Here is a 1,143,301-nt window from a genome sequence, read left to right on the forward strand (position 1 = left end):
TTTGTTCTAAAGCGGATTCCTATTATAACGGCGGTTTTGCCAGGCGCGCGCCAGGAGCGATTCACAGCCAAGGAGAGCAACGCTCTCGTCAGGGACGTTGGGGATGGAGAAACCCACCCAAATTAACTTCGGTTTAAAAAGGCGTATGATAATTTGGGTAAATGTGTAAGCTAGATGTATGCTTTTATAATAAATTGTCTTTTATAAAAAATCTATCTATCTATCTATCTATCTATCTATCTATCTATCGTAATAATGTATGATTTGCAAAAATGAAAACTGCTGCTTCCGTGTAGATGAGAGAGTCAAAGTGTATGCGCGTTGTGCACACGCTACATTGATTATGGCCAAGCATGCGCCCTTAAAATAGCATATGAATAACATGCGCAACGCGCCACTGACTTTAAACTATTTTTTCCTGGTTAGTGGCGCAATTGTTTTCTAAACCTGCAAAATAGCATGAAGGAACTTTTGCGCCGTAACACGTCTCCTTTTTTGCGCTGAACCGCCCCCAGGAGCGCAAGTTCATTCCCTAGTTTAGCGACGTGCTTCTGTGGAGGGAAAAGCGCACTTTGCGCGGGTGCAAAATAGGAATGATACATGCGTCGGTGTACAAAGTCAATTGCGCTGGGTGCAAGATAGGGCCCTATGTGTTGTCATGCCACACTTAATGGACCACCAGTGGACCAACTAGAGTTATGGAAGAACATGTCATTAAAATATTGAAAGAATGTTTCCTAAAAGAAAGACAGAGAGATTGTAGACACCTTGAACTTGCACAATAATCATAATTCTTGAAATTAATTCAGTTGTGGAAAGGTTCAACAATTTGTAAACGTTAAATTAAACTATGAAAACGCAATACAATTACACATATTATTGAAGTAGCCCAACTAAATCTGTATCAAGCATTAGCACATATTAGCATACTCAACTTATTGTTTACCTTATGTAATGGTGTTGGCAAGCACAAGGAAGAGAAATCTGACTTCTCCAATAGCATTTGCATATTAATTGCTTCTTAGTAAAACAACATAATGAATCTGTCCTTAACCAGAGCACAAGCTCCATTCTTTACCACACCGGAAATCCCCAAACCACCAACATAACAAAATTAGTCTAAATCTCAACAAAACAGAACATTAAACACTAACAAGTCTCCTCCATTTCTCATATTGCTCAAAAACACATCAAATATTACTTAATTCCATCATTTACTTGCCATGCAAAGCATGCTCGGAACTAAATATCCCTTGCCAGTTGCAGGTAACAAAAGTAATCATGTTGTCCCAACAAAAGGCAACAAAAAAAGAATGTAGTCCCAAACAAAAACACTTGGGACTACATTCAACTTATAAAAACAAGCCAAAAGCCAAGGCAACGGCAAGGAACCAAAACTCCATCAATGACAGAATGGAGAAAAAAACCTTGGGAGAACCCAGTCTCAGTCGCTCAGTTCTCCTCTGGCCAACGAGCGAACAGTGTATGATTATGATCCAGGCAGCATTACAGGTCAGAAGTCAGATTGAATAAGAACATTCAGAATATTTATCCAGTTCCATCTGGTTGGAAGTCGGAGTCATCACACCGGTATCGAGACGAGTTTGTTGAGGATCAGTTGTGTCGATGAGGCCTTCACAGGGCTGATGAGGCTGGCCCTTCAGGGATGCGTCATGGATGGGTCCAGGCGCAGGTCCACCTTCTGATCTGGATACGGCCCGGATCCGGCTAACATCAGTAAACTTTAGAATGAACAGAAAGACAAACATTAGCATACATGCCATTCTTCTTATTAAATAATGAGTACATCAGGTGTTGTAGGAAAGTGTCCCTGGTTCCGGCTGACCTATGCAGCCTAATAATCATTTAACTGATTTGAATAATAGAAATGTATAATGTTCTATATGAATGCCAGGTAAAAGAGATGCGTTTTAGTCTAGATTTAAACTGACAGAGTGTGTCAGCTTCCCGGACAATCACTTAAGAGTGTTGAAATAAAACTGACATGCAAGTTAAGCTTTTTTTGTGGAAGTATCAATTTATTATTGAATATGCAATTAAAATTATTGCAAACATTACCAAATGACCAAATGTGAAAAACAAACAAAATGTGTATTCAGTATTTGCAAACTGAATTATAGTAATAGTAATAAAAGAGTAATTTGGACAAATATTATCAACATTAAGGCATTAAAATAAAACATTATTTTATTAAAAGTAAAATATTACTGTAATGTTGATAGTGTCTTTAACATTAAAACTCACAAACCCACAAAGCTGCTCGTTAATCTCCTGACTGGCAGCGCTGATGATCGCCTCGTTTAGATGTTAACTTGCACACAATAAAATGAAAGATGACATGCATGGTGGTAGGGTAGGCTATCATGTAAGTTTACATTTTTTAAGTTTTAAATATTGACGATCATTCGTTCAACTAAACGGGTATACCTTTCTTCTCAAAACTGGCGCCTGTCCATTTATTTCTCCTGTCCTCAGTCGCTGTTTATAAAGATTGCAAGTCATACATTCAGGCAAGAACCTAGGCATACAGACGCTTCAACAAACACTCTCAGGAACTCAGTGAATTCAAGCGCGGTGATTGGTTGCCACCTGTGCAATAAGTCCATTCGTGACATTTCCTCACTACAAAATATTCCACGGTCAACTGTTACTGGTATTATAACAAAGTGGAAGCAATTGGGAACAACAGCAACTAGGCCACAGAGTAGGGTCAGTACATGCTGAGGTGCACAGAGTCGCCAACTTTCTGCAAAGTCAATAGCTACAGACCTCCAAACTTTGTAGAAAGCTTCATGGAATGGGTTTCTATGGCTAAGCAGCTGCTTCCAAGCCTTACATTACCAAGTGCAATGCAAAGCGTGGGATGCAGTGGTGTAAAGCACGCCGCCACTGGACTCTGGAGTGACCAATCACGCTTCTCTGACTGGCAATCCAATGGACGAGTCTGGGTTTGGCGGTTGCCGGGAAAACGGTACTTGCCTGACTGCATTGTGCCAAGTGTAAAGTTTTGTAGAGGGGGGATTATGGTGTGGGGTTGTTTGGTGGAGGGGGGATTATGGTGTGGGGTTGTTTTTCAGGGGTTGGGCTTTGCCCCTTAGGTCCAGTGAAAGGAACTCCTAATGCTTTAGCATACCAAGACAATTTGGACAATTTCACAGTTTGTAGATGGCCCCTTTCTGTTCTAACATGACTGTGCACCAGTCCTGACCTCAATCTGATAGAACACCTTTGGGATGAATTAGAGCAGAGACTGCGAGCCATCTATCACTCTTGTCTCCTCTCCACCAATAAGCTGGTGTGTGGTGGGCGTTCTGGTGCAATATGGCTGCCTTCACATCATCCAGGTGGATGCTGCACATTGGGGTCACTTTGGTGACTTTGGGTGTTCCTGTGCACCCAGGAACCCTACATCTTCCCTACTTGTAACACATTATTTACCATTGTGAGGTATTGTCCAAGACATCCTTGAAAAACCCCTTATCGCACAACGTTGCCCTGAGGCAACAAAAAGAAAAACTGAATTTGTGAACATGCAAAATAAAAAAAAACTTCACAAAACCTGCCAAAAGGCTTCTCTACACCTTCATACACACACACATATTTTTTCTGTACAGTTCATGTCATTTTAAATAAGTTTACTAAAGCAAATAATCTTGCTTTCATCTCACACCATGTGCCCCTGTGACCATGTGTCAGAAAAGGACGTCCCGCCTTCAAATGGTCCTTGATAGTGACTCCCAAACCTTATTGGACTGTTCTTTGATACTTTTTAAAACATTCTAATTGGTTGCCATCATTTAAATAAAAATGTACTGAACATAGGGCTTAAGAAAACATTCCGTTGCAGTAGAGGGATATATATATATATATATATATATATATATATATATATATATATATATATATATATATCCCTCTACTGCATAGCGTTGCCCCCAGGAAACGGAATGTTTTCTTAAGCCCTATGTTCAGTATTTATTATATATATATATGCAAGCGTGTCCTGTTTCATCCTGAAATTAAGGAGAGGTTGAATTGGGGTTAATATTTCGATATGAGAAGTTCTAATGCACATCGAAAAAAATGAAACACGGTTTCCCTCAGAAGGTATTACAGTCAGAAGCAATATCATCTCTTTAAAAAAATCACCAAACAGAGAGATATAAGATATGATGACAGAGAGAAGGAGGGAGAGACAGTGAATAAATGGAGAAATGCGTTAGAAATGACCCGAGGCGGCCGATACAGCTTTGGCTCTGACCATCTGCCAAGGTCACTCACAGCAACCCCTTTGGTTGGATCTAAGCTGCCAAGTCGCACTGGCCAATCACCTGTGGACATCTGGGTGGAATGCGCTGGCTAAGTGCCCAACCTGGTTAACATCAATAACAGATCCTCTTCACACATCACCACACCTCTCTGAAAAGCGAATGAGCGGAGTGCGGAATGAGTGCTTGTGTTCCTATTGAAAAAAAAGGATCAAAACGCATGGATGAATGTATTAGTACATCACAGAAACATTCAGCGATTTGTCAGTCTCACTCAGGTCAGTGGAAACTGATAAAAGAACTTTCTGGAAATATGACAGATATGAGAAGTCTCTCACTATGCAATAGCATGACAACCAAAATTTCAGTTTAGATAAAAGAAGTGTATAAAAATGAAAAAGAATCCAGCTACTTTTTTATTAGTTCAAATCAATTAAGGTGATCAATGATCAAGTCCTTTAACCTAATGTGTTCGTTTTTAAGCACCCATATGACAAGATTAGAGGTCGCTTGTGCTTATGTATCATGTCTGATTTACCATTTTTCCTCAGTTTTCTCCTCTCTCCATTTTATTTGTTATATTTATTAGTCATATATTCTCTTTTTTATATACATCTAATTATCTTTTGCCACCTTTTCTGACTGGCCTATGAGTTGATTGTACCGCAGTGAATTGAGACATCGTCCTGAGGTGAGTTGGACAGGACTGCCCTAATTTACACCCTCAGGCTGATGTACCGGATACAGAAAACTCTTACATGACTTTTTGTTAAACCAACTGAGACATTTCATTTGTGGCTTGGTTTTTATGTCACATTGCACTGTAGCCCCACCCAGAGTGAAATATATTTTGTCTAAAACCATCAATCTGTATATTCTCATTGCTCCAGCACTATAAAATCAAATAATTCTTCAATGTGGACATATAAATTAATAGTATTGTGCTAAAAAAATCAGATTCTGCAGCTCTAGGCCATTTACAATTTCCATTGAACCAGAAAAAAAATCACCTTAAAATAGCCTTACTCACATTTAGTTTTAATTTGCAATAACTCTTCCCATAGCTTTTAAGTCTTTCAACTCATTTCTGACATTCTAATGTACTTCTTCCATAGTTTTTAACCTAAAATAATATCTAGCTCAGCAGTAGTTACAAATCAGCTATAACAGTGACCTTTAATAAAACCACAAATCATCAGATTGGATTTGACATTTTATGTTCTGTCTCTCTTAAATAGCTGGTAATTTTGTGTGACATATTTAATGTTTGACCATGGCCTAAGCCGGGAAAACTCAACATTAAGAGTTTCCCAACAAGAACAAAATGCTTTTACAAAATTTCACAATGCTGCATTTGGGTTTTAGTTAGGTTATTTTATAATACATTCTAAAAACCGTCTAAATTTCTTAAAAAAAAAAAAAAAAAAACATTTTGGAAACGTTGTGAAAATATCTACCTTGTATTCTTTAAATATACTCAAAATGTCAATAAAGCTAACCTGCTATGTTAGTTATAAACTTAAATCTGGATAAGACATTGTGAAAATACTAAAATACAAGCAGGTCACATTAAAACATTCATGGTACATTATTTGTCTACGTTATAGAGTGGAATGAGTTGTCGGAAGCTTACTGATGGTGGCATTGAGATCATGTGACTGTGCTGTAGTTCGTTTATAGCCAGTTTAGCTTTTGATTTCTGCCGATTGTATCTTCAAAATTCATAAAAGTTATATTTGTGCAAATTATCACAATGAACAAAATGTGTAAGAATCATAAGCTTTCGTTATTAACAGACCTTATTTTCTGCAATAACTCAAAAGCCAATATAGAAAAAAGTAGAGCATTGACGCTTGCAACGCCAAGGTCATGGGTTCGATTCCCAGGGAAAGCAAGAACTGATAAAAATGTAAATATGTACCTTGAAATGCAGTGTAAGTTGCTTTGGATAAAAGCGTCTGCCAAATGCATAAATGTAAAATGTAAATGTAAATATGTCATCCCTTCAGCAGTCTATTATCAAACTTATTTGTCAAACATTTCAAGCAAATTTAGATTATTCATATTATTTCAAATTTGTGAATGGAAGACACTTTTGAATGGTCCCAACAGACATGATAATAATTATTATTAAGAAATATAAAAATACCATTTTATGTTATTGGTTAGCACTTTGTAGTAAAAACATTTTGATGTTTGGACGTGGAAATAACAAGGCTAAAATGCTACAAAGGGGTGTGCAAAAACATCATAAGGTCTGCAGTGCTGTGAAAATACATATTTAAAACAATATCACTTCAATATCCCCCCTAACACATTTCACTTTCATTAGAGTCTATTAGACAATTTTTTATGATTTTAATGTTGGGTTTTTGGATTCTGAAAGCTGGATATATAGGTCAATTTGAAGCAAAAAGCATGAAACCTGTATATATGTATATGTGCATGCATGAATCACTACTTGCCAACTCTCATTTGGTCAAGCATTGCTTTATAGAAACACATACATAACAAAAGCCGTCACATGTCTTTATAGTCAGATCTGAGGGATCCAAGCCAAGAGGCAAAAGACGCTCATAAGCAAAGGAAGAACTTCTGTATATCTGCATCAATTTTACGTCAGTTAGTTTATAGTCCTCAAATAAAGAATATAATAAATTGCATTGTTATAGTGACAGCTGGCAGGGTTATTCTTTCTCTACATGTTCTCTGAAGCAATATTTTCATATGTGCAATCTTGCTGCACTGGCCCTGCCAGCGAGTTCTGATATACTTTAATTAAGGCCTGGTCTGTAGTTACTGAACAGACTTGAACCTCTGGGAAAGACAAACTGTTAAAGCTGCAGGGGAGAAGTGGATGAAAAGAGAAAGACCGATCAGTGAACTACTTTGAAATACATCTAATTGAATGTGCCAGTTCGAGAGTGTGTGTGCAGGATCAGCCGGAGGGATCACCATTTGTCCTTACTGTCATTGAAGCCTCAGTTGTCAGCAGCTGCTTAACAACAGCACTCCCGAGTGCTCAAAAAAGGACCAGTCCAGATGAGACGATAACAGATAGACAGTGTGATGGACGAATCCTGACAAGAAACAGGGATGACAAGAATTCAATGAGCATTATCTGCGACCCCCTGATAGCATTGTTTATTTGCACACTCTTTTATGCAATTATGCAAATCAATGGCACAAATATGCCAACAAAACTGGAAACGCTTGTGCGATTTTGGTCAATTTGCAACAAGTTTAATCAAATGGTTGCAAGACAACATGAATGGGCAAACATATGGATAAATTAAGGAAAAAAATCAATATGGTTCTTATGAGTCAGAGATTCATCCTAAGTGGGAAGTCACATGAAAAGTGCTTTAATAATATAAATACTTTGGAAGTACAAATACTTTAGCCTGGTTGCCAGCCGAACTTAGAATACTTAGGAGTACAGGCTAGAATGGACAAAGTAATAAATAACTATTGCAATAGAAAATTACTTTTATATATATTCTGCATTGGGTGCAAGCTGACATTATCTAATAAATCACTCAGACAATATATTAATCAATGATTTTGGATATATAAAGTATATATATATATATATATATATATATATATATATATATATATATACACACTACCACTCAAACCTTCTCTCTTACTTTGCTTTTTGTAAGCAATACACCAGCAGACCAGATATACATTTATGTATTTGATGTTTTTATTAAAAGGGGTTGAAAATTTTATTGAGGGGTTTTATGCTGCTCTTAATCTGAGGTTATGTTCTAAATTTCAGGCTAAGGAAAAGCAATGCTTCAGTCTTGCAGTGTGGAAAGAAAATTAACTGCTTTTATGAAACTCTGATCCAGAACAGGGTTAAAACGATTGCTGCACTTTGTACACAGTCACCTAGCAACAAACAAAAAACTAAAACAAAAAAAAACTCCCATATCCCAACTTATCAGAACATTAATTGTTAACAAGTATTCCTCTTTTCTCCTCTTGCTAAAAACCAGATAAAATGACACCTTATTAATATTGTCTACTCTATTCAGTCCCTGGCATGCATGCTGAACTAGAAACCCACTGTCCAATTTGAATTAATCACAACAAAAAATATATTAATGTAGTTTCAAAACAAAAGCATTAAGTAAACTTTCTTGTATTCTAAAATCTATTTTTCTATTTTATTTTATTCTCTCTTTTTTTACAGATTGAACACATACTGAAAATGATTTGTGACAAAACATTCAAGGATGGTTTTGTATTAGCTTATTCAAAATGCTTTTTTTTTTTTGTATTGCATGTGCTTACACAATCACATCTTATATCAAAATAAAGACCTTTTGTTTTGTTATTCATCTAGAATGTCTGAGTACACATTGCAGCTGATTAAACTGGATTATGGATGGTATGAAGGATTTTACGCTGAAGTGGCGCAGCAGTGAATCTACCACTGACTTGACATTGACAACTGAACGTGTACCACAGGCCACTGCTCCTCCTAACCATCATCCCCTCATGTCCACCCCTGTGTCAAGACATGTCTCTGCGATGCCGGGTTGCTCCAAACTTCCTATAAATTATGTGTTCACTAATTAGTCAGTGTTCTTTAGCAGAGCTGTCACGTTGAGAAATCAATTAAAGAGGGTATGAACAATACACACACATTTACGTTTTCATGCTGAAGGTCGGTAAAGAGTCATGAGATGAATAAAACACACACAGAGACAGCACCACAGACAAAGAATGCTAATAAAACACTTGGGACCAAAATTTCACTAACGAACACGACACATGTTGCACAAAGGAGACTTTTATGGAAATTGAGCTGAAAACTTTCCTTCTAAATGACTAAATTGCAACACATGGCATTTTCTGGCAAGTCCTGTCTTTGTCACCAGCTGACTGAGAAATTAAACTTCCTGCAGAACAGGGGTCTGAATATAGAAACCACAAATGACACAGTCATCATTAAAAAAAATACTATTTGTGGGGAACATGAGACAGAAAAGCTGCCAAAGAAAATCCTCGCACATTGGCTAAACTTTTCCAATCCATCAGGGATGAAATAAGTAGGTTAGGTGTTCTAACAAGACTTTGTTTAAATCCACATCCGCCACTTAATAGTGTGCTTAATTACCAGCCTTTGTTGGAGCGCGTGCATCTACTCATCTGGCTGTTATTGAAATGAAATCTCATTAAGATGCCATTTAGGGATTCATGGGCCGGCCGGAGCTATACGTGCTTTGATTTTGATAACCCACCCATATTGTGGAAAAAAATATGCGATACAGTCGATCTGCGCAAATCAACATGCTCTGCACCTGTCATATTTTATCACACATCTTATTTTGAAAGCTGGAGGGAGGAGCAGAAACAAATTGCCATTCAAAGCAGCTTCACTGCATCACCATTAGAGATGCTTTAGCCATGACATAGCTTGAGACGGTAGTTCATGTACTGTTGGGGGGAAAAAAATCCATCATTTGTTACTAGGGAGAAGAAAATGGCAAGAAAAAAAAATGTGTATATATATATATATATATATATATATATATATATATATATATATATATATATATATATATATATATATATATATATATATATATATATATATATATATATTTAGGGATGAAATAGTTTTTGTGGGCATGAGAAACCAAACCCCAAAAAGTGAAGATGTCACGAAAGGTAACATTAATGCATTATTCATCAGAACTTCCAAAGTGCAAACTCAGAAGAGTAAGAAGGGAGATGATACTTCACAACAGTGGTGGCTTTCACCTCAATCAGAGTGGCAGAAGAAGCCCTCAGAGACAATCAAATGCAATCAAGTCAGTGGTGGTGAGAAACCACTGGGAATCTATGACTCAAATTCCTCCTCAACCCCAACCTAGGCGAAATTTATGACTGATATTTCTCACAAGAGAGTCCCAGGATTTCGCCCTGTTCTTTCAGGTAAACTAAGTGAGTCACAAAAGAGATACCCACAAAAGAGATAGTTAGGGACATGAGGAACATTAGCACTGCAGAACGGCCTCAGCTGATAAGCAGATGACGAGAATGGAAATCTCATTTTCCATGTTAGGGCTATCAAATTCAGTGAGTGGCACGCGGAGGCAGAGGTCCGATTGAACATCATCACCTATAAAAACAAACCCAACGTTTTTGGATTGCCTCCAAATTGAGCACAGATAGGCGGGAGCAGAATCCATCACGGTACTCACTGGACAATCTGCTCTGAAATACCATTAGAGGGGCTTAACACGCTCTGCCAGTCATCTGATATCAAACAGGGGAATGGAAGGGGGCATCAGATGTGGAATGCATAGTGCAACAAAACCTCTCTGACATCTCTTGGGAATATAAAGAATAACTGAGCCATGGCACTAATGCTAATGTTTATACTCAGGACTGCAGGACCTGCTACACATGTTGGACAGATAGGCAGCCCAACAGGATGTGAGTGGGCACTTAAGAGCTGAGCATGCATTTGTATTTGCAATACTGGGGTGCGTTTCCCGAACAACGACAAAACTCGCTGCTTAACTACCATAGCATGATGCATTGTTGAAGAAATCAACTAGCTAGGCATGACTGTTTCCCAAAACCATATTGTCGCAAAGTGGTCGTTCAACCACTTTGGTTTATGACGTCACGCACGTGGTGGAGTAATAACTTCTTTTAATGAATCTGTTTGAGATCGAATTAACGCTAGATGTTTTGCTATAAATTGTGGACATGGCATCTGAGGACTATTTCTCATTTTTCTTAGTTATTTTGCTTTATTTCCAGATTCAATCATAGGCTCGTTCTTACATAGTAGAGCACGTTCGCACATGTGCACTCTTCAAAAACGGTGCTTTAAATCTCTTGAAAACTAAAAGACGTAAATGACATTTGTATTCTAATTAAAAGACACAGGTTGTACTGAATGTCAGCTTGCTTATTTTGCTCAAGATAAGGATTTATTAAGTCCATGTCAGGCAAACTAGAAACTGCTTCTAACCACAGGTTGAGAGCTGTCGTTCCAACTACACAACTTTGCGATGCTGTTTGCGAATGTTCGTTAGAACGATGGTTTCGGGAAACACTGACTCGTTGAACTATGCTGATAACGACAGAACTTGCGAACAAAGTTGGCTAACGATGCTTTTGGGAAACGCACCCCTGGATAGCTGCAAAGTTGGCTTGGCATGGATTGCTATAGGACCAACATTCAAATTAAAGAAGATCTGCAGAGCTCGGTTTCTAATTCTAATCAAACACAGTTAAACCAGCAAATCAATACTTTTGAGTTCACCTATAATACTTGGAGAGAGACAATCCTTAGAATTCCTTTCCATCTCAATTGTAGTTGCTTTGACACAAATTTATAAATTTTTCTGAGACAGTCACCTGAGCTGTAAATGTGTAGGAACAGTAGGAACATTACGCCAACTCTGTTTGGCTGATGGGACCACAAGAACGCACAAAGCTGAAAGCCTTTCAACAGTGACAATCCTAAACTGTAAAAGAGAGCAGGCAGAAGAAAATATCTGCATAAGTGCATTTCATGCTTTTTAAAAATTGGTCATTGGTAAAAAAAATCTCCAATAATATGATCAAAGGTTTGCAGTAAGATGTTTTTGAAAGAAGTCTCTTATTCTCACCAAGGCTGCATTTATTTGGTCAAAAATACAGTAAAACAGTACTAAAATTTAAGTTCATATGATGGCATAGCTGAGTTTTCAGCATCATTACTAGAATTCAGTGTCACATGATCCTTCAGAAATCATGCTGCTCAAGAAACATTACTTATTAGTATTACTATCGAGGTTGAAAACAGTTGCTTAATATTTTTATATATTTTTAAAATTATATACACATTATATAAGTGACTTTACTATAGTATATCATGACTGATCCATTTACAGGGGACCAATTATACCCCTTTTTACAAGATGTAGCCTAATATATGTCTCAGGTGTCCACAGAATGTGTCTGTGAAGTTTCAGCTCAAAATACCCCACAGATCATTTATTATACCATGTTGTAAATGCCCATTTTTGAGTGAAAGGAAAAACATGCTGTTTTCGTGCATGTATCTTTAAATGCAAATGAGCTGCTGCTGCCCACCCCTCTTTCCAGAAGAGGGCGGAGCCTGTACAGCTTGAGCCTAGGATACTCTGCCAAAAACTAACAAAACATCTGTTTGGTTTTGATTATCTTCTCTATCGCTGTCACGCACAGGCGACCTTGCACTGGTTATGATTTATGGGGATTAAAAAAAGTGGGTGGATTTTTACCACTGTAGGGTAGTTGTGTACACACTGCTGACACACATTGTAAACACTGAGTAAAAGTGAATTTTGCGAAGTAGGTCCTTTTTAATGAATCCTTGCTGAAATGTCTTTAAAAAAAATCTTACTCACCCCAAACTTTTGAACAGTGGTGTGTTACAATACCTACCAGCAGGTGCTAACCAACCAAACGTTGGCCCCTTGGGTTCACCTGACTTGCATAGATTTTAAAGGAGCACTCAGTAATATTTTCTATATGTTGCACTAATATAGCATCACAAAGAATTTCAGTAACCATCACTGTCAAAATGCACTATTCACAGTCAGTCATGATACATTTATTCCATGAGTTAAAGTGTGCAATAACAGAATAAAATGTGTAGTATCTCCAAGTAAACTCTTTGTAAAATGAAACAGCTTTTATTAGGAAATGATATGACTGAAGTCTTCATCTCCTGTGGGTGTACACGATTGTAAGTATTATTCATTTTGTTATGTGTAAAACCTTTTAGTGAAAGAAAAATGACTGAGTGGAGTTCTGAGGGCAGACTCTCTCTCCCATTGCTGTCTTTCCATCACGGAGTACGATCACATCAACAAATCAGTCTGTTTAATGATGCACACGAGTGGGCAGACCGTTACGCCCACCCATTCATCTCAGCCATCATATTCACCTCAAGGTGATATCATACCATCATCCTCTCATTTTTTTCTATCATCATGATTTAGCCAAGAAAGACGTGTTCCTGAAACACATTACTGTCAAATAAACAGTTAAGTAAGTAACCCAGTCCCTAACCATCAACTATAGCTGTCAAATAAGAGATGATATGTATGTAAACTATATTATATTGAAATACTGATAAGAAACTCCAAACCCAGACCTAACCCTTAAATACAGTTTAAATGGTGCAAACATTTACTTTTACTATAGTTTCAGTATAGTTTGCATTTTCATCCCTTACAATGTACTGCAGCAAAACAACTCAATCAATCTGCCTGACACACTAAACTTTATCAGAAACTGCAGAATACTCTAAAATAATACCATCAAAGTTTAAGTTCAACGTTTTCTTTATCAAATTCTCAACAACACAGCATACTGCAATACTTGCTGACAATAAAATGTGCCGTTGCTTGCTATACCATCACTGCCAGATTGCCCACACAGGAAAAGAACCAGTCACTCCACTTGTCAAAGTTTCCATGTACATTGAATCTTTAAAATAAATGTAGAAGTTTTGTGAGAGGGCGTTTGTATCAACTAAACGAGAAACATGAAACAATTTCTTCATTATGTCTTTGTAAAATTTCACATCCAACCGTTCATGTACTAAAGGTGTGGCTGACTGATTTCTTTTGACAGAATAGAACTGTTCAGTCATGTCATCAATTTGCAGGCCAGTCCAGAAAGCTAATTCACCATGCATTCCCTCTGGAATTTCTAATAGGTTTTTACTTGCTTTACATTATGTGCAGAGCATCCTTGTGTGGTAGTTACCACACATAAACATAGTCCTTAAACGTTTTTAAAGTACACAGAAGTAAAATGTCACATTATGGCATGAATCTGTTATTTATGTTGTACAAGAAAATGTTAAAGTCTCTTCCATTAACCTTAACCACAGACCAAAATTTACTCATAAATGGGAAACCATTATTCTAAAACACCATTTGAATTTCCTGAGGAAACCCATAGGAAAAGTGCTAATTCTCTCCTGGGTTTTAGGAGGACTACATACTGAACTGCTTAAGTCAAAAGTCAGACTTGGGAAATTGATAAACCAGTCCATTTAGCATTGATTGAAAATATGAAAACGGAAGTAATTTTATCCATAATTCTATCTAGCTGTCTTTCAAACTGCAGTGCACATTTGTCCTTCACATGTGAAACTTTAAGTTCATACCAAAGTCATGATGTATCCATCATTTACTTTACAAAAACAGACTACTGAGATCAGCGACATGGCGTGGAGAACATTTTATCAAACCTTATAGCTTAGCTGTTAATGTGACATACTTTTGCATTATGATTTTTGTACTTCATCAGTTCGACAACACGTGGTGCAAATACTCACAGCGCAACCACATACAGAAACGTGTTGCAAATAGCACAGACTGTTTGTGTTTATTTTATTTTTATTTTAACGATCGTATGTGCGTTGTGAGCATTTGCAGCACATGTGTTCTGTTGAAGATGTTTTCTTAATTTGCTAGTGTTTTTTCTATTTGCATGTGTTTTCTTCAGTTGAGCGTTGAGCTCTCTCGGCCACTGTAGGTTTTTACCTCTATAGACATCTGGCCAGCTGGGATGAACATCTGCAGTCTCTCTCTGCTGATTTGATAATCTCTCCTGAAAAGAGAACAAATCCCCTTATCGTGCAGGTTATTATTTCACAAGAGGACAAAATAGTTTTCGTGGTTACATGAAGAACAATTGACTATCGAACAGTCTAAGACTTGAAAACACTGCTAGGGCTTAACTGGTTAAAAGAACATACTCTTACTGATTATAAATATCAATGCTTAATTGGTTTTGTTTACCACAGCTTTTACCCCCCCCCCCCCCCCACAACCTCCCCTCCCCTATAATGGGATGCATTTAGTATTTGACTTTGAAGTATTGAACCAGATTGCACCGGGCTCCTCAATAATTAATTTCTGTGCTGCATCAATAAGCATTTCACTGTAAACGTATTTATTGCTGTTACATCAAAATGCTATTTTCCCTGTATTTATATAGTTTCATGCACTTGACAAACCAACTTATTTTAAACAGCTTTGAGCAAAAATGATCAGGAAATAAGTGATGGTAAACAATAGTAAATATATAAATGTAAAAGGTCATTTAGAAGGTCACTCGAATGGTAAACTGCTATCTTTTCCCCTGAGTACTAGAAGGACAAAACAGATGTTATACACGTTGTTGTTGTTTTTTGTGAAAGAAATTAATACAAAGTTCTGTAATGAAATTCTAGATGGGATAGGACAGGATTATGTGACACTGGTGACCGAAGTAATGGCTGCTGAAAATTCAGATTTACCATCACGGGAATAAATTATATTTTAAATAAATTTATTCTAAATTGTAATATCTGAAATATTTTTACTCTATTTTAAACATTTTAAAAAATATTACTGACTCCAAATATTTGAACAGTAATTTATGTATATGTAAACATATGTAAACATACTGTAGGCTATGTAAACGTATTTAATTTAAAACATTTTAAGACATGTATACAACTGTATCAATGAGTTGAATTTTCATTTCCTTTCATCCAAAATCTGCTCTCAAAAGAAGCTTTGAGGGAGGGTATGCATGCCAATGGAACAGCTGGTATTGCTTATAACCATCTACTTTGCTCTCATACTAATTTGTAAGAGTAATGCAATGCCACATATTTTTCAGAAAAATGGCAGCGTACAACTCTGAATAGGCAGATGTGTCTTAGCAAAATCAGTACATTCCCTTATCACAAGTCAGTGCTGCAACACACAAGTCAGCTTGCTGCAAGGTAAAATGGTTAAATAAAAATAATTCTGCGTTGTTTGGAACAAATGTTTTTGCTTTTTTTAATCTGACTGCAATGAGACATAAATTCCATCTTAGTAACCAAGGAAGCCCATCTCAAAAGTACTGATTTTTAATTTCATATCAGTTCTGTTTTGTTAAATTGTTGTGAGCACTGTTTTTGTCAACCTGCAGGGGCCAAACAATTTTCTGACCTCACTGTAATGAGCCTCCAAATTCAGTGCAGCCTTGGTGCGCGCACACACACACACACACAAACTGAATAATACATGGACAGAGATGAGGAGAGTCTAACACACACTGACACCCTGTCTCAGATGCAACATTCTTCCATGTTGAACAAAAGCAGCCATTACGCTCAAATGAACTTTTAGTCAAATGCACCCTGGTGTCTCAATTCCCAGTTTTCCTTAAAAATAATAAAACAAACACACACAAACTTTTCAGTGTTATTAATCATTGAGTCATACCGCAGTTGGATCGATTTTCTTGTTCAACAGGGAGGATGTTTGCTGTGGTTTTCATCAGTATGGAGATGCGAGATGTTGATGGAGTGAACAGATGGAGGGATGGTGAACGGAGAATCGCAGGATGCCGGACAGCCTGAAGTGTGGGAGGTTACTGGAAGGAAGAAAAGGGGGAGGAAGAGCAAGACATGAAGTGAAATCTCAGCCCCAAGAACTGTCAGAACGCTGCAGAATTCAGAGCCGAATCACTGAAGAGAAAAGGAAAAGGAACAGGACGCGTCTCAAAATACTGAGCGTAAAAAAAAATCTGACGAATACCGTTACCCAAAGTCACTTTTTAGAAAAACTGTTTCAAGGTTCAGCGGTTTGCACTTGCAAAAGTATTTTGGAAAGCTAGCAAGGTCAGCTATAACATTACATTTCCACATGACATTTACTCATCTAACCAGTAAAGTAAATAAAGAAATACAGTTGTTTTCCCCCTCTCGTCCTGTGAAAGTGGTCTGGCTGACTGGTTGGTCCATCTGTCCCTGCCTGTGGCAAGACCTCAAGGCAAATGCTCATACTACATCACACCACCTGGAGGCAAGCAGTTATTTTTTCAATACACAATCATTTTGAAGTCTGTGCACATTTAAGTGTACCACGTCTAAAGACGACTCAAAAACCTGAAGCTGTTATCATTGGTTTGTGAACTATCTTCTGATGAGAGCTGGGAAATGTCAAGCAAATCATGTGGGCATTCAAAGATGCAGTCACACATTCTGTCCTTCACCTTATTCGTCCTCAAGTTCTGCACAGAAATAAAACAAAATATCTAGTTGGCTTTTTCTCTTCTCACTCTTTGCCTCCACAGGCCATCAAAAATGGACAGGATGCTAATAGCAGCTCATGGTTGAGAGCAATTATCATCATAGATTTGACAGCTTACTATTGTTTTCTGTGTAGCCTACATGATATGAAATCATTTATATCGGTGGTAAAAGCTGCAACATTAAAGGCTGAATTCAATAAACTGACGCGTTTAACTTTTGCGCATGGTAGGCTATTATGCGCTAAAAAAGATCACCTCCAATCAATTGTCGAAATCACTGCCATCAACATGTCATTCAATAGCTATCTCACAACCAATACGTACGTATTTTACGAGGTGGCTAAAGGCTAATTCGTACGAATTCTTACGAGTGTCTAAACCCCAGTGACCAGTAGGTTTATGGGCGGGGTCAGGTAGCCTATAGGTCGTTCGTTCGTATTAATGAATTGGGAAACTCGTAAAATAGGTACGAATTGCGTGAGATCGGGTTGGTCATTCCAGTGTTGTTATTGGTGACTAAAACTACAGTTTCATTATTTGAAATAAAATAAAATATGATGAAAAACTTAAAAATAAAAAAAAAAACTTAAAAAAAAAAAACGAAAATGAGATAATTTGTGTTTAAAACTGAAATAAAATAATTTTAAATACTAAAATGACTAAAACTGAATAAAAAATAGAGCTAAACATAAATATCCTATTTTTTATGAAACTAATAAATATGACAAAAGCACAAATACTAAAATGTAAAATAAAATGAAAATGAATACCGAAAATATTGAAATAAATTAAAGAATATAGGCCTATATAAAAATATAAAAAAAAAAATTTTTCTGTTTTTCAACAAAAGATGAAGCACAGCATTACATTCAAGCATATATCCAAAAGTACAATGAAAAAGAGAAAATTCACCTGGGTTACAGCGGAGAAGCAATATGGCCCTATACTATATGGCAGATCACAGTAGTCTGCTGCAATCTTTACAAGATAGGAAACTGCACAGATTGCACAGGATTCAGCACAGATTTTGTGGTCACATGCACCATTTCCTGATTTGCATAATTACTTTAGTGAATCAGGCATTAAAACAAAGTGACAGCATATGCAAATAAGCAGTGCTAGTGAGTAGGCCTACAGTTCATTATATATAAAAGTGTTCTTTTCTTTTAAAGTTGCAAAACTAGAAACCACCACGAATGTCTCAGTAAGAGACACATATACAGAACACAGTAAGATCATCATAAATCATTGTGTCGGAGCTATGAAAGATAATAAAGTGTCTTAAAGGAAAAGTTCACCATAAAATAAAAATTCTGTCCTTATTTACTCACCCTCATTCCAAAATATATGCTGTTATTTTTTTCCGTGGAACACAAAAGGAGATTTTCATAAGAAATTGCAGCGAAAATACACTCACCTAAAGGATTATTAGGAACACCATACTAATACTGTGTTTGACCCCCTTTCGCCTTCAGAACTGCCTTAATTCTACGTGGCATTGATTCAACAAGGTGCTGAAAGCATTCTTTAGAAATGTTGGCCCATATTGATAGGATAGCATCTTGCAGTTGATGGAGATTTGTGGGATGCACATCCAGGGCACGAAGCTCCCGTTCCACCACATCCCAAAGATGCTCTATTGGGTTGAGATCTGGTGACTGTGGGGGCCATTTTAGTACAGTGAACTCATTGTCATTGTTAAGAAACCAATTTGAAATGATTCGAGCTTTGTGACATGGTGCATTATCCTGCTGGAAGTAGCCATCAGAGGATGGGTACATGGTGGTCATAAAGGGATGGACATGGTCAGAAACAATGCTCAGGTAGGCAGTGGCATTTAAACGATGCCCAATTGGCACTAAGGGGTCTAAAGTTTGCCAAGCAGTGCCGGCCCGTGGGGTTGTGGGGCCCTAGGCAAGATCATGAAAATTGGCCCCACTGGAGTAAAAAACTCTCATAACAATTTTATGAAGGAAGAGAAAGCACATGATATGACAATTTCAATATTTAAGTTTGTAAATGTGTATTAAGTGTAGCATTCAAAAATGAAAAAAATATTTACATGAAACTCAAATAAATGAAGTAAAATGTGTGAATTGTACATAAATTTTAATATATATATATATATATATATATATATATATATATATATATATATATATATAAAATTAGGCTATAGATTGCTCAATATATAAGTTTATAAAAGTGTAACATTCAACGTACATATGAAAAAACACTAAGAAACTAAGAGATTTTTAGCATAGCCCTAGCCTAGTACATAAAAGACAGAAAGCACACATAAAAAAATAAAGCATATAAAATAAAGCATAAATTAAAGGTATTTTTGTAAATGCAGTAGTAATTATGCATAATGACTAGAAATGCAGTAGGCTACTACATTTTAACTTTTTACTGATGATCACAATAATAAAAATGTTTTGTATTATTTAGAAATGTTTAAATATTAATTTGGAAAGAGTGAGAAACCTGTTTTTAGCGGTAAGGGAGAATGGATGGGGTGGGTTAGGACTGCATGATAATAATGGAACTGATAATCACAATTATTTTGCTCAAAATTATAATAGTGATTATTAATGACCATTATTCTCAGTTGAGAAATTGCAGAAAAAGAGACAGTTAATATAAATTAATTGCATAAATAGCCTATCAAAAGGGGTAAAACGGCCATTTTGAGGTCTGAGATGGTCCACCTTAATTTAAAAAAACTACGATAACTTCATCAGAGGATTAAAATCTATACAAAATGCATGGGTAGATAATTCTTAACACGCTGAATGTGGCCCAATTTTTCCATGTCTGTCTGTCTGTCTGTCTGCGATCATGGGCATTGTTACATTTATTAGTAAAACTAATAATACAGCAATAAATAACGCACTATTTATAGAAGTCAGAAGAACACACCTTTACTTTGAGCTTGTCTTTATTCCTCAACCATTCTCCTCTTCCTTTTTTCAGCTCCAGAAAGATGGCGTTTGGATGCCATTTCTACCACAGTTTAACATATTATTATTTCAATTAACTAAAAATAGCATTGCTGTATGACTACGACTCTGACGAGACTTCGTGACGTTATTACCATAGAGATTATAATATTTGGTATTTTATTTTTGACAGCACATTTTCTGTCATGCAAAATGCCTCATATAGGCCTAAGAAATTAAGCATTACTAAAGGGTAAGAGCACCACAAAAAAAAAAAAGTCTCTTGTTTCTAAAACGTGAGCATTTTGGAGAGAAGTGTGGTGGAATCCGTGTGTGTGGATACTGTGATAATTACGGTACTCGAGGTCTCCCACTATATCTCGGGCGGTATTGTGCAAATTAGCATGTGACGAGCTACTGTGTATATTTCTTATGTTTTCGTATTTTATTCGTTCTATTGTTATGTATTTATTATCTTTTTCGGAAATTTGTCATGTCTGAACTATACAGAGCTATCCTTTTTATGTATGTTGTAGGTCTGGGTAATTTATTAGATACTCACCGTCTCTGTGAACTGTATCATGATTAGTCAGGTCCATGCAATGCGTCGGGCTTCTTTGACTGCGGAAGTCGAGATGCACGCACCTAAGTGAATTTAAATATTATGCTTAATTAACGATTTATGAAGTATAGTTATTGTTAGATACAGGGGCCCCCTCTGGCAAGGCGGGGCCCTAGGCGACCGCCTATGTCGCCTAATGGACGGGCCGGCTCTGGTGCCAAGAAAACATCCCCCACACCATTACACCACCACCACCACCAGCCTGCACAGTGGTAACAGGGCATGATGGATCCATGTTCTCATTCTGTTTACGCCAAATTCTGACTCTGCCATCTGAATGTCTCAACAGAAATCGAGACTCATCAGACCAGGCAACATTTTTCCAGTCTTCAACTGTCCAATTTTGGTGAGCTTGTGCAAATTGTAGCCTATTTTTCCTATTTGTAGTGGAGATGAGTGGTACCCGGTGGGGTCTTCTGCTGTTGTAGCCCATCCGCCTCAAGGTTGTGCGTGTTGTGGCTTCACAAATGCTTTGCTGCATACCTCGGTTGTAACGAGTGGTTATTTCAGTCAAAGTTGCTCTTCTATCAGCTTGAATCAGTCGGCCCATTCTCCTCTGACCTCTAGCATCAACCAGGCATTTTCGCCCACAGGACTGCCGCATACTGGATGTTTTTCCCTTTTCACACCATTCTTTGTAAACCCTAGAAATGGTTGTGCGTGAAAATCCCAGTAACTGAGCAGATTGAGAAATACTCAGACCGGCACCAACAACCATGCTACGCTCAAAATTGCTTAAATCACCTTTCTTTCCCATTCTGACATTCAGTTTGGAGTTCAGGAGATTGTCTTGACCAGGACCACACCCCTAAATGCATTGAAGCAACTGCTATGTGATTGGTTGATTAGATAATTGCATTAATGATAAATTTAACAGGTGTTCCTAATAATCCTTTAGGGTGGGTCATTTTTATTTTGGCGCAAAATAATTGTCACATTTAGCTGTTTTTTTTATTTGTATATTATCTCTAAACCGGCTTTTAGAAATGATTATAAGCTTCAGTTTAACACATCGGCTTTGGCCCATGAGGATCTATTGATTGTTGCTGTTGAAATGGCAGGGAGTTCAAACATTCTCAAAGCCTATTAGAGAGATACAATTTATACAGGAGAGCTGATGCGCATCCTTTGGTGTCCCAAAAGTAAAGCCTTGAATGTGATGTGTGTGTGTGTGTGTGTGTGTGTGTGTGTGTGTGTGTGTGTGTGTGTGTGTGTGTGTGTGTGTGTGTGTGTGTGTGTGTGTGTGTGAGTGTGTCTGTTTGAGATGAACAGTGAGAATGTCTTAATCTCTTAAAGGCCTCTGTTTATCTCAGGTCTTTTTAAGTTTATCATAAGTTCATCTCGGTTTTAAAGTGCAATCCATAACTATATGACTTGGAAGTCACTGAAGTAATAGTTTATTTTCTCAAAATTAAAAAATAAACTAAAATTAATCAGTCTAAAAATGCTAAATTATTTCAGACCCAGCAATGAATATGGACAACAGGACATGATGTCATGCTCTAGAGCTTAAATAATACTGAATATAAAAGCAGTGTATTTCTTATTTCTTTTTCTTTCTTTGGCATGCTCAATTCTTATTTTTATCAATTTTAGTCATCAGTTTCTTTTTGCATTCATAGTTCATTTTTTTCGCACTGCAAATCTACTCTGCTTTCATCCTCTTCCCTTATCACTTACTCTTGCTTACATTTCATTTTACCACAGTAATCCTCCATTCGCTCCTTCCTTTTGTAAATGTGAGGGAGGTAACTCGCTCTAAGTGACAAATCCCTCCCTTTCTGAGTGAACGTGATTTCACCAAGTGCAACATGTTACATTCCAATTAACCAATCAGATTTAAGAGATTTAGGTTTATAGTTTATGTCAAGTTTAAGCTTACAACCAGGGTTAGGTGCTTCTACATCAGTGTTATTCATCTATAATTTCCCTCTGATTTTTGGGATACGTTATGGGTAGGGTTAGGTTTAAATGTTCGGACAGGAATGTTGTTCCAGGATCAACAAAATATGTTGACCCAGGAACATGTCTTACTTGGCAAAATCATATGGTGACCCTGTTTCTGTCCTCCTCAGATGCAGTTGGACTGATGAGGAGTAAATGTCTGTAATAAAAAGAGACACTTCATGATCACACAGCAGAAATGAACTAACCACCACGAGAAGAGCGAAAATGAATAAAATTTGAATTATAGTAATTTAGACGTACGTAGATAGATAGATAGATAGATAGATAGATAGATAGATAGATAGATAGATAGATAGATAGATAGATAGATAGATAGACAGACAGACAGACAGACAGACAGACAGACAGACAGACAGACAGACAGACAGACAGACAGACAGACAGACAGACAGACAGACAGACAGACAGACAGATAGATAGTGTACATGTGCAAGAATAGTTGGGGATTTTTGGGATTCAGTGAAAGAAAATCTCCCAGAAAAGTTGCTTTAAGGCAACATCAAAACCAGAGATTTCATCACCATGAGTGACAGCATGCTAAAACAGACCACGACAGTGTCAGTAGAAGTAATCCTTTTACACAGATCTAAGATGTATCATCGCTTACACTATCCACAGAGAAATCTTATAATGGACAGCCCATCCCAAATGAGTTCAAACAGGAGTCAGTCAGTCTGAGTGGTATAAAGTTGCAAAGTTCTTTTGATGCCATCAGGTAAAACTGATTCTGCTTCCAGCACTAAGTGCATCAAAAATTTTACTCACCCTCTGACTTTTTTTCTTCTGGAGAACACAGGAGTTCAAGCACTGTATACAATGAAAGTGAAAAGTGACCGGCGTCTATCAATCAACATTTTCAAAGGCCAATAACTTTTTGGTCTGTTCCTCTCACAGATCTCTCATATGGCTTCAAAAGATTTGGACTACTTTTATGGTATTGTTTTACTTGACATGCCCAGTCCCTGTTTTGTGTTCCACACTAGTTTCGAACAACATGAATGGGAGTAAATGTTCAAAATGCCATGTCAAAATGTTAATTTTTGGATGGACTAATATCCTCAGCCGGTGGTTTGGCGGCAAAGACGGTCACGCTATTAGCTCGGCAGCTTCCCCGGCAGTCATGATAACAGATTGCATCCGTACGTAGATGACAAGCTCAAAGGAGCTCTGAGCCTTTACGGTTAGGGGAAGCAAATGAGCAGTGATGCAATCATGAGACAAGCCCACTGTGTGTAAGGAGAGAGGGATATAGAGGAGGAAATGGAAGGATTGGGGGGAAAAAAGAGGAAAATTGCTTCTTTGTCAGAAAGACATAGAGGCGGGTCAGAATGTTAAGTCTGTCATGAAATCAGCAAGAAGAGACTGTAAGAATCATGTGTACTACTGACTTGTTTGTGTGCGAGTCTGCCTTATTAGTTGCATCGAACTCCATGCACCACCACAGTAATTACAACTTTGTTTATTTGTCATTTTGTCCTCCCATTCCCAAGAGAGGGGGTGGGAGAAAGACAGAACAAAAGTGATGAAACAGCGATGACAGTACAGAAAATAATTATCCCTTATCTCCGAGGGACGGAGTCTCAGAAGGTTACATGGTGTTTTAGGAAAATAAATAGCATCCCGAAATTATGCACAGAATTTGTCTAGTGAAATAAGTATGTGTTTAAATAACAATATATTATGCACTTCAATTGGTGCCGCCAATTTTCATCAAAACAAACTCAAGTATACTCATCTAAAAGACAATTGCCCTTCATCTCCGCATGCAGAGCAGCAAGAAGTGATTGTGAAACTGAAACTCTAATAGTCGTACGTTCCAGCACAACACTTTTTCAAAAAATATTGTGGTTGTTTTGTTTATTTTTCAGCTTGCTACCCATCTCCCGAAAGACAGTGAGCAAGAGTGTGTACTGATTAACAGTCAGCCTGAATGCACCACTCAGAGTATGCCAAGTAATCAGTTTCATACGAATGCCAGCATGACACCTGCAGCAAGCAAACATCACCCTGAGATTAGACCCAACTCAGCCGTTATGAAGCTTCTGAATGCGTAACGAACGTGATGTGTTTTGCTTCTGAAAGTCTATTCGTCCAATTTAATGCAAAGAAATAGATATAATCTATAAAAAAAAGATAGAGGAGCTTTCTAAATGACCTTTGTTTTGTTTCAGATGAACTGTGTATGTCCTGTATTCATTGAGCTAAAGCTGTCACAAATGAATGAAGAGGTTAATCTCAGCTCTCATCTCAACCCTAATCTCCAAAGCCTGGAGCAGAGCAAAAATACTCAACTGTTCCACTCAATCTCTCCTTAATCATCAAGGTCAGCGTTCTTGACAAACCCCTTCTCAAAAGGAAACTCAGAAAATCAGAGAGCCAGCGAGACTGGGGGAGGATCTGACAGTTATGCATGTTACAACAAAATTCATCTCTGAATTCCACATCCTCAGCACATCCCCACTGATCACCATATTCAGCAGGTGGATGTGTATGACTGATTGTACAATACATTTCTGCTGAGAAAGAAAGAAAGAAAGAAAGAAAGAAAGAAAGAAAGAAAGAAAGAAAGAAAGAAAGAAAGAAAGAAAGAAAGAAAGAAAGAAAGAAAGAAAGAAAGAAAGAAAGAAAGAAAGAAAGAAAGAAAGAAAGAAAGAAAGAAAGAAAGAAAGAAAGAAAGAAAAGGGGTTTTACATTAGCCGTTCTAGAACTTCCACCAGATTTAAAGGGATACTCCACCCTGATGTCTTCTGAAGCGAAATGTGTGTAAAAAAAAATATATAAACCAACGCTTCTGTCCAACTGTCATTATTATTATTTTTCTCACTCCAGAAGACATTGATTCTTTCACTGGGGTCATATGCGTTTAGCGTCGTGATTGTTTTGTGTGGTTTTTGAAGCGTCAACTTTTGAGTTACTATCTATGGTTACTATCCATTATATAGACCAGTGGTTCTCAACTCCAGTCCTCGGGACCCGCTGCTCTGCACATTTTGTATGCTCTCTCTTATCTGACACACTCAAATCAGTTCACTGAGTCTCTCCTAACGAGCTGATGATCTGGTTCAGGTGTGTTAAATAAGGGAGACATACAAAATGTGCAGAGCAGCGAGTCCTGAGGACTGGAGTTGAGAACCACTGATATAGACTCATTATAAAATCTTTATTAAAGTTAATCTGAAAAATAAGAAGACATCTGGGGCAGCATGAGGGTGAGTAAGAGAATTTTAATGTGAGAGAATTTTCATTTTTTGGTGGATCCCTTTTGGGACCATTCACACCAAGGACAGGCCTAACTATAATAATAAAGTTTTAATTAATTGGAATGTCTACTTACAAACTAAGTGCAATTGGGCCTTTCTTTTCCTTTGTCTTCTTTTTACTTTTAGAACTTTTTGATACCTCAACCTCGATAAAACCACTGCATCACAATTCTCGGGACTCTTTAGGTTTATAATTAGCAAAAAGAAATTGAACTTTGGCCTTTGGATAGCTATAGCTGGGTCATTTAGAAAATAGGTGTGTAAAATCCACCCAAAAGCCTATTATTGCTAAACAAAAAATAGAAACTTCACGAAAATAGGTGAGAACATGCGACGTGGTTCTAAACTAGCATGCAATCTTTTATGGAGATCGGACAATAGGTGGCGCTATAACTGTTAAAAAGGTGTAAAATGCTGCATTTCTATGCTAATCACATGAAATGGCTGAAAATGGCCCTCTTCCTGCCTAATTTGCAAAGAACTGCAAGAAATTGTCTGTGCACATGCATCACATGATTCTAAAGAAGCATGGAAACTTTAATGGACATCGGGCCATAGGGGCCACTTTAAGGTCATGACAGAAATTAACAGTGACAATATAAAAAAATAACAATACTGCAGAAATGACAGTCACAATCCAACATCTAACGTTAGAAATGACTAATATTATCAGATAGCTAAAAACGTGATAGCTTGCGATGTGCTTGATCATTATACAATCTGATCGCTATAGGTACAAATGATTTATTGCCAAACACACAGATAAGGCCAAAGGACAGAACACAGAACACAAAACATTACAAGAATGTGTCTGTCTGATCTAAAATTATATAGTTTCCAACATCTGTTGGTGTATTTTCTTAGTTTTGTTCAGTGCACATTCATTAAAAGTTAGTTTAGAATCAATTTCAACTCCCAAGGATTTATAAGTTGAGACCCTCTCTACTAATTCACCATTGATCTTAGAGGGGGGAACTATTATTCTGTTTGTGCTCAAATCTATGATCATCTTCTTTGTTTTCTTCACATTGATTTCAAGAAAATGATCAGAACACCACTCAGAAAAACCCTGTAATTCCCTCTGAAATCCACTCACAGAAGAAATGTCAGACTTTAAAAAACCGACCAGTCCTGTGTCGTCAGCATATTTAAAATAAGTGTGGGCTGAAGAGGAAGCTTGACAGTTATTGATGCATAATGTGTATAGGATGTGGTGCCCTTGTATTTATCATTTTTGAGGATGATATACATGAGTTAAATCTGACTTGCTGACTACGGTCCGTCAAGAAATCATAGATCCATAAAATCAATTGGGAATTTACTCCCAAATGCACCAATTTTCTCACCAGCAGGTGGGGTTTGTATTGAAAGCGCTGCTGAAGTCATTAAACACAATCTTGACCAGGCTCTCAGCATGCACAAGGTGCTCATGAGTGCTGTTAATCAAGGATAGAAGCGCATCCTCAACAGCTCTCTCTGCACGATAGGCAAATTGATTCGGGTCTAAAAGAGGTGAAACCTCAAGGAAAAGTTGTTATAAAATGATTTTTTCGAAACATTTCATAACTGCCGAGGTAAGGGCAACAGGGCGCAGATTACTGAGTTCCTTAGGCCTATTGTTTTTAGGCACAGGCACTATTAGGGATTGTTTCCAAAGACTGGGAACGATACCTGTATCTAGTGACAGCTGGAACAAACTATGGAAGGGCTGTGCCAACTGATCAGCACACACCTTTAGTGTCCTGCAGCTGATACCATCAGGTCCACAAGCTTTACGGGGATTTACACGTCTAAAATAAGATTTGACCTCCTTCAGAGAGATGCCAATATCCATACCCTTCATGTTTCTTACTGCTATGGCCTCATTCTGTTCTACTTTAAAATCATATGTATCAAATGTACAATAAAAATTATTTTATTGATTTGCCATATTAAGATCGCTCTCTGCTACCATAGGGTGCTTCTTGAGCTTGTATCCTGTGATAGACTCCCTGCCAAGCTCTCCTAACATCATTTTTGAAAAAGTTTTCTAACTTATGTTTGTATGCTGCTTTACAGTCATTGATCTTGCTTTTAATCTTTTTCTGCACTGTCTTTTTCTCTTCTCTACTTCGTCCTGATTTAAACAGACGCTTTTTTCTCATTAAGGAGTTGCATTAACTCTGGAGTGACCCAGGGCTTGTTATTAGGGAACATCTTAATGGTCTTTTGGGGGATGATTATGTCCTCACAGAATTGTACGTACCCCGAGATAGCGAACGCTGCGTCATTGACGTTGTCAGTCCCGTCGGTCACTACATTCCAGTCTGTGCACTCCAGGCAAGTGCCTCAGTCGCAGCAGCAGTCCAGCATTTAATCTCCACCTTTTTTGCTTTCTCACGCCATAGTCGGGACACATAGGTAGGCATCAGTTTAATGGTCCAAGTTCCCTAGACCGGGCAGGGCCTTAGAATAAAAGTCATCCTGGATGTTTCCATATGGTCGAGGCAAGCTTTATTGCGTGTAGAACAGGTGATATATTGTTGGTACGTAGGTAAATAACGTAGGCTTTAACTGTTGTGAAGGTGAAAAAAGCTTTTAAAACCATATATTTCCTTGGTAAACACCCTGTATTGGCTATAAATGGTATTTTCCATTTATGAACTGAGTGATTACATGCTTGCTAAATAAAACATAATACCTTTTTAAAGCATTGACTTAAAGGCCTTAAAGCGCTTCAACCCCGATAATTGCTGCTCGCAGCTTTATTTTATATAGTTGCTGTTATTTTGTAACTCTTTTTGAATTTACTACTAATTTAATTCACTACTCAATTTACTTCCCTAATTGATTTACCTAGTTTATTTCAGATAATATTATCTGTTTAACAATCTTATTATGCCTATATTCCATGTGCTTTATATTTTGCACATTTGTTCAGTAGGCATATAAGAATATGAAGCAGGTTTGGGTTATTTAGAAGGAACTAATCACCATGATGGCTGCAAATAAAACACCATATTTAATTCAAAACAGCACTATACAGTTCTGTAAACACATACATTACCAACAACATTTAACTGTCATTATAAAAGCATTCTTTTTACAATTTATTCGGAGATGCACAGAGGGCCTCAGCTGAAACGATTGTTTTTGAGTTTAGTTTGTTCTCAACTAGATAATAGGCCTAGGCTATTAAAACCACATAATTATAATTTAATAAAGATCAAAAATATAAAAAAGGGGCAACATTTTGATAACCTAAAATTTTCTAGGACCAAATTAAATTTTCTCTCAGTGATGAAAGAAAAGGAGTTGAGACGAGGCATTGGCGAAACTAAGTCCTGGCTGGGACAGATGTATATTGTAGCATCTTCTACAGTCTGAGCACTCAGCGCTAACTCTGGAAATTATTGTCATGGAGACAGATGTGCAGAGCAGATGATGTTAGGGTAGGCTACACATTGTTGACCTTTTCCACGTATTGTACATGTCCATTAGACAGATTTATGCATGTATAATACAGCCATTAGTAAGCAGGACAGCAAGTCAGTGTCATCATGCTCCTAGTTTGATCTTTTCACCTCTAAGTAACACAGCTGTTTCCTGCTATTATGTAACTGCCATGTTTATGTGTCCCATCAGAGCTGCAGTTCGCAGCCGAGCGTAGCCTTTCATAACTTGATCGTAATGAATTTTCAATTGTAGTTAGCTGGCTGAGGCAATTTGCTCCATGAAGTGTTTGCGACTCAAATAGCATATCTGGCTCCACACTCATGGATTTATTTTGGGCGGGAATGATCATGGATACAACCCAACTGCCTCGGTCGGGAGTCCCAGAGAAAATGACAGGAAAATTGTTCGAAAATTATATTCAAACATCGCAACTCTTGTTTTAGCACAGATAAACAGGATGTCGCATGCAAAAGGAATATGAGGTGAAAAGTAATGTGCCAAACAAGACTAATTGTTTAAAACGAGCTAAAAAGCGGGAGATTATGTATAATTTGACGCTACCAAAATACAATTATTTGATATTGCACTGTTTTAACAAGCAGCCTCTTGCTCTTTTACTCTCACGAAACACATTAAGAAGATATCAGAGAAATGTCTGCAATTAACTGCAGTTATTTGTTTTCTGCTTTCAATTCTCCTAAAGGAGAATACAGATTTGATCTTTGTTGCTTAATCCAACTAAAATGGGTTTTAGGACATTTAGAAACTGGCATTCACCCACAGAATATCGCATGAAGATGATGTATTATTCAACAGATGTCTCCACCATTTTACTCCACCAGATATTGATGTGTTGGCCCTCCATATCCCAATTAATGGAGTCACCACAGACATTTATCCATAAATGTTTAGCATGCTGTTTATAAATGGCATCCTTTAGCAGTAAACAAATTCAGTGCCCCTACTAATGAGAAATCAAGATTTGCATGTCAATTCTGCAGTCCGACTTACGGATTCACAGCATAGGCCTACGTGTGAAGGACTCAGAAGACAACACAAAGCCCAGGATCTAGTCGGTCAGTGATCAAAGGGTGCTGCCCACCGACAGCAACGTGCATGTGCCGTCTGGGACGATACGTGCAAACATCAATGTGAGAAATGTAATAACAAGGATTAGAAATATCGGCCTTTAAAGCCCAGAGGACAAGCAATCAGTATTCTGCCATCCCAATGAGCAGGTCGAGGAGCCTATGCTAATCAAAGGCTGTCTTTTCCCCTTTCAATCCACATCTAAACTACACAAGAGAATCGCCGCAAAAACAGCAAACACCAGAAACAGCTCTGTGAGGTTTGTTGTTCGCTGTTGGCCGTGATGGATTGGACCGGCTCACAGCTGTGACTCAAGCTGCATCCAAAAACAACCAATAGACGTCAGAGACTGTTTGGACATCCGGACCGCCAGACAATCTCTTTAGATAAACAGGAGTGGTTTCCTACATTCAATAATCAGTGGGGCTGAAGTGTGATGGAGGTCATTTATTTACTTTATAGGTGCAATGATTGACTGTGGTTGAAAAGATGCAGACATGTTATCGATGTGATAAAGGATCTGGAAGCACGCTGCCTCCTACTGGTAAAACTACGGCGCAGCATTGTATGTTAGATGCATTTTAAAAAGGCATTAAATGTGAACTAAGTAAATGCAAGAATCAGGCAAATAAGTAAAAGTACTTTTTTAATCATCCATAGTGTTTAATAAAACACTGTCATTAAAGTGATCAAGAAAATATACACACGGCAAACTATACAACAGTACAGAAAAGACAAAAACATATCTATGTACAAGGCATTAAAATGCTATTTTAGTAACATTCAATAACAAAAACCGAATGACCTAATATATTGAACTGATAGGATGGTTTATACTTTGTCAGCTTTTGAAACATTGATGGGGGTCACTGGTTTGTATTTTGGTTAACTGATTTTTACATTTACAAAAAGAATAACATGGTTTGTAAAAAAGAACAGCTGAACATACAATGGAAAACATGTATATACGTGTAAATTTACACACAAAGACTTTATTTCAAAAGATTAAAATATAACATTAAATATAATTATTTACAACGTTTAAAACATTACATAAATTCCCCTTCAGCTTACTTCAAAAACCCCTCCAACTTCTCCAGACTCGCTGTGGGGATCAACGCAACTTCAAAGAAAACCCTGTAATGAAAAATAAATAAATCAAGACATAATCAAATGCCACAATCTGGAGTATTTTAATATAAACAAACTGCTTCATTAGTCAAATGCTTTCAAGAAATCAACATCTGCTCTAGGCAGGAGTAACATTCAAAAAAAAATACGTCAAAATGCCAATCAGGTTTGGCAAGAGCATCAAAACAACACAGTCATGCTCAGACTCCGATAAGAAGATTTTCTAAACATGAATTTTGACTAAACTTCTCAACTATAGTTTTTTTGCGAGGCCGACCAACTTTAAAAGCACATGATTTATATTAGGGGTGCAACGGTACAGATAGCCCACGGTACGGTCCGTACCTCAGTTTTTGGGCCACGGTCTCGGTTCGGTACATGTTTTGTGCAGAAAGATACTGCTATTTCATCCCAAAAATATGTTTTATTTTTCTTATGAGCATAAACAGAATGTCACAGTAGGAAGAACATCAATGTATGGAATAAATTAACACTCTAGTCTGTACTGAACAACACTAAGTAATACAACCTCTTCAACTATCACTTATAGACCCCTTCAATGTTTGTAAACATCGAACGCCTAGGTTGGGTGCGCGCGCAGCATGGGGTCAGAAAAATGGTGCGGCTAATACACCGGCATATATATGCACTGTATTTGCCATCACAGGAACGGGAACAGAACCATAATAAACTTGTTTTAGCTAATGGCGATTGTCTGCCTGATTAGAGTCCTGCACGGGTTCGGACGAGTGACCCGCAAATTTTGCTCAAACGGGTGAAAAATATCCAAAGTGTGTCGGGTCGGACACGGGGGAAACACGGGTCTAAACACGGGTTTAAAACAATCACATGCAAACGTAAAAATATATTCAGATTTTTAGGAACACGTCTACACAAATATGCCTGATTGCCTGTATTTCAAGTTGATAAAATAATTTAAAATCCACATCAGTTTATTTGCCCACGCGCCACGCCCTCCCAGGATCTTTCACTTTTAAAAATGCATCATAACCGCGTGCGCGCGACCTGCCTGCAGTCGTCGAGATGGATGCTGAGGAGTTGAAGAAAGAATAGCTAGTGGAGATTGTAAAGTTGTCGACAGTCATCAAAAATCAAGTCCAGTGTGTGGGAGAAATTTGGAGTTATCTGAAGAAAATATTGTGAACGGCTTATTTGCTGCATGCATTTTCGTGTTGGATAGCCGCAAATGTGGAACTTCATCGCCGAGGAAGCACGCAGATAACTGTGGTAACAAAACCAAGCAGTTCTGTCGAACAGTGTTTTTTTTTTTAATTTAACACTGTTAAGTATGTGTATTTTTTATATAATAAACGAGCAGACTGGGACAATGCTATGATCAAAGATGCTCGTGTTTATTGTGTTATTGACAGTTATTGTGACAACAACGGTATAGTTAAGCCCTGGTAAGTAAACAAATGTTTTCTGTAAACTGTAGACTGGTTTAATAGTTAGGTGAAGTTCGATATCTGGCATTAATTTGACCTGTGTCATGCTACTTAGCAGATAGCTGCAGTATCTGAACCATAGACTGTAAAAAAAATAGATCTGAACAGATGTCGTCTATTTTTTTTTTTTTTTTTAACTGATGAGATCCTGCAGGAATCCTGAAAAACTTGACTCCACAACTGGTGTGATTTTCACAGTCCACGACGCAACAATAAGGCATTTTTTCTTGACGAGAAATTCTCTGGTTAACACACAATTCAATGGGATGGAATGAACTTTCTGACCCCGACATGCGCACTGCGAACTTAGAATTTTCCTGTGACGTCGACCGCGAAGGGGTCTGAAATACAAAATGTAAACAAACACACTTCAAAATATTCAAGTGGATCCCAATTCCAAACCTTGATAACTGGTATATGAAGTGATCAATGTGAAAGAAAAAGTGCACTTTTACCTTTAACAAACATAAATTAGCTTGTGCTTTGAATAAAAAAAAGCAGAGCAAAATAATCTAATAAAAAAATACTACATTCAGGATACAAAGTGCAATGTTATTTACTCATCCACTATTGAGCGATTCTTGTGCAAAAAGATGAGTCTATCAACACTGTCTGGTGCAAGGCGAGACCGGTTGGCACTAACGATGTCCCCAGCAGTGGAGAAAATTCTCAACTTTTCAGAATCCCGCAAGCGCACCGTAGGTCACGTGACAAGAACCAACCAGAGCGCAGCTGATGGTTGCTTTAGCAACGACAGACGCCTCCGGAGCGCAACCGCCCTAGCGCTTTGGAAAAAGGAGAACGCGGTGCGCCTAGCGTTTCCTACGCGTTTTTAGGCGCGATATGTGAACGGCGCCTAAAGCAAAAACTAAAAGGATCAGCGCGAACTCAATGGCAAAACCGAAGTACCGCGGGACACGAGGGGCTGACCGAACGGTCCGGGATTTTACCGTGTACCGTTGCATCCCTAATTTATATTAGAAAAACAGTGAAATGTGCTGTAGGCTAAAACTTTAGAAACAAACCAGAAATGTTTAGACCATAAACCCACACAGCAAGAATCATACAGTTCAAAGTTTATTTGGACTGCTGAGATAAGCAATTTCTCTGAATATTGCTGTAAAAGCACAAAAAAAAAAAAATGCATAACAATTTGATGTAATTCCAAACATTAATTTTGCCATTAATTGTAATAATTTTTGTATACACAAAGAGTCTGACAACAGCCGGTATGACCTGATCTCACCATCATTAAAGGTGGTATCAGTGATTTCAGGCCCAAAAATAAATTATCACATTCATCTAATCTTTCCTAACGATCCGCTAGCTGCCCGCCCCATAAGCATGCCGTCAAAAAAACGCGTCTCTGTAGGCAGCCTAGGCTCTGAGATCTGCACACAAAAACAAATGGTTTAGCCAAACAATCAAAACCAAAACAAATAGTGTTCCAACCAATCACCGACAGGGGGAGGGTGTTGTGAGCCAGCTTCTTCTTCAGCTCTGACTTCGCGTGCAGCCGTGCACGAGCACAAAACCTCACAACACCCTCCCCCTGTCGGTGATTGGTTGGAACACTATTTGTTTTGGTTTTGAGTGTTTGGCTAAACCAATTGTTTTTGTGTGCAGATCTCAGAGCCAAGGCTGCCTACAGAGACGCGTTTTTTTGACGGCATGCTTATGGGGCGGGCAGCTAGCGGATCGTTAGGAAAGATTAGATGAATGTGATAAAATATTTTTGGGCCTGAAATCACTGATACCACCTTTAAGTCCATCTGGGATTACATGAAGAAACAGAAAAAACCGAGGCAGACTAAATACAGAGGAACTGCACAAACTTGAACTGAAACTGAACTATTTCAATGGCTGAGATAAACAATGTTATTAGTGTTGTGGTAAATAAATCAAATAAATATTTAAAAAACTACGCATGTACAAAAAGTAGACACAAAGAACATGCTCTTCTGATTAAAAATACACAATTTACTTGCTGACTTACTTGTGCGCATACTTGCTCCTGACAACGGCGAGTTTGCTGTCCGGTGGGCTGCTGAGCATGTGGTGGAGTTTTCTGACCACGGGTGCCAGATCCTCCACACTGTATCCAGAGTGGAACTGCAAACACTGTGTCTGGAAACAGAAGTGGAGCATCAGTCAAAATCTGTGGAAGTGTTATTGTGAAGTATAGCCAGATATCTGTGAATCTCAGAGGTGTCTAATGAGCGTTACATAAGGGATGTGTGACTAAGACGCTTGCCAAATATTTCATGATGTGAGAAATAAATGCCCTTAAGCTGTCAATAATTTGAAGATAAGATGGAAACGACATCCGGTGAGAATGTAAATTAATGTATGAACGTTTGTGTGTGGTTGTTCCAAGGTAATTAAACAACTTCATCTATGACTTCTCTGTAGAGCCACTCAGGACATAAAGCAATTAGTCAAATGTTGGTAAACACAGTCTAGCTTAACTCTCATTAACCAAACTACCTGTATCATCAACCAAGGACTTAGTTTGAGTGTGAATGTGTGTGTGAGAGAACAGAAATTAGCATCCATAATGAGCAGTCACTAGCATATCACAGAGCTGTCTCAGCTTAAGCTCATTTAGTGCTATCAGAAGAGCACAGAATTTCCAAATCAGAGCACACAAGGACACTGAACTCACTGTGAAAGTGCATGTATGTGTGTATCACCAAGGAACGGTGGCATTTTGTGAAAATAAATGGTATAATTAATGAGCTCTGTGCTTGCGCAAATGTGCATACATTATAAAAGCATAAAGGTAAACACGTACCCATCCTCCCAGATCCTTAGTAACAAGAGCGATGAGCAGACAGGCAGAGGCGAGCAAAGACGCTCTTACTGGCACAAACTCCATCTCCAACAAACTCAGCTCACAAATAAAGCGTGCCAGAGTCAATGTGTCCATGCCTGCATTCACACACTGCCGGGAGACGAGAGACGGTAAATCATCACACACAAGCCAGAATAAGTATCCATACAATGGCAAACTGCAGAGAGAAGTAAAGTTTTTATCCGCTTACAAAACACGCGCGCACACACACACACACACACACACACACACACGCACACACACACACGCTGAATCCGTAGCACTGCCAGTACCTGCGGGCCCTGCAGAAAGATTACACACAGCTCATCCGACAAAGATTCTGAAGGTTACATTCTTGGTGAATTCAGCAATCAATTACAAAAGGACGTGCCCTGGTGAGCCATAAAAGAAAAGTATTTGAATGTAAACATTTATTTCCTTGATTCTTGAATGCTCTATTCTTTAAAGGAACAGTTCATCGAAACTTTTTGTTATTATTTCCTTATCCTCATGTTTCTCTAAACCTGTGTGCGTTTATTTTTTTCTGTGGTGCACAGAAAATTTTTTGAAGAATCTTCACATGGCTCTAATCCCTAAAGCAGCTCATAGAGACTATTGCCGTAAAGCTTAATAAATGGGTGAAAAAAAGAATAATTAATTAATTAATTAACAGAAAAAGAACTAAATGTTGTCATATGGTAACAGTCATTGATTCTTCAAAGAATCTTACATTACGGTAAGATTTTTCGAAACTCTCTTATGTTTACCAAGGCTGCATTCATTTGATGAAAAATACCGGAAACCATTAATATTGTGAAATTTTAGAATTTAAAATAACTGTTTTCTAATGCATTTCTGAATATATAATTCAATGTATGTGATGCACAGTTGAATTTTCAGTATCATTACTTCAGTGTCACATGATCATTCAGAAATCATTAAAGGAGAACTCCGGTCAATTTTAACATTGAGCTCATTTTTTTGTAAATTTGGAGTGCTGTCAATACAGAGAACTATGACAAAAATCGGTGTTGCCTGTCGAGTTCACCCGCATAGGTTTAGTTACCTATGATCACGCGCGTGAACTCGACAATCGATTACTATGGACTTTGACCGAAAACAGGATGTAAATACAGGTATGAGCGCTGGCTGAAATAACATCATTTTTATTAATGTCTTTCACATCTACTGCAGTCAGATTCACTCGTGTTCACTCTGAAGGAATCACTCACATTGGCTGTGCACTTGTAATGACACATCAAGGATGTTAAGAGGTTAAAAGCAGGTTTAAAACTTGCCCCATTGAAGTCAACAGGGTGCAAATTTTAAAAAGAGGATAACACGGTGTAGGCAACACCGATTTTTGTCATAGTTCTCTGTATTGACAGCACTCCAAATTTACCAAAAAAATGAGCTCAATGTTAAAATTGACCGGAGTTCTCCTTTAAGAAATGTTTTTTTGAGCACCAAATCAGCATATTAGAATATGCTGATTTGGTGCTGAAGAAACATTTCTTATTATTATCTATATTTCCGACCCCAAAGTTTCAGTTTGGGGAACAACATGAGGGTGAGAAAATAAACCATCCCTATTTTTGAAAGCATTTTACTAATGTATCAGAAACCACATTCAAGCAAAGGGGTAGTTTGTCTAGCAAGTCTACTGGCATACTATAAGTGATCTGTTGTGTGCATGCATGCTTTTCTTCAGAAAACAAATTTAATATAATGGCATTATTTGTTAATGCGCCGTAAATAAGCTTATTACTTTGTAAAAAGAGCAATTAGTAAAACCAGCCATTCTGCTGACAAATAAAAACAAATAAAGACATTATTAAATCATGGAGCTTTGACTAAAGCTCAATTAATGCAGCTGTTGAAAATGGGAATGGATCTGCACAACCAGTAACACAACCAGTGACCGCCGGTCACACACACACAAATTCTTCCGAGAATACAGGGGGGAAAAAAACAGGCCACACCTGACAGACACAAAAAACATCCAATGAATGCTTCCCAGCATGATCTGTCTCTCTGACTTTGACAAACACACACACTTGATGTTAATCCTAGTGTGTGTCAGGTGACTCCAAAGGAGTTCCACTTGTCTTTTCACAGAGGAAATATGTATGTGTTGTCTCTCACCTTGGCATAACGACGGAGGAAGCGGTATGGAACCGGAATATTGATGTCAAAGTTGAGCGCCTGCAGGATGCTGATCTCCATGGTGATGAGCTGGGAGCGCTTGTAAGCATCGTCACAAATATATAGGAAATCATCCACGCAAGGTGGAGCCCGCTCCTGTAAGGACACACCATAGACATGATGGGTACCAACTGACAAATCACAATTTTTTGCAGCATGCAGTATGAATATAGTGCACAGTATGCAAAAATACAGCACACGGTGCAAGTACTGCAACACACTCATCTTGACTTTCATTGTTCAGTGAGACAAAGGAAATAGAGAAAAATATCTATCATGATTTTAAATATCGCTTTATTATTATTATTATTCAGTCAAACTGGTAAAAGGCATATTACACAAAATTTTATAAAAAAAAAATAAGTAATTAAAATTATTTCTAAAACTGTATCTGGACAGTTCAACGTATTAAGGTGATGAACCACGGGGCAACTTTTTGAGCAATGTTGCCGTCAATGGCCAACCAGGTGTGAGAGACAGGGCCCACGACCAATCTGAAGAATCCAGATAGAAATTTGTTGCCCATTCTCGATGGTAAAGTGCCCAAGCAACATCGCTCGGCAACATTTCGACACAGTTAAGCAACATCACACAACCAAGAGTGCTATTTTCCTGAATATCATCACGATTGAAAATGTGCCACTGATTTCATACAACAGTTCAATAACAAGTAGTTCATATTAATGTTGGACGCAACACTCGTTAGACGTCACGTTTCATTACTGAATGATTCAGCGTTTTGAACAAATCGGTTGACTCAAAGATTCAATGTCCCATTCATAAACTACTACTCCCTGATTTTTGAATGAATAATTTTAATGAATGACTCAATGAATCACTCATTAAGACCTAATATTAACACCACAAAATTTTTATTTTTTCTCAAACAAGTGAATAACCAATCTACTTGTCCAAAGGACATATCATTTATATTTTTTATGTTCTTTATGAACATGTTCTAAGTTCTCTTGCTCTATGAAAAGTTCTTTATGAACTTTTTGGAGCGTCAAAGTGGTAACTACGTAGAGTAGACTGTCAAAAAGATGAACGAAAGTCTTACGAGTTTGGAACGACATGAGGGTGGAGTAATGACAGAATTTTCATTTTTGTCTGAACTATTCCTTTAATTATTATAAGATCAGATTGAATCATTGACCTTTCTAATGATATACCGTACCAGTCAAAAGTTTGGAAACATTACTATTTTTAATGTTTTTGAAAGAAGTCTCTTATGCTCATCAAGCCCTCAGTTTAAAAAAAAAAAAAAAAAAAAAAAAAAAAAAAAAAAAAACAACAGTAATATTATGAAATATTATTACAATTTAAAATAATGGTTCTCTTTTTAATATATTTTAAAATGTAATTTATTTTTGTGATGCAAAGCTGAATTTTCATCAGCAAGTACTCCAGTCTTTGGTGTCTTATGATCCTTCAGATATCATTCTAATATGATAATTTGATACTCAGTTATTATCAATGATGGAAACAGTTGTGCTGTTAATATATTTTTTTGGAATATTTTTTTCAGGATTCATTGAGGAGTAAAACGTTAACAGCATTTATTCATAAAAACAGCATTTATTCAAAATAAAAACATTTCTAACAATATAAATCGTTACCATCACCTTTTATCAATTTAACGCATCCTTGTTGAATTAAAGTACTAATTTCTTTAAAAAAAAAAGTTATTGTTCCCAAACTTTTGAACGGTAGTGTATATTGTTACAAAAGATTTCTATTCTAAATAAATACAGTTCTTTTTAACTTTTTATTCATCAAATAATCCTGAAAAAAGTATCTCAGGTTATAAAAAAAATATTAAGCAGCACAACTGTTTCCAACATTGATCATAAATCAGCATATTAGAATGATTTCTGAAGGATCATAAGACACCAAAGACTGGAGTACTTGCTGATGAAAATTCAGCTTTGCATCACAAAAATAAATTACATTTTAAAGTATATTAAAAAAGAGAACCATTATTTTAAATTGTAATAATATTTCATAATTTTTTTTTTTTGTTTTTTGTTTTTTTAACTGCAGGCTTGATGAGCATAAGAGACTTCTTCCAAAAACATTAAAAATAGTAACGTTTCCAAACTTTTGACTGGTACTGTATATATACCCTGTAAGTACATTTCTGAGGTCGTTTAAGCGTGTGTGAGATAATGGGAGAATGACAAAGTCCTTGAGCAATTACGACTAAGCCCAGAAAAGTGAGTCTAAAGGAATGACTTTCAGCTATCATGAGAGAGAGCATATGTCTTACCTCAAATTTAGAAGCAATGAGCATGGCAGTGGAACCAATGAGCTGTAAAGACTCCCGTTTGACCGGGCTCACGGCCAGATAATGATCCGTCACTTTCACAGCCAGGTACAGAGTCTCATGATTCAGCTCAAAATTCTCCTACAGAATAAAGAGCAAGAATAAAGTAACATCAGTGCTTAAACCACCAAAAGCCAACAACATTCTACCAGACTAATCACATTTGAAACGATGCCCGGGAAGCCAATAAACATCAACACTAACCTGGACCTCAACCAGCCAGTCCACCAGAATTGCTCTCATATTGGTGTTCAGAGTTGGTTGATCAGCCATGTAGTCATGCAAGACAAACATTTCCTGCAAATAAAAGAAATAAAACATTTTAGCTTGCCATTTTCTGTTCCTCTACTTGCAAGATCATTAATAAACACTACTAAACCAACCTCTCTGCTCTTAAGGTAGTCAAAAATATCTTTGGCATACTCCGCTGTATGCGTGCAGTCACCGAGTTGCTCGGAATCAATGTCAAACTCTGGAGGAATCTGAAAGACAACAGATACAAAGAGTGTTTTTAAATCTGTAAACAAGGAAAAAAACTGACAAATGTTTGTTAACCCCTAAAATCAGGGTTTCTGCTGGGTTTGGTCAGTCAAATTTAAGACTTTTTAAGACCTTTTTATGACCATTATGATTATGAAATTTATGACCTACACGAATTACGAAAAATTCATTAAAATTCCTTTCAAAAGTTTTTTTTTTTATTGACTTTCATTGAAAGTAACAAGATGTATTATTTAAATGCCTAAAGACAGCTCCAACGCCTTCTTACCCAGTGTGCAATATGCTTGATACTGATTATTTGCAACGGGCTTGAGCCAACTACTAAACACACCATCTTTGAGCCATGGCTCGTTAAAGGAGAACTCCAGTCAATTTTAACATTGAGCTAATTTTTCTGTACATTTGGAGTGCTGTCAATACAGAGAACAACGACAAAAATCGGTGTTGCCTACACCGAGTTATTCTATTTTTTAAATTTGCACCCTGTTGACTTCAATGGGGCAAGTACTAAACCTGCTTTTAGCCTCTTGACATCCTTGATGTGTCATTACAAGTGCACAGAAAATGTGAGTGATTCCTTCTGAGTGAACACTTGCCTTCTGACTGTATCGTTGCGCAGTGTTTCTCCTGTTTGTCAGCGCTGCTTCATCTGTCATTAAACTGGTTTAAATCACTGAGACAGTGTGTTCTTCGCTGAATTCAGGCACTTCTCACTGGATCTCGTGACCGAGACCGATGGGAGTAAACGCGTCAGTTCTACCAGAGCCCGTCTACGGAGAGCCTTGGCACTTCCTATTAGCCCCATTGTATCGATCTTGGTTGCAGTTCCATTAGAATTCCACTGGAGGTGATCGCGGGCGAGTGCAGACTGAATGGGAGTCTATGGGGCTAGACGGCTAAATGTGTCTCTTTCACCCGATTCCCGTTGAGAAATCTCAGATTTTATTGTAAGTTTTGCAAGTTCAACATGGGTTATAGGTCGAAAGTTGAATGAACGAGTACTTATTTCTTTTCGATTTCTTACAGGTTGAGTTGTTGTTGCCCATAACACGCTAGCATTCTGCTAATGACGTCAGCATTCTGACGTCATTGACATTTTAAAAGACTTTTTAAACCAAATAAGTGACTCTAAAAAACACCCAGCAATGTGTAATTTCTTTGCATCTCCTTTCGAATACAAAATTCAAATTACTAGACAAAAAATTATATCCTGAGAAAAGTGGATTTTGAGGGTTTTTCGCCATAGACCTCCATTCATTCTGCACTCGCCTGCGAGCGCCCCCGCATGGACAGAGACGTGTTACTGCAGCCAGTCCAGAAACCGGAAGTAAGCAGAGAGTGCCAACTCTCTTCCTATTAGACATTCTCTGGTTCTACTGAGCTCGCGCTGCGCTGCCGTTTGGACTTGGAGCCGAGCGGGTAAATGGTCCGTGTGGCGCGCGTTTCAAATGAGCGTTCCGCTTTTGGCGCATTTAACATTATGCCGCCAGCGCATTTTCAGGGGGAAAAGGCAATGGTAGAACCAACGAATGAACGAGCATATCAATTTAAGACGTGGCTAAATGAAATTTATGACCTTGTATGGAAAATCCTTACGTTTTTATGACTTTTTATGGCCTAAAATTCTTATTATTAAATTGAAGACGTTTTATGACTTTTTATGACTCCGCGGAAACCCTGCCTAAAATATTAAGGAATGTAATAATATGTCCCAGCAGGAAGGACTTAAAGTGTGATCCTTAATTAGATTAGAATTCAAATGTTTCTTCTGCATCCATATTTTATGCAGGAGTGTCTTTTTGGCAGTTAACAGCTCTCTTATGTAAAACCCTCCCAAACACTTTGGAACAACTGGATATTTACATTCATGCTAATTCTGTCATTGCACCAATGCACCAAACCAGGGTAGGGTTGCACTAGCCGTTCATAAGTTCTTTCTTAAAATGGAACGTAAAGCCCACACTAGAGTCTTAGTAACTACTGGCTAGTTTGTAACTGTACTCTATTCTGTTGCACCATTTGTTCTTAAGGCAGAACACAGCTAGTAGGTTGTAAGCTCTATGTAAAGTAATGCGTAGTTGCATAATATGATGTTTACTCTCAATGATCCAATAGTTTTATGAAAAAAGGTTGAACAAATTGCAACAGAAGCAAACTCAACTGATTTTGTATCCTCAATATGTCCTGAGTAAGGAAAAAAAAAGCCCAGAAGAATCCCATTAGGGGAAAGTTTCGAAAAAGACCCAAATATAGCCTATTCATACGCCTATTCATTCTTTTTCTCACGTGAATAGGGTAAAAATTTTAACCTTTAGATATCACCATGAAAATTACTGAGTTGACAGAGTTGATAGTTACATAGAGGCAGGAAGAAGTACTTTAGAAACCAGCCTTTATTAATTATTATTGGAGAGATGGGGTTTGGGGCTGGGTCCGTGGGACTGTTTCTGGGGATTCACTTTTTATTTTGCCTACCTTAGTTTTGTCTTCTGCATTCTCCTTACCATTGTCTCCTGTTCTTCCCTCAGACTCGTCCCCCAGAAAGAAACAGTCCCACGGACCCAGCCCCAAACCCAATCTCTTAAAAATTAATAAAGGCTGGTTTCTAAAGTACTTCTTCCTGCCTCTATGTATTAATGCTCATGGGTAGCCTAAATGGGTTCCATTCAGACCTTAACATTAAGTATTTTACTGTTATTTGTCAACAAGATTCAACAAGACATTTTCACCTGGCTATACCCAATGTTTAGACCTGTTGTGGTATTTATGCAAATTAGCACATACATAATTAGATTATGCACCGTTTGTCCATGTTAAAAAACAATTTCAAAAAACTTGTAATACATTTTATGTTTGTATTGATGCAAGTAATCAACTCAGTAATTTTCATGGTGATATCTAAAGGTTAAATTGTATACCCTATTCGTGTAAGAAAAAGAATGAATAGGCGTATGGATAGGCTATATTTGGGTCTTTTTGAAACTTTCCCCTGATGGGATTCTTCTGGGCTTTTTTTTTCCTTACTCAGGACATATTGAGGATACAAAATCAGTTGAGTTTGCTTCTGTTGCAATTTGTTCAAGGTTGACCCCCATTTTGGCTTAAAATGACTGGACTACAATAGCAGCCTTCAAGTACGTGAGCAGAAGCTGTTAAATTTCAGTTTATCCTTCATTCAAACTTCTTTTGCCTCACGCGACTAAAGGTAAAAATAAGTTTCCATTGAATACGATACTACTTGATCATGAATAACATAATATGTATTTTATATAAATAACATCCAGAAACTGTATTTGAAACTAAATTAATATTCATCAATAAATAAATACTGATACAAAAAAAATAATAGATTACATTTATTGATTATGATTTTATTTGACATGCAAAACACAGAGCGATGGGTCAGATGCTCTCAGCAGGGCGCTCTAGGACGAGTTTGTGTTGATGAGCCGCTAACAAAGTAATTTACTCACATATTCTCTCTTTTAAAATGTAAGTGAGTGTAAATGTCAGTATTATCATACATGTCAAAAAAATTAAAGTCTGTCAGGTAGAGCTTATTGATGCAGTGCAGTCAGTCTGATATTTTATTCTTACCGTTACTCCTGATCTGAGGCTTACGTAAATATTTAGTTTATACGTAGAGTTATGCTTCAACTAATTTTAATGGTGCAACGCAAAAATATTTAGTAGTGCATCGAAGTTGTAACTTAGTGCCCCAGGACTTACCTCTGGAGGCAGGAGGTGTGGAGGAATTGATGGTTTAGAAGAGGGCTCTTCCAGTTTCTCAAATGACTCCACATTCTTCAGTTCCTCCAACTTTTCCTCTGAACTAACCACAGATCTGACAGAAGGAAAGATAAGAAATCTGCAAATTCTGGGACAATCATCTCAAAGTACTCTCAAAACATCTCAATGTTTCAAAAAGACAAAGAGGTAGTAAAATATGACTTACTTTAAATTGACATCATTCTTAGAAAGTACTGAGATCTTCTTCTGCAGCTTCTTAGCGGGATCTTTCTTTTTGATGGGATTGCTTAGCTCAATCTTGTGTGCCTTTAATAAAAGTGCATTTTAAGAGTTAGCACATTTCTCAACACGAGTCAAAATTCAGCCTAAATATCAGCCAAAAACTGTATTTAGGGTTTAATTTGTTAAAATAAGCATGAGTCACCAAATCAATCAACTTGGTTGGATCTGAGACACAGAGAGAATGAATACAAGGTGTTAGACAATAGTGAATAGAGCCATCATTACAATTTGCATACGAGAGCACCTCACATGGAAACCCAGACCCACCAAAGGAGTGCCCATCTGAGCTATTAAAAGTTGAGATCTCCTGCTTTTGTGTGCACTGTAACTTACTGCTCGGGCATGAATGAGATTTCAATGAGGTTATGACTATCAGGCATGCTGATTTGCATCATTCATTTAAACTGCTGGTGTTAGTGGGGTTACAAGCCAGATGCTCGACACTTACTGGTTTGACATCATCAGAATCAAACCGAGGGGCCAAAAAACACTGAGAGACAGCCTAGTCAGGTAACATATGAAAGCAATAAAGCTGTGGTGCATGTATACAAAAATATATATGAACGCAAATTTGATTTGGCACCCTTACATTGGTAATGTCCACAAAAGCAGTTCTTTTCTTAGGGGCCCCTTGGGGAGAAGAAGATGAGCGCTTGGTCTGGGGGCCATCCTGCTTAAAAACATCAACACAAGATGGATCAGATCAACAACAATCAAACCAGCAAAGATCTAACGTTAATTCAGTTTCAGTTCTGATCTCACTGTATACCTGGTTCTCCGGTCCTTTGGGGTGAAGTTTGGGGATTTTACTGGTGGTGGGCTTCTTTCCTCTAGAAAACGGCATCTTACTTCAGTTGTTCTGATCCTTCAGTTATATCCTGTTTCAAACGTGAGGTAAACAAAGAATGTATGAACAACTTAAGGTCACTATGAACGTGCATAGTGCACACTTTCATCAGACACACACACACACACACACACACACACACACACACACACACACACACACACACACACACACTCTCTTCTCGTTGTACTCCACACGGTTACTAGACATTCAAACAAAGATCCGTAAAGAAATTGTTTTGATCGCAGGAAGCATCAAGTCGGTCGTTAAAGAACAACAACATGCGGGCGAATGTTTCGTATAGTTTTGCGAGAAATTGTAAATCTTACCTTTTCACGATACGCTCAACAACCTCAATTAAAGCAGAGAAATATTTTGAAAGAGAATATGTGCAAACATTCACGAAAAGTACAATGGGAAACTATCCAGGCTGAAACAGACGCACACCGGACTGCTGTATGCATGCGTCCAAAACTGCACGCAGTGATGCGATTGGCCGAATGCACTTCGCTCTAGGCCAATGAGCGTCGAGCTAGGATGCCGTTGTTAAGGGGCTGGACGATAGAATTTTCAAAAACACCTTAGCAACCAATAGGAAGCGAGCTCGCGTTCTAAGACTTGTTTTGAGTAAATGGACGTAGGAGAATGTGCTTGGGAATGATACCAACAGAGGTTCTATTTATTATATAAAATATTTCAACAATGTTAAGTAATTAGCTTCGCTTATTTTGAATGTTACTGATATTATTGACTTTACACTGAAGCCACACCCAGCCACCCACCCACACAGACACAATAAATGTCTTTCACACAGGAAATCAGCAAAGTGCAAACTGCCTGTGGCCCCATCACATTCTCAAGTCTATCAAGCCGAACTTGTTTGACTGATTTCCTTCAACAAGGTAAAGAAACATATATTTTCCCCAGAGTTTGAAGAGGTGATTTGATGTATTTAGTTAATTATAATCACTTATATTATTATTAAGGTATTTTTTGCAAAACTAATTTTCCCCATTTGTTTTGGCTGAAATTATATTTCCTTTTTTGTTTTACTACTTTACTTTAAAAGTTGGTCCTCCTGCTGTGCTCTCAGCAACATAAAATTATAACATGCAAGACGAATTCAGTTGTATCTTAGAAGTATAAAGCTTGGGGAGGAAAATCCCAATATAACCAATATAAATTTTAAAGCCATGTTACGTGACATTTGACCTTATGTAGGTTACGTCTGATTGCTTGTAATATGTCTTTCATTATATGTATAAGCAGCCATTTCTGTATCTAAAGTGCAGTCTCTCTCCAGCTTTTTTCTACAACCAAGTGTTTTTACATGTGCATTTACTTCTCAATATCTTTTTAGCAATACCATGATGAAATTAAATTTAACTGTGCATCCCACCCTCTAAAACTTTCACTTGTTTAATGGGGCTTCTGATGTCAAATAGCATTGCATTTCCTTAGGCCAGTACAATTACATACATATTTTATTACTCCTTAGAAAATCTCCATCATCTGTGGTATATCAGATAATCTCCTTTGAGTATTTCACATCTCCATTAAAAACACCAAAGCATGACGTTACATAAAGTAGATTGGAAAACCAAAGACTTTTCAAGGTTACGTCCTCCACGGCACTGCCCAGGAGACCTTTTATTTCCAATTCAATTTAAATGTACTCATAATCTAACTTGAACTGACTGCAGCTAACAGGTTAAGAGTGTGTTGTAGCATTTATTGCCAAATTAAATAAATATGTGGGCGCTGACACAAAGTGTTGGGCTGAGCTGATGTTTATCAAAGCTTTAAACAACGTTCCTCACAAGCTTCTTCTTCATTTCTCTTAATACATTGCGTTGGGCAAAGGTTGCCCCATGATCTAGAATCATGTCTTGCCCAGTATCACTGTCTTAATTATTAAATCAAAGTCTGCAGGAAAATGTAAATGGAAACTTCAGCACCTATCAACACGCATCATCTTTTCCTGTCAGCCACGTGACTTAGTTCCTGTAACAGCAACCCATCTGGTGATCACTTGTGGTTTTCTTTTTCTGCTCATTTGAGACCTGTTTTTCTTTAGTTGTTCTTGGATTAATTTAGTTGGTCATGTCTCTTTGTTTTGATTTTAAATGTATTTTCCTTTGCTTGTTTTCATTCCTGACTTCACCATTATCAAATTTTCAGCACTTGGGATGTAGGCAAACACTTTACAAGCTAAAACATGAACTGATAGCCAGAATCAGTGGATAAAATAAGGTGTTTATGGGGTGAGGCGGATGCCAGTCAAACCACCACACATTGCATTTCATGGCTTTTGTCCTCAGCAGTAACTGAAGAATATTATGTACCCCACGATGATTGCTTAAAGGAACACTCCACCGTTTTTTGAAATAGGGCTTATTCACCTTCTTTCCTACATTTAGATAGGTGGGCAAATGCATTTTTTTCTCAGTGCATGAATTGTTTTAGTTTGACAGGGTTGGCGCTAGCTTAGCTTAGCACAATGAATGGAATCCTTTGTTGCCAGCTAGCATGTCCTGAGTAAAAGTGATATAAAAAAAAAAAATAAAAAAAACTAATTACTTCTTGTGGCCTGCGTATTCACAACAAGTACAAATAGCGATGCAGATTAACACTAGGTGATTTCCTATGCAGATATTGACTTGGGACTATATTAGGGGGAAGCACAGGCGAAGCACTGCTACTTGGGTGCAGAGATATCACGCCCAAGTAGCAGTGCTTCGCCTGTGCTTCCCCCTAATATAGTCCTTAATATATAAGTCAATATCTGCCTAGGAAATCGCCTAGTGTTAATCTGCATCGCTATTTATACTTGTTGTGAATATGCAGGCCACAAGAAGTAATTAGGTGTTTTTTTTTATTGTTTATATCACTTTTACTCAGGACATGCTAGCTGGCAACAAAGGATTCCATTCATTATGCTAAGCTAAGCTAGCGCCGACCCTGTCAAACTAAAACAATGCATGCACTGAGACAAAAATGCATTTACCCACCTATCTAAATGTAGGAAAGAAGGTGAATAAGCCCTATTTCAAAAAATTGGTGGAGTGTTCCTTTAATTATGCTCTCGGAGATCTACCTCTAAAGAATCACGGCCTTCAAGTTTACTTGAAAATCATTTGCAGGTGTGATAGAAAAGAGTTGGAACAAAATTATTCATGTTGTTATATGCATTATTAGGCATCCCTGCACTAGAATATCAATGTACTTCTATCAGCCTGTTGTGCTGAGGTACAAAGTAAACTTTATCATACCTCAGAAATTATATTTTAAGGATGCAATTATATAAAAATTCTGGCTAATAGTGATAAGGCAATAATTGTTATGGCCGATAAGAGATAAATACAATTATATTATATTTTGTCTAGATACATTAAAAATAAATCATTTAGTGATTTAAATATTTTAATCTAAAAGTAGGCATCACAAAATTCTAACTAATGTACAGTATGAAAATTTGATATTCATTATGATGAGATCATTTTCTAAAGATTACATTTAACAGTGTTATTAAATTAACTTTAAGTGAGCATTAGTGCTAAAATAGGTATGTATTATAATTATAAGCAAACGTGATTGATATCAACCATACAGATCAATTAAAAAATTCTGATAACATTGTATCTTGTTCCATCTTTTTTTCAGATGATTAACGAAGAGTGGCTTTGCAGCTCATTTAAGCTGTGTGATCTAGCCACCGCCTCAGAATCTGGTCACTCTGATGTAAGTACAGAAATTTTAGTATCCTATTCAGTATAATATAAGTATATTAAAAGTCTGTAAATAAATAAGACTTTTCATTCTCTTATAAATTTGGTTTGCAAATTTTTACCAATCATCATACAGAAAAAGTAGCTGTTAAAAAGTATGTTCACTGTATAAAGTGCAATATTATCCGAAGAAAGTCAAGTCTTCATTTTTCTGTTATGACCTTTTTCAGGACTCTATGCAGATAGTAATCAATGGTGATTCATACCCACAACCTGCATACAACGCGTCATCAGTCCAACACACGATGGAAACATACAGCCGTTTACTGGATGGAACATTAGAACAGAAAATAGAGCCCATTCAAATCTTTGCGCATATGACAGCCAAAGCTATTATAGATTCATCTGTGAGGATCAGAGGCCCAAGTGAATCTGTCAAGGTGAGACAGGATGAAGTTGAGATGCTAGCTGAAGAGTTAACTTTAAAAGTCTGTTGCAAAGCATTAGATGAGATGGAGAGGCAACATCACTCTGATTCATCCAAAAATGTAAATGATAAAGGGGTTATGGAGGGGATTAATGAAAATGCATCGGTCCTGTGCTCCTCAGGCTACAACTGTGATAAAAACGCATTTGAAATAGAAACAGACAAGATGGAGGAATATGACACACTGACCACAGTATATGCCAATTCCTTCAAGAGCATGGGCAGTCTGGGGTCTCTCGACTACCCTGATGCTCCACCAAGCACCCCTTTACTTCCAGAGATGATGAGGAGTCGAGCCAGTTTCACAAGGAAGCTAAAGGGAGGACTTGCTAAAGAGTTTCTTCCTTCACCCCCTCCTCCGACCCCCAAAGACCACATGCAACCCTTATTAGAGAACCAAATGACTGACACGTCCGCTGACTTCATGGTGAGGCTGATGCGCTCGCTTTCCCTGGAGTGCTGTCGAAACGGAGGTCTAGAAGAAGTCAAAGACAGAGAAGCTGATTATGGCGGACTTCAAAATGACATTCCCAGGCTGACTGACTATGCAGCTCAAATATCTGCAGATATCCTTCATTCTCTCACCACAAACGAGATCAAAGTAAAGGATGAGGGTTGTGTGAAGCGCATGTTGGCTATTTCTGATCGACTTGCGAGTGAAATTGTCACAACGTCTCTAGCAGAGGTGATGGCGAGAGGGGAAAAGAAGGTTTTGAAGGTAGAAACAACATCATACTCAATGGCTCCAGACAAAAGATCTAGCATGGCGTTCTCTGCAACTGACGAGGTGAAAATTTTAGCTAATGAGCTAATCATTGACGCTTTGGTTCATGCTTTTGCTAAGCTAAGACAGGGCGTGTTTGAACATGGAACCCAGCCACATCTTTCGGGTCAAGCAGCAGAACCACAGCCATGGGAAGAAGAAAGATATTCAAACACACTGCGTAAAGACTCAATCAACTCCCTCAAAATCAAAATATGCTGTAACGATAAATCAGAACTGAACCCCATTACAGTTGACGCCAATGTGACATCATCGCTACACACATTTTCCAACGACTTTGCAGAAGACGTGCTTCAACATTCTGTATGTGATGCTTCCAGATTCCTGTTTAACTGTAAGCAATTTGAGGGAGCAGAATTTGGCTCACAGAAAGACAATAAACCATGTGTGATTAAGATACATGCTGAAGAAAGTCGTCATGTCCAAGAACTGCAATGTGCTCTACTCTGGGCTGCGGCCTCTCAGAACGGGACTTCAGCACTTCAGTTTGAGCTACCAGACACAAGCCTTCAGCAACAGGTACAGAATATTACAGTTTTCACAGGCTGAATTTGCCTATTGGATGGTTGTGATACGTTTTGCTTTAATGTCTAAAGGCCCCGTTCACACCAAGGACAATAATTATAAAGTTCTGTTACAATTCCATGAGAATAGGGAAGTCTACACCACAACTATAACAGACGTCCCTATTCTCATGCAATTAGAACCATTAGTTAAACTTTAAAGCAATCATTATTGTTATCATATTTGATGTGAGCGGGCTTTAACTCAGTATTTTTGATGTAAGGCGGGGAAGGTTGCCTAAGACATGGACATCAGCTTCAATTTTGCACATGCATTTATACTGGAATCAAACTTTTAGGCTACTTGCAACTTCCAATCAATTTTAATTTTAATTAAAAAAGTTAAAAAGGTAATATTTTATCCTTAAACAAATTTTCGAATAAATACATGAAACATGGGTTAGCAATTAAAAATGGTTTGGATTGTCGTGTCAGTAGAAGTAAATGGGGAAACCCTAACCGCAAATTGAATTTAAACCCAAAATTGATTTTTGGTTTTGTCTTATAAATCCTTTTTTTATTATTATTATTATTTATACGTGGTTAAACTGACAGTTTTACTACTCACACCATTTTACAACAATCCCAGTCTAGTAACTTTGAATTTATGGACATTTTTAGTTTTAGTTACTAAAACACAGTTTTAGTTTTGCACATGCATTTATAATTAGTCTGGAAATATTATTTTATACCAACCCCTAATCAATCATTTTAATTCAAAAAGTTAATAAAAAAGAGACATTTTAACCTATAATAAAATGACTGAATAAATGTAATAAAGCATTGCATTGTGGTTCCAGAAGTAAATGGGGAATGTTATCACAATTCAACCTGAATTGAATAGATTTTTCTATGCTCACACTAAAGTCTATCATTTTCATTCTAAAATAATTGCATTGCTTTTTATTTGACTAACATGTTCCCTTAGCTTTGCAGACTCTCTCAGAGCGCCCGTCTGAATGGCTGGACAGTGGGCGCTTTAATGGCTTCTCTCGAAGAGTTTTGTGACATGCAGCGAGCGACCAGCAGAGGACGCTATAAGAGCTCCGATTCTCTCCTGGAGTATCTGCAACTCCTGATCGACAATACAGATTTAAACTGATCTTGGACCAGCTTCGACCCTTGCAGAACAGGCCATTGATCCGTCCAACACCCCCTGATATGAAGACAGAAAACAGCAGACATTAATCTTCATCCACACAATCTTTCACACCCCAAACGTGAATACAAGAAGACAGAGCCATAAAGTATATGCAGTTATGATCAATTTCATTCTCACCCATTGAAAATGAGCCCTTAAAGACAAAACAGCTGTATGCACGCTGTCTGTTTAAACCGATATGAGATCTGCTCTCCCAATCCAAGCCATTATTAGGTAAGCGGAAATCTGTCTGCAAATCAGTTTTAGAAGTTACCACCATCCAAAACACACTGACACATTCTTGACCAAAGATTCTGTATATTATTTTTCAACAATATGTCAGTACCAATAATAAAGCGTGTCTGAATAATGATAAACAGTGAATGCTGTAGTGTTGGAGCTGTTTTATGATGGAGCTGATTGCTGTAAAGGGGTGCGCAGGGCTTTGCGGGGTGTGTAAAAAGCAGGACTATTTTACTGCATCCCATTAATACTCCCAAAGCAGTGATACCAGACATGGCAGGAATGCGCTTTAGCGAACAAACCTGCATCCCACTCACTCCCACTCTTGGCGACCACAGCTTGAAAAATCAGGGACACACTCAAACTCACACACACACTCATTCTTTGACCCTATGTCTCGCTCAATCAGTCTCCCCTCCCAGACACGCTCTTTCTTTCACTTTCTCTCTCCCGCACACACACACACACACACATACATATTCTCATACACAAGGGGGGCTGACTTCACAGCTGCAGTGTCAGTGAAGACACAATGGCTTCCAGTCCAGCCCCGTTAGACGCATCTGGAGAAGCGTTTGTTCCAATGTCTGAACCATCGCTGCCAAAAATGAGAGACGGCAAAAAAACGTGCATGAGGAAAAAAGATAGCAGGAAAGGGGAGTGGGGAAGAGAGAGAAGGGAAGAAGTGATTGCAACAGAGTTGACACATATAGTCAAATGTATCATGGGGGCTCTGGAAAATCTCCCAACATCCCCCACCCACCCTTCTCCCCAAGCTATGACGCATCGATTTATTCTCTACAATAAGAGCCAGACGCATGTGAAGGAATTCCTTACATTAAACAGGCCTCATAGACTTAATGTACTCATATATTTTCTATTCGTATCACTCAAGCTTAGCGAAGCACTGAAGCGCCACGACTTAAACAGGGATGGCCAGCAATCCTGTGTATTCATGTGATCAAACGAGCCATAAAGTAGCCAGCGGAGAAAGGAAACTGTATAAAAGATGAAATAAATTAAATTAAAATGAGTACAATACGTTCAACATGTTTGCTCTGGAGAATTGGGATGTGTGTTTAAGGTTATGGAGTTTTCAGGTTCGGCTCTTTGTAGCCCCTATCTATCTTGAAGATAAGGTCAATGTGTGTAAAACACGACATTTTCTCTGTGATCTGAGGTCTGTAATGTGATCCAATGTGTGTCACACAAAGGGAAAGTTCACTCAAAAACATCATTTACTCACCCTCATGTTGTTTCAAACCTTTCATTCTTTAAAAAAAACACAAACACACACAAAAAAAAGATCTTTTGAAAATTGTCTCAAAAGTGTCCATACAATGAAAGTTAAGGGGGTCGAAAACAACACTAGACCACAATGACTTTCACTGCATGGGCAAAAAAAAAACACTTTTGCGACAGTTTTAAAAGTATCATCTTTTGTGTTCCACTGAAGAAATAAGGTACAGGCTTGGAAAAACATGTAAATGATTTTGTGTGTGTGTGTGTGTGTGTGTGTGTGTGTGTGTGTGTGTGTGTGTGTGTGTGTGTGTGTGTGTGTGTGTGTGTGTGTGTGTGTGTGTGTGTGTGTGTGTGTGTGTGTGTGTGTGTGTGTGTGTGTGTGTGTGTGTGTGTGTGTGTGTGTGTGTGTGTGTGTGTGTGTGTGTGTGTGTGTGTGTGTGTGTGTGTGTGTGTGTGTGTGTGTGTGTGTGTGTGTGTGTGTGTGTGTGTGTGTGTGTGTGTGTGTGTGTGTGTGTGTGTGTGTGTGTGTGTGTGTGTGTGTGTGTGTGTGTGTGTGTGTGTGTGTGTGTGTGTGTGTGTGTGTGTGTGTGTGTGTGTGTGTGTGTGTGTGTGTGTGTGTGTGTGTGTGTGTGTGTGTGTGTGTGTGTGTGTGTGTGTGTGTGTGTGTGTGTGTGTGTGTGTGTGTGTGTGTGTGTGTGTGTGTGTGCTATCCCTTTAAAGGCAAAACGTTTTTTTCATTTGATGGTCAATTTTGAAATTTTGGGGTATATTGCTTCCATAACATGTCTTCTTTCTCACTAGTGGAAAGAAAACATCCAAAACACACATTTAAGTGTTTTATTTTATTACACTTTATCTATTTGCCAATGTAGATTTCAATGAATATATCTTTAAAGGCTGTTTTCTTAAAATTAGTATTTTATTAAAATCTCCAGTTCAGTAGCACTTATACACCAAACTTTACAGTCTATATTCTGAAGATTTTAAACATGGGAAACATGTTCATATATCCATTCCCTAATTTATGTAACATTTTATTCTTAAAAATATGGCAAACATGTATTTTTCTGAATTTATTTTCTAAATGTTAAAAAATAATTTCTGACTTTAATATTTCAACAACATTATATACAAATTCTGAAACTGTCTTATCCAATGTTGAGATTTCTGTTCTGGGAAGGTATGCAAATTAGTACATAATTAATTAGATACATCCACATTTGCATACTTATAACATTTCAGAAAACTTTAATACAAAACATTGTCTTACAGTAGTGTGATTTCATATAGCTTGTCTCCCTGTTGACAGCACTAATTACCAATACTAGAAATGATTTGATTGACAATCAGTTAGGAGAACATGAGTTGGTGTCTCATATGTTCACCCGTTTTAGTGCACTTCCATCGTAGAGACCAGCGAGGATCCGTGGTCGAGGTTTGAGCATTGGTCTGGCCGGTTTCTCCAGCTAATTTGAGAAACCGGTTGGCCGAGACATCTGTCTTCCATCTCCACTAGAACCCTAGTATAGACAAACATATGCAACGGCTCACACACGATGCTCGTCTCCTGCTGTTTATGGCTGAAACAGACAGAAAGACTGCAGATATATTTACAGTGTGTGGAGAGGAATGAAGTTTCGTGTCCCTTCAGTTTTACTGTGGACCATTTATCTCAAGACGACTGGACTTTTCAAGACAGCTGAAGAGTACAAGTGATAAACGTAATTTATTAGACGTACTCAAAGTCTTTCATCTTCAGTTGTTTTAGTCAGATGTACACAGATAATTTTAGGTCATCTTTCTGCCTTAATATATATTATACCTTTACACAAATAAGGCTCTGTGAAGTAAGTAAGGGCCATCAAACCAGATCCACTGCATTTGGTATCTTGTCCTTCTCAGTCATACAAATAGCTGCCCAAAAACCCTCCAGCAATTCAATTTGTAGTGTTTTCGTTCTATATTATCCAGTAACCTACATGGCTGTATGTTTTAAGCGAGTCTTTGCAAGAACCATCATACAACACCAAAGATCTTAAGAAAATAAATATGTTTTTAAGAACATATCTAAAAACTTCTTAAGAATTTTCAAAGAATTGCACTTAGTCAAGTCTAAGACTTAAGTAAGTAACATTCTTACAAATTCATAAGAAATTTTGTAACATTAAACCAGTGGTTCTTAACCAGGGGCCCGGGGTCCACTAGGGGGCCCCAGCAAACTTCCAAAGGGGCCAAAGATTATTTACAATTATTTAAAGACAAAACAAGCATAAATATCCTAAAACAACTATACAACAAGATATTTCTATTATTCACTCCCTCAGCAACTGTTTTATTTTTTCTTTGAAGGACCTGGGTTCCCATGGTCTTGAACTTGGCCACATTTTGTATGATTTATAGTCCAGGAAATGTCATGTAAATACACTCTTATAACTCCATGGGCATGTTTATAACGAATATGCATTTCATTATGCAACACTCGTAAATATTTTATCGGGATAAAACCTTTATTTATTTATTTTATTGGTTTTAAAAAAAAGTCTATTTTTTTATCCTTATCCAGTAAATCATAAACAACTGGAAAAGTCACGAAGGCTTCAAATATTGTAGGCCTAGTGGATAGGCTAATATGGAGCCTTATTTGGAGTCAGAAAGACTCCAACCACCGGTTAAAATGGGATTTAACCCTTGCTGGTTCTCCGGCATGAAAGAGACCATCCTGGGCTTTTCAGTAATATCAAAAGTTGGGAGAGTGAGACCAATGTAATTTATGATGTCACAATAACAATTTGAAGTAATATACAAAATAAAATATTTATTTATTAACGATATTTTCCGAATATGTATTTAGTAGGATACCTTGTATGAGGAAAAGGGTTAAGGAAATCATGAGGAGTTGCGGTAATGTAGCCTACCTCGAGAAACTCTTCTTGAGGCTCAACCCCTCAGCGTCTCTCTCACACACACACAAACACTAGTCCTGCAACATTAGTGAGTGACTGACTTCATGCGAGTGTGTGGGACAGACTCTATACCCTCCCACGGCCACTCTGCGCCAACAAGAAGGAGTTTATTCAACGTCCCGCTGCTGATTTAAATTTGTTTGTCAGTAATTTCGTATCTACTCACGTCTTAGGAATGCCATGGCTACTCAGAATAACCAGGATTACTTCAGGTCGGTCAGCAGCGAGTCCACTACATACATGATGGTTCCGGCGAACAGCCGTGGTCGAGACTCGCCGTCAAAGTTATGGATCGCAATGGTCGTGATCGTGGTGGTCGTGCTGCAAATAGCCTCGACCACCGGACTCTTTGTCTACTTAAACATGTCTTTATCGCAGGTAAGCGTTTTTTTAAGAGGTACTGATTATTTTCTTGTCGATATCAGACGAACAGGCCGTGTCTTAAAACTTTGTGGGGGGGTTTTGGGCATCACAGGCGCGTTAGGGGCGAAACATAGTGCACTGACTAGACAGCACGTCTACTCGTGTTACTGTGCCCATGACTCCCCAAAATGCTGTCAAGGTAGGCAGTTCACTAAGTTTTGAGACCCGGTCAGACCAAATCTGCAACAGAGGAGACCTTTTACTAAGTTGCAGATCGGTGATGTATCAGTTTATATTACAAGATACAAAGATCATGCTACTATGATAAAAGATATTAACATAGTCAAAGAAGCAAAGCACTGAATTGTAATGGGGAAATGGTTAATTTCTTGTAGCCTAATTTAATTTAATATTTTTTTGGTTTTGTGAGGACGTTAAAGGCTTTGAATTCACAACTAATCAACACAATGATTCAGATCATCAAACTGATTTCACACGAATCAAATCACGTTTAATGTGTGCTCTTGGGTAATCAAAAAAAAAACAACATACAAATAAAAACAATTATTATTAAGCACTGTCATCATAAAAAATACAAATATCTTTAAAAAAAATCTAAAATAAAAATGACATGAATGAATGTCAGATTATTAAGTGTTAAAAATGCAAAACTGCACATAAACAACAAAAACATGATTACCTAATCAAAATACTGAGACAAGGAAGTTCTGTAGCCTACTTGTTTTGCAACATTGTACTGTGTTGGACACACTTCAAAAGTTGCATGCTTTACTGCCTAGATGTCAGCATAATAAATAGACGTAGTGTTAATAAAATACACACAACAGCATAGAATACAACTTCAACATTCTATGGGTTGCACTTTATTTTACCATCCTGTTTCTTATGTACATACTGTGTACTTATTGAACTGACACTAACTGGGTAATAACTAGGTACTAACCCTGAACCTTAACTTTAACCCATGTTGTTACCTTACATTACCCAGTATTTTCGTGGGTAAGTACACTGTTAATACACTGAAAGTGCACATACTGTAAAATAAAGTCCAACCATTCTATGAATCAGAATCACATTGTTGAGATTATTGGATAAGTGTCATTTTGACAAGTATACTCAACAATATGTAATGCATATCTCTCATGCTCTGCCTTTTGTGATGCGTTTAGTCATACTCTGACCCAAAAAACCCAGGTTGAGGTAGAATTCTGTATATTATGTAATATTAATAAACTCTGAACCCATAATAGGGTTATTTCAAAGTCAAATATGACAAAACATTTCTGAAGTTACCCTAGGCTGTAATACTCTCAATATAAAACTGCACTTCGATCAGCAAAACCGGTAAAATGATAGCGCTCGGTGAGATAAGACTGATTGTTTCAAATAAACACTCTACCTCTGCGGGGAAAAAGAAAGTGAGGTTAATTCACGGTCACACTGCGAGACGGTAAACACAACAGAGAGGATAGAGGCAGAAGCTCCCACGCAAGTCATCACCGTTGAAATTACACAGAGTTCCGGGTGACCTATTTATAAGTAACCACGATTGACAAAATCAGCTTAGATTAGGTGTGGGACTGAGCCGGAAGGTAATGCCGTGGCATGGTACTGTCTGGTGCCTGCAGTTCATACCAGCCTCAATCTCCTTCTCCCTCAACCGACACGACACATGTAGTTCTAGACTGGCCCCTCAGCAACATTAACAGAAATTCATTGTAAAGCAATACCCTGCAAGCAAATGTTTGTCTCCTCTCAGGCTCCCCATGGTAAATCTCCTGTGACATTTTCCATTGCCAAGATCCACAACGTTTCACTCTCTCACCCTCTTGTTTTCCCCTCTCCTTCACATTTAGTCTTTATTGTGATTCAGTTTTCCTCTGTCTTTCCCTCTTATTCTCACTGTAATATCATGCTTTTTATGTAGAACATATAATTACATCTAATTGTGGCTGCTTTTCTCTGATAATTCTTTGTGGATTCAAGTTACGTTATGTTTGCCAGGCCCAAAGAAGGCATGGATAGTTTCCAGCGTTACACACTCTAGTTCAGCCTTAAATACAAAACTGACACAAGGACAAAGCTCTTTATAAATTTTACCGATATAAAGAAACTTTGAGTTATAAATTTGATAAATGTATAAATTTCGTCCTGCATCTAAATCCATTAGGTAGCACAGAATAGCTTTTTATTTTTCATCGTTGCTAAGTAAATTAAACTAGGCCAAGCAATGATTCACTTCTCGGTATAAATCTTGCGTAACGCACAAGTCGCGGGCTATTCTAATAAATCTGAGAAGGGTTTGAAATATCTCCCGGTCTATTTCAAGGGCCCCGAGTTATGATGAAGTTTCAGTCGTACATGAACAAAAAGCCTTAGGAAAATATTTTCAAGGATTAAACATAAACGTGGTGTTAGTGAAGGATTAAAGATTTTTTTCCCCCCCAGATTGACGGTCATCAATTCAACACAATGGCTAGCTGAAAAGGAAAGAAAAAATAATTGAGCTATTGAGTGAGAATGTGCTGAAAATAAAGACACAACTGATTTCTCTCTCTCTGTCACACACACACACACACACACACACACACACACACACACACACACACACACACACACACACACACAGCTGTTGCCTAATGAACATTCTTTAGCACTAACATAAATATCCTGTGCTCATCTTGGTGCACTGGCCAGATGGGATGCTCACAGTGTTGTCTTAAAAGACGAGTAAACACCCCCATTTTACCCCATTATCAGAGCCTGCAAGGACAAACAAAGCCCCGGTTTACACCAACAGGACGGCTAATAAACAATGCTACTCCCTCATTTAGCGCCATTAGCGCAGTAATGAAAACTTTGCGAACTGAATGTTCCAAAGATATTTAGGGGCATTTTATCTGTCTTTATTTGACAATAATCAAATTTAACAGTCTTTTCTGGTGTGATTAGCCCCAAAAGGAAGCTAAAATATATTCAGTCAAGTAACTTGAGTTAAACTAAGTTCATAATTACTCCAATCTGTTCCTTTCATGTTTAATTTCTGTATTAATTATATGCAGCGAAAAAAAAAAAATCCTGCTTCCCAGAAGTGCTCAGATATTCTAGCAGGACTAAACGACTGCTAGGGCCCCATTTGGTTCGGGAAAAGAAACCGGGGTCCACTGACAGGCACGTAGTTAGTATTCTAGAAGTGTAACATTCAGTCAGACAGAGCAGAACGGGACGGCGATGGCCCGAGATTTCATAGAACACCCAGAGGGCTTTAAAAACGCATCACAATGGACTCTTAATAAGGCCTGTCTTCATTGGCCATTTGCCAAAGATTTATGAGCCAATGAGAGGAGCCAAGACAAAGGTGATTATGAGAAAAAAGGATAGTTGCCCTTGGCAACTGGGGCTTTTGCCACACACAATGGCACGGGTCATTGTAAAGTTGAATGTTTGTATGTACAGGTGTGTACTAAAGGGCCAATGGCATGCTGAGAATGCCCTCTATCACTAACCTTAACTCGTTGTTTGTGTCACCTGCGCTAATTTTAGAGAAACTCGTCATTGAGTGGAAAGCACCTACTGAACTTGTTTGCATACTTTTCATTGTTTAAGTCTAAATAAAACTCAAACTTTGCTCAAAATGGGGGTTCCCTTCTTACCGTGACATGATTTGTTGCTTTTAGAGACTAGTCGACCCAAGGCCACAGCATTGCTTTCTATTGCCTAGACAGGTTTTGACTTCTGTGTGGTCTTCTAGAGAAAGAGAACAATCTCCTCGGGAGTTCGTTTTTGCCAAATGCACAAATTGAATATTTGGCTGAAGTTTCCTTTGAAGACCTGCTTAGACAAACCTGTTGTCCTCTGGGAATTCATCCAAAGTTGCAGAGCTTCAGCCCTCGCAGATCATTTAGATCACTACCAACTTTCTGGCTGCTTTCCTTTCTTTGAGACCGCAGGGGGGAACTAGAAAAAACATACAAATGGATCAGGGATAGACGAAAAAGCGAGAAACGAGAGGAAGGGTTAGACGTTATAGTGAGATGCAGAGACAGAGAGCCCCTGGCATGGATTTAAGTTACACGCCTGGTTTCTTTATTTAATCCTTTCCCAAAAAAGCAATGGATGTGGAGTGAAGCAGAAAGTTCAGTGGTGGCTTCTTTTCCCCAGCTACAGAAACCAGGGCTAACACTGAAGCATTGTTCCCCACTTCCTGCTGCCCTCACTGGTATCAGAAACCCTCACTACCAATGACTCAATACCAACTTCTAGGTTGATTTTACCGCGTATTGAGCTACATGGTTTTTGTGAGTCGGCTCATATGTGAACGATTACGTATAGCAATACTGTTGGAATTTACATGTATCAGGGTGTAGCAGCATTGACCCAGAGTTGTTTAATCTATTTGGTGTAACTCACAATGACAAATGATAAATCGCTGGCTCACTCTTATTCACACCCTGGACAGTAATTCAGATTCCAGGTCATGTGTGACTGACCCATTTCTATGAGAGAAATAGCAGGAAGAAGAATGCACTTACAAGACGAGAAGTTGTTTACGGTTATGAAGGTTTTGAACATGTACACGCAAGTACATGTTATGACACATCAGATAAACTGGGTTTCGTGATAAAACCGTGACCTGGCTGTTAGAGGGTGTTTCTGTTTTCCAGGTATCAGATGGCAACAGCTCAAGTGGTAAATATAGCTTATTGGATTAAAAAGCAACCCCTTATTAGAACACTTTTACAGTAAGGCCCAATATTTGTTAATGTACTGTGTATCATGAACTACAGTTGAACAGTACTTTTACAGTATTTATACATTTTAATATATATTCAGGGCTCACTGATTAAATTTTTTTCTGCTGGTCTCACCACAAACGAATGATCCACTTTAATTTTTTGCAATACTTGTTTGAACTACCATTCAAAAGTTTGAGGTTAGAGAGATGTTTAAGAAAGAAAGAAAAGAAATGGATGATTTTATTTAGCAAGACTGATGTATTAAATAGATTTATTTATTTTTAACCACAGTAAAGACTTTTTAGAATGTTTAAAAAAAATCTTTTTCAAATGAATGCTGTTCTTTTGGACTTTCTATTCATCAAAGGATCCTAAAAAAAATTGGTCTGGTTCTAGTAGACCAATCACAGCGCTTGCGGTCCGTGTAGAATTTCTGCATTGTTACATTTTTGGAGAGGTGCATGTCCGTGTACGCCTAGACGCATGAGTTCGACACAGAAATATATTTTGGGTTTAAGCAAAGCCTGAGCATCAAATCAGCAAATGATTTCTGAAGGATCATGAAGACTGGAGTAATAGCTGCTCAAAAGGAGTAAATAACATTTTAAAGTATTAAAATATTAATACATTTTTGATTGAATAAATGCTGCCTTGGTAAGACTTTTTTCAAAAATATTTAAAGATCTTACCGACCCCAAATTTTTTAGTTAAGTGGTTTAGTAACATTTGGCTCACTAAACTTTTGTTTTCTGTACAAAAACAGAACATGAATCCAACACAATGCAAAACAATACTGATTATTTTGTAGTTTTTAACTGATTCTTTCAAAACTACTCGACAAAACCTCATCTACTGTATGTTAGCCAGTTATCTTGGTCACAAATCAGAAGAATTATTGAAAGCCATGCTGAATACATAACAGAAAACCAAATGTTTAAGTTCGCAAAAACAGATGCACAAAATAAACAAAAGTAAAACTCAGTTGCACCGCATCACTGGCCCAAATCTGTTCCCCTTTCATCTTTATTGTTGACCCCTGATATATAGTCAGTAATGTTTACAAATTGAACCGTATAGTAAAGTGCAAGTGCAACCAAACTAGACTTTTTTCTTACGCTGAAGTCATTTTAATGTGCTGATCCAGAACCAGCCCAAGCTTACCCATGAGACAAAACCGCAAACGGTTTGTCGATCAACACATATGTACAAGTCTGGCCTCAGTCCTGTAAGTGCTTCCAGGACTAGCCTTGTTTGTGCAGTTACACAAGAAATAGCAAAGCTGATCTCAGATCAGTCTTGAGCTCTTCCTGTGAGCACAGCCCTGCTCAACATGGGGGACCATCATTACCTGCTTGACTCCCTTTGAAAAGCGTAAAGCGGCGAGAGTTAACGAAACACACCTTCTGCTGCCACGCTCCGCCGGCGACTGGAGAGTCATTAGGAGCTTTGGCGGACCGTGACTCAAGGCTTCGAAATTGCACACAGAGATCCTTAACTGGCAACATATATTTCTTGGAGCGGCTCCGAGTTTCTGAACAGGGACAGAAAGAGAGAGAAAGAGACTGAAAATAAGAGCAAGGGTTTCAGTGCAAGGTCATTTAAAGTACCTCATTATGTAGGACATACCCCTCCAGCTGGCTCAAGGTCTTTGAGCTGAACTTGTTGCCCATTGGCTTTCCATAGCAAGCCCCATTGTCCTCATCTACTTTCCAGGAAAGGGTCAAGAGGGATACTTGCCCTTGTTTTGATCTTCAGCCTACGCTTCAGCCTTGAGCAGATTGTTTCCTCATTGAGCATGCCTTCAGCCCCCTGTTTCCCAATTTGCTTCCTAAACCAAAGTGCTGTTCTCATCATTTCTTGGGATGACGTGGCATTCAAACCACATTTTATTTTACAGATTAAGGGGTTGTGATTTCAACTTGTGTTCTAATTTTCATATTTTTGGCAGGTTAAGAGTCAGGGGGTTACAGAAGAGCTGCGGTGCCTTGGCTTGCTTAACGCCCTGGATAAAGACCGGGACATTCCCGAAGACCTGGCCCAACTGTTTGGAGAACCTTGCATCAAATTAGCTGAGGGTATCAAGGCCTATATTTCCAAGGTGAGTTCAAGTCTCTTGTTTGATTATACTTGTTGCACAACATTCTGCATTCATTTGTCAGGATATCTGTCAAGGCAAGTCACGTCTTAATAACAGCTATTAAAAACATCATCTGCCTTTTCAATGCATGGGCACAATTGTAGACAGCAGTTGCAAGTGAAGTTCCTCACAGCGTGAAGCAACTTGCCACTACCATAAATGTGTCCTGGCAAGTGATTATAGTCTCCTAAGGGAAGAAAAGTGGATGGTTGAGTCATGGGAGAGTTTTTCAGGCATTTATGCTTGTATATGCAGCATTGTAGAGGGTGACTCACCCCCTTGTCCTGATCATGAACCAGTCTAGCAGTCAGAGCTGAGATTTGTAGGAAATGTCTTGGTTTTCCCCTGGCGTGGCTGGTTATCCCTTTAGCGTCCAGCTTTTTCCCCTCACAGCCTTCCAGTGGTTTTTACATTAATAAAACTGACATGTTTGATAGCCTAGGGCAGGGAACGGCAACTGGCGGCCCGCGGGCCAAAACTGGCCCGTCAGCAATATTTTCTGGCCCGCCGGATTATTTTGGCAGTCCTAAATGCTGTACAAAACTCTTCCACTACTTGAGAAAAGCCGTAGTCGCGCGGCGATTTCACCACCGCATACTGTGTGAAACGCCCATAGGGAATAATGCGGCGCGGGATTACGTTTTAAAGTATAACTGTGCGTTCACAACGGACGTGAATAGCGCGTCAAATTCGCGCCTGCCGCGTCTAGTTATACGCTTGACCACTTTGTGTCCATTCGCGCGTCAAAAGACGGTAGCGGTCAGAACTCTGGTGTACTTTGGACGGAGCGTGCGGTCTGACTGACAATAGCCAACTCCCGACATCTTTTGACAGCGTATCCGCACTTAATTCTGACCGCCTGTACACCTAGCTCTGAGGAGCTGTTTGGTACTGAAACCATTGTCAGTCAACAACATTCTTTTTTTGCAAGGATGTTTGAAATAGTTCGACAGAAAATAGCCTACTTCATTTCGTCAGTAGGGCAATATGATTTTCGTTTATGTTGCTTAGAAACTTGAGTGATAGGCTTTGTCCTATTTAATTCATGTTATTTATATTTCATATTTTTTTTCTGTGACATTTTTTTTCTCTGCTGACAGTACAATGTTAAAATAGCCTAATATTTATACTGACACGAACACAATTTTTGTATAGCATTTATAATTATTATAGGCTACTCCAATCTCCTTCTTTCCATTAGAGACATTTGAATGTGAGATTATGGAAACGAGATCTAAATTTTGTGGACCCGTCAGGTCGGGAAATAAAGCGGGTGAACACCGAGTGTATTTTAAGCGGTTGCTGAATAGAACCTTGTGGGAGCGGGACGAAAAAAAAACAGTCCCACGCAGACCTCCTTAAACCTTAGGTGTGTATGTGTGTGTCCCCGAATAAATAATAATAATAAAAAAGGAATAAAGTTCAAAAGTCGGACTGTACGGAATGAGGCATGATTGCTATTCACACCTTTATTAAAATGGCTGTAATATGTTACCACAATAGTAGCCTACTTGATCTGTTTAAAATGGTTTCCTTGATATATGCATAAGGTGTTAAATTAAAACTTAAAAATCAAAATTTAAATTTGTCTAATCCAGTAATTCATTTTTTCTATTTTTGATCTGAGCACAATCAGAAAATCAGAAAACCCGTCCTTATTTTTTTTTTTTTTCATTTCAGTTTAGGAAATAAATAACGGAAAAACAAGTCGTTTTTCATCTTTTTATTTTTGGTTTTAATTTGAAAAAAAAAAAAACCGATTGAATGAATGATCCACGGACGGTGACGGACCCATCATATTCCGCAATTATAGGCCTATATAAGAGTATTTAATTTGTATCCATAGGCCTACTCTGTGTAGCTGGCCCGCCATCTACTGGCTAAAAAAAATATTGGCCCGCGGCCAAAGTTACTTGCCGACCCCTGGCCTAGGGCTTGATTTTAGAAAACGTCTCGCTCTAAAGGTGTGATTGAAATTGCAAAGCATCAAGTAAAGTAAAACACTTATTCAAATTCGTTCACTCATTCAAAAGTTTGAGGTCTGTAAGGTTTTTGAAAAAAAGTATTTATGCTCACCAAGGCTGCATTTATTTGATCAGAACTACAGTAAAAAGTATGACAATTTAAGGCAAAAATCTTATTGACCCTAAACCGTTGAATGCTAGTATTATATGTTAAGGTAGCAATATTAAAATGTCATACTATTTTGTCAAAATAAATTAAAATTTAAACATGCACAATTATATATTCATTATCCACCATTTAAAACTTTTATTTTAAATAAATTGTGCATCCCTACTTGATTTTATCCATCAGAGACTATTTGGTTATTTGGCTATTGGTGAACATTATTTAATAGCCCACATAGAATAAGTGAGATCAGCAGAAAAGTAAAAGTTGTTGCAGAAGAGAAAGAAATTCTTTCTCTGGAACAACCCACACCAATGAGTCATTAACAATTAAACCAGGAAACGTTCGTTTAGAAAGAAAATAGGGTTCATTTTCACTTCACTTTAGGCATTTGCATTATGGTGTCGGAACTTCTAAATGCCATGTTTTTTATATATATTAATTTTCCGTGCCACCCATTTGTTTACCCAAGTCTCTCAGCTCCGGGAATATGTTATCAGATTTTATGGTGCATGTCTACCCTGTCCTACCCCTGCCGCTATGCGCAACAGCCCGTGCATACCGTCAAATCTTTCACTACTAATTGAGTGAGGCTGCAAACAATTTATTGGCACTCAGAGACAGAGGCATTTGCCTCTTAATTAAAAACACATGCGCCACTTCTGAGAGACGCAATTATGGTGCGCTAAAGAATTCCCTGATCATGCTAAGGGATCGGTCAGTGGAAAAAGTAAACAAATAATGTCGAGTTTTGCCAGAGCATATGGGGTAGATTGTATGCGAGTCCCACAATACATAAAGAGAGAAAAAATAAAGTCTATGTGCATGTGTCTGCATGCGTGTTCACGCGTCAATATGAATAAGAGAGTGAGATTCAGATTTAGATGAAGAAAGAAGAAATTTACACACAGACAAAGAAACAGGCCGAACAAGCACACTCTGAGGCTTCGGGCTCTTTTCCAGCTTCATGTCAGCACAGAGGTAAAGCACACAGAAAAAGAATGAGAGGATAAGGAGGATCGAGAGAGTGTTCGCAGCGAAGGCAGGGAATGAGTGAGCGAGGAGAGATGAAGGAAATGCATGTTTCTGAAGCGAAGACCTTCAGAATCCAGAGAATGCCAGAACACCTGGTAGTTATTATGGAGGACTCAAAAAAAAAGCAAATAGAAAAGTCGTACATCCTCCAGATTCTCGACTTTAGCCGGGTTCAGCACACAAGCGGCGTACAGACGTGAAGGACGCAAACCACTGACCATTGTTGCTCCTTGATTTTCCATGGCCCTTGTTGGGCTTTGATGTTATCAATAATACAGAAAAACTTCACTGCTAACAAGAGTGGAACCCTGCAAGAGTTCAGTTCATTCACTAAACAGATGGCTGCGTCCGCAGAGAATCACGCAAGCTCACATGCAGAAAGCCTAATGTGAGTCAACAAATCAAAAGACACTACAACATCTCGGCCAGAATGGATACGATCCAGCCCAGAAATGATATCAGCATTCCAAGGAATATTATATCCTCAAACTACACCTGAACAGGAACCCCGCAGCAGCCACTTGAGTCCACTCAATATCCCTAAATCCCTCCTCAGTTTCCCGCAAAGCTAAATGGGACGTTTTGTCCCCGTTCCCCGCTTGTCTCAGATTCTTCTAATGACTCATTAGATGAGGAAGCATCTCGTCTTCGGGGCTGAGGCAGCGCTGCATCACCACCGGCGTCTCAAACAGATTTACGATGAAAGCAGTGATCATACTCGGGGCATTCCGCCAGCCGCAAAGTTTTCCGCCAGCCTCAGAACAAACACAAAGGCCATCTCTGTCTGCCCTCTAACTTTTATCTTCTGCATGATCATAGCTCAAGGACTGTTTTCGATGATGTGGTCGGTTTTACTACATGCGTTTTTTTCTGGAAGAATGTATTGTTTGTTTCGTAAAACTACGGGAAACTACTAGCTTGTGGACACGGAGTGGGTTTGGTAACAAGTGAACACGAGATTTGCTAGGGTGGAAAGAAAGGAAAAGAGAAAGAAGTTAATAAAGTACTAAAGGCCGGTCCAGTTGGTGTTCTCATGTTGCTCTGCATGGAGTGCACGATGGCTCGCCTCCTGCCAAATATGTGCTGAGCTCTCAAAGCTGGTATTACTTAGAGTCGAATTTCAACGAGTGCTGCACAGCGACCTTCCATCTAAAAGAGAGAGAGAGAAAAAGAAAGCGAGATTAAGTTGGGTTTAAAGCCTCGGAAGTCTTCAAGCCCATTCTCCACACCAAAAGAGTAAGACAGCTGAACTGAACTGAAGACAGCCTGTCACATCTTTAACACCTCATTAAGTGTCACTGTGGCAGAGATCCCTGACGAGAGAAAGAGAGAGAGAGAGAGAGAGAGCCAGGAAGACACAGGCACAAACAGGACCAACCCCGACTTTTAAAGTTTTTAAAGCGCATGGTAGGGTTGCACCAGCTATTGTAAGACTTAAGACCTAAATGCAGACATAAAGTTCACACAAATCAAGCTCTCACTGATGTAATCCAGTCTGTCATATTGCTGGCAGACCAATCGCATTACATACTCCCGGTCGGAAGATTTCATAAATATTTAGTTTAAACAAAGGGTTGCATTTGATTTAAGTGCAATAGTCCAATGATCACATTTTGAGTGGTTGTAACATAGTTCTCATTTATGCTAAGCTGTACCTTACACACAGCTGGAGCAAACCGGCCCCAGGTGAATAGGTACAGACTTCTACAGAGGGGGAGGGAAAAAGAAAAAGAGAGAGATTAATTCTCACAGGGCTTAAGGTCAGATCCAGGAGACTGTTGTGCTCTAGTGGAGTGGTAGGTCTCTGGTGAAGGGGGCCGGGGGACAGAGGAATGGGGCCGACCTCAGACGGCAGCCAAGAATGGCAGGAAACAACTTGTAAGCATATACACACACCCCTTTCATTCAAAGGCCCATAACAGGCGTGCACTGATTTTATCCAGCAGAGAGTGTGTACAGTATGTGTTTGTGTTCAGTACTGTCGGTTATTAGCCTTTTACCTGAGTCACGCTCTGGGATTTATTGTTTGCCGTGCTTTACGCCTCAAGGGAAGCAACAGTTATTTATTATTAATCCTCCTGGAGGAAGGGAATGCGCTGTGCTTCAGTATCTCAACGGCAGAGCAATCTCTGGCACTGGCGACCACATAAAAGTATTGGATTGCCGTCTCCACTAAACTCAGCTTGAGAGAACGCTAATGGCTTTCTTCGCATGCTGTGTGCATGCACTCGCTTCCTGCTCTATGAATGGAGGAAAAATCTTCCTCGGCTGCACGCCTTTTCTGGCACACGGGTTTAGGGGCCAAAGGTCTAATGCTGGGTGTGTTTATTGTTATTGTTGAAGGCTTTGTATGGGTCTCCACCTTCTGAACTCTGTTGTGTTTTCCAGAAAACACACTTTAACTAGGCCTCACTGATAAATGCTTGTGTGAAGGATTCTTACTGGAATATCTGTCATAAATGAGAACCATTCCAAAAGGAACAAAATGGGATCAACTAACAATTCCATAAGATCTTCCTGGATAAACCAGGAGTTTTCAATTCTTAATTGATTCTTACAGTCTTATATTATATTGTGTAGAACCTGACTTGACAGCTAAAGGAAATTGCGCTTGGAGGAAAAGGAGTTTTAAAATCCTGAAAGATTTAGAAAATATATATTTTTGGTGTCACATGTTTGTTTTGTCTTTCCTAAATTCTCTGTAGGATCTTTTTGCATTGTCCTTGCAACAGTAACAAACAATAACATATGCCTAGTATCCACCCAGAACAACCTAGCAACTGCATCGCAACACCTTAGCAACCACCCAGAATACCCTAGTAACCATCTTGCAGCATCCTATCTATCTATCTATCTATCTATCTATCTATCTATCTATCTATCTATCTATCTATCTATCTATCTATCTATCTATCTATCTCTATCTATCCATCTATCCATCTATCTAATATTTATTATCTATCCATCTATATATCCTTCCATCTATCTATCCATCTACAGTATATATCCTTCTATCCATCTATATCCATCTATCCATCCATCTAGTTATCATGTCCTAGCAACCACCCAGAACACCCCAGCAAATGCATAGCAACCACTCAGATCACCCTAGCAACTGCATCGCAACACCTTAGCAACCACCCAGAATACCCTAGTATCCATCTTGCAGCATCCTATCTATCTATCTATCTATCTATCTATCTATCTATCTATCTATCTATCTATCTATCTATCTATCTATCTATCTATCTATCTATCTATCTATCTAATATTTATTATCTATCCATATATATATCCTTCCATCTATCTATCCATCTATATATCCTTCCATCCATCTATAACCATCTATCCATCCATCCATCCATCCATCCATCCATCCATCCATCCATCCATCCATCTAGCTATCAGGTCCTAGCAACCACCCAGAACACCCTAGCAAATGCATAGCAACCACCCAGATCACCCTAGCAACTGCATAGCAACACCTAGTAACCACCCAGAAAATTCTAGCATCCATCCATCTTTCTTCAGTATCCCACCATCCACCCCAAACACCATAGAAACTATCTTGCAGTATCCTAGCAACAGTCCAGAACAACATCATAGCAACCCTCTAGCAACCACCTTACCAATTGCATAGCCTATCCATTTATCTATCCATCTATCTATCTAAAAATAAATTTAATTAAAAGCAGGAAAGAGGATAATAATTATGAAGACAATTGGAATGATTTCTATGAATCCATCTTGTTCTCTTTTTCCTTCTCTCTTTCTCTGATATGCAGCATGTACACAAACATGCTAAAACAGCCTTTACCTGCCGTGAGACGTGGAATTGATTTCAGGACCATTTACTGCACCAGAAATTAAAGTGAAAAAGGGAAAGCTTTGGTCAGAAATCCATCTCTGCTGTGGTCTGGGGAGATTATGTCACGTTATAAAGCCTGCAGGCGCTCGGCTGTCTGATGAATGGAGAGGAGAAAAGAGAGAGAGAGAGAGTGCGCCAAGAACAACAGAGACTCCATCACACACTCACGCTTGAGTTGATGATGCCAGACAGAGAGGGACTGGGGAGGAGAGAGAGAAAGAGAAGGGAGGAGAGGGAATAAATTATTATTCCTTAAGAAAGTGTGTTCCTTTATCAAACAAAGTCATGTCAAAAAGCTTAAATTAAAGTGTTTGTTTAAAGAGCCATTCATATTTTAGCATAGACAGTAATACACAACAACCGAACACAACACAACGTACTGCGAAACATGGAAAGGCAAAACACTAAATTTTATTGACTAAAATAGTTTGTAAAACTTACATGCCAAACTTTATATTTATCTTAACTCTGGCATTTAACCTTTATCCAAGAAGGATTCAAGAAAGTGGAAAGAAAATGTTGAGTTGGGTTAAAGTTTTGCTTGTTACTTAGTAACTTTTTTAATATCTGAAAAGCTTTATGGATAATATTCACTACTTCCTTGATGACATTTTCTGTTTGTTTTAGTTTTGTTTTGTTTTTTCTTTGCGGAATGGTATTAATACAGTGTTTCAAACACTGACTACATTTTTAACAAATCATCAAGAGTTTTCAATTTGTTTAATTTAGTTCAGTTAGATGATGTTTGGAACATGTTACCCCTGAGCTGAGGCTGGCCCGAGGCAGTGGAAATGAGCCAGTAATCAGAGTGTTTTCAGTTCAAGACCTAGTCGGTGGAGCTAATGATCTGGATACTGGGGTTTGACTGGTTGAAATATGGCCGTCACAGACTACTGAAAAACTGCCCTTTAAAACGGTGACCTTAAAAACTATTCTTAGTCGTCTCATACACCGGCTGACTCTCCAGCTCAACACAAAGTGAACATTTCTGTCCTTAGAAACTGCCGTCTTCAAAGGCTGAAAGATAAATAGGAAATTTTACAGCAGAAATGTTCCTGTTTTGTAACTTGAGGTAAACTTTATCCGCCTGTGAGACAAAAAACAAAAAGGAGGAAAGACACGATTATAAAACTGAATCATCCAGTTTCACATTCCTGTTGGCTATCTAGAATTTGAGAAGTCATCATATGTCGCCATCATATGTCATCATATGTTGTTTGTTTCTGTCACAGGTTACAGACAGTATAATCTCCAAACAGGCTTTACATGGTGAGTATATGATCAGTCATCGTTTCTTAAAAATTGCCATTAATCACAATGACAGCGCAATGCACAGTGCTAAAGGCACCAGGAATAATGACACAAAATAACAAAACGCAATGCAGTTCAAAGAACAGGTTAAAGTCTCTTGCACAACACCAATTCAGATTTTATGATGTATTTCAATGTGCCGACTGTCTACTGTCTGTCTCTTTCTCAGAAGCAAGAGCCATGCCCCATTCATATAATACATCAGGGTCAAAGTTCATGACCACAGTGACACAGAGACCATCAGCCCACCTGACCCTTAGCAGCCTACCAGGTGAGTTTATATCTAAACTAAATAATACATTTAAATATAACATTTAGTCTATAAAACTAATTTAATTGAACTTTTAACCATAAAGCTTTAGGTCAAAAAGTCTATAAGCTCATGGTATCACATTTTATGTTTGTTGTGTTCAGAACAGCTTGAAAGTCTGTTAGTGTGTGTGTGTGTGATCCTCAGTCGTTTAGTGCATGATTGCAAAGTTGAAAATGTATTTAAAAAAAGATCTGTTCAGATGTTAAAAGTCATGTAGTATATTCCAGTCAGTTCTATACATGCTTTAAATGTGCCCTTCATGTACATGACCCATCCATCCGTCCTGCTAGGCAGTGGCAGAGCGTCCCTATGTCATATAAAAGCCTGGCAAACAGCTGCAAAGAAGAAACTGATTCCAAAACAGCCTCAGATTGTTTAGTTATTTATAAAAATATCCCTAAATTTCCAAAAATCATGTCTGTTACTTTGCAGTTCTGCTACTCGGATCAAAGTCCTATTTACTGCATGCGTGGCAGGAAAAAAAAAGAGATTTATTCAGTCACGCATCTCAGAAGGAAATGAAACCAAGTCAAACCAGCTTTGTTTTTGGAGCACGAGTCATGAGTCGGATCATTATTTTTTACACGTGCAGGCATCATTCAAAAACCTGTCTGCAAAGTGGTTGATGATGGATCACGTACACGCACTACGAAAATTGCACATGCTGTTATCTTCAAAAAGCCGAAATTGTTAAATCCTTGAGAACATCTGTATTAACCGTCCGCCGTAGTGGGCTTTCCTACACATCTGTACTTCCTATGTGTTTTTCTTTATCACTTTTGTCAGAAGAACGGCCCTTTAAAAATTTTCCCGAAACAGTAAATCAAAGAGCAGGTCTAGCGCGTTATTGATCTTCTTTGAGGAATGTGGCTCATTGTGTTTGAGGAACACGCCGCCTGCTCCTCCATGTCCTCTACACCTCCCTTCCTCCCCAGCCTCTTTCTCTCCGTTCTTCGATTTTTCACTCTGTCCGTGACTTCCTCTCCTGTGCAGCCATACCTTCCTGTTCTGATCTCTCCTGTACTCTTAAGACAATCCACCAATCTTTCATTCCTCCCTTTTACCTTCTGAATTATATGCCTTGCCTTAATCAGCACCTGCTCCTTGTTTTGGAACATTTATTTTTATTTTTACTACAGAATTTTTATGGGGGTGTGTTTTTTTTTAATTATTTGCTTTTCCACATGATTTATAGTCTATTTAATTGTGCATGCTTATTTCCCCTATTTTGACATTGAGATTAACTTTATGTGAGTTTTAAGTGACGCCAAACGTAATCTTTATAAAAAATAATATTTCCTCCGAATAATATTACCGAATTTTCTGTAATTTATGAGACAATGCTTCCTCGCAAATTGACAGAATTTGCCGTAGTTTGTAAGAAAAGCGATAAAAGCATTGCTTTTGCACATTGCAGTCTTTGTCAAAAACATGATTTTCTTAGCTTTTTGTTCAAAATGTTGCTTTTTTATCAAATTTATTAAACTTACTTAAAAAAGAAAGCATAAAGCTAGAATAAAATGTTTTCGTTTTGTTTTTTTAAAGCAGAGGCTCTGTTCTTTTTTATATATTGCATTTTCAGATATTCTGGGGGCCACGAAAATTGTTGTGAAAATTATCCAAAATTTTTTTTTTTTTTTTTTAAAGGAAAGAGTTAAATGTAATCTTTAGTGAATCTCATAGCGAATATTAAATTTTCATACTGTACATTTATAATGTAATGCCGGAAACAATTGATTTGAGTTTTTTTGGTGATTTGTTTTTAATTTCTTTAACCAAAACTAAATTAATTAAGTCAACTAAACTTAATTTCTTAATTTCAACTTAATTTCACAATACATATAATTTCAAAGCAGCTTTACAGAAAATGCGTCTACATTACAATTTAGAGTGATCTGCTATCAGAGGAGACTATGTCCAAGTTATGGATTTCAGAAATGCACATATACAAATCACACAGTTAGCTAACAATGTATTAATTAAAACAATGTATTCATTTAAGGAGCAGAAGTAATGAGCTCATTGAAGTAATGAATACATTTTCATTTCAATACATTTCATTTTGCACGATTCATCAGTACGTTATTCCAGTTGGCTAACTATTAAAGTAATAAAGGTTATGTCAATAGTAGCAAGCAAGTAATGTCATTTTAGTTTGTAATGCTCACTTTTCACAATCCAATCACTTCCCGACGGATGAAAGATCTGCCAAACATTTTTGTTTCGTTCAGTGTTATTTTAGTATTATCTCTATACTATTATAGTATTTACATTTTGAATTAGCTTTAAGTTTTCATTTAAATTTTAGTTCAAGTTTTAGTAATTGTGTTATGTGCCCTGTATGTGCTTGTTATGTAATGAACATCAAAAAGTTTCACACAAAAATACATCACTTATAGAAACAAAACAGTTTGCGAATGCCGTTTCATGCTAACCAACATGAGTCAAACTCCTGCCGAGTGTAGCTCCAACCAGCTCCAAAAGTTGGTTTCTAGTGATCCTGAAGACCTTGATTTGCTAGTTCTTGCATGTTTAATTATGGCTGGAGCTAAAGTTCGTCAGTTTGACTCCCCTGCGCTAACCGAAAGTCCGTCTCCTGCCTTTTCCTTCAGGTGGCGCTCAGTACTCCACCCCTCAAGCAGACCTGCACCAGTCCTGCCGCCATCCTGTACGTTCCTGGGCCAACCAGAGCTTCGGCGCTCATCTACACAACATGTCACTGGCCAACGGGCGCCTTCGCGTACCTCAGGACGGCCGCTACTACCTGTACTCCCAGGTGTACTTCCGCTACCCCTCTCCCAGCGAGGGGGATCAAAACAGCGTGAGCCACCAGCTGGTCCAGTGCATCTATAAGAAAACCTCCTACCTGAGGCCGATTCAGCTTCTGAAGGGGGTGGGGACCAAATGTTGGGCTCCAGACGCCGAATACGCCCTTCACTCGGTGTACCAGGGCGGCCTGTTTGAGCTGCGAGCGGGCGACGAGGTCTTCGTGTCCGTCTCGTCTCCTACGATGGTGTACGGCGAGGACTCTTCTAGCTATTTCGGGGCTTTCCGTCTGGATCTGTAAGAGCACGTCGGAGGAACTGGATCGGGACTACATTACCCACTGGGTGGAGCGTTTTGGAGCTGCGACCCAAAGAGAAAAGACTCATTTTAATCGTTCAAATTTCCTTTCTTTAAGACTTTGAATATGTGAAGGATGCATGAATGAGAGACATTTCGGACAAGGTTATTTCTTTTATAGACAGAGGAATGTATGTATATTTCTACAAATCACATCAAAGATGTGAGTCTTTGAAACGGTAGCAAAACAATGAACAGGAGAGACAAAAGCTCACACAAAGTGAATCTGTGCCAATGGTGTGTATAGGGTTTGACGTGTGAACTCCACTCGCTCTCTTCCGCTGGAGGGGAATATTTTCGTGTACAGCGGATCTAAAACATTTTTAAAAACAGAGATATGAGAGGAGAATGATGACAGCGGGAATGTGGAGGAAAGAAAGTTGAGAAGGGGAAGTATGTAGCTCTACCAGCCTCAAAGGAGCATCCTGGCAGGTTGCAGTAGTTCGGAATTCTCCCCGTCCTGTCGGACCAGCGGAGCAGCATGCCCGGACAAAAAAAGGACCTAAAAAAGTTCACACGCACACATAAACACAGAGGAATTCAGCTTGTTGTAAAGACTGCATTTGAAAACACTCATACTCCTCTGAGTATTTATGGCTTCCAAACATGCAAAACACAGCGATAAGACGAAAACACATTGGTTCAGTCTCAGACACAAATCACTTTTACAAGTCTCCCTCTGCTGTCTGGTCCGGGGTGCAGGAGGAAGTACTGTCAGGGAGAGACACGTGCTCCCCAGCTCACGTGGTCCCGGCCACACGAAAGGTTAAATAAACACTACGATACACGGTTTGTTGAAATGTCGCTCCCATATAATGTTTTGTTTTTTTCTAGTGCTGCACACTTTTCTGATAAGTGGCGCTTCATACTTGTACATCCATCTCTTTCTTTGTGTGGTTGGTTGGTTCAACCTGTGTATATAATGTATTTAATTCAGAATCATGAGGTTTGGAATTGAATGTATGAGCGCTGTGATGTCGCATGAAAATCCCACAAAATGAGCCTCCCGCGGAAAACGGAAAAGCCGCGGCGCTCTCAAAATGAAACGGCGCTGTGAATCTTGATACGAGCCTGTTTTTTCGAAGGAGGAGTGGGTGGGGGTGATTACTTTCCACTGTAAATGATCAAGTGCTGTCACAATGGTGTTTCTGAGAGCAAGCACAAACACTCGCTTGGGTTTCATTGTAAACCACAAATGTGTTTTCTTCTCTCTGGACTCTGCCCCAGTTTTTACTGATAAAGTGAGTGAGGAAAAGGGCCCCTGCCAAGACAGTGCCTTAAATCACATCATACAGCGAGAGCGATCGAGGCAAGACTCTTTGTGGCATTTAGCCACGGACATAATACTAGTTATACTACACATTACAAAACTTTACTGACTCTTATCAGCAATTTGTCTGGATTAAGAAACTCGGACGTTGATTTAATCCAGAGGTGGAGAACAAGTTATTCTTCGGCAGGTTAATGCTTTTGGCCCAAGTGCATTTCTATTGACTGGTATAATGTGCCGCATTGCCAAAATGTCCCCATACAGGGTGCCTTTTTAGGTCTAGCGAATGTGACGTCAGATACCACTAGGTTTTGTATGTGTAAAAGTGCCTTTAGGTTGTCGTTATGCACTGATCTGAGAACACTTTCAATTTAAACACTAATTTCTATCATGTGAAGGGAGGTTCAAAGCGTTTTAGATCAGTGTTGAAGTCATACATGACCTCATCAATGCTTAGAACCCATCATTAACCACATCATTTCGCAGCACAGTGAGACCTAATGAAAAACTGTCATCATTTACTCTCATGTCCTTCCAAACCAGTATGACGAAGATGATCTGTTTTTTTTGTTTTTTTTTTTATGCGTCTGTTTGTTTTTTGTACAATGAAAGTTAGTAGGATAACGAACTGACTGCCTTGACTTTCATTGTTTAGAAAAAAGCATTCTTTAAAATGTCTTTTGTGTTCTGCAGAAGAAAGAAAGTCATACAGGTTTGGAACAAATTGAAGGGAGAGTAAATGAAATAATTTTCATTTTTGGGTGAACTTTCCCCAGTGGAGTTTGGATAATCCCACTAATTCGCACTAACTGAGCTTATTATCCCAGTCAATCTGCTCCGGCCCGTCCAGGGTCTTGTGTGAGTGTGCGCATGTGTAAACAAGTTGAAATATGTACCTATCTGTACAACATGGAGGTCGTAGTGGGGTGAGGGGCGGACAGGAAAAAGAAATATGGCTGAATTCCATCGGATCTAGACGGATTACTGCAGGACTTGCCCTCTGAACCACGAAGAACCACAATGTGAACACAGAAGACAAATACATGTTAGGTGCGTATATACGTGAGTGTGTTTTTTAATGAATTGCTTGACTGGTCTCTAAAACAGTGGATATGATGGTTTGCATACTATAAATCTCACGGAGTTCTGCGGAGACTTTATGGGACTGCTGTGAAAAACTTAAGCGGGGCAGAACACCGTGAAATCCAGTGAGCAACATGAACTGTCAATTAAAAACAAAAAGACTATTGTGTTTCCTTTTCCAGCGAGTGTTTTTTTTTCTTTTCTTTTTTTTTTCTTGGGATTGTTAAATTCTCTGATCGCCGATCTGTGGGACTGTTTTCGATTGAAAGAAAGACGTTATGCACTGTTTACCAATGTTGCGTCTCCATCTTGGTAGGAATGTACTGATATCTCTCACGCTCTCCATCTTTATTGTATAATTTTACAATGTCTGATCTGTGTCGTAAAAAGTTCAAGGTGTCATTTTCAACAATTAAAGTGCCTTTTTGAATCATGAGTCACCGTTTGATAATTCTACACCATTTGTTTTCTTTTTCTTTTTTTTTTGCCAAACTTGCATACAATACCACAACCTACCCACCCACACACCCAGGACACACATGGTTCTCTTACACAAAAGATGATTTCACACACACACAAATGTTTGTTTTTCTATCATGCTGGGGACTTCCCAATGATTCCTATTGTTTTATACTCTTTTAATCTTTTTTTATTTCTTTATACTCTTTTTTTATTATTATTAAAATCTGGGAAGATTTTAATCAGATTTAGATTAAAATCTTCAAAGCAGCACTGTTTTCAACATCGATGATAATAAGAAATGTTTCTTGAGAAACATTTGCTTTAATATGCTTTACATTTTAATGCCTCATAAAAAAATGATTAAAAATGTTTTTTTATTTATTTTACTTATGAACAGGGCATAGGAAAGATCTGAAAAGTTGTTGGGCACATTACAAACCTTACCAGAACAAGAATATCTCAAGAATAAGTGGGTGCTAACTATATTAGGATCTCCACTAAATAATTAATTGATTGACCATTGCAATTGGCAGAGGTTTCTGTCATTTTACATGACCAGGTTTTCTCATTCTGACTTTTTTTTTCTCCCTCTCTCTCCTTTTTTTTTTTTTTTGAAGCTCTTAAAATATAATGCCAGATCTATACAATGGCCGCTGTTCCTCTGCTTATGAAGCATTTTTACCTTTGATGACATTCCTAAAGTAGTTTTGTAAAAAAAAACACGTAAGCGTATAGTCTACACTTAAAGCCAAGTTTAAGATCACTCCCCAGCTCTCTGTTCTCGTAAGTCTTCAAGACAACCAGCTATGAGTCACCGTCATTCTCACTTCTGCTTGGGATCCCAATGTCACACAATCTCAAAAACAAAACACACTCAGAGGCCACACACACTTACACCATTTGACTAACGCAGCGTTGACCACACACCAGTCTATTCAGTTTTAGATGTGGCCACACACACACTGTCAGAAACACACACACTTAAGACAACCCGCCCTGAACACCCAGACTGCCCTTGTTTCTGCCTGCACAAATATACCCTCACTTCATCACACATTCCCCTTGCCAGCGCTCCCTAGCAATCCGTCACTCATATGTGTCATCGTTAAAGCTTTTCTGACATTCATTAAGACCACCAGGCATTCCTATTCACAAACCTAAGTTTGTCCTCCCCAATTCCTAGAATCCTCCAGAACACTCTGGAATGTCACAGAAATCGCATCCAGGCACTGTCCGAATCATTCAACATCTCAGCACACACACACAGGCCTCAATTGTCTCATTCATTTGTGCAGGGCCTGGAAGAGTAAACACAAATAAACAAATGGGACAGTTGGCACGAAGGGAGCAGCGGCGGAGCTGGAGATCAGCTGGATCATCTCTCTCCTGTGAGACCAAGAAGCTCCGCAATCATCCCTCAGGTCGATATTAGTATCCTCTCCTGTCTGAGGCAGAGAAAGTAGGCCAGTTTGTGATCACTTAGACATTAACAAGCTAGATCTCTAGACATGAGAATGAACCTCATTGGCTTTCTGAAGCTCAAACGTGCTGCGTAACACAAGAATGAACCTCATTGGTTCTAGCTGAAGCTCAAACGTGCTGTGTAACACGAGAATGAACCTCATTGGTTCTTGCTGAAGCTCAAATGTGCTGCGTAACACGAGAATGAACCTCATTGGTTCTTGCTGAAGCTCAAACGTGCTGTGTAACACGAGAATGAACCTCATTGGTTCTTGCTGAAGCTCAAATGTGCTGCGTAACACGAGAATGAACCTCATTGGTTCTTGCTGAAGCTCAAACGTGCTGTGTAACACGAGAATGAACCTCATTGGTTCTTGCTGAAGCTCAAACGTGCTGTGTAACACGAGAATGAACCTCATTGGTTCTTGCTGAAGCTCAAACGTGCTGCGTAACACGAGAATGAACCTCATTGGTTCTTGCTGAAGCTCAAACGTGCTGCGTAACACGAGAATGAACCTCATTGGTTCTTGCTGAAGCTCAAACGTGCTGCGTAACACGAGAATGAACCTCATTGGTTCTAGCTGAAGCTCAAACGTGCTGCGTAACACGAGAATGAACCTCATTAGTTCTTGCTGAAGCTCAAACGTGCTGTGTAACACGAGAATGAACCTCACTGGTTCTTACTGAAGCTCAAACGAGCTGCGTAACACGAGAATGAACCTCATTGGTTCTAGCTGAAGCTCAAACGTGCTGCGTAACACGAGAATGAACCTCATTGGTTCTTGCTGAAGCTCAAACGTGCTGTGTAACACGAGAATGAACCTCATTGGTTCTAGCTGAAGCTCAAACGTGCTGTGTAACACGAGAATGAACCTCATTGGTTCTTGCTGAAGCTCAAACGTGCTGTGTAACACGAGAATGAACCTCATTGGTTCTAGCTGAAGCTCAAACGTGCTGCGTAACACGAGAATGAACCTCATTGGTTCTTGCTGAAGCTCAAACGTGCTGTGTAACACGAGAATGAACCTCATTGGTTCTAGCTGAAGCTCAAACGTGCTGCGTAACACGAGAATGAACCTCATTGGTTCTTGCTGAAGCTCAAACGTGCTGCGTAACACGAGAATGAACCTCATTGGTTCTAGCTGAAGCTCAAACGTGCTGCGTAACACGAGAATGAACCTCATTGGTTCTAGCTGAAGCTCAAACGTGCTGCGTAACACGAGAATGAACCTCATTGGTTCTTGCTGAAGCTCAAACGTGCTGCGTAACACGAGAATGAACCTCATTGGTTCTTGCTGAAGCTCAAACGTGCTGCGTAACACGAGAATGAACCTCATTGGTTCTTGCTGAAGCTCAAACGTGCTGCGTAACACGAGAATGAACCTCATTGGTTCTTGCTGAAGCTCAAACGTGCTGCGTAACACGAGAATGAACCTCATTGGTTCTTGCTGAAGCTCAAACGTGCTGAGTAACACGAGAATGAACCTCATTGGTTCTTGCTGAAGCTCAAACGTGCTGCGTAACACGAGAATGAACCTCATTGGTTCTTGCTGAAGCTCAAACGTGCTGTGTAACACGAGAATGAACCTCATTGGTTCTTGCTGAAGCTCAAACGTGCTGTGTAACACGAGAATGAACCTCATTGGTTCTAGCTGAAGCTCAAACGTGCTGCGTAACACGAGAATGAACCTCATTGAATAGAATAGAATAGAATGAGGCATTTATATAGCGCTTTCATATGTACTACTGTACACCCAAAGCGCTTTACAATCATATCAGGGGTCTCTCCTCAACCACTACCAGTGTGCAGCATCCACTTGGATGATGCGACGGCAGCCACAGAACAACGGCGCGAGTGCGCTCACCACACACGAGCTATAGGTGGAGAGAGGAGAGAGAGTGATAGAGCCAATTCAATGTAAGGGGATTATTAGGAGGCCATGATTGGTAAGGGTCATTGTGTGGAATGTGGCCAGGACACCGGGGTTACACCCCTACTCTTTACGAGAAATGCCATGGGATTTTTAATGACCACAGAGAGTCAGGACCTCGGTTTTACATCTCATCCGAAGGACGGTTCTTGCTGAAGCTCAAACGTGCTGTGTAACAAGAATGAACCTCATTGGTTCTTGCTGAAGCTCAAATGTGCTGCGTAACACGAGAATGAACCTCATTGGTTCTCGCACATCAAGTGAACATGTTTGAGATTCTGTTTACCACAACTGATGTTTGAGTTGATTCATTCATCATTCATTCATTATATGTGAATAAAATGCCTAAACGCCTACATTTTTAAAACACTTTAAATCATTTAAAGTGTTTGGGCACATAAAGCATATAAAGTCTCTTCAGAAAATTTTGGACTAAACCGTTCAATTCATATTGGATTAGTTTTACAATCTCTTTATGAACGTTTTGAAGTGTCAAAGTGTCAGTTGCGTAACTGTCAATGGAGGGACAGAAAGCTCTCAGATTTCATCAAAAAGATCTTCATTTGTGTTCGAAGATGAACGGAGGTCTTACGGGTTTGGAACGACATGTGGGTGAGTAATGAATGACAGAATTTTTGGGTGAACTATCCCTTTAACAATTTAAAGCACAAATTCCACCAATTTGCCCTTGCCAATCATGGCCTCCTAATAATCCCCATCCACTGAATTGGCTCTATCACTCTCTCTCCTCTCTCCTCCTATAGCTGGTGTGTGGTGAGCGCACTGGCGCCGTTGTTCTGTGGCTGCCGTCGCATCATCCAAGTGGCAACACTGGTAGTGGTTGAGGAGAGATGCCCTGATATGATTGTAAAGGGCTTTGGGTGTACCGTAGTACATATGAAAGCACTATATAAATGCCTCATTCATTCAAATCACTGGTCAGGAAATAAGCAAAAATTGCACAAATACTGTAGATACAGTAACATACCTTTCCCAACTTGCAGACCGCTTTTTACAGGAGGAAGAGTCAGTGTTGTTCCTCGGTCCTCACAATGTTGATGGCTTCAAACAGTTCATGAATAGTTGAAAAATGTCTCCCAGTCAGTTTAAGTTTAAAGTGAGACCCAATATTCACTAGGGTTCAAATCTGGACTCCGACCAGGCCAAAACATGAGCCTGATGGACTTGTTCTTAAGGCACTTCTTTGTTGTCTTTGCAATTTGGGCAGGAAAATAACATTTGATCATTCCCCTTTAGATAACAACTTTTTATAGGAAGCAAGCCATTCTACTATATTCTCCTGTACTCCAAAGCATTAAATGGCTTTTCACAGTGAAGTAGCTCACCAATACCAGCAGCAAAAACACTCCCCACTCATGATAGCTCTTCCTTCATGCTTCACTGTAGTAGAGATGCATTTATTGTTATATTTCTCAGCAGATTTTCGAAGAAACCGCTCTGGAGCATCACCAAGCAACTAGTGTTTCATTGTGATTCATCACTCCACACACAGCTTCCCATTTTCAGCCAAAAACTTCCTTCTGTCTTTGAGGTTTTTCTGAGACAGCAATGGCTTTTTAAGTAGGGCATTTCCTTAAATTTCCTGACCAATAATTTGTGGTTAAGACAATTAAAAGCTTAATGTTTGTGCCATTTTGGACTCTCCCCTTTTTCTTTCTTTCTTTTCTTTTTTTTGCCCTGGAGTGTAATCAGTGTATTAGCGTAGACTTTTGGTCTTACATTATGAGATATAAAGCTGTAATTGTGTGATATAAAGTCACAGTTACCTTTTTATTTCTTTTATTCAGATGTGGAAACATGCTTCCATACATTACTCGTCTCAAAGCATGGCATAAGTAATGTTCTTCTAACGTTCTTCTAACGTCAAGTCCGTAAGTGATATTCGTCTCAGCAAACACTATCAATAAAGGAAAATGAACCTAAAAATGAAGATTTATAAGGGGGTGTTTCATTCAAAGATCCATGTAAAATTATCCTCTAAACTTAAAGTTGCCCTAGACGGATCATTTCACATTGTTGCTACTTCAAGAAGCATTTGTGCTTTTTCAAACGAAAAGACTCCTTGTAATAAAGCTACAAAATAATAGTTATTAAAATGTTGGCCTTCAAAAGATGTGAGAAGTGGAATCAAATAAGACTCGCCCCAAAATCCTGTGGTGTTTTAAGAGACCCTCAGCAATTTCCTTGAAATACCACATGAACCAGCGTGGGTCTGTTTCTACAGCCACCAGAGAAATTTGGGATTTTAGGTAATAAAAATGCTCATATTTCTGGAATTTTAATTACAGAAGTCTTTATGGAAGATAAACCAAAAATAAATAAATAATAATAATAATTGAGGCCACAAGCGATTCTTTACATAGCTGAAGTATAAACACATGCTCTTTGAGCTCCAGAATGAATGCAGTCTGCATGGAATGCATCATTCAGATTTATTCAACTGGACAAAAGTTCATTTAACAATATGATAGTTAAATCACAGTCACATACAAATACTGCAATAGAATTTTTGTTGTGCAAAATAAATACATATTAAAGTTAACATATCATCAATAAAAAGACAAATACATCATCTCGGAGGAGTGCTTTGGAATAAATCATGCATAATTATTTTCCTTCCAAACAATTTGGTAATAACCGTATTGCCTTTTTGGCGCGAAAAATCACAGGTTTCTTCGGATCTACATCGTAAACATGCTCACTGACGCCTGTAAAAGCAGTTTACTCAGGTTTAGCATTTGTCCTCTATTTGCGTAGAAAAAGGCAGACGCATTCTCAAGGAGACGCAAGCTAAACAGCTGTTTACTTGCTGCTTGTTTGCCTTCCTGACTTAGTTAAAGCCCACGTTCTGTAGATAAGAACATAGGAGGTTCTGTTTTACATTAGAACATTTCATTTGGTCCCGGTTTTGGCCCGGCTCCATTTGCACCAATCGAGTGTTGGGTTACAGCGCAAAGAGGCTAAGCACCCACCCGGATTGCAGGAATGAGTGGAAGTCCTTCGTGCCAAGTCTCTCCAATAACCCTTCGTGTGACACAGAGGGGACCTTTGTGAAACGATCCTTGCACTGACCAGTGAACACTGTTTAATTAACCTTTTCTCCTCTCCCTCCTCCCATATTCCCATGTTTTCCTAGGGAGGCAAAAAAGAAAGGCATAATCTCTCCTTCCAACACCCCTACAGTCCCCCACACAAACACACACACACACACACACACACACACACACACACCTTTTCTTTCACTAAGCAGAGCACAAGAATTTCTTTTTCCCTCCCGCTCTATTATAACATTGCAGAATCGCCCGTTGTTTAAAGACTGGACCGGAAATTGTCTTTCTAAGAGTGGAAGGCGGTCGGGGCTGCGTGACGGTGCTTGAGGGAAGCGGTCGGGGGACATCCTGGCGACCGGGAGCCCAGACGAGCAGGAGCGAATGGGAACAATAGCCCTCCACGACCTCCACGCCTCGAATCAAACTCCCGGGAATTACGGCTTGCAGGGAAAGAGAGCGTTTAGAACAGGCATGAAAAGAGTTGAATACCTTTAATAGGCCATAAAAATCTCAAATGCCAATGCAGGGGGGGGGGGGGGGAACATGTATTGAACTGGAGGGTGGAGTTTTTCAAATGCACCGAGACGAAAGTCGAGCGAGTATGCCAAGGAAGAGGACTATAGTATGAGTTTAGCCCTTTCGTGACAGGGAGGATCTCGTTATGTCATGATCAGATCCTCACAGCCAAACAAGGGAGGTGCCGAGAGATGCTTTGCTGAGGACGACAGCGTGGTTACATGGGAAAGAAAGTGAGGATGATGGACGGAGGAGTGGATTCACATCTCCAAAGACTGTATGTGAGGGTCCAGGTGCTCAATATGAGCATAAAGATGTTGGGGGAATGTAGAGTCCCGAAGGTAATGACATGAGAGAATGCCGCAACACACCCAGTGAGCAAACCGGGCCAACGGTCAATCAGATGGTGCACAATATCCAGAAGGTACAATCTATGAGATTGTGAGTGCCTCCTGGTGGTGCAGAGTGGGAATTGCAGCTTGGTTCATTTGGAGAGCTGAGTGGAAATTGGTTGTTTGGCAGCCACTACAAACATTTTGGAAAACTTAAGCCAATGGTAAGACTGAATAGCTTGTTGGGAGTAAGATAGAGGGCAAGAGAGACTGAAACAGAAAGACAGAGGAAGAATCAGGGCACTTCAACCCAATGTGAAGTATTGAAAGCATAGTTGAATTCTCATCATTTACTCACCCTTGTGTTGTTCCAAATCTGTACCACTTACTCTCTTCTGTGGGTCACAAAAGATGATAATTTGAAGAATGTTTGTGAAATTGAAGAGTTTTTATTGCCATTGTCTCATTGTATGGACAAAAAAAATCTCAAAATGTCATATGTTCCAGAAGAGAGTCATACAGGTATAGAATGTCACAAGGTTGAGTAAATGATGACAGAATTTGACATTTTTTGGGTAAACCATCCCTTTAGACAGGTTCTGTCATAAAATCAACATCTGCTTCTCTCCAGTTGAAGTCGAACGTACATTTAAACTTTAAAAGAGTGGCACATGATCTTCAAACCCTGTCGCAAAGTCTTCAGAGTAACTAATGGAGGAACAGCACTACTTTGGCCATTTTGTTAGTGTGTATAAGTGAGAGAGAATAAGGGTACCTTTTCAACATGATACACCAAATTTCACTGAATTTCTACAAAAGACAGCACATCTTCCCACAGGGATCATTCGACGCACGCAGGTTCAGACAAGACAAGCTCAACGCACGTTTCCCAGATCATTTCAGGAATGTTCTCACCCTTCTGAAGTTCCTTTCGAGGTCAGACGTCACTCCAGGGAATGAAAACCCTAATAAAAAATAGCTTAAACTACTGGTCTTGGCTGGTTAAGGTCTCAACTATTGGTCCGGTAAATGTCAAAACCAGCAACTCAGACCAGCCTAAAACTAACAACCATCTTAAGCTAGTTTAAGCTGCTTTTTTAGTAGAGTAAAGCACCATAAATTAATTAAAAGCTCGAAAAGGAGTCGCCCCAAATTTGAAAAGACATGTTGGCAGGAAAAGCATTTGGTCCACATACATTAAGTCCTAATGGCAACCATTCAGATCAGGACTGAAATGAGGTTCACAGGTGTGAGAACAGCATTTGTCAAATTAATGTCTCTGTAGCCTCCGGACAGGCTAAATGACAGCTCCTGCCTGAACAGGTCCAGTTCTGGAGCAGCAAAAAGCTGCCTTAGGCCAATCTCACACCACTCTACAATAGCAGTACCTCAGTGTCACACACAGTCCAACCACCACCATTATCAACAAACATCATCACCATCCTCACAGGATGATTCAGTGTGCGTGTGGGAGTGTGCAGGAGTGTGTCCTGAGAGTCTTCAGTTGAAGAGGATAGAATCCGGGTCTCTGTTGGCCATCTGCGCCATGTGTTTAAGAACATCTTTTTTAGTGATGATTCCCAGCATACGCCTAAAAGGGCGACAGAAAAGAGAGTCAGAAAAAAGGATTCTTGTTTTTAATTAACACAAATCACTGATCTGTCAAGTCAGAAAATTATTGAACAGATGGTCCTAGTTAGCATATGCATGAGAGAGACTGTTTGCATAAAATTTCAAGGCCATGTGTACTAGTGTGTGCATGTGTTTCAAGTCTACTCTCTTTTTATATGATGTAATTTCCTTTTATTGTTCTAGATAGACTTAGAGGGTGGATCATAGCGACTGAGAAAGACCAACAGCCACGTTGATCTACTCAACATCGGGAGCTGATTAACATACGCACACTTTAAAAGGCAAAACAACTGCAACTAGAATCAGCTTCAGCTGTTTTGAACAAACATGGCTCTTATAAGAAAGGACCTTTGTGGAAACAAAAGAACAGACACTCAATATGGCCTTTTATAAGACAAAAACATACGGATGAAAATGTCCCATCTCAGAGGTGCTGAGATCATTTTATTCAATCAGTGCTAAACTGGATATTTACAGTGTATTTCTTGGTTCAATTTAATTGCATAGCGCTATTCACAATGCATATTGTTTCAAAGCAGTTAGTGAGCGAAAGTGGTGAGGAAAAACTCCCCAAGATGTTTATGTAGTAGTGAACGCAAAAGAAATCTTGGGAGGAACAAAGACTCAGCAGGGGAAGCCCTCTTGCTTGGGTTGGCGTATATTTAAACAAAGTATATTTTAATAAACAGTCTAAACTGCAACGTGGAGACAACAGATCTGTTCCCAAACCTAGTGAGCTAACTTTTGACACTGCAAAACACAGCAAGGCAGCATTCAAACTGAGGCAGAACCTAATAAATGACTGATGTGAAATGCTCAACACCTCAGTGAGTCAACTCTCCCTTATTTGTATGATATTAGCATGTTGCTAAGATTACCTGTTTAAGCTAATCTAACCTATTTCCTATTATGACAAAGCTGCTCAAAAACGTATTTACAGAAACCAGGAGTGGTAGTATATTAAAATAATAACAATAGAAGTAATAAAAATAATAGGCTAATAATTCCATAATACCAGATGTTTCAATAACAATGTTTACAGAGTTTCCATTTTTTATTACCACTTAATTCAAATGACTTTTCTAGTCATTTGTGATAGTTTTTTTACTTGCAGCAATTTCTCAGAAATTTCGACCCAAACGCTTGATATAACTATAAAAATGTATTCATTCATTATACAAATTTCCATGATTATAAGATTTAAAAAATGTACATGACTTTTCCAGGTCTATAAATCACAATTCTTTCATATATCCAGGTTTTCCAAAACCATGGGGGCCCTCTTAAATAAAAATGAGTTGTTGAGAGAACAAATTAAAAAAGCTTATTAAAGCTTGCTTTGTCTTATTTCAAATAATTTGAACTAATCTTGAGGGCCCCTGGAAATGTGCTGAGGCCCTCTAGTGGGACACGGCCCCCTGGTTGAGAACCACTGACCTATATACTTTTCAGGATGTAATACAATTTAAGTATTAACATTATCAACATTTCTCTCAACTCTTGTCCAGCATTTTGAAAGGATTTTACAGCTTACCTCTTAAGGCATTCTAGGGTTGCCTTATCTGACTGTGATGCTCAGCGTTTGGCCAAATGTTAAATGTATCTTAGAATGTTGCATAGAGTTGCTGCCACAGATGTTGCCTTTAAATGTTAGGTAGCTCAAGCTCACTAGATTTTGGAACAGAGCTAATGTGCGACTTTAGGGTGAGATTAACATATTTCAATGTGACTTGCATTTATATAGTTGTAAATGAGTAGCCTGACTACGTCAGACTTCTTACTTCCGCTCAATTTCATTTCGCTTCTGTACTCAGTCTGAGACAGCGTAATAGCTTTCCGTTTTCCTCCGGCCTGAAAACAGCCGGGCCAATCAACGAACAGAGGGCGGGCTGAGAGCCGTGACGTAGACACTGATTGTACCGTGGATGCGTAGATTTTTACTTCACATAATCTGCAAAAGTCGCGCACAGCCATGTTCACTCCGGTATTTCGCTCGATGGTTTTGTTTTCGCATCATACATGTGTTTACAGTGGAAGTTAGATGCGGCTGAGCATGCGCATAACACACGCCATAACCAAACGTTATGTGATTGGCTTACGGGTAACCAATGATTTTAAACTTCAGACAAGCGCCCCCCGCGAGAAAGAAAACACTTCTCTATTATGCCATTCCAGACTCTGTCTACGAAGCAAAGCGAAGTAGCAGAGTTTGGTATTACCAGGCTAGTAAATGAGACATTAAAGGGTTAGTCCACCCAAAAATGAAAATTCTGTCAGTAATTACTCACCCTCATGTTGTTCCAACCGCGTAAGACCTTCGTTCATCTTCGGAACATAAATTAAGATATTTTTGATTAAATCTGAGAGTTGTCTCACTCCTCCATAGGCTGCTAGGTGACCGAAACTTGCTGGCCCAGAAAAGTTATTAAAGAGATCGTTAATATAGTCCAAGTGACTTCAGTGGCTCAATCTTAAGTTTATAAAGCGACGAGAATACTTTTTGTGCGCAAAAACAAACAAAAATAACGACTTTATTCCACTATTCATTTCCTTCTCTCTGGGCCTCTAGTTGGTTCACGTAGTGTTTTTGCGTAGCGCGTCTGTGTTACACGTCACCACGTAGGCTCACTATTGGCCGACGCCGGTCATGTGTGTGATGCGTGATGACGTGCAACACAGACGCGCAGCGCAAAAACACTACAAGGCCCAGAGAGAAGGAAATGAATAGTGGAATAAAGTCGTTATTTTTGTTTGTTTTTGCGCACAAAAAGTATTCTCGTCGCTTGATATACTTAAGATTGAGCCACTGGAGTCACTTGGACTATATTAACGATCACTTTAATAACTTTTCTGGGCCAGCAAGTTTCGGTCCCTCTGAAAGCCTATGGAGGAGTGAGACAACTCTCAGATTTAATCAAAAATATCTTAATTTGTGTTCCGAAGATGAACGAAGGTCTTACGCGGTTGGAACAACATGAGGGTGAGTAATTACTGACAGAATTTTCATTTTTGGGTGAACTAACCCTTTAACACTAAAATGCTGTTCATTTCAATTTGGTTCAGTTGAATCTAACTTGAGATGCCACAAAAAAAATGTATAGCCTCATTCTCCTTCTCATGGGAGAAAACAATTATCTGCTACACGCATATCTCATCGACTTCTTTTAACGGATCACACAGCTGTACACGTCACCCATTCCCACAGACTCACCCGTTCTGAGTGACGAGGCACTGCCGCAGGCCAAGTTTGCGGAAGATGTCCACCACGATTTCCATGGGTGTGTGCACAGTGACCGTGAAGGGGCTAAGATCCAAGATGCTGTGCAGTTTGACAGCAGGAGGAGTGTTGGGTGACACGGGCAGATCACATTCACTAAACAGGACGGCAGACACGCTGACCACACCTTCCTGATACCGACGTGCATTTTCTGAGATGATGGAGTGAAAGTTATGCAGGAAAAAGACAATAAACAAGAAAATTAGCTATAAACGCAACACTAATCTATCAGTTACAACAACTGCAAATTAGCAAAATGTCTGTTGCAGCCCACGGACCATCATACCGCACACAAGAACTGGCTGAAATCACTGCTTCCAATCTAATTGGCTGGCTGCTCTAAAATGTCTTGGAATAAGGGTACAAAGGTTTTTAATCAGTCAGACAAGAAACAAAGTTGCGCTTACAAGGCGCCAGGCTGACAAAATCTTTGTGCTATTAACTCTTTGACAGAGATTCAAGAGTTTGGTTTGGGACACTTAGTAGCAAGAAAATGAGATATCCTCAGGCACAACTTGATCTCCCAAAATTTCTGAAAAATATACAAAAACTGCTTTCAGACCGTGGTTGGTTGCGTCAGTCGGCTGGTTTTTCAAGACTCCTACAGTCATATATTTGTTTAATCTACCGTTCAAATGTTTGGGGTCGATTTTGTTAGATTTTTGAAAAGAAGTTTCTCTTTATGCTCAGCAAGGCTGCATTTATTTGATTAAAAGGTACAGTAAAAACAGCAATACTGTTAAATATCATTACAATTTAAAATGACTGTTTTCAATTTAAATTTATTTAAAAGGGATAGTTCACCCAAAAATCTAAATTCTGTAATTAATTACTCACCCTCATGTTGTTCCAAACCCGTAAGTCTTTTGTTCATCTTCAGAAAATAAATGAAGATCTTTTTGATGAAATCTGAGAGCTTTCTGTCCCTCTATTGACAGTTACGCAACTACCACTTTGACGCTTTAAAAAGAGATTATAAAATTAATCCATGTAAATTGAGCGGTTTAGTCCACATTTTCTGAAGAGACACGATCACTTTATATGATGAACAGATTAAATGTAGGCTTTTATTCACATTTGAACATTGATAAGTGAACATAAACAGAAGCCTAACCTTGATATGCGAGAACAAACCTCAATGGTTCTTGCTGAAGCTCAAACGTGCTAAGAATGATCCTCACTGGCACGTTTGTGCTGTGTAACAAGAATGAACCTCATTGGTTATTGCAGAAGCTCAAACGTGCTGCGTAACACGAGAATGAACCTCATTGGTTCTCGAACGTCAAGCGAACTTGTTTGAGCTTCCGTTGGTTTACCACAACTGATATGAGAGTAGATGAATTTTTATATGTGAATAAAAGCTTCAATTCAATCTGTTCATCACATAAAGCGATCGTGTCTATTCAGAAAATGTGGACTAAACCACTCAATTCACATGGATTAGTTTTACGATCTCTTTATGAACTGTTTGAAGCGTGGTAGTTGTCTAGCAGTCAATGGAGGGACAGAAAGATCTCAAATTTCATCAAAAAAGATCTTCATTTGTGTTACGAAGATGAACGAAAGTCTTACGGGTTTGGAACGACATGAGGGTGAGTAATTAATGACAGAATTTTAATTTTTGGGTGATCTATCCCTTTAAAACAATTTGTTCCTGTGATGTCAAAGCTGCATTTTCAGCATCATTCCTCCAGTCTTCAGTGTCACATGATCCTTCAGAAATCATTCTAATATGCTGATTTGGTGCTCAAGAAAATTTCTTATAATGATCAATGATGAAAACAGTTTTTGTAACAATGTAAAAAATCTTTACTGTCACTTTTGAACAATTTCATGCATCCTTGAGAATAAAAATATTACTGATCGCAAACTTTTGAACGGGACTATGTACAGTATATACATGTATATACAAATAAATAGTGTAAATATGTGGAGCACCGATAAAAACAAATACTCACCTAAAGATATGACCAGATCCCTCCTCAACACAAAGCCCACCAATCTCTGAGACTGACGTGAGATCACCACAGGAAAGCCACTGTAGGTGGTGTCTACGATGAGTCTCTCCACCTCCTCTACAGTCATTCCGCTCTGCGTCAGCACAGACAGCGGTGGGCCGCTCCGCCGTGGTCGCATCACATCCGTGGCAAGAGTCTTGTGGCGGAATTCCTCTTTGGCTTCCAGGAAGGGGTAACCGTTGAGACGGATGTGGGCCTCGTAGATGCCCTCACGACCCAGAGCGTCTGCGACCCATTTGCTGGTCATGGCAGCAGCCATGAGAGGCACAATGTACTCTAAACCTCCAGTCAACTCAAACATAATGACCACCAGAGAGACTGTCATACGGGTCACACCACCTAGAGTGGGAAATGAGAAGGGGAAAAAAATCCTTTTTAATACAGATATAAACCACTAACCACAAATATGAACAACAGTAATATTGAAGATTGCCTTGGCAAGCACCAATAATTAGGGTGTATAAAGGAAATAGTTCATTAAAAGTCAATGACTAAGCAAGGTCAAGCCATGCTCCTGAAAGCCAACATGAAATGCTTCTGTATGGAAGACTGCACAAGGCAATTAGGTTGTTACTGCAAAGTGAAAAATAAATCATCTGGAAAATGAATCTTAAGTAAATTTTTCACAGAGATGGAGCTAAATCACCCCTCACCCAGACAGGCTGCTGCGCCCACCATGGCGTACAGGCCTGGCGTGATGCAGTCCGCCCCAGGAGAGCACCAGCCTCTGAAAACATTCCAGTCATGGTGGTAGATGGCCAGCTGCTCCATGCCCACACCAAGAAGCCTGCCTGCTATAGCCCCCACCGCCATACTGGGGATGAACAGACCGGATGGCACCTAGAGAGGAACAAAGAGCAAGACAAAAGAAATGGATAAAGATGGCAGAACTTACATGTTATGCAAGCAGTGATCTGACAACTTCTTAAGAAGGTTTGAAGGTTTTATTGTGACTAGGGTTGAATCAATACCACATTTTTGGCTTTGTTATGACACCAGTACTTCGGAATCAATACCCTAGGTAACAAATCGCCTCAGGTGATTAATTTATATAGGCAATGTAACCAAGGAAAACTAAATAATGTGTAATTGTTGAGTCCAAATTTATTTAAAATCTTTATAAAAATCTCATTAAAATGTTGACATTTCTGACATAATAATTACTATTATTCATTAAATATTATTCATCTTGTAGTCATGTGACAAGAAAAACTTAAATTGTATGTAAATTTCTGATTTGAAGTGTGATTCTGAAGTGTTTGGCTATTATTATATTGTATAGATAATTTGGCCCTTTTTGGCCCGATTTTGCGGTTGAGGAATAAAACTGCAATTAACTCATGGAGGACATTTTTGTCTTTTTCAGGGTTTTTTTATTATTACTTTTATATATATATATATAAATTTTGCCTGTGTTAATGCCAACTGCATACATTTTGGCACAAGTGTGCATTTATATTGGAATTTTACTATTTCTCATTTACTTTAATAAATCTATTTTACACTAGGTATGTACACAAAATAGTTAGACTTAGGACCTTAAGGACAAAAATGTCCTGATTGAAACTGCAATTTTTTAATCCCAGGAACATTTAACTAAAATTATACAGTCTTTGTCTGTATTCCTGTTATCTGCTTCGGCATATTTTAGAGCCAATTGGATAAATTATGCAGCTATAATTGTGTGGGTGTGATTGTCAGAGTGTGCAATGGATGTACTAAAAAAATGTGTGTGTGCATTTGGGATCTAATGGAAAAAGTGTTGTACTGCACCCAAACAACATCTTAATGAAAGTTCTATTTTTTTTCTTTCTTTTTTTTAGATATCAACCTAAAAAATATCTATAGATGTATACACACACACACACACACAAAAAAAAAACATCCATGTACTCGTTAAGCAGTTTACTCTCAGAACTGAACTGAGACTAGAGTTTGTTTAGCAGTCAAAACACATCTAAGTCTGTTACCTTCATGCCAAATGTAGCCACAGTGATGAACATCTTAAAGACCAGTGCAAGAACAAGCAGCAACATGGCCGTATAGAGCTTTGGCCCCGCCGGGCGATTCGCCAGACCGTTAGTGACAGTAACATTAGCACTTCCTGTTCTGCTTCCACTGTAGTCGCAGATTCTCGACGAGTCCAGCAGACTACAGTCGTTGAACAGCTCGGAGATCAGTTGGCTGCCACTCATCCGACTGTACTCATTCGGGAACGCTAGCAAAGCTGTGATCAGGGTGACCAACAGAACCTCGAGGACAGGGTAGTGCCCAAGGCAGGTGTTCTTTCGGAGACGGCACCAGGCGATGTTAGCACGAATGAAGAAAGCCCCCCAAAGGCCACCAAAGATGCCCAGAAATATGAAAGGTATGAGTTCTAGAAAATGCCAGGGAGTGTGGAACTCCACATAGAAAAGGACCAGACGGCTGTTGCCGAAGGGGTTAATTGACCGAAGTGTGAACGCAGCAACCAGAGCAGCGAAGAACGAACGCCACAGAGTCTTCAGAGGGAAGTAGTAGCTGACCTGAAAAAGACAATGAGAGACATTTGTCACTGTCAGGTGTTAGAACAACATTCAGCAGATGTTTTCAACATACATAATAATACATTCTATGTTTGTATTTTATTTTCTTGAAGTCTACCAGGGGTGGGTTCTAGATTTGAATAGTTGCTTTTTGATTTGTATTTTTGTGTTTCTTGACTTTAAAAAAGAAAACTCAATAAACAGTTGTTAACAAAAAAACCATAGATAATAATAGACTTTTGGGGAGACAGTTGGGAGCAGACACCACAGTTATGGCATATATAGCTGCGCGCACATTGTGGTGGCAGAAAACAGTGGTAACAAGTGGAGGATAACGTGCAAAATCCAAGGAATAAGAGAAAAACGTTGTCTTGTGCCTCTGGATGTCAGAATCGGAATGCAAGTAAAGATAGTTTTCTTTTCTTTTTTATACTGTCGTCGAAGACGCCCTTTGAAGCCGGACGAGGACATTTATGGTTGCAAGCCATTAAAGGGTTACTTCAGGATTTAGCATTAAGCTTTGTATTAGTAGAAAACCTGTAGTATTTTCGAATTACCATGCTTTCCCCCCTCATATCCCCCTGAGAGGAGAGATTTATGTATTTTTTGTCTGGAAAAAATCCTCCGATGACGCAAAAATCGTCATTTTGCGTCATCGGAGGATTTTCTGTCCAGAGGCTAAAGACTACAGCCAGTAGATGGCGTTGTTCCGCATGTTTTCAGCCCGCCCATAGAGGGTGGGATCTCACTCACAGAATGTACACAGTATCAGCCGTCTTTCTTTGGAAGCTAAGCTAGCATGCTCTTGTTCTGTGGAGAAAGCTGAATAATAGGAGAAAGCTGAGTAAGTAGGGGTTACCATCTTCCTTTTCCCGGACTTGTCCGGCGGGCGAGACTGTTAAAAATGTCCGGGATTCGGCTTTTGCGTTCTGCGGTCGCCATTCATTGTTTACATGCACACCTCTCGTTTCAATCTAACTGAATTAATTCCGATCGGTGAATCTGACTGTAGTGTTTACATGAACGCTAAACAAGTGATTGGTTGGTTGATGTGCGTTTTAACATTGCTAAGAAAATTCCCGCTCCTCCGTGAGATATGCGAGACCCGGCGCGTCTCAGTAATGAAGCCACCGGCCTCGCGCCGTTCTCCCGCGGCCGTCAGCCTCGTCCTGCTCGCCACAGTAAACATGATGAATGGCGACTGTAGAACGCAAAAGCCGAATCCCGGACATTTTGGGTCTCTAAATCCCTGGCAAACTCATCACTTACTTAGGCTAGCCTTGTTGTTTTCAACTGTGCTCTCTAACCGGTAGGCGTGGCCTCCTAAGGCAGCGAAGCAAGTGCATTCTGGGAGTTGTTGTCTTTCATCCACATAAGCCAAAAATACATTTTCTGGCTTTTCTCAGTCTAGAAAGCTCCAAATTCAAAAATTTCTCCACATTTCTTCTACTTAAATGACCTATTTTAAATACACATTCATCTTCCCAGAGGTGAAGTATCCCTTTAAACGGACAGACTCGACTGATGAAACCTGCGATGATCAATCTACTATTAAAGCATTCATTTGATGTAAATAATAGGTCTACATAATACTCACATATGCAGTTCATTGGGGACATTAGCCGTACAGTTACAGCATAAAATAATATTCAAACCAATAACATTTAAACCTATAACATTTTTATCTCACAATTCTGACTTTTTTCTTGCAAGTTTAAATCCCAATTCGGAGGGGGAAAAAGATTTTTCTTCTCAGAACTGAGATATAAACATGGATTTGTGACAAAAAAAATATCTCAGAATTTTGATATAAACTCGAAATTACCCCTTTTTTAACCTATTATTATTTTATATAAACCTGTGGGCTCCACCCACAAAACACATCATTGCTGTTTTTAAACACCCAAATGGTCTATAAAAATGTTTCTTGAGCGTCAAATCATCATATTAGAATCATTTCTGAAAGATCATGTGATGCTGAAGACAATGGCTGCCAAAAATTCAGCTCTGCAATTTGAGGAATTATATATTTCAAAATGTACTGACAGAAAACATTTATTTTAAATTGTAATAATATTTCACAACATTACTGTTTTTGCTGCATTTTGAACAAATAAATGCAGCCTTGGTGAACATAAGAGACTTCTTACAAAAACATTTAAAAATCTTGTGTACATGTGAATCTGCTCTTTTTAGGATGTTTATCAGATATTTGTGTCAATAGCGTGACTTTGTTTTTTTCTCTCTTTCAAGAATGCATTAAAAATGTAATACATCCGGAGAGTCAAATGACAGGAATACATTTAAGATATGTCTATGTTTTAAATTACCTGAAATTTAAACTTTTTCTTCTCACAAAAATTGATTTTAACCATATAAATAACAGTGAAACAGTTTTATTTTATAGTATTATTAATTTCTGAAAATGTTTTGTTGACTAAATAAAATGATACCGCAATGATATATACGGAAACTGAATCACAGAGAAATCCCCTTTGAACACTCATTTTCATTTTCATAAAATGACCCCCTCAAAATAATCGCTGATCAGCCTGTCTGGGTTTATTTTGAGTTTATTTGGCTGACTATGTAATAACCCTTCCAAAAGGGAAAAAACGCATCAGAAACAGTACTATAAAAATAAACAAATCTCTTTGTTTATAGCAGGACTGCAGAAATATAAAGTGCTCACCTCCTCAAGACTGAAAAGCACCCCTCCAATAGGAGCACCGAACGCTACGGACACTCCCACTGCAGATGCTGCAGACAACACCTGATACACACACACACACACACACACACACACACACACACACACACACACACACACACACACATAATGAATATTTACTTCATTTACAATCCATTCCATTTCTATTCCCTAACTAAAATGCACGATAAAGAGCATATTCAACCTCCTAAATATATGAACAATGAATTATACAATTCAATTATATAATCCTGATCACATGATTCAGGAGGACAGCCTAGAAAAAGCCTCGTCTGTTCACGATTTCTATTACCTATTTGGCACTGGCAACTTCCAGCACATCAGTTAAAAGAGACCAAGCCAAGAGGTTTATATCAATGTATTACATTACAAGTTTTGGTCCAAGACACAAAATACTTTTCTGTCAGTCTATCCCACACTCCCCTCTCCTTTATCACTTCATCACTCCATTCCTCCTCTCCTCATCTCCCTCCCCAGTTCCTCTCACCTCTCGCCTCTTGGCCTCATTTCGACGGTATTTGGTGAAGAAATGGCATAGGATGTTTGCGCAGCAGCAGGCTACGTGAACCAGCGGACCCTCCTTCCCCAGACTGAGGCCGGAAGAGACGGCCAGCACCAGCGTGATGGTCTTTATGATCAAAGTCCACTTTCCCAGGTACCCACGGATTATGAAGCCACTCAGGATGGTTTTAATCTGCAAGAATTAGGGATGGGTTATCAAGGATACAAAATTATTCCCAAAAACTGGCCATTTTCCAGACCAAGAGTTGAGGAGCAAGTATAATTCACTTAAGCAGTTTTTCTTGGCATATGAACATGTCTTAATGGGTCTTTTAAAAACAGCCAATAAAACGGTCCTTAAATCTCCTCTGACAACTCCTCCACATGAATTTAAATCAGTATTACAACTGCAATCATCTAACATGGGGTTTTGTCAGACAGACAGTGTGACTTATGTCAGAAAGCCCTGCATTGTTCTCTCTGCCAAGGTTAGAGTGCAGAAGCAATTGTGGTTGAACATCTGAAAACATTTTGAACATCTGAAAACAGTGCAGTAACTGTAGAAAAATAGTTTGTCTCTGTTCTCAGACAGTTTGAAATCTAAAACTGACAAAAGGAGGTGTTTTTTTTTGTCTAATTTAAGGTAAAGCTGAAGTGTGTAATTTCTGCACCACTAGAATTACAAAAGTAACAAAATCTTTAAGAAATTATGATTGTACGGCTGAAGGAAAATTGTACTATAGGTGGAAAGAGCTTGAATTTGTGAAAAGATACATGGCTCATCATATGTGAGCATCTGAGGAGCTTCTCACCTCTGGTATTCCTGAACCGCAAGCGTAAGGGGCGAAGGCTCTCACCAGTGTCACTGCCAGGAAGGCGAAGAGAAGAGCCCAGCACACATACATGAAATAACTCACCACATACGCACTGGCCCCCTGCAGGACACACACAGGACACAGCTGTAATCAAGGGGACTTATACACTGTCACCCCCTACAGGACAGTAAGAGGCCACACTTATTCTTACATGCTATTTACTCACATCCTGAAGTTGATAATCATCAAATGAGGCATTTAGGAGAATATGACCTCCTAATTGAGGCTTGAAACTCCCTCCCTAATAATATGTATATCTCAAATCTAGATTTACATGAAATATTGGTTTAAAGGTCTTTAAAAGAATTCCTCCAATTCTCAATAGACTGGATACTGAAAAATTGGAAATTCCTTAAAAAAAAAAAACCTACTGCCATTCAGCATTTGTGAATAAAAAAAATATGCATCCGAGATGAAAATGCTTTACTGTAATTTATTCAACTTTCTACATTGTTGCTTTGTCTTCATACCACAAGGGGGTGATATACATTATCGTTTAGAAATCTGGGGTTAATAAGATTTTTTTTTTTAAGATACTAATGCTTTTATTCAGCAAGGATGCAATTAAAATCCATAAAAATCCATTTCAAATAAATGCTGCTCATTTGAATTTTTGATTCAAAAAAAAAAACAAAAAACTTAAAAATGATTAAGCAGCACAACTGTTTTCACCGTTGTTGATAAGAAAAAAAAAGGAATCTGCCTAGGAAATCGCCTAGTGTTAATCTGCATCGCTATTTGTACCTTGAATAGTGTTTTGAATACGCAGGCCACAAGAAGTAATTAGGTGTTGTTGTTTTTTTATATATATATATATATATATATATATATATATATATATATATATATATATATATATATATTACTTTTACTCAGGACATGCTAGCTGGCAACAAAGGATTCCATTCATTATGCTAAGCTAAGCTAGCGCCGACCCTGTCAAACTAAAACAATGCATGCACTGAGACAAAAAATGCATTTGCCCACCTATCTAAATGTAGGAAAGAAGGTGAATAAGCCCTATTTCAAAAAACGGTGGAGTGTTCCTTTAAAGGCGCAGTGCTTTCTGCAATTGGGTCAGTTCATGTTCACACCGTAAACGAACCGTACCAGAGTTTGTTTGGAACCGTACCAAGACCACCTCTTCAGCTGGGTCTCGGTTCGGTTGTTTGGTCCGCATCCGAGTGCAATTGCTGTATTCACACCTGCCCAAAGGATCCACACCAAGGGGGGAAACGAACTTGAGTTCGATTCAATTGAACCAAACAAGGCAGGTGTGAATACACCCTAAAAGTATTAAAACTCTCACCAACCCCAACCCCATAGACGAATAGTTAAGCAAGAGAAGGCCTCTAATCCACTGAAGTGCGGCACCAGGAACTCATTTCATTTAGGCTTTGTAGAACACTGTCATACATTTGGAAATCTTTGAGCTAAACAGGCCTGTGAAGCTTGGATTCTGCTAAACCGAGAAGACTTATTATAATCAGACAAAATCTCACATCTGTTTTTCTTCTGTCAACTAGATGTAAACAACAATGTGATATTCTACTAAAACAAGAACATTTGTGATTTTTCGTGTCAGTGAAAACAGGAATGATACATTTGATTTAAAGCAGTAAACCACAACATGATGATGAAATGATTACCAGGGCTTGAAATTAACTTTTTTACTTGTCAGCACGGGTTCTTCCAAATTCAAAAAGTTCGGAGCACCAGCAAAAATAGATATTTGTATTTGAAAAACAGGTCAAAAATACTAAGGAAAATATTCATTTTTCACAAGGTATGCAACATTTAATACAGTGCCTATGAATTTAAAACTTTCTGCTCTGATTTAAGACCTTGTAAAGCCTCATTTTGTGTAAGGGCGAATTTAGACTTTTTAAGACCTGCAGAAGATTTCTTTTATTTAAAAGCAGCACCATGAGCTGCAACATGGGTGTAAATTTAGTGAAGGTGAGCTCTTCTTTAGCGATGGTGTAGACAGTGTTAAATTTCCCGTTCAGCTCTGCCAACTGAGTGGAACGGCCGGCAGTATCCTGCCGATTAAAAGCTTCAACAATTGAACCCGATCTGGAATTCTTAGCCACACACTTGTCCCGGCATTTCTTGTGCTTGGCACTCTCCTGGTGTTTAATCAAGCTCTCACACTTATCTTTAACTTTATGTGGCTTGCAAAAGAAAGCTCTGTGTTCTTTTCATCTTCTCTCTTCCCCTCTTTACATTTTGTGCACTAGTTAGCTACCTGTCACGTGACAACAGAGCGCAGTGAAAGGGGTGATTGATGGCTAATATTAATCAATCTAAAATCTGCATTTAAGTTAAGAATGTAAAAAGGAAGTTTAATAGGTTGTGTAACGTTGGATAGAACGGTGGACCGGTCACTCTATCAGCTCACAGCAGGCACATACTCTGTGCAGTAATTAGTGAACGTTTTGTAGAGAAATGAAAACAGGTCGCACCACAACAGTTATTTGCACTCGCACAAATGCTCCCAAATATATTCTGAGGTTAAATTTCGTGAGCATATGCAACCAAAATGGATTACATATGCAGTATGGTGCACTGATAACATGGATCTCAGTCATGCAACGCTTCCGTGCGGGTTGAATATGGAACCCACCTCATTGACTCCAACCATGAGCTCTGCCCAGCTTTTCCACTGAGGACACCTGTCTCTTTCCTTGAAAGTGGTTTCATTGGATGTCCAGCAACAGTCCTCATGATTAAACCAGAACCCGTTTAGGCACACACCCTCTTTAAGGTCTGTCATCCAATGGGCGGCAATGTCTATACCTCCAGCCAAGGCCCCTGGTGAGGGAAGAGATGGGACACAAAAGACATTCAAGTCACACATCATACAAATGCATTTTCACACAATAAAGAATTATCGCTACTTTTTACATTTTCTAAAGAGAATACGAGTGGTTTTTGCCCAAGAAAACTAGCTATCATGATGCTAGGGTATTGTGGGAGGTTGCCAAAGTATTGCTTTAGGGTTGCAAAGGGTGTTTTAAGCATTTTTAGCTAGGTGTTTGCTTACAGGCCAAAGGCAAACAACCCCATCCCCAAGTCCCTATGACATTCTGGTCCTTAGATAGGACTCTGGTCCTTTCTTCAATGCAATTTTATGGGATATGTCAATTGATTTGTTGCCTTTTTGTTAATAAAATCATAGGTATGAAAGCGAAACAAAAAGTAATAGCACACCTCTTATCAACTTTTGATAAGTATAATCCTTAGGGCTATGGAATTTTAAAATCAAGCTTTGGTAAACAATAATTATAATTGTGACATACCAGTCATAAAATAGAAATGTGTCATAATTTTTATTTTATCTCATAATTTTACTTTTTTGTTATAGTTATGATTTTCGACAAAAGTTAGTTTTCTTATGATGGTGAAATGGGTTTCTATAAATACTATAAAAGTCCACTACCGACACATAAGAGAAAAAAATTATAATTATGAAAGTCATAAAATGTCAAAATTATGAGATACCAAGTCAACAAAATTGTGTCATAATGATGACTTTATCTTATTATTTTGACTTATCTCATAATGTCACATTTTTATTATATATTTTTATGATGTATATTTTCTAATATGCCAGAAATGGGCTTTATAATTCACAGTATATCACAGTACTGAAAGTATGCAGGTACAAATCTTCATTGTACTTTGTGCATTCAAGCTCACGAAACAAACAGAAAGATATTAAACAATCAAGACACCAACAAAGGCCAAAAAATACATTATCAGTAGCGGCTCCTGACCGTAAATTTAGGTAGGAGCGATTCTGGGTCTTAGTGCTAGTTTATGATAAACAATTGTAAGCTTTATATTGTAATTGCTGAACACAGGTAGAACACTTTTGGCAGTGGTTGCGTTATTCAGCCTGAGGGTGGCGCTCTAATGTTGATTGACAGACTTTAAATACACCCAACATATAGAATGCTATATAAGAATTGCCTTAAAGGAATAGTTCACCCAAAAATGAAAATTAGTCCATGATTTACTCACCCTCAAGTCATCCTAGGTGTATATGAGTCTTCTTACAGACAAATACAATCAGAGTTTTATTAAAAAATGTCCTGGCTCTTCCAAGCTTTAAATCATAGGCTAATTTTCATTTTTGGGTGAACTATCCCTTTAATGTAGTTTAATGTAGTTTATTAATATTGTTTTCAAATATTACAAGTTGTGGATAAATTCCAGTGAAGAAAAGAAAGTCATGTCTATTCTCAAACATGAAACAAACAACAGAACTATAAAAAGGCTATTCACATGAACATGTTTTATTCTTTTATCAATTTGATACACTACTCCATTTAAATATAGGGTGACCAGATATTTCATGATATTAGAAATTTTATTTCATGATAGAATGCAGAGCAGTGATTGGAGTAAACGAGTTTCTTCTTGTTAATAATGCGCAGATAAACACGTGTGCGCTTCATGAAACACAATTCTGACATATTTATCTAATTAAAATCGCACTAAGCAATATAGCGATTTCTATTTAACATTGGTACATCGTGCAACCTGTTTTTTTATGTGTGTGTCAATCATGAAACGTAAATTTTGCTGCAGCCAATAGTGACTGCGCGACCCACCTCTTCCCAATCTGCGACCCACAAATGGGTCGTGACCCACAAATGACCCACAGTTTGAAAACCCCTGAATTAGAACGTGGAAATAAACAGGAAGTGGGCAAGACGTGGGCTGACCTGACATGAGTCCAATGAGGAGCATTAGAAGCCAGCCAGAAAAGGCATCACTGATGCTGACGAGCAAGGCTAGTGTAGACTGCTTACTCTTATTGGTGATCTGAAAGAAACACAAGGTGTTAGAGCAGGAACTGTAGGTGGAGTTTCAAAAGCAGTTGGAAACCCAGCTCACCTCTCTATGCCGATCTCTGTCTTTAGACTTCTCCCTAACCCAGTCGATGGTGTTGAAGTCCTCATAGGTGCCAATGCCAGGAATGGTGTCATCCAGTATATCCAACAGCTTAGGACTGTTGTTTAGTCTCCAATCTGCTTTACAGTGGCCTACGGGAACAAAACACAACAAAAATACTCGTGGGAAACCAGCAGGCACTCTGTATTTTGCATGCAGGATTGCACGCATATGCTGTTTTCTATTGTGAAAGCAGAATGCAAATAAAATGCCAATTAATGATGGACAATTCCCATTGTGGCCTGAGAGGAATTACAGATAACCAGTTCACCATTACATTGTCAATCAGAGCTGTTAGCGTGTGTGATATCGCTGGCAGGCCAAAGCCTAACACACTTTGAATGACCCAGACAGACTTAACAAAAAGAAAAGGGCTGATGTTGACCTCAAATGCTGACCACAAAATAACAGTGGATGAAGTCAAGTCAAAATACAAGCCAGTTAGGACAGGATACAAATCACTGCTACATATGTTTACACAGTACATAAAGCACTTTTATTTTACTTTTAGCGTGTTTACTTAGAAACAATGACTAACCTCCAGAGCACAAAATTCTTTCATGCTTCTTTAGTAAATTATCTTATTCCAAGAACTAGGAGACATGTAATGGAACGCTACATTTAGAGTCAATATTGTGAAATCACTTTTGTACAGATTAGACAGGAGATATACAGCAGATAATTGGACAAGGCCGCGTTTCTTAAAACCAGATTGTAGAATCATTAGCACCAATGGTCTCTATGATCAACTCAGCGCACTATGCTTTTGAGAAACAGAGCCCAGGTCCCAGGTATGCAAATAAGTCAAATGACAATGAACTAAACAAATGTTTCAGATCAAACTAGTTAAGCTGGTTTAACAGATGTATAGCGAGAGACACCAGGCCTTCAGACTGGTTTTAAACCAATGTGTGATACAAATTTAAAGATTCAGGTCCAACTTGAAACAAGGCCTCTGACAGGACAAGAGCATTTTTCATATTTTCAACATCTGACACATAGGACAGTAATGCTGCTGGCTATAAGGTCGCATTTCATGCTTAATAATAGGACCGGTTTGTACAGTCAGAATCTTTTTCTGAGCAAAATAAAAAATAAATAAAAGGAATAGCTCATTGCAATAGGTCATTGCAAACCTGTATGATGTGTTGCTCCAGAGAAACACCAGTGAAAATATTTCAAAGAATGTCTATGCTGCTCTTTTCCATTCAATGCAAGGGTATGGAGACTTTGGCTCCAAAAAATACAAAGCTATAATTTTTTGTCATATATTTTTGTTTTGCAAGAGGAACAGACCAAAAATTAAGTAATTACTTTGATGATTTTTATATTGTTACAAAAAATATATATATTTCAAACCTTTCTTTTCAATCAAAGAATATAGCCTATCTGTTAACACAAAAATATTAGGCTAAGCAGAGTTTTTAAAATTGATAATAATAAGAAATGTTTCTTGAGCATCAAATCAGCATATTATAATGATTTCTAAAGGATCATGTGGCACTGAAGACTAATGATGCTGAAAATTCAGCTTTGCCTTTAAAAGAATAAATTACATTTTAAATTATATTGAAATAGACAGGGTTTTTTTTCCAATCTTAGCAACCCCAAACTTTTGAACGATTGCAGACTAAGCTCTTATTAAATGACTACTGACTACAGATGTTTTTGTTTCTCCTCAAAAAGAAGAAAAAAGAAAAAGATCAACAGTGGAACTTGGTGTGAACAAAAGTTTGAATGCGATTTTTCTCAATTAAACAGGAAGTTTTAGCACTCAAAATACGTTTTTTTAATCTAATCTAACCAAAGCACTACAGAAAAAAATAAAGTTAAAGGAGAAGTGTTGACTCTTTGTGTTGAGTCTTGGTGGAAAAGAGGTGGGGGTTTAAGAGGAACCAGCAGCTCTGTAAAATGAATCGGTGTGTTTTCTCATTTAACTGTGATCTCACATGCTGTCATTTACTGATGATCCAAAAGAACAAAACAAAAATGTATAGAAAGAGTAAAGACTGAAAGAACAAAAATAAAGAGAATACCATGAACCCTTTCCCATGAACAACAGCAGCTCAAACTAAACTAAACTCTCAATCTACTTCCTTTTAGTTTAGTCTTTCGCTTAATTCTCTGTTGACTCCCTCGATCCAAATTGTTCAAGCAATGAAATAATGCGAATGGTGCTGTTGTCTTTAACAATCCCACTGAATATGAATATGACAGCATCAGTCTTCAACGGGTGGTAAAATGCATACGGTGGCAGTAACTACATTTCCTTCCTGTCACAGTGAGTCATGACTGCCAAATAATACAAGCAGTAAACCTCAGACAGAATTGAGCTGACCTGGTTTGATTCCGTGTCCATGAGCTAAACTCTCTAAAATACTTTTATCTTCAATATCATTGATCTCTGCAATTCTCCTTCATTTTATCTTCTCTTTATCTCCCAGTGCACAACTGAAAACTAAGCTGAAACACACAGTGCATAATGTTGGCTTAGGCTCACACAAGTCTCCTTCATAAGTGTTTTGCCATTGTTTTCTTATTGATTAAAAAATCATAGAAGCCTTCATGCCAAACTTAAATTAGTCTGAACAACCACACAAAACATTTATACCAAAGAAAATTACACTAATATTTACACTAACAAACGTACATTACATTACATACGGATTACTTTACGTACCACAAACAAATGGGGGAAAAAATCGAATTGTAATTTGATAATTGTAATGTAATTGTAACTGTAATGATAAAAGTTGTGATTATGATTTAAAATACGACTTATTTTTCAGCAAAAGTTTCAGCAAAAAAAAAAAAAAACAGGTTTGCTGCACTTGCTTGTTGTTCTGCCAAAACTATAATTTTATGTCTATTAAATAATATTATTACTACTACTAACTAATATAATTAAAATGACTAAATAAAAACAAAATAAGAAATCTGATTACTGTAATATTTCACTGTAAAATAAAAATAAAAAATATATACAGTATATATTATTTTTATAATTTGATTTTACATTACAGCTGTAAAATTAGAATCCTAATATTTATGGCTGTTTTAATTTCTTCATTTTCAAATTAAAAAATTAAAAAATTAAAAAACAATAATTTTATTTTACATTACAGCTGTAAGATTAGAATACTAATAATATTTATGGCTATTTTAATTTCTTAATTTTCAAATTTTAAGAACATCAACTTAACATCAACATAAACTTTAAACAAAATAATTCAATTTAATAATATAAATAAATTAAAAAATTTGATTAAAATTAAATAAAACATTTAACAGTTCATACCTATAGTAAAAAAATACAATAATGTGACTAAATAGAAACTAATTTACAATATACATTTTTCAGTGTTTCAATTGGGTGTTTATAAAAGGTATATCCCTTTTAAATTTTAGGATGGGGGTCACACACAAAAAGATGATCATATTTGGGGTCGGTGGCATTTATAAGATCGAAAACCCCTGCTTTCGACCCAGGAGCCGTTTGCACCAGCTGTGTGTAAGTTGCAACTTAGCCTAGTTTTGACGTAAATGGGCACCAAGATACAACTTACGCACTACTAAATATTTTTGCGTTGCACCATTAAAATTAACCCATCCTACAGTGCACCGCTGTGTGCATCTGTCCCAACGCTCTGTGTTGTGCATGTCAAATAAAATCAGTCATGTTAGTTTGTATCATCACTTGTTTATCCTTATTAATTTTTTTTTCAAATACAGTTTCTGAATGTTATTTACATATAAAAACACTTATGTTATTCATGATTAAGTGCCTTATTTAATGGAAACGTATTTTTACTGTTATTTAAGTGAGGCAAAAGAAGTTAGAATGAAGGATAAACTGAAATTCGCAGCATTTAAACAGCTTCTGCTCACGTATTTGAAGGCTGCTATTGGATCATCAAGGGTAAACATCATATTATACGACTACGTGTTACTTTACGTAGAGTTTACGACCTACTAGCTACGTTCTGCCTTATGAGCAAATGGTGCAATGTAATAAAGTACAGAGTTAGTTACAAAACTAACTAGTAGTTACTTGAGGACTTTACGTTCCAATTTAAGGAAGAACTTACGAACAGCTGGTGCAACCCTACCCTGAAGTTTAGTCTTTGTATCAAAAACAAAATAATATTGAATTAAATTGTTTTCTAGCAAACCATATAAAACAGTTAAATATACCAGTAAGAGTATAAGACAGGAAGTTACAGTGAAATGGGGAAGAGAGAATAGATTGTGAAATGCACACACATTAAAAGAGGAAGTTCCTGGTCTGTAAAAGAGTCTGTTTGTGACATCACGCACAGCATCATCTGTATCTGTGCAGACAGAGAACAGAGTGATCTGGTCACACCACAATGACGTGACTAAAAGATTAAACCTACATGTTTTACAAAACAAGTACATGATCATGACCATACTGGCCTTTGAGGTATTTATATTAGCCTACCATTACGATTTACAGAGGCTGAGTCTCAATTCTAGCACAACACTTCAGTTTTTAACAGTCAAAAAGTGAGATGTAGGATTCAAGTAGCAAATGTAATATAACTATGTTATGATAGAAATGTTAATATCCAATGATGCATTTTCAGTAGATTATAATTATAAGATTAACATTGAATATGTACAAATTGTGAATCAATTTAATCAACTTGGTTACACTTTACTGATAGCCTTTCGGTACATTCACTTTTCACCCTCAGACCTAAACTACAATATGGTAAAACGTGTGGCTTTGACAAGTGGATGTGGTCAGGACAGATATTTAGCCAGTATATGTTTAATACAAATAGATCAAATGCATCACTTCACAATAAATTCTAGTTCTTTAAAGGTGCTCTAAGCGATGTTGGGTGACTTCTTGTTGATGTTCAAAGTATTGTCAAACAAAACAGAGGCTAGCTCGACCCTCCCTCCTCCTCATCCCATCCCCCTCCCCCTCCCCCTCCCTTCCATGCTTCCTGAAACAGAAACGGAAACTTTTCCAATGTAAATTCGGGACTTCGCACGGTCCTTCTCCTTTTTCCCCTCTTCTTTGCTATTTGTTCAGCAGAACGCCATCTCTTTGGTCGTGGGTCGGCCATATCAAAATTCAAGAGAATATAATTCTAACGTTAGTCTTTGTCGTTGTCTAGGACATCTCTCCTCTAGCTAACTTCCCTCTTTATGCCTCTCTCTCCTCCAATCCTCACACCGCCCTTCATGTGCATGCGCACTAACCCCCCAACCGCCAGCCCAAAATCATTCTTGTCGGTTATTGGCTGGAACACTGTTTGTTATGTTTCGTGGTGCAGGTTGGGCCTGTTTGTTTTTCTTGCCATTTTCTGGGCTGTCTACAGAGACCGTGTTTTTTTACAGTGTTATCAGGGGACAGGCAGCTAGCGGATAGTGAGGAGATGTTTGCTGTATGTGACAAAAAATGTTTCAGCCTAAAACATGCGTGACATCGTTTAGAGCACCTTTACATTTTTTTCTTTATTCCTTTAATTTTTTTGCAAGACCGCCTTAAATGTCTGCATCCTTAGTATACTGATATGTCCACTGCTGGTCAGTCCTCAAACTTTAAAAGGATACTTCAGCTAATAATTAAAATTATATTATCATCCTGTTATTATTTATCAATGAAAAGTGCTATTAGAACAGAAAAAATATATTCATTAAAATATTCATGACGATTTGTTTACTTTTTTTTATTAACGAAAATGAAAAAGGCGGACGTGGTTTTTAAGCTAATGTTATCCAATCTTCGCCCTCAAGATTGCTTAAAATGCACATATGTAAACCAAGGGAATCGATTCCCAACCCCTATGCATATGCCCACAACATATGTCGTGCTCGAGTACGCGACCCTACCTGTGCTGTAATCTCGGTCCAGAGGCGGGACATCCTCATTGAAGTCCATTGTAACATCTGAAATGTCCACCAGCTCATCATCACTGCTTAAATTGTGATAATCATCATTGCAAAACCCTTCGTTGTCCATCTTCCCCCTGTCAGAGCAGAGAGAACATAAGGTCATAGAAGAGTGAGTGCACAAAAAAAGTCATTCTTATTGAATTTATCATTCCTCAGAAGCCTGTTGTGAAATTATGTCTGCAGAGCAGATAGGACAAATCAGGAATAAACCAGAAACAGTTCAACCGCTGAATGTCATTGATAATGTTGTTAATGAATGCTTAACGTTGATATACTAAAAGGTATTGACTAATACAAGGTGTTCAGAAATCGATTAGCTGGACGCACTGCACTAAAAAGCATTAAAAAGAACCTGATTATACGAGTTATTTGTTCAGGAAACGGCGGGTTACACTGGTCGCACTGTACAGCCATGGCCAAAAGATTTGGCTGTGAGAAAAATATTGTGTTTTGAAAGGTTTGCAGCTTCAGTATTTGTAGATTTCACTTTTCTATGGTATACTGTAAAACAATGATAGGTTTAGAGTCTTTTAACGGTAATATATGTATATTTATATATATATATATATATATATATACACACACACACACAAACACACACACACACACACACACACACACACACACACACACGGAAGGTCGGTCTCGGGACCTTTTCTTCTCCGGGCAATCGAATTTCCAGATATTCTAACCAATCTGAAGAGGGCTTTATCAAGGAAAATAACTTTGCACCTGTCTTCTGCTACCCAATCCTTGTACTTGCTGCAGAATTACATTTATGTTTATCTTGTATAGAAGTGGCTTCTTTGCTGCCCTTCTTGACACACCAGGCCGTTGTCCAAAAGTCCTGGCCTCGCTGTGCATGCAGATTCACTCACACCCGCCATCTGCCAATATTGAGTGAGCTCTGCAATGGTGGTGACACGATTTCATCGCCAACTCCTCAAGAGGAGATGGTCCTGCCGCACACTGGACACTCTAAAACGTCCTGAAGCATTCTTCAGTGCAGTTGAACCTCTCTCCCAGAAGATTTGATGCTCAGGTAAATTGTACTTTGAGATGCATGTGAGGCTATTTTGATGCAACTCGATGATGGCTGCACATCTTTGGAGGTAATCGCTGCTAACACTAGAACACAAGGATTGGAAGCACTTCTTCCCTCCTTTTATAACAATCTGTCTGCTCTTATAATTCAGTTCAGAATGATAGTGTGATTTTACCTGACTTGTACGTTTTCACACTTTCTCATATGCTGACAAAAAACAGTGAATTTTTTATTTATTTATTTTTTGGCAATCATTTAAAATGCACCTGATCACTCTGCACAATAATCTAGAAACAATGTGAATCAACACCACAACTGAAGCAGCAAACTTTGCAAAACAACAAATGTATGTCGCTGCCAAAACTTTTGGCCAAGGCGGCATGTTTCTGATTCTCTTAAAGGGATGGTTCACCCAAAAATGAAAATTGTGTCATGATTTACTCACCCTCAAGTTGTTCCAAGTGTGATGAGCACAAAAGAAGATATTTTGAAGAATGTCGGGAACTAGATGGTGGGCCTCATTGACTTCAACAGAAGAAAGAAATTCATACAGGTTTAGAACAACTTGAGGGTGTGTAAGTATAACCGAATTTTCATTTTTGAGTGAACTAAAACTTTCAAAAGAACCGGCTGATGACAGTCATTCATTAGTGAATCGCTCTGTAAATTACTGTAGTAGAGCCAATAACGGCGTTAGTATAAAATAAGTAGTGCAGAAAACTCTGTCAGGCAATTAAAAAAAATAAAGAACTGATTAAATAACTGTGCAAGGAACAGAAAAGAAAAACATGCGGCTCTAACGTTAGTATTTTTAAAGGAATCGGTTCGGAATAAGAACCGGTTCTCCGGTTCTAATCCTACCGCAATGTGATGCATCGGTCTGCCACCTTTCACTGACGGGACACCTCTGAAATATGATGATAGTGAAACTCAGTCAGGGTTCAAAGTTCTCTACCACTTCCTTTCTCTTTCCCAGCAAACGCTTTAAAAACCAACTGATACAAACGTAACGTTACACAATTCCCCCAAAATACAGCATCACACCGACCGTCTGAAGGCTTTTGAGTTGTCCGTTCCTTTTAAACTCAAGCAAAACAACGCTGATTTATTGACCGTGTTGTAAAGTCATCAGATAATTTGTCAATTATTGTAGAGCTAGAGCAATAAAGTGATCCAGTTAGTGAAGTCCTCAGTTCAAGTGGCTGATAAGAGTTTTGCCTCCGAAGTTTTAACTTACCTCATCTAAACACAGCTGTCAATTGTCTTCGTTATCTGTCACTTGACTTTTAAATCGACGCTAATTTGTTCTTTTGAATGATTCAATCAGTCTAAATGATTCAGTTGGCTGGATCCGAACAAAAGGATTTCTGATACATACCTCTTGGATTCTTAGCGTAGTACTTTAAGGCGCCAAGTCTTGTGATCTGGATTGTAAAGTGCCTCGGTTAAGCAATGCCGACGTAATGTTTCCCAGCTGTCTGCCAGTGCCGTCAACTGGTGCGTCACACTTTGCCCGGCAAAAGCATAACGTTATCTCACAGCTTCCTCACTCTTCTTCAGTCCAGTCACACAGACCTTTCGCGTGGGATAAAGTTTGAAGGGAAAGGGGGTCTGTCCTTGTGCTGATACATCGCTGAGGGGTTTTAGTTCAAGAACTGTCTCCTTCCTCAAAAAAAGTGAACTGTTTAGGGGTCAATAGCGCCACCCAACGTCTTGGTTCATTTTGTTTTTATTGTATCATTGTATTGTATATTGTATTGTATAATTAATAATACATTAATTTAATAGAAACAAATTCTTTTATTCAGCAAGGATGCATTAAATTGATCAAAAGTGACAGTTAAGACTTTTACATTCTGGAGAAAAAAAATCAAATAAATGCTGTTCTTTTGATCTCTATCCATCTAATAATTCTGTATTCTTTGATATTAATAGGAAATGTTTCTTGAGCAGCGAATCAGCATATTAGAATGATTTCTGAAGGATCATGTGACTGAAATGTTAAGATATATTAATGTAGAAATCAGTTATTTAAATAGTAATACATTTACAACATTATAGTTTATAAATCTATATCTTTAACAATCTTTGAAACCAACTCTTTAACAATAGTGTGTAAGGATAGTTCACCTGTTGTCATCATTTACTCACCCTCAAGTTGTTCCAAACCTGTATGTGTTTGTTTCTTCTGTTGAACACAAAAGAAGATATTTTGAAGAATGTTGGTGATCAAACCTTTTAACAGTTGAATCAACAGAAGAAATAATCTCATACAGGTTTGGAATAACATGAGGGTGAGTAAATTATGACAACATTTTCATTTTTGGGTGAACTATCCCTTTAAACATTCTGTATTGTCACATGTAAGACCAACATAAGAATACTTGCAAAAAGCAGAAACAGCAAATCATTTCTTCATCTTTTATTTCTCATTTTGTCTCTCTTCAAGGGTATCAGCAGGACTGTTTGGTGTGTGTTGTCACCCACAATAGGGGCAAACATTCAGAGAGAACATTATCAGATTGTTAAAGCTGTTAACAAAAGTAGCAGGTTAGGTTGTCAAGTCTATGAAGGGGTGACCAGGAACTAGAGATAAAATCCTACTCCTTTATCACTAAACCAGCAATTCATGTCCAGTTTAATTATCGATTTGAAGTATTGTCTGCTCACTTCCAGCAAATCCAAAAGCAATGCTCAGTACATCCTTGTTACATCTTTGTTTCATATTCTAAGAATACAAGTCTATAATAATATATCTGAGTAAATACATTTCAGGCTCTTGAACGCAGCCTGGCAAGTATGGAGAATCACACTTTAGTGCTATATTAGTTTCACTGGACTCAAAGCAAAGTTTCATACAGGGCCCCATCTTATTTTGTGTGGTGTGAAGAACAGAGTTACAGCAGTATATGTGGAAAAAGCTACAGTACAATGCTTCTCGAGGACAAAATTGACAGATCATGACTAAAGTGCTAAAGTGAGGAGCTCTGCGGGTGGAAGAACACATGAGCACCAACAGGCCAATGAGAGACAGGCAGAGATTTACACCTAAACATACACAAACAACACTCATATTATGGTTAAGGCAGGTAGTTTCAAGCAGTCAGAGTTCGTGACGGACATGTCCAGCGGGAATTTTACATTGAATATGGTTCAATTACAGTCATAACCTAAGTCAACCTAAGCCCAAAGTGCTCATGTAATAACTGCCTGTCGGAAACTAAAACAGCCAAAAAGTGTTTTAAATAATCAGTCTAAAATTCTCAATTCAAACATTTTGCCACAAAACACAAAAAAGACCACATTAAGGTGGTTTCTCAAAATGTTTCCATAACAGTCACCATCATGCTGTGAAATGTGGCAAAATACAGAAAGGTTTTTGCTATGCTTTGACCTCACAGTGTATGTTTGGTTGTGCTATTCTGCTGACGTGGATAAACAAATACATCACACCTTTTCATAATACTTCACTGGGAACATTCTTACACCAACATATGCTGTATTTAAACATGCCACAAAACTAGATGCGCTGACAGCTCGTTGCGGGAGCAGGGATGCAGAGAAATTGTGTGAGGCTGTCTGACGAGAAGATGGATTAACATCTCCTATGACATGTCGACGGTAAAATCACCTTTATACATCTTCACAATGTTAAATAAATTCAATGTGAGAACAGCTACAACATTGGAAGATTTTGATCTTGTGGTAGGACTTAGCGGGGGTCATCTGGGGCTGCGATCTTCTCCAGACTAGGCTCCATGCCCCAGATCTCACGGGCGTACTGGCCGATGGTGCGGTCACTGGAGAACTTGCCACAACCAGCAATGTTGTGGATGACCATCTTGGTCCATTCCTTAGTATTCTGTTTGAGAATCAGGAAGAGAAACAAGCTTCGAGTCAGTTCCAGCATTGTTGTGTTTCTGTTGTGTAAAGCCCTTTCAGAACAATAAACGTTAAGTACTATTTCCATCTATACATTTCGAGTGAATCTATCTATCTATCTATCTATCTATAACCCTAACTATAAAAATACACTGAAAACAGCAATATTGTAAAATATTATTACAATTTAAAATAGCAGTTTTTGCATGTGATTAAACAGTAAATGTAAATTATTCCTGTGATCAAAGCTGAATTTTCAGCATCACTGCTCTAATTGATACAAGCATGATACATGTTTTTCAGGATTTTTTTGATGAATAGAAAGTTTAAAAGAACAGCATTTGAAATAGACATTTTGTGAATTTTGTATATATGTTTACTGTCACTCTTAATCAATTTAATGCATTCTTACTGAATAAAAGTCAAATATTACTCAACTTCCTGAAAAACACTGAAACATTACTGGAGTCATACAATATCATATCGTTTTAATACAAACCTTATACAAGGCGCTGACTTTCTCTTGACTTTTAATGTAGTCTTCATAGTCAGCAAACACCTTGAACCTGCAATCACAACCAAAATGTAATTTAAATGATCAGTATTAAACAGTGACTGTGTGCGAAAGAGAGAGTAAAATTATTATGATTATTATTAAATCACAACTATGAGTTTTGTTTTTTCTTACCGGTCATGGTGCATCAGCATCTTGACAATGTCTTGAAACTGGTCAGGCTCTGCAGGGCTGAAGAATCCTTTAGAAATCTGATCCATAGCTTGTTTCAGTTCTGGAATGCGGTTATAATACTCCATGGCATCGTATCTGGAAATAAACAAACTTCAGTTAAGTTAAACAAGACTGTATCTAATACCCTCATTTGTAGCCTTTCCTTTAGTTCAAAAAATGAACAACACTTTATCATTTTAATTTCTTCCTTATTTTGCTAATGACTACATCTATGACGTTTTAATAAAATCAATTTTAATGGATAAACGTTAATAAATGAATGCTCTAAAAAAACTAGACTACTGCTATTCAGAAAAATTGTTCATTGAAGCTTATGTCGTCACCCTTTCTGATCCAAAGCTTCCACATCCTTCACTCTCATGCCGAAGATGAAGAGGTTCTCCTCTCCCGCCTCTTCAGCCATCTCCACGTTAGCCCCATCCATGGTGCCGATGGTCAGAGCTCCATTCAGCATGAACTTCATGTTGCCTGTTCCAGAAGCTTCTGTTCCTGCTGTGGAGATCTGCTCGGACAGGTCAGCCGCGGGGATGACTGTAAAACGACAGAAAGAAGTAAGCAAGGCGAGAAGTGTGAGTAAATAAGACAAGAAGCTGATCCAACATTAAAATCTGTTAGTAAGTTTGCATGCTACCTTTCTCAGCCAGGGTAACCTTGTAGTTCTCAAGGAAGATGACTTTCAGACGATCTCCCACCACACTATCATTATTTACCACTTCTCCAATTGCCGTGATCAGTTTGATGATCATCTTAGCTGTGTGATACCCGGGGGCGGCCTTGAAGATGCATGAGTTAACCAATTAGCATTCAGATTTCAGTAGAACAGATCAGACTGGTAAGTGAAGTGATCATTCTCACCTTTCCTCCAATCATAATTGTCCTTGGAGTCCAGGCCTTGTTAGGCTCTTTCTTGATGCCTGATCAGACAAAATAGTCAAGTTAAGTACACTGTAAAGAAAAGTTGTAAATAAAGTAAAGATTATTGGAGTATTTGAGTTACTTGCCAATTCTTAGTAATTATTTGTGAAATTTATAAGCAATTTCTGAGTGAAAATTCTTTTAAAAAATCCACAGGCAGGGCTTAGATTAAGGCAAGATTATGCCTTTGTTCAATTAGTACATCTAAATAGCTTTAAAGGGATAGTTCACTGAAATTACATTTTGGTATGTTTTAGCTTACCTCAAGGGCATCCAAGATGTAGGTGTCTTTTTTTCCGCAGTAGTTTCAATTTTTATATTTTTAGGTCAAACCGTTCTTGTCTGTCAGTCATATAATGCAGGTCTATGGTTACTGTCTCAAAGAGCATGCACAGAGTCCAAATTAAAACAATTCCCCGTCGTAAGTACACATTGATGGCATAAGACACGAAACGAGCGGTTTGTGTGAGAAAACGAACAGTGTTTATATCGTTGTTACCTTGGAACGAAACCGTAGCCAAGGCGACATCTAGTGTATATATCTATACCCGCCCGCGCCCTCAGATCACTTGGACGTGGTTGTGTTCAAGAGGTAACAACGATATAAATACTGTTCGTTTTCTCACACAAACCGCACGTTTCGTGTCTTATGCCATCAATGTGTACTTACGATGGGGAATTGTTTTAATTTGGACTCTGTGCATGCTCTTTGAGACAGTGACCATAGATCTGCATTAAATGACTGTCAGACAAGAACGGTTTGACCTAAAAATATCAAAATTGAAACTACTGCGGAAAAAAAGACACCTACATCTTGGATGCCCTTGAGGTAAGCTAAAACATACCAAAATTTAATTTCAAAGTGAACTATCCCTTTAATAAACATGTCTTAGAAAAAACATTACTGGTGTGCATCTTGAGACAACAATGGCACTGACATATTTTGAGAGATGTCAGAGTAAGTTGCTTTCAGTTAAAACAGCTCAAACATGCATTTTAGTCTAGGACTAGGCTTCAGCCTAGTGTTTTTCAGTGTAGGAATACTAGCTTTCTGCTTAGTGTATACGGCACAGTACACACTGCATACTGCCTACTAAATAAAAAACAATATGTAAAAAGTTATGCAATTAATGTTCCAAACGTTCCAGTAACATGCTAGAGATATGCATTAGTTTGTTTCGAAACTTGTAAAAAGAGAAATATTTCACTGTTTCAAGAGAAACTTACGGTTGTAGAGGGTGATGATGTGCAGACAGTTCAACAGCTGCCTTTTGTATTCATGGATCCTCTTCACGTGGACATCAAACATGGAGTTTGGGTTAATCTTCACCTTGTATTGTTCCTCTAGAAGCGCTGCAAATTTCATTTTATTCTCCTAAAAAAAAAAAAAGCAACAGATATGCCATGTAATGTTCATCATTGCCATATAAATTATGATTATTGCACTAAAGTTCACTTTGAAAGTGGATTCTGTCTCACCTGTTTGACTTTAGCAATGTCTCGAATTAAAGCATCATCATCCACAAACTTCAAGAGTTTCTTCAGCTGGCACAGGTCGCGAATGTAGTCCTCTCCAATTCTCTAGCGATTAACATAAGACAGGGATTTACGGTCAATAATGACTCTTGAATGGCTTTCCTGAAGCTTCCAAAATGTATTTCCGAAGGTTATGGTACTTTTTGTATGTTCCTCAGTAGTGTTTTCACATGTAATGATAACTTTTTTTTTTTCTTATCAGCAATGTTCCTCACCTCAGCGATAACCTCAGCCAGTCCAGGGTTACACATGACAAGCCAGCGACGAGGTGTGATACCATTGGTCTTGTTCTGAAACTTCTCTGGGTCCACTTCATAGAAGTCCTTAAAACTGTAAACAGAATCAACCCCACCAAATTAGATACAACTGTTTTTTAGCCGTAAACATCTGTTCTGTTCTGTTCACCAGGGCTAATTCTGAGGCAATGTGATTAAGTCATAAAGAGGGACAAAAAATTGTGAAAAACTATTTGGAATTACATATTGTTGATATAAATTTGGACATTTAATTTGCAAATGTATGAATGTCATTGCACTGGACAACAATGCTTGTGCTATCTTTCTTTAAAATAAATGCTACTTGGTTTATACACTACCGTTCAAAGTTTCGGCTTTATTTGAAAGAAATTGCATTAAATTGATCAAAAGTGACAGTAAAGGCATTTTAAACTTTAAATTACTATTTACTATTTAATGCTGAAAATTCAGCTTTGCCATCACAATAATAAATTACAATAAAATATATTAAATAGAAAACAGTTGATTTGGATTGTAATAATATTTCCCAATAATATTACTGTTTCTACTGTATTTTTTATGTTAAAACATTAAAAATCTCATTGTTAAAAAATGAAAAACGTCTCAGGTTACGACTGTAACCTATGTTCCCTGAGAACAGGGAACGAGACACTACGTCAGAATGACGCTATGGGGAACGCCTCAGGCGTGACAGGTGTCTGAAATCAAATATCATCTCACAGCAATCATGCTGACCGGCGACAGCCCGTGAATCATTAGCGTGAATGATTAACGTGCAACCTGCAAGTATAAAAGGGGCGCTTTGCAAACATGACAACATCCTATCGTCTGAAGGGACTGTTGCAGGCAGGCCCCGAGGCATGGCAGGAAGACGTAGTGTCTCGTTCCCTGTTCTCAGGGAACATAGGTTACAGTCGTAACCTGAGACGTTCCCTTTCGAAAGGGAACTCTACACTACGTCAGAATGACGCTATGGGGAACGATATACCAACGCCACCATGCTAAGGGGAGTGCATGCCAAAAGGCAGTGACAACTGTCAGAACCGGCAATTCAAATGAACGCTAGTACCACTCACCCCCAGGTCACACTGAGCTGTCAGTGACAGCACTCCCTACGGTCATAGCCCAAGCTAAATGACACCACAGAAAACCTCCATAAACATAGTTTAGTGAAAGGTCTACCTGGGCCTGCTCAAGGGCCAAGGACCACAACTTCAACTTCTTAGAAGGGGTCCCTTCTAGGGAATGTGGCTAGGGAACCTGAGGGAACCCCAGCCAGTCACTATTCAGGGGAACGTGCCACCTGAAATGCCACCAGGCAGGCCTGACCTGGTGTCACCATATAAGACACTACAGTCTGGCCACTTCCTGTCTGTCCGAAGACAGAGCCTCTGGACACTTGCCTTTAGGAAGGCATCCAACCCGAGGGACTGCGAAGCAGGCAGTAAACCACTCGGACCGGATCTCAGAGACGGGATATCCTGGAGAGTATGACTCAGCATAGTGCTTTACAACCCTTGCCAGCGAGGGGAGTTTCTCTACTCGATCCACGGATCAACCCAGTGTTTGTGTTTCAAAACACTAAGGAGGCCTGTGAGGGCCTAAGGACTGATCTAACTGGGAGGCCTCATGAGAGGCCTACGACCGACTGACCAGACTCAGGAGACCATATACTCATACTGACCCTCAGTGAGGGGAGCATAGATCTACCTGGTAGGCAACCAGGCTGTAGCAGGATAAAGAGGTTCCAGAAGGGAACCCGTAGCAGAGAATAAAAACTTGAGTTGAGCCAGGGCGCAAGCTCACCTTCGGTAGCTGCCTGATAAGGTCTGCTAAACTGAAAGTAAGCGGCCACTAGCTTACAAAACCCAGCACCACTGTGAAACTACTCTCAGGGAGACCTGGAGAGGCCTTACTACCTGACCACCACAGTATGTGGGAGCTCACTTTCAGAGAGGCCTGGGGAGGCCTACTACCTGACAACCACAGTACGTGGGAGCTCACTTTCAGAGAGGCCTGGTGAAGCCTACTATCTGATAACCACAAAACGTGAGAGCTCACTTTCAGGGAGGCCTGAAGAGGCCTACTACCTTAAAGACCATGCTAAGTGGAAACGCACAGTAAGTGGGAGCTAACCCTCCAGGGAGGCCTGGTAAGGCCTACTACATGACAACCACAGTATGTGGGAGCTCGACTTCAGGGAGGCCTAGTGAGGCCTACTACCTGATAACCACAGTGCATGGGAGTTCACTTACAAAGAGGCCTAGAGAGGCCTGCTACATGACAACCACAAAACGTGGGAGCTCAATTTAAGGGAGGCCTAGTGAGGCCTACTACCTAATAACCACAGTGCATGGGAGTTCACTTACAGAGAGGCCTGGAGAGGCCTACTACCTGACAACCACAGTATGTGGGAGCTCTCCTTCAGAGAGGCCTGGTGAAGCCTACTATCTGATAACCACAGAACGTGGAAGCTCACTTTCAGAGAGGCCTGGAGAGGCCTACTACCTGACAACCACAGTATGTGGGAGCTCACCTTCAGAGAGGCCTGATGGAGCCTACTATCTGATAACCACAGAACGTGGAAGCTCACTTTCAGAGAGGCCTGGAGAGGCCTACTACCTGACAACCACAGTATGTGGGAGCTCTCCTTCAGAGAGGCCTGGTGAAGCCTACTATCTGATAACCACAGAATGTGGGAGCTCAAGAAAAACCACATTAAGTGGAAACTCAAAGTATGATGGAACTCAACTCCAGGGAAGCCTGGTGAGGCCTACTACCAGAGAACCATGACATGAAGGAGCTTACTTTCAGGGAGGCCTGGAGAGGCCTACTACCTGAAAACCACAGCTGACAGTGGGCCAGACTGGCAGTCCAATTGACTGTCTATGGGGCTTTGCCTTCAGGGAGGCCTTATGAGGCCTACTACCTGATAGTTCAACCTCAGGGCCATTCTTAGTACCACAGTATGAGGGATTCAGCCCTCAGGGAGGCCTAGTGAAGCCTACTACCTGATCCCCACAAAAAAATGTGGGGGCCCATCTTCAGGGAGGCCTGAAGAGGCCTACTTCCTGAAACAGTCTAATCAGCTGGATGTGTACTGCTGCTGGGGACTCGCCTAACAGGGAGGCCCGGTCGAGCCTACTAGCTGATAGCGAGTCTTTCTGCTACTTTAATGAACACTGCTGGAACCATACTAATAAAAAACTTTCCTAAAGTTTTGACCTAGTGTATGCTCCACAATGTTGTGACCCACCTCCGAGGAGGCCTGTTAAGACCTACTACTCGGTAGTGAGTCTTCTGCCCGAACTACCAGGGCCAACCAATGAAGGTGAGCTGGCCTAGGAGCCCTATCTTAGGGGCTACCCGGTCAAGGAGGCCTGCTGGGGCCTACTACCTAACTGTGCAGCCTTCAAGGCAGAAAAACTGTTACTACAGCGCTTACAGCATCCTGGTACCTAATCACATTGCCAAAGGCAGTGTACTCAGCGAAAAGCAATACCCTCATAGCAGGGGAGTACAACATACGCCACTCTGCCTAGTGGAGACCCCATTTCAAGGGCCTACCTACTAAATGCATGGGCGTCAGCTCATGGCAATGCCCTGGCTTCAAGGGTGCGGAGTTCAAATACCGGAATGAAATGTAGTTAGAACTCCCTGCTCAACCGGAGCCATCGTGGTGTGAGGTAGATAATACAGAGCTGAGAATGGATTACTCAAAACTACCCCGCTTTTAGTGGGGGAGAAACACCATATGCCCCTGAAATGTTAGACAGGGAGCGGGCCTGCAAGTGGCTCCAAAGGGAAACAGGGATTTGTCCTGTGCCCAGCCTGGGGAAGCGGGGCTTGCTTGCAAGCCAACCAACCTTCACCCCTCGTTCGAGTGGTTCAGCTCAACGGGCTGAGTGGAGCCAGCTCTAGAGGCCTAATCCAAGTAGCTCTGTTCGGCAGGGTCTAGCAAACTATCACATCGCAGAGCGAAGGACAGCCTAACCCTGCCTGAAGGATCATACCTCAACTACCACCCTGCATTACTCTATCACCCCTGAATGCAGTGAAAGGGGCGGGCCTTGGCCAACAACTCCCATTTAAGGGAGGAGGCTGAAATCTAGGGGAGGAAGCCTAACACATAATGAATGTGGCAGCTATACTTAGCAGAACGCCTCGAACATCCCAAACATAGCCTAGGCCAGCTACAGAGGCGGCCCGGGTTAGGGCCGACCTACAAGCATAGATCTACCTGAGAGCTCGGAGGAGCCACAGCCTACTTGATTGAGAGGCTGTAAACACTCACCTACTGACACCTTACAGAGCTCAGGGGAGCGAAGTACTCAGGATACCAATGTCACAAACCAATAGGTAAGACATAAGATCTATCTGAAGCGCCAGCGTCAGTCTAAACCTAAAGCAAAAGAGTTCCTTTTTTTTTTTTTTTTTTAGGAAGACCAACTACTCTACCCCAGGGTGGCTAACAGCCCTGTGGCCAAAAGAAATGAGCGGTGGCCCACCACGCATAAAAAATGTTATGACAGGAAGGCCATCACATACTCAAAACGGAAGCCAATTTTCCTTGAGCTTCTCGTTCGATCGTTCCAGCCACCGACTGGGGAGGCTTCAGGGCCCTGAAGTCTCCATACTTTACCTTTTTACTCTAAGAATGACCCCTAGGTCTATACAGGGAACAAGGCTTCTGTAGAGAGATACAAATAAGTGTTAGTTATACACACAGATTCTCCAAAAACCAAAAAAGTTCACCTGTGGCGTGCGGAGTGAAGACTTCACCAGAAAGGTCTCAACGAACCTGGGGTCCACCACTTTTACATGCCTAAAAGAGGCACTCACATCAACCAGTTGCTACGGCGGGCCATCAGAACATAGTTCTCATCATAGGCCCAACCCCAGGACTGGTGTAACGCAAACGCCTGGGGAGTAAAGAAGAGGGAGAGGGCCGGTAGAAAACGCCCTCCAGGGAGGTCATACCCTTACTTCCGCTGAGCGCTGCTCCGCTTGCGCTGAATGACCTCCCTTAAGTCCCTCTTCTTGCGGGAGGCTCGCCTTCTCTGCGTCCTACTCCTCCCTGGAGGGGGCGCACGAGAGGCAACACTAGACCTCTGGCCCTGTCTATGGTCCTCGGACCAAGACGGACCAGGTCCTCCCGCCTGCCTGGGCCGGGGCCCGGATCTCAGCGGTATACAAGTTTTAAATGCGGCTGAGCGCGCCTTCGCCTCCCTAAACTTTCCAACCACCGCCTCAACGGAGGTGCCGAAAAGTTTAGTGGGCGAAACTGGTGAATCAAGGAGAAGAGCCTTTTCCTTCTCCCCGATATCAGCCAAGTTGAGCCACAGATGCCTCTCCGTGGCCACCATCGCCGCCATCGACCGGCCGATCGCGGCAGCAGTCTGTTTAGTGGCCCGGAGAGACAAATCTGTGGTCCGGCGCAACTCAGCGACCGCCTCAGGGGACAGCGTCCCCTGGTCGAGATCCCGCAGCAGATCAGCTTGGTAGGCTTGGAGCACTGCCATGGTGTGAAGGGCAGCACCAGCCTGACCTGCTGCCATGTACGCTCTACCATTCAAGCGAGCCGTGACTTTAAGAGGCTTGGATGGCAGAGTCGGAGCTTTTAGTGTCGACGCCCGCCCAGATACGAGATAGTTCGCAAACGTCTCGTCAATGGGCGGCATCGACACATAACCATACTCCCCGATCCCCTCAACATCAGCGAAATTACCCCGCTGATGTCGATGAATACGGGCCGAGTATGGTTTCTCCCATGCCCTCTCGATCTCATAATGAAGATCCGGAAGGAATGGGAGGCTCCGTTGAGCTGGTGGTCTATGTTCAGGGAGAAATCGATCGTCTAACCGGCCGCGAGCGATCTCTCCCTGAGCGCGCCGCCATGGCAACTGAAGCTTGTCAGTGGCGCGCTCCATAACTTCCACCAACTCAGCGTACATGGGGCAGGATGGCTGACGAGGTTGAGGATCTGATTCATCCTCCTCAGCCATCTCTTGCCCAGCCTGAAGAGCACTCGCTGCAGTATCAGTAGGAGAATCTTCTCCGTCATCCACCTGCAGCTCACTCTCGTCAGCCGATGACTCGTCGGAGAGGTGAACAACCCTCTCGAGACTGTCAGCGAGCTCCATCTGGGAGCCCCATGAAGCGCGTCGCCGCTCTGCCTCGGCACGAGCGGGACCCGATCCGCGAGGACCAGATGCTGAACTCTCTCCCCTCGAGAAGAGAGCCAGACGAGAGCGGAGCGTTCTCATAGGAAAACACTCACAGTTTGCACAGGATGCTCCCTCGAGAGCATCCCGTGCGTGCTCTTCACCCAGACAGTACACGCACATCTCGTGAGTGTCACCCGGCGACAAATATCTTGGGCACGGGTCAACACATTTGACAAATTTCTTAGGACTTGCCTTGGACGTGCGTTTCATTTCCTTGCTGGAGTAGACGTTTTTAATTACAGACAAAAACAGTCCCTGAAGACGAAAAAGATGTTGTCATGTTTGCAAAGCGCCCCTTTTATACTTGCAGGTTGCACGTTAATCATTCACGCTAATGATTCACGGGCTGTCGCCGGTCAGCATGATTGCTGTGAGATGATATTTGATTTCAGACACCTGTCACGCCTGAGGCGTTCCCCATAGCGTCATTCTGACGTAGTGTAGAGTTCCCTTTCGAAAGGGAACCCAAATTTTGAACAGTATTATATATTTTTAAATGTGGCTTAAGTGTCCAGATACTTTTTGAGGCTACTGTGTATTTTAATCTTTAAAAAAAGTTAGGAGACATACACAGTGTCTTTAATAATGTCGGAGTGGATTTGTGCCACGCCATTGACTGCATGAGAGCCAACGATGCAGAGATGAGCCATGTTGATCTTCTTCTGACCTCCCTCCTCAATGAGAGACATGCGTCTCAAACGGTCAAAATCACCAGGGTAGAGCGCAGAGATCCGCTAAGAAACAGGAAATAAAATGTAAGGTCAAAACAGAGTGAAATGTACATGGGAAGTTACTTTTCTTCATCTGAGATTTACTGGAAGCTGAGTCATGCAGAGCAGAGGAGGTTGTTTAAATAACCTCACACAGCACAATTTACTCCTTATTTGGAGTCAACACAGTCCTACATTCCCAATGCAGTGAGTAACAGATCTCCCAACCCCTTCAAATTTTTTTTTTTTTTTTATCTACAATAAATTTCAAATGCAATGTTCCATGAAGATAATGTCTGTTCCCAGACCTCCATGTGACGTCGGTTAATCTCGTAGATAATCTCTAGGTGACGGGGGAGAAGGTTTTGGAACAGGTCAACGGGCCAGCGTTCCAGAGCTTCAGGTAAAACAGTGTGGTTAGTATATGCACAAGTACGCACAGTGATGTCCCACGCCTGAAAAGAAAAAGAGAATGACAGAAAGTCACAGGAGAGTGAGAGAGAAAGAAGAATTTTCATTCTAGAAATTTAAACTTTATGTATGGTAACACTTCACAATAAGGGTTCATTTGTTAAAGGGATAGTTTGGCCAAAAATGATATTAAACCCATGATTTACTCACCCTCAAGCCGTTTGAGATGCATGTGTCAATCATTTTTCAGACAAACACATTTTCAGTTATTTTAGAAAATGTCTTAGATCTTTCAGTGGTTATAATGTTAAGTTATGGGGTCCACTCCTTTAAGTCCCAAAATCTGCATGCATCCTTCACAAAAGTAATCCATCCGGCTCCAGGGGGTAAACGAAGGCCTTCTGAGGGTAATCCGTGCGGTTTTGTCGTTAAAATATACATATTTAAAACTTTATAAATGAAAATAACTGGCTTCCGGAAACGGTCGACGCGCGTTCACGGAGATGGATGCCGGCGTATGACGTAGGATGTAGCGTTCTACGTCACAACGCTTCCTAAGCTACGTCCTACGTCATACGCCGGCATCCATCTCCGACCCCATAACTTCACATTATAACCACTGAAAGATCGAAGACATTTTCTAAAATAACTGAAAATGTGTTCGTCTGAAAAATGATTGACATATGGATCTCGAACGGCTTGAGGGTGAGTAAATCATGGGTTTAATATCATTTTTGGCCGAACTATCCCTTTAACATTAGTTAACTACATTTGTTAACATGAACTAATAATGAAATACTTCAACACTCTTTAAAATCAAGGTTCCAAAAGAGGGTTTTCACAGCAATACCATAGAAGAACAATTTTTGTTTCCTCAAAAAAACGTTCAGTGAGCAGAAAGAACCATTTTTTCTTCTAAAGAACCTTTTTCAATGATGAAAAAATCATTTTTTGCAATGAAATGGTTACATGGATGTAAGAGGTTCTTAATGGAACCATAAATGGCAATAAAGAACCTTTATTTCTAAGAGTGTACAACATTTATTAATGTTAGTCGATGTAATTTCAACATTTGCTAATACATTTTTAATCAAAAGTTGTATTTGTTACCATAATGCACTGTGAACTATTTTTACTATCTACCATTTTGTAAGATTAATAAATGCTTTAAAATATATATATTGCTCAACGTTCGTTCATGATAGCTAATGCATTTACTAATGTTAACAAAAAAAAAACTTATTGCAAAGTGTTACTTTATGTCCCTGTATTACCCTTTTATCAATCAACTGAATAGTCCTACAGTTTGACTGCAAATCCTTTTTTAAGCATGTTAAAGGAGAAGACGTGAATTTCCCACTCACCGTGTCCCAGTTCAGCTTCTCGTCATCCATCAGTATTCTCATCAGTTCAGGGATGGCCATTGCAGGATGAGTGTCATTCAGCTGTATAGCAACCTGAACGACACAGAAAGAGCAAAGAATCTCTGTAGTAGTTTTTAAATGTGAAACCAATTTTGTTTATCCCAATGCATTAAGTTTTATTGCTCAGTCTCATTAATATGAATAAACGACACCAGATACAATGTGAATTGTGTTGAATGTTCTCTACACCCCAGCATCTTAACATAAAACAAAGTGTTCCAGGAATGTCCTACCTTATCTGGCAGTGTGGTCAGATCCATGCGCACTTCCTCAATTGAGCCGAACTTGGAAGCTTTGAACCTGCGGATGATGTCTTGTAGAGTTGCAGCCACCACAAAATACTCCTGCTTCAGACGCAACTCTTTCCCCTCAAAGAACTGAAATACACAAACAGGAGTATTCGTTTACATTTAGGCTCCAAGAGTCATGCGATTTGTTTCTTAATATGAACCGCTTGAGTTGCACTCACGTTGTCGTTAGGGTAAAGCACACGAGAGATGTTCTCAGCTAGATTCTTATCCAGAACGGCCTGGATGTAACCACCAACATTAACTGTTCAGGAAGACAGAAAGTCAGTCATAAGATATAAGGCTCAAAGATACAGTATACCCATTCAACAGTTTGGGGTCAGTACAGTTTCGTTGAAATAAATTCATACTTTCATTCATTGCTGTGTTTTTAGACTTACTACATCAAAGAATCCTGAAAAAAAAATGAATCACAGTTTCCATTAAAATATTAAGCAACACAACTGTGTATATTAAAATAAAGTGATTATTTTTATATTATATTTATATTTTATAGTAATATTACTGTTTTTGTTGTATTTTATAAGTTGACCTTTTTTTCAAAAACATGAAAAAATCTTACTGACCACAAACCTTTGAACAGTTGTGTATATGGACACAAATGGAATAGATCAGAGTTGATTTTATGAATAATATTACAAGTTATTTTCATAATAATAAATGAACGATAAAGCTTATGCTTGGTTAAAATGTCTGATGATCATTGACTGATTGATTGAAGAGAACTCACAGTCTTTGAGATGGAATTCACATGGAGCTTTGGCAGACCAGAGCCTCATTGTGTTAACAATGTTGTTTCTGTATCCCGGGACAGGTGTGTCATAAGGGAGAGCAAGGATCACCTGGTGAGCCAAACAGGAACAGATTTAATAGGAAAACATAGAGATACATCTGTAAAAATGACACAATTCTACAGCATGTAGCATCTGAGTCTTGCGTTCTGCCGTTCTGGCCGTTCTGCTTTAGCTCTACTGAAATTCCTGATGTACACTCAGTTCAAACGTTTGGGGTCTGTAAGATTTTAGAGATGGTCCTCACTGCAGAACACGAAATCCAGGGGGAGGAGTTGGATCCAGATCCAACTCCTCCCAGCTTACATATACCTAAACCTACCCATCTCCACCCCCTGATCCCTAAACCCACCCCTAAACCTACCAATCTCCACCCCTTAAATCTGGATCCAACTCCGCCCCTGGATCTCGTGCACTGCAGTGAGGTGCTACTGGGATTTTATGCTCACCAAGGCTGCATTTATTTGATAAAAAATACATTAATATTATTACAATTTAAAATAACATTATTATTTTTAGATATATAATTTATTCCTGATGCAAAGCTGAATTTTCAGCATCATTACTCCAGTCTTCAGTGTCACATGATCCTTCAGATGTCATTCTAATATGCTGATTTGCTGCTCAAGAAACATTTCTTATCATCATCAGTGTTGAAAACAGCTGTGCATCTTAATAGTTTATTGGAAAGCATGATACATATTTTCAGGATTCTTGGACAAATAGAAAGTCCAAAAAACAGCATTTAACATTATGCTTTATATTTTGTAACATTATGTCCATACTGTCACTTTTAAACCATCTTTCCTTGCTTAATGAAAGACTCCAAACTTTTGAATAGTAATGTACAAGAAAAAAAATATTTTACAATATGAAAAATGGCATTTCCATACCAATTAAATGTAGATACATGTTTTTTATGCTCTCACCTGTGTGTCCACCCATTTCACTCCATCAGGGTGGTGCTCCACCCGACCATAGAAATGCACAGGACGCATGTACTCAGGCCGGGCTTTTTCCCAAGGGTTTCCATAGCGCAGCCAATCATCCGCCTCCTCCACCTGTCACATGATGTCAGTTGTTTACTAAGATCCAAATGCATCAAAGGAAGAGAAATACATTTCACTGAGATATTGTTGCAAGTTTGTTTTACCTGCCAGCCCTTCACGATTTTCTGATTAAAGATTCCAAACTCATAACGGATTCCATATCCATACGCTGCCAGGCCCAAGGTTGCCATGGAGTCCAGGAAGCAAGCTGAAGAGGAAGAGAAATTAAAGTGAATCAAAGCACCAACTCGACAGCGCAAGCCTCCATTAATCTTGTGATCAGCACGTTTAAAGAGACTGAGTTCACCTGCCAGTCGACCAAGGCCTCCGTTGCCCAGGCCAGCATCCTCCTCCATGTCCTGCAACTCCTCCATATCCAGACCCAACTGAGAAGAACCAGAATATGAGAGCCAGGCACGACCAAATCCGGTGAATAACTTCTCAGAGTACAAAACATGCCCTGTTCTTTCATCTTTCATCAACATATCTTTATAGTCATTCTCAGCATAGCAGTGCTGATCTAGAATAATTTGCATTTCATATTCTAATGAATAGGATTAAAGGACCAGGGGCAGCTAATCCAAGATGATCAGTATTACAGTACCTATAGCACCAGATCTCCTCCATATGCTCTTTCTCTATTTATGATTATGCTATCACTGATGATAATTACTGATAATGGCCTCTTTTCTTTATACAAAATGATTTTTTAAAGGTTGAGTTTTGAGGTTAGTGGAATAATAACAGATAATGTTCCCCGGGTATTATAGATCTCCTCTATTTGGACAAATGAATAAAGTCCCACCCCATACACACCACTGGTTGAGCCAATGTTGTTATGTAGAGTGGCCACTCACACAGATTGCAGTTCCCACTGGGGGCGCTTAAATGACACAATTATTTACTACCATAGAGTGCTGCAGGGATGGCATATTTTTGTAGGTCAAAACTCTAAAACAAGTTAGCATTTTACCATTTCCGTTTTTTTTTGTTTTTTTTTTGGGTTAAATGCCTGAAATAATGTCTGTGGTTAGCATATAACATAACATAAAATATATATTAATAGCCCATTGTGATTTTTTAAAGCTTTCACTTGTCTTTAAAGGTTACATATTATGCCCCTTTTCACAAGATGTAATATAAATCTATGGTGTCCCCAGAATGTGTCTGTGAAATTACAGCTCAAAACACCTCCCAGATAACTTATTTTAGCTTGTCAAATTTGCCCCTTTTTGGGTGTGAGCAGAAATGTTTGGGTGTGGACGTTTCTGAATGGTTAGTGGATACATTTATGTAGTTGTTGTGGAATTACATTAATTCATCGACTTGCATGTGACGTCAAGTTTAACTTTTACACAAGTTGACAGTTCCCTGAGCTCTTTATAAGACAGCTGTGACATTTTTTGGTCAAATAGTCTTCAGTGCTCGTCTGTGCAGCCAACGACAGAACAGTTTGCATGCTTTGCTGGAACTTTTGCCATTGTGTTAGAACTGCAAAAAAAAAAAAAAAAATTACACTGTTGTCACTTATGAAAACCACCGGCGCCGCGGGTGGAGACGTGCAGATTAAGGGGTGGTAAAATTATAATAAGATCCCCTTCCTTCGTCAGAAAGGGAGCGAAATCTCCCTGCGAAAATCGGCTTATTTTTTGACATGCTTGCAGAGAAAGGCTTACCAAAGATAATGGGTTGGTAGATGCACCGGGGACCCGATTATAGCACTTAAACACGGAAAAAGTCAGATTTTCATGATATGTCCCTTTTAAAAAGACAGTTGCTAAGTGGCTAAATGGAATCCCAAAGGGGGTCAGCCCTATGTTCCAACAGCCCTATGTTCAAACGGACCTATGTTCCCACATTTCTAAGAATTTTTTTTTTTTTACGATTTGTCTTAACTCCAGTTTTAGGGGTGGGGTCAGGGGTAGGCCATTTGTGGGAACATTGTGTAAACCCCAGTTACTGGTAGGTTTAGGGGTGGGGTCAGGGGTAGGCCATTTGTGGGAACATAGGGCTGTGGGAACACAGACATGCTCCCTACAAAGGTTAAATGTCATCGTGTCAAACAGGTAAACTCATCTACACACTAGTCCGTTTCACAGCCTCTTGTGTTTATAATTGTGCTCTTTCTAACTCAATCTATCAGTGAAAATGTTTAGCTTAGAGATGGTGACGTTGAAGTCATGCGACTGTGGTGTAATTCGTTTATAGCCTACGTTTAGATTTTTACTTGTATTTAGGCTTCAGAATTCATAAAAGTTCAGAATGTTTTTAAAATAGACTGTGGTTTTTGACAAAGGAAGTTGCAGGGTGATGCTAACTTCAGGGTTGGCCTACAAAAATATGACATCCCAGCAGAACTATTTGCTTTTTGCAGTGTTCAGTTGTACATATCTCCTCCCACCTGATAGATGGCCTCGTCACAAGCATTCTCCAAAGCTAAGTTTACCATGGTGTTTTGAAGGGTCCGACCCATGTAGAATTCCAGAGAAAGATAGTACACACGCTACAAGTGGAGACAAAGAAGAAGAAAGGGGGAAAAAAAGGTAAAGACAAGATAATTAAAAGTGAAAAAGAAGAGCATTTTTTTTAATAAAAGTGTTTTTTAATACTTAACACCAACAGCTGAGAGCCATTTTGAGCAACAGTGAAGTAGGAGCCATAAAAGCCCCTGCTGAGCAGACAAATAATAGTGACAAATAATATTGTGACAGGTGCGCAACACAAGCCTAATCTGTATTCCATGTCTTGAGATCTCATTGACCGCCAGCACAAAACATTCAATCGTTGAAGGTTGCCCAATGACACAACCAGCATGGAGGATTTGCTAGTAAACAAAAGCTAGCTTGTGATATTTCAGTCTCTTGTCTATAAATGATAATAAAGGTTAGGAAAGAATGATGTTTGTGTGCTGTGTCTCTGGCACATGTAAAAATAGCAGCATTAGCTGTCAGCGTTTAAGGTTAAATACTCTGTCAGGATGCCAGCCACCCAGATAAAGATGACACAAATTCCAAATACAACCGTGTCCTACCCTTCATTCATTTTTTTTTTTTACTTGAAGTATTTTTATTATTATTTTAGAACACAAAAAAATTGAAAATATAATTTTAAATTTCCAGTAGGAATTAGGTAAGCTTCGGTTTTGTGATTACTTATGCGTTCCTTTCCCAAAGCAAAATTACAGATTTGGACTTGTGAGTAAAATAATGTCTGTGGTAGACATTACTAAGTTGCTAATGAGGGCTAAAATGATTGACTAGCCTCCTTGTGACAACCAGCCTTCCTATTTCAGGTTTTAGGACTGGACGACGTACTGAACGTTGTAAGATGGAAAGGACCAATCACAATTATGTATGCAAATGAGCACAAGAAAGAAAAAAATCACAATGAGGTACGCATCAATTATAATGACATTGTGATGACATTATGATGACAACAACATCGTATGACGATGGGAGATTTTAAAATTGTAATTTAAACGAGTAACGTCTAAAATTATGTAAAATAGAGTTAAATAAATAAGGTTTTCTTATTTATTGTTTCGAATAATAGCCTACGCATTACAGAAATTGGGTTTTTAGATTGTTGCTATTGTTTAAATACATACAAGAATGTGCACATATTGAAATAACTCGCACTCAACGATTCAAAAATAATTAGACCTGTTGATACTTGTCAAGGGCACATAGAAAAGCTCTTCATACATTCTGCGGGACATTGAATGAAGGCGCTCCTGACATCAGTCATGGAGAGATTATGTAATTATTGAAAAAAAGCCCTACCATCTGCTGAAACATTAGCATTAAGCGTCATTTCCTGGTGCAATACAAATACCTCAATATTAAACTTTCAACAAGGATGTAGATGTTTCTTTTTACATTTTGCGATGTTGCTACTCTACTGCGCAACATAATGTCCCCTAAGCGTGATCCGACCCCTCCTCCCTCCTGTCAGTGGTGTACGTGCGGCCCCGATCTGTAGGATGAAACTGCGGCATTCGAGTCTCTTACTTTCGGGTCTTTCTCGTAGTAATGCTGCTGAGTCCGGATCCATCTTCCCACCAAATGGTCGCGCACGGTGTGCGCCAGGGCGAAGTAGTAGTCGCGCTTCGTTGCAACATTACGGTCCTTAACCAAAGTAAAGTGCAGATGGCGATTAAAATTGGTCTTGAGGTCTGAGACGTTTTCAACCCCGGCGAGACCTCGCACGGAAATTTGCTTCCTCTTCTCTTGGTCCGTCAGTGGCTTGGACATCTTGCAGACTGTTATATAATTGTGGGTTTCGTGCACCAGGAATATTAGTCTACGAGACTACGTGATGCCTGCTGCGTGTGTTGCGACTGTTTTTTTTTTTACAGTCTATGGTTGCGACGCGCGTCACCGTGATCTCCAAGCTGATGCTTCAGGGTCAAGCGCGCTCATTGGCGGCGCGCACCCCCTCTCTCTCTCTATAGGCAATATACACGACTACTACTATATATATTTACAGGCTGGGCGGGCAATACATTTAGGCAAGGCACGTTTATTTATGGAGCACGTACACAATGGTAATTTAAAGTACTTTAAATAAAAAATATTTCTTTAAAGCATAAAATAATCATAACAGGTTAAGAAAACAAAAGGAGAAAATAGAATAATAGTTCCCAGAAGACAATTGTGAAATACTAATTACAAAATACTGGTAAAAACTAGTTGACCACCCTGAAAGTCACTGAATAATTGCCACACTAACCGAGGTGACAGGAGGACATGAGAAAAAATAAAGTTTGATACTGCAGCAGTCTCACGTCACTCAAAGTGCTAAAAACCTTAACAAAATTGACATCAGTGTCCACCAAATTATTAGCCAACAATGTCCCCAGGAAAACCTTCTATGAGCCACTGTATGGATCCTGTTACCGTTTCAGCAATAATCCACATTTTCTGACTGCACTTTTATCTCCTTACACCCTGTGCACAGAAAGCGTGCCAATTTAAAAGTAAATTGAAGCCAAAACTATTTAAAAGTTGAAGACAAATGACTTGTTTTGCAGTGAGATTACACACTAACAATAGAACTAATGAAACAGAAATAGACCTTAAACCCACAACTTTATATTTCAAATGCTTAAGAGTATCTTTTGGGAGAAGAGAAATTCAACCACTAAATTCAAGATGATGTGAAAGATTGACACCAACAATTCGACACCATGCCAACTTTTATTTAGTTGAATGCTTCATTACAAAAATATTGAAATACATTTGGTGGAAGGCATTAATGAAAAGTTTTTAAATAAAAATTTTGGGAGGGGTGGGGTACAAGGTGAGCACAAAAATTAGGCTATACTGACCACCTAATAGAGTAAGCCAATCATCTACAACATCTTGAAGACATAAATGTCTTTTTATACTATGCAGCAACAAATGCACAGTTGGTTAAGAGTGTAAATGGTTGTTTATACACCTGTTGGAATGTTGCTAACTGAATCGCAAGCAGATGTCATTTTTACTTGGAGACGGTTTGAAATAAAACATGAAATAGCAGGCTGGCAGAAACAAAAACCAAAACACACATTCCCTGCACAACATCATTTTGAACAAATATTATCCTAACAGTTCAAATACTATAGTTAAAAATCATTAACAATTGAAGCAAATTTACAAATAAATCACACCGTCTCTCTCACACTCTCTCTAGCTCGATTTTGAAGTTTGAACCGAGACCAATCAATAGAAAAAAAAAAAAAAAAAACCTTTAGCAACTAAATCACATCAAGCTGTTAAATGAACAGAACAAGGTATAGTCCTGTGATGTATCTTTGTATATATTTTAGGCATCACTGCATGGTCACAGGGTCACAGAGACTAAATCGAGCCTTTAACTCTGGGGCGGAGGGGGTGGAGGTGCAGGAGGCATCCCGTACGGTGGCATACCGGGAATCCCCATCATGGTCACAAAGTTAGGGTCCATGGGTGGGGGTGGGGGAGGGGGTGCATACATCATGCCTGCTGAGCCAGGTGGAGGGGGTGGAGGCGGCGGGGGGGCACCAGGAGGAAGTGGGGGTTGGACCCCAGGTGGAGGCGGCACCATAGAAGGGGTACCCATGGGTGGAGGGGGCTGAGCGGCTGAGGTGGCAGTCTGCTGAGGCTGTTGCCAGGGTGGCAGGTTTCCAGTGGCAGGAGTGGATGTGGTGGTTGTATCTGGGAAAGCAAAAAAAGTCAATCAGTGACTAAAGGAAAACCTTTAATGGTATCAAATGTGTACTATTTTAATACACTTACTCTGTTGCCATGGCAGTGGAGCACTGGTTGCCATGCTGCTGGTGGGTGGTGGGGGAGGGGCCTGCTGTTGCCATGGTGGCAGAGGTCCTGAGGGTGGAGGTGGTGGTTGGTTGTTGGGGGGAGGTGGAGGTGGGGGCATCATACCCATGGGTGGCGGCAATAAACCTGATCATCAGGCAAGGGAGGGAATCAATGAGCATTCTGAAACACTAAGTATCCAAGTATGAAAGCAAGCATACTTCAATATCACCAAACACAGATGTCAGTTGGGAGTTTTGTGGTAAAATAAGCTTAGATATAAACAGAAGCATTTGTCCTCTGATAAAGATAGTTATTTACTTCCATCTTTCCAGGGAAATGTTTTAATACACTTCATTAAGCAGGAATTGCATGACTGAAAGTCTAAACATCACGGGCTATACTCACTCATGTGGTGTCCGGGTGGTGCTGGGCCTTGGCCCATCGGGGGAGGGGGCGGCTGCATCCAGGGTGGTGGCATTCCATTGGGGTTTGGTGGCATAGGAGGGACACCCATGTTTGGCATTGGTGGAGGGAAGTTATGAGGGCCACCAGGACCCTGGTGCATGCTGTGGAAATTCCTGTTATCAGCAGGGCCTGAATTCATCCAAGGAGGACGATTCTGAGAGAGAGAGAGAGAGAGAGAGAGAGAGAGAGATTATGAAACAAAGTACTTTAACAAAGTAATAGTTGTATCCAGCAAGGATGCGTTAAATTGATCAAAAGAAACAGAAGAGACAAAAAACTATTTCAAACAAATGCTGTTCTCTTGAATTTAAATTCAAAGAACCCTGAAAAAAAAAAAAAATGTATCACTGCTTTCAACAACTGATTGTTGAGCATTGATATGAAATGTCTCTTGAGCATCAAATCAAGCATATTAGAATGACTTCTGAAGGATCATGCGACAATGAAGACTGGAGTAATGTTGCTGAAAATTCAGCTTTGCCATCACAGGAATAAATTACCTTTTAAAATATATCGAGTAATATTGGATTTTTTCATTTTTTTTTACTGTATTTTTGATCAAATCAATGCAGCCTTGGTGACAATACAAAAAAAAACATTAGAACAGTAATGTATATGTAATGCATATCATGAAGAATTGTGGATGTCTTTGGTCTTACTGGTGGTTGTTGGTTGTTGTTGGGTCCTGATGAACGAGGTCCACTAGAGGGAGGATTGTGGCCCCCACCGGAGGAAGGGACTGGAGCCTCTCCTAATTCTGCCATGAGAGACAAGTACTCTTTATCCATACGGGCCTTATCCTGAGCAGACTGGGGTGGTTCGCCTGGCCGGGGAGCAAAGGAACTGCGGGGAGGAGAAATAAAGTTAACCCTAAAGTCTGAACTTTACTTAACCAGAAGGTGCTAAACTTCTTGGAGGGGAATTTTTAAAAATATAATAAATAATTGCTGATCACTGGTGGATGGGCTTACCTGGTAAACTTGCAGTCTGATGAGATGTGACCTGCTCCTCCACACTTTGTACAGACAGTTGTGTTTGTGATGCTGCGAGGCTCTGTGCTCTGCCATGGGCGCAAAATCCTGAAAGAAAAGAAGTACACATTGATGAGTATCAAATGCATCTACAACATTTACTCGCCTGTTGCTCTGAGAAAAGGGTCAATAAATCTGTGAGCAGACCCCCACCTGTTATCATCCTCTCTCAGAGTGCCATTGAGTCGTGCCAGCTCCCTCAGTTGCATCTTTCTTAAATCATTCTGGTCCTCAGGGGTCTCAATGCCCTGCTTGAGGATATTACGGATCTGTAGACAAAAATAAATCACTTAGAAACATGCAATAGAATGATTGTTGAAGCTGATAGCTATGCATTTTCATTAAACTGATTTCTATTGCGTTTTAGAATTCAGGGTGCAAGAACGTCTGAAGAAGACTCACCTGCTCTACAGCTTTCTTTACATTCTCCATGGTGTTAGCAGTGACCAGTGCATGAAGAGGTTCATCTTCTCCTGGAAGCATCTGTCCATCCTTACGACCCACCTTCCCTTCCTTCACTGAACCTTTCCCACGAATCATGATTTTAGCACAGCACTCCTTCTCAATGTTCTTCAGAGTGTTTCCACTGGAAAAACAAGCAATAGACCCAGTTAGTTTATGTAGTGACTAAGGATTCAGCAAACATTGAGTTTAAAAGTCATCCAACTTACCGTGGCCCAATCAAAAGCCCAACAAAGTTGATCTCTGGATATTCATCCTGAGGAATCATAACCTTATCACTAACCCGAGTAGCTGGTGGTCTGAGTAAGAAGAAAAACAAGTAAATATCAGACACCGTAGAACCAGAGAGAAAAGAAAATAATTGGTATAAGCCATACTTGTAGTCAGCAGGGGGTTTGAATTCAGGGTTCAGCCCCACCATCTCTGTGATGAGAGAATGTCTCTCTTCCTCCAGTTTCTTGCGTGTACGATATTCACGCGTGTTAAGCCTCTTGCCCTCACTGTTGTAGATGGGCTCAGGAGATGGAGACCTGTGAAAAGGAAAGAACAACAGAAAGATGCAGCACAGTCAAAACCATAACACAGTACTTACACCCTCAACAGTTAAACATTCAATGGCTTGCCTACTCTTAACTGACATTGGTTTGACTTGTTCTGTGGTCATTTAAAAAAAAAAAAAAAAAGTGCATGGGATGCCCCGGAGTGCTCATATTCTAATGAGACGAGAGCAAAAAAAAAAATGGCCACTAGAAAACTTATTGAACCATTTAGAAAAGGGAAAAAACTTCAGATTAAAGAGCTTGAAGCTCAGAAGTAAAACTTATTTTTTTTGAAAGGGCGACAAGACTTGGCATCAAGGAGCCCACTACATTTTTGAACATTAATAAAACGTGTCTGTCTCAATATTATTTGGGGGATGAAAAATAGGACAAATATCTGAGACAAATGGGGCAACCAACACACTTGAAGAGCTTCTGTTCTTGAACGCTGATCTAAACCTTCACACGCCCTCAGAGAGCATTCAAACGGTTACCTTCCCCTTGGACGGTGCTGAAAACCTGTTAACCTGCACAATGAGGCTCTGTGCTTGAAAAAAGTTACGAGAGGGGGAATTTGGGTTAGAGAAATAAATTTGGATTAAATATTAACCTTCAACAGCCCTCAAACAAAACAGCCACACAAACGTGACAGGTTCATGATAGGCAACCCGAAGAGGAGAAAAGTGGGGGGAAAAAAGAGGGAAGAATTTTCTGCTGGTTTTCTTTGGGAATGATATCTCCAGCGCTGACAACCTGAAGCACCACCCAGCTTTGTTTTGCGAGCTGGAAGTTGATGAGCGATCGATCCTAAATCCTGGAGTGGATAGACCTTTAAGAAGAACCTTTTTAGAGTTGGCGGTGTAAAAACGTCGGATTAAGATTCTGCCGGAGAACCTAAGGCTGTTCAGAGAGCAAGGGGTGTGGCTACTAAAAAGACACTCTCACGTCAGAAACATGACATTTCCTGCTATGTTGGATGCTTATGAATTCTATGAGTGGCCAAAGTGATCAAAGTGTTAAGGTTATGGTTATTCCAGAAAGAAAAGGTCAGAGGAGTCTCCTCCGAGCGGTCTTCCAGTGCGGAAATCTGGAATACTGTGGAAGTTCCTGGACAAAATGGTGCTAGCCCCATTATGGAAAACCATTATTGACCATCCAATTAATCAACCATTCAGATTTTTAGATTTAAGGACACGGTTGTGTTCATAACTGCATTTCGGAGGTGAGAAAGATGGGGCATTTAAAATGCAATATAATCGAATGAAAATCAAAATTCCTTTAAATGGCTTAAATAGTGGATTAAACAAACCTACTATCTTAGACTACAGGAACTAGGGCTACACTGGGATAATAAATTCTACACAAGCCTTTAAAATACATACGTTTCACAGAAAATAAACATGCATGCAATAAAAACGAATACTTACAAAAAACAGTTCAGAATAAAATAAGATTTACTTAAGACGATCAAGATTAGCATTGTTTATATGAATGCACATTATGTTTTGGTAAAGTTGGGTGCTATGTATTATCAACAGTTAGTCCTCACGTCATAAGATACAAAGTAACTTCAAATTTCAGAGTATAACACTGGCTAGTTACCTGGGAACACTAACTGAATGAAAAAGTCTGATTTTTCTTATGACAATATCCTAACATAATAGCCTTCAGACATTTCTTTGCCTCTGTGTACAGAACAGATCCAAACATTTCTCTAACATTCAACTAAGCATTTCAAACACTAGAATGTTTAGGCATGTAACAAAACCAATTTCATTACAATCAAAACATTTTCTAAACTCTATTACTAGAAGGCAAAGATGTGAGGTCATTTTAGACAAAGGCATTTAGACTTATTTCTTACCCTTACATACACATTAGTACACTTACGATCTGGCCTCACAATAAAATGGCGCATTAAAAAGGTAAAGAAAATGTTACTGTTGTTGGGTTTAAATCGTTATTCCGACCTGTCCTCAGGGTTAACAGGGATTCCCAGGTCTCCTGTACGCAGTTTACGTGTCAGGTCTTCAATCTGCAGTTGGACTGGAAGAAATCAGGTTAGGAAAGAAAAAAACAAGGATGGAGAGAAATGTGGTTAACAACAAAAAAACCCCACAAAAGCAGAAACAGTACACTGTAAAACTCAATGTGACTACGGTTAAACAAGAAAAAAAAGAAAAGAAAAAAAAATTACCATGGTAATTGTCAGTTCACTAAGAATCAAGGTCAACTGAAGACTTTTGATTCTACGCAACACATTTTCTGAAATACTGCAACCCCAACAGGAATTTTAGAAAACAACCTTGTTTAAGCTTGAAAGTATTTCTTATGAGCCCATACAGATTTCCCCAAACATTTAGAAAATCAAATATCAAGGTTTGGCTAAATTAAGATTCAGAAACCTGGGGAGGGGGTTTCAGTAAATAACCATTTCAGAAAAAGGTTAATTGCAACAGGCTTTCGATTTCATGCCACCAACTTTGAGAAGTGAAACTACTAAAATTCACATTTCAACCATACACTTAAAATATTATTTCACATACTCTATTTTCATATCAAGTGAGCTAAAAAGGTGGCAAAAACATGAAGGCCTGTCAGGGGGGGAGGGGGAGTTGGGTTTGAAGAAATCAAAAAAAAAAATCATATTGGCTAAGTGGCTTGAGCAACTGCATTCTCAAAAAGGATTGAAAAGAAGTTTAGAAAATAACACCAGTGTAACTTAAAATAAACATTACTCTATAAAAAATAAAAATAAAATAACATACTGGGTGTTAGTGACCCTTAACCAACTTCAATAACATTCAACACTCAGGTTTTTGAGAGGTCATGACAACCACTTACCAACAGTTTCCAACACTAATTAGTTAGGACAATTGAGATTTAATATTTAGAAATGATCAGCCAACCAGATCAGCCTTTAGTTTATGTTTTTTTTGTTTTTCATGCAAAAGACTAGATTTAACTAGGCTTCAAGCCACGGCAACCAAATCAGCCTGTACAAACCCAAAAACTGACCTGTATAACTCATGGAAGCATTTAATGGGTTTTCACATGCATTTCTCCATGACATGCTAAAGAGAATCAGACCCCACAGGTCACACGTTGAATGGTGCAGGTTGATGGTAGGTAAAGGACATGAGGTGTCAGTTATCAATAGAGGACTAGTTAAGGAGATGTAGGTCACATTATCATTGAAACCACCACTACATCACATGCCATTGCAAAACAAGTGCCTGACAGCAATGAGAAAGCAATTTACTACACACTGCTTTCAGACACAGGGTATGGAGATGACTTTCGCAATTCAGTGTTGGACCTGCATTGCTTTGCAGTCAAATTGGACTTTAAGACATTTTGCATAGTAAACATGAGCAGTGATGGAGTCCTGCAGCTGGAGACAGTTCACAGCAAGCAGCCACATCAGAAAAACACTGTGGGTTCTTGCTAATGGACATCAGATGGTAAGCAAACATTGACAGTGCTACAAATACCTCAGTGCTTCCTAGACAAATAAAACGTCCTCACATTGCACATCGATGGAGTTAGTACATTCTAGTGAACATGGGCAAAGTGCTGAATTTCGATGGATCGACTTCTTTGAGAAGACCAACTCCAATACATATGATATGTATAGAGATGGCCATTTTGCACTGCGACTTTCAGATCGAGGGTTAGCAAAAAACCCAAATGGCTATCCCATTAATAGACATCAATTATGTCAACAAAGAAGTCAGACTAATGAAATTCAGCAATTACGTCCTTCATGTGATGTGCAAATTGTGAGGAAATAATAAAACAATTTTTGGGACAAAAAAAGTGAGTTGTCTAGGTGTAGACAGAATTCCCACCCCAATTCACAAACACAATGTTCTGCAACTTAAACTATTTGACTCAAGACACACATTATAATAACAGTAAATTTAGATGCTCACCTATATAAGCTCGTTCCTGGTCCCGAGTCAGCCCGGGAGGGATCACGGTGGGCATGCCCGGGATGACGGTCTTCTGATCCGGCGTCTCGCTGCTCCAACGACTCCTTTTCCTCTGCTTCTTCTGGCAAAAATCTAACAGAGAATGTTACATGGTGTCATTGCAGTCCATATAAAGCTTACAGTATCATATTTGAGTAGAACATTTCTTAGGCCTCTAAATGATCAGATCAAACCATTTCTGCAAAAAACTATTGTACACAATCTACTGTATGCCTTCTCCCCTTTGGTTGATCATTCATACTTAGCAAGTAAAAGGCCTCAGTAATTCTAAAATGTCAACCATGTGTCTATTTGCTGTGAAATCATGAAAGTTAAGTACAAAATGTAATTGTCAGGTTTACATATTATCTTAAGACGTTTTTGAGAGATACATAGTGATAAGAACCGCTATAAAGCCAAAACAATCTCTGTTACCATAAATTATACGTTTATCTCTGTAAAGCTGCTTTGAAACAATCTACATTGTTAAAAGTGCTATATAAATGAAGATGACTTGACTTGACAAGTATTTTATGAAGTCTGCAATATTGTTATAAAGATCTCACTGACTTACATTAAAGAATTAGAATTTCATCATTCTTTTTGGCCATATAAATAATCCATCAATGATCCAAAATGCATATTTTGCTCAGATTGGGCCTCTGAATAAAAGTCTGGTGTATCAAATATAATACAAAACAAGACACGCATGCAAACTTATTTTTGTCATTTGTCTATAGGTTTAATAAACTTATTAATCTGTTAGGCTTTACAGAGTTAAACAACAGTATGAAGATGAACAAAGTCTATTATATGAACTACACTACAGGTTCATGCACTGCAGTCTAAAGCTTTTTATTAGACAATTCCATTGACAAAACGAGAAATCAAAGACTAAAGAGCGCAATTAATAAAACCACAACTATGGAAAAGGCCGTTGGTCCTGAAAGTGTCTCTCAGGCCTGTCCATGCTGTTTACCTGCACTCCCCGCCTGAGCTGGCATTACTACTCCGACTGGGTTTGAGAGCGCAGAACTCACAGCTCCGGGGAACTGGGGAAAACCTGGGGCTGTTAATTGCGGTTGTTGGAAGTTCTGCAGCGGGAAAGAAACCGCAGGCACGGGCGGTGGCATTAACCCCGCGCCGGGGCCGGACTCAAAGCCTCGCTTAGCGCCGATACTCGGGTGCAGCTTCCCCAGCGGGGTTGCGTTGGCTCCCGTTGCCATTTCTGGGCGTCAGGGGCTTCTCCGTTGTTTAATATCTGCACTCACAAAAAAAAAATCTATTTCCTTTCTGGAAAATGTATTTAATACGAGCGTATGCCTCCCTAACCTGCAACCACCTTCTGTTACCCGCTGGCTAAGATGGCGTCTGCTGAGAACGACAAAGGAGATTTGACGTCAATTTAGAGCTATCCGATTGGTCAATGATAATGTCAATCTATTTGTCGTTTACAGTCATTGGTTCATTCAGGGTCTGTCGTATTTCCGACAATACATTTTATTGGCCTCTCATTGGTCGATGTGGTGCTCACTCCGCAAGCAGGCCAAACCTCTAGCAAGGTAGGTTGGCTTCAGGACTGGTTATCTTTTTATTTTTATCGTCTATGCTGGTTTTTCCTAAGACACATCGTTTGGTCTAGTGCTAAAATACTTTCTATAAGCAGTTTAAATAAATGTAATAAATTGTAATCATTTCCCATTACTTTTTTCTCTATCTCTCCCTTTCTATTTATACATTTATATTTCAGGGCTCCCTTGTAAAAGAGATTTGAATATCTCAATGGGAAAAATAAAGGGTAAATAAAAAATAAAAAAAATATTACAATATGGAGAAGAATAAGAAATCTTTAGACATTTTTATGCATTTGCACTCATAGAACAACATTTCATAATTTAATTTCCAAGCTAAACAACTGTTTTTATTGTATCATAGCTGGTTGAATAAAACCATATTGAATGTATCATGATTTGAAATCATATTTTAATGGATTCAACAGCTGGGATTTTATTTGAATGGCACACATCAGCACCTACATTGTAGCCTGCGCATCATAATTGGATTTTCTTGGTGCATTTTACCTTTCTCTTTGTGGTAGCAGCAGATTGTTTAAATAAAAAAAAAGAATAATGAATGGAGAAATTTAAAAGTAGTTGAGTTGGTACCTGTCTCCTCAGAAGTCAAAAATGATCTGTAATAGTGTGTGTGGAAAATGTTTCATTATCACAATTATATATATTTTTTAAGATTTAACTTTATAATAAGTTATCTTTAATAAGAAGAAATGAGGGTATGTTTATGCAGCATGAGGTCATGGGTGCTGATGGTGTTGGATCACAGAAAAGGGTAAACAGAAAAGTTAAAAACAAGAACTGTTAAGAAATAAAGGAAAAATAACAAGTGAACCAATGAGAAATAACCTCTTTGTGTCTTGTTTAAATGCAAGTAAGAATATAAATATTGTGCATGAGCTGATAGATTCTCTACTAAGAGCTATCCTGGCCATAGAGAATAAACTAAGAGAAACTTAATTATGCAAGACTCTTCATTGAGGAAAAAAATTATATTCCGTTTTCCACCACATGTGTCAGCAGAGTTGGGGATAACGTATTACTCGTAACCTGAGTTAACTAATCAGATTACCTTTTTTTTTAGCAACTAGTAAAGTAACACATTACTTTTAAATTTACAACAAAATTTCTGAGTTACTTTTTCAAATAAGGAATGCAAGTTCCAACCACTCCTGTCCCCATGTTAAGAGAAATCTTGAGTAAGTTGCAGAGGTGTTGTCTGAAATGAATAAAAACATTGAAATGCAAATTCAGATTATTACCCAAACTCGCAATAATTAAATGTTAACACAAATATACTTTATTTAAACTCACTATTAACCAATGTATTTGCTGCTGACCTTCTATGACTTTAGATAACCATCAAATTTGTGTGTTTTTTTTTTTTTTTTGTGTTAGGTGAAAAAACTTTTAGGTAACACAAAGGTAACGTAACACATTACTTTCCATAAAATGTAACTAGAAAGACAATATATATATTTTTAGAGAGTAACGCGTTACATTTAAAAGTAACTTTCCCCAACATTGTGTGTCAGTGACGACATTTTGTGTCCGGAGCAAAGACAACGGCAATGATCTAAACAGAAAAGATAAAAAGATGAAAAAGATTTCTTTTTAACTTTTATTAACGAGGAAAAAAATATTTACAGGTATTTGTACTGAGAATCAAATCAAATAAAAACACAGGGCTACATCAAGTTTGTTAAGACAACAAAAGTAGTTTAGTGCCATGAAGTGGGCCATCTGTACTGTCCTTGGATGCATCACAACTTCTAAAATGATCCATGAGCAACCAAGATACACCTGCAAAGATAAGAGATTGTCATAAAACTGTCAATCATTCAGTTATCAATTCTGCTGACTTCCATGTGCCCATACTGCCAAACCACCAACTTGAATTGTTAAGACACTTTATAGGTAACATAAAGTAATTAAGTGCTTTAATTTGACAAATCTGCCTTAAAATAACAATGCCAATCTTTTGCCTCTTGGTGTTTGTAAACATAATTGACCTGTAACCTAAATATCCATGAGGTCATAATGAGGCTATGTTAAGCAGGACCTTACCAAATTTGAAGATGTCAAAAACTGCCACATGAAAGGCATTGAAGTGTCACACATTTTAAGGGCTAGTTCACCCAAAAATTAAAATTCTGTCATCATTTAGTCAACTTCATGTCATTCCAAATCAGCACAACTTTTTTCCGTGGATCACAAAAGAAGTTGAGGTAAATTATGACAGAATTTTAAAAAATCTGAGGGGGGAGGGGGAGGTAATTCCCTTTAACAGTAAGTCTCTAAGTTTCAGTTTGACCAAAATTTGCTCCAACCATTTATAATCCTAAAAAGGTCTCACCTGAGTGCGCACAGCACAGGTATTAGGCTAGTAAGCATAGCGCGCCCGTTCGGCATATGGATCCCGCGGTATGTCGTACGCAGAACTCCTGGGAATCGAAGAGACAGGAGAGAGGCGCGACCGTTCATACGCATACCCCTCTGCCTCAAGGGGAGCTCGCCGGATTGGACTCCGTTCGCGGACATAATATGAAGAGGTGGGCGCCGGAGGAGGGGGAAGGGGATGGCGCTCATATGGGTCAAGTTTAGAGGAGGACAGGTGCTCTCTCACGATCGCTGAGGAGGACGGGGGAGGAGGGACAGGAGGTGGAACCGCGCGTCTATCTTCAAAATAACTGGCTCCGTACGGACGTGCCCGATACTTCTCGTAGAAGTCCACCACCCCGTACGGATCTCTTTCCTCATAGGGTGCTCGGCGTATCGGGTACGCAGGCAACGCACTGCCATAGGCCACGCCACTGCTCCCATACGCAGCCTCACTGCCGTACGCCGGGGCCATGCTATTATCCGCGCCAATGCCGTAGCCCGCTGGCATACCGTAACTCATTGCACTCTCAAAACCCGCACCCCTTCCATACCCAGGGACGCCATACCCTGCTCCCCTGGTGAAGCCATGTGAGGGTGCAAAGCTGCCACCGTAGGCTGGCTCGCCACTGAAGCCACGATGAAACCCCCGGCCACCACGATCGCCACCCGCACTGAACCTGAGGGGCCCATATCCTTCCGAGCCCGGGCCCTCTCTGTAGGAGCCGTTCTGGTCCATTGGGCATTCTTTGGACCAGTGGCCTTCCTGCCCGCACCGATAACAACCCGTTCTCTCTCCCATTCCCGGCGCGGTACGCAGACGGCTAGTCGAAAGCTTCACGCTCATCAGTTTGCCTTAAGGAAAAGAAAGAATTTGCCATGATATTTCTATTTTTTAGCATGCACACGGAGAGACAAACGTTCATAAGGTCAAAGAAGCAATAAATTAAAATTTCACGCTGTTTCAACACTGTTGTCGACAAAAAGACGGCCAGAATTTTTCAACTGATAATCGCAACCGTTAGAATTGAATTGTAATTTTAACATTTCAGAGCGAAGCGCGATAAAAAAAAAAAAAGGTTTTAGGGCCGATAAACAAATGGCAGACTTTTCTTTTTTATTTATTCTTTATATAGCCAGGAAAGTCCCATTGAGATGATAAAATCTCTTGTTCCAGAGAGTCCTGGTCTCTGGAAGAAGATTTAGGCCTAATTATAAACTAGGCCTACTTAAAAAAATGACTAAAACACTATCAAAACACTACAAATTATTTTTGTTTTGTATTATTTTTGTAATGCATGGGTGCATTTAGAGAACATACCATTATAATGTAAAGTTGCAAAGATGGATAAACAGTTTGAATTAGAAAAATTAAGTCCTCATAATAATGGAGTTCAAAGAGTTATCAATGAAGAAACCAATAGACTTGAATTATTAATTTGGTATTATAAAATAGTGTTTGTGTGTGTGGTCTTAAAAGGAGTTTACGGCATATTTCCAAGTTTCAAATATAGGGTTGTTGTATCTTATTCTTATCATTTTCTGCATTTAACTTAAAATCTTTGCACAAACACACACAGCTCTGCTATAGTTACATGTGCACAGCCAATCACTCTTAAAGGGAAAGCTCTTTTCAAGAGAAAGTGCTCTCTAAAAAAACAATAACTAATATGGTGCTAATATTGTGTGCATGTCTAATTAAAACAAGCAAATAGCGTCAACGTTAAGTGTGTCTGCTCGGTTTTCGATTACTCGTGAAATGTCTCAATAATGCTCACTTTGAGGAAACACAATTTACCTTGGTTAAAATAATTTCTATGAGGAATTGATCAACTCAGTGGAAATATTTGGCTGTTGAGACAAAACTTCTTATATTTTAAACTGAATGGACATCCTCAAGTGACTTCCAAATAGTAAATTCCAACTAAACAATTCTCCTCCTCTCATCACTTACCAATTTTTCTACTTACCAACCTGTAATGAGGCTCACTTTTGGTACAAACGTGACAAAAAATGACTTTTTTGAGCTAAACTGGGCATAAGACCATACTGGTTCACCTTGAAAGGCTGTGTTGTCCAAGCCACTGATGGCCTCCATTGCGTCTTCCACTCTCTCCATATGAACAAACGCATAGTCCTTCACTATATCACACTCAACCACAGGTCCATATTCCTCAAACTTGGCCCTGAGTTCTTGGTTGGTGCAGCTACTGCTAATGTTGCCGACATGAAGTTTTGTAGAGGTCTTGGGCTTCCCTTTGCTCATCTCTACGTTCATGGCCAAACCGTTCAGCATGTAATGGTGAAGATTTCGAATGGCTTCATCTGCCTCTGTTTTGTCATCCATGTGCACAAAACCGAAGTTTTTGACAATGTCACACTCCGAGATCTTGCCATACTGAGAGAAGAGGGAGCGGATCTCCTCAGCAGTAGTATTCGGCGAAAGGTTCCCGACGAAGATTTTTACCATTTTAGTAATGTTATGCCAACTCTCAGGCCCTGATGGGAGAAAAAGAAAATATAAAGTTCAGGTACATGTACTGCATGTCTAAAAAGGCAGGTAAGCTACATATAATTATGATACCAGAACAAAGGCACTCTTAAATAATAAAATATACCTATCAATTCCCCCCCTGCTTATATTAAACTATAAATCTCATAAATTATGAAAATTTCTATAATAGTGTAAATAACATCAATACATCCTTCTTTTGATAAGAAGCTTTTCAATAAACGGCTGAATCTGAATAACTAAATCAAGTCTGAGTCAACAGTTCTCAGGTCAACAATTTAAAAGTTTAATTGAATCGATTACCGTCTCTTTCGTACATGTCCGATTTGTATTCAAAATAACTGATGAGTGATCATTTGAAGTGTACAGAGAATTTGAATTATGGAACAAAAAGTAAGACGTTAGTTAAAATCGGCATGAAACAGATGTTGCGATTCTCAAACATTCTTAATAACTTTATGAGCTGAATCATGGCAATAACACATTAGGTTACAAAAATAATGAATGAAACAAAAATACAAAAAGAAATGTACACTACAAATTGCTTTATTTGATCGTTTTAGATCATGTATTATGCCACCGGAATGTCAGCGACGAACTGCTCGAAAGAATCGACTCGAGGAAGCGAGGCGGGCTTCCCATCACTAGCAGAGGACAATGGGGAAAAAAGCTACACACGATGTGCACTGATTAACGAGTCGCGCGACTACAAACCCTCTACATCTAAAATATGAATACATTGAAACCAGCTTTGTATCAATAACTAAAGAATCCAAAGCATCCATACTGCATATAGTATATTAATCAAGTTTACAGTCGATCTAGCCCTGCAACAACTAACGTTAGCTAACCAGCAATACAGGCAAAAACAGTGTAGTGAACGAATGAAACATCACGAAACATACGAAATGCAAGCTAAGAGATTAGCCGTTCAGTCAAGAGAACGAGAGATTTTTGATAAAGCATAATGGATGTTATTCATACCTTTTCACTATTCTTGCAGGAGCCGGTGCGAGATGAAATGGCGTCACTCTTGCGTCGCATAAAGCGAGGCTAGCTGGAGAACAGAATTGCATGGTGGTATACACGCTGCCCATCCCCTTTCATTCCTTCATACTAGTGAAAGCCTGCTGTAATAGCTTGCAACTAGAGCTTTCAATCATTTTAAAGCAGCATGTGGCCACATAGGTGGGGTAATGTGTTACATAATAAAGCACCCAAGTACCAATAACGACACGTCAATTTTAGTCATATGTTAAATATATTTTAGTATGAAAGACAGACAGTTATTTTGTCACCAAAATATTGGTTTATTACAAAAGATAATTCATAAAACACACTCCTTACTTCTGTAGGAAATATACAAACTACAGAAAATTAAATTTATAAACATCTTCACAGAGCTTCCCAAGGCACCCATAAAGAAGAAACGCCAGTAAACGCCAGCAGTCTCAAAAGGTGAATAAAGCCCTGAGTGAGAGTTGGTAAGCACATCTAATGCAAATTTCCAATTCACTCTCATGTAGAGTCCACCTTTCCATCTAGGTGCATCTTCTTACAATCTAAAGATCTCCTCTCATAAACAGTCATTTGTGTGTCCAGAACAGAACACGGTTTGCATCCCTCTGCAAGCTGCCCAACTACTTGGGTTGTATATTAAATCAGATCTTCTTTTTTTTTTTTTTTTTAAAGACTAACACGTCAAACAGGGGAGTATACAATCAAAACAAGTTCAGTAAAATCATTTCTCCAAGATCACAAAAACTCAACAGACATTGGCAGGAGTAACAAGTTGTCTGTTCTGTTGAACATAGGCCTACCCATTTGATACAACACAATTCAACAAGCAAGATGTAAAACTCAACTCTGAACAATCACCTGAAGCAAATAAGAATAAAAAGAAAAGTGGAATGTTGAATTTTAGAGTTTATTTTCCCATAAAGCTTTTTGCAGCTGCAGGATTAATTACAAATTGCCACTCCCCCCCAAAAAAACACAATGATGGGATTATCGCCAAGAATAAACATAACCAGATTGTCCTCACAAAACTTAAATCAAAGAGATTTAGTGGCAAGCCAACCCTACAGCTGAAGACAAGTCTTGGAGCAAAAAAAAAAGTTAAATAATAGTGGATCACAACTTGACTTGGTGGAAAAAAAAAGTAAAATTCTTCAAAATCTCACAAAGTGTGTTTAATTGCAATTAATAGCAGAGTTAAAAAAAATATACTGACATGAAACCGCCCACTTTACCTCTGGATACAAGTGAAAAGCAAAGCAAAAACCCCAAAAATCACAACTACTAATTTTTGCAATCATACACCAAAGTCTCCATTAGAAAGGGGAAATTAAACAGCAGTTTACATATTATGGGTAAAACATTGTGCAGAGCTAATTAGCATTGTAATCAATGTGTCTATCCAATCCTGCATGTTTGAAATCCGACGGAGCGTCTGATCGAGGCAAAGTCATAATGGTGGAGGGGAACTCTCGTCACTTGACAAAACCTAAAAAACAGGAACAAATGTTCTGTGAGATGAAACATTTGACAGGCATTATTTTCTGACTGTACTTTTTAACCCGAGTAAAGCGGCTTCGCTTACTACTGTACTCGAAACGGCTTACGCTTAGAACAGATCACGCTGACATCTCATCTGAGTCAAGGTTAACGACCGCATTCGCTCACCTTAGCATGTGTGTGGCTTAGTATGCGTATCGAACCCGCTCGGTGTAGTTCTCCCTGGCCCGCGGCACGGCGTAAGTCGATGAGCTCCTTGAGACCGGGGAAAGTCGCGAGCGCTCGTACGAGTAGCCTTCCGAACCGGCGCCCACACGTCTGATTGGGCTCCGGTCCCGCGAGAAGTACGCTGATGCTGTGGGAGGCGGAGGCGCCAGAGGGCGCCTCTCATAGGGATCGAGGCTGGGAGGAGCCAACCGCATCCTTGAGAGAGAGGAAGAAGAGGGAGGGGGAGGAGGAGGGGGAATAGAGAGAGGCCTATCCTCGAAGAAGCTAGAGCCAGCCGGACGAGCCCGATACTTCTCGTAATAGTCAATGCTTCCGTAGCGTTCTCGCTCATATGTGGACGACCTCTCCGGATAGGCGCTCGGTGGCCTGCTGGGGTACCGCTCTCGAGCATCCGCGCCGTACTCGCCGTAGCTGGGACGCCGGCTCATGGGTGGGGGAGGGGGAAGTGGCCCTGCCGGGTAACCTCTACTAGGAAGACCACCAGGGCCACCCATGCCGTAACTCGGGCCGCCCCTCGGGGGGCCTCTACCGCCGGGGAATCCCCCCATGCTTCCGCCATAGCTACCGTTCTGGCCACGTCTGCAATCTTTGGACCAGTGGCCCTGTTCTCCGCAGACGTAACAGCCAGTTTGGTCTCCCATGCCGGGCGCTGTACGGAGACGACTCGTGGACAGTTGTACTTTGATCAGCTTGCCTTGTGGAAGGAAGAGAACACACGCAAGACAATGTGAAACTTTCTTCCGCTCACGTAAACCGTCATTTTAAAAGAGAATTAATGCATCACGACAGCCAGAGCACTTACATCACTTAAAGGGTTAGTTCACCCAAAAATGAAAATTGTCATCGTTTATGTCATTTCGTATGTCATTTCAAAACCCAAGATATGTTTAAAACCTAAGAGATTTCTGTTCTTCAACTGAAAGTCCATTTACTATATTTGATGTGCTCTATGTATGTGTGTTTATCGTTGTTTATGTGAATAAAAGCTAAATTAAATCTATTTGTATTTCTAAACACACTGGTTTGTAGTGCAACCTATTACTGCACTTTGTTATTCTAGTTATTTACATATATAGCAGCAAATTAATCTTAAGTCTCACACATTCCCAGAAAATGGTTTACTTCAGTGTTGCAAAATAAGGTAGACAATTCTTCAGGACAGTTTTGGCTACATGGACTTTAAATTGAGATAGAAATCTCTCAGGTTTTATTAAGAATATTTTCATTTGTGTTTCAAAAGTGAACAAATGTATTATGGGTTTGGAACGACAAATGGGCAATTTTCATTTTTGAGGGAATTATCCCTTTAATATTAGTCTATTGTCAACTTCCAATTGTCTAGAAATTGCTTCAGTTTAGCAATTACAAATAACTTAAAAAGGAGTAGTACATTCCTCCATGCTAAAAAAAAAAAAAGTAAAATGCAACCCTGGATAATCATGGATTTCGTTGTTTCAAGGTTAATGTTCACCTTGGAAGCTTGTGTTTTCCAGCCCACTGATGGCCTCCATGGCATCCTCCATCCGCTCCATGTGAACAAAGGCATAGTCCTTCACTATGTCACACTCAACCACAGGGCCATACTCTTCAAACTTGGCCCGGAGCTCCTGATTGGTGCAACCACTGCAGATGTTGCTCACATGCAGCTTGGTGGAGCCCCTGGGTTTCCCTTTGCTCATTTCCACATTTATGGCTTGACCTTTCAGCTCGTGATGGTGGAGTTTGCGGATAGCCTCTTCAGCCTCTTGTTTACCTTCCATGTGCACAAAGCCATAATTTTTCAGGACGTCACATTCTTTTACTTTGCCATACTCGGAAAAAAGAGAACGCAGATCTTCCGCGGTCGTGCTTGAGGATAGGTTGCCAACAAAGATCTTAACCATCTTTATTGTCGTTTTTTCCTGGACAGAGGGAGCATAGTTTCGAAATGCACGTTATATCAACAGATGTCTCCCTACATTACTGCTGCGTTGGCCTACAAAACCATAGACAGCCAAATCCCATCCGAGTTTTAAGATCGATTGTGTGGCTGCATGCCAGAATTATTTAGGTACAACTCAGCATTAAAATGCTGTGTGTGATACTCACTGACCTGATAAATGTATATAAAGTTGGAGACCAGGTTCAGTTGATGGACTTTATGGCGCAGTTGAATTAGCTAACGTTAACTCGCGTTGCTAGGCCACGTATCCGCGTGACCATCACACCCAACGAATTAAACCCCTTAGGTTTTGTTCTCATCATTAAAGCAAGTTTAATGACCGATACACGATTACGTAAGCCCGACGAGCGTTTTTTTTTTTTTTTTGTAGGCCAATTGTGTAAAACTAAGCTAAGTTAGCACGACTAACTTACATAAAGTTACCCGCAAGAAGACGTCGCCGTATTATGAAATATAGTACTATAAAAAGAAATGATAGTACTCCGTCACACTGCATTACCTTTATGTAAAATCTAAACACTAGCACTCATTTAATATATGGTTGATTGTGTAGGAATATCATTGCCTTACCGTAGCGAGCACGTACTCTCACTGCCTGCAGATGAATGAAGCCTAAAATGGAGTCGCCCGCCGTCATTGACAGCACTTCCGGTCCACGAGCTCAAAAAAACAACAACCCCGTATTCAGAGCAGTTCGTGTCTGAATATACATTTCACCGATTGTTAAGACAAGATATTTCAAATATGATCAAATAAAAGCCAAGTAATACAGCAATGAATTATATACACAACCTAGGCCTATGCTACCATTAAAACGTAGATAGCGAAATGTGTTCGCTGTAATCTTTTTGCTTTTCAGATTTTTATTTAAAAATAAAGTCTATATTTTCTAATCTAAACTATTGATACAACTATGATATTTTATGTATTGTCACCAATTACTGATTCAGTCGTGTACTGACGAAAAATAGCCTGGTAGCTTTAAATGAAACGTAGTCACTATTTCTAACACTCAAACTACAAATAAAAACATATGCACTCATGTGTATACAGACACATTAATACACCCTAACACGACTGCCATATTCCTCAATTTGAAATAAAAACCAGGACATAGTTTAAGCAGAAAAAGGCAGCTTTATTGAAAGTGCATTAATTTATTTCATTACGTGTCTGCAAAGTGAAAAAAAAATGCTTTGTGCTGAGAACATTACTGGAAGAGGTGCATGCATTTTTGTAACCCACATGAAAATGAACGACAGCCATAATTACACATACAGTAGATTTTATTGTAAAATGTGTACAAGACAAATATACGAGACAGGGAAAATTGCATGAGTTAACCTTCAATATAAAACTTACCCTTAATCATGAAGTCATCCTTAAGCATGTCATATTTGCATAAGTAATCAAAACATTGATTTAAAAGCATGTCATTGTAATACAAATTCACGCTGTACCATCACTGCAGTCTACGTAGTAAATGTACACCTTAAAAATCATGTAGATATAAAGGCAAGCATGCTGCATGGTAAAGAAACTAAATGCATCAAGTGACTTACCTGGTATACTCAAACATTTTCAAATTTAAAAAGGGACCATATATTGTTTAAGGAAAATATTGCAAAGTCTACCTACTTAATGAACCAAAATAGGATCTGGACAAACTAGGAATGGTTTAAGGCAAAACAAGACGAAGTGATGGCAATCGCTTGCATTTCGCCGCAGCAGCTGCATTCTCCGTAATACTAAACTAGGGAGCCAGATGATGTGGCCATTAATGCGAAATTGGTCAACCTCTAAGCTACATGGTTACTTTTGGGCAAGTTAGGTTAAAAGATTGGCAAGAAAAATCAAAACGACGAACCAGGTTCCAGTATTTTTATTAAAACTTTCAAATGTTTCTATGAAAGAAAATGATACAAAGTCCTTGAACTGCGATTCTCTGCAATTAAAATGCACACTACAGAACAATTTCAATAAAGGCAGTAGACGGAAAGGTTTTTATTGCTGCGGAGATTGTATTCTTACTTGCATGCCGCACTTTAAACAAAAGGCTTAGAGAAGAGAGGAAAAAATAAAAATAAAAACCTTTACACAAATGTATTTTTGGTTCTAAATCAAAGTTGTCATAGCGCTTGTTACAGTAGTTTAATAACAAACGATAAAGATCATTTCAAATTTTAAAGATAAAAAAAGTACAGTGATACATTGAAGTTCTTTGAAAATATTTTTTATATGCGTTCCTTTAAGTCTTAACCAAACCACCAAGTTAACCTAATTTATGTAATCTGACTCAGTGCTTTACTCACCTATCAAATGCTAAACAATAAAAACAAGGAAAAAAAATAAAGCAGAGTTGACAATTTAGCATGAGGACGATTTTAAGCGTGTAAAAGCGGTTGTTTTATAGAATGTGCAGTCCGCAACAGAACTCTTCCACTATGGTGCGCAGGCGAACGAAACGCGCTCTGGCAGACAAAGACGTATCGCGGCACGTGCACCTGGAGACAACGACGACGACGATCTTGTTGAATAATTTACACCTGGAAAGAAAGCAAACCACATGAGTCAAACGGCTGTAGTGCCATCTGGCATTACTGAATCGACAAGCCAAGTTAAACTAAAAAGATTTATTATGCAGTCTATTTGAATTATGCGAAGTGAGATCTTAATATAGCATACGGTCAAACTAAACACTTCGATACGAAGTTCAGTGTTGCTCAAGCAGTACTTTAAAAAGACAGTAATGCCATTAAAAACTTACGATCCAGGCACTTTGATACAAAGTTTACGGCACTGCTACTTGCGCATCAATTACACCACACGCACAACAGGCCAAGTACGTCAATTCTGGGTTCTACATTAAGAGGGCATTTTAGAGCTCATTTTTGGGTTGCGGGACCTATTCTCACCTTGGGTTACGAAAGCGCAGGGGTGCACTTTAATACGAGTAGCGCGCAGGAGGTGGAGGTGGCGCCGCCCTGTCAGCATAGGGGTCTCTGGGCCGAGGCATGCTGTACATCGGGGTCCGAGACATGGAGAGAGGGGACAGACGAGATCGCTCGTACGAGTAACCATTCCCGGCGGGTGCCGGTGGGGCAGGAGGAGCACGTCTGATGGGACTGCGGTCTCGTGCATAGAACGAGGATGGCGGGGGTGGGAGGGGACGTCGCTCATAGGGGTCGAGGCCATTGCCAGCCAGTCGCTCTCTCATAATGGCAGATGATGGGGGCGGAGGGGGAGGGGGGATGGCACCCGCACGACGGTCCTCGTACGAGGAGACGCCGTAAGGGCGAGCGCGGTACTTCTCGTAATAGTCGACCACACCACGTTCGCGCTCGTATGCTGGTGCTGGACGCTCTGCATATGGGGGGCGTCTGGGGGGAGGGGGTGGTGGAGGAGGGGGTCCAGGGGGGTACCCAAAGCGTCCCCTAGGATAACCAGGGGGCTCGTGCCGTTCAGGGAAACGGGGTGGCCAATAACCACCATCCGGGGGGCCATAGCCTTCCTCCTCCTCGCCTCTTGGTCGACTCTTTGAAATCTGCACATGAATTCGTTTTCCTGCAAGTGCAAAAACATTTGATGTATTAGAATTAAACAACGCCATAAATGTGCAAAAAGATATACAAGGAAGTGATAAAACTATGGCTTTATACCTTGGAATTCAGAGTTGTCCAACCCCTTGATTGCATCCATGGCCTCGTCAGAGTTGCTCATGTGTACAAAGGCAAAGTTCTTGATGATGGCGCATTCGGAAACTGAGCCGTACTCTTCGAACAGCGCACGGAGCTCTTCATCGGTTCCTTTCTCCACATTGGCAACGTGAAGCTTCACCGGGCCTTGGTTCTTGCCTCGACTCGCTTCAACGTTGATGGGTGTTCCATGCAGCTTGTACAAATGAAGGTTTCGGATGGCCTTTGTTGCACTTTTGCGATCGTCCATATGGACAAAGGCAAAGTTTTTGATAATGGCACACTCAGTGACCGTTCCATATTGAGTAAACAGAGCCTTAATTTCTTCTGCTTCTGCCTGTTGAGGCAGGTTTCCAATGAAGATCTTCACCATCTTAGCTGATGTGGTACGCAGAGCCTGAAACGCACTGTGACAAGATACATTGCAATGACTTACCAAAAACGCAAATTAAATTTCAAATTATTATAGTTATGTACTGGCTTTGGTTTGTTAAGACAACAATTACGCATGAGAATGATAACACGAAACCACGCCTGGAGCTGAAGTGAAATCGAAACCGTTGGACTTCCTGAGAAGCCAATCAACCAGTTAAACCAGTTTATGCAAACACTTTAAATGTATTTCCCCCTATATATATGCAAATACCGATTGATAAATAAAAATTGTTACATAAAGTAAAATGTAAAAAAAAAAAAATAAATCGAAACAAGACAATAATTCTCCTCACATTATTTAGGCCACGGCCTCGTGTGATAACTTAATGCTAGCTGACTAGCGAGCCTCGATAAACATTTAGTTAATTCACGGCATATTCTTTTGTGTAACGTTATTAATGTTAGTAAGAACACTTATCGTCATGAGAATGTGAATATAGCAAGTAATCGTCGTCTCAAGTGCTCGGCGACCTGAGAGAAAACCATATTTCCGTTGCTACGTTTGAATAAGCTAACAACCTTAGCTTAGTAGCCGAGCAGTCGTTACGCGTCGTCGAGATAAGTACGATATATGCGACTTCTACATGTAACCAATTAACAGAGTTTCTACACACCATAAAAACGCTGCTTACATCTAAAGGGTTTTAATACCGCGTGCTGAATTTAAAATCTAAAACTGACCTTTTAAAGGTCAAAATATAACGAGCAACAATACTCACCGCCTGTTTCTCACCACAATGAGGAAAAGGGTGGGCCATTCAAAAATATACTTCCTTAGTCCCGCCCACATTGCAGAATAAACCAATAAAATATAAGAACGTGGGTCACGCGGAACGAAACGAGCTAGAATTTCTAGCTAAACTGTTCTGAATGGATGAAATTACTCCGCTTTGGTGTATATTTATTTACAGACATTTACAGAAAATTAATTTAACAGAAATATGTGAGAAAATCAAAAGACAGAATAATATATAAATATACATATTATATTTTAAGAAGAAAAGATCGTGTCTCTTGGTAAAACGCTTGTTTAAATCGCGAATATCCGCCCCTAAGCAACAAAAATAAAGAGGGCGTTTACCTATCCGGTTTGCCTAAACTCAGACTTATAATAATGTATCATTACAATAGTTTCAATATCTTAGAGATAAAGCAAGCGGCTCCACACGACATGAATCGTAAAATATATTGTGTAGGCTATGTGAAATGTAGCATTCACGTCGCGCAGTTATCATAAAGTGTCTTTGGTGCTGCTCCAAAGAGTATAGAAGCCCAAGAGGCGAAACTCAATAGAACGTTACCCATAACACAACAGAGTTTCGCCTCTTGGGCTTCTATACTCTTTGGCTGCTCCCCTAAACGTTATATTACTTACAAAGGTTTTTATTTTGTTGTGATGACGAAACTATGCGACACACTCTTCCTGGAAACGCGGTCAACATGTCTCATCTGATCAGCTTACCCTTCGCTGTGATTTTACAGATTTGTCAGAAAGTTTACATCATAAACTTACGTGTTCTTAGTAATGTTTAAACACCTAGGCTGAATTTTCTGGTTATTAAAAGCATGTCACAATACAAAAACTGGCGAGTGCTTTAGCTTAAAAAAGCACAAAAGTTGTTTTCATCGAAGCGATAATAACGCTTGTCTGGCCAGGGGAAATCATTGGGAAAATATTCTTTTTGAAATAGCCTAAAATTAGATAGCGAAAGCATATAAATCAGTTGGGCAACTCTGGGGTTTTTGAGAGTCACGTGTGCCATGTTGGAAGGGGTGTTGGATTTCAGTGCTTCTGATGCAATTCGCTCTTTGTTTGTTGAGCTCACTCTCACACAGTCTAGCGTTCTCCGCTTCAGAACAGCACAACAGTCCGTTAGTTGATGATCGTTGCATCAGCTTCTGAAGGTGAGCTTTAAAACTTCATTATTTAAAACACAAATTCACAATATACTTTTAGAGTAAAATGTTACGCTAGATCTGTGTTATGAATCAGTTTTATACTCCCTTCGGTTGAGAATATTCCGCTGTGTTACAAAATATAACTGTTCAGTGAACTAATCCATGAGTTGTTGTTGTTTTTTTCTTAGGTCTAACTATCAGCAGGGGAATTTAACCCCTTTGTCTCCATTTGTCACCCACAATGAATCTCAATAGCAAACTCGAAACTGAAGAACTGCTCACTTGTCTTCATATACATATCTACCACCCTAATCAAGCCAGTCACCCGCTCTTCCAAAACTTGCCCCTAAATCAACCATACCATATGGACGCTGAAGATCCACTTCGGCTTGGCCGTGATGGACAAACCTGCATCTTTGTCCTAAACGACACCTCTGTCTCCAGAAAACAGCTCTCCATACAGGCGTACAGGAAACCCGGCAGCCATTTACTGAGCTTCATGATCCAGAACATGAGCCAGAAGGTCAAACTCATGGTTGGTGGGTCCGAACTGAGATACCTCGAAAGAGCTGAGCTTGATGACAAGGTGCTCCTCCGCTTCGGAAGATATGAACTGCTGATTTGGCAAGAGCAAGGAGATTCAGAGCATAAATATGAAGTCCTGTTTGAAACATGCAATACACCCCCTTCACAAGAATTGGGCATAAATGTGCCATGCAACCAACCTGTTATGGATACTGGTTTGCCATTGAGAAGCTTTGAGAATGGAGGACCTGCAAGCCAAGAGCCACTGGAGTCAGATGAGACAGTTATTTTAGTATAGATATTTTCCAGACCTTGCTCTGCACATTATTATTTTTTATCATCATTGATATACTGTGTTATTAAAACGCATCTCATATGTTACAGACAGATCTGCAACTGCAGACTTACGACGTGACGTATTACAAACATTGTTATTATGATTTCTTCTGGAATGCCTCTGAACCAGTTTTGTTGCCTGATTACTTACCTCTGTACATATATATTTTGTTTTTTACTGAATAGTTTTGGATATTTGTCACTTACATGTTTGCTCATAAGGCACTTTGTGTTTTCTCTCCATTATTGTGGTGTTCATTGCATCAGTGTGTTTAGCTAGCATTTTTATATTACATAATATTTATTTTATATTGTATTGACTGTTATTTGATCAAATGTGAATCACAAACTTTAAAAAAAATGTGAAATTACAATGATTGAAGAGTTATTCATAAACTACTTACAACATATATAAAGGAATAAACTTCTTTAACATTGCTTTTGTTCAGATTGCCTTTTTTAAATAGCTATTTAATTGAAAATGTTTGTTTTCAGGTTCATAATGTACATCTAGCATTACTTAAAAACAAGATACGAGGTCAACCTAATGCAAAGTAAATATTTTCCAGATATTTTAATCAGTTGCTTCAGTATAATGACTATAAAAAAGCTTATTTTATAATAATAAGCTATTCTTAATTCATTTAAGAAACATGACGTTGTCTTTCTGTGATGGACTGGCATCTGTCCAGGGTGTTTCCCCCGTCTGTCTTCTGAGACGATGGATTTGGCTGGATGGATGCGTCATCTTTATAATATCACACTTAATGTTTTTCTCTCATGGTAAATCGAGATTTTATCTATGAAAATATATAGCTGCTACAAACTTGAGGGTTCTTGGCATCAAAAGTCCACTCGTTTAACCTTTTACGTTTGAGAAATAACAGAGTTGCTTTTACTGTAAACAAAACTATTTAAAGCCAAGAATTACTGTATATTCCTTTTGTGTCATTCAAAAAACACAGTATAGGTCTGAAAAGCAGAATCCTTCATAATTTCACCCGTTTCAAACATTGGATTATGCTGGAAAACATGGTTAGTTACTGATCTCCGATAGCAGTTGTAAATGTTTCATTTGGCAGAGAATTATACATCCAAAGCAGGACTGTCAAAACCATGGATTTATTTTTATTTCTTTGGTAAGGGTTATGGATCTTAGAAAGGTTAATCTCAGGTGATCCAGGAACTGAAACTCACCTGAGATCACCATCTTGTTCCATAACTCGTTTGCACTAAAACTATAAACACACCTCCAGTCCTTGTACTTACTAAGGCACTGATAAGCATCAGCTATGGCAGATAACAGATGATTTACAGTAAACCATGTCAGTGGTGAACAGACAAGATCGAAACTCTCAACTGTCTTCGGTGGTGTTACTGATCTTTGTGAAATATACATATAAAAGCACTGCAGTATCCCCGGTTTCACAGACAAGGCTTAAACTGTCCCAGATTAAAATGCATGTTTGAGCTATTTTAACTGACAGCAACTTGCAATGACATCTCTTAAAATATGTCAGTGCCAATGTTTTATCTCAAGCTGCACAACATTAATGTTTTTCATTTTATTTTTATGGCAAATTTATAAAAGCTACTTAAATGTCCTAATTTAACTAAGGCCTAATCCTGGCTTAATCTAAGCCATGTCTGCAAAAACGAGCCAATATATCTTCATGTGAAAATTATTATATTATTTATATTAACTTCAAAGCTAGTTAAGTTAAAGTCCCTCCCACATGTATATGATTTTATAACAAAGTAAACATCATTCAGTATGTGAATTTGTACTGTACACATGTAATTATAATTTAGGTTGAAAATATATAGCACTTCATTCTATCCAATATTGAACTAAACACTGAGACTGACTGATTTCTCAGAACAGCATTGATTGACATGTCTCAGCATCATCACACTCCCCTGTTATCATGTGGGTCTCTAAGCTTTGGTCAGTGTGCAGACGGTTGTCTGCATGCTTGTATAGTTGCATGCACTGACTGGTTATTTGCTGACTTGAGTGCAGTTGATGGGGTTTGGTGAGCACTTGTGGAGAGTTCAGGGGTCTCACTTATAAAACTGTGCGTAGGATCCTTACTAAAAGTGTACGTGCGCCCGAAAGCCAAAAATGGCGTATGGCAAGAAATATTCAGACTTATAAATATATACGAATAAACGTGTATATGCCAGAACCTGTGCAAAATTCCCTTTATAAATCCCAGTCAGCGGAAGATTGTGCGCACATGCGCCTCCACCCCATCTCCTCCCCGAAATAACCATATATGGAGCTTACAACGCCTAGCTTTACTATGCATATCATCATCTGCATATCATTTGAAAATATGATATACGGATGTGCCGTCACATTACATAGTTAAAAATCATTTAGCCTATCCTTGCCTTGTTTTTGAATAAATAAGTCAAACAGTATAAAAAACATTTCAGAAAAAGCGTTTCTCAATCGTTTCCACTGGCCAAATAGTATTTTTAATTGCTTTATATTTTTAATGGAAACATATTGGCCTTATTGTGCATTATTGAACATTATTTGTGTGAAAATATTTTCTCAGACCATGAGTTTTGCTATTATCATGCGCTAAGCAATCCTCGCTGTAGTTAAAACATTAAGACACAGCATGCCACAGGAAAAGTGTTCAAAAGCATCGCATCCACTACAAATATTTCTATTTATTAGAATACATTTTTTTTTATTTCATCGGTAATGATTTCATGTAATTTAGGTGCCATTAATGAGAATGGCATTATTTAATCTAAATGTGTATATCAGATGTAAAACATAGTTTAAGTCATTCTTTTATTTATTTAAATTGTTATTTTGAACATTTACATTTAGTCATTTAGCAGACGCTTTTGTCCAAAGCGACTTACAAATTAGGACTAAATTAAGCGAGTCCTCGTGAAGAGGCAAAAAACAATGCAAGAAGTGCTCAAAATACGAAGTTCAGGCATTGTTCAGAGTAGTATAAGTATAAGTCTGATAAGCGAGGATTTAAAGGAAAAGGTTTTTTTTTTTTATGAGGTTAATAAAAGATATGGTGGAATCTGGCTTGTCCCGTAGATGGTCTGCTTCCCGAACATGTACTGTATTTATGATAATGACTCATAATGAAGATTATGGGGCCTATTTTAACAATCTAAGCACATGGTCTAAAGCACATGCTTCCGAATCCACTTTTGCTAGTTTAATGATGGGAAAAATGGTCGGCATGGTCTAAAAGGGTTTTCCCTATTTTCTTAATGAGTAATGGGTGTGTTTTGGGCGTAACGTGCAAAAAAACAATCAGAGTGTAATTTCCCATTCCCTTTAAAAGCCAGTTGTGCTCGTGCCATGGCGGATTGCTATTTAAATGGTGGAATTTGCAGAACACCTCGTTTTCAGACCAGCACGCCAATGGGTGAAAATGCATATGCTATTTAAACAAGGTGGCGCAGGACGTGAAAATGATAACTGCGTCGGGCTGAAACTAGCAAATAAACACGCCTGGCGCTGCATTGCACCGAGTGTATGATGTATGATAGGGCCCTTAAAGGAATAGTTCACTTTAAAATGAAAATTCTATCATATAATCACCCTCATGTTGTTTCAAACCTGTATGAATTTCTTTCTTCTGCTGAACAGAAAGGAAGATATTTAGAAGAATGTCAGTAACCAGGCAGTGACCCAGTGACTTCCATAGTAGGAAAAATATATACTATGGAAGTCAATGGGACCCAGAAACTGTCTGGTTACTGACATTCTTCTAAATATTTTCCTTTGTGTTCAGAAGAAGAAAGAAATTCATACAGGTTTGAAACAACATGAGGGTGAGTATATGATGACAGAATTTTCATTTTAAAGTGAACTATTCCTTTAAAGTGGTTTCCTTCATCTGCCCTCAGCTCCCTCAGCTCACCATCGGTGTCGCCAAACTGCTCCGTCTCCAAAATGTTTGTACGCATGGGTCAGAATTTGCATGCAGATGCGCAAATTTTCCCATCAAGTTTGTTTTTATAAAACGTATGCATCGGAAGTGGCGTACACCTCTTTCAGGGCCTGTTTTGTGCGTACGCAACGGTTATAAACGAGGCCCCAGGTCTCTTGCATCTTTTCAGTACAACAGGTCACCATGTGTCATTGTGCTTTAAACCTTTCAAGGAACAAAATCATGGCAAGGCAGGAAATGTGATGCGATGTGTAATTAGGTCAACATATTGCACAAATGTGGAAATGACAGGAAGTGAGAGAAAGAACACACAATTCCAAGTCATGAGTAAACGGTGACTTTATTAGACATCTACAGTTTTAAACCTTTGAGAAAAGTTTAAGAATTAAAAGACCAAAGAACTCCCTTTTTATATAAGGGACACCTATTGTTAAAATGTTCAATCAGTTGAAATCAGTTTAGGCAACAAAAGCTTGAGAAAACTATTTTGCCATTTTAACCATTACAGAACATAAAAAAAACAAACAAACAGGGATCTGTTTCTAGACCTGCTTTTACGAAAATAAAACGCTTATTTCAAATGTGAAGTTTCACCACTTTTTATATTCACAACTTACAATGACTGACTGTATTTTAAGAACCAAAAGTAAGCCAACTGAACCAGGGTTATAGTGTCATTGAGATACTATCAAAGTTTTTATTATCTATCACATCAAGCAATAAAGATAAAGCTGATTGCATGAAAGTCCAATCGAATATACCAAACCAAAGAAAAACAAAAGATGTATGAACAAGTGCCTGACTTGTGAATATCATCTTGTCATTTGATATCAGACACACACTGTAAACAATTTCTAACCCTCCCAAATCAAAAATTTCAAGTGACCGATAACATCTAAATTTTTCAATTGGCCCAAGTGAAAATCTGTCAATTTAATTTTATAATTTACAGAATTTCACTTGGGCCAATTGAAAAATTTAGATGTTATCGGTCACTTGAATTTTTTGATTTGGGAGGGTTAGAAATTTTTTACAGTGCACATAGTACAGCAAGTCACCAAACAGCAGTTTTAAATGTCATGTGTATTGCTCAAGGTCCGAGGCTCATGTCCATTTCCACTAAAGTCCTTCTAGAGCCTCTTTTCAAATAAAAGCTACTTTACAATGTTTGTCAGTTAGGGGTTAACAGCAGCCTCCACTCAGTCAGCAAGGATACAATGACACGTCTTTATGGTTACGAGCTGAAAACTATCAAGTTTGCATGCGTAAGACTGAAAGGAGGGAAACTGGACATTGACGAGATTACAAAATTACCATAACATTACCACAACTACATTTTTACAATATCATTAGCATAACATCAGCATCACAAATACTGTGGGTGTGCAAACTAAATTGCTCTCCTTTTTTGATTTGTTTCTTCATCATCATGTTTATTCTATTTAGACACACCCTCTGCAGCGAGTACATAACAAATCTATAAACACAAATAGACCTTATTCAGAGCAGCGCCATGACAGGTGTGAAAGTGAGGCTGTGAGGGACAGACTTACCGTGTTTTCAATGGCATCCACTGTAAAAAAGCTGTATAAAGTTCCTGGATCACATATAATTTTCCACAGCTCATATTGTCTGGAGTTTTTGGTCTACTGCAATTTCTTGTAAAGACATTTTGCAGTGTTTTGTCAGCAGAACATTTCAAAAACACATAAAATAACAGTATAACCTGTACTCAAGAAATTTATGTTTATCCCCCACAGCTTCGCTTTCATTCCCGTTAAAAATCAAAGATGGCACTGCTGTGAATAAGGTCTATAGCTTAAATAACTTATTCTTCCCATTTCATTTTCTCCCTCTTTCTTTTCTCTACTTTTCCACAGTCACATTTCTGCACTAGCTTTTGTACAACGCTGTTTTACAATGCTGAAAATTCTAGCATTGGCATCTTTGATACATGACGAATTAATTGAATAAATTCCACAAGCAACATATACTGTAAATTGTAATATTTTAATTAAAATACATGATTTTGTAAGGCTCTTAAAACATGAATCTAAAAAACATGATTTTATTTAACACCACAACTTATTCCTGGTTTCAAACTAAATGTTCTGCCAGAGGCTGTTAAGGAATAGTGACCAAAAATGAATTAAGTGGCTCCAAACCTGTATGAATTTCTATCTTTTGTTGAACACAAAAATTTTTTTTGAAGAATGTCAGTATGTCATGAATTTACTTCTTCTAATGAACGCAAAATATTATATTTTGAAGAATATGGGTAACTAAATAGTATAGGCCCCATTGACTTCCATATGACTATGGAAGTCAATGGGGCCTATTAACTATTTGGTTACCCATATTCTTCAAAATATCATATTTTGCGTTCATTAGAAGAAATTAATTCATACAGGTTTAGAACAACTTAGAAGTAAGTAAATGATGACATTCATTGTTGGGTGAACGTAGTCCCAAATATATATTGCTTACTAGTATTCATTCACTCATTCAAGTGAACAGTATTAGTGGACAAATTTAGGGAATGGTGATTCGGGGTTTAAGGGGCGATTTCGGATTTCACCCGCTCTTTTTTTGTTGTTATGAGAGATAACCATATTCATCCACAGTCACGCGGAGCCGAAGCACAACCAAAACAATGTTCTTCCGCAAAATGTAGTTTTGTTTTTAAAGGTTACATAGATATTGTACATTTTAATTTACAATAAGTATTTAATCAGCATATGAAAACGTTTCGCCCAACGTGGGGCTCGAACCCACGACCCTGAGATTAAGAGTCTCATGCTCTACCGACTGAGCTAGCCGGGCTACATGCTAACAAACTTTTTGTCTACTCACAAAAAAGTTTTAACCCTAAATCTCAGTATAAAGTTTCTACAGATTAAAATGAGCAGCGCGTCAAAACAACGGAGGGTTGTTTATGGTAATAATCTTTCGTAGCTATATCTATAATATTTTTTACCTAGAGAGCCAAAAGTGCTGCATTCAAGGCAAGCCCTTTCTGCTCCGTGCGCGTTGCTTCTGTCTGTTCTGTTTTTAGTAGTTTATGCTTTGTGGTGTTGAAAAACGGTCCATCCTTTTCTGTACCCCCAGTATGTTCTTTGTAGTATAATTATGGGAATAAAATTAATCCGTAAAAAAAACTTGGCTACTACAATTGTATTATAGGAACTACTTTTTCGTAAAGGCCTACTACTACCATCTTCATAAAATCCTTGGGCGTCTGTCTCTGTGGCGCAATCGGTTAGCGCGTTCGGCTGTTAACCGAAAGGTTGGTGGTTCGAGCCCACCCAGGGACGCAAGCATCTTTTGAACTTTATAGTACCGCCATCTGGTGGTGTTGCACAAAACTACCATTCGCGTGGCTGTGTAACGACATCAAATCAGGATGAGCTACTCAATCTTTGCTGAGCGAATGGCATTCTCTGGCTTCATCTTTGACTGTACCATTTTGCTTTGACCCTATTAAACACAAATATCATAAACGCACTAACTTTATTTTTATTTTTATATTTTTATTTAAATATGAAAATAAAAAAGTTAATATAAAAATTAATAAGTACTAAATCAATTATTTGTTTTACAGCGAACTTACATATCAGTAACTTTATTATTTTAATTTTACTGGGATTTTTAAGTATTTTGAAATTATAAGATTAATAAATAACATAACGTGATTTATTTTATTTGTTGTTTGAAGCAGTGGTTTGTATTTGGATTTGATGAGTATCTGCAACTAGCAAACACTGCCTGATGCAGCAGAATAACAACAAAAAATAACCACATTAAATGGAAATATTAAAGAATCTTCTTGAGCCAATGTATATTGTATGCTCTGTAATCCTTATCCAGAAATATTACTTTTTTGTGAAATGGGCTTATTAGGCACGGTTCCGTTGACCCTTTTGTTCCTAATAAGCCCATTCCGCTAAGAGCTCATTTACATTTATTCATTTAGAAGGTGCTTTTATCCAAAGCAACTTACAAAAGAAGATTACAAATTAATTGAACTTCATATAAAATTGCATTTACTGCCATTATTGTACTCAGAACACATCCATTTAATTCATGAAATCCTCATTGAAACATGGCCACTCTGACAAATGTATTGTAAGGACTAGAATTGTAAAAACAAGAGAAGTCTCATAAGCTTGCAACATAGATATTAAAATATTACATATCATGTTTAATAAAGCTCTAATCCATATCTGTCAAGTTAACGGAAGTCCATTTTAATGAGAAAACACAGAAACGTACTACGTACATTTGGATGGGCTTGATAAGGTCACTTTCCCTTTACAGAAGGATATATGTCGTGAGTATAAACTGACTGAGCTAAGGGTCAAAACTGGTGTCTCAAAGAAAGAAAAGGAGGCATGTTTAATTACAACTATACTTGGTTAGGTTATGCTATTCAATTTCCAGCAGTCATTCTGAACTCAAAAGTTGCTTTCGTCCCTGGGTGGGCTCGAACCACCAACCTTTCGGTTAACAGCCGAACGCGCTAACCGATTGCGCCACAGAGACAAAGATGTCACAGCTCTCAGAACCAAAGCAGTTCATGACTTCATGTGCATGTAAGCATGAGAAACAATCAACAATAGAAAGTGTCATTACAACAGATGTGACCGTAGCCCTATTATACTATTATAATTTTTATTAAGAAACTGCTAGATTAAATTTGTCTTAAATTTATGTAGCATGTTGTCATGTTCTACCATTTATGATGGATTTGTATAATGACCACTAGATGGCAGTGCAGACTAATACATAGACAATGGAACAAATAATAGGCAAGTTCCTAGTTTGGGGTAACACACATTTTGGACATTTAGCAAGTTGTTCACAATGGGATCTGCTTACTTCAGCGGTGTCCAAACTCAGGCCTGAAGGGATACTGTCCTGCAGAGTTTAGCTCCAAATTGCCTCAACACACCTGCCTGGAAGTTTAGTATGCTTAGTAATACCTTGATTAGCTGGTTCAGGTGTGTTTCATTGGGGTTGGAGCTGAAATCTGTAGGCCCTCCAGCAGCAGGATTGGACACCTGACAGCTGCTACACATACCTACTGAAAGAGGTCATACCATTTCTTCCTTCCGTTGCCAGCATCCGAAGGTCAATTCTCTGTAGATGCAAACCATTGCAGTTATATGCACAACAAGACATTTGTTGTAATTCATGTGTATTTGATTTAAAACCCAACGACATGAGATTGTGGTGTCTTGGAATCCAGTTAAAATACACTAGGCTTAAAACACACACACACTTCAAAACATTTGTTGCTTCTAATTTTGGATCTCACATTTTTTTTACTTCAAGGCAATATTTGTTGTGGACAGTTTCTCCCCAATACAATATTTTAGAGCTTGGCATAACTAGATGGATCTGTATATTTGTTATAAAAAAGGGTCAAAAACGAATCTGTTAGTTAACCTGTTAAGTTAGTTTTTCATTCCATTGATCCATGGCTACTTCTTCAGCCATATAGTATATACTCAGAGCTGTAGCACTGAACTAGAAGCTTGCCTCAAACACTGAATAAAAAATAAAAAAGGTAATTGCTACTTTTTATCTCGCAATTCTGAACTTTTCTCCTCTGAATTGTGAGATATAAACTCGCAATTCTGAGAGGAAAAGGTTAGTCGTTTTTTCTAAGAACGGGACTTGATATCACACAATTCTGACAAAAGAAGTCACAATTGCGAGACGCAAACTCTTACATACTGAACAGTGTAATCTAACATGAATACAAAGAAAATTAGTAAATGCGTTGCTGTCAACTTTAATAAAAGTTACCTGTGTTCTGTGGAAATTCGGCTGCCTCGTAAATGGCCTTACATGAACTGCAGCAACAAACAACTCGTGATTCAAAGATGACAAGTAATTAGACGAATCCAGATTATGATGCTTTGCCGAGAAAGCAGACGTCTATAGATTTGCAAATGTAAATGTCTCTCTCAGTGACTGGGCAGAGAGCGAAGCTATATCTCACATTCGCACTGGATCTACTTTTTCTGAAGCAAATAGTGAAAACAGCTCTGTTCGCCCAATGTTTTAGCAGCCCGGCTAGCTCAGTCGGTAGAGCATGAGACTCTTAATCTCAGGGTCGTGGGTTCGAGCCCCACGTTGGGCGAAACATTTTCATAAGATTAAACACTTATTGTAAATTAAAAGGTACAATATCTATGTAACCTTTAAAAACAAAACTACGGAAGAACATTGTTTTGGTTGTGCTTCGGCTCCGCGTGACTGTGGACGAATATGGTTATCTCTCATAGCAACCAAAAAAAAGAGCGGCTGAAATCCGAAATCACCCCTTATTCACCATTCCCTAAATTTGTCCACTAATACTGTTCACTTGAATGAGTGAATGAAAACTAGTAAGCGAATTCGGACAGCCGTGCAGCGTGCATCGGTTGTACACATAGACAGTATAAGAAGGGTTGTACACTCGATATTGCGGTGCAACGTGGGATTGAATGAGTGCACTGCACTCAATAACATCCACTATTGTCGACTCGGACACCACCACAAATGGATGTCCCTTCAAATAGCGCACTATTTGAGGGTATATGGGGCGATTTCGGATTCAGCATGCGAGATTATAGAGCTCATAAAAATGATGTAACTTAGGCCTAACTTCCTCGAAAATAAATTCCCGCTCAGCTCCACAACAATACACTAAAATGACCATTCACAACAGATCATGATTCATTAGTTAATTCATAATTTAGGCTACTTAATTCCTTAAGGAGCTCTCTTAGAGAGCTAAATGGCAGTTTATCTGTTTAATAAAATACCGACTCACCTGTTGAGTAGCCTAGCAAAAAACGCCATCTCTGCGTCGCATTTAAAATTCAAATCTCAGTTCTTGCCATCTTCGAAAAGCCAAGCCAATGTTGATTCTGGTTTTATTACGAACAGTAGGCTATGGCGTTCTCATTTGACCAGCTGTGATTCATCGAAGGTTCGAGATTTCTTGATTTCCATGCTCCACGTCAACTTTTCTCCCTCGCATGACAACTAACCTAATCCCACACCATACAGGAATCATCAAAGTGTATTAACGCCACCAACTGGGCTGTAGTGTGGAGCAAATGGGAAGGAAAACAAAACTTTATAATAAAAATAAAATTACTTATGCAATATGTGATTTTTAAATTCTACTTTTCAATCCTGTTATATATGGCTATATATAGTAGATGGCCATATATCACTTATTTTGTAGCAGCAATAAACTGCTGCAGAAAAAGTTAGGTGCCATGCAAAAATGTAACAAGTAATTGCATGTCTCATCGTATTGGAGTAAAGAGTAAATATACTTATTTAAAAATGAATTCAAGAAGAAAGTAAAAGTTGGTAATGTTTTTGATACTTCAGTAAAACTACAAAGTGGCCGAAAAGATTACAGATTACATATACTAATTACATTTAGCTACTTAAATACTTTACATCGCTGGAATCTGACCGTATAGTTTCACTTTTATTTCAGGGATATGATTTCTCTTCACAAAACAGAGTTGAGTTTTAGTCACTGATAGTCAGAAACTCCATCTGTTGGCCCATATTTTAATCGCTGTTTCTATGAATCACGTCAAATACGATACATTACGACACCTCCTCCATATCGCTCCATCGTCAGCACAGAGAGATCTTCCTATATCTATTTTGACATTTAGGCAAACAATATTGGACTACACACACTTCCTACCATTATCTATTTTATATATCTTGGAATATGATGATCCAACCCTTACCTGAACAGTTATATCAATCAAAAAATCTCCAGTTCAATATTCTGCCTTCAATCCCTAATTGTTCCAACTTTATTAACAGCCCCTCCTTCCAAAGCATGGCATATGCTTTTTCAATAATATCATAAAATATGCCTACAACCATCTCTTTATTATCTTGAGCCTTTCTTATGGGAGCATATAATGTACAGGTCTTTACAGAAGCCACTCTTGCAAAATAATCCCTTTCCTTTCTAACATGTATCAATACACAATCTTACGTATACCATTAACTTAAATTTGATGTTAATGCGATAGGTCTATTATTTGCATGCATTATGCTTGTTATTGGCTGGCTAGAAGACAGGGATAATGTATTTCCACAAAAAAGGAAGTTTTGCTGTGCCCCATATTAAAAAGACATAATCAGATAAATTTTGAATCATCATCTCATCCTTTCCTGGAGATGTTTGCTTAACTCCTCCAGCAATTGCCTTTAATTCACGTAATGAAAATTCAACATCAAGATTGTCACAAGGCCTTTTCTCCATCATAATATTTGGACGTACCTTTCTACTTTGTTCTCCATTTATTTTCATTTCTTCTGATATTTTATTGTTACATTCTTTCCACATTACTCAGACCAAAGTTTCTTTTAAAACCACCCATTTTTCTGATCATACCCCATACTTCACTGACATCTACTTCCATAATTACACTAACATCCATACCAATTTTACAACAAATGACATAGTGATCACTTCCTATTGTAGAGTCCTCGCAGACATCCCATATATATGTAAATATGCAATGACAAGACAAGGCAATCTGTTGTGGAAAAAACTAACAAAGCATAGGCCTGCCTATCACAATCGTTCTCCCCTCCACCATCTCGCCCATCTCGGGAATTCGGGTATCAAAATTATCTCCGATCTTCCCAGTGGTAAATACATCAGAGGGCATTCATGTGCAATTTTACCTAGGAAACAATAATTCCGATAGCATAAGAAGACAGCATTAAAGGTAGTGCAGGCTTTTACAACAAAGTAGGCTAAGCTAAGTAAGCTTTTGTGTAGTTATGAGGATAGATTATGGACTTTCAAGGGAAAAAAACAAGTGCAAACACAAATATTGATCCTTATAAGTTTTATACAAACAATCCTGGGCAAAAATTAAGTAGGCTATAGAGTGGTGGATAGTGGAAAACGTGGAAACGAGTTAGCATTTTAGCACTTCCGGTTCCATCGTCCCGAAGTCAGTGGGTTTTTTGAATGGGATTTTGGTTAAAAGGCTGAAATAAGGTCTGTGGTGAATACTCTCTCAAGGCACTTTCACGTTTTATTCTACTGCAAAATACATCCGATTTTTTTAAGCTGTTACGTGTCTTTAATAAAAGTCGGCTGCTAACAAGTAGCTAAATGGGACTACAGAAGCTGTCAGGGACATTAAACGTCATCACGCCGAACAACTCGGTCCGCTTTGACAACCTTGTTATGCTTATAATTGTGCTCTTATAAACTATTCTAACTCAAACTTTCAGGGAAAATGTTTTTTGTTTTTGTAAAAACTTAAAGTCCCCGTGAACCGGAAGTTGCAAACGACTTTTCTCCAGTGTTGTGACGCATTTCCAAGTGAAACGGAATATTGAACAGAGGGCAGGGTTTGACTCTAGCGCTCCTCTTCTCCATCTCTCGCTCACGGTTTGAGGGGAATGGTTAAGCGTTTTCAACCCAAGCCGTCAAACTGACTGGAAGTAACTTTTCAGATTTTGATTAAAGATTACCACAGCAAACTATTTTTTTCTGTGTATTAACTTGCACGGATTAATTGTTCACCGCAAGACTAGTAATATTCGCTAACAAAGTAAAAAGGGTCAATTTTGATTTCATGTCGACTTTAAAGAGTTGTCAGAAGCTTAGTGATGGTGACGTTGAAGTCGTGCGACCGTGGTGTAGTTTGTTTATACCTTTAGCTTTTTACTTCTGGCGACTGCATTTAGGCTTTCAAAATTAATAAAAGTTGTGTTCATCAGTGAAAATTGTATTGATGGACAAAACGTGTAAGCATCATAAAACTACTATTGATCACAGAGCTTTTTTTTTTTTTTTTTTTTGCGATAATCCAAAAGCCTATGGAAAAATCCTACTGGGTTTTTGTTGAAGGAACCAGTGTGATCCTAACTGCCGATTGGCCTACAAAGTGACGTCATACACTGAAAAAAATTATTCATTGAATTTAATAAAATAAATTATGGTAAGTGGTTGTACACAATTGATTTTAGCTACATTTAAACAAATGCATTAAGTTGAACTAAAATTAATTAAGTTCAACTTAATACATTTGTTTAAATGTAGCTAAAATCAATTGTGTACAACCATTTACCATAAAAAAAATTATTAAATTCAACGAATATTTTTTTTTCAGTGTACCTGCACCACTCTAAAGGACGTATACGTGTGTATGACCCCGACACTTTTGACTCCCAGAGAAATGGGACTACATGAAGTGATAAAATGCACCTTGAAATACCACAAGTCACGCGTATTTGCGGTGTTCACCAAGAGAAAGCAGCTTGAGATTGAAAGTGACTTCTGTGTGAGCTGTGCTTCATACAACATCTTTACACTGTTGACAATGGACTTTTTTGCCGTAAAACTTTGCTGACCTTAAAGTTTTTTTTTAAATTGCTTTATTATCAACAAATAGCATGTACAAGAGTAACTTCCATATTACAACAGAAGTACCTGTTACATGCTTCACACAATAATGGAAATTATAAAAAGTAAATGGGAAAAAAAGAAGAAAAAAGGCTGACCTTATAGGGTAGGCTACTAAGGTTACTGTTAGGCAATTTCGGACAGGCTAGCAATAGCAATCTAGCTTTGAAAGCAAGATCCCACCTTCCCTTCAGAGCGTCTCCAAATTTTCCTGAAACATTTTAATATGAAAATGATATCAGGTCTTCAGATCAGTGACCTTCAAATATTCATTAACACATCAGTCAATTTGCATGTGAAAATGCAGAAATATTTGGCATGTGTCCAGAGCTCTGGAGCGGTGTGAACAAAAATATCAAGGGTTTGATTCTTTGGCCAGTTTGGCCGTGTTGAAACTGTTGAAAACATAAGTGGTTTGAATCCCAAATCATGATGGTAAGAATCAGATAGATCGCTTGAACCCATTAGTATATGTGTCTTGATTTATTCTGGCCTCAGGCCCAAACACAAGGGCCAACAGATTTCACTTAGGTGCACTGCTCAAAAGACTCTCTGTTACCGAAGACTTGTTTGTACCGCTGCCCAGACAAACTACAAATAAGTTTAAAGAGGGTCCAAGGCTTCCAGAAAAAAAAACCTCCTGCTGCGGCGGGGTCTTGTTTCACATCACGTTAGATTGCTCTGAGGACCAAACACTTGTCATAAGCACTTGGATCTTACAAATTTGGAGACTTTTATTCCCAATCTCATGTCCATTATAATCGCTGATTGACCTTGCATGACATTTCCTATGGATTTTCCCCTCGTTTGCAGAAGTTAATTAACTTGTGGAAAGCCCTCTGGCGGCATGGCCAACTCGCTGCAACTTCATTTAGGACCAATCTATATGAAATGGGAGGTTTGTGCCAAGAAAGGCTCAAGGTTGTGCTGGGATTTCACAAAATTGATGACAGTGCTCTGCAGTGCATTGCAAATGATTCCAATCAAAGAAAGCTGGGTTGATTTTTAGCAAGACAAAATATGTCTCAGATTCAGGAAAAGAGCAATGTACATACCACTAATAATTAGGAAAAATGTAATCATGCTTATCTAAGTCTAAAGGGACATCTGTGGATTTAAACTGAGATTGCATGACTAAATTTAAATTATGACATTGAGTCATTGGGATATTTGCCAAAAATGCTATTATAATAAAGTACGTGACAGACACATGATACACACTGCGTTGGAAGCATAATAATGTATATGACATTAATCATATAAAGTGGTTTTCATTAAGAAGTTCAAACAGTAGGTGGCATTATTCTCACATAGTCACAATTTGATTATTGCAATGAATAAAAAGACAAATGTGTAATCAGTCTTATTCCAATCATTTTCACAATAAATCAATAATCAACTAATTTGACTTATTAATATGATTATATTAATATATATATTAATGTATTATATTTTAGATACATAATATATATTACAGTATATACTGTTTACAGTTTTTCCATTATATGTTTTAATAATTTTATATATATTTCTTTCACTCCCCTGAAAGTGAATTCATATTTTTCTTTTAATAGCACCATTTACATTTATTCATTTAGCAGATGCTTTAAAGGACTTACAAACGAGGAATACAACAAGCGATTCATCTTAAAGAGGCAATAAACAAGTGTTAGTAATATAAGTTTCAAACATTGTTTACATATACTAACCTAAGAGAATCACTAGTTGTGAGCTGAGTGGATCTTTTCAATGACCTTCTGAAAGTATACTTTGGTGTCAAGTGATTACATTTTCTGCCTTATTTTCCATCAAGATACTCAACAGATGTGAGATGTTGTAAGATATGACATAACAGATGTCTTCATGTAGTCAAACCACAGAGAAATCCAGCTTACTTAAATTGGATCTAGTTTTTAATCTTAGAATGCCAAAATAAAAAGTAGCCATGCAAAGCTGTGATGGCCACATACAGAAGAAGCTTTATGCAGAAAAATGTCCAACTGTGCAAAGAGCAATATGATATACATGTTAGTGACAGATTGACATATCCACCTGTTAACCTCTAACACTAACATACCTGCCAGCACTGAAGGAATCATGAGAAATTCAGCTGGCCGAGCTCTCCGGAGCGACGCTAGAGCCAACTCTACCTGCCAAAATCTGCTCTGTGGGCAGCAAAAAAACATTATGCAACCACCCCATTTGGATTTTAAACCGATTTGGAAATGATACAGGATTAAGATGTGCTTGCATTTAAGTTGCACCATACAATATGGACCAGAAGCACAAAGTCAGAAAAATGGAGAATCCCAAAATCGCTGTCTCTTTCCACATAACATATGGTGACTATAGAAGTTATTCTGGTAATATTTTATAAATAAATGCCTTTAGCTTAGAAAATGAGCCACCCTGTTTCAAAACCTAGTAATCATATTAGCATTTTAAGGTAGCCTATCTGATCCAGATGCAAAGGCTTTTCCAAAAGGTAGACAATATGCTGCCAAATAAACTCAGCAACAACAACAACAAATCCCTTTTTCAGGATATTAAAGATATTTTTTTTTACAGATCTTTATTCGGAAGTGTTTAAACAATATTTTTCATGTTTGTTCAGTGAAACATGAACAATATTTGCACATACACCTGTGGAACAGTCCTTACGACACTAACAGTTTACAGACAGTAGACAATTAGGTCACCGCTACAATATCTTAGGACACTAAAGAGATCTTCCTACTGCTGAAAAACACCAGAAGAAAGATGCCCAGGGTCCCTGATCGCCTGTTTGAACATGCCATAGTCCTGCTGCAGAGAGGAATGAGGACTGCAGATGTGGCCGGAGCAATAAAATGCAATGTCTGTATTGTAGGATGCTTAAGACGGTTGGAAAACAGATAGGAAAGCTAATCGTCTTTGCATTGCCAAACCACGTGTAACCATGTCCCCCCAGACATGTTTGAGAACTTGCAAGTGCCTTGGTGGAAGAGTGGAGTAACATCTCACAGCAAGAACTGGTAAATCAGGTGCAGTCAATGAGGATGCAATGCTCTGTATAGTATCAACGGGTATATGTAGGCTACACACCAAATGCTGACTGCTACTTTTGACAATGACCCACTTTATTCACTGACTCATTATTCCATTTCTGTTCATCAAATGTCTGTGAAATTTGTTCAGTTTATTTCTCAGTCTTTTTATGTTCATACAAATGTTTAAACATAATAAGAAATTCGCTGGAAAAAAAGGAAGTTAAAAGTGGGAGAGCGTTTCTTTTTTTTTTTGTATATGACACCTCATTTGGCCAAATTCAAATGCAGCATCTTATGTATTCTTTGCCAAGAATAATGCATAATTATAATGCATAATCCCAAAATGCATTGTAACATGCTCAGTAAACAACTTTTCAAGATGGTAGAGTAAGTGAGAAAATTATAATCAGTCTATAAACATGATCGTTTTAATGTTGTTTCACGGTTTCTCACTCCTCGCAGTTTTGTAACTTTGTATTGCAGCATTTCTCGTATAGCCTAGCTATACAGCTACCTTAGGATGAATCACTTATGTTTTCCTCATTTTTAAGGATAAAAGTGTCTGCTGAATGAATAACTGTAAATGAAATATCATATCAGTCCTATTTCAGATCACAAGGACATCTGGGTAAAGGTGACAGCACAGTGCTTTCCTTTTGAGATAAAGTTTGACTTTAAGAATGAACACGACAGTAGGCCTACGCTTCTAATGACACAATGCTCAATTATTCCCCTTCATTGCTCAGGATGATCAAGTAATAACATGCTCAGTGCCACCGCTAAAAGCCTTGGCGATTTTTCACTCTCTGCCAAATGATCGGCTTGAAAAATAAAATGAGCTTGACTCTGTCAGGGCCACACTCTTAAAAATAAAGGTTAAAACCTTTAAGTGAAAATTTCTTAAAATACCCTTTTTTTCGTAATGTAGGCCTACATAACTTTTAATAATCTAAGATAGGGGTGGGTCGTGGGTGATATGAGCAAAATCTTAGTAATCAAGAGTAATTTTATTTCACAATAACAGTATATAACACAAACACAATAGTTATTTTTGCTTTACCCTACCGGTGTATTTCCCACCCCTAATCAGGGTAGCCTACGTTCATATGACAACGATGTAGGCCTACCCTTGTGTGTTTCGTGTAGACGACAACATTGTCAAAACGATCCCCATTCACACGGATTACGGATACTATTATGCATGCCAGGCTAGTAGTTGGAGATGTCACTTTGTAAAGAAAGACTAAACACGTAACGGTGTAACCGGTGGTACTTGACCAGCTCTTAGCGGGATTCGAAATGGGGTCTCTGGCGTGAGAGGCGGGCGCTCAAAAGCTAAAAGCCGCAACCGAAAAGTGCAATGAAAAGGTTCCATTGCAGTGCCTGAACGCACACTACGCAATTTGCGTATAGGGCCCCGCAAATTCCTCAAGGCCCCACCTCCCCCTCGTGTCAAAGCACGTCAATCAATTAAGCGGAACTTATGAAGATAATAAGATGCCATAAAGAATCTTATGCGCAGGGTAAGATTTGTGTAAGTGTTATTTACAGTAAGTGTTAACATAAGATTGCAAGCGTAGCCTAAATAAAATTTGCATGTGCAAGAGAAGATTTGTAAAGGTGTATATCGCCTTTCAAGTGTAAGAAAAAAATATTTGGAGCATTTTACTGCTATTCATAAGTGTAGCCTACATGTATTGTGAAACTGTAGCTTCAAATTTACTGAAAAAAAAAAGATTTATTGAATTTAATCAAATTTTTTTATGGTAAGTGGTTGCACACAATTTTAGCTACATTTAAACAAATGTATTAAGTTGAACTTATTCAAATTTAGTTCAACTTAATGCATTTGTTTAAATGTAGCTACTTTTAATGCACACATGTTAAATAAATAAATCATGATTGCTTAATAAGCTGTGCACCATTAGGCTAACTATATGAGTTAATACTGAATTTTGAGCTGGTGTTAACGTTTGAAATTTCATGTATTATAACTGTTACACCACTGAGCTGATGTTAAACTTTACAATCAAAATACCCATTCTTTAATACCTATATACCATTCTGATGCAGTGTTTTTCACATCATGTCTCTGTTCATGGTATTTAGCACTCAATTATAAATTTTGAAATATTGTCTTAGTTGCACTGTTAATATTGATTCTGATTACTTTCCTGTGACTGATCAAGCTATTATTTGTAGCTAGTATGAATAACAAAATGCTTTCTCTTTGTCCAGATTTGACTGTAGCTAATGAAAAACTGATTCTTCAAATCAACATAAACTCATCTTCAACAAAAAGTAGTCTTAATTAATGCCTGAATAAATATACATATCCAAATGCAAAGTAACTAATTATGTCTGAATAAAAACAAAGCAACCAGGGAATACACAGCATAGATATGTTTATATATAGGGCTATACAGCCATCTAGTGGTTACTTGATGGAATTGCAGGTGATACATGGTGCATAATTTAGAGATGCCCTTAAAATACATGTTAAAGGGAAAATATATTATTATAACTAATTTTAGTCAAATAATAATAACAATAATAATTCTGGAATCGTGTTAAATCTGGATAATAGGCCTACATTCAGCAGCATCAAGATTACAAACTAATATGGCCTGCTGAGGAGGAGGATGATAAGCAGGATACATGAACTGATACAGAAATGTTCTTAACTTAGGCTCACTATTGGCCGACGCTGGTCATGTGTGTGATATGTGTGATGCTGGCCAATAGTGAGCCTACGTTCTGACGTACAACCTAGAAGCGCTGCGCTGTTACACTACGTGAACTCACTCAGAGGCCCACACAGAAGAAAATTAATAGTTGAATAAAGTCGTTTTTTTTTTCTTTTTTTTGCGCACAAAAAAGTTCTTTTTTTTTTCTTTTTTTTGCGCACAAAAAATATTCTTTAACAATGTCTTTACTAATTTTTCTGGGCTGGCAGATATCAATCACCATGCAGCCTATGAAGAAGTGAGCCAGCTCTCGGATTGAATAAAAAATATTTTAATATGTGTTCCGAAGATGAACGAAAGTCTTAGGTCTACCGAAGGTCTTACGGGGTTGGAACAACATGAGGGTGAGTAATTACTGACATAATTTTCATCTTTGGATGAACTAACCCTTTAAGTTTATGTGCATCTCTCTCTAGTATGTCTGTCTAACCCAGCTGGGCAGTGCATCGTTTGTTCTTTCTGTGTCTTGCTTGCTAATACCGGCCACTTCCAGGGCTGTGTTCTGTGACTTTGTGCCTGACAAATACGGAAAGGATAACCGCGTCGCGCGTTAACATGTGTTCATGCGCGTGCACGAAATGAAACGCGCACTTTCCAGCAGAAACATCTGTGGGGACCAGTACAAACAATACGGGCGTGATGGCACTCCTCATAGGCGCACATACATTTAAAACAAGACAATGATTATCTAGTCTCCAAGTCAGTTTAGTAACTCTGCAATAAAGCAAGATGGAAAGCAATCTATTGACATTGTCTATTGATTTATAGGCTGTATTGCATTTAAAATATTGATTGACTGGACATACTGGTCAATAAATAATTGTATTTATTTATTGTAAATAATAACCTCAGAAAATAATAACCATCAAGTATCAAGTATTGCTTCTATCATTTAAAACACAGTGACTGTGTTGAGCTTTTATTCATTCACAGGATGCATTTTTGATATCAATAATTAAATTTGTACTATTTAAAATGTGAATTCTTGATATTAAGAATGTACTTTTTCTAGTGTTTTTCTGTTTCTAGTAACAATGTCTATTTCTGATATCAGGAATTACATTTTCATTAGTACTATTTAAAGGAGGGAGGATTGTAGTGGGAGCACTGGGGTGTCAGGTGTGACTGTGTGGCAATGGCAAACGGTTTACATGGCTCATGGGTCAAGTAGGAGGGCCCCTCAACAGAATTTTGCTTAGGGCCCCAGGGAGGTCAGGATCGGCTCTGGTTCCATGGATGTTAAAGGTTCATGGAATATAGATGACAATAAAGAAACTTTATTTTTACTCACGCCTGACTGCCTCACACTGTGAACCGCTCGCGACACAATGCCATTTTTCAAGAAAAATTTGCACTTCTATTTTCAGGGAGGCCAAATGAAGAAAGAAGCTGATCAGGCATGCATAATACTCATGAAATAAATCCAGACTGTGAAATGTTTTCCTTTAAAGTACAGCTTTCAGTGCAGATAATGCTCAATAATATTTCAATGAGGATTGCACGCTGCTGTTATCCTATAAACGTCTTCTGAGGTTATGAGGTTTAAAGACAGCTAAGAATATATATATAGAGCCGAGCACTATAAAAGCTTATATTCCTTTAAAATGCTCTCCAGCTACTTATCAGAATATCATTTCAGGTCTTCTGTTGTTTTATTAGTGAGGTTTGCTGAGGTGAGCATCTCTATAAGAGAGTGGTCTAACTCATCCTGCATAGTTTGTGTCACTTCAAATCTTGCAGCTTGTTAAGGAGAAGTGTGCTATTACTTTTCTAAGCAATCAGACCCATCGGAGAATGTTGCCTGGTGAATGATAAAATGGGCAAAAAAAATCCCTTAGACTTAAAGTCATACAGACCAGAAGACCCAATGGTTGGCTTATTTGGCTATCATTATGGTTGCACGTCTCCAGTAGCGTTATTAACATTAAGTGGCATGGCATCTTCTCACAGAAGCCATTGGCACATGCCACTATGCTTAGTGGCACATAATATTTTTCAAACATGTATATTTTGTGACACGTATTTGAGTGGCATGTGCCACTGAACACATGTCAAGCACACTTCTGAATAGTTAGTGCCAGTTTTCATAATTCATTTCAGAATGGCAGGTGTAACTTATGATTTATGGCATTTGTGAAATTTTCTCTCGTGCTAGTTTACAATTATATGAATTACCCGATTAGTCACTGTCCAATTGTAGTGGTACACCCTCCTGGTTGGTACCACTTTAATTAGAGTGTTTCACTTTTTAGTGGTCATCAATCTAAATATATTTTATAATTCCAAATGACACAATTGTCAATCCATATGCAAAAAAAAAAAACAAAAAAACATGTTGAGTTATCAAAACAGTGTATTTTCAATATGCATTTAAATACATTGTAATAAAATGATTTTTAAAAAAAACTTGTAATAAGAAATATAAATATATACAACGGGCCACAAGACACATATTTAACAAATGGACCATCTACATAAAGCTCCGGCAGACATCGGCATGTGTCACCAAGTTAGTGCAACAACATATGGTGATATACGGTTGTCCCACTATATGTGGCAATGGCTTCTGGACGTAAGATACCATGCAATTGAATGTTAATACCGCCTCTCCATGCTTAGTAAAATGTAAAAAAACAAATCAGGATCTGGGGAATGGTGTCTAAATTTAGACTAGATGGTTTTGCTTTTCATAAACAGAGATATTCTGATCATTTACAAGTGGGAAACGGAGAGCGTCTGGACTTTTTTTCTATCTCAGCAGGGAAGGCACAGATGGTAGAGATAGGAGTAGAAAAAGAGAATTATATCACCGTTTTTGAAACAATTTAGCTGTGAATTCACTTTTCTATCAGTGCTGTTGTGCAGCTTGAGTTAATAAACCAAAGAAAACAAAGAAGGATGTAACAGACAAACCTTTTGCATGGACATTAAAACTGCAGCCATCATTCAAATTATTTACAGTGGGACCAAAAAGACTGAGAACACCAATGAAAATGCTTCTGTTGTTTTTGAAGTTTAGTTAGTGTTTGGTTAATCTTCTTTTGCTTTAACTACTCACGTGATCTTGTCAAGCTGACAGCTAACAAACAGAATTTTTATTCTCAGCAGTTTGCTCCATTTAGATTAGTTCCACATATTGACAACAGAAAAGTGATGATTGAGCTCTTCAAACACCTCTAGATTCAAAGCATTCCTCCTGTCTTTCCAAACACCCTCAGTGTGATTGCAGTGGCTAAATGCATTTATCATTTCCTTTCCTTGCGCGCGCGCACACACACACTCTTATATTGGGCTGAAATATAAGATGGACACGGTCTTGACAGGTGTCATGAGCTGAGATTCCCCCCTAAACAGTTAGAAATACTTGTACTTCTGGTCAGTCATCATTAGGGATCATCACCACACTGCAAGACTCGTTCAAAAGTGAATTACCTGTGAACTATGAATCTGCATATCTCAGTTACTTGCACGCCACTTGTCTGGATAAAAACGCCTTTTATTGGCGTATATATGACACATGCTTGCGCATGCAAGCTCTAGCCATAAGCTCGTGCTGCTAACCTCAATAATAGCGCGCGCACTCATTCTGCCATAGGCTTGTATGTATGACAAGACTTATATTGGCTGGCTTGCCATCTGTCGTGAAACAGGACCAAACATTTCAGGTCTATTGAACTCGAGCTCCCAAAATGAAGCGATAGGAAGGGATGCAGTGTTTTGAATTGGGGGAAATAATGCAGGAGTAACTCAAGGATGTTTTGGATGTATCGCGTGCCAGGACTAAATAATCATTTACCGCAAAGTTACCAGACTGGACTATCGACGACGAGCAATATGCGTTTGTTGCTTGGTTTTGTTTTGTCAACTTTTTGGCTTCGTGAAGCGGCGCTTTCTCGCGTTTACACCAATCACTGGGCTGTTCGGATCCCCGGAGGACCAGTAGACGCTGATGAACTCGCCTCAAAATATGGCTTTACTAACTTGGGTCAGGTAAGGATATTTTTGTATTTGTTTTGTGCATATATGATGGGAAGTCCATGAGAATACAGTATCATTGGTATGCGAGCATTATCAAAAACTAACAAGTTAGGTCATGCGTAAATTACGCAAACAATTACGAACTGAAACACAAATTGCTCAGGGCTGTCCCTCTACTTTTAGGTATTTTTAACCTGCACGGATCGATTCGCAGTTGTTATTCTAAAACTGGTAGGCATCGAAAAATGGTAGTGCCTAAATGTAAACAACGCAGTGCTAGAATTTCTTTGACACTTAAATTAAATATTATTATGTACAGTAGCAGAAACTTTAACGCGATTGTTTGGTTCCAGCGAGTAAAAGAACGCATGTAAAAATGTTGAACAGTTCGCTTAAACAGCGGCGTTAATTCGAGTGATAAGTCAATATAGGTGTTTTTCAAGACTACCTGAGCGGGCTGCTGTTGCCCAAACAACCTCGATAACGTTTTCCAAGAAATCTCGAAACCTTAATATGCAGGAATGATTAACTCAGTGTGGACAGTAAGAAGCATGGAGCAAGATATCTCAGGATTAACATGTGGTTTAAAATGTCTCGGGGTTAATGTGCAAGCAGCTGGATTAGCCTACTTCATGACCATGGTTTTAATAAAATATCAAGAGTGGACCCAAAACAACTATTATAATAGTTTATAGTACAAAAGCTAAACTTAAGTAAACATTGAAATGTATTAATATTACCATAAATTGCATAATATGTAAATTAAATTGACATTGGCAGAATAGGAAAATTAAAATGTACTTTTGTATTATGATGATTTTTGATTGGTGTGGCAATAAATTACCACACATATCAAACATTGATTGGCCCAAATTATGCACATGTTCCTGTATTTAATATAACTAGATAGTTTTGCATAGTTTTAGTCATGTGTTGTAAAGCACAAGAAGAACAAGCAAACTGTCCATGTGTCACTTGGTAGAAATTAGGCAGGTGCAACATGAATTTGCACCGTAATAGTGTAGAGTTTGACAGAACGCAGTCTTTGGCTTCAGTTCATTGTTCATGTTGCTATCTTGCGCAATTATAGCCTTTATTTGCATTCTATTGTTTGCATAGCTTTTTTTCACCACTGCGAAACCTATCTTTGATCAAGTCTTTCAGCCATTTTGCTAACGTGTGTGAAAAGTTCCCTACTTGAATTATTTTTACATAGTGGTGGGAGCAGATTGATCAGCCAATCAATGAGAAGCAGAATTTGATCTAATTTTTAATGGTTGGTATAATGCCTCTTTTTACAAGATGTAAAATAAGTATCTATTTGAAGTTTTAGTTCAAAAATACCCCACAGATAATTTTTATAGCATGTTAAATTTGTCCCTTTTTGAGGGTGAGCAAAAACGCTGTTTTGTGTGTGTGTCCCTTTAAATGCAAATGAGCTGCTGCTCCTGGCATAGAGGGCGGGGCTTCAAAAGCTTGTGTGTTAGCAGCTTGCAGACACGCACTAAAATGTCAGAAACTGTTCTGCCTTTTATGTTCAAACCGAAGTCAGACATTGATGGAGAGACTCAAGAAGAAGTGACAACATGTCCTCTTCTCAACACTGCCTCACCCCCTTGGCGTGTTCCGGGGGCAGGCCGTTTGTTAGTCCTTAAAAAGTGATTTCTGTAAAATAAAATATCTCCCTTTGCTTTGAACTTTGAGCGTCGCAACTTTGCAGATGTTTATGCTCAAACAGCAACATTACACACTAACTAAAGTTAGAAAAGTGAAATCATAATCAAGTTCCATTGGTTATTTTCAAGAGGAGGTGGGAGAATTCGGAGTGAGGTTGGAAGTGGAAAATTTCAACTTGAGTACTCCCACTTCTTATTCGTCTGGATCACATCATCATTAGCCACTGAATTAGACCACCCACTCTTCCTTTCTATAAACTTCAACCTTTTTGTTGTTGTTGTGGTTTAATAGTCTAGACTTGTCACATGTGTAATACCTCAAAGCATAAATTGCAGTGATATGCTTCAGGTTGTGAAATCATTTTATATGTGGTATTACACCTTTGAAAATTTAAAGTATCAAAAAGTCTCTAGAATTTCTAAATGCTGCAAGAGTCTTAGGGTTTTACTTGCTCAATGTGCATTCTTGCATTTTTATGTAAAGAATTACCCCTACCCCTAATAAATTCTTATTAAACATGTTTACATTGTAAGAACTTGAAAAATCATACTTGAGAAATCATTGTTTGAACACGTTATTCAGTCGACCGCACTGTGTGAAATGCACATCTCTCTTGCACTCAAGGGCCTTAGGACATCTGGAGGTGGTGTCTGTTCAAATTAACACTGTCTACTACGCTACTAGTATGCCTTGAATTTGGTCTCTGTGAGGTTGCTTCAGTGAAGATGTTCTTCTCTGAGGTCTGTGAAGCTTTGAATTGATAGGATTGGTTGCTCATTGCCTCATCACAGTGGCAGATCTCTTTTATTTCTTTGTTGAAAGCACAGACAAAGTTGTCTTTCAAGGTTATTTTAAGTCCTCTTTGTCACCTAGGCCTAATGCTTTTACATACATCTCAATTCTGCTCATTGTGTACTGACAGCAAGGAGAATCAATATGAGTGAACAAAGAACATGGAGTTTATTTACAGACAGATGTGTGCATGGATTCTTCCCCACATTTTTGGCAAAGGCATATTTAATATTACACCATCTCAGTTGTTACAAAAGAAAACATTTATTTACAATAATAACATTTGCATTGCAGAAAAATCATGTAAAGTATTTTAAAAAAATGTATCTGCAAAAGAAAATTATTTCATTATTTTACACAGCCTTATGTCTCTATCAAAACTGTATGACTTTTTTTCATGATGATTTTTTAAAAATAATCTTCATCCATCTATGTTTTCCTTACAATCAGCTATATGGAGAATGCACAAAAACACCATAAAGCAGTACATACAGGTTATACAACTTATTATCTCTTTATCCACTGAAATGTTCCACCAGAGTTCTAAACTTCAAATTCAAAAAGGACACTTTGGTGCATCATTCCAAGTATGTCATCATGTACTCTAAAATGCCATTTGGTACTTGTGTATATTGTAGGCAATGATGTTGGATGGAGAATTATATATTTAAGTAAGACATTTAAATGATTACATTTTGTCTGTTCCCTGTTCAAAGCTATCGAATTATGGAAAATTACTCTTATTGACAAAAACAACAGCAGTGCATACAGGTTTAGAACAACATCGAGAGTGAGCAAATACTGAACTATTCCTTTATTATTTGACTCAGAAGTGCCAGTGTGTGATAGATGTGCTAAGGGCAGAAGGCATGTGCCAACTAGATTTCGCCTTCTGCAACACCAACTGTGTGCCATATGTCCATTTTACTGAGATTCTCTTTGGCTTTTTGTGAGGCTGGAATAGCAATCTATGTGCAAGAACTTTTTTATAGTGAAAAGAGTCTGTGCTGTATGTGCTAATATTGATCTCTCTCTCTTTTTTTTTTTTGCTAGCCCCTGCCAAGATGCAATTTCTGTCCACCAAAGCTGTCTCTGATAAAAGTTCATTTCATGCCTTTCTCAAATGTGTGACTGTTCTGTTCACTCAATTCTCTTGCTGGTTTTCATGGTTGTTTGTTCTGTAGATCGGAGGACTGGAGCACCATTACCATTTCCATCACAGCAGGGTGGTACGCAGATCCACCTTTGCCACGAGGGGCTCTCACAGCTTCATTCACATGGACCCAGAGGTAAGCCTTCCCACATGTGGCCACCATCACCAAACACTCCACTGATGACAAGAACGGCACTTCAAATGCTTGAAAGTTTATAAAAGAGACCTTTGTAGCCACGCCCCTTTTTTATAGCCCCTTCCTGTTTTTCCACAGCGATCTTGCGTATTTATGAATTAACTGCTCGTTTTAAAATCTTCCCGGTCTGCTGACATTTGTTAAGACATCTGCTTTAAACAGTACAATGTTAATGATAACTTTCATTAACTCTAAATAAGTAAATCCACTTCACCAGCTAATTATTCTTCGACAGCGATGCCATAGAAATATACAAAGCTACTGCAAAAAAGGAAGTTCAAAGGGAAAATTCTAAAGATGGCTGCGCGCATGTTTCTCCTGCACACAAGGTCTAATGCAAAGTAAAAAATATGTTCTATTGATGCTACTGTTCAAAATTGTGGGGTCAGTATAATAAAAAAAAAGTATACATTTACTCAGCACGGAAGCATTAAATTGATCAATCACGGTTTTCACGGGTCCTTAAAGGGGGGGTGAAATGCTCATTTTCACTCAATCTCCTGTTAATCTTGAGTACCTATAGAGTAATATTGCATCCTTCATATCTCCAAAAAGTCTTTTGTTTTATTATATTTTTAATTGAAAGATTGGCTGTACCGAGTCTTTCCGGAAAAAAACGAGCGGCTGGGGGCGGGCCGTGTGGGCGAAGCTAAAGCTGTGCTAACGCGCCGAGCTAACAAAACACAGAGACATTTGTTCAACAGTTTTACTCACCGTTCCAACGCACGACCGCGAACCTTTATCATTGTGACTGCTCGATCCTTAAGCATTAGACGATCTGGGCTTTGTTTATAAAACAATCATCGTCGAAATGCAGGGAACAACAGTCTTACACAACTCCGTTTATGCTCAGGAAAACAAACTCCATCCACGGGTGCCTTAACGCCGGGTTCTTTGGGAATCTGTGCAGGGTTGTCTTGCCCTGGCAACCAAAAACACACTTCTTTGGTGACATTGACTTCCCAAAAGCCGGGCAGGGCGCTTTGATGGCGAACTGCTTTCACTCTCTTGCTCTGTTTTACGAGTGCGCGCGCGCCCGCGATCTTACCGGAGAAGTGCCCTTAGGACCCATATAAGGAAATTCCGCCCTCTCTTACGTCAGACAGAGCCATACTCGAAAAAAACTTTCCGAAACTTGTGACAAACCGGAAGGACAATTTTTGGAACAAAAATACTCCTTCAAACGTACAACTTAACTTTTGAAACTTTGACCATGTTTAGCATGGGAATCCAACTCTTTAACAGTGTAAAAAACTCAGTATGCATGAAACAGTAATTCACCCCCCCTTTAAAGGTGCAGTATGTTATTTCTCAAAGTCCTTGCTGAATATTGTTGATATTTCAGGGTTTCCGCGGAGTCATAAAAAGTCATAAAACGTCTTAAATTTAATAATAAGAATTTTAGGCCATAAAAAGTCATAAAAACGTCCGGATTTTCCATACAAGGTCATAAATTTAATTTAGCCACGTCATAAATTGATATGCTCATTCATTCGTTGGTTCTACCATTGCCTTTTCCTCTTGAAAATGCGCTGGCGGCATAATGTTAAATGCACAGGTTAAATGCGCCAAAAGCGGAACGCTCATTTGAAACGCGCGCCACACGGACCATTTACCCGCTCGGCTCCAAGTCCAAACGGCAGCGCAGCGCGAGCTCAATAGAGCAGACGCGTTTACTCTGATCGGTCTCGGTCACAAGATCCAGTGAGAAGTGCTTGAATTCAGCGAGGAACACAAGTGTCTCAGTGATTTAAACCAGTTTAAAGGCAGATGAAACCGCGCTGACCAACAGGAGAAACTCTGCAGAACGATACAGTCAGAAGGCTTTTCCGTCTACAATCTCCAATCATTTATCATGGATATACTGTAACGTTAGCCTAGTAAAATTAACTGCACCATGTGGGATATACATATTGAATTTTATTATATTATTAGTGCTGATAATGTATTAAAGGACTAATGGAATATTTACAGTATTTAATAATGTATTTAGGCTACTGTTTTTCATACATTTCCTGAAGATACGTGCCATCAAAGTTAGGCAACACAAACCTGTTTCAAGACTTGACCCCTATAGCACATGCAGAAACTAAGTAATTATTTTCCCAATAAAGATATTTATTTTGTTAAGGACAAATGTTTGAATGTCCTACCTCAGATTTGTGAAATGTTCACCTGTTTTAGCAAGTGTTTGTCATTATATTTTCTGACAGTAAAGAGTAAAGTTAGTTTAAAACCACAATTAATGCTCTGGTTTCTACAACTTTCACTTAGAAGCAACAGTCTGCCTTTAAACTTGAAAGAAATAAAGATTTGACATTTATCGTGATAATTATCGCTATTGACTAATATAAAACAATTATCGTGATAATTGTTTTTGGCCATATTGCCCAGCCCTAACTGAAATCTCCTGGTCTATCAAAATGGGAAAGTGTACATTTAACGAGCCATGGCTCAAAGATGGTGTGTTTAGTTGGCTGAAGCCCGTTGCAAATAATCAGTATCAAGCATATTGCACACTGCAAGAAGGCGTTGGAGCTGTCTTTAGGCATTTAAATAATACATCTTGTTACTTTCAATGAAAGTCAATTAAAAAAAATGTTGAAAGGAATTTTAATGAATTTTTCGTAATTCGTGTAGGTCATAAATTTCAATCATAATGGTCATAAAAAGGTCTTAAAAAGTCTTAAATTTGACTGACCAAACCCTGCAGAAACCCTGTATTTAAAATCAACCCAAACAAACATACCCCTCTCTTTGTTGCTTTTAAAGTTCTATTTATGTATCTTTGAAATTATAATTTAGTCCCGTGATGTCAAAGATGAATTTTCAGCATCATTACTCCAGTCTTTAGTGTCACATGATCATTCTGAAATCATTCTAATATGCTGATTTGGTGCTCAAGAAACACTCCTTCTTATTACCAAACTTTTAAAGCAGCACTATGCAGCTTTGCCGATTTCTTCGCTGTTTTCTCGCTTTTTGCTCGCGGGTTTATCTATAGAGCTCCCCCTACAGCTTCGGAATAAATAGTTGACAACACCGTCGTCAAAACTCGTTGGCAACTCTCCCCCCTCCCATCTTCTCCCGCTGGTCATGTGCATTTGTTTTCAAAGAACCCGGCGAATGCACTGAGCCATGTCCACTGAGGTATGTATGATAAACAGAAGGCTAGCAAATAAATGTTTAGATAGTGTATGTGTGCAGTGCCGTAAAGCAATTCGTTACATCACGAGGCCTGATATCACGCGATACTTCCTGACGCTGAGGCCGGCGAAAGTTGCAAGGGTGGTTTTTCCGCTCACATGCGCTCGGGGGTGCGAGACGACCACCATTCAACCCGAAAAATGTCATATAACCATTCCAATGACTCCGAAGCTGTTCGGCTAAGGTAAAAAAGTTACTTAGTTCACCTTTAAACGGTTATCTAAAATAAAGCTTCAAATGAGAGTCTGCAGCTGCTGTCTTCATGAAAAGTCTCATTTAGTTGATCTAAATGGGCTCAAACAAAGCTATTGAATATATTTTAAAGAAATGTATGCCATAAACATCTCAAAATTGGCCCTGTGCAGGCCGTCTGACACAAGAGCTGATGGAGTCTGTGCTTCTGAATCATAAACACCCCGGTGATGCCGGTGGGATGGTAGTTAAAATTTACAGCTAAAAATGGCAGCAGTTCTGTATTCATAGCGCATTTCATTTTGCGCATGTCCTGCAGTATGATGTGGTGTTGTGCATTTGAAACAAATTGTAACCTCATCTTTGATGTTATTATTTTCAGTTTCTGATATGTCGTATGGGTCATAAGGAATAAAACACAGACTAAAACTAAAGATGTTTAAATTACTACTTGAATACGCATCAACATTTTAACATTGGTCAAAATTCAGTTCATCTATTCTCTATTAATATTCTATATTAATTTGGGGGTTGGTTCTGTTTCAACACTGAACAGGGTGACTTTCAGCCTGGGGTTGCAAAAGCACTCAATGCTCAATATTGCATAATTAAACAATAGCACAGATGGACCCTCCTCCCTCCACTGTGTACAATGACCGTAAAACTATAACTGAAACTTTATGGAAAAAAAAATAAAAAATTGAAGAAAATGTTTTTTTTTTTTTTTTTTTTTACTTACTTCCCAAAAGTGTAGAGAACTTTTATTAATTTTGTCAATTCAAATACATTGGACAAATCAATTGGAAAAACACAGTAAATTAAGTTTAGTTTTTTTTTTATCACTAATTTTTACAGCCCAAAATGACTCAATTTGCTGTGACTTTAAAAAAAAATTGAGGTGATATTTGCTGGATTTTGTGTGAGTGTGTGTGTGTGTGTGTGTGTGTGTGTGTGTGTGTGTGTTAATTTGCACAAGGCATTGGTCTCACCAGTATAGATCTATTCATAATTCTGCTTAGCTGGAAATGCAGAATTGTGTTAGACACAGATGCCTACATACTACTGTCACTGATTACATACTGTATTTTTTAAACGTTTTAAATAGTTATTTAATGTTTTGACATTTTACCAGTTATATTATTCTCTATTGTTGTATAATTGTTTTAGCATTTTTTACAGCTTAAAGGAGAACTCGGCAACTCTAGCGAACTCTAGTCACTTCTTCGCTGATTTTCCCTTTTGTTGTCGCATGTTTTCCCCACGAGCTCCCCCTACAGCTGTGGGGGGGCGTATATGTCACAACACGGTCGTAAAAAACTCACTTGCGGCGGCCTCCTCCCCCTCTCTACCGCTGCTCATATGTGTTTGTTTTGATCGGAGCAAGCCAACTGAATTGTGCGGAGCTTTGTCTACCGAGGTGGGTAATCTGGTAATACATCATACATGTGTGTGTGTTTATGTTGAATTGCCGTAAAGCGATTCGTGTTTCGCGCTCGTTCTCGTTCTCGCTTCTCACGAGACTTCCAATTTCTATTTTGCCGGGACGGTAGTCCCCAAGTTGCAAGGTTGGTTTTCCGCCTGGGAACGCTGGGGGGAGCAGGGAAAGTCACCAATATCACCAGAACAGGTAGTTTAACCATCCAAATGATTTCTAGACAGTTTTATTAAGTTAAAAAAGTTACCAAGTTCTCCTTTAAATTACTATTGTCTTAAATTGCAAATAATGCATCAGTTGGTGGAATTCACTTTGTTCTTGCAGTCGCAAAATCTTGGAGGGACTTTTTGTCAAAATTAACAAAACTAAACTGAAATTTACTCCATTTTGCATTATGGGTTTCACACTAGTAAAACTTTTAAAACAATAATAACCTTTATTAGGAGGTGTAGCAACCATTATATGGGAGGAGGACGCTTTTAATTATGACACTTTTATTAGGAAATCATTATGTTTTAAGACTTTTGTTTTGCTTGGCGACAGTACAAATGAAAAAATTGTAGTTGGACACGTATACAAAACAATTTTAAGATCAAGCAAACGCTGGGTAAAACCAGTACTGGGACTACTGTTGAATATTCATTATATGACTAAATAATGAATATTCATAGGCCAAGCTGTTAAGTTCTGTTACAATTGTGTCCCTCCTACTTTCAGATGGTTCCTATGCTCTGACTTTCAATCCTCCGACTTACACATTAAATCACTCCGGTCCCGGACGCATTAATATGACGAGCAGCCGTGTTTGTCCAAGACTTCATTTGACAGAGCAGCCAGGCATTCAAAGTCAAGCTGTTTCCAGGATTTGGAAGCCAGCCCTCCCCTGCTAAGATTATCTCCTCCCGACAGCCGGCATCTCGGGAGTAATAAAACAGTCCAGGTCTATTGGAGGGCATCTGACGGAGGCCCTCTGATCATATCCTGCCCCGGGCTATGTGTACAAATGGTGTGGCGTGGCAAATGCCCAATAACCCATTTCATCAGTGTCAGGCCACAGGCAGAGGCCGTGCGAGGTGGCGCGAAATGTTTTGTTACCACAAGCAAAGAGCTGTCAAGCTGAAAAGAACGGGGCAAGTAACATCTCCTCCAATAGATGTGTTGTAGTCTATATAAAAGGACACTGAAAATGTAATCTTTCAGATCTGCAGTGTTCAATCTGCTGTTGTTGCATTGTGATAAAAGACACCACTGTTCAATAATGAATTACACTACCTTTTTTTAAGAAATTAATAATTTAATTCAGCAAGGATACATTAAATTGATCAAAAGTGATCATAAAGACATTTATAATATTACAAAAGATTACGGTTTTAAATAAAGGCTGTTATTTTGAACTTTACATTCATCAAAGAATCCTGAGAAAAATGTATCACGTTTCCACAAAAATATTAAGTTGCACAACTGTGTTTTCAACATTAAAAAGAAAATAAGAAATGTTTCTTGAACAGCAAATCAGCATATAGAATGATCTCTAAAGGATCATGTGACAAGACCAGAGTAATGATGCTGAAAATCAGTTTTGCCATCACAGGAATAAATTACATTTTAAAATATATTCAAATAGAAAACATTCATTTTAAATTATAATAATATTTTACAATATTACTGTTTTTACTATGAGACTTCTTTCAAAAACATTAAAAAAAGTACCAACTTTTTTAGTCAAGTAATATAGTTCATCAGCCAAAATATCATATTATACACAGTGCGACTTGGTGTATTAATGTAGAATGTGCATTCACAGGTGTATTTTATTGGTTTCAAATCATCCAATTGAACTATCCATAGTATATGCTACAGTACATACCTTACTTAGTACGTGAGCTGCTGATTCACTGCCACAGGAGTGTGACATGCTGTACTTCATCTAAACCATTCTAAGCTCTAATACATGGTTTTCATGACCTCATAATTATTGAGAGAGCACTTATTTTTTTAATTTGTTCAATAGCTCTTGATACTATATTATCCTAACTATATCTGAACAAGTTTTTAACTGATTTAACTGAATCATTGAGTGATATTTATTATCACTGTGCATTTTTGCTGCACTCAGCCTTTCTCTCTCTTGACATTCGATTCAGCCTCCAAACAACTTGCTAGAGATTCATTAGTGGATCAGTATGATCCAAACATCCAAGAATTATTAATGGAACCAAATGTCATAAATCACTTGGTTCTTTTTATTTATTTATTTATTTATTATTTAATAGAGCCACTTTTTTAATAAGAACTGGTTCTTGATTCCCAACCCAACCCATTCATTTATAGCACTGGGACTGTAACAGAGAGAAAGACATAATTATTGCAATATGTGATTTTCATTACATTTCCCTCTGGACCTCTTTAATGAAAGCAAGAAAGCGTAGTGCACAAGTGATTCTGAAGTTAAGCTCTTTTTAGGGAACCACAAATTTGGGCATTGCTGCAAGACAAATACATCTGCGGGCATGGCTGGATGACTTTTCAAATTAGAAGTCCGCATCCCTTTATTTACAACAGATGATAGGTTTAACTGGAAGGATACAGAGATCAAGATAGATACGGATGTGGTTGGTGCTGCTCTAATCGATATAGAAAGCACAAGAGCACTTTCTTCCTTGCTTTTAGTCATTTTTAGACTAGCACACACTCTAATTCATTGTTGATTTTTACATTTAGAATTCAAGGTAAAACATGATTGCACTAACCAAATATTATAAGTGAATTCTAAAATCGGCAGCATTTCTGTTGCTATTACATATTTAGGGACAGTAATGTGTGTAAAAAACAGATGAAAAAAATCTCTTAGACTTATATTGATATGCATATATTTTGGATGGTGTGACTGTATTTCTTCTTCAGGCTGGATTTAGGAAAGCATGTTTCAGAGTACTACATTCCCATTTGTTCCTCCTTAAAATTCAATGACTACATAAGCCTCCCGTAATGGAAAAGCCAGAGCGTGACTAAATACAGAACGTGCATTTCCCAGACATGTTTATGTGCATGAAGGTGAGCATAAACTGTTTAGTCTTTGATGTGAGTCGATGTAACCTGTGCTTTTTCTGCAGGTTGAATGGGCGCAGCAGCAGGTGGTGAAGTCAAGAGTGAAACGTCAAGCCAGGAGTGACCCGAGCTACATCCACTTCAACGATCCCAAATGGTCCAACATGTGGTACATTGTTAGTAGATATTTCACACATTCAGTCCTGTATTTCATAAGCTATCTTTACCTTTTGACCTTTTTTTTCCTAATTAAGTGATTTAGCAACTGAATCGCTGCCTCATTTCCAGTGACTCCTAGAGAGAAAAGGGCCACTGATTTGTGCTTCATTAAATGGGCTCGTTTGTGAAGCTCCTGTTGTTTTATTTGTTTTATAGCAGGACTGTTTCCGCTGCCCTTGCCTCATAAAAACCGAACTGTGTGAAAGTAGTGTATGTGCGCTAGTTTGTTTCTCTTACTAGCTTGATGCTATGAATTACAAATTAGTTCATATTGAGGAAATGAACACAATCACACTAACACTGGCATTAGTCAGGGCAAATTTCAGTCATAAGCATCATTTTACATAGTCGTTCAAGAACCCCTGGTTCCCTTGACAAAAAGCTGATAGGATTTTTCCATTGGCTTTTGGATTATTGCATAAATAAGCTCCGTGACCGAAAGAAGTTAATGATTCTTTAATTAGTTCATCATGATAATCTTCACAAATGAATGCAACATTTATGAATTTTGATGTATAAATACAATTGGTAGAAGTAAAAAGCTAAAGTTAAGCTATAAATGTACTACACCATAGTCACATGACTTCAATGTCATCACCATTAAGTCTTTCTTTAAACATGTTCCCTGATAAGGATCCTCTGTGCTCTCACTGTTATTGTTGTTGTTGATGAATCTGATTGCATTATTATGTTGCATTATTTAGGAGAAAATTCTGTTTGTTTGTTTATACATGCATCTCTTTTGGTTTTCTTTGTTTTATAAATATATTTTATTTGGCTTTTGATAAAAAAGGGTAAAGTTACTCCATAATTGTTATTCTACTTAACTCTTTAATGATTGACTTTGTTTGCATTGTACTCCTGCTCTTATTTCAACAAGATTTTCATTGATTACTGATTGAAGAGTGGCCTTGAACCTTGAGAAATGTGTTAATCTTTATTCGTTGGCATCTAATTTCTTTTCCTTCCGAAAAGTGTCTTCGAAGGACTTCAGACCTTGTTAGTTTTACTGAAGTGTCCTTCAAAATCATTTTGTTCTTCGTATATCAGTTTCAAACTCTACAAGATTAATAGTTAATCCAGTAGAGCTGATGTTTTCAAGCATTATTAAAGCATATTCGGTGTTTGTTTGCATTCACATAATTAATACTGCAGCACAAAGGTATCTGAGACTGTTTTCAATCCGTCCTCTGATGTTGACTCTACACTGGGACGTCTTTGTTGATTGTGTCCTCAAAGACTGTGTTGAAAAGAATCATAAATGAGACCTTGAAGGACACGAAAACCTCTGCCGCTGAATAAACATGAATCGCCCCGTTTAATTTATAGCTTTATATTACCACTTGCTGTGACATATTTCCTCACAGACGGATTGAGTCATAAGGTTACTGAAGTAATAAAGTCTTGTGTTTCTGGAGAGCAGAGAATGTTGCTAATGTTCCAATGTTTCCTATTTTCAAAGTCAAATGCATGTTCCAGAAACTGATTGCAAGTGAAGGTATATTGATGTTGATGACTTCTTATTGTCTTCCAGCACTGTAGTGATAAAAACAGCCGCTGTCGTTCAGAAATGAATATCCTTGCGGCCTGGCAGAGAGGCTACACAGGTCGAAATGTGGTCGTCACCATCTTGGATGACGGTATTGAGAGGAACCATCCGGATCTGGCTCAGAATTATGTGAGATTATCTTGAAACTTTCTCTAATCTCTGTAAATACATTCTTAAGTGTTATTTTAGTAACATTAATGTTGTAAATGCATTCTATTAAGTGTTATTTTATAAATATGTAAAGGCTTTTATGAAGCAAAAAATAAAACAAACAAAAAATACCCCGAGGGGGAAGACTCGACCTCGACCTCGACCTCGACCTCGACCTCGACCTCGACCTCGACCTCGACCTCGACGGAAGAACACACAAGGGTAAACATACGACGTACATATGACAACAAACCAGCACAGGACTGCAAACACAAGGAGAATAAATAGGGAGCAAACAGGGCAGGTAACGAGGGAGGACAGGTGGGGCAAATGAACCAATAATCTGGTAACAAGGTGGGCGGGGTTAAACAATCGACATGAGAGCACATGGCACAAGGAAATAAGGAAACATACATGACAAGCCATGTGTTCACACTAAACATGACAAAAAACACAAGTACATGGCCAGTAAAACAAATCACAAGCCATGTGCTCACACAAAGACATGAACATGCAGCCAATGAGAACACTCATAAGCCATGAATTCACACAAAACGTGACAACAAGAAAGCACACAGCTAGTGAAAAACACAAGCTGCGTGCTACACGGTACAAGACAAAACATGACATGGAAGCACGCGGCCGATGAAAACACAAACCACGTGCTACATGTATCAAGGTGTACAGACAAGAGAACGCACGGCTCGAGGACGCTCGAAGCCGCGTGCCCACACAAAGACATGACAAAACAAGAGTGTCAGAGCTCTGTCACAGAACCAAAAAATACACTAGACAGAAGTGACAGAATCCTGACACAGATGGTTTATTTAATGTGCTTTGTCCGTCATTTAGGATCAGCTTGCTAGCTACGATGTGAATGGCAATGACTATGACCCGACCCCACGATACGACTCCAGCAACGAGAACAAGTGAGTCCTGATGTCTTTAAAAGTACTCTTCACCACACGACTTGTCTTAAAGGGTTTGAGCTTCAGCAAGAACCAATGAGGTTCATTCTCATGTGTTACGCAGCACGTTTGAGCTTCCACAAGAGGTCAAGCAGGTTCGGTTGAGCTTCTGTTTATGTCCGCTAATCAATGTTTATGGGCCCTTAATGAGTAATGGGTGTGTTTTGGACTTTACGTGCTATTGATACTTTGCAATCATGTAATAACTGGCGGGCAACAAACGCGGTTAGTGCATCCAATCGCACAACAACTATCTGGCATGTCGTGTACACCTCAAAACACCAACTTTTGTATATTAAACTGGCAACGTCCTGGCAAGATCCTTGATTAGTTTACTGGTTTTCGTTGCTAGAGAATGACGTTCTTGCCCAGCCAGCTGACGTCATGTGCAAAGTATCAATAAACCAATCAGAGTCTCATCTCCCATTCCCTTTAAATGCCAGTTGCGCTCGCACCATGATGGATTCTCTATTTACATGGAGGAATTTGCAAGCGGAAAAACTGAACATGTCTCCAGAGCGCAAACGGATCTGCAGAGGTTAAAGCATGCAAGCAGACCATCTACGGGACAAGCCAGATTCCACCATATCTTTATGTACACAATAATAATCTTTTACATTGTAATCCTTTTATTTTTAATATTTGGCATGTTTGTGTGCTGCTGCGCGTTCCTGTGTGTGTAATAAGCAGAGTGTAAGCGCGTTTTGGACCCGCCTATAGGCGCACATTACTAACGCGCTCTTTAAATAACAAAAAAAATATTGTGCCATTGACTTTAGACCAGGTTTCAGTTGAACAATGGCAGTCTTTTTCAGTTGCCTCAAAATAGCAACGTGCCAACAATGCGCCTGAACACACCTCGTTTTCAGACCAGCACGCCCATGGGTGCATGCAATTGCTATTTAAACGACATGGCGCAGGACGTGGAAATGATAACTGCGTCGGACTGAAACTAGCAAAAAACACTTTGCTCTTGGCGCTGCATTGCGCCGGATGTAAGATAGGGCCCTTAATGTGAATAAAAGCCTAAATTCAATCTGTTCATCAAATAAAGTGAACCGCTCAGTTCATATGTATTGGTTTTACAATCTCTTTATGAACTTTTTGATGCGTCAAAGGGTCAGTTGAGTAGCCATCAAAAAGATATTTGTTTGTGTTCCGAAGAGGGACGAAAGTATTATGGGCTTGGAACGACATGAGGCTGAGTAAATGATTAGAGAATTTTCATTTTTGGGTGAACTATCCCTTAAACACATCACATTTGCTGCTAACACTTGCGTAACTTGCTTTGAGTGATCAGGGGGTGGATAAAATGTTAGCTTGAAAAAGTTTTTCAAGATTGTTTTGAAGTTCAAAGGTCATTGAAGCCTTTTTGCAGTTTGAGTAATTGGTTTGTTTGAAGAGAGATTTGAAGCTTTAATGGTATTTTGACCTTGCTAGGAGGTTGCTAATATGTTGTGAATAGTTGCTAGTGTTAACTGGGTGATTGCTAGGATGTTTTTTTTGTTGTTTTTTTGGGTTGAAATTTTTTGGTTGCTAGATTCTAGGTGGTGGCTAAACAGTTGTTAGAGTGTTATGGGTGGTTGCTAGGCAGTTTCCATGGCAGCGGTTGGCAACCTCATGGCACACGATGGGATAATCACAAAAGTGCGCACCTCTGGTCTCTCCTATGGATTGTTGGATATTTGCACTGGCACAGGTTAAAATCTCACACTCATAGGATTTATAGCACCTAACTTAATAAAACAGAATGTGTGACTATGAGGAATGATCACCCCAAATGGTTGCTGGGGTGTTTTGGGTACATCTGGCTAGATTTTGGACCAGATCTAATACAGCAGTATTTTTAAATATCTTGCCTCCTCAAAAGCTGTGATATTTGGAGCAATGCAAATAAAGCTGTAATGCTGGACTTGTGTGATTTTTGCGTGTCAACACAATAAAGAGGCTTTTTTTGTGGGGAAGCACTGAAACCAATCCAATCCTGTGGGATTGAGTGTGGTGTGGATTTAATTGAAAACGTCTCAGTCTTTGATAAGCACCTGATTTAATGCTTGTTCTCTGCTTATGCCACATGTTTACGAATGAACTGCCAAGAGCTCAAGCAAAACTTCAAAGACCTGTTTTGTTAATACTCATCAGGATATTTGAAATGGAAAACAATACAACGTTCAATTCATTTTTGAAGTGTGGAACGTGCCTCCCGGAGCAGAAACTTAATTGAGTGAGGACAAAGAATAAAATTATTAAAAGAGACTTTGGTAAGGAGGTGCACTGAGAGAACGTCAGCGAGTGAACAGTGCACAAGATAAAAATGCAATTAATGCATTGCTAATGCAGCCTGTTGCGATGCGCTGTGACAGTGGTGGAAAGAGGATTGTATAAATGCATATGTATTTATACAGTACAATTATTTTTGTAGAAATGTGTTATATGTAAACTAAAAATTCACAGTTGGAAGAGCAATAGGTTATGTAAGTTATGTAAACGTCTGGTGTTGGTGGTGTTAGGAGGAAGACATTTCTACAAAATAAATGTACTATTTGAATAAAAATATTAAATTTATTTTTATACAGTATTGACTTTTCCCAGTAAATTTTACCTAATAAAAAGCTCAGGATGATGCACAAGAGCATTCATCTAGACAAAACTGACATTCTCGTGTAGTATAGAAAGCAGTCAGTGTCAACAAAAAAGTTTGTATATAACAAATATTTCCATATTGAAAAAACATTTGACCAGTGTGGCTCACGTGATGACATTTTTTTTTTTTGGTTTACATTTAATGACACAATAACTAGGTTTTGAAGCATGAATTAAATGTTTTGGGTGAGTTACTACATTTTGCAGACATGCAATAGAGTTTAAAGTTCCAGCAAACAGTTTAGAGAATGTTAAGACTGTTTCGAAAAATGTGCCAAAGTGATTAAGAAAAACTATAAAATTCTTACCGACCCCAAACATTTAAATGATACAATGTAAAAAAAAACCCATCATTTTACAGAATAAAACTGGCAGCTGAAATTATAAAATGTAAGGTTAAATGTATTACAGTTTTTAACAGGTTTTTACCGTTGCATTTTTACAGTTTTGTTACAGTTAAAATTACAATTACAGTGTAGCTTAGGCTGTAGACAATGAGGCAAATCACTAGGGCTTAAATCAGAGCCAGTGTTTTAGTGTGTAATTCTCAATCCAGCTTTTTTATACAAAATGGTTTCCCTCTTTACAGTTTTAATTAGCAGTGTGGAGAGGACAGAATACATTGAGGAGATAATGGGGAAGCAAGACTGACATCGTTACAGTTCTGATCAAACTCACAATAACATATTTCAATTTTTTTAATTGATTTTTGATTGCATTTCTTTTTCTTTCCAGGCATGGGACGCGATGTGCAGGTGAAGTTGCTGCTGTAGCCAACAACTCGCATTGCATTGTAGGCATAGCCTACAACGCCCGCATAGGAGGTATGCATCTCTCGAAAAACTGTCTGTTTACTTCCCTGCTCTCCTTATTTTCTAATAAATGCCAGATGCTATTTTAGTTACAGACCCGCCGCAGCCGACACTCAACACACACATGGATTGATTGGCAAAACTGACCAGTTGCCGCAAGTGGCTAAACCCTGATCAAGCAACAGGTTTTAGACGCAGTCAGAGCAGATAAGACAGGATTATTCTGCATGTGTGCACAGGATTAAATCGGCAAGACGCCCATGCTCCTGTTCGCCTCTGTTCAGAGAGTTCATTAATTTAGTGGACGGCAAACCGCTCGACATTCATGCGCTCGTAAGCAATTAATCCTATGAAAAGGGCGATCAGTTTTAATCAAAAAGTGGATTTCATGATATGCCATCAGCCATCTGGGGCAGTTTTGTTTTGGGCTGCAGCTGCGCTGAAAGACGCAAATATTTCATTATTGTACTCGCAGGTGGCAATGCCTACAAACGCATCCTTTGCTCGGACTTGGCGGGGTTCGGGCCTGTGTTGTTCCAGTTGCGCTCTGTGCCAAATGCATAAAGTTTAGCGATGCAACTGTGAGTACAGGATAGGGCTGCATATACAATCTCTTTAGGAGCCAAGCGAGCGTGTGAAGCTCCTATTGTATTCATTCATTTTCATTAGTTTTACTCGTTGGCATTGGAGTCTATGACAGCAATTCGAAAGAAAATTGTGAATTTTGACTTTTACGCCAGGGTTTCTGAAACTCTGTAAAACCAAAGATCCATGTCATAATCCACACTGTTTGTGGACCCACTTCAGTAATATTTAAAGTCCCCCTATTATGCGTTTTCAGATATTACCTTTCATGTAGTGTGTAATATAGCTGTTTGTGAATGTAAGAGATCTGCAAAGTTTCACAGTTCAAAGTGCACAATATATGGAGTTTTTAAACTGATTCTTAACTGCCTTAAACGAATCATCAGTAATTCCAGTCTTACTTAATCTAGGTTTGTAACACATTTGCATAATGCCAGGCTGTGACCTTCATTGGCTGCCCGCAAACAACGTCTACTTTAACCCACCCTCAGACATTGTAGTTGAAGCTGAGACCTGGAAGAGTTTGGTTTGTGTTGTCAAACGTTGAGAAGAAGCTGTTTACTGCGCTGTGAAAGCAAATCTACAATGCATGCACTTCCAAAGGAAGAGAATTCTGGCTCGAATAGATACGGTAAAAAATGGCATTTTGTTTCCGAGACATGCTGTAAGCGGTAGACCAATCACATCAGACTGGGCCATCTGACCAATCAGAGTAGAGTAGGCTCTCGGAAAGAAGGGTTTTTGAGAGAACGAATCCTTTATCAAACCGTTTCAGACACTATGAGAAAAGAGCTAATGCTTCAATGTTTATTTTGAGAAATTTGTTTTTGTTGTGTTTTTTTACCTTGGATGCATGGAAACCTATTTTAGGGGACCTCCAAAACAAAATGAGGATCCTTTAAATGGGGCTCTTTAAATAGGGGCTCTTTAGTTCTACAACAGATAAGATATTCTGGGTGTTTGTTTAGCTGGTGATAAAATCCTATTCATAACTAATTTTAGATCTGTATTGTTGTTCTCTAAGCATTAGAGCATTGGACTGTTGAAGGACGATTTGTCCTCAATTCATTAGATGCCAGTTAAAGTCAATAATTCAGCAGTCAATACTTCTTCTCTCTTAATTTACTGTCTTTCAACAATTTTATGTTTCGCTGAAATGCAGAATTTTTTTTTTATCCAATTAATTGAAAAAATAATCAATTGCCAGAATATTAAATGATTACCAAAATAACAGTAAGCTGCAAGCCTAGTGTATATTTTGTACTTGAATGGAATAGTGTTTGGTGACTGGAATGCCAATTTTGCCTAATTTGTCCTCTGCCATGTAAAAATGTTGAAGACCCATGTCCTCAATAAACGACATGATTTGACGAATTGTTCTTGTTTGTAGCACAGACCTTGCAGGACAGGTTATGCATGATAATACACCACTAATAACCACAAAGTGGACAGATGATTGACTTGTTTGGAACAAGTCAATCATCTGTCCAGTTTGTGGTTATTAGTGGTGTATTAATTGTTCCTCATCCAAATGTTGGCTGCGCATATTGTAAAATATCTCAATTGTTAAGTCCTGTGCGCAAAATATTCCTCTTAACAATAGTGAAGTGATGTTTGAAAAGAGTTGGCCATTTTTCCAAGCCAGATAAAGACAGATTAGCGCAATGAAAGATGTGCTTTAGGTCTTTTGGCTCAGCAGTTGACTTTTTTTCCTTGCTTAATCACTGAAACGCTGCCAAAGCTAATACGTGTCAGATTCAAGCCAATGACTTCATCGCCTTCTAATGACATTTCTAATCTATTCGGCCTCGCCTTGGCTGCTATGTACAACTTCATGTCCTTTAACCATAATTAGAAATGTAGAAATGATTCGTTTTTCTGCTCTGCGGTTCTGAAAAGTGTTTTTCTCTGTGCTGTTTTGGAAGTGGAGGAGTCAATTTGAGGTGTAATGCAGCTTGTCAGAAGTGAGAGGAATGATACAGAAGTGTTGAACCCCATGTTTTTCCCTGTAGAGGTGTTTCAAGGAAGGAACAGCATATTGCGCATATGGTGTTAGAAATAATAACGCTCATGCACACACATTCTCACACTATACAGTCAGGCTCTTTTCTAGTCTCTCTAGTCACACACACGTATTTTTTTAATATATTATGGAAGGAACCTTGCTTATTGACTTCTTGAATTAAGCTAATTAAGCTGATTAATTCTGCCTCTGCCTCCTCATTTCAGTTGTCCATCAAATATCTTGGCTGGTTGCTGAAAGGTTGAAGTTGTGAACCCCAACTTTTACCATTGTGCACTTGATCAAAGCACTGCTAAATTACTTGCTTAGATAATATAATTTTTGTAAAGTTATGCAAAAATACCAAGGATTTCTTTCAAAATAAAGAGCAAGAAAAGGAATTTAAGCTGTAGTTCAGTATCAGAATGAGGAGAAAGACTGCAGATTATCGAGGCGTTTGGGAACATCTCATTGCAGCTGCGTACAATAGATTTTAATTGCAATTTTTGCACATTTGTGTGCATCATTGACCATATGGCATATGATAATGTGCCTCTGTGAGTTTGTGTGTGAGTTTTCCATTTGCACGTTCGTCATGTTGTTATTTTTGTCGGAAATTCAACAGCAGAGTTTTAAACACATTGTATTTATGTATTTTTTTCCAAAATCTAGTGGCTTAAATACATTAAGTAAATGTTTTTAGTATCTTGCCTTAATTGTTACTGAAATTTTTTTTGTGTGTAATTTTTTTTTTTTTAAATTCATCTTCTACACTCACCTAAAGTATTATTAGGAACACCTGTTAAATTTCTCATTAATGATTATCTAAACAACCAATCACATGGCAGTTGCTTCAATGCATTTAGGGGTGTGGTCCTGGTCAAGACAATCTCCTGAACTCCAAACTGAATGTCAGAATGGGAAAGAAAGGTGATTTAAGCAATTTTGAGCGTGGCATGGTTGTTGGTGCCAGACGGGCCGGTCTGAGTATTTCACAATCTGCTCAGTTACTGGGATTTTCACGCACAACCATTTCTAGGGTTTACAAAGAATGGTGTGAAAAGGGAAAAACATCCAGTATGCGGCAGTCCTGTGGGCGAAAATGCCTTGTTGATGCTAGAGGTCAGAGGAGAATGGGCCAACTGATTCAAGCTGATAGAAGAGCAACTTTGACTGAAATAACCACTCATTACAACCGTACAACCGTAAGTATGCAGCAAAGCATTTGTGAAGCCACAACACGCACAACCTTGAGGCGGATGGGCTACAACAGCAGAAGACCCCACCGGGTACCACTCATCTCCACTACAAATAGGAAAAAGAGGCTACAATTTGCACGAGCTCACCAAAATTGGACAGTTGAAGACTGGAAAAATGTTGCCTGGTCTGATGAGTCTCGATTTCTGTTGAGACATTCAGATGGTAGAGTCAGAATTTGGCGTAAACAGAATGAGAACATGGATCCATCATGCCTTGTTACCACTGTGCAGGCTGGTGGTGGTGGTGTAATGGTGTGGGGGATGTTTTCTTGGCACATTTTAGGCCCCTTAGTGCCAGTTGGGCATCGTTTAAATGCCACGGCCTACCTGAGCATTGTTTCTGACCATGTCCATCCCTTTATGACCACCATGTACCCATCCTCTGATGGCTACTTCCAGCAGGATAATGCACCATGTCACAAAGCTCGAATCATTTCAAATTGGTTTCTTGAACATGACAATGAGTTCACTGTACTTAAATGGCCCCCACAGTCACCAGATCTCAACCCAATAGAGCATCTTTGGGATGTGGTGGAACGGGAGCTTCGTGCCCTGGATGTGCATCCCACAAATCTCCATCAACTGCAAGATGCTATCCTATCAATATGGGCCAACATTTCTAAAGAATGCTTTCAGCACCTTGTTGAATCAATGCCACGTACAATTAAGGCAGTTCTGAAGGCGAAAGGGGGTCAAACACAGTATTAGTATGGTGTTCCTAATAATCCTTTAGGTGAGTGTAGATGCAGAGTTGTTAACTAAAACTATTAAACATGGTTTTCAGTCATTAAGATAAAGCTGAAATAAAATAAAATATAAATATTAGATGAAAAATTTAAGCTTAAAAACGTGTATATACTTCAGTTAGTTGCCAAGGCAACTTTTCTGATTTTCATTTAAGTTGCAGTACTAAGTTCTCTTTATTTTATCATACAGACTGTTCTCTTTCATTACTCTGTTAGGTCACTCTTTTTGGTTTGATTTAGTTTTTTGTTTCCAGTTGATTTTGTCTTTTGTTCTGCTTTGCTTTTCCTCTTTGTATAATATTGTTATGAAATTCATAGGTAAAGTAGAAAATAAAAAAAGCGTTGCACTATGTTTGAAGTCATTGATGCCAAACACAATTGGGTCTCGCATTTAGACCACAAAATGGCATGGTTTACAGTGCACAAATCAACTGGGCTAGTTGTAGGACTCTTTCATTATGCATTTCAGAGCTTGGTAGGATAAGTCAACATCCATTTTTGTTGCATCTAAAGTTTCACAGAGAAAAGAAAATAATGCAGGTTTGGAACGACATTGAGGTGATTATACAATGACTGAATTTGTAGGTTTTTGGACAAACTTTTTCTCTAAGGTGTTCGAATGCTTGATGGAGACGTGACTGATGTGGTGGAGGCCAAGTCTCTGGGAATAAGGCCAGACTACATCGACATTTACAGTGCCAGCTGGGGCCCCGACGATGACGGGAAGACCGTGGATGGACCAGGGCCTCTGGCCAAACAAGCCTTTGAACTGGGAATTAAAAAGGTTGTTGTCCCATTCTCACACACACAAACAAGAGGGATTTCTCAATGAGTAACTGTCATTGTCAGGGTTGTTAAATGAAGACTAAATCAAAACCACAACATTTAGATTGAATTAATATTTGTAAAGTTTGTAGAAATAAATAGTTGTTAATCTTGTCAAGTTGTTCACAACTTGGCAGTGTAGTTTTTGAAAAAGAATAAATAAATAAAAAGTCTATTGTATGTCCTTATTCATATGTTTTCATGTCTCTGCAGGGCCGTAAGGGTCTCGGCTCCATCTTTGTTTGGGCGTCTGGTAACGGAGGCCGGCAGGGCGATCACTGCTCTTGCGACGGCTACACCAACAGCATCTACACCATCTCCGTCAGCAGCAGTACGGAAAACGGCAACAAGCCCTGGTATCTGGAGGTCTGCTCCTCCACCCTCGCCACCACATACAGCAGCGGAGAGTTCTACGACCGCAAAATAGTTAAGTAACTCGTCCATGTTTCCACGAATGTGAGTGTCACTCACACAGACATCTGTTAGACCACAGAAAGTTCATTCCTGAAGTCCACTAAAAATGTCAATCAATATGTTATCCATTGATTAAAAACATCTTAATTTTTTTTAAAACATTTAGTATTTTAGTTCTTCAATAAGGTTGACCTTTCTCTGACGCTTGTACAGTTTAAAAGTTTTGGGGTTGGTAAGATTTTTCAGTGTTTTTATGCTAATCAAGGCTGCATTTATTTAATCGAAAATACAGTAAAAACACTGATACTGTTAAATATTATGACAATTTAAAAGAACTGTTTTCTATGTTTAATAGATTTTCAAATGAATTTTTATTCCTGTGATGCATAGCTGAATTTTCAGCATTATTACTCTTCAGTGCCACATGATCCTTCAGAAATCATTCTGATATGCTGATTTGCTGCTCAAGAAACATTTCTTATTATTATCAATGTTGAAAACAGTTTTTTTGTAGGGACCATGATAAATTTTTTTCAGGATTCTTTGACAAATATAAAGTTCAGATGAACAGCATTTATTTGCAATAGAATTTTTTAGTAACAGTGCAAAAGTCTTGATTGTCATTTTTAATGCATCCTTGCTGAATAAAAGTATTACATTTATTGACTTAACTAGTCTTAATTATTGACTTACCCATCAAAATTAAAGAGACGTTTAAAAATCTAAAATGTTACTATTTTGCAAATTGTTGAATGCATCTCATGGTAATTAATGAAACAAAACATTCCAACTCCTAATTTAGGACCTTTGTTTACTTTTGTACAATAATCACTTTTGGTTCTCTTTTGTGATCCTTGTTTCCTGAAGCAAAACCGGTTGCGATGCACTACAGAGTAGATGAAGTTGTTCTGTTTCAAAAGAGCAAAGGAAATCTTGTGTTCCATTATATGACCCCTTTAAGCATGTATCTTGTAGCGTGTACTCCATTTGTCTTCTCCATCTGTCATCTACTCAACCTTTTGTCCTCGTCTTACTTTCGGCCTCGTATGTTCTCGGTTTTATTAGGTCATTTGCTCTCTTGATGCCACATATTATGTCCTACAATTCATCTCAATTATTTCTGCGACACATTCTCCTTTCATTCCTCCTCATCACCTTCTAACCCTAAGTATTAAACATCTGACCAGTTATGCAATGAACATTAATAAAATGGACGTGCTGTTCCATTTCTATGAAATCAGGTGTTTTTTTTGTCTTGTGGATGATAAAATGGGTGAGAAATCCCAACATTGAAGGACAGATCTATCATCTTTTGACTGGACCAGTATAGGAATGCAGGTTTATATGGTGTTTAATGGTGATCTGCCAAAACTCAGACATCTTCTATAGATCAGCTGTCCTAGATTCTGTTGCTTATTCTGCTAATACAGCTGAGCTCTTGTTGTTTGGCTCTTTCCACAAATATCTATTGATTAAATGAGACGCTTGGAAAAAAGACTGGGGCTATATGTTTGGTCTGGCTCCCATCCGCATGGAAAACCGCAGGGAGATATCAAGAGGATGAAGAAAACTAGCGTTTTTTTTCCCCTCTATTTATCTTTCTCTTCCAGCAGTGCAGATTATAACATTATCCTTAAGAATGACTACTATGGGTTTTGCTTTTCTTTTGGTATTTGGTTAGTAGTTGTGGGCTTAAGAGCTCATTTACACATGCATACACATTTTTTATCTTTCCTCGCATACTAATTTTGTTTACACCGCGTCTACACCGGAAAATACTCTTATTGTTTTTTAGTGGTGTTGATAAAGCAAGCATCACTATTATTATTACTCCTACGTGTAGTTTTCTTAAGTAAACCTTTAGTGCAGAATTCACAATCCGGTTCACAATCCCATAGCTCAGGGGACTATACATCCACGGCCATAGTGGCCGAGCCAAGCTCCCGGGTCAAGGCCACGGAAGCCAATCCTGCCTTGCTCCCTGAACTGCCAGCGCCTCCCTGGCCTCTTGTACTACCAGTACCGTCCTGGAGACTACCTAGCCTGCCCTTTTTTTTAACGCGAGATTGCGCCTTCCGGGAGGGGGGGTTATGTTCTAATCTATTTGGTCTCTGTTTTCACTGAATTCAGTTTCTGTTTGCCTGTTTTCCTTTGACCCAGTTTTCTCATGTGTTTCATTGGTTTATCTAGTTCACCGGTCTCTCGTTAATGAACTCATCAGCTCCTTTATTTGCCCTCTGTATTTAAGCCCTCAGTTTGAGTTTGTTCCTTGTCTTGTATTGTTTGTTGTGAGTGTCTGACGTCTATGTTGAAGTTGTTTTGCTATTCAGTTTCTCTCTGCTTGTTTAAATCTACAATAAAGACTATTTTAAGTATATCCATTGTCGTAAGCTTGTTACATCCACCCAATCGAGACAACAATGAGGAGGACTTTTTAAGCTATGAAACTTGCAGGATGTTTTAAAGGGACAAAGACCGCTTATGTCAAAAGATCAAGGCAAATTTGATTTCTCTTGTCATGACCACTTTAAATTCACTTTTCAAAATTTAAAGACACAGTCTTGCCTTGATTTTTTACTTTGCATCAAAAATCTTTTTTATTTCTGTCATTAAATGTTTTTAACCTGCTATGCAACTTAGTCTTATTCTTATGATTGTGAACTAAACTTTTTTTTACAATTTTTATCAAATTGTCTTATGTACTGTAATAAAGCCAAATGCATTCACTTGCAAATGCATTCACTTAAAAACATCTTCAGAAAAATGTAAAAGTCTATTACTGGCATGTTTGTTTCCTGACTGCTGTTTTTTAACATGAACATATGCCACTCAAGTGACTCAACACATGCACACATATTGGACGAGAGTATTTGTCTTCTATCTCGGCATCTTCCTCGGCACAATGTCAGTGGCACTGACCCCATGTTCGTTCTTTTGAGAAACGCCAGTGTAATCAAGCTTATGTTTGATTGAAGACACATTCGAGCGCTCGCTCACTCTGCCTGTGGGCTACTAGAGCAGCTACTAGAGCTGACCCGCTGATTCCCAGAAAACCACAGCGACGGAATATTTACAGAGCACTTTGCAGAAAACCACTTGTCCCATCACTGTCATGAAAGAGCATTCTTTCAGACAATGTTTCATCTGAATGTAGGACCTGACGCCTGCATCATTTCCCTCTAGTCAAGTAAAGTCATCCTTTTTTCTATAGCACTTAATACAATACAGATTTTTTCAAAGCAGCCTTACATTAATAAACAGGGAAATAACAGAATCAATGATGCAAACTTCATCAAATATGAGACTAATTGAAATTCTGCTATAAAGCAGCTCTAAAAATACAATTAAGTGTCTTTTAACGAAAGAAGTGGCTGCACACAAATCTAGAAGACCTGCCATACATGTTTGAAAAAATGTTCTCTGTTTTCGTTTTCAGACTCGTGTACGTCCACTAAACTGAAGTTGTTAACTCTCTGTATTCATGTGTTTCTGGTACCAGGTGACCACAGACCTGCGGCAGAGGTGTACCGATGGCCACACAGGCACCTCAGTGTCTGCACCGATGGTGGCAGGTGTCGTCGCTCTCACTCTGGAGGCAAAGTGAGGTTTCCATACAGTTGTAGAAAGCTGCACTGCTTCTTTAAATTTCAATGTTTTAACTAACTTTCAGTTATTGGTTTAAAGGGATGGTTCACCCAAAAATGACAATTCTGTCATCACTTATTGCATTTTCACTGCTGGCTCGTTTGGAGCATTTGTTTCAGAACCTGGAACAGTTTTCCTCTTAGTTTGGTTAGTTTAGGCATATATGAACATTGCAATTGCACTCGGAACCGCACCAAAACAATCAGTCTGAATAAAATAAGAACTCTGGAGCAGTTCGGTTGAGGCGAGAAAGCAGTCTGAACCAAAGAACCATGCAGTATCATAATTCATAATGCTTTACATAAAGTTAGTAGTATTAGTTATTGCAGTTAAAAACTAAAGAGTAATTTATATATATATAAGTCTGGTTTTATTTCAGTTAGCCTAATAGCTGGTTTGATTTGCATTGAGAGATGATCTTATGGAAAGTACTCCATGCCAATCTCTAGGTATGGTGAAGGCTATATGATGATGTGGGGCTATTTTAATTCCAAAGGCCAAGGGAACTTTATCAGGATGCATAGTATCCTGGATCCATGAAGTAACTGGCCTTTAAAAATAAAAATCTGCCTACCTCTATGGGAATTTAACATAGGGGTGTCCAGACTTATGCACCCTGTATTTCAAGGAAGAGCATTTATTTATTTACGATACATTATTCATTCACAAAGAAAATTGGTGTCCTTAAAGGTTGGATTTTTCCAAATTTTTTAAATGAAGGCATTAAGTTCAATTTCCAAAAGAGGATTTTTTATTCCTCTTTTTAGTCAACTTTAGCATGGGTGTCTAAACGTATGCATAGCACTGTATATGTATATATATATATATATATATATATATATATATATCAGTGGCGGCTGCTGGGCTTTCAAAGAGGGGAAGCTCATTTTCGGCCTACATCATAAAAATGATTCATTTATTTATGTAAATTCTACGTTCCTTTTCAAGAAAATGCTCTGTGAAAAATGAATATAATAATATAATAAAGGTATAAATAATAATATAATAAAGTATAATAATAATGCTACTAATAATAAGATATTTTTAAAATTATTTTAATAATTATTTTTGAATTATTACTAATAATAATAATATAAAAATATAATAAGTAATAATATAATAAAGGTATAAATGTATAATTGTGTGAAATGTATTATAAAAATTGGCTAGCAATTTCGACAAGCAAATACCAAGAAATAGGTTGCAGCAGTTTGTCTTTGAAAAATCCGCGATGGGACTGAGCTCGAACAGCTTCAACATCAGCGACTTTTTATTGTATGAAATCACTGTCAATCAAAAGGAGACGCAGCCTTTCGTCAGACCCTCCAATCATCACGCGGAAGCCCGGAGTCCAGGCCAGCCCACTCCCCGTTCACCCCCAGAGAAGCTGAGCTTCCATGGGCGGGACATAATCGCAGCATTTATCCAATGACCGTCTAGTTTTGAAGCGCTGAAAAAAAACTGTTTGAAGCAGCCCCATTGAAGTCAATGGAAGCTGGGCTTCAACAGGGAAATGCACTGTCTGTGTCGCTACGGGAATGTATGAGAAGGAAATCGAGTCAGCCGACCTGCTGTATGTAGCGGATTCTGAACGAACTCGTCTTTGAGACGAACGTTTTCTGACGCATTTTAGTCAATAAAATGTTAATACAATAGTAAATATTTGACCATTCATTTTTTGACATTATAAGGGAAGCCGAGCTTCCCTTGCAGTCTTAAAGAAATCGCCACTGATATATATATATTTTGTAATATATTTTGACATTTCAATTAAATATATTTTCAATTTTAACAATGTATTTCATTAAGTCATGCTGAATGCTGTTATTGTTACCTAAAACTATAAAAAAATTATTTGAAATAAAGCTAGAATAAAATTAAGTAAAACTTGTAGATAAAAACTTAAACACAAATGAAAATTAGAAATGTTGCATTAGCAACTAACTGAAATAAAATAAATGTGTGTTGAAATATTAAAATTACCAAAATTGAAGTAAATGTAAAGTAAAGCTACATTAAATGGAAATAAAGGCAAAAGCACATAAAATTTGGGGAAATTTGAATAATTGCATTGCAAGGTGATTTAAGGTGTGCCCCTAAATTTTCTGATTGCGCTCCTAAGAATTTCAGTCAGGGGTTACAGCGCTCCTAGTAAAATAAGTTAGTGTGGAGCCCTGCTAAAGGGTTCTTCTTACATGCCTCAAATTAAATTTGTAGACAAATATATTACTATTAATATTATTACGTCCTAGCAACTGCCTAACAACAGCCTAGAAACCACCCAGAAACCCCTGTCAACTACCTAGCAACCATGCAGTGGTTTTATTAAAATAAAGAAATTTGAAGGTTTATTGCTCTTTTGAAATTCACTCTTATTCACGCACTCTTTTTTTTATCTGTTAGAGTGAAGTAAAACAAAACGTTCGGAATATTTTGTGATCTTACTGTCTTGAACTTACCAGGGCCGTCTGCATGTTGAGAAGTTTTATGAAGTCCAGAAGTCTGTCCCAACCAATCAAAAAAGTTACACCCAAAAAAATTGCAGTATTTTTCTTTTATTATCTGAATGTGATGGTATGTTATACATTCACAAGGCGGATTTAGTCTGGTGCAGAAAACAATAGGTTACTGTCGTAACGCCGATTTTCTGAAACATCGAGTGGAGAGATCCACTTATGGGAAGGGCATCCGTACCTGCGGGCATAAGAAGCCTACATGCGCTGCTGTTCTCCAGTAAGTATATTCGCTTCTCATGCGGTAAGCGGGGCAAAGCTGGTGGGTCTCTCCACTCGATGTTTCAGAGAACTCGCCATTCTGACGCACACACATAACTGTTATGTACAGGCAGGACATGAAACGTGTGTGGCACACACAAGAGAAGGAAGGGTTAAGACAACTCCCATCCCTAAAACCGAATGTGCTACCGAGGTTCTGGTGACATCCAGCCGGTAGTAATGCACAAACGTATGGGGAGAAGCCCAGCTGGAGGCAGAGCAAATGTCCTGCAGCGATACTCCCCTGAACAGAGCCCACGAGGCGGCTAAGGCCCTAGTGGAATGAGCTCTGATGTCCCCTGGGGGCTGCACTCCCTTCGATTCTTACGCCAAAATTAAAGCGTCCACAAGCCAATGTGAGAGGCGTTGCTTAGATATGGGATTCCCCTTGCGAGGGGGTGCCCATGAAATAAAGAGCTGGTCACTCTTCCGGAAAGCACTGGTCCCAGCCAAATATGTCTGTAAGGCACGGACAGGACACAGGGCATTCAGCCTTTGATCCTCCGCAGAGGAAAAAGGAGGAGGGTGAAAAGTGGACAGCTCCAACACCTCCGATGTGAACGCAGGGAAGCATTTTGGCATGAAAGGCCGGATTAGGCTTAAGGAAAACCTTATCTCCACCAAGAGAGAATTTAGTGCACGGGGAATGGGCCGAGAGTGCATGTAGCTCACTTACACGTTTAGCTGATGCCAAGGCCAAGAGCAAAGCTGTCTTGAAAGACAGCAGCTTTAGGGAAATATTTCCCAGGGGCTCAAAAGGAAATTGAGACAGAGCCTCCAGCACCATGGATAGGTCCCATTCATGGACCGTTCTTCTGATGACTGACAAAGAGCGATGGGCACCCTTCATAAATCTGTGGATTAGAGGATGCTGCCCAACCGTTGAGCCCTCAAAACCCACATGACAAGAAGAAATCACTGCCAGGTAGACCTTAATCGTGGAAAAGACCTGCCCTTATCCATAAGGTCTTGAATAAAACACAAAATATCAGGAACTGCGCACTGATATGATGTGAGTCCACACCCATCACACCACCCTTCGAACATTTGCCACTTACAGCCATATAAGGACCGCGTAGAAACGGCCCTGGCATTCTGTATAGTAGCAACCACACGCAGGGGAAGCCCTAGTGCGCTTAAGTTCGTCCTCTCATGGGCCAGGCCCAGAGACCCACCCTGTCCGGATGTGGGTGATAAATCTCCCCGTTCGCTTGAGACAACAGGTCTGTGTGGGGGGCACACAGACATTATCTTCACCAGCCACGGTGCTTTGGGCCACCTGGGTGCTATCAGAATTATTAGACAGGCACCTCTCTCACCCTGGCCAGTGTGGGAATTATCAGGCACAGGGGAGGAAAAGCATATAGCAGCACTCTGGGCCATGGGTGGGCCAGTGCGTCCACCCCGAGGGGTGCGTTCACGTCCTTTAGCGAGAAGAATATAGAACAATGGGTGTTTTCGCACGAGGCGACTACATCTACGGTTGCCTGTCTGAATCTCATCCATATCATACCCACTATCAGAGGGTGGAGGCGCCAATCTCCATAGAGTGGGTTCCCCCTTGATAGAAGGTCCACACCTCTGTTCAGAAAGTCACGTGTAACAACAGGAAAAATCGCCTGTTCCACACCAAAAGGTTGTAAGCTAGAGCGTGAAGTTTCGACGAGCGCACGCTGCCTTGGCGGTTGATATATGCCACAGCTGTGGCATTGTCGCAGCGTACGAGCACATGATGTCCCTGCAGGCGAGGCAGAAAATAATTCAGAGCTTTCCAAATGGTCAGAAGCTCTAAATAATTTATGTGCGCTGAACGTAGTTTGCTCAGCCACAAACCGTTCACCGTTCTGCCCTCCTGGGTGGCCTGTTAAGGACACATCTGTCGTCACAACTTTCCGCAACATAATCGTCCCCAGAGGGGTTCCCTGTGCGTAAAAGTCCGCGCTCTTCCAGTGGCGCAGAGCTGCCGTGCAGATGCGCGTCACTGTTACAGAGCGGCAAAGATTGCATAACGGGCTGAAATGTAATGACAAAACCCATTTCATGAACGCTCTCTGCAGCCTGAGGCAAGTTCAAAATTGCACTTTCGCCCCCTCTCTGAACTGCAACAGGCGAACGCGAACGAGAGAACGCGCTCTTGAGAGAGACGCGCTCGCATGGAGACTGAGTTCAGCTCCAAGCCCAGGAAGATCACACTCTGGCTGTGTGTAAAATTGCTTTTGTTCACATTCACCCTGAACCCGAGAGATGTGATGTGCGCAAGCACACAGCAGGTGTCCTGCAACACTTTCTCCTTCGATTCGGCTATTATAAGCCAATCGTCTATGTATGTTAAAATGCATTAAGTTAAGCCTGCTTCCGCACATAGACAGAGAGTCCTTGGGCTTAATAAGAGGACCGCGAATTCGTAACATATGCCTTGATGGGCGAAACGAAGAAACTTCCTGTGTGGCGGATAAATGCTTATGTGGAAAAAAGCATCCTTCAGATCGACCGATTTGAATCAGTCAGTTTTATGGCACGGGCGAGCGAGCCATGAGTTAACATTCTGAAATTGTATTTCCTCAAATGTTTGTTCAACACTCCAAAATGTTCAGGTCCAAAATGGGGCGGAGAGAACCGAGAACAGAAGGGAGGAGATTTCTTCTTTCAGAACGTGAGCGGCGCTCTCCTCCGTGTGTGAAGAGAGAATGCAGTCGAAATGCAGGGGTTTAATTACAAACTGCAGCCTATAGCCCTGCATTATCAGGGTAACTATAATTCGGTTTCCCAAAGGGCTTAGCAGAGGGTGGGTTGCTCTGTCGTGGCGGGGGTTTGTTGCGGGGCCTTTCCTTGCCCTGATGGAAGTTACGTCCCGAGACAGGGGGGTTAGGCAAACGTGCAGGGGGCATCTGGCGTGGGGCCACCTTCCTGGGAAGGCATAACTTGAATGCCTTGTCTTTTTCTTGTCGTCACATCGTTGCTGCATCAATGTGACGGCGGGGCCCCCGGTGCGCCTCTTCTCACTGTCAGTGAGGCCCGACAGGTTCAGCCAGAGCGCGCGCTCTCCCACCACAGAAAGCGGCATGGAGCGCCCGCAGGTTTGGACGGCCTGAAAAAGCATTATGGAGGACGAGGTCATTAATAGTAATGATCTCCTTCCACAGTGCGGGTGAGGGGGATCCCTTGTCCAGCTGATGGCCTAAGTCATCCAAAATCTCTGCCTGGTAAGCGGAGAGGAGGGAGGAGACATTCATAGTCCTGACAGCCAAGGCCGAGGATCTATAAGCAGCCTGGTGCACAGAGGCAGAAAAACGGTCCATCTTGTTAGGCAAGACCGGCTTCGGGGGAGCGAGCAGCCGGCCCTGGACTGGGTTGAGGTGCCTGGCGATCGATGGCTCGATAGTGGGGGATCACCCATGCTGAGAGCCGCAAGACCGTGTTTGAAATTGAGCGGGCCGCTCCAGTTGTGCCTCATGTGCTTCGCGCATGCTGGGAGGACAGGGAAGAGTTGTTTCCTCGGACCGGGAGGGGGTCCCAGCACTTTCCCGTCAATGAGTCTCTTTGAGTCCCTAAATGTCCCTTTCCGATGGCGCTCTGTGGAGCCGGCTACTCAATGTTGAGGCGATCTGGCGATTTTTCCTCCTGCAGACACGTAAGGTGAGTAGCGTAAATCCAACCAAACTGTAAACTGGAGAACAGCAGCGCATGCAGGCTTCTCATGCCCGCAGGTAAGGGGTGGGGCCTTACCGGGCATTGGCTGCGCGCTGCTGTCTGTCTTGCCAGACTTGGTGCAATTGGATGCTTCTGCAGAGGTCAGGTATGGATGCCCTTCCCATAGGTGGATCTCGAACATGAGATGATGAAAGAGAACCAGATACTGACAATCAAAAGGCGATAATCAAAGGCCTGGATCTTGCCAACATTTTCGTCTTCTAGCAGGAGCAGAGACTCATATAAAGACTCATGTATTGATCATTTTCCAGTGTCTGTCTAAATAGGTTAAAAGTTTGGATGTCATATTTGACTACTTTGAGTGACACTGTTTATATGAGCTTCAAATAACAATCTGCATATTTTCACATACATAATATTAATCGACTTCATCCTGCTCTTTCAGTGATGAGTATTCATGGAACTTGCATCCTCAGGATGTGAGAAATAGTGAAAGTCTTCTCGTTTTTAAGTCTTGTCTTGAATGCATTTGTTACCTTCTGCATGGATGCATAGATTCCCCCCCTTCTATGTAAAGTGCTTTGAGTACCCAGAAAAGAGCTATATAAATGTAACAAATTAATTATTATTATTAATAAACTGAAAGAGTGTCCCAAAAGCCCCTACAAACAGAGCCTCACAGATGGAAAGCAAAACTAAATTTTCAAATAAAATGAAATAGCTGTATTTCTACAGAGGACATTTTCAATAAAGAAATAAAACTCAAAAGTCTTAAAAAGTTCTCTCTTTTCTTTAACAATTTATTTTTCAGTCCTCTGATAACATGGAGAGATGTCCAGCATCTCCTTGTAAAGACGTCGAGACAGGCTCACCTTAAAGCTAGTGACTGGAAAACCAATGCTGCCGGACATAAAGGTAAAAGCCTCAGAAATTTATATTCTGTATTTTTACTATTTCAAATGTGAATGTGTGGTGTGTAGTATCATTTATTTTATTAGCCACAATCGAGTAATAAAGTGGACTCATGATCAGTTTGATTTTAGATGGTTTTGACACAAGCATAAGACATGCTGTACTGTATGTCCCAATGCATAGTCATTTAATGGAATTCTTAGTACTTCATTATTTTTGTGGAATAGAACATCAAACCATGTGTTTGAATGCATGAGAGGGATTTGCACAGCAAAAAAAAACATTTTTTCAATCATTTTCTTTCTATATATATTGTGTATGTTTACTGTGTATGTATGTGTGTGTGTATATTATTGTGTAAGCAGAAATCACACAAAATTTTGTTAAATTTGATTAAATCAAGAAAAATCTGTGTGCTAGTAGTAAGAAAATTAAACTTAATTCAAGATATATTCCCTAGTATTACCTGGTTAATAATGTGTATGTGTGTTGTTGTATTTGTGTGTTTGGCTACTAGTCAGTCATCTGTATGGCTTTGGTTTGGTGGATGCTGAGGCCATGGTGGTGGAAGCCAAGAAGTGGAGAAATGTTCCTCCTCAGCACACCTGCACCAAGACCTCAGACCGCAGAACCCGGTGAGGAGAGATTCACTTTTTCTTTCACACTGGCAAATAGAACTCACTTCTGCACAATAATGTATCTCTGTAGAGGTGGTACTGGCATAACTAAAATCTTCATTTACAGTATGAGCAATTTTATGTCATACTAACGATATGGCAGTATGTACTGTTTTTACATATATTTTTTTTATAAATTACTTTAAAGACAATAAATGCTGCTCTTTTGAACTCTCTTTTCATCAAAAATACTGAAAAACATGTTTCACCATTTCCACAAAAAAATTAAGTATCACAACATTGATACTAAGTAATATTTCTTGAGCAGCAAATCAGCATATTAGTATGATTTCTGAAGGATCATGTGACACTGAAGACTGGAGCAATGATGCTGAAAATTCAGCTTTGCATCACAGCAATAAATTACATTTTAAAATGTATTAAATACTTCTTTTAATTTGTAATAATATTTTGTAATATTACTGTTTTTACTGTATTTCTGATCAAATAAGTACAGCCTTTGTTGAGCATAAGAGACTTCCTGACCCCAGACTAAATGCTCATTCTGGTAATGCCTAATTGTTGGTAATTCAATTTAATTAAATACAAATGAAAGGTGCTTCATCTCATTTGATTGTTTTCTCTTTCAGTTAAAAATTTAATGGCCACAAATCCAAAGACGATTATTCATAACAAATGAACAAGTCTCAGATTCTTTAATAAAAGACTCAACATTATGAAAGTGATATACCCATTCCAGCTACTCTCATATCATTCATTGAAAAAAAACCCCAACAGTCTACTGATCCTTTTCCAGACACCCTATTCTCAAACTTGACCCATCTCTGCAACAGATCCTGCTTTTTCATTTATAAGCAATATCTGATTCTAATGGGAATAATTAGAGGCATTTATTATGATCAGGAGGTCAGTGGTGGTAACTGGAGCATGTCTAAGCTTTATTAGCTCATAACATGAATCACTGCTCCGTTTTGACCTCGGAGAGGAACGACGTCTCACGCTGGTTTCATGAGCAGTGTACAATCAGCAGACATGTTGAGATAGTCCACTTGAGCGCCATGAATCACTTACACATTCAGTACAACACTTCAAATCTGCGATATAACCTGTAAGAGGTCTGAATTACTGAGATATTTTGGCAAACCTCAAGGCTTTATAACAAAGTGACCGCATTTCCAGGAATATCAAAATTTTTCAGCGCCACTGTGCTGTTGGATATTAAGCAGATGCTCCCTGCATACAAAGGAAGTAGAAGTTTTCTGCAGAACTTTACCTTTTCGAACGGTCAAACTTGATCCAATGCTATTTCTATGTCTGTTTAGGGGAGGAGCTAACAGTAAGTGGTGACTCTACGAAGCCCCTTAAGATGGGAGGAAAATTATATTTCAATGCTTTTGCATTCACTTGCAAAAGTTTTGCGTTCCCCCAAGAAACTTTACTTTAGCTTTCAAAACTTGTTCTTAGCGAGAGAACGCAAAGTTCATGTACCAATGTAAGAATTTCCTCTCTGTGACATCCCTACACAACTTCAGTGTGGCTAGCAATTATTTGTTTACATGATTTACGTGACCACTGTTTACTTTAAATTGTGTGTAGCTTGTTGTACCGTGGCAAAGTACAGTTTTAAAGAAGCATCTACATAGTGCACTTTGTACATTATTGAGCTTGAGCATAGTTATTTTATTTGCATGAACCGTTTTCTGCTGTCTTGGATCGTTGTATTCTTTCAAGCAAACACAACAGTGTCACATTGACACAACAGCATCAACACAAAAACAGCTTACATTCCAGCCGAGCGGGAATGCGTCGGTTCAAGTGTCCTATAGCATTTGAATTTGAATACTTGTTGTATTTTTTTTGTATTGAGTTTGAATGTGGCCTAATTTGAACTGTGATATCTCTTATGGGCACGTCCAACTACTGATTTATATTGAAAGGGATTTTCTATTCTTTCATATCTGGCCTCAGAGGATGTGCTGTCACTGCATTGAAAGGCAGATTATTATGGTGATCTGTTGAAGGGCATGATGAAACATTGTGACCTTAAAGCTTTATACTGTTTTGTTTTAGTGGTGATAATATAAGGCCTGCATTTTCTCCTGTCTTACTGCATTGCATATTTTCTTTAAAGGTCCCATATTGTCAAAACTGAAATTTCCTGGCTTTTTTCATGATAACAGAGGTCTAGGGGCTATGAAACTACCATATAGGGAGGCCTGGCCGTGCAACACTCAACAGGCCAATCAGAAGAGAGGCTCATGAATATTAATTAGACAGGCTAAAATCGACCTGTTCTTAGCAGAGCTCCTGAGAAAGGAGCTTTAAAAATATATTGGGATGGTTTTTGGTACTTATACCGCAAATATATATATTCTTAAGGACATCACAACCTAAAATAAAACTTCAGAAAGGTGTACAAGGAACCGTACTTTAATAACAGTAGTAAATTTTATAATGGTTACCAGGAGTAGGCCATCTCTATCACCAGCTTGTACAAACCTGATTATTCGTGAAATCTAATTTAAATAAGATGGGGGTGGATCACATTTACAATCCAAATGGTAATTAATTTGCACGCAGTTTGACCCCAAAGTGCCGCCATAAACTGCTTAATCAGCTGATTTAATGTTTGTGGAAGTGTTGAGAGTCTGTCTGTATCTGCATGTCGTTGGTAAGATGTTTTTTAATGAATTTTATGCTATTTTTAAAGAATGCTCACCAAGGCAGCATTTATTTGATCAGATATACAGTAACAACCATAATATTGTTAAATATTACAGTTGAAATGAACGGTTTTCTATTTTAATGGGGGGTTTTCTTTCGATATGTTATTTATTCCTGTGATGCAAAGCTGAATTTTCAGCATCATTACTCCAGTCTTCAGTGTCACATGATCCTTAGAAAACATTCTAATATGCTGATTTGCTGCTCAGTAAACATTTCTTATTATTATCAATGTTGAAAACTAAACTAAACTTTTGCAGTGGTTAATCAGTGCGTTAATCTTGTCTTCTGTCAGCTGTGCACTAGAATCAACACATTTAAAATTGCATTCAAACTAGGACAGTCATTGACGCATTTATGCTCATTCTGATGCACATCTTTAATCCATTGTGTCAATAACATCATCTGTCCTCTGTCAAGGACGTCACATGGCTTGATTACTCTTCCTCTGTGTCCGGGTCCACGTAATTTGTGATGTGTGTTGAAAGAAATCGATCGTCAAAATGAAGCAGCGGCTATTGATCGTCTCTTGGCCTCGTGTCTGAGCCAACTGATTGAATTAAAGAACTGTCAGCACATCTCTCAATAAACTCTTTAGACATGTCAAGAATGTAGACATTTGTCAAGAATCACCCAGGTTGGACAGGTAGTTGTTTTTAACTGCTGGTTTGGTTGATAACAGAAAGGATTTAATCTTGAGTTGATGATTCCCATCCTCCGGTGTGTATAAATGCATTGCTATATTACTATCATATTTATAATGCCTAAAGACGTTATGAACGACATGAATTTTAAGTTTATCTGAGTTCCACTAAACTGAACATTATTTAGGGTTAAACATTGGTGCTTTGACATCATAGGCTACTGCTTTGAAACAACATCAGTGTGAGTAAATAATGGCAATTTTAACTTCAGAGCTACAATAACTGTTACTTTTATTATTTTAAGATTGATTTAAAGTTGTCATGAAACAGAAGTTGCGACAGTCTTCCCTGTTTGACACATATCAGAGAGAAATGGCAAAGAAAAAAGTGCAATAATTCTGATAAATTATATGTCATTTTACATGACAATGGTGTTTGGGGGCCTCAAAATGCACAATTTTGAAAACAGGTTTCAAAGTGTGATATCGTCTCTGTGTAAACTACAAAAACGTGAATTTGTGAAAACAGTGATCTCATGTGCATGCGTATTATGTGTTCAGTCTATAGGCGCATAGTTTTTCTTTACAAAAGTGACATCGCCAACTACTGGTCTGTCAGCATAATACAGCGTTTTTAGTCATTTTCAGATCCGTGTGAACAGGAATCATTTTGACAATGTTGTTGCAAAGGAAAGGAAAATAGTTTCAGTTTTTAGTACATTGTTGTCATAAACATAAACTAAGGCTAAATAAAAAAATGCTGACAAAATGAACAGTTGTGACAGGTCGTCCTCCAAGAGGGAGGGGAAGTTATTTTGATTAAAGGGGTGGTATAATGCCCTTTTCACTAGATGTAAGATAAGTCTTTGATGTCCTCAGAGTGTGTATATTAAGTTTTAGCTCAAAATACCCCACAGATATTTTTATATAGCATGTTAAAGTTGTCACTTTTTGAGGGTGAGCAAAAACGCACCATTTTGTGTCTGTTCCTTTAAATGCAAATGAGCTGCTGCTCCCGGCACAGTGGGTGGAGCTTCAAGAGCTTGTGTTCTTTTACCTCACACAGACATGCACTGAAAATTTCAAAAACATTTAGCCTTTTATGTTCAAACAAAGTCAGAAAGATGGAGAGACTCAAGAAGAAGTGACAACATGTAGACATTTCTGAATGGTTAGTTAGTGAATTTATGTAGCTTATGTTTAGTTATCTTCTAGTCATTGATTAGCATATTCTGTCTTGATAATCTATAAATTGCGTTCCCAGGGGCGGGTTTATGTAAATTTTAGGGTTAGTGATGTCACTAACCCGGGAGGAATGTCGTGTAGTCATTACCAGCCGTTTGTTGTAGTCCTTAAAAAGCAATTTCTTTAAAATAAAAGATCTCCCTTTGCTTTAAACTTTGAGCGTCGTAACTTTGCAGGTGTTGTTAATGCTCAAACAGTAACATTACACACTAACTAAAGTTAGAAAAGTGAAATCATATTCAACCACCCCTTTAAAGATAACCAAGAACATGATTTTCTTTTTAAAAAGTGCACTGCTAAATCATTTATAATAAAAACTGCAATATTATAAAAAAAAAAGAATTTTCAATTTTGATGTCATGGCGACTTTAAAAAAGCTGTTCATTCACCTCGTCACACATCTGTCTTTTTCTATTTACCAGAATGCATTTGTGCTGAATACAGTTGAACAGAGTAAACCTGTAAAAACAGGCTGGATGACTTTATAACTATAAATAGTCTCTGTTTTAAAGGTAGGCAGAAGTGTGGTAGGTTCAAATATTTGGGTTAGACTAGGAGTGTCCAGATGACCATGATAAAAATCCAGGACAGGTCAGAATTGAGAAGTGCACATTCAAATTCAAATCATGTGAACTAACGCTACTTTTTAGTGCAAAACAATTAGACAATTGAAATACAACACAGATTTCTAAAAGTCAGCATGCTGTTAGAAAGTTTATGGTTAGTTGAAATTAATCTGCCAGATGGCAGCATTTAAAATATAAGCATGTGTTATACTGTATCAGGAAAATGAGCCAATGTTGGACTGAATTTTGAATGTACAGAAGCAACATAAATGTGCTTGCAAAGACTGTGTAAAAGCAATAATCTAGTGTTTTAGGATAGTAATCTGGTATTAGTTTTCTTGTGACTATGCCATAGACTGATTAATAATTTTCTAAAAATCATGCATTTTATTTGTTTTAGATTAAAACTGTGATTCTGATTCCATTGAACTAAAAATGGAAAACATTATATGCGTTTTAGACGTTCATTTACACGACAACAGTGTTTTTGGGGCCTGAAAACTACTGCCAACTACTGGCCTAGCATGCATAATAAAGCTTTTTAGTCGTTTCCACGAATCAGTGTGATCAGGGATAGTCTGGTTGTCGTCTGTATGGAAAAACGCAAAGGAAGAACTTTACTATTTTTAGTACATTGTTGTTGTGTAAACATACCCTGAAAAAGAGTTCACACTGAAAGTGAAAATGCAAAACAACACAATTAGAAAACAGCTAATAATAATTGTGTAGATCAGCATTTCGGTGCTTAATTAGTGCCTTAATCTTGTCATCTGTCAGCTGCTTGTACATTAGAATCAACAGACAGATTTCTAAAAGTGAGCATAGAGTTAGAAGGTTTAAGATGGTTGAAATTAATCTGTCAAATGGCAGCCAATAAAAGTTGTGCATATATTTCTTCAAACTAAAATGTTGTTGTGCATAACATGCACGGCAGATGTTTTTTTACCTCTTCAGATTCAGAGGAGGAAACAGCAGATGTAGTACGTACTGTTCTGTTAACAGGTCAAAGAACTAGTCCACCCACTCTTATTAACTTGAAAGGAATAGTTCACCCTAAAATTGAAACTGCAATCATATACTCTCCCTTATGTCTTTTCAAACCTGAATGGCTTTTTTTCTTCTTCTGTGGAACACCAGAGGAGAAGTTTAGCAGCGTCTCCATTAAATCTCCATTAAAGATTTGCATACAACAAATTGCACTACATTCTGAGCCTTCATATGAGAATTTTTGTGAGCAATCAAACTAAAACTAAGGATAATAATGACGTTATGTAACTTTACCAGGATGAGATGTGGCTTGTAAATTCAGGACATCTGGTCACCGTAGTGTAAACACAATAAAAGAACATTGTTGTTTTAGCCAGTACATTTCTCATGTCAGCTAAATAGGATTTCCAACAGTACTGTAGTTGTTTTTTCTGTTCACTCTTTCTTTTGGGGTTTGATCAATGAGCGCGATAAAGCAATAAAGAATAAATGAAAAGTCCACCCTCATTAAATTGTGTTTGTGTTGTGAAGATGTCATGCTTTTTGTTTGCGGCTGTTTCTCAGAGAGCGTTGCCCCTATGGCAGCAGTTGTGATGTAAAAGGACACGCAAGGTGTAGAGTAAAACATTGTCCTGTCTAACACATTTTTAGCTTCCCCACATCTATTCCCTGAAATCCTGTTATTAAATTAATCAAATGCAAAATATCCATTGTTTTATTGCGGTTAGCACTCTTATGTGTGACTTGCTGCAATTTTTAAAAATAAAAATGTTATGGATTTTTTGTTATTTTTTTTATTATTTGATTTAGCTTTATTATTTAATTTAATTTTTAGTAATATTAATACTTCAACTATATTTATATTTAATATATTTAATATTTAATTTCAGTGTGTTCCCAAGGCTAACGTTTAAATTTTCAATTAAGCTTTTAAGTTTAAATATTTTATTTTAAGATTAAATATTTTTTATTTCATTTTATTCCAGCTTTATTTCAATTAACGAAAACTATTATTAATAGTTTTAGTTTTAGTTAACAATTACAACACTGTACATACAGCGTGACTTCGCGAAATATATTTTTAAAATACAAAATGTACATTTCTAATGTTAAAATACATTTTGGCAAAAGGTAAAAATATAAAAATCATTTTATATTTTATATTTTTAATTATCTAAGATTATATGTTAACAGCTGACACACATTTTTAGCTCCACCACATCTATCCCCTAAAATATGTTATTGATTTTGTGCCTCATAGCATTGAATAGCAAATTTCATTGAAGGGAATCATGAGATTGATTTTTGCATTCAAATTGATTTGCTAATGAAGGATGCAGAGCGAAAATCCAGGATCACGATGTCCACCCCAGTCCCCTGTTGACCCGGCTCTCTTTTTAAACCATCAAATCTTTAATTCGTCTACTGCTTCAAAACACAGCGAGTCTGTGTGCAGTGTTGTGTGTGTGCATGACGGCTGCAGTCATCGAAATTGATCATAGATTGGGATTTATATATAGCATCTCACGCTCGGATGGCTATCGAGAGGGAATTAGCTGGTGCTTTGGCCATGCTTAGAATTTCGTTTGATGGGGATGTCATCTACCGATTTACAGTCTCATTCCTTTGGATCTATGAAGTGAAAAATGTAATGGCTGTATGCCATAAACGATCAGAGTTGGGAGGGTTACGTTACAATTACAAATGACTTAAAAAGTACCACAATATTGTAATGTAATCTGATTACATTTGGATTCCTCCAAGTGACGTGACGTCCCATACTCGGAATTTGTGTTCTGCATTTCTCTCATCCAAGTGCACACCCACACACAGCAGTGAGTAGTGAACACACACAGAAAAGAGTCTCCGACGCTGTTCACGTGAGCACCACTACGCATGCTTCACATTACAATTATTCTCAGTGTTAATCATGATACTATGGTAACATATTACACTGAAGTAGGTTGCTTTTAAATTAATATTTAGCTTATGAGTTTATTGTCATATATGCAGCGTTGCTTCACATATTTCACAGCCGTTACGCATCACACACCTATCATTTGATTCGTCCTGGTTAACAATTTGAGTAAAATGCTCCTACACTGTACTTTTCTTTCCTTTCTTTTTTGTTTTTAATTCTCCTCTTTGAAATTTCTCTCGGATCAGTTTTGCCTACATTGCTGCTTAAACAAGTGGATCCTGCAACTGCATAGCTTAATGAAAGTCTGCAAATTATAAAACTAGGAGGTGCTCTAGCATATGTTTTTCTTTATTGTTTTTCCCTGAATATATATGTTGTTGTTGAAAACGAAAGTAAAAGAGTGAAGGACGTTTGTTGCGTTTTACCGTGAAATGAGAGTTCCGTGTCTTTATTAAAATCAGCACAATAATGATTTATCTCTCGTCGACCTGTGACCCACTCGCTATTAATTGAAATGTTATTTTTCTATTACTTGGCCCCCCGACCCACGGATTATCCGCAGAATCCAAGGATATAACTGCGATCTGTGCTTCACTACTGACAATATAGCGTTATTATGTCAAAATACAAATTTATTTAGTTTTAAGTGAAACTATTGTAATAGTTTTTTACTATTAAAAAAAATACAAAAAAATTAGATTTTTGCATCCTGATTACGTAACGCCGTTACATGTATTCTGTTACTCCTCAACCCTGTAAACAGTGGTGCTGTGCTTGATGATTAGATGGTTTGCTTACACTTTTCTCTCGGATGAGTTGTCCGGTCGAACCAATTATTGCTTTATATGCAGGAATCTTGGTGTCCATTTTTTTTCATTTATAATAAATGCTGTAAACAGCCAGTGTTATTTCAGTATTATTAACATATTTATTTTTAATTGGCTTTTATTTTTATATTTCCATTTTACGTTTTAATTTTAAGTGCCTAAATAGTAATTTAGTTCTTTTGTTTCTATTTAGCCATAATTTGTTATTTTTTTACTTTGAGCTATTTTAATACTTCCACTTAAATTTATTGTTTCAGTTAGTTGCCATGGCAACATTTCATTTTTTTAAATTTTACGTTTTTTTTCTATTATGATTTTATAAATAGCTGTTTAATTTATATATAGTTTGTTAATACTGAACAGAACTGTACAGCATGACTTAATTAAATATATTTTGAAAATTTTTTAATAAATTGTTTAAGCTGTATATTACAAAATGTATTTCTAAGGTTAAAATAAATTTAGGGTAAATTCAAAAAATAATTGTACACGCACACACACACACACACACACGCACGCACACACACATATGTGTATTTAAAGATTTATCTGAACCCAGGGAAATGCCTGGTCTCCACATGGATGCTGTTTCCCCCCAGGTTTCAGCTCAGGGGCAGGGAGCTTGAAGTTCCCCTCAAATTTCACCACAAGCCGTCATGTTACAGTAAATTGAAGGGACACAGCCTTCCATTTTAGGCACATTTTCCTTTGAATGTCATTCACAAGATTGAAACGAGGCTATAGCGCAATCTCCACCTAGAGTATTACTGGGGTGATACTGCTACTGAACCTGTGCTAAATAATGGCTCAGACCTCAAGTGACTAATTTTGTTGCCATCTGTGCGGTGTTGTTTATCAGCAGAACCATAAAACGGCACAGTTGCTATAATAAAACCGTTGAAACGGTGTTGCTCGCAAGAAAAAAAAAGGCTTTAATAAACAAAATGAGCTTCTGGACTGACCGAAAAGATGATCCTGTAGCTTAATGAGCCACGAAACGGAATTGTGAATGTCAATTTGTGTTGTTTTTTATTCTTCTTTTTTTCACATTATTAAGGGGAAGGATATGTGTAATACAGATACTCTGATGCTTACTATGTGATTTAAATGATTTAGGTTGAAATAAACTGATCAGGTCAGGCCATTTAAAATTTCTCTATTGCTTTTTTCAGCTTAACGATCCACATTAGGTGTGTGATGCTCTAGGTGCACAAAGGATTATGAAACATGTAGTTTAGTCATACAAACCTGTCACTTCTTAAACCAGTAGTCACAAAATGCACAAAAAAACAAATTAGTACAGTGCCGTCAGAAGCGCCACGAAACTTGCAAATTCAGTCTTAACTGAGATTAAAATTGATAATTAGGATATTGTGGTAGTGTTTATGACCTGACATGACTTTATTATAGCAGTGACACTTTGTTCACTGAAAGAGTGTAAATCCTACAGCAAAAGATGTAAATAAAGTCATGTGGTTTTTGACAATGACTCAAAGGAGGCAGGACTTTCCCAGAAGGCCAGTTGTCCTCAGAACACACTGCTCGGTCTTAAGTTCAGCCATTAATCATGTTAAGAGGCATTTTGTCTCTGTCGTTGCATAATGTGAGTGTCTTTACCCCTGTAATACTTAAGGACAGCTGGGAAAACTGGGAGTTTTTACCTTTTAAGCAAGTGGTTACACAAAGCAGCCGTCATTTACGTCACAAAGAAATACACTAAAATGCATTTTCTACATTGAAAGTGGATGTTTATTGCCAAACTGTATAAATGAACAAAAATGCACCATAAAAGTATCATCAAGTGGCTACAATAGAGCTCATATGGTGCAAAAGTTGTAAGGACTATGTTTATGGTACGTTTATGGTATTATTTGACCTTTTCGACAGAATAAATTACCATTTACTTTATATTTTACGCTCTCCTTTTAAAAAATATTAGCGTCTGCCCTTCACATATGATATCAGGTTTCTAAAAAACAAATAAATTATCCAGTTTATTGTTTATCATTTAACCTGTCAGTTAACTAAATATATATTTTAACTAAATATATATGCACGTTCATGCGCCTTTTCGGATTTCTTCTATCCACTTTTAGTTGATGTCAGGTTTCTAAAAGCTTTGTAGAATCTTTTAAAAATCAGTAACCATTTATACTATATTGTCAAATATAACCTGACAGTTTTTTAAACTTCATTTCGTATTTTCTCTCATGATGAATTCAGATCTGTGTTTTAGATTCTGACCTGTTCTCCACTGACTCCCTTGGGTCCTCTTGCAGGTACATTCGAGCAGATCAGAAACTGAACGCCAGCATGTCGACCACAGGTTGCAGCGAACAGGCCGATCAGCATGTGGTGTTCTTGGAGCATGTGGTGGTGCGAGTCCTCATCGTCCACCCTCGCAGAGGAGACCTGGAGATCAACCTCATATCACCCTCAGGGACGCGATCACAACTACTGGGTCAGAGGTGATGCTCACTTACGACGAAACACTCTAAAACATGTATATACAGCTGAATTTATAATTTTAGTGCAAGTTATGCATCACTATTTTGTCCTTTTTGCCACTTTTTATTGACTGGATTGTGGAGAGGACAGGAAATGATGGAAGATTTTGATATCTTACATAATCCACCAACCACCAGGGCGTTGCAGTACCAAGTAGATTGCTTACAAATTGTAGTCGTTTACTGATTCCAAATTACATGACAAAAATAGTAGTTAGTAACGTAATACATTACATTTACACATTTAGCACTACATATATATTTATAATCTGACTACTTTTTGATTATATTTAACCTAAAGGCCTGTTCACACCGGGACGAATTTCCCGCGCGATATTCGCCGACGTTTAACGCCTCGTGACTAAACAAAGGGCGCCAATGTGAGTGTGCACACCGACGCGAAAAACGGCACGCGTAAAAGCGTCATTTTTTAAAAAACGCCTCGGGTTCGTTTTTTTGGTTTGACGCGCCACGTCAAAAACTATCCGACCAATGAGATTGGTGCTTTTGCTCACGTGCCTGGAGCTTCTGAAGTTACAGTAAAACACAACTTGGGGGCGCTCAAACACAAAACGGTCTTGCCGAGCACAATACGTAATGGCGAAGAAGATATATACGCAGAGTAGCGTCTAAACACTGCCGGGAAGAAATAAGACGAGGAAGATGCAATGCAAGATGAATGTAGAGCTGCTGGTCTCGTTGGTGTCGGAACATAAATAACTATATGACAAACGCGACAGCGACTACTAAAATCTTGATAAAAGAGAACTGTTATGGAGTGGTATTAAGCGCCATCTAATGTCAGGGAATGAATTTGCATGTTCACTCGGCTCATCGTCAGCGAAAATCGCTTGGGTGTGAACACAAAAAACGCATTGAAAAACACTGGCGAATAACGCGTGCCGATATTCGTCCCTGTGTGTACGGCCCTTAACTCGTTTCACATGATTTCACAGGATAATCTTGTACCATATTGATATAAAAATACAAAGAGAAACAAAATATGTTCCATTCTTTGTTATCAACTACATGAAGTACATTAATACATTACGTCAGGGTTTCCCCAGACTGGGGTTCATGATGGAACTGCAGGGGGTTTGTGAGTTTAATGAAAAGCTATTAAGTAATTAAATGATAAAAATGTAAAATGAAAAAATTTCCCTTCATGTCATGTGACAATTAACTACTTCTAGTTTCCTGGAACTTGAGTGTCCCTCATACAAACACATGCACACTAACATGTTAATATCTTACTTTTAGCATAGTGTATTCTAAAGGGGTCCACATGGGCTGACGGGCTTTGATCTGGCTGCTCTGGTTTCTGTCACACAGGAAGCTTCATCCTGTCGATCACACAGCAGTTTGATATCCTCTCTGTTGGCCTTGACGCTCTGTGCTCTCCAAATCTCTCTGCTCTCTGCTTCAGTATTCTCTTAGCAGTTTTCACCGCATGGTTATGATCCTGAGACTCATTCTCATAGCCCTCACGAATAAAGCTCTCACACAATCCAAATCGCTCGTTCTCAGCTGCTTTTGCTTCAGGATGCAGATTTTTACAGTGGCATCACAACACACGACCAGAACATTTAACAAAAATGTCAATAAAATCAAATATTCTGCGATTACTATTTTTATTATTTTAAATCTTACATTGTTTTTTTTTCTTGTTTTTGGAGGGTATTACACAACGTTTATTATGGAAAATGTGGGTCTTCAGACATTAAATGCAAAAAATGTTACTACAATCAAATCTATATAAAATAATTTGAAGCATTTCACCAAGGCTGCAACAAAACAAAATGTGAAAAAAATTAAGAGGTCTAACTACTTGTGTGCTAAATACTCTGAATGCACTCTATTTATTTATTACTATTATTATTATTATTTTAAATCTTGCATAGTTTTTTTTTCTTGGTTTTGGAGAAAATTACACAACTTTTATTGGGGGAAATGTGGCTAATCAGACATTGCCAAGAATGTGACTAAAATCAAATACATAAAATAAAGCATTTCAGCATAAGCCGGAAACAAAACAAAATTGTTATTATGGGAAACGTGGCTCTTCAGACATGAAATGCCAAAAATGTTTGGACAAATAAAATGCCACTGTCCGTAACAATGTCTGTCACTCTAGTTTGTCTATGTGAAAGTCCCTCAGTTCTCAATTGTTCTCAGAAAGCTTATTGTTTTGACGCCCCACATCTTATTTACCGCATGGAGACTGAAGACCTGTCAGAATCCTCCCCTGCACAAACATCTCCCGCAGAGCATCTGCTTTTGTGATAACAGACATGACAGCCTAATGGGGCTTCCCGCGTTTGGAGAGTATTTATTAATGGCCAGGAGTCGATCCGCTCTCCTGCTCTCTCACCCTGGGCTTTCAGTGCTAAGAGTCGAATTGTAGAGTTGATGGAGTGTCGTCCAAATGACGCCTGCGAATTGCCAGGAAAGACATTTGCCTTGAATTATCGCTCCGGTTAGAGAGGGATGCTGTGGTCGGGACCTCCCTTCATCTCGTTTATTCAACATGCACGCTGCCAGAGCCAAATGCAGTTCAGATTTACCATCTCCTTAAAGCGCACACCGCCTCGACTTGGTGGTGGGAGAAGAAAGACGCAGATGTAATAAGCGAAATACTGTCCAAGTCTGTTAACAAGGGCCTTGAAAGGGCCAAGCTCAGAAATGGCTGTTTTGCAAAGCTCTCATTAGTAGTGTGATTGTGCTTGTGGACAGCTCAAGGGGAAGAAGTGTTCCCTTTCAGTCGCTCACGTTCGACGTAACGTCGACGTGACGACGTAATTGGGATCACTTCAGGGAGCCCTATCAACTTCGAGTGTCTACAGAACGAGCCAATGAACGTTGGCGTGCGTGAATCGCGTCACGCGCCCCGCCCCGCCGCACGGGTATAAACAGGAAGCGGGCGCACGCACACATTGTCTTTCACTTCGGAGCCGAGCTTTCGTGAGACTTCTGTCTACAAAGAGATTCAGCCCTTGAAGACTTCAAAGAGATCTACTCTCTGCCTACAGTGTTGGTGTGACGGCGCGATCAGCGGTGGCCGCGAGCATTGCAGCTCACAAACTGCTGTTTTCACAGCACTATTGTTCTGTGTTTGTGTGTGTGTGTGTCGGTTCGGTGGGCGTTTCCTTGTGTGTTTATTCACACCGCGGCTACCCCTGGGTGCCTCAGCACTGAGAGAGTATTTTTTCAACCTTTTTTATTTTTACTAAAAGAGCAACACAAGCGTGACCCTGCGTCTTTTTCAAGATGTCATTCCGCTTGTGCGTTTCTGGATGCCGTCGTTCCCTGGCGCCAGCAGATGGCCACAGCAGTTGCCTCTCGTGTTTGGGCATTCAACACGCTGAGGCAGCTTTTGTGGATAGTTCATGTTCCCATTGCGGGAATATGACTATCGCAGCGCTTAGATCGAGACTCGCTTACCTCAAGGGAGGTGCAGTCCCCTCGCCTATGCCCCGATCTAGTGTCTATTCTGCCCCGCAGAGTAGACCTACTTCGGTGCATGACCAGGGTGATCTGAGGATTACCGTGAGGGCTTCCCCGTCGAGTCATCCTCCGCGGGCCCCTCACGCCTCACAAGCGCTGTCGCCATTGGGGCTCCTTAGTGAACGTCTTGGTCCTTCTCCGGAACGGCCAACCGTTTCCTTTGGGGCTCCGGCTGATGACCAGATGTCGATCGCAGCATCGGAGGGGGAGCTGTCCTCTGGAAATGACGACTCGGCTGCGTTGCCCCCCTCGGGGTGTGTAGCGTTGTCCGAGCCGGATCCAGAATGGACTGCTATGCTTTCCCGGGCCGCCGAGAAGGTCGGGCTTGCGTGGAATCCTCCACCACGTCCCGAACCTTCTCGGTTGGACGATTCGTTTCTCGGGGCGGGCCGTGCTGGTTCTCAGTGCGCCGCCCCGGTACCTTTCTTTCCGGAAGTGCATGAGGAGCTTTCTATGACGTGGAAGGCACCGTATAGTGCCCGAAGCCGTTCTAGTGGCTCCTCACCCCTCGCCACCCTCGACGGCGGGGCAGCTAAGGGGTATGTGGATATCCCCCCGGTGGAGCGGGCCGTCGCGATGCAGCTGTGTCCGGCGTCCGCTTCCTCTTGGCGGGGTAATCCACGCCTCCCGTCCAAGGCCTGTAAGTTTTCGTCCGGTCTAACGGCGAAGGCTTACAAGGCCTGTGGACAGGCTGCTTCCGCCCTCCATGCCATGGCGCTCTTGCAGGTCCACCAGGCCCAGGCGCTCATGGACATGAACGAGGGTGGTTCTGACCCAGAGCTCCTCCGGGAGCTCCGTGTGGCAACCGACCTCGCCCTCCGGGCGACGAAGGAAACCGCACGTTCTGTCGGTCAGGCGATGTCCACCTTGGTGGTCCAGGAGCGCCACCTTTGGCTCAACCTGGCGGATATGAGGGACACCGATAAATATCGGTTCCTGGATGCCCCTCTTTCCCAGGTTGGGTTGTTCGGCGACGCGGTCGAGAGCTTTGCCCAACAGTTCTCGGCCGCACAGAAGCAGACGGAGGCCATCCGGCACATCCTGCCCCGGCGGACCGCTGCTGCTCCCACCCGTCCGTCGGCCGCAGACCCTCCGTCTACTCGTCGCCGAGGTCGGCCTTCTGCGGCGTCCTCCGCTCCCGCTAAGCCCCAGCAGCAGCAGCAACCATCCAGGCCTCAGCGCGGAGCAAGCCGTAGGAAGCCGACCCCGCCCGTCCAGGCCGCTGCCAAACCAGGAGGCAAGCGACGGTGCAAACGACCCTGAGACGGGCGGCCCGGAGGTGGATCAAGTTGCTCTTCAGGAGATGGCGAAGGCGCCACTCCTTCCCCCGGTGGAGGGCCGGGCGGAGAATCTTTTGTTTCCTTTTCTTTTTGTTCCGCCACTGACCCACGGGTCAGTGGTACCCACATTTTCAAAAAAAGAGCAATTTCTGAAACCTCTGGGCCCCAAGAGGGCGCGCTTGGCAGTCGACGACGCCGCCATGCCTTGTCACTCCCGAGCCCCTCTTTCATCGCCAGTGAGCAGCAGTGGCTGTGTTCCGGACGTGCTCTCGCCTCCTCACACTCACTCTGCCCTTCGACGGAAGCAGGTATGTGCTGCACCACACACTCAGACCCCACTTCGGGCCGCTGTGCCGTCCGAGTCGGGTCCCTGCATTCCGCCGCGCTGCCCCACCCCGGGTACGTCTGTGGTGCCGTTAGTCCCGCTTGCTCGGTCTCTGGGAGCCTGGTTAACGCTTCCCAGCCTGTCTCGCTGGCTCATCCGTACCATCAGACTCGGCTATGCGATTCAGTTCGCCCGGCGCCCCCCTGCTTTCAAGGGCATCCTGTTCACCCGTGTTCTGGCGGACAATGCCCCTGTGCTCAGGGCAGAGATCGCAGTCCTACTGGCGAAGGACGCGATCGAGCCGGTCCCTCCAGCCGATATGAAGACCGGCTTCTACAGCCCGTACTTCATTGTACCCAAGAAAGGTGGTGGGTTACGACCAATCTTGGACCTGCGCGTCCTGAACCGGTCCCTTCACAGGCTACCGTTCAAGATGCTTACGCAGAAACGCATTTTCAAATGCATCCGTCCCCAAGATTGGTTTGCAGCGATCGACCTGAAGGACGCGTACTTTCATGTCTCGATTCTCCCTCGACACAGACCGTTTCTCCGCTTTGCGTTCGAGGGACGGGCATATCAGTACAAGGTCTTACCCTTCGGGCTGGCCCTGTCGCCCCGCGTCTTCACGAAAGTCGCGGAGGCGGCCATTGCTCCCATGTGCGAGCGTGGTGTTCGCATCCTCAACTACCTCGACGACTGGCTTATTCTGGCCCAGTCGAGAGAGCAGTTGTGCGAACACAGGGACATGGTGCTCAGTCACCTCAGCCACCTAGGGCTTCGGGTCAACTGGGAAAAGAGCAAACTCACCCCCGGGCAGAGGATCTCTTTTCTTGGTATGGAGTTGGACTCGATCAACATGACAGCGCGCCTCACCAAGGCCCGTGTCCAGTCAGTGTTGAACTGCGTGAGCACGCTCAGACGCAGAACAGCGGCACCACTGAAACTGTTTCAGAGGCTCCTGGGGCATATGGCATCTGCAGCCGCGGTTACGCCGCTCGGATTGCTTCATATGAGGCCGCTCCAACACTGGCTCCACGATCGAGTCCCGAGATGGGCGTGGCAGAGCGGCTCGTGCCGGGTCCAAGTGACTCCGCACTGTCGCCAAACTCTCAGCTTGTGGTCGGACCCTTCCTTCCTGCGGGCAGATGTTCCCCTGGAACAAGTGTCCAGGCACTCTGTGGTCTCCACGGATGCCTCTACCACCGGCTGGGGGGCCACGTACAACGGGCATGCAGCTTCAGGTCTGTGGACGGGGCCTCAACTGCATTGGCACATCAACTGCCTCGAGTTGTTAGCAGTACGTCTTGCACTGAGCCGTTTCAAAACGCTGCTACTAGGCAAGCACGTACTGGTCCGTACGGACAGCACTGCGACCGTTGCGTACATCAACCGCCAAGGTGGTCTACGTTCCCGCCGCATGTCACAACTCGCCCGCCATCTCCTCCTCTGGAGTCAGAAGCATCTGAGGTCGCTTCGTGCCATTTACATTCCAGGCCTGCTCAACCGTGCAGCCGACGAGCTCTCACGGCAGCAGGTGCTACCGGAAGAATGGCGACTCCATCCCCAGGTGGTCCAGCTGATTTTCAGGCGCTTCGGGACCGCTCAGGTAGATCTGTTTGCCGCCCCGGACACGTCTCATTGCCAGTTGTTCTATTCTCTGACCGAGGGGACCCTCGGCACGGATGCTCTGGCACACAGCTGGCCCCGGGGCCTTCGCAAGTATGCGTTTCCCCCAGTGAGCCTTCTTGCACAGACCTTGTGCAAAGTCAGGGAGGACGAGGAGCAGGTCTTGTTAGTTGCGCCGTATTGGCCCAACCGGACCTGGTTCCCGGAACTAGTGCTCCTCGCGACAGCCCCTCCCTGGCCCATTCCTCTGAGAGAAGACCTGCTCTCTCAGAGACGGGGCACCTTATGGCACCCGCGTCCAGACCTCTGGAAACTCCATGTCTGGTCCCTGGACGGGACGCGGAGGTTCTAGGTGACCTACCCCCTGCGGTAGTTGACACCATCACTTCCGCTAGAGCCCCCTCTACGAGGCGCCTCTATGCGTTGAAGTGGAACCTGTTCGTTGACTGGTGCTCCTCTCACGAGGAGAACCCCCGATCTTGCTCGATCAGAGCCGTGCTTTCCTTCCTGCAAGAAGGGCTGGAGCGAAGGCTGTCTCCCTCCACCCTTAAAGTGTATGTTGCCGCTATTGCCGCACATCACGATGCTGTTGATGGTAAGTCTTTGGGGAAGCATGACCTGATCGTCAGGTTCCTGAGGGGAGCGAGGAGACTGAATCCTCCTCGCCCACTCTCTATACCCTCTTGGGACTTGTCTCTGGTCCTTTCGGCACTTCAGAGACCACCCTTTGAGCCTCTGCAATCAGCTGAGTTAAAAATTCTGTCCTGTAAGACTGTACTCCTGGTTGCATTGGCCTCTATCAAGAGGGTAGGGGACCTGCATGCATTTTCGGTCGACGAATCGTGCCTAGAATTCGGCCCGGATAACTCTCACGTCATCCTGAGACCCCGGCCCGGATACGTGCCCAAGGTTCCTACCACTCCCTTCCGGGACCAGGTAGTGAACCTGCAAGCGCTGCCTTCGGAGGAGGCAGACCCAGCCCTGGCTTTTCTCTGTCCCGTTTGCGCTCTGCGTCTGTACGTGGACAGAACGCAAAGCCTCAGGACCTCAGATCAGCTCTTCGTCTGTTACGGAGGCCAGCAGAAAGGGAAGGCTGTCTCCAAGCAGAGGATGGCCCACTGGATAGTGGATGCCATCGCCTTGGCTTACGAAGCCCAAGGCGTGCCCTGCCCGCCTGGGTTGAAAGCCCACTCCACTAGGAGTGTCGCTTCTTCCTGGGCGCTGGCTCACGGCGCCTCGCTGACAGACATCTGTAGAGCTGCGGGCTGGCCGACACCTAACACGTTCGCTAGGTTTTATAGCTTACGTGTTGAGCCGGTTTCTTCCTGTGTGCTCGCTTCTACTAGCCGGTAACACCGAAGTTCCCGCTCTAGTGTCGGCTTGCTGCGCCACTCCCTTCCTAGGAACGGATACGTGCGCTTTTTACTCCAGTCGAGTTCCCCATTGGCGAACCCTGTGAGTTCCTCCGCACCCCTTCGGCAGTCGGACGTTGCGGAGCGTCCGACGCCAGGCCTAGTGCTCGTATGCTTGTGTAACTTGTGCTAGGCTGGGTTCCATATGTGGTGATCCCTGCGGCGATCCCATATGTGTATTCTTCCACGACCAGTTCCCTGCGGTGAGCCCGTGTCTTCCCTTGGCAGAGTCTGCTCTGCCGTCACTGTCCGGTGTGTCTCCCCCTTCGGGTGGAGCCACCCCAGTGACATTCCATATGTCGCACTGCCCCTTCGGCCAGTCCATATGTGTATTCTCCACATGTTACCTCCCTTCGGGCAGGATGTGGCTCTGCAGCGTTCTTTCCCCTGGAGAGGTACGCTTTCCCAGTGTTATCCAAGAGTTCCGCTGTGTGGGGTATAATGGAACAGCAGTTGAACTCCCTCTACGCAGATCTTCCGCCCCAGCTGTTGGGCAAGCCGACACTAGAGCGGGAACTTCGGTGTTACCGGCTAGTAGAAGCGAGCACACAGGAAGAAACCGGCTCAACACGTAAGCTATAAAACCTAGCGAACGTGTTAGGTGTCGGCCAGCCCGCAGCTCTACAGATGTCTGTCAGCGAGGCGCCGTGAGCCAGCGCCCAGGAAGAAGCGACACTCCTAGTGGAGTGGGGGTCTGAGAGTCTTGCGTTGGGCGCTGGATGTGGCAGCAACCGTGGCGTTTTCCATGGGATCCCAATTACGTCGTCACGTCGACGTTACGTCGAACGTGAGCGACTGAAAGGGAACGTCTTGGTTACTGATGTAACCCTCGTTCCCTGAAGGAGGGAACGGGAGACGTAACGTCCCGTCGCCACCGTTGCTGATCATCGCTGCATGGCCGTCACAAATCTCGGCTCCTCAGCGAAAAACAATGTGTGCGTGCGCCCGCTTCCTGTTTATACCCGCGCGGCGGGGCGGGGCGCGTGACGCGATTCACGCACGCCAACGTTCATTGGCTCGTTCTGTAGACACTCGAAGTTGATAGGGCTTGTATTCATAGTTTGTATTCATGCTACTGTATGACTTACCTTTTCTGCTGACATCACCCAGGCCCCATAGGATATTAGCTATGCCTATGAACCTATTACCCTGTGAACCTAATAGCTTTTAGTCATTGTTTTTGGTTACTGTTAAAGGTAATGCATTTTTTCCAAAAACCATACCAATAGTTAAATAATTGAATGCCGGTTAATTGAATGAATAATTGCGGTTCCTCCTGTAGGTTTTGTTTATTTTTCAGTTTTTCACAGGTGTTTTGCCCATATATTGAATTACACATCACATTGTGTTTGGTTTTAGGGTTAAATTAAATGTCCATTAATTTAATGGATAATGTCCTGGCAAACCATTTTTTCTGATTCTTTTCTTACAGTGTGTATGTATGTGCAGTATATATACGTACATAAAAAGGAATTTGTGCATATTGTGGAATGGATGTAATTATTATGTTTTACACTTAAGGCTGAAAAGTAGGTTTGGATTTTATTTATTTATTTAAGGGTGTACGACCAACTATCGGTCCAAATTGACGGTCTCCAAATATACGGGTGAAGGTTTTTGCGCGTGGCAAAGTAGTTTGATTAAATGAAATATATTTTTTCATATGTATTACCTCGTTATTTCATCTGACTCCATAAATGAAAAGGGTTTAATGATATCTGTGCATCATCAAATGTGAGCGAATGTTTGACCATTCCTTTTAACTCTTTACTGAAAATAATGTCAGTTAGAATAAAATCTAATTTTTACAATTTATCATGTTAGGTAAATGTATCATGCCAATTTCATAATCAGTTCAAAGATAATAGATACAAAACATCAAATGCTCTGGAATAAAGAGAGAAGATGCAAACTTTGACATTAAAAATACATGATGCAACGTGTTTTGCATACACTTCACATCACGGGCTGGTCTGGGTTACAGAATCGCCCTGAGCCTCTTGTTGTATTTCATTATATAGACAGAAACATTTGTTAACAATGGGAATTTGCATTCAGAGTTTACACCTTTTGAGAGGCCATTTGCCTGGAAGACCCATCCTCCTTTGTGTGCAATTTATTTCTAAACTCTAACTTTATTACCTTTTGTTTTACTTCTTTGGGAATGAGACCTTTGTACCTTTTACAAAGACATTTAGTAAGGTAGACATTTCAAATGATACCAAACATGTGTAATACTGTATGATAATTATTCACATTAAACTATATTGATTCTTGGGTGAATTTTGGTGATCTCAGCATGAGAGAGAAGGAATGGGGGAAGAGGGAAAGAAATGTAGAATAGGATGATTCTGAGGTGAGACTTGCGTCTCGAATGGTGCACGAGTGAGTTCAAATGTTAATTTCCTTTGAGAGTTGCCCTCTCTTCCAGTTCTTCCAGTTTCTACAGTCTTACAAGGGAAATAGTTAATGGTCTATGAATCATACATTTTCATGCATGGGAAAAGGGAAATGCATATAAAAATATATATAAATTCTGTCATCATTTACCTTATGTTGTTCCAATTCTATATGATTTCTCTATATGAAATGTGACAAGATATTTTGAGATATTTCTGTTTTTTTCTCCATAAAAGTCAATGGGATCCAGTGTTGTTTGGTTCCAAACCAAACAACATTTCTTCAAAATATCTTCTGTGCTCCGCAGAAGAAAGTAAGTCATACAGGTTTGGAACAACATGAGGGTGAATAAATGATGACAGAATTTATATTTTTGGGTGGAGTATCCCTGTAATGTCAACCACAGACCACAGACTCTGACTTGTCCCTCAGTTGGTAAAGACAAACTGGAAAATGTATTTACAGTAATACACCTACGATGTAACATAATCTGTCTGACCTGAGCAAAGTTTATAGCACTACGTCGCACAAGCTACTCCGAGCTCACACAAACCGAGCCAAAGCATCCATCTGCTCAATCACCATGATGCAGTGATGTGACGTCGACTCATGCTTCACAGGTGCAAACACAAATCAGGCTCATGGACTCGTTCCCAGTCAGCCCTGCTGCACAGCGCCAGCATGTGATTGTGATTTTGTTTTAGATGACGAGGAGCACGTTTGTTTTTGATCTTTTTGCACACTAATTAATTGACTGAAGTAAAGGATATTTCTTCAGAGGCTGAGGTTTAAATTGATCAAACATGCTCAGTCTAACTGTTTTTTGTTTTCCTTTTTGTGTGTTTTTTTTTTTTTTTGCGTTAACCACAAACATTAATTTGATACTGAAAGCCAGTTAATTGGATTGGATACCTAAAAAAAAATAAAAACATGATGTTAGGCTAATTTGCATATCCATTCTGATAGGACAGTGTGCGCATCAGAAAACCATTCATAAAGCGGTTCTGCTTCTCAATTCTTGCCAAAACTACTGCAAAATGTTAAATTCATTCAAGTTTATTTAAAAACTACTAACACTTTACACTAAGGTTCCATTTTTTGTTAATTTAACTAACATGAACTAACAATGGAAAAATACTTCTAAAGCATTTATAAATTTGATCAATCTTATTAAATCTTGTTAATTTCAACATTTACCAACACTTAGCTAATATGCACAGTTGTATTTTTATATAGTATTGTAAAGTGTTACCAATAAATTTACATTTATTTTAATAAATTTAAACAATTAAAATGTATTACAATTGAATACATTTAAATTATACAATTAAAATTTGACGTATGCATCTGCATATTAGTAAGACATTTATTTAGTATATGTGGATGTTCAGACTTCCTCCTCTGAAGGATCAAAACTGGAAATGATGTGCAGTGATGCAGAAATGATAGATGACTTTCCTTATTTTCATTATCCTCTTTTGCTCTCCTCTTCTTTCTAAAACATTCACCACTCTGTTTCTTCTGCCTTCCAGATTGTTTGATAACTCCAACGAGGGCTTCAGGAACTGGGAGTTCATGACGGTGCATTGCTGGGGGGAAAGAGCGGAGGGCACGTGGACCCTGGAGATAACCGACTCGCCCTCTCAGCTGCGTAACCCGGAGGTGTTGGGTAAGGAATGAATGGAGGAATAAAGTTCAGACTGAATGTACTTCCAGTGCAGACAACCAGTGTGGTGCAATGCCAATCATATCTAGTCTAGACATAGTGTAATCCTAAAACATGTAATGTTGCCGTTTGAGCATACACAACATCTCCAAAGTTATGCAACGTTCAAAGTTCAAAGCAAAGGAAGATATTTGCTTTTAAAGAAATCGTTTTTTAAGGACTACAACAAACAGCTGGTAGGGACTACACAACATTCCTCCCGGGTTAGTGACATCACAAACCCTAAAATTTACATAAACCCCGCCCCCGTGAACATTCAGTCCATGTTGAGAAGAGGAAGAGTTGTTTAGCAGAGCGCATTTGTTAGTCTGCTCAAGCTGTCGCATCCGTCTTTTCACATGCAATACAGTACGTAACACAAATGCAATATTATGTCACTCAGTAGGCATCTTACAACAGTTTCCACACAAGCAACTTATAGATTATTATCATGACAGAATATGCTAATCAAAGACTTGAACATAGTTAACATCAGCTACATAAATTCATCAACTAACCATTCAGAAACGTCCTGTTGCATTCTACATGTCACTTCTTCTCGAGTCTCTCCATCAATGTCTGGCTCCAGTTTAAACATGGAACAGAACAGTTTCTGACATTTTAGTACTTGTCTGCGTGAGGTAATCGGAGCTGCTAACACACAAACAAGAGCTTTATAAGCTCCGCCCTCTGTGCCGGGAGCAGCAGCTCATTTGCATTTTAAAGGGTCACACACGAAACAACACGTTTTTACTGACCCTCAAAAAGGGACCATTTTAACATGCTGTAAAAAATTATCTGTGGGGTATTTTGAGCTAAAACTTCACATACACACCCTGGAGACAACAGAGACTTATTTTATATATTGTAAAAGGGGGCATTATACCACCCCTTTAAAACCATAGTAAACTACTTTGCTGTTTCAATGGGCAGCTGATTTCTTAAACAGCATCCTAATGAAATTGTAAACTCATAAGCCGTACCAGACTTTTGTCCATGATTTTTTGTGTGCGCTTATTTGGAATTGTTTGCATTCTTGTGCTTGCATCAAGTATGTTTCTGATTTAAATGAATGACATTTTTTACTTTCTTTGAGACCTGCTACAGATTAAAGTTGTTTTTTCCTCTGTTTCTCGTCAGGATTGATGTGATTCATTGTAATGCGTAACAGACTTCTATTTTTCGTTTCTTGCTCTTTCTTCTCTCTCAGGTAAGCTGAAAGAGTGGACACTAATCCTTCACGGCTCGTCTGAACACCCCTACCAAACCCAGGGTTCCCACCACTCTCGTTCCAGGATGCTGGAAATTCCTACAGCAGGCAAGGAGCTGAAACCCCCAGATTCTGTGCCAGGAGCTCCTGAGCATGAAGAGGAGGAAGAGGAGGAATATAATGGTACTCTCAGTAATACCTAGACAAGTTCAAAAGTTTGGGGTCGGTAAGATTTTTCTATTTGTAATCTTATGCTTGCCAAGGCTGCATTTATTTGATCAAAAATACAGTAAAAATGGTGAAATAACAAGCTGAATTTTTTTTTGCATTATTACTCCAGTCTTTAGTGTCACATAATCCTTCAGAAATCATTCTAATTATTGATGTCTGGTTTGTGAACGAATCGTTCACCAAACCAGTTCACCAAATCAGACAGAATCGTTCTAAACTGTTTGCATCTTGAGTCAGCGCTGATCCACAGTTACTAAAGTTTCTCACTTTCGGATGTGCCTGACAGTCACTCCGACTCAAAATAAATCAAGATCCCGGATTATTCGTTACTCCAGTTACTCGGACTAAGACATGGTGTGCTGGGAGAACTGATGAGCTCGAGCTGCTGATACTGAGCATGCATGTACAAACAAACAGTACACACACTGCTACAGCGCTTCTCGAGTCAAGAGGTGTGTCTGACTTGAAGCGGCCCTGCCCAGACCGATTGGTGTATGACATCAAAGTACCGCCGAGAGAGATTAGAGAGCAGACGGCTCTGTATGCTTTCGAATTGCTCTCATGTACTTTGATGTCATACACCAATCGGTCTGAGCAGGGCCTCTTCAAGTCGAACACACCTAAGAATAGGTTGCAACAGTTTTCGAATCACCAGAACACTGAACCGAGAACGGTTTCTTTCGGACACATCCGGCATACTGAGAACCGATGAGCTGGTGATACTGAGCATGTGTGACAGCACTGTCTGAACCAAACTGTTTCTTTCGGACAAATGATGCTGTGCTGATACTGTGACATAAATGAGGGGGCGAATTGGGGGAAATGTACGTTTATTTAATAACAAATATATGTACTGAAATATGCACAGTAACTTGCTATATTAAACAACATATTTATTAAAACATGCAACAACTGTTCAGTCAAAACATGTAAATGAATTTTACTATTGACTATTGTGTATGATGGTTATATATTAAGTTTTTATGAGCTGGATCATGGTTTCTGTAAAAAGCTGATGAAGACTAGTTTATTCACTTCATGGGCCCTATTTTAACGATCTGAAACGCAAGTGTCAAAGCGCAAGTAACTTTGTGGGCGGGTCTTGGTGCTGTTGCTATTTTCCCGGCGGGATAAATGACTCTTGTGCCAGGCGCAAATCTAAAAGGGGTTGGTCTGAAGTAGCTTCATTATTCATAGGTGTGGTTTGGGCGTAACGTGAAATAAACCAATCAGAGCGTCATCTCACATTCCCTTTAAGAGCAGGCGCGTTTGTTCTAAAGCGGATTCCTATTGTAACGGCGGATTTGCCAGGCGCGCGCCAGGAGCGGTTCACAGCCAAGGAGAGCAACGCTCTCGTCAGGGACGTTGGGGATGGAGAAACACACCCAAATTAACTTCGGTTAAAAAGGCGTATGATAATTTGGGTAAATGTGTAACCTAGATGTATGCTTTTATAATAAATTGTCTATCTATCTATCTATCTATCTATCTATCTATCTATCTATCTATCTATCTATCTATCTATCTATCTATCTATCTATCTATATATATACATCTAATAATGTATGATTTGCAAAAATTAAAACTGCTGCTTCTGTGTAGATGAGAGAATCAAAGTGTATGCGCGTTGTGCACACGCTACATTGATTATGGCCAAGCATGCGCCCTTAAAATAGCATATGAATAACATGCGCAACGCGCCACTGACTTTAAACTATTTTTTCCTGGTTAGTAGCGCAATTGTTTTCTAAACCTGCAAAATAGCATGAAGGAACGTTTGCGCCGGAACACGCCTCCTTTTTTGCGCTGAACTGCCCAGGGAGCGCAAGTTCATTCCCTAGTTTAGCGACGTGCTTCTGTGGAGGGAAAAGCGCGCTTTGCGCGGGTGCAAAATAGGAATGATACATTCGGTGTGCAAAGTCAATTGCGCTGGGTGCAAGATAGGGCCCCATATCTTTTAGATGTAAAACATCCACGTTTGCACATCAGTGCCTGTATTGGGTGCTTTAGTTGGAAAACTTAAATGAACTTGATGATGAGGATTATACAAATTATTTTATTTAAATGTTCTTGAGTGTATTTTTATCCATCGGTATGATAGAATTGACGTTATTACATAACTGTGTGATTAACGTCATTCCTGGGGATGTAAAATAACTGGTGAACCGGTTTATTTAAACAAACTGTCCGAAAGAACCAGTTCGGAAAAGAACCAGACTTCGCATCACTAATTCTAATATGCTGATTTGCTGCTCTGGAAACATTTCTTACTATTATCAATGTTGAAAGCAGTTGTGCTACATAATATGTCTGTGGAAACAGTGATACATTTTTTCAAGATGAAAAAAAGTTTTGCTGAATTTTGATGAATAGAAAGTTCAAAAGACCATAATTAATTTGAAATAGAAATCTGTTCTAACATTATAAATATATTTACTGTCACTTTTGATCAATTTAATGCATCCATGTTAAATTAAAGTATTAATTCATTCAAAAAACTTACTGATTACAAACTTAATGTATATATAATGGACTGAAAAGAAGTTGAATGTTAATAATAAAAACAAAAACTAGTAATAATAACAAATATAAGTTACATGAAATATATTTGTTTGTCATTAATTTCAGGTCCGTGTCATCATGAATGTGGAGATCAGGGCTGCGATGGGCCGGACGCTGATCATTGCCTCAACTGCATTCACTTCAGTCTGGGCAGCCTCAAAACTGGCAGGTAAAGCGGTCGTCTAGAATGAGGACAGTTATATTTAAACTGTTTCAGTTTAGTTTTATTGATAGTTGTGGGCAGAATGTCCAAATGAGTCCAAATGTCCAAAGTCATGGTATATGAGTATTTCAAAATACTAATTTTAAATACTCACAAGTGTTTCCCACTTAAAATATCATTGTTCTATAGCATAATAGTACTTTATAAATGTGCTCAAGCAAAATAGTCAACTATATATTGAGAATACTCAGTATATTAGTTTAGAATTTTATTTTTGCTTTCCCCATTTCCAAATAGATTTATTCTTCCCTCATTTTTCTTCATCTCTTGTCCTCCGCATAGGACATGTGTTAGTCACTGTCCACTGGGCTACTTTGAGGACGAAGAGGCCCGTAGATGTCGTCGCTGTAACAGAGGCTGTGAGAAATGTGTCGGTCGTGGACCGAATGAGTGCAGATCTTGCCGTAGAGGTCTTTATTTCTACTCAAAGGAGAACGCCTGTGTGGAAACCTGTCCCACTGGTTGTTTCAATGACGAGGGTGAGTACAACAAAGATGGGACTCTCCATAGTTGCATTGCATATATGTGTTTATTGAGCTGAACTTTCTGAATTACCATATGTGTCCAATAAATTAGGTGTAGGATTTACTTTGAAACCATTTTCATTTAGATTTTGCTAGTAAATTTCACAATGAATTACAAAGAAATGATAAAACATTGAATTAAATGTGAAATTAAGTAGAAAGACTGAAATCGACAGAAAGACTCCAGTAATCCTTACAGTGCACCAACAAGAATGTCAGTGGTCTGTCAAAATAAGAAAATGCCTGTAATGGTGTAGAAATAACTTTTTTTTAAATTTTACACATTTGCTGTTTAATTTTTTTACATTAAGGGTCATTTGAGGTCATGAGGTCATTTTCCATTTATTTCCATACATTGATTTAACAGGTGCTGTTAAACTAAAGCGACTTACAAATAAGAAACATCATAAGCGATTAATCATAGAAGAGCCAACAATACATACTAAAGGTTAGACTGAGACCTGGAGAGACCTATAACCCACGGTCTCTCTCACACACTTGGAGTCATTTGGTGGAGGATTGGTGATGATCTGGTGGTTCTTCAGTAAGGCTAGAATCGGGCAGATACATCTTTCAGAATGATGCATGACCCAAGCCAAGTTCAAGATTATTCTGAAGGTAAAGTTGTATATATAATATACCCTCACCAGCCACTTTATTAGGTACACTTTGCTAGTACTGGGTTGGACCCCCTTTTGCCTTCAGAACTTCCTGAATTCTTCATGGTATAAATTTAACAAGGTGCTGGTAACATATCACCCGCACCATTACACCACCACCTGCCTGAACCGTTGATACAAGGAAGGATGGATTCATGCTTTCATGTTGTTTACACCAAATTCTTACTCTACCATCTAAATGTCTCAGCAGAAATCAAGACTCATCAGACCAGGCAATGTTTTTCCAATCTTCTATTGTCCAATTTTGGTGAGCCTGTGTGAGTTGCCGCTTCAGTTCCCTGTTTAGCTGACAGGAGTGTTCCCCGGTATGATCTTCTGCTGCTGTTGTCCATCTGCTTCAAGGCTCAACGTGTTGTGCGTTCAGAGATGCTCTTCTGCAGATCTCAGTTGTAATGAGGGCTTTTTTAAGTTACTCTTGCCTTTCAGCTTGAGCCATTTAAAAAGAATCATTATATACAGTAAAGACTAAGCAGTGTTTTATTTTTACTTTTAATTTTCCAATTTCTGTTGTTAAATAAACCTTATGTAGGCCTACCTGAAACCCTAACCATCTGGTTTACACTGACGCTAAAATAACACTTACTTTTTATGGAGCTAATGCTACAGTAAAACACAGCTGTTCACTTTCAGAAGTTGTGGGTATGCTTTCATCTCACAAAAAGAATGTGAAACATGTATGTTGGTTATATCAGTTTCAGTTTTTAAACATAATTTTAATTTATTTTACACACTTAAAGCATTATCGTATCGAATATCTCATTATATAATGCGTTATCGCAATCGTATTTTTCTTCAATATTGTGCATCCCTTATATATATATATTTAGAGAACATCTGGAACATGCTAATGATGCCTTAAAGAAATAGTTCACCTAAACATAAAAATAATGATGTTAAAACTATGAGCAAATTTTACAGGTTTGGAATGACATGAGGGTGAATAAATAGTGTCAGAATTTTTATTTATTATCATCTTCCTTTAAAATACTGCCTATATAATCACAGAACTGAGCATGTTTGCATCAGTCAGCAGCACTGAAGCGTGGCGGCCCATGGGCACAGAGCAAAAGAATAGCGTCGTTTACGTCTTTCTGACTAATTTTGCATTTGCATGTGGGATGTTCTGGGTTTATTGTCCCTTGTTGTTTCCATCTTGTTGATAACAGATGCTGGGATGGAGATGTGCTCTAGTTATCTCCACAAATCAGCTTGTTGATTGAACGTCTTTCACAGTCCGCCTGTGATGTGTACGAGGATGATAAAAGCCAGCAAAGACTTGGTTTATCACTGTTTGTGCACGCCGTCCTCAGCTGTTGAACACATGCCGAGCCGTGCATGTGAAACAGATGTTGATGATGGGATATGTGTTTAGTGGCAACTTGAATGGATGAAATTTGCACATACCCAAGTATGAATTGCATCCAGATGCATCTAGATAATTCACTCACGGTAATCAGTGAAAATTAAAAGCAATATAAAAACTATGAAGTCGCCACTGTCTTTCAGACTACTTTGGGAATTGAATGCTAGTGCTCTAGCACTGGTGTACCTCAAAAATCATGGGGGTCCAGTGGTGATATCATGCTCAAGTATTTTGGATATTAAATTACATTTTTTATCTTAGATACTTTTCTCTTTTCCTTGTGCTAAACTATCTTCCGTTCACCATTCTAGATTTCTAGAATCCAAATTCTAAACCCTGTGGGCAAGATTTTTTAAATAAAAACTAATTCAACAATAAAAAATACAATGGTATATTAATGATACAAAAATAATGCTGATATGCAATTTGCAACAATAAGCATTTAAAAGTTATATATATATATTTAAAATTGTTGTCAAATTATTGTCAAATTTTGTGTAAAATCATCTTAACTCTGTCAGTCTAATCAATTGATGAATAAAGAAAGAGATGTTTCACAGATATTGCTTGTAATTCATGCATCACTATTGTAATGTGAGCTGAGAGCATTGCATTGTGGGAAAACCATACCCTGTGCAATCTGGTATGCTGCACATTTTAACACAAATATGGTAGGGTGACTCACAGATATAGGACACATATCAAATGAGAAATGTTATTGTGCACAGACAAAACATTTTCGTAAAGAATGAACCGTGAAGACTGCAGCAATATTGTGGGTATAAAGGGTATGCGTTGACGTCACTTTCTCGCAGGGACGCCCCCTCAGCAGGACTGAATGGCAAAACATCCTGCAGCATGACTGGATTTAATTGGGGAAACTGTGAAAACGGGAGTAAAACAAACAATTATCTGCTTAAATTAAAGGCAGTTGATCTCGACTGTTCCTTACAACTTAAAATAACCAGTTGTCTGTGGACATTGATGTGGCCAGGAATCAATTTCTTGACATTATATGCAACTGATTTTGAACTCAGGGAAATACATAAAGCAAAGCCTGGGAACACTTTACGCCAGAACACTATAAATACAATATAGGTCTAAATTCAGATGATAACTTATATCAATGGTATATCGGGACCCTAAAACGTATTAAAGCACGAGGCATTATATACATAACATTATGACTTTATGTAAATCTGTTTGTAAGTGCTGACTTGATGCTTGATCAAACTTCAAGATGGGATAAAAGTGACAAGGACTTCAATTGATTTTCTAGTTGTATTTATATACACTTTTAAAGTCATGTGGATAACTGTCAGCTGTTAGCGTCAAAAAGAAAATACTAGTAATAATAATAATAGTTCTGCGGTGTAAATTGAATCTATTTAAGAACTCCTTTGTGTGTATATATCTATTTATCTATCTAAATTTGCTTTGTAAGGAAAACTGGGTTTGACTAACATTATCCAGCAGAACCTGATTTCCCCAATTGCAGCATGTTCCTGGATCAACCCCTTTGTAGAACACAAGGCTCATCATAATGGATTTTATTTAATAAACACTGACAAAAACTTTACAGTTACGCTGAATATAAGATGGTGAATAATTAATTGACAAGTTTTCAATACAATATATAACCTAGGGTATAATTTTACCCCCAAATCCAACATATCTGACACAAAATAATAACAGCAAATCCACATTTCACTGCCTGGATTCCAGTTGTTTCTGCGAATTGCTGGAATCCACTTGTTTCTCTTTTCTATAGCTTTCTGTAGCCTTCTTATTTGTTGTTGTACAGTCTATTTGTACAGTCAATCTCAAAGCTCTATCCCATTTTAGATGTGTTTTTCGCAGCATTAAAGCTGAACATCAACACTGCCACTCAGTCTTTTTACCACTCAGTTGGTGCAACCACAGTGATTCTTTCTGCCTACTGTGACGTCATGCCTCTATAGTATGAGTGGTACGCTAGTATGTCTGTCTTTTATTGTCTATGTGATCTTCCTGTCACTTTTCCTTTCCAGGTCAGAGACGTTGCCTGAAGTGTCATGAGAACTGTTTGAAATGCTTGAGAGATGCAGACAGATGCACTTCCTGTAAGGATGGCTTCAGGTAATACAAATAAAAATCATGTTCACTGCAAAAAAATAATCATTATCTTAATTAACATTTGTACAAAACAACCTGATTAGAAAGAAATGCTTAACTTCATGTCCAGTGTTGAACTGCTGCTATCAGATTGTGGTCATTTAGAATGCGTCCAAAAAACATTATCGTTGTTGTAGTTGGTGCCGGATTGTTGCTTAAAGGAATAGTTCACTTAAATATGAAAATTGTTTCAAACCTGTATGAATTTCTCTCTTCTGCTGAACACAAAAGAAGTAATTTTGAAGAATGTCGGTAACCAAACAGTTGATGGACCCCATTGACTTCCATAGTATTTTCTTTTCCTACTATGGAAGTCAATGGGGTCCATCAACTGTCTGATTACCGACGTTCTTCAAAATATCTTCCTTTGTGTTCAGCAGAAGAAATAAATTCATACAGGTTTGAAACAACTTGAGGGTGAGTAAATGATGACAGAATTTTATTTTTTAAGTGACCTATTCCTTTAATTGCAGTCTAAATAAAAGCAAATGTTTGCAACTATTAAGGGTACACTGTGTAAATACCTTTGCCAATGATCTGACTTCTCCTTGTAAGCGAAGAATCTCTTATCTTTATTTACATTAGACAGGTAAGTCCAAGGAGGCTTCCATTTCTTTCCGCCATTTTGAAAAACTATAATAGCAGAGAGGGACAAAAAGCAATAGCCTAGCTCAATGCGTTTCCACAACACGTTTTCGTTCAGAGCCAGCATCACGTGACTGAAACCAGCTGAAACGGACAAGGAGATCAGTGAGAGGCGCCTGTCACTGTCCCGGCAAATTTGAAAGGCTGCACTGCACGGTACTTCATAATGCAGGATCATATTTATGCCGAGCCACAGGAGAAGGAATCCTCATCGCCAAAAAATCTACCTCTTCCTCTCCCTTCCTCTCCCTACCTCCTAATCACCTGATGATGATATCTAACAATGCACGTACATTGAAAAATAAACAAATAAAGAATGTATCACTACTAATTAGCATAGTTCATGCTTTTTACAGTCTGTGATTCATACTGTAACATTCGTTTGTTCGTTGTGTGTCAACTTGCAGTTTGTTTGAAATAACGAACCTCATCACCCAAAAGAAAACTCGATGAAGTGCTATTGGAAGACATGTTGTCATAGCTTCTTGGTTCATAATGTATTTGCAACACGCATTTGAAAAAGCGAGGCGCTCGAGAGCACTATTCGTTTGAATGCAAAATACAATTTCACCGTTAGATGGGAGAAATTCCTACAGTGTACCTTTTAAGCATTTAAAAGTCTCTTGTAACCTATAAACTTTCACTCGCAGAACTGTGACCCCTCTTTGCACTCTTTGCACAATATATATTGAGTTTTGAATTCTCATGACGTACTGGTGCAGATGAAATAGCGTAAGAAGTGAGGCTTTGGGGTTTTGTGTCGGTTTAGGACATCTAGAATGCATCTGGTCATCTTTATGTATGCTGTCTTTACTGTGGTTTAGTCGAGCCGTACTGAGACAGACCGGGCTTTAGTTCTTGAAAGGCAGTCTGGTCTTGTGAAGGGTAAAACGCTGCATGCTTTACGCCGTGACCTCTCTACAGCATTTAATCTGTCAGGGTTATACATCTTGATGTGCTGTGTTTTGAAGTGCGGATAGAGACCGAATGCCTGGAGTCTTTTAGATTCGCATTCTCTGCGTCATACTTGCTCGAATGATTATTGAAACGGTTCTCTTCCCCTGTCATTTTCAACCACTGACCCACAGTTCCCTAGCAAAACAGTTCTTTGAGCCAAGACTCAGCGTGAAGAAGGTTGTTGAGTTGTTTTCTCAGCCACACATCAAGCCTTGTCTTGGATTCAGATGAACTGGTATCTCTGATTTGTTTGAAAATATAATTTACTTTGACATCAGTTTTAGTCTGTGCAATATTTAGAGCACTAAAAGCTTAAAGGGGAGACCACATCTACACGTTTGGAGCTAGAGCTGTCACAATTATACATTTTATCTGGAGATTAATTAATTGTTAAAGCAATTAACAATTGAATTGACTATTTTTGTGCTTGCTGGATATAGTGTGAAATAATGTATTATTTTCTTTAAGGTTAGTAAAATAATACACGTTAAAGTGACAAATATACTATTTTTTTTTTATTAAAAAACGTTATTTATTTCTATAATATATCAATGTCATAATATAATCATAATAATTATGCTAAACAGTATTTTTGTGCATGTTGGCTACAGTGTCAACTTGGAAATAGTTCATTATATACACAAATATACTATTCTAAATATTAAAATACTTTATTATTTATTTCTATAATATAATGGATAGTCCACTGGTATAAAAAAATAATAATAATTAATTAATATTATTAGCTATACAATTTTACAAAATTACAATTATATATTTTGTTTTTCTCTTGGTGTGTAACTGTGTATAGTCTTAAATTGCGTAAACAAGTGTTGATATGTAAATGTGGCCATCACATGTTAATGTTCTGATATAACTGTTTTGCTTTCCATGATGTGACCACTTTAAAACTGTGAAAACATTGCAATGAATTGTGATATGAGTTTAACCTTTCTCTTCTTTTTTCCTGATTAAAGTCTGGCAGGAATGACCTGTGTTCCAGAGTGTGCCAATGGAACTTATTTTAACTTGGAGGAAATGAAGTGCAGCCCTTGCCACATCTCCTGCTCCACATGCACAGGTCATTTTTTATTCCATTCTATTCTATTCTATTCTATTCTATTCTATTCTATTCTATTCTATTCCAATTTGATGTACTTTCTGTAAATATCACAGCCACAAGTCATTTTTAATAAATTAATACAACAAACAATAAACAAACATTCCTAGTAGTATCCTAACGGTTAATACAGATTAATTGATAATGGCCCAATTTTCTGCTTTTTTCTTCTCTGGTCTTCAAGGTCCACCATCCTGAATAGTTAATCTCCAACCCTGAACAAAAACACACCAGAACAAACTAATTAAGATCTTCAGGATTATTTGAAAATTACAAACGGGCAAACTGCCACAGAGGGCCTTTAGGGCTAGCCTGGGAAAACCCAGACAAATTTAGATTTGCTCTACAAGTAGTCTGGCAAAGAGCTCATTCAAGCCCATTTCTAATCCGTCGAAATCGAGGCACCAATCAGAAACGTTGAGGCGGGCTTTACATGATGACGATCGCTCTGATTGGTTTTAGGTCTATCTAATTGCGCCCAGAGGCATTTGAGCGACGTCCGTTGGTGAAGCGCATCAACTTTTAAATGCATTATTATATTCAAATTGCAAACACATGAGGACAGTCTCCATGAAAGACCCACTGGCAGATGAACGTGCTACTACATTTCTCTCCGAAATGGTAGGAAATTAAATTAGATTTAATAGAGGATTTTAACTGTGACAAAATGATTGACAGGGCAGTTTACATGACAGGATGCACGCGACCGATAAATATGACAAAGTAGTATGTCCCAAAGCTTGCCTACTTTTTTGCTACACATTCAAAAGTAAATACCTTTTCTTCACAAAAAGAGTACATTCTTTTATGGCGTAGTGTAACTTAGGCGAATTGGGACGCAGCATATGGCTTTACACGATGACGATCGCTCTGATTGGTTTTAGGTCTATCCAGTTGCGCCCAGAGGCATTTGAGCAACGTCGGTTGGTGACGCCCCTTTGGAAATGAGTTATTAATGCAGCTTTGCCAGACCATAACTCAGTTACTACTGAGAATGGTCTGGTTTTAACCAGGCTACTTTAGGGCCAGAGTTTAGAAACCTTGATTTACATCAATATATGATTGTGAGTCTCATTCAGAATAATTGAGTTCACTCATAGGACTTTGCATATGCAGAGCCGACTAAAATATAATCAGGGTATCCGCGGCGCGGGGCATTAAAAGTCATTAAATGGATTTTTCAAAAAATTAAGGCCTTAAATAGCATTAAAAAGCATAACATTTTAATCCTACAGGCATTAAAATGTATAGATATAGTTTTAAAGAAAATTTTATATTATCAATTTATTTGAATATAGTCTTCATAATTAATCATTTTTATTTGCTGTCGTAAAATATGTACGTTAGTGTGATAAACACGTGGAACCAGTTTGGTAATTGCTTCCGGCCGGAGCAAAATTGCTGAGATGCGGAGGTAACGCAGGCATTTTGTACAGCAGGAATAACAGGAGTAAACCTAGACCAGGAAAATGGGAAAGCCAGCAGAAGTGGCTGGAAGACAGTTTAACGCATTAAAACATTTAACTTAATTAACACAGCATCCGTTATGCAAATGCTTTGAACCTGAACTTGGCTTGAATGAACAGTGACACACACAATTATGCCAAAATGTCTGTTTTTTCGAGTATCCTCATAACATAAGAACAGTCTTGAGTTAAATAAAGTCTTAAATGAACGTGAAGAGTTGTGAGAGAATGGAGGCGCGTGTGAGATTCGAGTCTGTCAGCAGCGGCAGATCTTAAAGGGACAGCAGCCAATAATTCTCTCTGTCATTAATGTTAATTAAAGAACCAAGGGAACAGAGAAAATTACTCACTGCTCCTGACTTAAGAACCTTTGTAGCTGTAATAAGGATTAGTCTATATTTAATCTATAATTTACGCCGTGCAGACTGTTTGATAACTTTATTCAATTAATTAATTTTTTATCCAGACATCAATAGCTGTATCAGTATCAGTGAGACTGTCCTTCATTCATAAAAAAGATGCCATTAAACAAGTATTTGAAATATACTGTCTTTATGTTGTTTCTACATTAATTTGGAGATTAACTGTGAAATTATTACATTATAAAATATATAAACTAGATATAAACCTACAAAAATGTTAGTGTTTTTAATTACAATTAATCACAGATTTTTTTATTTATTATTTGAGTTAAAAAAAATTTAATCGATTGACAGCACAAATATATATGTGTGTGTGTGTGGTTAGTCACGGATCATATATGGCAAAAAAAAAAATTGCCTTAAAAAGCATTAAATTGAATTTGAAGATACCTGCAGAAACCCTGATAACGCGAAGAATATGAAATGAACTGAATGCAGATGAGATCAGATGTCTTGCCTAACTTGCTTACCACAGGAGCAGAATCAATTCGCATTAAGAAACGCAAGAGTAAAGAGTTTGTCTTGTTTTCAGGGCAGCAGGAGTGAAAGAGCTCCTGCCAGTCCTGTATCACTATTGCTGCTCAGCCATAGAACTTAATTAACTTAGTTCATTATACCAACCCACCAGAGACGACTGATAAGCCGTGAGTTGTTTGCTTTCCAAGTTCGCTGAAATGTGGAGAGCTGATGTTGTAGACACAGCGTGGCGCAGGGAAGTAAATTGACAGATTAACCCGAATGTGTGTGTGTGTGTGTGTGTGTGTGTGTGTGTGTGTGTGTGTGTGTGTGTGTGTGTGTGTTCTACCTCATTTAACATAGTCATGGACTCTATTCCCAAACCCCATATTGAGCTGCCTATGTAGGCAGCATTTTAAGACATGAAGTAACATGACATGCATTTGTGGAGACGTCAATCCCTCAATGAACTGCAACATATTCCATCTAAATTGGTAGACTGAGCGGGAGACTTGTTTACTTCATTCAGTAGTTTTAATATTGAAATCAACTGTGTGCATGCAGTCGTGCTTCATGTGTAGGGCGTTCAGTAAGATTTTTTTATGGAAAGAAGTCTCTTATGCTGCATTTATTTGATCAAAATAAAAACAGTAATATTATGAAATAATCAATTATCATGAATTAATTATTGTTAAAAACAGTCGTGCTGCTTTCTTATTTTTTGATGAATAGAAAGTTTAAAAGAACAGCATTTATTTGAAATAGAAATCTTTTATAACTTTATAAATGCCTTTACTGTCATTAAACCTTTTTGATCAGTTTAATGCATCCTTGAAGAATTAATGTGTACATTTCTTTCAAATAAAATAAAATCTTACTGACCCCAAACTTTTATATGATAGCATACGTGCTTTTGATGATCATATGCAAGCATCTTTGAAAGAGATCACATGGTTGACCTACAGAAGAAAGTCTCTTGTAACCTTGCTTGATAACATTGTTAACATCAGCCTCTGTCACCAGCCCTCCCAAATACGCCTCAAGCAAAGACCCCAATGAAACACAAATATAAATAACGGAAAACCGATTCCAGACCACCAGCGTTGAGCTAATAGTGTGTTTGTGTTTGCAGGCCCGGGACTGGAGGAGTGCATTCAGTGTGCGCCTGACTTCTTACAACAGGAATGGCGGTGCGTTCGGACATGTGCTCCTGGATACTACAGGAGCGAGGCAGCGGGATTCTCACAGAGGATGTGCCGCAAGTGAGTCATGCACACGTCTCAAATGATGACTGTACTATTGAAAGTTGTGCATTCAGACCGAAACCAAAGCCGCCTTTCCACTGCACATGACATTCGGACACCACTGCCGGAATTCGCCCCTTAGTGGCAGGCGTAATGAACTTTCATTATGATCGTACGAGGCAACAAGTCTTGGCGTATCTAGCCTAGCATTTCCATGCAGTTGTATTATTCTGCATTTTACAGTAACATTAATATTTGTTAACACAGTGGTTGGAAAAACTTACAATGAAGTAAAGGAGTGTAACAGCAAGAGCCTTTATCCTCCAAACATTCACTGTGGTGGAATGAATAAATGAATGCAAACAATAAACATCTATGTATATAGGACAAATGAACGCCAATAATTTTATGGAGATTATTTCTGATAAAGTTTAACGAAGTATTAAAAGGGTCTCATTATGCTTTTTTTTACCACGAAAAAGGTCTGCCAAGTTACAAAGCAAAAATTCACTTGAATAGGAGTTATTCTCTATGTAAGCACTGTTTCTGAACGCCCTGAAATGCCCTTTTTCTTCCTGGAACGTACATGTCACAATATTCATCTTTTAATTCCTGCCTTAGGCATACGCAGAATAAAGGGGCGTGGCCTGGTTGAGTTGTTTTAATAGTGTGTTGAAACTCGCGGTTGTGGTAATTTCTTAAACATGCTTGAAGCAGTTGACTAATCACAACAGACTGGTCCAGCCGACCAATCAGAGCACACTGTGCTTTTCAGAAGGAGGGGCTTCATAGAGACCCGAGCGAAACAGAGCGTTACTGACAGACTGGGAAAAGAGGTGCTGCAACAATGTCAAATATGAGAAGCATTATGTGTTTTTTGAACATACAAGCACGAAAACCTATTCTAGTAGACCCAAAAAAGAAATCAAGCCTTTGAAAAAGGGCATAATATGCCCCTTTTAATAATTCTCACCTCGCACACACTGATTTAATTGGAAATACAGGTGCCATGACAACACCTTTATACCATATAGGTAGAGGAATTTGCCACAAAAAAAGGTTGTATGTGACCGACGGTTCAGAAAAGCTTAAGTGAAAGGCTACTTAGAATGTCACTCGCCATTTGGGTTCTTGGGTTATTATGAATATGCATTTTTATACATTTTTGTATAAGTGACAACTGGAGCACACCTTTATGATGCTTTAAAATGCAAAAGCATTTCATTAAGATATTTATGACTAAAGATGTTTAATATTTAAAGGTTACATTAAAGTTATTTTCCTCATGAAATGTAGAGTTTTTTTTTTTTTTTTTAGTTTATACCTGCTTTATTTTTTATCTCCATATCAGTGATCAATAAGCTATCTGTTTTGCAGATAAAATCAGAGAGGACCAGCACAGATCTTTCATGTATGGCTGAGATTTACAACTCCATCACGGCATTTTAGATTCCTGTAATGTGCAGCATAAGGGAGGCGGGAGAGGATAGCCGCCTCTGCACTGCACAATTTATAAATCAACAGTCTTTTGCTTTATGAACGCTGTCTAAAGCAAATAGAGGCTTTTATGAAGGTCATGGATGGTGATTGCAGTACTAGAGAAGGGTTCTTCTCTGAGTATGGTTGATGTTCACTGGAGGCAAATAGATCAGACAGCCGTAAAGCAGAGGTAAAGTACGGCCCTGAGGCAACCAATCTACAGTGAAAGACATCCTGTTTGAACTCATATACCAGCAAATGACAAAGTACATATAGTAAATACTGTTTAAGTGCCCAGAGGTCACATACGGAGTGCCAAGGACCTTTTTCCAGCTGTTCTTCAACACTTCAACTGTTATGAATGGCCTTGGAGCTGTTGTCATTTTTTACGCCAATCAGAGCTTGTATATTTTATAATGATAATTTATCCACCTTCAAATCACAATGGGCCTGGGTCTTATAAAAGGTGTTTATTGTGTTATAACTGGTTTTGAGAGTGGCACACATGCTTTACTTGAAGATTTGTCATTGGAAAGAGTGGAAGAACTTGTTTTGTATGTACACGCTCGTTATTCATTTTGTGTGAAAACTTTAGAATGATTTCTGAAGGATCATGTGACACTGAAGACTGGAGTAATGATGCTGAGAATTCAGATTTGCATCACAGGAATAGATAAAACAGCGTATTTCACAATAATACTGTTTTACTGTATCAAATAAATGCAGCCTTGGTAAGTATAAGAGACTTATTTAAAAAAAATAATAATAATTGATTAAGGGAACAGTTAACCCACAAATGAAAATGCAGTCATTTGTTCACTCATTTCGTTTCAAATGTTTAAGAAAGAAATTCAAATTCATTCATTTTTGGAATGACATGATGGTGAGTAGCTAAAATGCTGACAGAATTTTCATTTTTGGGTGAACTTAACTTTAATATGCATATAAACTTAAGTTAATAATGCCATGAAAACAGATGTTTGTCAGATATCTAGCAGCAGCAGCATCAGTCTGACTCTCAGTTGCAGTTGCCTGGTGTGAATGAGGTGTCCACTTAATGAGCATTAATTCTCATTCACAGTGAACGCTCTGAGCTGTCAGAAGCACATCAGAGTACGAGTACGTGACCTCTTTCAATTTGGAAAGTAATGACCTGGACTAGTGGATGTAGAGCACGGAGGTGTTTATATGGGGCGGTTGAATGAACAAGATCTGAGCTCAAGTGTATGGGGCTGAACTTAGTTTAATGTTCCTCTTCCAAGATCCAATATCACAGTTTGACTCATATTAACTAAAGTAACTAATATTAAAAGATACTAAAACACCACTTTATGATTCAAGGCATTCGCTCTTTTTACGGCTGGCATTCTCTGGCATTGATGCATCAGACCTGGTCGGTCGCATACCTTCATACATATTCATGTGATGATGCTCCTGTTCTGGTTGTCTGGCTTCCCTCGTGTTTTCAGGAAATCTGTCATTTTCATTTATCGTTTTAGACATGAAAAGAGGAAACTCATGTGAAGTTTTTCTGTCCGTCTTCAGGTGCGAGGAGAACTGTTTGAGTTGTCAGGGTCCTGGAACGAGCTGCACGCAATGCAAGGACGGATACAGCCTCATCAGTCGGATGTGCATCCTGAACGCCACCTGTAACAACGGTACGCTCCTTTGAACAGCCGTCGCTGTTAATGTGAAAGAGTGGAGTAAAATCTCACAGCAAGAACTGGTAAATCAGTTGCAGTCCATGAGAATGAGATGCACTTTGGTACTTAAAACAGCTGGTGACTATCCAATACTAACTGCTACTTTTGGTATTGGACCCCCATTCTTAAAATTCTTAAACATGATGGCTTGAGAATTAAAGGAGAACTCCGGTCAATTTTAACATTGAGCTCATTTTTTTGTAAATTTGGATTGCTGTCAATACAGAGAACAACGACAAAAATCGGTGTTGCCTACACCGTGTTATCCTCTTTTTAAAATTTGCACCCTGTTGACTTCAATGGGGCAAGTTTTAAACCAGCTTTTAGCCTCTTAACATCCTTGATGTGTCATTACAAGTGCATAGCCAATGTGAGTGATTCCTTCAGAGTGATCACGGGTGAATCTGACTGCAGTAGATGTGAAAGATATTAATAAAAATTATGTTATTTCAGCCAGCGCACATACCTGTATTTACATCCTGTTTTCGACAATCGATTACTATGGACTTCGACCAAAAACAGGATGTAAATACAGGTATGTGCGCTGGCTGAAATAACATCATTTTTATCCATATCTTTCACATCTACTGCAGTCAGATTCACCCGTATTCACTCTAAAGGAATCACTCACATGGCTGGGCACTTGTAATGACACATCAAGGATGTTAAGAGGCTAAAAGCAGGTTTAAACATTGCCCCATTGAAGTCAACAGGGTGCAAATTTTAAAAAGAGGATAACACGGTGTAGGCAACACCGATTTTTGTCGTTGTTCTCTGTATTGACAGCACTCCAAATTTACAAAAAAATGAGCTCAATGTTAAAATTGACCGGAGTTCTCCTTTAAAGAATTTATTCCAAAATCAGGGGTGGCTTTTAATGTTCTTTAAATGTAAAGACATTGAACAATAAAGTGTTCTCTAAAGGGGAGAAAAACATGTTTAAACATTATACATAATTATACTGTCTTCTCAAACACAGTTGTTGCACAACTATAAAAGCTGACAGTTAGAGAGCAAAGAAAAGAGGGACACAATCGGTAGAAAGATTTCAGAGGAGAGTGACGTACGGAGAAAAGATAAAAGGGAAGAGGGTCATGCGTAAATTGAAAGGCTGGATAAAACAGGGATTTGTTGTAAACGGCGGTTGTGTGAGTCGAGGCAGAGCTTTGGCAGGGCAGCAACAGTGCTTTCACCAGGAGCTGCCGCCTCTCATTCCTCTGGAACTTTCTTTCTGTCCAAACTTACATAACATGACCATCAGCTCACCCTGAGAGGAGAAAGAGGACAGCAGACGGTCCGCTGGTGTCAGCGGCATTGATTCTGACAATGGTGATACATTGCACAACATATGAGCTGCATCCTATTTGAGGAAAATAGAATACACTCTTCATTTCTTTATACCATAGTTGCCATTTGAGATTGAAGTTAGTGACACAAAATGACTATTAAATGCTGCTGTATTTTTGTTTTTTTTTTATATGCAGTGTGAGTGTACTCAAGTGTAGTCAAGATTATCTTATTGAAGCTGACTGTGGAGAAGAACTCAAACATGCAGATCATGCTGGGACATGCAAACTCTTATACAGACGCCAATGAGTAAAGTCTGAACTTTCTCTTTCTCTTTCCCAGCGGATGAAGTGTTCTGCGAGATGGTCAAGTCAAACCGATTATGTGAGAAGAAGCTCTTCCGTCAGTTCTGCTGCCGGACGTGTTTGATGACCGCTGGATGACAGCAAGAAAACCTCCTCTCTCTTTGGTTGTATTATCTAATGTACATTTTAACCTAGCTATACTGTGATTCTTAATGACAGAAGTAATACTCCTCATTTCAAGAAGCCCCGTTAGGGTGCTATTTGATTTAATCAAGATATATTTTTAAGATTGTCTGTTTTTTAAACATGCGGTACATGTATAAATTGCTTCTTTTTTATTCAAAGACATCGCTCTGAATTATGAAATAATTGTATATGGGCTCCACCCGGAGCCGCCGTTCTCATAACTGATCATGTGATTTCCAGGGAGAACGATTCCGTTGGTGTATGTCATAAAACATTTCGAGTGATATAGCAATGTTAAGAGAGATATTAAGCTTTCAAGGATCATCAAGCATTATGACACTGTACATTTTAAACTATGTATCTAATGATATTTGAAATATTTGAAGGTGGTATATGTCCATCAGTGCTCTGAAATATAAACCTTTCCTTGATGAAAATGTGTGGCCGAGTTTTTCTTTTCCCACAGTGAGGATGCATGTGCTGGTGGTCCGTGTTTAAACGCTAACGATCATTTGTTTGTTTAGGTTTTCCAGTGTCTCTCCATGTTCTGATATCAGACCTTGTAAATATTTAGATTGGACGCAACTGTTTGCAGTGCATCATGAACCCGCAGTGATGCTTTGACTCCAGCGTCCTGAAAGGCAATTGATGAACAACCACACACTGATCATTGAAATGAAGGTTTACAGCTGCTCTTAATAATGACAGCACACAGACAGTGACACATGTTCCTCGTGTTAGTGAACTCTTCAAGCTTCAGTGAATCTCTTGAATGATTCAGGAGTCACTTTGTGTGAAAACACCACACACAGGACTGATAACCAGTCACACAGTTAACTACGTGCTGCTTTATAAATGAACCCTGAACTATGGTGATCATTATTGTTCATCATTGCATTTCATTATTGCATAATTTAAAGATAAAATGTGTGCGTTCATTTGAATTTTGATAACTTTTTGGTGTTAAGTGCTAAATTAGTGCTCAAAACGTGCATTAGTTATGTTTCATGCATAATTATTAACTTTGTCTCAGATGTGTTTGCTAAAATTCCTCAGGAGAAATAAAAATGGACAGAAATTAATCAATTGTGTAGAGCTATAAAAAGGATTTGGTATCACTTTATTTCAATGGTCCACTTTAGACATTCTTTTGACTAAAAGTAACTTTGCAACTGTCAACTTATTCTATTAGTTGATATCTAGTTAACAAGTTACTTATAGTTAGTAGAATGTCTAAAGTGGACCATTGAAATAAAGTGTATTATTGCAAAACACTCAAATCACAGTTTAATGTGCAGGGAAAGTAATAGTAAAACATTTATAGGTTGATTTTGTGTCTGGCATCAAGATGGGTGACACTTATGCTAAGTCAGCCATCACTATTCTTATTGTTCATATTATAGTTAATATAGCATAGCTTTATAGTTATCATAGATTTAGAGTCATACCTGATTCTTTTTATTTTATTTAAATGTTGCATAGAGTCCTTTAGATTATCAGATTTTGGGAAATTTGATGTTATTCAGTGATAAATAGATTCATCAGAAATGTTTATAGCTCAGATGCCGTTTATGAATTCTTACTAATTTTACTTGCATAAGTGTCAACTTCATCTCAGTGGTTTCTTCTAAAATTCCTCAGGAAAAAGTCCATAATTTTCATAAAGTAAGACTATAGAGTTATAAAATAAATGTGTAGCTGCCCAGATAATTTATGGAAGAATTTGATGAGAAATTTTCTTACTGAGATTTCTTACTTTCTATGTTGGCAAATTTGTTTTACTAAACTGATGAGATGCAAATTTCATCATTTGCCCAATCTAATGTCACTCCAAACCTGTGAAACACAAAATAAGTTATTTTGAAGAATGTTTTTGTACATACAATGCAAGTCAAAGGGGTCAAATGTTGATCGCACACCAAAGTTCTTCGAAATATCTTCTTTTGTGTTCCACAGATTAGAAAGTTAGAAAGTTTGGAGCAACAGTAAATGATGGCAGGATTTTCATCTTTGCTTCAATCCCTTTAAATCAATTTAATCTCATGGCATTCTAGGAGACACAATTGAGATATTAAACTACTGTATCATGTTTGATGCACAAATTCCCTAGACCTTTAAATTATCAACATAATCAATACTTTGCAAAAGGAACAAAGTTTTGTACACAATCCACTTCATGCCTTCTGTTGTCTGATTGAAAGTTCATACTTTTTATAACAAGTAAAAGGCCTTTTAGTATAATCGTAAAAATGTCCACCTTCAGGTTGTGGTTCACGTACCTTTGCTGTGAAATATTTTTGGATTTTTATAAATTAAACATAAGAATAACTTAAATATTGTAAGTAATTACATCTTTTTAAATATTTTGACTAGACATTCTATATATTTTTTAATTGACTTATTTCATTTGTCAGGCTGTACAGGGTTACAGAGATCTTTGTGAGATTTGTGTACCATACAGTATGAAGGTCACATTAAAAATGCATTTATGATGACTTTTTGGTGTATATTTTATTGGTTTTCTCTCTTCTGAGACCCATACTTTCAGTTATAACTGTTTTAAACTTAAAATAAATAAATAATATTCAACCTAAATAATAACTAATCTACAGAGTGCAATACATTTAATTCATAGAGTACGTTAGCAAGGAGACAACAGTAATCAAAGAGCTTGGTATGAAATATGAAACATGATTGTGTGTGGAAAAACAACAACAAAGAGAAACACAAATAAATTTCACTTGTGATAAGAATTATTTTGTCTTTTCCAATCAAAGTGAATTTTGTCAAAAGTGAACATATTGTTTACTTGTATTTAACAAGCCAAAAGTGATGAGACAACAATAGAAGCCTATAAAAACCGTTATTTTGAACCTGAAATTAGAAACACACATCATTTGCCTTTATATTTATTCATTTAGCAGACGCTTATCTAATTTGTCATAAGAGCCAACATTATTTTTATGACACTGCCAAACCTAAGTAATGAAATACCTTGCAGTTATGGTTTACCCTGCTGTATTTATCTTAACTCTCACATTAAAAACATCTGCTGAACTTTATCAAACTGTCTTTTCTTAAAATAATGAGCAGCTACGAAAACAAAATGAACCTCCACATCTGGGCAGAATATCAGATGTAGTCTAACTCTGTAGATTATTTAGAAATGAAACTGTTTCAGCAGAGGAATTAACTTTTAAATGTTCATTACACCATCCGTGGTTTTCTTTTACTCCCTGACCGTTAACATGTTTCAGTGAGGAACAGAAGAAACTGATTTGGACTGACAGGACTGTGCTGCGCTCTGGTGGCCTCGTGAGGGATTGTGTGTTCATTTGTGTGACAGATGGGTTTTTTTATTTTTTACACTGAAGCATAAATTGAACATTTTAAAACAAAATAAACAATCAGCAGTTGTAATCTTGAGATCAATACATCTTAAATTAAAGGTACATTTTTGTGTCTGTAACCAGTGTGTGTAAGCTTGAAGACTGCTGAAATAAGCTGACTATAAAAAAAAAAAAGCTGAACATTACGTCACAAATAATAAATATTGTTTGTTGTTACTGGCATTTGGACAGCTGTGAGACAGGAACCTCAGGAACAGAGTGGCCATGATGGGAAAAACAAAAAGAGGCAACAAAAGAAGTAGGCCTATGTACATATCCCTCCAGAAGCAGTGCCGCCAGACGCAAATACACCAAGGTGCAAGACGTTACACAAGGCTTCCTCGCCCCGCAAACAGACGAGAGGAGGGATAGAAGCGTCGCCCATCGCAACCCACAAGACGCCAAGCTACGTGAGAGACGGGCCTTATGCAACGACCTGCACAAAATATTTTTTTTTGTTTTGTTTTTTTGTGACGATTTTAAGGGCGCTTTCACACTTGGTTCGATTGCCTGTTCCGAACCCGAGTTCGATTGAATTTTATTTTAACACTCCTTTCATAATATGTGGCTACAATAGAAAGGGGCTATTAAAGTTATTCATGTTTCTTTTTTTAAAGCTACAGTGTGAACTGTGAACCTCAATGTGTTCTGTATTTACATTTTTGTCTGTCAAAGACTTAACACAAAGTGTGCACACCCGACGGGCAAACAGCTCAATAAGGGTGCTCAGACAAAGTTGACATACCACAGCTCCAAAAAAACAAAAACAAATATTTATTTCATGTTCTCGCCACATGTGACGTTTCGAGATTAAAGGGATAGTTCACTTTGAAATTAATTTTTGATATGTTTTAGCTTACCTCAAGGGCATCCAAGATGTAGGTGTCTTTGTTTCCGCAGTAGTTTCAATTTTGATATTTAGATATATAGATATATACATAGATGTCGCCTTGGCTACAGTTTCGTTCCAATGAACTGCAGTAGCGAAGGCGACATCTAGTGTATAAACCTATACCCGCCCGCGGGTGGGTATAGATATATACACTAGATGTCGCTTGGCTACGGTTTCGTTCCAATGAACTGCAGTAGCCAAGGCGACATCTATGTATATATCTATACCCGCCCACGCCGTCAGATTATTTGGACGTGTGCTGTTTTCAAGAGATAACAAAGATATAAATACTGTTCGTTTTCTCACACAAACCGCTCGTTTCGTGTCTTAGGCCATCAATGTGTACTTATGATGGGGAATTGTTTCATTTGGACGATGGGGAATTGTTTTAATTTGGACTCTGTGCTTGTGTTTTGAGCCAGTGACCATCGACCTGCATTATATGACTGACAGACAAGAACGGTTTGACCTAAAAATATCAAAATTGAAACTACTGCGGAAACAAAGACACCTACATCTTGGATGCCCTTGAGGTAAGCTAAAACATATCAAAATTAATTTCAAAGTGAACTATCCCTTTAATGGCTCTTCATCAGAATCATCATCATTGTTGGCAGTGGCGCATCTCTCCTCCAGTCCGCCTGGTGGCGCTGTGGCTTCCTTCCCAACCCAGTGTTTGTTTCGAGAAGAACAAAACAGACGCTTCCGTTTGGCGGCAGCGTGTGTGAACGTAATACGTGCTAAATAAACTTTTGATCAAACACATCTCTTATTGATCAGACTCATTGTTCCTCTCAGCGGCTGACATGGTGAAGCTAACGGCAGAATTAATCGAGCAGGCGGCGCAGTACACGAACCCTGTGCGGGACAGAGAGCTCGACCTGCGCGGTGAGTGAAGCACCTTCATTAAAACCCGTTTAAGCGCATCATTCACATGTGAATCAACGATTTATGCGCGTTAATCTCAAATCAACGGCTCTTGTGTTTGTTATAAGGCTATAAGATCCCTGTGCTGGAGAATCTGGGCGCCACACTCGATCAGTTTGATACCGTTGATCTGTCCGATAACGAGATCAGAAAACTGGATGGGTTTCCACTGCTGAAGAGACTCAAAACACTCCTGATGAACAACAACAGGATCTGGTGAGAGAACCAGACGGATATTTATTATGAGACAATTATCTTCATCTGCCTAACGAGAGAAATAACATGATGCTCAGCACTGTTTTATGTGCAAACACATTAATGGTATTGTTATAATGTAAATATGTAATGCAAGAAAATACTATCTGACATTTCTGAGGGCAGTTCTCCAGAGCAATGATGCACGATGGTTTTAAAATGAACACCAAGACAGTCATTGCATTAGTTTAAAGTCGTACCTTCATTTCTTTGCATCATATCATGTGCTTGAGAAAAGTAGAGAAGCTTTTCGTTTGTTCCCCTACAATGTTTGGTGTTTCTGTGTCGCTTATTGCAGCCGTATTGGAGAGAACATGGAGCAGGCTTTACCAAACCTGAAGGAGCTCATTCTCACAAGCAACAACATTCAAGAGCTGGTGAGTTCAACTCTAGATATTTCTCATGTTTGAAGTTTTGTTTCATTGAATTTTGTACTAATGGTTGTTTCTGGTGCTCAACAGGGTGATTTGGATCCTCTTGCGACAGTGAAATCGTTGACCCTGCTCAGGTACCGGCTGAATACGCTTCTTTTCTATTACACCCAAATGTTTTAATGTTTTAACTTCAGATCATCATTTGAACTGTTTTTTTCTTCTGTAGTCTCCTCAGGAATCCAGTTACCAACAAGAAACATTATAGGTTATATGTCATCAATAAAATCCCACAGATCCGTGTTCTGGACTTCCAGAAGGTGAAACTGAAGGTATGATTAAACCATAATGCGTGGTCTTTTATTTTAACTACACTAACGTTCAAAAGAAGAAATATTTTTATTCAGCAAGGATGCATTAAATTGATCAAAAGTGATAGTAAGGACATTTATAATGTTACAAAAGATTTGTTTCAAATAAATACTGTTCTTTTGACCTTTCTATTCTTTAAAGAATCCTGAGAAACAATGTCACAGATTCCACAAAAATATATAAGAAATGTTCTTGAGCAGCAAATCAGCCTATTAGAATGATTTCTGAAGGATCGTGTGATTGAAAACGAGTAATGATGCTATATTAATGCAGATTTGCCATCACAGGAATAAATGACATTTTAAAATATATTCTAGTAAAAAAATTGTTCAATTGTATGAACAGAATTTTTGATCAAATAAATGCAGCCTTGGTTACCAGAAGAGATTTCTTTCAGAAACATTGAAAAATCTCTCCTAAACCTTTGAACTGTAGTGTACATTATGCTTGTCAGTGGACAATTTTGTCGTTGTGCAATTCATGTTTTTTAGTGCATTTTTGGCAATGTCATGTTTAGGACCATTATTTATTGATTTCTTTTCTACTATCAGGTCTCTAGAATAAATAATTATGGATCAGTATTAGTGAGAGATTAATGTTGTTAAATATCTGTGATGCAAATACACTTTTAGTTTTACTTTCTAAAAGTATTATAATTATTGTTTTGTGCACATTGTACAGTCTTTGTCATTGTTTTGATTTGTTGTGTTTTATGTTGTTTTCTTGAAATGAACCAATTGATAAAATGCATACTGCTTTCTTTTGTACAGATTATTTCAGGAAGATTTCACACACAAAATGTAGTTGTCTGTTTATTTATCAGTGTGGTAACACCCTGGGCCCTGTTCTTCATACATCGATTGGTACATCCGACATTACTTTTTATAATTCCTTCTGGCTAATTTGTTCCTTTAAACACACATGCAGATTGAATTGACTCGATTGAGTTGTCTGTGATAATTCTGCATTGCACGTCGTGTGAAGAACGGGGCTGTTGTCCATGTCATGGCCTGTTGTGAATGTTTGCTTGAACTCTCTGCTGTATCACCGTAGGAACGTCAGGAGGCTGAAAAAATGTTCAAAGGCAAACGAGGTGCTCAGCTTGCAAAGGATATTGCCAAGCGAACCAAAACGTAAGATGAAACTCCTTGATCAAGCTCAGCTCTCCCGAATTACTGGACTGTGGAAGTTATGAGTTGCTCGGCATCTCGGAGAATGAATATTGACCCTGAATTGGCTGTTTAAAGATACATTTCCATGTTAAACTTCAGCAGTGTTTCTCAGGGGAGCTGGCTCAAGGCTTTTCTGTCTTGTATCAGTTTATTCATATTGATAAGATACTGAAGATACTACACTCTTGATTGTGGGAACTGGTTGAAAGGCTGCAGAGGCAATCTTCTACATGTTCACTTTGTCTGAACCCCAAATTTACTCTTGTTCTCAGGTTTACTCCAGGAGCAGGACTTCAGACTGAGAAGAAAATGGGACCGTCTGCTGCAGATGTTGAAGCCATAAAGGTATGGAAGAACCGGATTAATGCACCCACATATGCACATACACACCAGAGGATGCATTTGAAATATGTGATGGACTGCGCTGTAACTTTTCTGTCATGGTAAATGTCAAAGTAAAGCCGAGAGTGCATCCATGTAATGTGCCAGCACAAATCTTCGATCGTGGGCGGATTTCACACTTGAACAAAACTGGATGTGCGCTCTCAAATACATCTATCTATATATCTAAATATATACATCTCAGAAATACAGTGGTCTCATGGCTCTGCTCTCGCTCAGATATTGCTTGTGCACAAACTTTGTCCCGTGCATTTGCGAATACTTGCTCTTTCTCTTTTCTTCTCTCTTGGATTTAATGTTGCCAGAAGCTTTCACCTATTAGATTTCCAAGACTGACCGATGAAATAACACAGTGTACTTTTAAACTGTAAAGAAATGAAGAGTCCGTCTTTGTATGTCGAATAATTCCACATGCAATACAAATTAAATGTGGTAGCATTTTCAAGCTGTTTTTAGTCGGCTCGTTCTCTATGTATTTTTTATCATTTAATTTGAGTTAAGTGCTTATTGTAAATGGGTATACATTAAGTTTATTTTATTTAGCACATTTTGGGTTGGGGTGGTGGAGCGGCGACTGCTACTGCACACACACACACACTATTTTATGATCAGTAAGACTTTGGTTTTGGAGTCTCTTATGCTCAACAAGGCTATATGTATTGGATCCGAAATATGTTCAAAAACAGTAATATTTAAAATTTAAATTTAAAATAACTTCTTCCTATTTGAATATATTTTAAAATGCATTTTATTCCTGTGATGCAAAGCTGAATTTTCAGCATCATTACTCCAGTGTCACATGATCCTTCAGAAATCATTCTATATGCTGATTTTTTATTTTTATTTTATGTGGAAAGTGTTATGCATTTTTTTTCCTGGGTGCGTAGAAAGTTCAAAAGAACAGCATTTATTTTAAATGAAACTCTTTTGTAACTTTAAAAATGTCTTTACTGCTTTTAATCAGTGTGATGTGTTTTTGCTGAATAAATACTACTCAAATGTATTATGTATTAATGTATTATTCATATAGGCTGATGTCCTGATATAATGCATCTTTGTAAATGTCGTTTGCATGTAGAATGCGATTGCGAATGCCACATCACTGGCTGAAGTTGAGCGGTTGAAGGGGCTTCTCCAGTCAGGACAGATCCCAGGACGAGAGCTGAGATCAGGTATTATTTTGTAATACACATTTATACATAAACATTATTCAGTAATTACAAATGAATGGGAAAACGCTTTGTCATTGGTGAATGAGTGGGAACCCTGAGAGTAGTCCATTTTAGCTTTGTAACCCTGATGCTTCTACAAATCCTTGAAGAAAGTGTATTGGTAGGCCTGTCACGATAGTCGATTAATCGCACGATAAAAAAAAATGAGCTCGATAATTTTTCCGGCCGCGATAATTCCATTTGCATGCTTGTTTGTTTTCCTCGTCTCTCTCTCTCTACCAAAGAGACTGGATGACCACTCTCGCTCGGTTCTTTAGCGTATAGGAGTGAACCCTCTTGTTGTCAGTTGCATGGTCTTTGTGTGGGAAGGCGGCGCCGCGGCGCTTGTGAGTCACATGGTCTTTGTATGGGAAAGCGCCGGCGGGACTGTTTGCGGCTACTGCCGGGAGTGAGAGAAAGACGCTAGTTGTGAGTTGCGACAGCGAGCCCGATCACATGAAAATGCATATCTATACCACGAACAGGGCCGGTTCTAGACATTTGGAGGCCCTAGGCAAAATTCATGTTGGAGGCCCCCCACCCCCAATAAAAAACACTTGAAACAAATATGATTCCTAACTTTTTTATTTATACAACATTTCATTTTAAATTTAGTATATTTTTACTTACACAGTACATAAGTTTGGACAAATTACTATTTTTAATGTTTTTGAAAGAAGTCTCTTATGCTCATCAAGCCTGGATTTTATTTGATCAAAAATACAGAAAAATAATATAGTGAAATATTATTACAATTTAAAATAATGGTTTTCTATTTTACTATACTTTAAAATATATTTCTGTGATGCAAAGCTGAATTTAGTGTCACGTGATCCTTCAGAAAACTTTATAATATTCTGATTTATTATCAAATGTTAGAAATGGTGCTTAATATTTATTTTATAACATGTGATACTTTTTTTCAGGATTTTTTGATTATTAAAAAGTTGTTTTAAAAAAGTCTTCACTATCACTTTTATATATTTAACACATCCTCGCTGAATATTCCTGTTTTTTTTTTCTGTATTTTTGATCAAATAAATGCAGGCTTGTAGAGCATAATAAGAAACTTTCAAAAACAATAAAAATAGTAATGGGTCCAGACTTTTTACTGGTAGCCTACTACATCAAACTTTATCTAAGGTAATCTCTTTTTTGTTTAATGAAGATGTTATTGTTCTTGTTGTTATTTTGCTGGTGTATTCAGTTTATTCACAGTTCCAGAATACCACTTCAGTAGATGAACATAAACGTGCTTTTATAATTGTTTTCATAGCTGCGTTATGGGCAGATATTGCATTGCTACCTTAAATATGCTATACACAAATCAAGTGGAAGAGAAAGATACGATCGCTACTGAGCAGGGAAAAAAATCTAAACTAATATTCGTATAGGCTATGATGTCAGGGTATTATCTAATCATCAGCAGAATATAGAAGATAGACACATAGATATGAGATCCTTTATTTGAAACATTTAAAAATGTTGCAGTGTGTTGGTTTTTTAACTTTGAATACAAACGTCTTATCTTTTACTTTTGTAGCTTTTTTACTAGTCAGCTCCCAACGCGATGTTATTCATTGTACGCGCAAATTAAAAGCGTCGCGTCTGGGCACGTTAATGACGCTCGCACTCTTTTAAACTCGTAGACTAACAAAGCGGTGAATGATTTTTCCAGAAATGACGCTGATCTACAGTAGCCCACACGTTTATATTTAAAATACATTGCAATCACTCCAAAATCGATGACCTGCATTACGAGCTGTGCTTCTTTGCGTGCCTATGTAGACTTTTGTACAGTCATGGGCTGGCGTTAATGTGACGTAATGTAACAGTCTATGGTTAAGATAAACATCGTCACTATTTTTAGTTAATTAATACATTTTGAAATAAATTGTAGATAGGACATTTGTACATTTATTTATTTATTTATTTATTTTTGTCCCTCTGTCTGGGCCCCATCCCGCCAATCGGGCCCTAGGCACGTGCCTAGTTTGCCTTTGCGTTAATCCGGCTCTGACCACGAATGTTATTTCTCGTGCCATTTATACGCCAAAAATAGTTTTTGCGTGCATATGATACACTCTTTATGGCGTGTAATACGCACGCACTCCTCACCCCTAATCCTAACCAAGTATTTTCAGTGCGTAGCATGCACGCAATAAAGTGCGTCTCTGTCTTCCCGACAGTACACAATCACTTGACAAAGTAACAGGAGTAACAGTGCAAAATTGTGCGATATGGCTTGTTGAGGCTTTTTTTATTTGTTTACAAAGGTCCTAACTGTCAGTTTTGCCTGTTATGGAATGTATCACCATTTAATAATGTCTAAAGCCTAATGTTTAATATTTTTTGAAGTGCAATTTTGTTTCATTTTATTTATTAACAGACATTTATTTTGTTAACAGACACTAAGAGTCCATTGCTTTCATTGTTTTTGGTTGTTTTGTTCATTTTTTTGGATATTTAAAATGTTTTCCGTTTTCAATGTTTAATATTCTTTAGAAATAAAAGTTTATAGATCGTTGAAAAGGTGTACCTGCATTATTATGCCATTATAATTATATTAAATGAAAATGGTCTCAGTACGACAATATTATCGTTTATCGCGATAATTTCTTGGACAATTTATCGTCCAGCAAAATTTGTTATCGTGACAGGCCTATGTATTGGTCACTGAGGCTGCATTTTGTACAATCAAACAACATTGAAAGAAATAATAGGACATGCTCTGCTTTTAATAACTAAAAATGATCAAGCTTCTTATGAGTCTTCTGTTTTCCCTTTTTCAGGAGCAACTAACATGGTAGAGGAGGAAGAGGAGGAGGAGGAGGAGATCCAGGAAGAGATGCAGGAATCAGTCCCCATGCATGAGAACATGCAGGACATTGGAGAAAACGGAGACGATGATGAAATGCAGGAAGATATGCATGTTAATGGATCATAGTTCTTTTCGTTCAGAATCATTAATGCTTTGTTTTGATGCTGTTTGACAGCACTTGTTTTGATAAGTGTTTTTTTTTTGTGTAAATTAAACTACATTAAACTTGTTTTTTAATGAACAGTGAGTTTTTCTTTGCGTATATCTGAACCTGGTCAAGAATTTCGTCTGTCTTTTTACTGTTCTAATATTTTGTGAATCATCCTCAAAGACTAAAAACTTGAAGTTTGTTCATAATGTTGAAAACTTTTCGAACTCAAGTTCTAAATGCACAGCACATTTCTTACCCAATTTTTGGCCACACATTTTCTAAACGCTTAGAGAAAGATCATCAATCTCATTTATAACGGTATATTGTAGATACCAAGTGTATAAAATATCACTTGGAAAATCTGTAGTTTCTGTTTAAGATACACTGTGTAATTTTTAAAGTTGATTCTCAGCAAAAAACACTTTGTTCTTTCAAAATGATATGTGCTCATTAATGTGTAATTACTTCTACCAACTAATCAAGTATTCTCGTAAGCGTAGAATCTGCCATTTAGAATACATGCATGCAAGCGAGTCGCTCGAATGGCGGCAGCCATGTTGCGCCTCCATCTTGAAAATACATTAGCCAAAGAGGGACACACCTGGAAATTCAAGCTTCGCCTTTCGCGTTTTTACACTCAGTGGCACTGTGACGAATGCGAGGGGGAGATTACTCGCGACTGCCGACAGATTTGAATTAATACGGCCACCGTAGGAGTTAAAACGCCCTCGGAATGGGAGGGACTAGAAAGTAATATTCAGTTGGTAGTCATAAACAATTTCACCGCTAGATGGGAGAAAATCCTACACAGTGTAGCTTTAATGCCGCGTTCCAGGCAACCTGTAACCCGTGTTTTTCCAACCTTATACCCGTGAAAGTGCACTGGAACGGCAGTCAAACCCGTGACTTCCCACCCGTGAACTCGTACTAGATCGATGTACTCCCAGTTACGAGTTGGAAAAACACGGGTTACAGGTTGCCTGGAACGCGGCATAAGTCACATTGTTTTTTTTTTATACTCCAAGTACTGTGCAGTTAAAATATTTATTTACTCATTTAACTCCTAGTACGGTGCAGTTAAAATATTTATTTACTTTAACTCCAATTTAAAGGTGGGTATTTCAATCTTTAGATTTCAAACAAGCAATGCTATAATCGAAAAGGAGTAGTATTTTTTTTTTTTTTTTTTTTTTTGCCTTGAATTTGTCTCAGTTGGGCCCCCGTAAAGGCCACGTCATCTTAAAGCTGATTGGCTGTCTTGTGGTTGCGGAAGTGAGTCGGTGTGTTGTAGCAGGGTAGCTTGAGTGGAATTGAACGGGATAAACATGAGATAATTATTATATATTCTCATACCAAAATCATAAAACATCTTTAAACCGTTTTAATATGGAGGCAGATGGTGATGCGCATGTCCAGAATGAAGAGGTTCCTCCAAACCAGGATCTGAGTTTTCTGCAGTCATCTGGTATGTAAACATGAGCCGGATCTTCAGTTCATTGGCGTTTACTGACCTTTCAACATTTATCATGAGTGTAATATTAGTATAATCCGTTTGACTGATATCTAATCCGTGACTATGGGTTATAAAAGGACTCTTAATGGAAACATCGATTTGACATTTTGGAGTGATGTGGATCTTATCAAGTAATGACTAGAACAGAATGATATTGGTATATTGATATGATATGATATTGTAGGCTAATTATTTAAGTAAGACTTTTGATATTTTATCAAATGCAATAGAAATTTAAATAAAGATGTGAAAATAAAGCACATTTTACACTTGTATACTTTATAATGTTTTTGTTTAAACATATACATTATATTTTGTAGTATTTATAGTAAAGTGCACAAATCATATAAGATAATTAAAGTTTCACCGATTTCAAATTGTCTGAATGTTTTTTTAATTCTTCTTAATGTTGTTACCTATACAATTAACAGAAATGAAAAATAATTAGCTGATGATGATTACTACTATCATTATTATTAATTTGTCTTTTAATATTTTCTTTAGTGCTGGGAAAAAATTAATCGCGATTAATCGCATCCAAAATAAAAGTTTGTGTTTGCATAATATATATGTGTGTACTGTGTATAATTATTTTGTATATATAAATACACACATATGCATGTATTTATTTAAGAAATATTTGCATGTATATACTGTATATACATTTATACATAATTTATATTATATATAAATATAAATAATTTATATATAAATAAATAAAAATCTTAAATATATACATGCATATGTGTGTATTTATATATACAAAATAATTATACACAGTACACACATATATATTATGCAAACACAAACTTTTATTTTGGATGCGATTAATCACGATTAATTTTTTCCCAGCAACAATTTTCTTTATTATATTTATTTAAAAACAGATGTCAGCTAATGGTTTTGAACATTTATAATTTTGCCATTCCTAAAAATAAGATATATATTATTCATATAATATTAAAGCTTCATGACATATGAGTATTTTGAATGTTTCAAAATGAAATAGAATGTTTATGCTATTAAAGTTGTATATAGATACTATTAACAATAATCAAATGGTCGATTATATTGCAGACTTTTTAACATACCTTTGGAAAGTGCTTATAGTCTTTGCAGTGTCTGGAATGTCATTGTCAACTTTATCTTTTTTCAACAGTTACTTCGATCCTGTCTGAATATGGCTGGTATCTGGTGTTCCTGTGTATGGGAGTCTTTCTGCTCATCCAGCATCTCCGCAAGAACAGACCCAGAGACAATCAGAGCTCGTCTGTCTCAGTCGTGAGCCAAGGTCAGAACCAACGCTGTCTGCTGTTTGGAAACTGAAATGCCTTGAAAGTATTTATTAAGAGGTGTGTGTGTGTGGCATTTGCAGACCCCAGATCTGTGGTGCAGCGTCAGGAGGCTCTGGAGGCGTCGCGCCGCAAAATGCAAGAAGAGCAGGATGCCAGAGCTGCAGAATTCAAAGAGAAGCAGCAGAGGGTGAGTCTCATGTGGTGACGTGATCAGACAGGACGGACATTCGGTTTGCAGTATTTGTATAGCGCTTTTCACAATACATATTGTTTCAAAGCAGTTTTACAGAAAATGCATGTCTACATTACAATTTCGAGTGATCGATTATCAGAGGTGACTGTGTCCAAGTTATGGATTTCAGAAATGTACATATACAAATCATCACACGATATTCATGCTGGTTCTTCTGTTCTCTTTAGCTTGAGGAGGAAAAGAGAAGACAGAAAATCGAGATGTGGGAAAGTATGAAAGAAGGAAAGAGTTATAAAGGAAATGCAAAAGTTGCACAGGTAAGACTTCTGGGACGAATCTCTCTAGGTCTCAGGTGTCAGGTGGTGCATTTACATATTATTTCTTCTTTCCAGCAGAACACTGAAGAAGCCCCTTCCTCCAGCTCACTAAGACCAAGGACAGACAAAAAGCCCCTTCGTCACAGTGGTATGCAGCATATTCATTATTTTACATTTTCTCTTATGATTCAAAGAATACTTTGCTCAATTTAAACATTTTTGGGTCTTTATTCGTTTATTTCCTTAAACATGGACTAATCAACAAATTTTTAACATTTGTAGTTTTAATCATGACTATTTGAATGTTTCATAGTGTAATATAATGTTATTAAGTTACTGATACTAACAACAATGTTCAATCAGATTATTTAACATACTTTCAGAAAGTGCATATAGAATGTTTTTTTTTTTTTTTTTGAGTGCACTAACCCAAAAAATTAACCCATTTTCAGAATAGACCAAGATTTCACAGGGGAAATTACCCAGGTAATCAATATTGCAATTATATTTAGCCTAGACATTAAGGGGATAGTTACTATTACCCTAAAATGAAAATTAAGTCATCATTTACTCACCCTGGTGACATTAGACATTATTAAATTGTTGTTTAAAAGTATTTTTGTGACTTTATTTTTACTGTATAGTTTTTTATTTTGCATTGTTATACAAATAAAGTTAAATTATGAAAAATAAAGCAATTTTATATATCTTTTCTATGTGCTTTGCTAAATATATAGCCGTTTTACTCATTATGCCTTCAAAGGAGCATTACCTTAAAAGTCCATATATATCGCTGTCATCAGTGTTGGGGAAAGTTACTTTTAAAAGTAATGTATTACAAATAACAAATAACAAATTAAGTTACTTAGTTGTTACATTACTTTTTTCATCTGGGCTTGCTTGCTTGTTTTGTAAAAAAAAAAAAAGAAAGTTCTATTTTTGGCAAATGGAAAGACCCTTTCACAGAAGTGAAATGAATAAGCCTCAGGCTGAAGGAAATGCAAATTCATACAGTAGAGGGCACAGCTCAAACTAACATTTCAGCTGTGCTGCCGTTCTAGATTGGAGAAGAATAGGATGGAGAAGAAAGATCAATTTAAAAGTAATGCATTACTCGTTACATGAAAAAAGTAATCTGATTACATGACTCCTGTTATTTGTAATGCGCTACCCCCAACACTGGCCGTCAGCTCATACTGTTGTTAACACTTTCTCTGACAAGCGGAAGCGATGCAACCTGTTTTTCTGTTTGTTCACGCAACGTTCATCATTAAGCCCATTATCCTGGTTGAGACTCGAGAACTGTCGCAGAGTCTTGTCATTCATGTTGTTGTTTATATGATTTGCTGTCTGTTTGTACTGTAGGGTACAGTCCTTTGTCTGGAGATGGAGGAGGAACGTGCGCCTGGAGACCCGGCAGGAGAGGACCGTCTGCTGGTGGATGAGGTTAAAGGTCGTCAGATTAACCTCTGACCCTTTGACAATCCCCCACAGGAACACATAAATATTAACTGGATAAGCCTGTCAGCACTCATCATAGGACAATAACAAAGATGGTTATTAAGGATCTTCATAAATCATAGATTCATAGATCTTAATTTTTTCTGGTTACAGGCTGCATTGTCTAACTTTTGTTCTCACCATCATATCTTTCCAATCAATCAGTTCTATCTTATGAAATCTAGTGGACTGGTTAAATGTAATTTTTTCTGTAGTTCCTTTTTAAGCTGCATGATGATTGTGCTTTTGTGTTTCACAATAACAGCATTTGCAGTTAGAATGACGTCAGGTTGAGTCGAAAAGGACAGATTTTTTATTTATTTTTTTGCATATTTTTTTTCTTGAATTGCACATTATGATTAAGAAACTATTGCCTATTTGTCTGATTGACAGCTTCTAATGACGCCTCCTCATCAAAGGTATTAATACTCCTGGGGCAGGCTGATGATTTTCAGTAATGAAATGTGTTCCTGTTTTTAGCTTTTGCACTTATGAAGGCTGTGCTAAATGAACACCTAGAGAGAGTTAATAAAAATGCAAAGTGCTACATTTATATCATTTGAAGTGGTTGTATTCTGTTATAAAAATTAAGAATTGCCTTTTTATGACAGATCCATCAATGCAGTTGTTAGTGATGTTAAATAGCAGCCTACGTGGTGTGGGGTCTTTGGTGTTTTCGAAAGCATTTGTTTAGGAATGACGTGTCAAAGTCATTGTGAGCTTTTCAGAATTAAAATGCATACTTACTCAACGTTTGTCTATGTCTTATTTATCAGAAAATGCCACGTTTTATCCTGTTTCAGGGCCATCAAAGTACAATTTACACTTTTTAACAGGATGAAAAGTTATTTTCAGGACAAAGGAAAGTTGAACACTAAGAGAAAATATATTTTGTGTTAAACATTGTTATTCGAGAAAGGGAAAACATTATATTCGTAATAAATAAACCTATTTTATAAACCTATTCATTTTTTAGTTTTTTTTCGAAAAAAAAATTCGAAACGAATTGCGTATTGCTAGTATTTACTGTTAGAAGTTAGTTCGTGGGACCTGGCAGAAAAACAACACACATTGTGGTGAGATTATTCAAATTCACCCCTTATGTCCAGTTAGTTATGATATTGAGATAAAAAAAAATGTTGAATTATATTGCCCATGTACGTTGAGACAGGAAAATACGCAGCAGAAAAGGAAGGACGCGACTGAATTGCAATTTGTAGTCTCGCGAGGTCACACTTTGTTCACTAGGTGGCGAGATTAGCACGTGGTTTGGTCAGTTATGGAAGGGAGGAATCTTGTTATAAAATTAGAGAATTAAGATTATATTACAGGAAATCATAATATGAAAATTGACTATTAAATAATAAATATAAATATATAACTAACACACTGAATTTAAAATAAACTTTACAAAATGTTTTTAAACTTATTTTATTGCAACATGCAGTATCCAAATAGTATTGTGGTGTGAAACATATTAATCCTCACAAATTCCTCATGAAGTGAATGCTAGATTTGTCATTATTTATAATAAATTTGTCACATTATTTATTTTGTTGGCTATAAGTGAAATATACATAAAATTGAAGAAGCAGGAGTTCGCATTTAAGACATCACATATGATGATGAACATCATTATCCAAAATAATAATAGCTTTTCTTTCATCCAGTTTTGTATGTAAAATTCATTATTTATTTTGTTATTCTGACTTAAATCTATTTTAAAGTACTTCTATAATTCTACAAGGAAAACAGCGAAAACTGGCTTCTGGTTAGAAAATTTGCATTCAATTAATGCATAATATGTCGGTACAAAATGAACGATTTATCAAATAAATCGATTGTAAAACGTGTGTCTCCTTTACAATACACACGGTTTAATGCTGAATCTTTCAAAAGAACAATTCACGAGAAAAAAGACGCAACGCTTTTCCCATGCATGAAACGTCATCAGATAACTGTTCTCAGCCAATCAGGAACGAGCTACGGCGCCTCCAGCGTGTCAAAAACCCTTGACGGTTAAGCCGCAGAGACGCGTTTCAGGCACTCGCTCACTCACAATGGCGAGATAGTCGCGAGAACGAGGATGCAGCCGCACTTTAGACAGCAGACCGTTCATTTCCCCTGACTTATCAACAATTCAAGCTCGAAACGACGGAAATACCTTCACGAATCCGATCATGGCTCGCATGGAGCGGATAGCTGGCGATTAGATGGCAGTGGCTGGTGATATATGCGGACTGGAGCGCTGCAACGTACACATAGGCAGTGAACGGTGATCAGCGGCGATCATGCTCGGACCCAAACCCAGTGTTCTGGACGGGACTGCAGCAGCGGCTGGCGTTTAAAATAAAACGAAGGCGAAACGAAATAAAAGCCCTGACTGATCCGGAGGTTTGAGTTGAAGCTGAAATGGCAGGCAGAAGTCGCAGATCGTGGTTCAGTGTGTTGCTGGGTCTGGTAGTTGGGTTCACACTGGCGTCCAGGCTCATCCTGCCCCGGGCCACTGAGCTGAAGAAAGCGGGTCACAAGCGGCGGGCGAGCGGTGGCACGGGCGGCTGCGGAGGTGGAGGAGGGATGATGATGATGATGAAGAAGGAGTATGGAGGGGTGCTGATGCCCAACACGGAGAAGCCCGCGGTGCCCCAGTCCAACAGCTTCCTGTTCGTGGGCGTCATGACCGCGCAGAAGTACCTGAACAACCGCGCCGTGGCAGCATATAGGTACGTTAATTCATCGCGTCCACTTACGAAGAATCACCATGGTAACCGTAGTTCCCGCCCAAATACAGCATAGTTACGAGAGTGCAGAAACCGTGCTTGTTACCACCACACATTTATTGTAGTAACGTTAGTAGTAGCGATAATTTTATGGTATTTTGACTGATTACCAGAGTAAATTATGGAAAGGATAGAGAGAGGTCAGGGTTATGCTGGAGCTATCTTATTTCAGCTATTAGTCATTGTTTTTTTGAGAGGCGGGTGGGGGTTATTGGTAATTCACGTCACGTACGATAAATCACAACGATAACCGTAGTAATACGGGATCTTCTTCAACAATATATTTATCTCATATTTTGCTATATATTTGGCAAATAACATTTTGGGGGGATGGAAGTTACAGGTAATACGTTCACTTATATGATAACCGTAGTTTCCGCGGAAGTGTCATAGTTAAATAGTAACAATAATTGGTGACACTTTATTTTACAGTGTCCTTTTTACACGATACATGTAGTTACTGTAGTATTAACTTTAAATTCTGCATAATTACATGCAACTAACTAACCCTAAACTAAATCCTAACCCTATAGTAAGTACATGTAGTTACTTATTTACTCAGTACTTTAAAGTATATTTACACCGTAACAGGGACATCTTAAAGTAAAGTGTAACCCAATAATTCTATGCTATTTTGGTCGAGACAGCAGTTACAATGATATGGATGGAGAGAGGCCAGGGTTATGCTTTATTTCAGTTGTCTATTCAACATTATATTAAAACGCTTTAATGTACAAATAATCTAATAATCATATAATAACTAATACGGGATCTTCTTCAAACAATGTGAAAGCCTTCAGACTCTTTCTCTTATATTTGATGACACTTATGCCAAATACCATTTTACCTCAGTTTTGCTGTAGCAAAAAAAAAAAAAAAACCCAATGGTATTTTGGTGGAGACTGTGATTACCATGGTAAATCACAGTAAGGATGAGGAGTGAGAGAACAGGGTTATGCTGAATCATGTTATTTCATCTGTTGTATTAGTTCCGCATGGGGGGTTTTATAGGTTATTAAACGCAGTCATTTATGAAGAATCACCATGGTCGGTATCTTCCTCTCATTTTTAAATGGCACTTTTGGCTAATACCACATTATTATTTTAGGAATAGTATTTGTATGGTACTTTGGTGGAGACTATGGTTACCATGGTAATTTGTGTAAGGATGGAGAGGACAGAGTTGTGCTGAAGCAAGCATTTATGTCATACGTTTAATCAGCAGTATTTCCTTGCCAGGTTTTTTGGGGTGAATTGCCTTGGTGGCAACGCCAGAGCATCACTGATGTCTTTACAATGGCTGATTCTCTTGTTGCTGTATTTCCTACAATTAATTCCTTATAGTTCTGCACAGGAGCAATTTGAAGATCCAAAGAATCTAGAGAATGTGTTCTCAAAGGATTGCTAAACTATTATTTCTCCTGGTTTGCAATCTCAGTTATTTAATTGCATTATTTGATTTGCATATGCAGGCAAGATTACTGAATGCTTATTTCGTGCTAGAAAATGAAAAAAGGTTGTCTATCAAAGCAAAGCTTGGCTGGCTCTTTCTCCTGCTTTCAGTGGTGATATCAGACTGACACCATGGCTGTGTCCGAAATCGCAAACTCTCTTGAGTAGGTACTTACTTTGAAAAAGTAATTACTTCACAACCGCTAAAAAAAGTATGTTCTGTGTAGTATGAATGTATTCTGGACCTTCGCCATATTGTCATTATTACGTGACCTACCAGTGTCAGTTGTGTCGTTTCACCTCCATTCACAAATCCTCTCCCGGGATAGGCCTCATGGGATAGTGAAGTGTCGATCATATGCACAGTTCAGAATCTCGCCGAAAGACGTAGGTCATCCAGGGATTTTTTGCCTACTTTTTTATGAATTCAGACATACTTCTTTTGTCACATGCATGCCACTATATAATAGGGAAGTATGCGATTTCGGATGCAACCCATGTCTTCTTCACTGCAGAAGTATGCAAAAGGTTAACACTGTATCTTTGGATTCCCCTTCTTTAGTTGCAGAGAACAGGAAGCAGGGTTTTGGTAAAATTAGATGTTGGCATGAAGAGGGGATATTATCTGAACAAAAACAGTGCAGCCTTTCCACGTGCTGACATGCGGGACACAAGTGTATTTTAGAGACTCGTGCTTGAGTGTCTGGACAGGAATGTTGCAATATTAAATTAAGTGCATCTCTGAAGCTCTGCTGAACTGATTTAGTTGCTGCAAGCGTCCTCCTACACTTCAGGGTCGTGGCACAATGAAGCTTTTGGCATTTTATGCTTGTGTTGAGTGCTGCATTTGGTTTATCTGTTTTCGTTTCACATGTTTATAGTTAATCAGCTTGGGACTTTTTGTTTTAAAACCATCTGAATCATCCTAAAGCAGTTCCTTGCTCAATCTTTTCGTCATTCTGATAATAACTCGAGGCATTGTTATTTACTCAAGTCTTCAGGTTCTCATGTCAATATATTCTGAATAGTGCTGCTTAACCAAGGTTGTTGTTGTTTTTTTTAATGATCAATGTATATATATATATATATATATATATATGAAGAGTTCAGATGCAAAAGCCTCTAAGTGCCATCTGAAATTTTCTTCTAGAATGATTGTTTTTATCAAGGGGCGTATATTTAAGTTCAGTAATTTCACTTAAATGGCAATGAAAATGACCTATTAGTTGTCATTTAAGTGAAATTACTGAACTTAAATATACAAGCTTGATAAAAATGATCATTCTAGAAGAAAATTTCAGATGGCACTTAGAGGCTTTTGCATCTGAACTCTTCATATATATATATATATATATATATATACAGTACATAATCAGGAATGTGATTACTATTTAGAAAAAATATATATATATATATTTTCCAACCTATGAAAAATAATAGGTATTTTTCAACCTAATATGACCCAAATATGAACCACTGTGTTCATTTACACACAAGCAGCTCATGATCCAGGGTTTTCAGTGTCCCGGAGCGTCTCGGTTCGGACTTCAGAAGTGCGTGCTGCTCTCTGCAAGCGCTGAGTTTGATAATGGCATTTTAAACCGCAACATGCACCAACAGTGTTCACAAAATTGCAATTAGAATTGTTTGTAATTGTAAATCTGTTGTCAACAAAGCTTTGAGGTTTCCTTATGGTTTTTTCCCAAAAATAAAAGCCCTAATTGAACGTTTTGACAGCAAAGAAATGAAGACAGCCATAAATATTACTATCGTAATTTAACATTATTATGATTAATAATAATACTAAACCCTTGTCTAATTGTATGGTACATAATATTATTGTTATATTATTATATTTATTATATCTTTTTATTATATCTATGTTTTATTTATTTTTAATAATAATTTTTTTAAATAATAATAATTACTGTTGTTGTTTAGCCATGTTAAATAGGGAAATTGTTGTAATTTTTTTGTTCTTGATCACATTCCTGATAATTTAATGATGATGTGAGAATTTGTTAACAAAATTGCTGAAATAAACAATATTTCCTCAAAATTCACTTAATAAAAAAACAAAATTTTGGTTTTGCTAGAGGGATAGGTTTTTATTGTTAACCTTTTTTTTTTTTTTTTTTTTAGTAATATAGAAAACTAGACAGTACAAAACAGTTATATGTAAAACATTTTGTGGCTCAGTTTGCAGCACAAATAACTATTATATTGTGATATAGCCTACTGTAAACATGTAAGGTTTTGGTCAAACCGCCCACCCCTAGGCCAATTTATTGATCGATCGATCGATCGATCACTAATTTTGAACATATTTCTCCTTTTTTTGTGTTATGTAGGACCTGGGCCAAGTCTGTTCCAGGCAAAGTGGAGTTTTTCTCCAGCGAGGGTTCTGACACGACGATCCCAATCCCCATTGTGGCTCTGCAGAACGTGGACGACTCGTACCCTCCTCAGAAGAAGTCCTTCATGATGCTCAAGTACATGCATGACCACTACCTGGACCAGTTCGAGTGGTTCATGCGAGCCGACGACGACGTCTACATCAAAAGCGAGAAGCTGGAGAGCTTTCTGAGGAGTCTGAACAGCAGCGAAGCCATCTTTCTTGGCCAGACGGGCATGGGCGCCCGCGACGAACTGGGCAAGCTGGCCTTGGAACCGGGGGAGAACTTCTGCATGGGCGGCCCTGGCGTCATCATGAGCCGTGAGGTGCTGCGCAGGATGGTGCCCCACATCCGCCAGTGCCTGCAGGAGATGTACACCACCCATGAGGACGTGGAGGTGGGCCGCTGCGTGCGCCGCTTCGCCGGGGTGCAGTGCGTCTGGTCCTATGAGGTAAGACGAGATGAAGTTTGTGGGGCGTAACGTACAATACACCTGGATATGTTTTTTTTTTGTGTGTGTGCATAATTACAGGGCCAAACCATTGTGATCACATGACCAAAGTAGAGCAGGGCACCCTTTGCATAATTATTAGTGTCCTATATTTCCTGCAGCTCAGGCTCGAGGTTTATAATGCATATTGTTCGAAAATCAGCCTCTTCATTGAACTCTCAGAGCTGCAATTTTCAGGTACTGAAAATTATAGGTTGGAGCGAAGCAGAAAAGGGCTGCGTTCTTCTTTTCACTATCAAAACTCCCAGGCAGGCTTTGATCCTTCAAAGGATTTTGGCGATACCTGGCCAGGTATTACAGTGAGAGCTGGAATAGTGGAATGTGTTCAAACGGGAACATAGCCTGTCTCTTGTCATTGTTCTAGATCAGCTGTTTTATCAAAGCCGTTATGGGGTGACTCAGAGGAAATGGAGCTTTGGAGTTTAGACACTGACTTTTTGAAAGGGTGACCTCTTGACCTTGGAGAGGTGAATCATCGTCTCTCCAGTGGATGAAGTTCATCATCATCATCATACTGTTATGGCCACATTCTCCCCGTTTCTTTTTGTGAGCAGACCGAGTAGCTGAGAGCTACTTTATAAAAAGACGGGCCATTTGCATCCAGGTGAATCTCATGCAACCTGTCAAGAGAACATGTCTGTCATATTTCACAAAAAACTACAAATTTTCTTTAATTGCATAAAGAAAATGAATCCTTTTTTAGGACCATTACGTTTTCATGACTTTTAAGCAGATTCTTCCATTTCTCATTACTAGAAATTTTATGGATGCTTTCCTTTTGAGTTTCTTTTGTAATTGCAATTATTCTTCATGATTTATTACTTTCCAGTTTTTTTTATTCCATGCCATTACAGGGTAACACTTTACAATAAGATCCCATAAGTTATTAACATTAGTTAGTGCATTTACTAACAATGAGCAATACATGTGTTACAGTATTTATTGATCTTTAACGTTAGTTAAAGTTAAAAATTAAGCTGTTCATCGTTACCTCAGGTCCATTAAAAAGTAATTTTTACAAATACAACCTTTAATTTAATGGTGTAATTGTAAATGTTGAAATTAACATGAACTAAGATTAATAAATGCTTTAGAAGTATATTTTAGTTTATTTTAACTAATTTAGCTAACAAATGGATCCTTATTGGAAAGTGTTACCCATTACTATAAAAATATCTCTTTTTTTTTCTTAAATTGACAAAATACAATTATTTTCATTAAAATTAAGAACCTTTTCCACTGCCAATTATCATCATCGTAATGTAAATACATCTCAAAGAGTACTAAAATAAAAAATACTGTAATGCGTTACAGTAATGAGGAAACTAATTTGAGGAGGAAAATGTGCTTAATTTTCATGAATAATTTTTACAATGCAAAACATTATGGTTATAAATAGTTTTTATCAGGCAAAAAATATTATTTGATTTTGGGGTGAAATGTGACCGAGGCATGACTTCAGGTGTTCGCTATGGGAAAGGAAACTATAGAAGAGTATTGATATTTTGTGTGGATCTTTCTGTTGTTAATCTGGATTTTTTTTTTAATAGATGTGGCGGCACTTTCCCTTTTTCTGCTAGTTTTGAGTAAAGCACTTAGCATTTTTCTCCAAATGAGTCTTTGCGTATCGTTTAGTCTACCAAGACCATCCGTCAAGGCAAGATTACCCTTTTTTCCATCTGCTCCAGATGAAGGAGCCACATGCGCAATTCTTCACTGTAAATGTGACATCGCTTTTCACAAATTTGCAAAATGGAAAAATTAAAGGGTTGGAAAGTTATCAGAGGTGCTCCATGAATCTTTTTCGGCTTGTGGAATGGGGCGGAATTGGAACCTCTGAGTCTTAACGAGTCCCCCCTGTGACTGGGGCCGCTGGGACTTTAATGCGCATTTGATGTGTGCTTTAATTACAGCCTTGCAGGATTAGTTAGAGACGGCACAGCTGGGCAACCTGCTATTAATGTTGGAGCATTCTGCCTCTGGTTCTTTATGGAATCGGCCAAGACCTACTGCGCTGCAAGTCTCGACGGGCCCTGCGAGAGCGTCAGCCTCGTAAAAGTGACCTCAAAGACCTCTCGGCTCAAAACGGCAGCCTGTTTCTCCCTTAAATACTGATATTAAGCGTCTTTGTCTGTTTGGAGCTCTTCAGATGTGTATCTGTCTGTGCTGCAGCTCAACTTCTGTTTGTTTATGGCCAGAGCGCAAACAGTCTCATCTGACCTCCGCTTTGGGCTCGCGGGTACTTGAGATGATTCCTGCGCTCAATTTAAGCGGGTGTAACAAAATGTCATGTTTTCTTCGGCTGTTTATCTCAAATAATTTGTCAAGCAACTAATTTGTTTGCATATTGTTCACACCAATAACTATGATTTTTCTAGCTGATTAACTAAATAAACATTAACAGCCAATCAGAATCCATTCTGCTTTAAAGAGCTTGAGCATTTAAAGGGACAGAAATGCAGTGCGTTTATAATAAACTGAGCGTTATCGTGCACTGCTGTAGAATCTAATATAGTTTTTATCGTTATAGTTAACGTTCTTGGTGTGAATGGGCCTTAGCTCACCCTGCACAGTTTTGCTATGGACACAAAATGATTCCTCGATTGAATGAGGGACGCAAGCCATATCTAGAGGTCAGATAGGCTGTATCATCTGGTATTAAGATGCGTTTTGGTCGATCGGATCACAAGTAGACGAGGGATTACACTTCTGTTGTGATTTCTTCGAGGGTCTATGGGTCTTTTTTTTTTTTATCTTTCAATATAATGGCAAAATAAGTTTGCGCAATTTACATATGAAAGTACCCAGAGACGATGGCAATACATACGGAGAGCAATCTGGTCAAATGTGTTTTCGACTACGTCATAGTGGACAAGCTTAAAAAGTTTTAGACCCCGTTTACACCTGTATTTAGCGTCGTTCGTTCACTTGTGATCAGATCGACTAAATGCATCTTACCAGGTGTAAACAGGGTCATAGAGACGTTTGGGTGGACTTTTCTGACTTAGTCCTGACTAAGCAACCACCCACCTTGTGGAGGCGAGTTTTGCACGGACAGACACTCTTTTATCTAATTCTTTTAACACCTAACCAGTGATATCAAACGTTAGCAGTGCTCAACCAGACTCTTGTCACCTGTGTTATATTAAACGTGCCGATCCGGGAACCTTCTCGCAGCTGCTCTCATATCTCTCGCTCGCTGACCTTGTCCTGTCCTGATTGCTGCCTTCCGCATATTAGTGTCTAAACATAACCGTTATGTGTCTGCCAGTCCTGCTGATGTGTCCGCTTCAAGGGTAAATATTTCCGACAGTCGAAATGTTTCAGCTGGAAGTGACGGATAAATAAAATTATGTGGTGATATACTACCCTTCAAAAGGTTGGGATCAGTAAGATTTTTAATGTTTTTGAACAAATATTATTACGCTGACCAAGTGAAAGGCATTTTAATATATATATATATATATGCTGAAAAGCTGAAAAGAATAATGTAGAGCTTCTATATAGGCTAATATTTTAAAATGCTGATTTGGCGCTCAAACATTTCTTATTTTCAATAATGGTGAAAACGGTTATGCTGCTTCATATTTTTCTGTAAAACCAAAACCATTTTTGTAAACTTTCTTTTTCAAGATTCTTTGATCAATAGAAATTTTTAAGAACAGAATTTATTTGAAATAGAAATCTTTCATAACATTATAAATGTCACTTTTTGTCAATTTAATGCATCCTTGCTGAATAAAAGTGTTATTTTCTTCATAATAGTAATCCCAAACATTTTCTGTTAGAACGGTTATTGATAGTTTCTGATAGAGTCCAAACTTAGCTTATGCTTTCATGATAAATATTGAAGTTTGCATTGTTTTGTTGTGCTTTTTAGTAAAACAGAGAGAGTTGTTGTGTAACATGCTCTCAGGAAAAGTCCTTAAAATCCCTTTTTTGAGTCTGTTATTGAAAGTAGACACTGAATGTGGAAGTTCAGCTAGAAAAAGGTAGTGAAGGGCTGTGCTTTATTCAGCAGCGCAGTTTGGCTAATCTTTACACCAATTATATTGTCACATATGTTCTCTCTGAATGATGTGTGAGACTTCTGCTCCCAAATTACAACTGAAAGAAGAACTGTCTCCGTTATTCCAACAAATGTGCCAATTAAGAGCGTTGTAAAGTGGTAGTTTGTTCCATTGAAAATAGAGAAAAGCCCTCAAGCAAGAACAATGCAAAATGCTCATCACATGTCGTTTTGTACGGCGTTTTGTCTCCTGTCATGTGACTGAGTGATCGTTCACATTCTGATTAATATTGACAAGCCATTCTTCAGCCATTATTTAGTTGTCAGCCCATCTGTTTGCTCAGAAAACAGCTGTAAACGACGACACAAACGGAAGCCGAAAGCCAATATTGGGTTCCACATTTTTCCCCATGTGTGCCTTGATTTATGACCCTTGTGTCACTAAACTGTCAGTGCATTTATTTATCTGTTCATTCACTGTCTTTGTAGACCTTCCCAACATGAAATGAAACAAGGAATGAATTTAGTAACGCATTTAATGCTATGTGCCTAACCTGTCAAAATGTGGTGAAGTGGTCTCTTCCATGAAATCTGAATTTTATCCAAGCCATTCAGCATTTTAGATTCACTACACTGAACAAAATTATAAACGCAACACTTTTGTTTTTGCCCCCATTTTTCATGAGCTGAACTCAAAGATCTAAGACTTTTTTTCTGTATACACAAAAGGCCTATTTCTCTCAAATGTGCAATAATCATGCTGTCTAATCAGCATCTTGATATGCCACACCTGTGAGGTGGATGGATTATCTCGGTAAAGGAGAAGTGCTCACTAACACCGATTTAGACAGATTTGTGAACAATATTAGAGAAATAGGCCTTTTGTGTACATAGAAAAAGTCTTAGATCTTTGAGTTCAGCTCATGAAAAATGGGGGCAAAAACAAAAGTGTTGTGTTTGTAATTTTGTTAAGTGTAGTTAGGACACAGTGTTACTAAAGTAAAAATGTTTTGAAAAAAAATTATTAATACTTTTTAACAAGGACGCATTAATCATATCAAAAGTGCAGTGATTGTAAGTTACAGTAGACATTTATAATGTAACAAAAGATTTCTATTTCAAATAAATGCTGTTCTTTTGAACTTTGTTAATCAAAGCATCCTGAAAGAAATGTATCAGTTTCCACAAAAATATGAACTGTTTTCAACAATGAAAATATTTCTTGAGCAGCAAATCATCATATTAGAATGATTTCTAAAGGATCATGTGACACTGAAGACAGGAATAAATTACATTTTAAAGTATATACAAATAGAAAACAGAGTCTGAAACTGATATGACTGTCTGGTCACCAACAATGGTCTCAAGTCATTTTGAGACCTATCCCCATGTTGGCGTTGTGTCATAACTTAACAGCTTCCGCTTCCAGTGTAATAATGATTGCGTCTGTCTGTGAGTTTTCAAACATGGACGCTCTTATGTATGATTCAGCCCCCATCTGCAAACTCAGCAGACCAGAAGTGAAACTTGTCGGTGTGACCACAGATCTGTGTCATAAAGGGTAGCCAGCCATGTAGTGTATGAACACTGGTAAATGTGATATTGATTACAATATAATTTTGATCATTGTTTTGTTGATATTATGAAAGGAAAACCTTTTTGATTTCATTTGTTCCAATGAATTGTTCCAGGAACATGTATATTGTAAGTAGGTTTGATTTCATGTTGACTTTTGTTTGAAATTATGGTACCTAATGTTTGAAAAAAAAAAAAAAAAAAAAAAAAAAAAAAAAAAAATATATATATATATATATATATATATATATATATATATATATATATATATATATATATATATATATATATATATATATATATATATATATATATATATATATATATATATATATATATATATATATATATATATATATATATTCACAGCAAAAACTCAATGTTTTTGTCTATTTTATACATGGCTAAAATTGAAATTGAGATTTTTGTTTTGTTTTTTGTTTTGTTTTCTCTGCCTCACAGCCACCTAAACAGCTTCATGATCCAGGGCCTCCATTCTCTCACCTTCTTCTATGTGTCACATAGTGTGTCACATAGTGTGTCAATAAAACTTTAGTTTCTTTTTCTGCTCAGACATTCACAGGAAGTCAGCCTCCCACACGCATATTCTGTTCTTCGAGTTCTAACAAACAAACGCCTGTAGTTGCGTCTATTTCTTGCCACTCGGCGAAGCCCGGAATTATACTGCCAGTCCAGTCCTGTATTTTGTGGCCATTTTCATTGAATCTTTTTCGGAGATCTATGCGAGATGGGTCATTATTGCACTGAGTTTTAGTATTTTGAGAATTGGAGGCAGTGCGCAGATATGTGAAGCTTTTCTTAAAAGCACAAATAGTTTGTGCCGGCTCAAAACTTCACCCGCAATGTTTGTCCACCATAATAATAAAACAATTCTTGGGTTCTTGTGAATTTTTATGCATCATTGTGGCATTATAACAATGGATGGAATTTTGTTTTTCAGTTGAATTTGCATTTATATTCTATCTGTTCCAAAATCTATCATAGCCTTCAATACATGTCAACATACTCCGTTCAATTCCAATCTAAGGCAGGTTTATATCTTTCATGGATAAGGCTAATAAAGAATTCGCTGTAAATACACTAAACAAATCTTACTGAAACCCAAAACTTTAAACCAATTAATACTTTTATTCAGCAAGCATGCATTTGAAAGTGACTCTAAAGACATTTATATTACAAAAGATTTCGGTTTCAAATAAATGCTATTATTTTGAGCTTTCTATTCATCAAAGAATCCTAAAAAATGAACAGTTTCTTGAAAAATATGAAGCAGCAGAACTGTTTTCAACATTGATAAATGTTCAAATCAGCATATTAGAATGATTTCTGAAGGATCATGTGACACTTAAGACTAGAGTAATAATGCTGGAATTCAGCTTTGCCTCAGGAATAAATCACATTTTTAAATCTATTCAAATAGAAAAGTTCTTTTAAATTATGAGTATTTTTGATCAAATAAATGCAGTAAGCATAAGAGACTTAAACACATTATAAATCTTGCTGACTTTTGAACTGTAGTGTATACTTGTCTTTTGTCCTAAGTATATAAATAAATAAATAAATAACTTCTGTCTAGATGGCAGTAGACTAGCTAGGCAGCTCACTAGAGTTTGAAACACTGTCATTTGTAAATGGTTGGGTTGAAGCCCAGTTGACCTTGATAGCACCCAGAATAAGTAGTCAATCATATTAAACATTCCCAATGATTTTATCCTGTGAGCTTAATTTCATTTGACCTCTTTAACTTGTTAAAGTTACAATATTAGCTTTTCATAGCTTTGCTCACCTACTTCCTCAGGGTTTATTAGATGATGGAGCCATAGTTCGTTCTTTGACTCTGTCGGAGCATTGAATGGGTTCGCCGATGGTCTTTTTTCCAAGTCATGACCTTTAATATTTACCCTTTAATTAGGTTTTACCAGTTCTGATGGTATTTTTCCCCAGACATTCCAGCACATTTTTAATTTGTCTGTCTAACAAGGAGCAACTAAATGTGACGTGTAGATCTTCACATTCAGAATGAAAAGGTTGAGGTGTCTCTGTCTCTTTGGTTCACAACTTATTTCAGTTCTCCGCGGCAGACTGCTGTGTATGTGGCAAACCTCATGTATTTTCAGACATCCTGTGGCCGCTGGACTCATGTATGTCTTATTCTGTTGCTCCTCTGCGCACACCCGAGCAGGATGCTAAAATTATTGCTGCAATGAGCAAATAAATGTTAACTAGCATCATTTAAAAATAAATACAAACAGTGGTTAAAGGGGTTTGCTTGAGCATGAAAGCCAGCAAGCTTGAAATGCTCCTTCTGTGGAGTAACAGCCATAAACATCTCTCCAGCTGTTTGGGTACTGATACGATTGCATTACTGATACGAAAAGTAATTGGCAATTGTGTAGTGTGCTTTATCAGTCAGATTGCTTACTGTTTCAATCGTATTCATAAACACAAATAGCTTCCATGTTTGTGTTGCCCTTTGAGTGGACAAACTCACATTGTATTATCATACTGGTCTGTTCCGCTCATGGTTAACTTATAATAGCTTTGAGAAATTCAGTAGTTAGATGATTAAACAATCTCAGCCTGTTTTAGCCCCCACTTGGTATATTTTCTTTCTGAATGCAAAGAATGAGATGTTTGTCTTAATAACCCTTTTTTTTTTACATAACTTGCTCCTGCTTCTGAAACTTATTGGCAACCGTAACGTCAACCTACGGGTAATGAGATATTATTACAGTTTACAAAATTTTCTAAAGTATAACTGTATTCCTGTTATGCAATGCTGAATTTCCAGCATCATTACTCCAGTCTTCATAAATGATCCTTCAGAAATCATTCTAATATGCTGATTTGTGATTTGCTGCTGATTTAAAACATTTCTCATCAGTGTTGAGAACGGTTGTGCTGCTGCTTAACATTTTTGTGAGAACAGTGATACATTTTTTTCAGGATTATTTAAAGAAAAGAAAAAAGAGCAGCGTCTAATCATTTGCTCAAATTAATACGTTTGAATTGTTTTCCCTTGACTTTTTAAGATGTTTACATTCATTATATGTCATAAACCTGTTTGTTGGAATGAAGGAGGATTTGTATGCAGCATTAAGCGTACGGACGCCCCTCTGTGTGGACTGAGTGGAGTTTTTGTGGTTTGGTGGTGTCGTTTCCATGCCAACAGCCAGTCATGCCAAAGTACAGCTAATGCAAATGCAAACCAACAGCATCGGTTTCTGTCAGGTCTGACACGGTGGCCCCTCCCACCGGGAGATGCTGTCACACCCACGCTATCTTTATAAGTCTGTCTCTGTGTCTCTTTTGCTCTTTTGCCCTGTTTTCATCAAGAAACCCTCGAACAAGAGCGTCTTTGTGGCACTGCTATTTTTTACCTCGCCTTGCTTCCAACTTCTGCTCTTATTCAATTAGTTAGGGTTTTGTAAATCTTTTTTTTTTTTTTTTTTTGTTCCTCAGTTGTTTTAAGTTAAAGGGTAAGATGAAGGAAATGCATATACACTCAGTCATCAAGTGATCCAGCAAATGACCTGATCTGCACAAAAAAGGCTTGTGTGCGAAGGGCCGTTTTTGCACGAGTCCGACACATTGGACTGAAGAGGAAGTATGATGTGACTCATACTTCGCTTTGATTGGATGCCTGGAGGATTGGCATCCGTACCTCATTTCTTTGCCACTGTTGTTGCATGCGTTTAGTATTTTAATGCATTATTATCCTATTATATTTCCAGTTTCTGTTTTACTTTTAATATTGAGTACTAGTGTTGACAATACCAGTTCTACCAGTAAAATTTAGTGTGATAGTTCACCCTAGTTCACCCTATTTACACACCCTCAGTTTGATCCAAATCTTTAAAACACAAATGAAGGCATTTAAAATTAAATCTGATTTCTGACCCTCTATTGACATCAACACAACTACCGCTTTGTCGCTTCAAAAAGTTAATAAAGAGATCTAAAGAGACTGAATCGCTTTTATATACTGTCTCTTCAGAAGACTGGATCCCTTTATTTCAGATTTAATTTTAGACTTTATTGAATTAAATAGCCTAAATTAAATATATTCATCATTTAAATCAATCGTGCCTCTTTAGAAAATTTGGACAAAACCGTTCAATTCAAGAACTTTTTGAAACGTCAAAGTGGTAGTTGCATGGACTGTCAGTGGAGGGACAGAAATGCCAGATTTCATTAAAATATCTTCATTTGTGTTGCGAAGATGAAGGAACCCTTAATACGAGTTTTGAGACCATGGTAGTATGGCAAACATGCCATTTAGGGCATTTACATGTTGGGTTATTATAAAATATGCAAAGATAGATGTCTTATACAGTAGCAAAAAGCTTAATTATAAGGATCGAAGTGGCTGAAAATGGTCATGATATACTAATTGTGGCCCCTTTTAAACACGCAAACTTCATGTCTCTTCTGCGTTTCTCTCCCACAGCGAGCTCAGTGTGTGCCACTTCAGGAATGCTGAGGGAATGACTGGCTCACTGCTAGCTGACGACTGATCGCCTCGTGCTTCAAAATCCCTAAACATTACACCCTCAGTTATACACTCAGATGTTTGTCGTTGAAGCTTGTCTACCTTGCAGGACACTGGCCTGTTATTGGCAACTTGCGCAGAGTACGGGTCCTCACACAGGTTCTCTGTAGATTTGGATATGGGTTGCATTAAACAGAAGCTGCATACTTTTTCCATTCTATAGTACATGATTATATAGTGATGGTTCATGTAGCTCCTGACATTTGGAAGTTATTTTGTAATACAGCCGTTTTGAGTTTGTAAGTGAATTGGGTAACATAGACTAAGTTGTGATGTAATATTGTACGTTTTAAGCTGTTAATAGTTGGCACATCCCTAAAGACCCTGTTTAAGAGGAAGTTGTTGTCTGACACTGCCGCAGTGAAGATCTTATTTAAACGCTGTAGTGTTTGCTGCTTTTGTCTTTTGTCTACAGATACAGGTGTTTTTATCTTGTACTGCAGGGATGTGGATAAACTACTTTAATATCTAATATATTTGCTTATTAAAAATATTTATTTAAAGGCACACTATGCAGTTTCCGTTTTTCTCAAACGGCGACCCCTAGAGTAGAGTACTTGTATTTAACGTTACTGTCGTAAATACCACTCACGCAGAGCCGTCTCTGCACTCTTCCGACCGCGCTTTCTTCGTCGACTCTGCCATGATTCACGTCTGAAATGCGTGCTAGTGTCTTCATAGAGGCTGCTTCATATGTTGTTGATGTATGTGACGTCGTGCCGTAAAGCAAGTCGTGATTCTCGCCAGATTTTTTGGGGCGCCACCTCTCAAACCTGCATTGCCCCCCCCCCCCGCTTTGCTATCGGGATGATTCGCCCTACTACGAGTTTGTTTACCATCGAAATGATTTCGAAGCTGTTATGTTAAGGTACAAATCTTGCATAGTGTGCCTTTTAAATGTATTTATTTAAAATATTTATATATTAAAAATATGTTGGCCTATATTTATTTACTAATTTTTTTGGTTTTAAATAATATTTATTTAATAAAGCTGTATTTATTTGTTAATTTTATTCTCATTTATTAAAATATTTGTTTATATATATAAAAAAAATGTATTTTTAAAGAAATTGTATTTTTAAGCTGATGTTTCAGTGCAGTAAGCCTCATATCTCATGCTTTAATTACTTGACTTACTAAGCTTTTAACTGGGGTCTTTAAATATCTACAAAGTTAATGTGTGTAAAATCCTCGTCTTGTTCTTAGTGAGAGGAATTACAGTGTCTTCAGATATCAATAGCAGGAGATAACGCTTCATTGGCAGTCTCTTTGTGTTCCCTGGCTTCAGTGGGTGGTTTGTTGGTCATGTTCACAGCCGTTTGTTGCCGTTTGACACTTTCTTTTAGAGGAAGTCCATTAGTGTGCCATTTGAACCCCTCATTTCCACCAGCAGGCTTATTAAGAGCTTTGCTGCTCTTTCCAAAGGCAATCCAGGAGCTACCTTTTCCTGTTTGGGCTGGTTTGTTCCCCTTTGGCACGATTGCTTTGTTTCTCTTTTTCTCTTTTTTTTTTTTTTGTCTTTCTTTTTCTCATCCAAGTTTGTCCAGTCAGAGACAGACTAAACTCTACCTTTAAATGCACAATCTGTGATGCAGATTTGCTGAGCCTTTATTTTATGCGTTTTTTGTTTTGTTCTCTCCCGCCTGAAGTGTGTTTGGCCAGCGACGTGCGTTACTACCAAAGCAATTAAATGAGACTCGGCATTCACTTGAAGACCACTTAAAACTCACAATAGAGATTCTGGAGGGTCTTTAATATTTGATTGCACTGAAAGCTGCTGTTTTTCTTTTCAAAACGGATCATTAAATGAGATAAAAGAGCAGCTGATCAATGTGTCGACAATATTTTTGTGAAAATACAAAGGATCCTGATTCTGTTTTTTGGGTCAAAATTACTATTCATCATGAAGCGGCAAGCACTAACACTTCTCTTCCACATTAGTCTGAGGACAAATCTTTGAGTTCCTTTAGGGTGTTGCACAACTACTTGTTTTTACTAGTCGACTAGTGTGAGGGTCGATGTTTACCTTATGTAAATGACTCACACTGTGCCTCATCAGCAGCTTTTGCAGTGTTTTGGCAGGTCGAATGCTGGGCTGAAGGAGATTGCGAGTGGAGAGAACGTCCTTGAAGCTGAGATGACGCTAGTGAGGAACGACAGATTCATGCTGCTTGCATTGTCCTAAATTGTGCAAGAAGATTCATGTCACACTCAGTTATGGTTTCTTTCAGTTTAGGGGTGACGTTTTGATTAGTTTCAGAGCAGTTTGCAAAATATTTGGCTTATGTGAACACTCTAAATGAACTCCGAACATCTTGCGTCCACAACCCCAGCGCATTTCACTTATAAATTGTGTAACATCAAATGTTTTTGGCCATTACAGCGACAAAGCTAATTTCATGCAGCTACACAGAATGGCTAATAATTGTTAGCAATTGAATGTTCTGGATATTACAGTCTATAGATTGGGGCTTATAACACAACTTCAAACTCGTTACATTCTTTGTAGCCTGTTTGTTCATATAGTGTCATTCATTTGTAATAAACCCTCATCGTATGTTTATATTTCAAACATTTCTGAGCTATAAGTGATATAAGTGAGGCTGTTTTATGGTGGTGGTTTTGTGAATGGGCTTCGTTGAGCAGTGAATTGTAAGTACCGGCAATGGGATATTTTCTTCACGTCTGATTCGTTGAGGACCAGACAGGATCTGTCATTCCTGTCAGACGGAGGAATGTGAATGAAATGAGGATAAGGAAGACAGAGGCAGTTTAGTGAAAATAAAGAGAAGCAAAAAAGTGATGGAAATCTTAGAAGAATTAGCAACAAAGAATAGAATCGAGGAGTTCAGAAACACAAAAAGCGAAAGAGCTTAGACCAAGAGAGGGGGAAAAAGAGCACAGCGAAGGAGATGCTGATGTCAGCATTTGTCTGTGCTCTTTCCGTGTTTGGTGAGACCAAACAGCCCGAGAGCAGTGTGCTCCCAGACACACCCTCCTCCTCTGAAGTCGTCTTTCTCCACCAGAATGCCAGCAGTTCTTTAATCTCGACTTTCTGCCCGTGGCGGTGCGAGCGAATTGGAATTGTTAGGATGCACCATTTGTTTCGGGTTCGTTGGACTCAGCTGGTGAAAGCGGAAACATTAAAGGAATATTTCACCCAGACATTAAATTATGTAATCATTTCCTCACACTGTCATTTCAGATCCATATGACTTCCTTCCATTAAACACATGGAGAATTTTTGGAGATGGTATTGTTAGTTGCTTTTTCTGTGCACTGAATAGGGATTAAAGCTTTCAAGCTTCACAAACCATGCAAAAGCATCATATGAATCGTCCATATGACTTGTACAGAATACACTCCATGTCTTCTGAAGTCATACAATAGCTTTGTGTGAGAAGTTACGCACACACAAACACATATTTACTTGTATTTAAAATAAATGTATTACATTTTTCTAGAATAGCAACTGAAGATTACACAGAATTAATCAAATTAACATTTATTGATCAATATAGATGATCTCAAAATGGCTTCATCAATATTATTTGGCCTGACACAAATGCCTATAACTATTAGCCTTTATGAATTTTTAAATTATGGTTTAAATAACACTCTAAATATGAAATGGAAATGTGTGCGTGCCATGTCTTGAGACAGTTGATCAGGATATTGCCATTTGTCCAGCTGTGAAGTAGGTCTTTGTATTGACTTTCACATCAGATCTTCTTGACTTCCAGTGTTGGTGGCTATCAAGTTTGCTGCGCTGGCTCTTGCAGCCCATGTGTGTTTAAAGGACGTACGGGTGTCATCTTGCCTGGAACTGTTTAAGGTGGAGAGGGGATTAGGGAAAGCTTGGATTAGTTGTAAAGGGCAGAAAGGAAGCTCACTGATGGTTTAGCTTCGTGCTGTATCTCCTCTGAACCTGATCTGTACAGTGGTTATTCTCTCACGGTTCCCTACGGTAGAAGATACTGGGCCCTATGAAATCCATTACATTTGTGTTGTCTGATTAAATTTTTCTGGATTTCATTTTAATAGTTAAATTAAATGTGCATAATCAAAATACAAGTCTAATCAATTGAATTCATAAAACTTTAACAATTTATTAATTTCGACAGTAATAGGGCGCAATGAAATGTGGGTTATCTTTTCAGAAATCTGTTTTCCCCCCTGTGGTTTATGATTGAATACAAATTTATTATCAAAATGGAATGCATAAAATTTAAACAATTTATTTAATCAAATGAAAAGGTAAGAATTTATTTTTATTCTTTGGCAAATAAAGTGCACTAAGGGATTACTACTACATTAAATTACTACGATAAACATTTTTGCAAAATTGTGTAATATTCCTTAAAATGTTTTAATAAATTATATTGTTGTTATTATCATCATCATCATCATTACTGCTACTTTCAGAAAGACATTCTATTGTACAGAAGTAATATTTCTATCATAAGTTCTGGTAAAACAAAACTTTTATTTTGGGGGTTGTAGTGAAGACCAGTTAAATGGTTATTTGACGATAGTTTTTATTAAATAAAATGGTGAAATGCAAGTGGAGTGACTCTCAGAGGAGCTCTGGAAATGTTCATGTGTTAATGTCCTCATATAGTGAGACTGCAGACGCAGAAAACACCATGAGCGTCATGTGTACTTGAGTATGTGTTGTAGACAAAACTCTGGTGCTCATTCACAGATGTGCAGAACATGAGAACATTTCATATTTAAACTGCAGTCTTTTTGCACTTTAATATTCAGACACTAGTCCATATTGCGATTTGATTTCTTCATCCAAAATTTGCCAAACTTCTGTGCTATTAAAATAAATTCCATTCTTATGATTAAATTCTGTCATTCCGTCCCCGTTTTCCACTGCCCTACAGATAGCCTAGATGTGCAAAGGAGCAAAGCCTCAGGAAAAACAGGAGCCCAACTCGGATTACCACTAAATCTAATGTGCCTCTTGGCTCGCAGCACCATTACAGAACTATACAGCTATACTAATCGCCCTCAGAGCCGCCCACTTTGCTGGTTCGCTCTCCCATCAAGGTCACTGCCATTCCAGGGTGAAAGCTGACTTTGTTTTTAAGTCTTTTTTTCCCCTAATGCACAACAAACAGTTGGAACAAAGAGGCCTGAGACAGTTTGACTGCCTGCTTCGTTCTCGCCGCAGCTGGAGGTGGCCTGCAAAAATCTGCACATTGCTGTTGAAATTAATTCAGACCAGGTGAAAACATCCATTTGTTAGGGATTAAAACTTCATGTGCCGTGGAGCCCGGTCTCTACCAGCGCTGGCTGGCTGACTGAGCAAACAGCTTAAAGTATTACTTGTATTTTTCTAGCATGGAGATAAATATGTTCAGCGTTTACTTTGGGTTCTCCGTTTAATTTTTCGCAAAACCGCACGTCTCAGATGTGCCGCATTGTCAGGCGGCCATGCATGATTTCAGAACCGTCTCATCGAGGACATACCGTCCCGTATCTCTGAAAGATTCACTGGCGAAGGCTCTGATTCTTCTTAAGTCCCCTGGTTTAACAGTGGAGCCAGGCATTGCCAAGTTACTTATCTCATTTTGGTTGTGTACTTTTATCAATAATGGTGTCTTTTCCTTGGTAAAAGTGTGTTTTGGAGATGCAAAAAATGGGACTGACAGACTGGTTGGCAAAGGCGGCGTGTCCTGGCACATCTGTGGGCATATTCCGAATCCTGACACATCCCAGCCATGGCCTCATTTCTCCTGTCCGCCATTGCGTACACCCTTTTTTCCGTGTCTAGCTGGCAATTTTTGGGTTTATTACACATTGGAAAGGGAAAGATGAGGAAGAAATGCCCTCCAGCCTTCAAGAAATGCCCTATTTACCTATATAACATTTTTATTTTTGCATGTTATTTCATTCGCTTTGTGCAATGCTGGAAAAATCTGTGAACTTTTTTTTTATATGCAATTGTGATTTCAGCATTAAGCCATGCTGAGGCCGGCGGCCGTGTTAAGAAGGGCCGTTTGATTTTTGGCCCAGTTCCCTTTTGTGCACCATCTGCTTGAGCATCTATAGTAGTGGCCTTGACTTACCCGCAACATGGTGCAAATACTACTGTGCTGATTCAATTACTGATGATTGGCGCTGCTGTGGTTTTGTTGTGATGGAATGCTTTTGAGCATGTTATTGATAACCTATCTATTTACTGAATAATGTATTGCTAGTTGGCAGATTCATCCAGAACTCCCACCACACACCAGCTTACTGGTGGAGAGGAGACAGGGGGATGAAGTCAATTAATATATATGGGGATGATTAGGAGGCCATGATGGACAGAGGCCACTGGGCAAATTTGGCCAGGATGCCGGGGTTAAACCCCTACTGCTTTCGAAAGACATCCGGGGATTTTTTTGTGACCACAGAGAGTCAGGACCTCGGTTTAACGTCTCATCCGAAGGACGGTGCTCTTTGACAATATAGTGTCCTCATCACTACACTGGGGCGTTAGTACCCACACAGACCACAGGGTGAGCGCCCCCTACTGGCCTCATTAACACCTCTTCCAACAGCAACCTGGTTTTCTCAAGAGGTCTCCCATCCAGGTACTGACCAGGCTCAACCCTGCTTAGCTTCAGTGGGCAACCAGTCTTGGGCTACAGCAGGGCTATTCAATTGGCGGCCCGCGGGCCACATGCGGCCCGCCAATCATCTCCATGCGGCCCGACGGCACCAACCTCCCTCCTCCTCTTTTCGCTCCGATTGACCTGAGAAACGTTTTACGTGTGAATATTTCAGCAGTTATTATATGTGTCCCGAATTTATGTCGACTGAACCAGCGATAGGCTACCAATCATTCGTGAATGAATCATTCTTTTGGTTCGATTCTTTCTAAACGCGCTTGCATAACGGTCTAAAACTATTCGGATTCATTCGGACCGCTCCGTCACTGAATCATCTGAAGCGGTTTCTCGTTCAGTACAGTTACAACAAATAGCGATGTTTTCAGTTGTTTCACTAGTTGTTTAAACACGGCCCAGCGCGGAGTTGCGTTTACTCCCGGTCCCGGACACACTAATATTAAACAGCGTTGCGACAACCAGTGGAAGCGTTTCAGTTCGACAGAAACATTTGTTACAAACCACAAATCACTCGATGATTTAATTAGAATTAAATCGGATGAAACAGCCTCAACATTCCCAACAAGACTGATGAGGAAAGCAGGAGAAACATTGTGGCATGAACGAAATTAGAAGACTTTAAATCCCCTAATCACCCTTACAAACATTTACCACATTTACTGTAGTAATTTACCATGGTTGGGCAGAAATGTGCAATATTTATATTGAATACTATGTAGTAACAAATAAATATAGTAAATATATACTATAATATTATATAGTATAATAGTAGTAAATATAGTGATTTATATTGCATTAGATTTATTAGGTGGGTAGAGGAATATATATTTAATGCTTGTTATGAAATTATGTCAGTTTCTTTGTAAAGGTGCGTATAGTTTTTAACTTGTGTTTAGGCATTTTTTATACAGTGGGAGCCTGTGGTTAACAAGTCTCACTGTCAGAATATTTTCATTTAAGCATAACAATTATAAATAAAATAATTATTATTTCTCACCAACAGCTATAAGTTTGTATAATTTATTTGTTCCAAGGAAAATAGTTGTACACAGCTGTAAATTATCAAGTTTTTATTTATTATGGTTTTATATATTTGCACACTGTTGGGTACCACATTTCCAAGTAAATACCACACTTCTTTAGGGTTACTTTAGCTTATTTATTGAAACTGTTATGTTTCAATAAATAAGATAAACCCCCAAACCAACCCACCGGCCCACCTCAACTTTTCGATTTGATAATGCGGCCCTCGAATGAAACTAATTGAATAGCCCTGGGCTACAGGGTGATATGTCTGCTGGCCATATCACATTAATATTAATATTTATCATATTAATGTTATGATAAATACATTCAATTGCAGCATTTAAGATTTTAGCAGTGCTTTATTTATTTAGATGAAACATGAGCAAATCTACTAATGTATTAATATTTTAATTAAAATAAAAAATTTATCTAATTTAACATGAAAATGTATTTATAAAAAAAAAAAATGTATTTACTGTAGAAAAAAAGTGCAGTTTTTTTATTTATTCAGGATCAAACCTACAACCTTTCAGTCACACGCCTGAATCTTTAACACCTAGGATACGTTATCATCACTTAAATTTCATGATTTTGTATAGTTTGCAGAATTCATGTGTGTGTATACACTTCTGTTTAGATAATTTATTGCCAAAAGCCAGCATTCATGCTGCCGCCTGCAATGGCGACTGACTGCCAATGACTCACTTACTGAGAACATCAATAGCGAGAGCTGTGAAATGCAAATGCGGTCCATTCTCCAGCGCTTCCCCGTGGGAGCATTACGCGGCTGCATCCACCTGTTTCGTGAGCTAATAATCCTAATATGCAGGGATGGTTCTGTTTAAATCAGTTGATGACGGCTCGAGTGTGATGGAAGGGTCTGTACATCTGTGGGACGATACTGAGGCAACATCTGGTGCCTGGTGGCGGCAGACGACCATGCTGATGAAGAGATGTGTCGTCAGTCATGGTGTGTGCGTGTGTGCCATCTGTGTTACACTTCATCTGTGGAACGACAGTCCTTGGACTCAAACTAACGCTCTGAGGGGATTGAATTAGAGAGTGGTCACGTCCTGTGTGGTTTCTTTCAGCCTCGAGGCTCTGTTTGTAGGTGTGAGACCCTGATGCTTCATCTCCGACTAGGCAGGGGGCCTGCGGAAAGTCGGGATGTTGGGGAAAGTGAGCTTGCGCTTCGCCAGCGCAGCCCTGCGAGCCCTTTGTTCTTCTAAATCTCATTTCTTTCTCTCTTCCCACCGCTCCATTTGTGTGTGTTACTGTTGGACAAACAAGAAAGAGATCGATTCTAGTGGAAAGAGACGCCGGATGCTCATTAGAATAAAGGAAGGAAGTTCTGTGTGCTGCCTGCTTTGATGTATTTTTATCTGTAATTTTTTTTTTCCCCAGTCATGTTATTCACATCAATTCAATTCATTTCAGAAAAAATATTTTTTTGTCATTTTGACAGATAAAAAACGATGTCTTGTCTATTGCTTTGTGCTCCTCCAGGAACATTCCCACAGTGTAGTATGCTAATATGATGCTAAGTGAAGTGAAACGGAAGGAAATATAGTTTTATAGACCAAGAGCAAGACCCAAGTGCGGATTTGAGCTGAGAAATGAGATTTTGAGTGTAGTCTGGTGGGATATTGTTCATTAAATCCACTGTCTTTTTCACATTGCTTGGGCAGAAAGCAAGAAAAGGACCAAGAACTCGCAACTTTTGTCTGACAGTTAAACATCTTAAGTCCAATCTTGAATGCCACGTTTTTGTGTTTTTCCACACCTGTGCTAAAGCTTTTGTTTTGTTTGCTTTTGTCAGTTCGTTATGGTGACCGGGAGGGGACATGTTCGGTTCACTTATTTTTGTCGTGGCCACAACATATAAACTCGTGGGAACGTGATATTAGTCGTGGGAACGTCATAATATCTCGTGGGAACGTCATATTAAGTCGTGGCCACGAGATCATTTTGTTGAGGTAACAACATCATTATGTCGTGGCCACGCAATGCAAAGTCGTGGCCTCGAGATCATATATTGAGGGAACGATATATTTTTCTCGTGGCCACGAGATTATTTTGTTGAGGTAACGACATCATTATGTCGTGGCCACGCGTTGAGGGAGCCACAGCGGCCAATACTGTAACCGTACCATAGACCTACAGCAGAGATGGAGATGACAGAAGAAATAACATTTTACTTTAAATTAGGAATGTCATATAAAGATATAGTGCGGTCTTTGGCATTAAGACATGGGTACGTTATAAAGATAAGCGCATTCTTAGACTTTTTTTGTCGCACGCATATTTAGGGGCCGTCTCAAAATTACATGCGACATTGGCATAAACATTTCTAACTTCAATAGCATTTGAAGACAATGACTTACAGTCATAAAACCAACTGTACACTGTTCACCCAGGTCTCATGTATGATGCACACCTTTTAGATTTTTTGATATTTATGACAATAAACTGCTAAATCATATGCAAATATTGTAGGCCTATTTCACTACTGCCACATACCTGACACCTAGATGAACAATGTACAGTTGGTTTTATGACTGTAAGTCATTGTCTTCAAATGCTATTGAGCTTTAAATGTGGTCATATTCTGTATATGATCCCACACAGTAGTGAAATACATAGCAATATTTGCATATGATTTAGCAGTTTACTGTCATACATATAAAAAATATTAAAGGTGTGCATCATACATGAGACCTATATGAACAATATACAGTTGGTTTTATGACTAAGTCATTGTCTTCAAATGATATTGAGCTTTAAATATTGTCATATTTTGTGTATGATCCCATACAGTATGTGAAATAGGCCTACAATATTTGTATATGATTTAGCAGTTTATTGTCATAAATATCAAAAATCTAAAAGGTGTGCATCATACATGAGACCTGGGTGAACAATGTACAATTGGTTTTATGACTGTAAGTCATTGTCAAATGCTATTGAAGTTAGAAATGTTTATGCCAATGTCGCATGCAATTTTGAGACGGCCCCTAAATATGCGTGCGACAAAAAAAGTCTAAGAATGCGCTTATCTTTATAACGTACCCATATCTTAATGCCAAAGACCGCACTATATCTTTAAATGACATTCCTAATTTAAAGTAAAATGTTATTTCTTCTGTCATCTCCATCTCTGCTGTAGGCCAGTCTATGGTACGGGTTACAGTATTGGCCGCTGTGGCTCCCTCAACGCGTGGCCACGACATAATGATGTCGTTACCTCAACAAAATAATCTCGTGGCCACGAGAAAAATATATCGTTCCCTCAATATATGATCTCGAGGCCACGACTTTGCATTGCGTGGCCACGACATAATGATGTTGTTACCTCAACAAAATGATCTCGTGGCCACGACTTAATATGACGTTCCCACGAGATATTATGACGTTCCCACGAGTTTATATGTTGTGGCCACGACAAAAATAAGTGGACCGAACATGTCCCCTCCCGGTCACCGTAGTTCGTAGCTGTCGAAATGGTTTGCTGAATGCACTGCTCAAAGTGAACAAGACGCAGACTCTCATACAGAAACACTTTGTGCATTAGGAGATTTAGTCAACCAACAGGAACGTTATTTTTTACATATAATCTCATTAGTATTAACATTAAGATTGAGTCTGGCTTTTTTTTTTCTCACTTTGCGGAACTGAATTGAGACTCCGGCATTTTCTTTTAATAATAAACAGTTTTAGCTTCCGCCGCCAGCCAGCATTTTTACCATCACTCACATCATCCCAAGAGGCTTTATAGCAACTATAAAGGCAGGCCTGTCTGCAACCTCGGTGGGAAAGCGTAATTCATTTATGTAAAGGAAGAACATGAAACACAGCGTTATTGTTGGTGAATACTTCTTCTTAGGCCTTTGTGTTCTTTGAAACGCTTTAATCTTTGGAATATCTTCCTTTCAGAAACATTTATTCAAGTTAGCAAAGGTAGGATCATGATGTCTGATGATAGTTTTGGGAAAATGTTTTTTTTTTTGTTGCATTTCTGCTCCACAGCAGCTTCTTTAGGAGTCCCATGAAGACGGTTTATGGAGTGCAGAGTGGATTCAGAGGAATGGACCAGTAAATAGATCCCTACAGAGTCGTCTGAAGATGCCAGTTTTCAAAGAGAAGTTGGGCAGATGGTACATGTAGATTATTCCAGTCCAGCCATAAAAAAGGATATGTGGCTTGGTTGTAGAGCGTCTGCTAGAGTTTTATCCGACATAGGGGGCTGTAATGTGGGAGATGGACTCAAGGTCAGAAATGAGGCTCGTCTTTTTGGTGTGGTGGTGGTTGAAGGACAGCCTGTGGGAATGATGTGGTGTCTCTGTGGCGATTGCAACGGGACTTCCTTGAGATACATACTCACTGGCATGTGAGAAATATTTGTGCCCCAAGGATGTGTTTCAGTGGAATCTTGATGAACGAGAAAAGGAGAAGTCAAATCATGTCTTGCATTCTTTATAAATTGAGATTTGTCTACTCACCCTCATGTCGTTCCGAATCCAAACCCATTTGCTGTTATTTGAAATGTGATCATTTTTAAGCCACTATTTTCCATACAGAAACAGTTCATAGTAACAGTCCCAAAAACTCCATAAAAATGGTCCATTTGAGTTGTGTGAAGTCATATGATAGTTCTGCATGAATAACAAAAACGTAAGAGTATTTCCCTTTTATATATAATTTGCGACATGTCGCAGAAGTTTGAATGGACTCTAGCAGAGTAAATGATTGTCCATGTATAATGACTTCCTTTAATTTTGTTCCTCACACAAATCTCTTATATTTCTTTATAATACATAACATATAGTGCAAAGGTCATATTAACTTTTTCTATGATGCTTTTATAGTCTTTTTTTGGTCATTGTAGAAGTGCTATTTTAGTATCATTGATATATTATAGTTTCTGTTATTTTGATTGTTTTCAATTTTAGTTAAAGTTTTATTATTTTTCATCATTTCTATTATTATTTTTTTCTTTTAAATGTCAAGTTTTTGTTTTAGTACTTTAACCAACTAAACGAAAATGAGAAATGTTGCTTTGGCAACTTTCTGAAATAAAGTAGCTTAAATGTTTTTTGTATTAGTTATCGGTAAATAACCCTGGCTTGTACTCACTGTGAACTGCTGATGTGTGGAAAAAAAGCTGTGTGCAAATTCTTCAAATATTCCACATTTAATATCCACAGAAGTAATAATAAATTCATACGAGTTTGGCATGCCGTGAGGGTGAGGGTGTAAATAATCACAGATATATCCTCTTAAGAATCACGTTCACAAAACGACAACTTTCTCTTTTCCACTCAAGAGCTGTAGGATATTTTTAGCATGTTGACCACTTCATAATCTTTGCATAGGGTTAAATTACGGTTAGTATGCAGTGCATTCTAATTACGCTAATGGAGAATTCCACGTAATTCCGTTTTGATGGATTTCTAGTCTGTAATGAGCCTCATGTGGATAAGGTTGCGTCCTTGTGTTTCTATCCCCATTAAACATCCTCCGGAAATTCCCCAGAATTTCACCCCCAGCGCTCGTCAGGTCATCATCCCCCCCCTCACGGCCGTCTGTTTACAGGTTTGGCGGGTTAGACCGCCTTCAGATGAAGCTCGTCTGCTGGGCTCTCCTTTGACGTCAAACAGGCCGCCTGCTTAATCGCACAGCCTCGCACAGATGAGCATGTCTGCCTGTATTTCACCTCCGCCTGTCACTGCCATGTGAATCTCTGCAGCGTAATTGCCCCTTCGGCAGGACAAACACAAGCCGGCGACGGCATTGTTCCACCTTTCTGCCGAATATCCCAAGTCCTGTGGCAGCGTTCATCTGGGGGAGGAAGAGTGACTGCTTCTCATTCCCTGTTTTGGCACTGGGACAGATGGGCACTCTGGTTTCTTACTGCAAAATATGCTTCACAATGCCAGTCTTTTGGTTGATGTGGAACAGAAACACTCAGGTGCCTTGAGGCCATTTTATTCCTGTTTTATTTTCCGTTGTAGATGAAACGGTAACTTCTACATGCACCAGGGTTGTGCATCAATTTGCACTGAATTTAAATTAACATTTTAAATTGAATTAATATTTAATGCAATTACATTCTAATGCAAATGTCTGCATTAGGCTTTCATTTGAATTGCAGGAGCAAACAAGATCCAACTTGAAAAAGGAAGTATAATGAATATTTTCTGAGATTCAAACAAGGCTTTGTCAAGTCAACATTTTGATTGTCTTGAAAAAGATCATTTTGAAAGCATAACAATACTTGGAAGATTTATAGAAATAGGATATAGAGATAGAATAAATATATATATATATATATATATATATATATATATATATATATATATATATATATATATATATATATATATATATATATATATATATATATATATATATATATATATATATATATATATATATATATATATAAAATCTTGGATATCTGATATACACAGAGGATGTAGGTAGATCTAGAATATAGGGTTGAAACAATACATCAGTGGATCGATACATTAATCAAATGACTAACCATGATGTATCGATGCAATGTGTAAAACATCTTCATTTTCCACATCTTCATTCTGATTCAGATTTTTTGCGCAGCCCTGACATGTACATACTACAGCTTAATTGCAGACATCGTAATCTTTTTAGGGTCAGAGCCAAAGAATGTCAGCTTGTCTGTTTGGAGAACGTCAACATGTCACCAGTGAATGATCTCTGTGATGGGTTAAAGTCGAATCCTTATGACACCAGTCATTTAAGCACATGGCCTCGTTCTTGTAGAAGGAACAACCCAGTGACCCCTAGGCCTAGACCACCATCAGTTGTCATTCGTACCCACCTTTCATGAGGTCATTTGCCACCATACAACCCATTGTTGGGACTATTAATTCAGTGAGACTAGTTTAGTTTAAATTTTGCTCTGCTGGGACATTCATCTGTGGCAATCACAGTCGAGTGGCTAAACCCTCTATCCTATTAAACTGGATTACGCTGTAAGAGTCTTACGGCATGAGGGCCTGTTGACCAGGTGTCTCTGCCATACAGATTGCCGAATCCACAATGCTGAACCAGCCTAAACAATCTCATTAGCCTCAGAGTGTTGCAGCGTACAGCTCTCCAAAGGTCTCTACGCTTTTATCGACGTGTGGGTTCAGCTGTCCATTGAACATCCGCGCAAGTGTGAACGATCGAGACTGTGTTTTCAAACATGCACTCAAGCGTGTAAAAGCAAACATGGCCTTGTCCGTTCTGTAGGATTCAAATCAATGGAGAGATTCCGGCTCAGATTTATCACACTCATTTACTATATATACTATATATATATATATATTAAAACATGCTTGTGAGAATATTTATAATATAAATATACCTTTATATAATATATTTTTTAATTAATCATTTAATGACAAAGTTAATTTGTTGCACCATGCAAGGCAGATCAGACGCCATCAATCCTTGAAAAGCCCACTCCTTTTAATATTGACCAAGAGCATTCTGAAGAAGTTTCTGTGTTAGGATGTGGTAGGTCTGCTGTCATTGTGGGTGGTTTCCTGGGACGGCTGAAATGAAAGGCCTTGCTGCTCTTTGTGTACCTTCCCAGGGTTCGCTTTGTTTTCTTAACTTTTGACCCCACAGTTCCATCTGTAACCTCACACTTCTGACTTGTAGAAGGACAATGCCCGCCTGAGTTTCCTCAATAGGTCTGCGCGCACAACTCAAACACAACAAGGCCTGATTGTAGTCGGCTTGTATCAAAAAGACAGATGAAGGAAAAGCTGCAGTCCTATGGAATACAGAATCGATCTAATCAATCATTGTCAATCTAACGGCCGGGTCCAAAAAGCAAACCTAAAGCCTGTAATTCCTTGTCGTCATTATTCAGCTCTGTTTGCATCGGCCTTCATTGTCTCCAGATATTTTGCATCAGTAAACTAAAGCTATGAGAACATTGAAGTTGTAGATGGAAATAAATGCTGAGAGGTAATTTAATTTTAGAAATGTATGGAACAATTGTCATCCTATAACTCACACTTAATTTAAACACCTTAAACAGAAATTGCCTTTCCTTCATTTTGTCCCAAAGAATAAAGAAGAACAGAATAATCACTTGCACAACTGTTTCATTATTTGTGGGTCATTTTATTGACTTTGCCTTCTAAATATTATGATTACGCTTCATCATGATGACTTGGATTGATTGCTTCCCGAGCTTAGGTACAGTGTTTTTGTTAGTTGCACAGACCATAGCCGTCCCTGCTGTGAAGCGGCTTCCCGGAGTCCCTGTTTATCCTTAAGTTCCTGTTTTAGATTAGCAGAGCTGACGCGGGATAACCTTGTCTGAGTAGAGAGAAGTGTGTGTGTGTGTGTGTGTGTGTGTGTGTGTGTTTGTTTGGCAGGGAGAGACTGACAGCATGATAGCACAGCACGGTGTCACTCTCTCTCACCACAGACCTTCGTAATTTCACTTTGGTGCTAATGGGTCTTATAATGGAGCGATCATATATCTGCATGAACCAACTGCACGCTTATGTTAATTATCGATCTAAAACGAATATTTTGGATATGAAATTGGAGAACATTTAATTTTTAAAACATATGCCATGCCAGCCATTTTAAAGAGCAGTGTTCAGCTTCAACATTTTTTTTGGTGTATTTATGTATTTATTTTTATTTATTTATTTAGAAGAATTTTAGGCTACATTTTAATAAAAGGAAGCAAGCATAGTGGCTTCCCCAGTGGCTGCAGTTTCTATTAAAATTGTTCTATTTTCTGCCAATATCCCTGGAAGAGATGATTTTGTTCTCTTGAACACATGGGATGGAAACATTAATTAATTAATTTCACCATATTTTGCAGTATTCATTGAAACATTGCAAACGAAAGTACGTTTAAATCACTGGGTCCCGAAACGCAGTGTCATTTTCATTCTGCGAGTAGAGGCAGACTTCAGCATCTGATGTTCAGAAGCCTGAGTGACTGACTGCTTTCGACTCTCGGCTGTGTGCTTTATTGCTATTGCTAACCAAACTGAAGGACACATGAAAGCCGGTGGTTCTGCTTGTGCCTGACCGCTGCTTGTTGATGGACTAGTGATGTTCATTATGTTGTCTGTCTCTCGTTCTCTTCAATGACACTGGGACGTTTCATCATACTTCCTCAATGCCACTCTTGACAAAAGACTCTTTGCTTTAGAACGTGGCACCAGACTGAAAAGCAGTCTTTGTCTGCCGAGCCTTTTCTAGCATGTCACATGCTGCTGGTTACTGCAAAAATCATCTTTGAATACAATAAAGGCAGCTATTATTCATCCAGACTGCAAAATGCTCACGCTCATAGTTCAGCGAGGTTAATGAATCTGTGTCTAGCCACTTCAGATGCACTGAAATATTAACATCATCAAAGTGGCTGTGTATTTAAATAATGAAAGGGTCTTGAGCTGGTGGAAGCGGTGTGTCATGATGTCTGGCCTGCCAGCATGGCACCTGTCGGACGCTGGATGTGCCTACAGGAAGAACTACGCAGCTCAAGGTCGTGGTGCTTTTCCAGTAGGGAAAGCCTCATTTGTCCTCACCAGTCCCTCTCTCACTTTTTCCAGCCTTTTCTCATCCAGCCCTCTGGAAAGTGCTGTCTCACCAAATCCCACTAGACGTAATGAAGCGGTGCTCGACACTTGAAACAGTCTAAGAATTAAGGACATCCCATAGGATAATTTCCCTACTATATTTGTGTGAGTCCTGACCTAGACTGGGAAGGAAGTTGTGCGGCTACTGAAGATGGAAAGTTTTCCTTAAAGTGATAGTTCCTACAAAAAAATGAAAATTCACTCACCCTCAAACCTTAAAGTTGTACCTCACTGACTTCCATTGCATGGAGAAAAGAAAGAAATTTCTTAGGATACCTTGTTGCGTTCCAACAATTTTAGTGTCCACACCAATGCACGATAACGCTCTGTTTATTGTAAGCATGCTACCATTTTGTCATCTGCCACTTTAAAAATGCTTGAGCTCTTTAAAGCAGGATGGATTCTGATTGGCTTGAAATGTTTTAATTGTTCATTAGTTGAAAAAAATTTGTTCTGAAAGTGATTCCAATGATATCATTATAGTTGTGTGGTGTGAACTTCCATATTCTTATAGAATTAGAACGATTATTAAAACTTTGTTATAGTTATCGTCCTTGGCCTTCAGACTAATGAACTCTATTAAGCAATGGAAGAATTGTTTATTATACTTATTAATTGTAAGAAATGTTACTGGTGGTGTCTTTTATCATATCGCTGTGGATGTTGATTTATAAAAGCTTTGATTTGATTTTTTACTCTGCTTCATATAAAGTTGTTCTAAAGGTTATTTGATTCTAATTTTGGGTGGTTTTGTTTTTTTAACTCTTATATTTAGGCAATTTTAAGATGTGACTCTCCGCGAAGCCTGTTTTTAAGTCTATATCACAGGCGTTCCTGATTGCATCCTTTCAGTTTCTCTGTATCCTACCAAAAAGCAATGACTCGTAACAGGCTAAAATCAGCCCTCTCCTATATGAGGGAAAGTTTCCTATGGGTTCTTTATCAAAGCATTTTGAATAAGAAGGGAAAAACATAAATACATCGTAATGCACATCTGCTTGTACATCAAAAGCAGCAACTTTTTTATGTTCCCTGTAATCTTGAAGTTCACCAACAGTGTTTACTGTGGTATTTTGATAGTCTAACATTTTGTGATTTTAGAAACTTTGTGATCTGTTCGTCTTTTACTGCTAGCTTTAAGTTGAACTGATAATGACTCAAATATTTATCTATTCAGGCTGCGCTGCTTTCTTTTTAGAAGTAGAAAAAAATGTTGTTGCCATGTCATTGCTGCTATTCAATTTTAATAAGAAACATTCCAAATACTTTTATTTTATTGCTTTTTTAAATCATTTTCTCTAATGGAAATGTTTTGAACAATCATGTTTTCTCTGGAATTTTGCCAAGTAAGAATTTGATAGAAATTACTATACAAGCATAATGAGTTTGTAAAAGTTACAGAGTTCAAAAGGTGCTGCAGAACAGGAAGGATCTTTCATCAATTCTGCTGTGGGTGTATGTTTTTTTCTCGAGTGTCCAGTCTGTGGTCGTTTTCTTATAGTGTCAGATGGCCAATGATATTTTCATCTCTTTTGGACCGTGGAGACTTTGGTTTCCTTGTTCTGTTTCTGATTCATTGTTGAAATTACTTGGCCAAAATGTAAAAGTTTTTTTTTTTTGTGAGGTTCAATCTAATATAGCTATGGAAATATCAAATAATGTTTTAGGACAGCTGTAACAACAACCATCATGGTTCCACATAAACAAAGTGTGTTCCTGGCTGTGTTCCATCTGCACTATATACATGTATATTGTGTACTATGTAAATAAATAAATAATATTTATAATTTATAATAATACTTATTTATAATTGTTGGTCTATTCACCCATTCCATAAGGCAAAATGGCACAAAAAGATCACCTAACTTTTTTTGTTTTGTATATTTTATTCTGCATAAATCCTGCTTTAGACTTCTAATATTTTATTGCTTCTAGTTAATGTTTTATTTTATGCATTTTTTCGCCTTTTTGATTTTTTTTCTTAATGACTTTGTCAGTGTAATTTCTTCTAATTATCTTTCAATCTTGTATTTGGTGGTTTGTGTAGCGTAGTGTAAGATATCAGTGTAAATGCCTTTATCTCTGATAGACGTGTACAGATTTGCATGGTTTTATCTCAGTCCTGGCATAGATCTGTGGTGGTGTGGAATGTTCTGGGCTCATCCTGCTGGGCTCCTGCAGAGCTAATTGAAGTAACGTGATGAGAGAGAACGGACTGGAAAGAGCCCAACAGAGGGAACGACCTCTGCAGATTCACTCTTAAAGCCGAAGAGTGTCATTTTGTATAATAATACAATACAATCGTGCAGCCACGGCTTTACATTAGCAATTTGTAGTGTGCTTGAATAATTGTAATACTGTTGTTCTGTTGTGGTGTCAGGGATCATCCAGGGATACTGTCTACAATTCCTCACACAATGAATGGAGAATGTTAAATGCCAGATTTTCTTTTTATTTTGTTCTCTTCCAAGCCAGTAAATTGCAGGGTGACATGAAACATGAACACATGTCATAGATTAATTGATCTCTTCATTGTGTGAGAATTTATTCACATGGATACAGCAAGTAACAGCATTTCCTCCAATACACACATATTAATAGCACAACACAACATATTAACATAATTTTAGCAATAATTATAGAAAGTCAAGAGCAATAACCTCACAAAAACTTGTTTCCTCCCCTTTCCCACCACACTTGGTATCTCCCACTCCCATTATGCAACACAGCAAAGGTATAAAACGTATGAAAAAAGTCCTTTCAGGTCTTTTAATCAGTTCAAGATGGCCGCCGTCATGTATGCCGATACAAGTGATAATCAACAGTTTATGAGCAATATAGCTTAAATGTTCACTGGTTTAGTGCTCAGGTGTCCAGTCTAAAACACAACAGTCTAGTTGTGGGTGTGTGTTTGTGGATGTGTATATTCCACCCCGCTGACACATCAAGGTAAATAAAGTGTTTTTTAAAACCCACATATGTGTTCATGTCTTTATAAAGGGGACTAAACAAGGGGAACACTGGGAATAGACGGCAGCTCTGTGACACTTTTTCTTCCATATCTGAAATCGGATATTCAATGAGAAACAAATGTAGGACAGGACTTGATTTATTAAATTAGGAATTAAGTGGGTTGTGAAAAGTTACATAAGAGTCAGATGGTTAAAAATGGAGTGATTCATGACATATTTAGTATGTAGGATGCACGATATTGGAAAATAAAAAGCAGTATGCGACAACTTGTTAAATAGTGCGATATTCGAATAATGCTTTAAGTGTGTAAAATAAATTTAACTCTAATGGAATACAATAATAAAATAAGGCATAATTTTGTGTGTGTTTGGCGTGAGTAGGCCGTACTTCACTTATTGCGCCTAATAACATTAAGCATGTCACACGTATGTGTTATTCTCAGCTGTCTGCGTTGACCTTAAACTTGGACTTTTCGTAATCTTTTGAAGTATTAAAATCATTGAGTTGTTATAAGCCATTGCAATATGCATATCGTGATATGTACATTTGCAAATATTTTAATAATTTCGATAAACGTTACAGCTTGAGTTGGTAAAGATAAGCACAGTATTCCGTTTTTCGATTCCTACATGCAGAGAGACTGCAGTGTCTGTGTCCTGACAGCAAGATGGATGTCTGATGCCAGTCCACCTCTCCTGGGCCGCATCCAAATGGGTTTCTGTGCTGTTCCAGAGCTCCAGCCCAGACAGATTGAAAGAGGCTTGACGTGTCCCTTGGCTAATTCATGGCACATGCAGAGAGAGGCAGCTCTGCTTTTTGGATCGTACTGGCTTATTGGCAAACTGTTTTACTAAAATAAGTGAGAGCCAAGCACATATCGCTACTCTATCTCTCTCTGGACACATGAGGGTGTTTGGGAGGTTTTGAAAAGCTAATAACCGCTCTGGTTCTGAGATGCTGTTCTTAGTCACCGAATCCAGTTAATTATCGGTCATCTAACCTCGTAATGTGTCCTATTTCTTAATCAACTGCCAGGCTGACATCTCTTCAAGGAAGACAAATGTCTTGCCGTTAATGTCAACTCTTCCATTCGGAATGGACTAGATGCCCAATAATAAAGTTGGTTAATATCTACAGTTTAGTGGTATTTCAACTCTCAGGGAGAGTCGGACATCCTTCTACAGTGTGCTAAAATCCTCTCTGAGAAGCTGCATCTTTTAATTCATTGTCTTTAAAGTATCGCCGCTGCGGCCATCAAAGCACCGCATGTGTAACGGATCCGCTGCCTTCAACAAGGCAATTACTGGTGGACTTCAAATCGCCTGCTGGGAGCAATTTTCACATTATTATACTTACTAGGTCTCTGGTGTTTGTGTGGACTATGATTGTTCAATCGAGAGTGAGCCAGTTTATCTGTTGAGTATTTGTCAGTGCAGTCTGCATTTTTTTATAGCAGTCTACATAGATGCGTCTTTGGCTGTTGTGAAGCATGAGAGTTGTGCTTTTTAAGACTGCATGTCAAGTTTAACATAGGACAGAGTATCACCAACTACCTCATGATATACATTACAGGTCAAAAGTTTAGGGTCAGTAAGGGTTTTTTTTTTTTTTTAAGAAATGAATACATTTATTGCATTCAATTTATCAACAGTGATGGTAAAGAAATGTATAATGTTACAAAATATTTCTATTTCAAATCAATGCTGTTCTTTTGAACTTTTTATTTATCAAATAATCCTGCATAAATAAAACTGTAATGTAATCGACTACTGCAGCAAGCCTAGTCTAACTCAGTAGAATGCATTACTCATTTTCTGTGCCCATCCATTTCAAATACAGGCTTCGGGCACATCCCTAGTGCATATGTCATGATTCGATATGTCACGACATGATGTGTCACAAAGTCCTTATTCTTGTCAAATGCTTAACAGAAATTGAGAACCTGCGTTTGTTAAGCCTCTGTCAAATATGAGCCCACATAGAAGCAGTTCTGATCACACAAGAAACACTGTGTTGAAGAGTTTCTGCTTGTTTAGACCTGCTTGATCAATGCAACATTTTAAGGGGGGAAAACTCTCTTGAGACCCTTCAGAGAGTTTTTTGCTCTCTAGCTGTTTTTGATCAAAAGAACGAATGGAATGTTGTTTTTCAAAACAAAATAAGTCGATATAAAATCAGTGTTGGGTAAGTTACTCTAAAAAAGTACATCTTCAACAGATTAGATTACTGTACTAATTACTCTCTTTCAAAAGTATTGCATTGTGATGTGATTCTGCTCTTTTATTTCTTTCAAATAAATAATATAAAATTGCATAAATTGTTCTTGAACTGGAACATACATTTGATCATTAGTCGTTACATTTTTATACTATTGTTTTATATAGAAATGTTCTGTAGTTTATACAGTATTTAATGCAGTCACATTACAAGTAACTAATTAAATTACAGAAAAATTAAGAGTAATCCCCAACTTGACTTTTTCAATGGAAATGTAATTAATTACTTGTTAATGAGTTACACCCAACACTGTATAGAACCGTGAAAACCGTGAACATGCAAATGTGTTATTAAAAAATTGAAATATAAATTAAAATCTCAGGAGGTACTTCAAGTAAAATTTAGGTCCAGGTGGCTTTGCTGAAAAAAAGTTGAGGAATTCCTGTACTAGTAAATTATGAAAATATGTAGTTTTGTACAACTCTACATGTTAAATCTGTCAAAATATCAGCACCTCATATTTCTCTGTAACAGTTAATGGTGATTTAGTGGCACGTCTATATTCCTTCCTCCTCCATAGGAAGCTGTGAGGTCATTCCAGCATGTTTCCATTGTTACAGTCGGTTACTTCAGCGTGACTGACTTCCCAGTCGTTAAAGACTACTTTCCTTTCTTGTGGTCTAGGACTCTGAGTTCACTCGTTGAAAATGGTTTGGAAACACTCAGCTGTCCCCAAAACTGGCCAACTATTTGCCTGCTGCTGCACTGAAATTTACTGGCTTCTGTTACAACGAATTAAATTTGCAATTAACCTTCCCGGGAGGTCAGAAGAAGGCACGAGGAGAGAAAAGAAGCTTATCTCACGTTGTGCCCAGGCCTTTGCAGTTCCTTCGTTAGGCACAGCGAGGGTCTCATTGTGCTGCGTAAGGCGGAGGCTCATATGAACGTCAATAATTAATTAGATTAATTAGGCTTTGCTTTTGAACCAGAAGGATCCAGCGGAAGGAAGTCAGTCGTTCATTAATTTCCCTTTTTATTTTCATGTTAAGTAAACTTGGTTTTGCTTGTGTTTTTTTAGAATGAAGCCCAGTGTGTAGTAAAACATTTTTATCTCTTTACTATTTACATAAAAGAACTGACTCATCAGGATGCAGACGGAGACTAAACTTTCCCTGCAGCAACGTCAGCGACACCTGCACATCTGTGGAGTTGCGCTGCAGTTGTTTTACTTGCCACTGGGATTATGGTGGGTTGTCATTAAGACGTTCCCGACCAAAACAGTCCTGTTTGAAAGCAAAACCTTTGAGGTCCCATCAGCCACCTGTCTGTCAGAACAGCGGCCTGTCTAGCTGCCCTCTTGCCTGTACAGTGTGTCAGTTACTGTTCAGCTGTACGACATAAAAATGGTTTTAAATGAAACTCTCTTTGTCTTAGAAGAAAAGAATGCAGGCCTGGATCATTCATCTTGCATCTGCAAGTATTGATTTTGCACTAATATAATATGTTGCACATTATTTCTGCTGAACTCGGCAAAAAATATGGTCAAAATGCACTGTAAATATATTTTTCAATGCAGTCTTTTGCCTTTTATTGATCAACATTGCTTGAAAAAAAAAGTATTTTGAGGTTTGGAACTTGTGTAGAATACTTATCATTTGGATGTAAATGTGATAGTCCATGATTTTAAAATGATAAAGTTTGTACTAGATCTCAATATCTTGTGTACAAAGACCATTGTATAATTTATGGCCGTTATTAATAAAAATACTCGTTATGATAGCCCAGAAAACGGTTTGTTTTCATTATGGAGCCTGTTATGAAGCAGAAATGCTGTCAACGTTACACACTACAGATGTAGAATGTGTTAAACAGGCCGCACTCTTCATCTCCTGACATGTGGGTTTGGAGAGAGGAATCACTTCAGCACATATCCATGGTTTCAATCAACCTTCTGTTCATTCTATTATACAACTAGCCAGTAAGTATGCAGTGGTTGTAACATGTAGCAGTAGCATAAATTATTCTTGTTACTTTAATTTAAATCTTACTTCAAATCTTCTCTGGATTAATTCTCTAATGATTTAAGAATTTAAATTAAAATACTTTTTTGTAGCATTTAAGCAACCCGACAAGTCCAACTCAGTAACTTTAATTCAACCAATGCTGTGAGTTTTGCCATTTGCTTGTTTAACCAATGGCAGATGGGGGAAGTGTTTGGGAAACCTGTTCAAAAAGAGCAGAGACAATTTATATAAGAGACATGCCACTTCCTCAATCTTCAATACAACTATATAAGGAAAATCCGTAACGGCAAACATGGCGGATGTATGCACATGTCCCGCCCCTCCCGCTGGAAAGCCAATCATCTGCTTTTAACAGTCAAGCCGGGAAACATTTAAGCCTATCGTCTGGTTCCACGGACGCATGCGCACAGTTGAGGTTTCGTGACAGCGGAGACAAACCCTTGCGCATGCGTAGTAAAAGTATAACCTGTGGGGAAAACGGCGTTTTAAACCTTATTTTGGGGCAAAGTCATCAAACTTTTTCAGCGATTTCTATCATATTTTACTGCTGTTTCTATACATGCAGTTTTTATGTCCCGATGACTAGTGAAAGTGCAGTTCTGACTCTCTGCCCATTCATTTAGATAGGAGCCTGGTCTTGTTAGTCCGAAATAGCTGCCCGGAGGCGTTGCCAAGATGGCGGCCGAGTGGCACGACTTGCCTAAAAGGACTTTGAAAAGAGTCATTATTTTACACATGAGTAACTGAGTATCTTTTCAGCGAGCCAACTCGCAAATGAACCTGAAAGTATGTCGCAGATGCTCAACACACAATCCTTTTCATGAAAAGTAGTGAGAATAATTATCTTACCAGTGCTGATGCCGCTCTCTCTCCTATTGCGGCGTTTGATCTTGAAATTAGCTGATGATAAATAAAATGCAGCTCATATCTGTTGCTTTCATTGGCGTGAACTCTGTTAAATTTGCACATAGCATAGAAATTGAAGATCCGTATTATATTCGCTTTGCGGAGGAGACATATTTATGTGGCCAAGTGTAAATCAAACTGTTTTAACAAATCAGATGAAGTGACCAGGTGTAAACATGCCCTTAGTCACTGATTATGTGTTTTGAGGTAAAAATGATGTAATTTTAGTTAGAATATCATTATGCATGACTGTAATAGCCATAATTTAGGCAACAATGGATAATTTACTCCAGATCATGAAAATACATTTGTTAGATACATCATACATCATATTTGTTAGTCTTTTCTATTTAGAAATTCTATTATTTTTAGTTCAATTTGTCATTTTTGTACTTCAACTTAACCGTATTTATTTCAGTTAGTTGCCAAGGCAGCATAACTGTTTGTTGTAGGGCACACATACAGAATCTGTAGCTAAAAGTGAGGCTGTGTTTGTGACATGATTTCACCACCCCTTCACACTTGAATATGTGTGTTGGTAAGTGACAGCTATAATCTCCCAGCTTTGTCCAGCTTACAGCTTTATATAAACACCACTTCCATTTGTGGTGGTCCTCCCATGGTTTACACTTCAATTCTATAAACTTAGCACTGTGCTTTCCAAAACAATGCTTTCTGATTGTGGGAATTTGGGAGTTGTTTAGGTCAGAGACGCACTTAAAGGGTTAGTTCACCCAAAAATGAAAATCCTGTCAGTAATTACTCACCCACATGTTGTTCCAACCCCGTAAGACTTTGGTTCATCTTCGGAACACAAGTTAAGATATTTCTGATGAAATCTGAGAGCTGGCTCACTCATTCATAGGCTGCTAGGTAATCGATATCTGCCATCCCAGGAAAGTTAGTAAAGATATTGTTTAAATAGTGACTACATAGAAAAGACTAACACGTATGACAAAGGGACAAAATGTATTTTCATGATCTGGAGTAAATTATCCATTGTTGCCTAAATTATGGCTATTATAGTCATGCATAATGATATTCTAACTAAAATTACACCATTTTAACCTCAAAACACATAATCAGTGACTAAGGGCTCAACCTTAAGTTTATCAAGCAACGAGAATACTAAATATGCGCAAAAAACAAACAAAAATAACAACTTTATTCAACCATCTCTTCTCTTTCATGTCATTCTCCTAAGCTGTTGACGTAGTGTAACAGCGCAGCGCTTCTGGGTTGTACGTCAGAACGTAGGCTCACTATTGGCCGACGCTGGTCATGTGTGTGATGCATGTGATGCTGGCCAATAGTGAGCCTACGTTCTGACGTACAACCCAGAAGCGTTGCGCTGTTACACTACGTGAACTCCCTCAGAGGCCCACACAGAAGAAAATGAATAGTTGAATATAGTCGTTATTTTTGTGTATTTTTGCGCACAAAAAGTATTCTCGTCGCTTGATCAACTTTTAAGCTTGAGCCACTGTAGTCATTTGGACTATTTTACCAATGTCTTTACTAACTTTTCTTGGCTGGCAGATATAAATTACCTAGCAGCCTATGAAGGAGTGAGCCAGCTCTCAGATTTCATCAAAATATCTTAATTTGTCTTCCGAAGATGAACCAAAGTCTTACGGGGTTGGAACAACATGAGGGTGAGTAATTACTGACAGAACTTTCATTTCTGGGTGAACTAACCCTTTAAACAGATTATATGTAATTGGGTATCTTTTTTAACTCCATTTCCCTCTTTGTTTCACTTTAATCATTTCAGTCCTCCCAGCAACTTCTGTCTAAACACCCACAATCCAGTTCCTGTCCTCACTTCTCCCTGCTTTCCATGGGCGGCACCTCTCGAGTGAGGCTAACAGAGCGCCAGTGTGCCACAGCCTTGCCACAACTTTCCCGGAGACTGTAATTACTACCCTCAATAAAAAAAGGACAGACAATATCAGCTAACTTGAATGCGTTGTTTAAGGGTGGCTTTTGAATCCTGGTCTTCGCTGGAAGGTTTGAATGAGGTTTTATATGTGTGTGCCGCCCAGCTATAAAAGGAGAAGCAATGCGAATTCACTTCTCAGCTGTCTCTGAATTATACAACAAAGGATAGTTCCTATTCTGGATCCTGATTGGTCTATATAGCTGTGAGAACAAAACACCTGTCATAACACCCATTGAGAGCAACTATTAACTTTAGTTAATACCTCATGGAGGTTTTGATTGGAAAATTGTGTCTGTGGTATTTGAAAGCAACAAGGCTCTTGAGGCTATGTTTTATGATTCACCCCGGCAAAACGAACCATATTTACCAGCATCTGAATTGGATGGGAAGAGATAAAAGACTTCATGTATACCACAAAATGCATCATTCTATTGAATTGATCCCATGAGCAGATGACTCTTATGAGCCGGTTATTTTGATTGAATCAGAACTAAACATTGTAACCAGTTAGGTCTGATACAAATGACTTTTGTGAGCTGGTTCTTTTCATTGAATCGGTTACTTTTAGTGATGTCAGTTTTGAAATTAATCATGTTTTGTGTACTTAAGGTTTGTGAAAATTAAATCACTATCATCATTACTGACGTTGTTCAAATGACAATGTGTTGTTAAAAATTCTCATTTGCAAAATTACATTTTTAATAAATTACATATTAATAAAGCAGTGTTTATACTAAACTGTGTTTACATTGTACTATATAGCACAGCCTCTTTACCTTGTAACTTAAAGTTAGAGTAATTTGCATTTTAAACGGTGAGAATTTATTTGATATTTTTGGTGAATTATTACTTAAGAGACAACCTGATATTTGTCCCTGTATCAAGTGTTCCTCACCCAACACTGTTCATTTGGTCACAGCAATTTGTGGCATAGCCTACTATGTATCCTGCGCAAACACTTCAGAGGTGCAACAACAAAAGGTTAATGCGTCATATATCGCACGCAGAGGTGTTCCCATGGGTTTATGGGTATATCTTCCCTCTCTCTGTTTGTCTAAAGCATTTCAGCTTCATAAAAACTGTGAGGAACAAAAGGGATTTTAGGTTATTGAATAGTGTGTTTTTGTGCAGTGGGCGTGTGGGTTTAAAGTTTTTGGACAAATATTTGTAAGCCTGCGGCCCTGCGCTCTATCGGCCCATTGGAGGCATCCGGTCAGCGGGGTAGGCCTCTGCGTGTCACTGTCTTTTCTCTCGGCAAAGTATTTTGATTAAATAAAATACATTTTCTCAAATGTTATTACCTCGTTATTTCATCTGACTCCATAAATGAAAAGGTTTTAATGATATCTGTGCATCATTAAATGTGAGCGAATGAGTCGATTAGAATAAAATCAAATGTTTACAATTTATCATGTCAGGTAAATCAGGTCAATTTCATAATCAGTTCAAAGATAACAAACATCAAATGCTCTGGAATAAAGAGAGAAGATGCAATACCTTGACATTATAAAATACATGATGCAAAGTGTTTTGCTTACACTTCGCATCACGGGCTGATCTGGGTTACAGAATCGCGCTGATCGTCTAGTTGCATTTCATTATATAGACAAACTTCTTTCACATGGAAACATCTGCTAACAATGGGAATTTACATTCAGAGTTGACACCTTTTGGGAGTTGGAGGCCATTTGTCTAGAGACCCACCCTCCTCTGTGTGCCAGTTATCTATAAACTCTTAAAAACCTTATTACCTTTTGTTTTACTTCTTTGGGAATGAGACCTTTGTACCAGTTGCACTGCGACATTTCAAACAATATTACCAAACGTGTAATACTGTATAATAATTATTCACCACATAGATTCTTGGGTGAATTTTGGTGATCTCAACATGAGGGATGGGGGAAGAAATGAAGATTAGGATTGCTTAGTTGAGACTTGCGTCTCGAATGATGGTGCTAGTTTCACAAGAGAGAGTTCAAATGTTAATTTCCAGAAAGGTCCTTTTGTTCTGTCAGGGAGATATCGTTCCTCAAGTAGACTGCCTGGCATTTTTCTAATTTCTCAAATCTTACATATTCATTGGACCATAATGCAACTTAGAGATGATGCCTCTTAAGACAGTAGTGTGGTTGGCTTTATTGCACAGTTCTCTCACTGTTATCCACAGTTCAGGGAGGAATAGTCCTGTCTGTATGTCAGCAACACTCTTCATAAGCCTGTTCACCCTGTCTACAAGATGTGGATAAATATGAGACATACCTCTTTCTCTACCAGGCTGATTTTTTTCTGCAGTCAGACATTATATTTTGTTGTTGTTGTTGTCTTGCACTTAGTTTTTTTGTTGATTTGTCACACTTTTTGACAGTCACACTGAACTGAAGTCATTCATTTTCAATGAGACTTGGCGATATGAGGCAACCTGAGCACCTGAAGCTGTAAGCGATACAATGAAGTTGGGCTTTATGCAAATAAACAATGTGAGCCTAATCAAAATTTAGATTTGGATAAATCAGTTTTACCTTTAATATTTATATTTTGGGACAGTGAAACTGAAACATTGGCTAATATAGTGTTGGAGGTATCATGCCTACATGTGCTCGACCTAGTGGCCAATCTTCAGTAGGACCTGAGTGTGAAGTTTGAATAAGCTGAGCAACAACACAGCAGTACATAAAATATTGCAATGGTTCAAAGAAGACAAATTGTTAGTGTGTGTCTCGCTGGCTCATCTGTGACCAGGACAGCAAGGCTTTGTGGTGTATTGAGAGCTATTGTATCCAGGTTAATTTGGGCATACCACCATGTATGACAAACCATATCCAACAGGAGTAACTGTCGATGAAAAAGGAATGTGTCTGAAAGGGATGTCCAGGCACTAACCCGGATTGTATCCAAAAAAAACACAAAACCACAGCTACCCAACTCAATGCAGAATTAAATGCCACCTTGACTCTCCTGTTTCCATCCAAACTGTTAGTTGAGAGCTACACAGTCAATATTCATGGTCGGGCTGCTATAGCCAAACCTTGGGTCACTCGTGCCAATGCCAAACGTCGGTTTTACTGGTGTCAACAGTGCAAATCTTGGGCTGTGGACAATGTGAAACATGTATTGTTCTCTGAGTCCACCTTCATTGTCTTTCCCACATCCGTGGGAGTTACGATGTGGAGAAGCCCCAAAGAGGCTTAACACCCAGACTGTGACATGCCCAGAGTGAAGCAAGGGGGTTGACCAGTGATGGTTTGGGCTGCAATATCATTCTCAACTGTGCTTGATGGGCACTTCACTGTCAAGGTCTACCGAACCATTCTGGAGGGTATGCCGTGTATATACAAATATATAAGAGAGGAAATATTAATTTACTTGTTTATTTATATATTTGAAGATAATAACAAGGTTTTAGGTTTTCCCCCTCTTCCTCATCTCACATGTTGAGTAATCTGGCCTATAAACCCCAGACCCCACCTAACCTGATTTCATTAATTCAGCTGCTCATCATGAAGAAGCCTCCATGACGAACAGGCCAGGAATGAAATGAAGGCTGTGGGACGCTCCAACTTGCGGTCAGTGAAGGAATTTCCTCTGCACTATCGTTCTCTCTGGAGTAGAGGTGTCAGACCGTGAGTTAACATACTGTAGGCTAAAAGAGAAACAGATACAGTTAAAGCAGGAAGTTCATCTGTACAGGGAAAAAAAGGAAAGGGAGTCGTTGCTGAATGGTCTCATAAATCTAGTTTGAACTGTTGAGTTTATTGCATAGTGCCTCAGCCCACCATGAAATGTAGATGTAATGCACCATTGTACTGTGTTATCTCATTTCCTGCATCACCTCACTGTGGTTTAATGTGTCTATATTGCACTGAATCATATAAATGATGGGCCATTTAAGTCTAAATAATTATTGCCAAGCTGACTGAACGTGATCTCCTCTGTTTGAATATATAATTTCTATACATCTCACCTTTAATTTGCTCTTTCACTCTTTTCACTTTCATCATGGCAAGATAATAGAAATGTTCATGAATATACATGTAATAAAAAATGTTTTGGGAAGCTCTTAAAAACATTTAAAAAAAATTCTACATTAATTTGCTATAAAGGACCATTAAACATTTTGGGGTTGAATATTCAGCAAAAAAGACTAAATTTAGCCTTTCTGTGAGAAGATTTTGGTCATAGCTCCCTTCCTTTGAAATTAAATCTCAGCATTTATTTGACATAGAAATCTTTTGTTACATTATAAATGTCTTTACTTTTGCTTTTTAGCAATTTAATGTGTCTTAGGTGAATAAAAGTATTCTTTTATTTTTTTTAAATTGTACTTATTACATTGCCAATAATTAGGCATGTGCCGGTATTCGGTAATGCGATAAATCGCGGTAATGAAAATGCACGATATTGTTATCGTGGGCACTTCAAAATACCGTGAAAAATAATAGATCAGAATTTATATTTATAGAACGCGTATTAGCTTATTTTCCATCAACCGCTTAAACAAACACTGCGTATGCTGCGCGAAACACGTGCGCGCTCTGATGTAAACAATCCCCACATGTATTAGCACTGTGTGCATGCGGCGCAGTGCGCACTCTAGTCTAATGTAAACAACCCTCACATGGAGAAGAAGCATGGCGGAAGGAGGCACGCTGCCGACGATTTATCCCCCTTCTAAAAGCAGAGCTGTCAATACGCATTCAGCGTGAGACTCACGCAATTTACACTTTTCAAACGCTCTCGCGCCACATGCAGTTTCTCACGCAGAGAAAAATCGCGGAGCAAAGAGGACACGGAGACCGACAGACTAGACAGAGCAGGTTATTATGGTATGAAAACAATTCTCAGCTCTCATGTTCTGTCCATTTTATTACGAAATTCATACAATAAATACTGTTTTGGTGCTTGTAAATGTGACTTGACAGATCACTGTAGCGCCTCAGTTCAACCGATCATCTGTTACTTTTTATTTAAAGTTACAGTAGGCTACAACTTACCGAAAGGTATGCCTCATACATAATATCGATCATTCAGTGTTTTTCAACCACGGAAAGAGGTTAATAAAACTGCAGGTGAACAATTATGTCACAGAACGTTACATTTACCTCAGGAAAGCCATTTAATGACCAACACGTTAGTTGACTAGACAAAAATAGCTATAGAGAGGAGTATTTTGCACAATATGTGCACTATATTACATTTGTATTATATTTTTACTTGTGTCATAATTGTTATTACAATGAAAACCAAATTATATTTAATTTAATTAGTTAATTTTTAACCTTTAATAATACCAGCTGACAGGGCTCTCTGTATGTTTAAAGCATTATGTGAGATATATTTTTTCTTGAGAAAAATTAACGTCTATCTACTGTAGCCTACCTAATATTTATCCAAAAAGTCAATACTGAATCAAGATTGAAATCAAATCCCAAGAATTGAAAGCGTGAAAATTGTGTAAAATTCTATTTAGTTACCAAATGTTTTGACAATCACTATTGTAATGTTTTTATTAAAAAACTATTAGTAGTTTTTTTTCTACATCCCCCCCACCAATCCATTCATTTCTCTTGAGCAATTAAAATATCGTGATAATACCGTATACCGTGGTAAAAACTCAATCAATTAATCGCAGCATGAAAAGTTGATACCGGCACATGCCTACCAATAATATGAATACATTTATTTCCTTAAGATTGACGCAAATCATTAAAGCATTTCCCCCAAATTTTAATGCTATATACATGCTTTTTTCCTACGTTGATTAATAGATACAATTATGAAATACAATTAGATGTTTTTGTTTTACCTTTATCTAATTTGTCCTTTACTAGAGGACAACTAAAGTAAAAAAGTGGTATAGTTTGCCCCGGTCTCCCCTGTGCTTGGCTACGGACATTGACTGTTCAGTGTTTTATGACTTATTATACAGCTCTTCTTGTTTGTAATTTTTCACACAGAGCTTGGCAGCTGGTTTATTGGCTTTGCTGTTCGGTGTGACCGTGCAGAACATAATGACTTCAGATAGTGTCTGATGAAAGCGTATACAGACCTGTGCTCAAGCTCTTATACATGAGACCATTATATTTATTAAACAATAAGCTGCAGGAGGTGAAGCGTTACAGCAGTTTTACCACGGCTGAGAGTCAGTTATGCAGTAAAACCGCTGTAACGCATCGCCTCCTGTGGCAGGCAGCAGCAGCAACAGCAATGGGAATTCATTAACCTAACCAGTGGATGATTCTCAGTATGACACGTATAAGCAAAGTCTTTTTCAAGGAAAGCCTTTTGGCTTTTTGCTCCAGGCAGCTATTTTGGGCATTCAAGACTGGTCTTATCTGCTTGAATGGGGAAACGCTGAAATCTCAAAAACTACTTGCTAATCTCACATTTAAATAACCTATTTAAAATCAGCTACAAAATCTGACATGAAATGTTCCATAAATTTTGTATCCTTAAATAGCAATAAAAAACCTTTTGTTTCATGTTTGTCCAGCCAATGCGCATGTGCAGTCCTAAGCATGAATCGCACTGACTTTTTCTATGGCTTCTGGAAACTTTTAATAGCAGCTGCAGTGTGTGCGATGACTTTACTAATTGACAATTGACTCTTTTATTTAGAAGGTGGGACAAATTCCGTCATATTGTGTGTGGCATATTCTCCCATTCATAAGTAATATGAGTGCTTTGTATATCTAAAGTCTTTGGTATAAGATGTCCGTTTGTGCAGGACAGGTGTGTGTATGTGGGCTTGTTTTAAGACTCATTTTAGAGCTGCAACAATTTGATTATGCATATTACATGGCTTTCTGAAATACTTGATTCTGATTGGACCACTTAACTGCATAATTGACCGTTGCCAATGTTTTAATTTCAACTCAAATCAATATTTCATGTCCATGCGTTTGTTTATTTATTAAGTTGCCATGTAATGCGCTTAAAAATGTACAATTCTCCGGTTGTTATTGCAAAATAAACCTCTTTAGGGTGATACAAGACACTTTTTCTTCACATCACGGTTTGTTTTGCTGGCTTACTGTACATTATCCCTGCATGTTTTGTTTATGGTTATCTTTATGCATATGTGCTCTTTGGTATCTCCTTGTGTTTTTGAGTCAGCGTAGCTGAGTGGCTCTGTGTTGTACAGTCGTCACTATCATGTGCTGCGCAACATCATCATTGTCTTTGGATGGAAGCCATTTCAAATAGAGATATCAAAGATGAGCCCTTCTGGTGTGTGTCCGCCATGCAGCAGCAGCACGTTTTTCTTGAGTCCTCTGGGGTTTCAGATGTGCTGAGATTCTGGAAGCATGAAGCAGCAGCTTTTCAGAATTGACAGGTTCATCCAAAGAGCACCTCGCTGAAGATTTGGGCTTTAGGGTTCCTCAGCACTTCACTTCACTATAAATATATAAATATATCTCCTTAATTGTTGAAAATGCAAAAGATTGTAATAGGTTACTAGGCTTCATTTTCTTAATGCAAAATATAACCGTATTTAACATTTTATATAATTGAAATGTTGTCCCCCTCCCCTTTAGATTTTACATTGAAGGCATTATAAACTATTTATTATGCTTTTCTTTGTTTTGGTCTGACTCTGGCCTGGTTTCTATGCTGCAATGCTGCTTTTAAATCCACACCAGGCACAAGTTTATTTTCTTTCTTCATTTTATAATTAGGCTACTGGACAATGTTGGCCGTCACAAAGCGGGTTGCTACTGTTCTCCCTCTACTTCCTGTCCTACTTTGAGGTTCAATCCTAGCCTTGTGTTGATATGGAATTTCCTCTATTCATAAGTCAGACTTTCCAAAGTTGTGCTTTTTTCTTTACTTTTTTTTAACGCCATCTCCCTTTACTCCCACAGTCTATTAGATTTAGTGTTCCCTCTGCAGCGGCTGCTACTGCCAGAGACGGGAATCTGACTTTATTGGGGTACGGCTTACTGCACCATCCCACCAAGGAACGGGGCTGGTTATTGCAAATTGAAGAGCTTTGTAACTCAATTATCCAAAGACAAAAGTGCCAGCCTCAGTATACATTCTGTCAGCGGACAGGCAGTTTTCTTTGTATTATGGTCATTTGGAAATGGATTGTAATAGTACATTTGCTGCAAACACAATTTCACTTGGTGCAGAATGAAAAGCTTTGTTAATAAAGTAATGCAAAGGAAAATCGAACAAAGAGGCGAACGAGTCTGCGACTGAATAGATGTGGTCTTGAGTTTAAGTGGCCAGATGCGACTAGACGTCAGGACAGCCCTTGCCAATAATGCTGGTTTAACTTCACCACTTTAACCCCCAGTTTCACAGATGAGGCGCAAGTCTAGTCCTAGATTAAAATTCATGTTGTCTTAACTGAAAGCAACTTGCAGTGAGATCTCTTAAAATATGTCAGTGGCAATGTTTTGACTCAAGATGCACACCACCAGTAATGTTTTTTTCTAAGGCATGTTTATAAAAGCTACTTAGATGTACTAATTGAACTAAGGCCTAATCTCAGGTCGAGTGGTCTGAATCGTCCCTGGCTGCACTTTGGCCAAGGGGTATAATAGTTTCAGTGTGTGTGTGTGTGTGTATGTGACTGTTATTGAGTAGCCGGTGTGCAGCGTGGCATCTGTTAGAGTCTCTTCAGGAGGCTCTTCTCAGTGCTGTCTTATCTCCACTGATAGCTTCCGTATTGTATTCACTGTATTCTCTTGATAAGCGCCATGGAACAAGATAAGGGCTTGATGGATTTGTTTTCCTATCCATCGAACACCAATCTGGCCCGTTTTAATGTCAGAACTGTTTCACAAAGGCATCTGCTTTATTTTGTCTGGTCTCTAGCATCTTCAGATCAAGATTTAAACATTAAAACCTTTTTAATTCCTGCAAACAATAAAACAGTTTTATAATAATTCTGACTTGTAATAATTCTGATTGGATGTGCCACATTCAAAGATTTTGTAAAATAGGCAATATAGAATAAAAACACAAAAAATAGCAATTATGTCTTGCTGATTTGTTGGTTTAAATGGAAATAAATTACTGTCCTTGAACTGCTTAGATCAACATACGACATTGTATGCCTTAAACTGCAACTGCAATCTTTTATTGATTCGTGTCTTGTACGTGCCTGTCATCCATATGCTGACCTCAAAGTCTGGTTCCTTATGATCATCGATAAGTCATGCATAGTTTCTGGGAAGAGAAAGGCCTTTTATTGTGACTTTTAAATAGAAATCAGAGGGGGGAAACACCCATCTTGGATTCCTGTCATCACAACACTTATGACGGAAACTGGAGCCCTTTTCATATGACTGGTGATGACTGACTCGATCTTTATCCGTTCTTCACATGCGCTCATGCATCTAGATGGTCTGTTTTGGCTACAGTTTTGGCTAAATCCGTGTTAAATAAATATGATTTTGATGAAAGACGTTTGGATGCGTGTACTTGCCCAATGCTGAGTCCTGACTTTCAACATCTTCCCCACTGAGTGTCAACCACACCATACAGTCTTACTAAAATATCTCTGAATAACGTCCCATGATGCTTTCCAGAGTTTAGCTCCAGCATCCGTGTTTGTCTTTAGCCTAAGTCAAGGCCGGTTTCCCCCGCTTAAACACAGCAGTCAAGGAAGGTCAAAGAGCACACCGGTACATCACTACACCACCTGACATCACTGGAGTCTCAGTGGTAGCCAGATTTGATTATTCTCCGAGTACCTCAGCAGATGTTAATGAGGAGACCTTGACAGGTTGCCTGCGCTCACAGAATCCATACCTATTAACGTCCCACTCCGCTGCTCTTTCTTCTCTGCGTGGAGCCGTTCAGCTGACAGGTGTTGGATGAGGCCAATTATCAGAGCTGAATATCTGTGTCAAGCTCCATGAATCGATCCAATAAAGGGGGCAATGACAGAAGCGTCCACCTCTGCTCACCCTTCATCATCTTCTGAGACCGTCCTTTGTGACAGACTCCCACGGCATGTCAATGGGGCCGATTCTTGGCCAGAGTCGTCCGATTCAAGGGCATTGATGGACAAATTGTTGGCTTTTTATTAAAACTGGTTACTTTTTGAGGTGAACGCATTTCGTATGGTTTCACCTGTTGTTCCATTGTGGCTGATGTTAAATTAAATGTAAAAGATGTTTTTAATAATATAAAATTTGTTTATTTCATAGGTACGATTACATTTTATTTGTCATTTTTTTATTATTATTGTTATTGTTTTAATAGAATTTTTGTATGTTACTTAGAAAAATAAATAAATTGTACCATAATTACTATGAAATACTATTTATTATATTTAAATAATAATAATTTAGTATGTTTAGTATTTCATAGGTATGATCTATTTTTATATATATTTATTTGTTATTATGTTAGTAGAAATGGATTGTTATTTCATAGAAACTATTACATTTCATTTATTTATTTAATTATTTATTGTTATTATTTTGATAATAGAAATATAGTACGATTATATTTATTTGTTTGTTTTACATGGTAAAAAAAAAATCATTTAGTCTAATATACTTTATATTATAATTTTAAGTACATTGAAAAGAATGGCAAGTTAAATCTAACAAATGACTGTGTAGACATTGGATAGATTGGGATTTATTTATGAAAGCCATCGCTATTTACTTGGTGAAATTAGTGTTTTCCTGCAGAAAGCTTTTGGTAAACAGAATTTTGTTTAAAAGGGATGTTTATATTAGTTTTCTATTAATCACGACTGCAGTAATTCAGTTATTCAATTTAAAAAGAAGTTTTTATACCGTCAACCAATTTGCATAATTCTTTTCTGTGACCACGTAACTTTCTGGCCAAATGAATGGCTTCTTCTTTGCTGATGAGACCCGATGACCTCCAAAACCAGACGGGCGATACTTTGGCATCTCCTCGCGGTTTCATTCCACAATCCCTCTCTCTTTCTGGTTCAAGGACATTTCTTGTTCTCAGTCAACAAACCTTTTTCACAGTGATGCAGAGGAAGCTGCTTCATTTGCGTCATTGTGTGTGTTGCATAATGATGATTTTGAATGTGGGGATTGATGACGTGTTTTTATTCAACGTTCCTAAACGCAAGATAAAGCGTGCCAGTTCAGGCCCAGACCAAAAGCATTGATCGTACAGAGACAGGAGTGGCGAAATCACCATTATTCACGTCCTCTCGCAAGCAGCCTGCAACAAGACTTGAAGAACTGAGATGAGAATGTCAAGAGAAAAGTGCTGGAAGTGGGAGTAAACACTACTCTTGAGACAATTTTATTATGTTAATATTGTTACATTCATTTTTAATTTGAGCGGTTTAACTTCAACATCTTCCCTTCACTTACATTTACATGATGGTTATGTATTTTGTATGCATGATTACATTTTGTTTTTGTTTTGTTAACTGAACTATATTTTAGAATGTTCCTGTGGAATATTTTTTGATGTACTTTTATTTATTTATTATTATTTATATATTTTATCAATAGGCATTTATTATGTCAGTTAGAATTTCATGATTACATATTTATTTTTTATTTGCATCGAAATGTATTATTTCATATGTACGATAACATTTTATTTGTTTATTTATTTTGCATAGTAAGATGTCTTTTGACTAACATTTATATAAAATTTTAACCTTTTTTTATTTTGTACTTTTCTGTAAATGGAGAATACACTAAGTTGCACGTAGCTGTTCGCCTCAGTTTCTTACGACATGCTTTTCGAAAATGGCATGGCTTTGGTCTTGATTACATTACTATTATTTTGTTTGTTTACATAAACAATGCACAAATATATTCTGTTCAAAGCTGATGAAAAAAGACATTTCATTATTGAGTAGTTACCTACATTTGTTAAGGTTTTTATAATAAGGTGGCATTGGAAAACCGTTCTACATGTAGTATTACCCTCCCATTAACAACCTTGCATTCATCCACAGTAATGTGATGTTCTTTGGTCTTGCTCATATCTGAACATTTATATAGATTTTATTCATTTTTTCAGTCCGGAAATACTTTGTATCTGCAGTATCTTCCCTGACATGTGCTGTTTTGTCCTTAATTGTTTCAGTGTAGTTTTTCACGTAATATATTTGTAAACGTATAGTTTTTCCATCCAGTGCTGCACCATCATGCATCAGATATTTCAGAGGAACAGTCCATCTGTTTTTGATGCTCACCAGCACTGTAAAGTGCTCAGCCATCAAATCAGTTTTGACACGTGTTTAACATCAGGAGTAATCGCTTCCCATTAAATAGTGGAAAGAATTACCATTGTTTTACTTCACAGTGCTCTGAGTTAACAACTCTGGCAAATGTTCCAGCTCAATTGGACGATTTTATTTTTTTTGCCTGGGATCGGTAAGGGACGAGCTCTTCGTTGTTGCGTCACACATATGACTTTGATTCTGCTTGTGTTTCAGGCTGGCTAAGCTGTGAAGTTGCTTATTCATCAGCAGATAAATCCTAGTGTAGTCCCACTGGCTCTGGCATGTTTAAGACCCTCTCCGGTCAGACGCACTCACAGGCTGATTAATTGCATCACAGGACCGACATTGCCACGCATCACTGCCTGGCCGTTCGCTCTACTTACAATATGAGACGGACTCTCTGGAAATTATATTAACATGCAAAAAAAAAAGAGAAATTTAGAGATTAAAAAAAGTAATGATTCCAGAGGGGCTGTTTGAAATCAAAATTTTACCTTGAAGAAAAATAAGACTTATTTCAGTTAACGTTTATTTTATTCAAGTAACAAAAATGTTTTTTATGGTTCTAGTTTAAGTTACCTATAATAACCCTATTACTGGTAAACAAGCCAAAAATACAGTGTTGTAATGCACTGTAATCTAACTGTAATACAGTGTGCATTCTTTAATGTCAAAATCACAAACGGTGATTGTGCAAATTTGATTTTAAATGATGAAGCTCCTAAAATGAAGTTAGCCTTTGCAAAAGAGGAGAAATAAGTCACATTATCTTACCAGCTGCAATTTAAAACCAGCAAGCATAACGTGTCGTATTCCTCTGTTATCAGAGCTGTTGTCAGTTCAGACAGATTGAATTTGAGCTGTAATCTTGCATCACATGCTCCAGTGGCAGGAAGTGCTTCTCCATGTCAGATTTCACTTGCCGTACATTCCCACACTAATTACCATTCCGGAACAAATCCTTGAGTCACCCAACACTCGGGAGCGGTGGTCTGTCATAACAGATCTGCCGTGGAGCCTGTGGAGAGTACAGGACCATGGGAATTAGCTGTATGTCAAAATCAATCAATGTTGTTAAAGAAATAAATGGAAAATGTTAAAGTCTGCATGAAAACCCTTTAACAACACTTTGTTTTACTTCCATAACCTGATGCATTTCAAACAATATAATCAACTAAATGATTTATTAAGAATGTAAATAGGGTCAATTTTGATTTCATGTTGACTTTAACATTGGCTCCTATGCCAAACAAAACTCCCTGTGTGTTTAAAGGGGAAACTGAGCGTACTGACCTTTTGCAGGATAAGTCCAACATTTGTCTGTGTTTAGATGTAGCATCTCTGAGCTGTTTTACACTGATCCTGAGTGTCAGATTAGGACACGCTCTGTTTTTGTGCACTACTAATTCTTTTTCCCGCTCTCTTGCTGTCTGTTAAATGTAAACAAAGACTTTAGATATATGGACGGCGCAATATTACTTATGAATGGGAGAAAGTAGAACGCACAATATGGCGGAATAAGCCCCGCCTTCTAAATAAAAGAGCCAATCGCTGATTGGTAAAGTCAGCTGCCGTTAAAAGCTCCGGTTGCTATTGAAACAAACAGTGTTCTGAGACGCGCACTTAATACTGCACATGCACATTGGATGAAAATGTCCCTAAAAAATTCTGATTTTTGCTATGTTTTGAGTGTTTAGAAACTTAATTCATTAGTGATTTCAAATATGAAATTTAATCGTAAGCTTGGTAAATGGCTGGGGAGAATTTAATGTCCCCCCATTCAAAGAGATAGGAGCTGTACTTGCATGTTTGATTATATATTCAATTCATTTATTTACAGTATTTATTTATTGGCTCTTTGTATAGCTCAAATGATTATTATTGTCCTCATGCAAAGCGTTTCCTTTGGTTTAAAGGAATAATTCACATGAGAGCGCGTAAATGATGTACATTTCAGTTGTTTGGATGAGCTGTTCCTTTTGTACGTTTTTTATTTATTTATTTTTATACAAACTCTCTCGCTTTAGCTGGCTGTTATAGGCAGTAATGGAAACCCATCGTGCCCTGACAAAAAACAGGCTGATGCTGTCATATGCCTGTGTGGATTTATCTGTGGGAATGAAGTGATTGTGTCTGATTGTAATGTATTTGTTTAGGCTCGAGGACGTCGTATGACAGTCCTATCACTGCAATGGCACATTTGCTCCATGGCATGCTGCGATTGCAGCTTGAGTTCATTTCTCTGGCATCCTCAATTGCAGGGACATGTCTGCTATCTGAATGTCAGCGTAGCCTAAATGTTTTCATTTCTGTCAACTGAAGTACATTGAGCTGCAGATGGGAAACACTTTCTAGAGTATTGTGAAAAAAAGTAAATCCATCCCATGACCTAATTAGGGCTGAAACGATTAGTCGACATTGTCGACAACGTCGACAATAAAAAATTGTCGACAAATATCTTTGTTGTCGAGTAGTCGTTTGATCCCACGTGACCTAATGTAACGGCCTGCAATATCGGGATTTGACCGCTACGGCGCTGTAGCGCTAGAGTGTAATGCAGCCGTTACAAATGCTATTGCGGTAGAAGAAAACACAGCGCGAATTATGACGGAGTGCAAACGAATCCGAACTAGCAAGGTGTGTAAAGTTTCACAAAACTATCGTATGCAATACATGCAAGGCGTAACTTGCTTTTCACGGGAGCACAACATGCATGTTAAAGCACTTAAAGAGGAAACACACCGGCACAAGACGAGCCAGTGAGAGGTGAATGTTCTCCAGCTGAAGCTAAATAACTAGCAGTAAATCTCTTTTTAGAGAATGCAATACTACTAATAGCAATAATATTAACAATAATAATATAATTACAGTAATGTGATGATTTATTTTTGCATAGAATAAAGCTTGATCGAGCTTAGGAGTCAGGGCTGTTTTTATTATTGTAGCTCTATTAGGTAACGTTATTACAGTATTATCCCTTGCCTGTATTTTGTTACATATTCATGAAGACTTACAAAAGGAGATGTTATGAAGAATATCATGTCAGTTATTTTTTTATACTGTAAATTAAAAGGTGAATGAGAATGTCTCTGTCAGCTCAGCTCAATTGTCATATCAATAAAAAAAAAAATTCTTATAATAATTGTTTGCAGTTTAAGTGTGTCTGTAATGCAGCTGATAATTTTTTTTGTTTATTTTTTTCTATTTAAAGTGAACAGAATATTTAACCAATGTTGCTTAGAGAGCATTTGTGTGTGATTTGAGTTGGACAGAAATCTGAAAACTTAAATAGAATGACCTGTTTAGTTGCTCAAAGTTCATTAAAACAACCATTTCAAAAGCTGAAGTGATTTATTTATATATATATATATTATAGTTAGAATATGTATAACTCAGTGTTTTAGCTAATTGAAAAGGCTGAATAATCGTTCCAAAAGTACTGATTAGCCGGCGAAATAATCGATGAATAGTCGATTAATCGTTCTAATAATCGTTAGATTAGTCGATTATCAAAATAATCGTTTGTTGCAGCCCTAGACCTAATTGGTGGTGTGTTTTTAGCAGTTATAAAGTATTGTACAACCTAGCAACCATTCAGAACACCCCAGCAACCACATGACAACATGAAAAAAACCCTCAGAACACTGTGGCATGGCAACCACTGACATTTTCTTTAGAAAATGTAGAAATATAGTACCTATCATACTCTTTTTATAGCCCACACTCATGAAAAACCTGGAAATTCAAAATTTGTGGTTTTTCTAGGCCTGGGAAAGTGATTTCCAAAAATGTCATTTCAAAAGTCATTGAAATTTCTGTTGTGAATATACATTCTTCTTGTATATAAATTGCTCTTTGTGAGTGCAATATTATCCAGTTTTCACTTTAATTTTCCAATAATCCACGTGGAAAGATTATGGAAATTCGTTGGTCAAAATGTTTGGGAACCTGCATCTATAATAAAGATGCACTGTGTGTGGTTTTGGGAGAGAGCATCTGCTAAAAGATTAAATGTAAGTGGTAAGTGGCTTATAATTTTGCTAACAACACTGATTTGCCTTGCCTTGGCATGCGAGGACCAATTTTGAGTTTAAACTGAACTTTAGTTCCTCTTCAAGTTGTACTTCTGTTTGACCGCACCTCGAATTCTGCTTCTATTTTAGACGCCACACAATGTTATTTTCTCCAAACATTACAAACATTAATGAATGGCTTCATCACATCAATAGCCGTCATGGAATTTTTATAATGAGTCATGAAGTGCCTTAAGAATAAATAAGTGACCCAAAGTTGGGATAATTACAGGGTGGCTAATAATGAAGTTTTCCAACAATCCCGGCTACTGCGGTGTAACTTTCTCAGGCTATTCGGATTTCTCAGGTCACTCTAACCTGCTTATTGGCACCATGTTCCTCTCACACCCTTATTACCCTTTCAACCAGAGCCAGCAGAGCAGGCGTTAGGAGTACCTGGTTTTGCCTTCAATGATTACAGGTTATTACTTGGTCCACAAATGATTAGACAGACTTGTAGGGTATTGTAGAGGAGAACGTAACTGGTTTTGAGTTGTTGTTGTTGTTGTCTTTGTGGTATGATTTTATACCAGCTTTATGACACAATTCACGCAATATAATGGCAGATATTGATGAAATGAAAGTAGCACTTACAAAATTGTTATTTATCTCAAAATGGACAATTATCAACTGCCCTATCATTACTAACAGTAGGGGTGGGCAATATGAGAAATTTTTTCACAATAACGATATATCACAATATAGTTATTATGCGTTATTTGATCTCATTTCTGTTATTAAGAATAATAAAAATGAAGCAGATTACAAACAATAGGACAAAAACAATATAACAACAAAAATATCATTTAAATTTAAGTTTTTCAGGTACAATAGGTTTATTTACCATGTAGTAAGAATTAGTACAGTTGTTAGTAAAATATTGCAGTCTTCACTGTATGAATAAAATATAAATGTATTCTTATTAAAGCTAAAAAAACAAAATTCGGGTAAGAGTTGTTGTTTTATTGTTTGATTCACATTAATGAAACAGAGTAACAGTGGCTGCTGTCACTTTAAGACCAAACGCACAGATCCATTATACTGATACACATCTGGTTTACACCCAACTGTTAACTTTTTGATTGCAACATTTTGACATAATTGTGTGTGTGTGTATTCGACCATTCAAGTGAAATAAGACATGAAAGAGAACTGAATTTGCGATTGAATGCTGAGACAGCATGAGAGTCTGAGTTCAGCCTGAGAGACTGCTTATTATGCTTAATAACACTTTTTAACATAGAGCACATCTCAAATTCATGATCGCCTTCTGACAGAGGCAGCTTACTTTGGCAGTGTGCCAGTCAAGGAGCACCGCACAGAGTTCCTTTTCGGGATATATTGTGCTTATAACTCTTTTTAATATCAAGCACCTCCCGCTCTTTATATTCTCATTTGTGCATTTAATCACTCAATATTGTGTCAATATTGCTATATATTTTTATATATGTGGTTAATTTTAATAAGAGTATAGTTGTAACTCTGTAAGACTAAATTACATTTTACCCTTTAAAAATGAGCTTGTTACATTTTTACGGATGTTACTGTTTGTGTGGTGCTACCAAATCAGGTGCTAGTATCATTGGTCTTAAATGTTAGTCTGGAACCCTAAATGAATAAGGTTTGTCCCCAGCTGTGTCTACAATATCAAATCTGGCCCCCTTTAAACCGTTTGGACACCCCTAATATTTTATACAGCAAATATTTTTTTTATATTATTTATTTATTTATTTATTGCCCTTGTTTATATAACCACTTTACAGGACTGGCATAGAAATGGGTCAGTCAGGTCTTGTGACTATGTGCTAGTGATAGTATCATCTTCCAAAATCCTCAGACAAGACTTGTTCTGTAATCTTATCCATGTCACGGTATTGCTTTTGATGTCATGATTGGTCTGGTGGCCATTTTCCTTCTCTGTGTCTGTCTCACTTTCCTTCTCCTGTGTCTTAAGGCAGACTTGCTTGTTTGCATTTCAGTTTGGCCCTTTAATTGGAAAATAAGGTACAAGAGGCCTTTCTAAAAACACATTATGCCCTTTCAAGTTTTTAATAATATATATTTTGCATCATTGCACAGTTGAGCTATTATGACATTGAGACATTTATATGTTAATACCCATGGGATTAATACCCATTTTCTCTTTTCCAGATGCAGCAGCTGTTTTATGAAAATTACGAGCCAAACAAGAAGGGCTACATCCGTGATCTCCACAACAGCAAGATCCACCGGGCCATAACCCTTCACCCCAACAAGAATCCTCCATACCAGTATCGCCTGCACAGCTACATATTGAGCCGAAAGATCGCTGAGCTGCGCCACCGCACCATCCAGCTTCACCGCGAGATTGTGCAGATGAGCCGCTACAGCAACACTGAGGTGCACAAGGAAGACCTCCAATTGGGCATTCCTCCTTCGTTCATGCGCTTTCATCCCCACCAACGTGAGGAGGTGCTAGAATGGGAGTTCCTCACGGGCAAGTACATTTTCTCGTCCTCGGACGGACAGCCTCCACGTCGAGGCATTGACTCCTCACAGAAGATGGCGCTTGACGACATCATCATGCAGGTAATGGAGATGATTAACGCCAATGCCAAGACGCGAGGTAGAGTCATCGACTTCAAAGAGATCCAGTATGGATACCGAAGGGTTAACCCCATGTACGGGGCAGAGTACGTACTGGATTTGCTGCTGCTGTACAAGAAGCACAAGGGGAAGACCATGACGGTGCCCGTGAGGAGGCACGCTTATCTTCAGCAGACCTTCAGCAAAATTCAGTTCCTGGAAGATGAGGAGATGGATGCCCGAGTGCTGGCTGCTAGGATCAACCAGGACTCAGACTCACTGTCCTTCTTGTCCAACTCTCTCAAGATGCTTGTCCCTTTCAAGCTGAGCGGCCCAGGCGTCGAACAGCACGAACCCAAAGAGAAGAAGATCAACATCCTTGTGCCGCTGGCGGGACGCTACGAAATCTTTGTGCGCTTCATGGCCAACTTTGAGAAGATCTGCCTTATTCCCAACCAGAACGTCAAGTTGCTGATTCTTCTTTTCAGCACGGACAACAACACGGAGCGCATTAAGCAGATCGAGCTCATGAGAGAGTATCACATGAAGTATCCAAAAGCCGATATGGAGATCAAGCCGGTTTCTGGCCCTTTCTCCCGTGCTCTGGCCCTGGAGGTCGGCTCGGCCCACTTTACCAATGATTCCTTACTCTTCTACTGTGACGTGGACTTACTGTTTACTCCCGACTTCTTGACCAGATGTCGTGGGAACACCATACTTGGGGAGCAGACGTACTTTCCCATCATCTTTAGCCAGTACGACCCAAAGGTTGTCTACGCGGGCAAGGTGCCCAGCGACAACCACTATGTGTTCACATCCAAAACGGGCTTGTGGAGACACTACGGTTTTGGGATCGTCTGTGTCTACAAAGGAGACCTGGTCAAAGCAGGTGGCTTTGACGTCTCAATCCAAGGTTGGGGACTGGAGGACGTGGACCTCTTTAACAAATTCGTCCAGTCCGGGATCAAGCTGTTCCGCAGCACGGACACTGGCATCGTGCACGTCCACCACCCCGTGGTTTGCGACCCCAACCTAGATCCCAAGCAGTACAAAATGTGCCTGGGCTCCAAAGCATCCTCGCACGGCTCCACGCAGCAACTTGCCGAGCTGTGGTTGGAGAAGAACAACCACGGCTTCCAAAAGATCTCAAACTCTAATAACGAATCAATGAGGACAGAATAGACCCTGCAAGCGCACACCCATCTGTCTTCCTCTTTATGGTGTTTTTTAACTACCTTATTTATTTTTTACAGAAAAGACTTCTGTGGATATATTTTGAAATAACTTGTTTTGTAAACTGTACAGGAGCAGGAAGACACCTTCAGACTCAATCTTTTTTTTTAGCAGCATTACCGATTGTTAAAATAAGGAACACTGACGTAAGAGGAGCAACAACGAGAGATCTATTTTACGAATTTAATACTGAGCATTATATTTATGGCACCTCACGGACAGACTGCTGTGTACCTCACCAGAAAATGTGTCGCTATGGAGTTGGAGGAGTTTGGTCATGAACATGTGGTGTCTTGCGAATGGTAAATGTTTATTTGTGAATGTTTACAGAGAGCTTTGAACAAGTGATTGATACTTGGGAAAGGTGATCTATAAAATAACAATCTTAATTGTGACAATTAAGGGCCATTGATCAAAAGTTTCATTTTTTTTTTTTTTTTTTAGTTTATTTGTCTGGGGGGGATCCATAATAACACTGTTTTGTTTCCATTGATTTTGATTTATTTTATTGACTTCTGTGAATGAAACTGCTGGATGTAGATCTTTCCAATTCATTCCCACTGTCTAATTTATTGAACGTTCAGTCTCGTAAGATATCGGACTGAGGTTGTGTACATTAGAGATTGTATAACCGTCTGTCATGGATAGTGTTTTCGTTCCTGTACGTTTTCCTCTCCCTATCTCGAATTACTTTGATTACCAAAGACTTTTTTTGCACATTTGCTGTAGATGATAATTGTTTCGAGCGTGCTTGTGTATGTGTGTTTGCGTGTATGTGTCTGTCCGAACACAAGGAGGTGGAGCAGGAAAAACACATGAATTGTACTATAGGATGCAGGTACCAATGACCAGATTTCTATTCTGCACAGCTCTATGAAAGTATGTCGACAACAAGCCACTTAACAAAAATGATGAAAACTATTTTCTCATTTAATTAGATCCGAGTTTGTTTGCTCCTGTTCGTTATTTAATTTTTTTTATACAGTTGCATACAGGCCATTCCCTTGTGATCGAGCCATGCACTCCACAGGGAAATCGGCCTAAACCGCCGCCTCGCCTTCTGATGTGAGGACCAATCTCCCACAGTAGTCGTTTCTATTTTTTTCTTCTTCTTTGGGGAGTTTTCATACTTCAGTTCTCTGTTAGCCCCCATACAACTGGGACAAATGTTTTATATTTAATAAAATGTTTATCAAAATTGTGTTGATTACGTTTTGATTTCTCAACCAAAATGAACCGTGCCTTCAGGTTTTAGCCCAATTTATTTGCCTTTTAAAGCTGTTTATTAGAGCTTCCGAATGCAGTGAAACAACTTTTAAAGGAATGTTGCAGATTCAAAACCAGTTGAGATCTACCAGCAGCATCTGTGGTGTGCTGTCGATAACCCCAAAACAAACAGATGCACAATGGATGTCTATGTGGCAAGAAAATCAGGAAGGTTTCAACGTGCTTGTATTTTTGAATTATATCTGAATCATCCTTTTTGCAGAGAAACGACTCTTCAAGGACTATGAACATTTAATGTATTTAGCAGATCCTTTTATCCAAAGCGACAAGGACAAAAATGTTGTATTTTGTATAAGTGTATTTTTCTCCATATAAACAGTCCCTTACTGATATCATTTCCAATATCTTTCAAAACATGTCAGGTTTACTGGCTTTATACAGGGTTTCCGCGGGGCATTAAAAAGCATTAAAAGTCATTAAATGGATTTTGCGATAATTAAGGCCTTAAATGGCATTAAAAAGCATTAAATTGTAATCCTACAGGCATTACATTTTTTTATGGTTTTGAAGAAAATGTTATATTATCAATTTATTTGAATAGTCTGCATGATTAATATTTTTTATTTGCTGTCGTCGCAAAATAGGTACGTTAGTGTGATTAAAAACACGCGGAAACAGTTTGGTGATTGCCTCCGGCCGGAGCAAAGTTGCGGAGGTGGCGCGAGTAATTTTGGACAGCAGGAACAACAGGAATAAAACTAGACCAGAAAACTGGGAAAGTGCATGGAAGCCAAACAATTTAGAACATGGTTGGTGGTCAAAATAAAGAAGGATTTTGCAGCGTTTGTAAAAAGGTATTTAAATCGGGTAGCTACAATGGGAATCAATGGCGTAAAATCTCATATGACAGCCACAGGTCGACGGTAAAAGGCAGACAGCAATTAACTATGTGTAGTAACGTTCCCTCATCAGCTCGACATCCGCTGTTGAAGCTCACTTTGCGTTTTTTTACGCGTTAACACATGATTATTTTTGTCCAGTTTAACGTGTTAAAATATTTAACGCAAACGCAGCATTCGTTAATTTTTGTCATCCCTTGGGTAGCGTTACATTATATGATCCCGCTCTTATTCATGTAAATGCTTTTAAACGCGCTGCCTGCGAATGTCCTGTCTATGTAACACACACACACACACACACACACACACACACAGAGAGAGCGAGAAAGACGCGCGCCAGATCGTGCGCACAGACTGCGCACCAGAAAACGGTCCTCTTTCGCAACACACAATTTTGCCATAATGTCTGTTTGGTGAGTATCCTCATAAAATAAGAGCAGTCTTAAATTAGTGAAATAAAGTCTTTAATGAACGCAAAGAGGCGCGTGTTAGATCCGTGTTTCTGTCAGCAGCTGCTCTTAAAGGGACAGCGGCCAATAAAGCTTTCTGTCAGTAAAGTTAATCACAGAACAAAGGCACCAGAGAAAATTACTCACTGGCACTGCTATTGACTAAAGAACTCTTGTAGCTTTAATAAGCATTAGTCTATATTTAATCTATAATTTATGCTGTGCAGACTGTTTGATAATGTATGTTAGACAGGAAGGCCAAAGGTAAATATGACATTTATTATAGTTTTATGTGAGGATTGTTTGTTAAGTTCACTTAAATTAAAAGTTGTCGTATTTTTTTTTAAGCCTAATGTGAAGCTTTTAATTACACTGTAATGTTGGATGGCTATAATTAATGTTTAAAATTAGGGGGGAGAAATCATTTTTATCCAGATATCAATAGCTGTATTAGTATCAGTGAAACTGGCCTTGTCTCTACATTCATTTGTAGATTAACTGTGAAATGATTACATTATAAAATATATAAACCTAAACAAATGTAAGTGTTTTAATTGCGTAAAGAATGTGTGATTAATCAAGTTAATATATATGGGTCATATATATATATATATATAAGTCATGGGTTGTGTATGGCATTAAAAATTAAAAAATGGCATTAAAAAGGCATTAAATTTAAATTGAAGATCCCTGCAGAAACCCTGTTATATCATCATGACAGGAAAGAACAATTGAATTTGTTGATAAAACAGTGTTTTCAATAGCTTAAAGTGGCCATATTATGCCCTTTTCAAACTCTTGATTTTGGTTTTGGGGTCTACTAGAATAGGTTTTCATGCTTGAATGTTTTACAATTTTACATTGTCCCATTCGGTCTGTAATGCTCGGTTTAGTTCCAATCTCTATGAAGCTCCTTCTTCTGAAAAGCGTTGGCTGACCCAGTTGTGATGTGATTGCTCAACCACTTTGATCATGTTTTAGAAATGTCAAGCCCCTTACCATACCACGAGATTCAGCACATGCCTTGGGTGGGAATTATTTAAATGAGGAATATTGTGACAAGTACGTTCCCAGAAGAAAACTCAAGACAACAATTGAGGCGTTTCAGGGAGTTCAGAAACAGTGCTTACTGATATAGAGAATAACTGCCTTTGGAATTACTTTGTGTTTTGGAACATTGCAGACATTTTCATGCTCAAACAGCAGCAACTATAAGAAAATGACTGAAGTAGGCTATTTAATAATTTACCAGAGTAAAATTACATGAATATATATATATATATATATATATATACACACATATATATTAGGGCTGCCAATCGATTAAAAAATTTTATCGCGAGTAATCGCATGATTTTCATGAGTTAACTCTCGATTAATTGAATTTTTTTTATTTGTTCTAAATGTACCTTAAATTAATACTTTTCAAGTTTGTAATACTCCAATCAACATGGGCATGGATAAATTCCGGTAGATTCTCAGAAACTAAATAAGGTTTGGGTGCTTTTTTGAAGGAAACAAATCGCTAAAGGGGTCTGCAATGTCACTAAGTTGGCAACACTGTGTATGTCCATTTCTCCAACTAGGGGTTGGGCCACGGGTCAAACAGAAAATAGACGCTGCGTTAATCGCGCGTTAAAAAAATTAGTGCCGTTAATATGATTTTGCGTTAACGCGTTATTAACGCGCTAACTTTGACAGCACTAATATATATATATTTAAAAGTAACTTGCCAAGTTGTGACCTGGTAGAGTTCAGAAAAGAGGAATGGATGGTGGCCGGCAAACATTCCAGGTAATTAAATAAGGCCCCAAAACTGCAGTGGGCAATTGCCTGAATTGATTTAAACGCCTGAATTGATTTACCTTTTCTGCTGTTGACCGTTACTCAATTTAAAACAAATAATATACCTTCTTTTTCTCCATGCCACAAAATCAATGCTTTCAAGTTCAAGTTCACTTTATTTATATAGCACATTTACAACAGCCACAAGGCTGACCAAAGTGCTTTACAGAACAACCAGATAAATAATAAGAAAATAATACCTGCATAACAACACATAAAACACAAATGAAAGCAGCAAAAGTAGCAAAACAGTATCAGACTCAAATATAAAATAGTCAAACAAGTGGCAAAGCAGTATCAGACTCAAATATAGAATGGAAAAACAGGAGTGGCAAAACATATCAGACTCAAATATAAAATAGTAAAACCAACCTAAGAATAGAGATCAGTATGCTAAAGAAAACAGGTAGGTTTTTAACAGAGACTTGACAGACAGGGTAAGGGCCGTTCTAATCTCTAGAGGCCGGGCGTTCCAGAGTCGTGGCCCTGCCACCGCAAATGCGCGATCCCCTCTACGACTGAGTCTAATGCGAGGGACTACCAGCAGAGCCTAGGCTTCAGGGCGGAGTGTAAGGATGGAAGTTCAGAGAGATAGGCAGGAGCTAAGTTATGTAGAGATTTAAAAGCAATGAGTAGAATTTTTAAATCTATTCTCTGTCGAACTGGCAGCCAGTGTAGAGATTTGAGAATCAGAGAGATGTGGTCATATTTGCGACACTTATGAATAAGTCTGGCCGCAGCATTTTGGACTAACTGCAGACGAGCAATTTGAGAACTTGAAATACCGCAATATAATGAATTGCAGAAATCTAGTCGAGACGTTATAAATACATGAACAGTCATTTCCAGAGTTTTCGGAGTGAGAAAGCCTTTGATTTGAGACAATAGACGAAGTTGGTAGAAACTGGAACTGATTACAGATGTACGTTAGTCAAATTTTAAAGGCTGGTCAACAAGAACACCTAAGTTCCGCACTCCTGGGGATCTAAAAGCCGATAGACTCTCATTCCACAAGCACACTACCGCTCACTGGAAATGTTCTCTTTTTCTGACCATTCTCTGTAAACCCTAGAGATGGTTGTGCATGAAAATCCCAGTCAATTAAATCACATTTCTTCTGCGTTTTGATCTTCAGTTTGAACGACAGCAGATCATCTTGACCATGTCTAAATACCTAAATGTACTGAGTTACTGCCATGTGATTGGCTGATTAGATATTTGCGTTAAAAAAATGTTTGCGTCATGCATCATGGTAAAATCAAGGGGTTTGTTTTAAAACCTTGTGAGCTCTCTATGTAGTCTGCATTTTAATGTATCGTGGTTGCTCATATACAAAAACCTTTTCCCATTGCAAAATGGTTAATGGAAAAAAAAAAATCAGTCCAAGATGGCAGATGAACCGAGAGGAATGTTGATTATAAATATGATAAATATTTTAATACTCACTTTAACTTATTTCATTGGTAAGTTAGTGACTTTGAACTCTGTAACTTGGAACTGTTTGGTCTTTATTTTGAGGACCAAAATGGTCTCTTACTGTATGTCGTTTTCAGTTCAGGTTTATGGAGAGCCTCAGTAGTTTAGCAAGAAGCTCACTAGGTTTTGGAACAGAGCCCATTCTCAGATGTTCCTATCTGAGAGTGGATTCTAATATAATTTGTGGTTTTCCTTCTTTTCTTTTTTTTTCTGATGAAGTTTGAGTCACAGCACTTTTTCAGTCCTGTGCGATTGTGCACCTTTTATGGCCGACTGTGATTCAGCAGATATTCCAGTGAGCTGCCTGTGTTTTGTTTGACCCACTGATCCTGATATTCCTCCTCCAGTTGCCCGTTTCACACATGAGGAATGTTATTTTAAAGGTGTGTGTTTGTGGAATGAGCAGGTTTAGTGGTTTTGCTTGAGAAACTGAGTGGAGTTCTTGTCTGCACTTGAATATCTGTGGGTTTTCAAACCAAGTAATCCATGCTCATTTAAATACATTTATTTTCTTTCTCAACATTTGGCTAAAACCAACACAGTAATACCATATTGAGGATAAAATGTCTTTTGTCATTTATAAGGTTAACAAAGTGCTGATTACTGATATTAAAAATCAGTGCTGTTATGACTTGTTTTAATAAAGAAATAAGCCCTCTGAGAAGCCATGCATTACAGTGATTTTATCATGATGCATGACGCAAAATTGTTACTTTTTTTTTTTACGCAAATATCTAATCAGCCAATCACATGGCAGCAACTCAATACATTTAGGCATTTAGACATGGTCAAGATGATCTGCTGTCGTTCAATCTGAACATCAAAACGAATAAATGTGATTTAAGTGACTTTGAAAGTGGCATGGTTGTCAGTGCCAGACAGGCTGGTCTACTGGGATTTTCATGCACAACCATCTCTAGGGTTTACAGAGAATGGTCAGAAAAAGAGAACATTTCCAGTGAGCGGTAGTTCTGTGGGTGAAAATGCGTTGCTGATGCCAGAGGTCAGAGGAGAATGCCAGACCGTTTCGAGCTGATAGAAAGGCAACAGTAACTCAAATAACCACTTTTTACAACCGAGGTCTGCAGAAGATCATCTCTGAAAGCACAACTCGTCAAACCTTGAAGCAGATGAACTACAGCAGCAGATCACCACACCTGATGCCACTCCTGTTAGATAAGAACAGGGAACTAAGGATACATATTTGCATGAGCTCACCAGAATTGGACAATAGAAGTTAATGAGACCTGCTGCGACATTCAGATGGTAAGGTCAGAATTTTCTGTGTGCGAGTGATGAGCCAATCAGAATCGAGTATTCAGACAGACCGTGGTATGCATGTATGTTATACACCCTTAATATGAAATGTTTGGTTACATTTTTTATAACAACCACAGTGGTTTTGTCTTATTAACAACCATTCATCTTCAATCACAGCCCATCAAACCTCCTGTAAAAGAGTCTCATGATAGTCTTTCTAGGCTGCTGTTTAAAGAGCTGATAAGCTTTAGATTTCATGGAACAAACTCCTGCTTTGTAAATAAGTTTGTGTTTTGCATAGTAGTCGATGCGTTTATTGATATGATGGAAACAAACATGCCAGGACTAAAACTGAATGCCTTCTTTGTTAGGATGCCATCTCCAACAGGCCTTTAATGAAGCATTTTCTTTGCATGAACATGAATTTGCAATATTATGCTGTTCATATTCTGGTCCTGAAGGGTAGATTTGCTTACCAGTGTGAAACGGGATGATCTGGTTTAATGTGCTTTAGATCTGATCTCACAAGCCAAAGGATCTGAAACCATATTAATAATCGTGGCTGAATCTTGTTAAGTCTCGGCTGAACAGCATGCAATTGGTTTTAATGTGAAACAGTGCTGTGTCATCACCTGGCTTTCAAAAAGACCAAATATTAACCAGCTATGATTTTTTCCTGGCATGTTGCTGCCAGTCTTTGGCAAGACTGTCTGGCTTGACTTACCGTACAGATTTCTGCTGTGAGGAGGATGTGTTTAGAAGAACAACTTAACGGCTAAATTACTAGTTTCTAAAGTCCTTTACTGACACAACTGGTTCTGATCTGTATCAAACAAAGACTTTTATTTCTTTGGTGCTTTTTGAAGATGATGTGGCCAAATAGTTAAACATCCTAGAAAGATTCAGTGAAAACTGACAAATGGTCCTCACACAAAACTATCATGTTTTCATGATCTTAAAAATAAAAGTTTTAAAATGTTTTTTGTTGCAGTTACAGAAGAACCATTTTTGGTTCCCCAAAGAACCTTTCATTTTTTTCTTACTGCGGAGAACATTTTGAGGATTAGAAAGATTCCGTGGATTTTAAAGGAACCATAAAGACGAGTGTTCATAAAATTTGAGAATCCTTAGATAGACTGTGTTATATGTTAAATTGAAAAACCTTTAGTTAGTAATAGTATTAGTAATAGTTGGTGCTCATTCACAGGCTTTCAGTTCAACATGACGATAAAATCTGCTCATTCACAGATCATCTTTCAAGTTCAAACATGACCTAAAGTAGCCTACTGATAACAGTACGCTGTTAACTCTGTAATTATTAGTTCATCTATTTCCACAACTTTCCCCCATTCAGTTTGGCTGTTTGCAAACATAAGACACTGGTTATTATCACATTGAGAGGATAATGATCCAGCACGAACGAGGCATTCACGTGACTCTTGCTTTCGACTCACGTTCCTCCCTCACATTTAAGTGTGGGTATCTGCAGGTTGGAGTAATTGGCGTGCTAAAAGGCAGTGGATATTCCGAAAGGTCTTTACAATTGGTCGTGAAAGCTGCCTGTTAGGATGTGGGGTAGTTTCTGTTGTGTACCCTTTGGCTCGCACCTACCTTTCAGAACACCCATTACTTTGACCTGCAGCTGTCCCTGTCTCCTGCATCTCTCTGATGTTTTCTATTGGCAACGTTTAGAAATATTTGGGGTTTTTTGGAATGGAATCCCATTTCCACCACATAAAAAAAAAAAAATACATGCTTTGTTTAATCTTAATTATGACATAAGTCAAAATTAGGTTTAGACCTATATCAATTAAATCATAATTTTGACAAAAAGTTTAGATTTTGGCATAAAAAGTCATAATTATGGCATAGATACATTTAGGCTATATAAAAGTCGCAATTATGACAACTATGAGAAAAGTAATAAAAAAAAAATCTAAATTCTGAAGTCATTATTATGACTTTCTATGCCACAATTATGACAGAAAGTCATAATTTCATACAGTAGGCTACTTATCAATTTCGACTTAGTATAATTGACTTTAATTCATAATTTCAAGTTCTCAAAATGTTGACTTTTTAATGTCATTGATTTTAAGTCATAATTTGGTTTTAGTATGCCATTATTTCTATTCATATCTTCGACTTTTCATATCATATTTGACAAGCCAAAATTTTGACTTTTCATCATTAAAAATCTATTTTTATAATCATTTTTATTTTATTTTTTCAATAGGAAGAGACTTGTTTAAGAGAAAACTCTCTCTCCTGTTTTCCGCGTCAGGCTGTTGTGTTGAAGTGCTGGTTCATGAAGCTCTGTCGTCAGGTCACTGCAGCGCTAGAAGCCCAAACATCTGTTGACTGCGGTGTTTCGTAACAGTGTTCCCGAGCGCTGCATATGTGGCCCAGCTGAAAGCGATATGCTGCAGCTCACACCAGAGCACAGCCGTCTCTTGTTCAGCAATGAATAAGTAATAAGAGCTGCTTCTCTGTGTTTGGCCCAAACCTCGGCTGTTTCCATTAACTCGGCCATTAAAGTTCCCGTCATGTATTTGTGTGACATCTGCAGGATTGTTCGATGGCAGAATGGATGGTTCCTTTCACGCACTGAAGCGGTGAACACGGGGGAATCTCTCCATCTCTCTTCCTCCTCGTCGAACTGGCTTTCATTAAGTGTTGTGCCGTTGTTCCACAGACCCGAGATAATATCAGTTTGGGCGACATGATGTCGGGATGTGGACAGATGCACAACTCTCACTGCCTAGACTAAAATCACCACGAAATCAATATTTAAATATTTTTTCCATCAGTTGGTTTGAGGTGTTTGTGCTGATACTGTGTTTGGTGTTCATCAAACGTGGCGCTGTGCATTTTGGCCAAACATCTCCACTTTGGTCTCGTCTGTCCAAAGGACATTGTTCCAGAAGTCTTGTGGTTTGTTCAGATGCAACTTTGCAAACCTAAGCCATTCTGCTGTGTTCTTTTTAGAGAGAAGAGGCTTTCAACCCTTCCAAACAAGCCATGCTTGTTCAGTTTTTTCTAATTGTACTGTCATGAACTTTAATATTGAACATGCTAACTGAGGCCTGTAGAGTCTGAGATGTAGCGCTTGGGTGTTTTGCAGTTTCTCTGAGCACTGCACAGTCTGACCTTGGGGTGAATTTGCTGGGACGTCCACTCCTGGGAAGATTGGCAACTGTCTCGAATGTTTTCCACTTGTGAATAATCTTCCTCACTGTAGAATGATAGACTTCTTCCTCACTGTAGAATGATAGACTTCAACTTGTTTGGAAATAACCTTGTAACCCTTCCTAGATTGACGGGCAGCAACAACTGCTTCTCTAAGATCACTGCTGATGTCTTTCCTCCTTGCCATTGTGCTAGCACACCCCTTAAGGCTCCAGACCAGCAAACTGCTTCTCGAAGCTTCTCGAAACACAAATCCATATCTTCTCACCCAATTCCCCAAACTTATTATTTTCAGGTCAAAATGAAGCTCTCCACTCAAAACCATTCAATCTAGCTGAAAAAACAGATTTTCCCCTTAGACTTGACACACAAGCCCTAAAAAACACTACAATAGTCTTACGCACTGATAAAATAAATAATAAGTTATTGGTGATAAGTGATAAGTTATTGCTTGTGGATTCATTTTGGCCAAGTTTTTGTTAAATAAACCATTACACTGTTTAATATGGCATGTGGTGTTGGTCATCTGAGGTTGTATTTACCTAACTTTTAAGACCAAGGACCAGATAAAACCATAGAATTCAAAAGGGTGTACTTTCTTTTTCACATGACTGTCCCGGTGGAGGGTGGGGCTGTATATCCTCCACAACTGACTGCAGGCATTCCAACGATCCAATCAAATCCTGAGGACTAAATCTAACCCCGCCCCAGGTGTTTTCTCCTTCCAGAAGTGGTTTAATCTGATATTTCTCGGAATAGAGCCTTTGAAGTTTGTGTCTACAAGAAAACTACAAGTTAAATAAAGTTTGTGTTGAGTTTGGTGCGACGTAGCTTGAAAGCCTGATGGGTTACTGTCATAAAGTCTATAACATATTCAACAGCTATAGGAAAAGTACATCTGATCAGCATAAATCTGAATACATTTACAGGTATGCACATTTGGCCCATTACCCATCAGCAGCATCTCACAATTTTGTCTTCATAAAATATGGGGGGAAGAAGTTACATTTCTAACTATATTCTAAACTGCATTCATAACTGCATGTTCATGATTTATAATGAGGCATTTACAAACTTTTTTTTTTTCAAAGCAGTGTTTTCTCTCATTTGGGTGTGCAGAAGGTTTGTTTTGTATTTCACAGTTTTTTTTTCTGATTAATGCTGCGAAAATTCCTTGTAATTGTTTTATGTTTTGTCAAAGTGAAGTTCTGGTGAAATCTGGTGTGTAATCTCACAGAACAGATAAGTCACGCCTCTTTTTCATGACCTGATCAGATGTTGAATTCAAAGTTTTTCAACTAAAATAACTAAAAAGCAAACTGAGTAAGAATGAGGTTATTCCAAACTACATGACCGTACTTATACATGCATACACCTCACTTTATCATGCTCTGCTTTCAAAGACAACATCTGAAAAGCAACACACTGACAAGACAAGCATGAACACATTCTGATGCCGGTTTTGGGGAGGGTGATTAGCATCCATGGGACAGCCTGCCCGCGTGCCAGCCAAACTTCCCCCACATTATACCAGTGAACAACACGGCCGTTGTTTCTGGCCAGGGAAATGCAAAGATGTTCTTTATTTTATGTGGCTTAAAGCTCCTGTGAATCAGCACTTTTGAGTCTCTCTGTGTGAAACAGTTCCTGTTCATTCTCAATGCAAATCCTTACGCCAAATTAAAGGGATAACTTCTCCCAGAATTAAAATCCTGTCATTTATACTTGCCCTCATTCTAAACCTTTATGATGTTTCGAGGCTTGACGTCTTACAGGTTTTTAACATTGTAAATAACGGGTAAACGGTTCCTTTAAAATTGGTAAATGTGCATACATTCAAAACAATCACCAAAAATGATATTATATACAAATGATTTAAAAATAAAATGTCCTCAGAGGAAATAGGATTTTTTTTAAATCAGTGTATTCAAGATAATGAGCAACCAGGTGAAAACACACTGAATACATATATTTTTTTATTTTGTTTATTCTATATACTATTTGTTTTACTTAATCATGACTTTATTATTATTATAATATAAAATATATAATTATTATATTTTATTATATTATTTTTATATAATTATTACATTATAATAAAATATATAATGATTATGTGAATATAAAATAAAAAATAATCACAAAGAAATAATGTTGTGGAAATATAGAACGTTTTATCACCATATTTGTGATGATGAACACTTTACAAAGAACATTATCCAGATGAAAAAGCACTGAGTACATATATTTTACATTATACTGTACATTATAAAGGCTAAATGCAAAATATATAAAAAAGAATGTTGTGTGTGTGTATATATGTATGTATATATATATATATATATATATATATATGTAAAGATTTCATCACTATTTATGATAATTAGCAAACACACAATATTATTAAGAATAAAACACTTTATATATGATTTACTTATACATTATATGTGATTACTTGTATATTTGAATATATAAATGAACAATATATATTTAAAAAATCTGAAGAAAATACTGTGGAATTCATCATGAGCAAACCCTCTACAAATAATATTATCCAGCTAAAAACATGTTAACACTAGTTATCTGCAGTCTTCATCTGTACAGAATGGTCCCGAAAACTGGTTTAAAAGCTTATCAGTCATGGTAATGTGAAACACACTGTTGTAATTCCTCAGATATCTGTGTTTAATGGATTCTTGGTAGGAGTCTGTCTGCGGGGGACATGCTGAGGAAACAGAGCAGATAAAGGCTTGATTGTTTGCGTGTGTGGTGGAAGCTCAAGCTGTGGTTTCTGAAGTTCCTCAGAGGACATGTGAGCTTGTGCAATGGTCTGCTTGTGTGTGTCATTGTTTGAGGTGGTGTGTGCCAATAAAACACCAGGGAAAACAGCTTTGCCATGTAACTGATTCAATTCAAATTCAGCAATTGAACTTGATTTTCCAAGTCGTTCTCAGTGAAATTCTGGTGCACAGTGAAGTCTGGCTCTCGTCTACACTCTTAGAAATAAAGGTTCCTTATTGGTTTCTATGGTTCCATGAATAACCTTTAAAGGGTTTGTTCACCCAAAAATTAGCCCATGATTTACTCACCCTCAAGCATCCTAGGTGTATATGACTTTCTTCTTTCAGCCAAACACAATCGGAGTTTTATAATGGGAGTGAATGGGAGCTTTATAATGGGAGTGAATAGAGTCTGAGTTTTTGAAGCTCAAAAGAAATATCCATATTTATTATAACTTAAAATAATGGCTTCTGTACGCAAGTCTAGTTCCGGCCGTAGAATGACCTCTGACACGACACGACATATTGACGAACGCGGAAGCGCAGAGGATAGAGGAAAACAAAACACCGGTCATGAATTAGAAGCATAAAAAAATGTTGGAAGAGCTCTATTTGTTTCAACCTTGAGAGGATTCACTCACACCAAAGCTTACGAAACTCCTACATCCTAAATCATACGTCGGGTGAGAGGTCACTCTTCCGCTGGAACTCGACTTACGGTCGTTACCGGAAGTCAGTGATTCTAGTTTATAAAGTTGTAAATATGGATATTTTTCAAACAAAAACGCACCGTTTCACTTCAAAAGGCCTGTATTAACCCCCGTATGGATTTTATGATGGATGGATGGATGCGCTTTTTGGAGCTTTAAAAACTCTATTCACTCCCATAAATAAAGCTGGGAGCCAGGATATTTTCTAATATAACTCTGTGTTTGGCTTACAGAAGAAAGTCATATACACCTAGGATGGCTTGAGGGTAAGTAAATTATGGGATCATTTTTGGGTGGACGAATCCTTTAACATCCATGGAACCTTTCCGTTATTTAGATTTGTATAGAGCTGGTAAGTCCCGCCCCTTCCGTAAAACCCCGCTGGACCTCAAAGTTGAAAAACCGTCAATGCAAGTGAATGGGAGAAAATAATTATTTTCTGGTCCCGTTTGAATTGTGCCATGAATTGAACATATGTTGTCTGTGAATTTTTTATATAACTTTTCATGTTACGAGTTTGACAGTATATGGTATGATTCTTCGGCTAGCAGTTGTGGAAAAGACATAACGAGAAAGACTACATGTCGCCTATGCAGGGGTGCCGCCAGAAATTCTAGGCCCTATGGAAACCAAAATTTCTGGGCCCCCTACATTTTTTACAGATACAATTTAACCCAATAAACATGCCCTGTATACTTTAAAAAAGATACTTAGCACATTGCGTAGTTAAAATGTCTAAAGATTAGTACAAAGCCTACAAAAACAAGAAAAAAAAATGTATTTATACAAATTTGACTTATAAGTCAAACACACACGTAAAAACCATACTATTTCTATTGGCCTACTTAGTTTTCATAATATAAAATATTAAAATATCTATTTTGTAAACTCCTTATAGCCAATGGTTACAACAGACACATGTTTTATTCGTTTTTTTATATAATTTTTTTCTGGGGCATTTTATTCATATTAAGAACGTCAAGTTTGACATAATCGATCGTAGCAGCAGCACTGTCACTTCACAGAACACACGACACACACGGCAAACTGATTTTGTGATTTTTGAAGCGTATAGATTACTTTTTGTTTTGTAAAGTTATCATCATGTGGCGAACACAGTAGATAAGACGTGTTGAGAGGCTTCAATCTTCGTGAAGTTTCGCGCTCAGGCTCACCTTGTTCGGCTGAAGGTCCTTGCACACTGAATCCGAAATTTTCGCATGCGTTTTTTCGTATCCGTCATTCTGTGGCTCTAAAATGTCAAAATACCATTCAAACCCTTGTTACGGATGCGAAAAACGCAGTTGTTTTTTTTGACGGACGAAAGTTTCGGAGGCAGTGTGCAAGTGTGATTGACCTAACGTGAGGTTGTATTTATTTTTTAACGTGCTAAAATATCGGACGCGAATTTCGCACGAGGGGAGAAGGAGGACGTGTGTGTGTGCAGCAGCCGCTGAATCTGTGTAGCTATTTTTTACAGTCTATGGTGTAGAGACATGATAACCCAGAGATGTTATTATTGTTGGATGTAAATCATAATTCAGTAATTATTTTACTAAGCTAGCTAGATAATAGCAGGTCATGTAGCAACAAAAATAAGTAACTCTGAAAGTTTTGGAATACAGGAATAGGGCAAGATACCTTTCTTTTTGAAAAACTGTGTGACATACTGTCGACTTCGGCGTTCTCTGTCTTCTCTTTCCTTTCCTTTTTTGATGCCCTAACTTTTGATGTGACATGCCTGCGTGTGTCAATGTCTGCGCTGCATCATAGCAAGTGCAAGAGACGTTACACTAGCGATCGTAGCTCGGACAGAGCAGGTGGAATGAACCATTGTAAGGGGGAGGGGTGTGACTGAAACAGTAAATACATTATTTGTTTTTTAAATATTAAATCTATGGTCAAAACGGACAAAATACACATTTAGTGCATGAGGGGCCCTAGCACATTTAATGTATGTATAAAAAAGAGAAAAGAAATAAGAAAAGAAAAAGGGGGTCTGCTCTTCTGGGCCCTAAATCAGCCTGGGCCCTTAGAATCGTCCTAACCTTCCACCCCTTTACGGCGCCCTTGCGCCTATGTGACGTCACCCCATAAAGTTGACTTACCCGTGGTTTTCGCCAACCTCAACGATTTTGTCCTCTCCCTGAAAGAAGGCGATGAAGTGCACCAAAGACACAGCCATGTTTAGCGGGATCCGTGAGCTAGTGTCCGTGTGCGAGTGGTGTTGACGTTTCAAACGCGTCTAAAGCAGCGAAGAGTTGTAGTCCACAAAGTGCTCTCACACAAAGTCTAACCGTATCAAATTTCTACCCGCTAAATTCTAGCATTCTTTACACGAAAAGTTATATAAAAAATTCACAGACAACATATGTTCACATTCATGGCAAAATTCAAACGGGACCAGAAAATAATTATTTTCTCCCATTCACTTGCATTGACGATTTTTCAACCTAGAGGTCCAGTGGGGTTTTACGGAAGGGGCGGGACTTACCAGCTCTATAATGTTTTTCACAATAAGATTCACTGAAAGTTCACAAAAAATGGTGGTTCTATAGCATCACTGGGAAAAAAACACTTTTGAAATCTTTATTTTTAAGAGTAATTAAATGTTTCTAGATGCACCAAAGCGGCTGAAACTTTTTTTCCCCTTCAGGACCGACTCCCACCTGGTCTCCATTACTGCCCTGTTCAGATCCTCCACCCCCTCTCCACACGTCCCGATCCCTGCAGGCCTCTGGTAATGCTCCACAGCGAGGAAAACCTCTGCGTTGCAATTATACGACAGAAAAGAGCAGTGGAAAACACGCTGAGTGAAGGGAATGGTAATGAGTTTTCCGGCAGGTCAGTGGGATAGAGGGACTCCAGCCGTCACAACCGGCTTTTGATGCTCATGGATCAGACGCTAGAATACTAAGAAATGTCGTTCAATATTAGTCACAAATGATGGGGATATTAGCTGTGGTAGCTGGAAGGTGATTTGAACAGGAATTATTCATAATTAGTTTTCAGTTTAAGTCTTGATACTTTAAAAGGCTTTTTGCAATTAAAGGCAAATGAACTCAAAATAAATACTTGAGCTGTGTCTATCAAAAATGAAATGGCTCATAAATGTAGCTCATTTTTAGAATTTTTGTTTGTTTGTTTAACTTATTCACTGATAATCATCCTCTCTACCATACAACTCTCAATTTTGGTAACACTTGACAATAAGGTTTCATTTGTTAACTTTAGCATTTATTAATCTCAACTACTGTTATTATATTATTACAATCAAAAATCTTATCTGTTGTCATAAGTTATAGACCTGAGCTAACATGAACCAATAAACATTGCATTTTTATTAACTAAAACAAAGATGAATTAATCTTGAATTAGCTTATTGTAAAGTTATCCTTTTTTTTTTGTTAATAGTCGCAGCCTAAAGTTATAACAGCTGACTGTGAGACCAGTGATGCCATCATTTGTCATGACCAACTGTGACACAAAGTTTCTTTGAACTTTCTATTCATCAAAGAATCCAAAACTGAGTCTTGATACTTTATAAGGCTTTTTGCACTCAAATGAACTCAACATGGACCCAGTTTACTCTCTAAACATTTGTTCCTGGTTGTACTGTGGACAAATAATCAATGCACATTCTTCCAAAGAAAAGAAAATGTCTTTGTAAACTCCATTCTGGTATATAACACCTACAAATCAAAGTCTAAAGTCCTGGCCACATTTGTCTTTCCTAATTGAATATATAATGTTTCAACTGGAAATGCGTCACATTACTAAAGTAAAATGTTTCACACTTTTGAAAGCAGGATAGATTTTTTTAACCATAAACTATAAGGCCCAGTTACAAAATTGATGTGCCAAACAATGTTACAACGTTAAAGCTCCAATATGTAACAAATTTGTAATAAAATTTCCAAAAATAACTTGCACAGTGTGATATATTTCCTCCAGTTGTGTACTTACAATATCTCAAAAGTCTCCAAAGATTTTTTATTTCAGAGAAATTCCGATTTTAAATAACTGTCCGTCCCGGAAAAGAAATGTCGCCTCTCAGTGACGCAATGTCCGCTCTATCCTTTTTTTCTAATATCACATGGTCAAATGTGGAAGTGGTGGTTATAGCGTTATAGGTATAGATAGACTGTATGGTTATAGCTGTTATGGATCACGATTACTCTTTGGCGAGTATTGAAGTGCCAACAAAACGAAAGCGTCCATATTCGGATACACGCAGACTGTGTGACAAACGGAGGAATAAAACCCGGATAAATATCGGCCAGGCGTTTTCGAGATGGAGAGAGCTGCGCGACAATCTTGGACTTGATAGAGACTCTGCTCTCGCGAGTGTACTGATAGACAGGTAAGCAAATCAATGTTTTTTTATTGTAAGTAACGTAATAGTTACAGTAAAGATGATTTTAATTGATATAAATTAATGACAAATAGCTGTAAGTTGTAACAGGATAATACAGCATAACATTTCACGTTCCTTGCAGTTCATTAATTATGATGACATAAAATAATACGATCAGACATACAGGTAATACAAAAACTAATAAATGACCTCATCCGTGATCATGATTCATTAATTCCATTTAGATACATCGCTAGATGGTGAAAACGCATTAAAAACGACATCTCCCATCGTCACCTCCGTCACTGCGCCCTCTTGTGGTAAAAAAATATTACATATTGGAGCTTTAATGTCTCATTAAATAATCATGAGCTTTTAACAATCACAGAAACTTACACTACCGCTCAAAAATAAGAAATTAATACTTATAAGGATGCATTAAACTGATCAAAAGTGATAGTAAAAGACATTTATAATGTTGCTAAATATTTTCAAATAAAAGCTGTTCTTTTACACTTCCTGTTCATCAAAGAATCCAGCAAAAATGTATCACAGTTTCCACAAAAATATTAAGCAGCACAATTGTTTTCAACATTGATAAGAAATATAAAGAATGACTTCAGAAGGATCACGTGACACTGAAGCCTGGAGTAATAATGCTGAAAAAACAGTTATTTTAAATGTAAATAATTATAGTTCATAATATTACTGTTTTTACTGTATTTTTGATCAAAGAAAATTTAAGACAAATTAACAAGATTTAAGACAACCAGTGTGGATTTGTGTGGGTAAATGGACACAGATGGGCTTGCTATTAACAAAGGTCACACGCTGCACTTGTCCAATCAATGTTATTATCAAATGATGCAAATAAGTGTTCCGACGGTAGAGCATTAATAGACCTCGTGCTAAATGTAGATAAAAAAATAAAAACGTCTTGTCACAAACCTGGTTTGAAAGGTCAGAGACTCTGAGTCATATACTGTGTGTAGCCCATGACATAAAAAAAAAGTTTTAGTGAAATTATAAATATTGTTTTAAAGTTTTTAAAATAACTGCGTTATCTGCAGCTTGTATATCTTTAGTGAGAAAGAACAACACGGACGAAGCGGAACGGGCTTAAATGAAGTGTTTGGGTCTAGATAAAAATATTCGAGGATGTAGCGTCAAATCATCATTACTGTAAATGACCCTTAGAGCTTATGCTCTGACACTCTGCTCACTTTAAAGTGTAGAAACGGTAAAACTGTGCTCCAGTTGTTATTTTGTCTCACGGTCCGGTTGTTACCAAGCCAGGGTCTGGAACTGTCATAGATCATACAAAACTAATTTCCATCATGCAAAAGGAAACAGCTGAGCCCGGCGCGCCAAAGAGGAACATTCATCCAGCTTGAAATTTCTAGGCCACCTTGTCCAGTGTTGAGTAAACCTCTGGCTCACGGCTTGTTTACAAAGAATCAGGCACCATATGCAGGGAATGTCGCTCTCGAATGGATATTGCTGTGCCCCAGTAAAATATTTATGTGTCAATTGGAGACTACTGTATACTGACCAGAGAATAATTTTCATGGATAATATTTAAGGCCCTGATATTCTTCAAGTGATATCGAAGAACAATGTGACGTCATTTCGAACAAAATCAGGCTTCATTGAAGTTTTGGGGAGATCGAAACAGCTTCCGGGAAAGTTCTGCTTTCCGGCTGGTAAACACCTTTGTATACCATTGGTCCGTGGCGATTCATCCAAGTCGTGTGTTTTCCATCAGCTGTTTAGCATCAGAACTAGCGGCGTCAGCTTTGTGAATTAATCACTTTTTGATCTAATTGGTCAAAGAGGTTTGCAAAAAGTTTTGAAATTGTTTAGAATTCAGCTTGATTCAATCGGACGACTCGCTCATGCACTGAATCCTTAGCAGCGGTTTTTCACACCGAAATACAGAGAAGCTGAATAGTAAAGGCCCACCATCCACACAATGACCTGTAATATTTGTTACTGACGTATATGGACATTCATTTGACACACTCATCTCTGACCGATAACAGAATACTTTCTGATTAGAACTTGAAATATGCATTTTATGTGAAGCTTTTTTTTTTTCTTTTTTTTTTTTTAAATCAAAGCTAAACTACGTTTGACTTTTCAACAAAAAATCTATTGACTCGAGACTTTTTTTTTTTTGTTCTTGAGCTTTAGCCATCAAAAATGAAATGCATCATAAAACTAGTCTACGGAGCCCCTCAAGGGACATGGCACATGGTGAAGGAAAAATTATGAGATGGGAGGATAACAATAAATGTTTCTTGAGCAGCAGATCAGCAAATTATAATGATTTCGGAAGGATCATGTGACACTGAAGACTGGAGTAATGATGATGAATTAGAAAACGGTTCATAAAATTTCACAATATAACTTAAATAATAAAGTAAAAAATGTAAATAATAAAATAATGTAACTATATTTGTAATGTAAACATAATAAAACAGCAGTTTTCATGCATCAGGCCTAATAACACCAGAAAGCTGCAGAGATTTGGTTGAACTCAAGTGAGAATATCACAAGAGCGATGTTAGGTGGACGCAGGATGAAACGCTCAGTTCTGTCAGTGTGCTGTAATTGCAGTAATTTCAGTTTCTGAAGTATCTCCAGGTGTGTGAGAGTCCTGTCTGTCATCATCATCATCATCATCATAGCAGCAGCAGCAGCAGGAACATAGTGAATGAATCTGAATCTAGGAGCTCTGTGTGGACTTGTTCTGCTGAACTTCTGTGGGGCAAATTTCTAAAAACGTCATAAAAAATAAACTGACGTCATCACCACGCATTGTGTCAGTGCGGTTACAATTATACAACCATTCCATAAATCCAACATGTTTGTATAAGTTTCCTTTACCACTGTAATCTCACATGAACAAACACATACTGCTAATAAAGTGTGTGAGAGTCAGATCTTGCCAATGTGAGGATGTGTCATAAACGTGTTGCTTGTAAAGACCTCAGAGCTGTTTTACTATGAGTCATTTCCAGTGAAGTTTATGTTGTAATGTAACGCCAGCAGGCAGAAGCAACTGTAACTTCACAATCTGAGGCAGCACTACAAGCTAGTGCACATTCAAACACCGTCTCATCTTTGTAAAGGCTTGAAAACATGTTTATCTACATCATTTTAAAGCTAATATCCTCTAAATGAAATGATTCTTAAAAATAAAGTTTTTTTTATTGGCATCAGTTGTTCGGTGAAGAACCTTCCCATTCTATAAAAGAGAGAAAAAAAGGTTATTTTAAGAAGTGTTCACTGAAAGGTTCCTTGGTTCTTCTACACTGTGAAACCCCCTTTTTGGAACCTTTACTTTTAAAGTGCCCCTATTACGCTTTTTCAAATATGACCATTAATGCAGTATGTAATATAGCTGTTTATGAATGTAAAAGGTCTTCTAGCCTATGGTCTTCATTGGCTGCCTGTGAACAACGTCTACTTTGACCCGCCCTCAAACACTGTAGTTGAAGCTGAGACCCGGAAGAGTTTGGTTTGTGTTGACGACATTTTCAGCGCTGAAAATCCACTCTGCATGCACTTTCAAAGGATGAGGACTCGCTGTAAAAACTGATACGAAAAAAAAAAAAACATTGTTACGGTTCATATCACTGTGTGTATACAAGCGCAGAGGAAGCCTCTGGAGCTGAAATTCAGATCTTCATTTCCCACCCACACTGTAGACCAATCACAACAGACTGGGCCATCTGACCAATCAGAGCAGAGTAGGCTCACGGAAAGGAGGGGTTTAGAGAGACTGAATCCACAAATTAACCGTTTTCAGAGTCTTTGAGAAATAAAGTTATGTGTAATGTATATTATGAGATTTTTTTTTTTTTTTTGATGAATATAAATATATTGTAGGAGACCTCAAAAACAATTAGGAACTTTTGAAAAACCATAATGGGTTTACACTTTAAGAGTGTAATGCAAAGTTGTTGCATTACAGTAATAGCAACACACACCTATGAACCTTTATATAAAACACAACTCATAATTTTAAATGCAAATGTTTGTAGAATCTCAAAGCAGCACTAATGCATCAGTCACACACAGTCTGTTTCATATAAAATGCAGTTGATTTATTTATTATGTTCTGGTCAGCATATTTACAGTTTAGTGACAACTTTTTACACATGCAGCATGGGATTTAAACATTCTGCAATAAATAACATTCATTCTATAGAGATGAAATACTCATATTATTTACAATAACAAAATTTCAACATGCTGGTGTTCTCAACAGATGAAACAGATCAAAACCTCACTGAGTTCCTCATAAATCCCAGATTGCCACCACTGGCTGTGTTCGGAAAAGCATTCTAGCATACTACTTCTGCAGTGTATATAGTATAGTATGTGTACAATACTGAGTGGAACACAATACAGTGTTCTACTTGAACTTCCATTTCCAGTGTGACGTTTTAACATCACCATGTCTCATTATTTGATTAGACTGATGTCACTCACTGAATTTAACATGCAAAGCGATGAGGTCATGTGACAAACGTCACATACTACTGCTCTAAGTACTCAGTATGCTAGTATTCCACTCCGCACATAACCGCTGAGATTCAGAGTAAACATATAAAGTGCAACAGGTGGGTTGCGGAAGTAAAAATCCCATTCCTTTTTCAACTAATTTTTAACGCCAACTTCGCTCACCTACTGTGAGTTACTAGACTACTTCACTTCCGAAACCAAGGTAGCCAAAAAAGTGGACGGGCACTGTTGCACTCTATTACGACCTCAGTGAGTGGGTGGGGTTTCAGAGGTCTGTCAGTTCATTGGATGTTATTGCGGGTCTCTTCTGAGACAGCATGTCCTTCATCCAAAGGCACATCTAGTTTGCTGGTTAACTTGAGAAAAAGTTGATCAAATTTGATAGCCAGCATCACTCGCTCACACGCACGCACGCACACCTCATGAATGCAAGAAGAACACCCTCGTTTAGTTTGGAACCCCTTAGTTTACCCTTATACTTTAATTCTGATGCATTCTGGGTACATTAATGTAAATGTACTTGTATATCAGTGTGCTTCCAAACGCTCAGGGCTGAATGTATATGTTGATGCATTTAGTGTGGCATTCAATCTGTTTGTCTTATATAATGTGTATGTGGCCGAGTCCTGCAGGAATACATTTCCTAAAGCAACAGTCCATGTGTGTGTATATCTGTGTGTATGTGAGTCCCGCACCCACGACACACCTGTATTGGGGTGTGTGTGCCGTTATTGGCCGCACACTATGTCGATTCTCCATCACACACGCCCGTGCACGTTTACACAGCTACCTCCTTTTCCTCAGACTGCTTTCCAAGCGCCCGAGCTCCTCGTATCCCTGGTAGAAGAGCTCCAGTTCGCGGCCTCCCCAGCTCCGCCAGACAGCCAGGCACCAGTCCATGTTTTCTTTACGGAAGCCGCACACAACGGTGTCCTTTGCGACGAGCGCCGCCTCCACGAGAGTCCTAAGAGACAGACAGACAGAGAGTGAGACCAGAGGCGAGCAAGCGCTTTCGTGCAAACGCTGAAAATAAACCAAGCATGGACTCTTCGCAGAAGTATCAGCGGGTCTGTTCTTGGAACGTCTCATAGAGGAGCAGTTACAGGCCCTGAAAGCGTCGCTTGTTTGATTAATGTGTGTTTACGCAGAGAGCTGACGGGAGTCAGACAGGGACAGAGACTAGTTTATGATAAACATTTCACAACAACGCTAACTTAAACTAAAGTTCTCCCTGAAGACCTACAGAACACACTAATAAATGATGGTTTAGCTGGGAGGATGATTCTTATTGTTGGATTTTATTTATTTATTTTATTTTAATTTTATTTATTTTATTTTATTTATTATTTTATTTTATTTATTTATTTATTTTTTACTTTTTTTTTTTTTTTTTTTTACTTTTACTAGTAGCCATTCACAGTTTCTTCAGAAAATGTAAAAATCTATGTGCGATTATTATGACTAATTGAATTATATATGCAACATCAATGTGTTTTATCATTCTGGCTGCTTTTCAATACTGTAATTGATGATTTCCTTGTCTTCTCATCCCTCCGTCCTTCAGCCTGTGACCTGGAAAACGATCAAACTCTGCCATGAAGGATGTATCAATTTTCTAATTGAGCCGGGAGGAACAAAGAGAAGGGAGGCTTCCAGAGGAGATACACAGGTGCATCCTATGCACAAATCTATATAGTCAAAAACACCTGACATAAGCATTCATGCTTATGCTTTACCTGTGCAATTGAAATAAACCATGTATTTAGAAATGAAAATAAACACAAAAAAGATCTGATGTGCTGCTAATCAATATTTGTATAACAATTTTTTTTTGTTTATAAATAAAATAAATTAAAAAGTTTATTAATTATATAATAAAATAAAATGAAAAATAAATAAATACAAAATACATCAATAAATAAGCTAGTTTAAAAGTAGTTAAATGAAATAAATAAATCTTATATCTATGATTATGTATAGCTAGTAAAATCAATTTGAAAATAATATTAAAATGAAAATAAATAAACCACATTTAAAAAAATAAAATAAATAAATCTATAGGTAGTGAAGTTAGTTTAACACAAAATAAAAAGTAATATTAAACAAAATAAAAAATCAATTAAAAATATATAAAAATAATTTGATATATATAAATATATATGGCTAGTTTAAAATTAATGATAAAATTTAAATAAACAAACACCTTATATGTATAAATAAATAAATAAGATTACACTAGTGACATGTTTGTTTGATACAATTTAAAAATAAACAAAATATTTTATAGTCAAATTTTTGTTCAACACAAAAATCCAACCACATGGTTCCTGAAGTTGCTTTGCAGTGACGCTTCAGAAATATTCCATTCAAAAAATGTATTTCTCTGCTTCTAATCCTTCATCCTTGCATCCTAAGATGGAGAAGCTATAGGATGCAAAATGAAACAGGGAAAAGAGGGTGCGCAGATAAGGAATGAAAAGCAGCCACAGCTTTCACTTCAGTCAAGTCAAGTCAAGTCAACTTTATTTATATAGCGCTTTTCACAATACAGATTGTATCAAAGCAGCTTCACAGTATTAAATAAAATAGTACATCAGTGTATGTTCTGGTGTAAAACATCCACGTTTGGTAATGCAGATCAATAGCACTGTTGAATCGATTAATCAAATTAAGTATCCCCAACTGAGCAAGCCAAAGGCAACAGTGGCAAGGAACCGAAAAACTCCATTAGGTGACCTAATGGAGAAAAAAAAACCTTGGGAGAACCCAGGCTCAGTCGGGGGCCAGTTCTCCTCTGGCGTTTATGAAGTAGAGACCGGATTTAACTGTAAGATTAAAATATTATATGAATGCCTGGCTGAAGAGATGCGTCTTTAATCTAGTTTTAAACTGGGAGAGCGAATCTGAGCAACGAACAGTATCAGGAAGGCTATTCCAGAGTTTTGGTGCTAAATGTGAAAATGCTCTCCCTCCTTTGGTGGATCTGGATATCCTAGGTATGACCAGAAGCCTCGAATTTAGTGATCTTAAAGAGCGCGATGGATTATAGGGCGATAGAAGATCCGTTAAATAAACTGGAGCTAAGCCGTTTAGGGCTTTATAAGTCAGTAGCAATACCTTGTAATTAATACGGAACTTTATAGGTAACCAATGTAGTGATGATAAAATTGGTGTTATATGGTCAAACTTTCTTGATCTAGTAAGAACTCTAGCGGCGGCATTTTGGACTAACTGTAGCTTGTTTATTGAGGATGCAGGACAACCAGCTAATAAAGCATTACAGTAATCTAGTCTCGAGGTCATGAATGCATGAACTAGCTTTTCTGCATCAGAAACAGATAGCATGTTACGTAATTTAGCAATATTTCTAAGGTGAAAAAAGGCTGTTTTTGTAACATATGAAATATGATTTTCAAAAGACAAGTTACAATCTAATATAACACCCAGGTCTTTTACTGTAGAGGATAAAGTAACAGGACACCCTACTATGTTAAAGTTGTATTGAAGGAGGTTTTGTGGGCGGTTTTTTGAACCGATAAGTATTACCTCTGTCTTATCTGGATTTAATAAAAGAAAATTGTGCGTCATCCAATCTTTTATATCTTTAACACACTCTGTCAATTTGGATAATTTAGCGTTTTCATCCGGCCGTGATGAAATATATAGTTGAGTGTCATCAGCATAACAATGGAAACTAATTCCATGTTTCCTTATAATATTTCCAAGTGGCAGCATATATATTGAGAATAATAGAGGGCCTAACACAGATCCTTGCGGCACTCCATAGTTTACTGGAGTTATGATCGATTTTTCTCCGTTTAAATAGACAAAATGGTAGCGGTCAGATAGGTATGATCTGAACCAGCTTAATGCTTGTCCTTGAACACCGGTATAGTTTTGTAGCCGATCTAAGAGTATTGTGTGATCTATAGTATCGAACGCAGCACTAAGATCAAGTAAAACTAGTATTGAGATACAGCCTTGGTCAGAAGCTAAGAGTAAATCATTTGTGATTTTAACGAGCGCAGTTTCAGTGCTATGATGCGGCCTGAACCCAGACTGAAACTTTTCATAGGTGTCATTTTCTTGCAAGAAAGAGCCCAGTTGGGCAGACACAACTTTTTCTAATATTTTGGACATAAAAGGAAGATTTGAAATGGGTCTATAATTTGCTAGGTTATTTGGGTCTAATTGTGGTTTCTTAATTAGTGGTTTTATAACTGCCAATTTAAATGTTCTTGGAACATGACCTAAAGATAAAGACGAGTTAATAATATTGAGGAGAGGCTCTTCCACTATAGGTAACACTTCTTTCAATAGTTTAGTTGGTATGGGATCTAATAAACATGTTGTTGTTTTAGAGGAAATGATAAATTTATTTAACTCTTTTTGTTCTATAGTTGTAAAGCACTGTAATTGTTCTTGCGGGGTGATAATCGAGGCTGAATTATAAGGCGCGATTGAAGATTGAACGTTTACAATTGTGGATCTGATGTTTTCTATTTTCTCAGTGAAAAAATTCATGAAATCATTACTACTAAACTGTAACGGAATATTTTGTTCAGGTGACGCTTGTTTATTTGTTAGTCTAGCCACGGTGTTAAATAAGAACCTAGGATTGTTTTGGTTATTTTCTATTAGTTTGCGGAGATGCTCAGCCCTGGCCGCTTTTAGGGCCTTTTTATAGCGTGACGTACTGTCTTTCCAAGCGATTCTAAAAACCTCTAAATTAGTTTGTTTCCATTTACGCTCTAAATTACGGGTTTCTCTCTTTAGAACACGAGTAGTATTGTTGTACCATGGTGCTTTAATTTTCTCTCTGACCTTTTTTAGTCTCATAGGTGCAACAATATCCCATTTTCCAGAGAGAACGGTGCTCATAGTGCTGGTTAGTTCGTCTAGTTCATCTGTTTGTTTAGGTTCAGGCAGCAGCTGAGACAGATCCGATAAGCAATTTGAAAAATTATCTATGGTGGATGGAAGGATTGTTCTGCCTAATCGATAACGCGGCGCAGCATGATATATTACCGGGGTACGTAATATGCAAGTTACCATGTAATGGTCAGTTACATCATCACTTTGCGGAATGATATCTATATCGGTTGGATCGGTTCCATGTGATATAATTAAATCGAGTGTATGATTAAAACGATGAGTCGGTCCGGTAACGTTTTGCTTAACCCCAAAGGAGTTTAATAAGTCTATAAACGCAGCCCCTAACGTATCATTTTGATTATCTACGTGTATGTTAAAATCTCCAACAATTAATATTTTATCGACATTGACCAATAGATCTGAGAGAAAATTTGCAAATTCTTTTAGGAAATCAGCGTAAGGCCCTGGTGGTCTATATACGGTAGCCAAGGCTAAAGATAATAGGGATGTTTTTCTATCATCTAAGAGCGTAAATTTAGTACAAGTACTTCAAATGAAATAAACTTATAACCCGTTTTCTGAGTAACATTGAGAATATCTCTATAGATAGTTGCAATACCGCCGCCACGACCAATCAGACGGGGCTCGTGCTTATAGGAGTATCCTGATGGAGTAGACTCATTTAGACCGAAATAATCATTTGGTTTAAGCCAGGTTTCAGTAAGGCAAAGTACATCTATGCTATTATCTGTGACTATTTCATTTACAATAACTGCCTTAGGTGTGAGTGATCTAATGTTTAAAAGACCTAGCTTTAGAAATTGTTTTTGTTTACTAATAGCAACATTTTCTGTTTTAATAACAATTAGATTTTTCCTAGATCCTGCAGTAGATTTATTATTTGATCGCACTAAACGAGGAATAGACACAGTTTCTATGCAATGTTCTACACTAGTATTTATATCAGTTAATTTGGTGCAGCAGAGACTATGATTTGGACTTTTGGTTACTAGTCAAAAGGTATTTAACGTTTTGGAGATGTTATCTGACAGAAGATCCGATCCGAATCTGTTTGGGTGTAAGCCATCAGCACGGTATAGCCTAGGACGCTCCCAAAACAGATTCCAATTATTTACAAAGAGCAGTTTCTGCTCATTGCACCATGACGTTAACCATTCATTTAGCGCGAATAATCTACTAAACTTGTCATGTCCTAGACGGTACGTGGGAAGCGGTCCTGACACAATGATCGTTATATCAGGCGATGTGCTGCGTACCGTATCGATCAGATACCTGAAGTCTTTCTTCAGAACTTCCGTCTGGCGCAGCCTGATGTCGTTCACTCCCGCGTGCAATACCAAAGTTCCGACGCGCTCGTTATCGTTCAGAATCTCGGGAACGCGAGCAGCGATTTCAGAAACACGAGCACCAGGAAAGCAGTGACTGTGCACCTTATTTTTACCTGATGTAGCATGGACGTGCCGAACAATGGAATCACCGATGATCACAGCATCGCGTTCTGTTTCGCGAAGAGCGGAGAAGCGGTTTTGTGTGGATAACTCGAAAACCGGGAGGGTCGGAGAGGGTCTTGGTCTAGACCTGACTCGCGTCTTCCGCTGCGGAAATATCCAGGCTTCATGGTGGCGTGTTGGAGCCGGAGTGAACGAGACCATGGCTGATCGCGACCTTGGCGCTCGGAACCGATGCCGAGTAACGCACGGAGTAGACGAGGTCGGAGTCAGCCGGTTAGTAACATTAATCTCTGATTTGTGAGCATCAGCGCGTGATGTTTCAAGAGCTAAACGCCGGTCTCTCAGCTCGGCCTGTCTCACTAAAAGGTCGTGGATCTGTTTCTCAACAGCTTCCAGCTCAGACTGTACCGCGTGCAGCTCAAATGTGTCCTCACCTGCACCAAAAGGTAGACTACTTGCATCTGATATATTCGCCATTTTAACAGATGGACAGTAAGTTAGCAACGACACTACCAGTGATGCTATCAATTAATACTAATTTCTGACAGGCGTCTTAGATATAATCCGTCTTTTAAGTGGTACCGGTGTAGAGTAGACGCACGATAGGTGAAAAATGTTTGTAAGTGAGTGTTGAGAAGACGCGTTCAGCCGTGATCCCCGGGAGTAACCTATAAGAGTATCCAGCGTAGAATCACTAACAGGCTTGAGACACGGCTGCTCAACAGTCCGCGTTGTAACTATGAGGTTTGAGCAGTAGTGCTTCTCAGTGAGGAAAAGTAGAAAATGTTTGTTGTAAGTAAGTTTAAAGAGTAAAATCAAGAATTATAAATCAAATCGATAGAGCTCCAAAGACAACAACGCGTTCAGACGCGACGCATGCGCATTCGACAACAGGAAGTATCAACTACTACCAATCACCAGTGATGGCAAAGGATATCCGCCATCTCACATTATTGCCAGTGTTAATTTGACACGTGCTGTTCAGTCAAACTGAAACTTCAGTGTGGTAAGATCACTGTAACACACAGCCTCTAGTGTTTTCTTCTTTCATCAGCATTATATCTGCCACAAGAACATCCAGGCAGACAAAATGCATAAAATAAATATGTGTTCTGAGGGATCAGCACAATTCATTAGTGCATGTGTGTGTTCGTAAAGGATTTTTATGAGGGTTTTGTCAGCAGTCTAAATGAGGTTGTGTGCACACACTTTAATGTTTGGTCACGAGCCGCTGGGCTCTTATGCTGGGCTCTAAATTTCATGCACACACACACACACACACACACACACACCGTGACGCAGGTGTGTGAGTGTGTGTGCATGAAATTTAACTGGTTTATGAAGAACTGAACTACAACGGCTAATTGTAGTCATCTCTCATTTCAAACACATTTCTTGTTTAATAAGTTATTCTACTGTATTTTCAGGCAAATTCTCGCAGCTTCAAATATTTGAAAAATTAGATTAAATTCGCTTTCATCTACCAGAAAGAGTGTTTTGAAAGTTTTCCCCTCAAAAATAAATGCAGAAAATGCAAAAGACATCTGGGCTTGTTTATGGGCAGTAGAGCGCTACATCCATCACCGATTTTCATTTGCTACAGGCAATCGGTGTCACGAACAGTGTGGAATTATATATGTGGACACTGTGTGATTATTTACGTGTGACTGGCCGTTGACACGTACCCATACTCTGGCACTCCAGGCGGCGTCAACACGGCTATCACACGACCCCTGAGTGACCCCGCCTGCTCTTGGACCTCGATAACCATGATGTCTCCTCCAAGCCTGAAACCACATAAAAACATGAGAAGTGAGCAGAGCGCTGACGCCACCGCTGTCATTTTACACTTCACAATCACACAGATAAACACAGGAGAGTTCAAATAAATAAATAAACCAGCCTGTGAATAATAAAGCATAGCTAGTTTAAAAGTAATGCAAAAAAATAAAATAATAATATACAACTTATATTTAAAAAAATATAAAGTTTCTACACTGCCCGCAGTGCCCGGCCAAAAAAAAAGAAAAAAAGTTGCAGTTTGGATTTAAATGCTTAAAAAGTCTATGATTGGATCATTATTGCAGTGCTAGAAACATATAACAGTTCTTCTAAACCTAATGGATGGAGTGTGTAGCTTTTCATTTCTTAAACAAACATCATGGCCCTATTCCAGGATGACAAAGCCAAGATTCAGATCGGACTCAAAACTGTGAAAGGATGGTTGGGCATTGAATGCATGAAGAATCAATTTCACACATGAATTGGCACCTCTATACCATAAATTCATTCATGTGCTGGAGTAGACTTTACAGAGTGCTCGACTTTCTCTCACCTCTTGATGGAAATAACATCATACATATTTTCCATCAAGAGGTGCATACATTTTTGGTCAAAATCTTGTATTGACAATGCAAGAGTCGAGCTCTCTGTAAAGTCTACTCCAGAACATCCCAAAGACTGAAATTCAAGGTCTGGACTCAGAAGTGCCAATTCATGTGTGAAAATGATTCTTCATACTCCTGTAACTGTCGTAGGCCAGTAGTCGCAGTGCATGTAAACCTCACTCCCCTGATCTCAAGAGGCGCTCTAGCCGCTGACACTAGAGTCTGCAGTCTTTAGCCTCCTTGTTAGAGCGCCCGCATCCCACGGTTTGAATCACACTCGGAGCAGCGGGTCAGTAGGAGCGGTTACACTCCCTCCCAACCATTCTTTCACAATCTGAGCCTGATGAATCTATTTGTCATCCTGGAATAAGGCCATGATGTGTCTTCCTACATTCTTGTTTAAAAAAATGAAAAGCTACACACTCCATCAATTAGGGTTAGAAGAACTGTTGCCAAACCAATAACATGCTAGAAAGACCCAAGCATAGACTCTTAAGCATTTGCCTATTTAACTCCCGCTATTGACGGAATTTTCCGGCTTTCAGTGTTTTTACTGTTTTACTGTTTCAGGTTTTTGCTTAAATTTTTTTATTTATTTTTTTGTTAATGAAACTTCAAGACTAAGTGTTGATAAAAAAAGATTTAGCTAGAATAAAACAGTTTTTTTTTGGTTTAAAAGTTGAGGATCTGTTACATATTGCATGTTCAGATATTCATATAACAAAATATTCTGGGGGCCATGACAATTTTGTGAAAATGATCAAAAATGCTGCCGGTGGCTGGCACCTTTAAAAACAAATGCTGGCAGGAAAAGAGTTAAATACAAACAGCGACTTTTTTTTGGCCGTGCAATGAATAAAACTAGTAAAATTTTTGTCAACAATATTACAATTTTTAATAAATTAACTATTTTAAAATAATCAAAAAAGTATACAAAGCTAGTTAAATTTTTTGGCGACAATAAAAAAATAAAATAAAAAAAGTGAAATGAAGGTAAGGAGGATGCACAAAAAAGGAAAAAAAAGAAGCTGCTGCCATTTTGTCCACTTCAGTGTGTCAGTGATCAGAGCGCTGATCTTACACTTCACAATCACACACATAAGCTTCTCTGTCTGTTGTTGAACAGTATCTCCCAAGCGACTAAACACATTTAAAGCCGCTAAAAGTTCATTTTTATAAACAAAATCTTCCAAGCAGCTTTTATCAAGGCTCTCAGGTGTCTTTGACCAATTGTTTTATTTTAAGACAACAAATTAATTTGTTTTAATTCTTGGAATGCACTTTTCCAGTCATTTTGTGATTCCTGGATAAAGATAGTTAACTTATAGAGCAAAAAAAGAAAAGAAAAGAAGTTATATACATATAGGCCTACACACACATAAATATATATAAATAAAAATAATAATAAAAAAAAAAAATATATATATATATATATGCCTTTTTTTTGCCTGGTTGTTCAATTTGCTTAATTAAAATGAGCTAATGCAACAGTTCACAGATCACTTGATTTTAATGCATTCAATCTGCTTACATTTGCAAAACAGACGTCTACTTAATCCATTTAAATAGGGACTGCATGAATCATTTTTGTTGGCATCAACCAACACCGTGAAAGATAATTTGTAGTTCCCTTTATAATAATGAACGTTAATTAATAATATCTGCCGATTTACTCTTTTATTGTTTTAATAAATTAACACATTGTACACTTATATTACATATTATATACATATTGTACTATAATACAATAGTGAACTAACCTAACCTAGTTTATAAGTTGCAGGAAGCTTCTTTTATAAATCAATGTCCTTATTGGGCACCTCGGTTTCCTTTGAGCACAATATGAGGCACCTGTGTGACCTGATTACACGGTGGTGTCTGGGTTAAAGAGAATAAAGTCCTGCTCAAATTATAAACCGCTGAAATTATAATGCATTGTATATTCATGAATAAAACAGAGACATTTTAATGTGCTCTTCTGAAATAACACTTCATTCTGCCCTTGATCTTGTGCTTAAGCTCTCTTTAACCAAATGTTTAATTGATGAATAACTCCAGCAGGACATGTTCTTTTATCGCTCCTGGAACAACATTTATCATAGTCTGAAACCAGAGGACAATGATCGCCCAATCACAGATCTAATTCTACACGTACGACTGCAATCATGTTGTTTTAGGCTCAAACTAAGCCCTAGGTTCAGGTGATTTGCTCAAAACAACCTGCCCCACCTAAGAAACAACGGGACTGCTAACGCTAACACAAACATTACCCCTAAAATCAGATGGCAGTGGCTGACTGAATGTTGATCCAAGAGCATGTTCAACCTCTGTAAATCAGGTTAGGCTTCAAGGATGTCTAAAATGCCTCTGTGTTTTAAAGTCAGCATGAAATACAAAATAGACGCGACCGATTTTACTACTGTACTGTAAAGTACTTCTAATTGAAACAGCTATCTGACAACAAAAGATTACGAGGTTAAAAGAATTTTATAAAAATATACATGGTCAGTTTTGAAATTCCAACTTTAACAGCAGAGATGCTGTGCTAAATGCTTGTATGTTTTGTATGTGCTCAAAGTTTGTTAGTTGTATTGTCTGATTGGGCTGCACAATTAATCAGAAAACAAAACAAGATTATGATTACATGATCAACTAGGCTAATCATGAAAAGTACTGAATAGAGCAGTATATCTACTCCAGTTGCATTTATATTTGCACCACTGTACAAAGATTTGGGGTCAGTCCAAAAAAATATGAAGCTGCACAACTGTTTTCAACATTGATAATAATAAGAAATGTCTTATTACACTGTACAATAAAGATTTATTTTTTACCATTGGTTAATGCATTAGTTATCGAGAACTAACAATGAACAATATATGTTTATTAATCTTGGTTAATTCTAGTTAATAGAAACAATTATTTATTGTTTGTTCACGTTAGTTCACAGTGCATTAACTAATATAAACACATACAACAATTGATTTTGAGAATGAATGAAAGTAATGTGAAACTGAAGTAAGAAGCTGAAAATTCTGCTTTGCATCACAGGAATAAATTACATTTGAAAATACAGTAAAATAGAAAACAGTAACATATTTCACAATTTTCTGCATTTTTTAATTAAATAAATGCAGCCTTGGTGAGCATATGAGACTTCTGACTTTTCAAAAACTCTTACTAACCCCAAACGCTTTTGATCAAATGAATGTATCCCTGGTGAATAAAACTATTAATTTATTTAATATTTGATTTTCAAAAGTCTGGCCTTGTGGCATGACAGCATCAAAATAACACACAAATAAAGTATTTTTAAATTCTATTAATCAACAATAATACCAAGGAAAATAATCTTTATTTATTTTTTGTCATAATTGTCATGATGAAGTGCTAGACGTACCTGGGAACCCAGATGGTGCTGTTGACAGGAATGATGTTTAAGGCCTTCATCTGCAGTGGTGTGTAGCTTGGATCCGCTAGTTCAGGATCTGTTGCGCTCCTGGATGGAACTGAATCCGGTGAAACTGCAACAGAAAAGGGCATACTGCTGGAGCTAGTCAAAGAGCTGAGGGGTCCCGAACTAGAGCGCTCGATGTGAGGAAGACCCGACGAGCCGCCCTGCTCCAAATCCCCGTTCTGATCCAGCTGTTCCGAGCTGAACCCGGAAGACGTCATGGAGCAGTAATCCAGCGAGTCCTGCTGGCACAAGATCTGTGTTCCTGCGTCCTCGCTGTGCGTAACCATTATCTGCACTAGTTCCAGGTTGAGCGGAAGAGACTCCTTGTCTACGTCAGGGCTCATGGGCGTCATGATGCCCGCCGGTCTCTCCACGGGGAAAACGTCACGCAGTGGATTGGTGTCGCTGCAGTTGTATGTGGCGCAGATCTGATAGCTTGCGGCGTGATACATCAGGAGTGTGTTGGTGTGATTGTCCAGACACCAGACGGCCTCTTCGCCCCAGCAGCTGGAGGACGATGCCATGGACACCACGCAGGATGGCGGAAGATACGGGTCGAGGCGGCGGATGGGTTGAAGCGTGAGACTGTCGATGACGAGCACACCAGGGCCGTTGGTGTACCACACCTCTGATCCGGTGCTCACGGGCACGATGCTTCGCACGGGGTACGGCCGCTGCCGAGGGTCCGAGTCGTCCATACTCAGAAGACGCTGGTTGATCGTGTGCGAGCAGATGTAGGTCTCTCCGTCCACTGGCATGTCATCTACCAGAGAATAAACCGCTATGAGACCATCAGACATGCCTGCAAACACCTGAGGGAGAGACTGAAAAAGAGACATAACGTAAATAAAACATTTGTAATGTAAATAACAGGTAAACATTTTCCAATATCTTTATTGCGAGTGGTTTTGTCTGATTGCACTGGCAGATTATTTCACTTATCACACGCGAAAATACTATTTGTATATATATATAATATAATATAATATAATATAATATAATATAATTGAACATAACATAATAGTAAAATTATGAAACATAAAACTTAAAAAGTTTGTAATATCTCCACCACTAACGACACCAGAACAGAAATGCAAAAATAAACACTATATTCAACTAGATTTCCAAAACACTTTGAACACTCAGTTCAAAAATCAATCAATTGTAGAGATTACTTTCCATCATTTCGAGATCACAAGTTGTCAAAAATAAAAATGCAGATGTGGAAATTCCTTTGATGCCCCACAAGCTTGAAATGCTGCATATTTCAAAACAAGATTTCTCAGCGCGTCTGTTCCATACTGATAACTAATGTACATATGGATGATCTCAACTCAATTGAAATGATCCTTTGAGTCTGATTCAAGTCATCTAGCTTTATTGTCACACACATTTTTCCTCTATACTGTAGCAACATCAGAAGTCTGCACCCACAAACATGTGCAGCTTATAGAGTAAGAAGTAAGTCATTCTGCAATTCCATTTGGTGTCACTATTTGTACAGAAATCACACTTTATCTGTAAGAATTAATTTGTTTAACATTTTAAATATACTGTGAGACATGTCAAAAACATGTCATGATGTCATACAAATATCACAAGCAACAAAAAACACGACTATCTGAACAGAATAAGAGGCCATACACACAACAAGTTTGTCTGTGCTATTTTTTAATAGCTGAGCTTTTTCTCAAGTACTTTTGTCTAATTTTCCACTTCAAATATCTAGAAGTCCCTGAAACAAGATCTACTTGGAAAGCAACAATGCATAAGATATTAGGATTTGCTTTCAGAGCTTTAATACAAGAGTTTGTTTTTTTTTGTCTTACTGCACTGGGAGATTTTCCTCTTGTACAAGTTTAAAAATAAGTAAAAATGACAGAATACACATTCAAGATTCAGTTTATGAAAACAAATCTTAAACATTTAAAACGTATATTTGAGAAGCAAAACTCTATACAATTTTTTTGCTGAAAAAAAAGTAAAAAATATTACAATACACTTTAAACATTTATACTTTTAAATATATTTAATATATTAACATAATACTTTTTGTTATAATCTAAATATAATTTAATATTATATATATATATATATATATATATATATATATTTTTTTTTTTTAGTTAATTAATTAAAGACTCATTAAGAAGTCATTTTTAGGGACAAGATTAGTAGATTGTGTATGAGAGTTAATGTGCCTATGAATGCATCATCCAATTCTGTTGTGATCTGTCAAGCTGCTTTTAACTTCTAAATGACCTAGATATCTGAGAATCTTCACAAACACACAGTCATACTAAAACCAAACAAAATCCTGTCTAACAATACAAAACATTTATTCTGTACACTCACCTAAAGGATTTTTAGGAACACCATACTAATACTGTGTTTGACCCCCTTTCGCCTTCAGAACTGCCTTAATTCTATGTGGCATTGATTCAACAAGGTGCTGAAAGCATTCTTTGGAAATGTTGGGCCATATTGATAGGATAGCATCTTGCAGTTGATGGAGATTTGTGGGATGCACATCCAGGGCACGAAGCTCCCGTTCCACCAGATCCCAAAGATGCTCTATTGGGTTGAGATCTGGTGACTGTGGGGGCCATTTTAGTACAGTGAACTCATTGTCATGTTCAAGAAACCAATTTGAGATGATTCGAGCTTTGTGACATGGTGCATTATCCTGCTGGAAGTAGCCATCAGAGGATGGGTACATGGTGGTCATAAAGGGATGGACATGGTCAGAAACAATGCTCAGGTAGGCCGTGGCATTTAAACGATGCCCAATTGGCATAAGGGGCCTAAAGTGTGCCAAGAAAACATCCCCCACACCATTACACCACCACCACCAGCCTGCACAGTGGTAACAAGGCATGATGGATCCATCAGGGTTCCCACACCTTGGTCAGCTTCAAATTCAAGGACCTTTCAAGGACTTTCCAGGTCCAATACCCTCAAATCCAAGGACTTAATGTGGGGACACATTTGTTGTTTCCAACAACAAACGTTGAGGTACCATGGTAGTTTCATGCGCGCGTGAACGTCATTGCAACGTACAACACAAAGTAGCCTACCTCATGCGGAAAAACTTAACGTATCCAGGGTTTTTCCTGGCTCAAAATGAGGCGGAGGTGGTAAAATCCTAATAAGGGGTCCATACTCTAGGGGGGTCCGGGGGCATGCCCCCCCGTAAGAAAATTTTGTACATTTTAAAGATAAATTCATTAATCTGGTGCACTTTGAGTCACCCGAATCCACTGTTAAAAATAAATAATCCACGCGCAAACCGCCGATATTCTTTGATTTAGATATCTGCATCTGATCATCACATTACAATTGTTCAAATTCTCAGTGTTAAGCATGATAATATGGTAACATCACACTGAAGTAAGCTGATTAAAAATGAACATTTATTTAAAATAAAAGTTTTTCTTTTGGTAAAATTACATTTCCTTAATAGCCTAAACAGATGCTTTACTCCCTTCAAACTTAAATTGTCAATGTTTCATTACATCACTGTTTGAAAACACTATTTTTTGTACCTTTTATAAAGGACATTTTCCCCCTAATTTTATTAAATGTATGCTCCATCTTTCATTTCAAATTCTTAAATTTGATCAATATATTAAATTAAAATAGTAAGACACTAGGCTGTTACCAATGAAATTTAATAATTGACATTGAAAAATTATAACTGTTTTAAATTAGATTATTTAAAATATTTTTGAATATACAAATAAGAAATGTTGAAAAGAATGATACTTTATGAAACTAAACTGCCAGTAGGAGGCGGCAGGCGACCGTCTTAATGAGCGAGTCATTGAGTCATTCAAACGATTCGTTCAAACGGCTGATTTATTCAGTAATGCAACAAGTGTTGCTGTGAGATGCGCGATGGTGCATGATCTTTGTTTGGAACTATTTTCGCTGCTGAAACAGAACAAAAACAGTCATTGCGTCTAAAATGTAAGTGACTTAATTTTAACTATTTGTTTATTGAACTGTTATGAAATCAGTCTCGGTTTCAATCTTGATGGCATTCAGGAAAACATCTCTCTGGTCGTGTGTAGCCTAGGCTAGCCTATATATTGTTTCTTAATAGTGTTATAAATAACTGTGCGAGCCTCAACAGCGCAACATTGTTACCGTCAGTAGGTTAGGTAGTAGGCCTATATTATTATCAACTATAGGCTATCAATCGCCACTTACATTAAATTAAATAAAACAGAATCATCCTCACGTTTTCGGTGATTCCCTAGTTATTTTGTATTTTTATACTAAAAATTGTTTTAATCAGGGCATTTGTCTGGTCGGGCAAATAGTAGGCCTACAATTCTCTCTCACTTTCCCTTTCAAAAAAAGAAAAAAAAAAATACACGTGTCCCGGACAAGCATTATTGTCGAGCCCTGATATGTTTTCCCTTAAGAGAATTACGTTGTTGAAAACGAAAGTAAAAGAGTCACGCACGTTCATTGCATTTTACCGTGATGAGAGTTCCGTGTTTTTATTAAACTCAACACATTAATGATTTATCTGTCATCCACCTTCGATTAAGTGGAATGGAATGTTTGTATTACTTGGCCCGCCCGACCCGCGGATTAGCCGCGATCCGCGCAGCACTATACGTTTTGAGAATGGACAAGTGGTAACAGCGACAGAACCATTACGGTGGAAAAAGTGTATCTGACCATGTATCTGACCATCGAAATAAATTCAAGCTCTTTCAAGGACCTGTCTCTCTGTATGTTTATTTTCAAAAACTTTCCAGGGCCTTGAAAACATTTTTTCAGATTCACAAACTTTCAAGGATTTCAAGGACCCGTGGGAAACCTGATCCATGTTCTCATTCTGTTTACGCCAAATTCTGACTCTACCATCTGAATGTCTCAACAGAAATCGAGACTCATCAGACCAGGCAACATTTTTCCAGTCTTCAACTGTCCAATTTTGGTGAGCTCGTGCAAATTGTAGCCTCTTTTTCCTATTTGTAGTGGAGATGAGTGGTACCCGGTGGGGTCTTCTGCTGTTGTAGCCCATCCGCCTCAAGGTTGTGCGTGTTGTGGCTTCACAAATGCTTTGCTGCATACCTCGGTTGTAACGAGTGGTTATTTCAGTCAAAGTTGCTCTTCTATCAGCTTGAATCAGTCGGCCCATTCTCCTCTGACCTCTAGCATCAACCAGGCATTTTCGCCCACAGGACTGCCGCATACTGGATGTTTTTCCCTTTTCACACCATTCTTTGTAAACCCTAGAAATGGTTGTGCATGAAAATCCCAGTAACTGAGCAGATTGTGAAATACTCAGACCGGCCCGTCTGGCACCAACAACCATGCCACGCTCAAAATTGCTTAAATCACCTTTCTTTCCCATTCTGACATTCAGTTTGGAGTTCAGGAGATTGTCTTGACCAGGACCACACCCCTAAATGCATTGAAGCAACTGCCATGTAATTGGTTGATTAGATAATTGCATTAATGAGAAATTGAACAGGTGTTCCTAATAATCCTTTAGGTGAGTGTATATTTTAGTTCACCTTCACATGCATTTTTTCGTCCAAGTCCCATATCAAAAAGTGTTTCCTCCCTAAAACCGCCCTGACAGCCCCAAACCAGCAGCAAATGAATGGCGGGAACCGAGGGCACTTCAAAAAGAGTGAGGCTCAAATAAAAATGTTTGGAGAAGCGACGAGGACTGAATATGTCATTAGGACGTCTGCTGAAGAGAGGGAGAGTGGGAACACCTGGACGCCAGCTACTTCAAAAGCGAGACGAATAACACACACACACACACACACACACACACACACACACACACACACACACACACACACACACACACACACACACACACATACACACACACACACACTTACAGAACACCTCCCTGCCAGCCAAAAATAGCAGATATTACTTTTCTGTCATGTTGAGATAAAAAATAATAACTGCATATATGTATACTGTATAATGTACGTAAACAGTTTTCCTTTTACTTTGGATGTCTAAACCAAGAAAACAAAACAAGCAAAAAACATGATAACAGAAGCGTAGTTTACATGACAATGACTGCAAGTCGGGGCACTGACCTCTTTCCTGGCGGGCAGTAAAAAGAGACAGGTTACCACAGCCGGACAGGAGAGCAGTTTCTGCGGGTGACTCAAGGGACACATCTCTTTCAGGCTGTAGATAAAGACTTCCTGTTCCTGAAGAAACATCAACAAGGTATCAAGATAACCATCTCCATTCATCTGCTGTGCTCACTTACAAATAGGGTTGGGAATCGAGAAATGCTTTTTTTTTCAACACAAAATACTGGGACCAAATGAAATTCATGATATTTGGGTTCACCGGTGGTTCTGGATCAACAGTCTTCCACCGAATAAAACCACAGATATCATCTGTACATGCTGCCATTGTGCTGCATTAAAATCTATGTGTCTTTTCTTGCTAAACTGTATGTGCTATTTCAAATGGTTTCTGAGTAAAGATGGTGGTTGCAGTATAAAGATGGCTTTAGAACTTTTCTGTTTTTCCCGTAATCCAATTACTGTACATTCTTTCTTCCTCAAAATTACTAAAATAATGGTTGAGGCACTACATTTTTTTAAAACTGAAATCAGAATAAGAACCAAAATTAACACCATAATTACAAAGTGCTTTCTGAAGATGTATTCTTACACTTCAATGCTTGAGAAAAACTAGTCAGTCAAACTTAAAACAGTAAAACAAAATGAACTAAATTAAAAGGACAATGTTTTTATGTTGAAATACTTAAACACTTATTTTGGGCTCTATCAGAAGTATCAAATACACTACAGTTCAAAAGTTTTTCAATGTTTTAGTTAATGTTTTGTTCTCTTGTGCTCACCAAGGCAGCTTTTGTTTGATTAAAGATACATTAAAAACAGTCATGTGAAATATTATTATAGTTTAAAATAGCTATCTTCTGTTTGAATGCATTTTAAAATGTGATTTATTCCTATGATGCAAAGCTGAATTTTCAGCATCATTACTCTAATCTTCAGTGTCACATGATCCTTCAGAAATATCGTGATTTGCTACAAGAAACATTTCTTCTTATACAAATTATTTTAATTTTTGAAAACAGCAGTAATGCTTAATATTTATGTAGAAACTGTGATACGTTTATTTCAGTGTTCTTTGATGAATAGAAAGTTCAAACAGCATTTATTTGAAATAGAAATCTTTTGTAACATAAATATTAATATTTAAAAATGAATATAATGCTTTCTGAGTAAAATCTTAGCCTACAGGCATTAAAAACAAGGCAGTGTCAACTAATAGTGTGAGTTTGAGGCAGAGGAATCTATTTAGGAAACCTGTTTGAAAACAGTCATTATGTTTGCTATCCTGCTAGTGGTGAAGAAATCACAAACCAAACTTGAGCAACAAACATTAATTACAACACATCTCCTTCACTGTGAGAGCCTGAGGACACTGTATATCCATTATTGCTGTTGCCTTGGTAACATTTCTGCACTGTTGAACAGAATGCAGCGACTGACAGCGAGCCGCGCCATGTTTCCCAGAGGCTCACCTCAGTGGCGGTCCACAGGGTGTTCTCCATCTTTATTTGGCAGCTCAGACGTGTTCCCGGGCATGACATCCGTTTTACCTCCACCTGCCCCTTGGCCAAGTTTACAACAGTGTAGTTCCTGTAAGACGCACACACACACACACACACACACACACACACACACACACACACACACACACACACACACACACACACACACACACACACACACACACACACACACACACACACACACACACACACACACACACACACACACACACACACACACACACACACCAGATATAAAATCCACATTAAGAAAATGCGAGTGGTGATTTTCTTGGATGGTTACTATGCAGTTTCTATATTTTGAATTAGATAGTTTTTTATATTTTCTGTTTTCACTTTCATTTTAGTTATAGTAATAGTTATTAGTAATAACTAGTAATTAGTAATAATTAGTAATTAGTAACAGTAATTAGTTATAGTAATTTGTTGTGTGTTTTAAATAGGTTTATAGTTTTTAATCATTTTTATTTATTAGTTTTACCTTGGTTCGGGGTGGTTGACAGGTGATTACTTACTCAATTCAGTTTGAGTATGCGCACAAGTCTCTGTGTTATTCCTTTATATTCACATTTCCATGACTGTTTGATGACTTAAATAATTTTCTTTAAGGTCTGGAAATATTAATTTTAAAACTTGATATTTTACACAGCAATAATGATGCTTGACGCCACTAATAAACATAACTCAAGTCCTGGCTGTTATGTTCCGAGTAGTTCTTTTTTACGGACATACATGTTACAAAGCCAAAATGAGTTTAATGCACGGTTTGATTTATGAGCACTCTTTAATCTAAACATTTATAATACATTATACTATTATGCGGGTGCAGAGCTCTCAGCAGCGTGGGGGCGTTGTGCAGTTTTAGATCAGTCAGTTGATTCATTACTTGATCAGCCGAGTCATTTATCTGACTGCGCACTGTGACAGGACCCAAATGATTAAATCTGTCAGAACACACTCCATAATTTAACAATGGACGCTTCTGATCCAAATACCCTAGCAAGTTGTTTATTTTTATTTTTCGCTTATGAAGCCGCAATAATCTAATTGGCAATGTCAAACTTGGACAAATAAAGGCTGCTGTGACAAAGTGAATAAGGCCAAGCTCAAGCTAATGTACTTAAAATATAATTTACAGAATATTGCTGGTATCCAGTGATCAAGGGGGGCATTAGATCTCATATCCCACATGGAGTTTTTACTGCCTGGTTTGTGCCAATTATTTGATGTCTTGTTGTCTTCCCTGCTGAAAAGAAAATACCTCCAACTGGTTTGCTGGTTTTAGCTGGTCTCCCAGCCTGGTCAGACTGGCCTGTTACCAGTTTTTAGAGGGCTTTTCTTCTAAACACCAGCTTGGCCAGGATGGACCAACTTAAAGTCCAGAAAAACTAATTAGGTGTCCCAGTCTGGTCTTTTGGCCTGTTTTAGGACAGTTTATTTGCACTTTTTAGTTGGTCAAACTGGGAGACCATGTGGCTGCCCAGCTTGGCCAAGATGAGAGACCAACTTAAACCAGTTGAGACCATCTAAACCAGCTCAGCAGGGTTTCCACTCTTTTTCTAAATGAATTTCCATGACTGTTACAGTTTTTGGTAGATTACAGGATTATTGCTATCTACACAAACAGCTAAAAAGATACATTTCTACCCAATGAAATATTACAGAGCAGAGCAAACTCGACATTCAAAAGTTTGGGGTTGTTTTTGAAAAAAATCTATTATACTCACCAAATCTGAATTTATTTGTTTTGTGGAAATCATGATACGTTTCATCAGGATTTTTCGAATACTGATAAATAGAAAGTCCAAAAGAACAATTTATTTCAAATATAAACTCTTTGTTACATTATCAATATTTTACTGTCACTTTGATTTATTTTTAATCAACTTTTGAAATTGATTGTATGTAATGAATAATACATTATGTAATTATATTTTACTATTTCCTTGAAAATTCACAATTTACTTGGTAAACAGAATTTTAAAATCTCCTGATATTGTTTCCAGCTGTTTTTTTAACCATCTCAAAGCATACTGTCTGTATTTGTAAGCACTCACGCCCATGTTTAGAGTAGGGCACTAGGTAGGTAGGAGTCACGGCCTAATATGACGATTAACGCAAGACAAAGCCTTCATTGTTCTGCCCGCAATGAGGTATTGAAGGAACCTCCAATGCGACTACAGCGGCTCCATTTGGCATGATGACGGGCACAGATGGTAATTGCAAACACCTGCGCTGCAAGATAAAAGTGAAGCCTTTCGTCTAAGTGTTTTGTAGAAAGATCCAATGCTCACAAACAAAGCAGCCAATGATCAGATGAGGCCAGCTGTAGATGGCAGGGCATTTATCAGCCTGTTAGGCCGTCATGCATAATAAGAAGTTCATATATATATATATATATATATATATATATATATATATATATATATATATATATATATATATATATATATATATATATATATATATACACACATGTTCATGAATATTAAAATGAGTCATTTTTTGAAAGGAGGCTTGAGAGCGTCAAGGGAAGCTGGAAAATGAGATTCCTGAATGATTTTAATGAGGGTGTTTATATGAGTGAGCAAGAGGTCTGAAGGAGAGCAATTGGCGGTAAATAGAATAACGGGTGAGCATTTAAATGAGGGAAATGGAGTGAAAGGGTTGATTATGGGCTGGTATGGGGGCTTGTAATATTCAAAAATATTACTGATCTGCCTGTACTGATGCTGTTGTATGAGAACTGAACTGAGCCGGAGCGATGATATAATATTTTTTGCAGAACTGCTTTACAGACGAAATGAACTAATTTAATAATTGATTTTTTTCAACTTTAACGAGGGCCATTTCTGTAAAGTGCAAACCTGTTCTTTGAGATTTCATTTTCTTTGGCCTTTCTGTCTCATTACTTAATACCTGCTCCAAAACCTAGTGAGCTGCATACATAGGCAGCATTTTAAAGCAGCACTCAGTAGCTTCGGGATTTCTTCGCTGTATTCTCGCTTTTTGCTCGCAGGTTTCTCTCTAGAGCTCCCCCCACAGCTTCGGAATAGATATTTGACAACACTGTTGTAAAAACTCGTTGGTGATTCTCAGACACCAGAGGCTAGTAGATCAACGACATCAAAGCAGATGGGACATTCTTTAAAACGTCTTCTTCATTCGGGTTCGGACAGCGTGAGGGAGCGCAATAATGACAGCATTTTAGCAGATTTCTTTTGGCCGTAAAGCAATTGTTTACATCGCGAGACCTGATATCATGCGAGACTTCCTGACGCGGCGGCCAGCGGCCCGCCGGCTCAAAGTTGCAAGTGCGTATTTTCCGCTCACGGGCACCAGGGGGGTGCGAAACGACCACCATTCAACCCGAAATAAGTAATATAACCATCCAATGACTCCGAAGCTGTTCAGTTAAGGTAAAAAAAGTTACTTAGTTCACCTTTAAGGCATCATAGGAGCACTAATGACACGAAAGCTGTTCCAAAACCCTCATGTTTTGGCTAAATTCCCAGGTGCATCCATAACGGAGAAGGTAATCCTATCATACAATGTGATGTATACAACAATCATTCAACTTTTACAAATATTTTCATTAATTGAAATAAAGCAGAAATAAAATAAACTTAAAAATAAAACAAACAAACAAACTTGTTGCCTTGGCAACTAACTGAATTAAAATAAGTTTAAGTACTGAAATTACTGAAAACTAAAATATAAATAACTGAATAAAGCTAAATAGAAATATAAAAAACACCACAATACATTAACTAAAGCTAAAATTGTAAATATAAAAATAAAAGCTAAATAAAAATATTAATAAATACTACAATATTACATAAATAATACTACACTGGGATGAAGTTAGAGAAATGTAAATTAACTATATTAAATATACTTAAGACTCATTCATTAACAACCTAGAATAGAATGTTCAATGTAATTAAAAATATATAAATAAATTCATACTCAGCAGCATAACTTTGTTTAAAAAGTGGGTGGGACAGGAGCGGGAGAAACAATAACATTACAATGTCCAGAAATCAATTTCAATAGTACATTGAGTTTAATTTAATCGACATAAAATTCATGTTTAACGTTATAGTTTCATCCTTACATCTACTATAATACAATATTGTTAGAGATTCTTCACATCAGTGAATAAATGCATTAATTTACATAGAACGCTCCTATACCATAATGGTCTGTAGAACTTTTGTAGAACTCCGTAGGTTCTAATCCACTCTTGTATAGTTTTTTTCCCCATTAAAAGCCAAAGAGGTTAATCAGTGATTGTATATCAAGAGGATGGACATGTTTGTGTGCATTTTGTTATTTCACCAGAACGAATAGTCTCCACAACGGCGTTGGGCGAAAGATTGAAGCGCACGTCTGTGTGAAGTGCACAAGCGCAAAGAGAGCACAGTTGTCTTCCGCCACTGATAACAGCGATAACGAACGCTCAGCATGATTAAAAAACAAACAAACAACACATTCCAGTGGCAGATCGCTTCTTTAACAAACTAAATGAATGCTGTTAGTCAACTGGAAATGTTTCAGTCATTGCCAGTAGTTTAACAGCATATTGACTCTGAACTCTTTTAAAATAAGCTGAAACTGCCTATTTAGAGCATGCCAAATCAGCAATCTAGGACCTTATATTTCATTTAGGATGCTGCCTTAGAAGACAGCTTTGTAGGCAGTAGACACAGGATGTCAGCTTATCAGGTTTTGGAACAGAGCCACAAAATCTAAAATTGCAAACACTTCACATATGCACAAACCTTAATGATACCAGCACAATCTGACAAGGAATGCCAAGTGAAAATGTAAGAAAGGCATGTTTTCATGCTTCTATTCCCAAGAACGCACCTGTCGTCTTTGTCTCCATCCCAGAATACGGCGTTGTGGCCCTGCAGCGGCGATAAGAAGAGCTGACTGTGTTCCTGGCAGGACAGCAGGTACCTGAGACAAGCAAAACTGGGATCCTGCATCTGTCTCATGAGAGGAGCGGCCAGGGGACGCTAAAGCCACAGGAGGACAGGACATTATTAGATATAGTACATGCCTTATTTCACAACATCTGCAGGTTAAAATGTGCCTACATGACTATTTTTGCCTCAGGTGTATGTGAAGAACTAAGACAATAACCATTATGACATACTGTATAATACCATTCAAAAGTTTGGGGTTGGTAAAATGTTTTAATGTTTTTGAAAAGTATTTTATACTTACCAAAGCTGCATTTATTTGATCAAAAATACAGTAAAACAGTTATATTGAGAAATATAATTACAAGTTAAAATAACTGTTTTCTATTTGAATATATTTGATAAGTAAATTCATTGCCATGTAAACCTGTGAATTTAATGAATCATTGCTAAATGAAAATATTATTTTAAATTAAATAAATTAAAATTCCATTTGAAAAATGTATCTTCAATAATATAACTTTTTTTCCCCCAAATAAAAATGCAATATTCAACTTTTTATTTATCTACATAAACAGATTTATTTATTTATCACAAGCTAACTAAATTAATTAATGACATTATCCCAAGCCAAAATTACTGGTTGGAAGTATTTTTCTCTATGCAATCAACTTAATATTATGAGGCATTCACACTGACAGCATCTTTAAAGAAGACCTATTATGCTTTTTTGGATAATACCTTACAAGTAGTGTGTATGTTTAAACTTAGTAGTTTATTATTTATTACCATTTATAAACGTAAAAGGTCAGTGCACGATAAATAAGAAATGACTTTCAAAAAGAAAAACGTTCCTGAACTCCCTGAAACTAGTCGTCAGTAACTTTAGTCTTTCTTCCATGCTAGCCTATGGTCTTATTTGGCTGCCCGCACACAACATCTACTTTGATACGCCCTTAAACACTACAGTAGCAGCTGAGACCTGGAAGAGTTTAGTTTGTGTTGTCAAAACGTTGAGAAGAAGATGTTATCTGCGCTGTGAAAGCAAATCTACTATGCATGCACTTCCAAAGGGTGAGGACTCTGGCTCAAATTCATACTGTAAAAAAACGACTATTTGTTTCCGCGTTATAAGCGGTAGACCAGTCACATCAGACTGGGCCATCTGACCAATCAGAGTAGAGTAGGCTCTTGGAAAGTAGGGGCTTAGAGAAACTGAATCCCTTATTGAACCATTTCAGACACTGTGAGAAAAGAGCTGATGCTGCAATATTTATTATGAGAAAATAAATTGTTTTTTGAACTTGAACGCAACTCGCAAGTAAACCTATTGTGCGAGACCTCCAAAACAAAATGAGTAACCTTTAAAATAGCATTATAGGGGCACTTTAAAGGGCACCTATTATGCAAAATTCACCTTTACATGGTGTAAAGGCAGTGTGTGTACACAACCACCCTGTAATAATAAAAATCAGCTCAGTGCTTTTTTTTTTTAAATTCCCATAAATAATAAGCAATGTCTCAGAACAAGCCGTTTTCAGATTCTGGGCAAAGTGACGTAGATTTGCACAAGCCCCTCCCACAACTGTTGACTGACACTACCGTATTAGCATAGACCTGCACTGAGTGAGCTAAACACAGTCCGCTATTGTTTCAATGATGCAGCAGCCTTAAACAATAATGTCTTCTAAGCGAATGAGATGTTTTGTTATAAGATGTAAGAATGAACATAGCAGTCGTCATTTCCTCTCGTTGTTACTCGAGGATGGATCTGTACCAACTGTTTGTGATTCAGCTTACAGTCTCCGGTGCAACAGGCCTAACGTTACTGGTCACGGCAGTAATGAAAGGGAAAGCGTGCACTTTATTACAGTTCATTGAGTTGTTTTGCGGATGTAAAGTTGACCAGTTTATTAAGCACCCCCTGAAAAGGTGTGTATATATTTGTTTACTGTTAATTGTAACAAGTGTTTTGTGTAATTTGCTGTGTGTGTTGATGATAATGAAAGGGAGAGAGAGAGTTTATGGATAAGACTTTAATGCGCACTTCTTATACTGTGTTTATTCAGCTTTTACTGTGATTTTCTGGAGTAAAACTGACGCTTCATCTTTTGTGTGATGAACAATAAACTTCAGAAAACTCATCAGTATATTATTGGCCATCATTCGGACGGGGTCCGCTACAGCAGGATTGTATTAATAGTGAATAAAAGCAGATGACAAGTTATAACCGTAATTAAACTAAACTATACCTGTTCTATCTCCATACAGCATATATTCTCTGGCTCTGTGGGCATTATTGTCCGACTCCAGGTCGAAATGAAGATCGCTACTGAGAGTTTCTGTTTTGATATTATCATTCTGTGAGATGAGATTGTCCTGACACTGAGTGTGAGCTCTTGAAGCTCCGCCCTCTGTGCCGGCAACAGCAGCTCATTTGCATTTAAAGGGATACACACTAAAACGGCGCATTTTTCTCAGCCCCAAAAAGTGACAATTTAAACATGCTGTAAAAAATTATATATTGGGTATTTTGAGCTAAAACTTCACATAAATACTCTGCGGACATCAGAGACTTATTTTACATCTTGTGAAAAGGGGCATAATAGGTGCCCTTTAAGAAAAGACAGAACTACGATGTACCTTCTCTGGTTTGGTGTCCCAGCACTCCTGCATCAACGCCTGCAGACAGTGAAACTGCACCTCCTCTGGGGTGCCCAGCGCTGGTCTGAGTCCTTTAGATAGTTTCTTAGCGATCTGGAGTTGATGTTGACCCATGCATGGTCTGCGGCCGGACAAGAGCTCATATAGAACCATGCCGTATGAGAACATATCCACCTGAATCACAGATGACAACAGTCATTTAAAAGCAATCCACAGTAATGTTGTTAAACAGTCTCAGGTGGCCCATGGTCCATTTACAGACAATTTGCTCCATGCAATTCCCATTTTGCAGGGAAGGTAACTACATCTCCACAAGCCGAACTGTATATTTCACTTTACTTTCTGGCTGTGAAATAATCTGATAAATGAAAACAATAATAAACATCTGGGCTCGCTCCTGTCCAGTACATTTTTTCAGTAAACAAGACTTAATACCCTAAGTTATTTTGTTTCTCAAGTAAATGTATCTTGGTTTCAGAACGTTTAGATATTTGTATTGGAAAATCATTTTTTGCAGTGTAAGTGTGAGTATTCCTGCCCAGAACAAATGCGGTGCCCAGTGGTAAAACGCGAGACTAGAAGGGAGGAGAGATGGAAAAGAAAAGGATGAGTTCACAAAAGGAAGAATGAAGTCATCATTACTGACACAGCAGCATGTACGTCATGCACTCCTGGGGTTGATTCGACAGATGCTCTGGAGACGGTGACATATTTTTATTAAACGTCTTTCTAAGTCAGTTCTATAAATGGACATGAGCTTTGATGAGAGCCGTGTCAATCCTGGACCTTATTTTTAGAGCGCTCTGGTTTGCCAACACAAAGGAAAAAGGCATGCTTCCACATTTCACTTCAGTTTCGGGAGCCTGAAATGACATCACAGAGCAGGCATGTGAAAGAGCAGGAAATAGTTTGTAGTTGACACACACACACATACACACAAACGGCGGATCTACAGAGACTATTTTCTCTCAATCTTGAGTGCAGATATCTCACGTTAAAAGGCTATTACGGTAATGATTTGATTAGCAATTACATTAATCATTGATCAATTAAAATGCCTCTTAGGAGACTTTAATCTAAAGATCAAGCTGTCAATCACAGAGTGAGACAGAAGAAACACCACTGAATGATTCCTGTTGGTTTATACTCAAGGGAACCTATGTGACCTTTCTTCCATGAAACACAATGGGGTCCAAAAGTCTGAGATCACAAAAAAGGCTTCTGATTAGCATTTCAATTTTGTCCTCTTTTCAAAGAGCATAAAAAACAAGAAACAGAACAAAATGTAAAAATGTAAAGGTCACCAAAATAAGGTCCTCAAAAATAAAATAAAAATTCCCAGTTCTTCATTATTATATAAGCTTAATTTCCTCCAGTATGATGAAATTTTATCAGTATAGTGATTTAATGAAAAGGTCATTGTTTCAGTTTTAGTGAAAATTGTCATTTGTGGGGGATTTTAATATTTATCTTGTGTGTCTTCCTTGAGCCATTTTCCTAGTTAGTGCTTTTCTATTGGCTGCAAGTAATTTATAAAAAATATCTATAAATCTGTCTTTCCTTGTTATTTTTGTAGAAGAAATGCCCAAATACATTTCTAATTATATATAAAAAAAAAAATTTCACATTAAAAAGGGCCAGATATACTAACAGCTTGCTATGGCACAAACCCTCTTTCGGCCTTAAAAATCTACTGTCAGGATTTGCTAAAGACACGCAGTGAAAAATTTGCACTGAAAAGGCGTGGGCACAGTTCTTTTTGCAGCTTGCATATGAATTTGTAGGAGTTTCCTTTTCCGTTTTCCATGCAAAATTTATGGTAGCATTTAAATTAATCACGCAAGGTGATTTACTAAGGTTTGCGCTTGTATATTTACTGGTGTTTGCGCCATTATTTATTTTTTAGATGCTAATTTGCACTGCTCTTGGTAGACTGCGTCTGTGTTCTTTTAATTTGCGGGTCGTCAGCAGATCACGCGCTGAACTCCCATCTGTGCTGTTTTGGAATTGCGCTCTCACGCTAATTTGCCCCGTTTAGTAAATCTGGCCCAAAATAATATTATCAGCATAATTTAAATGAAAATTAATGCAGATTTGATTTGTGAAATAGAAATATAAGCTTAAATATTTCCTCTTCATTGTATTTCAAATTTGTTTTAGATTTAAATTTTTTTCACCTTTCAAATAATACATGAAAATAAGATTTAATGCAGTCTCAGACTTTTGTGGTATGCGTAGGAGGTTGGATTTTCATCTTCAGACGGCACTACAGCTGCCCACAATCCACCTACTTACTATACATACTACACACAAAACTGGAAAGCACTTGTGAAAATTGCATGCTGTTTTGTTGTCAGACTGCAACACAACCTAAAGGACGCAGGATGCATGGGATGTGTTTTTAACAGTCTACTGGAAAAACAAAATCATGTTTCTGCAGATTCTGTAGATTTCCCTCCAAAAACTATATGTAGAAAAACATCTAGATTCCATCTGGACCTAAAAACCAGTGAAGAACAAAAAATCCAAAACAAATTTGACCAGTATGCAGGACACCACTGTGTTCCTATAACTAAAACATCTAGGAATACCTGTCATTCTCTAATGACGTTGCATGAAAGTTGAGGAAACACGGTCATACAAATTCCATTAGAAACATTGTAATAGATTTCATTCTGTTCTGTTGGACATGATCCATGCATACTCAGCAAACCAAACTGGAAAACAAATCAGCCACCGTGAATTGACCTAAAATACTCATTGGATCTCAAATCCGTCTTTGAAGGAAAATCCCTAGATGTCGACAGTCAGGGGAGGCATATGCAATCTCAAAGAAAACTTCTCTAAACAGCCTGAAGACAGAGCGCTCTCAGATTCACTACTGAATGTGGTTTCGTGAAGTAGACAAACAAATGAAAGGAATGTTCTTGGTTTAAAACAAGTTAAGCTCTACTGACAGATACTGTGGCGTGCTGTCGATTACCACTGAAGATCACTTCAACTTGTTCCTCAGTTTGTAAAAACATGGCAAAAATCATGATCATGATCAGCTGACACTAATGCACAATTATTTACACGAGTACAAAAACTTAAATGAAAAATAAAATAAAAAAATCGAGCTAAATATTTTAAAAAATATAAAAATGAAACAAAACAAAATATAAATCCTAATTCAAAATATTAAAATAATAATATTATAGTATATAAAAGTAAGACAGATACAGCATAACAATTTTTGAGAAAAGCCAGTTAAAAAGTATTCTGGGGCTCAATTATCAGATAACAGTCAGAGCGGGACTGTCAAATAGATAAATGTATATATAAAACACTTAAAAAAGTGCACTGAAGAGCTTAAAAAAAAAGAAAAAGTATGTGAAGCTTATTAAAAATTGTGATGAAGTTTCTCAAAGCACATGCAGTACTTTGCAAATACTCATATTAACATCCCTTTCTGGCATCGTTGCACACATTGTGTAAAAGCTAGTGGTTAACCAGCATTATATGGTCATGACAGCTGACTCATGGAGTTTAAAGACCAGATATTAAAGACTGGACCCTTGAAACTGAATTAAATTAGAATTCAGGCAGTAAACAGACTTTGAGCTTTACTGATACACTAAAAGCTAGTTTGGTGGCTGTTTGACAGCCAATCAACCTCATCAGATCAGTAAGAGCCCTTTGGTACCTTCTCATCATAGACGATGCCAGGCCGAATCTCTGGAGCCTGGTACCCGGGCGTGCCCTCGACCCCTAAAGCTCCCTCGTGAAAGGACTGCCGGGAGATGCCGTAGTCGGACAGCTTGATGTTTACAGAGTCCTCCGCGTCCAGAGACCACACCAGAATGTTGTCAGACTTGAGGTCACAGAAGATGATGTTCTTCTTGTGAAGATATGCCAGGCCTGTCACGATTTGATAGGCCACTTTGAAGGTGAGCATGTGGCCCAGCGGCATGTAGAGAGAACCTTAGGACAGTCAAGCAGAAAGGACAGATGTAAATTTCAGTTTGTTTCTCAGACGAACCCATGATATGACCTTGTATGGACTACTTTTATAATGCTTTTATGACATGAGGGTTAAGGTTGGATATTGAGAACCGATTCCATTTTAGAAACAGTGATTTGATAAGAAACACGCATTTCGATTCCGCTTATTGGTTCCTGTGTGCGCATTTTAATGTAATTTAAACCATTCAAGCACAAAATCATTATTGGAATAGTTAAAATTCAAACAATAACCAACACTAACATAAATGATGATACATTTTTTTGTTTATGTAACTTTTAGATAATTAAAATTTTATTGAACCACTTAATGTGGCACAGAGGATCGGAGCAGTTTTTTCTTTTAAGGTTTGCTCAAGTCTGACACCATTAAAAGACTGAAGCATAACATGTTAACAAACAATTGTCTCACAAAAATAGTCTGATGGTATATTTACTACATTGTCTGAAAAATGTTATGCAGATCTGAAAGAAACTGCTAAATTGATATAAATAAAAATAAAAATATATAGAACAATGGGTGTGTGTGTGTGTGTTTATATTTAAATATCAAAATTTATAACAAATGTATAATGAATTATAATATTGCCTGATCATTAAGGCTGATCTTTATACATTTAGTATAAATGTAAAAATACAGGCCAGTTTCTGTGCCAATGTGTCACCTTTCGCTTTCTCTTCCAGGATGGTGTTGAGGCTGCCCAGCGGCGCCAGCTGCAGGGCGAAGCATAGCGGGTGTATGCTGATGCCCACCAGAGCCACGATACACGGGTGCTGCAGAGAGTGGAGCATGCTGGCCTCCTGACGAAACTCTGAGAAGCTCCTGGCAGCGTCCATGGACTGCAGGTGCTTAACCATGGTGTCTGTGAAGAGATACATTCAAGATGGTATTATTAAGCTGCAGGCCTGAAGAGTTCAGCTCAGACTTTTACCTCAGGTTATGGAATAATTATCGATGATGAGTGAAAACACATAAGCATGTGAATCTGGAACTTTACAAAGATCTCTGTGTATATATATATATATATATATATATATATATATATATATATATATATATATATATATATATATATATATACGAATAAATGAAAAAATGAATACATCCAAATTTATTGTTGCCAAAAGTATTTCTAGAGTATTGAAAATTATGGCATGTCTTATTTTATTCTTTAATACTTGCTACTGTTCTGTATTATAATAAAATAATAAAAGAAATAGGCCAGATGTTTTTTCTTGTATATTGATTATTTGTCTTGGATGTGCTGGCAGCACATACTGTGAGGTTAAAAGAGCAGAGGTCAAGGATCAGGTTTTACATAACGCATACTGACCTTTCCCATTAAGCAGTACAGTAAAAAAAAAATCTAATCCAGTCTGAGACCTCAAAGAGGAAACCCTAAACTGTTCCCTGAGCTGAAACTAAAATGTTCTGATTTATAGCTGCAGGGTTTTTAATGGCTCTGGTTATTCACATGTACTTAATCTGAGCTGGTCTGGGGTCAGCGCCTGTCACTGTAAAGTCTTAATGAGCACCGCTGCAGTTTCTCTCCTGCTGTGTCACACATCACCGTAAAAAGTTTGTTTTATGCTGCAACGGTAGCTTGAAATAATACGCAGAAGTCTCAATGCTGCTGAAAGGAGTTTAACATGCTTTTGGTTAGTGACCGTGAGTTCCAGGGCGCAAAAAAAAGATAGTTTGCGCTGTACAGACATGATTTATGTTGGGTTGGCTGACGGATGACCGGGCTGCCGTGTGTCTTTGGTTATTTCCACTCAAATTTCACAACTGACTCATGGAGAACTGAAGTCTGCTACTTCAGGCCAGTTTTTACTGACAGCATTTCCTACTTGCATAAATCAAGATCTATACTAACATCAGTGTGTTTGGGTTATTTCACCATGTGTTTCTTTCAGAGTAGGCCACAGTGTTTTATGATGTTTCACTTTTTCGTCTTCTCCAAAACAATCAGGAGAAAAGTGAACTGAAATCAAATCTACAATGAAAACAGTGATGTGAGAGGACATGTGACTTCCTCTTACAGTACATGTAATGCTCCTTCCCAATATACTTTTTTGAGAAATGTAATGTTAAAATCTCTCATTATAAAGCAGATATCTCTGACTCCAAAATCTGTTTGGAAAAGCCACAAGGTGATTTATTTGTTTTTCCATCCTTCTATTGTCCAATTTTGGTGAGCCCATGCTAATTGTAGCTTCAGTTCCCTGTTCTTAGCTGAAAGGAGTGTTTCCCGGTGTGATCTTCTGCTGCTGTAGCCTATTTGCTTCAAGGCTCGACGTGTTGTGCGTTCAAAGATGATCTGCAGATCTCGGTTGTAACGAGTGCTTATTTGAGTGACTGTTGCCTTTCTATCAGCTCGAACCAGTCTGACCTTCAAAATTATTACATGTGTTTATGACAAAAGCACCTTTAACATGTTTAAATTATATTTGTTAATATTGTTATTGAGCTTTTCTTTGTAATATCTATTAATCAATCTATTTTGAAATATGATCATTCTCTGTCTGTATCTATATCTACACTAACACTTTAACACTATTCTATTGCCGGCTTGTATATTGATTATTTGTATTTGTTTGTTTTTTTGGCACAAAAACAGATGAGGATTCTGAAAGCTTCCTCAGAGGCCTCATCCAAAGGGCAGATGCCATCCGTTGTTGTCATTGGTTACCATAGGGCACTACTTTACAGACCATAAAACTTCAGTACATGAATGCACTTGACAAAAAGATGGGAAACTTTGAACAGGAAACGTCTGGAATTCATGAAGAAGATAAACTTTATGTCATAAAAGTAAATGTCTAGATTTATTAGGAGTCTTTATTGTAAAAAAAACTCTAGAATGAGTAGGAAGGAATAAATCAACAGAGATGTAAAACCGGGAACCGCTGAGAGACCAATTCAAACAGCAGTGAATGCTGACAAAGAAATAGTCCACATAAAACGGCTGCTGATGAAGAGAAACCTGCAAACTTAGTTTTTTTTCTTCAGTTTCCTGCAGGAGCTCTCTCTCGCTTGCAGTGTACGTTATGACAAACTACACATCATAAATAGTTCGGAAACATTTCACAGGATTAGAGGAAGCGGACGGAGGAGCAGAGAGAAAAGGCGAGAGGCCTTCAAGGTCAGAGAAACGCAGAAACTAGTGGAGCGTGACACAGCTCAGAGGAAAATCATTACATTGAGATGTGCTGTCAGCATTGAATCTTGCTGCTGTAAAACAACAGTTTATAAAGTTTGATAACTGTGTTAGATTTTTCCCTAAACCTAACTACGTACCTGGGTCTCCTCTACAATCGACGTCCCCGAACGTCAACAGTCGACGTTAGTTTCCTATTTCTAGCGCGTCTACGCGTCGACGTCGGCCGAGTCTAATCCTACAGTATACCCTAGCGCATCTACAGTCGAGGATCTCAGACTAATTTCAGAGAGAATCCCACCAGTAAACACGAATACAACAGGTTTTATAGAATAGGGGCATGGCGAAAATGACATGATACATTACATAATTCCCTACAATTTGATTTGTTCTTCATAGACAAACCCTTCTGTTACTAGGTAGCCTACTTCATAATCACAAGGTTTGAAAACTAGACATCTGTCTAGTTTCATTTCCCATATTTGTTATTTTTACATTCACACAACCAAAGTCACGAGTTTTCGCCAAAGGGGAAACATACATTTAAAATTCAAAAGCATATGAATGTTGTACCTGCAAGAAAAACAAATGTTAGTTATAATTAATTAAAAAGTCCATCACATAACTTATTACAGAACTCCAAACCTCCCCCAGTAGATCATTATGTTTTAAAGAGGTTTATTTTGCTTTGTTCAGGTATGCGATCCACTAACTTGTAAAAAAAAACAACAACAACAACAATAATAATTATCATCATCATCAAACTAATTTAAATTAATTATTTTAATCATAAAAAACTTCTTGGGTTACAGATGTAACCTAGGTTCCCTGAGAAGGAGAACGAGACACTACGTCTGAACAAGACGCTATGGGGAATGCCTCAGTGTGACCGGTGTCTGAAGCACATGTCTAAACACGACAATTGTATCAGCCAATGACGTCACTACCAGTGCAACCGCAAGTATAAAAGGGAACCTGAGCAACACGTCATCGCGTGTGTGGCAGGCATCCCAGAGGTATGGCAATGAGACGCAGTGTCTCGTTCCACTTCTCAGGAAACCTAGGTTAGATTTGTAACCCGAGACGCTTCCTTTCGAATGGGAACTCAGTGCATCTGAACAAGACGCTATGGGGAACAAATACCCACTCTGCCATGCTGAGGGGAATGCATGCCGTATCGGCTGTGACTATTCACTAAATAATCTGACTCTCCTTACCTTACCCTCGGAGTCAGGTTCCCCAAAGGCAGTCACCAGCTTGCTGTCAGTGACACTATTCCCTAGGGCCACAGCCCAAGCTACATACCCTAAAAGTCCTAGGAAAGTCCTTGCAGGGCCAAGTGACAGCGGTAGGCATAGCTCTAAGGTTTTGAATCATTTACCTACAGAAAGATTCCTTTGAGGAAATATGGCCAGGATCAGAAAAGAGACCCTGGCCTGTCACTTCAGGGGGACATAAAAGCGTCAACCCCTAGGATTGCCAGGGAGGCTGACTCCTGCTATCCTAGCAACCTACAAACTATCTGCCCAAAGCAGAATCTCTAGATATAGCACTCACACAGGCCTCCGAAGAGAAGGTATTGCAAACAGGCAATAATGACTTCACACTGGATTCCAGAAAATGAAGTCCTAGAAAGCAGACACTCAAGCATATCGACTCTCTAAGTGAGGACAGTAACTCAGTCCAAAAAAGGGGTTCTCCAGGACCTGCAGAGCATTGACGTAGCTCTGGGGGAGCGGAATACTCCACATAATGACCCTTATAAAGACCCTGGTCCAGGTCCCTCAGAGTCAGCAGATTGGCTTGGTATGCTTGCAGCCCCAGCCTGACCTGCTGCCATGTATGCCCTGCCATTTAAGCGAGATGTAACTCTAAAGGCTTAGATGGCAGGGTCGGAGCATTCAGTGTCAATGTTTCCCCCTCGTGGGCGTCTCTTCAATGGGAGGCATTGACACGTATCCGTGCTCACGCATGCCCTCGACATTATCATAATTAGCATACTGAAATAAATGAATGCAGGCTTAATACAGCTTCTTTCATGCTCTGCCAATCTTTGTATGGCGATCAGGAAGAAAGGGAAGGCTCACAGGACTCGGGAAGTTATGTCCAGATACAAATCGCTTGTCTAATCTGCAAAGAGCGACTCCCTCTTTCTCGAGTTCCATAACCTCCAAAAGCTCCTCATACACGGGGCAGGCAGGCTGAGATGGCTCATCCTGCAGTCGCTGAGGCGAGGTTGTCCCGGTTCCCTCGAGAAGAGGGACAAACGAGAGCGGAGCATTCATCTCGAAGCTTTTCATCTGAAAACGCGCACAATGCATGCATACAGCTTTCTGCAGCCTAAGTTTTTTTTCTACTTGCTCAGGTGAGCCAGTTCACATTTTTACCTGCCCAGCTAAAATGCACAAAAAAGTTATTGTTTTCATTGTTTTTGACCCATGTAACCTTGTAAACAGTGCTTTAAGATTTTCAGGTAGGTCTAATGGTTAAATATAAAAAAAACTGAGTAATTTCTTGAATAATTTCTGTATCTGTGCAGTTAAACACAGCAAAGTCTTCACTGCATAAATTATTAATTGAAGAATATAGATTAATCCTTATTAAAGCTCTGAAAGTTATTCAGTCAAGAGCAGTGACTGGTTCTCTGTCTTCTTGTTTGATTAACATTAATGAAACAGACAGCTACAGGTTTATTAGGCTGCTGTCACTTTAAGATCTGAAGCACATGAATAAGATCTGACACACATCCTATTTTCTCACAACTCTTTACGTTCATTTAACACTTTTTAACTCTTTTAAGACTGCTTAGGAGGATACCCTACAAATCGGGAATTTTGACAATTTTGTGTGTTTTGTGTTTGTGTGTCTGAAGCGGCAATCTGTGCTCGCGTTTATTACTGTTTTTACATTTTACTGTTTAATTACAGCCTTGGTGAGCATTTAGATGAAAAACTATTAACAAACAAAAATTGCTAGCGCCATGTCTATCGTTTGCTTTGGTAGTAGCTACAAAAATAATTGTATTAATTAGTATTTTTGTCTTTTTCAAACTATAATTTGCAGAAAAAAGCTTTTCCAAGATAATAACTTGTTTCAATCTCATTAAATTCTGCAGCTCACTAGGTTTTGGATTGGAGAAAGAAACACAACAGGAGGAATCCGGTGAAGATTAGCGTTTCTCTGTTAACAGGAAATTCCATCAGTTACAGATGCTGTGCGTCCCACTGCGAGCCTCGAGTAGAACGACAGCACTTTGACCTCTGACCTTACTTACGCCTGCTGGAACACATGGCTTACTTTCCCCAACTGATCACCTCTGACTTTAAAATCGTTCATCGAGCACATCGAATGCAAATCCAAACATTGCAGTGAGAGGAACTAACGGATCATATCCTAAAGATAATAATGGCTGCTTTCAGAGGAACTGCAGGGGTCAGTACAGGAGAGTAAAGTACCTGTGCTACTGTTGAGCGACTGCTGCCTGCATTTCTTGAAGTGGAAGCATTTAATAGCCACTGGATGGCCTCTGTATTTAGCTCTGTAGATGATGGTGCCGCTGCCACCCTGACCCAGGATCTCTGCTTTCTCTTCACTCCACAGCAGATCACTCTTCAACAAGAACAACCTGAAACAGACATATAGATGTTTGCACTATGTGTGTACACTACATTTGAGATTGATTCGATATTGAATAATTAAACTTTTTTTTTATTGAATTTAGCAAGATGACTAAATTGATTAAAAGTGACAGTAAAGACACACGTATAATGTTACAAAAGATTTCTATTTCAAATAAATGCTGTTTATTTGAACTTCATCGAAGAATAGTGAAAATTATTATTATTTTTTTTTTTAAATATTAAGTAGCTGTTTTCAACATTGATAATAATAAATGTTTAAAAGCAGCAGGTCAGCATATAAGAATGATTTCTGAAGGATCATATGACTGAAGACTGGAGTATGATGCTGAAAATTCAGCTTATACAACTGCAAATAAATGCAGTCTTGGTGAGAATAAGAGACTTTTAAAACATAAAAAAAAAACGGTACAGATCCCAAACCAAACATGTATTCCGACTTTTGATCTCTATCATTAACCATCAGATTTATTCTCTCTTTCCAGCTCCATTCTTGTGGCTGCTGTTGAATCAAACCCAATGTCTGTCAATTCAAAATGAGTCCATTTAGTCAGCTGTTATTTCCTAATCATTTCCATTAAAGCTCCACATGAGAACGTAATTTCATTTGACATGTGCTTTGAACTGCCCCGCTGACTGATGGTACGTACAGATGCTTTTAATGCTCTCCTTCCACAGAACTTCCTTTTTGGTGTGTGATACAAACTTGCGGCAAAGAATTAACAGGAAACACTCATTTATAAGACATCAAGCCAAGAGGATTATACTGTTGGCATAATTATATCAAATAACTGGTAAAATCATTCATCCCTTCTGTATAATTAAAGACGTCTCCAGGCCACACTGCTGTTGTAATGAAGTTCATGCAAATCTTTTGTTTTTGACTCAAGTGTTTCATAATGTGAAACTGTTTTTGTTCAGATGCCTGACAGTGTTGCTATTGTTAATGTTAACTAAAAGTAAAACTATAAAAAAATAACACTGATGCCAGACTTATCAGAAATTTGTTATGAATAATCTTATCCTGTGTCTTGCGTCCATCAAGTTCTCATTTATTTAGTATTTAATTTGCTCTATTATCCAAAAATAGACCTTCTTGCATGATTATTAAATCTCATGCTGAATTTCCAGGAAAAATAACTATATTCTGACATTCAGCATGACTGATAAGATTTGGTCACACGGCCCATGTATAAATGCACGTACACCACACTTACAGTTTAAATATAAGATGCAAACTTGCCGATGTAGTTGTTGGTCTGAATAAATAAGGTTTATCTGCAAGCAAAAAAAAAAAAATGCTGATCATGTCAAAACGAGTTAATGCTCATTAGGGCTGATATTCACAATAGGCTTGTTATAAAGTTTCTTCAAAGAGAAAGTTTAAAGGTCACCATTTGTGAGTAAAGCAATTTAACTCAAACTTAATTCCAAACTCTATTAAGAACATATTCCAGTACATCCGGTGTTACAGTGGCTCTGTTTCAAATGCTAGCGAGCTGCCTCAAAGTGTATTGCCTACATAGGCAGCATCATAACTAAAATGAAACCTCATAATTGACTGATGTAATACTCTAATGATAAATGCATAGCACATTTAATTATTGTTTAATTAGGTACTTTGAGTCATTTCAACTTTCTTTTGCGAAAAACAAAACTTATATTTCTGTGGACGCTGGCGATCATATTTTATGTGTTTTTCGCAATCGATTGCATGATTCACAAAGAATAAACAGGAAGTCACCTTGAATGTTGCCCAAAATTAGATTTCTAATAATTCAGCATAAATTCGCAGTCTAAAAATGCTGTCTACTTGACACAGCTCACTGGGGTTTAGAACAGAGCCAATGCGACAAAATATCACGACATATTTTTTGTTTTAATGATCCAAATCGACCCTTTCTTAATGCATCTTCCTAATTTTAATGTGAACAAACCATCAGTGTATGTTATTCCAAATGAATAAAAAATGGTTGTTTTGATAAATCACAATATAAAAACTTGCTCAGTCTGATCATGACATCACAAATTCAGCTTCCTTTTTATTTAAATCCTGATGGATAAAATTAGGTCTCACCCAACATTTCAACATTAGTTGTCAACAAAAATTTGAAAACATTTTAGAGTCTGGGTTGAACTAGTAGCTGGCAGTTCTATTTCCCAATGAACATGCAAAACTAAACCATGAATGCATTATAAGTCACTTTGGATGAAAGCTTCTGCCAAATGCACAATTGTAGTAACCTTGATTTATCAATTCATAATTATGTGATTTTCAAGTCCTAATATAAAGTATGACGTCCCACAGAGACTTATTCAGCCCTTTGCCGCATAGGGACCTCTTCAAAGAGATTTGTTTGACGTGGCTCAAAGACAAGAGCTGCAGTTCAAACCCTCAGATTCTTCTTCCATTTTAACTTCAGAATTAATAATCCAATTTATGTGATGTACCACAACCACACAGAGAACACACATCTCATGCCAAGACAAGAGCACGGCAGCCCACCGAAAGCCTTGTTTATATTTTTTACTTCAAATATTAGGCATAAAAAATATTGAGTTGTGTTGTACTGACTCTTGCATTTCCCACAATATATGTGGTCTTTTAGATTTTGTATTTGTAATTGGATTTATTCACCAATTTGTTGCATTCGTGCCTAAAATTGTCATATGGTGTGACATAAAAGTTATTCTATATAAAATGAAAATGGGATATACTCTCCCTAATTAACTAACTTCAACATAAATAGTTTTCATTACTATCTTAAGATTTAACATTTCTTTTGTGCAGATTCATTAGATTTTGTATTGTTTTTCTAAACCATCATGCAAAGTAAGTCATCTCTCCTCAGCCTTTCCAGATATTTCAGATTAATTATGTTAAACCCGGTTATAAATCTATGAAAATGCTTGTGACTCTTGCTGATACTATTTCTCTTGTGTTCCGTTGACTTTTTTATAATTTATAATTAAGAAAGTATACTGTTATATAAGTATAAGTTTACTGGCACAATTCTGAATGTCACACCAAATTATATAGTGTCACGCTATATGATGAACTGCACCACTCCACAATTTGTCAATGCAAAAAACTGTATTTTATTTGCATTCAACATTCAATTAATTCAATTCAGTTAACATTAATCAAAAAAACATACTAACATTGTTTTAAAACTTTTAAAATTATAAGAAACTCATAAATATGAGTAAATCAAACACCATCTCACTTCAAGAACATTAAATTAAGTATAAAATTGAAAAGAAATACATTTATTGTATAGGTAATTTAATGATCACTATTAAACATTCACTATTATCATTGAATATGTTTTGAATAGTTATTTATTTATCATTAAAAAAGGTGTATGTAATATTGTGTGACAAAAATATCATATGGTGTGACTTAGAAAAACAGTCAAACCATATGATACAGTGTCACACCATATGACGTTTTGCTCAGTTAAGCTAATCTCTTGGTTAACTAAAAACAACTAGCTTATACTTAGCATGTAAATTGCCACATGGCAGGAATGATTTTTAAGAATTAATAAGTAAAATTCGTATAAAAGTGTTTCATTTTTATGTAAATAATGTCACACCATAAGACACAAAACATTGACCACTAGTGAGCATGTCAGATACAGAGCTTTTTAATTAAAAATTAAAAAGCCAGAACTCAACTCTTGACCTTGCAAACCACTCCAGAGATGACACTGCAACTTCCTGGTTGAGTGTGGACCTCTTCATCATAATGATGTCCAAATTATTGCCCGTTAAAAATATAGATTGCAGTGTCTCACCACATGAAGCCCATTTTACGGACAAAATGTATTTGGCCAGAACTTGCTTTAAAATCATACACAGACATCAACACTTTCTGTGTCTGTTGAAATGGCCTAATTCTGTTACTTAAGCTGTAAATCTATCAATTATTTATACTTTGCTGATATATATTGTCATATTAGTAAGGTCACACATATCCCGGACAGTCACACCACATGACAATTTTGATGTTTAAATAAAAATTTGAAGTAGAGGTCTTTATACACCAACTACAGCTATGGTATGCTGTAATAATATCTTGTCTGAGGAACAACATGAAGATATATATTTTTAAAAAATACCCATTTTTATTAGGTTATGACATCATGGACGGGTAGAATTGCATGTCATGTCTCCCACCCATATATATATATATATATATATCGCTTATATATATACATATATATATATACCACTTTCGCTTTCAGAACTGCCTTAATTCTACGTGGCATTGATTCAACAAGGTGCTGAAAGCATTCTTTAGAAATGTTGGCCCATATTGATAGGATAGCATCTTGCAGTTGATGGAGATTTGTGGGATGCACATCCAGGGCACGAAGCTCCCGTTCCACCACATCCCAAAGATGCTCTATTGGGTTGAGATCTGGTGACTGTGGGTGCTATTTTAGTACAGTGAACTCATTGTCATGTTCAAGAAACCAATTTGAAATGATTCGAGCTTTGTGACATGGTGCATTATCCTGCTGAAAGTAGCCATCAGAGGATGGGTACAGGGTGGTCATAAAGGGATGGACATGGTCAGAAACAATGCTCAGGTAGGCCGTGGCATTTAAACGATGCCCAATTGGCACTAAGGGGCCTAAAGTGTGCCAAGAAAACATCCCCCACACCATTACACCACCACCACCAGCCTGCACAGTGGTAACAAGGCATGATGGATCCATGTTCTCATGCTGTTTACGCCAAATTCTGACTCTACCATCTTAATGTCTCAACAGAAATCGAGACTCATCAGACCAGGCAACATTTTTCCAGTCTTCAACTGTCCAATTTTGGTGAGCTCGTGCAAATTGTAGCCTCTTTTTCCTATTTGTAGTGGAGATGAGTGGTACCCGGTGGGGTCTTCTGCTGTTGTAGCCCATCCGCCTCAAGGTTGTGCGTGTTGTGGCTTCACAAATGCTTTGCTGCATACCTCGGTTGTAACGAGTGGTTATTTCAGTCAAAGTTGCTCTTCTATCAGCTTGAATCAGTCGGCCCATTCTCCTCTGACCTCTAGCATCAACAAGGCATTTTCGCCCACAGGACTGCCGCATACTGGATGTTTTTCCCTTTTCACACCATTCTTTGTAAACCCTAGAAATGGTTGTGCGTGAAAATCCCAGTAACTGAGTAGATTGTGAAATACTCAGACCAGCACCAACAACCATGCCACGCTCAAAATGGCTTAAATCACCTTTCTTTCCCATTCTGACATTCAGTTTGGAGTTCAGGAGATTGTCCTGACCAGGACCACACCCCAAATGCATTGAAGCAACTGCCATGTGATTGGTTGATTAGATAATTGCATTAATGAGAAATTGAACAGGTGTTCCTAATAATCCTTTAGGTGAGTGTATATAGAACGGCCCGGTCCTGCAGATTTGCCTTATACAACATCAGGAGGATCAGGATTCCTATTGGTGCAACTCCTTGTCCAAGCTCTTGTTCAATCCAGACTGGACTATTGTAATGCTCTCTTGGCAGGCCTTCCAGCATGTACTGTCAAACCTCTGCAACTGATCCAGAATGCTGCAGTGAGAGTGGTCTTTACCAAGCCGAAAAGAGCCCACGTCACAACTCTCTTCATCCATTTGAACTGGTTGCCAATAGCTGCTCGCATCAAATTCAAGCCATTGTGTTCGCCTACAGAACAACCATTGGCTCTGCACCCCTATTCCTAAACTCACTACTTCAGACCTATGTGCCCTCCAGAAGCTTGTATTCTGCAAGTGAACAGCACCTTGTGGTGCCATCCCAAAGAGGCACAAAATCCCTTTTACGGACCTTAAGCTGGACTGTTCCCTGTTGGTGGAATGACCTGCCTAACTCAACCCAAGCTGCTGAGTTATATATAATACTGTATATTTTCATGAAACAGCTGAAGTTGCATGTTACTTCATCAATACTTGACCCGTTTATATATATATAATGGGTAAAGTATATATATATATATATATAAAAACTTGCTAAGTGTACGGTGCTAGACTAACTGGGACTAGTCACAGCACTTGCATATTGTTGCCCTGTTGTTGATTTGATTGTTTCGATTGTTCTCATTTGTAAGTCACTTTGGATAAAAGTGTCTGCTAAATGATTAAATGTAAATGTAAAAAGATGGTTCAAAACTTCATGCTGAAATCTTACCGTGAAGGGAAGTCGGTCATGAAGAGCTCAGGCACCAGCTCCTGTAGCGGCACAGGCTGTTTGGGATGGTTGGGGCAGGTGATGTGCTCCTTCTCCACAGCTGCCAGGACACAGTCCTCCATGTTGAAGTAGTGGACAGTGCTGTGATTGGAGCCGGACAGAGGCAGGGGGTCGGACATTTTGGGTACAGAGCTGCAGTACGGACAGGGAGCGTACTGCTCGATGAGACGAGAGCCGTCACTTTCGCTGGCTGTCAATGCTGACCAGGCGAGAAGGGTAGAGATAATTATGAGCATGTAATGCTAAATGCAAGTATGTACTGTATATGGATGCTGATTTTTATATAAAAATAGACATAATCATGCTTAATTAAAATGGCTTATTATAACAGGATTTTTTTTCAGCCATTTGACAACTCTCAATATACATCTCAATATATTTTCAGCCATTTGACAACACTAAATATACATCTCAATATATATGTATTTTCTCAGAAATGGCTTAAAAGGGTGATTTGTTTATCAAGATTAAAAAACATTACATGCATCTGTTAATAATCTCTCACAGCAGTTACTGTAGTTTGTTTACACACAAACATTTGTGTAGAGTAGAAGTCCTGATGGGTAACTGGTGACTTGAGCAGGTGTGTGCTGATGCGTCAAGTATAATTAACAAGCTTTGTGTGGATTAATGAATCAATCACTGCTGCAGTATAAACTAAAGTATGACTCACCCCATCTATATGAGTTCAGTGTGTGTGTTTGTGCTGCACCTGTGTTACTGACTGACAGTGTGTTAATAGTGTGAAGCAGCTTAGCACACTGACACAGCAGACTTCCACACTGAATGTACTGCAACAAACAGCTGCACATCCGTATTAATACCCTTCGGTTATGGGTGTAGGATGTTTGTCAAGATATCATCACACTTGATACCCTAATTATGATGCTATTTTAGTCTTTTTGTTTTCGGTTGGGCTTCTGTCTTATGACTGCAAGTGATGTCGTCACTTTTGTTTTGCATGGAGACACTCATATTATATCATCTTAGACTAGTACTGTCACAATGTGCATCTCAAACCGCATTTCAGTACTGCTTCTAACTGGAATAATTACTACTGGTTCAGTCGTAGTCATTGATAAAAATGTATTACTTTCAACAAATATTTAAGACTCTAAATCCCACATTTGAAGTTCACATTTAAATGCTGAAAAAAAATATTATGAAGTCATATAACCAAGCCTAATAAATGTAAAAAAAAATTATAGTTTTTAATTACACTGTAATATTGAATGGCTATAATTAATGTTTATTTCATTGAGACATAGTGTAGCTGTATTAGTATCACTGATTCTGGCCTTCATTCATAAAAAGATGCCATTAAACAAGTATTTACAATATAGGCTATGGTCTTTATGCTTTTCTCTAAACTTTTCCACGGACCCCCTAGCACTCTCTATGGCCCCCTGGGGGTCTCCAGACCCCAGTGTGAAAAACCCCTGCACTGGAGGATGCATGTTATAATCTTATTACCAATACAGTTGCAATGATGAATATACTTTTCAAATGTATGGGCTAAAGTGGCGTTTTCAACCGCAATGCATTGTGTGGTTAAATTAACACATTCAGAATGAAGTACAAAGTCTGCAATCCACCCACAAAGGCCTGTGCATGAAATTAAATATCTAAGAGATCTATAGAGATCTCTGTGGACTGGGATCTGAGAAACTCAATCACAATTGGAGGAGTCCTCACCAGGAAACCACTGCTCTATGAGGGAGTTAACGTGATCGGTGATGAAAGCCATCGCAGAGAAGTCCCTCGTCTCCGACTGGCAGATAATCTTGATGCCTCCGCTTTTCTTTTTCTTCCAGTTTAGGTCAGATGACTCTACGCTGTGGGCGAGAAACAATGTGAGTCTTTTCTTATATGAATCTCTGCACACACTAGTGTTAGGATCTGAGTCAGATGTTCATCAGTGTTATTTTAGTATTATTTATATACTGTTATAGCTTTATCAATATTTTAAAGTTTTCATTGTAATTTTTGTTTAATTTTAAGTAATTTTGTTATGTACTTTATTCAAATTTTTTTTAAATAATACTGATTAGGTTGAATTTATTTTAATTTTAGTTTTAGTTTAGTTTTTATTTCCAGTAAGTAATGTTTAGTGCTTCAACTTATTTCATTCTGTTGCCAAGGAAACATTTCTCACTTTCATTTAAGTTTTCATCTAATATTTATTATTTATTTGATTTCAATTAACAAAATTGTTTTAATTTTACTTAACGAGAATTGTATTAAGTGTATGTAAAGCATAAGGTAACATTTTATGGACACATTTTTAAAACAACACCACATGTATCCCTTGCAGAGAAGGTAGTCCCATAATGCTTTACAGCAAACTCCGTAAAAGTATATCCACAATGACAGATACAGTATTACTTCAGTATTATTTATTATAGTATTTATTAAGTTTAAATTTTCATTTGAGTTTGTTTTAGTCTTTTTTTCTGTGCTTTTAACATAAAAAAAAAAAAAATTATATTTAGCTTTAATTTTTTTTTTGTACTTTATCTTAAAGGGGTGGTTGATTATGATTTCACTTTTCTAACTTTAGTTAGTGTGTAATGTTGCTGTTTGAGCATACAAAACATCTGCAAAGTTACAATGCTCAAAGTTCAAAGCAAAGGGAGATATTTGGCTGGTTGGGACTACATGACATTCCTCCAAGGTTAGTGACATCACCAACCCTAACATTTACATAAACCCCGCCCCCGGAATACGTTTTATAGATTATCAAGACAGAATAAGCTAATCAATGACTAGAAGATAACTACACATAAGCTAACATAAATTCACCAACTAACCATTCAGAAACGTCCTGTTGCATTCTACATGTTGTCACTTTCTTCTTGAGTATCTCCATCATTGTCTGACTCCGGTTTGAACATAAAAGGCTAAAAGTTTTAGAAATTTTCAGTGCATGTCTGTGTGAGTGCAAGCTGTTGTATCTCCGCCCTCTGTGCCGGGAGCAGCAGCTCGTTTGCATTTAAAGGAACAGACACAAAATGGTGCGTTTTTGCTCACCCTCAAAAATTAACAATTTTAACATGCTATATAAAGATATCTGTGGGAATTTATTTCAGTTTCAATTATTCTAATTTTCATTTAAGTACTTAAATGTTTACATTTAATATTTCTATTTTATTTTATTTTAGCTTTAAAGGGCACCTATTATGTAAAATTCACTTTTACATGGTGTTTGAATATAAATGTGTTTTGGCAGTGTGTACACAACCACCCTATAATGATAATGATTCACCTAGTGCTATTTTTTAAATCCTCATAAATCATAAAGCACTGTATCAGAACAAGCCGTTCTCAGATTCGGGGCAATGTGACATATGGTCACAGCACACAGAGGAACGTCTGCATCTGGCTGCATCTGGTGCCGTGTGCCAGACTGTCTTTTATACTCCAGTCCTGTTTTACACCATAGACCTGGTCTGTTTGTCCAGTGTTATGACTCTTAAGGATAATTTTACAATTTTTTGTAAAAAGTGCCCACTGGAATTTTAAAATAGTAGAGACAAATTCTAAATATTATAATATTAAATCAATTAAGCAGAGGTGCTTGATTGTTTTATTACTTTTGATAGTTCAGAAACACCTGCAGATTTTAAATCAAGGTGCAGACTTGGTTTAATTCATTTGAATGTTCGGAGTTTAATCTTTAAAATGGATATGGTTCGTACTTGGGCACAGTCAACTGATGCGGATGTGATTGTTCTAACTGAAACTTGGCTGAACAAATCGGTTTTAGACAAGGATATATGTTGTGGAAGAAATTTAATGTTCTATTATGTTTGCACTTAATTATATTCATAGAATCTTTGAAATATGATGGTAATTAGATTAATGTGGTGACCGGACAAAAGTTAATGTGACAATGTATGACCGAGACAGAGTCTCCACTAAAGGAGATGATAAACAATGTATTAGTTATGGCTGAGAGATATCTTCATGTAGCCTCAGGAAAACAACCTTGGGGGAGGAACAACTATAAAGAATGAAGAAAGCCCCCACTCGTTGTCACACTCTGCAGGCACTTTGTAATGACTGTATGACTGCTGACCTTTCCTTGCAAGGGAATAAATAATTGTTAAAGACAATTGATCCATGTTTGTCTCCTATTCAGTAAGTAGAAAATTGTTTGCCACTACAATGTATTAATGGTTAATGTATATAGGTCTGGCCGACCAAAAAGGGGTGGGGGCATAGCAATTTTTATATATATATAAAAAAAAAGGTTTCATGTTAAAGTATTGCTTTTTAAATCAGTGAGTAAACAATTAGAATTTTTAGCTCTCGATCTTGAGTTTTCTAAATCTGTCATCATAACAATCGTTGGTTGCTATAGGACACCATCTGCTGATAGTAGTGCTCTCCCTTCTTTATTCCAGCTCTTTTCAGCTCTTGATGCTAAAGAATTGGTAGTTCTTGGTGGATTTAAATTGGAATTGGTTGCATTCAGCAACTGATGAATTTAAAACCTATTGCGATGTATTGAATCTTATTCAGATTGTTGACAAGCCCACTAGACCGAACCTACAATGTCCAGAAAAATCATCACTGATAGATCTAATCTTAACAAACACTCCCCATAAGTATTCAACTGCATCTATGTTTGTGAAAGACATCAGTGACATCGCACTGTGTCATCGCAACAGTTAGAAACACAAAAATTCCTAAAACCACAAGGGTTCCTAGACGATTTTAATAATTTGGAGTGGAAACAAATTAATTTAATTCCTGACCTTGAAATAGCCTAGGAATTTTTTCTATGCAAATTTTTCTGCTTTAGCCAACAAACATGCTCCTCTCAAAAGGTACAGGGTGAAGGGTCGGACTAATGCATGGTTTTCTCATCTTTTATCAAATATGCTTCATGAGCACAACCTGGCATGGGCAAAAGCTAGGAAAACCGATTTAAATTCAGACTGGCTTGATTTCAGGCGATTGCGCAATGCATGCACGGTTGTAGTCAGAAAAGCTAAAGCTGAACATTTTCTTGCACACATCTCACAATCTAAACAATTCATCAACATTTTGGAAAAGTGTTAAACCATTAACTGAAAATAATATGTATTAATCAGGGCTCTCATTCAATCATTGATAAAGTAAAAATGATTAATTGTTTCAATGAACACATCATAGCTTCTGTTTTTTTGCTTGATTGAATTAATGGTGCTCATGTGAACCTTTCGATTGTTCAGTCAGAGAGCTTCGTGTCTAGTCAATCATTCAACTTTTCACCAATTGCAATCTTTGAGGTGTGCAAAGCCCTTAAACCTTTACATGTTTCAAAATAGGCAGGTCCTGATAAATTGGAACCTTACTTTTTAAAGCTAGCAGCTGATCTTATTGCCCCACCTCTGACGCATATCTTTAACCTTTCTCTTGTCTTAAATGAAATTCCACTTATGTGGAAATCAGCTTTTGTTCTTCCCCTGTTTAAAGGCGGAGATCCCACGCACCCAAATAATTACCGGCCCATTTCCAAGCTGTCAGTCTTGGCCAAAGTCTTCTAAACATTTGTCAACAATCAATTAAAGGACTTTCTGTCTGTTAATAATACCCTGTCTGATTTTCAATCTGGTTTTAGAAAATAACATAGCACAACTACGGCAGCCTTAAAAGTACTAAATTATTTTATTGAATCTGTTGATAAGAAACACTGTGCAGCCTTATTCATCGATCTATCAAAAGTATTTGATACTGTTGATCATACCTTACTGATATAACGACTTAACTAAACATACAATTGGTTGATTTTAATAACTATCTCTCAAACAGAACTAAATGTGTACAGGCAGAAGGTTTTATCTCAGATTCACTTAATGTAACTAAAGGTGTGCCACAGGGGTCGGTCCACTCCTATTTACCACTCCCATTTACTCTATATACAAATAATATTGATCAAAATGTTCAAAAAGTACATTTTCATTATTACGCTGATGATACAGTTATATATAGTTCAGCATCCACTCCCAATCTGGCTCCCTCTCAGTTACAGCTTGCATATAATATTGTTCAGCGTAACTTATTTGAATTAACTAGTTTTAAATGCTGATTAAACAAAATGGCTTTTTACTTTAGACTCAAATCCAGTCTTTCCTTTGAGGCAAAAAAAAAGCTTGTTGCAGCCACTTTTATGTCTGTTCTGGACTATGGTAAAGTTATATATATATATATACATGCATCTTCATAGTGTTTACATGCTTTAGACACTGTTTATCATGATGCACTGAGGTTCATAACAAACCTTAAAACCCTCACTCATCATTGTGTGTTGTATGCTCGGGTTGGATGGTCTGCTTTGTCCACCCGAAGACAAAAACACTGGCATGTTTTTATTTTTTAAATCTATCCTGGGTCTACTTCCTTTATATCTTTATGCCTACATCGGTAAAAAGCATGTTTGTAGGTCCCAGGAATTATTCTTACAGTCTGTTCCAGTGGTACGTACTGAATTGGGGAAAAAGGCCTTTAAATTTGCTGGTCCCTCTGCCTGGAATACTTTGCAAAGTACGTTGAAACTTAGGGAGCTGGTTTCATTGGACATTTTCAAAGTAGTTTTAAACGATTTGGAGAATGAAACATCGGGCTGTAGATGTTTTAACTAATTATGTATTGATATTGAAATTTGATTGGGTTTGCTTGTGTTGTGTATATGTGTATGTATTGATGGATGTTATCTGTTAAACTCAAACGAGCTGTGTCTGTCAGTCTTGGCCAGGATGCTCTTGTAAAAGAGATTCTTAATCTCAATGTGCTTCTTTTCCAGGTAAAATAAAGGTTATAATAAACTATACCTGCTCTATTTCCATACAGCATATATTATCTGACTCTGTGGGCATTATTGTCCGACTCTGCGTTGAAATGAACAACGTTACTGAGAGTTTCTGTTATGATATTATCATTCCGTGAGATTGTCCTGACACTGAGTACATTTGCATTTAAAGGGATACACACTAAAATTGCGTGTTTTTCTCAGCCCCATAAAGTGACAATTTAAACATGCTATAAAAAATTATCTGTTGGGTATTTTGAGCTCTGGGGACATCAGAGACTTATTTTACATCTTGCGAAAAGGGGCCCTTTAATTCAAAAATAAAAAAAATATATTTTAGTTAACAATAACAACAGTGAAGTGATGAAGTAAAAGAAATGTTAATAACAAAAATACTTTTATTCATTAGATGTAAAACAAATTAAATAAATAAATAATCCCTAAACATTTACTAACCTCAGATATCCACCATCAAAGGTGACTAACAGCCCTTCCTTCCAGTAGATGGTCTGGTTGCGACGGACACGGAACGTGCTGCAGCGATTGCGCTGCTGGTTCCCCGCAAAGCTGTAGATCACGGTACTGCGGCTCCTCTGGTTTTTCATATTCTTTTTGGTCTCGAATGCCTATTTTGAAAAATGAAAAAGTAGGAGACATACATCATAATCAGTACACTGAAACAATCGATCAGCTTCAACGACACTTTCACCTGAGAACTTGTCATATAAGGAAATACTTTAAAATACAGCTACAAGCAACGTCTACATGGCCAAGCCTTCATTTTGATACTGAATGATTGAACAGTTTTGTTTGGTTCAGAAAGTTTTACCAGTAGGTGGTGCTACAAATTTTAATGACATTCTCAGGGCAATGTGGCATTGATAGAAAGAAAAATTTTCAATATGCAAAAGCTTTGCCAGGACAATGACTCACTTCCTGTTTGGTGTCTTCGCCAGCAAAATTGTTAAGGCTTTTCTGGAGAATAAAATCCAGTAACTGAATTTGTGTGGTTTTGTCTTTGTCTGTGTCTGTGTCTGACCTGAACCAATTTTGCCGAAGATTCAACAAACACTGTAGGAGGAAAAGCAACAAAAAAACAAAAAAAAAAAACAAAAAAAAAAATGCAAAATTGGTCCAAAATAGCACAAAGTAGCACCCTAGAAATACATGAAGTGAAGAATCATGACGTTCATCATGACGAAATTATGATTTCTGGCTGGATTTCATGTGCCTAGGCCAATAGATGGTCTGGCAATGATGCATAGCAAGTTTGATGCCAACTAGACCAAGCGTTGCAAAGATACGTCTCATTTCCTGCATGGCATCCTCATTGTCAAATTCATTGATGCATTACTAATGCTGCACGATAAATTGCAGTATTACTTATTAAATCGCAAAGGCTTTGATTTAAGTAAATATATGTGCTGTGTGTTTCAGAGTGAAGTGCAGCACTGTGCTCTTTTACACGCAAGCAACTCAGCCTCATTGCGACTGATCGCAGTAAATGCTGTTCCACACATACTCATATGCTGTGAATTTGGGTCACTTATAATGTTCATTTAGGAACACAGAATGTGCAACAATATTCTCAAACTTGTAATAAGAAGTGCTTAAACATCGGCAGTTGTCAACAAAAGAGATTTAAAGTGATCTTAGATTTAAAGATTTAAAGATAAGATTTAAAATTTCACCATGAAATCTTTTTTTTTTTTTTATGGAATATTGTGGTATTTATAATAAATGATTTATCAGTGAACATCTTTTTTCTTTTTAAATCCATGTGCCCTTGTAATCTTTCATCAAAATAACTTTCTTGCAGCGACTTCTCTTCTCTGATGACGTGTTCACAGGCGCGATTGCGGGACAACCTGTAAATCACATAAGATTCACCAACAGCAAACCACAACAATCCAATCAATTCCCCACAGACAAAATCAAGTTACGCCCTACAATTTCATCTGGATATTCGTCAAAATAGGGAGGAAAAGACTATCGCAAGTTTCATGCCGACTTTGAGGGCTCTCTGCGGTTTTCTGTCAAAATAAATGTTTGATGGTTTAATGTTTGAAGATGAAATAATTAAGAAAATCAATAGTATTGTAATTGTACTGTTGTACTATGAAATAAATGTATTATTATATGATTCTTTTTCATAAAACACTAGATTTTTTATTTTAGAGTGAAATATAACAATAGTAAGATTTCTTATTTTGTTTAATAACTTATTAAACAACAACAATAATGTGCCATGCGTTTTCCAGCGTCTTACCATGCGTTTTCAGGGGCTGTTGTAAACTTCAATGTGGCCTCAATCATGTGGCCTCTAATTATGACTGCAATTATTAGACTTTTATTGGTCAGTTAAGCTGTCATCTCAGGGTATGCGTTTACCTGTATGTCCATCTGGTTTAAACTGATTAGCATTCTGGCTATAAAGCGCTCCCAAAATCCCGCAGGTACGAAGCTCATCTTAAAATGCCGCTGGATGTTGTTGTTGGTTTGGTGCCGAAAGCCGTGGATGTCCAGAGCAGGTTTGGGTGGCAAAAGGTGTGGTAGCAGATAACTATGAAGAGAAGACGACATTTCTGAGGCAAAATTAGGTTTGAAACAATGCTCACTTGAAATGCATAATATACAATAACTCGTAATGTGCTTCCTAGATGGATGGTTCCCATAGGGTGTAAAAAGTTCATGAATCACACAGAAATTACAGCCATTAAATAATTAAAAGATAAAGATATTTTTATTATTAAAATAAAATATAAAATATATAAAATATATTTATATAATTAAAAATAATAAAAAAATTAAATAAAATAAAAAATAGATTGAAGTTACAAAGAACAGAAAGCTATTGTTTTTAATCTATTAAATATTTCTATATATTAAAAACATGTTCTGCATTATTTTCACAATAGGTTTATGCTTTACCCATCTGCATATGAATGAATGAATGCTGAAGTTACGAAAAAAATCCATTGTTTTTACCTGTTGCTGGCCACTGGTAAAGCGATCTCAAACTTGGCCAGGAACTGGAAGTACTGTTCTTCTGTTTGTTGGGTGAATCCAGTTCCTACCAGCAGCATGCGGAGGTCCTCCGCCTTGATCACTCCATTGCAGGCCACGGAGCGCGAGCCCCTCAGGTTGATGATGCGTTCCAAACACTCGGACAGCCACACGGCATCCAGGAAGTACAGTTTACACAGGCCGTGACTCGTGTCAGAGAAATGCAGTATGGTGCCGGTCTCAATGAGGAAACTGATCGCTGTGTGATTCAGAAAAGATGTTATGGAGCCATATTCTTCTAATTGAACCCTGTTTCACTTGGAAATGCATTAGATTGCAGCGGTCAAATAGGTTGCAAGGAATTCACATCTATTTTAAACTTTAATGTGAGGAACTGTGAATGAAATAAAATTTTGTATTCCAGAATACAAAATTATCAATAATAACTTAACATGAGGGACGATTTTTTTAAACTGTATTTAAAGATCTAGAATTCCACATGCTTTGAAATTTACAAAAGAAATTAGGCATTAAAACAATGTGCGGTAAAAAAGGTGTGCTGATTAGTATATTTAAAAAAAATGGGGCAATTATTTAATTAATTTAATAAATAATCAAATTAACTAAATAAAAAAACTCAATTCATACGGATTAAAATATAGATCAAAGTTAAAAAACTGAAATATAAATATGTATCTCAAAAAAATTATATAAAAAAATATTATTAATATACATTAAAACAGTTATTATTTTTGTAACTTATGCACTACCTGTCTGTAGATAGATAGATAGATAGATAGATAGATAGATACAGAAATATAAATATGTATCTTAAAAAATAGAAAATATAGATTTTAAAATAAATCTATATTTAAAAACATTTTATACTTATTTTGTAATAAATGATGCATTACCTGTCTGCAGATCCTCATAGTCTTTGATGTCGCTAGCAGGACTCTGCTCAATGATATGCTCCAGTTCCGTGTCCGTCAGGTACTGAACCTCATCGGCTTCGTCTCTCCTCAGACATTCTGCCTTTATGGCCTCCTGCAAGGTTAGGTAACTTTTGGGGATCTGTATAACAACAAAAAGACACTGACTGAGATATTTCATCTTAAAGACATTAAAGTAATACAACTCCTTTTTGGGGATCTGTATAACAACAAAAAGACACTGACTGAGATATTTCATCTTAAAGACATTAAAGTAATACAACTCCTTTTTATGCATTACAGATGCAATGCAAAACTGCTGCACAGCAGCACACTTCTCACACTTATTTACTTGTTTTTCCTCAAAATATCCACTAAATGCATTTGAGGTGGAGCAACAGTATGTTTGACTTTAGTTTTCCATCTTACTGAATAGATGTCAGAGAGTACAGTGATTAACGCCATCCATAGTCTTAACTAACACTAACCAGTCTTCCCACCAGTTTGTGACAGCTAGCAGGGTTGCTGATGTCCCTCATAGAGCAAGCAACCTGAAACAACAGCCTCTTGAGTCCGTCCACGCCTTCTAGTGTCTTACACGACACCTCACTGTCAAACAACCACACATTTATTCACACAAAAATCAACACAACAATTCCATTAAGGAAGCTAAAGCATGTTATAATGATAATAAAACCAACTGTAAGTGTTTCCATGTAATGTCGGGGTAGCCACTAGCCCGTGCACCAGAAGGGGTTCTGCAAAGTGCCAGGATATACGCCCTCAGCGTAGCGACACGCTCGGTACGAAACTTAGTGTCTATGAGGTCCAAATGTGTGCCAATGACAATGACAGCAGAGTTAGGGGCGCGAGCCTGAGGGACACACACATGAACAGCAACACATTATAGACTAGTGTATATTTGTATATGTTAAACAGATATTTTTTCAAAACTCATCTACAGCATGCCAGTAAGTTTTATTTTTTCCCCTTGAGTCTTATCTATTTTTTAGCTTGTGCCCAGCATTTCTAACTTATCTTTGCTCTATTAGTAAATATGCACATTCTGAAAATATATAAATATAATTTTGTCTTTGTTCTTTATCTTTGTATAGGCCATAGAATTTAGTTGATATAAAGCATTAAATAAGCTTTAAGTTATGAATATGAACTATTCCATAAACGTAAAAAAATTAAGAACTTTATTAAATTAGTAAGCAATTTTTTATTAATTAAACTATTACCAAATAAATAAATAAATAAATAAATAAATAACTTAGTTTGCAATGGCAAAATTATTAACATTAAACTATTGCATACATAAAAAAACAACAACTTTATTTAGTTTGCAATGGCAAAATGCTGTTCATTATTATTCAAATACTCAATTAAGAATAATACTCAATTGATATATGCAAAATAAACACAAACTTTATTAATTTAGTTTGTAATGGCAACATGCTGTTCATTATTATTTAACCATGCCATAAATAACAAATAAATACTAAATTAATAAATACTAAATACCAAATTATTAAATTACTTATACATTTAGTTTGCTATGTTGTTCATTATTATTAAAATATAAAATAACTTCTAAATAAACACTAAATAAAAAAAAACATTTATCTACACCTCATCAAATAAAAATAAAAAATGCACCTGTTTCATAGAATGACTCAGTCCCTTTAAGTCAATTAAAATCAAAATTTATGGTATGGAGCTCAGTATGGAAGCCTCCTGACCAAAGTTAGTGCTTGAACGCTGCCATTTTTTCCAAGTGTTTTATATTCTTTGCTCACCTCAATGTTGAGCAGCCAGGACTGTAGGTTGGCCACGGCTTCCTCTCCCAAAGCCAGATTCCAGATCACCATATACAAAGCCTTATCTGTGAAGAAGCACTGGTTTACCGTCGACATGCTGGCCGGGCCACCAATGTCCCACAAATTGAATGACACCAAGTCAACCTGTATCCAGAGTAGAAACAAAGGCATTAAACAGCCTGACAACATCACTCAATACTCTTACTTTCATCAAGGCATTTTGGGACCAATTATAAAGTTTCTGAAGTGAAACAATGGTTATTTTGTCCCATTATGAAGCAACTTGGAGTCAATATGAAATAAAATTTACCCTATTACAGATTGCAAGTAGTTAAATGATACAGTACATTTTGAATACTTATTTTTGTCATTAAAACTTTCTTTGTCTGATAAGTGCATTAAAGTTGATGTATACAATTTGAAAAACTTTCTTTTTTTGTGGGAGAATGTTTCTTTTAAACAGCAAATCTCAAAAAACTCTTGCAGTGAGTCAGCGGTGGAGTAAGTGTTCGCAGCTGCTCGAGGTGGAGCGACATCTCTGGGGCTTTATAACATCAGTGTGCTTGTGTATATACGTTTGCTTCTGTCTATGACATACGTGTAAGAGGCCATTCTGTGTGTGTTTATAAGAACATGTCTATATGACATCAGTGTGTGCGAGACACTGTCTCAGGTTTTATACGTCTGGCTCTGACTCAGGGCGCCTGATGAGAATTGAAACACCGTTAACTCCTGCTAAGAAACCATGTAAGGCCACAAATAGGGGTCCAAGGTCCAGAGCTGCTACTCATTCATAAACCCTGATGTCAAAATGTTGGCATTTAAATGGCTTTGTGTGTTTTTTAGACTTGCTACAAAGGTTTTTTTTTCTGCCTTATTTTTGTCTTATCATGTTTACAGAGTTAAAGCAAACATAGCTGTTCATTTCCTCATAAGCAAGCATTGTGGGAAAAACACATCTGAAGGCACGCCCTGAAAAACAAATAAGATAGACTGGGAATTCAGTAAAAGCTCAAATGATGAAGTCACACATTGTTTTTAAATCAACATAAGAACACGTCCTTTGTCTACAGTGCGTTTCAGTTTCTTTCCTCACCAAATGTACTTATTTTTATGGCAGCAAATGTATGCATATATTAAGAAACACATGAACTTTAATAATGGATGGATGGATGGATGATATTTATATATTTGAATATCTGGTTTTATATTCAACATTTATATTATGCATTCTGCTAAATGTATTAAGCAATTATAATCACAGTAAAACAATACATACATACACATATACATACATACACATACATATATATACAGATGGTGGACAACCAGAATGCCTATTACCGCCGCGGAAATCACCGCGGCAAAAATAAACCAGCCGCATTTCAAAGTCGTTCCCGAAATGACCGCCAGGTGGCGCAAAGGGACATTGCGCAAAACAGCAGCAATTGCCGTATTTTAAAATGTAAGTGGGTTAAATATAAAACCCTAAGCCTAATAGGCATATTTTTCATATATATAAATAGGCCTATTAGGCTACAACAGAATAGAACCAAAGATAGAATCAATTTTAGAACTGAAAAAATAGAATCAAAAGTAAAAAATAGAGACGATATTAGGAGCAATGACGCTGAATATTTTTACTATTCTATTGAGGCATAGATAAATGAAGAGCTCTCGTGAGCGATACAATTGCATAGTAATTTATAGTGATTTCAAAAGCAGTCCTTAAAAAAAAACATGGAGTAGTGTGGCATAATTTTTGAGAGATTACGCGGAACGCGTTTTAGTTAAGATCCTGGTTTCAATGCCCTTAATGTATGTAGGCTAGGCTGCTTAAAAAAATGTCACAACGCGTTTTGAGATTGTTTTGAATTAAACATTGAAGTTTAAAATGTAGTGTTTTGGCACACCAGGCCGAGTGGCGTTACGCATTGTTCAAAAATCAGGTTTTATTCTGGCATGTTGAATTGGCGTTAGATTTTTTTTTTAGATTTAGATTTTAGATTTCCTTAGATTTATTTTTCTCATAACAGCTAAAATAACTTAATATATGCCTTGTCTTAATATGACCTACTTAATATAGGCAATAGGCATATAATAGCCTATATAATAAATTAGCAAAACTTGGCCACTAAATATTTAATTTTCAATTATTTTAATTATCACAATTAAAGTTTTAATTTAATTAAATTGAACAAGCGCAACAATCAGCATTTAATCAAATATTCTAAAAGATGTATTATTAATAATAATAATGTTATTTCAACATAATATTTCGTTTTTTCGACATAATATGTGTGCGTGCAAGCAACAAGCAAGATGTGTATTTATCCGGTGATGCGTGCATTGATTTTTATCAATAAACTAGTGTTTTCTGACAGTGTCGACTGCAAAGATGAAGTTGACGATCGCCATATTTGTAGTGAACCCACCTAGAGAGAAATGCACATAAAGACATAATCAGAGAGTAGCCTTTTTCTTTTCGTTTTGAATTATTTCGTTTGAAGACATTTCAAGCTTTGTGTATTTGATGTATTTATCATGTCTGTGTGAGGCATACGCTGAGTTTCGTTAAGTTAGGAGGATGAGATGCGCTCCAGCTGACGTGCAATGCAAGTGACCGCGCGGGCGCCTCCATGATTAGTGTCTGTTATATTTGCTTCTCTTACTTATTAAATCCAGGCAAGGGTTGATGAAAAATTTATTAAAATTAAGATACAATTTATAGAAAACGAAATTCACTTTAAAGAAAGGTTTTCTACTAAACAAAACTTAATGAAGTGGTCAAAATCATGTCTGACCCACTCCATATCCATCTCTCGATATAATGCATCCTATCTTACTCGTGCTGTTCACTTTTCATATTCAACATAGATGGAAAAAAATAACATTAGAATATTTTAACAAATATGATACTAAATGAGATTATTTAATGGCTACAACAGTATATGCCTATAGACTCTATTTGTACAAATTGCTGCACATTAATTTAATTAAATGAAACCTTGTAACGAATTCACACTGGTAAAGCATACTGAAATTACATCCCTACAAATTTATTAGGCCCTACTGAAAATAAATGTATCGAATTAAAGCAAAGTATAGCCTAAATGTTAAGACTGTAAGCCCTTTGCTTTTTAGTAGCCTATAAAGGACTCTTATAGCCGACTTTGTGTTACTTTAATTTGTAGAGGATTTTTTTAACTCAAACATTAACACTGAAATAAATTAAACTAAATGATTGTAAAATTTTTGGCACACCACGACGAGTGGCGCTATGCATTGTTCTAAAGCCAGGTTTTATTCTGGCATGTTGAATTAGTGTTCGACAAACGCGGCGGCGCGTTAATTTTTTGAATGAAGAGCGCTTCTCGCTCTGCGAGCGAACACATACTGGAACGTTAGGCCATGTCGCATCGAGTGAATCGTGGCCGAGTGGTTGAACTTACGTTACAATCATTTAGATGACACGGGTTCGAAATCCCGAACTTACTAGGACTACTGATTTTTTTATATTAGCCTATTAATGCATTTTATAGTCTATTGTTGACGCAGAGAGATTTGTCTAGTTCTAAAACATAGTTTTTTTTTTGCTTATAGTCTATTTACAAAATAAAATCACCATGCATTTCCATTTTACACTAAGGAGCAAATATTATACAATGACTTTACTTCTGTAGCCTATAATAATTCCAATGGTAATTTCAAAAGCAGTTCTGTTAAAATTTATATATATATATATATATATATATGACGTTTAAACGACAAACAATAAAATCAGAACCAGTATTCTGTTGCGTTCATAGTGGCAGTAATGCATCCACGGCTTTTCAAAATGTCACAAAGCGTCTAGAGATTGTTTTGAATGAAATATTGAAGTTTATAATTAAGTGTTTGGGCACACCACGACGAGTGGCAAACTCTTTGTTTTGTTTTGCAAACTCAGCTAGCCTGTGGGGGGTTTGGAGAAGGCAATAGTTGCTTTATCGTGGGGGTGCAGGACAGAGGTGTTAATGTTCCTTCTTTCATATGGAGAGTGTCGGAGCCAGCCTGTTGAGCAAGCAAAGGCAAAATTCTTTTAAGGATTAATCTCAAAATCTCCAAAAGTCCATAGCCTATGTGCAGTAGGCCCTATATCTTATTAAATTATATATTGTAGTTTTATTGATTGTATTTAAAGGTTTTCCACACACAAATTTCAATTTAGCAGATACAGAGCTCTTAAATTCGCGACCCACCTCGTTTTATTGTAAGGTGAATTCAGCAAGGCATGTTGTATCTTTGAAGGAACAAAAGCTATTTGTTACAGTTTTTTTCTTTCGTGATTTGTGTGGATGACACACAGCGACATATACAGTATTATCAGCTGTATGGTGTTTTTTTTTACGCTGAAATGCTTAATTTCGAGAAAGACCCGCCGCGCGCAGTGAGGGAGACCAAACTTCCTAAAAAAATACAGAGAGGCGAAGAAAAACGCCTGTTCTTAATTTATGTTGCTTTGAACTTTTTTCATTTTGTACCGTTTTAATTTTTTAATTTAGCTGCAATTTCTTTGACAATAGAAATTTAAAATGTTGCAAGAATAAGATTCTGTGTTTCTTATTTTGCATCACAAAGGGAATAAAATCGCATCGATGCAACCCTGTTTAAATAAATAAACTTTCCCGACACTTTTTTCATACCTTGAAATGTGCAATGGGTTTTCAAACTTAATTAATTTTCTTTTTCTTTTACATTTTCATTGTTTATTTTTTAATTGAAAGCAATACTGTACTGAAAGTATTTTTCTGATTTGTTCGATCTGTTTTGAAAAATGTCTTCCGTTGCTATGGCCGGGTATAACTGTCAGTCATCTCAATCTCGTGAATGATTCACACACACACAAAAATAATTTAGCAGATTAAAGACGAGCTTCATCATCTTCATTTTCTGGTGCAATCGGCTGACAGTCTTCCTTCATCTGATGTGTCGTCTTTGCAGCGGCTCAACTGGAATGTAGCAAATTGATGTTGTAATGTACAATTGATATAATTAAACAAGATGATTGACTTTAATAAACAGATGCATATTTAAGCATCAACGGAAAAAACATAAACACTGTCGGCTACACTGAGATTCGATCTCAGATCGTTTGAAGCTTCGAGAGGCTATTGTTATTGCATTGACCACAGAGCTATCGTCTGAATAGCCTAGGTAAACTATTTTCTCTGTTTTAAAAGTTTGTCATATTCTTTTTTATTTGTTTATTTTTTTTTAACATTGGCAATTTACTGTCTCGAAATTATGTGTCGAAAATTTTTTTAAAAAGTGTTTTTACAAGACATGTGCTGTTTGTTTGTTTATTTATTTATTTATTATTATTATTATGCAGATGTTAATTCAGCCATTCTGTTGGATAAAAATTGTCCCTAATGTAAAATGGAAATTAATGGTAATTTTATAAATATAAAATATTTAAAATAGGCTATGAGAAAAAAACAATAGGCTATGGTGTAGCAATATTTTAGAACTATCAAATCTTTCTGCATTAATAATAAAAAAGTAGCCCATGTTTGTTCGGGATTTGAACGTTATAGCCTACCACTCGGCCACGAATTTGTTTTGTTTTATATTGTTTGAAATGTATTTTTACATATTTTGCTTTCGTTAATGTTAACCAATTCTGTTGTAGCATAATAGGCCTATATTTTTTCCCTAAAAGTTTGTTTTATTCTCTGCTTCGTTTGTTTATATTTTTACATATTCAATCAGTCTCATTTTTGTTCAAATAATGAAAAAAGTTTTTTTTTTTTTTTTTTTTTTTTACAAGATCTTGCGCCATGTTTTTTTTTTTTTTTTTTTTTTTTTTAATAAACAGATAGGAAACTTACCTTTTAAAATGCCGCAGTTGCTGCTGTGCGCGAACGACTTTGAAATTCGACTGGTTTATTTTTGCTGCGGCAGTAGGCTAATAGGCATTGTGGTTGATTATTTATTAAAGAATTCAAATGATAATCATAACAACATGTAAGCCTATTTAATTCTGAATAACAAAGAATGCTTAAACTGACTAACATCGGGTAACTGCAAGTCCTGAAAATGTTTTAATTTTACGGTAAATTATTTTAATTTATTTCACTGTTATGTTTCAGTTAATAAATCTACAAACACATTAAAATAACACGAAGTAAGTAACCTATTGACATAGCCTTTCTAAATTATAGAAAAACTGGGCACACAATGTTAACGTGTGTCTACTTTGTTTAAATTTAATGAATTTGAATTCGTTTAACCACAATATTTATCTTGAATTTATCTGTGACCTCAGCTCAGATTACTGCCGCGGCAGATTACGTCATAAAGAGAATAAACTGACACTTTTGAAGTCTGTGATTACAGCGCCACTCAGCGGTAAAAGGCAGCAAATACACATCCCAATTTTGCCGCCGCGGGAACGGCGGCGGTAAAAGTCTCATTCTGGTTGGCCACCATCTGTACATATACATATATATACATAAACATATACATATATATTATATATATATATATATATATATATATATATATATATATATATATATATATATATATATATATATATATATATTAGTGTTGGGCGATATGCTCCATTTTCATTTTCAGTTAGCCTGTGAGATCGGCGATACACGATACTATCGTAAGGGGGCGGGGCTTATTTATTTGATCATTAACTTGCTTATTTACTCATTAATTTGCTTGTTTAATTACTTAGTTTTATAGCATGAGAATATTTTTCTATTTTCCTAGCAAATGTGGAGTGTTTATTAATAGGCTAAATCAGGTTATTTCCCGGTATAGTGAGGTAAAAATATATCCTAATCATTCTTGTATGTGACTCTGCTGAGTATTTCAACATGACAGTGGGAAATTTACAGACACATAGGCTACTCATGCGGTAATGCAGCATTTTGACTGTAGCCTATTTCTGCACGAGATGAGAACATGTTTTTATAATTCCTTGGATCAAGAAAGAGTCGGAGTTTGCGATATATGTGCACTTAAATACACAGCAAGGACGCTTTCCAGTCATATAGCCTATCACATATGTGCACTTCAATAAGCTCAATGAACGCGGGTTAATGTGTTTTGCATGCTAAAATCAAAGTGAGAATATTCGATCGGCTTATACTTAAAATTATGACTTGACTCTGATAAAGGAAAACGGGTAAATGCGTTTACATGACCACATGCATTGTCAGTTTATTCAGTATAATTGGGTTAAGAACATGCATGTAAATGCGCTCACTTATTCCCTGAAAGTGAAACCAGAAACGTACTTTCGGCATCTGTCTGCATTAACGGCACATTCTCTCAGAGACGGATATATAACAGTTTAGCAACTGTCTTAATTTACTGGCTTAAGATTACTCTTGTGGACCTACATTAATGACAGTGAAAAAATGAGAATATTTCTTGTTAAACAAGTTGTTTTTTAAGCGTTTGAAGCTGCTTTTGATTTTCAAAAGTGTTCATGAACTAAAGACTGTTATTAGGCCTATATAATTTTACTGATATTACTATATTATTAATAATTTTTTGTAAATGTATTGTTTTTAGTGTTATTAGTGTGATTAAATGTTTTGTTAATGTGCTATGGAAACAAAATGCTGACAAACACGATGCCGTTTTCATCTTGGCTCAAACGACAACTGTAGGCCTATAAGAATGATGCGTTTCTTACAAGCACTCTTGACAATTGTGTGTGTGTGTGTGTGTGTGTGTGTGTGTGTGTGTGTGTGTGCACCCTTACAGAAGATTTGACTACTCCTACGGGTCGCTCCAGATCCCAGCTGGACGTGTGGATGCTGCAGTCAGTGTTGAGGAAGGGTGAAGGTTTGCCAGTCTGCAGTCCCTCCAGCAGAGCACTCTTACCCTGCCGGGGAGGACCGACCACCATCAGCTTCAGCAGTCTACAGGGCTCTGCTCCTCGCAGCTCCGCACGCAGGTACGCCAGAACCGCAGCAGGACCTACGGCCAGGACAGAGAAGGAGAGAGATCTGCCTCAGCTCAGTGTCTCCATCACTACACTACAGAGATATTCAATCTCTTCCCATCTTTATTTTAATGGTTTCATTCTTAAATAACAAACTTCTTTGGTAAAATTTTACAATAAGGTTCCATGTATTCACATTAGTTAAGATGAACTAACAATGAAAAATACTTCTAAATCATTTAATAATCTTAGTTCAAGTTAATTTCGACATTTACTAATACATTGCTAAAAATCAAAAGATCAATCTTAATATTATTTAATGGACCTGTGCTGAAATGAACTAACAATGAACAGATGCATTATATTAAATAACATTAACGAAGATTAATAAATACTGTAAAAAATAAAATATAAAGTATTACTCATTGTTTACAAATGGGACATTATTTTTCATTTGAATTGAACTCCATTTTAATTATTTCTTAATTCCTTTTTAAATTTGTTGATTGTCACTTTTTTTATTTACTCATCACTTTGTTATTTAAATTTTTTATTATAATACTTTAAAATATTAAAAATAAAGTGTCTGTTAATAGATGCATTTATCCAAGTGATAACTGCAATAGAATAACTTTATATTACTTTTATATGTATATATGTGTGTGTGTATATATATACATACACACACAAACAAACATACAAACATGAGATTAAAGATTCTGAAACCTAAAAGTAGATTGTGTTGTATCAACAATACAGTTATAGTACATCCACATGAGTGACATGTCAAGCTCCAGGGCATCTTCAGCTGAACCACACCGACCCACACTTCCACCCATGGCGTGGTTTTCACTTCAAGATAATCAGCTTTACGCTGCTGATGTGTTCGTGTGCGCAATGTTTGTTAGGGACACTACCTCCTCTCAAATCTCTTGAGTCTGTTGTTATGACAGCACAACGCACTAAATATTGCAACAAATGCTTCAGCTCTATGATGAATCGACAGCTGGCTGAACAACTCACAGCTGGAGTCACCAATGTAACATTAATCAGACAAATCCTAGATTATACAGTTTTCAAAGGCTGAACTGGAATATCATTTTCTCTAATGCAAAAAAGCAATGTTCAACATGACAACATTTAGCTTCTTACAGAATAAGGTACTTCACCTAATTAGTTTCAGAGATGCATTCACATTACACTCATGCATTTGGCAGATGCTTTTATCAAAAGCACTTTCATTGGATTCAAGATATACATTGAGTTGAATGTTGCTATGGTAGCACAAAGTGCAGAAGATGAATAAATCATTATTTCCTTATCCATTCATAGCATTTATTTAGCAGCAGTGTTTAGTTTTATTTAAAACATTTAAGCCAAAACATTATGACCAGTCACAGGAGAAGTGAATATAGTTGATCATCTCCTATCAAGGCCACATATTGACGTCTGGGAAGATTAGATGTTAAGGAAACAATCTGTTCTCATAATCAACTGTTGGATGTTGGTGAAATAGGCAGGAATAAAGATCTGAGCGACTTTGACAATTGAGCATCAGTGGGATGTGCAGGACCGAAAAAGTTTGATCCACAACGGCTCCACCTCGTAAACTACAGGACTTGAAGGTTCTGCCTCTAACGTGTCAGATACCACAGGACACCTTCAGGGGTCTTTTAGAGTTCATGCCTCATTGGGTCGGTGCTGTTTTGGCAGCATGCGAAGGACCAACAGCATATTAGGCAGGTGGTCATAATGTTTTGGCTCATCAATGTATTATTATTATAGTTTTTATTAATATTTTAATTTAGCTTAATTTTGTTTTTATTTTCATTTTATTTGAATTTTTTGTAATTTTGTTATGTTTTATATATATATATATATATATATATATATATATATATATATATATATATATATATATATATATATATATATATATATATATATATATACAGTTATTATTTATTTTTAGTTCTAGGGCTGGGTATCGAGTTCGATACTTTTTAGGCATCGACCGAATTGCCTCGATATCATTGAGTATCAAAAAAATGTCTTGTCGTTAGGTACCAAATTTCGATACCTGAGGGGTTAATCTGGTCAACGTCAGTGAAACACTAAGCATGTAGCATGTATGATGTGCCTAAATCAAGTGCTGGTGATTGGCTGTGGCGAGGCATCAAGGAAAAACAGTAGTTTATGTCGGCTTGAAGGCAACAGTGCAGCGCGTGATGCAATGAATAGCCCAGACAAGCACCGCGTGCGTCGTGAGTGCTGTGTAGTAAACACGCATCTGCGCCATTCATTGATGCAGAACCATAGCACAGAACATGCAGGAATCATATTTAAATAGTCCCTTTGCATTTTAATATTCTCACTTTGACAACATTTAATTTGAGAGAAACTATCGTCACATCACAGAAGGAGGTCTACACTGCAACCCATCGAAAGAAACTGCCATAGAAATATATTACTCTTGTACAGTATAATCTTAATGTAATACTACTGCTACTACTACTAATTCAATTATTCTTTAAAAAAAAATTAATTACACATGCTTTTTGGTTAATACAATTTTATTTAACCATCCAGAAAAATTAAACCGGGGGAAAAAAACAGAATCAAGAAAAATTTAAACGGGAAAAACAGAATTAACTCACATTAAACTAGGTATCTTGTAAAATGTGCTTATACTTAAGGTTGGCTGCATTAACAGTTTAGCTTTCTTGTTTTTTGTCCCCTCTTCACATTAATGTTACAGCCTCTGTTATAACATTATCTGTTCATAAAATCGGTACCGAAAAAAGTATCGTTCAGGAACCTGTATCGAAGTCATGGTATCGGTATCGATATCAAAAAAAAAAAATTAAGGATACCCAGCCCTATTTAGTTCCTAATTTGTGTTTATGCTTTAAATTAAACTAAAAGAAAAATAGAAATGTTGCCTTGACAAATAACTGAAATAAGCAAGCAGCTGAAATTGTATTTGCAACTGATTGTATTTCAGCTTTATTTCAATTAGCAAACATGCTAATTTAATTAATTTAGTTAACGATAATACCTCTGCTTAGCAGTTGTGTAAAGACCTGCTATTCAATAAAAAAAAAATTGCATTTGCTGAACCACCACCCTGAAAAATTGTTTATTTCGACTGATCTGACCTCATGAAGCATTTATAATATTGATGTGTGATTTTTATTGCTGAATATTGTTGCATGTGTTACTTAAATGTAATCTCAGCAAGTTTCTCATTCAAATAGATATGCAAGACTAGAAAAGTTGCCAGTGTCTTACCATCTTTCCTGACATCTGCAGGGATGTTTGTGATGTTCAAGTCTTCGATGTCCAGCTGCCAGAGGTTGGAGAGCTGCCCGAGCTCAATAGGAAGTTCCTGGATACCTGGATTACTACGGAGACAGGAAGGATTAAAATCAAGATATGGAAGTCTAAACAAAACATCATTACATCCTGTTAATTGCTGAAGAAGAAAGGAGAGAGGAATAAGTCTTTTTGGTACAGCACATTAGTTTGACTTGCAACTCTTAACTTTCACCCACACTGTGAAAACCCTGAATCACCAACTGTGATTCTTAGGCTCCATTCCAAAAACTAGTGAAGTTCTTTGCTGTACAGCTGAATAGGAGCCTCGTAAGTGACTGATTTGTCAGGCTCTACACAGACAGCAACAAACAAATAGTGCTGCATCATACCAATGATTGATTTCAGCAGTTTGGCATTAACATGTTGCTAAGATTAGGCCAAAAATGCCATAATAAACATAAAACGCAGAAATAATGAGTAAAAAAAGTACATTTTTAATTTAAATATAAACATTTTTCTTAAATTCAATGACTCTACTTTTTAATACTTTAGATTTAGAATCATTATTTCTATCTGCCATTTTTACTGTATAATAAAGTGGAAGAAATGAAGATCTACCCTACTGCACATGTCCCATGATTTCCCTGTGACTCACTTGGAAAGATAGAGTTCAGAGAGGTTCTTGAGGGCACATACTGACGGCGGCACACACTCCAGCTGGTTGTCATTCAAGAAAAGAACTTCCAGAGAATCCCGCAAGATTGCAGGAAACTGAATGGGAGACACTGCCAAAAGAAAAGAGCCACAGAAGATGAGCACTTCACCATAACCACATAATGTAGATTTAAAATCCCTGGAGACTAATGGATGATCACTGATGACTGTGGTAGTAACTCTAAAGCTAATATCTAATATTACTGACTAATAAGGCTGGGCGATAAGACCGTAACATGGGCCTACTATGAGACTGTAGAAACATGTCCATATTCGCACAACCATTAGGACTGCTTTGCTTTATTACCTCGCAAAAATACAAAATATATTTTGGTTTGCATTACCAACCAAAAAGGATAAAATAATGAAATAAAATGAAGTGTCTTTCATTTAACAATGCATTATCATAACAATTCATTATCACGCAAAGCTGAATTTTCAGCATCTTCAGTGTCACATGATCCTTCAGAAATCATTATAATACAGTATGCTGATTTTCTGCTCAAGAAATGTTTCTTAATAGTATTAAGTATTGAAAACATTTGTGCTGCTTAATATGTTTGTGGAAGCTGTTATACATATTGTTTAGGATGCTTTGATGAATAGAAAGTTCAAAAGAACAGCATTTATTTAAAATAGAATTCTTTAGTTTTATTATAAATATAGTTTTATAGTTATATATAATAGTTAATTATATAGTTTTATTATATAATCCGTCCTAACTTAAAAAAAAAAAAAACATCGGCAGTACAAACAACTATATTGTGATAAGTTTTTATTAAATAATATAAGATTTTGGTCATACCGCCGAGCTTTATTGCCTAAAAACACTTAAAATGAACTAAAAATATGAGTCCCCCTTTTGGACGAAAAAATTATTTTGGATCAATTTGAAAGGGTTTTATTTTAGATTCTGATGCCATTACTAAAACAATCCACACACTTGTCACAGACTCAACAAAACATCATTACCATGGTGATATTACTCTAGATCTACTGCCTGGGCAGTTTCTCTGTGGTAAGTTTGGTAAACTCCCTTCAGGGCTGGTTATGCCATAATTACAGTGTGAAACTGTAACGTGCCATGGCAACGTAACCACAGTGTTTGAATGTACTGTACCTGGCTCTTGGTCCCGTCTGTGCCACGTAGTGAAGAAGGCCAGTTTCCTGGTTTTAGTCGGCTCTCCTGTCCTAAAATAACATTCAGAGCACTCGATTTCAGATATTCACAATATATATGTCTATATACAACCACAATGACTGCGAAGATGTATTAGTGATCTAGAAGGGCTAGAAGAGCATTTTGTTCTAGAAAATCATTTGTGCCAAATTTTAAGGCAGCATCACATGTATCCTTTGTAGAGATGGCAATCCCATAATGCATAATGTGCACTTAGCAAAAGAACGTTGATTAAAATATACATATAATTTATTCAATAAAGAAAAGGTAGCTAGCAACAAAAACAGACTATTTTATTATGTTACTAATTTATGCTTATTACAGTTTCACAGCATTGTCCAAATGCGGTTATCATAGAAGGCATAATTATGAACAGCCTTCAGATTGGTAATGTGCCAATGGATGTATTAAAATGCAGCCTATGTAGGCTCACTAGGTTTTGGAACAGAGCCTTTCTGTGTGTGTATATATTCATATATGTGTGTGCGTGAGTTTGACCTACTTCCCCAGTTGGTTTCTGGACAGGTCTAGTGTTCGGAGACAAGAGCATTTCCATTTGTTGGGAGTGGGCAGAGTGGAGATTTGGTTCCCACACAACTTCAGAGAGACAATGGCCTAAAACACACACAGTTAATATTTGTGACGCACACACATGACGCACGCACACATCATTGCTGGCCTGATCCATTAAGTAATGATGCAATAAAGTAATTTTGCAAGTGTGGGCTTACTAGCTAGCACATTTATCTGCTGTACATTTTCTATAAAGAATGTTTAAAAAACTTGATGCCTACTACTCTCAAAATACTACAAATAAAACTATAAAAAAATAAAACAACATAAAAATAAAATAAGAATAAAAAAGATGAAATAAAATGGAAAATTAAGAAAATAAAAACATCAACAAAATAAAAAACAATAAAATAAAACATAAAAATAAGAATAAGAATAAAATAAATAATAAAATACAACAAAATAATAACAATTCATAATAAAAATAAATAATATTAAAATAAAAAGTAATAAAAATAAATAATAAAATAAAAAATATTCAAATAAACAGTAATCAAATCATAAAATGAAAAACAAATAAATATTAAACAAACAATAAAACAAAACAAAACAAATAAGGAAAATGTGAATGGTGTTATCCAAAGCAAAGCTTGCCATCTCAACGCTAGAGAGTTGAGTGAGGTTGCCAGAGGATTGCTATGAAGTTGCTAGGGCATTCTGGGTGGTCTGTGCTCCAAGTCAAAAGAGCCCACACTCAAGTCTCTATGCAAGTCCATGTGATTTTTTTTTACCATTTTTTTTTTTTTTATCTATCAACAAGATAACAGAGTAACAGCACACCTCTCCTCAAGCTGCACAAGCAATAATAAAAGTGATGCTCACCTTATCCTAGACATAATATACGCACTCAACAGTTTTTGTTGTGTGTTAGTGTGAAGTGTGATATCCTAATACAACGTCAGTTTTGACTAGCACTTCACTGTTTAATCACTATCTTTGCTCCGAGACTACATAAATATTTGGTATTTAAAGAGCAGAGATTTAAAAGTCAAACTGTTCGAGCATTAAATTGATTTTTAGATTAAAAAAATTCCTGTTCCCTTCTTCCTTATACACTTTCTTAAGCTCTTTAGTTTGCAATCTCGATTTCTCACTCTGTCGTTGGCTTTGTGTTGACATCTTGCCACTTAACTTGCAAAATTCAATAACTATAAAATCCCCATCTGAGCTGTTCTGCCGTACGTTTGTAAACACTTCATGACACACTTGGTGTCTTTCAAGCTTACTAGTGTAATTTTTTTTATTATCCTTGCACTTTTTCCTCTGATTCATTGGTATCTGTCACCATGAAGGAGATACAGAAGGAAAACCCACAATCTTTCAGTGCTACAAATGACCTTTAATGTGAGAACAGCGCCACCATGAGGTAGAAAGACAAAAGAAACGGGTGGACAGAGGACAGTATAAAAGAAAACAAAACTAATTTGTCTTATTACAGTAATCAAATTAATTAGAACAATGAGATTGCAAAGTACAACGTCAAGACAAATGCAGGAAAAAAAAAATCAAGGTTAAAAATTCTCTTTAGTCAAACTATTATTTCTTTTTTTTTTTGCTGTGGACATATTTTCGTTTGATTCACCCTAGCATGGTGAGTTCACAATAGTTGAGTTGCTCCTTACCTCCAGCTCAAATATGTAGGAGGGCAGCTCCTTTAGGACGTTCTCAGAGATGTCCACCTCCCTCAGATGAGTCTTCCAGAAGATGGAGATGGTGTCAGGAAGAACCTCGATCTGGTTGTTTGAAGCTTTGCAGACTTTCTGTGGGGTAAAATTGTCCCTGATTATCATAATTCTCAAACAACACATACCATGGTATTTAATGAAGCACTATCTAAATATACCATGATACATAACTATGGCATTCATCTTACCCAAAATACAACATTGTATAATTTATGCAATACTGTTTCCTGAAATTGTAACTGTTGTTCAATTTCATAAATACATTGATGTATTTAACTGCATTAAAATGCACATTTTCAGTTCCATATTTATTTTATTTGTAATATTTTGGTCCTCTAAAATATATAAAATAAAATATAGAACAAAACAAAAATAAAAACATCAAAAAACAATAAAATAATTCAAATAAATAATAATAATAAACTAAAAATAAATAAAACATCAAAATGTATGTAAATAATTATACAAATGTATTTAAATAATTAAATAAATAATAATTAAAAAATAAAAAGCAAAAACGACAAAATAAACCCATATCTTCATTTAAAAATATGTTGCTAAAACTGTAGATTCTCAAGCCCTGCAGACTGCACTAAACGTGTGTGTGATCAGACTGTGTTTGCAGCGGTGACACACCAGAGGACAGGCCCAGGGATCCGGGAAGCTGGTGAGTTTGTTTCGGTTGACATTGAGACAGCTGAGGGTCTTCAGGCAGTGCAGTATGGAGGAGGGAAGATCCGTCAGGCTGTTATCGGACACGTCCAGCTCCTGCAGCTTACGCAGGCCGATCCAGTTAGTGCCTGCAGAAGAAAAACAGCAGATCTGCCATGATAACCACTTTAAAACAATGTAACACTGAACAACCATTCAGAGTAACTGTATACTTGCTGTATTCATTACATTAATTAAATTAAAAAAATTCGCAAAATCAAGGCTGAAAAAAACCCACAACGTATTAGATACTTAAGGAGTGCTTAAAAAAGTAGGTAGTAGGTAAAAAGAAAGTTCCTTCCACATAAAAGACATTTTAGTTTTGAGGTTGGTATTAAATTGTAAAATAGATATACAGTTATACTATTATATAATACACATTTATATTAAAGGTCCCATGACATGCTATTTTTTGTAGGCTTTAATATAGGCCTTAGTGGTCCCTAGTACTGTATCTGAAATCTCTTTTCAAAAATTCAGTCTCAGTGCAGAATTATAGCCACTACAAGCCAGTCCCAGAATGAGCTTCCTTCAGACAGGCCGTTTCGGTGTCTGTAGCTTTAAATGTTAATGAGGAGGAGAAAGGCGGCGCAAGGTGGAGGGTGGGTGTGGCCTTGACCATCTTGCGCAACGGTACCGGTCCGTGCATGTTAGTTGGATATAGCAATGGCACGAAGACACGCAGTCGTTCAAGCATTTCAGTTTGACCCAGAATCTGATCCGGATGGAGAAGCAACAACTCAGCGGTTCCAGCAGGACATTTCCGAATGGTTAGTTTAAAATATTATGTCTGGATACGGTATTTTATTCGGATGGTTTACAGTTATTATCATGTAGCTAACGCTAACCTACTGTTGCCTTTTCATGAGAGATCTGTAACATCTGTAATTTATCTTATTACAATTACATGATCATCAAGCTCTGCGATCTTGAAATGCGGATATCGCGCGCGCCGTATAACCAACAGGAAAACGGTTAACCAAATAACAAAGAAGTGTACAACACTCGTGTTACAGTGTGTGTATTCACGGTATTCACACACATAAACTGCATGGCTGCATAGCTAATGTGACAGCCACATTCTACGTGTAACAGTCTAGGCAAACATAAACAGTAAAGCAACACACTTATATCATTAGTTGACTTACTGTTCCGAGGTGTGTAGCTGAGCCAAAGAGAGTGATGCAGACTTTAGTTTCAGACGTTCAGCAAGCCCAGCTCTGTATTAACCCTTCGGTGTTCATTTGTACATCCAGTTATTGAGCAATTGTTATGCTTCGCTCGCTCAAAAGCCATGATATCTCTCGTGGACAAACTAAAATCGCGCGCGCGCGTTCCTACTTCCTTCCTAGCACATTTTCTCATGGGCGGAAAATATTCTCTGGGCGGGCAAAGCAGAGACAGGGGAGGTAACATTCCTCCTTATAACGTCACAAGGAGGAGACGTTATAAGGAGGAGACAAACTAAAATCGCGCGCGCGCGTTCCTACTTCCTTCCTAGCACATTTTCTCATGGGCGGAAAATATTCTCTGGGCGGGCAAAGCAGAGACAGGGGAGGTAACATTCCTCCTTATAACGTCACAAGGAGGAGATAACGTCAAGATCAGCGCGATTGAGCTTCCATTTTCTCAAAGGCAGAGAAAGATAGCAAAAGCTCGATTTACACCGATTGAAATTTCTAGAAACTTGGGGACCATATACAGGCTAGGGGAACTCATATTAATGTTAAAAAACCTCAGAAAGTGAAAATTTCATGTCATGGGACCTTTAAATGACTTCAATCATTAATAGTCTGATGGAAACAAACATTTGAATTTGAAATCCAGACCCAGTGCAGTGAACACGGATTAGTAATCCTAAACCGAACTGCTGAAACTGCTGTGGATGAGCGACAGATAAACAGAGTGTGCCACTGAGTGGTTGATGCCAACCTAAAGAATGTTGTCTATTCTGCTTATGCAAAGATCTGTACGTGTCGGCATGTGAGACGCCAATAGGGAGTGTGTTTGTGTGTGTACCGTTAGGGATGTTGAAGAGGCTGGTGAGTTTGTTCTTTGCTGCAGAAATCAATTTCAACTGGCCGAGGTGAAGCAGACCGACAGGGAGACACTCCAACTCATTCTCACAGAAATTCACATGAGATAATCTACAAAGGAAAGAGGAGTTATTAGCGAGAGAAAAGGACGATGGCCCTGACAGTATCTGCAGACGTTTTTCACATTTCCTGAGCTGAATTTGGGTCAAAACATTTGGATGATAACATGATAAAATAGACCTGCTGATTACATTCAACTTGGTCCCACTTTAGCATGTGATCAAGAAGAATCACAATTGAGCTCTTTAATATCTCAATTGTTTCTCCTAGACAGCAGTGAGACTGAATGGAGACTTTTGTTTACATGTCCTGCTTTTCAGATGTTTCTCCTGAGACAGATGTCATAAGAACAGCATATTGTTGACCACTTCTCCAGCTTAGTTTTGCTAACTACACTGGTCCACCAACTAAACCAGCACTAGACCAGCATAAAACAAGCCTTTTCATGCTGGTCAAAGCTGGTCTTTTCATCAGGTTTCCTCCAATCCTGCTCCTGGAAAGGCCACTGTCCTGCAAAGTTTACTTCCAACCCCAATGAAACACACCTGAACCAGCTAATCAAGGTCTTACTAAGCATACTAAACTTCCAGGCAGGTGTGTTGAGGAAGTTGGAGCTAAACTCTGCAAGACAGTGGCCCTTCAGGGCCAAGTTTGGACACCGCTGTTCTAGAGCTTCAGAAGAGATTTCAACAATGTTTCAAACAGATCTCAAATTTGGAGATATGAAACAGTGTTGTGTTAATTAAACTAAAACTGTAAGACTATTACTAAAATAAAAATGATAGAATTTGTAGATATAAAATAGTTTTTCATTTATTGTAATAAAGCTGAAATAAAATGAATATTAGATGAAACACTAAACCTAAACGAAAATTTGAAATATTGCCTGGGCAATTACCTGAATAAAATAAGATGAAGTACTAAAATGACTAAAACTGATTTATAAAAAAAATTCAACAACAAAAAAACTAATAAAAATGACAAAAGCACATATCAGAATCATTAAAACCTAAATAAAAATCTGAAAAATGAAAAAATGAAAATAAAAGTGAATTCAAAATATTAATAATATTATATAAATAATCCTAAAACAACACTGATATGAACTTCAGATCAGAACTTTTTGGAGAAACATCTGAAATTGATACTTAACGTGATGAATTTCCACAACAATCTAACCCGAACCCTGATTTTGATAAGGATATTTTTAGTCGTATTATAAAGAGTGCACTCAGAAAAGTAATTTTATCTAGTCAAAAATATTTCAAGCATGAGGATAACGAAAAACTGACTAGAGTGATTTTTGCAGATCTAAAATGTGTTGATAGTCCGGTGTGTGGAAGTGTTACGGACCTGCTGCAGATGATCTCCTGAGATGACGTTGGGGTGGGAAGCTCTCGGAGCAGATTGTGAGAGAGATTGAGCGAACGCAGGTGTATCAGACCCCAGGGCACCACAGACGGCAACGAGCACAGACAGTTATGAGACAGATCCAGAACTGTGATCCGAGACGATACGTCCATGAACCAGTCCAGATTCAACCAGGGTAGCTTCAGTCCTGACCAATCAACATGGACAGCCTGTGGATGAGGAAAGTGAAACTGTGAGATTTTCCTGACACTGAGTTAAAGAAGTGATGATTAAAGAAACCTTGTGAAATCAAATTGGTATCGATCATAATATATTACTACTGTGAATGTTGACAGTACACAATTTTTATAAACACTAAATTGAGCAGTTTAGCAAGAATAAATAAATTATTATATAATATTATAATAAACTATAACACAATAAAATATAAAAAAAAATGTAAAATATAATTATATAATGGAATAATAAAATTAAACTAAATAAGAAAAATATTAAATAGAATAAAAATACAGAACAACACATACATACATAATAATATGTAATAATGATAAATATAATGCAATTGAATAAAGCAATAAAATGAAAAAATAAAAAAGGTAACATTTTATTTCAATGATTCTACTAACTGTAAATAACTATGCAACTACATTTCAACTTCCTCTCATTAGAGTATTAGTAGACTGTTTGCTTAACACTATTTTGATGTTCCCCAGTCTACTAATACATAGTTCCTACATGACGTCACAACATACGGGCATTTGCCGACCCGGCGCCATTTCTGTAGGCATGTTGTGGGCAGAACATTAGAAGAAGAAGCTGAAACGAGTTAATTTCGTGATAAAAAGTGAAAATGGTCATCTCCTGCTGGGTCAATGGATGTTCAAATCGTGCCGGAGGTTCAGTTAAATTGGGATTTTACAGTATACCTGTCATTAGACTTCATGAATGTGAGAAAACTAAGCTTTTGTCAGAACAACGACGGAGGTTATGGCTGGCGAGGATAAACGGGAAAGAAACTCCCTCAAAACACGCAAGAATTTGCTCAGAGCACTTTGTGTCAGGTGCACAATGTTGTGTTTTATTGCGAGTGTACACAAATATAAGTTAACACTTTGCAGTTTGAATGATGTCCTGTATGAACAAAATGACAAGGTATTAAAAACATACAAAAACAACATTGTTTCCACTGTTCGATCGCGCCCGCGCCTCTCTCTCACTCACACACACACACAAACACACAGACAGCATTAGCGCATACGGATCCACACCATTTATGACTGAAATTTTCGCATTGTACCTCTCTCTGTCTTGTGTTAATAGAGTCTCTTTATAATCTCTGTCACTTTGTCTCTTCATGATTTTCGTAACATTACAAACAGAAAGAAATATTCGAAATTTGCTTGTAAAACTTTGTAAACACCATAGACAGTAGGTAAACACCATGGTAAACACAGCAGCTTATGCCATCAAAGATGGCGTCTCCGGGGAGGTCACGTGACATTAATTGGCCTGTGGGAACTATGTATACTCCAATGAAAGTTAGTTGTCATTAATTGACATGTAGTTGCAAATTAATAAGAGTTAGTTGACGTAGTTATTATGGTCAATTCAGAAACATTTTTAGTACCTGAAAAAAAGTACAAATTATTTTATTTTTTAAAAGTTGTGATTTAAAAAGAAGTGCAAACATTTGCTCATGAATATTACATTTATAATATTAAAAATATAGCCAAAAAAGAAAAAACTGATCAAATGAACAAATGTGAATAATAGAATTGGATATCTAATGCTAAAAATGCTAAATCTAATGCTGTGTTTGGGTTAGATTGTTTGGTTTGGGTAAAATCATTAGAATTACGACTTCCAAACTCGAAAGCAGGAACTTTCCAGGAGGATGTGAAGTGTCCTGTGGCTAGACTTCATTTAAAACAACAATTTTACTTCTTGTATAATTATTGTACAACATGCACATGTTTATAAGCTCAAATTAATTAAGAATCTAATTACATGAATTTCGTTCAATTTTAAAAATCAATAATTTATACCACAGGAACTGCAAACTAGTTTTTGGAATATACAAAACGTTGGATATTATTTTGTATTTTGGTAGTGTCTAGGCACAGATATCAAGTTTTGCCAGTGTGTGTGTTTGAAAAAGGAATACATTTTACAAAGAGGAAGTAGTACTGACTGTAAAACTTCTGTAAAAAAAAGCCGCAGCATTGTTCATGAGTCCAGCGCTGATCTTAAAATACTTCGGTCAGTCAAGAGTGTGAATCAGTCTCACCTGCAGCAGTCGCCCATCCGCAGGCGTGTCTTTGTCCTGCAGGAGGCGCTGTCTGAGCAGCTGCCCGCTGAAGTCTGCGTGATCCATCAGGGTGTACGAGGAGAAACCGGCTCCATTCTCTAGTAGAAAGCATGCAATCTCCTTATTTCCTGAGTGGAGAAAACAAACTTCGGTTAGACCAGGAAGAACTTTTGCTTTGTTTCTCCACACCTCTGTGCTGAAAGAGGAAGTGTGAGCAGTGGAGGAAGTGCGTGTGCGCTGGATCAAAGTGGGAAACCTGAACACTGTCAAAATTCCCCTGCTTTCTCAGTGTGCAGTTCATGATGATAAAGTATTACTTGACTCTAGATAGATAGATAGATAGAGATCAAAAATCAAATTCAAAAAGCATAAGAATGACATCAAATCACAGAAGAGTCACAGATTAACCATCTGAGGTCGACATGCTGGATTTTCTTCACATAGCAGTAAAATAGACTTAAAATACTCATTTGGTCATTTATGGTCATACAGATAAAATAAATCCATTTAAAACTGTAAAAGGTATACTTTTGTATGTGTTCATTCATTTACAATCAAAACAAAACCTTGTGCTTTTGTACAATAAAAAAAAAACAAATAGGGTGTGCTTTCTGCCGTCTCGGTCTCCGAGAACTTTTTTTCTGGAGCATATCTCTAAAATGAAACAAAACTCAGCGAATACTTGTCACACAGACATGAGCAAAATATCTTTATAAAAATGTAAGGGTGTTTTTAAATGATCTAATTCAAAACAAAAATTCTCTGTTTACGTAATCTGTATAAGCGAGCTCTATTCAAATGCTAATTCTGAGGCTATCCATGTTGACAGTGTCAACGCCCACATCAACTCGATAAAACACAATAAACTCAAAATATAGTTTTTACATAATGTACATAATCAACATTTTTGAGTTTGAGTAAATGAGTAGTTTTATAAATCTCCATAATTTTTTATTTGATTATGCTGCTCGCAGTGCTTCATGGGATTGTAGTTCTTTCCCTCACTAAATCCGTTTAGTACACAGTCTTGTACCTTTGTATTTTTGTTCAAATACCGGTCGATTTTTTTGCTTAAAAATCAAAGTTTGTAATGTTGTGAAGTATAGGATGAGCAGAAGCCTACAGTACCTGCCTGCGCTGCAGCATACAGGGGCAAACCGGTGATGATGGCAAACTCTCCTGAATTTACTGCGCAGTCCTCGGCGTCAGCATTGTATGTATAAACCAGCAGCTTCACCACCTCTAAATGACCCTGCTGGCACGCCGTAGCCAACATCCAGTTCAGCAGATCTTTCCGGACACACGGACCTAAAGAAAAATAAAGTTGTTTCAGAAGTGGAGCAAATTATCATATTATGTCATTTATTTTGTTATTTGCAATAACACGTACCATCGAATCATATCTTTGTCGGGCGGAAACCTTGTATCTTTTTATTTCATTATTTTAAAAAAAAATCATAACTATTGTTCAACCTTTACGTCGGTCTGTGGTTTTTGCAAATATTTGACCAATGAAAAGTATGCAAAGCACTTCAATTTTATAAACATGAGATTTTGTCCAAATAACAGAAAAAACTGAGCAGCCAGATAGCTAAAATAAACTTTATAGCCTGTAAGTTGATGAAAACGTGATGCAGTGCACTTACTACAGCCATTCTAATGTCTGACAAATCTCTGACAATCACTGGTCAAAAACCTTGGAACTCCATTTGAGCTTGATTTTGGTAAAATGTTAATAATATAATGACACATGCAAGTTTCTGACCATATATAAAGCCACAATATCAACTTTGACAACATATTGTTTAACTTGTTTAACTAAAAAAATTGTTTTTTTCCATTTCCTGAAAAGTAGCAGTTTTGGACATACAAGGTGACAGTTCCGATATGCAATAAAACCTGAAATGAGCATTAAAAAAGTAAACAGGGTCAATTTTGATTTCACGTTGACATTAAAGTCAGCATGAAATGGAAGTTGCAATAGTCTTTTCTTCCATATTGTGACGTATATTCGAGTGAAACGGCTTTTCGAACAAGAAAAATTGGAGGGTGGGACTTGAGTTTGTCCATTGGGGAATTGATTAGATGGTTGGATTGTTGTGGTTTGCTATTGGTTGATCTCATGTGAGTGACAGGTTGTCCTGCTCTCACACCAATAAACAAATCATCAGAGAAGAAAAGAGAAGTCGCTGCAAAAGGGAGGGGAAGTTATTTTGATTAAAGATTATGAGGGGACACAAAGAAAAAATGCACGATTTATAATTTATAATAAATACTGAAATATTCTATAAAAAATAAGAATTGACAAATTTCATTTCATGCTGACTTTAAGGAAGTTGGTTTTGTTTTCCGCTCACGTGGTATGGAGTCCAGCAGCTCTCGGACTAACACCTGATGTCCATGATGAGCCGCTAAGACGGCAGGGTTCTCTACGCTGGGCTCCTGTGGAACCACAACCCGCGCGTCCTGCAGCAAAAACCGAACAGCGTCCACGTCACCGTTCTGAACCGCCAAACGCAGGAGCTCCAGCTACACACACAAACAATAAAATTCAGTTAAATCGGTTTCAATAAAAAACAGACATTTTGCAAAAAACATTTCCATACCACTATACTTCAGCATCTGTCATTTTTTTAAAAAACAAATAAAATTAACTTAAATATTAACTCTGAAACTTGAAAATTAAGTTACAAGTGTCTTCTTTTTAAAACATACCACAATTGTCCATATACTCCAAAAGGGTTTAGAAAAGATGACCATTATAGACCATTTGAAACCACATACAGCATCTAGTTAGAGAAATCAGCACTAGGTGGCAGTAATTCACCTTCACAAATGACACATTACACCAAATGAATGGACAGTTTAGTTTGTAATTTTTGTTTTACAGTACCGTTCAAAAGTTTGGGAACTAGAAATACAGTGAAAACTGAAAAACGTTCTTATTATGATCAATGTTGAAAAAAGTTGTGCTGTGTGCTTAATATTTTTGTGGAAACAGTAAATTTTTTTAAGGGTTCTTAGATGAACAGAAAGTTCAAAAGAACAGCATTAATTTGAAGTAGATTTTTTTTAATGTGTCCTTGCTGATTAAAAGTATTAATTTCTCTCAAACCCCCCCCCCCCCCCCAAAAAAAAAATACAGACAAACTGTGGTGTAACATATTTGATTAATGTTTTAGATTCGTTTAATTGCTACATAACTGCAATAATTCATATTGCCCATCATGTACCTGGTGTTTAAAATACGATGGTCAGACCATAATTTTTGGCTATGTTGAGAATGGAATACTAACACGATTCATTTGTCACACTGGATACGGAAAATAAAGTAGAGTAGAGCACACTGAACTATGGGATACAGGTTTTATTAAAGTTTGACCTGGATGCATATTTTGACAAATGTAGTAGATTAGTGAGAGTAGTACGCAAGTATGCCATTCCAAAAATAGTCTTTCATTTACAAAATGTGATTTAATTTTAGGCGAAACAGCTGTTGCAAAAAGTCACACTAGCTTAAATGCAAGTACACACTTCCTCATTCTGTTTCTGGCTCACTGTGGCCTACAGACTATAAACTCGTCCTTTTTTTCCCCACTGATCCGTTTCAGTGTCTGAATAAGTGCAATACAATTTCTACTACTATTTCTGCTGTATGCAAATTGTATGCAGAAATCAATTGATACGAAAATACCTGGATGAGCTATTACTGTATATTCCCAGATGATGCAGTATCCAGCAGCACAGCATGCTTTACACAATGTACACCGTTTCAAACCGGCTTTACAGGCAAATGTTGCAGAACTCATTTCTGAAATTCCATTGATCAGTTCTATTTAAAGCTTAATAAATAAGAAAAAGTATGCAAAAATATATAAATTAAATAAAAAACACAACTTAACTATATGACTTAAATATAATTTAAAAGATAAATAAAAAATAACTTTTTATTCAAATGTGATTTATTTTTAATATCCCAGTCATTTGATAATCTTAGTTAAAAAAAGGTTTCACACAAAATTGGAGTAAAAATACAAAAAAAGCTTTGTTATATGTGGAATACAAAGCGTTTTTATTTGCATTTTTTCTCCAATTTTGTGTAAAACCTTTTTGTCATTTCTAAATTGCTATGGAAAAATGTGTCTGATAAATTAATAAATGTAAAGGTAAACTTTTTTTTGTATTTGTCACTTGCTGAATTTAACAACGAAATCAAATGATAATGTTTAAAATACATTTCTTATTTTATAGTATTACACTAAACATACAAAGCATTTCATTCTAAGCGTAGGTCAAGTGTTTTAGGGAAACACAGAAATATTGAAATATTATATATACACACATTTCTCATCTCCAAGACCATTGAGCTCAATAACAAACTGATTGCGCAGGAATAATGTGATGACCGTGGAGGCAGAAGCGGAGGATCAGATGTGTGTTTGTTAACTGATGGCTGGTTAGGAGCCATTACAGTCACACCATCAATCACTCGTGACCTCATTAGAGACCTGTAACAGCATTTACAGAGGAGAATCACTGCACACTAACTGACCACAAGCTGTAATCTCATCTGTAATCACCTTACTGTGAACAAAGCCTTTTAAGAAACGAACACACCATATGATTTATGTTTTCTGCCTTTCTTTTTTAAATCACAGACTCAAACCAGTTTTTATTAGTACCATAAAAGTACCATAAAAATACATTACTATTGTTTTGCGGTGTGTATTTTGATCTTTACACCTTCAACCTTTTTTTATTTTTTTATTCTCAGGTTAGGTAAAGTAGGTCGGGTCTGGCCTAAATTATAATAATTTTAAAATACTTAGAATTTGGTCAATATATTATATAATATTTATATAAAATACAATAAATCACACCTTCAAACAAAGGTGTAGTCAGATCTGGGTTTCTTGTCCTCAGCTCTGGGATTCTATAGGCATCGGGAGTACTGATGTATGGTAACACTTTAGAATAGGGTCCAATTTTCACTATTAACTAACTATTAAAATCTTGCTTCAACAAACTCCTAATTATTGTTTATTAATAGTTAGCAATGTAGTTGTTAAGTTTAGGTATTGGGTAGGATTAAAGGATGCAGAATCTGGTCATGCAGAATAACGCATTAATATGTGCCTTATAAGTGCTAATAAACAGCCAATATGCTAGTAATATGGTGTTAATAAGCAACTAGTCAATAGTGCGAATAGGACCCTAAACTAGAGTGTTACCTGATTTAACAGTATCTAAAGGGGCAACTAAATCATCAGTTTTTTATATTCCTGTTGTTTACCACAGACATAAGTTCATCTTTCTTGATTGACACATGCTGTAACTTTCCTAAGATCCAAGATCCTTCTAAAGGCCTCACTTGGTTAATGCCAATTTTTGTATTTTATCTTAATTGTCACTAGGGGGCGATCACAGTTTTAAAAGCTAATATAGCCTATCTTGTTTCAACTGGTAATAATACCCGCTAGCAACTAGCAAAACTTTTCAGAGTGTAGAAAATAAGATGGATCGTTGGCTGATTCGTAAAAATATAATCGTTGATTCTACGCCTAAAATAACTGGAGCAAACAGAGATGAACCGAAATCTAACAATGTCTCACCGAGGCTAGAGGAGGCAGAACCTGTGGAGGCAGATCCAAGGCAGATTGAAAGACCCGTGGGAACTGTGCATAGCCTGGCGGGGGATACAGTGGTGCCAGTGAAAGTGCGAGGGAAACGCAAGCATTCGCAGGCCCACTTAAATTCAGCAAAGCGAAGGAGATATCAAGACGATTACATTCGGTATGGATTTACGTGTCTCCTGGTTGATGGGGATGCACGTCCACAATGTGTAATGTGTACGCAGGTACTAGCAAATGACAGTTTGAGACATTTACACACCAAACACCCAACACACATTGATAAAACAATCGATTTTTTCCGTCGCAAAGAGCAAGATTTGCGTGGTCAAAAGCAAGTATTGACTACACAGACTACAACAACTACCAAACTCCAGGCTGCATCTTATGAAGTTTCATACCTCATTGCAAAATCTAAGAAGCCACACACAATTGGCGAGACGCTCATTCTCCCTGCAGCAATAGCCATGTGTCAAGCTATGGATAATAAAAAAAATAGCGAGTCAGCTTAAACAGGTCCCACTGTCAGATAACATCGTTGCCCAACGAATAGATGACATGGCAAACGGCATAAAGATTCAGCTTATTGATCGTATAAAAAAATCCGGAAAATTTTCCCTACAACTTGAATCGACAGATACAGTATATCAAATGCAGCACAGCTGCTCATATTTGTCAGATACCGCTATGAGGGGAAACTACACGAAGATATGTTATTTTGCACTACGCTGGATGGGACATGCACAGGACAGGATATATTCAACAAACTTGATAGTAAGATGCAGGAAGCGGGGCTGAGTTTCGATAACTGTGTGGGCGTGTGTACGGATGGAGCTGGTGCTATGATGGGCAAACATAAGGGTCTAAAGGCGAAGATACAAGCAGTTGCACCACACGTAAGATTCATCCATTGTTTTATACACAGGGAAGCTCTTGCTTCCAAGGCCCTTGATAATGAGCTGAGTTGCATGCTTCAAACAGTAATTAAAATTGTTAACGTAATAAAAGCACGTCCCATCAATACGAGACTGTTTGCTGTTATGTGCAGAGAAATGGGATCTGAACATGAATCTTTACTGTTGCACACTGAGGTCAGGTGGTTGTTGCGAGGTAAAGTATTGCGGCGTCTTTTTGAAATGAGAGATGAAGTGCGACTATTCTTGTTGGATATACAGTCTCCCTAAGCAGAAAGTCTGACAGATCCTACATTTCTGACAAACCTGGCAGATATTTTTGATAGACTGAGTGGACTTAACATGTCACTGCAAGGCCCCAATACCAACATTATGTCATTAGCCGACAAAGTAATCGGATTTGTAAAGAAGATGGAGCGATGGGCAGCGCGAATAGAAAAAGGAAGTGTGGAGATGTTTGATGGACTGCATTAATTTATTGAGGAGAATGAGCTGCTTCTGGATGACGGGACAAAAACATTGATAACTAATCATTTACGTGGACTTATTGGACATTTCAAGTGGTACTTTCAGGAGGAGAAAAACGAAAACAACGAATGGATCCGATAGCCATTTATTGCCACCACCACTGACAGCAACCTGTCATCGGGACTACAGGACTCACTGCTGGACCTGTCCAGTGACAGAACCCTGCGAGCAGCCTTCGTCTCAACTCCGTTGGATGAATTCTGGCTGTAAGTCGCAGGGGATGAACTGATTCCCTTTGCCTCGACCTATCTCTGTGAAGCTACATTTTCTTCGCTTACTTGCAATAAAAACAAACAACGGTCACGACTTACGAGAGTTGAAGATGAACTACGTTTATCAGTATCAAGCATAAAGCCCAGAATACAAATGTTGTGTTAACAGCATCAAGCTCATCCATCTCATTAATTGGAGTGAGTGCAACAATAACACTGTATGTTTAAGATATTCTGGTATGTAAGCTACTGTATACCATACATAGTTAAATGAAGTAATTAGCCCAGAATACAAATGCTGCGTTCCCAGCGTGAAGTTTATCCATTTGAGATGTGACCCATATGTATAGAGGGGGCCGAGGCAAAAAGTTTGGGAACCTCGAAATGTTCTAGGAGTAGAACCACAGTTCTTTGTGTCCATGAACACACACACACTTCTATATATTTGGTGTCCAATTTCCCCCCTCCTTCTCATGGGTAGACACACATATACAGTCCATAATTAACAATTACTGTACATATCTTCCCATACAGTATGAGGCATTTCTTATTCTTATACAAACAAAAATAAATACGAATATTGTAAGCAATGCATTATATTCAACACATTGGCTAAATATGTGTAAGGAAGCAGAGGGTAATTGCATTTCCTTGATATTATACAAAACTATTCAAAGATTTAGGGTCGGCAAGACTTTTTAAAATGTTTTTGACTGAAGTCTCTTATGCTCATGCAGGCTGCATTTGTTAGATTAAAAATACAGGAGAAAGTAATATTGTGAAATATTATTACCATTTCAAATTGTTTTCTATTGTAATATATTTTAAAAAGTAATTTATTCCTGTGATGCAAAGCTGAACTTTCAGCATCATTACTCCAGTCTTCAGTGTCACATGATCCTTCAGAAATCATTTCTAATATGCTAAATTGCTGCTCAAGAAACATTTCTTATTATTATCATCAGTTGTGCTGCATAAAGTTCCCATGAACTGGAAGTTGCAACCGACTTTACTTCAGTGTTGTGAAGTATTTCAAAGTGAAACAGTATATTGAATAGAGGACAGGGTTTTACTTTAGCGAACCTCCTCTCCATCCCTCGCTCATAAGTTAAGTTAAAGGGGTGGTTGATTATGATTTCACTTTTCTAACTTTAGTTAGTGTGTAATGTTGCTGTTTGAGCATAAACAACACCTGCAAAGTTACAACACTCAAAGTTCAAAGCAAAGGAAGATATTTGCTTTTAAAGAAATCGTTTTTTAAGGACTACAACAAACGGCTGGTAGGGACTACATGACATTCTTCTCGGGTTAGTGACATCACAAACAAACATCTCAAGGCTAGATTATTGTAATGCTCTACTGGGTGGTTGCCCTGCACGCTTAATAAACAAACTACAGCTGGTCCAAAACGCAGCAGCTCGAGTTCTTACTAGAACCAGGAAGTATGACCATATTAGCCCGGTTCTGTCAAAACTGCATTGGCTCGCTATTAAACATCGCATAAATATTAAAATATTGCTGATTACTTACAAAGCACTAAATGGTTTAGCTCCGCAGTACTTGAGCGAGCTCTTAACGCATTATAGTCCGTCACGTCTATTGCGATCTCAAAATTCCGGCCAGTTACTAATACCTAGAATATCAAAATCGACTGCTGGCGGTAGATCCTTTTCCTATTTAGCACCAAAACTCTGGAACAGTCTTCCTACCATTGTCCGGGAAGCAGACACACTCTGTCAGTTCAAAGCCAGATTAAAGACATATCTCTTTGACCTAGCTTTCACATAATACATTATAGACTTCTATAATTTAATGTTAGGCTGCATATATTAGGTCAGCCGGAACCGGGAACACTTCCCAAAAATCCTGATGTACTCGTTACATCATGAGAAGAATGGAATCTACGCTAATTTTAGTGTCTGTGTTTATCCCGAGGTTTTCCTGCAGCCTGCCGGATCCAGGCCGTATCCAGATCTGACGAAGAACCTTCGCCTGGACCGATGTCAACGCAGTGCTGAAGTGCCAAATAGTCTCTCCCTATGGAGGATCCCACTACCACTATACAGATAAGGCGTTGTCGGGAAAATTCGTTTCGCGTTCCTAACCCAAAGCAACAAAATAAAATAAAATTCTTTATCAAAATTTATAAGGAAAGACAAGTACTTTGTTTAGGCTTGGCTTGTAGGGAATTCCTAACCTGCGTATATTCAAACGCACATAACTATAAAGCCCATTCTAAATGCGCATGTGAACGCCATCAGCGTTTCTCACAGGTTCGCGTTTAAAGTCTGTGTAGAGGGAATGGTGTCGTCTTAGCGGCTACATTGCTTGATCGTTGCGACGGAAGCAAATCAATCAAAACTAACTTTAGATGGAATGGAAATAACTTAACTCTACTGTAAAGCCGAAACAATCTCTGTTACCTTAAATTATACTCTTATCTCTGTAAAGCTGCTCTGAGACAATCTACATTGTTAAAAGCGCTATATAAATGAAGATGACATGACTTGACTTACAGCATGTTACAGCATTACAGCATTTTAAGGATATTCAACCCAAGCCGTCAAACTGACGTCATCAGATAAGGAATAATAAATGTATTTCTATAAAAAAAATCTTACTGACTTTTGAAAACAAATTGACTTTTTAGGACCATTTTAGTTTCATTAAGTATAGGAATATGGTGAATTAAGATAAATTAGTCTACATTTGACATTGAGATGTCTGTGGTACTGCAAAAAAATTTGCAAATGTGTTCTGCTTGCAAAGAAGGTGGTTGTTCAGGTGTTCTCAATGATTGCTAGATAACTGCTAACCATAAAAAAAAAATTGTTTTGTCAAACTAACATAATGGCTGCATTTGAAATAGCATATTCTGAACTCACGCCATTGGTTGAGCCAGAAGGTAACGTGTATGGTGGTTTAAACAAACAATTTTAAAAATTGTCAGTGTTAACATATTTCAGGGAAATCAACATGCAAACGATTTACTTAGTTATTTCTGCATATAAAGCTATGACAGGAGGAAGTATTGTAACTTAGAAAATCAATACATTTCACCTCTACTTCTAATGCATGCCTTGTCAAATCCAAATGCCTCGAGCTTGTTTTTTTGCTGCTTTTCAAAACACTGTTTTTGTTTGATTGTTACACCCACACAGACAACTAGAGCAGATTTACAGGCCAAACTATGTTTTACCGTTAAAAACACATCAGTCTACCACCAGAAATTCCTGCTTATAAGCAGGATCACAGACAGTAAACACATCCAATTGTAATGTTTTGAGTAGGAGGTCTATGGCACGTCGATATCATGTTTCTGCTGTTTTGAAAGCACATAATTAATGTGTGCAGTGTATTTCACACATTGAACCTCGAGGGGAAAACTGAGAAGCAAGTGTGAAAAAAGCTGTGATGTTTGATATTTGTTAATAGGCTCTTTTCTTTTAGTACTGTATTGTGTGTCTATGTAAGACATATCAAGGGTTTCAATAGAAGCATGTTTTTAGTGCATGCAGATCAGAAAAGCCGACACAGTCTTATGCTAAGCCAAGCCGGATACTGGACCATTGCTCAAATTTAGGTTTATTCATTTGAAAAAAAAAACACCCTAATCCTCAGTATTAAACTTTGGTGATTAACTCACCATGCATCATTTCTGCTCCAGACTGATACATAAAATCATGCAATTTACATTTATGCATTTGGCAGACGCTTTTATCCAAAGCAACTTACATTGCATTCAAGACAAGTTACACATTTTTTCAGTTCATGCATTCCCTGGGAATTAAACCCTTGGTGACTTCTCGCTCTCTACTGTCTGAACTAAAAGAACTTAGTTATATTTTACTAAAGAAGAACGTGTTATATTTTTAAGCACTCAAATTATTTTATTTTTTTGCTGGTTTACAATAATGCACCACACTGCCAACCACCCACAACAACCTAGCATAGCATAACAGTGGTGAGTTTTACTCACGGCCCCAGTTTGCTGCACATCAATTTCCTTGTAATGAGTGAACTGTAAGTTTATTTTATTAGTGTTTGCTAAAAGACAATTTACTTACAATGTGTAACTAAAACGATCAACTGTGCTACTGGTATGGCATTTCGATTTAGAACATTTTATATGAGCAGCAACTTTGAAATACAAAAAATATTTTGAATTGATTGAAAGAGTTTGGCATTAGCATGTTGCTTTTCAGTATTTCATGAATTATATGTTTGTTTGTTTGTTTGCCCGCTTCTTTGGCTATTTTCATGCCGAAAACCATATTTGAGTAATTAAAAACCATTTGGTAAAAAACATTTATGTAAACCATTGTAAAAAACACAGTTTTTACATAAACTAATAAACGTACTGCGATGCTTATTTCATAAATAAATGAAACAGGTAAGAAACTAAGAAATTTCTGCTCTCTCAAAAAAAAAAAAAAACATGGCATAGTTTATTATTACTATTAGCAGTTTTATTTTATTTTGTTTAAATAATCACATTTTTCACATGAACACAAATCAATAACATTAATTCAGTTAAAATGCATGAACATGGTTAAATTATGGCTAGCTGTGGAACAAGCAATATTCAATTAGTTTAAATGTATGATATTTAAAAAAAATGGATTTATTGATAAACATATAAACCTGGTTATTTTGTATTTAAAACACATCCAGTTTATTAGTACCATTACAGAAATCTTACCCGTTTCTTAGCGGTTTCATTTATGTATGACTGACAAATGTACATCGCATTAAGTTTATTAGATGGTTTATGTTAAAACTGTGAAATCCAAATGTATGGACATTTTTTTCAAATACACAAATCTTAAATGTAGCCCTATATATTGTTTTGAGTGTAGCAGCTTACAAAGCACAACATATGCTGGTCCTTCAGCTGTTGAACTTCACAATACACTAGCTTCCCTTCAGTATTTATGTAATTTTTCAGTAAAACATAAAAGCACAAAGTGAGAAAATGATCAAACTCACCCCATCCGGTCCCTCTCCGCTGTTATTCTCGCAGGAAAGACGGATTAGCTCGCGTGCCCTCTGGTCCTCTCCATCAGTATAGGCCTCTTGGATGTTCTTCAGAGTGGGCGACTGACTCAAGGAAAGGTTGCCAACCGCTGACTGCTTGGCTCCCATCTCCGGAATGCCTGCGATTGGGGCATAGCCACCACAAAGAAACCGTATACTCAGTAAAAGAGAATGAATCTTAGCACACGCTCATGCTAAAGCAAAGATGACGCGATGGGAAACGAGCCCCAGATACAGGAGGAGAGGGAGCATCCGGGAATCAGGTCAGCCTCATAAAGAATTCACATGCCTTTCCCCCCAGACTAGTGAGGGTGTATTTGCGGAGCCGTGCTTTTCCACGTTCACCTTTGATGTAAAGAGCACCTACTCTGGGCGAGCGTGAGATCGGGAAGAAGATAGTGATGCTCACGAGTACATATGCATATTAAACGCATGCATGCAGCTCTAATAGCAAACAACAAAAGCAACAGTCTGGACACAAAACACACTTAAAGTGAAAAAGGCATGTTTATTGGTAGTTTGCATTAAATATTTTTGGGAAGTTAACATGCTCTCTGGTGTGACATGCTAAACTCTATCCAAAGCTTTTTAAATGGCATTTTGATCATTCTTTTGTAATTATTATGCATGTAGGTTTGCCACCTTGTATTGTTTTACAAACTAAATGGAATATTTGTACTTTGAAAAATCAATTTATATTTATAGTATAGATAACAAAAAATAGTAGGAATTTTTATAGATTTAAAGAAAGCATTTGATACAATCAATCATGATATTATGATCAATAAACTGGAAAAGTATAGCATTAGAGGAGTAGGATTAAACTGGGTGGGTAGCTATTTACGAAACAGGCAACAATTTGTGGAAATTGGTGAACATAAATCAACTTGTATGAATATAACTTGTGGAGTGCCACAGGGGTCAGTTCTTGGTCCAAAGCTTTTTATTTTATATATAAATGATGTATGCAGAGTTTCTAATATGCTGAATTTTATTTTATTTGCAGATGATACCAATATTTTCTGTTCTGGTGACAATTTACAACAGCTTTTGGAGATAATCACATCAGAAATGAAAAAATTAAAACAGTGGTTTGATGTGAATAAATTGTCATTAAATTTAAGTAAAACAAAGATAATGTTATTTGGGAAACACACAAAAAAATCCTGATATAAAATTGGAAATAGACAACGTTTGTATTGAAAGAGTTTATGAAAATAAATTTCTTGGTGTTATTATTGACCACAAAATCTGTTAGAAACCTCAGATAAATTATGTCAAAGCAAAATTAGCTAAATCTACATCAATACTTGTGAAATCAAGGCATATTTTAGATCATAAATCTTTACATACACTATATAATACTCTCATTTTACCGTATTTAAGTTATTGTGTGGAGATATGGAGTAATACCTACAAAACCAACCTACAGCCATTATGCACATTACAAAAAAAAGCTATAAGAATCATTAATAATACAGGACACCTTGAACATACCAATTTATTGTTTTTTAAATCACATAAGTTCATTGATTTGGTTAAATTTAAGACTGCTCAAATTTTTACAAAGCAAGAAATAATTTACTTCCAGGAAATATGCAAAAAATGTTTATGGATAGGCAGGGTGGGTATAACTTAAGAGGGGAATATAATTTAAAAAAATTAAAAGTCAGAACAAATATGAAAAGCATGTGCATAACGGTATGTGGGGTGAGTCTGTGGAATGGTTTGGAGTTGGACCTAAAAAACAGTACAAATATATATAAGTTTAAAATATTGTATAGAAACATGCTTATAAAAGGACGCAGGGATGAAGACAGGTAATGTTGGGCGGGGATATTATACAGACTGTAAAGGGACAGGTGATTATAATGTGCTGGGTTGCACAGTTAATTATTATGTTTGGCTGTTGTGTTTCTGTTTTCATTGTTTTTGGGGTGTTTGGTTTAGGTTTGTAAAGAAATGGTGTAAATAAGTGTTTAAGTAATTATGAGCATTGAAATCAGGGGTGGGAAGTAATAAGCTTTGGCTTCCTCCTGCTCCGTTTTGAACACATTAGTTATTTATTCAAATATTGTGGATAAATACTTTGTTTGTTTTGTTTTGTTTTGTTGCTTTGTTTACAACTTATATATGTTATATTGTATTTTCTTTGTCTATTTGTAATATGTTTGAAAAAAAAAAGAAATAGAGAGAATGATAGAGAGAATGACAGAGAGCCAGACAAATAGAACGATAGACAAAACGTTTGAATGACGGACAGGCAGAGAGACAGAACGACGGACAGGCAGATAGATATATTTATTTTGGGGTAAACTAGGCTACACCTTTAATAATCTATTTTAATATCTCTGGGTAGATCATCAGCTATACAGTTAGACAGTGAGAGTTTTATGATATCAATCCAAGAGGCCAGTGAAGCTCAAATCATTCACTCCCTCCTATTATTCACATTAATCCATCGAGCCCTTTAACATTTATCTGGCGAATGTGGCCAGCGGTAGACGCTGCTCCATTAACATCAGGTCTGCTTTGATGTAAAGGAGCCGGACCTGCGGGTAAGTGCAGGTATGGCTGTGTGCTTTAATAGAAGATGGTCATATGAATAATTGAGAACATTTTTCTGATGATAGGCCAGAGAAAGCCTGAGGGAGGGTAACCATTAGAACAAATCCAGCCTGCATCAATACGGTCTCAGCTCACGTATCGCCCAGACCAAATCAACCTGGAGGAGAAACCAAAGCCAAGACAATAGCTTCGTTCTGAAACCAGCAAGCTGACAACCTAGACAGATTTTAAGGTATTTTAGATGCTCCTAATGTGAAGGAAAGATGAGCATGAACACAGTTCAACTTGTTGCAACACCAAATTCGCTTGTGTCACCTTAAATCAATGACTGGAAATGAAAATGAATAACTTCACAAAAATGAAAACACATCACAAAAAGCCCAGCAAAAAAGTTCATCCAAGATTGTAGACAAAGTGGAAGAATTGTAGACTAAGAATATTAGTCTACATATATTAAATATTAGAATAATATATTTCAATACTGATTTTTATAATAAATTCAATTATTTATTTTTATCTAATATTTATACTTTATTTTATTTTTTATTTCAATTACCAATTTAGTTAATAACAACACGGCGACAGACATACAGATGGATAGACAGATAGAATGATAGATAAACAGACAGACAGACAGACAATGATAGAGCGATAGACAGAATGATAGAATGATAAATAAAGTGTTAGATAGATAGACAGATAGACTTATTATCGGATTATAGAATGACAGACAGAACGTTTGAATGATAGAACGATAGACACAGATAGACAGATATATCGACAGAACGGTAAACAGAATGATCGAATGATATAACGACAGACAGACAGAATGATTGAATGACAGACAGATAAACAGACAGAATGATCAAATAATAAACCGATAGAACAATAGATATGTGTGTAAAGATAAAAATTAAGAGAGCTCACTGTCAACATCGGGCTGAGCAAAAGGTTGAATATTCACAATACACTTGCAATGATTTTGCTGGCTATATGAAATCAAACAATGTTTTAATAGCATCTCCAATATAAATTTCAGCAAAAAAAAGTGTTAGAATTGGTGAGTTTGACTCTTTACAATGTAATTCATTTCAAACTGTCAGTTTCAATGAATCGATTTAAAATCTGACGCAATTATTCATTTGTATCATCACCCTGAAATGTTAACAAAAGTCTCAACATGGCATGTTTAACATATTTAAATGTTTTATATAACAATATGCTGTATTTTGGAAAATATTGCATGCATATAAACAACATTATCTTTGTGCTTATTAAAAAAAAGTGGAAAAAAATGTAATAAACATTTTGAATCTACTAATCTACAATGGCTGCTCTCAATATGTGTAATATTATATATAATATATATAATATTAACGATGTCATATACTGTATATACTTTATGCAAATACACAAATATCAAGATTGATGTTAAATGTATTCAAACCGTTAAAAATATTCAACTCTAGATATGATAACACAAACATCTTAAATTTGAAATAATATGTATTGTGGAAAGAACTATCCAAATAAATTAATTGAATTAAATTTCAGCTCTTGAAAGGGAAAATTCTGTCATTAATTACGAACCCTCATGATGACTTTTGTTCATCTTCAAAGCACAAATGAAGCTCTTTTTGATGAAATCGGAGAGCTTTCTGTCCCTCATTGACAGCTACGCAACTACCACTTTCAAGCCCCAGAAAGGCAGTTAAAGGGATACTTCAGGATTTAGCATTAAGCTTTGTATTAGTAGAAAACCTGTAGTATTTTCGAATGACCATGCTTTCCACCCTCATATCTCCCTGAGATGAGAGATTTATGTATTTTTTGCCTGGAAAAAATCATCCGATGACGCAAAAATAGTCATTTTGCGTCATCTGAGGATTTTTTGGCCAGAGGTTAAAGACTACAGCCAGTAGGATGAGCTGTCCAGCATGTGTTCAGCCCGCCCATAGGAGGTGGGATCTCACTCACAGAATGTTCACAGAGTCAGCCGTCTTTCTTTGGAAGCTAAGCTAGCAGGCTCTTGTTCTGTGGAGAAAGCTGAGTAGTAGGAGAAAGCTGAGTAGTAGGGGTTACCATTCTCTTTTTTCTGGACATGTCCGGCCGTCGAGATCCTCCAAAATGTCCGGGATTCAGCTTTTGCTTTCTACGGTCTCCATTCATTGTTTACATGCACACCTTTTGTTTCAATCTAACTGAATTCATTCCGATTGGTGAGTCTGAATGTTGTGTTTACAAGAACACTAAACAAGTGATCGGTTGATGTGCATTTTAACATTGCTAAGAAAATTCCCGCTCCTCCGTGAGAGATACGAGACCGCTGCATCTCAGTAATGACGCCACCGGCCTCGCGCCGTTCTCCCACGGCCGTCAGCCTCGTCCTGCTCGCCACAGTAAACATGATGAATGGCGACTGTAGAACGCAAAAGCCGAATCCCGGACATTTTGGGCGATCTCGAAAATCCCGGGCAAACTCGTCACGGAGACTCACTAGCAGCTAGTCTTGTTGTTTTCAAACCGCGCTCTCTTACCGGTAGGCGTGGCTTGGGAGTGGCCTCGTAGGGCAGCGTAGCAAGTGCATTCTGGGAGTTGTTGTCTTTCATCTACAAAAATTATTTCACATTTCTTCTACATAAATGACCTATTTTAAAAACACATTCATCTTTCCAGAGGTGAAGTATCCCTTTAAGTCATCATAAGTGATCCATGTGACTCAAGTGGAACTTAATTTGTGTACCTAAGATGAATGAAAGTCTTGCGGGTTTGGAACGACATGAGGATGAGTAATTAATGACAGAACCCCCTAAACAGCCATTTACATATAAATGAATTGTTAACACTTACTCAACATCTGCTGATTAGATCAAAGGTCTCTAAATTGACCTTTTTTCATTACTTTCAACATATTCTATTACAGCTTCATCCCCTTAAACTATAGAAAACGTTTAAATCTTGCTTCCACTAAGTATAAGACAACCAGCTTCTACTAAGACAAGCACAATCTATCAAGACCACTCAGACCATGTGACAAATCAGACAATGAAAAGCAAGTCTGAGGATGATAACAAAGACAAAGAAAAAAAAAAAAGTATAAAGAGTCAATGAAAGGTTCACCACACTATCACTTCTCCTTAAACCCAATTCCCACTATGAACACTGACCTGAAACGCAGGAAAGAACCAAGACATCCACAATCCAAACACGCTGAGCGCTCTGTCAGCTACACATACCTTATCATTCTGCACGGATCTATCCGGCAATCATCTCATTACTGTGCGTCACAAATCCACAAGCTTGAAGTACGTCCAGTACCTGGAGCTTAAACCTGACTACAGAGCAGAAAGATGCTTCACAGAATGAGAATCCCGTCTCCTCCCTCCATGCTGTTAATGGCAAGGTTATTTTACACTGCAAACACATTAAAGAGTGAAACCCAACCCACCCTGGCCTGCTGCTGTGTCTCTGTCCCTCCCAAGAGGACCTCAGATTGCGTTTGCAGCTAGCTCAAGCCGTGCTAAGCCAGATTAGCACATTGGCTTCTTTCTGCAGCATGTGTTACCATCCCACAAGACCAGCGCTGCTCAGACGACACACTCAAACACACACAGATATGTGACGGGACTCAGACCTATGAGCCACGCTGCTCTAACACACACCGATGGATGCATGCAAAGTCACTGTTGCTAATGGCAACGGTGTTGCTGATGCTGAGCCGGCAGGGAAAAGGAAACCCAACACCTATGGCATGAGATTTCACCTCTGGGGGGATACTGACTGTTTTTCACGGGATGCTTACTTCATCTGTTTTCCGGCAGAATGCAACGCAGTGCAACCCAGAAATTATATACAGTTGGTTGTGAAAGTATTCGCAGCCCTTCAATTTTCATTTTATGTTGCTGCATTATGTTAAACTACTTTAAATTACTTTTTTTTTTTTTTTACATCAATCTACAGGTGAAACTTGCAAAATTTTAATATCGTGCAAAAGTTCATGTATTTCAGTAATTCAACTTAAAAGGTGAAACTAATATATTATATATACTCATTACATGCAAAGTGAGATATTTCAAGCCTTTATTTGTTATAATTTTGATGATTATGGCTTACAGCTTATGACATTTTTCAAAATTTCAGAGATTTTGAATTTAGGGTTTGCATAAGCTGTAAGCCATAACCACCAAAATTCTAATATGAATTAATGAAATACATGAACTTTTGCACGATATTCTAATTTTTCGAGTTTCACCAGTACACTCGATACACCATAATAACAAAGCTAAAAAACAGATTTGTGACAACTTGGCCAATTTAAAAAAAAAAAAAAAAAATGAATAAAAAAAAAAATTACATTGCATAAGTTTCCATACCCTTTTCTGGGGCACTTTCACTTTCCAATTTCACTTGCAGATATTACTGCACTTCGAGTGGAGTTAATCTGTGGCAAATTCAATTGAATGGGTATGATTTGTAAAGGTACACACCTCTCAATAAAATGTGTGAAAATGCATATCAAAGCAAAAACCAAGCCATGAGGCCAAAATAACTGACTGTATAGCTCAGGGACAGTATTATATCAAGACACAGATCTGGAAAGACTACAATTTTTTTTGCTGTATTAAAGGTTCACGGAAGCATGTGGCCTCCATAATCCTTAATGGAAGAAGTTTGGAACAACCAGGACTCTTCCTAGAGCCGGCCTCCTGGCCAAACTGAGCATTTGATGGAAACGGCCTTGGTTGGTGACCAAGAAGCTAATTTTCACTCTGGTTGTGCCTATCCAACCAGAGCTTGAGAGGATATGAGGAGAAGAATGGCAGAAAATTGCCAAATGCGGATGTGCAAAGCTTTTCGCGTCATACCCAAAAAGACTTGAGGCTGTAAAGGTGCTTTAACTAAGTACTGAGTTAAGAGTTTGAATACTTATGCAATGTACTTATTTCAGTTTTTACTTTTTAATAAATCTGCAAAGTTGTCACAAATCCTTGTTTTTTTTTTTTTTGCTTTGTCATAATGGTGTATGAAGTATAGATTGATGTGAAAAAAACCCAATACCTTTAAGATAAAGAAGCAACTTTTGCAAGACACTGTATATTACAACTATATAGGGATGACCAAAGATGAATATAGTTCATTGGACTGCTAAATGAATGTAAAATTTTGAATTGGCTGAATACCAGTCAAAAGTTGAGACACATGTGACTACATTTGCAAATGTAAAAAACATTTTCATCAAAAGGTTAAATATTTAAAATAAGTGTTGAAGATATTTTTGTCCCTGCTCTGGGAGAAATATCTTACTGTAACATCAACTATAATATTTTTTGTGTGATTATACATTTAGTCAGTCATGCTAGCCCAGGCTAAGCAGCCAAAACTAATAAAAATATATGCAATATATATTAATCAATGTCAAATGTTTGGACCCACACATTCTTTATTATGACTATTTTCCACTGTCACCATAAAGACATTTATTTATCATTGTGTCATCAGAGAAGAGATGTCACTGCAAGAGGGAAGGGAAGTTATTTCTCAATATGAATCTGTGGTCAACCCTATATTAATTAGTATCCAGATTTGACAAAAGAGTGAAAGCTGAATGCACATACTGAATAATGCAAATGAAATGCAAGCATACAGCCCAACCCCACAACCAAACTTGAGTATATGTGAGAGGAAATGACGTGCAATGCTAAAAACACCTATCTGAAGAAAAGCCGGGTTTCAGTTCATATTTCTAAATATACTGTTCAGACTGTGAAGTTCCTCGAACCAGAACTGCACTACTGGTGTTGTTTAAGGTTTCAGAGGGGTGAAATGAACAACTAAAAAGGAACAAATCATACATGCTGCTTCTTACATGGTACACTAGGCCGAATCTAATTCACTCTTAGTATCACAATATCAGTTTCTCACTTACATGACACAGTAAAGTCGCTGAACTGGTGTTTCTCTCAGAGGGAAATATTAACCTTCATAGTCTTATGATTATACAAATTCACAAACTGGCACACTTCTGTTTATGCAGTGTCTGACAATTTGTAAAACAATGAGGAAGTTTCTCTGACTTCAGTATGTCTTTACTGAGAAAAATGTCACTGTTTTTAAAGTTTATTTAGAGGATCTGATATGAATCTCTGTCAAAGTGATGTTCTGGAGACGTTAAAAATGTAATATTTTTTTGCAAATAGATCACTGCCAGACCAAGTGCCAAATGTGCCATATTTGCAGGGAAAACTACTAAATAATTAATTAAATAATTATCATAAGGTTTAAAGATATAATATAAATAATGAATTAATGAATGAACTGATGAATAAATAAATAAATGAATAAATAATTAAAATTAAAATGTAATAATTAAAAAATTCAAAAGTTATATTTAATACAATTTTAAAATAAATAATATACATCAAAACAAAATAAATGTAATATTTTATAATAATAATGTAAAAATTAAATAAAAATAGATTTATTAATTATTTAAAAAATAATATATAAATAAACAAGGAAACAAACTTTACTGTGTCGCGTGAGAGTTTGAGATTAATTTCGGACCCTGTTGAATGTAGAAAGGTTTTCTTACCGTCTTGCTCCTCCATGATGCCGGTGATGCCACCTGGATCTGCAGTCTCTCTAACGTTCCAGTACGACGACATATTTCATGCTAAAAGCTGCCGTTTCATTTTGGGGATGTCATCATTGATTGAAGTTATGTGAAATACCCCTGGAGGAACAGATTGTGAGACATCCTTCAATTTGCTTGTCTTAAAAAATTCAGGGACACTTGTAGACAAGTGAAAAGGAACAATACAACATGTAGAGTGTGTATATAACAGAATATATCATTTTAGAATATCCAAAAATTATATTCTATATATAAAATATATATATATCTATATTATATTCAAAAACATAATTTTAGGTGTTATTCTTAAGTGCAGGTTGTTTAAAAACAAAAAAGTGTCTTTGTGAACCCTTACTTATGAAGTCCAATTCTGTTTTCTTTGGAAATATGTCCAAATATGGAAATAAAGTGAAGTTATATTATACAATGATTTGAATATGAAAATACAGCAACAATACCAGTGGCATCTGGCACATTTTCATTTAGTTCCTCATAAATATGCCAATGCCAACCATATTTTTATAGATGTCCAATCTAAAGTAAGTCTGCTGGTATCTTGCTTTCAATTTTAAGAGCTATACGTCAGCTGATCCAAATACCAACTGTCCAATCTAACAAGTATTCTTCAAGTCTACAATCCACCACAAGAAACTGATGTATCCAGCAAAACCCTTTTCCAGAGCTGGTGTGCTGTGCCAGCTACTGACGTGACTCATTTTTCCTTGGCTTGAGGTCATTGGTCATTTGGTTACAAACAAAACAAGCTTTCTTTGGCGAGTTACAGTAGGCTACATTGAATTTTAATGAGTGACCTCTGAAATGCTGGTACGGCCAGACACATTTTGACTCGCATTTTGCAATTAAATGTTTTGAAAGAAAGTATGAGTCCCATATGCAACGTCACGGAATGTCAAACACTTTAAAAAACATGGTAAACATTTAGTACCATTATCAAAGTACTGTTAAATGTTCCATCACCATTGAACCATGGTACTAGTAGCCTACTTTATTGGGTAAGCGTACTGTATGTACGTACCCCAGATATCAACGTTTACAACTTCTTTTTTAATTAAGTAGGAGAGACTGGGGCTCCCCAATTTGTTGAATAAATGTTATAGTTTACAATATCCCACATACACAACCTCCTCACCTGCACTGCAAACGCTGCACGGCGCGCTGAATCTAAAAAGGCTGCACGCGCACGACGCGCTAATTAATGCAAGCGTTCCAAACCAAACTCACTAAACGTGTTACGTTGCGTCGCGACGGAGACATTGTAGATGAGGAATACACATGTGGTGTCTAGTCAACAACATTATAAGATAGTCTAGTATTCTTACCACACACTTGAATGCATGATATATCCCGTAAAACCACGGAATAAAGCGGGGCTCCTCAGATGCTTTCGGTTCGGTTTCGTAGACGCTCAAGGATCAAACTAGATTTCTACTTCCTGATCGGGGACAATCTTTCCTGAGGAGTTGAGAGTCTGCTTCTCATTGCACGCACACACACACGCTAGCGCTTGTTTTCAAACCTGCTGGGGACTTTCCATAGACTATTGCTTGAGTCCATTATATTTCTGTATCGTAAATGTAACCGTCCCTCACAAATTTTACATTTCCAACAAGACATTAATAACTATGACACAGGTGTATTTTGTTGGCTGTCCATTTATAGGGTGACATCAGAGTTTATTGGGACACTGCCATTGAGATGACTTGGAAAAAGTTGATTGAATGCCAATCAACCTGAATTCACGGTTTCTGTTATGAAACCTGTTTACATGATCATTAGCAAAACTTGATTTGCCAAGTTTATTTCATTCACTTCAAATGTCTTCACAAGTCAAGTTCCAGCATATTTCACTATATGTGTGAGGACGTTGGCTAGTATCAAACTACATTATCTATAGAATATAAAAGAGGACACATAATAGATTTCTGTTTCTGGCACTTTTATGTCAGAGAGGCTCATTCTATTAAAAAACATATAAATAAAAAAATATATTTTTTGTAATGTGAAAGTCATATTTTAATCTATCTTAGAATGTTTTTACCATCTTTTCTTTTGCCGTTTTTGCAGAATTGTATTGCTTTTATTTTAGGATTTATGTAAATATGCTGGTATTCAAATACAGATTTTATTTTGGGATTACCACTCATACATTTACTACCTGACACTAGATACATTGTGACAGCAATAGATCCTGTATAAAAAAAAAAAAAAAAAAAAAAAAAAAAAAAGATGGGCACCCTTTCAGAAATGCCTTGAATTATTTTGTGCATTAGAGTTTTTACAGAATTTGCAATCATAAAATAAATTGTGGTTAATTTACCTTAATATATCAACACTCCCTGTTTCTTGTAATAAAAAGGTTTTATTTTTACAGCAAAAATGACAGGCCTTTTAATTATGGGGGGTAAAAAAAGTTGAGCCACTGTTTTATATCGTAACCAGATCTTGTAAAAACATACTGTATGCAAATGCACAAGTTGCAAATGCACTGTCCCTTTGTATATACTTAACTTTGGCCTATTTTGTGAAAATCAACCTTAGTACTCAAGGAAGTGATCAAGTTACCCTCATATGTTTGTGCCATTAAACCTAAATAACTAGGCACTAGTATAGAGTATATTTCGCACCACTTCAACAGATCAAAATGACAATAAACAGTTACTTAATATGATTTTTTTTTATTGATTCACTGATCCAGATTCATTTTTTAAAATCAATAGCTATTTAATAAGTCAAAGTAAACAATATATTTTAAACAATTATGTCAATTCACCTGTCATATGATGTGTATGTACATTTACAAAAGGAAATCACTTTTAATTCTAATTATACATTAACATATGCAGGGCAACACACCATATACCATATACAGTGCTGAGCATGATTCATCATTTCAATTTGCATTCAGCGTCACAAAGTGAATGTTGTAACAGTTAAATAATTTTTGCAGTTGTGTTTGGTGTCAGAGAAGCAGAAAATATTTAAGACAGCTTTGAGGCGAATTGCAGGACCATTTCGGAATTCCAATCCAAAAACTTGATTTTTACACATAACAGACTATACTTGGTTGCATATTTTGTTATATATTACCAGGAGACCTTTAAAGTCACCATGAAATCAAAATTGACCATTCTTGGTTTTGATGAAATATTGCATTATTTATTAAAAAATGATTTATTCATGCACATCATTATTATTTTATTTTTAATGAATGTGCAATCTTAATCTTTAATCAAAATAACTTTCCGTCCCTCTTGCAGCGACATCTCTTTCTGGTGATGTGTTTACTGGTGTGAGGGCGGGACAACCTGTCACTCACATGAGATTAACCAATAGCAAACCACAACCATCCAATCAATTCCAACTGGAAAAAAAATCAAGTCCCAGCCTAAATTTTGTCCTGTTAGAGAAGCCGTTTCACTCGTCACGATAGGGAGGAAGAAATCGCAACTTCCGCTTAATGACGACTTTAAGACCGCTGAGAAGAATTGAACCTCCAAATCAAAAGCAAAGCCTGTGAGTATGTGTTCAACCAGGCAAACAAGCAACAATGGTTTGCATGTGAATCTATTGCAATAACTATATAAAACATATGTACTTAAGTTGGATATAGTATATTTCTTTATATTACTAAATATTGAGAGATGATGGATGACTTTGCTTGATTTAAAAACATCCAAATTAAATAAAAAAAAATAAAAAAACACAAACTTTCTTTTAAATCTGTACAGCACATCTACATCAAATAAACAGACGGGTAGAAAAAGAGCTGAAATGAGACTGATGGTTAAAGCCAGAGTTTCTTCATCCGTAGATTGAAAGATGCTGTTATGAACACAGATAGATGGTGGAGCTTCAGATCACAGTTTCAGCTGCTCGCCGAGTCTAATAGTGATGGCTTTGACCTCGGTGTACTCCGCCAGTGCATACTCACCCCTGCACACACACACACATTTGAAGGAAATGTACATGCATAACCCAAATTGACAGAAAATAAGATTTTTACATTATATTATGAAAATAGCATTACATAACATAGACATTAGGGATGTATGTTCATATTATTAGACGGGTATGAAATGAGATAAAAACAAACGGAAAAACTGAACCCAAAGTATCAGCACTCACAGCTCTCGCCCGTTTCCTGACATCTTGTAGCCTCCGAATGGAGCTTGAGCATGTAAGGCATTGTAGCAGTTCACCCTGGAGAACACAAAGAAACATGACCTTTGACCTCACGTTGAAAATTCCAGCTCATGTCATTTTTGTATATACATAAGTGGCCGACCTAAGAAAATTGGCTTCTCTGCACTTTATTCAAACTTTTAATGAAATATTTATTACATATTTTGTTTGCATGTTGTAAAGTTGCGCCTTGAGGGTAAAACTAATGTGCGAGTTCCACGTTTTAATTATTTCACTTGTCATGATGCAAAGATACATACAGATTTTTTTTGGCCAAGCGGTCATACCAAGCTTGCACTCATTATTCCCAGCCAATAATTCAATAAATCACTATGTTTTCGCTATATTATTCATTTTAGCTATAATATTATTTTAGTAAAAAAGGATTTTGCGTTTTAGTAAAAAATCTTCTTTCCTCTTGCTTCCTTTTTTATTTGTATAGCACAATTTAATACAACAGGTGTTGCCCAAAGTGCTTCACAATCACAAGATCAAACACTTAGACAATATACTAAAATAAGAAAATAAATAAATATAAGGAAACACTAGCATATAAATAGTAACGATCAACACCCGATTCATGGAAGTTCCCAAATGGTATTTAAAAGTGTTTTTTTTTTAATAGCTTTTATAACATCATGGCCAGATGGAAGGAGCTGACCTCTGCAATCAAGGAGGGTATTGTTAAAATGGCTAAATCTGGTCAGTCTGCTCTTGGTATTGCTCATGTGCAGGACATGAATGGTGACAAAGTCCACAGAACTATTTAAAAAGCACAATGAGAGTGAGACCACTACCACGCAGAATGTAAAGTGCTATGGCTCTTCAAGGAAGACTAGTGAGCATTTTAACAGAAGGAAGAAAATCATCTGAATGTGGTGGGACCACCTCGAAACAAAAAAACCTCTTTGTGCAAAAAACACAAAGAACATTAGGTTTGGAGTATGAAAGATTGGAGCCGTGTTCTGCAGTCCGACAAGTCCAAATTTAACTTAGGATGGTGACAGGTATGTTCGTAGAAATGACTGGAGCGTTTTTATACTCGTTAAAGACATGCGTTGCACCATTAAGCACGGCAGGGGAAACAAAATGGTATTGGGGATGCATGTCTGTTGGAAGGATCTACAAAGTTTCTGGTACTTTGAAAATGGACCAATACTTGGGAATCAAATGCTTAGATTGTTTTATGTATATATCGGCTATTCTGCTTTGTAGATACTTTTGTGTTTGTTATTATAAATTACAGTCAGTGAATGTTTACACTCTAAAAGCTTACAAATGAACTGCACGAGTTTAGTGAGTCTCCTACCAGACGGTTCCAGCTTCCAGGGCCGCAGATACGCTCAAGGCACGATCGATGTTACGCGTGAACACGGCTGCCGTCAGGCCGTACTGTGAGCTGTTGGCCCTGTCGATCACCTCCTCCTGAGTCTTAAACTTCATGATGCATTGAACCGGCCCGAAGATCTGCAAAATACACACATCAGTGCAACACTAATGCCCAGGCTATTTACAGGTGCTTAAAGGAATAGTACATGCTAATAATAGTGGTGCCATTATTTACTCACTCTCCTGTCATTCCAACTATGCATGCTGAAAAAACGAAAGTTTTTTTCCATTCAACAAAAGTTTATAGTGATCATGTCTTTCAAAAAAGCGCACGTGGTTATCGTATGACTTTTACACTTTTATGATACATTAAATGGTGATTTAATTTGCAGCCAGGTGCATATTTTCAGACAGTCAGCTGAAATGACAAAGCGAATTAAAAAGTGAAATATATTTATATATAAACATTATATGGGTGCTGGTCTGATCAGCTCAGGGTTTGTTTGTGTTGTGTTTGTCTGGACCACCAGGGGCCTATACCATGAAGCCGGTTTAGGTGGCTAGCCAGCTATGTTTCAGTTTAGTTTGCGCCAACCCTGGGTTTTAGGCACGATGAAAGTGGTTTGGCTTTTAGCAGTGTTCATCGCCATAGTAACTTATGCTCCACGGCTAACCTGGTCCGGGGCAGGTTATGTTCCAGGTTAGAGGTTGCAAACCGAACTTGGACCAATCAGCTGTGAGCAAAGTGACACATGTCTGATGCGATAAAGTCACTCCACCTGTTTCTACTCCAAATTAAAGTTCACTATATAACAAATTCTGGCTTTTACTGATGCTTATTTAGAATAATAATTGTGTATGATTTAGATATTATTTATGTAATTATTATAGCCTTAATCCATCACACATGTACAATTTTAGTTGATTACGCACAGTTTAAATGAATACATATATAAATGTAATATAAATATGCTTTAGAATCAATAGATAAAGCTATAAAATGACTACATGTGAGCTTAAATGTTCAATTCTCTCTATACCTTTATCAACTGTACAAATTAACTTCACAAATTTTAATTGCACTGATAAAGAAAGACTTTTTCATTTAGTTGTCCTCTTTCATAGACAGCTATTTTCTTCTTGCTGTGTAAATTTGTTTAAATTCGTAATATTTTTCAACCTTGTAATATTCTGCAGAAGAGAGAAGTGAATCGCGCTGCTTCTCTCGCGAGAAATGAATCACAGTTTCACTCTTTCTCAGCATGTGATTGGCTGTTCGCTACTGATGTCATATCTAAACCCCCGAACTCAGGATCAAAGCCTGAGCTGACAGAGAAAGTTGATGATCAGCATCATGGTACAAACAAAGCCTGGTTGGATTGGTTTGGTTTGGTCAACTCGAAACTAATCCTGTAACCCTGAGTTTGTTCAGCTACCATCATGGTACAGGCCCCTGGTGTTTGTGTTGTCATGCCATGTGCTCTATAATTGTCTACTGTTACTCCGCCCATCTTGTTATGTCATTATGGCTCGCACCTGCTTTAGTTTATTTGTCACCCTTTATATTCCCCTCTTGTATTCAGTCTTATGCCAGATCGATTCTCTGCGTCGCTGAGTTTACCTTGATCTTGTCTTCCTGCCGTTTATCTGAAGTTTTTGAGAGTTGGTTATTTTATTTTTTCCTGTTTTTCTAGCCTTGTTTTTGAGCTCCCGTCTGGTTAGTTTAGTTTAGTTTTTTCTCCTCCCCTTCTGTTTTGCTCCCCAACTCCCCTGTCTGCTTTGGCTGCTGGATCCCATCCTTCCTGTTTAGCCTTCCTGCTCCCTTTTGGATCTTCCCTGCACACCCGCCCCAAGATTCCAGCTTCCACTGCCAGTTCCCTACCCCTACGTCCCCAGGTGTTCATCAATCATCAATGAGCTTGAAAATGGCTGCATCCGAAAACGTAGGCAACTGACTAGTTTCCTCGCTGCCCTATCAGCAAATGACTTCGCAGGCAGCGTTTGCTTGTGAAGGTTCCTTGCGAAACTGATTTTGTACAGAATTCTGAGGCAGTGTAACGGTTTAATGATCTACAGAAAAACAGAGCGAGCTTTGGTGAAAACTAAGTGAATATTTAATGACTACAAAAGTAACTTCTCGCTAGAAATGACATAAGTGAAAAACATTGATCAAAAATTTACATTTACACACAAACTGATGACCAGCCGCAATTTTCAGACGCCATCTTTATTTTTCTAGCTCAACTGTCACAGACTGGAAAAGCATAGGATTCTGAGATATATCAAAGGCGATGAAGGATACATCTATGCTGCCTTCAAAAATGGATCAGATGAAGGTATCTCAGGAGACAGGAAGTGAAATTAACATTGCATTCAGACGTGCCTTCCGACCTCTAAATGAGTCCTCCGAAGGTAGCATTTATCAGTTTTTGGACGCAGCCAATGGCTGGAATCTTTCCTGTTCCCCTTTTTGACTCTGGCCTTACAATTCCTCCCTATTTTGTGTGCCTTTGATAATCAATAAATCACTTATCGTTATTCCAGCATGAGATTCCTCCTCTTTTACCATCCTGACTATATATATATTGTATATACAGTATATGTGTTTAAATGCAAACATATTTCACTTTGAAAAAACAACAACAACAAAACACACACACACACACACACACACACACACACACACACACACACACACACACACACACACACACACACATATATATATATTTTTTTTTAAGAATACGGATACTGTATTTATTTGATTTGATCAGGCCATCTGAGGACAGACACTGATCACTGGTCTTTAATGCCACAATCATCCAGCAGATGGCAGTATAGGATACACATTTAGAATCCTGTCTCCTGGGCCCAGTTGTTCAAAAGCAGTCTGATCGGATAAGATTAAATCTTGAAAATGGGTTGTTCAAAAGAAAAGAAAAAAATTATGATATCAGATTAGGTTACAAAATCCAATCTTGGTTTTGATCTGGATCAAAATTATCAGATTGTGTTGATAAAAATTTTTAGTAAGACTTTCATTATCCTGATCCCAGTAGAAGGGTGGATTTCAGGAACAAAAATGTAATAACTTTTAAAATGGACATAAAATTACAACATTTGTATCATGTTTTTATATATATATATATATATATATATATATATATATATATGTATTGCTTGTAGTGGTCTGATTGTTTAAGGAAACTGAAAATGGAAGGCGATGTTTGTTTGTTTATGTTGTTTTCTTTCTCTTTAAATGAAACACTTAAAGTAACCCCACATCGACTCTTAAACCTGTTGTTCGTTCCATAGCCAGCAGCCTTCATTGTGAAGTGTAACCCCATTTTGAGCACTGGTAATCCAGATTTGGTAATCAAAAAAGATAAATAACTGTGTATCTGGATCAGCATGATACAATCCTATTTTGCTTTGAAAAACCGTCACAAAACTAAACTGGATGGCAAAACATAGGATTTCCAAATCTAGATCATTCTAATCCAGATTAATCCTTTTGAACTGGGCACTAAAGATATCTAGTTAGTTCAAAATTAAGGTTATGTCAATATCTAGTTGAGTCATGAAACTCCTGAGGGCGGAGGCTGATCGGTCCTTTACATGCAATCGCAAGCAATCAAATTTTTACTGCATGACACAATCTGATTGGCCTCTGCTGATCCTGAAGCCAATGAGATTGCTTGCTTAACATTTAAATAGTCTGGTTCGGTGTTTGCTGTCCTGCAGTGCACTCTGAAACCCTCCACCTCCCCCAGCTCCACCTGCCTAGATCTGCTACAGGATTTGTGACGATTTATGCAGCAGCAGCATATCTTACATGCTCACAGCTTGGTGTCTGTGTATCTGTTTGCAGTAGCAGGTTCATACTTTCTCTGCAGCAACATAATGTTTTTCATTAACATTAAAAATGATATTACATCTACACCATGTATGTAGCTGTTTTTCTATATGCTTTACAAATGATAGTGCACATACTATAACACTGAGCACAGAGGAGCGTCGTACCTCTTCTTTGGCAATACGCATGTGGTCTTTGATGTCAGAGAAGATGGTCGGATGGATGAACAGACCCCTGTCTTCCACTGCACAGCCGCCACACTCCAGCTTCGCCCCGTCCCTCTTCCCACTGTCCACCAGCGCCAGGATCTTATCAAACTGATGCTGGTCAATCTGACAGAAGAGCAGAAACACGTAAAGAACCTGAACACAGGAAGAAAAAACGTTCAAGTTAGTGAGTAAACCGAGTGATCACCTGTGGCCCGTGTGAGGTTTGCGGTTCCATAGGATCTCCAATCACAATATTCTTGGCTCTTTCCACACTGAGACGCACAAACTCATCATAAACCTGCTCTTCCACGTACACACGTGACGCAGCGGTGCACGCCTGACCCTGGTTGAAGAACGCGCCCTTCTGCGTCTCCTCCACCGCCGACTGCACTACACACACACACACACACTCATCAGTGTGCAATTTATACAAAACCTTTTCTTGTGTTATTTTCCCATGCCCTTATGCTTTGTTTCTTTCCGCAAAGCTGCAGTGCATTACGTAGCAGTTTGGTGCTCGTGCCAATGTTCATGCTTTGATTCATTTGTAAACTTGATAACATAATGCATTATATCATTACACCCTTTCTGGAGTTTAATGAGCTGTGCATTGGCATAAATCTGGGTTTGTGTGCAGATGTGAACATACATAATAATAGAGCAGCAAAGAGTTCACAGCTGCATGTGTGGTCTGCAGTATTGCAACATCACTGGGGCTGAATAAACTCTAGCCAAAAAAAAAAAAAAAAAAAGCCCATCAGAAATATAACTGTACCACAATCAAATGCACTTCAATGAACTTTAATCATACTGTACATTGGTCCAAAATGTATTTGGCAACTTAACCCTCATAAAGCTATCATATAAATCATCAACTTGATCAACATTTTGGTGAAAAAACTGTTGTACACTATACTTCTGCCATCTGATTGATAGTTCATAGCTTTTTAGAAAGTTAAAAGACTTTTAGCATAATTGTAAAAACGTCCACCTTCGGGTTATTGTAAACATCTTTTTGCTGTTAAACCTTTACAGATTTTTATAAATTAAAGTAAGAATAGCTTTTATATTGTTAGAAATATTTCAAGACGAACACTTACTGGACTGAAGCAGGTTTAATTGATTATCCATACATAATTTCTTTTTTTTTTTATAGAAAAATCATGTTAAAATGTGCATATCAGATATGATACATCAGGCTTCTCTCGATCATCATTGTATTGCATTGCATTATATGTTTTGACCCTGCATAAAAACTAGAGTTTAGTATTTAAATATGAACTTAATAAGACATAATAATGGAGATACAGCGTGATAACTGATATTTATAAGCATTTTATGTAAGTAGTCTGTTATACTGTTATAAAGATCTCACTAATTTGGCCATATACATAACCACATCTGCACCAAATTGCATAATTTTGCTCAGTTTGGGCCTCTGAAAAATTTCATATTCTCACTATATCATACTAGATGAGCCATGTATCAAATAGAATACTAAACAAAAACATATATGCAAACCTTTTTTGTCTAAAGGTTCAATTACCTTCTATTAAAAATGTAAAAAAATCAGCTTTACAGGGTTCAGTCATTTACATTCATGCATTTGGCAGATGATTGATGATCAATTTGATTGAAAAGTGTACTATTTTCCTTTAAAATAAATGCACTTTGTTTTTGTTTTATAATGCAATGACATTCAGACTTTTTAAAGTGTCCCTTAAGGGTCTAAATACTTTCCACTCTTTGAAACGAAGACCAGTACGTCTTGATTTAGGAACATACTGCACACATCGTTCCCATTCCCTGTTTTTCCCAGCCTCCCCAGTGCAATCATTATTGTTTCAGCAGTGAGATCTGGCAAACCACATCACTCACGGTCTGAGTCAGCAAACACAATGCAGGGGTTTTTTCCCCCCAGCTCCAGAGTCACTCTTTTCAGGTTGCTCTTGGCCGCCTCCGCTTTGATCAACTGGCCCACCTGAACACAAACACAGCGCATGACAATAAGGAGAGCGGGGAGCGCAGCCGGCGCTTGCTAATGATGCTTCCGTAAGCTGGTCTGTTGTATGTAACTTATGAATATCATCTGGTTTGTCATCTAGATAATGACGGGAAACTACCAAACCAGCACAGCGCTTTGAAATACTACCGTTCATAGCACTGAGATTCAGCTCGCATAGATCTCATCCTATAGAACTGATATTTCAACAAAATGGTTTATTAGTACTTGAGGTGACACATCATTTTCCATAGGTGAAATAAATCATCTCAATTCTTAATCTCTGCAATTAAAGTTATTCATACAGCAAACAATATATATATATATATTCATATATATTTTTAAATGTATTTCAAAATTCGTAAAAACTTGCATTAAGATTCGGTTAACACTTTACAATATGGTTCCATTTGTTAACATTGGCTAACATGAACTAACATTGAACAATACTTCAAGAGCATTTATTAATCTTAATGTTAATCTCAACAACATTTTTGAAATCAAAAGTTGTATCTGTTAACATTAGTTAATTTACTGTGAACTAACATGAACATTTTATTAACTAACATTAGCAAAGGTTATTACATGGCTTGCTGGTTGAATTCTAATGTAGAATGCGGTCTGTTATTTCTTGATAACAGACCGCTGCTAAGTTTAACACACCGTTGCCATGAAAAACAGAGCGTTGCTATGGACGCAGGATTCTAACCGTAGAGACGGAACGGACTATTTTCTTTAGCGGAAGCAATACAATTATTTTTAAATCAATAAACCCCTTTTTAATCAATATTTTGTGTCAAATTATTGATTTATTTGGTAGGTAGCCATGTAATAAGTGGGATAATGTAGAGCGATAACATTATCCCTTACTTAATAAAAACTGTAAAAAATATGTTGCTCATAGTTAGTTCATGTTAGTTTAAGCATTAACTAATGTTAACAAATGAGATATTGTAAAGTGTTGCCAAGATATATAGCTTACAAAGAAATATATAGCATATAAAGCACACTGCTTTATAAATATACACTTTATAAATATATAAGTTGTAGTAATTAATTTATATATTGCATGTTTTCAATCTAAATATGAAGAGTTCAGATGCAAAAGCCTCTAAGTGCCATCTGAAATTTTCTTCTAGAATGATCATTTTTATCAAGCTCGTATATTTAAGTTTAGTAATTTCACTTAAATGGCAATGCAAATTACCTATGAATTGTCATTTAAGGGAAATTACTGAAGTTAAATATACAAGCATGATAAAAATGATCATTCTAGAAGAAAATTTCAGATGGCACTTAGAGGCTTTTGCATCTGAACTCTTCATATATTTATATTATCCAGAATCTATTTTTAAAAATACAGTTTGCCTTTACCTAAAATGTATTTTAAGATTGAAAATGTATTTTGAAGAACACATGTGAAGGTTCTGTTAAATAGATTTGCCTAAGCTGCACCGTTCACCACATTTATTTAAAATATATTTTGGTAAAATAAACCAAGCTCTGAAAAAGCAACCTTTGAGCAATATCATTTAGCCTGAGCTTTTCCCCATTAGTTGCTCACCTCTGTAGAGCCTGTGAACGCCACTTTGTCAATGTTCATATGACTGGCGATCGCTGCTCCAGCCGTAGATCCAAACCCAGGTACGATATTCACGACTCCAGGTGGAAAGCCAGCCTGACATGATGAAAAGAAAGGGCTTTATTTTTACTATGTACAAAAACATACAGGCTTAATACTGTGTGATATGGCTTAATACTTTCTACTAAAGAAGGGTAAATGAATAGGTAAAAAAAAACTTCCCATGGGGACAGAGACAGCAAGACTGTTGATGTACACAAAGAGACGCTTTTCTTTTGAGGACTTTAAACCACACTGATCTCATTGATAATGATGAAGACATTAATCAGCTCTTTTTTAGATACAGAGGGCTTGAATAGAAAGCGAAGGGCGGTTGACAGAAGGCTTGCAGCTGCAGTTTTAGTCCATGTCATTACGGCAATTCATGAGTCCTGCTCTCTTTGAAGAATTAAACATGATAATTTGAGCGTTTTGTATAAGCAGAGACAGAGCAAAAACTCATGACCCACAATGCAGCGGAGTCATTCTGTAATACAGCCAGGGGCTTTCAAGTTCAAATCTTTCAATAAACATATATAATAAATTTAATTACTTGTGTTACTCAATAAATTTAATTTGTTATAAGATAAGAATAAAGCGTAATACTTTCAATACATAAACACTTTTTAGTTAAAATGTACACTACTGTAAATATTTTTTCATAACTAATTTTTTTTTATTAAATCTATGATATCGGTAACACTTTACAATAAGTTCTCATTTGTTAACATTTCTCAATGCATTAACTAACACGAACAAACAATGAACTATATGCACATTAACCAATGTTATCAGATTCAACATTTGATCTTAAAAATGTATTAGTAAATGTTGAGATTAACATTAACTAAGATTAATTAATGCTGTAGAAGTATTGATCATTGTTAGTTCATGTTAACTAATGTTACTAAATGGAACCTTTTTGTAAAGTGTTACCGAAATATCCAAAGTGACTTATGAGGATATAATAACCATAAGCAAATAATCCAAGAAAGAAATCAATAGTGTTATTCTTACGATGCCTGTGCTGTGTCTACACTGTAAAAATAAAAGGTGCCTGGAGGAACCTTTTGGGGTTCTTCACTTCGCCACACCGGCGGAACCGTCTGTAGATCCTCTAGGCACCCTTTAAAAAGGGCCGGTTCTCTGAGGAACCACACAGGTTTCCTGAGGAACTCTGATATTAGGCACTGTGTGGAACCACTTTGGGTGCCTCCAGGAACCAAATTTCATTTTTTTTAAATATTTAATTTCATATTGTTACTATGGTTACCTTTGACATCTATTATAATAAACAAATTGAACCAAATACAAAATAAGAATTGTTTATTGATATCCATTTTTATACATACACTTCCATGCACATGGGGAAAAAAGCTAACTACAGATTAATATCAATGAATACACAAAAAAATAGTATAATACATAAGCAACATGAATAATCAACCATGTATATACAATAGATAAACAAGAAAAGACATCTCAACAAAATGCATGGAAACACATGTTCCACGAAATAAATCAATGTAAATAAAATTACATTTGAACTAATTAAAAATGTCCATCATACTTAACTTTAACACATTTGTGTTTCAGTCCGATGGTAAGTCTAACATCACTGTTTCCAAGTCCAAAAGCTCTATCAGATGCCAAAAACAAACAACAGTGCTAATATACACTCATTGTGCTGTAACCTTTATCTCTATACTGAAATCTCAGATTGTTAGTTATTCAGCTATTTTGAATCATAAAATGTTTAAGTCTGGGATGCCGTTAGACTGGAGTCTATAATGTACACTATGGCTTTTGAAAATCTTAAATGTGTGACTTGAATCAACAGTGTTCATAAATGGTTGTTGAGTATTCTCATGAAACAAGATAGAGGAAGTAGAGGCTTCGACCCGGAAACAGTATTAAGGTGCAGTAAAATGATCTGTTGTTCTGTGAATGTTCACTGGGGAATTCCAGTCATTTTACTAAGAATCCACACGATCAGCAATTTCGTTTGTGGTCAAAAATGTCACTATGGGACCAAGTTGGTGTGAGGTACTTAACGAGTTAGAAAAGTGAAAAGGTACAGCATCGTTTTCCGTTTGTTTTTCCTCTGTTCTGGTGGATAGTCCAGGCACTTCAATGATTTTCAGGTCTACAGGAGGATTTTTATTCTTGATCAAACTTGTATTTCAGCTTATTTCAGATCCCTGCAAAGTACAAAATTTACTGTTAGTAATGTTATTAAAGTGATAGTTGTGAAATTTAAATAATTTCCTCAGCCTTGTGACGTTCCAAACCTGTTTGACTTTCTGTCTGTGGAACCCAAAAGCAGATCTCAGGCATAATGCAACCCCAGTCACCGTTCAATTTCACTGCATGAAACACAAGCAGAAAAAAAATGTGTAAATCATTCATGAAACCATTCTTATGTACACTTGTCTAGTTCAATTCAATACAACACTTTATGTAAAAATGGTTAAGATCCAAAAATGTCCCAGAAAAGATCCTAAAAATAATCAATGAGTTCACAACTCATGTGTTATGGGTTGTGTTGCAAGTCTTCTGAAGCCTAATAGCTTTTTCCTTTTTTTTTTTTTTTTTTTTTTGTCGAAAAAGACTAAACTTGAAGTTATAATTCAGAGTTAAAATGTCTATAGCATTTTTTGTGAATCAAACCTGTGATATTATTTTTCTGAGTAACATGAATGAGATTTGAGATCATGAGAAAAGATTTTCAGAGAATAACTGATTTAAAAAACACAAGTACACAGTCAAACAATACAATTGCACACAGAGAAAGTTCATAGTAATAAAGTACAGCATGTGGTGCAGGTAACTTACTGTAATTCAATGTTGCCACTGAAATGTTCAGATTATTTTAGAAATGTAATGGTTGTTCTGGGGAAACAAAAGAACAAAGCTGATTATTCACAACATAATATTTATTGACCAGTAAATGGCTTTAAAATGGTATTTGAGAGAATGAGGGCACCTGTAACGTTAGTAAGTAAAGTTAACGTTAGGCTAAACAAAAACAGAGCAAACTATAACCTGTTTTTGTTATTCATAACAATCAGAGAATTTTCTAAATTAGTTAGGCAATTTGAAGACACAGTTGTATAAAATATGTTGAATTGAATGACTAAATCAATCTAAGACAATAAGTCAATCATTTCCATTTGTTCATTAGATCAACGTAGTTAGCATCGCGGCTAAAAACAGATACTGTGCAATAAACGAGTGGTAAACACTGTAAAAACGTAGTAATGTATAATAAATTTAGTTTATATATATGTGTGTTTAAATATATAGTGAGTAGACTCTGTATTTATATTTATTTGGCGAGTTTACAAACCTTGTAATGGAGAGCCGAACAAACGGCGGAAGCTTTGATGAGAGGAGCCGTTACTTTCAAACCGATGACGTCGATCAGCTGAGCTTTGTTGCGCGCGAGCAGCGCGAGGATCACTGAAGCGACGACAGCAGAGGAATAGCAGCAGTTTCGTGACTGAATAAAACTTCTCTCCTCCTGCTTCTTCTTCTTCATATAATATTATTATTATTTAGTGTTGTTGTTTAAGGTTTAAATGACTTAATAAAATAGGCCTATACTAAATATATGTAATCTACCCAAGTGAAAAAGACTAGGTTACTGTTAAATGTATTAAAATGCATTAAAGTATATTTGTATTGTAGGTCTACTAAAAACACACTCAAGTAAATTTTTAATACATTTAATAGTACGTCTTTTTCACCTGGGTATGTATACTGAATCAAACTTAAGTAGCCTATAATAATAATAATAATAGGATAATAATAATAATAATAGAATAATAATCTAATTCTGGCCTCACTGAACCATTGGGTTCCTCCAGATGCTGGCTTTAACTTAAGAGATCTTCCAGGAACCACTTAAATGTTAAAAGATCTTCCAATAACCCTTCTATCGCATTCAAGTTCCTCTATTTTCCCCCAAAGCACTTCGAGGTCTCATAGTAATGAAAAGGTGACTCCAGAACCTCTGAAGTAAATACAAAGTGCTTAAAGGATCCCATAAGTTCCAGCAAGAACCTCAAAGATTGTCAATGCTCTTCCAGTAACCCTTCTATAGGAAAAAGAGCTTTGAGGCACCAAAATTACATTTTGAAGTTCCTTGAGTATCCAACAGGATACTTGAGGCTCCTTTAGTTTTTACAGTGTAGTGTTTTGCAAGGACTTTTATGTTGAAGTGTATTCTTAGTTTCCATTGTTTCTGTTCACTTCCTGTGTTTGGTTCCTGTTTTGCCTTGTACCTTGTTTGTCGCCATAGTTACCCTCCTTAGTCCCCATGACATCAAATCATCAACACCTGTCCCTTGTCAGCCCCTTATTAACCTGTCAATTTAAACCTCTGCGCTTCAGTTGTGGTTTGTCGGTCGTTGCTCTCTGTGGATTACTCTTGTTCTCTGTGGATTATCTGTGTTTATGTTTTTGTTAATAATAAACTGTTGGGTTTGCATTTGGATTCTCTGCCTCGTCCTTGCTCACGTTACAGTTATAGTATGATTTTTTATTTATTTAATAATTGTATTTGTTGTCATTTATTTATTATTTTATTATCTTATTTTATATAAAATACACTGTAAAAAGTGTTCAGTTCACTTACTTAAAAAAAATTTAGTAAACTTGTTTCCTTCAATTTATTAAGTTAAATTTAATGCTTAATTGAAAAAAAATTGCCTTGACAATTCCACATTACTTTTTCGATTAAGCATGACGTTTATTAAATACAATTTTAAGGCAATGGGTTTCCTCATTTTTTTCCTCAAGTTAAGTCAACTGATCACTTTTTACAGTGTAGCAAATTACACAAAAAGATTTGCTCAATGCCTCAACCAATCAGAATCAAGTATTCCATTAAGTCATTATTAGTGCTGTCAAATTGATTTGATGCAATTAATAGCATCTAACATCTAACTGTATGTGTGTACATATTATCATGAATAAATTAATGAATGAGGTATTTATATAGCGCTTTCATATGTACTATTGTACACCCAAACGCCATTATATTTATATATATATATGTCTGTATGTGTATACTATATTTATATTTACACATATATAAATATATACACACACCTACACAAACCTTTATGTTAGATGCGATTAATCGTGATTGACAGCACTAGTCATTATATATTGGGGTGCAAAAAAGCCTCTGGCAAACTTAAATTTGGCATTTCTCTCATAATCTCACGATCCCCCAGCAGATCCATCATGAAGCCCTGGTTGGGAAACACTGACTTACAAAGTTTATGCAACATGCACAGTCAAACCGCAGAATCTGGGATGCAAGAAAGGCAACGCTGATGCAATCAATCATCAGTGTCCATGTTAATAAAATCAACTCCAACAAACCAAACAAATCCCATGAGCCACCGCTGCACCCTCACCTCCTTTATGAGAGCTCCAACATGAAGAGCCGTCAGCGGGGTCTGTTCAGCGGGTTTAATGACCACCGTGTTCCCGCAGGCCAAAGCCGGAGCGATCTTCCACGAAAACATCAGCAGAGGGAAGTTCCACTATAAATGCAGAAGAAGATTACAATTAAATACACAAACACATGTACATCAGCACAGCTGCACTAGTTTGATTTCACCTGACTGCTATTGCACTGGCATTGCTTTTTGAAACAAGATTTGAACATGTCAGGTGCTTGCTAATGAATTCTGAGTGGTTGCTATGTGGTTGCTAGAGTATTATGGGTTGTTACTACAAGCTATAGAAATTTGGAGGCTAAAAGAAGAAGAAAAAGCAGAAGCAGAAAACATTTTCTGCCAGAAGTGAAGGAGCCACAGTTGTTTTTAAATATGAGAGCACACCAACAAGTCTAATTGCTGTTCTCTGTAAAATTAGTTACACAAATATGTACACAAATCACTTGTTTACCAGAAAAGAGTTGTTATTTTTTACATCTTCTTGGATGTTGTCATGGCAATTAGACATAATTATATCTCTGGATTGCATTTTCACTTTTCTTATTTTTCTTTCTGAGTGACTCATTGCTCTGAATGCCAACTTTGCTTTCTCTGATTACCACCAAATCAATCCCAAATATGAATAATGACTTTATGATATAATCTCCAGTGTCTATCAACAGTTTGTGCTTTGTTTCCAAAGCAACATAAGACAATAAAAAGCCAGCCATTGATGGACTAAGATTCTTGGATGGCCTGATTTGATTAATGATATATGTACGTTTTTTTAAAAAAATATGGTGTATCATCGATGACAATAACTTAATTTAGTCAAGAATTACCCACCCAGGAGAATCTTCAAACAAACCTTTAAATTATGATAACTATAATTATTTTCAGAAAGAAAGATTTCCCTTATTATTGTATGGTATTCATTAAACCTTTTTTTTTTTTTGTCTAAAAATTGCACAAAGTTACTAACTTCACTGTCATGGTGTTAGGGTTTTATCTGTGGTTGCTAGGGTGTGACCTCAAATAAGGTGACTGTATAAACAGCACTGAATAAATTTGTCTACAATAGGTTGCTAGGTGGTTGCTAGGGTGCAATATGCATAACTTGCACCCACTCTAGCAACCATTCAGAACTCCATAGCAAGTAAAAAATAGTGTTTAACAGCAGAATTCCTGGTGAAAAACTATTACTCGTGATGCTGTACAGACAATTACACCAATCAGAGAGTCGAAAAAAGCAACACGCTACAAAATAGCTCTATTGCTCAGCCCACTCCCACGAAGCACTGCGAATGGTGTAATCGAGTCGCCCTCAAAATACTGAAATGTTTGTACACTGTAAAAAAAATATTGTTGGTTAAACTTAAAAAAGTAAATTACCTGGTTGCCTTAAAATTTTGAGTTCATTGAAATTACAATTTTTAGTTAATACGATGAAGGAGATTGGTCTAATAAATATAAACCCAAAATATTGTTATCTGAACCACATTAATTATTTGACAAAAGATAAAAAGTTGTGATAAATTATGAAAATAATTTTTACAGTGCATATATGAACATTTTGCAAAAAAATTCAAATATTGCTTTTATATACAGTAATCAACATATGTAAATAAGTAGTTTTATATTTCTCCATCGATTATGCTGCTCACAATGCTTCATGGGATTGTAGTTCTTAGAGCCGTTAAGTAAACAGTCTTGTACCTTTGTATTTTTGTACGATTTTCCTTCAAATCAAAGTTTGTAATGTTGTGATTCAACTCATAGCTGTTCATGGCTTATAACTCTTTAACGAAGACTATTTTAAAATCCCTATGGTAAAAAAAAATATATGAAAAAAAAAAAAAAACTTCAGAACCAGAGCCGCTGAAAAAGGCGGGCGGCCACTGTTGTACTCTCTACCCTCTATCTGAGAGTCAAATCACACTTTCATCTCATACCTCACGTTCACCGTGCTTTTCTGTCATTGGAATTAGTGGGGATTTAGAGCTTCACAAAAGATCCGGCAGAACTCTGATAGAGTTATGTCAAGAGAGAAAACAGGCTCTTTTACAGTAAGGAAACAAAACAAGGCCTTGTGGTTTCAGAGAGCTGATGCTCGTGCAAGCTTTCATAAACATTAATAAGCTTCAGTGGCACGTGAGATCATAATACGCTCGTCTCGTGTGATGTCTGTGAGAGGGAGTGGTGTATTTGTATTCGTCCGTGTGTGAGAGTGTGTATCTGTATCCAAGGTGTTTCCTTACATGCATCTGAAAGACTCTAGACAGGCGTTGGCTACAGTACACTGTAAACCTAACGCTCAAAATACTTAATTAGTTTGAGTAGGACAAACTTAAATTAAACTAATCAGTTCAGTCAAATTAACTTTTATGAGTATTTAGCACTTTCTTTTTCTTTCAAGTTCACAGAACTGATATATTTTAAGTAAGCTGAACTGTTTCATTGTTTTGAGTTTTATGAAATGATTTATTTTAATTTAAACAAACTTAAGTTTAACTGAAACGGCTGGGATGTCTATTTCCCAGCATGCTTTGCCGATGGCACTTGAATGGGAGAGTAAATGCTAAAATTAAGCGTAATATAATGTTTTTTTTTTGTGCAAGATTAATGTTAAGTGGGAGATTGAGTATTGATTAATGTTTTGTTATGCTAATTTAGAAGAATTTCTGTTAATGTTGGTTTTAAAACCCAACAAGTTAACTCAACTCAAACCGATTGAGGAAACTGATTGCGGCAAACCATTTAAGTTTAAAAATAAATACATATGAGTATTGTGAACTTATATATATATTGAGTCATCAATATATCAATGATTGCCTTAAAGTTCTGCTAACTTATTCGGGTTTACAGTGTATATAAACAATGCTGCGACAAAGCCATCATGTATGTGTGATTCAGCACTCACAGGAGCTTACTGTGTTTATGTTCTTAACCATGTTCGAGTTGAATCGAGTATGTTTCTTTTTTTATTTATTTTATTATACTGTCAAATTCACAAATTAAGTGCATTTTGCAAGCATTGAAGATACACAGCTTCCCGTCCCGGGGAAACTATGACAATTTTACTTGCATACTACAAGCTAATCATAATTTAGTCTTGCGTAGCCAGACCTTTAGAGTGACGGAATACCTTCATCGTAGCTTTCATTGGCCAAGGACCGCCCCGCCCCTACGTTTGACTGACATGTAACGCAACCAATCACAGTTACTCTGAGCTAGGGCGATGGCATTAAACAAAATTTGAACAGATTATGGGTATGTTTACACGACAGCGATGTACTAAAAACTGAAAAGTTTTTCTTTTCCGTTTTTTGTGTACAGACAACAATGTTGTCAAAACGTGATCCCTGTTCACATGGATCTGCAAAAATGACAAAAAATGCTGTATTATGCTGTCAGGCCAGTGGTTGGCGATCTCACTTTATAACGAAAAACAACATGCCTATAGACTGAACACGTAATGTACATGACATCACCGTTTTGACAAATTCACATTTTTGGTCCTGTCACAAATGGAACCCTAAAGGTGATGATACACAGGACAACTTTTTGAGCAATATTGCTGGGCAATCTTGCCGAGCGATTGTTGCTTGGGCACTTTCCCATTGAAAATGGGGAATAAATTTCTATCTGGATAATTTAGATCGCTCGTGGGCCCTGTGTCTCATCTGGTTGCCCGTTGATGGCAACATTGCCCAGCAACATTGCTCAAAAAGTTGCCCTTTGTATCATCACCTTAAGTCCTCGCAATCTTCCTTCGAGTGCACTTTCATGACGTAATGCCACTTTGGTCCTGTCCCAAATGGCACACTTCATGTGCACTTGTGGCCATTTTGGACAGGGCCTTTGACTGTCAGGTAGAAGTCTGCTGTGGAGCTCGCAAGCTTTTGTAACATTTATAAGACTTTATACGATGTTTTTAAGACTTCTAATCCATTAAATAATCCTTAAAAATCTATATCATAGTTTCCAAAACAATATTAAGCAACACAACTGTTTTCAACATTGATTATAATAAGAAATGTTTCTTGAGCACCAAATCAGCATGTTAGAATGGTTTCTGAGAAAAAAAAAACCACAGACCCCAAACTTTTGAATAGTTATAATATATTATTTTGTAATATTGTTTATTAATTATTTAGAATATTTTTTAAATATAATAAAATAAATATAATAATTAAAATAAATAATAAATATAATTAACTAAATAAATATATAAATAATAATAAAATAAAAAAATACATCTAAATATACCAATTAAAAAGCAGGCTGTACCACAACATCCCGATTTGATCCACACGCGCACAAAAAAACAAACAAAAAAAACATTAATGGAAAATTGCCACAAACTCACCGGAATAATTGCTCCACACACACCGACGGGCTCATGTTTGGTAAAACACACAAAGTTTTCATCTGTTGGGAAGAAAAGAAATAAGGAAGTCAAGGGGCACTAAACACTATAACACACTAAGCTCCCCTTTGATATACAATCATTGTTTCCTTGGGAAGCTCTTGGATGTGACCACCGAAAACCAAACATGAAAGACAAAGGATTGGGAAAAACACACAGCGACGGTTTCAATGGCCCACACAAAGCTCTGGTCAGGAAGAGTGTATATGTTCTGCTGCTTTTTTTTTCTTCTGCTTTCACCGGAGACACGTTGAAACGAGAGAGGCCTGAGGTGTGTGAGAAGTCTGGGCAGCAGTTCAAACCCGCTGCAGATCTGCTCTTGGCTTGGATGCACACCTTTGTTCGCCCTCACTGGTCTCCTTCTCCCTTTGCTCTCTCTCCCAGGAGTCAGATAACCAGTCAGGGGTAATGTAAGGTAGCAATGCTGTTTTATCACATCTCTTCGCACTTGAACCTTTCCGTTGGAAAATGCCATAAGATTGGCCAATTTACCACTTCCTTGTTCCAATGTGTATCCAGTTAAAGATTTGAGTGGCCTCGCAAAGTATTGCACAACGACTGATTATTAAGGGAACAGTTCTTCCAAAAATGAAAATTCTGTCATTATTTACTCACCATCATGTACGTACGCTGCTATTTTCTATGTGAACAGAAGTGCGAGGGAAGATTTTCAGTGAAATAATATCAAAATAAAGGTTTGGAACAGCATGAGGGTGCTAATGAGTCCTGCTAATGACAACTCTCAGAGGCAAACACCTCTGTTAAAACCCTGTTAAAACACTCACAATGAGTCATTCTCTCTGGTCCAAAACCTAGTATGCTGCCTATTTAGACAGTATTTTAAGAAATCATCAGTGGGAGGCAGCAGGATTATCCTCACAATACTGTATCATCTTTTGAACAAATTCACATCACAAGTACACTACTTTTCTAAGTTTAGGGTCAGTTAGATATTTTAATGTTTATTAAAGAAGTCTCTTATTATCACTAAAACTGCATTTATTTGATTAAAAATACAGTAGAAACAGTAATATTGTGACATATTATTACAATTTCAAACTGTTTTCTATTTGAATATATGGTCACACTTTACAATAAGGTTCATTAGTTAAGATAAGTTAATGTATTAACTAATATGACCTAACCATGAGCAATCCATTTGTTACTGTATTTGTTCATCTTTGTTAACGTTAGTTCATAAAAATACAGCTGTTCATTATTAGTTAATAGTGCATTAACTAATGTTAACAAGACGTTAATAAAGTATTAGTAAATGTTGAAATTTACATTAACAAAGATTAATAAATACTGTATATGTGCAGTTCATTATTAGTTCGTGTTAACTAATGTAGTTAACTATTGTTAACTAACGAACCTTATTGTAAAGTGTTACCGAATATATTTTAAAGTGTAATTTATTCCTGTGATACAAAGCTGAATCAGCATCAATACTCGGGTCTTCAGTGTCACATGATCCTTCAGAAATCATTCTAATGTTTGCTGCTCAAGACAAATTTATTATTCTTATCAATTCTGAAAACAGTTGTGCTGCTTCATGTTTATGGAAACCTTTTTTCCAAGATTCTATGACGAATGGAAAGTTCAAAAGAACAGCATTTGAAATAGATTTGAAATAGAAATCTTTTAGTAAGTCTTTACTGTCACTTTTTGTCAATTAAAAGCATCCTTGCTGAATAAACGTATATGCAATCCTAGAATACACTTTGATGAGTTTAGTGGGGAAAAAAAGATTTAATTTGTTGGTTAGATTTTTTTTATTTTTGTATTTCTTTATATATATATATATATACACGCACGCACGCACGCACACACACACACACATATATATATATATATATATATATATACCGGTATACTAGATTTTGGAAGAGAGTGTGAGCTTCATAAGACACATTGAAAGCCTTCCAATTAAAACTACAGCCCAACAACAAACTCGGACTTGCTGCTGACACCAGCATACGAAACTCCCACAAACATATATGACATTTCATATATCTGTGCATGGATACGTGGGAGCCACGCCTGTTAATCTACCACAGCCGGCCTCTCCGAGACCTGACCTTCTCGTGTTTCCCCATGCTGCAATGTGTCGGGGTGATTACAGACTTGACGACTCCCTCACACAATGCTCATCTCTGGCTGGGATCAGCCAACTGATCCGACAGTGCTGCTTATCAAAGGTTAAATTTACATGGCATCTAAGGGGTTTATTTCAGCAAACTGTACGTTTCCAAAGCCTCGCCCACCGACTTTTCCAGCAGGAACTAATTCATTTGTATGGACTGAAAATAATAATAATAATACTGTAATCTGACACATTAACAACCAATCAAAACATATCTGATGTTTGATAAGCATTTATGTGGAGCAGGATTGAATTGCCACACCCATGAAATAGAAAATCCTGTTGCTCATTGCTTAACCCTAAAGTTTACCATATCATATTTGATAAGCAAAATTCGAAGGCCTCTAAATTATCAAAATGATAAAAAAATTGCTTAAAAAAAACGTGTACACAGTCTACTGTAAGCCTTCTGTCATCTGATTCATAGTTCATAGTATAATTTAGTATAAATTGTAGTATAATTGTAAAATATCTCCCTTAAGCTTGTGGTCTTTTTGCAATGAATTCTTTAATGATTTTTATTATTTTAAGTTAATAAAGAATAACTTTTAAAATTCTTAGTAATATTTCAAGATGAACATACTGGACTGAAGCCAATCAGGTTTACTTGATTATTATAAAAATCATGTTAAAATGTGAGAATCAAATATGATACATCAGGCTTTTGAGGAATGTTTATTTGTTCATCTCTCAATCATCATTGTATTGCATTGCATTATATGTTTTGCTCCCTACAATGAGTTTTGATCATAAGACTAAGCATTTAAATACCAGGTTATTGGGAGATATAGAGTGACAACTGATTTATTCATGCAAGTATTCTGCTATACAGTTATAAAACGCTTATTGATGACGAGGTGTAAGAATTTAATTTAGCTTTTTTGTCATGTAAATATCAGCAACTGCACCAAATGGAATAATTTTTACTTAGTTTGGGCCTATAATATAATAATAATAGGTGTTTTTCCTTCTAAAGTATGATTTGTATTTACCATATTCTATTGTCCATATTTACCATATATACCATATTTTCCTATATCATACTATGAGCCATAAAAGCTATCTAATATGATTCTCAACAAAAAAAAACATGTGCATTATTTTTTTTATTTAGTTTTTCTCATATGTCAGGCTTTACATGGTTAACCTGTCCAAATATCATATATGCATAAAAAAGCTTATTTTGTGTGCATCTTTTTATCTAGTTGGGACCCAATGCAACATGCCTGAAGTGATAGCCACCTCTGTCTGCGGGTGGAAATGTCAAATTGGCCAGACTGGTCTTCTAATTGGCACGTCGACAAACCAAGTTAATCCGGCTAATGCAATGAACCCTAAACAACACATTTTTCCAAATAAACACTTGAGTTGGGCAGTAGGCGGTTGACGTATGCTAATTGGCAGCTGTTATCAATGGGGAAATTCAAAGCGGCTTCAGTCACGCACCGTGTTCCAGCCCTCAAAAGAGCGAGATATTCTATCTGGCCGCTGATTCCCTGAACTCCAGCTCATCTGCGGCACTAGCGGCCGTACCTCAGCGATTAGGATCAGAGCCTCTTCCTTTTCCTTTGTGTGCCAGGGCTTTCGTCTTTTAACGCTTTATTTGAATCTAATCAGGGGGAAAGGAGGGAAGCATGTTTTGTCTATTGAGTATCCTGGAGTGGCAGGAATGCTGGGGGAAAGGGAAGAATTAGAGAGGGGGATGACATACCACCCAGGGCTGAAGGGAACCCATCAACCCTTTCATGCTCATTAACTCATCACTAGTATGAAGTGGACATTAGGAAACACTGGCTGACTTGAATGTGTTTATCATATCCACACCGGTTGAATTTAAAATGCCTTTTAAATTGAAATTCAATTTCTCGATTTGAATCGAATTTGAATTCGGTAGCACACAGGAAGCAGAATTCAAATTTAAATTCAAATTTAAAATTGCAGAGTGTAATTTCATAGTAAATAATGACTCTCCCTCTGTCTGCCATCAGTCTGCAAAACCTACAAATTACTTATTTACAGCTGTCCATCCATATTAAACTTGCATGTGAAATAGCAGTTACCAATAAAAATAAAAATAACGTCACAAAATTTGGGGTCAGTGAGACATTTACCGTGTTACAAAATATTTCTATTTCAAATAAATGTTGTTCTTTTGAAATTTTATTCATCAAAGAATCCTGGAAAAAAAGTATAATAGTTTCCACAAAAATATGAAGCAGCACAACTGTTTTCAACATCGATAATAATAAGAAATGTTTCTTGAGCAGCAAATCATCATATTAGAATGATTTCTGAAGGATCATGTGACACTGAAGACTGGAGTAATGATGCTTTATCATCACAGGATTAAATGATATTTTACAATATATTTGAATTGAAAACAGTTATTTGAAATTGTAATAATTTACAATACTCTTTTTAAATGTTGTCAGCCTTGGTGAGCATAAGAAATTCTTTAAAAAATCTTACCGACCACAATCTTTTGTACAGTACTGTATACCTGCTGTAAGTATAGTTTTTAATAATACATATATTTAATAATAAAATGAAATAAATAAAATAAAACATTTGATCATTTAAATACCACTTATAAAAATGGATTTCATTTAGACATATTCTGTAATATTTAATTATATTTCATTATGTTTTCAGTGGGAAAACACTTAATTTTGAAAGCTCTATTGACCACAGTATTCATAATGAAACAGCCAAAAATACTGAAACAGCTTTAAAGTTGCTGTAAAATAAAAAAAAATTTAAAATCCTCATCCTGTCATTTCCCTTTGAATTCTGATTCTACATGCATCACCAGTTTAATTTAAATTCTTTCTCATGATTTGAAAATAAGCATGTTCTAAAATTGAGAATTTTGCTCAAGCCTGGCCCACATGACAGACAATCATGGTACTAAATAAATCAGCTGACCGATAACATAAGTAACAACTGGCCTAATCAACACTCACCGACTGGCATGGTTTTCCCATGAATCTTGTCTGTCCAGCCGGCGTAATACCTCAGGGTTTTAATGCTGCCGTCCAGATCGACAAAGAACGCATGCAGGAAGGGTTTGCCAGTGTCCATTGACTCTAGAGTCTAGAAACAAAAAAGTATTTGGTTCAACTACTGCAAATCAATTCTGAGAACATAAAAGCATAAAATGATCATTTTTTATTACCAATCTGTTTCAAATAGGCATTTTTATTGGCCATTGTCAAAAAGCAGGCTCATTTCGAGAGCTACAAATTTGATACAAAACTACTTTTTAATGTGCGTCAGAGGATGCCAAGATTTGAATTCGCATGGGGAGATTTGTAGGTCCAGAAATTAAACAATAACACAAATAATAAATTCTGCTGCCCTCTAACAATATAAACAATGTCATCAAGAGGAAAAAAAGGAGGTGAGTAAGTTTCCGGCTGAAGTCATTGGCAGATGTCTTGCTCATGACAGTTGTAATATGGGAACCATCAGTGCTGGAATGGATCGATTACCAAGCACGCTTCTAAAAAAACTTATTTTGTTAAAGATTAAATTACAATTACAGTTATAAAGCATGATTAATCTGACATCTCAAGCTACTAACAGCCTCACAAATGTATCATTTTAGATTGCTGGGTGTGTTTTGAATTTCTATACTCAAGAAAAAGAAAGTTTTTAGAATCTGTTGCGTGGGAAACATACAAAACTTTTTGCATGAGTACAATTGTGAAATACGTATTATATTTGATCCATCCCATTAGCTCAATGTACAACCGCAAAAAGCACTGTAAATGGCTTAATATAGACAAGGGAGCGCATTTTAACCTCTTTATCTCTAAATCTGTTCTTTATTTCCCTATGCAGAGCTCTGAGTTATTGAAACGAGCTATATCCCAGAATCACAGGACATGTTTGCAATTATCAATCACATGCAATCTAAAAACATTACTTCACACACATCTGTAAAATTTCATTCACAAATGCGGTAACTAATATGATCTGGCAGGAGAACAGGGTGAAAACCAACTCAAGCAAGGCTTTAATTATGTAAAACCCAAGCATTGTGATACTGTATAGAAACAAACAACAATGCGTCCATAGATGAAGAAGGCAGTTTTTGATAGAACAAACACGTTGTTTTCTCAAAGGCATCTAAATCCTAATTTTTTGGATGTTTTAATAGACCAGACTTGAAAATCAGAGCACAGTGTCAATGCTCACACCTGCAGCAGTGTTTGATGAATGCATTCAGACAGGCGTGACAGCCTTTCCACACAAAACAAACACAACACAGCCATTATCATCAATGAAGCAGCAAGTGTGCAGTTTCATAAGCACGGCTGTTTATGAGATGTGCTCATTCTACGATCTGCAACAATTCTTTCAACTGGGCAGACATTTAATTCTGCTCAATTAGCTCAACTGTTTCTATTCTGACTGATGTAGTCTATTTACATGAAGTCTCTTCATTCTGACAAAGATTTGCAGTGATGGTGATCTGAGGTCATTTATAATAAGAGTTGACATGAGCGAATTTAGGACTGATCGATGAAATAAAGAGACTTGCAATGTAATTTTGTTTGTGTGTATATTGTATAAAACAGTGATTGATCTTTTTCCACCTTAAAAATGAGTGTATCTTAATTTAGTGGGTTTTTTTAAGAAGGCCTAGTTGTTGTTTGTGTAGGCCTTATATTAGCTAATTTCTGCACTTGTTGACACAATGCTATAGCCTACTAACTAACAGCGCACAATATCGCTATAGGCAAATTTGGCCTTGAAAGTAATTATATTGGGATTGAAAATACAGCGAAAGTTTAGCAGAGTTCCACTTTATGTAAAAAAATTAATAAATAAATAAATAGTGTATAACATCGAAATCCCATCCGCTGTCTACATCGCATGCGCGCGAGCAGATTTAGACTACTGTAATCGCGTGAAGAAAACAGAACTCACCGCGAGCACCGCGCGCTCTCGCTCCAGCAGGTCCGCGAGTCTGTGCAATAACCTCCCGCGGCTCGAGGTGTCCATCCGCCGCCACTCCGAGCCTCTCTGCCCGGCCGCTCTGGCAGCTTTAACCGCCTCATCCACATCAGCCTGAACAATTATCAACACTTTAGAATACACCAGAACTACACAACAGATTAAAGGTAAATCGTTCATTATTTATTACGTCTACTAAATTGAAATTGCAGATGACTTAATCATTTAATGTAACCTGATCAATGCATTTAATCAGCCAATGTTGCCAAATGATTATAGGTTATAGTTAAATAATCATATTCATAATTCTTAAACCAGACTTATTTGCATAATAGTCTAGTAACTTCTTAAAAATGCAACACCAGCTGCCAAAATCATAGTTATAAAAAATAACTGCAATTACAAAATAAATACAAACTCTCAAATCAGTCTCATATGCATAGTTTAACTGATATTAGTAGTCATTAATAGTAAACATATCTGACAAACCCTGAATAAGTACAGTATATGAATTCCTTGCTTAATGGAATTTAATAAATTGAGTGAATCTAATTTATTTTTAAATCAAGTCATATTTACATGAATGATTGCAATTAATAAATACATTACAGATATACATGACTCCCAATTCACCGTACATGCATATCAATTTTTTAATTATACATCTTAGTCAAATTCGCCTTACTTTATCCCCCTCCTCGACGTCGCAGATTTTGACACCTGTTGCAGGGTTGATTGTAGGAAATTTCTTCCCTTTGATTGACGTGTGCCATTCATTATTGATAAAAATCTACAACAAAAACAGTGGTTCTAATTACAGTTAAGACTTATTTTAGAATTAGGACTTGCATGGTTAAAGACAAAACATGACCATGGGATACTGTATCCCTCATGAAAAATAATTGTCACTGTATAGGGTAGTTGCACTGAGGCTCTTTGAAGATAATATATAGTTTTTTAGGGTCTTTAACTCACCAGTACAGTTTTCTAAAAACTATACAAAGTTCTTTGTAAAACTTCAATGACACCAGGCTCTAAAATCCTTCATTTTTAATAGAGAAGGCCTAAAGTTTCTCACAAATGTCCTTGAAAAGGCACCACACAAATCAGACTAAAATTCCACTTGCTCTATTATTTATTTTTTACAATGAAAAACTCTTACCTTCGTGTGTTTAATCTCAGGGATTTTCACAGGTTGAGGCAGAGGCGGAGGGGACGTGTTTCGAGTCACCCCGTTTTCTATAGTCCCGTTCTGTGCCATTGCAGTGCGGTCGCAGCGAAGTGCTATAGAGATGAAGATTACAGATCACTGTTGACTGAACATGATTCTACATCCAGCACACTTTATAAGAACTTTTAAAGGTCCTCCCCCTTTTGGGCAAGTGTGCTCTCCGCCTACCATGACAAACAGACTTTCTCGTCCCACCTGCCAGTGAATCAGTCTTTCAAACAGAAAACATGCTGTTTTCCAGATATGCGTTTACATGACGAATCAGACAAGTTTTAAGAGATCAAACATTGGAAATGGCTGCAGTTAGGAAGTTTGGAAATGTTTTAGATTCTTCAAAAGCCTTACACAGTTCTTAATGCCAGGCGTTGGAGGTAATGAGTGTGAATTAATTGTCCAGGAATATTTACATTGTAACAAAGTGGCTTTGATCTGCTTGCGGAGGGATGGATTTGAAGCGACGGCGGGCTGGGCATCAGATGGGCCAAGGTGTGATGCGTTCTGATGTTCATCACGAAGTTGGTTTTTGCACCTGGGCCTGGTGAAGTTGAGTGGAGTTGAATACGTGCAAACAAATGCTTTTGTTCGGCGGGACAAAGACTTTCCCAGCTTTGGGCTCATACTCGGACACTGTTGCCATTGTTTCCCCTCCATTGCTTCTTGTCACTCTTCTTGTCAAAGTTTAATTAGGACAACGAGCTCTCGCGGGCCCATTTCTCACTTCAGCAGCTTTCTAAACACTTCCTAATGAGGGCAAGGCTCAGAGAGATCGAGCGAGAGAGGGCGTACGGGAAGGGAAGGCAGGAAAAGCAGGAAAAGCGTATTTTGCTCACTAAAACCTGAAACGCACACAAATATATCTGCGCTTGGTGTATTGCTTTAATCATTTGTAGGTTGCTAATCACGATGACAGAAAATCGAGTCATTGTGTAAACTGTTTTTACATGCAAATTATCAATAAATCAATCAAATAATCTTGTCAGATTAAAAAAAAAACGGCTGAAAATGTGATCCGGGGAAAAATCGTGGGAAAGTGGAGGCAAGTGCCCTCATCCTCCAAGCTTGGGTGCTCCGGTTAATTGGCGTTCCACACCTTTTAAATGAAGGTCAAGTCTCTTCCCCTCTCCAGGCTTCAATGCCGTTTAGCAGCATTACCCGGCTAATTGTAATGACTGCATCCTCAAAGAAATCACATGACTCTGCAGACTCTTCCCAAAACAGATCTCAATAGAAACGCTTCAGAAAATCGCCAGCATTGTTCAATCGAAGTGACACAAGAATATAGAGATTTAGCTACAGAGAACAGGTGCTTCAACTAAAGAAAACCGTCACAGTTTTTATTGTTTAATACACAGTAAGATACAAGATGTTTTCAAACAGTTATTTAAATTATGAAACAATATAAATAACAATATTCACAATCACAATTATTATTATTATTTTTTTAACCATTATTTACTACTGCTCTTGCATGTTACTGACTTAAACAAACCTCTGACCCAGAGTAGTAAGTTCGGTGCTCATTCCACACCATTTGTGCCATGGACACGATTGATATCTAAAACTGTGAGGCTTGTGAAATGTGCGCTATTAATTTTTTAGGCTATTGGATTTACATAAGCAAATGGTTTTATCATCTACTTGTCTGGAAAGACCAGAACATATAGAGAGTTGGTATGTCAGAATACATCGTTTTCGAAAAACAGTATGAGACAAGTTCCTGGATGACCTACTTCCGGCGAGATTCTGAAGTGCGCATTCGATAGACACTTTACTATCCCATGGGGCCACAGGAGACGACAACGCTGATATAGGTAACATGATAACGATAACATGGCGGATGTAGTACGTCCGGATTACATTCATACTACACACATTCATACAAAGTAAGTTCAAATTCAATTGTAGTAACCAAATTTTGAGGCACCGAGGGTCTTTTAACTTGAGCCTGTAAAAACTACTCACATTTGGATTATTTTATTATTTGGATTATTATTTTCTTGAGAAAATGTAAATATCTAGTTCCTTAACTTGTTCACAAATATGAATAAAGTAAATAAATAATAAATTAATTATTTATTAAATTAAAAAGTAAATTAATTAAAAAAAATGCTAATTTCTAGTTTATATATTTGCCAACAAATATGATTAAAACAAGTAAATTAATCAAACTTGTAAATATCTTGTTTATAACCGTTCCCACAAATATAAAAAATAAATAAGTAAACATCAATTAATTCATGTAAATATCTAGTTCATTAATATGAAAGAATTAATAGTCCAGAAATTTGAAAAAATAAATCAAATTAATAGTGCTGACAAATCGATTGTGACAACTGAGATTCATTCATTTTTAGCGCTGTCAAATTGATTACTGTAATCGATGTTGACTACTGTATATACACACAAATATATTTTTTACAAACTTTTATCTTAGATGCAATTAATCACGATTAATCGATTTGGCAGCACTAAAAATGAATAAAAAGTTAATTATTAGATTAAATTGCACAAAAATATGAATAAAAAAGTTCATTAATTACAAAAATTTGAATAAGTAAAAATGATTTAATACATGTATTGCCACAGGTGTATAAAATCAAGCCCCTAGCCATGCAGTCTGCATTTACAAACATTGCATACAAGTAAATAAAATGAGTTGTTCTTAAGTACTCAGTGAATTCAAGAGTGGTACTGTCAGTGCTGAGGCGCATGGTGCGTAAAAAGTCGCCAACGCTTTGCTGATTCCATAGCTGAAGAGTTCCAAACTTCCACTGGCATTAATATAAGCACAAAAACTGTGTGTCGGGAGCTTCATGGAATGGGTTTCCATGGCTGAGCAGCTGCATGCAAGTCTCACATCACCAAGCGTCTGATGGAGTGGTGTTAAACACGCCGCCACTGGATTCTGGAGCAGTGGAAACGTGTTTCATGGAGTGATGAATCACGCCTCTCTGTTTGGCAGTATGATGGACGAGTCAGGAGAAGGTTCCCTGCCTGACTGAAAATCTCAGTGCTTCAGAATACCAAGACATTTAGGACAATGCTATGCTTCCAACTTTGTGGGAACAGTTTGGGGATGGCCCTTTTTTATTCTAGCATGGCTGTGCCTTAGTGCACAAAGCAAGGTCCATAAAGACATAGTTGGATGAGTTTGGTGTGAAAGAACTTGATCTCAACCTTATCGAACACCTTTGGAACCAACTCCATATTAAAGGGTTAGTTCACCCAAAAATGGAAATTCTGTCAGTAATTACTCACCCTCATGTTGTTCCAAACCTGTAAGACTTTCGTTCGTCTTTGGAACACAGATGAAGATCTTTTTGATGAAATCTGAGAGCTTTCTGTCCCTCCATTGATAACTACACAACTACCACTTTGACACCTCAAAAAGTTCATAAAGAGATTGTAAAACTAATCCATATGAATTGAGCAGTTTAGTCCAATTTTTTTTTAAATGACTTGATCGTTTTACACGATGAACAGATTAAATTTAAGCTTTTATTCATATATAAACATTGATCAACGAACATAAACAGAAGCTCAACCGAACCTACTTGACGCACAAGAACAAACCTCTTGTGGAAGCTGAAACGTGCTGCGTAAGCCGAGAATTAACCTCATCGGTTCTTGCTGAAGCTCAAACGAGCAGCTGCGTTACACAGGAGAATGAACCTCATATTTCAAAATCATATTAAAAAATCGTAATTTGTGTTCCAAAGATGAATGAAAGTCTTGAGGTTTTGGAACGACATGAGGGTGAGTAATTAATTACAAAATGTTCATTTTTGGGTGAACTAACCCTTTAATGTCTATGTATTTAGAATGCGATGTCATTACAGTCCCTGTTGGTGTAATGATCGGGTGTCCCAATACTTTTGTCAATATAGTTTATGTATAAAAAGTAAGTAAAAAATATGAATATTTACTTTTTACTAAGTTATATAAAAATAAATTCATTATAAAACGTATTAACATTTAACATTTATTCATTCTATCATTCTCAATTTTACTTCCCTCATGAATATCTTCACTGGCATTTACTGCAGGAGAGTGGTTCAGGAATATCAGTGCTGACTGAAGCCAGTGTCGTGAGCGGGTGAGTGCAGAAGCTCACTGCTTTGGCAGCGGCTATCAGCTCGATACGGACTGACCATGGAAGCAAAGGAGGACCAGTCATCCTAAGATAACTCCCTCCAGGTGTTCAAAGGCCCAAACAAAGAGCCTTTTCAGTCGCCTTTATGAAAATGAAGAGGGCTCAGGCTTGTTGCAAAATATACTGGATAAAAGCGAAGCAAACACAGGCAGATATAGTAATATTCTGCTACAGTGGCTGGGACCAGATTCGATAAGGTCAGCCTTGTTTTTGAGGGATAGAAATGAGCCAATTAGTCCAGCGAAGCATGTACAAAGCAGACTTGAGCAGTGCAGAAGAACTGTGGGCCGATGTAAGGACGGGTTGTCTTAAATATATTACTTTAAAGGGATAGTTCACCCAAAAATGAAAATTCTGTCATCATTTACTCTCCCTCAAGTTGTTCCAAACCTGTATGACTTTCTTTCTTCTGCTGAACACAAAAGAAGATATTTTGAAGAAAGTCGGTAACCAAACGACTGATGGACCCCATTGACTTCCATAGTAGGAAAAAAATAATAATACTATGGATGTCAATGGGGACCAGCAACTGTTTAATTACCAACCTTCTTTAAAATATCTTCTTTTGTGTTAAGCAGAAGAAAGGAAATCATACAGGTTTGGAACAACTTGAGGGAGAGTAAATGATGACAGAATTTTCATTTTTGGGTGAACTATCCCTTTAAGGAAAAGTCATCATTTACTCACCATAACGTTATTTTTTTTTTTTGTGGGGTGCAAAAGGAGATATAAAGAATAATTTTATGCAACTTTTTTTCCCATGTCAAGCTCCTAAAATGACCAAAAAGCATGTTAGCAAATAGCACGGCACTGATTCTCATATATTTTGTTAGTGGAGATTAGATCCAAACATTAGATCGCCAAACAAAAAAAATCCAAATAAAGCTAAAAGAAAAAAAGATAATGACATTGGCTGACTTTATCACAGGGTTGAAGCTCATCGTGCAATAATGATGATTGTGTGATTCTTACGTAGATGGCAAGGTTGCGTTTGGGGCTTGCAAACCTGATCTGACCAATCAGCTCTTCGCTGTTTTGAACAACACAAGAAATCGCCGTTAGTCGCCAAGGAACAACTCATTCAGCATTCAGCCATTGTGTGCATTTGTATTAGCTGTTGCTGCTGAGCTGTTTTTCAAACGACACTGCTCTGTTTCCACACGTCTGATTATTATGTCCTATGCATACAATTATATTATTTGCCAAACCACTTTTCACAATTCAGACTTTGAATGTGATACGGCCATAAAACACACATGAGACTATTAAAACAATCACTTAATTATACACAAATTATACAGTTTCACATTTCTTTTATCATATCATTTTGCAAAGTAATGAGGCAGATTTTTACTAGGCGTCTTTAGAAACATGTTTGCAGTCTCAGTTTGTGTATTTATATGAAAATATATATATAAATACAGAGGAAAGGAAGAGTTCACCAAAAAGTGAAAATTGTCATTGTTTACTCAAGCAACACTGGTTTGTAACAGTTTGTGAGGGTGCAGTAAATGATGAACATTTTCACTTTTCAGGCAAACCATTTATTTAAATGAGTGTCTGTGAAGGGCCGCTAATCAGAGGTGGACAAAGTACACAACTTCCTTACTTGAATGAAAGTACAGATAGGCCTACTTACTGGTCAAAAATTTCCAACCAAAATCATCCCCTGACTGATGTTACTACTTTCTACTCAAGGACCTTGACAGAAATGTAGTGGAGTAAAAAGTACAATATTTGTCTTTCAAATGTAGTGAAGTTAAAGTAAAAAGTTTCCAGAAAAAAATAATACTCAAGTAAAGTACACTCAAAAAGTGTACTTAGGCTAAGTACAGTACCCAAGTAGGGGTCAGGCCTATGTTCCCACAGCCCTATGTTCCCACGGCCCTATGTTCCCACATTTCTAAGAATTTCTTTTTTTACGATTTGTCTAAACCCCAGTTACGGGTAGGTTTAGGGGTGGGGTCAGGGGAAGGCCATTTGTGGGAACATTGTCTAAACCCCAGTTACGGGTAGGTTTAGGGGTGGGGTCAGGAGTAGGCCATTTGTGGGAGCATAGGGCTGTGGGAACATAGACATGCTCCCCTCAAGTAAATGTACTTTGTTACTGTCCACCTCTGCCGCTAATTTCAGACTCCATCATCCAAGGATTTTGTATCCGTGGTTCGGCTCCCAGGCTTTGACGGGCCTCTTTTGGTCCCTGTGCCTGCTGTCACCGTTCCCTCTTTGAAGTCGACTCCGACTCCAAACCCTCGGCGTTTCTCAGCACCTCACTTCTCCTGCCGCAGGTTTGCTCATCACTGCTCGAGTGAGAGAGCGCTTTGTGTTTAAGATCAGAGCAATTTGCAAGCTTATTGAGGAAAACTGTCTTAACAAAAGAACCTTAGATATAACGTCTGTCATCGCTGGTTTTCTCCAGTTAGGGCTCGTGTTTCATACTTGATGAAATTACCTTTGTGGACAGTTTTGTGAAATTGCAGCATTAGCTTCTCTCACACATTTTTTTTTCTTTTCTCTACCGCAATACGACAGCAAAAACGAATATGAAAACGTAGGCCTACTGCAATCAACTGCTTACATTTTTGAGAAACATTTTGTAAAATGACATAGCAATGAAAACTGAGCAAATAAATAATTGCTCATTACAGTAAATCTAAAAAAAATGTTTATTACTTTTATATAGCCTACACTACCATAATTTGGGGGTTGGTAAGATTATTAAAAATGTTTCTCTTTCTCACCAAGGCTGCATTTATTTGATTTTAAAATGTAATTTATTCCTGTGATATCAAAGCTGAATTTTTAGCATCATTGCTATAGTCTTCAGTGTCACATGATCCTTCAGAAATCATTCTAATATGCTGATTTGCTGCTCAACATTTCTGAAAATTGATATCCTTATATTTTGAAAAAAAAAAAAATATATATATATATATATATATATATATATACAGTATATATATATATATATATATATATATATATATGAAGCATTTCTCAAGGCTGTATTACACTAGATTTCCTGACACCTAAAGTAGAAGCTTTGTTTATGCAAAGCAGGGTCAAAAGACATGGGATGGGAGGCAAAGACAGCACAAGTCTCTAGAGGAGGAATGTGATTTATAAGGAATGCTGGGTAGAATTCTGATTCGTGGACTTCTCTTATTATTTTCTAATGTATAATTGGTCCTAGAATTTAGAAGAATGCAAACATTCAAAAACTGTAGGAACCAAACATCATGAAAGTAAATTGTTTCTTGAATTTTTTTTTAAAGTAACCAGATTTGAATAAACTCCCAACAAGATTTATTATCCTAAAAAAAATATGGAAAAACAAACTAACAAAACGTTTTAGAAATAAAAAAATAAACTTAAAAAATAATAAAATTTAAAAAGCACATAAAATTACAAAAAATTCAACAAGTTTAAACAAGAACTGAAAAATATGAAAAATACAAGAATTCAAAATATAAACAAAGACTATAAAAGCATATAAATAATATTAAAATAACACTGTCCCCAACCATAGAGGTCAAGATCTTTGGGTGGAGATTTTGCACTCATTTATAGCAGACTCATAATTTAGCCAATCATGCTAATCAGTAAGCACCATGATTTCAGTCTCATCTATGGTTTGGTTTTGTAGTTTGCAAACCTTCGCACCTGGTAAAGCGAGGTCATCACAGTGGACGTCTGTTGCGCTGAAACGTGGCCCGCTAGATAATGTGTCGCGGGGGAGACGGCCTACAGACGCCCGGGGAACTGAGCCTTATTGTGACTACATGCAGGGCTCCTTGTCAAAAGCGCTGTTCTTATGTAGAAGATTGAATGACTGAACACTGTTTACATCTCACTTTTGGCCTCGCAAAGCTTGCAAGCGAGCGAGGGGCTTCTCGGCCACAACGTCAATGTTAGCTATTGTTCCGTGACTGAAACTCATGAATCCGTTTGTGTTATTACGGTGGCGACAATGATAGTTGCCGTCATGGGACACACTTAAATGATTCCCCCAAGCGTAATGAATAGGCATCTGACAGATAAAACTGGTTATTAAGTGTGGAAATAAACATTGAAGGGGCTGTGGTTATGGCTGATGAAACCCAAGCCGCCTCGCTCTGTTTGGGTTTTTTTAATAAGACAAGCAGGCGGGCGACAGGATTCGCTCTGCGGTTATCTATAAACTACATCATCTCCGCAGGTAGGCCTACTATGACAGGTTCAGACCACAGGTTTATGGTTACTATAGCCTATTAATAGAAGGGATGTTCTCTGCTTTTATAAACATGTTTGCGTTAGCATCACACCACAGGCCACAGAAGAAGCATCATCATCTAAGTAGCCTATGATAAATGGGGCCACTCTGTAGGCCTAAACATTAAAATATTCATTTTTTCAATAGCTCAGCCACAAAAATATGTGCTAGCATGATTTTTTGTGTGTGTATTTTCTGTATAAAGAAGTTTATTACATTAAATTAAAAGCTTAACATTTATGCTTTAAACCCTCCAAAATTCACTTCCGTTGCAAGTGCCTCTCTGTAACCTTTTTTGGGACTAGACAAAGCTATTTTTTGTGGTAATCAATATTATCAGACATTACTGTAAGTATGACATGCTGCTGCAGGGCTGCTGTATGACATGTGTGTGCAGCTCCAAATGGTAATTTTCTTTTCTTTAGCCTTTTTGCCTGTGACTTGTGTATTTCAAAGTAGCTCCCCCTTGTTTTTGTTGTTGTTGTTGTTGTTGTTGTTGTTGTTGTTGTTGTTGTTGTTGTTGTTTTCTACTTGGTTAGTAGCCTACTTTTTGTATATTGACAACATTTGTATATATGTGTATTCTCTTTCCCCTACAAGAGTTTTGTATGTTGTTGTTTTTTTGTCAATAAAAAAAAAAAGTTTCGGGAATTTCTTCGCTGTATTCTCGCTTTTTGCTCGCAGGTTTCTCTATAGAGCTCCCCCTACAGCTTCGGAATAGATATTTGACAACACTGTCGAAAAACTCGGTGTCTCTCAGATACCAGAGGCTATAGATCAACGACATCATAGCAGATGGGACATTCTTTAAAACGTTTTCTTCATTCGGGTTTGAACAGCATGAAGGAGATTTTTTTGCCGTAAAGCAATTCGTTACATCGCGAGACCTGATATCACGCAATATCTGGTTTCCCTAATACCCTAATTTCACTGGTACTTGTGACTAAGTGACAATAAAGGCTACTACTACTACTACTACTACTACTTCCTGACGCTGAGCCCAAAGTTGCAAGGGTGGTTTTTCGGCTCACAGGCGCTTGGGGGGTGCGAGACGACCACCATTCAACCCGAAAAAAGTCATATAACTATTGCAATGACTCCGAAGTTGTTCGGTTAAGGTAAAAAAGTTACTTAGTTCACCTTTAAACCCCGTAGCAGATCTATACAGGTGGAGCTGGGGAAGGTGGAGGGTTTCTGAAGGCGCGCTGCATATTGCTAACAGCAACACACTGGTGTTTGTTTGAATGTTGAGCCGTGGCTCATTGGCCGCTGATGCAACAGCAACCAATCAGCAGTGTGCTATGTAAATAATGATGTTAAAGACCGTTTACACAATGTACTAAAAACTGAAAAGTTTTTCCTTTGCATTTGAAAAGTTTTGCTTACAGACAACAACATTGTCAAAACGATCACCGTTCACACAGATCTGCGAAAACGACAAAAAATGCTGCCAGGTCAATAGTTCGCACATATGAATTCTTCTACAGAGCGGTGAATACAAACAATCAAGATGGCGAAAGCATTGAGAAATTTTGTCTGGACGGACGAAGAGGTTGGTTTATTACTACAAGTCACCCTGGACTATTAAAGGTTGTATCAGTGATATCAGGCCCCCAAAAAATGTATCACATTCATCTAATCTTTCCTAACGATCCGCTAGCTGCCCGCCCCATAAGCATGCCGTCAAAAAAACGCGTCTCTGTAGGCAGCCTAGGCTCTGAGATCTGCACACAAAAACATTTGGGTTCACCAACCACTCAAAACCAAAACAAATAGTGTTCCAACCAATCACTGACAGGGGGAGGGTGTTGTGAGGTTTTGAGCCAGCTTCTTCTTCAGCTCTGACTTCGCGTGCAGCCGTGCACGAGCGCAAAACCTCACAACACCCTCCCCCTGTCGGTGATTGGTTGGAACACTATTTGTTTTGGTTTTGAGGGGTTGGTGAACCCAAATGTTTTTGTGTGCAGATCTCAGAGCCTAGGCTGCCTACAGAGACGCGTTTTTTTGACGGCATGCTTATGGGGCGGGCAGCTAGCGGATCGTTAGGAAAGATTAGATGAATGTGATTTTTTTTGGGGGGCCTGAAATCACTGATACAACCTTTAAGCGAAAAAATGTCAGGAAAATGTGAACTGGGAGTCAAGTCAAATATAGGCTACTTTTGCATGCCTATAGTCTGAACATGTAATACGCATGCGCATAATGTCACCGACCTTTTTTCACAAATTTGATAATAACGGTATCGTTTTCAAAAACTTGCACTTTGAAACGTTTTCAAAAGTTTGAGTTTTCAGGTCCGTTGTTGTGTAAATGAACGGCCTAAACGCATAAAACACTTTCCATTTTCAGTTAAAAACGGTCATTTAAACGCTCCCTAAGACAGCAGAATTTATTTCTAACTGTAACCTATAGACCTAACGCGAGTTATAAGGAAGTCTGCTTCTGCAGGAACAAGAACAAGACAGTAAGATTTCAATGTCATATTTAAAATAAGAAAGAAAATGAGCTTTAAATGAGATCCACCAATCAGAGAAGCAACTGTTACTATGTAAACCGTGGAATGCATAAAATAAACTCAGTCCCATATAACATTCCAAATGATGTAATGGATTTTTATTATTTGGCAATAAGCTTCAAATGCATTTAATTTGATACATATATTTCATATTATACGATTGTTTTAGATTTTATGTAATTCATGGGAAACAATTTTTTTGGAAAACAAGATTTCTTCAAATGCCTGAGAAAAAAATGAATGGGAACATACTTCTGGGATCAAGGGCGACGAAAATGACGAAACATTCATTAATTTGCGTTTTTTATCTGACCTAGTTATCCATCCTGCTGCTTTTCAACAGAAAACCCAGCGGACCTCTTTTAGATGGCCTTTTTCTGAATCACTACACACTTGTGTGGGAAACCCGAACCACCTCTCTCAGTCCTTGGACCTCCATTTAGAACGCAGCGTCCGGCTAGAGCTCTCTGCATGAGCGCTAATAGTCTGGTCTCTCTTGCTGGGTCCCAGACTCGGTGCTGAAACCCATCCAGCTGGTTTTTGGATCTTTCCCGAGCCCTGTTCTCTCTCCGGCTGAACACTGGCAGATCTGTGCCTCTTTCCCCTGAGAGCGCGTGTTTTCAACTGGCCCCGTCAACCTCTCAAGCTTTTTATTGAATACTGATCAAATTATGGTGTCACTTGATATTTTGTCAGCACGTCCAGCGGGACAAAACAAAACGGTGTTCGCAGAGGACGAGAAAACAATCACTGCCCGTATATATGAGTTTGGCATAAGCGCAATGGCATGCCAGCTCATGGGAAACGTTTGCTGGGGCCTTGACTTGGGACGCGTTCCAATGGGAAATCATGATAATTTGCAAAGCAAATGCTTTTAATGTCTGGCACAACATTGATAGGGTCAGGTTTAAGAATGGAAGCCCTTAAACTAAAACACATGCGCTCATCATAGTTTTACTTAGGACCACGTTAACCTTGATGAGGTAAATGCAAAGAGAGGCCTGTGCGAGTTCTGACATAAACCATTACACCGATAGCTGTCATGCTCCTTTTTATTCACTCCGCTTGTACAAATGAACAGATGAAGAGATAAAGCGCATCTGAATCTCAGCTGTGAGCAAAATGAGCTTGAGTTATGGAGTCACTTTGTCATTGTTGTCTAATTTGCTATTGTCATTTGGAAACTGTTGCCAACATGGTAAGTCATGTTTCAATTAAATTATATGCTGATGATTTCAAATCAAACACAAATCAAGATTTCTCCACAAAAGCCCACAAACAAAAAATATTCAAAGGCATTACACTATTTTGTCAGATGAAAATATTAATAATGCTGATAATTTGTTTTATATATATTATATAAATATTATAATTTATACATTTGTTTATATAAAAACAAGCTATAATTTTATAAAAAAAAAATATTTAAAAGCTTGTTAAAAATATAATAAAAATACTAAATTTGTATTAAATAAATAATGAAATGTTTTAATCAAAGCTAATTTTATTTAAAGATACAATTATTTGAATTATAATTATTAAAAAGTGTAATCAAAACCTAATTACATCATATGCTGATTAACCAAATGAATCATTTATATCAAAATGTCCCCACAAAAGCTCACAAACAAAAATTATTCAAAAGCATAACATTATTATTGCCTAAGTATAGTACAATATAAGTATTAAAAATATTATAATTTGAATAAAACTATAATTGCATGATATGATTATTAATTAAATTAAATCCTTAAAAGCCACCAAACAAAAAAATATCGTTTTGTTATTGTGGCAGATGAAAACACTACTAAAGCTTATCAAAAATATAATAACAAATAAACTAGTTGATTTTATTAAAAAAAATTAAGTATTTGTTTAAAATTCAAATAATCACATTACTTGCATGATATGCTGATTTATTAATATTAATATTTTTTGGGTAATAAACAAAAACATTTACTTTTAAAGTGACTCTCAATCACTTTATAACAAAAGTTATAAATCTAATCAGTGTGTTCCTTGAGAATCAATCCATTGGCCTTTCTGTCAGCTGAGCTACAGAAAACACTGAATGGTTATTACATTAAAAGTCAATATTTCTATATCACTGAAAATACATTTTTCACTGACCTTGCGGTCCATTTTGCAAAAACAAGCCAGCGGTTCTTCAGGCTTGAATTGCTCTGCTGGGAGAATAATTGAGTTGCCAGAGGTCATGATTAATTGCAGGATTTTTATCATCATATTATTTTCTTTATAATTAATCACACTAAATTAACACACTCAACTGACAGCACTAGAATAAACACAAAATCAACAAACTCCACATGCGTCATAAATACCCACGCTTCTAGAGAGAGATGCCAGATAATAACTGGACAAGCAGTGTAAACCAGCCAAAGGGGTTAAGATAGTTTCCCAGCCTGGCCAAGCTGGTTAGGTTGGTCTGTTTTGATGGTTTTATAGGGCTTTGGGGCACTTTTTTTTATTTATTTTAGCTCTGAGACCAGCTAGACTAGCTTAAACCAGCTGAAACCATCAAAAAGCAGGTCAATAGATCATGCTATTTTAAGTTAGTCACCATTTAACTTTAACTAGATTGACTAAAATGGACTACTTCTAGACCATCAAACCCATGAGCCAGCTTTTTCCAGATTGATCTTTTTCCAGACATCTTATCTACTGATCTTTTCCTATAGCTGCATTATGCAAAACCAAGAGACTAGTTAGAGCTTGAAGACAAGCACTACTAACACTGCTGCCATTGCATCTGTTCACAGACTAGATCTCTTAAATCTTTCTCATCGCATTATGAGTCACTCATACTAGCAGTGGGAGATGAAACAATATCAGAGGCAATAAAAGACAGCAGCATTTGAGCGAATGACACTCAGCCAAGCTTTTACATTTTCAATAGCATGGTGGATCAGCAGTCCAACTCTCATTGTGACTCATCCTTGTCATCTGTACGGCACATGCTCGTAATATGTCAAATAAGCGCATGTTTGATTTTTCTGGGTCTTCTGCTATAAAGATAACATGAGGCCTCTGCTAGCTTCCTTATGTTTGACATTCCACTGGATCAAAGGCCCGGTCCTATTAGAACTGGACAAGGGTCTTTAAATCAACTTGTGAACACAAAATTAAGATCGTATAAGGACTTAAAACGAAGTCCAGGTTTTCAAACAGACAACAATAGGCCTTATTCAAGCTTTAGCCTAAAGCTAACCCATACTAACAAGTTACAACAAAGAAAAACATTTTAGTTCTGCTCACTCTGGACATTCATTCACAATGTGCATGTTGTGGACACTCTTTCCCTTCACTATCAGTTCCAAATCATCCATAACAAAAGCTACAATTTTAGTTTTTTAATATGTTTATATTTGTCTACAAAATGAAGCCTTTAATTCAAAAGGACATTGATTCGGGACATTCATGACTGTAATGTATATACACGAGACCCCGTTTTTCATTTAATCTAATTACAGTTTATTCTCGAGCCATACGTCCATCTCCTCCATAGCATAACACGCCTATTATTAAGACTACACATCTGTTGTCCCATGGCGGCCCCCCTCTTTCTTTCTTTCTTTCTCTTGCATTGCTCTCTTGTTAATGAGAGACGACCTTCTATAGTCTCATTCCCCGATGCACCTGTACGCTGCTCTTAAAATTAGGGGCTTTACATTACACTGGTGCGAGAGCACAAAGGCTGACAGTGTACGGCGCAGGCGGGTCTCGAGCTCTCCGGTCGCGGGCTTTTATTCCCGGGCCCAGAGGGAGGGAAGGACTCTCTTCTGGCCTTTCACTTCGTTCTGCACCACCACGTCCCGCATGAGCCCCAGTCTGGGCTTTCAGCAGCTAAATGAAGACCTGATAAAAAAAATGGCACCGGAACAGGCGAGTGGAGGAATACGAGCATTAAAAAAAATGCTTTTGTGCTTCCACGGGCTGTGACGGAAGCGTGACCCCGTGGCGTGCGGTACATACCAATGCCGGACAGCCCGTGAGAGCCGAGCTGATAAACAACGCTGAGTGTGTGTGACAGCAACACAGAGTGAGAGAAATAGTATAAAAGAGATAAAAAAGATAAATTCATCATCATCATCAAATTCATATATATACACAATACCTGTCAAAAGTTTGGAAACATTCTTAATGTTTTTGAAAGTAGTCTTAATCTCACCAAGGCTGCATTTATTTTATACAGTAAAAACACAATACTGTGAAATATTATTACAATTTAAGTAGTTTCTGTTGTAATATATTTTAAAATGTAATTTAATCCATTAAATGAATAAAAAAGACAGTAAAGACATTTAATAAATATTACAAAAATGTATTATTTATAATAAATGTTGTTCTTTTGAACTTTCTATTCATCAAAGAATCATGAAAATAAATCACTGTTTCCACAAAAACATTAAGCAGCAAAACTGTGTTTAGCATTAATAATAATAATAAGAAGTGTTTCTAAATCAGCATATTAGAATGATTTCTGAAGGGTCATGTGACACTGAAGACTGGAGTAATGATGCTGAAAATTCAGCTTTGATCACAGGAATAAATTACATTTTTAAATATATTACAGAAAATATATACCAGAAACCACTTTAAATTGGAGTAATATTTCACAGTATTGCTGATTTTACTGTATTTTTGATCAGATAATGCAGCCTTGGTGAGATTAAGAGACAAAAACATTAAACAAATCAAAGATATCCACAAATACATCACCCGTCTCTCTGGGTGGAAGAGAAGAGATGGAAGTAAGAAGGAAATAGAACATGGAAATTTTTTTATCATGCTGAATATGAAGATAACAGTAGAGACAAATAGTCAAAACTGTTCAAATGGAAGTATTTCCTCAAAAGGCCTTATGTGCATTATGGCAATTCTTTCATTTCATTTATTCACGTGAGCAACATAATAGTGATGCTTGCCTCAGTGCACTTCTAAAGAAAAAATTAAACAAAAAAAAACCTTTACAATAAGGTTCCATTTGTTAACATTGCCTACATTTGTCAACACGAAATGACAATTAAAAACACTTCAGAAGCGTTTATTAATCTTAGTGAATTTTAATTTCAACATTTACTAATGCAATATTAAAGTCAAAGCTATTAAATGGACCTGAGCTAACAATGAACAGTTGTGTTTATGTTAACATTAAATATTAATAAATGCTCGGTAACACTTTACAATAAGGTTCATTAGTTAACATTAGTTATTAACTAACATGAATTAACAATGAGTAATACATTTGTTACACTATTTATTAATATTTGTTAATGTTAGTTAATAAAAATCCAGCTGTTCATTGTTTGTTCATGTTGGTTCACAGAGCATTAACTAATGTTAACAAATACAACCTTTGATTTTAATGATGTATTAGTAAATGTCGAAATTAATATTAACTTAGTATTAAAACTAATTAATGCTGTAAAAGTATTGCACTGTTCATTCTTAGTTCATGTTAACTAAGGTACCTTATTGTAAAGTGTTACCAAATACTCGAACAAATGCATTGCTCATTGTTAATGCGTTAACATAACTAATGGGACCTTATTGTAAAGTGTTCCCAAAGAAATCCAAATCCAGCATTAGCAGAAATTTCACTAGAATTAGAGATGAAAACACCACAAAAAAAAAGCTTAATGACCTTTACTCGTTAAGTAATCGCCGCTTCCTACACACTAAGTGTTTAGCGATAACCGCAATCCAACACACAAAGCACTGTTGCATTTGCTTTGCACATTTCCTCCTGTGGCTGTCAGCCCACACATTCAAATGGATCTTTCCTCTTCCTCACAGATATATGCCCACAGACAGGGAGTTTCCCGAAGCCAGCGGCCCGGGCTCAAGGAAGACCTGTTTCTAGCGCCGCTGAGGACACCATCCATCCGGCAGGACCACCAACAATAGACGCATTGTTCTGCTTGTCTGCAAGGAAACACGGGCTACAGAGAGATGCCATTGTTTTATTGTGTAATGTTACCTGTGATTCGATAAATGATAGCAGCCCGTGTTTTTGTCGTAGGAATGCGCAAATATATCACTCACCGGTGTTCTTAGGTCACTGCAGAGTTTTGGCACAGGCCCCGCTCGCATGGGTTCAAGAGAAGCAGGAAAGCAGAAACCTTTTTATTTAAGAACGCCGTTCCTGGGAAAGCGAAGAGAGCGAGAGAGATCGCTTTTCAACAAAACATCAGCCATTCTCAAGTAAACAATACATTCAGATCTCTGGAATAAGTCGTGATAGGGTGCCAAGCGTCGTCATTTAAGGTGCCCCGTACGCAGAAACCTGTAACGTTACTGAGATAACGTGGCACTGGATGAGCTTTTCTCTCAAGCTTTGCCAGAGCTTTGGTTGTAATGGCATAACGATGAGATGTGAGACCACGGGAAAGTGTGAATCGATGCATCAGACGGGGTTCCCACACCTTTCCATTGATGAATTTTACTTACAATTTAATACAGTTTCATAACACCCGGGATTCAAAACATGTAGTTTTACCGCATCATCAAAACAATCATAATCAAATAATAACTGTTGACTCTCAGAAAAAAAGGTACAAAAGCTGTCACTGCATGGTACCCTTTCAAATGGTTCATCTTTTTACCTAAGTGTGCATATTAGTATCTCAAAGGTACATATTGGTACCAATAGTGTACATATTAGTACCTAAATTGTACATATGTGACCCAGGACCACAAAACCAGTCACATGGGTAAATTGTTTTTAAATTGAGATGTATGCATCAGGCCGAGATACAACTATTGGAAAATCTGGAATCTGAGAAAAAAAAAAATCGAAACATTGAGAAAATCTCCTTTAAAGTTGTCCATTTATGTTCGCGATTGTGCTGCATTCACTCACACAAATACATGTTTTATATATTTACTGTACGAAATTTACTAAATATCTTCATGGAACATGATCTTTACTTAATATCCTAATGATTTTTGGTATAAAAGAAAAATCGATAATTTTGACCCATGCAATGTATTGTTGGCTATTGCCACAAATATACCCGTGCGACTTGAGACTGGTTTTGTGATCCAGGGTCACATATTAGAACCTTTTGAAAGGGTACCGTCCCAGTGACAGATTTTGTAGCTTTTTTTCTGAGAGTGCACAGGAAATAACTTTGACTTGTTCTGCAGATTGTAAAATCAAAAATAAAGTAAATTAATTCATTAAAAAGTAATTCTGGAGGGTTTAAAAGCAAAAAATAAAATAAAAAGTCAAGCATTTTATTGCAACATTATTTTAAATTAATTTAATATAAATTAGTCTTGAGAGGTGGAGCGAAGTAGCAGTATTCTGCAAATGCTGTTGATAAAGTTGAAAAGAAACGCTATTTTTAAAGTTATTTCACTTCTGTAATCTGGACATTTTGTTTTAATGAAATGAAACTGGATAAAAAATAAATAAAAAATAAATAAATGCAGAACAGGACTTTTTTGGATCATGGAAAGTGGCATTACATACCAGAATGAAGGCAGATCGTTGAAGAGGTTTAAGTAGTAAGAAGGACTTGTGATGTAAACTGAAAAAGAAAGTCATTTTAGAGGTGGAACAAGTTTAAAGTAGGGTCAATTTTGATTCAATGTTGCATCTTACCTGAAATATTCCTTTAAAATAATCAAAGCAACCGGTGATTATTAAATAGCGTTTTAGGGTGGATTGTCCTGCAGTTAAAAGTAAAGATGGCAAGAAAGCAAAACCTAGAAGGCAATATACAGTTACCAAATGAACAATGAATTCAGTAATCAGCATATTTAGCAGACATTTTATTAGAAAGTCATCAAACTCTAGAAAAATGGATGCAAATCGATGAACACGGCACAATTACTGCTTCAAAGTACAGCAATAAGACTTTGAAAAATAACAAATGGGGACATTATGAGATCCATTTATTCACACAAATGTACATGTGAAACTTGCCAACAGCAGATTATATACATTCAGTAGTAGAAGTTGTGGAAGACTTTCGCTTAGTAAAGACAATTCCCATAAAACATTCCTTCGCTCTTAAATCAGTCCTCCAAACATTGTTCTAAAGTTCAATACATTATGGTAGCAAGCAGTCATCCAGAGATGGTTTCGTCCCAACAAACGCCCAAAACACACTAAACTGAACCTAAATGCGCCATTTAAATTTTGTGGCAGGTCACTTTAATGCTCTTGAATTGAGTTCATGATGTGGTGAAATGCTGTAGCTGTACTGCGTCACAGATTGCAAGTAAAGGCAGCTAGTGTTAGAGAAAGGTTTAAATAAAATAGACTCGAGTGAAAGTGAAGGAGAGTCCGTTCAGAGTCCTGACATTTAAAGTATCTCCCACAAAACTCTTACACTGATTGAGATTTGGGGGGGGGGGGGATTAAAAATCAAGTTGCGATCTGAATGACACATGTATGAAACAAACTGAACGCTTGCTTGAAGACGTGTCAAATGAACTGAACTAACTTAATGCTATGCAGGCCTTACAAGTGGGTTTATATTTTGAAGAAAAAACAAACTTAAGTGCATTTCAAATCTTTAATAAACAATATGAAAAAATAAAATAAAAATTAAGTTACTGATTGCAAAGATTTAAGAGATTTTTCATGTGCATAACAAAAAAAATTAATCTTAAAGAAATTATGGCCAATTAATATTAAGCATCACTTATAGCTGTAATCGAATCTAATTTTCCCTTTCTTTGGGGATTCGGACATTCCCACATGAAAGCCCTTGACGTGTCACATGAAAAACACACAACTCAACAAAACCCCCAAAACACTTTGATAACACAAGCTTGTGGCTTAAATAGTTTAAAAATATCTGCTGTACATATATGACAATTATTTACATAAAGTTTGTTAATGATTTATGCGTGTACATACGTTCACCTATGTAGACCTCTCGTGACTAGAACTTTGAATGGAAACTTAAGTCAAGAGCCTCTGATGCTGTAATCAGATTAAATTAGGCATTCTTTAAAAAACTGAAATGTTTGCAGAGAAAAACTGAGAGCTTATGGTTTTTTTTGGTATGATTTTTTTTTTTTTTAAATTTGAATGAATTGGATTCTCAACAGAGGGTTCATAACTTAATAGACCAAAGAATTTCTCCAGAGCAAAAAAGGACAATAGCACATGCATACAAAATTGTGAGAGTGGCCTGAATATTTGCCAATTTGTCTTGATAGTTTAAAAGGGTTTTATATTTTCCTTGTCTGAGAATTTAGACGATAGAAAACGTCAAATACTTACAAAGGCCTTGTTGATTTAAGAACAAAAAAAAAAGATACTGGTACAAATCAAACGTCCGCATTTTTTCTTCTCTCGTGGGTCAGGAATTTCTCCAGGCATGCATGAAAGGACACCTTCTACGAAACGAATCAAACGTGGCCATTACAGTGCTCCCCGATCCACAGTCGTTACTCTGCAAATAAGCTTTTTCACTCCGCTTGTACAAAACGCCGCACCTGCTCCCAGAGGTTTTGAGTAGAAATGAAAAAAAGAGAGTTTGCATAGAGTCTTAAGGGAACCTACAGAAATGAGTTTGTTGGCTTCCGTCAAACATTGTCGAACTTGTGTTTTAGGTAGTCCTTTATGACCTTGGCAATGGGCAGATCTTCCAGAAACTTTAGGCTCTGCAGGCCGATGCACTGCCGGATCTTTATCCTGCACAGGTCCTGCAAAGTCCTGGGTTGCCCTGAAACACAACGACTGTCAGGTTAAATTCAATCTATGTTGACATTTAATAAAAACTGAATGATTGCATTACTGCGCATTAACTAATTTAAACTGCAAACAGAGAAAAACGTACAAAAATACCAAAGATTTGTGGCTAGAGCAGGGTAACTATAGTTAACTGAAACCCCCCCCCAAAAAAATGTGTTGCTTGAATTTTTATTTTTTTTAAATCTTAAACTCATTTTATTTCAGCTAGTTGCCAAGGGAGCATTTCTCATTTCCATTAATGTACTAAAATAACTAAAACTGAAATAGAAATTAATAAAAACTATATAGAGACACTTACATATATAAAAAAAACATTTAAAAACACAACAAATTTGAAGCATAACAGAATATTAAGCAAAATGTGAATGGTAAACTCACACAGATCATACTAAAAGAAAACTGTGACAACATTAAAACACTCTCCAAAATGCACCAAATGTAAGGAAGCTCTGTCAAGTTAATAAAAATGTTAAACCGGACAGTTGGCCGATAATAAAAAATAATAATAATATTTTCATAATAATAATAATAATAATAAGTCAATTTATAATGTAAGGAGTACAGTCTGAAACTTGTGTGTTTATCTGCCATAAAAACCAAAGTATTTATATTCAGGGCGAAGCAGAAAAAAGTTTGATGTTTCATAGGTACAGCAGTAAAAACCAGACATTCAATTAAAACAAATTGGCACAGAAAACCACCAATATTATAAGAGGCCATTAGGGGAGGAAAAAAACAAGAAAAAACACACAAAAGATTGAATACGTTTTTTGTTTTTTTTTGCATTTGTCATCTTAAAAGATATCAGGAAAGTTCTGCAATGAGTTCCAGGAACCCGGTGCACAGAGTTTATCAGTTTTAATGGGCCAGTTTTCCAGTCCCAACACAATATAGCACAGGCTGTGCTTCCACAAATGAAGCCAGCTGGAAAAACCACTACAAAGAGCTGGAGACGGCCATCTGCAGCCCCTGTCTTCTGTCAGTCTCAATGCCTTACCAAAAGCTCGCAACTATAGGTGACGGCAGAGAGAGCCAAATGAAATCAGTGCGTATTCTCACAGAGGCGAACCGGTCACTCCCTTCAAGACATGAAGTCATGCTCTCGAAGTCTGAGTCGTCCGTGTAAATGCAACCGCTGAAGTGCCTTTTTAATAAATAATCAAGGTGAAATCGGATCACGCTGAATGAGTTGACAGCGAGTAAATGTCTGCGACAGACAGGTGGCTTTGATATGGCGATATCAAAGTTGAAGCGGTGCACAGGAATGTGGCCATTGTTGCGTACTTGATCATTAGTGCTTCAGGTAACACGGCTCGCTTTTCTCAGATGACCGATTGTTCTGTGTGGGGGATAGAGATCATAATGGTGTTCGTTCGGGAGGTTAGGCCATTGCTCAACTTACAGATCGGCTGCTGCTCTTCGTGAGATTTGACATCTTTCTAGAGCAAAGAGTGAATATGACCTCCTTTGATGATACTCTTTTTGTTAACCTTTGAGGTTTAATGCTTCACGCTTGACTTGATTGGAGCTCTCTTCAAACTTATATCTGTAATGAGTGTCATTGTGTAACAGAGAAAAATTAAAGCTTCGAAGGTTTCATTTGCTAAGGCAAGCTCATTAGTTACTGTCGTTAACAAAAACAATAATCAAAACTTGCAGTTAAATAGAAGAAAATGAAATACACACACACGCATACATATATGTGTGTGTATATATACACACACACACGAAAGAGCAAAGTAAAGCAACTATAATGTGCACTGCAATTAGGGCTGTGTATCGGCAATTACTTCTTATATGATACATCAATATTCAATATTGCTGTGCGCATCACTAAATCATAATTGGATTGCAATTTAAACTGCAGCAAACACATGAGAGAGACTGATTTATGGAGGGAACTGAATCTGATAATTTTTTTTATTTTTATAGCTCCACAAAACTTATAACCTTGAAGTTTAGTTGAGCTGAACCAAACTTTTCCTTTAAAAAAAAAAAAAAAAAAAATCTTGCTAAAAGGTGTCTTCTTCAAAAGGTAATAAAAACTACCAAGAAAACTGCAAAAAAAAAAAAAACCTTTGTAAAGGAACAAAAAGTAAACCAACTATAATGTGAAATTTAGACAAGGTATATCATGTTATGCAACTTTATCTTTGAAGTTTTAGATTTTCACGTTTGGCTTCAAAGAAACTTTACTTAAAAAAAAAAAGTACATATTTGAAATTTTTATTTGTTTAACTGTTTTTTTATTAACTATTGTTTAACTATTTTTAAACGATTAACTAAAATGATTCTAAAAGCTGGCAATAAAAAAATATTTGTTTCAAATAAAAATGCAAAAGAATGAAAAATAAACTGCAACTCTAAAGTGCACTACAATTAGTACTGACTGAGCATTACTTGTGTAAATGTTTAACTTGTGCTAAATATTCTTGATCTTTTATGTCTCACCAAGCTTGCATTTATTTGATCAAAACATTTTATTGGGATTCTTTGACTAATAGAAAGTTCAAAAGAACAGCATTTATTTTAAATAATAAAGTAAAACATTTTTAACCTTGTAACATTATAAATGTCCTTGCTGATTAAAAGTATTCATTCAATTCTACCGTAATAAGAGATCAATGTGCAAAAATATAGTCACCCACTAAAATAAAGATGAAAGAAAATCAGAAAAAAAAAGAGAAAAAAAAATTGTATTTGTTAAAAAAAAGATCTTTTAAGATTCAATTAGTTCAAAAGTTACTAGCTAAAACGTACTTGAAAATTTGGACTGTTGGTAGCGCTAGAGGATTTCAAAAGAGTACTGTCACCTATACTGTGACCCTCCCTAATCAGTGTGCCAAACAGTTTTACTATATTACTATTACTATATAGTCACTATTACCATCTACCAAACAATTAGGAAGAATGCTGACAGTCCACATATAAAGATTTAGAGGAGGAAGAAGAACCTACTTGTGACCTCCTGCAGGAAGTCCAGACAGGGTCGACTGATGCCAGACATGCTGACGGAAACAGCCACGGGGGTCTGGCCCTCGTAGTTGCGCGTGTTGGTATCGGCCCCGTACGTGTACAGCATCTGAGCGCACAGCACATCGTCTCTGAGGGCCGACAGGTGCAGCGGTGTCTGTCCGTCCTCCAGCCGGCCCAGGTTAGTGTCCGCTCCCCGCTGCAGGAACATGCGACAGTACGAGTGGTTGCCCTTGATGACGGCGTAACGCAACAAGAAGCCGTTCTGAATGTCTATGTTGGCATTGTGGTCGAGCAGAATGCGCACACAGCTGGAGCGCTCGCGGATGATGGCCAGCTGGAGCGGCGTCGTGCCTTTGTCGCTGAGCGGGTCCACCTCGGCTTTGAACTCTAAGAGGAGACGCACGAAGGAGTCGCGGCCGTAGTGGGCCGCCACGTGCAAAGGGGTCCAGCCGTCATTGCTCTTGGCATTGATGATGTCGCTGCGATACTCGGACTCCAGCATGAGGCGGGCGATGCGGGCACGGCCGTGCATGGCAGCATAATGCAGAGCTGTGAAGCCTCCGATGAAATCCTTCACTGTGGGGTCCGCTGGAGATCACAGAGAAGAAAAATCAGCTTGAAGGATAAACACATGACAAAACCAAACTAGTTTAACTGACAACTAAAAAAAAAAGATGATATATATATGCATTAGCCCTACTATTATTACATAGGACAATTTGCATTTATATACATCTATCTTTCTTTGCAGTAGTGTGTAACGTAAGCTCTCTAACATTCGACATTTCAAAATGTACTTAAATCTTAAAATGCCATGTGAAATTGAATAAATTAAATGTTACGATTGCATTATGATAGGCTATACTTGTTTTCAACATGACTAAAACATTAATAAATAAATATAAAAACAATTAGGCTATTTCTTTACTATATTATGTAGGCTGGATTCCAAAAACATGAATGAAAGTGGTGTGTAATGTTTAGAACATTCTATTATGTACAATATTTGTATACAAATACTAAAAGGAATCCTTTTTATTTATTTTTAACTCTTAAATGTTAATAAATGGCTACAGTTACAGTCCCTTAAATTGTTGATCATAATTATTTGTATGACATTTAGCTAGCTAAAAGTTCATACTTCTGCGCTCTTACAGCTTTTGACCAAATAATTTCAATGATTTATCTATCATTTTCCAGTAGTTATAAATAAATATGTAAAATATGTCAAACTAAACTTAACTAGAAACATTTATATTAAATACAGGAAATTCAATTACATTTCCTGACAAAATCAATCAATCTGGGTTTCTACAGGTTTAATGAATGTAGATTTAAGACTTTTTAAGACCAACTAAAGAAACACAATGAGTTGTATTAGCGACACTTCCAACAGATATCTGTTACTTTTTAATTCATTTTACAAAATAAGTCGCTTGAATGCCTCTGCTCCCAACCACTAGAATATGGAAATAACTTTTACTGTAAATTCTGATCAAACTGCAAAAAAGTGATGTTCTTTCTCAGTGTTTTTGTCTTGTTTTCCAGTGCTAATGTCTTAGATTCTTAAATCAAGACGCATTTATTTGAGATGCAAAATGACGTAAAATATGAATCACAAAATATGTTTTTTTTGTGGAATTGATCAAAATTAAGTAAGTTTATGATTAAAACAAGAACAAATATCTGCCAGTGAGCTCAGAAAAATCAACTTAATTCAAATGGAAGTTTTCAGAAGAAATACTGAAAAAATAAATATTTCATAAAGAAATGCTTAAGACGATATTCATTTTTTTGCAATGCATGTGACATTTTAATGCCATGACTTTAAATGCCATGAATTCATTTCAGCTCTGATTGAAGGCCTTCGTTTGTGTAAGGACTTCATTAAATTTATTCTGAATCTCAATAAGCACAGAGGACAGTGCAACTGCACAGTTAAACACTTAATTGTGGATCATTCTATCTGCAGATCCTTTGATAAAAATAGCAGTTTTATAGCGCCCCCTAACGTCTAGCATGCATTACCACACTGAAACATGAACATCAGAACAGTTTTGTCTCTTCTAGCAATGTAGTACCAGTTTAGTATTTTAAGGGATAAAGAGATGACAAGATAGGAAACCTAATTATAATGCAAGAGTGTAAAATACCACCTCAGCCACCGTTGTGAACTGGTTATAAGGAGTGTGCCATTGAGAAAAAGTACTTGATCATTGTGAAATCTAATTTACCCAAGAAGATGGATCATATTCAAACTATATACTGATTAATACACATTAAACTATACATTTTCATTACTCTTGGTTGTCTTTTTTGGAGCTTGGTAGTTTACATCTCCATCTACTTTTAGTGTGTGGAAAACCGAAGCCTGTGTTTTAAAAATAGGGATAATAATACAGGGCCCGAATTACTTTAGGGTAAGTAACATAATTAACATTTTTTGGGAGAACGGATTCCTTCAAGAGCCACCTTCAGCAAGCCAACCACAGTTTATAATAAGTGTCAATCTAGGATGGTCATTCAAGATATTTTCTTACAAAGTGACACATTAAATCAGACTTGCCCATCTCCCCACTGTCCTAAAGCAACCAAACCTTTTACCTCCGTGTTCGAGGAACACGCGCACGCAGCGCTCCTTGCCCTTCGCCGCAGAGAAGTGCAGCAGCGTCCAGCCGTTGGCGTCTCTGATCTTGGGCGAGTAGCCCTGCTCCAGCATCTTGCGGACAGTGTAGACATCGCCGGCCGCCACCGCCGCCTGGATCTGCAGCTCCTCCTGTAACTCTGGGTTCCTTCTGCAGTGATGGTTCAGCATCCTGTCACATCTCGCAGTACGGGCGTCAGACGCTCCTGTGTCCCTGCAGACAAACACACACGGATGACATTTGATAGACAAGCTCCTCATTTTGAATCAAAGGATGATCAATTATGTATGTTATGAAAAAATGCAGTCATATTTAGAGTGTTTACATGTTTTAGAGGAATCAACTACAAATGTCACAAAGGAGATTTTTAAGACAACTTTTGCATGTCCAATATAGGTTAACACTGTAACCTTAAAGGAGAACTCCGGTCAATTTTAACATTGAGCTAATTTTTTTGTACATTTGGAGTGCTGTCAATACAGAGAACGACGACAAAAATCGGTGTTGCCTACACCGAGTTATTCTATTTTTAAAATTTGCACCCTGTTGACTTCAATAGGGCAAGTACTAAACCTGCTTTTAGCCTCTTAACATCCTTGATGTGTCATTACAAGTGCACAAAGTAGTCGATTGCCGAGTTCACGCGCGTGATCATAGGTACTAAACCTATGCGTGTGAACTCGGCAATCGACTACTTTGGGCTTCACCCGAAAACAGGATGTAAACAAAGGTATTTGCGCTGGCTTAAATAACATCATTTTTATACATTTCTTTCACATCTACTGCAGACAGATCCACTCGTGTTCACTCAGAAGGAATCACTCACATTTTCTGTGCACTTGTAATGACACATCAAGGATGTTAAGAGGCTAAAAGCAGGTTTAGTACTTGCCCTATTGAAGTCAACAGGGTGCAAATTTAAAAAATAGAATAACTCGGTGTAGGCAACACCGATTTTTGTCGTTGTTCTCTGTATTGACGGCACTCAAAATGTACAAAAAAATGAGCTCAATGTTAAAATTGACCGGAGTTCTCCTTTAAGTATCTGCCGATGCCAATAAAAATGTTTTCTTGGTCAGCTTAGAATATCGATTTCTCATTAATTTACTAACTACTCACTGCTTCATTATTAATAAAAGAAAAACATGCATAAAATATTACATAAGATTTTAGAATGCTTTGAATGTCACAGGCTCTATAGTATATGTAGGCCACATGTGTGCGTGTGTGTGTGTGAAAAATATATAAAACACAAATAAAACTAGGCTATTGGATACCGCACTAATATTAAAGGGTTAGTTCACCCAAAAATGAACATTCTGTCAGTAATTACTCACCCCGTAAGTTCATCTTCGGAACACAAATTAAGATATTTTTGATGAAATCTGAGAGCTGGATCACTCCTCCTGCAGGCTTATGGACACTATAACTTGCTGGCCCAGAAAATGTATTAAAGACATTGTTAATATAGTCCAATTGACTCCAGTGGCTCAATCTTAAGTTTATAAAGCGACGAGAATACTTTTTGTGCGCAAAAACAAACAAAAATAACGACTTTATTCCACTTTTCATTTCCTTCTCTCTGGACCTCAAGTTTTTTTTACGTAGTGTAATAGCGTAGCGCGTCTGTGTTTCACATCACCACTATTCACACATGACCAGAGTCGCCCAATAGTGAGCCTACGTGGTGACGTGCAACACAGACGCGCTACGCTATTACACTACGTGAAAAGACTCGAGGTCCAGAGAGAAGGAAATGAAAAGTGGAATAAAGTCGTTATTTTTGTTTGTTTTTGCGCACAAAAAGTATTCTCGTCGCTTTATAAACTTAAGATGGAGCCACTGGAGTCACTTGGACTATATTAACGATGTCTTTAATACATTTTCTGGGCCAGCAAGTTAAGGTGTCCATAAGCCTGTGGAGGAGTGATCCAGCTCTCAGATTTCATCAAAAATATCTTAATTTGTGTTCCGAAGATGAACTTACGGTGTTGGAACAACATGAGGGTGAGTAATTACTGACAGAATTTTCATTTTTGGGTGAACTAACCCTTTAACAATCATTCCAAATTTTTTTGTTGTTGTTGTTGTTGTGTCAAAAAAAAAAAAAAAAAAAAAAGAATTAAGTGAATGTGTATAAAATCATAATAAAAAACACAATTATAAATTACTATTTGTGTTACAAGAGTGTCAGCATAGTTAAAATCTTATGAGCAATACATTTGAGATAATTATTACATAATTCATCATGTGAGATAATTACTACATAAATATATAAACACTATAAACAGTGTTTCTTTGGAATGTATGACGCTGATTTTAATATATTTCTTTAAGAAGACCACATGATAGATATGATAGAACAAAAACATAGACTGAGTATTAATTATCTTTCATTGCAAAAAACAGTATGAAAAGAAAACAATTGCACACATCACTTTTAAGATAATAAAAAATAGTTTTGCATGGAAGGCGAGTGTTGCGCTGCATGAAGGCAATTCCATTAAACCACCCATAAACAAGCTCACACAACATAAACATGTTAATATAAAACAATATGACAGAAATTACAAATTAATAAATATTTAAAAACATTGCCTACAGATAATTAGAAATGACAAAATTACCGTTCATTAATGTCTTGTAGATCTTAAACAGCCTTTGAGTTCTGCATCCATATTCATATGCACTTCAAATCTCCATTCTAGAGATGCAGAGTAATATAGAAATATGATCATCATCAACATGATTCATTCATCTTTTATATAATATCTTTTCATTTGTATGTATGAATATATATTAATGCAGATTCATATAGATATTTACATAATCATCATTTAGCCACACCTAAATGGTGACGTCTCATTTACACACTTATCTGTCATTACATTGATCAGCTCTCTGTCTAGGAGCAAATATTTACTGCCATCCATCAGTTCACAATGAAAATGTCTCTCAGACTCTGAAAAAACAGCTGCAGCGAGCATTTGCACACCTACATTTACCTTTAACAACATAAATGTTCGCAAACATCTGTGATATATACCATCAACTGCAGTTTAACCTGTTTAATCACCTCAAATAAAGTAAATAAAAGGTAAACAATCCTGTTTGTAGCTGCTGCACTGAGAACAATGAATCTGTTAGCTGGTGTGCTAAACCAGCTGTGGCAGCTAAAATGAGCCTAAAACAAATACTAAAGCTGCTCTTTTTTAGAGACACACATAACTCGTTATAATATCCCTGCAATAAACGATACGATAAATCTAACGCGTATCATTAAACTGAAGGAGAATCTGACAAACTCTGTGATTGACATACACTGTTACTGCATTAGCATTGTTAGCATTTAGCCAGCGGTTTTTGACCATTCTCACAAGAACACTGCTTTTAAAGTTATTCAAACTCTCTTAACCGGTGGCGAGAGGACAGAATTAACGATATCTGCTTAATTAACATAATAATAACTCGGGGGACAGTGAAATAAAAATATATAATATACATACAGAGTACAAATACAGTCAGGTAGCCATGAACACCATCTCCAAGGCTTCAAACCGCAACAACCAATCAGATTCGAGCTGTCAAATACGTCATGCAGACATCATACTGCTGCAAAATAAAACGCCGAAGGTTAGAGTTTTGCGACAATTTTGGCCGGATAATGGCAAACAGCATTCCATGTGCTTTATGGAGGCGTTTGTTCATTTTGGATTTTTTAATCACTGTTAAAGAAAACCTCACCGGGATTTTAACTGAGCAGTCCTAAAAGCTCTTCATTACATTACAAATTCTGCTTTAACGCAGCATCTTTCTACAAAACACGTATGTCAGTGGATTCTAACCCAATTTTTATACGAAAATCTCTTAACAAACTGTAACCGTCCTGTAAATATGAGGTTATTGATCCATTTATGATCTTCTTGTCTGTTAGATTTATTCCTTGCAGACTGATGAAGTGGCTGTTCGGGAACATTAAACAGGATATTGAGAAAATTGGAAATTCATCATAAATTACGTAAGCAATGAAGATGTGCAAGTACATTTGTGATTTTGGGATATTTTGGAATAACACATATACAATGTATTTAAGTACTTTAAGGGAAGAATCATACTTTTTTAATTCTTGCAATTTCATTTAAACATAAAAGCAGAGTGTTGCACCTTGACTTATTTCATTCTGTCTTACTGAACTAACAAGACAATCAACTCATTTTATTGTAATTTTGCTAGCCATTACTTTGGTCATTCTGTCATTTCAATTATACTCACAATAACAAATGGCTGTTTAAAAAAAAAATCTGACTCATTCAGGACTAATTTCAGGATATAACTTATAGTCTAACTAAATTTGGCATGTCTTTTAGAACTTTACAAAGCCAACATTTTTGATTTGCACATATAAAATGTCTTTGTATAGCCCTGGAAACTAAGTGCTCTGGCCTTCTTATTAGCCATTCAGAAACGCTCTCTGTCTGTCAGTCGTTTTTCACAGTCAGGTTTGCTGACATCAAATTGTCTAACATGTCCATGAAGGGGAGAGGTTTTTTTTTAGAAGAAGCATGTGGTTGAAGAGATGGGTTGGTACAATTCAGTGGCTTTAGTATTATTAATGCATAACAACATTAATTTAACAAACTACAGGTCATTTCTGCAGTAGTTTTGTTTAAACACAAGTTTCGAGCATGAATTACTGATTATCATTCGTTTGTACCTTTATTTTCACAGTGTCTGAGCATGGATGCTGCCGGATTGGATTTCCAAGCCATTTTTAGGCTGTTATGTACAGGATCTGCTCCCAGCCTGAGCAGTGAAGAGCTCTCCAGCAGAATCTCATCATGTGTTGATCAAACAGCAAACACTCCTGCTCCGTCTGTCACACACACAGACGTCATGTGCTTGTGTATCACTCTTATTGAGGCCATCATTAAGAGGCTGACAGCACAGAGTCTGCCACAAGATGTCACAATATTCTATGAAGATGTCAAAAGGAGGTTGTTTGAAGAAATGAATCTGATGGCAAAACTGGTATGTTTAATCAAATTAAACAAATAAGCAATATTATTTTAATTAATAAAAAATGTTTTTTTTTAATAGATTTTTTGGTAACACTTTTTTTTAATGTCCCTGTTACACATCTTACATGTACTTACTATAGTAATATAAGTAAATTATGCATAATTACAAGCGACTAACCTTAAACCAAACCCTAACTTACAGTAAGTACATATTGTTAATTAATTTTACTCAGTACTTATTTGTATGAGTACACTGTAACAAGGACATCTTAAAATGAAGTGTTACTTGTTTTTTTACATCGTGATGATCTTCCACGTTTTCTTATCCCGATTATCCCTATATATATATATATATAAAACATATTTTTATCCCATATTTTTAATAATGGGAATTACAAAATAATACAGAAACATTTTCCACATTTTCTTATCCAATATAATTTCTATCTATCTATCTATCTATCTATCTATCTATCTATCTATCTATCGATCTATCGATCTATCTATCTATCTATCTATCTATCTATCTATCTATCTATCTATCTATCTATCTATCTATCTATCTATCTATCTATCTATCTATCTATCTATCTATCTATCTATCGATCGATCTATCTATCTATCTATCTATCTATCTATCTGATTAAAAAAAAAATAATATATATATATATATATATATATATATATATATATATATATATATATATATATATATATATATATATATATATATATATATATATATAAAAAACATATATTTAATCCCTACTGAGAATAATGGGAATTACAAAATAATAATAAAAAAATGGCCAAACACATTATGGTAATGTGAATTTACTAGTCATTTCTGGCATACAGTTTTTTAATTTGTGTATAGAAACTTCTTAATTTTAATGAAAATAATAGCACAATGCAAAACACATAATGGGTGATGTGCTAAATTTATTTTATGTAAAATATATTTTCTTATTGTTTTTCTTTTCTTTTAAGTCATGTCACCTTTATTCCTGTAGCACTTTATACAGTACAACCCAGGTTTGCTTCACATTAATGAACAGAATAACTGAATTAATGATGTAAACTTCTTCAAATATAATAGTCAGGTCCGAATCTTCAAGATTGTGTAACCCTGTAGGCATTTTTGAGGAAAAGTTGTTATACCACATTTTTAGAAAGTTCAGTGTCTCCTGAATAAGGATCCACCGTATAACATTGAAATAAGGGTCCCATTTTCTTGTAATTGTTATTGAAACAATAGGTGCATTATTCACAGCCGAAACACTACAGGTGGATAGGGTAAAATTTTTAAGTTATAGATATCACCATAAAACCTTTCCAGTTTTTCACTTACATAGAGACAGACATTTTTTGTATTACAAGTTTTCTGAAATGTCATGTTTACATATGCAAATGAGTTATACCACAATATATATATATATATATATATATATATATATATATATATATATATATATATATATAATTCGAGGGGCAGGCATACCAGTACGCGGTTCTCCCTTTCAGGCTAGCCCTGTCTCCTCGCGTCTTCACGAAGGTTGTCAAGGCAGCCCTTGTTCCTCTCGACGACTGGCTGATCCTAGCTCACTCTCGAGACAAGGTTTGCGAACACAGGGACCTAGTGCTCCGGCACCTAGCTTGTCTGGGCCTTCGGGTCAACTGGGAGAAGAGCAAACTCTGCTCCGTGCAGAGGATCTCTTTTCTCGCTATGGAAATCGACTCGGTCGCCATGTGCGCGCAGCTTACGAGCGAGCGAGCGCGCAGTCACTGCTAACTTGCCTTCGTCAGTTCGAGGGCAAGAGTGCGGTTCCACTGAAACTATTTCAGAGGCTCCTGGGGCATATGGCATCCGCAGCCACAGTAACGTTGCTCGGTTTGCTTCATATGAGACCGCTTCAGCTTTGGCTTCGCGATCAAGTCCCGAGGTGGGCATGGCAACACGGCACGCTCCCAGTCCCAGTTACTTCGACCTGCCGTCAGACCTTCACCCCGTGGACGAACCTCAGTTTTCTATGGGCTGGAGTGCCCATAGAACGAGTTTCCTGGCATGTTGTTGTATCAACAGATGCCTCCACAATGGGCTGGGGCGCCATGTGCAATGGACATGCTGCCGCGGGCTCCTGGACAAGACCTCAGCGCCTTTGGCATGTCAATTGCCTCGAGTTGCAGGCTGTACGTCTCGCCCTGCACCGCTTCTGTGCGTTGCTCAGGGGTCAGCACGTATTAGTCCGATCAGACAATACCGCCACAGTAGCGTACATCAACCGACAAGGTGGTCTGCGCTCCCGCCGTATGTCGCAACTCGCCCGCCACCTCCTCATATGGAGTCAGAAGCATCTGAGGTCGCTTCGAGCCATTTATATCCCGGGAGACCTGAACCGTGCAGCCGATCTGTCTCTGTTTCAGCGTCTTGCTGGAGAATGGAGACTCCATCCCCAGTCGGTTCAGTTGATTTGGGATCAGTTCGGGGACGCTCAGGTAGATCTGTTTGCTTCTCACGACTCGTCCCACTGCGACCTGTTTTATTCCCTGACCGAGGGCACGCTCGGCACGGATGCACTGGCGCACAGCTGGCCGCGGGGCCTCTGCAAGTATGCGTTTCCCCCAGTGAGCCTTCTTGCGCAGACTTTGCGCAAGATCAGGGAGGACGAGGAGCAGGTAATTTTGGTTGCCCCGTATTGGCACAACCGCACCTGGTTCCAAGAACTAGTACTCCTCGCGACAGCACCTCCCTGGCCAATTCCTCTGAGAAAGAACCTGCTTTCTCAGGGACGGGGCACCCTATGGCACCCTCGTCCCGATCTTTGAAACCTCCATGTGTGGTTCCTGGATGGGACGAGGCAGGTTTGAGTACCCTACCACCTGCGGTGGTGGCTACCATCACTTCCGCTAGAGCATCGTCCACGAGACATGCCTATGCGTTGAAGTGGAACCTCTTCGTCAACTGGTGTTCTTCTAAACTTCAAGAACCCACGAAAGGCCCGATCAGTGTCGTGCTTTCCTTCCTGCAAGAAGGGTTGAAGCGAAGGCTGTCTCCCTCCACCCTGAAAGTGTATGGTGCCGCCATTGCCACACATCATGATGCAGTTGATGGTAAGTCCATTGGAAAGCACGACCTGATCATCAGTTTCCTGAGAGAAGCGAGGAGACTGAATCCTCCTCGCCCTCCTCTCGTTCCTCTCTTGGGACCTCTCAATGGTTTTAACTGCTCTGCAGAGTGCTCCCTTTGAGCCTCTGCAATCAGTGGAGCTTAAGTTCCTGTCAATGAAGACAGTGCTCCTGGTTGCATTGGCCTCCATCAAGAGGGTAGGGGACCTGCAGGCATTTTCGGTTGACGAAGCGTGCCTGGAATTTGGACCGGCTAACTCTTACGTGATCCTGAGACCCCGGCCTGGATATGTGCCCAAGGTTCCCACCACACCCTTTCGAGACTAGGTGGTGAACCTGCAAGCGCTGCCCTCGGAGGCAGACCCAGCCTTGGCACTGCTCTGTCCAGTACGCACCCTCCATGCTTACGTAGACAGAACGCAGTGTTTCAGGACTTCAGACCAGCTCTTTGTCTGTCATGGTGGGAAGCTGAAGGGAAAGGCTCTCTCCAAGCAAAGGTTGTCTCACTGGATAGTGGACGCCATTGCTTTGGCTTACCAGCAGCAAGGTCGACCATGCCCCCTTGGTGTGACGGCCCACTCCACCCTCTTGGGCTCTAGCGCATGGCGCCTCGCTAACAGACATCTGTAGAGCTGCAGGCTGGGCGACACCTAAAACGGCCTCTGGGCGACCCCCACGTGTGTAGTCCACTGTAAGCCTCTCTGAGCATGTGTCTTTCCCTCTGCAAGCCACCTTGCCACCCCTGGGTTTGAAATATTCCATCTGCGGCTGGACACCCCAGTGATTCTCAATATGCAGCCCCCTGGGGTCATGTGTATTCCAAGTCCCCCACCTTCGGGCTGGGCACAATTGCATATTTCCACTGATATATGCTTCCCAGTGTACCTTGGTACCTTGGCATAATTCCAGCAGCCATTAAAAACTGTCCCTTTCATGTTAATGTTGTTTTTTAATTGTTTACATGTTTAAATATTCTGAGAATGCATAGTTTAGTTCTAATGTTTAATGTTTAAACTGCAATAAATGCATTAAAAAAAAATATTTTATTTTTTTTGGCAGCCATTTTGTTTTTATTGTTTATGCCAAAACAGTGATGTTTACAACTTGTTATACGGCAGAAATGGATTCAGCACCTAAAAATCATATAGAAACAACACTTGAAGTACTTTTCCTCAAAAACGCCTACTGCATCTTATCCAGGGCTATTTATCTATTTTGGGACTCGACTATAAGACAAGTTCAAATTAGCAACTGTTGCAAGATAATAGTGTTCTTATTCAGCTCAGTTCAGTTTAGTGTTGATTCGATTCAGTTCCATAAGTGTGTTAAGTTCATTCATTATGGAACTGGTTCAATTCAGCTATACGCAGCTCAATAGTATAAGACAATAGTGTCGTCATTCAGCTCGAGTCAGTTCAATGTTGATTCAGTTCTGTTCAATAGTGGTGTAGATGTTGCAAACTTCATCAGTTTGGAAAAAAAATTGATTCAGCTATAAAGCAGAAGACAAAATGTGTCTTGGCCATGCTTGTGATTATACATTTAGCCTAGAGTTTAATGTAGAGATCCTATAGCTGTTCAGTTCATATCTGTCAGTTTGAACATGTTTTTTGACCCATTATACTGATGTCTTGATGCAGGTTTCTCTCCTCAGCTGTCAAGACCAGCTGGTGTCTCATTTATCTGCAAAGTGTATATCAGTCTATGTCATCAGTGATATTTCCATCAATGTGAGTATTGCTGCTGTACATGAACTTGGACTGGCAACTACTCCATTTGAGTATTATGAGGATTGATATATTATGAATGTTTCTCTCTCTCTCTCTCTCTCTCTCTCTCTCTCTCTCTCTCTCTCTCTCTCTCTCTCTCTCTCTCTCTCTCTCTCTCTCTCTCTATCAAGCAGTGTGGGTTCACTAAGTGCTGTACTTGTTGATTTATAGGGAGGCAGCAGCTCAATCTGGAGACACAGGTGTGCTGAAGTGTTTCAGGAACCAACGGCCAGCAGTGAACTAGACTCCTGCCTGTGGTCACTGACTGCTGTGATTAAAGGAGTGCTGAGAGGAGAAATATGCCAGAGGAAAAGAGGTACTGAAGTGTGTTCACATACAAAAAGATGATTCAGACTGAGTTGTTTTAGTATCCTCATGTAAATGTAGTGGAACCTTACAAAAGGTTTTATCCGAGGTGGCAAGACAGGCGTGACCTCTTAGAAAAATATGGATAATTGACTGAATATGTAAAACTTGTAGAAAATATGGAGTAATTACAATGTAAATAACTCACTCAGACATCATGACTTTCACTTACATCTGAATCTAAATTGAAAATTCATCTTGAAATGACTTGAAAACAAGAAATGATGCTTAGTACCTGGGTTAAATTTCTGCAGTCAGCATGTTTACAGATTTGTTGACGAATGGTTGGAGAATAAGATGAGGTAGTTTTGTAGTAATAATAATAATAATAATAGTCTTATTCTCATACCATTATTTTTTTCATGTTGGTAGGTATTGTCTATTATTATTATTAGTATATAATAATATAATAACAATAAAGCAATACCTTTTGCCATGAAATGAGGTGACTTATTAAAGGGATGGTTCGGAGTAATTTCAACCTAGGGTCCTTTGCACCATGACCTCGAGACAAACACCCCCCCAGAAGCTTTTTTTCCCTTGGTTGAACATTATTAAAGTTAGAGCTTATTTAGAGATATCAGCCGAATGGCTTAGTGCAGGCGCTAATGGAACCTAGGATGTATCTCGTAAATTACCCCACTAATAATGCCCAGAATGGTACAGGCTTTTCCCAAATCACTGAAGTGACCTCGGCGTCCGGGTTGGCGGTAGCATAAGCCGTCAGGCAAGTGTTAAGTAAACTCCTGATGTACTTACAAACTTTGTAAGTTGTAGTTATTTTTGAAACAATATAAAAATAATAAAAAAAATTGCATAAATAATTGCAGACTTAGTTTAATGTATAATGTGTTCAGATAAACATAAAAAATATTATTGCAAAGCAAGAATTTACATTGGATTAAACAACCAATTAGGGCTGCACGATACTGAAGAAAAATGCGATATGCGATAACTCATTAATTAATGCGATATTCGATACGATAATGCTTAAAGTGTGTAAAATAAACTTAAATTATCTTTCAAATATATTTAAAATTATATAACCTACATGTGTTTCACATTCTTTTTGTGACAAGAAAACATCCCTACAACTCCTGAAAGTGAACAGCAGTGTTTTACTGTAGCATACGAAGTATTATTTTAACATCAGTGTAAACCACAGGGTTTAGGGTTTCAGGTAGGCCTACATTAGATTTATTTAACAACAGAAAATGAATAATCAAATGTAAAAATAAAACACTGCTTAGTATTTACTGTATGAATTAAATACATACTGATTCTTATTAAAGCTACAAAAGTTATTCAGCTAAGAGCAGTGAGTGATTTTCTCTTTGTCTTTTATTCATGACCCCAGTTATTGCAAGCTGTTGCGAAATGCATATCGAGATATATACATTTGCGATATTTCGATGTATTGTGCAGCCCTGAACCAATCTTTGCCTTATCATTTCAGAGGACATGATCTCTTAATTCCAGCTGCTTGTTTGTCTTCTCCATAGATGTTTTGATGAAGCTTCTTTCTGGATTGGATGCCTCCATCACTTACTTGCACACCAACCTTCTGACTCAAGACACACAGGACCCTCACAAAAGAGAACTGATGAATCTTTCTAAAACCATGTGTGAGTTCTTCGACCTCCTTGAAGTCCTCAGCGCTGCCCGACTCAGATATGGAGTCTGCTCTTCTGTTCAGAGAGTCATATTCGTTCAGTCGCGAGCGCTCCTTCGTGTCATGAGAGCTGATGTGGAATATTTTGTGAAGAAACGAGCACTGCTTCTTCTAAAGAAAAGTCTTCTGCGGAGAGCCGGGGACGACTGGGCTTTGGGTGAAGGTCAGTCTGCGTCACATGAAGATCATAGCCTGACTGAGGACATGTTGACCATGGCAGATGGAGTGTTACAGGAAGTGAATGCAGGCTGGCTCAAGGAAGTGCCTGTGAAAGCTCAGGCCAGTTTCTTTGGTGGGAACTGTGATGCGAGACTCGCTGGGACGCAGAAGGACGATGTGATACTGAGAGCCGTGAGCCTCATTTTGCTGAAGTCACTAGAAATAAAAATTCAGCGCCTTCATTGGAAAGGTAACTGTCATTTATTAGTTTTCACATCATCATAATAACAACTGGAAAATGAAAGTTCATTAAGGCAAACTTTACATGACAAAGTCTTTCCTGAAGGAAAAATATTTTTTGGATGTCTGAAAGTTACAAAGTGTATACAGTTTGAAAACTGTTTTATATGCTATATGGTTGCTAAGGTATTCTGAATGATATATTAGATTAGAAAAACTTTATTAATCCCTGTAAGGGGAAACTCGTTCGCCACCATTGCACATTACAGGCAAATAAACATTAATAAACAACAACAATCAACGCATACAAAAAAATTACACACCCAAAGGCTCTTTACACAAAATTATACAACTTCATTGAAAAACCTAACTGCATTCGGAGTAAAATACCTTCTAAATTGCTCTGTAGAACACCGAGGCATTACTAATCTTCCACTAAATGAACTTTTAAGTCCACTAAAAATACAATGTAGTGGATGACCTTTGTAACACATAATTATTTTTAATTTTGCCCTTGTTCTCTTCTCCACAGTAACCTCAAGTGAATCAGGATTAAGGCCAATAACCGATCCAGCTTTTCTAATCAATTTATTAATCCTATTTTTATCATCTACAGCGATACTACATCCCCAACAGAGCACTGCATAAAACAAAACACTAGTCATGATTCCCTGATAAAAAACATAAAGAAGCTTCCTACTTACACCAATAGAACTCAACTTCCTCAAAAAGAATAGTCTTGATTGCGCCTTCTTAAAAACAGCCTCACTGTTCTTCTTCCAGTTCAGTTTACTATCCAAATGGACACCAAGATATTTATAAGACTGAACAATCTCTACTTTCTGACTGTTAATTATATAGAATAGAAATTACATTTATTTTTAATAAATGCAGAACATTTGCTAAATATGAATAAATACTATAAAAGTACCACAGTAGATCTGTCTCATTTCATGTTTAGAATTATTTGAAGGCACTGATTCACAAAGCATTTGTAAGAATGTTTGCTTGCATGTACAACTTGCATGTGTGAAGCATAAATTGAACTTTCTAGTTCTTCACCCCAGCTTAGTTAGAATAAAACATGCCATTTAATCATTTACAACAGCAGGGGGCAATGCATCTCTTCATTAAACACATCCTTCCTGTGTTTCCAGGATCTCAGAGTGACATTGACATCCGTCAGTATTTAACAGAGCTCATGTCATTCCTCCAGCGTCACGGGACTCTGATGTCTGCAGACGCTCACAGCTGCTCCTGGGTGTCTGTAGTATTTGCCGAACAGGATGATGACATGATAGAATCAAGCAAGACTTTGATTGGCTTGTATTTATATAAAAAAAGGTTTGGAATCTGTTTTTATAAATCCTACTGTACTGTACCCAGAACTATATCTCTTCCAACTGATATGGGTATTTCCAGAGGTATAAAATGTACAGCATTGACAAAATCAAATTTTACTCAAATATTTGGGCAGACAGAGTTGATGTATTTCACAAAAATGAAAAACCAATTTTACAAATCCAGTTGGAAGATTTCAAACAATTTTGCAGGGTTCCCATGGGTCCTTGAAATCCTTGAAAGTTTGTGAATCTGAAAAAAACACTCAAAAAAACACACACACATAGATACAGTTCCTTGAAAGTGCTTGAATTTATTTTGTGCAAGAAGTTTTCTGGAAAATAATTCCATATTATTCCCTATGGTTATTTCGCCAACACTTTGTGGCCTATGTATAATAGCTTGCTTAATTTACGTTAGTTACGCGCATTTACGCGTTACTTGAAGTGTTTCCCGCGTGAGGTACTTTGTGTTGTGCGTGGCCATGACGTTCACGCGCACATGAAACTACTATGATGGTACCTCAACGTTTCACAGACACACCGTAAACATTGCAAAAATAGGCTGAAACCGCTGAAACGCGATGCCTGGAAAATGCAAGTTTCAAGATATTTGGCTCACCAAAGAAGATTACAAAGAATGCTTGTTAATGTAATGTAAACCCATAAGGCAAGAAAAACTTAAAGGGTTAGTTCACCCAAAGATGAAAATTCTGTCAGTAATTACTCACCCTCATGTTGTTCCAACCGCGTAAGACCTTCGTTCATCTTCGGAACATAAATTAAGATATTTTTGATTAAATCTGAGAGTTGTCTCACTCCTCCACAGGCTTTCAGAGGGACCGAAACTTGCTGGCCCAGAAAAGTTATTAAAGAGATTGTTAATATAGTCCAAGTGACTTCAGTGGCTCAATCTTAAGTTTATCAAGCGACGAGAATACTTTTTGTGCTTTCCTTCTCTCTGGGCCTGTTCACGTAGTGTTGGTTCACGTAGTGTTTTTGCGTAGCGCGTCTGTGTTACACGTCACCACGTAGGCTCACAATTGGCCGAAGCGGGTCATGTGTGTGATGCGTGATGACGTGCAACACAGACGCGCAGCGCAAAAACACTACGAGGCCCAGAGAGAAGGAAATGAATAGTGGAATAAAGTCGTTATTTTTGTTTGTTTTTGCGCACAAAAAGTATTCTCGTCGCTTGATATACTTAGGATTAAGCCACTGTAGTCACTTGGACTATATTAACGATCTCTTTAATAACTTTTCTGGGCCAGCAAGTTTCGGTCCTTCTGAAAGCCTGTGGAGGAGTGAGACAACTCTCAGATTTAATCAAAAATATCTTAATTTGTGTTCCGAAGATGAACGAAGGTCTTACGCGGTTGGAACAACATGAGGGTGAGTAATTACTGACAGAATTTTCATTTTTGGGTGAACTAACCCTTTAAAAGCATATTCATACATACAGTATGTCTTAAAACGTCTGATTACATGAGCCTATTTCTTTTCAATAAAATCCATGCAGTTAATATCAGATAATTTTAGAATACAGTCTAGGGTGTACCGAATATTCTTCAGTTTTATGCAAAACAGAAATACGACAAATAGAATATCAGATCTCTGTCATATGACCAAGCTTTTTTGCATAGTTGTGTTTGACACATGAAAACTGTAACAATTTATCTTACAAGGTAACACGATATAACCTTGCTCTCACCTGAAATGTGTCACCACATTAAGTCCTTGAATTTGAGGGTATTGGACCTGGAAAGTCCTTGAAAGGTCCTTGAATTTGAAGTTAACCAAGGTGTGGGAACCCTGTGTTTGATATTTTGAGTAAATTTTTGAACACATATTGTTTTTATTTGTTACATGTCTCCTTGCAATATTGTTGTGTGAGTTTGTTGTGTTCAGAACGACTTGAAAGTCTGGTAGCGGTTGATCCTGAGTTGTTTAGTGTTTGATGCCTAATTTTTCTCTGTAACCATTTACAAAGCCGGCAAGTGTATGATGCCTAGTGTTTTGAAGTCTTTTTAGATCCCGGTTTCACAGACAAGGCTTAGATTAAGCCAGGATTAGGCTTTAGTTTAATTAGGGCTTTTATGTAGCTTTTTAAAACATGCCTTTGAAAAAAAACAAACATTACTGGTCTGCATATTGAGACAAAATATGGGCACTGATATATTTTAAGATCATCAGTTAAGATATCACTTAGCTTTCAGTTAAGACAGTTCAAAAAAGTCCTGGACTTTGTCTCTGAAACGGGGTAAAAGTCACAAAGTGTGTTCCAGCCTTAAGTTTAGGAAGTTTCTAGGAATTTTACTAAAGAGTTCTGAGGGGTTTCTTGGTATCAAAAACAACCACAACTAACGATAATGACACAGAGGAACAATACTGTTGCGATGAAAACGTTAACAGCAAATAGAATAGAATCCATCCTGTTTTAAAGAGATTGTGCGTTTAATGCGGCAGAGGACAAAACTACAGTGCGTGCTTATGAAGTACAGAAAGTTATTGTGTGTTGGTATGGACACTAATATAGTTATCGTTCTTGGTGTGAACGGAGCTTTACAGCTTTAATAGAATAAAGGCTTAGGTGTTTTACTGTAAATGTAAATATATTATTAAGACACTAATATAGTAATTGTTCTTGGTGTGAATGGACCTTTACAGCTTTAATAGAATAAAGCTTTATAAAAGTTCTAAAAAATATTTAAAAAGGTTTTATTTATTCATCTATGTATTTATTAAAGAATAAGAAACACTGGCTATTATACATATATATAAAACATGCCTTAATTTACCATAATTATATATATATAATATATAATTATATATATTATTATATTATATATATAATATATATATATATATATATATATATGTGTGTGTGTGTGTGTGTGTGTGTGTGTGTGTGTGTGTGTGTGTGTTTTTATTTATTTTTTATTAACAAATACATTTTTTATTTTTTTTTTTCACAGTTTGAGTTCCTCAGACTCGGGGGTTTGCGTCTGGGGCTGTAACCCTCACTGCCATTTCATACTTCTTCTCCGCTCCCTCTCCTTTGACCACACCGTGCTACTTGACTTCCTCATCTCTTCGGAAACATGTTTCTTGGAATACTGCGTCCACTACCTGAAGCTTCTCCGTGAGGACTGGACAGGCTTGTGTAGGTCTTGTCGTCATATTGAAGATTGTGATGGGAGGCTTGGTGCCACTAGAAGAGGAACTGATCCTTCTGTTCAAGCTCCTTCTGCTAATTCAGAGACGATGTATGTTGTTCAAGCAGGTAATAAAGTCTCAGTTCCACGACTGGTTGATTATGGGAGCTCAGACGAATCCGATGAGGCAGAAGAGCATGTTTCTGGGAATACTGATGTAGATTCTGGTAGGACAGATACTGGAGCATCTTTTTGCCCATCTGAAATGGCGCTAGAACAAGTTCAGACTGAATATGCATCCGAATCTCTGTTAGATAAAGTGTTTGTGTGTCTTATGGACTTGAGGACCACCGTATCCAGACTACATAACAGGGGTCTCTTTCCCTACAACCCTACCTCACTTCTAAAACTGTTAAACAGTGTAGAACCCCAGAGAAAAAGGATTAGTTAGTTAGCGTTGACTTAAAGCTAACTAACAGTTATAGATTATGACTGATCAAGAATGTCGATCTGTTCAATTACTGCAGTGAATAAACAATACATTGCTGAACCAAAAGATTATTTTTGCATCAAAACTAATAAGATATAGAGGGACTAAATTAAATAAATATATAATGAACTTATTAAATACGAGATGGAATGTTGCAATAAATAAAAATACAATGAAATGTAAGAAGGCGTGAAATACACTGAACAAAATTAAGGCAAAAAATTAATAAAATATAATTATAATTATTTATTTATTGTGGCCAGCCTAAGGCACACCTGTGCAATAATCATGCTGTCTAATCAGCATCTTGATATGCCACACCTGTGAGGTGGATGGATTATATCAGCAAAGGAGAAGTGCTCACTAACACAGATTTAAACAGATTTGTGAACAATATTTGAGAGAGATGGGCCTTTTGTGTACATAGAAAAAGTCTTAGATCTTTGAGTTCAGCTCATGAAAAATGGGGGCAAAAACTAAAGTGTTGCGTTTATAATTTTGTTCAGTGTATATTCATCAGGTAACACTTTTCAATATGGTTCCAGTTGTTAACATTAGTTAACATGAAGTAACAATGAAAAATACTTCTAAGGCATTTATCAATCTTAGTTAATGTTAATTTAAACATTTACTAATACATTATTAAATAAATAATATATATCTGTTATATTATGTGTAATATTATTTAGCCGAGCTGAGCTAACGCAAACTAATTTTTATTAAATAATAATCTTATTTAGTTGTGCTTACATTTCATTCTACTTATATTATTTCACGTAAAATGAAAAAGGACATGGAATGCCATGTGAAATATCATTTAAAATGAAAAAAACTTGCAAGGCATATTAAACCATTTTATTTTATATTTATTTGTTTAATTTAGTCTGCTAAATCCCTCCATAATAAGTTTCCTAACAAAAGCACATTTTCTAAGAGTCCATCCTATGATATTCTGGAATGGCTCCAGTCCCCTCATTCAGCATTTGTGTTTGTCTATTTTTTTCACTCAAAAGGTATAAACTCTGTGATTACTATGTATGTAAACCGTATTAACAGCAGGTTTATTCCACCAAATGGGATTGTGGGATTAGGCCCAACACCATTATTTAGCATTTAAATTACATCACCAATCCAGCTAATGAGAGCAACAAAATTTCCATCATTTTATATGCAAATATCCAGAATCAACATCCGGCAACAGCTTTTCAGAGGGAAAGGCACCACTACTGTAGATCAAACAGCTGTTGCTCACAGTAATGTCATAATTAGGCTTGTTAGATGATTAGACTTTCCTCCACTTGAATGTTACTAGCGAACATTAATTAATTAAATTATTTAAGGTTCCCAGAGGATAAAACCTTCAGCTTCGGTCTAGCTCCTCAATATAAACAAACCTGATTTAAATTGAGCTATTGACATGAATGATTCCTCAAATAATGCCTGGCTAAATATATTTAGAACACACATAAATACATGGTTTCCACAAAAATATGATGCAGCACAACTGTTTTCAACCTTCATAATATTAAGAAATGTTTCTTGAAATTAGCATATTAGAATGATTGAAAGATCATGTGACACTGAAGACTGGAATAATGATGCTGAAAATTCAGCTTTGCATCACAGGAATAAAATACATTTGACAATATATTCAAATAGAAAACAATTAAATTGCAATAATATTTCACAATATTACTGTATTTACTTTAATCTAATAAATGCAGCCTTGTTGAGTAAAAAAAGACTTCCTTCAAAAACAACTTACTGACCCCAAAAGAAAGGCAGGAAAAATACTAAATATAAATAATATAGTGCTACAAAAACAAATGATCATAGATTAAAAAGGGGAAAAGATTACATATGGGTTCACTTGCAGTGCGAATAAATACGATTTATGTCAACCACAATATATGGATTTAGTTTCACCAATTTAGGAGACATTTAAGAAGCAGAATTTAATTGTTTCTATTCTGTTTAGTCATGTTAATAAGTATGATAGGATCTATGCATTTTCAGGACGCCTTTATTTACCACTTGATGTCCAATGTAAAGTTTATGTCCTGAAGTAAAACTATTGTCCATTTCTATATAGCTGTAGGTGTCTCCTGAATTCCAGGTACCTAATGGGTGCAAGTACAGGCAGCGTGTTTTTGCTCGAAACACACCCCATAGAACTCATTGACATTGAGTCATTGACTGTTTGTCTGTCTGCCCTTTAGTCGTATCTGGCTTTTCACACACTATCTCGCCCTCACCTTGCTGCTCTATCAGTTGCACTATGCAAATAAGGTGAGTCCTTAGGGTGCAGTTTTTATGTGTGTGTGTGTGTGTGTGTGTGTGTGTGTGTGTGTGTGTGTGTGTGTGTGTGTGTGTGTGTGTGTGCTTGAGTGAACCCACCGAATGCCTGTTAATCTACAGTAGGTGAGGAGGTAAGTAGGGAGGGGAGGAAGCAAGTCAATTGCTACTAAGGTAGGGTGTGACCGCAAAGTAATTCAGACAAAGAACATTCCCGTGGGTCTCGCGAGCAGCGGTGCTGTCATGTTACTCACTTTCCCACAGTCATCAGTGGAACGTAGAGCGAGCGGCGTGAGATCAGACGTTTACCTGAACGCTGCACTGAACCGCTAACAGGAAGCAGAGGTAAGTGTTTGCTTTTTCTTGACCTTTGAAAAACTTTTTGATCTTGAGTTTTAAACAAGAAGAATGTTGAAAATAAGAGGACTTTTATGGAAGATGTTTGGAAAGTGTCTCCAATTAAGTAGAGCTTGTGGAAACCTGCTTGTTCAACAGCTTTTTGGGTTTTAAGACAATGGAAAATCATGTTAAACCCAGGTTTTTCTGTTGTTGTTTTGTTGTATTTGTTGAAATGTGTTTTACAATTGAAAATTTCTGCATTATAAGCTGGGTTGTACTGTAATGCTAAAGTTTGAAATGTGCTTAAGTTTGTATGTGCTTAAGTTAATCAGTTCTTGAATTTGAACTATTCAGTTCATCTATCCTAGTTTCTTGTTATCAGAAATGGTTAACAAAGAAGATAGTGGCTTTGCGATAGTGTAGATAATTTTTAGAGTTGTGTGTGGCAGTATTGGGGTTTGAAGGGAAGGTGATAATAATGCTGTGTGATCTGTACATGAGGTGGCAGCTTTGTTTACTCAGCGTCTTGTTCAAACAAACTCTGAGCTCTTTGTTATGTTCAGTTGACTGACATGGTGTTCTGGTCATTCTCTTTGGTCATAGTACAGTCATGGAGATAGACTGCCATTGTGTGCTGTTAATATTGCCTGATCAAAGTCAAAATGTTAACCATATATTATGGTTAAAGGAATGAGCAGATACATTAAAAGATCCTCACCAGACTCCAAAGGTCAGCCATTAGTTATTAGTTAGCTATTAGTTGAATAGTTTGGGTTGGTAAGATTTTTTTTTATGTTTTTGAAATATTATGATCACCAAGGCTGCATTTATTTAATAAAAAAATACAGTGAAAACAATAATGTTGTGAAATATTATTGCAATTTCAAATAACCTTTTTCTGTTGTAATGCATTTAAAAATGTAATTGATTTCTGTGATCAAAGCAGAATTTTCAGCATCATTACTCCAGTCTTCAGTGTCACATGATCCTTCAGAAATCATTCTAATGTGCTGATTTGCTGCTCAAGAAACATTTATTATTATTTTTATCATCATCAATGTTGAAAAAAGTTGTGCTGCTTCATATTTTTGTGGAAACAGTTACACCCCTCCCCCCAATTGATTCTTTGAATGTATTTGTTATATCACAACTAATAATTAGACTGTATTAGCTTGGGTGTGAGTTGCCGTTACACATGATGTAATTCACTAAATAGATTTGAACTTTAAATCCGCATAATAACATGTTGGTTCACACCAGCCCTACTTGTATTGCCCGTTCAGGTGCATGGCGTCTCAGGTGTGTGTTGGTACATAAGCATGCGGTTTTGCCTCGGGTTAGCATCGGCCCTATACTGTTTTCAGTAGCAGCAGAGCTGTTTTACTGTCAACAAATTGGACATCCTAATGGACACCCCCCCCCCCCATGGTTTTAAGTCAGTTATTAAAATGCCTAAGACCTTTGCACAGTACTAATATATATATATATATATATATATATATATATATATATATATATATATATATATATATATATATATATATATATATATATATGTATATGTATGTATATGTATGTGTGTGTATGTATGTGTGTGTGTGTGTATGTGTGATTTTTTTTTTTTTTTTTTTTTTTTTACACAGCTGAATGAATAAGCCTGCTGGATAAGCCTGATTTCATCACAACTACTTATGTGTCTATACATGCTAAATCTAGTATGTCCTTAATCAAAATTTGAACCTCCAAAATCTCCTATTTCATTTCCCAAATCTTCTCTCATCTCTCTTTAGAATATAATAGAAAATAACTTTTTTTTTGTAAGGTTCTACAATCATATATTTATGAGTGTACCATATACTTTTATGCTGTATGGATGGATGGATGTATGCTACTATTAAATGTATTAAATTATGTACTGATGTAGGTATCATATCAATAATAATAATAAAAATAAAAATAAACAGGATAGAACATTATGAAACTTCTCTTCTTTAGAATAATGTGTGCACTGATGCTTCATGAACCTTAAGTCCAGGATGGAATATGTATTAAGAGTGTAAATGGTGTCAATTTTGTTTCTTTCTCCTTGAATGAATTCAGTATTCAGAGTGTTGGCTGAAAACACTTATTTTTGTAAAATGTGATGCGTGCAGTCTTGTCTAACTGTGCTTGTTATCTGCTGTGTTGACAGATCGTGGTCATGATTGGTGAGTGGTTGTGGTGGGACCGGTTGTGGCTGCCGGGGAACCTCACGTGGGCCGATCTCAAAGATGAGGAAGGGCTCGTCTATGCCAAACTTTCCCACCTCTACGTCATTGTGCCGTATGCTTTAGTCTTCCTGCTAGTCAGATACTTGTTTGAAAGGTGAGTTGGTTGTGGAATTTCTGTGATTATGTTGCAGGAAGTTAAAATATGCTCGATCACTCAGGGTATATATTTCAACGGCCAGCGTGAGAATTTGTAAATGATCCATTTTGAAAACCATCCAATATACCAGCCTGACCAGACTGGTAGATGAGAAAACTAGCCTGGTTTAAGCATTTTTACATGTGTTTTTTTGTCTTTTTTTTTTTTTTTTGAAGGCTGTTTTAGGTCTTTTTCATTGTTTAATACTTAGTTCAGATTTAGTGGTAACTGTTTACAACTCTATGGGTGCGTCTTAATCAGCTCCTTAGTTTAGTAATCAGGTCACTGATCCGGAAGTCGGCCATTTTAAGGCCTGAAATGCAGAATCCTTTTAGTGCACTGAAACGTTCGTTCCCTAAAAAGTCCCACAATCCACTGTGAAAACCAGGAAGCATCGATGCTCACTTTGTTTCCTTACCTTGAAATCAAAGCGCAAAAAAATAAATCAAGTGGGCCAACTCAATACACATAATGTAACACAAAAAACATTATCTACATTTGTTTTACTGTCAGTGTTGATCAGTTTAATGTGTGCATGCTGAATAAAAGTATTAATTTCTTTTACAAAAATCTTACTGCCCCACATTTTTGAATAGTATTGTATTTGTATACTATCTTTATCATCAAACATTTTAAATGCCATATCTCTGCCTGGTTGCATAAACTGCTTAGACTAGAACTACAAGTTAGTCATGTAATTTCTTTTCTTTAACATTGGTTATAACATTTTTATTTTTACAGTCACATAAAAAAACTAGACTGGCCCAATTTGAATCCTAAAAGTAAAACTACCCCTTAACAAACTGCTAGATGGTCAGACTAGCTCTTAAGACACACAGTCTTAACATAGAGGCCAAGTTTATGAAACTGGCCACCGTTGTCTGATCTGATCTAAAATATTTGTGCCAATAATGCTAATTAATTTCAGTTTCTTACAAAAAATGATTTGGGTTGAGGTGGCAATAAAATCACATCACGCCACAATAAAGTCCTTGTATAACCTGCTTGATATGTTTCGCCCACACTTTCGAGGCACCTTTGTTAGGCTGTCAATCAATGTTATTAACCTTGTAAATATGCAAAAAATAATGTTAACCCAGGATTTACAGTACAGTTTAAAATAAATTGTTAAATGATACATTTGTTGTAACAGACATGATCATGTTAGAAAACATTTAAAGCTTAAAAGCTAATTTTAAAGTAAAGCTACCCTTTTGAAGTATAGCTGCACTATAAGCTAAGCTGCTGACAAAAAATAACCAACTGTATTGACGTGTGTTTGTGACCATAAGAAATTAGGGTTTTGGCTTAATAAACTAAATACAAGATACAGGGTGCATCTCAATCAGCTCACTAGCTACCCTCCCGGTGACAACGCCACTACTGGTATTTATGATTTACAGCAGCACAGATATCTTTCTGACATTCATTTGTTTGTTATTTAAAAGTATATGATGATAAATACTTTGATTGTTACATATCGCTGCAACATTTCATCCGTACATTTATTTTAAAAGTTTTAGCTAAATTAGGTAAATTACCTGTTTAGCAATGCATGTTTATGGCAAAATGTAATTAATGTTTTTTGTACAAAAAAAAAAAAAACCCATGTGATTTTGTTTCACGCTTCAGATTTTCCAGTAAGGATACAGCGAGCATCGATGCTTGCAGGTTTTCACGGTGCATTGTGGGACTTTTTAGTGAGCAAACGCTTCAGTGCTCTGAAAGGATTCTGCGATTGAGACCGGCCTTAAAATGTCAGACTAAACTAAAACTAAACTATACTAAACTACTAAACTAAGGAGCTGATTGAGATGCACCCACAGAATTACCTACACTAAATCTGAACTAAATATTTAACAAAATATTAAACTATGAAAAAGACAGCTATGCAGCCTTCTAAAAAAAAAAACCCCAAAAAAACCATGCACAACAAAAATGCTTAAACCGGCCTAATTTTCTCATCTTCCAGTCTGGTCAAGCTGGTATTGGATGGTTTCAGAGTGATTTAGCCACTTTTCAACTGGTCAGGCTTTGAGATCAGCATAACCTAGCTTGATCTTTTTGTCAGGGTAGAGTTTCGTTGTGCTGCACCTGCACTGCTAGTCTGCAAATAAAAAGTATTTTTTTTTACTAGAAAGGCTACACTATTTTGAAACCAGCTTAACTATCAGTTTGCGTTGATTCCTTAAGTTTTGAATATGATTCAAATGAAAGATGTAAAAAAAAAAAGCATGTGTGATTATTCATGTTTGGAAGATAATGCCAACATACTGTATACATAATAAAAAATGTCAATGGTTTAATTCTACTAATGTGTCTGTTTAGGTTAATAGCGACACCGTTTGCAGCTTTGCTTGGCGTTTCAGAGAAGACCGGATACAAAGTGGAGCACAATGCTGTTCTTGAACATTATTTCAATACAAAGTCAAAAAACCCAGGACAGGTAACGTCTTCTCCTCTCACGTAACAACATATCATTCTGAACTTCAGATCCTCATCAGATTTAAAGTGGCTTGTGGCTTGATCACGGGGGAGCATCACTGTTTAAGACATCATTTAAGGCAAGATTCTCTAAAGCTTTTTTGGAAACTTGAATTGAACTCAGTTCCATCCAGATCATGTGATTTATATTTAGGTTTTATTTAGTTTTCCATTTTTTTTATTTTATTTTTACCCCATACCTATACAAATTAAATTTTACTGTATTTAAGATTTAGATTTAATTGTTTTATTATTTAAAAAATCTGATTTATAAATCAAAAATGAATTAGATTAAACACTCAACCCAGACCAAGTACTTGAGGTTCGTCATCTAATGAAGCAGTTTTGGCTCCTTCAGAAATTGATGCAATGCCTTCATGTAATAGTCTGACTGGATGTGTTTGATAAGAATATATTTTTTAATATATTTTTTTATTTCTTTAAATGTTTATGTAATTATACGCCGTTAAAATGTATTATTTTTCAAGTGTTTATGTAAATCTGGCAAAACTGAGGAGTTTTTTTGTAGCCATAATTATTACACCACTTTTCATAATCAAAATTGCACTTTTCTGCAGGAGATGGTTGCAGTATTTCATGACTTGTAACACTGATCTCTTCCATCTTTTATCAGGCAGATATAGATGGTCTGTGTAAAAAATGCAGCTGGTCAAGTAGACAAGTGGAGCGCTGGTTCAGGAGGAGACGAAACCAGGACCGTCCTAGTGTTCTGAAAAAATTCAGAGAGGCCAGGTATGAAATACACATAAACTCATTTGAGTTACCACATAGCTGTCTGGAATACTTGACATATTTTTACTCAATTTCTATCTGACAAAATATTTTAGACATTAAAATGTCCATGGTTTTTGAATTAATTGAGTTTTTCAGATATAGAAACATTTTCAAAATTAGGCTTCATAAAGAATGAAGGAACCCTGGTTCTTCAAAAGGGAACAAACAGTTGTTGAGAGGGTGAATTAAAATAAGAAATAGATGCACAAATGACGTAAACACAGGAAGTAGGATTCAAAAATAAAATTATTTTATTTGATATATAATTTTCTTGTATATCATTTTATTTATAATTTATTTTCATCAAGAAATCACCAAAAACTCATCTAAGTCACAATAATCCAAATAGATAATTGCAAAATTAATTTATTTTAAAAATTATTTGCTAAATTTATTTTAATTACACTTTACAATGTCTCATTTGTTAGCTTTAGTTAAAATTATATATGCATTTAATCATTTAGCATTTTTTTTGTAAATGCATAAAAAATAAATAGACATACAGAATAGAATAGTAAGTGTTAGTATTAAAGGATTAGTTCACCTCAAAATGAAAATTTCCTGATAATTTACTCACCCCAATGCCGTCCAAGATGTTCATGTCTTTCTTTCTTCAGTGGAAAAGAAATTAAGTTTTTTGAGGAAAACATTTCAGGATTTTTCTCCACACAATGGACTTCAACGGTAACCAAATTGTTGAAGTCCAAATCAGTGCAGTTTCAAAGAGCTCTGCACGATCCCAGCTGAGGAATATGGTCTTATCTAGCGAAACGATCGGTCATTTTCTAAAAAAAATCATCTTGTACCATCTCTGAGATGCGCCACATATTACCGGCCCGAGGCATAAGCAAACTAAGCGCTGCTTGGGGCCCCGTTGCCACCAGGGGGCCCCCAAGCGATTATTATTATTATTTTTTTTTTTACATATTAATTAAATTAAACAAGTGACATAAATGAATGAATGGATTAATAATTCAAGACATGAAAATTCTGATTTCATGATCAATATACCTGCCTACAACTGCTGCGGTGTCTGCCAGTGTTTGAGTGATGCGCATAACCTCGCGTGCATAGACAATTCGTGCGCAAAGTCACGGTAATGTTAAGCCATGTCGCAAAAATTTGATTTGATCAATGATTTATCCTTTAAATCGAATGATATTCAGAACAGAACAAGAATAAAAAAAATAACTAAAAACAAGCCAAAACGAAATAATTTAAAGCGAAAGTGAAAGCGGCGTTGGGCTCACGTATCTCTCTCATTAGAATCAAAATGTTTTAACATTCGCGATGGATTTGGATGGTAAACTATTCTTTATTATAGGCTTCTTTGTACTTCACCCACGTTCCAATATCGAGGGGAAAAAAATCATTCTCTTCACATGCGCAAAAATGTGCTTGAAATCCAATATTAAGGGGAAAAAATCATTCTCTTCACATGCGCAAAAATGTGCTTGGAAACATCACAGTGGAGCGGTGCTTAGGCTACGCAGCGCTGAATACGAATTGTAGGCTTATTTAAACAGAGCAGTGCAATTTGTTAGGTTGACTATTTTATTACTATATTTTATTACGGCTATAACGAACAGGCTGCGATGTCAAGATTGCAATGCTTGAATATGTTGTGTGTGTGTGTGTGTGTGTGTGTGTGTGTGTGTGTGTGTGTGAGGCGCGGGCGCGATCGAACAGTGGAAACATAAAAACATACTCCGTCATGTTCATACAAGACATCATTCAAACTGCAAAGTGTTGCAAAACGTTGGAGGATATTTTTCAAATAAGTTTTTTTTAATATGTTTTGTGACAATTTGTTTTCAGAAGTTTCAAAGAGTTAGTAAAAGAGTAAAGAAAAAGTTAAAACATTTTTAAGTATCTATTTTTATTAAGTATTTATTTTGTATTAATACATAACCTCATTGTATTAATTTATAATGTAACATTATAGAGTGACATTGTGTCAATAATCGTCAAGCACAGGTGACTCCGCGTGGTGGGAGGGGGCCCCCAAACCAAATTCTGCTTAGGGCCCCCAAAAGGCTCGGGCCGGCACTGGTAATACGTAAGATGTCGGATGATTTTGAAATTGGAGGAGAAAATGAGATGGAATTTTTTGAACAGGAGTACACAGACAAATAACTTACATGACGTGACGCGTGACCTTTCCAACGTGATTACGTAATACCTGGCGCGTCGCAGACCAGCACAAGACGAACAGTTGTTTTTAAAAATTATATAATTATTATTATTTTTTTTAGAAAATGACCGATCGTTTCGCTAGATAAGACCATATTCCTCAGCTGGGATCGTGCAGAGCTCTTTGAAACTGCATTGATTTGGACTTCAACAATTTGGTTACCGTTGAAGTCCATTGTGTGGAGAAAAATCCTGAAATGTTTTCCTCAAAAAACTTAATTTCTTTTCCACTGAAGAAAGAAAGACATGAACATCGTGGATGGCATTGGGGTGAGTAAAAAGATGCACCTTTAGCTGTTTTATATACTTTTACAACATGTATTAACCTTTGTTAATGTTAGTCAGAATTTTTTAACAAATACCCTTTTGACCTTAAAACGTAGTATTAAATGTTAAGATTAACAATAGGATTAATAAATGCTATAGAAGTATTGTTAATCCTTAAACAAGGCATGTTTATAAAAGCTACTTAATGTCTTAATTTAACTAAGGCCTAATCCTGGCTTAATGTAAACCCTGTCTGTAAAACCAGGCCATAGGTAACTAATGTTAACAAATGAAACCTTAGGCCGTGTGTCCACCAAAGAGTTATTAGCCAGCTGAAAACGCTAGGCGCTCTGCTAAAAACGCTCAGCTGTGGGCGCTTGAGAGCGTTTTGGCAGCGCAGCGTTTTTTCAGTTGAGACGGTTGGGACAGAGACACTTTGCTTGTTATGATACGGAATATCCGCGAAAGTCTTACTAGTATCTCATTTCACACATATTTTGTTTCTGTGTTGATTCTATATTAAAATGTCAATACAATGTAATGTATTTTATCTGGCTCTTGATTTTGTTCCGTTATTATGCTTGTTGTTGTCATCTGTTGACGTTGTACAAGCTGAATCATGTGGCGGACGCGGTTGGTCGGTGTGGTATTAGTCCCGCCCCTCCTCCACTGTGATTGGACGGTTGGGTAAAAAGTGACAGTGATGAGCGCTGCGTTTTACCAAAAGTTGAACATTCTTCAACTCTCGGCGACCAGTAAAAAACGCAGAACGCTCAGCGCTTCAGCGTGAAAAAGACGCTCAGCGCCTCGTTACGCTCTTGGCGTTTTAAAAACGCGGCGCTCCCATTGAAAGCAATTGAAAAAACACGCCAGCCGCGAGTAAAAACGCTTTGGTGGACACACGGCCTTATTCTTACCTATTAAACACTGTTCCATATGTAATGCCCACAAAGCACTGCAGTGGTCATTGAGTCTAAGGCCCAAAACCCAAGTGGTTGCTGACTTGTTGCTGTGTGCTTCCACTGCCAGGTTATTGTTGATTGTGTGGTTTTGATCTGAATGTAATCCCTGATCTCATGAGTGTTCCTCTCTGTTGGGTTGTCTCTATAGTTGGCGATTGGTGTTTTATCTGGGGGCGTTCATTGGTGGAATCATAGCCCTGTATGATGTAAGTTTATCCTTTTCTTATGCTTTTCCTTTAAAATTGCATACCTGAAGTAAGAAATCTGTGAAAATTGTTCCTGTTTTCCTGTACTGATGATTGGCATGATTAGGACCATTGAACCTGTTCTGTGATCAGCTCTATGATGCGCTCAGGGGTTTAGAGATCTAATGTGTGTTAAAGGGATAGTTTGCCCAAAAATGATATTTAATCCATGATTTACTCACCCTCAAGCCGTTCGAGATGTATATGTCAATCTTTTTTCATTCAGACGAACACATTTTCAGTTATTTTAGAAAATGTCTTAGATCTTTCAGTGGTTATAATGTGAAGCAATGGGGTCCACCTCCTTCAAGTCCCAAAATGTGCATGCATCCTTCACAAAAGTAATCCATCCGGCTCCAGGGGGATAAACGAAGGCGTTCTGAGGGTAATCCGTGCGGTTTTGTCGTAAAAATATACATATTTAAAACTTTATAAACGAAACTGGCTTCCGGTAGCGGTCGACGCACGTTCACGGAGATGGATGCTAGAGTAGGAACGTAGATTGACCGGTAAATCGAGAGCTTCGCCTTGCGGCTCAGCTCCTTCTTCACCACGACAGACCGGTACAGCGACCGTATTACTGCAGAAGCTGCACCGATCCATCTGTCAATCTCCTGCTCCATCCTTCCCTTACTCGTGAACAAGACCCCAAGATACTTGAACTCCTCCACTTGAGGCAGGAACTCTCCACCAACCTGAAGTGGGCAAGCCACCCTTTTCCGACTGAGGACCATGGCCTCGGATTTGGAGGTGCTGATTCTCATCCCGGCCGCTTCACACTCGGCTGCAAATCGTACCAGAACTTTGTTTTGGTAAGCCTTTCTCTGCAAGCATGTCAAAAAATAAGCCGATCAGATTTCGCTCCCCTTCTGACGTAGGAAGGGGATCTTATTATAATATTCCCGCCACTTAATCTGCACGTTTCCACCCACTGCGACGACCATTTGTTTTTTGCAAGCGACAACAGTGTAACCAGTTCTAACACAATGGCAAATGGCGAAATTTCGAGCTAAGCATGCAAAACTGTTCTGTCGATGGCTCCACAGACAAGCACAGAACACTATTTGGAGTCCCAGCCTCAGATGAGACGAGATTAGTGGATATATCATAATATGTCACCTTAAGGGAATGAGGATAAGGATTTAAAAAAAAAAATATATTTTTTTATTCACTTTCTACCTGACAAATTATTTTAGAGCTGGGCAAAACTAGAAAACTCAACTGTATATTCATTATAAAAATGCTCATGGCTTCCTCACGTTTCCTCACAGTTGTTGAGACGGCAATTAAAAAAAAAGAAATATCTTGATTTATTAATTAGCTCATTTTAAAGTTAATCTTATTGAACTATAATCTCATTTTAAATCATTTTAAGTCATCTTAGCCCCCTGGTTGAAAGCCACTGCATTATCGGATTTCCGAAAGTGATTGCGTTTGGAACAGTTTTTGAGTTGGGATTGTGCCTATAATGCAGGGGTGGGCAAACTACGGCCCGCGGGCCACATGCGGCCCGTTAGGCTGTTTAATCCGGCCCGCCGAGTATTTAAAAAAATTGTCTTAAGATCGCATTAATTTTGCCTTTTTTCTTGCAATACTTTGCCTTATATATATATATACACTATGGAAACCAAACAGACAGCGACTTAAGCGCATAGACTTGTTGCACGTTTTGGAAACTCAATGGGAAAAAAAATGTTTGGTAACCGCGTACACACCTTAGTTTTTCCTTTGATTTGTCTGCTATTTAGTTTCTTTGCTCCTCTGGATTTGTGGATGTATCCTGCCCGATTCCGTTTACCGACCTTTATCGTCCGGCTTTTGACTACGCTCCCCTGTCTGCCATGTAGCCTACAGAACCCGTTTTTTTTTTTTCATTAAATGTTCTGATCTCCCTTTGCCTTTTATATTTTATTTTATTATTCTTAAAATAAATTTGTATATTTGTTTATTTCCACAAATGTATGACTTTTGGAAGTGCAAATTGCCATTCAGTTTTAATAAAGTTGAATTAACGTAACCTGTAATTTTTACTCTTCTAAGTGTACACTTGCAGATGTTTTGTTTCTAATTTACTGTTAGGCCATTAAATAATAATAAGGATAAACAATATTTAAAAAGTATAGGCTATAATTATCTAACATCTTTAAAAATTAACATCAAAACATAACATGCTAAATGGGGGATATCTAGCATAAAAAAATTTATTGTCTGAATGTCGTCTCTCAGTTGTTGAATTTCGCACAGACATTGCCACAACGTTGTCTGTTTGCTCAGCCCGATCTTATGATAGTGCGAATACCACGAATTGTATTTGTAGTGCATAATATGTTTTCGCGTGCATATGATATGCACTTTATGGCGTGTAATAGGCACGCACTCCACACCCCTAATCCTAACCAAGGGGTTTACAGTATGCACGCAAAAAAAAAAAAAAAAAAAAAAAAAAAACCTTTTTGCCGTATAAATGGCACGAGAAATAAAATTTGTGGTATAGATACGCACTTTCATGAGATCGTGCTTCATAATCTGCTACTGGGCCGGCCCTCTGTCAAATTTTTAAAACCCAGTGTGGCCCTTGAGCCAAAAAGTTTGCCCACCCCTGCTATAATGCCTTAAAACGCTGTTTTAGAACACAGTCACATTGCAGCTCTAGAAACAGTCATTAATAAATGGATAAAATTTTTCACGTCAGAAAGTAAAGTTTTGAGTTTAAAGTTTGTTTAGAGGCTAAAATGGCCATTTTGTCATTTTATTAATTCAGTATTTTTATTGATTCTTCTATTTCTCACAGAAACCCTGGTTTTATAATTTGCGGGAGGTATGGAATGGTTATCCCAAACAGGTATGTTCCAGACTTCAGATCTTTAATTTGCTTGTATTTGCTCCAAGGAATATTTTATTGTTCATATTACTGTACTAATAAGAGCAGACGAGATTTTGCTCACTTTTGCTCACTTTGACCCGGCCCCGATAAAGTGTTCAGTTCATGCAATGCTCAAATTTGGCTAATAAAAAAGGCAGATAATAATGCTCACGCTAGTTCCAAATCAAACATGGCCATATTTAGAAGAAAGATGTTTTTTTTGTTGGCCCAGCTGAAGTTTTTTGGAACCGTTCACTTGTTATCGGCGTTCCAGGTTGTAATCAAAAGAACAGTGATGTCATCCAGATTGGCACTCAAAACATTGAGTTTCCTAGAATAATCGCTCAAAAAAGGTGCCCTCTTCAAAGCACAATGAATGAATTACATAAAATTCACATTGAATTATATCTCTGATCAATCAAAAGAGTCTTTTACATTTTCCGTCGTAAATGTAACAGTGGGTTATACCTTGTTATTGTGCATTTCTCTGAGAGCTTATTGTTGTTTTCGCTTTTACAGTCCATGCTGGAGTCACAGTATTGGTATTATATTGTGGAGATGAGCTTCTATTTGTCGCTAGTGCTCAGAATAACATTCGATGTCAAACGAAAGGTCAGTATCATGTGGTCTTATTCTGCATAATTATACCCTTACATTTTAACTACTTGAAATCTTTCAAATTAAACTTTAAACTATGTGTTGTCTGAGCCTAACCATTTATCATATGACCTGGAATAAACATCTGATCTGAAAGATACACCATAAAAGCTACTGTAATCTATTATTTAAAGCTAGATTGATTTGTTGTTGTTTTTATTTCAGATACAGATCTCATCTAACAGTACATCTACTTTTTTCACTGTCTCAGAGAATTACTGTGAACACTTTTTTTGTAAATGTATATCTATATTTTAGGACTTTAAAGAACAGATCATCCATCATTGGGCCACACTGACACTCTTGGCTTTCTCCTGGTGTGGAAACTACATCCGGGTCGGGACCCTGGTCATGCTCATTCACGATTCTTCAGACATTCTTTTGGAGGTTAATATGACCAATCTTATTTTATTTGATTACTTTTTTTTTACCACTTTACCTTTTTATTAGTGTTTTACCTTTAGAATGGGGTCTTTAAGAATGTTTATAAATGTCAGTATTAAAAGTCGCCATGAAATGGAAGAGTTACGATAGTCTTTTCTTCTCTGTGACGTACATCTGAATGAGACAGCTTCTGGAACATGAAAAAAATGTGTTTTTGTCCATGGGGAATTGATTGGATAGTTGTGGTTTGCTATTGGTTGATCTCCTGTGAGTGACAGGTTGTCCCACCCTCACACCAGTAAACGCATCATCAGAGAAGAGAAGAGATGTCGCTGCAAGAGGGAGGGGAAGTTATTTTGATTAAAGATCAGGAGGGCACATGAAAAAAAAAAAAAAAAAAAGATGTGCATGGATAAATCTTTTTTTGTGTGTGTGTGTTATTTCTCTGCAGTCTGCTAAGATCTTTAACTATGCCAAATGGGAAAAAACGTGCAACAGCATCTTTGTGGTATTTGCTGCTATCTTCATAGTCACGCGACTCATTATCTTTCCATTTTGGTGAGAATTTTGTGTGTGACTATTTACATCTTTAAGTTCTCATAAAGAATCTCAGTTGTAGTTTACATAACATATATTACGAAAAGTTGTAAAAATCTCTGTTGTCTTGTGTATTTTTATACCAGGATCATTCACTGCACATGGGTTTACCCGCCTGACTATTACCCACCATTCTTTGGATACTACTTTTTTAACTTCATGCTTGTCGTCCTGTTGATGCTCCACATATTCTGGGCATATCTGATTCTATGTATGGTGAAGATGTTCCTTTTCGGAAGTGTAAGTTGATCTACATTTACATTTTGGAAGGTTTTATTTGTTTAAATTCACGCTCATGTAATTCACGCTCATGTAATATAGATTTGTTCCATTTCTCACATCATTCATATTAAAGTATACTTGGTAAGTATACTTATGCAATATTTGGTAATTCATTTTGGCTAGACATATTTAGAGATTTCTCACTGTACATTTGTAAACCCTGGTTCTCTTACGAGAGTTCTCTCGTACTGCGTTTTATCAAAACGCTACGGGAAAAGTCTCTTTTCACGAAACACTGAAGCAAAAAATTATCCTTTAATTTTCATATATGTAAAACGCGTTGCGGCAGCAGCAGTCAGCTATGGCGAGACGGCTTGCTCGCTCATTGGCTGCTCTGCGGCAACTGCTTAAGCCTATCGAGCGAGGCCTGAGATGACGTCAGGCCAATGAGGGCGCTTCGCGCCCTCCTCGCCACTTCCCGCCGAAACGGGCGTGGCTTACCTCTATAAAAGGAGCTCGAGAAGGCTGATTCACTTGATTTTAATCTCTTCAGCGAAGCGCACGCATCGCTGGATCACGGAAGCAAGCGTCGTTCGAAGCAAGCACTTCAGCGGGACGAGCCCTCGAAGCCGCTGGCCAACGCCGCCTTCTACAGCCGTACCTGCTGCGCTTTCCGACGCCTATATCCTTTATTGCTATATTGCTCTGTTTTCTGTGTGTGTGTGTGTTCGCTGCAACACTCACCCCTAAAAGAGCTGCGTCTTTTTCAAGACGCCTTCTCATGCAGCGCTCGCGCTCGCTCCGAGCCAATTGCCTACGGTGACTCTGAGGACTCGCCAGGCGTCCTTTCCGAGGCTGCCCTTCCTGGAAGCGGACGGCGGGATTAGTTTTTCTTTACGTTACAAGAAAAGCTACCCTGCCTCTGCACGCGTCATTCACCGGCGAAGGAGAAAAGAGTGTTCTTAGTCCCACCGTTGGTCGGTCTGACCTCTTTTCTCTCACATTTCTCAGTTCCCTGTTCGGCGACTGGAAATATTATTGCAGCAAGTGAGTCTGTTACACGCTTGCCTGCCAGCAAACGCCGAAGAATACATGTTGACGCCGCTTTCGAAGCCTGTATCCCCCTGTGGCTCAGTGGTGGAATTATAGGTTCTCCTCGCGGGAGACCGGGGTTCGGATCCCGGTCTGGCGGCATATATATTTATGCCGCCAATGCTTTGCTCTGTAAGTCCCCTGAAGGCGACTGCAGAGATGCATTTTGCAGCCAGCGAGCGCGTAGTACCCGCTTGCCTGCAACCGAACACCGTTTCTACGGTTCCCGCGCGTCACTGGCGAAAGAGAATGGAGTGTTTTCAGCCCCGCTGAATCTGGGCGATTTCCACTCTTCTCACATTCTGGCATTTTGCAGGCGTTCTGAAAATGCAAATCACTCTGTCTGTTCCCCGAGAGGCAACTGCAGACGTGTTTTTTGCTGCCTACGAGCACGTGGTACAGGCCTGCAAGCAAACGCCAGTGTGGATAATACTCGCGCTGACTTTGTCTATGTATCTTCACTGTGGTCCAGTGGTAGATTCTTAGACTTGCGCGCGGCCGATCGGAGGTTCGAACCCCAGGCTGGCCGGCAGAAAATATTTATGCCGCCGAATGCAAATCACTCTGTTTGTTCCCCGAGAGGCAACTGCAGACGTGTTTTTTGCTGGCCACGAGCACGTGGTATATATGCCTGCAAGCAAACGCCAGTGTGGATAATACTCGCGCTGACTTTGTCTATGTATCTTCACTGTGGTCCAGTGGTAGATTCTTAGACTTGCGCGCGGGGGATCGGAGGTTCGAATCCCAGGCCGGCCGGCAGAAAATATTTATGCCGCCGAATGCAAATCACTCTGTTTGTTCCCCGAGAGGCAACTGCAGACGTGCTTTTGCTGCCCACGAGCACGGCCGATGATGCTATATGTGTAGAGAAGATGCCCACTGCTAGTGCCCATCCCTACACACTAGCACAGCCCTTCACACAGGGCCCGCGCTCATATATTCGACTCGGGTCGATCACGCACGCAACATAGTGCCCACTGCCTAGTGCCCACAAACACTATGTTCTGCATGCCTTGTGGTTTCTGTAAAGACGAAACCTGTGTGCATTCACTCTGCTCAGACAGACAGTGCACTCATTGCAGTAACTGTGCCCGCTCTCCCGCGCCCACACTTACTCACGGTACTTCTGGTGTCCCGGCCACGGCCGATGGTGCTATAAATGTAGTGTCGATGCCCACTTCTCAGTGCCCATCCCTACACACAAGCACAGCCCTGCACTTAGGGCTCGCGCAAATAAAATCGACTCAGGTCGATTGCGCTCCCCACATAGTAAAAGTGCCCACTACTCAGTGCCCACGAACACTATGTCTATCAGATCACAGGCTCTCTGTAAAAACGAGACCTGTGAGCGCGCGCGCTGCTTACACAAGCAGCGCGCCCCAAGCAGTAAATGTGCCCGCTCACAGCCCACATCTACTCGCACACATGAGTCCCATGGGACTCGCGCAGCCCCCCCTCACTCAGCCAAACACTGTTGTAAGGTCAAGGGCGAGCGCTCCGCCCGCTGTATTAAGCGCGCCCCCCGCCTCAAATGCCGCAGGCATAACGCCTATGTTTGTGAGCCCCATAGCACCTCTGTCGCACGGCGAACAGAGCGCGCTCTGTATCCGGCCCTTAGCCAACCATGCAGATGCATGGGCAGCGCTTCCAGGGGTTTCGGACTGGGTCTTAGGCATTATAAAGAGAGGCTTCTCGCTACAGTTTTGTCGACGCCCTCCGCGCTTCACAGCGCACGTCGAAACTTCGGTTCCGCTGAATGTAGCACACCTACTTCGCGCCGAAATATCAAAACTGATAAGCAAAGGGGCGATAGCTTGTTCCCCGAGTTCAAAGCGAACAGGGGATATACAGCAGATACTTTCTAGTCCCCAAAAAGGACGGCGGTATCAGACCCATTCTGGATCTCAGACGACTGAACAGAGTATTAGTGAAACGCCGTTTCAAAATGCTCGCAACCAGCAAAATTCTCGCGCATGTTCGCCGAGAAGACTGGTTCATGTCGATAGATCTGAAGGACGCGTATTTTCAAATACAGATAGCGTCACATCACAGGCGATTCTTGAGATTCGCCTTCGAGGGTCAGACATACCAGTATACAGTCCTGCCTTTCGGCTTGTCCCTGGCACCTCGTACATTTACGAAATGCATGGACGCAGCGCTCGCTCCTCTCAGACTCAGAGGCATGCGAGTGCTGAACTATTTGGACGACTGGTTGATCCTAGCCCAATCACGATCTCAGCTCATAGAGCACAGAGCCATTTTACTCGATCACCTCGAGAATCTTGGTATCACGGTCATTTGGGCGAAGAGTTCACTGAACCCCAGCCAAACGATTCCGTTTCTGGGTATAGTTCTGGACTCACAGTCTATGACAGCGCGGCTGTCACCACAGCGCGTGCTGAACATTCAGCGCGCGGCGATGTCTTTCCGCCGCGGCGCTTTCACCCCGCTCAGAAAATTTCAAAGGATGCTGGGTCTCATGGCCTCAGCATCGTCAATTCTCCGGCTGGGCTTGCTCCGCATGCGCCCGCTGCAGTTCTGGTTGAAAGCGCGGGTTCCGCGCAGAGCGTGGGTGTCCGGTCATTTACGCCTCAAGGTCGATCAGGACTGTGTCACAGCCCTGGTGCCTTGGATGGCGAACGACTGGTACCAATCAGGTGTAAGCCTGGGGACTTCCTCGAGGGTGAGGATGGTGTCTACGGACGCATCCACCTCGGGATGGGGAGCGCTGCTCGAGGGCAGACCGTCCTTCGGCCTATGGTCGGAACGGGAAAAGCTCCAACACATAAACTGCCTAGAAATGCTGGCAGTGCACAACGCGCTGACGCGTTTTTGTCCCCACATCAAGGACCAACACGTCATAGTCCGTTCGGACAACATGGCAGTGGTGTCCTACATAAATCGCCAGGGCGGTCTGAATTCCATACCCCTGTACAGGCTGGCGAAACGCCTCCTGCTATGGGCTCAGCACAACCTGCGCTCGCTGAGAGCAGTACATGTGCCCGGGCTGCTGAATGTGGGCCCGGACAGACTGTCCAGGAGCAACGTTCCTACGGGCGAATGGTCTCTACACCCACAAACAGTCCGGCTGTTGTGGGAGAGATTCGGCAAAGCGGAGGTGGACCTATTCGCGTCCCGCGAAAACGCTCACTGCCCCGCATTCTTTTCAAAGACTGACAGCGCGCTGTCCCAAAAGTGGCCGCGCTGCCTGCTATACGCTTTTCCCCCCATCTTCCTCCTGCCTCAGGTGTTGGAACGGGTCAGGAAAACGAAATGCCCAGTGCTGCTTGTAGCACCGTTCTGGAAGAACCAGGCATGGTTCCCAGTTCTGATGCAGTTAGCAGACATCGCTCCATGGCCAGTGCCGTTGAGGAGAGATCTCCTCTCGCAGGCCAGGGGCTTGATCTGGCACCCACACCTGGAACTATGGTCCCTTCATGTGTGGGCGCTCAACGGATACCCGTTGGTCTCGCAGAGGGAGTCATGAATACCATCACGGAGGCTAGAGCGCCGTCGACCAGGCGACTCTATGCTTCAAAGTGGTCGGTTTTCTCCGGCTGGTGTACAGCTCGGAGCCTTTCACCCCTCGAATGTGAGGTAACGGAGGTTCTCTCCTTCCTACAAGAGCTGTTGGATAAGGGCAGATCCCCTTCCACGCTCAAAGTGTATGTGGCGGCTATTTCAGCGTTCTCCGGTTCAACGCTGGGTCAGTCACTGGGAAGGAATGATTTAGTCATCCGCTTCCTCAGGGGAGCTAGGAGACTGAATCCACCCAGACCTCCTTCAGTCCCTATGTGGGACCTTTCTACGGTCCTGGCGGCCATGAAAGGTGCCCCTTTCGAGCCTATCCAGTCTATTAGCCTCAAACATTTGTCTTTCAAAACAGTGTTTTTGATGGCTCTCGCTTCAGTGAAGCGCATAGGCGATCCGCACGCGCTCTCTGTGAGCCCGGCGTGCTTGGAGTTTGGTCCTAATGACTCTAAAGTCATACTCAAACCTAAGCACGGCTATGTGCCGAAAGCCCTCAACACGCCTTTTCGGGCTCAGGTTATTTCCCTGGCTGCCCTGCCGGCATCGAGTGAGGAAGGGGACTCGAGTTTTCTTTGCCCTGTTAGGGTTTTAAGAGCTTATATGTCCCGCTCTGCTGTCTTCAGACAGACAGAGCAGCTCTTTGTCTCGTTCAGTGGACGTTCCAAAGGAATGGCTGTTTCGAAACAAAGTCTATCCAGATGGATAGTTGACGCCATAGCGCTGGCTTATACTGCCAAGGGCATTCCATGCCCGTAGGGAGTTAGAGCGCACTCTACGAGAAGCGTTGCTTCTTCGTGGGCTTGGTCCAGCGGGATTTCCCTACAGGATATATGTACGGCGGCAGGCTGGGCCTCTCCGTCTACATTTATCAGGTTTTATAACCTAGAGGTTCCCGCCTTACAGGCTAAGCTTTTGTCGGTGTAATCTGTTCAGCCGTCTAGTCAGACCACTGAAACCCATGCGCAATGCGCTACCGACTATCTTGGGCAGAACTGTGTAAGACCCACATTTCCCACATTAGTTCAGGTTCCCTACCCTGTCTATGTGATGTTATACTTGCGTCTGTGGACATGTCTATTCTACGACGCTACAGTATAGGGAATTAAGGCTCCCACCCTTATTCCCTGACTCTGTGTGAGTCAATCTGGTGATTATGCACTGTGTGCCTGAAATAGCTTCCGGTGATCAGTGTTTTTATCCCAGCACGCACGGCGTTTTGCAAGGGGTTCCCGTAGCGTTTTGATAAAACGCAGTACGAGAGAACTCTCGTAAGAGAACGTACTCGGTTACTAACGTAACCTCAGTTCTCTCTAGAAGAGGGAACGAGTACTGCGTTCTCTGCCGTGCGTACGGTTCACTCTGGTTCGCTTCGGCGATCAAAATCAAGTGAATCAGCCTTCTCGAGCTCCTTTTATAGAGGTAAGCCACGCCCGTTTCGGCGGGAAGTGGCGAGGAGGGCGCGAAGCGCCCTCATTGGCCTGACGTCATCTCAGGCCTCGCTCGATAGGCTTAAGCAGTTGCCGCAGAGCAGCCAATGAGCGAGCAAGCCGTCTCGCCATAGCTGACTGCTGCTGCCGCAACGCGTTTTACATATATGAAAATTAAAGGATAATTTTTTGCTTCAGTGTTTCGTGAAAAGAGACTTTTCCCGTAGCGTTTTGATAAAACGCAGTACTCGTTCCCTCTTCTAGAGAGAACTGAGGTTACGTTAGTAACCGAGTACGTTTTACAGGGATCCAAATAACATTAATAACATTGATTTGACAAATAAGCTACTGTATGTGATTTGTGTTTATATTTGCTTGTGCATCTATAAATGTTGTGACATGAATCTGTCTTGGGTCTTCTGAAACATGGCACAAATACAAGGACAGAAAAGTGAAATGCTGATGAACTCACTGTATGCATCACTTTTCAACATGTTTAATACAAAACAACATGTGAAAGTTTCTCTGATTGTACAAAGCACATGAATATTTATTGAGGCAGATTATGATAATTGTCTGTTGCTAAACAACTCGCCGTAACATTTTGGCACTGCAGTTTTTGCAGATCTTTATAACCCAGGGTTAAAAGCATCACTAACCCCTTTCAAAATTACGAGTGAGAAATGTTGCTTTACCCTGGGTTAAATAGACATTAACCTGGGGTTAAGTGTTGCGTGAAAAGCCCTGAATACATTATAAAACCATTTATAAAATGGTTCCAGGCGCAGCCGATCTGAATGACTCAAAAACAGTAGTAAAACAAGTAATGAGGTGCATCTATGCAGCCCGTAGGCCATGTGTCACTAACAAAAACCATTAACACTCTTACCTCACCACCCTCGGCTAGTTGTCAATCATCTCAACTGACAGAACTGAGACTTTATGACTTTTAACAAGTCATAAAACTGGCATATATGCAGTCAGAAATTTCTGGATGTTCTGACCTGCATGTGGACGGACTGTTTTATTTTATCAGTTCCTGACTAAAGCTGTTTTGAAGAAAAGTTATCTGTTGTCTTGTGAGCTGGTACAGTTTCAGCTATGACACGGGTTTCATTTATTGTCCAACTTAAATGTCCTATTGTGATTATTATTGCATAATTTCTGGATTTACTGGTCTAGTTACAATCCCATAATGCTGGTTATACCAGTGTTGGTTGGTACAGCCCAGGAACACAATTGTACTTATGCTGCGTTTAATCGTTTAAAGTGCTGGGTGAGCGCCAATAGAGCTTAGCACTGCCGTTAGATATTGTCTCCAGTTTGTCAGTTTGGTAATCTATGAGAGTGACAACTCCAATTCACACCTGAAAAATCTGTGATATTAAATCCATGTAGCGTATATTATACATGCTAGTATTCCTATTGTGAAATATAACAAACACTGTGATAGTGTTATACTTTACAACAGATGAGTTTTTAGTCTCAATTCCATCTCAGAGGAAGACATTTCTGCATTTTGTTGTAATGGCATGTCATCCTTTCTTGCATGTGCAGTGCTCCCTATTGGATCCTGTAGGAAACACTGCCTTAATTAGTGTGAAGCAATGGCCTATGCATTTATTGGCAGTTACAGGCAAAGTCATTCTGCATGAATTATACTCCAAACACAAATGATGACACGAGCTTGTAACGGTGACTGAGTTATCCAGGTCTGCGCCGATTTTCTGTTATTTCCCATTACACTCGCTTTCTGATTAAAATAAGCCCTGCCAGCCTGTGTTTAGTGCTCCATTGTTTTCACTCCAGCTCAGTCTATTGAAAAAGGTGAGTCATAATTTGAGAGTGATTGCACTGGCAGCGTACATGATCTCTCGCAAATGCAGAGCGGATGAGGGATGCCAGATTCAATCGCTTCTCTGCTCTGTGTACCTGCAGCCTGTTGCTCGAAGGGACCTACTGTAATTATTCGTGATTTAGTGCACATCAGACTGTTCGGATTCATTTACTATGGATGATGGATTGTGTACTTGCTCGTCTGGTTTCTACAAATAGCTAGTTAGGTTAATGTTTCAAGACCGGCTGTATTTTCAGATTTCAGATGTTGTGGTTTTCATTTTGGTGTACAGGAAGTTCAAAGATCAGCTTGCTTATTGTTTGATTTTCAAATATTTTCTTAGCTAAGGATCAATAAACTTATGCAACAGTCCTTGCACTGGCTTCTAGTCAGGTTCCACGTTGATTTTGAAATCCTTATGCTCACATATGTGACCCTGGATCACAAAACCAGTCACAAGTCGCACGGGTATATTTGTGGCAATAGCCAACAATACATTGTTTGGGTCAAAGTTATGGATTTTCCTTTTCTGCCAAAAATCATTAGTATATTAAGTAAAGATCATGTTCCATGAAGATATTTTGTACATTTTCTACCGTAAATATATAAAACATTTATTTTTGTGAGTGAATGCAGCACAATCACAAACATATATGGACAACTTTAAAGGCGATTTTCTCAATATTTTCGAATTTATTGCACCCTCAGATTCCAGATTTTCAAATAGTTGTATGTCGGCCAAATATTATCCTATCCTAACAAACCATACACCAATGGAAAGCTTATTTATTCAGATGATGTATACATCTCAATTTAAAAAAATTGACCCATGTGACTGGTTTTGTGGTCCAGGGTCCCATATAAGGCACTGCATGTTCTGGCCCCTCAGTAACTGTCTGCGCTTTTAACTTTAAATATTTATTAGCATCATTTGCGCTCCTCTCAAGCTGTTCCACAGACACTTTTGTGATCTGTAGGGGACAGGGCTTTATCTTGCTATACTCCTAGACTCTGGAACGCACTCCTTTCTCATATTAGAGATTTTTAAATCTAACCTAAAAACAATTTTTTTTAGTACGTTTTGTATTTCTATCTGTGTTTAATTTTTTTTCCCTTATATTTTTTATTTAAAGTGCCTTGAGAAGCTGCTTTAAAAGTGCTATATAAAATAAAGTGTATTATTATTATTATAAAACATACTTTTGGTTATTGATTTCAACCTGTAAATGTAAGTATTAAACAGTAAGGCTCCATTCATGGTTAACTACATTAAATAACATGAACTAACCATGGAAAAATACTTCTAAGGCATTCATCAATCTCTGTTAATTGTAACATTTATTAATACATTATTAAATCAAAAGTTGTATCTGTTAGTGTTACTTAGTGTTAGTGTTGTGGCATGTAGATACTACTCAGACCACATGGCAACACCCTGGCAACCATCCACAACACCCTAGGATAGTTTTGCATGGGTAAACACCACTCAAATTTTCTTTCTCAAATTCGTTTTAGAAATAAGTTTTAGATGTTGTTCGCTATAAATTATTATTATTTAAAATGTTTCCTTTTTTTGATAGTTAACCAAAGATGAGAGAAGTGACAACGAAGAAGACGAGGAAGAGGACGGGGAAACCATTGTGACCGAGGACAATGACGGACATGTGAAAGTGACCAATGGCTGTGGAGGAGGCGGGGCTAATCATCACTGACACATCTTTCCTTAAACTGTGAATGACTTTGAATTGGTCTCAGTCAGGGATGTGAGGAGCCAAAAACATAATTTGGATTTATTTCCACACATAATATGCCAGAGACCTGTCAAAACAAATTGCATCTTTTAATAACACTGAAAACCTTTTTTTTCTCCACTCGGCTTCACTGGAGGCGAGGCGCTGTGTGTCTTGGCTGCTTTAAACCTATTTTCCCCCTTTCAACTAAGAACTTTTTTATTGTGGCACAGGATCACATGGGTAATTATGAAAGAACACCGCACAAAGAAAAAGAAACCCCTTGTAAGATTTAATAGACTGCTCATTGTTTTTGAAGCTCAAAGATCACGTCACACTGGCTGCCCTTCTTCCACCGAGGCTTCATCTGCCGTGCTGCTGAGTTTTACATCTACCTCTGCCTCTATAAAGAACTGAAATTAAATCTCAAGCCTGCATTTCTTGCGAGTGACTTTGAAGAATAACATCTACCCTTGTATCACTTTAACCTCTGGACACTGGAGCTGGGGCTCGGTGGACAGCTGACGTTTTCTTTTTTAGTTCTTAACTTCTTTTACTGTGTCTAAATTGGACGTGTCCAACATTGTGGCTTATTGGTGTTCACACTTCAGTAACATCTTTTTTTTTGTCAATGCAAGTTATTTGCATCAACTTCTGATTGCTGGAGGTCACTGAGTCTCTGCACTGCTGGTTTCTATTTCTATGCGTACTCTGAATCTGCACTCCCAATGGCAGTCTCCACATGGCATTCTGCTCAACTCAAATCACCAGCTATCACTGAAAATGAAGGACTTCCAGTCAGTCAGAGGTTTAATAGTTACCTTCATATGTGTGTGCCACAAAACCAGAAGTGGTTTTATTAAAATAGCTAGTTTTAAAGGTGTTAAAAAGTGTTCACCTTTTAACTTTAATCTTCCTTGCTCCACAAGTCTCAGAATTGAAGAATTGGCTGCCTTTCATTTCATCAATTTGAATTGGCCACACTCCACAGGAAGTTGAATTGGAATGACAGGAAGAGGAATTTATTGAATTGTAATTTTAAAGAAGTGTGAAATGTTTTTCACACTGGTCCGCATAATCTAATTTATTAAATATGTCAATTAAATACACAAATATGAAATATACAAACTAAATGCAAATTTGAATAGAAGGCATTCCATCCATCCATCTGTTTTGATGCTCTGCTGGTGTTTAGTGTAGACACGTTTTCATAAGATATTATGTATGTGACTTAAAGGGGTCATATACATACATGCACTTTTACAAGTTGATTGTACTGAAATGTGTGTTGGCAGTGCCTGTACACAACCATCATAAAATTATAAAAATCCATCCAGTGTTTTTTTTTTTTAATTCTTCTTATGTTTCCCCCTCTCTCAAATCTGTTCGATTTTGTGATGTCACAAAATCGACGCCCCTCCCACAATTCTTGATTGACAGCAGCGTTTCAACACAGACCCGCCGAGTGTTTTCTTACAATACTAATGAGAATTTTTAATTTAAGTATATTACAAACTTTTAATTTAGACCCTAAAGAATCATATTAGCTTGTACAAAAATGGCATTATATGACCCCTTTAAAACTACCTAAGTATATCTGAATGCTGTATGTGGTAAATTTGAGATTTAATGTTTAATATTTCTTATTGACATTTATGAACTGGTTGAATATTCACATCTGTGAGTGACTGATTTGGTGTGTGTTCTAGGCAATTTAATTAGTTGATATGTGTATAAGAGAATGACAAAGAATGAATTGAGATGAATGAGTTCAGGCCTTTGCAATATATATATGTGTGTGTGTGTATGACAAATCATTCTTGTTTCTCTGGGGCGATGCAAAGATCCACAGATCAGCAGAGATGGTTTTGAGAATTTATGTGAGCATTTACTGTTTTCTACACTGAAAAGTTAATGGTTTAATTGAAGGATTTTTTTTTAAATTGTTTAATTCAAATTTTATTGTAATAAATATCTAATATTGATCTAATATTTCAGTATACAATATTATAATGCTTACAATTGGATCTTTATTTAATGTTCATTTAAATAGAAATTTCATGATTTTGTTCTCCCCTATATGTTCAGTGGACCACCAGTTTAAAATGATTTGGGTGAAAGGAGTGTTTTCCCCTTAATTATTATTATGATTATTTTACAATCAATTATATTTTATATGTCGTCTTATAGATATATTTTGCATTTAATGCAACACAAAGAAAACATTAAAGTTGCTCATTTCTATATGAAGAAGTCTTCTGTCCTAACTATTAAATCTCATTTATAAATTTCAAGCAACATGACCGTGAGTAAATGACAACAGAAATGCATTTTAAATTTTTGAGTGAACTGTCCCTTTAAAATCAATGTGTGTAAAGGGCAGTCAAGCAGTGTAATGGCATAATGATGAAACAGAACAAACTGTCTTTTAAAACTTACCCGTACTGAACAAGTTCTTGTCTAGTGTACTGCCTCTAGAGGGAGCAGTTGACCACAATCTTGACCTCTGCAATAAAGCACACAACCTGCACTTCTGCAGTGTCAACTCAAAATGATAACTGCTAAATCATTTTTGGTGTCACAATACTTGCTTTCATTATTGTGCTTGTGTTCATAAATCACTGCTGTCTTGTAAAGTATCTTGTAAAGTCTTTTCCAGGGATGACTGTAAGGATCTGGGCTGTTGTTGTCATGCAGGTGATATTTTGTTCTGCTTAAATATATAAAGAATAACGCTTCTCCTCCTAAACATGATTATCATTAATAGTGTTTGCCAAAGTAAGCATCACCAGTACTGTTGTTCATATAGTCAACATTTGAAGTGGATCAAAAAAATTCTTCAAAGTTATCCTAAGACAAGAACGGTTGTTCAAATTGTTCAAAATTTAGTTTTTTTTTTAAATATTTGTTAGGGTGTTCTGAGTGATTCAGTGATTATCACTGCATTATTACTGCTAGTACACTGTGCATTCAAACTACAATCAGCAGACTTATTTTGCTATAAATTCTGCACACTGTGCTCAGATATCATCATAGCACCACTGTGTCCAGCCTTGATCATTTTGCCATGACCATCGCTCATTACGGGCCACTTGGTTGTGCCAGCGGCCCCGCTATCTGCAGGAAGCAGTAATTCTTCTGTAGTACTTTGGCGAAGAGGAATGAGAAATCAAAGCACTTGAAATAGGATTAAAGCCTCTGCTGACCTACTCTAATGAACTTTATCCACTCACAAGAGCGCCTTTCTCAGGGTACGGACTGCTGATAAATGAGTTTTTCTATTGCTCTTACTGTTGTAAGAGAATCCACAAAATTAACGGAGAGTAGATTCTTACACCACAGGTTTGTTCCGCTCTATAAGAGCATCTCTAGACTGCACTAGGCCTTTTTCCTGTTTTGATACGAGATACGAATTAGTGGTGTTTTCTAAGACAACTGCATAGACACCACATAATGCCCTAGCAACTATCCAGGACATCCTAGTAACTGCATAGCAACTAAAATGCTCCTTTATTTGATTGTTTTAATTGTAGTGCATAATTTTGTATCACAGACTCCCTTATGCACTGTATTTCATTTAATGTACTAAATAAAGGACATTTAAATAATGTTTTGTTTCAGTTTTTTAACTGAATATTAAAACAAGGCGTATTGTAAAGGTCACACATGCAAAACACAAAATGCATTTTTGTGTTTAATCACATGACTTGCACACATAACTCACATAGTTTTGGCCCTTTAATGACTGTATATGGGCTACAATACAATCCCACACCACTGCTTTATCTGTATGTTGACAAACTATAACTTACATTTAAAACAACAATTTTCAGCTAGGCCTATTAAATAGTCATCCAGTACTTAAATCGATTCTCTCCAATAATGTTATCCAGGTCTGCACATGCTCTGCATTAGTAATAATACATCACATCTGTTACTTCTAAAACTGATGAGGCACAATTACAGGCAATGCCAGCATATATGCCACGGAGATGATATCCTCTCATATCCTCCCAGACTGTCTAACACAAAGGGATAGATTTTTTTTTTGTCAGTCTCTCTGTCAGGACGTTATTTGCATTTCTTTATCTATGTGGTTTTGATTATGAAGTGAAATGCGGTTCAAAGTGATTGAAGTTGTTCTTTTAATATACTTGCAAATTACCCTGTGCAGACACTCTTTTATGTGCCGTTATTCTGACTTGAGAGGTTTTCGATTACAACGTGCACTTTTAAGATTCAATGTGGCTGGGGTTATTTATTTAGAGCATAACATTTAGAATTTTTTTTTTTTTTTTAGTTTAATAGAAAGTAAAGGAAATATGATTAATTTACACAGTTGAAAAGTTATTATTGAAAATAATAACTGAATATTATCAATAATATTTCATGTTAATTCTTAATAGTAGGCCTTATTCTTAATTTGACAAGTTGTGGCATCCACAGTAGGCTATAACAATTAACAATAGAGTTTACTATGGTCTATGACTATGTAAAAGGTAGAGAACGCAATCAGTTTATGCATTGCCCTGCTGAAAAGACCATAAGGTGGTTTTGCTGCCCTTAGTTGAATTTAAATGATTTTGCTGGTCTCCTCCTGCCCCGGCCAGAAGGATGAAGCTGTTTGGCTGGTTTAGCTGATTGTTTAGCAAAATACCCAAAACCCATCTAAAACCTAGACAAGCAAACCACCTTAAACTGGTTTGCTTGTCTCTCAGCCATTGGTTGGTTGATTAGAGGGGTTTTGTGAGCTTAAGTTTAACCTGATCATCATTTTGGCAAAGTTGGGAGACCAGCTAATTTAGCTTAGGCTGGTTTAAGATGTTTTTGTTCAGCAGAGAATGTGCCAAAAACCGACAAATGAAAGTTTACCACCGAGTTCTTCTTTACTGTTGGATTTAATACGTTTTATTCACCTAACAGCTACAGGCTGATTTGCCTTTCCCTCTGTTTCAATAGATGTGTGGGACAGCGTGCACTGTCCCGGCCCTCTTTTCAGACTGACAGAACCAATAGCCAATGCCGCTGCAGGAATCTATTTACATAGATCAAATCGACGAATCCGAACGCAGTCTGTGTTTAGAGGCGGGGCTTTTGCCTGAAGTTGAGTTCCCCGTCTGCTGTAATTAAACTTTCTGAAACTTCGCGTCAGTCCGCTGTTGCTGTTCCGCCAGCGCACACTGCCTACTCTCTTCACACAGACTGTTTCTCTACGATATATTACTCTTAATAATGCACGGCAATGACACTCTACTGCTTTTCTTGTCTTTAATTCTCTTTTGCATTGGACTGAAGGCAATATCAGGTAAGACTGCAGCACCTGCGATACTCCTGACAGAAATTCACCATGGTTACCAGTTTCAGGCTATGTACCAATATTACTACAGCTATGGGTGCTGGACAAAAAAAAAAAATAATAATATGGCTGAAATGACCTGAAAGCTTCGACACTTTTCCCGTATTAACTCATTATTTTGCAGTAGCCTAGTCAAGATAACGGCGGAAACTGCGGTTACCATGGTAATTTTTTCGTCTGGATCATTTAACGTGTACGTTCACGTTACTAACCGACGGCGACTTGTCTCCTCGACTTGTTTATCATTTTTAACTGCAAACTGCATATTTTCCCTGCTGCTTACAAAAAGGTTTCAGTCATGTTGTTTCAATTAAGATGAAATTGTTTATCTAAGACTAAGAGCCATATAGAGCTTACCACCCAGGACCCAGGTTACATTTCAAGATGTTGTGTGTCTCAAAAACCAAGTGCGCTACCTACCTAGACAGCTTTTTTGGGCGTCATAATCGGAAAGAAATGTTGTGACGTCACGTGCGCTCCTTTTGGCAGAGTGGATGTTACATCACAAGTGCTGAGAGTGCATGTGAGCTCATGCAACGGTATGATGCCAAAAAGGCTGCCTGGATAGTCAGCTTACTAGAGGTCACATTCTCTGTGTAGTCAACTGCCTATAACTAGACAGTTTTTGGGGGCATTTTAGGCACATTTTAAGATGTTTCTCTTGAATGAGAGTGTCCATGCAACTGTATGTTGCACAAAATGCTGTATAGATAATCATCTTATTAGAGTGCACAAGTCACATTCTCATGTAGGCATTTTAGTATCCATTTCAAATTTTTTTAAGCTTTATCTCTTGCCCGAGCATGCATGTTGAGCTCATGTAATTGTATGATGCCCAAAAAATACTGTCTGTGTAGGCAGCCAGATAGTGTGTCTTCTGTACTCCAGTGAGCTACTTTCCTAGAAAGCACTTTTAGGCATTTTGGGCACAAAAACTCTCTTGGCGAAGAGTTAATGTTACATCACAGAGTGCTGAGAGAGCATGTGAGCTCATGCAACTGTATGATGCACAAAAACACTGTCTAGGTAGGCAGCCTACTTGGTTTTGAGTGTGTGCTTCTTATGGTTCTGTGCACTTCGTTACTTCATTTTTTTAATGAACTGTTCAGTGGTTTCTGTACCCTCTATTTCCATGTTTATTGTTTTAACAACTTTATTCCCCCTTACGTGTATCATTCTTTAACTAACTGCAGACAGACTTGTAAACTAAACTGTAACTTATAAAACTAAAAGTTTTACTGTCTTTAAGGGTTACCACACAACTTAGAAATGTCAGGGGATTTTAAAATATATATTTTTTTAGGTGTGGAAAAGTCATGGAAAAGATTAAAATCTTTTTTTTTTTTTTAATCATATAAATTACGATAGTGAATGTAAGTGTTTCCAGTTATGCTCAGCACTAAAATATTTAATTGCATGAAATTGAGTATAATCCTTATCCAGTAATCGGCTGGAAAGGTCATTGAAAAGTCATGGAAATAGTTTTTTTTTGGGATCTCTGACGTGACTATCCACTTTGCACTGCTTTTCAAATAACAACGTGTTGCATGTCCTCTAGCGCAATCTGCCATGTACGAGACAGATGTGGTCGTTCCGCAGGAGCTGCGGCCAGACGAGGTGCACCTGCTCCAGGGAACCTACAGGTGGAGCAGAGGTCGCAGACGACGTTCGGACCATCAGCAGGAGGACCACCTGTTTCTACGGCTGCCTGCTTTCGGAAAGGAACTCTACTTGCAGCTCCATAGAGACGACTCTTTCCTCGCCGAGGGGTTTTTGATGGAGGAGAGGAGCGAGGAGGGCAGCGTTCAGCATGAGCCTGTTCTAAAGGTTCGGCGCTGTTTCTATACCGGAGCCGTTCTCAATCACACTGACTCTTTCGCCTCATTGGATGCTTGTGGTGGACTGGTGAGTGGAGTTCAAGTTGTTGGGAGATTGTCACTGCTGGAAAGGCATGAATGTGTTTGTTTCAATAACAAGAAAATTAAAGTCCTTTAATTTCCGTTGCCCCCTCTAATTATTGTTACCATAATGCAAAAACCTCACATTCTCATCTATTATATGTATTATTTAACCTTTTAAAAGATTGAGTTTAGTACGATTTTTTTTAAAGAAATTAATACTTTCATTCAGCAAGTGCCAGTAAATATATTTATAAAAGATTTCCATTTCCATTCCTATCAAAAAATTCTGATTTTTTTTAAATAATGAAATTAACAGTTTATAGTGTTTCATGAGCAGGAAATCAGCATATTAGAATGATTTCTGAAGGATCATGTGACCCTGAAGACTGGAGTAATGATGCTGAAAATTCAGCTTTGAAATCACAAGAATAAATTACATTTTAAAATATATTAAAATAGATAATTTAAATGAATAATAATAATAGTTCATAATATTACAGTTTTTATGAGTTGAAATGTGGCATTGACATGTTTTTGTGAGATACATCCGACCACACTTTGAATATGTGGTGGTTATTTGACTTGTGGTTGTGAGCATTCCAGGCCCACCCATGGGAGAGAGGCTGTTTGTTTGAGAAAGAGTTTCCCTGACTTTGGTCCCATTACGGTCATTCCATCCTTCAAACTTCCTTTTGAAATGCCATCAATCAAACTCCTGTAAGGGATGTGGCACTCCATTATCGCAAGCTGTCAATTAATCTGATTAGAGTGCAGGTTTTTTCAGTCATCTTATTGGCCAGGGTTTGTGGTCTTTGATGTATTCTGACCAAACTCATTGATAAACAAACTTAACGGACAACTAGTGACCCATGACCACCCTGACCCATCCCTCTTTATGCTGACTATATGGAAAATGAGCTCATTGTTACTGTAAATGTCCTATCCACATGTGACGAGAAGGGTCAGACATTTTTGACACCTAAAGTGAGACTGACCGTGAGCAGATGTGAACGGTTTTGCAGATAAGTTGAAGATCAGCTGTGTGTTTTAACTAGCCCCATCTGACAGCTGTCAGTGACGCGTGCAGTTCTCTCGCCGCTCTGCTCACCGCAAGGAAATACAATTTTGGATGGTGGAAATGATGTCCTGTTAAAAAAATGTTACCAACCCTAAACTTTTGAATAGTAGTATGCTATCCTAAAAAAGCAAAATATTTTTGGTAACAATGATTTTTTAGCTATTTTTAGGGCCGTTGACACAACTCTGTTTTTGACTAAAAGCTTAAAACGTTTTATGCTTTTTTGTCCGTTCATTTCTACACAACTGTGTCGTTTTGGGGGCCTAAAACCTTGAAACTTTAAAACTTTTGAAAATGGGTTTTAAAGTGCAAGTTTGTGAAATTGAAATTGTCTCTGTGTAAACTATGAAAACACAAAGGTGTGAAAATGGTGACATCATACGCATGTGTATTATGTGTTCAGTGTAAAGGCATGTAGTGTTTCTTTACAAAGAGACATCGCCATCTACTGGCCTGGCATGAATAATATGGCGGTTTTAGTCATTTTCGTGGATCCTTGCAAACGGTGATTGTTTTGACAACGTTGTCGTCTGCAGTGGTGGACAGTAACGAAGTAAATGTAATTCGTTACTGTACTTAAGTAGTTTTTTTGTGTATCTGTACTTTACTTAAGTATTTAAATTTTGGAAGACTTTTACTTTAACTCCACTACATTTCGAAGTCAAATATCTTACTTTTTACTCTACTACATTTTCAAAATCAGTCGTTCCTTTTTATTTATGAGTGGATAAAAACTTAACTGGTCAAACGAGCCACCAATCACTAGCCTACAACGTGCGTGCTTTGTTTTGAACTTGCCTTGGCGCTTTCTGCGTGAACCAGAGCTGTTAAATATGAGAGTTGCGACCATAGACAGTATAAGGTTGCGACACACTAGGCTTGTTCGACTTGAACCGGAGCTGCACAGACCGATCAGTTTATGACATCGCGAGAGTGATTGAAAAGCATACAGAGCCGTCTACTACACTAGTACACTCTAATCGATCTCGCAGTATTTTAATATCATTCGAATGGTCTGTGCAGTGTGCAGCCGCTGTGATCTCGCCGCCGCGCGGTCACGTGATTGCCAATGATTTTAAGCGGGGCAGAGCAATTATTTTATTATAATTACTATTATTGCAGCAATTATCGGTAAATATTGACGCATAATGAGCATTGCTTATTACGTTGACACTAAAATTACTTGCATATAATAGCATTTTTTTTTCTGGGGAGTAGCAGAAACACTGCATTAATACGTTTTGGTGTTTTGGAAGGAAATAGGCTGCTCCCATAACGTAGAAAAAAAAAAAAAAAAAAAAAATATATATATATATATATATATATATATATATATATATATATATATATATATATATATATATATATATATATGTATGTGTATAAATGTGTGTGTGTGTGTGTATGTGTGTGTGTGTGTGTATTTAATGGTATTGTGCAGGTTTATGTGAATGTATCATAACATTAGGATGTTTATAATAGGCCTATTATAACCATAGATGCTCGTGAAAATATATATACAGTAATACTGTAAATGTATTATACCTTATGGGAACAGTCCCCTTCCGTCCAAAATTAAACACACAAAAAATGTATTCAATTCAAAAATATATATAATATAAATATATATAGAGACTAATTAATGTCATTTTATTAATAGATTGATGTGCCAAGAGTGACATTGGAGTCTTCACGTAGACTGAGTTAAGCAAGAGTCTTGTGACAAAAAATTATAATAGGACATTATAGCCATAAAAAAATCATAGTACTTGGATACTTAAGTACATTTGAAGGCAAATACTTTTGTACTTTTACTCAAGTGAATGTTTAAAGGCAGCACTTCTACTTTTACTTGAGTAATATTTTACCTTGAGTATCTTTACTTTTACTCAAGTACATGGTATGTGTACTTCGTCCACCACTGGTCGTCTGAATGCAAAAAAACGCAAAGGAAATTTTTTTCAGTTTTTAGTACATCGTTGTTGTGTAAATGTACCCTTAGATTTAAGGTACATTTTACCCTTAGCCTACATATTAATTGAATTAAGCATATTAGTTATAGTTACCATTTTGGATAAAAATTTTTCCATAGATCTTTTTTTTTCGTTTTTGCCCTTTATCACGATAGGACAGTTAGTTGACAGGAAGCAAAGCTGGAGAGAGAGAGGAGGACAGGACCGGGAAAGGTCCACGAGCCGGGACTCAAACCCGGGACGCCCGAAGCCCAACTGCCCACGAGGCTATTGGCACTGACACAGATCTTGTTGCAATGCATTGTGGGAATCCCTACTCTTGAAGAATGCATATAATGCAACTGTTGATTTTGTGCAAAAGAAGGTTGCTGTCTACGTAGGGAGTTCACTAGGCTTTGAAAAGAGACCTTCAGCACAGAGTCTACTTAGTAACTAAAGTTACTAAACTAAGTAAAGTCTACTAACTTCTACTTAGTAATCTTGTTTAAACAATGTTGAAGTTTGAGAGGACAAGGTTTTCCTGCCTGTTAATGTCATTTCGGACCATTTTTACTGCTCTGTCTCTCCTCGGAGTGTAGCCATATGTAACTGTACTTTGTTTAACCTGGTACATGTGGGGTTTGTCTGTACATGTTGTGATGAAAGCGTATGTTTTACAGCCTCTATGGGCAACTTCCTGTCAGCACTCCCATGTTCTTTTCCTCCTCCACCCGCCTGGGGCTCTATGCACATCTGCCTCACCTCCATCCATGTGCATTTTCCACTCTTTTCTCCAGCGAAGCCTCTGTTGTGCTGCTTGGATGCAGCGTCAATCCGGACCATTCTGCTTGACTGAACGCTGTCTCCGGATTTGATGCTGACTTTGTAGTTTTGGGCCTTGGCAAAAGGAGATAAATTATTATCACATTTCACATCTTTGTGCCCTTGAAGCCACGAGGGGTGGCACGGTCAGATGGAGGGGAAACAAGGCTTCGTATATGGGAGATCCGCAGAGGGATCCGCTATCTATCTATCTATCTATCTATCTATCTATCTATCTATCTATCTATCTATCTATCTATCTATCTATCTATCTATCTATCTATCTATCTATCTATCTATCTATCTATCTATCTATCTATCTATCTATCTATCTATCTATCTATCTATCTATCTATCTATCTATCTATCTACAGGGTGGGCCATTTATATGGATACACCGTAATAACATGGGAATGGTTGGTGATATTAAAGTCCTGTTTGTGGCACATTAGTATATGTGAGGGGGCAAACTCCTCAAGATGGGTGGTGACCATGGTGGCCATTTAGAAGTCGGCCATCTTGGATACAACTTTTGTTTTTTCAATAGGAAGAGGGCCATGTGACACATCAAACTTATTGGTAATGTCACAAGAAAAACAATGGTGTGCTTGGTTTCAATGTAACTTTATTCGTTCATGAGTTATTTACAAGTTTCTGACCACTTATAAATTCATGTTCAGTGTTCAATTGTCAGTGCAACCCTGTTCTCCCACTCTACACACACTGAATGGCCCCCAAGGTCTCCAGATCTGACCCCCTTAGACTTTTATCTTTGGGGTCATCTGAAGGCAATTGTCTATGGTGTGAAGATACGAGATGTGCAGCACCTGAAACTACGGATACTGGATGCCTGTGCTGGCATTTCTCCTGCGGTGTTGCTATCAGTGTGTGAAGAGTGGGAGAACAGGGTTGCATTGACAATCCAACACAATGGGCAGCACATTGAACACATTTTATAAGTGGTCAGAAACTTGTAAATAACTCATGAACGAATAAAGTTACGTTGAAACCAAGCACACCATTGTTTTTCTTGTGACATTACCAATAAGTTTGATGTGTCACATGGCCCTCTTTCTATTGAAAAAACAAAAGTTGTATCCAAGATGGCCGACTTCTAAATGGCCACCATCAGTGTTTCCCCTACAATGTATTAAGCAGCGGCGCAGCGCCGCCGCTGGATTTTCAGCGCCGCTGCAAAATCTTCACATGATCAATAATATCACGACATTCACTACACGTTGCCATAAAAGGAGCCGTTCACATTCACGTTCACATGCACATATCTCAAATGTGGGCGCGCGGCAAGCGCGCTCATAATAGAAGCGACGTGGCGCGCACGTTTTCAGCATGGACAGATCAAAAGGTTTTCAGGCGCGCCTCAGTTCATGGTTGGCATAGCAACGACAGACGCCACGGGAGAGCGAGCAAGCGCTTGTGCAAAGGAGAAAGCGGTACGAACTTTTCTCCGTTGAAGTCTATGGGGTCGCTGTGTCCATTTTTTTTTACTGTCTATGGAAAATATGCCGTCCCGCCCCTCCGTGTTTGGCGATACGGTTTCATTCTCGCGCAGCTTGTTTTAGTAACTTTACGTGCGAGTCTTTTCTGCTCCGTGTTTGCACCGCGCTCTCGGTTCCGAGTGTGTGTGAGTGTGTGTCGGCGCACTGCGCTCTCTGCTCAATGTTCAATGTTCCGCTCCGTGTTTGCGATGCGCGTTCTGCTCTGTGGTTAACGGCCCAAACGCTCCAATCATGTAGCCTACCGATCACGCACTGGAAAAGCAAAGTCCCGCTCAAATAACGTGAAATTTCTCAGTAGTATGCATGGTAAAATGACCTGCTCTGATCACATACTCTGGTAATAATAGCTTTGTATGACTATACTTTATTTTGACAATTAGTCAAAAAATAAATCTGTTAAATCTGAGTATGTTGCATAGAACTGAATGAAGAATAATATATTGATGTTTTATATTTTAATATAGGGCTATTTTCTGTCCAATTTGTGTGGACATTTTTCTCTTTTCCCCATTTTTTGTGTGTTTGATTTAATTAGTGATTCTACATTTAAATATTGATGATTACAAGTTTGGAGGAAATGCAATTAATTGCGATTAATCACAGCAAATTGTGCGATTAATTAGTTATTTTTTTTAATCGATTCCCAGCCGTAATATATATATATATATATATATATATATATATATATATATATATATATATATATATATATATATATATATATATATATATATATATATTTTTTTTTTTTTTATACATAGTGCCCCTTTCTTACATTTGAGCCTCAAAATGTATGTCTCAAAATGTCAATTTCTATCCACAAAACTTGCCAGAAGTCATGGTTTAAGGGGTTATAAAAAAAAATAAAAAATCTTCCGGGGGTGCATGCCCCCGGACCCCCCGCGAGCGGCAGATGTTGGCATCTTGAGGAGTTTGCCCTTCGTTTTGCCCTCACATACTAATGTGCCACAAACAGGACTTTAATATCACCAACCATTCCCATGTTATTACGGTGTATCCATATAAATGGCCCACCCTCTATCTATCTATCTATCTATCTATCTATCTATCTATCTATCTATCTATCTATCTATCTATCTATCTATCTATCGATCTATCGATCTATCGATCGATCGTGGGCCAAAATCCCTCCTGCAGTGTGTGCAAACCTGGTGAAAAACTACAGGAAACGTTTGACCTCTGTAATTGCAAACAAAGGCTACTGTACCAAATATTAACATGGCTTTTCTCAGGTGTTCAAATACTTATTTGCAGCTGTATCATACAAATAAATAGTTAAAAAATCATACATTGTGATTTCTGGATTTTTTTTTTTAGATTATGTCTCTCACAGTGGACATGCACCTACGATGACAATTTCAGACCCCTCCATGATTTCTAAGTGGGAGAACTTGCAAAATAGCAGGGTGTTCAAATACTTATTTTCCTCACTGTATATTACATTATATAATTATACATTATATAATAACATTTTATAATAAAATTGTGGAATATTTTAATGCAATCTATGTAATTCAAATATATTAATTGATATATGGCAAAAAACTAATAATAAGAATTCTTTATAACTTTTTTACTTTTGAAAAACATGACTTTTTTAATATCCTTAATATCTTACTGGACAGTTTTCTGAACATTCTGAACATTCACAGATTGCCTCCAGAGTTACACATTCTATCCAGATAAAGGCTTTCTCATCTGCCGTTATTGATTGTTCCACCTCATGTGTTTTCTTGCAGACTGGCCTGGTTCAAACTGAAGAGGAAAGACTGTTCATCACGCCAGTGGGCCAGGCTGCGGATTCCTTCTCTGGCTGGGAACACAGAGTGATCCGGGAAATACATTCTTCATCGGATGGACCTGCTACTGCTGCAGACAGCAGCCCGAAATTGTGCCAAACCATCCAAGGTGAGACATCGCTGCGCTGAAATGTGGTGGGCTTAACCGTGTCAAGTGTGGCAAGCCCCATTGATTTAGAGGTCATTTTAGTTCAGTTCGTAGCTCTACAGGGATTTAATTTAGTCAAATTGTGGGTGCTAGTGGGAAAAGTGGTCTATTTATGCAGTCAGTACACTGCTGTGGAATAAATGCCCAGTTTAACCTCTTTTTCACCCAGAGACCTTTACGATTTCTATATGCTACACTAGTGTTTCTAAAGTGGATTTACAAGCACACAGATTTTAGGTTGACTATCAAGTGGTTACCCATAGTTCCAAATTTGTTCATCATAAGCTAAAACCTGTCAAATGTTCTTACAAGTGACAGATAAAATACTGTAAATATTTATTGGACATACATCATTTGACATTTTAAAAAGTGGATTTATTTCACTCTCCTAACTATGCACAATTATATGTTTAGTTGCATTTTATTATTTGCATTCAGCATTGCTCTGTAGAAACAAACCTGTGAATCTCTTTTGGGTCACAACTCACCAGTGGTGAACCACTGTGCTTTAGGAGTCTGTTATCATAATCTCACGCTCAGATTCTCATGTGTCTCCCATCTTCCTCTTCCCTCCAGGACCGCTTAAGATTCAAGAGTTGTCAAGTCTGTAAATCAAGTGTTTCATAGAAACCTTTATGACTCCATGTAACTCTTTGATGTCTTCGTCTTGTTAGCAGCGTTGAAAGATATTGGGAGAGAGAAAGCTCCGCTTTTTTGCTCTTTAATGCCTTTATCACGCTGGTAAATGGTGGTAAACTCCTGTTGGAACGTGCTGCTTTGCTGTTGAAATACTACCAGTAAGAAAGCAAGTATTCTGTTGGCCTGCTCGCGTACATTAATAATACCGTGCATATTTTCCAGCCCCTTGGGTTTTTCTTTGCCAGGATTATGGATTTTTCTTGCCGAAAGGAATTCGCATATTTGAAAACGGCCTCTTCTGTTCCCTCTGAGTCTCTGAATGCCTCCAGCATCTGCAGGTTTTCATATTCCGAGGCAGGAAGTTTTGTCTAAGCATATTGCATTATTGGATTTGTAGTTTACCCTTTGAAATGAAGATGCAATTATCCAAAAATCCGGGTTTGTGTGTCCATGTGTGTGGATATATACAATCTTATGGGCCAACCAAAACAATTTATGGAATTTCCAGTTGTACGCTACCCTAGTTCGTGGCTGATTACATTAGATCCAGACTTAAAGTCCCCTTGAACTTTTTGCTTGGTTCAACATCGTTCAAGTCCACTGTTTTTGCTTCTGACTTTGTGTACTATGAATATTACACAACCCGAGGATGAGAAGACCACCGGCAGGCTTGACAAGTAGATTTTTTCCATATGCCAGTATCTGGGAATTTAAGTAACCAAAACCAGTTCATATAGGGGAAAAACGGGAGTTTAAAATGAAAGAAAGGTTGGTGGGTATGCAAGGGTCTTGATATGTGGGTGCGTTTGTGTGTTTCAGGCATGCGGTTGGACTTTAGCGATCTTGTCTCTGCTGTAAAAAAGCTCCAGGTGCATTAGCGATGCGGTTTCCCCCAGCACCTGGTGTCTGCAAGTCAGTCAGTCAGTCAGGCGATAGACCAATAGGCGAAAAAAGTGCCAGATTCGAGGGGAAAATTCTTTCCTCTGCACTCATGTCTGTCGGAGGCCTTTCAGCTGGCCTGCCAGAGTCTTCTCTCTCATTTCCCACCAGTGTTGGGGAAGCTGCTTCGAAACCTAAGCTTGCCAAGCTACAAGCTGCTCATAATTTAAAGTAGTTCAGATACAGTCAGGTTAGCCTTTTGATAAAATAGTCTGTTCCACATCCGGCGTGATTTTCAGTAAAATGTGTTCATAAAGTGGTACAAATTTAACTGATGTTATTCTTATGTGATTGACATTTGACATTGTGAATGGCATCTTTATCTGTCGTTTTTTTATTAAAGAAATAGATAAATCACGTATTATTGTGATTGGAAAATGCATGACTGTTATACACATCCCGGCAGTAATTTTGTTAAGATTTTGTGTAATGCTTTTATTTTAAGGGAATTGCATATTTTTTGAAAACTGTCCAAACACACAGATCCTCTTTAGACTTACAGTAGAAAGGAGCAAAAGTTTGTCTGATAATTGACGACCACAGTTGCTAAGGTCAGTAATGTATAATGTATAAAAACATAATGTTCTAAACAGGCTCGACAGTAAGCCTTGTCATGTGCTTGTCCTTCGGACATGTAAATTGGTCATTCACTTGCCCTAGTTGCTTGTCTGGTGTAAATATATTTTTTTCTGAAGCAATATTCTCAGCTTTTGTGATATTTACAGCAAGGCATTTTCCACTGATCTTTTTTAATGTATCCTTCATCTTTCATTTTAAATTCTTAAATTTGATCAATAAAAGAATAAAAAGACACTATAGGGCTGTTACCAATCAAAATAAATCATCTACGATGAAAAATGACAACTGCATTAAATAATGTCATGAGATTATTTAAAATATTTTTTTTAATATACAAATAAAAAATATTGGGAAAAAAATGAACTTTTAAACATGAAACTAAACCACCAGTAGGTGTCAGCAAGTGACCATCTTAATGAGTGAATCATTGAGTCATTTAGACGATTCGTTCAGATGGCTGATGCATTCAATCTTTGACTCAACCGATTCGTTCAAAACGCTGAATCATTTAGTAATGAAACATGGGTGAGTTTTGCTTTAAGATGCGCTATTGTTCTGCTGTGATCTTTGTTTTGAACTATTTTCGCTGCTGAAATAGAACAAAAACAGTCAATATTGTGTATAAAATGTAAGTACTAATGTAATGTAAAGTACTTGTTTGTACTTGTTTATAGCCTGGGTTTCTCCATGCTGCCTTGCGCGCAGCGCGATTTTATTCACGCTGCTAGGCAGCCTGGATTCCATGGACCAGATTTCCCCCTCAAAAAGGGAACCAATCACAGAACGGGGAGGGAGCAGCAAGACGATGACGACGTCTATGCGACACACCGAAGCAGTTTGTTTATATCTATGGATCCAACATGGCATCAGATGCAAAGTTACCTTTCGATGCAGCCTTAGATAGTGTTCTAATTAGTTTAGAACGCAAGTTTATTTCGTCTTCTTCCTCGTCGAATTTCTGTCGCTCTACATACGTCATCTGGTATAATTGAAACGATTGGCTATGAGCTACATACAGGCGCATTTGATAGACATTCGTAGCGCCCAATAAACGGCTCTGGGCATTCGTAAACCACGCCTCAAATACGAGAAAATGAACATGTGGTTCCCAGACCACGTCTCAATGAGAAGAGGTCTGACATTAGCCAGGCTAACTTGTTTATTGAAATGTAGGAAATCAGTGTCACATTTTCAATCGTGATGGTATTCAGGAAGAGATCACCCACTCTTGGTCGTGTGATGTTGCTTAACTGTATCATATGTTATAAATATAAAACTCCACATTTAGAATTTTTTTTTACCACAGCGTGTTAACTGAGCTTCTTTGTGTGTGCTGCACTCATTTGTTTCGAAGGCTGATTGGGTCACCACTGCGCGACGAAGGCTCCTTCCTTGAAAGGGACTTTGCTGAAATGCGGCCTCCAAATATGGCTTTCGTTTCCCCTGCAATGAAGGTAACAACAGATCCGTCCTTCGAAGGATGCAGCCTCTGAATTTGGACGCTGCTTATGAATTGGAACGCAGTTAGTGAATTGTTTCTATGTGAATGAACCGTTCAAATGAACCAACTGCTGAAATGAATCAGACTTTTCAATGCTATTTCAGTGAGAGAGATATTTTCATAACTTCATCTCATCAGTGCTCAACAATGTGATGCAAAAAACAAACAAACAAAAAAACAAACTTTTTTTGTTTTTGTTGCGCTGCACTTTAGTTGTTACTAGTATTTTGAAAACAGAAGTACTGTCATGCAACTGAAAATCTACTAGTCACGTCACAACATTTAGTTAGTTTCTCCCCAAGATTACCTTTGTCCACTGTCTCTTCCTGTTAAAAAAACAGTTAAGTGAGAAAAGTTGAGCATTGCTTCCCACAATAACCCCACCTCAAAAACCAAACCGTCCCCAGAGAAGGATACACGCAGAAACAGACCTTAAATCCATTAAACTCCAAATGCCCCTCTCGGACACACACACACACACACACACACACACACACACACACACACACACACACACACACACACACACACACACACATGCTGTCTGGATGTGTAAGATGGATCAGGTTGCACGGTGGTGACGGCAGGAGTGAGGAAAAGCTGCCGGTTTTCCTCAATGATTCCCTCTCTGTCTCCACTGAAATAGGATTCTGACAAAACGCACTTAGCACTTCTAATCGGGCCGTGTAATCTGCGGAGTTGTACGTCCGTTGATCCATTCTGCCCACGCTCACATGCCAGGAAGCTCAGGTTCGGCACAAACAGACGGCTTGCTTCATTCTTCATGTCGGTGCGTTACCGTCGTGAGTGGGGTTGAAGAGGATCAAGTATCCACATTGAGAGGAGGGAACGCCGGTTTGGGAGCAGACACAAAGACTGATCTGATCCGAGAGGAAACAACGTGTGAAATTTGTAGGGCTGATCCAAGAAGAGCGTTTGATTGATGCGTACAGCACATTCATGCTGAACTCTGGGGCTGGTTAGTGGCTAGTCTGGTGTCTGGAGAGAACAGAAGCTACCCAAAATGATAATGAGAAAATTGTCATTTAGATGGTGCCTTTATCTGAAGTGACTTACAGTGTATTTGTTAAAGGGAGAAGCACAGTGGTTAAAAGCTCATGGATCACTAAATGAATGGTGATTTATACTGTCAAGATCTAAATTGAAGCTCTATTCTGCCTGTGTCTCACAGAGTAACAGTGTACGGGTTGAGAATGATATGAGGGTGAGTAAAAGATGACAGAATAAAGAGAATTCCTCTAACAGTCCTGTTTCTTACAGCATTAGTTTGAGGGTATCTATCCCGAATTATCTCCCGAAAATATGAATTTACAAATATTCTACGCATTGTGCATGGAACTGAAGCATAAGCATAAACAAAATGCCTCAGATGACTGTGGTTTAGTTAAAATTGCTGAACACAACAAGCCTTTTTTCATTGTTAGCCTATATTAATTTGGCCAAAAATAGCGGAGACCAAACACGCGAGAAGCCAGAACGTTGCTATTGTGACCATATGGTGTCAATCTTCGCAGTTTCGGGAGTGAGTCATGTTCCATACACACACAATAATGATAATTTAGGGGATTCACTCACTCATTTAAATGCAGTTGTCACTCCTGAAACTATACCGTGTGTACATGGCCAATTGAAGAGCTAAAAAAGTGTACCAGGTTGGTAGCATGGCCGATAATAAAGCGAAGTGCTTAGAGTTAATATATGTTAATATTATAGAGTTAATATATGTTAAGATCTCTTTAACATCTCAGTTGTTTTAGTTGTTTCTCCTAGACTGCAATTATATTAAATGGAGGGCAAAACAACAACAATAACAACAACAACAAAACTAAACAAAAAACTCTCCAAATGATCTGAGCTGTTATCTGCAACTTTGTCAACTATTGGGTCATTTGTTTGTTTTATTTATATTATAAGCCCTTTTGGGAGAAACATCTTAGTCAAATTTGATACTTAAACATAACTTCATAGAAAAACAGCGTTTAGTCTTTTAAGCTATGGAGGCAAAACATTTTATAAAAGACTATCATTTTTCAACTATGTTATACAGAGTAAAAGCATTTTTCTTCTTCCTACCAATTTGATGGCCCTCACAAAGCATGAAACACACACACACACACACACACACACACACACACACACACACACACACACACACACACACACACACACACACACGTACACATGCGCACACACGAGATTGAGTAGGGCTGGGTACGTGATTTATGATTCCCCTTCAGCATGAAAATATTATTTATAGTCATCCACGCCGGTTTCACCATTATGGCCCCTCACAAAGCTTCAGGGGCCTGACTGAGAGATTTATCGACAGTTGATTAATTGAATTTTGGAATGGACACATCAGCATCATGGCCTGAAATCAGGTTAAATGTTGTGGAGAGTTGAAGTGAGCAAAAGTATCAATGACTCGAATGAGTTTTATTAAGACTTATGAACACCAAGAGGATGTTATAAACAAATGGATTGTTAAAGGAATAATTCAGCCAAAAATAAAAGATCTGTCATCATTTACTCACACTCATGTTGTTCCAAACACATATAAAGCCTTTTGGCAAAGTGGAGTATAAAAGTGTTCAAATATTGTCCATGGAAATGTGTTGTGCCAGGTTTACGCACACTATTGACTCTCATGTCTCATAACTGATTGAAGATCAAAACCACTTTGAATATGCAGAAATTTCGGCAAAAGTTTCAAATATTTTGTTTTGTTTATTTTGCACAGAAAGTGATAATATGTTTAGATTTTGTTGTATGTTTTTGAAAGAAGTCTCAGCAAGGCTGTATTATTTCATAAAAAAACAAAACTAAAATCAGTAATATTATGAAATACTTTTTGCAATTTCAAATAACTGTTTTCTATTTGAATATATTATGAAATGTAATTTATTTCTATGATGGAAAAGCTGAATTTTCAGCATCATTACTCCAGTCTTCAACATCATCCTTCAGAAATCATCCTAATATGCTGATTTGCTGCTCAAGAAACATTTCTTATTATCAATATTGAAAACAGTTGTGCTGCTTAATATTTAAGTGGAAACTGTGATACCGTTTTTTTCAGGATTCTTTGATAAATATAACTTTCAAAATAACTGCATTTATTTGATATCTTTTGCAACAAATGTATTAAATGTATTTACTGTAACTTTTGATCAACATAATGCATCCTTGCTGAACGAAAGCATTATTTAAAAAGAAAAATCTTACTGACCTCAAAGTTTTGAACAGTAGTGTCTGGTGATTCACTGTAGTCGTTTATCCAAACAAATCATTATTATCCTTAAAAAAAAAACTCTGACTAGAATTTTGAAAAAATGAAATAATTTTAATGGATATATTCAGTGAACACATGGTTGCGTTTACACTTATGTGAATAAATGATATTTAGCATATGTGCAATTATTGCAGTTTAGGCTCCTCTAGCTGAATCTGGTTCTTCTCTGGGTTTTTCTCCCTCTTCATCTAAACATCTTTTGGAGGTTTTTCCTTTGGCTGCTCACTCGGAGCAATGCATGACAAAAGCACTATACAAATAAAAAGTGACTCGATATGGTTATTATGTAGTGCACAAGTCATTTAGACTATGTTTATGGTGCTGCTTTGCCATTTTTGGGCACTTGACAGCACCAGTCTCCATTCACTTTCATTGTATGGAATGAAAATCGCTGCTAAACTTTTCCTTTCGTCTTCCACAGAAGATCAAACACATCAGGGTCTATAAATAATGACTGAACTTGTGTTTGTGTGCACTGTTCTTTTAAGACATCAGAACAACAGAAGCCTCTTGAGTCAGCCGGATAAGTCTTATTATTACAGCTCTAGATGACAGTTTTGTGATAGCTTCCTGACCATTAATAATGGTTTGTTCTTACTCATTACTTGTTTTATGGTTGTCTCTGTCTGCAGGAATTATTGATGGTTTCAGCACATTTCTAGTGATTTTCAGTGTCATTTGTGTGGAAGTCCAAGGCACCATTAGTTTCCATTCTCTTTAGTCAGATCTGCCTGAAAACAGCTGAGAATGGAAAAAATGCTCGTGCTGCAAAAAGAGCGTCACATTAACACCATATGTTGTGTTAGTCATTTATAAATGCGCGCACATTCACACAACTACACATTTTCTAAACACCTGTAAACATAGAGCAGAGACCCCCATCAGAGGGACCCCCATCAGAGCCCCCAATGAATTATGGTGAGAACTCAACTGAACAAACACATTTTTACAAGTTTTCAAATTATATTTTTGTTTCACTACTGGTGCACATCGGTGTTGTTTTAGAATTATTTATATACTAATATACTTATTTTTAATTGCCTTTCATTTTTATATTTTCATTTTTCATTTTAATTTAAGTTGGATTTTTACTTGTTTTTGTAATATTTATTATTTTTTCATATTTATATTTAGCTTTAAATTATTAAGTTTTAACTTTTGTAATAAAATTATATTTATTTCAGCTTTATTTCAATTAAGAAAAAAACATTTTTTTATAGTTTTAATTTTAGTCAACAATAACAACACTGGTGTAGCCATTAATGGATTAAATGTTCTACAGTGAATGCTAAGATTCATAATGTGATATTGTAAACTTGCATTTGTTAAAGTTAGTTAAAGTTAACCTGTTTGTAGCTCGCAGATAAGTTACCAGCACATCAATGTAGTAGCACTTGCTTGTATTCACACAGAAGTGTTTACAGTATTTCCTAGCAGAAGTACTTTCCATCTGTTGATCGCAATGGTTTCATATGTGATACCAAAGCACCGGATAAATGCCTTCAATGAATGTATTAGCAAAGACTTTATACATAGAAAGACGAGGTGCACTCGTATTGCTATGAACGGGAGAAAGTGCAACACACAATATGGCGGAATAAGTCCCGCCTTCTAAATAAGAACCAATCACTGATTGGTAAAGTCATCGCATCACTGCAGCTGCCATTGGAAGCTCCGGTTCCTGTAGAAACGGTCAGTGTTCAGAGATGCGCGCTTAGGACTGCGAATGCACATTAGCTTGGTCCAGCATGAAGAATTTTTTATTTTTTTCATGCATTTAGAAACAAAATTTATGAGACCATTGTTGTCAGATTTCATTGGGGATTTCAAATATGAAATTTAATTTTAAGCTTGGTGAACAGTTTTGGAGAATTTGATGTTTCCCCATTTGAAGAGCTGCACTTGCATGCCCGAGAGTCGTTTCAAAGATGGCCGCCGAATGAAATGACTTGTCTTAAAAGGACTTTGGTATTAGTCAAAGCTAGTACAGTTTTTTTTATTTTTTTTACTTAACGATAAAACAGCTAGACAAAGAGAAACAGTTTGAACATCATTTAACATTTTGGGAGCTCTAAGGACAAATCGGTGGGTTTGTGCAACCCAGCAAACAAACCAAAACTGGACTCCAGATGGTGGAAAACCACTGTTTAAAGCAAAATGATACTTTAGGAAACTGGAATTTACTTTTTCATTTGTGTTCTGGTAAACACTTCTTGGCTTTTTCCCCAAGATAATGGATCATCCCATCTCTGGGGATGTTTACAGGTGTCTTCAGTAAACAAACACTTACACGCTCATGTTTATTTGGGAAATGCACCAGCAACCAGACTCTGAAAAGCTCACACCAAGAAGGAACACTAGCTGTTCCTAATACCATTTGTGTGTGATTGCTGGTTGTGGTGAAAGTGTATTATGAATGGATTTTACCTGCTGACAGGTTTGTGAAAGGATCAGTAGTAAGCCATTTACCTTACAAATCCTCATTTCCTCATCTTACATATACAGTTATCGGCCAATGCCAGTATTAAATTTGCATATAAAAGTTACAAAAACATTATTTTTTTTTTAACATGTACCTTTCAATCAGTCACAATAAAACCGCTTTGGTTTTATTTCTGTCTCTTTTCTTAGCTCAGGTCTTATTTCTGGTGGACATTGGCTCTCTCAAAGGTTTGGACTTGTTTACAGTAAAGCTGTGGCCTTTGTTGAGATCAGGACTAATTGTGCACACACAACATATGTGGTGTACTTCTGAGGATGAATTGTGCTTGTTTAGAACCAAAATGTGTCCCCTGTTTAGAGCTGACAGCAGGTCCAGTTGAACATTGTGCTTTATAACCGTAATGTTTGAAGAGTTTCTTTCTGTTTGTTGTTGATTTGTTTATCAGCTCCAGGAACTGTAATTCTGTGTTTGTCCTATGTATCAATCTTGATGTCTTTGTATACATATGTATGTCTTTCAGAGTAACAAAGAACACATTTCCTGAAATAATTGCAGGTTTGATGCTAAGACATGAAACATACCCTGCACAAGTACACGCAATCTGGATTTTAGTATGCACGCTTGAAATGTGTTAATGAAGCATTCATGTTTGATAAAGTTTTCAACCATTCAAAAGAATGGTCCATACATTTTTTTTTAAAAAATAGAAATGCTTTAAAAAATACTTTTTTTCAGCAAGGATGCATTAAATGATCAAAGCTGACAGTAAAGACATTTTATGATGTTACAGAAGATTTCTATTTCAAACAAATGCTGTTCTTTTAAACTTTCTAAAAACATCCTGAATTTTTTTTTCACAGAATTGTCATCCACAAAAATATTAAGGAGTACAACTGTTGTCAATGTTGATAATAATAAGAAATGTTTCTTTAGTAGCAAATCCACATATTAAAATGATTTAAAAAAATCTTTGCTGTCACAGGAGTAAATTACATTAAAAATATATTTAAAATAGAAAAACATATTTTAAATTGTGATAATATTTCATAATTTTATGGTTTTTACTGAATGTTTGATCAAATAAATGCAGTGTTGGCGAGCATAAAAGACTTCATAAAACATCAAAAAATCTTACCAACTCCAAACGAATGAATGGTAGTGTACAGTATTACTCTGGTCTAACAGTTTCGTTTTTGTACTTGTGTGTGTGTGTGTGTGTGTGTGTGTGTGTGTGTGTGTGTGTGTGTGTGTGTGTTAGACAAGAAAAAGACCAGGGTAAAAGGAGCAGAGGAGGTGCGTGGCAGGAGGAACGCCATCAGGCTGAGTAGAGAGTACACCGTGGAGACGGTCGTGGTGGCTGACGCAAATATGGTGCAGTACCACGGTGCTGAGGCTGCCCAACGCTTCCTGCTCACCGTCATGAACATGGTGAGTCACATATTCACATAATATATAGGCTGACATATGTAATAATAGTCAGAAAAATATATTTTTTTTAAATGGAAGTTTTAATGAACCTTTAGACAAAATAAAAAAAAAACCCTTTAGGCTACATACAAAGAGTCTGGTAGGACCAGGCTAATATACAAATGGTAAATTCTTCATTCATTTTCACTGTAATTAACACAATTATTATTGTTTAATAGGCTCATAGAAAAGTAATTGTTAATTGGTTATTAGAAATAAATAATTCTCACTTTAGATTAGGGAAAATGGAAAACTTTCATTAATTGAGCGCTTTAAACCAACCTTTATTAGATATTAATCACATTCATTTTCAGTTCAGTTCTTTAAATTGTTTACAAATACATACACACACACACACACACACACACACACACAAGTTGGCATATGCTGTTGCCAATGTTGTTTTATACTGTTCAAATTGTAAATTCTATCCCGTTACACTAACTCTAGCCCTAAACCTACCCTACATTAATACTAATGCAATTAATGTCTAATAAAGGTTGGTTTAAAGCACTTAATTAATGACATTTCCTTATTAGCCGTGACCTAATCTAAAGTGAGAACTATTTACAGCTAATAAGTTGTTAACAATGCATAAAAATGATCTAACTCTTTTTCATATGAGCTAATTAAATAATAATATTTTTAGTTTTTAGTTTTAGTTAACAACAATAACCCTGGTTTAGATTGTTTACACTACATATTTTGCATGTTTTGCATGTAACAGAGCCTTTGGACACTAGAGTAACTCCTGGCAAAATGGAAGAGAAATGGGTCATAAAACACAGCAGAGACAGATAGCGGTTGGGAGAGAGTGTGTGAGCGTAACATTTGCTCTGCTGACCGCAGCTGTGCTGTATGTGACATTCATGAGTCGGCAGCTCTCGGACACACACATTCACGCACACACACCTCTCTTTAATCACATGGGCTCTGTTACAAAAATGAGAGTGCTGTCTATAAGCCAGATTTACTAAACAGGGCAATTTAGCGTGAGATCGCAATTCCAAAAACGCGCCGATGGGAATGAAAAGTTCTGCTCGTGATCTATTGACAAAGTGCAAATTAAAGAACACCGACGCAGCCGGATCATTTCCAAATGACCAACGTAATCTACCAGTTAGTAGACTTTCACTTTGTCGGGTCTCTCTTACGTTTACGTGTGTTGCCACCATCTGTTGCCTTTCAGATATTTGTAACTCTTGTTGCAACTTTATTCTTCTGTCTTCATCTGTCTGCCTGCAACCACTTATGACAGAAGAGCAGACCTCCAAAAATGGATATAAATGGCCAATTTATTTTGGTGGCTTAGGAGAGCACCAATCTTTTGAACTTTAGCCATCTTTCCATCACCTGCCCCCTCGACGACAAGGCCCTGAAGACCTTGCTCTGGATCGGGGTGAACTTTAACCACCCCATAGACCTCCCAGACACCACAGGACTTAACTGGAGGGAGGCTGTGGTTAGGTGTCTGGAGAGCGTCTGGCCCCGATTCAGAGACGGATTTACAACCATCAACCACAGAGAATTCGCAAGAGCCCCCGGAGACATTTAGGAACCACCCGCCGCGATGAGTGAACCAGGACAAGAGGACAGCGCTCACCATGGTCCCAGAAGTGGAGCCCCCAAGCAAGTCTGACCAGGATTGTGAGCCCGCGACACCAGTGGCCGAGAGAACGGAAACCACGTACGACTACCAGCAGCGCCCATGCGAGTGGATTCTGTGGCTCCGCCTCCGGCCTCAGATAACTTTGCTCCATCTCGGCCCGTCGGCCTGACAGCTTCGCCTTGCCACTGGGTTCCCTCGTCCCACCGGCTCCCCCGTGGTCAGTTGTCGCTCTACTTTCACCTGCTGGGCTCCATCCCTCCACCCCTACGGCTGCAGCGGGTTCCTCCTCCTTTTTGGCATCGCCTCTGTCCTCTGTCACACCGGCATCGCCCCAGTCCTCGGGTACTCCAGCTCCACCTCCGACGCTTGTCTCCATGGCATCGCCTGGGTCTCCAGCACCAGCGATGTCGCTCAGCTACATTGACCCTCCATCTGTGCCATCGGATCCTGGGTCCTCGTCTCCTTTGGTCATCCCCCATATATCCTCCTGCCTTTGTCTCCGCCGTGGGCTGTCGGCTCTGTGGAGCTCTGGGTTTGCATCATCAGGCTTTCTCCACCTTCACCATCGGGGTCTCGTCATCCTGCCATCACCATCCCTTCACCACATCCTGCCACTATCCCTTCGCCATATCCTTGTCCTCCTCCTAAAGCCCCTCCATCCCTCCCTCTGCCATCATTCTGCTACACCGTGAGGTCGGAAGGGGTTGTGATGTCACCAATATGTTCAGTTAGATTGGACTACGTGGACTTTCAGTTTGTTTTCATTTGTCACGTGTCTTCCTTGTTCAGATTCCCGCTACTCGTTTGTCTCCCTAGTTACAGTCATTATTAGTTTGTTTGTTTCAGCTGTGTTCTATTAATCATCTTGTTTGAGTTCCTATTTAAGTTGTATCCTCACGTTCATTCTCTGTCTGGTCTCTCTTACATGTATGTGTGTTACCACCATCTGTTGCCTTTTGGATATTTGTAATTAAACTCGTGTTGGAACTTTATTCTTCAGTCTTCATCTGTCTGCCTGCCAGACGTGTTTTTTTTGGGGGGCGGTAAATAATGGTGCAAACACCAGTAAATTGATGAGTGCAAACCTTAGTAAATCACCTTGCATGATTCATTTAAATACTCTCCTCCCATAAATTTGTCTGAAAGGGAAACTCCTACAAATGCATATGCAATAAGGTCAGCCACAAAAATAACTTTCCACATCTTTTCAGCGCAAATTTTTCACTGCTTGTCTTTAGTAAATCCTGACAGTAGTTATTTTTTAATGCCAAAAGAGGGTTTGCGCTGGTGCAAGCTGTTAGTATACTGTATCTGGCCCTATATATGCTGCATTTTGAGGCGTCATATAGTTTTGAGGCAACAAATCAGAATTTAAAGTCATAAATTCATCTTTCTAATACAATCTCTTTAGAAATGTTCCAGTAAAATGCTGTTTGCAGTAGAAGTGGGTGTTACTTACGACAATATCCAGGCTTGTGCACAATTCAGAATTGAATTGAGAATGACTCCTTAATTCCAATTAAATTCTTGAATTTGAATTGAATTTGAATTGATGTCAAAAACAGGATCTAGAATTACAATTCGAATTTGAATTAAAGGAAGCAGAATTGCAATTCAATAAAAATTCAAAGAAATTCATATACATATTTTAAGTGAAGTGTTTAACAATGAAGCTTTATTATTGCATTATAATATGCGGGGTGGCAGTGGCTCAGTGGTTCATGTATGTTGTCTACAAACCGAAAGGGTTGGTGGTTCAATCCCCGGTTCCACTTGACCAAGTGTCGAGGTTTTCCATGAGCAAGACACGTAACCCCAGCTGCTCCCGACCAGCTTGATTGGTGCCTTGCATGGCTGACACCGCTGTTGGTGTATGAATGGGTGAATGTGAGGCTATGTAAAGCACTTTGGTGGCCATAGGTCTGTGAAGCGCTATATAAATGCAGTCCATTTACCATTTAGTCACAGAACAAATAATTAAGTTTGATTTATTGTAATTGTAATTCTGTGGAACATGATGGAACATGACTCCATTTCCCAGAATGCTTTACTTTAACCAAGTATTTAAAATGGTTGCTAAACAATTTGAGGTGGACATTTGTTTGAAAGCACAATTTGATGGGCAACACTGGACTTTTTAAGTTTCAGAAGTCCCTTACAACTTCACTCTGCACCTGTTGAGAGAATCTTTAGTGTTGCAGGAAAGATATTCAGACCAGAACGGTGCAGACTCAATGAAAAAACATTTGAGGAGCTATTGAGAATTAGATGCAACAGTGTTGCTCAGTAATTTTTTGCATTGGAATAAATGATAACTGCATTAAACAACTTTGTGTTTGTGTGATTACTTTGAAATGAAAATTACATTGGAACAAAACTAATTAAACAACACTGAGGGGGTCATTTATTTCAAGAATTTGATCAATATCTATTTTAGAACAAAATGTATGCAGGGTTGAGGAGTAAATAGTTACGTGAAATGAATTTTCTGTTATTAAATTACAAAATTAAAGTAATTGTATTTAGTTGTATTACTGAGGTAAAATGTTGAATTCAACTAGTTACTAATCAACTTAAAACGAAATTGCTTTGCATTGATAAAGTTATCCAAATAAAGTAATCCAAACAATATTTATAATGGGTAACTAATAACAGTAAGCAATAACATTTACAAAGTAATCTTCCTAACACTGAATGCATGCGAGACTCAACACATTCTTTCTGTTGTGTGACTGTGTGGAATTTCTTTGAATTGCCATGAATTTAATTCCACTTCCTGTCATTCCAATTCAAATTCAATTCAATGTCCTGTGGGGCAGAGTAAATTCAATTCAAATTCCAATTCATGAATTGAATGGAGGCCAATTCTGAAATTCTGAATTTTGCACAAGCCTGACGCTGACAGCATTTGTCACAGCAAGTCAGGCAAAATGAGGAGAAGAAAGGCTCTATATGCAGCTATCTTTATTTAATAAAACAAAAACAAAGAAGATAATACAAATAGCAGAAATCAGAGGAGTAAACATGTGTCAGGATCATGTGGCAGATCGCAATTCCAAAAACGAGCCGATGGGAGTGCTAAGTTCTAGTACACTTTGCACTCTATGTTTGAACATGCTATTTTACAGGCCTTTCTGAAAAAAAAAAAAAAAAAATTCTAATGCTCTTTCATAAGTGCATATTCAGCCACTCTGAATTAAATCCAGTCTGTGTTTGTTGATCTCATGTCTACAAGGCACAGAAAAATGAAAGGAAGAAATGAGGCTCCTTTTCCTGAGAAATCAGCTTTTCTGACCTGGCCTGCTTTTACATCTGTTTTTTGCCCATCTCACCTGCTGCGTCTGAACTACCTGGTGCATCCACTTCTCTCTCTTCATTATCGATCTTCCTGACCCTCTCTATCGTTTTTCAGCTGCCACATCAGCACTGGTTGAAGCCTGAAATATTCTAAACAAATTAACCTGATAGCTAATCATACAGGTCAGACTGTTCAGCTTTCCTGCCGTGTAAGTTTCTAACTCTATTTTGCCGATACCTCTGTTTGTGCCTCCTCAGGATGTGGCCTTTTTATTCTTGGAAAATATATATTTTAAAATTCATCTGGATTGAAGGAGCAAACATTCAGCATCAGAGTTAAAGAAGTTAACATTACAGTCGAAATCAGTTAGCCTATGTATATTGCGCTACCCTCAACAACCCAACTGTATTCTAATGTTAAGCCTGGTTCACACGGGACGATTTTAAAATTGTCGGCCGATTTTCCAAACCTGAGAGACCCCACACACGGCGATAAAAAATCATGGGTCTAACAGTTTTGGTCGTACAGTGTGTGGTGCGCAGCCACACGGCAAAATCAACACATCACACACAAACCGATTTGACTCCCGAGCATTCCGAGGTCAGAAGGGAAATCTCGCAAAATCCCACGATATCAAAAGTAATTTTAATACTGTGCTTACGAGGATACTTGACAAAGTGAACATTTTGGCATACTTTTGTGTGTTTTTGTCCGTTCAAGTGTGAAAGAGAACTCAATGCGGCAGCGCGCTGTCTGAAGCGTGATTCTGTGCGCATGAGTTCTGTGTGTGTGTGTGTGTGTGTGTGTGTGTGTGTGCGCATCACACAGAGAGGAGATTTACAGACAGCGCGCCACCAGTACAGATTTAAGTTCTTTTTTGCGTTTTATCACGCTTGAATTGTTTCTTAGCACTTGAATGAATGATAGCGTGATAAAATACTATAGTATAGAGCAGCCAATGGATGAAAGAAAAAATCTACACGCCACAGTCCACAGGCTGCGTGCTTGTTTGTTGCGGGGGACACAACACACGAGGAGAAATCGGGCCAAAACAACACGATTTGAGATCGGAGCGGTCCCGAAGTCCTTCCGAGCAGACAAGAGCAGTCTTAACACACCACACACGGCAGGAATATCTGATCAGATTATTTTACGATAATCGGAGCATCCTTAAGATTGTCGGAAGGGGTGAATCGGGGCTAAAATCGGCCTAATTATCCTGCCGTGTGAACCAGGCTTTAGCTTAGCTGTCCTTAGTTGCTAGGGCCTTACAAGTGTTAGGTCTCCGTGATTTAGAGCTGTTGAGAGCATATATAGACTCTTATGCATGAGTTTTGGCATATTTGTCAAGAAGACGAAACATTAGCATATTGCCCGCCCACTTATTGAGCACGCAGACACCAGGGAAAACTTGAACCTCAAACTGGCAGCTGATTCCTGTGGATACTGGATAGCGTCATGTCGGGAAGACGCTGTGCTCTACAATATGAAGGTAAAGCCAGTTGTTTTTCACTGCCCAAGGACGAGCATGTGAAGAATCAGTAGTTAAAATTCATCTTTACAACGATACCACAGCAGTATAATCCTAAACTTTTGCTGTGTTACCTATATTTTACTGACAACTGCTTCTCAAATCTCAGAGTTCAATGCAGGACTTGCAAACCGCTTGCTTTTGAAAGATGGTGTTCAAAATACTTAGTTTTGAGTTTTATTCTGTGTGGGTCTCCTGCTAACTGGTTAACTCACATTATTAATACTTCTGCTAATCAGTTGTGGGCCACTATTGCCTATAACTGTGTAATGCAGATTGTTTGTCGTTCTCACTACTTTGAGGAAAGATTAAGCATGGAGCAAGATTTGTTTTACCAACGTTTATGTTACATCAGTTATTCACGCTAGAGTTCGGCTAATGTATTGCATACATGCACTGTTATTGATACAGTTTCCATGTGTTCACCGCAATATATTAGAAAAATACTCTGTAAATAAATTAGTACAAGTAAACTAATCGGTTTGTTGATGGACATGCACTTGTTAATGCTGATGGTAAGGAATTACAGTTGCAACATCTCATAATGTGCCTCAAACTAGTGTATCACTGAGAAACATCCTGCCTTGTCCTTGCAATGGAAGTTCAGGTTGAATAACTAGTTCTTCCAGTGTTTCATCATCGGACTTGCGCTCGGATTGATATGGTAAAATCGACGCCATTGTTCGTTACTGTGATTAGTTTACAGTGTAGGAAGCCTTAGGCCTTATGGCAATGGCCGTTTTTGTTTTCTACGCGTGCGCTGTACGCGGTAAACCAATCAGAGCAGAGTAGCTCACGGAAAGGAGGGATTTAGAGAGATTGATTCATCTGACGAGTCGTTTGAGAATCATTGAAAATGTGGTGGAAATGCGCAATGTGCAAATGTATATTATGAAGAAATGAAACAGTTTTTTGACATTTGATGCATGTAAACCTGTTGTAGGAGACTCCAAAACAACATTAGGAAAGTTTAAAATAGCATAATAGGGGTACTTTAAGATGAGATTGTGTGTGTAGGTTTGAAAGGATAGAAGAAAGAAAAATCTTCTTGATTTGTGTATTTCAGTTCATCCCAGAGTGAATGACCTCACTCTCATTCAGAACAGGTCCGTAAACACAGTGTGCGCTGTGAGCGCCTGGAAATGAGCCTGTGTAATAAAGTACAAACAAACTAAATATTGATCTGTAAAACAGTTCACAAAACAACACCTCACTGCATCTGCTGTGGTAAAGCAAAGCTCGTCAATTCAAGAACGGCCCTTTCTACTGTATCTCTAATGACAATGATGAGTCATATGAAGATTAATGTAAAAATAAATGAATTGCCCAGATGTGTGGGATTTTGTAAGAAAGTACACCTCCTTTTGTCCTCCCTGAGGACCTTATAAATCCATTCTTCACAGACGAGTTCGACAACGCTGTGGAAAATCGTGCTGTTATTTTGATATTCCCCTCCAGATGCTGGTTACTCATCAATATCTGAATCCTCCCTTCAGTTCAGCTCCATACTTCTTCGTTAACTTTACCCCGCATGGAATTGCCGTTGATTTTTTTTCTGTACAATAGTAAAAAAAAATGTAATGGGATTGTGAATCACACAGCTTACTCTGTGAGGGTGATGAAAGCTCAACTCTATTTCTTTCTTGATTCTTTTATCTTCATTTATATAGAAGATTTGCATGTTGTAAATCAGAAGTTTTTGTGTAGCAAATTGGCTGAGACCAATATAGTTTTTAAATAACAAATGGTGATGTTTTTACTCAGTATTTACACAATATTTTGCGTTATCTGCGCAAGGTGTCTGTAGATTTTGGAACTGTTTATTGGCCAACGGTATATAACCAAGAAAACCTCACCAATACAAAACACTGAGTCATGTTGCAAATGAGTCATTGAATCAGTGTTTTGAATTGATTAATTCAAAAAGACAGTTTGAACTAATTAACAGAAATTAGGCTAATCAAACTTACCAACTGAAAGTTTTTGTTACAATTGAGACAATGGGCCCTATCTTGCACCCAGCGCAATTGACTTTGTACACCGACGCATGTATCATTCCTATTTTGCACCCGCGCAAAGCGGACTTTTCCCTCCACAGAAGCACGTCGCTAAACTAGGGAATGAACTTGCGCTCCCGGGGCGGTTCAGCGCAAAAAAGGAGGCGTGTTCCGGCGCAAACGTTCCTTCATGCTATTTTGCAGGTTTAGAAAACAATTGCGCCACTAACCAGGAAAAAATAGTTTTAAGTCAGTGGCGCGTTGCGCATGTTATTCATATGCTATTTTAAGGGCGCATGCTTGGCCATAATCAATGTAGCGTGTGCACAACGCGCATACACTTTGATTCTCTCATCTACACAGAAGCAGCAGTTTTCATTTTTGCAAATCATACATTATTATGATAGATAGATAGATAGATAGATAGATAGATAGATAGATAGATAGATAGATAGATAGATAGATAGATAGATAGATAGATAGATAGATAGATAGATAGACAATTTATTATAAAAGCATACATCTAGCTTACACATTTACCCAAATTATCATACGCCTTTTTAACCCAAGTTAATTTGGGTGGGTTTCTCCATCCCCAACGTCCCTGACGAGAGCGTTGCTCTCCTCGGCTGTGAACCGCTCCTGGCGCGCGCCTGGCAAATCCGCCGTTACAATAGGAATCCGCTTTAGAACAAGCGCGCCTGCTCTTAAAGGGAATGTGAGATGACGCTCTGATTGGTTTATTTCACGTTACGCCCAAACCACACCTATGAATGATGAAGCTACTTCAGACCAACCAATTTAAGATTTGCGCCGGGCGCAAGAGTCATTTATCCCACCGGGAAAATAGCAACAGCGCCAAGACCCGCCCACAAAGTTACTTGCGCTTTGCGCTTTGACACTTGCGTTTCAGATCGTTAAAATAGGGCCCAATGACTTCAAAGAGTCTACAGTATTTTCTCAGATTTTTTTTCTATTCACTTCACTGAAATGGTATTAAATGTCTGTTAAATGCCAAGCAGGCATACTTTAAGCTGATGTTGGTTTCAAAATAGCCTAATATCAGATAACTTATCGGCCTAGCTGGTATATCGGGCTATTTTGAGACCAACATCAGCTTATAACATGCCTGCTTGGCATTTAACAGACATTTTATCTTTGACTACTAAATACTAGATACTTCATGTTTTGTGTATAAATATTTTAACAGAATTTTAAATAAATATTCCATCAAAGCTTTGTCTTTGGTTATTGTAAAACCCAAACTGGTCAACTGCTAAACAATAACATAACTTTCAAAACTGAACTTTGTAATATTTATTTTTAAATGTGGTATTGCATATTTGATCAGTAAGTTAATTATCTTGTCTTGTTCTCTTTGTATAGGTTTATAACATGTTTCAACACCAGAGTTTGGGTGTGTGGCTCAACATCCGGGTCACCAAGTTAGTTCTCCTGCACACCCGTCCAGTAAGTGTGACCCAGTGATGTACACACACCAGATCTATGTATGTAGTTACTCAACCATTTATCCACTCCCTTGCTGTTTTATTCCTATTTTCAGGACCTGCGATGTTATCTTGCTCAGTGTGTGTGTGTGTGTGTGTGTTTTAACTACCGGTTTTCCCCTCCATTTTATTGCTGGATTGCATTCTCTCTAAAGGCTCCGGAGCGTCTGCCAGAAGATTTTTTGAGTACTCACATCTGAAGTGTAAAATGACATATGTCAGGATGTCTCTGAATAGCCATTAGTGTGTTTGTATTGTTGCTTCAGGGCAAACCTTTTGGACTCACAATCTCTGATATCAGGAAGATAAAATCAGGGAAATGATGGGTTAAGATGCTTGAAACAAACTGACTTCAAGTCCAGCCGAATTACACCAGCAATTCTCAAAGCCATTTTGATGGTGTTGTGTGATCGATGAATCAACAAAGACCATGTTTATGTCAGCGGAAGTTCATAAAGAAATTAAAGATCCCATGGAGACTGTTATCTTTGATACTAAACAATATGTGCTGGTGTACTTCTACAAGTTGACAGACTTTTATTATATACACATTTAAAATTGGACCAAAAATATTGCTGATCTTGCACACAGAGACACATGCTAAAAGTTTGGAATTGGTAATTTTTTTTAATCTTTTTGAAAGAAGTCTCTTATGCTCACCAAGGCTACATTTATTTGATCAAAAATACAGTAAAAACAGTAATATGGTGAAATATTACAATTTAAAATAACTGTTTTCTGTTTGGAAAAAAAATGATATATATATATATATGTATGTATGTATTCATGTTATGCAAAGCTGAATTTTCAGCATCATAATTCCAGTCTTCAGTGTCACATTATCCTTCAGAAATCATTATAATATGCTGATTTGGTGCTCAATGTTGAAAATAGGTGTGCTTCTTCATATTTTTGTAGAAACAGTTACACATTTTGTTCAGGATTCTTTGATGAATAGAAAGTTCAAAAGAACAGCATTTATTTTAATATGATTTTGTAACAATGTAAAAATCTTTCATTTTGGTCAATTTAATGTGTCCTTGTTATATAAAAGTATTACAATTATAAGTAAATAATCATTTAAAAAAAAATCTTACTGATCCCAAAGACTTGAACGGTAGTGTATACAAACTTTTGTCTAATAAAACACTCTCTATAATGCCTAGCAAGTAGCAAAGTAGCAAATCACGATTCATGTAAACACCATAAAGGCTGTATAAGCCCAAATTTTATTTGTGTGCCCCCTTTCCTGTCTGAATAGGAAATACTGCTCTCCATTTTATAGGGTCTTTAAAGTAAAATCCACTGGCTAGAAGAGTAAACTATTTAGCCCTGTAAGTAGATGTCATATTTAATTTGAGGCAAATGAAAACGAGGCTGTGTGGGACAGAATTCATTATGTCTTACTGTTTTAATGGAACAAATAAATCCTGCAGTTCACCAGCATGTAAGGTGAAAGGACTGACATTTAATACTCTGATCATGTTTAAATGACCACTGAAGGTTTGTCCTTACAAAATAATTTAAACCTTTGCTGTATCAGTCTTATAATTATATTCTAATGCACAGATATTGTCCAATGTGCTCTCAGGAAAAGCTGAAGGTGGGCCATCATGGCGAAAAAGCCTTGGAGAGCTTCTGTCACTGGCAGCATGAGGAATACGGCGCACGATACCTGGGTAACAATCATGTTCCTGGGAGCAGAGATGACCCTCCTCCTGTGGACGTGGCTGTGCTGGTCACCAGGTACTGATCAATCATGCTTAAACAATCATAGAATGACCCCAACAATTATTTGGACATTTCATTCATAGTTGTCTGAATGTCATTGCATTAGATTTTTTTTTTATATATAACAAATTGCATTTATTTAAAGAAAGATAGTTGTTAGTAGATATATTACTGGATCATGTTCATAGTTAATGTAATGAACCCCACACCTGTGTGAACTTAAGTAGAGCTTCATACATCCACAAAATTACCAATACGCCAGTTGATTTAAAAGGCATTGACCAAAAACAATGAAGAAAGTTAAAAGATCATGCAGCATTTGAGATGCTTGCAAAGTAATGCAATTGCATTCAGATATTTTAAGTGTTATTTCTGCTTCCAAATACTTTTTGGGCCTATCATATCTTCACAGATATTATTCTTCATTTCGCTTTTCTTTCTCCTTCACCGTACCACTTTTATTTTATTTTTTTACACGTCTTTCAATTTCCGTTTTGTCACTCACATCCTTTGAAGTCCTGTATCTTTCAGCTCTTGGTTGTTTAAGACAGATTTAACCTTTTTTCATCCCTTTTATTGAGATCCAACACAATTTGAACCTGCCAGTATCTGAGCTGTGATAGACCCTAATAATCCTTCTGTCAGCGAGACAAGTTTGCTCCCAATCTTCATCTTTTCAGTACAACAGATTACTAGCGGCAGCCAAAACACTGCATTCCCGGCGTGGGATTAGGCTTTATTAGCGTACTGTAATTTTCAGATTCAAAAAAACGAAAGAAAAAGAAAATCCTTTTGTTAAAACGACTCATGTGAGCCTGTCAGATAATATCTGTCATCCCGGACCCGAGAAGCTCGCAGGGAGAGCGAGCTCACACAGAGAGTGCCTTTGTTCCCCCTGCGCCGGGTTAAATATGATCTCCGCTGGCATACAAAAGGAACTCTCTATAAGGATGCGGCGTACAGGAGCAACATCTGTCTCGTCTTGCATGCCAAGATGGCCTGGGGCAGCGAGAATGCATCAAAGCAAATTAAGGCTTGACAAGGTGCGCCTCGGTTTCCCCTCTCACAGCTTTGTAGGAGCTCATCCTACAGTGGCTCGTCCCAGGTTCCCGCGGCACTTGCTGACTGAAGAAAGATTATCTTCTTAACACATCTACGGCCACATAGATGTGCTTTTCACTGCTCTTCTAAGAGATTAAACTCATTCTGAACACAATCATACGGTGGCCGAGAAGGGTCACAACACAAACAAACGCCACAACAACTACATATGCAGAAAACACCTCCAAATTCAGAAAACACATGCAAACGCCGCCACAACAACTACATATTCAGAAAACACAATCAGCCCTTCGCTAAGACCCCTCATAAAATCCTAACTAACCAATCAGTGCTCATTTTGTGCAATTTAAAGAACTATTTCAGGTGGAGTGATGCTGTCTCAGTACAGCTACCATGTACTCATGTACTGTATCCTCCACAACAATGCATTCACGTTCTAATATTATTACAGGTTGAAGTGAGCAACTGCTGTCCGTATGGATATGGAACAGAATTTACAGGGATTCACTCCTGAATTTAAATGCAGTTGCCACTCTCATAACTTGAGTGTGTACCAGGATTGTGTATCAAATGTTGAATGTGCTCCAAAGTCTTGTTTGAATTTTTTTTTAGGATAGATATGCATATTTATGACTCAAACTCGCTGTGCTTTCAGATGGAGCAGCATTTACTATTGATCACAAAGCTGTGCTTCGCTGACAATCTGTGCATAAAAAATAATTGCAGTCTCTCTATTGCACTGACTTTCCGAGTTGAAAGGAAAGCTGCATTAGTTACTGTTATGCAGGATGAGGTTAGAAATGCTTTCGCCTGGACAGTTTTGCAGCATTTGTGACACAGTCCTCCATGCATGTCAGTGCTAATGGAAATCAGCATGCCTAACTGTATCCATTCCTAGCCATCCTTGGCTAAATGGGATTCGTCTTCAGCACCCAGCTGTGTGTCACATTCACTTAAGTTGTGAAGGAACAGGAAGGGAAACCAGAAGCCCACATCAAAAACGCTTTGGAATAGAGGGACATCAGACAGCCAAAGTGACATGTTGCAGAGCACGTATGGTGCAAACGTTTGATGATTGTAGACTCAAAACAAGAGACATCCATCTTAGCTGTCTGATGTTTAGTAAACAACAACGTCTTCGTTAATTCTCTTGTTCTAAAAGCCTATTTGATTTTTTTTTTCTGTCTAACCATCTCAAAGGTCCTCTGATGTTTTAGTTTGTCATTTGTTGCCCAATTGTGGTACCACTAGTGTTGGGGAAACTACTTTGTAACTAGCATCCAAAACTACAACCTACTCGTAATTTAAAGAACACTAGACAGTCAAGGTGTTCTTTTGAAAAAGTTAAACTGTAGAAAATGTACACTAATTTCAACTTTCTGTCTTAAAATCAATTTGTATAGTATAATCAACTTGGTTCAACTCAAATTATATTAATCTGACTGACTTATGAAAATACATATTTTTTTTAAGAGACACAAATTAGTAGTTTTAGTTAATGATAACAGCACAAGTTAATTTCCAGTAAATTATATCACAAGTTTTCAACATCATTTGGTGCTATATGTATAATAATAAGCCTAAAAGATGGAAAACCATTGCATAAATACCAGATGTTTCTTGTTCCTTATGTGAAATTGACTATTAAAGATATGTAATATTATATTAGACATTTGTTATATTAATGATATAACTTGAATATCAGATCATTTATTTCTAAAATCAGAGCAGTATTTATCTGGCCCAAAAACAGACATTACTGAAATAATTGAACAAACACTAAATGAAACAAACTAGATAATTATGACTTTTGTTGTTTGGGAAGTTTTGAAACTTTTTAACTATTTTAAAAATCATTTAAGCTTCTGTCACTCTACTAAGTAATGCAGATATGTTAGTGAGGTTGCTGCTTTTAGTTAGTTACTCCCCAACACTGGGTATCAGAATCCCTGCTTGTTATTTGTTAACAATTTAGTGTTTAAAACCACTGTAGAAGTATCTGGTTTTCTGGCTCTCCTCACCTGTTATTCATTGTTTAAGCTCAAAAATGGTTTTGGTAAAGTCAAATTACAGGCTTGGAGGCTGCTGGAGTTCAGCCCTGCCAATGCCAATTACAAGAGGAAGCACAGCAGACATCTTTAGCTTCTTTGTTGTTAGAAGATTTGGAGGCATTGAACATGGTTGTGCTAGACTCAGGAATGCTTTTCAATCCTAAATGTCACCTGCTTATGGAGAGATTCAAAGGTACCTTCTGCTTGAACTGACGTTGACCCTGATGGGTTGTTTAATTGTGCTTTAGCAAGGAGCTTGTCTAGTTTGTTTGTTACTGTTTGGTGCAACTCTCATTGTGCTGAGAAAGCAAACAAACAAAGTCTCTTAGATCTTCTTGGATGTCAGATGGGTTTCCTTTGGTGGCGGGGAGGAGCTGTGCTGTCTGCATGTAATGTGGGGACAAATCTGTTTGAATTCAGGCCAGTCAGGAAGTGGGGGGCCAATGCTGCTTTTTGTAAGTGAGACTGGACGATATCCAGACATCAAGTCTTGTTTGGTGTTTGCATTTGTCTCTTTCTTTTTTTCTGCATCTCGCTCGCTCTCTCTGCCCTCTTCTGTCTATCTGCACTTCTCCAGAGACACCCCGAGCCCTGATGTATGTGTAGTGCAACTTCACATAGATTCGTTCCCAGATGCTGACGTGAAGCTGTCAGCACCTTGCTCAGTCATCAGATGGGTACGTGGGAAAATGGCCCCTTCTAAAGCATCTGTTTGCCATTTCACACCCAGCCCTGGCTATTAGACATTATCTGTTCGTTCCATAGGACCACAGAGCTCTGACATGATTATCAGCACACTCACATTAGCCCTGCTGTAGTGGCAAAACACTATTAGCACTGATCTGCAGTCAGTCAGTCATTCAGTCAGTCATCAATCAATCAATCAAGTCTGGATGAAACTATCAATTTTGGGTTTCAAAACTATACAATTCTGGGTTTCCATGTTTTATGGGGACTTTTCAAAGATATAATGATTTTTATTCTGTACAAACTGTATATTATATCTCCTAACCCTAACTCTATCCCTAAACATAACCCTCACAGAAAACATTCTGCATTTAAAAAAAAAAAGCAAGAAAAAAAAGGGATTTTCATGCCTTCAATGCCTTGTTAATGCCAGAAGTCAAAGGAGAATGCCAGACCGTTTCGAGCTGATAGAAAGGCAACAGTAACTCAAATAACCACTTTTTACAACCGAGGTCTACAGAAGAGCATCTCTGAAAGCACAACACGTCAAACCTTGAAGCAGATGAACTACAGCAGCAGATCACCACACCTGATGCCACTCCTGTTAGATAAGAACAGGGAACTGAAGCTACAATTTGCACGGGCTCACCAAAATTGGACAATAGAAGATTTGATAAAACGTTGCCTGGTCTGATGGGTCTCATCGCACAATGTCACACAGCTCAAATCATCTCAAACTGGTTTCTTGAACATGACAATGAGTTCACTATACTCAATTGGCCTCCACAGTCACCAGATCTCAATCTAATAGAGCACCTTTGAGATGTGGTGGAATGGGAGATTCACATCATGGATGTGCAGCCGGCAAATCTGCAGCAACTGCGTGATGTGGTACCTTGTTGAATCTATGTCACAATGCGGTGAATATGTTATCATTTAATTTATTTTAGGGTCATATTTTTAGGTTCTACATTTTTAAATGCATTTTTTTGGAGTGAAATGTTTTTATTTTATCTGTTAAATATTTTTTGGAACATATTTTTTGGTACCACAAAAATATTCCTAAATGCAAAATCTATTTTTGGGGTAAAGTATAACCCAGACATGTTCTTTTACAAGCTTTGTGTGATTCACCCTAGTGGGTTTGATTGTCAGTCTTGAGTGCTAGTTAGTGGTTTTATGCATCAGAAGTCACAGCAACGCTCTACTGCCATCTCTGTCTGAAGTTTTGGTGTCATGTTGAGTTCATGCCACTCTTGTCTGGTTGTTGAAGCTTCTCTTGAGTATTGTGGCTGGTTCAGTCCTCATGAAACCTAAATCGTTTCAAGAGTCGAGCAGGACATGAGCTGGATTTGATTAATTTGCTGATATTTTGAAGTGTTACTCCCTAAACCAATAGAGGAAAGCCAGGAGCACACGGTTACAGCAACAGCGCTGTGGTTTTCCCACATGGCATTATTTAACCATCAGAGGTCAGGTTCAGGCAAAAGGAATCCAAACAAACACAAAACATTTTCAGATAAACATATACTTCTCAAGATATTCTATATCAGCTTTTCATTCCCTGTTTCCTAAATCTTTTTGGCTGTTTTGCCTTTAATGTTTGCTTTTTTCTTTGTCTTGAAACTGGTTAGTTTATTTCTCTTATACATAATTAATATGCAAGAAAATTAATGTGCACAGATATGCATTTTATAAGATCTCAGTTATTTTTACAATGAATTGTTGGCTATTGCCACAAATATACCCGTGCGACTTGTGACTGGTTTTGTGATCCAGGATCACATATGACAGAAACATTATTTGTGATTTTCCTTTCCTATTAGCTAACATCTGTGTCTCTGGTCTTGTTTTCTCTCTAGAACAGATTTTTGTGTCCACAAAGATGAGCCTTGTGACACAGTTGGTGAGTATGTCTGGCTGAACTGCTCTTTTTCTTTTTTTCTTTTCTTTTGTTGAATGCTTCTCATAGTTTCTTCGTAGAATGTAAAATACCTAAAAAAATACAATGGAATATCTCTTGCAATCTGTAAAAAGCCACAAAAGGACATGTTACAGTGATTTTAGCACAAAAGCAACAGCAACTGTATAGCGACACTGTAGCAACCACCCATAATGACCAATGAGTTTAACGTTCTTAAAAACATGTAAAAAATATTTTTAGGATCAAAAAGAACATTAGTAATACTTTAAATTTTTTTTTTAAAGTGCCCCATTATGATTTTTTGAATATTACCTTTCATGCAATGTGTAATAGGCTAGCTGTCTGTGACTGTAAACGGCCTGCAAAATTGTAAAGTCGAAAGTACACAATAAATAAAGTTATTGGGTCTCATTCACTAATAATTGCATGGATTATTTTGTATTTGTACGCACAGGAGAACTTCTCACAAAAATCTCCGCCTAATTCACAAAACGTTCGTATGCACATGAATTTGTTCTTAATATCGTTCTGTGAATTTGGAGTATTCTAAATGAGAGGCCGTGTGCAGGAGGTTAGTCATTTGCATAAAACATGCCCAAACATCTCCATTTAAGGGCTTTCCGCATACGCTTTCTTTACAGCCTTTCGCCACTCTCATCAAACTTGCCGCTGTTTGCAGACGTGCTCTTGCCTGAACCTCGAGCAATAAACACCTTTTATTCAGACCCAGATTAACAGACCTCTCATTAGCCAGCTGAACATGTGCATATTTCTTCGTTATTCAGAGAACCCTCGCAGATGAAGCTATAACACAGCTTTTCCTACTCTTTAACTATACATGATGAAATTAAGATAAAATTAAATTGTATTATTTAATAATTTTATTATATAATTTTATATATGGATTATTAAATACAATTAATGCAACATACTTCAATATAATTATAGTCGTGTTAAGATGATAGATAACTAGATCAACACGATTATAAGGCTGACAGAGTAAATGCTTTTTGCGTACGATTGGTTTCAGTTGTTCTTATATTTTTTCATAAATTTAGAATACATATTATTACAATCTTTTTTGTGAATCGTGATTTGTTCTTAAAATCGTTCGTACGCACTAATACGTACGCATGCTTAGTGAATGAGACCCATTGTCTCCCAAAAGAAAGAACTGACTCTGAACCGCCTAAACGAGTCGTCAGGAATTCCTGTCTCACTTCCGTGACCTGCACACGTAACGCGGTAACACATTTGCATAATGCTGGCCTATGCTCTTTATTGGCTGCTCACAAACAATGTCTACTTTGACCCGCCCTCAAACGCTGTACACACTGTAGCAGGTTTATGTTGTGTACATGTAGGGAAAATGCTGTTGTCTGCTCTGCAAAAGCAAATTCTCTTTGAAAAAACTTCCAAAGGATGAGGATGTGAAGAGTCAGTGGTTAAAATTACCACCGCGATACAACAGCAGTATAACCTTTTGACGATTGCTTCTTAGTCAAATCTCCATGAGGTCTAAATGGGATTTACAAAACGCTTATCCATTAAAGATGGGACAGTACCCACTTTATTTGGACCAACTTTATTTGGACCAAAAAGAATCACAACCTGTAAGTATGATTAATTATTGATTTATATATTTTCTACCGGGTGTTCAAAAGTTTTGTGTTTTATATTGTGTGGGTCTCTGGCTAACCAGCTAACTCACGTTATATCTGTCTTTCTGAAATAGTTCTGCTAATCTTCTGTGAGCCTACTATTACTTAAAATTGTGTCCATTAATGCAGATTGTCTGTTGGTCTTACTACTTTGAGTAATGATATGGATGGAGCAAGATTTGTTTTTACAAACTTTAATGTTACATCAGTCATTCACGTTAGTGCTCATCTTACGTATGCACTGTTATTGATACAGTTATTGAAAAAGTTCCCGTATGCGCACTGCAAAAATTTAGAAATTTACACATCGGTTTGTTGATGGACATACATAATGTACATCAAACTGATTAGCGTATCACTGAGAAACGTCCTGCTCAATCGTCTTTGCGATGGAGGTTCTGGTTGAATAGCTAGTTCTTCCAATGAATCATCATTGGACTCACGCTCGGATTGATATGGTAAAATCAACGCCATCGTTACTCTCACGGCGCTGATCCACTTGTCCGACACGACTGTCGCGTGGTGTCGCGACGCCTCCCCACATTGGTACGTTGAGGGCGTTTACCGCTATGGGCGTGGTTCTGACCGAGCGGGAAATATAGCGTATTAGAACAGAGGACCAGCGAGAGACTTCCCTCCTTCTCCATATGCTGTACTTCTATTGGATAGACGCGCCGCGTTTAACGGAATTCATTTGCATAAAGATGGGCATCGGCCAGCTTTTAGACACGCAGCACTTTTTCAAATGAAGCGCCGCCTTCCCGGAATGCTTTGCGGGTGCGACAAAGTCGCTTGACGTCACCCATAGGAATATAGTGGAGCGCTGCGCGACAGAAGTGTCGCACGGACAAGTGGATCAGCGCCGTCAGCGTGTACAATCGCAGAGGCCTGAGGAAGCCTCCGGAGCTGAAATTCTGTTATGGTAATGGCCGTTTTGTTTCTGACATGCACTGTAAGCAGAAGACCAATCACAACAGACTGGGCTGTCTGGCCAATCAGAGCAGAGTGGAAAGAAGGGATTTAGAGAGACTGAATGAGAGTTATTGAAAAATGTTGTGATGTGCAATGTTTATTATGATAAAATTAAATTGTTTTTTTGACCTTTGATGCATGTAAACCTGTTGTAGGAGACCTCCAAAACAAAATTAGGAATCTTTAAAATAGCATAAAAAACTTTATTATATTTTAACTTTAATATATTTTAGGTTCTAATTTTTTATTTCAGTTTTTTGAGGTGAAATATGACCCAAACATAAACACAAATCCATATTCAAAAATAAAATAGATTTTTTATTAAATCCACAAAATTGTATTGTAAGCATTTTAAGCCATAGGAGGACATGTGTTACAGTTATTTTTGCACCATAGTTATCAACCAGAACAAAGTAGAATCCTGTCAGTGAGCTTAACATGAGCAAGCACTTACAATTTCTTCAGAAAATGAAAAAAATAAAATGCAGTTTATGTGTTAAAGTTATTCAAGTCACCCTTACAACTAATTACAACTAATTTCTTCTTTATAAATAGGTTGAGCTTTTTGATATGGACCATTAAGCATTCTGACATAATCCTGTCAGTATTCAGTCATTGATGGAGGAACACAAAAACAAGAGATAAATGTGTGCTCAATTATATAAACATGCCTCTGGGTCTTGAGAACGTCATTCCATGACTTTTTAATCCAAAGTTTTCATCATTGTAACTTTGATTTCTCCTAAACTCAGAACAGATCTCAGAACCTCAGCTGATCCGTGAGTCCTGGCCACCTGCCGTTTTCACATTTCTCTGTGTGGGGCATTTGAATATAGTTGTGTCACTTCCCCTCCCCTGATCCCTTGGATTTCAGCCATTCAACAGCAGAGCCAGGTGACTCATATTCACCCAGCATACCCTTCTCTAGCCTGGGGAATGCACACTGAACTGTGATCTGCTCTTGAGCTGTGTTCCAAAACTACAACATTGTGAACTTTGTGGCTTTCTTCTTTTTAGAGAGGTAGCTATTTAAAGGAGAACTCCGGTCAATTTTAAAATTTTTTTGTAAATTTGGAGTGCTGTCAGTACAGTGAACAACGACAAAAATCGGTGTTGCCTACACCGTGTTATCCTCTTTTTAAAATTTGCACCCTGTTGACTTCAATGGGGCAAGTTTTAAACCTGCTTTTAGCCTCTTAACATCCTTAATGTGTCATTACAAGTGCACAGCCAATGTGAGTGATTCCTTCAGAGTGATCACGGGTGAATCTGATTGCAGTAGATGTGAAAGATATGAATAAAAGTGATGTTATTTCAGCCAGCGCACATACCTGTATTTTCTTCCTGTTTTCGGTCGAAGTCCACAGTAGTCGATTGCCGAGTTCTCCACTGTTGCTTAGTTACCTATGATCACGCGCGTGAACTCGACAATCGACTACTGTGGACTTCAACCAAAAACAGGAAATAAATACAGGTATGAGCGCTGGCTGAACTAACTTAATTTTTATTCATATCTTTCACATCTACTGCAGTCAGATTCACCGTGTTCACTCTGAAGGAATCACTCAACATGGCTGGGCACTTGTAATCTCTACGAAGGACACATGCAATACTACGTATTTTGACCAAAAAGCATAATAGGCAGCATAATATTTGACAAGGTCAAGGTTTGGCTGGCTAGTATGGCTAAGTTTGCCCCTGTTGGTGTATACTGTTACTACACCATCCCAAAAAGCATCGTTCTCCATTAACAGACATTCAGAAGTAGTCGTGTTTTCGTAGTTAAATTAACGCATTCAGTTCCCTTTTAAGGGGAAAAAAGGGCTTTGGGCATTTATTAGGTTCTGTGATTTGTTTGCATGACACTCATAGCATAAATAATTTACTTATATTGCTTAAAAAACTGCATATTCTATATTTTTCAAACTGCATTCAAACACACAGGAAATCGATACTTTAAAATGACAAATTGTATGAACAGAATCACACAAAACAGAACTAAAAGTTAATGTCATATTAAATAAATGTGTTAATGGCATTAAAAAAATTAATGGTGAATATTTTTAGTTAACCTAATTCTAATTCCTTCTCCGTGAAGGATACATGCGATGCTGCCTGAATTTGGCCAAAAGAAGGTGTATTAGACAACTCGGTCCTACTTTATATTAGGTGTCTTTAACTATGTAATAACACTAAAAGTAATCAATTGATGCAATGCACTTATTGTGTACAGTACATACATGTTTTTAGATTGTACTTATATTTAAAAAAATACCTGCATGTAACATGCTGGTTTGTAGTGAAAACAGCTTCACTGTTTACTGCACTTAGTTATTGTTCTAGTTATTTACTAATAGCAGCTAATGAATTGGAAGTCAGAAATAAATAAGGTGGATAGAACAGCTTTTGCATTGGGAGATTAATGCTGACTATGTAGGCAGCCCACTAGGTTGTGGAACAAAGCCTTGGAGTGAAAGTCACTGTGACATTACGATCTCACACCCGCCGCGTAGTGGTGTTGTCAGAGGTTTTTGTTAAACAGGTGAAAATTGGTCTATTCTGTTTCCAAACACACTTGGTAGAGTCATGCTTTTCTTTAGTGTCTGCATACTATGAGACCGTCATCACATCCAGAACGGATTGCAAGCATAGAAGCTACCTCAAGACCGTTTGTTCAGTTCCAGACAATTGGAGCGTGCCGTAATTGTTCGGGCATGATGGAAATAATTTGGTCACAGTGGTGCTATTATACAGCAACTGGGAATGGTATCCCTAGAATGATGAGTTTGAGCGGATGTCTTTCTGTATGGGTGGCCCAGTTCCTTCAGGGGAACATTGACATCAACCGTGAAAAACTTGCAGTCTGAGGCGGCAGCCAAGCAAGGGCCTCTATGTCAAGACGCGTAAGATAAGCAGACTTTTCTATTTCTGTTCCACGTATTCGTTTCTGATTTAACACTTGCATGATGCAACTCTCCAGTTATTTGACTGTATATGGTCTTTAGTTGAGTGGTAGTAGGGTTAAAGTAACCAAGTAAAGTCTGTTGAGCATCTTTCAAATGTGAGCATTTGGCATAACGACACTGGATAGTCGCACAAAGACCCAGTAATAAAAGCAATGACCTCACAAATATCAACTTAATCCCACTTTGTGCCCCACCAGCAGTGTTAACTTAAGAAAACAGACTTTTTCATCTTAGGAAATAGTTTAAAGTTAGGGTAGGCAGTTTACGGAGAGGCTAGCAATTCCAAGCTCTCTTTGAAAGCATTAGGATCCCATGCTCCCTTCAGAGCGTCTCCAAACCCACGCCTCCTTCAGAACACATGAACGCACACAGCAGGGAGCAAACAAAAGCGTCGCAAGAGACAACGTTAAACTACCTCATGTCTCAAAGCACATAACATTACAATAATAATGAACGTAAACAATTACCTGACTTCTGCAGATTCATTCCAGCTTTAATAGTGTTGCCAATGAATCTCATAAATTCAAGTCACAAACTGGTCCGAGTATACTGTAACATCACAGGTTTCCATCTCTTCAAAAATACAGTGTTAAAATTACAGTGTTTTTGGAGCAAATCACCTACCCTACCTTTAAAACTGTGTTTGCAATATTACAATGTGATACATTTGCATTTTAGAATGTTAAAACGAGAGCCGCATTTAATTTAATTTAATTTAATTTAATTTAATTTAATTTAATTTAATTTAATTTAATTTAATTTAATTTAATTTAATTTAATTTAATTTAATTTAATTTAATTTAATTTAATTTAATTTAATTTAATTTGCACCATTTAATACAACATGTGTTGCCCAAAGTCACAATCTAAAACAATAAAACAACACTAAGACATAGTAGCAATTGAAACACTTTCGTGAGAGTTCCCAAATAGTATTAAAAAGTTGTGTTTTTAACTTGATTTTAAAAATAGCCAATGGATTTGACAGAGAGAGGGAGAACTTTCCAGAGTTTGGGACCCACTCTGGAGAAATCTGTCACCCTTATGTTTATATTTTGTCCTGGCAAAACAGAGGATATTTTGATTCTCCAATCTCAGGGGTCTCTGGTGTGTAGACCAACAACATATTGGAAATATAAAGAGGAGCTAGATTGTGTGTAGTCTTAAAAACAAGTATGAGTTTTTTACATTAACATGAACCTTTTTACACCAAGCTTTTTGCACATTTCAACGTCATGGTTAAAGATACACACATTTTTTGTCGAATCAGCAAGATCAAAAGTAAGCACAAATTAACTTTGTTTAGGCTGCTTGGTTTTTGCTGTTGTTTATTTTATTTTAATTTCCAAAAACATATGGTTTGGAAAAAAAGATAAACCTCCTTCACTCCGGATTATGCAATACTGGAAATTATCCATTTCAAACTGTGATTTGTTTAAACATAAAAACTACTGATAATGACAAAACGGCTAATCCCCATTAACCCCCCCCCCCCATTTTGAAGCTCATTATTAATTATTTACCTGGGTAAATGGGCTAAATGTGCTTATGGGATTGCAGCAAAATAGATATTTGCCTAAAAATTAGGAATAATGTAATGAAAACACTGTGTAACATCATCATTGTTGTATTTCCTCCCGTCCCATTTAAATCCACGTCTAACCGTCTGGAATCACCCTTTGAACTCAGTTAAAGGTTGTAATTAAACAAGAGGAAGTTCCCCATTCAGTCAGGTACGTAGGAGGAGTGGAGACGCCTTGTCTTGGAGATCATTCACAGCAGAAGTCTGAGTTTAAATGGAGCTCCTCTCTTTTCAGCTGATGTACAAGGATCCCATTGAGATACGATTTGATTGAGAAGGGATAAGCTCATACCTCAGGCTTAATGTCTCCCATCTCAGATTCACTTCCTGGCTTTTGAAGTCTCTATTTCTTTGAGTTCTTCACCCTGAGCAATGGTCCACAACTCATGTGAGATCTGATATGAGAGGTTTAACTTTTATGGCTGCCCCACAAGACTTGAGTCAAGAGGGAAACCGGACCTGATTCGAAGATTGGAGATTGACACGTTTGTTTTGACTGTTAAATAAATGTAAACTTAAGAGAAAATCTGAGGACATTCTCTCGTTGCTTTATTCAGATATTTCCAGGTATTAGAACTAAAACAAGCAAAACTATTTCAGTTTTTTTTAAATAACTGTCACGTTCACTTTTAAAGTGCCCCATTATGCTTTTTCGAATATTACCTTTCATTACCGTGTAATATAGCTGTTAGTGAATGTAAAATGTCTGCCAAGTTTTAAAGATCAAAAATCACAATAAATAAAGTTATTGTCTCCTAAAAGAAAGAAATGATTCTGAACAAGGTCTACTTTGACCCACCCTCAAACACTGTAGTTCAAGCGGAGGCCTGGAAGATTTTGGTTCATGATGTCGACGTGTCGAGAAGACGCTGTTTTTTAGCGCTGTGAAAGCAGATCCATTTTGCATGCACTTCCAATGGATGAGGACTCGTGCTGGAATTGATACAGTAAAACTGGTCCCATTGTTATTGTTTCGTGTCACTGTTCTGAGGAAGATCTGGAGCTGAAATTCAGATATGGTAATGGGCGAATGGTAATTTCCAACACACGCTGTAGACTAATCACAACAGACTGGACCATCTGACCAATCAGAGCAGAGTAGGCTCTTGGAAAGGAGGGTTAAATTAAGAGATTAAATCCTTTATCGAACCGTTTCAGACACTGTGAGAGTAGAGCTGCGATGTTTATTATGAGTAAATGAAAGTGTTTGTTTTTTGACCTTGGAGAACCTATTGTAAGAGACCTCCAAAACAAAATTAAGAATAGAATATAATTAAAATAGCACAATAGTATATTTTTACTAAGGAAATTATTATTATTTTTTTTTACAAGGGTGACTTTTACACTGTGATTAAATGTTCCTATTTCAAATAAATGCTGTTCTTTTGAACTTTCTATTCATCATATTCATTCATTACAAATTCTGACTACCATGTAACTTACAGTAGTTCCTGCTTGTCTGTACAAATGCAAGTAACACTGTTGCTTGGGTTTTGCTAGAGGGTTGCTAGGTTGATCTGGTCCATGTCAAAGGATCCCACCCTGTACAGTGTCTATTAAGGACAATCCACATTTCACCGACAGATGCAAACAACGGCAACAGACACTTTGTCGGGTTTTGTCAAATCAGTGTGTTACTCTTGTCTGCGTCTGTTGGCATTGGTTGGCGCTTGTATTCACAGATTGAACATGTTAAATTTGCATTTGTAGGGTCGTTGAATATCTGAGAACTTGGTCGCCATCTGTTGGTGCAGTGTGAATTGGCCTTTAAAAGCATTCACCCCCTCAGACTCTTTGTTTTGCAATGTTTTGTTAGGTTACAGAATTAAATCACAGTGGACTTAATTTGGCTTTTTAGCCACTGATGAACAGGAAAAATTATTCTTTTCATGTCAAAGTGAAAACATACAAAATGACTCAATTGTTTGTAGATTATAAGTATTCATAAATATTCAAATCATCACTGCCACAGCCAATTGATCAAATAATTTACTGTAGTATGAATAAACCTTTTGATGATCTGTGTTGTGGCAATATTTGTAGAAGTTTGTTTCCATTTTGACATGAAAAGTTTGTTGTTGATTAGTTTAGAAAAAAGATTGAAAATAGATGAAAATAGTCCATCAAATGAAAATAGTTAATTTAATCCCTTAGGAAAGCAGCATCATAATTTGGGGCATCATTCATATCTGTACACTGTTAAGAAAAGGAATTAAAAGGTTAGATGTAATCTTAAAGGGTTCTGTCGGGTGCTTCAGAACCTTTTAGGAGTTCCATCATGGCTTCATTTTATTGATTTAGTTTTAAATAATTTAGTTTTAATTCATTAATACATTTTAATTAAATTTTATGAATTAAACAGCTTGTAAACATACTTTATCACTAGAAAAAATAGAAATAGCTTTGTTAAATATGAACGTATTATGCAGTACTTAATGGGGCGGTTTCCTGGACAGTGTTTAAATTAAGCCAGGAGTAGGCCTTAATCTAGAATAGTTAGTCGTTTCTTAAAAAATAGCTTTCTGTAACACAGATTAAGTACAGAGTAGTTTCACCTGGACTATGGAGATTAAATTAAAACCAACTGTGCTAATCTGAATTAGCATGACAGAGGTTACCCATAAAACATGGAATGAACCAAAAAAATCTTAAAATTGCATGGAACTGAGAAGCAAATCCAAGGAAAACAATGGCATCAGAAAAAGACTGCAATCAAAAAATGTTTACTAACAAGAGAAAATTATTTTTAAGCAAGCTACATAATCTGCACACACCAGCTATTGAATAAAAGAAAAGAAATGCGGGGAAATCTGTTTGTAATGATTGTAATGATCCAGCATTTCTTTTCTTTCATTCCTATATGAGTATATATGAAGAGTTCAGATGCAAAAGCCTCTAAATGCCATCTGAAATTTTCTTATAGAATGATCATTTTTATCAAGCTTGTATATTTAAGTTCAGTCATTTCACTTAAATGACAATAAATAGGTAATCTTCATTGCCATTTAAGTGAAATTATTGAATTTAAATATACAAGCTTGATAAAAATGATCATTCTATAAGAAAATTTCAGATGGCACTTAGAGGCTTTTGCATCTGAACTCTTCATATATATATATATATATATATATATATAAAATCAACGATGTACAACTAGAATCAATGGTGTTCATTAACAATGAATGGTTTTCATTTAAAATGAATTATTCAAATAACTTAATGATTAATGCTTCTTGTTTATTCATGTGATTTACATAACAAACTTACTATAACATTTCTTTACACATGTGGTGTACTAGAGTTTACAAAATAAAACGCGGCGTTTTTCTAAGCGGGTTAAAAAGGATAACTATAATGTATGGCGTAATAGCACTTTTGGAAGTACTTCGACTCGGCGCAGTAAAAAGTCACGCCTGATCCTCTTTCCACCATTGACAGAAGTGAGAGGAAGAGGATCAGGCGTGACTTTTTACTGCGCTGAGTCGAAGTACTTCCAAAAGTGCTATTACGCCATACATTATAGTTATCATTTTTAACCCGCTTAGAAAAGCACCATGTTTTATTTTGTGTCACCATACTTGGTCGTATAAGTGTTTTTAAATAGGGAAAACGTTGATGTTTTTGGACACTTCTAAATTTATTGCTGTTAGATACCATTGAATATACTGGGGTAAGTTAAGTGCTTTCAAAGTGTCACCGCGTGCTAGAGCGATTAAGTGCACGAACTGAGATGAGAGAGTTATGTATCAACTCGTCTTAGTTAAGGGAATAACATAGTTTAATATGAAAAAACGGTGGAGTGTTCCTTTAAGAACTAATGATTTTTTTACAATGGAAATTAATCAACACTGAACTTACTTAAGATGGACAATGTCACTATTTTCTTGTAGAGCTGCTTTACAGCCAAAACAAACTTTGTTGCATTATTTTTCTGTTATCACTGTAAAGCTGCTTTTAAACAATCTGCTTTGTAAAAAGCGCTGTATAAATAAAGGTGACTTGACAAGAAGCGAGAGCATCAAAACAACTAGCATAACACTGAACTTAGGAAAACTCAGGGCATATATACACAGGGAAAACAAAGGGAGCTACATGAAACGCAGGTGAAACTAATTAGTAACTATGGGAACAAACTGGCACACACTAGGAAACTAGGTCAATTAACAATGCCTGGGAACACAGGCAAACAGGAACAGGGAAAACCAAACTAAAACACCATGAAACTAAACCAAAACAGAACTACACATTACATTAGTCCCCCCTCCTGGAAGATGCGTCCAACTGAGGTGGGATGGGTCAGGGCTCTAGAGGAGGACGTAAAGCAGGCAAAGGGCAGGAAACCACGGAAAATAACAGAGGGAGAGACCAGGGTGGCGATGATGGTGGGAGGACCCAAATATATACACAGAGAACACTAAACATGAGGCTTTGAGCAATAGTTATTTCAATTATTCACAACCCTCAAAGTTTCAAAAGTCTACTGAGTAGAGGTCTCATAGTTTTAAGGGTTGACCTCTTGTCTAGTACAAACAAACAAACAAACATCCCTCAGAGATTTGGGATTTCCGTCGTGTCCTGACTTGGAAGTAGGTTGTTTAGTCATAATTAACAACTTCCTTTTCGGATGTCCCACTTCGCTATGTTTATTGATATTTGAAGCTCATATGAATGAAGCTCCACGGCCGTGAGTTGAACTTTAGATCATGGTCTATCACTAGCGTAAAGCATACATTAAGCTGATGGCCACAAGAAACACTGTGACGAAATGTAAACCTAAAGCCCACAGACATCTTTTCATGTCTGTGTAGGGTGTGAACAGCAAGTTTCCATTGCTCTGTTCTGCACTTCTGTTTCATATATATGGGAATGTGGGTTATGTGAGGAATAGTAAAGCATAGTGTTCTGGGTAATATGGAAACAATCCTGCCGTTCAGTTCTGTTGATCGTCTCCATGGCTTTATAAGCCCTCCTGCACAGTAGGTTCAACATGCCGTTTCATGTTTTCTGTGGGCCGTTTGAGGGTTGAGAGTGGTGGTTCAGTGTGGGATTGTAAAACTGAAGCTTTATCATAGAATCAGGTCATAAAACTCAAGAAAATCCTATGTAGACAGGTTTCTCTGCTCATGCAAATTTGTATTTCACAGTCAATCTTTGTGTTTTTAATATTCAAAAAGTGTCTGCGTTTTTCTTACACATATTAAATCATTTATTTTATAATATACAATTTATTTGTTTGTTTTATCAATATGTGCCTGTTTAATAATGGAGTGTATTATTTCATTTAATATAATACTGTGGAGGAGAAACAATTGAGATATTTAAGAAAATATGTTTTTTCACTTACCTCTTGAAATGCTTTTTGATTGATTCTCGCTGCTAGATAATAACGTCCTGTACATTTTAAAATAAGTAATAAAAAAGCAGTAAATAAAGTATTAAACAAACAAATAAATTGTAAAATAGGTTGAAAATGTCATTCATTTTTTAATGACTTTGGGTTGACACCCAAACCTCTCTCTCTATATATGTATACAGCATATACTGTATATATAAAGAGATAGAGAGATAAAAGACAGAGGAGAGAGGATCCTGAATGGAATGTTTAAAGCAGCTGACCGAGAGCGATCCTCACAACTAATAACAAAGCATTTGTCGCAGTTCAGCCAGGCCGCCCAGGCTGCTGAGCTGGTAGATTCGCTGTTCTTCTCCCGTCACGAAAGGGCTCAACTTGTGAATGCAATCCACTCTACATGTGCTAACGGCAAATTAACCCCAGATAAATAATCTGCAAAATATCTCCCGGCGCCGTGTATTTAGCCATGTCTTTCTGAGTCTGTCTGGCTGGACGCTTTAGCTATGGGGCCCGTGGCCATTTTTGATCCAACAAGCGCTGAGTCAAATACAGCTGGTGATATCATCGCCCTGTCAATCTGTTTCATTTTTCTTTCAATCAACTGTAAAAAAAAAAAAAAAAAAAAATCCAGGAAATTTACGGTAAAAAACAGCAGCTGTGGTTGCCAGAAATTTACTGGAAAAAATGATGGTATAGGTAGCAACATTTTAGGTTTTACAGATTTAACTTGAATTTGCTGTAAAAAAAAATAAAGTTTTGAATTAACTGATATAATGTTAATATACCAACATTTCCATTTCTGTTGCTCACACTGACGTTGTATCGAATGAGAGACACTAGGAGTCACTCTTGGGAGCCCCAAACACCTCTGACCTTTTCACAAAAGGTCAATTAAGTTGGCGTGTAGAATTTGCATGTCTGGCCACTCTGCCGGACATACAGGTATAAAAGAAGGTCAACATAATCTACACATTCAGCTTTGTTATTCAGAACCAGATCTTGTATGCAGAGAAGCACTGCTGGCTGTCCATTCACCTCGTTGGATTTTCAAAGAGCTCACTTCAGTGGTCTCCCTCTCGTTTGAGCACGGTTAAGTGCGTTAAGTTCCCTTGGGTGCATGAGAGGTGTCTAGAAGAGGCAATTTCCTTAAATAAAGAGCAAATTCCTCTAAAAGACAGCTGGGTGGATCGAGTCTTTTTAAAAGATGACTTTCCATCCTTGTCCTTCTGGTTGGGGTCGCTTCCTCTGCGGTTCATCTCTTTGTGAATTTAATATCTCATTCGGGGTTTCCTAAGGATGAGGAGCTGTCAATCGCAGCATCGGAGGGTGAGCTATTGTCTTCGAAGGCTGAAGATTCACCTGGTCTCCCACCCTCGGGTGTGACGACTCAGGCTGAGTGTGACAGAGTTGGTAGCTCTACTTTCCCAGGCAGTCATAAGCATTGGGCTGAAGTGGAATCCTTTGCCCTGTCTCCATTACTTGTGGCTGGATAGTTGGTTTCTAGGCTAGAGTGCGATACGATGCACTGCCTCACCCCACCCCAGTTCCATTCTTCCTGGAAGTGCATGATGATCTCACAAAGTCATGGAAGGCTCTGTTTTCCTCCAGAAAACAACTTGCGGGCTTATTTGCTCTCACTACCCTCGACGGAGCGTCAGCCCGGTGATACTCGGGGTCCCACAAGTTGTGCATGTGATTGTGGTGCATCTGTGCTTGCAGAATGGCGCCACTTGGAGGAATGGCCTGAAGCTCCCGACCAGGGCCTGTAAGTTTTCCTCATCTCTTACAGTAAGGGCTTACAGTGCCGCTGGTCTCTGCTCTGCACGCAATGGCCATCCTGCAAGTCTATCTGACCAGAGCGTTAAAAGAACTTCACAAAGGTAGTAGTGCTCCAGAGCTCCTGCTCGAACTGCACTCAGCGACCGACTTCGCCCTCCTGGCCATGAAGGTCACAGCGCAGGCTCTGGGTGAGACGATGTCCACACTTTTGGCCCAGGAGCACCACCTATGGCTCAAACTTGCAGAGATGTGGGAGGTAGAGGAAGTGTGCTTGATGATACTTCGCACAGCAGTTCTCAGCAGTAAAGAAGCAGACGGAGGCCATCAGTCACATCTTGCCTCGATGCAGGTTGACCACCAGATCCCCGAGGCCTCAGCCCCCGCCTGCTCGTTGCCGAGGGTGGCCCACTGTAAAGGCTGCACCGGGTCAGCAGCTTGAATGTTACGGTCCTCCCATAGGAAGTTGGTCCCGCCCATCAATCACCAGGCAGCTAAGAACCCGCCTAAGGCTTCGAAGCGGCCATGAGATAGGCGACCCAGGGATGAAGGAGACCCCACTAACCTGCACGCCTCTGAAGAGACTCAATTTTTGTTTCATTTTTCCTCTTATTTTGCCAGATGCCACACGGCTGGCGGCTCTTTCATGCTCAGAAAAAGTCCAGTTTCCTCTTTCGCTGGGTCATTCCCTAACACTAGACACTCATGGTTCTTGACCCTGGAGTTGATGCATATGAAACCGCTTTAGCGAATCCAGAGATGTGCATGGCGCCGCCATCACACTGAACACTCCTTGCTCAGACCACGCATTGCTATGGGCAGGTGTTCCCCTAGAGCGAGTGTCCAGGCATGTTGTTGTCACAACAGATGCCTCCAACACAGGCTGGGGTGCCATATGCTATGAGCGTGCAGTTTTTGTGCACTGGATAGGACCCCGTTTGCACTGGCATATCAACTGCCTAGAGTTGTTGGCTGTGAAACGGTTTTGCCAGCTGGCTCATGGCAAGCACGTGGTGATTCACATTGTCAAAGTCCCTGCGAGCAACTCACATTCTGGGCGTCCTCAATCGTACTGCCAACATGTTTTCAGGACAGGTCACGCTCTGAGGAGAATAGAGACTCCACACCCAAGTGGTCCAGCTGATTTAGAGTCGGTTCGACGAGGCTCAGATGGAGCTTTTCGCCTCCGAGGAATCCTCCCATTGCACTCTGTGGTATTCCCCGATCCAGGCCCATCTTGGCATGGACGCACTAGCGCACAGCTGGCCTCGGGACCTGCGCAAGTACATATTTCCCCCAGTGAGCCTCATTGCACAGACAGTGTGCAAGATCAAGACCCTACTGGCCCAACCAGACTTGGTTCTCAGAGCTTATGCTGATGGCATTGGCCCCTCCCTGGCGAATTCCCCTGAAGAAGGACCTACCTTCTTCGGAGCATGGCACAATCTGGCACTTTCGCCCAGACCTCTGGAACCTCCACAAATGGTCCCTAGATGAGACTTGGAGGAGTTCAGAGGTCTGCCACCAGCTGTGGTAGACACTATCACACAGACTAGAGCCCCTTTTACTAGGCGGTTGTGTGCCTTAAAATGGCGTCCAAGGTAATTTACCATGGGCGTTGGAAGGTTGCGAGACAGCATAGCTGCATTTGTCATTTTGGCATGCGAAAGCGTGCTATAGCATCTGCACTGCTTCAGGTTCAGGTTGTGGCTGTGTCTCTCATTTGACACAACGTCAAAATCTATTGTATCAATCAATCAATCAATCAATCAATCAATCAATCAATCAATCAATTAATCAATCGTTCTGTCATTCTATCATTGTATCTATCGTCCTTTTGTCCCAAACTTTGCTTCTGTAGTTAATAATTACAGTGGATTTGAATTTCTTTTGAAATTCAGTCATTTTAACTACTTATTTAATTATCCTTAAATTCATAAATTTCTCATCCTGTTTTCAAATTCAGCAAGTAAAATTAATTAAATAAAAAGGAGGGGGTTTAAATAATTTGTCGAGCTCTCATTTCCATTCATTTGCAATGCAGTTGTACCTTATTAAGCCTACCTGTCTGTCATCTGTAGTTCACACATCCAGACAGTCATTACACATTATAGATTACATTCCACCAACTCAGAGCAAGCTATAAAAATAACTGCACAGAACTATTGCAGAGACTTGCTTACAGAAACTTGAACTCATCTGACCCTTAAACTGTAAATCAGTCAATGACAGATGTAGCAGATATAATTGCAGCTCTTGTCTTAGTATGCATGGCTGTAAAAAAGAAGAAGAAAAGAAATAGAGCATTAGAAGAGAAGAGAAGGAATTTGGGACAACATCTGTTTTCCAATCAACCTGCTGTTATTTTTATACGGCATTCAAAGAAAATAATTTTCCCATCATACAATTCCAGCCAGTGTAAAAAATGGCACAGCCCATTATTTTCCAACATGTGTTTTAAACCTCAGCTCCATGTGTACAGATGAAAAAAATCATCCTGACGCAAGCAAATCATCAAGTCATCTATATTGCTAATATGATATTACAGTTTTTGCGTTTGATGATTGAATTAGGGTTTCAGTCTCCATACATGGATTTGGTATGATATGTTTTATTGAAGAATGATGAAGCACAGTTCATTTGTTTTTACATGGCAATTATTTCCAGCATCAGTCATCAAACATTGTGACCAAATAACAAAGAAACGCTGATTTATGATCTACAGTGGAACATCCAAATTTCCCTTTATTTTTTAGTTGCTTTCACCAGCACAGAAGATATTTTAGTGCTTCCAGGCGAGTTTCTGTCCTGTTGCCTTATAACAATATTTATTGAACCACAGTGTGAAACATGTAAGACCATCTGAAGAAATTATTTCTAGTCTGTTTTTGTTTAATAAGATGTGTTAAAGTGCTCGTTTATCATTGTCTTTTTCTTGTGGGCCTTTTAAGTCATGCTGTTGTTGTTCAGTATTTTTATTCTGTATTGATAGTAAACAGCTGTTTTGCACACAAGTCAGTGAAGAGTGTGTTAGTATGTATTCCATGCTTCGTTTTTCACATTAATTAAAGTAATAATCGACTTGTTCCAAAACCTACTGTAGCGGGCTCCTATGTGGACAACATTTTAAGGCTTGTGCTCACAACCAGGCATGAACTTTGTCGTAATGTACTATTTCAAAATGCCTTCTGTTATTTTCACAGAATAAAATAAGATGCTATAAGATAAGATAAAATAAGAAACATTCCCACAGCCCCTGTAAACTAGTCAGGAGAGAGTGGTAAGTGAGGATTTGAAGAGAGAAACAGTTCAGTAGTATATTTTTAGTTAATAATTGAATGCTATTGTTTCTGGTGCTGCTTTAAACTGCCAAAAACATCTGTACGATGCATATGTATAGTGCAGATGTGAATCTCAGTGAATACTGGTTTGATTTTTCAGTCTCACTTTATATTAAGTGGCTTTAACTACTATGTACTAACACTGAAATTAATAATTTGATACAATGGACTTATTGTGTACATACTGTACAATTTTTTTACATTGTACTTATATTTTAAAAATACCTGCATGTAATTACAGCTGTAATTAATTTATGTAATTACATTTGTAATTACACTGTTGATCCTTAATTCCTTTACACCTTAACCCACCCTTAAACCTACCCATATCACCACACCTGTCCCTAACCTTACCTGTGTCACACCTCAATAGCAGCAATGTGTTTTACAATACAACATGAATACAATAAGTACATTGTACTTATTTTTAGATAATACATAGTACTTAAAGCCACTTAATATAAAGTGGGACCATTTTTCTTTTGAGTAGACAAAGTGAACAAAATGTAAGAAAGAGTAGCTAGACTAATATTTGCTGTTTTTGAGTGTGATAACCAGTTGAAGAAGCCTGATGAATGTTCCATATTTTTATATATTCTTCATAAAGTTTTCTTTAACAGTATAATGCAGTTCTAATCTACGAGCATGATATACATATTGCAAAAAACACACAATCTGAGAAATGTGATATATCATCATCCAATCAAACATTCTAATTTCCTGTTGGGTTACAGTGTATTCCATATAGTCCCTCTGCAGGGCCAAACTGCTCTCTTGTCATCCTAAACACAGTTTTGTATTGTATTTTGTTTTTTTAACACAAGCATCTGGGCTGAATTTCATTCTCTAGTTACTGATTTCACTTATGGCGGTCAGAGGCTAAGTGAGGTTGTCTGGGTTTCGTCCAGTGTCAGACACAAACCAGGTGCTTTCACAGAAATACTGGAAAGGTGATAGTCTGTGATGTGACGTAGGTTCTGATGTCACATATTTGATGCATAGGGCATGTGTTTGGTATCAAACCAAAATTAAGTGGCTAGATTTTTACATTTTCTAAAGACATTCAAGTTAAGAGCGTTGTGGGTGGTTGCCAGGTTGCTATGCTGTTGCTAGGTGTGTTCTGATATATTTTGAATGTCCTCCAGTCTCTGAATGACCCTTCAAGCAGTAAAGTATCAGATTTGTGGTTCAGTTGTGCTTCTTTTCTGTCCATTATCTTCTCACTCTGTACTTTGCTCTTTCCTCAGGAATCGCTTATCTAGGTGGCACCTGTAGCTCCAAGAGGAAGTGTGTGCTGGCGGAGGACAACGGACTCAACCTGGCCTTCACCATCGCTCATGAGCTGGGCCACAAGTGAGTCTAAATGGTGTAGAAAACTGATTTAGAGGCCTCTGTTATTGTCTTAAAATGAGTTCTGGTGCATCACATTTTTGCTCCATCATCACCTCTGTTTTCATGCGATGAAATATACATCTGAGAACTGTTTTTTGAGAAGCACTGTAGTACTTCAACTATCTGAGCATGATACTTGTCTAACCCTCATGTACAGTGAAGATAGACTTCATGTAACATTATTTGTGTTTGGGGTTCTTTGTTTTAATGAAAATGATTTATCCAATATAGTTTAAAAAATCTGTTTGGCTTCAATTTAAATCCAGCTAAACACACTGTACAAAATGTACAATAATCAGAAAGTCTTGTGAAATGTTATTCCATTAAGCCATATTTTATAGTTTGGGTGATAATAAGCATTCTCATAGAGATTCATCATTATGAAGAGTCATGAAGTATAAAGATGATACTACAATTGTACACACACTACCGTTCAGAAGTTTTGGGTTAGAATTTAATACTTTTGTTCCGCAATATTTCAAAAGATTTCTATTTCAAATAAATGATGTTCTTTTGAATCTTGTATCAACACAAAAATGTTGAAAAATTGAAAAAAATCTGTTTTCAAAATTGTAAGTAAGAAAAGTATCTTGAGCAGCAAATCAGCATATTAGAATAATTTCAGAAGGATCCTCTTTCAAAAACAATTAACGTCCCCAAACTAATAGAAGATAATATAGAGATAATTCTGCCAAAAACGAAAATTCAGTCATCATTTACACAGCCTCATGTCCTTTCAAACCTGTATGACTTGCAGTCTTCTGTATTCACCCAGTTCATTTCCATACAATAAAAGCATATTGTAACTAGGGGTGGTGAAGCTCCATAAAAAGCACCATAAATGTAGTCATATTCCAATATGCCATATTCCAACCCCTATGATAGCTTTGTATGAGGAAAAGACCAAAATTAAGTTTTTGTTCCAGAGACTTGAGAACCACTGGTCACTGTTTTCTTTTATTTCATGGAAAAGAGCAGCATGAACATTTCCTTTTGAGTTACACGGAAAAAAGAGAGTCATGCAGATTTGAAACGACATGAGAGTGAGTAAATTCTGAGAGAATCTTCATTTTTGTGTGAATTATACATTTAACTTTCCATTTTTGTTCACACGTACCAGGGATTTTTTTCACAGCTTATCAATTCAGCATCTATTTAAAGGCTGACAACATTGGCCTTTTTGGTCCAATAAGTACAGTAGATTAATGCAATCTCGGCTATTCCCACCAAAAGTAGAGGCACCTGACCAGATCTTCATCCATGATCAGACTTCTCTTCAGAGATGTAAATATCTGGTTTGTAATCTAAATTATACATGAGCATGTGATGCTCTCTGTTGTTTTGTTGTAAATGCTCTGCTCTGCTCTTTTTAACAACAGTGAGTGATTAAGAAAAAACACTTTCATCGTCACCGAGTGATTTGGAAAATCTAGTGAAATTCCTAAAAGAGAACATGCTATAAAACATTTCATGTTCACACATCATTCACATGAATTACTGGATTGAACCGAATGCCACGACTATGTGTTACTCACTTCTCACAATAGCAGCCCTTCATCCCCTTGCTAGCATAAAGCCCTCTTTGATAGAACAATGATGGGCAGCCAACACCAAAATTTGTCTGGAAAAACGGCCAAGCTACATTAGCGTAAGCGCCGTCTTTGTGGCAGTGCCAGTCTTCAGAGGAGTTATCACCATACCTGCTCCACTATAGCGTGCAGCAGGACGGCACAGGCCAAAGTCAGGTTTAATGCCCGACAGTAATGAGTTGGCACCGATCACGCCCGGCTGGTGCCGATACCAGGGCCGCGTCGCTAGTCATCACACGCACACAGGGGTTTCATTGTCTCGAGTCTGTAAAAACACTATTAAAGCAAGTATATTATGGGTTTATATGTATGCTTAGTTCTTTACAATAAAGACACATCAAAATGATAATTTCATAGAGTCGCTAACACTACTGCGGCATTGAATATTTCTGAAAGCATGGCATTTACTAGCTCTAATAAACACATGCTACAGCGTCACACTTTCTGATGGATTGAGATTTATCAGACTACCGAGCAGAGTTTCTCATATTTCATCATAAGTGCACCTGGCGTGATCTACTCAAGACCTTTTGATTTGGTGTGCGGGCGTAACAAAGCTTGATGAGTGTCTGGAGTCTTGTTTTAGCACTGCTCCATTCGTTACACTTTATCAAGTGTAGACGCTGATCATTTTCCAATAATAATAGCTGAAGGAGCATGATTATGGTGCTCTAGGAACATTGGTGTAACACAAATGTGGGGTTTGCCGCATGTATCGACTGAAATGAGAACATCCTCTGTATTATCAGAATGCATCATACTTCAGTCCACCCACAATGCCTCAGTGTCATGAGTGCTGATGTGATTATTAGTCAAAGCACCTTTCTGCATAATGATTGTCTGTTTAATGAGTGGATAGACTAATTGGTGCTTGTACAGTAGGTGAGATTGGCAAATTACACAGTGTGAATGAGACTATTTACACTACCGTTTAAAAGTTTGGGAATGGTAAGATTTTTTGAAAGAAGTCTCTTATGCTCACCAAGGCTGCATTAATTTAATCAAAAATAATTGTTTTTTTAATTTAAAGTAAATGTAAAATAACTATACTATCTGAATATATTTTAAAATGTAATGTATTCCCTTGATGCAAAGCTGATTTTTCAGCATCATTACTCCAGTCTTCAGTGCACGATCCTTCTGAAATTATTCTAATATGCTGATTTGCTGCTCAAGAAACATTTCTTAATATTATCAATGTTGAAATAAAAGTCTTTTGAAACATTATAAATGTCTTTACTGTCCAATTAATGAATCCTTACTGAACAAATGTATTTCTTTCTTTCTAAAAACTAATATATATTACTGACCCCAAACTTTTGAACAGTAGTATGTTACCATCAAAGTTGAAAAATAAGTGTAAAAAATTAATATTGCAAAAGTTAATGTTTATGTATAAAGTTTCCATTGTAGCTTATGTGCATGTCTTCTTACCAAATAAAAAGATTAGGCAGGACCAATGCAAGCTTATACTTTTTCATTCCCATTTTAAAAATGTTAGTGTTTCCATTCAGCATTTTTATGCAATATCTAATAATTTATGCTAATTTATGTTAATATAAATGTATGCAATAGAATCCTGGCTACTTTTGGCACAGTGGAAAAAGTTTAGTGCAGTTGTTAACCTGAGAAAAACAGAATAGGTTTGATTGCTTATTGGTGTCTTTTGCTATTACATTTGCTTAGTTTAGGTATTTGAACAAACCACTAACACTAAGGGCATTTGTTGAGTAACTTGTCCAGTTTATGGTCATTAATGATTCCTCGTGTTTGGCTTTTTGAGGAACAGTGACTTCTCTAAGCTATATGACTTACGATTTTTGATTTGGGGCAGTAAGAAACCACCTAGCAACTGCATAATACCAGCCCATATCTTTAAGCACTAAGCCAAACATTGGTCATGCATGATGGCTTCCCTTCCAAGTCCTGAGAACGCTTCATAGGGTATTTGGCTTGTGAAAGCACTTGACCGTTATTAGCTTGGCAGCGAAAAGTCCTGTTTTAATAAGGCTAATCATGTTTTTTTCTCCCTTAAACAAATTTAACACAACAGACATTTGGCTCCCTTATAAACCTCACACGATTGTGTGAGATTCTCATCTCAGTCCACTTACTGACCAAATCACCCCATTGACATTAAAAGGCGCTCATCTATGTTAAAGCTTGACATAAAGTGCAGATGAAACCGCTGTAGCATTCACATTCTTCTCCTTGTTCATTTAGTTCTCCACGGCTACTCCTTGATTTCTATTGTGTTCTGTGTGTGTCTTTTGACTTTTATTGCTTTGGTCTTTAGCGGGAGCCGAGACACAGCCTGGAAATCCACACTGCTCTCTTTATTAGTTCCTGGGCTCACTGCTGCTGCTTCAGTTTTTGGTTGTTGTTTTTAATTTGGGAAATGTAGGTCAGGGCCTAAGAGAAAGTACTCTTATGACTCGAGTTGCTTTGGCTTTCGTGAGCACACATGCTCTATTTTAGAGTAATATTGCATTGTTATGCATTCAAAGGAAGCTTCGTAAACAGCGTGTTAATGATTATGTTTAACAAGCATAAATAACTATTTGTTTGCCTGGGTGAGACTCATATTTTGTGAAAATCACTGCTGTTTCTTATTAGTGTTTCGTGTTTTTGATTTCGTCTCTCTTTAGCATGGGCATGAGCCATGACGACGATCACGCCAGCTGCACAGGCCACTCTCACATCATGTCTGGGGAATGGGTCAAAGGTCGTAACCCCAGTGATCTCTCCTGGTCCACCTGCAGTCGTGACGACTTGGAAAAGTTCCTCAGGTGAGTTCTATAAAATATAAAATCCTCAAACTAGCCTCTGTTTTTAGGTATTATTAGTAGTGATCAACCAATATGGATTTTTTTTAATGGGTGATACTAATAACTAGACAGTGGAATGGTCTATAAATTGGCGTTGTTATAAACTTTAACAACATTGCTGTAATAATTTATAATGTAATTCTAGCAATATTGCTATAATTATATTTAATTTAGAACAATTAATTAATTTAAGCAGATAAGATGAATGCATGTAATTAAAGGAGAACTCCGGTCAATTTTAACATTGAGCTCATTTTTTTGTAAATTTGGAGTGCTGTCAATACAGAGAACAACGACAAAAATCGGTGTTGCCTACACCGTATTATCCTCTTTTTAAAATTTGCACCCTGTTGACTTCAATGGGGCAAGTTTTAAACCTGCTTTTAGCCTCTTAACATCCTTGATGTGTCATTACAAGTGCCCAGCCATGTGAGTGATTCCTTCAGAGTGAACACGGGTGAATCTGACTGCAGTAGATGTGAAAGATATTAATAAAAATTATGTTATTTCAGCCAGCGCACATACCTGTATTTACATCCTGTTTTCGGTCGAAGTCCATAGTAATCGATTGTCGAGTTCGGGCGCATAGGTTTAGTTACCTATGATCACGCGCGTGAACTCGACAATCGATTACTATGTTAAGAGGCTAAAAGCAGGTTTAAAACTTGCCCCATTGAAGTCAACAGGGTGCAAATTTTAAAAAGAGGATAACATGGTGTTGGCAACACCAATTTTTGTCGTCGTTCTCTGTATTGACAGCACTCCAAATGTACAAAAAAATGAGCTCAATGTTAAAATTGACCGGAGTTCTCCTTTAAACTACGGTGCCTTTAAAAAGTGTCATTTTCAGAAAATGAGTGAGATTTCTGCATATACAGAAAAACTTTGATGTGCACATGAAAGAATTGTGTACAAATGAGAATAATTATTTTACTGTAATTATTTATTTTAAAAAGACTAATTCTAAAAATTATAATAATTATATTTATATTAAAGGTCACGTTATATGCCCCTTTTCACAAGATGTAAAATAAGTCTCTGATGTCCCCAGAGTGTGTATGTGAAGTTTGAGCTCAAAATACCCAACAGATCATTTTTTACAGCATGTTTAAATTGACATTTTTTGGGGCTCAGAAAAACGAGCTGTTTCAGTATGTGCCCTTTAAATGCAAATGAGCTGCTGCTGGACGGCACAGGGGGCGGAGCTTTATGAGCTCGCGCTCAGTCTGTCAGGACAAATTCATCTCACGGAATGATGATAATATCAGAAACTCTCAGTAACGGCGTTCATTTCGAGTCGGACAATAATGCCTACAGAGTCAGAGTGCTGTATAGAGATGAAACAGGTATGGTTTAGCAGTTTAATTACGGTTATTATAACGTATTTGTCATCTGCTTGTATGTATCCATTATTTATTAACAGCCTACAAGTCTGCTGTTTCGGACCAGGTCCGAATGATGATCAAACATGTACTGATGAGTTTAATAAAGTTTATTGTACATCACACAAAAGATGAAGCGTCAGTTTTACTTCAGAAAATCACCGTAAGAGCTGAGTAAAGTTATAAGAAGTGCGCAAGTAGCTAGTAGAGTTGAGGGAGCATTCCTGTGGGCGGAGGTTAGTCAAGAAACGGTTCTGGTGATGTCACTAAAGAAGGAAGTAGAGGGGTGTAGTCCAAACGAGCCGTTTTATGTAGTCAACTTCTGTTAAATAAAATATCTCGCTTGGCATTGAACTTTGAGCTTTATAATTTTACAGATATTATTTATACTCTAACAACAACATTACACACTAACTAAAGTTTGAAACATGGGATCACGTAGAACGGGACCTTTAATAAATAATGTGTAATATACATTAATAGTTGTAGTATTAATAATATATTTATAATTAGTACATAATTTCCATATAATTTCCAAGCTAGTTGCTAGTAAAATAAATAACACTAAACAGACTAGATTCAGTCTCCCACATTAATTTTCTGGCAAAATGATCCTTGAGGAAGACAAACAGTCAAGCATTTGAATAGAGTTCATTCTGGAAGCCAATTCTTAATAGTGAATGCCCGGCTCTATAAACAAAGAACCGGCTGGAGTCATCGATCCTCACGGATGTACTGCAGCCGATGACAGAATAAAGCGGCAGTATTCACTGTCTGCTGTGCCCGGAGGACTTCTGACCTCAATTCAAACTACAAAGTGTCACCGTATCCAAGCAGATACCAACGTTATCCAAACTGTGCTGTTGAGCTTCTGAGAGTATTTTAATGCCAGAGACAATCAACCAGATTAGTGTTTCTTCCTGTAGAGTAAAGCTCCTCGCTACGATAACATGACAACATGTCAGGCTCTCCAAACTCACGCATGCATGTTGCTTCTTGTTTGTACACATACTGTACATATGCCCTTTATGACAGCAGCTTTAGTGTGTAGCATGATGTTACACACATGGAAATTATTTTCCATGGTTTTACTTTATCAACATGCACCAATGCTAAATTTTCTATATATCCTAATCATTTGTTAACAACATGTATTCATTACTTCACTGAGCTCATTGTTAGCTAACTGCGTGATTTCTATATGTACATTTCTGAAATACATAACTTAGACACAGTCACTTCTGATCGCAGATCACTCTTAATTGAAATGTAGACACATGCATTTTACTGTAAAGCTGCTTTGAAATGGTGAAAAGCACTATACAATTAAATGTGAAGTGAATTGAATTGAACTTTACTTTTTTTGTTCAGTTTAGTTTAGTTTAGATTAGGGGTGTCACGGACCAGGCCCACAGCTACGCACACAGCGGCTTCACGACTTCCCTTTATGTGTGTTTTTGTTTGTATGTTTGATTGTTAGTGTCACATTTAGCTGTGAAAATCTTACGTACAGCCGTCAAGATCTTTTGACTACAATTGGAGCAGACTACAACAAGTGAATTAGACTCACATAATATAGCGGAGGAGATGGCCACGACATCAGGCTCTCTGTGGATTGTTGCCGGCTCTGGCAGGCATCGGAGACGAAGGAAACATAGGAAGCAAAAGCACGGATGCGGTCTGACGTACTTGCGAGACTAAGGAGACAACCGCACCAACCACCGCTGCCCAGCATTTTTCTTACTTACGCCATATCTATCAACATCAAAATGGTCGAATTTAAACTACAAATCTCTGTGAATAAACTCATAAAGGACTGTTGCATTTTGATATTATCTGAGACATGGCTTCACCCACATATCCCAGAAGACTCGAGAGCAAGGGAGGGGGGATTATGCATTTACATACTTAACAACTGGTGCACTGATGCAAAATTTATAGGCAGACATTGTTCTCCAGATTTGGTTAAATGCAGACCGATCTATCTTCCACGCGAACTTACCATTGTTATAGTTACAGCTGTTTAGATTCCATCAGATGCTAATTCTTGCATGGCTCTAGTCTACCTGCTCAGTGCTATAATTTCACAACTACCCTGAAGCAGCTACCCTGCAGCTACCCTTAAAGCTACAGCAGCTACCCTTAAAGCAGTGGTTCTCAATTCCAGTCCTTGTGACCCACTGCTCTGCACATTTTGTATGTCTCTCTTATCTGACACACTCAGTTCAGTTCATGGAGTCTCTCCTAATGAGCTGATGATCTGGTTCAGGTGTGTTAAATAAGGGAGACATACAAAATGTGCAGAGCAGTGGGTCACGAGGACTGGAATTGAGAACCACTGCCTTAAAGCAACTACCCTGAAGCAGCCCATATCATAACTGGTGATTTGAATCAAACAGACATAAAGGCTGTTCTCCCGAAATTTGAACATCACACTAGATATGCTACAAGGGGGACAAATATATTAGACGAGGCTTATTCAAACATCAAGAACAGGGTTAGGTCAACACCGTTACCACAATTAGGCCAATCAGATCACCTATTCTCACCTATACTCTTAATTCCAGAATGTTGTTCCAACCCTTTAAGACTGACACGGAAGAGAAGAAATTAAGAATTAAGTCGTTATCTTTTGTCTTTTTTTGGTTTGCACACAAAAAGTATTCTCGCCACTTCATAAAATTAAGGTTGAACCACTGTAGTCACATGGACTATTTCAACAATGTCTTTACTACCTTTCTGGGCCTTGAAAGTGGCAGTTATCTTAATTTGTGTTCCAAAGATGAACGAAAGTCTTGTGGGTTTGGAACAACATGAGGGTGAGTAATTACTGACGTCATTTTCATTTTCTAGTGAACTATCCATTTAAGGATCGTATTCGTAACATCATCTCCAGGTCTGGCGATAGAGCCTGTTACAGCATTGAGAGAGCCAACCTGAAGAGAGGCACCAGGGAAGCAAAAATAGCCTACAAGAGGAAGATTGATGACCAACTCAATAACAAGGACCCACGGCAGGTGTGGCCAGGCATTCGGCATTCCAGCAACCGAAAGACTGCTGACAACGACGTCTCTCTGGCAGAGGAACTTAATTGTTTCTTTGCATGTTATGAATCAAAAGCAGTAGGAACAACCAGGGCACCTCCACCAGCCTCCAACAGCCACACTCTCACAGTGCAGTAGCATGATGTGAGACACATGCTTTGGGCAGTGGACACAAAGAAGGAGGCCGGCCCTGATGGTGTGACAGGAAGGGTGTTGAAGTCATGCGTAGACCAGTTGTCTATGGCTTTCATATGGATCTTCAACTTCTACTACGTCTCTCTTTACTTCTACTATTCCATCTTTCCTGAATTCTGTCACAATTATTACACTGCCAAAAAAGACAGTCATCAGTAGCTTCAAAAAATAATCGCCCAGTCGCACTGGTCATTATGAAATGTTTTATAATAACCCTTATGTGCTGTTGGGGATGTTTTCATCCACTATGGGGTATTTTTGAGTCTAAATTTGGCTATAACTTTTTCTGTGTTTCAGCAGATTTTTGGTGACAAATCTTATTTTGACACATATTTTGGGAAAATGCTTTGAAATTTTTCAAAAACTCAACAGTACACTGTGGGCAAATTTACTACCCTTTCGTTATGTTTGTGGCTGAAAACAGCCACTACTTTAAACTGCTGTAAAAATTTATCAGATAAATATTTTTTTCAAATTTTTTTGCATAAATCTATTAATCAACCTCAGTCCTGCTCAAAAATACTAAATGTTTTAAAAAAAATCAGGATTTTAACTCTTTAATTGCCAAATTTGTAAATGATGTCACTGATTTGGGAAAAAAACACACACAAAATGACTCATTTTCAATATAAAATGTGATTGTGGACTGGATTTTTTTTTACCTTTTATCACAGTCTTGGACATGTCAAAGATTAGAAACAACATTGGTTTTGATGCATTGTTAGTTTTTGTGCAGCATCAGATTTTAACTTTTTCTCCCTCATTTACTGTTCGTGGCTGTTTTTGCCCCATTGACTTCCATTATAACCACATTTTTTGATTGCAAAGCCATGACACCATATAATCATGCATTTTTGATTGTTGGTGGTTTTCCCTGTTGGGAAGAGGTAAAATTTGTAATTTTTACTGTTGATAACCGGGTGGCACCATTAACCCTTTAGATAGGCCTGTGCCAAAAAAAGCTTAGTTTCTGGCTTTTACATGGAGTTATATGGAGTATAACAGCATAATAAAGTGTGTGTGTGTGTGTGTGTGTGTGTGTGTGTGTGTGTGTGTGTGTGTGTGTGTGAACTCACCTTGATGCGTCTGAGAAAATCAAAATATGCACCTCAGCTCTCAGAACTGCATGGAGTAAACAAAAACAAAGTAAGTGTATTTATGCATCTGCTGCCTTTTGATGGTGAGAAATGCAGACTAAACAAAAACAAAGCAAGTGGATTTAAACGCGTGCATGCAAGCCTGCTGGTCATTTGATGGTGAGAAGAGCAGCAAGCAACATGAGAAAGGGCTTGACTTGTAGTGAAGTTTTAGAGATGATTATGCAGCCTGACCCTTCCAGCGAGCTGCAGGGTGTATCGTCTTCTCCCTCTGACACCACAGACTCAGGAGAGTCAGATCCTGATTTGGATGTGGCACCCTCATCATCCTCTCTAGCTTCCACTGAAGGCGAGGAGGATTCGGAGGATCCTGGATCTGGGTGGATTGGGAGAAACGGCGAAGTGTGGTTTTCCACCAACGCGGAGACAACTCCCTTTCTTCAGCCTGCCAGAGGCGTGACTCCAGGGCCGACGCGCTATGCCTTCGCAAGGGTCCAGAACATGGATTCCGTGTTCAATCTGTTTTTTACGGAGGAGATGATTGACCTCATTGTCAGCATGACTTGCGTCAACACATACATGTTTGTACAGTCATACAAACATGTATGACTATGCCTTGTGATGGCATAGCGCGTCGGCCCTGGAGTCACGCCACTGGCAGGCTGAAGAAAGAGAGTTGTCTCCGCGTTAGTGGAAAACAACACTTCGCCGTTTCTCCCAATCCACCCAGATCCAGGATCCTCCGAATCCTCCTCGCCTTCAGTGGAAGCTAGAGTGGATGATGAGGGTGCCACATCCAAATCAGGATCTGACTCTCCTGAGTCTGTGGTGTCAGAGGGAGAAGACGAAACATCCTGCAGCTCGCTGGAAGGGTCAGGCTGCATAATCATCTCTAAAACTTCACTACAAGTCAAGCCCTTTCTCATGTTGCTTGCTGCTCTTCTCACCATCAAATGACCAGCAGGCTTGCATGCACGCGTTTAAATCCACTTGCTTTGTTTTTGTTTAGTCTGCATTTCTCACCATCAAAAGGCAGCAGGTGCATAAATACACTTACTTTGTTTTTGTTTACTCCATGCAGTTCTGAGAGCTGAGGTGCATATTTTGATTTTCTCAGACGCATCAAGGTGAGTTCACACACACACACACACACACACACACACACACACACACACACACACACACACACACACACACACACACACACACACACACACTTTATTATGCTGTTATACTCCATATAACTCCATGTAAAAGCCAGAAACTAAGCTTTTTTTGGCACAGGCCTATCTAAAGGGTTAATGGTGCCACCCGGTTATCAACAGTAAAAATTACAAATTTTACCTCTTCCCAACAGGGAAAACCACCAACAATCAAAAATGCATGATTATATGGTGTCATGGCTTCGCAATCAAAAAATGTGGTTATAATGGAAGTCAATGGGGCAAAAACAGCCACGAACAGTAAATGAGGGAGAAAAAGTTAAAATCTGATGCTGCACAAAAACTAACAATGCATCAAAACCAATGTTGTTTCTAATCTTTGACATGTCCAAGACTGTGATAAAAGGTAAAAAAAAAATCCAGTCCACAATCACATTTTATATTGAAAATGAGTAATTTTGTGTTTTTTTTTCCCCCCAAATCAGTGACATCATTTACGAATTTGGCAATTAAAGAGTTAAAATCCTGAATTTTTTTTAAACATTTAATATTTTTGAGCAGGACTGAGGTTGATTAATAGATTAATGCAAAAAAATTTGAAAAAAATATTTATCTGATACATTTTTACAGCAGTTTAAAGTAGTGGCTGTTTTCAGCCACAAACATAACGAAAGGATGTAAATTCTAACAATGCACAAGGGATAATAAACTTTATTTTATATAGCGCCGTTAAAAGTTGCATCTCAAAGCGCTTTACAAGAACATACAAATAAAATACATTGAAATAGGGGAAAAAATAGAAACAGCCCTTTGAGAAGCTGGTCTTACAACATATAAAAGCCAGTCTTCAACCTACCTTTGATCCATTCCAGTTCGCTTACACAGCAAATAGGTCTAAAGAAGATGCGTTCGTTACTGCTCTTCATTCTGCACTGAGTCACATTGAACATCAAGGGACTTAAGTGAGGAGGCTCTGTCGTTTAAATTCACAATTTTTATTTATTTTATTCACATAAATTCAAAATTGACAATTTTCTTTTGAATATTTTAGTCAATTTATTCACATTTTACATATTTCACATAACATACAGTATCATAGCACATTGTTTTTAACTCCGGGTCTCTCAAACAGGCCTTGCCTTCCTGATTATTTTAGGATGAGCTAAAATATTAAATATTTACAGATTGCAGACGTGCATGGAAATCCCGAAGTGTATGCGCTCATTAGGGTTTAAGGCATCAACGTCAACCCTTTCAAAATATTTCTCATTTGCCCTCTTTAAATAAGAGTTTGGAAACCGCTTTTGGTTTTGCAGACATCTGCCGTGTTACAGCTGTCTGTGTTTTTCTAACTTTACAGTTATAGGAAGATAAGAGATTGGACTTGGAGAAAGGACGGTTTTACTTTGAGCAAATTAATTAGCAATGGAAAACCAGTATTAGAAGCACAGCAATTCCTAACTTCTTTTATATTAAAGCTTTAGTTTTTCCAGTTGTGTGTGAAGATGTTTTGTACATCCTGTTACTTTCTCTAACACGCACTGTCTTCCAGATCAAAGGCCAGTGCCTGTTTGCTGCATACTGACCCACGTAACCGCTACCTCATCCGTCTGCCAGCCAAACTTCCTGGGATGCACTACAGCGCTGATGAACAGTGCCAGATTTTATTCGGCACGAATGCAACTTTCTGCACTGATATGGAGGTGTGTCTTTCATATCATACTTCACTCATGTACTACAGGTTTCCGTACCGTAAACTGACATAATGCATGTACATACACACAAATTAACATCAGCAGTAGAAAAAAAATCTCAGTAGATTGTAGATATTGTAAGCAACCAAATCTTTTTGACCTAAACAACCTCATATACATGTATGTGTGAAAGCTTTTTTCCACCACAGAAAATAATTTAAAAAGTTAGTAGCAACTTTTATCTAACAATTCTGACAATTTTTACTCACAACTGCGAGTTTATATCTCGCAATTGCACATTATAAACTCATAATTGAGTTTACATCACGCAATTCTAACTTTTTTCCTCATAATTGTGAGTTTACATCTTGCAATTCTGAAAGTTTACATCTTTTTTTCCATTTTTGACACTAAAAACAAAAACAGAAAAGGTAATTGTGACTTTATCTCACATTTTTGTTACTTTTTTTCATACAATAGCAAGTTTATATCTTATAATTCTGACTTTTGAATTGTGAGATGTAAACTTTTATTCTGTTGTGGAAATAAGCTTCCAGATATACAGTAGTGACCAAAAGTGATGTCTGGAGGCATTATTTGTTTTTAATGCCCCTACAAGTTTGATTAAACAAAATATGAGGAAAATATTGTGTATATATATATATATATTTAAATATTTCAAATATGAGGCAAGAACAAAACATTAAACTTGGTTAAGGTATTTATCTGATAAAATTATTTGTCAAAAAAGGAAACCTACAGTTGAAGGTTTTATTTTATTATGCAAAAATGCATTTAAAAACAAAAAGCTCACAGGAAAAAGCATACATTGACTACAACATAATCAGTTAATAATATTTCATTGGTTCTTGTTTTTGCATGTGTTCATAATTTCTCTGTATGACAGCCTGACCAAAAACAGCCTGACCACTCAATTTGGCATTGAGTTATCACAAATGAAACAATTGACTCCGAGCGCAACTATGCAATATGCTTACAAAATCTTTAACAAATTTTTAAACGTCAATTTTCCTAGGCCCGACTTCTCTTTTGGCAAATAATGTATGTAACAGGATCTCGTTACAGTTACTTTTTTTGTTGGCTTGGCCCTGCGATCATTCCCATATGTTGCTAGTGGAAATAGAAAATTATCCAGGCTACATTTGCAGCAGGTGATAACTTAAAAGGGTTTCCGTACATAATCATAAATCATGTTTATCCACACAAAGCCTCCTCCTAGAGCTCTGGAGTTTTCCAGCTGGAAGTTTCAGCTCAGAAATTGCCATAGTGAAAATATCAGAGCGGATGGCAGGTGTTGGCATATCAGGCTTGATCTGATACGTTCAAAGTCAGTTCGTGCTTTCCTGAGCATGTAATCATCAGCTGTAACCGTTCAAATCATTGCTTTAAACATTTCCACTTGCTGCCTGTCCATCATGACGGTATACCATCCATATGCCACATATACCATCTGTGAAGTTCTACAGCAAATATCTAACTGTGTGGAATCACATAAAACATGCATTAAGATAATGAATAGTCCGTCTGTGAAAAGCAGAGAGCAGTTGGCAAAAAGAGACATCTAAAACAAAAAGGTTTTAGACAAACAGTATAAAAAAGTATAAATAAGGTACTTTAATGGCCTTCCTGCCACCTTTAAAAATGTTTCTCACTGGGAGATTGGAAAATGTGATTGAGTGCTTGAGGTAAAGGACCATGCCTGGCTGAAGTAAAAATACGAAGTTGTCAGACTCACATAGAAAATACTGTCCATCTTAAGGGCTGTTGGGTAATAAAGTCTCTTTGCTTTAGTAAAGGACATGGTGCGGGCATTAATTTACACGTTGCATAAAAAACATGAAATAAATACATTTATTTATAAAATAAATAAAAATGTAAAAATCGGAAAATCAAAACACATTAATTAATTAATTTATAAAATAAATTAACATTTATAAATGTATATTTTTATTGAAATATTAATTCAAAATTAAATTGTAAATAAAGCCATCTGGTCTATGTAATGTGATCACAATATTAAACAACATTTAATATTATCTGGAATTATAATTATTGTGGCATAATAACCTATGTAACACATGTAAATGTTTTTGAAAAAAGCAAATATTTAAGCATCAGCATCAGTTTTTTAATGTTTTGTTCTGACTATGTCAGGCGAGAGGGGATTATGTCTATTGAGAATGAATTAAAAAATATCTATTTTCTGTGGGGTATATGTTTTTTATTAAAATTAATGTTTCAGTTAATTGTGGAGCGTGTAGCAAAGACATTTTTATATCCAAAAAATATTTATAATTTTTCATCTGAAACCATTATTTCCATGTGACATGATGTTGTTTCATTTGATGCATTTCATTTGGTTTTCATTTGATACAGTTTTATAAAAAAAAAAAATTAAACAAAAGACCATCAATTAATTAAAGGGGTTTTTCTGCTGTCTATACAAGTCTAAACTGTGTCTGTTTCAGCACTTGATGTGTGCGGGTCTCTGGTGTTTGGTGGAGGGAGACACGTCATGTAAGACCAAACTAGATCCACCGCTGGACGGCACAGAATGTGGAGCCGACAAGGTAACCTTTTTATCTTTAATATTATTAAAATGGCCATTATTGATTTACTTTTAAGCTGAAAAACAGTCAGTTCTATGGGTAAAAACATTTTAACAAATGGGGAATAGAGTGGCTGAAGGAGCTATATAGCAGGTCAGAAATGTCAGACAAACGTACGACAAACAAACCTATATACCGTTTAATTTATTATAATGAGAGAAATGTACAGGGTGTTAAAAAGCAAATAAATGTAAGATAGATTACGATTTGTATTGCAGTATGCAAACAGCATTGATGCTGACATTGATTTTGAACAGCCATCTATCAATGTACACTACCATTCAAAAGTTTAGGGTCAATAAGATTTTAAAAAAATAATAATAATAATTATAAAATAAAAAATATTATTAATACATTTATTCAGCAAGGATGCATTAAATTGATCAAAAGTCACAGTAAAGACATTTATAAAAAATTGAATATGCGAATTCTTTTGAACTTTCATTTCATCAAAAAATCGGGAAAAAATGTTATCATGCTTTCACAAATAAATATGAAGTCTTTAACATTGATTATAATAAGATTTTTTTTTTCAGCATCAAATCAGCATATTAGAATGATTTCTGAAGAATCATGTGACACTGAAGACTGGAATAAAAATGCTGAACATTCACAGGAATGAAGCTTTGCATCACAGGAATAAATTACATTTTAAAATTATTTAGAGTTATTTTAAACTGTAATAATATTTCACAATATTACTGTTTTACTGTATTTTTAATCAAACAAATGAAACCTTGGTGAGCACAAGAGACTTCCAAAAACAAAACGATCCCAACCTTTTGAACAGTAGTGTAATCAAAGGGAGATTTTCATCTTGTATTTCTTAAAACATGTCAAATTAATCGTTGCATTAGTTCATTAATGAGGTTAGAAGTTTAGAACAAACTGTATGTAATGTTTGTGGAGCATCAACACAGCACTGCTTGTAATTATTTTTTTATAAACAATATGAATCTCTGGTATGTTCTCATTTAGCTGTATTAACGTGTGTGTGTGTGTGTGTGTGTGTGTGTGTGTGTGTATCAGTGGTGCAGGGCCGGTGAGTGTGTCAGTAAGACACCCATCCCGCAGCATGTGGATGGAGACTGGAGTCCATGGAGCACATGGAGCATGTGCAGCCGAACATGTGGCACAGGAGCGCGCTTCAGACAGAGGAAATGTGACAACCCCCCGTAAGCCTTTACATCACTCTCTTTCTCTCTCTAGGGCTTACAAGATTATACATTTTTACTAGTCGACTAGTCATGCAGGAAAGTAGTCAGCAGGTCAGTGTTTAATTGATGTAAATGACTCGTCATTCGTCATCCAGATTTATATCCATTTTCATCCATGTTTTCAGATATACAGTAATGGCCAAAAGTTACTCTATGTCCAGAGGGCATATTTGTTTTTATTGACCCTACAAGTTCGAATAAACCGCAAAAATGTTTAATTATATATTTTTTTAAATATTTGTAATATGAGGGATAAAAAAAAAACAACACTGAAATGGTTGAGGCATTTCTATGGAAGCTTGTTTCCGCCACAAAATAAAACATTTGATATATAAAGTCAGAATTGCGTGAAATAAAGTCGCAATTGAGTGTTATAAAGTCAGAATTGCGAGATATAAAGTCAGAATTGCGTGAAATAAAGTCGCAATTGCGTCTTATAAAGTCAGACTTTTTTTTCGCAATTGTGACTATATCACGCAATTCTGACTTTATAACACATAATTGCGAGTTTATATCTCGCAATTCTGACATCTTTTCTCAGAATTGTGAGATATAAACTCACAATTGTGATTTATAAAGTCCAATTCTAAGGAAAAAAAAGACTGACTTTTTTTTTTTACCTCAGAATAGATTATATCTCACAATTCTGACTTTATATCATGCAATTCTGACTTTATATCTCCCAATTGCGACTTTATTTCTCAGAATTGTAACTTTATATCTCGCAATTTCGACTTTGTTTCTCAGAATTGCGACTTTATATCTCGCAATTGCGACTTTATTTCTCACAATTCTGACTTCATATCTCGCAATTCTGAGAAAAAAAGTCACAATTCTGAAAATTCAGAAAGTCATAATGGTGAGATAAAAATCGCAATTATTATTATTTATTTATTATTCAGTGGCGGAAACAAGCTTTCATACATTTCAGCTAGAGGTTTTATTATGTAAAAAAATATTTTAAAAAAATGCATAGAAAACAAAAAGCTCACAGGAAAAAGCATATATTGACTACAACATAATCAGTTATTAATATTACGTTGGTTGTAGGGTGAATATGTTAATTTTCCTAGGCCGGGCATCATTTTTGGCTACTACTGCTCGTGTCCGTTGCTGTTTACTATACAAAACTAACTAGTCGTGCAAAACTCTTGTTAACAAACAGGCTGTAACCTAATCTTGCTCCGGTCAGGAGATTATTTGACTCTGTGCTAACGCATTCACCATTCAAATCCACAATGCGCCACAATAATCCTGGTTGTGTTTTTGCAGGAACAAGCTTTCCTCTCACTCTCCTCCATCTAATGATGCTGTTTCTCTCAGAGTGTCATTTCTCAATTCTTGACAGCCTGCCAGAGAGCTTGTTATAAAGTTTTGTGTGTGTGTATATGTGTGTTTAAAACATAATGTAATAATTCAAAGTTTTCCAGTTATTTCCTGCGTATAACAGCATGCAGTTTGTGAACGATGGTCCAAGACGCAAGATGAGCGTTTTTGTTTTGGACGCTTGTAACGTCTTGTGCCGTGTTTGTGAGGTAATCGCTCTTTTGCACATTTGTCCACCTTGGATCGTAAAACACTTGGAGCTGCGTCAAGCAAACCGAAGAGCATAAAGGAAGAAAAATAAGGCTGACATCCAAGTCACGTTCTGTTTTAAAGTAGCAGAAAAGGGGAAAGAAAGACTGTGAGGAATAAACTAGATTTACATTTACTGAAAGAAATAACAGCTCTTGCAAGAATAGTGTTAGGTTTTAGGAAAGTTTAGGTTGTAGGATTTGGGTTGTGTGCAAATATTAATTTATTATTATATTATATTAATATATAAAAAAGGTCAGCGCACCCGGCGCATGGTTTAAAAGGGTTGTCCCTATTCTCTTAATGAGTAATGGGTGTGTTTTGGGCGTAACATGAAATAAACCAACCAGAGTCTCATCTCCCATTCCCTTTAAAAGCCAGTTGCGTTTGGCGGATTCACTATTTACATGGCGGAATTTGCAAGCGGAAAAACTAAACCCTTCTCTAGCGAGGAAACGGATCAGCTCATGCGTGAGGTTAAAGTGCGCAAGCAGATTATCTACGGGACAAAGTGTACGTGCGTTATGGACCAACCTATAGCCGCACATTACTAACGCGCTCTTTAAATAACAAAACAAATATTTCAGTTGCCTCAAAATAGCAACACGCCAACAATGCGCCTGAACACACCTCGTTTTCAGACCAGCACGCCCATGGGCGCACAGATGGGCGCAAATGCATTTGCTATATAAACAATGTGGCGCAGGACGCGAAAATGAAAACTGCGTCAGGCTGAAACTAGCAAAAAACACTTGCGCCGGGTGTATGATTGGGCCCTATATATTGAATGGTGAACTCTGTATCCGTGTTATTCAGTGAGTGATGTTTAATCTTTAATCTAGACAACATGAAATTATATATATATATATATATATATATATATATATATATATATTACTGGTCTTTTGTAATCTTTCATCAAAATATAATAACTTCCTCCACCTCAGAAACACCTGTCCTTTTCTGCTAACATCATTTTGAACATACAGGCTATTCTATTATGTTAACCATTATCCAAATTGCTGTTTTGGCATATTTTTTTTGGAGACTTGTTACATCATTGATAATAATAAGAAATGTTTCTTGAGCAACAAATCAGCATTATAGAATGATCACGTGACACTGAAAACTGGAGTAATGATGCTAAAAAATAAATAAATTACATTATATATTCAAATAGAAACAGTTATTTTAAATTGTTTTTACTGTTAATATTACTGTTACAAACCCTTGTTAGTCTAGAGGGAATAAGGCGTGCAACATTAAAATATTGAACACGTACTGGAAAACATCTCACACACAAACCAATCTAGTGTAAGAAAAGTGATTTATTACAATGAGAATGAATCAATATGACAAGGACACCTCAAAGGAATTGATTATAAGCAATTTATACAAACCAAATAAAAGGTTCACAAAAAGGAAAAAGGTAAAGAGAAAAGAACTAGACCGTGCCAAATCAAAGCAATAAGTAAAACCAAAACCAATCTTACTAGAAAAACAAACAATATATAATCTGAGTAAATTAACAATCAGCAAGGACAAAAACAAAAGATCTTCAGCGTCAAAGACGCCCTAAATATACTACCCTCACTAACCAAAACGAAAAATACAAAGAATGGCACAGGTCGCTAAACTAGTGTTCTAGACATAATTGATAACTCAGTGTAGCACATGTATATCACGTGATATCTCAGCTGTTCTTTTCTCTTCCCCGTTTAATAACAGATCAAACCGCCAGAACAAAATAAACGGCGAAATACTCACAGAGAAAAGACAACTCATATGAGCCTCAGGTACCAAGTTCTCAAAGAACACATTTCTCAAAACACTATAACAGTACAGGTCAGGTAAACATACATCACAAAAGGATCAAGTGCTCTAGCGTGCAAATCATCTCCCTTCATGGTGCGCTCTTTGAAGGCACATGGTGCGCCCTCATTGGAGAAGCCGCGTTGTATCGTCACCTGGCATTTTGATGATTGACCGATGGATCAACCAATCAGATAGCCGCTTCGTCCTGCTAAAAGTGAAAGTACAGAGAGAAAAGGGAGGGGAAAAACAACAACTCCAAACAAATAACAACATAGGACGTAACAATTACTGTTAATATTACTGTTTTACTGTTATTTTGATCAAATAAATGCAGCATTAGTGAGCTTTCAAAAACACAAAAATGTAAATGTAATGTAAATGTTCTAGAAGTTTAATAATTCAGGTTAAAGCTTTAAAACAAAGTTTAACTAAAATGATTGAGAGATGTCGGTACAATTCTGCCTGGCAAACTCATTAACATGAGAGACATTTTGGAGAGACTCACAGAAGAAATGAGACAGATTGAATGATGGAACACGATGGGGACTGTGAAAATGTGAGGATACATGTTACTGAACAGGTTTTAGACTGTTATGTTGTCAGCTGTCATAATTTAAGGCAGTGAAACATGCTCTAATGAAGGTTTATGGGCTCTCAAAATCCACTAGTTAAAGGAAAAACCTTCTCTCAGTCATTTTTTGATTGAACTTTTTAGGTTAGAATGCATGTTTAGGTCATAGAACATGAATTCTATGTATAACTGTATTTCTTGTGGTTCTGGTTCTCCAGGCCCGGTCCAGGAGGGAGGCACTGTCAGAAGGCCAGCGTGGAGCATAAAGTGTGTGAGGGGCCGCCGTGTTCCAAGGGTCTGCCCACGTTTAGAGATCAGCAGTGTCAGTCTCATGACAGGCAGGCCAGTAAGAAGAAAAGCCAGATGTGGTCAGCTGTAATCGATGATGGTACGACTAAAAATATACCTCTAGTAGAGTAATTATCTGTGTAGTTATAGGCTAATAAACAGTAAAGTCCTGAAGTCTAAGACCACAACAATGCCTAGATGCTCTTTTAAACATCCTCTTGGTCTCATGCCTCTTTATCTCTTTGTTCTGTTCTATACTATCCTCTTTTTATGGTAGAAATACATATAATAACATATAATTAAATACATTTACGTTCATTCATTCATTTAGCATATGTCCATTTTTGGTTTGTTTGTAGAGGCCTCAGTACCAGGAGATGAGAGTGAGAACTGAGAAAGTGACCAATCTGTCTGATCTTGATTAAAAACAGCACTTGTGTGATATCACACTGTGAGCTCTTGTTAAGGACACGTTCACTTGTTGATTACCAGGCAGCTTATGAGCAAGAGGGTGAATGTTATGCCTTGTTAGGATCCAAATTCATCTCTGAAAGTCTTTTGACCCAATCTTCCTGTTGTTTTAGTGCTCTCGCTGTCACTCCTAATAATCCTAACAGTCCTGTCATCCCGGCATATTGTTTATTTTTTCCTGTGTCACTAATGACACTAATTAGCCTAAGCTTGGTTCAAGGCAATATACAGTATATGCTGATTTTTTAATTATTCATACATGCTTCTCCCATATTTGTTTTGGAATGCTTGATCAGGCACTGTAATTGTCTGTCCCATGTTACAGGAATTGTTACAGCTGTCCACCAAATGTCAGATTTTTCTTTTTCTTTCTTTCTTTCTTTCTTTCTTTCTTTCTTTCTTTCTTTCTTTCTTTCTTTCTTTCTTTCTTTCTTTCTTTCTTTCTTTCTTTCTTTCTTTCTTTCTTTCTTTCTTTCTTTCTTTCTTTCTTTCTTTCTTTCTTTCTTTCTTTCTTTTGGTCTGTCTATCTATCTATAAAAGTCATTCAATATAGATAGATGGATGGACAGACAGACAAACAGACAGACAGATTTGTCAAAAGCAATAAAGCAGCAGCACTCAAGAGTGCTCTCACAGTGGTAAAAACAAAGGCCAAACTTTGATCTTTGTGATCACTGCAGCTCTTAAATCACAACACGTCACTCAGAAACAGGCTTGTGATCTTCTTAAGTAGACTCCTCAGAACATGTGCACCAAATATTACCATGAGTGCACTTCATGTGTTCTTGCTGAAAGTATAAAAACGTGTGCCTCCTTTAGCTTCAAAGCTCAGTTTACTGCATTTATTTATGTGTGTGTATGCTTTTATTTCCCAGAAAAGCCATGTGCTCTGTACTGTACACCCATTGGCAGTGATGCACCAGTACTAGTGGCAGAGCGTGTGCAGGACGGAACGCCATGTGGACCATATGAGAGCGACCTGTGTGTGAGCGGAAAATGTCAGGTGTGTATTCACAAGATTTTTAATCTTACAGAAAAGCTTAAGCTGAAAAGGAAGTAAAAACGACACAATTTGCAATGGACGCAGGCGAAATACTAATACAAGTTTTTGCTTTCCGCACCATCTTTAAAGGGCACCTATTATGCCCCTTTTCACAAGATGTAAAATAAGTCTCTGATGTCCCCAGAGTGTGTATGTGAAGTTTTAGCTCAAAGTACCCAACAGATCATTTTTTACAACATGTTTAAATTGTCACTTTTTGGGACTGAGAAAAATGCTCCGTTTTAGTGTGTATCTCACACTCAGTGTCAGGACAATCTCATCTCATGGAATGATAATATCAAAACAGAAACTCTCACTAGCGGTGTTCATTTCGACCCGGAGTCGGACGATGATGCCCACAGAGTCAGAGAATATATGCTGTATGGAGATAGAACAGGTATTAATTATGGTTATAACTTATTTGTTATCTGCTTTTATTCACTATTAATACAACAGGGTGTCCACGCAGTAGTAAAAGGTAGTAAAAAAAATATACCAAAATTAAGGCCCTTGAAAGGTAGTAAAAGGTAACAAACACAATTTGACTTGGTAGTAAATTTTTCATCACTGCCTCAATATATGAATTTCCATTTTTTTTTGCTTAATATTTGTGTCTCCATGTTTTAACTTCATCTAGCATGATTTAAAAATATATACGGTGCTAACAGGACCTGATGGGCTCGGCATTAACGCTTGTCCGGGACAAGTAGATTTTTTTGAAGGGACACGTAAAAGAGAATTTTACTTGCCCGACTGGACAAGTAGCCTGATTAAACATCAATAACAAAAAAATAACTATGGAATCACTAAAATGAGAGAATGATTCTGATTGTATTATATTTATTGTAAGTTGCGATCGATAGTGGATAATAAACGTATTACTGACGGTAAGGGTGTGCTGTTGAGGCTCGCGCAGACTCTCGAGGAGAAATCCAAACAAATGTAAACTCAGTTAACAAAATACTGCCAGTGCCAAAATTCAAAATGTGTTTTAATATTTTTAACATATGATACAGTTTAGCAACCTCACACGACGAGTGCTGTTTTCTTGAGTACCATCACGACTGAAAATGTGACATTGCTTTCATACAACAGTTCAATAAACAGTTCAAACACAATATTGACTGTTTTTGTTCTGTTTCAGCAGCAAAAATAGTTCCAAACAAAGATCACAGCAGAAGCGTAACGCATCTCACAGCAACACTTAAAGGGTCATATAATGGTACATGCACTTTTACAAGTTGATTGTACTGAAATGTGTGTTGGCAGTGCCTGTACACAACCATCATAAAATGATAAAAATCCATCCAGTGTTTTTTTTTTAATCTTCTTATGTTTCCCCCTCTCCTGAATCAAGCTGTTCGATTTTGTGACGTCACAAAATCGACGCCCCTCCCACAATGGTTGATTGACAGCAGCGTTTCAACACAGACCCGCCCTTGCGCCCTCGTGAGCGAGCTGTCAATCATAGCCCGCGCCAACCGGCGCATTCATTGCTGATAGCTGGAGCACTGAATAGAATGGCGTCTAAGCGATTGTGGTGTTCTTGGGTGTAATAACGAACACAGCAGTCATTTTGATGTTCCTAAATCCGAACCGCTGAAGACGCAGTGGCTGAGTTTGTTTTCGAAGGGAATTCCCCGCGATCAACGTCAATGCTTTCATGTTTGCGCGAATCATTTCACCAGACTGCTTTACAAACGAGGGTCAGTATAAAGCTGGTTTTGCTAAGAAGCTGCTCCTGAAAAAAGGATCGGTACCAACTATTCATGTTCCTGCTGCACCTCCAGAAGAAGTGAGTGTAACGTTTTATTAACCTTTATATTAATCTTTATATTAATCTTTGCAAATCGCTTGCTGCACGCTTCACGATGAATGCGGCTATTTTTACACTCAGGGTACATTACGGCATGTTTTCTATGTATGACGTTCTCAATATAATTCATAATCCCATGGTTTTAATAAACAATGCGTTATGGTTATTGTGTTAAATTGTGTTACAAACCGTGTACGCACAGAACAGTGGGGCGGGGTGAGCAAAGCTCATTATCATTTAAAGATGCATAACATTATTTAATGCAGTTGTGAATTTTCAGTGTAAATGATTTAATTTGATCAGCCCTACCTAGGGTAACAACAGCCCTATATTATCTTATTAGGCTATTCCAATTTAATCTATTGATAAAATTTAAAACTAAAGATGAAGCATACACTTAAGAAGATTTGGAGGGGGGGATATATTTAAATCTGACAATATGCAGATTTAAATATATCAGAGCTGACTGAACACAGATGAGGATATTTATAAGGATATAATACCGGACAAGCAACTTTTTTACTCGGACAAGTGAATGACAGATTTACTTGTCCAAAGGACAAGCACATGAAAAAGCTCAGGGGCTGTTTACACCTGGCCATTTCATGCGTTTTCTCAGATCGGATAGCTATCCGATCGTGAAAAGACCAGGTGTAAATGCCCTCCGAAACGCATTCGAGACGGATTTGAATCCGATCGCTCAAACCACTTCAGGAGGTGGTCTGGGCCACATTCCAGATGAAACTGGACAAGTGTACAGTAAATGCATCTGGTTGTTGAAACCACATATGCAAATTGTACTCCTCCCAGAAATGCTAAAAAAAGAAACGTGTTAGAGTGTTATAAGCTATATGTAATGTTATAGCCAGATATGACAACGCTACTGGAACACGCATCACCGCAGATGAGAAGCTGAGCATCTCTTCATTAAGCCAACGTGCAAACTATCGCAAATCAAAATGAAAGTAAGTCGCAGACGCTTAACACACAATCATCATCATTAAAAGTAAAGAAACGAAATGATCTTACCAGGGCTGTTACTGCTCTCTCTTATTGCGGTCTTTGATTTTGAAATTTTAGCTGATGATCAAAAAAATGCAGTTCATATCTGTTGCTTTCGGTGACGTGCACTCCATTAAATCTGCATATAGCGCGGGAATTGAAGATCGGATTTAAATCCATTTCGCAAAAACACATTTATGTGACCAGGTGTAAATGGAATCGTTTTGATAAATCAGATAGCTATCCGATCTGAGAAAACGCATGAAGTGGCCAGGTGTAAACAGCCCCTCAATGTCGAGCCCTGGCCTGAGTGAGTCGGAGTTGATAGCAATGACAAAGTGCCAAGGTTATTATTCACCTTATTAGGGCTAAGGGCTATGGTTCGGATAACTCAAGGGCTAAGGTTAAGATAAGGACAACTGAAACTCAACTCGACACTACAAAAAAAAAAACATAATTGACAATGACAATACTTAATGATCACAATTAAACATTAGTGTACCTAATATGCATGATGGGTAGTAAGTGGTGCTTTGCATACCCCTCCCACCCTCCAAAAAAGGGCTGCTGCTTGATGTCGTGTTGGTAGTAAAAAATATTGTGGAGGTGGTAAAAAAGGTAGTAAAAAGTAGTAAATTCATCTCTATGATTCCTGCATATACCCTGTACAAGCCTGCTGTAGCGGACCCCGTCCGAATGATGGCCAAAAATATACTGATGTGTTTAATGAAGTTTATTGTACATCACACAGAAGATGAAGCGTCAGTTTTACTCCAGAAAATCACAGTAAAAGCTGAATAAACACAGTATAAGTGCGCATCCGTAAAACAACTCCTATGAACAGAAGTGCACACTCTCTCTTTCCTTACTGCCGTGACCAGTAACGTTAGGCCTGTCGCACCGGAGACTGTAAGCTGGATCAAGAACAGTTGGTACAGATCCATCCCTGAGTAACAACGAGAATAAATGACGACTGCTATGTTCATTCTTACATCTTATAACAAAACATCTCATTTGCTTATAAGACATTCTTGTTTAAGGCTGCTGCAGCGTTGAAACAATAGCGGACTGTGTTTAGCTCACTCAGGGCGGGTCTACGCTAATACGGCAATGTTAGTCAACGGTTGTGGGAGGGGCTTGTGCAAATCTAAGTCACTTGAGAAATCTACTTCATCTGAAAACAGCTTGTTCTGAGACACTGCTTATGATTTATGGGGATAAAAAAAAGCACTGGCTGGAAGCATTTTTATCATTATAGGTTGGTTGTGTACACACACTGCCAACACACATTTATGTTCAAACACCAAAAGTGAATTTTGCATAATAGGTGCCCTTTAAAGGTCAGCAACACATTGGGTTGAGTCTTCGTCCTCCATTGGGACTCCAACCATGATTGCGGTTGGGGTCCACCTGAGTTGACGTAATTTGCCATCGTTGCTTTTTTCAAGAATGTACAACTCCCATTGACAGGGGAATATCCAATCTGTCAGTTTACATGGCATTAATGTCAGATTTATTTCCACATATGAATGAGGCCTGAAACCGATCTGAGAATAATGTAATCCATGTGCTTTTTTCCTGCTTACACGTTTGTGGGTCATTTCCGATCTGTGCCACATGGGAGGAAAGAATCGGAATTGGGTCACTTGAACCATGTAATATAAATGTGGCCTTAAAGACAGAATTAATACCAAGTAGTATGTCCCAAAGCTTGCCTACTCTTCTGCTACACACTCAGAAGTATATACTTTTTCTGTGCTCATAATTTAGTCACACAGCTTAGTTGTAACCGCTGTTTCTACAGTCAACCACACTGTTGCTCAATGGCCACTAGTAAGAGCACAAGACTGAAAGGAGGTCACAGTCTGCAAGCCGCCTTCACTAATAGAAAGCAGGACTGAAAAAAAAAAACAGGTCAAAGTGTCTGGAAGGGATTTTACTGTGTGCACTTTAACACGCACACAAACACACACACACACACACACACACACACACACACACACACACACACACACACACACACACACACACACACACACACACACACACACACACACACACACACACTCACGTGTGGTTACTGTAAGTGAGCATAGGGATTCATCAGGCCTGAACATTGACTACATCCCTTCATGCTATAATATAAACAATGCTTGGCCTAAGCAGATTCAGGGTCGGTGGATCTGTGGATCCTAAGCAGAATCCTGGCCTGGATTTTGCTGACCACAATCCCAGAATTGCTGTTTTGGGGATAGCGCTCATATTCACGATCTGAATGCAGCTCTTGTGTCATCTAGAGGGAGTGAACGGATGATCAGCGCCAGAATCCTCCAGTGAAAATGCGATTTTAGTGACCTTTCCCTGTTTGTTTATTCGATTCCACTTCGTTCAGACTTTTAAGCAAGCCTATTAAGAACAAAATAACTGACAGAGATTACCTGGATTTCATGAAAGCTGGACATTATTTACACACAAAATCAAAACGAAACTATTCTTTTAGTGCATTTAATGTTATACCTTAATTTCTGATTGTTGTCAAAAGTTTCTCATTGTTTTTTTTGGTGTATACTGATTTATACTGCATCTTAATCAGACAAGATTCCAGTTTGTCCGTGCTAAAAACGTGTGATATGACACATTCGATCATATACAACCAATCAGAACGGTTCTCTCTGTTTGCACACTGTGTAATTCCTGAGGTGAAATGGAGAATGATTTCCTGTGCATCCAGATAATACAGCAGTTTTACAGCAAAATGTACTAATGGCATTTTCAGCAGGAAAGTACTTTAGGTTTTTGAAATTATTCGTTGAAGATTTACATGATATGTCAGTGCTTTTATTTTCAGGCATGATTTTGTTGTGTTTGAAGATATCCAACCATTTGAGCAATTATACTTTATGTGACTTGATGTTGTGCCAAAGAAATCAAAAGTATATTGTGGCTCAACACTGATGTGTTATCGACACTAGCCTTTGCATGTTGTTTTAGCCTGATGGATGGATTTACTGAATGGAGAAATAAACTTAAAGATATTTCGACCCTTTACATACTGTCTGCTTTCTTGTAAAGCACAGTTTTTTAAAGAATCTTTACACAGCTTCTTTTCATACAATGACACTTGATAGTGACCACGTCAGTCAACCGTTTTGAGCGTGTTTCAGAAATGTCACGGCCCTTACCATAACTGCGAGTTTCAACACACTTCTAACAGAACTCAACCAGACCTCGTGTTCATTCCCAGAAGAAAACTCGAGACTACAATGGAGGCGTTTCAGGGAGTTCAAAAACAGTGCTTACTGATATAGAGAATAACTCCATTTGGGTGTGACTTTGTGCTTTGTAACTTCCCAGACCTTTTTCATGCTCAAACTGCAACATTACACACTAAAGGAAGTTGAAAATGTAAAAAAGCATAATAGGTCCCTAATAAGATAAATCTTAACAAGATCAAGACAAGAGTCCATTCATGAATATGTAATTGACATTTCTGTAACTCATGAATCATGAAATAGAAGTAGTTTTTTTTCTTTTTACTCTGCCTCCTTCAGAAAATCGGCTGTGACGGCATCATCGGTTCATCTGCGAAAGAAGATTGGTGTGGCATCTGCAATGGTGATGGCAAATCCTGCAGGATCATCAAAGGAGACTTCAACCACTCCAAAGGGATGGGTGAGTCAGAGGAGAATAATAGAATCATTTGTGTTCTGACGTTAACACAAACTTAAAGCAGCTCTCAGTCTTGCTCTAGTGCGTCAACAGGCCTGCTGGTGCTCAACACAACAGGTCTTGTAGACTAAATTATACAAGAGAGGCTCAGCCTCTCTTACCTCTTCTGACGGGCCACTCCTGTAGTTTCTTTGTAGTTGTCTTCAGTTTGGAGTAGTGAGTGTTGGCTTATTGAAGTTAACAAAGATCAACAGTGATTATTCTCTTCCATTGACCATGTTGGTTTTGTGTCTCTCAGTCCCTCATAGCCTTTGTAAGAAGGTTTCTACGTGTGTGATGTCGAAACCCAGAGCTGTTCTCAAGTGTTTCTCATGTAAGATGCATGGTTTGACGTGTGTGTGTGTGTGTGTGTGTGTTTGTGTTTGTGTTTGTCGTCTATCAGGTTGTTTTGATACGGACTATTCTATGGGATTAACACCTAACTGCTCTTTAATAATTATATTAAACACACCTTTATACTATGAGAGTTGATGTCCTGATTAATTTCAATACAACGTATACGCTACTGTTCAAAAGTTTGTGATCGGTACGATTTTTATTATATTTATGAAATAAGATTCTTTTTAGTGTTGTTATTTTTAACCCCCAAAAAAGTTACACAGTGTACCTTTAAAGCTACACTGTGAGCACCTTTAACTAACCGAAGTACTAAAATAACTAATACTAAAATAAGAATAAATTACAGCTAAATGTAAATATATATATATAAAAAAACATATATATATATGACAACAAAAATGTATTAAATTAATTAATTAATCAAAAATGTATCTAAAAATTGAAATATTATCAGAATTAAAATTACAGTTTTTTTTTTCTTTTAAAACATTATAAAACATAATTTATTCCTATGATGGCAAAGCTGAATTTCCAGCTGAATTTTTCTCTATCCTTCAGAAATCATTATATAATGTGCTGATTTAGTGCTCAAGAAACATTTCTTATTGAAAACAATTGAATGTTGAAAACAGATTTATTTGATGAATAGAAAGATCAAAAGAACAGTATTTATTTGAAATAGAAACATTATAACATTATAAATGTTTTTACTGTCACTTTTGATAGATTGAATGCATCCTAACTGAATAAGAATTTCAAAATTGTAGTGTTCCCAAACTTATGAACAGTGTGTATAATTGTATTGGTTTGTCAAGTTAACATGGTCTCATATTGTTTTTCAAAACCTCTAACCAGAGGATAAAATTCAAAGTTTGTCACGACAAATTTCCATTTTCTGTTTAATATGACATTTTCATTTAGCTGACATGCTCCACAAGGTCTGTGTCTGTGAATGATTTAACATTGTAAATGAGATTAAAACTTTTTTGTCATTTGAAAATCTTTTGCTCTCCCTCATCAGCTGAGTAAGGACTTTTGCTCATGGGTTATATGCTCTTCACTGGACTCAGTCTGGATGACTCCAAGGTCACTGTGTGCCTCCCAAAACTGCTTTAATACCGAATGTCCCTATGGTCTTCAGCTGTTCTCTAGCTTCAGGCCATTATCATCCTGTCCACTGCTGAATGTGGGAATATGTATGTATGCCCAGCCCTACAGGGAACGAGTCAGGGCAAAACTAAGGACTTTATACTTTGCCGGGAGTTGTTGCTGAGCCAAATAAAGACTCTACTTTGTCTAAAGCTGCATGCACACTGTACAATTATTGCTGTCTAAGACAAATTCAAGAGACTAAATCAGAAGTCTTGTTATTTAGCATTCCCATCATATTATGATCATATTGAAATTAACTCAAATTCACAGTCCACAAATTCCCCATTTTCACAAGTGCTTTTTTGGCTTTGTGCATGTGGATGTGACACGGATTGATGGAGCAAAATGGCCCGTTAGTGCTGTTTGTCTTGACTTAGCTAACGTGTGTACCACACTTCAGTCTGACATGAAGGACAGTTGATTTTGTACAGTCTGCTTTTACTAAAGATCACATGTAATCTGACAAGCAAAGAAAAGAGAAAAGACAAACAATCATAGTTCCTGGCATTTCAGGAGACCAGAATTGAGCAATTTCTTTCATTTGCAATGTTTTCGTCTTTTAAGTCTTTAAATGAATCTTTTGGGCTTCTGAAACCAGTTCTCACTGTGTGAAAGTGTGTTTGAGTGGATCTTAAAGAGCAGTCATGAGAGGACTTTACTCCTATAGAGAGATCTGGCTCAGTCTTCTTCCACTTTCACATTTAACCACATTCTTAGCAGCCTTTCTACTGGAAGTATTTTTCCCATTCCCATTCCATATGTACACTACTGTTCAAAATTTTGAGATCAGTTTTTTGAAAGAAATTAATTCTTTCTATTCATCAAGAATCCTGAAAAAAATGTATCACAATTTCCAACATTTTTCAACATTGATAGTAACAAGAATTGTTTCTTGAGCAGGAAATCAGCATATTAGAATGATTTCTGAAGGATCATGTGACACTGAAGTCTGGAGTAATGATGCTGAAAATTCAGCTTTACCATTACAAGAATAAATTACACTTTAAATTATATGTTTTATTCCTAATTTGTAAAAACATTTTTTCAATGTTTTTGTCTTTTATTATATTTTTGATCAAATAAATGCAAGCTTAATGAGCATAAGAGACTTGCAATGTTTATTAAAATAGAAATATATTTAATTTATTAAAAATATTCTGATATTGTAAGTTTGAGTTTGGAAACTTATTCAGTTGCATCATTCTCCATGGGTGTGTGATGTCGCTGCTCATACTCATCAGCCACAGTTCCCATGGTGACAGTTACTTAATTTAATAATGAATTTGACTGACTTATGGCTTCTGAAGAATCACAATTAATCACTTAACTTCAGAGCTCATGATAAGTCTTTATTGAAACGTTTACATGTTACCACTAAACATTGATTTCTCTAAGAATGATTCTTAAACTGTTGTACTTAATTTGCACAATGTGTCCTGTACTTGTGTTTATGAGTCTCTTTCAATGCCTCAGCTTGGTAAAATCATCTGAAAAGAAGCAGATGTTTAGTTTAAACAATATGGTTAAAATATGGGGTCAGTAAGATTTTAAGAAACGAGTCTCTTGTGCTCACCAAGGCTCCATTTTTTTTATCAAAAATACAGTAAAAACAGTAATCAGTTTTATCAGTATCAGTAGTTCCCTATCAGTCAGTCATGTTCAACGTTAAGTCAGAACGATTGACAAATTGGGGATTGCAGTGCAGACTGTTTGAAGTGGGTCTTGCACGCCATGCAGAACCAGTGACCGTCCCTGTGCGCTTCAGCACTAAGCTTTTTCCCTAAAAGAGCAAGCGGAGGGTGAGCGAAGGCGGCTCTTAGAAGGCGGCTCTCCATCCATGTGTTTCTGGATGTGGTCGTTTCCTGTCCTCATCTGATGGCCACGATCGCTGTTTCACATGCCTGGGCATAAGCATGCTGAGAAAGCATTTGTGCGTGTATACCCAGAAGGTGCACCCTTTGCTAGACTAGAGCCGCATTTCCACTGAAATTACCCGGAACAATTTGTCCCGGGAACTTTTTTCCCCCCAGACCTGTTGCTAGCCGCATTTCCTCCACGGTCTAAAGTACCGTGAAGATTAGGCAAATAGTCCGGTGATTTAGGACTGTGCGCAACTTTACAGTTCCTGCTGGATTTAATCCTCTGAATTTAAGCTTAATAAAGCCTGAACCACGTCGTCAGTCCATCGGTCGTATCTTTTAAACTCCATTGTTGATTCGAATAGCAGACGACTGTTACTGCACGCACTGCAACAGATGGTGGTTGAATAAAATGCTGCGTGGAGTCAACCAATCAAAATGCGGCATGAACTCAACCAATCAGCATGTTCAGCGCCCAAGTCCCACCCCTGAAAGTTCCTGAACTTTGATAAAGTACTACCTCGCTAGCAGGGACTTTCGGAGGGGGAAATATTTACCCGGAACTTCATTTAGACCCTGGTTCCTGCGGTGTAAACATACCGAGTACCACCCCAAAGTTCCTAGTTCCTGGGGAAAGTTCCTGCGGTGGAAACGCAGCTTAGGTGCCCATGTGTATTGATTCCCCTTCGGGTGAACCCACATGTGTATTCTTCCACACTACCGCTTCCCTTGGCTGACCTCGCCCTGTCATCTCTGCCCGGTATTGACTTCACCCTAGCTAGGCTGGATCTACCACAGAGACCTAACGGTCTTTAACGGTTACCTCCCTATGGGCAGGATGTGGTCTCCATAGTGTTTCTTTCAATTTGTCAATACATGTAACAACCACACACACTTTTCTCACCTGTTGATGCCACTATTGGAGAAGCGAGTGCACACGTGATCCCGATAGCACTTAGTCAATCATCCACAGTCCATACTTCCCTTCTGTTATTCCCTCCGGACATATCACTCATTCTCATTATTTGTTTGTTTTATGTATTAATATTAAATTGTGTGTTATATGTTGGCGTAACCAGGCTCAGGTAGGGTGAGTGATTATGGCATCATCGGACTATGCCGCGCTGGCGCAGTGGACCAGAACCCGGTGAAACCATGTGGTGTCTATATGTGGGGTACCCAAGTTTTAGGTTAAAGACAAGCAGTAATTTGAGTTATGTATGTCTAATTTATTATGTTATTATGTTTATTGAAATTTGTTTGTATAAAGTAGGGCTGTAGTCGACCAAAGTCCTGTCCAGTCGACAAAAAAAAAAAAAAAGACACGATGTTTTGCATTTTGATTGAACATTTATTAAACAATTGTCATAGAGCATTTATAAAACAACAACGAAAAAACATCAGTAATACATAAAACTATAGTAATAATACAATTCTTTGAAAATAAAGTGATTTTTTTTACTGCAAAGTGAGGAGCTCTGTCCTAGGTCTATAGTGACAGTCACAATCGTGCACCTGACCACACCACACGCTACAAAAAATATAACTGCTAAAACTGCCAAATAATGAAAAATCCTAACAAAAGCTCTCGTTTATACAGGTTGTATATTCTTCTTTACTTTCAAAGCTATGGGTTAACTTTTGTCCAGCCGATCTAGGCGTTTTAAAACAAACACACAAAAAACCCAAATAGCCTAAAAAACAATCCTATTAATAATAGGCTGTATAGTAGGAAGGCCTATAGGTTTATTTTCATTTTGTTACATTACATAACCAATAAAATATATAAACTTTTAGACATTAGACATAGCAAGCTGTCTGACACATGTATATCTCGCTTACCGCTTTTAGGTGATAGGTCATATTGGTCGTTGAGCTATGGTAAGTTAGCTTTAGGCCGCGTAGCTTGCACTCCACAGTCTTGTCGTCTTTTTTTGTAAAATGCAGCCAGACAAAAGATTTAGATTTCTTGGACATTTTGTCGACTAAAGCCAAAACAAGTAGTGTTCTAACTGAATGAATACAGCAAAACTACCTATATTCCTTACTGAGCGCGAAGCAGCAGTGCAGCCAGCCACAGGTGCGGTTCCCGAGTGTTCTACGTGGTGCGCTAAACTGTGGCGCTGTTACAAAATAGCCTAAATTAAAGCATTTAAAGTTGGGGATAAAACATAGGCTAATTATATTTAGAATACAGTAATATATAACTGCTTATAAAGGAATAAATATCAAGGAGTAAATCAATGAAAATGTCTTTATTGGTGAAGAAGAAAAAATTTATGCAACTGGTCGACCAATGAGAATGTCAGTCGACCAAGACGGCATCGACCGATTAGTCGACTAAACGACTAAAGTTAACAGCCCTAGTATAAAGTTGTTTTTTTTTATAAGGTGGAAGTTTATGTCAATCTGAATGTGGAAGATATCACCTTATGACACTGGCCTATTAATGGTGGTGCCCAGAAAAAGGGGTGGAGTCTGGCCCTTAAAAGCAGCAGCCAGACTCCAGAATAGGACTTGTTTACCAAGTCGAGCCAACGTGCTACTGCAAAGTCGTTAGCTATATTGTATATTATGGAGACTTGTGAGTTTATGTACATATTCTTCTAGTTAAATCTTTTTGATTTATTTTGTTGTTTTATTTTTGTTGTTTTGTTACTTTGTTTTTCGGGACTGTACACTTGTATATATTCACTACTGGATTATTGGACTTTCGGACACTTGTAAATAAATACCACCATACTCTGAAGAGTGCTACGGGTTGAGCAATCATTATTTTTATTTATTTTTTGGACTGTAACACATCAGCAGTAGACTCGAGGTGACCCAGTTGGGCCTGCCAAAGGTCTACTGCATCACACCAGTGTTATCCAAATAGTCTCACTGTGTGGGTAAGAGGGAAAAGCAGTGATCAACTCTCTCTCTCTCTCTGCGTTAAAGTCCTGTCCTTTCTCCGCCCCAGCAGGTGCGGGGGGATTAGACGGCTTATGTGGGGCTCTGGAAGTGGCAGCAATTGCAGCGTTTTGGTTGGGATCCCAATTCATCAGTTGTTCGGACGTAACGTCTGGGAACAGCTAGGTTACTAATGTAACCCCTGTTCCCTGAAGGAGTGAACGGAGACGTTACGTCCCGTTGACACAATTGCTGTACCACCACTGAAATGGCCATGCCACCATCTCGGCTCCTCAGCGCAAAACTTGAATGGCTGAGTTCAGCACGCTTCCATTCAACCCCAATTTGTGTGATGTGGTTCGCGATGCAAATCTCACTCACCAGTGTCCATTGGCTTGTTTTGTTTACGCTCGAGGGTGATTGGGCTCACAGGCGAGATCCCCAGTTCGTCAGTTGTTCTGACGTAACGCCTCCATTCCCTACTTCAGAGAATGGATGTTACATTAGGAACCTAGACGTTATTCAATGATGAAAACAGTTGTGCTGCTTAATATTTTTGTAATATTTTTTTTTTCAGGATTATTTGATGAACAAAAAATAATGTTTAAAAAAAAAACATTTATTTTTTATTTAATATAGAATTATCTTGTAGCAATATCAATGTAATGCATCCTTGCTCAATAAAAGTATTAATTTATTTTAGAAAAAAATCCCAAACTTCTAAAAGGTAGTGTATGCTCAGCTAGAAGCATCACCCTCATTTGTTTATAATAATGTAAAACTGAAGCAAAATTAAGTCCCTGACTGTTGTTAAATACTTGCTGAACAATGACCCCAATGTCTTTACCGAGGCTTTAAAGTAGTAATTCACCCAGAAATGAAAGTACTGTCCTCACCCTTTATGTTGTTCCAAACACATATGACTTCCTTTCTCTCCTTTTTTTTTTTTACCGTTAAACCGAAAAATGGATGTCAGGTTAGAATCAAAGAGCTTTTGTTGTCCATAGAATGAAAGTAGATGATGATTTATACTGCAAAGCTCCCTATAATTACAAAAAATGTAATAAAAGCACAATAAAATAGTAGTTCATATAATTTTTTTAAGAATATAAACTCATTCACCATAACATCATCATCATTTTGCATTTCACAGAGGACAGAAAATTAGACATAATTTTCGTCTTTGGGTGAACTATTCCTTTTTAATAGCTAGACATCACTGGTACAGTAGTGTTTCCTGACAAATTTTACTCTTCAAATTTTGTCTTCCAGGAGAGGCCATTAAACATTTGGCAGAAAATGTTTATTGGAAAGTCCTACATCTATATCCTTAACTTTCATTATTTGAGATTAATTACTTTCCATAACAAAACCAAATAGAAACTTAATCCTGAAAGTCTGACGTTATTTTAGGTCCTCCAGATGTGGTGGGATGTGGAGGAGTGTGTGTTTTTGATCTGGGTTTGATGTGTTTTATGCTAATCAGGTGGATGGTCATGTGGTGTTGGGTGTTTAACAGGGGGTGGTGGTCTTTTCTATGTGGAGTGATAACCGCATGTTTGTGATCATGCCAGGAGGAATACGGTGAGTTTAAGGCTACGTTCACACTGTTAGTTTTTGGGATTGACAAATGTATTTACTTACAGATGTGAGTCTCAAAATGTCCCATTCACACAGCAACTTACAGCAGCAAATTTCTGTATGAACGTGCAACTGGAGTCAAGCCCGTATTCTCTTACCAGTAACCACAGCGACAGTGACAAAGATGGCGACATCCATAAAACTGAAAAGTATTATCACTTTTTGACATGACAAGCGTCCAGTAGAGCCGCGAGTTCATCCGAAAAATCTTCATTAACCTTTTAGCAATTGAGTCATATGTAGCACACAAAACTGACAGGAGCTGCTCCGGTGGTGGACAGTGACTGGATCTTAAACCGTCAGATGACACACAGCTCATATCTCCGTCGCTATAAGCTACAGACACATGGTAGACTCGCGTTTGATGTGACAGACAACTATATGTCCAGTCCGGTTCAGTTCACACAGCACAGGTTCTCCAGTTGTTTGGTTATAAAATGCGATTGTCACTCCTACTAACTGAACTGTGCGTGAACGTAACTGTATTAAGGACTCAAATACAGGACTGACAACCGTATTCTGCTGCTGTTTGAACGTGACCTAAAACAGGTTTGGTGCAAAGTGTGGGCCTGTAAATGAAACCAACACTTGTCAATAATCATTTCATCCAAACTGTCATCCAAACTGCAGGTCAAATCATCCCAGTCAGGGTCACACTAATCTCGCCCTGCAAAACATATTTCACGAAGCTGCCTGTGTCTGTGAGACCTCAGCGTCAAAGGTCTCTTCTTTAAATGAGCTGAACTGATGGCAATTACTCATATACGCATGAGCATCAGCCATTTGTGTGCTGTTATCTCCTTTCTTTCAGGGTCCTTTCCTTTTGCTCAGTGTATTGATGTATTGATTGAGACTTCCGTAATCATTGTGAATGGTCTGCTTTGATTGGCCATGAAAGTACTCTATTTGTAGTGACATACTGTACACATGCACACGCGCGTCATATTTCCATACATTTTTATAGAATCATGCACCTGTGCCTGCCCACTTGTGCACCAGTTTGAAATAGCTTGTCTTTTTTCATTTTCCACTCTTCTTTCTCTGGTTTCTCCCCTTATTTCTCTCTCTCCCAAAGGTTACATTGAGGCAGCTGTCATTCCAGTGGGAGCTCGACGAATCAAAGTTGTGGAAGACAAGCCATCCCATAGCTTTCTGGGTAATTACTCAACCTGTTACCATAACAACGGTCTTCCAAATGGCCACACAATGGATCACACTGAGATGGGACCAACTCGATAATGGCTGTAGATAGGAACTATGCCAGGTGGTGTCTCTTGTTCTACGTTATGACAAATGATGCTTCAGTGCTGACAAGCTGCTTGTCACATTAGGATAAAACTCACAATAAGGACGTTTTACATTAATGTGCTTTATTCTGCTCTAAACCTGCAATACTAAGTAAACACTTTTTTTTAGCCCATGAAATATCCACTTTTATGAGTGAATGTCATAGAAAACAATGTCTAGGTAATTTGTGATCATAGTTTCATGACAATTAAGCACATTTATGCACCAAATTCTAATTACATTTAATACATTTTATCTAATAATATTTAAATTTTATATATATATATATATATATATATATATATTAGAGGTGGGCATAGATTAATTTTTTTAATCTAGATTAATCTAGATTAATTTTGAAATTAATCTAGATTAATCTAGATTAAAATGGTTCATTTGAATTCTGCCGAAGGCATTCAGAATATGTGTGCTACCCAAATAATGACTATAAAAGTAAGTCTTCAAGCCAGGTGGCGCATTAGACCAGGGGCTCATCTCCTGTTTCCAAAATGCATCACAAACTGCTTGAGAAAGCTGTTCTACTCATAGACTGTAAAAGGTTACTACTGTACTGTTACCGTCCGTAGGTAACATTAGGTAGGCCTATGTTATTATCAACTACTATAGGCTATCAATTAGGGATGGGCGATATGGCCTAAAATCCATATTGTGATATACATTGCAGCCTCTTGCGATAACGATATTATAATAAAACTATTTCAGAACAGGTTACACAGACCCTGCTAAACAACTGCTAAATGTATTTTTTTTTTTTTTTTTTGAAAGGGTGTATTTAGTTTTGAGAACATATATTGTGCAAAACTGTAAGTATACAACATAATTTTGCAGATAAATAAGATTTAAGTACACTAGCTGCAGAGACTTAAGTAGGTCTTGTTTATTATGGCTTGGAGCTTATGAAACCCCAAATTTAAAATTAGAATATTGTCTCTAACTGATGTCTTTTCAGTTAAAAAGAAACACAACAACGATTCTTAAAATCGGGCGCTTTTAATAAAAAGAGATTATGTGCTACACCACTCACTAAGATATATTGGGAATAATACGCGCGCGCTGGTATTCAGTGATATGTTTCGTTTTGAATTTGAGGTGGTAGAACGGATTAGTCGTGTGTTAACTTACCGAACTGTTACACCACACAGTCTACGTCGGACGGCTTAAATCCGAACCAAGTCCAAATAATGGATGTTGTTGCACCGATCTTTTACACCAGCTTTCACTTTCAGCCGTGTTTACTTAAGATGACGACGAATTTGATGCGTTGCGGCCGGGTGTTCCTCGCGGCCGCGGGTAGATTGCGTCATCAGCTTGTGTAGTTAGAGCCAGCTCCCAACCCAACTTGGAGAATGGATTAACGGCGATATTTTTTTTATCGCGCGATAAGCGTTAACGCCGATAACGGCCCACCACTAATATATATATATATACATATACAAGGATGACAATGTATTTGTATATTGATGTACATATTTCACCTTAGACTTCTCATTATTTCTGCAATACAATGTTGATTATATATTTTTATTTTATCCCACATTACAGTAATAGGACTTAATCACAATTGTCTATTAACAGGCTTTAATTTTTTCTTTCTTTTTATTTTAGGGTGAAATATGGCAGACATATTCTTAACTTTTGTGAGATTCACCCTTGTATTTAGTGAAACGCACTTGAGAGAATGTAACTCATGAAACTTAATTAAGACTTTATTTGTCCAGCTGGCCCACAATTGATGAGCATATTCATTGTGATTTAATTTATTTTAATGAGTCAGGGTTTTTTGAAAAGACGCCTTCAACTTTCAGAATTAATGTGTCTTGTCGTCCAATTTCACAGACATAATGCTGACAGATTATAATAACGCTTCACTCTTCATATTCTCAAACAAACATCCATTTTCCCAAAGGTCAGGATCACATGACTGCCTGGTTTGAAGTTATTAAAAATGCCCACAGTCTCAGATCTTATAGACTAAGTTTCATAACATTATAAAGTTTAGACTTACTATAAAATGTCTCATTTCGGTTAAATGTTTAAGCAGCATTGCTTGCATTTTGTTCTATAAAGCCTTTCAGCTAACGTTGAACTGGCAATATTCATTCTGTAACTCATACGCAGGGAGATGTAAACATATGTCTAGTTTGGGTCTGGTTTGCCATCTTTTGTAAGAGAACAGAATCGTTTTTTTATTTTTATTTTTTTATTCCAGCCAAAAGCTTGAAGTGACATGAAAGTGAACCCCTCCCATTGAGCTCAGCGCAGATGCTCTCCAAAACAAACCAGGCTATGCTTTCATTGCAGCAGACTGTGGGCAATCACGTCTTCAGTTTCTACTGCTTAGAAACAATAATGTAGTCGTGTATGTGTATAAAAATAGGATGAATGTGAGGTAATGATGGAAGAATTATATGCAATAGCTCATTTGACTCAAATGCATGAATGGTGAGAATGTGTTTGAGGTGCATTTTAAAAGGGAAAAGTTGCTCTGGATTCTGGACTGTGTAAAGGCAGAGATGTTTTGGATAAAAGTAAAATGATAAAATGCTATAAAAAAGGGATATAAATGCTATAGAATATATTTAAATCCCCACCATTACTGTCATGAAGTATACCTTTAAATTGGTGCTGTACCTGTACATTAGGGGTCTTCAACAGGCATCGGAGGGGAACTATTTTGTGTTAAAGAGGCCATATTGTGCCCTTTTACAAAGTCTTGATTTTGTTTTTGGCATCTACTAGAATAGCTTTTCATGCTTGAATGTTTAAAAAACACATTAAATGCTCTGGGGTGCATTTCCCAAAAGCATTGACCAGTTATGGTTGCAAGTTCCGTCGTTACCAACATAGTTGAAACATTTGGCGTTTCCCGAAACCATAGCTCCAACGAACATTCACAAACAGCATCGCAAACTTGCGTGGTTGGAGCTACAACTCTTGAGCTGTGGTTACAAGCATATTTTCTTGTTAATATGACGCATGGACTCAGATGATGCTCTTGGGCAATGGGCATAATAAGCGAGCTAACATTCAGTAAATTTTATATCTTTCATCCCATTTTAATATATATATATATATATACACTTTAACCTATATATTTTAGCGTGTCAATGATCAGCGCCATTTTTGAAGAGTGCACGTGCATAAATGCGAAAGCGAACCCTGGAGTATGACGTAGAAGGAACCCACAATGAATCAAACATTAAATAAGACAAAACGACAGGGAACCAAGACAGTTCGTTACAGCTGCATGTCAGAAAAATGTTACGTTCCATGGAGAAAGTTAATGACTGAATGAACCGCATACAGTGAGGAAAATAAGTATTTGAACACCCTGCTATTTTGCAAGTTCTCCCACTTGGAAATCATGGAGGGGTCTGAAATTGTCATCGTAGGTGTATGTCCACTGTGAGAGACATAATCTAAAATAAAAAAATGCAGAAATCACAATATATGATTTTTTAACTATTTATTTGTATGATACAGCTGCAAATAAGTATTTGAACACCTGTCTATCAGCTACAATTCTGACCCTCAAAGACCTGTTAGTCTGCCTTTAAAATGTCCACCTCCACTCCATTTATTATCCTAAATTAGATGCACCTGTTTGAGGTCGTTAGCTGCATAAAGACACCTGTCCACCCCATACAATCAGTAAGAATCCAACTACTAACATGGCCAAGACCAAAGAGCTGTCCAAAGACACTAGAGACAAAATTGTACACCTCCACAAGGCTGGAAAGGGCTACGGGGAAATTGCCAAGCAGCTTGGTGAAAAAAGGTCCACTGTTGGAGCAATCATTAGAAAATGGAAGAAGCTAAACATGACTGTCAATCTCCCTCGGACTGGGGCTCCATGCAAGATCTCACCTCTTGGGGTCTCAATGATCCTAAGAAAGGTGAGAAATCAGCCCAGAACTACACGGGAGGAGCTCGTCAATGACCTGAAAAGAGCTGGGACCACCGTTTCCAAGGTTACTTTTGGTAATACACTAAGGCGTCATGGTTTGAAATCATGCATGGCACGGAAGGTTCCCCTGCTTAAACCAGCACATGTCAAGGCCCGTATTAAGTTTGCCAATAACCATTTGGATGATCCAGAGAAGTCATGGGAGAAAGTCATGTGGTCAGATGAGACCAAAATAGAACTTTTTGGTCATAATTCCACTAAACATGTTTGGAGGAAGAAGAATGATGAGTACCATCCCAAGAACACCATCCCTACTGTGAAGCATGGGGGTGGTAGCATCATGCTTTGGGGGTGTTTTTCTGCACATGGGACAAGGCGACTGCACTGTATTAAGGAGAGGATGACCGGGCCCATGTATTGCGAGATTTTGGGGAACAACCTCCTTCCCTCAGTTAGAGCATTGAAGATGGGTCGAGGCTGGGTCTTCCAACATGACAATGACCCGAAGCACACAGCCAGGATAACCAAGGAGTGGCTCTGTAGTGGCTCAAATACTTATTTGCAGCTGTATCATACAAATAAATAGTTAAAAAATCATACATTGTGATTTCTGGATTTTTTTTTTAGATTATGTCTCTCAAAGTGGACATGCACCTACGATGATAATTTCAGACCCCTCCATGATTTCTAAGTGGGAGAACTTGCAAAATAGCAGGGTGTTCAAATACTTATTTGCCTCACTGTAATATATATATATATATATATATATATATATATATATATATATATATATATATATATATATATATAAGGGAGTAAAGTGTACAACAATTACTGCATGTTAACGTGATTAAAAATGAACGGCTTTCTGTTGTTTATGTAAATTACCATACTAATAGTAAATGCATTAATTACACAAATACATTAACCGATCTCGAATCGGTTAATTAGTAGAAGTTATTTCACCACATGGTGTAACTAAAGTAAGTAAATGACAGAGGTGCGACCGGTTGTGACTAGCTAGTCATTTTCTACAACGATGCATCTTACTATGAAGGTCAAGCAGTGAGTTATGTTGTTGTACAGGAAATTCACCCCTGTTTAGTTCCTAAGCTCTCCTTCTGAAACACGCGATGTGCTCCGATTGGTTGGCTGGACCAGAGTGTTGTGATTCATCAACTGCTTTGAATGTCACGTCCCTCACCATAACCACAAGTTTCAACACACTAATGCAACTCAACCAGGCCTCGTCCCTTTTTTTTGCATATATCTTGGGCAAGAGTTATTTAAATAAGTAATATTGTGACGTGTTTGTTCCTGAAAGAACACTCAAGACTATATTCAAGGCGTTTCAGGGAGTTCAGGTTTTGAAACAGTGTCTACTGTTATAGAGAATAACTCCCTTTTGGGTGTGATTGTGTGCTTTGTAACTTTGCAGACCTTTTTACTCAAAACCGCAACATTGCACAAAGAAAGTTTCAAAAAAGTGTAATAGGTTCTCTTTTAAAACTGAAAATATGCCTTAAACAAAAATCCAATATCAATTTAATTTGAACAAACATTTAAATTAAGAAACTAAAGATCAGCTAAATATTGTGCATCCCACATTGAAATGTATTAAGTCACATTAAAATGTAATGCATGTGACTGTACATAAATAATGTTTTTTAATGACATGCAATATAATCATCATACAGTATGTACTGTAAATACTAAAATGAATATGGTACTATACACAAAAAGATTCTCATGCATTTTAGGAATATAGTCTTTTTGAAATTAGCTACTCACTCAGGTCTACCTCATGTCAATATGTACACAATTATTTTGTTTTATTTTACAAAAGAGAGCAATTTGATGGAATGATGCTTGTGTAATGTGAATTAGATATATTTGTTCCTGTTTGTCTGGTGCAGCTCTGAAGGACTCCAGCAAGCGATCCATAAACAATGACTGGAAAATCGAGCTGCCAGGGGAGTTTGAGCTTGCTGGCACCACAGTCCGCTATGTGAGGAGAGGACTGTGGGAAAAGATGTCTGCCAAGGGACCCACTAAGACTCCACTCCATCTCATGGTAAAAACATTAGGTCATAACATCCACCTTTCTCTTTCTTAGCTCTTTACCATCTTTCACACGTTTCATGATGCAGTGTGCTTTTAAACTCAGTGTAAAATGCCATTCACTACTCATTTTGTTTCTGTAATCACATGATTATTAACCCTCTGGGGTCTGGGCTGTTTTTGGGGCCCTTGAGATGTTCTGACATGCCCTGACATTTGTGCTTTTTTCAGTTGCTTATAAACATATTAATGGCAAAGGTGTAAATTCAATCTATAAAGCACAAACAGGGCTACAATAATATGTGAGCCACGTGTATGTACATCTTTTCATTTTTGAGAGAATAATGTTTATGCATGGTTATTGAAAAAACTAAAAACTAAAATTTCTGAAATAAGGCCACAAAACACATAGTAAATATGTGTCAATAAGTCTTTTGACTAATGGATGTCATCACCTAGTGTTTTTTCTTCAAAATTATGTGAAAATAGTCTTGCTTTATCGTTCACATAAAACCATACATTGATTTAAATTGATGTAAAACAGGTTTTGCTTGGAAAGCCAATATGCGAGGGGGCGTGAACGAGGAGTGGTTTACACCTTAGATGTCCCACCCACTCTGCATAATGACTCTGCATAATTAGCCATTCATTCAGGTGTGACACTGACTGAGCCACAATGCAAGGACAAAAGATATATTTAGAAGAAGACTTATATTGAACATTTAAGATTTTGCTTACATCTATCTTGTAAATATGTTTTGCTATTTTATTAAAAAGGTTACAATTACAACAATAATTACAATTTCAACAATATTTCAAGTGTACTCTTTCTTTGTAAAAAAAAAAAAATGATTATAGGCCTACATTTTATCTATGTATTCATTACTTTCATATTTCACCTGACTGTAACGTTGTTTTCATGAAATATTAGGGCATATTGTTAATTTGCAGTTTAATACGTTGCTTATACAAATAGCCTACATTTTATTTCAAAATATTCCAGTCGATTTTTACTCATCTCAGTATAGCAATACAGTTTGCTGAAACATCATCATTCATTCACACACGCGATTTAAATTTAAACTGTCTTTGCCAGCTGTGGTAAACAGCGCGCATCTCTGCCATTCATTCATTCATAAACAGAAACCCACGTGAAGAAATTCACGTGAGAAGGAAAAAACTTACTAGTATTCCTCAGCTCGCTCCTCGATATACCCGCACTTCTGAGGGACATTTTCCATTATTATTATTATTCCTCACAGCTGCAAGATGGTGTAAACAAGTAATGATCTGAATAAACTTGTGTGTTTTCTCGAGCTGATATGAGGGCGTTCACAGGATTGTGCGGATTGCCTCAGACATTTGCGTTTGAATAGCGTGCGCTCTCCGTGGGCGGAGTCACATTACATCTGAATCAGCTGTAATTAGCTCGACTGGAATCGCTCTCTTTTAATACAGATTTCACAAGAATATTTGTTTTTTATATAAATTACTTCATTTAAAAGAAGATAATTCAAGTTTCATGTCTGTGCGTCTGTATGCCTGTTTGACTGAGTATTCGCTGAGTTATTGTTCATTTTCGGACGCGTTTCAGAATGGACTACACTGGCAGAGAGAAGGCAGAACTCGCCTCGTGTTTATTTTTCTTTATTTGGCAAAAAGCACAACACTTTGTTTTTATTGTGAGTATACACAAAAATAATACACATTTAACAGAATCGATTGATGTATGAAACTTGTTTTGTAAAATCAAAGTCAAAAGAGTATTTCGGGTCTCAATTCAACTGATAAGGAATAAGTTTTAGAAAAGTTTAGTAACCCCTATGAAAAAGAAGTGCACTTAACTGTGTTTAATGTACACTTCTAGTGTATTTTAAATCTTAAAAGGTATATCTTTTTTTAAAACTGAAACTGCAGATGTATTTTTAAGACACTTTGTATGTCAAATGAACCCCCCGGTTTCACAGACGAGGTTTAAGCTAGTCCCAGATTAAAATGCATGTTTGAGTTGTCTTAACTGAAAGCAACTTGCAGTGACATCTCTTAAAATATGTCAGTGCCATTGTTTTGTCTCAAGATGCACACCAGTAATGTGTTTTTTTTTCTAAGGCACGTTTAAAAAAGCTACTTAAATGTCCTAATTGAACTAAGGGCTAATCCTGGCTTAATCTAAACCCTGTCTGTGAATTTTAAATCATTGTTTTAATTATAGAAGCAATTATGAAACTACGTATAAAGATGTACTTAAGCGGGTCAACAAAGCACTTTAAAGTTCAGATTTGCATTTCATTTAAATGTAAACTATAATATATTATTTATTTCATTGTATCATTTAATTTCAATCATTTAAATTCAGTTAGCATGCAATTACATTTCCGAAAACTTTACATTTAGTTATCACTGAAGTATATTATTTTAAAATATTATTTCAATAATAAGTAATTTTTTTTTAAGTATACTGAAGTGCACTTCTTTTTCACAAGGGTTGTTCCAAACTTGTATTTTGTTGAGTGTCAGATGGTCACTATGATCTCTATATGGAAAGAGCTGCGTGAAGCTTAATAAAAAAAAATGTCCCCTTTTGTGTTCCATGGAAAAAATAACAGCATATGGGTTTGGAACAACATGAGGGTGAGTAAATAATGACAGAATTTTTCATTTTTGGCTGAATTGTCACTTTAAGAAAATAAATGGGGGCAATTTTGATTTCATGCTGACTGTAACTGCCATGTTCTACATGTTTCTAGTTGATTTAAAATATAATTAAAGCATATTTGTCTTCATCATGAACGACTTCATGATTAGCACAACATGTGAATTTATATTTGGAAAACATGGCAGCCTGGCTAATCCAAAGCAAATACATAAATCAAATGGAAAACATATCCCGCAAAATGTTTTGAAAGCAATAATGCAGATGTTTTTGGGATGGAGCCACAGCTAAACCTGAAGTCTTCACCCTCATTGATGTCTAGAGCTGCTTTTCCACACCATGTGTCTACACAGACTTGCAATGATTTCATCATCACAACGCAAAAACAGCTCAATGCAGCACAGCGGAAAGAAATACAGGAAACACATATATCTTGAGACACATTTCTAGCAATTTTACACATTTCTCCAAACCAAGGTCTTTTGGTTTGGTTTCTTTTGTGTAATTATTATAAAAGTAATTCAAAATGTTAATAGTAATCATTAGTAATTATTTTATTTATTAATTTAGTGAGTATTTTAGTAATTACTTTTTCATTTTAATCTCACCCAAACAATAACTTTCTGGGCCCTATCTTGCACCCAGCACAATTTACTTTGTACAGCGATGCATGTATCATTCCTATTTTGCACCCGCGCAAAGTGGACTTTTCCCTCCACAGAGGCACGTCGGTTAACTAAGAAATACACTTGCGCTCCCCGGGGCGGTTCAGCGCAAAGAGGAGGCGTGTTCCGGCGCAAACGTTCCCTCGTGCTATTTTACAGGTTTAGAAAACAATTGCGCCACTGACAGAAAAAAAAAACAGTTTAAAGTCAGTGGCGCGTTGCGCATATGTTATTCATATGCTATTTTAAGGGCGCATGCTTGACCATAATCAATGTAGCGTGTGCACAACATACACTTTGATTCTCTCATCTACACAGAAGCAGCAGTTCTCATTTTTGCAAATCATACATTATTACGATAGATAGATAGATAGATAGATAGATAGATAGATAGATAGATAGATAGATAGATAGATAGATAGATAGATAGATAGATAGATAGATAGATAGATAGATAGATATAGATAGATAGATAGATAGATATAGATAGATAGATAGATAGATAGATAGATAGATAGATAGATAGATAGATAGATAGATAGATAGATAGATAGATAGATAGATAGATAGATAGATAGATAGATAGATAGATAGATAGTTTATTATAAAAGCATACATCTAGCTTACACATTTACCCAAATTATCATACGCCTGTTTAACCGAAGTTAATTTGGGTGTGTTTCTCCATCCCCAACGTCCCTGACGAGAACGCTGGTCTCCTCGGCTGTGAACCGCTCCTGGCGCGCGCCTGGCAAATCCGCCGTTAAAATAGGAATCCGCTTTAGAACAAGCGCGTCTGCTCTTAAAGGGAATGTGAGATGACGCTCTGATTGGTTTATTTCACGTTACACCCAAACCACACCTATGAATGATGAAGCTACTTCAGACCAACCCCTTTTAGATTTGCGCCGGGCGCAAGAGTCATTTATCCCGCCAGGAAAATAGCAACAGCGCCGAGACCCGCCCACAAAGTTACTTGCGCTTTGCGCTTTGACACTTGCGTTTCAGATCGTTAAAATAGGGCCCTCTGTATCCACTACTCATATTGTACGCATTTACATTTGTGCATTTGGAAGACGCTTTTATCTAAAGCAACTTGCATTGGATTCAAGGAACACTGCAGAAAATGATTTTCTTCTTCAGTATATTTGTCTGGTTTTCCATTACAAATATCTAAACATTATTAAATCAGGATACACTTACTTGAAAAGCAAAATGACTCAGGAAAAGTCAAGATTAAAAAAATATATGCCAATGGGACCAGAGAAATAAACTTAAACTTAAATTCAGAAGGAAAACAAATTTATATATCTTATCTTTTTGCTCTCAAGTATATGCATTAATATATCTTGATTTAAGAATGTTTAGATATTTGTTAGATATGTTTAGATATTTTTTTTATGTTGAGTAAAAGAAAAACTGCTGCATTTTTAAGCATCATATTGTCCTCTCTTCTGTTACTGACACGTGACATTTATATATCCTAATAATGTTGAAAATATATGTCAAGTAAACAGACATGATTAATTATATTGTTGTCCATTTCCAAGACCATTTTATTTGTTATGTCCATCAATTCATTCATCTATTCCTCAAACCGATTGGGAGTCCATCCCACAGACAGAAATATATTAAATTATTAAAATAATTTTTGCAGCCTGAAATTAAGTGATTTCCTCACAAGTGAGTTCCTTTTGACACCAGCATGTATTTCCAACTTGCTTCATCAAATCCAAACTATCATTTATGTTTGGACCCCGATTATTGCTGCTTGCGGCTATATTTATAGATTAGCAAATTACTGCTCATTATCGAATGAAACCAAGTCCTCTAATCCTCTAATTCAAGCACGTTGGTTCAGTTAATATATCCTCGAAGCTCTTTATGATGAAGAGAATAGACTTGTAATCTCCATTCCCTCACAGTCACCAAGAGTTTAAAGCAAAAAGGTTTGTTTAGTCCGGAGAGCTAGAAGGTGTCTTGAGAGAGATCTCTAATTAGTATAATGAAGCAGTGAAGCAGACTTTAGAAAATGCTTTCCTCACAGACGTCCCCTGGCGCACAGATGCTCCACTTCAAACGGTCAAAGTGTTTTCAGACCCATTTAGAATATTTGAGCTAAATTTCTAATGTGCCTCTGGTCAGCTTTGGAGCTTCTGATCGAGGCGTTTTGTTTGACTTTGAATAACTAAATAGATGCAAAATACTCCAAATTAGGTGAGAAGAATCTGTTGTGTTCCCAGGGCCGGATAAACCATATGAGCATTTAGGCCTTTGGGCCAATCTTGAACTGAGTGTGAATATTCACTTACAGACCTCACCATGACGTTTCAGTGGCATGTGGTGGTATGTAATTAAAACATAATTCCTTTCTTTTAACTGTTTAATGCAGTGATTTGAAGTTGAATCTCACAAAACTTGTCAAAGTCATATGTACTCAATTCCAAAGGAGAAAAGAAAGAATTACATATTTTGCATAAGGAAAATAAAGACTTTTTTGGCCATTTTTGACCAATGCGATTTTCTTTTTTTACATTTGACATTATTGAGTAAATTTTGCATTTGTATTTGTTGTATGCCGATTTAAATGGACACATTGCATAAAATGTGTGATTTTACTTGTGATTGTGGGGTGAAATGTGACTTGGACATGTTTTCATGATATTTACTCACTGTATTTTGTGCATCTGCTGTTGGCGGGCTTGTTGGGACTTTTGAATATACTTCTACCTGTTTGGATGTGTTCTTTTGTGTGTAGTTTCTTTCATGTCATTAGCAACTGGCTGATAGGAAGACGGCTCTTTTTGAGAGGCTGTTAACCTCCACTGTCTGCACAGTAAGTGAGGAAAATGGCCATGAGATGAATCTTGTGATAAAGTGTGCTTGAGGCCAGAGTCTAGTCTTGTCCCTGGAAATGATTATGGGAATGAATGGAAGTGATCTCTCTTTCCTCATGGCATTTTGGTAGCCATTTAAAATCAGACCTTGTGCTTGTTCACAGGCCTCTAAGAGATGTACTATTTGGCCAAGAGTATGCAGACACCTTCTAATGCTTTTAATTAACAGCAGTTGTTTTCCACTTGATCCTGAAGGTGGTTTGTGGGATTCATGGCCCAATTGCATAAACTATGTTAATTGAATAGTTCTCTTAAAAATGGTTTAAAACAACTTGAGGGTGAGTAAATTATGAGAGTTTTCATTTTTAAGTCAACTATTCCTTTAAGACTTTGTCGTAATAACTAGTCGGACCAACTTGCAGTTAACAAAGTGTCCCTTTTCAGATTCAACTTAGACCAATCTGCCTTTTTATTTTATTTAACTGAATTTAAGAAGTTACCCTTCTTGAAGAAAAGAATTGACAACCTTGTAAGACTAGTCTAAGCAGTTAATGCAACCGGCCACATACACTATATTGCCAAAAGTATTGGGACACCCCTCCAAATCATTGAATTCAGGTGTTCCAATCACTTCCATGGCCACAGTTGTATAAAATCAAGCGACTAGGCAAATGTAGACTGCTTCTACAAACATTTGTGAAAGAATGGGTCGCTCTCTCAGGAGATCAGTGAATTAAAGCGTGGTACCGTGATAGGTTGCCACCTGTGCAATAAGTCCATTCGTGAAATTTCCTCACTTCTAAATATTCCACGGTCAACTGTTAGTGGTATTATAACAAAGTGGAAGCAATTGGGAACAACAGCAACTCAGCCACGAAGTGGTAGGCCACATAAAATCACAGAGCTGGGTCAGCGCATGCTGAGGCACACAGTGCGCAGAAGTCACCAACTTTCTGCAGAGTCAATAGCTACAGACCTCCAAACTTAGTGTGGCCTTCAGATTAGCTCAAGAACAGTGCGTAAAGAGCTTCATGGAATGGGTTTCCATGGCCGAGCAACTGCATCCAAGCCTCACATCAATGTGCATTCAGTGCAATGCAAAGTCACCAGATCTAAATATTCACAACAAACATCCTTTCAACATGAAACCAAGAAATGAGACTTACACTTGCTGAATTTTCAGCATCATTACTCTAGTTTTCACCCACATGATCCTTCAAAAATCATTCTAATATGCTGATTTGCTGCTAAAGAAAGACGTTTTGCTGCCTATGCCTAATTCTTTGTGGTAACTGATACATTTTGTTTTTCAGATTTCTTTGATGAATAGAAAGTTCAACAGCATTTATTTAATTGAAACAGAAACCTTTTGTAACATTATAAATCTCTTTAATATCATTTTTCATCAACTTAAAGCATCTTTGCTGATTAAAAGTATTACCTTGGACCAAACTGAATGTAAAAGCCTGAATGCTCTTCATCTCATTTTTCTCCCAGGTTCTGCTGTTCCACGATCAAACGTACGGGATCCACTATGAGTACACGGTTGCCCTGAACCATTCGCAGGAGAACAGCAGCGATTCAGTAAAGGAGCCAGAGCACATGCACCTGTGGACTCACAGCAGCTGGGAGGACTGCAGCGTGCACTGCGGAGGAGGTCAGTGCCGGCTGTTACCCACAATCCCTCTGGGGGGTTCATTTCTTATTACTCTTTGCAGTTATTCTCGTGAGTATTATAAGCTGATCAGGAAAGTTTCCAATTCTCTTAAAGGTTTCATTAAATTCCATTTCAGCCGTGGCCTTAAGTTGTTAATGTATACGCCTGCTGCCCAGCTGTCTTTCTGCGATGCCGTGTGACTGTTATGGTCAGCACAGCTGTGTGATTATATCTAGCAGGTTAAAGCCCCAAAAATAATAATTACTGCTATGAAAAAGAGAATGAGGGAGATCTCAGACTAATTATATCAGTGCTAATTAACTCACAAAGGAATGAAACTTGCAGAAAGAGTCATTGCAGAGACCTTGTCAGTGTAAGTCGTCACATGTGGTGGAAGTGTTATTCACTTGAGACTAAACATATCCTCTGTACGCATAAAATAACCCGACACTGAAGCCGGTCTCATTTTCTTAGCCTGTCTGAGCGTGGCAGTTTTGCTGGTTATATTCACAAAACTGATAGCAGATGAACATTTATCTACAACAGACCGGCATGCAGTCTCATCTAAAATGGCTCCCATTTTTAATGGTGATCTGCTTGTTTCTTTTATGTGGTAATTACTTACTAAGTGCTGAACGAGAAGTGTCATTGCCTGCGAGAAGTGTTGCATCAGCATTTACATTTGCACACAATAACAGATGAGATAATCTGTTTCTAAAGTAATTTTTTATGTTTCACTTTTAAATAATGTGTGCTGCTTTGGGTTTTTTAAGGGCATTTCGTTCTCTGTGACGAATAAAAAAGCTTTAGGTTTTCAACACAAGCTGAAAATAAGATTCTGGCCTGAGAAAGCTGACACGAGATTTGCTGTGCCTGTTTTTGGAAACTTCTAGACACGTTTATGAAATAGTTGTTGCTTCATGGTCAACATTGTTCCTTAATAATAGGAGGTAAAACTCTCTTCATAACTCATTACTTATAACTAGATGTCGTCTTAACTTGCTGTTTTAGTCCTGATTAGCAAAGTCTTCAAGGATCCCCAAGAGAATTTCTCAACTGGAAAGGGCAATAAGTAAATAGCCAATGATTATCTACCCACATTCATGCAGAAAATCACAACTCTTCAACAATGCATGTCAAAGGTTTGTCTCATCTGAAAGTCTTAAGTGAGCCTTTCTTTCAGAGGAGGCCAATTTACAGACAGATGGGAGACACTAAGGACACTCTACTGTACTGGGGTGAAAGTGTGTTGCCCAGGAAACCGTTGTTAAGGGGTTGTAGGAGTGAGACCAGAAGTGTCATGCCGATTCAAACTAATGAACCCCCTCTGATTTTTGGAGGTAAAGTGGTTGTCAAAGTTAGTATTGTAGCTTTATGTATGGTCACACACTTGCAGGTGTCATTATATTATTATTAACAATTGACCAAAACCAAGCTCGAATGAAGTTTTATCACCAGAGAATGTCAGAGATTTGTCAGACATTAGAATGGCCGCATCTGAGGCAGTAAGTGCACAGCATCATGTTTTCATCAACTTGCAGGTTACAATGTTTATTGTAGCTATGTAGGCGTTCAGTTTTTCCTGTCGTTTACATTTGGCCAAAAAGTGCTATTCACAGGCTGTATTGGCTATGATGGCAAATACCAGACTAAGACTCTCTTTTCTACTCAAATACATAAAACGCTAGCCTTTACAAACGTTGTGTTTTTTTAGTAAAGAAAACACTGTACTTATTCAAACAACCAGTTCTTTATTTACCCTTGGACTGCAAAGAACCAGAGACCTTTTCCAAAATGTGTGCAGCACTTCATTCTAAATGGAGGCGGGTGGAGCTACTGTATGAGGTTTTGGGGATCAATTTGAGGATCTACTGGAGTTACGAAGTTTAGTCACAAGCTCTTTTTAGTATGAAGTTCTATTCAAGCTTTTGTATAAAGCAGGGTTCCTCAAATCCGGCCCTGGAGGGCCACTGTTTGACCACTCACCTATCTGCAATTTTCTAGTAACTCTGAAGACCCGGATTAGCTGGTTTAGTTGTGTTTGATTAGGGCTGGAAATAAACTCTGCAGGGCAGTGGCCCTCTGGGACCAGATTTGAGGAACCCTGGTATAAAGTATAGGGGGGGGGGAAAGTAACAAAAATAATGTTAATAACCGGTATTTTTTCTAATCTAACTGAGGGAACACAAGAACAGAAATGTTAAAATACTGAATCTGCTTTGAGTAAACCGATTGATTTGTTTGTTTGTTTGTTTTTTTAAGCCCTGTTCTGTTCTTTTTATTTTGATTTTTTTAGTATTAAATGAAATACACACTAATGCTCAAAAGTTTGGGGTTGGTTTTTTAATGTTTTTGAAAGAAGTCTGTACGCTTTCTAAGGCTGCATTATTTGATCAAAAATACAGTAAAATACAGTAATATTGTGAAATATAATTACAATTTAAAAGATCTGTTTTCTATTTGAATATTTTTAGGGGTTCAAGCACAAAGTGCTGAAACCCTATTGTAATTGTACTGATTTTTATTAGGGGTTCAAGCACGAAGTGCTGAAACCCTATTGTAATTGTACTGATTTTTATTATTATTAGGGGTTCAAGCACGAAGTGCTGAAACCCTATTGTAATTGTCCTGATTTTTATTATTATTTTTCTTCTGCCGTAAAACGCATCGTGCAGCCCAAACCGTAAGAGCTGGAACCTTGAAACTTTGCCAGATGGTAGTACAAAAATCGAGGAGAGGTTATCAAATTATGACCCCGATTGGCCCATAGGTGGCGCTATAGCAACCAAAAGCGCGAAACTGCTCAGAACTCCTAGACCGTATGTCGTAGACTCAAGTGTCTTATATCATTGGAAAGCTGGACGCCTGACGAACAAAACGTATATCTCCGATTTCATTTCCGCCATGATAGATTTTCCGCCATTTTGAATTTTGTCAAAAACCTACTTTTGCGAACTAGTCCCTGGTTTTTCGCCCGATCGGAACCAAACCAGTGCAGAAATGTTCTCTAGAAACTGAAGATCAATAATTATCGAAAAAAAGTCGAAATTTCGATTCACGGACGCTAAGGGGCGCCAAAACGTACGTTGTGGGAGGGGCCTATTTTACTAAAATGGCTATAACTCCAGAAGTAAATGAGGTATCTTCACCAAACTCGGTACACATATGTATGAGCTCAATATGAGGTAACAGTAAAAAAATCGCGGCGATTTGCCACATGGTGGCGCTATAATATGAAAAAAACATAAAACAGGCTTTAACCACCTGACCGTTAGTCCGATTGACTTGAAAATTGGTATGCCGTGTCTTGGTCCAAGGTGTCATGTATGTGTATGAGGACATTGGCGTATCTAAAAAAACATGGCCGCCATCGGCCAATGAAGTTTGAGCACCTATTAGACAAGGTTAACGGAGGCCGATCGGAACGAAACTCGGTGGGCATGTTCTACTCATGGCCCTAGAGGTCTGTAAGAGTTTTGAAAGAAATCGGCCACTAGTTGGCGCTAACGAGATTTATGGCTCTGTAATCACGTGGTGTTACACTTATTGTCACAAAATGGATACCATTTGATAGATCTCCTCTTGTTGAACAACTTTGCCTCAAGAACCATTGCTGTCAATCAAACCGTTCATTAAATATTCGTAATTATGTTAAAAACCTACTTTTGCGAACTAGTCCTAGGTTTTTCGCCCGATCGGAACCAAACCAGTCTAGGACAATTCTATGGACTCTCTAGGTCAATAATTATCAAAAAAAAGTTGAACTTTTGCATTTTTCGCATGGCTAACAGGGTCATTTAGAAAATGGGCGTGGTAAAATGCACTCAAAAGCCTATAAATCCTAAACGAAAACTCAGAACTTCACGAAAATTGATGAGCATATGTGTCATAACCTGCTTAAGAAGCATGGAAAATTTTATGGAGAGCGGACCATAGTTGGCGCTATAACTGTTAAAACGCTTTAAAACCATATATTTCCTATGGTAAATTGCCTGTATTTGCTGTAAATGGTGTCTTCTATCTTTTATCATATAATGTTCATATCATAATGTTCAAAACCAGTGCAGCACAATTCTCTGAACTCTCTAGATCAATAATTATCAGAAAAAAAGTTTAACTTCTTCAAAAGGTGATTTTATATGAATATAATGACATATTAAGCCAATAAGTGGTATTTTACTGCCCCCTACTGTCATTTCATCATACTACTCCCTAATATTGTTATAAAATTCATATTTAGACTTTATAAAATCATTATTTTAACATTTACAATCACATTTTGTCAAAACTCATCTATTGAGTATTACTATTGACAATTGTGTTACACTGAGATATGGAAATGGACGAAAGTAAATGAATGAAATGAAACGAAAGTATAACGGCATTTAAGCCACGCCCCCGAATACAAATTCATTCATAACTCGAAAACGGAAAGTCGTTGCGCGCTCAAATTTTGATGGTGAGGACCTCTCCGGGCTCTTGATCGAAACGTGTCGTCGCGGGCCTCGGGAGCGCGCCCCCCGCGCATCGCGAATCCGCGGGACCCCCGATTTTGAACGGCCATTACTCCCGACCCAGACCACCCCGAACATTGTGTGAGAGCTCGTTGGAAAGGGCGCGTCCTTGGCTAGCTTCGATTCAAATGTGGTGTTATTTGCCCTGGGCATTCCAGAGATAATAGCCCGAACAGATATGCCTTATAACAGTCATAACTCCCAGCCCCAATCGCCCAAAAACACCTTGATGGTCTCATTCAACAGGGCTCCTCAAGCACTATCTATGCTCTGAGTTTCAGAATTTTTCGCCTTTTGGTTCCTGAGATATAAGTAAAAAAACAAATTCCCATTCATTCATTCAAACACTTCAACTGTAAAATGTAAGCTATAATACCACTGTTGTCCACTAGAGGGAGCAGCAGGATTACGCATGATCTTTTAATTCGCTTCAGTATTGGGAAATAAACAAATGCTTTAAGAAGCAATCTTTTTTATTATGATGTTTTTTTTTTTTATTATGATATTTGTATATATTTTATTTTTTTATTATGATTATGAACGGTTTGATTGACATTAGTGATTCTTGAGGCAAAGTTGTTCAAGATGAGGAGATGAAGATATTTTCACAATATCACATCCTAAAAACATTGAAAACATATTTGTCTTTGTGTGTGTGTGTGTGTGTGTGTGTGTGTGTGTGTGTGTGTGTGTGTGTGTGTGTGTGTGTGTGTGTGTGGATGTGTTTGTGTCTGTGTGTGTGTCTGTGTGTGTAAGCATGCTTAATGGAAAGAACATGGAGAAACTGCTTTGTTTTACTGGTGGATAAAAAAGTCTTTCAAATGAAAGTGAGTCAATTAGTGGTCTTCTACTATGGAAGCAGGACATTCTACTTAATAAAATATTTTCATCTGTGCTTTTGCATTAGTTTTTGGACTATATAAAATTACTTGCATGAAAATCACCTATTATAACACAGTCATGTTTTGTCAAAGTTTATCACTTCATTTTTACTGAGTTCTCAGTTTGAACAATTCTGCCTCTCAGTAATTAATTTGAAATCTGAAAATGGTGTTATACAGAGGAGATTTGCAATTATCATTTTGTTACCTATCTTTTATTTTAAATATCTACATCTACAACAAAATGTGTGTGCATGTGTGTGTTCAAGCATGGTTAGTGTATTAAGTATTATTGTTTAAGTATTATTGTTTTCATTTACATTTTAACCACCAGAAGAAGAACACTCATTGGTTCATTCTGCTCACTAAAATATTATTTTTCATTTTTTTTTGAAATTTTTCAATATTTTCCATTTGAAATATTGTTTAAACTTAATAAAATCATTAAAATAACATTTCAAATAATATTTTGTCTGTTTATAAATCCCACAGACTCACATTGGCTGCAATACTAATGTTTTTGTAAAACACAGACCTGATAGTCTAATCTGTGTGTATTGTGCATATATTATTGATATTATTACTATTGCAAATCATGTTATTGTAACTCATATCTTAATAGAATATTATTTGTAATTTTAATTCTTTATTTCTTAATTGTTTTTTTATGATTACTACAGATATTATCACCAAAGATATCAACTAAACCTTCACTTTTAGTATTGACACGCTGCACACACAGCACAATCACACACTCACTAATGCATTCAAATAAATGTAATCTTATTGTGCTACTTTATTTGTACATGATTAGAATGAACAGAAATCTAAGAATATTTTTCTTCTTTTGTTAAAGCCATTTCAGACTCCAAGTAAGCATTATATTACTAATCATCTATTTTAAAGGTGCCATACAATTGAAAACTGTATTTATCTTGGCATAGTTGAATGATAAGAGTTCTGGACATGGAACTGACATACCGTGAGCCTCAAACACCATTGTTTCCTCCTTCATGTGTAAATCTCTTGTTTGCAAAAGACCGCTGAAAAATGAGTGAATCCCACCATAACAGGCCAGGCAGTGTTAATGTGGACCTGCACAGCCGAATCATCAGAAGATCTGCAGGTATTGTGAAGAAGCAAGCAAGGACAATAGTGAAAATGGCAGATCATGGATATAAATGTTATGTCTGAGGCTGTGCTGCGGATTTGAGAACTTTTCATTCCCTTCCCACAAAAGAGAACTGTCAACAGGCATGGTTGATGTTTACAACAGGATACCTCACCATTTTAATTCAAAGCTGTTAGTTTACTCTTAACGGAGGCCGATCAGAACGAAACTCGGTGGGCATGTTCGATTCGTGGCCCTAGAGGTCTGTAAGAATTTTGAAAAATCAGCCACTAGTTGACGCTAACAGGTTTTACGGCTATGTAATCACGTGATGCATATCATTTGATAGATCTCCTCATACTGAACAACTTTGCCTCAAGAACTACTACTGTCAATCAATTTGTTCATTAAATACTTGCGATTATGTTAAAAACCTACTTTTGCAAACTAGTCCTAGGTTTTCGCCCGATCGGAAATATACCAGTGCAGTACAATTCTCTGGAAGCTCTAGATTATTAATTATATAAAAAACTTTAACTTTACCCATTGGGTAGCCATAACAGGATCATTTAGAAAATGGGTATGGCAAAAAACACTCAAAAGCCTGTAAATCCTAAACAAAAACTCAGACAACTCACTAAACTGCCTTATGTGCTTAAAGACCCTAAATGCTTGAACCCCGCTAAATGCTGCTTGCAGCTTTAATTATTATTATTATTATTATTATTTTCCCCTTAAACGCATCGTGCAGACCAAACCGTAAGAGCTGGAACCTTGAAACTTGGCCAAATGGTAGTCCTCAATTTGGGGAGAACCTATAAAAGTATGACCCCGATTGGCCCATAGGTGGCGCTATAGCAACCAAAAGCGCAAAACTGCTCATAACTACTAGACCGTATGTCGTAGACTCAAGTGTCTTATATCATTGGAAAGCTGGACGCCTGACGAACAAAACGTATATCTCCGATTTCATTTCCGCCATGATAGATTTTCCGTCATTTTGAATTTTGTCAAAAACCTACTTTTGCGAACTAGTCCTAGGTTTTTCGCCCGATCGGAACCAATCCAGTGGCGAAATGTTCTCTTGAGTCTGAATATCAAAAACTATCGAAAAAAAGTTGAAATTTCGATTCACGGACGCTAAGGGGCGCCAAAACGTACGTCGTGGGCAGGGCCTATTTTACTAAAATGGCTATAACTCCAGAAGTAAATGAGGTATCTTCACCAAACTTGGTACACATGTGTAAGAGGTCAATCTGAGGTCACAGTAAAAAAACCGCGGCGATTGGCCACATGGTGGCGCTATAACATGAAAAAAACATAAAACAGGCTATAACCACCTGACCGTTAGTCCGATTGACTTGAAAATTGGTATGCAGTGTCTTGGTCCAAGGTGCCATGTATGTGTATGAGGACATTGGCGTATCTCAAAAAACATGGCCGCCATCGGCCAATGAAATTTGAGCACCTATTAGACAAGGTTAACGGAGGCCGATCGGAACGAAACTCGATGGGCATGTTCGACTCAAGGCCCTAGAGGTCTGTAAGAATTTTGAAAGAAATCGGCCACTAGTTGGCGCTAACGAGTTTTATGGCTCTGTAATCACGTGGTGTTACAAATATCCACACAATATGCATATCATTTGATAGATCTCCTCATCCTGAACAACTTTGCCTCAAGAACCATTGCTGTCAATCAAACCGTTCATTAAATATTCGCAAACATGTTAAAAACCTACTTTTGCGAACTAGTCCTAGGTTTTTCGCCCGATCGGAACCAGACCAGTCTAGGACAATTCTCTGGACTCTCTAGATCAAAAACTATCAAAAAAAAGTTGAACTTTTGCATTTGGATGGCTCTAATAGGGTCATTTATAAAATGGGCGTGTCAAAATACATTAAAAAGCCTATAAATCCTAAATAAAAACTCAGAACTTCACAAAAAGTGGTCAGCATATGTGACATAACATCATTAACAAGCATGAAAAATTCTATGGAGATCGGACGATAGGTGGCGCTATAACTGTTAAAAAGCTTTAAAATCATATATTTCCTATGGTAAACTGCCTGTATTGGCTGTAAATGGTCTTTTCCATCTCTGATCATATAATTTTCATATCATAATGTTCAAAACTAGTGCAATACAATTCTCTGGACTCACTAGATCAATAATTGTCAGAAAAAGTTGAACTACTTCATTTGGATAGCTATAATAGGTTCACTTCAAAATCTGGCCTTTACCAAGTGTCCCCGAAAGCCTATATCTCTTTAATCAATGCTCAGACCTTCTTAAAAACAAGTCAGAACGTGTGAAATATCACCCTGAACAAGCATGAAAATTTTCAGACAGATCGGACAAAATTTGCCTCTATAACAGTTAAAAAGGTGAAAATGATATGAATTAATGGCATGTTAAGCCAATAAGTGGTATTTTACTGCCCCCCGCTGTTTAAAATAGTCATTTTCTCATATTGGTATTGGTATCAGCCATGGTAAATCATGATAAATGATGGTGTGTGTGTGTGTGTGTGTGTGTGTGTGTGTGTGTGTGTGTGTGTGTGTGGTACAAATATAACAAAGGTTTTATTTTCCAACATGAAAACAAACATAACAGAGTGCTAGTGCACAAACAATAACCGACAATGATAATGGATGAGAGGGGAACTTAAATACACAGATCAAGACAAGGACAACAGGTGACGGTTATGATGATGAGGAGCAGGTGATGATGAGGAGGGTGATGAGGAGCAGGTGCAGGTGATGACGACAGATAGTGAATGTGATGAAGACAGAAGGTGAATGTGATGAAGGTGAATGTGACACCAATATCACTAAAACATTTGTGTGTGTGTGTGTGTGTGTGTGTGTGTGTGTGTGTAGCATTATTGTGTGTAGCATATGTAGCAAGTATGCATTATTGAGTTAACATGGAAACACTGGTTTGCTTTAGTGCAGAAAACTGGTCAAAATCATGAGGTTTAAAGTGAAAGTGAGCCAATAAGTGGTCTTCTACTGCCCTCTGCTGGCCATTCTACTTATTAATTAAATTTTTCCACATGTGCTTGCATTTATACTTGAATACACACTAAAAATCACTTATATAGCAATAACTATTATAACACAATCATATTTTGTCAGTGTTAATCACTTTATTTGCACTGACACTTCAAATAATTGCTAGTAATGTGGTAAATCATGGTAAATCATGGTTAACTATGCTGTGTGTGTGTGTGTGTGTGTGTGTGTGTGTGTGTGTGTGTGTGTGTGTGTGTGTGTGTGTGTGTGTGTGTGTGTGTGTGTGTGTGTAAGCATGCATTGAGTTAACATGGATAAACTGGTTTGCTTTAGTGCAGAAAACTGGTTTAAAGTGAAAGTGAGCCAATAAGTGGTCTTCTACTGCCCTCTGCTGGCCATTCTACTTATTAATGAAATATTTCAACATGTGCTTGCATTCATACTTGAATACACACTAAAAAAATCACTTATATAGCAATAACTTTTATAACACAATCATATTTTGTCAGTGTTAATCACTTTATTTGCACTGACACTTCAAATAATTGCTAGTAATGTGATAAATCAGGCTAGAAACATGGTAAATCAAAGTAAATAATACTAGATTGTCGTTTATCTCCTGGTAAATAATACTAGAACGTGGTATATCATGGTAAATCATGGTTAACTAAACTGTGTGTGTGTGTGTGTGTGTGTGTGTGTGTGTGTGTGTGTGTGTGTGTGTGTGTGTGTGTGTGTGTAAGCATGCATTGAGTTAACATGGAAAAACTGGTTTGCTTTAGTGCAGAAAACTGGTTTAAAGTGAAAGTGAGCCAATAAGTGGTCTTCTAGTGCCCTCTGCTGGCCATTCTACTCAATAATGAAATATTTTAAGTCAAGTCAAGTATATTTGTATAGCGCTTTTCACAATACAGATTGTATCAAAGCAGCTTCACAGTATTAAATTAAAATAATACAACAAGGTTTGTTTCTAGTGGAATTTATTGATAAAATCAAATTAGATATCCCCAGAATATCCCCAACTGAGCAAGCCAAAGGCAACAGTGGCAAGGAACCGAAAAACTCCATCAAGTGACCTAATAGTGTCCTAAAACTCCATCAGGTGACCCAATGGAGAAAAAAAAAACCTTGGGAGAACCCAGGCTCAGTCGGGGGCCAGTTCTCCTCTGGCGTTTATTAACTAGAGGCCGGATTGTAATTTGAACTGTAAGATTAAAAATATTATATGAATGCCTGGCTGAAGAGATGCGACTTTAATCTAGTTTTAAACTGGGAGAGCGAGTCTGAGCAACGAACAGTATCAGGAAGGCTATTCCAGAGTTTTGGAGCTTTTACATGTGCTTTTGCATTCATACTTGGACACACACTAAAAATCACGTATATAACTAACTATTATAACACAATAATATTTTGTCAGTGTTCATCACCTCATTTGCACTGACACTTCACATAATTGCTAGTAATGTGGTTAATCATGCTAGAAACATTGTAAATCATAGTAAATAATACTGAAATGAGGTGTATCAAGGTAAATCATGCTAGAATCCTAATAAATCATTCTGGAACATGGTATATGATAGTAAATCATGCTAGAATCATATTAAATAATTCTAGAATGTGGCAAATCGTTGTGGGAGGAGCCTATTTTACTCAAATGGCTATAACTCAAGAAGTAAATGAGATATCTTCACCAAACTCAGTACACATGTGTATGGGTTCAATTTGAGGTCACAGTAAACAATTTTATGGAGATCGGACCATAGGTGGCGCTATAACTGTTAAAAAGCTTTAAAACCATATATATCCCATGGCAAATTGCCTGTATTGGCTGTAAATGGTCTTTTCCATCTATTATGTCAGTGGTTACATGCTTGCTAAATAAATCTTAATAACTTTTGATGCTTTTGTGCTTAAATGCCTTAAAGGCCTTAACTGCTTGAACCCCGATAAATGCTGCTTGCAGCTTTAATTAGGGGTTCAAGCACGAAGTGCTGAAACCCTATTGTAATTGTACTGATTTTTATTATTATTATTATTATTATTATTATTATTTTCCCCTTAAACGCATCGTGCAGACCAAACCGTAAGAGCTGGAACCTTGAAACTTGGCCAAATGGTAGTCCTCAATTTGGGGAGAACCTATAAAAGTATGACCCCGATTGGCCCATAGGTGGCGCTATAGCAACCAAAAGCGCAAAACTGCTCATAACTACTAGACCGTATGTCGTAGACTCAAGTGTCTTATATCATTGGAAAGCTGGACGCCTGACGAACAAAACGTATATCTCCGATTTCATTTCCGCCATGATAGATTTTCCGCCATTTTGAATTTTGTCAAAAACCTACTTTTGCAAACTAGTCCTAGGTTTTTCGCCCGATCGGAACCAATCCAGTGCAGAAATGTTCTCTTGAGTCTGAATATCAAAAACTATCGAAAAAAAGTTGAAATTTCGATTCACGGACGCTAAGGGGCGCCAAAACGTACGTCGTGGGCAGGGCCTATTTTACTAAAATGGCTATAACTCCAGAAGTAAATGAGGTATCTTCACCAAACTTGGTACACATGTGTAAGAGGTCAATCTGAGGTCACAGTAAAAAAACCGCGGCGATTGGCCACATGGTGGCGCTATAACATGAAAAAAACATAAAACAGGCTATAACCACCTGACCGTTAGTCCGATTGACTTGAAAATTGGTTTGCAGTGTCTTGGTCCAAGGTGCCATGTATGTGTATGAGGACATTGGCGTATCTCAAAAAACATGGCCGCCATCGGCCAATGAAATTTGAGCACCTATTAGACAAGGTTAACGGAGGCCGATCGGAACGAAACTCGATGGGCATGTTCGACTCAAGGCCCTAGAGGTCTGTAAGAATTTTGAAAGAAATCGGCCACTAGTTGGCGCTAACGAGTTTTATGGCTCTGTAATCACGTGGTGTTACAAATATCCACACAATATGCATATCATTTGATAGATCTCCTCATCCTGAACAACTTTGCCTCAAGAACCATTGCTGTCAATCAAACCGTTCATTAAATATTCGCAAACATGTTAAAAACCTACTTTTGCGAACTAGTCCTAGGTTTTTCGCCCGATCGGAACCAGACCAGTCTAGGACAATTCTCTGGACTCTCTAGATCAAAAACTATCAAAAAAAAGTTGAACTTTTGCATTTGGATGGCTTTAATAGGGTCATTTATAAAATGGGCGTGTCAAAATACATTAAAAAGCCTATAAATCCTAAATAAAAACTCAGAATTTCACAAAAAGTGGTCAGCATATGTGACATAACATCATTAACAAGCATGAAAAATTCTATGGAGATCGTACGATAGGTGGCGCTATAACTGTTAAAAAGCTTTAAAATCATATATTTCCTATGGTAAACTGCCTGTATTGGCTGTAAATGGTCTTTTCCATCTCTGATCATATAATTTTCATATCATAATGTTCAAAACTAGTGCAATACAATTCTCTGGACTCACTAGATCAATAATTGTCAGAAAAAGTTGAACTACTTCATTTGGATAGCTATAATAGGTTCACTTCAAAATCTGGCCTTTACCAAGTGTCCCCGAAAGCCTATATCTCTTTAATCAATGCTCAGACCTTCTTAAAAACAAGTCAGAACGTGTGAAATATCACCCTGAACAAGCATGCAAATTTTCAGACAGATCGGACAAAATTTGCCTCTATAACAGTTAAAAAGGTGAAAATGATATGAATTAATGGCATGTTAAGCCAATAAGTGGTATTTTACTGCCCCCCGCTGTTTAAAATAGTCATTTTCTCATATTGGTATTGGTATCAGCCATGGTAAATCATGATAAATGATGGTGTGTGTGTGTGTGTGTGTGTGTGTGTGTGTGTGTGTGTGTGTGTGTGGTACAAATATAACAAAGGTTTTATTTTCCAACATGAAAACAAACATAACAGAGTGCTAGTGCACAAACAATAACCGACAATGATAATGGATGAGAGGGGAACTTAAATACACAGATCAAGACAAGGACAACAGGTGACGGTTATGATGATGAGGAGCAGGTGATGATGAGGAGGGTGATGAGGAGCAGGTGCAGGTGATGACGACAGATAGTGAATGTGATGAAGACAGAAGGTGAATGTGATGAAGGTGAATGTGACACCAATATCACTAAAACATTTGTGTGTGTGTGTGTGTGTGTGTGTGTGTGTGTGTGTGTGTGTGTGTGTGTGTGTGTAGCATTATTGTGTGTAGCATATGTAGCAAGTATGCATTATTGAGTTAACATGGAAACACTGGTTTGCTTTAGTGCAGAAAACTGGTCAAAATCATGAGGTTTAAAGTGAAAGTGAGCCAATAAGTGGTCTTCTACTGCCCTCTGCTGGCCATTCTACTTATTAATTAAATTTTTCCACATGTGCTTGCATTTATACTTGAATACACACTAAAAATCACTTATATAGCAATAACTATTATAACACAATCATATTTTGTCAGTGTTAATCACTTTATTTGCACTGACACTTCAAATAATTGCTAGTAATGTGGTAAATCATGGTAAATCATGGTTAACTATGCTGTGTGTGTGTGTCTGTGTGTGTGTGTGTGTGTGTGTGTGTGTGTGTGTGTGTGTGTAAGCATGCATTGAGTTAACATGGATAAACTGGTTTGCTTTAGTGCAGAAAACTGGTTTAAAGTGAAAGTGAGCCAATAAGTGGTCTTCTACTGCCCTCTGCTGGCCATTCTACTTATTAATGAAATATTTCAACATGTGCTTGCATTCATACTTGAATACACACTAAAAAAATCACTTATATAGCAATAACTTTTATAACACAATCATATTTTGTCAGTGTTAATCACTTTATTTGCACTGACACTTCAAATAATTGCTAGTAATGTGATAAATCAGGCTAGAAACATGGTAAATCAAAGTAAATAATACTAGATTGTCGTTTATCTCCTGGTAAATAATACTAGAACGTGGTATATCATGGTAAATCATGGTTAACTAAACTGTGTGTGTATGTGTGTGTGTGTGTGTGTGTGTGTGTGTGTGTGTGTGTGTGTGTGTGTGTGTGTGTGTGTGTGTGTGTGTGTGTGTGTAAGCATGCATTGAGTTAACATGGAAAAACTGGTTTTCTTTAGTGCAGAAAACTGGTTTAAAGTGAAAGTGAGCCAATAAGTGGTCTTCTAGTGCCCTCTGCTGGCCATTCTACTCAATAATGAAATATTTTAAGTCAAGTCAAGTATATTTGTATAGCGCTTTTCACAATACAGATTGTATCAAAGCAGCTTCACAGTATTAAATTAAAATAATACAACAAGGTTTGTTTCTAGTGGAATTTATTGATAAAATCAAATTAGATATCCCCAGAATATCCCCAACTGAGCAAGCCAAAGGCAACAGTGGCAAGGAACCGAAAAACTCCATCAAGTGACCTAATAGTGTCCTAAAACTCCATCAGGTGACCCAATGGAGAAAAAAAAAACCTTGGGAGAACCCAGGCTCAGTCGGGGGCCAGTTCTCCTCTGGCGTTTATTAACTAGAGGCCGGATTGTAATTTGAACTGTAAGATTAAAAATATTATATGAATGCCTGGCTGAAGAGATGCGACTTTAATCTAGTTTTAAACTGGGAGAGCGAGTCTGAGCAACGAACAGTATCAGGAAGGCTATTCCAGAGTTTTGGAGCTTTTACATGTGCTTTTGCATTCATACTTGGACACACACTAAAAATCACGTATATAACTAACTATTATAACACAATAATATTTTGTCAGTGTTCATCACCTCATTTGCACTGACACTTCACATAATTGCTAGTAATGTGGTTAATCATGCTAGAAACATTGTAAATCATAGTAAATAATACTGAAATGAGGTGTATCAAGGTAAATCATGCTAGAATCCTAATAAATCATTCTGGAACATGGTATATGATAGTAAATCATGCTAGAATCATATTAAATAATTCTAGAATGTGGCAAATCGTTGTGGGAGGAGCCTATTTTACTCAAATGGCTATAACTCAAGAAGTAAATGAGATATCTTCACCAAACTCAGTACACATGTGTATGGGTTCAATTTGAGGTCACAGTAAACAATTTTATGGAGATCGGACCATAGGTGGCGCTATAACTGTTAAAAAGCTTTAAAACCATATATATCCCATGGCAAATTGCCTGTATTGGCTGTAAATGGTCTTTTCCATCTATTATGTCAGTGGTTACATGCTTGCTAAATAAATCTTAATAACTTTTGATGCTTTTGTGCTTAAATGCCTTAAAGGCCTTAACTGCTTGAACCCCGATAAATGCTGCTTGCAGCTTTAATTAGGGGTTCAAGCACGAAGTGCTGAAACCCTATTGTAATTGTGCTGATTTTTATTATTATTATTATTATTATTATTCTGCCGTAAAACGCATCGTGCAGCCCAAACCGTAAGGGCTAGAGCTTTGAAACTTTGCCATATGGTAGTACAAAAATCGAGGAGAGGTTATCAAATTATGACCCCGATTGGCCCATAGGTGGCGCTATAGCAACCAAAAGCGCGAAACTGCTCATAACTCCTAGACCGTAAGTCATAGACTCAAGTGTCTTATATCATTGGAAAGCTGGACGCCTGACGAACAAAACGTATATCTCCGATTTTATTTCCGCCATGATAGATTTTCCGCCATTTTGAATTTTGTCGAAAATCTACTTTTGCGAACTAGTCCCTGGTTTTTTGCCCGATCGGAACCAAACCAGTGCAGAATTGTTCTCTGGAGTCTGAATATCAATAATTATCAAAAAAAAGTTGAAATTTCGATTCACGGTCGCTAGGGGGTGCAAAATTAACGTTGTGGGAGGAGCCTATTTTACTAAAATGGCTATAACTCCAGAAGTAAAAGAGGTATTTTAACCAAACCTGGTACACATGTGTAAGACGTCAATATGAGGTCACGGTAAAAAAATCGCGGCGATTGGTCACATGGTGGCGCTATAACATGAAAAAAACATAAAACAGGCTATAACCACCTGACCGTTAGTCCGATTGACTTGAAAATTGGTATGCAGTGTCTTGGTCCAAGGTGCCATGTATGTCTATGAGGACATTGGTGTATCTCAAAAAACATGGCCGCCATCGGCCAATGAAGTTTGAGCACCTATTAGACAAGGTTAACGGAGGCCTATCGGAACGAAACTCGGTGGGCATGTTCGACTCATGGCCCTAGAGGTCTGTAAGAATTTTAAAAGAAATCGGCCACTAGTTGGCGCTAACGAGTTTTATGGCTCTGTAATCACGTGGTGTTACACTTATTGTCACAAAATGCATACCATTTGATAGATCTCCTCTTGTTGAACAACTTTGCCTCAAGAACCATTGCTGTCAATCAAACCGTTCATTAAATATTCGTAATTATGTTAAAAACCTACTTTTGCGAACTAGTCCTAGGTTTTTCGCCCGATCAGAACCAAACGAGTCTAGGACAATTCTATGGACTCTCAAGATCAATAATTATCAAAAAAAAGTTGAACTTTTGCATTTTTCGCATGGGTATATTGGGTCATAAAGAAAATGGGCGTGGCAAAATGCACTCAAAAGCCTATAAATCCTAAACAAAAACTCAGAACTTCACGAAAATTGGTGAGCTTATGTGCCATAACATCATTAACAAGCATGCAAAATTTCATGGAGATCGGACTATAGATGGTGCTATAACTGTTAAAAAGCTTTAAAAAACACATATTTCCTATGGTAAATTGCCTGTATTGGCTGTAAATGGACTTTTCCATCTATTATTTCAGTGGTTAAAAGCTTTCTAAATAAATCTTAATGTCTTAAATGCTTATGTGCCTAAAGGCCTTAAATGCTTGAACCCCGATAAATGCTGCTTGCAGCTTTAATTAGGGGTTCAAGCACGAAGTGCTGAAACCCTATTGTAATTGTGCTGATTTTTATTATTATTATTATTATTATTATTCTGCCGTAAAACGCATCGTGCAGCCCAAACCGTAAGAGCTGGAACTTTGAAACTTTGACAGATGGTAGTACAAAAATCGAGGAAAGGTTCAGAGATTATGACCCCGATTGGCCCATAGGTGGCGCTATAACAACCAAAAGCGCGAAACTGCTCATAACTCCTAGACCGTATGGCGTAGACTCAAGTGTCTTATATCATTGGAAAGCTGGATGCCTGACGAACAAAACGTATATCTCCGATTTCATTTCCGCCATGATAGATTTTCCGCCATTTTGAATTTTGTCAAAAATCTACTTTTGCGAACTAGTCCCTGGTTTTTTGCCCGATTGGAACCAAACTAGTGCAGAAATGTTCTCTGGAGACTGAATATCAATAATTATCGAAAAAAAGTGGAAATTTCGATTCACGGTCGCTAAGGGGCGCCAAAACGTACGTTGTGGGAGGGGCCTATTTTACTAAAATGGCTATAACTCCCGATGTAAATGAGGTATCTTCACCAAACTTGGTACACATGTGTATGAGCTTACTCTGGGGTCACAGTAAAAAAATCGCGACGATTGGCCTCATGGTGGCGCTATAAAATGAAAAAAACGTAAAACAGGCTATAACCACCTGACCGTTAGTCCGATTGACTTGAAAATTGGTATGCAGTGTCTTGGTCCAAGGTGCCATGTATGTGTATGAGGACATTGGCGTATCTCAAAAAACATGGCCGCCATCGGCCAACGAAGTTTGAGCACCTATTAGACAAGGTTAACGGAGGCCGATCGGAACGAAACTCAATGGGCATGTTCGGCTCATGGCCCTAAAGGTCTGTAAGAATTTTGAAAGAAATCGGCCACTAGTTGGCGCTAACGAGTTTTACGGCTCTGTAATCACGTGGTGTTACAAATATCCACACAATATGCATATCATTTGATAGATCTCCTCATCCTGAACAACTTTGCCTCAAGAACCATTGCTGTCAATCAAACTGTTCATTAATTATTCATTAATATGTTAAAAACCTACTTTTGCGAACTAGTCCTAGGTTTTTTGCCCGATCGGAACCAGACCAGTGTAGGACAATTCTCTGGACTCTCTAGATCAATAATTATCAAAAAAAAGTTGAACTTTTGCATTTGGATGGCTGTAATAGGGTCATTTATAAAACGGGCGTGTCAAAATACATTAAAAAGCCTATAAATCCTAAATAAAAACTCAGAACTTCACAAAAATTGGTCAGCATATGTGACATAACATCATTAACAAGCATGAAAAATTCTATGGAGATCGGACGATAGTTGGCGCTATAACTGTTAAAACGCTTTAAAACCATATATTTCCTATGGTAAATTGCCTGTATTTGCTGTAAATGATGTCTTCTATCTTTTATCATATAATGTTCATATCATAATGTTCAAAACCAGTGCAGCACAATTCTCTGAACTCTCTAGATCAATAATTATCAGAAAAAAAGTTTAACTTCTTCAAAAGGTGATTTTATATGAATATAATGACATATTAAGCCAATAAGTGGTATTTTACTGCCCCCTGCTGTCATTTCATCATACTACTCCCTAATATTGTTATAAAATTCATATTTAGACTTTTTAAAATCATTATTTTAACATTTACAATCACATTTTGTCAAAACTCATCTATTGAGTATTACTATTGACAATTGTGTTACACTGAGATATGGAAATGGACGAAAGTAAATGAATGAAATGAAACGAAAGTATAACGGCATTTAAGCCACGCCCCCGAATACAAATCCATTCATAACTCGAAAACGGAAAGTCGTTGCGCGCTCAAATTTTGATGGTGAGGACCTCTCCGGGCTCTTGATCGAAACGTGTCGTCGCGGGCCTCGGGAGCGCGCCCCCCGCGCATCGCGAATCCGCGGGACCCCCGATTTTGAACGGCCATTACTCCCGACCCAGACCACCCCGAACATTGTGTGAGAGCTCGTTGGAAAGGGCGCGTCCTTGGCTAGCTTCGATTCAAATGTGGTGTTATTTGCCCTGGGCATTCCAGAGATAATAGCCCGAACAGATATGCCTTATAACAGTCATAACTCCCAGCCCCAATCGCCCAAAAACACATTGATGGTCTCATTCAACAGGGCTCCTCAAGCACTATCTATGCTCTGAGTTTCAGAATTTTTCGCCTTTTGGTTCCTGAGATATAAGTAAAAAAACAAATTCCCATTCATTCAAACACTTCAACTGTAAAATGTAAGCTATAATACCACTGTTGTCCACTAGAGGGAGCAGCAGGATTACGCATGATCTTTTAATTCGCTTCAGTATTGGAAATAAACAAATGCTTTAAGAAGCAATCTTTTTTATTATGATGTTTTTTTATTATTATGATATTTGTATATATTTTTTTTTTTTTTATTATGATTATGAACGGTTTGATTGACATTAGTGATTCTTGAGGCAAAGTTGTTCAAGATGAGGAGATGAAGATATTTTCACAATATCACATCCTAAAAACATTGAAAACATATTTGTCTTTGTGTGTGTGTGTGTGTGTGTGTGTGTGTGTGTGTGTGTGTGTGTGTGTGTGTGTGTGTGTGTGTGTGTGTGTGGGTTTGTGTGTGTGTCTGTGTGTGTGTAAGCATGCTTAATGGAAAGAACATGAAGAAACTGCTTTGTTTTACTGGTGGATAAAAAAGTATTTCAAATGAAAGTGAGTCAATTAGTGGTCTTCTACTGCCCTCTGCAGGACATTCTACTTAATAAAATATTTTCATCTGTGCTTTTGCATTAGTTTTTGGACTATATCAAATTACTTGCATGAAAATCACCTATTATAACACAGTCATGTTTTGTCAAAGTTTATCACTTCATTTTTACTGAGCTCTCAGTTTGAACAATTCTGCCTCTCAGTGATTAATTTGAAATCTGAAAATGGTGTTATACAGAGGAGATTTGCAATTATCATTTTGTTACCTATCTTTTATTTTAAATATCTCCATCTACAACAAAATGTGTGTGCATGTGTGTGTTCAAGCATGGTTAGTGTATTAAGTATTATTGTTTAAGTATTATTGTTTTCATTTACATTTTAACCACCAGAAGAAGAACACTCATTGGTTCATTCTGCTCACTAAAATATTATTTTTAATTTTTTTTTCCATTTGAAATATTGTTTAAACTTAATAAAATCATTAAAATAACATTTCAAATCATATTTTGTCTGTTTATAAATCCCACAGACTCACATTGGCTGCAATACTAATGTTTTTGTAAAACACAGACCTGATAGTCTAATCTGTGTGTATTGTGCATATATTATTGATATTATTACTATTGCAAATCATGTTATTGTAACTCATATCTTAATAGAATATTATTTGTAATTTTAATTCTTTATTTCTTAAGTGTTTTTTTTTATGATTACTACAGATATTATCACCAAAGATATCAACTACACCTTCACTTTTAGTATTGACACGCTGCACACACAGCACAATCACACACTCACTAATGCATTCAAATAAATGTAATCTTACTGTGCTACTTTATTTGTACATGATTAGAATGAACAGAAATCTAAGACTATTTTTCTTCTTTTGTTAAAGCCATTTCAGACTCCAAGTAAGCATTATATTACTAATCATCTATTTTACAGGTGCCATACAATTGAAAACTGTATTTATCTTGGCATAGTTGAATGATAAGAGTTCTGGACATGGAACTGACATACCGTGAGCCTCAAACACCATTGTTTCCTCCTTCTTGTGTAAATCTCCTGTTTGCAAAAGACCGCTGAAAAATGAGTGAATCCCACCATAACACCGACTGTGACGTTGGAGTCAGGATCATTAATATTTATACCCCCCAAATTTGCATTTTCCAGTCCATGTTCTAGGCCAGGCAGTGTTAATGTGGACCTGCACAGCCGAATCATCAGAAGATCTGCAGGTATTGTGAAGAAGCAAGCAAGGACAATAGTGAAAATGGCAGATCATGGATATAAATGTTATGTCTGAGGCTGTGCTGTGGATTTGAGAACTTTTCATTCCCTTCCCACAAAACTGTCAACAGGCATGGTTGATGTTTACAACAGGATACCTCACCATTTTAATTCAAAGCTGTTAGTTTGCTCTTAACGGAGGCCGATCAGAACGAAACTCGATGGGCATGTTCGACTCGTGGCCCTAGAGGTCTGTAAGAATTTTGAAAAATCAGCCACTAGTTGACGCTAACAGGTTTTACGGCTATGTAATCACGTGATGCATATCATTTGATAGATCTCCTCATACTGAACAACTTTGCCTCAAGAACTACTGCTGTCAATCAATTTGTTCATTAAATACTTGCTATTATGTTAAAAACCTACTTTTGCGAACTAGTCCTAGGTTTTTCGCCCGATCGGAAATATACCAGTGCAGTACAATTCTCTGGAAGCTCTAGATTATTAATTATATAAAAAACTTTAACTTTACCCATTGGGTAGCCATAACAGGATCATTTAGAAAATGGGTATGGCAAAAAACACTCAAAAGCCTGTAAATCCTAAACAAAAACTCAGACAACTCACTAGACTGCCTTATGTGCTTAAAGACCCTAAATGCTTGAACCCCGCTAAATGCTGCTTGCAGCTTTAATTATTATTATTATTCTTCTGCCGTAAAACGCATCGTGCAGCCCAAACCGTAAGGGCTAGAGCATTGAAACTTTGCCAGATGGTAGTACAAAAATCGAGGAGAGGTTCAGAGATTATGACCCCGATTGGCCCATAGGTGGCGCTATAGCAACCAAAAGCGCGAAACTGCTCATAACTCCTAGACCGTATGTCGCAGACTCAAGTGTCTTATATCATTGGAAAGCTGGACGCCTGACGAACAAAACGTATATCTCCGATTTCATTTCCGTCATGATAGATTTTCCGCCATTTTGAATTTTGTCGAAAATCTACTTTTGCGAACTAGTCCCTGGTTTTTTGCCCGATCGGAGCCAAACCAGTGCAGAAATGTTCTCTGGAGTCTGAAGATCAATAATTATCGAAAAAATGTTGAAATTTCGATTCATGGACGCTAGGGGGCGCAAAATAATCGTTGTGGGAGGAGCCTATTTTACTAAAATGGCTATAACTTAAAAAGTAAATAAGATAGCTTCACCAAACTCGGTACACATGTGTATGGGTTCATTCTGGGGTCACAGTAAAAAAATCGCGACGATTGAACACTAGGTGGCGCTATAACATGAAAAAAACATGAAAAGGGCTATAACCACCTGACCGTTAGTCCGATTGACTTGAAAATTGGTATGCAGTGTCTTGGTCCAAGGTGCCATGTATGTCTATGAGGACATTGGCGTATCTCAAAAAACATGGCCGCCATTGGCCAATGAAGTTGAGCACCTATTAGACAAGGTTAACGGAGGCCGATCGGAACGAAACTCGATGGGCATGTTCGACTCATGGCCCTAGAGGTCTGTAAGAATTTTGAAAGAAATCGGCCACTAGTTGGCGCTAACGAGTTTTTTGGCTCTGTAATCACGTGGTGTTACACTTATCGTCACAAAAAGCATATCATTTGATATATCTGCTCATGCTGAACAACTTTGCCTCAAGAACCATTTCTGTCAATCAAACCGTTCATTAAATATTCATGAATATGTCTAAAACCTACTTTTGCGAACTAGTCCTAGGTTTTTTGCCCGATCGGAACCAGACCAGTCTAGGACAATTCTCTGGACTCTCTAGATCAATAATTATCAAAAAAAAGTTGAACTTTTGCATTTGGATGGCTGTAATAGGATCATTTATAAAATGGGCATGGAAAAATACATTAAAAAGCCTATAAATCCTAAATAAAAACCCAGAACTTCACAAAAATTGGTGAACTTATGTGACATAACATCATTAACAAGCATGCAAAATTTCATGGAGATCGGACGATAGGTGGCGCTATAACTGTTAAAAATCTTTAAAACCATATATTTCCTATGGTAAACTGCCTGTATTGACTGTAAATGGTCTTTTCCATCTCTGAATATATAATTTTCATATCATAATGTTAAAAACTAGTGCAATACAATTCTCTGGACTCACTAGAACAATAATTGTCAGAAAAAGTTGAACTACTTCATTTGGATAGCTATAATAGGTTCACTTCAAAATGTGGCCTTTACCAAGTGTCCCCGAAAGCCTATATCTCTTTAATGAATGTTCAAACCTTCTTAAAAACAAGTCAGAACATGTGAAATATCACTCTGAACATGCATGAAAATTTTCAGACAGATCTGACAAAATTTGCCTCTATAACAGTTAAAAAGGTGAAAATGATATGAATATAATGACATATTAAGCCAAGAAGTGGTATTTTACTGCCCCCTGCTGTTTAAAATAGTCATGTTGTCATATTGTTCTATAATTTATATTTAGACTTTATAAAATCACTATTTTAACATTTACAATTACATTTAGTCAAAAATCCATCTGTTAAATTATTAGTATTGACAGTTTGATCACATCATATATTTCAAATGTCTGTATCTACAATATAATGTGTGTGTGTAGTCTTAGGTTTCTGAATAAATTCTGAATGATCTGATTAATAGCTTACAAAGACTTTGTGAAATGTTTATAGACCATTCAAATATATTTTCATAATGACATATCCCAATAGCATTGAAAAAACAACATTTGTCTTGTGTGTGTGTGTGTGTGTGTGTGTGTGTGTGTGTGTGTGTGTTAACATGCATTATGGATTTAAAATGGAAAAACTGGTTTGCTTTAGTGCAGAAAAATGGTGAAAATCAAGAAGTTTAAAGTGAAAGTGAGCCAATATGTGGTCTTCTACTGCCCTCTGCTGGCCATTCTACTTATTAATGTCTACCCACATATGCTTTTGCATTCATTAGACACTAAAAATCACTTATATAACAATAAAACACTAAAAAATCACTTATATAACAATTACTATTGTAGCACAATCATATTTTGTCAGAGTTTATCACTTCATTTTTACTGATACTTCACATAATTGCTAGCAATGTGGTAAATCATGGTTAAATCACACTAAAAACATGGTAAATCAATAAATGATACTAGAATGTGGTGTATCAAGGTAAATCATACTACAATCCTGGTACATCATTCTAGAACATAGTATATCATGGTACATCATGCTAGAACATGGTAAATCATGGTAAACTATGCTAGAACAGGGTAAATCATGGTAAGCCATGATAAATCATAATAAACTATGGTAAATCATGTTAGAATGTGGTATATCATGGTAAATCATGCTAGAACATGGTAAATCATGGTAAACTATGCTAGAACAGGGTAAATCATGGTAAACTATGATAAATCATGATAAACTATGGTAATCCATGCTAGAATCACAGTAAACAATGGTAAATCATACTAGAATGTAGTATATCATGGTAAATTATGCTAGAATATGGCAAATCATGCTAGAATCATAGTAAATAATACTAGAATGTGCTAAATTGTTGTGGGAGGAGCCTATTTTACTAAAATGGCTATAACTCAAGAAGTAAATGAGATATCTTCACCAAACTCAGTACACATGTGTATGGGTTCAATTTGAGGTCACAGTAAACAATTCTATGGAGATCGGACCATAGGTGGCGCTATAACTGTTAAAAAGCTTTAAAACCATATATATCCCATGGTAAACTGCCTGTATTGGCTGTAAATGGTCTTTTCCATCTATTATGTCCGTGGTTACATGCTTGCTAAATAAATCTTAACTTTTGATGCTTTTGTGCTTAAATGCTTAAAAGGCTTTAACTGCTTGAACCCCGATAAATGCTGCTTGCAGCTTTAATTATTATTATTATTCTTCTGCCATAAAACGCATCGTGCAGCCCAAACCGTAAGAGCTGGAACTTTGAAACTTTGACAGATGGTAGTACAAAAATCGAGGAAAGGTTCAGAGATTATGACCCCGATTGGCCCATAGGTGGCGCTATAACAACCAAAAGCGCGAAACTGCTCATAACTCCTAGACCGTATGTCGTAGACTCAAGTGTCTTATATCATTGGAAAGCTGGACGCCTGACGAACAAAACGTATATCTCCGATTTCATTTCCGCCATGATAGATTTTCCGCCATTTTGAATTTTGTCAAAAATCTACTTTTGCGAATTAGTCCCTGGTTTTTTGCCCGATTGGAACCAAACTAGTGCAGAAATGTTCTCTGGAGACTGAATATCAATAATTATCGAAAAAAAGTGGAAATTTCGATTCACGGTTGCTAAGGGGCGCCAAAACGTACGTTGAGGGAGGGGCCTATTTTACTAAAATGGCTATAACTCCCGATGTAAATGAGGTATCTTCACCAAACTTGGTACACATGTGTATGCGCTTACTCTGGGGTCACAGTAAAAAAATCGCGACGATTGGCCTCATGGTGGCGCTATAAAATGAAAAAAACATAAAACAGGCTATAACCACCTGACCGTTAGTCCGATTGACTTGAAAATTGGTATGCAGTGTCTTGGTCCAAGGTGCCATGTATGTGTATGAGGACATTGGCATGCAGTGTCTTGGTCCAAGGTGCCATGTATGTGTATGAGGACATTGGCGTATCTCAAAAAACATGGCCGCCATCGGCCAACGAAGTTTGAGCACCTATTAGACAAGGTTAACGGAGGCCGATCGGAACGAAACTCAATGGGCATGTTTGGCTCATGGCCCTAAAGGTCTGTAAGAATTTTGAAAGAAATCGGCCACTAGTTGGCGCTAACGAGTTTTACGGCTCTGTAATCACGTGGTGTTACAAATATCCACACAATATGCATATCATTTGATAGATCTCCTCATCCTGAACAACTTTGCCTCAAGAACCATTGCTGTCAATCAAACTGTTCATTAATTATTCATTAATATGTTTAAAACCTACTTTTGCGAACTAGTCCTAGGTTTTTTGCCCGATCGGAACCAGACCAGTCTAGGACAATTCTCTGGACTCTCTAGATCAATAATTATCAAAAAAAAGTTGAACTTTTGCATTTGGATGGCTGTAATAGGGTAATTTATAAAATGGGCGTGTCAAAATACATTAAAAAGCCTATAAATCCTAAATAAAAACTCAGAACTTCACAAAAATTGGTCAGCATATGTGACATAACATCATTAACAAGCATGAAAAATTCTATGGAGATCGGACGATAGGTGGCGCTATAACTGTTAAAAAGCTTTAAAATCATATATTTCCTATGGTAAACTGCCTGTATTGGCTGTAAATGGTCTTTTCCATCTCTGATCATATAATTTTCATATCATAATGTTCAAAACTAGTGCAATACAATTCTCTGGACTCACTAGATCAATAATTGTCAGAAAAAGTTGAACTACTTCATTTGGATAGCTATAATAGGTTCACTTCAAAATCTGGCCTTTACCAAGTGTCCCCGAAAGCCTATATCTCTTTAATCAATGCTCAGACCTTCTTAAAAACAAGTCAGAACGTGTGAAATATCACCCTGAACAAGCATGAAAATTTTCAGACAGATCGGACAAAATTTGCCTCTATAACAGTTAAAAAGGTGAAAATGATATGAATTAATGGCATGTTAAGCCAATAAGTGGTATTTTACTGCCCCCTGCTGTTTAAAATAGTCATTTTCTCATATTGGTATTGGTATCAGCCATGGTAAATCATGATAAATGATGGTGTGTGTGTGTGTGTGTGTGTGTGTGTGTGTGTGTGTGTGTGTGTGTGTGTGTGTGTGTGTGTGTGTGTGTGTGTGTGTGTGTGTGTGTGTGGTACAAATATAACAAAGGTTTTATTTTCCAACATGAAAACAAACATAACAGAGTGCTAGTGCACAAACAATAACCGACAATGATAATGGATGAGAGGGGAACTTAAATACACAGATCAAGACAAGGACAACAGGTGACGGTTATGATGATGAGGAGCAGGTGGTGATGAGGAGGGTGATGAGGAGCAGGTGCAGGTGATGACGACAGATGGTGAATGTGATGAAGACAGAAGGTGAATGTGATGAAGGTGAATGTGACACCAATATCACTGAAACATTTGTGTGTGTGTGTGTGTGTGTGTGTGTGTGTGTGTGTGTGTGTGTGTGTAGCATTATTGTGTGTAGCATATGTAGCAAGTATGCATTATTGAGTTAACATGGAAACACTGGTTTGCTTTAGTGCAGAAAACTGGTCAAAATCATGAGGTTTAAAGTGAAAGTGAGCCAATAAGTGGTCTTCTACTGCCCTCTGCTGGCCATTCTACTTAATTAAATTTTTCCACATGTGCTTGCATTTATACTTGAATACACACTAAAAATCACTTATATAGCAATAACTATTATAACATAATCATATTTTGTCAGTGTTAATCACTTTATTTGCACTGACACTTCAAATAATTGCTAGTAATGTGGTAAATCATGGTAAATCATGGTTAACTATGCTGTGTGTGTGTGTGTGTGTGTGTGTGTGTGTGTGTGTGTGTGTGTGTGTGTGTGTGTGTGTGTGTGTGTGTGTGTGTGTGTGTAAGCATGCATTGAGTTAACATGGATAAACTGGTTTGCTTTAGTGCAGAAAACTGGTTTAAAGTGAAAGTGAGCCAATAAGTGGTCTTCTACTGCCCTCTGCTGGCCATTCTACTTATTAATGAAATATTTCAACATGTGCTTGCATTCATACTTGAATACACACTAAAAAAATCACTTATATAGCAATAACTATTATAACACAATCATTTTTTGTCAGTGTTAACCACTTTATTTGCACTGACACTTCAAATAATTGCTAGTAATGTGATAAATCAGGCTAGAAACATGGTAAATCAAAGTAAATAATCCTAGATTGTCGTTAATCTCCTGGTAAATAATACTAGAACGTGGTATATCATGGTAAATCATGGTTAACTATGCTGTGTGTGTATGTGTGTGTGTGTGTGTGTGTGTGTGTGTGTGTGTGTGTGTGTGTGTGTGTGTGTGTGTGTGTGTGTGTAAGCATGCATTGAGTTAACATGGAAAAACTGGTTTGCTTTAGTGCAGAAAACTGGTTTAAAGTGAAAGTGAGCCAATAAGTGGTCTTCTACTGCCCTCTGCTGGCCATTCTACTTAATAATGAAATATTTTACATGTGCTTTTGCATTCATACTTGGACACACACTAAAAATCACGTATATAACTAACTATTATAACACAATAATATTTTGTCAGTGTTCATCACCTCATTTGCACTGACACTTCACATATTTGCTAGTAATGTGGTTAATCATGCTAGAAACATTGTAAATCATAGTAAATAATACTGAAATGAGGTGTATCAAAGTAAATCATGCTAGAATCCTAATAAATCATTCTGGAACATGGTATATGATAGTAAATCATGCTAGAATCATATTAAATAATTCTAGAATGTGGCAAATCGTTGTGGGAGGAGCCTATTTTACTCAAATGGCTATAACTCAAGAAGTAAATGAGATATCTTCACCAAACTCAGTACACATGTGTATGGGTTCAATTTGAGGTCACAGTAAACAATTCTATGGAGATCGGAGCATAGGTGGCGCTATAACTGTTAAAAAGCTTTAAAACCATATATATCCCATGGCAAATTGCCTGTATTGGCTGTAAATGGTCTTTTCCATCTATTATGTCAGTGGTTACATGCTTGCTAAATAAATCTTAATAACTTTTGATGCTTTTGTGCTTAAATGCCTTAAAGGCCTTAACTGCTTGAACCCCGATAAATGCTGCTTGCAGCTTTAATTATTATTATTATTATTATTATTATTATTTTCCCCTAAAACGCATTGTGCAGACCAAACCGTAAGAGCTGGAACCTTGAAACTTGGCCAAATGGTAGTCCTCAATTTGGGGAGAACCTATAAAAGTATGACCCCGATTGGCCCATAGGTGGCGCTATAGCAACCAAAAGCGCAAAACTGCTCATAACTACTAGACCGTATGACGTAGACTCAAGTGTCTTATATCATTGGAAAGCTGGACGCCTGACGAACAAAACGTATATCTCCGATTTCATTTCCGCCATGATAGATTTTCCGCCATTTTGAATTTTGTCAAAAACATACTTTTGCGAACTAGTCCTAGGTTTTTCGCCCGATCGGAACCAAACCAGTGCAGAAATGTTCTCTAGAGTCTGAATATCAAAAACTATCGAAAAAAAGTTGAAATTTCGATTCACGGACGCTAAGGGCCGCCAAAACGTACGTTGTGGGCGGGGCCTATTTTACTAAAATGGCTATAACTCCAGAAGTAAATGAGGTATCTTCACCAAACTTGGTACACATGTGTAAGAGGTCAATCTGAGGTCACAGTAAAAAAATCGCGACGATTGGCCTCATGGTGGCGCTATAACATGAAAAAAACATAAAACAGGCTATAACCACCTGACCGTTAGTCCGATTGACTTGAAAATTGGTATGCAGTGTCTTGGTCCAAGGTGCCATGTATGTGTATGAGGACATTGGCGTATCTCAAAAAACATGGCCGCCATCGGCCAATGAAGTTTGAGCACCTATTAGACAAGGTTAACGGAGACCGATCGGAACGAAACTCGATGGGCATGTTCGACTCAAGGCCCTAGAGGTCTGTAAGAATTTTGAAAGAAATCGGCCACTAGTTGGCGCTAACGAGTTTTACGGCTCTGTAATCACGTGGTGTTACAAATATCCACACAATATGTATATCATTTGATAGATCTCCTCATCCTGAACAACTTTGCCTCAAGAACCATTGCTGTCAATCAAACCATTCATTAAATATTCGCAAACATGTTAAAAACCTACTTTTGCGAACTAGTCCTAGGTTTTTCACCCGATCGGAACCAGACCAGTCTAGGACAATTCTCTGGACTCTCTAGATCAAAAACTATCAAAAAAAAGTTGAAATTTTGCATTTGGATGGCTCTAATAGGGTCATTTATAAAATGGGCGTGGAAAAATACATTAAATATCCTATAAATCCTAAATAAAAACTCAGAACTTCACAAAAATCGGTGAGCATATGTGACATAACATCATTAACAAGCATGCCAAATTTTATGGAGATCGGACCATAGGTGGCGCTATAACTGTTAAAAAGCTTTAAAACCATATATTTCCTATGGTAAACTGCCTGTATTGGCTGTAAAAGGTCTTTTCCATCTCTGATCATATAATTTTCATATCATAATGTTCAAAACTAGTGCAATACAATTCTCTGGACTCACTAGGTCAATAATTGTCAGAAAAAGTTGAACTACTTCATTTGGATAGTTATAATAGGTTCACTTCAAAATGTAGCCTTTACCAAGTGTCCCCGAAAGCCTATATCTCTTTAATGAATGACTCAGACCTTCTTAAAAAGCCAGTGAAATATCACTCTGAACATGCATGAAAATTTTCAGACCGATCGGACAAAATTTGCCTCTATAACAGTTAAAAAGGTGAAAATTATATGAATATAATGGCATATTAAGCCAATAAGTTGTATTTTACTGCCCCCTGCTGTTTAAAATTTATAAAATCACTATTTTAACATTTACAATTACAATTACATTTAGTCAAAATCCATCCGTTAAAGTATTAGTATTGACAGTTTGATCACATCATATAGTTCAAATGTCTGTATCTACAACATAATGTGTTTGTGTAGTCTTAGGTTTCTGAATAAATTCTGAATCTTCTGATTAATAGCTTACAAAGACTTTGTGAAATGTTTATAGACCATTCAAATATATTTTCATTATGACATATCCCAATAGCATTGAAAAAACAACAACAACATTTGTCTGTGTGTGTGTGTGTGTGTGTGTGTGTGTGTGTGTGTGTGTGTGTGTGTGTGTGTGTGTGTGTGTGTGTGTGTGTGTGTGTGTGTGTGTGTGTGTAAGCATGCATTATTGAGTTAACATGGAAAAACTGATTTGATTTAGTGCAGAAAACTGGTAAAAATAATGAAATTTAAAGTGAAACTGAGCCAATAAGTGGTCTTCTAGTGCCCTCTGCTGGCCATTCTACTTATGAAGTCTTTTCACATGTGCTTTGTGCAAATCACTTATATAACAATAACTATTATAACAAAATCATATTTTGACAGTGTTTATCACTTCATTTGCACTGACACTTCACATAATTGCTAGTAATGTGGTAAATCACGCTAGAAACATGGTAAATCATAGTAAATCATACTAGAATGTGGTGTATCAAGGTAAATCATGCTAGAATCCTGGTAAATCATTCTAGAACGTGATATATCATGGTAAATCATGCTAGAACAGGGTAAATCATGGTAAACCATGGTAAATCATGATAAACTATGGTAAATCATGCTAGAATGTGGTATATCATGGTAAATCATGCTAGAACATGGTAAATTAAGGTAAACTAAGATAAATTCATGGTAAACTATGCTAGAACAGGGTAAATCATGATAAACTTTGGTAAATCTTGCTAGAATGTGGTATATCATGGTAAATCATGCTAGAACATGGTAAATCAAGGTAAACTGAGATAAATTCATGGTAAACTATGCTAGAACAAGGTAAATCATGGTAAACCATGGTAAATCATGATAAACTATGGTAAATCATGCTAGAATGTGGCATATCATGGTAAATCATGCTAGAACATGGTCTTTTCCATCTATGATGTCATGCTTGCTAAATAAAACTTTATAACTTTTGATGCTTTTGTGCTTAAAGTCCTTAACGGCCTTAACTGCTTGAACCCCGATAAATGCTGCTTGCAGCTTTAATTTTAAATGTAATTTATTTCTGTGACGCAAAACTAAATTTGCAGCATCTTTACTCCAGTCTTCAGTGTCACATGATCCTTCAGAAATCATTCTAATATGCTGATTTTCTGCACAAGAATAATTTCTTTTTATTGAAAACAGTTGTGCGGCTTTATATTTTTGTTGAAACTGTGATACTTTTTTTCAGAATCCTTTGAATATAAAGTTCAAAAGAACAGCATTTATTTGAAATGGAAATCTTTTGTAACATTAATGGCTTTACTGTTGTCAGCATTGGTTCCTGAAGAGACGAAACAGGATCTAAGTGCAGCAGTCTTTATTTAGAAATAACTCAAATCTTCACAAAACAGAGTCTCAGGAACAGGAACAAGATCAGGAATAGAACAAACATCTTAACAAAACATTGCCCTGAACGACACATAGGGCTTAAATAGACAGAACAATCCAATCAAAGAAATTTGAAACACCTGTGACAACTAACTCAAACCATTTGTAACCTAGGAGACTAACAGGCAGGGAACCGGAGGATGACAGGACTGATTAACAGAACAAAGAAAACCAACCTATACAGACATGAACAGAACAGAAAAGGACATTAAAAGCAAACTCTAAACACGACCAAACTCGAAACGTGACAACTGTCACTTTTGACCAATTTAATGCATTCTTGCTTAATAAAAATTTGAATAAAAAAAACTTATTGACTCCAAACTTTTGAATGGTATAATGTAAGTATATTTGTAGTCAATATTACACTCAACTCCATCTTTCAGTAGAGTTTGGTTGGCATGTTGCTAAGCTTCCATCAATCATGATTCTATAGTGAGAATAAAAATTGATAGTTTGTAATTAGATTTTTATATCAGCATTATTCATTGTTAAAAGACATTCAACGGTGACTTTTTTTGCAGTGGGCTCATTACGGTACATTGTAGGATTGACTGATACATGACATGTGATGCTGCCTTACAACAGGAACAGACTTTGCATCTGGGACACCCATATGATGCCTAAAATGCTGACTAGGTACTAGGCAGCACACTTTTTGGAACAGAACTGGTATCTTTCTCTTAGGCTGCCCTTCTCCGCTCGCTGCTCTGAGGAATTAATCTCTGTTTCTGACTGCTCGTGGTTTTTCTTGGCAAACGTAGAACAACACAAAATTAATGACATGGCTAATCCTACAGTCTGGCATGCCGCCACCCTCTGAAGCAACAACAACATTAAGAATTCACAGCAAATTAAACGTCCCGAGCAAATTCAGTGCAGAGTTGGTGAGTTGGTTGGCTTCCCTCAGCTGCTAATTTGGTCTTGACCAAACACCCCCGACTCCATAGATGACCACTAGGAATAACCTCGTATTGTTATCTCTAATTAGAAATGTTTTGTTCTGCAAATACCTGAAATCAGACATGGCTGGTTGGAAGGTCAGAGTGGACCAGACAGGATCAGATGGTATGAAGGCGCTCGCACGTGCCAGAGAAAACACTGTTTCTCCTGTTGTGGTTAAACACCCCCAGTACAGAGTTACTGCAGTGCCCTCGACACAATCCAAACATTAACATCCTTAGTGGATTGTTTGTAAACTCGTGCAGGCGTCTCAAAGCGGCCATAAAGACAATTATTATTATATAACCATGCTTTTTTTTCTTTTAGGAAAGTTTAACCAGTTGCTTATGACATCTAAATCAACTGCTATAGACAGTTATGGCTCTAAAATCTGATTAGATGGAGTATTAATGTAGAATGTGATCTAGTTTACGGTGTATAATATAATTAAAAAATATTATTAATGCATACTATTTATTTTATTGTTATTTTTAAATGTAATTGTTTATTAAGCATTATTTATTCTTTTTTATTATTATTAAGTTATTAGTTATAATTAGTTATAAATAGTAAAATATATAATAGATAAAATAGATAACCATCACGTTCATGTCTAGTTCATAGTTTCATTGTCATGTTCTGTTTAGTTTAGTTTAGTTTAGTTTAGTTTCGTTCTCGCTCGTAGTTTTTTGTCACGGTTTCTGATTGAGTTCTGCACCTGTTTCTTGTTCCGTTGATCATTCGTTCTGTGTATTTAAGCCCTCAGTTATTTCTGTTCATGGTTCGGTGTCGTCAATGTTAATGTGTAGTGTGTTTTTCTTTATTCTTGGTGTTTATTAGAAGTATCTAACGTTCATTCTGCATCATGCATCATTCTTATCTTTTGGATTAAGCCAATCGTGACAATCACATTCCTGTTGTTCAAACAGTAGAGCATGACACCAGCAAAACCAAGATCATGGATTTTTGATTCTTAAGGAATGCATGAACTAAAAAACACATTTATCTTCAGTGCAATGTAAGTTACTTTGGATAAAAGTGTCTGCCAAATGCAATAATGTAAATGTGGAGAGTTATTAATAAAGATACTATTAATGTTATTGCATATTTTAATTATATACTGTACATTTATTTGTTAAACATTTTTCAAAATTATTTATTAAAGCTAGTTTACTGTGTGAGATATTATTAAAATAATATTAAACACTATTAATATATTATTAATTTATTAAATCTAATTATTTATTAAACATTGGTGTTTTTATTAGAACTATAATTGAATGTTGCATTAATGTAGAACGTACAGTCATAAGTGTGGATACATTAGCTACGCATTTACAGTGAGAGTTATTGTTAAAAATTATTTATTGTTTTTATTATATTTACCGTGATCAAGGCATGACTGACACATTGCCTCTTGTATCAAATTTCTTTAATTTTCAAGACATGCATTATAAAAATAAGTACTCAAAGTCGTTTACAATTGTATTGTAAACCCTGAGTGACTGTTTTTTTCTTTTAATTTGTCTAAGAAAATGTTTTGTTTTGTTTCAGGAGAGAGAAGGACTGTGGTGTCATGCATGAAAATCGTTAACAAGACCATGACTCAAGTAAACGACAGCTACTGTCAAGTGCAGAACAGACCTTCACCTCAAATCCGCTCATGCAACATCCACCCCTGCCAATACAGGTACTGGCTACACCAAAGCTACACCAAAATAGAGCATTTTACCTGATGTGTGTGTGAGCTGTGCATTTTTGTGCTGTCAGCTTACACAAAATAAGAGCCTGAGTTTTGGAGCAGAGCCTGGGTCTCCTCTTTTTTTCTGGATTCAGCAAACAAATTGTGGATAATGTTCTCAACAAATCCACACAGGACAAAAGACATCCAAACATAATACGAAACCTATTCTGTTGCCGTCATCTCTATACAGATGAAAGCCGTGACAAACTTGAGTAATGATCCTTGAGGAAGAACATGCATCAGAGAAATGATTCTTGGCAATTAACTGTACTGCTTTTCAAATGATATACATTTGTCCCGGGAATACGTATCCTCTCATTAAACTCAAGAATCAGTATTTTTTTTTTTCTCTCTCTCTCTCTCTCTCTCTCTCTCTCTCTCTCTCTCTCTCTCTCTCTCTCTCTCTCTCTCTCTCTCTCTCTCTCTCTCTCTCTCTCACTCGCTCGCTGGTCAGTTTATTAAAAGTTTTACCTTTTCTTTTGATGCAATTAAATCTTCTAAATGGCAATTGCAGATTATTGTTTCAGATTGTAATCAGATTCAGATTGCTCTGATTCTAAAAAGCTGATTCTATTTCTTTATCTGTAGCTTTTCAAGGTGCACGTATGTCTCACATTATACACTTTAGAGGAGATGTGATGAAACATATTGATGTGAAGTTGTTAATTCAATGCAGGCCTGTTCACACCAAGAATGATAAATATAACGATAACTATAAAAGCATCCACACCAACGGACGATAATGTTACGTTTATTCTAAGCTCGTGCTTCAGGATATAAATTTCAATATTTTTATTGTTTATGAGCTGAAAAAAAAAGTGATTCCAACAATATTGTTCCTCTATGCCTCTACTGTTACAGTTTTGTTGTGGACTGTGAGTTATGGGTTATGGTTATAGTTATCGCTCTTGATGTAAATGGATCTTAATTCAGTATTTAAATAATGTAAAAATATATAAAAAGTTGTCAGCTGGGTTTTTGCATCTTCTGAGGAAAATGTAAAAAAAATGATTTCTCAGTGGTTGCTAGGTGGATGCTTATTTGTCCATTCTGATCTCTAGATACGGCACATGTGGCATTTTTTTCCCCACTCCACCAGATGTAAGTGTCACTTAGAAAAGTAATTGCACACCTCTTTTTCTGTCTATAACTGCAAAATTGGTTTTGGTGCTTGTAAGAATGAGATCTAATTGAGTGTTGGACAGAACAGCTTTCTGTAGGTTTCCAGATGTCTCGCTGTCATCTTTCATCATGTTGTTTAAGCAGTTTATAAAGACAGCTCTGTTTTTATTCTCTATTTCATCTGTTGAGATTTTCTGCACTTAAATCACAAGTTCATTTCATGACCACTTATGTGACAATAAAGATAATCATCTGTTATATTCAGTCATACTGCAAACTGTTGCTTAAATCATCTATATTTTATTATGTTTCATGATTAAAGGATTTGGTAAATTGTAGCGAATGGTGTGGGTGGTATTATTCATCATGTTACAGAAGTAATGTGTAAAGGGTTGTACAGGGTTGCAATTGGCTTCACTCATTGACTTTAAGTACTTGTATCAGTGACAGTGTATCAGTCTTCTCTACCTTTTCTGTCCCTCTCAGGTGGGTCACTGGCGCTTGGACGCAGTGTTCATTAACCTGCGGTAAAGGCTTGCAGCAGAGGGAAGTTGGCTGCGTGTATCAGCTGCAAAATGGCACATACATTCCCACCAGAGACCTGTACTGTATCAGCTCCAAACCAGCTGGCGTACAACACTGCGAGGGACGCCACTGCCTCACCGTGTGGGAGGCCTCCGAATGGTCCAAGGTTTGAGCTCAAGTCAGCAGAAATTATTTAAATACCACATCATGGACAACAGGATTGTGCTCTTGCTTTTGTGAAAACATTTGATCTACCGTTTAAACATATTTTAAGAGGCCCTTTCACTTATAAAGAAATGTTTAAGTGGGTGAAATGTTCAGAAATGTGGGTGGCCCTTTATAAAACAGGGTGGGCAAAGCATACAGTATTAAAACTACACCAAATTATCAAGAAAAAATATAACTCAGCACAGTTTCAAGTTCAAAGTTTCAAAAAAGCAAACAACAACTTTTCACAAATAATTTCCACAAACAAGTTCTGTTGCTGCTTTAAGTATAATCAAATTGGCTGTACAAGTAATTTCAATGTAAATTATATTGAAACTGACTTGAAAATCAAATTGAAAATCAAGCTGAATCTCATATTACTTATTAAAGAAAGTTGAAATTGCTTAAATTATTTTTAATTATTTTTATTAGTTGAAGTAGTAAATGTTGCTATGAATAATTGATCAGATTTGTTTTACATTAAAACATTAAAATGGCTCTTCCTTTTTCTATCAAGTATGTCAGTATAAATATTATATGAATTTATGTTTAGAATTTTTTAACTATGAACATTGAGAGAATTTTGTACTTACCTTTACGTGTACTCCTGCAATATTAGTCTGAGACGACGAAATTTCTGGTTAAAAACATGTCTCTGTCAGTTCGCATTAAAGGAATCACCCGGATTCATTCTAGCCTTGGTTTCTTTCAGCATTTGTGTGCTGCATTTTAAGAATGCTGCTAAAGATGAAGAGCAGGAACACAATGGTCAAAAACGTCAGTCTAGCGCATGTTTACTTGGAATAACAATAGAAAAGCTGTGCAATAGAATTCAGAAATACATTCTGTATGAACGGCTCCTTATGATGTTAGAATGAGCACATATAAAGCCCCTTTCATGAGACACATCTTGTACCATTGGACTGTTTTCTGAGGTCACCTGAAATGTGCTTATTCTGTGGGGCTTTGTCCTGGCCTATGGAGGGCACTGTGGTCGTTTTTCAGCCTCTGCATTTCATTTCAGATCTTCATGTTGTTGATATTGTAAGCACTTCATTAGAGTGGATTCAGTCAGTGGAGAGAAGCATTAGCGAGACTCCACAGGATATCTGTTTTAATGACCAGCACTCTTCCCATCTCTTGCTTATGTCTTAATTTATTTCTTTGCACCCAATTGCTCACTTATTTTCCTCATGTTATACTCTGACTCGCTGAATTCTCCTTGTCTTCGTTTGTCCCAGTGTTCCTCTGAATGTGGTCGTGGAAGCAGAAAGCGGACAGTGACCTGCACCAATCCTCAGGGTCTCTGTGATCCCGTGTCTCGTCCCACAGAGGAGGAGATGTGTGAGGATCACTCCAAATGTTACGAGTGGAAAACCGGTGAATGGTCTAAGGTAGGGTGAGCAAACAGTCGGAAGTCGATATAGAAATGAAATTTTAAAAGTCTGGGTCAGAGTTTTTTTTTGTTTTTGTTTTTTTTAAAGAAATGTTTACTTTTATTCAGCAAGGATGCATTAAACTATTTAAAAGTGACAGTAAAAACATGTATAATGTTACAAAATATTTCTAAATTAAAAACTTTCTGTTAATCAAAAAATCCTGAAAAAAGCACATCATGATTTCCACAAAATCATTGAGCAGCACAACTGTTTTCAATGTTGATAATAAAAAGAAATGTTTCTTGAGTAGCAAATCCACATATTAAAATAATTTCAGAAAGGATCATGTGACACTGAAAAAAAAAATGTTTAAATAAAATTTTTTTTAATTTTTTTTTAGTGTACTAGGTGACAACATTGTTAATTTGGATACATCTTTACACAGAAGTGGCTATTAAGTGATTCTTTGTGAATCATCACAAAAAGAGTACATACTTTTATGGCGTAGTGTAACTTAGGCGATATGGCTTTACACGATGTCGATCGCTCTGATTGGTTTTAGGTCTATCCAATTGCGCCCAGAGGCATTTGAGCAACGTCCGTTGGTGACGCCCCTTTGGAAATTAGTTACTAATGAAGCTTTGCCAGACCATGACTCAGTTACTACTGAGAATGGTCTGGTTTTAACCAGGCTACCTCGCTCATCCAAAAACAAACTCCAGCATATTCAGTTGTCAGACACGACTGGAACTTCAAACGGCACAGGGTTCTGTGGTCAGATGAAACTAAAAAAAATGTTTTTGGCAGCAAACATGCTAGATGGCTTTGGTGCACACAAGGATAAAAAGTACCCCATGTGTACAATTTAATATACCATTGGATCTTTAATGCTGTGGGCATTTTTTCTGCTGGAGGTCCTGGACTTCTTATTCAGATACATGGCATTATGGATTCTATCAAATATCAACAGATAAAAAATCAAAACCTGACGCCTTCTGCTAGAAATCTTATAATGGGCCGTGGTTGGATCTTCCATTAGGACAACGATCCAAAACAAACATCAAAATCAACACAAAAATGTGTTAGGGAGCACAAAATTAAGCTTCTGCCATGACCGTCCCAGTTCCCTGACCTGATGAGTGGAGTGAACTGAAGAGAAGAAGCACCAACATGGATCTGGGAATCTGCAGGATCTGGAGAGATTCTGTATGGAGGAATGGTCTCTGATCTCAAGTCAGGTATTCTCCAAACTCATCAGGCATTATAGGATACTCAGAGCAGTTATCTTGGCAAAATGAGATTGCAAAAAGGTATTTAATAAAAGGGTACCAATAATTGAGGCCAACGTGTTTTGGAGAAAAACTGTGATCCCCCCAAACCCCCCCCCCCCCCCCCCCACACACACACACACACACTTTCAATTATTTTACTTAAATGAAAGGTTAGATTTTTGCCGATTTTTTGAATGAAAGATCGAAAGGATAAACGATGCAGATTTATTTTTTACAGCCATTTTTGATCATATTTACCAGGGGTATGATTCATTCTGAGCACGACTGTATATATATATATATATATATATATATATATATATATATATATAATATGTGTATATATATATATATATATATATATATATATATATATATATATATAATATGTATATATATGTGGTAATCAGCATTTTTCTACAAACTTGATGAACAGTTGAGCTTAACTTGTGCTGAACCCGAAGTATTCCTCTTCATAACGCATTCTGCATGTGTCCAGAGATCTTCAGCTGAATCAGTGTTTGTTGCATTGTCACATGTGATGCATTTGGGCTGTCACTGGTTACCTTGTGTCAGCCCCAGTGGAGCTGACTGCTGCGGCCTAGGGTCGGCATCATGCCTATAAAGCAGCATCTGTCTCGTTCCCTCTTTCTCCTGAGGTTGGCGTTCCTCAGTAATGAGCTCTTGCCATCTCAGTGCAGACACCATTATCATAGTGCTGCTGCTTATGGCTCAAGTGCACAAGGTGGAAGTAAACTTTTGTCGTAGGACATTTGGGAATAATGCTCATCCAATTTGTATTTTTCCTTAGCCAATACTGATATAGGGTCGTTGATGGTCAATATAACAACTGTTTACACTAGAAGATGTAGATACTGAAATGTAAACTAAGGGTAATAGTTGTAGTCTGCTATGAGTGATCAATTGATCTATGAGTGAAATGTGTGAAATGTGCTATGACTGAAAATTTATCAACCAGATTCCAGGTGCAAATTTATGCATTAAAATAATAATAATAATAATAATAATAAATAAAAAAAATGTTTTTGCTTCAAGCAGCAATTATCAGGGTCTTGACTTTACAGATTTTTGATCAATTGGAGGTTCTGGGGACCGTGCATGCATGTTTTCAAGATGTAAAGCCTTGACAAGATACAACATTAAAGCTACACCATCATTTACATTTGTTATTAAGTTTGTTTATTTATGTTGTTTAGTGGAGAATAGGGAATTAAATTCTCTTTGGACATTCAGGTTTAGGTGACGGAGAATAGCAAATAAACTGTTTCTGATATCATTAAAAATGGCAGACAGGTAATATAACAGAACTTGATATATTATAAACTACAATATTAAAAAAACAAGAAGCTAAATCTACATCATAGATGTATTATGAAGTTTACACTTGTACATTTTATATGCGTTTTTACCTTTAAATACCTATTACCCATTAAAAATGTCATAACTTGCTGTTCCTCTGATATGCACACACAATGCCAATGACGCACATTATTTTTAAATTGCATTTTGCAATCTGCATTTATTTGATAAAAAAAATAACTTCTATCCTGTGCCGAACTGGCCCGGCCCGTATTGTTTCATTTTCCACTGTGGGGTTGCTAACAGAGCTCTTTGGAATGTAATACAAATGCGTCAGTCGTTGCCTTGGTAACGCTAGAGTTTACAGACGATATGAGATGTAAATAGTGACCGCCTTTTGGTTGTTTATTATTATCTTGCATAAACTTCTCTCAAATAGCATGCTTTGCCAGCTTCAGAGAAACTGGTAGCCAGGCATCTGACAAGTGACCAATCCTGAGTGGCGACGTCACTACACACATTCTACCAGCACACTTCCGGGCTGAGAATGGTTTATAATCGTGCCGTGCCGAACCAAGTTCAAGTGGAAATTACCGTAACCGTTCCTTACCATTCTAAGAACGATCGGGCCGGTGGTGGAATATTGGCTAATGCTGAAATGTGTTGTTTTGCTGCTTCAAGTTCTGAAATCAAGTTCCATGTCATGTTCAGTCAAGTTCCATTTCACTCATAAATATGGCACAATATGGTAATAAAGTCAGTTGTAATTTCCATTTCGTGCTAACTAAAGTTTAATTTTTAGATGCATGCTCTGTGTTCATTTTTGTAGCAATGTTACATTGCCCTGGATGACTTTCAAGACTCAACAACAAATTGGAGCTTCTGGATGTGTTGTAGGTTCCTGTTTGGGGTTTATGTTTCCCTCTGAGCTTCACCTTACCATCGTCCCCCATCAGAGGCCACAGATGTTGAAGTTGTTTGAGATGGAAGCTTGCTGAGACGTTTGAAGGTTGTGCCTCATAAGGATTATGTTTCAGACTGAGGGTCTGCGGTTGGGCCGAATGGTGGGATTGATTTTTGGTGAAGGTGCGAGTGTCTGATCTCAACTTCACACCTAAGATTAATTTAGCATTAAATGTTTCTATTGCATTTTATCAATGCCTAAAAAAATATGATTAAATCATTGCATGGCCTGTTGTGGTTTACTGCTTATTTTACATGTCCAGAGGCTCTCAGTATTCACTATACAAAGGCTCTGCAAAAATTGTTTGTGAAGCCGGCCATAGCGCTTTGGCGTTTTGGGGGCAGAATGAGAGGAAAATAGATTCATTCATTAGTGAGAAGTTGGTGCAGAAAGCATCTGATATTTCTGCATGTGTCATGTATTTATGTAAAGAGCAGATGTTCCCTCTGTAGACCTCTTCCTTTTCATTTCAGTGATCTGCAGCTTTCTCAGTGAAAGACGAGCTACCAGAAACTGAACTACACTGGAAAACATTTAGTGTGAATTTACTGCATACTACTTAAGTCATTTTTACAGTAGTAGTTCTATAATTTATTTCTACCATGACCGTATTCTGTGAAAGTGACGTGAAGGCCAAGTATGGTAACCCATACTCAGAATGTGTCCTCTGCATTTAACCCATCCAAGTTAGTGCACACACATTAGAAGTAGTTAGTAGTGAGCACACAGACACACTGCAAACCGTGATACACACCTGGAGCAGTGGGCAGCCATTATGCTGTGGTGCCCGGGGAGCGATTAGGGTTTAGGTGCCTTGCTCAAGGGCACCTCAGTCATTTCCTGCCGGTACTGGAATCGAACCAGCAACCTTTGGGTTACCAGTCCGACTCGCTAGCCACGACTGCCCTACTGTGACCTCAGTAAACTGGACGTGACTGTGATGTTGTATGTGTACTGTACTGTATGTGCTGTAGTACAGCAATCTCTTGTACTGTATACTGTATTTGTAGATGAACTGTGAGATCTTAAGTATTGTGCTGGTGTTTGGAATTCCCAGAATGCACTGCAGCAGGGGTTATATTAGTATTATTTAAAATTAAGATTCATATATTAAGATATATGTTTTCATTTTAGTTTTATTCATTTTGTGGGGTTTTTTTCTGTTTAGCTATAATTAATTATATTTCCCTTTTTTTAAGTTTAGTTTTTTAGTTTAAATAATTTAATCAACGAGGTGCCTCTATGCTCTGAAGTGGAACCTATTCGTTGAATTGTGTTCTTCCAACCGGGAAGTCCTCCGTAGATGTCTGATCAGAGTTGTGCTTTCCTTCCTGCAAGATGGATTCCTTCCTCCCTCAAAGTGTATGTTGCCGCCATCGCCGCACATCACTATGCAGTTGAAGGTAAGTCGTTGGGAAAGCATGACCTGCCAACTGACCATGGCCAACTCTCACGTTATCCCGAGACCCCGGCTTGGATATGTGCCCAAGGTTCCTACCACTCCCTTCAGGGATCAGGTAGTGAACCTGCAAGCGCTGCCTTTGGAGGAGGCAGACCCAGCTCTAGCTTTTCTCTGTCCCGTCCGCTCTTTGCAGTTATCCATGGACAGAACGCAAAGCTTCGGGACCTCAGATTAGCTCTTCGTCTGTTACGGAGGCCAGCAGAAGGGAAAGGGTGTCTCCAAGCAGAGGATGGCCCACTGGATAGTGGATGCTATCGCCTTGGCTTACGAAGCCCAAGGCGTGCCTTGCCCGTTCGGGATGCGAGCACACTCAAGTGAAGTGTTGCTTCCTCCAGGGAGATGGCTCAAGGCGCCTCACTGACAGATATATGTAGAGCTGCGGGCTAGGGGACACCTAACACGTTCGCTAGATTCTATAGCCTCCGTGTAGAGCTGGTATCTTCCCGTATACTCGCTCCCAGTGGCCAGTAGCATGAGGGACCCATTCTTAGTGTCGGCTTGCAACGCCACTGCCGCCCCTATGGGCCAGATATGTGTGTCTATTTGCTTCAGTAGTGTTCCCCAGAAATGGGTAACCCTGTGAGTTCCTCCGTCACCCCTGCGGCAGTCAGGCATTGCAGAGCGTCTGACGCCAGACCTACACTCGTATGCATTGTGGAACCTGTGTTAGGCTAGGTGTCCATATGTAGTGGTCCCTGCGGCGACCCCATATGTGTATTCCTCCATGATCAGCAAAGGCCCAGCAGCAGTGGCGTTTTGGTAGATATCCCCATTCGTCAGAATCACTTCTAATTCGCGTCATAGTGAGCTGACAAAGGGGAATGTCCGTTTACGCATGGTAACCCTCGTTCCCTGAGGAGGGAACGGAGACTTGAGTCCCCTCGCCACAGTTGCTGAGCTTCCGCTGTACGGCCGAGTCACAGGTCCGGCTCCTCCGCGTAAAAACAAGGATGCGAGGCACCTGCTGCTCATTATATGCTCGCGCTTCGTTGCACGGCAGCTGGTGGCTCGTTTAGTTTCACTCGAAGTAGATGGGCTCTTGCAAGCGATCCCCATTTGTCAGAATCACTTCTGACTCACGTCTCCGTTGCCTCCGCAGGGAACGAGGGTTACCATACGTAACCGAGACGTTTTTGCTGTTACATAGAACAGTTGAAGCATATGATGGGAGACTTAAAGTCACTAATTACACTTTTAGCACTATTTGATTTCACAATACAGTTCAGAACATTTTTTTAAAGTAATGACTGCTGGCAAAATATTACAGCCGGTAGATTAACACATGAGCATTCATTCGTATGACTGACACGGCTTGACTGAAAGGCCTCTGCTGATTATAAATTGCCTATTTCAAGCAGGAAAATCATGTTCTATTTCAGTGTTTTGGCTGCTGTGCTCTTATCCAGGCTGTGAATGTCATTCCTTTTCAATTATGTGGAACACATTGTGTGTTTTGACACAAAATGACACAATTACATATTTTATTTCTGAATGGGATGAGAGATTGTAACAAGGTAGGATCAGCCTGTGTTTGGAGTGCTCTTCACTTGTGTTAATATTGCTGCATTTTGTGTCTGCATCATGTCAGCTATATTTTTCTAATGCTAATGGGCGTCAGATAATAGAATTCAGTGAACATGAAATTAAAATGTTACTCCAAATGGAAGAATATATATTTTCTACATACTTTTGTCAAAATGTGTGATCACCAACCCACTGAATGAAAAAAAAAAAAAAAACTCATAGAAAATCGTTTCGAGACTTACATTAGTTTGTTCCATCACGATTGCATCATGGCTTTGAGGTTCAGCTGAACTTGATAAACAATCTTCCTCTCTAATTCTGTTTTGTTTGTGTCATCTCTGTTGTTTTTTTCTGGCTTCCTATTGTTTGTAAACTTCTTTTATCAACTTCAATGATTCAGTGTGTGGGCAGAGTGTTTACACAATGCTCCCATTTTCCGTTCATCTCTCCCGGAAAATATTTGCCATTTAAAAAAAAAAAAAATTAAAGTAGCTTTTATTTTTATATTTTTCGATAAGGAGCTCCCTGTCTCTGCTTCATTCCAGTTTGCAGACATTTTTTCTTTCTTTGTTCATGACGAACACAAACTTTCTTCTAAGAGCAACAGAGTCGCGCGATGGCACATGCGTCTTCACTACGACACACCCCTTATGGTATTGGCCCTGGCTTTTGTTCACATGATCCCGGCAATGTTACTAGGTCCCTATCCCGGCATCAATCCCGGGACGTGTTTGCGTTCACACGGAAGGCACTCTAGCAATTTTACAGCAATTTCCCGGGATCAACGTCCTGTGTGAAAGGGGCTCTAGCCTATAGTTTTTTTTTAAGGGGCTATTTGTAGAATTCAGAAACCCTTGTTATTAGCAACACCGGTGGCCGTTAAGTGAAATGTAGCCAGCAACTTGTTCGACCGAGGGTCTTTCTGCTGAGTCCTCGGCTCCCCAGGAAACCCATCTCTGGTGCTGGTGAGAAGCAGCTTTTTGCCTGAGCTTTGCATCCCTTCTCACTGGTTGAACACTCCTATTCAGGGGTGCGTTTCCCAAAAACATCATTAGCCAACAATAGTTGCAAGTTCCGTGGTTATCAGCATAGATCAACATGCCGGTGTTTCCTGAAAACATAGTTCCAACAAACATTTGCAAACAGAATCACAAAGTTATGTGGTTGGTAAGACAGCTCTCGAGCTGTGGTTAAAAGCAGAGTTTCAGGTTTGCATGACATGTGGACTAAATAAATCCTTATCTTGATCAAAACAAGCAAGCTGACTTTCAGTACAATCTATATATTTTATTTAGAATACATACAAATGTCATTTACGTCTTTTAGTTTGTCAAGAGATTTAAAGCACCGTTTTTGAAGAGTGTGCATGTGCGAACATGCTCTGCTATGTAAGAACGAGCCTATGATTGAATTTGCAAATAACTGAGAAAAATTTGAAATAGTCCTCAGATGCCATGTCCGTAATTTACAACAAAACATCTAGCATTAGTTCGATTCGATAGCACAGATTCATTAAGTTATTACTCCACCACGTGCATGACATCATTAATCAACGTGGTTGAACGACCAATTTGCGACAAATACGGTTTTGAGAAACAGTCATGACTACCTAGTTGACTTCTTCAACGATGCACCGTACTATGGTAGTGAAACAGCGAGTTACATCGTTGTACGCACCCCAAGAGTGTTGACCATGCGAGATGCTGACTTCAGGTCAGGCAGGGTGGAGTATTTCGCAAATGCTCCCCTGTGGTGTTTGTGGTTGAATCAGATCCCCCTATATATATTAGGGGTGCTCTGATTGATCGACTACCGATCGCTATCGGCCGATAATCGCTTTGGGAAGTTTGATCGGCAGTCTCTATAAAGATTGATCTCATCATGTTAACAACGCATAAAGACGTGCGCCTGCCGTGAGAGGTATGGCATGATATGCAGCGGCACGGTCTCAATCTCTGTCCGGCACGGGTAAAATAATTCTAATGTTGTGTGTGAGTGAATCACAGCGCGCTCTCTTTCCCTCTCAAAATGCGCAAATGGCTTCACATCACCACATCGCGTCTGCACTATAAGCGAGCTGCACAGTTAACACCGGAATTGTCACTTGCACAATCAAGGCAGTGTTGCATCGTCACTAAAGTTTAAAATTGGCACTTCAGTGGGCCTTTAGTTACTTGGCATTTTAAAATGTCGTATTTAAGAACTCTGAGCTTTCTGGAGTTTCTGTATTCCTATTCATCTGTAAGGGTGTTCTGAAATCACTCCACTCACACTTTCCCTAACTGCAGTTATTTACTAGACTCTGGTGACAGGCAACACTGAGATCAATGCTAAACTTTCATGCTGATTTCATTTTCAATAGCCCTTCATCTCTTGTAAAACGTGAAATATTGTGCGCTGTTGAAAGGATTTTGGGTTCCCTCAGAGGCAGGGAAATGTATTGCTTTCATGCACCTTTTGCCACTTAGGAAAACAATTTTTGTTTGTGTCGTCTGTAGCCATGGCAGCCGACAGCTCCTATTCTATAGTCCAGGGGTCTTCAACGGGGGTCCATGGTGACATCACAGTGTGCCTAATTTCTGTGAAATGAAAGTGTTACAAAAAAGTTAAAGTCTGGCTAAATGTCTTTTCCACATTGGAATGTATTAAATAAAATAAATGTATAATAATAATAATAATAATAATTTGTTACATTTATATAGCGCTTTATCTGAGACCTCAAAGCGCTTTACATAGAAGGGGGGAATCTCCTCAGCCAGTATATAATCATTTTAATGCAAATTACACTTTCATTCAAAAGTCTGCGGTCAGTAATATTTATTTATTTTAAATAAAAAAGAAAGAAAGAAATTAATACTTTTAATTAGAAAGGTTGCATTAAATTGATCAAAAGTGACTGAAAAGACTATTATAATGGTACATACAATAACATTGATAATAATTATTATTTTTGAGCAGCAAATCAACATATTAGAATGATTTCTGAATGATCATGTGACTGAATACTGGAGTAATGATGCCAAAAATTCAGCTTTGCATCACAGGAATAAATTACATTTTTATTTTAATATTTCACAATATTACTGTATTTTTGATCAAATAAATGCAGCCTGGCTGAGCACAAAAACACACAAAAAACTTTTGAATCTAAGTGTGTATAAACATTTATATAAATGCATATTGTTGGCCAGGCTGAAAATGCACCACTCAATATATATTGAATATATTTAGTTCCCCCGATCTACTGAGGACTATTGATGTCAATGATGTTATCTGTGCCATAATCAGGTCAATTTATTTTGTTTATCATTTCATCATGCTGTCTGCTCCCAGCTCTACTCAGCCAGTGATGAACTAACTGAATTTGTTCCTGCCCTGTTGAACTATAAGTCTATTAAAATGTATTAGATTGTCACAGAGATACGTTGATTTAATTTTGCCGGCGTGTTATTGGAGAAATAAAGCTTCCTTTGGGTCTTAACTGCGTGAGTGTAACGATCGTGGCTGATACTCTGACATTATGACTCCTGCTTGTCTCACAGGTATCAGAACAGTACATTACTGAAGAAAGCTTTCCACCCGTTGTCTTCCTCTGGAAATATAATTCAGTCAATTTGCAATGAGCAGATTCACACTGAATCTTGTATGTGTTTGTCTATTAAATATTTTGGCCAAATTGAATGTGCAATTTAGGGTTTTTGGAGATCAACTTCACACCACAGATATTGTCGATACTGCTGAGTTGTTTTGAACCTGTAACACTCCTTTAATATTGAACTTAAATTTTGTGCAGCCGAAGGTTTGTTTATTCACTGTTTCACAACTTCAGTTTTTGTCTTGCAGTATGGCTCACACAATCCCAATCCATTTATAAAATTCTACAAAACAATATTTAATTAGGATGCAGTTTATCAATAAAGTGGAGGCCTGTGAAAATGTCTGAATCTTTAGATATTGAACAGCATGTGGTTTGCCTGAAAACAGTGTAATTATAAACTCCTCATGAGCAGAGATGTCAAGCGAAAGCTGAAGATGTTTTAGAGTTTTCGAGCACTTGCAGCACACGTATGTGTGTACGTATGTAAATTAGGTCAGGCTTATGAATCGTTATTGTTTCTGAACAGAAAAGAGGAAACTTTGGTTTTGCCTGGAGACAACACTGCTCATTAGGGTACCATGAAAATGCAGTGTTCAAAGGTTTTTCATCCTCACATCATTGGAATATTTTATTTATTTATTCAATTTTTATTCTTTTTTTTTTAATTGTTTGTCATTTTATTTTGTCACATTGTATGCATAGGAAATGGCCCAAGTGTAATAATCTTTTGGAGAAATCATACAGCAACACTCAATAATAGTCCCACCTGATTTACAGTTAAAATGGCCAATATCACCTTTGTTAACTTTTGAATATACAAGTGAATTAGCTTGACCAGCCTGAAAAATAGAGTTTTTGGCATGATTTGAGCTAAAAAATCATAATATATGATACCACTGCTATCAAATTGTATTCCTGGTTATCAATATAATCTGATTATCCGATAATCTATTATTTAAACATGATGTTGACAGTTTTGAAATATTGATTATGCATTTTTGTGAGTAAAAATGAGTAAAAATCTGTCAGAGCAGGTTATGATGTGATTTTTTTTTTTAAATCTATTGTGATGTCATCATTGATTCATTGCAGTGCTCCTCATCCTGTGGGCGGGGCTTGCAATCCAGAGTGGTCCAATGCATGCACAAAGTGACCGGTCGGCATGGCAGCAACTGCCCAGTAGTCCTGAAGCCCCCTGCGTACAGGCAGTGTCATCAGGGGGCATGTAACGTAAAAGTCAATGTGAACACCATCACCTCTCCTAGACTGGGTAAGACTTTACAGTTAAAGATGTTTGTGTATCCTGATTTATAGACTCCTCACTAAAAATCGTGTTTCGAGGGGCAGGGGTTACAAATTGAAACAAATCAGATCTGAGTGGGCAATGCCCTCTTTTATCCCTTGTGGCACCGGGCTTGTATACACTCATGTCCCGCTGTTCATTATTTATCCTTGTTTCACCCAGTTTGAACCAGAAATGTCACACAAAAAAAAAAAAAAAATCCATTTTTTATGATGCATTACTAAAGTTACATCATATTACTGGATATTGCTTTAATTATAGCATCATCTATAATTATTTATCATTTGGGTTTAAAATATATGATATATAGACTTTATCGTCAGTTAAAACTACAACTAAACCAAAACTATAACCATAAAAAATTTAATTACTTCAAACTAAATAAACATTAACTGAAATAAAATAAAATGTAAATAAAACTTGCTTATTTTATTTCACCTAGTTGACAAGGCAATATTTCTCATTTTCATTTAGTTTAAGTGCTAAAATAAATAAACCTAAAGAAATTAAAACTAAAACTTACAGTCTTTGAAAAAAAAAACTGATAAAAATGACGAAAAACCCAACAAAAAACTAAAACTTTAACTAAAATTTTAATTAAAACAGAAAATATAAAAATAAAATATAATTGAAAATATTTTAAAAAATCTAAACTTTGCCTTAAATAAATATAAAACAAACTGCATTTAAGTCATATCGGCCTGGTTCCACAGACAGGCCATAGATTAAACCAGCATTAGGCCTTTTAAGTAGCTTTTATAAAAAAAAAAACATTACTTGGGATATCATTACTTGCATCTTGGGACAAAACAACAAATATCAAAAACTTTTATATCAACATGATAAACAATCACACCTAACATGGTCAATCAGTGAATTAACCAATCCAATAAATCAATGAAATCCAAGGAAAAAAATTCAAAGAAATTTTTAACAAAGATAGAAAATAAATAAATAATAATTATAAAAAAAATAGATTAAATAATGAACAAATAAACATTCTGCAAAAAAAATTTGAGATCAAAATCCAAATAAGACCTTTAGGACAAAGAGTTTTCAATGTATATACATAAAAATAATAATAATCCTGTGTTCCAAATAATAGCATGCTGCACATTTACACATCATGCACTTCTGATGCAAAGGCAATTCCAATTCCTCATTATATTTTAAATTGACTTAATCCTGCCTATGTTGAGTGATCCAAATTAGTCCATTTCCATTTCAGTTAGGATGCTGCCTTAATTGTACTGTGGGCAGTAAACAGCTCACTAGGTTTTGGAATAGAGCCTCTCTTTGCTTTAAGCAATAAACATTTCATTGTACTGCATAAACATTTCATTGCCAAGACATCTGCTAAAAGAAGCATCATCTGGAAAGCATCACGTTAAAATAATCTGAAAAACATCTAAATAAGAGCAGATTCACATACTCTCTAAATGTTTATATGCCGAATGTCCTTCTACACTGAAAAAAAAGGTATAGGATTTACTCAGAAACAGTGTTCACTCAGAAATTGCTAGTACAAATAATTACAAAGACTCAGCAGTAACACTTTACAATAAGGTTGCGTGTTCACATTAGCTAATGCATTAGCTAACATAAACTGACAATGAACAATATATGAAGTGTTTTGTAATCTTTGTTATTGTTAGTAAGTAAAAAATATATTTCATTGTTCATGTTAGTTCTCAGTGCATTAACTAATGTTAACAAATACTTTTTTTTTTTTTTAAATTTAGTAAATGTTGAAATGAACACTGACTAAGATTATAGGCTGTAGAAGTATTGTTCATTGTTTATGTTAAAGTGTCATGAAACTTGAGGAAACACTTACGTCAAAAATGTACTTAACTAATGTTAACTAAGAAAACCTTATTGTAAAGTGTTTACGAATCGGCAAGTAACATTAATTTAAATGTGAAATGTTTGGAGTAGAGAGTCTAAAATAGTATTTTTTTGTGATCTTTGTTTTATTTACAAATTCGAAAAATCATTTTTCACAGTGTGTAACAGCAACATTGAACATCTTATAGGTGAACTGCACACATGTACATGTCTGGCCTGATGTATGCATGTTGTCAGGGATCATTCAAATATAATTGAATCTATGAAATGCCGTGTCCTGTCCTTCTGTCATTCCTGGCAGCTGCATTGACGTACAAGTGCACGGGGGATCAGTGGGCGGTTTACTGCAGGGTGATCCGAGATAAGAACCTGTGCCAGGACATGCGCTGGTACCAACGCTGCTGCCAGACCTGCAGAGACTTTTACACCAACAAAATGCCCCCCAAGACTTGAAAACAACACATAAAGGTTTATTTTTGCCTTTCCCATTTGTACTGTCAAGAATAATATGTTTTATATTTGAAAATGTTATTATGTGAAAATAAAAGCAGCCTGAAAGCAGTGGAACAGATATTACAAGCAGAACACACTATGCAAACTTTTGAAGGCACTGAGGTTTGTTACTACCAAAGTATGTACTTGCAGTGTGTTCGCCAAGCGTTTGCGTACTTGCATTACGTTTGTTTCTTGTTTTTGGACTTGAAGGTTTCTTGTTTTGTCATGTTTTGCTGTAATCTACCCTTTTAGTCCCTGGAAGTGACTTCTTCAGCATACTGGCTCATTTCTCCAGATTACCAGCTGTGATTTTCTTTCTTAAGGCCACTGGTTGGCCAATAACTGACAGACTTTTTTTTTCAGACTCGGATCAATTATCTTTTAACTTGTTTATGCTTTTATTTCTTAGAATAATAATAACTTGTCTGTTGGCTCTGTAACCAAAACCTAGTGATCTACCTTGATCCTTACACATGGTTTCAATAGAGTTTAAAATTAATCTGTTGCTAATCTAACAGAGCAACACTGCGAGACATTAAATATTGGATAAAATAGTCCATTGTTTATTAAGATGAACTATTTTTGCTGATATGTTTAGGTATTGAATGGATTATATATATATTTTCAAACATTTTATCTCTGTTATTTCATCCATCAGCTTCTTTTTTTCTGAGCTTGTTGCAATGCATTTACATTTATGCATTTGGTATGCATTCACAGTATCGAACCCCATGATGTTGGCTTTGCCAGTGCCATACTCTACTGTTTAAGCCATATCTTTGCATTATGCGTGCATATAATAATAGATTATGCAGTGCATTATTGTAGTTCTCATTCTCTGCATCTGCAGCAAAAGAAGACATAAAGGTTGTATAATCAATCATTCTGCCTACCTTTTTGAACAGCCTTCACACTGAGAGTCTTAAAATACTGCCTACGTAGGCAGCTCACTAGGTTTTGGAAAAGAGCTGAAGTAGCGTGTGCTATCTAATTCATAAAGAGCCATCTCAATGCAGTCGAGCAGCCAAGTTGATAATAAGTGTCCCATTTGGGTAATTTTCCTCTTTAGGGTTTATGTATTTTATATAAAACTAGGCGAATTTGTGGCTCTCTCAGAATGTGGCCACTTTCTTTTTGTCATCTAGGTTTCTTTGCATTATTTACCACACTCTCTGTGTGTTTTAGATATTTGCTGAGTTGTTTCATATATTTTAACAGTACATGATCTCTTCTGCAGTGTAAACAAGTGAGTCTTCATTAGTCTGTTGCCTTTGGTGCATCGTTGTTCACCCCAAAATGAAAATGTCATTATTTTACTCAAGCTCATGTCGTTCGGAACCAGTATGCTCTCATTTCTTCTTTTGAACACTAGAAATTTTCAGTAATGCCTATTTAGATTGCACAGAGGGTGTCTTGTGACTGCAGAATAAATAAAACATAGTCATACACTATACTGCTTTAAAAAAAAATAGAAGAAATGAATACTTTTATTCAGCAAGGATGCGTTAGATCGATCAAAAGTGACAGTTAAGACATTTATAATGTTAGAGATTTCTATTCGATTTCAAATAAATTCTGTTCTTTCGTCAAAGAATCCTAAAAACATGAGGATAAATAAATGACAAGAGCCTTTTTAGTTTTGGGGTGCACTGTTCCTTTAAAGTGTAGTCAAATCAGGGTACAGGAAATGTTATGTATGTGTCTAATCATATTTTAGGGATCATTCACACATTTCACACTTTTTTGTGTGTTTAAAAAAAACGACCAGACGCAGGTCAGTGAAGTGGAAAGAAACAAGGTCTAGAGACGCGTTTTTTAAAAGTTGAACTTAAAACCCCCCCGTGTCTCTAGACCTTGTTTTTTTCCTGTCTGATGGTGCTGCAGTGCCACAGTTGTCGCACTCAAACATGCTACTCTTGACTCTGTGCTTGTATATCTTATTAATCTGTCATCAGTATGAGACAATAATTCCTTTGTTTAAAATTGTAATTTTTGTAATTATTGTAGTTTTCATATTGTGCAATAGAGGCAGTATGCAAACCCCATAGACAGGCCCTTTTTATTTTACAGAATTTAGGAACAATAGCAACAAATTTTGTAACAAATATCACAGTCCAAATCTCATAGTTAAAATCTGGATACAATTTATAGGAGTTTACAAGGTACTTTTACAGTTAGGATGTGGTCAGGAAACGTGACATTTTAAGTTTGTATTTCATAAAATAACTCCATGGCCAAGAGTGACACTGCATATTCATGAGAGCCTCAAATCATACTGAGTTGCCTACGGCCTACATGGGGAGCTGCCTTCTAAGATAGCATCCTAACTGAATGAAACCTCACTAGTGACAACAACTCGTTGAGTTTTATGCTACTCCAGTAAGGATGAAATGCATAGCAAACAAATTGACCTTGAAATGCTGTCTGGTTTTTGGAACAGAGCTTACGTGTGTGTTTGAGACCTTGGCTCTGATCTACCAGGTTGCACAAGGTCACCACAGGTGCTTGACAAATTTCACTACTGTGAAATTCAGCCGTTTTTTTTTCTTTTTCTTTTTCTTTTTCACGTTTTGTTCCTGTACTTTTGTATGTATTTAAATGAAACGTGTGTTTTTTAATGTTTTTTAGGATTATTTAATACATATTGTATCTACCTGCTTTTGTCAGAACTATTGGGTGCAACAGCTTCATGTTCCAGGTATAGTGAATATTGCTTGTGTATTCCAGTACTGTATGTCAATAGTTGCACATGTGATTGGTACTTAAACTTCCACTTTTGATGGTGCTAATTTGAACATTTCAGACTGTTCAAAAATATATAATAATAATAAATGTATATCCTGTATCATGCTTTTGTGTGTGTGCATCAATTTTAAATGATATTTTTTAAATGATATTTTATAGCTTAGTAGTTTTATATTGAACTATCATTTACACACTCAGGCCCTATTAAAGACGTTTGGTTTTTCTCTGTCCAGATTTTCATGTACTTTTTTTATCATGCTGCAAATAACAATATGAGTTTTTAATTATTGTAATCTGGTTTCCTGCATGATGTTTTACCAGAAGAGAGCTCTTGGTTTTGTTCAGAGTTCTCCGTCACAACCTTGTGAAGTTCCCCGGCTCGTTCTTCAGCAGTTTGCGTTTTTATTTTGCTGATTCTAATGTTTGTCGGCTGTAACACTGTGAATATATTACGTCGAGAGGATGAGCGTATGCTTGACGAACGGCTGCGCGGCCTGCTGTTCTCACCCGTAAATCTGCCGCTGTCAGTGTAATGACACTGGCGTAGCTGTGAAGGGCGTGAGGAGAAGGTCACCGCCTCGTTTAAGTGCTCATCTCAAATCCTCTGTATGCTGGAGACTCTTTGTGTTACGGTGGGCGTTCTGACATTCACACCATTACACAAAATAGACTGTTTAAAGAATTGAAGTGAAATGGTCATAGGTGTATGGAATTAAAAAAGTTGTTTTCATAATCTTCTCAAAATCAGCCAGTGAACCTCTCCAGAATGTGGCGTGTATTTCTGCATCTGTCGGTGCGTGAGAGCAGATCGTTTAAGCGTTTTCAGCACATGACCTCATGAAGATCTCAATCTGAAATTTCAGCACAGACGTTTTATTCACGTATTATGCAGTGAAGTTTCATGAGCAACTTTTTCCTCAATTTACTCAACAGCTCCTCTGTTTGCAGACTATGGCGGGAGCCTCTGCAGAAATCTGCCACTGGCTCCTTAATATGCTCAAACTCTTTGGATGAATGATGTGGACACTCTGGGGTGAAACATCTCCAACACTTTTTCTGTTTTGGTTTAATTTCAGCCACAGATGTTCAGTGGAAATTTCTGGTGGAGCCTTTTTACCACCATCTGTCTGGCAACAGGTTTGACATGGATTTAATAATTGATATTTAATGTATTATTGCTCTAAATCATGAAGGTTTCTCCTGAAAAGACCAGTAGAGCCAAGATGTTCAGCTTAGTTGGTGAAGCTGTTGATAAAAGAAGTCTTGATGGTTTAATTGGTAACATTTTTCAAGAAGGTTCTATTTGCTTACATTAGTTAACTACATAGTTAACATAATAATAATAAATAAATAAAAAATACTTCTAGCATTTATTAATCTTAGTTGATCTAATTTCAACATTTACTACAGTACATTAACAGCAAAAGTTTTATCTGTTAATATTATATAGTGGATCTTTGCCAACTTGAACTAACAATGAACAGTTGTGTTTTATTAACTAATGTTAACATAAATTAATAAATACTGTATCAAATGTAATTGTTAGTTAATGCATTAACTAACGTTTACTAATGGACCTTATTGTACAGTGTTTCCATTTATTTAATTAAAGGAAACCCTGTTCCATTCAAATGATCCGCTTGGACATTCTGTCAAGAATCTCATTTGCTGTTTCATGAAAGACTAAAAAACAACATGATGGGCATGAGAGTAACTACTCGCATCATTTTCGTTTTTGGAAGAATTATTTCTTCAAGACTTCCATTTCGGGGCTGAACTCCATGTGCTGGTCATCAGCTGTTCCTCTGCGTTACTATATTGTTCAGAAGCTGTTCTTCATAGAATCTACTAGAACATCTCTAAAGTGTGTTCTTACATTTATTTTACATTTACATTTATTCATTTAGCAGACGCTTTTATCCACAGCAACTTACAAATGAGAACGATAGAAAGCAATGAAACTAACAATAGGACAACAATATGCAAGTGCTATGACCCTTCCCAGTTTAATCTAACACAGTACGTGTACTAGAATATCTTATGATTCTTCTGATTCATTCCACTGTCACATACCTTCAGATCAAGCATCAAAAGAGGAAATGAGAGGACGCTTCAACTACAACAACATTGTCAGGAAATCCACATGAGCTCCTTAAAAAATCAGAATGAGAGCATAAGTGTCTATCCCTGTCATATTCGCAGCAGGACACTGTTATATGTTCAAATTCTCAATCATGTTCTTCTCCTCGATTGGAAGGTTTGTCACATCACAGCCCAGCTGGTCGTCTTTGTTCCTCTGTTCATCTTGTCCTGTTCAGCGGCACTGTGATTAAAACCTCCCAGTGAGTCCTGCAGAAATCAGCACTCCGCTGACATCACTGGACATCTCAACAGCTTTTGTCTCAGACTGATGTTATGATGGATAACAAACATTTATGAGGTGAAGAGATGCGTCTTGAGACACTTTGTTATTCAGTTGTGATGTTTTCTTCTCAAAACCAGCTAATCTTAAGGACTGTTTTGTGAATTATCTAAGACCCATAGTGCACTTCTGTGCTTCTCATGTTGGTTATTTAAAGAGATATGCTATTGCTCAAAGGTTTGGGGTCAGTAAAGAAATGAATACTGATATTCAGCAAGGATGCATTATATTGAACAGAGTGACAGTTAATACATTTATAATGTTATGAAAGATTTCCATTTCCAATAAATGCTTTTTTTTAAAACGTTCCACAAAAATACTAAGCAGCACAACTGTCCATCATTGATTATAATCAGAAGGATCACGTGACACTGAAGACTGGAGTAATGATGCTGATAATTCAGCTTTGCTTAAAATATCTTACTGACTCCAAAATAGTGAACTGTTGTGTAGTTCACTCGAAATAAATTAATAAATCTGACAAAGGATGGTTGGAGATGCCCTCTAGCACCGGTTGAGATGCCGCTATCTGCAAGACTTCAGAGTCATTTCTGATGATTTTCTCCCTCTGGATTCCTTCAGTTCTCTCTGACCTCACACAGCCAGAATAACTAAGCAGCGAGCCACACGTCAGCTGTTATCGGATCTGAATGAAGTTGGAGGGAGAAGATCGCTGTGATAATGCCCTTCAGACAGAGGTGATGTGACATTTACTCAACGCTGAGTGTAATAACCCTGGAGTAGATGTCCAGATTGTCTTCAAAACTCCTTAGATGAGGGAAGGGATGGATGTAAAGTGAACAGCTTAATGTTTTCATACAATATTTAGGTTACATGAATGTGTTGCTCCTTTTTGTATCAGGATATTACTCAAAAAGACAATAAATACAAACGTAACGTAACCCCGGTTCCCTGAGAAAGGGAACGAGATGCTGCGTCAGCTGATGACGCTATGGGAATGCACCCTCACAGAACCCAGCGTCTGAAGTACGTGTACGAACACGGCATAATATGGCCAACGCAGTGGTCAGCGTATAAGAAGGGTGCCTGAGAACATGTCATCAGATTTGTATTGTCTGAAGGAAGATGTGCCGGCATGCCCAAAGCATAGAAAGCGACAGGGGTTACATACGTATCCCTAGACGTTCCCTTTCAAGGGAACTTACGCTGCATCAGCTTCTGGTGCTATGGATGGAAATTCCTTTCCACCCAAGGCATCCATCAAGAACCCTACTCGCTCAGAACCTCTACATTCGAATAACCTGAAGCCGAATGGACCACATGGGCTTAGTATGGATGTCTCCACGCACCTCAGTGTGCAGGTCTGGAAGAAAGGGAAGGCTCACCAGTGCTGGTCACTGATGACTCCGCAGATATTGTTCATCTAAACGGCCTTCCGCAGTCTCATGCTTTGAGCCGGACCAGTTTAAACTCAGTTACCTGAGATGGTCGCATTCACGCTTACACAATCACAGATACTTTTGTATAGCCCCCGTGGTTTTTGCATACACTTGAAGAGGTATGGCCACTACTACATATATAATTCGACCAACATTACTTCTCTTATAATAGCTTTGGATTGGCCATTCCGTGGTTTCCCACGTACACTTAAAAGTAACATTAAATTAAAACGGAGGTAAGACACACCCAAATTTAGGTTGGTCAAGCAGCCTTTTTGCTGTCCTAAACGGAAATTCACTTCTTGTCTTTGCAAACCAAGTACACTTGAATCAGTGCCAAATATTAGTCGTCACTAATCTGACGCAGACTTGCAGTAACATTCGAATCCATTTAATCTACTTGGGAAAACAATATCAGAGTCAGTCAGAATACAATCAAATGTTTACAATTTATTGGCCAGGTAATAAAACAATTATTCAAAATCCAAATGGTTGTGTTTGTCTTTATAATTAGATTTTGGTCCCCTATTGAGGGGTTCACAACTGTGGGATCAGAATTTGTGACTGAATGGGTTCTTGTTGTCTATGGAAGAGAATAGTAGTTTGAATGGAGGTTCTGGGGGAGGGCACACCTTTTAAGGGGCACACAATATTTCTCATATTCTAGAACTTCTTGGAGCTTTGTATTATGGCTGAGAGAATGAGACCATTTTACCAGGCGCACTGAAACATTTTAAATGATACCAAACATGTGTAGTTACTTATTGTACATATTTAACATTGCATAGGTTTTTAGTGAGTTTTAGGTAAGGAGGAGAAGAGGGAGAGCAGGGGAAGATGATGAGACTGTAAAGGTGAGGTGTGAGCTGCACTGTGTGGTGCGTCTCGGATGTTGCTGTTACAAGAGAGAGTTCAAATGTTAATTCTCAGGAGAGCCTTTTGCTTTCTCAAGGGGTAGCCCAGACTTGCTGGCACCCGCCTTACATCCCCATAGCATCAGCAGCTGATGCAGCATAGAAGTTCCCTCGAAGAGACAGGGATAGCTGCAGGTCAGAGTAATTGGTACATCAGAAACCATTTCCAACCATTCCCCGCACCCTGAGAGACAGCTTTCGAGACCAATGATAAAGACCTTTCTCCACGACCCAACCTTTCATCACGCACATTATTCCAACCTGCAGATGCCCACACTTGTTCTCGAAAGGGAATAGTGGGCCTTAAATTTGAGGAAAACGGTTTCTTCAAATCATTTATAAAACATTTATGTAGATTGTTGAATGTAATTCAGTGCAACAATTTGCATAGTAGGTAAGAGCAAGTAAGATACTTTATTGTCATTGTATAAAATATAAGCATACAAATTAAATTACATAAAAGCCCCTGAAGGCATATTGTACATTGTATAAAATAATGTTGTAGTGCATGTCTTATATGTCCTTCAATGTTAAAAAGCAGTCCTTTGTCCTTGATAGTTATAAAGAATTAGGGAGTTAGAAAATGAAGCGGGAGTGGGAGGTCTTAGAGCAGATACAGCTTTTTTAAAGAAGCTGTGCTTTAGCCTGTTTGTCCTAGACTTAATGGCCCTCTACCTCTTCCCAGACGGTAAAGGGACAAACATTCTGCATCCTGGATGCGTAGGAACCATAAAAATGCAGCTGGCTTTATGTAACCGACTGGCATACACTGTATCCAAGCTCAGTGCCTGATCCGCTGTTCTGTTCTAACTACACAGCTCTCTGCGGTTTTCCACAGTGAAGCATTGCAAACCATAATCCTATAGGCAAGTATGCTCTGTATTATGCTCTTTATAGTAAAATGATATTCATTAGGTAGCTTTGTGGGCAGCTTTCCTGGCCTGCTTCATTTTTCACAGGAAGAATAGCCTTTGTTTTGTTTTGTTCACCAGATGAGAGGTATTGATGGACCAAGAGAGATCTTGTGTTATTTAGACTTCAAGGAACTAGATGTCATTTACACTCTCTGCTTCCTCTCCATTGATACACAAAGGGGAGTGGGTGTCTGCGATGATCTCTTTGGGATTTTTGGTATTCGGGACTAAATTATGGTCTGTACACCACTGAATTAGATGTTTCATAGCCAATTATGTTTACACAATGTAAGTTTTGCAACAATCATGTATACACTACTGTTCAAAGTTAGGGGACAGTAATAAACATTTTTAAAGAAGAAGAAATTGCATTAAATGTAATTTAATTTGCATTAAATGGTTTTATGAGGGAGTTATGTTGACCTTCTGATCAAAAATTTCCTCAGAAACTTAAACTGAAGCTTTTGAGTGATAGATGGCTAATAGAAGCGACTTTATGTCGTATTCACATTCAGTTTTATCTTTATTCACCCTCCAGCGAGTTTGTCACAGACAGCATGACCTTTTGGAGGAGACTTTACTACTGTATAACTATACCGACCCAGGCCTTTGTGCTCATTCAGCTCAGGCCACCGGGCATACAGTATATGAGTGATCCATTACAGCGCACGACAAAGAATGACAGAGAACCATCTTTTTATTGTGGAGGCCCATTCACTTTTTATGTACCATTTAATAAATATTTTTCAGTATTCAATGAAATATATAGTACAATTCAAAAGTTTGGGAAAAAGCTGAACTTTCAGCATCATTACTCCAGTATTTACTGTCACGTGATTCTTCATTCTAATACAGTATGCTGATTTGAAACATTTCTTATTATTATCAATGTTGAAAATAGTTGTGCTGCTCAATATTTTTCTAGAAAGAATTTCAGGATTCTTTGATGAATTAAGCCTTTACATTCACTTCTGATCAACTTAATGCATCCTGCTGAATACAAATATAAATTTCCTTTGAATTGTAACTTTTGAATCTAACAGCAGTGTTCATGGGGGAAAAAAGAGAACTTTTTCACAGTATAAACGAGGGGAGTCTCTCTTAAGAGGATCATCGTTTTTGGCATGAAAATGTGCATTTAGCTGATTCAAGCTATACAGAACTGGCTATTTATGTTCACCAAATCAACAAAGCTTGAAAAACTGTTGTAGATATTTAATAATTCCCCTATTAAAATAAAAGTAACTGTACTTGAACAGAAATAATTACCTACGGGTGTGGCCAAGATGGCCTCTGACTTGGTTTGGACAACTGGACAGTCCTCAGAAGGTCTTATCAAGGACTCTCACCTCAATGATTCCCGAGTCTGCCAGCTGCTGTTCAGGGTGTTTATTCTCAAACCATGGATGCATTTAGCTGGACTGCTGCCAGTCCACTTTAATTTCACCAATGAGCGGCTGATAAATGCAGCAGTACTGTTGCTATGGTAAAGCCGGTGAAACGCGCTGCAGTATCAAGTGTTTGTATGTTTGTGCTGATGTGAAGTTCTGATGATAGATGGCCTCTGCCTATTCATGATTTGAACCTTTCTTGTGATACACCTGCAATAATAGCACAGAGATTTTTTGTTTTGCGTTCAGCTCAGATGAGGCATGTGTGACATGAAGAGTAGTGCTGCACAACACAAACACGATGTTAATAGCTAGACACAGAACAGATGTGAATGTTAGCATTCATGACCTCATAGAGATAAATTATTGCAATAAAATTAGACACAATTCTTGTTTTTTGTTCAATTTTGCTCACAAACAGCTGTTATGTCATCTTTTTACTGTTAAATAGAGACCCGAAGTTTCTCATTTCTCTCACTAGCCTATTAATATTTCAACATGTGCCACTGAACAGTAAAACCTCCTGTCTGGAAGTGAATATATGTTAATAAATCATATTGTAAATATATAACAATTATTTCTGCACATATTTGCAAATATTCTAATAATGATATTGTCACTTTATGTTCTTTTAGTTTGCATCATTTTCCTGTCTCCTTTGTTCTCAGTTTCCCGCCACTAGTTTGTCTCCTTGGTTACTAATTTAATTAGTCATTCTGTTCAGCTGTGTCCTTATTAGTGCCCTTTGTTTGTTCCTTGTATTTAAGTCCTCGTGTTTCATTTGTGTTTTGTCCGGTCCCGTCTATGTATAGTGGTTGTTACATTGCCTGCCTGCTTCTGAGTTACTCTGTGAGGATTATTCATTAAAGGCTTTTGAATTTCATCTTCTTCATCATCGTGTGTGCTAAACTCCTGTTTGTGACAGATGTTGATATTTACATATATACTTCAGAAATCATTCTCATAGGCTGATTTGGTGTTCAAACATGTCTTCCTATTATCAATGCTGAAAGCAGTTGTGCTGATTATAAAAAGGTATAAGGTGAACACCATGCTAACACATATATTGAGCATTACATTAGCAGTGGGAATGTTCTTCACAAACAGATGCGGTTAGTAGACAGTTTGTTCGGTTTCCGTTTGGTTTAGAATTAGACTCTAGTGTACTTTGAGTTATGCTTGCACAGCCATTTGAGCAGAGCAATTAGTCGTAATCTCCCAGTGAACACCCAACCCAATTACAGGACGTGTCTACAGATGGCACTCCAACACACAAGAGTGAATCAATTCTGGAGAGATTTTACACACACGCACAGACACACAAACCATCAGCCATTCTTCTGGTGATTCTTTCTGTTGTTCATCAGGTATAATTAAGATATTATGTGGAGAACCGCAGAGACGAGACATGATTGATTCTTAATGACGCATAACTTAGAACCACAAGCCCACTGGGTCTGATTATGATGTCTTTTAATTAATTTCTCAACATTGTATCCAATGAAAATACTTGGACTGTGGTTTTGTTGGCTTTGTAAATGATAGGGAAAAATAACTGTTGATCACAATACATACATTTGCAAATGCAGGAATCATGGAAGTCCAGCCTTTCAGTTGCAAGAGCCAATCTGCTTTTTGATGTTATTTGCTTTTAAAATTGCCATGCACTTGACAGACACTTTTGATGATTTTGGCCCTTAAATTAACTTTGTCTGTGGAATTTTTCAATTGTTTGTTCCTTGATTGACGAAAATAGTTCAATTGCTCAGAAAACATGTCATAACTTGAGGTAGCATTCTTGTTTGTAGCAAACAAATGGTGACAGTTGTTATATTAAAGTTATATGCTTTAGAAAAATCTAATAGCTTGTATTACCATTTTTTCTGAATTCGTAAAAAAAAAGAAAAAAAGAACTGCACAGTAAAAGACCATAAAAATCCAATTATATATATATATATATATATATATATATATATATATATATATATATATATATATATATATATATATATATATATATATACACACAATAGCAAAGTGTTTTTTTTTAAATGCAGACTTCTACTTTGCTTTTGACTAATTCATAAGTGTGCGGTCCTTTATCTTTCTGATCAAGTGGCTCTGCATTATGCAGGTCCATGAGGTATATGTAAAGTGAGTGACTGAAAGTGGAGGGGCAATAAAAGAGTTGGAAAGAAATCTGCATTTTTTAACGCTTCTCACTGCCATCTGATCGCAGATGACTGTAGTTTCACACCTGGACTGGTAATGTACACTTTAATAAACCTAATGTCTGATTTAATAGACATTACCCATTATGCAGGCCTTTCATTGTGCTACTTGTAATAGCATGCGGTATGTATTTAGATAATCCTGTCAAGTCTGCATTGCAAGCTGATTATTAACAGAAAAAAAATGTTTACAAAATGTGTCTGAAAATTGATTTATTTGGCCTGTAAGAGGCTCTATTGCAAGTATAATTGCATGGTGGGCTACTCACTATGCAAATATTAATGACCTGAACAATGCAGTGTGTGTGAATGCAAAAAGGTGTATTATGCACGTTAAGCAATATTCTAATATAATGCTATGTTCAGACTGTCAGTCCAAATCCAATTTTTGTGCATATCCGTAGTCCAGCAGTATTCCAGCATATGTCTGAACATGTTTTAAAATGTAAATAAGATTGCAAAACCCGTCCATGTTGTTGTTTTTGGCGTATGCAGTTGCGATACACAGTGTGGATATCAATAATTTTAGATCAGATTCCAACAAAAATAATTGGATTTGGACTGACAGTCTGAATGTAGCCAAAGTCTCTGCTAACATTCAGTCCTGTTGGGTTTAGTCCAAGTCCTACATTTGACAGACAAGGCTGTCCCATCTGTGTACACAGTTGGGACGTCAACGAATGTGAAGGTTAGTAAAACGAATTAACTTGCTTACTAGAAAGAATCGTGTAACATTTTTAGATAAATGTTCTGAAATGCCGCTTTGTGTGTCGATGGATGCTGGTTATTGTTATGACAGTTGTAATGGCAGGTCAATAACTACATTTAGAAAATAAGTTTTACCTTTCGGACACGTCGAGATGCTCTCGAGGGTGAACTTGACCATTAGCCACCTCGTCTTGGTCCCTCTCTCGGTTTGCGGGAAGCAGTGGTTCGAATAAATAGGGCTGATTCTGTGCGTAAAATGTAGCTGCCTGCAGTTGATCGTCCTTGTTCTTGTCGCTGTCGTCGCGCTCCTCAATAAAAAATCCTACATGGGAGGGTCCGGCGGTGAGTCCGGTGGAGAGTAATCCTCCACAACTGAGTGCAAACTGGCATTCAGATCGGCCTCCAATCTATTACCGATGGCCGAAATCAAGCCCCGCCCTTTTTCTCATTTCAGAAGCCGTTTCACTCAGAGATACGTCACAACGGGGAAAAAAGGACAATCGCAACTTCCGTTTCATGGCGACTTTAATAGATTTAAACTGATTTTCTGGGTATTATCAACTGGCCAGAATTTTGAGATTGCAATAAACGTGAAGGACTATAGTGATTATGACTTCACTGGTTGTGTTTCTTTTATATTTACAAAAAAAAAAAAAACAGTTCACTGAGTCATTTGTTCATGAATCGGACTACGCTGGATTTGTTGCATGTGGCCCGCGAGGACAAATCAATAGAAAAAACAGGACAGCGGATTTGGGTAAAAAGTGACTTATTTTGTTTTAAATCTGTAGATTCAGCAGTGGTTGTGCAGGAAACATTTTTTTGTGTTCTTCTTCACTCAGCACAGGTTTTATGAAAACATATTGTCTGTAGCGCAGGCGCTCAGCATGTTGCAGCTGAACCAGGTGACAAATCATTAAATACAGCTTGATATCACTTTCTCCATGCATGTTCCTCAATACGCGTTAATCAGAGAAATAAAAACACTACAACTGCGGTGTCATTATAGGATCGAGTGAAACACAGCTTCACATTGATCCCACAGGAAAAAAAGAAGTTTGTTTTATTGCCGCACCATTTAGTTGCTTCTCGTTTTGTCCAGACAGCTCCAATTAGTTACCTAAACCGATCCATTATCCCATTTACAGTTGCCATCGCAGCTGTCAGGTACAAAATTGTTTTTTAATCAGTATAATGTACATGCCTGTGGCCAGAATAAACAAATAACTGAAAGTTGAGTGCAGCTGTGGGTCATCTGTCTATCACTATGTGAAAATGAGCATGTAATCTGTCTCTGAAATGATAATGCACAATGTGGGCTGCTAAATGTTTATGCTCAGTGAGGGATATCATTATAGAAGAACCCTAACTGACATAAGGGTCAACATTCACAGTGAATTTCAACAAAACTTACTGACATTTATATCCTACAGATGCTACATATTTTGGGTCAAATCACAATTCTCACTTTTCCCCAGAATTCTGAGGTATAAACTCACAATTGTGGGTTATGAAATCCGTATTGCAGTATATAAACTATTAAAAATAAAGACGTCATCATTTTTTTTATTCAATTCCTGTAGGATTAAAAAAAAACATTTGATTGATTGATTGATTGAGTGATGGATTGATTGATTGATTTTGATGAGAATTAGGTGAGGAACAGGCACGCTTTAAATTATAAGGAAGTTCATGTTGGGTTTTGCATCAACATTTGCATTGAAAAATATTATTTTACACTATATTTACTGAATATTAAACTTTAAAATACTTAACTCAGCATTATTTGAGAACAAAAAATATGCTTTGTCAATTATTAATTGACCAAATGGCAATTTGACCAAATGGCCACAATTATTGTCTTAGACTCAAGGTGATGCATTTTGCACATGCAAGATTCACTAGCGTTTTATTAAAACTATATAAATCTAATATAAATCTGTTTTTCTGATTACAATAACGCAGATCAACTATTTAGCCAGCTGAAATACTGACATCATTATTTTCATGGCTTTATAATAAATAATGATTTTAAATGTCAGACCTCCACTCAAATGTACTTAGACATAGTAAAAGTAAGTGTTCCTATAGTATATTTCTGTAGTATGACACATTTATGGGCATTAAAAGGATAGTTCACCCAAATTTTTGTTATCACTTACTCTTCCTCAGGTTGGTACTACCATTGAAGTCAATGGCTACCGTCAACTGTTTGATTGCCAACATTCTTCAAAATATCTTCTTTTGTGTTCAGCAGAAGAAAGAAACTCATACAGGTTTGGAACAACTTGAGGGTGAGTAAATTATGAGGTGAACTATCCCTTAAATGGGGTAGCTAGAGAAAAGATGTGGATATAATAACCATATCTTTGGAAACAGCATAAGCTTCAAGGATTGCAGCCTTTGGCCATGTTCTTGTATTATAGCATAATAGGTGGACAATTGCTCCCTTAAATATATGCTTTTTTGTTTTACAACAGCTATTTGTAGCAATGCATGAACTAATTTGAACAATATTGCTGTTAAATAGTACTATAATTGAGGTTCATTGGGGTGATGTTAAGGTCTATGGATGCTGGCTGAGCCTTTCTTGAAATGATCTTACATAAAAATGACTGATAAAATATAAATAAGTATGACTGATACACTGTTCTCCCTAATTTAAGTGTATTGGGGTTTCGCTCTGAGAACTTTCATTTGTATCATGTCATGTTTTATGCATTTATGCAAGCTGGAATATCTTATAAAAAAATCCACCAGCTGCAGCTTTAGCAAGATCTACTGTGAACAAAACATTGCTAAGCCATCCTGTTATGCAGAGAAGTTCACTGGATTTGTTCTTGTGAAAATAATATAATTAAAACATTTTGCTAATGCTTTCTCCATTGCTCTGTTCTAAAATTCGTTGCCGACTGATTTTGTGCAGTGAAGTAATAGTGTCTTCATATTAAATTCAATATTATTCTTAGAATTAAATAAATGTAAATGTATATTTTATGCTTTTGTTTTACGCTTTCAACTTTCTTTAGTGTGTAATGTTGCTGTTTGAGCATGAAAAAAGGTCTCCAAAGTTACAAAGCACAAAGTCCCTCTAAAGGGAGTTATTTTCTATATCAGTTTCTGAACTCAATTTTACTTCCAGGAACAAACACATCACAATATTAATTTAAATAATTTCCGCCCAAGGGATACGCAAAAAGAAAGAAGAGAGAGTTGCGTTAGTAGTGTGTTATGGTAAGGGGCGTGACATTTCCTGAAAATGCTGGAAGTGGTCGACAAATCACGACATACTGGTCCAGCCGACCAATCAGAGCACATTACACTTTCCGTAAGGAGGGGCTTCATAGATATATGAAGTACACACAGCATTACTGACATACAGAGAAGAGATGTGCTGCAACAATGTAAAATCGAATGTGTTTTTTGAACATTCAAGCATAAAAACCTATTCTAGTAGACTCCAAAAACAAAATCAAGACTTTGAAAAAGGGCATAATAGGTCCTCTTTAAAGTGTCTGTCTAACTGCATAAATGTACATTTCTGTGTGCATGTTCCCAGTGGATGTGCTCATTGCTGTAAAAGACCCAGCTTTAATCCCAGTTTCACGCTGGCTGCGGCGGGCTGGGCAACTGTGGGTCATACGTGGAGAATACATTATGCCTAAATAGACTGACAAATGTCACAGCGACAGCACCTCTCTTTCTCCATCTCTTCCTCCCCGACACTCATGTGATCTCAGTCCAGTCAATACTGCACTCTCTGCTTCACAGAGGAACCTCCCTTTCTGTCAAAGCTACTACAGTATAAAATAACCTAGAGTTGGATTTGACAACCATTTTGACATTATTTTCTTATGTATGACATTTGTTTGTCAAACTGCATTGTGCATGTTCTGCACTCATAGATTTTGTTAAAAAAATGCATCATTAGTAAATGATTCTATACGGGTTTGTCTTTCTATCATTAATTTAATCACAGCGAATAAATCAACATATTTCCGTAATTTATTACGACATTCTGATTTTAGTGTGTGTGGTGCAACTCACCTGGATTTGTTTCACTCTTCGTCATCTGCTCAGTTGTTGTTTTCACGGAATAGTCACCTTGTGCCTTATCATCTACACTCACATATCCTGCGAGTCTGTGTTCCCTGATCAATCACTATATGCAAACAAATGTAAGAATTACAACAAACAGTCAATAGAAGGTCAAGTCGAGGACATTGCTTTGGTTTACTTCACCTTTTGCTCTCAGCTTTTTGCTGCTCATTTTGAGCTGTGAACTACTAAACGTAAATGTGCACTCTCGAAAAGTTAAAGACCCCTGAGGTGAAAATCAAGTTTTTAATTAGTTGTTTATGTCTGTGTGGAGTTTTTAATGTGTTTTAAGACAAACCATGTGTAAATTCATAAGTAAACACAATTGGTGAGTAGGCCTATTGTCTCCTTAAAATCGCAGTTTACCCAGACAGACTCAAAGGTGGTTTGAAATCGACGTCACAAACATGTTACTTGTAACCAATCACGTCGATGTGAAGGCGGGCTTTAGCATATCATTAATTATGCTGCGAAGCAGGGCAGTCTCAAGATAAGCCAGGTTGCCTCTGTATATTTTTCTGGTGATATGAAAAATCGGGTAAATTTAGCAATATAGCGGGTGAATTATGTGAATGATGTATATGTTATGATGAACTATATGCCCTTCGCGACTGACGTTCTAAATTGTTCAAAGCGTTTCTAAGGATACTGATTTTTAGAAGGCAGACCGAGATGGCAAACAGGAACATGGTTTGTGTCACAGTATAGCAACGCATTAGCTGTTGATAATGTAGTCAAGCCAAAGGCTAATCATATCAATCACCTTTATGTGTCCAGTGACGTTGTAGAGAGCGATACATGAAACGCATTACCATTCTGATACATCAACTTGTAGAAGAACCGGTTTAATTCACTCTTCCTCCTTCTTCTGAATCAGTTTCTGGTTCAAACATATATGTCTGCATTAAACCAGAATTTCCACTTGCCATCATTTACTACAGTAAAGTTGACCGAGTGGATCAGGTAGTACGAGCTGGTGTGAGAGAGTGGAGGCGGGGACCAATTTACATATTCAAGCAATGTCGTAGAGTTATATTCAAACAATTTTAAGGCATGAAGAAATCATTTTCACATGATTTTTTTTTTAAATTTAATTTTGATCAAAGAAGAGTTTTAAGCGATACAATTATTGACTACAGGGGTACTTTAACATTCACAGATATTATGAATGAAACAGTCAGATCTTCCTTGTACACTTCTCCCTCTTTCTCCTCTATATTTTGAAGCGCACATGCTTGAAGGAACCTGGATAACACACTGTTTCTGCTGCTCTTGCTCTGATAACATTCATAGATTATTCATCTCAGCAAGGCTTGACTCATGACTGAATCACCCTGATATTTGCAGTGACCTTTAACACCAACAAACTCACAGCACTAATTTAAAGCTGCTGTTGATTAACTTTATGCCAAAATGAATATGATATATACACAAACTACCAATCATTTTCATGCGAGGATTCGACCTCGGCTTTGTTTCTGTATTTACTCTCATGTTTTGTGGAAGTGGCGACTATTCCTTTCCTCTTGACCATACACTGTAAAAATTAAAGGTGCCTGGAGGAACCTTTTGGGGTTCTTCACTTTGCCACACCGGCGGAACCGTCTGTAGATCCTCTAGGCACCCTTTAAAAAGGGGCGGTTCTCTGAAGAACCACACAAGTTTCTTGAGGAACTCTTATATTAGACACTGTGTGGAACCACTTTGGGTGCCTCCAGGAACCAAATTTCTTTCTTTTTTTTTAAATATTTAATTTCATGTTGTTACTATGGTTACCTTTGACTTCTATTATAATGAACCAAATACAAAATAAGAATTGTTTATTACATATTTGATATTCATTTTTATACATACACTTCCATGCACATGGGAAAAAAGCTAACTACAGATTAATATCAATGAATACACAAAAAATAGTATAATACATAAGCAACATGAATAATCAACCATGTATATACAATAGATAAACAAGAAAAGACATCTCAACAAAATGCATGGAAACACATATGTTCCACGAAATAAATCAATGTAAAAAAAAATTACATTTTGACTAATTAAAAATGTCCATCTTTACTTAACTTTAAAACATTTGTGTTTCAGTCCGATGGTAAGTCTAACATCACTGTTTCCAAGTCCAAAAGCTCTATCAGATGCCAAAAACAAACAAACAGTGCTAATATGCACTCATTGTGCTGTAATATTCCTGAAAATTATGATCCTAACCTTTATCTCTATACCGAAATCTCAGATGGTTAGTTATTCAGCTATTTTGAATCATAAAATGTTTAAGTCTGGGATGCCGTTAGACTGGAGACTGTAATGTACACTATGGCTTTTGAAAAGGAAAGCCAACTCATATCAACAGTGTTCATAAATGATTGTTGAGTATTCTCATGAAACAAGATGTAGAAGTAGAGGCTTCGACCTGGAAACAGTATTAAGGTGCAGTAAAATGATCTGTTGTTCTGTGAATGTTCACTGGTGAATTCCAGTCATTTCAATGAGAATCCACACGATCAGCAATTTCGTTTGTGGTCAAAAATGTCACTATGGGACCAAGTTGGTGTGAGGTACTTAAAGAGTTAGAAAAGTGAAAAGGTACAGCAGATTCGTTTTCCGTGTGTTTTTCCTCTTTTCTGGAGGATGGTCCAGGCACTTCAGTGATTTTCAGGTCTACAGAAAGATTTTTATTCTTGTTCAAACTTGTATTTCAGCTTACCGAGATCCCTGCAAAGTACAAAATGTACTGTTAGTAAGGTTATTAAAGTGATAGTTGTGAAATTTAAACAATTTCCTCAGCCTTGTGATGTTCCAAACCTGTTTGACTTTCTGTCTGTGGAACCCAAAAGCAGATCTCAGGCATAATGCAATCCCAGTCACCGTTCGCTTTCACTGCATGAAACACAAGCAGAAAAAAATTGTGACCCTGTATCACAAAACCAGTCATAAGTCGCACGGGTATATCTGTGGCAATAGCCAACAATACATTGTATGGGTCAACATTATCGATTTTTCTTTTATGCCAAAAATAATTAGGATATTAATTAAAGGTCATGTTCCATGAAGATATTTTGTACATTTCCTACCGTAAATATATAAAACATGTATTTTTGTGAGTGAATGCAGCACAATCGTTAACATAAACGGACAAAAAGGGGATTTTCTCAATGTTTAGATTTTTTTGCACCCTCAGATTCCAGATTTTCCAATCTCGGCCAAATATTGTCCTATCCTAACAAACTATAAATCAATGGAAAGCTTATTTATTTAGCTTTCAGATTATGTATAAATCTCAATTTAAAAAAATGTACCCATGTGACTGGTTTTGTCATCCAGTGTCACAATTGTGTAAATCATTCACGAAACCATTCTTGTGTACTCTTGTCTAGTTCAATTCAATGCAACAATTTATGTAAAAATGGTTAAGCTCCAAAAATGTCCCAGAAAAGATCCTAAAAATAATCAATGGGTTCACAACTCATGTGTTATGGGTTGTGTTTTAAGTCTTCTGAAGCCATATAATAGCTTTTTCCTTTTTTTGTCGGAAAATACTAAACTTGAAGTTATAATTCAGAGTTAAAATGTCTTATATTCAAATGCAAATGATAAAGATATAAGAAAAAATGCATAGCATTATTTGTGAACCAAACCTGTGATATAATTTCTGAGTAGCCTAACATGAATGAGATTTGAGAGCATGAGGAAAGATTTTCAGTGAATAACTGATTAAAAAACACAAGTACACAGTCAAACAATACAATTTCACACAGAGAAAGTTCATAGTAATAAAGTACTTGCATGTGGTGCAGGTAACTTACTGTAATTCAATGTTGCCACTGAAATGTTCAGATTATTTTAGAAATGTAATGGTTGATCTGGGTAAACAAAAGAACAAAGCTGATTATTCACAACATAATATTTATTGACCAGTAAATGGCTTTAAAATGGTATTTGAGAGAATGAGGGCACCTGTAGTAAGTAAAGTTAGGCTAAACAAAAACAGACCAAACTATATTAACCTGCTTTTGTTATTCATAACAAACGCCAATGATGACAGCAGGAATCAGCTAAATTAGTTAGGCTATATCAGCAATTTGAAGACACAGTTGTACAGAATATGTTGAATTGAATGACTAAATCAATCTAAGACAATAAGTCAGTAATTTCCATTTGTTCAATAGATCAACGTAGTTAGCACCGCGGCTAAAACCTTCATACCAGATACTGTGCGAGCGGTAAACAATGTATAATAAATTTAGTAAACTCTGTATTTATATTTATTTGGCGAGTTTACAAACCTTGTAACGGAGAGCCGAACAATTAATCCCATATACTTTCAAACCCGATGACGTCGATCAGCTGAGCTAGTCATCAATAGTGACATCACAGCTAAGAAAAATTTGAATGTTGACAGTTGCTATAGCAAACACTCATTCTGTTAGACATTACTCTGTACTGCACTTTCTACAATAGTTATTTTTTTGCTTGATTGAAAGATTTATTTTACTTTCATTCTGCGAGTTTCATTCTGCTCGGTTGCACACAATTCAGACAATATTCAATCTGCAAGACCAAGTTTGAAGTGTCTGGAAGATTGAGCTGGCGCTCAAAAAAACACCAAGCCATGCTGTTCACTGTGAGTCTGCTGCTGATGCATTACTTCAACACCAAGAAGACAAAACCCATGGCAAAGACAAAGAAGGAACTAGAATGGCATTTCACAAAATATCAAGGTAAGCGCATTGTCATTGTACCATCTTCATCTGAGCATATATTCAAGTAAATCAAGTAATTATCATTTATGCAAATGATCTCCATCAGCTGTGTTTTGATTAGTGCACAATTGAAATGTTTTGTTTTGTGTTATGCTCTATGGTGATCTTGATATTTAAAAATAGATGAATTATTTTTGAATTAACAGTGCAATCAAACAAATATGAGGGTCATTGACAAATAAAGCTTTAAAAAGGTGTTTTTAAAAAATCTTTTCAAAACTGATATAATGCATAGACCTATTTTAAGTCATGAACAATGTGTTTAAACAAGTTTCTGTTGTTAAATAACATTTTAATGTGTACATTTTTTAATCTAAGTTTAGCTTTAGGAGCGGCAGAAACAGCGGTTTCCACGGAACGGCTGTACACAAAACAGCGCAATGCTCATAAACACTGCTTTATCAGGAACGACAAAGAAAGATTCAATGAAAATAACATTGAAACTTTTCTAAAGACAGTCAGTTCCCTTCAAAGATACATCTATCTATAAATTACAGGAACGTCTGTCTGTGTGTGTGTCTGTCTGTATGTCTGTGTGTGTGTCTGTCTGTCTGTCTGTCTGTCTGTCTGTTATTCGCATATCTCTCGAACCGTTAGTCTGATGGATTTCAAACTCGACAGGTGTCTTGCTACGGGCACAAGTAAGTGCAGTGCCAAGTTTGACGTTGTTTGGATGAGAAATGCAAAAGATATCGTTAAATATATCATTTTTAGAAGGTTGTGGTTTAAAAAAAAACATTCTGACATTAGAGGGTTGTATGTTCAAAGAAGCCCCAAAAAGATTGTGGTTTAAAAATAAACATTCATTCTGACATAAACACTCTGTCAGCTACAATGTTTACTTCTGAATATTATAGTTTGGTTCCAATATCTACGATATCTTTTGCATTTCTCATCCAAACAACGTCAAACTTGGCACTGCACTTACTTGTGCCCCTAGCAAGACACCTGTCGAGTTTGAAATCCTCTAAATATTGAAGAGATATGCTAATTACAGACACACACACACAGACAGACAGACAGACGTTCCTGTAATTTATAGATAGACTAATGCAAAATGCACATGCAAAATCAGTTTTTGTGTGTGTTTTTAGTAATTGTTGGCTTGGTGTGTGTTTGAGTGCTCATTTGAGTGCTCAACTTTAACTATTGGCTTTACTTCTTCAAGTCAGCTGTCACTGTAGCGTGAAGCCAGTAGCATATAGCATTAGTTCCTAAGCCTGAGATAGGGGGCGTGGTTTCAGCAGCCAGGCACCTCAGCTCCACCCACGCCCCGCCTCTTTGCCCATTTTCTGTTATCCGGGAGTGACGCGTTGCCAAGATGACGATGGCCGGCTACGCCCACTTTAGACTTCAAAAACTCTCTAAAGAAACCTACGGGTGACGTCACAAACACTACGTCCATATTTTTTACAGTCTATGGCTTCTCATCACATCTTCAAATGCTCTCTAGAACCTGAAGCGTCCCGCCCCCTATGCTATATATCACCTGACCAAAGATACTGTGGCTGTACCTGACTGTACGTTCGGCAGTAAACGCATGCTCAGTGTCAGCTGCTCGTGCTCATCAGTTCCATCGTAGTTACTGGAGTAACATATACTCCGGGACATTGTTTATTTCGAGTCAGAGTGACTTTAGACTTTAGAGTAGCTTTAGAAAACTGGATCTGTTTTCCTGAAATCATTCATGTGGAAGCAATACTGTCTTATTTCACTTATTTATTAAACACTAGGGGTGTAACAATATATTGTGTCACAATAAATAAAAAAATGCAAAATACAAAAATGCAACAATATGTATCGTGGATAGTTCACCCAAAATAAATATTACTCTTATTTTATTTTTTTATAATATGTATGTATTTAAATCTGTAAAATACAATTGCTTAATTGATTAAACCTTTCTGAATTGTGATGTCAGATTATATAAAAATCAGTGTTTAATATATATCAGGACTCTCCATATATAGATAAATAAAAATAAAAAAATTAGTAGGGTCATATATGGTATGATAAACATTCTCTTGTAACTGAGCTCAACATTACTGTAGAATTTACTACAAATTCTAATAGCAAAACAGAACAAAAATCTGACACTGATAACGACCGTATTCAGCGATACTGACCTATAACTGCTGTTCTCTGACAATGAAAGTTACACAATAGTTGACTAATGTATTTAACCTGGAGCCCAATTTTATTCAGTGTTATAGTTTAAAGTCCCCCTGCAGTCAATAATTTGATACCCTTAAAGCTCATCTTTCATAATCAAAGTGACCTATTTAAACATTCTTTTCATGTGAAAATTATTTCTTCATGGATGCTGAAGAAATCCATGAAAGGGATTATAAATATAATATTTATATAAATTAGCAGTAAATGTTTTTATTGTAATTTATTGTATTTAATTAATTTTCGCAAAATGTATTTTTCAGCACCAAATATGCTGAAAAATTCAGCACTAAACTTTTTATTCACATATATTAATGTAGACATTTGCACCAAAATGAAATATAATCAGTTAAAATACACTTCACTTCAAAACACATTTAAGTAAATCACCTTTCTACGATTTGATAATCTCACTGAATCGTAATTTTGCAGCAATAATAAACACCATCATTAGACTGCAAATAGGTTTTGTCATCTTCGCAGAAAATAAAGGTCTATTTACTGCAAATACAGAGCATTTGTGGTGAGATATTTTGTGCAAACAAAACCTGTGACAATGCATTCTTGCACATTTGAAATGTTTGCATCTCTGATGATGTTAGTCATCTAACACTGTTCACCAAAAAGAACACATAAATGCATCTGATGACAGGTGCAAAATGCAAACAAATTTACAAAAGTAAAGAAGAAATTTTCAGGGAAAAGTGTTTGTTTTCAACAACAAAAAAGATATCAGGGAAACCTTAGTCATTTTTAGTCACTTAAAACTAAAACTATATCAAAATGTATTTAAAATAGTAATGCATTAAAGTAGACTTATAATTAAACATTATTTGGAGTAATTCTTTATTACACAATGCACATTTCTTAATATTAAGCCTTAAAAGTGTTTTAATATCACTATTAGTAATGATAGTATGATCCCTGTATAATATCAGTCTTTAAAAGCAAGATATTTAAACCTAAAGTATACTTTCCAGCACAATCAAATATACTTAAGTACGGTATACTGTATACCTTTAGTTGAACTTCAGCACTATTTCTGGATAACTAGTGCATTAAGTACAAAATTAGTTGTTCCAATTTAGCAGACTTTTAGTATACCAAATTAGTATACTAAAGGTACAATTGCAGGGTATTTATACTAAGTACATAAATATGTAAATGTATTTGCAGTATACTGTAATGTATTTCAAATACATTTTAGTATATTTATTTTTCATGTGCAAACATACATCATCAGTCTCTTAAAATGTCTGATTTGGAGTTTTACGATCCTTTATTTTATATTAGTTTGTATACTGGTTCAAAAGCAGATCAGACTGGCAATAAGAGAGGGCAGTTTTTAAAGGAGATCAGAGAGATTATAGGGGTTATGCGGAGCGCCCAGCGTTCGAACCAGAAAACCTAATGTAACCTCGGTTCTCTCTAGAAGAGGGAATGAGTATTGCGTAAGTTGCTTACGCTACGGGTAAAGTCATCTTTTCTCGAGATATGAAGCCAAAAAATTATCCTTAATATTTGTATTTATTGTCAACACAGTGTAGCAGCTAGCAGACTTAGTGCGAGCTGTCTAGCGCGCTCATTGGCTGCCCTACGGCAACTGCAGCAGCCTACCACTGAGCCCCGCGTGACGTCGCGCCCTCACGCGTCAAAGCCCGCCAGAATGGGAGTGGCTTAGCGTATATATGGAAGGGCTCGGGGGCTGCTTCCCTGGTTTTCATCGACTGAAGCGAAATAAGCTCGAGGCGTGAGCACGGCAGGTTACGCAATACTCGTTCCCTCTTCTAGAGAGAACTGAGGTTACATTTGGTAACCGAGTACGTTCTCTTGCGAGAGGTTCTCTCGTATTGCATAAGTTGCTTACGTTACGGGAACCCCTTGTCAACGCTGTGCGTGCCGAGCATCCACTACATGAGTCCCAGGGGAAGCCCGGGGAACACAGATACAGTAAGTGGGAATCAGGCGGCCAGCAACGTGGGCCGACACATGTACATAAGCACACCGTAGGGGAATACAGAGCGGCGCAGCCGGTCTATATTAAGAGTATCAACCCTTATAGTGCAGCTCAACCAGGAGAGCTAAGTCACGTGAGAGTAGCCTGCACACGAACACTCTGGGCAGAACATACACGCGCTCAGACTGACAAAAGTTTAGCCTGCAAGGCGGGAAGTGTCTAACAAATGTAGAGGGGGAGGCCCAGCCCGCCACCATACAAATGTCATGAATAGAAATCCCCCTGGACCAAGCCCACGACGAGGCCATGCCTCTAGTGGAATGAGCCCTGATGCCCAGAGGGCACTGCAGGTGTTTAGATGCATAAGCTGCCACGATAGCGTCCACTATCCATCTGGACAGGCTATGTTTCGAGGCGCGAGACCCTTGGTGCGCCGAGTGCCTGAAGGCGGGGGAGCGCGTAATGTAAACTCTCAGCGCCCTGACAGGGCAGAGGAGGTTATTATCACCCTCGCTACCGGATGCTGGCAGAGCCGATAGAGAGATGACCTGCGCTCTGAAGGGAGTGCCAATCACCTTGGGGACATAACCATGTCTTGGTTTGAGGATGACTTTGAGTCATTCAGCCCAAACTCGAGACACACGGCGCTAACAGACAGCACGTGTAGTAGAGATGCGCGGATGGGCTATTATTTCATCCGCAACCGCATCACAAAACTCATCATCCGTTCGCCATCCATCCGCACCAACGTTTTTGACCAATTTTCAAAACCGCACCCGCCCACCATCCGCTGATTGTATGTATACATATATTTTTCATTTGATTAGTTCAACCGCCCGCCACCCGCCCGAATTTAATTAAAATATTATTTTTCGTCACGTCATCCGCCCGATCCGCGGTGTCCGCGGCTGTAACCGCCAACCGCGCATCTCTAGCGTGTAGATCCCCCACACGTTTGAGAAAAATGATTTTGAGCGAAAGGTATTTTAGATCCACAGAATCTAATGGTTCAAAGGGATGTGCTTTCAGGGCCTCTAGGACCAAAGAAAGATCCCAAATAGGAACCGATGGGGGCCGCGGGGGATTATCCTCCTGGCTCCTCTAAGGAAGCGGATGATGAGCTTGTTCCCTCCTATTGACTGGCCTTACAGGCCCTTATCTAAAAGCCTCCCCCTCTTTGTACCACAGCTCTAGTTTCAACTTGGGGGAGAGCGGTGCGTTGAGAAAAGCGTGCTCAGATTCCCTCATGTTGGCGAGCGTCAACCAGAGGTGCCTCTCTGTGACGGTGAGCGACGACATGCACCTTCCACTGGCCTGAGCCGCGGATTTAGTAGCGCGGAGGGAGAGATCCGTCGCGCTTCGCAACTCCGTGATGGCAGCCGGGTCCGGGCCTTTTTTGTCTAACTCATGGAGGAGATCAGCCTGGAGGATCTGCAGGACTGCCATGGAGTGCAGGGCGGACGCAGTCTGTCCGGCGGCTGAGAAAGCGTGGCCGACGAGAGCTGATGTGGACCTGCAGGCTTTGGACGTGAGCGCCATCCCGCAGAGGGCAGACAAAGGTGCGCTGCTACCGCCTCCTCCACTGGGGGGATAGCCATTGGCTAACAAGCCTTCACCTGCTGTTAGCATTCCATTGAATCCCATTCATTTTGGCATCACTTTGACAGCGAATAACTTTACATCTGAGGCGTTTAAAGACTCCATTTGTCCATTGTTTATTTCTAAAGAAACACGACAATGTATAAAAGGCTCCATTACCTTGTATCTTACATTATGGCCCCGTAGATGCAGTTTTTGTAAAAATAGGCTAACGGTTGCGTCATAACCACGCAACTCTCTGGAAAATACCGTATAGACAGGAGGAGAAGCTCGCAGTCAGTCGGTGGGACGTGGAGGCATAAAGTCCGATAAAGTCAAGGGAGAAGCCCATAGAGAATCATAAAGTTGTCACTGCTCCTAGCTCATGGACAGCTCCTACTCACGCTCTCCGTCTCTGCAAGATTCGGAAGGGAATGATTCAGATTTCGTTTGGCACAGCTACTAGAAGACTTACAACAGTCAGACAGGCTGCTCACGTCACATCCACGAGTCTGCGCAGTACGCTCAGCCATCAGGAAGTGAGTGCTTCTAATTTGCTTCACTTCTCTCCGTTGAAACCTATGGGGTCGCTGTGTATAAAGTATATTTGTATTGTAGGTCTACTAAAAACACACTCAAGTACATTTTTAATACATTTAATAGTACATCTTTTTCACCTGGGTATGTATACTGAATCAAACTTAAATAAGGTAGCCTATAATAATAATAATAGGATAATAATAATCTTATTCTGGCCTCACTGAACCATTGGGTTCCTCCAGATGCTGGCTTTAACATAAGAGATCTTCCAGGAACCACTTAAATGTTAAAAGATCTTCCAATAACCCTTTTATCGCATTCAAGTTCCCCTATTTTCCCCCAAAGCACTTTGAGGTCTCATGGTAATGAAAAGGTGACTCCAGAACCTCTGAACTAAATACAAATTGCTTAAAGGATCCCATAAGTTCCAGCAAGAACCTCAAAGATTGTCAATGCTCCTCCAGTAACCCTACTATAGGAGAAAGAGCTTTGAGGCACCTAAATTACATTTTGAAGTTCCTTGAGTATCTGACAGGATATTTGAGGCTCCTTTAGTTTTTACAGTGTAGATGACACAAAGTCTCATCTCAGCACATTTAAAGGTGAACTATGTAATATTTTTGCAGTAAAATATACCAAAACCACTAGGCCAGTGTTATATATTTTGTTGAGTTGATTACTTACAATATCCCAAATGTTTCCAACTGTTTGTAAATAGTGAGAAAATTGTGATTTTAACCAAGGAACCGGGACGTGTGAGCAGATGTGAGGGAGTCGCCAGTAAATGGCGTCATATCCGCGTTAACCTTGGTTTCCGCTCGTACTGCCATAGTAACCATGGCGACAGACGTGGACAACTGGGTTACGCCTATCGGCATGCTCATGCTGTTGTTGTTTTGTTCAAACATTATGGACCATGGCAAGGAGACTTTGGGACAAAAGGAGAACTAAAACGAGGATCAATATCAGCGTGGTGTTTTCGAGATGCCGAGAGCTCCATGTCCGTGACTAACTTCGACTTGACAGAGACGTGAGTGTTGCAAGTACTTTATTAGACAGGTGAGCAAATGTACATAAAACTAATCAATGTTATATAGCTCAACATGATGAAATGTTAGAATATGATCTGTATGTTATTCTAATGTTGATCTAGCTTACTGCTAGTCTCATACAGCCAATAAACTAACACATATAACATTCAACACAATTCTCAAATGCAGTTTAGTGTGATAGTGTAATGTTAGACCAAGTGAAACAGCGCTGCGTTACCTCACAAGTTTAATTCGTCTAATAAACTGACCTGTGCGAGTAGTAATAAAGCACTTGCGTGTAGTTCGGTAGAATTAATTGTCCTTATTCCTTCATATCTGCGTGTGGCGCTGATATCTGTCTCGCCTTAGCAATCGCGCCCTGCTTCATACCACAGTCATGTTAAAAACATCAATGTATTCATTCATCCATAAACATTATTTCGATCCATCAGCTTGACGACAAGATCCATAATTCCGCTTAATGCTTATGCGTCATCAACCTACGCCTTTGTTATTGTAAGAGGTTAGTGACCCATAGCGGCAATTTTTTTTACATATTGTAGCTTTAATGAATGTATATGCTCTTCTTAATTTTGCCATATCATCTGAATATCAACATTTGTAAGATTTAGTCAGGCAAACCATTTATGAGATTAATTGATTTTAATTTTGTCTCTGGAAAAAAGTGATCTGTGACTATTGTATTATATGTTGAATATTAAAGATGTTTTGTTGCTTATGAAGGATTTGTAGATGTTTTTAGATTTGGAGTCAAATATATTGGCATGGCAAGGCATGTTGTTACTAGTATTCCAGTTCCACACACTTATATAAAAATATATGTGTAAAATATAAAGCTGTGAAAAGCGTTTTCATTCTTTATTTGTCTCTACTTAATCTTGAGGACTGTACGTGCTAAGAAAACTATAGCTTTTGCTCTCCTTATTAGATTAACGTCTCTGTAAATTGACACTGTAATGAACAGTGGAATGCAGTGTGTGTGCTGCTGAATACTGTTGGTGTGTCATGCTGTGTTGTAGTGCAATATTGGATTTCTTGCTGCAGTCCTGTTCATTTCTTCAGGTGTTCTGCTGACTTTGTGTTCCCTCAGGACACACACACATACACACACACACAGACAAACGCAGTCACATTTACACTCCTGTGTGTTGAGTGAAAGCCGCCAGCTTCCATCACAGTTAAACAGCACATCTAATGAGCTGTGAAAAGCAATTGAGACAGAGCTGTGCTTTAAATCCATCCAGCTCGGACTCATATCGTCTCTCTCAGACGCATGGGCGAAGCTGCATTTCACAGCATTTCATTCAGACATTAAAAAGAAAAACAACCTTTGCAGCAGACGTCCTTTAACTATAGCTCTTCAGAAGTCAAAAGAAGAACAGAACAAGCGGAGACGCACTCAGTGCTCATATCCTGAATTGGTTACTGCATGTTTCTGACAGGCATGTTTTGGGTTATTACTTCTTCTATGTTTGAATTATTGGCTTTCATGTGCCTGTAAAGACCATCATAGATATAGCCTAATGTATTATTTATTACATGTCAAGGCAGCAATGGTGACACTGAATATTTTATTATTTCAGCCTATAGCAAAGCAATCTTCAAAATGTCAAAAGCCACAGCAGCCAGAAAACGTTTTGACAGTATAGTACATGCTTGAACATGGCATAACATTGATAAAATATTTAATTTCAAAGGCAGTTGCAATTGCATAATTTATCAAATCTACTTTTGTTATTTGTGGTTTTCAGAAAAGTCTGTGACCAACACAGCACAATAAACACTGTTATGTCTGGCAGAGGAATATGCAAAATAGCTGTAGCAAAGCAATATTTTTGCAGGATTTTTTTTTTTTTTTACAGCTCTGAAATATTACACACTGCAGTAAAAGCAAAATAATAGAGGACCTAAAATGTTTGAAAGGTTATAAAATTGTTAGTCACCATGAAATTTAATTTTTATTCATGTGCCTTCATAATCTTTAATCAAAATAACTTCCCCTCCTTCTTACAGCGACATCTCTTCTCTTCTCCAATGATATATTTACTGGTGTGAGGGCGGGACAACCTGTCACTCACATGGGATCCACCAATAGCAAACCACAATCAATTCCCCATGGACAAAATCAAGTCACACCCTACATTTTTTCTTGTTTGAAAAGCTTTTTCACTCGGATATACATTACAATAGGGAAGAAACGTCTATCACAACTTCTGTTTCATGCCGACTTTAAACATAGAAATGGCCAAAAATGATTAAATAATATATTTTGAAAGTGTACATGAAAGTGAATCAGAAAAATAACCTAATATTCTTTAAGGGGAGTCTTTAGCTCTGTTGTGCCCTACACCAAGCTAAAGCCAATTCAGATTAATTTGGCTTTAAGTTATATATGAATTATTAATTAAGGTTTCAGCCATGAGATCATCTGCCTTGTGCCATTAATAAAGAACATACGCCTCATCTTCATTCTGCTCTTCATATCCTCTTAATGACACATGCTCTTGAGCAGCAATCACATATGCCTGTCAAAGCCCTCTGTATTAATTGTGTCACTGCTCAAGCATGTATAAATGTAGCATTTCAGCGACAGGCCATGAATACTTAGTTTATGAGTATCGGACTCTGAATAGGTTGACCTTTCCCTGCAACCAACAGAGAGGGAGAGAGAGCAGTGCTTTATAAGCTCAATCCTCTAATTATTCTGACATAAGTCCCCCTCCCACAAGTTATAGTCGAGTAATAGGACGTAAACTGTTCAGAAAATGCATGTTTATTTTGCCTCTTGCAGAGAGTGTGTTTACTGCTTTTCGTTTTTAATTATTGAGCAGGGTCATGACATTTAAACATATAAAAACAATACAAAACGCACAGCATCTAATAGGCCTACAATAAAACTGATACACCAAAAAATTATTAAATAATAAAAAACGTTTAATGCAAACAGAAAATGTTAAAACCTATAGTGGAGAAATGGTAAAAGTGATTGTGAAAGGTATTAGAAACGTGGGAAATGGGAAATCATCTGTTCTACTCAACCTTACATTCAATTCTTATCACACTCCTGCACAGCAGGTGGTGGTATGCAATTAGTACTAGTTAAGTTGGTTCACAATCCACAGTGAAGAGGAAGAAGAGGAGCCATAGGCTGAATTTGAAATCGCCCCCTATACCCTCAAAATATAGGGTGTTATTTGAAGGGACAGCCATTTGTAGTTGTGTCCGAAACCATAGTGGACTTTATTGAGTGCACTTATTCAATCCCACATTGCACCGCAATAACGAGTGTACAACCGATGTACGCTCAACGGCTGTCCGAATCCGCTCACTCCTTCAAGTGAACAGTATTAGTGGACTAACGTAGGGAATAGTGAATAAGGGTTTAGATTTAGATTTTGGATTCAGCCATAGTTTTTTCTTGCATTATCCTTGACAGGAGTTTTCAAGCATAGCATGCATGCCCACCTCAATGGTAAACATAAAAAGTATAAATAAATATCAGTTAAAATAATAAATATATATATAAAAATAGTCTTTATTTATTCTTTTTTCCCCCTACTAAGAAAAGTCTGTTTATTGACTCTTAAATTTTGCTGGCTAAGGTCACAACCTTGATGACAGTGACAGCAGCTGCCATGTTGATTTTAAATGTCCCATCCCATCAAAAATGGCATATTGTCTGTGAAGGGATGAAGATGCATTGTGAATGTAAAAAGGTTATTTTTAAAAAACTTATACCCGAGCTGAAATTGTGTGTGTGTGTGTGTGTGTGTGTGTGTGTGTGTGTGTGTGTGTGTGTGTGTGTGTGTGTGTGTGTGTGTGTGTGTGTGTGTGTGTGTGTGTGTGTGTGAAAAATTCTAAACTATGATATACACAGAAGAAAGGTATGTTTTCTTTATATTTAAAAATGTCCTTTCATACTTCTGCTGTGGCTGGCACTAATTGATTCATCCTGAATAACTTCTGAAATTCCTCATCAGGGACTAATGAGAAGATAAGTGTTCTTCTAAACTCTGAGGAGTCAGATAGAGCGGTATTAAAACTCAGAGGCTTTTATCTTTGTTCTAGTTTAATCAGCGCAGTGACTCACGGCCGTATCAGATTGGCTACAGGGCTAGAAAGTAAACATGTTTTAAAGCTCTTTTTGCTGAATATTTACTCGGTTTCCCCCCTGTGTTCTTGTGGCTAGGATGAGATGCTCTCACTCCTGAGGCCTGGGTTCCTTTCTAGGTTAAACTGATTATTTTCTTCAGAATATAAAGTATGTCAATTTCAATATTCAAAATCCTTGTCCATTTTTGGGTCCCCACAAGGAAAAACAGCTTATAAATCATATGTGATGTTTTTTGAAAATGCAAAAATGCAGAAAGCTTTATATGATATACAGTGCTATGCATAAGTTTAGACACCCATACTAAAGTTGACTAAAAAGAGGAATAAACTGAACTTAATGCCTTAATTTAAAAAATTAGGAAAAATTCAACCTTTAAGGACACCAATTTTCTTTGTAAATGAATAATGTATCGTAAATAAATAAATATCCTTCCTTAAAATACAGGGTGCATAAGTTTGGACACCCCTATGTTAAATTCCCATAGAGGCTGGCAGATGTTTATTTTTAAAGGCCAGTTACTTCATTGATTCAGGATACTATGCATCCTGATAAAGTTCCCTTGGCCTCTGGAATTAAAATAGCCCCACATCATCACATAGCCTTCACCATACCTAGAGATTGGCATGGTTTTATTTCAGTTAGCCTAATAGCTTTGATTTGCATTGAGATCTTATGATGATGTGGGGCTATTTTAATTCCAGAGGCCAAGGGAACTTTATCAGGATGCATAGTATCCTGAATCAATGAAGTAACTGGCCTTTAAAAATAAACATCTGCCTACCTCTATGGGAATTTAACATAGGGGTGTCCAAACTTATGCACCCTGTATTTTAAGGAAGAACATTTATTTATTTATGATACATTATTCATTCACAAAGAAAATTGGTGTCCTTAAAGGTTGGATTTTTCCTAATTTTTTTAATTAAGGCATTAAGTTCAATTTCCAAAAGATTTTTTTATTCCTCTTTTTAGTCAACTTTAGCATGGGTGTCTAAACTTATGCATAGCACTGTAGATTTAGGGTTAGGGGATAGACAGTTTGTACAGTATAAAAATCTGTACAAAGATCATTTGACCTTGTTTTGCATTTCGTTGAGAAAGAATAATTACATCTTTTATCCCTTCTCTTCTGGTCTTTCCTCACCCCACTCAGAATTTAACAGAGAGCTGTGACCTTAAAGATTTCCAATTTGCTAAATTTTACAAGTGTTTAATAAAGCACTGCAGTGGTTTTGGATTTAAAAATCCTTTTCATTTTCTCAATAGAGATAAAGATTTTAAGTACACATTCTATTACCTTTTGTTGTTCAAATGAGGTTCATCTCAGAGCTGCTTTGTTCATGGTTTCGAACTTTTTATTGAAGAATGTTTTTTGAAATCTATACAGTATAAATGCATCAGAGGCATATTTCCAAAACTGGTAACACTTTGAAATAAAATTCATAAATAAACATTACACAATGTTTAACAAATAAATACATAAATAATTATTTGAATGTAAATTGTCTGATTTCATGATCTGTTATTATATATTGTTGTATATTATATAACATAAGATGCTAGATGGATGTATTGACAGCATCTAAAACAAAGTATTTGCACAGATTTAGAAGTATGAAAATCTTTATGAAATCAACAATTGGTTTAGTGTCAGAAGTTATCACAATTTGGCAATCTGCTTCTTGAGATATGAGAGAAAACAAGTCCCACGATGTCATTTATTTGTTGTAAATGAACATAATAATTTTTATAGAGATATTTTTGAATTTCTTACTCTAACTATTTCTCAAGAAAAAGTAATAGGATGAATGTACAGTGATGATGTGAAAAATATACTACTATGTAGATATTTTTAATACGTAAAAAATTACATTTGTCTTTGCAAAACACGTGTGCTAGAATCCTTAAATAAACTTACTGTATATTCTCGTAATTGTATGATATCCTGATCTTCAATAAGACTATTTTTATGTTTGGTCATCCGCCAGACGAAAAGCTGAAATGCTTCTGAAAAGTAATTGCACAACAAAAAAAATCACTCAAATTCATTCAAAAGCAGCACATCAAGGTTTGCTCTATTGATTGTAAAAGCTGCAGACTGAATGAGTAATTCAAGTTTACTCAATTTCTCTTAAAAGACACAATGGCTGCTTGGGAGTGAGAGCAGAAGGTTAAAGAAAACGTCTTCTCTTCTACCTGAAAGTTACACAAATTTTTGTAACAGATTGTGTGACTCATTCATGCAACCTTCATGCATTTCAAATGAATAGCTCCTAAATTCAGCTGATTACCTGAGTGTTCCTGCATGTTGACGGTATCAGCACTTGGCATTTCAATTACTTCACAGTGGCATATCATAATCAATTAAAGGTGCATTTAAATGGGCCACCAAAGCACCTGAGCTCTAATGCAAAACAAAACTTGAGATTTACCAAAGATTTCCAGCATTGCCTTCGAGCACAACAATTGGTTTAGTGTCAGATATGATCAAAATTTGCCAATCCCATTACCTTATACTGATTCTTGAGATATGAGAGAAAACAAGTCCTGCTGTTTCTCCTGCCATTTAGTTTTGAGAAATGTAAAACATTTTCACTTTAAAAAAGGATCAGAGAAAAAAATAAAAAAATCTGTTTTTATCTGTGAGTATCAAGACCATTTTGAGACTGACAGTTTTATATATTTTTTAGACAATTTTTGATAATTCTGCTTATTTTCTGTCAAAGCTATGGTATGTCAAACCTGATTTTTAGATGCCTTCCATTATTTTGAATTCTCTATGAAATCAAAATGGACTTCTTATTTTATTATGGAATATTGCAGTACTTTTTTAAATGATTTATTATCCCTGCATGTTATTATTATTATTTAAATTCATGTGCCCTCGTAATCTTACATCAAAATAACTTTCCTTGCATCGACATCTCTTCTCTTCTCTGATGATGTGTTTACTCGAGACTGGGTTGGTTTACTGGCGTGAGGCGGGACAACCTGTCACTCACAGGAGATCAACCAATAGCAAACCACAACCATCCAATCAATTCCCAAATGGACAATCAAGTCCTGCCATTCTTTTTTTTTCCTCTCTCATTTGAGAAGCCATTTCACTCAGATATTAGTCACATTAGAGTTTCATGCTGACTTTAAAAGTAGACACGCAGCATTATTCAATGTTTTGACGTAATTTCCACTGAAACAGGAAGACAGGGCGAGACATATTCAAACAGCTCGCGTGACACTAATGTGAAACCAGACTTCATTTGCCCCAATGGAAAGCATATTTACACTATGTCTGAATCGTTCCCTATTCCCTATATAGTGCACTGTGTGCCATTCACTATGTAGAAAATAGTAAATATGTGAACAAATGACCGATTTCAGTCACAGCTTCAGTGTCTGTAGTGTGGGGGCGGGACGCTTTAGGTTGTAGAGAGCATTTGATTGGATAGAAATTCTGATTAGAAGCTGAAGTGCAGAGTGATGTCATCAAAATCATTGATCCATATTGGTGGAAGTGAGAGACTGTATTATACTTATTTCTTCTAAATGTGAATTTTGTCATTGTTTTGAAGCACAGCTTTTAACCGTAAAGGCCCGTTCACACCAAGGACGATAACGATACTTGGTTACTCACGTAACCTCGGTTCTCTCTAGAGAGGGAACGAGTATTGCGTAAGCTTGCTTACGCAGCGGAAAAGCCTTCTTTTCTCGAGATACTGAAACCAAAAAATTATCCTTAATTTTCATATTTTGTCAACGCAGTGCAGCTGTAGGCAGCTGAGCTAGAGCGGCATACTGCGCGCTCATTGGCTGCCTCGCGGCAACTGCTTAAGCCTACCAGTGAGCCTGGCGTGACGTCACGCCCAATAGGGGCGCGCGCGACCTCGCGCGTCACAGCCCGCCAGAATGGGCGGCGTCAGAGCGTATATAAGGAAGGCTCGTAGGCTATATTCTCTGTTTTCTGTCGACTGAAGCGACGCGAGCGATAGGCTCAGCACGGTCAGGGAACGCAATACTCGTTCCCTCTCTAGAGAGAACCGAGGTTACGTGAGTAACCAAGTATCGTTCTCTTACGAGAGGTTCTCTCGTATTGCGTAAGCTTGCTTACGCAGCGGGAACCCTTTGTCCACGCCGTGCGAGCCTAACAATCACATATGACTCATAGAAAAGCATAGAGGTGATCAAACAGGTGGCCAGCGGAGCGGGCCAACACATGTTCATAAGCACACATAGGGAAAAAACACAGAACGGCACTGCCAGTTCATGTCACTGATACCCTGAGCGTGCAGCTCAACAGACAAGCTAATCGGTAATACAGCCTGACCCTTGGGCAGGACATGACACACGACTAGACTGACAGAAGTTTAACCTGCATAGCGGGAACTTCCAGGTTATAAAACCTAACAAATATGGAGGGGGACGCCCAGCCCGCCGCCTTACAAATGTCATCAATGGAAATCCCACTGGACCATGCCCACGATGAGGCCATGCCTCTGGTGGAATGAGCCCGTATGCCTAGCGGGCATTGCAGGTCTTTGGACGCGTAAGCTGCTGCAATCGCGTCTACTATCCATCTGGACAGTGTCTGTTTCGAAGCGGCGCAACCCTTGGTGCGCCCGCCAAACGAAACGAAAAGCTGCTCTGAGAGCCTGAAGGCTGCAGAGCGCATCACGTAACACCTTAACGCCCTAACCGGGCAAAGGCGGTCAACCCCTTCCTCGCTGCTGGAGGACGGCAAGGCCGACAGGGTAATGATCTGAGTCCTGAAGGGAGTGCCTAACACTTTGGGGACATAGCCGTGCTTCGGTTTGAGAATGGCTAACGAGTCGTTAGGTCCAAACTCGAGGCACGACGCGCTGATGGACAGCGCATGTAAATCACCCACACGTTTAACTGAAGCCAGAGCTAGCAGAAAAACGGTCTTAAGCGTTAAGTATTTCAGCTCCACAGAGTCCAAAGGCTCAAAGGGATGCGCTTTTAATGACTCTAGGACCAGAGACAGGTCCCAAATAGGAACCGACGGGGGCCGCGGAGGGTTCATTCTCCTGGCCCCGCGTAGAAAGCGGGTAATGAGTTCATTCCTGCCCAGTGCACGGCCGCGCGCCGACTCAGCGAACGCTGCTATGGCCGCGACATAAACTTTGAGCGTGGAGGGGGACCTGCCCGCGTCCAACGTCTCTTGGAGGAATTCCAATACCTGTGAGACTCCACAGGTCTGAGCATTAGAACCCATATTCACACACCACTTGTTAAACACTGACCATTTAGACGCATAGAGCCGCCTCGTCGAGGGGCTCTGGACTGCGTGATCGTGTTAATTACCCCTTCTGGCAGATCAACGAGTAATCGTTGATTATCCACGCATGCAGAGACCAGTGCTCTGGATGGGGATGCAGAATCGAGCCTCGGGCTTGAGAGAGAAGATCTCTCCTCACCGGAATCGGCCATGGGGCTGTGTCTGCCAGTCTCATTAGCTCGGGGAACCATGGTTGGTTTTCCCAGTGCGGGGCTATGAGGAGCACTGCGCAGTTCGCCTCCCTGATTCTCGCTAGCACTTGAGGTAGCATCGAGATCGGTGGGAACGCGTACAGCGGGGCGCTGGGCCAGGTCTGGGCCAGCGCGTCCTCCTGTTTCGAGAAAAACTCTGGCACTGAGCGTTCTCGCTCGTGGCGAAGAGGTCGATCTTCGCTTCGCCGAAACGACGCCAAAGCGTCCGTATCGTCTGGCGGTGTAGAGACCATTCCCCTGGGGGAACGTTGTCTCTGGACAGTCTGTCGGGGCCGTCGTTCAAACGGCCGGGTACATGAGCTGCCCTTATGGAGCGCAACGGGCCTTGAGCCCAGGATAGGAGGCGCTCTGCGAGCGCGCACAGGGTTCTGGATTTGATTCCGCCCTGGCGGTTCACGTACGACACCACTGACATGTTGTCTGAGCGAACTAGCACATGGTGTCCCCGTAGGAGCGGTAGAAAGTACTTCAGCGCTTTCTCGACCGCCAGCATCTCTAGACAGTTTATGTGAAGGTCTTTTTCCGTATTCGACCACGGGCCGCAAATCGGACTGCCTTCGTGAGTCGCTCCCCAACCCATATTGGACGCGTCTGTCGAGATCACTTTGTGGTGTGCGATGGTTCCCATCGACACTCCCCGCTGATACCATTCGGCCGCCAGCCAGGGCTGCAGGGCTGTAACACAGCGCTGAGTCACTCTGATTGGAACACGGCCCAAAGTCCATGCTTTGCGGGGCATTTCCGTTTTTAGCCAGCGTTGAAGCGGGCGCATTCGGAGTAAACCCAGCTGCAGGACAGCTGCTGCTGATGCCAAGTGGCCCAGCAACCTCTGAAAAGTTTTTAATGGAAAAACTTTTCCCTCCTGAAAGGAGGCGGCGAGGTGTCGAACACAGCACGCGCGCTGTACGGACAGTCTGGCCGTCATCGCCGCCGAGTCCAGATCTATACCCAGAAAAATTATAGACTGGCTGGGGGTTAAAGAGCTCTTGTCCCAGTTCACGGAAAGTCCCAAGCTTTGCAGGTGAACGAGAAGCGCTTCTCTGTGGGAAACTAGTTCCTCCGCTGAGCGTGCTATAATGAGCCAATCGTCCAGATAGTTCAGGATTCGCATTCCCCTCGATATCAGGGGTGCGAGAGCCACGTCCATGCACTTCGTAATTGTACGGGGTGCCAGGGATAGGCCGAACGGCAGGACGGTGTACTGATATACCTGGCCGTCGAAGGCGAATCTCAAGAATGGCCTGTGACGGGGTATAATCTGGATCTGAAAGTACGCGTCTTTCAGGTCGAGAGATATGAACCAGTCCCCCGGGCGAATCTGCGCGAGGATTTGACTGGTTGTGAGCATTTTGAACGGCCGTTTCATAAGCGTTCTGTTCAAATATCTCAGGTCCAATATAGGTCTGAGTGCTCCGCCCTTCTTGGGTACGAGGAAATAGCGGCTGTATACGCCTGCCTCGGAACCCGGAGGGAGAACCCGTTCTATCGCCCCTTTGTGCAGCAAATTCGCTATTTCTGTGTGAAGCAGATGCGCTGCATCTGCATTCACTATAATCTCGGCCCGAGCGCGATAGCGCGGCGGGCGGCGAGCGAATTGAAGCGAATAGCCCTTTATCACTGTGTTCAGTACCCACTTCGACACTCCCTGAATAGCTTTCCATGCATTTGCACTCAAAGCTAGGGGTAGAATCGCCTCTGAGTCTCGCCCGCCGCACAGCGCGGGACGGGGGATCTGTGGCGGTAAGCGCGAGTCGCGCAGTGGCAGTGAGGGGGAACGGGAGTTTGCCGATGGCGGCAGCCGGCTGAACGGCGCTGTGAGGGCGCGTTGTGTGTGACGGCTCGCGGCGCGGAAGCGGGGCGGGCTCGAGCATGTTTATCGGAGTGTGCGTGCTGTAAAGCGGGCACAGAGCTCCTTGTTATCACATAGTCGGTGGCTGACTCGTACGTGTTTACATGAGAGTGTGCGCGCTGTGTAGCGGGCACAGGGCTCTTTATTAACACACAGCCGGTGGCTGACTCGTACGTGTTCACATGAGAGTGTGCGCACTGTGGCGCGGGCACATGGCTCTTTATTAACACACAGCCGGTGGCTGACTCGTACGTGTTTACATGAGAGTGTGCGCGCTGTGTAGCGGGCACAGGGCTCTTTATTAACACACAGCCGTTGGCTGACTCGTACGTGTTCACATGAAAGTGTGCGCGCTGTGTAGCGGGCACAGGGCTCTTTATTAACACAGCCGTTGGCTGGCTCGTGCGTGTTCACATGAGAGTGTGCATGCTGTGTAGCGGGCACAGGGCTCTTTATTAACACGCGGCCAGTGGCAGAATGATCTGTTCCCCAAGCGTGTGAGACAGAGCGAGCACTGTGTAGGTGTGAGCACTGAAGTGTGGGCACGTGACCTACAGTTATCACTCGAGCGGCCGTAGCGCGCTTTATGTGAGTGCACTCTGTGGGGTACACAGGGGGATTTGTGCTTGTGTGTAGCGATGAGCACTGGGAAGTGGGCAAGCTTACTACACTCATAACACTGACGGCGTGAGCCGAATTTATGTGAGTGCACACCGTGGGGTGCACAGGAAAGATTGTGTTTGTGTGTAGCTATATGAGCACGGAACGTGGGCACATAAACTACACTTATAGCACTGACGGCGTGAGCCAAATTCGTGTAAATGCCCCCGTGGATGGACAGTGGAGATTGTGCTTGTGTGTAGCAATGAGCATGGAACATGGGCATATAACTACACTTATAACACTGACGGCGTGAGCCGAATTTATGTGAATGCACTCTGTGGGGTACACGGGGGAAATTGTGCTTGTGTGTAGCAATGAACACAGGGTCGTGGGCATATGTACTACACTCATAACACTGACGGCGCGAGCCGAATGACCAGACTTACACTTTTTATTTGATTTATCTGGGTTGCCGTAGAAACGGCGCTTGTGTGCAGGCGAGAGAGTTGACAAACTGGCTCGTTGGCTGCGGTGGACACTACTGCAGTAGCCTTATCAAGGGGACTGGCAGAGGGAATCAAGTTAGCTTTGACAGGGGTCCGGCCGCAGCGGGACCTAACCGTCTTTTTCTCTCAGCGAGTGCTAGGAGGACTTTGCCGGCTTGGGTTTCGGCGAAACTCTAGACCGGGGACCTCGCGGATGTGGCGGCCTGTGCTGTTCAGCGGTAAGCGAAGTCATGGCTTGGGCCGCTGTCCTCGTAGCGCGAAGGGAGAGGTCCGTCGCGCTGCGCAGGTCGGTTAAGGTGGCTTTATCCGTACCTCCGTCGTCCACCCAGCGGAGGATGTGAGTCTGGAGATCCATCATTTTGTGCAGGGCTGAAGCGGCTTGACCAGCGGCAGAGACAGCGCGGCTGACAAACGCCGAAGTAGTCCTGCTGGTTTTGGGCGGGAGGGCAGACCTTGAGCGCCATCTCGCGGATGGGGGCAAAGGTGCGCTGCGACCGCCCGTTCGACCGGATGGTGATGCTTCATCCTCCGTTTCGTCCTCCCAGGCGACGGCATCGAGGGCGAGAGCCGTCGACTGCGCGTCGGGGAGCGGGGATGGAGAAAGAGAGAGCGAGGCTCGCGGGAAGGGCTCCGGCGGAAGCCTGGCTCGGGTCTCGGGCTCCGTTGGTCCTTGAGAGCGGCGTAGAATCCCGCGCGGCCCAGGGACAGGTGGAGCGGGTTCCGTGAAGAGGTCGAGTCGAGCCCGCAGGGTCGACGTCGAAAGCTCTTCACAGAAAACACAGCCGCCCGAAGACAACGCGACGGCTGCGTGGTTCCGGCCCAGGCAGAGAGCGCAGATAAGATGGCGGTCTCCGTAGCTGAGCGTAGAGCGGCATGAGCCGCACGTGGTGTGAAGCATTAGAGCAATGCTTCCGCTCCAGGATGTGCTGTAGAAAAACACACACAAACGAGCAGAACACACACACACAATGCAATGCAATGCAAGAAAAGGATAAGTATCGCCGGATAGCTGAGCTGGCACGGCAGGCTGAAGGCGGCGAAGAGATCGTCCGGCTTCCTCAGGCTGTCCTAAGCTGGCTCTTTAGCTTGATCCAAGAAGGCCACGGCGACGGTTTCTTCTCAGAGATCAGCGATGCGAGTGCTTCGCTGAAAAGACAGAAATCAGAGAATATAGCCTACGAGCCTTCCTTATATACGCTCTGACGCCGCCCATTCTGGCGGGCTGTGACGCGCGAGGTCGCGCGCGCCCCTATTGGGCGTGACGTCACGCCAGGCTCACTGGTAGGCTTAAGCAGTTGCCGCGAGGCAGCCAATGAGCGCGCAGTATGCCGCTCTAGCTCAGCTGCCTACAGCTGCACTGCGTTGACAAAATATGAAAATTAAGGATAATTTTTTGGTTTCAGTATCTCGAGAAAAGAAGGCTTTTCCGCTGCGTAAGCAAGCTTACGCAATACGAGAGAACCTCTCGTAAGAGAACTATGAAGATAACGATAAAGATATAATTCTAAAAATCGTTCTCCATATTAAAGAATAACAGAGTTCACACCACAACTATAACGATAAAGATATGAGGAACGATATCGTTGGGATCACTTTCAGAACGATTTTTTTCCAGCTGTCGAACGATAAAACACTGACAGCCAATCAGAATCCATTCTAATTTAAAGGTCTCGCGCATTTAAAATGGATCTGGATCATCCGGGCGCGCGCGTGCTTAGAATAAAAAGACCGTTATCGGTCGCTGGTGTGGACACATATATAGTTATCTTTATCGTTATCTTTATAGTTATCGTGCTTGGTGTGAACGGGCCTTAAGGATAACATTCATGGTAAAAGGGGCACAAAAAAATACATTTTGATTTCATTGGGACTTTAAGTAGGTTATATTAGTTAGTAGGCTACACCAAAAGGGACAAAATAAATTACATTTTATTTAGTGTGCCAGACTCTGGGTCTCAAAGATGTTTCTTAGACACATTAGACCAACAGTATTCCCCCAATGTTGCTCCAACTAGCCAAAAACTGTTTAAACAATTAATATTCAATAGTGCCACTGTGATTTGTTAAGGATGTTTGGTAGTTCCCAGCATGCAATGCAGCATAAATAAATTATGCAGTTGCTGTTATTGTCACTATTATGTTCAGTTTGTTTTCATTAGTCACATGTTTTCCTTTGTTCAGTTTTCCCGCCACTCCTTTGTTACCATGCTCACCATTATTAGTTCATTTGTACCAGCTGTGTTCTATTAATCATCTCGTTTGTGTTTGTTACTTAAAGTTGTGCCCTTGCCTTCATTCCCTGTCCGATCACTGTTACGTCTGATAAAAAGACACATGATAAATGGTGTTCTGTGTAAATGCATATGCACATAAAAATCAATACTTAGTACAATAACTGTGATTTGTTCTTCAAAGAAAAAATGCAGGGTTCACTTGTCATATAAAACTTTATAAGAATAATACTAATAAAAAAGAAATAAAAAATCCAGAATAAAATTTCATATTTTATCGCACAAAATTTGCTGATGAAAATGTTCTGGCTGAAGGAAACATTTTGCATTTAAAGGGTAACTCTCGCCAAAATGCAACCTAGAGTCTTTTTGTTAATACCCGAGGCAAACTTTTGTTTAAAAGCATAATTGGAGTAGAAATGCCACTTTTAAATTTGACCCTATTTTTGACCCAATTGCCTTTTGACTGGGAGTGCTTGGGGCACTACTATGATAGCATCAAAAATCGCTATTTTTAAAACGCTAAGAAGGCTCAACACAACATGAAACTTTGCTCGAAGTATCACCAGGGGCTCTACACATGAACTCAAGCATTGAGAACATTGTTTGTGTATCAGAGTTTACTACATAGAAAGATTTTGAACAACTCACTCTAGCTGTGTCCGCCGGCATTTTGACAGTCAAAAATCTCCGAATGTGAAAGAACTGACTCTTAATTTTAATATTGCTTCTTATATGAGCATCCTTTTTCAAATCAGCTACAGTGAGTTGTTCAAAATCTTTATTTTTAGTAAAATCTGTTGGAGGTGGAACGGTACACATAAGTCACGGTTCGGTTCATACCTCGTTTCAGACATCACGGTTCGGTACGAGTTCGGTACAATGGAGGGAAATTACTTAAGCCTTGTATTTTTTAAATAAGTTTTATTAACAAAGTAAAGGCATAGAACCAGTTTATTTGTAGTGCACTGACAATAATTTTATATAATTTGTTTATTAATTAAATTAATAAAAAGACAAAAAGACCTTTGTTTGGTAATTGTACCTGAATGAATTGAAAATGAATTTGCTTTCAGATTAATATTTGTTTTCCTTAATTTTAATTAACAGTAACTTAAACACTTTGCAGTTTGAATGATGTCCTGTATAAACAAAATGACGGAGTACAGTATGTTTTTCTGTTTCCACTGTTCGATCGCGCCCGCGCCTCACTCTCTCTCTCTCTCTCTCTCTCTCTCTCTCTCAAAACATCATTGAGATTTTTTTATCATTGGTGAAATCAAGAGTACTGATTGATTACAAGTTTTATAAGACTATGAATGATTTGTTTATTTTTGAGAAGGTTTGGTGTTGCAAAGGAGTTGTTTGTACTATTTTAGAAGATGATTTAATTTTTTTCCCATAATGTGTTTTCTGTTGTTTTAACTTGTTTATTTTCTGTGTATTAGTTGTTTGTGAAATAAAGTCTTTTTAAAATTCAATTCAATTCTCTCTCTCTCTCTGTCTCTCTCTCTCTCTCTCTCTCTCTCTCTCTCTCTCTCTCTCTCTCTCTCTCTCTCACACACACAACATATTCCAGCATTGAGCCTGCTTCAGAACTAAGGCGGGGCTACAGATTAGGTGTCCCTAAAGAACCCGCTTATCTAACAGTAGTTCCGCATTACATTAATTAATTTTTATGTAATTATAAAAATTATAAGTTTCTCCGTGTAAAGTTATGCACCGAACCGTGACGTGATACGAATACATGTACCATTCCACCCCTAAAATCTGTGTACACAAACAATGTTCTCAATGCTCGAGTTCATGTGAAGAGCCCCTGGTGATACTTCCAGCAAAGTTTCATGTTGTGTCGAGCCTTCTTAATGTGTTTTAAAAATAGCGATTTTTGATTCTATCATAGAGCCCCAAGCACTCCCATTCAAAAGGCAATTTGACCGAAAATGAAAATACGGTCAAATTTAAAAGGATTAAAAACTTAAAAGTGGTGTTTCCATTCTAATTATGCTTTTAAACGAAAGTTTGCCTCGGGTAGATTAACAAAAAGACCCTAGGTTGCATTTTGGCGAGAGTTACCCTTTAATAAAATTGGATAATAAAAAATTGGCTACTACATTTAATATGTGTCATATACAGAATATATACTTCAACAATGTCAGATTCATAAATAGTGAGAGTTGAAAGGGAAGTTTGTTGCTGTCTAAGCTTTGCTACAAATCAGTCGCTTATGAGGTATCATTTCAGATGCTCCCTTAGAAGCCAGTGATTTGGAACAGAGCTAACAGGAACACTAAAGTATATACTGCAGGGTTAAGACAGACGTTGAGGCTTGCAGGAGGCGGATGAAGAGGTTCAAGGAAATTCAAGGTCAGGTGATTAGTTGCTGTGTGTGTTGGTGTGTGTGCATACATTTCTCAGCCTTTGGCGTATTATCTCACAAGAGCGATATACGTTACATAATAATGAAGGCGTCTCTGTCCTTGCCCCTCAGAGACACACTAATGTATTAATAATGCAATATGAGAGGAAATGTTTGGGCGATATTTGTTCCAGCACAGATTTCATGGAAAAACACACAGAGCAAGACAATCATGTTGAAATTTTCATATTGTCATACTACATTTCTGAAATTTTATCAAACTGCTAAATTTGTTCCTGCCATGAAATAATAATAATAAATTAATAAAAAAATGAAAAAGGTAATTGCAACTTTTAATCTCACATTTCTGATCCCCCCCCCCCCCCCCTCAGAATTGTGAGATATAAACTCACAATGGTCAAGGAATTAAAGAATAATATTCCCAGAGTGTGTTGTCCTTTCATCTGTAAGAGTGTGTTATGCAATGCAGATTCCCGTCCGATAAGAACAAGACAGCCCCCTACTGTCCTTGATATTGAGAAGATCCAATTATACTTGTTCAGAGTTTCAAAAGCCCAACGTTTCATGCTTGAATCTTCTGACACTTTGATAGGCTTCCCCTTGGAATGACGTAACATGCGTTGAGTGTGGCCTCTTAAGACTGTTTAGTCAGCTGGAAAATTAAGAATATTGTTCAGAGACTTTGCCGGGTTGTTGGAGTTGAGCTGCACTTCTGAAGGCCAGTTTCCACTTTCATACATTCACTCCAAATGAAAGCAGTACTTGTGTGTGAATTAATTTCATTAATGTCATGTAATATTTTAAGATGACGCATGCAATTTTGCCATTTAAGTCATTTGTATGTTGATTCGAAACTAACCAGCACAACACAGCAACACTGTCTCAACCAATGGCATGTGTAGGGCGGGACTATCTCTTTAGCTGACCAATAGGAGACAGGGGGAGTGTTCTAGAAACCTTTTTGAAAAGTAATGTTTGCATTTCCATTTAGTGATGCTAATTATACTCTTCAGCTAAAGCTTTAGAGGTTACCAAATTGTGGGTCACCGCAAATAAAAAAATATATTAAATAAATAAATAAATAAACAAGCCACGTTATCTGATAGGCACAATGGAAAAGCAGTAAACCATAGAGGATGGCAAAGTAAATGAACTTTTAAGAGGGGGAAGGAATGCTTGCTTGTATCTTTAGTAATAATACTAATAATTCATATCTTATTGGTGGAGAGGAGACAGAGTGATGAGGCCAATCAGTGGATGATTAGGAGGCCATGATGGACAGAGGCTACTGGGCAAATTTGTGATTTTTTGTGACCACAGAGAGTCAGGACCTCAGTTTAACATCTCATCCGAAGGACGGTGCTCTTTGACAGTATAGTGTCCCCATCACTACACTGGGGCGTTAGTACCCACACAGACCACAGGGTGAGCGCCCCCTACTGGCCTCATTAACACCTCTTCTAACAGCGACCTAGTTTTCCCAGGAGGTCTCCCATCCAGGTACTGACCAGGCTCAACCCTGCTTAGCTTCAGTGGGCAACCTGTCTTGGGCTACAGGGTGATCATGTGCATACAGGTTTCAAAAGGTTTCAGGTTTCATAAACCTTAATCAAAAGCAATTGAGAACCACTGTCATAGGTTATTATGGTAGGCTATTTATTTTTTAATTCCATTTCTTCTCTCACCTCTTTTATCTGCAGACTGCAGAGGTCTAAAACATTTAATTCATATTAACGATCACATTACACAATGAAGTGATATCATAGCGCAATAATACCCTTCTGATCACTGCCATTTTTAGTCATTTGTGTGCATGCTATTTTGTGTATGAATGCTCTCTGAAGTCCCCCACATTTGTGACAGTCGGCAAAATCCTAAACCACGCCAGCTGAATTCTAACAAGAGTCTAGAGCAATGCTGAGTGAACATGCAGTAATACAATATTGATTTGTCAGGAGCAATGGTATTGACTTCACTAGGTGGCAAGAGTTGCGTCTGACATTGATGTTAGTGGTGCAAACATAAACGAATGGCCAGAGTTCCCTGAAGGTTCATGCAAGTGTCAACTTACAATCTAATGAAATTATTTCAGCCCAGGCAGGATTACCATATTAATGCTATTATCAGAATCTGTTATGCATGATATGCATAGCATCTGATGTTTATGAATTCATGTTGTCTTAGAGACACGACTCTAATTTACCAGCCACATTTTATGGCCAAGTGTCAATGCCATGGTTACTATGAATCAAACTGTGGTATGTTTTATTAAACCACAGCAACTACCACAGAAAAGCCATAGGCAAGATCAGTATGGTTATATAATTCAGAATATATGTAGAAATGATTGTAATTTATATGTAGGCCTATATTATGCAAATCCTTTAAGTAAATAAATGTTTAAGTTTTTTACCTAATCAAAAACTTTTAATATCGGTTCTACCAATAATTTCCATTTATTGATATATTATGCATATCAAGTAAAGTAAATTCATTTCTAATTCACAGTTTTCTACATAATTAGTTTATATATATATATATATATATATATATATATATATATATATATATATATATATATGGGTCCACCAATAATTTTAATTTATTTATATATTATGTGCATGCGGATCCAGTTTGTAAATTTATTTTTCTATTTTTTAGTCTTCTACCTATCTAATAATTTCCATGTATTGATATATTATGCATCCAGTAAGTAAATTTATTTTTAATTCACAATTAGTTCTTGTGTGCCAGGTTTATTTATGCATGCATGCATGCTGTTTCATACATTGTTTTAAGTCTATTTGTTGCCAGATTTCCACTTCCACTGTGACATCTTACCCCATAGTGTGTTTGAACGAACTGACAACTAGAGCCCCGTTCTCCCCTATTTTATTGGGCTGATCGAGGCACCCAGGATGCGCTTCTCAACTTCTTCACTTTACATTAGTTTTCTTTTACATTTAAACATGTATGCGTCCTTAGTCATCACCACGAATTGAACATGCATGTGGCTATCAGAAGAGCGCGAGAGAGTAGCGTTATACTTATGCAGTGCATGCGATCTGCCCGACGCGTTTCCCGCATGGCCACTGACGCGTCACGTTGCGTGTTCTATTAAATGCCTAATGTGATTTAATTCCCGTTGTCGAACCTCAACCTGTCTCCACGCGCTCGCGAATGGTCTTAAGGTGAAATTACGTCATTCTAGGTGGAAACAAAGACGAGTTGAGCTCTCTGAGCTCCATCAGATGGAGAGAGAGCAGCTCCCTCGCCAAACTCTCCCTGCAATCCGGATAGGATACAGATGAAGAGAGGCCATTCCATAGCATTCCCAATGGTCAGGAGGACGCGGGGATATATGATGCTGAAGATGTGCTGTGCAACTGCAAAGAAATGCCTGTGGATTAATAATGCACTTCTGAGTTAAAACATCCCTGTCCAGTTTTTCCCCCCACTGTCGATCCAGAGGACAGCAGATGGGACCGTTGAATAGGTGTGTGTTGTTTTATTCTTCTTGGTAATTTATTATGGATCTAAAATATTGTACTTTCAAATTTGAATGGGATGATTTTAAATCCCCCTCTTTCAGTATTGTCTTGTGATTGTGAATGTCCATGTGTTCATTTATGCTGCTTTTTTTTTTACCATCGATTTTTTTAACGAGGCTTGGAGGAGGGTTTTTTATGCATGCATACTTGCACTGCAAATTGATTTACAGTCCTATTATGCAACTGAAACTGCATATTGCATGTGTAAAACAACATTTTCTTTAGGCACTGGATAATGCATTTAATTCAGTAGTTCAGCTTCTTTATAAGATTGTCATTGAAAATGAATTACCTTTCTTTTCTTTTATATTCAAGACTGGAGGGACCAAATGTACAGTGGGGCACAAATCCATAGGTAAGTAAAATGTGATTTATTTCATAGCTCAGTTGTTTATTCTCGACAGCAATGAGGTCAAATGGAGAGCAAATGGAGACATTTGCTTTAAAAATGTAAAAATGTTCTCCTGTGAAAAGTAATCTGTCATCTCACGACTCATGTGTCTTCTGAGTTTCAGGACAGATCTCAACAATAACTAAAACTGTGCTCAAATTTGCTACTTTTACCAAAGTCTGTAGTCTGTGAATCTCAATATGAATTCAAATGTTTCTCATCAAATTCGAGCTACCATATTATTATGCTTTTTTTCCAGAATTGTTTAAATGACAGGATGAACTTGAGATGGCATGGACTGTACATGGTTATCCAGCATGATTTGAGTTGGAAGGTGCATCTTGTGTTTTAATTGAAACATGGAAGTCTGATCTTTTGCATATTGGGAGTTGCATAATTTTTTCACTAATGTACATATTTGATTAGTGAACTAAAAATTGTGTTGAATCTTATTTCATATTAATTTTGTCAACCTTTTTTCTTCCGCTTTTTTTTTTCTTTTCAAAATCCTAAAACTTTTGATTCCTATATTTTGAATGTGGTCTCAGACTTTTTTAACCCACTGTAAAAGTTTGAAAATTGGTCATTGAAACCCCTTTATAGATCAGTCAGAATTCTGACTACTGTATGTGATGATTATGGTCCTGCATCCTGATTTGATTCTTATGGTAGTTTGGCAGATGGCTCACATTTCTTCAGTCACTAATCATTCATCTGTCCCCTGCAGGCTGTCCTGTCTTCACAAAATCAAGAATAAAAACAGCAATGGATGCCATGCCAGAGTATTCCCTCTTTCTTGTGAGGATTTTGGAGGAATTGGATACCAAGTACAGTACTGTTTCTTACCAAGACCTTTGTAAGTCCTTGTGTGCCAGGTTTGACTTGGTCCATTTGGCTAAGCTGAGGAGTCTGCTATTCTATACAGCATGTTTGGATCCAGCATTCCCCGCAACGTTATTCAAAGACAAAATGAGGTGCTCGGTGGAGGACCAACAGTCCAAGAAGCTCATGGTAGCTGCGGACATTGTCACCATGTTTAATCTCATCCAGATGAATGGAGGAATGGCCAAGGACAAGCTGCCAATGGGTTCCAGACCCAGGTTTCACAAGAACCAATCATTTGAGTCCTGTCGATCTGACTCGGATGTGTATAAATTCAGCGACAATGACAGGGCATACAACCTCTTGGACACCAGGGGTCATCACATTTCACGTAAGTCACCCTGCCCGAAGTCTGACTGCAACAACTGCCAGCAGTTTATACCAACCTCAGACCCCAACTTCCTCTTGGGAGTCAGCAAGGATCTGAAATGTAGGGCAGCATCTCTGGATAAACTACAACATCTGCCACAGTACGCCAGCGTCAGTCCTCCTCCGTGTGAGATGCAGAGCACTTACTTCCCCATGGACATCGACAGCGAGTCTACAACGGACCAGGAATCTCTTCATATCAACCCAGGGATCAAGGATACTTTCGTGTCCAGCGGAGAGCCTTTTACCGTGCACTCATGCGTGCAAAAGCGGAATATCTTCAAAGAGGATTTCCACAACCTTGTTGCCTTTTCGCCCCACGTGATCACCAAGGAGTGCAGAGCAAATTCCAAAGCTGGTGGTGATTACCACCATAGGAGGGAGCTGAACAAGCCTCCCACTTTCTTCAATCACAGTTTTGAGCTGCCGTACAGCAACCCTTACTTTGAACCCGTCAGCTCACCCATCCAGAACAAAGGGCGGGTGAAGCATGAGAGCCTGGACGACTTGCAAGCATCCACCTACTTTGGACCTACAACGGTTTCTGAATGCGTGAGCAGCAGGAGGACTTCTAGCAAGCATGGCAAACAGCCAGCCTGGCCTGTCAAGAGCCTAAGCCTCAATACCGAAGAAGTTCCTGACTTTGAGAGGTCCTTCTTGAACGGCAAAGTGGCAAAGGACAATCATCGTCATAACATGGAAAATGACCAACACTTTCAGTGTACAAAAGACAAGCCCACTGCCTCTCCCTCAGGTTTCTCCAAGAAGACAAATGGAACCAAAACAAAAGACATGGCTTCTGTGGCTTGCGGACCGAGTGTTGAGAAAAGAGAGTATGGGAAAAGGTACAAGGACAAGAGCATCAACTGTCCATCATTTCAGTCAGGTAATGTGGACAATGGCATGAGTGTTGGGACCCAGACGGAACAATCCCAAACTAGGAAAGTGAAAGATTACCCTGGTCACAACAAATATGGAGAGAGGCCGCCATTTAAACATTCAGATGAAGACTCTGAGATTGTCAGCGACGATATCAGTGATATCTTTCGCTTCCTGGATGACATGAGCGTGTGTGACTCTCTTGGAGTTGTGCAGTCCTCGTGCTACAACAGCAACGGCTCACTGTCTCAGGTGACGAAATCAGACGGGGACAGCTCACCTGAACGCAACACTGTCAAGCTGAGCAAAACCGGCATCAAACTAGACCGACTCTTCCAGTCATTGGAGAACTCTGATGATGAGCTCAAAGAGAGCGTCTGCAAACTGGTACTCAGGATTGGTGAGATTGAGAAGAAGCTTGAGTCTCTTTCAGGGGTGCGAGGGGAGATATCTCAGGTCCTCTCAAAGCTTACTAAGCTGGATGAGAAGATTCAAGAACCGGAGGCTAATGGGAAATCAAGTGATAATGGTATGGTGGAGCAGATTAAGACTGACGCGAACCTCTCACCTCACGTTTTTCAGTGTCACACCACTGGACACAACATGAAGGTGGAAAAAAGTCCAGAATGGTGCTGCCCGGAGGATGATGGGAGCGAAAGCATGAGGGTAAAAGCTTTAAAGAAAAGCGTATTCACACGCAGGTCGTCCAGGTCGCAAACTGAGGAGAACAGCGTCACTGAGTCCAAAGTGGCCAGCATCACCAACTCACCTCGAGACTGGAGGACTGTTTCTTACTCCAGTCACACAGGGGAAGAAGGGAAAGAAAGAGACCGGCATTGTGAAGGCAAGGACAGACATAGGAAACCAAGAGAGGTAATAAACCTGAATACTTAACGTTTTTGTCTTTACTGTGTGTGTTGAATTTGCTGTTGTGAGTGTTGTAACCCAGATTCTGTGTTGCATTGCTATTGTGTTGACCCGCTGAATCACTTGATTGGTGCATCTCTTTTTAATCACTTAGTCAAACTGATATGCAAAACAGATTAATGAGATCTTGAGAGTCATCAGTCTAAATCAGAATTGGTCAGACAACCAATTCACTGAATCAACTGAGATGACTTGCTTGCTCATGTTGACCTGAATTGAAATGAGCTCAGAACTGTTACTGCATTGCACATGCTTTTTGAAAACATATAGATTTTCTGAAGAAGGTGCTTTGAAAAGTATTGTGTATAGTGCCTTAAAGTGACTTGAGTTCAAATGCACCATGCATCATGCAAATTTGTAAGGCTATGAGATGCAGATCAGTCCATACTTTGTTCTAATGGTAAAATCAGGGTTTGGTGCCCACTATTGCAAAAACTAAATTGTGTAAGGTTTAGTCTGTCATATAATGTGCTGTGTGACATATTTTAGCAAATCTACCATTATATTTGTTGATTACTGAGATGTAGCAACTGTTATATATTTAGAACTAGTCATTATATTTTAAGAGCTTGGTTATTGTGCAAAGACAAACATTTTAACCAGCATCGGGATTGAGTCACTCGAATTCTGTAAGGGATCCCAGGTACCCACTTACCTGGTTTTATACAAATCAGTCATGACTACTGGAAGAATGTTACGTCAACTAATTCATATTAATGAGCCAGACAGATAAGGTTGTCAGACTGTTCCTACACCCTTGCATGGTTTTGCCTTGGTTTACACCCCTAGGTAGTTATGCTCAATTACACTCCATCACTTCCCAAAATACATGCAGACATTTTGTTCAGGAAGCAAGCTAGCTTTTATATCATATCTCTAACAGAATAGCCGTGGTCTCTTGCGGTGCAATTATCACACAATTTCCCCATTCTATCCTACATCTAGCTGTATTTTTTTTTTTTTTTGCAGGGGCACAGACTGAGCGCAGGACACAGTAGAGAATCAGACAAATAATTTTAATTCAATCCCCTCAGAGGAACAAGGATTTCATGGCAAATTAGTTCCGTAAAGTATTTACTGGCTCTCAAGATAATATGTTGACACATCTGAGCTGAAGCTTCAGTACTCTGCAGCATTTAAACGTCTTAAGGTAAACAAGTTCAAGGATTCCATGAATACTACAAGGAAGATGGAAAAGTTTTATCAAAACCTCACTTTGTATACAGCTTTAAGAATGTAAAAATACTTGAGGTAAACAAGCAAACAAAAAATCAGTTTCTGGGCCGAAGTCTTTAGTAGCCAAGTTGGATGCAGTCTGCTCTATTCTTTGTGGGTAATAGAGAATGGGTTTCCATTCCTGATCACAGGTGGACAACTATGTTTTTACAGGTTTATCAGTTGTGAGCTGGGTTATGTTATGTTATGTTATGTTATGTTATGTTATGTTATGTTATGTTATGTTATGTTATGTTATGTTATGTTATGTTATGTTATGTTATGTTATGTTATGTTATGTTATTTCTTATGTTTTGTACACTTATTTGATAATTACTTTATTCTGTTCTTTATTCTATGTTTTGTTGTGTTTATTCTATTCTATTCCATTCTATTCTGTTCTATTCCATTCTGTTTTGTTTTACAGTATAATTGTCTGTCTGTTCTTTTTATTTTATTTATTCCATTATTTTCCGTTCCATTAAGTTTTCTTCTTTTTTTTACATTCTATTCTGTCCTGTTCTCTATTCTGTTCTGTTTTACAGTACAATTGTCTGTTTGTTCATTGTATTCTATTCTATTCTATTCTATTCTATTCTATTCTATTCTATTCTATTCTATTCTATTCTATTCTGTGTTGTTTTTTTGTTTATATATTTTCTATACATATTGTATTCTATTATTTTCTGTTCTGATTCTATTCTGTTGTGCTTCTCTTCTCTTCTCTTCTCTTCTCTTCTCTTCTCTTCTCTTCTCTTCTCTTCTCTTCTCTTCTCTTCTCTTCTTATCTCTTCTCTTCTCTTCTCTTCTCTTCTCTTCTCTTCTCTTCTCTTCTCTTCTCTTCTCTTCTCTTCTCTTCTCTTCTCTTCTCTTCTCTTCTCTTCTCTAGGTCTAATGTATGCAACACTTACCCTCCTTTAGTCTTGGGAATATTTTCATGTTTTCTTAGTTTTCCTCCTCTGCCTCTCGCTCATGTCTTCTTGGCTTATTGCCCTGATTAGAAGCCTGCCAGTTCCTGTATCGTCCCTTCTGATCTTTTTGGGGAACTTGCGAGTGCCAAAAGTCCCTGCCTCTTTGGAACGATCCAAGCTGTAGTTAATTTTAGTGAATGGTCGCACAGGGAACTGGTGGTTAATTAAACCTCATTCACATTAATGAGAACACATAACAACCTTGTGCATTTCACCATTCTGTGGCCATTCTGCCTTTTGAGTTCTCCTTTATTTAAAGGTGAAGTGTGTAATTTATTCAATTATTTCCTCCTTGTATGACTTTAATATAAAGAGTTGACCAATAAATAAGATGTTTGTTTATTTTCCTGAAAAGTGGAAACATCTTGTGTTCTGTGCCACAATCAAACATGTATCTCTTAGTTAGAGCTTCCTGAACAGCCTGACAGCAACACTGACTCAGTGACCAATGGTGTGTGTTTGGGGCGGAGCTATGTGTCTTGTCTGTCTAATAGCAGATGGGAATTGCAATTCTGTTTCATGACACTAGTGCAGCAGAAACTACACACTTCACATTGAAGGTAACAACTGGATGTTCTTACTTTTTCAGTGTACAATTTTGTCTTTTTAAAGCAATGCTTTCATGTATTCAAATCATGGCTGTCAATGGGGTTCCAAGAAACAGCTTGTCTGCCAAACATCCATTCAGCTGTGAATGTTTTGGTAAATGTTTTTCTGGGTTAATGAGAGTCTTATAGTGTGCATCCTGTCACCCTCTTTTATTTTCTTGCTGTCTACATCATCCTGCCTTTAATTGACATGAAGTTGTTACGCCAGCCTTTTAGCACGACTTCTTTATGAGAGAACGCAGCCAACGAACCCAGCAGCTCTGTACAGTGGGTGAGAAGATGCGAGAGAACTGTCATTTTCAGACAGGCACTTAGCACAACATCCGTTCCTTCTCACAAAGTACCCTTGATAAAGGGCAAGGCAAACCTTTTTTTCTTCTAGCCCAAACAAAAGTGCCAGCTAGCCAAGCGCTAAGCTCATGTCAGTGGTGGTCAAGCTAGAAGCACACTTAAAATATTTGGCTCGCAGAATATAAACAACCAATGCTTTTAGTCGCTTAATTTGAAAGGCTACCTTTAATGAGGTTTTAATAATGTCTGTGTGTGTTCATTCAACTTAAAATTGTGCCGGACAAAGAATAGCCTATACTAAAGAGAAGTGCCATGAATAGGCTGATGGATTTAGTTTACAAAATTAAGGATTATATTTTAAAAATGTGAGAGGTCTTTCCTGTGCAAATCTCAAAAGCACATACTAGGTTGTTGTGGTTGCCAAGATGTTGATAATTGGTTGTCAGTAAGACTTTTTGATTGGTTTATTGGTTATTTTAGGCATTATTTTTATAGTATTATATTATTTATTCATATTTAAAATTTCCTTATATTTATTTATTTATATTTTCAGTTTTCATTTTAATTTTAGTTTGTTTTAGTATACTTTTATTATGTTTATTCATTTGTAATACTTTAGCTTTAATTTATTTTATTTCAGCTTTATTTTAAGTAGCGTTTATTTTAAGTTAGCATGGTTAGGTGTTTGTTGACTGGTGAAAAAGTATAAGAAAGTAGCAGCGCACCTTTCCCAAACATGCCACATGATGTGAGGGATCCTACAGGTCTTTTTTAACGGTTACAGAATGTATCAAAGTTTCATAGTTATTTAGGGAATTGTTCAAATCACTAACCCCAAGTAAGCAATTGTAATAAAGATTCTTGCTTAGCAACAACACTAATGATTGTGTCTCAATGAGATTACACTTAATGAATTTACAACAGCAGTAAAGATTTTTAATTGCAATGCCATGATACATTGTTTTATAACTTGTAAGTTCAATGGTTATATTACAGTAAGGAGAAATAAATACAGAATCCTTATGATATTCAGTGAGTCACAGTCCCTCTGTATGACATTGAGTCTGACCTACTGTACGTATTATTACACTGCTGCTGTTTTCTTGGCGAGGAATAACCTATACCTATGAATATCAGAATGACAATATTTTTCCTCCTCTCAGTTGGTCTTCCCTCTTTTGCATGTGGCTGTTTGATCAGTCTTTTCCTGCTGGAAGCAGGAGGTGGATCAACACTCTTCAGCGCTCACTCCTGTGGCTTTTTTTAATTTTCACCTTAGCTCAGGCCAGACAGAACAATACCTTGCCTAAGAGAAGAACAGTGGGCGGGTGTTATTCTTTTTACAAAATGTACAGAGACAGGGAGACAAAAATGACAGGGCAAATGCTGAAATTATATTGAAATATAGATCAACTGGTGGGTCGCATTGAAATACCAACAACAAAACGGAATTCTAAATGTTTTTCTAAAGGCCCGTTCACACCAAGGACGATAACTATAAAGATAACGATAAAGATATAATTCTAAAAATCGTTCTCCATATTAAAGAATAACAGAGTTCACACCACAACTATAACGATAAAGATATGAGGAACGATATCGTTGGGATCACTTTCAGAACGATTTTTTTCCAGCTGTCGAACGATAAAACACTGACAGCCAATCAAAATCCATTCTAGCCAATCAGAATCCATTCTAATTTAAAGGTCTCGCGCATTTAAAATGGATCTGGATCATCCGGGCGCGCGCATGCTTAGAATAAAAAGACCGTTATCGGTCGCTGCGTGGACACATATATAGTTATCTTTATCGTTATCTTTATAGTTATCGTCCTTGGTGTGAACGGGCCTTTAGTCAAGACTTTTATTTTGAAAGACACATTTAATTTATTCAACACATATTATCAAACACATAATAATATTATGTGTAACGTGTAATAATATATAATATAATAATATGTCTTTTTTTTTTTTTTTTACTTTACTTTATAGGATTGTTCATTACTTTATAATGGGAAAATATTAGGGAACCAGGTGCTTGTTTATTTACTAATACAACAAGGAATATGGAGAGGCCATTAAACAACATTCTTATGAAAAAAATAGCTTAAAAAGAAAGAAAAAAGTCACTAGATTTTTGTTGACTATCTTTTGAAAAATGTACTTGTATATATTATTAAAAGCTGCATCAGCTGGTTATTATGAAAGTTTTTTTTTTTTTACACACTACTGGTCCCCGTTTTGCAGAATGACCCAGTTCATGATAATCAAATTTTTCATGTTGTAAGCTGCAGCAATTTGGTTTCCCTCTGGGCAAGAATAAGCTCCTGACTCACATATAATTCTTTATAATGGTCTAAAGACTGAGACAATCACACATTTCCAGCTCTGCAAACAAGACCGCAGTCATTCCTGTAAGCACAATGATTCCCGCTTGCACCATATATATATATATAGCTAGTTAGACTCATGCAGTGCCAGCATGCTTTTTCTCCTGAGAGTTATAGCTCATGCAGGGTTTCAATAACTCTGAATTGCTGAAGGAAAACAAACTTCCATCTTCAGTGGGCTGTGTTTGCCTTTGCAAAAGTCTTCACTGATGTTAAGGGGTTTTTGGTGACTGCCTTGCTGAGCGGTTGCTAAGGTGTCCTAATAAGTTGTTAGAATGTTGCTATGCAGTTGCTAGGTGGCCCAAAAATCTCAATGATTGTGGTCTCTAGACTCAACTCCCTTCTTCAAAGTAATGATTTTCTAGGTGAAAATGATCCCAACTGCTCAGAAAAGCAATATCACACCTCTTCTCAACAAGTTTTATGATTTGAGGTTTCATTTCTTTTTGCAGCACAAACAGTTGGAGTGTATGTTACTGCTCAAAATTTGTAGGGTCAGTAATTTTTTTTTTGCATTAAATACTTTTAAATTGTTGCAAAAACATTCTAATTAATGTTGTTCTTTTGAACTTTCTATTTATCAAAGAATTCTGAGAAAAATGTATAACAGTTCCACAAAAATATTAAGCAGCACAACTGTTTTCAACATTGATAATAATCAGAAATGTTTCTTGAGCAGCAAATCATCATATTAGAATGATTTCTGAAGGATCATGTGACACTGAAGACTGGAGCAATGATGCTGAAAATTCAGCTTTGCATCACAAGAACAAATTACATTTTAAAATAAATTACAATAGAAAGCAGTTATTATAAATTCTAATAATATTTCATAGTATTACTGTTTTACTGTATTTTTTATCAAATAAATGCATCTTTGGTGAGCATATAGGCGACTTCTTTCAAAAACACTAAAAAATAACTTCTGAACAACATTTTGAACGATAAGTGTGCATATCAAAATTGCACACATAATAAAAACAAGATTATTTGATCTTACCTTATAAATCTCACTTAATTGTGATATATTTAAAATTTTATATCTTAAGTCATATTGCTTCTTAACTAAATATATTTTGTTTAGAATGTTTAGATATTTGTACTGGAAAACAAGACAAAAAAATTCCTCCTCCGTGACCTTTCCTCCCATTTCTCCCCTACAGACAGATCGACAGTATGACGCCCATCAGGCCCACCGTTCCTCAAAGCCGCCCAAGGACTCCTACCTGGTGGAGCAGGTGTTCAGCCCACACCACTTCCCTCCCGCGGTCAAGTCTCACGTGAAGGGCAGTCCTCTCTATACGGACCTACGCCTGACCGGCCTTGCCGATGCCAAACGTTCTCAGCCCTCCTGGACCATTGAAGAGTACAAACGCAACTCAGGAGACAAGAACAAGCTCAGCGCCTTGGACCTGCAGGTGAGAGCCGACCTCAGGGGCTTTGCATTGTGATTGCAACTGTGCCAATATTGTTGATTTTTCAGTGTTTTTTGAGGCTTTGATGTATGCTGTGTGTGGCAATTTGTGGGATTAGCTTTAAAGGCTGGGGCACATGGGAATGGAGGCTTCGATTTTTCCTCAATCAATGCTTCTCTGCCAAATGCCGCCGGTGTGTGTCTTAAGGTCATCAGTGCAGTAGGTGACCTTGTGCGCTGTGAAATATAATTGATCCTTATTTAAATCACTCACTGTTGACAGTCAGGGACACAGTGCAATTACTGCATTTCCTTGGGTTCATTTCAGTGCCAACATAAAATGCTGTTCGCAACCGAATTCTGGATTCTAACGTTTTTCTGCATGAAACTGGGTGTTCAGTAGGATGGACTTGATTGCATTGTAAAAAAGTAGTGATATCTGATTCGTGAACAAGTCATTCTTTTGATTTGAATTATTTCAATGAATCAGTTGATCCAGTTTATACAACTTGGACAATCTTTTAATGGTTGATTCTTGGTTGATTCTTGAGTCAACAACTTCTCGAATCCGAGAAGTGTTTAATTTTTTATTGTATTAATTTGATTAATACAAACAAACAACAATTGGTGAATAATGGAGATTAAATTATTGCATATTCAAATAAGGTTTTTTATGAGCGGATTCATGGCTGCAACAAAATGACAAGAAATTACAATAAAGATATTTTATTAAAGGGATAGTTTACCCCAAAATTTACTCATGTCGTTCCAAACCCATGAGACGTTCGCTCTTCTTTGGAACACAAATAAAGATGTTTTTGATGAAATCTGAGAGCTTTCTGTCCCTCCATACGCATTTTGACAAAAAAATTCATAAAGAGATCGTAAAACTAATCCATTTGAATTGAGCGGTTCCAAAATTTTCTGAAGAGACACGATCACTTTATATGAACAGATTGAATTCACATATAAACATTCATTAATTCTCACATCAGTTGAGGTAAACAGAAGCTCAAGCTTGATCACTTGAAGTGCAAGAACCAATGAGGTTCATTCTCGTGTTACGCAGCACGATTGAGCTTCAGCAAGAACCAATGAGGTTCATTCTCGTGTTACGTAGCACATTTGAGCTTCAGCAAGAACCATGAGGTTCATTCTCATGTTACGCAGCATGTTTGAGCTTTAGCAAGAACCATGAGGTTCATTCTCATGTTACGCAGCACATTTGAGCTTCAGCAAGAACAATGATGTTCATTCTCATGTTACGCAGCACGTTTGACCTTCAGCAAGAACCAATGAGGTTCATTCTCGTGTTACGTAGCACGTTTGAGCTTCAGCAAGAACAATGAGGTTCATTCTCGTGTTACGTAGCACGTTTGACCTTCAGCAAGAACCAATGAGGTTCATTCTCATGTTACGTAGCACGTTTGAGCTTCAGCAAGAACAATGAGGTTCATTCTCGTGTTACGCAGCACGTTTGAGCTTCAGCAAGAACAATCAGGTTCATTCTCATGTTACGCAGCACGTTTGAGCTTCAGCAAGAACCAATGAGGTTCATTCTCGTGTTACGTAACACGTTTGAGCTTCAGCAAGAACAATGAGGTTCATTCTCGTGTTACGTAGCACGTTTGACCTTCAGCAAGAACCAATGAGGTTCATTCTCATGTTACGTAGCACGTTTGAGCTTCAGCAAGAACAATGAGGTTCATTCTCGTGTTACGTAGCACATTTGAGCTTCAGCAAGAACAATGAGGTTCATTCTCATGTTACGCAGCATGTTTGACCTTCAGCAAGAACCAATGAGGTTCATTCTCGTGTTACACAGCACGTTTGAGCTTCAGCAAGAACCAATGAGGTTCATTCTCGTGTTACACAGCACGTTTGAGCTTCAGCAAGAACCAATGAGGTTCATTCTCATGTTACGCAGCACTTTTGAGCTTCAGTAAGAACCAATGAGGTTCATTCTCATGTTACGTAGCACGTTTGAGCTTTAGCAAGAACCAATGAGGTTCATTCTCGTGTTACGCAGCACGTTTGAGCTTCAGTAAGAACCAATGAGGTTCATTCTCATGTTACGTAGCACGTTTGAGCTTCAGCAAGAACAATGAGGTTCATTCTCGTGTTACGTAACACGTTTGAGCTTCAGCAAGAACCAATGAGGTTCATTCTCGTGTTACGCAACACGTTTGAGCTTCAGTAAGAACCAATGAGGTTCATTCTCATGTTACGTAGCACGTTTGAGCTTCAGCAAGAACAATGAGGTTCATTCTCGTGTTACGTAACACGTTTGAGCTTCAGCAAGAACCAATGAGGTTCATTCTCGTGTTACGCAACACGTTTGAGCTTCAGTAAGAACCAATGAGGTTCATTCTCATGTTACGTAGCACGTTTGAGCTTCAGCAAGAACAATGAGGTTCATTCTCGTGTTACGTAACACGTTTGAGCTTCAGCAAGAACCAATGAGGTTCATTCTCGTGTTACGCAGCACGTTTGAGCTTCAGCAAGAACCAGTGAGGTTCATTCTCGTGTTACGCAGCACGTTTGAGCTTCAGTAAGAACAATGAGGTTCATTCTCATGTTACGCAGCACGTTTGAGCTTCAGTAAGAACCAATGAGGTTCATTCTCATGTTACGTAGCACGTTTGAGCTTCAGCAAGAACAATGAGGTTCATTCTCGTGTTACGTAACACGTTTGAGCTTCAGCAAGAACAATGAGGTTCATTCTCGTGTTACGCAGCACGTTTGACCTTCAGTAAGAACCAGTGAGGTTCATTCTCGTGTTACGCAGCACGTTTGAGCTTCAGCAAGAACCAATGAGGTTCATTCTCATGTTACGCAGCACGTTTGAGCTTCAGTAAGAACCAGTGAGGTTCATTCTCGTGTCCCGCCATGTTGTCACTGTCACGTGACCTACCAGCGTCAGTTGTGTTGCCTCACTTCTATTCATAAATCACCTTCTGTGGCCTTTCAGGATAGTAAAATGTGCACTTCAGAATCTCACTGGAAGTAGTAGGTCATTTGGTTACTTTTCGAATACTATGTATTAGAGTACTATGTACACTACTTTTGGCGTACTGTTTTTCGCATAGTATATAGTAGGGAAGTATTTGATTTCGGACGCAGCTTCATAAATTAAGGCGTTTTAAGTGTTTTTCACACTAAGCAATGTCCTGCTGTTTTAGTGATTAAAATACTGCAGCAGGTGCGGTATGTGGCTTGGATCACACGTGCCCAAAACTTGCAATTTGTTGACATATTTTTGTTTTTCTTCTTTTGATATGGAAAATTGACAGGCCTGTGCTGCAGGTTTATGGATGTTTTGCCCTACAGGTCTTATGACTGAAAACGTCTCGGGTTACGTATGTAACCCTCGTTCCCCGAGTAGGGAACGAGACGCTGCATCGATACTCGATACTTTGGGGAATGCCTTCGGCATGAAGCGTCTGAAGTCAACTATGGAACTATTCCAATCTTGATTGGTGCAACGTCACCCGTGACGTCGCATGTGACGGTGATCCGGAAGCTACAAAAGGGTCACAGGAACCAGGAAATGTTAGCTTCTAATTGGTCAAAGCAAGTCGTTCTCAGGGGCGCGAAAAGTGTGGCCGAGGGATGCAGCGTCTCGTTCCCTACTCAGGGAACGAGGGTTACATACGTAACCCGAGACGTTCCCTTTCGTAAAGGGAACTCCCGCTGCATCGATACTCGATACTTTGGGGAACGAATACCCACGCCGCCACACTGAGAGTAAAAACGCCCTGGTATAAAGCATCTGGTACACTCACGGACGATAGAATGAGTAGAGGGCAGATCCAAACTAGCTTGTCATAAGATTTGGTGCAAGAAGGGGAGGTCTTGAGCCGGAGGCTCGACTGACCTCATGGCTGGGAGCCCCAGACAGTAGAAAATATTAGATGAGAGGTGAAGGCAGAAGCGCACCTTGTACTTCAAATATGAGTGGTTTTAGATAACCAACTGTACTCTTAATAAAGGGAATAGCTCCTAACCCTTGATGCATAACTAGATGGACTGACTCCTCTCAGCCTGAGTCCTAATGTAGGAACCTCAAAGGCTATGACCTTGACCATCCGACACATGCGATGGAGGATGGAATACCTGAAGAATCTTAACATTGCCTACAAGTACCTCAGTACAGGGCAAAAATAACGTTGAGTGGCTCCCACGCTAGCAAGTAAGAGGGGGCACGACCACCACTCTTCCAGAGAGTAAGACGAGCAGGAAGCAGACTCAATAGATTCTCCTATATATACTTATATCTCAAATATATATTCGTATACCTCACCCACAGGACATGATGGGTGCCAGGGATAACCCATCAGCCTGATGCCAATAGGCTGGAAGAAAAGGATTCATCCTCCAATCTACAGGAACATGGAGTTTCAGTGGGAACGTCCTTTCGAGAACACCCTTAGAGGCTTGCGGAGGGCACTGAGGCCGCCACAGAGGCCCTAAGCATGAACAGGAGATCCCGTTAGAGAGCGGGATGGAACACCAGTACTGAAGCCAGTGGGCAGTAATAAACTGGGTTCAATGCCCTCCCTAACTTAATTGTTTAGTTCCTAGTAGAGTGGGGTTCTAGTATGGATGTCCTGACCACCTCGGTGGAAAGGGCAACCTAATTATGGGTGGGACCCCCTCAGGGGCCAGACCCATAGTCTCCATAACTCTGGTCGGGGATGAAATAATATACCATCAGCCTGAGACAGAAGATCTCTCCTAATAGGAATTTTCCATGGAGGACTCTCCAAGAGACTAATAAGGTCCGAAAACCAAATTTGGGCCGGCCAGTACGGAGCTACAAGGAGTAGTCTCACTCCGTACCTCCTGACCCTTTCTAGAACCCCAGGGAGCAGAGCGATCGGGGGAAAAGTGTACAGATGTGACCTCAGCCACATCTGTACCGTGGCATCCAAGCCCAAAGGAGCTGGATGTGAGAGAGAGTACCAGAGCGGGCAATGAGAGTTCTCATGAGAAGCGAACAGGTCAACCTCCGCCCGGCCAAACTCTCTCCATATAAGCTCAACCACTTCAGGGTGGAGCCGCCATTCCCCGGGCCTCGGCCCCTGCCTCGACAGGATGTCTGCTCCCATATTTTCAACCCCAGGAATATAAATAGATCTGACAGAGAGAAATTTGTCCTGGGACCAAAGAAGAATTTGATGCGCCAGTCTACAAAGAGGGCGAGATCTCAAACCTCCTTGGCGGTTGATATAAGAGACCACTGACATATTGTCTGTCCTAACAAGAACATGATGGCCTCTGAGGTCTACAAGGAAGTGCCTCAGGGCAAAAAAAATACAGCCAACATCTCCAAGCGATTAATATACAATGTGAGATGATGGTCCTTCCAAGTACCTCGGGTGTAACGGCCCTCCATAACCGCACCCCAGCCCGTGAGGGACGCATCCGTGGTCAGAGTTTTTCTCTCACATGGTGCTCCCAAAACCGGGCCCTGAGACAGGAACCATGGTTTCTTCCATACGACAAGAGAACGAAGGCATCTGCGCGTAACTCTGATCGTACGAAAAGGGTTTCCCAGAGGAGAAAATCCCTTGTTCCTGAGCCACCACTGCAAAGCCCTCATATGGAGCAGACCAAAGGGTACTACCGTGGAAGCTGCAGCCATAAGACCCAAAACTCTTTGAAAGTGTTTGACAGTGATAGCCTGGCCTAACCTAATACTCTTCATTGTGTTTAAGATAGTATTTATACAAGCAGGAGACAATTGTGCCCGCATTGACTAAGTCCCACTCTACTCCCAGGGACGTAGTCCTCTGAAGAGGAGTTAAGGAACTTTTCTTCACATTGAGTCTCAACCCCACGCACCTCAGATGGCGCAAAACAACATCTCGATGTTGAATTGCTAGTTCTTTTTGACTGAGCCAAAATGAGCCAGTCATCTATAAGATACGGACCCCCTGAAGTCTCAATGGAGCAAGGGCCGTGTCCATACATTTAGTGAAGGTGCGAGGGGATAAGGCTAGGCCGACTGGAAGAGTCCAGAACTGATGCGCTTTTCCCCCCAAAAGCGGATCTCGGAAACTTCCTGTGATGGGGTTAGAAGGGAAAGAGGAGTTAAGGAGCTTGTGGATCTATCAAGACAGACCAGTCCTCGGAGCTGGTCTGACTGACAGTCGGTAACTTGAATCTGAACCCCCTCGGAGGTTGATCCAGTACCCTGAGATCCAAAATAAGGCCTAACTCCCCCCCTCATAGGAACTATGAAGTGCCAGCTGTAGAACCTGGGCTCCCGTAAACCAAGGAAGAGCCCACTTTGAGGTTTCCTGTGTTAAGAGGGACTAGACTTCCTGTTCCAAAAACCGACCCTGCTCTGGGCTGGCCGACATGTGAACCACCCTTAGTAGATAATATTTGTATATTAACTCCACTGTAAGCAGGACCCCCTAGGCTGTATTTTGAAGACCCCTCGGGGTGTCTAAATATGCCATTATGGGGACCAGTCCCTCGAGACTGGCCTCGGCTATAAATTTCCAAATGGCTTCGGTGACCTGAAGCAGCTAACTGGCAGGAACTAACCGAAATATGCTCTCTACAGACCTCCTGAGAGGCGGCGAACTCGACAGTGCCGCAACGTCTTCGGGCAGATACTGCGATTTGTGTTCGCTGGAAGCCGATGTGTCCCGAAGCGCCATCGGCGGCGGGAAGCGAACATCGATTTCCTAAGGGCTGCATAAGGGGGCTAGACTACTGTACTCGCTCTCCTGGGGGAACGCCCATAAGGGTCTGCGTGTTACGACAAGACCTCTTAGTTGAAGCCGTCTTAGCCCGAGAGACAGTCCTCAGACCTGTCTTCGGTATGGAGAGCTTCGTGCGAGAATGTTTCCTCTGGCCCCAAGCCTTATACGGGGGGGCACAAGAGGGAACCCTCTCAAAATATGAGGAGCTGGCGGCTGTCCCATGAGGCTACCCCCTGGCAGCAACCCCATGAGACCTGGACTGACAACTGGGGATAGCTGATTGTCGCTCTGTCTCCTGAAGCCTCTCGACAACGGTTCTTGCCGCGTCACCAAAGAGGCCAGAAGGTGAAAGTGGAGCATCGAGAAGGAAAGCCCTGTCTTTCTCCCCGATCCACAAGCGATTAAGCCATAAATGTCTCTCTGAGACGACTAGTGCTGCCACGGCCAATAGCACGGGCCGTCTCTTTAATAATATGGAGAGATAAGTCAGCTACTCTACGAAATTCAGTAATATAGAGTGAGACCTCCCAGTTATAGTCCACCTGCTTGAGGAGGTCAGCCGGGTATGCCTGTAATAACCCCATCGTGTGTGGGCATGCACCAGCTCGACCACCGCCATATATGCTTTCCCTAACAAATTCGATGTACGAGATTTGGAGGGAAGTGTCTGAGCTATCAGGGGTGACGCAATGTCGGGGAGAAAATATTTCGCAAAATATTCCTCAACCCGAGCCATCACCTAATAACCATTTTCATTAGATTCCCTAATGGATGAGTAAATATATACATGGGGGAAAATAATTGAGATGAAAATGGATTTTTCCACGATCTTGATACCTCAGTATGGAGATCAGTGAAAAAGGGAAGGCTCTGACACGGAGATTGTGACTGGGTCTGCAGGAAGCGCTCATTCATTTTATTTTTCTTAGTCGCTTCCTGCTTATTATATGGCCATTTAACATTTAATTTAACCACTGCCCTGATTACAACCTCCAGCAACTCCTCACTAACGGAAATATGGGGTGGCGAATCCCCATATCCACGTGATTTAGTGTTAATAGATAATATCTATCTCCTCGGAGACAGATAAATCAAACGCTGTGTCTTTAACACGGTCGGAAGAAGCCGCAGCGCGGGCTTCCGAACCGTGCGCGAGACCAGTGGAGCTGGTTAATAAACACTGAGAAAGGGTCGCAACCGTCTCAGTATCATATGCCAGCCCCACGTGCGAATCACATGCATACAAGCGGCGCGCTGCCTCAACAGACGCGGGACCTGATGCACTGGAAACGCGAGCCTGATCTAACTGATCGAACAGGCTCAAACGGGAGCGAAGCTTTTTCATTGAAAACAGTTTGCACAGACAGCGCCCTCGAGCACCGCCCGTGCATGCTCCACTCCCAGACAAACTACACAAAGCGTGTGTGTGTCATCCTCGCTTAAATAACGTGGGCAAGGGGACGCACACTGCCTGAATAGCTTCTCTTTTTTCGCCATAAATAATACTCTTTTCACGAAATAGAACAGACAAGATGACATAGAGCGCTTGCTGAAGACCAGAAGCTAACATTTCCTGGTTCCTGTGACCCTTTTGTAGCTTCCGGATCACCGTCACATGCGACGTCACGGGTGACGTTGCACCAATCAAGATTGGAATAGTTCCATAGTTGACTTCAGACGCTTCATGCCGAAGGCATTCCCCAAAGTATCGAGTATCGATGCAGCGGGAGTTCCCTTTACGAAAGGGAACTAAGTATTTTTTTATTAACTTTATGAAGATTCATTGCTACAACAAATTAAAATTGTGGCATAAGACATTGCAATAAGGATTCTTATTAATGGAACTGAAGAAAAGCAAATCATTTGCGTACATACAACTTGGAACGTTTTAGAGAGAATGAGAGGCATGTAATATGCCATGATGAGACGTAAAAAAGAATCACTGAATTGTTTTTTGAATCAGTTGGTTGACATGAACAAAAGACTCAAAAAACGAATCATAGTTCCCATAAAAGTAAAAAGTTACATACGGAAATAAACAAGAACAAGTGCTTGAAAGTTGAAAAAATAAGTGGCTTTGTATTTAAATTTTCGTTTTTTTTGCAAAGACCAGGAATATGGATTAAGAAAGTAAAAAGGGTCCATTTTTATTCATGTTGATTTTAAAACCTTCTGTTGTGCACATTTTAGATTAAGGCTTATGGTTGTCTGTTTCAGACGATGTTTATCTGTCTTCATCTCTAGACATAATCGCATTGTATTGATAGAGGAGGGCTCACAATAAAAAGGCTTTAGTGTAGGAGAAAATTGATGAGTATTGATTTTGAATGGATAAAAGCAAATGATGGCTTTAAAACTAGCTGTTCTTGTTCTGTGTGTGTGTGTGTGAGAACAAAATAAGAAAGATGGAACAGAAAAGTAAATTGCTGACTTCTTCAGAGGCTTGTGCAATGGCTGCAGCAGGATGTGAAATGTGCCCTACATCTTTGCATCAAATCTGTGTTACATGTTCACCCCAGTGCATAGACAACTGGCTAGAACCAGGGGTGGTGTCTCTTTCTTTTTGCCCATTTGCAACCACAGCATGAGAGGAGAAGAAAACAGACAGAAAATGTCAAAAAGACAGAACACAGCTCAAGCAATGCCACGTACCAGTGATTCTTAGTGACCCAGCACAGCACATTCGAACCTTGACAAAGCAACGGGTTTTTTGGATTTGTGCAGCAAGCATGCAATTGTACAAAAAATATATCATGAGGTGATTAAAATGATTTGCAATGATTGGCATTTTCAATCAGCCATTTCTTTTTATCTGCCATACTTTTTTTCTGTTGATCTTGTCACCTGATATTATTTAAATTGCTGTTTTTTGTTTTGTTTACTACATTATGGTTTTAGTTTGTTTGTGCAATGTTTGCCGTATATTGTTACAAGCACAAAAACATTTATCAAATAGATTTTTGTCATCTGATTTCAAATTGGATCTGAATCTGACCTGCATCAAAAACAAATTATTTTACCTATTAGGGTGCTTTCACACGAGCACTTTTGGTGCGTACCCGGGTTAAATTGATGTCAGAGTTCAGTTCGTTTGGATGAGGTGAGCGCGGTTTTCTGAACTTGAGTGCGCACTCGAGAATGGTCTGTGGAACGGTTCATGTGAACTCTGGTATGATTTGCTGCTGATATGAACGCATATGAACTCTAGAGAGGAGCATTTTTCTAAATATATGTAGGGGAGGGAGGATCAGTCGAACCAACTGTCACACCCTTCTTCTTTGTTTCTTCTTAATTTATTTATGAGCTGTATGGGAAGCCGCAAAAAAGTTTGAGTGTGTGTTAAAATGGACCATCTATTGAAAAGAGAAAGAGTCCTGTGAACGGTCCATTAGGTGACTTAAAGTAGAAATTCTGTTGTCATAGCAATTACTGAGAGGGAGATTTATAAGACAATTAATCATGTGTTTCTCACAGGAGAGTTGTGTACTGCATTATTTCCAAACTAACATTAGTGTTTATTCCCTGGAACTTTACAAGCCAGCTTATGGTGTAATTATTCTCTAGATCACTGATTGTGTTTCGAGAAAATAGACAATGTTAACTTGATTAACATTTATCATTAATATTTAATGGTACTTTTAATGTTGAGCCTTGAATTTATTATCTCTATAATGTCATTATATTTTAATTATATTTAAATGTAAAGGCTTTTTCTGCCTGTAATGTTTTAATATCAAAGGATCAGGTAGCAATTGCACATTAGCAGTCGACTACAAGAAACAAAAGAACAAATTTCATCACCTTTAAAACACATGATTGGTATTTCCCTTCACTATGAAATTGTAAAGGTTTATTTTTTTTCACAAGAGAAAATCCGATTATCTTTCTCGTTTACAGCTGGTATTGATATAAGATTACTATTGGAGATAGAAACGGCTAATACCTGCGTGAATTTGTATACTTGCTCAGTGTAGTGGAGGAAAGTGTCATCAGTGACAGCGTCCTGCTGCTTGTCATTGCTGAAATTAATGCCATCTGATATTCAGAAGCGATCCACGTGTGAAAAATGGCAACATTGAACACACTTTGCTGGTATTGATATAAGATTACTCTGAGCTTATTGGAGACAGAGATGGCTGACACCTAGTGTGCGTGAAGTTGTATATGTGCTCAGTGTAGTGGAGGAAAGTGTCATCAGTGACAGCGTCCTGCTGCTTGTCATTGCTGAAATTAATGCTATCTGATATTCAGAAGCAATCCATGTGTGAAAAATGGCAACATTGAACACACTTTGTGTGCAAAAGGTTCCTGGAGGACAGTTATTAGGGGCATTGAAGATGGCATCCTCGTCACAGCTGTGGAAGATCATGCAATCTTGACATTAGATGGATGTCTTATAATGCCAGATTGATTAGACTAATCTTTCGGTCTCTATTTAAGCTGGTCTTAGCTGGTTGGTCTCCCAGTCTGACCTGGTGAAATGTGTCCAAAACCAACCAGCAGCCTGGCCTAGGAGGAAGATTTTCTTCTTTTTTCTTTCTTTTTTAGTACAATTTTCCACCGGACAAAATTGCGATTGTTAACTCATGATTTCTGTTCTGTCTGTGCGCACCAAACTTGTACTTCTATCTACTCCTCAACCAGACCACCTAGAGACTTCGGGTTTTCGCCATTATGTTAAGGAAGGTCTAATCTCGGGAACGAAAAAAAAAAAAAAATCCAGGAAAAGATTTACTATCTTTTACACCGCCTTCACACTGGCAGTTGAAATCAGCTCCGTAATACGCGATACAACCCCAGCGGACGTCGTACACAACGGTGAAAAGCGTCGGAAGCACTGATCTATATAGAATGGCATTATATATATATATATATATATATATATGTGTCATTATATAGATCAGTGGTCGGAAGCCTCGGAAGCGAGTATATTTAAATATTGAATTATTTAATTGTATTAACTGCCCTAATAACGTTAAAACATCATGAAAATAAAAAAATGACATGACAACTAATCGTTATAAAATCATTATTTATTTTATTAAAAGTTAAGAATCCAGGTTTGTTTATCTGTACCATAGCAACTCTAACTTCAGTTGGGATTTTCGGATAGAAACCATCCGTAGCCTTTCGCAAGAGTTAAATTTTTTGAACGCATCCGGATGGCCAACGGACACGATTTTTTTCGCACCGCACTCGTTCGCACCTGGTTCGGACCCATTCGCATGCGGTCTGGGAATCTCCATAGGAAATGAATGACTTCCGGTCGTTTCGCTGCCGTATCGGAGCTGATTTCAACCATAGATGTCATATAAAGGCTAGATGGCTCGTCCGCGCTGCTGGCCAATGGAGCTCGACATCCGCACACGGCGGCCATCTTACGACAGGGTGCTCGCTCACTCATAACATGGTGCATGTACTTTTAAATAACCATAACTTGCTCAATTTTCTACCAATTTTCAAACGGTTTGGTTTGTTATAAACGTCAGAGATGTAGCTATTATACTGCATACATATGAATAATTATGTTCAAAATGTTTAAGCATTCAGAATTATAGCCACGTTAATAACGTTTGTAAGAAACCAAACCGTAAATCAGTCCAGATTTCAGCGAGATAAGAGGATTTGTGTGCGTGCTGCTCACTCACCTTAATTCACAGAGCCCTGTCCTAAGATGGCCGCCGGTGATGCCGGAAGTGACTCCGCCTTGAGCCATCTAGCCTTTATATGATATCTATGATTTCAACTGCTTATATAGAGCTGGTAAGTCCCGCCCCTTCCGCTAACCCCGCTGGACCTCTAGGTCGAAAAATCGTCAATGCAAGTGAATGGGAGAAAATAATTATTTTCTGGTCCCGTTTGAATTGTGCCATGAATGTGAACATATGTTGTCTGTGAATTTTTTATATAATCTTTCGTGTGAAGAATGCTACAATTTAGCGGGTAGAAGTTTGATACGGTTAGACTTTGTGTGAGAGCACTTTGTGGACTACAACTCTTCGCTGCTTTAGACGCGTTTGAAACGTCAACACCACTCGCACACGGACACTAGCTCACGGATCCCGCTAAACATGGCTGTGTCTTTGGTGCACTTCACCGCCTTCTTTCAGGGAGAGGACAAAATCGTTGAGGTTGGTGAAAACCACGGGTAAGTCAACTTTATGGGGTGACGTCACATAGGGGACATGTAGTCTTTCTCGTTATGTCTTTTCCACAACTGCTAGCCGAAGAATCATACCATATACTGTCAAACTCGTAACATGAAAGATTATATAAAAAATTCAGAGACAACATATGTTCACATTCATGGCACAATTCAAACGGGACCAGAAAATATTTATTTTCTCCCATTCACTTGCATTGACGGTTTTTCAACTTTGAGGTCCAGCGGGGTTTTACGGAAGGGGCGGGACTTACCAGCTCTATACTGTCTATGGTGTGAAGGCGGCGTTAGTGTTGTGATCCCATGACGTCAAAAAATTGCGCTAAAACACTCACTGAGTTTTTATTTCCCTGCATGGCCATGTCCCAGTGCATATTACAGGTATTCTTTTGTTATAAATACTTGAAGAAATCAATAAATACATGTAATAGTTGATATTATAGATATTTCTTTATATATTATTAAAATAAAAAATGTAAATAACATTATTACAGGTTTTTATTTATTTTATTTATTTATGAATTTTATTTATTTTATATAATTTTTTACAGCTTAATTATATTATAGAGTTTCTAACTGCTGCTGAAAAGCTATTGCTGAAAAACAGATGAAAACACTGATGGACATGTATCTTTTGATCCCTGAAATTACTGTATATTTACTGCACCTTTACTTTATCTATCTATCTATCTATCTATCTATCTATCTATCTATCTATCTATCTATCTATCTATCTATCTATCTATCTATCTATCTATCTATCTATCTGTCTGTCTGTCTGTCTGTCTGTCTGTCTGTCTGTCTGTCTGTCTGTCTGTCTGTCTATCTATCTGTCTGTCTATCTATCTATCTATCTAGCTGTCTATATAAAGTTTGGAACCTATTTTTTTTTTTTTTTTTTACAAACATTGTTTTTTAAATGGAAAAATTAGTTATGTCACTTTTTGTTAGTCAAATTTGAAATGCAATTCTGCATCCAGTTTACAGTTTTTCTCAGTCGCTTTGGTGCATTTCTCATAACACTATTTACATTTGCACAACAGTTAATGCAGTTCTCAAAACAATAGTACAAACTGCAAAACCTAGTTGATAACGTACTCGGTTACTAACGTAACCTCGGTTCTCTCTAGAAGAGGGAACGAGTACTGCGTTTTATCAAAACGCTACGGGAAAAGTCTCTTTTCACGAAACACTGAAGCAAAAAATTATCCTTTAATTTTCATATATGTAAAACGCGTTGCGGCAGCAGCAGTCAGCTATGGCGAGACGGCTTGCTCGCTCATTGGCTGCTCTGCGGCAACTGCTTAAGCCTATCGAGCGAGGCCTGAGATGACGTCAGGCCAATGAGGGCGCTTCGCGCCCTCCTCGCCACTTCCCGCCGAAACGGGCGTGGCTTACCTCTATAAAAGGAGCTCGAGAAGGCTGATTCACTTGATTTTGATCGCCGAAGCGAACCAGAGTGAACCGTACGCACGGCAGAGAACGCAGTACTCGTTCCCTCTTCTAGAGAGAACCGAGGTTACGTTAGTAACCGAGTACGTTCTCTTACGAGAGTTCTCTCGTACTGCGTTTTATCAAAACGCTACGGGAACCCCTTGCAAAACGCCGTGCGTGCTGGGATAAAAACACTGATCACCGGAAGCTATTTCAGGCACACAGTGCATAATCACCAGATTGACTCACACAGAGTCAGGGAATAAGGGTGGGAGCCTTAATTCCCTATACTGTAGCGTCGTAGAATAGACATGTCCACAGACGCAAGTATAACATCACATAGACAGGGTAGGGAACCTGAACTAATGTGGGAAATGTGGGTCTTACACAGTTCTGCCCAAGATAGTCGGTAGCGCATTGCGCATGGGTTTCAGTGGTCTGACTAGACGGCTGAACAGATTACACCGACAAAAGCTTAGCCTGTAAGGCGGGAACCTCTAGGTTATAAAACCTGATAAATGTAGACGGAGAGGCCCAGCCTGCCGCCGTACATATATCCTGTAGGGAAATCCCGCTGGACCAAGCCCACGAAGAAGCAACGCTTCTCGTAGAGTGCGCTCTAACTCCCTACGGGCATGGAATGCCCTTGGCAGTATAAGCCAGCGCTATGGCGTCAACTATCCATCTGGATAGACTTTGTTTCGAAACAGCCATTCCTTTGGAACGTCCACTGAACGAGACAAAGAGCTGCTCTGTCTGTCTGAAGACAGCAGAGCGGGACATATAAGCTCTTAAAACCCTAACAGGGCAAAGAAAACTCGAGTCCCCTTCCTCACTCGATGCCGGCAGGGCAGCCAGGGAAATAACCTGAGCCCGAAAAGGCGTGTTGAGGGCTTTCGGCACATAGCCGTGCTTAGGTTTGAGTATGACTTTAGAGTCATTAGGACCAAACTCCAAGCACGCCGGGCTCACAGAGAGCGCGTGCAGATCGCCTATGCGCTTCACTGAAGCGAGAGCCATCAAAAACACTGTTTTGAAAGACAAATGTTTGAGGCTAATAGACTGGATAGGCTCAAAAGGGGCACCTTTCATGGCCGCCAGGACCGTAGAAAGGTCCCACATAGGGACTGAAGGAGGTCTGGGTGGATTCAGTCTCCTAGCTCCCCTGAGGAAGCGGATGACTAAATCATTCCTTCCCAGTGACTGACCCAGCGTTGAACCGGAGAACGCTGAAATAGCCGCCACATACACTTTGAGCGTGGAAGGGGATCTGCCCTTATCCAACAGCTCTTGTAGGAAGGAGAGAACCTCCGTTACCTCACATTCGAGGGGTGAAAGGCTCCGAGCTGTACACCAGCCGGAGAAAACCGACCACTTTGAAGCATAGAGTCGCCTGGTCGACGGCGCTCTAGCCTCCGTGATGGTATTCATGACTCCCTCTGCGAGACCAACGGGTATCCGTTGAGCGCCCACACATGAAGGGACCATAGTTCCAGGTGTGGGTGCCAGATCGAGCCCCTGGCCTGCGAGAGGAGATCTCTCCTCAACGGCACTGGCCATGGAGCGATGTCTGCTAACTGCATCAGAACTGGGAACCATGCCTGGTTCTTCCAGAACGGTGCTACAAGCAGCACTGGGCATTTCGTTTTCCTGACCCGTTCCAACACCTGAGGCAGGAGGAAGATGGGGGGAAAAGCGTATAGCAGGCAGCGCGGCCACTTTTGGGACAGCGCGCTGTCAGTCTTTGAAAAGAGTGCGGGGCAGTGAGCATTTTCGCGGGACGCGAATAGGTCCACCTCCGCTTTGCCGAATCTCTCCCACAACAGCCGGACTGTTTGTGGGTGTAGAGACCATTCGCCCGTAGGAACGTTGTTCCTGGACAGTCTGTCCGGGCCCACATTCAGCAGCCCGGGCACATGTACTGCTCTCAGCGAGCGCAGGTTGTGCTGAGCCCATAGCAGGAGGCGTTTCGCCAGCCTGTACAGGGGTATGGAATTCAGACCGCCCTGGCGATTTATGTAGGACACCACTGCCATGTTGTCCGAACGGACTATGACGTGTTGGTCCTTGATGTGGGGACAAAAACGCGTCAGCGCGTTGTGCACTGCCAGCATTTCTAGGCAGTTTATGTGTTGGAGCTTTTCCCGTTCCGACCATAGGCCGAAGGACGGTCTGCCCTCGAGCAGCGCTCCCCATCCCGAGGTGGATGCGTCCGTAGACACCATCCTCACCCTCGAGGAAGTCCCCAGGCTTACACCTGATTGGTACCAGTCGTTCGCCATCCAAGGCACCAGGGCTGTGACACAGTCCTGATCGACCTTGAGGTGTAAATGACCGGACACCCACGCTCTGCGCGGAACCCGCGCTTTCAACCAGAACTGCAGCGGGCGCATGCGGAGCAAGCCCAGCCGGAGAACTGACGATGCTGAGGCCATGAGACCCAGCATCCTTTGAAATTTTCTGAGCGGGGTGAAAGCGCCGCGGCGGAAAGACATCGCCGCGCGCTGAATGTTCAGCACGCGCTGTGGCGACAGCCGCGCTGTCGTAGACTGTGAGTCCAGAACTATACCCAGAAACGGAATCGTTTGGCTGGGGTTCAGTGAACTCTTCGCCCAAATGACCGTGATACCAAGATTCTCGAGGTGATCGAGTAAAATGGCTCTGTGCTCTATGAGCTGAGATCGTGATTGGGCTAGGATCAACCAGTCGTCCAAATAGTTCAGCACTCGCATGCCTCTGAGTCTGAGAGGAGCGAGCGCTGCGTCCATGCATTTCGTAAATGTACGAGGTGCCAGGGACAAGCCGAAAGGCAGGACTGTATACTGGTATGTCTGACCCTCGAAGGCGAATCTCAAGAATCGCCTGTGATGTGACGCTATCTGTATTTGAAAATACGCGTCCTTCAGATCTATCGACATGAACCAGTCTTCTCGGCGAACATGCGCGAGAATTTTGCTGGTTGCGAGCATTTTGAAACGGCGTTTCACTAATACTCTGTTCAGTCGTCTGAGATCCAGAATGGGTCTGATACCGCCGTCCTTTTTGGGGACTAGAAAGTATCTGCTGTATATCCCCTGTTCGCTTTGAACTCGGGGAACAAGCTCTATCGCCCCTTTGCTTATCAGTTTTGATATTTCGGCGGCGAAGTAGGTGTGCTACATTCAGCGGAACCGAAGTTTCGACGCGCGCTGTGAAGCGCGGAGGGCGTCGACAAAACTGTAGCGAGAAGCCTCTCTTTATAATGCCTAAGACCCAGTCCGAAACCCCTGGAAGCGCTGCCCATGCATCTGCATGGTTGGCTAAGGGCCGGATACAGAGCGCGCTCTGTTCGCCGTGCGACAGAGGTGCTATGGGGCTCACAAACATAGGCGTTATGCCTGCGGCATTTGAGGCGGGGGGCGCGCTTAATACAGCGGGCGGAGCGCTCGCCCTTGACCTTACAACAGTGTTTGGCTGAGTGAGGGGGGGCTGCGCGAGTCCCATGGGACTCATGTGTGCGAGTAGATGTGGGCTGTGAGCGGGCACATTTACTGCTTGGGGCGCGCTGCTTGTGTAAGCAGCGCGCGCGCTCACAGGTCTCGTTTTTACAGAGAGCCTGTGATCTGATAGACATAGTGTTCGTGGGCACTGAGTAGTGGGCACTTTTACTATGTGGGGAGCGCAATCAACCTGAGTCGATTTTATTTGCGCGAGCCCTAAGTGCAGGGCTGTGCTTGTGTGTAGGGATGGGCACTGAGAAGTGGGCATCGACACTACATTTATAGCACCATCGGCCGTGGCCGGGACACCAGAAGTACCGTGAGTAAGTGTGGGCGCGGGAGAGCGGGCACAGTTACTGCAATGAGTGCACTGTCTGTCTGAGCAGAGTGAATGCACACAGGTTTCGTCTTTACAGAAACCACAAGGCATGCAGAACATAGTGTTTGTGGGCACTAGGCAGTGGGCACGTTCACTATGTTGTGTGCGTGATCGACCCGAGTCGAATATATGAGCGCGGGCCCTGTGTGAAGGGCTGTGCTAGTGTGTAGGGATGGGCACTAGCAGTGGGCATCTTCTCTACACATATAGCATCATCGGCCGTGCTCGTGGGCAGCAAAAACACGTCTGTAGTTGCCTCTCGGGGAACAAACAGAGTGATTTGCATTCGGCGGCATAAATATTTTCTGCCGGCCGGCCTGGGATTCGAACCTCCGATCCCCCGCGCGCAAGTCTAAGAATCTACCACTGGACCACAGTGAAGATACATTGACAAAGTCAGCGCGAGTATTATCCGCACTGGCGTTTGCTTGTCAGGCATGTACCACGTGCTTGTGGGCAGCAAAAAACACGTCTGCAGTTGCCACTCGGGGAACAAACAGAGTGATTTGCATTCGGCGGCATAAATATTTTCTGCCGGCCGGCCTGGGGTTCGAACCTCCGATCGCCCGCGCGCAAGTCTAAGAATCTACCACTGGACCACAGTGAAGATACATAGACAAAGTCAGCGCGAGTATTATGCACACTGGCGTTTGCTTGCAGGCATATATACCACGTGCTCGTGGCCAGCAAAAAACACGTCTGCAGTTGCCTCTCGGGGAACAAACAGAGTGATTTGCATTCGGCGGCATAAATATTTTCTGCCGGCCAGCCTGGGGTTCGAACCTCCGATCGGCCGCGCGCAAGTCTAAGAATCTACCACTGGACCACAGTGAAGATACATAGACAAAGTCAGCGCGAGTATTATCCACACTGGCGTTTGCTTGCAGGCCTGTACCACGTGCTCGTGGGCAGCAAAAAACACGTCTGCAGTTGCCTCTCGGGGAACAGACAGAGTGATTTGCATTTTCAGAACGCCTGCAAAATGCCAGAATGTGAGAAGAGTGGAAATCGCCCAGATTCAGCGGGGCTGAAAACACTCCATTCTCTTTCGCCAGTGACGCGCGGGAACCGTAGAAACGGTGTTCGGTTGCAGGCAAGCGGGTACTACGCGCTCGCTGGCTGCAAAATGCATCTCTGCAGTCGCCTTCAGGGGACTTACAGAGCAAAGCATTGGCGGCATAAATATATATGCCACCAGACCGGGATCCGAACCCCGGTCTCCCGCGAGGAGAACCTATAATTCCACCACTGAGCCACAGGGGGATACAGGCTTTGAAAGCGGCGTCAACATGTATTCTTCGGCGTTTGCTGGCAGGCAAGCATGTAACAGACTCACTTGCTGCAATAATATTTCCAGTCGCCGAACAGGGAACTGAGAAATGTGAGAGAAAAGAGGTCAGACCGACCAACGGTGGGACTAAGAACACTCTTTTCTCCTTCGCCGGTGAATGACGCGTGCAGAGGCAGGGTAGCTTTTCTTGTAACGTAAAGAAAAACTAATCCCGCCGTCCGCTTCCAGGAAGGGCAGCCTCGGAAAGGATGCCTGGCGAGTCCTCAGAGTCACCGTAGGCAATTGGCTCGGAGCGAGCGCGAGCGCTGCATGAGAAGGCGTCTTGAAAAAGACGCAGCTCTTTTAGGGGTGAGTGTTGCAGCGAACACACACACACACACACACAGAAAACAGAGCAATATAGCAATAAAGGATATAGGCGTCGGAAAGCGCAGCAGGTACGGCTGTAGAAGGCGGCGTTGGCCAGCGGCTTCGAGGGCTCGTCCCGCTGAAGTGCTTGCTTCGAACGACGCTTGCTTCCGTGATCCAGCGATGCGTGCGCTTCGCTGAAGAGATTAAAATCAAGTGAATCAGCCTTCTCGAGCTCATTTTATAGAGGTAAGCCACGCCCGTTTCGGCGGGAAGTGGCGAGGAGGGCGCGAAGCGCCCTCATTGGCCTGACGTCATCTCAGGCCTCGCTCGATAGGCTTAAGCAGTTGCCGCAGAGCAGCCAATGAGCGAGCAAGCCGTCTCGCCATAGCTGACTGCTGCTGCCGCAACGCGTTTTACATATATGAAAATTAAAGGATAATTTTTTGCTTCAGTGTTTCGTGAAAAGAGACTTTTCCCGTAGCGTTTTGATAAAACGCAGTACGAGAGAACTCTCGTAAGAGAACCTGCAAAAGCGTGTCACTTGCTCAAAATGGATAGCTCACTCCTCAAAAGCAAGTATTTATGTCAATGAAAGTGTCAGTGTCATCAAAATAAAAAGTCCTGACACCATCGTTTATGAACAAGATAGTCAAATGGCTTAGTCATGTTTTCATTATGACAGTTTACTCTGTAAATGTTTTCCAATGATAAAAGTCAGATTTTGGGTGACACTACCTGAAAATGCTCAATACAGCACTAAATACTATTTGCACAGCCATTTGAAAAAATACAGTAAAGTTACACATTACTGTATTTATGAGGTAACTGAGTACAAGACACTGAATATATGTATGTTTCACATTTTTACTGCATATGCTCTTTGCAATTCTAATTTGTTCACAGCATTGTGCAAAAGAAAAAACACACCATTATTTCCAACAAACATAAACTCCCTTTGGGTAGAGCTGTGCACAACTGTACACTATATTGCAGTAGGCCTATATACTGTATTGGAACTGAACATACAACATACATAGGACTGTAATCATTCATGCACATCCAGACGTTCCTCTCTGTCTGGTCACATAATTTAATCTACATCACAGCGAATATCATCTCTTGCTCAATTGCAAATTGTTCAATTTAGGAGACTTTTTCAGGATTTTTAATTTTTTTTTTAAATGACAGATTTTGACAACTAGTTCAACATTTGTATGTAATGACTCAAGCAATGAAATGAGGACTATTAGTTTTATATGGAATGACTATTCAGCATTCACAAGTATAGTTAATTTTGACTGACATGACTTAAGCAAATGATAATGTTATAAAACAGCAGAGAGTTGTATGAAAGCAATTGATGCATGTCCAAAAGCATTTGCAATTTGTTGGAAGGAATGAGAAACTGCTACTATGATGTGCACAAATGACTAAATGTTGTGGAGGTTGAACTAACTGTTGTGCAAATGTAAAAATAGTGATGTGAGAAATGCACCAAAGCGACTGAGAAAAACTGTAATACCTCAGTTCAACTCTGGATGGCATACAACCTTGCTAGCAACACTCTAGCAACTTACCAGAACACCATAGCAACTACATAACACGCTAAAATCGAATCAGAACAAATTAGCAACAACATAGTAACGTAATGACAGCCACCCAAAACACCCTAGCGTCATGATGGTACATGAGTTATGCACAGACAAGCAACACTCATGTTTTCTTCAGAAAAAGTTCAAATGTTGTTTTGTCCCCTTCAGCTTCTTTGGCTATTTTTGTCTGACTGTTCCTATTTTCCTTGCCGTCATATCTGAACATCTCATCCTGAACCGTGTGCCGTATCACCCTTTCCCCTTTCTCATTTCCCCCTCACTCGCTCACCATATATTCAATTAAAATGGCAATTTGATGAAAAATTCCATCTCGACAGAATATGTTGCTTTAGGAATGTGTCTGCAGTTAGTGTGACGAGTGGACAAGAGCTCCATTTATCTTCCACAGTCTTCATTTAACAGCCGAAACCTGGTACAATCACGGTCTGCTCCACACAGACGCTTTCCTTTGTCGAACCTCTCACCTTTTCTGTTCCCCTGCAGGTCCAGGATTCACTCAACCCCAACAATCTGGAGTACTGGATGGAGGACATCTACACGCCGGGCTACGATTCGCTGCTCAAGCGCAAGGAGGCGGAGTTTCGCAGAGCAAAGGCGTGTAAAATTGGCGCGCTGATCGCTGCGGCCGCCTGCACTGTGATACTGGTCATCGTAGTGCCCATTTGCACCATGAAGTCTTGAGGTTTCTATCTGTTTTTCTGTCAGATGGTGTTTGTATCACTGTATTCTTTACTGGCGTTGCACAGACGCTAGGACAAACATGGGACTTAATTTGTGGAGGTCTGTAATATTATGTCTGGTTTCAGCCTCCGGCCTTAGACTTTCTTGGAATGTCAATCGAAATATATCACAACAAAGAATTAAGGATTGCAATTTGACGTTTGTCTTTTTTATTTACAGTAGTCAATATTTATAACTTGAATAAATTATTTGTTATGCAGTAGATGGCCTTGCTTAAAGGCTCAGAGATGCACCCTTATTTTATAGTCCAAAATATAATGTACCGACACGTTTTATGTATGTTTTTTTCCTGGTATTGCAATAGAAACTAAATGGAAAGCTTTATGTTTAAGCACATTCTATTTTTTACTTTACTATGATTATAAGAATTTTAACAAGAGTTATTTTTCAATGAATACACCGACAGAATGTTTTAAAGAATGAGTTAGATTTATCTTTGGAAATGACTGGAATGTTTGGGCTTGTGCAATGCCTTTTTATAAGGAATATATATACTGTATATTCAGATTGCTCAAATATAATTCATGTGGTAATTCAATGAGAACACATTTGAACTGAATAGTTCACCCAAAAATTTTAATTCGATCATTATATATACCCACCTTTATGTTGTACTCAAATGTGTGCCTCTCTGGGAATTTATTTTTATTAATTTTTTGTAAGAAATTGTGTGCTCTTTTCCATTCAGTGACCATATTCTCAAAAAACACAATAAAAGTAGTCCATATGACGTGTGGATTATATTGTTAATGCAACATTTTCATGGAATAAGCACTAACAAGCTCAAATATTCATCTAGTGTCCAGACTAACCATATTTCATGTAAAAACGAATTTTTTGCTTAAAATTCTTTCAAATAGTGACAGAATTAAACATTTTTGGTGAATTATTCCTTAATGTGAGGGGTTTTGATTGTATGTGAGAAAAGTAAAGTGACTCTATTAATGATGTTATTCATATTGTTTAAACAGTGACACGTGACTTTATTTCCTTTGGATTTGTTCTGTATTATTGTGACAATACAGCACTTCAAAATCAACAATATCACATAGCTGCTTTCTATTTGATACAGTATATGTCATATCTTAACTAATCGTAATATACTTGAATTGCCAAATCACTTTCAACTAGCTCAGTTTTTCTCTTAAAGTCGAATGTTTGGACCTGACAACAAAAACTGTGAACTTCCCTTAATGATGTTCACTTTTGAAAACCGCCTACTAGTCAGAAACAATATTTCAGCTATTACACTTAGGTGCTGTTCCAAAACTAATGAGCTGCCTTGCTTGTCTACCGCCTACACAGGCAGCTACCTTCTAAGGCAGCATCCTAACTGAAATAGAAACTTAGTGACTGATCTAGTGCATCTGTAAATGTCTGTGTAATCAGCTCACTAGGGTTTGGAACAAAGCCTGAGCAAAAACAGAAAAATATTGTTCCAAATGATATGTGCAGGTTTTTCTTTTATCACAAATCTGAGAATGTCATAGGGATAGAGTGCTGCAGGAATGAATCCTAAAACCCGAAAAACACTTCAAGTTCCATCGTCCTTTAGTCAATAGGTTTTTTAGTGGGTTTTAAAGGCCTGAAATAAGGTTTGTGGTTAACACAAGCTCAAGATATTTTCACATTTTATTCTATGATATAAAATACATATCTAATCCCCCACTTGTGCTTTTTAAAGCTTTTTTGTGTCTTGAAAAGGGAGGTTGATAGTAAGAGGTATGGGACTATAGAGGTTGTCGGGGTGATTAAACATAATCACGCCAAACAGGTAATCTCATCTACTCACTAGTCTACTTTTACAGCCTCATTTATAATCACGCTCTTGCAAACTCTTCTAACTCAAACTTTCCAACTTTCCAATTTTTAAGATTGGAAGAGTTGTTGGAAGCTTAATGGTGGTAATGTTAAAGTCTTGCGACCGTGGTGTATTTTGTTTATGGCCTACGTTAAGCTTTTTACTTCTGCCGATTGTATTTAGGCTTCGAAATTCCTAAAAGTTGTATTCATTTGTGAAGATTATCTTGAACAACATGTGTAAGATGCAAACTTCCGGGTTGGCACACAAAAATACATCACTTCAGTGCTCTATGACCTCTGTATGCTGATAGCATAACGGTGCATTTCTTACCCTTACAAAAATAAATGGTCTGTCTTTATAGTATGTTGTATCACAGCAAAAATATTCCATGAAATTTAAAGGTGGAGTGTGTAATTTTTTTTCAATGTTACTATACTTTTAACCTGTATTAAGCAGAACCAAAAGTTAACAATTTGTAGATGGACAGCACTGAACAGTGCACAAGGGGTTGTAGGAGTGTTTGGGAAACCTGTTTGGTACCACTAGTGCCATAGAAATTACACACTTCATCTTTAAGAGAAATTTAATTTGCACATAAGAACGACATTAATAGAATGATACATTCTAAAGTGAGAATTTACAACAACTACTTTTAATCTTACAATTGTTCTTGGGAGTTCTGCAACAGCATTGTTTTTGACAATGAATACATTTTGAAATATACACATTCATATCCCTAGTACCACTGTAGTTTTGCAATGTTATACTCAGAGACTTATATGGGTAATTCACAAAATAATGATGCTCCTGTCATTTATTTACTCACCTCATATAAATCCAAACCCATATGCTGATATTGAAATTCTGAAGTGATATGACAGCATTGTGAAGGGAGAACTGAAAATCACTGAATCACAAATTATCAGCATCAAAATCTCTTCATCCCTATCTGTCAGTCACGCCCGAATTTATGTTGAAGACTGACAAATGGGGTCTCACTTGGGAGCCTCTGAGTTTTAGAAAAACGGCCAATGGAATTAGCGAATGGAATTTGCATGCCAAGCCACTCCCCCTTACATACGGGTATATAAGATGGCGGCACACATCCTCTTATTCCGATTTTCTTCGGAGCCATGTAGCTATTCTACTGAATGATTTCTCTTCCTGTCGCCTCTACTACAAGGAAGCATTCTTGCTGGTGGTCTATGGCGTATTCAACGGTGTTTCGTCAGCGGTTTGCACTGATAAGTGTATCGATTCCCCCTGGGAACATCAGCATAAAGAGCAGTTTTCCTAAAAGAGTCTGCATCGGAGAGCGGGCTATTGTCCTCTGGAGAGGAAGATGAGGCTGAGCTTCCACCTTCGGGGGTGATTTCTCATGCCGAGTCGGATTCAGAGCTGCTGCGTGCAATTGTGGTTCACGTCCAAGGCCTGAAAGACGACGACAACCCTGGCTGCTAAGGTATCATGGCCCTGGTATGATGCCACCGCGGGCTGGCCCCCAGTCTGCTCGTCACGAGGGTGTCCCCCTATGGCTTCTACACCTGCTCCGGCGCGGCCAGAAGTTACACCTCAGCTGCAACGTTGAGCTTCCCACAGGAAGGCGATGCAGCCCGTCCCTCTGGCCGCCAAACCAAACGTCTAATGAAACGGCCCTGATATGGGCAGCCCAGAGATGAGGGGAGCTTCCCTGCATCAGGAGGTGCTCCTTTCCACCGGAGGATAGCTGGGTGGCGAATCTTTTGTTTTCTTTTAACAAAGAGATTTTTCTGTTACGCCTTGTTTTCTGGTAGTCACATAATCAATTAAAGAGCCGTTTTCTCAATCTCTGGGCCAAACCGTGGTCTGGCAGTCGCTGTGCTCTGCACTAAGGGAAGTGGGTATTCGGATTCCAAACTGTCTAGACGACTGGCTCATTCTAGCTCATTTTCGAGATCTGTTGTGCGAATACAGAGACCTGGTGCTCAGACACCTCAGCCATCTGTGGCTTTGGGTCAACTAGGAAAAGAGCAAACTCTCCCCTGTGTAGAGCATCTCTTTTTTCGGGTTAGGAGTTGGCCTCAGTCAATATGACATTGCGTCTCACCAACATGCGCACACAGTCAGCGCTGAACTGCCTGGATACATTCAGGGGGAAAACAGCGGTTCCACTGAAACAGATTCAGAGCCTTCTGGGACATATGGCATCCGCAGTTGCAGTCACACCGCTTGGATTGGTGCATTTGAGACCGCTGCAGCACTGGCTACACAGCCGAGTCCCAAGATGGGCATGGCGCCGCGGCACACTCAATGTGACCATCACACCGATCTGTTACCAATCTGTTCCAATACCGGTGTGCCCTTTGACAGACACAACCGACAGTTGACGGCACAGACACAGCTGACCCTAGGGCCTATGCAAATACTCAGACACTGTGCAAGTTCAGGGAGGATGAGGAGCAGGTCTTGATGGTTGTGCCTTTCTGGCCTATCCAGTCCTGATGTCCCTCGTGACAGCCCCTGGATTTAAGTGGCCTACAACCAGCATTGGTAGACACTATCCCTCAAGCCAGAGCGCCCTCTTCCAGGCTTCAAGCTTATGCTTTGAAGTGGAGTCTGTTCGTTGAATGGTGCTCTTCCCACCAGGAAGACCTCCGGAGATCCCTGAATGGCTTTCGGCATGTTGCTGCCATTGTGGCACATCAAGTTGTAGTTGACGGTGAGTCACTAGGAAAGCACGACCTGGTCATCAGGTTCCTGAGAGGTGCCGGAAGATTAAATCCTCCCAAACCACACCTCATCCTCTTTTGGGATCTTTCTATGGCCCTCTCTGGACTGCAGAGAGCTCCCTTTGTGCTGCTTGAATCAGTTGAGCTTACGTGCCCAAAGTTCCCACCACTCCCTTCCCGGGACCAGGTAGTGAACTTGCAAGTGCTGCCCCCAGAGGAGGCTGTGTCCCGTCCACACCCTGCATATTTTCATGGACTACACGCAGAGCTTCAGAAGCTCTGAGCAGCTCTTTGAGTACCTTCTTTGCTCTCCGGGTGAGTTCCCCACTTGGTAAGCCCTGGGTTGAGTTTCCTCCGTGCATCCTATGATATGGCGGAGGCGTCCAACGCCAGGCCCGGTTCTTGAGATGCATGCCTGGTCAGTCAGCACTTGATGCTAGATGCCCCATATGTTGTGATTCCCCCTTGGTAATTCAATATGTGTATTGTTCCACTGTGCAGTTTCATTGTCGGTAAACCTGTGTCTTTCCCTGGGCAGATGTAACCCTTGTTCCCTGATTGAGGGAACGGAGACGTTATGTCTCTCCTGCCACAACCCTGAACCTCTGCTGAATGACCGGGACCCCCTCTCGGCTCCTCAGTATAAACTTGAATGATGCAAGTTGGATGCATGCTGCCATCTTATATTCCTGTATGTATGGGGGAGTGGCTCAGCTAGCAAATTAGACTCACCAATTCCATTTGCCATTTTTCTAAAACTCAGAGGTGATTGGGGATCCCAAGTGAGACCCCATTTGTTAGTCTTCAACATAATGTCTCTGTAACAAGGGTAACATCAGTAACCAAGACGTTTTGTGTTGCAGGAAAAAATAACAGCATGATGGTGAGTAAATAATGACTTGAACTGTCACTTTTGGATGAACTATTCCTTTAATTGACCTGATCAGTAATTAGGGCATTTGAATGTGACCTTTTCTTTGATTGGCTGAATGTCCGGTGACCTTGCCTTCAACACAGGAACTGTGTGTAGTAGCACGCTGTAGAACCTTGTAAATATTTTCAGGTTTAAAACATATTGTGTGAATCAAGTGTAACTGGAGTCATAATTATTCTAATAAATCTCTTACTGTTCAGACTGTTGAATGTGCATCGATCTATTTCTTTGTATGTTTTATTATAATTTTTCATATTTTATACTGTATATCTCTATTCCTCTGGATATGCTCTCTGAAACCAGACTATGACAGGTCTCCGAATATGGAAAGTATAATGATGGTATTTTCCCAGGAATGTTAAGGCAACAGAAATCTTGAAATTTCTAGGGGTGAAAAGCTTCTCAAACACTCATTGGGATCAAACTTGCATTCATAGGCTCTGTTGCAAAACCAGGTGAGCTGGTTTTAACCAGGTGATATTAGGTTTATTATTTTATAAAACTTTTTGTTCAAAACTTTATTTGAATATGCAGTGCATGTTAGATAACATTACATTGTAAGTCAAATCCGTCCTTAGTTATTTTAATGTTTTTGGCAGGGTTTTAAAAAGGTGCATAACATATAACTGTAACCTAAAAGAATTTAGAGTAAAGTACAAGTTACATTTAATGAAAGTTTATTAAAGTCTGCATAAAACTGAAGTTGCGATAGTCTTGTCTTCCCTATTGTGAAATATGTCCAAGTGAAATGGCTTCTCAAACAAGAAATCAAGAAATAAGTAGGGTGGGGCTTGATTTTGGATGATTGGTTGGTTGTGTTTTGCTATTAGTGGATCTCAGTTGAGTGACAGGTTGTCCCGACCTCACGCCAGTAGCATCATTAGAGAATATATGTCACTGCAAGTGGGAGGGGAAGTTATTTTGATTAAAACTGATGAGGGCACATAAATAAAAATAAATAATGTGCATTGATAAATCTTTTATAATGAACATGGCAATTTTCCATTAAAAATAAAAATAGTCAATTTTGATGAATCATTCGCAATAAAATGAGGACATAATAAAAAAGTATATTGGGACGGATTTGATGTCATGTTAACTTTAAGTAGTATGAGTATGACTACTGCAGCTGCTCTCAGGTTCTCTCAGCGTGATATCTACCCCATGCTGTATTCTGGCCTGCTGAGTGGAGCTTATAAGGAATTTGGCACAGGCTGGTGTGTGTAGCTGGCACTGACCTGGCACTGGGGACATTATCAAGAGCAGATCTTAACTAGAGTGCCAGAACCCACTGAGACTAGAAAACACTTTTCAGAGGGACTCTGTAATGAGGGACACATATGAAAGATATTTTAGAAAATTTTAAGGACATTGATTGCCATGGTTTTCCTGAAAGTGCAAAGTACAGCAAGTTCTGTAAGTTCTGTTTATTAGTTATAGGTGATACTTGATTTCAAGTTCAGCTTTCTAGATTTCAAGGCCATTAACACAAATGTAAATAAAATACTTTGTCAAATACTCATCATTTTAAGGCATCATTCATAAATGGAAAGGTGCATTGCATGTACATGTATCCGTCGGCAATCCCATAATGTATAGTTTCATATATATTGTTTTTGCTTTTATGTTGGCTTTATTGTGCTTGACAGACACAGTCCCCTTTCGATTTCATTATTTGGAAAATAACGATGGGAAAATTCTTCAAAAATTTATAATTTCTGTTCCACAGAAGCAAGAAAACATAAGGGTGCATTTGTAAATGATGAGAAAATTTTCATCTTTGGCTTCACCATTCCTTTAGTCTTGGTTTTAAAGAAATCTGGTAAGGCAAGGCAAATCTTAAAAAAAAAAAAAAAAAAAAATTGCAGATCAAAGTAACACAAGTGTAAATTGATGTTTCAGCACTGGACAATCCAGCAGATTGGATGCCTGCGTTGTATTTTTTTTCTGTCTGATAGCAGACGAGAACTGCACAGCTAAGCAGAGACTGTTTTCTCAAGCATAACAAAACCATCTTGTCAGAAACAGCAGCTGCGAAACGGAGACGCAAGCAATCTAGCAGACTGAATCTGTGTATCGAAGAAACTAATGCCACATGACAAACAGCCGAAAAACAAGCGCTTTCGCTTTGGTCCCTTGTTCAACATGATTCAGCTTTTATTCAGTGATATATTCCTGCTTTTGAATAAAATCTAACCTGTGAACAACTGCTTTCTATAAATATTTCAGTAGTTCCTGGATATAAAAAGACAAAAGACCAATTTAAGATCATAGCACTAAAATGAGAGCATCAGTTACATGGTTTTAATTGGCCAACAGCTCACACACAAATATGACAATAATAAACAAAATACACTCACCTAAAGGATTATTAGGAACACCTTACTAATACTGTGTTTGACCCCCTTTCGCTTTCAGAACTGCCTTAATTGTACGTGGCATTGATTCAACAAGGTGCTGAAAGCATTCTTTAGAAATGTTGGCCCATATTGATAGGATAGCATCTTGCAGTTGATGGAGATTTGTGGGATGCACATCCAGGGCACGAAGCTCCCGTTCCACCACATCCCAAAGATGCTCTATTGGGTTGAGATCTGGTGACTGTGGGGGCCATTTTAGTACAGTGAACTCATTGTCATGTTCAAGAAACCAATTTGAAATTATTTGAGCTTTGAGACATGGTGCATTATCCTGCTGGAAGTAGCCATCAGAGGATGGGTACATGGTGGTCATAAAGGGATGGACATGGTCAGAAACAATGCTCAGGTAGGCCGTGGCATTTAAACGATGCCCAGTTGGCACTAAGGGGCCTAAAGTGTGCCAAGAAAACATCCCCCACACCATTACACCACCACCACCAGCCTGCACAGTGGTAACAAGGCATGATGGATCCATGTTCTCATTCTGTTTACGCCAAATTCTGACTCTACCATCTGAATATCTCAACAGAAATCGAGACTCTTCAGACCAGGCAACATTTTTCCAGTCTTCAACTGTCCAATTTTGGTTAGCTCGTGCAAATTGTAGCCTCTTTTTCCTATTTGTAGTGGAGATTAGTGGTACCCGGTGGGGTCTTCTGCTGTTGTAGCCCATCCGCCTCAAGGTTGTGCGTGTTGTGGCTTCACAAATGCTTTGCTGCATACCTCGGTTGTAACGAGTGGTTATTTCATTCAAAGTTGCTCTTCTATCAGCTTGAATCAGTCGGCCCATTCTCCTCTGACCTCTAGCATCAACAAGGCATTTTCGCCCACAGGACTGCCGCATACTGGATGTTTTCCCTTTTCACACCATTCTTTGTAAACCCTAGAAATGGTTGTGCGTGAAAATCCCAGTAACTGAGCAGATTGTGAAATACTCAGACCGGCCCGTCTGGCACCAACAACCATGCCACGCTCAAAATGGCTTAAATCTCCTTTCTTTCCCATTCTGACATTCAGTTTGGAGTTCAGGAGATTGTCTTGACCAGGACCACACCCCTAAATGCATTGAAGTAACTGCCATGTGATTGGTTGATTAGATAATTGCATTAATGAGAAATTGAACAGGTGTTCCTAATAATCCTTTAGGTGAGTGTATATGATAAACAGACCTTAAGAATCTCTTCCAAATCTAACTAAATCTGAAATAATGAGGTCTCATAAAACCTGAGAAGAACACATCAAGTTGATATTTCACCCCAAAATCAAAAGAAAGAAATGTAAGAAAATGCAATGCATTTTAAATAATGGATCTGATTATCAGGAAATGTGTGTATATATATATATATATATATATATATATATATATATATATATATATATATATATACACATATGTATATACACACACACGTTTTGTGAGATTCAAGCTATTCTGACTCTGTAAAAGAGGGTTCAGTAGTTCGCAAGGTTATGCCACCCTTCTCTGTTCGTTGTTTCCCACTAAGCCAGACTTTATTCATATCAATATATCCATTTACAATCCCACTGAAGCATATCTCTGGGACTGGCATATTACAGTATATAAATCCTTATCACTGCTGGACAGATTCATCACATGCTAAAGCACTGACCGTGTCAGACACAGCCCGGCTCTCAAATTCATTACATCGTTGCTGTTGCTGCTGCTGCTGGTTCTTGCTGGAAAGGTCTTGACCAAGTACAAAGTGACTGTACAACTCTGACATGCTGATCAATTATGAGCAAAAACGTTTCCAACTGAAGCAATTGTCCTTATTTCCAGCAGCCCAATTATGTTTGTTTATTTCTAAAAGGTTTGGAAAGGAACAAAATGGCAGATTTAAGGTGAAGCGGGTTGGTGATTGTGATAGATGTAAGAAATATAATGAATCTGGTTCCAATTATATTAACGATTCTTTTAGCAATGTTTTGTGCTTTAAAAAAAAAATTTAACATTTCAAAAGTGAAGCAAGCTATTGCATTTTGATAAAGGATTAGAAAGACTATCAATTTTATTATCGTTTTGAATGACATACACAGATTAATCATGAACAGTATTAAGAAAATAAATGGTTATTAAGAAAATAAATGGGATCAGCCTTGATTTAATGGTGACTTTAAATGCACATTACAGTAAATCTGTAATTTATTTGATTAGTAAACTATCCGTTAATTTCACTACAAACACAATGACTTGCAAATCAACAAATCAATTATTCAGTGGTTGAGTGATTATATAAGTGGATAACTTATGACTGATTTGTAAGTCTTTTTGACAGATTCGTTAAAAATAATCAACTGGTATCTGTGCCATTGCATTGGATGATTAATTTGCCCACTGATAGCACCGGCTTTTCTTTGTTGTGATATGAATAATGAATATATATAATAATTCAGCTTAGTCACCTAATTAACTTGGCCAAATTCTCATTTAAACATAAAGTGGATATGGCAGCTAAATTAAAGAAGCCTCTATAACACTGATAATAGTTCTGGCCTTTGACCTTACAGGTGTAATGAGATGCAGTAAGATCTGCCTCTCAGTAGCTCGTACAGCCTTCTGTAGATCAGGGGTATTCAATTAAAGCTCCAAGAGTTCTGCCTCTGAATATCCTTTCCAGAAAGGTCAGAACAGTCAAGATTTATACTGTTTTGTCAGTATGCATAAAAAATGAAATTAAACAATTCAAAGAAAGTTTTTACTTGCATTATGAGAGTCACTTTTGAACCTCGATGTACTGTCATGTTACATGTCAGAGTATAAAAAATTGGACATGTTTGTATTGTATTTTTATTATTTAACTGGAATGAAAAATGCAATTGAGTGAAAGAGCAGATCACAGATTTGTCAAACTACGATACCTTGAAAATACAATAAATTCTCAGGAAATGCGTGAACTGATTTTCTGTCATGACAGCACTTGGAGTTTTTAGCATGTTAATGGATATGACAATGTTAATATGTTTTGGTATTGGCGGAATAGATCTGGTATTCGCTGCTACTGTTATTGCTCCTGCTGTTGATTATTGCTTCTGCTGCTGCAGAGCAAGTTCAGGAAAGTTGAGCAGCAAGTTCATTGACTGCTGATACCGCAGGAACCAATCTCTATAGAGAATGATGTGATTGCAAGCAGATGGTAAGGACCTATCAGCCTGCACCATCAGTTTCATGACAGAACTCTGTATTATTTTATGCATATCCTCAATGCAAAGTATGTAAGTCGCTGTCAGATGCATGACTCTAAATGTAAATCCTAAAGTTTCTCCTGCTGCTTTGTCAAATGTAATATCTACACAGTTTATAAAAATGCTAAAAACAAAATTTCACAAAAACAGATGTCCCAGACAGCAACAGATGTCCCAGATCCGGGCCACATCTGGTACATGTGGATGTGGCCAGGATCTGGGCCGACACTATGTTGCTGTCTGGGATAATATTACATTGGAGGAGAACAAAGAAATCACTAATTCTTATATACAGTTCTCTATACAAATAATTAATGAAAAAAAAAATCATGATTCAGATGGATTGAACCTGTCTTCTGCATCTCGACCTCTGACCTCTTACCTTTGAGTCTCTAGGCAAAACAATTTAAGTGGTCTAATCTTATAGTGGTGCTATTATATTGGAATTGACACAATATTTATTTGTTTACACATTTGTATGCATGTTTCAAAAGCCTGCTAGATGGAACTTTAAGCTAAACCTCTGTAATAAACCTATAAATCAAATTCAGAAACTGCAGTCTGCACAGATGAGCAGTCCAGGGCTGTTTCATCTGGCTGACTAATATGAATGGAAGTAGTATGAACTACAGAAACATAAGTTGTTTGACACATTATACATGATGGGCCCTATCACACACGCGCCACAATGCAGGCCCAAGCGCGACAAAAGTGTCTTTTGCTAGTTTCAGCCTGACGCAGTTATCATTTTCACGTCTTGCGCCACGTTGTTTATCAAATGCATCTGCACCTATTTGTGCACCCATGGGCATAGTGGTCTGAAAAGCAGATCCGTTTGCACTCTGGAGAAGCATTCAATCTTTCCGCTTGCAAATTCTGTCATGTAAATAGCAATCCGCCATGGCATGGCGCGAGCGCAACTGGCTTTTAAAGGGAATGGGAGATGAGACTCTGGTTGGTTTATTTCACGTTACGCCCAAAACACACCCACTTTTTCTATTTGGAATTTTCAGTGAACACACTACTCGTACGGTTTATACTACAAAACAGCATAGAATATAGTGCTTACGCGAATTGGGACGCACCTATAGGTTCAATATAGCCTAAGATACCATCAAAAAAGGGACAGATTAAATAAAATGTACTCACTACACAAAATGTACTCGTTGGTTATCATGTTAAGTGTAATTGTCCAAAGTTCACTGATAAAGGACACCATGAAAAATAATCACGTGTGCCACGTGTAACGGTTGCTCTGTTGATGAAGGCACAAAGATGAAGATGAAAAGTTTCCAAGATAATTTAATAATATTCCACAAGGTAATACAGACAGCTAATGCAGACACAACCAAACACATACGAGAACGGACAATGATGTTGGGTGACGTCACTTCTTGTTGACTATCGAAGTATTGTCAAACAAAATGGAGGCTAGCTCGACCCACCCTCCTCATCCCTCCTCATCCCCCCCCTCTCCCTTCCGTGGTTCCTGAAACAGAAACGGAAACTTTTCCGACGTAAATTCGGAACTTTGCACGTTCCTTCTCCTTTTCCCTCTTCTTTGCTATTTGTTCATCGGAACGTCATCTCTATGGTCGTGTGTCGGACATATCAAAATCCAAGAGAATATAATTCTAACGTTAGTCGTTGTCGTTGTCTAGGACATCTCTCCTCTAGCTAACTTCCCTCTTCATGCTTCTTTCTCCTCCACTCCCCACACCCCCTTCATTTGCACGCACACTAACCCCCCACCCCCAAATCATTCTTGTCGGCTGGAGCAATGTTTGTTATGTTTTGTTGTGCAGGTTGGCCCAGTTTGATTTGTTGCCGTTTGTGGAGCGTGGGCTGTCTACAGAGACCACGTTTTTTTCCAGTGTTATCAGGGGACAAGCAGCTAGCGGATATTGAGGAGATGTTTGCTGTATGTGACAAAAAAAAAAATTCAGCCTAAAAAACGTGTGACATCGCTTAGAGCACCTTTAAGTAGTGCAGATAACGAGGTGCCAATCAAACACAGCTGAACTAAACTAACTCATTATGATGCGTGACCATGGAGACAGGATACATGTGATGAAACAAACTAAAAGTCCAAACTAACAGAGCTGTGACACCATGCATCCTGTTTAAGCTAACAAATAATTACTGGTGAATGGTGATGTATTTGATGTCAAATGGATGCGCTCAAGAGGACTTTTGCAAATCGAAAAGCATTTCCATAGTGTTTTGTGTTGCAAAAGACAAGATGTTCCAGATTTCTGGATGATGTCATGCTGTTAGATGAATCAGCGTGGCTACTGAGGAATTGAGTGAAAAACAAACAACACAGGAAATGAGTACCTGCAGCAAAAATAAAATAAACATCACTTACAAAAAGGGTTCATCTTTAACACCTCAGTCATCTGAAAATGCTTCAAATAAAGCAGCAAAAAGGCACAATGTTTGAATAAATGTTACTGAACAGAGCTTTTCCATTCAGAAAATAAGTGCATCCGAAAAAAATTACAATGTTTAAACCCTTTGTTCCCGGGAGTCACGGGTGATGGTTTCTCTGTGTCCTTTTATGTTTGGAAATCATGCTAATAATCCAGGCCCCACTGACATCTGCATCTGTAGAACTTTATTTATTTTGGTGTTTTTTTTTTGTTTGTTTTTTTTTGTTGTTCTGTACCGGATACATTGCATTATTGCAGTGCAATATATTTTGAATCAGCTTTTATTTTTATATTTTCAGTTTTGAGTTCAATTTTAGTTTAAGTTTTAGTAATTTTTTATTTGCTTTTGTCATTTTTATTTTTTTTTATTTAGCTTTCATTTGAATTTTTAATGAAGTTCGAAACGTAGGTTCGGGAGGAGCCTAAACATTCAGTCCTGTCAATCATCATTACGAGCATACTATATAAACAGCAGACACCACGTCATCTCATTGACAAATTCTTCCGGCAGCCTTCTCCTGAACACACTACTCGTGTGTTTATACTACAAAACAGCATAAAATAGTGCTTACGCGAATTGGGAAGCACCTATAGGTTCAATATAGCCTAAGATACCATCAAAAAAGGGACAGATTAAATAAAATGGGCTCAAGCTCAAGCCGAGCCTCGGGTTCGAGCCTCCTCCAAGGACAGCAAGCCAAGTTAGATTACTATTAACCTTTAAAGGGTTAGTTCGCCCAAAAAATTCACGCAAATTAAGATATTTTTGATGAAATCTGAGAGCTGACTCACTCCTTCATAGGCTGCTAGGTAATCGATATCTGCCATCCCTGGAAAGTTAGTAAAGACATCGTTAAAATAGTCCAAGTGACTACAGTGGCTCAACCTTAAGTTTATCAAGCGACGAGAATGCTTTTTGTTCACAAAAACAAACAAAAATAACGACTTTATTCAACCATCTCTTCTCTTCCATGTCATTCTCCTAAGCTGTTGACGTAGTGTAACAGCACAGCGCTTCTGGTTTGTACGTCAGAACGTAGGCTCACTATTGGTCGACGCATGTGTGATGCGTGTGATGCTGGCCAATAGTGAGTCTACGTTCTGACGTACAACCTAGAACCGCTGCGCTGTTACACTACGTGAACTCACTCAGAGGCCCACACAGAAGAAAATTAATAGTTGAATAAAGTCGTTATTTTTGGGGGGTTTGCGCACAAAAAGTATTCTCGTCGCTTGATAAACTTAAGGTTGAGCCACTGTAGTCATTTGGACTATTTTAAAGATGTCTTTACTAACTTTTCTGGGATGGCAGATATCAATTACCTAGCAGCCTATGAAGGAGTGAGCTAGCTCTCATATTTAATCAAAAATATCTTAATTTGTGCTCCGAAGATGAACCAAAGTCTTACGGGGTTGGAACAAGTAAGTAATTACTGACAGAATTTTGGGTGAACTAACCATTTAAGGCTAAATGGGCAGGTGAACTAGTGAACTACTTATTTGAACTCAGTTAGTTGCCAAGGCAACATTTCTCATTTTCAAGGAATTTTTTTCAAGTTATTCATCGGATATTTATCTTTTATTTTTCTAATGTTGTGATGAACATGATGATGAGATGTAGCGGATCTTTAGCAGCATAAACATTTATTAAATAAAACAAAATAATGATTTGTCCGTGAACACAAACAACACTAGACAAAGAACAGAAGGAACTGAGGGCAATACACAAGATAATGAACCGAATATGAAACAGGTGTGAGATAATCAATTAACAAATGAATAACCATAGTAACGAATAAAAACATCCTCAGCAACCATAACAACAAAAGAAACACAGGAAATAATGAAAACAAACTAAAAGTCCTTGAAAATGAAACGGAAACAACAACAAAACGTGACAATTTTATTTCAGTTACTGAAAATAATTTTTAATAGTTCAATATTTAGTTTTAGTTAATGATAATAACGTGGATTGATTTATATTATAATATTTAATATCTAATGTTATAATAGTCTTTTTTTCGTTCTTTTTTTTTCACTTTTTTTTTTTTTTTTTTTAACCGGTGACCATTTCCTTTTCGGAGGCTCTTAAAAGTTTGTTTTAGATTTTAGTTTTAGATTTTTCCTGGCCTGCTGTCTTCAGCTGACGTCACAGCTCATGATACTTTTTGGATTTGGTTTTGGAATTTGATGCCATCAGCCAATCAGCTTTGTCCTGATGTAATTTTCCTGTGATTAGTCACATGGCATTTATGGCTCTGGTCATTGGTTCACACTTGACTAAAAATCCTTGTCCAAACTGAGGGCATATGAGCATAGATGGCAGCATGCAGCTCCGACCGCACACTGACAGTTTGATGCACATTTCACACAAAAACATCAAGCACTGGCTGAAATCACCAGTTCCAATCTGATTGCCAGCTGGGAACAAAGTTGTGCTAAGATGGTAACAGGATGATACAGTGAGCTCTGAGGATGAACAAATCTGCCAAATTTTGCAAGGTTAGTGCCATCTTTTGAAAGAGTTTTGTTTGAAGCACTTAGCAGTAAGTAAACTACATTTACATTTTTTTTTTTCATTTAGCAACTGCTTTTATCCAAAGTGACTTTAGCAGCATTCAGCGTTTTATCATAAGACTTACAATATTTGCACCACACAATGCTGACTTTAAGTTCAAGATAAATTAGCACACAAGCTGGAGCAGAAGTGAAGTGCAGAAAAGAAAAACAATAAATAGCAGCCCTTTATTTTTTCGAAAAAATTCAGTGCTTATTACTTTTGTGCAGGCATACATTTTGATTACAAAGTCTACAAATATTTAAACTATTTTTACAGTGTTTGTCATGGATATTGCTGCATGATTGTATAAACTAATTTTCTGCACTGGTATATTATTGTGGTAGAATCTCGTAAGCAACACATAAAATCAAAACAAAATGTGGTTGATCTCTTAACTATAACATCATTTATCATTTATCATTTATTAACTATAACAAGGGCATTAAATCAAGGCATCATGATACATGATTGCAATACAGCATAAGCACAGGGTTGTGCTGCTGACCCAAATACCATCATCCTTCTTATTGAGCGATGAGACACACACAATCAAATGAAGAGGTCATTAGAAAGAGTAAAGTCACGTAATGTAGAAATTAAAATAAGAGAAGAAAGAACATGAAACAATGAAGGCAAGCAAAAGAGTAACGTAAATACATAATAGGTAGCTCAAGCTCAAATTTACTCAAGTTAATTTAGTGCCATAAGCAGTAAACAGGCTCCCTAGTGTTTCTCTATATCATTTTGAGTTATTGTAGTTGTCCCATGAGCAGGAAGCTTCAGTCAGGCACCAAATCCTATACGTGCAAGCCAGTAAAGGCAAGGTTGAATATTAACAAGAATGCAGGCACTTTATTACGAAAAGCTACATTTTTTAATCGACCTGTGTGATAGTCTGATCCTAGCTGATGTATGTGACGTGATTCTAATTCAATGGCATAAAAACTTTCTACTGATGAAAACATCTGTCATGATTGACAAGTTGATAGTTGAGGGTGAGTCAAATAATGAAGTGATGGAAATAATTTGGCATCTGTCATACTAATGATTTCACTGTTATGAATTTTAGATTTTTGGTTGCACCTGTTCTTTTGTTGGTAGAGCAAAGTTCAAAGTTTATTGCCATTTGCACAGGTACGTTTCAGTACAGGTGCATTGGAATTCTTGTGCGTGTCTCAGAGTCAGGTTCTAAATTAAAAAGAATATATGCATATACAGTCAGGTCCATAAATATTGGGACATTGACACAATTCTAATCTTTTTGGCTCTATACACCACCACAATGGATTTGAAATGAAACGAACAAGATGTGCTTTAACTGCAGACTTTCAGCTTTAATTTGAGGGTATTTACATCCAAATCAGGTGAACGGAGTAGGAATTACAACAGTTTGTATATGTGCCACCCACTTTTTAAGGGACCAAAAGTAATGGGACAGATTAACAATCATAAATCAAACTTTTACTTTTTAATACTTGGTTGCAAATCCTTTGCAGTCAATTACAGCCTGAAGTCTGGAAGGCATAGACATCACCAGTTGCTGGGTTTCATCCCTGGTGAAGCTCTGCCAGGCCTCTACTGCAACTGTCTTCAGTTCCTGCTTGTTCTTGGGGCATTTTCCCTTCAGTTTTGTCTTCAGCAAGTGAAATGCATGCTCAATCGGATTCAGGTCAGGTGATTGACTTGGCCATTGCATAACATTCCACTTCTTTACCTTAAAAAACTCTTTGGTTGCTTTTGCAGTATGCTTCGGGTCAATGTCCATCTACACTGTGAAGCGCCGTCCAATGAGTTCTGAAGCATTTGGCTGAATATGAGCAGATAATATTGCCCGAAACACTTCAGAATTCATCCTGCTGCTTTTGTCAGCAGTCACATCATCAATAAATACAAGAGAACCAGTTCCATTGGCAGCCATACATGCCCACGCCATGACACTACCACCACCATGCTTCACTGATGAGGTGGTATGCTTTGGATCATGAGCAGTTCCTTTCCTTCTCCATACTCTTCTCTTCCCATCACTCTGGTACAAGTTGATCTTTGTCTCATCTGTCCAAAGGATGTTGTTCCAGAACTGTGAAGGCTTTTTTAGATGTTGTTTGGCAAACTCTTATCTGGCCTTCCTGTTTTTGAGGCTCACCAATGGTTCACATCTTGTGGTGAACCCTCTTTATTCACTCTGGTGAAGTCTTCTCTTGATTTTTGACTTTGACACACATACACCTACCTCCTGGAGAGTGTTCTTGATCTGGCCAAATGTTGTGAAGAAAAGCATGTTGTGACCAAATGCTTCAGAACTCATTGGACGGCGCTTCACAGTGCAGATGGACAATGACCCAAAGCATACTGTGAAAGCAACCAAAGAGTTTTTTATGGTAAAGAAGTGGAATGTTATGCAATGGCCAAGTCAATCACCTGACCTGAATCCGATTGAGCATGCATTTCACTTGCTGAAGACAAAACTGAAGGGAAAATGCCCCAAGAACAAGCAGGAACTGAAGACAGTTGCAGTAGAGGCCTGGCAGAGCTTCACCAGGGATGAAACCCAGCAACTGGTGATGTCTATACCTTCCAGACTTCAGGCTGTAATTGACTGCAAAGGATTTGCAACCAAGTATTAAAAAGTAAAAGTTTGATTTATGATTGTTAATCTGTCCCATTACTTTTGTTCCCTTAAAAAGTGGGTGGCACATATACAAACTGTTGTAATTCCTACACCGTTCACCTGATTTGGATGTAAATACCCTCAAATTAAAGCTGAAAGTCTGCAGTTAAAGCACATCTTGTTCGTTTCATTTCAAATCCATTGTGGTGGTGTATAGAGCCAAAAAGATTAGAATTGTGTCAATGTCCCAATATTTATGGACCTGACTGTATATATATACACATATACATACACATACACATACACATACATATACATACATATATACATATATATACATATACTGTATATACACATACACATAAATATATATACACATACACATAAATATATATATATACACATACACATACATACATACACTCCCACACATACATGCACACACACACACACACACACACACACACACATATATATATATATATATATATATATATATACATATATACACGCACATACATACACATATATATATACATACATATACATACACTACACACATACACACACATATACATATACACATACACATATATACAAACACATACATATCCTAAAGCCCTATTCGGACGGGACTAGTTTCACAGGGGGTCGTTAGAGAAATTTCTGTTTCACAGACATACTTTGAGATTTTAATCCTGTCAGAATCTGCCATGTCTGTCTTTTTCTCACACGACCTCTGTAAAAATTCCAGAGCAAATTACCTACTGTTTTTCGTCAAACTCGGCGGTCCTCAGAGAAATCTAATCCCGTCCGAATGCGAATGTCTGTGTTTGCCGAAAATGTTTTTTTTCCAAAACGCTTTTTCTTGTGTTTTTGGTCACCGTGAACTACCGTACAATCTCTCGCTATCGCGCCGGGTATTCAAGTTTCTGCTTTTTGCGCACCGATAATGGATGTACGTTAGACATGTAGATGTGTTCGGTAACGTTACACTGCGAATAAATAAAAAAATGAAATCAACAAGAAGAGCCAAATCACGTAAACTGTTAAGACTGGCAACTGTAATATCAGTTTCAGGTAAGATTACTTTCATTTCTGCACTTAATTACATAACGTGTAAATTATATAAGTTAAAACTTTTTATTCCAGTGTGGGTTTATTATAAGAACCCAGTTCTATAAAATCATGATGATAAATGTATGTTTAGTTTTTTATACTACAATTTTTATAAAATGTTTACAAAACACTAAATACGTTTGGACGGTTTACTTTATATTTCAAAGTACTTCATTTCAAAATACATTTGATCAAATTTCATACGCAATCCACGCATTCTGAACACGTGATCTTCTGCAATGCCCACATGTAAAACACAGACACTCCTACCTCGGTAATAAACACGGAGATGTTAGTCCCGTCCGAATCCGTACATGAAATCACAGACGTAGGTTGATAAGAATTGTAACTCAAACGTCGTTTGGAAAACTAGTCCCGTCCGAATAGGGCTTAAGGTAGAGCAGATATCAACAAAACATTTTAAAAATGCAAAGAGTCAAAAACTGTATAAATAACCTTTCTAGTTTAAATAAATACGCATTATAATAAATAATAATAATATTGCACGTACAAGAAAAATCTAAATAGAATAAAATACTCTATCATTACAATGATTTAAAACATGGAGTAGGGTACTTTTTACCCTCCTTAATGTCCTGTGCCACTAGCCTAACAGTGGCTGGAAAGAAGCTGTTAAACAGACAGGCCTTGTGGCTACTAATGCTCACAGGCCTGCTGTGTCTCAGGTTATAGCATGTGTATACCCACTTAAACAAAGCATGAGCTGATTCTTTGTCCTTAAGGATGCTCTGTGCTTTCCTTCTACAGCGCTGGGTGTAGTATCCACGGAGGGGAGGTTAGAGCCGATAACCCTCTCTGCAGTTTTTATGACCCGTTGCAGTGATTTCCTCTTGGCCAGGGTGGTGTTGCCATACCACACTGTGATACCACTGGTGAGGATACTCTCAACAAGGCCTCTGTAGACATGGGTTAGGGGTTGACGTTGAAGTCCTGCCTTCTTCAATACTCTTATGAAATGCAGTCTCTGCTGAGCTCTTTTCACTGTTGCCACAGTGTTTTTAGCCCAGCTGAGATTTTCTGAGATGTGAAGTCCTAAGAACTTATAGCTGTCAGTCCACTCCACCTCAATCCCATTGATGGTAAGGCTGTAGGATGGGAGCTCTACTCCTAAAGTCCAGAATGAGTTCCTTTGTTTCGTCAATGTTAAGAACAAGATCATTGTCCTTCCCATAGACAGTGACCTTGTGAACCATGTCCCTGTATGATGACTCTTTACCCCCTCTGATGAGGCCAAGGATATTTGAATCATCTGGGTACTTAATGATGATATTATTGTCCGAGTTGGTGACACAGTCATATGTATACAGTGAGACCTTCTTTCCCATCCTCACCACCTGTGGCCTATCTGTGAGGAAATCTGTTATCCAATTACAAGTGGTCGTTGGTACTCCCAGTTCTATCAGCTTACCGGTCAGCTTCATTGGCCGGATCGTATTAAAGGCTGAGCTGTAATCCAGAAACAATAGCCGTACATATGTACTGTGAGTGTCCAGGTGCTGCAAAATATAATGAAGTGCCAGTGCCACCGCATCATCCACTGACCTGTTCGAGCGGTAGGCAAACTGAAGAGGGTCTACTGTGTCCACAGCATACACAGCATCTCTTTAAAAAAAGACAATAGTTTATGTACCATCTAAATAATTGCATTCACAGAGACAAAACATAATTCTTAAACATTGCCTCAGTTCACCTGTTTAAAGGTGACCCTAGAATCCTTTAAGTTCCACTCAAAACCTTACAGCTTAGAGCAGTCACTGAAATCCAACGCCTTAAGGCAATATCCGGTTTTCTCAGTGGTTTGATATGAAAAAAATCAGGATATGTGTGAAGGGGGTTCAGCTGTGGAGTGTAGTTTCTTGGGGTTCAGTGCTGAAAAGGAAACGGCAGCTTTGTCAGTGTCAGGTCTGTGTCTAAATCTTTCCACAGGTTGAGGAGGGATATTGCACATATATCTGTGTTGAGAGGTAAACAGCTACAGTATAGGGCACTCGTCGCCTTAAGGGTAGGGGTGTGAGTAAGTTGCATTCCTCTACAATTTAAAAATATATATATATATATATATTCCCAATGTCCTCTTGTGTAAGTGCGTGATTATTGAAATTTTGAGCCCAAAAGTCATGATGAAATCTGACTCTAATCTTGAACATTATTTGTGAATGTGATGGATAGTGGGCAGTTCGGGACAGAGCCAATATTTGCACTAGTCACTAGTCTAACTTAATGATCTTGTCAATTGATGTTTCAGATGCATTGCATAATCCATTCACTGAATAACAACAACACTAAAAATGTGGATGTGGCCCACTGGAATTTATTTTATTATTGTTTTGCTGCTTTAGTAAATACATTTGAAAAGTGTTTGGTGTGTATTTTCTCCATTTAAAATGTGCTCAAACGCTGAAGGGTCTTTATGAGCTGTGACAGTGAAGAGAATTGAATGGTTTTAATCCAATATTAGAGCTTGTACATGCTCTATGCAGCGTGAATGCATTGCATCACCTCAGTGTTTAATGTCTCATTTGATTTTGTGTTGATTGTGGTTATACCTCGTTATTCTTTCATGAGTTAGAATCTAATGTGGCCCTGTGGGTGAAAGATGACAGAGATATTAAAATCAAGAAACAAGCCAATATATCTCTGTCTGGAAATGTGTTCACACACACAGAAAAAACATATCAGGTTCCCCCAGTAATTGTGCCAAATAAGCCTCATATTAGCAGCTCACCCTTCAGCGAGCTTTCATGTACGGAGTCTTAATCCCCTATTTTAGTTTCCTTACGTCTGTACGTACGTACATCTGTACATATATGCGTACAGATTATTAATAAAAAAAATGTGACCATACATGAAAATGGCATATATTCAAATGCTAATGTAAGGTCTAAAATTGGATTGTATAGAGGGCAGCCTGGGGGATCAAATCACAATGTGCCGTATGTCACCAGTGGACATGAGTCAGACTTGTGAATGTGTCTGGCTTTGTTTTGTTTTGTTGTTGTTGTGATCATGCAGCACTGTTCAATACATCCAGTTCCATATTTAATACAGAAATAAATCTTGCGCCCTTAGCCACAAATTCCTCTCAGAAAACTGCAAGGGGACCGAGGTCAGAGAAGAAAAACAGCACACTTGGTATTGCACATGGAATTGCTCATGCTGTGAAGCCACTGCACCTGAAAGCTGCAGCAATGTATACATTTGTATTGCTCATGGCCTTATCTGAGCTTTTCCAGTTCTGCTCAATATTTTATGTAATTTATTCCTGTGATGCAAACCTGAATTTTCAGCAGCATTACTCCTGTCTTAAGTGTGACATGATCCTTCAGAAATCGAAATCCTACTGACCCCATATTTTTGGACAGCAGAATACATGATGTTTTGAACTGTGACTACCTCAATGTCCAAATGGTTTTTTGGTTAAAACTATTTTTGTGAAATAAATATTTTAACGAAATGTCACTTAGTTTGATATTTAATTGTCTATGTATGTAATGATATTCAAACATTTGTAAGTATTCAAGTGTTCAAATGCTTTTTGGCACCACTGTACATTTACTTATGCAGTTTATTGAGTCATATGCACATGCTCACATGGACAGGTTTTTATTCTGGTTATGACAGACAGACAGACAGACAGACAGACAGATCATCTCTTTCTAATATAATATCTTTCATAACCACAGCAGTGAAGCTCATTTCTGATGCATTAACTTCGCCCATGATACGCCTACACTGCCCATCCTGTCAGAATAATTTAGTTCAGTGTCTGACATAATGTAATGTACACCAGTCACGACACACATCAATAAACTTGTTTTTAATTACAGAAATTAAAGTTCAGTTGTCCGAGTGGAAGAAAAATAAGTTTATCACAAATGCATTTGAAACAACATATAACAATTAGTAAAAGAAAATGAATATCTATGTGATATTAGTCATAGAACAAAGTTCTTCCAGTCTTTGTGATGTGGTAGAAATAGATTAAATTCTATTATATTATATATATTCCATTCAGTTTGATTCTATTCCATTATACTTTTCTTTTAAAAGATTGCTCTTTTTTTTTTTTTTGCACGTTATAATTAACATGATAATGTTCTGTTTTTAACTGTTATGTATATTACGTTCCATTTGATTGTATTGTGTTGTATTGGTTTAATCTATGAAGTTCTATTATGTTAGACTTGTTTTATTTATATTCTATTCAATATGTTATTAATAAGCAATAGTGATTCTCTCTCTGGCTTGTTAGAATTCTCAAATGCCCAGAATTCTGCAAATAACTAATAATATGACAGCAGTGAGTGTCTTCACACGAGATGAGCTCTGATAAATAAAATAAGTCAGTAAAGTCCCATATTTCCGTGTATGCCTGCATCAATACGTTGAACCCATTTACAAGAGACTGGAGCTTCCTCGTATGTTCCACAGCCCCTATTACAGTACTGTACTGTGATTCTTTCTCTGGCTTGTTAGAATTATCAAATGCCCAGAATTCTTTGTGCTGCTTTAAATCTTTAAATATTGCCATCTCAGTTGTTCTGAATGTGTCCTATTGCGCCTTCTCTGTCAAACTCTCTCTCCTTCTCTCTCTCTCTCTCTCTCACACACACACACACACACGCACACACACAGCCGGTCACACCTCTTCAGTGACCTTTATTAACCGCAGCGTCTCTGAGAATGGATCCAGCCATTCGGTAAATAGGACACAGCCCTGCATGTGCGACAAGAGACGAATAAACAGCAGATATTTCAGCTCGGATGTTTGGCTTCATAAGTCACAGTATTCAAACCAGCTCTGTGTGAGCCTCTGCTTACTGAGTTAGTTAGTTTTCAGAAAGAAAGAAAGAAAGAAAGAAAGAAAGAAAGAAAGAAAAAAACACTGGAAGGGCAGTTTTTTCTTGTAAATGCTGCAGAATACATGTCTCAGGGAAAATTTGACAGAAAAATAATGATGCAGTCTTTACCATTCTGTGAGATTGCTAGCTCGGCTGGAGCATAGGGCATAGGATTTATGCAACGTGCATGCTTTCATCTTTGCAAATGGGATCTGGAAACTTTTTTTTTTCTTTCTCTTTATTTATTTGAGATATAGTAATTATTAGAGCTGCAGGATTTCACTGATTAGCTGACGTCATTAAAAAGAATGTGCACAAATCTAAACACTTCATTAGCTACTATCCTAAGGCATATCAAAAGTAGCTTTGTATAGCAAACGAAACAATAAAACAGACAAAAAACTTTACAGTATTACAAAATGTATTCTATTATTATATTGTGTAGCCACAGCATACCAGCAGTGGCTTTAAATTATAAATGCATAAACTATACTGGAACTTATTTTCCCTATTTATGTAGGCCTATATTTGTTTTGTTTAATCACCTGAGGTGGAGGATATGATAACAAACATTTGACACATTTATAATATCTACAGTAGTTTCCTTTTAAAAACATTTCACCAGACAACATAACTTTGACTAAACTCAACCAATGGTGTGAGTTTGGGGATATATAAGGACTATTTGATGGTTTGACCAGTGTGGAAAGCATTTTTATTGTTATTCAGTGACTTGCACAACGACATACTTCAGCTTTGATCAAATATCCAGTTGCAGAAATGTTGAAAATATAATTTTTTTTTTAGCAAATATTTCTATATAACCTTACACAGGTATAACAAAACGCCTATATAATTAACTTCCAGAGTTGAACTATTCCTCTGCTTCAAGTTGTGCTTGGTTGTTGCTGATTTGAGATCATTACCAGTATAACTGATCTGGATGATTCAAGAAGGGCCCTCTACGAGCCCCTGAGCACTAATAAGAGACTGCATTCAGACCCACTTTAGATGTCACCCCAAGGGGTTGAATTCATTTACAGTCAGGATATCTTATTTGCCGCTGCGCCTTCTATTGCCTTCAGTGCTCAACTGGATTAAACCATTAAGTCATGGTGTTAGGTAGCTATTTCTGCAACATCTGCTACCAAAAATTGCCAGGCCCTTTAGAGGCGACGGAAAACATTTTCCAGCTAAGAATGTCTTTGCTCTCTGTCTTCCTGCTGTTTTTGATGCTAAAATAAGTTGGTGAGAAGTTAGAAGAGGTCTTAAAACAGATTTAATGAGTTTTCTTTAAACTAAAAAGCGACAAGTAAAATGTATTTTAGTTTGTAGGACTTCTACAAAAATGACTTATGGGCCATTACACAGTGTTTTATACAGTAAAACATTCAATGCATTTTAGAGACATTTAACGAGACATAAAGGGAACAGTGCATTGTAATTTACTTGGTAAAAGTAAACTAAGTGCATTTCACTCAAATGTTACTGAAAGTTCATTGCTTTAAGTAGAAAAAGTTCTGTGAACTCAATAACTGATTATATTGAGCAGAACTCAAACTGAATGTTACTTAATGCTTCTGAATATAAGGAGAGTTCAATGTTAAAAATAAGTTTGATGTGTTTTTGCATTAATGTTTGGGTTCTAATTTCAAAGATTTTCTTTTATATTTAATAAAATAGATTTATAATTTAATATTTAGAAATTATTTTTAGTTGACTCAAAATGAAATTTCACAGTACAAATAAATATTGTTTTTAATTTTTGTTTTGTTAAAAAAAATGGTTTAAGGCAATCAGTTTCCTCAAATTATTTAAATCATTGACTTTTACGGTTTGAGGTGGTCAATGGGCAAAAATAAGAAGGTAAAAGATAAAGAAAGAAGTAGACAAATTGACACGGGCTTTATTATTTTTAATCTAACTTCATTGTTTTAGTAAATTGTTCATTAGGTTTTATAGGGAATGGCTCAGAAACCAACAGTGCTAATGGGAAACCAAGCTGAAACAAACACAAACAGCTATTATGGAGTGAGGTCACATTAAATAAAACGAAACAAAACTAAACAGAGATGAAGACCTTGCTAATCGGCCGTTGCATGTAGAGATTCAGCCCCCACCCAAAGCCTTGGCTCATGCATCATTAATATTGTTCAATTAATAATGCAGTCAATGCAACTATTAAACACTCATTTGACTATAATTGCCTTGCAATCAATCTTGTATGTTAGACAATCGAACTCTGAGCTCTGATTGGATTGGATCTTCATAGCAGGGCATCGTTCCAGGATCCATCGCTGGCATCTGCAGTTTGGCTCTTGGTTGGTCTGCACCAATTTGTACTTACTGAGAGGGATACAGACATTAGGTCTTGTCATTTAGACAAACAGGCTAATTTCTAATCACTTTCACTTCCATTTTGGGAGAAGAATTGCATAAAAAGAAGACATTCTTTTATGGTGTTGGAGCCCTTGTCTCTCATTGTGAACCAGATGTACAGTTGTGGTCAGAATTAATGGTAAATATTACTGGTAAATATGATCAAAAATGGCTGTAAAAAATAAATCTGCATTGTTTATCTTTTTGATCTTTCATTCAAAACATTTGCTAAAATTTAACCTTTCATTGAAGTAAATAATTGAAAGTGGGGGGTAAATCACATTATGAAATAAATGCTTTTCTCCAAAACACACTGGCCATAATTATTGGCTCCCTGTTATTAAATGCTTTTTGCAACCTCCTTTTGCCCAGATAACAGCTCTGAGTTTTCTTCTATAATGCCTGATGAGTTTGGAGAATAACTGACAAGAGATCAGAGACCATTCCTCCATATAGAACCTGTCTGGATCCTTCAGATTCACAAGTTCATGTTGATGCTTCTTCACTTCAGTTCACCCCACTCATTTTCAAGACTCAAGTAATCTCTGCAATTCTCCATCTGTGATCCTTGGAGAGTCTTTGGCTGCTCAAATGTTCTTCCTCACCGAGCATCAAGACAGTATAAACACACGTCCTCTTCCTGGCAGATTCCTCTTCCTTTTTTTATGCATTGACCAGGAATGATTTAAATGAGTGATACTGTGACATGACATGAATGTTCCCAGAAGAAAACTCAAGACTATGGATGCATTTCAGGGAGTTTAGAAACAGTGCTTACTGATTGTATACGTTGAGAATAACTCCCTTTGGACTGGAGTTTGTGCTTTGTAACTTTGCAAATTTTTTCATGCTCAAACAACAGCATTACACACTAGTCACTTTCATTTATATAGCGCTTTTTACAGTACAGATTGTTTCAAAGCAGCTTTACAGTGATAATAAAAATTGTTTTTTTTTTTGTTGGCTGTACAGCAGCTCTAGAAGAAAGTCATTGTCTAGCTTAAGTAGGCCTATGTTTTTAATTGATTCATTTCTGTTAAGTTATTAACTTTTAGGGGCCATTTGCATGACACCCCACAATGGCGTTTTGGTGGCCTGAGAACGCAAACATTTACATTTCACATTTACATTTAGTCATTTAGCAGACGCTTTTGTCCAAAGCGACTTACAAATTAGGAGTAAATTAAGCGAGTCATCGTGAAGAGGCAAGAAACAACGCAAGAAGTGCTCAAAATACGAAGTTCAGGCATTGTTCAGAGTAGCATAAGCCCGATAAGCGAGGGTTTAAAGGAAAAAGGAATTTTTCTTTTTTTTTTTGATTAAGTGCTCATGGAAGAGATGAGTTTTCAGCTGTCTTTTGAATGTTGCCATGCATTCTGCATTCCGGATGAGGGTGGGGAGAGCATTCCACCAGCATGGAACTGTGAATGGGAATGTTCTGGAAAGTGATTTTGTGGCTTTCTGTGATGGAACCACGAGACGTCGCTCTTTGACCGATTGGCTTCTGGTAGGGATGTAGACTCGTAGTGAGTGAAAGTAGGAGGGAGCTGAGCCTGTGGTAGATCTGTAAGCAAGCGTCAATGCCTTTAACTTGATGCGAGCAGCGAGTGGTAGCCAGTGCAGAGAGATGAACAGAGGAGTGACGTGGGCCCTTTTGGGCTCGTTGAAGACAAGACGAGCTGCAGCATTCTGAATCATTTGTAGAGGTTTAGTTGCACATGATGGAAGTCCAGCCAGAAGAGCATTGCAGTAGTCAAGCCTAGAAATGACCATGGCCTGGACGAGAAGTTGTGTTGCATGCTCAGTTAGGAAAGGCCTGATCTTCCTGATGTTGTGCAGTGCAAACCTGCATGATCGGGCTGTCTTTGAAATGTGATATGTGAAGGTCAGCTGGTCATCAAATGTTACTCCAAGATTTCTGACCGAACTTGATGGGGTGATTGATGATGATTGAGAGTGAGGTCGTGCTGTAGAGATGGATTGGCAGGGAGGACAAGAAGCTCTGTCTTTGCCAGGTTGAGCTGCAGGTGATGTTCCTTCATCCAGGCCGAGATGTCCGCTAGACAGCTTGAGATCCATGGAGCTACTGTGGGATCAGCTGGTTGAAATGAGAGGAAGAGCTGTGTGTCATCAGCATAGCAGTGGTAGGAGAATCCATGTGCCTATATGATGTGTCCCAGTGATGTGGTGTAGATGGAGAAGAGGAGGGGTCCAAGAACTGAACCCTGAGGAACCCCTGTGGTCAGTTGATGAGCTTTGGATACCTCGCCTCTCCATGCGACCCTGAAGGACCTACCTGTGAGATAGGACTCGAACCAGTGGAGGGAAGTTCCTGTGATGCCCAGTGATGAGAGGGTGGACATAAGGATCTGATGATTCACAGTGTCGAAGGCAGCAGACAGATCCAGGAGAATGAGAACTGAAGATTTGGAAGCAGCTTTTGTGATCCGTAGAACTTCTGTGACCGACATTAACGCAGTCTCGGTCGAATGCCCTTTCTTGAAGCCAGATTGGTTGATATCCAGCTGGTTGTTCAGAGACAAGAAGGATGTTACTTGGTTGAAAACAGCTCTTTCAAATGTTTTTGCAATGAATGGTAGGAGAGAGATAGGTCTGTAATTCTATACAAATTATGTGTTTAGTGTTGGTTTTTTAAGTTGTGGAGTTACCTGAGCCTGCTTGAATGCGGTAGGGAAAGTGCCATTATGGAGGGATGAGTTGATGATGTGTGTGAGTGCTGGTAGAAGTGTGGGAGAGATGGCTTGTAGAAGGTGTGAGGGGATGGGGTCTAGAGGGCAGGTGGTAGGATGACTGGAGTGGATAAGTTTAGATACTTCTTTCTCGGTTAGCAGAGAGAAGGAGGAGAGAAGGCTATTGGCTGTGGTAGAGGTTGGCCTGGGTTCCTGTGTGTGTGGTGCTGAGAACTGACTGCTGATAGTTGTTGTTTTGTTGGTGAAGAAGATGGCAAAATCGTCAGCAGTTAAAGAGGAGGCGGGTGGTGGTGGAGGTGGACAGAGGAGAGAGTTGAATGTCTTGAAGAGTGATCGTGTGTTAGAGGAGCTGTTGATCTTGTTGTGGATTGTTGTGGATTCTCTTGACATCAACAGAAAAGGAAGAGAGGAGAGATTTATACATACTCAGGTCAGATGTGTCTTTTGATTTGCGCCATTTCTTCTTCGCTGTCCTGAGTTCGGTCCGGTGTTAACGAAGAACCTCAGACAACCAGGGGTTAGAGGGAGTAGCGCTTGCAGGCCTGGAGGAGAGAGGGCAGATATTGTCTAGAGAAGAGGTTAGAGTGGAGCATAAGGTATCTGTTGCAGCATCCAGAGATGAGAATTGTGAGGGTGAGGAAAGAGAGAAGACAGTGAGAAAGTGAATGCAGGTTTCGTCTGAAAGTGTCTGGTAGGGGGGTTGTTGGTACAGGGATAGAGAGTTGTAGACTGGAAGTAATGAGGAAATGATCTGAAACATGGAGAGGTTTAACCAAAATGTTGTCTGTAATGCAATTGCGTGTGTAAACCAGGTCCAGTTGGTTGCCTGATTTGTGTGGTGATCAGTCGTTTAAGAGATGAGAGATTAAAGAGATTTAAGAGGAGAGAGATGAAGTCTGTTGCATACGTCTTTTCGATATAAATGTTGAAGTCACCAAAGACTACAAGTGGGGTGCCGTCCTCAGGGAAAGAGGACAGTAGCTAGCACATCCAGCTCGTCTACAAAGCTTCCCAGTTGACCTGGGGGGCGATAAATGACTACAATATGGATCTTACTGGGAGTTGTAAGTGTAATAGCATGATATTCAAACGAGTTGTTGTTGCATAAAGAAGAGAGCGCTGAGTATTTCCAATTGTTAGAAATGAGAAGCCCTGTGCCCTCACCCCTTCCAGACTGGCGAGGGGAGTGAGAGAAAGAGAAATTGCTAGAGCAGTTTCAAAGTACAAGTTTTTAAAAACGGAGTTTTGAAAGCGACACCATTATAAGCGTTATACGTTATAAACCGTTACATCAGTGTTAACTTGAAAAAACGTGGATTTTATTTAGATAAAAAAAAAAAATGTCAGCCAAACTGTTTGACCTAAAATATTTACTCAAAGTAACCCCTTAGATTTTAGGTTAATATTTCAATAGTTTAACAACACATTCACATGTTCACAGTTCTCTGATGTTGGAAGCTGAAAAATATGTAGTATTTTTAGTAAGTGTGTGTTTTCTTTTTTTTTTTTTACTAAAAACATAAAATTGCCATATGTACATTTCATGTATTCGCAAATTGGGCCAGCCTTGAATTTCCTTTAGTCTTTGATATATTTTCTTCTCAAGGATAAAAAAAAAAAAAGTATCTGTTTACTAATCCATCTATCTATACCAGCAGGAGACAGCAAACATCACCTCAGGAGACTCATTTCAAAAAGACTGACTGACAGCTAAGGTAGTACAAATATGTCAAGATAACCTGTCTTCTTTTAAAAACATGTCTTCTATTTTTTTTCCCCAATGTACTGTTTATGTATTTCACATTAATATATCCCCAAAAAACTCCAGAGAGCCCCCTGTAGAGCAGTGTATAAACTGGGTCAAAAATGTTGACATGAAACTGGGAGATCAGAACTAGGGCTTTAAACTCACTCAACATCAAAGCTGATGCTACTGTTTGTCCTTTTTGTGAAAAGGCCTCTTTAAATTAGGTGAAAAAAATAAATAAATGAGACTAATGAGAAGATGTGAGGTTAACATTAGCATTCCATTACATTTTAAACTTTGATGAATATTAATATGGTGATTAGGTCTGCGTGTTTACATTATCCCATCAATCACATAGCAAATCTAATGAATATAAAAATCAGTTGCTTGGTAACATCTTGACAGAATAACCTTGAACTGACACTTAATGAAAAATTTCACAAACATATCTTCCAGAATAATTTTCTTTCTTTCTTTTTGTAGCTTTTGAAGTATAAATGCACAAAGATGTTGATCCGTGGTGAAATGACTTTCAGCTAAGTTTACATGCACCTTGCATAATCTGCAAAATGTTCATTTAAAAAAAGAGTTAGTTAAAAACGAGATAATTTGCATGTTGTTGTTTTTCTTTTTAATGTAGTACTGCCCTGAATAATCTATTTTACAAAACAGATGTTTATAGTAAACAAGACAAAATAACTGCATTTACACAAATGAACCTGTTAAAAAGTTCACATAACCTTGATTCTTAATACTGTGTGTTGTTACCTGCATGATCCACAATGATCAATGTTTTGTGATATTTAAACTGCCATGCATTGTTTTTCTGAAAAATCCTTCACTAACCTTATCATGCAGTGACTGTGTGGGATCCAAGGGACTCATACACAACTTTTACAAAACATACAAACATTCATTGATGCTCAAGAAGCTCATATAGGTAATGACAGTATTAATATAGCATACATGTATGTAAACCTTTGAACTGGGTCAATTGTGTAAATTCAAGTAGACTTACTAGAAGTAAATTTGTAGTCAAACAAATTTAAGACACATTAGAGAAAGTAAGTCCTTAAAATGCATTTTATTCTAATCAAATAGGCTATAATTTCATTATGATTCGAATCATTCTGAGTTTGCAAAAATTGCTTTGAGTAAATGATGACAGAATTGTCATTTTTAAGTAAACTAGCCATTTAATTATCACAGTCATCATAAGTGCACAGTCCAGGGTATTCCTGTAATACCAGAGGCTGCAGATTCACCTAATTTCTAGGACCCCCTCGCCCCCTTTCTTTTTTTTATTTATTATTATTTTAAAGCACTTACTATTTCTGTTATGTATTTATATTATTATTTTTCAGGAACTATTTAGTTGTTTATCTGTATAGTCTACATTTTATTGATGTATTGTCCTAACCCTTGAAATATTTAACTGAATTTGTTTCAATATGAGGCCCTATATTCTGGATTTAAATTCAGTTTTCTGTGTTTGTGCAAGACTTCAGTTCATTAGCCGCGGCTCTTTACGTCTGATGTGTGACCCACTTAACAAAGTGCAGAAGGGGAAGACCGGGGAGTGTTGTAACACTGTCAGTTTAACAAGTCAGAAAAAGAGCTATGATGTCATCAATATCATACACCTCCCATCTCCAATCTGGTTAATGCAGTCACATGAGTGTTTTTTTTTTTTTTTTTTATGTGGTACATGTGTTTTCATAATATATCAAGTTTATGCGCATGTGTTTTATCAGATAAAAAAAAAAAACATTATTTACCTCAATTGAGTGAACCTCAATTTTTTGTGTTTATGCACATCTTTGCATTTCCATCCAGTTTTTTTTATTTTTTTTATATATATATATATAGCAAAATTCACATTAAAATAGGTGGATGGCAACATAGCTAGTGACTGAATGTGACAGGAACACAGTAAACACTCACAAACACACACGCCAAAAGTAATACAATATAATGTGTTTTGTCACTTTAAATTTGTTCACTTGTGTAACAATCACAAAATTGATTATTATTTGTTCTTTAATAAAAGTTCTTGCATAAATTAGATAGTGTGGATCTTATTTCAGCAAATCACCTCTCATTGCTACATCCAGGGGCGTCGCTAGACACCTTTTACTGGGGCACGTGCCCCAGTATAAATCTGCTGTGCCCCAGTAAATCTGAAGTTTGAGTTTAACAATTTATTGTATTCGTCAGTGTATTTAATATGAATTATATTGTAGGGTAATAGAAATTCTCTATTTGCAACGCAGTAATAAAACAATCAACGCTTGTAAAAGCAACGCAGTTTAACCGAAAACAGAAACTGAACCGCGCGACAGAAATCCATGTCCGCGAGCGTCTGTTTCCAAGCAACTGCAGTGCAGCGCGCACATATTTGAACACACTGAAGTCCGGTCAGGTGTTGGCACGCTATTATAGGCTATGAAAACATTACGAAACAAAAGTTTGTAGATAATACAAATAATCTTATTTTTATTCATTATTGGCTTCTGTAGATGGACATCAGACTTTTTTTTTTGTACGAAGCAGGGACAGGGAAGCAGAAAGGAGAGATGATTAGTTTGAGGTAAGACTTGATAAACAATTTACATCATCAGACATCAGATGCAAAAGCATCAAGCCTCAGAAAAACCCATATGAAAAACCTCTGCCAAGAAATGGAATTGCACTTTACTATAGGCAAAAAAAACTTTTATACAGAAAAAGAGTGCACTAGTCTCGCATTAGCCTACAATGAATGAGAGAAGTGCAACGTGCATTATGGCGGAATAAGTCCCGTATTTTGTTCCGATCAGACTGTAAAAGAAGACGGACGACGCCGTAGCCTACTCTCTCTTCCATTGAAGAAAAGTGACGCCTAAGTCTTTGAGTCTGCGCAGTAGTGAGCGTGAAGTGAGAAACTTAGTTTTGAGAAAGAAAGAAATCATTTTTATCCCCTTGAATTTCTGTTTATATGCATTCTGTTTACATGCATACACACACACACACACACACACACACACACACACACACACACACACACACACACACACACACACACAGAGACAGTGCTTTAGAAATAGAGTTGAGTTTCTGACTTGCCATTTTTGCATATTCAGTGTGTGTGTGTGTGTGTAGATCCGTATACATATATGAGCTACAATATATTGTTTCACAGCAGCTTCACAATAGTAACAAATTAAAAAATCGCCTGAAAAGCAGCTTGGCCAACAAGCCAATAGTGTCAATATTCAGTTAATAGTCACTTCAGTGTTGATTCAGTTCAGTTCAATAACTGTATCAAACATCCTGTATAATATATAGTGTTTTTGAGCACATACATGTACATGTGACAAACTCCCATACACTTCCACTGCACACTGAACAAGCATCATCCTCATTCATTGGATCATTCATTGCAACATTTATCCTTTGTTTAAGAATCTATTATCTGCTTGATAAATAATTTATGCTATGCTGCCCACTAACATTCTTTTAAAGCTATTGTTATCAAATTTTTTGCCTTTCAAACACCTTAAAATACACATATGTAGGTCTGAGAAATCCAAATTTTCTCGGGGGAGCATGCCCCCGAACCCCCCTAGGTTAGCCAACTATGGGGCGCCGTTTGTAAAGCGGCTCACGCTGAAAATAACAGCAACATTTTGTCACATTTAGCTTCAAACAATGTTTAAAAAACTGGTATGAATTTTTGACGGTCACTTTTTACCACATTTACAACAATATTTGTCAACTTAGAGATATTTTAAATAGTTAAATCTAAATATTAAATGTTACACCTAAATGTTAAATGTTAAATCTAAATCTAAATCTAAATGCTAAATCTAAATCTAAATGTTAAATCTAAATCTAAATGTTAAATATAAATATAAATATAAATGTGAAATCTAAATATTAAATCTAAATCTAAATGTTAAATCTAAATGTTAAATCTAAATCTAAATGTTAAATCTAAATATTAAATCTAAATCTAAATGTTAAATCTAAATGTTAAATCTAAATCTAAATGTTAAATCTAAATGTTAAATCTAAATCTAAATCTAAATCTAAATGTTGAATCTAAATCTAAATGTTAAATCTAAATGTTAAATCTAAATCTAAATCTAAATGTTGAATCTAAATCTAAATGTTAAATCTAAATCTAAATATTGAATCTAAATGTTTGGGGTGAAACTAAATATTTAACTAATATGCAAATTCAAAATGCCGGTAACAGGAAGTTCCAAAATAAAAGCTCGAGGTGGTCAGTGTGTGTTTATAGCATGGTTTATAGTGTCAAATAACGAATAAAAACCATCTCATCCGAGGAAATGGACTCTTGGACATAGATTATCGTGATAATAACTACCTAAAATAATAAACACGTTTGGAGAAACTGTATTTGAAGAGTATGCTAGTGTCACTTTTATGAAAAGTGCGGGACTTATGACCTGTAGCCATAATAGCCAGCCACTAGGGGGCTCACTTTGACTGAATGTCATGTCATCGCTCTGTCATCACGAGACTCTACAGTTTCTCCAAACGTGTTTATTATTTTAGGAAGTTATTATTGTTATATTATAGTTATTATTATGAGATGGTTTTTATTCGTTATTTGACACTATAAACCATGCTATAAACACACACTGACCACCTCGAGCTTTTATTTTGGCACTTCCGGCATTTTGAATTTGCATATTAGTTAAATATTTAGTTTCACCCAAAACATTTAGATTCAACATTTAGATTTAGATTCAACATTTAGATTTAGATTTAGATTTAGATTTAACATTTAGATTTAACATTTAGATTTAGATTTAACATTTAGATTTAGATTTAACATTTAGATTTAACATTTAGATTTAGATTTAATATTTAGATTTAACATTTAGATTTAGATTTAACATTTAACATTTAGATTTAACATTTAGATTTAGATTTAATATTTAGATTTAACATTTAGATTTAGATTTAACATTTAGATTTAACATTTAGATTTAGATTTAATATTTAGATTTAACATTTAGATTTAGATTTAACATTTAACATTTAGATTTAACATTTAGATTTAGATTTAACATTTAGATTTATATTTAGCATTTAGATTTAATATTTAACATTTAGGTGTAACATTTAATATTTAGATTTAACTATTTAAAATATCTCTAAGTTGACAAATATTGTTGTAAATGTGGTAAAAAGTGACCGTCAAAAATTTATACCAGTTTTTTAAACATTGTTTGAAGCTAAATGTGACAAAATGTTGCTGTTATTTTCAGCGTGAGCCGCTTTACAAACGGCGCCCCATAGCCAACTACCCAGCCTGGTGTTTTTTTTAAAACAAAACACCCCTGCCTGCAGCAATGTATAGCACAGAAAATACACTCAATGTTGTGTTCTGTACTACTGTCTTTGATTGTTTGTGATAACAATGAATCATTCTTTCCGATATCGGTATGCCACGGCCTCCTTAGTTACTTTTGCTATCTCAGACAAAAATGGGGGACCTGTGCCCCAGTAGAGCTTTATGTCTAGCAACGCCCCTGGCTACATCTATCCCCAGCTAGTGTTACAACTCACCCCAGTAGTGTGTTAGGTTGTAACAACAGAACTCTTTGTATGTGGCATTACACATCCAAGTGAGTTTTAGTTGTAGTAGACAAATGTGGCTACCGCGTTATAAAGTTTGAGAGATCTAGCACAAACAACCACTCTCCCCTAAATGGTAAAACAATTGCGCAACTAATTAATGTTTATTAGTATGTTATTAACAAATACCAGTTTACAACATTTAGCACCACAATTAACTGTTTTTGCCCAGCTAAAAAGGCCTAATAATTGGAGACTGCTGACACTGAAAGCTTCACACATTCAAGTTTAAAATGGTCATGCCCACTCTTACATCATATAAGGTGGAAAAATAATAATAAATGAACCATTTCCATGGGTCTAGTCTTTGCATATGTTTGAAGTTTGAATCAGGTCTCATTTCCACAGGTCTACCTATAGTATTTGCATATGTTTGTTTAAAGTTTAAAGAAGGAAGGGGTAGCTCATATTTTTTTTCATCCTTGGAGCTTTGAATCAACCTCAATTAGCCGCGGCTTCCCACAAACCCAGTAAGCCGGTAGGCGTTATATTTTAATCAGATGCACGTCCTGGACGAGGATGAGCTGACTGTTGCTTCAGAAGCGGCCTCAAAGGGCTAGAGCCATTTTTTGGGATTCAAGCTGAGCGTTAACGATTCCCTATGTTGGAATGCTGTACACACTGTGGCTGGGATCCAGGCAGGTAATTTCCGCTTTAGCCACTAGCCGGTTCGAGCAGGTGGTGCTACAGCAGAGATGAATTTTTTATGAGATTGAGGAGCAGGAGCAATATCCCCCCACCCCAGGCCTCAGTCACAACCGTGGAGATTATTGTTCTACTAGCATTTTAATCTTAACACATGCTCGCCCTGAAACCAGTTCTTGAAACTTGTCATCACTTCAAACCGGCAAGCGATCAATTCTGGGCAGGTTTTTTTTTTTTTTTTTTTTTTTTTTTTTTTTTAAAGAAAGAAACATCAAAAAATACACACATGATTTCCTGAGAATGTTGTTACTGTGCCAAATCATGTTTTCCTTGCCTTAATGACCTGGCAGAATTAGAATAAATAGCATTCCAGAGATTTAAAGGCAAAGACTTGCTTAATAATTCAGGATGGTGGCCTAGATAGAAGTTTTACCCCCGTCTCTAGGGCATGGGAAATATTTGAGTAAAGTATATGCAAATTTGATGATGTCCTGATATATTCTTGGACCTAATCATTCGATCTTTAAAGGACAAGAGTGCTAGAATTCTAAATCTGAGAAAGAGCGCCACTGTATACCAGTAGTTCAAACTCTGAATTCTGATTGGATGCGCCATGTTTGAAGTCGTTGTAAGAGGGACACTAAATGCACATCTGTGATGCACATACTATATGGGTTATGTTCTCTGATGCTCACCAAGGCTGCATTTATTTGATCAAAAATTAGTGGTTAGAATTAATAGAATTAATTACAACTAGAGTAAATTAGAATTGTGAGTAAATTCGTATGTTTGACTTGAAGCAGACCTGTGCAGGACCTGTGACACTGTGCAGACCTTTCGGTGTATTAATTCAAAGAACTGTGAAAACAATTCGATAGAGCCATCTGCTCTCTAAATACTCCTGTGGTACTTTGAAGTCATACACAGATTGGTCTGTGCAGCGCCACTTTAAGTTGAACACACCTAATTATTGTCGCTATTAATGAGTCATTGAATCATTCAAATGATTTGTTCTACAGAGCTGATTCTTTGAGTGACGAAACAAGTGACTATCGCTGTGATTGAGTCTTTGAATCATTCATTCCAATGATTCGTTCTACATTGCTGATTCATTCAGTAATGAAACAAGAATCCCTCAAGAATCAGAAAGTGAATCATTAATTCAAACGGTTCATTCAAAAAACACTGAAACACTGAGAAACAAAACACAGCTGATGTATGTTGCTTGGTGCTGCAATGCTTCTGCATTGTTTATTTTCCACGGTGTAAGAAAGTACACAAAGAAGTTCTGGTGCAATTTAGTGTAAGGCTACTTGAATACTTTTCTGATGTTTTATAAAAGTAATATCACACTTGCAAGAGATATTGCATTATTATACAGTATTCAAATAATCATCTAATGATCATTACTTTGCACTTAGGCTAAATTCTTCAGGAGAATTAAAATGTGGGAAGTATGTGGGAAAAGTTTCATTCTAGTGAGAGAAGGCAGATTAAATGGACGCCAATCCAATCTGTTTTTTTTTATTTTATTTCTCTCTCTCTCTCTCTCTCTCTCTCTCTCTCTCTCTCTCTCTCTCTCTCTCTTTCACACACACACACACACACACACACACACACACACACACACACACACACACACACACACACACACACACACACACACACACACACACACACACACACACACACAAACATGCATAGATGCTGTGTTCCTCCTTGTCTATTGCTGTATGTCTTTCTTTCTTATTTACCTGACGCTTTTATGTCTTACCCTCTCATCTTGTTCTTGACATTTACTGCTTTGCTTTCTCCATCTTTCTCAGCTGCCGTCCTCTTCTCTCTCTCAGGTGTAAATATGTTGGAGGTGGCAGAGGTCTACTAGCAGAGGTCAGGAATGGGTATTTCTCTCTCTCTCTCTCTCTCTCTCTCTCTCTCTCTCTCTCTCTCTCTCTCTCTCTCTCTCTCTCTCTCTCTCTCTCTCTCTCTCTCTCTCTCTCTCTCTCTCTCTCTCTCTCTCTCTCTCTCTCTCTCTCTCTCTCTCTCTCTCTCTCTCTCTCTCTCTCTCTCTCTCTCTCTCTCTCTCTCTCTCTCTCTCTCTCTCTCTCTCTCTCTCTCTCTCTCTCATACTTGGGAAAGTGAATGAAAAAGCAAGCCCTTCTGTTTGATTGCCTGAAAATGCCGGGCTGATGTTTTCTTGTGTAGCTACTGGAGCTCTGAGATTGAATGCAGGAGTTCGTAAAGTGCTTTTTGAGGAGCACTCGATCCTTGGAATCGGTAGGTTGGTGAATTTAAGCTTATTTGCAGGGATTTATTTAACAAAAGAATAAGCACAGAAAGAAAAAAATTATCTTAGGTAAAGCTATATTGAATTGTGTAACACGATATAAGTAATTTTCAATCACAGTTTAGTAATTCTGCTTGAAATTCGAGATATTATAGTAATTGAAATTAAAGCCATACCCTATATTTCTCAACACCAAATGACTGCTCAATTTGGAAAATGTTAAACTCACTTGACTCTTTGAGCTGAACAGGATGCATGATGGGATACGCTTAGCCTTGAATACCGCTCCGAAGCGGTATTTGAAATATTGTGGGTTTAGTGTGCATTAAGGGCACTGAGCTTTGGCGTTTTCAAAGCTGGGACATTCTTGCGCACTTACTTCCTGTTGTGTTCAAGCAGCCAAGACCGCAAGTATGGGTATTTGGACTGGCCCACAGTCTTGTTCATAGTTTCATGTCATGTAATGTTTTTTCCACTTGTCATGTTTTCATTGGTTCATTGTCTTCTTATCAGTTCTGTTCTCTCATTGGTTGATGTTCATTGTCTTGCTATCTTGTTTAGCAGTTCTTGTTTTGTCATTGGTCATTTGCTTACCCATATTTTTGGATTTAATACTTTGAATGCTCAGGCATGTGCATCAGAATTTTCCAACTTCTTTTCAGAATTTTCAGCTGTGACAACTGATCATATTTTCATTGATACTTTTTGAGAATTGTTTTCTCTTCCTTAGATTCTAAATATAATAAAAAAACGACCAATATATGTTTCTTAATTGCCTTGAACACTCAGTCATGTGCCTGAGTCACTATACTGCACTGATATATGTGCTAGACAACACTGTAATACATAGCACTAAACATATAATATATAAAGACAGTTTTATGACCAGCAGCTGTCAAGCTTTAAAAAGGATTTAAAAAATACCATAAAATATGACATTTGCACTATGTTTTAAGACTTCTGAATCCATAGAGGCCGAAAATCTTTACCTTTTTTATATATACATATATTTATGTATAAATCTCAATTCACCTTTGTTCTATGGACAAACAAAACCTCATACATTCTGCTTAACATCTTATTTTGTGTTTCATGGAAGAAAGAAAATCATACAAGGTTTGGAATGACATGGGAGAGGATGATGGAAAAATTTAATTTTTTCTGTATTTTCCTTTAACTTATCTTTTCCAGCCTATTAATATTTGATGTTTTCATATTAGGGTTCTCTTTCTTGCTGTCCATCACTTATAATTTCAAACATCTATCTCCAACAAACCCCCCCCCCCCCATAACATATAACATGCCCCCAGACTTCCTGTGGTTTTGTGCTGCTATCATTCACTGAGTCTTCAGGCAGGACTGTGGGAATCATCCAGATGCTGGTGCCCATCTGCAGCACTATTCATGAGAAGATACACAGGGAAATCCATCCAGCTGGTAAACACAGTTAAATCTGTAACATGCTGTGGGAAGAACCAGCGTAAATAGTCTGAGGTTAACCATATATATAAAAAAAAAACTATTTATTGCTTAAGAAATTAGATTAATTCCTGCACTTATTTCTCATATTTTTGTTAGTCAAATTGTTTATGAAATATAAAAACTGACTGGTGCAAAAATAAAACTGTGTTCATATTATTCATTTGTTTTAATTATTATTTATTATTATTATAAATAATTTTAAGACTTTGATAGTGATCTGGAATTCCCAAACCTTTTTGCCAGCTGAACCTTTGAAGTAAAATATTTACTTGAAGTCCCCTCCCCCTGACATTTTTAAGTTAAAGGGGTGGGATAATGCCCTTTTCACAAGATGTAAAATAAGTCTTTGATGTCCCCAGAGTGTGTATGTGAAGTTTTAGCTCAAAATACCCCACAGATATTTTTATATAGCATGTTAAAATTGTCAATTTTTGAGGGTGAGCAAAAATACATCGTTTTGTGTCTGGCCCTTTAAATGCAAATGAGCTACTGCTCCCAGCACAGAGGGCGGAGCTTCAACAGCTTGCACTCACACAGACATGCACTGAAAATTTCAAAAACTTTTAGCCTTTTATGTTCTAACCGGATTCAGACAATGATGGAGAGACTCAGTAAGAAGTGACAACATGTAGACAACATTTCTGAATGGTTAGTTGGTGAATTTATGTAGCTTATGTGTAGTTATCTTATAGTCATTAATTAGCATATTTTGTCTTGATAATATATAAATCGTGTTCCGGGGCGGAGTTTATGTACATTTTAGGGTTGGTGATGTCACTAACCCAGGAGGAATGTTCTGTAGTCCCAACCAGCCGTTTGTTCTTAAAAAGCGATTTCTTTAACCCTCTGAGGTCGACAAACGCGCCCCCGCGTTTTGCTGGATTTTTTTTACATTGTAGGACTTTAAACTTAAATTACTCCGTCATTTATGGTCATACAGAAAAAAGAAATATAAAAAAAGAATCTGTGATATTTCTACTTTTGTATGTGTCCACTTACAATCAAATCAAAACATTGTGCTTTTGTAAAATAAAGAAAATAAACAGGGTGTGCGTTCTGCCTCTCCGTCGCGGTGAACTTTTTTTTCTTGAGCACGTCTATAAACTGAAACAAAACTCAGCGAATACTTGTCACACATTTATGAGCCATATACCTTTATAAACATTTAAGTGTGTACTTTTAAATGATCGGATTCAAACTGAAAACAAATATTCTCTGTTTAAGTAATTTGTATAAAACCAACAAGATGTCCAGCTTCTCAAACGCTTCCTTATTAGTTTTAATTTGACCACGCCTACTCGCGCAAAAGAGATTCACATGCAAATTTCCACATGGAACGCGAACGCGCTCGTTACCTCAACAACAAAACACTTCATCAGTCTCTGCTTTTCGTCGAGTTTGAAAGAAGCGCCGTGAGCTTACATTGGCTTTACCCCAGAAGAAGAACGCGATTTGAAGACAAGAAAGATAAGGTAAGAAATTCTTACATATTAGTTTGTTATTGTTGCTATAAAATTCACATTGCAGTTGAACTGTTGCTAGATAGATATATGGTGAATATTATAATATTTAGGCCCCGTCCACACTACTGCGTTTTTGTTTAGAAACGGAGAATCAAAACGAATACGATTTCCGTCCACACCAGCGTTTTAGCTGCGTATTAGAATTGATCTCCGTCCACATTAAAACGACTGAAAACGCGGATCACGTGACTATTCACCAACACTGGGCATGCGCGTGCCGGTGTAAACATAGAGACTTTCAGACATAGACTGTAAAAAATGCTTTCAAACATCAAAATGTCATTTATTAATATGTGTTTGTGTCAAAATTACATATTTTCCTATTCTATTTTGCCTGGAAACGCTTCCAACACGTATCGCATGAAAAATAGGCGTCGGTTCTATTTATAACATGCACGCGTTTACCGCGCGAGCCGCGCCTGAGACGCGGCAGTTTATTACTGTAAGAAACTGTTCCAGCGGGTGAAGTTTACTGAATATTACCTGTGTACTCCATGACTGATGACACCCAATCATAGAGCCGAGCGTGAGCCTCTGCGTCATCGTTTCTAAAGTCCTCCGTTTTGACCCGTCCACACTAAAACGCCCTCCGGAGATTCAAAACGAAAAACGGGTCGGCAGCGTTTCTAAACTTCTCCGTTTTGGGTCTCCGTTTTTGCCGTTTTAGTGTGGACGGGAGGTGCAAACGTAGCAAAAGGTCTCCGTTTTTAAACTAAAACGCAGTAGTGTGGACGGGGCCTTAGACCCGTGTTACTGTGTTTGTGGATATCTGCTCAAACGTAGATATGTATATGGTAGGCCTAACCATAATGTTTTATATTGAGTTTGAATGTATCATATTTTTGATCGCGATCGCGTTTGAATGTATCATATTTTGATCGCGATCGCGTTTGAATGCATCATATTTTGGAAAAGCAAAACGCTCCAAACGGCTTCATGTTTTTACTATTATCTCATTTCATATCATCATAACGAATGGAAACATTTGAAGTAACATGATAATCAATATATTTTTCTCTAGCTTAGTTGTTACTGAAATCTTTTTGAAAATGTATATAGGCTGCTATATTGTTATTATTTTATGCAGCACTGCGCATAGCCTATACCTACAAGGCACAACGAACCTGGTGTTCATTATATAATATATGGTTGGAAACATTTATGTGAGTGTGTGTGTGTATTCTGTGAATTTTAAAAAGCAATTTTAACCAGAAAAATCTAAAATGCATTCCCAAAATCGTGCAGGCCTTTCTCTTGATATCAGTATGTTCACTTTTTTTTTTTTTTTTTTCAGGGCCCAGATGCCACTGAGTCCTGCTCACTTCAACATTCACAGTACATGTCTCTGAGTCTGTACATGAACATGGTAAAGTGAAAATCAAACACCTTGGAAATGAAAGGTATGTACAATGTTTTTAGGAATGGCACAAAGGTCTCTTTCTTTGGATCATTGTTATCAATAAGTGCTTTTTTGTTGTGTATCTTTGGATTATGTTGTGTTGTAAATAAATCCAAACAATTTTAAAAGCCATTCTTTTTTAAATCTCCTCATTCTTTGTGCAAGGTTGGTCAGAATGATGGGCCCTGATAAGCTCCTAATAGGGCCATTAGGGAGTGTCTTTGTCTTTCTCAGGTGTGGAAAGCTTACATATTAATGAGATGATCCGCCCCTTTCGCATATTGCTTTATCACACAAAACACGTCGTAAATTTTTTAAATCAATATATTGTCTTCTCTGAATGAGCAGTCAGGGTGATTTTCACATAGAGCAAATATTCTAGGCTACGTCATGCAATTTTCAAAAGTCTTGTGAAGAAATAATCAGTATGGGTTTCATGACCTTATTTCAGTGAGAATTTATTTTTGTATTTTCACAAACCACGCATAAATGTCATTATCTCAAAACTACAAACTTTTACATACATGCTGCTGATATATTATTGTAGCAGAGTTTGTGCTGAATACAGTGTAATTAGACTTTAGCCATGAAAATGTCACAAGTAACAGAAATAACCACAAATGTCAGAACATGTAAGAACACCTCCAGGGCCCAGAAAACAGCTCAGACCCCAGAGGGTTAAAAAAAAGCAAATACCTCCCTTTGCTTTGAACTTTGAGTGTTGTAACTTTGCAGATGTTGTTTATGCTCAAACAGCAACATTACACACTAACTAAAGTCAAAAAAGTGAAATCATAATCAACCACCCCTTTAATATTTCAATAATTCAACAAAACATTTGCATGTTCACGGTTCGACAATCTTTAAAATGTATTGTTTTTATTTTAAATTATGATTTTAAATTTAAACAGTTTATCATTTGATTGTTAGCTTTTCATTAATTTACAAACTTCCTGCAGTTCCCTGATGTAGAAAATAAGTCATAAAAAAAAAAAAAAAAAAAAGTGATTAGATAAATGTGACAATGCAAGGAAGATAAATTTACATACTCAACATTCCTTGGTGACATTTCATAAAGCTCATGTTTCACTTGAACAGAATGTTTCATGTTCATGTTTCAATGTACATTGTTATTTTTAACTATTCATTTAAAACACTTCAGTCAATTAGTCACATCAAGTGTGGGACAGCAGACAGATGCCTTTGTTTCAACCCGTATACTATAATTTATATTTTATCATTTTGCAAACATTATTTGCAAATATAATGTTACTTTTGAATGTTCTAAAAACATTCTCAAACAAGTAGTAATCTACAGTATTTGTGTTAACATTTTGAGAATATTAATAAAGACCTGCTAACATTGAACTAACATTCTATTAACATTACCTTAAGAATGTTTGTTCATAACTTTAAGAGAACCTTGCCAGAACATTAGCCAAAGTTCTGAGAACGTTTCTTGTTAGCTGGGACTCTTCTTTGGGTTGAAGGCAACATAAAATCGGAGAAAAGGAAAGGAAAGGAAAAAGGAGAAATGTGTAGGTGATCTGGAGGATGCAATTAGGAAGTGAGATGACACCTGCTGTGTGTGACAACACAAAACACAGTATACACTACACTATTTTTAGTTGAAGACATCAGAAGGTCTCTAAGTTCAACAAAATGGAAAAATCAAACGACAGGAAAAGAAGAAGCTGGGAGGACAAACTTATTTATCTATACGCAAAAAAGAGGTAAAATGCATTTGTCTCCTCATTAACTTAACAATAACAAGAATCTGAAGTAATTATATTACAAATAAATGGTTTTCCTGTCAGGATTTGTAATTTATGCAGACGTGCAATGAACCCAAAGAGTATTTGGACACTTTTAGGGGTGTTAACTTCACAATGGAGAGTGGCTTTTGTGATGCATTTAATTACACATGCAGTGCTGTCTTTTTGTTATCTAATTATATAACATAATATTATACTTTCCATATGTGACCATCAGAATTAAGTCTGGGAAAATAGAAAATCTCCATTCACAGAACGATAACGATATTTTGATATGACGATGTGTGTTTGTGCTCATGGTTGGGAGGGAAGCTGGGAAAATTAGTCCAGATTCGCTTCATTTGCCAGCCTGTCACTCAACTGCTCACTTCTGCCTGATCGAATGTGGCATCTGTTGATTGTGACTGATGCTTAATGTCTGGGCTGTTAGTGCTGCTTCAAGATTACTTTGGACTGAACGTTCGCAAGGCAGAAAAAATTAAGCTTAAAAATGAAAATCTACACTGCCCACGCCTGCAAAAGTATCAGAGAAATATATGTGCGACACGTGTTCTCTAATGAAAAAAGGTCTAGTGTGAAAAAATGGTTGAAAAGTGTGCACAAAATACAGGGCAATATTTTGACATTATTTATTATTATTTTTCCATATAAATTTTCATATTCCATTTTTATATTCATTATTATTGTCAGTGATTGCCTTATTAGTGCTTGGAGTTGATCACAACTTTGGCTTCTGCTTGTCCACTCGCCTTTTGAGGATAGACTACAGGTTCTCTATGTGATTAAGATCTGTGGAGTTGCCTTTTTGATTATCACTCTTGCCTTGTGACATGGTGCTCCATCATGCTGGAAAAAAAATGCACAGATCATCACAAAATTGCTCCTGGATTGTTGGGAGAAGTTGCTGTTGCAGGACATTTTGATGCCATTCTTTATTCAAGGAAGTGTTTTGGGGCAGAATTGTGAGAGAGTTGACTCTCTTAGATGAAAAGCATCTCCACACATGGGATGCTTCACTGTTGCCATGACACAGAACTTGTGGTAGAGTTCACCTTTTCTTCTCCGAACAATCGATTTTCCAGATGTTCCAAACAGTAGAAAGTAGGCTTCATTAGAGAAAATAACTTTGCACCAGTTTTCCCAAAAGTCTTGGCCTTCACTCACACCCCCCTGCTGTCGATATTGAGCAAGCTCTGCACTGGTGGTGACCCAGTTCCATAGCCGACTCCTTAAGAGGAGACAGTCCTGGCGCTGGACACTCTGTGTTCTTTCAGGTGCAATAATCTTTGCAGCAATTTCCTTGCATGTCAGGCCATTTTGATGCATAGCACTGATGGCGACTCATCTTTCTTTGGAGGTAACCATTAACCTAGCTTTTCATCCAACTATTTTTGTGCCATTTTTTAAACACCAAGATGCACATAAATTCTAAAAATGCACATTAAATACTTATGCGCTCAATTGAGGCGGATACATTTTTTATCTGATGAGAAAACTACGATGGAAACACATTTACCGAATAAATCCCTCAAAGCGCATCAAAAGACTAATGGGACTTTGCCTCAACAGAGGATGTCATTGGATAACCAGAATAACTTGCAGACCAATTTCATTGGACAGCATCTCAAATGTTGGTTTGGTCAACATTTTGAAATTCTTTGTTATACAATTAAGCATCTCACATGATTGTATTCCCAAACACCAGGCATCGGAATGGAGGATAACATGACAGGGTTTATTGCGTTTCGCCTGCGCACTCTGAGACGCAAGTCATTTATGGCGTTGGAAAAAACAGCCACAGTGAGTGCTTCCCCGATTGCCGCAACTTACTTTTTAATACAGATATTTTGTGCCAATTAACCAGGAAATGATGGAAACGCTGCTTTATTCACAAATGTTGTATGCGATATTCAAATTTTGCACACAAGTTAAATTTTTTACTTTAATGGAAACATAATGATTGGAAGTGCTTCTTTCTTCCTTTTATATCAATTAGTCTGCTCCTTTAATCCAATCAGAATTATTGTGATTGAATGAGTGATATTACCTGACTTGTATCCGCTCACACTTTCCCATCTGCTGATTATATTATTGGTGAAATGATGAGCTGGTCCTTTTGTGCCAAGGCCAAAAAGCAGTGAAATTTGGGGTTTTGCGATGAAGTACATTTTTTTGGACAATTAAGGGTTTTTTTCAATTAAAATGCACCTGATCACTCTGTACAAAAATCTAGAAATAATGTGAATCAACACCACAAGTGATGCAGCAAACGAAACACAAAATTTGTCACTGCCAAAACTTTTGGCCATGACTAAGGACATAGTGGCAATGATAATTTATTAGGGTTCATTTCAGTAAGCCAATGTGTTGCCAAGATACAACCTAATTTAATTGGCATCCTATCAAATGCTAAAGATAGCAAGATCGCTCAGGGTATTGCAACAAAAATACAAAGTAAGTTCAATGTCAATGCATGAAACAAATTCATCAATGCAACTGGTTTGACTTCAATTTTTGACCACAATGGTCTCCAGATAATTTGATCCAAATCTGAGGGCAATATGTTAAAAATGAATAGACAATAGGCAGAAACCAAGGAACCAGAAAAAATAAATAAATTTTTACCACTGCAATCGGTTTAATAGTTATTAAAATGTACAAGATATTTTGATATTTTGGCCCTAAAAGCGTAATGTAGAAATGTCACCTCAAAGTTATTTGCAACAAAGTAATTTTATATATTAACTGCCATTATTCGAACAAATTAAACCGATTGTGAAGGTGATCTTCAGACCAACAGAAGACACTCCGCCTTCACATGCAGGAACGCCCACTGAGATGACATGGTGTCTAGACACATTCGGCCCCAGACAGTTATTCATGGTGCTTAGCCTTAGAAACACACACACACACACACACACACACACACACATACACACACACACACACACACACACACACACACACACACACACACACACACACACACACACACACAGTGTTTGGTAAAGCTTCTTTCCTGCCCACTTGGCACAGCAGAGATGCTCTGTGGCAAACAGACATTGGCAGCACACTTTCTCTTCTCTCTCTGCTGTGCCTGCCATCCCTTATTTACACCCTGTTTGAGTGTGTCTGTATGTGTTTGTGAAGAAGGGTATAGAAGGGTGATGATGAGATGTACAATACGTAGTAAACTATGAATATGCCATTGGCATCTGAAGCATAAAATGCAACTATTGATGCAACAGGTTGCAGGCAGATGGAATTTTTATTTATTATATTTTATTTATTTAGTTTACTTTTTTTTTTTTTTTTTTTTAAGCAAGGAAGCATTAAACTGACAAAAAGTGATATTTATATAAGACTTGGCAGAGCAGTCTTTGGGAACCTGTAACCAGAAAACGCCCATGCAGTGCTGTGTCAGTGTCTTCCCGAGGCTTACACTCAGAATACACTCACACACCACTGTGTGTCTCTGTCAGGTATACAGTTTTTACTCTTAGAATCATCTTTGAGTAATTGGTGTCATGTATTTATTATTTCTGAATTGGCTTTTAAACATTGTGTAATTGGCATGATACATTTCTACCTGACAAATAAAACTAAATAGAAAAAAAACAACAATTTAAATAGGTATTTTAAAAAGACAGTTGTACCAGTGCCTCCACAGCTTGGACTGGTAGCGGACTGGGAATTCGAGCTGTGACAAACATTTCACTCGCACTAGTCCATCTTGGTTGCTTTAAAAGCAGACGACAAGCATCATTGTAGGCCACCTGCAGCCTTTGCAGACTGGCTTTTTTATAGTTAGTCCAAAGATGGGCCATGTACAGATAAGTACAATATGTCTTAAACAGAGTCATCTTAACATTGTCTGTACAGTGTCCAAACTTCCATGCAAGAGTATTCGCTGAAAATCCACAGAAGTGGATTATATGAAATTCCACAGAAGAATACTGATCGTCATGGGGAAACCTCAGAGTCAAATTAAGATAGACCGATGTTTTGCCAGATGAGAATGTATAATCTTTTTACTATTTTAATTCATTTTACTCTAATTAATTTTATAACTGTATCATTTAATCTCTTTTAATTCCTTTTATAACTGTTTTAATTTCCCCTGCTTTTATTTTGTGTCTAATTTCTATGCAAAGCTCTATGAATTGCTATAATGTGATTATTATAATTCCTTTCTATGTAAAGCTTTTGAATAACTGTTTGAATTTTCCTTGCTTTTATTTAGTGATTATTTGCATTCCTCTCTATGTGAAGCACTTTGAATTACCATAGTGTATGAAATGTGCTAATAAACTTGCCTTGCCTTGCCTTGCCTAGCCTGGGCATACAAAAGTTCTACATTGTCTAAAAGTGTCTTCATCATCAGACATGTCCTCTGTGAAGATATGCCCAAGATACTTGATTTTCCTTGTGACTTTAAGCACAACATTTGACAGAAAGAAGTCCGGAAATGTCATAAACTTGTCTTCCTTGGTCCTACAGATCATCACCACACTCTTAGTTGCATTGTATGTCATGCTCTAGACCATAGACTGAACAAATGTTGAGTAACTGCTGTAGCCCAGCAGTGCTCGGACAAAACACTACAAGATTATCTGCATACATCAGGTGATTCAGAACAAAATCCCCAGCCACACAACCAGTATTACACGCTCAGAGCCTTGTTGACAGTTCATCCAAATACAAGTTAAAAAGAACTGGGGACAGGATTCCCCCTTGTCTCACCCCATTACTAACTTTGAATGGAGCAGACACACTGTTCCCCCATTTGATCTGCATTGTTTGCTGTGCATACCAGTGGATTAACATACGTACTACATATTTGGGTACACCTTTTTGGATTAATTTAGTTAATAATTTTTTGGGATTACTCTATCGAATGCTTTAGATGCATCTAAGAAACACATAAAAATGGAGGAGCTCTGGTTTTTATATTTAGCAATTATCTCTTTAAGAGGATATATACACGTATGTGCCCAGCATAGCTTTAAAACCAAACTGGTTATCCATCTACAAATTCTGAGATCCTGTCCAGAAGGATTATTTCCATAATTGTTGACACTATGCTGGAATTGTCAGAACTGCCAACTTTCCCAGTTTTGTCTTTGACCACAGGAACTAACATGACAGTTAACATTGAGTCAGTGGAGCCAACCTTGCACCTGCAAACTTTAAAGGGATACTTCACCTCTGGGAAGATGAATGTGTATTTAAAATAGGTCATTTAAGTAGAAGAAATGTGGAGAAATTTTTGAATTTGGAGCTTTCTAGACTGAGAAAAGCCAGAAAATGTATTTTTGGCTTATGTGGATGAAAGACAACAACTCCCAGAATGCACTTGCTTCGCTGCCTTAGGAGGCCACGCCTACCGGTTAGAGAGCACAGTTGAAAACAACAAGGCTAGCCTAAGTAAGTGATGAGTTTGCCAGGGATTTAGAGATGCCCAAAATGTCCGGGATTCGGCTTTTGCGTTCTACAGTCGCCATTCATCATGTTTACTGTGGCGAGCAGGACGAGGCTGACGGCCGCGGGAGAACGGCGCGAGGCCGGTGGCTTCATTACTAAGACGCGCCGGGTCTCGCATCTCTCACGGAGGAGCGGGAATTTTCTTAGCAATGTTAAAATGCACATCAACCAATCACTTGTTAAGCGTTCATGTAAACACTACAGTCAGATTCACCGATCGGAATTAATTCAGTTAGATTGAAACGAGAGGTGTGCATGTAAACAATGAATGGCGACCGCAGAACGCAAAAGCCGAATCCCGGACATTTTTAACAGTCTCGCCCGCCGGACAAGTCCGGGAAAAGGAAGATGGTAACCCCTACTTACTCAGCTTTCTCCTATTATTCAGCTTTCTCCACAGAACAAGAGCATGCTAGCTTAGCTTCCAAAGAAAGACGGCTGATACTGTGTACATTCTGTGAGTGAGATCCCACCCTCTATGGGCGGGCTGAAAACATGCGGAACAACGCCATCTACTGGCTGTAGTCTTTAGCCTCTGGACAGAAAATCCTCCGATGACGCAAAATGACGATTTTTGCGTCATCGGAGGATTTTTTCCAGACAAAAAATACATAAATCTCTCCTCTCAGGGGGATATGAGGGGGGAAAGCATGGTAATTCGAAAATACTACAGGTTTTCTACTAATACAAAGCTTAATGCTAAATCCTGAAGTAACCCTTTAAATGCCCAGCAGCAACACCATCCAACCCACTAGCTTAATTATTAGACAATTTGCAAATTGCTTTAAAAACTTCAATCTGTACTGTCAACTTCACTTACATTATAGGACTCACTCTTAACACATTAAACAAACTACTGTAGTGTTGTCGCCAAAGTTCTAAGATATTATCAGTACCTGACATGCCATCAACCACACATGGTAGTGATATTTTACTGGCAGTCATGCCTTTCACTTCCTTCCAGAAATCATGCGTGTTGTTACAAAAAAGTTTTCTGGCCATTGAATCAGCCCTCATTCTCTCATTTTTACTAATAAAATGTACAGCGTACTTATATCGGGCATTGGTGACACTTTTTTGCTCAAAAACAGGCCCATATCTTGGTCTACCTGCAAGTATCCACTCTTTGGAAGCTTCTCTTGCCTGATCATAAGAGTCAGCTACATAAGTATTCCAGCCTGGTTTCACTTTCTTTTTGGTTTTTAATCTTTGTAAGAGATCACTTGAATCAACCAGTGCTTTAACTATATCATCATACATAGAACAAATATCTGTGTCTGAAGTCAGCCTCCAATGGCAGGTAGATATCTTTTAGCAAGTTATCCGTTTTCATACAATATGATAATATTTCTTCCCTTGAAAGAGTGGTCCAATCCAAGAAATACTACTTTCATTTTCGAAACTTTGTGTCAAAGGTAAGAATTCATAGTTTATTTGCATCTCTAATGGAATATGATCAGCAGTTGAAAACTCATATAATTTTCATGTCTGTTAATGATGCGTGTGCATCTGCTGTAGCTATACAATGATCCAGCCACAAGGTTGTATGCCATGCTTATATAAGTATAAGTAAAACTATCTGTGGGCAAAAGCTTTTGTTTACAGGATTAGCCCATTGTCTTCACAAAACTGGTTCAAGTGATTAGCAAATGTTGATTTACTGTCAGTTATATCTGAATTCATATCACCAACAACAAACACATTAGATAATTTCTTGTGCTGTATAAATATTCAGTTTCAAGTTGACACTCATACGGGGTGTACACATTCAAGATAACATATTCTTTGCCATTTTGTTTTAAGTGTATAGCTATACACCAGTCCACTTCAAGTCTAATTATGTTAATACAAGAGTCAAGTCTCTTATCAGAGAATTTCCACTCCGCCAGGAATGCGCCCTCAAATTATTCCATCACTAATATCCACACTGGACTCCCCAGCCCCATGGAAGTTATCGTTTATTGCGTTTAGTCCATTTAGATCCTGTTTTGTCAGTAATGTCTCTTGTAAACACAGCACATCACACTGATCCAGGAGCTGGTCTATAACAACACAGCATGCTCGGTCTTCTGTGCGCAGGCAGACCACGACAGTTGTACGATACTACTCTTATTTTCATCCGTTCAGTATTGAGCCTTAGAGGCATGGGCAGACGAGGCCCCAGTCACTGCCAGACCAGCACGGTTTGCTCCAGCAACACCAGATCTGCTGCGTTGCTCATAAAAGCGGCGTACATAAGCATCCACCGGCCATATCTCTGGTTTATACATCTCCACCACATCATTGTATTCCGCTGACACTTTAATCGATGCAAATCTGTTATTAACAGTGGTTATTTTCTGGCACGTAACCTCGCTGCCCAGCTGATCCCAGCTGAACCTGGCCTCGCCGTGCACACACCTCGCAGCGGCTCGAGTGGCTCGCCGCTGCACAAGTCACCTCAAACGCTGGTCTTTGCACATGTCCCGGCCACCATCCCAAGCCACGTCCGGTGCGCACTCTACACACCCGGCGGTTCACATCCATTGTGACCGCACGGAGGTCCGCACACACATCCACCTGGAGTTGTAGCGCACTCCTCATGGCACCGATGTCAGCATGCATCTGCTCCATTTTCTTAAGCAGGCCGCACACATCCACATTTGAGAAAGTCACTGGGGGTAAATCTTCCAAGTAATGTGATACAAAACATGGGATGTTTTCCCCGCATTCATTGAGGACTTTCAGACAACTCTTTATGTTGTTTGTGTCCTTTTGCGCTCCTTTGTGTGATATATTGCGCTGCGATGAAGGGCACAGCTCAAACACCACTTTCTTGGAGGCCTCTATCCTTTCAGAGTCAAACATGTTTACAGCCAGTAAAACAATTTCATCCTGGCTTAATGTTCTAGATTTCACAGCAAGAAAGTTTAAGAGTTCGTCCTCCTCAATTACTTTACCATCCGCAGTCCTGTAGACTTCAGGTTTTAGTCTAGATCGACACAATGCTAGAGCAGCTGGAGCACAGGCTGATGCACCGTCCACCATTTTTTCTAATTATCAGACTCATTATTCACATTATTCATTTTTTCTAGTATAGATTAATGTGGAGTCTGGTGTTGCCTCAAATCTCTGTCCAGGATAGATCAAACTGAAGGCACTAATGAATGGAGCATGGAGCACATCATTAAGGAGACCTTCTGATTTCTGTCTATCACTGACTTATCAAGTTGCAGCTCACGACTATTAAAAAATGACACCTTTTGTTATGAGTAAGCAGACCGCTTAAGGGTAAAATAGTTTGCACTGCATCCTCTGACTATTTCAGAACTGGCTAGTTTGTGATCGTGAGCGTACACTCGCGACGTGACATCTCAAAGCAACACCGGGTCACTTAATAAACAAATATTTGAATGTATGGGATGCCCAGAATAATCAAAGATCTAAATTAAATTATAATCAATATTTATGATTATTTTCTAATAAGAAACACAATCTAAATTTAATTATGATTTGAAATTGGAGTCAGATTAAGCGTATAAAGTAATATTGAAACTAAATTCTAATAAATTAAGTGAACTTCACTGGAGCGCTAAAACACAATCTAATATATGTCACAATCTATATATATATATATATATATATATATATATATATATATATATATATATATATATATATATATATATATATATATATATATATATATATGAGTGTGTGCATATGTAACTTGCTGTAGCCTACCTTCTCTTGCAGATTAATTTAGCAGACTAAAACAAAACCATCAAATAATATTAGCAATACTTTATGTTTTTTAAAATAAATCTGCTATATCATGCTGCTACTTATGGTTATGGCAACAACTTGCTTCAATGGAAATGGGAAAAACCTGGTGTGTGTCTTGTGTATATTTTTGGAGCTGTGTGTGTCTCGATAACTTTAATTACAGAGAGTGTGATTATGAATGATTGAAGTTTTTTCCCTTCTCAGTTCTGGGAAAATCACTCCTGTAATTAGTTTCGTGAGAAGGTCAAATCTCAGTGACTGAAGGGAAGCTGCATAAGCCAACATTTTGCACGCTCTTGTGCTTTTTCATGCAGATGTGCAGCTGTGTTTAGACTTCTGATGGGTTAGGCTAAGCAAAGACTCAGCCAAAGATAGTGAAACTATATGCTACACCTTCACAGACAAGTCAAACACATTTGGTTTGATTGTTTAGTTCAAAACAGAGTTCAACTACACCCATATGCCTCCACAGGTCTGTTTTTACATTATACGTGTGGGCACAAAATGCTGTATGTGTGTTTATATTTAATCGTGGTTCACTATTTTTTATATACAAAATGTATGGAGATAAAATTATTTATCAATATAAGAATACAATGAAGTGTAAGTGCAGCATTGAGGTCAAAGTGATCCAAATAAAGCAGTTTCTTCCCACAAGCTGTCAGACCGCTGAATGACCATCTGACAACCTACAACTGGACTGTCCACCATCTCCCCTCATTATATTCTCCTTCAGACCAATCTTTACATAGAAACTACACTGCATTTACTGTCAAGGAATAGTTCAGCCAAAAAGTTCATTCCAAACCTGCAAGATGTTATTTTCCAGGCAAGCAGCATTCGATTTATTTTACTCTTTTTCAGTAGTTAATAGTGACCTTGCTTGTCAAGATCCATGTAAGGACAAAAAAAACATTATTATATTATTTATTATTTATTAATCATGTCCTTCAAAACCTGTAAGATGTTATTTTTCCAGTGGATGTTTTTTCCTGCTTATTTTCATATAACAATCGTTTTGTCAAAGTCATGTTTAGCTCTCACTGTCTTGTTTAGTTTCAGGGTACGTTTACAACAACGATGTACTAAAAACTGAAACGGTTTTCCCTTTCGTTTTTCACGTACAGATGACAATGTTGCGCATGATGTCACAGTTTTCACAAATTTGCATTTTTGTAGTTTACATGGAGATGATCAATTTTATTTTACAAAGTGACATCGCCAACTACTGGCCTGGCAGCATAATACAGTTTTTTTTAATCGTTTTCGCGGATCCGTGTGAAGGGTGATCGTTTTGACAACGTTGTCGTCTCTACGCATATAACGCAAAGGAAAAACTTTTCCATTTAATACATTGTTGTCGTGTAAATGTACCGTAAGGAGCCGTTTGGTGAGTATTGAGCACTGAAATTATTCTCCAAAGTTTTGCTTTAGGACCCGGTATAAGTGTTACAGTGAGATGGATGAGTCCGGGACTACACTTCCCATAAGTCTGTGGGGTAGCGTAATATTTATGTCTGCGTGTACTATAAATAGACCCACAGTAGAATGACGCACTCTCGTCTCATCCATTTATTGATTCTGCAAACAAGCTTGTGCTAGTATCAGGTCATTTATGCTCAACTGCGTTTTAACAGTGATTTTTTTTTAATAGATGCATTTTAATCGAGAGTGCTGTTCCTGACTGTCTATGCAAATTTGTTTTATGCTGCTCATGCTTAGAATTGTTTGTGTCATAGGTCACCTTCGCTTAATTAAATGTGGGCATGAGGTTGAATATATGAGGTTTATGGGGTTTTATCGTTGAGGTAATGGGTATATTTAAAGAAAGTAGTAGACTTCTTGGGGTAGAAAGAAAGTGTTTTTTTTCTGTTGTTGTTGTATTCCTCAATACAAACTCCTTTTGTATTACAAACTAAGGTCAAGTTTTTGAAAACGATACCTACGCGCCTAAAGACTGAGCACGTAATAAGCATGCACATGACATCACTGTTTTCACAAATTCGCATTTTTGTCATTTAAACATGACAATAACGGTACCATTTTCAAAAATTATTATTATTTTTTTGCCCCAAAAACGCTGTTGTCTTGTAAACGAACAGCGAAAAAAAAAAAAAAAAAAAGTTTTCTGTTTTTAGTTAAAGGTGTAGTTTAAATGTAGCCTGGATAAAACCAGACCCTTCTCAGTTGAAACTGAGTGTAGGGTCTGGAGAAGCTATGTAGACAAATCATTTCCAAAGGGGCGTCACCAACCGACGTAGCTCAGCTTGATTGACAGGTGATCTGACCAATCATACTTCGCCATCCGCCATTTTGTCCGACAAAGCAGTCAGGAGAGTAGATTAACATAGTTCTCTTACGAGAGGTTCTCTCGTATTGCGTAGTAGCTACGCTACGGGAAAGCCTTTCTTTCTCGAGATACTGAAGCCAAAAATTATCCTTAATTTTTATAATCTTGTCAACGCAGTGCGGCAGCCTGCAGACCTAGGGCAGGCTTACTAGCGTGCCCACTGGCTGCCCTGCGGCAACTGCAGCAGCCTACCGCTGAGCCCTTGGCGTGACGTCACGACCAATGAGCGCGCTTGGCGCGCTTAATGCGTCACAGCCCGCCAAAAGGGTTAGCTTAGCTTAGCGTATATAAGCAGGGCTCAGAGGCTGCTTCACTGATTTCTGTCTTTTCAGCGAAGCTCTCTGCATCGCTGGACTCTGAGGAAGCCGCCGTCGAATCAAAAGACCAGCACGCCGAGGATCTCAGACTGAGGAAGCCGGCCGCCTTCGCCGCCTTCAGCTTTCCCTGCCTGCTTCGCTATCCGGCTATTATATCCTTTTCTGCTCTGTGTGTGTGTGTTTGTGTGTTCGCCCCGCGACACACTTGCATCTAAAAGAGCGCGAGGCGTTGCTTCAAATGCCTTGCTCATCCTGTGGCTCGTGCAGAGCCGCGCTCAGCGACGGAGACCGCCACGTGGTTTGCGCTCTCTGCCTGGGCTTTGACCACGCAGCCCGCGCTCTCTCCGAGGGCGGCTGCGAACAGTGTGAGGACTTGCCGATGTCGACCCTGTGGGCTCGACTCGCTATGTTTGACGATCCTCCACCTTCTCCAGCTGCCTCTTCCGGGCCGCGTAAGAAGAAACGCCGCTCTCAAAGGCCGCCCGAGCCAGAGGTAACAGCTGAGCGCTCGCCGGAGCCCCTCCCGCGAGCCTCGCACTCTCCTTCTCCCCCGCCCTTCTCCGACGCGCAGCGGCCGGCCTCTGCCCGCACTGCCGTCGCCTCGGGGGACGAAGCAGAAGACATCGCTGACAGCTGCTCTCTGCTTGCTTCAGACAGCGAGGAGTGGTCGGGCTCTCACCGCTCCGCCTCCTCGACTCAAGAGTCTAGCAGGTCCCGCGCCAGTGTCGACGCGGAGCTTATCCGCCTCCTCACCAAAGCGGTCGACCGACTGGGACTGGACTGGTCCCCACCGAAGGAGGCTGCGCCTAATCGACTCGATGGGTGTTTTCTGCCTAGCCGCCGCCAAGCGCCAGCCTCTAGGTCAGCACCCTTCCTGCCTGAGCTCCAGACGGAGCTATCAAAGTCATGGAATGCGCCCTTCTCCGCTAGACTCCGCTCTTCAGTCTCCTCGGCTCTCTCCCAGGTGGACGGGGCCGCCGAGAAAGGCTATACTGGCATCCCCTCCGTGGAGGAAGCGGTGGCAACGCACCTTTGCCCGCCGTCTGCTAGATGGCGCTCAAAGTCTGCCCTGCCGTCCAAAGCCTGCAGGACCACCTCAGCTCTCGCCGGCCGCGCATTCGCCGCCTCCGGCCAAGCTGCTTCTGCCCTGCACTCGATGGCTGTACTTCAGATCCTGCAAGCCGACCTCCTCCGTGAACTGGATGAGAAGGGCCCGGATCACACAGCCTTAACAGATCTGCGCAGCGCTACGGACCTTTCGTTCCGTGCTACTAAGACCGCTGCACAAGCCATCGGCAGATCTATGGCCGCGCTCACCGTCATCGACAGACACTTATGGTTGACGCTGGCGGATATGAGTGAGTCAGAACGCGCTTTGTTCCTCAATGCCCCGCTCTCGCCCACTGGCCTCTTCGGCCCTGCAGTCAGCGGGATTGTGGATCGCTTCTCCGAAGTGCAGAAGGTGTCGCAGGCTATGAACCTCTTCCTGCCCCGCCGCTCGAGCCCAGCCGCAGGCCGCTCTCAAGCTCAGCCTCCTGCGCGCAGCTCCATACAGCGCTCGTCTCGGCCACCGACTGATTCGCAGCGACGTCAGGGCGGCCGCCCAAGGTCGCGCTCGACCAGCCGTCACAGACCGCCGCCCCCCCGGGGACCGCGGCCCAAGATAACGCTGAAGTCTGAGCCCGCGAAGTCCTCCTAGCACCCGCAAGGAGGAAAAGATGGCTGAGTCCCGCTGCGGCCGGAACGCCATCAAAGCACCCAGCTCTGTCAGTCCCCTCAGATCAGGCTACTGCAGCAGCTTACACCGCAGCCAACGAGCCAGTAACACCACTCGCTCGCCTGCACACAAACGCCGTTTTTACGGCGGCCCAGATAAATCTCAGAAAGAATATAAATTCGGGTTTTCCAGCTCCGGCCGAAGGTGTCATGAGTGTAGAAAATGTGCCCACTCCCATGTGCTCACTGCTTCACACAAACATGGTCCCCATGGTAACGCGCCCAGAGCGCCCTCTCATAAAGCGGACACAAGCCGCTCGAGTGCTAAGTGTAGTAAATGTGCCCACAACGCTGTGCTCACACCTACCCACTGCTCGCTCTGCCATTCAGTTACCTCGGGTCACAGACCCTCTAAAGCTCCCAAACGCTGGCCGTGTTATAAGTGTAAACTCTGCGCCCGCTCACGAGCACGCGCACTCACTTTCAGACACAATATCCCCCACGCCGCTCTCGCGCCAGGGGTGTTTGACAGCAAATCGCGCTCAATCCTCTGGGACCGAGCTACCGAACGCTGTACAGCCGGCCAACACTGTTTACCAGCCCCCGTGTTCGAGCACCAGCGGCGCGCGCGCCGCTCCATCCTCTCTGATACAGGGACCGAAAAGTAGCCTGCTCTGTCCTGTCTGCCAGCGTGTTGTCAGTCTCCTCTCTGCTCCGCAATGTATTTGCGTGCACACTGCGTGTGCGTGAGAACTCCTTCAGCGTCGCTGCGCTGCCGTCATCATGTAAATCCCTCCCCAAACGTTTCTGATTGGTGCCGCGATTTCGGCGGCACAGAAATGAGTTTGAATGGGCTCTTCTCCAGACTATCCTGGAGAGAGAATGAAAATTCGCCGGAAGTAGTCTGGGTTTTCCCAGGCTAGTGTAAATGGCCCCTTAGTCTTCAGTTTTCATTGTCGTTGTCGTTGCGAGTTCTAGTCATTCATTAGATCTCATAGATTCTAATAGGTCCTCACCTGTGTTCCCTGTTCTGTTGATTAACTTCATCATGTATTTAAGACTTCTGTCTTCTTTAGTTCATTGTCTCTTGTTAACGTTTATGGTTCATGTGAAGTATTATTGTTCTTTGTGTTTATTAAAAGTTGATTCATCGTTCATTCTGCGCAACGCATCGTCTTTGGGATTTAAGATAGCCAAGCTAGTGACCTGTCAGGATCCACAAAATGATATTGTATTTGTTTTCAAATAATAGGCTATATTATTTATTAATCATGTCCTTTAAAACCAGCAAGATGTTATTTTCTTTTGCTTATAACATTTCATACAACATAAGTTTATAGTGACAGTCAGGATCCACAAAATATCATATTTTTAAAAATAATTATTATATTATTTATTTTTATATATTAATCATGACCTTCAAAAAATATATTTTTCCAGTGGATCACAAAATTATTTTTAAATATCCAAGTAAAGACAATTTAATTTTTTTTTTTATTTTTTTTATATATATATATTTTATATTATTCATTATAATGATTTGTTAAAAATTTATGTTAATCAGTTTAATTATACTCAATTACATTTGGAGTTTAGACAACTTGCAGCCAAGAATAATGTCTGATAGTGTAATCATGTGTAATGTAAGTAGGCTACTATGCTATACACAACAAACACTGACATCCAATAGCTACACCTAAGAATGAAAATAGCCTGAGATTTTATGTGTATTCGATCACAGGAGACTGAGCACTTTAACGTTGTTTTCCCTCAGCCCTTTGAGACAGGCTTGATGACTGTCAACAGCTCCTGTGCCTCGCGCAGTAAACCTATACCCAATTTGCACACCTTCCCTTATCCTCTCATTGCTCTTCCTGTGAATTACTCACATCTCCCTCTGGAGCTGTCTGTTTCCGTCAAACACTCACTGTCTCGCTCCCAGAGCTTCCCGCCTCCACGACGAGCAGCGTGGAACGAAACGAGACGATTTATCCTCAGACATAACACTGAAACGTGGGTACCGGTATTATCTTCTCTCTCTATGGAAAGACACCACATGCTGTAGATCGAGGTTACTAATAATGCACTGACAGAAGGTATGCACGATTCTTCCCTCGGCGAACAGCTTCCTTTCGCAATTTTTAACATTATGACTTACATCAAATTATAATTTTACATTAAACTAGTTTATGACATATCATAGGCTATATGGGGCCATGCTTATCCCTTAATTGTCCATTAAAATAGCTTCAATGTACTAAACTACTTTTGAGTTATCCTATTTATAGCCTAGTTTTTCTCAATTGAATTGGCTCAATTCTCGAATGAGATTTGTTTCTCTTAAAACAATAAGTTCAGATCTCTGACATGAAATTTGTATATAACAAATATTTCCATGATGAAAAATAGTCTAAACATTTTGACAATTACGGCTCACACGATGACAAAAACTCTTTTAGTGGCATTGGCCAATTTACTAACACAATAACTAGGTTTTGAAGCATGAATTCAATTTTAAATGTACATTTTACAGACATGCAATAGAGTTCTGATGTTCCAGCAAACAGTTGTGACAGTTACACTTTAGAGAATGTTAAGTGATTGAGAAAAACTGTATAAACAGGGTATGAGTGTAGTTTAATTTTAAACCAACCTTTAATTTGAACTTTAACTCTGAAGTAGCTTCGCCAAAATTGGTGAAAATATAAACCTGCAGGGCAGATGGAGGCAGTTAGATTACAACTCTGGTTTGGACCAAGAAATCAAACAAAATTTCAGAAGAAACACCCAATTTGCTGGACTTGCTAGGTAAATTTTGCTTCGAACTAATAAAACAATTGGCTATTTGCAGCCTCTCCTTTTTCCTCTCATCTCTGGATCTCTGTCCTACTGTCCTGCCAAGACAGACCCCAGTGGATGCCAACCGGAGACGGTGTGATTTCCACCCATGAAGGCCTCTCACTAAGTGCTATGTAAGCTGTGGTGAGCAGCCCTCATCCTCTGGCACAGAGGAATCAGTTTCTGGGCTTCTGTGGAGCCACAGTGAGCGGGATCCACGTGCCAAGCCATTAAAGCATAAATGTGTAGAAACAAGCCTTTAATTCTTCAAAGGATTCTAAACTGTTCCTTTCCTTAGTCTCATATGATTGTCATTCATGCCCAAAAGAATCATGTGAAGTGCTGCTTTGAGATGTTCAATGAATATTCAGTGCTCAAATAGAATCTATGACTACATGAACAATTCATGTCAGGATTTAGGAGTTAAAAAAAAAAATATTGGGATTATTTACAAATGTATGTACCATTATGTAGAATTCAGGGAAAATTTTAATTGCTTTGAAACTTGGAAACTTCATGCAAGACATGCTCTTCCCAGTGTTGTTATTGTAAACTAACACTATTAAACATTGGAATAAAGTATAATAAAATGATTAGTTAAATATTAAATTATTTGTATCATCTAATGTATCTCTAAGTACACAAAATGTGCTGTATATGATAATGTTTATTGGCAATTTATAATAAATTATAATGAAAAAGAAAAAAAAACTATTAAAACATACTGTTGAGGATTGGCCCACTGAATGCTGGTGAAAATGTCATCGACTTCCTGACCAGAGTTCTGCAGTGGTCAGAGTCATCAGATTGAAGATTTTACCATATAGGCTATATAAACAATACATTTCCATGTTGTAAAATTAAAACAAGACAATATCTCTTACAAACCTCTCCATGATGTGGTTGTTGTTATTATTGGCATATGCCTACTAACAATGTCATTAGCATAGAAACCAATGCAGATATTCCACACAAAAAAAAAAAAACGAAAGCGCAGCATGGACACACAAATCGGATCTGAACATTTGCGATTCAGTGTGGACATCAATAATTTTAGATCTGATTCCAACTGGATACACAAATAATTTGATTTTGACTGTGAACATAAAGCCATAGCAGGCAACTATATGCTGATTTTGTATGCTTGAAACACTGCACTATATAGGCTATATCACTTACGTAAGTCATAAACTAGAACATCTTTCACACCTGATTATGAACTTTAAATTTAAAGGGGAGAATTCAAAACATATATACATACAGAAAAATAGATTCATTTCTTTTTATTATTATTATTTCAGGAAGTAGAATGGAATGCTAATCGATATTCAATGTAATTATCAGATGAAGTTGTTAAAAGTGTCAATAGAAGATTCAGTGTTTTCAAAACGTGTCTAGTTGTAGCTTGTTGAAATGTTTGTGGTCTTGTTTCAAGGCCTGAGCAGCAGCTATTTTAATAACAAACAGAAAACGTCTCGGGTTACGACTGTAACTCTTGTTCCCTGAGAAGGGAACGAGACACTGCGTCACAGTGGCAGGGGAAGGCGTGGCGAAGGGACGCAGTGTCTCGTTCCCTTCTCTGGGAACAAGGGTTACAGTCGTAACACGAGACGTTCCCTTTTGAGGGAACTCGCACTGCGTCGATGACGACACTTTGGGAACAAGTACCCACTATGCCACAACGAGCCCTGTCTGTCCCAGTGTGGAGCTGCTCACAGGCACACTTACTTAATCCTCCTGTGGTCCCAGGGGAAATTGTTATCTCTTTAGAGCAATGCACGGCCCAGGGGACCAGAATCAGAGAGCAGACATCCTGTCAAGGCAGGGGTTGAGGCCCGGGGAATGGAGACTTCACACCGAGGTGGTGAAGCCGATATGCGAGAGGTTCGGCCCAGTGGAAGTGGATTTGTTCGCGTTTCGAGGGACGTCCCCCATGGTACAGACGTGGCCGAGGCTACGCCTGTACGCTTTTCCCCCGATCGCTCTGCTCCTGGGAGTTCTGTAGAGGGTCTGTCGAGACGGGATCAGCCTACTTCTAGTAGTCCCAGCCTACTTCTAGTAGTCCCAAGCTCTCTGAGGGGGAGCTCTAGAAGCGACACTCTCCTTCTGTTCTGAATGGTAGTCTGAATTAAAATATCTAACTTCTCAAAGTCAGATAATATTCCATCATTTTAATTCCTTACAATTAAATGCAGCCATAATCACCAGACAATACTGTTTTAATATTTATTTATATGGTCTCGTAATCTATACGGAACTGACTGTGCATGCCTCACACTCAAACAGCATCACACTCACATTCTATATTCTAATGAAGACCTTTAATCTACGCGCTGCCTCGGCAAACGTGAGATCCCAGCCACAGAATCTTCATTTGAAGTTCTCGTGGGCAAAACAACATCACAGACAGTTTGAAACAGAGCGCTTGCTGAAGAGCAAAAAGCTAACTCTGTTGTGTGCCGGCGTCCCTTTGTAGCTTCCGTGTATGCCGTGAAGGGGGTGGATTGGAATCCACTGCTGCTTCAATGTACATGTAATGAGTGATTATAATCAAGGTATTAATCAATATTTTTCCTTCTAAATATCAAATGAGTTGAATGACTTCTCTGGAGATTTTACTTTGTTATAGAAGTTACCAGTGTGATTACTGAAATGGTCTTTTCATGTATTCTTTAATGTCAGTATTTGATATCTGAATGCAGTTACAGTGCTTTCTCATTTAACCCGGCTTCAAGAAATTAAATAGGGAAATGTTTTATGTTTGAGAAAAGTCTTTAATGTGTTAAAACATATATGGGTAATTGAAGTCTATAGTTTAAGGGACCATTTGTCATTTAAAGCCTATACTTTCCATTTAGACTAAAGTGTCCTATCCTGAGAGAAAGAACTTGTTATCTTGATGTTTTGAGACGAGACTCCTGTTTGCTTATAAGGTCTTTCATTGCTCCCTTCGCCAAATGCGTTCCAAATGGCTTCATTGTGACACACAAAAACCCAAAGACCTCACTTCCAAGACTCTGTCCTATGAAGTGAGTTGGGCACAGGGATACTCACTTATGATTGGAATTTGCCCAATGAAAAACAAATTAAAATCCAAGAAAATTAAACTGATACAACAACTGAATTTGACAAATCAGAATTAGAATGATTTCTGAAGGATCGCGTGACACTGAAGACTGGAGTAATGAATATGTATACTCAAATTGAAAACAGTTATTTTAAATTGTAATATTTCACAATATTACTGTTTTTACTTTATTCTTGATCAAATAAATGCAGTGAGCATAAGAGGTTGACTACAAACAGCAGTGTATAAATGTATCTATAAAATATACAAATTTTATAAATGGTAAATGAAATGGTGTGTAACACAAATGTTTTAAACTGCATGTACAATCAGATGATTTTATCTTAAATTCCATGTATTTCATAATTAAAAGTGATTTATATTATCACGAATGAATCATGCACAATAAAGCCAGGAGCCATGCATTTACGAAGAGTCAACAGGGTCACTTCTAGGAGTGGATTATTGTACAGTCATGCACAAAGTGGGATGATATGCTTCATAAAAGCAATAAAACCACTTGAATTCAGCATTGGCCTTTTGGGCGACTGGTCAGGAAGGAACAGAAATAGTGAAACTTGTCAGGTGCATGTTGGCGTTATACTTTCTTATTCTGAATGTCTGGCATTTACAGAGATGTCCCCGTAGACATGATGATTAAAATAAAGCTGCTCTTTGGCTGATATGAGGGTGGTTTCATTGTGCAGCAGAAGGTTTCCTCGCCCAGCACTATGTTTATCTTCTCAAACTGCCTGCTGCTTAATCAAAAACAGTAGGTTCCAAGGAATGATTAATTGGAGGGGGAAAAAAATCCGAGGGAATGCCAGCTCACAGCATGGGCACTCATTATAAGAAATTAATAAGGTGAAACGAAGACGATTGCTGGATGAGTTTTACGGTTTGACAGGTGAATTTGGATGATGCAGAATGTGCCGAGCAACCAGAAGTTCACATCCATCTATCTATCCATCTATCCATCTATCCATCTATCCATCTATCTATCTATCTATCTATCTATCTATCTATCTATCTATCTATCTATCTATCTATCTATCTATCTATAAATTAAAGGACAAGTTCGGTATTTTACACTTAAAGCCCTGTTTACAGATCGTTTCTGATGAAATAGAACGGTTAGATTAAAATTTGGACCATGCTGCTGTCCCGAGAATTTTAGGTTTATTTCGCTCTCCCCCCCCCCCCCCCCACCCACCTACACAATGGCAGCCTATGGGCACTGGAACAATCCTTCATAAAACACATTAAACTTTCGTTTAAAAAGACGTGAAACTCACCGAGTGGTCAGGGGTGCTCACTGATATGCTCACACAAAAATCGCTGCAAAAGATGCATTTTTTTATGCACTAACAATTTTTTTTTTTTAAAAAATCCATTGTATAACCATGTGTTCTGGACACACAATAGTAATCTCATCTTTGATTTACTTTTGTGGACAATAAAAATCAAAAACAAAATGGTAATCACATCATTCAATTGTGGTACTACTACTATCACTAAAATATCGCAAGATTAACATTTTTTCATTTGAGCTCATTGACAATCTGAAGCATGATTTTTGAGGGACAAGGTGTAAAATGAGTTCCCCTTTCGCACTGCGTCAATGACGACACTTTGGGGAATGCCCCCAGCGTAGCGTGTCTGAAGCATGAATGAAACTATTCCAATCCTGATTGGCGTTGCGTCATGACGTAACGTGACGGCTGTTAGGGTTAACAGTTTAGGACCCAAGGACCAGATGTTTGAAAGAAGACCCGGAGTCAGAATTATAAAAAATTGAAGAAAAGTTTTACTGAGGATAGTTTGCAGTTTCATCAGCAGAAGTCAGCTTCAAGACTCACACAGGAGTTCGTAGGCCGCCCCGCTTACAGTTACAAAGATCACAGCAGTTATACCATTTCCAAGGTCTAAGCTACGTCATTGCTTACAGGTTGAATGATTCTAATTGGCTAAGAAATTGATAAACAGTAATTTTCCACACATACACAGATAGACAGAAGCATATCTCCATAGATTATGCCGCTGACACTCGGACCCTGAAGTTAGGCACATCGTGACCTTCCAGGTCGCAGATTTGGGATGCTGGGTGCCAGCATGTCTCGAACAACAACTCAGTCAATCTCCAACAATGCCAGTGATTCCTTAACCTGTAAGCAAGAAGACTAACACTTACACCGACACACATCTTTTCCAAGGTTGGATTTGGCCAGGCTCTAACTAGGAATATTACTACGACAAAGCTAGGCAGTGACAACAGGAATATCTTATTATTGCTGTTAATATGATACACATAAATGTACATTTATAATTAAGTTTTTAAATTATGCTTTATGTGTGTGTGTGTGTGTGTGTATGTTCCCGATCTGTTTTTTCAAAAAACGGTGGAGTGTAGGGCTTATTCACTTTCTTTCCTACATTTAGATAGGTGGGCAAATGCATTTTTGTCTCAGTGCATGCATTGTTTTAGTTTGACAGGGTCGGCGCTAGCTTAGCATAATGAATGGAATCCTTTGTTGCCAGCTAGCATGTCCTGTGTAAAAGTGATATAAAATTTTTAAAAAACCCACCTAATTACTTCTTGTGGCCTGCGTATTCACAAGAAGTACAAATAGTGATGCAGATTAACACTAGGCGATTTCCTATGCAGATTTTAGTTCAGTGGTTCTCCCCTTTTTTAGAGTGCCGTACCCCCTGAAGCATTTAACATCCTTCTTAGTACCCCCTCTCTTCCACTTAGACTGCAGTCACACCTTTTCCATTAAGGACAATATTTGCCCACTTTAATCAATTTTTCCAGTTCATTTTTTACCTTTTTAAAATACCTTTATTAAATAAATAATGATTTAAATAAAACAATATTAAATAAATATGCAATGATGGTAAAAAAGTGATACTTTTAAATATTAAATTAAAATCGCCAGTAGGTGGCGGTAATTCACTTTCTGAGTGAGTCATCGAGTCATCATACGAATTAGTTCGTTTTGAAATAATTCAAAATGAAAAGAAAAAGGCTACTCTTTGATTATGTAATCCATTATGTGCATTTCTCTCTATAGGCGCGTTCACTACGAACATGGCGATCGTCAACTTCATCTTTGCAGCCGAGTCGACACTGTCAGAAAACACTAGTTTATTAATAAAAATCAATGCACGCGTCACCGGATTTTCAAATGCACATCTTGCTTGTTGCACGCACACATATTATGTCGAAATAACTAGATATTATGTTAAAATAACATTATTATTAATAATACATCTTTTAGAATATTTGATTGAAATGTTGAAATGCTGAATGTTGCGCTTGTTCAATTTAATAAAATTACAACTTTAATTGTGATCATTAAAGGGTTAGTTCACCCAAAAATGAAAATTTTGTCAGTAATTACTCGCCCTAATGTTGTTCCAACTCCGTAAGACTTTCGTTCATCTTCGGAACACAAATGAAGATATTTTTGATGAAATCTGAGAGCTGGACCACTCCTCCTGCAGGCTTATGGACACTATAACTTGCTGGCCCAGAAAATGTATTAAAGACATTGTTAATATAGTCCAAGTGACTCCAGTGGCTCAATCTTAAGTTTATAAAGCGACTTTTTGTGTGCAAAAACAAACAAAAATAACTACTTTATTCCACTTTTCATTTCCTTCTCTCTGGGCCTCGAGTCTTTTCACATAGTGTTTTTGCGTAGCCTCTCTATACATTATCCCTTACATATATACACACTCACCTAAAGGATTATTAGGAACACCTGTTCAATTTCTCATTAATGCAATTATCTAATCAACCAATCACATGGCAGTTGCTTCAATGCATTTAGGGGTGTGGTCCTGGTCAAGACAATCTCCTGAACTCCAAACTGAATGTCAGAATGGGAAAGAAAGGTGATTTAAGCCATTTTGAGCGTGGCAAGGTTGTTGGTGCCAGACGGGCCGGTCTGAGTATTTCACAATCTGCTCAGTTACTGGGATTTTCATGCACAACCATTTCTAGGGTTTACAAAGAATGGTGTGAAAAGAGAAAAACATCCAGTATGCGGCAGTCCTGTGGGCGAAAATGCCTTGTTGATGCTAGAGGTCAGAGTAGAATGGGCCGACTGATTCAAGCTGATAGAAGAGCAACTTTGACTGAAATAACCACTCGTTACAACCGAGGTATGCAGCAAAGCATTTGTGAAGCCACAACACGCACAACCTTGAGGCGGATGGGCTACAACAGCAGAAGACCCCACCGGGTACCACTCATCTCCACTACAAATAGGAAAAAGAGGCTACAATTTGCACAAGCTCACCAAAATTGGACAGTTGAAGACTGGAAAAATGTTGACTGGTCTGATGAGTCTCGATTTTTCTGTTGAGACATTCAGATGGTAGAGTCAGAATTTGGCGTATACAGAATGAGAACATGGATCCATCATGCCTTGTTACCACTGTGCAGGCTGGTGGTGGTGGTGTAATGGTGTGGGGGATGTTTTCTTGGCACACTTTAGGCCCCTTAGTGCCAATTGGGCATCGTTTAAATGCCACAGCCTACCTGAGCATTGTTTCTGACCATGTCCATTCCTTTATGACCAACATGTACCCATCCTCTGATGGCTACTTCCAGCAGGATAATGCACCATGTCACAAAGCTCGAATCATTTCAAATTGGTTTCTTGAACATGACAATGAGTTCACTGTACTAAAATGGCCCCCACAGTCACCAGATCTCAACCCAATAGAGCATCTTTGGGATATGGTGGAACGGGAGCTTCATGTCCTGGATGTGCATCCCACAAATCTCCATCAACTGCAAGATGCTATCCTATCAATATGGGCCAACATTTCTAAAGAATGCTTTCAGCACCTTGTTGAATCAATGCCACGTAGAATTAAGGCAGTTCTGAAGGCGAAAGGGGGTCAAACACAGTATTAGTATGGTGTTCCTAATAATCCTTTAGGTGAGTGTATATATATATATATATATATATATATATATATATATATATATATATATATATATATATATATATATATAATATAGATAGATAGATAGATAGATATAGATATATAGATATAAGTAGCGATAGTTCATTCTAAGTGGAAGAATGTGACTAATAAACTTAGGCCTACTAGCACTATGCATTATATTTTGAAAAAGAAGTGGATTATCTTAATATCAAAACCTTAAATTTTCTCTGGACTCAATGATAAATACATGTCTGACCGTTGGAACGAACCAAAAAAACTAGAAAATCACATTCATGACGATTTATGGTGATTTTATTTTCGTTAGATCTTTGCCTACATTGACGCTGATGCATTAAAGAGGAGGGGCTCCCCTGTTCCAAGATGGCGGCTCTATTGACGCATTCGTTCCAATGAACTGCCGTAGCCAAGGCGACATCTAGTGTATATCTATGGCTGAGTCCCAATTCGCCTACTTATACTACGACCTAAAAGTATGTACTTTTTTTGTGATGAAAAAGTACATACTTTTGAGTGTGTAGCAAAAAGTATGCACGTTCTGGGACATACTTCGATGACATCATGCAACGTGAACTTGAACGTGGTTGCCTAGTTACGCACACCGCGACTGTTAACAAAACATTTAACATTTCATTCATTCTTATATATCCAATATAATTTTATTTGCTATTCCCATCTTTTTTTCCACAATACATTTACAATGTGTTTACCAAATTGAGGAGTGAAGCAGGGCGTCGTCGTAGATCAACCAAACGCAGGTCGTTTGTGAGGCGGCTCGTTCATGTGCAAATGTGTGTAACGAAAGCTAGCGCTACTTATTTTCTGAGTTAAAATATTTAGTTTATAGTGTAACTATTGTTTAACGTATTTTATACTTCATCTTATACTTATGTATAATACTTAAAAATACCCCGATGAAAATGAACCATGCTTTTACTATAGTAAAAGTGTAGTAACCATGTTTCTTTGGTTGGACTGATAAAGTTAACATATGTACAGCCACAGTATTACTACAAATAAGTCAGACAGAAACATCAAAAGAAATACATAAAAAAAGACACTTGCATGACACTACTAGAGCCTTTTTATTTATTGTTTTGTAGACTGCAATGAGGCGCTCGGTATCTTCATCGGACCCTACAAGATAAACACGGTACTTTTTTGGCACAACATAAACCCATTAATATTACGAGACAATAAAATATAACTTTAATTAGGGTTAAACATTTGAATTCTTACACTTAAAAACTGAGGGCGCATCTCCGTTGCTGCATCCGACTGCCAGGTTTACATCACCACCATCACCGCAAAGCTCCTCCCTCCCGAACGCAATGGGTTGTGGGCAATATTAGCCGTTAGAGTGTGCATTGATCTGCACTTCGAATTCTAACCGGAAATAGTAAACCATCCGGGTATCTTTGGAATACTTATTTCAACATGCTATGATTTGGGACGTACTAATTCTAGTTTCGCATACTATTTAGGACGGATAGTATGCGAATTGGGACTCAGCATATGTCTTCCATTGATGAGAACTGAAGCCGCCAGTGTCCCGATATGGCGCTGACATATTGGAACTTGAGTCTGCGCAGTATCGATCTCGGGACCAGACCTGCGCAGTAGTAAGCAGGAAGTAAAGCCGCAAAATTAACGCTCCGCCCTCACTCTTGCAGAATGCACAGAGAGAAAGTGCATTCTACACACTTTTTTATAAATTGATTGCAGTACGACAAGAGGCTTGTTAAAATAAAGTAAATACAATCTCCTCAGTCCTCCGAAGATCCCGAAAAAAATGTCCGTTGGTGCTTCAGTGACTACTTCGCTCAGAGAACCTGTCAATCACAGCTGTCCATCATGACATTACACCACCGCATCACGTAACTAACTAAAAACCAACTTATTTTTGAAACAGACACTTGAACTTACATCAGCGTGATAAAAACGACAGTAAATGAAAGAAACCACCTTTGGAAAAAAAGATATTTGAAGTGTAATTTAATTGTTTAGTTGGTTTCACGTCCCGTTGAATAACACGGGGAGGCGGGGCTTATGACCTATACTAGCACCAGTCACCGATGGGCGATCGAGACGTTTTGGCTTCACTTTTCAGGGCTTGTGCGGCACGCTTGATACAAACAGTAAGTTGTAGTCTGCAGTTTTTCCTCTTTGTCGCCATCTCTGTTCGAAACCTGCAATTGCAGTTATTCGCGGAATTATCAACTTTACGTGCATTGTGCCTCGGCACGGCACAGCGCGGATGAATCCAATGTTTTGAGGAGAATGTGTCAGTCACATTCTGTCAGTCACCGCACAGAAATGCTGTCAGTCACCGCGCTGGTGTGGATACTGGCATTCGCAATCACAGATTCTACTTTTTGGAAGTATGACCAGCATAAGAATTTTCACCGGAAAATGTCGTCTGAACAAGTAAGTAACATCCACGTTTGTTCTGACCAACTAAGGGGAAAAAAGCATTGCAGTAAATTGCGGCGATTAAATCTAACGATCTCTTATCTTATCACGACAAACCATGCAAATTATACTTTGTTCTCAAATTGTTAATGTTAACAACATCAGCATTGCGTGTCTACATGTAATGCCCTCCCGATATTTGTCCTTGTTTTCGCATGGGCCGGTTGCAGTCTCTTTTTTTTCTCCGAAGTCTTTTGCGTTTTACAACGGGTGAATCTCCAGTTGTCACTGGTGATTGTCGTTTGAACCTTTCTGGATCCGCCATCAAATTGATAAGTTTAATTATATCAAGTGCTGCAAGAAAAGGCTATAAATCTCCACTTCCAACATCCTCACACACAACATAGCCTATTAGCCGAGACACCTTCTTTATGCGTACAGATGTGACGTAATGACGCAAAGACATGCTCGAATTTCCCGCGGAAATTCACCAGTACCACTAGAATTAAAAACATTATTACAAGCTTACCGTTTTGAATCGAGCTAAGGCAAGTGGATAGTTTTGAACACTGGCTGGTTATTTACTTGCTCAAAAATGTATTTTGGATCATTTTAACCCAAAAAAGCTACGGACTGCAGCTTTAAATAAACGGTGCTTTTCAGGTTTTCCATGTAGGTTTAAAAAGGAGATTTTCAGGTAATAATCTAATGTATAACTAGATCAACTTTTATTAATAAGAACTTTATATTAAGTTAATCAGTGAAGAGCAGTTAAAGATGCATAAATAATGTTTTGAAATTTTGAAAATTAAAAAAAATGAAAATGTGAAATTAAACCTGCCAGGAGGTGGCAGCAAGTCACTGTTAATAAGTGAGTCATTGAAATTCAACTGATTCATTCAAATGGCAGATTCGTTCGTTAAGGAATCATACTGTCTTACAGTTTTTTTCGATTGCTAAACGACAGTGGGCACAACTGGAGTCACATGTGCAAAACTCCGACTACAGTCTGCACAGCAGCAGTTCATGTGGACCAAACTCTAGTTCGTTTTTGCACAACACTGTGGATTTACAGCACTTTGTTCAAATGCTAACACACTGCTGTCAAAACTGTGAACCACAAATTCAAAAACAGAATAGATTTCAGCCTTGTGCCTTTCAAACACTGCTGATTGCAATTTCAGCTGAAAGGCTAAGCAGGTGTCTTGTTTTAGACTTGTTAGTGAACACACACACACACACACACACACACACACACACACACACACACACACACACACACACACACACATATATATATATATATAGATAGATAGATAGAGCTCAGAAAGACTAATTTTGGAAATGGAACAAGGAAGACGGGTTATGATGGGAACTGATGTTGATAAACTTGTGGCCTGATGCTAGAGAGAGGCAGGATTAGCCCCTTTTAGTTTCTACCTTTTTTTTTCTCATTACTGTAATTCCGTAAATTACCACAGACTATTGAAGCAAACTAATTTTCGTTTACCTTAAAGAATTGTTATGTTCTAAAAATTTAAATAAATCATGTGAAAGAATGTCACTCTTTTCTTTGAAGAAAATATTACTTTGTATGAAGTCACTGAAATTGTTCAAACTGTAAAGATGAAAAGTTTGTATTTTCTGTATTGGTGTTTGATGCTAGTGTTTTTACTCTCAGTGTGTTCTGAGTGACAGTGTGTGTTATCTCAGTGAGGGTTGTGCATAGTGTTTGGCTGCACTGAGCCTGTTTTGAGCCATGTGTTAAGAGTTGTGTTGCTTGGAATGAGTTTTGCAGGTGATGTGAACTGTTTAGCTCAGGTGACTGCAGGTAGGCCTTTAAGACATACAGGGACATTTTTGCCCCTTATCTTGAATCTGGAGGCATTCTAATTGCATTTTAATAGACTAAATCACGCAGTAAAAGCATGTGCTCTAAATGTGCAGACTACATCTTAGGGTATGTAGGCTACTCAATGGTCGCGTTTTTGTTTGGTTTTTGTAATGTGAGCGACATACTCGATAACGTCAGATTGTTTAAATCAACAATTAGATAATATAGAGACGATATATATTGTAGGCTACACCCCTACAGCACTGGCTCGATCGGGCAAGTGATGGTTCCCTCAACTGTCCCGAGCGTCGTTCATCGGGCAGTCCTTATTGTCGATCCCTGTGTCGTCTTTCATTGTCTTGTCTTAGTCAGGGGAAAAAGGTTGTCAACGAACATTTTTCGTCATAGTTTTCGTTAACAAAATTAACACTGATTGCATGTTCCCTTCGCTAACGGTCTTGTGACATGGCCCTTCTTAAAGGGACTCAAGAAAAGTTGTTCACTTTCATTTGGAAGGAACGCACCTATAAATGGTGTCGCCCATTATTTCCCGTTTCATTGGTTGTCTTTGTTACAAAGTAAGTTTACATTGGTTGTCATGGTTACTCATTGTTTCATTTATTTCACACACCTGATCCTTGTTTTGTTCATTGAGTTCACTCTGTATTGCTCTCAATTGAGGTTGCTCATTTTCTGGTGTTGATTTTGCTCTAAAACACTGTTTAGTTTACTCTTGTTTAGATAGCTCTCTTTTGTTTTGTTTAATTACTGTTGCATTTGGATCCAGAATTTTTTTTCTTATTATTATCAATGTTGAAAACAGTTATGCTTCTTATTTTTCTGGAAACCGAGATAGCCTACATTTTTGTCAGCATTTTTTTTAAGTAGATTTTTTTTTTTTTTTTTTTACATTATAAATGCATTTCAAGTCACTTTTAATCTAGCCTATTTGTTGCATCATTAGTGACATCTTAAAAAAAAAAAAAAAAAAAAAAATATATATATATATATATATATATATATATATATATATATATATATATATATATATATATATATATATAAATATAAATGAACACGGCCCATGGTTTTGTTAGATACCCGCAAGTCACAGCAGCACCCAATGGACAAAGAAGCACAGAAATTTTAGTTTGTTTTTGAAATACAAAACAATTAATGTATGATTTAATAATAATGTTCTAAATGAAGCAGCATCAGTCTGCACTTACTGAACACTGGTTTATGAATTCACTGAGAACAGAATGAGTCATTTGTGTAAGTGCACTCCATGATTTTCTCCAATTTCTACCTCTTTCATCATCTGAAAAGGACGAACTAAGGCACAATAATACTTGTTCCTTTAGTCGTTGTGACCTGCTCTGCGCAACTGTGTACATCTTGTTTTTGTTCTTTACTGCTGCATCTGATTGCAGTGTACTGATTACACACAGAAGGACTAATCTTACGTTCTCATAGCAATTATAACCTCTCATTTTCCCTCAGTTCAGGTGTGGGAGTGTTTGCTTTCCACCTTCTTCTCCATCTCAGAGCTTAGAGGCATGAGTATTCTGAATATATTTTATAGAAGCACTATCAAAATGTATGTATAGTGGCGGATTCATTTCTAATGACTGAAATACCACAAGCCAAAATTGTATTCGGCTGAACTTATAAGAAACAGTTCTCCGAAATGAAAATCTCTCATTATTTACTCGCTTGCTTTCATGTTTATTTCCATAAAACAGAAAGATATTTTGAAAAATCATCACACAAAAAAACCCATAAAAGTGCCATAAAATGTCGGTAACATTTTCATTAAGGGTTCAATTGTTAATATTAGTTAACCTTAAGTTAACATAAATATGGCATTTATTAATCTTAGTTAATGTTAATGTCAATAATACATTTTAAGATCAAAACTTGTATCTGTTAACATTAGTTAATGCATTGTGAACTAATATGATTTATTATTATTATTAACTAACATTAACAACAGTTAGAATATACTGCTTACTGTTAGTACAATTTTAGTTGTAAAGTTTTACCAAAGTGTCAACATGACTATATTATATAGAAAAAAAATCATTTTGTGTTACATGGGAATCAAAATATCATGCCAGTTTGGAATGACTGAATTTATTTTGGGGGAACTATTCTTTTAAAAGTAAAGAAAAATACAGTAAAACCAGTAATGCTGTGAAATATTATAATAATTTTAAGATTACTGTTTTCTACTATTATAATATAAATGTATTCCTGTGATGGCAAAGCTGAATTTCAACAGCCAGTGTGTAATTTCTAATTCCCATATAATAATCAACAAAGCAGAGACATATATGGAGAATAAAAGGGAGGGAGAGCAGGAGAAAGTGTCACAGGGACTATAGAGAGTCACTGACAGACCATATGAAAGACTGCTCATTATGCCCGTCTTAATTCACATGCTGTTTGTCAATAAAGAGCACCAGGGCAAGTCTCAACGCTTCTGCAGCTTACGATGTCAAAATCTGTTTCTAACAAATTTTATTCAAATGCAAATTAGAGTACTTCTTTTAGCCAAAATCAGCTATATTTTGGCCAGTATATCACTGATCAATAATAGTGTTCAAGCGGTTTAAATTGGAGGATATTATGGATATTCTATTTGAAGTTTGGTCACGTGAGTTAATGAAGCAAGATTGATTAGTCCTCCATGATGAGCAGATCCCATATAAAAGACTGGGAAATATACAGGTAAAACAGGAGTGTCCAAACTCAGTCCTGGAAGGCCACTGTCCTGCAGAGTTTGGCTCCAACCCAAATTAAACACACTTGAACCAGCTAATCAAGGTCTTAAGCTATAAACCAGGGGTGCCCAATCCTACTCCTGCCCATCGACTGTCCTGCACAGTTCATCTCCAACCCTAATCAAACACACCTGCCTTTAATTTTCAAGTGATCCTGAAGACCATAATTGGTTGCTTCAGGTGTGTTTGATTAGGGTTGGAGATGAACTGTGCAGGACAGTCGATCAGCAGGAGCAGGATTGGGCACCCCTGCTATAAACTCTCAGGTACGTGTGTTGAGGCAAGTTGGAGATAAATTCTGCAGGACCAAGTTTGGACACCCCTGGGCTAAACCATTTCAGGAACATGATACAAATGAAATCAAGAATGGATCAGGCACAGAAGATTATTTTAAAGCAAATGTTCACCCAAATGGCAACTTCTGTCATTATTTACTCACCCTCATCCCATACCTCATGCTGTAGTTTTTCTGTGGAACACAGATTTCAAGACACCAAAAAGGACAATAAATACACCATACATGTACCATAGAAGATGTAATAACTTTGTGTAAGGAACGGACAGAAATTGAACTTATTACTGATAACTGTTTATATCGTCAAAATTCTGAAATTTATTTAGAGCTGCAAGATTAAAGTCAAAATGGACAATTATTTTTTTTAATGGAATATTGCAGTATTTTTTATGAATAATTTATCCGGACACATCATTTTTTAATTGAAAAAAATCATGTCTCATAATCCAGCCTATATCAAAACAACTTCTCCCTCTCCTTCTCTAACTCATTTACTGGTCTGAGGGCGAGACCTGTCACTCACATGAGATCCACCAATAGCAAACCACAACCATCCAATCAATTCCAGAAGTCCCGCCCTCCATCTTTTCTTGTTTGAGAAGCTGTTTCACCCTGATATATTCACAATATGGAATATGAAAAATATATGAAAAAAATATCGCAGCTTCTGTTTCATGCCGAATTTAAAAATAAAAAACTGTCCTGATGATTTTTAAACATGCTGTAACAAAGTGTGCCACACACATCATGAAAAGTGAAGCCAAAACATTTTGATCGCCCCCTGGTGGTTGGCTGCAGTATAAGTCATAAACCATACCCTCTCCATGTAATCGAACGGGACACAAGCCAAATCTAATTACTCTTCAAATAACTTTTTTACAAAGATGGTTTCATGCATTTTAGTGACATATGTTCAAGTGTGTGTATGCTCCTTTTTGCTTGTGTTTTGTTTTGGTACTCTTTCAGATGATGCATGACAGCGTACTCTACTCTAAAACAAAGAAAACAAACCGGAAAATTCTGTCAACGGCAGGGAAGCATTGTCTCATAAATGACAAAAAATGTCATCAATGGTGGGGAAAGAGTTAATGTCAGGACAGACTGCATATTTAGCCTTTTGGTATACTCTTAAAAAGCTTTTGAACAAGTGTTTTTGTAGTGACACCATAGAAGAACCATTTTTGGTTCCCCAAGAACCTTTAAAGAAGCTCTTTTTTTAATAAAATTAAAGCACCTTTTTTCTCTATAAAGAACCTATATTGGAATTGAAAAGGTTCTTCATGGAACCATCAATGTCAATAAAGAACCACTATTTTTAAGAACGTCAGAGTTTGGTAAATCTTCTATTGATAAAGATACTTCAAAGCTTTTCTGAAAAGAGTCTGCATGCAAACATATGATTTGAATGGACTGCATTCAAAGAGATTTAATGCATTTCATTTAGCAACAGGATCCATATTGTTAGGAATCCTTTGAATTCAAAGCAACAGCACTGAAATCATGGTCAGACTGGTCCAGTTCATTACTCGTCTTCATAGAGGACTTCATCAATAAGAATATCATGTTCTCCCACTGGGACTTCAACACACAGCTGCTCTTTGAAAGCCAAGGCAATGGTGTACGGCTTTCCCTTAGGGTGCGTCCTACAGCGCTCCAGATATGTGTCATAGAAACCCTTTCCTCTGCCAAGCCGATTCCCGTTCTTATCAAATCCCAAACCAGGCATGAGGATAAGATCGAGTCCTCCTGTAACAAAATTAGAAAGGAAAGACAGTAATTAAATAAGATTATGTGGATTATGCAGATTTGTTTTTGGAGCTCAAATTACAACATTACAGCACAATACAGTAAATTCTAAGTTCTTAAGAACCAAAAACATGCAGGGAAGCCAAACATTCAGCCAACAGTACAGACTAACATCTATGTGCTTACAGACAGGTGTTTGAAAGATACATGTGTTTTATAGAATAACTTATTTTCATCCACATTCTTTTCTGTTATTTGTTTGCATCACGCATGTTTCCTAATTGACGGATATAATAACCAATGCATGTCTATTTCTGACTTAGCTACTTGATAGTTGCAGATGCAATGACATCTAATTAGTGGATAATTATCGTATTATACAAAAATGTAGCAATAAAGAAACTGCAAAATATGTATAAACTTTTACAGGACAGTTATTCTGACCTCTTGATTTGATCCTCTCGAGGAAGAAAGTAGCTTGTTTTGCAGTCTATGCATAGCCAAAAAACATTCTACTTTTCAACAATAATTTTAAAATCACTCCCACTGATCATGTAGCCAAAAACACTAAACAGTTTAATTTCACAATTTGGGCCACAAGAACCATGAGTAGAACAAATGTACAGGTAAACTGTTTGTAAATCCATTTGTTGCAAATGAAACGCAAGTGGAACCAGTTTCTATGCATATCATTCATGCATCCATTAGTATGTAAACTGTCTCTGAACTGCATTCACCAATTTATGTACAGATGAATTTACTTTCTGCTTGTGTAGAGAAGCAAACAAACATTACATATTAAATTCACACAACCAGCCTCCTAAAACACGGGCAGAGCGAATTCCTGCATTAACTGTTTGTAAACCCATATGTGCAGAGGTGTTGCATAAATGTAACATAAATGTTACATTCAGTTCAATATAAACAGATTTGTGTTCTGCTGCTGTAGCCACAAGAACTCAACAATTCTAATGAGCACAATGGGCCTCATTCATGAATAATCAATGATTTTCTGCATTTTTGTAAATGCATCTGTATGTAAATTGTTCTTGATTTAAGTACTAAAGGATTTACGTTCTGTCTACATTCATGAATAAGGCCCAATGGATATAAAGGCCTTACAAATTTGCCAATTTTGAAGATAAAACAAATGACAGTGGCCAGACAGTCTGATTTATGGTTTACATGAAATATGTTACGAGTCTGAATTTCAAACACAAGCAAAACCATTAAATATTAATATCAATGATCTCACAATTGCAGCCTGTTCCTGCACCTCATTCCATATTTCACTCTCGGCTCTGTTCTAATAAGCCTGTCTTCAACATTCATCAATAATGTATCTACGCAGAATTATTACATACACATTATTCAGCTTGATACGATTGTGCTGACAAATCGCAAACAGTCGCTTTAAATAAAAGTGTTATTAATGAGCCTGAACCAATTAGACCATCTCCAATATAAACAAGACAAGGTATTTAATGTACAAGCCATCACAGATCATATTCTTATATCAGGTCTGCAAAACATGTTTCTCAGGCCTGCAGGCTTCATCTCAGAGCAACACCTATGGGACTGCCCAATACCTCCAAATCAATCCCCGTTTTGTCATCAAATTGCTCAAGGTTTAAATCTGAAAGTGCATCAGTTCTTTGCAGGATTTCAAAAATTGTTCTGTCTTTTTATCTCTTCATCTCATCTATTTATCTGCCAATCCCAGTTCACGATCCTCTGGTGTAAAAGGTGAAATAGAAAGGATCTGAAGAGAAACAGGAGTTTGCCGATGGGGATTCCACAGCATTAGATTAGATGAAGAGCACGCTTTTATGATTGCTTTCATTTTTTTTCCAATGATAAACCTTTAGTCATATTGTGCTGCTAAAATGAGAAAAGAGATAAATTGAGAATATTCTGCTGCTCTTTTTGTTGTAAATACTTAAATAATATTATATCAGTACTATATATATATATATATATATATAATTAGAACATTTAAATGCATTTTTTTTATAAACTATATAAACACATTACTATATAATTATATACACGTACCGATCAAAAGTTTAAAGTCCGCGTGAACTGGAAGTTGCAAACGACTTTTCTCCAGTGTTGTGACGTATTTCCCAGTGAAACGGAATATTGAACAGAGGGCAGGGTTTTACTCTAGCGCTCCTCCTCTCCATCTCTGCTCATAACAGACTAACGGTTTGAGGGGAGTGGTTAAGCGTTTCCCATCCCAAGCCGTCAAACCTACGTCATCAGAGAAGGAACGCCATTCCAGGCCGCAAGTAACTTTTCAGACTTTGATTAAAGATTACGACGGCAAACATTTTTTTTTTGTGTATTAACTTGCACGGATTAATTTTTCACCACAAGATAAGTAATATGCGCTAACAAAGTAAATAGGGTCAATTTTGATTTCAGTTGGACTAAATAATTGGAATAATTAAGATCTCAGACTCACCAAGGCTGGATATATTTGATCAAAAATACAGTAAAAACTGTGAACAGTAAAATGAATAATGCTTCTTATTATCAATATTGAAAACGTTTGTCCTGCTTAATATTTTTTGTTGAAACTGTGATGCATTTTTGATCATTTGATGAATAAGGTTCAATGAACAGCATTTATTTGAAATTGAATTCCTTTTGTATCATGCATTTACAGTCAATTTAAAGCAAACTTGATTTAAAAGTATTGATTTGTTCTTTTTTTAATCTACTTAACACTTACTTTTGAATGGTAGTATATCACGATTTCCACAAAAATATTAAGCAGCAATAAATAACAAAATGTAATAAATTACATTTTAATTATTCAAACAAAAAAAATCATTTGTAATAAAAAAAAAAGTATTTTTGTAATATTGTAAAATATTATCAAATAAATGCAGCCTTGGTGAGCATATTATTATTATTATTATTATTTTATTTATTTATTTTTTTAATGTTCAAAATGACATTAACATGACAACATTTTGAACTGTGGTGCATTACAAAAATTAAATAACATTATATAAGTAATCCACAAATGGTAACTTACAACAATAATACTATTTTAAATCATAATACTACCTAAATAAATGACAAACTATTCATATATAAAATTATACACTCAAACCTAAAGGATATAATATTGATAGCAGTATTATATCATTCGATTTTGATTTGAAACATCCCTTAACCCTAATTCAGCAGTAACGGTGTTTAATACCAGGAACTAGCTCGCTTCTAATAAACTATTACACACTGATACACACAACAGCCACATTTGTGCGAGAATCATTTCATACATGATACTAACAGCTGCATCTATGAGATGGTTTTACAACTGCAAACGGAAATGTGAGAGTCATTTTAACCAGACAGCACAGTTCATTAAGTCCAAATGTTTGTTGGAATCTCATAAAAACGTGTTGATTTACAAGCGGCACCGTTTGACCTTAAGGGAAGACAGTGAGGTATGGAGTGTTATTGCGGGATTAAATGCTTTCGGAGCATCTCAATCAGACACACCAACAGATAGGCAATGAAGTGCACTTCGGTGGATTCAAACCATTCAGTCTTGTTAGCACTTAGTGTCACAGTGATGTACTACCAATACAAGCGTGCAAAGATTGGTCAGTTTACACACACAGATTTAATGCTTGTCCCTCCTTCAAACACACACACCTGACATTTTCATCTAGTCTCAGCTCTCTTTCATTTCTTTTTGTTGGCAACAATTAAAATCAATGTCAATTTAATCATAATATTAACCTCAGGGAATTCCATTTTCTTTTCAAAATTCCATACTTTTCCAGAATCAAATATCCAAACCTATCTGTAGATCTTTCAGACCATATTTAAGATGGTTCGTACAGCATTATTTTCAGCATTTGGTATATAGTACGGTCATCTGTAATATTTTTATTTTCTGAACTATCTTGTTCAGATGATTGGAATTAACCGATTCCAACAATATTGTTATCGATATTGTGTCGTTATCATTATAGTTGTGGTGTGGACTATGCCATTCTTTTATATTTACAAAGATTTTTAAAAATATATCTTTATTGTTATCGTCCTTGGTGTGAACGAGCCTAGGTCTTTTTTTTTTTTTTTTTTTTTTTCATGTTGACTTTAAAGGCAAGTAACATTAAAGTCCAAAGGATATCCCGAGCTCAAGGTCACGGTTTCACTCTGCGGGAACAAAATGCACAAAACCACCCACCATCCTCTCACACTGGGATAGTTCAGTGCGATTACAACCCTCCTCATGTGCATTTCACATATCAACCCCCATTTCTATCGCTTTCTCCTGAATGGCAGTATTTTTCATCCGCTCCTCTCTCTCTTTAATGCACATATACACAAACAGCCCATAAAATATGTGTCTAAAACACACCGACTTTAATCTCAGAGTCATTACTTACTCAACAGGAGCGAGAGGCTTTGGTCTGCCTCTGCTGTCCTGTAACACCTGCTCAGTTCTGCCTAGTTTATATTCTCCACCACACTGACACAGTGAGACGGGGTGATTTCTTTCCTATTTGCTTTATAAAACAAGCATTTCTGCTAAACGTAAGATTTACTTAAGCTATAATTAGCCTGATGATAAATTACAGAGATAAAGTAAACAGTACAGTTGTATAGATGAACAATTAGGACAATAAGAAAAAAATAGCACGTCTTTGGTAAACATAAACAGTCCTCAGTCACAAACCCCATAAATACTAGCTGTGTGCAGGAAACAGCATGATTTATGAATCATAATTCACTTACAGCAAGTGAATGTGGGGGAATAAATTAAATATGATGGTAAGTTCCTGACTCAGGCGCTATAACATAATATACAACACAAGTCTGACAATAAACAACGTGTCAATTAGCCTACTAAATTACACATTAATGAAGAAATGATACACTCATTAAACCTGCTAATGCTTGAATTTCAAAATGTATTTTCTTAATACACATATCTGGCCTTATTGTGCATGATTAATTGGGGCGTATTATTGAAAAGAAACAAATACACCATCTCTAACCACCTGATTCCCTTCTGGTATTACCCACTTTTCACCATCAATTTATGAAACAATTTCTGTATTAACTGAAATATGCAAAAACTATTGAAGTGAAATTTGTTTCTAAGTGCATTTCATGCTTGATGTATGACTAAATCACACATTCAGAAAGAATATATTGGGATTACAGTAAAACTAGGTGCCGCTGTGGTCTTTTAGTCTATTTCTAAGCCGTAAACTCATAAGGGACTTTAAAAAACATGATTCGAGCAGTTTGGTGTAACTACTACTAGTCAGCATATAGCCTACAATTCCTAAACACTGCAATGCAGTAACCCACCTTTTCTATCTTGGAAAGTGCAAATGCTCAACCACAAAATGCAATATTAAAAGATCAAACTTAATTAAATATCCTAATGTTAATGTTTAGATGCAAAATCTTGTGTTCTATTATACAAAACATCAAAATCTGATTATACTGTAAGTGAATATGAAGCCAAATGAACCTGTGGGGTGAGAGCACCATCTAATGGTACAATACATTTCCTTTTCCACACTACATACCTGTATAACACTTTCCTCACATTAAAATAATATATATTATTATATTATATAATTATTAATTATAATAGCTTTGTGAATATGTGCTGTTTTTTTTTATTTATTTTTGCACATTTTATTACAAGTAAATTAAATAAGTTCAACAAGGAGAGGAGCTTGCACACATAACAATAGAAGATTTCTTACAAACAATACTTTATTTAGAGGCCAAATGCAATGACAAAATGTTTGTGTATTATGTGTGTGAGCTCCTCGCCTTATTGAACTTTGATGTGTTTATTGAGCTTAAGCAAAGTCATTTATCTACCAATTTTTTCAGTATTTGACACGGACCTTCAACGGCCTTTTGGCTGTTTAAGTAAATTAAATAAATAAATTCAGTCTGATGGGATAATTTCCCCTCACCTCAATGCATGTTACAAAATGATTAAATTAAATGCAATAAATCAGCTGATAGTTACAACTAAAATATGATGAATTAGGTTGAGAATATACTGTAACTAGTCAACAACACAATATCTGGAAAGATGTACAGCATTCGGCTGTTTTTTAAACATGCATTTTATTTTACCCGTAATTTTAAAAAATATTTTAAGAGGGTAGTATGAAAACTTGTTTCTGCCACAGAATTAAAAAAAATTATATTAAAGGTAAGTGTTGCTTTTTTTCTTGCAATTGAGAGTTTATATCTCACAATTTGGATTTCATATACTGACAATTGTGAGTATATATTGCAATTCTGACTTTATTTTTCGTTGTTCAGTTTATAACTCGCAATTCTGACTTTATAACTCGCAGTTCTTTTTATCACAATTACGAGTTTATAGCTCGCAATTCTGAATTTTTTCTCAGAATTGATAAATAAACTTGCAATTAAAAAAGGTAACTGCGAATTTTAATCTTAAAATTCTGACTTTTCTCATCATTGCGAGTTTATATCTCACAATCTAACTTTTTTTCACAATTCAGAGTTTATAACCCACAATTGCAAGTTTATATCTCACAATTTCAACTTTATTTCTCACAATTGGAAGATTATATCTCGTAATAATGATTTTTTTTTTTTTGTGTGAGATAAAACCCCTTTTTCTCCGCGGCAGGAACAAGCTTCTATAGGGCAGGTCTACTGTCTAAATCTTCTGGTCTAACCCACCTGTATCTAGGGCTTCCTCTCTGTCGGTGTCATCGTCTGCTGGCTGCCGGATGTCCCAGGACGTGAGGGGCAGCGTGTTCATGTCCTCCATGTCTTGAAGTCGTAACATGTCCATATGACTGCTCTTGGTGAAGTATCTGGGAATGAAGCACACTTTACCCCTCTTGAAGATGTCCTTGATGATGTCCTCTGTGCGCACTTCATCATGCATGTTCAGGAAGACAGCGATACGCTGGCTGGACAGGTATTTGGGATGCCTGAACAACTAGACATAAGTTTGGATAGTAGTTAATAAACACAAACCATATTTACAATCATTTATTTATTTTGTAACATGCTTGACATAAATGTTTTACTGCTATTTATGAATACAGTAACACAGGCCGTGTTTCTTAGTTGTATTTTTCTCCATATAGGATACTGTATGTAATTACAATGTATCTGTATGAAAATAGATTTAAAAAAATGCCTCAATAAGGGAGTAGTTTTCGCAAATCTAATTAGGTTCATGAGAGTGTGTCTAACACATATATGAGGAATTTTTATGACACATATATGAGGAACACATATATGAGGAATATGGTCATGGTCAGAATTATTAGCACTCTTGGTAAATATGAAAAGTCTGTGCAAAAAAAAAAAAAAACTTCATTGTTAATCCTTTTGACCTTTTTTTTTTTTTTTTTTAAAAACAACAACAACAAAAATCACAAAAAACAATTATTTCATTGAAGTAAAATAATTGAAAATGCGGGGAAAATCTCTTTATGAAATAATGTTTTTCTCCAATACACATTGGCCACAATTAATGGGACCCTTTTATTGAATACTTCTTGCAACCTTTTGCCAAGGAAACTGCTCTGAGTTTTCTCCTATAATACCTGAAGAGATCAGAGACCATTCCTCCATGCAGAATCTCTCCAGATCCTTCAGATTCCCAGCTCCATATTGATACTCTCCTTTTCAGTTTTCTGTTCAGCTCAAGGGACTGGGATGGTCATGGTAGAAGCTTCATGTTGTGCTCAGTGACCCATTTTTGTGATGATTTTGATGTTTGTTTTGGATCTTTGTCCTGATGGAAGATCCGACCACGGCCCATTTCTATGAGATTTCTAGCAGAAGCCGTCAAATTTAGATTTTTGTTTGTTGATATTTGATAGAATCCATGATACAATGTATCTGAACATGATGTCCAGGACTTCTGGCAGAAATAGGCCCACAACATTAAATATCCAGCAGTATGGATCTGGATCAGTATGGATAATGTACTTTTTATCCCAGTTTGCACCAAACCAATCTGGTGGGCTTGCTGCCAAAAAGTTTTTTTTTCAGTTTCATCTGACCACAGAACCAGGTCCTGTTTGAAGCTCTGGTGTCTGACTACTGAATATGCTGGTTTTTTTTTTTTTTATGAGAGCAGAGGATTTTTCTTGAAACCCTCCCAAACAACAGGGTGATGTTTGATATTTTTTAATGCTGTCTAACCCCAAGACTATTTTCTGCAATTCTCCATCTGTGATCCCTCTAGAGTCTTTGGCTTGTCAAACTTTCCGTGCATTAAGACAGTATAGACACACGTCCTCTTCCTGGCAGATTCGTAACATTTCCTGTTGTTTGGAACTTCTTAATTATGGTCCTGATGGTAGAAATTTGGAATTTTCAATGCTTTAGTTATTTTCTTACTGATACTTTCTGTTTTGTGAAGCTAAACAATCTTTTTCTGCACATCAGAACTGTATTCTTTGGTTTTACTGTGATGGATGATTAAAGGAATTTGGCTTTTGTGTTTCCTTATATTTATACTCCTGTGAAACGACAATTTCATGTTTCTAGATACCCTGGTGGGGTAAAAACTGTAAATATGAAGAGGAAATATACTTTTACTCATATGAGACTTCACTCATAAGAATTTCTAGGGGTACCTATAATTGTTGCCAACGTGTATTAGAAAAAAACATTTATTTCATAATGTGATTTTCTCCCTACATTCATTAGTTTTACTTGAATGAAAGGTTAGATTTTTGTGATTTTTTTTAAAACAAATTTTTATTAAAGATCAAAAGTATAAACAATGCAGATTTATTTTCACAGCATTCATTGATTATATTTACCAAGAATTCCAATAATTCTGACCATGTATGCGTGTGTATATATATATGCGCAACAGTACTGTGCAAAAGTCTTAGGCACGTTAGTATTTTCACACACACAAAAAATGGTTTTAGGCCAGTTATTTATATCATCTGCTGTAGTGTGTCGGTAGGAAATATCAGTTTACATGTCCAAACATAATCCATGTACGTTTACATTTCCAACCATTATAATCCAGTGAGATTTTTGTATGCACAAGGAGTCTGACAACAGCCGGTGTGATCCACACAGAGATCTGATCTCACCATCCGTCTGGCATTACATGAAGAAACAGAATAAATCCAGAAGAACTGTGGCAACGTCTCCAAGTCGCTTGAAGAAACTTACCTGTATTTATTTATTTAAATAAATTTTTTATCATTTACTTAAATCTTTTTCTTTTTTTTTTTTTACATTTTTAAACGTATTTATTTTTTGTTTTTCTCTAAACATTTCCACCAACATCCCCAGCACTCCCTTGTGGCCCCCTGGACCAAAGTTGGAAAACCCCCGTGCTAAAACGGTCCATATACAGGGACATTGTGCAAGAAAGGTAAAAAAAAAAAGAACAGGCAGGAGACCAGGATGCAAAGAAAGTCATAAGCAGAAATACAGCTTATTTTATATCCAAAATCTCAAAAGGAAATTGGTGGGATCAAAAAAGCTGTCAATAACGTTAAAAAAAGGTGAGGCATTACATATTCAACATTATAAATAATTAAAAAAAAGTTAATCTATTTGTGAATATTTACTATGCTCTAAAATATTTGCAACAAAATAACATTTTTATGGTGGATATTAGGTAAAGTTACGTATATGTAGAGATCCTATGTGCAAAGTACAATCTAACTACTGTCCCGTATATTACAAGCCCCCTGAAAGCTCGTGTCGCTCAGCTGGCACATCGATGACATTTACCTTTTGTGAGACAACTCGAGACTGTCTGACTTTCTCCTGATCACTCACTGCAGCCACTCGACTCTTGATTTCTCTTCTTAAAGCTTGTTTTGCTGCACGCAAAGCTGCCATAATGAATCTGCACTGCTCAAATCCACTCAGACTGCAAACCGACACATTAAAATACAGATCGTTGTAATCATTGCAGCAGCTCAAATAATTATTAACTCGTGAGAAAGTGATAACATCAGTGGAGTCTACACATGTGCGTGTAATCTAGTCACGCAGGATAGATTAGTCGTCCTGAGTTGGCATAGCCAGTGTAAAAATGGATTAGCCATCCTGAGTGGGCGGAGCCAGTTTACAGCTCTTAAAAGTCTTTTGAAAACCCACCCTCGTGTTGTTACAAACTCGATTTACTTTAATTTATTGCGTGGGACACACAATATGATTTTTGCCAGACTTTTAAGGACTGACAGCCTGAGTTGCCCTTGCCCTTCTCTTACTTCGTCTTTTTTGGCATACAATGAAAGTGAATGATCATCACAGACCATTTGCCTAACCTTTGGTGGCCTATGGTATTTATTTATCCTTTATTTTTATCAGGAAGGTCCCATTGAGATAAAAATATCTTCTTCTAGGAAGTCCTGGCCAAGATGACTGTACCAAAAGTTTCACATAAACACACAACACAAAATACACATTAAAATAATAAAGTATATGCGTTTGTAACAACATGATGAGGGGATTTTATTATTATTTTATATTGTAATTCAGACTAATGGTATGATTCATATCATAATCACAATACGAAGCAATCTTCGAGGGTTATGTCCATTAAGTCATTTCACATTTTACCTGGTAATAAATATATATATATAAAATAATCACATGAAGGTTACATGCATGTTTGGATATCATACTTGGTTTTGTTCTAAAAGTAACTTTAAAAGAATAACAATACAATATCATTCTGGACTAAATATATAAAAAACAAAAAGAGTCAAAATTTTGTTTTTATAAACGAACAGTCCCAAAGAGATACAAAGTACATATTCATTTGGAGTGTCACAAAAGTTGCCTCTATACCTTTTAAAAACATTTAAATAAGTGAAACGATGATATGCCACATGGGACAGTCTATACTGAAAACTATAGTCCCATCATGACGTCACTGGGTAGGTTAAAGTGGGGGCTGGAGTGTCAAAACTAACAAACAGGCTGTTTCTCGGTGGGGGAAGGGAAGCTGGTAAACGCCGAAAACACTTCGCAAACATTTTAATAGTGCAAGACAATAAACCAAACTCTTTTAACCCAGCGATATTGCTATAGTACTCGTCAGGAGTCGGGAGGTGAGTGTAAATGCGAATGTTAATCAATTGAATCAGTGAAACAGCTGCGGCGTTTTGTGCTCTGTGTTAGCCAACTTGACAAGAGCAAAACCTGTTGTCGTATACTATGGTCGCGTGGCAAAAGCTACTGAATTATTACTTATTTATTCGTAGAGAGCAAATAGTCGTTAGTTTAGAAAAGCTTTGTACCTTTGTCTCTAACAAGCTAATAGCGAGATTATTAGTTGGATAATTAAACAAACATTGTTGCAATAGTAACTAGTACGTTGTCCATTTGCTAATTTGTACTATACTGCCTTTTAGTTTACAAGTCTGCAAAAAAACTGTCTCCATGTCTACAAGAAATCTGCATGCCAGATGTTTAAACTTCTGTTTATATCTTTAGGGAAGTAGCTGTGATGTTAATACATTTTTTTGAACATTTCCCATATATTGTGAGTTGTTGCTGCTAATCCGTAATGATCTCAACATCGTCCACGACATCAATCAACATGCACCTTTCTTTAACTTTACGCGTAAAATAAAGAAAATAGCGATGTCTGATTCCTGACGAATCGTTCTTAAGAGTCGACTCCAATCAATGAATTGTTTAAACCAGTTCACAAAACGCTCTGAACATTCCATTTACAAATCAGACCGAATTGACCTTTAAATGAACTGTTCAAATGAACCGATTCGCTAAAATGAGTCGGACTTAACATGACTGGTAGACTATCGTGATGCACGTAGGCGTGGCTTACAGTACGCAGCCAATAGCGTTTCAGTAGGTAACCCTTTCTATTATTACTCAATGTGTTTTACGATGTCTAGCTTTCATTTAAACAGCTAGCGACGTTACTTAGTAGATAAACAGAGGCGCTCACTATAAACCATTTACCAGGTAAGGAAGGCAAACGTATCGACATATGAGCCAGATATTACGTTGAAATATGCGTATTGTGGTGTTGTCATTTATAGTATATCATTATTTAAACAAAGGACAGTGTAAATAGTGCAAGAGTTACCGTGGAAACCTGATTATCCCCGTTGCTCAGATCCGACTGTTACAAGTTTTATTTGTAGTCAGTCTAACTGATAATGAAACAAACTCATTGTGATCTAAGAAGACTACAGGCTTTGTACTAAACACTGAGTATTTACATGCACTCAATTCTGACTGTAAACCTATTACAATGTAGTCGTATTTGTTTGAAAAATCCACTTACACAAAATGTTGATAATGTTTAGACCTGGCTTTATCGCATTTGTTATTGGATCACCTGAGACAGATGTCCGTATTCGAATTGTAATTGAGATGAGTTTCTGACCTTAGGAAATGAAATGCGCTCATCTTCCCTGTCCCCCATGTAAAGTACAAGTAAATAATTTAAAGTGTGTGACAAGTTACAGCCCAAAGTTTAATATTCAGTGTTAGTAGTTCATATTGAACTCGAGCAGTAATAATTATGATGGTCTTGACTTCTGTGATCCTGTTGCTTGGAGCTGGAGAGAAACTGAGTGTCTTTATTTGACCTTTTGATCTAGTGTCAGGGCATGTCCCTTCATAACCTTCTCACAGGGCAACACATGTGAGCACAGCGGCCTACTGTACATTAGCCAGACAGTGTAGGTTTATCTACACATTGATTTTGATTTAATTGGAGTAATTGAATTGTTCTGAAGCAACTTCAATTGCTTGGTGGCTTCGGTTTTTACCCTTTACAACAGAATGAAGCTCTTTTTCATGCCTCGTGTCAGCACCAGGTCCAACTTAAACCTGTTTGAAAGTTGATTTAAAGCTGCTGTTTGTCTTAAACATTGACTGAACACTGATATGTTGAAGCTTTGTGTTTGGTTTCACTCTAGTGCTACTGAAATCTATTGAGTGTTTGTGTAATGCTAAAGTCAACATGGAAGCAGTAGAAAAGCATTATTTTTTTATGTTTCTAGTGTTATTTTGCATCTATATGGAGTTGTACCTGTGTTAAACCAAAAGCATCTAGTGTGATCCGATCTCAAGTGGGCAGGCAAGATAGATCAGTGTTTATACCTGGCTTATTTATTCTATTGAATAATACTTTTATTAAAATGCATAATTACTAAAATATCTGTCTGTCTCTATCTATCTGTCTGTTTTTCTTTGTCTGTCTGTCTGTCTGTCTACCTGTCTGATTGTATCTATCTGTCTGTTTCTCTTGGTCTATATGTCTGTCTGTCTGTCTGTCTGGATCTATCTGTATGTCTCTCTCAGTCTACATGTCTGTCTGTCTGTATCTTTCTATCTGTTTGTTTGTCTCGGTCTGTCTGTCTGTCTCAATCTATCGGTCTGTCTTGGTCTATCTGTCTGTCTCGCTAGGTCTATATGTCTATCTGTATCTATCCATCTATTAATGCCCCCTTTCTCCCAACACAGCGAGGATATTTCCTGTACAGTATGAGTGTGAGACAGCTGTAGAGGTAGTCTTAGAAACAGACCCTTACAGGCAGGTGCAGGGAGACAGTTATAACATGTCAGAGGACAATCAGATAAGTGTCTTGTTAACTCAAACATCTGCACAAAGTGTAATTCAGCCATACACTCAGTATTCAAAGCACAGATCATAGACTCAGAGCTCTTTTAAGGTGAAACAGACCATTTTGCCGACAAAGTAACTGTTACTCCAATGTGACCAATTTATTGGTGAAAAGATTTCTATAATTGTACCACATACAATTGTGGCTTTTTAATAGTAATCTCTAGTTTTGTTCTCTCCACAGGAAAGGGATATGGCTCAGGAGACCAATCAGACCCAAGTGCTTTGTTCTAATGGTTGTGGGTTTTATGGGAACCCACGTAATAACGGCATGTGCTCGATCTGCTACAAAGACTCCTTACAGCGGCAGAACAACAGTGTCAGATCCAGTGATCCAGGTGAGTCAGAAGTCTCACAAAAATAGACTCCTTTCCAACTGTTCTGTCTTAGCAAGTACTGTTTTACTTTACATATGTAAAAATACAATGGTATTTGATCATGTCAGGCAGTGGCATCAGTTCAACAAAAGCTAAGGAATGGCAAACACTGATAACATCATCAACTCTTATTCCCTCTACATGACAGTCCCACATATTTTCTTTCATTCCTGACCCTATACATGCTGCTGCAGCAGCCATCCTCAAACATCACAACAAGTACATCTACACATATTGAAGCCATTTGACAAATTGAAATGCATGGAATTTAAATTCATGCAAAGATATAGCTATAGTGGAGAGAAAAACAACCACTGGAACACTTATCTTAAAATATGACAAGTGCTAAATAGATTTTTTTTAAAACATTATACAGTAAAAGCCTTCTCTAACATTATACAGTAAAAGCCTTCTCTAACATTATACAGTAAAAGCCTTCTCTTACTTTTGATCAATTTAATGCATCCTTGATGAATAAACGGGTTCATTTCTTTTACAAAAAAATAAACCATTTTACCCGTCCTGAACTTTTGAACTGCGGTGTGTCTATCGCTAACTCTGAGATTTTGTTGTAATTACTGACACTCAACAGAACTTTAGTCTCATAATAGTCTTACGTGTGTGTGTGTTGTGCAACACTGCCCACAATGAAATATCATTGGACCAAAATCCCGCTTATCTACATCAAAAAGTTTTTGATAAGCTGTAATTTCATAATCCTCTACTGCATTTAACCTTCATTCAGGAATGCAATGCCACTGAAAACTTGTAAGTTATTCTGTCATGCCTGGTTGGGACACAGTGTCACAAAAAACGTATCTCAAAAAACACCCTCACATAAGGAGAAGTTAAAATGGAAGTGTTGACATTTTGGGTTTCCTGCTCTTTCATTGCCTGCAGTGTCTTCCAGCATAAGCAGTAAAGGAGAATCTATGACTGTACAATCGACGTCACAGCATGAACAAAACAGGTACAACATCTTCCTCTTTACCACCCTTCCAACATGTTTCATAGCAGTTGTGCAAGTTGTTGTAATTGCATAGGATCAAGTTTATTTGCGCAACTTTTATATCAGAAGGGCTATTATATCAAAAGCTTGTTTTCAGCCCTGTGTATCATTCTGCTCTACCATTTTTATATGGGTTCCTACGCAGTTCGGAAAAGTATGGAAAATGTGTAATTTGATTTGATTATTTTCCAGGTGGATAAGCATGGAAAATATTTGTTTCCAGACTATCAGCCCTATTCAGTTTACTAAAATGTAAAATTAAGAATTTCTAAAAAAAAAAAAAAAAAAAAAAAAAAAAAAATATATATATATATATATATATATATATATATATATATATATATATATATATATATATATATATATATATATATATATATATATATATATATATATATATACATACACATACATACATACATATATCATACAACCAGAGTGTTTTCATGACAAACATGTAGTGATCCTTTTGTTATTGTCGAACACAATTTAAGAAATTCAAGGCACACTTTTATTATGCAAAGCTCTTTGTCTTGTACCATAAGCGAGTCTCTTTTGAACTTCACTAAATGAATGTGCGTGTGTCACTCAAACCAGCAACAGATAAAGGAACGAACAATCATCTAAATCAGACTGTACTCTGCTGTTTGGTGATCATTCAACATCAAACCATGATTACAGTATCAAACCAATGTGAGGTGAATATATGCAGTTTATAAAGTGTTTTATGTTTTGGTTGCACTTTATTTTAGGTATCATTTAAGTACTGAGTAATAATAATTAACTACATGTACTTACTATCGGGTTAGGAATGGGGGTTGGTTTAGAATTAATTGCATGTAATTAATGCATAATTACTACAGTAACTATATGTAACGTGTAACAATGACACTGTAAAATAAAATGTTACCTAGGTTTCTTCTCATCATGTAAGCACATATTATCACTTCGAGAAAATCAATGAAAAAAAAAAAAAAACGGGGAAAATAAGAATATTTACTGATGACTGTCCTATATACCAAATTTAATGCTGAAAATAATGCTGTATGAACCAACAAATATGGGCTGAAAAACCTTTGAGTGTGGAAAAGTATGGAATTTTGAAATGGAAAATGTGTAGGAAGTTTGAAACCCTGTATATAACAATAGATATATTTGTATGGTTATCAGTGGGAAGTTCTAAGGTTTTGATTCTTTTGTTAAACTCTGGTATTACATAAACGTGAAGCTGTTTTTGCCCTGATGACAGACTTGCTAATTTATAAATATTATTCTTATTTTTTCATTTTCTGTCCATCAAGTTCCAATTGAATTGACAAAATATGCCAATCAAATGAGTACCAGTTATTTGTAATGTATTCAATTAACAGGATTATCCACAAATAGGCATTACAGCATGGCTATTAAAATATTTTTTTCATTTAATTTCCAGCTGCGATATAAAATTATTCATCCTGTGATATAAGGTTTTGGTCATAGCACCCACTCCCACATGTTTTTACACTGTATGATGTATTGTCACTTATATAACATAATCTTTTCTCATCATCATCCTCTCCAGTCAGTGTTTCTCAACAACAGCAGCAGTTACACATAAAGATGGTTCTTCAGTAGCAGCTCAATCAGGCCTGAAAATGCCAGGTACCTTCCCTTTTTAACTTTGACCCGTTTATTATGTCATCCACCGCTCCAAAACCAGACACTGAACAGATTACCATGGCACAGCACAGAAAGAGACAAAAGCTCACCAAAATTTCATAGAAACAGCCAGACATCATCTTTCATATTGTTTGCTTTGAGACCAGGCTACATTTGATCACGTCGTCTTTTTTTCAGGGGTAAACAGGTGTACATTTCTTTGTCTACTGATCATAAGACTCTTGTTTGTTACTTAATTAGGTAGAGTTGTTTATTAGAGAGATTAATGATGAAAGTAACTAAATAACAGAGCACCCTGTTTTACCAAACTTAACTTTTGCCAGCAAACTAATGTTAGTCGAGTAGTTTCTTTTACATATGGGCTGTTCACATTTGAAATTGTTCATCCAGGGTCGTTCATCGGGTCTAATCCCTCTGCTGCACTGTTTGCAACACTGACACTGTTATTGATCTGAATTGAATCAACATTGAACTGACTTGAGCTGAATAATGGCACCATTGTGAAAAAAAGAAAAAGAAAGTACACCCTAATTTTAAGACCTGCCAAGGACCAGTTTTTTTTATGTCCTGATACGTAAAACCATAGAATTCAAAAGGGTGCACTTTCTTTTTCACATGACTAGCTCAATTACACTCGTTTCATAATAGATGAACTTTGCAACATCAACACGGTTATTTAACTGAATTGAAACAATAAATATATATATATATATATATATATATGAAACAGAACATGAATAAATACGTCATGAATAAATATTATGTTAAACAAAACCCAGGGTTAGATCGGTGTATACTAGTGTTAAAAGTCTTTGAGTTTAAGGACCCTTCATGCAGATTCTTTAGGGAAAATGACTAAATGTATGTATTTGTTTGTATAGAAGTATCGTGCAGTAAACTGGCGAGAAACGTTCAGGAATCCACCACGGAAAAGCTGCTTACGGCAGGTAGCTCTTCACTGGAGGATGGCACATCGAGAGGAAAGAGAAAATTAGATGAGACTTCTGAACCCACAGAAGCAGTGTCCAGTGAGTACAGAGTTCATTGATTCATGCTTGCCATAACTTCCTAGTTATGAGAACACGCTCTGCTCCAGCACGTTCTGATCAATAATATCTGAGGAAAAGTTTCATACTCTAACCGGGTGCCAACCAAGAATTGTTGATGTTTAGAATCTCATTGAGATGTTGTTCTTCTTGTTAGCAGCATTTCTAAATCTTTGCCACCTGTATTAAACTCTTAACAGCCTCAGAATTAGATGTCTCAGAGCAGACCTCAGATGTGCCAGAGCAATCCAAACCCAAGAAGAACCGCTGCTTCACTTGCCGCAAGAAAGTGGGGCTCACAGGTATGCAAAATTATATACTATACATTACTGATTTATATGTATACTCTATAAATGAATACTCTATTCTGATTGGCTGGAAGGTGTGCATTAAAACCATTTGATGCACAGGTAGTTCCAGTCGGTTTAAGCACCGTTCTATATTAATGCACTGCTTTAATTGAAGTGCACACAGCACATACGTCACTCGCACATAGAACCGAGATATCGCTGCGCGCAAACTTTTGAAACCTTCAGCTTGACCATTAGTAGAATGATGCTACACAATTTCTCTCTCTCTCTCTCTCTCTCTCTCTCTCTCTCTCTCTCTCTCTCTCTCTCTCTCTCTCTCTCTCTCTCTCTCTCTCTCTCTCTCTCTCTCTCTCTCTCTCTCTCTCTCTCTCTCTCTCTCTCTCTCTCTCTCTCTCTCTCTCTCTCTCTCTCAAAATAATAATAATTTAAATAAATGCTATAATTCATTCATTTAAATGAGGGTAATCTTACCACTCCATCTCTGTGTCTGATTCAGAGCTGGCAGGATGCTATTTCTAACGCGCCGTAACTGATGAAAATAACAAATATTTTACTTTATGGTCAAATATTGCACTGCAAACATCAATAACAGCTTTAACTTGTCAATGCTGGCAAATGACCATGGTATAAGAGAAATAATCCATAGCTAGCTGTGCATTAAACGATTTGAATGCACTCCGTTTGGCGTTGGGTGGTTCTTTGCCTCCACATTGTGCATTAAAATCGTTTGATGCACAACTAGCCGTGGATTATCCTTTACATATACGCACAGGCTTTGGTACAAAACATTGTGAGCTCCCTAAAAGCTTTGCTGAGATTTATTTATTTATTTATTTTTCTTGTATGAAGGTCTCTTGAGTTAATCAAACTTTTGTTTCTATCTAACAGGCTTTGACTGCCGGTGTGGACAGTTGTTTTGCAGCATACACCGATACTCAGATGTTCACAACTGTAGCTTTGATTACAAGGCTGATGCAGCTGAGAAAATAAGGAAAGAAAACCCGCTTGTCGTTGGGGAGAAAATCAAGAAGATTTGAGCTGAAGATTGCAGATTTTTTTTTTTTTTTTACCTCTTTTCCCCACAAACACCCTTCACAAGATCTTGAATTGTGCATGCTACAATGAAACATTTACGCAAATTTGTTTTGTCCCTTTGTTTCATTTTACACCTCAAATTTATTTACTTACAAAATATGTTGGTATGTAAAACGCAAAATATTTATATAATTGCAGTAATTTAATTTGCATTACTAAAGGGGTTTAAGTTCTCATATTAAGACGACTTTTCGGGGGCTGTGTATTTCTGGTGATGAACAAAGCTTGCATGTTAAAACCATTGCCAGAATGTGTCTTTAATTTTTATTTTCGTTTTTCTCAATAAGGATCGTAAGCAAGAAAATGAGACGATTTACTTAATATAAAAGAATACATGTTTTTAATATACAAGTTATTATGTGCGTGACTGCGATCTCTGGTTTAACAGATTTTTTGCACTTCATTACAGACTGTGATTTACATTTTTCCTATAGTTCATTTATTCGAGCGAGTGATATTATTTATGTTTGTGAATACACTGTGTTCATGTTGAATAAAGTTTTACACGTCACACTGTAGTAAGGGCTCTAGTGAATCAATTTAGCTTAGTATACATGCCCTGTTTTGTTTAATTACATTAAATTCCATACATCTGTGTAAACTGTTAGTTTTAAAAGTTGTTGTAAGACTGTTGCTTAAACTGCTGAAAAATCTTGCCTTTGGTTTTACGCTGCAGTGGTTTGCACATTGTGTAATATTGCCATTTAGTTTCTGACATTACGTTGAATATAATCATTACTACATCTGTGATTTCATTAGTAGCAATGGTACATCTTATCAGATGTAGATTATAAAACTTTTTTATAAAAGAAAAACAAAACCAGCATACGGAAAGGGTGAAATCATCTGCCAAAAAGTGTTTTAGTCTGAATGAATGGAATAGAAAAGTGTGAAACATGACAAATTGTAATGTAGTACTTACCGTGTGAATGCTGTAAATTATCATTTACATATTGCATGCGTCTGTATGATTTTCACACTATGCGTAACCCTGGCTTGTATTTATGAACCATGAAACCCTCCATTCCTAATACATTAGAAATGAAAAAAGTAATGATAACGTACATTCTGTGTTGGATGGGTGTGTATCAGTGTTGGGTAAGTTACTCCAAAAATTCTCTTTACATTTTCAACAGATTACTGTACTAAATAATCTCTCTAAAAAGTAGTGCCTTATTTACTAATTACTTTCTGAATCTGATATCAACCTCAACCAGTTGAACAATACAAGGATAGAAATGAAACTACTAAAAAAAAACTTTAAATAAAACGTTAGACAACACTGTTTTTAGGTTGTCATAAAAACAGTTAACCAAAAAGTATGTTCCTAGAACATACGGAATTTGGGAATAATTGACTGGGGCTTAATTAAAATTGTGAAATATGTCAAATTGTAATTCAATATTTGCTTGTAGGTGCTATAAATTATTATTTACATATTAGCCTTCAAGTATGATTTGCTTAACCCTGGCTTGTAATTGTAAACCTAAAAAGCAACCTATTTATAATTTTAGGAATTTAAATGAGTAAATAAAATAACAAGAATCTAAATTCAGTGTTGGATGGGTGTTTACTGTTTAGCCAATTCAGTCCATCAACAACAACAAAAAGAACTCTGCTACTTTCTTGAAACATTAGGTCGCCACATGAAAACCGCTTATGATAGCTAAAATGAACGTTCCTACAACATTAGTAATTATCTAAAAAAAAAAAAAAAAAATGAGAACCATACACTAACGTTGGGGTACCGTTCTGTGGTTGGTATTTTTCTGCTGAGTCACGTCGAATAGACGAAGAGGTCTTGACGTTGGGAGGATAGAAGTGGGCGTCTCTGATTGGCTCGCCGCTTCGACACGTGAGGCGGTAACTTTCATATGTCTCAACTGGGCATCTGGAAGAAGTTACTTGCGCTTTTGTTTACTCTGAGAAGTATTTCAGAGTACCATTGTAACTTCAAAATGTCTTTCGTAAAAGTTGAGGAGAAAAGTGACTTTTCTTATCACAATTTGCCTTACGGAGTTTTTTCCACGCCAGATAATGTAAGTACACAGTTTACTCAATCCCAAAAATGTCAGTATGTTTGGTCGAAACCGAATTGCTAAAGTCTTGTTATGCAATGAGAGTGTGTTTAACATTATAAAACTAAATTATTATACTTAGAATATTATTACTTGCACTTGCAATTCTGTGTGTGGACACAGTTTGTTTCAAGGGTCAAGGAACACACTGAAAATCAGGATTCAGAATCTAAAGTAAACCCTTTCTGTCAACAAAGCTTTATTTGGCATGCATTTTAAATATTGCCTAAGCATATATAGCATTTAAAGTATTAAAGCAGACAGTGCAAAATGATAATACCATTTGTGACCATGTAAACTCCTTTGCACACATTGCTTCCACAGAAGCACAAGATGCTCTTTGGAACATGCAGAAGAACATTATGATTGTTTTTTGTGCTGCTGTCATAAAAGCAATAGAAAACTAAAGACACTCTGAAATTCATGCAAAAATGTTCTAGTCACAAGATCCTTTATAACTTTATAACATATTTGGTTATAACAGCCCAGGCGCAAAATCGGCGTAGCCATTGGAGACCAAATTTTGGACCTTAGTGTTATCAAGCATCTTTTCAATGGACCAGCTCTTGGGCCCCACCAGGATGTTTTTGAACAGGTGAGCTTCATCAGTTTAGCTTTGTATTACATATTATGTGTTATTCCGCTTACACTTGTTTCTCCCATCCCCCCCCCCCCCCCGCCCCCCGCCCCCCATCAAAGCCCACACTCAATGCATTTATGGCTCTGGGTTATGACGCTTGGAGAGAAGCGAGAAAGTGCCTCCAGATGCTGCTGGCTGCAAATGAGTCCACGCTGCGTGATGACGTCAGTTTAAGAAGCAGGTAAATGTCCCTCCCACATTATGGAGTCCATTCGTCAGTGTACTTTTTATTGCATATTACTAAGTATGCACTGTATACTGCCTATAATTAAAAAAAAAAAACAGTACACATTATGCAGCAACATTAAACCTTTTAATTTGTAGATAAAACTACTACTTTTAAAGTAAAAGTAGATAAAACTACTACTTTTAAAGTAAGTAAAACTACTTTTAAAAAAGTAGATAAAATAAAAAAATTTATTTTATTTATTTGTATCATTATTTATTTTTATTTTGTTCATTTAACATTTATTTATTTAAATCAGGAGATGACCTTTAGAAGAGAAGCTGAAGAAATTTTCATTACGGCATTCATTATGGTGTGTGTGTGTGTGTGTGTGTGTGTGTGTGTGTGTGTGTGTGTGTGTGTGTGTGTGTGTGTGTGTGTGTGTGGTCTTGGTAAACCCTACATTAATAAAGATGGCAATATTTGAAATCTCTGAAATATGGGGACTTTTTTTCTGGTCCCCATGAGGCAAAAAACTTATAAATCATACAGAATGATGTTTTTTGAAAATGTAAAAAATGCAGAAAGTTTTCTGTGATGGGTAAGTTTAGAGTTATAGTGAAGGGATAGAATATACAGTTTGTACAGTATTAAAATCATTATTTCTATGTCCCTGTAAAACATGGAAACCCAACGTTTGTGATTTTGTGATCTCCAGGGCGTTTGTTCATCAGAGTTCAGCAGTGATGCATATCCCTGCTGAGATAGGTGAGTGTGATGGACTGTCTTATACTCAAACTTCATAGTTCCATATCATAGAACCATATTTCATCTATTACTCGTGTTTTATATCAACTCTGCTCCTCAATTAAGATTTAAAGTCGACATGAAATGCCTTTTGTAACTGTTTTACTTCAATTATCATTTGTATTTCAGAATAAAATAAAATAATCATCTAGAAAAAATGATGGGCGGGACATTATTTTCATTTATCCATTAATTAATCCACTAATTAATGGATCATCATGACATTCCAGAATTAAGTATGGTGGTGAAGAATTTAAAACAAAAGTGATCAGCCAAAAACTAAAGTTGTTTTAGAGGCAGAGCAAGTTATTGAAGACATTTTTTTTTTACTTTTGAAGAACATACACTCATGAATAATACATAATCAACACTTTCATGCTGACTCTGATGTTAAAACATTCTTAAACAGTCTTTGACTACTTTATGAATTGGATCGTTTAGGATGCATCATAAAACTAGTGTAATTTATGGTTATGTTCCATAATCACCACTAGAGTGCACTGTTCATTAACTATAGCTTTCAGAGCCTTTCAGAAGTCTTTTCTTTCTTGCACTATTTACGCATATAATTGTTTTGAGAGCACATTTAATTAATAAATAAGGACCGATAGCTGCAGATACATAGCCAAATTGAGTCCCATACAAGTCAAAGATCTAGTGATTCTTGAAGAGAGATCAGAAGTTTCTGGATATGGGAAATTTGGAACCTTTTGTGAAAGGTGGTTTCATAATGGCTTGATAAAGGAGTTGCAGGGATGGTTCATACAAACATTAAAAATTACTCATATATTTCATTCAGTGTAAATAATGAACTTTTTGTAAATTTTGTCCTGTCATTCCGACCCTGAATTATTTTCTTTCTTTCAAGAAACTTTCTTCCCCTGCACCGGAGCTCTCAAATCACTTTTAGGAACGTTTCATCAGAATTTGCATAATTTATACCACATGTCATTAGTTATCAATTGTCACGTGACCAATCACAAACCTAAAATTGTGAATGAGATTTAAGACCGCGAGGTGGCGATTATAATGGAATAACTCAAATAAATGGAAATTTCAGACGTAAGTATAAAATTCATTTTCTCACACAAAGCGATCATACATCTTTGAAAAAATTGATTAGTTATTAATAATTACTAAATAACATTTTCAGTGTAGTGCACCGAAAACAGGATTGAATTCTAACAGATACATGGGGGGACAAATTGTGATTTTTCACTCCTGTCACTACATGTATTTATTCCTCATTAACCCCCTTACTCATTTTCCATCATCTTTTATTCTCCCTTCTCTCCAACAGGCGACTACACAGACTTTTATTCATCAAAAGATCATGCCACCAACGTTGGAATAATGTTCCGTGGAAAAGAAAACGCCTTGATGCCCAACTGGTACGTGACAGGCCATTAATATTCCTCACCCTCTTAAATACTAACATCCGAAGCAATCGTGTAGCCGGAAACACAATCACATCATCACCAGCTCCTGCTGACTTCATATATTTCACTCATCTTTTGAGTTAGCGTTCGAGTTTTAAAGACCCAGCAAAGTTCCTGTAAGTTATTCCCACAAACAGTCTCCTTATTCTTTCCCAGCATACGCCTGTCAGGCTAAATAATGCACCTGCGTTTTTTCCAGCTCGCTGTGAAAAACGTATTTTAGCAATAACTCTTCCCTCCAAAACAGAACTGTATTTCTTGTCACATTTTCACTTACAAGGCCCAGAGAGGGGGTTATTCGCCTGGAGACAGAACAAGGACTCGTGTGGAAATGGAAAGTCAAGTCAAGTCAAGTCAAGTTTATTTATATAGCGCTTTTCACAACACAGGTTGTATCAAAGCAGCTTCACAGTAATAAATTAGAACAATACATCAATGTTTGTTTCTAGTGGAACGTCTACGTTCGGTAATGCTGATCAATAGTATCGTTGATTGATTAATTCAATTAAATATCCCCAAATATCCCCAACTGAGCAAGCCAAAGGCAACAGTGGCAAGGAACCGAAAAACTCCATCAGGTGACCTAATGGAGAAAAAAAAACCTTGGGAGAACCCGGGCTCAGTCGGGGGCCAGTTCTCCTCTGGCGTTTATGAACTAGAGGTCGGATTTAACTGTAGGATTAAAAGTATTATATGAATGCCTGGCTGAAGAGATGCGTCTTTAATCTAGTTTTAAACTGGGAGAGTGAGTCTGAGCAACGAACAGTATCCGGAAGACTATTCCAGAGTTTTGGTGCTAAATGTGAAAATGCTCTCCCTCCTTTGGTGGATCTGGATATCCTAGGTATGACCAAAAGCCTCGAATTTAGTGATCTTAAAGAGCGCGATGGATTATAGGGCGATAGAAGATCGGTTAAATAGACTGGAGCTAAGCCGTTTAGGGCTTTATAAGTCAGTAGCAATACCTTGTAATTAATACGGGACTTTATAGGTAACCAATGTAGGGATGATAAAATCGGTGTTATATGATCATATTTTCTTGATCTAGTTAGAACTCTAGCGGCGGCATTTTGGACTAACTGTAGCTTGTTTATTAAGGATGCAGGACAACCGGCTAATAACGCATTACAGTAATCTAGTCTCGAGGTCATGAATGCATGAACTAACTTTTCTGCGTCAGAAACTGATAGCATATTACGTAGCTTAGCAATATTTCTAAGGTGGAAAAAGGCTGTTCTTGTAACATATGAAATATGATTTTCAAAAGACAGGTTGCAGTCTAATATAACACCCAGGTCTTTTACTGTAGAGGATGAAGTAACAGGACATCCTACTATGTTAAAGTTGTATTGTGAGAGGTTTTGTGGGTGGTTTTTTGAACCGATAAGTAGTACCTCTGTCTTGTCTGGATTTAATAAAAGAAAATTATGCGTCATCCAATCTTTTATATCTTTAACACACTCTGTCAATTTGGATAATTTAGCGTTTTCATCTGGCCGTGATGAAATATAGATTTGAGTGTCATCAGCATAACAATGGAAACTAATTCCATGTTTCCTTATAATATTTCCAAGTGGCAGCATATATATTGAGAATAATAGAGGGCCTAACACAGATCCCTGCGGCACTCCATAGTTTACTGGAGTTATGATAGATTTTTCTCCATTTAAATAAACAAAATGGTAGCGGTCAGATAAATACGATCTAAACCAGCTTAATGCTTGTCCTTGAACACCAGTATAATTTTGTAGTCGATCTAAGAGTATTGTATGATCTATAGTATCGAACGCAGCACTAAGATCAAGTAAAACTAATATTGAGATACAGCCTTGGTCAGAAGCTAAAAGTAAATCATTTGTGATTTTAACGAGCGCAGTTTCAGTGCTATGATGCGGCCTGAATCCAGACTGAAACTTTTCATAGGTGTCATTTTCTTGTAAGAAAGAGCCCAGTTGAGCGGACACAACTTTTTCTAGTATTTTAGACATAAAAGGTAGATTTGAAATGGGTCTATAATTTACTAGATTATTCGGATCTAATTGTGGTTTCTTAATGAGAGGTTTTATAACTGCCAATTTAAATGTTCTTGGAACATGACCTAAAGATAAAGACGAGTTAATAATATTGAGGAGAGGCTCTTCCACTACAGGTAACACTTCTTTTAATAGTTTAGTTGGTATGGGATCTAATAAACATGTTGTTGTTTTAGAGGAAATGATAAATTCATTTAACTCTTTTTGTTCTATAGTTGAAAAGCACTGTAATTGTTCTTGCGGCGTGATAATTGAGGCTGAATTATAAGGCGCGATTGAGGATTGAACGTTTACAATTGTGGTTCTGATGTTTTCTATTTTCTCAGTGAAGAACTTCATGAAATCATTACTACTAAACTGTAATGGAATACTTTGTTCAGGAGACATCTGTTTATTTGTTAGTCTCGCCACGGTGTTAAATAAGAACTTAGGATTGTTATGGTTGTTTTCTATTAGTTTGCGTAGATGCTCAGCCCTGGCCGCTTTTAGGGCCTTTTTATAACGTGACATACTGTCTTTCCATGCGATTCTAAAGACCTCCAAGTTGGTTTGTTTCCATTTACGCTCTAAATTACGGGTTTCTCTCTTTAGAACACGCGTAGTACTGTTGTACCATGGTGCTTTACTTTTCTCTCTGACCTTTTTTAATCTAATGGGCGCAACAATATCCAATGATCCAGAGAGAATGGTGCTCATAGTGCTAGTTAATTCCTCAAGTTCATCTGTTTGTTTGGGTTCACTGAGCAGCTGAGACAGATCCGATAAGCTGTTTGAAAAATTATCTATGGTGGATGGAAGGATTGTTCTGCCTAATCGATAACGCGGCGCAGCATGATATATTACAGGAGTACGTAATATGCAAGTTACCATGTAATGGTCAGTGACATCGTCACTTTGTGGAATGATATCTATATCGGTTGGATCGGTTCCATGTGATATAATTAAATCGAGTGTATGATTAAATCGATGAGTCGGTCCGGTAATGTTTTGCTTGACCCCAAAGGAGTTTAATAAATCAGTAAACGCAGCCCCTAACGCATCATTTTGATTATCTACATGGATATTAAAGTCTCCAACAATTAATGCTTTATCGAAGTTAACTAATAGGTCTGAGAGAAAATCTGCAAACTCTTTTAGGAAATCAGCGTAAGGCCCAGGCGGTCTATATACGGTAGCCAAGGCTAGAGATAATAGGGATGTTTTTCTATCATCTAAGAGCGTAACATTTAGTACAAGTACTTCAAATGAAATAAACTTATAACCCGTTTTCTGAGTAACATTGAGAAAATCTCTATAGATTGTTGCAACACCGCCGCCACGACCATTCAGACGGGGCTCATGCTTATAGAAGTATCCAGGAGGAGTAGACTCATTTAAACCAAAATAATCATTTGGTTTAAGCCAGGTTTCAGTAAGGCAAAGTACATCGAAGCTATTATCTGTGACTATTTCATTTACAATAACTGCCTTAGGTGTGAGTGATCTAATGTTTAGAAGACCTAGCTTTAAAAATTGTTTTTGATTACCAATAGCAACATTTTCTGGTTTAATAACAATTAGATTTTTTCTAGATCCTGCAGTAGATTTATGATTTGATCTCACTAAACGAGGAATAGACACAGTTTCTATGCAATGTTCTACACTATTTATATCAGTTAAATTGGTGCAGCAGAGACTATGATTTGGACTTTTGTTTACTAGTCAAAAGGTATTTAACATTTTGGAGATGTTATCTGACAGAAGATCCGATCCGAATCTGCTTGGGTGTAAGCCATCAGCAGGGTAAAGCCTAGGACGCTCCCAAAACAGATTCCAATTATTTACAAAGAGAAGTTTCTGCTCATTGCACCATGACATTAACCATTCATTAAGCGCAAATAATCTACTAAACTTTTCATGACCTAGTCGGTACGTGGGAAGCGGTCCTGACACAATAATCGTTATATCAGGCGATGTGCTGCGTACCGTATCGATCAGATTCCTGAAGTCTTTCTTCAAAACTTCCGTCTGGCGCAGTCTGATGTCGGCCCCTCCCGCGTGCAGGACAACGGTTCCGACGCGCTCGTTCAGAATCTCGGGAACGTGAGCAGCGACTTCAGAAACACGAGCACCAGGAAAGCAGTGACTATGCACCTTACTTTTATTTAACGTAACGTGTACGTGTCGAACGATGGAATCGCCGATGATCACAGCATCGCGTTCTGTTTCGCGAAGAGGGGAGAAGCGGTTTTGTGTGGATATCTCGAAAACCGGGAGGGTCGGAGAGAGTTTTCTTGGTCTAGACCTGACTCGCGACTTCCGCTGCGGAAAAATCCAGGCTTCGTGATGGCATGTTGGAGCCGGAGTGAACGAGACCATGGCTGATCGCGACCTCGACGTTCGGGACCGATGTTGAGGAACGCACGGAGTAGACGAGGTCGGAGTCAGCGGGTTAGTAACATTAATCTCTGATTTGTGTGCCTCGGCGCGCGATGTTTCGAGAGTCAAACGGCGGTCTATCAGCTCGGCTTTTCTTACTAAAAGGTCGTGGATCTGTTTCTCAACAGCTTCCAGCTCAGACTGCACCGCGTGCAGCTCAAATGTGTCCTCACCTGCACCAAAAGGTAGACTACTTACATTTGATATATTCGCCATTTTAACAGATGGACAGTAAGTTACAACGACGCTACCAGTGGTGCTATCAATATTAATACTAATTTATGGCTTAAGTCTTGGATATAATCCGTCTTTTCAGTGGTACGGGTGTAGAGTAGACGCACGATAGGTGAAAAATGTTTGTTTGTAACTTAAATGAGTGCGGAGAAGACGCGTTCAGCCGTGATCCACGGACGTAACCTATAAGAGTATCCAGCGTTGGATCACAAGGCTTGAGACGCGTCTGCTCAACAATCCGCGTTATAACTATGAGGTGAGGAAAAGTAGAAAATGTTCGTTGTAAGTGAGTTTAAAGAGAAAACAAGAATTATAAATCAATCGATGGAGCTCCAAAGACAACAACGCGCTCAGACGCGACGCATGGGGAAGGGTTTTTTTTTTTCTTCAATTTCAGTCACCTACCTGAAGTTCCCCTCGGCTCAGTCAATCTGTCACTGGGACTTTTCAAACGCGAGACACTTCTTCAGGAAAAATTTTGAATTAGTCTGGAGGAAAATGTATAGTTCGTTTACAAACGCGGGCCTGAGCTGGGGTTTTGTTTTCTGGGTGATCTTTGGAGTAGGATGAAATGTACAAGGTCACCCAGAAGTGTAAATTCTGTCAATATTTACTCACCCTCAAGTCACTCCAAACCCGTTTGCTGGTCATTTTTTTCTGTGTAACAGAACAGATTTTTTTTTTATATTATTATTATTATTATTATTATTTTGCTCTTTTCCATACAGCAAACCGTGACTAAACTCAAAGGTGTCATTTTTCAGTTGAGGAGACATATATTATGCATTTATGTTGGTTTTGTGCTTTTGTTGTTTCTTGTGGGTCTAATACAGTGAAATGGTTGTTTACACTTGACATTACATTACAACTGAAACCATACAATACAATAATTTGGGGTGATTATCATACATAAAAAAACCTTATTAAATCCAAGTATTATCCTTAACTAGAAAGGTATAATCATTATTTTAAAAACCAAAAACAGGATTTGAATTTGAATTCACCTGCATTGAAAGTATATCTGACCATTTTTATTTTAAAAATGACATGACATTGAATATGTAGAGAATGCTTTTTTTAAGGAAGATTTTTATCTGGAAGCCTAAATGCATAATGTTTAAGTAACTAATGTGCTTTTACTCTGAAATGTAAAGAAGACTTTTATATAAGAATGTTTATTTATATGAAATGTGTGTGTAGTAAAAATAAAACACAACTGGTTCTGATTAGCTCAAATGTGAAGAATGAGATTTAAGAGCAGAGAGGATGATTTTCAGTTAACAGCTGATATTTATAAAACTTGCAATATATGAAACCATAAATGCATCAAATAATAAAACGTTGAAAACTACACAACACTGGGCAGTTTTTCTAGATAACTCTTAGCTCTTTTCCATTAAACAGATTATTTTACTTTACTTTCACGACCTATAGATGAGAGAGGTGTTGCTGGTCACATGTTGAGATTAGATAGTTACACTGTAAAACTTTTCACTGTAAATTTACAGTAAAATACTGGCAGCTGGGTTGCCAGCCACATACTGTATTTTTACAGAACTAGTACTGTAAACAGCATTTACAGTATTGTACTGTAAAACGTTGTACTGTAAATTTACAGTAAAATACTGGCAGCTGGTTTTCCAGCCACATACTGTATTTTTACAGAACTGGTACTGTAAACAGCATTTACAGTATTGTACTGTAAAACGTTGTACTGTAAATTTACAGTAAAATACTGGCAGCTGGGTTGCCAGCCACATACTGTATTTTTACAGCACTAGTACAGTAAACAGCATTTACAGTACTCCACTGTAATTACCAAATACAGTATATACCACATACTTTTACAATATTAAACTTGTCTACAGCAATAAATTGTATAGTAGTCACACTAGGAAAAAGAAAACAACATTTTCTGGGTTTTAAAACATTTATTTTGGTTAAAAGCAAAGATCAGAAAATTGCCTTCTGTGAACATGTTGGCTGAATTTGTTTTAAACATAAAATGCAATTTTAACATTTAACAACAAACAGGTAACACTTAGCACTTAATTAAAGGGATAGTTCACCCAAAAATTTAAATTAGCTCCTGATTTACTCACCCTCAAGTCATCCTAGGTCTATATGACATTCTTCTTTCAGACGAATACAATCAGAGATATATAAAAAAATGTCCTGGCTCTTCCAAGCTTTATAATGGCAGTGAATTGCTGTTTCTGTTTTGAAGTCCATACAAGTGCAAACGAAATCCCATTCAAAGTCTTCAAGTTTTCGCAGAAGTGAGGAAACCTGTAGGCTTTCAATGGTGTTCTTTTTTTGCACAACTTGGCCAGTTTTCTTTGAAGTTACTTGTCCTTTCTTTGTTTTTGATCCATGTTCAGGATTGATGTCAGGAAATCATCTAAAAGGCAGAAAAGAAAGGAAAAAAAACAATGAAATATTATGGACTGAGTTTATATATTTTGACAGAGAGACAGCACAAAAGATGTGTAAATAAAAAACAGATATCGGTTTTAACGACTAATCTGTTTGGATAAAACTGAACAACATGAAAAAAAATGCAATGTTGGATATTGTGATCAATAACTGATATTTTTTATTTTTTCTGCCCTGGTTAAAATACATCAACTCAATGTGTCTGTTTACATGTGCACTGTCAACTAACTAAACTTTTGGAAGTGGGGTTGCCAGATTTAAAGTTTTATTCTACAACTTTTAATATCATCCCCTCATCAGGTCCCATCAGAGTATCAGTGGAAAGGCAGTCATAGACTCTCAGTTTATATAGAGCACACATTACCAGATTCCAGCCCAAACCTTTGTGACAGAAATAATTTACTTTAATTGCAAGCCTTGTAATGTTTATTGCATACATGACTACATGATAATGTTAAACATGACATTTACCAGACTAAAATGCATGTTTGCCCCCTAAAATGAAAATTCTGTCATTATTGCTCACCCTTAAGACTTTCGTTCATCTTCGGAACACAAGTTAAGATATTTTTGATGAAATCTGGGAGGTTTCTGTCCCTCCATTGACATCAATGTCATTGCAACTGTCAAAGCCCAGAAAGGTGGTAAAAACATTGGTAAATAGAACATATAACTTCAGTGGTTCAACCTTAATATTATGAAGTGACGAGAATACTTTTTGTGCGCAAAATAACCCCATAATAACGACATTGTTGAATAATCTCTTCTTTTACATGTCATTCTCCTACACTGTTTTGTGAGGATGAGTGGGCCGGAGTGTACTAAAGGATAACTCTCAGCAAAATGCAACCTAGGGTCTTTTTGTTAATCTACCCGAGGCAAACTTTCGTTTAAAAGCATAATTAGGATGGAAACGCCACTTTTAAGTTTGACCGTTTTTTCGTTTTCGGTCAAATTGCCTTTTGAATGGGAGTGCTTGGGGCACGACTATGATAGCATTAAAAATCGCTATTTTTTAAAACACTAAAGGCCCGTTCACACCAAGGACGATAACTATAAAGATAACGATAAAGATATAATTCTAGAAATCGTTCTCCATATTAAAGAATAACAGAGTTCACACCACAACTATAACGATAAAGATATGAGGAACGATATCGTTGGGATCACTTTCAGAACGATTTTTTTTCCAGCTGTCGAACGATAAAACACTGACAGCCAATCAGAATCCATTCTAATTTAAAGGTCTCGCGCATTTAAAATGGATCTGGATCATCCGGGCGCGCGCGTGCTTAGAATAAAAAGTCCGTTATCGGTCGCTGGTGTGGACACATATATAGTTATCTTTATCGTTATCTTTATAGTTATCGTGCTTGGTGTGAACGGGCCTTAAGGAGGCTCGACACAACATGAAACTTTGCTCGAAGTATCACCAGGGGCTCTACACATGAACTCCAGCATTGAGAACATTGTTTGTGTACACAGACAGAATTTACCAAAAATAAAGATTTTGAACAACTCATGGAAGCTGTCCGCCTGCATTTTGAGAGAAAATAGTCGATCTAATAACTTTATTCTAGAGCTGCTGTTAAGCCAAAACAATCTATGTTACTGTAATTTCCTATTGTCACTGTAAAGCTGCTTTGAAACAATCTATATTGTTAAAAGCGCTATATAAATGAAGGTGACTTGACACTGTTTACACTACGTCAACAGCGTAGGAGAATGACGTGAAAGAGTAGAGATTGTGGAATAATGTCGTTATTTTGGGTTTTTTTGTGCACAAAAGGTATTGTCATCGCTTGATAATATTAAGGTTGCACCACTGTAGTTACATGGATTATTTAAACAATGTTTTTACTACCTTTCTGGGCCTTGAAAGTTGCAAAGACGTTTCTGTCTATGGCTGGTTCAGAAACGTCTCAGATTTCATCAAAAATATCTTCATTTGTGTTCTGAAGATTAACAAAGGTCTTACAGGTTTGGAACAACATGAGGGTGAGGAATTAATGATAGAATTTTCACTAATCCTTCAACTGAAAACAACTTGCACTGACATATCTTAAATATGTGACTGCCACTGTTTTGTCTCAAGATGCTCACCAGCAATGTTTTTTTTATTAGACATTTTTATAAAAGCTGCTTAAATACCCTAATTTTATTAAGGCCTAGACCTGTCTTAAAGGGTTAGTTCACCCAAAAATGAAAATTATGTCATTAATGACTCACCCTCATGTCACTCCAAACCCGTAAGACCTCCGTTTCTCTTCTGAAGACATCTTAAGATATTTTAGATTTATTCCGAGAGCTTTCTGTCCCTCCATTGTAAGTCAATGGACGTGTCACTGTTCTTGTCCATAAAGGTAATAAAGACATCATCAAAGTAGTCCATGTGACATCAGTGGGTTATTTAGAATGTTTTGAAGCATCGAAAATACATTTTGGTCCAAAATTAACAAAAAATTACAACTTTATTCAACATTGTATTCTCTTCCGGTCTGTTTTCCATCCGCGTTCACGAGTCCACATTGACGCACCAGATAACACGCCAGCAGCGTCTTACGTCAGCAGCGTCAATGTGGACTCGTGAACGCGGATGGAAAACAGACCGGAAGAGAATACAATGTTGAATAAAGTCGTAGTTTTTGTTAATTTTGGACCAAAATGTATTTTCGATGCTTCAAAACATTCTAAATAACCCACTGATGTCACATGGACTACTTTGATGATGTCTTTTTTACCTTTATTGACGTGAACAGTGACACATCCATTGACTTACAATGGAAGGACAGAAAGCTCTCGGAATAAATCAAAAATATCTTAAGATGTCTTCAGAAGAGAAACAGAGGTCTTACGGGTTTGGAGTGACATGAGGGTGAGTCATTAATGACATAATTTTCATTTTTGGGTGAACTAACCCTTTAAGCTAAGCCCAGTATGGAAACCATGGCCATATTTTTCATACCAGTAGTCAGCTTAATAAATACTGTCAAGACAAGTCACAATTCAGTCTAATATTTTTATGAATGGCAAATATGCTAATGACAAACCTCTGAACAAACTCAAGGTGCTGCCTCTTCCTGTACTGCAAGCTGAAGTTATAGGAGGAGGCAAACAGCGCTGCCAGGCCAGTGATGAAGATAGGCTGTGATCCTTTCCACACACACCTTGACCTTCCAAACGTAATGTCCAGCACTGGTTGCTTAGAGATTGACCTGTAATTGAAAAAAATAAAATAAAATGAATTAATAAATAATATAAATAATTAAAATAACTATTGTGTGTTCCACTGTGTTTTGATGTAGTTGTCTATCTATTCATAGTTCTATAAATACAAATTTTCACCTAAAATTTCAAATTGATTAGGGTTAGAACACTAAAACGCACTGCCATATTATTTTGCTTGTTTTAAGCATAAACTCACAAAATTTTTACTTATTCTTATAGAAAACAAGACAATTTTTACTTGTCAATTAAATGCTTCTTCATGTAAGAATTTTAGATATCTGGACTGGAAACAAGAAAAAAACACTAATTAAGAAAAACATATTTTGCAGTGGAGTGAGTAAATGATGGCTTTTCATTTTAGGTTTAAACTACCCTCTAAGTTTACATACCAGGAAATAAGGCGTGGACTCTCTGGCAAATGTAGATTGCTGGACATCAGGTTGCAAATTCCTGAAACATTTTTTTAAAAGGACAGCACAACCATGATCAACAGAACCAAAACATAAAACATATTACAGATTAATGAGATTTGTTGAATATCATCTACTTATCTGCTTGAAGGATAACACCGTCTAACTTCTCTTTGAATTGTTAGTTGTAGGACCATGGCATGGCAATCAGGAATACTACATTTGAAAACAGCATTAGGAACATGGATTTTCTTGTGCTAGCAAAATTCTGACAACGATTCAAAAGCACGATCACAGAACTGACAGCATTTGATAGCATTTTTTTTTACCACATAGACTGTAACACTAAGTTACTTAAAAGCACTTACATTAGCACTGCACCGTCATCGATTACAAAGCCTGAAACGAAAAATATATATATCAAAAGCAGGTCATGCAAATAACATAGTATATGTTGCCTATTGTGTGAAATATCGAAGTTAACGTTACTTGATAAACAGATCGAACAGAGTTGATCGCAAAATCAAACCAAATAATCATTTGTGAAAACAATGTAGAAATGCGAACGCAAAAAAAACCCAAAATATATTGGCTTACCGTATCACTCAGTTGAATAATTTTCCATCTTCTCAAACTCTAAATACCACTAATCGCCACAGGCGCAGGTTATTCAGATGACAAATTCTTCCATCCGTCTTCATGTAACTTAGCACGTTAATGTCGCCCATTTTCTGCTGCGTCAGAGGCAACTAATGTTTGAAACACGAACCGAAGCTCACAAAAGCTTAAAAATTGCTCACAGATTCGCAGACACGTTTATCTTGTTAACAGGAATGATTATTCTGTTCAGTTGAATCCCGCTGACAAATCAAGTTTGCCTGTAGTAGCTACTGTCGGCTCGCGTCACATTTGAACTGAATTGAGCGCGAAAGAAATCAATCCCACAATGCAGTGCTTTTACAGTATGATACTGTATTACGAATTTATCGGGTTGAAAACAGAAATGGGCTGTATATTTACAGCTGTTCTGTAAAATATACAGCCTAATACTGTATTATGGAAATACAGTACAATTCTGTAGGAAATTCGCTGTAAATTTACAGTAAAGTTTTACAGTGTACATGATGAAGAGAAAGAATGGTTATATAGTTCACCCAAAAAGAAGATTTTTTGAAAAATGTCTCAAAGTTTTTTTGTTTTTTTGTTTTCATACACTGAAAGTCAAAATTCTTCATAATATTTTCTTTTGTGTTCTGGAGAGCGAAGAAAGTCATACAGTTTTGTATTGGAACAAAAGAAAGATTATGTTGTGTCGTGTTAATGGGAATGACATATTATCCTGTCCTGTAGGCTGAGACTGCCAGTGGGGTATCATGGGAGAGCTTCCTCTGTGGTGGTCTCTGGAACACCAATCAGAAGACCTCAAGGACAGATGAGACCAGATGCAGGTAAACAAAAGACATTGGACAAGCTGTGGACTTGTTAACAGAAGTTATTCACCTGTAAAGTAGCTTAGAATTGTTACAATTGCAAATAAAATGCATGGGTTTTCTTTGATTGCATATTAAAATTCCATTAAAAATCTTCACAATGATTTTTTTTTTTAATTGGTCCTAAGTTACCCAGCTAACAGGGAACATTCTCAGAACTTTGGCTAACGTTCTGGCAAGATTCTCTTAAAGTTCTGAATTTTCTTTTTTCAGTTATGTTAATAGAATGTTCGTTCAAAATTATCTGGACATTAATAATGATCTCAAAACATTAGCACAAAAACAGTTTTCTTTGCAAAATATTTTGAGTCTATTTTTGCAGTTAAATGTAAATTGAAGTATTCTCTGTTTGAATAATGTGTTGTGTATTAACATACAGCACACTCAGCACATTAACAAAACACAATATGTGCATTTTTTTTATTTGCTTCATAGACATCATAGCAATGATTAATGGCATCATGTTTTATGAAGAACCTCCACGTGGATGATTGGGCTGTTTTGATATTTTCACTTACGTTAAATGATTGCTTTCATTGGTCAGCAAACCCGTGCCGTTCATTATTACAGCCTCACTTGAGAACTGATCTGACATGTTTAAGTGAGAGCTATAAATTTTAGGTAAATTCAGTCTGTAATGAACTCTGCTGATTTATCCATTAAAACAGGTGTAAATCTGTTTGTTTCATAACTATATGTCTCTATCAATCTATTTCAGCTCAGCCACCCATCTTTGGACCTAGCAAACAGCTGGATATAGAGTTAGAGATGGTGAGTAAATGTTTTATGTGATATAGTTCATTAGTTTATTAGTTGAGCATGTTATCACAAGTTCTTGCTGATTCAGTCCTGTGCAGGAATTACTTATATAGATCTCATTCCTTCCCCCATTGTTCATATAAACAAGGCACATAATCTCAGGAGAAATGTCTTTACAATGAAAGTACTTTCAGTGGAAATGTTCCCTAAATGGCACTCAATTTATTGATTTCTCCTTGCAGGTCTCAGTGCTTTGCAGCTGATGTTCGATATGCACTATATTGTATTTGCTCTGAAATGGCTCTAACTGATTTTCTATGCAACAATGAAAAATTTGAAAATTGTTTTTCAAACTTGTATACACATTGCACCAGGTTTGGTGTTTTTCCTGTTACTTTTCCCCCTCTTAAATATAGTCTACAGTGACTTTGCGATATTTATTTTCATGTGGTGCAATATCTTATGCAAGTTTTAGTCTTATGGATATTTTTGCGTTGTTTTTCAGGCGTTCTTTGTGGGAAAAGGGAACAATCTGGGAGAGCCCATCCCAGTTGAGAAGGCTCACGAGCACATCTTCGGCATGGTGCTTATGAACGACTGGAGTGGTGAGAACCAACAATATGTTGTCTTCTGCAATACATATTCTCCCTCATCATCTTATATGATTTTATATAAGCTTAAAGTGCTCCATTTATGCTTTTTCTGTTATTAACTTTGATGCAGTGTGGAATACAGCTGTTTGTGAATGTAAAAGGTCTGCAAAGTTTCAAATGTCAAAGTGCAAAATAAATGGAGTTAGATCCTCCCAAAAGAATGGACCGATTCTGAACTAGCTGAAAGGAGTCGAGTAATTGATTACAGAAAACATTTTTGGGTGAACAATCTCTTTAATGCCAGCCTATAGTTTTGGTTTTCATTAGATGCCCTCGAATAACATGTACTTTGACCCGCCCTCAAACACTAGTTGTACCTGAGGCTTGGAAGATTTTGGTTCATGTTTTCAACATGTCAAGAAGACGCTGGTTTCTGATCTGCAAGAAGATATGCACTTTGCATGCACTTCCAAAGGATAATTACTCGCACTCGAATTGATATGGTAAAACAGACGCCACCGTTACTCATTATCGCTGTGCATCAGCTGAAATTCAGATACCAATCACAACAGACAGGGCCATCTGACCAATCAGAGTAGAGTAGGTTTGTGGAAAGGAGGGGTGATGCTGCATTTTATATCATGAGAAAATGAAAAAAAAGTGTTGGTAAGACATCATTTTGATGGTCGCTTTTGAACGTAATATCTGCTAAATCTTTTTTTTTTTTTTTTTGTGATGGTCCTCCAACAGGCATTCTACTGACTAAGTAAAGTTGCAACTACATGTTGCATGTTGGAGACTTTAAAATAGCATAGTAGGGCCACTTTAAAGGAAAGGTTTCCCCCCAAAAATGAAAGTTTTGCCATCATTTACTTAATTTTCCCAATAATAATTTAATACCAGACTGAAATTATATAATAATATCAAAGTGAAATGTAAGGCAGAATGTCTGAGTTGTAAACAGAACTGGATGATGATATAAGGACAAAAAGAACCCTACAAATATCATAAAGATGGAATCAGTATGAGATTACAGGATGTAATTACCACAGTCTCGAGATGACAACACGTGATGCTGTATTCTGAGCTGTTCCACATCTTCAGACTGAGAATTATGCATTTCTATGGCAAAACTATCAGCACCTAAATGAATCTTCAGCGGTCAGGTGGTGCAAGTAGGAGCTCTCAGAAATTTCCCATCTTACAAGCGAGGTCATCAAGTTTAAATCTCGTAATTTTGGTATTACAACATTGCATAAATGCACCTATATTCCAAATCGTCTGATGCCAGATGACAGCTTTGTATGAAAAATAGCAAAAGAGATTTGAGAGTGACTGAAAAACAGGATAAAATTCCATACAACAGTATTATCATGCACTGTACTTGTATTAAGGACTCTTGTAGAGAAGTTCCTATGTCATAAAACCATATTGGTACTACTTGACAATCTGACAACCCCTATCTCTTCCCAAACCTACAATGGTTCCTTCTTGAGAACACTAAACACATTGCATTTTTATGAGCCGTTGAGCAGATTTAGAAGATGAGAAACACTTTTAGGCTGAGAAGGCACTGGGTGATGCTTGGTGAAGCACGCATACGTCCATTTACACTGCAGCTGCTTAGCTGTTAAGTTTCCATTCACAGAGTATACTGTGTTTTGTAGCAGAGTGAGTAAAACACAAGTCTTTTGACTTTGTAATGGGGAATTTGTACCAATTGTATTGCATTTTTGTGCAGTGAATATTGGCTGACATGTCACTATGAAAGCATTAAAATCACAAGATGTTTGGAAATCAAATTTGCCCATTTTCAGGATATTTTTATTTACTTTTTTATATTTGCTTTTATTTTGCACATGCATTACCGAATGTTTCTGCTCTGTTGCAAAACAGTGAACTATTGTTAGAAAACTGCTCTGAGACTTGGTGAAAGATCCAAATGCAGCTTTATTTCAGGATAATCCATAAGAATAGTCAAGCACAGGCAAATGGTAAAAAACATACTGTAGTCAAAATAATCCAAGAAACAGGCAAACAGGGCAATCCAGGACACAGGCAGAAGCTCAAAACCAAAGGACAGGAATCCAAAGTACAAGTGCTCAGAAATGTGCTTTGAAATTTAATTTTTCATTAATTTTTTTTTTTTTTTATACCAAAATGCATCAATAAGTTGTGCATTTTAGTTGCAGTTTAAAAATGTATTAGTGCATTTTTAATGATAGTCTCAGGAATGCTGAAGACTTTTTATACTGCTTCATTCCAGATTTTACCTTACATTCAGTGGGTTTTTTTTTCTTCTTGCATTTCGTTTTTAGAAAACCTTCATTTCATCGCCAAAGTTACTTCCTCATCTGCAGCGAGCATTCCTTAGAAATGCTACCTGTCTTCTAGTGAGATTCTGTCAGAATTATGCAGAGGGTAGATATCTGTATTTTATATGAGTACAGCTCAGAATATTTTGTCCTGTTGTTTGGAACAGATACTAGAAACGGTCTGTGTACATGCAGATGCAATGACGTCTTGATGGTGCGTATTACTGTCTCTTTGGCATCTGTTCTGCATAAGGCCATGAAAAATACTCTGATGCATCAATCTGGATGGGATTTCTGGGCTGTATCAATTTCAGATATATGAATGGATTTGAAAAGCAATGAATAAATAAAGAACTGACACAGTAAAGAATATCAGTGTCGTGAGGCGGCAGACTTTATGAAAGCTTGCGGGATATAAATTTAATAATATTGCTCAATGCAATCTAATTTAATTTTCTGGACAAAAGCTTTATAAGACTTACTTTGCTAAGAAATTGTGGGTTGTATAAATAAATTATATTGCACTATAATGCATTATGGTGAAATGCGAGAAATTATGCTGCAGCATATTATTCCTTAAACAAATAAAATGTAGTTTATCACTAAGATAAGGCTCTTATGCTGTGCTGCAAAAACTCTGTGAACTACATGGGCAGCATTTTAAGCGATCATATATGCACACATATGCCTATGTAGGCTGTAGATGGCAAGGCAGTTCACTAGGTTTTGGAACACAGTTCCATGATTGTGCCTCATTAGGGATATGTACAGTGAATAATTACATTTTATATGAAGAAACTAATTGAATGTAGTCGAGTAAGAGGAAATGCATACCCGTATTTAGGCAAGAAGCAGAAGAGATAAAGTTTAAAGAGAGAGTAGTGAGAAGCCTGTGTGCATGATCATTTCACTATACAAAAAGGGCATACAGGTTTCAAATGTAAATGCATCTAGTTGTTCAGGAGACCAAATAATATTTTTGCAGTTTTTGAAGAAAGTTTGAGTGGTGTTTTTCCCTGCAAACCTCACTTCCACAATGCCAGTGCATGATTTGTATAGATTTCTTTGCTGCAGTGTCTTTTTCTCTCTGTTGTTGCAGCTCGGGATATCCAGGCTTGGGAATACGTTCCATTAGGTCCATTCCTGGGCAAGAATTTCGGGACCACCATCTCTCCCTGGGTTGTTCCCATGGAAGCACTGATGCCCTTTGTTGAACCCAATCCTGTCCAGGTAAATTGGGTTAATTGTATAAATATTCTGATAATGAAATGACACAGTAAATTCAGACAGTTATTTGTTAAAATGAGTAAAAAAAAAAAAAAAATGTATAACTCTGATGTGCATGCACAATACATTGGCTTGTTTTTTGGCCAAGATTTTAGTACAGATGTATAAGGGCCATACCATCAACATAATTTTCATATAAATGCTGTTCTTTTGAACCTTCTATTCAGCGAAGAATCCTGAAAAGAATGTATTACAGTTTTCACAAAATATTAAGCAGCGCAACTGTTTTCAACTTTCCTAACAAAAATAATTGTTTCTTGAGCAGCAAATCATATTAGAATGATTTCTTGATCATCTGACCCTAAAGACTAAAGATGTTGAAAATTCAGATTTGAGTTAACTTTTTAAAATATATTTGAATAGAAAACAGTTATTTTAAATTGTACTAATAATTCACAATATTTCTGTTTTTACTGTATTTTTTATATACAAAAGATTCTTGGTGAGCATCCTTCTTTCAAAAATGAAAACCTTTACAAAAAGCCTTATAAGTGACTGATTTGGATCTCTCTACATAGGCAACAGCCCTGTGTCACGCAAACTGCCCTTCTTCATGCAAAATGGATGGGTGTCTTTAAAAGGCAGCATAATTATGTTTACACTTGGTAGCAGCCCTTTGCGATCATGCTTGTGTTGCCTTTGAAATGCTGCCTACATAGGCTTTGGACAAAGTACCCGATTAGCACCTTAGGAAGGGCCATTGCAAACCCATTATCTTTAAAAATGATACTCATAGTTTGAATTTATTCAACTTTCCAGTCCTGTTACAGCTCTGAGGAACGGACACGTTATCATCACAGACGTCAGAGTACAGACTTTGCATATAAGCGGGAAATGAGACGTGCGAAAGGCCATTTGAGTTAACTACTTTTTTCTTTCTGTAAAAAAACAAACCACTATAAGCGAAAGAGGCAAAAGCACATCTTTATTCTCTTTTATGCATTCATTTGTTAGATCAGTGATTCTCAATCGGTGGGTCGCCACCCAAAAATGGCTTGCAGGTCTGTTCTGATGCTTAATTTCTAATGCCGTTATTTTTAGGAGTTCAACATGGACTTTTTAACAGCAAATATTTTTTACAAAGACATTCTCCTTTTCCTGTATAAGGATGTAGTTTCAGCATCTACAAGCAGGGCTATCTATTCTGGACCAAGCAAACCAGACAAAACCTTGACCTCTTGATGCAAACATTGAATTCAGATGAGTCTCCATATATTGGCCAGGATGTGTACTTACATCTTTTCTCGATTGCTTAAACACATTGCTTAAACACATTTCTTGAAACTATGCCTCATATTCTCAAAACAGTAAACACAAATCCATAACGTGTCACCCAGTTCCCCAAACATCCTATTTTCAGGTCAAAATGAAGCTCTACACTTAAAACCATTCACTCTTGCTGAAAAACCAAATGTCTTTGCCCTCAGATATCACACACAAGCCCTCACAAACACACACACTACAACATAGTCTCACACACTGGTGCAATAAATTCAAAAAAACATTTCCAAAACTGGTAAGTTATGTTGCTTGTGGTCCAGCCTTCTCCCGGAAGGTTCTTATGATCGATGCAACGGTGAAGCGACTCAAGTTTGGCCTTACTCATAGCCCAGCCTCCCTCATAGTCATACCATGGACAAAGACATGGGCAACTAGAGTGGCATGAATTTCATCCAAGACTTGTCTCCTTGCCCTTGCCCTTCACCCTCCTCCTCCTCCTCCTCCTCCTCCTCCTCCTCCTCCTCCACTCCAGTGTCCTTGACCTCTTCCTTCATGTCTTTCTGGATCCATTGTTCCAAAACTGAATGAACTGACTCTGGCCCTTTTATCTAAATTGAAGTTTCTGATTGGTGTGTGATCAATTTTGACTCTTTGTGTTTCCACTTGGTTAATTGTGTGCTAATTTAGCTGAAGCTGTGCTGACTTGAGTGAACAATATTGAATGCTAGTGCTTCAGGTCACGTGACATGCCAGTGGCAGCTCCTGCCAGCCAGCTGAAGATTGAACCCCTGCTGCAACATGGTGTAGGCAATGAGAAATGAAGGGATTTGTGTGTAGACTTTTGCAGTGACAGTTCACTAAATCTGACTCGTGTCAAAACAGGGGAATAGTGTTTATAGTTTAGGGAAATGGGTGTGCTTTTTGATAAATGGCGTTATGGTTTTGAAATTTTAGTTCAAAAGCCTGGTTATAGTGTTTAAGCAATCAAGAAGAACTGTAATGTTTGGTTTTCTAATGTTTTTTATTTTGTTATTTTTTTATATTTATATAATTTTAGGACCCTGTGCCTCTTCCATACTTATGTCACGATGACCCCTACATGTTCAATATCAACCTCTTTGTCACTGTGAAAGGTATACGTACTTTTATCTGTAACATCTGTCTGTCATTGTGCTTCTTTTGCACACTTTTTATCTTTAAGTGCTCAGTCTCGTTTTCTTCCTCATGTATTTCTCATCTGGTCAGGTGAGGAGATGCAAGAGGCCGCCACCATTTGCAAGTCTAATTTTAAGGTAAGAGATGTTTTGCATTTGTTTTGCGTTTATACGTTGCTGTTTCAAGAGTAACAAACTCATACTGACAAGTATGGATGCACCATTACCACTTTTTCCTGAAGGCCAATACCAATACTTTTAATTTAGTACTTGCCTATACCGATACCTGTATATTTATTGCATTTGTAACTTTTAATTATATTAGGTAGAGAAAGCAAAATAATATGAATCATTTTCATTGGTTTAATTTTTGTTTAGCAAATAAAGTTATTTTCATGCTTAATTATGCCTGTTAAAAGGTATTGTACATGCTTCTGTTACTTTCACTGTTCATTCTATTGCTCTATTATATTTTATCTTTCATTTAATAGCACAGCACGTATTAAGAGCTGCTTCAGCAGGGTTCAGTGCTAAGGATTTTTTTTCTACTGGCTAGGAAACTCGCCAATACGGGCGTTTTTACATAATTTTGTGTGAATTCGTCAGTTCAAACGACAGTAGATGTGAAAGAGAATTCAATTAAGTATTCAAGAACTTTCTGAGACACGGCTTTCTGGGTGCGTGCTTCAGATGTGTGCACTCACTATTACAGGACAACTTCTTGTCCTGTAATAATATAGAGAATCACTCGTTATACATAAATCACGTAACAATTCACGTTTTTACTTACATACATGATTTAGTTTTAATCCTAATGACACGTGTGCTAAGTGAGTGATCAGCAATAAAGAGCAAGTAACAGAAGTGCGTACACTCTCTCTCTCTTTCTTTACCGTCAGTTAATGTTAGTAATATGTGATTAAAAAAAAAAAAACCTTTCCAGCGATTTCTGTAAAAAAAGGGATGCGCTCGAAAAACTTGTGGGTCTATGTCGCTGTGTGCTTAATCCACTCCACGTGTTTCGCTTATCAGCTTGTTCACAGCAGCTACATACAGTAGGCGTAAATATTTAATTTGTTTACCATTCTATTTATTCGATACATTTAGTTCATAGACATCCTTCTCTGATATATCAATTCTGCTCTCTGTTTGCTCTTTTGTCTGTGTTTCTTTGTCACAAGCACCATACTCTACACGCTGTGTTATATCAGTTGTTGGTTGGTGTTGGAGTACGAGTATTGTACACAAGTGCAGTATCGGACCCTACTGCATCCTTACTGACAAGTGACAAGTTACTCTTACTGTAACCATATGATTATACATGAATTTCCCTGGAAAAACTCCAGCACAAGCCAGATGAAAAAGAAAATGCGTAGAGTAATGGCAATGAAAATTATACTACACAAATATTCTGACTGGTTGGCCAACATATTGTAAGCATGTTGCCATGCTGGGACAAGAAACAGCAAAGTACTGAAAACGTGGGTCAGAAAATATTTTAGCATTTTTATTTGATCACCCTTTGAACCCTTTAGAGATTATTTTTATCCCAACTGGGATTGTTTTTGGTGTCTTTGTCTTTCCATAAATACATCTGTGTATGTGTGGTTTTGCATCTGTTTGCCTCGCCATAAATGGCCCTGTGCAAGATTTGCAACTTTGCACCATTGCCTGATTTGCATAACTCCATTAGTGAATCAGGCATTAAAGCAACACAGGCTGTGCAGTGCAAATAAACAAAGCAATTCATTCTTAGTGAACCCCGCCTCTATCTCAGCGCCTGCTCCGTGTGTTATCAGTTCTGGGAAAAACCCATTCCGTTGCAGAAGACAGAAGAGATTACGCCATTCTTTCACATACAGAGAAAGACATTTTCTCTATTTGTAATAGACACCAGCTGCTTGTAATGTGTTGTGGTTCTTCACAGTACATGTACTGGTCCATGAAACAGCAGCTGGCACACCACACAGTCAACGGCTGCAACGTCAGAGCGGGCGACCTGCTGGCATCTGGCACCATCAGTGGACCGGTACGCGTGTGTGTGCAAGCATGTCATTGATATAGAGTATATTAAAGAAACAGTTCACTCGAATAGAAAGTCTGCTGTCTCATGATGGGCCTAAAGAGACAAATTTGTTATGTTCTGACCTTAAATTTCAAGTAGACATACTTGAAACCACATTTACATATTTATTTTATTTCAGTCTGTTAAATTAGTAACTTTTATGCAATAATTCACTTTTAATTATTCAATTTAAATCTAATTATTTATAATAATTTTAAATACACAACTATTTATTAATTTCAATAACTGCACATTGACACCACATTCATATTTAGTTTTATTTAAATGTTATATTAGTAAATTGTATAATAATTAACTTTAATTATTAAATTGAACTATAATTATTCATAATAATTTAAAAAATGTTAATTAAAGTAACTACACTGGAGACAACAGTTATATTTTCTTTATTTTGATATGTTATATTCAGTAAATAATATAATAATTGACAATAATTATTAAATGTAATTATATTTATTAATAATACATCTCATTTCAATCTGTTAAATTCAGTAAATAATATAATAATTAACTAATTATATTTTTTTCTATAATTATTGATTATAATAATACAACTGAAATAAACTGTAAGACATATTTATGTTTTAGATTATTTCAATCTTTTAAATTTAGTAAATAATATAACTTAACTTATGTAACTTTAATTATTCATTTTAACTATAATTGTTTATAATAGTAATATGTCAAGCTTATTTGTTTTCTGAAAGAAAAAATAAACTAACTAGTATATTTCTGCACAGAGCTGTATTATACAGTACTGACACTGTGTTTGTGTGCACAAAGGATCCAGAGAGTTTTGGCTCTATGCTGGAGCTCTCATGGAGAGGATCCAAGACTATTGACCTCGGCAATGGAGAGACAAGGACCTTTTTGAAGGATGGAGACGAGGTCACTCTCTCAGGTGGGCTTTTAGAGTCTGTTTGCATGTGCATGTTTGAGGGTTTCTGTCACATCGTTTTTACCTGTTGTTGAGTTGGAGAGCTGTAAGTTGATAGAAATATTGTGATCCCTCCCTATTGCTCTTTGCTAAAGGATATGAACTCTCTCTCTCTGTGCAGGTTATTGTGAGGGCAGTGGCTATAGAGTGGGATTCGGTCTGTGTGAGGGGAAGATCCTTCCTGCTCTGCAATAGTGAAGCACCTCTCTTGCTGTCCCTCCCTACTGTAAGCCAGACAAAACACATGGCATCTATAGTATTATTCATCTTCTAGTATTCATAACCTGTTTAAAACCTATTTAAAGGTCTTTAGGGCTTTTAAAAATTACGTAAAACTCTTTTTACACCTGTAATCTGGTGAATTTCTGGGTGAAACAGGATCCATTAAGAAAAAATGCAGGACGGGACTTGATTTTGTCCATCGGAACTGGTTGGATTGTGAAAAGTGGGTGTTAAATATCACAATGAAGGAGCTGAAATGTATAAGTGATTGTCAAACGTTTTCTTTAGATAGCTTTTGTGATCTTGAGAAAATGATGGAAAAGCAGTCTTCATGGGCTTTAAAGCAATTCAGCTTGTTACTGCAGAAATGACACACATGAAATGGTTTGTTATTCTGTGTTATTGAAAAATAATTCAATAAAGTTACTGATTCCTTTTAAAAGTCTTAAGTCATTTTTTTATTTTGTATCATAATGTCCATAAAACATATGCATGTTGCTGAGCTAATTATTCAATACAATCATTTTTTTACATTTTTTTACTTTCTTTGTATTGATTGAATTAATATATTGTATATAATCTGTTGTAACAAAATTGTATTGTTTTTGCGAACTCCATAACACATTAAATGCAACCTTAAAGTCTAGGATTCAACCAGCATTTTTCTTGTTGGAGTTACAGGGCCTGGCTGTCAGAGACTCTCAAACAGGGACAGTGAAAAATGCTCCCAAACGGAGAGATTGACTGACAGGTCACTGGTTGAGCCCTTTGTCTTTTATTGCAGTTTTGACTAGGATCAGCACAGCATTAATGAGCCTTCTCAAGCTTTTGACTGAAGTGAATGTTTCTGTAATTTCTGACGGTGCAGACCTGATGTGTGTATCGATGAACAATGCTCTCTAACTCACACTGTCAAATATTACCTGGAAGATTTAACAGTAAGTAGTGGTTCTTGTTAAAGTAGGCATTCACTAGCATCAACATGTTTTTTGACAGTAATATTTTTTGTACTATGATCTATTCCATGGTACTACCTTGCTTTTGTTTGTATGTTTTGTTTTTTTAGACATGTACCATGCCAATAACATACCAGTGTTACCAGTTTACTCTGTATAAGCATCTGATGTGGCCTCTGAAACTGTGCGACATTACCTCAACAACAGTTCTGAAAATGGACAGGAAGACAAACAGCTACATCAAGAAATGGCTTGACCTGCCCCACGGCCTTGCCAACATGGCACTGTTTGGGAGGACCATCTTGGAACTCCCACTGAAATCCATCAGCCTGGGCTACAAGCAGAAGGTGAGGCTGCTATTCGAGCTAAGACACTCGCCCAACCCGCTTGTGAGAAACAACGAAGCCCAAATCCACACAGGAACGCGAGCGTAGTGTGACTCTGACAGTGGAACAGGCCACCAACCAGCTAAAGCATCTGGAGACTGCTGGGTTTTCACAGCTTGGAAGGACAGGTTTTGGATGGGGATCTGCACCCAAAATGTGGTCCAAAGCATCCACAAAGGAAAGGAAAGACCTGGTGATCACCGAAGTGTCAAAGATGGAGGAGGAGTGCTACTAGATCAGAGTCATGTGTCTACACCAGCAAGGCAGATGGACAACCTGGGACGCTATCAACGCCATCAATCAGGTGGGGTGATGCTCCAAGCAAGGCTTAGCTTCCTCATAAGGGCCACGTATGACGTCCTTCCCAGCCTCCAGAACCTACACTTGTGGTACAGTTTGGAGGGGAACTGTCATCTCTGCTCCTCCCAGAATCTGAGCCTCCAGCACATCCTCTCTGAGTGCAAGGCAGCATTGATCAAGGGTTGCTACAGATGGTGCCATGACCAAGTCCTGAGCAAGTTTGCAGAAGTCCTGGAGACGCGCAGACTGGAGGCAAACGGGGCCCATTCAGCAACATCTCAGCAGCGGATTCACTTCGTCAGGCAAGGGGAAGTAGAGATCACCGCAACCTTCTTACGGCCTGACATCGCCCTCTGTTCAACCCCTGTTAAGACAGTCATCATGGTTGAACTGACTGTCCCATGGGAGGAGGGGCTGGAGGCTGCCTTTGAGAGGAAGAAGGAGAGGTACACAGCGCTGGCAGCTGCGTGCTCTCAAGCTGGGTGGACGGCTCTTATACCCTCCCGGTAGAAATCGGCTGTAGAGGCTACATAGGAGCATCTACCCAGCGGCTCCTGAAGTCTTTGGGTACCACCGGAGGCAGAAAGAGGGAGATTCTGGCTTTGGCTCTGCAGAAGGTACAGAACATGGGGTAAACAGGGATCCTAAAACCGGCTGCGGGGGGCCGCTCCATCACCTCGAGATGTTCCGGGATTGAAGGAGCAAAACATCAGTGAAGGGTGGCTCCCGGCTGATGACCCGCAGCTGGTCCAACGGCACCGGTGGAGGTGCGTCAGGCAGCGATCCCCAGCAGGTAGGCATACCTGTGCTGACAATATCTAAATACCATTTACTGATTTTTTTTTTCCTCCTGGATGTACCTGCACCATCGTACTTTATTTTCCCTCTTATATTTTTGACATATGTTGTTACCATGTCTTTTGGACTTTTTTTATTTTTATTAATTTATCATATTTACATTTTACAACACGTTCTTTCTGGAAATGTACCTGCACCATGGTTTTAATTTTTTTCACACACATATACTATGGTGCTACAATGTTTTTGTTTGTACATGATAGTACCATGTTTTTATTAAATATATAAATACATCATTTTATTCCCCATTTTTCTGGACATTTTTTGGACTTTTTTGGCACATATACCATAGTACAATCATGTATTTCGGATGTGCACCATGGCAATTCAGTTTTGGTGTTATTTTGTTTTTTTGTTTTTTGACAAGTTATTCACTGAATTATCTTTGATATTTTAAGTATTTATGGTATAGTATCTGATGCCATGGTATCACCACAGTAAGGGCAGGTGGCAGCGCTGCTCTGAACCACATTTAAACTGACAACTCAAACTGAAAAATAAAACATACGATGTGAAATATGCTTATTATAAATAAATTGTTGTTACAGACCCTTTCATTAGGACTGCCTCTGCATTGAATCATTTCTGTTGTGTTCTCATGTCCTGCTAACAGATGGTGATGCGCGTTTGGAGCCGTGCTGCTGGAGATCACGAGGGCCCGCCTGTGAGTCATTGAGACATCAGAGGTCAGATGGTCGGTGATTCTGTGCTGGCATCCACGACTCTTTCAGTGTATGTGTGAATGTGTGTTGGTTTGGATGGAGGGATATCCGCTTCACTATTACTGTGTGTCTCTCCCCCTCTGTGATCAAACTTTTATCGATGTGTCTTGTCAGCCTCACAGATGCAGGCTTTGACCTTATAGTGCTTTGACCTTTCACTTACTGAAAGAGGGTGTTGTGGAAATAATTCTATTCGGAGAGTTAGGAGGAAGGAGACAAGTCGAAACCTTTGAAAAGTCAAAGTATCAAAAAATGTTTATTTCTTGCAAGAAATTATTTTTGGCATTCACATACAGAGAGCATCTGATATGAGAAGGCAAAGAGTCAGTTCCTCTGCCAAGCTTATATACCCTTAACACATCCTGAATAGGGCTGCATCTGTCTCAAAAGATCGCTTTGTTTACCTTAAAAGGAGATTTCTTTGTTAAAGACCTCTTGTAGAGCATCAATTCTATCTAGACAGGACAATACCATGTCTGCAAAAGTTTCCTGTTATTAGCTGCAGCTTTTTCACACATTTTGCTTATCTCTATTTCTATCAAAGCTGCGCACATACTTTTCACACTTGAAGAACACAATAGGTCACTTGAAGTACATATTGTCTCTTTGTTACTTAGTCTTCTAACCCAGAACATTTTGTTCCTGCAAGCTTATCTTAACTTATGCATTTCTAAAACTTGGTTACATATCTTTAATAATGTACTTTAGCTTATATGATTATATTTCTTTAAATGCTTATGAGTAAAAATAAATGTTCAACGTTAATACAAGTTGTACACATACACATCTAGAAATAAAAACACATCTAAATGTAAAAGAACACATCTAAAAGTAAAAGAACACATCTAAATGTTAAATTTCCATTACAAGGGGCAGGCGATAAATCTCTGAAAACAGTGTGTGTCCTGTATACTACCAATAAGACTGTTACTGTGAGATGGTGTTTTATTCAGGTGAGTAAGGTATTTTATTGAACAGATAAATTGCTGTAAGTAGCTCTCTAACAGAGTTCATTGTAAAGCATTATCTATTGTGATTATGGTTGTTGTTGCGCTGTACTAGAATTTATTTTTGAAGAAAGTACAGTGTCTATGGGTATAGCTACAGTAACGTCATCAGTAGCCAGTTTGAGATCCTTTCCATCTAAACTGGTTATATCTCTTAAGCCTATAGTGCATGTTTTATGATCATTAGGATAGCCTATCTCGCTCTTTTTTTTTTTTTTTTTTTTGTTGTTGTGAGAAGGAATCACATTCATCTGCAAAGTCACGCAGAGACAAAGCACAACCAAAATAATGTTCTTCCACAAAAAAATGCAGTTTTGTTCTTTAACCACTAGAGGGCCAAAAGTTATATAGTGCAGTGAAACTTTGCGTTGGGAAACTACCTGAAATATATTGGTTTAAGTTGAAGTACTAAAAATAAAAATAAAAAGTAAAGCTAAATAGAAATATAAAAACCAAAAAACATCAAAAGCACATAACAAAATGACTTAAATGAAAATGAACACTGTAAATGGTCTGGTATGGTTTAAAGCTCCAATATGTAAAAAATTTTTACCACAAGAGGGCGCAGTTTCCAACAATAACAAAGGCAAAGCTTGATGACGCTATGAAGGAGGTGACGATGGGAGATGTCGTTTTTAATGCGTTTTCACCATCTAGCGATGTATCTAAATGGAATTAATGAATCATGATCACGGATGAGGTCATTTATTAGTTTTTGTATTACCTGTATGTCTGATCGTATTATTTTATGTAATCATAATTAATGAACTGCAAGGAACGTAAAATGTTATGCTGTATTATCCCGTTACAAATTACAGCTATTTGTCATTAATTCATATCTATTAAAATCATCTTTACTGTAACTATTACGTTACTTGTACAATAAAAAAAAATGATTTGCTTACCTGTCTATCAATACACTCGCGAGAGCAGAGTCTCTATCAAGTCCAAGATTGTCACGCAGCTCTCTCCATCTCGAAAACGCCTGGCCGATATTTATCCGGGTTTTATTCCTCCGTTTGTCACACAGTCTGCGTGTATCCGAATATGGACGCTTTCGTTTTGTTGGCACTTCAATACTCGCCAAAGAGTAATCGTGATCCATTACAGCTATAACCATACAGTCTATTATATGGCAATAACGCTATAACCACCACTTCCGCATTTGACCATGTGATATTCCGGTGTGGTGGAATATCACATGGTCCACACCGGAAAAAAAGGATAGAGCGGACATTGCGTCACTGAGAGGCGACATTTCTTTTCCGGGACGGACAGTTATTTAAAATCGGAATTTCTCTGAAATAAAAAATCTTTGGAGACTTTTGAGATATTGTAAGTACACAACTGGAGGAAATATATCACACTGTGCAAGTTATTTTCGGAAATTGTATTACAAAATTGTTTCATATTGGAGCTTTAATACTATTTTGGGGTACTGTGTGCATGTGTGTGTGTGTGTGTGTGTGTGTGTGTGTGTGTGTGTGTGCGTGCGTGCGTGCGTGTGTGTGTGCGTTTGTGTGAAATGCTTTGAAATGCCACCAATCAATTGGGCCCCCTGGATCAGAGTGTTATAAATGAAATCCACAAGAGGGGTATTTAATCAATGCAGAGGTACATTATAAATGCAAATGTACAAAACATGAATCATTTTCATTTCACACTGCATTTCAAAACATAATAACATCAGATTCCAAACACACGTAAGTTTAAAGATATACAAAGGGCTATAACAGGTGCTAACAGCATAGCTACACAAATACTTTTGAGACTTTTTTCCAATAACATTTTAAGAAATTACCTTTTATTATTATTATTATCATCATCATCATTATTAGTAGTATTAGTATTATTTTAATTATTATTATATTTCAAATGATGTTCTGTTGAACTTTCATCAGAGAATCAAGCAGCAAATCTGCATATTATAATTATTTCTGAAGAGTCATGTGACACTGAAGACTCGAGTAATGATGCTGAAAATCCAGCTTTGACATCACAGGAATAAATGTCATATTAACAAATATTCATATAAATGGTTATTTAAAATATTCATAATATTATAGTTTTTACTGTATTTTTGATCAAATAAATGCAGCCTTGGTAAGCATAAGAGATTTCTTTCAAAAAATGGTACCTATCCTGATCTTTTGAATAATAGTGTACATCGGCCTCAACAGCAGCACATGATTACTGTTAGCATAATTCAGTTAGGTCTGCTGAGAGCTTTTACCCAGCTGCCCCTCATGAATCATGCCCCCATAGTTACTGCGCCTCTAAAGTTAATAGAAGTATTGATTTGTGTGTGTTCTGTGGCAAGTGGAGCAGTGCTGTTGTAGTGTGTAGTGTGTGTGTGTGTGTGTGTGTGTGTGTGTGTGTGTGTGTGTGTGTGTGTGTGTGTGTGTGTGTGTGTGTGTGTGTGTTTGTTTGGCTAAAAATTCAGTTAGTAGCGCACAGCTAATCTCGAAGCTTTCAAACAATTGCCTGAACACTGATGTAAACACATTTACACTGATTGGAAATCAAATAATTCAAGTATTTATAGAATAAATGGTGACATACTGCACACTGTGCATGTTTTGGTAAGATGATCATTCCTACTATGCAGTTGCAGTACATTTTGATATTCTTATTATATATTTAATGGCTTTAAAAACTTATTAATTCTCAAAAAAGGAATTTAAAAACTTTTTAAAGATGTGTTATTTTATCACAACACAAGTTTAATATTTTTATATATTTCTGTCCTTTCTTCAAGCAACATGTTTTCTTAGGAATTATGTTGGGAATTATGGAAAATCAATTTACCATTATGTAAGTCCCTTTTTATTAATTTATTGGTTGGTTGGTCAAATAGTTAGTTTTAAATATTTTCAAATGGGGTTCATAGGATAAACAGAAAAAAAAAAATCGAAATATAGAACCAAAAACAAAAAAATGAATAGACTCAAACTTAATATTGTTTTAGGTATTGTTGAACTTGAAATCTTTCAAAATTTCTTCAAAAATATTCCCCCATATTTACATTTATGTATACTAAATTATAAAAATTCCATGATGACATCATCATGCGTGATAAAAAAAATGCATTTTATGTTGACAATTTTAGGCTATATGAATATGCTATATGCATTAGAAACATTGCCTATATTGAAGTACAGTGTACAAGACCTCAAAACAACAATGATCTTCTCATTTGATTACTTAATGCTCCATTTAGTTTCATACTGGAAGTTGGACATTATTGTGAAAGAAAAAAAAAAAGGTGACCAAACATTACTGGGCTACACTTGATGAATATTTCCATAAGGCAAATATACTCTTTACGAAATAATTATATTGACCGTAACTGAACCCTTGAAAGTGCTGCTTGATCATTTCAAAAATGTACTTTGCATCATGAACCACCTGTTCTAGGGTAGTAATAATGTCTTTTTGTTGTATTTCAAATCTGGACTCCAGTTTAAAACACCAGTTTGTATTTGGACTGCACAAACTCTGTCACGATCGCCCATGTGGCTAAATAAATACGTTGAGAGGAAAGAAACTTGTGGTTCTTATGGACAACAAATGCTCTCACTGTCACTGTGTTGAATCATCGGGTCATTTTGTATGCTACGAGATGAGTTATGCGAGGGAAAAACATAAATCAGTTTTTAATGAAAGCGATCATAACGCAGCACGAGAACAGATTTGATGTCACGCTCCTCAATGCTGCTGTATGTGAATTTACAGCATATACAATTTGTGACTGTAATGTCTTATTTTGTTATAAACTCTACATGAGAAAAGTCAAACCAAAGCACTTCTGGCTGTCTAGATAAAACCTTCTTCGCAGATAAATGTCTTGAGGCGCTCTGTAGACGTCAGAACTTTGATTCGTTGTGTCAGTGAGGCTTCCATCAGTGGATGACATATAGTCAAACCAATCAGTTTTGAATGGATTTTTTCAATAACTCTGCTTCTTATTTAGTTCACCCAAAAATGAAGATTCTGTCATCCTTTAATCACCCTTAAGTTGTTCTAAACCTGTATGAATTTCTTTCTTCTGCTGAACACAAAAGAAGATATTTTGAAGAATGTCAGTAACCAGACAGTTGTGGGGCACTATTGACTATTATTTTGTTTCCAAACTATGGAAATTGTGTACCACAACTGTTTGGTTTATTCAAAATGTCTTCTTTTGTGTTCAACAGAAGAAAGTAATTCATACAGGTTTGGAATAACTTGAGGGTGAGAAAATGATGACAGAATTTTCAATTTTGGGTGAACTTTCCCTTTAATGCAACACTGAGGTCACATATTTGACAGAAAAATGTATCGGTTCAGTGAGTAAGTGAATTGCTCATTCTGCTTATCGAGTGTCTGCTTATCAAGTAACATTCTCGGTTTTAGGAGTTGTGAGTTAATTGTTAATTTAAGAACCACTCGTCTTGCACTGATTCATCAGTCACTGAAATGTTACCCCGAGAGTTACGGATTCAGAACCAGTTCAGTTCATTCATTTAAAAGATAGGTGCACTGCTGGTAAACGTTGGAGCGACTGCGCTATGAAGGAAAATAACATGTTAGAAAGGTAAAAGTTCTCAGACTAACAATGGCATCAACTGACATCATTAAGTGAGTAATCTATTCATATTTATTCAATAGGCCAATATTCATTGAGACTGGCTATATGAGACTATTTTGAATTCATCACTTTTCTTTGACACATTGACATTACAGTACAGAATGGCTCTTCAGTAGTATTCTGAATGTTGTATAGGCTAAGCATTCATTTCATGTGTCATTGAAGGTTCTCGGGAGCGCACGTTAATGTCACATCCTTTGGATTGTCCCGGTAAAAACGTCACAAGTCCTTCGCACAAAAATCAGTTTACAGGCTTTCATAGACAACCTAGGAAGTCGAGGAAGGTCTCGTTTAAGTTTTGTTACAAGCTGTTCACACACTGGCAATACAAAAAAAAAGGTGATAAATAAGCTACATGAATATTCTTACATGTAGCCCCTTTTAAGATTTCCAGTGAGAAGATTTGCAGTGTATTGACCCATGGTTGGTGATGATTTACCAAAAATATTGGAATCAATATAATCTTTATTGTGGTTCAGAACAGACATGTAGCACAATTGCATTTTCTTATCAGACAGGACACATTGGCATTTTTTTCTTTTGTGCCCATGAATGAAAGATACATTTAATACTTCATTTTTATGACTTCAGCTGAGGCACTTGACATCATGCAGTGCAGACTATATTTCTCTGCAAATGCGTACGCTTCATCAAAGACAACAAAATCAAACCACATCAGGGAATCAGATTGTGATTGAAAGAGACAGATGCTCTTGTAAAAACATTAAGATGAATGAAACAGTTTGTGGTGTTTTTCATCTTAAGTATTTTGCCCCAAGGCATTCAGTCAAGGTTTTGTCGTCTTGCAAAAATATAATCACAATTTAGACCAAAAACAATGTAAATGTGAACGCTTCATCAATGAATTGCAAGGATGCAGCTCCATTGTACAAACTGTACTTGTAGGGGTGATTACAAAGTACTCAAGGGGGCGATAGAGCTAACTGCAAATGTGAATGTCTAAATAAATACTGTTTACTAACTTTGCTCCACCATAAGTAAATGAAGATTGACAGTAGAAGAAAGTTCATGTCTGCTATTGCACCCCTTGTGGCAATGCTAAGAATGCAGCTTTGTTTGCATACAAAATTTTGCTTGCGTAGCTAGAAGTGTGTTCAGGTGTGTATATCATGTAATATAAAAATATAAATTTGCTCCCATGTTTCTTATTATAAATTCAGGATGCATTGGTTGTGAGAACAGAGCATCAGGTTAGTGGGGTTTAGAAGTGTCTGATTGTGGTTTGTTTGGTCTGGGTCTCTGGCCTTGTGCGCTTTCGGTTTTGGAGTGGTTTCATTGGGTGTCATTTCAGGATTCATGCCTTCTTTGATAGAGTTAGTTGCAAAGAATTAAATTCAGTTTCCATAAAGATGTCTTCAGCTTAGGAAACTTTGTGATCCTTAAAACAGAAGATGACTAGCAGCTTAAATATCCCATAGTCATCTTGTACTGGTTGAAACATGGCGTTGGTGCACTGCAGACTCGGATCTGTTAATCGTCCAAGTGCTGCTCCTCCCAGGTGGACGTGGGAATGGCGCTGTAGGGGTCCATGATGACTTTGGCACAGCGGATGATCATTGCCACCAGCAGTAGACAGAGGAAGGCTATGCATGCCAGGGTCAGACCCTGGTCCACATCCACAAAAGCAGGGTCTGGTGTTGTCTCCTCCATCGCTTCAGTCTGTCCTCATCAGTCCAGGCCTCTGCTATCATCCTGATCACTTATCTGAGGGTGGGAAGATTGAGAGACAAGTAAATCTCTGCCTGCCAGAAAGTCCAATAAAATGAGCTGGTTTAACCAATCTGCATAAAGGATTTAGGTTAGGGTTAGGTTAGCTTAAAGTCCATCAACAGCATCTGTGACCTGTTGTCGAATTACCACAGATAATATTGTAGTAAAATCTGCATTTGAGCTATAAAGGGGCCATTCGCTCAGGATGTGCTAGTTTTTACATTCGGTCTGAGCTATTTATCAATTGTTTGACTTTTGAAAGACTTTTCAGTGACTCTATGTGGAGTGAGAGAGGAGTAATTTGTGCATATGATTGTAGCCAACAACCATATTTAGCTCTTATGTGTGCATGGTTTTGAACTACAAACTTGTGACTAATAGCCCTAACCCTTGCCAAACTGATTTTAAATTGCCACAATTATCAGCCGATGCTGGCCAGATACCAGGGGATAAGTTTGCCTTTTTGGCACATTATCAGTAATTTCCCAAATATTTCCAACAGTCTTGTTAATCGGATAGAGCAGGATTGAGCTTATTTGTGTACATTGTATTAAATGTTATTAAATTGTATTGTTTATATATATTAAATTACATTATATAAATTATACCTGGTTAGAAATAAAAAATTTGGGGTCAGATTTTTTTTACATTAATACTTATATTAAGCATAATGCATTAAATTTAAACACATTTACAGTGCACAACCATTGATAATAATCAACATCGATAATAATAAGAAATGTTTCTTGAGCAGCAAATCAGCATATTAGAATGATTTCTGAAGGATCATGTGACACTGAAGACTGAAGTAATGATGCTGAAAATTCAGCTAATAAATTACTTTATAAAATATTTATTAAAATAGAGAACAGTTATTTTAAATTGTAATAATATTTCAAATTACTGTTTACTGTATGTTTGATGTCTGTGTAATAAAGTCCACTGACGACGAGCTTGATGAACCCAAATTCAGTATTTAACAAACGTGTACAAAATAAACAGACTTGACTCGACTAAGACTCAACACTCACCAAACAGTGGTTACACGAACAAAGCTAGACAAAGACAATGGGAACATGAGGGCTAATTATACACATGGACTAATCACTAAACAAGGAACACCTGAACACAATGAACCAATGCCAGGAAACAGAACTGAAGAAGACTAAACCAACCAATGAGAACAACACAATACATGAACCAAGGGAAGCACATGACAGAACAATTAATCACATGACAAACAGGAACCATGACTAAACTTCAAAATAAAAGACATGCAAGCAAGAATGAACAAAACCCAATGTGGAGCAGAGGCGGGCCTACATAGTGGAGTCGTGGCAGGCCTGAGTCGTGGAGCAGTGGTCAGCCTTGTCTATGGACCTTGGACATAAAGCCCCCCTCAACAAAATCTCCTGGGCAAACTCTGGCATGGCGACTATGATGTGACGAGGCTTAGGCTTGGCGGCCAGGTTGGCTGAGGACCCTTGCGTGGTGCCCATGGCGAGGCTCTGGCGTGGCATCCATGGTGTGATGGGACTCTGATGTGGTGGGTACTGCGGGGCGCCTCATCCGCAGTTCCCACAGAAAATGATGAACCTCTGAACAGCAAAGCAGAGTGGAAGAATTCGGCTAAAGAAAAATGGATTTTCCCTCCAGGCATCCGGGAACAAATGGGTTCACTCAAACCCACTCACAAATATCTGAGCGCTACATCATTAAAGTCCACAAAATTCCTTGACAAAAGCCTCCAGGGGACGATCCACCATGTTAGTGGTCTAGCTTTCTGTAATAAAGTCCACTGAAAGCGAGCTTGACAAACCCTAAATGCAGTATTTATTTAACATACCCGTATACAAAATAAACAAAGACTTGACTAAGCATAACTTGACTTGATATGACATAACACTCACCAGTGATGGACAAAGCTAGACAAAGACAATGGGAACGTGAGGGCTAATTATACACATGAATATATGGATAGTGTATGTATATATATATATAGAGAGAGAGAGAGAGACCTTAAACACACCTTGTATAGACATTCCTCAAAAACATCTATTTTCTCAAATGTACATAAATACACATATATACCCACTCAAAAACTCATAAATTATCATAAACGTAGCAAATTAATAAATAAAATGTACAATCCTCATTTAAACATTTTCATAATCCACTGTGCACAAAACATCATTCAAAGCCCAAATTTCAATAAATCTGTCCATATTATTCATTAGTTTCAAATATGCGAACTCTGCCTTGATTCTAGTTGCTATAAGAGCCTTTAAAACCACCTCAGGAGCTAGTACTTCCCCCCTCTCCTTTCAGTTTCCTTTTCCACGTTATCTTTGCTCCTCCAACCACAAAATTAATTAACAAGATTTTTTCCGGTCTGATGAAACATATTTTGGCCCAAAAATTAATTATTAAAAACTACCCCCAAATCTGAAACAATCCTCTTAACCTTAAACTATTTGAAAACAAATGATCTATTGACTCTTCAGTGCCACAAAAAGGACATTCTTTCCCTACAGTGGGGTCAATGTGTGCCACATGTCTGTTTGTAGCTGCCACCCAGTGAACAACCCTCCATTGGAGATCCGCAGTGCGTTTCTCTATAGGAGGTTTATACAGGGACCTCCAACAGCCCCTACGGGATGAGTCTGGCCCGAACAAATCTGACCACTTTGTCTCTTTGCAATCTTTGAGACACTTTATTATATATTATTATTACAAATATTATATAGTGCCTTTTTTTAGACAGTCTCAAAACCTTCCAGCACTGGAGTCCTGAAATTTAGAAGAGAACCTTCCTCTGGCTCTTCATCCACCGCTGCTGAAAATTTCACTTGGGGAAAATGACTCCCTCTGGACTTTTCCCGTTTTCACCAGTCTTTAGGTCAGCAATTCTTGTACACCCCGCTCTTTCCATTACATTCTGAATGCTCCTGGGCTCCAGTGCCTGAGCTGGTAACAGTGGGTTAATAAAGAGAGGTTCATTCTCTGTCCAAAGTCCAATATTTGAGAGAACCCTCTTAACCATAAAAACTGAAGTCCATGCTCTCAAACCCACTTTGTAGAATGGGGAATTCATTTTCCTCAACACAGCACGCGCTGTATCAGACAAGAACGGTTCCGCATACAGTAATCTTTGTGCTGCTTGAAGTCAAATGTCTTTAGTGTCCATCAAACCTTGTCCTCCCTATTGAATAGGTAGGAAAAGTACAGCAGATTTTTTCCAATGCTGCCCATCCCAGAAAAAGTTAATTAACTTTCTTTGTAGCTCTTCAACCACACTTTCTGGGGCATCCAGAACATTCATTTTATGCCATAATGCAGATGCAGCCAGATTATTCATGACCAATACCCTGCCCCTATACGATAGCTGAGGCAGCACCCACGACGAGACAACCGGTCACACTTTTTCTCCACCATACCCTACCAGTTCTTCTGCATATATTGATCTGTTCCTAAAAACACTCACAACATCTTCAAACCCCCTGTTATGTTTCCCATTTAACTCCCCCTGGAAGCACAGGAGGGGCCCTGGCAATCTCCTAATAAATATCCTTCACTCTTTTCCCAATTTACTTTTGCCGACAAAGCCTTTTCATAAATGTTTAAAGCATTTGTTAAATTCATAACATCTGTATCACTTGTAATAAAAACAGTTATATCAGCATAGGCCGAAAGAGTGATCGGCCTGTTTTCACAACCTTTCACTAGAAACCCTTGCAATTTCTCCCTAAGTTTGCATAGTAAAGGTTCAATTGCTAAAGAGTACACAGCCTTGTCTTATACGAACTAACACTGGATAACTTAGCCCACCTCCAACCTTTAACAATGTAGAAACTCCAGTGTATAACAGTTTGATCCAAGAGATAAAATTCTCACCAAAACCAAAAGCTTTAAGTTCAATTCTGAAAGCAGAATTGCAACGCCTCCACTTAGATTAGAGCCACGACTTAGAAAGATCTTACCGTCCCACCACATTTTCTAATGTTAAAAACACTCACCTAATGCTATCTTCAGAAAACCACAACAACAACAAAAAACAGTAACCCTTGCAAACAGAAAGGGAGAAAACATATATCAGAAAAGATTTAAGCCAAAACTAGAAAAAATGAAGAAAAGAGAAAAAAAGATTGTCTCCTCTGTTTTATAGTTTGTAATCATGAAGTGTTCTGCATTTTTAGAGTTTAACATGAATCATTGATGTGATCATTAAAGTATTTTATCATAAAGGTATTATGAATGTGATGTTCAGCCATAACAGTGCCATATTAGTCATTCAAAAGAAGTGCATGCATAGTGATGAAAATGTTTTGCATGATAAGAGTGCGCACAAAAAACGCATTAGTCCGCTTTGTTAGAGTCACGTTTAGTTAGTTCAGTACAGATGGCTGATGTAACAGATCATTACTCACTAAACAACATTAATTCAGATACATCATTGAGTGAAGATGCCAAGTACAATTTTATAATGATTTTATTTCCTCTTATTTATGTCTAGATATGAAGACAGGAGTGTAATCGATTCCTTTTCTATTAGTAGCGGGTTGCATATCAATATCTGCCGCATCAGTCAATTTCATTGTCTGCACACAAAAAGGAAATAAGTACTGTTGCTAATGCATTTCTTAGAAGCATTGATTGTCTTTTTTCCATCCTTTGATTATGACTGGCTGTGAAATGGATCTGGTATATGTTGCATAAACTTCATCTGTTTAAGGACGCTTTGCTCACCAACAAGTGGTAGTTAAATATATTTACACAAACATATTTAAAACATTAAATCAGTGGGGATTTCTTTAAGACTGCAAGGGAAGCTCGGCTTCCCCTATAATGTCAAAAAAATTAATGATCAAATATGTACTATTGTGTTAACATTTTATTGACAAAAAATGCGTTAGAAAACGTTAATCTCAAAGACGAGTTTGTTCAGAATCAGCTACATACAGCAGGTCGGCTGACTCGATCTCCTTCTCATATATTCCCGTAGCGTCACAGACAGTGCATTTCCCTGTTGAAGCCTGTCTATGGTTGAAGCCCAGCGTCCATTGACTTCAATGGGGCTGCTATGAACCGTTTTTTTCAGCGCTTCGAAACTAGACGGTCATTGGATAAATGCTGCGGTTATGTCCCGCCCACGGACGCTCAGCGTCTCTGGGGGTGAATGAGGAGTGGGCTGGCCCGGACTCCGGGCTTCCGCGTGATGATTGGAGGGGCTGCATCTCCTTTTGATTGACAGCGATTTCATACAATAAAAAGTCGCTGCCGCTGAAGCTATTCGAGCTCAGTCCCATCGCGGATTTTTCAAGTGATAGTCAAAAGATAAACTGCTGCTACCTCTTTCTTGGTATTTGCTTGTCGAAATTGCTAGCCATTTTTCATAATACATTTCACACAATTATACATGTATACCTTTATTATATTATTACTTATCCTATTATATTTTTTGTAGTATTATTAGTAATAATTAAAACAATAATTATTAAAATAATAAAAAATAGCCTATATATTATTATTATTATTATTATACTTTATTATATTGTTATTTATACCTTTATTATATTATTACATTTATACAATTATACCTAACTCTGCTGGCCATTGAGAGGACACACTGGTCAAGTCACTGGAAAAGACACCTAGTTGGAACGATATAGGGTCACAGAGCATTTTCTTGAAAAGGAACATTGGGCAGAATATACGTATAAATAAATGGACAATTTTTATGATGTAGGCCGAAAATGAGCTTCCCCTCTTTGAAAGACCAGCAGCCGCCACTGCATTAAATATACAACAAATGCATTCAGATGGGTGTAGCTTTTTAAGGGAGCGCGGTAAATGTTGATTTTCATTTGAGAATGTCTTGTTTTCTCATGATCTCAAGATAATAATAATAATGCAAGGCCACTTTACTAAATTTCTTTCAGATATAGGTTAGGAAAGTTCTTTATGCGGAGACAACTCAAACTTCAAACTTAAAAATAAAAAGTTATTTTATTGTGAGGCAACACTGACACTGACTGATTTTTAAATTCAAGGTTTGTAATGTTGTGATTCATCTCAGAGCTGGTTGTGTTGGTTACATGGATCATAACTCTTTATTGAACATTTTTTCATCTCTGTGGAAATGAAAGAATGGGGAAATACTTCTGAAACCAGGAGTGCTGAAAATGTCACCGTTCCGCTCCATTAGTCCTGCAGTTCTGCTGGGTAAGTATGTTCTTTTGTAGACAACAATACTGAACATGTAAAGACATTGTCTGAGGTCATTTTAAGTGACATTATGTGAAGTTAATGGGGGAACACTGAAAGGATTTAAACGTCACTCTAAGCCCAAAAACTTTTACAGTCTCTCTTAATCTGATTGATCGCCTACTTTATCTGATCTTATGCACCTAAATGTTTGACCAAAAAAAGCATTATTTGTGGGTAATTTTGGCAATATTAAAAAAAAAAAAAAAAAATGTTTTTATCACACTAGTGTGCTTTAATATTTAACCAGGAAGTTTGTTTTGAAATACTTTTATCTTGTTCAAAATGGCACAAAGTCACTTAATTGAAAGAAAGTTGACAAAAAGATTGAATCCAATATTTTGTGATAGTAGGCTATAGCTTAACAAACGATTTACAAGCATTTTTTTTTTACCGGAAACACAAAAAGTGTTACATGGTTTTCAACAAAGCACAATGTTTAAAGGTCCCGTTCTATGCCCCTTTTCACAAGATGTAAAATAAGTCTCTGATGTCCCCAGAGTGTGTATGTGAAGTTTGAGCTCAAAATACCCAACAGATCATTTTTTACAGCATGTTTAAATTGACATTTTTTGGGGCTCAGAAAAACGAGCCGTTTCAGTGTGTCCCCTTTAAATGCAAATGAGGTGCTGCTGGACGACACAGGGGGCGGAGCTTCATGAGCTCGCGCTCAGTCTGTCAGGACAAATTCATCTCACGGAATGATGATAATATCAGAAACTCAGTAACGGTGTTCATTTCGAGTCGGACAATAATGCCTACAGAGTCAGAGTGCTGTATAGAGATGAAACAGGTATGGTTTATTAGTTTAATTACGGTTATTATAACGTATTTGTCATCTGCTTGTAGGCTATGTATCCATTACTTACTAATAGCCTACAAGTCTGCTGTCTGAATGATGATCAAACATATACTGATGAGTATAATAAAGTTTATTGTACATCACACAAAAGATGAAGCGTCAGTTTTACTTCAGAAAATCACCGTAAGAGCTGAGTAAACACAGTAGGCTAAGTTATAAGAAGTGCGCAAGTAGCCAGTAGAGTTGAGGGAGCATTCCTGTGGGCGGAGGTTAGTCAAGAAACGGTTCTGGTGATGTCACTAATGCAGGATGTAGAGGGGTGTAGTCCAATCGAGCCGTTTTTTGTAGTCAACTTCTGTTAAATAAAATATCTCGCTTGGCATTGAACTTTGAGCTTTATAATTTTACAGATATTATTTATGCTCTAACAGCAACATTACACACTAACTAAAGTTTGAAACATGGAATCGCATGCAACTGGACCTTTAAAATACTCTGTTTCCATCAGAATTACTTAATCCTGAATTGTCTGAGCATGCAGTCTGAATTAAAAAAACTGTTAGCCACAAAACATTAAAAAGACTACAGTAATTTTTCACTACATTACATTGTTTTCACTGGTCGCACACCAGGAACCATAACACATTATCTGTTTAGTCTGATTCGTGAACAAAAGACTCTTATGAACTAATTATTTTTCTTGAATCAGTCAGAAAGACTCATGAATCACCCTCAAATTGGTGAGCTATCGATTTATATGGATTTAAAGTTTGTGACACAAGCTGCTTTTTCATATTGTTGGTTGTATTCAATTTGTATTATTCTTTTTAATATTTGATGCATGCAGCGTTGCAGCTCAAACAATATATGTATTTTTTTAAGGATTTAAAGATATTACTGGAAAACAGGTAAAAAAGACAATACATTCAAATGAATAATGGAATTAATTCATAAAAATTATGAATATTTATATTCGTTATTATTATTTTTACAGTAGTTTTGTTCAGGATACTTAGAAATAAATATTGGACAACATTTTCTTTAAAAATATAAATGAAAAATGGATAATGGAATTGTTATAAGGAATAGTTTTTTAAATAGAAAAAATGGAAAAGTTTAATCCGAGTCAGAATAATGGTTAAATTCCTTTCAATTCCCATCCCTTGCCATGATGAATGATATTATTAGCTGATAGCTTCCATTTTTTCCATGCAACACAACCCAACACACAAAGGCTCATACTTTTTTAATGCAAGAACAGCATTTCTTTTTAAATATCAGTCTTGTTAAAATGTTAATTTAAAAAAATTTCCCAAGAGGTCTAAGATTTCTTCATATTTTAACTGTATAGAAAAGTTGTTTTTTATCAAAGGTTTGTGGATGTTCATATATTGTACTTTAATGAAATGAGGTTTAAACCAGTAATGTTCTGCAATGCAGTTCAGAACATATCTCATTTATCACAGTGAATTCAATATGTGATGCTTCGCCGAATCTTCACGAGGAGGCATGAGGATGGATATATCATTATGATGATAAAGCGCTATTTCAAACAAATTAATTGCCCCCATTTTAACTAAAACAATCTCAAATATAGCTGCAAGCAGCAATTAACGGGACCAAGCACAAAGACGATAAGACATGCCAACATGGCTTGGAATGTCACACCAACTGCAACAATAAGCAATTAAAGACATTTTTAAGTTGATTTTAGGCAAAATGGGTGAAAAAATCATATATACAGTCACTAATAATATGATTTAATGGTTTGTCCAATTACGAAGTTGATATGGACAAACGGTCTAGGAGGAGTTTGAATAAGTAGTTTTTAAAGGGCACCTATTATGCCCCTTTTTAGAAGATGTAATATTGGTCTTGGGTGTCCCCAGAATGCATTTGTGAAGTTTCAGCACAAAATACGCCACAGTTAATTTATTATAACCATTTGAAAATGTCATTTTTGGGGCCTGTTTTAAAAAGAGCTGTTTTGGCGTCTACCACTTTAAATGTAAATGAGCTGCATATCCCCGCCCTGCTGCTGGACCCAGATGATGAAGAGACTCCGGCACAGAATAAACACGAATGAGAATGGACTAAACGTCTCGGAATGGTTATTTGATACCTTTCTGTACTTACAAAGTTTTAATCGCGTCCCTTTTGCCATTATGGATGTGCAACACACACACACACACACACACACACACACACACACACACACACGAACTGTGATAACGTTCGCGCAATTTTTTTGAAACTACACACACACACACACTACTGTTAAGTACAAACGAATTTTTTTATTTTTTTCTTAAGGGGAGGGAGATAGACGTTTATATACTGTCTATGGAGATAGAGCAGACTTTAATTTATTAACATTTGTAAATGCTGCAAAAAATTGCCTACGTGACATAAAACTGTCTGACGTTGTTTGTTGAGACATCCTATGACGACGACGACAATAAATAGCTTTAGACGCATTTGTTGTTGAACTTGCTGACATCGATTTGCTCAAAAATCATAAAATACACTTACTTTTTCTGGAGGTGACGTTGGATCGCGAACTGTAGGCAACGATCCACACTCTAGGATTAACTTTGACCCTCGTTCACTAAACAGTCAGTCAGAAAATGAATCTCGTATTTAGGAAGTTTAAGTGGTGCCTTTTCTTCATAAATAAAATCCATCCGCTGCGTTTTCAGTGGCTCTGATGTCAGTGAAGACTAGTATGTCCATTCTTACATCCCACAGAAGAACACCTACACTTCATTACCGGCTGTCGTCGAAACAATGGAGGATGGTGTACACAGATCACCGAGGGCGGGGTCTATGCCAAAACCAGATGTCAATCAAATCACGTCGGTGGGGCTTAGCTCATTTCTACGTCACAATGAGGAAAATCTAGAACAGGGTGTTCTGAGACAGTGCTTATGATTTATTGAGATAGTAAAAAACTACTGGGTGGATTTTTATCATTCTAGGGTGGTTTTGCTCACACACTGCCAACACACATTTATGTTCAAACACCATGTAAAAGTGAATTTTGCATAATAGGTGCCCTTTAAAAGAAAATCAAAGTGACGGACAGGAAGTTCGGCCAAATACGGCAAACTTGGTATCTATGTTCTCGGCCTGACCCAAGAGATCGATTAAGACCAGTTTCATTGTAATAGGCTAATTTATTTCAAATTTATTATCATTTTTGGAAATTTCATTATAACTTTTGAGCAAAAGGTGGCGCTGTTTTTGAAATCTTGAGTACATTCAAGGCATGGTGCTGATGGCACATACTGAGTTTCGTAATGTTAAACCAATGCATTCGTTAAGTATAGCATTTTAAATCACAAAACTGTATTGAAGTCAATGGCAATTTCATAGAGTAACAATTACAGAAGAATAAAATAAAGCATATTTTGTAACCTTTTAAAGGTTGGAAGGGTTCAGTTTGAGCAGATGTTTTATACCATAATCACTGTCCTTGTCAGAGCTAATTTCCCAGTACATTCAGCATCTGGCTCATATTCACGATCTCAAACATATTCTCAAAACTAACATTTTCTGTTACAGAACTCAGTTCGTTAGCAGCTCTATACAATTTTTACAAAAAAATGAATGAGAAAACAGGCATTCTTTATTTTTTTTTATTTTTTTATAATGAATTGACTGAGAAATACTAAGAACGTCTAACTTTAAAAAATGAATGAGGAGGAGGGTAGTGAATAACATCCTGGAGCACCAATGCTACAATTTTCTATATCAAAATCATTTGTTAACTAACTTGTATTCATTACTTTAAAGGGTTAGTTCACCCAAAAATGAAAATTATGTCATTAATGACTCACCCTCATGTCGTTCCAAGCCCGTAAGACCTCCGTTCATCTTCGGAACACAGTTTAAGATATTTTAGATTTAGTCCGAGAGCTTTCTGTTCCTCCATTGAAAGTCAATGGACGGCATACTGTCCATGTCCAGAAAGGCAATACAGACATCATCAAAGTAGTCCATGTGACATCAGTGGCTCAATCTTAAGTTTATCAAGCGACGAGAATACTTTTTGTGCGCAAAAAGTAAACAAAAATAACGACTTTATTCCACTATTCATTTCCTTCTCTCTGGGCCTCGAGTGAGTTCACGTAGTGTTTTTGCGCAGCGAGTCTGTGTTGTACGTCACACGCATCACACATGACCAGCGTCGGCCAATAGTGAGCCTACGTGTGACGTACAACACAGACTCGCTGCGCAAAAACACTACGTGAACTCACTCGAGGCCCAGAGAGAAGGAAACGAATAGTGGAATAAAGTCGCTATTTTTGTTTACTTTTTGAGCACAAAAAGTATTCTCGTCACTTGATAAACTTAAGATTGAGCCACTGATGTCACATGGACTACTTTGATGATGTCTGTATTGCCTTTCTGGACATGGACAGTATGCCATCCATTGACTTTCAATGGAGGAACAGAAAGCTCTCGGACAAAATCTAAAATATCTTAAACTGTGTTCCGAAGATGAACGGAGGTCTTACGGGCTTGGAACGACATGAGGGTGAGTCATTAATGACATAATTTTCATTTTTGGGTGAACTAACCCTTTAATGAGCTCATTGTTTCTGCCTTAAATTATTACATTGTTTAAATTAATACATTTTTAGCTAACTGTGTGATTTGTATATGTACATTTCTGAAATACATAACTTAGACAGTTACCTCTGATAACAGATCACTCTAAATTGTAATGTGGACTCATGTATTTTCTGTCAAGCTGCTTTGAAACGATGTGTATTGTGAAAATCGCTATACAAAAAACTTGAATTGAAATGTGAATTGAACTAAAGACCGAGGGATGCGTTAAAGGCTTAACCATTGAATACCAAATAGGCTGGTATAGCCTAAGTAATTTTATATCAAATTATTATGTTGATAAAGTTATTTATACTTTAAATAAATGTAGTAGTGTGTCGTTTTAGAGAATTCAGTGAATTAATTGAGTCTCAGTTGATAGTTGTTTTTTTACTTGGAACTTAATGGACACAAATTAAAAGATTTAATAAATAATATTGAATTATTTATTAGGTAGCACTTTATTTTACAGTACGTGCACTTACTTACAGTGTTACAGCTACATGGGTTAAGGTTAGGTTTAGGGGTAGGTTCAGGGTTAATGCCTAGTTATTACCCAGTTATTGTAATAACTATAATAAGTACATAGTATGTACAGTACACTACATGGGGAACAGGACTGTAAAATTAAGTGCTATATTTATAATTTTAAATTAATAAAGCTACAATTTGTATTTTTCTTTCGCCGCTAGGGGTCGCTAACCTCTTACAATAACAAAGGCGTAGGTTGATGACGCATAAGCGGAATTATGGAACTTGTCGTCATGCCGATGGATCGAATAATGTTTATGGATAAGTGAAAACATTCATGTTTTTTAACATGACTGTGGTATGAAGCAGGGCGCGATTGCTAATGAGAGACAGATATCAGCGCCACATGCGAGTCCCGTGTATATAAAGGAATAAGGACATTTAATTCTATCGAACTACACGCAAGTGCTTTATTACTACTCGCACAGGTCAGTTTATTTGACAAATTAAACTTGTGTGGTAACGCAGCGCTGTTTCACTTGGTCTAACATTACACTATCACACTAAATTGCATTTGAGTGTGTTGAAAGTTATGTTATATGTGTTAGTTTGTCTGTACGAGACTAGCAGTAAGCTAGATCAACATTAGAATAACATACTGATCATATTCTAACATTTCATCATGTTGTTGAGCTATATAACATTGATTTGTTTTATGTACATTTGCTCGCCTGTCTAATAAATTTAGAAGAGCGGTGTCTCTGTCAAGTCAAAGTTAGTCACGGACGTGGAGCTCTCTGCATTTCGAAAAACGCCATGCTGATATTGATCCTCGTTTTAGTTCTCCTTTTGTCCCAAAATCTGCTTGCCATGGTCCATAATGTTTGAACGAAACAACAACAGCGTGAGCGTGCCGCTAGACGTAACGCAGTTGTCCACATCTGTCGCCATGGTTACTATGGCAGTACAAGCGGAAACCAGGGATAAAGCGTATACGTCATTGACAGGCGACAATGACCAGGGACGAGCCATTATTTAAAATTGGAATTTTTCTGAAATTAAAAATCTTTGGGAACTTTTGGGATATTGTAAGTACACAACTGCAGGAAATATATCACACTGTGCAAGTGATTTTTGGATATTTTCTTACAAAAATCTTACATATTGTACCTTTAAATGGATACTTCCAATTCTAAATTCTGATTGGATGATCCATGTTCAAAGCTCATATTTACACATGAATTCACACATCAGTTGTTATGTGAGTAGTAACATTGTTTGTTTGTAAGCTCTTTCTCATCTTGACATGTCTCACTCTGTATTTTTGTTACTCGATGTTTTGGCATCACTTTTGCGAGTAAATAATGTAAAGCAGGACCGAACAACCTGATATACTTTCAGTCGATATCCTGTCTCATTTATATGACCCTTGGCGCTATCGAAAAGAAATCTACTTTAATAATGAAGCAAATTTCCAATCTGAGAGGCCTTGTCTGGAAGAACCGTACCACATTCCACCTCTGTCAGCATGTTTGTGGATCACCCCTGCATTCATCAAGCCCACGGGCCCTTTCAGGTCTTCTGTGAGGTCTGGTCTTTAAGCGGACATGCTGTTTGAGAACAGTAATTAGTGTTCACTCAAGGACGCAGGCAACAGAAACCATGGCAACGACATTAGCAATTTAATGGAGAATTACAGCTGTCCCCTCCAACCAGGACACACGGAGAAGGAAACCTTTCATCTCTGAATTAACCTCGGTGTGGACATGGGCTGCGGCTTTAAAAAAGAATCCCTAAATCATTTAGAAACCGCTTTGTTTGGGGAATAAAGCACAAACACAGACAGTATGAAACTAAAAGTGTCTGCTCAGAGATTATCTCCGATAACCAGCTAACGACTTCTCCATTTATCTATTCGGTCCATTTCTGGAATGGCCACATTTGAAAGGAGAGGAAAAGCTGATAAATTGGCTTTAAAAATTGTGATAATTTTTAAAGCACATATCTCGTTTCAGCGAACGAAGATTAAACTCACCCTCAAGTTGTTCCAAACCTGTATGAGTTTCTTTCTTCTGCTCAACAAAAAATAAGATATTTTTATGAACGTTTAAGAATAAAAAAAATATTCAATGGAAGTCAATGAGTCCCATCAACTGTTTGGTTACCCACATTCTTCATAATATCTTCTTTTGTGTTCAGCTGAAGAAAGAAATTCATACAGGTTTGGAACAACTTGAGGGTGAGTTTAAAGGTCCCGTTGCATGCGATTCCATGTTTCAAACTTTAGTTAGTGTGTAATGTTGCTGTTAGAGCATAAATAATATCTGTAAAATTATAAAGCTCAAAGTTCAATGCCAAGCGAGATATTTTATTTAACAGAAGTTGACTACAAAAAACGGCTCGATTGGACTACACCCCTCTACATCCTGCATTAGTGACATCACCAGAACCGTTTCTTGACTAACCTCCGCCCACAGGAATGCTCCCTCAACTCTACTGGCTACTTGCGCACTTCTTATAACTTAGCCTAACGTACTGTGTTTACTCAGCTCTGACGGTGATTTTCTGAAGTAAAACTGACGCTTCATCTTTTGTGTGAAGTACAATAAACTTTATTAAACTCATCAGTACATGTTTGATCATCATTCAGACAGCAGACTTGTAGGCTATTAATAAATAATGGATACATAGCCTACAAGCAGATGACAAATACGTTATAATAACCGTAATTAAACTACTAAACCATACCTGTTTCATCTCTATACAGCAATCTGACTCTGTAGGCATTATTGTCCGACTCGAAATGAACGCCGTTACTGAGAGTTTCTGATATTATCATCATTCCGTGAGATGAATTTTTCCTGACAGACTGAGCACGAGCTCATGAAGCTCCGCCCCCTGTGTCGTCCAGCAGCACCTCATTTGCATTTAAAGGGGACCAACTGAAACGGCTCGTTTTTCTGAGCCCCAAAAAATGTCAATTTAAACATGCTGTAAAAAATGATCTGTTGGGTATTTTGAGCTCAAACTTCACATACACACTCTGGGGACATCAGAGACTTATTTTACATCTTGTGAAAAGGGGCATAGAACGGGACCTTTAAACTTCGATCGCTGAAACGAGATAAGTGCCTTAAAAATTCTCACAAGTTGTTAACTCCATCTCTGTCAATATGCAAGGTCGTTGGTGAATAAATCTTTCATTTTAAATGATTATTGTTCATCAGAAATTTGGTCTTTCTTTTTGTGATTGAAACGTGGCTTGATGATTTGGACCTTTAATGGAACTTTCTCCCTTTAATTATTTCGTTTTTTTAACTCTCCTAGAACTTGGGCGAGGTGGAGGTGTTGCAACAGTGTACAAAAATCATTTTGTCATTTTGTCAATGTTGTCAGCTGCCATCTGGGACTTATACCAGTTTTGAAATGCAATTATTGGTAACACTTTCTAATAGCGTTCAGTCATTTATAAGTGGTTAGTTAATGATGAAATAATCATTTACAAAACATTCATTGATGATTAGCAAGTGATATGCTAACATTTTATGTATTTTAAATTCCGTTACAAGTCATTTACAAGTGATTAGTAAATGATTAATGATGTGTAACATTTACAAGTGATGAATAGTTTACACTTTAGATTAGGGGATGCAGAAAGTGTTGTAAATGATTTATTCATGCTTTTACACATCATTGTGTTGAACACTGTTCCTTACCTGTTACAAATGATCTGTACGTGTATACAAGACATTTACAACACTTTCTTCACCCTCTAATTGCTACATACATACAAAAAAAAACATAATTTATTAAACATTTATGAAACGCATATTCATGTTTTGTAAATGATTAGTTAATCATTTGCTAATCAATTGTAAATGACTTATAATCTACAAAACATACATAAAATAATTAACATATAACTTATTAATCATTTATGAACACATAGTGATGTTTCATAATTAGTTAATCATTTACTAATCATTTGTAGACGACTTGTAATGGAATTTACAAAACATACATAAAATATTAGTATATCACTTGCTAATCATTTATGAATGTTAGTTCATCATTAACTAACTAATGCTGAAGCCAGAATTTTTGACTCGTACGAAAAGGAGAGAGAGAATTACCCCAGTTTTGGTTTCTTTACACTGGCTGCCTGTAAAATTCAGAATTGAGTTTATGGTTTTGTTGATGGGTTTTAAAGCATTGCCCCAACATTTATTGTTGACCTTGTGATACCTTATCAAAACACACGAAATATGAGATATTTTAGTCAGACGATTCTTCATGTTACTAAAACTAGATTAAAATCAAAGGGTGATAGGGCTTTCTCTGTGGCAGCTCCACGCTTATGGAACCCTCTTCCAATGCACATTAAATCTTCCCCATCTGTGGATGCTTTTAAGTCTAGTTTGAAGTCATATCTTTTTTAGTATGGCTTTTAGAACTGATTGAGTGAACATGTTATGTTTTTGTGACTGTATGTAATCGCTTTTGTTGTATTATCTATGCTGGTAAGCACTTTGGTCAATGGCAGTTGTTTTTAATATGCTATTGAAATAAAGTTTGTATTGTATTGTAAATGATGACAGAATGTTCATTTTTGGGTGAAATATTCGTTTTAAACATCATCACGGCAAATAGGTAAACTCATCTACTCACTAGTCCGCTTTCACTGCTTCAATATGTTTATAATCACACTCTTGCAAACTATTCAAACTCAAACTTTCCAACTTGTAGATTTCAAATAAAGACTGAAAAGTTTTCAAAGCTTAATGCTGGTGACGTTAAAGTCATGCAACCATGGTGAAGATCATTTATAGACTAACTTTAGCTTTTTATTTCTGGTGATTGTATTTATAGGCTTCAAAATTCATAAATGTAGAACTCCAAATGAAAGTAATCCAAAAGTCAATGGAAAAATCCTATTGGTTTTGTTAAAGGGAACCAGGTTGAAGCTATTTTCCAGGTTGACCTAAAAAATATATCATCACTTCAGCGCTCTATTAAAGTGTGCTTCACAAATGGAAAGCTGCATATCTCGCCTGCCATGTCATCAAGTGCCGCCGAAGGCCGTCTCAATTTGAAGGCCGTCTCAAAGCCTTAGCTTTGTGTCCTTCATTCACTTAATTATGAAGGATGCATCAAGCATATCCTTCACGTCCTTCAATTACCCACAATCCTTTGCACACATTCCAATTCACAGAAAAGAACTGAGCTTGTCGAAATGTAAGACAAAAAGGCTTAATTCCTGCATCAGGTTGTAGTTACAAAATAAATCATTAGGGGCAAACATTTGCAAGAACATTATCCGTTAAGTTTACAGACATTTCCTTTAACCCAAAAAAAAATAAAAAATACAATGCTTAATTCAAAAAGACAAGTAAAACAAAATCAGCTTGGAAAATCCCTTCATATTACCAGTACATTGTGAGCTTACACTTGTTGTTTTTACACTCATCCAAACTTCATGTTTCAGTAAGAAATAAAGACAATTGCATTCAGCAAACTATTTAATGGGGTAGTTAAAGTTAATAGTTAAAATAGCTTTATTTAAAGCTATTCATTTCAGTAGCACAAATGGCTTCTGATGAGTTATTCTTAAAAGTTTGAACAAATTAACAGCTTAACTGAGCAATGTTAGTGATGATTGCCATTTTGAATCACAACTTGATTAGCCCTATCAAACACTGCATATATTTTAGCATAATTATGAAACAACAATGCTAAAGATTTTAATTGACTTGCAACATTCAGGTGTGAGAGTTATTAGTTAATACAAAAACTAATGCATATCAATCCTTTAGAGAAATTTACCATGGCAGTCTAGTTTTTGGCCAAAATACCATATTACTCCAGTTCTAATTAAAAAAGTAAAACTGTGGTAACTGTGGTCTGAAACTTTAAAGAGATATTTACCCCCAAATCTTTTTTTTTTTTCATTTCATGTCGTTCCAAACCCATAAGACTTTCGTTCTTCAGAACACAAATGAAGATCTTTTTGATGAAAAATGAGAGCTTTCTGTCCCTCCATTGACAGCTACACAACTACCACTTTGACTCTTTCTAAAAGTTCATAAAATCATCATAAAACTAATCCAAATGAATTCTGAAGAGACACAATCGCTTTATATGATGAACAGATTGAATTTAGGCTTTATTCACATATAAGCATTCATCAACTCACACATCAGTTGAGGTAAATGGAAGCTCAAGCATGTTCACTTGACGCGCAAGAACCATTGAGGTTCATTCTTGTCTGTTAGGCAGCTCGTTTGAGCTTCAGCAAGAACCAATGAGGTTCATTCTCGTGTTACGCATTACGTTTGAGATTCAGCAAGAACCAGTGAGGTTCATTCTTGTGTGTTATGCAGCACGTTTGAGCTTCAGTAAGAGGTTTGTTCTCGCGCATCTAGCAGGTTCAGTTGAGTTCAATGTTTATTATGTGAATAAAAGCCTAAATTTAATCTTTTCATCATATAAAGTGATCAAGTCTTTTCAGAAAATTTGGAGTAAACCACTCAATTCATTTGGACAAGTTTTACGATCTCTTAATGAACTTTTTGAAGCATCAACATTTCAGTTGTGTAGCTGTCAATGGAGGGACAGAAAGCGATCATATTTCATCAAAAAGATCTTCATTTGTGTTCCAAAGATGAACGAAGGTTTGGAACGATATGAGGTAATGAGTAATTAATGACAGAATTTTCATTTTTGGGTGAACTATCCCTTTAAGGCAAGTATGCGAATGCAAGCACTATATGAAATATGTTATATAGCAATTCATAATGTAACCCAAAGCAGGTACTAGCATAAACTGTTCATCTTCAGTCAGCTTTCTCTTTCAGGCCAACTACTGTCATAGCAGAGCAACAGTCTGAAGATAATCTTACTAAACAAGTAAGTTAAAGTTAAACTGTCAACATATTACAGCTGACTGAATAAAAAAATAAAATTATGTCACAGACATTATCACCACAGCAATGCAAGAGAGCATGTGAGTATATTCAATTGCACACTTGCAATGTGTTGGCCAAGCATCCAGGTACTTGCATCCAGAATGTTTCTGGCCTTAGTTGAGTAGTATTGTACCCATATGTTTTGGTGGTTAAAGGGTCCAATAAATTATTTTACAGACTGTTATCATTTAAGCTGTGATAGTGAGTAACATTTGCAGTATTTTGATAATTGCATGCTGTGATTAACGACTCAGCCATTGAGGGTGTTAAGCTGTCGAAGCTGGGATGGAAGATAACGTGTGTGTGTGTGTGTGTGTGTGTGTGTGTGTGTGTGTGTGTGTGTGTGTGTGTGTGTGTGTGAGAGAGAGAGAGAGAGAGAGAGAGAGAGAGAGAGAGAGAGAGAGAGAGAGAGAGAGAGAGAGAGAGAGAGAGAGAGAGACTACAGTGCCACTCAGGCCTGACATGAAGAACAACTCAATTTACGAGTGACTAGCGGGGAAATACATTCTTGGACCTCTTTAGACACTCTTGTGTATGAGCCTTTGTGTGTTGGGTTGTGTTGCATGAAAAAAAAATGGAAGCTATCAGCTAATAATATCATTCATCATGGCAAGGGATGGGAATTGGAAGGAATTTATCCATTGTTCTGACTCGGATTAAACTTTTCCATTTTTTTCCATTTAAAAAACTATTCCTTATAACAATTCCATTATCCATTTTTTATTTTTAAGGAAAATTTTGTCCAATATTTATTTCTAAGTATCCTGAACAAAACTACTGTAAAAAAAAAATAATAATGAATATAAATATTAATAATTTTTATGAATTAATTCCATTATTCATTTGAATGTATTGTCTTTTTTACCTGTTTTCCAGTAATATCTTTAAATCCTTTAAAAAATACATATATTGTTTGAGCTGCAACACTGCATGCATCAAATATTAAAAGCATAATAAAAATTGAATACAACCAACAATATGAAAAAGCAGCTTGTGTTACAAACTTTAAATCCATATAAATCGATAGCTCACCAATTTGAGGGTGATTCATGAGTCTTTCTGACTGATTCAAGAAAAATAATTAGTTCATAAGAGTCTTTTGTTCACGATTCAGACTAAACAGATAATGTGTTATGGTTCCTGGTGTGCGACCAGTGAAAACAATGTAATGTAGTGAAAAATTACTGTAGTCTTTTTAATGTTTTGTGGCTAACAGTTTTTTTATTCAGACTGCATGCTCAAACATAATTTCTTTTGTTGTTTGGTTGTGGATTAAGTAATTCTGCTGGAAACAGAGTATTTTAAACATTGTGCTGTGTTGAAAACCATGTAACACCTTTTGTGTTTCCGGTCAAAAATGACCAGACTTTTAAAAATTGCTTGTAAATCGTTTGTTATGCTATACTATCACAAAATATTGGATTCAATCTTTTTTTGTCAACTTGTTTTCTTTCAATTAAGTGACTTTGTGCCATTTTGAACAAGATAAAAGTATTTCAAAATACTTTTTTTTTTTGGTCAAACATTTAGGTGCATAAGCTCAGATAAAGTAGGCGATCAATCAGATTAAAAAAAGAAATACAAAAGTTGACAAAAAGATTGAATCCAATATTTGGTGATAATACAGAGTAATTTATAAGCAATTTTTGTAGGCCGGTAAGGAACACCAAGTGTAACAAGGAGGGAAAAAAATTACAAAAAATTACCGAAAGTATTTATACCTTGGGTGTGAGTGAAGTCAGTAAGTTTTAGTGCAATGAAAAGAAAATCCTCTCCAGGTTAAAATGACCCGAACACAAATACAGTGTTCCATGCGCTTTGGCAGCAAAATACAGACGTTCAAACCTGTTAATCAAACTGAAAGTCATGGAAATCATTCTGTTCCTTTACTTTTTAACAAATGCAAGTGGTTTCCAATTCCCAGCTAATCACGGCCATCTGTCAGAGATGAAGACCAGAGAGAGTGCATCTGTTCGGGTCTGCAGCATGAATACGCACTCACACTTTCTTTAGGGTGGATTGTTCAGAATCTCTGGACGCTAAAGTCCTGTTTGATGGAGATTAGATACCTTTCACAATGACAAGCAGTTCCTCTATTACAGTCAGTGCTCGAAGTGGGCCAGTACTGCTTGCCACTTCTATGTTTTAATCAGTAGCGTAACCTAACTTTTTCTTGCGTACCGGCACTTCTCAACATAGAATCAAGCTATTAGTTAATTATATTCATTGCGCGTTCGGAGCTTTTATAAGCTGTACGAACTGAACGGATCAATTATCTGCCCAATATGAGTCTGACTGAATCCCAATTGTTTAATTTTGCATGAGTGGCGCGCGAATTACCATAAATATGGAAGCATATGAGTAGCAATATTCAATTTGACATGTAATATGCAAAATGACAATGCAATATGTAAAATGGCAATGCATTTCTGTATTTAAATTTCCATTACATTTGTGCAACGTTTGGTGCAAAATGAAAATGATAATTCAATTATATAATTTGCCATTTCATACAATGAATTCACGTAGTTTAACAGCGCAGTGCTTCTGTGTAGTACGTCACCACGTAGGCTCACGCATCACACGCATGACCAGCATCGGCCAATAGTGAGCCTACGTTCTGACATACAACCTAGAAGCGCTGCGCTGTTACACTACGTGAACTCACTCAGAGGCCCACACAGAAGAAAATGAATAGTTGAATAAAGTCGTTATTTTTTATTTATTTTTGCGCACAAAAAGTATTCTCGTCGCTTGATAAACTTATGGTTGAGCCACTGTAGTCACTTGGACTATTTTAACGATGTCTTTACTAACTTTCTGGGTCGGCAAGTTTCGATCCCATAGAAGCCTATGGAGGAGGGAGACAGCTCTCAGATTTAATCAAAAATATCTTAATTTGTGTTCCGAAGATGAACAAAAGTCTTACGGGGTTGGAACAACATGAGGGTGAGTAATTACTGACAGAATTTTCATTTTTGGGTGAACTAACCCTTTAACTGTAGGCTACTTTATTGCAGTTATGTCATCAACCAATTTGCATGCTTGTGCCATTTTGTAAATGGCCAGTTTGCAAAAAAACTGAAAAAACAAACAAACAAATAAATAGACCTCACGAGGGAGCATATTCTCTGGTACCCTGTTAAACAGTTCACACTTCAACACCCTAATTTTCAAACCAAAACTATGCTGAGGGAGACAGCCAATCCCCTCCCAGAACCCCCCACCCCCAACAAAGCCCCGCCCCCGCCCCTACTGGCTTTATTTTTTCCAGTACTGTTTGTTAGTGTGTTTGCATTTAACTCCAGGGAACACTCCTCTTGCTATACCCCACACTTTCCCCTTCACCCTCCCCTTTTCCTCTTTATTATGTTCAATCTTCTCTCTATTCCCACTTGTTTCTCCCTCACATTCTCTTTCCACAGGATATTTGCCTTTTAAAAGTACTGCATCATCATGTTGTTCCAAACTCATTTATTTTTAATGTAGAGCACAATAGGAGAATTTTATTAGCTCTTTTATGTTACAATCCTGGGTCCAATAGTTATGTTATGAGCCAAATTGATCCTAAATGAATTCAACATTAATCACACTATGAAAAACATCAACAACAAAAAGTTGGGTAAAACAGTGAACTTTGCTCATTTATAAATCTCACACATTACAAAAAAATGTAACATGAGAACATATGCTTTTTAAAACTGTATTTAACAACATGATTTAAACATTTGTTTTTCACAAAATGAATAATATAAACAGTATGTTAAATACTTTTTTATTTAAAAAAAATATATATTATTGTGTGCTTTCCTAAAGCTTAAACAGTAGAGCTTGGCGTTTGCAATGTCAAGATCAAGGGTTCAATTCCCAGCCAATTTTGGGTGTCTTTTAAAATTTGCAGATCAACATCACAACATGCAGAAATAACATCACAAACGTAGTAGAAATTTCGTATGCACATTCCACCAAACCTCAGAGTATTGAAAATTTGAACACTGGTCTTCTAACACTTCACAGCTTCCGATCATTTGATTTCACATGCTTATCTGAATCAAGTAAATGGGGGCAACTGAGTTGATGTGATGTGTTTTAGCAGAGTGAGTGAGGAATCCAGCCAAAAGGCTTTAAATCAATTCCTTCACAATCCCAATGGCAATAAGCCCACATGAGTTCACTTTTTCTCACTTTCCTGCTTCTCATCAGGATAAGCGAGCCTATACGGTACTGTTCTTCTGACACAGAAAAGCCTACAAATCAAACAAATGGCTTCATATTAGTGTCAGGTGAAGATGTTTAATATTACATAATTTCTAAGTGAATTCCCAGGTGGACGATGGGATTTGCATACTGATTTGTAAACTTGTAAGTCACTGATTCAAGTCATTTAAGGTCAAAGGAAATACACTCACCTAAAGGATTATTAGGTAACACCATACTAATACTGTGTTTGACCCCCTTTCGCCTTCAGAACTGCCTTAATTCTACGTGGCATTGATTCAACAAGGTGCTGAAAGCATTCTTTAGAAATGTTGGCCCATATTGATAGGATAGCATCTTGCAGTTGATGGAGATTTGTGGGATGCACATCTAGGGCACGAAGCTCCCGTTCCACCACATCCCAAAGATGCTCTATTGGGTTGAGATCTGGTGACTGTGGGGGCCATTTTAGTACAGTGAACTCATTGTCATGTTCAAGAAACCAATTTGAAATGATTCGAGCTTTGTGACATGGTGCATTATCCTGCTGGAAGTAGCCATCAGAGGATGGGTAAATGGTGGTCATAACGATGCCCAATTGGCACTAAGGGGCCTAAAGTGTGCCAAGAAAACATCCCCCACACCATTACACCACCACCACCAGCCTGCACAGTGGTAACAAGGCATGATGGATCCATGTTCTCATTCTGTTTACACCAAATTCTGACTCTACCATCTGAATGTCTCAACAGAAATCGAGACTCATCAGACCAGGCAACATTTTTCCAGTCTTCAACAGTCCAATTTTGGTGAGCTCGTGCAAATTGTAGCCTCTTTTTCCTATTTGTAGTGGAGATGAGTGGTACCCGGTGGGGTCTTCTGCTGTTGTAGCCCATCCGCCTCAAGGTTGTGCGTGTTTTGGCTTCACAAATGCTTTGCTGCATACCTCGGTTGTAACGAGTTATTGTAACGGTTATTTCAGTCAAAGTTGCTCTTCTATCAGCTTGAATCAGTTGGCCCATTCTCCTCTGACCTCTAGCATCAACAAGGCATTTTCGCCCACAGGACTGCCACATACTGGATGTTTTTCCCTTTTCACACCATTCTTTGTAAACTCTAGAAATGGTTGTGCGTGAAAATCCCACTAACTGAGCAGATTGTGAAATACTCAGACCGGCCCGTCTGGCACCAACAACCATGCCACGCTCAAAATTGCTTAAATCACCTTTCTTTCCCATTCTGACATTCAGTTTGGAGTTCAGGAGATTGTCTTGACCAGGACCACACCCCTAAATGCATTGAAGCAACTGCCATGTGATTGGTTGATTAGATAATTGCATTAATGAGAAATTGAACAGGTGTTCCTAATAATCCTTTAGGTGAGTGTATATAGCTAAAAGTTGCTATACCTGTTTATTATCTGTTTTTAAGTTGCATTTAATATAATCTTTTTTGTTCAAATTTAAATGTTCTTAATTGAGATCACGTTTATTCATTCATTCATTCATTCATTCATTCATAAAAAAAAAAAAAAAAAAACGTACCAGAAAATACTGTTCAAAGTTTTGGGTCGGTAAGATTTTTAAAAACACATTTAAAATAAGTCTCTTATGCTCACCAAGGCTGCATTTCTTAAATAAAAAATACAGTAAAACAGTAAAATTGTGAATTATTATTATTATTACAATTTAAAATAACTTTTTCATATACATAATAAAGTTTTCAATTTGAATATATTTTAAAATGTAATTCATTCCTGTGATGCAAAACTGAATTTTCAGCATCATTAGTCCAGTCTTCAGCGTCACATGATCCTTCAGAAATCATTCTAATATGCTGATTTGCTGCTCAAGAAACATTTTTTATTATTATCAATGCTGAAAACAGGTGCTTAATATTTTTGTAGAAACCATGATACAACAAAGTTCAAAAGAACTGCACATATTTCAAATAGAAATCCTTTGCAACATTATAAATCTCTTTACTGTAACTTTTGCTCAATTAAATACATCCTTTTTGAATAAAAGTGTTAATTTCTGATTGCTGATCCCAAACTTTTGAAAGGTAGTGTATGTTTAAAAAGATACTGAAATGTATCCACTTTTAATAGTAGCTTGTAATGTACCTAACTTTATTTTTCAAAGGAAATGTCACCATTATAATGCCTGAGGGCTTATTTAAAGTAATGAGCTGTTTGGCTCCTACAATCAATCCACAAGAGAATCATCCATCTCCTCTGGGCCAGCACGGATTTTTAATATTGACCAGGACAGCATGAATTTTCCTAACCCTCAAAAAAAGAGATGGAGTCTTTACCCTCTAAAGATTATTGGCTTTTATGCCAGAAAATGTTTTATGCAAGTACACAAACACAGACACAATCTCCCATTTTACACCTTATTTTGCATAATGTGTTTTTGTTTGCATCTGCGCAGGTTTTACAAGGTTATTGTTTAGTTGGAGCACAATAAGAGGCTAGTTGGCATTTCAAGTAAAGCACACACACTTCATTTTAATTATAGTTTAAGTTTGAGTCATTTTTATGTGCTTTTTTGTCATTTTTATCATTATTTTTTTTATATTTCTATTTAGCATGTTGTGTTTTCATGTTTTACTCCAGACATAATGATTTTATAATGTACAAACTGTATATTCTATCTCCCCACACTAAGCCTACCCCTAAACCTACCCATCACAGAAACATTTCAGCATTTTTACATTTTCAAAAATATCACTTTGTATGATTTTAAGCTGTTTTCCCCATGGGGACCAAAAAAAAATTTCCCACAAGGACAAAAAATTTCGGATATCTCTGTGGAGACATTTTGTCCCCATAAAACACACACACACACACACACACATACACACACACACACACACACACTTATAGATGTGTTTCCAGGAGAGCATTGATCAATGTCGCATCTGTTTCCACCTAGTGTTTATTCCAGATAAATCACATGCCAATGTTAATGCGTTTAATCATTTCTAAATAGCAGATGGAGTCTGATACAGATCCTCCCATTGGCAGTCCAACGATTTCATTCATTATTAAAGCTGCAGTGGGTTTTACTGCATCCACCAACAGAAAATACCTTTTTTAGCTGCAATAATAGGGTTAAAAAAACGTGTTGCCTTATTCTTCATCAATTGCATTGGTCGTATTGTCATCTAAATGACCTACCTCCGTTTCCAATCATTGGAGGAATGTCAAAACAAAGGAAAAATTGGTTATGCTATTAAACTTGATGAAAGCTCACATTTTATCGTTTCAGTAGTGTGCATGCATGTGTAAATGAAAAAATACAATATAAGTGCAATGACAAGATAAAGAAAAGCTATACAAAAAAGGGATAGTGCAAGCAACATAATACACTAATATTTCAATATATTACTGATGTTTTCTAGTGACATATTTTGTTTTGGAGGCTCTTAAAAGCGTGACATGGACTTTTAATTTAATTTTTAACTGCCATTGAGATGAATGAGAATGCTAACATTTCTTTCCAGATATTATAGACTTTAAAGTCATTTAAATAAACACTTTCTGTCTATCCTAGTTACTGACATAATGCTTGAGGCTTACTGATAAAAAATATTATTATTAAACTATTATTTTGAGTACTTCTTTATTACACAATACACATTTCTTAATATTAAGCCTAATGTGTGTTTTGATATCACTAGTAGTAAAGATAGTACGATATAATAGCAGTCTTTAAAATTCAAGATATTTAAAGTGTACCTAAAGTATAACAAAAGAAAATTAGTTGTCCCAGACTTTAAGTATACAATTTAGTATACTAAAAGTACAATTGCAGGGTATTTATATTAAGTACATAATATGTACATGTATTTGTAGTATACTTAGCATAAAATAAATATATTTCAAATACATTTTGATATATTTATTTTTCACTAGGGTACTGCTCTTATTCTTCCATTCGGTCTCTTATACATTATCTCTCTCTCTCTCCTACCTTTTTCTTCAGATCTCTCTGACAGGATAGTTCATATCTTGGTGCCCAGAAAATATTCCATGAATTAATTTCCTGTATGACCTCCATTCACCCCAATAAACCTCAGGTCTAAACTGGAGAGTTTAAAGCGCAATTTCCATTTTATCATCATAGCTAAAGTCTGCTGAATATAAGGGTCTTTACTTCCACAGGTTTAAAAGACCAACAGTTTTATTTTGAGGAAGGAGAACATTAGAGCTGATTTAAAATTTCCAATGAGATTATTAGCAAAAAACATCAAAGTGTGAGTTCAAAAGAAGGGGGCAACACTTTGATCTAGAGTGGAAATAGTGAAGGTAAAAATTATTAAGCTATGGTTTAATAAATCATATTTGTCACGATTCCAGGCACAAATCGATGAAGTGTGTTTGCCAGTATAATCTTTCATTTTTAATAGTCTGGCACCAACACACGTTCTCTATGAAGAACATTCTTGTCAATATAGGCTCTCTGAAAACTGTAAGAAAATGGTGCTTTGTTGTGGTTATTTTATGCAATAACAGAGTAAATATTTCATATTACAGCTATTAGTGGAATTTCGCCTCAGTGTGCTTTTTCTTTGGCCATTAAGTCTTGTAAAGACTGTGACATTAGATTATTTATGTTATCCTTCATTATGTTGCGATTCAATTTAAAGTCAAGAGCATTTTGATTTCCATAATTTGATGTATTTTCTGATACATAATAATGAAGGACTGGATATTTTTTCTGATTGGATTGTGAAATGAGTCTTTTTTGACAGGTGGCTGGAGGGGAGGTGACGTCTGCCGACATCAAGAGGAAAGTTGTTTCAGAGACAGAAAAACTGTAAGATTTTTAAAGGGATGGTTTTAATTCTGTCATTCATTACTCTTCTCATGTTGTCCCAAACCCGTAAGATTTTTGTTTATCTTTGGAATAATGAAGATCAAATGAAGATCTTTTTGATTAAATCGTTCTGTACTCTCCATATTAGACAGCTACACAACTACCACTTTGACCCTTAAAAAAGTTTGTAAAGAGATCGTAAAACTAATCCATATGAATTGAGTGGTTTAGTCCAAATTTTCTGAAGAGACACGATCACTTTGATGAACAGATTAAATTTAGGCTGTTATTCACATATTAACATTAATCAGCGAAAACATAAACAGAAGCTCAGAACCTGCTTGACGCGCAAGACCAAACCTCTTGCTGAAGCTAAACGCGCTGCGTAATATGAGAATGAACCTCATTGGTTCTTGCTGAAGCTCAAACGTGTTGCGTAACACGAGAATGAACCTCATTGGTTCTTGCTGAAGCTCAAACGTGCTGAGTAACAGGAGAATGAACCTCATTGGTTCTTGCTGAAGCTCAAACGTGCTGAGTAACAGGAGAATGAACCTCATTGGTTCTTACTGAAGCTCAAACGTGTTGCATAACACAAGAATGAACCTCATTGGTTCTTACTGAAGCTGAAACGTGTTGCGTAACACGAGAATGAACCTCATTGGTTCTTACTGAAGCTGAAACGTGTTGCGTAACACGAGAATGAACCTCATTGGTTCTTGCTGAAGCTCAAACGTGTTACGTAACACGAGAATTAACCTTATTGGTTCTTGCTGAAGCTCAAACGTGTTACGTAACACGAGAATGAACCTCATTGGTTCTTACTGAAGCTCAAACGTGTTGCGTAACACGAGAATGAACCTCATTGGTTCTTGCTGAAGCTTAACGTGCTGCGTAAAACAGGAATTAACCTCATTGGTTCTTACTAAAGCTCAAATGTGCTGCATAACACAAGAATGAACCTCATTGGTTCTTGCTGAAGCTCAAACGTGCTGCGTAACAGGAGAATGAACCTCATTGGTTCTTACTAAAGCTCAAACGTGCTGCGTAACAGGAGAATGAACCTCATTGGTTCTTGCTGAAGCTCAAACGTGCTGCGTAACAGGAGAATGAACCTCATTGGTTCTTGCTGAAGCTCAAGAGAAGAGAAGAAGAAAGCTCTCAGATTACATCAAAAAGATCTTCATCTGTGTTCTGAAGGTGATTGAAAGTCTTACACGTTTGAAATGACATGAGGGTGAGTAATTAATGACAGATTTTTCATATCTATGTGACAAAGTACAAACATTTAATTCTCTTAAATAATGTGTACATTTAGATTTTATGACAAGTTTATTAAACTTATCAAGGTTATTACTGTAAAGTTAACTTAAACGAAAACTAAAACCATAAAAAAAAATTTTGTTTGAAATACAATAAATGTTAATTGAAATAAAATAAAATATTAAAAAAATTGCATATTTTATTTCAGCTAGCTGCTAAGGCAACATTTCTCCTTTTCATTTAGTTTAACTTGACATACAAAAATAACTAAATCTAAAACTTAAATAAAATGAATAAAAACTATATAAACACGACAAGAACACACAAAACAATTACTAAAACTAACGAAAATGAAATTTAGAATGAAAATGGGAAATAAACAAATAAAAACTAATTGAAAATATTCATAAAAATATAATAGTATCTCAATGATACTACACTAGTTTCATGATGATTTTAATAGCATATCTAATTAACTAGTTATCTACAATTTTGAAGATGATAATATAGTTGCTTTTGGAAAATGTAGTAATATGTAATTTGATGTATTCATCAAAAAGATGTATTTATTTATTTATTTATTATAAATATATATTCAGTGTGTGTGTGTGTCACGTATTTCTGTGCTATATGTGATCATCAACACAGCACACCTTGAAAATGTTGACAGTCGCCTGAGAGATTCAGTCATAAATGATTACAGTGATTCAGATTCTGCTTGATCATGCAGGACTGACTGATATGAATCAGTGGGATTAGAGACACGCGTCTGTAGCTTCACCTTACCTTCGTTACAGTGCTAGTAAAATATTTAGATTGAGAAAGATGATCATAATTTAGAAATTAATACAGTAAGTAGCCTAATGCGCTCTGATTGACTTATTTTTAATGGCAGAATAATGTTTAAAGCAGAAGTCTATGAGAGACATATAATAATGTTCAAGATATTTTAAAGATTTATTTTTTCAAATCAGTCATGCAATTTTTATTTCAAAACTAGTGTTATAATTGTCCTCAAAATCACAGGCATCAGCAGCTATCAACAACAGTTAGCATGTATTCTTATTAACTATTAACAAAAAAGAAAATAAACAGAACAGAAGTTTAAATTCAAAGGCATCAACCCTTTAGACAGGAGAAAAAAAAACATATTTATACCAAAAAATCACTTTAAATTTCTCACAGAGTAATAAAGTCCCAGTTCATTTTCTCAGACAGAAAGATATTATGAGGAATTGTGAAATTTAAACGGTTACAAATGCCTCTCTGACTCAACTGACTGTTTTTTTTTTATTTATTTTTTTTATGGCAATTGCATGAAAGACTGAAGGATTCACAGGCAAAAGCATCACAGTATGCTTTTTTAATCCTCATCTTAAAGATTGCAAAAAACTTTTTGCATTCCCTTGGCCATGAAAGACAACTCCGTTATTAAAACAAGATGAAGTCGTCAATCCTCAACATCATTATCCAGCTTTAAACAGGTAAAAGTGCTCAAACCACCTCTCATTCAATGAAACATGCAACAATTATTTGGATATCTTGGAACAAGACAAGAGACACTGTGACCAGACTCTTTGTTCTGGCTTCGTTCCTACCTGAACTCACATCCCGTGGAGCAGAAAGTGTGGATGAAGTGTTCCTTGATGCATGCTGCAGAGCGTCTGACACTGAGGCTGTGGATCCTGCTGCAGCTCAGAGCTCACCCGTACTGCATTGCTTCTTAAAACAGACTGAGAGAGAAAGAGAGAGAGAGAGTGTGTGTAAGAGCACGAGTATTTGGAAATGGAAGTGAGGGACTCCCACTCCACATATATGTATACACTCACAGACAACATTTTCTGGTTGTGACCAACGTTTGAGCATGTCTATCTGACTGTCTTCCAGCATTCTATCTGTCTATCCGTCAGTCTCTATCTATCTATCTATCCATCCATCCATCCATCCATCCATCCATCCATCCATCCATCCATCCATCCATCCATCCATCCATCCATCCATCCATCCATCCATCCATCCATCCGTCCGTCTGTCTACAGTATTTATCAAACTGTCCATCTATCTATCTATCTATCTATCTATCTATCTATCTATCTATCTATCTATCTATCTATCTATCTATCTATCTATCTATCTATCTATCTATCTATCTATCTATCTATCTATCTATCTATCTATCTATCTATCTATCTATCTATCTATCTATCTATCTATCTATCTATCTGTCTGTCTGTCTGTCTGTCTGTCTGTCTGTCTGTCTGTCTGTCTGTCTAGAGTATTGATCTAGCTGTCTGTCTGTCTATAGTATTTATCCATCTGTCTGTCTTTCTTTCTTTCTTTCTTTCTTTCTTTCTTTCTTTCTTTCTTTCTTTCTTTCTTTCTTTCTTTCTTTCTTTTTGTCTTTCTTTCTGTCTGTCTTTCTTTCTGTCCGTCCGTCTGACTGTCTGTCTGACTGTCTGTTTTGCCCATCCAAGGTAAAGTTTATTGCAAAACATTAATATATATGCAAATATATAAGTAGTTTGTAAAAGATGTCTGTCTAGCATTTGTTTACATACAAACACAATAAAAAGTGCAGTGGAATGCAAAAATGCATTCTTTGTGAATTGCTCCTAACGAGTATCATGTTTTTCCTGATAAATTATCTAAACATCATTTAAACAAAAAATTACTTGAAACTAGGGCTGCACGATATTGAAGAAAAGTGCGATATGCGATAACTCATTAAATAATGCAATATTCGACATGTGATACGATAATTCTTAAAGTGTGTAAAATAAACTTAAATTATCTTTAAAATATATTTAAAATGAGATAACCTGCAGTGTTGTAGTGTAGCATAAAAAGTGTTATTTTAACATCAGTGTAAACCACAGGGTTAAGGGTTTCAGGTAGGCCTACATTAGATTTATTTAACAACATAAACTGAATAATCAAATGTAAAACACTGCTTAGTCTTTACTGTATGAATTAAATATATACTGATTCTTATTAAAGCTACAAAAGTTATTCAGCCAAGAGCAGTGAGTGATTTTCTCTTTGTCTTTTATTCATGACCCCAGTTATTGCAAGCTGTTGCGAAATGCATATCGCGATATATACATTTGTGATATTTCGATAATTTCTATGTATTGTGCAGCCAAAAGCAATGTTGCTTGATTTCATAGATTTTATGTCAAAAGTACTGCACTGGCAGATATTTTCTAGACATATTGAAGTGACATTCTCTAAAAAAGCCTGCCTTACCAATAGCTAGGATATATTTCTCAATACTTAGGTCACTTCTTTCCAAATCTCTTCACACAGTGAGCACAACATCAGTCTATGTGAGCTAAACAATGGATTATTTACCATTGCTATGGCACAAAATACATTCAGTGACTACTTTCAAATTACATCAATTTTTTTCTCACTTAGACACAACACCACCAACACTTTATGTACTAGGCCATTTTGCACATGTTTACATACTCTTTTCAAAACTCTTAAACTTAAGTCCAAAACCTAACATAATACAAAATTGAGCAAGACATAAATTTGCAACATTTCTGCTATAATACCATATTGAAATATACACTCACCTAAAGGATTATTAGGAAGACCATACTAATACTGTGTTTGACCCCCTTTCGCCTTCAGAACTGTCTTAATTCTACGTGGCATTGATTCAACAAGGTGCTTAAAGCATTCTTTAGAAATGTTGGCCCATATTGATAGGATAGCATCTTGCAGTTGATGGAGATTTGTGGGATGCACATCCAGGACATGAAGCTCCCGTTCCACCATATCCCAAAGATGCTCTATTGGGTTGAGATCTGGTGACTGTGGGGGCCATTTTAGTACAGTGAACTCATTGTCATGTTCAAGAAACCAATTTGAAATGATTCGAGCTTTGTGACATGGTGCATTATCCTGCTGGAAGTAGCCATCAGAGGATGGGTACATGTTGGTCATAAAGGAATGGACATGGTCAGAAACAATGCTCAGGTAGGCTGTGGCATTTAAACGATGCCCAATTGGCACTAAGGGGCCTAAAGTGTGCCAAGAAAACATCCCCCACACCATTACACCACCACCACCAGCCTGCACAGTGGTAACAAGGCATGATGGATCCATGTTCTCATTCTGTTTACGCCAAATTATGACTCTACCATCTGAATGTCTCAACAGAAATCGAGACTCATCAGACCAGGCAACATTTTTCCAGTCTTCAACTGTCCAATTTTGGTGAGCTCGTGCAAATTGTAGCCTCTTTTTCCTATTTGTTGTGGAGATGAGTGGTACCCGGTGGGGTCTTCTGCTGTTGTAGCCCATCCGCCTCAAGGTTGTGCGTGTTGTGGCTTCACAAATACTTTGCTGCATACCTCGGTTGTAACGAGTTATTGTAACGGTTATTTCAGTCAAAGTTGCTCTTCTATCAGCTTGAATCAGTCGGCCCATTCTCCTCTGACCTCTAGCATCAACAAGGCATTTTCGCCCCCAGCAGGACTGCCGCATACTGGATGTTTTTCCCTTTTCACACCATTCTTTGTAAACCCTAGAAATGGTTGTGCGTGAAAATCCCAGGAACTGAGCAGATTGTGAAATACTCAGTTGAAGACTCAATTGTTACGTCACTTATTACCTTCTCATATATCCAATCATATTACTATTCTTGCGGTATAAAAGATTGGTACTTACACACGTCTGAGTTTGCAGATGCTGACGCTTCAATTCACCTCCATCCTCCCCACCACCACCAAGATGGGTATTCCCTCCATCCTTTCCAACACCACCAGGATGGTCTCTTCCCTCCATCCACCCCACCACCACCAGGATGGTCCCTTCCTATACCTTGCGGGGGGTCGGCTGCGCCCCTGAATTCGTCTTCAGGCAGGATATGCAGATCCGGACCCTCGGATTGCAAGCTACGGACGGGGCCTACGCCAAAGAACTTGATTGCTTGTTGGGCTGTTAATAAATGTTAATTGTTACAGTATTTATTCTCCCGAGTCTTTCTGGTAGAACTAATAATCCTTTAGGTGAGTGTATTCTGAATCTAAAAAATCAAACACTATCAAAGCAATTAGATGTAAATGAACACCTACACAAGTGTTTAGTCTTTCACTTTCATTCTCATCCATTCAAAAGGGGAAAACTTTCATTTTCTACTCTAATGTAAACATGGGCTATGTAACATATTCTGCAGTGAACCATAAGCAGTAGAGAGTGTCATTCTCATTTTGTAAAGAAAGTTTACAAAAGAAAAAATAGTATAATGCTACCTGATGTTAGATTTTTAGGTCTAGGTTTTATGATTGACAAAGTGTGTTTGCTGGGTTAAAACTTTGCTAGTGTTATGAAAGAATGGCTTGATTTGAGACATGTACAAAGTGTTTGGGTAGTTTTAGTGCATTTTGAATGTGAAATTAACTGCTGTACCAAGTTGAAAATTGGTGAGGAGAACTGTTTGAAGAGTTTTGGGGAAAAATACCCAAGTATTGAGAAATGTGTCCTAGCGATTGTAAGAAAACTGTAATATTAATCTTATGTAGCAGTATTTGAAGAAAAATATTTGGAAAATCCCACTGACATACAGAAACAAATCTTTCACTTAACCTCAGAGCTCACGGCAGGTCATAAGATGTTTACACAGTCTTGAAACATTTACACATTATCACTAAAAATCAGTTTGTCTAGAAGGTGTATGTGATTGTGACTGCTGTGGTCTATTAAGCGCACACTGGACATGAGGTTATGAGCGGTCATATGTATCAGTGAGAGGCCTGTGATGCTAATGGAAGCAGACAAGCAGCAGAGGCGCTCTCACCATCCTCCTGCATTCTGGATGTTTCTGTCAGCAGATAGTGCTGTCGGTACAGGTGCGCCACTCTGTCTGCCTGTCCCATAAACATGCTGCCTAACAAGGACAAACAAGAGAGCTTTGAGCAAGTGAAGTTGGTGCAGTGTAGAAGATATTTTAAATGCACTTTGTCATTTGCTGGGTATCTCGATCTCATGGTGAACAACGTAAACAGAAACTTGCACTTAGTCAATATCTTTATATCGACATTCAGAGCTCAATTTTCAACCTGGCATTATTCAAAATGGCAAATGTGCTTCAGGGACTTTTCAACATTGCTGTTTTCATATATTCCAGACTGATGAATAAAAATGTCAATATAAACATTTCTCATCAAATAAAACATTTTCTCATCTTCCAAACTCAAAACCAAATAATCAGTGCTCCAGTCCACATTCAGTATACTCTTAATGTATGTCAACAATTGATAATGTTCAGTACTATTTCTCTTAAGGTATATTAGGAGACACCGTTTTATATAAATATATATAAAGATGTACAATGTTGCAAAAACAATCTATTTCAAATAAATGCTGTTCTTTTGAACTTTCTTTTCATCAAACAATCCTGAAAAAAGTGGTTTCCACTAAAATATTCAGCAGCACAACGGTTTCCACCACTGATAATAATATATTATAAATTATTATTGAGCAGAAAATCAGCATTTTAGAATGATTTCTGAAGGATCATGTGGCACTGAAGGCTAGTAAAAAATATAATGTTTCACATTATTACAGTTTTTACCATACTGGCCAGTGGCCACAAACATTTGAATTTGGTGTTTAAAAAATGGAGAATGAAACTTCTATAACCTTGACATGTAATAAAGTGATAGCTAAATTTTAATTTTAGGGCGAAGTATTCCTTTAAGCTTATCAGGTGAATTACTGAAGCAAGTGCCCAGAAAGGCCAGTTATAATAGTCATTCAGTTGGGATCAAAAAAGAAAAGTAAATGGAATTCCTTTTTGAAAGCTGTTCTTTGATTACTAAAATATAATCTCAAGATTAAAATGCGTATAAAATTATGGCCGTTCTTATATTTTACAGAAGGGCCGGTGAGATGAAGACATTGATGGCTGATGTAACAACATGCAGTAGGGAATTTCTCTTTTGAAGTTTACAGGGTTCAAAGTTTGTTCTGACTGCTGAATATTAAAATTCAATGAACGCCCCTCGTTTAGTTTGGCTTTTCAGTTTGATCTGTCAACCCTGTCTGTTGTTAAAGCACAGGCTAGTTTTTCTTTGCCCGGAAAGCATGTTTAATAAAGTAGAGGTCAGCAAAACGTCTTATGCAGGTGTCTGCAGTGCAAGAGCTTATTAAACCAGGTCAGAGCAGCACTGCAGAAAAACCAGAGGAGGAAAACTGGCACAAATCTAAACACTGCTGCAGATCTATCTATCTATCTGTCTGTCTATCTATCTGCAATTCCGTCTCCATGTTATTTTTTACATGGCCTTCGAGGCTGGCCTGTTACAGAGCTGTTGAGAGAGACGGCTCTGGTGTGTTATTGTCTTGTTCTAGTTTATTGCGGGCAGCCACGCCTTCAGTTTCAAAAGTCAACGTTTGGATCCATTTACACTGAAACACAACCCTGGAGTTTCCAAACTAAAACGGGGTCTGCAGCGTTTCCAAAAGTCTCAGTTTCCGAGGGTCGAAAACTCCGGAGTAGTGTGGACACACCAGGCGTAACCGTAGCAAAAGTTATACTTTTTTAAAACAAAAACGCACTAGTGTAAACAGGGCCTTAGCAACACCCTAGGAACATCATAGCGATCACCCATAACTCCATAGCAACCACCTAGCAACTGTCTTGCAACCACTTGGAACACTTCAGAAAAATGCCTAGCAACGCTCCCAAGTAACCAACCATTTAGAATAACATTTGCCTAGCAACACTCACAACATTCTAGTAACTGTATCAATGGCATTTCTTTATTGTCCTGATTGTATTACCTTCCAACTTCAAGCTTTTAAAACTAAAAAGCATTGTGTCATCATAGTGTGTGTATACGTGTGTGCATTTTCTTGAAATGTCCCCATATGAACATCCCGACCTCCTCCAGTGTTGATCACTCATTGTTTGACCCTCACTTCATCTAGAGGGAAATTGTTTTTTGCTCCATCATAAATCATCAAAAGAGTGACTATACTGGAACAGTGGAAGATTAATGTTTTCACTGTGTTTGTGTTTCATCATCTTTATATAAAAAGGACACCATCACTTATGTGAGTGTGTCGGGGTAAGAAATGTGCATAACAAGATGGAGTCGACTGAGAGCTGTTTCAGTCCAAAACAATGAGCACTACTGTACCTCACCTCTGTTCTGATAAAGGAACCTGTGTTTTAAAGACACTAACTTTGATTTAGGATTTAGGATCCTATTTAGACTAACTTGCATTGAACAATTTGTGATGATAAATGATTTTGGAGAAGTGTGATATGTGGGGTCACTGTATGACATAATTTTAAAGCCAGGGGATTCCTTGGGAACTTGACCTCAATAGAAATCTATTCAAGGAATTCATCATCAGATCGTCTCCAGGCACATTATTAATCAGGTATATCCCTATGGAAAAATACTAAAATTATATTACAATCTTGATGTTCTGATCCCTGTCACAATTTAGCTCAATTACAAAAACTAGATCATGTGACAAACAGTTTTTTAAAAATGCGTATACACTAAGAGTGGTCCTTGAGGCCCACTTAGTGAAATCATTCACTCATATACCTAATATTTAGACCAAGTCTGCAAAACTGCAAGCACACTATCTGCTTTACACTCAGTTTAAAATTTTGTGAAACAAACTTTTTTCAAAACTCTAAACACAGGTCTAGACATAATTCAAAACTACCAGCTGCGATTTAAATGTCACACTCGTTTACTGATTGCCTACACCCAGTGATCATGTGTGAAAACATTTGTACCTATTTGTTCACTTTAAAGAAATAATTTATTTTTACCCAAGTGCATTTCTGTTTATAGTGCAAATATTCATAATTTGATCAGTTAGAAATCAAAACTCAATTGTTTTAAGAGACAAATAAAATGTTCACCCCTGCATTTCTGTTTATTTTGTAAATATGCATACAAGTCACCTTTATGTAGCACTTTACACAGAACAGATTGTTTCAAAGCAGCTTCACAATAGTAACAGATTCAAATTCTGCCTCAAAGCAGCTCTAACAAGTGTCATTATACAGGTCAAGTCAGTTGTGTTGATTCAGTTCAGTTCAATAACTGTAAAGTTTATCAACTGTGCTTACATACTATAAATATAGTGTAAATATAGTTTCTAAGTTGTGCAAATACATGTACACATAAATTATATGATCAATAAGTTATGATAACAAATGTTTTTACATTGCTTAAGTTAAGCATTTTTTTACTTTTTTATAAGTTATACAATATTCAACTAATTTCTAATTGAACTAATTGGATTTAAACATCCAAGTTGACTGTACTTAAAAATGAAAGGCAGCTTGCAACTTTTTTATCACTCAAAAAATGTATTCAAGCTGTTCTGTTTATTTTAAATAAAATAAGTTGAAACAACACAAATCTTTAGTTTTTTACTTAATTGTCATTTACACTAAATTTTATTACGTTAAATGAAATGAAATTTGTAAAATGTTACGTTAACTTAAACCATTTGTGTTGGGTCTACTCTACACGAATCATTTATGTAGCATTGACTGAAACTGGGCAGTGGATTTCTTGTTCCCATCATGCTTTGTATAGGGATAGATAACTGTGTTGTTCTCAATGAACTGTAACTGTGCTAATGCCAGTGATGAGAAACTTTTAACTTAAAGCTACACTGTGTAGGATTTTCTCCCATCTAGTGGTGAAATTGTTTATGACTACCAACTGAATATTACTTTCTAGCCCCTCCCATTCCGAGGGCGTTTTAACTCCTACGGTGGCCGTATTATTTCAAATCTGCCGGCAGTCGCGAGTAATCTCCCCCTCGCATTCGTCACGGTGCCTCTGAGTTTAAAAACGCGAAAGGCGAAGCTTGAATTTCCAGGTGTGTCCCTCTTTGGCTAATGTATTTTCAAGATGGAGGCGCAACATGGCTGCCGCCATTCGAGCGACTCGCTCGTATGTATTCTAAATGGCAGATTCTACGCTTACGAGAATACTTGATTAGTTGGTAGAAGTGATTACACATTAATGAGCACATATTTTGAAAGAACAAAGTGTTTTTTGCTAAGAATCAACTTAAAAAATTACACAGTGCAGCTTTAATCATAACTTGCATGCAACAGAAGTCACATTTAGCATATGAACAAGTGTTGCATTGGCTATTAGTTTTAATTTTTTTTTTTTATTATTTCATGTTCTACAAACTCTTTTAAATGTTCAAACTAACTAAACATTATACACTAAACACTTGTTCAACTAACAAGTCTTTCCATTCTCTTAAAAACACAGAAAACTCAAGCAAATCTGCACAAGGGCAGTCTGAACAGCAACAGCACTGGTTGGCTCAACAAGAGTGAATTATATTCAGGAAACATTCACACAATACACGTCAAATGAAATTGGTGTGATCTCATTCACTTAGGATGAATTTTACTTATCCATGAAATTAACCTAGTTTAAGTTCAAATAAATGTGTTAAACTGTGTGGAAATATGTGTGATAATTGTATTAAGTTAGACCAACAAGCTATTTTTTGAGTGTAGTGTACCTGTAAGTGATATGACAAACTCCTGTACACTCGACTGCACACTGAACAAACAAAAGACACAAGATAGTAGTGTTTTACATACACATCCGTGCGTAGTTTGGCGTGTACGTGACTAATCATTTAATGGTTTGTGTGTAGTTACAAAAACACCATTTTTAAAATAGTTTTGAATGAAGTGTTTGCTTTTGCAAGAGATGTGTGACCTTTTGCATCTTGTGTGCGTGTTTTGTGCTTTTGCGTATAGAACACTGCAATATAGAAATTTAATTGATGTAAATTATTTTACATAAACAGACATGCTTTTGTATGACAAACATTTTTATATGATTTTTTATGAAATGATGGCAAACACTTTTTACATAAATGAGGAAAACTGGGGCTTTATTTCTCTCTGTGGCTTTATTTTATAAATCACATTATAGACACAAGTCTAAAAGGCTTGACAAAACAAACAAACAAACTATTAGACAGCATCATTGTTGCCAAGGAAAAAAGATATAGCCTAATTCACTGCACACTGACCAATTTCACAATGGAATATTGTGATATTATTGATCCATAATTTATTTAAACAATAAAACGATTATTAAACTAATTAAAATCTGTAGAAAAACAAATAGGCCTATGTTAGACTTTTAGTTTGGAAGACAATTTGCAAAAAAAAAAAAAAAATCTAATAAACTCATGTTTTTTAACTATGAGTCTAAAACCAAAAGCCTATACAAAAGAGAAAACTCTACATTTGACTATTATTATACGGATCTCAGAACAGGCAGTGATGTCTAAGCGCACACGACCATAGCAAAGCAACAACGCATGAGTGTATTTCAGCCCGGTCTGAAGTTCTTGGATGGCAGAGAGGAGCCGAAGCTGCTGCTTGGATCCTGCATTCATTAATTCAGTGAAGTCTCGCGGTGTTCACGCAACCTCTCAGACATCTTGCGTTTGTCAGACGAACTGCTACATGCACGAACAGAAACGCAGTAAAATCTCATCCAGCATCGCTCGAACGCCATCACCTCTTCTTCACATGCGGGGCTGAACTGAGTTTGGCGCGTTTGAGACACTCGGAGAGGATCGCGTGCGGCGTTATTTTCGTATTGTGCGTCATTTCTGCATTTCTGCGTTTCCACCGAGGCAAAATGGCAACACCCGCCGCTGTAAACCCATCGGGTGAGTAGCAGTTTTATCTTTGTGCTTTTAAATATATTGTGTGTGGTGTTTACAGGTAACCCGAACGTTGGGGTTTTACCCAATATTGTGTTTTCGCCTTAACAAAAGAAACCGCGACGGTTTAAACGCACGCGAGCACCCCCTCCCCCCTGCACAAGTAACAACAGCGACATATAGAATAAACATTTAAATGCTACTGTATCATGGCTTTATCGTTAATATAACATTCTTTTTTTCGCGACTATAGAACATCGCGCGACTGTATTGTGACGTCAGAACGAAATGTATCACATTTGGCGTTATTCTGCCTTGGCTTGTTGCTAATGCAAATTAGATGCTGAATAAATTTTCCCAAGCCAGTAGCCTACGTGATTTGATTTCCTTGATACGCAGCTAGTGAATCTGATACGTTGCTTATGGGACTGTAATGGTGATATGAGGTTATGTTATGAGCTTGAGTGTGTAACACGCATAACAGCTTTACTTCCTCAGCCTGTTGATTCTGTAGCCCGTTAACCAAACAGTCAAGTTTATTGTCATATGTACATATTAGTATAGCAAGTGAGATTTTTGATGTTTCTGTGAAACACTTAACAAGTCAACAAAAATTATCATGTACAAATAGCAGTAAAGGAGCAAGAATATGAGACAACGGTGACAGTGCGAGATGTAAACACGAGCACTGGATTGTTGTTCAAGACTGTCCTTGAGCTAATGTAAGTTTACATGAATGTGTGACATTTTTTGTTTGTCACTGAATATTTAATGGTGCTAAAGTTTAAACTCATGCCACCAAAGTCACGATTATGTGGGTTTTTGTCGTCTATTTTAGACACCACAGAATATTTCAGGTTTACTTGTTGACTCAGAACAACAAACTGGATGAAAAGATCTAGAAGGCCAAATTATTAAATTACCAGGCCTGCACAGATATAGAAATGTTGCTTCAAGTGAAACCAGGCATCAAAATTTAACCTTTTGAGGAGGAAAAAAAACACCTCAGTTGTATTCAGAGGCCCAAACTGAGCAAATAATATGCAATTTGGTGCAGTCTTATATAGTCAAACAGAAATTCTAATACCTTGTAATGTAATCAGAATTCTTATAACAGACAGCTTACATAATATGCATATCAGTTGTCACTCTGTATTTCACATATAATATTTAAATGCTTAGTTTTATGATCAAGGTTCTGTAGTTTTTATTGTGGGGGCAAAACATATAATACAATGCAATACAATTATTAATGAGAGATGTACGTTCCTCAAAAGCCTGATGTATCATATGTGATACTCACATTTTAACGATTTCCAAAAAAGTATAGATAATCAAGTTAATCAAACTTGCTTCAATCCAGTAATTGTTCATCTTGAAATATTTTTAGCTGTATAAAAATGTATTAATGTTTACTTTATAAAAATCAAAGATTTCATAGCAAAAAGACAATTTTCACAATTATACTAAAAGGGATTTTACTTGCTAAACATTGTCAATCAAGCGACTGAATGCATGTAGGCTAGTAGTCGTGTTGATAATTTAGAGGCCCTAAAAGTTCATATAACAAATATTTTTTTTACATACAATAAAAATGGTCTGAATTGGGAAAAAATTAGCAATAATATCTCTTGCCTGATAAAACTGATAATATGCAAAAAAACCCTCCTACATCTAGTAAACTTTATGCAACAAACTTGCTGTACAAATCAAACAAACTGGGTTAGTGATTGATAGAAGCATGTCACAGAAACCTACTGCTGCTCAATTTATTCAGTCTGCACTTGCTAAAGTAAATTACGCTCCATGACTCCATTGCTTCCATGAACACTCTTTTTTCCCCCCAGCGGGCAATTCCTTTCCCGCCACCTCATTGTAAATGCAAATGAGGTGAAATGAATAAAGAATGTGTGCGTTATTAGCACCTGCTTGACACACAGAGCTGCCAAGCGCGCTTTAAAATGCACGAGAGCATTCTGGGCTGAAGTCACATGACTGTAGTTGAACTCAAGGGCACTTTGTTTTAAAGTCAGCTTGCTTTTATTTTGCTTGGTTAAGAAATATGGAGGCCATCTGTACTTTTACCGTTATGCCCACAATGCTTAACAAAAGGCCCTGGTTGCAGCATGGCTGCGATAAGAACGTGTTTCGTACAAATAGCAGTTGGCGTTTGTCAATGGGGATTACAGGCACAGTTGATTAGCAACAGTTCAGACTGTTTGCCGACCTCTTGTGTTTGTGAAGGAAGCTTTTCTATTGAGAGGAGGGATGGATAACAGGGCTGACAAGAAGTATAGCATTGCTAAGAAAGACTTGTGTGTTTCTAGAGCATATGGTGTGCTACATCAGCTAGCAAATTCTAATCACCTGTTGACAGGATTGACTTTATTTTCTTGATAGAAAGGGCTGAGCTTGAATATATGATGTATGTAATGTGAGACTGTAGAAGTGTCAACCTGTAGATAATATGCTGTATACCGTTTCTACCACATTCAAATGATGTGTGTCACAGGTGTGTGTACACAGGTGTGTGTGTGTATGAACAAATTCATACTTCTATTCAGCAAAGGCACATTAAATTACTCAAAAGTGACAGTGAAGACATAATGTTACAAAAGATGTTTGTTTCAAATAAATGCTGTTTACAACATTGATATAATAATAAGAAATGTTTCTTGAGTAGCAAATCAGCATATTAGAATGATCTCTGAAGGATCATGTGACTGATGCTGAAAATTCAAACCGAAAACAGTTCACAGTATTACTGTATTACACTTCTTTCAAAAACATTAAAAAAGAAAAATCTTACCGACCCCAAATGTTTGAACGCTAGTTATTGACTGCTTTAAATTTTATAGTCAGAACTACTCGTTTAAAATATTAGTTTCACTGTTTTGAGTCTTTTGTGTTTAGCTCAAATGTTTTATAATGTAAATTTTGCACTGATGTCTGAGACCTGCTGCAAGGAGACGGCGTTTCTGACGCCTGTACCAAACTGTAATGGGCAAAGTAGCTCGTATGACAAGAAAAAAAAGGTGCTTCCGCATTTTGGTTCATAAGATGTCTTTGGTTTGTGTTGCGTTCAGTCGAACCGCACCAGAGTTTGTTTGGAAGCGGACCGAGACCCATCTTTTCAGGGTTTGGATGGCAGCGTTCACACTTAATCAAATGAACCGTACTTACAGAGTAATCGCACCGGAGTTTGTTTTAATCGAACCAAACCTGCCAAGTATGAACACACCCTAAGACTTCTATGTAAATGCCTGTCTGAAAGACAGCAGTACTTTAACTTGCGTTTTTATGTGCTGCAAGTCCAATATAGATTTCTTTTTTAACAGCTCCATTCTTCAATAACAGCCTATTTGTAAAGCTGCATGACATTGTGACAGATTCCTATAACAACTTGTGCTGAAATATGTGACTATCTCTGATATTTCCTCTTCTTTATGTGGGTGAACCAAGTTTCTGATCACCCTGGCATTGTTGATTTATGTTGTTTGTTAATATATTGATTTACCTGACATCAGAAAGTTGGATTCAGAACAAGTTGTTTTTGCAGCTTAGTTTCAATAAATGCTTTTTCAAAGTTTTTAGCTCTGAAAGTTGCAGTATGTTTTCATAGTTTATTGAACTCTTTGAAAATGGACAATTTATACGGCCCATTTAATTCGGTTATGAATGCTTAGTCCATTCTTGCATGAAACATTAGTAAGTGATTGGAGTTTTGATGGTTTATTTATTTTTTTTTTTGGTCAAGAAATAGTTTACAGCATTCATCATTTCTGTAAAAATGCTACTGAGGTCAATTGCACACGCATGCATTATTGAAGTATCTCAGCATGTTTTTGATTTTTCTGCTGACCATCATGTCTGAAATATCTAGAACTTTTGGCAGCATGAACTTTCTTTGGCTGTGTAACAACTGACCAGAAGAGAAGAGTCATTGTTCTTGACATATTCGTGCTATCAGAAAAAAGGATTTGGTCATGTTAATTAAATCGTTTGTAGATTCTCCCTTTAAACTTGTTACTTTCTATTCCATTCCTGCTCTGAATCACTGAATTGAGAAACTCTTTTCTGCATGGAAATAGGCCAAGTGTCCCTTCAACCTCATCTACACCCTGAAATCATAATGTTTCAGCTGCACTGAATCACCCTTTTCACTTTCTTTTTTAGTGCTGGTAGAGAATAGAAACTAAGGGGCCGTTTAGATGAGACAACTTTTTATGCGTTTTGGCCGCTCATTTACACATCAACAGCATTTTGGTGCACTTCAGAGTGCAAGTTTTTGAAAACGATGTCGTTATCATCTCTGTGTAAATGCATTACGTGTTCAGTCTATAGGCGCGTAGTCTTTCTTTACAAAGTTACATTGCCAACTTCTGGCCTGGCAGCATAATACAGCATTTTTAACTGTGGATTAAAATCGCGGATCCATGTGAACAGGGATCGTTTTGACAACTTTGTCATCTATACAAAGAAAAAAACTTTCTTTTTTTTGTACATAGTTGTTGTGTAAACGTACCCTAAATGCTTTGCAACCAAACCTTCCGAGTTAAAGAGGTTTAACAATGTAGCTATTATATTATATAGCTATTATATTATATAGTCCATTCTTAAGTCAATTCAGACTTTAATTTAGCTGCAACATTTCTATATTTAGCAGCTCATATTAAAATAATATTCAGGGCTGAAAACTCAAAGAACACAAAGTTTTGCTCACCAAGGCTGCATTTATTTGACAAAAAATACAGGGAAAACAGTAATATTGTGAAATGTATTCCTGTGAAGGAAAAGCTGTATTTTCAGCTACATTACCCCATTCTTCAGAGACATGTGATCCTTCAGAAATAATTCTAATCTGCTGATTTGCATATGGCAAGGCAAGTTTATTTATGTATCACATTTCATACACTATGGCAATTCAAAGTGCTCTACAGAAAAGAATTAAAACAATCACAAAATAAAAGCAAGGAAAATTAAAACAGCTATAAAAGAAATTAAAAGAGATATATGATACAGTTATAAAATTAATTAAAAGAGTAAAAAGATTATACATAGATAAACTTATCTGGCAAAACACCAGTGTATCATATTTTTCACAACTCCCAGTTTTACTCTGAGATTTTCCCATGGTGATTACTGTGTCTGTGGTGTTCTTTCGGCGCGCCTAAGAAATCTATTGGACATCTCCGATGGACCCGATTTTTCCCTAAAAAAGGAGCTCTAGGACTGACTCGCAGGTTAACACCGGGTCACTGCCCCATCAGTCCGCACCCCAAAAACCCATTTTCAAAAAATATGAAACATTTCTTATTTTCAATGTTAAAAACTGCTTAATATTTATGTAGAAACCATGATACATTTTTCAGGATTTTTTTGATGAATAGAAAGTCCAAAAGAACATAATTTATTTTTTTAACATTACAAATGTCTTGTTTTGTTACTTTTGATAAATTGAATTAATCCTTGCAGAATAAAAGTATTAATACTGACCTCAAACATTTGAACAAAAGCTCTCCAGCATCGGCTATTGCAACACCAAAATCGACTGAAACTGCCGCATACCCACAATCCAGTGCTGAACTTCAAGTAGGCCTACCGGTACTGATAATCCAGACCTGAATCATTCCTTCAAAGAATCAATTTATCTAAGTTTATCTGTCATATCATAGATCCGTAAAGATGGCCACAGTCCAAGAGACCGTGGTGTTCTGGGAAGGTTTTCTCTACACTGTGATTAAAGAATTTGTTCATTTGGCCTGTTCTTGTCTCGATGGAGTTCACTTCTCACGCAAAACACATATGAGGCGTGCTGTCCACATTTCTAAAGAGCTCAGACATTATAGGCGGGTTCCCAATGGACGGGTGCCATGTAGATGTTTTGTTTTGAGGCAGATCTGGATGGAAAACGGGCCTCTGACATTAGAATGAAAGAGTCAGAGGAGAGAAAAGAGAGAGAGGAGCATGTAAGCTGTTGAGTCGTGATTTAAAATGAGAGACAGCAGCATCCTATCTGTCTTCTGTCCTTCACTCCATCCCATGAGACAGATTAATGAGTTTGACCTGAGGGCTTTCTGAGAGACAATGACTGGATGAGGGACCTTTAGAAAGTTCTGGAAAGCAGTAAGGCATTTACAATGGAGACATTTTGAAGAAGGATCACACAGTTTTTGCTATGTTGCAAACTTTTGCATATAGTTAAATAGTTAAATGTCATTGTTGAAACAATAGGCTTTTTTGGCTCATGTAGTATAGTGAGAATATAGAGCTCATAATCGAGGAGGAAAAACATCCTACTTTTTTTATTCAGAGATCCAAACTGTGCAAAAATATGTGATTTGGTGCAGTTTCTGATATTTTTGTGGCCAAAGAGTAAGATGAAATTCTGATAGCTTGTAATGTAAATCAATTAGATCTTTATAACAGTATAACATACTTGCATAAAATGCACTTACAGTTAAATTTGTAACTTTAGTGTGGGAGGCAAAACATATAATGCAATGCAATACAATGATGTTTGAGAGATGAAAAAATAGACATTCCTCAAAAGTCTGATGTATCATATTTGAAACTCACATTTTAACAAAATATTTCTAAACAGAAATCTACTGATAATTAAGTAAACAAGTTTATTCAGTCTAGTAAATGTTCATCTTAATTGTCTTCATCAAGCGCTTTCACAGCAACAAGACGTGTACCATAACCGTAAAGGCAATGTTTTTACAATTATACTAAAAGGCCTTTAAATATGATACCGTAAGCTTTATCAGGGTTCCATTACATCAGTAAAGTAGGCTAGTAACATTTGTGCATTATAGTTCAAGTCTTTTGAAGTCTTTCAATTGCTCATGTTTCGCTGAAAATACCACTGCTGCAACCATCTACTTCAATTTTGGTCTTTTCATTTCAAAGCTTTCACATGTCCTCAGAAGACATTTGTGCACAAGTAAACTAGGTTTATGATACTTGTTTTATGCTCGGATAAAGTTTCTGTATCATTTACTGATAAACAAAAGTCTAGTTATGGGGCTAATTTAATTCAAGGGGTAATCACCCAAAAATAAATATTCTGAAATTTATGCTGCCTTCACATGCTATCGTAAATTTCCTACTCCCACTTAAAGGTAGGGTAGGTAATCCTGTTCAGAAACATTTTTTTTTTATACTGGGTGAAATGGTCCTTCCATTCTGATAGTAGTCAATACATTATGTGTTCAGAAAAAGGAATGAAAAAAATCTGACCTCTGTAGCAGCTGTAGGACAGTAAAAACTCTGACCAATCACTGCCATTCGGTGCGAATGTAAAGAACCAATCAGATGCCTTCATGTCTCGTGCCCGAGCACCACTGCGTGCACAGCCCTGCGTGCACTCATCACATGTCACCGTTCCCGGAAATATTCAGCTCACTACACCGAGTAAGCAGGAGTTTGCGGCACAATGGCTGAGAAAATGCAGCAAAAAGTACCAATGCCAGCTTCGCTACTTTGCTAAACTACTTCCTCGGACCCTGCCCGTACTCTTGAACGACCTCCTCTGCTTCGCCCTCGACCCCGGACCTGTCCTCGAACCGACGATGCGGTACTTGTCACCGGAGTGTAACATTAGTCCTCATCAGAGTCAACAATGTTTTCATCATGGAAACTCTTACATGCAAAACACCGTATATGTTATGACTCTTACACGAAATTCACCTTCATCACAGTTTAACTGATGGTAATGGAAAAACGTGTATCAATGCAACCTAGCTTTGCCTTATAAATATAGCTCGTTACCTATAGCCTAAATATAGCTCGTTACCGAATCAAACTAAATATATTTTAAACTTTACCAGTATCGATATGCTAGCTTGATAGTGAGTACTAAAAGCCATCATATTTGTTTATATTCATAGTGATAAAGTTAGGTATTTTATTACATGTGATTCTGACATGATGTCACTGCATGCACTGCGCTCCTTCCTCTCCACTCGTCTCAGGTAAATAAATGCGTCTTCAGCTTAGCCTGAGCGTTTGGCGTCGCGCGTTCATGTGTTTTGGGGGCGTGGCTTTAGAAGGAGCCCAGAAGTGAGGGGGTGGAGTGAATGGAAATAATGAGCTGTGTTTACAACAGTCGTGAGAGGTCTACAGACACTCGATTTTTATACTTTCTTTTTCAGAGTACTTACATTTTAATTATGTATTGGTATATAAAGACAGTTTAAACAAATTTGGAATGTTTTTTTTTTTTAGAAAAATCTTACCTACCCTAGCTTTAAGAAGTCATGATTACGAGTTCATCGAATTCAAATTTTGACTTGAGAGGGCGTTCATGTCTAATGTTTTAACTAGGAAACTAGTATTTCTGATAATTCCGATAGCACGTGAAGACAGCATAATTTCCCACCCTCATGTCGTTCCAAACCCGCATCTTCGGAACACAAATGAAGATCACTTTGATGAAATCTGAGACCTTTTTGTCCCTCCTTAGACAGCTACGCAACTGAAACTCTGACGCTTCAAAAAGTTCGTAAAGAGATCGTAAAACGAATCCATATGAATTAAGCGGTTTTGTTGTGATGAGGCAGAGACAGGGGGATCCATTTGCAGCTTTATTAGAGAGTAGTCAAGACAGGCAGGGTCAAACACAGCAGACAGGGCAAAGCAGGCTAGGCAGAGACAAACCAGGTGAACAGGCAAGGGTCGAGGCAGGCAGCAAGAATCAGGAATCAATGAACAATCCAGGTCAGGGCAGGCAGCAGAGAATCAGAAATGATAAACAGTCCAAGGTCAATAACAGAAATCAAACACGGGAATAAACGCTCAGAAATGATGGCCGGGGCAGAATCAAGACTTCGCATTGAATGTGTGTGTGGAAGTGGTTTATATGAGTGTGTGTAAATGAGGTGCAGGTGTGTAACACAATCAGTCCTAGGTAAGTCCAGTTTATCAACCCGGCCAGTGGGTTTGGCTCTCTGCCAGAGATCTCAGACTTCGACTTTCTGTGATAGATGGAAGTCAGTGGGTTCACCGGACCAGGGGAAAAGTGGAGGTTGGAAGCCCAGGATGCATTTGAAAGGAGTGATGCCTGTAGCGGGTTTGACCAAAGAGTTCTGAGCGTATTCAGCCCAGAACAGATACCTGCTCCACTCGGTTTGGTGTTGGTAAGACGTTCTGTTTGTCCGTTGGACTGGGGATGATAACCAGAGGTAAGGCTGATATTGACATTGAGGTATTTGAAAAAGGATGTCCATACCCGGGAAGTGAATTGGGGTCCTCGGTCAGAGACTATGTCGTCAGGAAGGCCGTAGAAGTGGAAAACCTGGTTGCAGAGTTATTCAGCAGTCTCTACTGCAGTGGGGAGTTTGGGAAGAGGGATTAACCGGCAGGCTTTGGAGAATCAATCTACTATGGTGAGTATGGTGGTATGGTAGGGCTGCACAATTAATCGAATTTCTAATCACGATTACGATTACGGATGCCACGATTACATAATCGTTCAAAGCCGCGATTACAAAAAAAAAGCCGCTTACAATATTCTGCGTGGTGTGTTTAGAGCATGTTACGTTGTGAGAGGCGAATACGACTACTTAAGAGAACCCAGCACAATAGGAACTACCAGAGACGTAAGTATACACTGAAATAAAAAGTCTCACACCTCAGAAAAACGGACTTTCCTGTCCTCTAAGCCGCTCTACTGCTGGTAGCGCGCACTCTTTAATTGCATGCGCAAATGCTGCGGAGCGCGCTGTATATCGCTTCACTATATAGGCTAAAGCGCAAAATAAACAAGCATGCAACGTCGTTACGTTTTAAATTAGAAAAAAATGCGTTGTCCAGATTCAGTATCTGCGGTCAGATGAGATGGTGTCAGGCTATATATCAGTGTCATTATTCTATCGTAATTTTCATAACTTGTTACGGAAAAAATCTCTCACCTCAGAAAAACGAAATTTCATTTCCTGTCATCGTTATACTGTGCTCATAGCCTGCACTCTTTAATTGCACGCGCGTTGTATCACTTCATTAAAGCGCAAAAGAAATATGAGCATGCAACGTCGTAAATTAGTAAGTAAGGAAATAAAAGTAAAATGCCAATAAATCAGGTTATTGGTACGTCATGTATTTTGCATGCAGGTATGATGTTCATTCTATTTATCAGGAGCAGCTTCCATGTTTCTTTAACAGTTCTTGCAAGTATTGTGTATCACCATGGTAGCCTAACTGTTGTTTCCATAACCCCAAAATGCCACTTATTGGTTATTTCTATATTTTTATATCACTGTGGTGGATCATACCAAGATTGTATTAACAAAAACTAGTTTGGGACTGCTATTTAATAGCTTAACCTCATAGGCCTATACTGTTTAATTATCAGTATTAGTCATATTCTTATATTTTATTATGTTAAGTAAAGGGGGACAGTACTTGTGTGTCAACAATTTTTGTGTAAACAAATGTATCATAATAGGCCTATATGATTCCTAAAAAGGTGGGTCGCAGCTTGATGACCATGGGGAAATGTGGGTCCCATGGCCAAACTATTCAAAACATCATTCAATGTGAATTCTGATAATCGTAATTAATAATCGCAATTACAATTTCAAGGGAATAATCGGCAATTATGATTTTTGTCATAATCGTGCAGCCCTATGGTATGGCCTTGTGAAGGTGGTAAGTCTGTGATGAAGTCGATGGCAGAGGAGTTAAGAGACCTGCTGGGAGTCGTCTGGAAGACTTGGAGGTATTACAAGTTATGCAGTTCTTGATATGAGTTATGGTATCTGATTGTAAAGTTGACCACCAGAAGTGGTTCTGAAGTAGATGGATAGTAGCCGTGATTCTGGGATGTCCTGAGCTGGGTGCAGAATGTACTTGGTTGACTAGTCTTGAGCGCAAAGTTTCTGGAACGTACAGAAGGTTTTCGGGGCATTCGGATGGAAGTTCTGCTTGGTGGTTGAACTGTTCAATTTCTGTGATTATGTCCCACTGTACCGGGGCTACCAGGAGACTCTCGGGAATGATGGTGTTGCTGGGGAGAAGTTGAGAGGGTTCTTCTGCTTGGCGGGAGAGAGCGTCTGCTTTTACGTTCTTTGATCCTGGTCGATAGGAGACAGTGAATTGAAATCTGGTGAAGAACAGAGCCCATCTAGCCTGACGAGGATTCAGATGTTTAGCTGATCGAAGGTATTCAAGGTTCTTATTATCAGTGAGGACAATGAAGGGTTGAGCAGCACCTTCCAGCCAGTGTCGCCACTCCTCGAGGGCGAGTTTCATGGCCAACAATTCGCGGGTTCCCACGTCATAGTTTCTTTCTGCTGAGGATAGTTTTTGGGAGAAAAAGGCACAGGGAAACATTTTTTCTGGGTTACCTTGGCGTTGAGACAGAATGGCTCCGTCCCCGGTATTGGAGGCATCCACCTCCACGATGAATTGACGTGTGGGATCTGGGTGTTGAAGAATGGGAGCGGAGGTAAATTGGGTCTTTAGCTTTTCAAAGGCTTGTTGAGCTTCAGGGGACCAGGTCAGACGAGACGTGTGGCGTTTGGTCATGGTAGTTAGAGGAGTGGCTATGATGCTGAAATTTCTGATGAAACGTCTGTAGAAGTTGGCAAATCCTAGGAAGAGTTGCAGTTATTTGACGGTTTGGGGTAATGGCCATTCCAGCACTGCCTTGACCTTCTTATTGTCCATGGCTACCCCTTCTTGGCTGATTACATACCCCAGAAATGAAGTGCTGGTTCGATGAAATTCACACTTCTGTGCTTTCGCGTAGAGTTGGTATTGTAGCAGACGTTTTAGGACTGTTCTGACATGGTGAATGTGTTCTTCTAAAGGAGTTTGAGTACACCAGGATGTCGTCGATGTAGACAATCACCCATCTGTCCAACATGTCCCGGAACACGTCGTTCATGAACGATTGGAACACTGAAGGACTGTTAGCCAGGCCGAAGGGCATAACCAAATATTCGTAGTGCCCGCTACTGGTGGAGAATGCTGTCTTCCATTCGTCACCCTCACGAATCTGAATTAAATTGTATGCACTGCGAAGATCCAACTTGGTGTAATATTTGGCTTATCTAAGTTGTTCGAGAGCGGCTGGAACCAAAGGTAAAGGATAACGAAATTTGACAGTGATGTCGTTCAATCCACGATAGTCAATGCAGGGTCTCAAATCTCCATCCTTTTTCTTCACAAAGAAAAACCCGGCGGATGCTGGAGAAGTTGATGGTCTAATGAAACCCTTGGCTAGTTCCTCTTTTGGTTGTAAAGTTTCATGGCATTAGATTCGGGTTTGACGGGAAAAATTCTACCTTTGGGTGGTGTGGAACCTGGAGTGAGTTCGATGGCACAGTCAATGGAGCGATGTTCAGGAAGTTGAGAGGCTTTCTTTTTGCTGAATACTTCAGTGAGGTCTGCATATTCGGAGGGTAGTTTTACTTCTTGGTTATCAGGAGGGGACACGATGGAAACAGGTTGAAAAACTCGAGTGATTTTCGAGAGACAGTGTTCATGACAGTGCTCACCCCATTGTGTGATCTGGCCATCTCTCCAAGAAATGTGTGGATTATGGGTGCGTAACCAGGGTAGACCGAGGATAATAGATTGAGGGGCTTGGATGACATAAAACTGAATGGTTTCTGAGTGCAGGGTACCGACGTGCATCTTGATCTCTTCAGTCAAACGATGAACTTTTCCTCCTCCAATGGGATGGCCATCTTGCGCCTCCACTGTCAGAGAAGAATCACAGGGATTCAATTTTATTTGATGTAATGACGTGAATTCATGAGAAATTAAGTTCCCTGTGGCTCCTGAGTCAAGCATGGCAGTAGTGACAATAGTTCGGTCTTTGATGTGCAGGCGAATGGGTAACGGGATACTGGATGTGAATAAATTCTCTTTGATGTGAGAACTCACCGATTGAGGTTTGCTGACAGGACGAACAAGGCAGGAAGCTTTCATATGACCTGGTTGACCACAGTACAGGCAAAGATGGTTCTGCTGGCGACGCTCTCGTTCTTCAGGTGAAAGATGAGTAAATCCCAGCTGCATAGGTTTGTGCATTGTAGTGGATTCGTGAGTGGTGTATAGGGGTGTTCTGACTCGGCGTCGAGAACGCATGAGATTGTTAACCTGGATAGTGAGATCGATGTATTCGTTCAGGCTCCTACCTTCATCTCGGCAGGCCAATTCAGACTGTAGTTTGACTGTGAGACCTTTTCTGAACAGAGTTTTGAGGGTATCCTCTATCCAGTTGGTTTGTGCAGCGAGAGTGCGAAAAGTGAGAGCGTAATCCGCGGCGGTGTTCCTTCCTTGATAGAGTTTTAACAATTGTTCTCCCGGATCTCCTTCTGCTGTGGAGTGTTCAAAGTAATTTCGGAATTGTTGAAGGAATGCGCCGAATGAGGAAAATGATGAACCCTCTGGTCTCTAAACTGCCATGACCCATTCAAGTGCCTTTCCAGTCAATAGTGAACAGACGAACGCGATGCGTCCGGCATCGTTAGAGTATAATGAAGGTTGCTGATCGATATAGAGATTGCACTGTAACAGAAACCCCTTGCATTTATTGGGATTAACGTCATACTTCTCCGGGAAGGCGAGACGGGTGTTGATTGAAGTACTGACGGGATGTGCTGATGCACTCTGTGCTTGTTCCGAGGGAGCGTGACTGGTTGAAGTTCGGAGAGCTTGTAGTGCTTGAACGAGTTCTTCAGTGAGGGAGGTAAAACGACTCATCTGATGATGATGAAAAGATAACTGTGATGCTTGAGCAGATAGTTCAGTGGTGATCTGCATGACTGCTGCTGGATCCATAAGTGGCGAAGTCTTCTGTCGTGATGAGGCAGAGACAGGGGGATCCATTTGCAACTTTATTAGAGAGTAGTTAAGACAAGGCAGGGTCAAACACAGCAGACAGGGCAAAGCAGGCTAGGCAGAGACAAACCAGGTGAACAGGCAAGGGTCGAGGCAGGCAGCAAGAATCAGGAATCAATGAACAATCCAGGTCAGGGCAGGCAGCAGAGAATCAGAAACGATAAACAGTCCAAGGTCAATAACAGAAATCAAACATGGGAATAAAAGCTCAGAAATGATGGCCGGGGCAGAATCAAGACTTCGCATTGAATGTGTGTGTGGAAGTGGTTTATATGAGTGTGTGGAAGTGGTTTATATGAGTGTGTGTAAATGAGGTGCAGGTGTGTAACGCAATCAGTCCCAGGTAAGCGGTATTATGGGAAATGGAGTTCAATGGGTAAAGGGGAAGAAAGTATTCCGGGGAAGGTTCCCTCCGGTGGTGAAGAGGAGGTGGTGTGGGAGCCTGCTCTGTAACAGGTTTAGACTTAATTTTCTGAAGACACTTGATTAGCTTTATATGATGAACAGATTGAATTTAGGCTTTTATTCACATAAACATTGATCAGCGAAAACATAAACAGAAGCTCAACCGATAAAGCTTGTCGTGCAAATCAAACCATTTACGACAGTGCAAATATTCCACAGCGACTCTAGGGGTCGCTGTTTGACAAAAACACAATTTCTCCACAGTGTCCTTTTAAATAGTTCAGAAAATCTGAATTTGCTCTTTGGATTCACGGTTTCTCTTGTACCTTCATATGAACTAAGGTTTGAAATCAGGTGCAAGTTTGTAAACCTCATAAATGAATTAATGAGAACTCACTTAAAGTACAGGAGAAGTGGAAGGCAGACTTTATCAAATTTTAATATGATTCTTAAATCAATGGTGCTGAACATGGCAGTATGTGTTCCATTTTCTTAGTCAACTGCTGTTTGCGATGTTAGTCTGTGCTGGTGTGTTACGTATACTGATGCTGTTTAATTAGTGCATCAGGTATAATGGTTTTTGGTGTATTTGTGTCTTATGTGACCAGAAACACACAAATACAATATTTTGAGCTACTACTTTTATTTAATAGGGATACATTAAATGAATCAACAGTGACAGTAAAGACAGTAAAGTAAATACACTTATAATGTTGCAAATGGTTACTATTTCAGATAAATGCTGTTATTTCTATTCATTAAAGAATCCTGAATGTTTCATGGTTTTCACAAAAATATTTATCAGCACAACTGTTTTCAACATTGATAATATGTTGAGTTTCTTGAGAAGCAAATTAGCATATTATAGGCTAATTCAATTCACATTTATTTGTATAGCGCTTGATTTCTGAATGATCATATGACACTGAAACTGGAGTAATGATGCTGAAAATTCAGCTTTGCATTACAGGGATAAAATATATTAAAATAGAAAACAATTAATTTAATCATATTTCACAATATTACTTTACTGTGTTTTTCTCAAATAAATGCTTAAAGGGACTGTAAGTAGGAATTTCTCCCATCTAGTGGTGAAATTGTATTTTGCATTCAAACGAATAATGCTCTCCAGCGCCTCACTTTTTCAAATCGCGTTGCATCTACGGTTGCCGTTATGTACCAAAAAGCTATGACAGGATGTCTTATAATAGCACTTTGAGTTTTTCTTCGGTGAACAGGTTTGTTATTTAAAACAAACTGAAACTTGAATCAACGAAAAAAAGAATGTTACAGTATAAATTACTGACTGTGAAAAACATTAACTATGGTAGTTAGTAGTAATGCCGCCTTTATTCGTTATATTTTTGATGTACGTGCATTGTTATCATCATCATCCGTGCCTTCTCTAACGTTACTTTACTCAATAACGTTAGCTGCTAATCATCAAAGAGCCTGTTTAACTTACTATGAATAGAATAGATAATTAGATATAACTATAAATGTTCTACTGTCTATATAATAAAGTTCACAACAAAGCAATGAAAAAGAAGCTTGTATTTAAGACCATAACATTGACTTACCTGACGAGAAGAAAGCAGGAAACTTCAGCATCTCTTTTGAAAGCTTTCTCCTGCATTAGCTATCCTGACATTAACCCTTGTTTTTGTAATCTCCGGTCACGTTTCCTTTTACGGTCTATTTTGGTTCTATTTCGACGACGAGGACTCCTTATCCTGTGACTCATATGTATGTATGAATGAACGGTGTATAAATAACCGTACAGTGCATCCTTTTAAACTTGCCGCGGCAGTTTCAAGCACCTCTCACTGCTCTGCTCCTCCGCTTCTGTTGACTTCAGTCACGTGACGCTGGCTCTGAACGAAACGTGTTGTGGAAACGCGTTGGCCTAGTACTTTTTGTCCCTCTCTGCTATTATGGTTTTTCAAGATGGCGGAACTACATGGAAGCCTCCGTGGACCTACCCGTCCCATGTATATAAAGATAATAAATTCTTCGTTTACGAGGATTAGTCTGATCATTGGCAGAGGTATTTGTACACCATTGAGGGCATATTTATGAATAAAAATATTGATTTTAGATAATAAAATACCTAAAAAGCTACATATTGTCCCTTTAAAATAAAATGCCTTGGTGAAAATAAGAGACTTCTTTCAAAAACATAAAGAATCTTACTGATCTCAAACTTTTTAACATGTTTGTACTATGCCTGGATTGTCTGATGGGACTGACTTCACTTTCATTTAAATAAATGAAGGAGAGTGGGAACATACGTATGCATAAAAGTTTTAAGTTTGGTCAACTTTAAAAGATTTATATAGCAAATATGCGTCTGACAAAGACTACAATGTATAAAGACTAGGTGGTATATTTACCATTTATTTGATATATATTACTGTTTGTGATTTCATATGCTTAAAGACTAACATGACTTCAGTTTATTGCATTTATACAACAGCTGAATGAATTTGTAGTCAGTGTTTCACGTTGTTGATTGTGAAGATGTTTTTGGCCTTTTCAGAAATGGGCACGGATCTGCCGGGTTCGGTAGCCATGCCAGGCGCTGTGGGCGCGGGCCAGGTCAGGATGGTGGGCACCATGCCAGGGCGAGGAGGCAAGCGGAGATCAACGGGGTGAGTTATTTAGCTAAACAGCGTATTATTTTCATATTTACTGATTCTCTGTTCATTATCACAGTTCAAGGTTCAATTTGGTGTTTGCAAATAAAAAAAAAAATTCTTACAGTGTCAGAATTTTCCATTTTCAGCTGTGTGGTTTAGTTGTTTGAGGGGGATGGGGGTGGTGGGGAGAGACAAATAAATGTATTTTTTATGAAAAATCTCAAATGTGAAAAATATCCCATCATTACAACATGATGTGTAAGAGAGAGAGGAATAAATAATTAATGCGTCATTATCCATTTACACACATTCAGAATTTCGACTATTAGACTGTTATTATTATTCTGAATGAATAAATTATGAAATGATTGTTCATTCAGACAGTCAGTTTCCCTTAGGGAATGAAACTCCTTTATATACATACATCTTTTTTCAAATCTATGTTTATAATTTCTATGTATGTAATTTCTCATTGAATAAAATAAAATGTGTAATGCAAGCTTTAATGTGAAAGCTGCACACCTTTTGCACCTTTTCTGTTTTCTGTGTTTAGCCTCTCTGTTCTATTGTTAGATTTACTTTGTCTATTTACTTTAAGTATATGAAGCAGTTTTTCTGTTGTATCATCACCTGCATGCATATATTTTCTTTTATTGATTTAGATTTCTTTGTTTCTTGTACTATGATGGATGTATACCACAAAATCAGCCATGCTATGCAAAATTTATATACAAATTCATGTTTTTGTTTTTTAGGATGGAATTTGATGACGAAGACGGAGAGGGACCCAGCAAATTTTCAAGGTAAACTTTTCACGTGTTTGCAAGCTTTTTTCAGACAAACGAGTTAGTCCATGCGCCATGTCCTTTCTTTTATATTTTCTATTGTTTGACCATGTCTTTCAGCTGTGCCACAGAGTTTGTGCCATTTCAAGACATCTCTCATGTTTTGTTGCCCTCAACTTATGGTTTCCTTTCAGTTCATGTTCTTTTTAAAGGAGCTGTACCCATAGTTGCGCTGCGACTGACGGTAAAGATGCTTCACTGTTAGCTGTAGCATTAGAGTGGAGACACTGACTCCTGCTGGAGATACAAAAAAACACTCCAGCTATTTCCACCTAGAGGAATGGTCTTACTAAAAAATAAATAAAATGCTGTCTTTATTTACTGAAATGTTACCATTATCTTCTTCCAAATCAATATGCAACTCTTTTGTTTTTTGGTACAATTGAACAGACCAAAACAATGCAGAAAAGTCATTCCCAGATTTGCACTATATTTCTAGGATTTAAATTTATGTTGTCAATAACCAAGAACTTTGATTGACATCATCAAATCTCATAAAAAAAACAACAGCAGCACACATGTTTGGAACAACATGAGGGTGATTTAAATGATGACATAATATTCATTTTTGAGTGAGCTATTCCGCTTAAACATTATAAGATGGCCATATATATTTGATATGTAGTCTTTTAGGTTGTTTGAAATGTACTAGAAATGTGTCCCTTATTAAGTGGCATAGTTACAGACATTTTTTTTTTCTTAATCTTTCATTTTTCAAATTTCTTAAATGCAAAGGTGCCAAAAAGTATTTTCTGCAGACTAGCTTTAATATTTTATGTAATGCAATGTCAATTCTTTTTGTATATAATGCAATACATATACATTTTTAATTGTGACTGAAGCAGGGTTATTATAGTGTTAACTGAAATAAAATTACAAGCAACATTTCTCATTTTAATTTACTTTAACTTGATAACAAACTATAAAAAATAACAAAAAACCTAAATAAAAACTACTAGAAACTAAATGTATAAAAACAAAATGTAGAAATGACAAACAGAATTACTAAAACTTTAACTAGAATAAAAAAGGGAAAATACAAAAATAAAACTAATAGAAAAATGATATATATACACATTGTAATAGTCTCTCAATGATACTATAATAATACTTCTTGGAGACACTTTTTCCAAGCTAGTTAGGCAAGATTCATTTATATTCTGGGATACAGACACCTCAGATTGTTTAGTTTGTCTTTTTGTTTTGTTTTTCATTATCCAGTGATCTCAGTCCATTTTTATATTACCATATTCACACACTATCTTTAAGTCAAGCCATTGAACATTAATAAATATTGTTCATAATCATTTCATTTTAGCCACAGTCATAAAATGTAAAAAATGATGTGACATTTTAAGACATTTTCAGGCTCTTTTTTATTTTTTAATTTGAATCCTCTTCTCTTTTTTTTCTCCCATCAGGTATGACGATGATCAAATTCCTGGTGATAAGGAGCGTTATGCCAGGTAGGGCTGTCTCGGGGAAGTTCCCTCAGGATAGCTTGAAATCAGGCCCCTGCTGCTGTCAGGACCAACCTCATTCTCTCAACCTCAAGCGAGCAACTCTGTTTAGATCTAATCTTAAATGGATATTTAATTATCCTCCGCTGACACACTCTTCTGAAATTGTCACGTTACTTTGAGCCATTGCACTCTGTGGAGTAATACAATGTTCTGGCTTCCGAAGATTGGTTCGCATCTGTCAGCGTTCAGTTTATTACCGAAGTCTCAGCTAAATCACAAGAATGAAGTGAAAAAGTCTTATTATACACTCTGGTACTTTTTTAAAATGAATGTTTCAGGTGAAGAAGTGTTGCAGTAGATCAATCCAAGGAACTTTAATCGAAGTTTGACAAGAAAGCACAAGCCAAAAAAGTTTTTCTGTATATTGAAAGTAAAAAGTCCTGAACGCCTCCTTTACAATAATTCTTAATTATTCATTTATAAATCAAAGTTAACGACGAATGCATTTAAGTACGTGAGGGCAGCTGTAAGTAGGTGGCATTTAGTGAAATTTTACAATTGTAATATTGAAAATGAAAGAAGGATCTACAAAAATGCTGCGCACACACACAAAAATGTTTTTATTTTTACTCTGTATAAAATATAAACCAAAGCTGTCTTTAAAATAAAAAAAACCAATCCGAAGTGAATTAATTTGTATTTTTCAAATAAAAATGTAAAAAATAGTGAATGTTTTATGTAGTAGTTCTGTTATATGTAGTATGTAATTTTAAAAGATAACATCTTAAATATATATATATATATATATATTTTTTTTTTTTCTATTAACATTATGTATAACAAGAATAAATAATAAAATAAGTATTATAATATATATAGAAATGGTTAATGTTATATTTTAAAGTCATACATTTATATAAGTGAATATTAAATATTATTTTTATTATTTATATATTAAAACAATTTTTAAAAACAAAATGTTGAAGTTTTGACTTTTGACATCCTTGATCCAGTACCCGTGGTCCAAACATAGTTGTAAAATTGTGCTGTGCGTCTCTCATTACATGCTAATGATGGCAGTATTGTTCTTCTCTCCATCCAGAGAGAACCACAGTGAGATTGAGCGTCGCCGACGTAATAAGATGACCCAGTACATCACAGAGCTGTCGGACATGGTGCCCACCTGCAGCGCTCTAGCGAGGAAACCAGACAAGCTCACCATCCTGCGCATGGCCGTCTCACACATGAAGTCCATGAGGGGAACGGGGAACACGTCAACTGACGGCGCTTACAAACCCTCTTTCCTGACTGAACAGGTGATGAATGATTTGTGTGAAACATTTGATAGACATCAGTGGATCTCAACTGATTTTGCTTTTAATAAAATAAAAACATTTGTATTTATTAACCCCAATAAAGCTTATTGTATCATATTAGGTACATAAATTTCTAAAGCTGCTAAATTTAAATAGACATGATCAAATATGCTGAAAAAGCTATCATAATTTCATCTTTATTGCCATATAAATAACAATATATGTACTGAATTGCATATTTTTGCTCAGTTTGGGCCTCTGAATAAAACTGAGGCTTTTTTCCTCCTCGAGTATGAGCTCCATATTCTCACTTTATCATTATATATTAGCCATAAAAGCTTGATGTATCAAATATGATACATCAACAAAAGCAAACTTTTGTTTTAGATTTTGTCTATTCAATAAACTGTTACATTTAAAAAAAGAAATAATTGAATTTTTCTGACTATTTTTATTTTATATGTCAGGCTGTACAGGGTTAATATTACCATGATCTGCATAGACTCAAATATATACAAAATGTGCAACAAAACGCTGTTTAAATAGGAAAATTCAGGCATTATAGATACTCTAAATGTCTCTTGAAAGTCCTATAGATGTCATTTGAAACTCCATTTACTGTCACAGGAACTGAAGCACTTGATTCTGGAGGCGGCAGACGGCTTCTTGTTCGTGGTGGCGGCTGAGACGGGTCGTGTCATCTACGTGTCGGATTCTGTCACTCCTGTTCTGAACCATCCGCAGGCCGAGTGGTTTGGCAGCACGCTCTATGAGCAGGTCCATCCAGATGACGTGGACAAACTGAGGGAACAGCTGAGCACTTCTGAGAATTCAATGACAGGTGAGAGACAGACACTTATTACTGAAAGATACTTGGGAACAGGAAATAATTGGGCTTCTCTCGCTTCAGTGCCACAGCTCAACAAGTCCACTAACTGCTAGACAATGGCATAAATGTCAAGCTTTAGTCGTGGTGTCAGACTCAGCAGTTTGGAATTAGCTGATCCAACACATTTCCATCCCAGTCTGGTTGAATCCCTGGCAGTTCATATTTTTGGTGCCTACAACCTTTGTGTTGTCATTTGCAATTTACTACCTACTGTCTTTACTATAATTTTTGATCAATTCAGTGCATCCTTGCTGAAAAAAAAGGACACTTTTTATTTTATCTTACTGACCACAACATTTTAAATGGTTGGTGTGTGTGTGTGTGCAGGCTAGGGTTAGGGATAGAATATACAGTTTGTACAGTATAAAAATAATTAAGTCCCCATAAAACATGGAAACCCAACGTGTGTGTGTGTGTGTGTGTGTGTTTTTCACATATACATACACATTACAGCCAGTAGTTTGTCGTCTACTACTCATAATCTGTGTGTGTCATTATATATTGTTTTTATCTGCCTCAGATCAGTAAAAAGTGGCCATATTGTCACTTCAGGCCATAAGGAGATCATCAATATAAGTAACAGGGTTGAGAATTCCTAGCGATGCTTGTGAGTTAAAGTAGCAAGCAACAAGACACATAAGGCTATAAGTAAATTATGACCATTTTATTATTTTTGATGCAAGAAGCATTTTAAGTGAACATCAAAGATGTCCACTTATTCAGCAAGTGCTGAAAATGTCCTCTTTAATATTTCTCCGCAGGGAACATTCAGACGCCTCATTAGTATTTGAGGCGAGAGCGAGTTAGCAGTAACTTTAATAAACTGTGAGAGTTTCTAACAAACCGCTGCTTGTTTATGACAATTTGCATTCAAAGTTTGAACGAACAGTTGAAAATCGAGCTAATGAACTTTGTATTAGAACATAATTGAAAAAGTTTGCTTTTCATTTTACAATTTTTTTGAAAATAAAACAAAAACAAGTGCTTACGTGATCAGAATCCTAAAATGAGTTTAGTGCCAAAGGATTCAGTGAACTTAAATGTATGAAAGGCATTCAAGACTAACAATGCTGAGGTGGATGATCGTATGCAGATGTTGTACTGTAATGTTCAAGTACAGATTATTCATTTAAACAAAATGGTTTGTTTGTGTAGAATTTGCTTTGCTTGAATCTCATCACAGAGGTCAGGACTTTGACTCTGGCAAACTCACTCTGTTAATGATAAATATCATAGTGAGGTTGCACGACCCATCTTTTTTTATTTATTTTTTGGTGAATTTAATCATAGACAGATGCTTAGACATTTTGCTGCCGGATTTACTGGCAGAATTACATATTCCCTCTCCGTTAAACACCATGCTTTGCAGTTCCAGTGAGGTTTTGGTGTTGGAATCCCCTGATTTATTTTCTGCAGATATAAAGCTTTGTTTGTCCTCCAGAAACTTTTGTTCTAGTTGTGCATTGTTCATGCAAGATCATTGTATCCATCAATTACCTTTTTTAATTTTTACTAAAGTCTTTCCATAAATGACTTTTTAGAAAGCAGTATATATATTTTTTTTTTTCATTATAGAACCAATGAAACAAAATGTATTTACAAGTTGAGCATTTAATTGGCTTTGTTAAAAAATGTACTGTTTTTATTGGAGTGTCCAAATGATTGTTGTTATTAATGAAGATTATATTTTTTGGGCAGATGCATAAGTTTAGATATTTGTTTTTCTACTCTGTATTTTGTGAGGTTTGAACAATTTCCCATTTCCCAACCACACAAGGAGTTGTATAATATCAAGAGAAAGCCACCCATCAGCATTCCCATTCATATTAATTGCAGTTGAAGACCTCTCTCATGCAAATTTATTCACAGGCAAAGAGGGTTTCTGTTTGGGCGGACCGCTCTCCTTGCTCTTTTTGTTGATTACAGAGGCTAGTGATTTCTCAAGACACCTTTTTCCATGATATCTGTCAGATAGATAGGGCATTTTCTCCATGGTAGTCTCCAAAATTTATTGTAGCAACTTTAATGCTAGTTATTTCCAAACTAAACTGTCTTCGTATATTATAGGAAGATCAACGGCTTCACCTCCGTGCAAAGACAGATACATGCTTATTGAATCGAGCACATGTCCTCAAATACTCTAAATAAGTTGAACTTGCCCACAGTAAATGTTTCTCCACTAGATGGCGCTACATACATACTGCAAACACAGCCTCTTTTCTTCTTTGTGGACACCCACGGTTTTTTTATATAAACCACAAGATGAATTATTCTCCTCAGATACATTTTTACTGTGGGAAATCTTTCCATCCTGTCCTCTTTGAAATGCGGATGAATATTTTGAGGGACTCATGTAATTTTAAACGCATAATCTGTGAGATATTCCTCTAAACATCAGATATGCAATGTCAAGGTTATTGTAGTGTTGCTTTTTTGGTTTTTATTTTTAATAGTATTTTCAGGTTTAAGATTCAGAGTAGATTCTGAAATGGCTTTGTTAGTCTCAGTTCAGCTTTTATATAAAGGACACATTTATATTTTAATTAAGTTGTATGCATTGGAAGACAGTTATCCTAAACGACTTGCATTACATTCAAGGTGTGCATTTCATCAGTTCAGGCATTACCTTATTGTATATTTTTTCTATTATATTTATTTTAATTTCAGTTGTAGTGTGTGTGTGTGTGTGTATATATATATATATATAATATAATATAATATATATATATATATATATATATATATATATATATATATATATATATATATATATATATATATATATAGCAATAGAAATAGGGAATTTTTGTAGAGGTCAAATAATGAGTCAAAATCGAGGCTAAAATTGTTTTCCATTAGTTCATTGGAAATGGACCATCAAGTTGAGTGCACTAAATTGTGGGAAACAGTTTTCTCAGCAGATAGTGCTTTGTTGTACTCCAAATTGTGTATAGTTCATCCAGGTGTTCCATTCCTACAGAAAATGTACATACTGCACACATAATAACTGCAGAAATTGTATGTTTCAAACATAGTTTTACATAAAAGATAGTTTTTAGTTTTAGTATACGATAATTACCCAGAAACGTGACCTCCTGAAGCATGTAATGACTTTATAATTTAATTATAGTGATAGTTGGAATGATCCAGTGTGGTCGCGGTCTCTCACAGCCCTTTTGTCGTTCTTGTCTGATTTTCCCTTTATTAAAAAGTTTCAGTGAGCCGTATGATAATATCCACCTAAGTAATAAAATGTCTCTACAGTCAGACAAGGTGCGAGCAGGGCATTGTCACAGTTCATTATGCCAACCAGTCGTGAGATGATGATTATTTTGAGAGGACCAGTCGTTGATGTGGCTCAGACCACATTTAAATAAGACTTGGGGTCAAAGTGTCTGCTGTTACTCACCACAGTAATATGAGCGATGTCAGAACTCAGGTGATTCACTTTAAATGCAAAGAGGCATCTCTATTCATCTCTGTATGATTTAGTTGTGTAATTGTATTCAGCACATCTAGCTTCCTGTGGTTTGGATGTGACATGAAACTCACCAATGTGTTTGTCTGTAATATTAAAATTATCATGTTCCCGGTGCCTATTTAGTGGGAGCCAATAATCTGAGACCACGTTGGAAAACTGAGATTTCTTTCATTTTAATATTTAAATGTAACAATTTTAAAAATGTTTTTGACATAGGTCTCTAATGCTCACCAGAACTGCATTTGTTTGATCGAAAATAGTTATTAACTGTTGTGTAAATATTGTGAAATATTATTACAATTTAAAATGCCTTTTTTCTAATTTAATTCATGTAATCTATTCCTGTGATGCAAAGCTACATTTTCAGCATCATTACTTCAGTGTTCAGTGTCACATGATCCTTCAGAAATCATTCTAATATGCTGATTTGCTGCTCAAGAAACATTTCTTATTATTATCAATAATGAAAACAGTTGTGCTGCTTCATATATTTGTGGAAACTGTTTGATGGATAGAAAGAGCAGCATTTATTTGAATTAGAAATCTTTTCTAACATTACGAATGTCTTTACTGTCACTTTTAATCAACTTAACGCATCCTTGCTGAATAAAAGTATTAAAGGCATAGTTCACCCAAAGATCATCATTTACTCACCCCTATGTTGTTCTAAACCTGTATGATTTCTTATGTTTCTTTCTTCTGTTGAAAACAAAAGAAGATATTTTGAAGAATGTTGGTAACCAGACAGTTGACGGTAGCCATTGACTTCCAGTACTATTTTTGTTTTTTTTTGTCCTACTATTGAAGTCAATGGCTTCTGTCAACTGTCTGGTTACCAACAATATATATATTTAGCCCCCAAACCTTTGAATGGTAATTTGAAATGAATATTTGTGTAATTTTTGTTGGTGATCTCAGACGTTTGGACGCCATTATACATCATGTACAAATGTGTACATCTCCAGAAAAGGGTTGTAAGGAATTTTCATCAAAGAAACTTGCAAGTTTAAAAGGAATTCCTTTCTTGCAGTAGTTCCAGATAAAATATTGCGGTTAAAATATGGCGCTCTTGATGAGGTTTTGATAACCTCATATGTTTTAGTGATAAAGTGATCAAATGAAGCGGCCAAGGGAGATGTTTTCCACGTCTCCTCAAACTATGCTCCACTAATGTGTTCTCTGTGCTGGAATGTAAGGGTTGGCTCTGCATACATAATTGATTAAGAGTGATTTGGGCTGCTCTGTTTGTGTGTGTGTTGTGTGCGTGTGTGTTTTTTCCCCCTGAAGTGGGAAATGATGGCTGGAGACATCAGTGAGATCTTGCACACCATCCATCAGACCACACAACACACCTGTGTGAAACTACACAATCTGTTCTTGTCTCATATACATATTCATATATACATGGAAAGCTTTACATGAAGCCTGCATATGTATTGCATCAAAATACTATTCTTTATGCATTGTGATTTTTATATACAACACATTATATGTTTCATAATCACTGTTAAAATACATTATAACCCATTAATGGTTATGGTTTTAAAGAGTGTTCTGAATTGCAAAACATAAAATAGTATAAATAACACATGAGACATCAGATTAAGTGTTGATCTTAATGCATTATACTATTTAAAGCTGTAACTATTAATGGAAAAGTATTACCATGTTTCACTGGGACATAAAACTGATCCTAATGTGTATTATAAAGCATAATGAATGGCCCACGGAAGGCATCTCTGCCATTTAGAGCCATTTTTACATAACATTAGTTATGTACATAATGCCATGACTCACAAATTCTGTTGAACTATCAGAATTTTTACAATGCAATTCATCTTCATGGTGACAAAATTAAATATTTTCTCATCAATTATTAAAGCGAGCATTGCGACATTCAAAGAATGCTCAAATTTGTTTTTGTTGCCTGTAGCCTACGTATCTAACCTGTTTACAAGTTTGGTGAGCTATGAGCTGTAACATGGCATGAAAACGAATGACTAATCTTAAGACAATAACTGCAAATATATGAGAAAGCGGCTGATTTGAATAATAATAATGTATGTATTATTGTTTGTAAAGCATGGTGCAAGCGTTTGCCAACATCACAGTGTTGATTCCCAGGGAATGCATGGATTGATGGAATGATGGTTGAATATAAATGAAAGAATAACAGAATACAGCTTCCCTTAAGGTTACAGATTCAAGCAACATCCCGACCTGAAATTCTCTGTGGAAATTAAATACGATTTCCAAATTTAAAAAACATTTCAGAGTGCCTTCAAACAGTGTAACAGGCTCAAAAAGAGCATTCTTTAGTCGATGACTAAACTGACCCATTTTTCCTCAGTTTATTTTTATAAACATACTTTGCTGATGAAGATAACGTTCTCAATATCTGCCTAAATTTCCATTCGGATACATCCTTGAAGGACAGCTATTATTTCTCTGGCAACACTATTTGTTTGTCCTTCCATCTACGACAGGCTTGTCGACGGCGACTGCCGCCTAAATATTTAGCTTGGCTGTGGTTGGTGGCCTGGGATATTTGCCATTTTTTGTTGCTTTGTTCAGTTTTAGAATAATAATGATACACTTGCCCACAGAGAAGAAACAATGGAGTCTGTGTGGCAAAAATGGGATATATATGTGTGGCACGGCCCTTTATGCATTCTGTAATGCTAATGAAACGGGCTTTTGCCCAGATTCCACATTGTGCCTTTTTTCTTCTCAGAGGATTTGGGGATTTTGCTTGGAAGTTCTTGTGGTTCTGGGACCGATCTGGGAGTTCTGGCTAACATTTCCTCGTTCCTCCAAGTGTTGTCCTTAGATCCCCTTCAGGTGGTCACGGAGTTGAAGTTGGAGGAGTCATGCTCGTCAGGAGGTGATGTTCCCATGCCTGCTGTTGGAGTCCTTCAAAGATCAACCAAAGTTCTCCGTTGTAGAAGCGTCCAGGGAACCTGCTCCAAAGCAAACGCCACCTGCTGAGCTCTGCTTTGGGAAGCAGGAGGCTGAGGAACGGTCATCCAAACCCACGCCGGTCTTCAAAACAGCAAATCACCATGCATATATGACTAGCACTTACTCATACCAGTGCAAACAAGAAGATTGATTGAGATGCGATCAAAGAGAATTACTGTAAAACCGGTCAATGGCTTTTTTGAGGTCATGGCTTGAATAAGTTATTTTTTACCAGGTTGTGGGTGCAGCCATTTGTAACTTGAATGTGGCTTCTGGTGTCATTCTCTTCCAGTTATTTTACCTGTACAAAACTGTACCTGAACTTACATTTTACAATGTTGTGTTCATATTCTGGGCTCATCTGCTTGGCTGTATCAACCTTATTTTGCAATGCAGAAGTAAGCTATTTTCAGTGAATGTGCGAGACTTTCGCTTCATTAGCCGCTATTTACCTAGAAGAATATCAAAGTGCAGTAAACGGTAAAACTATTTGCACTACAAACTATTGTGGTTTGCAATTACAACAATATTTGAAGTGTGTGAGCCTTTTACATAAGACAAATTTTTATCACTATCTGATAGACTAAGTTTTTTGAATCTTTTCTGAATACCTGTTTTCAATATTAAGCTGCATAATAGACTTTTTGTACAGCTAAAATAACTGGAAGCAGATGAGACTGGAAACCAGACACTTTAAAAATGGCCACACCCATGGTGAAAATACACATGGTACCTTGATTTTTCGTTACTTCCCCTGTGTTATCTTGAAGCATTCAGTGCCAAACTTAGTGTTGGCACTTTATCACAATTTCTTGTCATCCTACATCACACAAAATCCCATTTTGACCACTAGAAGTCGTCAGAAAGTCAAAAAAAGTTTAACGTTGGGGAGGCCGAGAGGTCAGAGCTATTGTGGAGGTGAATGTGGAAAAATTCCTGTCTAATTTGACATCACTAAACTGTTATTATATTGGCCTTGAAAAACCTTTTAGCTTTTGAAATATTTTTTGCCTTGTTGAAAGGCTGATATTACAGCATGTCTGACCTATTCATTGTTATTGGGTTGTTGGTAGCAGCGTGCGGCTGTACTCAGGGCAGTGGGTCGCCATCTGGATGATTTACGATCATAGTCCAGCTTCGTTTATCATCTCCATCTGGTTTTTCACCCAATTGTTTGTACAACAACAACTACCAAGGGCCTCTTTCTTTATGTTCTTGAACTTATTGAGTGGTTCTGTTGTTATCCGTCTTGGAGAAGAGTATTAATAGCTTTTAAATGCTTCCAACGTTCTTGGCGTCTGTCCTTCAGACTGGAAAGACTTCCCGACAATTAGATCTGCTCCTGAGGGCTTTCGCAGCTGTCACTGGATCAGTTCGGAGACCGCTTCTCCTCCGCTGAAAGGCATGTCAGCTAATTTGTTTATGGAAATAACTTCAGGCTTCACTAATCCTGAGCTTTTGTCCTATAGGCTAGGTATCAGCATTCCGAGAAGTATAGCTCACACTTTGAATATTGTTGTGGGTGTTTTGCTAATCCAATAACATTTTTTGGCTGCTTCGGATTGTTTTCCTCCCTTATTCTAGCTGTGCTGGATGGGGAAAAACAACTTTAAAATTGTTGTGATTTGATTATTTTAGCCAGTCTTCTGTGCCGTATAATCGAGCAGATAATGTAGCAGTGAACGAGATGGTCATAACATTTACTGTGCATCTGTGTGTGTTTGTGGGCACATTTGTTGTTTGTTATGGGGTGCATCAGGTTTGAAAGGCTTCTGTAAACTTACTGCGGTATCTTAGAAACGTATTTTGTAACTTGAGGCCATCATGGTAATGATTTAAACTAAGAATGTGTACGAGTAGTCAAGTAAAAACTCAGTTCAAGTAACACAAATAGCTTTTCCTTTGTTTCCTACGGCAGGCAAATACACAAAATATAGCCCAGCTAAATCGCTCACAAAAATCTTATCTTTAACACTAAATGTGCTGGGTGGCATTGTGGATGCATGATGTTGAAGTGATACGAGTTGATAGCAGGTGCATCCAGTGATGAAGGCGTATCAGCCGCAACACGTTGGTGTGTGGATATATGTAAATGTTTAAAAAAATGTTATAGCCATGAATAAATAAAGGCTTTTTATTTTTTTACAAGTTCTCGAGTGCCTTGGCCTTATGATTTTTGCAGGTTGTGTTGCAATTTTTTGATTTGTATATGTGGTCCTTGATATAATCATGTATCCCAATGGATGATGATACACCTTAATGGTTGAAAGAACTTGTGTGTGAAACCAAAAATGTGGTAAGCTTTTTACATGTGCGTAACCCTAGTGGCATCTACATCTAATTTTCAGTACTCATGGAGTGTATTTTTTTCTTTAGTGGTATGAATTATTATTATTTTTACTTTTATTTTCTCTTATACTCACCAAGGCTGCATTTATTTGATGAAAAAATGCAGTAATAAACTATAATATAATGTGAAATGTTTTCAAATAAATGTTTTCTATTTAAATATATTTTTAAATGTAATTTTTTCCTGTGAGACAAAGTTGAATTTTCAGCAGCCATTACTCCAGTTTTCAGTGTCATGTGATTTGCTGCTCAAGAAACATTTCTTCTTATTATTATTAATACTGAAAACAGTTGTGCTGCTTACTGTTTTTGTGGAAACCGTAATACACTACCATTCAAAATTTTGGTTAAGTAAAATAAAAAAGAAAGAAAGAAAAAATTAACACTTTCATTCAGCAAGGATGCATCAAATTGATCAAAAGTGACAGTAAAGACATTTATAATGTTACAAAAGACTTCTATTTCAAATAAATGCTGTTCATTTCTATTCATCAAAGAATCCTGACAACAAAATATATCATGGTTTTAGCACAGTCTAAAATATAAGCTTTTGAACATTGATAATAATTAAAAATAATATACCAAACTTTTGACAAGTAGTGTATATGTTACCGGCAAAGTGTGTAATCCGGCATTCTATAGAATGCCTAGGTAATGTATAGAATTAGGTGATGTATTTTTGCCAAAAACCATCAGGCATTCTATACATTGCCTAGGCATTCTATACAATACCGGGATTTCACACTTTGTCGGTAACATATATAAATATTTGAGTTATCTTATTGGCGATGTAACATTTGTAAATAAAACATTAAAATTTTCAGGTAATTCAAGTGATTTTGTTTTTTAGAGTACTGTACCACAAAATATGCCATTTGAAATGACCATTCCTATTTTAATCTATTTCGTGTTTTCTCTTCTTTTTTTTTTCTGTGTGTTTATACATTTTAATGCATATCCAGGGCGTATTCTGGACCTAAAGACGGGGACGGTGAAGAAGGAAGGACAGCAGTCCTCTATGAGAATGTGTATGGGATCCAGACGTTCCTTCATCTGCAGAATGAGGTACAGTTACAGTCTCAATGAGCTCACAGATCTCATAATCTCAGTGAAACGACTTCTCGAACAAGAAAAAATGTTGGGCGGGACTTGATTTTGTCCATGGGGAATCGATTGGATGGTTGTGGTTTGCTATTCGTTGATCTCATGTGAGTGACAGATTGTCCCGCCCTCACACCAGTGAACACATCATCAGAGAAGAGAAGAGATGTCACTGCAAGAGGGGAAGTTATTTTGATTAAAAAATTACAAGGCATGTGAAAAAAAAACAAAAAAAAACACGATCAATTATTTATAATAAATACTGCAATATTCCATAAATATAAGGATTGTCAGTTTTAATTTCATGGTGACTTTAAGAATCAGGACTGGTTATGGAAGAGTTCACTCTTCTCAAGAAACAATGTGCCCTTTTTTTTCTTCTTTTTTTTTTTTTTTTTTGTTATTCAGATACCTTTTAGAACTTTTATCAGGTCGGACTATTTCTTGTGGTGTGCCGTTAACATTTATATCACTGCTTTTAAATAAATCCACACGTATGTTTATTTTGGCGTGAAATTACTCTCTACTCGAACAAAAATGTTGTGGAATCACTATTATCAATCTGCACAACATTAATAGACTGTCTCCATGTTTCCCTTGTAAAATGCTCTTCAATTATGTTTTGTGTTGATCCTTTATGAAGTATTTCCCTGTTTATCCAAGTGTTGGTTTTTTCATCTGTTATTCTGATCATGACAATATAATTTTGCTGTTACAGTTTAAAACCTGCATGACTTTTAAGACAACAAAATGTATTCATAATAGGATTTTTTAGCAATGAGACAAACAGGAACCAAGACTGTTGTTGTTGCTGAACATTCCTGTCCTTCCCGCATTATGTTTAAAAGGTGTTTTCGATCATAAGGTTGTTTTGAAACGGTCTATGTTTAACAACAGATGGAAACATGCATTTCCCGAATTTGTTTCGAATGTCCTTGCTTGTTCAAGATATAAACCATGACGAGCAAATTACGACATAACGTATGATGAAGTCTCATATGTCTTTGTGCTACATTCAGCACATAAATATGAGAGTTGGTAACATCAAGAATGCGTTCGTGTTTAATGGTTTCTATTTGTGGTCGTCTTACAAATTGAAACTGCATGTTAGCGGATGAGCACATTGGTCAAGTGTGTATAAAAACACTTGAGATAAACAGAACCGCTTAAAAACATGATCGTCATTCTTAAAAGTTTTTATGCAATAGTTTGTCCGAGCACTATTAGACATCACGGCTCCACTCGGAGGGACGTTTACTTTCTTGTTGTATTCGAAAAATGTATGTGCTTTTTATTTGCATACCTTGCATTCATGAACACTTGACAAACTATTTGACAAAGACCTGAGGGACAACAGACTTTGTCATGCCAGGTCTAATGGAAATGACTGTGGAGGATAAACAGCTCAAGTTAAAACAGATGTGAACTATTTTCCCCTTCAACAGTGTCAAGAGATCTCAGGTCACTCGTATTGTCTTTACTAGCTGGATTCACGAGATAACAGGAGATAGATATAGTCCTAATAGACGTGTATGGTAATTAGAATATTAGATTTATTGGTAATGCTTTACAGTAAGGGTTCATTTGTTAACATTAGTCAACTACATTAGTAAACATGAACTAAGAATAAACAAAAATTTTATAGCATTTATTACATTAGTTAATGTTAATCTCAACATTTACTACTACATTTTATGTATCTGTTAACATTAGTTACTGTGAACTACAGTATATTTTTTATAAACAAACATTAAAAAAGGTTATTAAATGCTGTAAAAAATATATTGCTCATTGTTAAAACTAATTTAACAAATGAGACCTTATTGTAAAGTACCAATATATTATATTATATTTAAAAAAAATCTTTTTGGGTTGTAAAAATCACATAAACATTTTTGCCTTTCTTTTTAAATGTGTTAAATTACTTTCTGGTTAATGCAAACTCTGAGTACATATTATTTAATCTGAATCTTCTTTACTGATTGTCACATTTGAATTTTAGATTTTATCATTTTTATTTTTTTATTAACATACAAATGTTAAAATCTTTTTTTATTTATAAGTGATAATTTGTGCCATAGTGTATCATAATTATGTTGTGGTTTCCAAACTCTAAAGTTTAACAAAATTTAATTATCTATCTAATTTGTTAAATTTATTTGCAGTTTTTCAGTTTTTCTCTGAGTACATATTATTTAAATGAATCTTCTTTGCTGATAGTACCACACTTTTTATATATTTCTTTTACATAAAAGCTAATAATTAAGTTGAGGTTTCCAAACTTTAATGTTTATCAAAAATGTATTTGTGTTCTTTTTCATTTATGATGAGAAATGAACTGTTTTTAAATGTTTCTCTAGGTGTGGCAGTGCACCATTGGATCATATCTCACTGAATCGGTTGTCTAGCATGAGAAAGAGATACAGGTATGAATCTCTCTTTTTCCAATGGAGTTTTCAAATCTTAAATTTGCACCCAATTCTGCAGTTATTCAACCCTACTGTATTAACCAACATCCTCTAATTCAAAATAGAACTCATGCAGTAGTACTTTATGTTTGGCCTGTTTGTTTATTAGGGACAATGCATGTTAATGAACATCAATATAAAATACAAAATGTAAATATACCAGATTATAACAACATTGCTAATTTACATCCATAGTCCCAGGCAGGTAAAACAAAGACATTACCAGAGACCATATATAATTATACAATACATGGATGACAACATACAATTCCAAATACCCAAGGTCATGAAAGAAACACCTGGTCACTTTATGCATTTCCTCTGATCGGATAGCTCTCCGATCGTGAAAATACCAAGTGTAAATGCCCTCCGAAACGCTTCTGAGACGCATTCCAGACGAAACTGGACACTTGTGAAATGCAAGGTGTATATGTTATAGTCAGATATGACAGCGCTACTGCAACACGCATCGCTGCAGATGAGTAGCTGAGGATCTCTTAAGTAAACCAAGGCGCAAATGAAACTATGAAAAATGAAATTAAGTCGCAGACACTCAACACACAATCGTCTTCATTATACGTAGTGAGACTAAATGATCTTACCAGTGTTGATGCCGCTCTCTCTCCTATTGCGTTCTTTGATCTTGAAATTAGCTGATGATAAATAGAATGAAGCGCATATCTGTTGCTTTCACTGGCGTGAACGTAAATTTAGTGCAGGAATTGATTTGGATTTATATTCGTTTTGCAGAGAGACATATTAATTTGTCCAAGTGTAAATGGAACCGATTTAACAAATCAGATATCTATCCGATCAGAAAAAATGCATTAAGTGACCTCGTGTAAACAGGCCCAATTATGGAAATTCTTATCTGGGAATCAGAATTTGTCTTGCGGCACTTTTCGGCACTTTTCAGTTTGTCAACTAGGACAGTTGGCATTACATTCTTAGGAACGACTTCTAGGAGTTTTGTTTCTTCAAGAAATTTCCTAGAATTTGTTCCTGAGAATGTAACGCCAGTGTTCCTATTCATTCCTCCGGAAATTCGCCCTTTGACCCCTGATGTTGAACCCACTGCCTTCCACTCCACAGTAGGCATGTTGTTTGTCTGCATCAAACTTACAGCGCTGTGTGTTTTGCGGGCCATAACAGCTCTGGAATGCAGGAATCACCTATTCCAGGAACATCTGTGAAAAAAGTACATATCAGATGTCTAAATGATAAATGGCGTACGTGTGTCAAGCTTTTATGCAAAAATGAATAAGGGCTGTCGTACAGTTCACAAAACACACAGAGGTGAGAAGTGCCAAGTAGATCAGAGATGATGTTGGATAGTAAATCTTAAATAAAAGAAATAGTGAATATTTCAATTCACCCATTTTGCAGATGCTTTATCCAAACTGACATTCAAAATTGTGCATTCAAAGAATACACTTTATCATTATGTTTACCCTGGGAATCGTACCCACGATCTGCGTAATGCTCAACCTGTTGAGCTCATGAACAAGAATTAAATAATTAATTCAAGGTAAATGCCATGGCGTAGCTAGCACCATGCACTGCTAGTTGAGCTAATTAAACAGAAATAAATTAATTATAGCAAATTAAACGGACTAACTAAGACTAATCTTGGCTGATTTGACAGGGGGATGGGATTGTGCGCAGAGCGCATGAAGGATATTATGAGAAAGGCACACAAAGTTCTTTTGTATTAATGGATTGAGTAAAAAAATTTCTGACTCCGGGTTTATGGATATTGTGAAAATTTGGTTTCCCCTTGCTTTTTTAATATCTCCTAAGTTCAGAAGCGCAGAGTGAATATTTCTGGAAATGTTATTTTGGTTCCTCAGGAGATTGCTCAGGTGAATTGCATGTATATACCCACCATTAAGGTCCAGACCTCTGTATTTTTCTGAGAAGTATATAGTAAGACTTATAGAAATAAATGGCCAGTATTAACTCTACTTTAGTGCTGCAAGGATATTGCACAACGCCAAGTTAACTACCCTTCTCACTTGAGCTGCCTCAGCAGTAAGATAGCGCTCGTCAATGTCAAAATGTTTGACAAAAAGCTTCTGAGCGCAAATTCCTGCGTGATGCTTCAGTTCATAAAAGTGTGAGATAAGATGCAAGTAGCTAAACTAAAACTGGAATATTTGACAGATGTTTTACGATAGAAATTTTAAACGATCAACAGAAATAATCAAGTATGCAAACTAATAAACTTTTGTCTAATATCACCATTTTGAATTGATAATATACTGTATAATTTACGTGAATTGTGTAATGTAATTCGTAACTGTCAATGTGACGGGACAAGAAACATTAACAAAGCTGTTTTCATCATATTAGGAGTTAGATTAAAATGAATTTGCACATATTGTGAATTCATTTAATAAGTTACTTAATTTTGCCATACATTTTGGTACCTCTGCATTTCTAAAACCCTTTATAAATGTATGAAAAATCATTTAAAAAATAAATATACATTTTCAATTTTAAAATGCATAAAATTCAATGCGTCAGTACTACTATTCATTGTAGTTCTTTTGAACTTTCCATTCATCAGAGAATCCTGAAAAAAAATATCACAAATAAATTACATTTTAAAATATATTCAAATAGAAAACAGTTATTTGAAATTGTAATAATATTTCATGATATTACAGTTTTTACTGTATTTGTGATCAAATAAATGCTACCATGGTGAGCAAAAGAGACTTTTCAAAAACATTAAAAAAATCTTACAGACCCCAAACTTTTCAACGAAAGTGATTTGAAGATGGTATTAAAATACCAACTTTGGAAAAGCAAAACTGAAATAATCTTGATGTTTGCAGAGAGCCATGTTGTTGTGCTTCTGTGTTATATTTTGATGTGAAACGCTAAAGGGAACATTTTTGCTGAGGTTCGTGCCGGCTTTCCAAATCAGATCCTGCAGACCGTTATCCTAATATGACCCGAATGCCAACTTTAATGTACCAAACACGAGTACCAGTCATGTTTTTTTTATTTGTTTCATTTCTCTTTGTGTCTCTCTTTGTTTCGCAGAAATGGTCTTGGCCCATCTAAGGAGGGGGAGGCTCAGTACTCTGTTGTGCACTGTACTGGCTACATCAAGGCCTGGCCACCAGCTGGTATGTACATAAACACGCTCACATCTCTTTCAGTTCAAAGCCACTGAATCAGAGAGAAACTAACAAATATACAAACAATTCTGAGAGACCCAAACAAATACTCAGAAGTGTAACGGTGTTGTGGAGTAACTAGCTAAAAGAACCCATGAAATCAATTGATACTAATCTATATGCTAGTGTACTTATTTTTAAATATTTTTTTATTCTATTGATTTTTTTTTCACGAGTAACACTTGACGACAAGATCCTGTTACTTAATATTAGGTAATGCATTAACTAACAATGAGCAATACATTCAATCCAATACAATGGTTAAAATTGAAAATTCTCTGGATTTAACCAGTGTAACGTCCCGCCTCAATGCATCGACTGTCAATGCCATCATGTCCGCTTGATCCTCTGTTTCAGCTTTTACTGCCATAGAAACCAAGGCAACACAGTGTTGCTGCATCCAAAATCGAATACTTCCCTACTATATAGTTTGTGAAAAACAGTATGCCAAAAGAGTAGCATGTCCAAATACATAGTATTTGAAAAACAGTTGGCGAAAAGTCCACGGATGACTTACTACTTCCAGCAAGATTGTGAAGTGATTGCATTTGATGGACCATTTACTATCCCGTGAGGCCACAGAAGGGGATTTATTAATGGAAGTAAAACAACACAAATGATGCTGGTAGGTCACGTGACAGTGACAACATGGCGGATGTAGTACGTCTGAATTCATTCATACTACCCATATTTATACTATATAGAGCGTACTTTTTTAACGGTCATAAATTCAAATGTAGTACCTACTCAGTATGTGACTTCGGACGCAGCGTGAGCCTCATGAAAAAATGCATAAGTAGTAGTTATAGCATCTAGCACATCACTCTGTTTTGAATATACGACATCTAGTGGCGAAAATTACATACTGTGCTTTTAAATGTTAGTTTATGTTAGTTCAGGTCCATTAAATAATTTTAACAGATACAGCTTTTCATTTTAAAAATGGGTAACACTTTAGTTTAGGGTTCAATTCTCACTATTCACTAGTTGCTTATTAGCATGCATATTACTAGGATATTGGCTGATTATTAGTACTTATAAAGCACATATTAATGCATTATTCTGCATGACCAGATTCTACATCCCTTAATCCTACCCAATACCTAAACTTAACAACTCCATTACTAACTATTAATAAACAGTAATTAGTTTGAGTTTGAGGCAAAAGTCATAGTTAATAGTTGACTAGTGAATAGTAAATAGTGATAAGTGTGACCTAAAAATGTATTAGTAGATGTTGAAATGAACATCAGCTAAAATTATTTTTCATTGTTAGTTCATGTTAACTAATATAGTTAACTAATTTTAACAAATGCAACCTTATGGTTGTGTTCCCGATACATGTAAATGAATATATTCACCAAAAAAGATTAATTGAATCATGTAATTTTGATGTTAAATATGACTTAATCAGTATCAGAATCATGAGCAGATGTATTGTGGAATTCACAATCTGAATCCTCGTGGCAGTCACTGAACATGTGTCTGAACTCCTTGACCTATTAGAACTCTGGAATTTGGTGTTAAATTCTGTTAGAATCCTCCGGTCCGCAGAACTGTCTGGAGTTTTGGATGACTCCCATATGACACCGGCACGCACGATCCCCCCCAGCCTGCAATTCCTATTAGTACAACAGCATGTGTGCTGTGTGAAAGGAAAAAATAGACAGAGAAAGAGCAGAGAGTTGAGCAACCCTAAACTCACAAGCTCAAACGTGAACTTTTTGCCTCATATGTTATCTGGAGGTTCTCCAGGTATCCTCCGAGCACATCTCCTACAAATTTGCCATATGTGTGTGTCATAAAAATTAATCACACATGCTCAACATCCTGTTTGTTGCATAACGGCACAAAGTAAGGATAAAAATAACCTGCAACACTTGATTGTCAGCCAATATTGTGTCATATTGGAATGTGGTGATCTAAGCAAAGACTTATCATTTAGATCACACTGAATGTTAATCAGTGCATTAAGCGCTCTGGCCACACCAGATGTTCCTGATGGATTGTTGATCAGTTTCATATCATTCGCAAAACACATTATGTGCTCTTTATTACTTTATTATTGTATGCGACCAAATTAATCCAAATGTCAGTTTTTGCCAATTAAAGGCAGTAAATTAATTCAAAACATCGGTGCATCTGTCTGTAGTATGCAGCCTGTTTGTAGAGAAGTTTTTTTTCCTGAATGTCATTTATGCAGAGTAAACAGTGAGATATATATATATATATATAATGCATATAGCTGTATATATATATATATATATATATATATATATATATATACAGCTGCTCCTGTTTATTTGTATTACAGAGTCATTCGTTTTGCAAACTAGTGCTCCTTGCACTGCCATGTGCCTCTGATGAATTGAGTTGTGTTTTACTCAAGGTGACAGTTTGCAGTATAAATGTGGGAACAGACCATGAAATGATGGCAAATTGGCAATGAGACTATAAATTTCCCATATATGTATTATTCTGTAAATATTTATAGGTTGCCTTTGCTGGATGCGCATAAAAACAAACATACAGTCTCATGAAGTCTTATGAAGTGATTCTTTAAATTAATTGACCAAAATCACAACATACTGGTTTAAAAGCATCTAACCTTGAGAAATCTATCTGCCATCGAGTGCAACAGTGCCTGGCCACTTCTTCAGCATCCTTGGTTTCAGAAGTATTTTTTCCCATTCATTTTTCCTATAAGGATTTTTTTTTAAGTCTTTGTGAAAGAGTTATAAGCCATAAACCAAATCAACCAGTTATGTTGAATCACAACATTACAAACTTTTCTGATTGGTGGAGATTTCAGGGCAGAATCAATGTCGTTTTTCACCAGGGATTCTCCTGTTTAACACTGTCATTTAAAAAATGTTAAAATAATGTGGGCTAATGGCTTCAAGAAAAGCATGTAACATCAATTAACAGCATCATAGCTCACAGTAGGTCTGTCTTAAAAGGTTCATACGTTATTGTTCAAAATCAATTCCTTTATAGAGATTTTTTTTTTTACTTTTGCAATCTATTGCACTCTATTGGCTGGACAAACCAATAGTCCTGCCCCTCACTCACATGATTGGTGGAGACAATTTTTTTGTATAAAGCTCTTTTGATGATAAAAGCTAAAAATAGCATTTAGTGTGAAAAACATTAAAAACAATTCTTTTGGAAATAAAGGTACGAACTTTTACAGCTTTTTATAGCCATCTTATAAATTGTGAAAGTATTATAGATATTTTACTTCTTTTGTTCTTTCTCACTCTCTCATATTTAATTTTTTATCTTCTTTGAGTCATTCACAAAGACCCTTGTATCCTGAAAAGCTTTTTAGCCATCAACCGTAATGAGGTCAAAGCAAAGAAGGAAGTGTGTCAACGAGAAATCGTTAATGTAATTAAAAAGAGATTAAACACTTTGTTTTTGCTTAAACAAAACTCCAGGCCAGGAATCGATCCTCCGCCCTGATCTCCATCTGTTGTGACTTCGTGTAGCGTTTACTACCGATAAACACGGCATGACAACGTCCAAAAACAACCGCCTTGCTACTGGTTTTGGACGAATTAAGTAAATCACGACGCATAAAAAAACTCCTTATGACTCAGGGAGACATTGGCAAAACTGTCAAGCAGATGTTATTAGTGGGATCAAAAAAACATTTTGCCCAAAGATTCCCAAACAGGTCCTTGTGTGGTGTTGCAAGAGTCCATCTCATTGGGAAAAGGAGGTACGAGCAAACAGTTTAGTCATCAGGACAATGCTAGAGCCAGCCGGACTGTTAGATGTTTTCAGTGTGACATCAGTGTTTGTTCGGAAAAATGACTTCTTGTGTACGTGTCTTTTTCAGGCATGACTATACCGGATGAAGATACGGAAGCAGGTCAAACCAGCAAATACTGCTTGGTTGCGATTGGAAGACTGCAGGTATGTATGCCAACCTTAAATGCATGGATATCTGACATACTGTATATGCAACAAAAACATGGGTATTATCAACAAACTAGAATACCCAATCAACCGCATAGCAACATATTGGAAAGCCTCCACAAAACTTAACAAATGGATTGGATGAGAACTGAACTGAGCTGCATGACGACATCACTGTTTTTCTGCAGAACTGCTTTATAGATGAAATAAACTCATTTAATAGTTATACACTATTTTCGGCTGTATGGCCGAAGTGAACTGTTTGCATCATTGAATCGTTACCACCCACATCTCCATAGCATTGTTTTGCATATGCAAGCAAGCACCACTCATTGTCTTTTCTTTTCTTTTCTTTTCTTTTTTTTAACACTGATTACAATTACTTTTATGGAACACTTGCACTGAGCTTCATGACGCACTTCCGTTTGGAAATAGTACGTCTCACTTATTTCCGGTTATGTTTACTTTCAATGTACTGTGGTCAATGAGTTGAACAAACGCCACCTAAAATGAGTGTCCGCTGTAAGATTAAAAAATTTGGCAATTATTATTGACAGGAGAAGGTATATTCTGATGTTTACTGTGTGCAGAATTTTCCAAACTTATCAGAACATGAAGTTTTAATCCAACCCAACCCAAGCCAATCTAAGAAAGCAGTGGGTGATAAAAATACGCCATTATTTCACCACAGCGTATCAGTGTTCGTCTTAACTAGTGACCGCGACGCTGAAGTGTATGAGAACAGATGAAAAACATCAGTACGAACCACGAACATTTGATTTTTCAATGTCAATCTTTTCACTATTTACATGTTCATGCCCAAAATGCTATAATATTCAAAGTAGTTGACTGTCATTCTCCTCTACGCTGTGTACATTATTGATTAAATAGCCTAGCCTATTTAACATCGTTACAGGCACCTCGCAAGCATTCATTCATTCAACTATTTTAAAAGACTGGAATAAACACCAGCGCACACAAGCAATCCTTTTAATAGTCAATTTCATTTAAAAATTGTAAGAAAGAGAAAAAAACTGTTAATGAGAAGACGAGCATATAGCACTGCTACAGCTTAGTGGATAAATATATTTAGCCTATTTAGTATTCAGAATGCACAGTTGGAAAGAAAATATATTTATAGGAACATTTCAGCTTTCATTGTTTGCAAATTCATTGTTTTAATCAATTGGCAGCCATAAAACACAGTGATAATCTGCATTCTCATGTATGTAGGTGCGCTGAACACTCGAAACTCCCGGTATGTACTAACTAACACGGAAGAAGTTGTGCAAGTAGTCCATTCCAATAAGAGAGCGCAATGATCTAAGGTGCATTTATCTTTGAATTCAACTTTTTTTGAATTTAATATTTAATAGTTTGTGAATATAATTTATCTTGATGAGTTATGAGTCTGGGATTTCAAAATTTAAGTAATACTTTGCACAGAAGAAATATTAGGATATGTTGATTCTGTCATTTGCCAAAACTTATATTTTTTGGCACATGATATTTCTGGGAACTTAATTCATCTGTCATTATAAAAAAGTACCTTGTCAGCTCTCATATAACAAACTCATTTGTTATACCCGAGTGTCACTGTGGAAAAGTATTTCTTGCTTTAATAAATATCAGCAACTTTTGAGTACTTAAAGGTGCACTTTGCAGGATTTTCTCCAAAATAAAGTGTAGACTCATATAAAAATGATGGCTCTTAATCATTATTTATGATCCATTAGAAGTGTGTGATGGTGTTTGTGTCTACAGACTGTTTTTTATACACACACGCACACACACACACACACACACACACACACACACACACACACACACACACACACACACACACACACACACACACAAACAGTAACTAAAATATTTTAAACAGTAACTGAAAATCCTGCATGGTGCACCTTTATGTCTAATGTCTAATTCATTTATTTTTATATATTTTGCATGATTTATTTAAATGTGATTTTTCTTTTCAATAAATACTTCCCCACACCTTCATCTGTATAAACAACTAACTCTTTCACAATCTCACGACAGTGTGGTGTTACAAAACATGCGTCTGTATGTTTGATCACCCTAACCATCTGTTGTGTAAAGATCCCTTCATCTTGTCCCTTAGGTGACCAGCTCTCCCGTTTCCATGGATATGAACGGACTCTCTGTGCCAACGGAATTCCTTTCCCGTCACAACTCGGATGGCATTATCACGTTTGTGGACCCTCGTTGCATCAATGTGATTGGCTACCAGCCTCAGGTCATTTTGATTAAACGTACAGCATTATATTATTGCACAGTTACAAATTATTAAGGCAGTGTTTTGACAGTATTTATGTCCTATTTGTTTATTTGTGATGCATATGACCTTAATCACAGATTTATTTTCTGAATAATAGAGAACAATGGAGGCTAATCACCGCTTTAAATAGTCAAAATGTTCCAGTCATTATTCATTATAACATTGATGCTGTCTGTTCCTTATGTCTAAGAGCTCATATAAATCAAGCATTCATATGACTGTTCATTTTAATTGTTTACACAGGATCTTCTTGGGAAAGACATTCTAGAGTTCTGCCACCCAGAGGACCAGAGCCACCTGCGAGAGAGCTTTCAGCAGGTACGTCAACCAGACCACACCAAACAGCCAATGGTGATCTGGTCTCCCCCCCCCCCCCCCCCACACACACACACACACACACACACACACACACACACACACACACACACACACACACAGAGGTTTGACAGTCAGCATCATGACTATCAACTATAGGAAAGAATCATCATGAATGAGATCTCTCACTGTTTCTCTTAGCCTGTACAGATGAGATGCATGTTGAGATAATGGAGTCACATGGGGTTACTTTGACATTGAATTAGCAAAACATTCTTAAGATTAAAAGTCTTGTTTTCTTTGAGAACTTGTCAAGACTTGTACTTGGGAATATTCTTAAGAACTTCTCAATGTATCTTAAGGAATTTCTTAAGGTCTTAACACATTTCAAAGTAAAATAACTGGCTGTAGCATTGTTTCTCGGAGAAATGAGTATGTGAACTTTGCACGTTTCATTTTACATATTACATAAACACATTATTGTTTTTTATGCTTTAGTACAGTAAACAAGTAATAAAAACTCAGTGAGTGTTTTAGCGCAATTTTCTGACGTTATGGGATCACAACACTAAGAGATAGTCAATCTTTTTATGTTTTTTTTTTTTTTTGTGTGCGTTCCCGAGATTAGACCTTCCTTAACATAATGCCGAAAACCCGAAGTCTCTAGGTGGTCTGGTTGAGGAGGAGATAGAAGTGCAAGATTGGTGCGCACAGACAGAACAGAAATCATGAGTTAACAATCACAATTTTGTCCGTTGGAAAATTGCGCTAAAAATTATGTAGAGCACCTTTAACAACTGAAGCATTTTTCCAGAATTGCATTTAGAAACATTTATACTTAGAATTTATCTTAAGAAATTTCGGTAACACTTTACAATAAGGTTTCATTTGTTATATTAGTTAGCATGAACTAGGGCTGCACAATTAATCACAATTTACATGTAATCCCACTTAAACCTATTTGGCTTATCGACATTTTGAAATCGCAAAGGCTGCTGTACGGCTCTGTAAACGCTGCTCCATCTAAAAGCACTGTGAGTTTGAGTCACTTATAATAACGTGTATTTGAAAAAGCAACACGTCAAACATCTTTCCCAACATGAGAAGCATTTATGAACCTCTTGTCCAACAGAAGACAATGTTAATTAATGATACGTTATGTTGTGTTAAATCTTCTTTCTTAAGATTTTCTGAAGAATCTGGCCCCAATTAGGGCTGTCACTTTACGTTCGAAAATCAATTGCACAATCGATTGGACCAACCAACGCAAGTTTCGAAAACGAAAATAGGGAATCGATTTTAACGGTCTTTTCTCGGAGCGCGTCCAGCTCGTCACGATACGCCCGCAGCGAACGCGCGTCATACAGCAACTGCAGGCTCTGACAAACACGCATAACAGCAAATTATCTTTCTGCATAATGCGTCTCTTTTTACTACAAAACTGAATTCTGCCGGTATGCAGACAGTCTCATGCATTCAGATACAAATTCGGGCTACGGTCTACAATCGCCTACGTAGGCGAAATTTGTTTGACGTTTCTAATCGTAAACACAGCCATGTTGAAGACTGAGGTAATGTTTTTCATTTATGCTGTGGCAGTCCACTCTGCTTATTGTTTTTCAAGAATGTTGCACTCCTGTTTGTCGGAAGCCGTTTCTCAATACCAAGTACGCAAAGTTCGGACTTGAGTCCTTGGTAGTTTGGACTGACAAGTTCGACTCAGGAGAACGAACTCCCGAGGACGGGAGGACGCGAGTCCGATAATTCTGCAAATGGAACAGCGGCGTACTTGATAGCGTCACTCAGCTTGCTCTGGCTACTCCGGTTATCTCTTTATAGGCTACAAATAAAACAAAATATGTTATAAACCACCACTTTGCCTCTTTTCATTTTCATTTAAAAAAGATCTTTAACATAATGGCCACACAAATGAGGTTCAGGCAACGCAATTGATTATATTCACTGCATATTACAACAACACGAAATATAAAGCACAACCCTGACTCTTTTTGTTTTCATTTTAAAAATATGATGAATAAAAAACATTATAATATTGATCATTAAAACGAACATTTAGCAAAAAGAGACAGGGTTGTGTCATATATGTATATACAGTGAAGAGAATGTAGGCAACATGTAGGCTATTATAATAAAATATTTTAAGTTTTAAATATATAAAATAAAATGACATAACCTTTTTTGCTAAATGACAGTTTTAATGATCAATAATAGCCATTCTAAAAGTATAAGTAGCCTAAAAGGTATAAGAAGCTATACAATAATAAAGCCAACGATTCAGTCAAACATAAGTCAGCTCTCTAGGCTACATAGTTAAATAGACTAACGTTAAATAAAGCTATAACTTCACTTTGCCCTCAGCTAAAACGTTTTGCCAGGGAACAAATAATACATTAATTAGACAAATAAAATAAATAAATCGCCTGTTGGATATACACAGGCGATTTAAATCTCATGTTATACCCATAGACTGTAAAAGGTTATACCACTAGACTAGAGACATCCGAGCCAGCGGCAAGTCAGCAGCAGAAGCCGAGGAAAGGCTGTTCTCGGCGGGGTACGAGCGCCGAGCGTCCGATTTCCTGGTTCTCACAACTCCGAAAACGTCAGATCAAATTTTCAAATAGGCGCTATCTTTATAAATAAACCAAAGATTTGAGCTTTAAACAACTACATTCTCGCCTGAAATACTCTTAAAACTACATTTCGTGACACATTTATAGCAGTATTTTTAAATTACGCGGGGTTTCTCCTCTGCTTGCTGGTTGGTGGTGTGAGATGCATTCTGGGATACCTGGCTTGTCAAGTCCGCACAAGTCATCTCTTGATGCATCCTCGGTAAAAGGGGCGGATCAAGAACACATCCGGGGATTCGAACTGGACTTGGCTAGATGTGAACTTTGAATTGGAACAGTACTTGCAGCGACTGATGACTGATGAAGTCCACAAGAACACAAGTACAGACAAGAACGCATATTGAGAAACGGCTATTGTGTATGAAACTTCACGCCAATAAATCATCAGAAATATTGCAGACTTGTGCGCGTCTCAAGCGCCCTCTTTACGTTCGTCCTAATGCCTGTTCGTTGTCCGTGGATTTGCCCATATTTTGTGTTTAAAATGGAAACGTCTTTAGACATGGAAAATCGATTTTACAATCGATTCAATGAACACTTGTGTCTCAAAAATCGAACAGGATTTTTTCACAAAAGTGACAGCCCTAGCCCCAATGCATATTCCGTTTAGAAAAAGCACAAGAAAGAAAGAGTGCAAATGAATGCAACAGACCGCTCCATCCATCTTGAGATAGGCTTTTTAAAAATAAGTATTTAAAATACACTTCGCATTAGAAAAATGTGGTGCTGAGTACTGAACTCCGTTAAGTCAGTCGCATTGAAAATAGTGTGCGCTTATTGAGATTATTTCGATAGTCTGGGAGCAAAGCAAAAAGTCGACCTTTGGGGTGTTTTTCATGTGATTTGTTTCATGTCAAGAATTGCAGTTAGTAAGAATTCTCCTAATTTCTGGAGAAACATCCAAGACAAGGCTACATGACTGAGAACTTGATTGTCTCTAAAGCTATGAAACGGCAACCTCTGAGCTCTGGGGTGACATTGTGTGAACTTTACTTGCCAATAAAAACAAATTCTTCTCAACACGCCCAACAATCCTTAGCTTCCCCTCTCCAGTCTGCACTAGGAAGTGAACGCATGTGCTGTTTGGTTAGTCATTCAGTACCAGTAGCTGCGGCTCTCCTTGGAGTCAGATAATAGGTGTTGATTGGCCACCGTTGAGAGTTTCTCAGAGTCCGCCGAGTACCAGTGGAGTATGGCAAAGGGTGGTCGAGTGGTCGCTTCCACGGTTTTCACCATTTCATCTGTTAGATTTTGTCTTTCTCTTGTTGTATCGCTTTGCCAATTAAACCACAAGCTGGTACTCCACACTGGTCTTTTTGGCTTTGCCTCTTACTCTTCCTGTCGGGTCGCATTTTTTCCTGCTCTTTTCTTCATCCTTCCTTTTTATCTTTGGTCTTTTACAAAAACTCACTACCTTTATTTTATCCTGCTCCTTATTTCCCTAGCTTTCAGTCTTTTCAGACCCTTTTTCTTTGCCTCAAACTTCCTGTCAGCTATCATCAGTATTCTCTTCACATCCTTATATCCACACACATTTATGCCAACCGTGTGTGTGTATGTGTTGGTATTCCATCCCAGGGGATGATATTGTGGGCACTTGAAGGTGGGCTTTACTTCCTAGATGATTGTGCCCTCTATATTACGTGCTCCACTTCTTAAAAGACCCTCAAGTCCTCCGCCTCGCTTTTCCCATAAGGCCAAGGTTGAGTGGTCAGGTACACCACAAAGAGATTTGTCAAAGTACTTTCTCCTGTTTCTCTGCGTAGGTCTGTTGACGGCTGATAAAGACCCCTTTGGCTGATATCCAGAAAAGCCTTCAGATAACTAGACTCCTTCGAAACTCGAGACCACACATATACGTTGTCGTGCAAAAGCAAACGTTCACATAGACACCTGTTTCTGAGTCTTATCTGTGTCTTATCTTGTACTTTTGAAGCCAAGTGGAACAAAAGCCGACAATTTATGCGTAGCGAGACGGTGAAAGGCGGGAGATTGTGTTATTTTTGGCCTGTAGTTTCGATATGAAGTCCCGGCAGATGTCAGAGGCTAGAACAATATACATTCACTGGGTGGCTCAAAATCATTTGATTTTGAGGACTACTGGATTCTTACTTGACAGATTCTTTACCACGAGACTATTTGTCATAAAAGAATGAAGAATGAAATCCATAGAGAGATATGAATCTAAGATCCTGCCCTGATATATCACAATCCAGAATTCCCTGGCTTCCCTGAAGTCAACTTAAGCTTTAAATTGACCTTTTAATACACATTCCTGGTTTTATAATTTTAATCTAATCTGATTTAATAACACTATGATATTAAAAAGTTTTCCCTATTTGGTGGAAACCACAAATCCCTATTTTTCAGCGTCCCACCTTCAACCTCCCATCTTCACTCTTCACTCTGTTCACAATCCAATCAATTGCAGATGGGTAAATCACAGCTAGGGAGGCACAGTATATCTGCGACTGTAGTAAAATAATAAGCTGCATTTAATATTTGTTATGTGCTTTTGTCAGCTCCCCCCCCAATATTTCTATTTAGCTTTAATTCAGTTCTAGTCATTTTAGTACTTCAACTTACTTAACTTCATTTTATTTCAGTTAGTTACCAAAGTAACATTTCTCCTTTTCACTTAATGACATTTATTTTTAATTTTATTTTTTAGTTCTAACACTAACAACACTGTTTGTTGTACATAGGCATGTATCATTTATTTAATCCAGTTTCTGTTGTTGCATCGGTTTTAAAACTAAAAGGCGTTTTTCACTTCACATTATTATAAGGTGAACATTTTTTTTGTTATCAGTTTAAAAGAATGTAGATTTATATCTATAACCAATTTATCAGTTATTGGCTTCAAAATGTAAATGATTATCAATATTGGCTCTAATTTCCATAGTTGTACTTTACAAGACATGATTTACATTGATGTTTCCCAATATATTAAACTCTATGCAGCATGGAAACTGTAAAGCGTTGAGAACACGCTCAGTAAGGCTTTTTACATTCTGTGATGTCTAAAAGCAATCACCAGGATGTTTTGCTATTATACATGTGCTTATTGTTTACTACGTACACTTCTCAGTACTTACTACCAAGATGTCTTGTAAAAATTGCCCTTCAGTGACTTCATTCAGTGACTCTTATAATAAAGCTTCCAAAAAGAGGTTTCCGTTGCAATGCAACTCTTTCTTAAAGAACTCTTTTTTTTTTCTTAGTGTGAAGGACATTTTAATAATCTGAAGAACCTTTTTACACTATAAAGAACCTTTTGTGGAATGTAAAGTTTCCATGAACATTAAAGGTTCTTTAGACCCATTGATGCCAATAGAGAACCTTTAAGTAAATTAAAACCATAAATGTCCAAACAGCGCAAGGTGCTTCTGTTAAGAGGTGCGTGTGAGTCATGTGACCTCAGGTTTGGTTTAGCGTTGACACTGAACTCTGGGTTCTGTTTCAGAGGATGAGGTGACGTTCTGAATTTTTTTTGTGTGTTTTTCCCCTCCCTCCTGAGATTTCTCAAGGCTAAAGGGAAAGTGGCCTCTTGTCGCCAAGAATAATATTCCATATCCTCTCCTCTCTCAAAGCAGGATATACATCTAAAAAAGTAAATTTTCTCTTTATTTTCTTTTAACTCACTGTATTTTTTTTTTACTCACTTGAAGTGCTGCTGGCTGTGCTGTTTGTTTAAGAGAGCCATTTTCGGCAGATACTTTATAAGGTTTTTGAACTTTGAAGATCTTTCTCGTTGTCTTTCATGCTCTGTTGAGTGGAAAGTTGTTTTCTCTGGGCACAGCTTTTTATTTAAAACAATCTCTGTACTTGGATGGGCAAACATTGCTTTAAGTGACAATAGAGGTGACTGTGTGGCGAGCATGTGGATGCAGTCCAGAGGCCGACATTTGCTCGAGATGAGCCAGTCTTGTTCCTCATACAAATGTTTTTGCATCCGTAATGTGAGGAATACTCCTTCTCATGTGTTGCTTAATGGAGTTCTGAAAGGGAAAACCCCTTTATGCATCCTAATATTGTCTTCTGTATTTATTGGTATTTGCTTTAGGAACCGATTGGTTAGATTTAGCTTATTCCTTATGTCGAGCATGGAAATAAAGATCCAGGTATATGGTTGCACCAGCTATTCGTAAGTCCACACTAGGCTTTGTAACTAGCTAGTTTGTAACTAACTCTGTACCAGTGTTATTTTAATTTTATTATAGTTTCATTCGTATTTTGAATTAGCTTTTATTTTTATATTTTTAGTTTTCATGTTTATTTTAGTAATTATTGTAATTACTATTTAGTATTGTAAATACTATGTATTATTATTTTAAATATCAATTTTAAATATCAGTTATAGCTTTTATTTATTTCCAGGTGAAAATTGTAGTGCTTAAACTTATTTGTTTATTGCTAAGGCAACATTTCTAATTTTCATTTACTTCAAGTTTTTAAACTAATATTTATATTTTATTTTATTTCAGCTTTACCTCAATTAACAGAAATGTTTTTAATAGTTTTGGTTAATGATAATAACCCTGCTTAATTTGGTTGCACCATTAGTTAAGGTTCTTAAAGGGCACCTATTATGCCCTTTTTCACAAGATGTAAAATAAGTCTCTGATGTCCCCAGAGTGTGTATGTGAAGTTTGAGCTCAAAATACCCAACATATAATTTTTTACAGCATGTTTAAATTGTCATTTTTTGGGGCTCAGAAAAACGCACCGCTTTAGTGTGTATCCCTTTAAATGCAAATGAGCTGCCGCTGGCAGCCCATAGGGCGGAGCCTCACGAGCTCGCGCTCAGAGCCAGGACAATGAGCCTCATCTGATAATATCAAAACAGAAACTCTCAGTAACGCTGTTCATTTGACCCGGAGTCGGACAATAATGCCCTCAGGGCCAGAGAATATTTGCTGTATGGAGATTGTACAGGTATAGTTTAGTTTAATTACGGTCATAACTTATTTGTTATCTGCTTTTATTCACTATTAATACAAGCCTGCTGTAGCAAACCCAGTCCGAATGATGACCAAAATATACTGAGTTCAATGAAGTTTATTGTACATCACACAAAAGATGAAGTGTTAGTTTTACTCCAGAAAATCACTGTAAGAGCTACACAGTGCACATTAAAGTCTTATCCATAAGCTCTCTCTCTCTCCCTTTCATTGTGATTAACATACACAGCGAAGTACACAAAACACTCATTACAACCAACCAACAGTAAACAAATATATACACACCTTTTCAGTGGGTGCTTAATAAACTGGAAAAACGACTCGATGAGCTGTCATAAAGTGCGTGCTCTCACTTTCATTTCTGCCGTGATCAGTAACGTTAGGCCTGTCGCTCCGGAGACTGGATAACGAACAGTACAGATCCATCCTCGAGTAACAACCGGAGTAAATGAAGATGTTCATTCTTACACCCAACAACAAAACACCTCAATCGCTTAGGAGACATTCTTGTCTACAGTTGCTCCAGCATCGAAGCACTGGTGGACTGTCTGTCCGTCCAGCTCACTCAGGGCAGGTCTATGCTCAAACTGCAGTGTCAATCAAGAGTCGTGGGAGGGGCCTGTGCAAAGTGACGTCACATTGCCCCGAATCTGAGAACGGCTTGTTCTGAGACAGTGCTTATGATTTATGGAGATTTAAAAAAAAGCACTGGGTGGATTTTTATCATTATAGGGTGTTTGTGTACACACACTGCCAACACACATTTATGTTCAAACATCATGTAAAAGTGAATTTTGCATAATAGGTGCCCTTTAAGGCAGAGCGTATCAAGTTAGGTCGTAAGGAAAATTAAATGCGTAGTTGCAGATTATGTCTTTTGCCTTCAGTAATCCAATAGCATCCTTTAATTTGTGAGCAGAAGTCGTTTAAATGCTGTGAATTTCAGTTTATCCTGCTTAGGTTGATTCTATATTTTGCCTCACATAACTAACAGTAAAAATAATTTTCCATTAAAATACAAACAATACTTAGTGATAAAATAATACGTATTTTATATGTTAATGACATTCAGAAATTGTATTTGAAATTAATAAGGAGCAATAAATATATACAGATACAAAAACGCAAGCGGAGCGATGCACACACAGGTGCACTCAAGCCACAAGTCATTTATTCACATAATGTTCTCTCTCTTAACGTAAATGATTGTTAATGTCAACATCATTATATGTCTAAAGGATTGAAGTCAGTCAGGTAAAATATGAGCTTATTGATGCAATTTGATCCCTCTACAGTCTTACACATTTAAATTTCTAAGATGTAAGTGCATGTGATGTGAATTGATGTTCTCTGTCCTCCCGTGTTCTTCTGATGCGTTTAGGTGGTCAAGCTGAAAGGGCAGGTTCTCTCAGTCATGTACCGGTTCCGGATGAAGAACCGAGAGTGGATGCTCATCAGAACCAGCAGTTTCACCTTCCAGAACCCTTATTCAGATGAGATCGAGTACATCATCTGCACCAACACCAACGTCAAGTATGTCCAAACTTTTTGTCATCCCTTTAAAGGCTGTTGCAATAGATTTGTCATACTTTGTTTGGAACAACTAAAATCCTGACTGATAATATTATTCCAAATATTGATACCCTAAAATTTTGCCAACTACAAATATTTGGCTGAAAATGAATTTTCAGTTTTGAGGGCTGAAATAATTGACCGATATGGTCAATTAGCTTTTCTCCTATGGGGCGTTTTGACTCTGTCAGCGTCTATTATGTACACACAATGTGGATAAAGATAGCTGCAAGCTGTGTGGAAGCCAGGGCTGGGTTGACAATATCGATATCTTGTTTTAATGGATCTTCATTTTGATGAACTGGTGCTGTTTTCAGTTGATGCGTGAACAAAACATCACTAAACATTATTTGTAGTGTGCCTACCATCCAGTAATCGTACTGAAATGTATCATGTCTCATGTAATTGCTACAGCTGCGTTTTAGCTGCAGAAATACTTCAATAAAAGGGTTTGTCATTAATATAATGTTACATTTACCTCAGGAAAGTCATTAATTGTCCACAGCTCCATAGTCAGCTAGAGAAAAAATCTCCAGAGAGGAGCATTTTTCTAAATATATGCACTATTATTACATTTTCATTATATTTTTACTTAAACTGTTGTCTTTTGAATAAATCTGTCTTGAAAGTTTTTATTACAGCCACCATTTAAATGTTCATATTTCAACAACAAATTTGAGTAGAAACCTAATTATATAATTAAAAATGTAAATGTCAGTGTACATATTTTTAGTGTTAATTATTACATTTGATTAATTAACTGATCATTAAATTAACTTAATTTTTGGTTTCAGTTCAGCCAAATGAAAACATCAATTTTGGTTTCAATGCTTAGCTAAAATGTAGCTAAAATGGTTTTGGTGCATCACTAATTCCAAACAGGTGCTCTTCTTCTTCTGACTGATGGTTTTAGGTAATTTCTGTAATTAGCACCTGTCAGGCACATCCATGTGACCTGCCTCAAGACATTTGGTCCTCTGGCATCAGGTCTGAAATCAATACCATTTATTCTCCTTCTGTTTAACACTTTTGAAATATTTGCCTGTTCAGCTGGTGTTGGCAGAATGGGCTTGATTTATGCCCACATTAGTCCTGTGAACTTGTAGATATGCATTTAAAGCAGGTTGTATATAGTTTGCCCTCAGGTGCTACTTTGGATCTTTATTTATTTATTTATTTTTGTCTTTTAGAATGGGTTTATCTAAGGACATGGTCCAGCGAGGAGAATATAGTCACCAAATGTTCTTTGAAAATAGAAACATGGAAACATTTAGTTCGCCTAATCTAACCTGTCAATGCACTGTTACAAAACATAACCTGACCTGTTGTCAGCTGGCTTCTGAAGCTGCTTTCCTCTAATACTATTGACTGATTGTTGCATTTTGTCCTCTCGTGGCAGTTGCACTGAACTTTCAAATTGGTTGTGAAGCAGCTTTTATCCTCCACTTGGAAAAGTTATCGAGTACGAATATATCCACAAAAACAATGACCGCCAATAGTTTTGAAAACATAGTTGCTTTTCTAGGGCCAATTAACATAAATTATTATAAAATAATCATTACAGACAAATTTTTTTATAACCACCCGTTTTACTAAAATAATGTAAAGATTAACGTTTTAGAGGAGAACAGTTTTTGCGCTCATATATGATTAGCATACATCACATCCAGTCTGGTAGTCGCATCTAGCTGAAAAAGTTTCGATGTTTTAACGTGCCTGAAGCTCAAGCTGAAGTTCTACTCTCCATTTGAAATTAAACCTCATAAGTGACTAATTTGGCAACACACTTTGATTTGAATCATTCCACTCCTTTTGTTGTTAAGCTAACAATGAAAAAAAAAGCTCTGAAAGCTTAAATAGTGAATAAAGCAGTTGTTTTTTAATTACAAGGAACTCTTTACACTTTTCAGTACTACATGAGTGATATTTATAATTAGCATTTCTCTCTGCTTCATAATGAAGGCTGTGTAATGTTGCTACCTGCCTTTTGCTGATGCCTTTGCGTCAGTAGCATTTAAACGCTGCTTAAACAGCTCACTAGGTTTGGGGAACAGAGCTTGTGTCTCTTTCTGATCCAGAATCAGTTTGAGGGAAAACTCTGTGAGTAAATACTATTGAACTTGTAGCATATAGCATAGCTTCCCGGTAATTAGCCGAGTCATGATGTATCATGAATACTGCTACATGTCTAGGTATTTTGAGCTGGTTGGAGCAGTCAATTATAGGTATAGCTTGGAAAACAGCGGTTGCAAAGTAGCTTCCACAACACTGCTAATGAATTCTACTGAATCGAGTCTGTTACAAAATGGGCATCCCCCTCTTCCATGGTCAATAAACCTTCTCATCATTTCATAATTTCCTTGCCAGTAATTCTCTTCACACAATGGAAAAAGAAGAAAGAGTCTTTGCACATCGTAATGTTTGAGCTCTTATTAGGTTCGCTGTGTGTTTGTTTTGTGTGTGGAATAAGTGTTCATATCCTGCTCTCTATTTCCATGCTACTAAACACAAAACAAATATGTCACCCACGAGAGAACCTGCTTTTTCAACAATTTTAGGTTGTGTATATATTATAAAAATCAGTTTGTATATCAGTTATATTTGGGAGAGCATTGTGCTGAAATTAACTCAGGAATGCTGTAGCTAAAGTATTTTGATACCAATTTTTATATTTATGAGGATTTATGTCAATGTTTTCTGCAGTTTACAATGCCTTTGAGAGTAATGAGATTTTTTTTTTTTTTTTACAGAAATTAATACTTTCATCCAGCAAGGATGCATTAAATTGATCAAAAGTGACAGAAAAGACATTTATAATGTTACAAAATGATGTCTATTTCAAATAAATACTGAAGACTAGAGTTATGGTGCTATAAATTCAGCTTTGCATCAAAGGAATAAATTACATTTTAAAATATTTTCAAATAGATTTTTTTTTTTTTAATTGTAATAATGATGAAGATTGTTTCAATCAAGTTAACAGTGTTTTACTTTATTTATTTTGTTAGAAATCCACATTTTTAGCTTTTGGGGTGCTGCAATCCACATCCTTTGTGGAATAAGGTGTGTGCGAATGCAGCACTTCAGTTTGTGTGCCTGCAAACTCCTGAGTGATTGTGTTTGTGTGTTGTACTTTTGGGAGAGTGTGAATATATGGGAGACATTCATCACACATGGCATCAGCTATCCCAGACTCCCCAGTCCATGACACGTGGAAGAATGCTAGAATGAGTCACCCTGGGGGCGAGAAAGGCCGTTCTTTTAATAAAGAACTGAAAGGCAGATCCTCCTTAAAATGAAATTGGATGAAAAATTATCAGTTTTACAAAAATAACAAAAAAATCCCAAATATTGCAAAATGGTGTGTTTAATCATTTTTAGACAGCAATGAAAGCAAATGAAGGCCTCTTTTGAGCTTGTTGTAAGATTTTATAGCATGATGTCAATCTGAAGCAAGTAACAGCGAAATTCAGGGGAAAAATCCTATGACAGGAGGCTGTGTTTCCAGATTGGCTAATGGCAGATTGGCTTCTTTTTTTTTTTTTAGGATAAACATTCAGTGAGAGAAACAAGAGAAAAATAATATTCACCAATAGGGTAAGAATAAGCTTAATTCTAGATAAATTCTTAATATCTAGTAAATGTAAATTCATCTTATTTTGGAGACATTGAGATATTTTCACTGGAAAACAAGTCAAGTAATGATTAAGAGAGTGTGTTTTTGCAGTGCACAGGCCAAGAAATCCCAGCATGAAAGTTATTTAAAAAAGGGCAGAAATAAACAAAGTTTTTCTCACATTAGGTGTCATTTTCTCCGTATTGACTTTGAGATTATGGGTAAATAATAAGAGCAGCAGGTACCAGTGAGATGAATATTCATGCACAGCAGTGCCAAGGTGAGACGGCAGCTTCAGGGCTCCAGACGTGCAAACTGCCTGCAGATAGACAGTAATGTTGTGGGTGAGAGAGGGCATGGAGAGAGGAAGAAGGTGGAAAGACGCCGATAAACACTCACCCCTCAGACAGACGGTGTGGTAGGTAAGCAGATGAGATGTAAACAGCAAGAATAGAGCCAAATTCTTGGTGTCACAGACTGACGTGCTGTGTTTAAAGGAGTTGTTTAAGAAAGAGGCAATTCAGGCATTATTTTCTTTCCCTCATGTCATCCCTCACCTGCATGCTGCTGTTGTTCTGTCTATATCTTCTCTGCACAATGAACGTTCATAATGACCACGTCTGTCAAGCTCCAAAAACACCATAAAAGTAGCTTGTATGATTTGTGCTCTATATTCAGGTCTTCAGACATCTAATTTAGGTTATTTATGCAAAATCCCCTGTGCGGCAGTTCTCAAATCTCATTCCTCATTCTATATATTTGAACAAATGAAAGAACCAGTGACATTTGCCATAAATGATGTCAGTCTCTGTGCAATTGCAAATGAGGTTTCAGAGTGTCTGCAGAAGGCAAGATTATCATTGAATTACAAGTCTCATTAAGAAGTCTCTTATTCTCACCAAGGCTAAATTTATTTGAATAAAATACAGTAAATACAGTCACTTTGTGAAATAATATTACAATTTAAATGGACTGTGCTTTGTATTTGAAAGTATTTTAAAATGTAATTTATTCCTGTGATGCAAAGCTGAATTTTCAGCATCATTACTTCTTCAGTCTTCAGTGTCACATGATCCTTCAGAAGTCATTTTAATATGCTGATTTGCTGCTCATGATAATACGTTTCTTCTTTTTTTTTCAATGTTGAATTTTTGTTGTTGTTGTGCTGCTTAGTATTTTTGTGGAAACCGTAATACATTTGTTTCAGGATTCTTTGGTGAATAGAAAGTCCTAAAGAACAGCATTTATTTGAAATCTTAACATTAACATTAATTGTTAATTGTTATTAATTGTCTTTTGTGTCACTTTCAATTAATTTAATGCATCCTTGCTGAATTAAAGTATTATTGACCCCAAAGATACACACACACAATATTTTTCAGTCTTTTGTTATATATAAAAGGCTGAAACATTTTGAAGGTTTTTGTTGTTGTTATATTGCTTGGCCTTAGTGTCCAGCCATGTTTGTCTTCTAAGCAGGGTTGCTCAATGGGACAGTGATTAATCATTGGGGTTCACCTGGGGTTTGAATCTATAGTCTTTGTGTTTACAGCTTTAACCGTAATGCCACACCACCACAAGACCTAGATACCCGTCTAGAGACATCTCCATATAAAGGACGTTGAGAAAAAACATCACAGAAACAAAATAGACCGATCATTAGTAACTCTGAAACAAAAGTTTAGATATTTTCTTACAGGCGCCAGACAGACACACAGATCACGCCACTGTCAAAGCTGCTGGACGAGTGCGCTGGATGAATGGATAGTATTCAGAGGTGCTGCACGGTGAACTTTTTTTGTCTTGAGAGAACATTTGATACTATGATATACACTGTAAAGTGCTGATGTATTATTGCAGAGTTATGTGCTTTTGCTGAGCAAAGGAGTGTACAAACTAAAAGAGAAATGCTCATGAAATGAATTGGGCTGACATCAAACCATAAATACAGTTTTGTATGGAAACGTAACTGCAAAACTAAAATGCTGTTTGCCAACATTACTTATTCTTTCTTCAACCAGGAAGAAACTGATCCAGATGCAGGTTTTAGCAAAGATGAAAGTTTGTTTAGTTGTCTCAGAATTATAGCATTATTAATGATCAATTATCATTAACAATAAATAAAAATAATTAGCCTATCAATCCGGATGAGACCAACATGACATTTGTGTTTTGAATGAGAGTGTGCTGGTGTCTGTTTAACAAGCTTAACCATCAAGACATAAAGCATCTAGAAAGAGCATGCTGTTAGTTCATGCTTTAAGGGTGAACAACATGGCTGTTAGCGATGACTCAGAATGACTAGTCAACTAGGATAAGTAGATTGGATTCACATTTTTTTTTAAATAATTTATTTAAATCTATTTTTAGCAGAGCAATTTGGAGATGCAGTTAAGAATTAATTCAAATAAATTCTCCCGAACCTATGAGTAGGCAGGATTTAAAGACATTTCTCAATGTTTGGCGGGCAGCAAACTTTTGTCAACCCAGACAACCCACCAACTAGCTGAAAAACAGAAATTCATACTGGTCCCAGTGAGTTTCAACAGAGATGTTGAGCTTCTGGAAATAATGAATCAGTGCATGTTCTTCTCTTGTGTCTCTTTTTTTCTGTGTCTTGTCTGTCTGCTTGTCTCAATTTATATCTGTCTCTCTCAGCATGCATGCATGGTCCAGTTTCGCGCTGCCTTCTCCTCCCTTGTTGCCATGACAACCGCGATCCGTCCTATAGGTTCAATTACACTCGCATCCACCGAGACTCTTCCCATTCAGAAACGTGTGGCAGTCACCCAAGCACAGGCGACACGTTACCGGCTCATGATTTCCCATGCCGAGATGAAAGTTCTGTGGCGTCCTTGTAATCGTTTTTCATATTTAGAGACATAGTGAGTTAATTGCAGAGGAAGGCAGGGGAGAGTTTGAGTTCCTGTGGAAACTTGGATGCTTGGATGTTTTTGCCCTTTTTACATTTTTGTTTCAGTTCTTCCCCTCCGTTGTTTCTGTTCTCAAGAAGTTCAAGTGTAGTTCAGTGTTTTGGGTTTAATCCATCTCATTCCATTGTTGGTCCAGGTGGCCTAGTGTGCTCTGCGCACATTTCAAACCGCTAATATCTGGGTCTGTGTGTGTTCTCATGGGCAATTTCCAACCACCTCTTGATATAATAGTTTTTTTTTCTTTTCAGGGTAATATGATTTCCTTTAGATAGGAAAAGCACCCCTTTTCATTTGCAGGTATATTTGAAGCTCCATGACACATCGTATTGATAGTGAAACTGAACAAAGATATCTTATAATAAGAGCTTTGCTTCTCAGTAGGGAATTTCCATTCAGCTCAAAAGCAGCCTGAGAATCTGTTTTCCTTAGAAACACACCAGCTCTGTTCCAAAACCTAGTGAGCGGCCCACATAGGTAGGATTTTAAGGCATCGAAGATGCATGTTTGATGCAAACGTTAGGCAGTGTGATTATGCTGAGACACCATTGCATGTGTAGTTTGTGCAGAGTGCAACCCCATAATGCATTGTGACAAGCTCTCTGTTTAATCCACCCTAGTCCACCCAAGATTGCATATGAAAGACATGCTGATTTTTTTATATATTGTATTCAATCCTGTAAAATATTAATAAAAATAGTGCGGTTTATTTTAAAATGTACTATTTTCCTCAAAGCCTAAAACCTTTGTGTTGGCAGTTAAGAAATTAAACCACTAAACCTCACAATATACTATTCTATTTAATACTCTATAAAATTATATTACCAATAGTATAGTCCGTATTGGAGTATTACAAATACATAGTCTACTGTCTACATTGGCAGCTGAATAGGCAGCATCCTAACTGAATGGACCCTCATAAGTAACCCACTTGGTGCGCTCTAGTCTACTTTTGGCGCTTTTCCATTATCAGTACCAGCTTGACTCGACTCGCCTCGTCTCGGCTCGGCTCGCTTTTCGCTCCGTTTTTCATTGCAGATAGTACCTCCACAATAGTACCTGGTCGTCATAGCGATGCCGCAGGAAACTACCGTGACTTAATCTTCTACGCGACACACACCCGCTACCCACACAAAAGGACAATGGAGGAAATCGAGTGTATGCTGTTTTTGGATGTTTTTGTTTTTACTGTTTTTTATTCAGGATACTCTGTCTGGCGTGTGCAATGACGACGCAGTAAATAGTGACTATTCTCTCTGACCAATCAGCAGTCTGCCGTGTTTTCACGTCACATTTTAGTATCGCCTCAGCTCGCTTAGAACCTCGCCGGAGGTGGTACGAAAAAAAGTACCTGGAAGCAGGTACAGGTACAACTTTTACACAGTGGAAAACCAAACAAAGGCGAGGCGAGTTGGTACTGTGTAGTGAAAAAGCGTCAATAGACAGCAACTCTTTCTTATATAATGGGATGCACAAATGAAACTCTGTGGTTGTTTCAATAACATTTGCTTTTAGAATGTACAGTCACATGAGAAAGAAAGTACACCCTTTTTTATCTGGTCTTTAGCAGGTCTTAAAATTAAATAAAGAAAACCTCAGATGAAAGACAACACATGACATGACACATTGTCTTTATTTATTTAACAAAAATAAAGGCAAAATGAAGACATGTGACAAACTAAGTACACCTTATGATTTAATTGCTTTTTGAACCACATTTAGCAGCAATAACTTGAAGCAATCATTTTCTATGTGACTTTATCAGTCTCTCACTGTCACATCGTTGTGGAGGAATTTCGGCCCACTCTTTTTACAATGTTGCTTCAGTTCATTGATGTTTGTGGGCGTCTGTTTATGCACAGCTCTCTTAAGGTCCCGCCACAGGATTTCAGTCAGGTTGAGGTCTGGACTCTGACAGGGCCAGTGCAACACCTTGATTCTTTTCTTTTTCAACCATTTTGTTGTAGATTTGCTGGTATGCTTGGGATCAATGTTCTGTTGCATGACCCAATTTCGGTCATGTCTTAGCTGTCGGACAGATGGCCTCACTTTTTGCTCTGGAATATTTTCATATGCAGAGGAGTTTATGGTCGACTCAAGTTGCCCAGGTCCTGTGGCTGCAAAACAAGCCCATATCATCACCCCTCCACCACCGTGCTTAACAGTTGGGATGAGGTGTTTTTGCTGATACTGTGTTTGGTGTTCATCAAACGTGGCGCTGTGCATTATGGCCAAACATCTCCACTTTGGTCTCGTATGTCCAAAGGACATTGTTCCAGAAGTCTTGTGGTTTTTTCAGATGCAAATTTGCAAACCTAAGCCATTCTGCTGTGTTCTTTTTAAAGAGAAGAGGCTTTCAACCCTTACAAACAAGCCATGCTTGTTCAGTCTTTTTCTAATTGTACTGTCATGAACTTTAATATTTAACATGCTAACTGAATGAATGAATGAACGCATTTATATAGCGCTTTCATAAGTACTACTGTACACCCAAAGCACTTTACAATTGGATCCGGTAATCTCTCCTCAACCACCACCACCAGTGTGCAGCATCCACTTGGATGATGCGACGGCAGCCACAGAACAACGGCGCCAGTGCGCTCACCACACACCAGCTATAGGTGGAGGGGAGAGAGAGTGATAGAGCCAATTCAGTTGATGGTTATTATTAGGAGGCCATGATTGACAAGGGCCATTGGATGGAATTTGGCCAGGACACCGGGGTTACACCCCTACTCTTTACCAGAAGTGCCATGAGATTTTTAATGACCACAGATAGTCAGGACCTCGGTTTAACATCTCATCCGAAGGACTGAGGCCTGTAGAATCTGATGTAGCGCGGGTTTTGCAGTTTCTCTGAGCACTGCACGGTCTGACCTTGGGGTGAATTTGCTGGGACGTCCACTCCTAGGAAGATTGACAACTGTCTTGAATGTTTTCCAGTTGTGAATAATCTTCCTCACTGTTGAATGATAGACTTCAATTTGTTTGGAAATAACCTTGTAACCCTTTCTAGATTGACAGGCAGCAGCAACTGCTTCTCTAAGATCATTGCTGGTGTCTTTCCTCCTTGCCATCGTGTTAACACATGCGTGAATCCTCCAGACCAGCAAACTGCCAAAACCTCTGCTTTCTGATGCTTGCTGATGATCAATTAATCAATTAATTTGATTAGCAGCGCATGACTGCTACTTAAACTCTTAATTCGGAAGCAGTAAGGGTGCACTTAGTTTGTCACCCATGCCTTCTCCATTTTGGCCTAGTTTTTGCTAAACAAACCATGACACTGTGTAATATGTCAAGTGTTGTTATTCATCTGAGGTTGTATTTACCTAACTTTAAGAACTGCCAAGGACTAGATGAAAAGCAAAAAAATAGATGCAAATAAAATAAATTATTATAAAATTATAAATAAAAAATAATTATTCATCTATTTAAAAAATGTTTATGTAAAATAAATAATAATAAATATAAATACATATATTAAAAAACAATTCCCCTCAGAAGTAGTGTTATATGAGCTGTAAGCCACTAAATCACTGCAGTAAAATGTACTGTGCATCACTTTTGATAAGAAAGCGCATGCTACATTCATAATAACATATGAATACACTATTTCACATATAGGCTGATTTTTGGCTTTGATGATCTTAGGCAATGTATTAAGAATATGGATTGGAGTGTTATGTATATGATTGATCTGTTTTTACTGAAACCGAATATTCATTTGAGGTCGTTTATCGGACTACTAAATCTATCTACATGCTCAGTTAATGATGCCTTTAATCAAACTGGAATATGATAAACAGCAGGTGTTGATGTTAAAGTTGTATGTTGGTTGTGTTTTATTCCAGGCAGCTTCAGCAGCAGCAGCAGGCCGAACTGGAGGTTCACCAGAGAGATGGACTGACTGCTTATGACCTGTCGCAGGTGCGCATACACACTTTTCTCTTAGTTTGTCATTTAGTCACCTAACCCTTACAGGTGCATTACTCTTTTTAGCCTGTGTAGTATGTATAATTTATCCTCCTTCATTTTATATGCAAGTCCCTCCATTAGTGTCACAGCTGAGCCTTTTTTAGATTTATGCTTTGAACTGAATATCAGACAGTGAAGCTCCCACAGGAAAATTTTATTATCTAGAAGTGTAGAAGCTCAAGAGACTTAATGGAGTTAACTGTCATGTTTGATCAACTTCGTCTCAGATGTTTCTCCGAAAATCCCTTAGTTATTGTTGTTACACTATACATACTATATACTTTATACTAAATAGAGTTTAGAGCTATAAAATGAATGTGGATGATAATGGATCTGATCTTTTGGTTTTGGGGACATTTGATGAGAAATGAGAGTTCGTATTGCGATATATGATGTTTGATTGTCGATTGCTAAATCTGTGGAAACTCTAGACCAGGTTTTCTCAAATTGGGGTTTGAAAGTTAATGAAAAGCTAATAATTTAATAAAATCATAAAAATGTAAAATTAAAATAAATAAATAATAAAAACAAAATCAAAATAAAACACTTGCTAAAGAAGTTGGAATATTTTATTTGTTTAACTGCTTGTCATGTGACCATTTACTGACATCAGAGAACTGTGAACATGCCAATGTGTTGTTCAGTTATTGAAATATTGACTTTTTTCATAAAATAACAGACTTTAGCAAAAATCTCCATTTGTTCTCTATTTAATCTTATTGCTGTCTTGGAGAAACAGTTGAGAAACAAGCAGTAGACAGATCTTCTCCCTTAGCTTTTCTGTTGTATCAAATTGGTTTTAGGTTTATAATCTAATTATATTAAAACAAATTTATTAAAAAAAAATTTGCAATGAAAATAGACAATATTACTGTTAAATTACAACATATTATTTTTATACTAAGTGAAAAGTCACTTAGTACACTTATTGTAAACTGTTGTTTTTAATTAAATTGTTATTTGGCATGCTTTGTGATTGTGTAATTCATTGTCTTACAAAATAAAGTCAGCGTTAAATTATAATTGACCATATTTATTTTTTATTTCACTGATCTTATTATAAACAATTCATCCATGCATTTATTTATCTTTTATTTTTACAAAATATTGTAATCTTTAAACAAAATATACTCTTAATTTGCTCATCCTGTGAAATGCTCTTTTGATGACGCGCTGCAGCCATTATCATTCAGTTCTGCCTCTATTCCAGTGAGCAATGCTAATTTTTTTACAATACAGTCAACAAGTAATATCTTTAACTCTTTTAATCCTTGTTTGATAAAATGGAAATGTCACAATATGGTAGTAAAATCAGTTGCAACTTTAATTTCATGCCTACTTTAAGTACTCGTATGTTTTTTTTGTTGTTGTTGTTGTTTTTTTGTTTTTGTTTTTTTTTTATACTTGTTTGCTTCAAATATGAGTTTGTAATGTTGTGATTCATCTTAAAGCTAGTTGATTTAATTCATGGCTCAGAATTTGAATGGATAAAAAAAATGGAAATATTTTTTCAGAATCAGAATCAATATCAGAATCAATTTCACTGTAAAAGTATGAGGTCACTGTTGTGTGCTTTATGCTTGACGGCATGTGCTAGTTTGTGTGGTATGCATGCCAGAATTGCTTAAAGCACTGTATGTTACTTTGGGTAATGACTGATAAATGCAATAGAGAATCTGCATCATTTTGGTAATTTTGGCTGTGGACTGTTAACTCCCTCTCTGTGAAATCTGTGCTATAAAAATAGGACAGTAACACATATAACACCCATTGTTTGGAATATGCCCTCTGTCTTCATCTTTCACAACTTTTTCAACTTGATGCACATTTGCTTTGAGTCATAAGTGATAATGTTGTTATGCTATATCATATGCTGTTTATGTAAAAGGGGTCATTTGAGTCAATCTTAATAAAGCAGTGAGGATTATTTGTTGAAAATAGATAACTCCTCACACATGGGATCTTGGGTAGCGCCCAACAGCATTTACAATCTATATGGATGTTTAACGCCTGTCTGCAATTTAAAAAGCGACTTTTTTTGGTCATCATTATTGATTCCTGAGCTTGCAGTTTAACACTTTCAGTGAAGTTACGTTTGTGATCCTTGTGGCATTCACTTAATCTCTTATTTAGCATTTAGTTTTCATTCCAGTTAAATAATCAATAACAAACTGACCCTCTCACGTTGACACCCACAGGTGCCAGTTGCCAGTGTGCAATCCGGCGTTCATGAGGCGGGCAAGACCATCGACAAAGCCGATTCACTGTTCTCCCAGGAGAGAGACCCTCGCTTCAGTGACATGTACACAGGGATCTCTGGATGTATGTTCTTAGATATATTTCATGTGACTAGCACTGCATCACACACTGATTTTAATCTAAACAAGCAATTTACTGTAATTTTGCTTAATGTAATTACAAAGCCTATGCATGTCTGCCAGATAGAATTTATATACTCTTTTAATGCATGGTATGATATGTTTACAATGTATGATTGCTGCAGTTGGTAGGTATTACAACGAATTTACAAAGAAATTAAGACGGAAATTCCAGCTAAAACACGTAGAATCCAGCTTCTAATGGTCAAAGTCAGTTATTTAGGGTCATTAGCTGGTCCAGGCTGGTTTAGCTGGGTAATTCTGTTAACGTTACATGTCTTTCCTCTGTAAATACTTACAGATATATAACATTTTATATATATACAAGATATACTTTTTCTTTACTAAAATATATACGGCTAAAAATAATTTATTATATTATTGCATATGCAAAAACAAAAATGATTCCAAGCTGGTTTTGCTTTTAATTCTAATAAGTTTGCATGTCTGTCTTCTGTAGTTTGTCTCTATTTTTCTGTTCTTTTTTTCTCAGTCTTTGTAGCCGATAAAGATGCTGTGATGTGTTGTGTGACTGTCTCCTTTCTTAAATGTAGTCATTCAATAACTGTGAGCATGATAAGGATCTTTGTTTATTGGGTTTGTTTGTGTTTAGCTGATAAAAAGATGATGGTTCCCTCCTCCACTGCTGGTGGGCAGCAGTTATACTCTCAAGGCAGCCCGTTCCAGCCCGGACACTCTGGCAAGAGCTTCGGGTATGGATGAACACATTTCACTACTATGTAACCCACTACTTTAAAAACCTGTTCACAACAAGTTTTTCAAATGAAATGCGAATACACTCTGGTCATTATATTCTTTTATGCAGAATACGACCCCTGATTTCACAGTTTTCATGTGCTATAATGCAAAATCACTAAAATGTTACTGATACACTACTGTTCAAAAGTTTGGGTTAGTAATTGTAATAAGTTTAGTAATTTTATACTGTAATAATATTTCACAAAATGACAAAAATCCGCAAGGCATCATGAAAGCCCGCGGCGAGTGTTGACGCGATGTGATTTCTGCCCAGTGTTCTGAATGTCAAAGTGACGAAATTCAATGAAGCGCAAGTAAACGGCGATATTGATAATGGAATATACCAGGATGTAATGTTAATTATCTTTGGAGTCAATGTCAGGTGAATTGAGAACAATTATTTTTTTTTTTTTGCTGATCATGACTGTATTTGTGGCATTATTGCATTAGATTACCTATGTTGTGTTGTGCATTTGATAGGGAATATATAGTTTATAGTCTGTGCCTGCCTGCCTGGTGTGAATAGGCCTTCAGACGTTTGGCAGAGAATCAAGAGGAATGTCATAATGTGGTGCGTGTGTCTTTCAGCTCATCTGTGATCCACGTCCCAGGCGTCAATGACATCCAGTCCACAGCTGGTTCAGCTGGACAGAACCTAACCCAGATATCCCGGCAGATCAACGCCGGCCAGGTGTCCTGGACAGGAAGCCGACCACCCTTCTCCGGCCAGGTGAGAATGAACCCATCGCTGCCTTTGCATGCCTGCGCCGGCAGCTTGCCACTGGCACTCTATTCTCCGTCAGATTAATTAAAGTAATGGAACATTCCTCTTTAGCATTGTGATGGGAGAATTGAAACCAGATCCACGTTTGGATGTGGAGCAGTGGCTGAAAAAGATAATTCAGGGCAAAGCAGTAGAAAAATATGTATTTTAATACTTGCCTTACCAAAAATAATATGTAAGTAGTATGTATGTACAGTATATTTAAGACAAATATGTAGAATTATTTATTTTAATAGTAAAGATAACCAAAAAATATATACTTTTTTCTATTCCAAAAATATACAACTAAAAATGATTTATTTTATTAAATATACAAAAAAAAGATTGTTTTTATTTTCAAACTGGATATCTGTATAACTGCAAACATTAAGTGCAACTAAAGTAATATGAACCAATAAGAGGGGGAACAAAATTGGAACATATTAAATAGACTCTTAAATAGTCTTTTAGGTCATGCTTAATGTCGAGTCCTGCCATTAGAGAAGGTTACCGGGGTTTGTGAAGAACCTTGCGTGTGCCGTTCATGATATGTGTGTTTTTAATCATCTCTGATGAATGTGTTTGTGTATGCTTTATGGTCTGTCATCTGTCTCTTTAGGAAGCAATAAATTGCATGCATATCATTTTAATGTCATGTCATATTTGTAATGTCTTTAATAATAACATATGCAAAGTCATTCCCAATATTAAGCCCTTTGTTATGCAGAAGAGCAGAGAAATGTTAGTACACAAGTAGCTCTGCGGTTCTCCATTGATTAAAAGTAAAGCTTGTTGTCTGCAGCTGTCATTGTGTGATTGCAGTGGTTTCCTTTCTGCCCAGCCCAGTTAAGACTTTTAGCTTGATTGTAAGATCTGATTTACGGCTGTCTTGAGTTTGACATGAAATGGAAAGTGTTGAGGTCTTATTTGTTCTTAAAACACTTTAAAACAACTGTCCTTACCGAGTTTGTGATTAAAGTTCAAAAGAACAGTGTAGCAAGGTTAGTTGTTATGGGAAGGAGGCAGCAGGAACCGGCGAACATTGAAAGACTTTTTAAATAAATAAATAAACAAATACAATACGAAAGTAAAGACTGCAGCCCCTCACGGACGACTGCTGACACACATAATAAAACGCAACATAAAATCCAGGCCTGTCCTCTCTCGTCCTTCACGATCGTCGCTCCTCCTTTTATGCTTCCGCTCCTCCTTGAGAGATGCGAGACCGGTGCGTCGCACAGGTGTCGCTCATCATTAATCACACCACCGGCCTCGCACCGTTCTCTCACGGCCCTCGGCCTCATCCTGCTCGTCACAAACAGCATTTATTTTAAATAAAAATGTTTTGGCTCTGTTTACACCTGGTATTAAGATGCGTTTTGGTCGATCAGATCACATGTAGACGAGGGAGACACTTTACCGTTTACACCTGGTGTTTTAATCTGTCTCTTTTGTCCACTTTCAACCACTTCTGTCCTGATTTCTTCGAGGGGAGGGTCTATGAGCTGATAAATATATATGGGCTTTTTCAGATCTTTCGGTCTATTGGACAAAAAAAAAGCTCACACAATTTATATATGAACGCACCAGGTTGACATTGAATGGTAAAACATACGAAGAGCATCAACTTTCATTTCTGCTCTGATAGCCACAAGACCATGCCGAAAGCTGTGAGTGCGTGTTAGAAACAAGGAATGGTGAGGAGAACATTGTGCTTGGTACGTTTTTCATCTTTAAACCAAACTTGGGTCTTCAGCCGACAAAGTTTGAATCCCGTCTGGCTAGTGCTCTTCCCGTAATGTTTGCGCATTAGATCAGTAGGCGTGGAGTAGATTCTTTTGTGACTGTTAGAACACATTCAACCACATAAGCGTCTACACTGCGAAAGCAATCTGGTCGAATGTGTTTTCAACTACCTCTGGAAGTGGTTAAAAGTGGACAAACTCAAAACGTCTCAGACCCTGTTCACACCTGTGTTCAGCATCGTTCACTTTTGATCCAATTGACCAAAGTGCATCTTAATACCAGGTGTAAACAGGTCCTTATAAATGTCTTTACTGTCACTTTTGATCAGTTTAATGCATCCTTCCTGAATAAAAGTAATAATTTCTTTCCAAAAAAAACATACTGACCCGATTTTCCACTGTATATTAACATCATCATCATGTCTCCTGTCATTCCACCACAGCAGCAGATTCAAACTCAGTCCAATAAGGCTCAATCCTCACCATTCGGCATTGGCTCCAGCCACAGCTACCAGGCCGACCCGTCCTCATACAGCCCTCTGTCCAGCCCCGCCACCTCCTCGCCCTCTGGAAATGCCTACTCCAACCTGGCCAATCGCAGCGCTGCTTTTGGTAAGATCTGTTCATTTATGACAATAAATTGCTCCATTTTGGTGCATACGTGTTTATTGCGCTAACATTGCTGTATGTTAAAAGGGGTCCTATTATTCTTTTTTGAAAAGCATTCAAAAAGGTCTGCAAAGTTACAAAGCATGAAGTTTCTGAACTCCCTCAAACACCTCCATTGTTGTCAAGTTTTCTTCCAGGAATGTTCGTCACAATATTCCTTATTTAAATAATTCCTGCTCAAGGCATATGCAAAAAAAAGGGGTAAGGTCTGGTTGAGCTGCGTTAGTAGAGTGTTGAACGGTAAGGGGTGTGACATGTCTGAAACACACTGAAAGCGGTTGACCAATTGCAACACACTGGTCCAGCTGACCAATCAAAGCATTTTACACTTTTCAAAAGGAGGGGCTAAACAGAGCGTTACTGACAGACTGGGAAGAAAGGTGCTGCAACAATGTAAAATATGTGAATAATAAGGTGTTTTTTGAACATTTGACGCATGAAAACCTATTCTAGTAGACCCTAAAAACAAAATAAGACTTTGTAAAAGGGCTTAATAGGTCCTATTTAACATTCATTGAATCATTTATTGATCATGTTGATCAAGTAGATATCATAATTTGAACTTGTGTTACAGCTGAACGTGTGAATGTCTTGGTTAAAATGTTAGTTTTAGTAAGTTAACTAGATGTACCGCATGGCGGTACAAAATATGACCACCGCTCAGGCCTGCACTGGCTTTCCACAAAAAGAAATGACGTGGAGCAATTTGGCTGTATTGCGTGTTTATGTATATACCTAAAAAAAGTAGTAGTATGTGCATGTCTGTCTGTGTGTGTGTGTATGTGTGTGTATGTGTGTGTGTCTGTGTGTGTGTGTGTGTCTGTGCGTGTATGTATGCGTGCGTACATGTGTGTGCGCGTGTGTGTTTGTGTGTGTGTCTGTGCATGTGGATTTGTATGTGTGTGTGTATGGGTGTGTGTGTCTGTGCGTGTGGATGTCAGTGTGTGTGCATGCTTGCGTTTGTTTGTATTCCTGCATGTGTGTGTGTGACAATTAGGGTTGCCAACTTCAGAAAAGGAAAATGCGGGACAATCGTGGTTATTTATAGGAAAATGAGGGACACTCAAAATATTTGTACTGTATCACACAGTGTACGTCATGTCAGTGTCTGCAGTTAAGTTTGTGTTTAAAAGGTTATCAGACATAAACACATTTGTATTGCTTAACCTATTTATGTATTTAATTCTAAAAATAATTTTAATGTCATACATGAAAAACGTCACATTACAAACAAACCATAGTTCAAAATAACAGCATTTATCTAAAATAGAAAGCTTTTTTAACATTATACACTAGGCTTACAGTTCAAAAGTTTGGGGTTAGTAAGATTATTTTTGGGGGAAAAAAATAAAGAAAGTAATTGCCTACTTTTATTCAGCAAGGATGCATTACATTAATCAAAAGTGAAAGTTAAGATAATATTACAAAAGCTTTCTATGTACTTTCTAAAAGCTTTAAAACATTAATAATAATCAGAAATGTTTTTTGAGCATATTATTCCCTCAGGTAGATTACATGTTTTCTTGCGTGGCTGGATGTTAGACTCATGAACAATAATCACGTTGTTTGCATTCGCCAAAATTGATTAGCCGAAATCAAAACGTGGACAGTAAAAGGAAATTACCGTTAGCGTGAGACGAGTCCGGCTTGAAGCGGAAGCGACCAGACGGCAGAGGATGTTCGCAAATCAAGATTGGATGATGACAGGTGTCGGTGATCATTCCCAAGTGTCGTGGTCAGCACTGCTGCTGTTGCTGTTGTATCAGTCAGTGGTTTATCAGCTTGTCAAAAAACGGGACACGGGAGGTCACGCACGGGACAAATAAATTAGGCCCAAAATGCGGGACATCCCGCCTAATTCGGGACAGTTGGCAACCTTAGTGACAGTATCATCCTAAACCAGCAACCCTTCGCTCAACTGCACCATCTACAGGCCGATGAGTGTACAGTCACTAAATGTGCACAAAAATGAATTTATTTTATACCCCCCCATGGATGAAATTCTACGAAACTTAGCATACCCCCAGAGGATGTCAAGTTAATCATACACATGAAATATGGTGCAGTTCTGAACATCTCAACTGAAGATAGGGGCGATTAAAGCAGAATAATATTGCATTTTCATTTTTTATGGGAAGGGGCGCAAATCACAAATGAGTGATTATGGGCTAGGTTGATGTGGGCCCTTAAGACCAACATACCATAAAAATTTCTTCATCCTCGGTGCCACGGTTCAGGTAGTTATTTAGGAAAAACTGCATTTTTTGGGTTTGGGGGGGCCCAGCGCGGGGGGGGAGTGTCCCCCGGGGACCAAACGAAATTTTTCCGTAAAAGTCTAGTGGGGCTACATGCCCACCAAATTTCATGTTCCCCGGTGTTTCGGTGTCCCTGGTATCGTTTACGAAAAATTCAGTAGATGACGAAAAAAAAAAAAACTTTGACAATCCCTATATTATGTAATTATGTAAACATTGGTTTTGAATTTGAGTGCATTCGTTTGTTTTGTATTATAAGAATTGCTATTGATCATCATTTAAAGTATTGATATCAGCTACTGACATTTTGGTATTGTGAAAACCCTTTTTACCTGAAACGGTCGAATGATCTCACCGCATGATTGACAGTAGATCCCTGGTGCGCTTCAAACCGTGATATGTTCCAGACTGACGTCAGTCTTAGATTAACAGGCATTCATATGGAGGTGACATCACAGCACCTCTGGGATACAAAATCCTCCCATGGGCCCTTTCAGATGCCTGTATGAACTGTATTTTACATGTACAGCGATTTATAGATTTCCGTATAAAACACAGACTATAACACACAATGACTGAAACAGACATTTTTCTTCAACAAAACAGTCTTTGTCTTTGACAGCAGACAGTGTGAGAATTGTATGGCATCCATAGTGAGACACACAGTTTTGTTGTTTTGGTTTCTCTGGATTGGCCGCTTAATCTCTATTATAGACCGTATAAAAAACAGATTTCTGTGGTTCGAGTGATCACAATTGTTGGACAACAGGCAATTAGATGTTTGTTCTTAGTTTTGAAAACCCTTTTAAATCACTTCTCAATAGAACAGCAACTTTTAATCATGGCTGTTACACAACATGCATAACTTATTCAATAAGTTTGGAAAATTGCTTTTCAAATAAGTTTATGTAATCAAAACATACATCAAGTAAAGATGTCACAAAAAGTGAAATAGAGCTGGGGTGTCCAAACCTTTTTTTCTTTTTTTTTAAAGGAGGCCAGATTTGATGAAGTGGATTACTTCTCCTTCATGATATATATAATTATTGTGCATTCATATCGCCCACTCCTATTCTATCTTACATCAGTCAAACTCACTTGCTCTTGCATGTCTTTCTTTTGTAATGTGCTGGGCTTTAAACATCCTGCAGTGTGTTTAATTAATCTGTCATATGCTGCACCTTTTAACTCATGCTACAGAGATCTGGTTTCTGAATCCTGACACTTTTAAGTAAGGAATTTGACCAGCGTGACACAAAGGGCAAAGATCCACCACCACAGTTGTGCAACTTTTCACATTCTTCGACCGAAGGCAGAACATGCTGAACGGCTTAAAGGGAGAAACTGTAGAATCGTTGTTATTGCATTGCATCCGTTTAAAGCCGCCTCGAATTTCTCCATCACATTCAGGTCTATGAACCGAGTTTAATTTGAAGCAGAGCATACGTACGGAGGCTTAAAGGATGCCATTTTCCCCCCATTGTTGTGTCCCTTGAGGGGAACTCTCTACCTTGAACCTGTGATTAGTGTGTCCATTTAATAAGTAATTTATGTTAAAGAGGTGACATTAAAAACCCACTTCAATTTCGAGTGTATCAGACTCCGAATGGCTTTCCAAGCCCTGAAGACTTCAGCCAGCCGCTTGAAAATGAAGCCATGTCCAGATAATTCTTTTTTAATATGGTGTCATTAAAGAAAATGGGACATTTATCTTCACCTCCTCACGTGGACAGCCCTTGAACGCGTAAATGGAGGAAGAAAGCCTGCAGGAATGTCTTTTTCTGTATATGGAATTAATTCATTGAATGCCATTTTTTTCCCCAGCAAACTGAGCACATTATTGTAATCTTTTTTACAATAATCTTTTTAACTGTAATCTTTTTTAACATTTATAATTGTTTTTACTGCTAAGTGTATACATGCATGTTACATGCATAAATCTCATATTTAAAAATCTTTTTTTTTTTTTTTGCTCATGAATTCTTATGAAATCTTCATTGCTTTTGTCAAATTTGCCAGAGTATATGTATGGCCTTGTTCCCTACCCAAACTTAATGACTTTCTCTCTATGATGAATTCATAAAAAGGAAAGTTGTACTTTGCAACTTTTCCAAAGAACTTATATATTTTCATATTTCATATTCAGTTCTGATGGAAATGAGAAGTGACAGGGGAGCACATCTCTGCCAGAGCAGCAGTTTGAAGATCAGAAATGTCATTAATTTTAACATTTTTATATCATGAACTGAGGGCAGATTTATTAGGTGACATTACCAAACCACTGCATATTTCAGAAATTCAGTTTCTTTTTATTTGTATAGGTTTTAAGTTAATTGACTGCTATTGTTTGCTGAAGGCCAGGATCTTTGTTCCAGGACATGTGATCAATATATTTACACAGATGAAAACTTAACTCTTTGTCTCCAAGTGTCCAATCAGTCACACATACAAGTAGACAAAAGAAAAGAACATGGGCAGAGTAAGAATAAGATAATGGTCAAGTAACTCTTAACACCAGTCATGTAAAAACATTCACATGAAATCAATACAATCATTTATTTACAGATAAAAAAACAACTCCTGCGAGATTTGTACTTCATAGTTTGTACAATCTTCTTTTTTGCAACTAATGAAATGCATAAACAACCATCATACTGCCTTCATTCAAATGTTTCATACTGAGATAATGCTACATTGTGACTTAATTGCAGTCTTTATATGCTTACATGAAAATGAGCATGTTTTTAAATGAGCTGCATTTATCACTATGAAAGCGAGAGAATGTGCTTTCAATCCTTGCATTGATTTGAAGTGCACTTGGGACTAACAGCAAAGCCCAGCTCTTTGTTTGAAATGTGTTTGCTTTCATCACGCCAGCTTTTTGCACCGTTTCATCTTTAAGAATCATGTTTGATGGAGTGGTCAGAGAATAAGCGGCACCTAAGCTCTACAGAGACCGAGGGAAAACATGAAGCACGCCGATTTCAGATTGATGGGGACGGAGAAAGATGGCTAGGGGAGACACAGACAATGAGAGACGAATAGGAAAATTGATAGAGAGATATACGAGGCGCGTCAGTGGAGCCAAACAGCCGAACCTTGAGGGAAAGACAGCCAGAAATCGAGCCAGAGAAGGGACGCTCTCGGCTGAATACCGTCGTCCGCGTGGCAAGCGCTAACACAGTAGGGAAATGAGAAGTTTGACCTTACATCACTGCCTCATCAACATGGAGAATATGAGAAACAGCCCGAGGGCATCGCTGTGCCATCTTGCAAAACACCCACCCACGTCGTCACCTCCGCCTGCGCCCACCGCGCATTAGTCTTCTCGACTCTGCTCGTTTCCTAACCAAAGACTCGGGCCCTGCGGGTGAAGAGACTCTAGATGTGTGCGTTTAAATGATTCTGTCAGCCTGTAGTAAATGTGTTCCCCTCCTGTGCGACAAATTGAGCGAAATGGAGGTCGTACGGTTGAAGTGTTTTACACGCACGCTCGATTGAGATGCTGCAAAAGTAGACGTGTGTTGGAGTTAATGGTGAAAGTTGATACCGCAAATTATAAACATGTTTGTTGAGAAGCGGTGGAGGATTCATATCAGAACATTCTTCCTTCATTGATTCACCCTGAATGTTTTTTTTTTCTTTCTTTTTTTTCTGTAGAACGCAAAAAGTCTTTTCCAGTGTTATTTTTGTATTATTTTTATACTATTATAGTATTTATTAATGTTTTTAATTAGCTTTTATTTTTGAATTTTCATTTTAGTTTGTTTTAATCATTTTTATGTGCTTTTGTAATTTTTATTAGTTTTTTCTATTTAGCATTTATTTTTCAGTTTTAGTCATTTTAGCACTTATTCTATTTCAGTTATTTTTATTGTATTCAGTTTAATTTTCATATATTGTTTTTCTATTGTAACTATAACTAATATAATATAACCTTTATCTAATCTAATATTTCTATTTTACTTTATTTTAGCTTTATTTCAATCAGCAAATTATTTTTAACAGTTTTAGTTAACAATAACACTTAATAATATTTTATTCAGTTTATAATTTTCATTAAAGTTTTTCAACTAATATTTCTATTTTATTTCAGCTTTATTTCAATCAGCAAATGATTTTTAATAGTTTTAGTTAACAAGACATTTTATTTCTTTTATTTTTATTTTGTTCAATTTATAATTTTCTTTTAAGTTTTTCATCTAATATTTACATTTCATTTTAGGTTTTTTAGGAACAAATGATGTTTAATAGTTTTAGTTAACAATTATAACACATTTTATTTATAATTGTATTTATAATTGTTTGTTTTTCATCTAATATTAATTTTATTTTATTTTATTTCAGCTTGGTTTCAATCAACAAATAATGTTTTTAATAGTTTCGTTAAAGGAGAACTCCGGTCAATTTTAACATTGAGCTCATTTTTTTGTACATTTGGAGTGCTGTCAATACAGAGAACAACGACAAAAATTGGTGTTGCCAACACCGTGTTATCCTCTTTTTAAAATTTGCACCCTGTTGACTTCAATGGGGCAAGTTTTAAACCTGCTTTTAGCCTCTTAACATCCTTAAATGTGTCATTACAAGTGCACAGCCAATGTGAGTGATTCCTTCAGAGTGATCACGGGTCAATCTGACTGCAGTAGATGTGAAAGATATTAATAAAAATTATATTTATTTAGCCAGCGCTCATACCTGTATTTACATCCTGTTTGGTAGAGGATAACACGGTGTAGGCAACACCGATTTTTGTCATTGTTCTCTGTACTGACAGCACTCCAAATGTACAAAAAAATGAGCTCAATGTTAAAATTGACCGGAGTTCTCCTTTAATAATAACATTCCACAGCTCTTTTCCATACTACATTTCACTGGAATTCCAATAATGAACGCCATGAAAAAATGATTATAGAAGTATTATCTGTTCATCTTTGTTGGTTTCTCCAGATGTGTCAGGTGAAAGCAGCCAGAGCGGAGGACAGTTCCAGGGCCGTCCGTCTGAGGTCTGGTCCCAGTGGCAGAGTCAACACCACAGCCAGCAGGGTGGAGACCCACATCCTCATCCTCAGTCCAGCCAGACGGAGGTCTTCCAGGTGAGCGCTTCACATCAAAATACACCTGTGTTCAGCACATGTAGAGTTGTGTTGGTGGGCAACAGAACATTTGAAGGCCTGTGATAGTAAACAATATGCTAACCAAACGAAAGAAAATGGAAGTAAAGATTTAAAGGAATAGTTCAAATGAAATTTCTTTTGTTATTAACTAACATTATTTACTATCATTCATATGTAATAATTATTGATTAAATCTTTCATTGATTCATTCATCCCCTGAATTCAAGATGTTTTGAAACAATGGGTATTGTGAATAATAATAAAAAATAAACAGAATGACGTCTGAGGTGAATCAGCTTTTACAGTTACACTGACTCACTGGCAGAGCAGTAACTGAACATAGCTTGTCTGATTCAACAGAGCGCTGTATTTCTGTCCCACAGGATATGCTGCCGATGCCAGGCGATCCCACTCAAGGATCAACCAATTACAACATTGAAGACTTTGCAGACCTCGGCATGTTCCCACCGTTTTCTGAGTAAATGGAGACTCTTATGTTTGTTCGTTTTGTTTTGGTTCAGACTGCAGTACCTTTATCTCACATGTGACGGACATGACGCTGCTGAAACACATTTCTGAATTCACTTACACACTTACACACTCTCTTGACTTGATCATTCATACACAAACAGTTAAAAACACAAGATATACCCCATTCTTGATGTTCCCCATCATTTGATCATCATGTGATGGTTAACTGCTGCCATTATCAATAGAAAATATACGTAAACAACCCTTTTAATAAATACATTTGCATTTACAGTCCAATTTTCGAGAGCGATAACAGTGTAAGATTATAATTTACTTAAGTTAATAAAGCGCAATAACTAATAAGTCTAATTTACATAGAAAGCAGGTGAATTTAATGCCTGGTTTGGGTGAAGTGTGAATATGACGCAGGATTTTGTGTCAAAATGACTGTATGCTAAAGTTAGATGATTCATGCAGCGACCTCAATGTCAGGACTGTTTTCACACACACAGGAATCCAACAAAAATATAATGAAAAGTTGTTCTCTTTTTTTGACGTTTTTAACGTACAGAAGTATTTTCAGGATCTTTCATGATGCGAAGAATCTTTTTCTCTTCAAGTGTTGCACCTCATTTTTCATTGCCAAACAGCATCTTGCTGACAAAAAAACGCTGAGATATTTTTACGCTTACCGTGTAAAATGTAGTCTATGTAGTGATGTCTATAACCTAGTTAAACTAATAATAAATGTAGGCAGATGTAAAGAAAAAAAATCAGTATTTGATTTAAATCGAAAATTGCTTTTGCAGCCTTTTTTTTTTTTTTTTTTTTTCCTTTTGTTGTTCTTACAAAAACACTTGCAACAGTGTCACTTTGTGAAGTAATCGACACCAGCCTCATATGAGCAAATGCAGCATAAAAATAAACAATGTTCATTGTAATCTTTGTGGCAGCTGCAATTCTTGCTATTAACTTTTGGACTAATAACGTGGACTTCTCGTTTTCATGATGAAACTCGATCGCGCCACAACTATGGACTGATGGAAAGACGTCGACATGAAATCTAAACCTTTTTGCAAAATCAAATGGATGTTTAATGTAAATAATGTGATTTTTATGTCGGACCATGTTTCATTTGACATACAGCTATATATACTTGTGTAGGTTTAATATCATTGTGTGCAATGTAAGTACATATTTAACTCCAGTACTTAGTTAGCCTGTCCATTGTACAATGAGTTTAGATTGTATAAATTGTGCAAATGTGTTCCATTATTTTTGTGTAACTTTATGACAAGAAATTGTGCTTGTGACAATAAAGTCTCATCGAGTATGTGCATTTCAAACAAATAGACTGAGCTGTATTCACTGGGTTGCTCAATACACACATTTTTAGCATATTAAATGTTCATTTTGCCGGTTTGTTTTAACAGATCATAAATTGTGTAAACTCAATCCTGAAAATGATGATTTCTCTCCATTAATGCTAATCCGCATTGGTTTCATGTTGACTTTATGTAGGTATACAAAAAGCGAATTTCAGCTATAATGTACAGTAAAACTACTTTCATTAATCGCGGAGTTGTGGTAAATAGCGTTTTGTGCTGTATATTAAATGGTCTGCATGCATACAAATTTATTGCTGCTCCAAGAAACATCAATGGACAAATTGAGACTTATTGCCTGTTCATTTATGCTTCCTTATCCTGCTTATTTAGGTTGTTGGTCAGGGAACAGGAAGGGGATTTGACCACAGGGATTACTCATAAACACCAGCAGACGCTAAATACGCTTTCTGAATTCATTTGGACATTCAAACTCCACAGAAGAAAAGCGAAGGCCTTTAATGCTGCGGTCGCTCATGAGGACCTGCTCTGCCCTCATCTGTACAATGGGCCGTAGTATTTCCTAAACTCTATCTTATGGTTTTTTGTTTGTTTTTTTGCATCCAGTAATAGGTGCTATTGTTGCTTTCAAGTCCTCCTGGGAAGTTCCTTTCTTCAAGTGCATTTAAATGATTTTGACTGAACTTGGAGCAATTTCCTATTTCTTTCCTGCTCTTTCTCTTCCTTACAGACACAGGAAGCACCAATTCAACAGAATGAAGTGCAAAGGATGTGCTTTTGGTTTGTATTTTACATTTTTGTCTATCCTATCATATCATTCTGCCAGAGAGAATGATGGGAAATGTATTTTTGTTGTGCAACCTGTTGCCTCATATATGGTCAATGAGTAGCAAAATAAATCACAGTAACAATTCACAATTACAACTTAGCAGTGTTATTTTAATATTATGTATGTACTATTACACTGTAAAAAGTGATCAGTTGACTTAACTTAAAAAAAGTGAGGAAACTTGTTGCCTTAAAGCTACACTGTCATTTTTTAAGTTGATTCTTAGCAAAAAACACTTTGTTAATTAATGTGTAATTACTATTACCAACTAATCAAGTATTCTCGTAAGCGTAGAATCTGCCATTTAGAATACATACGAGCGAGTCGCTCGAATGGCGACGCCTCCATCTTGAAAATACATTAGCCAAAGAGGGACATACCTGGAAATTCAAGCTTCGCCTTTCGCGTTTTTACACTCAGTGGCACCGTGACGAATGCGAGGGGGAGATTACTCGCGACTGCCGGCAGATTTGAAATAATACGGCCACCGTAGGAGTTAAAACGCCCTCGGAATGGGAGAGGCTAGAGAGTAAGTGGGTAGTCAGTTGGTAGTTATAAACAATTTCACCGTTAGATGGGAGAAAATTCTACACAGTGTAGCTTTAAAATTATTAAGTAAATAAACTTCAAGCGTAATTGAAAAAATTAAGTTATGTGGAATTAATGTGGCCAATGTGGTAATGTTCATTTGCGCTCATCTTGTATATGACATGACTTGAAGATAGCACATGGTTGTTTTTTAGCAGGTGGTTTTCTACTACGTGCATGTGAGAGTGGCGAGAGACTGTATCAGCTTGTCATGTAATTGCATTTCTGTACACTGTCAAAAATGTTAATGTTAAGTTCCTTCTGGGTGAAGCATGACAAGACTTGACTGGCTAGAAGCGTAAACAGCAGCTCCATTAAATCACATTCATTGCGTGCGTCTCAGTTTAATGCAGAAGTATACTTTTCAGATGTTCAGCATTCCAGCGGATCTTGATGTTCTTTGATTAGACTGTCTGAATGCTCGGATGACACCTCAGATCTGTTTAGTAGGGGAACTTGAGATGTTCTGCAGAGGTCAGCCGCCTGAAATCTTGCTGCATTCACTGTCATACCTGCATGTTTTTACTGTTTTGTAACAGCATGAAAAGTTTTATTGAATTGGATTCGCCAAAAAAAAGGAAAGTATATCTTTTAAGGTCACCATGAAATCAAAATTCATTTTTTTTATTATAAATGATTTATCCATGCACATTGTGAGGGACCACGCAGTCAAGGAAGGAGGATCATAGAAATATGTTCCAAAAATATATTTTACTGAATTCAAAAAAATCATATACAAAAGTTTCAAAAAGGAAACAAAGTCCAAATCATCAAAACAAATGTTTAGGCCTATAAAAGAGATCAACAGAACAAACTAAACTCAAACAACTGAGTGCGTGTAAAGACAAACTGAACTGATCTACCAGTTAAACAATCAGGGACACATTTATACAAATGGACTAGTCCACATTAACACATAAGGGAAGACAAAAACAACAACTTCACTAATACAACAACAAAATCAATACCAAGGTCAGTTAAATAATTGCACTAATTAAATGCATAATTTTAACACAAATAATAAATCTAAGGAAAGAACAAGCAATTAGGAAAGAAAATACAAACACAAACATTTGAGAACCCCCCCACAGTTAATCTGCTGGTTGGTAGCGGCAAGCAGAACAAAAATAGCGGATGAGGCGGCATGCCGGCCCTTAATTCACGCGGACCACAACCGGAACTAGCCGAACCATCCAAAGCTCCAATCATCCACTCCTCAGCAACACAACGGTAACTTAAACTCAAAGAAAGTAATATTAATAGATGCGTGTACTGCACAACACCAACTAAATTGTGTGCACTTCAATCAGACAGTGATGTACTACAACGCAAATAAATATCTTAATGAGAAATAAACCGTGTTTGAGTCTTATTGCCAAATAAATATATAAACAGAAACTATTGAGAGAATAAAACGAAATACTAAAGAATGTGCAGGATAAATTACAAGAACATATGAATAAGTGTTTGTATGCGTGTGCGTGCGCAACATTACCGCTCACTGATGTGTGGCTGCATCGAGGCCATCACATACTCCTCCCCTTCACAGATGTCACTGGCACTGCGGGAAAGGTAGTCCACCGTCAAGTTCTCCTTGCCAGGGACATGTTGAATAGAGAAGCGGAAGGGCTGCATGGCCAGGTACCAACGGGTTATTCGGCTGTTGGTGTCTTTCATTTGCTGAAGCCATTGCAAAGCCTTGTGGTCCGTCTCCAGAACAAATTCCCTTCCCAAAAGGTAATATTTCAGGGAGTCCAAAGCCCATTTTACAGCCAAACATTCCTTCTCCACGTTGGAATAACGGACTTCCCTGGGGAAGAGTTTGCGACTAAGGAACGCAATGGGCCGCCGAGCATCAGGAGCTCCCTGCAATAAGACCGCCCCCAGGCTTCTATCCGAAGCGTCCGTCTGGAGAATAAAAGGTTGGTTAAAGTCAGGATTATACAAGGAAGAACTCCTGCTTAAGGCGGTCCGGATGTCTTCAAATGCTGCCTCCGCTTCTTTCGTCCATTTGACCTGATTTGGACTTTTTGAACCGACCATATCAGTCAAAGCTGCAGCCCTGCTTGAGAAATTGGATTTACTGTCAACCCAGCTCTCTGAAGGCGCTGAATAACCTCCTGAATGTGTTACAGATGTTGTGTCGCTGTAAATCACAATGTCATCTAGATAAGCAGCTGTAAAGGTTAACCCCCGTAATACGTCCATGAGTCTTTGGAAACTGGCCGGTGCCTCATGCAATCCTGAAAGGTAAGACCTTAAAATGGAATAACCCCAATGGGGACTTGAACGCGGTGAGCTCTCGGGAACGGCGAGTCAACGGAATCTGCCAGTAACCCTTTGAAAGGTCGATGGTCGTCAGAAACTTGGAGTTACCCAGGCGATCTGTAAGGTCACCTATACGTGGAGTGGGATAGGTATCAAATTTTGTCACAGAATTGAGGTAACGAAAGTCTATACAAAATCTTATTGTGCCATCCTTTTTTGGAACAAGGACCACAGGATGGCACCACTCACTCTTGGATGGCTCTATGATCCCCAGCCTCAGCATCAAATCCACTTCCTTCTTCAGTGATTCTTGGAGACGCTCTGGGACCCTATAGCTCATTCTCCTCAAAACAGCATCAGGCTTCAACTCAATGTCATGTTCAATTACAGTTGTAAACCCAGGATATTCTGAGAAAACCCCAGGTAAGCAAAGGGCCCTCACCTCAAGTTGCCGTTGGGATGACAAGTGATTCAAACTAACATCTCCTAGAGCTGGCTGGGGTAAGTATTGGTCATCCAGTTCCTCTTCTTCATCCACCTGCCTAATCATCAGGCTCTGCACAGTCTGATCAGGACGAGGAACCCATTGTTTAAGGAGGTTAATGTGCAGAATTCTTCCCGGACCGTCTTTGCCTGACTTGGCAATTTCATAGGTAGTCGGCCCAAGTTTCCTTCTGACTTCAAAAGGGCCTTGCCATCTCGCCAACAGTTTACTCTCAGTACTGGGCAGCATAACCAGTACCTTCTGACCTGGGTCAAAATTCCGCTCCCGTGCAGACTTATCATACCAGGTTTTCTGGCGTGTTTGCGCCTCAGCCAGGTGAGATTGGGCCAACTCGGTCATCTTCGCCAAGCGCTCTCGCATCTGCACCACATAGGACACAATGTTCACTGGCTCATCCCTTCTATGGTCTCCCTCCCATATTTCTCAAAGCAGAGCAAGAGGACCTCTCACCTCATGCCCATATAAGAGTTCAAATGGGGCAAAGCCAGTAGACGCTTGTGGTACCTCTCTATAAGCAAACAGAAGGTAGGGGAGCCATTGGTCCCAATCTTTACCCGACTTAGAGACAAACTTGCGAAGCATCTGTTTAAGGGTCTGGTTGAATCATTCTGTTAGCCCATCTGTCTGAGGATGGTACGGGGTTGTTCTTAGACTCTTGATGCCCAGTAGTTTGCATATCTGCTTCAAAAGGGTAGACATAAAGTTAGTTCCTTGATCAGTCAAGATCTCACAAGGAAACCCAACTCTAGAGAACAACTGCACAAGACAGGTTGCCACATACTTTGCTTTGATGGACCTCAAGGGGAACACTTCTGGATATCGGGTAGCGTAGTCAGTTACAACGAGCATAAACCGGTTACCTGAACGACTTCTTTCAAGAGGTCCGACCACATCCATTCCCAGTCTTTCAAATGGAGTGCCTATGATGGGAAGCGGTTGAAGAGGAACCCGACATGGTCCACGTGCTGAGACCCTTTGACATTCGGGGCAACTTCTACAATATTGGGTTACCTCAGTTTTCAGGCCAGGCCAGTAAAAGTGTCTTCTAATCCGAGCAAGAGTCTTACCGTTCCCCAGGTGGCCAGCCCAGGGAATCGAATGGCCCAGGATCAGAATAACTTCACGGACACTCTGTGGCACCACCAGCTGTGTCGTCACACCAAACCAACGATAGAGTATTCCCTGCTGAAAATAATAGCTTTCCTTTATGAGGTTACCTTCAATATTCTCTACATCCTCTTGCTCTGCCCGCTCCAGGTAAGGAACAAGACTGGCATCCTCCTGTTGTAACTGAGCAATGTTAGTCGGTAATTTAAAGTCTGTAGAAAAATCAGAGAAAGAGTCAGCTGGCATCTTAGAGGCATTATATTGAACTTTTCCCAACCGTCTCTGTCGACGAGATTTCCTAGGCTTTGCAGAGTCAACAGTGTCTACCGCATGGTCAAAGAAAGGGAGGGCCCTAAGCAACTGTTCCTCTTCCCCTTTTTTCGCTTTACCCCGGGTGACAACAATATTACATGAGGGTACTGGCTGCAACAAGTCCCAGAGCACTGGCAAAACCACCGGAAACGGTAAGTTGTCTGCTACGCCCACATCCAGAAGGTAAGTTTGTCCTCTCACTTTGATATATACATTGGAGGTAGGAAGCAGTTTTTCATCACCATGAACACAGCGAATGGCTTTCTTTTCACTAAAGTTCAGTAGGGCAGGTGGGACATACTTGTGATGTACCAGAGTCTGATCACTCCCAGTGTCCACCAGGGCCTGCAATTCCCTTCCATTCACCTCCACTGTTACCATCTGTGGGGCCCACTCAGATTTTACTTGTGAACTCGGATGACCCCTGGGCACATAACATAAGTGAGTAGTCTTGGCTGTGTTTTTAGGGCACATCAGTTTTGTGTGGCCCTCCTGACCACATAGATAACAGATTGGCACCTTCTTAGGATTCTTTAGAGGAGTTGCAAAAGCAGGACCTCCTAGAGACTGACCGGCACTGGGGAAATTTCTCAGGCTTTGCTGGGGAAGATTTAGTCGGCGATCATCCCTACTGGCTTTCCAGGCCCACTGACTCCTCTTCCGTGCAGCCACGAAGACATCGGCCAGTGTTGCTGCCTGTGCAGCGGTCTTAGCATCATGTTCCCGGATCCAAACCTGGAGCTCAGGAGAAAGCATCCTCAAATATTGTTCAAGAATCAAGATTTCACCAACTTCCTCCACTGATCTACATTTTGGCTGAATCCACTTCCCATAAAGTTCCCTTAACCGCACAAATAATTCTTTAGGGCTCTCATTGGGTTCAACATCGAGAGAACGAAACTGTTGTCTATATGTTTCTTGGTTGATGTCATATTTCTTTAAGATGGCCGATTTAACCTCCTCATACTCAAGAGAATCTTCAACATCCATATGTACGTAAGCAGCTCTGGCCTTACCCGTCAAAAGGGGAATTAAACGAAAGGCCCAATCCTCCTTCGGCCACCGGCAGACAGCTGCGATTCTCTCAAAAGTAATTAGGAAGTGTTCAATGTCATCAGATTCAGATAACTTCTCAAGTCTTGGCTCTTTAAACTGACCTGCACCATGGGTTTCTGAGAGATATCTCCGACCAGTAGTAGACGGAGACAATGGACGGCCCGAGACAGCTTCCTCGTCATCTGGAACTTCCAAGGGGTCCCCAGCAGTCAGCAGGGGATTTGGTGTTGGAGTTGTGCGAGCCTGCACCTCCAGCTGCAACAGACTAAACTGGTGTTGAAGACCTTTAAAGCGTCGCTCCTGCTGGACATATTCTTGGTTCCTGTGGGTTTCTTGAGCATCCATCTTTGTCATGTGTGCTCGGAACAGGTTTGTCAAGTCTGCCAGTGTGGGTTCTCTGCTTCCAGGCTCCATATCCTCCACCTCTCTTACTTCCTGCATCATTCCATCCTCCACCAGCTCCTGGAATACTTCACTTCGCTCTGCTAGAGCAGGCTTTGAGGCTGTCTTCCTTCCTCCCCAGCTCATGACATACAAAGTATCTCCATCTCAGGGACAAGAGGGGAGAGGAGAAAAAAATTATATATATTTTTGGGAAATTATGACCCCTCTGATGATGTGTTTACTGGCGTGAGGGCGGGACAACCTGTCACTCACATGAGATCCACCAATAGCAAACCACAACCATCCAATCAATTCCCAGTGAAAAAAAATCAAGTTTCACTTTACATTTGTTCTGGTTCAAGAAGCCACTTCACTTGGATATATACGTTACAATAAGGAAGAAAAGACTTGCAAATTCTGTTTCATGGTGACTTTAAATAATGTGGTAACTTTATAATATGATTCCATCTGTTAACTTTAGTTCATATTAACTAACAATGAAAAATACTTCTAAGGCGTTCGAATCTTAATGTTTATTTCAACATTTTGTGCTTGATTTAATGCATTAATTAATGTTATGCACTAATGGAACCTTATTTTAGTTTTATTAATATTCTGAAGTTCTAACAACTCTTCTGGAAGTCAGGTGGTTTTCAGCTCTATGTAGGCTATATTATTTTTTTATTTACCCTCTTCCCAGCATGCACCCTCATAAATAGCATTGCATTGTTTGGCCGTTTGCTAGTTTTAATTAGACTGTCGTTGATTTATTGTCATGTTTAGTAACTTCAGAATAATATGATTAGTAATAATTGATTAGTTTAACACTTTACAATAAGAATCTGTTAACATTAGTTGCACTATGAACTAACAAACAGTTAAACAACTGCACTGACAAAGATTATTAGATATATATTAATAAAAATATATTGCTCACTTTTTGCTCATGTTAGTTAATACACTAACTAAAGTCAACAAGTGAGACCCTAGTGTAAAGTGTTACTGTCTTTAGTTTTTGTCTATAATTTAAATTAACAAGCACATATTGGAGAAAAAGCACAATATTGCCCATTTAAAACAAATAAATAAATGGAACAATTCACATTTAACTCTGTTAATTTGACACAAGAGCTTTAAGAGCTTTTTAGACTTAATCTAAAGTTAATTGAATACATTTATTTAGAATAATGTAGATGATTTCAACTACAAAAAGTTTTTTCCAGTTCTGAAGGGTTGTATAGTAAAAGTTGAATTCCCCATGCACCTTACAGGCCTGCGGCTATGCAATCAAACTGTTTTTGTTTTGGAACGCGACCAGCGCGTTCATTTAATGTTGCGTGCAATCCATTGTCATATCTGACAGGATCAGGTTAGGCCCTGTTAGGTTTTGCTCATTCAAAGTGAGTTTTGCAATAAATCCATTAAACCATTTTAAGAGTGACAAATAAAAACATGGCTTCTGCCCTGCTGTTTTCAGGTGTGCTTTTGAATTGTTTAGTATGACGGCCAAACAGTGGAAAAGATGATGATATGGATTGCTTTGTCAGATTAATGGGTCATTATCATTCCATTGACTTTATCGACACCTTGGCTTTGGTCAACATATTTTGTTGATCCTGGAACAACATTCCGGTCCGAAAATGTATATCCCCCTAAAAGCTAAACCTATACCCATACGTTATCCCTAAAATCAGAGGGAAATGGTAGGTGAATAACACTAATGTAGAACCACTTATACCTGGTTGTAAGCCTAAACTTGATATAAACTGTAAACTTATTCCTCAAATCTGATTGGTTGATTGGAATGTTGTTCCAGGATCAACAAAGGTTGATCCAGGAACATGTTGTACTTGGTGAAATCAGGTTCTGCAACTCTGAGTGTCCGGGCCATAAGTTTTCCCAATTATGTTTGTCGGTTTGCTCTGCTGAATGCAGGATGTTCCTGCTGTCTGAACACTGTGGAAAACTGATGTCATGAAAACACTGACTAATGGCACGACAAGAACACACACAGTCCCAAACCATTCACTAGCGACTGTCCTAAACTGTGATGTCAAAGACCGCAGACGGGGAGAAAGATCTGTCCATTCCAAGTTGTTCAGGTTTATGTCCATCCTTTGTGTGTTCATTTATTTAATATTCTGGCTAATTGAGTGCGTACTTTCAGCTCTGTTTAATATATTTATCCACTCAAAAAATATTTAGCCCTAAATTTAAGATGTCTGCATTTGAATTTATATAAAATTTCCACCCATTTGGATTACACAGTTTTAAAGGGATAGTTCACCCAAATATAAACATGTTGTTCCAGTGTATGCTTAAATCTATGCCACATAATTCTGCAGATTTTCTCTCCAAAACAGCATGAAAAATGGGGGAAAGGTCAATCTGGGCCTAGTGATAGGTCACCATTCTAAGGCTTTCCCCCCATTTTTAGACTTCTTTAAGAAATGCTGCACATGTCTCTCAGTAAAGGCAGCATTTTTTTTTTTTTTTTTTTACTTAATATTTATTTGTAGCAAAATGAATTATTGCCCTTTAAACAGCTGTGCCTGTCCTGATACATGACATATGTTCAGTGATGTTTCTTTTCTTTCTGATTTCTCAGAAATTTCAGAGGCCCCTAACATAACAACCCATCCTGCTGCGCAATACTTGCCCTCAGTTTGAGTATGTTCAGTTAAGTACAACATTTTTTATTTCTTTCTTTCTTTCTATGTTACAAAAGATACTGTCTCTGTTCTAAAGATAGTCAGGTGCCTATATGAAGCATTATATTTACTATATTAGTATTATGCTGTATTATAATATACCTTCTTTTGGACAAATTTTAAAGCAACACTTTTTTCCCCATCATGAAAGCACTGAAAAATCCAACATTTAATTCTGTAATTTGTTATCCAGTGCATTGACTCTAGCTTTGGGAAGTCCGAATCTCCCAACTTCATTAGAGGAGAACGAGCTCAATCTTGGTTCCGATAAGATTCCCAGAATCTCCCCAGTACCTTAATTAAGTTACGTTGGTGTAACCTCCATGTGTGTAATGTGAGATGGTTTCTGGTTCCTCTTGAATATAAGTTGACATACTTTACCTTCCAAAGTGGAACCTTGGTGTCAGTGATCATTAGCTATGAGAATCTCCCTTAGGCGAAACTTTCTTGAGGTTCATCCACATTGTTTAAAGCTAAAACTCTTAAGAAGACATCAATTACCCGGAGGACCTGAGGCAAAGCTGTGATGGACATGTTGGTGAAGATATTTTGACAACCTCCTCTGCTTTCAAATCATTCAGAGAGAGGGCAGCTGGCCCCTGAAAATGTTTCTTCACTTTGAATATGGCGTGATGGTGGAACAAACAATAAATCCATTCCTCTTTCTAGGAACTTGAGACAAGAAAATTGGCATTTTGACATGTTTGTAATTTGTCGTCTTTTCTATTATTTTGGTTGGCTGTTTTTCTGCTTACTGCACGTTTGTTGGTTTATGTGATCTTACAAAAAACTTGTTTTAAGTTTCTGTATAAACTAAGGATGAACTAATGGTTTGTCTGATGACAGGAAGGCCAAAAGGATAAGAATGTATCTATTCTGAATATTCTTCAGTTTCACTGAAATCATTGGCACTGCATGAACATGCACCAATTTTTGTCAGTTTATCGAATTTATTCAAATCAAATTAATCAAATTCGATTTCAGAATCTGAAAGTACGGTTTACAATGAACACTGAAGTCCGAATGCATGCAGTGTCCAGTTGTCGGATTTTTGCCCTTATGATATATGCAAAAAAGCTGACATATTGTAGCCTACATCTCAGAAGAGCTTTTTTCAGCAAATGTTTAGTAAATATTCAGTCTTCTCCACCTATCAGCTCGTAAGATGTAAATAAATTTAGGCACGTAAGTAAGATATAAAACATGTAAGCATGCATTATGGTACTACATAGGTGTGCAAGGTATACGATGAAAAAAAATGGTTGGATTTGAATGCTTATATGACTTGTATTTTTTTTTTTTTCGCTTGTTTTTCTATTCCAATTAAATTATGTTACTGTAAAGTAGGGGTTTTCAAGCTGGAGTCTGGGTACCCTCACATGAAGATGATCTAATTTGTGGTTCCGTAACATCTAAAAGATTGAATACAGGTCTAAATTCATTTTTGGAAACAACAGCCTACTCATTGCCTGACTTTAAAAATTACACAGTTGCTAAAATGTTTACTTTTCCCATCATCCCAGTGACTGAAAGTGTCTGTAAACCCTTCATCCCGTAACATTAGCACACCATATTGCAAACATGCAAACATTTCAGCTTTCAATTCCCACAAACCACAATGCTTTCAAAGCTAACAACCAAGTCCTGGGTGAGGGACTGCTCACTTCTTATGTAAATATTGTTATTGTGTACAGACAACTTTCCAAAGCCGTCCAATAGTTCTACCATGACTCTATCAGATGCTAAAGGTCATATTTCCAGACACATCACATCAGTCCAGGGCATATGATTTGCCAGCTCTCCAGCTAACTTAATTTGGTTAAAACCAACCATAACATTACAGAAAACAAAAGCCGGAGCATTCCAGACGTTGCTAACATAAGCTTCCAGTCAGTTGCCGTCCATTTGAGTAAAACCTTTTTTTATTGCACCATCTGGATAATTGTGCCTCTGTCTCATTGTATTAGCTTAAGAGAGAGAGCATATAGTGAGAACTGAGAACATTCCGAATGTGTTCTGATGACTAATCACGAAATTGTTATAGAGTTCAGAGCCAGAACTTCAGATCCTACTGGGACACTGTGGAAATGACCAGGCAGAAGTGATGAGCCAGGGGGGTGATGCATCGTGGGAAAGTAACAGGAAAAACAGTCCTGTGACATCACTGTGTTTATTTCCTCTAAATGTTATTCTCCTTTGCATTGGTGTGTCATTGGCATTTTCCACATTATATTATGCCATGTACAATGACGTGATGATTTAGGCAAACAATTACAGTTTACCGGAATAATTGTCATTATCATCTCACCCTCATGTTGTGTAAAGCTCAGAAAGAGCTCGGAGGTTGAATTTAGACAAGGTTTTACGTCACTAATGCTAAACACCATCAGTGATTCATAAACGACATTTGAAAGTAGAGGGGAACTTTCAAGTTTCTCGAGTTTGTTTGATTTTACATTGTGTAAAATTTGTTTCTCTCGGTGCAGACATTTTGTTTATCTCAAAACCACAGCCGTGACACCTCAAGATTATTTTAACATGTTAGGCCAGCTGCGGACAATGCATCATACAAAGATAGCATACATTTTGGTGAATCTCCACATTTGCATAAAGAGAATGAGACCTTCTTTTGGGATCATTTGCATTGTGAGATTATGTTCTGACAATGAAATCAAGTTTTTTAAATATATATAGCTATATATAAATATCAGGTTTATGTTCTGTTTTTATTTAGTTTAATGCATTCCCAGTTCCTGTGTTTATTTCTTTAGTTTACCTAGTTTCCTAGAGTGAGCCTGTTAGTTACCATAACAACCTATTGTGTCCACCTGCCCCTTGTTAATTTACTCATTTAGTTTGTGTATATCCCTCTTTAGTTCAGTTTCTTGTCCATTTTTACATCTATTTAAGTTGGTTGTTCTCTTCCTGCGTCTTTATCTCTGTTCTGGGTGTTTGTTAATTTGAGTTAGTTTTTTTTAGTGACATGTGAAGGCCAAGTATGGTAACCCATACTCTAAATTTGTTAATTAAATTAAGTAACCCATACTCTGAATTTGTCCTCTGCATTTAACCCATCCAATGCACACACATTAGGAGCAGTGAGTAGTGAACACACACACACCTGGAGCAGTGGGCGGCCATTCACTGCGGCGCCCGGGAAGCGATTGGGGGTTAGGTGCCTTGCTCAAAGGTCAAAAATGAATTATTAAGACTCGAACCCGCAACCTTCTGGTTACCAGTCTCTAACCGTTAGGCCACGACTGCCCCTATTTTATTTTTTATTAGAAGTTTTACTGCTGCAGATAGATCCTGCTCAAACTCATCCTTGCTTTAAACTCATTACTGCTTTCCCTGATAGAAGAATGGACCAAAAATATGAATCTGGTAGGAGTTTACCCATCACCCCTCTCCCTTGCACAAGATGGCATTCCCCTGGAAGACTACGTGGAGGAGTTGCTTGAGCTTAGCCACCTAGTGTCCTGGAGCGACAGCACCTTGAAAACCTGTTTCTGGAGTGGTCTGGATGACTATTCTTTCCCACCACTGCTAGCAGGAGCTACCACGTGCATGCTGGCACAATACGTGGACTATGCGCTTTGGCTGATTGCCAACTGAGTGCATTTACAGTTGGCAAGATGCCAGTTCCAAAGCCCACCAAGAACCTAAAGCCTGAGCCCACCACAGACACAGAGCTTGGGCCTGCCTCAAAGCAAGCGCCACATCCAAAGCCTGAGCTAAATTTCGCCCCGGAGCCCGAAGCCAACAGTAAGTCTGACCAGGTGCGTGAACCAGCAACAGCATCCTGTGAAGAGGGCATTTTAGTAGAGTACAAGGGCATGGAAGGAAGCCCTGCCCACACTCCCGCCGCTGAGGGTGATCTGCATCTGGCCTTGAGGAGTTATGAGGATTTGGAAGAGGATTTTCCCTGTGTCTCCACTGGTCCCACCCAGCTCCAAGTCTCCTGCGTCTCAGCTGGTCCCATCCCAGCACCAAGTCTCCTGCGTCTCCACTGATCCCGCCCAGCTCCAAGTCTACTGCGTATCCAATGGTCACACCCAGCCTCTCTCTCCTGCCTCCTCTGTCTATGCCAGCCATTTCCTCTGCCATGCCTCCCCTGGCTCCCTTTAGTCCCCCGTCCTCTCCTCTGTTAGCTCCAACCAGCAGCTCGAATCTGCCTCAGATCTTCCAGTCTTCAGCTCAAGCAAGACGATCCCCTGGCTCCACCTGGGGCTGCCGAGCCCATCACTTCACCTCGGCCTGCCTACCAACCGACTCCACCTTGGCTCCTCCCTCCCCTGGCTCCACCTGGGGCCATCATACTTATAGCTCTATCCTTATAGCTGTCACTCTGCTGATTCCACAGACTTCCAGGCCTTCAGCTGTGCCTCATCCTTCCAACCCTTTTGGCTCCATCAGGTTCCGCATTCCCTCCGGCTCTGCCTTGTTCCACAGTCCTCCCGCACCCTGGCTCCACCTCGGCCACTCATCACCACGTCTCCGCCTTAGCCTCTAGGACCTATGGCATCACCCGGTCTCTGTGTCTGCTCGGCTCCACCTGGGTCTCCAACTCTCCTGGCTCCACCGCTGGTGGTCGGGCATATGACTCCACATAGGCTCCTCACATCCTTGGTTCCTCCGTAGACCTATATCCTGGCTGTGCTCTGGGTCACTCCCTTGCTCCTCCCTCCATCATCTCCTCCCTGGGTCTTCCCTCCATCGTCTTCTCCATGGTCCTTCCCTCTGCTGACTCCCCCATGAACTCTTCTTCAAATGGAATTTTTTTCTGTTTTTTTCCCCCTGCTCCCAAGACTAAGGTGTAGTTTCTGTTTATGGTTTGAGGATGCGCCATTCGGCCTATTGTGTTCACCTATAATTCTCATTTAGTCTGTGTGTATATATACTCCCTGTTTTGTTTAGTGTCTGTTCTTATGTCTATTAGTATGTATTTGTTTAGTGATTTTTTTTCTCCTGAGTCAGACATTACCTGTTCATGACCGGTTTCATATTTTCAGTGTTTAATTTGCAGGATCTGTTAGAGTGGTTATATTTTTTCATATTCCCTATTTTCCAACTTTATGGACCCAATTTTCATATAATGAGATACTTGAGTGTGGCAGTGGATGAAATTACCTGTGGTGATTGTTGCAAAAAAAAAAAAAAAAAAAAAAAAGCATGTTGTGATGTTTTTGCTGTTTTTGATCTGCAGGTTTGCTGCTCTCACAACACTGCTGTCTGATGCATTAAAACCCAATCCTGTGAGGTTCATATGACCCTGATAATACTGCGCGTGACTGGGCTCAAATCTCCTGAGATCAGAGGAGTCAATGCCCAGAATCCAGCTGTCTGCTCTTTCATTTAGACACATGTACAGCCCTGCAGACACAAAAATCCATTTCACAACCAACAGCTGAAAAGTGAACAGACTTTGGTGTTTTACCAACTATGTGTTTTGAAAGGCTTACAGAAAATGTCTGATGTCACATCTATTTGAGGAAATTGCTTTGCATTCTTTTGAAATTTATAACAAAGTTCAGAAGGTACAGCTGCTGAACACACATTGTGTATTTTAATGGCATGCCAAATAACAGGCCAATTATGTACCATGAGAAAACTGATAAAAGACTAAATGCATTTGATAGGATTTCAATCACACCATCTGATTCTGTTCATTAAATCATTTGAAATAATTCACTAACAGGTTTTAAGCAGTTAAATTGCTCTGCTTAATAACCACTTATTTAAAGGCTCCCAAATATCATATTTATTGCCTTGTTAACATGATTTGGTGCATATGGTGATGGAGATACAGTTTGTAGGTGAAGCTACGTTGAATGAAACACACAGTGAGACCTGTCCTTTGACCACCAGTCTGTTTTTTTTTTCTTCTTCTTCCTATTTAATGAAAAGTTATGCACACCTTATCTCCTTGAAAATATAAAACGCAGACGGAGCCAGAGCAATCAGTACCCAGTGCATTTCCCATGCATCCACACTTCTTCTGAGCAGGCCCCACCATGCATTTCTACATCCAACGAGCACATTATTACTATCTAGGAAATGTGCTTCATCCTCTAGGGTATGATAAATCCATTCCACCCCAGACTCCATATGCTTTTTACTGATTAGGTGAGAATATGAGGAATGCCAAGCCAGCCTCTCTCGTTCTCTCTCCCATTCCATTCAGGACATTCCCATGAGTAATATTCTGATGTTAATGACCTCAAAATGTCTTCAAAGTGTTGTAGTTATACATTTCTGCCATATTATGACTGAATTTTCCCCACTGAATTTCCAGTGGGAAAAACTGCAAGTTTAGAAATATCATGGGAAATGTGAAACACTCACAACAAAGTTAAATGCTGAAACCCCTGGGTTTGCTGTCATGTTTCCTTCATTCTTATATAAACTCAACAGCATGTTCTTCAAATGGCACTAGCATTCAAACAGCATAGCATTCTTATTTTATAAGAAAGTTTCAACTGTATTTTTCATTTATGTCATGTCAGGGAAATATTTAAATTTAGACAATATATTAATTACAGAATTTGCTGGCAAAAACCATGGTTATATATTTGGTGTTTCCAGGGCCGATTCTAGGATTTTTTCCAACTGAGGGGCATAAGAGGGGCCAATGTATTAATTATTAATACAGAGGGGCCTGTAGATATCCAAATCATTTAAAGTTCAGTAAGCTTTAAAATCCGCAATAAACAGTGATAGCTTATTTTCTTTTAATGCCATTTATTCAATGCTGTAAATAAGAACAGTCAAATTCAATTTGTATTAACTTTTCACTTTTCAGAAGTGGTGGTTATATAAACTTTACACAAATCCTCACAACTTTATATGCTTGCAAAAATAAATAAATAGAACAGCCTTATTTATACAAATGCAGAAGTATATTATTCATATAATAAATACACAATTAATTCATATAACTTTAATAATTAAATACAATAATAATAACTTGTATCCACATCCTATTAAATTTGCATAGCAGCATTTGCAGTAAATTTGCATTGATGAATAGACACAATCTAAATATGCCAAGGTTAATTAGCCTTGTGCATATATGATTTTATACGATCATATCCATACTTTCTGTTAGAGGTAGCTACTTTTTCAAAAGGGTATAGTTTAACTACATGCAAATTAAATGAATCTTATAAAAACAGTTTAGAATAGCTTAATTAGTTTAGTATTATTTATTTATATATAGGTTATTATACATTTTAGTAATATTTTATTTACATTGCTATTTATATTTGTTTTTTATTTGAGAATGTTTGAATTCGTAGATTCTCCTCTACTCCTGTATTGTTTTGTGCTTGTACAGCATCATGCAGCTCTGATCAGAGGCGCCGGCGCCGCTGGTTCCGTGGCGCGCAGTTTGCATAATAGCTATTGTCGCAATCATTTTTTATTAACTTTTTAAAGTTTAATTACAATTCTTATAAAGCCATTATCGAGTGACTGATTTACGACACTGATTTAATTTAGAGTATTCGTTCTCAATTGAAAGTCAAGTAATTTTCTTCATTTATTAGAAATCTTTAAATCCGCGTGCAGTTACAGTACGTAGCCTAACTCAAGTTGACCTCCACCTCTGATATTTACAGCTTTTAAAGTATGGAACGTGAGATTAACATAATACGATTTGCTTCGGCATCTAGTTTGCAATATCAGTTACGTATCGGCCGAAAACAATCACTACACAGGAAAACTCTGATTGTGTAATTATGTATTACATTCATTCAGCCACAGAGCATTGTAATGACACCGAACCAAGGGGGTAATCTTTCAGCCGGAAACTGAAGCTTCCCCGGGGGCCGCCATTGATTAGCGGACCCCCACCTGCTGTTAGCATTCCATTGACTCCCATTCATTTTGGCGTCACTTTGACAGCGAATAACTTTACATCTGAGGCATTTAAAGACTCCATTTGTCCATTATTTATTTCTAAAGAAACACGAAAATGTATAAAAGGCTCCATTACCTTGTAACTTATGTTATGGCCCCGTAGAAGCAGTTTTTGTAAAAATAGGCTAACGATTGCGTCATAACCACGCAACTTTCTGTCGTACAGTAGAGAGATTACCGTATGGACAGGAGGAGAAGCTCGCGGGCAATCGGGGGGACGTGGAGGCAAAATGACAAATTAATTAATCAGAATACTTAGCAAAAGTTTCTCCTGCTCCAAGCTCATGGACACCTCCTACTCACGCTCTCAGTCTCTGCAAGTTTCGGAAGGGAATGATTCAGATTTCTCTTGGCACAGCTACTAGAAGACAGACAGGTTGCTCACGTCACATCTACGTCATCAAGCTCAGTTTGAGTCTGCGCAGTACGCTCGGCCATCAGGAAGTGAGAGCTTCTAATTGACTTCACTTTTCTCCGTTGAATCCAATGGGGTCGCTGTGTCCATTTCTTTTACTGTCTTTGCATCGAACCTGGTCTGTCCTTACACTGGAAGACGGTGCCAAAATCTAGCGCTGCAACAACTAGCTAATTAAAGAAAAAGGAATAGAATTTAGCTCAACTTACCATGTGCTTATTTTTAGTTTGAAAACTGAAGCTCACTATTCGAGAAGCATCGCTGAACCGCTAATAATTCAAAAGCAAGCCAAAAGATATAATTTGAAATTTTGAGTGACAGACATGTAGAAGTGTGGGGGCACATTGGGGGGCCAATCAGTTTTCAGGAGTGCCCTCATGGCCCCTCCCCTGTCTATGCCACTGGGTGTTTCATTGCTTGCATTATGTTTCATTGGGGCTTGTTGTCACAAAAGTTCATCTGTATCTTTTTTTCCCCTGGACTCATCTGTTTGAATGTGTTTTAATCTAAAGGTTTCTGCATACATTTTTTAAATAGTTTTTGTAGACAAATAGCCTATAAATTGTTCCTACATTATTCATTTCTTTACAAAAAACAAATTACAGCACACATGTGAATTCCTTCAAAACCGCATCTTAGCATGTACCTAATGAAGGTGGTTGAGTGAATATCCAGAGTGTGTGATGGAATAGACAAGAAATAAATTATTTATATACAGTGTTTATTTGTTTAATATTTGTAAACATAAACATATTTTCCATATTTACTTTTTTTTCACATTTTCTAGGACTTCACTAGTGTCCTAGTCCTAGAAAAAAAAGAACCATCCTGAATTTCCTGCATCTCTTCCTAAGGAAAAGTCTTGTGACGTCGACGTCAGCCTACGGGAGCCGGATATCCGCCATGACCGGGAAAATCCCATATTTGGGCATTCTTAGCAGGAGCAATGGCAGCTTACATTGTATGTGAACGGCTAGCTTGACGCTGAATATTGAGTTTTAATGATCGATTTTTTGACATTTTCAGCCCATGATCGAGACGGATAAGTGCTGGATTGGAAAGTATATTTTTTAAAATGTCAAAAAGCAATTGCTAGTGACTTATCCGTCAAACCACAACCAAACCTAAACCACTTAGCACGGCTTTAGCATCCTCGAGACCGTTCGTGCATTTTTTTTTTCCGCTATTCGTAACCCTCCGACGCATAACCGGTATCGACCGATCTCCATGCCCGAGCAAGGCCCGAGAATGAACAGCTTCTCCCTCGGTGAGTTGTGCTGGCTCTTCTGCTGCCCGCCCTGTCCGAGTCGCATCGCGGCCAAACTAGCGTTCCTGCCGCCCGAGCCCACGTACTCCGTCCACACGGACGCGAGCGGCGCGACCAGCCTGCATCTCACCGAGCGCGCCGACTGGCAGTACTCGCAGCGCGAGCTGGACGCCGTCGAGGTGCTTGTGACCCGAACCAGCCGCGGAAACCGGGTCGGCTGCATGTTCGTCCGGTGCGCGCCCACTAGCCGCTACACGCTGCTGTTCTCTCACGGGAACGCCGTGGATCTGGGCCAGATGTGCAGCTTCTACATCGGCCTCGGGTCCAGGATCAACTGCAATGTGTTCTCCTATGATTACTCGGGTTATGGGGTCAGTACCGGGAAACCGTCCGAGAAGAACCTTTACGCTGATATCGAAGCGGCCTGGCAGGTTCTACGGAACAAGTGAGTGTTTCTGAACAGGTGCTTCTGTGTTTGTGCGCCAACTACGATTGGTCTGTGTCTGTGTGATGTTTTCATGCACATGTATGTATTCCAAAACACTCTAATGCTTTGCTGTTTCCCTTCTGCTATTCATGAATGAATGGATGTACGTTAATGTGAAATGAGTGAATGCTATTTATTGGCTCATGAAGTTCCTTATTTCCTTGTTTGTCTTGAAAAAAATCTGCATTGTCGTTGAGCTCTTCCCATTTCATGAAACACCATTATATTGGGATTTTTTTTTTCTAGAGACAAACTGGTAATCGGTTTGAGTGAATATCGGTTATTAAATATCAAACAAGTGCAGAACTGTCTATCATCTTTGCAACTAAAATTAAGCATTATTATTATTATTATTATTATTATTATTATTTGTTGTAGTAATGTCAAGTAAAATCCTGCATATCGGCTGTCCGGTTGCTCAAACATCATTATTGGCATCAGTCATAAAAAGTAGGGATGCACGATGTATCGGCCACCATATCGTTATTGGCTGATATATGTTCTTTATTAATATTATCATTATCATCCCGATTTGAAAATTTGGCCAATATATTAAAGCCGATAGGCTAAATTATGGATTATTTCCTTCAGCTGAGACACATCAGATGCACACCGATCGCCATGATGGTTTTGAATTGCTTGAAATACGATTGAAATCACTTCAAAAGGTCTGCCGTAAAAATTGTGCGCTTGGGACATGGCTTTTAATGGTGAGATTTTGTTTTTGTAATCAGGGTTTCAAAAATAATATGGAAATTTGGATTTAGATTTATCGGCCAATCAGTTATCGGCTTTAAAATTTAAAGAATTATCGGTTATCAGGATCGGCCAAAATTTTCATATTGCTGCATCCCTAATAAAAGGACTATGATTTTAAGGTCCGTTCACACCAAGGATGACAAAGATATAGTTTTAAAAATGGTTCTAAATTTAAAAGAATAGCAGACTACACAAAATAGCGATAACAATATCATTAGAATCACTTTACGCATTCTTTTTTTTTTTTTTTCAGTTGATGAATAAAATCATTGACAGCCAATCAGAATCTGTCTGACTTTAAAGGAGCTTGAGAACATAAAGTGGCAGAATAGAACTGCAGTGCGCACTAATAATAATAAACAATGTTTTCGTGCGTTGATATGGATGCTAATAAAGTTATTGTTATAGTTATCTTTATAGTATCTGTCTTGTTTCTTTATTAAGTGTCTGCATGGCTGTTGATTCAAATACTTGAACCAGCTCACTTGAGCTGAGTGATGACATAACTAAGTTAACTACTCAAAAACTCATCACATCCCTGTCTGTGAGTCTTGTAAATTTTAATAAGTTTTAACAGCAAAAAGATTTGAAAGTTAGAATTTTACTGATTTTTTTATTTTATTTTTAATTTTTTTGGCTGGTGCTGATACTGATGTCTAAAGCAGAGTGACTGATGGCTGATAAGATCCCAATATTATACTATATATAATACTTACAATTGGTTGTGTAAACTATCTTGTTAAAGTGAACGACCATTTACAAAACATTGACAAAATCCACACACACACACAAAAAAACTAAGTAGTAGTAGTTATTTATTGACTTGTCGAAGCTGTAAATAATTTGGGGGAAGTGGAGAGAAACCGCTTCTTGTTATTTGGTTGATATAACAGTCACCAGAAGTTATAGTGAAAAAAAAAAAATTATCAGTCAATTCACGTGATATCTGTAAATAAAAACATTTTGGGATACATCTGTCAGTTGAATGATGACAGTCTGGCTCTTGGTAGAAAAGTCTGCAGATTTTATTGTATTTTCTGTGCTGAACATTCATTTAATTTGATAATGTTTTAAATGGTGCTGAGAGCATTGCAGTTTTATTAGTAACTCTTATCAAATTAAAGTATTTCATAAAAATGGGATGTGTAGAACTTGTCAGATGCTCTGTTTCTGTGGGTGCAAATTCCTGTTATCTTGTTTGTGAGATATCTTCCTCTATATTGATTGGTCATCATTAGGTCAAAGTTATCTGCTGGTCTTTCGTGCTGATTCAGCCCTTTGGTCAAGTTGTTGAGGACTGAAGTCTGGTGCACTAATGGGTTCTCTCTTTAGTATTATCTCACTACATTTCTTTGAGTGCCATTGGGTAAACCTATCAATTAATCAGTCTGAACAACAGCTGACCTCATGTTTTGGTCCATGGACAGTATTTTAACCATTGGACTTTCTCCTAACGACACAGAATAGCTTATGCTTTCTTCCAGAGGGACAAAATGCCCTTAGAGACTGTTTTATAATCCTCTTACAAACTCATTAGAAAGTTGTGTTTTTGGCAGATTGAAGATAATTGCATAAGGTGCCTTGTCTTTAGTAATATATAACATGGCATGTTTACACTGGGGAGTGTAAATGTCTGTAATTATTTTTGAAGTAGGAACATTATCATTTGTTCGCACATCTGGCAGCGGAGGTGGGTTGAATAGAAAATAGAAATGGCTTGGATTGTTGCTCTCTAGGCACTAGGCAGAATAGGGATGCACCGATACCACTTTTTCCAGAACTGGGCCGATACTTTCATTTTTGGTACTTGCTGATACCGATACCTGTATTTTCACTGCATTTGTATTTATATATATATATATATATATATATATATATATATATATATATATATATATATATATATATATATATATATATATATATATATATATATATATATATATATATATATATATATATATATATATATATATATTTCCTTCAGTTATTTTCATGCTTAATCAACCCTGCTAAAATGTATTGTATGAGCTTTTTACTTAGACTGTTCATTCTATTGCTCTATCATATTTCATCTAGCCTATCATTTATTTGCACAGCACATAGAGCTGCTCCAGCAGGACTCAGTGCTAAGAATTGGGTCAGTGGTTCAAATGTTATTCCAGTGAAATATCACAGTGAGTTCTCTATTCCAATTTTGATACTACAGCAAAAACTCCTAGCCTAATTAATGTAAATTTAACATTATTAAAGACAAGTAAGCAGTCAGGAGTAAAAATAAGAACACAATCAAATTACAGTTATCACAAATAAATACAATGGCACAAAGAAAGGCTACAAATGGCTACAAAAACAGTGTTTTGTGGGTTTTTCAGGTGCTAGTTTGTCAATCAAGCTTTCCTGGAAACCATAAAGAAGTTAAGTATTTTCATTATGGCCATAAGGAAGCTCAAAAAGTGCTTCATAGCAATAATCAATTATTTATGGAGTCAGATTTATAGTTAGTATGTTCATCTTTGTACTGTAAATGCTCATTTTGAAACTGTTCTGTCAAATTTCAGGAAGTAGCATTGTTTTTAGCATTCACTTTGTTGCTTAGTCTTGTTCCTGTAGTTTCTTTACATTTCAACCCTAATCAGCAGCATTATATATATCCATGTCGGACAATTTCTGCGACTCTTTGGCATGGAATCTAGTCTACTGCGCAAATGCAAAATATTGGATGCAAATGTGCTGCATTATGAATTGCAGTCTGACATGAACGATTGACCAGTTCACAATTTATTTTTTATTTTTTTATGTTTAACTGGTCATCTTAAAAACGTAACTACAATATAATTCAAGTTATGTTCTCTTCATTAACCATTAACCAAGTTATATTCCAAGTGCATGTGATAAACATGGCTTGTTGTTAAATGTCTTTGCAGAAAATAGGCATGAAATATGATGGCTAATATTGTATAAACTGATCTTAAACATATACTAGATGAAAATAAAGAGAAAAATGCAAAGCATTTCTTTGTCAAAAAGTAGACATTGGGTCTCATTCACTAATAATTGCTTGGATTATTTCGTATTTGTACGCAGAGAAGAACTTCTCCCACGAAAAATCGCTGAAAAACCTCGGAAAAAACTCCCACGGTCAATGGGGTCCATCAACTGCCGTATTGTCAGCATGTCTAATTGTAACATTGGCTAACATTTTAATTCAAAACTGAGTTTTCTCAATTTAAAAATAAACAATCGTGGCAAAACATTAAATTCAAATTAATTGAAAAAATCAGAAAAATTGCCCAGCCCTATCTGACAGGAGTCTGTTGTATGTTTGCTAGTGTAACAGTAGTTTGTTAGTAAGTAATTGCATTCTTTGTAGATTCCACAGGATGTGCAAACATTTGCTATAGATGTTAAGGTCATGTTTATTTGCTGATGCAAAGATCATAATCACACTGAACTGTATTTCAGAGTTGACAGAGTAATTTAAAATGTATTGGATTGTGAAATGAGTTTAATATTAAGTGAATGCCAGAAACAACAGTCCGAGGACCCTCAGTGCTGCCTGCTGATTGTGGCATTTTGAAATTGTTTTATCCAGGGTTCCCACACCTTGGTCAACTTCAAATTCAAGGACCTTTCAAGGACTTTCCAGGTCCAATACCCTCAAATCCAAGGACTTAATGTGGGGACACATTTGTTGTTTCCAACAACAAACGTTGAGGTACCATGGTAGTTTCATGCGCGTGTGAACGTCATGGCAACGTACAACACAAAGTAGCCTACCTCATGCGGAAAAACTTAACGTATCCAGGGTTTTTCCTGGCTCAAAATGAGGCGGAGGTGGTAAAATCCTAATATGGGGTCCTTACTCTAGGGGGGTCTGGGGGCATGCCCCCCCGTAAGAAAATTTTGTACATTTTAAAGATAAATTCATTAATCTGGTGCACTTTGAGTCACCCGAATCCACTGTTAAAAATAAATAATCCACGCGCAAACCGCCGATATTCTTTGATTTAGATATCTGCATCTGATCATCACATTACAATTGTTCAAATTCTCAGTGTTAAGCATGATAATATGGTAACATCACACTGAAGTAGGCTGCTTTAAAATGAACATTTATTTAAAATAAAAGTTTTTCTTTTGGTAAAATTACATTTCCTTAATAGCCTATAAAGATGCTTTACTCCCTTCAAACTTAAATTGTCAATGTTTCATTACATCACTGTTTGAAAACACTATTTTTTGTACCTTTTATAAAGGACATTTTTCCCCTAATTTTATTAAATGTATGCTCCATCTTTCATTTCAAATTCTAAAATTTGATCAATATATTCAATTAAAATAGTAAGACACTAGGCTTTTACCAATCAAATTAAATAATTGACATTGAAAAATTATAACTGTTTTAAATTAGATTATTTAAAATATTTTTGAATATACAAATAAGAAATGTTGAAAAGAATGATACTTTATGAAACTAAACTGCCAGTAGGAGGCGGCAGGCGACCGTCTTAATGAGTGAGTCATTGAGTCATTCATTCAAACGATTCGTTCAAACGGCTGATTCATTCAGAATGAGGCAGTTTATGAAAGGGTAATTGAATCTTTAACTCAACCGATTCGTTCAAAACGCTGAATCATTCAGTAATGCAACAAGTGTTGTGAGATGCGCGATGGTGCGTGATCTTTGTTTGGAACTATTTTCGCTGCTGAAACAGAACAAAAACAGTCATTGCGTTTAAAATGTAAGTGACTTAATTTTAACTATTTGTTTATTGAACTGTTATGAAATCAGTCTCGGTTTCAAATTTGGCATTCAGGAAAACATCTCTCTGATCGTGTGTAGCCTAGGCTAGCCTATATATTGTTTCTTAACTATAGTGTTATAAATAACTGTGCGAGCCTCAACTGCGCAACATTGTTACTGTCAGTAGGTTAGGTAGTAGGCCTATATTATTATCAACTATAGGCTATCAATCGCCACTTACATTAAATTAAATAAAACAGAATCATCCTCACGTTTTCGGTGATTCCCTAGTTATTTTGTATTTTTATACTAAAAATTGTTTTGATCAGGGCACTTGTCCGGTCGGGCAAGTAGTAGGCCTACAATTCTCTCTCACTTTCCCCTTCAAAAAAAAATAAAAAAAAATACACGTGTCCCGGACAAGCGTTATTGTCGAGCCCTGATATGTTTTCCTTGATTGGTTTTCCCTGAAGAGAATTACGTTGTTGAAAACGAAAGTAAAAGAGTTACGCACGTTCATTGCATTTTACCGTGATGAGAGTTCCGTGTTTTTATTAAACTCAACACATTAATGATTTATCTGTCATGTCATCCACCTTCGATTAAGTGGAATGGAATGTTTGTATTACTTGGCCCGCCCGACCCGCGGATTAGCCGCAGCACTATACGTTTTGAGAATGGACACAAGTGGTAACAGCGACAGAACCATTACGGTGGAAAAAGTGTATCTGACCATCGAAATAAATTCAAGCACTTTCAAGGACCTGTCTCTATGTATGTTTATTTTCAAAAACTTTCCAGGGCCTTGAAAACATTTTTTCAGATTCACAAACTTTCAAGGATTTCAAGGACCCGTGGGAACCCTGTTTATCAGTTCTCCAATGTTATTGGATAGAGCTTTTTAAAAACATGTTTAAAAAAAAAAAAAGTAATTTGAAAGAAAGCTGTTAGTCCATAGCTTGGAGAAATACTCGGCCATCAACAAGCCGTATGATTTGCCATTCGTGTCTAGTAAAAACTGTGCAGTATGAGCATTATAGTGATGCTTAGCAATTTACATCCTCCATTACGGATACAAGTTTAAAGTTTAATAATCTGAAGTTGAACTGTAATATTTGTATTCAATGCAAAGGTGGAAGCCTTCAAACTCATTTGAATAAATTAAAACTCATTAAATTGAGAACATGGCTCTCAGTACATTTTTAATGCTAATCTGTTTTAAGTATTACCATATCAGCACCTGACACCTTTTTGAGGCCATTTTCTCCTTCCAAACATTTGCCCGGATTTATCCGGGGTGTTTGCTCAAGTAAGATAATGCACAAAGGATTCGACTTTTTAAAGTGTCATTTACCTCCTCTGTGCTTCCTTCTGGGGTTTCTGGCCTCTGTTTGGTCCATTGTGCATTTGCAAGTCCTTTTCTGTTTATAGAACGTAATGCATTTCAAATAAGCAGAATTACTTGGACAGTCCAGAGGAATATCCTTTTTTGTCCTTTTTGAATGCCGTGGCCTGTTGGGAGCATTTTCTCCAGCTTTAGTATGGTGAGCAGTTTGTAAAACCATAATTTAGTGTTTCTTACCAATAATCTGTTGCAGTTTATGGTCTAGAAGTAACTTGTGAAATGTCTTTTTCGTTCAGTCAGCAGTGTTTCAGTCTTACGACCCTCTTCAGCTGATAATATTGTCTGTATTCTCTGCACCTGCTTGTTACTGTCCAGGTGTGTGCGGGGTAGCAGGGGTTTATGCACGTAATAAATTAACTTCAGAGGTTTTCAGAGGCAAAAATTGCATCAATTAAACTTTGCTAAAGTCATCAGAAAAAGGAAAAAATGTTCCCCATAACAGTTTTAAAACTGAAAGTGTTCATTAAATTCAGCCTGACAGTGCAGGTTTCGCCGTAGCACTCCCATTGTCTTTCTCCTTCTCGGTGTGAATTATTTACAGTGCACCTAATGAACCAGACAGAGCTGCCGCGAGATGTTGGATGGCAAACTCTGAGACTCGGTCTGTTACCTGCAAGTCCAGGGCTATGGTTGAGTTTAGTGCTAAAGATTAAAAGGTAAGAAAAGTAGCTGAATATTGCCACATTTTTCACTTTTGTATCGTATTATTTTCTTCCCAAAAGTTACTTTACCTGATTAGTTTCCACCCTATTTCTGATTTCTTTTTGCTACTATACTGTTAAGATTTTTAGAAATTAGCTACCTTATGATTGGTTAACCTCTGTATCTGTGGAATTGTTCATCAGTATTGGTCGAGCTAAAAAAAAATCTTAGCCATTTAAATCTCATTGCTTTGTTTTGCATTTCATGCAGTCCTTAGGCAGTGGCAGAGCCGAATTTCTCTAGTTTGTGATGGGACAAATTGCTGCAACTTGGAGGCTTTCACTGGAAATGCGACAGTTGCCTTGGAGTTATGGCACTTCCACACGTGTGCACATTTTATTCAGCTTTGCTACTGTTGTAGCCCCAGAGCTTGGGAGAATGAAATGAGTCTAAAAGCTTTTAGAGGACGTCGCCATGATTACAGCACGAACATTGTATGCTCCAATGTAGTCTGAATACAATAGTATTCTTATTAGAAAAGAACATGAAGTTACATAGACGCAGTGAGCAGATTAGCTAGGCGAGTTTGCTGTTATTGTTTTATGTCCTTGTGTTAAGGACACCAAGATGTCGATCAAGTTTTTCCTGAAGCTATATGCAAATAAAACAGTATTTTTCCACTTAATGATTTTATGATGCTCGTATCGAACCATGAGATCCACTCAGAATGCGCAATGCTATTAAAAAAAAAAAAAAAGCATACAGCCCCAAAATGTTCATTTCTTTGATTTATTTACCTTCAACCTTCAAGGTTACTGTTTCAACTGCCTATTTTGAAACTGCATTTATTTTAATGCAAATTGTTTGCATGTCGCGCAGTCCTTAGGCAGTTTCTGTTAGGGATGGGCATAATTAATCGACGATCGATAATCGATCGTTAAGAATTTCGTCGATCACGTTTATTTGTTATCGATTAATCTAATGCAGGTTGCGTTGCGTTGCGTAGTGTGAGTCTTGAAGCAATGGAATTAATTTTAGCGCGGAGGTACCTGTGCATCCCGGCAACGTCAGTCCCCTCAGAGCGGGTGTTTTCAGCGGCTGACTGGCTGTCACCAGGTTGCGGTCGCATCTGATCCCAGATCATGTCAACATGCTTATCTTTCTCAACAGAAATCAGTGGACTGGTGCAGAAGTTCTATGGGAACTTCATGCGTTTTCTCAGATCGGATAGCTATCTGATTTATCAAAACGATTCCATTTACACCCGGTCATATAAATGTGTTTTTGCAAAACGGATATAAATCCGATCTTGAATTCCCGCGCTACATATTTAAATTGTTGCACGTCCGAAAGCAACTGATATGAGCTGCATTTTATTGATCATCAGCGAAAATTTCTAAATCAAAGACTGCAACAATATTGCGGCAACAGCCCTGGTAAGATCATTTCGGTTCTTTACTTTTAATGAAGATGATTGTGTTTTGATGAATGACTTTCACTTTGATTTGCGATAGTTTGCACGTTGGCTTGAATAGATGCTCATCTGTGGTGATGCGTGTTCCAGTAACGCCGTCATATCTGGCTATAACATGACATATAGCCTAGGCCTATAAAACGCTCTCACATGTTTATTTCTTAGCATTTTTGGGATAAGTCAAATTTACATATGTAGTTTCAACAACCAGATGCATTTACTCTTGTCCAGTTTCGTCTGGAATGCGTCTCAGATCTCCTCCTGAAGTGGTTTGAGCGATCGGGTTTAAATCCGCCTCGAATGCGTTTCGGAGGGCATTTACATTTGGTCTTTTCACGATCGGATAGTTATCCGATCACAGAAAACGGATGAAGTGGCCATGGGTCTCTGTTTAAGAACGCCGGCTCGCTGTTCCGCTGTTTTAGAGCACCGCAGGGCATCTTCAAGTCTAACGTTACCGAACGTGCAGTTTCAATGCCACAAGTTGATCTTCTTGTAATAAAGATCTCATCGAGGACAAACAAACTGTATTTTTGTATTTTCATTGCATTTTTAATTTATAAAAAGTTGAAGAAATAATGAATTTCAATATAAAAATATTAATGATTAATCGATAGTCGATCGTTAATTCTCCCGACGATCGAGTAAGAAAATTTAATCGAATGCCCATCCCTAGTTTCTGTTTATAAATATTTCTTGCTATATTTCTTGGTCAATCGAGGAAGGTTTTAAAAAGAAATAACTTGCTACTCTTTTCTTTAAATTCTGTTTCCCCTTTCACTAGAATGTGTTTTTCCTGCATTTAAAGGCAAAATTTCCTCTGTAATTACTGTACTGTGTGCACTGGCTATTTTAGCCTTCTTCTCTGTTGACAGCCCTGCCCTGAAAATGATCTACATGGCTGATCAATGGTGCACTCTTGGACAGATCGATTTTTACACTTTTCTTGAATTCTGGGATATTTCGTGCCCATTTAGCAGTCCGGAATGAAACATTTAAAATATTAAAATAAAATATTAAAAGCAACTAGAGTTTTATATTTTCTGAAGAAAATGTGAGTGTTTGCCAATGCAAAACTCTGCCAATATGCGAGGATGTTGAGTAGAATGTTACTTTGTGGTTGAAAAGGTTTTCTTGGTGGTTGCTTACTGGTAATTATTGGCAATTCTCTCTGATGTTTTGGTCTATAGGTCCCTCCTTGTCTGCAAGTAGAAAATCAGGTAACACTTTATTTTACAGTGTCCTTGTTACATGTACTTACCATAGTAATATCAATAAATTATGCATAATTACATGCAACTAACCCTCAACCAAATCCTAATCCTACCCTAACCCTATAGTAAGTACAAACATGTAGTTGCTATTACTCAGTACTTAAATATATAATTACACTGTAACAATGACACCTTAAAATAAAGTGTAACCGAAAATCATAACCCTGCCCACTTAGGACAGTCAGTAAAAAAATAAGAACAAATAATCAAATTATGAGCAATAGCACAAATAAATACAATAGAACAAATGTGCATATGAAATAAACAGTGCTTTTCATGTTTTTTAGATAGGTCTAACAGTAGTTTAATCAAATGTAAAATAACTGCATAGTCTTCACTGTATTAATTTAATATAAATAATCCTTAAAATTATTCAGTCAAGAGTAGAGTGATTTCCCCCCCGCCCCCCTTTATTTTTGGGGGATTTGGGATCCCCAAGTATGAGTAATAGTAATTCTGACTTCAAACTTATACCCAGGAGTGAATGATCTTCCGTTTCCATGGAGACCCTGCCCTGTCTATCACTCCAGTCACTGGATCAGCATTTTCCCAGACATTTTCCCATTATCCCAGCCGCTCCCCTAATGTCTCTAAAGAATAGGTAGGTGTGTGCCTATTCATTGCGTGCCGTTTTTCCATGCCTGCCAGTTAATTTCAGAGCGACATCTTTTCATAATTCCCAGAAGAGGACGGACAGCAGTTTTAATCAGAGAACGTCCACCGGTACAATTTATCGGATAAGCTTGAGCCTGAGACTTACATGGTCCATGGCTCCCCATCCCGTTTTCCCATTTCAGATTAAGGTTTTTCTCCCTTTGAACACAGGACATGGGGGCTCCTAGTACTAGTAAACCGTTTACAGCAAAGCAGTAAATCCCAAATGATAAGAGGAGCAGCCGGTCACTAGAACCTTCCAGTAAAAACGGCGGCAAACTTACAAGGGTAGTTTCAGTGTGATGGACTTAGATTGTTTTGCACCAACCAAATAGAAAAGGAGATATGTGCTTCTATTAAATTACTTTGAGCTCAAGGCAGCACCAAACTAGCTGACTCGAAACGACTCAATTTTAGTTGGGGTTGTCCTATTGACTTTCTTCTGACGTCTCGCCCTCATCTGTTAGGGGTCGTTCATGCTCTCAGATTCAAAATGAAATCGAGGTGATGGACTAAACGGTTGTCTTACTCTTAGATGTTTCTTTTGTTTCCTTCTGAAATAAGAACAGAATAACCGCACGAACAGTCTGAGTTGTTTTATACTGTTAATGGGATAGTTCACTTAAGAATTCTAATATATTATTTAATCTTCATGTTCTTTCAAACCTGAATGCAAAAGATATTTTGAAGATTTTTTGGTTCCAAAACAAACCATTGACTTTCATTGAATGGACCGATATTGATTGAACAGTCTTTCTACAAAATATCATCTTTTGTGTTCTTCTACAAATGAAAAAGTCATACAGTTTTGGAATTACATAGATGAGTAAATGAAAGATAAGTCGCGTTTCCACCGAAATTACCCGGAACAATTTGTCCCAGGAACTTTTTTCCCCCAGACCTGTTGCTCTCTGCGTTTTCACTGCAGTCTAATGTACCGTGAAGATTAGGCCAATTAGTCCGGTGACATAGGACTGAACGCAGTCAACCAATCAAAATGCGGCATGAACTCAGCCAATCAGCATGTTCAATGCCTAAGTCCCACCCCCGAAAGTTCCTGAACTTTGAAAAAGTAGGTTACTACCTCGCAAAGCAGGGACTTTCTGAGGGGGAAATTTTTACCTGGAACTTCATTTAGACTTTTCATTTAGATTACCACCACAAAGTTCCTAGTACCTGGGCAAAGTTCCTGTGGTGGAAATGCGGTTATAGATTACAGAATTTTCAATTTTGGGTGAACTATCCCTATACTCTTATCTATAATATATTTGTCCCTACTGAGTGCTATGGGAATGAGTCCTAAAATCTGGAAACGAGTTTCCATTTTTGAACTTCCAGTTCCACCATCCCAAGGTTTTTTATTTTATTTTGGTTAAAAGCCTAAAATAAGGTCTGTAGTTTACACAAACTCAAGATACTTTCACATTTTCTATGACACACAATACATCAATAAGACTCCACTCGTGATTTAAGCGTTTGTCTTGAAACAAGTTTCTAACATGTGGTTAAATAGGACTACAGAGGCTGTCTGAGACGTCATCACGACAGGTAAACTTATCCACTCGCTAGTCTGCTTTCATAGCCTTATTGTGTTTATAATCGTGCACTTACTATTTTAAACTATTTTAGATCAAACTTTCCAATTTGTAGATTTTAAATAAATATTACAAGTTGTCAGATGCTTAATGATAGTGATATTGAAGTCGTTCAACCTTGGTGTATTTCGTTTTTAGCCTAATTTTAGCTTTGTATTGTATTTAGGCTTAAATTCTTAATATTTGTTGATTTTTGAAGATTATCTTGATAAACAAAATGCGTAACAATCATATCTTTCGATAATACAAAAGCTAACGGAAAAATCCTGTTCGATCTTTGTGGTGGGAACCAGGGTGATGCAGACTTGCAGGTAAGGTTGGCACACAAAGTAATCCTTGCTGCACTCTATGGGGCAGCTTTAGTGAGGGGGATAAAAGATTTATATTCAGTGAAAATACTGTTCTGACCTTACTTTCTTATTTTATAAGTCTTTTTAAGTGTAGTTAAACCCCTCAGTATAACAACTGTCATTTGCTGAGGTAAACATTTAGACCAGATCAAAGAAGGACAGTAGATTATCAGTTCTTCAGTGTGAGAAGTAGCTCAGTGGTCTCAAAGACCTCAAGAGGCCACCACAGACTACTTTCAAGCTAGTCGGATGTTGTGTTTTGAGTCAGCAGGGCTAATAACTGCTCACCCGCTGAGATGTGCGGCTGTATCTCCGTCTGATTCATCTACTAGTCTGTCAATGAAGCTTATGACTGAGAAATGGTTGGTAAGAAGCTTGCATCACAGTGTGAGGGTTGAGCTGAGAAAGGAAGCAAGTGTGTTTTGCAGTGAAGCTTGGACTAATTTTTAACTGCCCGGGGTTTGTGTGACAGACATGGCAGCCATAAAATCTGGCTCGTCCTCCCTCTGCTTTTCACACCTACGCAGTATTTACCACAGTTCGGCTCTCTTCACTGATCCTTTTAAATTTGCTTCCTTCACTTCTTGTAGTCCTTCCCAGTTTTGTGAATACGTTTCTGTTGCTGACTGCATGCTAACTACACCTGCATGCTCACGCAGGTGTCTTTAATATACTGTAGTCCGGATGCTGGAATTATACTCTTGAGGACCTGAGGTCAGGAAAATCAGCTTTGATTCGATTCAGCTCTGATCGGGCCTCCTGTGTCGGCTGCTGATTTTCAGTTGTGACTCCTGCACAAAACTAGGATGAAACTTCTGTTTATGCTCTTTATTATGGAAGCATTTACATTGAAATGAATTCCAGCTAGCTTATGATGGATATTTTGGTGGTTGTATTACTCTATAGCGGTGGTTCTCAACCTTTTTTACTCAAAGGCCCTTTGTTGTCCAACACAATATTCAAATGCCCCCCATGTAGGCTAAGATGATCTAAGTATTTCTGCTGTAATTATGAGAAACTGTATTGATATAGGAGAATTTATATGTTTAAATAGGATTCATTTTGTGATTCTAGACGTTCCAAGAATGGCATGAGCGTAAGTAAATGATGTCAGAATTTTCACCTTTTGGGTGTACTATCCCTTTTTTTTTTTTTTCCAGGAAGGCAAATTCAAATTTGCAAGAATATTTGCATTTTATTGCATCTGTGTGGTGTTTGACTCCTCCATTGTGAGAAGTAATCTCATGAACCTGAGGTAAGCTGGTGTTGGTAGGTCACTCCTGCCTGCGCAGGAAAGCAGTGAAAGGATTTTAAAGTGCTTTGGGAGCTTGTAAATGCAATAAATGAAACCTTTTTGCAACATTTACATGTGGAGTATCTCTTTAAAGAGACACTTGAGGTCAGAGGATATCCTCTTAAAACAGCCGTTTTTTACTGCCAACACACAGACAGGTGAATGCATGTATGTCATGCTGTATTACCGAACATTTATACTGGATGTGTTACATGGGTGCAGTCGTTTTCTTGAGCATAGAGAATAACATGCCCTGACAGTTTAGAACTGAGTCTTTGGTGTCAATTGTGGGATTGAGGTTTTCGGGTATTTTTTTTTTGTAATTGCAAGTAGGATTGGCGTGTTAGAATGAAACTCATGTCAGGCTTTGTGACTTTGTTACTTAGTATTCAGTAGTTCTGTTCCCAAACAGAATGAACTGCCTTGCTGTCTACTGCCTACATAGGCAGCATCCTAAATGCAATTGTGATTGATTTGGAATGCAATAGATAGACAATGGCCATATGTGAATCATACAAATAGTGCTTCTCACATTCATTGCATTGGAGAATCAACTCAGAATTGGTTCCAATAGAGTTTGGGATTAACATTGCTTTCAATATTTTTTCAAAATTAATATCAGTATTTTTGGTACTGAATATCTATAATCAACATTTCTCACTTTATCCTTGTTGCACATATGTAGGTGGCTCACTTGGATTTGGAACTGATCCAGTATCACGCATGATGTGAAATAAAGTCTTGAAATCGTTTCAGAGCTGTTCGAAAGGGGCTATACAAACGTTCCTGAATTTTAACCTTGCTAGCATTGAACTGCTTTGGATTCTTCTCACAGTGCACTGGAGCTATAAAGTTTTTGTCTGTGCAAGGACAGCTAATGAATTGCCTGAAAATTAGTAATGGATAAAGCTCAAGTTATTATCAGTAATGCCGGCTAATTAAAATGCCCTTTTCACCCACAGCTAGGAACACTGAACCACATCATTGTGACATTCATTTACTGCAGAGACAAAATGGCATGTGGATGAAGATGCATGAAGTCCTCTAATCCTGCACAGCTGGGTGGCCATGTTAAGAAGGATTTCACCAGCAAATTAACACCAGTTTTTGTTGTTGTTTGTAGTCTTGTTCAGTGCACATTCTAAACTTTTGTTCGCATAATAACTCATCTTTTGCCATTTTCAACATAGAAGATGGAGGTCATAAGATGAATATGTCGCTCAAGTGCAGGGAAGTTCATAAAGTTTTATACACTTCAGCTGATTTTAGCAAATAAAACAAGTTGCATCTTGTTTTGTGTTAACATTCAAATATTTAAAGGTGCTGCCTGCATGCAAAACAACAAAATATCACATCCCTGCCTTTATATTAGATGGAACACTTGTCCATGAAAGCAATAGTCTGCAATAGCTCTGTAAACTTTAAGAAAAGGTAACCACAGGTTGTGTGGTCCAGCCAGTCTGAAGACTTGACAAAATTAGATTTGAAGCAAAAAAGTATTTGAAAATAAGGTTAAAAGTTAAAAGTTGATTCCCCTATGGAGACAATTAATTGGATTTCTACTTCCCGAAACCAGCCTTTTTCAGTCCAATTCAGTCTGGTGCAAGAAGATACAGAACAGCTAACATTTCTTTCAGGATGGTTAATGTTGCTTTTTTGCATGTGACACAATGTTTCTAGCATGAGGTACTTTACTTATCCAAACTGAAAGCGGAAACTCATTTTCAATTGTGCAATTCATGCCAAGAGCCCCCTAAAAAATGTTGCTTGCAAACAGTTTTTTCCAGAATGCAAGGCAACTTTTGTATAGCCATCAATTGTGCATTTCTATCGGATAACATTAGACTCCTCCTGTAAGCAATCTCTGCTACTCCATTACACATATCAGTGCTCACTTGAAGCATCAGACATTTGCATATCCATAATTCATATTCATATGGATTAGCTACTTAAGAATTTGTTAGGCATAGACATGCATCTGTTTCCATTGAGAACCCAGCAGGGCATTCACAGCAAGCGAGAGGTGACTTATTTTCGGGGTAAACCTTTTGGGTTGGCAACAGCATGCGGATTTCAGCCCAAAATCCATCTGTAAATGTTTACTTTGGCGGAAGGACGGTCTCGCGAAACAGACTACTGTGTGTGCGCCGTACGTCCTGTGCAGAATCACAGAGCTCCTATTTTTTTTCTTCCAGATTAACATATGCACACAAAAACACATATCTCTTTCCCGCTCTCTCTCAGGTTTTGTATTGTTTCAGCTCGGGAAAACATGGCAAATCACTTGCAAGTCTAGCTGTTTGTGCCGCTTTGGCTATAAACACAGAAATGTGATTTTTGTTCCAGTTGTTCCATGGAATCGGACCCCGGTGCTTGTTTGGACAAGCCATTTCTCATTGCCTTAATTCAGGCTAAGGAAACACAGCATTTGCATCAACTTGTGTGTTTTCGCTTGTGTGCACATGCTTGTGTTTTCAGTAGTTTTCCACATAGGAAAAAAGGGGATGTTTGTGCTAGACGCAGCGTGTTTGTCCTGGCTCGAAGAGTTTTCCCTCTTAAGAGTTTTTCAGATCGATTCTGATGTTTTCTCAGTGTTTGGAAATGGATTTGTTTTGGCAGATCCTTCAGGTATTATTCACACCCTTGTTCTCGCTATCTCACCATCAACGTTTGGATCTTTCCTTAAATGTGATTTTAGTGTCAGATAAGAATAATTAACTTCCATGAATGTTCTCGTTAACACTTTACATAAAGCCTTTATGTAGAATGCATTAAGACATGACAAACAACCAATTTCAGATGCATCAAGGAATCTGCAAATATTAATGCATTTTAACTTTGGTTACAGTTATTTATAAAAAAAGCATTATAAATACCTTTTATAATGCATGTTTTTTATAAATAACTGTAACCAAAGTTAAAATGCATTAATATGCATTAATATATAATATATATGGCTTTAAGTAAAGTGTTACTTACCATTTCCATTCTTTTCAGACAATGAACTAGCAGCTCTATCTGCAGTCCGTGCATGAGTGACAAAGGATATTGAGGCTTGAAAAGAGTCCGGTTCCCTTTCCATACTGCACGTTTGCTCATCCATACTAATTTTGACTCATCCAGAATCCTGATATCCAGCTATGTTCCGTCCTTCTCCAAGAGTTTGTTTTCATCTGGGCCTTCAGCAAAGATGAAGTTTCTTGATTCTGTGATGTAGTTGTTTTTTAAAGGCCTGTTCACACCAAGGGCGATAACTATATTCTTTATAAAGATAACGATAAAGATGTAGTTCTAAAAATCTTTCTTAATATTAAAGAATAGCAGAGTATAAAAACAGAATATAGTTATAATCGTTCTTGGTGTGAACAGGCCTTAACCTTGTGTTTTGTGTCATTGTTGCATTTACTGATGGTTGTTTGAGTTTTTTCCAGCTTGACATCCTTCTGGAGTTTTGTGGTGTGCTGTTTTTCTCGAAACATAACAGCATGTACTTTTCACTGAAAAGTTCCAACTTTTGTCCTCTCCGTTTACACAGAACTGCAGCAGTGGTGTTGTTAAATGTCTTGGTGGTCTTCTGCAAGTTGTAAGATGGACAGCAATATGTTGATTTTGTCCTCTGTAACCTCCTGTGAGCAACTTCTTGTGCTGTGTTTTTCTTGGGCCTTGGTAGATCAGTGAATTATCAAGAGATAGGAGATCCTGCAGGTCCTTTGAGAGATGCCTGAACACGCAGACTCTCTGATCCTCAAACATAAATGAAAAGTATGACTGGAAGATCCTCTAGTGGGACACCAGTCTCAGCTGTCATCCAAGGATCTTTGTAACTTCTCTGAAGACTCCATGACATGCCCTTGCATTCATTTTTATAGGACACTTCTAGGAAGTAGCAAGTGTTCTGACTTCCTGCTCACATTTTTAAACTTCTTTTTCAGTTCTAAATTCTTATTCCATTTGGAAAGTTCTTGTATCCGTTGAATGCTGTGACTGCATCTGTTTGATTCAGGAACCTTGTAGGGCTGTGCGATTAATCTAATTCGTAATAAAATCATGATGTGTGGCACAGTGCCAGGTAATTTAATCTAAATAAAGAGCTAGTAGAATTGTAAAATGTTTCGATGTGATTTATCATTTAATTAAATTACTTATTTAATAATCAAATATAACGACTAACATCGCCATCGCCGCCTCAGATGCGTGCTTGTCAGAATGTGTACGCTCTTCGGAACGTGTAATCGACGGCAACCAAACCCAATGATTTCACAGTGATTTAATAAAATGGTTCTCATCTTATGTAATATGACAGTCCCAATCATAGTTATTATTATCCGTGCATTGCTGCTTGAGTTGCGCGCTGAATGAACACTGGTAAACTGGAGAACTTTGCTAGCGTGTTATTTAACTCAAAGAAACGCATCCTATATGAGATTAATCAGATATATACAAAATAAATATTACTACAAGTTTATATCTGCACAAAATGACGCGAATGCACAAGTGAACTTGAACTAATTTACATGCCATTCAGAATGACTCATGTTGTGGACTGATTAACCTGCTTAATCGACAATTAATCGATCGTCGATTAATCATTAACATCCCTAGTAGAAATGCTATCATGCGGTGAGATTCTGCAAAAAGACACAAGTTCAACGGTTAAAGACATTCATCTAGCTTGTGTTTACATAGAATTAAAATTGGCACATTCCAAACCGGGGGTCCGCACTTCGCACATGGATTCCTCAGTTAGCTGGATTTCACTGTTGACGATTTGGCATGATCCAAGATAGTTAGTTTCTTCGAAGCTCATCCTGGAGTTGCTGTCATAGCAAAAGTAAAGACTTAAAAGAATTGCTAATTACACCATTGAAATAAAAATGTACAGCCTGTTCAAATACTAGAAATCATGAAATAATGTGGAATCATGTAACAAAGTACATATTTAATTTATCAATAGCCGCTTTCCGACCATGTAGTTCTAGGAACTTAGTTCTAGGAACTGTCCACTTCTAAACAGTTCTAAGAACTACTCTCCCCCAAACTCGGTTTTGCTGTTTGCGTTCGCACTGGCCAAGTGGCCATAGGAACTGGTAGGAGGGGTAAGGGAGTGACGCAAGCACGGTGACTTTTATTTTGACGGCGCGACAGACCTTTATTTTGGTGGCGCTGAGAACGCCAGAGCAAACAATGCTCGCATTCTCTGTGTTTATTAGTTAGCGATCTGTCTAACAGTACTGTTTAATATCTTATTAGATAGAACTGTTATAGAAAGTAGACAGTATATGAAAAAAGGTTATTAGCCTACATTAAACATGTTTGGCTTGGTCCCCTCAAAGTTGCGTTGGATTTTCTCTTCAGCATTTGAGGTTTAGAGACCCATCTATCACTGTTTTCCATTTTTGTACAGTTAGTTTATGGAGTAAATATTTAGGCTATAATGTGTTTACATTCTAGCTGTTTTAAAAATGGCGGGTGCTGGTGTTCCGCGTGTGTTCGGTCAATCAGCGTACACTAACGTCACGGATAGTTCCTATAGTGCTGGTTTAGACCCCACTCTGAAGTAGGACCTAAATTAGTTCCTACAAATGGAGTTCCTAGAACTAAAATCGTTCCTAGTTCCTGCGGTGCGAACATGCCGACATCCGGGTACTTTAGCCAATAGTTCTAAGAACTGTGAAAAGGTTCCTCCGGTCGGAAAGCGGCTTATTATAACTTTTGTGTAGGTTTTGGTCGCTTGGCTGTTTCCTTATTTGGGTCCAGAAATTCAGCAAGTTTTTTGTCAGGTGTGTGATGTACTTTTTTTAATATGATTTCATCATTACGTTGTTGTCTTGCTGCCAGCCAGTCGCTGCATTTCTGATCATGGTTTAGAGTATCGATACATCTGCCCTTTCCAATGAACACAAGAACGCGCGGTAATCTCAGACAACTTAATCCAGATATTTTAGTCAAATCCACAAATTCGTTTGAAGAATCAAATTAGCCAGAGATCAGTTATCACGATTAATTAATCGGAGATGATTTGACAGATGCCGCATCTTCTAAGCAATGTTCAAAGAACGGACACTTGGTGAACAAAAAAATTATAACACAGGCTTTTGCGAACTGGTAAATTGTTCCCTCATGGCTATGGAAGATTGTGGTAATTATGTTTTTATTTATGCATTTATTTATTTTTCTTAATTATATATTTTCTAATTTATTTTTCTTATTTGACTGTTTACCTTAAGCAAGTCAATAAGTTCAACTTGCGCTTTGACAACTCAGTGAATTGAATGGATTAGCTTGATTTCAGTGCTTGCTTAAAGGGAGAGATTTTTAGTGAATAACATTTTAAATTATTTGTGCTGTCACATGACAAGTCCATATAAATCATATTTTTATATGATGTCAGTCATTGATAATTACTTCTTAATACTTTGGTTTAACTCTTTAAATAAGGTTTCAGTTTATAAGCCATTCTTAAAAAAAATCCAGTTCATTCAAAATGGTTCACAAACACATTTTCCATAATGTTAGCTGACTCACAATGTGGATTGTTCTTGATGGAGATTAGTCACCTCGTTGATGTGTTTTCTCTTGGCTCTCATCTCCAGAAACTTGATTTTTCACTCTGAATTTCACACTGTGTCTAGCAGCTCGGTCACATCGGTGGTTGTTTATTTACTGGAGTGGTTTCTGCCTGTGTGGGAGATGGAGACCTCATGTTCTGTTACCTGATAAAATCTCGCCACCGCTCTCGCAGGGGTAGTCCAGTTCAGAGGCTTGTGTAGCCAGCGGTCTCCAGGGTACACTTTTGTATCGCTGTGTTTGGATGGAGGACTTCCAACTCACGGCTGTTTTGTGTCTCTACCTTGTCTCACCTTGCCCTTGGCAAGCCTATGATAAATCTGATCTGAGGTCAGACATCAAACACGTTTTCTTTCTTTCGGGGACCCCGGTGCACACCTTGCGGCCGCTGCCGCTGATCAGGTGTCAGGCCTGACTGCAAAACCAGCCGGGAAAGTCAGAGAACAAAAAACATTTAAAAACCACCTTTCCACCACCATCTGAGCCTTGACTTCTTGCTCATTGCCTCTAGCATTTCCTTTGAGCGCATCTTAAAGTTTCAAATAAAGCGTAGCCAAGTCCTGTGTTCACAAGCTCAGGGACTCGTTCAGTTCTTTTTATGGAGTCTGAATCCATGCTGTCGGTTTAAATTTATGTTTCTGTTTTTAATGATTTCTCCTCTGTTTTTGGCCTAACATGCCATTTTGTCCAATTGGATTGTCTAATATGCCTTGATGGAAATTTATTTAGCCACAAATCGTATTGTTGCTATAGATACGAGTGTAATTCAAAGTAAACAGCTCAAGCTGTTTGTGTTGCGACGTATTTTCTGCCGAGTTCACCCACATAGACGTGGATGCCAGATTTGTACCACGCTTGGAATTGTTGATATGAAACAATGATTTACAGCTGTTGTTTCTTTTTCCTTCTGAAGGTATGGAGTGACCCCAGAAAACATCATCCTGTACGGTCAGAGTATAGGGACGGTGCCGACAGTAGACCTGGCATCCCGGTACGAGTGCGCGGCAGTGATCCTTCACTCTCCCCTCATGTCCGGCTTGCGTGTGGCCTTCCCTGACACCCGCAAAACTTACTGCTTTGATGCCTTCCCGAGGTAAAATGCAAACATCTGTGATCCAGAATGTAATGCTTGTGAACGCAGGCCCTTCTAGCTGCACTATTGTTGAAAAGATTATTTTTCTTTTTTCAGTAAAGGATGCATTAAATTGATCAAAAATGACAGTAAATACACGTTGGTAATGCTTTACAGTATAGGTTCCATTTATTAACATTAGTTAACTACATTACTTCAATGAAACGTACTTCTGAAGCATTTAGTTAGCTTACATAATGTTAATTTGGTTAATGTTAAAGTTGGATCTGTTCATATTATTTAATGGCCCTAAGCTACCATGAATTAACAATGCACAGTTGTATTTTTGTTAACTAACATTAACAAAGATTAATATACTGTAAAAATGTGTTGCTTATTGTTACTTAATCTATTGAATAATGAGACATTTAGGGCTGCCCCCAACTAAAGATTTTTCTAGTCGACTAGTCGTTTGCCATTAGTCGACTAATCGCACGTTTATATTAATTTAATTAAATATATACTGGGGGGGTGGAATATATGCCTCACACTAGGGCTGAACGATATTCTGTTTTAACATCGACATCGCGATGTGCGAATGAGCGATAGTCACATCGCCAGAACATGCGATGTGAAGGATAGTAGCACACATAGTGTATTAAGAGAACGGTTGCACACAGTAAACACGAGTTTGTTATATGGCTTTTTGCTGGGGTGACATACACGTTCCGCATGCCTGCACAGTGATTGATTCGCTGTGCCGCAGCTTACCGCTCACAGCCAACATTCACAAATGGCCGACAAAGGATCCGCCGAAAAATAAAAATAAATAAAAATGAAGTCAAAATCAGCTATTTGGGACTATTTCGTCTACAAAAAGGAGGATGTTGACCAGAAAGAGGTACTTTGCTCGAGTGTTATAAAGTTGTGGATGGTTGTCTTTTTTAAAAAGTCTTTTATTTTTCGTTTTTGCATTTGAGGAAAAAACAATGTTATACGTGACAGTTCTCAATTACGGACGCGACCGTTATGAAAGTGGCACTAAAAGACTGCTTTAAAACTTTCACAGAGACCTCAAACAGAAAGCACAAAGCTTTTAAGCGAATTTCGTCTAATTGTATTAGGGCTGCACGATTTGGGGAAAATGTCATATTGCGATAATTGAGGTCAATATTGCGATTACGATTGCGATATGCGATATAATAAACAAATGGTTTCATGAGTCAACTTGCTTGGTTCTCAAGGAAAATAAATGCACACACAGATTAGTGATAATCAGCCTAAAGAAAAAAGTTCTTTAGTCAAGAGCAGTGAGTGTTTTTCTCTGTTCCAGATTTTTTTTTTGATTGCATTTTAACAAGAACAAAACATAATTTACATACAAGAGTACATATAACCATACATGTCAGGGGTAAAGAAAAATAATAATAAAAAAAGCAAAAAAAAAAAAAAAAAAGAATAACTTTAGCGACAGATATAATTAGTGGCTACTGTGTACTATCCCTTTAAGACCAGCCGCTTTCAGAGACGTGGATCTCACACGCGCCTCATTCTTTCACGAGTCATCACAACTCTTCACGTTCATCATAAGACTACTCTTATGTTATGAAGACACTCGACAAAAAGACATTTTGGCATAATTGTGTGTGTTATTGTTCGTTCAAGCTCGAAAGAGAACTGTATTCTGGCATGCTGTTTTGTGCGCACGCACGATATTAGCGCAAGTCTTTCTGTGTGTCACAGTCAGACATTCACAGGCAGCGCGTTCATTTTGGCATACATGTGTGTTGTTCGTTCTACCGCGAAAGAGAACTTGATACTGGTGCGTGTCTATCTGTGTGTGTCTGTGGAGGACATTCACAGCACAGGCAGCTCGTTCTTTTATGTATTATCGCGCATGAATGGTTTAAAAGTATTTGCATTAATAAGTGCGTTAACAGCGCTAATTTGTTTATTTAATATAAAATCGCAACATTTTGCGTCATATAATCGCGGAGGCTTGACATCGCGATTGCGATACGATAATCGTGCAGCACTAAATTGTATCTTAATTTTAATCAGTGTTTCATTATCCAATTTCCTGGATTTAATAAATAAAAAGTAAATATAGCAGACATAATCACGACACGGAGGAGAAATATATCTATTACAGAAATCTCTATTTTTAAACAGAACCATTCAAAACAAAATAAAACTATGTATTTTTTTTTTTGCAACTAACCGACTAATAAAATCTTGGTCGACTAAGCCTGTTCTAGTCGACTAACTTTTAGTCGACTATTAGGGGCCGCCCCTAGTATTGTAAGCGTTACAGACATTTTTAATGTCGCAAAAGATTTAGATTTCAAATAATTGCTGTCCTTTTGAACTTTCTATTCAAAGAATTATGAAAAAATGTATCATGTTCCTCACAAAAATATTAAGCATCACAACTGTTTTCAACATTGATGAATATAAAGTGTTTCTTGAAGCATATTAGAATGATTTCTGGATCATGTGACACTGAAGACTGGAGCAGTGATGCTAAAAATTCAGCTTTGCATAACAGAAATAAATTACATTTTAAAATATATTCCACTAGAAAATGGTTATTTTAAATTGTAATATTTCAGAATATTTGTCTTTACTGTATTTTTAATCAAATAAATGCAACCTTGATGAGCATAAAATAATTTAAAAAATGGAAAAAATATCAACCTCAAACTTTTGAATGGTGGTGTTTTTTCTTATGCGTTGTTCCAAACTTGTGTGCAATATGCTTTAGATGATCCATGAATGGACTGAACGGGTGGTTGGCATCTAGGATCAAACCAGTAACTGGTAACAGCCTGAAGCTGTACACAGTTCATTGCGTTACCCACACAGATGGTTGCAGGAAACTCCGGAATCTGAATGAGACAAGAGTTGAATCGGAGTTAACCGCCATCTCTCAAGCTTTGTTCCCTTACTTCCCCTTACCAAGTAAAGTTTTGATTTTATACTCTTTTGGAACTTCCCTGAGAGTTTTTATAACTTAGGAAGTGGCTTACATTTTAACCACACTGAGCTATAAAGTGCTAAAAGTTGCCATTTTCCTTCCTTTCAGCATTTCAAGTGATGGCTTTCAAGTATCTCACAGCTGTATCCATTTGTGTTTTTTATTTTTTTTTTTTAAGTGAAAGTGGTTGCAGGCACCGAGTAATGCAATGAAAGTTGAACTGGCTGTCAGCTATTTGAGATTTTTCATCATGTATTAAAATAAAACTTGTTTTTATAATAAAAAACTGCCACTCGTGAAAAAAAAAAAAAAGCAACAGGTAGTTATGTATTGATAAGCTAAAAATCTTAAAATTAGGATAATAGGGGTACTTTGTTTTTCAGTTAATCATTTTTCAATGATTCTCAAATGACTCGTCCAATTATTCATCTTTCTAAATCCCTCCTTTCCGTGAGCCTACTCTTCTCTGATTGGCTAGATGACCCAGTCTGTTGTAATTGGTCTACCGCTTACAGCGCTTGTCAGAAACTATACGACCATTACCATAACTGAATTTCAGCTCAGGAGGCATCCTCAGGCCTCAGCGATTGTACACGCTGTAAAAACAGTAATGATAACGTTGATTAGTCACTTTGATGTACATTATGAGATTTTGCAACTAATTCCTCACCATCAGCATTTACAAGAGCATGTCCTTCAACAAACATGTATATTTCTAATTTATTGTGGTTCACATGCGGGAACTGTATCAATAACGATGCATACGTTAGCTGAGCACTAACGTGAATGACTGATGTAACAAACGTTTGTAAAACAATCTTGCTCCATCCTTTATCATTACTCAAAGTAGTAAGAACAGCAGACAATCTGCATTAATAGACACAATTTAAAGCAATGGGGGGCCACAGCTGATTTGCAGAAATATTTCAGTAAGACAGAAATAACGTGAGTTAACACACAACTACATATTTTGAACATCTGGTAGAAAATATATACATCAATAATTATTCAGCGGTAGACAAAGTTTCCAAGTCGCTTTCCCAGAATTGATCGGGAAACACTGCTGTTTAAAAGTTTGAGAATTGTTTTTCTTTTGAAAATGTAATACTTTTATTGAGCAAGGATGCATTAAATTGATCAGAAGTTATAGTAAAGACTTGTACATTGTTAAAAAATATATATTTCAAATAAATGCTGTTATATTGAGCTTTTCTATTCATCAAAAAAAATCCTGAAAAATGTACATCACTGTTTAAAAAAAATATTAAGCAGCACAACGGTTTTTCAACGTTGATAATAAGAAATATTTGCAAATAAACACATTACAAAGATTTCTGAAGGATCATGTGACACTAAATACTGGAGTAATGATGCTGAAAATTTTGCTTTGCATCGCAGGAATAAATTACATTTTAAAATGTATTCAAATATTATACATTGTAGTAATTTTGCTATTACTGTTTTTTTTACTTTTGACCCTCATTTGGTCAGCATAAGAGACTTCTCCCTAAAACGTTTAATAAATCTTACCGACCCCATACTTCTGAACTGTGGTGTATCCTGTCATGATGATGTGAAATGTGTATGAAGGAATATAACACTACAGCATAAGAGGGAAAGAAATGAATGGCTGCCTATTGTAGTGTTGCTATTCTAAGATCTGAGTGATGGAACTTTAATGCCATGCCTAATATGACAGGTCAGCAATTAACACTTGTATATGACTTATACAGTATAAGTGCGCAAATACGCTCACGCACAGGTTGAGTTTCAGTCTCATTAGCAAGGAGATAAACTTTGGCCCTTGCTGTCAAATGTAAATCTCCCGCTAAGTCTACTCTGACAGGTGGTGTTTTTGCTTGGACATGTTGTTGTGAACTACTGTATGTGTAATTGCTCTTAAAAGCCACCCCTGTAACCGGTCAAAAAACCTTGAAGGACAACATGAAACTCCATTTTCTCTTGTACGGTTCTATTACACAGCTTGAGACATGTCTGATTACACAGATTATCTTCAAGTATTCCTGGTAAAATCAAAGTAGTTCTTTTGAAACCCCCAGTCGTGATAGCTGACACCTTTGCCTGTTTCTGTCAATGCGCATCTCTTTTCCTTGAATGTGTCAGGTGACACGTGTGGTGTTTCCGATTCTCATTCCCTTCATCTCGGGCTGTAACTACCATGTCTGGCTTCTGAGATAAAGCTGGTGAAAAACAGCCGATGCGTGTACAGCTCACCTGTGCAGCAGAGGACACCTATCTTTATTCCACACTCATTTATATCAGTTGTGATATACCCTCATCACGACCCGCCGTGCATCTTGGCACGTAAACCCTTTCGCTTCAGCTAAACCCCTTCGCTTCAGCTCCCTGCATGTTCTAGTTTATAATAATGTCTATTCTGGCAGTTAGATTCTCCTGCTTCAGTATTTATAGGTAGCTTCATGTCTCATGCTGCTGAAACATTCAAATTCAGAATGAAAAACTTTGTCATGTCGCGTAGCCAGACCTTCAGAGTGACGGCACAGCAGCTTTCATTGGCCGAGAAATGCCTAGAATAGAATAGAATAGAATAGAATAGAATAGAATAGAATAGAATAGAATAGAATAGAATAGAATATACTTTCATTGTCATTGTGCAGTGACATTTTTCCATATGCATCAGACGTTCAGCCAACGTTCAGCCGTGGAAAATAACGGACCGTGGGTGTGACGTCTGAGGCTGAGACTACATGTCATGAGACATTTATTTTTTTTGGTGAATTCCTGCTTTTTTTTTTATTAAATGTTTCAGCAGGGACTGTGTGCGGAAGCGGAGACAAACCACGAATCAATGAGAAATTGTAAGGAAGTAGGAAGCAACTGGCACATGAAATCTCACGTTTCAGGCTCTCCATTGTCCTGTTATGTGTGCGTTAGGTTGACCAGCCAGAATGCTTTTGTAGCTTCATTTTTTGAGCAAAATAAACAAAGTTTATGATACCATTTATGTCAGATGAAATTGCAGGAAGGAACACATTTGAGACCTGTTGGGCCAAAAATACAATGCGCTTTTAAGTTAGCTTTTGATTAGAATAATATTTTTTATATACATATTTTAAAAAAGTGAGCACACTAACTTTTTTAAATTAATGTGACTTGGCAATAACATACACTACCATTGAAAAGTTTGCTTGCTGAATACAAGAAATAATTTCTTTCAGAAAAATAAGAAAAAATATAGAAAAAATAATCTTACTGACTGATGTGCAAAACTGAACAGCAAAATCTAACCATCGAATTGATTTTTGGACAGTACAAGCACATCTGCATTTGAATTGCACAATTAGGAGGTGAACGTAAACTGAATTTGCAATCAGTGAGACTGAGCGCTCGCCGTCCATCTTGATTTCTCAGCATGCATCTCATAACACATCAGTGCAGGCGTGCACGTCGCACCATCAGTTGTGAATGTGAGCTCTTTCTGACGAGATATCGCCACCAGCTGGCATTTACAGTTAAATATGATGACATGGAGAAAGAGCAACATGCACATGATCCCAAAGACATTAATATTTTGGCTAATATTTTCTGCCTATATTTTCTTTTCAGGTAAAAGGCTTCAATGCATGCCAAGTGGACTGACTTGCCTTAAATGGATTTTGGTTTCACTTTTTTGTCATTAACTTTAGTCTTAGAATTCTCAGGGCTTAAAGTATTCCGGCACCATGCCGGATCTCCGGCGTGCGGCCGTGAGGGGAAAAAAAATTGGGAACTTGCATGCGGTTCAATATTTTCGAGTCAATTGATTTCACCTACCAATCATATGAGAGGATCGCTGCTCTAACTAACGTTACAAGCCTATCAGAAGCAGAGCAGGGCGGGTCCTGGCAACACAGTGTGATTGAGATCCATACGTTAGCGTCGTCGGTGAAAGCATGGAGCGCAAGTTCATAAAGCCCGGGGATGATGTCTTACCCACGGGTATAATTTCCTATGCGGACGGGGGGGTATGTCCCCCCACTTTCAAATTCGTTTGTTATGATTTTTAACCGCACGCCGTCATTGCCACAGAGGAGCAGGACCGAGCCTGTAAAATTAGTTCACTGAAAGTTCTAATGCGCAGGTATAGCCGTTGCGACCATAGACTATAAAAAAATAGATTGCGACACAGTTAGTGATGAAACGCGAGAAACAACAACAGGCTAATGTCATTATGGATGAAAAGAAAGAAAGGAGATGTTAGTTGGTTGATTCAGGAAATTAGCTCAGGTCAGGATAATGGGTAACTTCAGACTGTGTTAGATAAATATTAAATGTAGAACATCAGACATCCCAAGTCTCCCGGAAGTTCCGGGAGTCTCCCGCATATTGATAGCGGCTCCCTGATGCCCGCAAATCAGTTAAAATCTCCCGGAAGCAAGAGCGCGCAAGCGTAGCGCGCGCACGGCAGAGAGAGGGAGCGAGAGACCTTGCGTGTGTGCGCTAGTGTGCGTGTGTGCCTCGGGATTTTATCTCTACTCTCGAACCGAATTAATCAGAACCCCCCCCCCCCCCCCCCCCCATCGGAGATTTGTCGAACCGAATTATTCATAACCGAATCGCGCACCCCCCCCCCCCCCCCCCCCCCGTTGGAAATTTCTTGACTCCCGGAAATGACTTTGTGCAGGTTGGGATGTCTGGAACATTCTGTGTAGCTTACTTCAAACCGCAGTATTTTCTGTCAGCAATGTATGAAAAGTGCTGTCAACGTCAACGCATGCGATTCATTTTTGTCCAGCTTTAACATTTTAAAATATTTAACGCAAGTAACGCAGCATCCATCCGTTCTTTCTTTCTGACATCCTTTAGCTAGGGTTATGATCACGCTCTTATTCACGCAAATGCTTTAGAACCATTCCTGCGCGACAAGACAAAGAGAACGCGCTTTCAATGTCCTGACACGTACGACGCACAGAAAGATGCGCGCCAGTATCGAGTTCTCTTTCGCGCTTGAACGAACAATAACACACACATTTATGCCAGAATGTCCTCTTTGTCGAGTATCATCACAAGAACAGTCTTAAATGAGTTAAATAAAATCTTAAATGGTAGAGAGAATGAGATGTGAGATCCTGTCAACAGCGGCAGATCTTAAAGTGACAGGAGCCATTAATTCTGTCTGTCAGTAAAGTTGACCTAAAGAACAGAGGGAGCAGAGAAAATTACTCACTGCTCTTGACTAAAGAACGCTTGTAGCTTTGATAAGGATTAATTTATATTTAATTTATAATTTATGCAGTGCGGACTGTTTTATAACCTTATTCAATTTCTGAATGGTACAGATAAATATGACATATGATGTATTATGGGTTTAATGACGATTGTCTTAAGTTCACTTAAAGGTATAGCGGAGGATCTTTCCGAATTTTAGATAAGAACCGCCCTCTCCACTTTTTGAAAAAATGCACATGCGCACAACACTCTACCTGCTCCCGAGAGGGAACGCCTATTAACGTGTGCGAGGTTCTCCTCGTGCACGCTCTGTTTACAAATTGCTGTCGGCATCGCTCATACAAGATTACTTTCCAAAAGAAGATTTGCACTTTTTCTCCAAATAGCATGCCAAACTTTACCTGTCGAGTAGAAACTTCGCGACTGAGGCATCAGTGGGAAGCCCAACATGTGTTATCAGCGCACGCCATCGTGTGAAACAATCTCCCAAAAACACTCTGATCTTGTTTCTCTCTTCTGAGGCCTTTCTCTTCTTCTCATACAGTTCGTACAAACTTTTTCTCTTGCGACCCTCAGACATTTTCAAAGGACCCGGTGAAACGGCGAGCTTCGATGAATGGCTTAGCTCTAGCTCACCACACATAAACACCTGAAAGTGCGCATGCGCAGAAAGCGAAAACTAAGGGACGAGCCAGGGACGAGCACGTACGACGGCCTTACGTAAACATATCACCAGAATGATTGACACTTAGGTGGACCAATAGTTTACACTACCCACCCGGAAAAAGAAAATCCTCCGCTATACCTTTAAATTAAAAGTTTTTATTTTTTTGAAGACTAACGTTTAAAATTTTTGGGGAAATCATTTTCATGAGATATCAGTAGCTATAATATTAGTGATACTGGCTTTCATTCATAAAAAGATGCCATTAAGATACAGCTGTAATACTTGAAAATAAGTATTCCACCCCCCCCCCCCCCCAAAAAGTTCAGGCTCAGGAATTTTTTTCACTTTAACCCCTGAATTCTACTTTTCGGCTGAGATCAAGTTTCGCCCTTAAGAGGCATCACAAAAGGTCTATGGGTAACAGCTCACATGACTGCTCATTTGGATGTTGATACTCATGGGTTTGCTCTTCAATGCCTTTTTTAAAAATTCTGGCGGAGTTCAAAGGTCTTCCATCCCTGTGTTTAAACTTGCCAAGTGACTATTCATGAAAGATTTTCTTGATCTCTTTCTGCAGTACTTTAAGGGATAAAGGAACAGAAGGAGGTCAGAATAATAAAATATCCGTGTCATTCTTTACAAATCAAGCCTCGGTTAAGATGGGTCTGATTCGTAAAGCGGAATGTGGATTTCTGGATTAAACGCGATTAGACGGTAGCGACCGGTCTGGAACCTCTCTTAATCGCTGATCCCGTTTTATCCGACCTCATATTTAAATCTAATTAAATTGCGACAAGATCAAATTGCAAGATTAAGGGCTGTAATGGGAAGATTACAGCCGTAGCTCTCAGACAGAATGTTGTTGAGGCTTTAGAAACATGTAGACAAAACTAGAAGGAAGGAAACCTCCTCTGTTTCGTTTCTCGTCTCGTTTCGCTCACTCTCTACACCAGTCTGGGTGAAATTAGCGATGGCCGGGGGCACGCTTCATTGTAATCAAAGTGATTCTCTCTCTCTGAGGCAGATGCTCTTTTTCTCGCTCTCTTTTGGGTGATGAATGGAAGGTTGAGTGGCCTGATTCTCTCCTACCCCGTCAGCACTTGTCAGTGTTTCATAATGAGAAGCTACAGTCGTGAGAGATTGAACCGTCTCTGTGTTCTAATAGCTCGCCAGCCGGCCCCGTCAAAGACCCGTAATGAACACGAAGCCAGCTGACGGGAGGTGTTAATGAGCTAGCTGTCTTGACGCCGGCTTGCAATTTGTCGAAAGCATTATGGTTTAACACGTCGTCCGTTTCTCTTAATAAAATGTGAAATCTTGGAGTGGATTCAAAAGATGCAGATTCAAAATTGGGATTTTTTTTTTTTTTTCAAGTGAAAGTTTTGAGTTACTGAAGGGGATTAGCACTGATAAAGTAAATAGTTTTTGCTTTAGATTGACTCACCTGAGATTTGAGTTAGGTGAGGGTTGTTGTGATAGTGCTAAAGGTCAAAGTCCGAGGCTTAATTTGGCACTGTAAACTGTACTCATGTGGTTTAAATCCTGTTTGTTTGTTTTTCATAGAGCACCAAAGGAAAATTTTAATAAACTTCATGTAGCTCTTTCAATACAATAACAGTTCATAATGACCACATCTGCTGCAAGCAGCAACAAATCTATATATAAAGCACCTTAAAAGATCTTTTTTGCAGTCGTCTTAAGTCATATGAGGGTGAACGTTATTTCACCAAGTACAACATGTTCCTGGATCAACATCTTTCTGGATCAACATTTCAGTCATTTTAGGGACAAGTTTACAGTTTTAAAAAAATGTAGGCTTACAAGGGATTTTGGCTTCTACATCAGTGTTGTTCACCGATCATTTCCCTCTGATTTTAGGGATGACTTGGGTGGGGTTAGGTTTAGGGTTAGGGATAGGGTTAGCACTAAACTTTTGGAAAGAAATGTTGTTTCAGGATCTACAAAGTGTTGATTCAGGTATATGTCTGTGGGTAAAATCACATTGACCGTCATATGATAGCTAAGTATTAGACCAATATTTTGATCATTATTCACAAAACAACCTTTGTCTGTTTCTCGTGCAAAGCTATCGTATGGCTTCAGAAGAATTGCATGTATTAAAAAACTTTAAAGAAACGGTGCATTTGGGGGTCGATAGAGACTGATGTTTCATAATTAATATGAACACATCTGTTATTTGATTGTTATGAGTGTAATACAGATGTTCCTCAAGTGTCTTGCAGAACAGCTGTGTTCAGAACGAACCAGTGTTGAGAGACATGCAACAGAAGCCGCTCTGCCATGTACCTGGCTGAAGGTGTTAACACACTAAACGTGATTTAAGCATCCCAGGTCTCTGTTGCGAGTAGCATTTGTTCTCAACTCTATCAGACAACAGAAAACTTTCTGCAGTAGTTATCACATTGCATAGTTGAACTTTACTCTACTCTACTTTCACCAAAATTCGCTCATGCTTAGCGCCTGCCCTCATTGAAAACGATTGACCTCAGGTCGCTTCAAGACGCTGCCAGTGTGAACACCCCGTTCAAACAAACTAAAACACCCTGAACAATCCTTAGATTACAAGTCTGGAAGCAAATCCGGTGGTGTAAATTCTGGAAACCACCACTGCCAAGTCCAGGATTTCTCTTCCAGTCACTGATTCCAGATCCAGCAGACCAGTGGAACTTAGGAGTGGGAGTGTGTCTGTGTGGTTGGGTTGGTGGATGTTCGCAAAGGCTGTGAATGGAGAGTCAGGCTGAATGAAAGTTTGATGACTCGCCTGTCTCTGTAGATTTGCTGGCTGCAGTGTGGCATGGTTTGAATATTAAAATACAGTGAGGGAGAGCCAGTGATGGTTGACTCCTATAGTCAAGGGGTAAAGACAAACAGAGAGATGCTGTGAGTGATAGTGTCATCTTGAATTGGCGCTTCTGGTATTGCTTTCCTTCTCTTCTCTGTGGGCCATGTAGCTCTTTTCATTGAAACATGGGCATCTTTTTAACCCTTCGTCCAGTCAGTAGTGTTGTCGAAAATATAGATTCTTCGATGCATGTTAATTCTGAATTTTCTGAATATATTGTTTTTATACATTTTATGCAGTATCGATACACCAATACCAGCTTTGCTGTCACATTTGCAAAATTTCCAATATTTTTGTGATCTTTCACACATTTCACTAGATTTGAAAAAAAGAAAAACATTTGTAAATCTTTTTTTTTGTAAACACTTTAAGGTCTCCCTGCAGTTTTCCTCCAAAATTAAGTAAAGTAATTAAGACTTAAGTATTGTAATTTTACTACTGTAAATACTTTTTTATTGTATTTTTATAAAAACATTTATTGTATAAGAAATATTGAAATACAGTTGTTATAATAATGCATTATTATTGTGAAATATTTCGTATTAAACCTTTAAATTTTACATTTATTTTTATTCTTACTGAGCAGTTGTATTACAATTAGGGCTGTCAGTAGATTAAATCGCACAAAAAGTGAGCAAGTTATCGCGATTTAAAAACTTTAATCACATCTTTATTGGGAAATTAATCATACACCATTTATCTTGTTTAACACTTTGAATTTATTTTAAAATTTGTAAAGCACCCATGAAAAAAAAATACAGAAAAAAACTTTTCAAACTTGACAGTGTATAGTATGTGTACAGTGCAACTTGATGAAATTTTAGACAAGTCAAGTTGCGATACCAAACAGGATCACATGGAGATACCAAATAAACCCTAAACCAACCGCCTTGACCTGACTGCATTATATACATACTACAGTACAGGGATCCATTCAGAATTACCAAACACAGCAACATACATGACAAGTCAAAACATTATCTTGATTGTGAGTGGAAACAATGTTTATGTGCTGAAATGTGTCTGTACATAAATACAATGTGCGATCAGTGCGTCGAGAGCGCACATACATGGTTTGATTGGACGGAATATAACAGACTCAGAATCAGCCTGGTTTTCTTTACATTAGCGCTGTTTTGGAGTGGTTGTTTTAATGAATTCTTACTGAATCATTGGACTCTGAACTTTTTCAGTTTAGAGGCTTAAAATGATCTGATCACAAACAGAGAAGCGAAATTGGGTTAAAGTCACCTGACTTCTGTAAATTTCCGCCTACCAGGGTTACAGATGCTTGTGCCTGAGGAATAAAATTAAGTGCCAGAATTAAATTAACTGTCTTGGATACTGTACAATATGATACCACGTGGAAAAATTGACATTGAATATTTTTCAATGTGTTGCAAGTTAGAACTTCCAGTACTACCATCACTACCAGTTCATGTGCAATCTTTCTTAGTTGCAAGAGCGAAATGTCAGGTGCAAATCCAGGAATGGACGGAAAGTCCAAAGCTAGGCAAGAGTGAATCATTCAGAGTGGAGAAAGAAAGAAATTCTTTTGGATTAAGTGTGCTGAGGTGGTACGGTTTTTAATATGAAAAAGATGAGGTGGGTGAAGTCAGCCAGTGCCTCGAATCAATTCTGCTCTTACAACATGAAATCGAAATGCAGTTTTGTGGGGGGTTTTTGTGTCTGTTTGTTAGCTTTGAGGAAATCTATATGCTAGTATGGCAGAAATGCCTATTTAGCATTTACAGTTGTTCTCTTCACAGAGTGAATATATTGATTAATCCTCTTGTTACAGTGGTTTTTCACATTTGTTCAATAAAATGTTCCACTGAATGTAAATGTTCCACCTGCCTCTGACAAGCAGTATTACGTAGCTAATCCTAGTTCACGGCAGTGACATAACTAAAGATTATTGGCATAAAAAGGTTTAATCCCTTTGACTTGTCCCAACCAAACTTTCAATAGGAATACGCCAAGTTAGCATGGTCAAATTAACCCCAGCTATGCCAGTACTGTGCCATTCAGGGGTACAAAATAAACTTGCTTAGAGTGCCCAAAAGTAAAGATGGCAGATTTCAAAGATTTCCGAACCTTTATTTTGACCCTAAAATGTCTGAAATGATCCGGTTTTAAAAGGGCGGCTCCTTTAAGGCTTGTTAGCCAATCATAAGAGTGGCTGTTTACTAACATCATTGCGTAAGAAAAATGTCTCAAAAGATCAAGGCAAATTTGATTTCTCATGCCATGACCCCTTTAATTCTGTTACTTTCCTGTTTACTTCTGTGAAGCTGCTTTGAAAAATTTCTGTATAAAAATAACGATTTTTTCGCTGCTGTGTATAATATCATTGGTCGACAAGTGAAAAGTGTGCTTAAGCGGTTTCATGGGGTCTTTAGGCTTTGCTATCAAAGCCCACCAAAAGTAACATTTGGTCTTATGTTTTGCATCCTCCTATTTGAACTGAAGAGGGAAAATTATAGCAAGTAAGCTAAAGACCAGAAAATGCTCCTTTTAATGAGCGTTCCCTCAGTTTAGCAAAACAGGTTGCTGTTTGCTGCATGATAAAAATACAATATTTACACGTTGTCAGTCATCCATTGGAATGTGCTGGGTTGAAATTTATGCTGCATGTTTTTTGGTTGGTGTTTGGATAACGGCGCCGTTCTTCATAGGCGGTGTAATTATTCCATCAGCCAGTGTCATGCATTAATCTCCTCGCTCACTCAAATTTGATTGCCTGTGCACCAATGAGGAAAATAAGCAACAATTAAGCATGTTGACCGAAAAATTAATTAGTATGTCTGTTGGACTCCTTTGGACTGAGGATCAACGAAGCGAGTCAGCAGTTCTGCATAGCCGTGGTAAAGCTTGTGTGGATATTAACCTGTGATCACCATTACCTGTGTTTACTGCAATTGACTATTAACAATATGCGGAGTAAGACATTCCAGTGTAAATGCCATTTTGTGAGTGTTAAGAATTAACATAGTCCTGTGTTGCCAGACAGACTTATTCATTCATCATTTTATTAATGTTACTTGTGTTTTAAGCAATGCTCGTTTGCATAACAAATGGCATGTAGCCATTTCAATTATTATTTATTTGTGGGGTTGGTAAGATATTTTTTAATATTTTGAAAGAAGTCTCTTATGATCACCATGGCTGCTTTTTCTTTTCTTTTTTCTGACAAATATTTTTTAAAAACAGTGATATTGTTTTTGAATATATTTTAGAATATTTATTCCTGATGCCAAGCTGAATTTTCAGCATCATTACTCCAGTCTTCAGTGTCACATGATCCTTCAGAAGTCATTCTAATATGCTGATTTGCTGCTCAAGAAACATTTCTTATCATTATCAATGAGTACGTTTACATGCACACACTCATAATGGGATAAGGGATTTTGCAATTAAACTTTTCCTCAAGTAAACAATACTCCAATTAGTGCTATTAAGCTCATAATCATGAACACACCTCTTAGCATAATCAGAATAATGAAAATTGCAAAGAGGTTTGCTCGTGTCATGTATGCATCTTACTGTGATTAAGTCCTACCTTACTCTTATTATTAGAATAAATAATTGCATTATTAGTCAATGTAGTCTGTTGAAAACGTTGTAGTGATGCTTAATATTTTTGTGGAAACTGTGATGCACTTTTTCAGGATTCTTTGATAAATAGGTAGTTCAAAACAACACCATTCATTTGTAATAGAAATCTTTTGTAACATAATAAATGTCTTTACTGTCACATCAGTTTAATGCGTCCTTGCTGAATAACTTTTTATGTAACCTATTATAACTTTTGAACGGTACCTTTTTTAGGAGTGTTTAGCTGTAGAATTGAAATGAAAATTCACTGATATTAGTTCCAACAACAGATTTCTGAGGTATAGCGACAACACTTAGAGAAACTGTTGTAGATCACTTTAAATGTTGCTTTACATGCCAGCCGGTCTCTTCCTGCCTTAGTTTGACACTGCTTGACCAGAATAAGTTGTAAAGTGGATTAGATGTCGTGCCGCAATTAAAACAAAATCTATAAATTCACAAGCTTGCAAAGCACTTGACAGAAAAATATCAGTCAGTGGCATTGATTTACTTGTCTGATGCGACTTCTTCATATGTTTCAGCATCGACAAAGTCTCAAAGGTGGCATCTCCAGTTCTGGTCATCCACGGCACAGAAGACGAAGTGATCGATTTCTCCCACGGCTTGGCCATCTACGAGCGATGTCCACGTGCCGTGGAGCCTCTGTGGGTGGAAGGTGCGGGGCACAACGACATCGAGCTTTACGCTCAGTACCTCGAGAGACTCAAGCAGTTCATTACGTTTGAGCTGGCTACCTCCTGAAGACACGGCAGGCCGAGGCGCACGCACACACTCACGCGTGTCGTGTAGGGTTCCCCTTTACCCGCGGCTGAGGACGGCATCAGTACTTGCACTTGCTGAAGGGAAAAAAAGCGGAAGTCTCTCTCTTGATCTTTAGGAGAGTTTTCATCCCTACAGGGGAAACGTGTTTTAATAATTTCGAACCACTTTCTATTCTTTTATACTTGATGAAGAAATGCTGAAGTTTTGCACCGCATTCAGTACGTTGCGTTTTTGATTTAAACATTTTTCTTCCTTTTTTTTTTATTTTAAAAATGCTCCTCAAGGGTTAATTAAACTGATGCACTTTTATTGTGCAGATATTTTCAGGTTGATATATTTTTGTTTTCGATGATCTTTTTTTTGTGTTGGGGAATTATGTCATGGCATTCCGTTTTATTACGTTTCAAGTAGATTAGTACAAGATAAACCAGTGAGTGACTTTTTACATGGCCAGTCCGTGCGTGTGTGTGTGTGTTTAGGTGCGTTCATACGCACATGCGTTTGTGTGGTAAAGGCCACTGACTCTTCGGTCGAAATAATTGTAGCTTGGGCTAATTAAAACAGGAAGACCTGTGAAAAACACTTGACCCGTGAATAATGAAGATGTACTGTCCGTGAATACGGGGGAAAGGGGGGAAGGGTCGTATTGTGAAACATGGTGCTTTGTTGCAACAGCATTCAGGGCATTGTTTCCGCATAAACACTTCACCGTTTTTACCGTGGGTTGTATAAAAATGTGAAATTTCAAGCTTTCTCTTTTGCTTTTAGCATTGGCGTTACAATAAGCCTTATGTTCTCTGACATTTCGCTCCGACATTCCTGTCAATGATTTCTCGGAAATGGGATTTTGAAGATTTTCTCTGGGCTCCCGCTCGCTGCTACTCTAATGGGAAAATCACTGTGAAAACTGAACCTAGATATAAATAAGGTATCGCACCACCTCACCATTTTGAAGTTTATCCCCTTTTCCAGACATTGGACAAAAACCCAGTCCCTCATACTGCAAATGAAGGATTGTGTTTGTAGACATTTCACCATAACGCTACACAACAGAATGTTTGGAAGTGTTTTCCATGTTAATGAAGGACATCGATTGCTACCAAACTGGTGCGATCGTCCGATTGTATGTTCGTTAACTTGACTTTTTTTTTTTTGCTGTAAGGTTATGCAGTGACGGTTCATGTACACTGTTGTTCAGAAATGAAGCTCTTCCGTGCTTGACCTCAGTGGACTCGACACCCTCTTTTTAAGGAATGGCAGAAACTGATCACATCTGAGTCCGTCATTGCTTTTGATACTGACATTTTTACAATGTTTTTTTAGTAATTATTAATATTTACACCTCTTTTAATGCTGGTTTGTAAGATAACTGTACTGTACACCCTCTCTCTCTCTATATATATATATATAGGTATGTAAAATATGAAGTAAATGGTATTTAGCTTTGATTTTTATTGACACTGGAATCACAGTATGCAAATATAATGCAGAAAAAGATTTAGTTGGTACAGACTTTTGCTTGTAGTTTTTTTTTTTTAAATATATCTTTAAAGCCTTAAATGTGCTGCGAGGCAGATTATTGTTCTTTCTGTTGGTTGTTGCTTCATTGCAACACAGTGGATATTGTACTGCTTATAAAGGAATAAAGGATGCATGGAAACCCAAACTAGCTTAACATGTGAAGTCTTTTCATTTCTCAGGTTGCTGATTTTTATTTAGTTTAAAAAAGTTTACCTGCTGACAGATCTGCATGTTTTAAAAGGTCAGATGTGTGCAATTGTCTTAACAGTGTTGTGCAAGACTCTAAAAGGTAGCTGTTTATAATGCCTAATTTGTTGCTGCATTAACATCTTCTGGATTATTAAAAAAGCTTAACCAGTGATCTTTTTATATCGAATCTGCAAATTTAAATAGGTATATGAATATCAACGTATAGCTATTTAGCTTGATGGCTAACTTAAAGCAATGTGAGATGTTTCATTTGTCCATTAAAAGCTTGTTATATACTTTTTAGAATGAAATCTATATTTTTATTTGGCGAGGATGCATTAAATTGTTTCAGATAAATGCTGCTCTGTTCATTAAGGAACTCTGAAATAGAAAATCATGGATTCCACAAAAATCAATAAGCAGCTCAACAGTTTTCAACATTGATGATAAAAGTTTCTTGAGCAGCAAATCAGCATATTAGAATGATTTCTGAAGGATCATGTGACACTGAAGACTGGTAATGATGCTGAAAATTCAGCTTTGCATCACAGGAATAAATAACATTTTAAAATATATTCAAGTAGAAAATGGTTATTTTAAAACTGCAATATTTCACAATATTGCAATTTTTGATTAAATGCTTGTTTAAAAAGTCAAACCAACCCCATTTTTTTAAATGGTAGTGTAACTAATACAAATGTAATAAGAAATGAATCCAGCTAGCTATAATATTATGATCATAAAATAGAAAAAGAGTGTGACATTTCTAAACCAATTGTGTCAGACTTGAAGACGAGAAGGTCTTTTTGCAGTGCATCAAAAATAGAACCTGGCCAACTGCAGATGTCCATCAACTAAATGAGTGGCGTGACACAACAGATGCTTCCGGCGCAGACAGTGCTATTGATTTTAATGGCACTGCTCTAGTTTTGATGTGCCACACGTCTTCGTTATGGACACAGTGTTACTTTCTATTCTGGCGAATTGATTTCGTAAACGTATTGAATTATTTCTACTGGTCTTCACTTATAATTTTGAACTTTTTGCCAGATTAAAGTCTTTTTTTACTTTTACAAGCCATGAATACAAGTTTGTGATTTTTACCATGTTTGTGCTTTTTACCTTAATCTTGTAATAGTGTAATAGTAACTGTATGACAGACTCCTCTTTTTGAACTTGTCCTCACTGCAGTTACAATGGGAATTATATACATAACACATTTTATCTAGACGCAACCTAGCAGCAGCAAAATGTATTTTGCAGCCAGGGTAGTCTAGCAACTCTCCGTTGACTTTCTGAGCTGTAAAAACCTAAATTGGGTCAGGCCAATCACATCGTGTATAGAGTAGGCGGGCGAGCTTAACATAATGACGACAGAGTTGCGACGGTTCCCTGTATACTTGAAAACAAAGAATGGCGGCTGTTGCCGGAGAACAGTCTTTCAAATCGGCTTTGGCCGCGACTCTGGAGGATTTCAAGTTAAGTTTTTCTTTGAGAAAAGAGCAAAGAACGGCACTTAAGTTATTCTTAAAAAGGAAGATGTGTTCGTAGTTTTGCCGGCCAGATTCAAAAGTTGAATCTATCAACTAACGTTAGCTCCACTGTTGGGAAAACGCTCTGGTTGGTTGAAGCGCTGTCCTATTGCGTGCAGAGGGAATTTGAAAGACAGCCGTTTATCCCGCCCCTCGGATTGAGCCGTGTCTATGGAGAGTTGCCAGACCCAACATCTTGATGTAAGTCTGGCTCATCAGGCTACATTTTATCTACTTATATCCTTCAAACATCATCTTAAATTTAACCGTGAATTGAATCAGTGCTGTGTCCAGACTTAGAGCTGGTGTTCCTGATTACTTGTTTGGATTAGAATACTGTTACTATTGCAGGAGTATAGACACATTTTCTGTATGTTTAATACCCATAAATGTATACTAAATTTGCTGAAATGTGTTGTATATAACAGATCCTACTGCATGCAATACCAATGCAATATTTTCAGATTTTTAATGCCTTTCTTTACTCATTATTTGCCAATGTTTTTAAACTAAATTGGATTTAAAATGCAAAATAAGAGCTGCCATGTGACTGCCTTCATTAGCCTTCTGTTTAACTTATTGTTTTCAAAAACATAGTTGGCAGTGTAGTGTATACTGCACAGTATGCAATAAGCTAGTTTTCCATTATGATCGCCAGAATGTAGGCTCACTATTGGCCGACGGTGGTCATGTGTGTGATTCTGACCAATAGTGAGCCTACGTTCTGACGTACAACCCAGAAGCGCTGCGCTGTTACACTACGTGAACTCACTCAGAGGCCCACACAGAAGAAAATGAATAGTTGAAAAAAGTTATATTTTTTTGTGTTTTTTTGCGCACAAAAAGTATTCTCGTCGCTTGATAAACTTATGGTTGAGCCACTGTAGTCACTTGGACTATTTTAAACATTGTCTTTACTAACATTCTGGGCCGGCAAGTTTCAATAACATAGAAGGGAGGAGTGAGACAGCTCTCAGATTTTATAAAAAATATCTGAATTTGTGTTAAGTCTTACAGGGTTGGAACAACATGAGGGTGAGTAATTTTTGGGTTAACTAACCCTTTTAAAAGGTTATATATATATATATATGAAGTGCCTGACAGAACCCTTTAGGGTTCCATTTAGAACCTTTTCTTCTAAGAGTGTAGTCTTTTTTTCTTTCTATCTATAAATAAATCTCCCAGATGGTTTATCTCTACAGTTTCCTTGTTTCCATTGTTCCCTTGCTCTATCTCTCTCCCTCAATCCACAAAAGCCGTTTTCATAGAGGAAGGCTGTGAAGTTCTGGAGGTGTCTCCCGTTCTTCAGATGCTGAAACGCGACAAGCAGGTGGAACTGGAGGCGACCATTAAGCCTCATCTGTTGGAGCCAGCAACAGTTTTCATTGGCCAGGGACCAGATGTCCTGTGAGGGTGAGGAATTGGCAGAGCTTAAGGTTGAACTGCTGATCCAAACGGGTGGAGAGCGCCAATGTGGAAGTCCAAGAAGCAGTTTTCACTGGGTCAGGGGTGTGGATACATATGATGATTAGATTTCTGTGGGCTTTAGGTGTGTATGGGTGTTTTAAGGTAAACATGGAAGTATATAATATGATGTATTTGAAATAGGATATTTAGTGAGGGGAAATGTATGGTGTAAGACCAGAAAATGAGAAGGTAAAAAAGGTTTATTTGGTTTTCGTTTTTAACTACTTTTAAAGTTCTTCCTGAAGACTGAACACTTGACAAACAATGGAACACTGAAGCAAAAACTGCTAATCAAACTACAACACAACAAAACGATATAAAAAAGAGCTGAACACTGATGAAACAAACTGCTAAAATTAAACAATATAAAGAAAAGCAGACAGTGACCAGGGGCAGCTGTCAATATAAATATATAAAAAACTTGCACAAGAGCATCCTAACCCTGCTCTATTTCAGGTCTTTCGAAATCAAATGATAATTTTGTGTGCAATATTTAACGTTATTTGATGAAATTTTCCCCTCGTACAGCAGCTCCCAAATATTTCTTCTTTTGTACATTCAAACATGTGACATTAAATCAAGAGACCCGTGAGAACCAACTATGTTTGACATCACTCACATCCAACCTGGTTCAAATGGCATATTTAAAAGTGCAACATAAGGGCTACAAAAATGAAGCAGAACATCTTATAATTAGTAGTAGAGGGTGGTGTAGACCTAGGTCTGATCCTCTGTTATCCACTGTCCCACATTCCTAGGAGGACTGCAGGAGTTCCCACACTTCATTGGGCAGAAATCCACCCCAGATACCCAGACAAGAGGCATCTCAGTCCGCCTCGAGTAATCCACACAGGAAGTTTACCTTTCCGGAGAGCATACGCAGGCCGTTCTTCCAGCCTTGGATAAGTGACAGATTATTTGGCAATGGGAACCAGGCTCACAGTGCCTGCCCTACACTTGCCAAACTCTTTATTGGGGAATTAAAATATATTTAACCAGGACCGAGTGCAGACTTTCCAAATGAAACCCTCAATCATCTAGACAGAGATTGATTCTGTTTCATATGCCACACCATCTTGAAAGGGGTTGTATGATACTTTTTTTCTCCCTGAGGTCAGGTGTTTGTTTTATTTTTTTTAAATTTGTATTACTTTGGTGAGTAGGAATGTATATTTTTATAAAAATGTTTATTTATTATATCGACCCTTTATATAATCATAATTTATTTTAAAGTGTAAATAAAAGTGCACACTGATGAGCCAAAACATTATGACTAGTCACAGATGAAGCTTACTAAGAAGGCCACATATTAATGTCTAGGAAGATTAGGTGGTGAGCAAACAATCGGTTCTCATAAATCAACGTATTGGATGCAGGAGAAATGGGCAGGAATAAAGATCTGAGTGACTTTGACAAGGGACAAATTGTTATGGCAAAGCAAGGCGAAGTGTCTCTGAAACTGCAGGGCTTGTGGGTTGTTTCTGGTCAGCAGGGGTGAGAATTCACCAACAGAGGTCTGAGGAGGGACAAACCACAAACCAACGACCGGGTGTTGGACACCCAAGGCTCATCGATGGAGCCAACAGAAGGTCTACTGTGGCACAAGTCACAAAATCTTAATGATGGTTATTGGAGGAATGTGTCACAACACACAGTGTGTCGCACTCTGCTGCGTATTGGGACTGCGTAGCTACAGACCAATCAGAATGCCTATGATGACCCCTGTCCACTGTCGAAAGTGCCTACAATGGGCAGGTCCAGTCAGAACTGGACCTTGGGGCAGTGGAAGAAGGTTGTCTGGTCCAATGAGTCTCGTTTTCTTTGACATCACGTGGACAGCCGTGTATGTGTGCTGTGTTTACCTGGGAAAATGATGGCACCACGATGCATTGTGGGACGATGACACGCCGGTGGATGCTGGATGTGATGCTCTGGGCAATGATCTGCTTGGAAACCCTGGGTCTGACATTCATATGGATGTAAATTTGACACATGTCACCTACTTAAACATTGTTGCAGACCAGGTACATCCCTTCATGACAATGGTGTTTCCTGATGGAAGTTCCTCTTTCAGCTGGATGAAGCACCCTGCCACACTGCACACATTGTTCAGGAATAGTTTGAGGTGATGAAAAGTTCAGGGTGTTGCCCTGGCCTCAAAATTCCCCAGATCTCAATCCAATTGAGCATGTGTGTGATGTGCTGGACCAACAAGTTTGTTCCACAACACCTCCACCTCGCAACCTACAGGACTTGAAGGATCTGCTGCTAATATCTTGGTGCCTTCAGGGGTCTAGAGTCCATGCCTCGGCGGGTCTGTATATATATATGGCGGTCCATGCTTCGGATAAGACGTTAAACCGAGGTCCCGACTCTCTGTGGTCATTAGAAATCCCAGGATGTCCTTCGGAAAAAAGAGTAGGGGTGTAACCCCGGCATATCCTGGCCAAATTTGCCCACTGGCCTCTGTCGATCATGGCCTCCTAATCATCCCCATATATACTGATTGGCTTCATCACTCTGTCTCCTCTCCACCAATAAGCTGGTGTGTGGTGAGCGTTCTGGCACAATATGGCTGCCGTCGCATCATCCAGGTGGATGCTACACATTGGTGGTGGTTGAGGAGATTCCCCCCCTTCTATGTATACAGCACTTTGAGTACCCAGGAAAGCGCTATATAAATGTAACAAATTATATATATATATTATATGAATTTTTTTTCTTTTTCTTTTTTCTTTTTACATGCAGCATATCCTACTTCCCAATTATCATTGTTCACAAATACTAATGTATAAAAACATTTGATTGTGACATATATACACATATATGTTAATATTTCAATGCTTTGGGTTTCATATGTCAGAAATCCAAGGATTCTACTATAGTAGACTGGGGAAGAAACCTTTTTTTTATATAGTAAAATGAATCCTTTTTTTAGAAGATATATCTAGAGTAAGAAAATTGCATGCAGAGCACCATGAACCGACTTACATTCAACCTCAGGGGCCATTACACTTCACCTTTATCAGTAGCTGGGAGGTTCGACTAAGTGAACTCAGATGTACTCACGCTTGAATGCAAAAGAGGACAAGGTATTTACCTATCTCAGCAAGCCATTGCAAGACAGCACAGCATTTCTGCTGGGATAATCTCCTTCCAGGAAAAACAATGTGCATTCCAATTTTCATCACTCCATTTAATGAGCCCCGGGGTTGCATTTCTGTCTGTTTTTGAGTCCTTAGAGAGACTTTGCTAATTCAAATAGAAATGCTGTTGTAGTGCTCTCATATTTGTTTGCATAATTCCAAATAATTATTCTCAGCCTACATGCGTGTGCGCGTATTTGTTTGTCTGTGTCCTACAGGCAATAACACTGGGATTTTGAAGTCTATGATGTATGGGTGATATTTTATATTGAGATTTATTTTAGATGTCTACAAATTTTAATGCATCATTCATGGAGATGATACCATCAGGCCTCTGTGAAATTAAATGTGGCCATATCACAGCCCTGCTGAATTTACAAAAGCAAAACCACTGAAAATGTTGTGCAGATTTGGTTGTAAAATAATCATACTGCTCTCGTTGTATCATTTTATATTTACATTTTAACGTTCATGCTGTTCCTTGAATTGTATATCCTTGTTATTTCCTATTTTTAAACCAGATCTTTACTACTGCTCATCAGAAATATAAAACAACTTCCCCCCCATTAACTAGGCTAACAGTGAAGTCCATCTGTTATTTAAATAGATCAAAACCCTCCTGAAAAGAATGAAGTAAATGATTACAATTTTGTTCATCATGCTTCTCAAAGCAGTTTCATTTAACAAGAGTGTAAAAAAGTTATGAAGCTATAATGCATCTCATGAGTCATTTAGGAACACCTGTTTATTTGGACATTCCGTTTGAATCCTCAAGTCAATATGAATCACAACAGGATGTCACTTTATTAAGTTTTGTCTCTTGGAACAATGATAATAGCGACCTCTATGGATTAAATCTGATAACTGTTATTTATGCAGTAAGAGTCAATGCTCTCTCTCTCTCTCTCTCTCTCTCTCTCTCTCTCTCTCTCTCTCTCTCTCTCTCTCTCTCTCTCTCTCTCTCTCTCTCTCTCTCTCGGGTCATAATTCATAATCATTATTATTCTATAGCAGTGCTGCTTTCCACAAATGTAGACAAAACTACAAGCACATTTTCCCTCAGTGAATAGAGCGATTTCTATTGTGTTCCTCGTTTGAAAGTCACTTTGGATAAAGGCATCATAAGTAAATTAAATAGAATCACTTTTGTTGTTGTTTTGAATAAAAACACCCAATGAAATGTGGGTAGAATAGAATTGAAGTCTCACGATCACCTGTTACTTCGCAGTATTCTGAATGGGACACAAACATAAGTGCTGGTTTCAGTTTATTCATTTTTTTGACCGTGACCTTTTACAGCCTATCTATCCCTAATGACTTTTATAGTCCCTATCCTTTTGAATGCACTTTTTTCTCCACTGGGAGCTCCTGTCACTTAGACAAATTCT

At 37.9% G+C, this 1,143,301-nt stretch overlaps 26 protein-coding genes and 1 long non-coding RNA gene across 59 annotated transcripts; 15 read left to right on the top strand and 12 right to left on the bottom strand.

The window, feature by feature from the left end:
* Positions 1-31,133: 31,133 nt before the first annotated feature.
* Positions 31,134-46,563, bottom strand: ccnb3 (cyclin B3). Of its 2 annotated transcripts, none has more exons than XM_081394323.1 (12): positions 46,371-46,563; positions 45,964-46,072; positions 45,784-45,867; positions 45,118-45,218; positions 44,892-45,006; positions 41,045-41,143; positions 40,866-40,958; positions 40,605-40,742; positions 38,276-38,431; positions 36,092-36,241; positions 35,294-35,424; positions 31,134-31,837 (listed from the first exon to the last, which is right to left on the bottom strand). In XM_081394323.1, the coding sequence occupies exons 2-12, from the start codon at positions 46,036-46,038 to the stop codon at positions 31,771-31,773; spliced, it is 1,209 nt and encodes a 402-aa protein (XP_081250449.1). In that variant the 5' UTR covers positions 46,039-46,072; positions 46,371-46,563; the 3' UTR covers positions 31,134-31,770. The 2 variants fall into 2 exon arrangements, with proteins under 2 accessions (XP_081250449.1, XP_081250450.1); XM_081394324.1 differs by having other exon boundaries at positions 45,784-45,864; positions 46,371-46,560.
* A 78-nt stretch (positions 46,564-46,641) lies between these two features.
* On the top strand, positions 46,642-53,126 carry LOC308682905 (uncharacterized protein). Of its 3 annotated transcripts, XM_081352883.1 has the most exons (6): positions 46,642-46,713; positions 46,806-46,943; positions 49,705-49,782; positions 50,000-50,209; positions 50,379-51,559; positions 52,532-53,126. In XM_081352883.1, the coding sequence occupies exons 5-6, from the start codon at positions 50,423-50,425 to the stop codon at positions 52,703-52,705; spliced, it is 1,311 nt and encodes a 436-aa protein (XP_081209009.1). In that variant the 5' UTR covers positions 46,642-46,713; positions 46,806-46,943; positions 49,705-49,782; positions 50,000-50,209; positions 50,379-50,422; the 3' UTR covers positions 52,706-53,126. The 3 variants fall into 3 exon arrangements, with proteins under 3 accessions (XP_081209009.1, XP_081209008.1, XP_081209007.1); XM_081352882.1 differs by having other exon boundaries at positions 50,000-51,559; XM_081352881.1 differs by having other exon boundaries at positions 46,642-46,943; positions 50,000-51,559.
* A 4,061-nt stretch (positions 53,127-57,187) lies between these two features.
* On the top strand, positions 57,188-79,017 carry tnfsf10l (TNF superfamily member 10, like). The gene is made up of 5 exons (XM_081359054.1): positions 57,188-57,570; positions 64,261-64,410; positions 72,715-72,751; positions 72,963-73,064; positions 75,719-79,017. The coding sequence occupies exons 1-5, from the start codon at positions 57,373-57,375 to the stop codon at positions 76,171-76,173; spliced, it is 942 nt and encodes a 313-aa protein (XP_081215180.1). The 5' UTR covers positions 57,188-57,372; the 3' UTR covers positions 76,174-79,017.
* A 5,798-nt stretch (positions 79,018-84,815) lies between these two features.
* Positions 84,816-113,530, bottom strand: clcn5b (chloride channel, voltage-sensitive 5b). 4 transcript variants are annotated; one of them, XM_081358727.1, is made up of 15 exons: positions 113,231-113,502; positions 112,714-112,759; positions 112,298-112,377; positions 110,745-110,881; positions 104,820-104,968; positions 104,648-104,747; positions 102,541-102,728; positions 99,852-99,974; positions 99,026-99,232; positions 98,500-98,580; positions 95,253-95,807; positions 93,936-94,122; positions 93,223-93,621; positions 91,199-91,415; positions 84,816-87,946 (listed from the first exon to the last, which is right to left on the bottom strand). In XM_081358727.1, exons 4-15 carry the CDS (start codon positions 110,872-110,874, stop codon positions 87,856-87,858), a joined length of 2,427 nt encoding a protein of 808 aa, XP_081214853.1. In that variant the 5' UTR covers positions 110,875-110,881; positions 112,298-112,377; positions 112,714-112,759; positions 113,231-113,502; the 3' UTR covers positions 84,816-87,855. The 4 variants fall into 4 exon arrangements, with proteins under 4 accessions (XP_081214853.1, XP_081214852.1, XP_081214855.1 ...); XM_081358726.1 differs by lacking the exon at positions 112,714-112,759 and having other exon boundaries at positions 113,231-113,530; XM_081358729.1 differs by lacking the exon at positions 112,298-112,377 and having other exon boundaries at positions 113,231-113,371.
* Positions 113,531-114,259: 729 nt separating this feature from the next.
* On the bottom strand, positions 114,260-134,523 carry pygmb (phosphorylase, glycogen, muscle b). Of its 4 annotated transcripts, none has more exons than XM_081348507.1 (20): positions 134,121-134,523; positions 132,512-132,613; positions 130,418-130,496; positions 130,215-130,318; positions 129,991-130,122; positions 129,001-129,112; positions 128,432-128,514; positions 128,196-128,339; positions 127,903-127,995; positions 126,436-126,582; positions 125,988-126,151; positions 119,149-119,263; positions 118,877-118,978; positions 118,625-118,772; positions 117,338-117,396; positions 117,114-117,255; positions 116,806-117,013; positions 116,423-116,557; positions 116,234-116,300; positions 114,260-115,714 (listed from the first exon to the last, which is right to left on the bottom strand). In XM_081348507.1, the coding sequence occupies exons 1-20, from the start codon at positions 134,361-134,363 to the stop codon at positions 115,565-115,567; spliced, it is 2,529 nt and encodes an 842-aa protein (XP_081204633.1). In that variant the 5' UTR covers positions 134,364-134,523; the 3' UTR covers positions 114,260-115,564. The 4 variants fall into 4 exon arrangements, with proteins under 4 accessions (XP_081204633.1, XP_081204634.1, XP_081204635.1 ...); XM_081348508.1 differs by having other exon boundaries at positions 132,557-132,613; positions 134,121-134,470; XM_081348509.1 differs by lacking the exon at positions 134,121-134,523 and adding an exon at positions 133,945-134,059.
* Positions 134,524-135,291: 768 nt separating this feature from the next.
* On the bottom strand, positions 135,292-150,597 carry sf1 (splicing factor 1). Of its 4 annotated transcripts, XM_081358854.1 has the most exons (13): positions 150,309-150,461; positions 148,787-149,311; positions 142,824-142,955; positions 140,859-140,934; positions 138,727-138,879; positions 138,559-138,648; positions 138,290-138,473; positions 138,041-138,156; positions 137,828-137,935; positions 137,516-137,699; positions 136,797-137,010; positions 136,371-136,535; positions 135,292-136,289 (listed from the first exon to the last, which is right to left on the bottom strand). In XM_081358854.1, the coding sequence occupies exons 2-13, from the start codon at positions 149,280-149,282 to the stop codon at positions 135,967-135,969; spliced, it is 2,241 nt and encodes a 746-aa protein (XP_081214980.1). In that variant the 5' UTR covers positions 149,283-149,311; positions 150,309-150,461; the 3' UTR covers positions 135,292-135,966. The 4 variants fall into 4 exon arrangements, with proteins under 4 accessions (XP_081214980.1, XP_081214977.1, XP_081214979.1 ...); XM_081358851.1 differs by lacking the exons at positions 148,787-149,311; positions 150,309-150,461 and adding an exon at positions 143,842-144,267 and having other exon boundaries at positions 135,295-136,289; XM_081358852.1 differs by lacking the exons at positions 135,292-136,289; positions 136,371-136,535; positions 136,797-137,010; ... (6 more) ...; positions 140,859-140,934; positions 142,824-142,955 and adding exons at positions 146,037-146,236; positions 146,790-147,667 and having other exon boundaries at positions 148,871-149,311.
* A 5,281-nt stretch (positions 150,598-155,878) lies between these two features.
* rbm4.3 (RNA binding motif protein 4.3) lies at positions 155,879-159,613 on the bottom strand. 3 transcript variants are annotated; one of them, XM_081358857.1, is made up of 4 exons: positions 159,517-159,613; positions 157,671-158,113; positions 156,927-157,575; positions 155,879-156,557 (listed from the first exon to the last, which is right to left on the bottom strand). In XM_081358857.1, the coding sequence occupies exons 2-3, from the start codon at positions 158,077-158,079 to the stop codon at positions 156,956-156,958; spliced, it is 1,029 nt and encodes a 342-aa protein (XP_081214983.1). In that variant the 5' UTR covers positions 158,080-158,113; positions 159,517-159,613; the 3' UTR covers positions 155,879-156,557; positions 156,927-156,955. The 3 variants fall into 3 exon arrangements, with proteins under 3 accessions (XP_081214983.1, XP_081214982.1, XP_081214984.1); XM_081358856.1 differs by lacking the exon at positions 159,517-159,613 and adding an exon at positions 158,861-158,903; XM_081358858.1 differs by lacking the exon at positions 159,517-159,613 and adding an exon at positions 158,756-158,848.
* Positions 159,614-159,916: 303 nt separating this feature from the next.
* On the top strand, positions 159,917-161,333 carry tifa (TRAF interacting protein with forkhead associated domain). Its single transcript, XM_081358859.1, has 2 exons — positions 159,917-160,046; positions 160,229-161,333. Exon 2 carries the CDS (start codon positions 160,282-160,284, stop codon positions 160,861-160,863), a length of 582 nt encoding a protein of 193 aa, XP_081214985.1. The 5' UTR covers positions 159,917-160,046; positions 160,229-160,281; the 3' UTR covers positions 160,864-161,333.
* A 22,460-nt stretch (positions 161,334-183,793) lies between these two features.
* On the top strand, positions 183,794-264,876 carry pcsk6 (proprotein convertase subtilisin/kexin type 6). Of its 5 annotated transcripts, none has more exons than XM_081359251.1 (22): positions 184,368-185,073; positions 188,715-188,819; positions 196,827-196,937; positions 198,515-198,658; positions 199,532-199,608; positions 203,026-203,114; positions 208,306-208,478; positions 208,733-208,945; positions 212,433-212,533; positions 219,815-219,918; positions 220,433-220,550; positions 231,746-231,934; positions 244,053-244,189; positions 245,436-245,618; positions 248,295-248,397; positions 248,734-248,930; positions 253,049-253,136; positions 255,752-255,855; positions 259,371-259,500; positions 262,507-262,619; positions 263,926-263,993; positions 264,294-264,876. In XM_081359251.1, the coding sequence occupies exons 1-22, from the start codon at positions 184,837-184,839 to the stop codon at positions 264,378-264,380; spliced, it is 2,871 nt and encodes a 956-aa protein (XP_081215377.1). In that variant the 5' UTR covers positions 184,368-184,836; the 3' UTR covers positions 264,381-264,876. The 5 variants fall into 5 exon arrangements, with proteins under 5 accessions (XP_081215379.1, XP_081215377.1, XP_081215378.1 ...); XM_081359250.1 differs by having other exon boundaries at positions 184,405-185,073; positions 248,689-248,930; positions 264,294-264,875; XM_081359253.1 differs by lacking the exon at positions 263,926-263,993 and having other exon boundaries at positions 183,794-185,073; positions 264,294-264,875.
* Positions 264,877-268,021: 3,145 nt separating this feature from the next.
* Positions 268,022-276,495, top strand: snrpa1 (small nuclear ribonucleoprotein polypeptide A'). Of its 3 annotated transcripts, none has more exons than XM_081350249.1 (10): positions 268,022-268,241; positions 269,522-269,611; positions 269,719-269,866; positions 270,204-270,282; positions 270,367-270,413; positions 270,506-270,608; positions 271,702-271,781; positions 272,093-272,165; positions 273,301-273,394; positions 276,226-276,495. In XM_081350249.1, exons 2-10 carry the CDS (start codon positions 269,530-269,532, stop codon positions 276,378-276,380), a joined length of 861 nt encoding a protein of 286 aa, XP_081206375.1. In that variant the 5' UTR covers positions 268,022-268,241; positions 269,522-269,529; the 3' UTR covers positions 276,381-276,495. The 3 variants fall into 3 exon arrangements, with proteins under 3 accessions (XP_081206375.1, XP_081206376.1, XP_081206374.1); XM_081350250.1 differs by lacking the exon at positions 268,022-268,241 and adding an exon at positions 269,151-269,256; XM_081350248.1 differs by lacking the exon at positions 268,022-268,241 and having other exon boundaries at positions 269,342-269,611.
* Positions 276,496-277,329: 834 nt separating this feature from the next.
* On the top strand, positions 277,330-281,974 carry selenos (selenoprotein S). 4 transcript variants are annotated; one of them, XM_081359047.1, is made up of 6 exons: positions 277,330-277,870; positions 279,078-279,209; positions 279,294-279,400; positions 279,634-279,723; positions 279,802-279,871; positions 281,089-281,974. In XM_081359047.1, exons 1-6 carry the CDS (start codon positions 277,792-277,794, stop codon positions 281,166-281,168), a joined length of 558 nt encoding a protein of 185 aa, XP_081215173.1. In that variant the 5' UTR covers positions 277,330-277,791; the 3' UTR covers positions 281,169-281,974. The 4 variants fall into 4 exon arrangements, with proteins under 4 accessions (XP_081215173.1, XP_081215175.1, XP_081215172.1 ...); XM_081359049.1 differs by lacking the exon at positions 281,089-281,974 and adding an exon at positions 280,176-280,210 and having other exon boundaries at positions 277,637-277,870; XM_081359046.1 differs by having other exon boundaries at positions 277,642-277,870; positions 279,799-279,871.
* A 1,280-nt stretch (positions 281,975-283,254) lies between these two features.
* chsy1 (chondroitin sulfate synthase 1) lies at positions 283,255-347,142 on the top strand. Its single transcript, XM_081359913.1, has 3 exons — positions 283,255-283,946; positions 287,807-288,302; positions 344,295-347,142. The coding sequence occupies exons 1-3, from the start codon at positions 283,636-283,638 to the stop codon at positions 345,888-345,890; spliced, it is 2,403 nt and encodes an 800-aa protein (XP_081216039.1). The 5' UTR covers positions 283,255-283,635; the 3' UTR covers positions 345,891-347,142.
* On the bottom strand, positions 339,560-779,465 carry LOC308687382 (uncharacterized protein). Its single transcript, XM_081359915.1, has 2 exons — positions 778,116-779,465; positions 339,560-341,603 (listed from the first exon to the last, which is right to left on the bottom strand). Exon 1 carries the CDS (start codon positions 779,155-779,157, stop codon positions 778,396-778,398), a length of 762 nt encoding a protein of 253 aa, XP_081216041.1. The 5' UTR covers positions 779,158-779,465; the 3' UTR covers positions 339,560-341,603; positions 778,116-778,395.
* lrrk1 (leucine-rich repeat kinase 1) lies at positions 368,012-470,573 on the bottom strand. Its single transcript, XM_081393904.1, has 34 exons — positions 470,439-470,573; positions 469,057-469,197; positions 459,849-460,015; positions 449,933-450,104; positions 448,704-448,883; positions 447,555-447,703; positions 445,250-445,476; positions 443,820-443,947; positions 441,726-441,889; positions 441,027-441,164; positions 439,334-439,446; positions 438,772-438,842; positions 437,593-437,722; positions 436,911-437,023; positions 433,437-433,654; positions 425,645-425,809; positions 424,544-424,716; positions 424,331-424,451; positions 423,825-423,984; positions 422,893-423,169; positions 422,296-422,467; positions 420,361-420,530; positions 414,804-414,943; positions 413,049-413,307; positions 406,680-406,849; positions 400,729-400,926; positions 399,747-400,024; positions 396,041-396,235; positions 393,339-393,490; positions 388,416-388,533; positions 386,944-387,060; positions 380,801-381,681; positions 376,699-376,800; positions 368,012-369,630 (listed from the first exon to the last, which is right to left on the bottom strand). The coding sequence occupies exons 2-34, from the start codon at positions 469,127-469,129 to the stop codon at positions 369,453-369,455; spliced, it is 6,069 nt and encodes a 2,022-aa protein (XP_081250030.1). The 5' UTR covers positions 469,130-469,197; positions 470,439-470,573; the 3' UTR covers positions 368,012-369,452.
* Positions 471,800-500,595, bottom strand: aldh1a3 (aldehyde dehydrogenase 1 family, member A3). Its single transcript, XM_081351929.1, has 13 exons — positions 500,471-500,595; positions 499,994-500,098; positions 499,282-499,422; positions 497,310-497,439; positions 492,141-492,202; positions 487,748-487,876; positions 482,262-482,375; positions 480,574-480,676; positions 478,901-479,085; positions 478,654-478,818; positions 474,611-474,768; positions 473,245-473,319; positions 471,800-473,052 (listed from the first exon to the last, which is right to left on the bottom strand). The coding sequence occupies exons 1-13, from the start codon at positions 500,567-500,569 to the stop codon at positions 472,977-472,979; spliced, it is 1,542 nt and encodes a 513-aa protein (XP_081208055.1). The 5' UTR covers positions 500,570-500,595; the 3' UTR covers positions 471,800-472,976.
* On the bottom strand, positions 484,609-485,732 carry LOC308681593. Its single transcript, XR_014029045.1, has 3 exons — positions 485,668-485,732; positions 485,154-485,210; positions 484,609-484,684 (listed from the first exon to the last, which is right to left on the bottom strand). It is a non-coding gene; the product is annotated as an uncharacterized lncRNA (long non-coding RNA).
* Positions 519,235-530,411, bottom strand: asb7 (ankyrin repeat and SOCS box containing 7). The gene is made up of 5 exons (XM_081352741.1): positions 530,326-530,411; positions 529,447-529,523; positions 526,779-527,032; positions 524,157-524,762; positions 519,235-521,169 (listed from the first exon to the last, which is right to left on the bottom strand). Exons 3-5 carry the CDS (start codon positions 526,987-526,989, stop codon positions 521,030-521,032), a joined length of 957 nt encoding a protein of 318 aa, XP_081208867.1. The 5' UTR covers positions 526,990-527,032; positions 529,447-529,523; positions 530,326-530,411; the 3' UTR covers positions 519,235-521,029.
* Positions 530,469-539,824, top strand: lins1 (lines homolog 1). Its single transcript, XM_081355612.1, has 7 exons — positions 530,469-530,644; positions 530,754-530,837; positions 531,548-531,847; positions 536,604-536,693; positions 536,904-537,048; positions 538,601-539,179; positions 539,702-539,824. Exons 3-7 carry the CDS (start codon positions 531,557-531,559, stop codon positions 539,815-539,817), a joined length of 1,221 nt encoding a protein of 406 aa, XP_081211738.1. The 5' UTR covers positions 530,469-530,644; positions 530,754-530,837; positions 531,548-531,556; the 3' UTR covers positions 539,818-539,824.
* cers3a (ceramide synthase 3a) lies at positions 543,567-570,593 on the top strand. Of its 2 annotated transcripts, none has more exons than XM_081355592.1 (11): positions 543,567-543,792; positions 548,980-549,152; positions 551,523-551,640; positions 552,313-552,431; positions 556,044-556,101; positions 558,932-558,982; positions 559,523-559,615; positions 559,919-560,047; positions 560,496-560,602; positions 560,728-560,881; positions 570,331-570,593. In XM_081355592.1, the coding sequence occupies exons 1-11, from the start codon at positions 543,703-543,705 to the stop codon at positions 570,460-570,462; spliced, it is 1,224 nt and encodes a 407-aa protein (XP_081211718.1). In that variant the 5' UTR covers positions 543,567-543,702; the 3' UTR covers positions 570,463-570,593. The 2 variants fall into 2 exon arrangements, with proteins under 2 accessions (XP_081211718.1, XP_081211719.1); XM_081355593.1 differs by lacking the exon at positions 543,567-543,792 and adding an exon at positions 546,674-546,794.
* adamts17 (ADAM metallopeptidase with thrombospondin type 1 motif, 17) lies at positions 575,678-739,431 on the top strand. Its single transcript, XM_081359916.1, has 23 exons — positions 575,678-575,785; positions 577,395-577,741; positions 584,867-585,035; positions 595,747-595,916; positions 605,777-605,860; positions 607,490-607,644; positions 613,292-613,335; positions 632,252-632,357; positions 636,634-636,774; positions 645,247-645,397; positions 647,878-647,979; positions 649,048-649,193; positions 653,415-653,584; positions 654,831-654,958; positions 661,367-661,487; positions 670,503-670,583; positions 676,559-676,716; positions 684,356-684,515; positions 719,575-719,710; positions 721,373-721,577; positions 722,860-723,012; positions 734,229-734,406; positions 736,589-739,431. The coding sequence occupies exons 1-23, from the start codon at positions 575,713-575,715 to the stop codon at positions 736,738-736,740; spliced, it is 3,330 nt and encodes a 1,109-aa protein (XP_081216042.1). The 5' UTR covers positions 575,678-575,712; the 3' UTR covers positions 736,741-739,431.
* An 8,112-nt stretch (positions 779,466-787,577) lies between the features above and the next one.
* minar1 (membrane integral NOTCH2 associated receptor 1) lies at positions 787,578-818,867 on the top strand (the record flags this gene model as incomplete). The annotated part of the gene is made up of 3 exons (XM_081352615.1): positions 787,578-789,815; positions 796,507-796,761; positions 818,670-818,867. The coding sequence occupies 3 exons, from the start codon at positions 787,578-787,580 to the stop codon at positions 818,865-818,867; spliced, it is 2,691 nt and encodes an 896-aa protein (XP_081208741.1).
* A 78,437-nt stretch (positions 818,868-897,304) lies between these two features.
* On the bottom strand, positions 897,305-908,846 carry mthfs (5,10-methenyltetrahydrofolate synthetase (5-formyltetrahydrofolate cyclo-ligase)). The gene is made up of 3 exons (XM_081349809.1): positions 908,543-908,846; positions 905,495-905,759; positions 897,305-898,771 (listed from the first exon to the last, which is right to left on the bottom strand). Exons 1-3 carry the CDS (start codon positions 908,651-908,653, stop codon positions 898,548-898,550), a joined length of 600 nt encoding a protein of 199 aa, XP_081205935.1. The 5' UTR covers positions 908,654-908,846; the 3' UTR covers positions 897,305-898,547.
* Positions 908,847-909,688: 842 nt separating this feature from the next.
* On the top strand, positions 909,689-918,440 carry zfand6 (zinc finger, AN1-type domain 6). Of its 4 annotated transcripts, none has more exons than XM_081359308.1 (7): positions 909,689-909,873; positions 912,610-912,763; positions 913,703-913,772; positions 915,373-915,452; positions 916,352-916,498; positions 916,717-916,818; positions 917,716-918,440. In XM_081359308.1, the coding sequence occupies exons 2-7, from the start codon at positions 912,619-912,621 to the stop codon at positions 917,862-917,864; spliced, it is 693 nt and encodes a 230-aa protein (XP_081215434.1). In that variant the 5' UTR covers positions 909,689-909,873; positions 912,610-912,618; the 3' UTR covers positions 917,865-918,440. The 4 variants fall into 4 exon arrangements, with proteins under 4 accessions (XP_081215434.1, XP_081215437.1, XP_081215435.1 ...); XM_081359311.1 differs by having other exon boundaries at positions 909,707-909,770; XM_081359309.1 differs by having other exon boundaries at positions 909,719-910,753.
* Positions 918,441-919,797: 1,357 nt separating this feature from the next.
* On the top strand, positions 919,798-946,313 carry fah (fumarylacetoacetate hydrolase (fumarylacetoacetase)). Its single transcript, XM_081349684.1, has 14 exons — positions 919,798-919,961; positions 920,485-920,595; positions 920,700-920,821; positions 921,525-921,574; positions 922,914-923,004; positions 935,162-935,259; positions 936,020-936,072; positions 936,566-936,665; positions 940,068-940,198; positions 942,534-942,609; positions 942,722-942,768; positions 944,558-944,659; positions 945,500-945,617; positions 945,775-946,313. The coding sequence occupies exons 1-14, from the start codon at positions 919,881-919,883 to the stop codon at positions 945,846-945,848; spliced, it is 1,254 nt and encodes a 417-aa protein (XP_081205810.1). The 5' UTR covers positions 919,798-919,880; the 3' UTR covers positions 945,849-946,313.
* An 8,847-nt stretch (positions 946,314-955,160) lies between these two features.
* On the bottom strand, positions 955,161-987,532 carry ctxnd1 (cortexin domain containing 1). 3 transcript variants are annotated; one of them, XR_014029036.1, is made up of 2 exons: positions 957,497-957,526; positions 955,161-956,459 (listed from the first exon to the last, which is right to left on the bottom strand). XR_014029036.1 is itself a non-coding variant. In XM_081350545.1 (2 exons), the coding sequence occupies exon 2, from the start codon at positions 956,403-956,405 to the stop codon at positions 956,226-956,228; it is 180 nt and encodes a 59-aa protein (XP_081206671.1). In that variant the 5' UTR covers positions 956,406-956,459; positions 987,466-987,532; the 3' UTR covers positions 955,190-956,225. The 3 variants fall into 3 exon arrangements, 2 of the variants coding, with proteins under 2 accessions (XP_081206671.1, XP_081206672.1); XM_081350545.1 differs by lacking the exon at positions 957,497-957,526 and adding an exon at positions 987,466-987,532 and having other exon boundaries at positions 955,190-956,459; XM_081350546.1 differs by lacking the exon at positions 957,497-957,526 and adding an exon at positions 957,789-957,891 and having other exon boundaries at positions 955,190-956,459.
* Positions 987,533-997,193: 9,661 nt separating this feature from the next.
* Positions 997,194-1,076,296, top strand: arnt2 (aryl-hydrocarbon receptor nuclear translocator 2). 4 transcript variants are annotated; one of them, XM_081358740.1, is made up of 20 exons: positions 997,198-997,582; positions 1,014,378-1,014,489; positions 1,015,233-1,015,280; positions 1,016,744-1,016,788; positions 1,017,888-1,018,101; positions 1,018,729-1,018,942; positions 1,028,744-1,028,846; positions 1,031,243-1,031,308; positions 1,034,402-1,034,487; positions 1,038,383-1,038,459; positions 1,040,591-1,040,725; positions 1,041,011-1,041,085; positions 1,050,082-1,050,233; positions 1,060,673-1,060,748; positions 1,062,995-1,063,118; positions 1,063,788-1,063,887; positions 1,064,522-1,064,663; positions 1,066,885-1,067,053; positions 1,074,316-1,074,461; positions 1,074,866-1,076,296. In XM_081358740.1, the coding sequence occupies exons 1-20, from the start codon at positions 997,552-997,554 to the stop codon at positions 1,074,962-1,074,964; spliced, it is 2,214 nt and encodes a 737-aa protein (XP_081214866.1). In that variant the 5' UTR covers positions 997,198-997,551; the 3' UTR covers positions 1,074,965-1,076,296. The 4 variants fall into 4 exon arrangements, with proteins under 4 accessions (XP_081214868.1, XP_081214866.1, XP_081214867.1 ...); XM_081358741.1 differs by having other exon boundaries at positions 1,066,888-1,067,053; XM_081358742.1 differs by lacking the exon at positions 1,016,744-1,016,788 and having other exon boundaries at positions 997,194-997,582.
* A 19,018-nt stretch (positions 1,076,297-1,095,314) lies between these two features.
* Positions 1,095,315-1,135,726, top strand: abhd17c (abhydrolase domain containing 17C, depalmitoylase). The gene is made up of 3 exons (XM_081359298.1): positions 1,095,315-1,096,106; positions 1,117,823-1,118,002; positions 1,133,818-1,135,726. Exons 1-3 carry the CDS (start codon positions 1,095,622-1,095,624, stop codon positions 1,134,035-1,134,037), a joined length of 885 nt encoding a protein of 294 aa, XP_081215424.1. The 5' UTR covers positions 1,095,315-1,095,621; the 3' UTR covers positions 1,134,038-1,135,726.
* Positions 1,135,727-1,143,301: the final 7,575 nt, after the last annotated feature.

Source organism: Scardinius erythrophthalmus (genome assembly GCF_964197995.2).
Source record: "Scardinius erythrophthalmus genome assembly, chromosome: 2".
NCBI lineage: Eukaryota > Metazoa > Chordata > Actinopteri > Cypriniformes > Leuciscidae > Scardinius > Scardinius erythrophthalmus.

Coding starts and splice junctions, on each gene's coding strand:
- ccnb3 (XM_081394323.1), bottom strand. CDS start 46,038: ATGCCGTTTTCTAGAGGAAAGAAGCCCACCACCAGTAAAATCCCCAAA. Junction 40,959..41,044: donor ACTACCTTAAGAGCAGAGAG/GTTGGTTTAGTA, acceptor TTTTATTTGCAG/GAAATGTTTGTCTTGCATGA. Junction 36,242..38,275: donor TCCTCCGTCGTTATGCCAAG/GTGAGAGACAAC, acceptor GTCTCCCGGCAG/TGTGTGAATGCAGGCATGGA.
- LOC308682905 (XM_081352881.1), top strand. CDS start 49,705: ATGATTAACGAAGAGTGGCTTTGCAGCTCATTTAAGCTGTGTGATCTA. Junction 49,783..49,999: donor CAGAATCTGGTCACTCTGAT/GTAAGTACAGAA, acceptor GACCTTTTTCAG/GACTCTATGCAGATAGTAAT. Junction 51,560..52,531: donor ACACAAGCCTTCAGCAACAG/GTACAGAATATT, acceptor ATGTTCCCTTAG/CTTTGCAGACTCTCTCAGAG.
- tnfsf10l (XM_081359054.1), top strand. CDS start 57,373: ATGGCTACTCAGAATAACCAGGATTACTTCAGGTCGGTCAGCAGCGAG. Junction 64,411..72,714: donor TCAAGGCCTATATTTCCAAG/GTGAGTTCAAGT, acceptor TTTCTGTCACAG/GTTACAGACAGTATAATCTC. Junction 72,752..72,962: donor CTCCAAACAGGCTTTACATG/GTGAGTATATGA, acceptor TCTCTTTCTCAG/AAGCAAGAGCCATGCCCCAT.
- clcn5b (XM_081358726.1), bottom strand. CDS start 110,874: ATGGACAACGAAGGGTTTTGCAATGATGATTATCACAATTTAAGCAGT. Junction 98,581..99,025: donor ATGAGGCCAAGAGGCGAGAG/GTGAGAGGAACT, acceptor TGTGTGTATCAG/GTGTTGTCTGCAGCATCTGC. Junction 95,808..98,499: donor TGCTTTTCAGTCTTGAGGAG/GTGAGCACTTTA, acceptor TGTCTTTTTCAG/GTCAGCTACTACTTCCCTCT.
- pygmb (XM_081348507.1), bottom strand. CDS start 134,363: ATGTCCAAGCCACTGACGGACCAAGAGAAGAGGAAGCAAATTTCCGTG. Junction 126,583..127,902: donor AGAAGCTGAACTGGGACACG/GTGAGTGGGAAA, acceptor TTTTCTTTTCAG/GCGTGGGACATCACTGTGCG. Junction 119,264..125,987: donor GACATTATTAAAGACACTGT/GTATGTCTCCTA, acceptor TTCTGTTTACAG/TTTTAAGGACTTCTATGAAG.
- sf1 (XM_081358854.1), bottom strand. CDS start 149,282: ATGGTAAAAATCTTCGTCGGGAACCTTTCGCCGAATACTACTGCTGAG. Junction 140,935..142,823: donor CCAGGAACGAGCTTATATAG/GTGAGCATCTAA, acceptor GATTTCTTCCAG/TCCAACTGCAGATTGAAGAC. Junction 137,936..138,040: donor CTGAGAGAGGATGATAACAG/GTGGGGGTCTGC, acceptor CTTTTCTTTCAG/GATTTTGCGCCCATGGCAGA.
- rbm4.3 (XM_081358857.1), bottom strand. CDS start 158,079: ATGGTGAAGATCTTCATTGGAAACCTGCCTCAACAGGCAGAAGCAGAA. Junction 157,576..157,670: donor GGACAACTCTGAATTCCAAG/GTATAAAGCCAT, acceptor TTGCACTTGCAG/GAAAACGAATTCATGTGCAG.
- tifa (XM_081358859.1), top strand. CDS start 160,282: ATGAATCTCAATAGCAAACTCGAAACTGAAGAACTGCTCACTTGTCTT.
- pcsk6 (XM_081359250.1), top strand. CDS start 184,837: ATGTTTTGGATGTATCGCGTGCCAGGACTAAATAATCATTTACCGCAA. Junction 262,620..263,925: donor GAACGCCACCTGTAACAACG/GTACGCTCCTTT, acceptor CATGACCATCAG/CTCACCCTGAGAGGAGAAAG. Junction 263,994..264,293: donor CGGCATTGATTCTGACAATG/GTGATACATTGC, acceptor TCTCTTTCCCAG/CGGATGAAGTGTTCTGCGAG.
- snrpa1 (XM_081350249.1), top strand. CDS start 269,530: ATGGTGAAGCTAACGGCAGAATTAATCGAGCAGGCGGCGCAGTACACG. Junction 269,612..269,718: donor CAGAGAGCTCGACCTGCGCG/GTGAGTGAAGCA, acceptor GTTTGTTATAAG/GCTATAAGATCCCTGTGCTG. Junction 273,395..276,225: donor AGGACGAGAGCTGAGATCAG/GTATTATTTTGT, acceptor TCCCTTTTTCAG/GAGCAACTAACATGGTAGAG.
- selenos (XM_081359046.1), top strand. CDS start 277,792: ATGGAGGCAGATGGTGATGCGCATGTCCAGAATGAAGAGGTTCCTCCA. Junction 279,724..279,798: donor GAAATGCAAAAGTTGCACAG/GTAAGACTTCTG, acceptor TCTTCTTTCCAG/CAGAACACTGAAGAAGCCCC. Junction 279,872..281,088: donor AAAGCCCCTTCGTCACAGTG/GTATGCAGCATA, acceptor TTTGTACTGTAG/GGTACAGTCCTTTGTCTGGA.
- chsy1 (XM_081359913.1), top strand. CDS start 283,636: ATGGCAGGCAGAAGTCGCAGATCGTGGTTCAGTGTGTTGCTGGGTCTG. Junction 283,947..287,806: donor CGCGCCGTGGCAGCATATAG/GTACGTTAATTC, acceptor TGTGTTATGTAG/GACCTGGGCCAAGTCTGTTC. Junction 288,303..344,294: donor AGTGCGTCTGGTCCTATGAG/GTAAGACGAGAT, acceptor TCTCTTTTCCAG/ATGCAGCAGCTGTTTTATGA.
- lrrk1 (XM_081393904.1), bottom strand. CDS start 469,129: ATGTCGTCGTACTGGAACGTTAGAGAGACTGCAGATCCAGGTGGCATC. Junction 425,810..433,436: donor TAGGAGTAGTCAAATCTTCT/GTAAGGGTGCAC, acceptor CTCTGGATACAG/GTTGACTTGGTGTCATTCAA. Junction 381,682..386,943: donor TACTGCCCGCCAGGAAAGAG/GTCAGTGCCCCG, acceptor TCTCTTTTTCAG/TCTCTCCCTCAGGTGTTTGC.
- aldh1a3 (XM_081351929.1), bottom strand. CDS start 500,569: ATGGCACAGAACGGGACTATAGAAAACGGGGTGACTCGAAACACGTCC. Junction 499,423..499,993: donor ACGTCGAGGAGGGGGATAAA/GTAAGGCGAATT, acceptor ATAATTGTTCAG/GCTGATGTGGATGAGGCGGT. Junction 473,053..473,244: donor TCAGGAAACGGGCGAGAGCT/GTGAGTGCTGAT, acceptor GTGTGTGTGCAG/GGGTGAGTATGCACTGGCGG.
- asb7 (XM_081352741.1), bottom strand. CDS start 526,989: ATGCTGAACCATCACTGCAGAAGGAACCCAGAGTTACAGGAGGAGCTG. Junction 524,763..526,778: donor CGTGTTCCTCGAACACGGAG/GTAAAAGGTTTG, acceptor TGTGATCTCCAG/CGGACCCCACAGTGAAGGAT. Junction 521,170..524,156: donor CTTCCTGCAGGAGGTCACAA/GTAGGTTCTTCT, acceptor GTTGTGTTTCAG/GGCAACCCAGGACTTTGCAG.
- lins1 (XM_081355612.1), top strand. CDS start 531,557: ATGGATGCTGCCGGATTGGATTTCCAAGCCATTTTTAGGCTGTTATGT. Junction 537,049..538,600: donor AATATGCCAGAGGAAAAGAG/GTACTGAAGTGT, acceptor TCTTCTCCATAG/ATGTTTTGATGAAGCTTCTT. Junction 539,180..539,701: donor TCAGCGCCTTCATTGGAAAG/GTAACTGTCATT, acceptor TCTTCTCCACAG/TAACCTCAAGTGAATCAGGA.
- cers3a (XM_081355592.1), top strand. CDS start 543,703: ATGGGAGGCTTGGTGCCACTAGAAGAGGAACTGATCCTTCTGTTCAAG. Junction 551,641..552,312: donor AGTCAAAAAACCCAGGACAG/GTAACGTCTTCT, acceptor ATCTTTTATCAG/GCAGATATAGATGGTCTGTG. Junction 556,102..558,931: donor GAATCATAGCCCTGTATGAT/GTAAGTTTATCC, acceptor TATTTCTCACAG/AAACCCTGGTTTTATAATTT.
- adamts17 (XM_081359916.1), top strand. CDS start 575,713: ATGCACGGCAATGACACTCTACTGCTTTTCTTGTCTTTAATTCTCTTT. Junction 636,775..645,246: donor GACTTGGAAAAGTTCCTCAG/GTGAGTTCTATA, acceptor ACTGTCTTCCAG/ATCAAAGGCCAGTGCCTGTT. Junction 676,717..684,355: donor AGACTCCACTCCATCTCATG/GTAAAAACATTA, acceptor TTTTTCTCCCAG/GTTCTGCTGTTCCACGATCA.
- LOC308687382 (XM_081359915.1), bottom strand. CDS start 779,157: ATGCTTCACACCACGTGCGGCTCATGCCGCTCTACGCTCAGCTACGGA.
- mthfs (XM_081349809.1), bottom strand. CDS start 908,653: ATGGCAGCTTTGCGTGCAGCAAAACAAGCTTTAAGAAGAGAAATCAAG. Junction 905,760..908,542: donor CTCGAGTTGTCTCACAAAAG/GTAAATGTCATC, acceptor ACTTATGTCTAG/TTGTTCAGGCATCCCAAATA. Junction 898,772..905,494: donor AGAGGAAGCCCTAGATACAG/GTGGGTTAGACC, acceptor ATTTTGTTACAG/GAGGACTCGATCTTATCCTC.
- zfand6 (XM_081359308.1), top strand. CDS start 912,619: ATGGCTCAGGAGACCAATCAGACCCAAGTGCTTTGTTCTAATGGTTGT. Junction 913,773..915,372: donor TCACAGCATGAACAAAACAG/GTACAACATCTT, acceptor CATCCTCTCCAG/TCAGTGTTTCTCAACAACAG. Junction 916,819..917,715: donor CAAGAAAGTGGGGCTCACAG/GTATGCAAAATT, acceptor TCTATCTAACAG/GCTTTGACTGCCGGTGTGGA.
- fah (XM_081349684.1), top strand. CDS start 919,881: ATGTCTTTCGTAAAAGTTGAGGAGAAAAGTGACTTTTCTTATCACAAT. Junction 923,005..935,161: donor AACGCCTTGATGCCCAACTG/GTACGTGACAGG, acceptor CCTGTCCTGTAG/GCTGAGACTGCCAGTGGGGT. Junction 936,073..936,565: donor TGGATATAGAGTTAGAGATG/GTGAGTAAATGT, acceptor GTTGTTTTTCAG/GCGTTCTTTGTGGGAAAAGG.
- ctxnd1 (XM_081350545.1), bottom strand. CDS start 956,405: ATGGAGGAGACAACACCAGACCCTGCTTTTGTGGATGTGGACCAGGGT.
- arnt2 (XM_081358740.1), top strand. CDS start 997,552: ATGGCAACACCCGCCGCTGTAAACCCATCGG. Junction 1,038,460..1,040,590: donor TTGCGATTGGAAGACTGCAG/GTATGTATGCCA, acceptor CTTGTCCCTTAG/GTGACCAGCTCTCCCGTTTC. Junction 1,067,054..1,074,315: donor CAATCGCAGCGCTGCTTTTG/GTAAGATCTGTT, acceptor TGGTTTCTCCAG/ATGTGTCAGGTGAAAGCAGC.
- abhd17c (XM_081359298.1), top strand. CDS start 1,095,622: ATGCCCGAGCAAGGCCCGAGAATGAACAGCTTCTCCCTCGGTGAGTTG. Junction 1,096,107..1,117,822: donor TGGCAGGTTCTACGGAACAA/GTGAGTGTTTCT, acceptor TTCCTTCTGAAG/GTATGGAGTGACCCCAGAAA. Junction 1,118,003..1,133,817: donor TGCTTTGATGCCTTCCCGAG/GTAAAATGCAAA, acceptor CATATGTTTCAG/CATCGACAAAGTCTCAAAGG.